Source organism: Oryctolagus cuniculus, chromosome 7 (assembly GCF_964237555.1).
Source record: "Oryctolagus cuniculus chromosome 7, mOryCun1.1, whole genome shotgun sequence".
NCBI classification, from domain to species: domain Eukaryota; kingdom Metazoa; phylum Chordata; class Mammalia; order Lagomorpha; family Leporidae; genus Oryctolagus; species Oryctolagus cuniculus.
In genome coordinates this window covers 97,108,574-98,262,006 of record NC_091438.1, presented here as the reverse complement: position 1 = coordinate 98,262,006, position 1,153,433 = coordinate 97,108,574, and the positions used below count along the sequence as shown (strand labels likewise).

At 38.1% G+C, this 1,153,433-nt stretch overlaps 8 protein-coding genes, 4 long non-coding RNA genes and 1 pseudogene across 35 annotated transcripts; 5 read left to right on the top strand and 8 right to left on the bottom strand.

The window, feature by feature from the left end:
• Positions 1 to 28,079: 28,079 nt before the first annotated feature.
• Positions 28,080 to 42,835, bottom strand: LOC103350148 (uncharacterized). 2 transcript variants are annotated; one of them, XR_007923592.2, is made up of 3 exons: positions 42,409 to 42,835; positions 29,675 to 29,924; positions 28,080 to 28,280 (listed from the first exon to the last, which is right to left on the bottom strand). It is a non-coding gene; the product is annotated as an uncharacterized lncRNA (long non-coding RNA). The 2 variants fall into 2 exon arrangements; XR_518235.3 differs by having other exon boundaries at positions 42,501 to 42,831.
• Positions 42,836 to 121,785: 78,950 nt separating this feature from the next.
• Positions 121,786 to 139,276, bottom strand: LOC127493438 (uncharacterized). The gene is made up of 3 exons (XR_007923597.2): positions 138,592 to 139,276; positions 134,092 to 134,258; positions 121,786 to 122,743 (listed from the first exon to the last, which is right to left on the bottom strand). It is a non-coding gene; the product is annotated as an uncharacterized lncRNA (long non-coding RNA).
• A 71,907-nt stretch (positions 139,277 to 211,183) lies between these two features.
• On the bottom strand, positions 211,184 to 374,829 carry LRRIQ3 (leucine rich repeats and IQ motif containing 3). Of its 2 annotated transcripts, none has more exons than XM_051856362.2 (8): positions 374,617 to 374,829; positions 356,809 to 357,088; positions 355,952 to 356,275; positions 336,591 to 336,724; positions 324,258 to 324,414; positions 287,420 to 287,549; positions 218,733 to 219,456; positions 211,184 to 211,751 (listed from the first exon to the last, which is right to left on the bottom strand). In XM_051856362.2, exons 2-8 carry the CDS (start codon positions 357,055 to 357,057, stop codon positions 211,601 to 211,603), a joined length of 1,869 nt encoding a protein of 622 aa, XP_051712322.2. In that variant the 5' UTR covers positions 357,058 to 357,088; positions 374,617 to 374,829; the 3' UTR covers positions 211,184 to 211,600. The 2 variants fall into 2 exon arrangements, with proteins under 2 accessions (XP_051712322.2, XP_051712321.2); XM_051856361.2 differs by having other exon boundaries at positions 211,187 to 211,751; positions 356,809 to 357,092; positions 374,617 to 374,827.
• Positions 374,829 to 384,646, top strand: FPGT (fucose-1-phosphate guanylyltransferase). 3 transcript variants are annotated; one of them, XM_070076724.1, is made up of 4 exons: positions 374,866 to 375,024; positions 376,268 to 376,435; positions 378,237 to 378,329; positions 381,450 to 384,646. In XM_070076724.1, exons 2-4 carry the CDS (start codon positions 376,366 to 376,368, stop codon positions 382,892 to 382,894), a joined length of 1,608 nt encoding a protein of 535 aa, XP_069932825.1. In that variant the 5' UTR covers positions 374,866 to 375,024; positions 376,268 to 376,365; the 3' UTR covers positions 382,895 to 384,646. The 3 variants fall into 3 exon arrangements, with proteins under 3 accessions (XP_017201015.2, XP_069932825.1, NP_001191735.2); NM_001204806.2 differs by having other exon boundaries at positions 374,905 to 374,986; positions 381,450 to 382,894; XM_017345526.3 differs by lacking the exon at positions 378,237 to 378,329 and having other exon boundaries at positions 374,829 to 374,986.
• Positions 384,647 to 395,773: 11,127 nt separating this feature from the next.
• On the top strand, positions 395,774 to 767,819 carry TNNI3K (TNNI3 interacting kinase). Of its 9 annotated transcripts, NM_001204807.2 has the most exons (26): positions 409,154 to 409,258; positions 409,831 to 409,939; positions 419,179 to 419,264; positions 421,063 to 421,160; positions 438,273 to 438,383; positions 518,481 to 518,579; positions 526,500 to 526,638; positions 533,102 to 533,246; positions 533,330 to 533,434; positions 537,658 to 537,752; positions 538,668 to 538,817; positions 557,835 to 557,921; positions 558,466 to 558,522; positions 559,750 to 559,842; positions 559,926 to 559,983; positions 560,108 to 560,302; positions 561,051 to 561,155; positions 644,734 to 644,786; positions 645,057 to 645,109; positions 649,395 to 649,527; positions 673,923 to 674,032; positions 699,604 to 699,663; positions 702,673 to 702,842; positions 759,488 to 759,567; positions 763,831 to 764,087; positions 764,136 to 764,393. In NM_001204807.2, the coding sequence occupies exons 1-25, from the start codon at positions 409,219 to 409,221 to the stop codon at positions 763,905 to 763,907; spliced, it is 2,508 nt and encodes an 835-aa protein (NP_001191736.1). In that variant the 5' UTR covers positions 409,154 to 409,218; the 3' UTR covers positions 763,908 to 764,087; positions 764,136 to 764,393. The 9 variants fall into 9 exon arrangements, with proteins under 9 accessions (XP_069932826.1, XP_051712081.1, XP_017201020.1 ...); XM_070076725.1 differs by lacking the exons at positions 409,154 to 409,258; positions 763,831 to 764,087; positions 764,136 to 764,393 and adding exons at positions 395,774 to 395,933; positions 762,373 to 763,074; XM_051856121.2 differs by lacking the exons at positions 763,831 to 764,087; positions 764,136 to 764,393 and adding an exon at positions 762,373 to 763,075 and having other exon boundaries at positions 409,059 to 409,258; positions 673,926 to 674,032.
• On the bottom strand, positions 398,928 to 490,079 carry LOC127493437 (uncharacterized). Of its 3 annotated transcripts, none has more exons than XR_007923594.2 (3): positions 489,833 to 490,079; positions 484,923 to 485,344; positions 398,928 to 399,263 (listed from the first exon to the last, which is right to left on the bottom strand). It is a non-coding gene; the product is annotated as an uncharacterized lncRNA (long non-coding RNA). The 3 variants fall into 3 exon arrangements; XR_007923593.2 differs by having other exon boundaries at positions 398,929 to 399,263; positions 489,907 to 490,079; XR_011390660.1 differs by lacking the exon at positions 398,928 to 399,263 and adding an exon at positions 484,315 to 484,786 and having other exon boundaries at positions 489,907 to 490,079.
• On the bottom strand, positions 678,017 to 692,511 carry LRRC53 (leucine rich repeat containing 53). Its single transcript, XM_051856360.2, is given in 6 exon segments — positions 678,017 to 678,521; positions 678,524 to 678,596; positions 678,598 to 678,628; positions 678,630 to 680,709; positions 683,920 to 684,435; positions 690,916 to 692,511. Coding segments are annotated over 6 exon segments (3,744 nt in total). The 5' UTR covers positions 691,817 to 692,511; the 3' UTR covers positions 678,017 to 678,378.
• Positions 767,820 to 788,570: 20,751 nt separating the features above from the next.
• On the bottom strand, positions 788,571 to 919,171 carry ERICH3 (glutamate rich 3). 5 transcript variants are annotated; one of them, XM_051856358.2, is made up of 16 exons: positions 918,822 to 919,170; positions 896,257 to 896,325; positions 891,547 to 891,640; positions 888,270 to 888,395; positions 884,648 to 884,719; positions 882,915 to 883,043; positions 877,578 to 877,736; positions 874,053 to 874,271; positions 856,875 to 857,055; positions 842,060 to 842,246; positions 829,131 to 829,426; positions 823,962 to 824,198; positions 811,077 to 811,520; positions 797,453 to 797,578; positions 791,860 to 794,078; positions 788,571 to 791,193 (listed from the first exon to the last, which is right to left on the bottom strand). In XM_051856358.2, exons 4-15 carry the CDS (start codon positions 888,342 to 888,344, stop codon positions 791,878 to 791,880), a joined length of 4,326 nt encoding a protein of 1,441 aa, XP_051712318.2. In that variant the 5' UTR covers positions 888,345 to 888,395; positions 891,547 to 891,640; positions 896,257 to 896,325; positions 918,822 to 919,170; the 3' UTR covers positions 788,571 to 791,193; positions 791,860 to 791,877. The 5 variants fall into 5 exon arrangements, with proteins under 5 accessions (XP_051712318.2, XP_008263279.3, XP_069933072.1 ...); XM_008265057.4 differs by lacking the exon at positions 896,257 to 896,325 and having other exon boundaries at positions 918,822 to 919,171; XM_070076971.1 differs by lacking the exons at positions 882,915 to 883,043; positions 884,648 to 884,719; positions 888,270 to 888,395; ... (1 more) ...; positions 896,257 to 896,325; positions 918,822 to 919,170 and adding an exon at positions 878,452 to 878,601.
• LOC138850415 (uncharacterized) lies at positions 874,267 to 884,962 on the top strand. Of its 2 annotated transcripts, none has more exons than XR_011390153.1 (3): positions 874,267 to 876,307; positions 876,684 to 876,835; positions 878,382 to 884,962. It is a non-coding gene; the product is annotated as an uncharacterized lncRNA (long non-coding RNA). The 2 variants fall into 2 exon arrangements; XR_011390152.1 differs by having other exon boundaries at positions 876,631 to 876,835.
• A 41,116-nt stretch (positions 919,172 to 960,287) lies between the features above and the next one.
• On the bottom strand, positions 960,288 to 986,873 carry CRYZ (crystallin zeta). Of its 2 annotated transcripts, none has more exons than XM_002715917.5 (9): positions 986,737 to 986,873; positions 981,376 to 981,492; positions 979,592 to 979,744; positions 973,571 to 973,734; positions 970,984 to 971,035; positions 966,638 to 966,787; positions 962,717 to 962,818; positions 962,528 to 962,623; positions 960,288 to 961,410 (listed from the first exon to the last, which is right to left on the bottom strand). In XM_002715917.5, the coding sequence occupies exons 2-9, from the start codon at positions 981,484 to 981,486 to the stop codon at positions 961,249 to 961,251; spliced, it is 990 nt and encodes a 329-aa protein (XP_002715963.1). In that variant the 5' UTR covers positions 981,487 to 981,492; positions 986,737 to 986,873; the 3' UTR covers positions 960,288 to 961,248. The 2 variants fall into 2 exon arrangements, with proteins under 2 accessions (XP_002715963.1, XP_069933070.1); XM_070076969.1 differs by lacking the exon at positions 986,737 to 986,873 and adding an exon at positions 986,264 to 986,512.
• On the top strand, positions 986,652 to 1,013,234 carry TYW3 (tRNA-yW synthesizing protein 3 homolog). 4 transcript variants are annotated; one of them, XR_011390151.1, is made up of 7 exons: positions 986,652 to 987,277; positions 990,777 to 990,857; positions 992,811 to 992,909; positions 996,251 to 996,322; positions 997,267 to 997,419; positions 1,000,623 to 1,000,756; positions 1,010,553 to 1,013,234. XR_011390151.1 is itself a non-coding variant. In XM_002715915.5 (6 exons), exons 1-6 carry the CDS (start codon positions 987,001 to 987,003, stop codon positions 1,010,761 to 1,010,763), a joined length of 771 nt encoding a protein of 256 aa, XP_002715961.1. In that variant the 5' UTR covers positions 986,864 to 987,000; the 3' UTR covers positions 1,010,764 to 1,013,234. The 4 variants fall into 4 exon arrangements, 3 of the variants coding, with proteins under 3 accessions (XP_002715961.1, XP_017201660.1, XP_051712317.1); XM_002715915.5 differs by lacking the exon at positions 997,267 to 997,419 and having other exon boundaries at positions 986,864 to 987,174; XM_051856357.2 differs by lacking the exons at positions 997,267 to 997,419; positions 1,010,553 to 1,013,234 and adding an exon at positions 1,005,422 to 1,005,446 and having other exon boundaries at positions 986,869 to 987,174.
• Positions 1,013,235 to 1,117,020: 103,786 nt separating this feature from the next.
• LOC127493771 (U2 spliceosomal RNA) lies at positions 1,117,021 to 1,117,196 on the bottom strand (annotated as a pseudogene).
• A 16,772-nt stretch (positions 1,117,197 to 1,133,968) lies between these two features.
• LOC108177614 (large ribosomal subunit protein uL23-like) lies at positions 1,133,969 to 1,140,581 on the top strand. Its single transcript, XM_070076968.1, has one exon. It carries the CDS (start codon positions 1,138,534 to 1,138,536, stop codon positions 1,139,002 to 1,139,004), a length of 471 nt encoding a protein of 156 aa, XP_069933069.1. The 5' UTR covers positions 1,133,969 to 1,138,533; the 3' UTR covers positions 1,139,005 to 1,140,581.
• Positions 1,140,582 to 1,153,433: the final 12,852 nt, after the last annotated feature.

Sequence of the window (1,153,433 nt, the reverse complement as noted above, 5' to 3'; positions counted from 1 at the left end):
TAATACTCAATATCATCAAATTACTAGAGAACATTGGGAAAATTCTGCGAAACATTGCATAGGCAAAGACTTCCTGGAAAAGACCCCAGAAGCACAGGCAATAAAAACCAAAATTGACAAATGGGATTACTTCAAGCTGAGAAGCTTCTGCACTGCAAAAGAAAACTCAGCAAAGTGAGGAGACAACCAACCATATGGGTGAAAATATTTGCAAACTATGCAGCTGATAAACAAATTAATATTCAGAATATATAAAGATGTTAAGAAATCCAACAACAGCAAAACAAACAATCCAGCTAAGAAATGGTCAAAGGACTTGAACTGCGTTTTTCAAAAGAGAAAATTCTAATGGCCAACAAACACTGGAGAAAGTGGTGAGGATCACTAGCTATCAGGGAAATGCATATTCAAATTACCATGAGTTTCACCTCACTCCAATTAGAATGGCTCTCATGCGGAAATCAACAAACAACAAATGCTGGTGAGGATGTGGGGAAAAGGTACTCTAATCCTCTGTTGGTGGGAATGTAAACTGTTGTAGCCATTGTGGATAACAGAATGAAGAAACCTCAGAAATTTTAATATAGACCTATCAAATGATCCATCAAGGAAATCAGCATATGAAAAACTATCTGTATTCCCATGTTCTTTGCAGCTCAATTCACAATAGCAAAGATACTGAATCAACCCAGGTATCTATCAACTTTACTGCATGAAGAAATTATATAGATATATACACATATATGTATATATGCATATAAATATATATATATATATATATAATGCAATACTACTCATCTGTAAAAAAAATGGAATCTTTTCTTTGCAACAAAATTGATGCAACTGGAAACCACTATAAGTAGTGAGGTAAGCCAGTCCCAGTAAAACAGATACCAGGTTTTCCCTGATCTGGGGTAACAGAGTACCTAAAATGTAATGTCATGTAGTGAAATGGACATTTTGAGATTAGATGGCTGTTTGCAGCCCTTGTCTCTACTGTTGAGCAACAGTGCTTTTACTTCATAATATTTGTTGAACTCTATTTAGTGTAGGATTAACCTTACAATCATTAATAAAGTGATAATAGATATTTGTAAAATTTAGAATGGGAATAGGAGAGGTAGGAGGAATAAAGGTTGGAGTATGGGTGTGAGGGAGAGAAGAGTGGCAAGTATCACTATGTTCCTAAAACTGTATATACCAAATACATGAAACATATATAACTTAAATAAAATTTGAAAAAAATGTGCAACTGAATGACAATCAATTATTTTAGATCAAATTATGTCCAATTTGAGCACATAAAATTTCTGATATCAATATTCTCCCTCAACACTCCAAGTGCCAGGATTTAGGATTGCAGTGAGACACTGAGACACTGCTTGGTCCACCGTAGATTAAACAGCTTTCTGGGTTTTCATGGGAAGTTTCCTGATTCAACAAAACAGAATCCTAGATAAAAAAGTGGATTGAGAAGTATTTGAGTTTTGATAGAAACAATATCTTTTTCTGCTTCCTACTTGCCCAATAAATCCCTTAGAACTCAATGTGTTTTAAATATAATGGAGGCTAAATAAAAGCAGCTGTTTTATATCACACAATCTATGATACAAACATTTTGAGTCCTCCATTGAGGAAGTTCTCTGATTTCTCCAAGTGTCCTAAAATGAAGATAAGGAAAAACAAGGCCTAGGGGTGGAGCCAAGATGGCGGAATAGTGAGGGCGCGCACCGATAGTCCGGGAAAATTTAGTTTAATAAAAGGGGAGTTACGGTAGCCTCAGAAAAAAGAACCAGGAAAATATTGCAGAGGAAACTCTTCTGGATCCAGTGGGCATGAATCGGAGGACCTACTGGGAGAACAAGGTCGCCTACCGCGTGCGAAAGCCGAGCCATGGGACCGAGCCACGGGACCAAGCCGTGGAAGCCGAGCTGCGGGACTGAGCTGCAAAAGCTGCAGGGTCTGCGCACAAGTGCTCGAAGGGGAGTGCAACAGCGGGGAGACTTGGGACGTCCAGGGCTCCGAGTCCACACATTGGCGCTGGAAGGGGAGCGGACCTGCGTGGAGAGCGTGGGAGCCCACAGTTCGGGACACCAGCGGCAGACTCAACACACCAGCACTGGAACGCGAGGTGAGCCGAACCTCAATAACCCGAGACACCGGCAGGCAAGCGGAGAGAGGAGACTAGAGCGAACGACCCCCCGGGGGGGGGGGGGACTTCACCAAGCTAACTGGAAGAGAGAGAGAGGAAAAAAAAAAAAAGGTGACTGGTATGTACACGGGTTTCTCTCTCTCCGCTCACCTCTCAAGGGCGAGCAAGACAAAGAGCAGGCGCCATCTTGGACATACGTCATAAACAGAGGACCTCAGGTCTGCACCGGCCCTGAGCCTAGCAGAAAAACCTGACTCTGGGCGGGGCGAATTAACAGGAGATTAGGACCTAGTAAATTTGTGGTGCTACTGAACTGAGACTGTGAAAAAAGAGACGGTGGGGGAGAGAACTCACGGAATTCACATGAGCACTCTCCAGAGACGCTACAATTCCATAACTTTGGCAACCCAGTGGGAGCCTGAAGGAGAATTTGAGCCCACTCTGAGGGCCGAACAGATTCCCTGTGTGGTCCTTGGGAAAGAGCTTCTGATCTCTGGCTCCTGTGGGTATATCATTTGCCTGCTAACTACCTCCAACTTCGTTCAGCTGTGCAGAATAACTTCCCTTTTGAATCAAAAAAAAAAAAAAAAAAGAGAGAGAGAGAGAGAGAGGTTTACCACGCCTAACCTGGGAGTGTCACCTTTGGCACACCAAACAGAGCTCTCAGGCCACACCCATCTCAAGCCCTAAGGCTCCATCAAAAACAGATAGTCCACTTAATCTAGAGTCATAGTATAACAAGAAAAAGCACCACAGTGAAGAAACCAAATATCTCCAATATGCCAAATAACAAACGCAAAAACCAAGGTAATAAAAACAAGGAAGTCACCATGAAGCCCTCAAATGAAAAAGACACCCCAATTCAAGATTATGAGGATGATGACATAGAAGAAATGCAAGAAGCAGATCTCAAAAAATTGATAAGAACATTAAGAAGTTCTCAAAAACAAATTCTTGAACTACAGAAATCCTTAATGGACAAGATAGAAAATCTCTCTCGTGAAAATGAAATATTAAGGAGGAATCAAAATGAAACGAAACAACTAGTACAACAGGAAACTGGGATAGTGACTGAAGTGAAGAATTCAATAGATCAAATGAAAAACACAATAGAGAGCCTTACAAACAGAATGGGAGAAGCAGAAGAGAGAATATTGGACTTAGAAGACAGAGAACAGGAAAGGATACAGTCAAACCAAAGAAAAGAAGAGGAAATTGGAAATCTAAAACATATTGTCGGGAATCTTCAGGATACTATTAAAAAACCCAACATTCGGGTTCTAGGAGTTCCTGAAGGCATGGAGAGGGAGAAAGGATTAGAAGGCCTTTTTAGAGAGATATTAGCAGAAAATTTCCCAGGTTTGGAGAAGGACAGAGACATCCTAGTACAGGAAGCTCACAGAACCCCTAATAAACACGACCAAAAGAGATCCTCACCACGACACGTTGTAATTAAACTCTCCACAGTGAAACATAAAGAAAAGATCCTAAAATGTACAAGAGAGAAACGTCAGATTACTCTCAGAGGATCTCCAATCAGACTCACAGCTGACTTCTCATCAGAAACTCTACAAGCTAGGAGGGAATGGCGAGATATAGCTCAGGTACTAAGAGAGAACAATTGCCAGCCCAGAATATTATATCCTGCAAAGCTATCATTTGTGAATGAAGGTGAAATAAAGACTTTTCATAATAAACAGAAATTGAAAGAATTTGTTGCCACTCATCCAGCCCTGCAAAAGATGCTTAAAGATGTGTTACACACAGAAACACAGAAACACGGTCATCAATATGAAAGAAGGTAAAGGAAGGAAACCAAGGAAGGAAAGCTCACAGCAAAAGATCACAGGGAATTCAAAGCATATATTAGAACTTATCTTTGGCAAATGGCAGGGCAAAGTTACCACTTATCATTAGTCACATTGAACGTGAATGGCCTGAACTGTCCAGTTAAAAGACACCGTTTGGCTAATTGGGTAAAGGAACAAAACCCATCTATTTGCTGCTTACAAGAAACACATCTTTCCAACAAAGATCCATACAGACTGAAAGTGAAAGGCTGGAAAAAGATATACCATGCCAACAGAAATGAAAAAAGAGCGGGCGTAGCCATCTTAATATCAGACACCATAAACTTTACCACAAAAACCGTTAAGAGAGACAAAGAGGGACACTACATAATGATTAAGGGATCAATTCAACAGGAAGATATAACAATTATCAATGTATATGCACCTAACTACAGGGCACCGGTTTATCTAAAAGATTTGTTAACGGACTTAAAGGGAGACTTAGACCACAATACAATAGTACTGGGGGACTTCAATACTGCACTCTCAGAAATAGACAGATCAATAGGACAGAAGATCAACAAGGATACAGTAGATTTAAACGACACTATAGCCCAAATGGATCTAACAGATATATACAGAACTTTCAATCCTACAGCTAAAGATTTTACATTCTTCTCAGCAGTACATGGAACCTTCTCTAGGATTGACCACATACTAGGCCATAAAGCAAGTCTCAGCAAATTCAAAAGAATTAGAATCATACCATGCAGCTTCTCAGACCATAAAGGAATGAAGTTGGAAATTAGCAACTCAGGAATCCCTAGAGCATACGCAAACACATGGAGATTGAACAACATGCTCCTGAATGAACAATGGGTCATAGAAGAAATCAAAAGAGAAATCAAAAACTTTCTGGAAGTAAATGAGGATAACAGCACAACATACCAAAACTTATGGGATGCAGCAAAAGCAGTGTTAAGAGGGAAGTTTATATCAATAGGTGCCTACATCAAGAAATTGGAAAGGCACCAAATAGATGAGCTTTCAAATCACCTCAAGGATCTAGAAAACCTACAGCAAACCAGACCCAAATCTAGTAGGAGAAGAGAAATAATTAAAATCAGAGAAGAAATCAATAGGATTGAATCAAGAAAAACATTACAAAAAATCAGCCAAATGAGGAGCTGGTTTTTTGAAAAAATAAACAAAATTGACACCCCATTGGCCCAACTAACTAAAAAAAGAAGAGAAAAGACCCAAATCAATAAAATCAGAGATGAAAAAGGAAACGTAACAACAGACACCACAGAAATAAAAAGAATCATCAGAAATTACTACAAGGACTTGTATGCCAGCAAACAGGGAAACCTATCAGAAATGGATAGATTCCTGGACACATGCAACCTACCTAAATTGAACCAGGAAGACATCGAAAACCTAAACAGACCCATAACTGAGACAGAAATTGAAACAGTAATAAAGGCCCTCCCAACAAAGAAAAGCCCAGGACCAGATGGATTCACTGCTGAATTCTACCAGACATTAAAAAAAGAAGAACTAACTCCAATTCTTCTCAAACTATTCAGAACAATCGAAGAAGAGGGAATCCTCCCAAATTCTTTCTATGAAGCCAGCATCACCTTAATTCCTAAGCCGGAAAAAGATGCAGCATTGAAAGAGAATTACAAACCAATATCCCTGATGAACATAGATGCAAAAATCCTCAATAAAATTCTCGCCAATAGAATGCAACAACACATCAGAAAGATCATCCACCAAGACCAAGTGGGATTTATCCCTGGTATGCAGGGATGGTTTAATGTGCGCAAGACAATCAATGTGATACACCACATTAACAGACTGCAGAAGAAAAACCATATGATTATCTCAATAGATGCCAAGAAAGCATTTGATAAAATACAACACCCATTCATGATGAAAACTCTAAGCAAACTGGGTATGGAAGGAACATTCCTCAATACAATCAAAGCGATCTATGAAAAACCCACAGCCAACATCCTATTGAATGGGGAAAAGTTGGAAGCATTCCCACTGAGATCTGGGACCAGACAGGGATGTCCACTCTCACCACTGCTATTCAATATAGTTCTGGAGGTTCTAGCCAGAGCTATTAGGCAAGAAAAAGAAATTAAAGGGATACAAATTGGGAAGGAAGAACTCAAACTATCCCTCTTTGCAGATGACATGATTCTTTATTTAGGGGACCCAAAGAACTCTACTAAGAGACTATTGGAACTCATAGAAGAGTTTGGCAAAGTAGCAGGGTATAAAATCAATGCACAAAAATCAACAGCCTTTGTATACACAGACAATGCCATGGCTGAGGAAGAACTTCTAAGATCAATCCCATTCACAATAGCTACAAAAACAATCAAATACCTTGGAATAAACTTAACCAAGGACGTTCAAGATCTCTACGATGAAAATTACAAAACCTTAAAGAAAGAAATAGAAGAGGATACCAAGAAATGGAAAAATCTTCCATGCTCATGGATTGGAAGAATCAATATCATCAAAATGTCCATTCTCCCAAAAGCAATTTATAAATTCAATGCAATACCAATCAAGATACCGAAGACCTTCTTCTCAGATCTGGAAAAATTGGTGCTGAAATTTATATGGAGAACAAGAGACCTCGAATAGCTAAAGCAATCTTGTACAACAAAAACAAAATGAAGGCATCACAATACCAGATTTCAGGACATACTACATGGCAGTTGTAATCAAAACAGCATGGTACTGGTACAGAAACAGATGGATAGACCAATGGAACAGAATTGAAACACCAGAAATCAACCCAAACATCTACAGCCAACTTATATTTGATCAAGGATCTAAAACTAATTCCTGGAGCAAGGACAGTCTATTCAATAAATGGTGCTGGGAAAATTGGATTTCCACGTGCAGAAGCATGAAGCAAGACCCCTACCTTACACCTTACACAAAAATCCACTCAACATGGATTAAAGACCTAAATCTACGACCTGACACCATCAAGTTACTAGAGAACATTGGAGAAACCCTTCAAGATATTGGCACAGGCAAAGAGTTTCTGGAAAAGACCCAGGAGGCACAGGCAGTCAAAGCCAAAATCAACTATTGGGATTGCATCAAATTGAGAAGTTTCTGTACTGCAAAAGAAACAGTCAGGAGAGTGAAGAGACAACCGACAGAATGGGAAAAAATATTTGCAAACTATGCAACAGATAAAGGGTTAATAACCAGAATCTACAAAGAGATCAAGAAACTCCACAAAAACAAAACCAACAACCCACTTAAGAGATGGGCCAAGGACCTCAATAGACATTTTTCAAAAGAGGAAATCCAAATGGCTAACAGGCACATGAAAAAATGTTCAAGGTCATTAGCAATCAGGGAAATGCAAATCAAAACCACAATGAGGTTCCACCTCACCCCGGTTAGAATGGCTCACATTCAGAAATCTACCAACAACAGATGCTGGTGAGGATGTGGGGAAAAAGGGACACTAACCCACTGTTGGTGGGAATGCAAACTGGTCAAGCCACTATGGAAGTCAGTCTGGAGATCCCTCAGAAACCTTAAGATAACCCTACTGTTCAACCCAGCCATCCCACTCCTTGGAATTTACCCAAAGGAATTTAAATTGGCAAACAAAAAAGCGGTCTGCAGCCTAATGTTTATTGCAGCTCAATTCACAATAGCTAAGACCTGGAACCAACCTAAATGCCCATCAACGGTAGACTGGATAAAGAAATTATGGGATATGTACTCTTTAGAATACTATACCGCAGTAAGAAACAACGAAATCCAGTCATTTGCAACAAAATGGAGGAATCTGGAACACATCATGCTGAGTGAAATAAGCCAGTCCCAAAGGGGCAAATACCATATGTTCTCCCTGATCGGTGACAACTGACTGAACACCAAAAAGGAAACCTGTTGAAGTGAAATGGACACTATGGGAAACGGTGACTTGATCAGCATAGCCCTGACTGTTAATGAACAACTTAATACATTATCCCTCTTAGTAGTTGTTTTGTCTGTTCTACTTAATATGACTGGTTTAATTCTGTAATTAATACACAGTTATTCTTAAGTGCTGAAATTTAACTGAAATGTGATCCCTGTTAAACATAAGAGTAGGAATAAGAGAGGGAAGAGATATATAATTTGGGACATGCTCAAGCTGACTTGCCCCAAATGGTAGAGTTAGAAACATACCAGGGGACTCCAATTCAATCCCATCAAGGCGGCATGTACCAATGCCATCTCACTATTCCAAGTGATCAATTTCAGTTCACAATTGATCATAATGAAAGGACTAAGAGTCAAAGGGAGCACATAAACAAGTCTAGTACCTGCTAACACTAACCGATAGAATAAATAAAGGGGAGAGTGATCCAACATGGGAAGTGAGATACCCAGCAGACTCATAGAATGGCAGATGTCCTAAATAGCACTCTGGCCTCAGAATCAGCCTTAAAGGCATTCGGATCTGGCTGAAAAGCCCATGAGAGTATTTCAGGCATGGAAAGCCAAGACACTCTGGCAAAAGATCTCTGTGAGTGAGATCTCAGTGGAAAGAACAGGTCTTCAAAGAAGGAGGTACCTTTCTCTGAAAGGAGGAGAGAACCTCCACTTTGACTATGACCTTGTCTAAACAAGATAATAATCGGAGAACTCAGAGGGCTTCCATAGCCTTGGAAACTCATGACTGGAGCATAGGGAGATTACTGATGCCATAGACAGGAGTGTCAATTGGTAAAGTCAACAACAGGAGTCACTGTGCACTTACTCCTCATGTAGGATCTCTGTCCTTAATGTGTTGTGCATTGAGATTTAATGCTATAACGAGTACTCAAACAATATATTTCACTTTGTGTTTCTATGGGGGTGCAAACTGTTGAAATCTTTACTTAATGCATACTAAACTGATCCTCTGTAAAAAAAAAAAAAAAATTATCAACTCCCAACTTGACTCTCACTGGGATTAAACATGACAAAAGGTCTGATCTGATTTCATCATCATTTAAAAAAAATCATCTATTATTCCTCACTTTATGTTTCTGTGTGGGAGCAAACTGTTGAAATCCTTACTTAATGTATACTAAGCTGCTCTTCTGTATATTAAGATAATCGAAAATGAATCTTGATGTGAATGGAAGGGGAGAGGGAGTGGGAAAGGGGAGGGCTGCGGGTGGGAGGGACGGTATGGGGGGAAGCCATTGTAATGCATAAATCGTACTTTGGAAATTTATATTCATTAAATAAAAGTTAAAAGAAAAAAAAGAAAAGAAAAACAAGGCCTACAGGATCATAAGGAATAAACACGTGAAGCAATAAATTTGCTAAAATAAATGTAGAGATGATATAATGTATTCTCAAAATGTTGAGAAGGGAGGCAGAAAAAATAACATATAATACCACAAAAATATATAGTAAAGCTTTGGTTTTGTTATGTCTTTATAAAGGAATTTCTCTCTTATTCAATATTTTGTTCTCAACCCCTAATCTTATGCATGGATAATATTTTTTAGTTAATGAGTGAGTATTCCATAATCGAGTATGCTAAGTAAAATATCTGGATAGTTCTCAAATTTGTATACATGAAGTCATATAAATAAAGACTTAATATATTTTTATATCTTTCAAATCAAATTTCTGAATATAACCTACTTATTACCCATATGGTAAAGATATATATAGGTTGAAAATATTATTATTTTACAGACAAATTCTAAAAACAATGTTTTGGCCGGCGCCGCGGCTCAATAGGCTAATCCTCCACCTTGCGGCGCCGGCACACCGGGTTCTAGTCCCGGTCGGGGCGCCGGATTCTGTCCCGGTTGCCCCTCTTCCAGGCCAGCTCTCTGCTATGGCCAGGGAGTGCAGTGGAGGATGGCCCAGGTGCTTGGGCCCTGCACCCCATGGGAGACCAGGAAAAGCACCTGGATCCTGGCTCCTGCCATCAGATCAGCGCGGTGCGCCCGGCTGCAGCGGCGGCCATTGGAGGGTGAACCAACGGCAAAAGGAAGACCTTTCTCTCTCTGTCTCTCTCTCTCACTGTCCACTCTGCCTGTCAAAAAAAAAAAAAACAAAAAAAAACAAAACAAAACAAAAAAAAACAATGTTTTTTAAAGATCTATTTCTAAATGGAAAAGGGAAATATAATTATGGCTAACTTTGCACCATAAATATTGTATGTTTTATTTCATTTAATTCATACTATTTTTCTATAAACTCATTGTTATTATTAACCATTCTATAAGAAAAACAACTGAGGCACTGAAAAATTAACTTGACTATGGTAAAAATATAATAAATGTGACCCTATGAACTTTAAAACTCAGCATATGGCTCCAAAACATTTGCTCTTAGCATTACACCGTATATTATAGAGTTGGGATTTTGTAAAAAATTTTGCAAACAAAACAAAACAAAGTTACTTTAAGCCCATGAAAACTTCCACTTAGTAGCCAAGTATTAATAGAATATCACTTTCCTTAATGTCCTCTATTTTAAAACAGAAATATTTTTTTTGACAGGTAGAGTGGACAGTGAGCGAGAGAGAGACAGAGAGAAAGGTCTTCCTTTGTCGTTGGTTCACCCTCCAATGGCCGCTGCGGCCAGCGCAAGGCAGCAGGCGCACCATGCTGATCTGAAGAAGGCAGGAGCCAGGTGCTTCTCCTGGTCTCCAATGGGGTGTAGGGCCCAGGCACTTGGGCCATCCTCCACTGCACTCCCAGGCCACAGCAGAGAGCTGGCCTGGAAGAGGGCAACCGAGACAGAATCCAGCGCCCCAACCGGGACTAGACCCCAGGGAGCTGGTGCCGCAGGCGGAGGATTAGCCTATTGAGCCGCGGCACCGGCCTAAACAGAAATATTTTAGGTGATTTATAAAATGGTATGAAATGTGGAGAGCATGATCAGAAATTTACATTATAACCTCCAGAAAATGCACATTAAATCTTATCCAATTATTATTTATGGTTATGTATCAGAATTTTATTGTCTAATGATATCCACACAAAAATAGATGTGTGTGTGTGTGTGTGTATGCGAGAAAGAGAGAGATCCTATCCATTATGTTCCTCCTGTATTACACTGTGGGCACATCTCCATTAGGCTCTTTTCTTCCTCTTAAAACTTAAACCTGGGTAGGAATTTGTAGTACCTTGACCTATGGATTGTGGTGGAAACATTAGCCAAATTCTAAAGTAGGAAAGAAATGGCAATATGGTTTTCATGTCACTTTCTGCAGATCCTTGCCTTAAAATCTTGCTGCCTTGTATGAAAACACCCAGGCCACAGAGAGAGGCCACATGTGGACGTTTGCAACAAAACTGTCATCCATGTCACCAACCAACAGCCAGTATCAGCAGGCAGACCTGTGAGAGAATGACAATCTGATGATTCCAATCACTAGGCTTCTGTTCTTCCAGCTGTTACTGTACACTTCATGGATAGAAGGTGAGCTGTCCTGATACACTCTGTCTGAACTTTTCTCCCACAGAAGTAATCAGAAATAATTAGTGATTATTGTTGTTTTAAACAACTAAGGTTTTAGGGATATAACAATACAGAAAAGAAGAAGCAGGTTTTTTTAATTAAAATTTTCCCATAGAATTTGACCATAAAATATTAGGAATAGGCCCAGCGCTGTGGTGTAGTTAATTAAGCCACCATCTGCAAGACCCACATCTCATAAGGGCATCTGTTTGTGTCCCAGCTGCTTCTCTTCCAATTCAACTCTCTGCTTATGGCCTGGGAAAGCAGTGGAAGATGACCCAAATTCTTGGGCCCCTGCACCCATATTGGAGGCCTGGGAGAAGTTTTTTGCTTCTGGCTTGGATCACCTCAGCACTGCTCATCACGGCCAATTGGGGATTGAGCCAGCAGATGGAAGACACTTCTCTCTGTCTCTCCCTCTCTCTGCCTGTAACTCGCCTCTCAAATAAATAAATAATACACTAAAGAAAATATTAGGAATTCAAGTGCTCTTTAAATGTCTCCAGATACATTAATCATACCTACATTACAACTTGGGTGAAGAATAAGGGCTGTATAACCAAACAATATTATGGAATGAGGAAACATGTCAAAGTGAGAAACATGGAAACTTGTTGAAACTATCCAGATTCAGTAAAGTTTCACTGTGAGAAATTTGCTTTACTTCTATATGGCCTCATTTCCTCATCTGGGCAGTGGAAATGACAGTAGTAGCTCTGGTAACCACATCACTTCAAAACCTCTATCTAGCAACAAATTATGTCCCCTTAATTAATCCCAATTTTTAAAGTGCTTCACAACCTTGGAAGGTATAACAAATAATCAAGGAAAACATCATAATTTGGGAATGACTTTGTTCCTCTTATTCTCACATCACAGTGACTTTTCTCACCCAGAAACTAACAATTTTATAAAAATCCGTTTTCTAAAAATTAGGTACTGTAGTGCAAAAGCAATTAGCACATGTGCGTATTTAATGCTGTACGTAGAATACACACATTCTTTAAACACCATAACTTTATTAAAAGAGAAGTAAATACATATGTATAGTCATGCATCACACAATGATGTATGTGACTCCATAAGCTTATAATGGAACTAAAAGTCTCCTATAATCTAGAAACATGGTAGTCACTGAAACATCATAGCACAACTCATAACTCATGTGTTTGTCATAAAGGTTGTGAAACAAGCCTACAGTGCTTCAAGTCATATGAAACTATAGCACATATCAGAGCTTTCAAAAGTTCATTTAAAAATATAATTAAAATATGAGTTTATTTCGGTGCAAAAATTTTACAAAAAGTAGTTTTCATAATATGTATTTGAAAAAATATTTTTTCTAATTTTTATTTATATAAGGTGAACAAATTTCATGTATTTAACATATATAGATTTAGGATCATGCTAGTATTTCATATCCTACACTCTTTCCTGAACACAAAACCACCCTCCCTCCTCTTCCTTTTTTATTCTCTTAATGTTTACAGTGATCTAACTCCAGTGTACCTTATACTCATAAGATTAACACTACACACTAAGTAAACAAACAAATAGTAAGAGGGGAAAAAACACTTTTCCTCAACAGTAGAGACAAGGACTGTTGTAAACAATTATCAAATCTCCATCTGTTAATTTCACTCAAATACTTTACATTTTTTATACAGCTCAGGGAAAACCTATGATATTTGTCATTTAGGGACTGGCTTATTTCACTAAGTATATTGGTTGCAGTTGCATCTGTTTGGTTGCAAAGACAGAATTTCATTCTTTTTTACAGCAGAGTGGTATACCATAGTGTATATATACCACACTTTCTTCATCCAGTTGCAGTTGATGGGCATCAGGGTTGATTCCATATCTTAGCTACTGTAAATTGAGCAGCAATAAGCATGCAGGTATAGATAACTATTCCATATGCTGATTTTATTTCATTAAGGTAAGTTCCCACGAGTGGCTTGGCTGGGTCATGTGGTAGATCTATTTTTAGATTTCTGAGGTGTCTCCATACTGCCTTCCATACAGTTTGCATTCCCAACAGTGGATTAGAGTACCTTTTTCTCCATATCTTGGCCAGCATTTATTATTTGTTGATTTCTGTAGGAGAGCCAGTTTAACAGGGATGAGGTGAAACCTCATTGTAGTTTTGATTTCTTTTTCCCTGATGGCTAGTGATACTGAGCATTTTTCATTTGTTGACCATTTGAATTTCCTCTTTTGAAAAATGCCAATTTATATCCTGTACCCATTTCTTAATTGGATTGTTTGATTTGTTGTTGTTGATTTCTTGAGCTCTTTGTAGAGTCTGAATATTATTTCTTTATCAGTTGTGTAGCTCACAAATATTTTCATCCATTCTGTCAGCAGCCTCTTTATTTTGTTGAATGTTTCCTTTGTCGTGAAGAAGCTTCTTAGCTTGATGTAATCCCAATTTTCTATTTTTTCTTTTATTTTATTTTTTCAACTTTTATTTAAAACTTTTGAATTATAGTAGCTTTTCCCCCCATAACCTCCCTCCCACCCACAACCATCCCATCTCCCACTCTCTCTCCCATCCCATTCTTCATCATGATTCACTTTCAATTATCTTAATATACAGAAGATCAACTTAGTATATATTAAGTAAATATTTCAACAGACTGCACCCACAGACACACAAAGTATAGAGTACTGTTTGAGTAGTAGTTTTACCATTAATACTCATAGTCCAACACATTAAGGGCAGAGGTCCTACATGGGGAGCAGGTGCACAGTGACTCCTGTTGTTGATTTAACAATTGACACTCTTATTTCTGATGTCAGTAATCACCTGAGGCTCTCATCATGCGCTGCTTTTATTGCCTGTGCTTCTTGGGTGTTTCCCAAGAAGTCTTTTCCTATGCCAGTGTAGGGTAGAGTTTACTCAATGTTTTCCTCTAATAGTTTGATGGTATCCAGTGATATATAATTTTTTTTTACCTATTTTCTTTATTTTTGTGTAAGTGTTCTATAAGTTGTAAAGTAGGGGTCTTGTTCCATACTTCTGCATATATAGATCCAATTTTCCCAGAATCATTATGTGAAGAAACTGTCCCTTCTCAAAGGATGGATTTTAGATTGTTTGCCAAAAATTAGTTGATTGTAGATGAATAGATAAATTTTTGGAGTTTCTAATCTGTTCCATTGGTTTATACGTCTATTTTTGTGCCAGTATCAGGCTGTTTTAACTATAATTATCTTGTAGTATGTGTTGAAATCCAGTATTGTGTTACCTCTGGCTTTGATTTTGTTGTTTAAGATTTGCTTTAGCTGTTCGGGGCCTCTTGTGTTTCCATATGAATTTTAGGATCACTATTTCTAGATCTGAAAAGAATGTTGTTGGTATTTTGGTTGGGATTGCGTTGAATCTGTAAATTGCTTTTGTCAATATAGTCATTTTGATTATATTATTTCCTCCAATCCACAACGATCCATGTAATTTTTATTATAGAGACTTTGCACCTCCTTTGTTAAATTGATTCCAAGGTATTTAAATATTTTTTGTAGCTATTATGAAGATTGATCTTACAAGTTCTTTCTAAGCCATAGCATTGTCTGTATACAAAGGCTATTGATTTTTGTGTTTTGATTTTATAACCTACAACTTTGCCAAACTCTTTTATGAGTTATATTCTCTTAGTGGAGTCTTTTGCATCCCCTGTATATAGATCATGTCATCTGCAAACAGGGCTAATTTGACTTCCGCCTTTCCAATTTATAAACCTTTGATTTTTTTTTTTTTTTTTTTTTTTGGCCAGTTGGGTCTGCTAAATCTTACTGAAATTTATTGAATAGGAATGATGAAAGTGGCCTTCCTTGTCTGGTTGCTGATCTTAGTGGAAATGTTTCCAACTTTCTCCACTTCAATAGAATGCTAACTGTGGGTTTGTCACAAAATGCCTTAATTGTATTGAGGAATGTTCCTTCTATACTCAATTTGCTTAAGGTTTTTATCATGAAAGGAAGTTATATTTTATCAAATGCTTTCTCTGAATCTATTGAGATAATCATATGGCTTTTATTCTCTGGTTTGTTAATGTTATGTATCACATTGATTGATTTGTTTATGTAGAACCAATCCTGCATACAAGGGATAATCCCACCAGGTCCAGATCAATGACCTTTCTGATTCACTGTTAGATAAGTTTAGCTAGTATTACATTGAGAACTTTTGCATCTATGTTCATCAGGGATATTTGTCTATAAGTCTCTTTCTCTGTTGTACATTTTTCTGGTTTTGGAATCAAGGCAATTATGGCCTCAAAGAAGCAGTTTGGGAGAATTCCCTCCCTTTCAATTTTTTTTGAATAGATTGAGAAACATTGGAATTAGTTCTTCTTTAAATGTCCAGTAGATTTTAGCCATGAAGCTACTCAGTCCTATCCTTTTCTTTTTTGGGAGGGTGTTTATTACTGATTCAATTTCCATCTTGGTTATTGGCCGATTTAGGTTTTCTATGCCTTCATGACTCAGTTTTGGTAGATTGTATTATCTGTAAATCTACCCATTTATTCTGCATTTTCCAGTTTGTTGGCATTTTAATTCCTCGTAATTCTTTTTATTTCTTTGATATATGTTGTTGCATCTTTCTTCCTCTCTAATTTTATTGACTTGGTCTTCTCCCTCTTTTATGATAAGTTGAGCCACTGGTGTATCAATTTTATTTATGTTTTCAAAAAATCAGCTCTTTGTTCACTGATCTTTTATATTTTTGCTTCAATTTGTTTATTTCTTATCTGTTATTCTGGATGTGTCTTTATAAAAAAAAAAGACTTTACTGTAAAATGGTATACCATGTTATGCCAACACCAGCCTCAAATCCTGTGCTATATCTCTTGACTGCATAATTTCTCCTGTGCTTGATATTCTCATGCTGTTTGATTGTCACGACCATAGAAGCAATAGGCTATAGAGGGTGTGTGCATATGTGTTTGCATGTATGTGTATATGTATATTGTATAGCCTATGTTTGTAGCAGGCTATGCCACATAGCTTTGTATGAATATATCCTGTTATGTTCGTACAATGAGGAGATTACCTATGAATGTATCCCTGTCACTAACTGACACTACTGTATGTGTAGATGAGTATATTTTTGTATATATATATATATATATATACACTCATCTACACATACATATATGTATATATATACACACATGTTCTTCAAATTATTCATGAAAAATCCATACCATCTTTTAATTCCATTGTTCCACAAAGCTTTTGATGCCTTCATGTCTGTGTGTATGTGTGTGTGTGTGTGTGTGTGCATGTAAAAGATAGAATGAAAATGTAGTGACATAGTGGCTATGAAAATGTACCTCTCAGATCTTCTACTTTGGAGACAAAATATGACTGACAGTTCAGGTTCCTCACACTGAATTCTATCACTGTATTCATCAGGAGACCATATTTCTAACAAACCAGAACGTGGCTCCTGGCCAAGGAGGGAACTTTGCAGGAATACTAAGGTTGTTCAGCTTCTGGGAGATGTGAGTCTCCTCTGAGGAGTGACTTTAGCTAAATCAATCCATCATGTTTGTTGAACATTTTAAGAACTGTATTGCTGGAACCAGTGCTGTGGTGTAGCAGGTAAAGCTGCCACCTGCAGTGCTAGCATTCCATATGGGCTCTGGTTCCAAGTCCCAGCTGCTCTACTTCTGATCCAGCTCTATGCTATGGCCTGGGAAAGAAGTAGATGATGGTCCAAGTCTTTGGGCCCCTGCAGCAGCGTGGGAAACCCGGAAGGTGCTCCTGACTCCTGGCTTTGGATTGGCATAGCTCCGGCCATCATGGTCAACTGAGGAGTGAACCAGCGATGGAAGACCTCCCTCTCTCTCTCTCTCTCTCTCTCTCTCTCTGCCTCTCCTCTCTCTGTGAAACTCTTTCAAATAAAATTTTAAAAATCTAAAAAAAAAAAAACTGCATTGTTATCTAAGGCTCTTCTACCCACCTTTAATTCCCGCTCTTCTTCCAAAGTGTCAGAGTAGAGATGGATGCTTGGTACAGCAGTTAAGACACTATTGGGGATGCCTGCAACCCATATGAGATTGCCTGGGTCAAATATTAGCTCCATTTTAGCTCCATTTTTTTTTGGTGATTATGTCCATTTTATTAATGATCACATACACTTTTTAAAGGGCAAGCAGAAGCGCATAACTAATTCAGGGCAACACTAACTCTATGGGACAGAACTGACACTGGTGCCAATATGCCTCTCCAATCAGCTTGAAGTTCACCTAGCAAGGGTAGCTTTCCAAGTGGTCCTGGGCCACACCTAGGAGTAGTTTACGTGATTGATGGGGGTAGGGGTGGGGAATGTGCCCGGGGCACCTGCCGCATGCCAATAGCCAGGCTGTGGGGTCCCTCCCTGGAGGCATGTCGTGCCATGCCCTCTCAGCCTCCTGCACAGGCAGGGCAAGCAGCCTCCCAAGATCATCCACATTTCCCCCTTTTGTTTGAGGGCGGGTGTGACCCTTCACTCCATTGTTGATTCCAGCTTCCTGCTGATGTGCATCCTGGGAAAGAGCAGGTAGTGACTTAAGTGCCTGAGTCCCTGCTACTCTCCTGGGAAACCCAGATTCAATTCCTAACTCCCAACTTGAGTCTGGCCCAGCCAGGCTATTACAGGCATTAGCGGAGTGAAAAAAGATTCTCTTTCTCTCTCTCTCTCTCCCTTTCAAATAAAAAAAAATGATTAAAATTAAATTTTGTAAGTATCAAACAAGCATAATGGTTGAACAACTTACCATCCTCCTTGAAATTCCTTCTCATTTTTCATCAGAGATATTTGCTTTGAAAAATAATCTATTTCTAGCATGTCCAAACACCCTTATCTCTTCTGCTCAGATAACCTCAAACTAACAAAAGCAATAAAAAAAGCCAGGGAACTTTGGGAGAAGGAAAAATATGAGATATTAACTTACTTAGCAAGTTAAAAAAAAGTGAAAACACAAAACTTCTCATAGAAATGGCAAAAAGAACAACCCAATTCAAGACAAAAAGCCATAGAGATGAGCCCTTATTAGAGGTATGAAGTATTAGGGAAAATGATTTTTGGAAGAAATATGAAACAAGGGTATTGTTTTAAAGTAAATTATGGGACCCTGCCAACTAGTCAACAACTAGAGAATAAAGGACTGTCACCTGCCAATCAGGAAAAGACCTCACCAAACACTAAATCTGTCAGCAACTTGATATTTGACTGCTTATCCTCCAGAATTGTGACAAACCAGTCTCTGTTATTTAACATACTCTCTGGTGCCATGTTGTAGCAGCCCAAAATGACTCAAGACAGGATTTTTCTAAATAACAGGGTGAGCCATGAGACAGTGAATGGAAGTTAAGGGAAAAGAAGAAGAGAAGAGGAAAGGAAGGGAACGGGAGGGGAGGGGAGGAGGACAAAAAACAAAGGAAAAGGAATGGGAGGGAAAGGGAAAAGGGAGAGAGGAAGGAAGGAAAGAGGTAAGAAAAGAAAGAGAACACCATGAGGTACTAGGATTGGAAAATTTAGCAAGCAAAAATACGGGAAGCCCAGGGAAATATGAATTTCAAACAAGCTTTTTCATATAATATAGTCCATGCAATATTTTGGATATACTTTGGCCAAAAGGATATTTGTTATTTATCTGAAACTATAATCTAGTTCACAGTTTCTATTTTATCTGCAATACAATGAAATACATCATTGACAATTTTCACTATCTGAAAATAAAAAGAAACTATTAGAATCTTCCACAAAGAAATTTAAACATAACTGGGGATAGGAATAGCATTTGGTTTTACAAAAACTGCCATGATATACAAAAATTGCACAAAGTCTTTACAATTCTCTGGGGAAAAATTTTATCCTAGAATTGTATGTCCAGACAGATTGAATTAAGATCAATATTCTCAGACAACCCAAGTCTGAACATTCTACCTTTGGAGTCATAATGATATAAATTGAGCATTGATCCAAACAAAATTGTAATATAACCACATTGAAAAGATTGAGGTAAGAGAAATTGAAATGGGCAGGAATCTAAGAGTGCTGCAAAGTGGAAATTCAACCCCTAACATGGAATTCAATGTCTTTGCCTTCCTGTATTCATTCCCTTGTATGATCTCCTCTGCCAATGCATTCAGATTTATCTGAATTACCAATGAAATACAAACATATTTCACAGAAGTCATGGAATACAGAATTAAAAGATAAACTTATTTTTGTGCAAAAGATTCCAGAAATCCATACATAGCTTGATATGCATTTTCACGAACTTTTTGAAGACCTCTCGTATGCAATATTTTCTTGCACCAAATTCAAATTATCTTTTGTTTCAAATTTTCCTGAACTTTTTTAAGTACACTACTTGTATGATAGAAAGATAGTATAATATATCCAAGAGTTGGTCTTATAAATTTTCAGAATCTTAAATAAGCGTGCATACTCTGGGGTAGCCAGCTGCCTTGAGGACTCTCTGAGTATCCTATGGAGTAGTCCATGTGTCAAGAAATGGAATCGTCTTGCCAATAACTCTATGAATGAGCCGTTGTAGAATTGGATCATTTAGCTCTAGTCAAAACTTCAAATGAAATATCCCCAGTTGCACTACAACATCAAGAGAAACCCAGAACTCAAACTAACCAGCTATGCAGCTCCCAAATACCTGATCTCCAGAATAGATGGGATAAGAAAAGTTTATTGGAGTAACTTGTTACAAAATTGTACATAACTAACATGCATAACAGTGCAAAATCTTTTCTATGTCAACAAATATGTACACATTTGATTTTTTATTTTAAAATATATTTAGTGTAAAAACCCAAGGAAATGTCTAAAAGTTACAAAGTAACTATATAGAGAAACAGCAGAACTCTGCATTTGTGGAAGGGGCAAATAACTCTGATTTTTATTATAATTCTTTGTATATTTCATTTTATAATCCTTCAATATTCATTTTTAAAAATGAATACTATGTATATAATGCAATAATTAATGGGTAAGTTCATCTACCATAGAAAATGTGAGTGTTCCAAGAAATGATTCTGTTTAAACTTTACACAGAAATAAAATAAATTAAGTTGAAATAGTCAAAGCTTTTATCTAACCTAATATCTGATACAAATAGGTATTCAATAGTCATCAAGTATTAATGTATTTGCTTGTTACATTATATTTTACATTATGTAAATGATGCTTGGATTCCCATTCAACCAGATTAGACAGAATGGAGACAGATTTCTGAAAACATTGAGTAGGGTTATTTAATGAATTTCTTTTAAAGTTTGCCTCTATTATCAAGGCAAGCCATTAATTTGTTTTTCAGTTTTTGATTACTTAAGTCACTTTTCCCCTAAATCAGTATGGATAACTTAGCGGACTTCATGTTTGGTTGAAACAGCAATAAGGACCCAACAAAATGAATTACTTTCTTCCTAAATACTTGCCAAAACAATGAATAGATCCGCTGCCTTCCTATTGAACAGTGCATCTCTGAGGCTGCTTTGGATAATAAAATAAAAATGCCTTAATGCATTTAAGAAGTGACATCCCTAATACTATATTAATGCTAACAGCAACAATACGACATTTAAGTACCCAAGCTGGAACATTACATCCCGCACCAGTTCACAGATTGCCCTAAGAATGAACAGTATGTCTTTTCACAGCATTGTAATTTAACAACACTGGGTAGATAATTATGTTCAAACTCTCCTCTTATATCTACCAATATATCTCACACTTCATTATCAAAATGTATATTGATATCTTTTTTTTTGTAAAAACTCATATTCCTGGTAAAGATAGTACTTTAAGATAGCAGTCTCCAAGCCCTAAAATTGTATGATCACTGCTGACAATATAAGGTACTAATGGTAAAAGTACTGTGTGGTATAGTGGAAGGGATTCTTTAACCAGCTGGAATTAGAAATCTATTGGAGGGGGCATGGTGGCGTAGTGTGTGGACCCACCGCCTATGACACAGGTATTCTATAAGGGCACTGGTTCAAGGCCTGGCCGCTCCACTTTCCATCCAGCTCCTTGCTGATATGCCTGCAAAGGCCTCAGAGAATGCCCAAATCCTTAGACCCCTGAACCCATGTTGGAGACCTGGAGGAAACTTTCTTTCTCTCTCTCTCTCTCTCTCTCTCAAACTCTCTCTCTCTCTCTTTCTCTCTCTGTAAACTCTTCCTTTCAATTAAATAAATGAATTTTTTTTAAAAAAAAAAAGGAAATCTATGGGGACACAGCATGGTTAATTGAAAACAAAACATTCAATACCAGGTGAGGCATCAAGACCAACAGATTGAAGACCTGGACAACAATACAACACATACACAAAAATTGAAATCACGCTTCCAACGTGGAGTGCAAATGACTGGTCAGGGTCAGGATTATATTCTGCTACCTGCCTAGTACGTATCTCTCTCACCCACGCACAGTAGAAGACACCTACGCATTCTGCTGCTCAGCACATTTGAGATGAAAAGTGTCACCACCAAGATTCAGACTTGCCCTCAAACCCCCAGGAAGGTCTCCTTTTTCTCCTCTTGCCTGAGAATCATCCAAGCAGGAAGATGAGAAGTACATGTTGGTCTTCCCTACAAGCTTTTCTCTTCAGCTCTCTTCCTTCATTTCCTCTCCACACTGCTTTAAATCAGTAATAGGGTAGGTCATTGGAAGAGGGCAGGGGAGCCTCCTTTTGGAATATATCCACTTTTAAGTCTCTAGGTTATCTATTCACAGCTCCTTGAGAAAAAAATTTACAGAGATCCCAAAAGGATGCCTCCTTGATTTTTTAAAAGCCAACAATAGATTAACTTGGAACAAATTACTTCATTATTCTAAAACTCAATTTCTAAAGCAGTAAGAACCACTGACTTATGATTTTTGAAAGTTTATTTATTTGAAGTGCTGAGTTACAGAGAGATGGAGAGAGAGAGAGAAAGAGAAAGAAAAAAGAGAAAGATTTTCCATTTGTTGTTTCACTTCCCAAATGGCTGCAGTGGCTGGAGCTGAGCTGGTTCAAAGATGAGAGACTGGAGCTTCTTCCAGGTCGCCCAAGTGGGTGCAGTGGCCCAGGCAGTTACGCATTTTTCATTGCTTTCCCAGACACATGAGTGGGGAGCTGAATTGGAAGTGGAGCAGCCGGGACTCAAACCCATGCTCATATGGGATGCTGGCACTGTAGGCTGTGGCTTTACCTATTACACCACAGCATTGGTCCCATAGACTTATGGTGTTAAACAACTCTATTAATTCCCAAGTATTTTTATTTCAAAATTCAACTGAATCTCTGATTATGTCATACCTATGCTGCTCCTTTTCAGGATAGATTTCATAAGTTGAAGCCAGAGGAAATTCAGAGAAATAGGTCGCACAGAGGTGATTGTGTTTAAGGAGACAGTTTAGTTGTTAAAGAATGAACTCCTTGAATGTGAACTTTCAAACCTTATTGAACATTATTAATTCATATTTATATGATTAATATTGTGGATATCTCTTTTTCCTACTTAGAAATTTCTCTTCCCTTATGTCTTCAGTTTCCATCCTGTCCTTCTTTCCTTTTTTTTGTCCTTTTGATTGTATATGAAATGTCTATATACAATGTTCTTGATTTATCTATCAGTTATTATATTTGTTACCTATTGTTAAACAGCAAAATACCTCACATTCAGGTGGCTTAAAATGAAAATGATTTATTTTTACTCAAGAACCTACAGATTGGCTTTGCAATTATTCTGGTCTTAGAAGGGTTCATTCATGAGTCACTTGATGTGGTATAGATGGCTATACTATATTGACTGGTTCTCTTGGATGGTTGGGCCAGCTTGTTTTCGTGATTGTACCAAGGATTTAAAAAGCAAGTATAGTCATGCAAACCATTATAAAGCTTATTATCAGAACTGGCATACCACTTCCTGTTGCATTTTATGTCCAAATCAAGTCTCAAGGCCAGTCAATATGCAAAGGGTTGGGTAAATAGATTCTACCTTATAAAGAGAGGAAATTTGAGGTCAGGCACACTGCAAGTTGTATAGATACAGAGAGAAGACAAAATGAGATCATTTTTAGAATCAATTGTATGGTTATTTGACTATTTTAAAAAGTTGATAATCTGTCAAGCACATAGAAGCTTTTCAAGAATCTATGCTTAATAATATATTTCCCCATCATCCCACAGCCCTCTTCCTCAACACAAAGGAACCATCATCCTGAATCCAACGCATATTATCTTTCATCTTGCTTTCATTTTTACATGTTATTGTTATACATATGTTACTTTCTAATCTTTTACTTTATCTTGCAGTATTTAGTCATTCAGAACTTATTTTTCGTTCTCTATTATGTTGATGATGTTTATCCATACAATTGCATGTCACTATAACTCATTGGCTTTAACTGCTATCTAATAGTCCAGTGTGTGCCTTCATTTTACACTTCTATCTGTTTTCTGCCGTATTCCCATCACAACTGTCATTGAGCCTTGAATAAAGTCTTTCAACCAACTAGTATCTGATTCCCTTAACAATTACGTAGGCAAGACTCTTTATTGTCCAAAAAAAATTCTTAAAAAAACTCAGGTAGCAAGAAGGCTGTTCATTATGTGTTGCTTTCAAAAAAAAGTGTAACAAAAGGCAAAATTAATCATTCTCAAAGTTAGTGAAGTTAATATTAGTATTTTTGTGGAAAAAGAAAAGGTTACTTGTGTATTCTCTTATCTCCTAATATGTGGCTTCTGATTTAAAAGCTGGATTTTTTTTCCCTAATGATAGGCACTGTGTTTATGAGTATATGACTGTGAGCTGCTGTTTCCAAAATGACAGGCACTAATGACATTAAAGAGCTGCACTAACGCTCTGCCAGTTCAGGACCAATGCCAGCATATGATATGTGCCAGTGGACAGTGTGACTTAGGGGCCCGAATATACAGGATTCCAGATCTCTACTACTGAAGAGCTAATCGTGCTAATTCTGGATGCAGAATAAGGTCCCCCCAGGTCCTGTGATGAAATTGATGAGCATTTCTCTCTGCCTCTTCTTGTGAATTGAGATTTTTATGGGCTATCTTATTGGGTATCATAATTGAAAGTAGGGAAGTCATTTTTTGTATTCCCCCTACATTGCTAAATTTATAGAAACAGACCCTACAGCATTAAATTGGCCACATTCCTCTTCACATACTTCTATTGAGCCAAGTGTCTTTTATCTTCCTTGAGTCATGTACTATTTATCTGATCAAAATTTTACATAAGTGTTGTTCTGTGTATGTGATATGGGAGGAAAGAACAGAGGTTTGAGAATATTCAAGGGTCAGCTATGTGTATACGCTATAGAACTGGTCAGCTGTACAGTTGTAGCATAGTTCTTTATAGAAACAAAGCCAGGCCAGCGCCGCAGCTCACTAGGCTAATCCTCCACCTTCCGGTGCCGGCACACCGGGTTCTAGTCCCGGTTGGGGCGCCGGATTCTGTCCCGGTTGCCCCTCTTCCAGGCCAGCTCTCTGCTGTGGCCATGGAGTGCAGTGGAAGATGGCCCAAGTGCTTGGGCCCTGCACCCCATGGGAGACCAGGAGAAGTACCTGGCTCCTGCCATCGGATCAGCGTGGTGCAGTGACCACAGCGCACCGGCCACAGCGGCCATTGGAAGGTGAACCAATGGTAAAGGAAGACCTTTCTCTCTGTCTGTCTCTCTCACTGTCCACTCTGCCTGTCAAAAAAATAAAAATAAAAAAATAAAAAAAGAAACAAAGCCAACAGAATATACAATTATGCAGATACATAAGAGGAGATTTAATATGGGATTTGGCTTGCATGATTATGGAGGACAAGAAGTCTTAGCACGTGCTGTCTGTAAGATGGAGAAATAGGAAAGCAGGTAGTGTGGGTCTGAGTTCAAAGCTCTGAAAACAGGGAGCTCCAAGTGCCCAAGGGCAGAAGATAGATGTCCCAGGTCAAGAAGAAAGAGGAAATAAGCTCTTGCTCTACAGTTTAGTTTCATTTTGGAGGGCTCTCAATAGATAGTATATTGCCTGCACACATTGAAAAATATGAACCTTTTTATCTGTCAAATGATTCAAATGTTTATCTCTTCCTGAAACATCCTTTTAGACACAGAAAGTTTTATGAGCTATCTGGTCATCCCTTAGCTCAGTCAAGTCAACACGAAAATTAATTGTCAAAACAGCCTAGGAGTTTAAATTCCTGAGCAGTGACCTTTCCAGGCAGTGTCTAGCTGTGTGAGTTCCAGAAAGACCATTATCACCAGGTTTTACTTTCTTTAACAGAAAATTTGCAATGAATTACATTGGGTTCAATGGAATTTCCTTTTATAGAGACATTGTGGCTACAGTTTAATTGTCCTTCAGACCCTGGAACACAAAATGCATCCTGCCCCATCACACCTTTCAGAAATATTACTTTATCTAATGACCCTCTAGCTCTTTTCTCACCTATTTCCTCATATAGCCCTGCCTGTAGTTAATCCAAACTCATTCATCCAACTCAGTTCAAAAGCCACTTCAAAGATTTTACTATCCCTCTTATCTACCTGTTCCTATAGTACCTTAGCCTTTATCATCATTATACTCATTATGCTTATAATTAAATAATCACTCATTTCATCCCTATTGAAAAATTAAACCAAAGAATGACCACATCTGTCAACATGTATTTTTATGTTCTACACCTAGCAGTCATGTGTTAAATGATTACAAAGTAACACAGCATAAACATAGAGACATACATATGATTTTATGTAAATCTTTAGAAGGTTTATATATACTTTTCAATAAAAATTTCTAGTGATCATTAAATTCCTTTACAGTTGAAAAATGGACATGTTTTGCATAGAAAACTTAAGAAACATTTAAGAAAAGATCAAAGAGTAGGGGATTGTGAAAGAGAAAGGGGAATATAAAGAAAATTAAAAGGAGTCCCTTGGAGTACTGCTAAAAGTTGTATGCTTGTGCCAACATAGACTTCAATTGCTTTCAGCACAAAGCAGATACTAATTAGTGGAATAATCTTTGTTTCTCAGTTTGAAAGAATGCTGTGATTGCTTTCCTCCAGTGAGAGACCAGGCCTTACTAGTTGTAAAGATCAATTGACAGCATGTGAAAGCCTCACCAATTAATGGCTGCATGTCACCTAAGTGGCCTGAAGAATGAATATCCACACTGCACAGCAGGTTAGGTGCGATGCATTTGCTTCTATATGTTTTGCTCATTGTCATATGTCATTTGTATATCTTCTTAAGTAATATAGAATGCTAACCTAGTGTTGATAGTTCTTCATAGCTAATTTGTGAAATAATGTATTTCCGTGTGTTTACTAGTGAAAACTGCAACTGTACACATCAAAATTCCTAACATTTCAATAATTATCAAATCATTTTATTACATATGGCACTCATTCTGTACATCTATTTCATGTTTAAATTATATTTATAATGAATTAAAAGATGAGAATTAATTATATGAATTCAGAGAGCTCTATAAAATTAGAGAAAACTTTTGGTCTCATAGTTCTTCCTTTATAGAAAAAGAAAATCACAGATCATTCTAGTAATAGGATCAAGGATGTTTTGTGTTTACATCAAGTTATCACCATGAATCCTCTTACACATCATATATTCCTTTTTTCATTACTGCAAGGTTTTAATTTGTGGCCTCAATTTTTAAATATTTTAATAATTGTGTTCTAGTGAGTTTATCTCTAGATAGTTTATAAGCCTTTTGGAGAAAAACAATGAAATGAAAAGTTAGTGAAGAGTAAACAAATTAATAATTTGTAAATGCAAAATCATTTTCTGTAAATAAATGCTGTCATTCTATAGTGGAACGTATGAAAGCACAGGGGCAAACTCATCTATTTCCCAAAGCCTATTTCCTCTGGTTTCCAATTTTATTCAGGAAATAGTCTGAGCTTCTAGAAAGGTCCCAGGACATGAAATAGTCATATGCAAATAACCATTGTAGCTGTTAATTTCAATATGTCAAAATATTAGATTTACATCTCTCTATGGATATCAGCATTTTAAAAAGAGAAATGACATCCCTGATTTCATTCTATTAAGGCATTTAAAGTAAGCAGTCCCACACTGCTCTCTAATCACTCAGCAGAGAAGAGGGTTTAGCTATGCAGGCACAGACTAAAATCCCTTGTTTCTCTTACTGAAATGCATTGCAAATAGAAATATTGGGCAGTGCTTGCATTACCAACCACTACAAGCCTCTTTGAGGGATTTGCTATTTCTTCATGTAACTAGGAGAGCTTTGCATTGAACTCCATATCCATGGTGGTTTCACCTGGCAACCACCCATGCTTGTATTAAATCTTTCCGTTGCATATTGTTTGCTCTTGCTACTAATTCCCTTTGGAGCAATGTGTCTTGGCTGATTGAAATAGCAAAAACCTCTTTCTGTTTGTGAGAATTAACCTGTCTCTGTATTGTCACTCCAGTCACTGCCTTGTAAAATTATCTTCTGACACAGGCAGATGGAACAAAACAGGAGAAGCGGGCACAACCACTAGACTGTTAATGGGAATAAAGGAAAGAACATCTGGGTGTGAGCTGGTTCTATCTCCAACACTAATTGACCATGACCTTCATTCAGGCTCTGGCTTGAACATTCCAGATCTAAGATTTTATTGTATGTAAAATAATAGTGTTGGTCTACAGTAGGAGTCAGTTAATTTCAATGCACATATAGATACCCTAGGAATTCTGTTAAAATGTAATTCCTGATTCAATAAATTTGGGATAAAGTAAACTATTTCCATTTGTAACAATCTTCTGGGATGATGATGATGTCATTGATCTAGGAAGTTAGGGAGAGAATCATAAAAATCCATTATTAGCAAAGTTTCTATTTAACGAGTACTTATGTAAGTAAACAAGAAAACCTATTCCAATATTACAATGGAGATATATTCAATTGTAATGTATTATGTTCATTCTGTCATTAAGTGAACTTAAATATCCCTATCTTTTTCTAAAACCCATTTGCCCACAAAAAAACATAATAGAACTGATGTACCATGTGCTTACTTCTAGCAAATTCTATAGTTAATGAATTGGTGTCAGAGTGGTCACATGACAAAGATGCATTTAAATCCAAGTCTTATAACAGTGATCTCTCTCAGGTCCTCTGCCCAAAAGAATGAAGTAGTAGATTCAAACAATGATACTTTTATCCAAACACCGGTTGTGACATTGCTGTTTTGAAAAACTACAAGAATCATTGTTTTTCCAGGAATGAGGGTTTTAAAAATATGTGGGGAGGAAAACACAGGGAAGCAGATACACTGATGTGGGCTATAAAGATTTAGGACTATGAAGAAAAGTGCCCCACCAAAGAGCACTGGTAGTTAAAATGCAACTCCATCCAAGTATCATCTGAGACTCCTGTGAACTGTGGAAAATACTGTAGAGGTGATTACAGGGGCAGACTCAAGGCCAAGTCCCTACGTCACCTACATGTTCAGCTCCTACTCATTTTATGTGATCACACAACCATTTCGCCTATGCTCCAAATAGACATTTCCACAAATATTATTTAGAAAACAGATGAAATCATTTATTCACTGTTCTCTTGATGAATTAATAATACCCAATTTAAAATTATGTAGATAAGTAGATAGATAAGAAGAGAGTCTGTTGGACGGATAGATGATATACTGTTAAATTCCTTCTAGCTGATATGAGGTGAAACTACAAAACCATGTAATGGATTGTTTGTAAAAGTCTATTTCGGTGTGAAACTGCTATCTGACATATATTTCGATTACTATTTTAGGAGTGTTCCTGGGGTGACTCCTGCTTGCTTTTTTTGTCCTCAGCTGAACCCTATTACTGTCAGCCTTACCCTTAAAATACCTCACACAATTTAGAGGCCAGAATAAGCAGTGTGTATTTTCTAAACCACAAGAGAAGATTGGTTTTTATGTACTTTCCATTATTTAAGCATTTAACAAATATTTGATAAACATATATTATACAGCAGACAATATACTAGCTACTAGAAAAATTAGTCTTGCTTTTCTTTGCCCACCAGGAGCTGTGGCAAATATCTCACTCATTCAATACCCATAGATACCCATGATATGAAAGTGAATATACTCATTTGGTTATTGTGGTACAAATTGATCCAGAAAGGAGACTTTGTTAAGACTGAATGTTCCATAATGACAGAATGTAAAGTTTTACCTGTACCTTCTAAACCAGACATTAGTTCTTCAGCTGTACATTCTTTGCACTTCATGTTTTCAGCTTCCTGATTTGGTAGGATTATGACATCCATGACAACTTTTTCCAAACACATTTCTCTCATGTACATCTAGAAATACACAACAAAGTGTCTTGGGACTCCAAGCCTGTGTGCTACTTGTCATCTGAACAGTCCGCCTTTTCTTGGAGATGTGCGGCAAAGGCAAGTCCAGAGTTTCTACATCCTCTCTTCTCTCTGCATAAAACATATAGGAATGCAAAAACATTCAATCAAAGATTTTAATAGCAAATATTATTCAAATTTATGATTCTTCTTGCCCAGGAATGTTATGTGTTAAGTAGTGTAAAACAGACTATAACTATACAAGTTGTCTCATTCATTTATAAGAATTTCTGAAAATATTACATAGATTTTGGTAGTATAGTTTGCATAGCTTTAAAAAGTATGTGCTAACTTTACCCAGTTTTATTTGCTTTCCGCAGAACAGCTGAACAGAAAAAAATGTCTTCCTCTGAGCCTAGTGACTTTCATTTTGTTTGCATCATCCAGAGGGTTGACGTCTCTCTCTTTAAGTGAAAATGACCTTCCCTATTGAGTTTAAAGCATCAATTAAACTGATTTAATATCAGAGAGTACCAACATAATTGTTATTTAAGTTAATTTCCTACTATTGAAGATATTATCTTGGTATATCTATTATTACTCTCAGTAATTCAAAACTTCAAGATATTATTTATTGAATGCCTACTGGGTGCCAGGAAATACCCTGGGCTCCAAAAGAATAAAGGCCGACTTAATCATAAAGGACATACAAATGATTAAATGAGACAAAGTATATGAAAACCCAATATAAATGAGAAAGGAACCAAAATGTAAGAAATCACTTCTGCAGTATCTTCATTTGAAAGGAAACATAATTTTAGTCATACTAATGTTTCTCTTCTTCTTGAAAAAAAAAAAAGATGTTGCAAGTCTTAAAAACCAAAAACATATTATCTATACTTATGAACTACCTGGAGTCCATATTGTTTTAAGTTGTCTTGAAGAAAAACTCATCTGGTGTATGCTACAATATTTTGTAGATTCTAATCTCTTGCCTACAGAGAGAAATAATTTTTCAATGCAAAGGAGTCATCAGCAGTAGCACTCAATATGACAAAGCAAATGTGAAGTGGGTCTATTAGCAAAAGACTTTTTGACTTTTCAAGATGTTCAATTGAACATTTAAAAGGTTTAGTCTCATATCAGTTCTAGAAAGCCCCCCTGGGGCAGGCTTAAGTAACTATGCCATTAGGCACTCAGCTGCAAATTGCCTATTAAATCTGACTGAAACTGTAAAATTGCTTTTCACAATGCAAATTAATGTAAATAAGAACAATTGGTTACACATATCACAGGCTATCAAATTGTGGACAGATGATGCATACTTTCCCCACCCCTTCTGAATTAGAATTACCTTAAAGTTATATTTAGTTGTTCATAACTAACTTGGGTGTCCCTATGATAAATTTTATAGATTTATTAAAGGCAGGACATATGACCAATATGTGTTATCTATCACATTTAATATAAATGTCTTTGTACTTTTGTTCCGGTTCAGTGGGCATAAACCCAAAACATACATTTATCTTTTAGGTTATAGTAGCATCATTCCATTACTAAACACTATTGCAAAACTGTATCTTATTTTTCACAAATGCATTGTAAGAATGAAAAAAGTTAGTGCAAATTATAAAATGCCATATCTTATTTGGTAATATACATGGAGGAACCATATTACTACTTTTTAAATTCTTAGTTTCCATGGCTCTGAAATGAAGGCAGCAGTGTAAAAGAGGAATGTTCAAAGTGATATGAGATAGGGCAGGTAGCTAGATTAGGGTCAGGAGGTGGAAGCCACAACTCCCCCACCCTATGTAATGCTACCCACCTACCTGTCAAACAAAGGGACCCTTTCCCAAGATGTACTTCCCCTTACCTGGGACCTGGGGACAGTACTATGATACCACTCCCTTTCTAAGCTCCCAAGAAGCCTGGTAAGGGAAGGAAGTGCTCTCTCTCACTCTCTCTCCCTCCCTCTCTCTCTCTCTCTCTCTCTCCACATGAACCCTGAACAAGCAGAGTATGGAAATCTGTCTCTTTTCCCTTCCTGGCGCACTATCCCTGAATGGTGACAATGTGTGTGTATGTTTGAGTGTGTGTTTTCCTCACCTTTTGCTTAAACTTTATCACTCTGTGCATTGTGGTCATGCCTCTACTTAGACTGCTTCTGTAAGTAAGAGGCAAGAGCCTGGAATAGGAATTTAGGTCCAACCTAGCCGACAACAAATGATTAAATTAAAATGTGTGTTGATGTTTAGAGGTATTTATAAACAAACCCCTTTATATAGCTGAAATTCAAAGCAAATTAAGATTCAGGCAAATAGAGGTTAAAAAAATGGTTATGTTAGGGCAAATTTACAACAAATCTAGTTGTATAGATCTTATTGGCTTTAACTATGATTCTAGAATCAAGTAGCAGTCTGGACCAAATACAGTTCAGATGCTCCATGGTGGCTATGTAGGAATCAAGTTTTTCTGTGAACATAAGAAAACACACTTTCCTGCTTTAAAGTGGAAAGGTTCTAGTCATAGATTAGTTGGTGGTTTCTTTCTCTTTCTTTCTTTCTTTCTCTCTCTCTCTCTCTTTCTTTCTTTCTCTCTCTCTCCTTCCTTCCTTCCTTCTTTCTTTCTTTCTTTCTTTCTTTCTTTCTTTCTGACAGGCAGAGTGGACAGTGAGAGAGAGAGACAGAGAGAAAAATCTTCCTTTACCGTTGGTTCACCCCACCAATGGCCGCTGTACCGCGCTGATCTGAAGCCAGGAGCCAGGTGCTTCTCCTGGTCTCCCATGCGAGTGCAGGGCCCAAGGACTTGGGCCATCCTCCACTGCACTCCTGGGCCACAGCAAAGAGCTGGCCTGGAAGAGGAGCAACCGGGACAGAATCCGGTGCCCTGACCAGGACTAGAACCCGGGGTGCTGGCACCTCAGGCTATTGAGCTGCATTTATTTATTTGAAAGTCAGAGTTACACAGAGAGAGGAGAGGCAGAGAGAGAGACAAAGAGGTCTTCCATCCGCTGGTTCACTCCCCAATTAGCTACAAGGGCCAGAGCTGTGCCGATCCGAAGCCAGGAGCCAGGAGCTTCTTCTGGGTCTCCCAAGTGGGCGCAGGGGCCCAAGCACTTGGGCCATCTTCTACTGCTTTCTCTGGCCACAGCAGAGAGCTGGATCAGAAGAGGAGCAGCCAGGAGTAAAACCGGCGCCCATATGGGGTGCCAGCACTTCAGGCCAGGGAGTTAACCCGCTGCGCCACAGTGTTGGCCCCCGTGCCGGCCCCTAGTTGGTGTTTTCTATGTCGTATTTTTTCTATTTTCAATTTGTCCTCTACATTGAGCTTTTTTTTTTTAACTTTTATTTTGTGAATATAAATTTCCAAAGTACAGCTTATGGATTACAATGGCTTGCCCCCCATAACGTCCCTCCCACCCTCAACCCTCCCCTTTCCCACTCCCTCTCCCCTTCTATTCACATCAAGATTCATTTTCGATTCTCTTTATATACAGAAGATCAGTTTAGCATACATTAAGTAAAGATTTCAACAGTTTGCTCCCACACAGAAACATAAAGTGAAAATAGCTTTGGTTTCATCCTACGGATTTAAAAAGCCAGAGCCACCCTAGTCTACTGGCCTTCTAATGCAAAAATATCTTTAACAATGCCCTTTTTTTCTGATAAAGTGGTAGTGATGATCTTAACTTGCTTATACCCTATTTCTGAATTCTTAACTCCACTATACAGTACCATCCTTAGGAAAGCAGAGCCTTCCCCACCCAGTTTACCACCTAATCGAGAGCAGTTGAGAGTTTGTCTCCTTAACCTGCCTTGTCCTTAGGAGTAGTGAGCACAGGGGTGGAAAAAGGGAGGAACTGGTCTGCTGGATCTCCCTTTATAAGTAAACAATAAATGAATAAATAGTTCGTCCAAAGGATGTTTGTCAAGTGATCAGTGTTCAGAAGCAGCTTATAAATGTAGCCATTATGACTATAATTTACATGTTCATTATGATTTTTCTGACTACTATGAAGAGTAGGTGTGAACAGCATAACTTGGTGGCGTGAAAGAGAGAGGCAGTAGCCTGGCCTTTGTGCACACATTTCATTGTATCCTTATTTCTGATACTACATTAATAAACTTAAAATTGCCCGTGAGTCCTGAACAACCGAAAAACATATTTTCAAGAAGTCCTTGGCATCCTAGGGATTGGAATTCCTTGTTGGTTACCTGTCTCCATCTGTTCCTTTCTCCTTGACGATGACATTGGAGAGACTTTATAATACAACTGTAGGTGGACTTAATAAGAACTAAAAGATGTCACAAGAAATAATCTTAACAACTACTTCCAGTTAAAAGATAACCTGTGACATTTGGTAGGTTTTCACCATCTCGTAATGCACATTTTGAAAAGGTAGTCTATTATCTCACATTATAATGATTGTAGAAATGTTTGCCACTATTGCTTCATTATTAACATTTTAAGTTCTCAGCCAAAAAGTGAAACAAACATATTTTAATTTCAATTTGTATTACAATATATATGAGCATGTCAAATTATTTAAGCTCTTCCTATCAAACCTTCATCATTATACTCAAAATAAATATGATACAATCTCAACTCTATTTCAAATGAGAAGGTATGAAAAAAGTTCAGAACTATCTGAAAATATCAGAGAAACTGTATCAAGCAAAATAATTTCCATCATATAATATGAATGTCATATAAAAATCATCTACAGAGCATTGTTTATGAAATCATTCTAATATGATTTGAAGAAATGATCAATATGTTGTTTCCAGCAGAGCATTTATGCCTAGTATCTATTAAGATTTTATTTAATCCTGAGACATGTCATAAATTTAGTGAGAAGAAGGTTATAGAAGTAAAGTTTTTCTTTTCACTATTTCAATCATGTCCAAACTGAAGCGTTAACCTTTCACCCAACATAACAACATAAAGTGATAAACTTATTAACCAGTTGATATCATGTATGGATTGTTCTCAATTTCTTTACATTAGTTTATCATATATGATCTATAGTTTATATTTTATTTTTCCTTCATTTATGGTTATTTTCCATTATCATTAATAAAGAGTAATATCAACTAGAAAGAGAGAGAGAGAAGAAGGAAGGGAGGAAAAAAATGATTGTGGGAAAGTCAAGCCTTTGCATAAGATTCATAAAATTTGGAAATACTACAAGCTTGATAATTAAATTATTAATATTATTTATTACATTTCTGTATTTTTGGCTTTGGAAATCCACCATCGAATACATTTTTACATATGAATTCAGCTTACCCTTAATAATCATCTGTAATAAATGCTGTGCAATAAAGGCCAACAACCTCTTATCTCAAACAACTGTTACTCTAAAGGCACAAGGTAGTCCCCTATTGCCAAGGAATTAATTTTCCTGGGAGCAGCCATCAGGCAATTCAAGATGGGTACCAATTTCCTCCACCCTTTGAAAGTAACATAGAAGAGGAGCATTCTTTATCTCCTCCTAGAGTTCTTAGGAAGAACTGGGCATCAGTTGCCCATGGTAGTAAGCTGCTTAACCACATACTTTATTGAATTTCTTTCCTTTCCTATCTTATTTCCTTACTCTCTTGGTCTTACTCGTGTTTCCTGGAAGGCCTCACAAAATTTACTTGCACTCAAATAGTTTAAATGAAAACAATCTTTGATAGCAATTTTATTTTATTTGAAATTTATTTTATATGAAAGGCAGAGTTACAGAGAGGGAAGAAGGGGGAAGGGAGAAAAGAGAGAGAGAGAGAGAGAGAGAGCGAGCTTGCATCCACTGTTTCACTTCCCAAATGGCTGCAATGGCGAGAGCTGGACCAGACTGAAGCCAGGAGCCAGGAGATTCTTCCAGATCTCACATGTGGGTACAGGGACCCAAGCACTTGGGACATCTTTCCCAGGCTCATTTAGCAGGCAACTGGATCAGAAGTGGAGCAGCTGGGTATTGAACTGGCTCCTGTACATGATATCAGTGCTGTAGATAGCAGCTTAACCCACCATGACACAGCGCCAGCCCAATAGCAATTTTTATAAAATACAGGCCTTCATACATGCCATCCACAAAGTAAACATGATTAAGACATTTAAAGTTTGCCTTCTTTTTGTAATGTACTTAATCTTCATGATAAAACCCATAAGGTAAGTATTAGGCTCTTTATTATATGAGAAACGAGAGGCTAGAGAGGTCAAATGTCTTGCTACAAACACATGTTTATTGACAGTGCTGATGACCCAACATAACAAGCAAAACTCAGGTTGACCAGTACTCAGTGATATTGTAGAACAATTTTTAAATATATTCAGATATTGTCTGGTGTCGCTGAGAGTTGTTAAACAATTTTACATCAATTTATGTAAAATACAAGGCTATATCATGGATATGAAAGTAGATATTTTTCTTTGTTATTGGAGAAAGCCCTGGGATTACCTTATTATTTTCATTGAGGTTATCAAAGACATCATGCTTTCAGTAAAAACGAGTGGAGAGTTACATATATATAGTCTCTTATCTGGTCTTAAATAAATATTTTAGAGAATTCTGCTAAATTGACTTGTACAGAAAAGAAAAACACAGATAACATTGGCAGATGGTGATTCACTAATCTGAAGAAAATGTTTAAGGGCATGGAACTGGGTTGAAGATGGAACAGTACTTCAAAAAGTTTGTGGAAATGGAATTAAAAGATATGTTTGTTCTGAAAGATTTTTGAAATTCATGCATGTTTCTTTCATAATGTCTGTCCCAGTATTAGCCATTGTAAAAATGTCTCCAACATTAGGAAAAAAGAAAAATCATATTTTGGTGATTTCGTGTTTTATCATCATCATTCTATCATCCCATTTTCTGTTGTTTGCTGAAGATGGTTTTTTTCTAAAGACCAGAGGTCTTTGTTAAGAATTTATTAATATGGCCAGTCTCATAAACTTCAGAGTACAACAGTTCCTTATTTACAAATCACTAGTTTTTGAAGCTTTGGAGGTTTATATATTGTATATCCAAATATTTAATAGGAAGCCAGTAGATGACAATAATATCATCAGTATGGCACAATGATCTTTTAAAACATAAGCCTTTTTTTTAAAGATTTTATTTATTTATTTGACAAGTAGAGTTACAGACAGTGAGAGTGAGAGACAGAGGAAAAGGTCTTCCTTCCATTGGTTCACTCCCCAAATGGTCACAACGGCCAGAGCTGCGCTGATCCAAAGCCAGGAGCCAGGTGCTTCCTCCTGGTCTCCCATGCGGGTGCAGGGTCCCAAACACTTGGGCCATCTTCTACTGGTTTCCCAGGCCACAGCAGAGAGCTGGATTGGAAGAGGAGCAGCTGAGACTAGAAAGGTACCAGGGTACCTTTTTCCTCACATCCCTACCAGTATTTGTTTGTTGATTTCTTTATGTGAGCCATTCTTTTTTTTTTTTTTTTTAAGATTTATTTATTTGAAAGTCAAAGCTACAGAGAGAGAGAGAGAGAGAGAGGTCTTCCATCCGATGGTTCACTCCCCAGATGGCCTCAATAGCTGGAGCTGCGCCAATCGGAAGCCAGGAGCCAGGAGCTTCCTCCAGGTCTCCCACATGGGTGCAGGGTCCCAAACACTTGGGCCATCTTCTACTGCTTTCCCAGGCCATAGCAGAGAGCTGGATCAGAAGTGGAGCAGCCAGGTCTTGAACCGGCGCCCATAAGGGATGCCGGCACTTAAGACCAGGGCATTAACCCGCTGTGCCACAGTGCCAGCCCCAATGTGAGCCATTCTAATTTGAATGAAATTTCATCATGGTTTTGAATTGCATGTTCCTGATGGCTAGTGATCCTGAGCGTTTTCTCAAATGTCTGTTGGCCATTTGAATTTCTTCTCTTGAAAAAATACCTGTTCAAGTCCTTTGCCCATTTCTTAACTGGATTATTTGCTCTGTTGGCCATTTGAATTTCTTCTCTTGAAAAAATACCTGTTCAAGTCCTTTGCCCATTTCTTAACTGGATTATTTGCTTTGTTATTGATGAGTGTTTTGAGCGCTTTATAGATTGTGGATGTCAACCCTTTATCAGTTTCATAGTTTGCAAATATTTTCTCCCATTCTATCATTAGCCTCTTCACTTTTCTGAATGTTTCAGTGCAGAAGCTTCTCAGCTTGATGGAATCCCTTTTGTCAATTTTGGATTTGATTATCTGTGTTTCTGGGGTCTTTTCCAAGAATTCTTTGCCTATGCCAATGTCTTGCAGAGTTTTTTCAATGTTTCCTAATAATTTGATGATATCAGGTTGTAGATTTAGGTCTTTGATCCATTTTGAGTAGATTTTTGTGTAAGGTATAAGTTAGAGATCCAGTTTCATACTTCTGCATGTGACGATCCAGTTTCCACGGCATCATTTGTTAAAGAGACTGTCTTTACTCTAGGGACTGATTTTAGCTCCTTTATCAAAGATAAGTTGGTTGTATATGCATGGATTGATTTCTGGAGTTTCTATTCTGTTCCATTTGATCTACAATCCTGTTTTTGTGCCAGTACCAGATTGATTTCATTTTAATTGCCCTGTAGTATGTCTTGAAATCTGTTATTGTGATGCCTCTGGCTTTCTTTTTATTGTTTAAGATTGTTTTAGCTATTCAAGATCTCTTGTTATTCCATATGAATTTTAGCCATCATTTTTTCTAGATCTGCAAAGAATGTCATTGATATGTTGATTGGGATCTCATGGAATATGTAAAATGCTTTTGCTAGTATGGACATTTTGATGATGTTGAATCTTCCAATCCATGAACATTGAATATTTTTCCATTTTTAAATGTCTTCTTGCATTTCTTTCTTCAGTGTTTTGTAATTTTCATCATAGAATCTTTGACATCCTTGGTTAAATTATTCCAAGGCATTTGATTCTTTTTGTAGCTGTTGTGAATGGGAATGGTTTTATAAGTTCTTTCTCAGCCAAGACATTGTCTGTGTATACAAAGGCTATTGATTTCTCTGTGTTGATTTTATATGATGCCACTTTACCAAACTATTTTATGAGTTCCAATAGTCTCTTAGTGCAGTCTTTTGGAACCCCTATATACAATGAAATCATCTGCAAATAGGGGTAGTTTGATTTCCTCTTTTCCAATTTGTATCCCTCTGACTCTTTTTCTTGCCTCATTGCTCTGGCTGAAACTTCCAGGACAATATTAAATAGCAATGGTGAGAGTGGTCATCCTTGTCTGGTTCAGGATCTTAGGGGGAATGCTTCCACTTTTCCCAAATTCAATAGGATGCTGGCTGTAGGTTTGCCATTAACTGCCTTGATTTATGTTAAGGAATGTTCCTTCCGTACCCAATTTCCTTAAAGTTTTCATCATGAAAGGATGCTGTATTTTATAAAATGCTTTCTGTACATCTATTGAAATAACCATATGATTTTTGTTCTTCCATTTGTTAATGCAATGTATCACATTTGCTGATTTGTGAAAGTTGAGCCATTCCTGCATAGCAGGTATAAATCCTATTTGGTCCAGGTGAATGATCTTTCTGATGTGTTGTTGGATGCAAATAGCTAATATTTTATTGAGGATTTTTGCATCTACATTCATTAGGGATATTGGTCTAGAGTTCTCTGTTTTTGTTGCATTTTTTTCTGGCTCACAAATTTTTTTGCCTTTTCTTTTTTTAACTTTTATTTAATAAATATAAATTTGCAAAGTACAGTTTATGGATTACAATGGCTTTTCCCCCCATAACTTCCCTCCCACCCGCAACCCTCCCCTCTCCCTCTCCCTCTCCCTCTCCCCTTCCATTCACATCAAGAGTCATTTTCAATGATCTTTATATACAGAAGATCAATTTAGTATAAATTAAGTAAAGATTTCAACAGTTTTGCACCCACACTGAAACACAAAGTGTAAAATACTGTTTGACTACTAGTTATAGCATTAATTTACATTGTACAACACATTACGGACAGAGATCCTACATGGGGAGTAGTTTATTTATTTATTTATTTAATTATTTATTTTTTGACAGGCAGAGTTAGACAGTGAGAGACAAAGATCTTCCTTCCATTGGTTCACCCCTCAAATGGCCGCTACAGCCGGCATGTTGTGCCGATCCGAAGCCAGGAGCCAGGGGCTTCCTCCTGGTCTCCCATGTGGGTGCAGGGCCCAAGCACCTGGGCCATCCTCCACTGCCTTCCTGGGCCACAGTAGAGAGCTGGACTGGAGGAGGATCAACCGGGACAGAATCTGGCGCCCTTACCGGGACTAGAACCCGGGGTGCCGGCACCACAGCGGAGGATTAGCCTAGTGAGCCGTGGCGCCAGCCACAGAAGTTTATTAACATATATAATTCTTATATACAAAGGAGAAGTCAGGGAAAGTGTAAGTCTCAAAGAAGTATCCTATACCCCTTACTTATACAACATCTTCAACAAATAATAAATTTGTAAATAAATACAAGTTGAAATAAAAGGGCCTTTCATTTCCAGGAGCAAATTATGGGAAGGAAATATATGGAAAATTAATGCTAGATAAAGACAAGTTAGTACACCTTGCTATGTAGAGTCTTCTGTTGTTGTCTCTAGGCTGAAAGGGTTAAACTTATATCCACTGATCAGCCTTTGGTCTTCTATCACAGAGCTGAGAAGGGACACATCTGTAAATACATATCCCTTTAGGAAATAGGGGGATGGCAGAGAGTTATTCTTAAACCTGCTGCTTCTCAGTTGCTTTCAACTAAACTAATCCCTGTACCATAGTGGTATATTTAAGAGTGACATATTTTGCCATGGTTTAATACTTAAAGGAGGGTGTCCTGTATTTGATTCAAAGGATAAAAAATATAATTACTTTCAGCAAATCATATATCAGTATGAAATCCTGTAAGCAATCTTTCAATAGATTAGCTTAAGATTATTTCAATAATAAAAATAAACTCCAAAAATTATTATGTGCATTTTAACATTGAATTGGAAATGGTACTGTATATTTTAACATTTATCTTTTAGCAAATTTAGGAAATTTTCTATTGTTAGTTCATATTAGGAAAATAAATGACTGTCTCTTGTATAATTAACTAAATAGCAATCTTGCTTTGTCTTGTGGCCATATCCTATGTTTCTGAGTTATTGGGGTATCCATATGACTCCTCAGATTTAGAAATCACCATTATTAATGAGACTTATTTTGTTTCAGATATTTGATCTTTTATGTTACATATGTTTTTTACATAACTGCTTCATGTTTTTGTCAACAAGCTGATAGAACGAAGATAGGAAAATGTAAATCACTGGTACTACTAATACCAGAAGAAAGTCATTACTAATTAATAATATGCAAAAGCACCCTATTTACATATGTATTTGAGCACGTGTTAAAGTGACATTAAACACTCTATATTATTTTCCTCTCCTCTTAAAACTTCATTTTTATAATCTCCAAAGAGAGAGCTGTGACCCTTCTGTAGCAATAGCAGTGCTTATGAGGAAATTACTAAAAATTTAATCCATTCATCCAACCAGTATTATACAATAATAGAACATTGTGCTTCATTTATTTGAAAATATTTTCATGCAACATAATAAGTGTTATGACAATAATAAACAGTTACTCCAAACATAAATATATTAGATATTAACTGAGCAGATTTAATTTTAAGTTTAAGTCTATTGAGGAATTGTTTCAATGCATTATCTTGTCTTGGCTGGTAGAGATTTCATTGATTTCTTCACTCTTCCTCCACTCTTGAAAAAGTTAATTTGTGTATCTACATCCAAACTTTTCATCTGAACAAAATTTCAATTCTTTCTGTTTTCTCCAACATCTAGCTACAACTCTCTAAGCAAACTTTTCCAACTTTTTTACCTTCCTGCGTGACTTCCTGTCACAGAGAGCTAAAACCTTAATACGTAGGTCTCTGCTAGGAGTCCATGATCCTTTTCAGCCGACCCTTGCCCTCCGACCTGAAGCCTTATGAGCTGAACTCTGAATTCTGAAAGTCCTCATCCCTGCAGTGTAGGGACTTGATTGATCTCCAAACAAATTAAGATCTGGGACACTAAGAATGTTCCCCAAAATGCTCGAGTTGCATGTGTCATTATCCAAGAGGTTCAAGACCATGGAGAACTTCACAGAAAGTATTGACAAGCTAGCTGGAGAACCCAAAGAAACTTAATGATCCATAGAAAGATTTATCTCTACTAATATTTGGACTAACACTGGCCTGGTTACCTTAGAGTTCAACTCTCACCTTCTTATTTTAATAATATCTTTAATATTAATGTTACTTTTTTATTTTAGGTATGCCTATTTTTAAGCTGACTGAACTGTTAAAACAGTTGATTTTTTTCTCCACCTCTAAATAATGGGAATAATTTCCTTTACAGAAACTCTGCAACCAGAGTTTGCCACACACAACTTTTAGACTCTGTTTTAACGTACTCGAGAGGTTTCTGATTACCTCTGAATCACTAATAGATATTTGCTTTAAATGAAAGAAGAAGTTGACAGCATTCAACCTTATTTGATTAGGCCAATACTCGTGGAAGCAGGGACTGTTGACAATACCCAGGCACCAAATTTTGTGCTAACAGGCTCACCAGCTGAACAGCTAATTGCAAAACATTACCTTACCTCGTAATAATCCCTGATAAAATACATCTTCACCCTATCTCAATGACTCAGATAACATCTTTGTCAACAAGACTCCTGTGGGTAGAAGTTACCTTTCTTGCAACAGCTTAAATAAAACCATCTTCTCAGTTGTTCAATTCATTGTGTATGACTGATGGTCAGAAAGTCAAGATCAAAATCCAACATGACTCTGATATTCAGTTAGGTTCTGGATGCAATAATGTCACATCAAATGAATCACTTTATTCTAGAACACTTGCTATGTGATCTCATCCATACAAATGCACTCTTCTTCAAATACAACATTTAATAACAGTGACAAAGGAGTGTACATGTCTCCAGTGTAACTTTGTCAATGGCCAGATCCTCTTTAGCAGTTATCTTCTGAACATTTTAAGGGCATTTTCTACTTTATCTTCATTTTCAAAGTAAGTATTATATGTACTTTTTAATAATATTTAAAGAACTAAGAATTTTTCCCATTCCTACCCTTTTTCTAAACGATTTGAACATAGTCTCTCTTGCTAAGATCTAGGTTGTAACAAAGCTAAATTAACAAAAACATAGTTGGCACTAAGACTCAAGTTCAAGGAGCAGGCTAAGTCACTTTCTTTCTTTCTTTCTTTTTTTTTTTTTTTTTTTTTTGAGAGGCAGAGTGGACAGTGAGAGAGAGAGACAGAGAGAAAGGTCTTCCTTTTTTTTTCCGTTGGTTCACCCTCCAATGGCCGCCGCGGCCAGCAAGCTATGGCCGGTGCATCGCGCTGATCCGAAGCCAGGAGCCAGGTACTTCTCCTGGTCTCCCATGCGGGTGCAGGGCCCAATGACTTGGGCCATCCTCCACTGCACTCCCTGGCCACAGCAGAGAGCTGGCCTGGAAGAGGGGCAACCAGGACAGAATCCGGCGCCCCAACCGAGACTAGAACCCGGTGTGCCAGCGCCGCAGGCGGAGGATTAGCCTAGTGAGCAGTGGTGCTGGCTAAGTCACTTTCAACATATAACCCAAAGACTTTTTAACATATTAGTGCATAGGCAACTAAATCAAGATGCATTTTGGCAGAATTAAAGATTACCTGGCAAATGGGCAATCTATAAAAATTAAAAAATTATGCTAAATACTGTCTTCTTTACCTCCAGACTGGAAATGGCTGAAACTGAACTGGAACTACAGGTTGAAGCAAACAATAGAAGCTTAAAGCAGAGCAGAGGACTAAAAGGTTGAACAGAAAGAGATCAAATGGATAGGGGTGTGGTGATGGGGCTGGTGCAAAGCTTAGAGGATGAAGGACTGTTGAGGTGCAGAGATGAGAAATAACATAGACTGGAAAGGCCACTTTGGAAACCCACCTCCCCAGAGAGCCCCTTGGGAATAGAAAGATACACCCCCAATCAGAGAAAGGGTGATTGTGGGAATTCTGAATTCTCTCTGTGTTCTTTCCCAGCTAACAGAGTGTGCAATATTAAATAGTATCACTACTCCCTTCCACTAGTAATGGTATTAACACTGTTCCAATCCATGTATGTCTGCCTCTAACACACATGATTCTTTTATTGTATGTCTGCCTCTATCACACATGATTCTTTTCTTGTATGTCTGCCTCTAACACACATGATTCTTTTCTTGTGTCTCTGCCCTTCTTGCTTCCATCTTGTTTATTATATTTTGCTGTTCACCTTGATTGCGATGGCCTTTGCTTCGGTAAGCCAAGAGTTACTCAATAACCTAGTTGTAGTTAAGAACAAGGAATTCAGTGTTCACATAAGTTAAGCCAGCAGAATAAATTCTGTTAGTTCCCTTAGAAAAAGTGCCTTGCAGTCCTTGAGATGCACATTTCACAGAGCAGTTTTCTACACAGTAGCTTGTGATGTGTCAGCGTCGGGTTATTTATTTACAATCGTATTTCCTTGCTAAGGTAAAAGGTAAGCAAGGAATGAAAGCAATTATCACAGTTTTTTTCCACTGAGGCTGTCAGTGCAATGTACCCCTGTGACACAGCCTGACACTTTTAATGAATTCCCAGGGTTATGCGACAATACTACTAACACCCACATCTGTCACTTGGAGATAGGGATTTTCTTTGCATTCTTGAGCTTGGATGCTAACATTCTTTGTCCTAGCTAATGAGGATCTGACTTTTTATTCTGGAACAGGGCACTTTAATAATGTGTCTCCACAGATCACATTGAACAGACCCTAAATTGTGATTCAGTCAGAGCTGATTCCAAATACACGGTTTAATAAAATTCAGTGGAACATGCTTAGAGGCTTTATTTTGTCAGTAGATAAAACTGCATATATTGAGGAGTCAAAAGGCCCATAGTTAAATTTACCACTTTCTCTGCACAGCTGCACTGCTTTTCCGTGAGTCCATTCCTATTTGTGTGCTTGTTCACCTCTTTACTGACAGGGATTTCTAAAACACTGTTGTGTTGAACTCTGGCAGAAATGCATGGCTGCCCAGCATTATTTAACAGTCTGTGCCGGGCAAGGCCAGCTGGCCTCTAGGAGTCATACTCCTCCAACCTGATTTTAGAGAGTTCCTTCTCACCCTAATTTGTTAGGAAAAATCAACTTGTAGTGGGCAAAATACCAGGTATGAGTAAACACTGGAAAACAGGTATCCTGGGGCTGTGATCATTAGTACAGACACTTGGTACAGAATCAAGCATGTGTTACAATAGAACTTCTGCAACTGAGGAATGAAAGAATAGGCTAAGGAAGGGACCTCCCATAAGGCTTGCTTTGGAGGGTAACAGGGGCCTAAGATATGGGGTGGAGTCATGAGAGATGTGAATGAAGCTGAGTTTGGAAAAACGCTATTCAGAAGACTCATTTAAGAGGAACACAAGCATCAGATGGGCAGCCCTAGCCAGATTTCAGATTGTCAGCCCACTCTGAGCAGGAGTGTTGCCAAGAGCTGGAGGCATCACAGGCAATAGGATCCAGCTGGAAATAATGGTGGAGGGTGTCCAGCCCCAGCAAGCAGGCCCAGGGTGAGAAAGGATCTTCAATACCAGTGGAGAACTTAGGCACCACCTTCTCAAACCAAGCCATGACCACAAGGATGACAGCTCAATGACGAAGAGGACCAAGACAAGAAAGGGCAAGAGACATGTGCAAAAGTGTGTTAAGTTTTAAATAAGTCACACATTGAGTAAATTGATCAGTAAGCCAACAGGTGCGAGGTTAAGTGGCTTTGGCAAAGTGGACTTTTCCCAGGTGCAGAAAGAGTCAAAGAGCAGTCTGAAATTCGAGGAGCCTACAGGTGCCTGGGACTGAATCAGGTCACAGGCAACAAAATTAGTTCCACATCCCAGAGGTCCAGGTGCCAGTGATCTAAGGGGTAGCTTACCGCGATCAGTGTTGTCCAGAAACTGAGTGATGCCCCATGCACAGGTGGAAGGCATCAACACAGAATGACTGGAAGAAAGCAAGGGGTAATTGGCAAGTGAAGTCATCACACAGAGTTTAGAAATAGATCCTATCCAATTAGCTCAGCTTCAGACAGGCATGTTAAAGTTGTATGCTCTGCTCCCACTCACTGCCTGTTGGGCAACAAAGACAAGGAATCCATAATTCTCTGATATGTATATGAATATATTTAACCTTCTTGTGTTCACGTCTTTATTGTTCACTTGAGAAAATCCATGGACAAAAGAAGATCCTACAACACAGGCATAATTTAACATCAAGTATCATAACCTTGAAGGTAGACAACAGATTCGTGTTTCTTAAACAAAACAAACAACAGCAAGCATAATATTACGGCCACACTCTGACACAGTGAAAGAAGCTGCAGTTGTTTCCACTGTCCCAAATCCCCACAGTTGCTTCATTATACAATGCAATGTCTTTGAGACAGCAGCACATTGTGGGAACTGGTTAAGAACACTTTCCCAGGACGGGAGTTATGTTGCTGTGGCTTACACTCACATCCCACGTCAGGTTTGAGTCCCAGCTACTCTGCCTCCTATCCAGCATCCTGCCAATGCATCCTCCAAGGCAGCAGATTATGGTTCAAGGACCTGGCCCCCTGCCATCCTGGTGAGAGACCTGGATAGAGTTCAGGGGTCCTTACTTTGGACTCCCTCATCCCTGGGTATTGCAGACATTCAAGACATGAACCAGTAGAAGGAAGATATTTCTGAGGTTGGCATTGTGTTGCAGTGGGTTAAGATGCTATCTGCAGTGGCAGCATTTCTTATGGGTACTGGTCCAAGTACTGGATGTTCCACATCCAATTCAGCTACTCGCTAATGAACCTGGAAAAGCAGTGGAGGATGACTCAAGCGCTTGGGCCCCTGCACCCTTGTGGGAGACCAGGAGGAAGCTCTGGCCTCCTGACTTCAGCTTGGCCCAGCCCTGACTGCTACGGCCATTTAGAAAGTGATCAAGCAGATGGACGAAATCTCTCTCTCTCTCTCTCTTTCGGTAACTCAAACTTTCAAATATGTAAAAAAAGGAAGCTCTCTCTCTCTCTCTCTCTCTCTGTGTGTGTGTGGTTCTGTATTTCAAGTACATGAAAATAATAAATAAATATTTTAAAAGAACAGTTTCCCACAGGAGGTCCCTAGGATGGTGGTAGTGGTTAGTAAAGTCAGGATAGGTTGAACTATTAGCCACTGTGATATTTTTATATCAATGAAATGATAATTTGTATTTTTAAGGTGGTAAACATAGGCATACAGTACACTGTTATATAGAACTATTTTCTCTCACCCTTCTTGCATCCATACTATCATAAAAAGTTGTGTAATGTGGCAGAATTTTGCCATTGAGAATCTTCAGCTTTGGAACAAACATCTTTGGGCTTACATCCTATACCTACTACTTACAAGCAAGAAACATTTTGTATACTATGAAGCCTTGACATCTGAATCCTTGTGACATGCATAATTCAATCTAACTCAAAACATCAGTGGTAGTATTAAATGAGACATTATAAAATATCAAGGACTATGTATTATAACTAGTAGATAAGCATTCAATAATCATGAGTTAATTTTTCTTTCCTGATCACCTTCTTATAAAAATTACTTGTGATTATAGCTGTCTGTGGAAAGCAGAGAAAGATTTACTAAAAGGCCTGAAGCTTGGTGCAGACTTCCAGACCAGGACCCCTTTCTAAAGGGTAAATTTTCTGAGAAAAGATTTTTTTCCATTTAGGCCTGTCCCATATGGTTGTACAGTGTGTGCCCTGCAGACAATACCACATGAAAGGAAACCATTCACATCATAGACTTCATCCATTTCTTTATTTATGACAACAATTTCCTGGCAGATGGCAGTGTCTTATTCCAGAAAAATCAGTATATCACAACAATTTTCCAACAGATGGAAGTAAAGTATCTTGAGGAATGGGTGTTTTTGATGTCCAAGGTTGCTTTATGTGCTAACAGACTCCTTGGACCCTACTCTGAATTTTTTTATTTCCTTTTCATACTTCCTGCAATTCAACAAACTAGAGATTCATTTGGATTGAAATATACAAGGGATTTCCAAAAATTCCATGGATAATGTGTATTGTGCAAAACCTTTGCACAGATTTCTAAATATTTTGCATCAAACTAAATTTATCTTTTAATTCCATATCCATGAACTTTTTGAAGTACACTTATGTTTTATATTTCCTTAAAGTACATATTAATTAAATTATTAAATTCAACAATTTATTTAAAATTATTTACTCTAACTCATGTCTGCCGATTGAGGACTGTATGTGTACTACTCCGAGATACCTCTAGGAAAGAATGTCTCTAAATCTCTCTGGAGGTATGTACTATCTGAAGCTCCTAAACTGAGTGCTATTTGAATAGATAAAAAGGCCAGCATAATACTACAAGGAGATAGTGAAGAATCAAGACCAATGGTACCGGCATTGTGGCATAGCCAATTAAACTACTTGAGACACCAGCATCCCATATGGGCATAGGTTTGTGTCCCAGCTGCTCCACTTCATCCAGCTATCTGCTAATGCACCTGGCAAAGAAGAAGTTGATCCAAGTACTTGAGCCCCTGTCACCCATGTAGGAGACTCAGAAGAAGCTCCTGGCTCTTGGCATCAGTCATTGAGACCATTAGGAAAATGCACCAGAGGATGGAAGAGCATTCTCCCTATGTGTCTCCCCTCTCCATAACTCTGTTTTTCAAATAAATAAATAAATATTTATAAAATAATTGAGACCAAAACTTCAATATACCATACACTACATAATATCTCTGTATCAGTGAATTAAAATATAATATAAAAATACATGAGAGATTCTATGTTTATGCTAATTTTATAGCTCTAGGATATAATATATTTTGACGTAACACTTACCAAAATCATAGTGAAATATCAGGTACCTGTACTATACTTGAAGCTATTAAATTACTTTTAAAGTATAGATAAAAACTTTAGGGAAATCACTAAATATATATATATTTTTTAATATACAATGACAAGATAGCCACCAATGGAATCATTTAAATTCTTGACTAAAACCAGAGGATACAAGAAAGAATGGGAAATTAAAGAAGAAACAGAAAAAAATGACAAATAAAATATTATCATAAGCAAAGTTGGTATGAAATCAACTATATCAGTAATCTCTCTAAATGTGAAGAGTCTAAATATATTGATAAAATACAAAGACTATCAAAGAAGATTTTAAAAATCAAGATCAAACAATATACTATTTACCAGAAACACATTGCCCAAATTTGTGTATGATAAAAGATTTGTACTATACAATGTACACCTACAATGCAACAATGAGAAAAAATAATTTAAAAATGGATTAAATATCTGGCAACTTGCCAAAAAAATAAAAATTTCAAATAAGCATACAAAAATTTGCTCAAAATTACATATTATTTGAGAATCACAAAGTAAACAATGGGAAGCTATTAAACATCTATTAAAGAGATAAAAGCCCAAAAATACTGACAGCACCAAGTGCTGGTAAGGATGTGGAATAACAGGAATTTTCATTCATCACTGACAGAAATGCAAAATGGTAAAACCACCTGTGAAGATAATTAAATATATCCTTATAAAGTTCAACATTTTTTTTAACCACATGGTTCAGCAATAGTGCTCCTGGGTATTTATCTGAATTAGTTTAAAATGTATGATCATACAAAAACTTTCACACAAAAATTAATTTAACTCCATTTATATTTGCCAAATTTGGAAACAACCAAAATTTTTTTTTTCAGTAGGTGAATGGATACACAAACTATAGTGCTTCCAGAAAGTAGAGAAAGATGAAAGAAATACAAGCTGCCCCAAATGGTAGAGTTAGAAATGTGCCAGGGGATTCCAATTCAATCCCATCAAGGTGGCATGTACCAATGCCATCTCACTAGTCAAAGTGATCAATTTCAAGTCACAATTGATCATAATGATAGGTCTAAGAGTCAAAGGGATCACACAAACAAGACTAGTTTCTGCTAATACTAACTGATAGAATCAAAAAGGGAGAGAATGATCCATCATGGGAAGCGGGATACACAGCAGACTCATAGAATGGCAGATGTCCTAAATAGCACTCTGGCCTCAGAATCAGCACTTAAGGCATTCGGATATGGCTGAAGAGCCCATGAGAGTATTTTAGGCATGGAAAGCCAAGACACTCTGGAAAAAAAAAAAAAAAAAAAAAAAAAAAAAAAAAAAAAAAAAAACACTAAATGAAAGATCTCTGTGAGAACAGGCCATCAAACAAGGAGGTACCTTTCTCTGAAGGGAGAAGGAGAAGTGAACTTCCAATTTGACTATGACCTTGTCTAAATAAGATCAAGTTGGCAAACTCAAAAGGCTTTCATAGCCTTGGCAACTCATTACAAGAGCCTAGGGAGATTACTGACACCATAAACAAGAGTGTCAATTTGTTAAGTCAACAACAAGAGTCACTGTGTACTTAATCTTTATGTAGGATCTCTGTCCTTAATGTGTTGTTCAATGTGAATTAATTCTATAACTAGTACACAAACAGTATTTTACATTCTATGTTCTGTGTGGGTGCAAACTGTTGAAATCTTTACTTAATATATACTAAATTGATCTCTATATAAAGATAATTGAAAATGAATCTTGATGTGAATGGAAGGGGAGAGGTTGCAGGAGAGGGGAGGGCTGCGGGTGGGAGGGAAGTTATAGAGGGGGAAAAGCCATTGTAATCCATAAACTGTACTTTGGAAATTTTTATTTACTAAATAAAAGTTAAAAAAATAATAAACTATCAAGTCATTATAGGGAAGAAACTTAAATGCATGTTGTTAAGTGAAAGATGACAGTCTGAAAAGGTTACATATGCATGATTCCATCTATCTGACATTCTGGAAAAGGCTAAATTATGAACGCAATAGAAATACTTGTGGTTATAGGGGTTTAGCAATGGGGAGAGTGCATATTTTTAGGTAGTTAAATTATTCTGTATGATACTGTAATGTTGGAAACATGAAATTTTATGTTTGTCAATTTCCTAGAACTCTACAACATAAAAAGTGAACTCCAATGCAAACTGTAGACTTTAATTAATAGCAATGTGCCAGCACTGGTTTGTTAATTGTGACAAATATCCTACACTGATGCAGGATGTTAGCAATAACAGAAAGTCTGGTTGGGAGAAAAGAAAGAGAAATGACATATGGAAACTCTGTATTTTCTCCACGTTTTTTCTAGAAACCTAAAACTGACCTAAAAATAAAATGGATTCAAATGGTGCATTGCAATCTGTATTTTTAGAAAGGTAATTCTTTAAGAACTCTTTTTCCCTTATAGCATTTCATATAGATCAGAGCACAATAGCTTCTAAATAAATGTTTGCTAAATAAATGCATAAAGATCCAAGATATAATATCAATATAACTATTCTATCCATAAAATCCAACTAATTCCAAAAATGTCACCTTCACTAGTGCTGTAGTCTAAATGTTTATGTCTTCTCTGCCAAATTCATATGTTGATTCTTATCTTCAATGTAATGGTGTTAGGCAGTGGGGCCTTTGGGAGGCTATGAGGTTATATTGACTCTGTCCTCCTTAATGGGCTTAGTGTCCTTCTAGAAGAAGCCAGAGGGAACTGGCTTGCCCCTCCCCACTCACCCTATGAGGACTTTGCAAGAAGCAGAAAGCCAGAAAGCAAGCCTTTTCCAACACTGAAATGACTAGAGACTTGATCTTGTACTTTCCAGATGCTAGAACAGTGAGAATTACATTTCTGTTTTTTATAAACTACATAACCTATGGTGTTTTATTTTATGAACATACATCCAAAAGTATGTGGGAAATGGAATGAAAAGATAGCTTTATTTTGGGATAAAAATTTTGAAATCCATGCATGTGGAGTCTTCAAAAGTTCATGTTAATGCATATTTCAAAAAGTTATCTCCATTTTTTGAATGTAAATAAACTTGTCTTTCAATTCCATTTCCATGAACTTGTTGAAGTTTCCTCATAGCAGTGTAAATGGATAAAAAACTACTGGAGGTTTACTCTTACCATTTTTGTGTCTTCCTGGGAATATCTGACACATAGAAAGATAAATGTTGCCAAATTGCTAAATCTTACTTGAATGTATTCTGTATAAAATGTAAAAGAAAATGATACGTAATGATCATTAAGAAGGTGTGTAATGGCATATGGAAGCCAAAAATTCTGTACACTTCATAAAGCTTCAATTTTATTGATCTCATTTCTCAGCTCTGAACAATATCCCAGTTCCGCTACTCTTACACACACGGCCATAGAAAAAGAAAAAAAAAACCATGAAAACAAAAGAGTTTTTTTCTCTCCTCTTTTGCTTTCTTTTCACCTCCACAAGAATCCTGCTCTTTATCTAAATAGTTCTTGAATGATCTGAATCTGTTTCATTTTTGTTTGGTCCCTTTGAACAGCTTTATCATTCAACAGCTTGCCCCTCCCCAGCCTATGTGGCAACCTATATTTCATAACAGCATCCTGCCCTCAGAGTGTAGCATCAATGAACTCAGAATAATCTCTACTTTCTTATCTTTACTTCCATATGTGTTCATCTGTATACTTTATGTGCAAGAATGGGAATATCTCCACATGAATGAGAGAAATCCCTAGTCGTGCTGAAGGGCACACAACTGATAGAACCTTAATGACATTAAGTATACAACCTTTCTTGAAAGTGAGGCTCTGAGCAAAATCATATCTACTGGTAATCAGATATCCTGGATTATATTCATGGATTTTTCATTACCAATCTAATGCTTTCTTTGCAAACCACTCTGAAATCAGATTCTACACCTCCATATAGTATTAGCATTATCTACGCTGGATGGAAATAACGATTATCTTCATTGCTATTTTGCCTGAGGGATTTCAAGTGGAAGTAAGAGTCCTTTGCATCTTCCTATTTTTTGTACTCAAGGTTAGTAACAATTGGAAATTGTGCTCTGGCATGATGCCATTTCCTGGGCAAGGGAAAGCTAAGTCCCACACTGGTGCAGTTTGCATTTTAGTGTATTTTGTAAATAAATTCTTAACAGATGGACAAAGCAGCAGGAAGCCAACACCAGGGAGTCAGCAGGTGGACAGGAAAGCCAGAAATGGACTGGCACTGATCAGATTAACAAAACTAAAATATCTTGGGATTCACACATGCTGCCCACAGAATAAGTTGGCACTGACCAGATAGGCAAACGCAAATCAACCCTGAGCATGGAAAATTTCCATTACACTGTTGCCTATGGGGTACCAAGGTCCCTCCCAGATGGTGACGCCAAAACTATAAATCCTTGAGAAAATCAGTCTGCCGCCTTTTTCTTCCCTTGAAGTTGACATGCAGCAAGAAGATGAGATACAAATTATAATTGCAGGATATCAAAATATTCTTCATACAAATGTACTAGCCACAAAAGAGAAGGAAGGGAGATACTATCATGAAACTCTGTAAATTACAGTTAATGATTTCCAAGGAAACTTGAAAGATTTCATTGCTGTTACAGGCACGCAGCTTCCTACTCCCCAGCCCATGACATTGTTCCTGCAATGTGCAATTCTAATAGCTTAATTTTAATATCTGCTGCCCTGCTCACACAAAGAAGTTACTCTTGCATTGAAAAACTTCTTCCCATACTAAAATGTGCCTCTCCACGGATCTCTAGCCTTTCCTTTGCATCATAGGTGTTATCCAGTAAAATGATGGCTGGCAGCTGGCAGGATATCCAGGAACAAGATTCTGGATGTTTATCCTGGTCCGGCCCATAGTTTCCATGTATGTCAGAAATTCCCAAATCTCTATGAACTCAAAGTCTTCATTTGGAATTTATTAAATGACACTCATATTGCTCAAAGTCTTATGAGTTTTATAATAGATATAACAAGTCATTGAAGTCTATACAGACTCAGATATAAATTTTGACTTTACTGTTGCCCATTTGCCTGATCATGGAAAATTTTGTGTAGGATCACTGAGCTCACTTCTGAAATGAGCATCATGAGAATTAACCAACAACATATATGTAAAGAACTCTGCAAAGCTATTGGAACATAACAACGAATATCATTAAGCGTCTTATGTCAACATCATTATCATTAGAAATAGAAGCAGGATTAATGTGGAGGCTCTGATTTTAAAATCATTCTTGGGCTCTCTGATATACCTGACATGGGAGATTTCAAATCCAGGGATAATGAGTAGTGAGGCTGTGGAAGGATAGGAGTATGCAAGGACGGAGTAGGAGAAAATTAGGGTTAAAGGCTCCATGTTTCAGAAAAAGAATCATAAAATCCACAATAATACAAGACATATGGTTCAATTGAGTTTAATCCAAATTAGTGATTATAATAATATTCAAGTAGACTAAAGTAATATTTCAAGTTCAGTGCAAACTGGGGGGATATGAAATAGACAGACACTCTCTGGGTAACAAGGATAATCCTCTTGACAACGCCAGACAGTGACCATGATAATAGGGAAAACACCGGGCTGGTTCCCAATTCCCAGACTAAAAGTTAACCTACTATATTACACAACCTACAAATGCAACTGCTTCCTTGACATCTTAGAGCCTCATAGTGTCCCAAGATTCAGTTCTTCTTATCAAATGTCACTCTCACAGAAGGGAAAAGGCTCTCCTGCCCTGTTAGCTCCTCTTTCAGCTGGTCAGCTACATCCATCTGGCCCCCAACTTACCAGGTTTCACTTCTCTACCATCCCAAGAAAACATTAAACAAAACAAACACAACAAAATCATGCTCACAGTAACCAGGAATCACCTCTCCCTCTTGATACTACAAAGTTATGTTTCTCACAAGACATGCTTGCTCATTCTGTGCATAGCCCTGAATGGTGTGTGCCCTACTGTCCTGGGCTGTGACTATATGTGAATCATGAACGTCTCTCAATCTTATATTCTAGTACAGGGTGTTGTGTATTGGTCTTCAGTTCAATCTGACATTGGAAATCCCTCCCTCATGAAGAGGAGATGGGTAAAATATCTACCAGTCACGATGAAATAAAGCAATTTTTCCTGTTCTGTTGGAGAATGAGAATATAATCAGAAAATTCAATGCAGTTGACTTATAATTCACAGTAAGGGCTTGAAAGGGAGGCTGCAGTATATAGTCCATTTGAGATAACAAGACAAGAAGGGGAATGCCAGACTCAATTGTCTAGAAATGAAGTGGGCCAGAGAACATATATCTCTTAAGGCCTTGCTTTGTACTTTGTCCAACCAAAATCGGGCTGCCAAAGCTAAAGGATACATTCAAAGCTAGTGGAAATGTAAACACATCTTGGAAATCAAAAAGATGTATATCAGGGGAGGGATTCAATTTAATTACTCACTGTTACCCCTCTAAACTAATGAAACCAAGATTACAGGGAGAAAGTATAGAACGTTTTTTACCCTCCCATACTTGCAAGGTGGTAACCATTAGATCATCTGCATTTAGCTTTTCACAGCTTCCACATGCCCCTACTATAGAGTATGAAGAGTGGGAGAGCAGTATATGCGTGTCTCCATATCTCTGCTATCCAGAAGTTTATTCAATGTATTCTATTTCTAAGTGACAATTCAGGCTATCAACAGCATTGTATTTATGTTAACCTTAATCAAGTACTCTAGAGAAACTGACTTTTCAGGCCTCAGTATACATAATATTATACATCTTGTTAAAAAAATATAGCTATAGGGGCCGGCCCCCTGGCACAGTAGGTTAATCCTCTGCCTGTAGCACTGGCATCCCATGTGGGCACCGGTTCTACTCCCGGCTGCTCCTCTTCCCATCCAGCTCTCTGCTGTGGCCTGGGAAAGCAGTAGAAGATGGCCCAAGTCCTTGGGCCCCTGTGCCCATGTGGGAGACCTGGAAGAATCTCCTGGCTCCTGGCTTCAGATCGGCGTAGCTCTGGCTGTTGAGGCCAATTGGAGAGTGAACCAATGGACGGAAGACCTTTCTCTCTGTCTCTCCCTCTCACTGTCTGAAACTCTACCTCTCAGATAAATAAATAAAAATCTTTAAAAACAATATAGCTATAACCAATTTAACTGAGATGATTTTTCCCATCCCATATTTATCTACATCTGTGAAAAGTTAAGAGTGGAATGCAACTCCAACTGTTTTTGAAAGGTGTACAAAAATCTTTTAAAGCTGATACGAATTGGATCCTAGCCATTCCTGGGTGAAACAGTGGATTATAGTTAAAATATGTAATTATTGATTCAATAGCTCTAATATCATTACAAAAGCTTAACAATAAACAGGTCAGGATTTAGAAACAGCAGTAGCAATACAGCAAAGATATATTCTATGAAAAGGATATTTTTGTCTCTGTTTTTAAATAACAATACACCAATCAGGAGATTTAGTTTGGGTTAATAATAATGTAACCAATCTAATATTTTCTTCATTTAATTGATAACATCTGTCCTCATTAAGGGCTATGCGCATAGCATTTTAAATTAGTTTCCCTGCTATAGACCATGAGATGAAGACTACAGTTCAAGTAGCTTGTTTGGAAGTTGATATCAGAAAATATCAATAGGGGGCTGGGGAATGAGACAGGAAGAAGAAAGCCAATAAATGATTCAGTGTAAAGCAAGTTACTATGGTGGGTAACTAGAGCTCACATAGTGTGGGTCCTTTGCTCTAAAAATGTCAGATAAGAGGGTAGAGAATTCTTTCCCAAGATGATTTCGCTGCAGCCCAAACTGGTGTGTGAGAGTTTGCCATATGCCCTCCCAAGGTCCTTCCAATCTCATGATTATATGATTGCTCATTATCAAAAATTGGCTGGTAATTGGTTTGACTCAGAGAGGTCAGAATGTGAAGGGGACTGCACAACCTTTGATTTTTAGAGGAAAGAACAATGTAGTTTTCCCAGTCAAGTTTCAGGAGGACATTTAATTTTTTTTTCCATAAATGTGCCATGGTAATCTTCATGACTGCTAATTAAGAGAAATTACCTGTGAATAGACAAAAGTTTGGACAGGTAGAGATGGGGGCTTGGTAATGATGAAAATGAGAGATCCATGACAGATTCTAAATCTCATGCAGCACGTATTAGCACTATTTCTGTTATCCGTCTGTCCTTAACCCATCTACCTTCTTGATATATATCAGATAATGGTTTTAGAAACAACTAAGTAAGAACAAATGTATGCTTCACTTTATTTGCTTTTAATTGGAAAAAAATCATCCTTTTGCAAACAAATGGGGATCTGATTTTAATTATGTGACTCTCTGTACATAATTTTACGTAAAATTAGTCACTGAGAATGCATATTTTAAATGGACTAGCTGTAGCTAATTGGCCAACAGTGAATTTTCAAAGTGATCACTCCAATTACTGTCTGCCAAGACACAGAGATCAAACATAGTTTTCTCTTTATTATAGTCTTCAGATTTGTGGGAACAGAACATTTTTACTCAGAATGAGTCTCTTTAAAAAATGCAGCAAACTTAATGAAATTAAATTCTCATTTTCACTGTGATAGGAATGAATATAAAACAAACTATCTAAATAAGAAAAGTCATATTTATTTATCTAATTGAATTTATTTACTATTATTATTTTTGTTTTACAGAACCCTTTGAATCAAATCTACAGCAATATACAATGTGAGAACTGAAAAAAACATTCCAGTGTCTCTACTAATACAGCAATTTCATTTTGTAAACTTAATAACAATGGCTAAGAGGTTCAATGAGAAGCTGTGCTGTGGCCAATTTTGTAGTTAAGTACTCTGAGTTAAAATTTATTTATTTGGGCCAGCACTGCGCATAATGGGCTAAGCCTCTGCCTGTGGCACCAGAAGATGGCGCAAATGCTTGGCCCCTGCACCCACATTGGAGACTTGGAAGAAAGTCCCATCTCCTGGCTTCGGATCAGCTCAGGTCTGGGCTGTTGTGGCCATCTGGGGAGTGAACCAGAGGATGGAAGACCTCTCTCTCTGTCCCTCCCTCTCTCTGTAACACTACCTCTCAAATAAATAAATAAAATCTTTAAATAACTTTCTTTATCTATTTACTTTCATTGTGCATTTGCCTATTTAACATGTGCAGCATGATTGTTTGAGCAGACTTCAAACAGTTTGTGGAAAATTAAAATAAAAGAAGTCTATGTCACTGCAAAAGAATCTAAAGTCCCTGCGTACAACAGGTCTTCAAAAGTTCAAGTAAAATACATAGCATGAAAAAACTACATTGGTGTCTCCAAATGTTTTATGCCAAAATAAACTCATCTTTCTTAAAAAAAAGGGGGGGGTATTTATCTGGAAGTCAGAGATACAGAGGGAGAGGGATAGACAGAGAGAGGTCTTCCATCTGATGGTTTACTCCCTAAGTGACTGCAATGGTCAGGGCTTAGCAAAAGCCGAGCCAGGAGCCTGGAGCTTCATCCTGGTGTTCCCCAAGTCTAGCAGGGGTTCAAGCACTTGGGCCATCTTCCACTGCTTTTCCCAGGTCCTTAGCAGGGAGCTTGAAGTGCAGCAGCCACAACACAGAACAGCACTCATATGGGACACCAGCATCAAAGGTGGCAGTTTTACTTACTATACTACATAGGCTCTTCTGTTTGCTTGTTTGGATAGGCAGAGAGAGAGAGAGAAAGAGTGAGAGAAGGAAGGAAGGAAGGAAGGAAGGAAGGAAGGAAGGAAGGAAGGAAGGAAGGAAGGAAGGAAGGAAGGAAGGAAGGGTTTCCATTTGCTGGTTCACTCTCCGAACAACCACAACACTTGGGATAGACCAGGCTGAAGCCAAGAGCCTGGAACTCCACCCAAGTTTTCCACATAGGTGTCATGGACCCAAATATTTTATCAATCACCTGCAGCCTATTAGCGTGCACATTAGCAGGAAGCTATGCTCATAAACAGAACAAGACTCAAACTACTCATGCTAATATGGGGTGCAGCTGTCCCTGGTGGCATTTTTTTAAGATTTATTTATTCATTTGAAAGAGTTACACAGAAAGAGGAGAGACAGAGAGACAGGTCTTCCATCCATTGGTTCACTCCCCAGTTGGCCACAACGCCCGAAGCTGCACCGATCCAAAGCCAGGAGGCAGGAGCTTCCTCCGGGTCTTCCTATGTGGGTGCAGGGGCCCAAGGACTTGGGTTATCTTCTACTGATTTCCCAGGCCATAGCAGAGACCTAGATCAGAAGTGGAGCAGCCGGGTTTCAAACCGGTGCCCATAAGGGATGGCGGTACTGCAGGCGGCGGCTTTACCTGCTGAGCCACAGCACCAGCCCTCCTAGAGGCATCTTAGCCATTACACCAAATGTCTGCCTCCCCCACCTTGCCCCAAATTTTAAGTTTAATTTTATTTATTTGCAAGGCAGAGAGAAAAATACAGAGAGCTCCCATCTGATGGTTCATCCCGAAAATTTCAGCAAGTGTAGGGCTGGGCCAAGACAAAACCAGGAGTCAGGAACTCAAGTCCCCAACATGGATGGCAGGAACCCAACTACCTGCACTACTAACTGTTGCTCCCTCCTAGATGCACATTAGCAGGAAGCTGGAATTGGAAGCATAGCCAGGATTTGAACCCAGCCACTGCAACATGGAATGTGGGCATCCCAAGCAGCACCTTAATCATCATGCAAAATGCCCACTGAAGTAATCTGAATTCCATTTTTCTGTGAACTTTTTGAAATACTCTCATATTGTGAAATGGTTACTATACTCAAGCAAATTAACACATCCATCATCTAGCAGATCTACCCCTTTTATTGGGTGATAACACCTAAAATCAACTGTTAACAATTTCCAGTCTAGCATACAATGTAATATAACAAGAGCTTTCACCTATTGTTGCCAAGTAGGTTAAACCTCCCCCTGCACTGCTGACCTTCCATATGGGTGCTAGTTTGGGTCCTGGATGCTCCTCTTCCAATCCAGCTGTCAATTAATGGTCTAGGAAAGCAGTGGAAGATGGCCCAAGCGCTTGGGCCTCTGAACCCATGTTGGAGACCAGGAAGAAGCTCCTGGCTCCTGGGCTTTGGATTGGCCCAGCTCCAGGTGAACCAGCTGATGGAATACCTCTCTCTGTCTCTCCCTCTCTCTGTCTGTAACTCTGCCTCTTAAATAAATAGATAAATCTTTTTTAAAAAATGCCTTCATGTAGTACATTTCTTTTCATTTTACCTATCTTCAGCTTGGTACCCTTTGACCTATATTTTCTCTTTCCACTTCCCATACCCCTGCATCTGCTAATCTCTGTTTATACTGTTTTTATGGGTTCAACTCCTTAGAATTTGAACTCAGAGACTGTATCTATTAAGTTAATATTCTTTCCACAAACTAACCAATGGACCAAAACTATGCGTTAAATTACTTCAGAAATGTGTCTTAAATCTATCTCACTTGATAAAATAAGAACCTGCAGTAAGATAGGTGAAAAGCACAATTTGCATCATATGTCCAACCTCTGCCCTTCACCTATGAACATCATCCTATGAATCTACTATAGATAAGCTTCAGGGAAGAGAAGGCAAGATAAGGATGCTCATTGTTAACCTAATGGCAGTTCCTTGAGTTTCCCACAGAAGCAGCATGTTTTCTGAGAATCTGATTCAAGATTACCTTAGAAATAGTTTAAAAGCCTAATCATTTCTACTGAAGGAATTAAAACATTTGCGACACAAAGAGGCTAATTCTTGTAGATTTTTCATTATCCAGTATTTTCTCTGGATGAAGAACAACCTATGACTATTAACATCTGCTTCAAAAAGATGATTCAGGAAGGAAAAGAAACAAAGAAGCTGTTGAATCTTTGGCAGAAATCTAAAGAACAAGTCACAAAAAGCAGTAATTTACCGTCAGGTGAAAATGTTTTCCTCTCACCACTTCTAGGAAAGTATAAAAAATTGAAATCTATGATTTTGTTTTTATTTTCCTTGTTATAATTGTTTAAGTACTCCAACTACACTTGAGAGTACTTGAGAGTGTTGGCTGTGTCTTATTAATCTTTATATCTTTAGTGTCTAGCTTAATGTCTTCTATGAAAAAGATCATAAGCGTTTGATAAGTAAATGAGTGAGGTGCTAGTAGTTAACAAAAACATTCATAACCACAAAATAGGAGTTTAGAAAAAAGATACAACCACTTGCTAAAGGAGAAGGAAGAAAAAAATGATATCACAATTGAAGGCTAAGATATTACAAATGAGTAGAAAATAACTCAGAACTTCCCGAGAGCCAAAGTAAAAAAGTATTATAGCTCAACAGATAATGGGATTCAACATTTAAATAGAGGGAAACCACATCTACTAAAATAAATTTTCATAAGAAATTAAAAAAATTAAATAAATATCCACTAAGTATCTAATAGTGTTCAGACACTCCCTTAGGCAAAGTCGAGTTAAATATAAGAGGGAAAATGAAAGCAGAAGCAATCAGCCTTAACAGGGGTACCCAATGGATGACTCAGAACCAGCACATGCATGAACATAATAGAGCCCAAGATGTAATTTATCACAGAGGAGTATTGTGTGATTCAGAGGAGGAAGGAATCACAAATGATTGCAGAGGTAATGAAAGCAAGTTTTGCTTGAGTTGGACACTGACCCCAGGGAAAGCTTTTTGAAAGTTGGAACCATGGGAGTTAAGGAAAGGTTTTTCAGGCATAAGAACAGCCTGTACAAATGGCAGCCAGTTCAGAGAGCATGTTTCCTGCTATGCAGGAAGTGCAAAGTCCTTGTAATGCAAGTTTAGTTCTAGCAAAGGCTTTATGTCAGGAAGTAATAAGAAATAAAGTTGAATTAGTACTTGTAATACTGGTAGAAATCCAGTACCTCCTGAAGAGAAGTAATTTCGCACGAATCAAATTCAGCATCCTTATCTTGATTCAAAGCCCATCTTTAATTTCTACTCAGGTTTGAATCCTTTGGCATGTCTAATTTTAATAATTAAAGCACTCTTTGGACTACACAGCATCTAGTGTTCTTTTATAATTCATGAAGTTGGAAAAGTTTTAATATTGTATGGATATGAATGAGCTTACTAAAACAGGCTAACAAGCCATCTGCTTTGTGACATGCACTTCCATAAATGTCATGAAACTTTATGTTACCATAAAATGTGGCAAAAGGAGGAACCTTCTCATGGAAAAGTAGTTCTCTAACAGGCATTTGTACAATACTGTGGCCTTTGCTTGATCTGGCACACTGCAGCTATAACAATAAACACCCCTAATAGAAAGAGGAGAAAAATTGGCTGCAAACTTGCAACAGAGAAAACCCAGTGCTTTGACCACAGTTTCTATATTCCTGCTCCAACAAATCGTGTCATTACTATCCAAGTACCAATGCCACTTAGAACACCACAAAGGTCTTAAATCCTCTTGTTTAGAAGACTGAGATGCTAAGTCACAAAAGAGGGTTCATCTATTTTCTTTGTAATACCCAAGAGTGGATATTTATTACACCACAACAAACATAAATCTCTGACACCCTTCCATAAACCCTGCTGTTATAAGTAAGCAACCTCCTGAAAGAGTTAAAGCAGCTCTTACCAGAAGGTAGGAGCACATCAGTGAACTCCCTTTCCAAAACACTGATTTATTCATCAGAACCATGTAATGAGGCTGTAGACTACTTCAGTTCTTGGTATCAGGCTTGCCTTTAGAACAAATTATAATTCTTTACACCAAGGGATTACCATAGCCAGTACCCATCATATGTGGTTTATACAAATTCATCAATGAATTTGCACACTCTACAAGTTTATGAATTCATTTTCATGTGGTTTCAATGTCTTCCCTACTTACACATATACACAAGAGAGAAGTAACCAGCAAACAACAAATATGCCATAGAAAAGCAATTCTGCAATGGTTCAGGTTTTATGTTGTAATAATGTTCAAATCCCAGCTTCCAGGATTCAGTCTACTGTATCAGCAATAATGAGTAAAACTACTGAAACTCATTAAAGAACTTACTAATCAGTACGTTAATTGAGGCTATCTGCTTCCTATTATACAGAGACAAATTAAGCAGGTTACAATGGTTCCCAGAAAACATCTGTGGAAGCATGTCAAAATTAATGATAAATAAAATACAGCTCCCTTTGTGGATGATTTTTCACCCAGCTGCATATAAAAAGGTGTAATCGAAGAAAACTATTCATTATTTGTTAAATCAGAGTAAAATCCCCAAACCACTGATAGGATTTTTTTATAACCTTTTTTAATTAGAGATGATCAGACCTTAAAATACCCACCAACTTGCTCCACATAATATGAGTTAGAAACAAAGCAAAGGTTTTCTGGACATAAATCTACAAAATGTATGTGAAATATATAGAATCTATGATAATATCCTTAAGAATAATGCTTTATTGCATAAATCAAATTTTCTTTCGAAGAAAAAATTGGGGGGCTGGCACCGTGGCTCATGTGGTTAATCCTCCGCCTGCAGCACCAGCAACCCATATGGGCACCAGTTCTAGTCCCGGTTGCTCCTCTTCCAGTCCAGCTCTCCGCTGTGGCCCGGGAAGGCAGTGGAGGATGGCCTGGGTGCTTGGGCCCTTGCACCCCCATGGGAGACCAGGAAGAAGCACCTGGCTCCTGGCTTTGGATCAGTGCAGCTCCAGCCGTGGTGGCCATTTGGGAAGTGAACCAATGGAAGAAAGACCTTTCTCTCTGTCTCTCTCTCTCACTGTCTATAACTCTACCTGTCAAATAAATAATAAAAAAAGAAAAAATTGGTTGTTTTTTGAAAAATTCCTTCCATCAAGACTCTCCTTTTTGGTGAAGCAATTAATCTATTTGGGGCAACATAGTGGGACACAGAGGAATAACAGAAAGAGGAAATTTAAGTTATTGAATTATTTATGTTTATGTGCTTATTTGAATATATACAACTCTGCATGTGTTTGAAAACATCATAGAATCACCACTCTCCATTATACACAGAATGTGTGACAAACTAAAATCATGTCATCCTCCTGCTTAGACTGATTAATAGCTTAACTTTGATCTTAAGATAGAAGTTTTAATAGAAGATCTATTAATAGAGTTCTTGATCGGAAATACAAGTCCTATGTGAAATAGACTTGCATTTCCCTCTCAGCTTCATCTTCTCCCATTCTCTCCTTTATTATGATGCATCACACTTGATTTTCTATTAACTGTGTCTTGGTCCTCATAGACCCCACCTTCTTTGTATATGCCATTCTTTCCTTCTGCAGGGCTCTCCCTCCCATTGTATTCTTAACACTTTATACCTCAGTAATCCTCAGTCTCTATTTAATTATCAATTTATATGTCATTCCTCTATATGAAGTCTAGAATTTAAGCTTTCCTTTTAACATTTTCTTATTGCACAGTGCCTCCTTCTAAAATGATTTACAAAACTATCAATGGATTTATTGGATGAATGTTTAGTAGTGAAATTGAGAGGATCATTCATTCAGTTTGTGTGAAAAATGAGAGCAGAACATAATGGGTAAACAGCTGGATGAGGAATGGTGTCATTCACAGGGATAGGGTGTAGTAGTGAAACTGAGAAAGCAGTTGGTGAGTGGAATCTGGGGCATGTTTAGACTTAAGTGTTTCAAGAAGCTCCATATGGAAATATCTAGCTCTTAATGGTATGTAGGGTAAGGAACAAATGTATAACACATGATTGGACATAGATTTAGGAGTTTTCACTCTGAAGATGTTAAATGAATCGTGGGAGTGATTGAGATCTCCAAAGATGATCTGGAAGAGGAAGAAGAGGAATGAATATAGGGTATAACATTGAAGCTAGATTTTAAGGGCTGGTTATAGGAAAAGGAAGGGTAGTGAACAGAAACAGTCACAATAGTAAGAGAAAACCCAAGAGAGTCAGTGACACAAAGACAAAAGAAATGCTCTTCTTCAACAGGGCCAAATATATCTAAAAGGTTCAGGACAAAACAGACTGAAACAGTTTGATGCTGACCAACAATAATAACCTTGGCAGCAGCAATACAGCTCAAGTGCTAGGAGAGAAATGAATGAAAAGAAAGCAAAAAAGGTACAGTTTACAATGAAAACATTGTGAATGGAGACAGTATTGTATCTAGAGGATCCGAGATGTAGAAGTCTGTGTATGTGTAGGTGTGTGTTTTATTGTGTAGGACAAAAGAATATTCAACTGCTTTATGGAAAGGAAGCTACAAGGAAGCTGAGGTGAGGTATAGTGAGAAAATAAAAATATCAGTAAATCAGGTCTTTTGTGTGGTATAAAATGAGAGGGAAAGATTAGGCAAACATGGTTAGGAAAACATGGAAAATTGAAAAGCAATTTTAAATACATGGCAGAATCAAACTTTACTAGTTTGCAAATTTTTCAGCTATGTTAAGCACCTCAGATAGAAAGGCAAAATTATTAAATTAATCAATATATTTTCCTGGTGCAAGCTAAACTGTGAAACAGATAATAGTTGAAAATATTGCTAAATGAGTCACGAAACAAAGTTGAAGTCTAACATGAGTAAGACATGAAATAAAGAAAGGAGCAGGGTGAGAAGGCTGATAGAGAAAATGAGATGGGCCAAAATATTGAATAATATTGAAATGTTGAGATTGATCAACTGTAACTTCTTTAGATTACTTGAAATTTAGGAAATAAAGGCATAAAGTAGAATGTTTGAATTAAATATCTGAAAAGGGTAACATTTCCATATACTGGGAAAGCTCAGAGTATGATCATGTGAAAGAATGGATGGCATGGTATAGAAGTAATGACTCTTAAAACTAAGAAATGCAGGGCTCAAAGAACCCAAAGAGTTCAAAAGCCAGCTCCTCACTATGTCTTAGCCACACTAGATAATCACAAAACTTCCAAGTGGAGAATAAACTTATGATCTGGATAGCAAGTCTTCTATGAATAAGGTGAATAGTCAGTAGTTAGCATATGACAGTGAAGCAAAATGTACATTTAAAAGAGCCAAATGCCATGACTGCAAACTAATATGGGAGTAATGGTCTAAATTTACCATTAATGAAAGAGAGGAGAGACATTCAAATTTTAACCTTGAATTAAAAATGTCTAATATGCCAGTGTCCATACCATCCATCTTTCTCTACACCATCCTCAAACACCACTAACTAAATGTATAAAAGGAACAAACAAAATGCCAAGGAGTGTTGAGAACACTATGAGTGTAAACTGATGTCTTATATCTACATATTGTGATAGCAAATAATTTTGTTGTGTTTGCACTGCTTTACATAAGTAGAATTTGATGCTCTTTAGACATGGGATGCACTTTTTGTTTTATATTTTTTCACCCAAAGAAACCCTTTATTTATTGAATACAAACTTCATACATTTAATAAATACAACATTAGCAATATAGTGATTCTTCCCACCATACTTACCCTCCCATCCACACTCCCACCCCTTCTCCTGCTCCCTCTCCTATTGCCAGTTCCATTCTCTACTAAGATCCATTTTTTATTAACTTTATACACAGAAGACTAACTCTATACTCAGTAAAGAGTTCAACAATTTGCACAAAAAACTTCCTCAACAGTTGAAACAAGGGCTGTTCAAATCATTGCATCTTGAAGTTAATTTCACTTTTTTTAGAAACTTAATTAATTTTAAAGAAGTACCCAAGAATCATATATTTTTTGTGAGCACTTAGACATAATTATAATATAACTCTTTGAAGACAGAGGACCTACATGGGAAGTTAGAGCATAGTGACTCCTGTTATTAATTAAACAATTAACACTCTTATGTATGACATCAGTGATCATTCAATGTTCTTGACATGAGCTGCCAAGAATACAGAAACCTTTTGAATCTACAAACTCCATCAGTATTTAGACAGGGTCAAGAGCAAAGTGGAAGTTCTTTCCTTCCTTCAGAAAAAAGTACCTCCTTTGATGATCATTTCTTTCTATTGGGGTCTCACCCACTGAGGTCTTTCATGTAGGACTTTTTTTGCCATGGTGTCTTGGCTTTCCATGCCTGAAATTCTCTTGTGGGCTTTTCAGCCAGTCCAGAATGCCTTAAGGACTGATTCTGAGGTCAGTGTCCTACTTAAAGCAATTGTCATTCTTTGAGTCTGTTGTGTGGACTGCTTCCCATGTAGGAGCATTCCTCCTTTTTAATTCTATTATTATTACCAGATCCTTCATCTTATCCATATGATCACTTTAACACTCAAGATGGTATTTTTACCACCCAGTTTAAAGAGATTTGGGGTCCCATGGCAAGTTTTTAAACTGTACATTTAGAAGTAAGTCCTTAGGAATCTATGCAGAACTATACAGCTTTACAGTTACAAATTTCATACACTTCATAATTACAACTTTAGGAACATAGTGATTCCTCCCATAGTGCTGCCCTTCCATCCATACTCCCACTCCTCTTCTTCCTCTCTCTCTTTTTCGCACTGTTATTTTTTATTTAGATCTATTTTCAATTGACTTTATATACATATGTTTATGTTAAGAATTCAACAAATAGTATAAAAAACGGTTCCTCAACAGTTTTTTAGCATAGCACCAACTCCCTATTTTCTTATGACATCATTTCCATATGCATTTTTCCTGTATCCACATCTCAGAGGAGTTTGAATACTCAACAAATTCTCTAGATTCATCTCCTCCCCTCCCAACCCACTCCCTACCACCACCACAAAAGCAAAAGAAAGGCTGAATTCTTGTCTGTCTCCATTTCTCTTAGTATTCAGGGAATTTCCAAATATAATATTTAGGGGCCAATTAAACTAGAATACAGGTTAGAATGGAGAGTGACTGTGCTAGTGAGAAATCAAGTGGAGATCAAACATGAAAATACTTATAAAAGTTCTTTAAAAATGGAATTAAAAGATAAGTTTATTTTGACACAAATAAACTTTAAAATTTATGCATAGTTTTTTCATAAGACATCTCCCACAAACTTTTTGAAGTACCCTCATATTACTGTTAAATTTAAGGAAAATCTGATATCTGAAGTGTAGTTTCATCTTGCTTTATCTTTTTAGTGCTTTTTTTTTTTGGACAGGTAGAGTTATAGACAGTGAGAGGGAGAGACAGAGAAAGGTCTTCCTTCCGTTGGTTCACCCCCCAAATGGCCGCTATGGCCAGCGCTGTGCCGATCCAAAGCCAGGAGCCAGGTGCTTCTTCCTGGTCTCCCATGAGGGTGCAGGGGCCCAAGCACCTACGCCATCCTCCACTGCCCTCCCAGGCCACAGCAGAGAGCTGGACTGGAAGAGGAGCAACCAGGACTAGAACTGGTGCCCATATGGGATGCCAGCGCCACAGGTGGAGGATTAACCAAGTGAGCCATAGCACCGGCCCCTGAAGTGCAGTTTTGTAACTGAAAGTCAACAAAAAGCTAAGTTAGCAATAGGCTTAATGTGCAGCTAAATATAGATTTTCTAGTAAGAAAGCAGACTATAGCTTTCCTATGTTGCACAACTTCCAACTATTAGTCCGTGGACACATTGTATTTTAAAAACCATGAGAAAAAGTACCATGATGCAAAGACATTCTTACAATGGAGAGGAGTACTAATTTGCCATTGCCAGATGACTTACCACACCAGATATTAATACTGATCAAGGGTTTATGGCTTAAGCATGGCCCACAAAGGCCATTGGAGATAAGTATAGTACCTGCAGAAATATCAGAGAATATCATTGTTCTCAACCATTCTACATGGCCTATGATTTATATTTTTAAGTAAAGCAATAGTAGTAAAACCAAAATGTGGATGGAAAAGAAAGAGCTGAAAAGCAAAAGAATAGCAGACAAGCCAGACAGGTCTGGTAATTGATTACAAAGAAGAACCTGTTGTATAGCATTCATTTACTTATTCATTCAATGAATATTTCCTAAGCACTATGCTAAACTCTGTGGTATGCTCACAGTGATGCCTGGGAGAAAGAGAATAAAACTACTAGTTTTATTGCAGCTTAGGATCTAGATGGCTACTTGATATGAAGTTTCCAGCAATCTAATTTTGTTTTATCATCTAACAAATAATAGTACTATTTGAATGAGAGAAAAATATTACAATACATACAACATACACATGGGAACTGGCAGACTAGTTTTATTAACATACTATGTGGTTCATCCTTTCAGGAACCTAAACTGTCAAGCAAGAGCAAGAATATGCATTCTATCAAAACAACTAAACAAACAAATGGGTCTCATTTTGGGAGAGATACAGTGAAAACTGTACTTTCAAGTAGAAATTATTACATGACTCTTACACCAGTAGAGCAGCAACGAAAATCCTGATCAAGTACCATCATAAATAGACAAACAATTTCAAAAAGCAGGATTAGAATGCATTTTAAGAATTAAAATGGATTGAGATTACACATCTAAAATTAGATAATACATTTGATTGAGAAGGCTTTGTTACAACTTGTGGTAAAAGCTATGGTAGGCCCAGAGATATGATCTCTTCAGGCTCCCCATAGGGCCCCTACTGGGTTCTTAGACAGAGAAAAATGACCTTGTGTCAAGGCCTGGCGATGATCAGCCTTTTTCAGCCTTTTGAGAAAACAGAAAGGTCCCTGGAACATCAAAGAGTGTGCCATTTTCCCCACCTCCTTCCTCTGATCCCACTGCAGTATTTTCCCACCTAGATGGACGATACATGGCAAACGGCCCAGTCTATTCATGTGCTTGATGGCCTACTAAATTGTTCACTAATATTTCTGACGCTGGCTCTATGAGGCTGTCATGGCAGTCATTTCTTTTACAGATTCACTCTTCACACAGCATCCCCTTTGACAGTGAGTAGCATAAAAGGCCATTGAAATCAAGACTCACAAACCCCTTCTGCCAAGGATAAAGGAACTTCCTGGGGGTACTTCAAGCACTTTGTTACACAGCTGAATGAGATGAAAGGAAGCAAATCCTGTTGATGGTCATTCAGAAGCAGCCAGATTGCTCTGCTGTGTGCCTTCCTGTAGATCGCCAATTTACTCTTATTGTTTAATTTTCATGGAGCCCTGACAGCACCCAGTGTAGTATACAGGGCCCCCTGCACAGCCCAAGTCTTTGTAAAGAACTGATACATAAGAGATATATATGACTGAGGAGCCCTTCCTGGGAGATGGGTTCATATTTGCCCGACTATTTGTTTTTCTTGCTGGTTAGCTTTATTTTATCCATAAAGAAATCCGGGGCCAAGCAGTGACTCACATTTGAAGATCAACAGCACCTGCACAGCCTGAATCACTTGTGGACAGAAAAGTGACCTCTTATAAAGTCAGGACTTCCAGATAAAGCTGGATGACTGAAGCAAATGTTTCTTTTAATCTGCTGCTTAAGTATTTATGTGATGTAATCAAGAAGCCGATAGATTTCAAGTCTTTTAGCTTGCCTTTTCCTTTTTGCCCTACATCTGGCCAAGCTGTTAAGAAGTTAGGTGTGCATTCCTTTGGCACTGGTAGGAATTTGAAATCATATAAGCCTCAGATCAAGAGAGGGAAGGACCATCCCAAGTCCATGCCCTAAACACAGTGAGTACCCAAGCAGGCTACTACTCTGCTCTCTGAAGCCGTTTTTGAATCTACTTAGGAGCCTTTCCTGTTCTCCCCAGAAATGTGCGTTATTTGAGAGGTAAGTATTTTCCTACTAGCTGACATATGGCAGCACCATTCTCAAATTCAACCACATTTTCAGTAGAAAGTCTGTCCCAGCTCAGAATGGGGACCATTATAATAACAATTATCCAAATAGTTATCTTAATTCTTATATGGTGACTGGCAACTAGAACTTAAAGGTGGCCTCTCAGTTCCTTATTTTCTAAAGCCAACTCCTGTATTGTCCTTCATAAGTCTGAATTAAAGAGGAAGAGGAAACTGGAACAGGGTGTAGAATACTCCAGGGGTTTAAAGAGAAGATTCAGACATTATTGTCATTTATCAGTTCTTCTAGGAAACTCTTGCTTCAGTTTCTCCATTGAATTTTCATAGAGTTAACTAAAAATTTGTCAATAAAAAGCAATAAAGGATGTCAACAAAGCATTCTTTGGCACTTAGAAAAAGAATTTCACAAATGTCTAAACAAATAAGATGGGGGTGGGCATCTGGCATAGCAGTTAAGGTATCACTTGGTTATACCTGCATCCCATATCAGAAGAGAGCCTGAGTTTAAGTCCTTGCTTATCTCCTAATTATAGCTTTCTGCACTAATTCTGGAAGGCACAGGTGATGGCTCAACTAGTATGGTTCCTGTCACCCACATGGGGGACTTGGATTGAGTTCTGGCCCAACCTAGTTGTTGCAGACAGTTGGAAAGTAAAGCCGCAGAAGGGAAATAGCCCCCCCACCTTTTTCTCCCTCCAACCTCTACCTTTCAAACAAAATTAGCTAATTAATTAAATTTAAAAGAAGAGAGAGGGGGATAGGAATAGAAAAAAAAAAAAGCTGAATAAAATTATCTTCAGATCAACCATCTAATTGACATTCGACCGTTCCATTATCTGGTTAGAGTCCCAGAAATGTGGCACTTTAGATCCCTAGAACACTGACCAGAGTAGCCAGTAATAGAAGTAAAATCAGATGTGATGTAAGAAGTCGAAGGTTTCTGTTTCATCTTTGCCAATGACCAGCTATCTGACTATAGTCAATTTAACTACATATCAGTTTTCCTTCTTGTAAAATGGTGATAATCCTATCCTGGCTACTTCATAGATTTTTCTTTGAGCATCAAAATATCACAGCATATATAAAAGCTGTCTATAAAGTATCGTATGGTACCCAAATATAGCCCATTTTTGAAGTACATTGTCTTAGTCTCTGTAGACTGCTACAACAAAATGTGAGCCAGGTAGCTAAGAAATAACAGAAATGCATTTCTCACAGTTTTGGATGCTCTAAGTCCAAAATCAATGTGCTGACATATTTGGCATCTGTGAGAACCCGCTTTCTGGTTCACAGATGATGTCTTCCAATTGTGTCCCTATATAGTAGAAGGATAAAAGGAGCTCTTTGGCCCATGCCTCTTTTACAAACGCATAATACCATTCAAGAGAGCTTTGCCCTTATGACCTAATCACACCCAAAGGCCTCACCTCCTAATGCTGTAACATTGGTAATTAGCTTTTCAACATATGAATTTGAGGAGCCACAAAAACTCAGAGGATAACACCCATATATCATGTCCCTGTGAAAGTTCTCACTCAGGACTCTGTGGATCTTAAACAGACTATTAATTTCTATTTACAAGCAATTTTAACAGACTTTGTTTCCTTTGTCTTTAACAGTTCAACAGTAGCCACTTGGAACAAGGAAAACTGGTTTTCCATAACATTCATTGAAACTACCATTTATTCAGGACCTACCAGGTGCATTGAGGGTCACATTATTTTACACAAGCACAAGAGCAAATGGGCAAATAGACATCAAAGGGGGAAGCCAGCTGTGATCATCAGTCACAAGGATTTGGGGAGTCCAGGGGGCTGGAAAATGAATGTACGTACTTTGATTGGCCTTGGTTAATCATGTAAGAATAAACGATACTGGACAAAGGATGTTTTTTTGAAAGTTCAGTGTGTCAGGGCCACCACTGTGGCGTAGAAGTTTAAGCCTCTGCCTGCAGTGTTGGCATCCCATATGGGCACTGGTTTGACTGTTCCAATTCCCGTTAAGCACCCTGCTAATGTGCCTGGGAAAGCAGTGGAAGACGGCCTAAGATCTTGGACCCTTGCATCCACATGGGAGATCTGGAAGAAGCTACTGGTTCCTGACTTCAACCTGGCCCAGCCCCAGCTATTGATTGCCATTTGGGGAATGAACCAGCAGATAGAAGATTCTCTCTCTCTTTCTCTCTCTCTCTCTCTCTCTTTCTCTCTCTCCCTCCCTTCCTCTCTCTCTCTCCCTATGTATCTCTGCCTTTAAAATAAATGATATTTTAAAAAGTTCAATGTATGTATTTAAAATGGTAGAAACTATTATAAAGCTAGTTTTGTAAAGTTTCCATTTAAAAAAACATTAGATGAATGTTTTGGTTCTTAAAGCATTTGAAAACATAAGGACTCTACTACTAATATAAAGAAAAGAACAACTATTTATACAGATGGACTTGATACTTAATAGTGTAAAGTGCCTCATTACCATGATATTTTTGTATTATCAGGACTTATTTTAGTAATTGCATTGTGAACAATCAAATAACACATATTTTTGGCAACCGCTTGCATGTATTTTCCTATCTTATGAAGACAGTACAAAAGGATAACATAGAGAATATTAATGCTAGTGTGAAATGATAGCACAGTATTTCAAACTGTCATCACAATTCTGTTCATTTCCTTCTCCACTCACTGCTCTCTCTACTGTATATAATACAAGTATCTCCATAATTCCTTTTCATTCGCCCCAGAAAAGATAATCTTTTTATCCCTCTCCCTTCCTCCTTCCCTACCATCCTTCTTCTTATCCTTCATTCCTCATCCTTTCCCTCATCCCTCCTCCCTCACTCTTCCCCCATTCCTCTCTCCACACACATTCCCAGAGAAAAAGGATTATCTATTCCACTAGAATAAGGAGGAGTAAGGAACTTAACCTTTTTGTTGATGCCTTTTGAACAACTTTATAAAGATGAATACAAGCGACCCAGCAAAGATGATGGGAAAGGAAATGATATGACTATGATTTTTAAAGTTTATTTATTTACTTTCATCCACTTTAAAGCCAGGGAGAGAAAGAGAGGTCCTGGAATCACTGGTTCACTCCTTCAAATACAACCAGCCTGGTCAATGCCAGGAGCCTGGAACTCTCTCTGGATCTCACGTGTGTGGCATGGCCCAAGCACTTGAACCTGTTGCTTCCCTGAATATATTAGCAAGAACCTTGATAAAAAATAGCCAGGGCCAACATTCCAAAGTGGGATGCAGGTGTCTCAAGCAATAGCTTAACCCACTGTTTACAGAACCCACCCCAACTATAAGCTTTAATCCCTGAATACATATTCACACATGTGCTATGATCATTTTTACTGATTGCCTAAAGGAGATTTCCTGGTTTGCAGTTACCAAGACAGCCCTGCGCTAGCTACTTGAAAAGGTAATATAATTTTGCCTGGTAAGTAGCAAACAGGGTGCTTGGGGGAAAAACACAGCTGTCTTTTATATGAAGATACAACGTTGATATAAAAATATACATATTTATGTACTGAAAACTAGGACCTTTTCCTGAGTTCCAAAGACAGGGTGGATATGTGATCTCTATTATTGCTCCTGGAACATTTTAATCTGTGACCTCTATCTGCCCTATTTAGCACTTAGGATGTCAGTCAGTATCATCAGTACCCTGATTTTTTTTTTTTTTTTCTGTAAAAACCCATTGTGCCTCTCTTTGTGCATGTTTTTTCTGGGTATATTAATCCCTTTATATATAGGCATGAGTATGTGGTCCAAGGCAAAGACAATATGTTATTGTTTGGGATAATCATACTACTTTTTTATTTTCTTTATTTATGTGAAAGGAAGAGATAGAGAGAAAGAAAGGGAGAGACCGAGAAAGAGAACTTCCACCTGCCGGGTCGCTCCCCAGATGGCCTCAACAGCTGGGGCCAGCTCAGGTCAAAGCCAGGAGCCTGGAACTCCATTCGTATTGCTCATGTGGTGGCAGGAAACCATGAACTTGGACCATCTTCTGCTGCTTTCCCAGGGTCATAAGCAGGGAGCTGGATTGGATGGGAAGCAGAGCAGCAGGAAATTGAAGTGGCAAGCCAATATGATATACCATTGTCACAGGTGGCAGCTTAACCCTCCATGCCACAAGGGATACCCCAGTTTTAGAACTTTTTGAGATTTTTCTTAAAGCTACATGGAAAGAAGAACTCTCTTTTTCTTGGTCAGTCAATAGCTTCTGGAGGCAGTCATTTCTAGGAAGTTGGAATCTTCCAAATCTAATGAACAAAGTGGCAAGTACAGAAGAAACTGAAGCCAAGATTTGGAGAAAGGTTGATTTTTGAGTGTGTAATTGAGCATGCCCCTCTCTGAAGATGGATGTGAACTGTTAATTTGTAAAATAAGTCATGTCCTTTGACTTTTAAGCCTGTTTGAATTGGGCTGTGGTCACTTAAAACCAAGAGATTCCTCTTTAATGTTTTTGCTCCCATGCCTTCTTCTCTCTGTAGATTGAATACTTCAAAGCCAAGGATTATTTCTTCACAAGATTTCCATATTCAATATTCAGCACAGTATTCAGTAAATGTTCTTAAATGAAGAATTGGGGAAAATGTAGTCAAATATGCAGCAATTTGATAGTGTTAAAAGACTCATGGTATAGCAAAACTATGTTTGACACTATGTTGATTTTCCAAAATTCAAAGCAGAAACTTTTTGAGATGTAAGTATATTCTTATGGAAATCAATAAACACGTTTAATAATCTCTGCAATAGGAAACTATCTAATTTTCTTCCCCCATCCCAAACTATGAGAAGTATACAACAGTGTTAATTATTATTATATTTCTTTCACAAAAAACATAATGGGGAAAATTTACAAGTTTACAAATTAACTTGGTAGGGGATTACTGATGACCTATGCACTTAGAGAATAAGATAAATTCAGAATAAAAATATACAAAATTCAAAATTAAGGAAACAAATTGTTCAACTCTGTATACTGGATGATCACTATCAGAATTGAATTGTTTACAGATTTTGTTTTTCAGTCCGAAACCTATCACATATAAGTGACAGACTTACGCCACTTTGGAACTTTTTCATAGAGAAACAATCAGAATGACTCAGTTTTAGGTGATATCACCCTAGTTCAACACAACTACAAATGTATTGGTAAAATATGGAAACAAGTTACATTATAAGATACATTCATTCAAATCTATGCTTACACCTTCCTATATACATTCAGAAATTATATTTTCCTTGAACAGAATTTTGCATCAATATAAAACTTCATGGCAGTTCTTATGGGTCTGCCATGATGCTAGATCGTTTCAGAGACAGTAGTAGTGATGATTTCTGTAAAAAAGGAAATAGAAGTGGAAGATACTGATTAGAGATCATTTATTGTATAAAATTACGTAACTAAACCATAACACTAACTTCATATTCCTCCTTCCATTTTCTGAGTCTAGGAAATAAGATATGCCTATTATCAAATCAGTTGTTTATTCTGTCTCCCTATAAAACATATGGCCAAGAACATTTCTGATGCATCCCTCCACTGTCTCCCAGTGGTGATAGAAACAAATAAATACATTAACATAACACAGTAATGAGGTCAAGGATCTTCTTGTAGAAGAATAATTTTATAATTTATTTTATCAGAAAGTGTAGTTATTGGGTTAAGAAATTCAATAAATTGTGGAGCATGAATCATTGTGAGTAAACGTTAAATAATAATTCATTAGAATTACAAAAAATTATTCGATGATATAAACAAGTAAACAGAGACTTTAATGCATCAAATTCACATGAGTATCTAAAATTGGAGTAAATAATACAGTAAATCATGTTGTTTTTCTTTCTCTATTTATTTCTTTTTTTAAATTTTTTTCCAAAAAGGGCGTTATTCAAATTTGTTATTTTCTGTTTAGATGGAAGTTGTCTTGGGAATTCTTTTATGCAAAATATATCATACTTCGTCTCAGCTTTCTGCACCCACATGTGTTGATGATTAAGAACTCAAGAGTGTATCACAGTGAAAATAAAAATCAACAATATCAGATTTATGAAATTTCCCCATAGTACATAAAACAATGAAATGTATTGCCCAATGTTGTCTTTCCCTGAGATTTCTAGTTAGTAAAGAAGTTAATTGTATCCCTATCAGATGACATGCACTGTGTGAAATATTTTCACACATGTCACTGAATGTGCTTACTATACCAAGAGGGAGAATTTTCTTCCCTTTACAAAAAGAGAGTGAAATTCATCCAAAGAATGAATAAAAATTTCACTGATGTCACAAAGATAGGGAGAAACTGACCAGAGACTTAAGCCCAGTTCTCCTTAACTTCAAAACCTACTACTTAAGGGATTTGCCTCCTGGTTGACTGGTTTTTCAAATAGGTGATGAAAAGAGTACTTCTACAAGGCAGACACTGGAACTCTGCTGTCAGAAGCCCTATCCAAATGAAAAAGGGCATCATCCTTCTCTTTTCTTACTTAACAGACTATGTAATTTATTTAATGATATGTAGCTATCAGATATTTATAATCTTATAACTACTATATAAAATAAAAATCTCTGTGCATCTTTTATTCTTTTAACTATACCTCAGAGTATTCTTGTAATAATAATAATAAAAATGTTATTTTTATTTTCTGCATCTGTGTTTCAGCCAGATAAATGACAAATGAGTTTGGATTGCAAATCAGAAAGTATGAAATAAGTTCCAGGAGTCAAGTCTGGGAGTTATAGGGCATTGTAATGAATCCTCTGGGTCAACCTAAAACATTCAGAGTGTAATCAGGTAGAGAAATGTATGGGACAAATTAGAAAACCTTCAGGAATTTAAAGGTGAGAATACAAAGTAAGCTTTATCAACATAAATGAAGAAGGTGGAACATCTCTGTTAGATTGAGTAGTCTGGATATGTGTGCTGTGAAAAGTTATTCTTTTCCAAAGCACATTAGTATTTCATATTTAATAAAGCAAAATTTTCAGCACAAAGAAAATTAGAAAGAAAACGACATAATTGGGATGACCTCATTAAAATAATGGGAAGTCATAAATAGAAGTACGGAAACGACCAGTTTCCTTTATTAGAGGTTTTTTATTTTTTTTAAGTAATATCTCTGCTACTCTCCTGTGCTCTCACTGGATCAAAGCTAGTGCAAGAACCATATGAAACATGACCACAGCATACTTAATTACCTTCCTTAATTACTTGGAGATCTGCAGCAGCAAGAGTATCTCACATGGGTCCATTTTATTTCTGCTTCACAATCAAGTGGACAACTAGGTTTCTCTTAGTTAGAAAACAAATGAGTATAACTGTAAACAAAAGTCACTAATGAGCAACAAGGTGGTCCCTTCTATGGCCCATCGTCTTGCATCCAGAGAGAATATCCTTTTAGGAAAACCACTCTCAGACTTCCATGTCTATAAACTCTCCTCCAAATTCCCTGGATTAATCACAGGAGTAACCTATAAGAAACAAGGGTGTGGTTTTCCCAAACCGTACTTGACTAGATTAAGGACATAGCCACATACCTCAGTGGCCTGAAATGCTGTAGCTATTTGATACCATGGAAAATTAATTCCAATCCCTGAAACAATGTGGCATTTCATTTTGCAGCCGTGAATCATTCACTGTCTTGTCTCTTGAGGGTCATTTTCATGGTAAACTGATCTTTGGAGTGTCTGTCTGTGATTAGCTATAGTGACACGTTTTACAGATTGGGGCCTCAGAAATGTGCCAATCATGTTGCTAGAGAAAGTTTAGTAGAGAATTTGATGATAATAATGCTTTTTTAAAAAAAAATATTTTATTGATTTGAAAGGCACAGCTACAGAGAGAAAGTGAATAAGAGACAAAGAGAGAGAGAGAGAGAGAGAGAGAGAGAGAGAGAGGTCTGTCTGCTGGTTCACTCCCCAGATGGCCGCAACAGCTCAGGATCTTCATCTGGGTCTCCCATAAGGGTGCTGGGGCCCAAGTACTTGGGCCATTTTCTGCTGCTTTATTGGAGAGCTGGATCAGAGTGGAGCAGTTGGGACTTGAACTAGAACCCATAAGGTGCTGGCGCCGTGGCTCACTAGGCTAATCCTCCGCCTTGCGGCGCCGGCACACTGGGTTCTAGTCCCAGTCGGGGCACCGGATTCTGTCCCGGTTGCACTTCTTCCAGGCCAGCTCTCTGCTATGGCCCGGGAGTGCGCTGCACCCACATGGGAAACCAGGAGAAGCACCTGGCTCCTGGCTTCGGATCAGCGCGATGCACTGGCCACAGGCCACAGTGCGCCGGCTGTGGCAGCCATTGGAGGGTGAACCAATGGCAAAGGAAGACCTTTCTCTCTGTCTCTCTCTCTCACTGTCCACTCTGCCTGTCAAAAAAGAAAAATAAAAAAATAAAAAATAAAAAAACCATAAGGGATTCTGGCTTTGCAGACTTCAGCTTAACACATTACACCACAACATAGGACCAATATTAATGAACAGTAGGAAACTTGGTATGAAAGTTAAATATGCATCTCCTTACCAAATTTGACTAACATCTCCCATTTAGAATAGATACATTTTTCTAGACAACCTATATAATTACATATAATAGAAAGAACCAATTGAATTGTAGGAGAATGGAGTCTTCTGTCTGAATGATTAATGCATATTTGCATGTTTATCAACTAATTACATTTACAGATTAGAAAATTATTTGAAAGGTCACAATGTAAGAATTTCTTGTCCTATTACATTTAAATATTAAATGTTCTGAAAACTCTTGCAATGCCATCAAACTTTAAAAATGTAACACATTTTCAAAGGATATTAATTACCAAAAATATAGATAAAAGAATTGTGAGGAAGTATTTTGAAAACTTAAGATGCTGTGAGGGATACAGGATTAAACCAAGGCTAGTGACATCATAAATCTCTTTAAAATTCTTAGAAATACCTGTGGTTTATATGATTGACTGAGCATGCAGTTATTACTGTATCTTAATAAAAGAATATTTAGATTTTTATTTCACTAGTATGAGCAGCAAGCTATTAGAGATGAAATTGTTTTGGGTCTTCCTGTGGTCATAATCTACTTTTGTTCATCAGGACTGAAAAAGAATTTTTACAGTTGAGAAAAAGAAGAAATAAATCTTAAAAAAAAAAAAAAAAAAAAGGACCTTCAAGGAGCCAGGAGAAACATTGGAGGAGGTCTTACTTCCTCTTCCTTGGAACAGGTAGGTACACAGCTATGAGTCTGGGGAGTTTACTCTCAGGTTTTTGTTAGAATTAATGGGTTTAATGAGCTCAGGAACAATGACAGACAGATGTAGTGCATCAACTCCTATTTTCAGTGTATGTTATTAGGAAGAAATCTATAGGCCAAAATTATCTATGATGCTTTTATTTACTTATTTGAGAGTCAGAGTTACAGAGAAAGGCAGAGAGAGAAAGAGAGAGAGAGAGAGAGAGAGAGAGAGAGAGAATCTTCCATCCACTGGTTCACTCCCCAAGTGGCTGTAACAGCCAGAGCTGGGCTATTCTGCCAGGTCTTCCATATGGGTGCAGAGGCCCAAGCACTCTGGCCATTTTCCACTGCTTTTCCAGGCTGTTAGCAGAGCTGGATTTAAAATGAGGTGGCCAGGACTCGAACTGGTGCCCACATGGGTTGCTGCCACTGCGGGCAGAAGCTTAACCTACTACGTCACAGTGCCAGCCTCCCTATGATACTTTTGTATTAAAAATTGTAACCCCTGAAGAGCCTTTTCTGTTTATTTTTGTACATAGAATTTAGAGCAAGAGTAGCTACCCAGAACTGGAATCTGTGAATTAATCACTTAAATATCTTGCTGGGCATTAACATTTAAAATGTAAAACACAGAAATTTTAACACATGATCAGTGAACTAAACTGTCTGTGCCATTTAGAGACAGAGATGGCTTTATGTAGCATTGCTTAAATTATGTGCAAAATAAGTAAATCTCACGCTGCTGACACCAACCTTCTGCAAAACCTGCAGATATAAAAGTTGAGGAGTAAATTATAGCACTAATAAACTTAACCTGGTAGAGTCCAAAATGGCATATGCAGCAGAGAAAAAAAGCAAACAGAAACAGTTCATGCTGTTATAATTGCTACAATTTCATTGGCAATTTAAATAAAATAATTCAAATTGCTGCAATTAACACACACATAGAATTCAAAGGATGGTGAGTGACCTCCCACAAAACACACTGTGGAATCAGCCCTCCTCCAAAGAATTAACCTTCATAAATCATTTGCATCCAGAGGATGCCTGGCTTCATGCTTTGCAAAGATTATCAGCACCAGAAAGGCAAGGCCCCAATAGGATAATGCCCATCCACAGCAACACCGGCCCCTGCTTTAGTTCATCCGTACGAATGCACTGAGATCGGCTGTGTTACACTCACAGAAGCTCCCTGGCTGAAGGTGGGATTTTTGCTTTTTCAGCTCCAGTGCCCCCATGCAGCTCAGAAGGAACGGGGTCAGCAAGGACTGCAGGCTGCTGAATTGCCGAGAAGAGAAGTGAGTTTGATTCACGTTGACAGAGACTCCACTTTTACCTTACTGCAGGGGCACAAGACCATCTTGTCTGTGGTTTAGGTCTGGATAAAGGGCTCTCTCCTCCACTGACTTAGAGCATGGTCGCCACAAATTGTTATTTGCAACGCGAGGGAAATGTGCTCAATGTTTCTCCAGTCACCTGAAACTGAATTTAAGACATATTATCTGGGACATATTGGAAGCCTTTTCACTTATGGGGTCAGACTTATGCAAGCACAAAACTACAGTACCAAGAATGATGGGTTATGGTCAAAAATCAGAAAAAGTAACAGTTGGGTGAGTCTTCTATGAGTAAGAGATGACCTCTGCTACCCTCTGTTCTGAGGCCAAGATTTGGTGAGTAAGGAAAAAAACGTTTGAACAGCTGCCTAATAGAAAGGGCTCAAAAACAATTTTAACATCTAGAATGTGCCATTTTTTAAACGCATTTAAAATAATCTCGACTCTGGATGCTGCTATTTCAAGATCATAAAACGCCGATTATTTTTGAATTCATATATAGATGCCTTATCATGCAAAGTCAAAGAAAGTATTACTATTTCAAGTCATATTTTCCCTTAAAATTGTTGCTCTACTGGTTCCGCGTGCCTGGTTTGTTTAAATATATATTAATGCATTATTTAGTCAAAATCACATTAAAATGAATCTGATGCTAAGCTTAATTTTTGATGGTTATTGTATCACTGGTAGAACCTGGATTAAGTAGTTCACTGTGGGAACAGTTCAAAACCATCTGAAGGATAAAACACAACTGTCCCAGTATAGAAATGATTATTGTGGACAAGGATGGAACTATACCTCTGCAAATTATTCATGTAAGTGATACCCCTCAAACAGGGACAGCAATAAATAAAAACTTCTGGGTAAATTAGCATCTCCTCTCCAAGGAGGATGGGAAGGAGCATACCAGGGAAATTCTTCTTGAGGCCAAAATTCCCTGCAGAACAAAATGTTAGGACTTATAAAATAAAAATCCAAGCAGCTGGCAGATGCACATATCTTGCTTGTGCAGAGTTCAAGTCCATGCAGTCAAGAAGGAATAAAAAATGTGTTGGCAAACTGAAAGAACAAAAACAAAACTGAAAACTAATAAATAATATAAAAATTCTTGCATACTAAACATTTGTACACCAATCAGTATAAATTAAAGCACATTTTTTTTAAATAAGTACTCCTTAAAAAGCTGCCAAAATAAAATTCTTAAATGGTTATCTGAACATTCGTTGAAACAGCTTAAATGGTGCATGCTGGGGAGTAACACATTTTGTAATTTATGCCCAGAGTGACCTTTTCCAGGTCATAATAAATCATCCATATATATAGTGTCTTTTTCTGTGAACCTTCCATTTACAATTGCAAAAATGGAAGCACTGCTGAGTATGTGAGGCAGTCTCTGTCTCCAGGAAGACTGAAATTGTAGCACATAAGCACCAATCTAACTGCCTGGCTTGCATGCATCTGTGTGGAATGTGGGCCCTGTCACTATACCCTAAAATCACTCCATCTTCTGTTATATTGTGTATAGTTGGGAAAAGAAAAGAAGTCCCTCTTTTGTTGTTTGAATTAGAATGTTAGATAAGAATACAGGTTTTAAATAAATGAATGGCATGATTATCAATGACTGATGATTGTGATCATTCTACTGAAGCAATAGCCTAAGGGACTACATGTTGAGTTTCAATTTTGAGATTCAAAATAATTAATATTCCATTGTTTCCAAAATGAACTGATTTGGTATGGGTATTGTAGTATGGTGGGCTAAGCTGCTACTTGGGTTATCTGCATCCCAATATGGACATTTCAGTTCCTATCCTGGTTCCTTCACATCCCATCCAGCTTCTGTCAATGTGCCTGAGCAGCAGCAGATGATGAAACCCATGCCACCAGCTTGGTATACCCAGATCGATTTCCAGACTCTTGACTTCAGCCTAGCCCCACCCTGGAAGTTCTGGACATCTGGGGATTGAGCCAGCAGACAGAAGCATTCTCTCTCTCTCTCTCTCTCCCTCTCTCTCTTTCACTCTGTCCCCTCTCTCTATTACACTGACTTTCTTTTTTTTTAACTTTTATTTAATGAATATAAATTTCCAAAGTACAGAATATTGATTACAATGACTTCCCGCCCATAATGTCCCTCCAATCCGCAACCCTCCCCTTTCCCACTCCCTCTCCCCTTCCATTCACATCAAGATTCATTTTCGATTCTCTTTATATACAGAAGATCAGTTTAGCATACATTAAGTAAAGATTTCAGCAGTTTGCTACCACACAGAAACATAAAGTGAAAAATACTATTTGAGTACTAGTTATAGCATTAAATCTCAATGTACAGCACACTAAGGACAAAGATCCTACATGAGGAGTAAGTGCACAGTGACTCCTGTTGTTGACTTTACAAATTGACACTCTTGTTTATGGCATCAGTAATCACCCTAGGCTCTTGTCATGAGCTGCCAAGGCTATGGAAGCCCCCTGAGTTCACTGACTCTGATCATTTTTAGACAAAACCATGGTCAAAGTGGAAGTTCTCTCCTCCCTTCAGAGAAAGGTACCTCCTTCTTTGATGACCCATTCTTTCCACTGGGATCTCACTCGCGGAGATCTTTCATTTAGGTTTTTTTTTTTTTCCCCCCCAGAGTGTCTTGGCTTTCCATGCCTGAAATACCCTCATGGGCATTTCAGCGAGATCCGCATGCTTTAAGGGCTGATTCTGAGGCCAGAGTGCTGTTAGGACATTTGCCATTCTATGGGTCTGCTGTGTATCTCACTTCCCATGTTGGACCATTGTCTCCCTTTTTTATTCTATCAGCTAGTATTTGCAGACACTATTCTTGTTTATGTGATCCCTTTGTTTCTTAGTCCTATTCAAATTTTTAAAAATTGTAGGAAGAAATAATGAAAATGAACTGATTAAAATCAAATTTAAGTTATGTGATGATGATTGCATTTTAGCCTTTATATTTTTCTTCTTTTCAATCAGAATATAAAGCTGATAACCCCATGTTCTGTGTGAATTCAAGGCTAAAATTTTAAATAAAAAATAACTAGTGCTTCATTAGTACGTTTTTTGCAATTCACTCCAGCTCACTCTGCATTGTTGTTTACAAATTACATGTTCCTCTACCATATTTGTAAGAATGAGCAGTCAATCTTTAAGTCAAGAACAAAGATATGTGTGGGAAAGTGATGCATTTGATATAAAGGTTTGTTTTCCAATTTAGGTCATATGTCACAATACACACAGTTATATAAATTAGTAGTAGTTATAGAAGGAGAACAGAGATGAAAAAGATGACATAGCAATGTAACTGTTGTTCTACCTAATGATGAGCTTAAACAAAAGAAAAAATTACATTTTTCATGAATGACTGAATTTTAAATTTCAAGTGAATGATACTTAGATTCCCAGAATGGAAATGAATTATCCACAAACCAATCTCTACCATCCTTCTTTAATTATAAAACTAAAAATGCCACAAAGTAAATGAGATTGATAATTTGTTATGGTTTTATAGCATCATAAATGTAATGACAATTTGATGTTATAGTATATATTAAAATACATACATACAGTACAGTCTGAACAAATACAGTTTAAATAAGCTTACATGTAATATTCAGCTTTGAAGGGTGCTTTTTTAAGTAGAATAGTGGGCATGAAAATTTGCTAAAATAACATTAGACTGATAACTATCCAACAAAAATAATACAAATTTTGAACCAAAATATAGATTTGAAATAGTATATAGATTTGGATCATTTTCATAATACACCATGAATTTTAAAGGACCCTGTGAGAAGTACACAGATCACAAAAGAACCCATAAACCTTTGTAGCTAATGATGGACAATTTATTGACATGTCTTTCACTGATAGTACACAATATTGGAAAGGAAAGAACAAGATATATACCATGTCTCTTTATGGAAAAGTCTTTGCCTTGGTCATGCATATTGTATGCAGTCAAGCGAAACAGCAAAGGTTTTCTCATAACACAATTGTGATAACTTGAATATATAGGAAAAGGGTGGAAATCTAAGAGTCTATATGAACTGGCTACTCTAGGAGAAATAGAAAGTGAAAAGAACATTTTTCAATTTGACCAGAAAAGCTATTGCTCAGAGAGAATGGTTAAGAAAACTAGAAGAACAAAAGTGGCAAAGTGGCAAAAGTAACCTTTAAATAGCTATGGAGAGAAATATCAGAGGACTTAGAATAAAAGTATTCAGGAACCCACTATACTTCTTGTTAATATTTTATTTTCTTTAAGGAATATACTTCAGAAATCCCTTACATGAATTGAAAAAAAGTAGTTCTGCTCTTTTTGAACAATGCATCGCTCAAAGCACTCCTTATGAATTATTTAACCTTCCTTTATTTGTTCACATAGTGAATAATGATTAGGCAAAAACTTAAAAGGAAGAGTTAGAGTTCAATAAATTGTTCAGTGCTTCATATATTAATGTACATTTTAAGAACAAATAATTAACTTTAGTTCAAAAATAATGTGAGATGAAGATGTCATACCATCAGGATTTTGTTCCTGTTTGAGAAGTATATTTGCAGTACTAAATTACTTTAATCTAACCACTTTAGTATGATTCCTTTTACTTTGGGCAACAAACAGAAGCCTTTTTATACAAATGACTGGGAGAACATTGTGATGAAGTCTGCCTTTCAGATATAGAATCTGGTAAAACCTCTACTGACTGACTTGATTTTTTTGGTAGCTGATGAATCAACTGTAACTACTATCCATCACTTTATCTACTTATACCACTTTATCTACTAGTACCATGATGCCACCAGATATCTGAGATTTATAGTAATCAAATATTATGATCAGGAAGTATTTACATTGATAACAACTTTTTATAGATTCATTCATCTATTTGAAAGCAATAGAGACAGAACAAGACAGAGAGCTCCTATCCCCTGGTTCACTCCTCACATGACTTGCACAAGATTGGAGTGGGAACACCCACATGGAAGATAGGAACCCAATTACTTTAGCTTTCACGGTCCACATTAGCAGGGAGCTGGAATCAGGAGCTGGGACTGCACTCACCCAAACCCCTGCTGTGAATCTTACTGTGTCATAATCCTTTCTGAGTATCCATCACTATACTATTCAGATTGTAAAAGGAGTAAAAATTGGATATGAAAAGAACAAAGGGAGTATAACATTTCCAGAGGTCTAACAGATGGAAATTTTTGGCAAAGAATTTTTGGCAAAGAAACAGCAACAACAACAATGAAGACTCAGTGGGACAAGCAGAGAGAAGAGAGGGACATTGGCGCAGTCAGCCCTGCAGTGCAGCCAGCTGCCCGCTGTGAGCCGCCATCTTTCCACATCAAGGTAGGAGGAAGTTGCTGAGCAACCACCAGACCAGCCTCACCAGAAATTCTGAAGAGAGTGCTGCGTTAGAAATAGATATGGTGATAACACATAACACCGCCAAGTTCACTAACACGGGGCGGAATCATTATCCAAGGAGTAAAATGAAAGGTTTCAGTTCTTATCTACCAATATTAACCGTGAATGTTAATAGATTGAATTCACCAACTAAAAGACAGATTGGTTGAATGGATAAAAACCATGACCTCACGAATACGCTCATTTCACAAGCAAAGATACATAGAGACTGAAAGTGAAGGATTGGAAAAAAGATATACCAAGTAAATGGGAACCAAAAGTAAGCAGGCATAGCTATCCTGATATCAGATAAAGCAGACTTTACCTCAAAAGCTGTAACAAATGATAAAGAAGGACATCATATTTTGATAAAAGGCTCAATTCATCAAGAAGACATAGCAATCATAGATATATATGCATCCAACACAAGACCACCCAGATATAAACAGAAAATACTATTAGACCTAAAGGGAGAGATATATTCCAATATAACAATACTGGGTACTTCAGCATCACACTGTCAGCAATGGACAGATCATCCAGACCAAAAAAAAAAAAAAAAAAAATCAATAAAGATACATGGGTGTTGAAACATACTATTAAGCAAATAGACCTAACAGACATTTACAGTACATTTTACCCAAAGGCTACAGAATACACATTCTCTCATCAACTCAAGGAAAAATTTTCTAGGATAGACTACCTATTAGGCCACAAATCAAGTCCCAGCAAATTTAAAAAGATTGAAATCATGTATCTTCTCAGACCATAAAGGAATAAAACTGGAAATCATAAACAAAAAGAATAACAGAACACTCATAAATCATGGAAATTAAACAACATGCTTCTGGATGATCAATGGGTCATTGAAGAAATTAAAAAGGAAATCAAAAACTTTTTTGAAATAAAAAGTTCAGAACGTAACATACCAAAACCTATGGGATGCAGCAAAAGCAGTATTAAAGGGATGTTTATAGCATCAAGTGATTACTTTAAAAAAAAAAAAAAAAGAGAGAAATGTCTCAAATTGAAGATACAATGATTCGTCTTAAACACTTGGAAAAATAAAAGCAAAGCAAACCACAAATCAGCAGGAGGCAAGAAATCATAAGGATCAGAGCAGAAATAAATGAAATCAAGGCTAAAAGCAATACAAAAGATTGACAAAACAAAAAACTGATTTTTTGAGAAGGTAAGCAAAATAGATAAACCTCTAGCCAGACAAAGAAAAAAGAGAAAAAACTCAAATAAATAAAATTAGATATGGAAAAGGAGACATAACAACCTACACCACTGAAATTCAAAGGATCATAAGAAAATACTGTGAAGAATTACATGCTAATAAGCCAGAAAATCTTGAAGAAATGGATAAATTCATGGATTCATATAATCTATTTAGATTAAATCAAGAAGATATCAACAGCCTAAACAGATCAATAACAAACATTAAGATTGAAGTAGTAAATGAAAATCTCCTATCAAGAGAAACTTTGGGATGGGGTGACTTTACTGGTGAATTCTACAAAACACTCAAAGAGGAAGTAGCTCCAAAATCTTTAAAATATTCCAAAATATTGAATAGTATGGAACTCTGCCATACTCCTTTGATGAGGTCAACATTACTTAGATGCCAAAATTAGATAAAAACATGAAACAAAAAGAAAACTATAGAACTAAATCTTTAATAGACATAGATGCAAAGATTCTCAACAGAATCCTAGAAAATCAAATCCAAAATCACATCTAAAAGGTCGTACATTACATTCAAGTGGGATTTATTCCAGAAATGCAATAGTGGTTCAACATTCTCAAATCATTAAACATCATAAATCCCATCAATAGAATAAAGAACAAAAACAATGTAGCAATTTCAATAGATACAGAAAAAGCATTTCATAATGTTTAACACCCCTTCATGATAAAAAAAAAAAAAAAAACCTCCACAAACTGATATAGAAAGCACATTCCTCAAAATTATAAAGGCAAACCAACAGCCAATATCATACTGAATGGGGGGAAATTGGAAGCATTCCCTCTTAGATCTGTAACAAAACAAGGAAATCCACTTTTGCAACTCTTGTTCAATATAATACTAGAAGTTTTAGTAAGAGCAATTGCAGAGGAGAATTAAATAAAGGGCATCAAAATAGGGTAACGTGAAGTCAAATTGTCCATGTTTTTAGATGGTATGATGTTGTACGTGGAAAAACCTATACACCCCTTGTGCTGCTAGAATTGATGAACCAATTCAGTAAAGTTTCAGGTTACAAAATAAACATACAAAAATAGTACTTTTTTTGCATGCTAGTGATGAACTCACAGAAATCAAGAAAGAAATCCCATTCACAACACCCACAAAAAAATGAAACATTTAGGAAGAAATTTAACAAAAGAAGTGAAATATCTCTACAATGAAAATTTCAAATATTGTTGAAAGAAATCATCAAGGACACAAAATAACAGAAATATAGTTCTTGTTCATGGATCAGAAGAGTCAAAATTGTTAAAATATCTTTACTATCTAAAGCAACCTATAGATTCAATGCAATCCCTATCAAAATACCAATGATAATCTTAACAGGATTAGAAAAAGCAATCCTAAACTTCATGTGAAATAAAAAAAAAAAAAAAGCAGAATAGCCAAAGCAATCCTGAAGAAGAAAAATCAAGTTGGAGGCATCATAATACCTAAATTCAAAGCATAGTAATCAAAACAGCATGGCACTGGCATAAAAACTGACACATAGATAGGTGAACAGAATTGAGAGCCCATAAATTAATCCATACACATCTAGCCAACTGAGTTTTAACAAAACTGCTCAGAACATACAGTGCAGTAAGGATAATCCAGCAGAAAAATGAGCAAAGGGCTTCAATAGACAGTTCTCAAGATAAGAAATACAAATTGAAACAAGTGCATGAAAAATCGTTCAACCTCACTAGCCAGGAGGGAAATACAAACCAAAAGCACAATGAGGTATCACCTCACCCCTGTCAGAATCCAAAACAGAGAGAGTAAAAAGTGCTGGTGAGGATGCCAACAAAGGGGAATATTTTACACTGTTGGTGATAATTTAAATTAGTGTAGCTACTGTGCAAAACAGTGTGGCGATTTCTTAAAAAAACTAGAAATAGGCTTGTCATATCATCCAGTAATCCCACTACTAGTTATATATGCAAAAGACTTGATAACAACATATCAGAGATACCTGCACTACCATATTTTTAAGCAGCACTGTTCACAGTAGTCAAAATCTGTAACCAACCAAGGTGTCCATCATCAGATTAATAGATAAAGAAATGTGGTATACATACAAAATGGAATATTACCATTTGAAGCAAAATGGACATAACTGGAGGACATGATGTTGACTGAAATAAGCCAGATCCAGAAAGACAAATACTACATGTTTTCCCTTAGATGTTGAAGCTAAAATTTAAAAATCAAACAAAAGAAAGAAAGGAAGAAAAAGAGAGAGGAGAGAGAGAGAAAGAAAGAAAGAAAGAATGAAAAAGAAAGGAAGGAAGGAAGGAAGGAAGGAAGGAAGGAAGGAAGGAAGGAAGGGAGGAATGTGTATATCAATAGTGCTGCAAATATAGTCTTGTAACACTGTTTTTTTCCTTCATCAAATTGATGCTTAAGGATGTTATGCTATTATAGTTCTGTTGGTCATTTTTTTCTATTCAATTATTGTGTTTAGCTGTTGTCTACATTCCCACTAAATCAGGATATTTTTGGTTTTTAGTTGTTAAACTTATTATTCCACAAAACAGTAAATATTTTTACTGAAATGTAAATTTAAACTATATTATCTTAAAAACTGATAAAAAGTAAGATAAGGAGAAGGAAGGTGGGTGAGAGGGCAGGAAAGAAAAAATATCATTATGTTCTTAGAATTGTATCTACAAAAAACATTGAATCTGTTAAAAACTAATTAAAAATTGAAATCAGAATAATTTTCTGTACCACTTAATTTTCTGTGCTCACCTTTATTATTTTATTTTATCATTATACATTTTTTCAATAATATTCTCTGTTCATCCTCTAGAATTTTAATATTACTTTTAACCCACATGGGAGACCCAGAAGAAGCTCCTGGCTCCTGGTTTTGAGCTGGACCAGCCCTGGCTGTTGCAGCCATTGGGATAGTAAGCAATGGATGGAAGATCTATATCTCTCATTCTCTCTAACTCTGTCTTTCTAATTAAAAAAAAAATAGAAATCTTGAAAAATAAAATTGGCTAGCAAATATCATTTTTCTGAACACTATAGTCACTGAATATGTATTTTCCACTGTCTCTTGTTCTTATGGTTAAATGAGTTCTTAGTCTAATTATTGCTTCTATGAAGATGCATTTTCCTTCTTCTGGCTATTCCAAAATGTTGCTCTTGTTTTCAGCATATTTACTACAGCTTACCAGTGAAGACTGACTTTCAGTATTTTTCCTTGCATTTCATTGGATTCTTTAATGAGTGACTTGATGTGTTTCTTCAGGTTTGTAAAACTGCTTCCCTTTGTAGATTATAAATCATAATAGCAGGATTTGCATCAGTTCTTCTAGTCACAATTATATTCCAGCACCCAAAGTGCTTGATAAATACATTGTTTTATAAGTGATTCCCTAAATGTGTTCTTCCTAAATCCTTTCTACTTTGATTTTAATATTCGTCCTTTTTGTTTCTCAGTACAGTTTCTAATTGTAAATGTATTATGGCTCTTCGTGCACTCACACTGAGCTGTCCAGGCACACCTTTGTGGGAGAATCCAGTTATACTACACGGAAAAGGACTTCATGAAATGAATGTGGCCCAACTTCCAGGGGCACTTGTGTTGGTATTTCAAAAATAAGCTAAGCAATTCCACCACATATTGGTGGAATCAAGCCATGGCTTCCATTATAGTCCTACCAACCCTCAGTCTGCAGCAGTAGGGGTGCATAAAGAGGTTCAAATGTTCATGGGAAAATGTCATTTTAAAATGAAATTAGCACATAATGCAAAGCCAGTGTTGTGGTACTCCATGTTAAGCCACCGCCTATGACTTCAGCATCCCATAATAGAGTGCTGCTTCCATTTCCAGCTATTCTGCTTCCAAATCAGCTGCCTGATGATGCACCTGTGAAAGCAGCAGAGGACTGCCCAAGCACCTGGGCCTCGGCCACCCACGTGGAGACTCGGATGGAGCTTCCGGCTCTGGGCTTCAGCTTGGCTCAGTCCCGGCTGTTGCAGCCATTTGGGGAGTGACCCAGGGGATAGAAGACCTCTCCTTCCCTCTTTGTCACTCTGATTTTCAAATAAATAAATAAGTCTTTGAAAACCCATAAGGAATAATTTCCATGAACTTTGTGACATCCCTTTATATTTCCATACACTTATAAATTTTTACCTGTGAACTTCAGATTAATTTTTTTTGAAAACAAGCTTTGTGATGAAAAGGGGACTGAAAGCTACTGAGACAGAATGGGAATGCAAACAACCTTCTTTAAAAAAAAAGTAAGAGTGAGCATTTAGCCTATCAGTCGAGATGCAGGTTGGTATGTTCAAGTCCCACATCAGAGTGCTTGAGTTCAGTTCCTGGGTCTGACTCTTGACTCCAGTTTCCTGCTCCGCAGACTCCGGGAGGTAGCACTGATGTCTGAAGTAATTAGTTTCCTCCAAACCACATGAAAGGCTTGGATTGAGTTCCTGGCTCCCAGTTCTGGCCGCAGCTCAAACCCAGCCATTGTAAGTAATTAAGGGGCACTCTCTATGTCTGTGTCTTCATTTTCATCTCTCTACCTCTCAAACAATTCTTTAAAAAATTAAGTAAAATAAGAATAAATTTTAAAATGTTACAAATGGCAAATACTCAAGTTTATGTTTCCTGTTCCCCATTATGCCTTTGTTCCAAATATCTTACTTAGAAAGTTCTCTGAACACTCTAATCTAGAGTTTATGTTACCAGAGCCTAGCATATTTTAAAGAAAAGTGTGAGAAGTAAGTGAATGAATGAAATTATACATAGCAGTCATTTTATATCTTTCACAATCATTTTTTTAGAAAAATGGTGGTAATGTATAGTAGCACCAACACTGGAAAAGTCATTACAAAACTAAAGATAATAAAAGTATAAAATCTTTATCCACAAAAGGTAAACATTTCTAACACAATCTGTTTCAGCAACATTAGGAGAGCTAAACTAGAACAACTGACATTCTATATAATAATTTGAGTTAATAGATTCTCTCTGGAATATTTTACATCTATTTGTTTATCTCTGTGTAAGTAGCAGTGAAAGATATACTGTTTGCTAGCTGCTTAACTTTTGCGAGTGTAGTGTAATTATAAGTGAATTGATAAGTAATGAAAACATTAAGGGTTGTGTAAAGATTATGACTCCAATGCCTAGTAGGGCAATTAAATTTGATGTTTGCTACTCTGTCTCACTGTGAATAATGATATGGTTTCCCCTGTGACTATGTAAATAGCTGATTGATAACAATAGAAAACTGGTTATGAAGGCCAATTCTACTCATTATTAAATATGTGACTAAGTAATTTATTTTACAATTAAAATTATTGGTAGTAAACACTGTAATATGTTACAGATGAGATCAGTGTTGACCTTAATGAGTACAACATGATAAGTATTTTTTATTTTTTTAAACTTGTTGAACTGTGAGAATAATAATAGAACATCATGGAGCATTAATATTGGTAAGCTGTGACTGGATTGCCAACACAAATGAATAATAATAATGCAGTCAATTTCTTTCAAAGTAAAGTTATATAAACTCCAGTGCATTGCATGGAGTATTCAATGGATATGTTTTTAAGTTTTCTTGTTCTTTTCTTAATTTGCCTTGTAGCAACAAGTAGTCTGATAGATGAATAGTCCATTCAAATAAAACTTATCAGATATTTAAAAAATAAGGTCTACTTTTATTTTGGAGGGTGCCGGGTTCTAGTCCCATTTGCTCCTCTTCCCGTACAGCTCTCTGCTGTGGCCCAGGAGGACACTGGAGGAGGGCCCAACCTGCACCTGCATGGGAGACCAGGAAGAAACAACTGGCTCCTGGCTTCGGATCAGCGCAGCACTGGCTGTAGCGGTCATTTGGTGGGGGTGAACCAATGGAAGGAAGACCTTTCTCTCTGTCTCTCTCTCACTGTCTAACTCTATTTGTCAAATAAAAAAAAGAATACAGCAAATGGATAATAATAAATTGGAGAACCTTTGTTTCACATCTTAGTTGCCCAGTAGCAAGCCAAATATTTGTTAAGAGAATGGGCAAAGCAGTGCATCAGAAGCATTTTTTCAATTTAATATTTTATAAAAGGTATAAAAATATCATATGAGTGAGTCTTGGTTGTAGCAGTTAAAGACATTATTTGGAATGTCCACATTCCATACCAGAGTCCTCAGTTTGACTCCTGACTGCAATTTTTCCCAATTGCAGCTTCCTGGTAATTCAGTCCTAGGAAACAGCAGGTCTGGCTCAATGGGTCTCTGCCATCCACATGAGAGATCTGGATTGAGTTCCCAGACCCCAGTTTTGACAGGATGCTGTCCTGGCTGTTATGGGTATTTGAGGAAAAAACCAGTGATCAGGACATTCTCTCTCTCTCTCTCTCTCTCTCTCTCTCTCTCAGAACATATTAAAGCTGATCTGCCCTAAATTTATTTGATGATTGTGTATTGCTTTGTTTTGAATTATATTGGGTAAGGTCCTGACTTCAAATAAAGACCTGGGCTCTGAAGAATAAGTTAAACTGCACACATGAGAATTATGAAATAGTTCCTCACCTATATATTTTTTCTCACAAGGTTGATAGAAGCATTTATTGGGATTTGGACATATACTTGCTTCATCTTAGAATATGTGGGTCTATTAAAGTAAAGAATAAAAGACATAGCTAGGAAGATTTCTGGTGGGTCACATTATATCATCCTATTCCTTCGGAAAAGATTTAGTGCATTGTAAGGAATAAAGGATTGTTTTAAGTTACGTTAACCTGGTTATTTTATTAGAGGCTACACTTTTTTGAATCATTATCCTCTCTATGCATTTTTAAAATAACTTATTAAAGTCAGAGATGGGTTTCCAAAGATGCAAGTTGAAAAATCTTTGTAAAAGATAAATTAGTAATTCTGAAAAAAATGTTTTACTATCGAAAGACAATATTTACAATAATTGCAAATTCATTTTTGCTTGCCACAATTAACCATCTGGCAAATGGGATATAATTAGGTCATCATTTGGCAATGTGATTTCAATAGACAGAGAGAATACTAATAACTCAATGAGCCAAGTTCCATAATCTAATATAATTCATTATCATTTCTCTAACACTCTAGTTTTTTTAATGACTCTATTTGTTAATTTTTCAACATATCTTTGGTAAAGATGAATAATGTAGCACATTACCAACTGATAGACATGGAAACTGGAAATAAATGCCAAGTAATTTATCCTTAGTTATATTGCCAATTTCTAAAACAGGCCATATTATTATTCACTCTCTGATGTCTTATTTGACACAATTCACTCAGGAAATATTTACTGACTACCTACCATGTATCAGAACTGTATTGGCCGTTATCTACTGTCAAGGCAACTTTGGCTCTGACATAAATGAGTTTAGAGCAAGAAGTGAGAAAAATACTAAATACAAGTTTTAAGGTAAGAAATGTCCAGCATCATCAAGTTTTCTGGCAAATAGAAATAGCCAGGAAAGTTGGTAAAGTGAGTCATTTGTCTGTAATTTAAGAAGTTTGCCAGTTGACCTACTACTTTGAGAATTTAATTAAAAAAAGAAGAGTGTAGAAGAATTTTCTTTTCTTTTTTTCTACAGATATTTCTTAATTGAAATGACTTTGTAGGTGATAGCCTTAATCAATCTGGGCAGGTTTTGATTAGTAGTAGTTTATGGAGAGAAAGTAGGAAGTTCAATTTCTACATGACTAAATTTGAATATTCATGCCACTTTCCTTTAAAAATAGTTTATTTATTTGAGTCAGAGAGAGAGAGAGAGAAATCTTTCATCTGTTGATCCATTTTCCAGATGGCCACAATGGCCAGCACTGGGCCCGTAGCCTGGAACACCCTCTTAGTCTCCCATCAGAGTAGCAAGGGCCCAAACACTTGTACGGTGTCTTGCTGCTTTCTCAGGCACATTAGAAGGGAGCTGGATTGGAAGTGGAGCACCTGGAGTACGAATCTGCATCCATAGAGCGTGCCAACATCACATCCAGCAGCTTAACCCACTGTGCCACAACACCAGCCCCTGATGCTACTTTTAAGTATGAAGTCCAAGAATTTCCTATGTAACTTCTGGAGATATTGAACAAGACATAATTAACATAGTTGAAACAATGGGAATCAAAAAAATTGATATGGAAAAATTCGTTAAGAATAGACAAAGCTGAGAATGGTATTCTAGGGTAAAAATGATGAGAAGAAAGAAAGTGGCCAGCAAAAAAGCCTTAGTGGGAATGGTCAGAAACATGAGACATTTTCAAAGTTTATGGAAGATGTGTATTATAAAAACTTTATGCATGAAATTAAATATTTTGCATCAAAAATAAGATTATCCTTTAATTTCAATTGTCCATGAATTTTTTATGTCCCCTTACATAAAGAGAAGCAAAATGTACTTACAGAAATAAACAAATGAACAAACAATATGCACTGCAGAATGAAACAGCTAGTAGAACATGAAACTGTGATAGTGATGAGAAATCATAATGAAATGAAGAATTCAATAGATCAAATGACAAACACATTAGAGAGCCTTAAAAACAGAATGGGTGAAGCAGAAGAGAGAATATCGGATGTAGAAGACAGAGAACAGGAAAGTATACAGTCAAACCAAAGAAAAGAAGAGGAAATTAGAAATCTAAAAAATATTGTCGGGAATATACAGGATACTATTAAAAAACCCAACATTCAGGTTCTAGGAGTTCCTGAAGGCATGGCGAGGGAGAAAGGATTAGAATGCCTTTTTAGTGAGATAATAGCAGAAAATTTCCCAGGTTTGGAGAAGGACAGAGACATCCTAGTACAGGAAGCTCACAGAACCCCTAATAAACATGACCAAAAGAGATCCTCACCACAACATGTTATAATTAAACTCACCACAGTGAAACAGAAAGAAAAGGTCCTAGAATTGCAAGAGAGAAACGTCAGATTACTCTCAGAGGATCTCCAATCAGACTCACAGCTGACTTCTCATCAGAAACCCTACAAGCTAGGAGGGAATGGTGAGACATAGCCCAGGTACTCAGAGAGAAAAACTGGCAGCCCAGAATATTATATCCTGCCAAGCTCTCATTTGTGAATGAAGGTGAAATAAAGACCTTTCACAGCCAAAAGAAATTGAAAGAATTTGTTGCCACTCGTCCAGCCCTGCAAAAGATGCTTAAAGATGTGTTACACACAGAAACACAGAAACACGGTCATCAATATGAAAGAAGGTAAAGGAAGGAAACCTCACAGCAAAAGATCACAGGGAATTCAAATCATATATTAGAAACTATCTTTGGCAAATGGCAGGGCAAAGTTACTACTTATCAATAGTCACATGGAATGTTAATGGCCTGAACTGTCCAGTTAAAAGACACCGATTGGCTGATTGGGTAAGGAACAAAACCCATCTATTTGCTGCTTACAAGAAACACATCTTTCCAATAAAGATGCATACAGACTGAAAGTGAAAGGATGGAAAAAGATATACCATGCCAACAGAAATTAAAAAAAGAGCGGGTGAAGCCATATTAATATCGGACAACATAAACTTTAACACAAAAACTGTTAGGAGAGACAAAGAGGGGCACTATATAATGAATAAGGGATCAATTCAACAGGAAAATATAATGATTACCAATCTATATACACCTAATTACAGGGCACCAGTTTATTTAAAAGATTTGTTAAGGGACTTGAAAGGAGACTTAGACCCCAATACAATAGTACTGGGGGACTTCAATACTCCACTCTCAGAAATAGACAGATCAACAGGACAGAAGGTCAGCGAGGAAACAGTAGATTTAAACGACACTATAGCCCAAATGGATCTAACAGATATCTACAGAACTTTTCATCTTACACAGAAAGCATTTACATTCTTCTCAGCAGTACATGGAACCTTCTCTAGGATTGACCACATACTAGGCCATAAAGCAAGTCTCAGCAAATTCAAAAGACTTAGAATCATACCATGCAGCTTCTCGGACCATAAAGGAATGAAGTTGGAAATTAGCCACTCAGGAATCCCTAGAGCATACGCAAACACATGGAGATTGAACAATATGCTCCTGAATGAACAATGGGTCATAGAAGAAATTAAAAGAGAAATCAAAAATTTTCTGGAAGTAAATGAGGATAACAGCACAACATACCAAACCTTATGGGATACAGCAAAAGCAGTGTTAAGAGGAAAGTTTATATCAATAGAGGCCTACATCAAGAAATTGGAAAGGCATCAAATAGATGAGCTTTCAATTAATCTCAAGAATCTAGAAAAACTGCAGCAAACCAGACCCAAATCTAGTAGGAGAAGAGAAATAATGAAAATCAGAGAAGAAATCAACAGGATTGAATCCAAAAAAAACATTACAAAAAAATCAGCCAAATGAGGAGCTGGTTTTTTGAAAAAATAAAAAAAATTGACACCCCATTGGCCCAACTAACTAAAAAAAGAAAAGACCCAAATCAATAAAATCAGAGATGCAAAAGGAAATGTAACAACAGACACCACAGAAATAAAAAGAATCATCAGAAATTACTACAAGGACTTGTATACCAGCAAACAGGGAAATCTATCAGAAATGGATAGATTCCTGGACACATGCAACCTACCTAAATTGTTCCATGAAGACATAGAAAACCTAAACAGTCCCATAACTGAGCCAGAAATTGAAACAGAAATAAAGGCCCTCCCAACAAAGAAAAGCCCAGGACCAGATGGATTCACTGCTGAATTCTACCAGACATTTAAAGAAGAACTAACTCCAATTCTTCTCAAACTATTCAGAACAATTGAAAAAGAGGGAATCCTCCCAAATTCTTTTTATGAAGCCAGCATCACCTTAATTCCTAAGCCAGAAAAAGATGCAGCATTGAAAGAGAATTACAGACCAATAACCCTGATGAACATAGATGCAAAAATCTTCAATAAAATTCTGGCCAATAGATTGCAACAACACATCGGAAAGATCATCCACCCAGACCAAGTGGGATTTATCCCTGGTATAAAGGGATGGTTCAATGTGAGCAACACAATCAATGTGATACACCACATTAACAGACTGCAGAAGAAAAAAAATATGATTATCTCAATAGATGCAGAGAAAGCTTTTGATAAAATACCACACCCTTTCATGATGAAAACTCTAAGCTAACTGGGTATGGAAGGAACATTCCTCAATACAATCAAAGCAATTTATGAAAAACCCACAGCCAACATCCAGTTGAATGGGGAAAAGTAGGAAGCATTTCCACTGAGATCTGGTACCAGACAGGGATGCCCACTCTCACCACTGCTATTCAATATAGTTCTGGAAGTTTTAGCCAGAGCCATTAGGCAATAAAAAGAAATTAAAGGGATACAAATTGGGAAGGAAGAACTCAAACTATCCCTCTTTGCAGAGGATATGATTCTTTTTTAGGGGATCCAAAGAACTCAACTAAGAGACTTTTGGAACTCATAGAAGAGTTTGGCAAAGTAGCAGGATATATGCTGTTAGGAATTTGGAAAACATTATGCTGAGTGAAATAAGCCAATCCCAAAGGGACAAATACCACTTGTTCTCCTTGATAGGTGACAACTAACTGAGCACCAAAAAGGAAACCTTTTAAACTGAAAATGAACACTATGAGAAATGGTGACTTGATCAGCCCTCACCCTGACTGTTGATGAGCAACTTGATATGTTATCCCTCTTAGTATTTTTTTGTTTGTTCTACTTAATATTTTTGGTTGAATACTGTAATCAATACACAATTCTTCTTAAGTGCCGAAAATTAACTGAAAAGTGATCACTGTTAAATATAAGAGTGGGAATAAGAGAGGGAAGAGATGTGCAATTTGGGACATGCTCAAGCTGACTTACTTCAAACGGCAGAGTTAGAAACATACCAGGGGATTCCAATTCAATCCCACCGAGGTGGCATGTACCAATGCCATCTCACTAGTCCCAGTGATCAATTTCTGTCCATAATTGATCATAATGATAGGACTAAGAACCAAAGGGAGCACATAAACAAGACTAGTGTCTGCAAATACTAGCTGATAGAATAAAAAAGGGAGAGAATGATCCAACATGGGAAGTGAGATACACAGCAGACCCATAGAATGGCAGATGTCCTAAACAGCACTCTGGCCTCAGAATCAGCCCTTAACGCATGCTGATCTGGTTGAAAAGCCCATGAGAGTATTTCAGGCATGGAAAGCCAAGACACCCTGACAAAAAAAAAAAAAAATGACCTAAATGAAAGATCTCCGCGAGTGAGATCCCAGTGGAAAGAACAGGTCATCAAAGAAGGAGGTACCTTTCTCTGAAGGGAGCAAAGAACTTCCATTTGACCATGGTTTTGTCTAAAAATGATCAGAGTCAGTGAACTCAGGGGGCTTACATAGCCTTGGCAGCTCATGACAAGAGCCTAGGGAGATTACTGATGCCATAAACAAGAGTGTCAATTTGTTAAGTCAACCACAGGAGTCACTGTGCACTTACTCCTCATGTAGGATCTCTGTCCTTAGTGTGCTGTACATTGAGATTTAATGCTATAACTAGTACTCAAACAGTATGTTTCACTTTGTGTTTCTGTGTGGGAGCAAACTGTTGAAATCTTTACTTAATGTATCCTAAACTGATCTTCTGTATATAAAGAGAATCGAAAATGAATCCTCATGTGAATGGAAGGGGAGAGGGAGTGGGAAAGGGGAGGGTTGCGGGTGGGAGGGACGTTATGGGGGGGAGTCATTGTAATCAATATTCTGTACTTTGGAAATTTATATTCATTAAATAAAAAAAAAATCAACAGCCTTTGTATACACAGGCAATGCCATGGCTGAGGAAGAACTTCTAAGATCAGTCCATTCACAATAGCTACAAAAACAGTCAAATACCTTGGAATAAACTTAACCAAAGATATTAAAGATCTCTATGGTGAAAATTACAAAACCTTAAAGAAGGAAATAGAAGAGGATACCAAGAAATGGAAAAATCTTATATGCTCATGGATTGGAAGAATCAACATCATCAAAATGACCATTCTCCCAAAAGCAATTTATAGATTCAATGCAATACCAATCAAAATACTGAAGACATTCTTCTCAGATCTGGAAAAAATGATGCTGAAATTCATATGGAGGCACAGGAGACTTCAAATAGCTAAAGCAATCTTGTACAACAAATACAAATTGGAGGCATCACAATACCAGATTTCAGGATATACTACAGGGCAGTTGTTATCAAAACAGCATGGTACTTGTACAGAAACAGATGGATAGACCAATGGAACAGAATAGAAACACCAGAAATCAATCCAAACATCTACAGCCAACTTATATTTGATCAAGGATCTAAAACCAATACCTGGAGTCAGGACAGTCTATTCAATAAATGGTGCTGGGAAAATTGGATTTCCACATGCAGAAACATGAAGCAAGACCCCTACCTTTCACCTTACACAAAAATCCACTCAGCATGGATTAAAGACTTAAATCTATGACCCAACACCATCAAATTATTAGAGAGCATTGGAGAAACCCTGCAAGATAGGTACTGGCAAAGACTTTCTAGAAAAGACACTGGAGGCACAGGCAGTCAAAACCAAAATTAACTATTGGGATTGCATCCAATTGAGAAGTTTCTGTACTGCAAAAGAAACAGTCAGGAGAGTGAAGAGGCAACCGACAGAATGAGAAAATATATTTACAAACTATGCAACTGATAAAGGGTTCATAACCAGAATCTACAAAGAAATCAAGAAACTCCACAAGATCAAAACAACAATCCATTTAAGAGATGGGCCAAGGACCTCAATAGACATTTTTCAAAAGAGGAAATCCAAATGGCCAATAGACACATGAAAAAATGTTCAAGATCACTAGCAATCAGGGAAATGCAAATCAAAACCACAATGAGGTTTCACCTCACCCCAGTTAGAATGGCTCACATTCAGAAATCTACCAACAACAGATGCTGGTGAGGATGTGAGGAAAAAGGGACACTAATCCACTGTTGGTGGGAATGGAAACTGGTTAAGCCACTATGGAAGTCAGTCTGGAAATTCCTCAGAAACCTGAATATAACCCTACCATTCAACCCAGCCATCCCACTCCTTGGAATTTACCCAAAGGAAATTAAATTGGCAAACAAAAAAGCTGTCTGCACATTAATGTTTATTGCAGCTCAATTCACAATAGCTAAGACCTGGAATCAATCCAAATGCCCATCAACAGTAGACTGGATAAAGAAATTATGAGACATGTACTCTATAGAATACTATACAGCAGTCAAAAACAACGAAACCCGGTCATGTGCAACAAGATGGAGGAATCTGGAAAACATTATGCTGAGTGAATTAAGCCAGTCCCAAAGGGACAAATATCATATGTTCTCCCTGATCGGTGACAACTAACTGAGTATCAAAGGAGAAACCTGTTGAAGTGAAATTGACACTATGAGAAACAGTGACTTGATCAGCTCTTCTCCTGACTGTTGATGTACAATGCAATATTTTATCCATTTTAGAATTTTTTCTTTCTTTTGTTCTAATACTATTGGTTGAACTCTGTAATTAACACACAATTATTCTTAAGTGTTTAAATTTTAACTGAAAAGTGATCCCTGTTAAATATAACAGTGGGAATAAGAGAGGGAGGAGATGTACAATTTGGGACATGCTCAATCGGACTTGCCCCAAATGGTGGAGTTAGTATCGTGCCAAGGGATTCCAATACAATCCCATCAAGGTGGCATGTACCAATGCCATCTCACTAGTCCAAGTGATCAATTTCAGTTCACACTTGATCACACCGATAGGTCTAAGAGTCAAAGGATCACACAAAGAAGACTACTGTCTGCTAATAATAACTGATAGAATAAAAAAGGGAGAGAACGATCCAACATGGGAAGCGGGATACATAGCAGACTCATAGAATGGCAGATGTCCTAAATAGTGCTCTGGCCTCAGAATCAGCCCTTAAGGCATTTGGATCTGTCTGAAGAGACCATGAGAGTATTTTAGGCATGGAAAGCCATGTCATTCTGTAAAAAAAAAAAAAAAAAAAAATAGAAGAAGACCTAAATGAAAGATCTCTGCGAGTGAGATCCCAGTGGAAAGAACGGGGCCATCAAAGAAGGAGGTATCTTCCTCTGAAGGGAGGAGAGAACTTCCACTTTGACTATGACCCTGTCAGAATAAGATCGAAGTTGGCGAACTCAAAAGGCTTCCATAGCCTTGGCAACTCATGACTAGAGCCTAGGGAGATTACTGACATTACTGACGTGAATGGAATGGGAGAGGGAATGGGAGATGGGATGGGTGGGAGTGGGAGGGAAATTTTGGTGGGGGGGAAAGCCATTGTAATCCACAAACTGTACTTTTGGAAATTTATATTTACTAAATAAAATTAAACAAATGAAAGGGGAATTAGCCATTTTTTCTGCATTGATATTTTACAACAAAACCCACAAAATGCCAGTGCTTATGATAAATTAGTCTTTTATCTTACATATTGGTCAATGAGTCAACAAGATCAGCTCTGCTTCATGCCTTGGGAAAGCTGCCTTGTCTCCCCAAGGTCAAGTTCAGGAGTTTACTCCCCGAGACCACCACTAACTGGAATCTTCTTCTCATAGGACATGGAAAAAGTATCAGAAGCCAATCCTTTAAAAAGCCCCTTTTCATCTCATATCCACTAGCATTTTATAGTCAATAGGATGTCACCTATCGAAGGATATATACTCCAAATATTCCAGTAAAAGAAATTTTGTAATGTCATTGAGATTAGACTACAGATTTGCAATTAGTAATACAGAGTGAAGAACTTAAAATAACAGTCCAATCTACAACAGAATAATGTGTTCAGCTGTCAGCAATCAAATGGCAGAAACTAGAGGAGGAAGAAAAGGCAGAGCAGAGTTCATTGTCATGTAGTTACTAACTCATTACCAAGTACAAAGATTTGTGGGAATGAGAATTTCTGATTGTGTAGATATCATATTATTTTTGATAGAGATACAGAAATAAATTTCTGTAGTACTTTGTAATAATATCTGTGCAAAAAATCAGAGTGGTTAAATAAAAATTTCTGGGGCTCAAGTACACTTTTTTAGTTTTTTTTTTTTTTTTTAACTTCTCTGGTGATTCTAATATACAAAAAGGATTATACAAAATTCTCCACTTTCCAGGAGATGTTGAACAAAACTATGAATAACCCTAAAGTCACCTTACAGTATAATTCCAATTTTATGTATAAATCTTATGTGTAAGCATGTTTGTTATTATATGTATACACATGTACCACACACAAAATCACACATATACATACTTACATAAAATGAAATAGATGGATACATACAACTTGGTCATCTCTAGATGGTGGAAATATAAATGCTTTTTTACTCTACTCTTTTATTTTTTTTTTGTGGTTTCTAAATTCTCTGTAGTAAAATATACTACTTCTAAAATCTGAGAAATTAAAAAACATTACTAGATAGAAATTCAGACTAAAGCAGAAACCCAGAGAGGAAACTTAAACATTTTAGAGATTCACAAAACCAAAGAATATTCTTCTAGAAAAAGATGAAAATTGTGTGTTTTGGAAACCTGAAGGAACAGAAGAAATGAGAGCCAATTATTTCCTAGGAGTGGTCAGCATGTTCTAAAAGATCACGATGTCGGTTGAATTGTGGTTTTATACCTTCTTTTGAATCTAAGCAATTTCAACCCAGAATTTTGTCATAAGGGCCTGACTATCCTCTGAAATATCTGGAGAAAATAAGATTGAGAATAAGTTAGTGACAGTTCAGTGTCCAATATGCATTTATCTCCTCTGGCTTTTATGAAACTTGATGTGTTAAAATTGATCCTTTCCTACTATGAAATGGGATAATTTTTCATCTCAGTTTGATCTTATAAAGCATCCTGTACCTCTCCACTTGATGACAAAAATAAAACCTACCACTCTAGTGGGGAAAAAAATGGAAAAAACTGGAGTAAAATGGAGATGAGAGAAAAGTAGCTATTGCCAAAAGTTTGGATATATAAATATGCAAATGTAATATATCCAGGCTTTGGCTCAGTTGATTTGTTGGGTCTTCACTAAAGATACAGGCAAATTTATGACCCATTTTCTCCTGTTTTCTAAAAAATTATTTCATTACTGAGCACTGAAAAGGGATGTCGGCATGCATTTTTGTAAATAAATGTGCCTGTGGTTTTTGAGATCTAGGCACATATGTTTCAAGCATAAATGTTTTCTAGTGGGAACTCTATAGAAAACCTATTATCCAGAATTAGATGATTTCATGCTTCATAAGTTTAATACTAACTGGCAGAAGTCAAAAGGAATTAACTTCTTTGCAACTGTGTCAAAACTCCAAATATTGTGCCAAATACCAGTTTTTCAGAACTGAGTAGGATAGTCCATTTATAGGTAATACATGTATTGAATGCCTGATAATCGTTGTTGTCGTTTTGCTTTTATTATTACTGTAGCTATTGCTCTTATTAAATGTGAACCAATTATGTGTCCCCTTTACTACAAAAGTATGATGTTGAAACAATGACTTCTTTAATATTGTCATACACTGACTCCCATGCAACTATGAATAAAAGTTTTCATTATGAAGATAAAATCATTAAAGAATAATGTAAACAATATGTACTTTTCCTTCATAAAACACATGAAATAGGCATAGTTAATTAAGCAAAATTTAGTAGCTGCTTTAATCACATTCATGGCAAAAATATATTTATTCCTGGTCCCAAATGCTGATCCTTCAATTTCTGTCTGTGTCTTTCCTTCAGCCACAGGCAAGGTTCAAGGGGCAGAGGGCCGTGAACTCCCCCCATGATACTCACAATGGCCATCAACCTTAAGACACTCATCAATCAACCTTAAGATACTCAAACACCCCCATTGCCAAATGGAGGTTTAATTTCTTCCCTGATATTTCTTCAACCCCTATTGCCCCCAAGGGAGAGAACTGTAGCAAATACTCTCAGCATGTAGCAATCCTGCTTTGGTCATGAAGCAGGAGAAACAATTCTTCTCCCAGTTGAAAACTCAAAGGGAAGCCAAGTGCTTGCTGTATTAGTATAGTGAGACGACTGATACCGCTGCTCAAAAGTGGGAAATAAAGTTTTCATGACCCCCAAAGCACAGGAAGTAAGTTCATTCTCAGTCTTAAGGTACAGTAAACTTGTAACAGTCTTTCCTTTTAGCATAGGGAATTCATTTACCATTTTTTTTATCAGTACCACCCATTGAGCCAGGCTATTTTTACCCAGGGTCCAAGGTTACAGTTTCATTTCACTTTCTGGAAAAGTGAATAACAAAGATCAGTTTTCAAATACAGAATCAAATAGTGTCTATGTGCTCTGTTCAGTATGAAGGAAAACAGATAATTCAAGCATTCAAATAACATTTCAAACAATAGAACTGCTTTATTCCTCAAGGTGCCTATGGGAACTGCTTTTGCTCATTAACCACACTGGAACAGATCAATTGTAACCTGTCGTTGTGATAGAAGTAACTGTTCTTTGCACTGAAGCAAGTCTTCTCCATTTGCAAAAATCTGAATACAAAGGCCACAAACACCTATGGCATTTAAAATATTGTATTTATTTTAGTACATTGATTTGGAGAATGACTATTTAATGGTAGCTAATGAATTACAATCATTACTGCATATATACTCTTACAAAACTGCATCTCTTTTGAGCTTTGGTGTACAGGGGAGTGTTTGTGCAAACATTTTTTTTTCCTATAATTGAAATGTTACTTACCTCTTTCTAACAGAGCAAGTTGTTTGTATGGAATGATATTTAAAGGTAACGCTGCATTTTCATCTTCTCCATTCTGGCTGTGAATATTTCCTGATGCCTCCCTCTTTTTTCTTAGATGTCATGAAAGGGCAAACTAAAATATCCAGTGTTCTCATGGAAAATGTCATCCATCATGTGACTACTTCTATGCATTTATTGTAAATTATTACTGGAAGAGGTCTTAGAAGGGAAATTTGGGGAATGACTCATGTGTGACATTAAATCTAAAGGAACGGTAACATACAAATCTAAATACAGAGCTGCACAACTTGTACAGACGTGATTTACAATACTTTATTCATCTTTTTTTCTAAATTGGTACTTAGATTCTTAAATGAGTTAGAACATTTACTTTAAAAAAAACCTATGCTTTTAAATCCCTATAGCAAAAGACTATTGACAGCTTTCCACGAGGCGATAGATCATATTTGGAAAGACCATTTTGATGCTAGTCATTTGATCTCTGAGTGGCATATATTCCAGAAGGTGGTTTAATTATACATCTGACTCCCACTCACCCATTTGGCAGAATTTCAATTGATTTTTATTAAACACAAGGCTTGAAAACATGAGATATAGCTTTATCTTTCATTCTTTTTTATCCACCAAGAAAGTAGAGTTTGGAAGCTGAAGTTCAAACTCTTACAGACATAATTTTTTGTTCTTTCTTGCTTTGGAGTTGGTTTCCTCTTGCCAAAAGGGATAACATTTTTCTTCTGAGTACTTTGGAGCTGGTCACTTTTCTGGGAGTCTCCTTTCCCTCGTTCACATTTTAGTTTACAGAGTCGGAAGACAGCCTGTTTATCCACTTATTTATTAGTAAGAACCCTCCCAACATTCCCTTTAAATGTGCAACTTTACTAGGCTGTCAGGAAGTGGTAACTTTTGTTTTAGAGACACAGCAGAATACAATGTATAGCCCACAGGATCCAACTCTCTCCACGCTCAGAACTGAATCATTCCTTCAACAAGTTCTTGAGTAAAGCAAAGTGAATAAGAATATCTCAAAATTTCTGAAATACTTGAACTCTCGTACTGTATTTGTCCAATTTGTATGCATATGACATTGGGCCCGTCGCTCAACTTCTCATCTTTAAAATGGACATAATAATGATCCTTTCTTTCCAAGCTTATTATGAGAATCAAATGAATCAATGCCTGTAAAGCATTTAGCCCAGTGACAGTCACACAGTTAAAAAAGAGGCCAAGTGTTTGCTCCACAATGATTTGCATACTGTGTTTCTCTCTAAGAACCCTAAAAGGAACAATTTGGTACTTCCAAAAGGTCAGAATTTGGAGAGACACAGACAAGAAAACATCCTAGCAGAGTGATGGGGCGTAGGCATGCTATGGAAACACAGATATGGGGAAAACTTCAGTCGGGATTCAAAGAAGGGGAAGGCAACAGAGGATGTCTGCAGGGTCCCGAAGTGTGGGGGACTTGGTTAGATTACAAAGGAAGACAGCTGATAGAAGTAAGAGAAAGGGTGCCTGAGGTGCAGCGTGCCCCAAGAATCTCTGTTAATTCATGAGACCATGAAAATGGGCATCCTGGGACGAGGCAGGTGTCTCTGAGCAGGGAGAGCGCTGCAGTCAAGGGCAGGCAGTGTGGGAACCTAACGCAGTTGGGGAATGGGACCCCCTCCACGTTGCCTTGCTTCCAGATGCTTTCCTGCCTCACCCCTTCAGCAAGAGCACCTAACCAACCGCGCTGCCTTCAGCCCCCCAAGCCCCGCCTGGTGCCGCCATTTGTAGAGTTTTTTTTTTTTTTTTTCTGTGCCGGGCCGGGGGGGGGGGGGGGGGGGGCGGGGCGGGACCAGGAGTTTGAGAAATCTGACAGGAAGCATCCAGCTGTCTAGGAAACTGACAAATGAGCAATGCAGCTGGATGACACCTTTCTTTCTCCACAAGTCCTTTCTGGGAAAGGAGTCAGTTTTGTAAAGTCTTGAATACACAATAAACATCTCTGGGCTGCACAATTTGACCTTTGTGTGGTTGGCCCCTGTTTGTGACTGCTGGTGTTCAAGTTCATAAGCTTCACTCCTCAGCAGGAGTCCTGAACAGATTCGCCCATCTGGGCTTTTGGTGAAGGAATGGGGCTCATCCCTTGTTCTGTAATCTACAAGAAACTAGCTGCAGTTACTCCTGCAGCTAACTAGCTGTGGCTGACATGGGCTGTGGCCCTCTAGACCCTGATAACAATAAACTCTAGGAAATATATTGGGAAAATAGCAACTACAACAAAAACCGCAGCCTGGACATAAGTAGTTACCTTTGCACACTCCTGCCCTCAAGACTAAAGGACAGACCTTGTCTTCCCTCTCATAAAAAATACAAAGATGCATTCAAGAGTGTCAGATGGGGGCCAGCAGTGTGGTGTAGGCAGTAAAGCCACATCCTGTGACATCTGCATTCGATATGGGCTCCAGTTCCAGATTCCGCTGTACCACTTCCAATCCAGCTCCCTGCTAGTGCACTGGGGAAAGCAGTTGAAGATGGCCTAAGTGCTTGGGCCCTGACAACCATCTGAAAGATCCTGAAGAAGCTCCTGGCTCCTGGCCTGTTGTGGCCATTTGGGGAGTGAACCAGTGGATGGAAAATCTCTCTCCCTCTCTCTCTCTGTCTCTTCCTCTCCCTGTGTGACTCTAACTTTCAGTTAAATAAATTAATCTTAAAAGAAAAACAGTATCAGATAAGAGGAAAGGACAGATAATTATCCTTCCATAAAACAATGATACAGTATATAATAATACAAAGATAAATTGCTAGCAATTATATTACTAATTATTATTGATTAGTAAACTTTAACAAATTCACTAGCAAAACTACTGATTTATAAACACTTTTGTACCTTAAATATAACTTTTCACCAAGAAGACTTTGTGCTGCCCATTGCCCTGTTAGGAGGCTTTACTTTTCTTTCATTTGAAAATTATGTATTTATTTATTCAAAAGGCAGAGAGAAACAGAGAGAGCAGAATTCCCATTCACCAAAGGTAGACCAGGCCAAAGCTGGAAGCCATGGACTCAATTTCAGCTGCCACGTGGGTGGCAGGCACCCAAATACTCTGGCCGTCAGTGCTGCCTCCCATAGTGCACATTAGGGAGCTAGAATAAAGAGCAGAGCTGTGACTAGAATTGAGTCATCCTGGTACTGGGTGTGGGGGTCCCAAGCAGCATACACAACACATGCCTGCCTCAAAGCTGTACATTTAACATACTTTATAATGTCTTGGTCCCCATAAATTCCTATTGTCTTTTAGGTGAACTTTGGTACAGTCTTGAAATGTATTAACTTTGCTATCCACACTACCTGTTCTTTTTCTTTCTCCCATCAGGAACAACTACTTTAATTGCTATTTATTCTTCATTCTAGTTTGATAATAGTTTAGACAACAGTGCAAAAATTCCTGTCTTAAGAAGATATTCTTTTTTAAAATATCTATCTTTAAGAAAATTTATTTTCTTACTCATCATTTGGATTCACATTGGGTAGTACTTTTTTTTTTTTAATGTTGTTAGAAACCACTATACAGATCCTAGAAGTTTAGCCTTAAACTATCACTTTGGCTTCTAAAAAGAGTATACATTTATGGGCTAGCATTGTGGCATAGCAGGTGAGGACTCCGCCTGCAATACTGGTGTCCCTTAAGGGCGCTATTTTGCATCCCAGCTGCTCTATTTCCCCATCCAGTTCCTGGTAACGCCCTGGGAAAGCAGCAGAAGATGGACCAAGTGTGTGGGCCCCTGCCACCTGAGTGGGAGACCCAGAAGAAGCTCCTAGTTCTTGGTTTCAGCCTTGCCCAGTCCTGGCCATTGCAGCCAGTTGAGGAGTGATTTAGCAGATAGAAGAGCTCTCTCTGTCTCCCCCACTCTCTTTAACACTGACTTTCAAATCAATCAATAAATATTTTTTTAAAAAAATAGGGTATATATTTAAGCTCATACATACATATAAATACATTGAAATAAAATGTTTATTAAAAATATATTAATTACTTTCTCTCTCTCTCACTGTCCACTCTGCCTATCAAAAAACTTTAAAAAAGTATAGTAATTATAATTATAATAATTATTTAAATAAATGACTAAATGTTTAAATAGAAGAAAGAAAGACTGGGATCTGAAGTCCAGGGGGAAGGGTTGGCCCTGGAGGGAGCAGGCAATAGCTTGCTTTAACACTGAAGGACAAGATGTACTGAGTGAGTCTCTTAAACCAGAGATCTACGGTGCCTCTTGAACTCACTAGTTTTACAGCAATTCTATTTACTACACAGATACCAAATAAAGCTAATTTAATTAATATCAGCCCAGAATTAAATTTAAAATATCTGGGTTTGTGAGAAATCTATGGCCCATTCTTTCTAGTTGTAGGGAAAAAAAATGAATTTATAAGAAAAAAAATTAAAATTATTTCACATAATCCTCTCCAGTACATAGCATTTTATTTTAGAAAACAACTACACATTTACCTTCTGAGCTCATTTTCAAGGCCTGGTTTAAATTCTGGCTAAAAAAAAATAGCACTGTTTAATAAAGTGCTCTTATTTTAAGAAAAAATGAAATGCAAATATAATGAATGAAAATATAATTTATTCTTTTACCATGGACTCCATACACAAAGATCAAATTTCAATTATATACCGAAGTTTCTCAGGGTAGGCTTGGAAATGTTTGTTAGAAGCAGACCCATGAAACTGATCCCCAATATGTATTTTAGCCATCATACTTCCAAATATAAAGAATTTCCACATTTTTTTGCCCTACTGACTTCCTCAGAAACTCCATTTATTCTCAAATCCCTCAGTGCTGAACAGCCCAGGTATTATAACTAACATTTAGGAATTTGGGTACCTTAGCAATTGCACAATTTCCATCATTTCAGATTCATAAGTTACTCTTCAAACCTAAAACAAGTTTATCTCAATATAGAAGGAATGTAAATAGTTCTCTAGTCTGCCTAGATTCAACACAACTAAAAATAAAAATGAACCTTAAATAGCATCTCACTTAGCCATCAATCTCTGGTTTTATCTAGCCCATTTGTTCATCAAACATTTAAAGAAGTGCTGGGGACACTTCTGTAAGAAAACAAATACTCCTATACTCTTGATCCTTATGTTCTTGTGGAGGGAAAATATATGATGAGTAATATATCCATGCAAAACTTAATGTGATATATAGGAAGGAAAATAAGAAATGTTGATGGAGTTGCTCCTTTTGGAGGTGACATTGGCACTTGAGTGAAGATCTTAAGAAGTAAGTGGAGAACTATTTGGGCGGCTGGAGGAAGAGCTTTTTAGGTAGGGGGAATAATAAATCCATAGAATGAAGGAGGATTACAAGAGTAAATTGTGAGTGGAAATAACAAGTGAGTGAAAGAGCCTTTTTAAGGACATTTACTTGAAATGAATGGGGAAGCTGCTATGGTTTGAATATTCATTCCCTCCTTCACACTGAAATGTAGTTGCCTTGGTAAGAGTATTAAGAGGTGAGCTCTTTAAGAAATAGATTAGTACCATTATTGTGGGAGTGAATTTTCCTCCTCTTGCACTTGCGCATTCTCTCTCTCGCTCTCTCTATCTCTCTTCTTCCATCCTACCAACATGTGATTTCTTCTGCCATGGTAGGATACAATAGACTTTACCAGGTTCAAGCTCTTCTTCTTGGTCTTCTCAGCCCACAGAATATGAGCTGATAAATTTCTATTCATTACAAACTATCTAGTCTGTAATATTCTGTTTTAGTTTCACAAAATGAACTAAAACAGAAGCCAACAATGGTGTTTCAGTATACAGGAAATACAATATCAGTTCAGTAAGAGTACTGTGGATGCTCTGAATATGACGAATTGCAATAAGAACTTATAATGACCTATCGTGCGCTAACACTTAGATCCATGATATCATCAAAGTCTTGGTATAGACAGAAAATAAAAGAGCCAAGGACTAAACACTCTCATATAAAGAGAACAAGGAGCTAGAAAACTAGACAGAAAGAGGAAAGCTAGACAGAGGAAAAAACAACAATGAAGTGGAAGGAAAACTAGCAGTGTTTGGGATAACTGAAATATTGCTAATGAGTCTAGTAAGATGAGAACCAATTACTGATCCGTGGATGTAGCAAAGTGGAAACCATTAGTGAAATTGACAAGAGAAGTTGCAGTTGAAGAGTAGAATTAAAGGTGCTATTGAATGGGTTCAAGAGATAATAGCTGGAAAACAACCTATATGAATGTGTATACAAAGCTCTTAGGAAAGACTGCTATAAACTTAAGGAGAGAAATAAGAAAATATCTGGAGACTAACATGAGGTTTAAAGAAAGAGATTTTAAGATTACAGAAATAACTGACTCATTTTATATATAAGAAAGATGCAATAAAAGGGGCAGGAGAAGAGAAAAGATCAATACTTATTAGAGAAGGAAAATGCGGGGAAAATCTTTTTAATTAGACCAACACATGTTAGAGGAAACCTATCCTATAGATGTAGGTGTCCTTTCTTCAGTGCACAGACAGATGCATCCTACAAACAGAAGGTTGACACAGATAGAAGGCTAGATGTGGTAGTAGACGTTTGTTGAATTTCTTTCTTGATTAAATTTTCGAGTGAAACAGGAAATAAGGTCTTAAGCTGATACTGAGGATGGAGTATATGTTAACAGTTGAGAAGAGGAAATTACACGAAATAATCATCTAAGTGAGCAGAAGGGTAAGTGAACCACAAAAATCTAGTATAATTGTTAAGTGGCACGAAGGGCTCACTTTAGTTTAGAAATCCTGAATTTAAAGTGAAACCATTCAGCCCCATTGTGTGTTTCTCTCCAGCAAAATTCATTTATAAGGTAGTAATTTGCAATTAAGGAAGGCTGTAATTTTGATGAGTGAATGCAATGAAGGAAGAAAAGGGCAAAGGATTTTAGGAGTAGATGCAAGAAAATGATTATAGTAATTATTCATTATATTTAAACTGGAAACAGAGGTTAGTAAGGACAAGAAGGGATAACAGACAGAAAAAAATCAATGAATTGGAATTGGTCCTGGTGATAAAAATGACTGCTGGAATTTGGGTACTCGAAAGAAATAGTAAAAGGATAGGAGATAATGAAGAGAGAGTAGGATGCTTGAGATTAAAGTGATATTCAGGGCCAGCGCTGTGGCATAGCCGGTAAGGCCACCGGCTGCAGTGCCGGTATCCCATAGGGCACTGTTCTAGTCCCGGCTGCTCCACTTCCAATCCAGCTCTCTGCTGTGGCCTGGGAATGCGGTGGTAGAAGGCCCAAGTCACTGGACCTCTGCACCCAGATCCAGATGAAGCTCTGGCTTCAGATTAGTGCAATGATTTATTTATTCGTTTAATTATTTGAAAGAATTACACAGAGAGAGAAGGAGAGGAAGAGAGGGAGACAGGTCTTCCATCTGCTGGCTCACTCCCCAATGGGTGGCAGTTTTACCTGCTGTGCAAAAGCACCAGCCCCCAGTGATGTTCTTTTAAAAATATTTATTTCTTTATTTATTTGAAAGGTAGAGATACAAATAAAGAAGAGAAGGAGAGAGAGAGAGAGAGGTCTTCCATCTGCTGATTTACCCCGCAAATGGTGCAACACCAGAGCTGGGCCAGGCAGAAACTAGGAGCCAGGGGTTGCTTCTGGGTCTCCCATGTGGGTGCAGAGACTCAAGTACTTGGGACATCTTCTGCTGCTTTCCCAGGTACATTAGCAGGAAACTTGATCAAAAGTGGGGCAGCTGGGACTCGCACCAGTGCCCATATTTGATGCCAGCACTGTAGGCTGAAGCTTAACCTTCTAGAGACCACAACACTGGCCCCAAAGTGATGTTCTGACAAGGACAAGATTCTGTGCATGGAACCAAGTAGCTGAAGTAGATGCAAATTAAAATAATTAAAAGATACAAGTTCAAGGAAATGAAAGTTTAAGTACTGAAATGATAATCTACTTGGATAATGATATATCCTAAATTATGAGAGTAGTGGTTTTTTTTGTTTAAGGTTTATTTATTTATTTCAAAGTCAGAGTTACAGTGAGAAAGGGGGAGACATACACCTTCCATCCCCTGGTTCACTACCCAGTTGGCCACAAGAGCCAGGGCTGGGCTAAGCTGAAGCCAGCATCCAGGAGCCTCTGCCAGATTTTCCACATGGGTGGCAGGGGTCCAAGAGAAACTCTAAGACATGCCAGTGTCTCTTAGCTCTACGCAGTCACCTCCATATCAGTAGAGGATGATTGCTTTCCTTGTTGGCTTTACAGAAGACCCTTTCACTCTGTGGGAGGGGAGGCCAGACCAAGAAGTATCAATCTTGTACGCAATTTTCCTTACTTCCAAGGCTATCTTCATGATCCCCAATTGTGGTCCGTATATATTTACCAATCTAAGATACTGGTACAATTGAGTCTGTAATGTTAGTCACTGATCATGCCTAGAATACCCTTGAGGACACTCAATTGAAGGAATAGGAAAAGGAAATAACAAGATACATCGGTGGCTGTTCTAATCCGGAAGCCAAGGGAGCCCAGATGTAGACAACAGAAGAGGTCCCAAGTGCTCTAAGGTAATCATTCTGCCACATGTTGAGACTTAGTGATCTTTGCCACGGATATTCATCCTTATTTAGGGTGACAATTGAATTTACTGTTCAAAACATGCTGTATTTAAGAGTCAAAGAAGGTGCATTTTCAGACTTATACTCTTATTTTAAAGCAAGCATGAAGTGAAGTTATTCCAGGACACAATAATGCATGTTTACTCTACTTAAATGCGATACAACATGTCTGTTCAGGGAGCAGACTCCTTGGCTGGCCAGCAGATAATCAAAATACATTGTATCCAAAATTATCCTGGCAAATAAGTCAAGGCTAATCTGATACTCCCAAAACTCAGGTGGTCTTTTTTTGGTTGTTTGACCTGGGATAGCTGACAAATTTTCTATTGTCTACGACTTAGCTATCCACTCCTCAAGACTGAGACCACAGGCAACACTGTGGAATTGTGTGACTCCTAGTCACTCGCTGCAGGACAGAATATAAGCACGAATTCTGTGGAAGAGAATTCCAGAAAGCTTTGAAAGGCTAAGACTATTGCTCACAAGCTTCGTCTCTAGTAAATTTGAGGATATCAAGGGGAAATATTTGTACATCAAGGAAGAATAACCTGTGAGAGGCTTGTTTTAAAAGGATCAGCCAATTCTTATGGTAATGGGAACAGATATTGCAAGCAGGTGAGCAAGAGCGAGATTTTTATTTGCTGCTGCTGTGAGTGACCGCAGTGCTTTGTGAGGGAAGACTGCCTAAGGGAATGCGGTGAAATCGAGAAACCGATCCGTTCCAATGAAGTAAAGGTATTTCACATAGTCTGTAAAGGCATGTTGAAAGTATATGACTAGCTGAGGTAGACAACCAAGAAAGTATTGGGAAAAGAGGGAAACTATGTGAAGGTATAGGGAAGAAAAATTTCTGGAAACTGCACAAAATTCAAAGTGTATGTTAGTAATAGTTATTGAGAGAATTAAGCAATAGCCTACAATAAGGGAATAAATGTGTAAAAGTCTTTTGAGCAATTCAACATGTTCCAGTTTCTAATATCACATCTTCTAAGAAATAACAGTCTGACTCAGGACTTTTAATGAATGACATCAAGAAATATTTATAGCTTTCTGTAAACGAGTGGCATGTGACATACACATTGTATTTCATAGAAGAAACTTACAGGGAATCTTTTTAAATACTTCTTTCTCCCCCCTCATTTGCCAGTATAGGAGCTACTAATATCCTCTTCATTCTCCCTGTCTCTCTCTGCTGTCATCGCATGACTGTGTGCCCTCTCTTCACTTCCTAACTCCTTGTCTTTCTAGACACAGATGTCTGTGTTAAAGGTAGCCACCTGGGTTCATGCCCTGCCCTGTTTGGTGACCCAAATATTTCAAGAGCACTACAGGATCTCGTGATTCTGCAGCACCAGTGTAAGACCCTGTCTTCCTGTTGAGAAAGCAAATTTGGACCCTTTAGAGTGAGGTTTAATCTCCTACTCTGCTGTCCCAGTGGAAATCAGTGCATTAGACAACTTGTGCACAATAGACTTGAGGTCTGGAGTGTATACAACTTGCAAAAGTCTTATTCCTTTGAAGGTTCTATACAGATGGAAACACAAAACAGAGACTGTAATAGCTTAGAAATTGTGATTTTCAATCTTTTTATAATAAATCACAGTAACAATAGATTATACTTATTTGAACACTAATGCCATGCTTTAGCTCTGTGTTTTACCTTAGTTCATTAATTCAATCCTAAGAACAATCATGTGAATTAGATTCTATTAATTTTTCTATATGAGGAAACTGAGGCACAGGTAAGTTAAATCACTGTTCTAGGATCATATAGAACACATGTGGCAGAGCAAGAATATGGTCAAGATAGTCTTGGTGCAGATTCTTTACTCTTAGTAATTCTGACACTTCATCAAATCCCCCCCAAAAATATCCAGGAATTAATACTATTATTTCAGAAAACTGAGTCTTCTGGAGCATCGTTAGCAGAGACCACACAGTCAGTGAGTGACGCAGGAATGGTTTAAGGCCATAATCTATTTCCAAAGCCTGAGTTTTCTTTTAGAATGAATGTTATATTCACTTAAAATTCATATGCTGAAATTGAATCTCCACAACCATGTTATGTAGAGGTGGAATATTTGGGGAATAATTAGGTCACGTTGCTGGAACCCTCATGAAAGGGATTAGTGGCTTCATAAAGGGAGACCAAAGAGCTAGCTTGGTTTCTTCCTATCATTTGAAGATAACAAACGGAAGCCAGCAACCTGCAGCCCAGAAGATCTTCACGAGAACTCACACTTCATGACAACCTGATCTTAGATTTCCAGGCTCCAGAAACGAGAGAAATAAACTCCTGTCCTTTAATGCAATCCGGTCCATAGTACTTTGTTATAGCAGCATGACGTAAAATACCAAGCACCTCTGAGGAGTCTGATGGTACATAGCAATGGTCTCTGTACCACGCTGAGTATGGGCTTAAGGGGGAGTGACCTGGTATAATATCAGTTTTCCAGGCATTGTGGATAAAGAATAACCATCATGATGACCTCCATACCTTGCTTAGACTAGGTCAAGCACTATGAGAGAGGAATGTGAAGAATGGGCAGGCTTCCAATTTTTTTTTTTAACTTTTATTTAGTAAATGTAAATTTCCAAAGTACAGTTTAAGGATTACAGTGGCTTTTTCCCCCCATAACTTCCCTTCCAGCCGCAACCCTCCCATCTCCCGCTCCCTCTCCCATTCCTTTCACATCAAGATTCATTTTCAATTATCTTTATATAGAGCAGATCAATTTAGTATATATTAAGTAAAGATTTCATCAGTTTGCACCCACACAGAACATAAAGTATAAAATACTGTTTGAGTACTAGTTATAGCATTAATTCACATTGTATAACACATTAAGGACAGAGATCCTACATGAGGAGTAAGTGCACAGGGACTCCTGTTGTTGACTTAACAATTTGACACTCTTGTTTATGGCATCAGTAATCTCCCTAGGCTCTTGTCATGAGTTGCCAAGGCTATGGAAGCTTTTTGAGTTTGCCAACTCCGATCTTATTTAGACAAGGTCATAGTCAAAATGGAAGTTCTCTCCTCCCTTCAGAGAAAGGTACCTCCTTCTTTGATGGCCCGTTCTTTCCACTGGGATCTCACTCACAGAGATCTTTCATTTAGGTTTTTTTTTTTTTTTTTTTTTTGCCAGAGTGTCTTGGCTTTCCATGCCTAAAATACTCTCATGGGCTCTTCAGCCATATCCGAATGCCTTAAGGGCTGATTCTGAGGCCAGAGTGCTGTTTAGGACAGCTGCCATTCTATGAGTCGGCTGTGTATCCTGCTTCCCATGTTGGATCGTTCTCTCCCTTTTTTATTCTATCAGTTATTATTAGCAGTCACTAGTCTTGTTTGTGTGATCCCTTTGACTCTTAGACCTATCAGTGTGATCTATTGTGACTTGAAATTGATCACTTGGACTAGTGAGATGGTATTGGTACCTGCAACCTTGATGGGATTGTATTGGAATCCCCTGGCACATTTCTAACTTCTAATTTTAAACATCCTATACATATATACATCCACTAAAGAATCAGAGACCATTATGTTTAGCGTAATAAGCCAGTCCCCAAAAGACAAATATCATATACATTCTCTGATTTCTGGTAACTAATGTATAGAGTAAAAAATATAATGTATATGAGTGAAATTGACATTTGAGATTTGATTATTACTTACAATCCTTGTCAATGCTTTTGAGGAATACTGGTTTTATTGGTTGCTACTTGTTGAATTATTATTTAGTTGAAGATTAAGTAAGCTGAAAGTATGTCAATGAAAAATTAAAAGAAAAATAAGAAAGGAAGAGGGAGGGAGCATGAAATGGAAGGGGATGGGAAGTATCATATGTTCTTACAACTGTGTATAAAGAGTTTAGGTTTCACCTGGATATAACAGGAGCCATTAAATATTTAATAAAAGGAATAAAAAAGAGTGTGTTCTAGAAGATCCCACAGAAGTTGGAAAAAGTCCTGGGGTCAGTGCATGCCAACTCACCGTTTTCATGCACCCGACAATTGCTGTTGTCTAATTTTATCAGCCTCAGTGTTTCCTTCTCTGAAATAATTTGGAATTTTCCTGAGGCATGAACTTGAATGCCACACCATATGAGGCTGGAATGGAAACATGCATTGAGAAAGCTTACAACTCATAAGTAAATATGGTATAACTATGTATCTTCATATGGAATATCTATGTTTTTGGTATTAATTAGCACTTGCCCAAATCACATGGCACCTGCAATAGTAAAGTACTTTTGCTGATATTGTTCCTACTCCTAATTTTTCTGCATCCATATTCTATTCCATAGTTCTATCAGTTTTCATATAACTAAATGTAACTTAAGACATTATGTTGGGCCGGCACCACGGCTCACTAAGCTAATCCTCCGCCTTGCGGCACCAGCACACCAGGTTCTAGTCCCGGTCGGGGCGCCGGATTCTGTCCCGGTTGCCCCTCTTCCAGTCCAGCTCTCTGCTGTGGCCAGGGAGTGCAGTGGAGGATGGCCCAAGTACTTGGGCCCTGCACCCCATGGGAGACCAGGATAAGCACCTGGCTCCTGCCATCGGATCAGCGCGATGCGCCGGCTGCAGCGCGCCGGCCGCAGCGGCCATTGGAGGGTGAACCAATGGCAAAGGAAGACCTTTCTCTCTGTCTCTCTCTCTCACTGTCCACTCTGCCTGTCAAAAAAAAAAAAAAAAAGACATTATGTTTGCATTTGTGCTCCAGAATGTCTACTTTCCCACATAAGAGTCCTTAAATAGGTAAGATGGTAGTTTAGACAAGTTAAGACAAGTGGAGGATTAAATAAACTAGTTGATGGAGTCAAAACGGAAGTTCATAATTCATTTTGTAGGTATGGTGGGCTGATGAAAATGTTCTGTATCTTTATTGTGATTGTAGCTTTACCTTATATAGATCTGTCAAAAATCATCAAATGTGGCCGGTGCCGCGGATCACTTGGCTGTTCCTCCGCCTGTGGCACCGGCACACCGGGTTCTAGTCCCCGCTGGGGCGCTGGATTCTGTCCTGGTTGCTCCTCTTCCAGTCCAGCTCTCTGCTGTCGCCCAGAAAGGCAGTGAAGGATGGCCCAAGTGCTTGGGCCCTGCACCTGCATGGGAGACCAGGAGGAAGCATGTGGCTCCTGGCTTCGGATCGGTGCAGCACGGTGGCCGTGGTGGCCATTTGGGGGGTGAACCCAGGGAAGGAAGACCTTTCTCTCTGTCTCTCTCTCTCAATGTCTAACTCTGCCTGTCAAAAAAAAAAAAAAAAAAAAAACAAAACTCATTAAATGCTACAATTTAAATGGATGCACTCCATGTAACATAAATTATACTTCAAGAAAATTGGTTTTAAAAAATCAGGCCTGCATTTTTTAACCTTAGTAAGAATATATTTAGAGAAATCTCAACAATTATATTTTTAACTTTACCAAAAATGAGGCAAAATTTAAAAAAAAAAGTTTGAAAATTCTGCAGCTCCATCACATTAATTTAAAACCTCTATTCTTGGCTCAGACTCACGAAATCAGCCTACTGAGATATAGTCAACTTTTCTAAACCTGAATTTCCACATTTGTAAATGGAAAAATATAATTATGTTATTCAATTCTAAAAATCCAATGAAGCAGTGTCTGTGTAAAAGCCTGGTAAATAATGGTGGAATTTTTGCAGTTGGCTGTGAAATATTGTGTCAATCCTTTCCTCTAAGTGTACTGCTTGTCTAGATATTCAACAGGTTAAGCATACATCAACATTTGCCTTCATACATAATGCATCTCACATCAAAACCGCTGTCTTATCTTGAAAATAATTTAATTGATATGATTTAATTTTATTTATACAATAAATGCATGATTCCTCTTACCTAACCCATACATAGCCAATTCCCAGCAAAGACCCAGCTAAAACAATTACAAAGGCTAGAACAAAATTTGAATAATTGAGTACTTTCATTTTCTAGCCACCAGTAAAATTGAAATCTTGGTCTGGGGCAGATTTTGTGGTGCAGAGAAGTAAGCTGCCTCTTCAAACACCTGCATCCCATATCAAAGTGCTGGTTCAAGTTCTGACTACTCTACTTTCCTTCAAGATCCCTGCTAATTTGCTTGGGAGACAACACATTATGACCCAAGTACTTAGGTCCCTGGCAAGCAATCGGAAACCCAAATAGAGCTCCTGATTCCTGGGTTTGGCCTGACCCAGATCTGGCTATTATAGGCATTTGGATATTGAGCCAACAGATAGAAAATCTATCATCTGTCTCTCCTTCTCTGTCACTCTGTCTTATAAATATATATATATATATATATATATAAATATATATATATATATTGACAGGCAGAGTGGACAGTGAGAGAGAGAGACAGAGAGAAAGGTCTTCCTTTGCCGTTGGTTCACCCTCCAATGGCCGCTGCAGCTGGCACACCGCACTGATCCGATGGCAGGAGCCAGGTGCTTATCCTGGTCTCCCATGGGGTGCAGGGCCCAAGTACTTGGGCCATCCTCCACTGCACTCCCTGGCCACAGCAGAGAGCTGGCCTGGAAGAGGGGCAACCGGGACAGAATCCAGCACCCCGACCGGGACTAGAACCTGGTGTGCCGGCGCCGCAAGGCAGAGGAATAGCCTAGTGAGCCGCGGCACCAGCCTATAAATATATTTAAAAAAAAAAAAAAAACAAATAGCTTTAAAAAATTGAAATATTTTTCATAGAAGTTGCCCTTGCCTGGCTACCTCTGATAAAAGATTTAGCAATAGCACACTTTTACACAGTTAACTAAAGTGTTGACAAAGTGTGTAGGATAACTTTTATCACTCTTTCTCATTTCTTTTGGTGTAATATAATTCAGTAAATATAATGTATCTTCTATAAAGTAGGCTGAAGATAATTTTAACTTTTTTATTAAAGATCCTCTCTTCTAATTTCACTTTTTAGATATAGATTTGACTATTGAATATTACTTTTCAGACTTCTCCATGAGATTAGTATTTTGTTAACTATATTTCTGTTTTCAACTTTTTCTATTAATGCTAATTTTTGATAACATAGCATTAATATTTGAATGTACTATATATTAGATTACTTATACTACTTTTCATCAGATGCTATTTATATAATGCTCCAAATTCAGAATTTTCTGCAACAAATTCTCCATTCATTTGGGCCAGTGGACTCAGTGAAAGAAATGGTCATTTTCTTGTGAAATCTAGGTGATGGAGGATGAAATACTTTTACTGAAGTGAGCTGTGATAAGTTAATCCATCTATCTGATAACCTCTATGCATTGACATGCAGAACCAAGCACTAGATTCATACGCTTTAAAATAGGAACATGCTATGCAAGTAGAACAGTGGGATGCACCTTATTTTGCAGCCACAGATCGGATTCAGAAAAATTCTGTGTTCAATAAATCTTTGTAGGCTTACCAGATTTTTCCTGGTCTGTAAATGTGCTAGAACAACTAGGAATTCTTGAAGGAGTATAAGGGAAAGAGTAAAAGACGCAAGAGACCTGCATTTGAGTCCTGAAGTGGCTATTGGTTAGTGGTGAGAATATTAGCAGGATATTTTTCTTTATATTTCCATCTTGTATTTTAGGAGTTGTAACATTTGTCCTTTCCATTTCGAAGAACTATCTGAAAATCAAAGAGATCATATATATATAACATATTGAAAAATGTATACTTTGCATATATGAAAATCATAGACTTCTGTTTCCATCTACTCACATGAACTAACAAATGACATTAATTGCAAAGGGTGCATTACCTCCAGCTTTGCTGTAATTGTTCAAGTTTGCTTTAGCTATTAAAGATCTTTTGTGTTTCCATAAGAATTTTATGGTTATTTTCTTCTTGTTCTGTGAAGAGCGCCCTTGGAATTTTGATTCAAAATATGTTACAGTACTGTTATAATCAAAACTGCCTGCAACTGGCACAAAAATAGGTATGTAGACCAATGGAACAAATAGAACATCAGAAATTAAATCAGGCATCAAAATTAACTGCTGATAAATAAGCTAAAATCGCTCCCTGGAGAATGACAGGTTCTTCAATAAATGGTGTTGGAAAAATTGGATTTCCACATGCAGAACTTTGAAACAAGTCCCTATCCTTTCACCCTGTAGAAAAATCAACTCAAAATGGATCAAGGATCTAAACCTAAGATCTGAAAGCATCAAATTACTAGAAGAAAACATAGGGGAAATGATGCAAGATAATGATCCAGGTAAAAATTTCTTGGATAAGACTCCAGAAATGCAGGCAATAAAAACAAATGCAGAAATGGAATTACATCAACTAAGAAACTTCTACACAACAAAGGAAACAATTAAAAAAGTAAAGGGACAATCAACAGAATGGAGAAAATATTTCTGACTTTGCATCTGAAAAACATTTAATATCCAGGATATATAAGGAACTTAAGAAACAAAATATACATTATTTCTGTTCCCTTCAAGACAGTCCACAATGTTCTCCACATGGCTCCTCTTTCTCTTTATAGTTGCAAATATATTTATTCTACTGCATATGATCCTGAGATTATCACTTTAACTGGTTCACTAATCCTACCTTTCTAACTTGGGTCTAATTATGTGCAAGGTTTTAGTTCAGACTCAGTACTATGACTGTCCAAAATTTTGGCCATCTCCTATAGAATCAAGAAATCAAGCTTTGGCCTTTTTAACAGGGGCATTAACTATGGATCCACCCTGTTTTTCCAAATATGGGATCTGCAGTGAATAGTTCTGATGGTATTAATATCAATAATTACAAATTATGGTTTATGGTTTAGAATCGATATCACTTTTTTGGTTTCTTACAATATACTCAAGTCAATTTAAAATATAACTAAATATGTTCAAATTTGTATATGCCTTTTGTAACACAACAAAGCAATTAGATTTGAAATGTTGGACACTGAAATGCCCAAGAACAAAAATCCTTAAGGAATTCCACTTCAATAAGCTAAATATAAACAAATAACTTGGTACAGGATGATTGGCAGTTTCTTCAATTTTCACTAGTGTTCAAAGTTTTCAAAGGTTGATTTTAAAAGCTTGGAATAAACATGAATATTAAGAATGATCATAAGTTTTCACTTTATGTAAATGTAAGGGAAGACTGACAGGAACTCTTTTATCTTGATAATTAGTATTCTAATTTATATTTCAGTTTTGTGTCCATACCAGAATTTTAGCATACTTGTGAATTCAGTCACCAATGTGTAGTCATGGCTCCCACCCAGAATATCTTTAGGAATTCTCCAAAGACTTTTAGGAAATAAGATTTGGAAAATATTCTTTGTATTGATCTGGTATATTATTGGATGTTCCTCTATTGGAATTTATTTTTCAATTTTTATTAATATAATGAGAACATATTTCATATATTTCATAGATATAGTTCTGAGAAGATAACTAAACATCTCTCCCTCCCCTTCGACCTCCCCTAATCAACCTCCCTCTCTGCCTTTTTTACATTTTCATTAACTTTTGCAAAGACATAATTTTAATCCACTGTATAATCACAGATTTAATTTCCCACCAACTATTATTTTCAACAAATAAAAAATAGGGAGACATCAGTCCCACAGGAGTATAAACAGGGGCTAAAACATGGGTGCAGGGGCTCAAGCACTTGGTCCATTTTCTACTGCCTTCCCAGGCCATAGCAGAGAGCTGGATCGGAAGAGGAGCATCTGGAACCTGAACCGGCACCCATATGGGTTGCCGGCGCTTCAGACCAGGGCATTAACCCGCTGCACCACAGCACCGGCCCCCCATGTAATTTCCACTATAGTTTTCTCCCTAACTCTTTCGTGAGATTCCACTCTCTCTACCTTTTTATAACTATCTTCCTCTGGCCTGGAACTGTCTAAAACTGGCTGAAGTGTAAAAACCTTATTTATTACATAATTTTCTTAAACATGTTTTGGTCTTGTAAATATTCTTGTTTGAGAATAAATAAATTTTGATATATAAAACAAAAAATACACTACTGAAAGAATACTACAATATCTATTCCAATCCAGGGAGAGCCACATATCTGAAACTCAAGATAAAGAGACAGCAGACAGGTCCATGGACCAAAATAACAAAGAATCACAAATCATTATTCTAGGGTACCACTATTACCTTGACACAGCTCCATGGGTCAACTGTCTTCACCTGGATCAATATACAATGGTTGGTAAACCAGTGTTGTGAAATCCAAACAGAGAATCAGTGTGAGATAAATAACCTAAGCTATGGTTTCTATACTTTCAAGTAGTTAGTGATTAAATACACTTGTGAAAGTAAATTTTGTTGTAGGCAACAGCCACATAAGATTTCAAAAAACATATAAAATAAAATGAGTTTTGGATAAGATCAAAACTTCTGGAATGGAAAATGTGATGGCTAAAGTTAAACCAGAACATTTCCTTTTATTCTTTATCATTTTGAGATTAATGTCTCTTTACTGAGTCTGAAGAAAGTCAGTCCATGGCATAAACTATTTGTATAGTTGCATTATAAGGCTAGGCAAGGGCAGTGAAGGACGCCTTGCTTCTCTGGATTCCAAACACGTAGAAAAGGGCTACATTTGCTGTACTAAATTTGCTGGATTATTTTAAAAAAAGAATAAATTCTTTCTTGGGTCACTCAAAACTTCCAGAGACTTCTGGAACACAGTAGGGTCTCTAACTGGAAATTATAGGTGTTTAAATATTAATGTCTTTTTTTTTTTTTTTTTTTTTTGACAGGTAGAGTTACAGACAGTGAGAGAGAGAGAGACAGAGAAAGGTCTTCCTTCCATTGGTTCACTCCCCAAATGGCTGCCACGGCCGGCACTGTGCTGATCTGAAGCCAGGAGCCAGGTGCTTCCTCCTGGTCTCCCATGGGGGTGCAGGGGCCCAAGCACCCGAGACATCCTCCACTGCCCTCCCGGGCCACAGCAGAGAGCTGGACTGGAAGAGGAGCAACCGGGACTAGAACCCAGTGCCCATATGGGATGCCGGCAACACAGGCAGAGGATTAACCAAGTGAGCCATGGTGCCGGCCCCCAAATACTATTGTCTTAAGGCCATCTCATGATGACTGGCACAAAGTCAAATAAAACAATCATAAACAGATATCTATCAATTCTAGACAAGAAAACAAATCAACTAAGGAGAAGTCAGGTTACCTTCCAAAAACTAATAGAATCCCTAAGTCATAGACTAACATGCTGATGTGTAGAGCAAGCAATCATTGTAAAGTCAATGCATGGCAGTTTTATCCCTTATTATTATATTTCCCTTTGCCAAAGGCTTTATTCTAGAAAGAATTTTCTCAGAAAATCCAATCAGATTATTAGTTCTTTTCGCTTCTTTTGCAGGGCTGTGGGTTATGTTTGGCTTTGTTCCTGTGTGTTATCAGCAGCTGGCCCTCAGGCACAAGCACTTCCATAGTACAGCATAATGAATAGAGACCAGAATAAGCCGGCCCTATATAGTAAAAGTAGTATAAATTTAATTTTTTTTTTTTTTTGCTTCTGGACAACCTATTGTGATGTCACAGTTTAATTCTTAGTACATCTTAAAGAGTAACAATTTTCACTCTTCTCAAACCAATCTACCAGGAGTGCAAAGAACCTAAAGGAAATTAAACCACTTCCCCTGCAGTGTGAGAATAGTATGGCTGAAATCAAAGGGAGCCGTAGATAGAGCTCAATGCTTAGGCAATTATCAACTGCCTATAAACCTTATCCTTACTCAAGGTCATAGTTTTCCATTTGGGGAACCTTTTTTGTTAAACTTCTTTCCAAAAATTGACAAATAACAGAATGTAACTCTAGGGAGAAGCTTTGATCTTGAATGCATCATGCTTATCCAAAGTGAAGACATCAATCAGTTCACTAAGTTGCTTCTATTGACCTCACTGCTGCTCTTTTGAGTGCCCTCAAAATTAGTTCTCCCATAAGAGACAGGAAGTAGACTATTTGTGCAACAATTGGGACTAGAACATTTATCCCAGGAGGTATTTCTTCCTGTAAAGGGAGAATTCTGAAGTCTTGCAAGTTGAAGTGTGTTAGCCTAGTAAAAGCTTTTGATAATTCATATAGCTATGAAACTCATTTAGCCCAGCATTTTCCAAACACATTGACTATTGAATCCTTTCCTATAAAACATGTCTTGGGGAATAATTACAGGCCCTGGAAAATGTTACCATGGAAGATTAGGAGTGCAAATGATGCTCTTCCTTGAAGATATTGAGGGTCACACAATTATTCAGATGTCCTTTAGAGCTATTACGCTTAACTCGATTTCCATTCTCTGGTCCCTAAAGCCACCCACCAGGGCTCACTAGCACATTATGGCTTGGGAAGCAAGCCAAAATGTGAACTGACCAGGTATGGATAAAACTGAAGGTACATAATTTCAGCGTCATGTCTCAGAACGTGACAGATGCAGAATATGGAATTTGAGAATACTATCAATGCTTTTTCATTGAGAAATTGAGACAAAAAGAATATGTGCTCAAATTTAAGTTTTGTGTCTCACAACTGGAGTCCACATTAGGGTTCTGTCTAACACATGAACAGACAAGGTAATTTAGAAAAAGAAGAAAGAGGAGTAGATAGAGAAATTTAAAAAAAAGAAAGGTATGAAAAAATAAATAATCAAGGAGAAAAGAAAAAGGGTAACACAAAATAAGCCCACTAAGAAAGCCTTAATCATCTTGAACTTAGAAATTCAATGTAGACATTTGGTCATTATATACTCAGAGCATTTGAAAACAGAAAGTTTTAATTTCCCAGGGTTTTCTAGGTTTTTTCATCTTGTGAGAACTCAGTTGTGAAGTTCATTAATACAACTGAAGCTTTATAAAACTTGATACTGGGGACTGGCATTGTGACACAGCATCTAAATCCACCATCTACAATGCCAGCATCCCACATGGGTGCTGGTTCAAGACCCAGCTGCTCCATTTCCTGTCCAGAACCCTGCTAATGTGCCTGGGAAAGCAGCAGAAGATAGTTCAAGTTCTTGAGCCCCTGCATTTACATGGGAGACCCAAAAGAAGTTCCTGGCTTGTAACTTTGGCCTGGCCCAGCCCTGGTCATTGTGCTCTCTTGGGGAGTGAACCAGTAGATGGAAGATCTCGCTCTTTCTCAAACTCTTTCTGTTCCTCTCTCTGTGTAACTCTGACTTTCAAATAAATAAACAAATCCTTTTTAAAAAAGAAATGAAGAAAGCACTTCTACATTAAAGCAATAGTTATGCAATAAGAAGGTTAATTTTTAAGTGGGATCAGATTAACAAGAGTAGCTTGAAGAAAGGGTTTTTACTCAGAATCATATAGTTCTAGCAGGTACTGTCCGGATATTTGCATTTCATCTACAGAGTTAGACATCACATCTAGAGATGAGTAACACCAAAATATTACACAAGACTTCTAAATCACTTAGGACCAAATAGCACCTTCACTATGGTAAACAGATAAAGCTATGTATGTTGAGAGTTAAATTGCATGTCATTTGAGAAATTATTTCTGCTGTCTTACACTGTGCTTCTTTCATTCATGGATCCTGACCTTGTCCTTAGTCAGTAAAGGCTGACTCATAGGGGTTTCCACAACACAAGGTCGATAACTATTATATTCCTACATGCTCATTTTGACACCTACAAAAGTGTCTCTTTCATCATCATGCTCCTAATTCACCATAATGTCTCTCAATTCTTAATCCAATACAGTTAAAATTTCTGTTAGTTTTATCTTCAAAATACATTTTTCATTCCATGAAATGGTTGCCTCTTATCATTACTATATCTATAGTGCAAGTCACAAACATCTGTCTCTTGAATTTTTGCTGTAACTTCCCAATAATATCTCTCATCCTTGTTTTTCTCACCATTCTTATTCTGAGTCCAAGCTGTATAAAACACAATCAAATTGTGTTTTCATATTAAGTCATATCTCTTCACTTTCAAATGCATTCCTGTTGTGATGAGAGTAACATAAAACCCATTGTTACAGTCAGGAATTCTCTGCATTGCCTGAATTGTGTCTACTTTTTCAAATCCAAAGCCACACTCTCCCACTTGTTCACTACACACTAGCCACATTGGCTTTTACTCTGTCCCTGGAACACATCAGGTTCATTCTCCTCGAAAGTAATGGTCATGTGATCCCACAGCCTGGATTGATTTTATGTGCGAATCTCCTGTTGGTTGCTTTCTCATTTTTCAGGTCCTAGTTCAAAATATCTCCCCAGAGAAGCTTGCTCTGATCATCACTACACCCATTCCCACCCATGACTTTCCGACACTGTCTCCTTTGCTTGTTTATTGTGAGACCACTCAGTTGGAATGTAAGTCCCATGAGAGTAGGAATCTTATCAGCTAATGAACTAAGGTGCTATCCAGAATAGTGATTGACACAATGAGGCATTCAAAAAATGTTTCTCACATAAATAGATGAATGAAAAATGTCATTTTTACTGCAGCTTGCTTTGATCAAATCTTGCCACAGAAGAATTCTAAGCCAGCCATGACCTGCTAACAGGATAGTTGGTGCTGGCAGGGTGCTTGGCAAGACTGAAGACTCCATAGAAACCTGTGTGTCAACGATATGCTCCAGGTTGTCAAGTGAATTGGCTATTGCAGGGGCAAAGGGAATAATTAATGAAGTCAGTTACAGAAGGGCTTTCAAGAATACTTTAGGTTTTACGCAGATTTATATTCTCTTTATATAATTCTCTATTATGCTGGGTCCTATTTTACTTTCCATTTTGCAAGTGACTTAAATCATCACAATCTCAACAGACACTCCCCAAAAATGTCTTGCCATTGGCACCACTAATATTCCTTCCATTTTTTAGAAGAAACGGAGATTCTGAGACTTAAGAAATTATTCTGAGGTCATATAATTTAGGAGTCACTTCCAAGTTTTCTTGATTCTGAAACATGAGAACTTAATTGGTATACGCATTTCACAACAATAAATTTAATCTTGGGGCAAGTGTTTAATATAGTGCTTAAAACACCGGTTAAGATTTCCATGTCTCAGTGTTAACACAAGTATTGTGGTCTAGTGAGTAGAGTGACTGCCTGCGATGCTGGCATACCAACATCCTTGTACAAGCTGTTCTACTTCCAATCCAGCTCCTTGTTAAAGGCTTGGGAAAAGCAAAATATACTCCAGGTGATTCGGCCCGGGAAACCCACTTGGGAGACCTGGAAGTAGCTTCTGGCTCTGGATTTCCATCCGGTTCACCCCTAGCCATTCTAGTCACTTGGGGAGTAAGTCAGTGGTTCTAAGATTTCTCTCTTTCTGTGACTGACTTTCCATTCAATAAATAAATCTTAATAAATAAAAAAGACCCATGTCACATGTTGGAGAGCCTGAGTTCAAGTCCAGGGTCCAATTCCAGCTTTTGTTAATACAGACCTTTGGGGGAAGTAAGTGGTGACTTAGTAGTTGGGTCCATGCCATCCATGTAGGAGACCATAATTGAGTATTAAGCTTATGACTTCAAGCTGGCCCAGCCCTAGCTACTGCACATATTTGGGAGAGTGAACCAGCAGATGTGCTCTCTCTTCCTCTGCTATTTCTGTCTTATTGTCTGCAACCACTCCCCCATCTCTCTACCTCTCAAAGAATAACATTAAAAATTTTTAAATGCGAACAAATCAAAGAAACATATGTACTAAAGAAAAATAAATTCTTTGAAATTAACCTCAAGGAATTATTTTAACATTATTTAGTATTTATTTATTATTTAATATTATTTATTATTAATATTATTTAATAGATATAGAATATAGAAAGACACTTTGTCATGATTCTTGGCTAAAATTACTTGGCTTAACGAATCAGAACTGTATACAAGTATTATACAGTACGTACTTATTACGATAATGATATATGGCCACTATTCAAATTATAGTTGTCCAGATAAAAATAAGGTTTCAATGGCTGGTAAAGTTTTCAAGGTGAATTTATTTTATAACTTGAGCCAGTTTCACACTGGTTAAGGGTCGGGAGTATGACACTTCTGAACTGTGTTATCCAGACACCAGTCACTTAACATCTAATGACATGCATCTCAAGTTCCCATTTAACATCTTATGAAAGACTATATGCTTTCCAAACATTTGTGAACTATTGAAGGTTTTACATGTTCTACCTCCAGCTAAGAATCCCTATGTCCTTAATTCTCTGCCGTCGTTTTTGGGACAGTCTCTTTTCCTTCATTCTGACACCTGACAAAACCTGGGACTTTCTGTCTTGTCCTGACTCTCCTCTATCAACCCATCAACATAAAACTAATCACAGAGACAAGTCTGATAAAGAATTTTTACTTAAGTTTTATGAATCATGGAGAATATGTATTGTTGTACCATAGAGAAAACAAATTTAAATCATATACAATGGATTCTTGTTTATCAAAGTAGTTGCATGCTATAAAATCGATACAAACACAGAATTAGCAATGTTGAAACATTGCTTCTAGGGTGAAGAAAAAGGTCAATCTGCTCCAGGTTTCTGGTCACAACATTTCATTATCTAATTAGTATATTACCTTGCTTTATTTTTGCTTTTATTAAAAGATGTTTTAATATCTGTCTGATTCTTTATCATGCAACTACCAACCAACAGCGCTGTAACTCATGGCTGATTTAAACATATCTAATACAAATATTTTCTTTAAAGGATGAATTGTGTAACCATTTTGCACTTAGAAACACTAGTCAGAACTTCAGCACCATGCTTGGGAGCCATTTTAAACAGCGAAATTACTGCTAAAAAGAAAAATATATATAAACAATGTGGTTCTAAATAGTCTTCTAAAAAGACACTTGTTTACAAAACAAAGACTGAAAGACTGAAACAAGAATGCAAATGATTACCTTGTTCAGTTATTTCAAGCCAATCGAATGACAATTATTTTGCCACTCAGACTAGGATCAATTGCAAAAACAACATTAATACCCAGCTTGAAATTCTAAATTTTAGCATGTCAGCAAATTTACAAATCAGAATACCCCTTACTAAAGTTTCAACTTCACTATATATTCCCAAACTAAAATTGCCAACAGCAGTTTATTGTTGGCTTCCTCATGTCCATTTCCATGAGCCTTAACTCTACCCACATCATTGGTTTTTGTCATTTATTTTCATTCTCCAAAACTTTGGTAAATAAACTTCCTTTTAGTATACATTACCCAGCCTCAGGTATTTTGTTATAACAACAGAAAACCTAATATCAATACTTGATATTTAGTGAAAGTCTAATTAACTTACATATACACTTAATAATATAAACATATACATATAAGCTAATTTCTATGCATAAGTATCTGTATATGTATGTACTCATTTTTTTTTATTTTTTAAAAATTAAGAAAGGGGCTGGTGCTGTGGCATAGTGGATAAAGCCACCCCTGCAGTGCTGGCATCCCATATGGGTGCCGGTTCAAGTCTTGGCTGCTCCACTTCTGATCCAGCTTTCTGCTATGGCCTGGGAAAGCAATAGAGGATGGACCAAGTCCCTGGGCCTCTGCACCTGTGTGGAAGACCTGGAAGAAGCTCCTGGCTTTGAATTGACTCAGCTCTCACCATTGCAGCCATCTGGGGAGTGAACCAGAGGATGGAAGACCTCTCTCTGTCTCCCTCTCCCTCATTCTCTTTCTCTCTATGCCTTTGCCTCTCTGTAACTCTGCCTTTCAGATAAAATAAATAAATATTTTAAAAAACAAAAAATTAAGAAAATAATAAGTTAATCAGTATGCAAGACAAAGAAAGGAAGACCGCTATTTAACAATTTAAGGTCTCCTATATGGCATTGTAATTTACATTTAATTATTTTTCATGTTTGCTTCCAGATGATTCAAGAGAAGTCAAGAAGTTTAACCCAGGGCCAGCACTGTGGCAGAGTGGGCTATGTGTCCACCTCTGGTGCCAGCATCCAATATGGATTCCGGTTTGTGCCTAGCTGCTCTTCTTCTGATCCCGCTCTCAGATATGGCCTGGGAAAACAGTAGAAGATGGTCCAAGTCCTTGGACTCCTGCACCAGCATGAGAGATCCCAAGAAGTTCCTGACTCCTGGCTTCAAATTGGCCCAGTTCCAGCTGTTGTGGCCATTTGGAGAGTGAGTCAGGGGATGGAAGACCTTTCTCTCTGGCTCTCCCTCTCTCTGTCTGTAACTCTATTTCTCAAATAAATAAATAAATCTTTAAAAATATAGTAAAATCTTTAAGTAATCAGATAAACTGTGAAAAACTGATTATGCTACTATTAAAAACTACGCCTTGATTCATTTACCAGAGAAAGGCTGTGGAAAGTATGCAAGGTGCTATTTTGAAAATATTGTAGTAAAGAAACTGATTTGCTGATGCCGATTCAGTAGTGCATGAGGAAATACAAAAGGAGAGAAAGAGCTGGAGATAGAGAAAAGATCTTAATATTAGACCATGAGTCGATGGCAATTTAGAGGGTGGAGAAAGAAAATCATCACTATGCCTGTGTTCTGGCTGTCAATTAGAATGCAATGTTCATTTATACTTTGATTCTCAGTATCTCTGACAACTTTCCTTCGGAACAGCTTTGTGGAAAATTTTCCAAACTTGGCAATATTTTATTACTAGTTTATCAAATACCTAACATCAATGCATTAACATTATTTGACTAGATGAGGTATGTACCAACATGGACCGTTAACATTCTCCCTCCTACAATTGGAGTGATAAGAGATAAATTCTGGTTTATCCTGGTTAACTTGAATTGACAGCATCTAAATTTCACAACTGTAATGAAAACTATCATCTTACATATGCTCAGAGAACCAGAAAATGAAAAATCAGGCAGAGTTAAAGGAAACACCAGCACAAGAGACCACGAATGCTACCAAAAGAAACGTGAATCCCATGGGTCCCTTGGAGCTGCCATTTCATGCCTCCTTCCTTCAAGGGTCTCAGGTGTGCTCTCTTTTTTTGATTTCTTTGGAATTCACTCACCTTTTTCTTGTAGTGGTTTATTATTTTATACGCAATTAACTATGCATCACTGGGATGAAAACTCCAGTTTTTTCATCATTTGTTAGTTTCCTGGGGAATAAAACTGAACTACTGCTGTGTAGCCAGTAGCAACAGATTTCTTTGACCTCGTATACAAGTTATAAGACCTGCAATGATGAAAATAAGATAAATAAATGACGGGACCATAATATTTTTTACTTTTATTTAATAAATGTAAATTTCCACAGTACAGCTTATGGATTATAATGGCTTTTCCCCCCGCATAACTTCCCTCCCACCCACAAGGAACCATAATATTTCAATCATATAAGGAAGACCATTCCTGACCATAAATGATCAAGCTTAAATACATTGTTTCTTCTCCATTTTAATGAAAATATATGTAAAACAGCACTAATAAACTTTGGTCAGCATTTTATCTCAAGTTTATTTACTACAAGTAAAACCACTTCTTATGTGTCAGAGTTATGTTTCTATGTTCTTTTCTAAGTCTACACAACTTGGTTCTCAACCTCCTGCCAGAGGCTAGAATATCTGAAAGATCTTAACAAAGGACCATCAGGTTCTGTCACTTCACACTCACGGTCAACTTAATGAGCTTGAGTTGTCATCATGTTTTTGTTACACATAAACCTTAAGTTCTATTTATCATCATTTTGTTCAGTGACATTTTTAAGGTTTCCTTAATTTGTATTAGGTATGACACACTTGCCCTAGAAAGTTTTATCTTCATAAAACTTGGGAGCTGGTGTGTAAAATGTTTAAATCATGTTTCACATCAGATATGTTTATTGATTTATTTGTACTACCAGCCTTGGGGGAAAATTTCCAAAGGTAATGTTTGCATGAGGCACTATCCCTCCCTTTAAGAACCCAGCAACTTACAAGAGAAGGTACAATATAAACACAATATAAACTAAGAAAGCTAGAAACTATAAGAACCTTAAGAGAGAGAGCTCAGAAAATCAAGATATTACTCCTTATGGATAAGCAAAATAAGAGATATTTGAGAAAGGATAAAGTTTAAATTATGCTAAAGAGCATAAAGGTAAAAGTTGAAAAAATATGCAAGGTATTTTCTTGGCATTTTTTTTTTATTTTTGACAGGCAGAGTTACACAGTGAGAGAGAGATGGAGAGAAAGGTCCTCCTTTTCCGTTGGTTCACCCTCCAAGTGGCCGCCACGGCTGGCACGCTGTGCCAATCTGAAGCCAGGAGCCAGGTGCTTCCTCCTTGTCTCCCATGCAGGTGCAGAGCCCAAGCACTTGGGCCATTCTCCACTGCCTTTCTGGGCCACAGCAGAGAGCTGACCTGGAAGAGGAGCAACTGGGACAGAATCCAGCGCCCCAACGGGGACTAGAACCTGGTGTGCTGGCGCCGCAAGCGGAGGATTATCCTAGTGAGCCGTGGTGCCGGCCTATTTTCTTGGCGTTATTAAAATAAAAAATAATTTGTTTTTACTCTAAATTATACACATTATCTTGCCCTTACTGATAGTTTGTTATTTTAGTAGTCTTATGTTTTCATCAGCAAATTTAATATTATTTAAACCCTTTTATCATACCCTTCCCTGATTTAATCAAAAGCCCTTTTTATCCATGAAAAGACAAAGCAGGCCCTAACAGTCAACACAGCTAACCTTTTTACTAGGACTTGTATGACCTGTTGCTAGGGCTTCTTCTTCCCTGATAATTTTGCTGAATAAATCAGGACATGTTCTTCATATAACCTGGTCATGAGGTTATGAGTAAGCCCCAATGTAAAGAACCCTGTCAAGAATTAAAACATATTTAGCAGAGAAAGGGATCAAGGAAACACATGACTTCCACTGAAGGACATTTCATAGAACAAAGTAGGAAGGGGAAAAAAATACCTAAGGACAAGAAAAATGCAACTAACCTGTGATTTCATGTGTATATGGCTTCCAAGAGATAAAATTATCCTACTAGAAATTTTCAAGTTTGCAGTGAATACCAGCAGGAAATCCAAGAAGGAAGATGGCTGAATCCCCAAGTTTAAATTATGTGAAATTAAATTTTGCTTGCCTTATGAAATTTGTGACATTTGAGAGGGACCGGAAGAATGAGAAGTTTCCTCCAATTTGAAGCAAATTTTGCATTAGTTCATACATAACTCATGGAATAGACAGCATAGGATTAAGTTATGCAATTCTCTATCCAAGTAAGAAAAATACAGGAAACTGTTATTTAGTCCACATTTTTCTATTCTTATGTCATGCTGTTTGAAGGAGGAGAAACATCATACATATGGATGAATTTTGTTAGCCAGAGAGTCTTCCCTTATAGACACTCAATCCACATCCCTTCTAGCTGAGGGAGAAATATGAGAGCCTTTCTCACCAATGTGTACTTCCTGGGGACAAACTGATGTAAATCTGCAAGCTAGATACAGAGAAATGATAAGAGAAGAATAAATTTTTTAACCTAGAAGAAATAAGGATTTTTTTTCCCCCAGTAACTAGGGAAGACCAGAACCCTCGACCTCAGCTGCCAAGTTCACAATGCTCAAGATGAACCACAGCCTCAAAGGCTTCATCTCTGCAACTCTGGGATTCTCGTCCAATCATGCAACGCAAGCTTGTTCCCACAGCTCCTCATATAAAGACAGCCAGCAAAAAGGGCAAGAAGCGGCTGATGGGGCCGGCGCTTTGGTGCAGCAGGTTAACGCCCTGGCCTGAAGTGCTCGCAACCCATATGGGCATTGGTTCTAGTCCCGGCTGTCCTCTTCTGATTCAGTTCTCTGCTGTGGCCTGGGATAGCAGTGGAGGATGACCCGAGTACTTGGGCCCGTGCACCCACGGGGGAGACCCGGAGGAAGATCCTGGCTCTTGCCTTCGGATCGGCGCAGCTCCGGCAGTTGTGGCCATCCAGGGAGTGAACGAGCAGATGGAAGACCTCTCTTTTTCTCTGTCTCTACCCCCTCTGTAACTCTATCTTTCAAAAAAACCAACTGATGTCCAGTCCAGAAGCCAGGAGTCAAGACATGCTTCTGAAAGAAGGAACACTGTTTCTAGTTCACCCCAAAGCATAATTTTCTCATAGACCATTGTCTTGACATACCTCATCTCTTCCTTTGAGGTGTTTTTAACTAATTTTTACAGAGGCACAACATGGACTAAGGTTGGCTTAGAGCAAAATATCAAAGAAAACTATCTAACTTCTCCTATTAAGGGAAAAGCAGTAATTAAATATGACTGAAAGTAATATAATGTCTTTAAGATTTATGGCACATCAAGTACTCTGTTTTTGTGAAATCTCATTAAAACTTTGCATAAACATTATAAGATAGATGCCACAAAAAAGAATCCTAAAAACCTTTTACCTATAGGGCTCTGTAAATTAATTGACACTCTCTACCCTCTCAATTATATACTCCAATGCTCCTCACATAATGAAAACATAGCCACTAGGCTACTTATCAGTGCTAAAGAGTACTGAAGAATGTTAGTTTTTCAGTCCAAAGTTTAAGTTCAATGGCACCAAGAATCATCGTGTCCAATCTTAAACCTTTAGATTCTGATATCATATCATTTACTTAATTATTCACAAGCAAAAAAGAAAAATTCCTAAAGAGAGTTGTTTTCTATAAACATTAAGTAGAATATTTCCAGAGTCTAAGAATGATCAATAAATAAAAAGAATTTCTGTTGAGTTTATGATTGGCAGCCGTAATAAAAATTGGCAGAATGTAGACAGACTGCTTCACAAATGGCTAACTTCTCACTCTTCTTAAAGAAACAACGATGGAGAATCATACACTACACAGAATTGGGGTGGTTTATGCAAGACCACAAGGTAATCCAATTCATAAACTTACACTAAATTAAATATTTTCAAATATGGAATATAATATTTTAAATTAGCCAGTGAATATATGTCGAAGTCAAAATGTCTACATGTACAACACTTTTACAACTGCTCACTTGTACTTTTGAAGAGAACTTCTGATTTATTAACAATGTAGAGATGTTCAAAATGGGTGAGCTTCTTAGAGTTGTAAAAAGCTCATTGCTGAAACATGACAGAGCCGTGATTGGAACCTAGGTTCTTCACTCTATTTCCTGCCCTGAGATGCCTTGTGAGGCCATGATGAACTGATCTCTGTGCAGAAGTGCAGCTTCGTCTAACACCAACATCCACTCATGTTCTGAACTGTGGCCATGACAATCCACCTTGAGTTTCCAAAAATGCCCTCATTCTCTCATTCCCTGAATGCTAAGACCTTGAAATTTCAACCTGTTAAAAGTATTCTTTCCTTCCATATTATCTGACAAGCATTTAATTTACAGCATTCAAGACTCACAACAGATGACATATCTTCTAGCAGGTGTACGTGAATAGGACTTCCCTCTCCCTCATGTTATAAGCCCTTTTAATACCACCTTTACATAGGCTTTTTTACTTCTCATAATATTGGCTATTGTCTATTTACTTATGCTCCCATCTCAACTATAACATACATTTTTAATGTTCTGGGAATGTGTTTCTCATCATTGTAGATGTTTCATCAAAGAGTGCCTGCCACATAATTGGTGATCAATGCAGAATTTCTGAAGGAAACCAGGAAATAATACATTGTTAGAGGAGTTTAATCAGTGTTTTCTAGAGATAAGAGAATTATCTGTCACCAACAGATTACAAAGTAAATTAGTGCCGTGCTGGTACCAAGACACAACTTTATACCCAGTTCCTAGATCTTAAATATTTTACACGGGGCTGGCACTGTGACACAGTGGGTTAAGCTATCACCTATAGCACAGGCATCTCATATGGGGAACGGTTCGTGTCCTACTGCTCTACTTCTGCTAATGAGCCTGGGAAAACAGCAGAGATGGAACAAGTATTTGGCCCCTGCACCCATGTGTGGGACCTGAATGAAGCTCCTGGGTCCTGGCTTAAGCCTGACCCAGCCCTGGCCATTGTGAATGTTTGATGAGTAAACCAACAGATGGAAGATCTCTCTCCTTCTCTGTGCCCCGACCTCACTCTCTGTAACTCTGCCTTTCAAATTAACAAATAAATCAAAAAAAAATAAGATCTGACATATTTCAAGATTGCTATTTAGCATTTTGGAATCTATTTTTGTCCTCCAATGATTAATACACTTAAAATTTTGAGAAAAACGTGCTGGAAAATGAGCTAACACACTCATAGATTAACTTATACACACCAAGTATTCTAAAATTTCAATTTTACTACATGAATTGCCTTATTTCAGGCTCAAACAATTAAAAATGTATAATTATTCAATCATAGACTAGGGTGAAATTTACCTTGTAAACATGAGAAAGTCAAGTTTTTAAAGACAAAGTAGAGTAAGAAAAGAAATCACAGGAGCAATATTTATCTGATTTAAAATAATTATTTAAAGCTCTTAGGCTCATTTTCTGCATAATAGTAATCAATGCTATAATAGTAATTCATTGTCTTCTGTTTCTTAAAACAAGTTCCTTAGCAGGTTTTCTTTGTTAACCTAGATTAGGTTACCTGAAAGTAATGAAGTTCATTTTCAAAAGTATAATTTAAACTTTTAGTTAACTCAAACTATTGTTGCCTAGACTTCAATAAGTTCTTAATCTTTTCCTGAAATATACATGAATGTTAGTCCTTCATCTGAACTTTCATAACTCATCAAGGAGCAATTACTGAGAGTCTACTAAGAATAAACAAATGCAATCCATCTTCTTATGGAGCTTACATTCCACTGCAGACAACAATACCAAAAAATGGGGTGTTTAAATTTGTGGGCCTAGTGGGAGATCTTTACACCACTGGGTGTTCTCTCAGAAGAAAAGAGTATGGGAGGGAGGAAGGGAATGCCATTAGGTTCTTAGATTTGTATCTTTAAATCATATTGTGTTTCTTGAAAATTAATCAAAATTACAGAAAAAATGAAAAAAGGTAACTCTCAAGAGAGGATTGGGGCCGGCGCCGTGGCTCAATAGGCTAATCCTCCACCTAGCAGTGCCGGCACACTGGGTTCTAGTCCCGGTCGGGGCGCCGGATTCTGTCCCGGTTGCCCCCCTTCCAGGCCAGCTCTCTGCTATGGCCCAGGAGCACAGTGGAGGATGGCCCAAGTGCTTGGGCCCTGCACCCCATGGGAGACCAGGAGAAGCACCTGGCTCCTGCCTTCGGATCAGTGCAGTGTGCCGACCGCAGCGCACTGGCCGTGGCAGCCATTGGAGGGTCAACCAACGGCAAAAGGAAGACCTTTCTCTCTGTCTCTCTCTCTCACTGTCCACTCTGCCTGTAAAAAAAAAAAAAAAAAAAAAAAAAAAAAGAGAGAGAGAGAGAGAGAGGATTGGGTATAGATATGAGTTAGCCCAGTCTTTCTATCTGCTTCCTGGCTCCATCCACCTGCATTCCAACTTCTGCAATTGCCATTATCATCAAAGGCCAAAAGAAGCTGCCCAATCTTGGACCCGAGCCTCCAAAATTGTGAGCTAAATAAACTTTACTCTTTATAAGGTTTTCTTTCTCTATTATTTCCTTGAAGTTATTAAAAGTTAACTAGCAATCAGGGCAAAATGAAAAGTTAAAAGTGTTATGATGAAAACAAGAATATGATGTGCCATGGAATTATTTCAGGTTGAATTAATTGGAAATCTTTTTTCTGAAGGAGAGACATTTAAATCAAAACCCAATATTAAGGAGACACCATCATGGTAAAATTAAAGAAAATCAGGCAAAGAATTGAGCTAGTCCAGGGCCCTAAGTAGCTGAGTACAAGCCACCACAAAATGATATAAGGTCAGAGAAATACATAAGGATTTGATCATATAGAGTTTTATAAGTTGAGTTAATTCTTGTTTTAAAAATTATTTTTTATTTTTATTTATTTGAGAGGCGGAGATACTGAAAGACAGATAGAGACAGAGAGCCACAGAGAGAAATCTACTGATCCATTCCCCCAGATACCCACTAGTTTAGGCTAGGTAGGCTAGATCAAAGCTGGGATCTGGGAACTCAATCCAAGTCTCCCATGTGGATGGCAGAGACCTAATTACAATGCATGCTCCTATTTCTTTATTTTTTAAAATTACTTTATATATTATTTCTTGGGGTGGTGAGAGAGATGCATTTTATTCTAAAAGCAATCATGCATATTTGGAGATTTTTAGGAAGTTGAGTGATAGACTGCAACTTCAAAATTTCTGGCTTACTATACAGTGACTGGTTTAATAGGGGCAAGAAGAGGAACAGAAAGGAGACACTGGAATTAGTTAAGAAGTCATTTCATATATCAATGTAAAACTAGATGTTTATCACTAGAAATCAAAAGAGTGGATAATTTAGGTCAGTTTGATTGGAAATTCTATAGAACTTAGTGATGTTCCGTAAAATATGTTGAAGAAATAGAGGAACATGAAAGCCCATGTTTTGGGGCTGAGATATTAAATGTAAATGGCATTCATGTAGATAACAAGTGAACAATTAAGCTGATGTTGAAGATTAAGAACTCTGCTTTGAATGTTTAATAATTGAGATGTTTATTCCAAATGGGTATGCCACATTGAATTGGGATGAAGAACCTGAATTTTAGAAGCAAAAGAAAACAGATTAAAATAAAGGTTTAGAATTCATCAGGAATGTGGATAAGTCTCTCCCAATACTACATTTGAGAGTGAGTTACTGAAGGGATTGTAGTGCTAATGGCAACAGTCCCAGATCTGCAGGGCAAAAACAGTACTGCCTCCACTACCTATAGGTAGTGATACCAGGCTGTCTCTCCCCTCCTCCCAACTGGAGCTGCAGCTGCCTGGGAGCAGCTATATTGTTTGTTTACATACTCCAATGTAAGCATGGGGTTACCACATTTGCTTCCTGTGCACATGTCCATCAATTGTGGGGGGCCAATTCAAAACACACCTCACTCAGGATCACATTTCAGAGTGAATTCCTCCCCTGACTATGCAAGCTGTACAACAAGGAGAAGTCCAAAATATTGAAAAATCGAGCTTGTTTCATGACCTAGTGAGAAGTAAGCACAGCCCCAGTAAACGGGGCTTAGTGCACTAGAGCTCTCATAAGCACCCCCATCATGATCTAGAAGTGAGCAGGACTCCAGGAGGCAGGGCTGCGTGCTTCCTCCTGCAATGCACAGACACATAACAGCTCATAGCAGAGGGAAATCTCACCATAAGCACAAAAACATATATCAAAGAGAAAAGCAATGAGAAAGGTCAAAAAACAAAGGAAAAACCCTAAATAAGAATAAGAAGACACTATGGAACAAAGGAACACTACAACTCTTCAATAACAGAAGCTGAAGAAGAAGAAATCAAGGATATGCCAGAAGCAGAATTCAAAAAATTAATTATCAGATTACTTTGAAGTAAGTAGAAACAAATTCATGATCTAAATGAAAAGTGATCCCAAGAAATTGAGATATTAAAGATAAGTCAGAATGAAATACTAGAAATGAAGAATTCAATAGATCAAATAAAAAAATGCAGTAGAAACCCTTAGCAAAAGGATAGGTGAGACGGAAGAAAGAATAGCAGAACTAGAAGGCAAATTTCTGGAAATAAGACAATCAGACCAAATAAAAGAAATTAGAAAACTAAAAAACACAGTTGGAGATCTGCAAGATTCTATCAAATGACCCAATATATAGATCACAGGAATTCCAGAAGGAATTCTCTATGATGAGAATTACAAAACATTAAAGCAACAAAAAAAATGGAATGAACTTCCATGTTAATGGATTAGAAGAATTAATATAATCAAAATGTCCATTCTTCCAAAGCAACCTATAGATTCAATGCAATACCAATCAAAATACCAAAGACATTCTTCTCAGATATAGAAAAAATGACGCTGAAAATTCTCATTAGGAGATATCAGATAGCCAAAGGAATCATACAACAAAAACAAAACCAGGGGCATCACAATATCAGATTTCAAGACATACTACAGGACAGTTATAATCAAAACAGCATGGTACCGGTACAAAAACAGATGGATAGACCAATGAATAGAATAGAAATGTCAGAAATTGATCCAAGCATCTACAAGCAACTTATATTCAACCAAGGAGTTAAAACCATTCCCTGGAGCAAGGACAGTCTCTTCAAAAAAAGGGTGCTGGGAAAACTTGATTTCTACATGCAGAAGTATGAAGCAGGAACCTACCTTACACCTTGCACAAAAATCCACTCAACATGGATTAAAGATCTAAATCTATGGCCAGATACAATCAAATTATTAGAGATCATTGGATAAATCCTGCAAAACATTGGAACAGGCAAAGAGTTCCTGAAAAAAAACCCAGAGGCACAGGCAATAAAAGCCAAAATTAACAAATTGGATTACATCAAATTGAGAAGCTACTGTATAGCAAAAGAAATAGGAAAGTAAAGAGTCAAACAACAGATTGGGAGAAAGTATTTGCAATTCATGCAAGTGATAAAGGATTAACAACCAGAACACATAAAGTGGCCAAAAAATTCAACAACAGCAAAACAAACAACCAAGTCAAAAAATGGACAGAGCACCTAAATAGACATTTCTTAAAAGAGAAAAGTCATATGGCCAACAGACACATGAAAAATGCTCAGAATCAATAGCCCTTAAGAAAATGCAAATCGGAACCATAATGTAGTTTCACCTCACCCCAGTTAGAATAGCTTTCTTTCAGGAATCAACAAACAGCAAATGCTAGTGAGTATGTAGGGGAAAAGGTACCCTAATCATCCACTGTTGGTTGGAATGCAAACTGGTAAAACCACTATGGAAGACAGTTGGGAGATACCTCAGAAAGCTGAGTATAACCCTACCATAGGAACCAGCCATCCCATTCCTTGGAATTTACTCAAGGGGAATGAAATCAGTAAACAAAAGAGTTATCCACATCCCCACGTTTATTGAAGCTCAATTCATAATAGCTAAGACATGGAATCAACCTAAATGCCTGTCAATGGAAGACTGGATAAAGAAATTATGGGGTGTGTACTCTATGGAATATTACACAGTGGGTAAAAATAAATTGGTCATTTGCAACAAAATGGATAAATCTGGAAAACATCATACTTAGTTAAATATGCCAGTTCCAGGGGACAAATACCATATGTTCTCCCTGATTTGTGATAACTAACAAAGCACCTAAGAGGAAACCTGCAGAAGTAAAATTGACACTATGGAAAGCAATGATTTGAACAGCCCTGGCTTGTCTGTTGAGGAACAATTTATTTTTTTTTTATATTTTTTTTTACTTAATACCAGTGGTTGAAGACTTTACTTTAAATAGAAATAACCATAGGTGTAAAAAGTCAATTGAAAATAGATCCCAATAAAAAATAAGAGTGGGAATATGAGAAGGAGGAGCTGTACAATTTATGCACACATTCCCATGGACTTACCCCTAAGGGTAAAGCTAAAAACGTGCCATGGGACTCCAAATCTCATTAAGCTGGGTGGTAATAATGCCATCTTACATGTTAAAGTGATCACATTAAGTGTGTAATTGATCATATAGATAGGATTAAGTGTCAAAGGGATCATATAAATAAGACCAAGTGTCTGGTAATAACAAAAGATAGAATTAAAAAGGAAAGAATGTTCCAACATGAGAAGCAGTACACACAGCAAACTCACAGAATGACAATCATTTTAAGTAACACCCTGATCTAAGAATCAGCCCAGGGCCGGTGCCGCGGCTCAATAGGCTAATCCTCCACCTAGTGGCGCTGGCACACTGGGTTCTAGTCCCGGTTGGGGCGCCGGTTCTGTCCCGGTTGCCCCCCTTCCAGGCCAGCACTCTGCTATGGCCTGGGAGTGCAGTGGAGGATGGCCCAAGTGCTTGGGCCCTGCACCCCATGGGAGACCAGGAGAAGCACCTGGCTCCTGCCTTTGGATCAGCATGGAGTGCCAGCCGCAGCGCGCAGGCCGCGGCGGCCATTGGAGGGTGAACCAACAGAAAAGGAAGAACTTTATCTCTGTCTCTCTCTCTCTCTTTCTCTCACTGTCCACTCTGCCTGTCAAAAAAAAAAAAAAAAAAAAAAAAAAAAAAAAAAAAAAAAGAATCAGCCCTTAAGGCTTCTTGGTCTGGCTGAAAAGCCCATGAGAGCGTTTCAGGCATGGAAAGCCAAGATACTGTGGCAAAAAAATATTCTACATGAAGGATCTCTATGAGTGAGACCCCAGAGGCAAGAAGGGACCATCAAAAAAGGATGTAATTTTCTCTGAAAGGAAGAGAGAATTTCCACTTTGCTGATGGCCCTGTCTAAATGCTGACAGAATTTGTGGACTCAGAAGGCTTCCATAGCCTTGGCAGCTCATGTCAAGAGCCTCGAGTGATCACTGCTGTCATAAATAAGAGTATTAATTGTAAAAACAACAAGAGGAGTAACTGTGCACTTTCCCCATGTAGAACCTCTGTCCTTAATGAATTGCACTATGAGAATCAACTGTAAAACTGTTCTCAAATAGCACTTTATAATTTGTTGTGTGTTTGAGTGAACATTGTTTAAATCTTTACTTGGTATGGAGTTGATCTTCTGTATATAAAGTTACTTAAAAACAAAGAATGGAATGAGAAAGGGAGGAATAAGTGGGACGGAAGTGGGAGTGGGAAGGTGGGTATGAGGGAAAGAACAACTACATTCCTAAAGTTGTACTTATGAAATTTGTATTCGTTAAATAAAAGCTTTCTTTAAAAAAGAATATAACAGAAATGTTGGCGGTGAAAACTTCAATCAATGAAGTGAAAAATACAATTGAGAGTTTGAAAAACAGAATAGACCAAGCAGAGGAAAGAGTTTCTGATCTGGAGGACAAGACTTTTGAAATAACTCAGAGACACAAAAATAGAGAAATAATTAAAAAATAAATAAAACCTATGTCACTGTGGGAAATCAAGCACTTAAGTATTTGGGCGATAGAGATACCTGAAGGAGAAAAGAAGGATAAAGGCATTGAGAACCTATTATGTAGAATAGTAGTTTAAAGCTCCCCAAGTCTTGAAAGAGATCTGGACAGCCAGAAAGAGGTTAGCTCAAAGGACTCTAAGCAGACTCCACTAACAAAGAAAAAAACAAACAAACAAAAAAAGACCTCCAATGCAGAGTATAGTCAAATTGTCAAAATTAAGGGAAGGAGAAATCCTAAACACAATGAGAGAGAAATACCAAGCTACATATAAAGAAAAACCCATGGGATTTACAGGAGACTTCCCAGGAAAAACCTTACAGGCCATAAGAGAAAGGGATGATATTCAAGGTCGTACATGAAAAAGACCAATAATATTATATCCAATACAGAAATATTTTAGATGTGAAGAAGAAAAAGAAGTTTTTCCCGGAAAAGCAAAAATGAGAAAATTCATCATCACTGAACTTTACAAAAAACCATAAAAGGAATCCTACATTAGAATTAACAATCATAAAAATACACAGAAGAGGGGCCAGTACTGTGGCATAGTAGGTTAAGCCTCCACCTGCAATGTCAGCATCCTATATGGGCATCAGTTCAATTCCTGGCTTCCCAACTTCTGACCCACCTCCCTGCTAATGGCTTGGGAAAACAATAGAGTATGGCCCAACTTCTTGGGCCCTCACACCCACATGGGAGACCTGGAAGACACTCCTGGCTCCTGGCCATAGATCGGCCAAGTTTTAGATGTTGCAGCCCATTTGGGGAATGAACCAGCAGATGGAAGTCTTTGTCTTTCCTTCCTTCTGTCTGCAACTCTGTCTCTAAAATAGAGAAATCATTAAAAAAGAAAATACACAAAAGCGCAAAAATCACTTGCAAACAATATAATCTATAACCAATCAATAAAATGACAGAAGTCAGTTCGTATCTATCAGTATTAACCTTAAATATGAATGGATCAAATTCACTAGTGAAATGATGTAGATTAACAGAGTATATCAAAGCAAAAAACAAGACCAAACTATTTCCTGTCTTCAAAAACTCACTTCATGGCCTGCACCGTGGCTCACCAGGCTAATCCTCCATCTGCGGTGCTGGCACCCTGGGTTCTAGGCCAGGTTGGGGCACCAGTTCTGTCCCAGTTGCTCCTCTTCCAGTCCAGCTCTCTGCTGTGGCCCGGGATTGCAGTGGAGGATAGCCCAGGTGCTTGGGCTCTGCACCTGTATGGGAGACCAGGAGGAAGTACCTGGCTCCTTTTGGATTGGCACAGTGCACTGGCCATAGTGGCCACTTGGGGGGTGAACCAACAGAAAAAGGAAGACCTTTCCCTCTCTCTCTCACTGTCTAACTCTGCCTGTCCAAAAAAAAAAAAAAAAAAAAAAAACCACAAAAACAAAATAACCTCACTTCATATGTTAAGATACACATAGACTGGAAGTGAAATGTTGGAAAAGATATACATATCAGAAATAGAAAGAAGCAGGAGTAGCTACATAGATGCCAGATTAAATATACTTAAATGAAAAACTATAAACTGTAAAAAGGGAAAAGAAAGAAATTATATAGTGATTAGAGGAACAATTTAGCAAGAAGACATAATACATATAAATATACATGCACCCAACAGAAAACCACCAAGATATATGAAGAAAATATTATTAAACCTAAAGAAAGAGATAGACTACAATACAATAATAGTGGAGGACTTAACATCACGTTGTCATGAATAGATATATCAACAAAAATACATCAGCATTGAACAACATCAACAAATATAACTAACAGACATTTATAGAACAGTTTACTGAACAGTTAGATACATTCTTCTCATCACTTCATGGAAAAATTTATAGAATAGATCACGCATTAGGTAAAAAATAAATACTAAAGAATCCCTCTCAATCACCAATAATATTTTTGAAAGTGTCAGAAAAAGCAATCCAAAAATTCATATGAAATCACAAAATACTCTGAAGAGCCAAAATAATCATGAGCAAGGAAAACCAGGCTAGAGGCATTACAATATCAGATTTCAAAGCATGCTACAGAGGTATAGTAAATAAAACAACTTAGTACTGGCATACAACTGACACATAGATCAATGGAATAGAATAGAGAGCTCCTAAATGAATCCACATACATACAGCCAATTGATTTTCGACAAATCAGAAAAAAAAAAAAAAAGAAGATATTAGAAAACTAAAAAAAAAAAAAAAAAAACCTGTTGTAATCTACAAAATAACATCAAACAACCCAACATCTGGGTTATAGGATTTCCTGAAGGCATGGAATAAAAGAAAAGATTAGAAAGCCTATTTAGCATAATAATCACAGAAAATTTCTCTAATTTGGAAAATGTAAGGGACTTCCAAATACAGTTAGCACATAGAACTCCTAATAAACATTAACAGAAAAGATCTTCACCACAACACACTGTAGTCAAACTTTCCACAACAAAACATAAAGAAAAGAATATAAAATATGCATGTGAGAAATGCTAGATTACTTTTTGAGGATCTCCAATTAGACTCACAGCAGACTTCTCATCAGAAACCTATAGGCCAGGAGAGAATAGCAAGACATAGTCCAAGTCTTAAGAGAAAAAAACTCAATCGAGAATACCATACCCTGTAAAGCACTCGTTCAAAAGAACATGAAATAAAGACTTTCCATAACAAACAGAAATAGAAAAAAAAGTTTCATCACTCATGCAGCCTTACAAAAGATGCTTAAGGATATGCTATACACAGAAACACAGAAATATCATCATAATTATGAAAGAATATGAAGGTAGAAAATTTCCCAACATAAGCACAAAGGAAATCCAAAGCAAATAATAGGAATGTTTATGAAAAAATGCCAGGGTCAAGTTCTTACTTATCAATAGCAACCTTGAATTTAAATGGCCCAAATTCTCCAATTAAAAGATACAGTCTTGCTGAATGGATTAAAAAACAAGATCCATATTTTTGCTGGCTACAAAAACACACCTCACCAGAAAAGACACATGCAGACTGAAAGTGAAAGAATGGAAAGAGATATTCAATGCTAATGGAATGCAGAAACAAGCAGATGTAGCCATCCTAATATCAAACAAAATAGACTTAAAGAAAAAAAGTGTTAAAAGAGACAAAGAAGAGCACTATTTAATGATTAAGGGATCATTGCAACAAGCAGGTCTGACTATAATAAAAGTATATGCACCCAATTCCAGGGCACCTAGATATTTAAAAGAAAGGGAATTGATTTTTTTTTTTTTGACAGGCAGAGTGGACAGTGAGAGAGAGAGACAGAGAGAAAGGTCTTCCTTTTGCTGTTGGTTCACTCTCCAATGGCTGCCGCGGCCGGTGCGCTGCGGCCGGTGCACCGCGCTGATCCGATGGCAGGAGCCAGGAGCCAGGTGCTTTTCCTGGTCTCCCATGGGGTTCAGGGCCCAAGCACTTGGGCCATCCTCCACTGCACTCCCTGGCCACAGCAGAGAGCTGGCCTGGAAGAGGGGCAACCGGGACAGAATCCGGCACCCCAACCGGGACTAGAACCCAGTGTGCCGGCACCGCTAGGTGGAGGATTAACCTAGTGAGCCGCGGCGCCGGCCGGGAATTGATCTTAAGGGAGATATAACTCCAATACAATAGTAATGAGGGACTTCAATTCTCCACTTCAATCAATAGACAGTTCAACCATACAGAAAATCAACAAAGAAACAACAGAGATAATCTACACTGTGGACCAAATAGACTTAATTGATACCTACAGAAATTTTCAACACACAATTACAGAATACAAAATTTTTCATCAATACATGGAAGTTTCTCTAGAATTGACCATATGCTAGGCCAAAAAGTAAGTTTCAGTTGATTAAAAAAAATCAAAATCATCTTCGCTGATGACAATGGGATGAAGCTGGAAGTTAACAACTCAAGAAATCTCAGAAAATATACAAGCACATGGAAACTGAACAACATGCTCCTAAATGAATAGTGGGTCATAGAAGAAATCAAAGAGAAATCAAAAAATTTCTGAAAACAAATGAAGACAACAATACAACTTATCAAAACGTATGGGATACAGAAAAAATGTTCACATGGAAGTTTAGAGCAGTCAGAGAATAAACAAAATTGAAACAATAAAACACAAAAGATTGGTGAAATGAAGAGCTGGTTTTTTGAAAGAAATAAAAACAAAATTGATAGAACATTGGCAAAACTAAACAAAACAAAACGAAAAAAAAAAAAGAGGAGGAAGACCCAAAGCAATAAATTCAGAGATGAAGGAAATGTAACAATAAATACCACAAAAATAAAAATAATAATCAGGATATACGACAAAGAGCTGTATGCTAATAAATTGGAAAAACTGGAAGAAATGGATAAATTTCTGCACACATACAATGCACCAAATTTGAGCCATGAACATACAAACCTAAACAGACCAATAACCAAGATGGATATTTAATCAGAAATAAAGACCCCCCCAACAAAGAAAAGCCTAGGAATGGATGGCTTCACTGCTGAATTCTAGCAAAAATTAAAGAACAAATTCTGATTCTTCTCAATCTATTCAAAACAATTGAAAGAGAGAGAATCCTCCCAATATCCTTCTATGAAGTATGCATCACCTTAATTCCTAAACCAGAATGCAACAGAGAAAGAGAACTATAGACCAATTTTCCTGAATATAGATGCAAAAATCCTCAACAAAACACTAGCTAATCAAAACCAACAGCACATCATAAAGATTATTCACCTGAAACAAGTGGGATTTAGCCTTGGTATGCGGGGTGGTTCAACATTCACAAATCAATAAATGTGAAAAATACATTAACAAACTGAAGAATAAAAAAGCATGCAATTATGTCCATAGATGCAGAGAAAGCATATGATAAAATACAACATCCTTTCATGATGAAAATCTTAAGTAAATTGAATACAGAAGGAATATTCCTCAACATAATCAAAACAATTTATGACACACAGCCAGTATCTTATTGAGTGGGAAAAAATTGTAAGCATTCCCACTAAGGTCCAGAACCAGACAAGGATACCTAATATTACCATTGTTCTTCAACATTCTCCTGGAAGATGTAGCAACAGGCATTGGGCAAGAAAAAGAAATCAAAGGGATACAAATTAGAAAGGAAGAAGTCAATTTATTCCTACTTACAGATGACAAATTCTACACATAGGAAAATGAAAAGATTCCACTTAGAAGATATTGTAACTCATAAAACAATTTAGTATAGTAGCAAGATATAAAATTAAAATACAAAAATCAATAGCCTCTGTATAAACAGACAATGCCATTGCTGAGAAAGAACTTCTAAGAGCAATCCCATTCACAATAGCTACAAAAAATTAAATACCTGGTAATAAATTTAACCATGGAAATCAAAGGTCTCTACAATGAAAATTACAAAACATGTGGAAATAAATAGAAGACACAAAAATGGAAAAATCTTCTATGTCAGTGGATTGGAAGAGTTAATATCATCAAAATTCCTGCACCCCAAAATAATTTTACAAATTCAATGTGATCTCAATCAAAATGAAAACATTCTTCTCAGATAAGATAAAACAACACTAAAATTTATGTGGAAACACAAGAGACCCTGAATAGTTAAAGTGATTTTATACAATAAAAACAAAGTTGGAGACATCACAAAAACAGATATCAAGACATACTACAGGGCAGGTATAATCAAAACAGCTGGTTACTGGCAAAAAAAAAAAAAAAAAAAAAAAAAAAAAAAAAAAGATGGGTGGACTAATGGAACAGAATAGAAACTCTAGAGATCAATCCACACATCTACAACTAGCTTATCTTGACAAAGGAGCAAAAAGCAATCCCTGGAGTAAGGACAGTCTCTTTGACAAATGGTGCTGGGTAAACCGGATCTCCACATGCAGACATTTGAAACTGGATCTTTACCTTACACCTTATGCAAAAATCTACTCAAAATGGATCAAAACCTAAATCTGGCTGGCGCTGCGGCTCACTAGGCTAATCCTCCGCCTTGCGGCGCCGGCACACCAGGTTCTAGTCCCGGTTGGGGCGCCGGATTCTGTCCTGGTTGCCCCTCTTCCAGGCCAGCTCTCTGCTGTGGCCCGGGAAGGCAGTGGAGGATGGCCCAAGTGCTTGGGCCCTGCACCCTATGGGAGACCAGGAGAAGCACCTGGCTCCTGCCATCGGATCAGCGCAGTGCGCCAGCCGCAGCGCGCCGGCCGCGGCTGCCATTGGAGGGTGAACCAACGGCAAAGGAAGACCTTTCTCTCTCTCTCTCTCTCTCACTGTCCACTCAAAAAAAAAAAAAAAAAAAAAAAAAAAAAAAAAAAAAAAAAACCACCTAAATCTGCACCTGATACTATCAAATTACTTGAGAACATTGGGGAAACTCTGCAAGATAGTGGCTTAGGCAAAGACTTTTTGGAAAAACACACCAGAGGCACAGGCAATCGAAGCCAGAACTGAAAAATGGAGATTATATAAAGCTGAGAAACTTCTGTACTGCAACGGAAACACTCATCAAAGTGAAGAGGCAACCAACAGAATGGGAGAACATTTTTGCAAACTACACTATTGATAAAGGGTTAAATTCAGAATTTATAAAGAGCTCAAAAAATTCAACAACAAAATAAATCTTATAAAAAATTAATATTTGTCTTTTATGAGAGTTATTTATAACCTTTGACTAGTACTCAGAATTCTAAAGATGATCATGTGCAAATCAGAGCTGATCATTCAGATATTAATCTGAAGTCTAGTTGGCCATAAGATGGATTTGGACATTCTCCTATGGTAAAGTCTTTCAGGATCTCACATAATTGGCCAACCAATTATATACAACAAAAAGTTCATTTGATCATTTGGAAGGGGAGGTTGGAATTTTTCATGTAGCTTTGGAATTATAGCTAAAATGTCAGTGTTTACTCAAAAGAAAATCACCATAAGCATGCCCCCAACTACCCAGCTACCATCTCTACATGATCACTCTTCACAGTCTGTTCTACTTCAACAGTCTAGAGAGAACACTGAGGAATTTCTCCAGGTAGTAGTAAACCACAGAGGAAGAGTGCTGCAGAAAAGAAATGCTGTAACATGCGAGTGAGAAGATGCTCTGAGAGCAACCACTCTCAGACGCTAGTGTTGCCTGCATGTGTGCCTTTTTCTGACACAGAATCCTGTGTCTTTTTTTAATATCAACCACTTCTCCAATGTTCCAACACCAATTGTGTGTTCAGTGACTCAGTTCAATTCTGACACTGCTTAGCACAGAGTGCAAAGATTATGGGCTTAGCTGCAAAAGAATTTCCCATCTTCAGATGACAATTGCCATGGGCTATCTAGGAACCAAATCATCTGCCCATACAACTAAAAATTTGAGAAGTCCTTTACTCTTTCCTCAGTTTGAATAATTTGATAGAATATCTAACAGAACTTAGGAAAGCATTTTATTTATGATTATCAGTTTATTATAAAATGTCAACAAATATGAAACAATACTGAAGTTCAGACTAAAGCAGAAGCACTTATTCATTGTCTTTTTAAGGAATTTTGATACCAGAGGACATGGGTCCAGTGTTCTGAGGAATAGATGAATAGGACAGTGTTTAAAAGGGTGAAAACAACAACTGTGCAAGTTGTTTATATGAATTATGATTGGTGGAGCAAAGTGAAACTATTTTCTGATCTCAGTTCACAAAAGCATATAGTTCAGAAAACAGCCAAAGGAAGGTATAGGGGAGAGGTGTAGCACTTCCTTGACCTCTCCATACACATCACCCTCCTTAGCATGCTGAGGTGGTCACCAACTTGGGAATTCCATGACCTCATTGTTAGTAATAAATGGAAGGTTTATTACTTAGGTATGATTAATTAAACCATTGATCATTGGCAATTGTACGCAATCTCTACCCTATTCCTATTCCCAGAAGTCTGTATGTGGGGCTGAAAGCTCTAACATTCTAATCATAATATTCCACTTTTCTAGATATCAGACCCCATTCTGAAGCTATCTAGCTTCTTTCCTATTTCACCCACCTCTGCAACATTATTAGCCTACAAAGGTGCTAAACTGCTAGCTGTAAGAACTTAGTTTCAGGAGCAGGAGACCAAGAACAAACATATTTTTTATCACATTACATTGCAGAAAAGAGAAACTGGCACCTAACTCACTTGGATATTCCGTTGTAGGTGTCCTGATGATTTGCCTTCATGCTACTTCTACAAAGGGGCAGCTTCTGACCAAACAATAGGATACATTGGGGCCAGTGCTATGGTATAGCTCCTAAAGCCACTGCCTGTAATGCTGCGACCCCATATAGGTATTGGTTCATGTCCCAGCTGCTCCACTTCTGATCCAGCTCCCTCCTAATGGCCTAGGAAAAGCAGCAGAATATGGTCCAAGTACATGGGCCCCTGACACCCATATGAGATACTCAGATGAAGCTCATGGCTCTTGTCTTTGACCTGTCCTAACACTGTCCATTGCGGCCATTGGGAAGTAAATCTATGGATGGAAGATCCCTATCTCCTTCTCCCTCTGTCTCCCCTGACTTTCAAAGTAAATAAATAAATCTTTTTAAAAAAGAAGAGTATACACTGACTTGTTCTTTAATACTTAAAAGATAATTCATTAAGAGAAAGGAAAAAACAATATCATTTTAAGGCAGTCAATAGAGTTTAGTCTTCAGTTAGTTGGTTATTTATACATTCAATATGTTTTAAAACAAACTTTGTTCTCACATGTTGGATGTGACTGAAAACAGAAAAACATCCCAGCTCTGTCAGTGGAATATGTGGTGTGACAGAGAAGACAGTCAATGAATAAGTACATACCAGTATATATAATAGTTTCATAGCTAAGTGCTATAAAGGGGAGTAAAAAGTAGGGTAAGGGGATTAGGGTGATGGGGTACGGAGGTGGGGTTATTTTAAAGAAGCCTTCTTTGAGGAGATCACGTGTAAGTTTTGGGAGAAATGTGGAAACAAGTCACATAAAAATGCAGGAGACCTATTTTGCTATTGCTCAAATTAGAAATGAATACAGGGAATTTAGAATATCTAAAGAAGAAATTCAGGTTATATTCTAAAAAAGTAGAAAAAGAAAAGGAGAGTTTAGGCCGTCTAATTATCTGATAAGCATTTCTTGTTTACATTTTATCAACTGTTCTTCGTGATGCAATCTAAATAAAAATGAAAACATTCCATTTCTGACTTTCACACAGACTAATGGCTTACAAGAAGTTATTTTTAAAATCATGTAAATTATATATCGTCTTCTAATCAATAGAGGGAATAAATGATCCAACGATGCCTAATGAAATTTGAAGGATGTTATGCTTCTCCTAGTTCTTTAAATGAGAAAGTTTGAATTACATGGATCAATAGACAACGATTCTAACTGCCCTTTCTGGCAGGCGGCCTGGCTAAGCAGGAGGATACATCCAAATGAAGAACTAGGTTATGCAAGCACTTGATGGAATCACTTTCTCTTTTCAAACCCACAAAATGGTTCTTTTATCTTTCTGTTATGACATTTCTCTTACTTGCCTTGCAATCAATTTTTGATTTGATGTTTGATCCCTCCTACACTCTCTGCTGTTTTAGAGCAGGAATTGTACTCTGATCATTGTTTTACTCTTTATATAGCAGAGAACTACACATGTTAGATGTACATAAATATTTGCCTGCTATATTGTTTCTTAAATTCTAGTTGTAATAGGTAATATATTTTATTGCTTAATAATCAAAATGATAAAAATCAGTACACACTGAGAACTCTTACTCTCACACCTGTCTCCATCTATCCATTGGTCTCCCAACCACCTCCATATCCAACAGTTAACCATTTTCTTGGTTATTCTTTCAGTGTTTCTTTATACAAAGTCATATAATTACTCCCAAATACAAATAAATGGAAGCCCTTATTTTTCACAAGTCTTACACATAAACAGACCATATGCTGTTTTCCTCCTGATATTTTTTCCTCACTTAATAATGTGCTTTTCTATATTAGTACATACAGAGTGTCCTTATATTTTTTGTTGTAACTGTACAGCATTTCACTGTGTCGATCTATTTCCACCATCTGAAACCATATTGCAATTGATACTATGCACAATTCTAAGCTGACCACCAAAGATCCAAACCCTCGTGAAGTTCCCTAGGCTTTCAGAGTGGAAAAAGCTGTAATTTTGATGGAATATAACTCCTCTGATTGTTATGTTATGTGACAGCTTAATATATAGTTTACAGCTGACCCTAAAATAGAAGTTATACTGGTCAGCTTGCTCTTACCGAGCAAGTCCAAAAAGGGACTTGCTGTTCCTAAGGAAAGAAAATAAAAAGCAGAAGATTATCCATGGCTGGTTTTGAAGATGAAAAGATGCATGAGAAGGAATAGGGGCAACATGTAGTGGCTTGAGAGCAACCGCCAGCTCCCATCCTGAAAGAAGATGAAAACCTCAGTGCTACAACAGAAACTGAATCCTACCAACATTTTGGAGGAGGTTGGATGAGGACTTCAATTTCCAAATAATAACAGCCCATCCAACACATTGATTTCAATCTTTGACATCTAAGCAGAGAACCTATTTACACCTTTACTCAACTTCTGCCATATAGAAACTATGAAATGGTAAATTTGTGTTGTTGTAATCCTTTAAGTCTATGGTGATCTATTACACATCTATTCCCTGAGTAGTTGCACTTTCTTAAGTTTTTTTTCCCAAAAAATTTTTAAATACATTTTTATATTTCCACAAAACAATATGTATATTATATATAATACATACATATTCTTTATTTTTATTTATTTGACAGATAGAGTTAGACAGTGAGAGAGAGAGACAGAGAGAAAGATCTTCCTTCCATTGGTTCACTCTCCAAATGGCCGCCACGGCCGGCACTGTGCCCATCCGAAGCCAGGAGCCAGGTGCTTCTTCCTGGTCTCCCATGGGGGTGGAGGGGCCCAAGCACCTGGGACATCCTCCAGTGCTTTCCCAGGCCACAGCAGAGAGCTGGACTGGAAGAGGAGCAGCCAGGACTAAAACCGGCCCCCATATGGGATGCCGGCGCCGCAGGCAGAGGATTACCCAAGTGAGCCATGGCGCCAGCCCCCGTATATATATATAATCTATGGACAGCTGGTGTACTTTCTATAGCATTTCTTGTTCAAGAACTCATTAATTCTCTTCATTTTAAAAATAAATATTTATTTAACAGAGGGAAATACCTGTTGAGGTGAGGTGGATTTTCTTTTAAAAAATATTTATTTATTTATTTGAAAGTCAGAGCTACACACAGAGAGAAGGAGAGGCAGAGAGAGAGAGAGAGAGACAGAGACAGAGACAGAGAGAGACAGAGGTCTTCCATCCATTGGTTCATTTCCCAGTTGGCTGCAACAGCTGGAGCTGTGCCTATCCGATGCCAGGAGACTGGAGCTTCTTCTAGGTCTCCCACGCTGGTGCAGGGGCCCAAGGACATGGGGCATCTTCTACTGTTTTTCCAGGCCACAGCAGAGAGCTGGATCAGAAGTAGAGCAGCCGGGACTAGAACCAGCACCCATATGGGATGTCAGCACTGCAGGCAGCGGCTTTACCCACTATGCCACAGTGCCCATCCCAAGGTGGATTTCCTATTTCACATAGATTTCCTTCTAGGAGAGTAGAGAGGTTAACACCCTGAGGTTATGGGTAGAATGCCATCTTCTTCCAATGAATAGGAAGTCTGATTCGTGTTCTCCACTGATGTTGATGAATGGAGAAGACAGAATAAAGAGAAGGAAGGGGTAGAGGAGAGGAATTCAAGGAATCCAGCTGTGCCAGAGTAGGCCCTACTTGAGTACTGATAACTGATAACTCAAACCAACTACAAATGCTGTGGGAGGAACAATCCTGATGTTCTCAAATCTGGTAGAACCTCTGGAACAAAGCCAACGAAGCATTTCCACAATTCTAAAAAGCATTTGTAAATGGTGACAAACTGTCTTACTGGTTACAAGTTGCTTTATGACTTGTATTCGCTTTCCAGGGTTTTCTGAAAGAGTAACACAAGCAGGGTGATACAAACAACAGACCATTGCTGCCTCACAGTTCTGGAGGCTGAAAACCCAAAATAAATAGGCAGCCGGGTCAGCGTCTGGGGGCTATGGGTGTCCGTCTGTTTCCTGACTCTCCTGGCATTGGCAGCTCCAGGACTTCAGGGCTGGTACATGTCATCCTCCTGTATCGCCACGCCAATACCTCCTATGCATGTTTGTCTCTTGGTGCAAATCTCTCATTGTTGTAAGGGCACAGACATACTGTATAGGGCACACTTTAGTGACCTCAGCCCAACTTGCTCTTGTACAAATAAGTTCCAAATAAAGTCACATTCATAGACTTCAGTTCAACTTTTTTGAAGTACATAATTTAGCCCATAGAAGGCCTCCTCAGTGGTTTTTACACAAACATCCAGTATTGACTTTAATATAAGCATGAAGAGTGATTTTTAAATCTTTTTTCTACTACCTTATAGCAAAGCCCCATGTGATTTTAAAGAAAAGACATTAAAAATAATAAAAAAAAGTTAAGCTTTCCTAAGCCTGAGGCACTTCACAATTCTTAAATGATGAGTTCAGCTTAAAACTGTAGAATGCCATATTGTCTTAAAGAAATGTCTGACTCATCAGATTCCTTGGGGGAAAAACTAAACAAACAGAGAGAGTAAACTCCAAACCTGTCAACTACCAAGAGACTTAGAAACAAAAAAGCTTAATTATACTTTTTTTAACATTACTTGAAATTTAGTTAACATGTCAGAGGGAAGGTAAATGTGAATTTTTATCAGTCTCTTAGTCTTTAATGAATTTTATTTCTTAAGTAAACCTTGTAGGAGGAAATTAAGATCTTACAAGATTTTAAAAGGAACGAAAAAAAAAATCAAAAGCTAGGGATGGGGAAGTTCTTAACCTTAGACGTTATGGCTTAATCATTTGTACCATAAACTGGAGATCCATTTACACTCACTGAAGTTTTCGAGCAGACTTTCCTGGTCCTAGAAAAAACCAATGACTAATGGAGTCAAGTATTAACTAGATCAGATCTAATAATAAATTTATTTTATATCCCTTTATACTCTGCCATTCTTTTTTTAAGATTTTTTTAAAAGATTTATTTATCTATTTGAAAGGCAGAGTTACAGAGAGGCACAGAGAGAGAGAGAGAGAGAGAGAGAGAGAGAGGTCTTCATCTACTGATTCACTTCCCAGATGGCCACAATAGCCAGAGCTGTGCAGATTGGAAGCCAGGAGCCAGGAGTTTCTTCTGGGTCTCCCATGTGGGTGCAGGTGCCCAAAGACTTAAGCCATCTTCCAGTGCTTTCCCAGGCCATAGCAGAGAGCTGGATCAGAAGTGGAGCAGCCAGGACTCAAACCAGCACCCTTATGGGATACCAGGACCGCAGGCGGAGGCTTTACCAACTATGCCACAGCACCAGCCCCATACTCTAATTTCTTCCCATTTTGTTTTGGTACCTTGAATGGAATGAATACTGTAGGATTGAGAAGAAGAGTGCAAAGAAGGAGGAAGCTCTATCCAGTCCATTTTTCTTCTTGGTACCTGTAATTCTGTGAAACAATTGCTATTCCTATCTATGAGTGTAAAAGAAAATTGGCTAAAAACCTAAAGCAGCTTCTTCATGTTCTTCTTTCCCCTCCTGCTTCCCTTCTTGGTTAGTGACCTTGCCACAGAAGCTAGCAATCAGCTAATAAAACTCGGTTTATTGGAATCACCTCTGTATTGAAAACATCAGCCTGAATTCCAGCTTCACCTTTGTATATGGAGCAAGCATCTTTCTGTCGATAGAAATCACATCAATTCACTCAACACAGGAAAAGCATCCATTCTTTTAATTATTATCACTGAGGTTGCTATTTTTATCTCCTTGATTTTCTTTTCTTCTCAGTTAAGCATATTTGTTCATTTTGAAGCAGGCTGAAGAAGAGAACAAAATTACGAGAATATTACTCATTTCAGAACTGCAATGAGGAAAACAGAAGGTGAAACGGCAGCTAAGATATCTTAAGAAAACCAGTCTTAACAGAAAGAAAGACCTTGGTATATCCTTAGCATTTCTTTAGTGTAACCATAATATCCGATCGCTGGAAAAGTAACTGTGGAGATCTCTGGTAAGGTCAACTCTGCACATGCGTAACTTGAAGCCACAATCTTGCAAACAGTGGCTTTTGTAGAATTTCATTGATTACCCCAGGTTCACACTCTATCCTACTGCCTTTAAGTAATGGAAACGTTTGAGTTTTGGCTTGGAATTTGGCTTCATAGTTAGAGATCATATTTCAAAATTTTCTTAATTGATTTTGTATTGCTGCCATACTCCATTGTTACTATTATATTAGATCAAAATAACAGCTATTTTTTATAAGCCTATAAATAAAGAAGTGTCTGACACATCAGATTCTTTGGGATTCCGCCACATTATTGACTTGGTGTCTCACAAGGCCAACACAAACCAGTGCCTGCACTGAGCTCTTGCTGGGAAAATCTGAGGAATCTGATTCCAACTTAATTCACATCCTTGGAAGAACTTAGTTGCTCACGGCTGTTAAAATTGAAGTTTCTGGGAGAAAGCACTGTGGCGTAGTGTGTAAAGCCGCCGTCTGCAGTGTTGGCATTCCATATGGGCACCGGTTGGAGTCCTGACTGCTCCACTTCCAATCCAGCTCTCTGCTGTGGTCTGGGAAAGCAGTAGAAATGGCCCAAGTCCTTGGGCCTCTGCACCCATGTGGGAGATCTGGAGGGAGCTCCTGGCTCCTGGCACAGCTCCGGCCATTGCAGTCAATTGGGGAGTGAACCAGTGGATGGAAGACCTCTCTCTCTCTCTCTCTGTCTTTCTCTCTCTCTCTCTCTTTCTCTGCCTCACTTCTTTCTATGTGCCTCTAACATGCAAATAAATAAATAAATCTTCAAAAAAACAAAAACAAAAATTGAAGATTCTGTTTTCTTTTTTTATTTTTTTAACTTTTATTTAATAAATACAAATTTCCAAAGAACAGCTTTTGGATTACAGTGGCTTTTTTCCCAAAAAAAAAACTTACCTTCCACCAGCAATTCTCCCATCTCCAGCTCCCTCTCCCATTCCACTCACATCGAGATTCATTTTCAATTATTTTTATATTCAGAAGATCAATTTAGCATATATTAAGTAAAGATTTCATCAGTTTGCACCCACACAGAAACACAAAGTGTAAAGTACTGTTTGAGTACTAGTTATAGCATTAATTCACATTGTACAACACATTAAGGACAGAGATCCTACACAGGGAGTAGTTGCACAGTGACTCCTGTTGTTGACTTAAAAATTTGACACTCTTGTTTATGGCATCAGTAATCACCCTAGTCTCTTGTCATGAGTTGCCAAGGCTATGGAAGCCGTTTGAGTTCTCTGACTCCTATCTTATTTAGACAAGGTCATAGTCAAAATGGAAGTTCTCTCCTCCCTTCAGAGCTTCAGAGAAAAGTACCTCTTTGATGGCCCATTCTTTCAATTGGGATCTCACTCACAGAGATCTTTCATTTCATTTAGGTGTTGTTGTTGTTGTTGTTGTTGTTTTTTTTTTTTTTTTTTTTTTTTTTTTTGCCAGAGTGTCTTGGCTTTCCATGCCTGAAATACTCTCATGGGCTCTTCAGCCAGATCCGAATGACTTAAGGGCTGATTCTGAGGCCAGAGTGCTGTTTAGGACATCTGCCATTCTATGAGTCTGCTGTGTATCCTGCTTCTCATGTTGGATTGTTCTCTCCTTTGTTATTCTATCAGTTAGTATTAGCAGACACTAGTCGTTTTTATGTGATCACTTTGACTCTTAATCTTATCATTACGATAATTGTGAACTGAAACTGATCATTTTGACTATTGAGATGTCAGTTTGGACATTCCTCAGAAACCTTAATATAACCCTACCATACAACCCAGCCATTCCACTCCTTGGAATTTACCCAAAGGAAATGAAATTGGCAAATGAAAGAGCTGTCTGCACCTCAATGTTCATTGCAGCAAAATTCACAATAGCTAAGACCTGGAATCAACCTTAATGCCCACCAACAGTAGACTGGATAAAGAAATTATGAGATATGTACTCTATAGAATACTAGATAGCAGTAAAAAAAAAAAAAAAAAAAAAAAAAAAAAAAAAAAACACAATGAAATCCAGTCATTTGCAACAAAATGGAGGAATATGGAAAACATCATACTGAGTGAAATAAGCCAGTCCCAAAGGGACAAATATCATATGTTCTCCCTGATCGGGATCACTTCCCCTGTTGAAGTGAAATGGACACTATGAGAAACAGTGACTTGATCAGCCCTTGTCCTGACTGTTGATGAACAACTTAATACTTTATCCCTTTTAGTATTTTTTTGTTCTACTTAATACTATTGGTTGAACTCTGTAATTAACACACAATTATTCTTAATTGTTTGAATTTAACTGAAAAGTGATCCCTGTTAAATATAAGAGTGGGAATAAGAGAGGGAGGAGATGTACAATTTCTACAAGATGTACAAAATGACATACTTAATCGGACTTGCCCCAAATGGTAGAGTTAGAAACGTGCCAGGGGATTCCAATTCAATCCCATCAAGGTGGCATACAACAATGCCATCTCACTAGTCAAAGCTTCTGTTTTCTTTATACATGGCCCTTTCACCTTAAAGCACACAGTGGCATGTTGAATCCTTTATAGATTTTAATTATCTTCTACTTCTGCTATCCCCAGAGAAAGAATTCTGCTTGTAAGGGCTCCTGCGGTTATATTAGGTCCAACCAGGTAATCTTGGTTTATTTTATAGTCAATAGGCTAATAAAATTAATTATATCTTTCTTGTCATATAGCAAAATATATACATTGTAGTAACATCAAGGCCAAAACTCTGCTTGTCTCAACTCATTGCACAAGAAGCAGCCATTCCAGGGTCACTGTTCTCTACGATACTAGAGTATCAATTGCACATAAACACCATGAACTGCCTCTCCCTGGAAATGTGTATTAAGGGAAGCTGTACCATGTATCTAGGCTTTAGGCAATAGGAGGTAAATAGAAATAATATGTACAATTCAGATTATGTTTTGAAATACAAAGTCTCTTCCCATGATTCTTTTTGTCCTCCCTTTCTGTAAAACTAAAAATAGAAATGATGCTGCAACCTAGGATGTCACTCAATGAACCCTGAATCATTTATTTGTGACCTATCAAAGAAGAAAAAAGAGCAATTATTTGTTATTTAAGCCACTGTATTCTGTGGTTTCTTTTGTTGTTTCACTTTACTTGCTAATTTTTTTTTTTTAATTTACTTACTAATTTGTGGTAGGACTGAAACTAAAATGCAAGCCCACTGATTCCCAGTCAAGGACTTTGCTGGGGCTTTTGTCTCCTTTTCATCTGCATGTTTAGTTGTCAACACTGCCACCAGTCATGGGACCTATTGATGCAGGTTCTTTCCCATTTAGTAATTCTAACATCCTTTAGTCCTTGGTCTATTAACCTCTTGTGGTCTCCAAAATTTCTCTAAAATCTGAAGCTGGGAGTCATGAGAAACCTGAGTAGAATTTGAAAAATTTGGTGTGTTGATAGGAAAGGTAAGGGACACACTGGTGGACGCAGGGTGCTACCTTGTACAACTCAAGTTTTTCCCTGTGAGAGATCTATAGGCAAAGAATATAATTTTTTTTCAAAAATGTATTTATTTACCTATTTGAGAGGTAGAATTACAGAGAGAGAGAGGGACAGAGAGAAACTCCTTCCATCTGCTGGTTCACTCCTTAAATGACCACAATAGCCAGAGCTGAGCCTATATGAAGCCAGAAACTAGAAGCTTTTTCTGGATTTCCCACACAGGGGCAGGGGTCTGAGCACTTGGACCATCCTCTACTGCCTTCCCAGGTCATTAGCAGAGAGCTGGATCAGAAGAGGAACAGCCAGGATGCAAACTGGCACCCATATAGGATGCTGCCACAGCAGGAGGAGGTTAGCTTACTATGCTACAGACCAGCTCTGAGTATCATTATTTCTATAAATTCCTCAAAAATAATGAATGGACTTAAAACACAATAAGTAATAATGAAAAAAGAACAATTACATTCTAATTGATTACAAAATAATATCTGGCCTACCCCATTCACAGATAACACCTCAACATAAAGAGTAGCTAAATAATTTCAGAAAAATGAATATCTAAAAATGTTCATTTATGAAATAAAGAGTTACTGACAATGCCCAATCAAGCAATAGATAGAATTTGCCTATATCAAATAGCTGCACTTTTCTCCATTTTCTTCATTAAGAGGTCATTCAGTCTTTGTCATGTTCCAGATTTAGCATTTTCATTAATCTGGGCAGCAGCATGGGTATTGTTCCCTTGAAGCCCTCTGGAAAGAAAGAATGCAGCCAATGTCTGTGACCCCTTGCCTTTTCATTCTGGCTGACAACTTTTGTCTCGATTCCAGTTGATTCTGTGACTCTGAGCCTCCCAGAAACATTAACTGATGTATTATAGGCGTCATTTAATTTTTTCATATTATTTTAAGAAAAATAACCATCAGAAAACATGTAAGTTCATAGAGCAATGTAAAACAGCTTGAATACTACAAAATCCCAAGTCAACTGGGAATACAGATGCTGGCTTAGAAATCACCTTGCATCATGCTGAGTAGTTCATACTGGGTTTTAGTTTGACACTTGGAGGAACTTTTGAATCAACTTAGAACTGTGACAGTGAAACTCACAGTATGATTCCCACCTGAAAATATAAATAAATAAATAAACCGAATGTATTTTTTAAACCTTATGTATTTATTTATTTGCAAGACATAGCAAAGGAGAGAGAGGGAGAGACACAGAAAGAAATGAGAGAGGGGGAGAGAGAGAGAGAGAGATCTGACACTCTCTGGTTCAGTCCCCAAGTGGCTGTAACACCTGTATCTGAGTAAGGCTGAACTCAGGAGCCTCCAGGAACTCCATCAAGATCTCCCATATTGGTAGCAGGAAATTAACCACCTGGGCCATCAAATGCTGCCTTCTCAGATATGTTACCAGAGAGCTGCATCTGTAGCAGACCAGCCAAAGATTTGAAGTGATACTCCTATACGGGATGCTTGCATTGCGAGCAGCAGCTTAACAGTGCACCATATGCATGGCCTCTTTCTTGGGATTTAAAAATATATGATTACATAATTTACTCCTTCATCTTAAAAAAGGTGTTACTTTGGCCGGAACACAGCTCAATAGGCTAATCCTCCACCTTGCGGCGCTGGCACACCGGGTTCTAGTCCCAGTCGGGGCACCAGATTCTTTCCCGGTTGCCCCTCTTCCAGGCCAGCTCTCTGCTGTGGCCAGGGAGTGCAGTGGAGAATGGCCCAAGTGCTTGGGCCCTGCACCCCGTGGGAGACCGGGATAAGTGCCTGGCTCCTGCCATCGGATCAGCGCGGTGCGCCGGCCGCAGCGCACTGGCAGTGGCGGCCATTGGAGGGTGAACCAATGGCAAAAGGAAGACCTTTCTCTCTGTCTGTCTCTCTCACTGTCCACTCTGCCTGTCAAAAAATAAAAAAGGTGTCACTTTACCAATTTATTCTTTTTAAAAATGACTTATTTATATATTTGAAAGCCAGTTAACGAGAGGCAGAGGCAGAGAAAGAAAGAAAGCTTCCATCTGCTGGTTTGCTCCCCAAATGGCTGCAACCACCAGAGCTGAGCTGATCTTCAGCAGCCAAGAGCTTGTTCTGGGTCTCCCATGCAGGTGCAGAGCCCAAAGGACCTGGGCCATCTTCTACTGCCTTCCCAGGCCATAGCAGAAACCTGGATTGGAAGTGGAGCAGCCGGGACTCGAACCGGCACCCATATGGGATGCCAGCACTGCAGGCAGCAGCTTTACCTGCTACACCACAGCAACAGCCTTCCAACTTATTCTTAAAAAATATAAAATGTTTGTGGATAAGTTGAGTTGTCAGTTTATCTGCGTACAACAGATATTTATGATTTGTTCTAGGGATTGCTGAGGAAGAATAGAAAGATGCTTAAGAGGAGTGGCAATAACTCTAACAGGTAGAGATGAGCCAATAAAGGCCGGCAGCAGCCTCAGGTACGAGCCCTTTGCTACTTACACTGCATTTGCAGAATTCATTTCTTTTTTGTTTTCCATTTTTGATTAACTTTATACACAGAAGACCAACTCTATACTAAGTAAAGAGCTCACAATCTGCACACACACACGCACACACACACACACGCAATAACTGTTCCTCAACATTTGAGACAAGGGCTGTTCAAAGATATTGCATCTTGAAGCTAATTTCACTTCTCTTTTTTGTTAGAAACTTAATTAACTTTAAAAAGCACCCAAGAATGATACATCTTTTGTGAGCACTTAGACATAATTACAGTACAACTTATTGAGGACAGAGGTCCTACGTGGGGAGTTAGTGTACAGTGACTCCAGTTGTTGATTTAACAATTAACACTCTTATGTATGATATCAGTGGTCACCCAAGGCTCTTGACATGAGCTGCCAAGGCTACAGAAACCTTTTGAATCCACAAACTCCATCAGTATTTAGACAAGGCCATAAGTAAAATGGAAGTTCTCTTTTTCCCTCAGAGAAAAGTACCTCCTACTTTGATGGCCCCTTCTTCTTCTTCTTTTTTTTTTTATTTCACAGGTAGAGTTATAGATAGTGAGAGTGAGACAGAGAGAAATGTTTTCCTTCTGTTGGTTCACTCCCCAAATGGCTGCTATGGCCAGCGCTATGCTAATCTGAAGCCAGGAGCCAGGTGCTTCTTCTTGTTCTCCCATGCGGGTGCAGGCACCCAAGCACTTGGGCCATCCTCCACTGCCTTTCCTGACCACAGCAGAGAGCTGGACTGGAAGCGAAGCAAACAGAACTAGAACCCAGCGACCATATGCGATGGTGGTGCTGCAGGAGGAGGATTAACCAAGTAAGCCAAGGTGCTGGCCCCGATGGCCCCTCTTTCCACTGTGGTCTCACCTACCAAGGTCCTTCATGTAGGACATTTCTTGCTACAGTGTCCTGGCTTATCTCTGATATAGGATATCAGGATGCTAGTATCTACCTCTTCATGGACTTTTGAGGACAAAATGAGAAAAAAGGTGTAAAGCAGACAACATAGTTCTTATAACCTAGTAGATTTCAAGATCTCCTCTAATTCGCTCCACACACTCTCAACCTTTGTAGGAGAGAAACTGGAAAGAAAAGACTTTAGAGAGTGGGATACTCCTTGGTTACAAGTTTAGCACCAGCATCACCTACATGAAACTGCAGAGAATGGAATAAGACCAATACCCCCGGCAGATAATTTTCCTAAAGGAAGATTTCATAGCTAAGTTTACACATAAATAGTTTTTCTTGCTACATACCACAGATTTAGTGATTTAAATAGAACTTATTACTTCACAGTTTTGTGATCAGGGAATAAAGTCTGGTTTAACTGGTTTCTCTGCTCAGGGTCTTACCAAGAAATAATAAAGGGTCAGCTGGGGTTGTATCTACATCAGCAGTTTATGGTCTGTTTTAGTTGTTGGGCTACTTCCGTTTCCTGATATTCTACGACTGAGACCATCATCTTGCTGGCTTTTGGCTTAAAGGTCACTCTCATCCCCTGGAAGCCATGGTCTGGTCCTATCTAGGGTGCTCCTTAGTTCCTAATTATCTTAGACAGCTTTTTTGTTATTATAATTGAAGGCCACAGACTAATTTACAAAGAATAAAGGTGATTCTCATAGTGTTCATTTCACTTTAACAGGTATGAGAAGTGGTTCACTCCCCAAAACTGGGATCCAAGAACTCAATCTGTGTCTTCCATAGGTTTGGCGGGTACACAACTACTGAATACATCACCTGTTGCCTCCCAGGGTGTGCGCTAGCAGGAAGCTGGAATGAGAAGTGGGGTGGGGACTCAAAGTCAGGCACTCTGAGATGGGATGCAGGCCTCCTGTGTAGCCTCTTCAAAACCATGCCAAGTGTCCACCCCTTTCCTCCTCTTCCTCTAAAGCCACATTCCTACCGGATTAGGGCCCTATCCTTATAGCTCCATTTAACTTTTTTTTTTTTTTTTTTTTTTTTGACAGGCAGAGTGGAGAGTGAGAGAGAGAGACAGAGAGAAAGGTCTTCCTTTGCCCTTGGTTCACCCTCCAATGGCTGCCACGGCTGGCATGTTGTGGCCAGTGCACCGCGCTGATCCAAAGGCAGGAGCCAGGTGCTTCTCCTGGTCTCCCATGCGGGTGCAGGGTCCAAGCACTTGGGCCATCCTCCACTGCACTCCCTGGCCACAGCAGAGAGCTGGCCTGGAAGAGGGGCAACCGGGAAAGAATCCGGCGCCCCGACCGGGACTAGAACCCGGTGTGCCGGCGCCGCAAGGTGGAGGATTAGCCTTTTGAGCCACGGCGCCGGCCTCCATTTAACTTTAATTTGTCTCCATTTCCAAATACTGAAGTCAGATTAAGTTTTCACTCTTTTAATACCTCACAATGGGAATTAAATATCAAAAAGAATTTGTGGGCAGACATTCAAACCACAGAACTAACCAAACTTACTGTCCCAGCATATGTCCAGTGAGGGAGAAGTGATATGTTTTAGCCACCAAAATCTCTGTGGACCTTGGTGCTGCCATTCCCTGCTAGGTGCATCATCTCTCACAATCTGATTGAAGGAACCTTAGACATCAGCTTCTAACCCTTCGCCATCTGGAAAAATAGCACCAGCCAGATCAATTAATTGAAAAATTACTTAAAGGGGATAGCCTAAAGCTACCATGTAAAATATAACTACAAATTATCAATACCTATAAAATTAATACTGTACAAGAAAGAAAATTTTATATTATTTTCTGTGTATTTGCATGTAATGGAAATCACACTTAATTTAAAAAGTAATAGAATAGGTGGAAAAAGAAAGAAAATATGGCCAGACTCAGGTCTTAAGTTCAGAACCCTAAAATAAGCCTAATTGGGTTAAAGTCAAGGTGTGGCCAAGACTATGGTGAGCATATATTTCCTTGCTTGTTCAGTTTCTAGTTGTCCTTATTCCTTCATTGGTGTCACTTCTTCGTCTTCAAAGTACAGCATATTCACATCCCTCCTTTCTGCCTTTGCATTGCCTCCTCTTGTATTTTACTGAAAGCATCAAGAAGAAACGAAGCTGTACCTTCAAAAAATGGCTTGGACAATTCCTCTGCTAAATATCCAAGTTCATTTCTTAGAAATTTCTAAAACACAAGTTAGTTACTTCCAAAATATGATGGTTGGATAGGAATGGCATAGATGTTATAAATAGTCTCATTCAAAAATAGAGGAAAAGAAAAAATAAGTCCAGAAAGGCCAACTCTATTATGGTTTCAGATCTGGGAATAATTCTCTGTGACTTTCAACTCATCCCGTAGGCCTGCAGCTCCACTGTCAATCATCCTTTCTTTTTGATGAAGGGTAGTATGCTTTTGCGATGCAGTGGTTTTATCAACCTGTTTTCTGCCTCTAGAATTGGGGGAGCCCAACGGCCTTTTTTGTCTCATTTTCTCTGGCCCTTTGGAGTGAAGCTTGCCATGTTTCTTCTGATAAAGTAGTCTCAAAACTCTAGTGAGTCTCCTGAGAATGTCATGGGAAGCCACTCGATATACAAGAGGCTTCTTCTCCTCGGGTCTTTCCTAGATTATTTCATCTCTGTGTTGGGCTTTTGCTGAGATAGCTAAGGGGATCTCAAAGAGTCCTCTGTATGACCGAATACTGTGTCCTATCTGTTCCTTCTGAGGAGCTAGCAAAAGGTCGTCCAGTTAAGCCCCTGGCTTTTCTTCTTAGCACTCTCCCTGACAGTGAATCTCACAATTTTAACATTTTTTATAATCTAGGTATGCTGAGAATTTCCCAAATCATCACGGTCTAATTCCTTTTTGCTTAATTGTTGATTCCTCAAGTTATCTCTTGCTCTCACATTTCACTATATACAGCAAGGAGTAATGAAGCTTCATTTTCAACACATTGTTTGGAAATCCCAGATATGTATCAAAGCTCCTCACATATAACTCAAGGACCCAAAACAGGTAAGCTTCCTGCCAAAAAGAACAAGGACTCAAGTAAGTTCCTTAGTTTCCAGTCATATGTTGTTTCATACAATTTAAAGAATCCTTTGATGGCAAGACAAAATATACTAACACCCAGACAGAAAAGCAGAATATCATTGTTTTTAACAGTTTCAACAGAAAGGGTGCAGGTAGTGTCTTTTTTTAAAGTTTTATTTAATAAATATAAATTTCCAAAGTACAACTTTTGGATTATAGCAGCTTTTCCTCTCATAGCTTCCCTCCCACCCTCAGACATCCCATCTCCCACTCCCTCTCCCATCCTATTCTTCATCAAGATTCATTTTCAATTACCTTTATATATAGAAGATCAACTTAGTATATACTAAGTAAAGATTTCAACAGACTACACCTACACAGACACATGAAGTATAGAGTACTGTGTGAGTACTAGTTTAACAGTTAATTCACATAGTACAATATATTAAGGACAGAGATCCTACATGGGTAGTAAGTGCACAGTGACTCCCATTGCCTATTTAACAATTGACACTCTTATGTACGAAGTCAGTAATCACCTGAGGCTCTTGTCATGAGCTGCCAAGGCTATGGAAGCCTCTTGAGTTCACCAACTCCAATCTTATTTAGACAGGGCCATAGTCAAAGTGGAAGTTCTCTCCTCCCTTCAGAGAAAGGTATGCAGGTAGAGTCTTAAATAGGGATTGCAACTGGGTACCAGGAACAGCAAGTTGAGTTCTAGGAGGTAGTCTTCTACTATAAGTGGGTAAGAGTTCCCAAGGTTTCAAGGCTCCTTGTTGATTGTCTAATTTGAAACTTTTCTCAGGCTCTAGGATATAAGGTCTGTCTCTAGTTGTCTAGTGTTTGGTTCTAGGTGATTAGGGTTGATGCAGAGTGGTCCAGAGTATCACAACTGATAAGGAAAATGCTGTGAGTGTAGATTTAATCAGTTGCTAGGGGGGGAAAGGGGGTTTGTGGTTCCTCTCCAGGGCCTCAGAGTGAGGACAGAACACAAGACCAAGAAAATTAAAGAAAATAAGAGAAGGGAAGGGAAGGGAAGGGAAGGGAATGGAAGGGATCAGAAAAGACAAGACAAGACAAGACTCCTATGTTACATATGTTCCCTTTGTCTTCCAGGGCCCACACACACAGCCTTTTACATTTGTATTTCTCCTAAGACTCTCTTCAACGTGACTTAAAAATTTTTCTAATTTATTTCATAAAATTCTTCCAGTCCCATCTTAGTCCATTTTTTGCTGCTATAATAAAATACCTGAAGCTGAGTAACCAAGAGAGTATAGAGGTTTATCCAGCTCTTGATTCCCATGGCTGGAAAGAACATATCGGTGCCCTGATAGGCATCCTCAGATTGCTTCAAAATATAGCAAGAAGGCAGAAAGGGAAGCAGCCCTAGGCAGAAGGGGCCAAGCACATAGGGAGGACTCGATCTTGCTAGACCAGCATTAACCCATTCATGAGGGTGGAGCCTCCATAGTCTAAAAACCTTGCACTAGGTCCCACCTCATAATGCTCCACCACCTCAACACAGCCACCTTAGGGTCAAAGCCTCTAGTACATGAGCCTTTAGAGACCAAACCATATCCAACTTACAAAAAGCATGTGCCAATTATCCTCCCTAAAGACATTTCCACATATAAGTCTATTTTATAGATATTGGTTTGTTTTGCATAATACACATTAGACATATCACCATAGCAATAGTCTAGATCTAGTTCATTATTTTTCATATTCCATGGTGTGTGTGGCTCTATCCTCATATATTTATAAATTCTGTTGATAGCGTTTAGGTACTTCTTACGTTATCACTAATCATAATACTGCTAAATTGACATTTGGAAATTCATTATTTTCCCAAATCCTGTAAGGTTTTGATTGGTTATTAAGTCATGTCATCAACAAATGTGGGCTTTTTTTTGAATATAGGCCTTCTTTTTTTCTTTAATGATTTAAAATTTTCTTCCAAATTGTGTGCATAGATGGTTAGATTTGTTTTTAAATACATCAGACTTTTTGTTGCTCGTTGAAAACAGTATTTTACTTTTCATTTGTTTTTCTAGTTGTTTTTCACCATATACAGGAACAGGTTTCTGTATGTTAATTTTATACCCAGCAACCTTGATAATTCTCTTCCCAGTTCTGAGAGTTTGTGGAATTCTAAACATTCCTGTGCAAATTATCATATTACATTAAAATAATGACTACTAAGTCTATCTCACAGTAGACATTGTGTGGTTGTGTCCAGCCCCCATTACTGCTAGTGCCCTTGTTAGATAGAGGCTCACATAAAGGGCCATACTCCATATGATAGCTCCACAGTGGTTGGAGTTGCCTCATAGAAGGTACCTGGAATTAAGTCCTCTCCCTCTAAGGGTGATCCACATCAAATGACTGATGATAGGAGGCTCCCTTGTTAACCACAGATTAAATCTCAGTGTAATTTATATTTCACTACTTCTCCCAAGATCAGATTGAGGCTGAAATTCATGTAAAACAGTGATTCTCACTTTTTTGTGTCCATTATTTCCCAAGGAATAATGGAAGAGCTAGTTTTTCTCTAATTATCCACCACTATGAAATATTCATAGAATATATAGACCACCCATCTGCTTGTTTATGTGGTGTGGTCTTTCAGAAGTCCACATACCATTGTGGTATCTCACATCCCCCAAAGCCAATTTTCACTTCTTGTGGGATATATTGCCCCACTGAAAATATTCAATCTAAACTACATCCTTGCCTAATTTCTTTCCTTTCTCTGCCCTGCTTTCCTCCCTCTTGTATGGGTTTCTCCCAAGAGCACTCTTAACAAATCACCTACATATGCATATGCACCACAGCCTCTGCTTCTAGAGAACCCAACCTAAGAAACTTTCATTTATATCTAGTTACGCACTGTTTAATCATTGCAGTATGTCCATGTTTTTCTTTTGTCTTTGTTGTTTACCTCTGAACATTATTCTTAAGAATTATAAGATATTTTTGTCAAGTTAAAAATATTCTAATTGGAATTTCCATTTGGTTATTTTGAACCTATGATGTAAGTTTAGACAAGCTTTATACCGTTCGGTCTTTTCAGCCAGATACAAATGGTACTTCACATAATTTACTCAAGTATTCCTTCATGTCCCTCAGCAAAATATCCCATATACTTTTATTAAAATTACTTTTGAGTGTTTTGCATTGCTTTAATGTGAAAGGGTTTTTTTAAGCATTAGGTTTTTTGTGATTGTTTAGTGTTATTATGGAAGTAATGAGAATCTCTTTATAAATAATTTCAAGGATATAATTAAGAGTAACAACACTGAATTTTTATGAGGTTAACAGAGTAGAGTTGCTAATATCTTAATATTGAAAGAATTCAAAGTAAAAAAAAAAAAGTAGATGAAAGCAAAGTCAGTATCAAAACAGATATGTGTACCTAATGCTTTGTTTATTTTAATGAGAGTGTATGAGGAAAGACATTATGAAGAAAAATTAAAGCAGAAATAATGGATAGAGATGATAGCAGTTCATAAGCTCAGCAGATGTGGAAACTGTGTAATGCTCTGTAAGAATAAACATGCAATGGGCATGATACTAGACTGTGTTAAAAGGGAAAAGGTCAAGGAAGGGCATGTAAATAATCATCTTTCTTTATTCAGCACTAACTGGGCTCTTGTTATAATACTGTATTTTGGAAGCCAATGTTTCCCCTAGTAATAATAACTTATTTTGGAGCAGTTTATTTTTCCTTTCTGAATGCTTTAGGATTATCAAGTCATAAATTGTTGGAAGTGGTTGATAACTTACAGACATCCAAGTTTTCCTTGCTCAATTTAAAAATAAAACAGTCAAATCTCAACAAGCCTAACTTAAGCTCTAACTAGGCACAATTATTTTCCCTATGATGTCCCTTTTTTTCAGTTAAAGCCATCAGAATTCATCCAAGCTAGAAATCTTGGTGAATTTTAAATTGCTCTTCTTTTTATTCCATATCTGATCAGTGACCCAAGTGATATTTATTTTTAAAGCCTAAACCTTTCATTAACCCATAGACAATGAGGTGATTTGGGTCCTCATCTTTGCTTCCATTCCTTCATTTCACTAATATACTTGCACAGTTTTTGTAATACATGCTATAAGTGCAGCAGTAAATTTGGCTGTTTCTGTGCTAGGTTACATTTTACTTGTTATTTTGATCTGTTTTTGATATATTTATTAGAGACCTTTTTATGCAACACCAATCTGTTATTGTTCCCCTTGCTTGAAATTCACCATAGCTTTCAATTCATATGGGATTAACCTGAAGCCCAGAAATTTATGCAGCCCTTAATGTGTTTGATCCTATCTTTGCTGTCCCAATCCAAAGGACTTTTCTTCTCTTCCCCTTTCAATGCTTTCCAGGTAGTACTCCCCTGAGTTTACACTCCACCCTCATCACCAGGGAACCTTAACCCATCCCTGTGAAGGTTACTCTATCTTTAGAATCCATACATTTCAGCAGAAGAATGCAGGGAGCAACCATGCAGAAAATTCCAAAGAATGCTCTAGTGTATCTCGTATCTCATATATGGATTTTTAAGATCTCTGAAAATGTGAGAGAATTCTAGTCCTTCCTTCAACGTAATACATGACTGTTAATATTCACAAATGCACTCATACACACCAGTCCTTCAGCAGGATAATAGAAGTTAGCAGCCTAAAACCACATTAAAGCAATTTTTTCTATATGCAAAAAGCTTACACTACTTTCCCTGGCCACAATACTTTAATGAAGAAAAAATTATCTTTTTTTAGTTCCAAGATAATTCCCAAAGATTATTGGATTTTTTAAAAATAGTAAGTCATTAAAATATCTTGAAAAACAAAAGAAGCATCTAAAACTTGCTCCTATTTATAAAATGTAAAATCCAGGCTTTGGACATATGAGTGTTAGAAAGAGAAGCAAGAAAGTAGATGTTCCCTTTTATTTAAAATATTTTTCTTTTCACAATTACTGTCTTCTAAACATGCTAGCTCTTCAAACAGGCAGGTTGAAAATGGAAACATCTTCTCTACAATGCTTTCCCTTACTTCCCTGAGCAATTATCCAATCATTTCTCCTGCACTTCTCATGATAACCTGCACTTACCTGTACTATAGCTCATCATATGTCATTACACTTATATCTACCTGTCTTTCCATGTCACCTGTGGGCTCCCGTGAGAAGAAACACTACATGTCACTCATCTTTATCTCCTAGTACTTAGTCCTAGTAGATGCTTGATAAATGTTTTGTGAATTAAAGAGTCAAGGAATAAATGCTCTAAATTACATAAGTTAGCAGCAAAGTAGATAGCAAAAATCAGAATTTACAGCTTCTAGTCTAGTATTTTCCACAATCATTACATTTAATCTCCAAGCAGCACTTAATTTCTAAATTGCATGCTTGATATCTAAGCAATTTGATGAATTTTTCAAGATCACACTGATAATTTCAGAAATGCCATTATTTCAGTCAAGATAGGATAGGTTATAACGCAGCAGTGATCTCAAATTCCTAGACTAAGTCAATGCAGGTTTGTTTATTGCTCTTGTTAAGGGTCTGCTATGAGTGAGAAGGGGAAATCAACATTACAGTTTAGAGACATAAGCTGATGGAGCAGTCATAGTTTTGAATGTTGCCTGTTTGTATGTCAGAAGAACATTCTGAAGTGTGTCTAACAGCAACTAAATACTCTAGGAAGTAACACATGTTACTTTCCCTCACAACTCATTGAATATAACTAGTCATATGGTCTGACCCAACAAGACTGTGCAGCACAATTCTACCATGTTCCTAAAAGTAAAATATAACTAAAGACAATATCAGTTTGAAATCATTTTTCATAAAAATGAAGGTTGGTAAAGGCTATTACAAAGGCTTATATAACAAGTACACAAAAGTGTTTAGGTAGTTGAATATAACACATTTTAAAGCTTTATTTATTTACTTATTTCTTATTTTATTTATTTAATTGAAAGGTGGAGAAAGAGAGAGATTGTCCATCTGCTAGCACATGCCTCAAATGGCCGCAACGGCCAGAGCTGAGCTGTTTCGAAGCCAGGACCCAAGAGCTTCCTCTGGGACTCCCACATGGGTTCAGGGACCCAAGGACTTGGACCATCTTCTGCTACTTTTCCAGGAACATCATCAAGTAGCTGGAGTAAGTGGAACAGCTGGGACCAGAATTGATACCCATAATTGGATATTGGCACTGTTGACAGCAGCTTTACCCCCTACGCCATAGCACTGGCACCTATTAACTTGTTTCAAAGACAGAGTGACAGAGAGAGAGGGAGAATCAGAAAGAGAAAGATATCTTCCATCTGCTGGTTCATTCTTCAAATACCTGCAAAAGACAGGGTTGGGCCAGGACAAATCCAGGAGCTAGAAACTCAGCTTGGATGTCCCATGTGGATGACAGGTGCCCAATAACTTGAGCCATCATCCTCTTCCTCTCCTTAAGCATTTTGAAGGAGCTGAATCTGAAGCAGAGGAATCAGGACTCAAATCAGCACTCCTATACAAATCTTTTTAGCCCATTATGCTCTCTGCTAGACAGCTCTGAAATATCCTTATTTCTGAAGAGATATGCTAGAAATAGGATATATTTTACGACAATTCAGAGAAAATAAAGTCAATGTAAAACTGTTTAAGTAATTAAATAGCCTAAGAACAAGAGATTTAGGTGAAAATTAGTTGTCTTCAATTATAAATAAAATTAGTATAGGGACATTTGCTATAGCATAAAGGGTTACATTGCCTTCTGGGATGCCCACAACCAACATTGGAGTGCCCAGGATCAAGCCCAGTCTCCACTTCCATTCCACCTTCCTGATAATATGTCTAGGAGGTAACAGATGATGGTCCACATACTTTTGTTTCTGCCACCCCCATGGAAGACCCAGATGAAGGTCCTCATTCCTTGCTTCTCTCTCCCCACCAATAAATAAATAAATAGATTTTATTTTGAAAAATAGAGATGAATATATAGGAAAGCATGATGGAGTGTTCCAAGATGGCAGAGTAAGGAGGGAGTTTACTGCTCTAGTGTAGGAGAAGACAGTTTAATAAAAGTGGAGAGAGTGCAGTCCCAGGGAAGAAGGAGAAAACAGCATAGGAAACTACCCAAATTAGAGGGACACAGTAGACCTACATGGAAGGTGTGGATGCCCACCACTCCGGACTCCAGCAACCAAGAGCCTATGCACCAACATTGGAAAGTGAGGTGAGACCAGACCACAGCAGCCCAAGACACTGGTAGTAAAGCTGCAGGAAGAGCCTAGAGGGAACCCGGCTTATACGTGTCAAACTAGAGGAAAAAAAAAAAAAGGGAAGGACATATTTCTCTCTCCTCAATCACTTTACAATGGCATCCTGTAACAAGCAATAGAGCGGGCACCATTTTGGACATACATAATAGCTGTACCAGATCAAGACTGTGGCCAGCAACCAGCTAATTGGAGATTCCTGACTCTGGTGGGGAGAACTAACAGGGGGCTGGGTGCTCATGACTGTGGGAGGCCTGTGTGCTGGGATTGTGAAAAAAAAAAAAAAACTGAGCCTGTGGGGGAGGACTCACTGTGTGGCTGGGACTTTGAGCAGTCACAATGGGAGACTCCACATGCTCAGGGCTCCCTAGTTACCTAGTGAGAGACATTGCTGGGGAATCTGAACTTACACTGAGTATTGCACGGATCGTTTGTGTGCTCCTTGGGGCAGAATGGATGGAAATTATGCCCATTGGTGTTAGACTCAGGCATTTGTCTCCTTTGAGGAGAAGAGCTCATCTGAGCAGAATAAACTTCCCTTATGATTAAAAGAGAGAGAGATTTACTGTACCAAACCTGGGTGCATCACCTTAGACACACCCTTCACCCTAGAGAACTGAACAGAGCTTGCCAGCCACACCCACTGCAAGCCTCTAGATATTCACTGAAAGCAGATACTCCACTTATCTAGAGATGCATAGTACAAAGATAAAAGCCACCACAGTGAAAAAATAAAGAAGAAATCAACAAGTATGTCCACAAATTCCAAATAACAAATGCATCAACTCAAGAAACAAGAATAAGGAAGACAACATCATGCCCCCAAAAGAACACACTACAGTTCTAGATTGTGGAGATGATCAGATGGAAGAATGTAAGAGACAGAATTTAAAAAATTGATCATGAGATTACAAAGGAATCAGAAGCAAATGCACAGGATACTGAAATCTATATAGGGTATTTGAAAGAAAATTTCTCCCACAAAAAAGAGATCTTAAAGAGAAATCAAAATGAAATGAATAATTCATTAGAACAAATAAAAAATGCAGTGGAAAGCCTTAATAACAGAATTGGTGAAGCAGAGAATGAATATCCAACATAGAAGACAAAGCACACAGAATTATACAGTCAAACAAAAAAACAAGAAGAGGAAATTAGAAAACTAAAAAACACTGTTAGGAATCTACAGCATACTATCCAATGAACCAACACATGGGTTCTAGGAGTTCTTGAAGGCGTGGAAAGAAAGAAAGGATTAGAAGGTCTTTTTAGTGAAATAATAACAGAAAACTTCCCTAATTTAGAGAAAGGGACATCCAAGTAGAGGAAGCGCCTAGAACTCCTAATAGACATGACCAGAAAAGATCTTCACAATGACACATTGTAATCAAATGCACCACAGTAAAACAGAAAGAAAAGATTCTAAAATGTGCATGAGAGAAATACCAGATTACTTTCAGAGGATCTTCAATGAGACTCACAGTAGACTTCTCATTAGAAACTCCACCATCTAGGAGAGAATAGTGAGATAGATTCCAAGTCTTAAGATAAAAATACTGTCATCACAGAATAAATATACTCTGAAAAGCACTCACTTATGAATGGATGTGAAACAAAGGCCTTCCATAACAACCAAAAATTGAATTTTTCACCACCCATCCAGACCTACAAAAGATGCTTAAGGATGTGCTGCACACAGAAATCACAGAAATACAGAAAAATTATCATCACGGTGTAAGAAGGTAAAAGAAGAATATGTCTCAGTAAAAGTTCAAAGGAAATTAAAAGTAAAAAATAGGAATAATTTTGGAAAAATGGCAGGGCAATGTTGTTACTCATCCATAGTCACTTTGAATATAAATGGTCTCAACTCTCCAGACACAGACTGGCTGAGTGAAAACAAAACAAAACAAAAGCCTCTATTTGTTGTCTACAAGAAGCACATCTCACCAACAAAGATGCACACAGACTAAAAGTGAAAGGATGGAAAAAGATAGTCCAGGCCAATAGAAACCAAAAAAGAGCTGGTGTAGCCATCCAAATATCAGAAAAATAGACTTTAACACAAAAACTGTTAAAAGAGACAAAGAAGGGAACTACATAATGATGAAGGGATCAATGCAACAGGAAGAAATAACTATTATAAACATATACGCACCTAATAACAGGGCATCTGGCTATTTAAAAGAAATGTTAAGGGATCCAAAGGGAGACATAAATTCCAATATAATAGTAATGAGGGACCTCAATACCCCATTTTCAGTAATAGACAGATCAACCAGGCAGAAAATCAGTAAGGAAAGAGTAGAGCTAATCGACACTATAGACCAAATGGACCTAACAGGTATCTATAGAACATTTCATTCTACATCTTGCAAAATACACGTTAGTCTCACCAGTGCATGGAATTTTCTCTAGGATGGACCACATGCTAGGCTATAAAGCAAGTATCAGCAAATTCAAAATAATCAAAATCATATCATGCAACTTCTCAGACCACAATGGAGTGAAGCTGGACATTGGCAATTCAAGAATATCTAGAACATATGCAAACACATGAAGATTAAAAGCATACTCCTAAATGAACAGTGGGTCATAGAAGAAGTCAAAAGAGAAATCAAAAAAATTTCTGGAAACAACCAAAGATAATAGAACACATTAAAACTTAAAAGATACAGCAAAAGCAGTGTGAACAGTAAAGTTTATAGCAATTGGTTCCTACATTAAGAAATTGGAAAGACAAAAAATAAATTAGCTATCAATGCATCTCAAGGATCTAGAAAAACAACAGCAAACCAAACCCAAAAGTAGTAAGAGAAAAGAAATAATTATAATTAGAGAAGAAGTAAAAAAAAAAAAAAAAAAAACTGAATCCAAAAAAATTACAAAAGATCAGCAAAACAAGGAGCTTGTTTTTTGAAAAAATAAAAAAAAAAAATTGACAAACCATTGGCCCAATAACTAAAAAGAGGAGAGAGAAGGCCCAAGTCAATAAAATTCTAGAAGAAAAAGGAAATGTAAGAATGGACACCACAGGAATAAAAAAAAAATCATCAGAAATTACTACAAAGAGCTGTATGCCAACAAATTGGGAAACCTAACAGAAACGGATAGCTTCCTGGACATATACAACCTATTTAAATTGAGCCATGAAGACATAGAATGCCTATACAAACCAATAACCAAGACAGAAATTAAATCATTAATAAATTATTAAGTTGTTCATCAGCAGTCGGGGCAAGGACTGATCAAGTCAACATTTCTCATAGTGTCCATTTCACTTCAAAAGGTTTCCTTTTTGGCACACAGTTAGTTGTCACCAATCAGGGAGAACATATAATATTTGTCCCTTTGGGACTGGCTTAATTCACTCAGCAAGATATTTTCCAGATTCCCTTTTAGTGTTTTTTTTTTTTTTTGTTCTACTTAATACTATTGGTTGAAATCTGTAATTCATACACAATGATTCTTAAGTGTTGAAACTCAACTGAAAAGTGATCCCTGTTAAATATAAGAGTGGGAATAAGAGAGGGAGGAGATGTACAATTTGGGACATGCTCAATCGTACTTGCCCCAAATGGTAGAGTTAGAAACGTCCCAGGGGATTTCAATTCAATCTGATCAAGGTAGCATGTACCAATGCCATCTCACTAGACCACATGATCAATTTCTATTCACAATTAATCGTAATGATAGGACTAAGAGTCAAAGGGATCACACAAACAAGACTAGTGTCTGCTAATACTAACTGACAGAATAAAAAAGGGAGAGAATGGTCCAACATGGGAAGCGGGATACACAACAGACTCACAGAAGGGCAGATGTCCTAAACAGCACTCTGGCCTCAGAATCAGCCCTTAACGCACTTGGATCTGGCTGAAGAGCCCATGAGAGTATTTCAGGCATGGAAAGCCAAGACATTCTGGCAAAAAAAAAAAAAAAAAAAAAAAAAAAAAAAAAGACCTAAATGAAAGATCTCTGTGAGTGAGATCCCAGCAGAAAGAATGGGCCATCAAAGAAGGAGGTACCTTTCCCTGAAGGGAGGAGAGAACTTCCATTTTGACTATGACCTTGTCTGAATAAGATCGAACTCATCCAACTCAAAAGGCTTCCGTAACCTTGGCAACTCATGACACGAGCCTCGGGTGATTACTGACGCCATAAACAAGAGTGTCAAATTCTTAAGTCATCAACAAAGTCACTGTACACTTACTCCTCATGTAGAATCTCTGTCCTTAATGTGTTGTACAATGTGAATTAATGATGTAACTAGTACTCAAACAGTACTTTACACTTTGTGTTTCTGTGTGGGTGCAAACTGTTGAAATCTTTACTTAACATATACTAAATTTATATTCTGTATATTGATAATTGAAAATGAATCTTGATGTGAATGAAATGGGAGGGGGAGCTGGAGATGGGAAGGCTGTGTGTGAGAAGGAAGTTTTTTAGGGGAAAAAGCTATTGTAATCCAAAAGCTGTACTTTGGAAATTTATATTTATGAAGTAAAAGTTTAAAAAAAAAGAACCCAACAACACATCAGAAAGATCATCCACCCAGATCAAGTGGGATTTATCCCTGGTATGAGGGGATGGTTCAACATTCACAAATCAATCAATGTGATACATCACAACAACAAATGGAATAACAAAAACCATATGATTATCTCAATAGATGAAGAGAATGCATTTGACAAAATACAATACCCTTTTATTATGAAAACTCTATGCACATGGGGTATAGAAGGAACATTCCTCAACACAATCAAGGCAATTTATGACAAACCCATGGCCAGCATCATATTGATTGGCGGAAAAGTTGGAAGCATTCCCACTGAGATCCACTAGCAGACAAGGATGTCTACTCTCACCATTGCTATTCAATATACTCCTGGAGTTCTATCCAGATCCATTAGGCAAGAAAAAGAAATCAAGATGATATAAATTGAGAAGGAGAAAGTTAAACTATCCCTATTTACAGATGGCATGGGTCTATATTTAGGGGATCCAAAATACTCAACTAACAGCCTATTGGACCTCATAGAAGAGTTTGGTAAAGTAGCAGGATATAAAGTCAATACACAAAAATCAACAGCTTTTGTATACTCAGACAATGCCATAGCTAAGACTGAGCTTCTAAGATCAATCCCATTCTCAATAGCTACGAAAAAATCAATACCTCAGAATAAATTTTACCAAGGATGTCAAAGTTCTCTACAATGAAAATTACAAAACATTAAAGAAAGAAATAGAAGAAGATACAAAAAATGGAAAAATCTTCCATGCTCATGGATTGGAAAAATAAATATGAAAATGTCCATTCTCCCAAAAGCAATTTATATTTTCAATGCACTACCAATCAAAATACCAAAGACATTCTTCTCAGATATGGAAAAAATGCTGATATTCATACAGAGGAACAGGAGACTTCGAATAGCTAAAGCAATCTTATATAATGAAAACAAAGCTGGAGGCATCACAGTACCAGATTTCAAGACATACTACAAGGCAAGTATAATCAAAACAGCCTGGTACCAGTACAAAAATAGATAGATAGACCAATGGAACAGAATAGAAAATCCAAAAATAAATGCAAACATCTATGAACAACTTATATTTGACCAAGGAGCAAAACCAATCCCTGGAGCAAGGACAGTCTATTCAACAAATGGCGTTGGGAAAACTGGATTTCCCCATGCAGAAATATGAATCAAGACCCCTACCTTACACCTTACACAAAAATCCACTCAACACGGATTAAAGATCTAAATCCATGACCTGACACCATCAAACTGTTAGAGAACATTGGGGAAATCTTGCAAGACATTTGTACAGGCAAAGATTTATTGGAAAAGATTCCAGAGGCACAGGAAGTCAAAGCCAGAATTAACAAATGGGATTACATCAAATTGAGAAGTTTCTCTATGGCAAAAGATACACTCAGGAAAATTAAGAGGTAACCAACAGAATGGGAGAAATTATTTGTAAATTATGCAACTGATATAGGATTAATAAAGAGGATCAAAGAAATCAAGAAACTCAACATCAACAAAATAAACAACCCAATTAAGAGATGGGAAAAGGGCTTAAATAGACATTTTTAAAAAGAGGAAAGCCAAATGGCCTACAGACATGTGAAAAATGTTCAGGATCACTAGCTGTCAGGGAAATGCAAATCAAAACAACAAGGAGGTTTCACCTCACCCTGGGTTAGAATGGCCTTCAGACAGAAATCAATAAACAACAGATGCTGCTGAGGATGTGGTGAGAAAGGTGCCCAATCCACTCTTGGTGGGAATGCAAACTGGTAAAGCCACTATGGGAGACATTTTGGAGATACCTCAAAAGTTTGAATATAGACCTACCATATGTCCCAGCCATCTCACTCCTGTGAATTTACCCAAGGGAAGTGAAATCAGTAAACAAAGGAGTTATTTGCACCTCCATGTCTAATGCAGCTCAAGTCACAATAGCTAAGACATGGAATCAACCTAATTGACCATCAACCAAAGACTGGATAAATAAATTACAAGATATGTACACTATGGAATATCACATGGTGGTAAAGTAAAATGAAATACAGTCATTTGCAACAAAATGGAAGAATCTGGAAAACATACTTAGTGAAATAAGCCAGTCCCAAAGGGACAAATACTAGATGTTCTCCCTAATCTCTGAGAACTAATAGAGCACCTAAAACAAAATCTGTAGAAGTGAAAAATGACACTTTGAGTAGGGATTACTTGAGCTGACCTTCTCTTGACTATTGTGGAACTGTTTGTTTATTTTTGTTTTTTCAGGTTTCTGTTTTTCTTTATACTATTTGTTTAACTCTTTACTTAACATAGAGTTCATCATATGTGTATAAAGTCAATTGAGGATGAATCTCAGTATAAAGAGTGGCAATAAGAGAGGGAGGAGAAAGTTTATAAAGCTATATAGTTCTGCATACATTCCTATGGACTTACTTTTAAGGGTAGAGCTTAAAACTTGTCATGGGACTCCAAATCCCATTAAGCTTAGTGATAAAAATGCCATCTTAATTGTTAAAATGATCATATTAAGTGTTATAGTGAACATATAGATAGGATTAAGCGTTAAAGTGATCATGTAAATTGGATCAGTGTCTGGTAATAATGATACGTAGAATGGAAAAGGAGAGAATGTTCCAACATGGGAAGAAGTCCACACAGCAGACTCATAGAATGACAATCATTTTTATTTTGTTTTTTTGGGGGGGGCTTTTTTTTTTTTTACAGGCAGAGTTAGACAGTGAAAGAGAGAGAGACAGAGAGAAAGGTCTTCCTATTTCCGTTGGTTCACCCCCCAAATGGCCGCTATGGCCAGCGTGCTATGCCGATCAGAAGCAGGAGCCAGGTGCTTCCTCCTGGTCTCCCATGCGGGTGCAGGGCCCAAGCACTTGGGCCATCCTCCACTGCCTTTCTGGGGCACAGCAGAGAGCTGGACTGGAAGAGGAGCAACCAGGACAGAATCCGGTCCCTCAGCCAGGACTAGAACCCTGGGTGCCGGTGCTGCAGGCAGAGGATTAGCCTAGTGAGCCGTGGCACTGGCCTAATGACAATCATTTTAAATAACACTTTAACCTCAGAATCAGACCGTAAGACTTCCTTTCTGGCTGAAAATCCCATGAGAGCATTTCAGGCGAGGAAAACCATGACACTGTGGCAAAAGTTATTCTACATGAAGCATCTCTGTGAGTGAAACCCCAGTGGAAAGAAGTAACCATTAAAGAAGGATGTACTTTTCTCTAAATGGAGGAGAGAACTTCCAGTTTGCTTATGGCCTTGTCTATATATTGACAGAGTTTGTGGATTCAAAAGGATTCCATAGCCTACGAAGCTCATGTCAAGAACCTCTGGGTGGTCACTGATGTCATACATAAGAGTGTTAATTGTTAAATTAGGCCAGCACCGGGGCTCAATATGCTAATCCTCCACCTGCGGCGCCGGCACACTGTGTTCTAGTCCCAGTCAGGGCACCGGATTCTGTCCTGGTTGCCCCTCTTCCAGGCCAGCTCTCTGCTGAGTCCTGGGAGTGCAGTGGAGGATGGCCCAAGTGCTTGGACCCTGCACCCGCATGGGAGACCAGGAGAAGCACCTGGCTCCTGGCTTCAGATCAGCGTGGTGTGCCAGCCGCAGCATGCTGGCTGCGACGGCCGTTGGAGGGTGAACCAATGACAAAGGAAGACCTTTCTTCCTGTCTCTCTCTCTCACTATCCACCCTGCCTGTCAAAAAAAATAATTCTTAAATTAAGAATAGGAGTCACTATGCACTAACTCCCCATGAAGTACCTCTGTCCTCAGTGAGTTGTATTTTGTGTGTGTATGTGTGTGTGTGTAGGTAAATTGTTGAAATCTTTACTTAATTTAGAGTTGGTCTTCTGTGTACAAAATTAATTGAAAACAAATCTTAATGTAGAATGTGACTGGGAAAGGGAGAGGGAGGAACAGGAGTGGTTGGAGTGTGGGTGCCAGGGCAAATATGGTAGAATAACTACATTCCTATAGTTGTACTTATGAAATTTGTATTGCTTAAAAATAAATTAAAAGTAGAAAAGTAGGGCTTGTTTTTTTAGATTTATTTATTTATTTATTTGAAATATAGAGTTAGAGAGGGTGGAGAGAGAGAAAGATATCTTCTATCCACTGGTTCACTCCCCCAAATAACTGCAACAGCCAGGGCTAAGCCAGGCTGAAGCCAGGAACCAGGAGCTTCACGTGACTCCCATGTGAGTGCCAGGGCCCCAAGTACTTGAGTTGTGTCCCACTGTTTTCCTAAACACATTAACATTGCCTCAATTGGGTGTAAAGGAAGCTGGTAATACATAAATGGCGGGAGCTTCCTCTCCCAGCACCAGTTCCATGCTGGAAGTAGAGATTTCCCTGTCTGGAGATCATCTTGTCCTCTGCGACACCTTTCCTCAAGTTGTCTTGACAGCCACTTCCTCCCATTGAAGAATTAACCACCCTCTCACTTGTTTGCCCTGTACTCAGACAGAAGGCTATTAAGGGACTACATCAGTTGGTTTCTTTAGTGGTAAACAGTCAAGAGCAGAAATGACTGTTATTTAAGTCTTGTATCTCCCAGCATGTAGCCCTGTTCCAGGAACAAAGCAATTAGTCCTTAAAAAATTTTAGACTAAATGAATTTACTCAAAGCCCTCTCTTCCACTTTTGTATTTTATTTCACAACCATGTGTACTTAGAAAGATATCTTAATCTATAATAACATTATTATAGCATTCCCTGCAATTTTGTTGAAGGCATTTGACGGGAAAACACTTTTTAAATGTTTAGATCTAAATTATGCTTCCCAGACCCTCATTTTCCATCTGAAACCACAGTCCCTTCATAAGCAGCAAATGGAGGGACAGTTTATTTTTGAAATTCTGATCTTAGGAATACATCTTGCAATGTTCTTTCATTCTCCTAATCTATGGACTTGGCTTTTTTAAAAGTCAGATAGACATAAGCCGTAACAATACTTTTAGAAAGATGGAATTATTAGAATTTGTAAACAAAAAAATAAAATCAGACAAATGTGTACTCTGAAAAATAGCATTTAGACACTAGAAAACACGTGAGACTGTTTTGTCCATGAACAGCAAAGGAACGTTTTGAGAAATTTTACTCTGAAGTAAGGTCTTACTTAGTCCAGACCAAACATGTAAATATGTAATCAAACATTTAATGCACAGCATATATTCATTCATTTGTCAAACAAGTATTTATTAAACACCTACTTTGGCTTAATGACTTAGCTATTTTAGGGAAAATCAAACCATTTTCTCAAAGTGCCTAAATAATGTAGAATGCTCTGTGGTGTACCTGCAGTAAGAGATTTGGAGAGTATATATTTTTAACTATATCATGTGGACTCATAGAGGACCAAAGCCCACATCTAGCCAGTGCTTGAATTCCCAATAAATGTTATAATATTATAGAATAAATATGATAATTACCACCAAAACTCCTTTTAATGCCTTAGATACTTTTTTTTTCCTATGGCAATGTTGTACTTTACCAGAACCCAGTAAAGCTGGAAAACAGTAAAGTTATACACACCCCTATTCTTTTGTGTCCCAGGATGACTCATTACATGGAAAGAACCTTTCTCAAATAATGTATTTAGGACTAGCAGATACTCCCCATTTATCTATTTTAAAGCCAGACAGAACCCTGCAAATTCCCCTTTTCTGCCTCATTAATAGTCGGCTAAACTGCTCATCCCCCCTGATCAACAGGAACAAAACGCTTGCTAAGCAAACTTTGGTTAAGCTTTTCTCCTCCCCTCAGGCCCCTGGAATTCCAACCACCTTCAGCTTGAGTCAACATACAACTCCTTAAAAACATCTGCAGAGAATAGGTTAGTTTCAGTGTAAAACATTCTCTGGTTTACTGTCCAATCTACTCTCCACCCTTTCACCCTACTTCTTTACATCTGTTTTGTTCTGGCCTTGTTTACTACCCTACATAAAAGAAGAAGTGTTTTTGTTTAACCTTTGAATTCTGGCACATCTCAAGTCAATTCCCATAGCCCTCTTCATCCTATTATAATAGGTCCTTTCCCCCTTGCAGTAATCCTTTTGAATAAGCTCTAATTCTAGATTTTCATCTTTTATAAGAAAAATTCTCCCCATCACACACATCCAATGTACAAATGTAAACTGAATCTCTATCTACAAAATCCCTAACTTTAATTCTTTGTTTGAATTCATAGCATTTTTTTTATTTGCTGATATGGAAATATTTATTAATATTCAACTTGAAAACGTATTTATAAAAAATAGTACATAAAGGTGCTTTGAAAATGAGAGTTCTATGACTCTGTCTTGAGGTTTGGGAGCATTTACAGAAAGACCATATTCCTGAATATTAGAGGCTACTCTTTTTAATTACACATTCTCCTCCCATAAGATTGAATATATAGCGCCATCTACTGGTAAGTACTGCGAATGCTAATGAAAACAAAGCACATTTGCTGAAAATGATCCCAAATAACAGATCAAAGAAAAAATGTTTATATATATACACATGTATATTTTATATATATACATCATTTATTAATTTATCATGGTTAAATACTTTTTTGTATTATATCTTCTCAAAAACAGTTTCTGGTTGCCAAAATGTTGTTATGTGTTTCAGTATTAAATATCTGAATATAATATCTAATCGCTGCATAATGTTAGAGAGGATGCTACAGTTCACTATACTCCAGAGCTTTGGCTCACAAGCTGTAATCTGCCGACCAATGGTACTCATATCATCCGAGGGCTTGTTACAAGTGCAGAATCTCGGACCTTTTCCAAGATCCATTTAGACAGCATCTGCACTCAACAAGACCTTTAGGTGATGGAATTCACATTTAAGTATGAGAAGCATTGTACAAAGTATTGTATAGCATTGTATTGATAAAAAAGAAAAGAAATGTTGTCAGAAAGCTTTAAAAGATTTTTTAAAAGATAGTAAACAAAGAAAAGCTCTCATGGTTGTTGCTACAGTCCCAGAATCACTTTTCATTTTTCAATCTTTAAATGGACTTCATCTTGCAATTAAAATATTTTGAGTTACTGTAAGATCAATTGAAACAGTTATGAAACAAATTATATCTGTATTAAAGAAAGATAATTAAGAACAATACCCTCAAGCTGTATGTTAATATTATACATTTTGCATATTAGGATTCATTTTTCTGTTCAGTATCATTGATGAGACTCTCCATAAGATTAATTACCAAGACAGCTATGCCAGCAGCCTTCAAAGAAAACCAAAGGGTAGTCAAAGGAAAAGATATTAACTAAGGATTTGGCATTGATAATAAGGTCAATTTAGAGTAGTAAATCACACTCACATGCAAATACACACTTAAACATAAGCACACACACATATATACACAGAGATAAGGATCTCTGAATACATAACTGAGAGGCCACAGGAGCAAAATTTAGCATTTCTGTTGCCCTCCCCAGATCATAAAATCACCCATAGTAGAAGGAGTTCCATTGCCTCAGGCATTTTCATTTAGTGTGCCACATGCCTCTTACTTGAGGGGGAACACAAAAATAACTGTAAATTCTGAACAATAAAGGAAAGAGTCTCCATTTTCTATAAATTATACATGATAGTATTTCCTTTCAAATATATTGAGACTTTCATTATTATTAGCACATGGTCAACTTTATAATGTTTGTGTGCTTAAGAATGCATTTTCTAGTTTTTAAGTGCTAAGCAGGTACATAGATAAATCAAACTTTTTAATTATTATGTTATCCATATTTTCTATATCATTATTATTTTTTCTGACTCACCAATTAAAAAAAGAACTTTACTGTCTCTATCTGTATTTGATTTTTTTTCATTTTTTCTTTCTTTTTTTTTTTGACAGGCAGAGTGGACAGTGAGAGAGAGAGAAAGGTCTTCCTTTTCCATTGGTTCACCCCCCCAGTGGCCGCTGCGGCCGGAACGCTGCACTGATCCGAAGGATCAGCACCTGGCTCCTGGTCTCTCCCATGGGGTGCAGGGCCCAAGCACTTGGGCCATCCTCCACTGCACTCCCGGGCCACAGCAGAGAGCTGGCCTGGAAGAGGAGCAACCGGGACAGAATCCGGCGCCTCGACCGGGACTAGAACCCGGTGTGCCAGCGCCGCAGGCAAAGGATTAGCCTAGTGAGCGTGGCACCGGCTCCATCTGTATTTGTCTCTGTGACCAGATTTCTCCTTTACATGAAGGGAAGAGTCATCATGTTTTAATATCAAGGATCCTGAGGAATCCGGATGTCCAAGTATTCAGTCATAGTACAGTAGATACAGACAAAATTTCTTTTTTAAAAAGATTTATTTATTTATTTGAAAGTCAGAGTTTCTCAGAGAGAGAGAGAGTCTTCTATCCGCTGGTTCACTCCCCAAATGGCCGCAACAACCAGAGCTCTGCGGATCCAAAAGCAAGAGCTCCTTCCGGGTCTCCCACATGGATGCAGGGGCCCGAGGACTTGGATCATCTTCCACTGCTTTCCCAGGCCACAGCAGAGAGAGCTGGATTGGAAGTGGAGCAGCCAGGACTTGAACCAGCGCCCATATGGGGTGCTGGCGTTGCAGGCGGTGGCTTTACCAACTGTATCACAGCATCAGCCCCCAGATAAAACTCTGATTATGTCACATAACATAACAGAAGTGGAGAGGTAGAGATTAGAATGATACCTCGTCATGAACTTTTAACCTCTTTCATCCCCAGTTCCATTATATAAATTCAAACCACACCATTTTCTGCCTAAATTATTTTTAAAACTTCCTAATGGATTTCCTGCCTCCAAAATTGCCCCTTCACATGCATTCTCCACATGAGATCCAGAATGATCTTTCTAAATCACCCATTCCTCTCTCAGAACACTTCAGGAGCTCACAACTATTCTCAGGATGATGTCCAAGTTCTGATGACAAACTCTGACTTAAGAAAATTTCAATTTTTGGTATTCACTTTGCTCTGTCTATCCTTCAGGAAAATGCTCCTGCTTTTATTTCTGCCTGGAATCGTCTTTCCACATCGTCCCTCACTTCAAGTGGCTAACTCAGTTGAGCCCTTAATCCTTGCATAAACTTCCCAAAATCCCCAAAGGCTACATTAGATGCTACCCTCTGCTACCGGCTTGTACTGCCAGTAGCAGTTGCTACTTAACACTTAGCTGTCTTCTATTATAATACCTATGCACTCCTTCTCCCAAATATTCTCCGAATTTCTTTAAGCTCAACATATGTTATCTTGTTGTCTGTTGTGTACAAATACCTGTAAGTTCCCCTTTCACATCCTAAGTATTCAGTAAAGTTTTTTTTTTTTTGAATGAAGAAATTGTAAAGTAATCAAAGTATTTTTTAAAAAGATATTTTTGGTTACTGCCAGTATTTTTTCCCTCGGACTATAACTTCCCATACCTGTTTTCAGAGAATAACTTTCACAGCTTTTAATAAAATAGAATATTACTCTAAAGTGATCATATAGAACAGAGTAACATTTTATGAAGTATAAACTCATGATTGATTCCATACAAACAGGGTAGTGGCTAATATTCCCAAAGCACTTCATTAAAAGCTGACTAGAGTTAAAAAGCTTCTATACCAAAAATGCATGATTAAAACTGTTGTTTCCTTCAGAGGGCAAGTTTTCACAGCACAAGAAATTCTTCTGTGCTTAGTTTCAGAACACAGAAATGCATGACATACAAGGGAAATGTATGCAATATGGGGTCAGTGCCACGGCGTAGCAGGTTAAGCCTCCACCTGCAGTGCCAGCATCCTGTATGGGCACCAGTTCGAGTTCCAGCCGCTCCACTTCTGACCCAGCTCCCTGCTAATGCACCTGGGAAAGCAGTGGAAGATGGCCCAAGTACTTGGGCCCCTGCACCCATGTGGGAGACCCAGACGAAGCTCTTGGCTCCTGGATTTGGACGGGCCCATCTCTGGCCGACCAGTGGAGCAAATCAGTGGATGGAAGACCTCTCTCTGTATCTCCTTCATTGTACAGAAAAGTGTGAAAACTTTGAAAAGAAAAAGCAGAGAATAATATTGTACTTTATAGAATCTTATTCCCCTACCTTACAAAACTGAAATCATAAAACCGCATAGCTCTCCAGAACACTTTGTCAGCTTTCAAGATTGAAAAAAAAAAAAAAAAAAAAAAAAAAAAAAAAAAAAAAACGACAAAAAACAGCTACCACATTGTTTTTGTAAACTAAAGAAACATAAATATGATAATTTGGTGTATTTCTGCAAGGTACGCATTGTGAAGCCTGAGAAGAAATAAAGCTTTGTTACAAGCTAATAGGTTCCTCCTTGTCGTTATATGCTAGGGCACCTATCAAAAACATGTCCAGTCAAGGGGTTGACATAGCTTCAAAGCAGGGCCATTAATCTGGTGACAGCACTCCATTAAACTAACTCTGCAAATCACCTTGTTGTGGAGTGAACTATTGGAGGAAGTGTGGTACCTTTGTTTACTGTCATTATTGACTAATTACAACATGATTGCTTAGAGACAAGCCAACTGTTTGCATCATGTAGAAAGATAAGTAAGATAAAATAACTCCTTTTCAGAGGGGATAGTTTTCTCATTAACCCTCCACAATAAATAGGGAGAAAAAGATACTGATCTTCACTTTCTGTGGAAAGGGCAAAGATCTCATTGATGGCAACATAATTAACATAACATATTGTTATTCTATGAATAATCTATGCACATTTTAATGTAATTATGAACCACTATATATGTAAAATTCCAACTTTATATAGTACTGAAGTAAAGTATTGGTCTATCAAAAAAAAGTTGGCCAGTGCCACGGCTCACTAGGCTAATCCTCCGCCCTGCCCTGCGGCGCCGGCACACCGGGTTCTAGTCCAGGTAGGGGCGCCGGATTCTGTCCCGGTTGCCCCTCTTCCAGGCCAGCTCTCTGCTGTGGCCCAGGAGTGCAGTGGAGGATGGCCCAAGTACTTGGGCCCTGCACCCCATGGGAGACCAGGATAAGTACCTGGCTCCTGCCAGCATATCAGCGCGGTGCGCTGGTCGCACCGTGCCAGCCGAGGCAGCCATTGGAGGGTGAACCAACAGCAAAGGAAGACCTTTCTCTCTGTCTCTCTCTCTCGCTGTCCACTCTGCCTGTCAAAAGAAAAAAAAAAAAAAGAAAAGAAAAAAAAAGTTTTTATGTTTGGTTTCTAGTTTAAGTCTATGACAATAACAACTAGAAAAGTGTTGATCTAACTAAAGTGAATCAAATCTCTTATGGTTGCATTTACGAGCTTTTTTTTTTTTTTTAAAGAATCATATCATCTGCAAAGAGGGATAGTTTGACTTCTTGTCTGGTTGATATATTTCTGACGAGCTTTTTAATATAATCTGAATTTGCCACTAGGGTTTACTTGGGATTGTTCTCCCAGGTGTATACTTAATTCTTGATTATTTAAGAGGGCAGACTGTAGGCAAGAACACATTTAACTAAATCTACAAATCATTCCTTGTCTAATCCTCTTCTACTAAATTTAGCAAAACAACTTCACCTAAAATTGATGGACTAATGATCAGAAAAATGATGGAAAGGTGAGTAGTAAAAGAGAAAATATACAGAAACAAAGACTGTAGAAATCGTATTAGCTGTGTTATTGACTCTTAATCCCAAGACCATGAGAGTGGGTGGGATTATTCCACTGAAAAACATGCAAGCCAAGGTTTGTCCTTTCTGGGTGTATGTCGTACATATACAGAGATGTAACATATTATGAGATATAAACAGAGAATAAATGAATAGACCTTAAGGAACAGTGGAGTAAAAATTTAGTTTCTATAACTAGAAAGCAGGCAGTAATTGTTTAAGCATTTTCAGTGATTTATCAACTATTCCCTGGGCCTTCATGTATTGTGCTAGCTACAATTGTGGTCAGTAAAGCTGCTACATTTAAGAATCTAGTAGGAAAAGAGACAATAAGTCAATAATTATAATTAATTCATCAGTTAATTAGTTAACAATATGAAAAGTCTATAAGAAAATAAGAGGTGTTATGTAAACATACAAAACAAGTAACTAAATGAGTCTGAAAAGAAGTATCCTTTGAGGAAGCGCAGTCTAGAGGTCACCAAGAATGTCTATTTAATGAAATTTTATTGAGCATGTATACCGTATATAAGGTGCCATATCCACACTTCGCATGTAAGGTACTCTATCCAAAACCATCGTTGAAATGTAATTAAAAGATCAGTTTCTTTTCACACAATGTATGAAATTCATGCAAACAAGGGGTCCTTGAAAAGTTTATGAAAAGTATCTATAATTAAAAAAATTGCATGGCTATCAAAAATTCTTGCACCAAAATCAACTTATCTTTTAATTTCATTTTTTTTACTAATTGTTTGAACTTTTGAACTTTTTCATGCTTCTGTGTATGTTTATAACACCAAACTTCTTGATGATAAGATGTGGTGATACAATAACGTATGTAAGCCATTCACAACTAACTATAATAGGAGGTAGATGGTATTACACAAAAGAGAAGTCCTGTTTAATTTTCAGAATATCAATATTTTCATTTTTGATAAGTGAAGTGAAATTAAAAATATATCTCCATCAGATTATCTGAGTAACCATGGTGAAATCATACTTTTAAGTGACTTCCCAAGACCAGCCTGGATGAATAAGAATGGATGAATATTTGTGTCCTGTACACAATAACAACTAAGGAGACAGTCCTCCTGTCGCAATCTCAGGAGAAGATTATGCAGTGAAATGAAGACAATGATCTCAAGGATCCTTTAGATCTGGGCTTTTCAGTGGGCCAAAGTTGTGTGTCGTGCTGTTAACTTGGGGACATGAAGCTTAAGTTCTACTGATTCCAAAAGCTTTCTTCTTATGTCTCTTTATTTTATTCAATAAGCTGAATTAGTATCACCCTTAGGTCATGTCTTTCATTTAAGAGAAATGGTAGAAACCATATCCTGAGCTCCACAATCCAGCAATACGACGAGTACAGATAAACTCAACAAAAGCATTCATGTAAAGCAGTATTTGTAACTGGTCGAATGAATCTCAATGCACAAGATAATGTAGGATCTTATCCTTTATCAGGAAATCTTACAGCCTTACTAGGTGGATGATGATGATGATCATCTCCCTTATCATGACAACAAGTGGGATTTATTAAGTACTAGCCATGGGGTAGATTTTGAGTGCCGTATCTAATATATATATATATATATATATATATATATATATATATCACTTAACTCTTCTAACACCATATATAAAGAATGCCATATTCAACTTACAAATGAAGAAGCTCTTTCACATATTGTCAATCAAAAAACATGTTATACCAGTCACACCCTCCATACTCTGGTGAACGAACAGTTCAGAAATGTTGTTTTAAAGTGCTGGAGGATACACTTGACAAGAGGTAGACCAGGATTTGAACCTCCCATCAAATCTATGCTATTATTCTCAAGCAGCTAATGATGGTTAATCTTCAAATGCTTAATGCAATTTCACTTTTCATTAAACTCTGAGCTCCAAAATTTAGAGATCAAGAGAGGAAAGAGTTGTGTTGAGAAGGAATATGTATGTAGCTTTCCTAATTGCCTTCCTTACATCTACAAAGAATATTAACTACTACTCTGGGCACCTTGTTATCTTTCCCCTGCTATGCAAAGCAGACCCCATGAAATAAGCGGTCAGCATCTTTTTTTTTTTGTTTGTTTAACTTTATAGTACACAGGATGACTAAATGTTAAAAATCAAATTAAAAAGTATTTTTAGAGTATGTTTTAAACCATTCATCTGATTCAGTGGGCTTTTTATATTTTTGTGTTGTGTCTCCTCTTTGCTGCTTTGCCCGCAAGCAATCTTATGCCCTCTTTATTTTCCTGCCCTTGAGAAAGATGATGCTATCTGAGCTGGCATGGTGCATGAGGTTGGATCACCACTTGCAATGCCAGCATTCCCTGTCAGAGTTTCAGTTTGAATCCCAGCTGCTCAGCTTTTTATTCAGCTTCCTGCTAATGTGCCTGGGAAGTGCTTGCCACGCTGGTTGGAGAGGTAGACTGAGTTCCTGGCTCCTGGCTTCAGCTTGGTCCAGCCCTGGCTAATTACAATCATTTGGGGACTAATCTCTCACTCCCTGTGTCTCTCGTTCTCTTTCTGTCACTCTGCCTTTCAAATAAATAAATACATAAATAAATTATTTCTTTAAGATGGTCCTATCATCCAAATAAGTCACTTACATCTATAGCAGCTACTGATCAACTGGTTCAATAATGACACGCCAAAGTAAAAGTCAATCAACTATAGCTCAAGATATCAGAAATGAAAAAGTTTAATATTTGATAAATGTGCATATTTATCAAATAAATAAATAAATAAATAAATAATGAAGGAACAAAAAGGTGCAGCACACTGTAATAGTGACTCATCTTTATTTAATTTGTCATGATGAATAGCTTTAGAGTCTCTTCATATTCTTCCCTTAGTTTGCACAATTTTCAAGCAAATCAATTCTTTATTCAGAAAACAAAACTTTTTGCATATCACTTAGATTGAGAAAAAATTTAAACCTATATATATAACTTTAAATATGATATCTATTTAAATATTTCACTTTATTTATTTATTTATTTTTTTTTTTTTGACAGGCAGAGTTATACAGTGAGAGAGAGAGACAGAGAGAAAGGTCTTCCCTCTGTTGGTTAACTTCCCAAGTGGCCGCTACAGCCAGTGCGTTGCACCGAAGCCAGGAGCCAGGTGCTTCCTCCTGGTCTCCCATGTGGGTGCAGGGCCCAAGCACTTGGGCCATCCTCCACTGCACTCCCGGGCCACAGCAGAGAGCTGGACTGGAAGAGGGGCAACTGGGACAGAACCCAGAGCCCCAACCGGGACTAGAGCCCCAGGGTGCCGGCACCATAGGTGGAAGATTAGCCTATTGAGCCATGGCGCCGGCCTAAATATTTCCACTTTAAATATGCCTCTACATTTTCATTGGAAAACAACTTTGAATGTAGGTTAATGACTCTGGATATTTGGCCAATTATTCCAAACACTCAAGACAAATGAGACTCCTCTGAATGATCTAGTTTTTCTCACAATGGAGAGAAAACAATTTATCAGAAAACAGATCATTATCTAAGTTTTACAGGTTTACCTTTAACAATACAATTCTTGATTTTTTTTTTGAACTGTGAAAAAGTACTGCTATGACCTCTTAAAAAGTGAAAATTTTCCATAGATACTTGTGCAATTTTAAGTAGGACAAGGTCATCTGAAAAATGTTCGTGTGATAATTTCTAGCCTGGCCACTTAGTTAAGGTTAAATGGTAACAACATAAGCTATTTTTATATTCATTCAAGTGCTGCTTTTTCGTACTTGAATTGATATAATTTACTTCATATTGTTTACCTGTTTTTGCTATTTTTCATAGTTGGTCAGTTCATTTCTAATACAGAAAATGCTTTCCTCTCTCCATTAATTTTTTCTCATTTCCACTTTGGGAAACTTATTACAGCTGATATGGTACAGAAATTGATACAGTTGCTGCTGTTAATAGCCCTCATCAACTGTAAAAACTGTGCAAGCTATCAGATGGCACTGTGGAAAAACATAAGGAAACACTCTTGTTTCTGCCCTCAGTGAACATACAATCTAATGAAATTCGTACACCAGCATTAAATACACTCATGGAAACACATGATATGCTAGAGAAATTCACTAATACACTTTATGTGTTCACATGCCAAATTAATGGTCATGGAGAAATAGCTCTATTTCTTTGTTGAAAACACATTTGCAGGAATTCCATTGTTATAATGGATTCCAAAAGAGCCATGAAAGATACAAGCGTATCTCATGATCATTTTAGGTAATTTTACAGAAAGCCTAGTGCATGCCAAGCCCCGAAGCTTTGCATGCATTCTCGCTTGATCCTCACAATGATCCTGCTTACAGAGCTTACGGCATCTTCCACAAAAGCATCCAGAGTGAGGGAAAACAAAGGGTTAGTGAGGTTATGTAGCTACTAACGGCAAAGCAGAGATTGAAACCAAAGCTTTCCAATTCTAATTCTCAAGATGTTTTCATTTCAAGGCAGCCTCTCCAGTTTCTCTACTTGGCCAATCTTTCTGAATTGTGTCTCCCTGCTGTGCTGCCTGTTCTTACCCTCTGATTTCAGGGGACTACTGTCTTCCCTCTCTCCTTTGCAGCTTTCTCTCAGGGATGAACTGTCTATCATCCATTCAGCTCCAGCCCCAGCATGCCCTGAGCTCTGCAAACTATGTTTCCCAAGGCACGCTTCTCCAAGAGTATGGTAGAGCTGCCTGCCCTTGAGAACCACGTGTACTTCATATGGCAGTTGGAAGAGAAGCCAAGACCCTTTAGCAACTCCACGTGTGCCTGAGGCTGCAGAAGGGAGTAAAGTTGACCATTTCTCCAGCTGTGCATTGCAGGCCTCCCCTCATCAACTCCTCACCAGTTTTATAAACCCCAAGTTTTATAATAAATCCCCTTTATTCACAAAATACCTTAGCAGATTGAGACAGATCTATTCCACAACCTGTAAAGCTCCTTGTTCTCACTATGTAAGTCCAGTCAATTCTTAAATGAGAATCAACAGAGAAGAAAAAAAACTGTATTTATTGATCAGCTTCTGTGACTGTGTGTGCTAGGTCATTTACATCTTACGTGTTTTTATTTCAGTATGTATTTGTGTCCAAGGCCATTTCTCTCTCTCCTGAGCCTCAATTCAACAAACATTTACAGAGTATTTAGTTATAAATAAGGGACTGTTTGGCTGTTGGTGAGAAAAATGATGATGGCAAGTCTCTTCTCTTAAGAATCTTACTGTCTGTGGGAATAAAGTCAAAAGGTAAATATATCCCTGTGTGATCAAAATAACACATATATGTAATGTACATGGGGTGGGGTGGAAAAGACCCCAAGCCTAGATGCAGTGGGAAGGGTGGAATGAGAGAGAACATTTTTCAAGGTAGATGTTTGGAGGCAGTCTCCTAATTATGGATTTGGGGAAGCCAAAGCCATGTGCGCTAGGGGCAGGTCACTCCAGGCAAATAGATAGCCATGTCCAGAGTGCTTATATGTCTCAGGAACACTGAAGAGCAAATGCCAGGTGGAAACAAGGTTGAGGGCAGAAAGAGGAACTGAATTTTAAAGGGCTTTACCCTAAGCTTAGTTGCTTGAACTTTAACCTGAAGCCTCTGGGGAGGTATTGCTTAGCTAAGGAGTGGTGATACAGATTTGTGTTTTAGAAAGATCAACATGCCTAAGGTGTGGATAGAAAATCAGGAAGGAGAGAGTCTGCATTGCTGTACATCCAGGGGAAAGATGAAGAAGTTCTGAGCTAGTGATACAAAAAACGGACTTTGATTTGAAATGGACTGTAGGTTGATTAGATGAAGGGGAAATGGGAGGATATTGGAGCAATGGGATCCAGGATAATACCTGGGTCTGCTTGGCTGGCGAAACCAGAAAAACATCCTTGGAAGGTAGAGGAGGAGATGAGGGTGCATTTGGCTGTAGCTTGAGGTACCTACCACACCCTCTAATGGAGGTGAGCACAAGATATTTCTGTGTGAGGTATTTGGGACGAATCACATGTTCTTTTATTGTCATTTATCTTTTCAATACATATTTAACTTGGTCACTTTTTTTTCTCTTTTCCTTCTGTTTTGATTTCCTGAGACAAGAAAGTATGCTTTTACTTTGCATTCATCATGGGCCAACCACAGTGTATCACTTAGACTGAATCTTCTGTAAGGACTTCTTTTCCTTTTTTTAAATAGTTACTTACTTGTTTGAAAGGCAGAATTCAGGGGTTAGCATTGTGATACTGCGGGTCATGGCATCCCACAGGGGCTCCGGTTTGAGTCTCACTAATGGGCCTGTGAAGGCAGCGGAATATGGCCCAAGTACTTGGGACTTTGCACCCATGTGGAAGAAGTTCCTGGATTCAGCCCAGATCTGGCAGTTGCAGCCATTTGCGGAATGAAGAAGAGGACGGAAGATCGATCGATCTCTCTCTCTCTCTCTCTCTCTCTCTCTGAATATGCCTTTCACATAAATATACATTTTTTAGAAAAAAGCAAATATACAGAATACAGAGAGAGAGAGAGAGAGATTCCATCTGCTGATTCACCCCATATGGCAACAACAGCTATGACTGGGACAGGGTGAAGCCAGAAGTCTAGAACCCCATCCAGGTCTCCCACATGGGTGTCAGGGGCCTGAAACTTGGGCCATCTTCTGCTGCTTTCCCAGCCAATTGTAGCAGAATATTCAAGTAGAGAGGAGACATGGAGGCTTTTAGCAGGAAGCAGCTTTGATTGGTGCTAGCACTGACTCAGTAGATTCACAATCAAAGTCTGAGCCCCGAATAAAGAGGGACCTTATAAGCCTTTTAGTTTCTTTCCCCCATATGTGGTCAGATGCCTTGTGATTGAATGCTCTAATTGTACAGGGCTACGAAGGGTTGCTATAGGATTAGTACATGACAGGTACTGATTAGGTCACATTGTTCTTTGTTTGTTCCTCTTACTATTCTTAGTACTTTTCCTCCCCATAGGTGGTATGCTGTATATTGAATGACTAACACTACAGCACTGTGTATGGGAAATGAAATGTTGAAACTGTCAAAGGCCCCAGGGAAGGCCCTTGCTCTTTCTTCATCCCAGGAATGGTTCCTCACTTCACATTCCTGGAAGGCACCTACCACAACATTAGCAGGGAGATGGATCAGAAGTGGAGCAGCCAGGACTCAAATCGGAACCCATATGGGATGACTGCATCCCAGGTAGCAGCTTAAGCCACTATTCCACAACACTGACCCAGAATTTACCTCTTGACAAATGGGTTGATTGCTCGATTACGGTAGATTGACCCTCATCCAAACTGAGTAAAGTTGGATACTGTTCACCTGCAAGGATTACAGAAAGGTTTATGTGGGCAGTACAGAATGACCTCAATGTGTACAGCCTTCTGCCCTAAGAAATTTTAATTTATACCCTAAATACAGTATCTTAGCAACTATTAGGCATACATTTTTGAAGAACAGAAATTATATCTTATTTTACTCTTATTTTATACCAAGCTACTTACTTTCATGGTACATAGTAGGTATTCAACAAACATGTTGAATAGTGGTATGGATCATAACCACAAGATGGTAGCATAGATGCCAAACTTAATTTTAAAAGTTTGCATTTAATAATGTGAAATTATAGATGGAGCCTATGTAATTTTTACTTTCCAATAATCACACAGTATTTTTATTTGCTATCTTTGTGATATATTTATAGTTGGAGTCTGTCCCTTTATATTTGAACAATTCTGTCTCCATCTGCTAGCTTTGCCAGATGGAGGAGAGGCAGGGAGACCAAGAGATTAATGAAGCAAACTCATCAAGTTGTTTGAAAGGTAAAAATATATAAGAAAATCAAATCTGCCAAAATACCCTTCCCAAAGAGCGATGGCTGCATATTGTATAAGTTTAGTTTCTGAAGACCAAAAACAAAACACAAACAGCAACAACAGCAATAACAATCCCATACCCCATACCCCGCCCCCCCCCCCCAAAAAAAAAAAAAGAAACAGAAGAAGGAAAATCTAAGAGAAAACTTTGGGGAGATAAAATTGTTAATGACTAAGAAGACATCCATTTTGGAAAAACATAGGGTATCATTGTGTCTCCAGTGTCTATGTTAACACCTTGATAGCAAAGGACATTAAAACTCTTTCTGACCACAAGGGTGAAATTAACCGCACTGGGGAGCTCAGAGCCCATTAGTGGGAATGGTTCCCCAAGGCTCTTATTTGATGATGGGCTCAGATACCATGAAAGAAGGGTGGAAGCTAGTCTTTGCAAAGAGAAGCTGGTACTTGAGAACAGGAACATTGCCTGTAATTTATAGGAGGAAGAGAAGGAAAAATCAGGCGGACTCTGCTGGATCTTGCAATTCTATGGAAAGCAGTGGTAAAAATGGAAGGGGAAAAACACATTTTAGGACAGTGCCAAACCTCAACCCATGAAAGGCAGAACACAAAAACAGTTCTAAACAGTGCCATAGTAATAAAGCAACAATGTTACACAATATATTTCAATAAAAATAAATTCATTTTAAATGTTGATAACTCATAAAAGTGCCTAAGAAAAATTAATATCACAATGAAAAACATACAAAATGAGGGAAACGTTTTTAGAAACAATGAAATCACTGAGTTAAACTATCACCCCAAACAAATATCATTAACATAATAATGAAAAATTTACTCATTAGAATTAGGCGATTCCCTTCTCTAAAGAAAATTCTGGATGATTTAAGCCAAGACAATATACACAAGAATATTTTAGTATTTACTCACCCCTCTTTCTCAGCTCCAAGACAGTGAGAATCCATACTTGAAAGCCAGGTTCTGTCTGAGTTTAATGTAACTTTTCTTTAAGTACATTTCGCAAGGTCAGTTTTTTGCTTTTTGTTTTAAGAATATGTCAATCCTCAGAAGAATTCTGAGTTCAAAATATTTGCTAAACCTGGCCCACTGGGCAGAACATAAGATAGTTGAAATACAAAAATACAAATAATTTTTAGAAGAACCATAGCAGGTCAGATCTGTAAGAGAAATTGTAAAAAAAAAAAAAAAAAAAAAAAAACAGGAAAAAAAAAAACACAGCATTAGTTTATGGTATTAGGGACTTCTTGCTGGAAACCTTAAGAACACATCTTCTTTTGCCTTACAGGGATTAGAGTCATTGTAATTACCCTAATAGATTAGAGTCATTTTATGTTTTCTTTTAATCCTTCATTTAGTCATTATCCAAAAAAAAAAATTCTTAAATGCTCACTATATGCCAACTACTATTCTAATTAATAATGATAGATGACATTGATATTAATTTCATACACACATAGGAACTTTAAAAACTTCATGGAAAATGCATATTATGAAAAGAATATGTATTTATTTAAATTTTTTCTCCTCCAAAATGAATTTATCCTTTTATTTTCATTAACTTTTTCCTTTTATTTTCATTATTTCATGAAATCCTTGAGCCATCTTGTAGATTTTCAACTATGGAGAATAATCAAAATGAAGTCTCCTTGTAAATATTGGTCAAAGATAACATCAAAGTATTCTTTATACTAGAGGTGTGTTTGGCTGTGCAAGCTTCCCAAAACATTTTAACTGCTCCTCAGCAATTCTCACAGTTTCTGTGTTGGGTGAATCCAGGTGAAGTGTTTGGTCCAAAGGCTATGAACAGACTTGACAGGTATCCTTTTTTTTTTTTTTTTTTTGACAGGCAGAGTGGACAGTGAGAGAGAGAGACAGAGAGAGAAAGGTCTTCCTTTTGTCGTTGGTTCACCCTCCAATGGCCGCCGCTGCAGCCGGCGCACCGCGCTGATCCGATGGCAGGAGCCAGGAGCCAGGTGCTTTTCCTGGTCTCCCATGGGGTGCAGGGCCCAAGCACCTGGGCCATCCTCCACTGCACTCCCTGGCCACAGCAGAGAGCTGGCCTGGAAGAGGGGCAACCGGGAAAGAATCCGGCGCCCCAACCGGGACTAGAACCCGGTGTGCCGGCGCCGCAAGGTGGAGGATTAGCCTATTGAGCCACGGCGCCGGCCAGACAGGTATCCTTTTGGAGTCAAGGTTTATAAGGGCTGTTGGGCTAGCTCCTTTCTACTAAGCTGCTTTCCTTACCATAGCAGCATTAAAGGCCATATGCAGCACACTAGAGCTATAAAACAGTGGTGCCTTCCTCAATTGTATGGAAAGAAAGTTCTACAGCTCTGGCAATTCCTTTGTTCATAATATTTTTCTTCCTCTTCAAAAGATGTCCATATTTTCAGGCTGCTCAGACTTAGAGTGAATATGTGATGTTTAAGCTTCAATATACCTTCTAAGATCCTGTACTTTATAATTTATATATTTCTATAAGAGGATTCTTCAATGTTGAATAAACTACCAACACAACAAAATCCCAGATCCAGTCCCAATTTGTCTTTTATATTATTTCTAGGTGCTATCTTTCTGATTTTACCAGTTATTTATTTTCTCCTGCAAAACTAAACTATAAAATGACCTTCTCTCCTTGTGGTCTGGGCAATGATCCTGCATAAGTTTCCCCTTTAGGTTATCAGACTCAAAAAATATTTTCCGTGACAGAGTTCAGGCCACTGCTTTTGTTAGCTTCAATCAAGTTCAATAGCTCTCATTTGTACATATAGACTGGACCTGCAAATCCATGTATGCATGCAAACATGCACACACTCACAAGTTTCAGAGAAAACACATTTTATAGTGTGCATGCTTCATTTAATGAGATTGCTTTTTATTATTCTTTATTACTACTTTTTATTATTATTATTATTATTATTCACTTTATTTGAAAGGCAGAGAGACAAAGAAATAGAAGGAGATAGATTTTCCATCTGCTGGTTTACTACCCCAAAGTGACAGTCCAGGTTGGGTCAGGTGGAAGCCAAGAGCCTGGAACTCAATCCAGGTTTCCCATTTGGGTAGCAGAGACCCAAGTACCTGAGACATCATCAGCTGCCTCCCAAAATGCACATTAGCAGAAAGCTGGATTTGGAAGAGAGGAGCCAGGATTCAAGCTGGACACTAATATGGGATAAGGGCATCCCAAATGGTGTCTTAACTGCTTCACCAAATGCCTGCACATAAGATTAGTTTTTTTTAAGATTTTTTATTTACTTTTTTGACAGGTAGAGTTACGGAGAGAGAGAGACAGAGAGAAAGGTCTTCCTTCCGTTGGTTCACCCCCCAAATGGCTGCCACGGCTGGCGCTGCGCTGATCCGAAGCCAGGAGCCAGGCGCTTCCTCCTGGTCTCCCATGCACTTGGGCCATCCTCCACTGCCTTCCCGGGCCACAGCAGAGAGCTGGACCTGAAGAGGAGCAACTGGGACTAGAACCCGGTGCCCATATGGGATGCCGGTGCCGCAGGTGGAGGATTAGCCAAGTGAGTCACAGTGCCGGGCCCCAAGATTAGCTTTTAATAGAGATCAATATCAAGAGAACAAAGCCACTGTGTACATAAGCTATTTTCATAAAGTTTAGCTCATCTCAAGTCACATATTTTACTCAGTCCAGGAAGATTCACTGCATAACTTTAACCTGTGCTGATAAATTTTTGGAACTAGAATTCTCTCAAAGGGAAGAAAATCAATGCCTGTATGATTGCCAGGTGGCTTTCCTCTTGTCTAAAATATTTAACTTTGTGAATCATGAGAGCTGTGGCATGAATGTAGCTGACATTTTGAGACTGATGCTGACTATCCTCTGCCTTCTAGCTAAGAGGATGGCAGCAGGAGGAGAGAGAGGTGCCCAGGAAAAGCATGGTTAACGATTAAGTATGCAGGTAGTGTGTTAGGAACTCTTTCCAAAGCGATGATAAAGTACTTCATTCTTTATTTAACTCTCATAATCACTCTTCTTCTTTATCTAAAGAACCACATTTTTAGAAGAAGTAAAATTTAAAAAAAAAGCCAGCTTTCAAGTTTGAATTTTTTTTCTTTCTCTCTAAATGTAGGAAAGAAGGGAGAGTAGGAGGTTTTTGAAATTACTATAAATGGGGCTTTTAACCTAAAAGTTGATTTCTCAGCAGAACAGTTGAGATAGCTAATTCTAAGAATAAGGCAGAAGAGAATTTTCTTCTTAAATTTTAGTGGCACTGAATGCTTGTATCTCAGTTTTATCGGTCTGTAAAATACATTCATCAATCTCCTGTTTCTATGCAGGTTAAACAACTTTAATATAAACAGTTACATATCTCGAAGGGCAATCCCTTGTTCTTGAAACCATTTCAAGAGCTAAGGAATATACACAGAAAATTTAAAATATCTTTTTTCACATGTTAATCATTGGGAATAGAAAACAAAACGAAATACAGAGAATACTCTGCTAAATGGGTAGAAGTATGCATAATAAATTTGGCGAATACCATGTGGAAATAACAATAAGGGAAGTGGTACTGTGAGCATGCCCCTTGATTCTAGATCTCACATTTTACCTAGCACACAAGGATATAGAAGACTTTAAGGACCATGACTAGTCTGACAGGTGGAACAATGAGTATGAGAGTCCTGATGGCAAGAGGAGCTGGCAAGATGGGGCCTGGCAAGATCAAGAAATTTTTTTTTGTCTTTTTCCTGCTGAGTGAAAGGGGTTCTGACTTTATTCTATAGCAGTGGGGATGCAATCAAGAGATTCTAATTTTACAAGGGTATCCTGGATACATTTGAGGAAAGAAATTGCAATAAATAAACTAGACATTTTACGAAGTTAAGAAGTTGGACAAGAATTGGTAATACAAGGAATGCCATAGAGAAAAATGTTAGGCACGGCCCATAGGACAGATTCTGAAAGGAAATGCTTTTAGTTTGTTGCAGGCTGGGTTTGAGTGTTGTGTGGGTTAGCTAAGTGAATATGTGCACAGGATACTTGTAAATACATCTGGAGCCCAGTGAGATGCTTTTAGGACCTGTTAGAACATAGGCAATGGCAGAAATCATAGATACACACTATGAATCAAGAAACATTTGGATTGAGAAGAAAGTTTAGGAAGAATGATATATCCATGTATTCAGGTTTCCACAATAAAATGGACACCATGAGAAACAATGACTTGATCAGCCCTTGTCTCACTGTCGAGGAACAACTTACTATTTTATTCCTTTTAGTATTTTTTTTGTTCTACTTAATACCATTGGTTGAACTCTTTAATTAACAATTATTCTTAATTGTTTAAATTTAACTGAAAAGTGATCCCTATTAAATATAAGAGTGGAAATAAGAGAGGGAGGAGATGTACAGTTCCACACATGCTCAATCAGATTACCCCTAACGGTGGAGTTAGAAACGTGCCAGGGGATTCCAATCTAATCCCATCGAGGCGGCATGTACCAATGCCATCTCACTAGTCCGAGTGATCAGTTTCAGTTCACAATTCATCATAATGATAGGATTAAGAGTCAAAGGGATCACATAAACAAGACGAGTGTCTGTTAATACTAACTGATAGAATTAAAAAGGAGAGAATGGTCTAACATGGGAAGCGGGACACACAGCAGACTCATAGAATGGCAGATGTCCTAAACAGCACTCTGGCCTCAGAATCAGCCCTTAAGGCATTTGGATCCAGCCAAAAAGCCCATGAGAGTATTTCAGACATGGAAAGCCAAGACACTGCCCCCCCCCCAAAAAAAAATGACCTAAATGAAAGATCTCTGTGAGTGAGATCTTAGCGGAAAGAACAGGTCATCAAAAAAGGAGGTAACTTTCTCTGAAGGGAGGAGAGAACCTCCACCTTGATTATGGCCTTGTCTATCTGTAAGGATCCCATAGATTGGCTCAGTCCACTTTAAGGTGTTTTCCAAGGTAGTCAAAGTAGAGGAAAGATCATGGAAGGTCATACATGGAATATAACTTGCAGATCTCCCTGTCACTTTTACTCATATCCATTGGTCCTAATTTATTCATGTGCCACAAGTAACCAAAAAGGAAATTGAGTAATGTGGTCTACTTTGCCTCAGAGAAAGCGAAAATGAATTTGGTGAAAATCTAACCAGTCTTCTCCATAGAAACCAACTCCATGTATAACTTATAAGGAACAATATTTAATAAAATGTGATGGGATACAAGAAAGGAGTCAAAGTTTGATAAGCTTTTAGTATGAGAAATGATGTAGATGGATATGCATCTATGAGAGCTGGGGAATATAGGCGAAGTAAGAGTGGAAGTGACTACTGAAAAATAAACATGAATTGCATTTTACTGTATGGTTTTAAAAATACCTTACAGGTGGGTGTTTTAGCCCATGATAAAGATTCCACATAAGGTGCTTGTGTCCCACAAAGGAGCAAATGGGTTCAATTATTGGCTCTGTCTCTTTTTCGTTGTTGTTCTTTTTAAAAAATGTGTCTATCCATTTGAAAGTCAGAGTTACACAGAGAGAGAGGAGAGCCAGAGAGAGAGAGAGAGGTCTTCCACCTGATGGCCCAGTCCCCAATTGGCCACAAGGGCCAGAGCTGCGCTGATCCAAAGCCAGGAGCCAGGAGCTTCCTCCTGGTCTCCCACGTGGGTGCAGGGGCCTAAGGACTTGGGCCATCTTCCACTGTTCTCCTAGGCCATAGCAGAGAGCTGGATCGGAAGAGGAGCAGCTGGGACTAGAACTGGTGCCCATATAGGATGCCAGTGTTTCAGGCCAGGATGTTAACCCACTGCACCACAGTGTCAGCCCCTGGCTCTGTCTATTGATTTCAGCTTACTGCTACTGATTCTAGGGGAAGGTGATGATAACTAAAGGAATTGGATTCCTGCCACCCACTTGGGCAACTTAGATTGAGTTCCTGATTTCCCAGTTTCAATTGTGAACCAAACTTAGCCACTGGGGAGAAACCAGTGGATGGAATATCTCTTTCTCTTTTGCTATGCGTTAACATATATAAGGATGTATTAAACACATAAGAATACATATATTTATATATATATATGTATTTATCATATGTTTTAGAAATATGAGATATATTAGGACCAAAGATATAACCTAGAGGGGCCAGTGCTGTGGTGTAGCGGGTAAAGCAACCACCTACAGTGTGGGCATACCATATAGGCACTAGTTCGAGTCCTGGCTGCTCCACTTCTGACCCAGCTCTCTGCTATGGCTTGGGAGAGCAGTAGAAGATGGCCTAAGTGCTTGGACCTTCTGTACCCACGTGGGAGACCTGGAAGAAGCTCTTGGCTACTGACTTCAGATCAGCGCAGCTCCAGCCGTTGTGGCCAATTGGGAAGTAAATCAGCAGATAGAAGACCTCTCTCGCTCTCTTTGCCTTTCCTCTGTGTAATTCTGACTTCAAGTAAATAAAGAAATCTTAAAAAAAAAGAGATATAACCTAGAAATGTATCTTTTAGATGCTTCACCATATAAAGGGTGGTAAAGATCATGAAATTGATGTAGGACAGTGCCTAATTAGAAAAAGAGAGCTACAAACAGAAAAAGCATTGTGTGTAACATCTGTCTTAGCACAAAGCAAGGAGACACAGAGATGAGTAATATTATTTGCCTTCAAGAAGCTCACAGTTGGGTGGAAACAGTCAAGGAAATTATTAATTACCTGTTGTGTAATAAAAGCTATAAAATATTCACACTATGGCATAGGAACACAGAGGAAGGGCAACAATTTCAATAAATATATTGACTGAATAAATGATTTATACAAATACACCACACAAACAAGCTTACGATTCCTCAGTGGTTTCTCTCACATTTCTCACCCATATGACATATTATCCTTTATCTAAAGAGAATTAGGCTTTTGCATCAATTATACACATGTGTCTTTATTAAATGTTTACTTTGTAGAAACTGCCACTTTATAAATGTGCTTGTTCTCATTCAAGTCTCAAACAAAAATATCCAACATGGATTACTATTTTCATTAAATTGCCAAAATATATGTATTATTTCTAAACATAGAAATGAAAACTGGGGCAACAAAAATTAGCTGACTTGCTACTGGAAATCCAGGTCTGCCACACTATGTATGTCACTATAGTATCTACTTCTCTTTTTTGTTTTTACAAAGTTACTAGAAATAGCGATCATTTGCTCATCAGTTATCTGCTAATTAATAAAAAGTGAAATATGCCATGGATTTCAATAGATAGCTATTATTCTAAGAAAACTAGGAAAATGCTACCAGCATTTGTTAGTTGCCCAGCATAGAAGCACTAGTGGATAACCACTGTTATGTAAAATTTTGGAAAATTTACTGTAAACTGATACAACGAGCCGGCGCCACGGCTCACTAGGCTAATCCTCCGCCTAGCGGCGCCGGCACACGGGGTTCTAGTCCCGGTCGGGGCGCCGGATTTTGTCCCGGTTGCCCCTCTTCCAGGCCAGCTCTCTGCTGTGGCCCGGGAGTGTAGTGGAGGATGGCCCAGGTGCTTGGGCCCTGCACCCCATGGGAGACCAGGAAAAGCACCTGGCTCCTGGCTCCTGCCATCGGATCAGCGCGGTGTGCCGGCCGCAGCGCGCCGGCCGCGGCGGCCATTGGAGGGTGAACCAACGGCAAAGGAAGACCTTCCTCTCTGTCTCTCTCTCTCACTGTCCACTCTGCCTGTCAAAAAAAAATAAATAAAAAAAAATAAAAAAATAAAAAAATAAAAAATAAACTGATACAACAAAAGATTTTTAAAAAGTAATACATTTTTAATTCTTACATATACAAATAATTCATTTAAAGATAAATTTTGCTTGATATTATTTATATATTAGTAAGTAAGCAATGTCATAGTGACATTTATCTTTGTCTATATATGAAACACTTAAAATTGATACAAACTGTATAAAGGATTTTTATATATTTTTAATATTTCATTTATTTTTCAAATTTCCTACTACTATTAGTCTTACAACTAATATATATCAATGCTATATACTTGATTTTATTATTCTAAAAAAATTTATTTATTTATTTGGAAGTAACAGTTACGAGAGAGAGAGAGAGAGAGAAAGAGAGATTCCATCTGCTGGTTCACTCCCCAGATGGCTGCCATAACTGGAGCTCCGCCAATCTGAAGTCAGGAGCCATGAACTTCCTCCGGGTCTCCACGTAGATGCAGTGCCCAAGGACTTGGACCATCTTCTACTGCTTCCCCAGGCCATAGCAGAGAGCTGGATCTGAAGTGGAGCAGCCAGCACTGGAACCATTTTCCATATGGAATGCCGACAACGCAGGTGGAGGCTTTACCTGCTAAGTCACAGAGCCAGCCCCGCTATATATTTTACAATCATGATTAGGTAGTCAAATATATTTTTTCTTGCTTCATTCCCCCATCTTCATCTTTATTTCTCTGCCTCGGTTTCCTGTCTCTGTCTCTCTCTCCCCTCACCTCCATTTATGACAGGCCTCCACATATGACAGGCTTCTAAAAGTTCATGGAAAATGCATATTATCTTGTAGTTTCATTTTCCCCACAATTTTTTAAAGCTCTCTCATAGGCCAAAAAAAAAAAAAAAAAAGGAGCGGGGGAAAAGCACATCAAAAGTAAATTCAAAAAATCATACAATCTCCAAGGAAGGGAATACGAACATTTCATTTATATACTACAGTTCATATTTTCTGATTTTTATAAGAGAATATATGGTACAATGGAAATACCTTTATTTTTAAAAAGAGAAAAATCAGATTTTTTAATAAAGTAAACAGGAAAAATAATTAAATATACAAAAGTAGTACTGAAAATAATCAAAACACACAGTGTCTTTATAAAAGAGAGCAGTAGGGACAGAAATTCATGCAAAGGTTGTCAGAGAAACAGAAAATAGTTCATGAATTGTGATACTCAGAAAGGAATACAAGCAATGCCTTTCCAATATTTCTGCAATAAAAGAAATCAATTTTAATTGATCTTGGACATCAGGTTACATAAAGAAACTTTGGGGGATGGTAAATTAATTAAAATTAATTTTTGAAAATTACAGATATTTTCACTATCATTTATATTTCTAGAAGACTTATACAGACATCCATCTTGTGATGTAAAGTATTTCTTCTTTCAGAATATAATCTTAGAGCATTTCATCTAGAAATAACAGCCATACTTTAAGATGGTCATAGGATGTGATGTGGCTTTGATTCATTTTGTAATTGCAGGAGGAAAGCCTATATTTGTTTTCACAACTGCAACATTTGTTTTAGCTTCTTGTAACCTTTCACAGGCTTTCTGAAAGGAAATCATATCCAGAACAAACTTTTCTTCACAGTGTCTTTTATGTATTTCTTCAGCCCTAAGTGGAAAAAAAGGAAGGTAACACTATGAGAATTGTTGAAATTACCAAACCCATCGCAAACAGATCATTAATCCTTACAACGAGATGTCTTCAAAATAGACATATTCACAGGGATCAATGTTGTGGCATAGCAGGTAAAGCCACCCCCTGGGATACCAACATCCTAATATGTGGGCTGCTTCAGGTCCCAGCTGCTCCCCTTCTGATGCAGTTCCCTGCTAATGGCCTGGGAAAAGCAAAGGAAGACAGTCCAAGTGTTTGGGACCCTGTCACCCACGTGTGGGAGACCTGGATGAGCTCCTGACTCCTGGCCTCAGCACGGCCCAGCACTGGCTGCTGCAGCCATCTGGGGAACGATCCAGCAGATGCAGAATTTCTCTCTCTCTCTCTCTCTCTCTCTCTCTCTCTTTCTCTCTCTCTCTCAAACTCTGCCTTTCAAACACATAAATAAATAAATCTTTTTTAAAAGAGATATACAAATAAAGAAGTACAGACCTCCATTTATAAAATTTTGTTATATTACCAAATCATATTCATGTTTTGCTAATATTTATACGATTTCTATTAGCTTAAAACTAAGAATTTTCACAAATGGCAGCCTAGATTCCCAGAGGCATCTAAATCAGCCTATGTCATGATTTGCTGAATGTCTATTTAAAGCTCATAAATCCAAGTTGTTTTTGGACTCGGTAAGCAACTGAAAGTATTCCTCCAAAACTCATATGTTAAAGTCCCAGGTTCCAATACCTTAGAATATGACTGTATTTGGAGATAAGGCCTGTATGAGATAATTAGAGTTAAATGAGGTCATAGGGAGCAGCCCTAATTCAATACGATTAGTGTTCCTTTGCGATGAGGAAGACACAGCAGGGATTTGAGTGTGCAGAAGAAAGGTCCTGAGAGGACATAGAGAAAAGATGGCATCTGCAAGCCAAGAGAAGCCTTAAGAGAATCCAACCCTGGCTACACATTGATCTTGGACCTCCTGCATCTAGGACTGGGAGGGAATAACTTTCTGTTGTTTAAGTCACCTCGCTCATGCTATTATTTTACAGAAATATTAGGAGATTAATACAAACTCTTCGAGGAAAATTGCATCAGGTTAATCTCAAAGCTGACAAATGTCAGAGGCCATAGGAGATTTCATCCGTTCATCCCCAATCCTTCAATGGTTATATACTATAATGCCTAGAATTATCTCTCATTATTGGAAGCATAAAGATGTATATGACACAATATGCTTATGGAAATGAGAAGCATAAGGAAAGTTAAATAATGGTACATGAGTATATAAATGAAATATTATAGTACCATATGGAAGGGTTATGTAACAAAACAGAGAGAAGGACTCTTGGTAAATATAATTTGGAGAACAAGGAGATGGCAGAGAAATAAGGGTTCAGAGTGGAATAACCCTCTTAATGAGTCCTCAAAGATGTTGTTTTCCAGGCAGAATGTAGGCAGAAGAGTATTTTGTTGGAACTATTTTATACAGTATAAGCAACAAAAATAAAGGTAGAGAGATTGGCATGCTGCAAGAACTGGCATCATTCTCATTGACTGGGTCACAGTTCTGGGAAGAGACGAGCAGACGAACCTGGAGAAATATTTATATGTAGGTGCATTCAGACATCTGTAATTGGGAGTAGAACAGAGGCTTACATATAGGAAATCTCCAACTTAGTGGCTGTAAATTGGGGCAAGTTAGTTTCTCCTTACCTCCTTTTGTTGATATGAACAAGAGAACAATCCAAGACACAGTGTTTAGTAAAGGACTACATGAGTTAACACATTAAACATATTTAGAGGGGTGCTTGCCATGTCATAATAATTCTTACTGGATGACTAATAGCTGCATTTCATAAGAACAGGGAATGTAGGAAAAGGGATGAGGGAAAGCCTAGAGTTTTATTTTCGTTATGTGGAGCTAAAGGAGCCTGGATATCAATATGGTGATGCCCAGATAGTTGAATACAGAGAAGCAATGGGTTGTGGTTAAGTATAGGTAATAAAGCTATTCTGCTTGAGTTTGAAACTCAGTTCTGAAATTTACTGACTCTATGATTTTAGACATGTCATTTAAACTCTCTATAGAACTTTTTTTAAAAAAAAAATCTTTATGAAGAGTATAATCAAACTCATAGGGCATAGTCAGAAGTACATGAGCTAATAAATTCAAAATACTTAGAGGAGTTTCTAGCATTCAATAATCACTCTGTGAAAGGTTCTACTGTTGAGTCTAGAGTCCAGCAGAACAAACTAAAGCAGATATAAATAAATGTAGAGGTATACAATGTTCAAGTGTTTCAAGATAATATTATTAAGATGTCAGTTCTCCCCTGATTGACACATACAGTCAATGTAATTCCAATTAATATGCCAAGAGCTTTTTTGGTAGAAAATTACACTTAAATTTATATTAAATATGTATTATATTTAATTTGGCTTTTAAAATTTATTAAATGTAAATGTTTGAATTTATTAAAATTTATATTCAAATGGAAATTCAAAGATACTGGAATGACCAAAGCAATCCGGGCAAAGGAGAACAAAATTGGGATCTCTGTTTTCCAATGTAAGAAATGCCATACTTGTAATGATTTTCAATCATAATCTTATATTATCTTAAGATTTCCAGGGATCAGAAGTCTGGACACAGTGGGGCTCAGTTGTATCTTCTGCATAGTTTCTCACAAGGCTGAAATCAAGATGTTAGCCAGGGCTGGGTTCTCATTTAGGTCATGAGAACCTCTTTTAGGATACTGGTTACTCTTAGAATTAAATTTCTTTGCACTCTTTACATGTGCCCCTATGCATCGTTAAGTCAGCAATGCCACATCAATTTTTTTTTCATACTTTCAATCTCTCAAATCTGCATTTTAAGCTTATGTGACCACTTTGGACTCATCTGGATACAGGGGAAACTCCCAACTTTAGGGTCTCCCACAGGGATGGCAACCACCCAAGTACTTGTGCTATCTTTTCCTGCTTTCATAGGTGAATCAGCAGGGTGCTGGATCAGAAGTGGAACAGCACGGGCTTGATCTGTGCTCATATGGGATGTGGGTATTGCAGGTGGTGGTTTAACCTTCCATGCCACAATGCCAGCCTCTGATTAAATTTCTCTGATGCTGATTCACATTAATCATTCTTTTGCTATACCAAATTAGCTTTCTTTTTTTCCAAAATATATTTTATTAAAATAAATTATAGAAATTTATTTCTGAAAATTACATATACACACATGAAGTATAAATTAAGGAAAATGATTTTAATTATGAGAGCTAAAATTATAAGATATTTTTCATACTTAACAAGATATTATGAGGGCCAGCATTGTGACATAGCAGGTAAAGCGACCACATGTGATGCTGGCTTCCCATATGGGCACTAGTTTGTGCCCTGGCTGTTCTGCTTCTGATACAGGTCCCTGATAATGGCCTGAGAGGGGTGGCAAAGATGACCCAGATGCTTGGGCCCCTGCATGGGAGACCCAGAAGAAACTCATGGCTCCTGGCTTTGGCCTGGCCCAGCTTGGCCTGTTTGTTGAAGCCATTTGGGGAGTGAACAGCAGATAGAAGATCTCTCTCTCTCTCTCTCTCTCTCTCTCTCTCTCTCTCTCTGTTTCTCCCCCTCTCTCTGTGACTCTCTTTTAAATAAATCTTTAAAATAATATATCACGAGGATAAAAATGGCTGAGAAGCTTCAATCTACTATTAGGAAAAAACTTATGAAAGACTTTGAGTTTAAAAAAAAAAAACTGAAAATCCTGTCTAATACACCCTTCAGTTATTTGTGCTTCTTAATTTCTTTGAGATATTTAACAACTCTGTAAGTGAAGGAAACTATAAATAATGAAAATTACTCTGACTCTTTTGAAAGAAAAAAGCAGAAGGGAGGGAGGCAGGTGGGGAGGGAATAGAAAACTGAAGATGCAGAAAGATCTTGGAACTTGTGTGTCTCCCTCGTCTTTGAAGACCCTAATGTGACAGTTGTCCTACTTTTTACCTGGAGGGAAGGAATATTACACAGAGAGGGCAAGAGGAACCTGCACACACAGGCCTTGCTGAATTCCTCACAGTTTGTTACCATTTTCCATGTCCTCTTTTTTGTCCTATTGTGCTTCTACACAATTGTCCATTCTTCATCACACATAAGCATAAAAGCATAGATTTCCCTGGTCTTTGTATCTCTCTTTTGAAATTTCCTGTGCCACATAAAACTTTGATGAAATAATTGTTACACTTTTCTCTTGCTAAATAAAGTGTCGGCCATGAAGTTTTTGATGGGTTAGGAAACTTTTCTCCCCATCAGTTTCCTAGATTACTCTCTCATCTGTTTTATTATATACCAGAAATTTTAATTCCAACTCCTGATAATTGTTGTATAATTTCCTATATCATTATTTAACTCTGATAGTCTTGATGCCTTATGCTTTATCTCCTACCTACATTTTCAGTTTCTTGGGCCAAGTGATCTTTATGTTACCATGTCACATACGATACAAATCTTCAAAATCTGGGCATGTATTATTACTCGAAAGATTTGAATTTTAGATAGGTACTCCTTAGTGGAAACATAAAAAAAAAAGTGGACAAATTTATGGACATGTAATGTCCTAAGATTGATATCCATTTTAATTATTAGTGAAGCTGTATTTTTATAGCTTGGCTAATTATATTTTCACTACTTATTTAATAATTCTGATTACATAAACATTTAAAAATACCCATTATTTCACATTTCAGTGAATTAATTACTGAGTATAATTTCACAGAAAAAATTTTTCTCAGAGGCTATTATATGACTTAAATGGGCTTAGATACAAGTATTATTAATGGAATTTTAACTCATTTTCCTCACAAGATATTTAGTGAATTAATGTGTTAGCTAAGTACCACACTTAAACGGAAAGATGGACGGGATTATGCATAAAGAACTTCACAAGCTAACTATGATGAGCCCTCTTGTGACAACCACCACTACTGAGATTAAAATAAAGTTTTATGGAATGAACACAAAATCGAAGAGACTAATTCATACTGAAAGAGAAGTTAAAGAAAGATTAAAAGTGAAAATGCCATTTGAGTTGGTTTCTACATGATGGATTATAGACAAATGAATTTTGCCAGTTGTGCAGTTCATGCACCATGTGATGGGGAAAACAGGGTTGAAGCAAAGCCATACACAGCTGAGCATCTGCCACTTGTGATGTGTCCCCTTGCAGGGAAAAAAATGTCTTTTACTTCATATAAAGACACTACCTACCCTCAATAATTTTAATACCCCAGAGCATTTTTAAACAGCAACACTCATAACATAGAGTACTGTGTTGACTAATAAACAGCAACACTCATAACATAGAGTATTGTGTTGCCTAATAAATAGACAGTCACAATATTTTGGGGGGGGGGTAGATTGTGTTGTAGCAGGCAAAGCTACCTCCTGCAATGACAACATACCATATGGGTGCTGGTTCTTGTCCTGGTTGATGTACCGATTTTTCCCTTCTGATCCAGCTCCCTGCTAATGTGCCTGGGAAAGCAGCAGAAGATAACCCAAGTGTTTGGGACCCTGCACCCATGTGAAAGATCTGGAAGAAGCTCCTGACTTCTGGCGTTGGCCTGTTGCAGCCCCAGCCATTGCAGGGATGTGGGGAGTGAACTAGTGGATGGGAGATCTCTTTCTCCATATATCCAGCACTCACCCCAGTAACTCTGCCTTTCAAATAAATAAATAAATCCTTAAAACATCATAATATTTGGTACTTATAGTACTCTTATTGGATGCATATTTGAGGAAAAAGGGAATAATATAAGTAAAGTCACAGAGATAAGACAGTACAAAGTTACATAAGGAATGGAGAACTTGATCTGGGTCAAAGAATACTGTTGCAGAACAGAGAGGACACTAGCACAGAATTTAGTGATTATTCTAGACTAGAATAGAGCATGATGTCAGAGATGGTATTCAGAGATTAGATTTCATTCTGTGGGCAATTGCAAGCTGTCCACAAACTTAAATAGGAAATGGTATGATTAAAATTAAAAAAAAAAAATGATGTGTAAAGGCTAGCACATAGACATGGATTGAAAGGCGGAGAATGAAGATGGAGATCTCAATTGCAAGGATAATATGAACTCACAGAAAGATAATGAATTAAAATGGGATAGATGAGATTAGGACAGAAATTTTATCATGTGCCATGACACGGATGGGACTGGAGGTCATTACGTTAAGTGAAATAAACCAAGCACAGAAAGACAAATACCACATGATGTCACACATATGGGAGTATAAAAATAATGTGATCTCATAGAAGTTAAAAATATAAAAAATATAACTGTGGCTATCAGGCTAGTTTGGGAAGTGGGAAGGCAGGCACTGAGAAAGGTTGCCTGATAGGTACCAGGTTGTAGTTAGATTGAAATAAGAAATTCTGGGGTTCTGCACAGTATGGTGAGTATTATATTATTAATTTGCTGCATATTTCTCTACTATAAAATCTGGAAGTAGGATTTTCAGATCTTTTTAACATAAAGAAATGTTAAATGTTTTAAAGGACAAATATATTTATCTTGATTAGACACAACACAAACTATACATATAAAATATTACACAATATACTTATTAATGTGTTTAAAATATTTAAAAATTAAATGATCCATTTGAAAGACCTTTTGGAAATAGGAAAGCAGATTTTTGGCAATGAGGAATATAGAAGAATGAATTTTTTAACACTGGAGGCTGATTACATGCCGTTTATGTTAATAAGAACAACTAATAATTAGGAAATAGGTTTTGTCAGATGATCTTACTGTCTACTTTTTGGTAATAATTAGTACCTGATATATCCACTTATAAACTTTGCTTGCTCCCATTACATAAAAAACAAATGTAGTTTCTTACAAATGAAATGCTATTGGATTTCACATGTACCTGACTTAAAAGCTTAAATAAAATCTAAGGGGCACCTACCTGAATTCCTTCATTCTCTTACGTAAATCCTTTTGGATATTTTCTTCTTGAAGTTTTCTCAGAGAAATCAGGTGTCTCTCTTTTAGGTTAGCCTCTTTCTTCTTGATTCTGTCAACTTTAAGTAATCCTTTGATCAAAAGTGCGCGCTCATTATTTAAGTTCTGAACTAATAAACGTTCTGCAGCCTTCCTTTTTTTTTCTTCCAGAAACAGAGTTCTTCTCCCTCTAACTTTTGCAATGTAGTTGAATCTGGCTTGACAATGTTGTTGCAAACCAATCTGAACTATCTCTTTATCCCTTTCTCTCAGTTTTTGTGCTGCATGCGTTTTTTTATTTAAGTTCTCCTCAACAGTTAGGCTGATCCTTTCCTGGGCAACTTTTGCCATGGCTACCGCTGTTACTTTTTCTTTATGGAACTCTTGCTTCTTTTGCTCTTTGTAGTATTTATAAATATCATTAACTGTTTGGGGTTTTATACCAGCTCCACGTGTTTCAAAAAACTCGTTCCTTAAATTTGTTTCTGACACTGTTTCTTTTTTAATTATTGGCTTTGGATGAGTAGTAGACAATGGCTTTGGGCACACAGGAAGTAAAAGCTGTTTTTTCTCTTTCAATGGTGCATCACTCTTCAATGAACCTGAAGTCTCGATGGGTAATTTCAACACTGACACACTAAAACTGGTATCAACATCTTCACCAGTTTCATCTTCAAGCTCCTTTTGACCTGCATCATATGACAGATAAATATTATACATTATATGAGATGAAGCATACTTTATTCTTGTCAAAAATTTTGAAAGCATATTAATAACATTGATAAGAACCAAGTACTTAACTTCCTAGGAACATTTTTCACAAGTTCTTTTTTCTTATTAGGAAAAAATAGATTTTTTTTCAATTCTCATGTTAATGTGATATTAATACAAAGAGAACAGATTCAAAGTAGTTCACAGATATAATTTTAAGAATAAAATGATACTTCCCTTTCTCTTCCCTGCTTCTTACATTCTTTCCTTCTTCCCTCCCTTCCTCCCTCCCTCTATATCTCTCTTCCTTCTTTCCTGTCCTTTCCTTCCTTTTTCTTTTTCTTTCTTCATTCTTTCCTTTTATTTCTTAGTTTTTGAGATACTCTATTTTAAATGTACGTTATAGTCAAAGACTTAATTGTACATTAAATAATGTGTTCAATAAGTAAAATGGAAAAAGAACCTAGTTCTGTGGGAATACATAAAAGGACTATAAACAATAACCAAATGAAAAAATGACCATTTAACTCATATACAATATATTTTTTAAATAACCACAGATCATTAAAGCTATAGTAATATATCATTCTTAACCATTGATTTGACAAAAATATAAAACAAAGCTTGGCAAAACTATATTTTCAGCAATGCTGATACACTCAGTCATTTCTTTTTTGCTTTTTTTATTTTTTAATTTTAGCTTCCACATACAAGGGAGAACATGTGGTATTTTCTTTTATGTGTCTGGTTTATTTCAGTCAATATGATGTCTCCATTTGCATTCATTTTGAGGTACATGGTAGAATCCATTCTTTCTTATGGCTAAATAATATTTATAAAATTTCCTTTATACATTCATCTGATGATGGACACCTGGCATAAACATGGTGGTACAGTATCCCTTTGATATACCCTGTTCATGTATTTTGGGTATATACCCAATACTGGGATTGCTGGATGCAAGCCTATTTCTAGTTTTCTTTTTATGATTTTATTTATTTGAGAGGCAGAGTTACAGACAGAGAGAAAGGAATTCCATCTGCTGGATCACTCCCTAAATGGCTGTAAGAGCAGGAGCTGAGCCAGTCCAAAGTTAGTAGCCAGGAGCTTCTTCCGGGTCTCCTATATGGTGCAGGGGCTCAAGCACTCAGGCCATCTTCTACTGCTTTCCCAGGCCATGAGCAGAGGGCTAGATTGGAAGAGAAGTAGATGGGACATGAACTGACAACCACTGTGATGCTGGCACCACAGGCAGAAGCCTACTCTACTATATCACAGTGCTAGCCCTATTTCTAGTTTTTAAAGAAATTTCCATACTGTGTTCCACAGTGGTTGCCTTAATTTACATTCCCAACAACGGTTTATAAAGGTTCACCTCTCTCCATGTCCTCTCTTTTGGATAATAAGCATTCTGACAGAGATGAGGTGAGATTTCAGTGCTGTATTGATTTGCATTTCCCTGATGCCTACTGATGTTGAGCATTTTTTCATATATTTATTGGCCATTTGTATTTTTTCAGGTTCTTTTATGAGTTAGACTTAATAGAGATACTAGAAAGGAAAATCGATATTAGAATATTTTAATAAAGAAATGCACTCAGTTCCATCCGTGTATGTTCTATTACAATTATTTAACTGTTAACTCTCATAAGAGTTTCTTTTCGTTTTTAAAGATTTTATTTATTTATTTATTTGAAGGCAGAGTTACAGGGAGAGAAGGAAGTGACAGAGACACAGAGAGATCTATTCCCTGGTTCAGTGCCCAGGTAGCTGCAATGGCCAAGTCAGGGTCTTATCTAAGCCATGAGTCATACTCCATTCAGGCCTCCCATGTGTGTGATAAGGATCCAAGCACTTGAACTATCTTCTGCTTTCCCACATACATTAGAAAGAAGCTGGATTAGAAGTGGAGCAGCTGGGACTTGAATAAGCACACATATGGGATGTTGGCATGTAGGCAACTACACCATAATGCTGGCACTTCATATCAGTTTCTTACAGAATTTATCAAATTCTCTTTATAGTAAAATTCTTTGTAATAGATCTTAGATATAATACCATGCTAGATATAAGCTCCTTAGAGTAGGGATCATATTTTCTTTAATCTTGTAATCCTAGGCCCTCGACTAATACTTTGTTCAGTGCTGTGTGTGTGTTGTGGAGGTAGTCATGAGCTAATTAAACAGTAGATGCTTGATAAGTAAATTTATTAGGTTAATGAATGGATAAATGGAGAAGTAAATCTGTTTCTCAAGAGAAATATCACTTGTATAGTGATATGAAAAGCTTTGATTTTGGAGACAGTTTGTATGGTTTAAATCCTATTTCTTTTAAAAAATTTTATTAACATAAAGAGAATAGATTTTATGTATTTCATAGGAACAGTTCTAAGAAAATCACCACAGTATTTTTACCAGTTACTAACCATGTGGTCTAGGGCAGTTATTGAATTCACTGGGTTTCAGTTTCCCCACTGCAAATGGATATAATAATGTCTAATTTTAGTGTTCTTATAAAAGTAACTGATTTACAAAAATGTAAAATGTCAACTAAACATGCAACATAAATATTAAAAACAACATCTGAAAAGGAATAAGCTACACATGTTAGTTATTAGTATTATTATTTTTTCAAGATTTATTTTATTTTATTTGAAAGACAGAGTTACAGAGAAAGGTAGAGACAGAGAGAAAGGTCTTCCATCCGTTGGTTGGTTTACTCCCCAGATGGCCACAGCGACCGGAGCTGCGCCGATCCAAAGACAGGAGCCAGCTTCTTCTGGATCTCCCACTTGGGTGCAGAGGCCCAAGGATTGGGCCATCTTCCACTGCTTTCCCAGGCCATAGCAGAGAGCTGGATCAGAAGAGAAGCAGCTGGGACTAGAACCAGCACCCATATCGGATGCCAGCACTTCAGGCCAGGGCTTTAACCCACTGCGCCACAGTGCCGGCCCCTATTATTATTATTTTAAAATTAGTATATAGAAAACAAGGAACTTGTTATCTTAATTCTATCATGACCTACTTTCAAAAAGCCACATAATTTTAGTAATGATTGGGGAAAATATAGTAAGGCACTTTTGTCACACAAAGTTTTATTTATTTATTTATTTATTATTTATTTATTTGAAAGGCAGAGTGAGAAAAAGAGAGAGGCAGGTCTTTCATTTGGTGGTTCACTACCCAAACACCGTCGACAGCCAGGCTGGACCAGTTCAAAACCAGGAGCCTGGAACGCCACTTGGATCTACCATGTGGCTGGTAAGAACCCAAATATTTGGGCCATCATCTACTGCCTGACAAGCTCATTAGCAGAAACCTCATTAGCAGAAATTAGAGATGGGACTCTTTCCAATGAAATTTGATATATGATATGGGCACCCCAAGCTGCAATTTAACGCCCTGAGCCACAACACACACCCTTCATATTAGAATTCTTGAAAACTTGATACTAAGCACCTTTCCTATCTCTCTCAGTCTTCTTTTCTGAAGTCAATCCTGAACATAACTTTAAATACCAATCTCTATACTGAGATATCTCAAATTTGCCATTGTGTAAAATTTGGTTTTACAAATTACAAATATAGCAAATGTTTGTAACAGATAATTTTTGGAGATTCTTAGCAAGACAATGGATAGAAGACACCCAAGGATGTAAAATTGGAGTGATTCAGTATTTAATATGTGCTTATAAGTAAGTGAAATGTGAAGGAGAAAAAAAAAAATGTGTGGCCACAACCTCTTTGTTTACTAATTTCTAAAAAAAAATTGTTTGTAAAAGGATCTGGCATATGTATATGCTCAAGTTTATTATGGAAAACCAGATAATGTCTATCATCTTGGAGAAGTAGAAGATTAATGTTGTACTGTTTGCAATGTCTTAATTTAAACAAAGATTCTACTAGAATGCCTAAGACTTGGTATTTACATTATAATAATTGCTTAGCTAAAACTTAGATTGCTAATGCTCTCTGAATGCTGAGGATTGTTCATTACTCTAATCTAAGGACTTGGAAAAATGTCTGATGCATGATAGATTTCCAATAAATATGTGTCTAATGTGTACTTCTTAGGAAATGCAGATCAGTGCATGGGTATTGCTCACATTGAATAGTGAGTGGACTATTAATAGTAATTTTTTTTTAACTTTTATTTAATGAATATAAATTTCCAAAGTACAGCTTATGGATTACAATGGCTTCCCACCCAATACCGTCCCTCCCACCCGCAACCCTCCCCTCTCCCACTCCCTCTCCCCTTCCATTCACATCAAGATTCATTTTTGATTCTCTTTATATACAGAAGATCAGTTTAGCATATATTAAGTAAAGATTTCAACAGTTTGCTCCCACACAGAAACATAAAGTGAAAAATAATAGATGATTTTTTAAATGATGATGAAATCAGATCAGACCTATTGTCATGTTTAATCCCAGTGAGAGTCAAGTTGGGAATTGATAATTTCTTCTTCTTCTTCTTCTTTTTTTTTTTTTTTTTTTTTTTACAGAAGATCAGTTTAGTATACATTAAGTAAAGCTTTCAACAATTTACACCCCCATAGAAACACAGAGTGAAATATACTGTTTGAGTACTCGTTATAGCATTAAGTCTCAATGTACAGCACATTAAGGACAGAGATCCTACATGAGGAGTAAGTGCACAGTGACTCCTGTTGTTTACCAATTGACACTCTTGTTTATGGCCTCAGTAATCTCCCCATGTTCCAGTCATGAGTTTCCAAGGCTATGGAAGCCCTCTGAGTTCTCCGACTCTTATCTTGTTTAGACAAGGTCATAGTCAAAGTGGAGGTTCTCTCCTCCCTTCAGAGAAAGGTACCTCCTTCTTTGAAGACCTGTTCTTTCCACTGGGATCTCACTCACAGAGATCTTTCATTTAGGGTTTTTTTGGTGTTGTTTTTTTTTTTTTTTTTTTTTTTGCCTGAGTGTTTTGGCTTTCCATGCCTGAAATACTCTCATGGGCTTTTCAGCCAGATCGGAATGCCTTTAGGGCTGATTCTGAGGCCAGAGTGCTGTTTAGGACATCCGCCATTCTATGAGTCTGCTGAGTATCTCGCTTCCCATGTTGGATCACTCTCCCCTTTATTTATTCTATCGGTTAGGATTAGCAGGTACTAGACTTGTTTATGTGCTCCCTTTGACTCTTAGTCCTTTCATTATGATCAATTGTGAACTGAAATTAATCACTTGGACATCTCACTTGTGAGATGGCATTGGTACATGCCACCTTGATGGGATTGAATTGGAGTCCCCTGGTATGTTTCTAAATCTACCATTTGGGGCAAGTCAGCCTGAGCATGTCCCAAATTGTACATCTCTTCCCTCTCTTATTCCCACTCTTATGTTTAACAGGGATCACATTTCAGTTAAATTTCAACACTTAAGAATAACTGTGTATTAATTACAGAATTAAACCAGTCATATTAAGTAGAGCAGACAAAAAAAACTACTAAGAGGGATAATGTATTAAGTTGTTCATTAACAGTCAGGGCTATGCTGATCAAGTCACCGTTTCTCATAGTGTCCATTTCACTTCAACAGGTTTCCTTTTTGGTGTTCAGTCAGTTGTCACCAATCAGGGAGAACATATGGTATTTGTCCCTTTGGGACTGGCTTATTTCGCTCAGCATGATGTGTTCCAGATTCCTCCATTTTGTTGCAAATGACTGGATTTCGTTGTTTCTTACTGCAGTATAGTATTGTAAAGAGTACATATCCCATAATTTCCTTATATAGTCTACCGTTGATGGGCATTTAGGTTGGTTCCAGATCTTGGCTATTGTGAATTGTGCTGCAATAAACATTTGGGTGCAGACCGCTTTTTTGTTTGCCAATTTAAATTCCTTTGGGTAAATTCCAAGGAGTGGGATGGCTGGGTCGAACAGTAGGGCTATATTCAGGTTTCTGAGGAATCTCCAGACTGACTTCCATATTGGCTTGACCAGTTTGCATTCCCACCAACAGTGGGTTAGTGTCCCTTTTTCCCCACATCCTCGCCAGCATCTGTTGTTGGTAGATTTCTGCATGTGAGCCATTCTAACCGGGGTGAGGTGAAACCTCATTGTGGTTTTGATTTGCATTTCCCTGATTGCTAGTGACCTTGAACATTTTTTCATGTGCCTGTTGGCCATTTGGATTTCCTCTTTTGAAAAATGTCTATTGAGGTCCTTGGCCCATCTCTTAAGTGGTATTAATAGTAAATTTATTCTCATATATTGTCCCTTCATTTTCCTTTCTTTGTTTCCAATACCTTCCATTATTCATCTGAAAATCCCACAATTTAAATATAATAGTCACTATACCAGAAAAGGACTTAGATATCTCTACTTGTATTTGGCTCAGGTCCTTTCATTCATTTGAAAGGTTTTCTTTGCCCCATCAACTAAAATAAGATCTCTCACCTTAAATAAAAAATATTGTCATTATTGAGCCCTTATCATTTAGTCACTAGACTAGAACCTTTATATATATATTATCATTTATTTTAATCTTAATAACTTATAAGGTACAAATTACTGATAACTAGTTATAATACTTCAAATATGTATTGAAGTTTTGCTATATGCCAAAGTATGTCAATTCTTTTAAAATATCTTATCTAGTACTATTACCAACCTTATGAGATATTATTTTTTATCCGTTTAAGAAAAGAAATTGACTTTTGAGGGGATTCCAAGATGGCTGAATAGGGAAAAGACATACTGATTCAAACTAGGGGAAGATAGCAGAAACAAAATAAGAGGAAGGTATTCTCAGGGGAGAGTTGGAGAGACGTTTGCAGTGGAAATTCTAGAGAAAGAAGAAGAACAGCATGAAGCAGTATGGAAAGTGCAGACGCAGAGCAGTGAGCTGGGATACTATCCATGACTCCCACAGCTGGAGGCTGGAGAAGATGTCAGTTTCTGAGAGCAAGGTGAGAGCAGACGGCGGCAGCTCGTGCCACTGGCGATACTGCTTGAGGAAGAGGTTTGCAAACCACACTGCCTTTGAGTCCATCCTTGAGCACCAGTGGAGGAATGCAGGGTAACCCCTAATCCAGTGAAAGAAAAGTAAATTTCTATCTCCTCATCTCCTTACAAAGGCACCCAGGAACCAAAGGGGAAAAGGCACCATCCTGACACAAGTAGAGGCTATGGCGACTCTTGCATGCGTGACCAGGGGATTTTAGCAGAGGGAAAAATCCACATTTCCCACTGCCTTTGAGTCTGGCTGGGAAGGTTGACAGGGGGCTAGGCTCCCACTTAGGCTTGTGAGGTGCCCCATCCTCTCAACCTATCACAGGCTCCAAGGATCAAAGTGCCAAGGGAAAGCACGCACGTGCAGCTGGCTCTGGAAATGACTGCTAACTCAGTGGATGGGGCAGGCTCGAGGGGCAGAAAGTGGATCCTCCGCACCCTGTGACTGTGGGAGCCTTGTGCACTGTGACTGCAAGATAGGATGTGGGGTGTGGGGGGTCTTTGGGCAATAACTGTGTCTGGTGTCAGAGGCAGAGAGCTCCCTAACTGCTGGGGATGTCATCGTTGAGGGTTCTGTGCTCACACTGAAGACTGCATGGATGTTTTGCGTGGTTCATGCATCGGTGCGGGTGAGGGCTATACTCACTATGGATTAACCCCAGATATTGATCACCTTGGAAGAGAAGAAGGGGAAGAGGTGACTATGCCAACAGATGTTGATCATACCCTCTCCCATGTTGACAATAGATGACATCTACCAAGCACAACCTGGGTATCATCCTAGATTCTAGCCTCACCCTTGAGCATGGACTAGAGTTCCCAGACCACATGCAGCAAACGCCACTGGGTATTCAGTGAAGGATCAAACACTCGACTAAGCCACAGAAGCATAGTTCAAATACAAAACGCACAAATGGAGAAAACAAACAAGTATTTCCAAAAATGTCTAAAATAAATGCAGAAATACAAGAAACTAGGACAAGGAAGATAACACGACTCCCCCAAAGGGACACAGCACTTGAATATAAGAATGTAAAGATGAAGACATTGAAAAGGAATTCAAAAGATCATAGAATGACTCAGAAGCAATGGAAGTAAACGCATGTATGAAAGAAATCAATACATGACATGTATAAAACATTTTCCTGTGAGATTGAGATTTTGAAGAGAAATCAAACTGAAATTCTAGTGTGGGTAATACTGTACCTAGTGGGGAGTCTGCATGCCCTGTCCGGGCAGGAGATCGAGAGTACATGGCATGCCATGCCTCCTGGGAAGGACCCTGCAACCTGATGGCTGGCAGGCGGCAGGAGCCCCAGGCACTTTTCCCACCCCTACTCCCTAATAAAGGGCCCTGTAATTGCAGATGAGGAAAACAACTCCTGGATGCGGCCCAGGCCCATTAGGACGACCTGGGGAGCCATCCTCACTACCTGACCTTCAAGCTGATTGGAGAGGCATATTGGTGGCAGTGTCAGATCTGTCCTATAGTTAGCGCTCCCGAGAGTTAGTTATGCCCCCCTTTCACCTGCTCTTTAAAATTCATGTGCATGTGAATAAACCTGGACATGTTCACTAAAGCCTGTCCCTGGTGTCTTTGTGTGGGAAAAGGGCACTGCTGCCCTGCTTATCCTCGACAGTGTGGTTTAGCAGGAATAAGCTACATATTAGAAATGAAGAATTCAATTTGTCAAATAAAAAATACAGCGGAAGGCCTTAACAACAAAGTTGGTGAGGCAGAAGAAAAAATATCCAAGCTAGAAGACAAACCTTTGGAAATATCTCAGTCAGATCATAAAAAGAGAAGAAGAAGGAGCCGGCACTGTGGCGTAGCCACTAAAGCTGCTGCCTGCACTGCTGGCATCCCATATGGGTGCTGATTCACCTCCTGGCTGCTCCACTTCCCATCTAGCTCTCTGCTATGGCCTGGGAAAGCAATAGAAGATGGCCCAAATACTTGGGCCCCTGCACCCACGTGGGAGACCTGGAAGAAGCACCTGGCTCCCGGCTTTGGATCGGCTCATCTCCAGCCATGTGGCTTTTGGGGCGTGAACCAGCAGTTGGAAGACCTCTCTCTCTGCCTCTGCCTCTCTGTAACTCTGCCTTTCAAATAAATAAATAAATCTTTAAAAAAAAAATAGAAGAAGAGGAGGAGGAAGAAGAAGAAATTATAAAAATTTAAAACAGTGTTGAAGATTTATGGGATAATATCAAATAATCCAACATATGAGCGCAGGGTTCCTGAAGATGTGGGAAGAGAATGGATTATAAGGCCTAATCAGTAAAAGAATAACAGAAAACTCTCTAATTTGGAGAAATAAAGAGATATCCAAGTACAGGAAGTACACTGAATTCCTAATAGACATGACCAGTAAAGATCTTCACCATGACATATTGTAGTTAAATTTTCAACGGTAAACATAAAAGATTCTGAAATGTGCATGAAACAAACACCAGATTACCTTTAAAGGATCTTCAATTAGACTCAGAGCTGACTTCTCATCAGAAACCCTATAGGCTAGGATAGCATGGAGAGACCTAGTCCATGTCTTAAAAGAAAAAAACAAAAACAAAAAACTGTCAACCCAGAGTTCTGTATCCTGCAAAACACTCATTTATGAATGAAGGTGAAATAAATGCCTTCCACAACAAACAGAAATTGAAAGAATTTGTCACAACTCATCCAGCATTACAAATGAGCTTAAGGATGTGGTACACACAGAAACATAATCATCATATTGAGAGAACATGAAAGCAGAAAATCTCCTGGAAAAAAGGAAATTCAAAGCAATCAATAGGAATACATGTGGAAAATGGCACAGCCAAGTCATTACTTATCAATAATAACCTTGAATGTAAATGGCCTAACTTCTCCAATTAAAACATAAAGACTGGATGAATAGATTTAAAAAATGATTATTTTTTGCTTCCTACAAGAAACACTCTACCAACAAAGATACATACAGACTGAAAGTGAAAGGTTGGAAAAACATATTCCAAGATAATAGGAAGCAAAAACAAGCACATAACAGCAGATACCAAAGAAATAAAAAGAATCATCAGTAGTCACTACAAACAGTTACGCCAAAAATTGGAGCTTCTAAAAGAAATGGGTAGATTCTTGGACACATACAATTTACCAAAACTGATGCATGAAGACATTGAAAATCTAAACAATTCAATAAACAAGATAGAGACTGAATCAGTAATAAAGACCTTTCCAACAACAACAACCCCCCAAAAAACAGAATTCTATCGGACTTTAAATTTCTTTTTATTTTTTTAAAGATTTATTTATTCAGGGGCCAGCACCATGGCATAGTAGGTTAATCCTCTGCCTGCAGTGCTGGCATCCCATATGGGTGCTGGTTCTGGTCCCGGTTGCTCCTCTTCCAATGCAGCTATCTTCTGTGGCCTGAGAAAGCAGTAGAAGATGGCTTAAGCCCTTGGGCCCTGCATCCGCATGGGAGACCGGGAGGAGGTGCCTGGCTCCTGGCTTCGGATTGGCACAGCGCTGGCCATAGCGGCCATTAGGGGAGTGGACCAACGGAAGGGAGACCTTTCTCTCTGTCTCTCTCTCACTGTCTATAACTCTCTCTGTCTCTTTCTCTCACTGTCTAATTCTGCATGTCAAAAAAAAAAAAAAAAACACCAAGATTTATTTATTCAGGGGCTGGTGCTGTGGTGTAGGAGGTAAAGCTGCAGCCTGCACTGCCAGCATCCCATATGGGCACTGGTTCGAATCCCAGCTATTCCACTTCTAATCCAGTTCTCTGCCATGGTCTAGGAAAGCAGTAGAAGATGGCCCAAGTCCTTGGGCCCCTGTGTCCACGCAGGGAACCTGGAAAAAATTCATGGCTACTGACTTTGGGTTGGCCCAGCTCCAGCCGTTGTACCCATTTCGGGAGGGAACCAGTGAAAAGAAGACCCCTTTCACTTTCTCTCTCTGCATCTGCCTCTCTGTAACTCTGCCTTTCAAATAAGTAAATAAATCTTTAAAAAAGTAAAAAAAGAGAATATTAATGTATTTATTTGAAAGTCAGAGATACAGAAAGAAAGAAGAGCCATACAAAAAAAAAAAAAAAATCTTCCATCTCCAAATGGCAGCAATGACCAGAGCTGGATCAGTAGCCCAGAGCTTCTTCTGGGCCTGAAACATTGGTGCAGGGGCCCTAGCACTTGGGTCCATCTTCTGATGCTTTCCCAGGCCAACAGCAGAGAGCTCCTACCAGGCATTTAAAGAAGACTAATTACAATTCTTTGCAAACTATTCAAAACAATTGAAAGGAAGGGAATCCTTCTATGAATTATGCTTCACCTCAATTCCTAAACTAGAAAAAGACACACAAAAAGAAAAACTATAGACCAATATCCCTGATGAACATAGAAGCAAAAATACTCAACAAAATACTTTCTAATCAAATCCAACAACACATCACAAAGCTCATTCACCCAAACCAAGTGGGATTTATCCCTGGTATATAGGGATTGTTCCACACTAGCAAATCAGTAAGTGTGATATATTAAATTAACAAATTAAAGAATAAAAACATATGATTCTCTCAATAGATGAAGAGAAAGTTTTTGATAAAATATAACATCCTTTCTTGCTGAAAACCTTAGGCGATTGGGTATAGAAGGAAGATTCCTCAACAAATCAAGACAATATACATCAAATCCAAATTCAGCATCATACCAAATGGGAAAAAGTTGGAAGCATTTCCACTAAGATCTGGAACCAGACAAAGATGATCACTTTCACCATTTCTATTCAACATAGTCCCAGAAGTTTTGGCCAGAGACATTAGGAAAGAAATCAAGGACATACAAATTGGAAAGAAGGAAGTCAAATTATTCCTACTTGCAAATGACATGATTTTGTACATATGGGAACCAAAAGACTCCTCTAAGTAACTATTTTAGCTTATAAGATTATTTGATAAAGTTGGAAGATATAAAATTAACACACAAAAATCCATAGCCTTTGTATATACCAACAATGCCATGGCTGAGAAAGAACTTCTAAAATAAATTCCATTCACAAAAGCTAAATTTTGAGCCTTGAAACAAATTTAGCCAAGGAAGTGAAGGATCTCTTGATGAAAATTACGAAACATTGAAGAAATAAATAGAAGAAGACACAAAAAACATAGAAAAATCTTCTATGTTTGTGGTTTGGAAGAATTCATATCATCAAAATATCCATACTACCCAAAGCAATTTACAGATTCAATGTGATCCAAATCAAAATGCCAACAACATTTTTTTCAGATCTAGAAAAACTATGCTAAAATTCGTATGTAAGTAGAAGAGATCCCAAATAGCTAAAGCAATCTTAAACAACCAAAACAAAGCCAGATTTCAAGACACACCATAGGGCAGTTATTATCAAAACAGCCAGGTACAGGAACAGAAATAAACATGTAGACAAATGGAATAGAATAGAATCCCTAGAAACAATTCACATACGTACAACCAGTTAATTATTACAAGGAGGTAAACTCATTCCTAGAGAAAGGAACGTCTCTTCAGTCAATGTTTCTGGGTAAATTGGATCTCCACATGCAGAAGTATGAAAGAAGACACATACCTTACACCTTATACAATAATCAACTCAAAATGGATCAAAGATCTAAATCTATGACCTGATACCAACAAATTATTAATGCAGAACATTGGAGAAACTCTGCAAGATATTGACATAGGTAAAGACTTCTTAGAAAAGATGCCAGAAGCACAAGCAACCAAAGTAAAAATAGACAAATGGGAATACATTAAGCTAAGAAATTTCGGCACTGCAAAGAAAATACTAAACAAAGAACCAGAATAATGGGAGAAAACATTTGCAAACTATGCAACTGATAAATGATTTATTTCCAGAATCTATAAAGAGCTCAAGAAACTCAACAAGAAGAAAACAAACAATCCAGTTAAGAAATGGACAATGGACTAAAACAGGCATTTTTCAATAGGGGATAATCAAATGGCCAATAAATACATGAAAAAATGTTCATGAATAGTAGCCATTAGGGAAATGGAAATAAAAACCACAGTGAGTTTTCACCTCACCCCAATTAGAATGGCTCTCATATTGAAATCAAAAAACAATAAATTCTTGTGAGTATATAGAGAAAAAGATTCCCTAATCCACTGTTAGTGAGAATGCAAGCTAGTGTAATCATTGTGGAAGACAGTATGGAGATTCCTCAGAAAACTGAAATTAGATATATCACATGAAAGACATCCCATTTGGGAATTTACCCAATGGAAATGTAACTAGCATATGAAAGAGTTTTACTTGTTAAACTTCCATTAGGTGAAGTATTAAGCCATTTTATTGTAATGTAAATTTAAAATATGTTATCTCAAAAGCCAAAAAAAAAAAATGAAAAGTAGAAAGACAGAGGATTGTGGGCAAGGGAGAGAGTGATGAGGGAAATATCATTATGTTCTTAGGTTTGCATCTACCAATTATATTGAATCGGTTAAAAATTAATTAAAATTAAACTAAAAATAAAGGAGGAAAAGGAATTGACTCAAACAATTCAAATAATTCTTCTGCTGAGTAGCACTCAATTATTGAAGATTCTAGAGAATGAACAAGAGCAAATAGATGTCAAAGTCCTGATAATACAAAAGCATCAACAGTCTTAGATTCCAAAGTATCATAAAATAATGTTATTAATGTCCACATATAGTTCAAAACATATTAAATGAATGAAAATTATATCAACAACAGATTGTAGTGGTAGGAGGCTTAGTGACCTACACAGTTACATTATTTCTGCATTTTATACAAAATGGTAAAATATTAACATTGAGCAGATTACAGAAAATTAAGGATATATGTTTTGCTTCCTATAGAACTAGATATATAATCCAAAGACGTTCAATTACAAATCTAATATACAAATTAAAATGGGTTATGAGAATACCTAAATAATTTCACAAAAGACTGAGAAAAAGTGAATAAGAAACAGAGCATATGACAGAGCCAGTCATCTACCATTTGCCTTAAAATGAATTCCAACTCAAGGACCTAATGTTGAGTGAAATAAACCACACAGAGAAAGTCAAATAATGCATAATATCATTTATATGTGGGAACTAAGATTAAAAAAGAAAATAAAATACAAAAACAAAAAAGGAAGAAATGCCTGTGTATATAAATATTGCTGCAAATATACTTTTGTCAAAATTTATTTTATATCTTTTTCAAATCAATGCTTCTCAGAGATACATTATTGCAGTTTTGATGATCTGTGATTATTTTAAAATTTACTGTATATGAATGAAATTGGAACTTTTCACTTCATTACTGTTTATAGCCCTTTGCAATATTCCTGCTGAACTACGGATTTTTGCTTTTTATTTGTTGAACTCTTTATGTAGCATGGTATGAAGCCTTTGATTATAATGTAAACTTAAAATATATTATTTCAAAATTAAAAAGGAAAAGGATAAAGAAAGAAGAAGGAAGGAGAAAGGGAGGGAGGGAGGAAGGAAGGGAGGGAGGGAGGGAGGGAGGGAGGGAGGGAGGAAGGAAGGAAGGAAGGAAGGAAGGAAGGGAGAGGGGCAGGGAGGGAGAGAGGGAGGAAGGAAGGAAGGAAGGGTGGGAGGGAGGGAGATGGAAGGAGGGAGGGAGGAAGGGAGGATGAGAAGCATCATCATATTATTAGAATTGTATCCAGGAACTACATTGAGTTTGTTCTTTGTACTAATATCACATTAATATTAGAATTAATGAGCATGTTTATAGCAATTATCATACATTTGCTATGACTCTGAGATTCTAATGAGTGCTTTTTCTACTTACTACAGGTTGAAATCTTTATGTAGTAAGGGGTTATGCTTGTGACTATAAAGAAATATGAAAGCATATCATTGTAAAAATTTAACAATAAGAAAAGAAGGAGGGAGAGTGGCAGTAAGTGAGGGAAGATTTGGTGGGAAGTATCATTTTGCTCTTAAAAATGTATATATGAGGGGCTGGTGCTGTGGTGTACCAGGTGAAGCCACCGCCTGCAGTGCTGGCACCCCATGTGGACCCTAGTTCAAGTCCTGGCTGCTCCACTTCTAATCCAGCTCTCTGCTATGGCCTGGGAAGGCAGTGGAAGATGGCCCAAGTCCTTGGGCCCCTGACCCACGTGGGAGACCCAGAAGAAGCTCCTGGCTCCTGGCTCCTGGATTGGGATCGGCACAGCTTTGGCAGATGCAGCCAGTTGGGAAGTGAACCAGCGGATGGAAGACTTCTCTCACTCTCTCTGCCTCTCTTTCTCTCTGTGTGTATATCCAAATTTGGATAAATAAATCTTTTTAAAAAATGTATATATGAGTGACTAGTGCTATGGCATAGTAGGCTAAGCATTTGCTTGTGGTGCTAGCATCCCATATGGGCACCAGTTCATGTCCCAGCAGTTCCACTTCCAATCCAGGTCTCTGCTGTAGCCTGGGAAAGCAGTAGAAGATGACCCAAATGCTAGGGCCCCTGCACCCCTACAGGAGACATAGAAGATTTAGGATCCTGACTTCAGATAGGGCCAGCTCTAGCAGTTACAGCCATTTAGGGGGTGAACCAGCAGATGGAAGATGTTTCTCTCTGCCTCTCCCTCTCCCTGCCTAAAAATCTACTTCTCAAATAAATAATTTTTTAAAAAATTATTTTAAAAACTGTACATATGAAATACAAAAAAGTTATTGCAAAAATTAAAGAAAGATAGAAAAAATAACAATATAAATAAGAAAACAATAAATAGTAGACCTAATTTATAATAGTGAATATCATTAATATACGAACACATTAAATGTTAATTGTCTAAACACTCAAATAAATATGTCAAGATTACTAGACAAAATTAAAACAAAAGCAAGACCTAGTAAAGATTGTCTAAATAAATTGTGCTATTTTTTAAAGATTTATTTATTTATTTGAAAGGCAGAGTTACAGAGAGGCAGAGGCAGAGAGAGAAAGGTCTCCATCCTCTGGTTCACTCCTCAGATGGCCGCAGTGGCCGGAGCTGTGCCAACCCAAAGCCATGAGCCAGGAGCTTCTTCCAGGTCTCCCACATGAGTGCAGGGGCCCAAGGACTTGAGCCATCTTCCACTGCTTTCTCAGGCCATAGTAGAGAGCTGGATTGGAAGTGGAGCAGCCAGGTCTCTAACCAGCGCCCACTGGGATGCCAGCACTGCAGGCGGAGGCTTTACTCACTATGCCACAGTTCTGGCCCCTAAATTGTGCTTTTTATGTAAAGAAACAAGTTGAAAGTAAATTGTGAAAACTAAGTAGTTCTATAGTGTTGTTGTTTTTTTTGTTGTTGTTGTTGGGACAGGCAGAGTGGACCATCAGAGAGACAGAAAGAAAGGTCTTCCTTTTCCATTGGTTCACCCTCCAATGGCCACTGTGGCCAGCATGCTGTGGCCGGCGCACCATGCTGAGCTGAAGCCATGAGCCAGGTGCTTCCTCCTGGTCCCCCATGCGGGTGCAGGTCCCAAGCACTTGGGCCATCCTCCAATGCACTCCCAGGCCACAGCAGAGAGCTGGACTGGAAGAGAAGCAATCGGGACAGAACCAGCACCCCAACCAGGACTAGAACCCCGTGTGCTGGCGCCGCAGGCAGAGGATTAGCCTATTGCGCCATGGTGCTGGCTGTGAAAACTAAGTAGTAAGTAACGTGTAAATAGTAAGCACAAAACTCTGATATTAATATCACATAAAACACAGTTTTAGAAAAAGAGAGCTATTGGCCAGCGCCGCGGCTCACTAGGCTAATCCTCCACCTTCAGCGCTGGCACCCCGGGTTCTAGTCCTGCTCGGGGCACCGGATTCTGTCCCGGTTGCTCCTCTTCCAGTCCAGCTCTCTGCTGTGGCTCGGGAGTGCAGTGGAGGATGGCCCAAGTCCTTGGGCCCTGTACCCACATGGGAGACCAGGAGAAGCACCTGGCTCCTGGCCTCAGATCAGCGCGATGCACCGGTCGCAGCATGCCGGTCACAGTGGCCATTGTGGAGTGAAACAACGGAAAAGGAAGACCTTTTTCTCTGTCTCTCTCTCTCTCACTGTCCACTCTGCCTGTCAATAAAATAAAATAAAAAAGAAAAAGAGAGGTATTTCATAATAAATGTGAATTCATCATGAACACATAACAATCAAAATGTTGATGTGGGGGGGAGTCGGGCAAGATGGCAGAATAGGAAGGGAGCACATTGATAGTCCGGGGAGAGACAGTTTAATAAAGGTGGAGATACTGCAGGTTCAAGGAAGAGTAGGGGAAGAAACAGCAGAGGAAACTCTTCCGGAATGTGTGACTCACAGCGGACCTGCATGGAGAGCGTGGGAACCCACAGTTCGGGACACCAGCAGCAGACTCAACACAACAGCGCTGGAACGCGAGGTGAGCCAAACCTCAATAGCCCGAGACACCAGCAGGCAAGTGGAAAGAGGAGACTAGAGGGAACGACCCCTGGGGGGAAAGTTCACCAGGCTAACTAGAAGAGAGAGAGAGAGAAAAGAAAAAAAAAGTGACTGGTATGGACACGGGTTTCTCTCTCTCCGCTCACCTCTCAAAGGCGAGCAAGACAAAGAGCAGGCACCATCTTGGACATACGTCATAAGCAGAGCGACCTCAGGTCTGCACCGGCCCTGAGCCTAGCAGAAAAACCTGACTCTGGGCAGGGCGAATTAACAGGAGATTAGGACCTAGTGAATTTGTGGTGCTGCTGAACTGAGACTGTGAAAAAAGAGACGGTGGGGGAGAGAACTCATGGAATTCACATGAGTACTCTCCAGAGACGTTACAATTCCGTAACTTTGGCAACCCAGAGGGAGGCTGAAGGAGAATTTGAGCCCACTCTGAGGGCAGAACAGATTCCCTGTGTGGTCCTTGGGAAAGAGCTTCTGATCTCTGGCTCCTGTGGGTATATCATTTGCCTGCTAACTACCTCCAACTTCGTTCAGCTGTGCGGAATTACTTCCCTTTTGAATCAAAAAAAAGAAAGAAAGAGAGAGAGAGAGATCTACCACACCTAACCTGGGAGTGTCACTTTTGGCACACCAAACAGAGCTCTCATGCCACACCCATCTCAAGCCTCTAAGGCTCCATCAAAAACAGACAGTCGACTTAATCTAGAGTCATAGTATAACAAGAAAAAGCACCACAGGGAAGAAACCAAATATCTCCAATATGCCAAATAACAAATGCAAAAACCGAGGTAATAAAAACAAGGAAGTCACCATGATGCCCCCAAATGAAAAAGACACCCCAATTCAAGATTATGAAGATGATGAGATAGAAGAAATGCAAGAAGCAGATCTCAAAAAATTGATAAGAACATTAAGAAGTTCTCAAAAACAAATTCTTGAACTACAGAAATCCTTAATGGACAAGATAGAAACTCTCTCTCATGAAAATGAAATATTAAGGAGGAATCAAAATGAAACGAAACAACTAGTACAACAGGAAACTGTGATAGTGAAGAGAAATCATAATGAAGTGAAGAATTCAATAGATCAAATGAAAAACACAATAGAGAGCCTTACAAACAGAATGGGCGAAGCAGAAGAGAGAATATCAGACTTAGAAGACAGAGAACAGGAAAGGATACAGTCAGAGCAAAGAAAAGAAGAGGAAATTAGAAATCTAAAATATATTCTCCGGAATCTGCAGGAAACTATTAAAAAACCCAACATTTGGATTCTAGGAGTTCCTGAAGGCATGGAGAGGGAGAAAGGATTAGAAGGCCTTTTTAGTGAGATATTAGCAGAAAATTTCCCAGGTTTGGAGAAGGACAGAGAAATCCTAGTACAGGAAGCTCACAGAACCCCTAATAAACACGACCAAAAGAGATCCTCACCACGACACATTGTAATTAAACTCTCCACAGTGAAACATAAAGAAAAGATCCTAAAATGTGCAAGAGAGAAGCGTCAGATTACTCTCAGAGGATCTCCAATCAGACGCACAGCTGACTTCTCATCAGAAACCCTACAAGCTAGGAGGGAACGGCGAGATATAGCCCAGGTACTCAGAGAGAAAAAAATGCCAGCCCAGAATATTATATCCTGCAAAGCTATCATTTGTGAATGAAGGTGAAATAAAGACCTTTCATAGCAAACAGAAATTGAAAGAATTTGTGGCCACTCGTCCAGCCCTGCAAAAGATGCTTAAAGATGTGTTGCACACAGAAACACAGAAACACGGTCATCAATATGAAAGAAGGTAAAGGAAGGAAACCTCACCGCAAAAGATCACAGGAAGTTCAAAACATATATTAGAAAATATCTTTGGCAAATGGCAGGGCAAAGTTACTACTTATCAATAGTCACATTGAACGTTAATGGCATGAACTGTCCAGTTAAAAGACATCGATTGGCTGATTGGGTTAAGGAACAAAACCCATCTATTTGCTGCTTACAAGAAACACATCTTTCCAACAAAGATGCATACAGACTGAAAGTGAAAGGCTGGAAAAAGATATACCATGCCAACAGAAATGAAAAAAGAGCTGCCGTAGCCATCTTAATATCAGACAACATAAACTTTACCACAAAAACTGTTAAGAAAGACAAAGAGGGACACTATATAATGATTAAGGGATCAATACAACAAGAAGATATAACAATTATCAATGTATATGCACCTAACTACAGGGCACCGGTTTATCTAAAAGATTTGTTAAGGGATTTAAAGGGAGACTTAGACCCCAATACAATAGTACTGGGGGACTTCAATACTCCACTCTCAGAAATAGACAGATCAACAGGACAGAAGATCAACAAGGATACAGTAGATTTAAATGACACTATAGCCCAAATGGATCTAACAGATATATACAGAACTTTCAATCCTACAGCTAAAGATTTTACATTCTTCTCAGCAGTACATGGAACCTTCTCTAGGATTGGCCACATACTAGGCCATAAAGCAAGTCTCAGCAAATTCAAAAGAATTAGAATCATACCATGCAGCTTCTCAGACCATAAAGGAATGAAGTTGGAAATTAGCAACTCAGGAATCCCTAGAGCATACGCAAACACATGGAGATTGAACAACATGCTCCTGAATGAACAATGGGTCATAGAAGAAATTAAAAGAGAAATCAAAAATTTTCTGGAAGTAAATGAGGATAACAGCACAACATACCAAAACTTATTGGACACAGCAAAAGCAGTGTTAAGAGGAAAGTTTATTTCAATAGGTGCCTACATCAAGAAATTGGAAAGGCACCAAAGAGATGAGCTTTCAATTCACTTCAAGGATCTAGAAAACCTACAGCAAACCAGACCAAAATCTAGTAGGAGAAGAGAAATAATTAAAATCAGAGAAGAAATCAACAGGATTGAATCCAAAAAAAAAAAAATTACAAAAAATCAGCCAAACGAGGAGCTGGTTTTTTGAAAAAATAAACAAAATTGACACCCCATTGGCCCAACTAACTAAAAAAAAGAAGAGAAAAGACCCAAATCAATAAAATCAGAGATGAAAAAGGAAACATAACAACAGACACCACAGAAATAAAAAGAATCATCAGAAATTACTACAAGGACTTTTATGCCAGCAAACAGGATAACCCATCAGAAATGGATAGATTCCTGGACACTGCAACCTACCTAAATTGAACCAGGAAGACATCGAAAACCTAAACAGACCCATAACTGAAACAGAAATTGAAACAGTAATAAAATGCCCTCCCAACAAAGAAAAGCCCAGGACCAGATGGATTCACTGCTGAATTCTACCAGACATTTAAAGAAGAACTGACTCCAATTCTTCTCAAACTATTCAGAACAATCGAAAAAGAGGGAGTCCTCCCAAATTCTTTCTATGAAGCCAGCATCACCTTAATTCCTAAGCCGGAAAAAGATGCAGCATTGAAAGAGAATTACAGAACAATATCCCTGATGAACATAGATGCAAAAATCCTCAATAAAATTCTGGGCAATAGATTGCAACAACACATCAGAAAGATCATCCACCCAGGCCAAGTGGGATTTATTCCTGGTATGCAGGGATGGTTCAACATTCGCAAATCAATCAATGTGATTCACCACATTAACAGACTGCAGAAGAAAAACCATATGATTATCTCAATAGACGCCGAGAAAGCATTTGATAAAATACAACACCCGTTCATGATGAAAACTCTAAGCAAACTAGGTGTGGAAGGAACATTCCTCAATACAATCAAAGCAATCTATGAAAAAACCCACAGCCAACATCTAGTTGAATGGGGAAAAGTTGGATCATTTCCACTGAGATCTGGGACCAGACAGGGATGCCCACTCTCACCACTGCTATTCAATATAGGTCTGGAATTTCTAGCCAGAGCTATTAGGCAAGAAAAAGAAATTAAAGGGATACAAATTGGGAAGGAAGAACTCAAACTATCCCTCTTTGCAGATGATATGATTCTTTATTTAGGGGACCCAAAGAACTCTACTAAGAGACTATTGGAACTCATAGAAGAGTTTGGTAAAGTAGCAGGGTATAAAATCAATGCACAAAAATCAACAGCCTTTGTATACACAGACAATGCCATGGCTGAGGAATAACTTCTAAGATAAATCCCATTCACAATAGCTACAAAAACAATCAAATACCTTGGAATAAACTTAACCAAGGACATTCAAGATCTCTACGATGAAAATTACAAAACCTTAAAGAAAGAAATAGAAGAGGATACCAAGAAATGGAAAAATCTTCCATGCTCATGGATTGGAAGAATCAATATCATCAAAATGTCCATTCTCCCAAAAGCAATTTATAGATTCAATGCAATACCAATCAAGATACCGAAGACCTTATTCTCAGATCTGGAAAAAATGGTGCTGAAATTTATATGGAGACACAGGAGACCTCGAATAGCTAAAGCAATCTTGTACAACAAAAACAAAGCCGGAGGCATCACAATACCAGATTTCAGGACATACTACAGGGCAGTTGTAATCAAAACAGCATGGTACTGGTACAGAAACAGATGGATAGACCAATGGAACAGAATTGAAACACCAGAAATCAATCCAAACATCTACAGCCAAGTCATATTTGATCAAGGATCCAAAACCAATCCCTGGAGTAATGACAGTCTATTCAATAAATGGTGCTAGGAAAATTGGATTTCCACGTGCAGAATCATGAAGCAAGACCCCTACCTTAAACCTTACACAAAAATCCACTCAACATGGATTAAAGACTTAAATCTACGACCTGACACCATCAAATTATTAGAGAGCATTGGTAAAACACTGCAAGATATAGGTACCGGCAATGACTTCTTGGAAAACACCCCAGAAGCACAGGCAGTCAAAGCCAAAATTAACATTTGGAATTGCATCAAATTGAGAAGTTTCTGTACTGCAAAAGAAACAGTCAGGAAAGTGAAGAGGCAACCGACAGAATGGGAAAAAATATTTGCAAACTATGCAACTGATAAAAGGTTGATAACCAGAATCTACAAAGAAATCAAGAAACTCCACAAGATCAAAACAAACAACCCACTTAAGAGATGGGCCAGGACCTCAATAGACATTTTACAAAAGAGGAAATCCAAATGGCCAACAGGCACATGATAAAAATGTTCAAGATCACTAGCAATCAGGGAAATGCAAATCACAACCACAATGAGGTTTCACCTCACCCCAGTTAGAATGGCTCACATTCAGAAATCTACCAACAATAGATGCTGGCGAGGATGTGGGGAAAATGGACACTAACCCACTGTTGGTGGGAATGCAAACTGGTTAAGCCACTATGGAAGTCAGTCTGGAGATTCCTCAGAAACCTGAAGATAAACCTACCATTCAGCCCAGCCATCCCACTCCTTGGAATTTACCCAAAGGAAATGAAATTGGCAAACAAAAAAGCAGTCTGCACATTAATGTTTATTGCAGCTCAATTCACAATAGCTAAAACCTGGAACCAACCCAAATGCCCATCAACAGTAGACTGGATAAAGAAATTATGGGACATGTACTCTATAGAATACTACACAGCAGTCAAAAACAACGAAACCCAGTCATTTGCAACAAGATTGAGGATTTTGGAAAACATCATGCTGAGTGAATTAAGCCAGTTCCAAAGGGACAAATATCATATGTTCTCCCTGATTGGCGCAACTAACTGAGCACCAAAGGGGAAACTTGTTGAAGTAAAATGGACACTGTGAGAAACAGTGACTTGATCAGCTCTTGTCCTGATGGTTGATATACAATGTAATACTTTATCCATTTTAGTATTTTGTTTTTGTTCTAATACTATTGGTTGAACTCTGTAATTAACACACATTTGTTCTTAGGTGTTTAAATTTTAACTGAAAAGTGATCCCTGTTAGGAATTTGGAAAACATTATGTTGAGTGAAATAAGCCAATCCCAAAGGGACAAATACCACTTGTTCTGCTTGATAGGTGACAACTAACTGAGCACCAAAAAGGAAACCTGTTAAAGTGAAATGAACACTAAGAGAAACGGTGACTTGATCAGCCCTCACCCTAACTGTTGATGAGCAACTTGATATGTTATCCCTCTTAGTATTTTTTTTTTGTTTGTTCTACTTAATACTTTTGGTTGAATACTGTAATCAATGCACAATTCTTCTTAAGTGCTGAAACGTAACTGAAAAGTGATCACTGTTAAATATAAGAGTGGGAATAAGAGAGGGAAGAGATGTGCAATTTGGGACATGCTCAAGCTGACTTTCCTCAAACGGTGGAGTTAGAAACATACCAGGGGATTCGAATTCAATCCCATCAAGGTGGCATGTACCAATGCCATCTCACTAGTCCCAGTGATCAATTTCTGTTCACAATTGATCATAATGATAGGACTAAGAACCAAAGGGATCACAGAAACAAGAACAGTGTCTGCAAATACTAGGTGATAGAATCAAAAAGGGAGAGAGTGATCCAACATGGGAAGTGAGATACACAGCATACCCATAGAATGGCAAATGTCCTAACAGCACTCTGGCCTCATAATCAGCACTTAAGGCATGCGGATCCGGCTGAAAAGCCCATGAGAATATTTCAGGCATGGAAAGCCAAGACACTCTAGGGAAAAAAAAAAAAAACCTAAATGAAAGATCTCCGCGAGTGAGATCCTAGTGGAAAGAACAGGCCATCAAAGAAGGAGGTACCTTTCTCTGAAGGGAGGAGAGAACTTCCACTTTGACCATGGCCTTGTCTAAATATGATCAGAGTCAGTGAACTCAGGGGGCTTCCATAGCCTTGGCAGCTCATGACAAGAGCCTAGGGTGATTACTGATGCCATAAACTAGAGTGTCAATTTGTGAAGTCAACAATAGGAGTCACTGTGCACTTACTCCTCATGTAGGATCTTTGTCCTTAGTGTACTGTACATTGAGATTTAATGCTATAACTAGTACTCAAACAGTATTTTTCACTTTATGTTTCTGTGTGGGAGCAAACTTTTGAAATCTTTACTTAATGTATGCTAAACTGATCTTCTGTATATAAAGAGAAATGAAAATGAATCTTGATGTGAATGGAAGGGGAGAGGGAGTGGATAAGGGGAGGGTTGCGGGTGGGAGGGACGTTATGGGGGGGAAGCCATTTTAATCCATATTCTGTACTTTGGAAATTTATATTCATTAAATAAACGTTAAAAAATAAATAGGGGCCGGAGCCATGGCCTGCAGCACTGGCATCCTGTATGGGCACCGGTTTGAGACCCGGCTGCTCCACTTCCAGTCCAGCTCTCTGCTATGGCCTGGGAAAGCTGTGGAAGATGGCCCAAGTCCTTGGGCCCCTGCACCTGCATGGGAGACCCAGAAGAAGCTCCTGGCTCCTGGCTTCAGATTGGTGCAACTCTGGCTGTTGCAGCCATTTGGGGAGTGAACCAGCAGATGGAAGACCTCTCTCTCTCTCTCTCTGCCTCTCTTCTCTTTGTGTAACTCTTTAAAATAAATCTTAAAAAACAATGTTGATGTGTTTTAGAATGGAATCTCAAAATACATGAAGAGATGGAATAGAGAGGGAGCTAACTGCTCTAGTCTAGTGGAAGATAGCTAAAAAAAAGTGGAAGAGTGAAATCTCAAAAGTTTAGGGAGAAAAGGGCAGTGGAAACTCTACACTAGTTAGAGGGATGCTGTGGATCTACGTGGAGAGTATGGATGTGCATTATGAACATGGACACAAAACAGGACATCAGCAAAGAGCCTTACCACTAGTTTTGGAGAGTGAGCTGAGAGCAGACTACAGCAGCCCAAGCCACTGGCAGTAGAGCTGCAGGGAGACCCTAGTGTGAGTCCAACTTGGGGCTCTATGAGGAACAGTGTACCTGCCAAACTAGAGGAAAACAGGGAGACACATTTTTCTTTCCTCAAACATCTGACAATGACAAACATCTGTAACTAGCTGAGAGAGGGCAGATATCGCTTGGGACAATCATAACAGCTGTGCCATCTTGTGTCTGTGTGCCCTGCAACCAGCTGAGAGGAGACACCTGAGTCCTGCTGGGAGAACTGACAGGTGGCTGAGTGCCTATGTAGGACTCTGAGGTGATCCTAGCCACACAGAACATCACAGGCTCAGGGGCTTAAGCTGCCTGGCGAAGTACCGACAGGTGTCTCACTCTCCACCTCTCTGTGGATGGTGTGTACTGGCAGGAAGAAATGGATCCTCAGAACCCCACGACTTGTGTGCGGGGACTGTGGAAACACTGGCTGCAAGAGAGAGCATAGGGTATGGATGGATCTCTCTGGAAGGCTCCAAAAACCCAGGGCTCCACTTGCCTGGGTGTGGACATTGCTGCAGGACTGCACAGATCTTTTGTGTGGTTCTTGCAGCAGAGTGGATTAATATTGCAACTACTGGTGCTGGCACCTGCGAATTGGTCTTGGAGGAGAGGGGGTAAGTGTGAGATTACACCAACAGAGCTGATCAAAACCTCCCGCCTGATAAAAAAGATTTACCTTGCCCCAACCTGGGTGTCACCTTGGATACTCCCCTCACCCTAGAGCACTGAGCAGAGCTCCCAGGCCACACCCAGCATACACCTCTAGGTATTCACTGAAAGAGCAGACACTCCACTAAGCCACAAAGTCGTAATTCAAGAATAAAAGGATCAGATGGGAAAAAATAAGAAGTATTTCCACAAATGTCTAAAAATAAATACAGAAATTCATGAAACAATAAGGAAGACTATATCATGCCCCCAAAGGAACACATCAATATTAGAATGTGAAGATAAAGAGATTGAAGAAATGACAGAAACAGAATTTAAAATATTCACCATAGGATTACTTAGAAGTAATAAGAAGAAAATTCATGAATTAAAGAAAACCAAACATGACATGAATAAAAGGTTTTCACATGAAATTGAGATTTTAAAGAGGAATTGAAATGAAATATTAGAAATGAAAAATTCAGTAGATCAAAAAAAAAAGTGAAAAACTTTAATGACAGACTCAGCGAGGAAGAGGAAAGAACATTTAGTTAGAAGACAAATCTTTGGAAATTTTATAGTCAGACCAAGAGAACGGAAGAAATTAGAGAACTTAAAAAACAGTGTTGGAGAGTTATTGGATACTATCAAATGACCCAACAAATGGTTTTAGAAGTTCCTGAAGGCCTAGAGAAAGAAATGGTTTAGAAGGCCTTTTCAGTGAAATAGTTACATAAAACTTCAACAATTTGGAGAAATTGTGGGAAGTCCAAGTACAGGAAGTACATACAACTCCTAATAAAAATGACCAAAAAAGATCTTCACTACAATACATTGTCATCAAAAATTCTACAGAAAAACATAAAGATCCTAAATTGTGCACAAGAGAAATGCCAGATTACTTTCAGAGGATCTTCAATTAGACTTTCAGCTGAGTTCTCATGAGAAATCCAACAGGCTAAAAGAGAATTACCAGATTTAGTAAAAGTCTTAAGAGAAAGAAAAGTCACTGCAGAATACTATACCCTGCAAGCTTTCAATTATGAATGAAGGTGAAAAAAAGACCTTCCAAGCAAACAGAAATTGAAAGAATTTGTCGCCACTCATCCAGCCTTAAAAAAGATGCTTAAGGATGTGTTACACACAGAAACACAGAAATATGGTTATCCTATGAAACAAAGTGAAAGCAGGAAATATCTAGTAAAAATGCAAAAGAAATCCAAAGTAAACAATAAGAATATTTATGCAAAAATAGCAAAGCCAAGTAGTTACTTATCAGTAGTCCCCTTGAATGTAAATGGCATCGACTCTCCAGTTAACAGATACAGACTGGCTGACCAGATTAAAAACAAGACCCATCTAATTGCTGCCTACAGGAAACACATCTGACCAACAAAGATACATGCAGACTGAAAGGGAAAGGATGAGAAAAGAAATTCCATGCTAACAGAAACCAAAAAAGCACTGCTGTACCCATCCTAATATCAGACAAAATAGACTTTAACACAAAAACTGTTAAAAGAGACAAAGAAGAGCACAATTTAATGATCAAGGGATATCTATAATAGGAAGATGCAACTATAATAAACATATATGCACCCATTTTAACAGCAGAGACATGAACTCCAATTCAATAGTAATGGGGGACTTCAATACCCCACTTTGAGAAATGGACACATCAACCAGGCAGAATATCAGCAAGGAAACCACAGAATTAATTGACACTATAGAACCAGTGGACCTGATGAATATCTACAGAACTTTTCATCCTACAGTTGCAGAATACACATTCTTCTCATCAGTGTATGGAACTTTCTCTTGGATAGACCATATGCTAGGCCATAAAGCAAACATCAGCAAATTTAAAAAAAAATAAATTCATACCACACATCTCGACCACAATGGGATGACCTGGAAATCAAAACTCAAGAATCTCTAGAACATGTGCAAACACATGGAGACTGAAAACATGTTCCTGAATGAACAGAGGGTCATAGTAGAAATCAAAAAATTCCTAGAAACTAATGAAGAGGATAATACAACATTCGAAACTTATGGTATTTAACAGAAGCAGCATTAGAAGAGAAGTTTATAGCAATTGCTGCCTACATCAAGAAATTGGAAAGGCATCAAATAAATGAGCTATCAATGCATCTCACATACCTAGAAAAACCACAGCAAGCCAAACTGAAATTAGTAGGAAGAAAGAAATAATTAAAATTAGAGAAGAAATAAAATTGAAATAAAAAATAATACAAAAGATTAGCAAAATGAAGAGCTGGTTTTATGAAAAAAAATGAAAAAAAGTTATACAGCATTGGCCCAATTCAGCAAAAAAGAGAAGACTCAAATCAATAAAATTAGAGATGAAAAAGGAAAAATAACTACAGAAATTTTAAAAAATCAATACGTATTATCACAAAGAGCTCTATGCCAACAAATCGGGAAACCTAGAATAAATGGATCGATCCCTGGGCACATACAAGTTACAAAAAATGAGCAATGAACACACAGAAAACCTAAATAGAGCAATAACCAAGACAGAAATTGAATCAATAATAGCAACCCTCCCAACAAAGAAAATCTTAGAAATAAACAGCTTCACTGCTGAATTCTACCAGACATTAAAAGGAGAACTAACTCCAATTCTCTAGCTAATCAACACAAATGAAAGAGAGGGAATCCTCCCAAACTCCTTCTATGAAGCCAGGATCACCTTAAGTTCTAAACCTGAAAAAGATAAAACAGAGAAAGAGAACTACAGACCAATTTCCCTGCAAAACATAGATGCAGGAATCCTCAATAAAATAAGAGCCACTAGAATCCAACAACATGTCAGAAAGATTATTCACCCAGACCACATGAGATTTATCCCTTGTATGCAGACATGGTTCAACATTCACAACGCAATCAGTGTGATATATGACATTAACAAAAGGAAGAATAAAAACTATTTGAGTATCTCAGTGCATGCAGAGAAAGCATTTGATAAAACATCCTTTTATGATAAAAAAAAAAATTAAGCAAATTGCTCAAAACAATCAAAGCAATTTATGACAAACTCACAGACAGCATCTTATTGAATGGGGAAAAGCTGGAAGCATTCCCACTAAGAACTGGAACCAGACAAGGATCCTCACTTTAACCACTGCTATTCAATATAATTTTGGAAGATTTAGAGTCATTATAAAAGCAAAAGCAATCAAAGGGATGCAAATTGGGAAGAAGGAAGTCAACATATATCTATTTGCAGATGACATGATTCTATATATAGGGAATCCAAAAGACTCCAATGAGAGGCTACTGGAACTCATAGAAGTGTTTGGTAAAGTGGCAGGATATATTATCAACACAAAAAATCAACAGTCATTGTAGACACAGAAAATGCCATGGCTGAGAAAGAAATTTTACGATTCTTCTCATTCACAAGAGCTACAAAAAAAGTTAAATACTTTGGAATAAATTTAACAAAGGCTGTCAAACATCACTACAATAAGAATTATAAAACATTAAAGAAAGAAACAGAAGACACAAAAAATGGAAAAGTCTCCCATGTTCACAGATTGGAAGAATCAATATAATCAAATGTCCATACTACTAAAAGCAATTCAGAGATCAGAGATTCAATGTGATCCATATCAAAATACCAATGACAATCATCTCAAATCTGGAGAAAATGATGCTAAAATACATGCAGAAAACAAAAGACCCCAAATAGCTAGTACAATCTTATACAACAAAAACAAAGCTGGAGGCATCAAAATACCAGATTTCCAGATATACTACATGGCAGTTAAAATCAAAACAACTTGGTACTGACATGAAAACAGATGGATACACCAATGGAACAGAATAGAAACTCCAGAAATCAACCCATGCATCTATAACCAACTTACCTTTGACAAAGGAACTAAAATCAATCCCTGGAGCAAGGACAGTCTCTTTCAACAAATGGTGCTGGAATAACTGGATCTCCATATGCAGAAGTATGAAGCAAGACCCCTAGCTTACATCTTACACAAAAATTCACTCAAAATGGATCAAAGACCTAAATCTACAAGCCAGTACCATCAAACCCTTAGAGAACACTGGGGAAACGCTGCAAGGAATTGACATAGGCAAAGACTTCTTGAAAAGACTCCAGAAGAACAGGCAGTCAAAGTCTAAATTGACAAATGGGATTTCATCAAATTGAGACTTTTGAACTACAAAAAAAAAACAAAAAACAAACAAACAAAAAAAAACCACTCTGCAACATGAAGAATCAACTGACAGAGTTGGAGAAAATATGGGCAAACTATGCAACTGATAAAGAATTAATATCCGGAATCTATGAAAGGCTCAAGAAATTCAGCAATAACAAACAAACAATCCGATTAAGACATGGGCAAAGGATTTGAATAGGTATTTTCAAGAGAGGAAATTCAGATGGCCAACAGAATCTTGAGAAAATGCACAGGAGCACTAGCCTTCAGGGAAATGCAAATCAAAACCACAGTGAGGTTTCACCTCCCCAGTTAGAATGGCTCTCATACAGAAATCAACAATCAACAGATTCTGGGGCGGATGTGAGGAAAAAGGGACACTAATCCACTGTTGGTGCAAATGCAAGTTAGTATAGTCATTGTGGAACACAGTATGGAGACACCTAAGAATTGTGAATATAAACCTACCATATAACCCAGCCATCCCACTTCTGGGAATTTACACAAAGGAAATGAAATTAGTATAAGAAGGAGTTAACTGTACCCCCATGTTTATTGCAGCCTAATTTATAATTTCTAACATACGGAATCAACCCAGATATCTGTCAACTGAAGAATGGGTAAAGAAGTGATGTGATATGTACACAGCAGTAAAAAAAAAAAAAAAAAAAAAAAATCTGATTTTTTTTTGTTTGCAACAAAATAGTTGCAACTGGAAAACATTATACTTTGTGAAATAAGCCAGTCCAAAAAGTCTTACATAGATGTGAAATTGACACTTTGAGATACAATGAATTTGAATAGCTCTTGTCTCTATTGTTAAGGAACAGTTTTTTTTTTTTTTTTTTCATACTATTTGTTGAACTCTTTACTAGTTTAGGGTTAATTATAAGTGTATAGATTTAATCAAAATTATATCTTAGTTAAAAAAATAAAAATGAGAATAGGAGAGAGAGGAGGAAGAAGGGTGGGAGTGCAGGTTGAGGAAGGGTATGGAGGACAAAGAATCACTATCTTCCCAAATTTGTATTTATGAAATGCATGAAGTTTGTGTTCTTTCAATAAAAGATTTCTAGGGGCCGGCGCTGAGGCTCACTTTGCTAATCCTCTGCCTGCGACGCTGGCACCCCAGGTTCTGGTCCCGGTTGGGGCACCGGATTCTGTCCTGGTTGCTCCTCTTCCAGTCCAGCTCTCTGTTGTGGCCTGGGAAGGCAGTGGAGGATGGCCCAGGTCCTTGGCCCCTGCACCTGCATGGGAGACCAGGAGGAAGCACCTGGCTCCTGACTTCGGCCACAGCGTCCCTGCCATGGCGGCCATTTGGGGGGAGGGGTGAATCAATGGAAAAAGGAAGACCTTTCTCTCTGTCTCTCTCTAACTCTGCCTGTCAAAAAAAAAAAAAAAAAAAAAAAAAAAAAAAAAAAAAAAACATTGCTAGGAAAAAACACATGAAGAAATTAACAGTATTAGAGAAATAGACAATTCTACAAATAGAGCAGAATACATTAATATTTCATTCACAGCAAGTAATAGAATTAATAAAAATTCAGTAATTACATTGATTATTTCAGCAGCACCATCAGTTTTTGACCTAATTGATACTTATGGAACACAACACCCTTTAGCTGCAGAATATACATTATTTTCAATCATATATAGTATTTGTATTAATAAAATATTCACATTTTCTGGCTATATGATAGGATACAAAGCAAAATCAGTAAAATCAAAAGAACTTAAATCACATATTGCACTTACAAATTTCCAGAATTATAATAAATAAATTTCTTAACAATTTATAAGCTACCCAGTTTATGGGATTTTGCTTTAGCAGCCTGAATCCCCAACCAAAGCCCCGATCCCCAGTGTGGCTCTATTTGGAAATGAGGCCACTAAGAAAGTAATTAAAGTTTAGTGAGACAGTAAGTCAGAGTGGGCAGCTGACTAAATAGCACTAGTGTCTTTTTAAAAATGTTATTTAAGTTATACAAGTTACATGTATTTCATATACACAGATTTAGGAATATGGTGCCACTTTCCCTCCATTCTGCTCACACTCCAACCCTTCTTCCTTCTCCTTCTCACATATAATCTATTTAAAACTTTCAAGTAACTGAAACAATATTTTTCTGTACCTGTCTTATTTCACTTAACATAATTATTTCCAGGTTCATCCATGTTGTCACCAGGTATGATTTCCTTTCTTACTAATTAAATCATATTTCATGATATATAAAATTCTATTTTCCTTGGGGAAAATGTCCGTCAATATTCTATACCCAATTTTAAGTTGAGGGTTTTTTCTAACTATTGAATGGTAACCTCTTATCCCATGAGTCATTTACAAGCATTTCCTCTCATTTTATAGGTTGCCTTTTGTCTTATTTCCTTTGCTGTATAGAAACTTTTTAATTTGATGTAGTCTCATTATAGATACATTCATGATGTATGTTTTGGGATATCAAATTCCAAAAATCACTACTGAGACTAATTTAAGGGGGCTTTCCCCTATATTTTCTCTAGAAGTTTTATTGATCTCGGTCTTCCTTTAAATCTTTAATTCATTTTGAATTGATGATTTTATGGTATATAAGAGCCCTTTTCTTTTCCTCCCTCCATCCTTCTTTCACTTCCATATGTGGATATACAGTTTTCCCAAAACCATTTATTAAACATTCTATAATTTCTGACACAAAATCTTTCAATGTTTATTTTTGGTGACTCTGTAGAAAGCTATTTTACTGTGTATGTAGCTTTATTTCTGGGCTGTCTACTGTTTTATTGGTTGACATGTATATTTTTATGCCTGTAGGGTTTAAAAATGCACAGTATATTTCTAAATACATTACTTTTTCTCAAAGACAATTTGTCTTTTACAAGGAGATTAAAAATCTCACTTTAAGATTTAGGTATAGAAAAGAAATGATCAATACGAAACATGATTTTCTCATCTTGTATTTTCATTCTTCTTTTCCTTTTTTCTTCTTCTGAAAACTTTCTTGTGTTTATTTCCCTTACAATATTTTGTTTTGTTTTGCTTATGCCTTAAATCTTTCAAAGGCATCAAAAGTTTTTATTAGATCTTGCTGAGACAGTAAGGGCTGAAACTGACAATTTTTGATTAGTAGGCTGCAAACTGAACTTTAAATACAAATAAGTGCAAGGTCTATATGATTCTTATACATTATAACAAGTAAAGAATGATAATCACAAAAGCCACAGACAACAAAAGTTCCAATCCATGAGATCCATGGGTGATTTGATAAGGGAGCTGCTTCAGTAAGATCTGTAGTGGCTGAACATCCAGCAAAAACTTTTCAGTAACACTAGATTTCCAAATAGCATTTGCAATTGCAAAGTAAGGAACTGACAATAAATAGAAAGCATGTGAAAAGAACTGAAGGTTTTATATATGCTGCAAATAGAAATGAAGAACACGGTACTAGGTAGATTGATACTGCCTCTCTGACGCAAGCATACTTAGGGAAGTGCATGAAAATATGTGACAAATATATTTTCTAAACATCACTTGGCACTGCTATGGAAACAAACATATCTAACTAATTCCTTTATCTAATTTGTCAACTTATATTAAAAAATAATGTATATACATTTATTTAACCCTCTTTTTTGTATAGTACCTTTTCCAACATTTAGAAAACATTTAGAGTTGGCTATTCAGATTATAATTACTCAGTCATTGATTTATAATGTAGTTAATAACATGGTATGAAAATAAGATTTTAAAGTAACTGCACATGTAGGCTGAAAGATGAGAATAGAATATCAGAATCATGATGGAAAATTGGGTACACACATAGGTGTTCTCAGAACCCCTTGGTTAAATTCTTAATAGACCAGAATACCTCTAACATTCACTGTAAAATTAATGATTCTTCCTGCCTCCTGGCTATAAAAGAGATGTTTAACAAATTATAACTATTAATCAAATAACATGAGCCTATGAAACAGCCACATGCAAAATTCATGACAGCCTGTGTTTCAATGCTGCACCCAAAAAAATAAAAAATAGAAAGAGATACACCCATTAAACTCTTCTTGACTGAAATGATGGAGCTACGAGTGGATGTCATGCCTGCCAGTGAGTTCGGTGCCAAGTACATCATAATATGGTCTGAAGTCTTCCATTGCAAGAAACTTTTTTATCTAACACATCATCCGCCCCATAAAAAAGATGTGAAAGTCTTCCATGCTCAAATACCCAGTTTTTCTTTCCTTGTCTAATCAGCCCTAAAGCCATTCCGATCTGGCTGAAAAGTCCATGAGAGTATTTCAGGCATGGAAAGCCAAGACACTCTGGGGGAAAAAAAAAAAAAAAAACCTAAGTGAAAGATCTCTGTGAGTGAGATCCCAGTGGAAAGAACAGGTCTTCAAAGAAGGAGGTACCTTTCTCTGAAGGGAGGAGAGAACTTCCACTTTGACTATGACCTTGTCTAAACAAGATAAGAGTCGGAGAACTCAAGGGGCTTCCATAACCTTGGAAACTCATGACTGGAGCATGGGGAGATTACTGAGGCCACAAACAAGAGTGTCAATTTGTAAAGTCAACAACAGGAGTCACTGTGCACTTACTCCTCATGTAGGATCTCTGTCCTTAATGTGCTGTACATTGAGACTTAATGCTATAACGAGTACTCAAACAGTATATTTCACTCTGTGTTTCTATGGGGGTGCAAACTGTTGAAAGCTTTACTTAATGTATACTAAACTGATCTTCTGTTAAAAAAAAAAAAAGAAGAAATTATCAATTCCCAACTTGACTCTCACTGGGATTAAACATGACAATAGGTCTGATCTGATTTCATCATCATTTAAAAAATCATCTATTATTTTTCACTTTATGTTTCTGTGTGGGAGCAAACTGTTGAAATCTTTACTTAATGTATGCTAAACTGATCTTCTGTATATAAAGAGAATCGAAAATGAATCTTGATGTGAATGGAAGGGGAGAGGGAGTGGGAAAGGGGAGGGTTGTGGGTGGGAGGGACGTTATGGGGGGGAAGCCATTGTAATCCATAAGCCGTACTTTGGAAATTTATATTCATTAAATAAAAGTTTAAAAAAAAAAAAAAGATTTATTTATTAACAGGCAGAGTTACAGACATAGGGAGTTTCGTCTTAAGCAGAGGACAGAAAAGCATGTACAGGAAAACAGATGATAAAATATTGCTCAATACTATTGGAAGAGAATTAAAGGGCAATGAAATAATCTTTAATGAATCTTTGAGTTAGTGTCTTAAAATCTGTAACTCAGTAACTAGCCCAGAAACCAGGCTCCCTCCTTTTTAAATTTTGCAAGTACATAAATGCAAATAATAATAACATATTTCTCACTTCCTACTTTCACATGAATTTTGTTTTATATTTTATTCGAAGTTGAAATATGCAGAGACCAAAAGACATTATGAAGCTTCAGTTTTAGCAACTGCAGTAGCCGGAACACCTGTACTCGATTTGTAGGTCCCTTTTAATATTTACTAAATGGACATCTAAAGTTCCTAAATTTATAATTCTCATTTAAAAACTACAAAGAAGAAATAATATAAGTGCCCAAATCTTCACAGAACCCTCAGAAAGTGTAGATAGTGAAAAATAAAATTGATATTTAGAGTACTTGTTTCTTGTCGTATCACAGTTCATTTTTCTCACTAATAAATTATTTATTTCTAGAGATTCTATTGTAACCCATCCTTATACGTTAATGATGTTTCTATATTAATTTCTTTTTGTATACTCTTGCTAATAAGTCTAACACTATGTGAACATTTACTCAGTCTTGGGTCTCAAATCTCAATTTCAGTGTTTTACTAATGTAACAGACACCAATTTCCCCCAATGACAGCTACTTAAAATTACATATGATCTCAATGAAGAACTAAATAGCTTCTAGCTCCTTAGAATCATTTTGATTCATTTTTCTATTAATTAATCTACATATCCTCCCAACCACCATTCATATTTTTAGGACCTTACAACTGCAATTGAAATTTAAGGACCATAGATATGAAAGTTCTTATTCAAAAAACTTCTAATTCTTAATTTTTTTCTTGTAAAATATGTTTTTCTTTTTGTTTGAAAATCAATTTGCTTCTATACATTCTAGTAATCCTTATTTAATCAAAAATGTTTTTCTAAATCAATAATCTGATAACAAATATAATACAAATAAAAATTGATACATAAAACTTCACATATTCTATTTGTAAGATACTTCTGCTGAGCAGGGAGATGAGTAATTTTTAAGAAAGACATGCCCCACCCCCAGGTCTCTAGAAGTGAGAGAAGAGACTTGTCAACAAGAAAATATCTAATAGGGAAAATGAATCAGAGGAAAATGGAAGGGAAAAGGTGTAAAGATTAAATTGGGTAGTTAGGAAAATTTTTAAATATATCTCAGATTAATCTCTGATCAGAAAGACAAGATAAATTCAGAATATATGGCGGAATGAACATTCCAGAGAAAAAGAGAAGCTCTTGTTAAGGCAATGGTGAGCTGCATATTTAGACTGTTAGGGACACAGAGAGAAAGCCAAAGAACTCACTGCAAAAGAGAAGGATTGAGTTACATGTGGTCAGAAGGGTGAGACAGAAACTAGATCCTGAGGAGTACTGAAGGTTAAGGGCAAAGCTATGGGTTTTATTCTGAGGTCTGGATTTTTGAAATATGAGTTATATCATACATGATTTTACCATAACAAGAATGGATTTGAATGTGGGACACAAGAGTGTGAGAAAGGAGACCGGTTAAGAGACTGTGCCCAGGCAAGATTTGATGATATGTAGGGCCGGGATGAAAGAACCAGTTTCAGAAGGATAGAAAAATCAGCAATATGTTTTGAAAGTGGGGTTTCTTGGTGAATTAGTTGGCAGAAAAGAGAAAAAGAAATGAGGTAATTATTAAGAAACACATGCTCCCAGGTCTCACGAAAGTTCTCATGATTAAAGATGAAGTCTTGAGCAACCAGGTGGATGATAATGACATTTGCTGAGAAAGGATAAACCGGAACAAAGAAAAAAATTGATAAATTATTTTTATATGTATTACTGTTTTCATAATTCACATTTTTCATTTTTAAACATGTAACTGTTACCTCATAAATTTAAAGTCATATTTAAATTCTTATTTAAAAATAGTTAAATTTTCATCAATATAATGTCAGCTTAAAATATTTTAGCCGGACGGCGCCACGGCTCACTAGGCTAACCTCCGCCTGCGGCGCCGCCACACCGGGTTCTAGTCCTGGTTGGGGCGCCGGATTCTGTCCCGGTTGCCCCTCTTCCAGGCCAGCTCTCTGCTATGGCCCGGGAGTGCAGTGGAGGATGGCCCAGGTCATTGGGCCCTGCATCCGCATGGGAGACTAGGAGGAAGCACCTGGCTCCTGGCTTCGGATCGGTGCAGCTCACTGGCCGAAACATGCCAGCCGTAGTGGCCACTTGGGGGGTGAACCAATGGAAAAAGTTAGACCTTTCTCTCTGTCTCTCTCTCTTTCTCACTGTCTAACTCTGCCTGTCAAAAAATATATTTTATCCTTAAAATAAGACAATATTATTGAATTAGTACTTTTTGTTTTGTTTGCATAGCTACTACAAGTCAGGTAAAAACTGAAAAATAACATGTTGCATATTTCTTATTAATAATGTCATAGAATATTTGAGGTTCAAATCCAAGTTTCTCCAGCCATAATTTCCACAAACTGAATTTTAGGACACAATGGTAATAAAATAGTTTCTTTTGGATATAGTTTATCTATGAAAAATAAATGTTTCCTAGAAAACCACAACAATCATCCTTATATTTGTACTTTAAACTTATTTCTTCATTTACAAATCAAACAACTGGAGCACATCACAATTAATTTGTTTTCAGATAATTTTAGCTGTCACATGATTCTTTCTGAATTCACAGGGACACAGAAGGCTGTACCATTTATGGTCAGCAGAGCTTGTTTGGTTTTTCTAAATGTATTGCAGATTTATGAACCATCTGTGAAGAAACAAATGGCCTAAGCCTATTTAAAAAGCTGTGATAGCTTTGATCTGAACGTTCAGAAATGGGTCTGAAGTAGTTGCTCTCCTTAGCAAACCTGCTGAGCACTGTAACACTAGCAGCTGGACTTAACGGCATGCAGGCCTTAAAGTAGCTTTGAATTCAGGCGAAGCAGGAATAGGAAGAATAGGAAAGGAAAATATAAGGAAGAAAGAAGTAGCATCAGCTTCAGTAACAAAAAGAGACTTCCCTGATTTGTTAGATGTAGCAACGTCATTGAAGTTATAGTGACACAGTTGCCATTGTCTTCCTATTTTATTAGCAACAACACAAGAGGGTTTGTGTGAAGTCTATTCCCAGGCCATCTCATTACACAGGCAAACACATCATAGTATACATGGCTTATCTAAGATATCCAAGATTATCATAATAAAATTTAACAAAAATCTCATATCTATCAAAGTTAAACTTATGACTGATTGTAGAATGTGATAGAAATTCAGGGAATTACATTCCCTACTTAACATCATTCCCTTATTTTTGGAAACTAGATGTTTTGTGTGAGAAAATGCTCTCCTGCAGAGTCTCTATATTTTATATAAGAAAGTTGTGCTACATTATATTAAACATCAAATTCTATATAATTTCTGAAAATAAAAATAATAATAAACAGTAAAACACTCAATCTATAACTACCTTTCTTATTAATAAGTGAATTACTTACTATATTGCTTCTTGAACAAAAACTAAGTCACTTCCTAACAGCTGTTCCCATTCAATGACACGGCTCCTGATAGTGATAATTCAGTTAAATATCCCCATTGTTGAAATTTAGTATGTTTCAAAACTATCTGCAGGTGATTTTTTTAATATCCTTATTGAGAAATATTTAACATACAATAAAACGTAACCATTGAAACACAAAAGAGTACAATGCAATGATAATCATATATTCATAGTTGTGTAAACATAACATTCACTATTACCTAGGTTTAGAACATTTCTATCACCTCAAATGGAAATCCCAAACCCTTCAATGTCACTCACCCTCCCCTGTATCCAACCAGCTCTCCACTCTAGGAAACCATAATCTACTTTACTCTATATATGTCCATATTTTGAACGCTTCTTATAAATTCAACCATTGATTATAAGGTTTTTGATCATAGATTTCATTATTATTGTATGGGTAATTGTAGCCTTATAATTTCTTCTCATTTTACATTTGTCTTTTATAGTTTCTCTCCTCATAGTCACACTGGGTTATACTTATCTGGTGTGTTATTTTTTAAAATGTTTTATTTGAGATACAGAGCTCTCTCATCTACTGGTTCACTTCCTAAATGCCCACAAGAACCTGAGCTTAGTCAAACTAAAGCCAGGAGGCTGGAACTTACTTGTGTCATCACATGAGGCATCACAGGCTGTGCATTAGCAGGAAGATGGAATCAGGAGCAGAGGCAGCTCCTGTCTCTGGCCCATCACAGACCTGGTTTTTCTGAAACATTTGGGGAGTAAACCAGTGGAAAGAAGATTCTCTCTCTCTTCTTTTCTCTCTTCTCTGCCTCTCCCTCATTCTTTCAAGTATATGAAAATAGATATTTTTTAAAGCTATGAATTAATTTCACACTTTTCACACCAAAATAAACTTCTTTTTTGCTCTGTTTTCCCAAAAGCTGTTTTGAAATATGTTTTTATATTCCACCAGGATGCAAGTCTACTTGGCTAATGTTTTAGTCTACCATCTTATTGTTTTTGAGATACTGGCCAACTACAGTCACTGTGGGATAGTGGATAGGAGTGAATGACAAGAAATACAATCACCTGTATTGCTAAAATGTCACTTCCTACCACTTCAGATAGTAAGGAGGTATTTAACTTAACAACGCCACAATTCCTTCACTTATAAACTGGGAGAATACTTTCCTTATAGATTTTTTTGTAAACATTGAATGAAGAATATTTGGCAGAAGAATTTTTAAATTTCAGCTATCCTTATCTCAGCTATCAATTTCAATTTGACACTAAATTCTTACTTCCTTGATGACAACAGACATCTTTAATTTACCAAAAGCCTTTCTAGGACTCCCAAATGTTGCCTCACAGCTAAACAACAGTGCTCTAGGCTGAGAACTGCTACTGGAGTTGGCTATGAGCTAGCACACATTTCCTATCTTTATCATATGTGGTAAACTTTGTTTAACCTTTTATTATACCGTAATTAGTCTGCCTTCAGCTTTTCTTTCTATGTAATACACTTGACTTGCACTTCCTTCTTAGCTTCATAGTATCTGTCACATCTGTGTGTTCAAAAACAAAATAAATTACAAGATTGTGGGAATCTTGCACTTGACACTAATTCAGGTCTTCAATTAAATGTTGGTTTAAAGGTAATTATTTGACAATCTCTTTGTTCAGCAGTCTTTCTGGTTCTTAATTCTAATATCTTTATTGAGATATCATTCACATATCAAAGAAGACATCCTTTAAAATTATATAATCAAAGTAATCAAGTCTGTGTGGTATTGACAATAATATGAACAAACAGAGCAATGGAACATTACAGAAAGCCTGGAAATAGATGCATATAAATTTAAGCAACTTATATTGAACAAAGGAGCAAATGTAAAGCAATGTTAAAATACAGTTAAGCCAGGTGCTGGCTCCGTGGCGTAGTAGGTTGATGCTCTGTCTGCAGCGCCGGCATCCCATATGGGCACCAGTTGGAGTCCTGGCTGCCCCACTTCCGACCCAGTTCTCTGCTATGGCCTGGGAATGCAATGGAAGATGGCCCAAGTGCTTGGGCACCTGCACTTGCATGGGAGGCCGGGAAGAGGCACCTGGCTCCTGGCTTCAGATTGGCATAGTTCCAGCTGTTATGGCCATCATGGCCATCTGAGGAATGAAACAACTGAAGGAAGACCTTTGTCTCTCCCTCTCACTGTCTATAACTCTATCTCTCAAATAAATAAATAAAATCTTTTAAAAAATACAGTTATGCCAACAAATGATGCAAGGATAACTGAGCAGGTTGGCATAAAAATGCAAAAGAAACAAAATCTAGCAACAACCTTTTATCTTTCATAAAAGGCTACTCAAACTGGCTCAGAGCATTAGGTATAAAATACAAAACTACAAATTATTGATTTATTTATTTGAATGGCAGAGTTACATAGAGACAGAGGAAAAGAAAGACAGAGAGAGAGAGAGACAGAGAAAGAGAAGTGTTTCCGTCCACTGATTAACTCAGGAATTGGCTGCAATGACCCGAACTCAGTTGGTCCAAAACCAGGAGCCAGGAGCTTCTTCCAGGATTCCTACATAGATGGAGGGGCCCAAGCACTTGGTCCATCCTTTCCTGCATTCCCAGGCCATTAACAGGTAGTTGGATCAGAAGTGGGGCAGTTGGGACTTGAACTAGAGCCCATGTGGGATGCCGGCTTTGTAGATGGTGGCTTTACCAGCTACAACACAATGCCAGTCCCATACTATTTCTAAAAAGAAAACAGTGAAATCCTAGACATTCCTGATTTTAAAATCACAACAAGATGGCAATCCCTGAAAGATGTAATTTTTAAGTCAGGCTCATTAAAATTTAAAATTTTTGCTTTGCAAAAACAACTTCAAGATCATGAGAAGACAAGCCAGTCATGGAGAAAATATTTCAAAGGACACGCTGATAAAAGACATACACAAAAACTTCTAAAATTTCATGCTAACAAAAAGGAAAACCTGACTAAAGAAATGGGTAAATTACATGAAGAGACACTTCACCAAAGAACATAGATGGCAAATAAGCATGTGAAAAGATAGTCCCTCAAAATATAGATCATCAGGGAGGTGCAATTCAATGAAATAGCACCATACATCTGTTATAATGGCCCAAATCCAAAACACTCAAAACACCAAATATTTGTGAGGATTTGGAGCAAGACATTGTATTCATTGCAGTTGGAATACTGCTTGACAGGTCTCTACAAAACTATTCTCACAATACAGCCAGCCTGTATGTTCCTGCTTACTTCCCCAAAGGAATTAAAACCTTAAGGTAACACGCAAAGCCACATATGGATATTTATAGCACCTTATTCATAATAATCCAAACCTGGAAACAATCAAAACATTTTAATAGGTAAAAGTATAGCTAAATTTTAGTGTATCAGCATTGAAATATTATTCAATACCAAAGAAATGAGCTATTAAACCATGAAAATACATGGAGGAAATGTAAATGCACATTACTAAGTGAAAAATAAAATCTGAAAGTCTACTCATCAAATAATTTCAACTATATGACATTCTGAAAGAAGCGAGACTATGGAGACAGTAAAAAAAAGTCACTGGTTTCTTAGACTGAAAGAGAAAATAGGGATGAATAGACAAAGTACCAAGAAGTTTTAGGACATCAAAATGTTTCTGTGTGATTCTGTAATGGTAGATACTTATCACTATATGTCTGTTAAAAGTCATCACTTGTATATCAAGAGTGAATCCAAATGTAAATTGTAGACTGATAATGATGTGTCAGCGTGGGTTCATCAATTATAATGAATGTACCACAACATGTTGTACTACTGTGGTTAGAGTTATGGATAATGGATAACATTGTGCATTCATGGGGACAGGAGATATGTGGGAACTCTGAATTCTGCTGTCTTTTGCCATGAACCAAAAGATAGTCTAGAAAATAAAGTTTATTAATTATAAGAAAACAAATCTAAACAGAGCAGACAATTCAGTGGATTTTCACCATTTTTCATCACAGAACAGTGCAACCATTATGACTAATTCATGAATATTTGCTTCACCTCCCAAAAGAAAAGTGGTACCCACTAGCAGTCACTTCTTATATTCTCCTCAGTCCTTTACAACAAATTTAAATTGTATCTCTATGGATTTGCTTTTTCTGAATATTTCATATAAATGAAGTCATAAAATAGGTGACTTTTCTATCTTATTTTATTTAGTATTTTTACAAGAGTCAACCATGTTGTAGCATGCATCAGCACTTCCTTTCACTTCATAGCTAAATAAAATATTATCTGAATAAAACATTTTTATCCATCAGTTGATGGATATTTAATTTTTTTCCACTTTGGGCCTACAATAAATAGTGCTTCTTTCATATATAAGTTTTTGTGTGGACATATGTTTATGATTTTCTTGATATATAGCTAGGAGTGAAATTGATGACTCATATGGTAAATTTGTGTTTCACAATTTAAAGACCAGCCAAATTATTTTCAAAAGTGGTTGTAGCATTTTATGGCCAACCAGTTACAGAAATCTATCAGAAATGTATGAAAGTCCTAATTTATGCTCATTCTCATCAACTCTTTGCCCTTTCTTTTGAAAACAGCCATCTGAGTAGCATCTAATCCATCGTTTCCTGCTATAACAGAACACCACAGGTTAGGCAATTTATAATAGAAATACATTCATTTACTTAGAAATCTTGGAGCATGTTAACTCTAAATCCTAGGTGCTGTGTCTAGTGAGGGCTTTCTTGTTGAATCAACTCATGGAAAAAGGCAAAAGAGAGGGGGAAGGAGAAAGGGTAAAAGAGAATCACATTTTCTCCGAACCCACCAATCTTCTCTGGAAACATTCTCACAAATACATGTAGAACTCATGCTCAATCAGTTGTCTAGTCATTCCTTAGTTCAATCAAATTGACACCTAAAATTAACTATACAGGGAGTGTACAATGAAATATCATTTAGAATTTTATTTTTACTTTTATTTCTAGGAACTTTACTTTTTTAATTTAAAGACTTAAATTATACATATTTATGGGGTACTGTGTGATGCTTCACTCTAGGTATACATTGTACAATGTCTAATCTGGGTAAATATATTTATTCAAATTTTTAACATTTATTTTTTAAAGATTATTTATTTATTTATTTGACAGGTAGAGTTACAGACAGTGTGAGAGAGAGACAGAGAGAAAGGTCTTCCTTTCCTTGGTTCACTCCCCAAATAGCTGCTATGGCCGGCGCTGCGCCGATCTGAAGCCAGGAGCCAGGTGTTTCCTCCTGGTCTCCCATGCGGGTGCAGGGGCCCAAGCACTTGGGCCATCCTCCACTGCCCTCCTGGGCCACAGCAGAGAACTGGACTAGAAGAGGAGCAACCAGGACTAGAACCCGGCGCCCATATGGGATGCTGGCGCCGCAAGCAGAGGATTAACCAAGTGAGCCACGGCGCTGGCCCCTAACATTTCTTTATGTTGAAAATATAAAATCCCATTTTCTTATTTTAATAGAGAAACACACAGTGCATTAACAGTATTTATAATTATTGTGCAATGAAATTCCAGTACTTCTTATTCCTCTGTAGTTATAACTTAGTACATATTAGTCATCATTACCTCAGCCCTATTTCTTTCCCTCCCTAGTGTTTGGTAATCATCATTGCATTTTAATATGAGATCCACATATGAGTAAGATCATATGATACTTGTATTTCTGTGGCTGTACTTCCAGTTTTACCCCTGCTGCAAATGAGAAGACTTTGTCATTTTTATGGCTTAGTAATATTCTGTTGTTTATGCATGCCACATTTTCTTTATCCATTCCTCAATGGATGAACACTTCAGCTGTTTCTATTTCTTCTCTATTGTGAACAGCGCTGCAATAAATAGAAAAGCACAAGGTCTGACAGGCAGGTTTCACTTCCATTGGATATATACCCCACACTGAGATTTCTGGTATATGTTAGTTCTTTTTTTAGTTTCTTGAGGATTCTCCCATTCTGTTTCACACAATACTTGTACTAATTTATATTCCCAATAGCCAAGGTTTGTTATCTTTGGTCATTTTGATCATAGCAAATCTAACTGGAGTGAGGTGATATCTTGGTGTAGTTTTGATTCACATTTCCCTAAAAATTAGTGACCCTGAGCATTTTTACCTATTGCCCAGTTGCATAACTTCTTTTGAGAAATGTGTTCTTAGACCTACTGCCCATTTTAATTGGATTATTTTCAATGGATTAATTACTGTTTTTGCTATTAAGGTGTCTGAGTTTCTTAGATATGCTGGATTTTAACCATTGTTAGACATATAGCTTCAAAATATTTGCTCTCATCCTTTAGGTTTTCTTTTCACTTTCTATTAAGAATCTCCTCAATTTCATGAAGTCTCATTTTTCTAGTTTTCCTTTTATTTCCTGTGCTTTTGATTTCTGATTCAGAAAATCCTTGCCCACCCCAATGTCCTGAAGTACGTTCCTTATAATTTCTACTAGTAGTTTCCAAGTTTCAGGTTTTAGATTTAGGTCTTCAGTCCAGTCTGTGACCTGTACCTGGTCAGAGATAGGTATCTACTTTCCTTTATTTGCATGTGGAATTACATATTTTGTAATTATTATTTTAAATAATCTTTATTCAGGAAGCTGTCGAAGAAAAAGAGAGCAAGTATGTATTTATAGTTTGCTGTGTTCAGTTTCTAGCTTTTTTTAATTCTCTCTCTTACATTCTGAGAACTTCAGTTACCATCTCCTATTTGTGCCAAATAGCTTTGTTATATTTGTCTTTCTTGTTATTGTCAATATATATTATATCTATGTTATAGAGCTAATAATACAATTATGTATACCTATTGTTTTCTTAAGTTACATTTAAAGTCACTTAAAAGAAGAAAGGAAAAGAAATATTCATTTATATGGTCTTTTTTATTATTGATACTTCATTATATTTACTGGAGCTCTTTGTTATCGTGTGTGGAATTGAAGGACTATTTGGTGCCACTACTGTGGAATTTTCTTTCCTATTTCTTCCAAGTCAAATGTTTTAGCAATGATATATCTCAGCTTTCACAGATATGGAATATTTTTATTTCATCTTAATTTTTGTAAGATAGTTCTGCTAGATTTAACATTCCATTTTTGTTTCTTTTTTAAATGTTTGTTTTCTTCAGTGAGTGAGTGAGTGAGTGTGTGTGTGTGTGTGTGTGTGATAGAGAGAGAGAGAGACAGACAGACAGACAACAAAGAGAGACTGATTCCATCCATTGGTTCTCATTCCCCAGATACATCCAACAGCCAGGGCAGGGCCATGTTGAACTCAGCATTCCAGAACTCCATCCAGATCTTCCATCTGAGTGGAAGGGGAAAAACACTTGGGCCATCAGTACACATTAAGAGGAAGGTGAATCAAAGGCTGAGCAGGTAGGACTTGAATCAGTACTCTGATATGGGATGCAGGAATTCCAAACAGCAAGTTAACCACTTGCATCACAATGCCTGCCACAGATTTTAAGACTCTTATTCAAAGTTTTCTTTTATTTTTGAAGATTTATATATTTATTGGAAAGGCAGAGTTACAAAGAGGCAGAGGCAGAGACAGACAGAAAAGTCTTTCATCCACTTGTTTACTCCCCAAAAGCATGCAATGGCCAGAACTAGGCCAATCCAAAGAAGGAGCCAGGAGCTTCTTCCAGGTCTCCCATGTGGGTGCAGGAGTCCAAGGACTTGGGTCACCTTACTGTGCTTTCCCAGGCCATAGCAGAGAGCTGGATCAGAATTGGGGCAGCTGGGATTTGAACAAGCACCCATAAAGGATGCTCGCACTACGGGCAATGGCTTTACCCCCTATGCCACAGCACCAGCCCTAGTTTTCTTTTCTCTTTCAGTATTTTACATGTGTTATCTCAATATTCTGGCCTCCATTATTTCTGAGGAGCACTGAGTTATTAATCTTATTTTCTTTACTTTGTATGTGATTATTTTTCTCTTACTGTTTTTAACAGTTTCTGTCTGGTTTCCAACATTGTGACTGATATGTCTGGGTGTATAGAGTTTCTTTCTTGGAGTTTGCTGACATTCTTAATTGTACATAGTTTTGCATAAAATTTGGGAAATTAGAATTATTTTTTAAATTTTTTATGCTTTATTCTCTCTTCTGCTTATGGTACTATCATTACATGTGTTTTGTTTTACTTAATATTCTCCCACAAGGCTCTGCTCAGTTTCCTTCATTATTTTTCTGTTTTTTTCCAGATTTCATAATCTCTCTATAGAATTATTTGCTAGTCATATTTAATAACTCTTTTCGTCAACTCCAGTATACTCTTAAGTATGTGAATTTTTCATTTTGAGAATTATATTTTTGAAGTCCAAAATTTCTAATTATTTCTATGTTATTATATCAACTGTGTTATTGATGTTTTCTGTTTGATGAGACATTTATATAAAACCTTCTTTCTTCATTTAAGTATGATTTAGTTTTCAAGTATTATAATAGCTTCTTTAAACTCTTTGTCTGACAAGTTCACCATATGGGTCCAATTGTAGTCTGGATTTTATTTCATGGCATGAGAGTTGGGATTAAGACAGTGATTTACTTCACCTAGAGTGATATCCCTATTTTGTGAGTGGGAACTAGTGGGAACTGGAAGAGGGAGGTGGTTTTCTTTATTAGCCCCTCCCAGTGTGGTAGCTCTGCTCTATCAACCTAAAGTGGGGGTAATGAACAATGGTATTCTAACCTTAATGGTGTGAAGCAGAGCTTCCTATCTAAGAGTAGAGGCTGAGTAGGAAATGGATCCATGGTCTTCTAAGATTTCCAGACTGAAATAGACCATCTATAGCAAGGGCTGGGGGAGAGGAAAACTCCAGAAATCTGCCTCTTCAGGATAAAAATGTAGCCTTACACTTAGATCTAAATGTATGGAGTGCTTTGTCTTTTGGGCCACATCTTCCAAAAATAAAAGTTTTTCAGTAGAGTTTCTATACCTTGGGACAAGGATACAGTGGGCAAAGGAAGTCATGGCTCAAGTGCTACACATTCTCACTCCTCCTACAACTATTTAGGAGATGCTCTTGGACGAATGTTCTGCCATACCATTTACTATGTAGCTACAGGACAATCTCCAGAGCCTTCTAAATCATTGCTTTGAAATATTTCAACCAATTAAATTACAAGATGCTCTGGGACTATTCTGGAAGTCTCCTTGTACATATGACTCTGACTTTACTGAATTTTCAGTATGACTCTAGACTTTTTAAAATTATTTTTTGAAAATATATTTTCTTTTTGGACTATGAAGATAATTTTTATTGTGTGAATATGGATACAAATGTTGTATCTGATGATAAGAATCAGTAAGTACAGCTAGAAGGCTGTACCATACAGTAGGTCATTTTTTAAGTGTAGATTAACTGGGTTTTCAAATTTCTTCCTTTTTATCCAGACTTACCATTCTTCATGCACTAATCTCTAGGATTAAAAGACATCATATTTTTCCTCAACCATGTAGAGTTTATTTCCCATTTCTAGCTCTTATTTCCTTTATCCTGATTACTCTTCCCTACAATCTTCAAATTAATCATTTCTTTTCATCATAAAATGAATACCATCTCTTCAGATGTGGCCTTACCTATCCAGCATTGTATGAAGAAAGTCATGTTACATAAAATATCCCATTGTGCTCTCCCATATGTGCTCTCTTTCACATTTATATATTTTAACATGCTTACCACCACTTAAATGATTTTTATATTTATTTGTTATCTACACTTATACTCTAGAATGTAAATCTCATGAAAGAATGGAGTTTTTGACACTGTAGTTGGAGAACCTAGAACAGTAATTCTCAAGTTTTTGGTTGTAGGATGACTATATCTTTAAAAATTATTCAGAACCTCAAGTAACTTTTTCTTTGGTGTGAATTTATGTTTCAATAAATATGACATTATAAATTAAACTGATTATTTTTAAAATATTTGTCCATTTAGAATAAACTATTTCATTACATGTTAAAATCAGAGAGATGTCATTGTCACATATTTTGCAGGTTTCAAAAAAACTCCACTTTATACTTCTGAAGGAATGACAGTATAAATGACAAATCATATCTTACTATTAATATGAAAAATTTAAAGTTTTCAGATCTTTTGAAAAACCTCTGACCCACAGGTTCTGATATGTGATGTATATCTCAATCAGCTTCTAAAGTTTTTATGAACTAAGTGAAATAAGCGAGTGCCAGAAGAATAGATATTATATGTTTTCCCTGATCTGTGGTAATTAACAGAATACCTAAAATTTAATGTATTGGCTAAAATGGACATTTTGAGATTTGATGATTGCTGATAGCCCTTATCTCTGTTGTTGAGGAACTTTTTTTTTCATACTATTTGCTGAACTCTTTACTTAGTGTAGGGTTAATCTTACGACAATAGATCTTTGTAAAAATTAACAGTGGGAATAGGAGAGGGAGGAGGAAGCAGTGTGGGAGCATGGGCAGGAGGGAGGAGAGGGTGAGAAGTCTCCTATGTTCCTAAAACATATGTTCCATGAAATTTCTATACCTTAAATAAAATTAAAAATAAACCTCTACCTTGAGTAATTTCTTTTGAGAGAGAGATGGAAAGTGGGAAAGAGGGAAAAATGCAGATGGAGAAAGAGTGTGGTTCACTTCCCAAATGCTTGCCAATGCCTTTGGTTGGGGTAGAAGTTAGGAACCAGGGCATCAATCTGGGTCACCTATGTGGGTGACAGGAACTCAATCAGCTGAGCCATCACCACTGTGTCCCAGGGTCTGCATTTTAGGAAGCTGGAGTCAGGAGCAGAGCCAAGTATCAAATCCAGGCACTTCAACAAGGGACACATGCATCTTAAACTCCAGGCCAGACAACCTTCCCAAATCATCATTTGCAACTAAGAATTTCAAACATTTGTCTCAAATACTTCTTAAATCTTACCTTGTACTACCTGTATTTAGAAGCAGAAAACTTTCCATATGTGAAATGGCCTGATTTTGAAATTCTCCATTCTCGAGGCCGGCGCTGTGGCACAGTGGGTTAATGCCCTGGCCTGAAGCACCACTATCCCATATGGGTGCCGGTTCTAGTCTCGGCTGCTCCTCTTCTAATCCAGCTCTCTGCTATGGCCTGGGATAGCAGTAGAAGATGGCCCAAATCCTTGGGCCCCTGCACCATGTGGGAGACCTGGAAGAAGCTCCTAACTCCTGGCTTCAGATTGGCACAGCTCTGGCTGTTGCGGCCATCTGGGGATTGAACCAGCGGATGGAAGACCGATCTCTCTCTCTCTCTCTCTCTCTGTCTCTCCTCTCTCTGTGTAACTCTGACTTTCAAATAAATAAAATAAATCTTTTTTTAAAAAAGAAATTCTCCATTCTATTTTATTTCACCTTGTAGACCAGCTATTTTCTTGAGCTGTTTATTTCAATAATTTGCCAAACACAGTCAAATTTAATCAACATACAGAATCAGTATTCTGTCCTCCAAATTCTTCCTCTAGAGCCATAAAATAGTAGGCAGACAGTTTGCCTACCAAGTTATTACAGGAAAATTCTCTGTTGCTAGAAAATTTAGATTCCCATCTTTGTAGGCTCTGATATCTATTTGCTCAATTCCTACAACTGATAAACAAAGATGAGACCATATTTTAGGTTTTTCATTATGGCACTAATATCTGTATTTATCATTATAACAAATCCCAACTTTCATCGCAGGTGAACACTTAAATGTCAATAGCTTAGCACAGTAACAATTTATTTCTCAACTAAGAACCAACGTGGATCAAGAGGACCTTGAAGCTATGTTAATGGAACACAAGGCCTGCAAGATCTACACAGAGGGAAATGGGATGAGTCTCTTCATTGCTTTCAGTTTGAAGTGATGAATTTACTTTTTGTCACAGACAAGTAGAGAGACTGCATAATTCCTCTCTAACTGGATGGGGATGTAAAGGAACACATGGAATACATGGCATTGATACTTAGAATTACCAAATAAATCCAAACGTATCTGATTTGAATTTTACCTTATTCTATATTCTTGGTAGTAAAGATATTAAAACTATTTTAAAAGCAATTCTAACTACTATCCATATATTAAAACAACCTATATTTTTGTTGTTTACTTTTAAACAAAAAAAGAAACTAGAAAAAGATTTTTAGTTTTACATACATTTAAAACTTTACATACATATTGCAATTGTTCATATGCAGTAATTTAATTGATACTATTCTATAGGCTAGACTGAATTCAGTAATTCCAGTAAACAAGTTAGGAGAACAGAAAAAAAAATTCACAAAGCATTGTTAAAATTGTGTAGAGCACAAGAGGATTGAATTCAGCAAGATATGATAAATTGGATGAATTTGGAAGAAAAATGTTGGAGGCAGAAAATAGTAATGTGTTTCAATGAAAACCATAAAATCTCCTTAAGAGTCTCCATTTCAGAATCATAAGTGGATTTGGAATAAGACAGAGTATCAAATGGAGGTAAAGTAACCAAAGATTGTAGAAATCTGATCACAGGCACTTTGATATAATGACGCTCAAATAATTAACCCTTTGACCTTCCTCTCTGAATAGGATGTAGTAGTTTTGTTCTCAGAAATATCCTTGATGTAGCAGCTGGAACTTTCTCTAAAGGATTTTAATTTACTTCTTCACGCAGCTCTATCTGAAATATATATGGCATATGGCATTCTGAACTAACTGTAAACATTATTCCATTCTTCAACTGTACTTACCATAAAAGGTTAAACAATGTTAATATAACTTACATGTTAAGGTTTCCAATGACAAAAATCTATATGTTTAATTCCCAACACTATAAACATTTCTTAAAGAATAAGATAGACTTTGCATTCATGAAGAATAATGCTACTTTAACATATCTGTTCTTCAGTGAAATGCGATTAATATAAAGAAAATAAGTGATTTGATTAGCCAATATAAAATAAAACTAGAATGAATGACAGTTTTAACTTAAGCTGAAGATAAAAACATCTGTTTATTACAAACCAAATAATTACTGAAACATGAATTTTGGATAATATTTTTTAAAAATCATCTGTAACATGGTATGTAAAAGCAACTAACTCATTCATTTGATAATATAAATGAGACAATATAATATCTATCCTTACTTACAAGTTACAATAGGTAGATAAGGATACAGTACTTTCTTTTTTTTTTTTTATTTTTTCACAGGCAGAGTGGACAGTGAGAGAGAGAGACAGAGAGAAAGGTCTTCCTTTGCCGTTGGTTCACCCTCCAATGGCCGCCATGGCCGGCGCGCTGCGGCTGGCGCACCAGGCTGATCCAATGGCAGGAGCCAGGAGCCAGGTGCTTTTCCTGGTCTCCCATGGGGTGCAGGGCCCAAGGACCTGGGCCATCCTCCACTGCATTCCCTGGCCACAGCAGAGAGCTGGCCTGGAAGAGGGGCAACCGGGACAGAATCCGGCGCCCCGACCGGGACTAGAACCCGGTGTGCCGGTGTGCCGGTGCCGCTATGCGGAGGATTAGCCTAGTGAGCCGCGGCGCCGGCCCAGGATGCAGTACTTTCACTGAACCATGTGATATCATCCTTTCACTACCATGTAAGCTCCATGAGAGCAGAGTTTCTTATGCCCTCTTTTTCTATTGAATTTTGAATGCCTTTATTTAATGAAAGTATTTACATAGCAATAATTTAATATACAGCAAAAATAAATTCAAATATAATAAAATAATAATTTTCAAAACCTTTAGGAGGGGTTGGAGAAGGGGTAAAATATATGGCTAGTTATTTATTTATTTATTTATTTATTTTGGATGATTTGAGGAAAGGAAAGCAGGCAGATGATCTAACCTCAATGTTCATGGAATTAGAGGGAAAAAATGATATTTTCTGAGAGAAAAGAGACTTTATCTATAGATGATGAATAGCTTGGGTCGTTCCAAAGTTTGGCTATTGTGAACAGTGCTGCTATAAACATGATATTTGGGTATATATATCCAGTGGCAGGACTGCTGGATCACGTCGCAAGTCTATTTCTAGCTTTTTCAGAAACCTCTACAGGTTTCCCCAGTGGCTGAACTAATTCACATTCCCATCAACAGTGTGTAAGCGTTCCCCTTTCTCAGCACCCTTGCCAGCATTCGTTACTCTCTGTGTTTTAGATTTTAGCTGTTCTGACAAGGATGATGTGATATTTCAGTATGGTTTTGATTTGCATTTCTCTGTCAGTTACTTCTGTTGAACATTTTTCATATATTTGAAGGCCATCTGTATTTTTTCATTTCAGAACTCTCTATTGAATTCCTTTGCCCATTTCTCAGCTGCACTGGATTCTTTCCTCTTGTTGAGTTTTTAAGTAGCTGATGTATTCAGGATATTAATGCTTTATCAGATGGGTGGTCTACAAATATTTTTCCCATTCTGTTGGTTGTTGCTTCACTTTATTGATTGTTGCCTGTGCTGTACGAAAGCTTCTGAGTTTGATATAGTCCCATTTGTTTAGTTTTTTGTTGTTGTTGCTGTTGTTTTGACAGGCAGAGTGGACAGTGAGAGAGAGAGACAGAGAGAAAGGTCTTCCTTTTGCCGTTGATTCACCCTCCAATGGCCGCTGCGGCCGGCGCACCGCACTGATCCAAAGGCAGGAGCCAGGTGCTTTTCCTGGTCTCCCATGGGGTGCAGGGCCCAAGGACCTGGGCCATCCTCCACTGCCCTCCCTGGCCACAGCAGAGAGCTGGCGTGGAAGAGGGGCAACCTGGACAGGCTCCAGCGCCCCGACCGGGACTAGAACCCGGTGTGCCGGCGCCGCAAGGCGGAGGATTAGCCTAGTGAGCCGCAGCGCCGGCCATTTGTTTAGTTTTGCTTTTGTTGCCTGTGCTTTGGGGGTCTTGTCCAAGAAGTCACCCCCTACACCACTGTCTTGGAATGTTTCACCTAGGTGTTCTTCCAGCAACCTCACAGTCTCAGGTCTTAAATTTTGGTCTCTGATTCATCTTGGTTTTGTATATGGCCAATTGTCTGCCCTTTTTCTTAGTACCTTCATGTAGCATTCAAATTGGATTGTGTTCAAGATTGCAAAGGCACTGTTCTACACCAAGACAACAAGTGAGACTTTCCATGATAAAACTGGAATAGAAGCCATGGTAGTAATAACCATCAGTCTTTTCTTCACTAGTGTATTTATTTATCTATTACATATTTTTGCCAACTTTAAACATCTGACAGAAAGATTAATGGGAAAATATCATCTTATATAGAAGTTGCAATTCTAAACAATAAACAAATTATTCTGGCTAACCATATATTAACAATACAAGGATAAGAAAGCATATAGTCAAATGTAATTATTACTTCTTATTAATCATTAATAAGTCATATATTATTGCTATGGATAGTTTGATTAGCCACATTATATGTATCTACATAAATATCAGTATTTAAAAATAATATAATAAATTTGGGGTTATGGTAATAGATGATATGAATAGCAGTAGGACTAATATTTCACTGTCCAAATCATTGAGGATCTTATGTCTCAAATGAATCTTATATAATGCCTAATGTTTACAAGTTGTTCCATGTATGAACATATAAAAATGCATGAGATGTGTAACTAATGATAACTGATCATCACATACTGTGATAGACTTTTCCTGAAGATTTTAGATATGGCAAAAAAACTTGTACATGACTTAAATATTGGAATTCCTATTTTTATTAACTAAATTAAGAAACTCAAATGGGTGTTTGGTGAGCCAATGAGCCTATTAAAAGTATAAGAAAAATAATTTGTGTTCATATGTGCATCTTCAGAAATGAGACTGATATTTTTATCATATACTTAAATTTAATCAAATTTGCTTTTATAACAAAGGAAGAAAAAAATTAAGAAGCAGTGCTGAAACAGGATTAGTATTTAGGGAATAGGTCTTCTGAGAAAAGACCCTATTGTCAGATAATAACTGCGCACATTCATGCTATACAAACATTAAGTCACTTCCACAAGAGCTACAGAAGCCAGGTAAGAAACCACAGTGTACTGGCTTGTTATAATCATAAGAAAAGTTGCCTTGAAAAGAGCAAGAAGGAATGAGCTGCTTGTGTTACTCCTCCCATAGCTCTAAGGAGCCAGTGTGCACAGAAATCTCCTGTTTGAGAGAAGAAGAGTGAACTAAATTTCAGTGCCAACCATGCTATAAAAATTTACTCAGGCTGAATCCGTAAGTTTCTTTCAAGATCCTTACCTGTGGAGTGAATGTATGATGTTTCCAAAGCCAGGAGGCCTCTTACAGCTGTCCTAAAAGCACTAGCAGAAAGCAAACTCCACCCATGAGCAGAAACCACAGAGGGAGTTTAGGACTTTACCTTGGAATCCAGAGCTAGGCTTCACCATACTGAGATCTGGCAGCTGATAAACTCCAAAGGACTCTACCATCCAGCCAGTGTTCACAAGCTGAACCTCCGGATTTGCCTGGTATCATGCAGACTCCTGCACTGTGGTGTGTTGGACTGCTTTTGGTGTCATTGCCAGCCTCAATGGGCCTATATGGCATTCCAAGAATTTTGTGGTTTCCAGGGACTTTGGGACCCAAATGTGATCAGCTTGAGGTCTTTCTCAGTGGCCAGGCTGCTGCTTTTATCACTCTTCTCCATTCTTGAGTAGATAGCAATGGACTGTGGCTTGGAAACCAGTGCAATGGAAAGTATGAATAATAGAACAGATCAAGCAAAAGAAAAAATCCAGGAGGTCATAACAGGTTATTTGAAAATATACAGTCGCAGGAAAAAAAGAATCAAGAAGAATGAAAAAGCTTATGGAAAAAATGGGAGAGAGAGAAAAGAGAAAATATTCAAATAATTGGGATGCAATAGGGACTTGAGAATGCCAAAGGGTTAGAAAGGATTTTTTAAAAATACAATGACATGGGCCGGTGCCACGGCTCACTTGGCTAATCCTTCGCCTGTGGCACCGGCATCCCAGGTTCTAATCCCAGTTGGGGTGCCGGATTCTGTCCCGGTTGCTCCTCTTCCAGGCCAGCTCTCTGCTGTGGCCTGGAAGGCAGTGGAGGATGGTCCAAGAGCTTGGGCCCTGCACCTGCATGGGAGACCAGGAAAAGCACCTGGCTCCTGGCTTCAGATCAGTGTAGCGCGCTGGCTGTAGCAGCCATTTTGGGGGTGAACCAACGGAAAAAGAAGACCTTTCTCTCTGTCTCTCTCTCTCTCACTGTCTAACTCTGCCTGTAAACACACACACACACACACACACACAAATATATATATATATATATATATATATATATATATATATATATATATAATGACATGGGCCGGCACTGTGATATAGCTGGTAAAGCTGTTGCCTGCAGTGCCGGCATCCTATATGGGCTCTGGTTCAAGTCCCAGCTGCTTCACTTCTGATGCGGCTCTTGCTTTGGCCTGGGAAAGCAGTGGAAGATGCCCCTAGTCCACGTGCCCCTGCTCCCACGTGAGAGATCTGGAGAAAGCTCCTGGCTACGGATTGGTGCAGCTCCAGCCATTGCAGCCAATTGGGGAGTGAACCAGTAGATGGAAGACCTCTGTGTATGTGTGTGTGTGTCTACCTCTCTGTCTGGTAAGTAAATAAAATAAATCTTTAAAAAAATAAAATGACAAAAACTTCAAGGTGGCATGTACCAATGCCATCTCACTAGTCCAAGTGATCGATTTCAGTTCACAATTGATCACAATTATAGGACTAAGAATCAAAGGGATCACATAAACAAGATTAGTGTCTGCAAATACTAACCGATAGAACAAAAAAGGGAGAGAACGATCCAACATGGGAAGCGGGATACACAGCAGACTCAGAGAATGGCAGATGTCCTAAACAGCACTCTGGCCTCAGAATCAGCCCTTAGGGCATTCACATCTAGCTGAAAAGCCCATGCAAATATTTCAGGCATGGAAAGCCAAGACACTCTGGCAAAAAAAAAAAAAAAAAAAAAAAAATGACCTAAATGAAAGATCTCCACGAGTGAGATCCCAGTGGAAAAAACAGGTCATCAAAGAAGGAGGTACCTTTCTCTGAAGGGAGGAGAGAACTTCCACTTTGACTATGACCTTGTCTAAATATGATCAGAGTTGGTGAACTCAAAAGGCTTCCATAGCCTTAGCAGCTCATGACAAGAGCCTAGGGTGATTACTGATGCCATAAACAAGAGTGTCAAATTGTTAAGTCAACAACAGGAGTCACTGTGCACTTACTCCTCATGTAGGATCTCTTTCCTTAATGTGCTGTACATTGTGATTTAATGCTATAACTAGTACTCAAACAGTATTTTTCACTGTATGTTTCTGTGTGGGTGCAAACTCTTGAAATCTTTACTTAATATATACTAAACTGATCTTCTGTATATAAGAGAAATGAAAATGAATCTCGATGTGAATGGAAGGGGAGGAGCGAGAAAGGGGAGGGTTGTGGGTGGGAGGGAAGTTATGGGGGGGGAAGCCATTGTAATCCATAAGCTGTACTTTGGAAATTTATATTCATTAAATAAAAGTTTAAAATAAAAAAAATGACAAAAACTGAAGTTAACAAAACAAATATAATGAAAGAAACTGTCCCAAACCTAGACAAAGATAAGGTGTATGAAAGTCAAAGAGAAACACTTAGCTTCAACTCAGCCAATACTACTCAAAGACATATTACAACCAAGCTCTCCAAGTTTAAACATAAAGAGTATTCTCAAGGTTGCAAGGGAAAAGGAACAAACAACATAGGATAGAATCTCAATCTATCTGACTGAGGCACTCTCAACAAAAACCTTACAGGCCAGGTAGGAGTGAGAAGAGACTTGTATGGTAATGAAGGAAAATATTTTCAGCCAAGAATACTATACCCAGCAAAAATGTTTTTCAGATATAAAGAGAAATAAAGTCATTCCCAAATAAAAGCAAAAAGAATTTATCACCACTAGACTTCTTTTAAAGAAATACTAAAGGGGAATTTTCAAACTGAAAGCAGAAGATGCTAACAAGAAGGCAGACAATATCAGAAGGCAAAAAACGCACTGGTGAAGGTAAATACCATTATATTCAGAATACTCACATTGAAAACATGATATGTAAATTATTTATCTAATTATTATTAAGATTAAAAAATAATTAGTACACTAAAATGTTAAGAGAAAGGCAATCTGGAAAGAGGTCATAAGTTACATCAAAAACTCAAAAACCAGAAAAAATAGAGCACAAATATATAGCACTTCACTAAAATTTCTTATCTCTATGCTTTCTGTTTCTGTTTCAAGTCAATCTTATATGCTATAATTTCAAGATACTTTGTTATTTACAAAGTTAATAAGCAAGGAATTGATGTTTATAGCTAAATAACATCATTTAACCACAAAAATGTACCTATGAAATACATGAAATCTGTCCTCTTTATATTAATAAAAATATTTAAAAGCCATGAAGCCATGTTTAATAACAATAAATAAGGAATTATCTACTTGATTACTGATTATTATGCAATTAGTACACTTTATATAAGCATGACCCACTTTCAGGTACTATAAAACACAAGAGAAATAAAACTCAATTGTTGTTTTCACAAAATTTATATTTTGCCAATGGAAAATTTGTCAAAAACTAATCATAATAAAAAGCACAGGAGCCAGCACTGTGGCAGAGTAGAGCTGCTCCCTGCAAAGCCTGCATCTCATATGGGTTTCAGTTTGCGTCCTCGCTGCTCCACTTCCCATCCAGCTCTATCTAATGATCTGAGAAAAGCAAGGAAGGATGGACCAAGTGTTTGGGCCCCTGCCACTGATGTGGGAGACCCAGAAGAAGCTCCTGGCTCCTGGATTCTGGTTTAGGCCTGCCACAGCTATGACATTTAGCGCCATCTGGGGAGTGAATGAGCAGAGAGAAAAATCCTCTCTCTCTTTCTCTCTCTAAATCTTTCAAAATAAATAAATATTTTTTAAAAAGTTTAAATATTGTGTTATAGTATGCATAAAACTAAGATATTTATTGTAATTTGTGGGGCAAAAGCTAAAAGGAAATAATAAATACAATTTTAGAATTATTTTCAATAGGCAAAAATGGATGCACTTGCAAATAAAGATGAAAACATGAGCACAGGCACAGTGTTATATTCTTGGAATTAAAAGTAGTATTATATAGTTAACGTCTTTGCAAATCAGGAGAATACTGAGATATAAGGGTAGAAATTAAGTGAGGTCATGTAATGTGGTAGAAACCACCCTAGAAAATTTATTCATAGGCATTCTTTTTTAATTTTAGAGCAAGAAAATTATATGTGCTATGTTTTTAAAGTCATGTGTTAGTAATAAGAACTTCAGTTGAGATCTTGTAAAATACTTATGCAAGGAAGAATTATTATTATGAGGACGTGGCCCATCTATGGTAGATTACAGTCTAGGCAGACTGTCTTTCTCTAAGTAAGGTTTTGAAGAGCAGCTGATCAGCAAAATTGCTTTTTGCTATGCCACCAAGTGGAAGTGAATTATTTGTGGAATTTGGTGGTCTATGCCCTAGATTTAATCAATCATCCCATTGTTAAACCTATCTTGCATAAGCAAGATGCTGATTATTGGAATCAAAAAACGGATTCTGGGATTAGTATCAACTCTGATACTTCTGTATTATGTGACCTTGAGTAAATTATCTTAGTTCTCTAAGCTCATTTTTCTCATCTGTAAAACAGAAGTAAATTCAATGTCACAATATCTAGCATTGAGATAACAAGTCCATTATAGTTTTCATGATCTATACTAAGCATTCACTTGAGAAGGAAGACACTCATAACTTATCAGTGATGTTTTTCAAAGACTCAGTCATCACTTTCCCAGAATATGATAGGTATCCCAGACCTCCCTACTCTCTCCTACTCTTTTTCACTTCTTCCTTCCTACTCTTCCTGTTCCCACATATCAAACAGCAAAAAGCAAATAAACAACTCCATAATGAATAGGGGCCGCTGCAAATAAGTTACAGATTAACAGGAACTAAATGGACAGCCAATCAAGAAAATGCTATATTGAAAACAGTGGGAAATTTTATGACTCTTCTATTTGCTGTTTTCTCACACCCTCTCCTGAGTGTGGTAAAGAATAACTAGGAAGAAGTGGTCTATGGAGAAAAGAAGCAAAGGAGAAACCATTTGGAACATTCTGTGGATTTTCTGAGGGAGCAGTTCTGCCTTCTCTGACTTTAAGCTCAGGAGGGAAATAATGACAGAGTTTGAATCTCCAACTGAAGAATATAAAAGACAACGGTAGGCATCAGAGTCCATTCAAACCGCATGGGACCTAAAGATTTGAAGACTATTAGGAAATGAGACTATGGGAAGAAACATACTGTAGAAAACCTAAAGCCCTACAAGAAGCTGGGAAGAGATCCTTTGGGAAATGAAGACATTGCAAAGCAGCAGGGGAAATAAATTCATTAATTAAAAAACATACATAGCACTTAGGACAATGCACCAATAAATCTGTCCAAAAACAAAACTAAGATGACCATTAGGCTTCACTCCACCACCTTAGCTGATCTTCAGGCATAGGTGTCCACTAAACAGTGAAGGTCTTCCATGCAAAACAGAAGAAAGGGAGTTGTAAAATCAAGTTTTCAATAAAAGATCAGGAGGTATAAAAAATAGTAAAATATGAATCACTTAAAGGAACTGAATAAATCCCTAGAACTTTCCATGAAGAAATATGCACAGTACACTAATTACAAAAAGACTTTAAAATAACTATCTCAAATATGATCAAAGACAAAAAGGAAAACATGAACATAGAACTAAAGGGAAATAAAAAATACATGAAAAGTTAACAATATCAAAGAATTGATAGAATTATTTAAAAAAGAGTAGCAAACTAATTCTGGACCCAAAAATAAAACAGCATGGAAAATTTTATTGGAATGATTCAATATCTGACTTTGACAAATAAAAGCATTATCAAATTTGAACATAAGTTGCTTGAAACCATTGAGTTTGAAAGGAAAAAAGAGCAATTAAAAGAGCAATTAGTGAACAAGCATAAGACAAATACGGTCTAATAGACTTATGAGGTCTCATAAACTGGGGCAATACATGCAATATGGTAGTTCAAAAAGGGGAAAAGATACAAAAGCAGAGAAGTTATTACAAGAAATAATGCTTTAAAAATTTCAAATTCTGAGAACAGATGTGCATAGGCAAATCAAAGAAGCTCAGTAACTAGAAGTGTGGTAAAAAACATGCCACCCACATTTTTTTTAACTTTTATTTAATGAATATAAATTTCCAAAGTACGATTTATGGATAAAATGGCTTCCCCCCCCATACCGTCCCTCCCACCCACAACCCTCCCCTTTCCCACTTCCTCTCCCCTTCCATTCACATCAAGATTCATTTTCGATTATCTTAATATACAGAAGATCAGCTTAGTATACATTAAGTAAGGATTTCAACAGTTTGCTCCCACACAGAAACATAAAGTGAAAAATAATAGATGATTTTTTTTTAAATGATGATGAAATCAGATCAGACCTATTGTCATGTTTAATCCCAGTGAGAGTCAAGTTGGGAGTTGATAATTTCTTCTTTTTTTTTTTTTTTTTTTTTTTTTTTTTACAGAGGATCAGTTTAGTATGCATTAAGTAAAGATTTCAACAGTTTGCACCCCCATAGAAACACAAAGTGAAATATATTGTTTGAGTACTCGTTATAGCATTAAATCTCAATGCACAGCACATTAAGGATAGAGATCCTACATGAGGAGTAAGTGCACAGTGACTCCTGTTGTTGACTTTACCAATTGACACTCCTGTCTATGGCATCAGTAATCTCCCTATGCTCCAGTCATGAGTTTCCAAGGCTATGGAAGCCCTCTGAGTTCTCCGATTCTTATCTTGTTTAGACAAGGTCATAGTCAAAGTGGAGGTTCTCTCCTCCCTTCAGAGAAAGGTACCTCCTTCTTTGAAGACCTGTTCTTTCCACTGAGATCTCACTCACAGAGATCTTTTGCCAGAGTGTCTTGGCTTTCTATGCCTGAAATACTCTCATGGGCTTTTCAGCCAGATCCGCATTCCTTTAGGGCTGATTCTGAGGCCAGAGTGCTATTTAGGACATCTGCCATTCTATGAGTCTGCTGAGTATCTCACTTCCCATGTTGGATCACTCTCCCCTTTATTTATTCTATCGGTTAGTGTTAGCAGGTACTAGACTTGTTTATGTGCTCCCTTTGACTCTTAGTCCTTTCATTATGATCAATTGTGAACTGAAATTGATCACTTGGAATAGTGAGATGGCATTGGTACATGCCACCTTGATGGGATTAATTGGAGTCCCCTGGTATGTTTCTAACTCTACCATTTGGGGCAAGTCAGCTTGAGCATGTCCCAAATTATATATCTCTTCCCTCTCTTATTCCTAGATAGTATTCAAAGGAAGTAATACAAATGGCCAAAAACATGAAAAAATGCTCAGGATCACTAATCATCAAGGAAATGCGAATAAAAAACACAATGAGATACGATCTTAGTTAAGTTAAAATGATTATTATACAAAAATTGAAAAAAAAAAGGGGCCAGCACTGCGGCACAGTGGGTTAACACCCTGGCCTGAAGCGCCGGCAACCCATATGGGTGCTGGTTCTAGTCCTGGCTTCTCCTCTTCTGATCCAGCTCTCTGCTATGGCCTGGGAAAGCAGTAGAAGACGGCCCACGGCCTTGGGCCCCTGCACTCGTGTGGGAGACCTGGAAGAAGCTCCTGGCTTCTGGCTTCAGATCAATGCAGTTCCACCCGTTGCAGCCAATTGGGGAGTGAACCATCGGATGAAAGACCCCTCTCTCTCTGCCTCTCCTCTCTCTGTGTAACTGACTTTCAAATAAATAAATAAATATTTTTAAAAATTGAATAATAAAATAATGTTGGTGTGGTTGTGGAGAAAGGGTAGTCTAACACACACGGTTGGAAGAAATGTAAATGTATACAACATTTATGGAAAACTGTAAGGAGGTTCCTCAAAACACTAAAAATAGATCAACCATATGAACCAGTTATCCCACTTCTGCTAATATATTTAAAGGAGGTAAGTTAGTATATCAAAGAGTTACCTGCACTCCCATGTTTATACTAGCCCAATTCACAACAGCAATGATAAAGGTCCAACCTATATGTCGATCAACTGATGACTAGATAAAGAAAATATGGTATATATACATGATGAAATATTACTCAGCTATAAAGATGAGTGAAATTCTGGTATCTGCACAAAATGGATGGAATTGGAGATCATTATGCTAAGTGAAATAAACCAGACACAAAAAGACAAATATTATATGTTTTCTCTCATATGTGGAATTAACATAGAATATGAAAATTCTGTGGATGTCATATTATTTGTATGTGGTTATAAATATTGCCTTCACTGGATTATACAATCTACAACAATATATTCTTCTTTCCATACTTTAAGATCATTGTTATGATTACACATTATGTGAAAACATCCCTGTTTCCAAGAAAAATAGTACATGTCTGTTTTATAATATTTACATAGGAAGTGAATATGACAAAATGTTAAAAATTGTTAAATCTTAAATTTTAAAAATTATTCTAGGAGCATAAAAAATTCACATTCCATAAATATGTACAATACAAATATTTTAATCAAAATATAAAAACAAACACAAAATTCAAAGACAAAAGAGAGAATCTTGAAAACAAAAGAACTGATACACCATATGTAAGAAATCACACATTGCTTTGCTTTCTAACCTGCAGCAGATATCTGCATAAATTTTGCAGGTTAGAAGGCAAAGCAATGTTATATATAAAATACTAAAAGAGGGGACAGCATATAATTTGGTAGAGTAGTTAAGACACTGCAGGGAGACTCACATACTCTATCAGATTTCCTGAGTTTGAGTTTCAAAGAAAACTATCTCAATATAATGAAAGCGATAAAGGTAAAATCCATACTAACCATGATGCTCAATTATAAAAAACTGAAAATTTTCATACCAAGATAAGAAATAAGAGTGTCCACTTTCATTTAACATAGTACCAGAAGTCAAAGCAACAAGGCAAAAAAAAAAAAAAAAGAAAGAAAATGGCATATAAATTGAAAAAAAAGAAATAAAATGGTTCAACCAAAGAGAATATGATCTTGTATATAGAAAACCCTAATGATTACAAACACACACACACAAACACACAAACATACACATTCACACTGTGAGAATTAATAAACAAACTCAGAATTGCAGGTTACAAAACTAACCCACAAATACCAGCTGTGCTTTCACACAAGAACAATGAACAAACAAAAGGAGATAAAGGAAACAATTCAACTTATAATAAACTTATAAAGAATAAAACACTCAGGAATACACATAATGACAAAAGGCAAAAAGATGGTAAAACATTTGTTGTTGAAAATATCAATATATTAAAGTCAACAAAATAAAACCAGGCAACCAACAGAAAAAAAAAATACAGCTTTATAGAAGTACTAGTGAAATAAATTAAAGAATAAAGAAATAAATGAATACACACTACTTTCATGAATAGGAAATTTTAATATTAATTTACAACCAATAGTTGCACAAATTCATTTATATCCCTATCAAACTTCTTAAGGCGTTTTTTAGGAAGTAGAAAAATGTATTCTAAAATTCATATAGAACTTCAAGGGACACCAAAGAGTCAAAATCATTTTGAAAAGAGTAGTAGGAGGTCTCTCATATGTCTTTATTTCAAAATGACAGTAACAAAAGCATTGTGTAGCATAATGATAGGCATAAAGACCAAAAGAACAGAACGGAATTGAGCACCTTTCTAAACTCTTGCCTTTATGGTCAAATGATCCTCCACATGATTCCAAGACAATTCAATAGACAAAGGAGAACATTTTTAACAAACGGTCTTGGAAAAACTGGATATCCACATACAAAACAGTGAAGTTGAATTCTGTATTGCAATCAAAAATTAGGCCAAAATGGATCAAATATCTAAACATAAGATATAAAACTTTAAAACTGTTAGAAGAAAACAGTGAGAAGCCTTCATAGCATTTGATTTCTCAATGATTTCTTGGATATGAAACAAAAAGCACAGGCAACCAAAGAAAAAATAAATACACTGAACTTCATCAAAATTGAAATGCATTTCCATGGTTAAGGACAAATACTAATACAGAATGGGAGATGATATTTGCAAATCATAGTTTTGATGAGATCAAAATCCTAACTACATAAAGAAATCCTATTACTCAAGAACAAAACATCAAACTAAAGAAAATGGGCAGATGACTTAAACAGACATTTCTCCAATTAACAAATTCAAATAAACAATTAAGTACATGAAATTAATACGTTCAACGTCATTAATCCATAAGGAAACACAAATTAAACCCACAGTGAAATACCACCTCACACCCATCAGTGTGGCTATTGTTTAAGGAAAATAAAACAGAAATAACAGGTGCTGACACAATGTGTCACAACTGGAATTCATGAGCATAGTTGGTGAAAATGAAAAATTCTACAGCTGCTGTGGAAAACCATATGGAGTTCCCAAAAAATTAATAATAAAATTATCATATGATTCAGATATTCCACCTCTAGGTAAATATTCCAAACACATGAACACAGGGACTCAAAGCAGTACATCTATGATGATAGTAGCATTATTCACAATAGCTAAAACATGGAAACAACTCAAGTGTTACATGTCAAAGGAATGGAAAAGCAAAATATATTATATAAATGTAATAGAAGATTATTCAGCCTTAAAAAGAAGGAAATTCTGATACATTTTACAGCAGAGATGAGCCTTGAAGACATTATGCTGAATTAAATAAATCAGACATTCATGGACAAATATATTGTATTTATACTTTATATATATTGATATATTATATTATATCTTTAAATATATTATTAATATATGCTAACAATCTATTAATTATATATATGTATTTATACTTATACAAGACATCTAGAGCAGAGAAATTCTAAGAGACACAAAGCAGAATAGTGATTGCCAAGGTCTTTAGGTTGGGGGAAATCAGAATGGGTTTAATTTTAATGGGTACAGATTTTCAACTGAGAATGATAAAAAAATTTAAGAGGTGGATAGTTATGATAGGCATACAACAATATGAGTATTAATACTGCAGAACTTCATAATAAAATATAGTTTAAATTGTTTTATGTATATTTAATGTGAAAATAATATAAGAAAGACACTCTTGAACTGGCATATATAAATTTTCAGATAAGCCTTAATAAATTGGATACAGAAAAACACAACCAAAGAAAATCTGAGATAAGCCTTAATAAATTGGATACAGAAAAACACAACCAAAGAAAATCTGAGATAAATCACTGCAAAATTTTAGAAAACCTGGTATAAGAAGAACATGCTGGAAGTTCCTAGTGAGAGGAGGACAACAAAAAATAGAGGAGAGTGAGAGAAGAATATTACACGAATTCAACAGACTAATAACAGCCATGGGATTCTCAAAAGTAACACAGAAAGACAGAACACAATGAGGTAATTCTACACATTTCTGAAAAGTTCCATGCTATTCATTTCATCAACCAAATATGAGTTTAGCATATGCTTAGACTTTCAAACTTTTACAAAATTTTTCTCCTTTGCATAAAGTTTCAAAAGTAATAATGTTAAAGGCATTCCACTAAAATAATAAAATAAAGTTAGAAAGAAAAATCTAGAGATTCCTGGAAATAGAGGTTCTAACACTGCTGAGACACAGAAGAATTCTCTGGATCACAATTGAAGAGAAGTACTATGAAAATATTTATAAGTTAAAAGAACAAGAAGCCTAGATTAAAGCCCCTGCCTGCAGTGTTGGCATCCAATATAAGCACTGGTTCGAGTCTTGGCTGCTCCACTTCCAATCCAGCTACCTGCTAATGTTCTTGGGAAAGCAGTAGAGGGTGGTCCAATTCCATGGGCCCATGCACCCATGTGGGAGACCCAAAAGAAGTTCCTGGCTTTGGATGAGCGCAGCTCCAGCCAACTGGGGAGTGAGCCAGCTGATGGAAGACCTCTCTCTCTGCCTCTCCTTCTCTCTGTGTAAATCTGTCTTTCAAATAAATAAATAAATCTTAAAAAAAAAAGGATTACATGAAAATTAAATCTTTTACAGCGGAAAGTTACAGATAATATCTGAATTTCAAAAAGTTTATCAGAATGAGCATGTCAATTGGAAATACAAAATTACGTAACAAAGGACTCTCAAAATTACTGAATTAATTGCCTTGGAGTAGTAAGAAGACTGAGTGGGGAAGTATGGGATATGGAAATTCTGGTTTTTGCCTTTCATTTCATTTTGGTATTTAATTCTGGGAGTGTAAAAATTGTATAAAAATAAAATTACATGGAAATAAAAGATGTGGAGTTTAATGAAATACATAAAGTACTTAAAAAGAAGGGTATGGCCATGAAATAACAAATCACAGGCCAAATAAGGATCTTAAAGTTTCACTACTTCATATGAAACAAAGAGAAAATCAATAAGGAAAAAGATATCACCATGAGTTTTGTTAGAAAAAGATTTTAATAATTAAGGAGTAAGAAAACTGGTAAATTCTTCATCTGATTTTACAGTAATGATCGTATGGTCCTTCTGTGGAAAACAGAGACAGAAAAGAATATTTATCTGACTTTATAAAATTTACCAGAAAAAATTGTTGAAAGAAAAACAGTACACATTTGATAACTAAAATTTTATTAGAACGATCACATATATATTTTATATAACACAAGATTTATTATCAAAGGTGTAGTATTTGCTAATTTATATAATATATAATAATTTTCTGACACCACCTATCTCCTGAAGGAGGTACAATGCTTATATCATCATAGAGTAACAAAGCTATCTGCTCAATATAATCCTTGTTAACACCAGTTTCTCTTAATTCCCAACATCTAATCAAAAGCACATTCTTGGTATCCATGAAACAATTTATGAATAGAGTCTCGATTTATAGCTCAAAATCAGCAAGCCCAATTTCTGATTACTTTACACAGTATTCACCAAATTATGTTCATTAAATAAAATAGAAAATTTATATAACTAACCTCTTTGAATGAGATATCTTGACTTTTTTGATTTCAAGCTGGTATCTTTTGTTTTTAATCCATATAAAATCGAGGAAACATGTTCTCTGTACTTACTAGACTGTTTTAAATCTACAGGAGAATTTATATTCTGTGAAAAACAAAATGAAAGCAGTGATATCTCATATGTTTGGGAGTTCTCAAAGAGCTCTTCACAAGTATTATACATTGATTTTTCTTTAAAAGAACAGGAACATAAGCCTGTGACATAGAGTTAAGAAAAAATGAATAGGGCTCCATTGTATATGATTTTAAATTTATATCTTTAATTTAGATGTAATATTCATATTTATTTATGGGGGACAGTTCTATAATTTAATACAGGTAGATAATATATAATGATCAAATTAGGCTAATTAGCTTTTCTATTCCCTCAAATATCATTGATGTATTCAATTTTGATGAATTGTTCTTTTATTAACAATTAATGATAATTATCTTAGAAAATATATATCTCTTCAGCAATATACATTTAGTTATATATATTTAACTATATGAATCTTAGATAATGCTGTGAAGGACGCTGAGGCAAAAGTGGATCTGTTAATAGAATTCCATGACTATAGAAAAATGTGGGAGGAGAAATAAGCAATAAAAAGAGACACAATATAGTGTTGTCCAGACAGCCAGAAAGGGGAGGGACAAAGTTGTTCCACAGAACAATAAAAGAAGAAAGGGAAGGAGAGGGGACCAGAATTGTTGCAAGTCTTACAGTACAACTGGATCATATATATATATATGTATATATATATATATAGAATGAAGGAAATATTGAAGAGGAGCTTTATGGAGAATGGGGGCAACTCAAACTCAAACTGATTAATGTCTGTAAACTAGTTACGAATGTTTTAATAATTTTCTGTTATTTTTTTTTCACTTCAGAGTTCACCCAGGATTGTAACAGAAGTTTCACCTAGTCATCAGGGACCCAGGCTCTTTCAGGTTTCCTTAATCATCTCTATTTTACTGAATCTGCATGGTTTCTGCACTCAAATGCTTCTAATCTGAGTCCAGACAGCAAGTAGAGCTTCACATATCATGTCTACATTTCAGTCAGTAATATAGAGGAAGAGGAAACTGACAAAAGAGTGCATTTCACATATAATAGGGGGTTTTCATAGAAGTTTTTCAAGTAATTTCTAATTACTTTCCATTGGCTATCTATAGCTGCAAAGGAGAGGATACGAAATACAGCCTTTAACATAGGCATTTTGCTGGCTGTTATACAACTGGAACCATGTTAGTTAGAAAGAAGAAATGAATACATATTGGTAAGCAACTAATAATCAGAATTTTTAGAAAGGAGTACAGGATTATATACTGAAAATCTTTCCCAGTATATGATAGTTTTCTTGATGAGAAACAATTATCTAAATTATGAATATTCAAAAACAATTATCTTCAGACAGATCCTCTTTCTGAGATGTTTGCTTTGTGTATTGTTTATTGAACACTTATATGTTCCTTGTAATTTACCACAGTTTGAAGCTCTATACAGATGCTTAATCATTTAATACTCATAACAACCATAAGCTGTGCTTCTTTATCTTGTAATTCTCACAGACATCTTATATTTCAGAGATTTAAAAACATCACTTTCCAGGCCCGGCACTGTGGCACAACCAGTTAAAGCCCTGGCCTGAAGCACCAGCATCCCATATGGGCACCGGTTCTAGTCCTGGCTGCTCCTCTTCCCGTCCAGCTCACTGCTCTGGCCTGGGAAATCAGTAGAAGATGGCCCAAGTCCTTAGGCCCCTGCACCTACGTGGGAGACCTGGAAGAAGCTCCTGGCTCCTGGCTCCGGATCGGCACAACTCCGGCCATTGCAGCCATCTGGGGAGTGAACCAGCGAATGGAAGACTTTCTCTCTCTCTCTCTCTCTCTCTCTCTCTACCTCTCTCTATAACTCTGTCTTTCAAATAAATAAAAATGAATAAAAATATCACTTTCCTCAAAATTCATTAGTATTTATTTCTAGTTTTAGTGAATTGCATCCATTTCATCCAAAGAAAGGAAAGTCAGATAAATTCCTCGATAGAATTTTGAAATTCATTTTAGCATTTCCATCATTACTTTGACTTCTCTACTTTTTCACAGCTCCTTTATTCTACAATTTAGGGAAGTCATTTTGAAATATATATCATGGCCCCATGTATTTAAATTTTCAGTAGAAATCCCTGCATCAACAATATAGATGCATTTAATTAAATACCTCAGACTTTATATCTTTTAAATTTTATATGTGTTTTCTAATATTTTCTGAAAACAATTTATCTCTATGCTGTGAATCATACTGCAAAAATTTTTTAATATTATTTTCAAGAACTATATATTATTTAGTTATGATATAAATCTCATTTTTCAATCACTGCTGAAAATTTTTTCAATCAACAACGTGTACACAAGAAAATGTCTTTTCAGGCTTTACATGACAAAATCACTATTTTTTCTTGAAATATGAATAAGTAGTTACTTTTTAGCTCATGTATTCATATTTAGAGTTTTTTGTTAAGACTAGCAATAATAATTATAGCACAATAATACAAAAAATAACCTAAAGTTCAATTTGAACTTTAAAAATGGACCCATTCTTTCTTCTAGATATCACACTTTAATTTGACCATTTAAAAAATGAGTGAGCTCAGTGATCTTATTTTCACTAGTACTTGTTCCTTTACAGTCACCAGAAAGAATAAGGAAACAAATAAAAAGCAACCTGTCAACTTTGCGATACTTAATTTCTCAAAAATTCAGTTACTTTAGCGAGTCCTGCCATTTAAAGGACCAGAAAGTAAATCTGTAGCTAGTTCCTTTCAGCAATCTCTTCTGTTTAGTTCTCCCCTTCATCTTCTCTGAATTTATCTACCTGTCATTATATGTCATCATTTAAAGATAATTTTCCCTTCTTTGCTTTTATAAAAGAAGAATCTATCACAAAGGGTACACTTGTGACAGTGGAATAAACCTACAAGAAGATGATCATAAAATCTAAAGTTCTAAATGAGCTATTATACAATGTGCCAAGGAAAAGGAAATAGGTTTTTCTTTTGTATGTAATGCAAGAATGAAAAGCAAAATCATGGAGATGGAAAAGTTACCAGAACACTGAGGACCACCTAATAAAGATCATGTTTTTACAACAAAATGTATGTTATATTAACAATAGCATCTTCCTCCATAAATTTAGAAATTATTTTAAGATTATTTGGTAGCATTTGATAAATGGGTTATGTCCAAGGAACAGTATAACTGTATAACAAACTAATTACATCATATATAAGGGTACTATAAAAGTTTTCAGAAAATTGAATCATAAATTTATTTTGGTGCAATTTTTTTGAAATCTATAGAGTTTCTCATAATAAGCCTTTTACATAAACTTTTTAAGGCCCATTGCATGCACAAATCTCAAATTTTTGCACCAAAAAAAATCCTTATTTTTAAATTCAATTTTCACAAGCTTTTCAAAGTACTCTCAATTTCCTTTGCAAAAGGGTCACAATCAACTCTAGTTCAAATATCTTGGGTATGATAAACCTACATTCAGCAGCTTGATAAAATCTTTCATTATTTATGAAAAGAAAATATTATTAGGTATAGATCAAAGATACTGATTAACCACATGGAAAAGAATAAGAATTAATAAAATGATGGCAATCTAAAGGAATATTTCTAGTATCTTGGTACATCATCTGTTCTCAGCTCTATCTTGATCAATATTTATATAGGAATGATTTGAATCAAAATAAAAAGACAGGCTTATCAAATTTGCAGATGAGTTGGTAAAAGAACAAAATCCTTCAACAGAAATCCAAAATAATGCCAACAGACTGGAACAATGGGTCAAATTAAGCAGATGAAATTAAATAGGATAAAAACATTGCAGTTGGGAAAATCAATTGTTCAAACACATGGTGTGATTTGAAAATATAAGTGATGAGACTTTTTTAGTTGAGTAAATAAATTGGTATTTCATTATATGAAGTGATCCTAAGCTGTATTAAGCCTTTCATCAAGAACGAGGGAAGTCATAGTCTTACCATATTCACTTCTGATCAGAACCATAGCTGAGGCACTATGTCAGGTCAAGGAAACACATTTTGAGATGTCTATAGATAACCTGAAACATGAAAAGAAAGCATCCTATCTACTGAATTATTGTGAAAGTAATCTCTCTATATATGCAAGCTGTGTTCAAGTCCAATATAGAGAACAGGTAACAGAGATACAGGATCCATGCCTTTTCCAATATCCAACTTCTTCCTCTTGGAAAATAATACCATTCTTTGTCAAACCAGAAAAAAATTAGAACTTAGTCTCTGGCTCCTTTAATCTTAAACCAATTTAATATCTGGCTCTTTAATCTTACACCAACAACTAATTTTGGCATTTCTATCTTCCAAATATTTTTAAAAATCTGTTCACTGCTCTCCATTTTCACTGTTAGTTCTCTGATCTAAGTTATGATCATCTCTTCCTGAACAACCACAAACATCTCTTAAACTCTGCCTTCATGTTGTCTCTTACAAAATACATTTATATTGTCAAAACGTAAATCCTATCATGTGCCCTTTTAACTTTAAGTCTCTGGTAGCTGCTCAAGGTGTGAAATCCTTATTATAACCTAGAAAACTCAACTTATGGCCTCTGAAAATATAGCGAAATTCATCTCATGATTCTCTTAATTTTGTGCATTATTCTCCTGATAACTGAATTTCACTTAGTCCTTTGACCACATCCCAACAAAACAAGCTAATGTACGCCTCAGGTCCTAGTGAGAGCTCTGCACTCTGCTGGGATCACTTCTCTTCCCATACTTTGTATGACTACCTCCTTTTTCTTCATCTTTCTTATTTTTAAATAGGATTTTCTCAGAAAAACCTCCAACAACTTTGTCAGAATTGGTTGGCCTCTTTTTATTTACTCTTTCAACACTCTATTGTTTTATTTATAAATTTTTTCAAAATTTTGTTTACTTGAGTTACAGTTTATTTGTTCTAGAATTTAATTCATAAGAATTTTGCTTGTTGTGTTTCCTCAAGGCTGAGAATGGTCTCTGGTACTGCACAGGTACTCAATACTTATTTGTTAAATATTGAATGAATAGTATTCAAGAAATACCAGGAGGAATGGGTGGAGGTTTAAGAATCTTGGCTCAATATAATATAAAATGTGACTCCCATTCTTTGGAGAAAGGAAAGCCATCAGAAAGACTTTTAAAGGGCTGCCATTGTAGGGTAGCAAATTAAAATGCCACCTGTGATGCTGGCATCCATATGAGCACCTGTTTGAGTCCTGACTGCACCACTCCCCATTCATCTCCCTGCTAATTCAACTGTGAAAGCAGTAGCAGATGGCCCAAGTCCTTGGGCTCCTACACCCACGTGAGTGACCCAGGGGAAGTTCCTGTCTCCTGGCTTCAGCCTGGCCCAGCCCTTGCCATAGCAGCCATTTGGGGAGTGAACCAGTGGATTGAAGCTCCCTCTTTTTCCTTCTCTCTTGTCTCTGCCTCTCACTCCGTAATTCTTTCAAATAAATAAATACGTAAAATCTTCAAATTTTTGAAGGGAATTTATAGCTTGTATTGTTTACATGGCTTAATCCCAGTAATACCTTTACCATTCCTATACTTTTTTCCTGAATTCTTTCACACCTTAAAGTTACTCCAAAGACTTTCATTTAGTGACTCTTAACTCTCCAGTCTTCTTACTCTAAGCTCTTTAACATATACATCAACTAAGACTCTCTGAAATTTCTTGAATCTCTCCTACTCTACCTGTTCCTGACTTAGTGAAATATACACAAAATTGTGTAAACATAACCAATAATCTGGTAAGAATAATTATAGCTTTACTTAGATACATCTCTCTATTTTCTCATTATTTGATTCTCCATAGCTCAAGCCAGTGAACCAAAGTAGCAATAAAAGAGTTGCCCTTAGGGGCTGGAGTTGTGGTTTCAGTCTGGCCCAGCAGATTGAAGATTTGTCTCTCTCTCTCTTTAACTCTGCATCTCAAATAAATGAAATAAATCATTGAAAAAAAAAAAAAAAGAAACTGTCCTTAGATGGTCAGAATGTAGAAATAAAGATAATCTATAATAGGTATGGAAGTAGGGGAGATATCCATATATTAATAAATTTCATTCAACTATAATAAGAAAAGAATGCTCAGGGCATTATTAATAATCAAAATAGATTAACTGAGGACCTTTGGAACTCCCTGTAATTGACAAGCTATATGAGTACTTGTTTGTAAGACGCAGATGGGTGTCTTAAGTAGTTATTTCCCCAAGAGAAAATGATTTATCATTAAAAACTAAAACTAAGAACTGGGCCGGCGCCGCGGCTCACTAGGCTAATCCTCCACCTTGCAGCGCCGGCACACCAGGTTCTAGTCCCGGTCGGGGCGCCGGATTCTGCCCCGGTTGCCCCTCTTCCAGGCCAGCTCTCTGCTGTGGCCAGGGAGTGCAGCGGAGGATGGCCCAAGTGCTTGGGCCCTGCACCCCATGGGAGACCAGGAGAAGTACCTGGCTCCTGCCTTCGGATCAGTGCGGTGCTCCGGGCACAGCGCGCCGGCCGCAGCGCGCTGGCCACGGCTGCCATTGCAGGGTGAACCAATGGCAAAAAGCAAGACCTTTCTCTCTGTCTCTCTCACTGTCCACTCTGCCTGTCAAAAATAAATAAATAAAACAAAACTAAGAACTGGATGACAGTGGTAACAATTCCCTATGTCTATACACCAAGAATAAAATTTTATACTGAACTTTTCTATTGCTTAAACTCAAGGCACATTTTCAACCCTTTTTGAAGTTCTTTAAGAGTATGATTTTGTTTTCACATTATTATGTTATTAAGAGGCTTTCTATTGTAAATAAAATCACGCATTTTGTTTTTGTAACAAGGAACCACTTTCAGGCTATCTGTACCCCAACACTCTATACTGTGTTATGCCACAGCTCTGTTTCAAGGATCATCCCAGAAACCTCTCTAGAACCACAGCCAAGTCACCAGCCCAATATCCTGACCTATTTTTTTTTTTCCTTTCCTCTTACTAGCCAGGCATCTTTATGAAGGTGTTTATGCAGAACTTAAGTTTTCCAGATAGTGTTAAAAGGGATAACTTTAGAAGTACACTAAAACACAAACTAAAATAATTGTCATATTTGTGTGAATGAAAATCATTAGCTCTAGCATTTAGCCACACAGCCTCTTATCAACTTAGTAAGCTAGGCATTCCACACAGGGCATGCAATGCATGCATGTCAATTAAATGCTTTGGTCAGCAAAGTGGTAAACTGTAGGGTGCCACTTAGGTTCTGCTTTCAAGAATAAATGTTGGTTAATAAGAAAAACCTTGAAGAAATTGATATGGTTTAAAAAAATCTTATGGGAAACAGTTACTAGTTAAGCTGTTACCCTTCAAATGATGTCAGGTTAAACTGTTATTTGAAAAACTGCTCCTATATGGCATTTGATTCCGATCTTATTTCCTCTTAAGAAAGAGGACTAGAAGTGGTAATACCTTTGTTACATGGGGAACAGAATTCCCAAAGGATAACCTGGATAAATAAATTCAGGAGACACATAATGTATATAAAAAGAAATGTGGCATTTCTGTTCTATACAGAAAATGGCCAGTGTAAATGATGGCAGTGCCTGAATACTATATTTTGCTGCAAATGTCCAGGTTAAGAACACATGGGAAAAAAAGAATCATAGACAGCCATTTCTCCTTCAATTCAAGAATGGCTAATCTAGTGTCTGTCGTTGCCAAAATGAAAAGTGCCATGCGTAAATTCCTGGGGCAAACTCTTTGCCATATCACAGTGGACACTTCGTAGTAACATGTGAACTCAATAAAAGATATGCTGCAACGTTCCATGAGATTTTAGAGTAGGTTATAATTGTAAATTGAGCATAAAACAATGCCAGATTGTGAACAATAACTGGTACTAGGTGGAACAAACAAAGGACAGGAGAAATTGCAGAAGGCTCAGATTTTTTGGAAAATCTCTTCAAATATGTATTTGATTAATTTTATTTACATGGAAATTTAATTGTATTTTAAATACCTTTATTTTCCTAATACACAGGTTACATTGCCTGATAGCCTTATATTATACGTGGGTTGAGTATTCTAATCTAAAATGCATGGGGCCAGATATAGTTCAGATGGCAGATGTTTTGGGGATTTTTGATTATTTGCATGAGGTATCATTGAGATATGGGACCCAAGTCTAAGCACAAAATTTATTTATATTAAATATATTCCTATGCATGTAATCTAAAGGTTTTAAACAGTATTTTTAATGTGCCTGCGTTTTGTCTGCATCTGTCACATGGTCAGATGTGGAGATTTCCACTTTTGACATCATAACACTCAAAAAGTTTGTTTTGGAATCTTTACGATTCCATACTTTTGGATTAGGGATCCTTGTAGCAATAATTGGAAATAACTCTGTATCTGGCTTGCCTAGAGATCATATTTCAAACAAAGTACAGTTCTTCTGCCTTTATGGAATCAATGTAATTTTATTTATAACTTCGAGGCATTCATCACATTCTATCTTTTCTCACTTTATTATTACATAGTTTCACAGCTCTCACCCTTAGTAGAAATTAATCTCTCTGAGGACTGTGGCTGTAGTTTTATTATTTTAAGATCCTTGCACCGCTTTTATTGGATTCTCCAATCCCTGTTGTTGTTATCAACTCAGATAACCCAGATACCTATCAACAGATGGCTGAATAAAGAAATTACGGTATATATACATGATGGAATACCCCCTAGCCATAAAAAGAATGCAATTCTATCTTTTAAACCAAAATGGATGCAACTAGAGAACATTATTCTTATTGAAATAAGCCAGGGCCGGCACCATGGCTCAATAGGCTAATCCTCTGCCTGCGGTGCTGGCACACCGGGTTCTAGTCCTGGTCGGGGTGCCGGATTCTGTACTGGGTTGCCCCTCTTCCAGGCCAGCTCTCTGCTGTGGCCCGGGAGTGCAGTGGAGGATGGCCCAAGTGCTTGGGCCCTGTAGCCCATGGGAGACCAGGAGAAGCACCTGGCTCCTGGTTTCGGATCAGCGCGGTGCGCCGGCGGCAGTGCGCCAGCTGCGGCACCCATTAGAGGGTGAACCAGCGGCAAAAGGAAGTCCTTTCTCTCTGTCTCTCTCACTGTCTACTCTGCTTGTCAAAAAAAAAAAAAAAAAAAAAAAAGCCAGTCCCCAAAAGACAAAAATCAAATGCTTTGACTTATTTCAGGTAACTAAAATAGCACAAAATATAATGTATATGAGTGAAATTGACATTTTGAGATTTGATTATTATTTATACCTGTTGTCTACACTCTTGATGAAAAGTGGCTTTTCTACTTACTACTTGAATTCTTTACTTAATGGATAATTAAGCTTGTGATTACAGACTAAACTGAAAGTATATCAAGGCAAAAATTAAAAGAAAAGCAAGAAAGGAAGGAGGTGGGAGGGTAGAAGTGTGGTAGTGAGGGAGTGAGGGAGGCCAGGGTGCGAAGTATCATTAAGTTCTTAAAACTGTGTACATGAAATACATGAAATTTGCCTTCTTCATATTCATGAAAAAAAGCAGTAACAAAAAAGATGAGAAATTTCATCAGCTTATTCAACAACTATGAATTGAAGGCTTAATTTATGGTATAATGATACCACAGATAAAAAATTATTATGTGTTACTAAATTCTATATTCCTAAAATATTTCATAATGTAATAATTCATTTTTTGATAGATGGAGAAAACATGATGAGTGAGATAAGGGCATCAAAACTGAGAAAAACACTGTAAAACATACGCTGAATGCTAAAAAAGTTCCTTATAAAATTTACATTTTATTAAACCTGGTATTTTAGCTTAACTTGTTAGAAACATAGTTTTCAGGCTGGCGCTGTGGCTCAATAGGCTAATCCTCCGCCTGTGGCGCCGAGACACCAGGTTCTAGTTCCGGTCGGGGCGCCAGATTCTGTTCCGGTTGCCCGTCTTCCAGGCCAGCTCTCTGCTGTGGCCCAGAAGTGCAGTGGAGGATGGCCCAAGTGCTTGGGCCCTGCACCCCATGGGAGACCAAAAGCACCTGGCTCCTGGTTTCGGATCAGCGCAGTGCGCCGGCCGTAGCGGCCATTGGAAGGTGAACCAATGGAAAAGGAAGACCTTTCTCTCTGTCTCTCTCACTGTCCACTCTGCCTGTCAAAAAAAAAAAAAAAAAAAAAGATAGTTTTCAATTAGTAAATCAAATCATTTTTGAAATGAAAAAGACATGGTATATATGAGGAAAATGAGTTAATATTGCTTAAGTAAACTTCAAATGAGATGAATTCATACAGTAATACAAAATATAATGATAGGCATTAAAGCAGAAATTTCAAGGGGAGAAACTATTTTTCTAATGAGTTTTTTAAAGATTTTTATTTATTTATTTATTTGACAGGTAGAATTATAGACATTGAGAGAGAGACAATGAGAAAGGTCTTCTTCCATTGGTTCACTCCCCAAATGGCCGCTACGGTCAGCGCACTGTGCTGATCTGAAGCCAGGATCCAGGTGCTTCTTCCTGATCTTCCATGTGGGTGCAGGGTTTCAAGCATTTGGGCCATCCTCCACTGCAACTGGGACTAGAACCTGGCACCCATATGGGATGCTGGCACTGTAGGGAGGATTAACCAAGTGAGCCAAGGCACCAGCCCCCTTTATTTTTATTTATAATGAGAGGTTGAATTACAGACAGTGAGACATAGTGAGAGGCAGAGAGAGAAACAGGGCGAAAGATCTTCCATCTTGTGGTTCACTCCCCAAATGACTGTAATGGCTGGAGCTGGTTCGATCCAAAGCTGGAGCCAGGAGCTTCTTCTGGGTCTCCCAGGTGAATGCAAGTGCCCAAGTGCTTGGGCCATCTCCTACTGCTTTCCCGGGCCATAGCCAAGAGTTGGATCAGAAGAAAAGCAGTTGGGACTAGAACTGACGCCTATATAGGATGACGGCACCACAGGTGGAAGGTTAACCTAATATGCCACAGCGCTGGCCCCATATTTTTTCTTAATGCAGTGTATAGCTCAAGAGCTCAGGGCACATCTAAACGAGTTTTGCACTTGTGACAAAAGGAGAAAAGAGCAACAAGGATTTCCAATACTGTCTCAATAGTTACGTTGCTCTTCTTCAAGGTAAACACATTAAGCAAATCTAACACTTCAGAATTTATGTTTTAAATTTGAGTTTGAATCTGAAGAGAGGTTTATTGTTTTCCACAAGGAAAACATCTCAATAAATTAACATGATATTCATATACATAATTATGTTGCTAAAGTGAAACAGATTACAATATACTGGAATATATTTTATAAAAGTACAATGATAAACACTCAAACTGACTCAACAGAATTACTTTTATAATATTTTCTAAAATTGAGGTTTTAGCCTCCTGCAACTGAGAATAACATACTCATTTTGGGAGTTCTGGATATTTGTAAATGCTTAACATAAGCTTTTTGAAAAAGACTGCATCAAATGCAATACAATTATGCTTCTTCCTCCCATATGCCATATATATCCCAGGAATTGCAAGGACTCTTTTGATTTAAAAATGGATTTTATAACAGTATACACTCATATACTTATATGCATCTAAGAGTGCATTAGTATTTATATAGAAAACATGGGTACACATATATCTATAACTATTATCTATATCTATTATCTATACATTTGAGGCTCAGCCAAGGGCTAGCACTAACCCTGAGTTCAAAGCCTGAAAGTTATATAGTCTCGGCACAAATCTCACTCTAATTGCACAGTGTTTTGGGCACAGCTTTATTAACAATCTCAGGCCTACTGATTTCATCAGAAATATTTCAAACAAAGCCAAAATATTAATTACTTATAGGAAATCCAAAATTCCTATGACTGGATAAAAGGACTCAAAATTGTAGCTGCCAAAACTTTACAAGATACAAACAAGCATACTTTAGGTTCTTAAGCTATTAATGCCAGCATTGTCAGACTCTTGCAAATTTTGTTAAACAAAGGCTTAAGCATAAAGAAATACCTGTAATTTATCATGAGTATTTCCAGGCTTTCTAGGTCAATATAGTCAGCCAAACCCATGGTTAGATGCACTATCTTGAAAACTATCCTAAGATACCCAGAGAGCAACAGTATAAAACAATAGTTAACATTTTCTTTTCATGTGCTGACTAAATTTGAGAAAATTCAGTATTAATGATGTCTAGATAAGTCACAAAATACAAAATATTTGTCATTCTGGGCATATAGCAAAACTGAAATACACTGAAAGAGGTAATCTCTTTCACCTTGAACTGATAAAACTTCATTCTAAGTGGTAAAGAATGGCCCTTTTAATATTCATCTTTTCATCTTTTTATTAGCCAAGGGTGGACAGTTTTCTTGCATTACTAGTCTTTGCAAAGCAATTTTTAATGATGGTATGTTTTACTCAATTTAAAAGTGGTAATATTAGATCCTTATTCTATTAGTAAGTAAATAACATTTTTTGCGAGTTTCAATTTGTTAAAATACGCTGCCTTGAATGAAATGCTAAGTGTATTTATTTTCCAACTTTACACTTATCTTGGGTGTACAGTTGATATCCCTAGTGTCCAATCAGAGACAGGTTTTCATCCTGCTGTCCAGGGAATGATGTGCACAATTCCTTTTGACACTGATGACAGGTGAATACATACATCCAGCCTACTTCAGTGAAAATTGACCCACAATTTTTGTTTATCCTGAAGAAAAATACAGTAATAAAGTTTAAAAATGGAAAAAATACGGTTAATCTCTTGAGGTGTACCATTAGTTAATGATAGTCAGCAAACATTACACTTTGTCTCAAGGACTGCAAGCTCAAGATTTGCTTTTAGGTGCTCATGAATTCTAACAACCGTCTCTCTAAATTATAGCAAGAAACATAAAATGTGAATTTACAGATTTCAGTGGTCTCAAAAATAAAAATTGAAAATGAAAGGTGTTCTTTTTAATTATTTTTTCTATCTCTATTGTCTATTAAGATTTTTCTTTTGAAGTGAGCATATGCCTTCCCTATAAATATTTGGTAGTTGAGAATATATATCAATTTTTTCACATGATGACTAGGTATCAATTTCGAGAATATGTTGATCTTGCATTGAACTCTAATAGTATCTCTGAATCAATATTTTCAAGATTCTATCAGTATCCTAAGAATTGAGATAAATATGCTCCAGCCTACTGAGTCAGAACAATAGCTGCTGTACCTAGTATCTTACCTCTAATACTAATAAAAAGGAACATGCTCTGGAAAGTGAAGACTGTCCACCAAAATATATCATTTTTATTTTTCTAAAGATTTATTTTATTTATATGAAAGGCAGAGTTACAAACAGAAAGAGGGGAGTAAGAGAGAGAGAGACACAGAGAGAGAGAGAGAAAGAGAGAGAGAGAGACAGAGAGAGACAGACAGAGAGATCTTCCATCCATCTTCCATTCACTCCCCAATTAGCCACAATGACAGTAGCTGGTCCAGCCTGAAGTCAGCAGTGTTGAACTCAGTCCTGGTCTCCTACGTGGGTGCAGGGGCCCAAGCACTTGGGCCGTTTCCCACTGCCTTAACAGACACATTATCAGGAAGCTAGATAAAAGGTGGAGCACCCAGAGCTGGAACCAGTTCTCATGTGGGATGCCAGTTTCATAGGTACTTAACCTACTGTGCCACACTGCTGGCACCACCAAAATATTCTCATTTCATTTAATAGTGCTTAAGAATATATTAGTCATTATTTTACCTACATGATTTCTTTTCAATCTTTTAATATCATCAGCCCATAGCATTTCAAGAACAATAAACTGATTACAATGATCACTGTATATAATAACCCCTTTACTTTCTCTACTGTTGAAAGGTATTGTGCATTATATTATAACAGCACTGGTAAAAAACTTGCTTTATTTACACTTCTCATAACATTGTTTTTGATCTGTATCCTATAATTCCAGTCTATTTTCTTTTAATTATTCCCTTCTTTCTACCCACTCACAAAAATCTCAAAGTAGATTCTGTTAAATATTAATTTCATAACAGCATAGTAGATTAATATTTCAGAAAAGATATTTAAATGACTATGACTTGTAAATTATAGCTCACATTCATATAGAATTTGGAATATAATGTTTTTAACATAATAGATGGTATTTTAAATAACTAAATAGTCTTTGAGTGCCTTCCAGTGTGCATATCACTGTGCTACATAAAGTATGGAAAATACAAACGAAATACAACTTTTTATAAAGTGCCTTATATTCTTAAAGACATTCACATAGGACAGTTGCCTCAGAAGGATGAATGGTATAAATAAGTTTAAACAGAGACACAAGATAAACCTTAGTAACATCATATCAATTAAATCAGATGAATTAATTTCCTCTAATACTAAAAGATGACTTTAAAAGCAAGTAAATCTTCTGTAATATATCAAGGACTTTTATCTTTTATTTAATGCTCAAGCTGAAGTGAATAGAAAAACAGATAAGGAGGCACAATCTGGGAATGATCACTTCTTAAATAAATGGAAGTCAAGTTTAGATGCCAGAAAAAAATTTTGGCTTCTGAGCCAAGAAATTACTATGAACCAACAAAAGTATTTTAGTGTCTACTTTGAGATGGAGACTATTTTATGGGCCTAATTGTTGAAAGAAGGCAATGTGCTGCAATGGTGGTAAATAGGCATATAGCGTCAGCTTTTATATGTTAGCTTTATCTTCTAAAGAAGAGACTTTGCTCTGATAATTGGCTAGCTTTTTAATAGGAGTTAAGATTAAATATATTTCATTTTAATTAACTTCACTCCAATACTGGAATCTCTAACAATATGCAGCCATGCTTCCCTTCAGAGGAAAAAGTTGTTGGTATAAACAACGCTTTACTTCTGTAATCATCCTCTCCATCCCTATATTGCTACATGTCCAACACACAGACCCCTTCTCCTGCTAACTCTAGGACTTACAGCAAGAGAAAATTAATCCTCTCCAAAACTAATATTTAACAATTCCCTATTAATTTACCTTTGCTTGTGACCTGATGAATAATGCTGGCAACTATATTTTTATCTCATTACGATCCTTCATCACACTTTCCTGTTTTTGGAATGTTTCCAGCTTCCTTCCAATTTGACTTCTGTTTGGCCAGTTTCCAAATTCGAGCAAACCACTCTTTAGTCCAAGTTTCTTTCTTACGACAATTCTTTACGTATTATGTGGGATTTGATATATGATGATAGACTTCATTAATTGAAAATTGTTACCTTAACCTTACCCAATTTCAAGGATGCTAAATTTTTCATTCCACGTGATAAGCTGTTGCTAGACACATAGTGAATACAGTTACCCTACTCACTGGATATGATTCTGCCTATGGCACTGATTCTCCTTTGATACTGTCTAGTGCTATCTACAATCATTCTGTCTCTTGTACTGTCCAAGTAGCCAAGTCTAAATTCTTTCTTTGCCTAACCCTTTTGCTTTAATTAATATGTCCTTATCTATGAATTTCAATATAAAGTATGTGTTTATATTTCAATTTGAGTGATATCTTGAAAGCTACGAAAGCAGTCAGAACACTGAGTTTATTAGAAAGCATCTTCAAGAAATTGGGAACACGAGTTAAGAAGGTGTAAAAAAGTACATTATACTTAATTCACATAATGAAAACATTTAGCAAGCAGATAAAAATAAATGAGGAGAATGTGAAGAGATTCAACTAGCTATATTGTGTTGTTTACAATAGAATAATAAGAAAAGAACATTGAAACTATAAATTGGGGGCCGGCACTGTGGCATAGTAGGTTAAGCCTCCACCTACAGTGCCAGCATCCCATATGGATGCCGGTTAGAGTCCTGGCTAACCCACTTTTTTTTTTTTTTTTTTGACGGGCAGAGTGGACAGTGAGAGAGACAGAGAGAGAGAGACAGAGAGAAAGGTCTTCCTTTTCCATTGGTTCACCTTCCAATGGCCGCTACGGCCGGCGCACCACGCTGATCCGAAACCAGGAACCAGGTGCTTTTGGTCTCCCATGGGGTGCGGGGCCCAAGCACTTGGGCCATCCTCCACTGCACTTCTGGGCCACAGCAGAGAGCTGGCCTGGAAGACGGGCGACCGGGACAGAATCTGGCGCCCTGACCAGGACTAGAACCCGGTGTGCCGGTGCCGCAAGGCGGAGGATTAGCTTAGTGAGCCGCGGCGCCGGCCGGCTAATCCACTTTCAATCCAGGTCCCTGCTAATAGCCCAGGAAAGCAATGAGGATGGTCCAAGTACTTAGGTCTGTTTACTCACATGGGAACCTGGAAGAAGCTCCTGAATCCTGGCTTTGGATTGGCCCAGCTCTGGCCATTGTGGCCATTTGGGGAGTGAACCAGCATGGAAAACCTCTCTCTCTGTGCCTCTCCCTCTCTCTGTCTATAACTCTGCCTCTCAAATAAATAATTAAATAATTTTTTAAGAAGAAACAAAAATGAAATAAATATCAGAGAGGTAAACTCTCAAAAATTATTTTGATCTGAGAAAATCTGTAGATAAGAAAAACAAAAAAAGAAACCTTAAAAACCAAACAATAGAATAGGTGGTTCCAGATATCAGGAGTCAAAAATAGAATTCCATATTCACCCAAATAGAAGACTCTGCCCACATACAAGTTGGCTCTCAAATGGCTACCCCATGATATAAGTGAGAATAAAACAAAACCAGATTGAAGCTAAAATGAATGAATGATGGATAATCCACTAAAACTGAAACTCTGAACATTAATGGGGACTGATAAGGTCATTCTTAGTGCTTGGTGGTAGAAAATGAAAATTTTCTGTGGAGGAACATGCATTTAGAGTTCTCATAAGTAATATTTCAAATACAGTGAAATACAGTGAACAGTACATAAAACTCAATCCACTGAAATTAACAGACACAAACTATAGAGCTACTGTAACTACTAGGTTTAAACAAAGATAGCATAAGTTTGACATATTGACAAGATAACAGAAAAAAATGTTAAAAAGGATAAGTTTCAGGGCAGGCACTGTGGCATAGTAGCTAAAGCTGCCACCTGCAGTGCCAGCATCCCATATGAGCGCCAGTTTGAGTCCTGGCTGCTCCACTTAAGATCCAGCTATCAGCTATGGCCTAAGAAAGCAGTAAGAGATGATCCAAGTCTTTGGGCTCCTGCACCCGCAAGGGAGACCTGGAAGAAGCTCCTGGCTCCTGGCTTTTGATTGGCCCAGCTCTGGCCATTGTAGTCATTTGGGGAGTGAACCAGCAGATGGAAGACTTTCTCTCTCTCTTTCTCTCTCTCTCTCTCTCTCTCTCTCTCTCTGCCTCTGCCTCTCTGTAACTCTGCCTTTCAAATAAATAAACAAATCTTTTTAAAAAAGGATAAGTTTCAAAAATAACATTTATAAATCAATAGCAATTTAGAACTAAAATGGATTGGTTCAATGGCAGATTAGATATTGCTAAAGAAAATTAGTGAAGTGGTAAAGTAGTTGGAAAATAATTCCAGAAAGCATGAAGGAGAAACAAAAGAGTAAAATAGGTAGATGAGAAATCAAGGTTCAAAGAGAATACAGTTCAATGGTAGTAAATAACAAATCTCATATCAGAAGACTTTTAGTATATTAGTATATAGTTCAATGAACCATGAGGCATCGCATTTCTTCTAAGTGAAAAAAGCTCAAAATCAACTAGTATGTCAACTGGAAATAAGTTTGGCTGCAAGTAGTGATCCATGCAACAAATATGTTTATTATTTCTATCTCACATGAATATTCAGATCTAGGAGATCCAGGTCTAGTATCACAGCTCAACATTTTCATAATAAAGGATACTTCCAGCTTCTAATTCACCACTCTAAGTATAGTTTTCATTCTCATAGTCTAAGGTGGAATTCCAGCAATGATGTACTTGTTTCAAGCAACAAGATGGATGGAGGAAGGCAGAGAGAGACAGAGACATAGGCATTACCAGCTGTCTTTAGATGAAATTTCCCAGGCTCTGTCAAACAATATTTCCATCTTTGATAGAGCATGATATACTGAAGAAAGGGCTGCTAAGATGCCTACTACCTAATCCCTAGAACCCTCTCAATATCATGGAATAAATTAGGCAGCTCAGGCTTCTATAAAATACCACAGACCAACTAAGCAGTTTAAACGACAGACATTAATCTTCTCGCAGGTATAAAAACTAAAGTGTGACATTAAGGTTTTGGCTGATTTGACATCCTGTGAGGGCTCTTGCAGATAGCTGTTTGCTTACCATGTCCTCATGTGATCTTTCCTCAGAGTGTCTACATGAGGTTGGAAAAGGGGAGCTCTACTGTATCTTTCCATAAGGATGCTGATCCAATCAGTTAGGGCCCCATCCTTGAGACCTAATGTAGCCTTCATTACTCCCTTAGAGACCTCATTTCCAAATATAGCTAGACTATGAGGCTATGACTTCAACATACGGATTTGCGAGTGGGGCCCAATGATTCAGTCCATGACACTTTAAGGACTCTGCAAATATGATTAGAGACCTGGAGATGAACTGGATATTGAGGCAGGTCTGATGTAATGACAGTAGTTCTTATACAAGGAAGACAGGAAGTAGGAAATGGGACAATGCAAGCAAGAAACTGCAGTGTTGTGAAGTAGGAGTCACAAGTAACAGCATACAAGCATGTTCCTTGAAGAAGTTAGATCAGGCAAGGAAACAAAGTCTCCTCTGAGCCTCTTTCCAACACCTTGATTTTTAGCTCTGTAAATCTAATTTAAGACTTCTGGAGCATAAGAATAAATTTTTTAATTTGATACAAAATTTGTGGTAATTTCCTACAGCAGAGACAGAAAAATAACCTATACTGCAAGATAAAACTGTAAAGAGAAACCAGGAAATGCAGATTATTCAAGGCAGCTAAAATTTGGTGAGTCAAGTACTGAAGACGAAAAAGAGAAAACAGATGTTGTAGAGTGCCCATCACTCACTGCCATACACTAAGAGATGCCAGTATTTGTGATGAAAATAGTAGTTGTAAAAAATTTTAGGTTTGCTTCCTTTTGTAGATATTTGTGATCAATGTTTCGGAAGGGCATATGAAAATGTTTTAAATCTTCAGTAATCACTCTACTATTTTACTACAATGAAAAAAATACCCTGCTTTTTAGGGAAGATGGATGGCCAGAATGGGATTTATATTTCTTATGCTAGTATTGCCATATGCCTAATTTGTTCACAACTAGATATTACTAGAATGTTGTACGGCAGCTGGTAGGAACTTCTCATACAGTGAAAACAACTTCTGTGCCCAGTCTTCATTATCCTGTCATTACTGTATCTAGTGAATGTATCTGGTGTATCATAATGGATCATGAGATGACCTTGAAATAGAGGTCATTTATGGCAGAGCCACAGAATAGAAAATGAAGGATTCAGAGAACATTATCATAAGAACTGTTACATCAGCTATACACTGTCAATCTCTTGACTTTTTAAATGTTTATTTATTTATTTTTATCCACTAGAAAGAATGAGAGCAAAAGAGTGAGGGGAGAAAAAAAAGAGCAAGAATGATCAGTTGGTTCACTACTCAATTTCCTGCAACAATCAGAGCTGGGCCAGGCCAAAGCCAGGAGCCTACAGCTCCATCTTGGTTTCCCACATGAGTAGCAGTTGCCCAACCACTTGAGCTATCATAAGATGCCTCCAGAATACATAAGAAAAGAAGTTGTATTGGAAGCAGAGTGGATATGACTAACCTGCTACACCATGACACCTGCCCCTACTCTCTTGTCTTTTGTATGAGAGAAAAACAAATTTCTGTTTTGTATAAACCACTGCTATTTCAGGGTGATTACTCCTAGTCCTAATTAATATTCTCCTTTCTTCCAGTTTCTTTCACAGAAATGCTTACTCTAATTTTCACTGTTATCTTCAGGTACATATTCGTGACATGTATGACAAAATTCTACCTTTAAAAATACCACAGTGGACTTAAAGGAATTTGTGTTATAAACTATTATAACAGATCTATTCAGAACTTTGTTAAATATATGATATCTATATATGTCTCATGAGCAAGTCACGTTAAACACAAGACATCTAGGTAATGAGTAAGAATGCTGCTTTATGTAGACAGCATATTCAATATTAGATAATTTTATACTCTAAAATTATAGCCATGCATAATTAAACCATGGCACCATAATATATGGCAAATAAAGAATGTGGAAATATATTTAGGTCATCACTGCTGTTAAGTTTACATAAAACATTCCCAGTTCCAGTGTCACTTTGTAATCACATTCTTGTATTTCAAAGGAAATGAAATTATATTTGTGGGAATAAATGTTTAGCAGAGGTTTTCTATTCTATTTTTTCTTTTTAAATGATTTATTTATTTATTTGAAAGTAAAAGTTACAGAGAAACAGAGCAAATGATGTAGAAAAAAAAGAGAGAAAGAGATCCTCTATATTTTCAAATTCAATGAACTTGTTGAGAAATGAGGTGTTTCATTTATTTTCTTTTTATTACCAGTGACTAAAATGTGACTGTGGCCTAGAATACATGTAGTAAATGACAACAATACTTCATTAAACTGTTGAACATAGGTCCATATGTACTAACCTGGTAATTAAATAATAGCTTATCTTCTAAGCTATCACTTAGCTTGCTAGTAGCTCTAGTATGTCCTTTTAGATTATTTTAATAAATAGCTTATGCATCTACCTGACGTTAAAAGTCACTAATTACCAGATGTATTAATATACCACTCCTGCTCCATACATGAGACCCACAGGATATAAATGACTGATGTAGTAAACTGAACTTGTATGCTCCTTTCAATTTCATTTTATAAAAATTAGTCTCTGCTCAGTGATATCTCCTTAGCTCTTCACTATCTCCTACAGTTTCCAACATAGAACTTGCTTGATTCCAAATTTTAAGTCCCTACAGTTTATTGCAACACTAAGGACATTATTAGTATTCAATAAACAGTCATTTGAAATACAGTATATTACTGGTCAATGACAAACAGGACTTTATAACAATAACAAAGACATTTTTAAAGAAGATGTAAAGATATTATAAAATTTCTTATTTGCATAATATAAATTAGGATCACATTCCAGAAGCTCCCTGATAATAAAGGTTACTTTTCAGGTATAACAAAAGATACATCTACTTCACAAAACAATGAAATACATTGATAAAAACATAAAAATAATTATCCATAAGGTTTCAACAATAAAATGAAATGAAAATTCCACATCTCCCAAATATGATATAGAATGTATTCCTCAATAGTAGTATCACTTACAGTTAAACCAGAAAAATAAAAGGGCAAGTAGTAGACTTAATTTTTTTTAGCTCATAACATTATGGAACTAATTATTCTCTCCCTTTGCTCCCCCCATATTAGCTGGAATTTAAAGTAAATATAAAAAACAATGAAATATTATTATTTCTTGTGTGTATAAACTGACATAACTCACTCTGACTTAAAAGCTATGTTCTGCACAAACAGAGAATAGCATCCATATACACTGTAGTGAAAATGTCCTCTTGATCTGCGCAATGCATTATTTCTTTTTTTTTTAACGTTTATTTAATGAATATAAATTTCCAAAGCACAGAATATGGATTACAATGCCCCCCCCCATAACTTCCCTCCCACCCGCAACCGTCCCCTTTTCTGCTCCCATTCCCTTCCATTCACATCAAGATTCATTTTCGATTCTCTTTATATACAGAAGATCAGTTTAGCATATATTAAATAAAGATTCCAACAGTTTGCACCCACATAGAAACACAAAGTGAAAAATACTGTTTGAGTACTAGTTATAGCATTAAATCACAATGTACAGCACATTAAGGACAGAGATGCTACATGAGGAGTAAGTGCACAGTGACTCCTGTTGTTGACTTAACAAATTGACACTCTTGTTTATGGCATCAGTAATCACCCTAGGCTCTTGTCATGAGTTGCCAAGGCGATAGAAGTCTTTTGAGTTCACCAACTCTGATCATATTTAGACAAAGGCCATGGTCAAAGTGGAAGTTCTCTTCTCCCTTCAGAGAAAAGAAAGGTACCTCCTTTGATGACCTGTTCTTTCCACAGGGATCTCACTCGCAGAGATCTTTCATTTAGGTCATTTTTTTTCACAGAGTGTCTTGGCTTTCCATGCCTGAAAAATACTCTCATGGGATTTTCAACAAGATCTGCATGCCTTAAGGGCTGATTCTGAGGCCAGAGTGCTGTTTAGGACATCTGCCATTCTATGGGTCTGCTATGTATCTCGCTTCCCATGTTGGATGTTCTCTCCCTTTTTAATTCTATCAGCTAGTATTTGCAGACACTAGTCTTGTTTATGGGATCCCTTTAGCTCTTAGTCCTATCATTATGATCAATTGTGAACAGAAATTGATCACTTGGACTAGTGAGCTGGCATTAGTAAATGCCACCTTGATGGGATTGAATTGGAATCCACTGGTATGTTTCTAACTCTACCGTTTGGGGCAAGTCAGCTGGAGCATGTCCTGAATTGCACATCTCTTCCCTCTCTCATTCCCACTCCTATATTTAAAAGCGATCACTTTTCAGTTAAGTTTCAACACTTGAGAATAACTGTGTATTGATTACAGTATTCAACCAATAGTATTAAGTAGAACAAACAAAAAAAATACTAAGAGGTATAACGTATTAAGTTGTTCATCAACAGTCAGGGCAAGGGCTGATCAAGTCACCCTTTCTCATAGTGTTCATTTCACTATGAGGTTTCCTTTTTGGTGCTCGGTTAGTTGTCACTGATCAGGGAGAACATATGATATTTGTCCCTTTAGGACTGGCTTATTTCACTCAGCATAATGTTTTCCAAATTCCTAACAGGGATCACTTTTCAGTTAAAATTTAACCACCTAAGAATAATTGTGTGTTAATTACAGAGTTCAACCAATAGTACTAGAACAAAAAAAAATACTAAAATGGATAAAGTATTACATTGTACATTAACAGTCAGGACAAGGGCTGATCAAGTCACTGTTTCTCATAGTGTCTATTTCACTTCAACAAGTTTCCCCTTTGGTGCTCAGTTATTTGTCACCGATCAGGGAGAACATATGATATTTGTCCCTTTGGGACTGGCTTAATCCACTCAACATGATGTTTTCCAGATTCCTCCATCTTGTTGCAAATGACCAGGTTTCATTGTTTTTGACTGCTGATTAGCATTCTTTTTTTTTTTTTAATTTTTTTTTTGACAGGCAGAGTGGACAGTGAGAGAGAAAGACAGAGAGAAAGGTCTTCCTTTGCCGTTGGTTCACCCTCCAATGGCCGCCGCAGCCGGTGCACCACGCTGATCTGAAGGCAGGAGCCAGGTACTTACCCTGGTCTCCCATGGGGTGCAGGACCCAAACACTTGGGCCATCCTCCACTGCACTCCCAGGCCACAGCAGAGAGCTGACCTGGAAGAGGGGCAACTGGGACAGAATCCGATGACCTGAGGCGGAGGATTAGCCTAGTGAGCCACAGCGCCAGCCTGCTGTATAGAATTCTACAGAGTACATGTCCCATAATTTCTTTATCAAGTCTACTGTTTATGGGCATTTGGGTGGATTCCAGGTCTTAGCTATTGTGAATTGAGCTGCAATAAACATTAATGTGCAGACAGCTTGTTTGTTTGCCAATTTCATTTCCTTTGGGTAAATTGCACTGAGTGGGATGGCTGGGTTGTATGTAGGGTTATATTCAGGTTTCTGAGGAATCTCCAGACTGACTTCCATAGTGGCTTAACCAGTTTGCATTCCCACCAACAGTGGGTTAGTGTCCCTTTTTCCCCACATCCTCTCCAGCATCTGTTGTTGGTAGATTTCTGCATGTGAGCCATTCTAACCGGGGTGAGGTGAAACCTCATTGTGGTTTTGATTTGCATTTCCCTCATTGCTAGTGATCTTGAACATTTTTTCATGTGTCTGTTGGCCATTTGGATTTCCTGTTTTGAAAAATTTCTATTGAGGTCCTTGGCCCATCTCTTAAGTAGGTTGTTTGTTTTGATGTTGTGGAGTTTCTTGATTTCTTTGTAGATTCTGGTTATCAACCCTTTATCTGTTGTGTAGTTTGCAAATATTTTTTCCCATTCTGTTGGTTGCCTCTTCACTTCCCTGTTTCTTTTGCAGTACAGAAACTTCTCAATATGATGCAATCCCAAATGTTAATTTTGGCTTTAACTGCCTGTGCTTCCGGGGTATTTTCCAAGAAGTCTTTGCCAGTACCTATATCTTGCAGGGTTTTTGCAATATTCTCTAGTAATGTGATGGTGTTGGGTTGTAGATTTAAGTTTTTAATCCATGTTGAGTGGATTTTTGTGTAAGGTTTAAGGTAGGGGTCTTGTTTCATGATTTTGCACGTGGAAATCCAATTTTCCCAGCACCATTTATTGAATAGACTGTCCTTATTCCAGCAATTGGTTTTAGATCGTTGATCAAATATAAGTTGGCTGTAGATGTTTGGGTTGATTTCTGGTGTTTCTATTCTGTTCCATTGTCTATCCATCTGTTTCTGTACCAGTACCATGCTGTTTTGATAACAACTGCCCTGTAGTATGTCCTGAAATCTGGTATTGTGATGCCTCCAGCTTTGTTTTTGTTGTACAAGATTGCTTTAGCTATTCGAGGTCTCCTGTGTCTCCATATGAATTTCATCATCCTTTTTTCCAGATCTGAGAAGAAGGTCTTCGGTATCTTGATTGGTATTGCATTGAATGTATAAATTGCTTTTGGGAGAATGGACATTTTGATGATATTGATTCTTCCAATCCATGAGCATGGAAGATTTTTCCATTTTTTGGTATCCTCTTCTATTTCTTTCTTTAAGGTTTTGTAATTTTCATCGTAGAGATCTTTAATATCTTTGGTTAAGTTTATTCCAAGGTATTTGATTGTTTTTGTAGCTATTGTGAATGGGATTGATCTTATAAGTTATTCCTCAGCCGTGGCATTACCTGTGTATACAAAGGCTGTTGATTTTTGTGCATTGATTTTATATCCTGCCACTTTGCCAAACTGTTCTATGAGTTCCAATAGTTCTTAGTAGAGTTCTTTGGGTCCCCTAAATAATGAATCATATCATCTGCAAAGAGGGATAGTTTGACTTCTTCCTTCTCAATTTGTATCCCTTTAATTTCTTTTTCTTGCCTAATAGCTCTGGCTAAACTTTCAGAACTATATTGAATATCAGTGGTGAGAGTGGGCATCCCTGTCTGGTACCAGATCTCAGTGGAAATGCTTCCCACTTTGCCCCATTCAATAGGATGTTGGCTGTAGGTTTTTTCATAGATTCCTTTGATTGTATTGAGGAATGTTCCTTCCATACCCCGTTTGCTTAGAGTTTTCATCATGAAAGGGTGTTGTATTTTATCAAATGCTTTCTCTGCATTTACTGAGATAATCATATGGTTTTTCTTCTGCAGTCTGTTAATGTGGTGTATCACACTGATTGTGTTGCTCACATTGAACCATCCCTGCATACCACTTGGTCTGGGTGGATGATCTTTCTGATGTGTTGTTGCATTCTAATGGCCAGAATTTTATTGAGGATTTTTGCATCTATGTTCATCAGGGATATTGGTCTGTAATTCTTTTTTTTTTTTTTTTTTTTTTTTTTTTTTTTTTTTTTTTTGGCAAGAAGAGTGGACAGTGAGAGAGAGTGAGAGACAGAGAGAATGGTTTTCCTTTGCTTTTGGTTCACACTCCAATGGCCGCTGTGGCCTGGTCTCCCATGGTGTGCAGGGCCCAAGTACCTGGGCCATCCTCCACTGTATTCCCTGGCCACAGCAGAGAGCTGGCCTGGAAGAGGGGCAGCCGGGACAGAATCCGGTGCCCCGACTGGGACTAGAACCCAGTGTGCTGGCACCGCAAGGCAGAGGATTAGCCTAATGAGCCGCAGCACCTGCCAATTCTTTTTCAATGCTGCATCTTTTTCTGGCTTAGGAATTAAGGTGATGCTGGCTTCATAGAAAGAATTTGGGAGGACTCCCTCTTTTTCAATTGTTCTGAATAGTTTGAAGAATTGGAGTTAGTTCTTCTTTAAATGTCTGGTAGAATTCAGCAGTGAATCCATCAGGTCCTGGTCTTTTCTTTGTTGGGAGGGCCTTTATTACTATTTCAATTTTTGTCTCAGTTATGGGTCTATTTAGGTTTTCTATGTCTTCTGGTTCAATTTAGGTAGGGTGCATGTGTCAGGAATCTATCCATTCCTGATAGGTTTCCCTGTTTGCTGGCATACAAGTCCTTGTAGTAATTTCTGATGATTCTTTTTATTTCTGTGGTGTCTGTTGTCACGTTTCCTTTTTCATCTCTGATTTTATTGATTTGGGTCTTTTCTTTTTTTAGTTAGTTGGGCCAATGGGGTGTCAATTTTGTTTATTTTTTCAAAAAACAGCTCCTCGTCTGACTGATTTTTTTGTAATGCTTTTTGTATTCCATCCTGTTGATTTCTTCTCTGATTTTAATTATTTCTCTTCTCCTACTAGATTTGGATCTGGTTTGCTGCAGGTTTTCTAGATCCTTGAGATGATTTGAAAGCTCATTTATTTAGTGCCTTTCCAATTTCTTGATGTAGACACCTATTGATACAAACTTTCCTCTTAACACTGCTTTTGCTGTATCCCATAAGTTTTGGTATGTTGTGCTGTTATTCTCATTTACTTCCAGAAAATTTTTGATTTCTCTTTTAATTTCTTCTATGACCCATTGTTCATTCTGGAGCATGTTGTTCAATCTCCATGTGTTTGCATATGCTCTAGGGATTCCTGAGTTGCTAATTTCCAACTTCATTCCTTTATGGTCCGAGAAGCTGCATGGTATGATTCTAATTCTTTTGAATTTGCTGAGACTTGCTTTATGGCCTAGTATGTGGTCAATCCTAGAGAAGGTTCCATGTACTGCTGAGAAGAATGTAAATGCTTTATGTGTTGGATGAAAAGTTCTGTAGATATCCATTTGTGCTATAGTGTCATTTAAATCTACTGTCTCCTTGTTGATCTACTGTCCTGTTGATCTGTCTATTTCTGAGTGTGGGGTATTGAATTCCCCCAGTACTATTGTACTGGGGTCTAAGTCTCCCTTTAAGTCCCTTAACAAATCTTTTAAATAAACCGGTGCCCTGTAATTAGGTGCATATACATTGATAATCATTATATCTTCCTGTTGAATTGATCCCTTAATCATTATATAGTGCCTCTCTTTGTCTCTCCTAAGAGTTTTTGTGGTAAAGTTTATGTTGTCCGATGTTAAGATGGCTACACCCGCTCTTTTTTCATTTCTGTTGGCATGGTATATCTTTTTCCAGCCTTTCACTTTCAGTCTGTATGCATCTTTGTTGGAAAGATGTGTTTCTTGTAAGCAACAATTAGATGGGGTTTGTTCATTAACCCAATCAGCCAATCGGTGTCTTTTAACTGGACAGTTCAGGCCATTAACGTTCAATGTGACTATTGATAAGTAGTAACTTTGCCCTGCCATTTGCCAAAGATATTTTCTAATATATGTTTTGAACTTCCTGGGATCTTTTGCGGTGAGGTTTCCTTCCTTTACCTTCTTTCATATTGATGACCGTGTTTCTGTGTTTCTGTGTACAACACATCTTTAAGCATCTTTTGCAGGGCTGGACGAGTGGCGACAAATTCTTTCAATTTCTGTTTGCTGTGAAAGGTCTTTATTTCACCTTCATTCACAAATGAGAGCTTTGCAGGATATAATATTCTGGGCTGGCAGTTTTTCTCTCGTAGTATCTGGGCTATATCTCGCCATTCCCTCCTAGCTTGTAGGGTTTCTGATGAGAAGTCTGCTGTGAGTCTAATTGGAGATCCTCTGAGAGTAATCTGACATTTCTCTCTTGCACATTTTAGGATCTTTTCTTTATGTTTCACTGCGGTGAGTTTAATTACAACGTGTCGTGGTGAGGATCTCTTTTGGTCGTGTTTATTAGGGGTTCTGTGAGCTTCCTGTACTAGGATTTCTCTGTCCTTCTCCAAACCTGGGAAATTTTCTGCTAATATCTCACTAAAAAGGCCTTCTAATCCTTTCTCCCTCTCCATGCCTTCAGGAACTCCTAGAACCGAATGTTGGGTTTTTTTAATAGTATCCTATAGATTCCCCACAATATTTTTTAAGATTTCTAATTTCCTCTTCTTTTCTTTGGTTTGACTGTATCTTTTCCTATTCTCTGTCTTCTAAGTCTGATATTCTCTCTTCTGCTTCACCCATTCTGTTTTTAAGGCTCTCTAATGTGTTTGTCGTTTGATCTATTGAATTCTTCATTTCATTATGATTTCTCATCACTATCACAGTTTCATGTTCTACTACTTGTTTCATTTCATTTTGATTCCTCCTTAATATTTCATTTTCACGAGAGAGATTTTCTATATTGTCCATTAAGGATTTCTGTAGTTTAAGAATTTGTTTTTGAGAACTTCTTAATGTTCTTATCAATTTTTTGAGATCTCCTTCTTGCATTTCTTCTATCTCATCATCTTCATAATCTTGATTTGGGGTGTCTTTTTCATTTGGGGCATCATAGTTTCTTCCTTGTTCTTGTTACCTCAGTTTCTGCATTTGTTGTTTGGCATATTGGAGATATTCTTTGGTTTCTTCACTGTGGTGTTTTTTCTCTTTATACTATGACTCTAGATTAAGTGGACTGTCTGCTTTTGATGGATCCTTAGAGGCTGTGATTGATGTGGCCAAAGAGCTCTGTTTGGTTCTTCTGGGTTAAGGGCGTAAGGGTGTGCCAAAGGTGACTCACCCAGATTGTTCTCTCACTCGCTCGTTTTTTGTTTTTGTTTTTTTTTTTTTTTTTGACTCAGTTGGGAAGTAATTCCACACAGCTGAGTGGAATTGAGGGTAGTTGATGTATGAAATCTGGCCCCTGTGGGTATTCGTCTGCTTACCCCTGGGACCACACAAAGAGTTTATGCAGCCCTCAGTGTGGTCTCAAATTTCTCCGCAGTCTCACACTGGGTTGCCAAGGTTACCGAGTTTGTGTACTCGTGAGTTCTCTCGCCCGCCCCTCAGATTTTCATAGCCTCAGTTCGTTAGCTCCACACTTTCACTAGGTCTTAACCTCCTGTTATTTCTCCCCACCAGAGTCAGTTTTTTCTGCTTAGCTAATGGTGGGCGCCGCTTTACATATGTAAAATGGTGCCTGCTCTTTGTCTTGCTCGGCTTTGTAAGGTGAGTGGAGAGAGAGGCTAATGTCCATGTCAGTTCCCCTTATTTATTCAATTTTTTCTCTCCTCCAGTCAGCCTGGTGAACTTTCCCCAGTGGGGCTTCAGGCCTCATTCCCTGTAGGCTCTTTTTGCCTTTCCCCGCCAATGTCTCGGGTTACCGAGGTTTTTGTCTCATCTCCCCTTCCAGCGCTGGCGAGCAGACTCTGCGGCTCAGTTTCTGCGGCTCAGCTTCCACGCGGTGGGCGACCTTGCTCTCCCCATAGGTCCTCCGTGTCACATCCACTAGATCCGGAAGAGTTTCCTCTGCAATTTTTTCCTGAGCCTTTTCCTGAGGCTACAGTAACTCCACTTTTATTAAACTATCTTTTCTTGAACTATCGGTGTGTGCCCTCACTATTCCACCATCTTGGCTCCACCCTCGCAAAGCAGTATTTCTAAATAAACTGAATCTTTCCCTTTCCTCTTACTCATCTCATTTTTCCAATAGCAAAAACAGAACTATGTCTCACCAAAGAAGATATACAACAGGCAAGTTAGTATATGAAATAATGCATATAATTAATGAATATATAAGTTAAAGCAACAACTACATATGTAATAAATGGCCAAAACCCAAAACACTGACAACACCAAAATCTGGCAATGATGTGAAGTAACAAGCACTCTTATTCTTTTTTAGTTTTAAAAAATGCATTTTAGAGGCAAGATTCAGAGCAAAACAGAGAGAGAGAATCTGAGAGACAGAGAGAAAGGAGAGAGAGAGACAGAGAGAAAGTGAGTTCCCATCTCCTGGTTCACTCCTTGATGTGTCTGCAACAGGGACTTAGTTAGGGCCAAAGACTGAAGCCAGAAATGTTACCCAGGTTTCTCAGGTGAGTGGCATGAAACCAATTATTTGAGCCACCACCACTACATTAGTAGGAAACTGGATTCAGGACCCAGCACCTAGATTCAAACCCATGTACTCTAATGTGGGAGGTTAGTGTCAACAACTATTTCAAATGCCTGCCCTTGCAAGATCACTTATTCACTGTTAGTGGGCACAAAATGGTGTAGTCACTTTGGGGGGCTCCACTTACACAAACCCCAGCAACTGTTTTCCTTGATATTTATACCCAAATATACTGTTTGCTTCTAATAACATGACATCCTAGAAAAGGCAAAACTATGAAAAGGGTAAATACATCAGTAGTTGCCAGGGATAAGGTGGGGAGAGAGGGATGAATGGGCAGAGTACAAACACTTTTTAGGGTAGTGAAACACTAATGTATGCATTTTGTTATGTATCTGTCAAACTCATGCAACATTTAACAGCAAGAGTGAACCCTAATATAAACTAGGGACTTAGAGTAACAATGAGGTGTCATTGTGGGTTCACTGGTTGTAAAAACTGTACTCCTGTATTGCAGGATGTCTATAGTGGGAAATGTTATATATGGGGGGATATGTAATATAAAGGAACTCTCTATACGTACCTCTGTTTTGCTGTGAACCTAAAAGTGCTATTAAAAAGTTAATAACAAAGAAGATATTTATGATGTGGCATATGATATAAAATAAAGGTTCTTGTAGATAACAGTTCTATACTCATGTTATAAAAATGTAGGTAAATGTTATAAAAATGTTATACTTATGTTATAAAATCTTTTTATTCATAATGCATATTTTATTTATTTTTATTTTGTAAACAAAACATATTTGGTTTAAAAAGTAATATAGGAATACTTATTCTATTTTATGGAATGAAGCTGACAATTCTCATATAAAATTAAAGCCAATTAAAATCTTTAATTTACAAAAAGACAAACTGACAGACAAAAGACTTTTCTAACAGTAAACTGCTTGAAAGAAATAATCACCTGAAGTTCTATCACTTTAATAACTACTATTAACATTTTGATAAGTATGCTTTAGGTTATTTTTTTCATGCACATGTGGTATAATTAAAAAGTTAATTTTTTTTATATTTTGGAGTCCTTATCAAGTTATAATAGAATAAAATAAGAACAGTTTCTCACGTTAAAAAGAGCAAAACTTAAGCCTTTAAGTAAGTATATTTAATAGTAATTAATGAAAATGATTCACAGGGAGATTTCTATTTGAGAACATTTTGTGTTGTTTTACAAAAATGGCCTTCAACATAAATTTATATAATTCCATCAGTTTTATTTATGGTAAAAATTAATCTTCAGAAGCAAGACAAAATCAATCAAAATATTCTACAGTGCAGCCAAATCATCAGTTCTACAACAAATCTTAATTTAGAAACAAGCTGGAATATTACATTAGATTATGTCAGATGTTTCCTGGTTCTATAGAATGCATGAAGGACTACTAGACAGGAACATTAATTTAGAAGTGCTTTGAAATAAGAAATCCCTTCTAGAGAAGTTGCATTGGATTACCCTATAGAGTATTTTGCTCTTTTTTTGTTTACCAGGAAGAACCAAGCACTCTCTCCAGAAGATGAGTCAAGACAAAGGATGAGAAATTCCAATCTCTGTGCCTCAAGGAGAAAGGGTATTGCTCATGTTCTACACTTGATCTTAGCCAAAAGGCCAAGCAGCAATTTTGCTCATGTTCTAATGAAAAGAGTAGACCTTGATTCTAGCAAGTGGACCACAAGAGGAGATAGAAACTCACAACCCAGAGTTGCTTTTTCTTTTCCCTTCATAAAGTTGAAGCAGTAAAGGTTTCCCATTCATCATTTTCTTCACAGATGTATTTGTCCTCCTTTCTCACACAGTGACTAACCATCTATGGAAGCCTCAGATGTGAGAAGTGGGTAGAGGCAGGGGAAAATAAGGGAGTCAAGCTGGTTCTGAAAAATATCATGGCAAGTTTCTCCCAGTCAATCCCAAATCTCTTTCATTTCTCTCACATTATATCCCTCTAAGTTCAATTTTTGAGTAGGAAATAAATGAAAAAAGCCCATACATGCCAACAAAGTATAGCTAATGGGGAAATATCTTACACTTCCTCTTAGATTACTATAATTTTACAAGGAATTTGGGAATAATAACATATTAGTAAGGAATTGCTGTGTTTGCTCACTCCTCATTATTTTCTTCAGTAGTCTCTGAGGAAAAGGACTGACTATGCCAAAGCAGATTTTTAAATAGTCTTGGATGTCTCAGCAAAATCCATCACAATACTATCTACATTTCTCCCCAATCTATCATAATGGTATCCAAGTTTCCAAAAAAGTGATCTAACGGATTCATCACTATAATGTTGCATCGAAGAGAGTCAAACATGCATAAGCAGCAATCACATTCTGACTAGTATCTGTAATCCATGGATAAGAGATACTCCTTTTGTTGCTATCATCAATTTCTTCCTATTCTGATACAGTTCCTTTTTATCAATTTCTTCCTCATGAATCCTGACTTTTGCTTTTATATGTGATTTTCTACTTATTCTTGCTCCATAAATTTGGATATTTATTTGGACATCCAGTTTTGCATTATAGCTTTTCCAAAGTCATGAGAAATTTTATAACATTTATTTGTTTGTTTATTATTTTTGAGGTAGAATTACAGAGAGAGATCTTGCCTCCACTGTTTCACTCCCAAAATGGCCAGGGTTATGCCAGTCCTGAGCCAGGAGCCTGGGATTCTATGCAGGTCTCCCAAATGGTGGGCAGGGCCTAAGTACTTGGGCCATCATCAGCTGTTTTCCGAGCCACATTAGCAGGGAGCTTAATTGGAAGTAGCACAGCCAGGAGGTGAATTGGTGCTCACTATAGGTGGTAGCTTAACCCACTACACCACAACACTGGCCCCAATTTTAAGGCCTTTAAATCAACAATATTTTATCCAAAACAAGGAACAGATTCAGACATTGATTAGTTCATTTACTGAATTGCTGAACTTTAAATTCTATTAGCAAATCCATCTATTGCCTTGCTTACATTATTTTTTTTAGAAATGAACTCTCAGTATTAAATGCTAATGTTTACTCACTCCCAGTGTTTTCCCTACTTCTTAACCCTTATAACTACCCCATGGGATCTACATTTTTTAGGTGTTCTCTGATATCAGTTTCTCTGATTAGTTTCTAAGAAATTCAACTTTAAGGCACAAAAACTATGTAAGTGAATGATAAAAATATTACAAAAAGTATATCAATCCAGTGAACTGAAGAGGAGACTATAAATTACCCAAAAGGAGACTGAAGGACATTTTACAGACCAGAAAGAGTAGTTAATGAAAACTGAATCTTAAAATTAAAATCAAATTATTTTAAGCAATTGAGCTGATGACAACTTATATAATGCTGTATGAATGGTAGCTGTAAAAAAATAAGAAAGCATAGGACAATGAATGTATTTTCACACAATGAAAGAATAGTTCTTAAAATTACATTAATAGTGAGGCCAGCACTGTGGCATAGCAGGTTAAAGCCACGGCCTGAAGTATCGGCATCCCATATGTGTGCTGGTTCGAGTCCCAGCTGCTCCACTTCCAATCCAACTCTCTGATAGGGCCTGGGAAAGCAGTAGAAGATGGCATCAGTCTTTGTGGCCCTCCACGCACATGGGAGACCTGGAATAAGCTCCTGGTTCCCGATTTCTTAGCGGCTCCGCTCCAGTCATTGCAGCCATTTGGGGAGTGAACCAGTGGATGGAATACCTCTCTCTCTCTCTCTCTCTCTCTCTGTCTCTACCTCTGTCTGTAACTGTCATTCAAATAAATAAAAATAAATTTTTTTAAAAAGTACATTAATGGTGATGTGGTTGGTAGAATTATTACTTGTGTGAGATAATTGAGAAAATACCTTATAATAAATATATTTTAACGTTCAAAATCCTGCCATGTCCCTCACAATGTTTTATTCTATGTAACTTCAGAGACATTAACTAAAGTTAATATTTATTTCTGTCATGTATATATAATAGTCATATGCCATAACACAACTCATATGCATATTCATATCCATATGTATTTATTTACCTTGATTATCAGCACATCCAAATTCAATATCAAAATACAACAATTTGGATATAAATATACAATCTTCACCGAAAGTCTCCTCTGTATAAAGCATATAGCAAGGCAGATGGGCCCAAGATCTCAGCCTAGTGAATTAAGATGCTGTTTCGGGGGCTGGCCTGTGGCTTAGCTGGTGAGGCTGCTACCTGCATCCCAGCGTTCCATGTGGGCAACAGTTCAAGTGCTGACTGCTCCACCTTTGATCCAGCTCTCTGCCATGGCGTGGGAAAAAATAGAAGATGGATTAAGTCCTTGGGCCCCTGCACCCACGTTGGAGATCCAGCAGATGCTGCTGGCTCTTGGCTTCAAATGGGTACTGCTCTGGCCACTTTGGCCCACTGGGGAGTGAACCAATGGATGGACAATCTCTCTCTCTCTCTCTCTTTCTCTCTCTCTGCCTCTTCTTCTCTTCTCTGTGTAACTCTGACTTTCAAATAAATAAATAAATCTTAAAAAAAAAAAAAAAAGATGCTGTTTGGGAGTTCCACATCCCATATCAGAATGCCTGGGTTCAATCCTGGCAGTGTTCCAGCTTCCTGCAAACGTGCATACACTCTGAGAAGCAGCTATGAAAACTCAAGCAGCTGGGTCACTGCTAAACATGAGGGAGATTGAATTGAATTCCTAAATCCTAGCTTTGACCTGGCCCAATCTCAGTTGTTCGGAGGTATTTGGAGAATAAACCAGGACATGGGATATATGTGTATGTGTGTGTGAGTGTGTGTGTGTATGTGTGTGTTATTGTCTGTCTCTCAAATAAATAAAATAAAGGAATAAAAAATTTTAAACAGCCGTTAGTATGCTTTGAAATCAATGAGCTCATACACTACACAGAAGGTTAAGAGACATTTCACATGAACTTTATAGTTTTTTAGAGCACACAGTTATCTGGAGCAAATTAATACAGTTGGCACAGAGTGTTGATGATGAAAAAGTTTTAAGTAGGATATATTTGCTTTTTGAATCTGCTTTTATTCAACAAATAACTTTTGTGAGATTTAAAGAATTGAAGATGTTCCTCTGCTTTGTCTAGAACACAAGTATGGCCCTCATTTACACTGAAATCAGACTAATGACAGTCTCAACTTTTTGCACTTCCTTCTTATCATATAAATGTAATGGAAACATTTGTAGTCCAGGGTACTCAGGAACAGGTACACATAGATAAGAATTTATCACAAACATAGTGTTTAGGAATTATAACAAGTTTACTCTATTTAATTCTACAACAATGCTGAATCTCCATATCTCCCATTACCTAATATCCAAATCTACACAAAATTCTAATGTTAGAAAAATTACAAAGTCTAGAGCCAGACGATCTAGAGGAAATTCCTAGATATGTTACTTAACTACATGACTTTTGATAAGTAAATTAACTTTTCTGTGGCTTAGGTCCTTAATAATAAAAAATACATAAAAATACCTGTCGATGGGATAGTATGGATTTATATACCACATGCAAAATATCTAACACAATGCCTGGTACACAGTAGACACTCAATACATGTTAGTAAATTTCTTTGTATTTTCATTGTGTCCTCAAGACAGTTTGTGATTTAATATGAAACATTAAATTAATGCTATGCTATAAATAGAAATGTCAATCTCTAAAAATCTTTGTTTTCAACCACTGAAGAGTAGTTTATATAATTATAACACATAAAAATAAATAAAATGAAGTAACATATGCAAAACATGTATTATAAAATAGTTGTGGTGAGAGTTATTAATGTACCACAAAAGTACTTCTGTACTACATTTTTATCCTACGTTTCTCACAGCAAGAGATTCTAAGGTAGACTATTTTTTTTATCAGGAAAAAAAAAACTTTTATTGTCCCCTTTAAGGTGACTATTATATGTATGTAATGAGAGCTGTAAGAAAATAAAATGTTGGGGAGTAAATTATTTTCTTTTTTTTTGAATTTCCTTATTTTTTAACTTTTATTTAATGAATATAAATTTCCAAAGTACAGAATATTGATTACAATAACTTCCCCCATAACGTCCCTCCAACCCGCAACCCTCCCCTTATCCACTCCCTCTCCCCTTCCATTCATATCAAGATTCATTTTCGATTCTCTTTATATACAGAAGATCAGTTTAGCATACATTAAGTAAAGATTTCAACAGTTTGCTCCCACACAGAAACATAAAGTGAAAAATACTGTTTGAGTACTAGTTATAGCATTAGATCTCAATGTACAGCACACTAAGGACAAAGATCCTACCATGGCCTTGTCTAAAAATGATCAGAGTCAGTGAACTCAGGGGGCTTCCATAGCCTTGGCAACTCATGACAAGAGCCTAGGGTGATTACTGATGCCATAAACAAGAGTGTCAATTTGTTAAGTCAACAACAGGAGTCACTGTGCACTTACTCCTCATGTAGGATCTAAGGTAGACTATTAACAATGTACTAGAAGATATTTATGAGAAATGAAAAATATCTTGAAAATTCTATGTAAAATTATAACTCTAGTATTTTTAAGTAAAAATATTTAAAAGAGAATTAATTCACCAATTATACTTACATATTTCCAATGAGCAAGGTTTGCTTTTATATTAGTTTCAGGCTGGTAAACAACATCTCTAATGAGTTTATCTTCATGTGTTTCAGTTACATAAATCCATTTTGCTTCATATTCTCTAATAATTTTTGGATGATGTCTTCTATGCAAAAACAAGGGGCTAAATATAAGGGGGAAACATTCATTACCTGTTTTAGCCCAAAAATTCTAAAAATTAACAAATTATATGAATTCATTTCCACATGAAAAATGGCAGTAAATTTAATGTAATTTTTTAAATTTTATTACTGCATAATACTATTTAGGGACAAAAATTTCTTCATCAACATTGATCAAGATGAATGAGTACTGAGAAATTTTCACAGCTATGAATCCAAAACCAATTCTGTACTTACAGATCAGTGTGCATTTTAAAATGCAATTGCAGGGGAAACATGACCAAATTATCAATAGAAATACAAGACAATCAGTGTAAACTCTTGTATTCTTTTCACTTCAGTGAAGAAGCAACATTTTAATGTAGTAATAGTAATTATTATATCACAAAAATTATATTTTGACTACATTACCAACACTAGAAAAATACTCTAGAGAATTACAAAATACAATAAGCCATAAAACAAACTTAAAATTAATATTAGCCACAGTAAATAAGGCAATGGAACACAAGTGAGATGAATTTTTAATACTTTGCCTTGTTTATTCAGTATGAGTATATCCAAAATATTATCTAATGAATGCTACCTATGAATTAAATCAGAATTAATGGTAAAAATACTAAATATTTCCAATCTAATAGGGGAAAAGTTATTAAATAAGTGAATAGACCCATAAATAATTGTAGGACACAGTTAATTCTACCAACATGAGAAGTGGGAATATTGGAGGATCAAAAACGGAAAAGCTAAGAAAAATGCTGGAAGAAATAATGACTAAAAAATTCTGAAACCTGGTATAAATACATTGATCTACACAATAATGAAGCACAATGAACTATAAATAGAATAAACAAAAAGGTCTTCATCTAGACACAACATAGTATAACAACTGAAATCTAAGGACAAATAAAAAATATTGGAAAATAGTAAGAAAAAAATGACTGGACACATATATGGGAATCTCCATGAAATATCTTAGTGATTTCTTCTCCTGGTCTCCCATTTTAAAAAATGGGAATCAAAGGCAGTACTATGATTTAGTAAAACTGCTAGAAGAAAAACTCAAAGATACACACATGCACACACATACACAGGGAAAGAGAGTGAGAAAAAGAGTAAGAGAGAGAGAGAGAGAATTCAATGGAGAAAGAGCTGTCATTCAATGGTTCTCTCCTCACAGCCTACAACACCTAAGGCTAACCTGGGACCAATATCGGGAGCCAGAAGCCAGAAGCCAGGAATGCAATCCAGGTCTCCCACATGGGTGGCAGGAGTTCAATTACTTGAGCCATCATGGCAACCTTCCAGGGTCTGCATTGGCAGGAATCTGGAGTAAGGAGCAAGAGCCAGGAATTGAACTCAGTCCCTCTTATGTGGGATGCAGGCAACCTAACTTATAAGTTAAATACCCATGCCCTCAAGCAAGAATCTTAAATCCAGCAAAGTATCCTTTATAATTGAAGGTGAATGATTAGATTTCTAAGATCAATAAAAACTGACAGAATCTACTTCCAGTAAATATGCCTTATGAAAGGAAGTTCTCTTAAAGATGAAGGCAAGTGATTTTTGACAGTAATTCGATATTAAAAATGTTAAATTTTAATTATTTTTATTCCAGAACTATTTATGTGATTGTTTCTTAATTAACAAGGAAATTTTGGCATCTTTCAGGATTCATTTCAAATTTAACCGAAGAGAATCTGAACTTCAAAAACCGCTTTCTGAAAATATAGGAATTCTGTAAAGGCTGAGTGAGGATGCAAACAGCAAGCAACAGTTTTAAGACTAGAAATTGACTGAAGGCATATATCAAAAGGAAAATTATTTATTGAAGAATAGAATTAAATGTCAGAACTGAGAAATCAGAGCATGTAAGCCTGGGGTTGCTCTTATTAGCAGCAGGCCACCCCACCCCCAGCAACCTACTTGGAACAAAAAGTCATACTATGGCATAGAAGACTAGAAGGACAGACAGTTTCATGGCTAGAGGAGGATAGCTTTTATTTGGAACTGAGAATAGGATATTGTTAGAAATAGCTCAATAGTGGGCCGGCGCCACGGCTCACTAGGCTAATCCTCTGCCTGCGGTGCTGGCACACCGGGTTCTAGTCCCGGTCAAGGCACCGGATTCTATCCCAGTTGCCCCTCTTCCAGGCCAGCTCTCTGCTGTGGCCAGGGAGTGCAGTGGAGGATGGCCCAAGTGCTTGGGCCCTGTAGCCCATGGGAGACCAGGAGAAGCACCTGGCTCCTGCCATCAGATCAGAGCGGTGCACTGGCCGCAGCACACCTGCCGCGGCAGCCATCAGAGGGTGAACCAATGGCAAAGGAAGACCTTTCTCTCTGTCTCTCTCTCTCACTGTCCACTCTGCCTGTCAAGAAAGAGAGAAAGAAAGAAAGAGCTCAATAGCAAAGAACCAGGGTGTTTTTAACAATGCAGTTATCCTGCAGTATTGATATACAATAGAGCAAATAATAAACTGAGACAATCCACATATTAAGAGGAACAATGTGAGGTATGAGATCACCTAAAAGAGTCTTCATAAGATAACACAATCTCTGACGGCCTTTTTGAAATGCTCAGGAGAAGGCTGGCGCCGCGGCTCAATAGGCTAATCCTCCACCTAGCGGCGCCAGCACACCGGGTTCTAGTCCCGGTCAAGGCACCGGATTCTGTCCCGGTTGCCCCTCTTCCAGGCCAGCTCTCTGCTGTGGCCAGGGAGTGCAGTGGAGGATAGCCCAGGTGCTTGGGCCCTGCACCCCATGGGGAGACCAGGAGAAGTACCTGGCTCCTGCCTTCGGATCAGTGCGGTGCACCAGCTGCAGTGCACCAGCCGTGGCGGCCACTGGAGGGTGAACCAACGGCAAAAAGGAAGACCTTTCTCTCTGTCTCTCTCTCTCACTATCCACTCTGCCTGTCAAAAAAAAAAAAAAGAAATGCTCAGGAGAGATGTGAGCGCTTCCTGGAAAGCTCTTCACATGGGCTAAACGTGAATCCTTGTGAGAATAGATACTAAAACATGGGTCAGACCTGCAAACTTCTTGAACTATGAATTTATTCTCCAAGTATATAGATTCATCACCAAATGATAGAAACTTGAGTGATACAAAGGTTTAAGACATACCATCTGATCAAATGTTATGTATCCAAGCTGTGGGATGTTAAAAGTTAATAAACGGATTAATATTAATGGTTAATAGATTAAGGATCAAGAAAATTTAATTGTGGGTCTGAGGGTGGGTCTATTGGGATGATTAGACTGCATTAAATGACTGGGAAGGAACAACATCATCAAATCACAAAATTTGTATGAGGTGAGGTCACTTAGAAGGTAGATGTTGTGGCTTTCCATGTAACCATTCTTCCATACCTGCCCCACTACTGCCAGACTCCAAGGTGGCAGACTGATGAAGCTACTTGATCTTGGACTGTGAACCTTCAAAACTGAACCTGCAATAAACTTCTTCCTCCTTAAGTATCTTTTCTCAGGTATGTGTTATGTTGTAATCTAACACCTAACCAATGACCTAATGGAAACATAAAGAATATCCTAGGGACCAGGGCTGTGGGGTGGTGGGTTAACGCCCTGGCCTGAGGTGCTGGCATCCCATATGGGCGCTGGTTTGAGACCCGGCTGCTCCACTTCTGATCCAGCTCTCTGCTAATGACCTGGGAAAGCAGTAGAAGATGGTCCAAGTCCTAGGGCCCCTGCACCCACGTGGGAGACTCGGAAGAAGCTCCTGGCTCCTGGCTTCAGATTGGCGCAGTTCTCGAAGTTGCTGCTGATTGGGGAGTGAACCATCGGATGGAAGACCTCTCTCTCTCTCTCTCTCTCTGTAACCCTGACTTTCAAATAAATAAAAAAATCTTTAAAAAGAATATTCTAGCCAATAACCACAGAGCCTATTTTTTCAACCACATGTGAAGAAAATGACTCATAAGGCAAAACCTAATAAAATTCAAAGACAAAATACTGAAATCATACACAGCATCCTCCTTTACTCACTGGCTGTATCAGCTTTTCTCACAGGCTATAGTTTGCCAACCACTGATCTAATTATATGTATATGTATACGTACACATGCACATAAGCTCTCACACACACACAAACACACACACTGACAAGAGGAAGACTTCAAAAAGATCATGGAAAATGGAATCAAAATATCATAAGAGGGGTAGTGCTGAGGCATAGCAGGTTAAGCTCTACCTGTGGTGCTGGCATCCCATGTGGGTGCTGGTTCAAATCCCAGCTGCTCTACTTCCTATCCAGCTCCTTACTAACAGAACTGGGAAAGCAGCAGAAGATGGCTCAAGGACTTAGGTCCCTGCACTCACATGGGAGACCCAGATAAATCTCCTGGCTCGTGGCTCCTGGCTCCAGCCTGGCCCAGTCCCAGTCAATGCAGCTATTTGGCGATTGAAGCAGCAAATGGAAGATCTCTGTGTCTCTCCCTCTCTCTCTGTAACTCTTCCTTCAAATAAATAAATAAATGTCTACACCGGCGCTGCGGCTCACTAGGCTAATCCTCCGCCTTGCAGCGCCAGCACACCGGGTTCTAGTCCCGGTCGGGGCGCCGGATTCTGTCCCGGTTGCCCCTCTTCCAGGCCAGCTCTCTGCTGTGGCCAGGGAGTGCAGTGGAGGATGGCCCAGGTGCTTGGGCCCTGCACCCCATGGGAGACCAGGAAAAGCACCTGGCTCCTGGCTCCTGCCATCGGATCAGCGCGGTGCGCCGGCCGCAGCGCGCCGGCCGCGGCGGCCATTGGAGGGTGAACCAACGGCAAAAAGGAAGACCTTTCTCTCTGTCTCTCTCTCTCACTATCCACTCTGCCTGTCAAAATAAATAAATAAATAAATAAATGTCTTCAAAAATATATATATCATGTGAATTTCCCATGAAGATTTTGAAGCACCCTCTCCCCTATGTGATATATGTGTGTGTATATAACAAATTTAATAGCAATTACATTAAAAATTAGAAATGTTTTAGCTACAGTATTCTAGAGATCCTGTACCAGTCTTGTTTATTACAATAATATGGTTTAGGTACACAAAAACAAACTTCATATACATTTAATACATCTTGGAATCCTGCCATTTTGGCTGCCTTACTAATACATCATTATCACTAATGTATGGATGACTTAAAGGAACAGAAATTTTTAAGCAAGTGTTGCACCCTGAACACTTTTTTTCTTTGACGGAGTCTTGGCTTTGCTTTGCCTCTCATTGCTGCTCATTTCCCAAGCCTATTTATGATAGCTTCCTAAATTTGTTGTGCTCTTCATGGATAAACTTCCAAAAATTGTATCATTGCCCAAGCATTTAGAGTTACTTCTGCTATTTGCAAGTAACAAAACATTTGTCTTATTCCCTCCGGTGTTGCAACAACAGAGTAGCACAAATTGCATGATTTATAAAGAACAGAGATTAATTTCTGGCAGTTCTAGAAGCAGACAAGTCCAAGATCAAGGGACCATATTGGGTGAGGGCATTCTTGCTGCATTATAACATGGCAGAAGGCAACACATTTTTATATATTCTTTGATAAACAATGAAATATTCTAGAATACCACTCAATCATAAAAAAGAATAAAATCCTATCTCTTCCAAGAAACCATAATGGAAACCATAATGCTTAGAGAAATAATCCAATCCCCAAAAGACAAGTACCATATATTTTCTCTACATAGGAATGAAATGGACATCTTGTGATTTGATTATTGTTTTTAGCCCTTTGTTTATACTCCTGTGGAACTGTGGTCTTTAATACGTTTTATGTGTTGAATTAAGTCTGTGATCACAGAGTGGATGAAAATGTTTTTGTAAAAATTAAAGAAAAAAAGGAAAGGAAGGAAGGAGGGGGATTGAGGGAGGTAGGGCTAAAGTTAGAATTCTAACTTTAGCCGGCACCGCAGCTCACTAGGCTAATCCTCCGCCTGCGGTGCTTGCACACCGGGTTCTAGTCCGGTCGGGGTGCCGGATTCTGTCCCGGTTGCAGTGGAGGATGGCACAAGTCCCTGGGCCCTGCACCCACATGGGAGAGCAGGAGAAGCACCTGGCTCCTGGCTTCGGATAAGTGCAGCGCATCAGCTGCAGAGGCCATTGTGGGGTGAACCAACGGAAAAGGAAGACCTTTCTCTCTGTCTCTCTCTCTCACTGTTCACTCTGCCTGTCAAAAAAAAAAAAAGAATTTTAACTATAAAATACATGAAATCGGGGGCTGGCACTGTGGTGCAGTTGGTTAATCCTCCACCTGCAGTGCCGGCATCCCATATGAGTGCCAGTTCTAGTCCTGGCTGGTCCTCTTCCGATCCAGCTCTCTGCTAATGGCCTGGGAAAGTAGTAGAAGGTGGCCCATTGGGCCCCTTGCACCGTGAAGGAAGCCTGGAGGAGGCTCCTGACTCCTGTCTTCAGATTGGCTCAGCTCCAGCCGTTGCAGCCATCGGCTGGGGAGTGAACCAGTGGGTGGAAGACCTCTCTGTCTCTCCCTCTCACTGTCTATAACTTTACCTTTCAAATAAATAAATAAAATTTTTTAAAAAGTACATGAAATCTGTTCTCTTAACATAATAAAAATTTTAAAATGAAGACTCTAAAGACATTCCTTATAAATAAAAATTGTAAGCTATTTCTCAACATCAGATTAGTAGACAATAACATAGGTTGCTACTATCACACTCATAGTAGAGAATAATAATTTTATCTTAAAATGCTAGTTTTAGAATTATCCGATGTCCAGCATAATATCCAGTAAATGAGATAAAAGTATCAAAACTCTTAAGGCCTTAATTAAAAGTATATGCAGTGTTGATTAAAATAAAATGAATCAGGTGCATCTTTACTTTTAAATGACTTAAAGTTTGTAAATACCTTTTTCATGAAACATTTAATCAAAAGTAGACAATAATATTTTTCTTTCAGTTTATTTTAATGTTATAGTAATTTTAGTATATAAAATACATGACAATGATTATAATCACTACTTGAGGTATTATAGAAGCATCAACAATTTACTCTTTTAATGAGGTCCCCCAAAAAAATGTTAAAGGAATTATCCACAGAAGACCTGTGCTTAAGATATTTTGCTAATTGTATAGTAGTTAAGCCCCTGCAGGAATTTTGTATGCTATTTAAAAATTCATTAAGTATATTTCTAGTAGGCTTACTCATCAGCTGGTATCTTTTTGCCTTACAAAAGGAAGAATTCCCAATTTTAAATGGCTTAAACACAAATGACAATTTATTATCTCTCAAAACTGAAAAATCCATGGAAGGGATCCAGACTTTGTGTGACACTAACTCCATGTCTCTGGGTTTCTTGTGGCTCACTTCTTCCATGTGTCATTTCTTCCCCCAGGGAAGTATCTGTTGCTCTTATGTTTTAATAATGAGCATGAGGATCATCCAAAAGAAAGAAAATGGATAAAACATGACTATAAAAAAAGTTATGCTTTCTCTTCTTCATTGGATCACACTCAAATAAATCCTATGGCCAGGGAATTAATATGAGCTGATGGTTAAAAAAAAAATCCTTTAGATTTATTTTTATTTTTCTTACTTTATTCTACTGACCCATGTCAATTACAATGTTAAAAGAACAGTACTAACCATCACCATTCTTGCTTGGTTCCTGATCTCCAGAAGAAAAATTCTAATAGTTCACATTTTTTTGTTAATAGTGTGGTAAAAGAGATATTATAAGATTAAAGAAGTTTCCTTCTGATTCAAGCTTGCTAAACTTTTCTTTTTATCTTAAATAAGTCCTGAATTTTATCAGCTGATTTTTGTGCAAATATTGAAGTGATTTTTATGCTGAAGTCCTCACTTTACAAAGCATTGTGTTAAGGAGACTGTGTATATCGTAACTGTGTCCCCATTTTGCAGAGTCCTGTGGGCTATTACTTTTCTACCATTGAACATCATTCCACAAACTTAGTGTCTGGGGTGAACTTGTATCTGAAGACTCAGGAGGATAGTTCATTTCCAAGCTCATTCCAGTTGCTGGCAAAATTAAGTTATTTGCTTAGGACTCCTATATCACAAAAATTACTCTGGTTTTCCTTGTATGTGGTATTCTCCACATTCAAGACAGCAAAAGTGGCTCAAATCCCTCTTGTGCTTTGAATTTCTCTGATGTCCTGTTCCACAAACAGTCAGAGAAAAAAGTTTTTTAAGTGCTCATGTGATTAGAATAAACCTATTTACATATTGAGGTCAACTGATTAATAAGTAATTTTAATTACATCTATAAAATATCAAATAGTAACACCAGGAAGCAAAGACCATGTGGGCCACCATGGAATTCTGCCCATTCCATGTGAGATGAGATCAAATGAGGTCAAATCTCAAGTATCTTGGGACCATGCAAAGACATAACTGTTTCACAATTTGAGCAAGTTTCAGTAAATGTGATATTGCACAACCTGTGGAATGCCTTTGGTGTTATTGTTGCTTTTTATTCTGCTAATGAGATAGATTTTCAAATGCTAAACCAACCCCACATTCTTGTAATAAACTTATATTGGTAATCAGGTATTATTCTCTTTATATAACACTAAATATGATTTTCTAGATTTTTACATGATTTTTACATGTATATTCTTTAGACTAGCATGCAATTTCTTTCTTGTAATATCCTTATCATAGTTTTGCTATCAAGGTTTTGCTGACTTCTCAAAATTGTGTTTCTTTTATTATTTGAAATTTTTCTGTAAAGTGATATTGTAGCTCCCTTAAATGTACAGAATCCATCAGTAAAGTCATTTAGCCTTGAACTCTCTTCATCGGAAGGATTTTAATGAAGGATTATATTTTTTAATGTATGTCAGACTATTCAGATTTTTTGTTTTTTTCATTTGTCAATTTGACAATTGTGGTTTTTTTCAAGGAATTTGTCTCTTTACATTAAAAAGTATCAAATAATTTCATATAAAGTCAGATATATCCCTTGGAAAAAGGTTCTAGAAGATCTGAGCAAAACAGTTCCATGGCCATCATATACTGTAAATTTGAGCTGTATTTAAATAAAGATATGAATTGTATTGAATATGTTATTGACAATAGTACGCAAACAGCAATTCTGAAACTATTTGGCAAGTATTGTAGGATTAAATTACTGAACAAAATTCTTGATGATGTTGGCAACTAGAATTCTCATGGTAGAAGGAAAGTATAATGTTGAATGAAGGCAGTGAAGAACGCTCCGTGTTGAATTGGAATTCATGAAATTTAAGTGGAATCATTCTGAGAAAAGTAATCTGTTTTTCCATTCTGTCTGCTAAACTGGCCTAGGAGCCATGATACCCTAGTAGCAAGGGTATCAAAATCCTAGTTTACAAATATCATACCATACTAAAAAGACTAGAGCATTCTGAAATAGTTAACAGGGTTATGGAAAGAAAAGGAAAAAGAACATGGAATTTGAAATAGATTAAACATTGGAACCTAGCATTTGCAGATTTTACATAAACAATTTCATCTCTTCTTAATAGATCACATATGTCCAACACAAAATGGCCACCTGATATTTAATACCTTTCCCAAACTCTCCACAAACTTTAAATTTTCAATCCCTCATTTGCAAAACAGAAGTACAGGGCAAATTCAAAAGCTCTGCTGTAGTAAATGAGAGATAATGTGGACTAAAGTTAATTAAATATGATTCTTTTTATATACTGTACAGTCAGTAAATGTTTCCTATTTTATTTTCTATGTTTTTCTCTTTTTCACAACCCATTAAGTCAAATGATAATTCTGCCTAGGCCCAAATATAGTTGCCCATAGCTTTAGGAGGCTGCCAATTGGATTGCAATATCTCATTCTAAAAATAAAAATGTACTTCCCATATACTCTATCATCCATATTGAAAATAATATAATTCTAAAAGATAATAACATTAATCATTACAATTTTATAAATTTAGGTTATATATAATATTTCAAGGTTGTGTATATTTCAAGTAATTTAAGTGAAAAATTTTAACAAGGTGCCAAATATTTGCATGTTGGGGTGATAGACATTTCTCTTGGCTAAAAACAGACATTAGAGTGGACTAACAATTTGGACCCCTAAATTGTGGGAATCCTTAGATGCCTCTCAAGGTAGCATTGCATGTTTCCCAATTTTTGCTTTTCACTTTCCTGTTGATAAATCCAGAATACTCTTCTGATTTCAGCTCCCGCAGTTCATCAATTCAGCAAATATATCTTGAGTACCTAACATGTTGTTAGCATTATTATATGCTAGAGTTACAGCATAGAAAACAAATAGAGATGTAGTACTTGTATGTCATAGATCTCAGAGTACATCTGGAAATGCAGATAATTAGAAAAAACTGCAACACAGTATGGTGAGTGCTTGTAATAACAGTTAGGAAAGACACTGCAAGGGTAAATGTCCAAGACATTTGTCCTAAGAAAACTGGGAGCCACTAGAAGAATCTAAGTTTATGAACAAAATCATTAGATTTATATGTTTGAAAGGTTGCTTTGTGCATGCTGTGGAAATGTAATAGGAAAGGAGTAAGAAATCTAGGGAAAGTCCTCACAGAGTCAAATAATGCAGACATGTATAACAAAAAATAATATTTTTAAATAGCTGATGAAAAGAATGTAATATCCATTTTTGCTAGGTGCTATGTGAATTATATTCATTATCTCAATCCCCACTAGTAAATAGAAAAATAAGTACTGTTATTATCCTATACTTTTTATTTTACAGATGAGGAAACTGAAATTCTGAGTAGTTAAGTAATGAGCGTATTGGAACAGAGCTTTACAGAGAGAAAAAACTTAAAACAGTCTGTTTTGTATTTGTACTGTCATATATTATCACAGACATCTCACTCCATAACTCATTCAAACTCTTTTCATACTTTCTGAGTTTTGGGAAATTGTTTCCATGAACAAGGTTTTCATCTTAAGTTACATAAATATTGGAGGGAGCCTCAATTTTAAAAATAAAAATTCAATTTCCAGGAACATAAATTAAAAATAAGGCCCTTTAATTAGATGCTTATTTCATATCACGTACAGACCAAATTTAAACATAACATATAAGATAGAAATAATATTTTAGTAAATATGTACCTGTCGGCAACTGCCTGCTTTTTTTCCACATTCTTTATTCCATTTGTGAATTCATTCCCTCTCTTACTTTAACCCAGGATTGGAAAGTATATGGAACTACTTCCTCAGAAATTACAGCCACTGTATTGATCTCAGTTTTGCTATGTATTCCTCAAATTTGCTTCCGTCAGAACTACTGCCACTTATGCCTTAGCATATACAGCTAATAAAGGAAAACATTCTCTGCTTTACCATAGGTTGTTGAATCTCATTTTGGTGGAACTTACTATATAGCTTCCTCAGGAAAAGCCCATTGTCCTACTCTAGGTCTATTTTAATCCTACCTTTTAAGGTTAAATTTCATTGCTATCTTCTCAACTTTATCATTTAGTAACTGAGAATAAGGTAAATGAAAATGCTGACTTATTTTTATATGTTTGATATTTGGCAAAACTGAGACATACAAATCAGTGACAAAATATCCTATTGTTTCTCGCAAAGAACAATGTTGAAAGAGTTTGGCAAGTAAAGTTTTCCTTTATTTACAAGTTCACCTACTGCAAAAGAATGCCAAGAATAAGAAGGAAAGGAGACAACTAACTAAAGGTAAGATATACTGATGTGGTACCATGTCTTTGCAAAATTTTCTTCATATTTAAACAAATTGCAAAATTCTCATATTATATCTTTGTTTCATGGTTTATATACTTATTGAATCCTGTTATATAGTTCACGTTTTACATTTCTATTACATGAAAAATTCAATGTGTTTTTGATTGGTAACTTTTAGATAAAAATATCAATGATTATGCTTAATACACAGGTACTTTGAAAAGTTTGTGGAAAATGAAATTAAAAGATAAGTTCTGGTCAGAGAATATTAAAAACTATGCATATTTTTTCATAATACACACTTTCCATGAATGATTTAAATATCAATTAAATTATATTATATATTACTATAGAGTGTATAGTGTTTTCCTTAAATCTAGACTATTTTGATAGAGAATCATTATGATAGAAAATATAAGTACAAATTATTGGAGAACTGACTTTTCAACATTGATTTTCTTATTTCAATATTCAAATGGTAAAGAAAATAAAGCATACCGCAAAGATTTTCTTACTAAGAATCCACGTATCCATCTTTGAACAATCAAAACTGGTGAAGTATGAGCCAAAATTTCATTAATTTTTGAAATGGTATATTTAATATTATCAATTTCATCTTCATAGGTTGCTCCCTGTATAAATAAAATATATTTGATAATTTTTATGTGTAATAGAAGTATTTCCAAAACATAATTTAAATTGGTATGAGTGAATTAAAACATTCATAAGTATCTAATAGGCATTAACAGTTCAATAGATACATTTTTGTATCAATTTTGTTAGAAAAAAGATCAAGAATTAGTAGCATTGAACAATTTCAATTTCCTAGACAAATCAAGATTATTTTCTTTAAATTTATTTGAAAGAGAGAAAGAGAGGTAGCAACAGAAAGATGCCTCATGTGCTGATTCAGTCATAAATGTCCACACCAAAGTCTCGTGCCAGGGAATCAATCTGGGTCTCCCATGTAGGTTTTGGGGACTTAACTACTAGAACTGCCACATGTTGCCTCCCAGCATACACAGCACCAAGAAGCTGAAATTGGAAATAGTACCAGGACTGGAACCCAGGCACTATGATTTGGCATGCTTGTACCCTGAGTGACATAATTTTTTTTTTTTTTTTTAATTTGACAGGTAGAGTTAGACAGTGAGAGAGAGAGACAGAGAGAAAGATCTTCCTTCCGTTGGTTCACCCCCCAAATGGCCGCTATGGCTGGAGCCATGCCTATCCAAAGCCAGGAGCCAGGTGCTTCCTCCTGGTCTCCCATGCGGGTGCAGGGCCCAAGGATCTGGGCCATCCTCCACTGCACTCCCGGGCCACAGCAGAGAGCTGGACTGGAGCCAAGTGAGCCACAGCACCGGCCCCCCTGAGTGACCTCTTAAGTGCTATGCTAAACACTTAGCCCACAAGGCAAGATTTTTAATGATGACTTTCTCCATTCAAAGTATGGCATGTTTTCCCACATTTATGAAAACTAAAAGTTGATCTGAACATGAAATAGTAACTACTAAAGCCTAGGATTTGGTGGAGGGAATTAGAGGAACATTGTATAATGGGTATTATATTACAGTTATAGAAGGAGTAAGTTCCTAGTGTTACATAGTGCACTGGTGTAACTCCAGTTCAAAATAACCTATTATATATTTTCTAAGCAAATAGAAAAAAGGAACTTGAAATCTACAATCATAAATAATGACAAAGAGAGGTAAACATTAAGTGTTCTGATTTCATAATTACACTTTATATACATTTATTGAAAGGTCATATAATACACCATAAATATGTATATTTGTAAATTTTTAAAATTATCAATGTTTGAAGTGTTAAAATGCTAACTGACTTGATTTGCTCTTCACACATCAAATGTGTTCACTTATCACACTATATGCCACAAATGTGTACAATAAAAATTTAAAAAAAAGATTCTTCTCCCAATCTAATAACATATATGTAAAATTTTGATAATAATCATCCTAATCTCTGACTGGTAATGACACAAGCAGATTTTCAGTGGAATTCTATTCTAAAAGTACTCCGTGGATCCTCATAAAAAGTGATCAATATTATATTTACAAAATAACTTGCAGTAGTTCAAAATTGTATCATTGCTTAACTAGAATGTTGGATACTTTTAAAAGAATACATCAACTTTCCTTGGGAAATATATCCTATATTGCCTTTAAGGAATATCTCCATATCTGCAAGTTTTTTGATTTAAAATCACAGACTCACTGTATCTCATGGACCACTTAACTCACTAGAAATAAGTTGCTATGTTTTGAATGTGAGAGAATGCATTTTAAAGCAGACAATGACATTGTGTATATGGCACCTATACTACAGATTATCAATGTGACAGCATTCAAAACAAACTCTTTTCCTGCAGCACATGCTATCAGCTAGAAATAAAAACCCACAAAGGGTTGCAAATTAGTGCTACTTTAGATTTATACTTTCAAATATCCTTTAAGGATTAGCCAAGTTCTTTACTTGGCTCCATCTTGCTTCCATTCACAAGAGTAGCCTCTGCAAATCTTAAAACTTTCAAATCCTTACCCTAGAGCTTCCTAAACAGTCTGTACCCTTTTGCACAGAGAATATAAGACCATCAAGTCTGACCTCCGTCAACTAACCTCTCTTTATTCCCTGCTATTTATATTCCTATCTAAAGTGAGTATAAATGCCTCCTATTCTTCTTCCCACCTATTCTGTGCTCTTTGTCACTGTTATGAGTTCCATCTCCCTCCATTTTAAATTACTTCTCCTCTACTCATCTATGGGTATGACATACCTAAATCATCTTTAAAATGAACATATACAAATAAGCACATATACCACAAGCCTTCAAACTTTATATGTCTTTTATTATTAAGAGTTCAAATTCCTGAAATAGAATTCACGTTACCCTTGCCCTTCTAATAGCTCAGTCCACAGTTTCTATTATCCTAAGAGAATTACTCTTACAGAATTGTTATAGAACATTTCTTCCTCAAAATCCTTTGTATTCTGTACAATATTCTTCCTAGTTTTTCTATAACTTTTGTTTACTTCTGGATTTTTCAAAGACAATATTCATACCCTATTCATTACTCAAATGTAACACTGAAAGAATCCTCTCCATTTGTCTCCTTTCAACTTGTACATACTCCAGTGATTCCACAGTTTCAACATTCACTTTGTGTTGATTGATGTCAGATTTCTATCTTTAGGCTGACCTCTTCCTTGTGCTAGAGAAAAGCATGGTTAAGCTGAGATCTAATTAAACTCAACTTTCCCAAACAAAAATCTTCTTTCCCAACCTGCTTTCTCAAGAACGCTACCTCAGTGAATTTTACTACTGTACATAGTTAGCCCAGAAATCTGGAACTACCTTAGGCTCTCTTTCTCTTATGCTACCTGATATCCAAATATTACGAGATTAGCATATTCAGTGTCCAAAATATCTAAATGAACTAGTTTTCTTAAATACTCTGCCATTGCTTTATCTCATGTTTTTATCACTTCTTCCCTCACTTACTAAAAACCGCGAACTGATGTTTGATTAATTCTTGTTATTCCATTCTTTCTATAGTATTCACTACTGCTGTAATGAATATCCCAAATACAAGTCTGATGATATGGCATCCTTATTTAACATATTAGTGGCACAGCCTTGAAAGATTAATTACTGGGGTGTGCATTTGCCATAGTAATTAGGATGCCACTTGGGTCATCAGCATCCTCTATCAGAGTGCCTGGGTTTAGGTCCCAAATCCACTCACGATTTTAACTTCCTGCAAATGTGCACTCTGTGAGGTAACAGGTGATGGTTCAAGTAGTTGCATCCCTGATGCAGTTATGGTAGATATGGATTGAGTTCCTGGCGTTGGCCTGGCCCAGCTCTGGCTGTTGCAGGTATCTGGGGAGAGAACCAGCAGATGGCATATCCAGCTCTGTCTGGCTATCTCCCTCTCACTGTCACCCTGCCTTTCAAATAAATAAACATTTAAACAAATTTTAAGAAGATTATAAGACCAGCATTGTGGAACAGCTGGTTAAGCCTCAATCTGTGATACCAACAACCCATATCAGAGCACCATTTGAGTCCTGGCTACTCTGCTTCCAATCCAGCTGCCTGCTAATGTTACTGTGAAAACAGAGGATGATGTTCCAAGTACTCGGGGGAGCATTGTCATCCATGTAGGAGACCCAGATGGATCTTTGGGTTCCTGGTTTCGGTCTGGCCAAACCCTGACCATTGCAGTCATTTGTGGAGTGAACTAATGGATGCAAAATCTCTGTGTATGTGTGTGTGTGCTTACTCACTCGCTCTCTCTCTCTCTCTCTCATTTGTCTCCAAGTAAAAAATAAGTTTTCTTTAAAAAATGGAAAAAGCAATTACAAATTGCTTGACTTGTCACACAATACCCTTGATCAAGTTCCTTCCTACTTTTCAATCTCATCTCCATTCCATTCACCTTGCAAACAATATCTTCCTCTCCCATAATATACAACTATTTACACTCCTGGAAACCATCTGATAAACCTCAATGCCTATTACAGATCTCTTTTCCCTTTTTTTGAACTAGCCTTCTTCATTGTTTCATTATCTTAGTATTTTACACTCAATTACTTCCTCTAAGAAGTCTTTCTAGACTTTGATCTGAGTTCAGTATCCTTCTACAATATCCTGTGCAACAATTCATTCCATTATCAATTGAGTATTACATCAATAAGGGATCACCATTGTTGGTGTCCATATTTCATTTGACAGTATCAATCCATTTACTATGATAAATCAATTCTTTCACTTTGTTGCCATGATACCACAGTCCTAATTTTTCTACCATTTTCATATTTATTTCTCATTCTGTTTTGCTGGATTCCCCTTCTTCTGCAAGCCATTTAACATTTTGATAACCTAGGTTTCCCTCTTTTTACATCTCTATTTTCTAGCACACCTCAGTTGATCACCTTCCTTGCTGTATCTTACAGCCTCACATAAGCAGATTACCCACATAGTTATACCTCCAGTCAAGAGTTATCTATTAAATTATAGACACATGAAATGAACTCCCAATTCCATTTCTCTACCTAAATGTCAAAAACTTAAATAATTACCTCTCTCATTTAAACCAATCCATACCTCATACTATATTATTTATACGGTCATTAAACTATTCTTCATCTTGTCAACTAAGTAATAAACCCATATTACTCTTTCTGTCTCCCTTGTTGCTAATAAACCACCAAATTCTATCAAGCAAAATTCTCTTCAATATATTTCCTATGCTCTTTATAACCTCTACTAATTTATTAAATCAGACCTTCTAAGCTAGGGCCTTAACTATTGTCATAGACTCCACACCAATTACCCTTTATTCAGTTAAAATTTTCTAATTTCGAGGCCATTAGAATAGTATGGTCTCTAGCACCTTAAATTATTTTTTTAATGAACCAAAGTTTAATGTAAACAGTAAGTTGATACTAGAAATTCTACCAATCAGAAACCACCAAATAATATCTAAGTAGCAACTTTCCACTATAACCACTCAAAATGGTTTTCTCTTGCTTATGTAACCGCTATATTAAGGTTTCCCCTCTTGCCCTTCCCTATGGAATGCTAGCTGCTTATGGTTTGGTGCTACTTTGATTCACGAATTACTCAATGCTCAGAAAAACCCTTTAAAATTTAAATGTACTTAAATTATTCTTTTATAAATTAAGTTTCCCTCTATTCCACAGTTACAAGATGATTTCTCTAGATAAAATCTGGGTCATGGAAAAGCCTGAAATATTTCCCCCCAAATTGTGCAAGATAAGGTCCTATATCCTTAAAATGACATTAGGGGTTTTAATTCTGTTCTCATCTCCAACATCATTTAGCATACCCAATCATATCCTCTAAATTCAAGAGGACTAAACTACTTGGTGAAATTTAAAATAGTCCCCCTTGTTGTCACTTTCTCTCTTGAGCATGTACCACTTTATGACATTTCACTATAGATGTGTTTATTGTCTCTCTTCTAGTAAAATATAAGCTTCATGTCCCCAGGGATTTGACCATTTTGCTTGCAATTGTTCCACTGCCACAAAGTAGGTATTATACAGACATATATATGTATATATGTATATATATAATAAATTAGTGAATTCAATGTAAAAAATGTGCCACCCTCTATGGATACCGCTATACTTTTTTCAAATGCTTTCTACTTTTACTCACATCCTTACATTCATGCTGACACCTCTATTTGTTTAGTAATGTCTTAAGTTCATGCAATTCATTGGAATACAAGTACCTCTGCTTTTCTTTACTCTGCTAGAGGGCTGAACTTCAGATTAACATATATATTTTCTATTGTTTCTTTGATTATTGCTTGTCCTTTGTTTGATAGAGTTTTCTTTGCTGTAATTTCTATTTGCTTATATTAGATATCCCGAATCTTATATCAGTGTCTTTTGTTCATTTCCATCATCTTCTTACATTTCTTTTGGGCTTGAAGAAGCCATTTTGTGAAAGGCCAGTTTTCTCCTGTGGAGTTTCCTATTTAAATGCCAACTACTACAATTAGGGCCTTGAGCGCCTTGCGCTATAAGCTCTTTTCTGGCATTCATGAATCCCCATCACAGATCAGTCCATCCATATTTTACTAATTATAGTAAACCAGTCTATGCTTGGGTCCCTCTACAAAGCTTATTCTGTGGTTTATAGCAAAGAATCTCATCTGTCACTTGCCCCATAACTGCCCACAACAAATAGGAGACTTTGCAGAGTTTCCTGTAGTTTCTTCAATTTTATTATATGCCTCAAGAACATTAACTTAGAGTCAGGCTGTCCTAATTTCTTCATGTGATTCAGTTCTATCTTAGTCTGCTAGAGTTGCTACACAAAATGCCAAAAGCTGGCTGGCTTATTAAACAAACAAACAAAAACAAATAGCAATTTCTCACCATTCTGAAGGTTAAGAAGTCCAAGGTAATGGCATTGGCAGATTTGGTATCTGGTCAAGGTCCTATTCCTGATTCATAGATGTTTTCCTGCCATGCTCTTACTTGTTAGAAGGCAGAATGGATCTCTACAAGACCTCTTTTATAAAGGCACTAATTACCTTTGGAAGTCTTCACATCCAAATACCATCACATGGACGATTAGGTTTCAACACAGAAATTTGAGGGATGGGAAACTAACATTCTGTTACAGCAAGTCCTTCTAAATTATCCCTTTAAAAAGTTGTGCCTTTGAGAAATTGCTTGGAAATAATCTTTTTAAAAATATAAACCTTTACTTGCTGCTACCATAGATGTGATTTCTACAAACTTGTACGTTTTATTCATTGCATCTGGGCTGTGTGTTTATGTGTGTCTTGAGAAGAAAGGAATTGAATGTTAAGATGGCAAAAGAGCATAAATGAGAAAGAGAGATGAGGGAAAAGAACAGAGGGGGGAACTGGAATGACTAAGCTCAGATACTCCTGGTAAGCTGCAGTTCTAACCAGCAGAGAACCATTAAGCTCACACTACTATTTACAGCAAAGTGTTCTGTTTCCCACTGCAAATAATTTCTTCTCTTTAAAGAGATAAGCAAAATAATCAGCAACTGTGAGTGGTAATAATGTCCCTTCAGAGAAAAAGTAAACTTCAGTGACACTTAAACTTTCTGATTCACCTTGCAATGCCAATAAAGATACCACCATGAACATGTACAAATGTTCTAAACCATGTATCTGATGACAAATGGAATTATCTTCTCTTGAGGGGAAAGTATTGCATGTCCTCTTCTGGAGGCAATGGCTCTGTTTAAAGACTACCTGCATTAAATCCTAGTTCTACTACTTGTTAATTTTGTGATCTGGGGTAAATAACCTATTGGTCCAATTGAACATAACAATGGTACCAGTTCATTAAATTCCTGTGAAATAACAACAGGACAATTTAAAAAGTTCATTGAACATGTGTATTATGAGTAAAATACACTATTATTAACCATAGTCTCTTATTGTACATTACATTTTTTTTTTTTTTGGACAGGCAGAGTGGACAGTGAGAGAGAGAGACAGAGAGAAAGGTTTTCCTTTGCCGTTGGTTCACCCTCCAATGGCCACTGCGACCGGCGCACCACGCTGATCCGAAGCCAGGAGCCAGGTGCTTCTCCTGGTCTCCCATGTGGGTGCAGGGCCCAAGCACTTGGGCCATCCTCCACTACACTCCCGGGCCACAGCAGAGAGCTGGCCTGGAAGAGGGGCAACCAGGACTAGAACCCTGTGTGCCAGCGCTGCAAGGCAGAGGATTAGCCTATTGAGCCGCAGCGCCAGCCTGTACATTACATCTTAAGACTCAATCACTCTAAAACATTTACTACTTAGTATCTTTTGACCCACATAGATCTCTCCACTTCCTCCCCACGACTCTGACCCTGGTAACCACTTTTATTCTTTCAGTATTCCTTATCTTTTTTCAGACTCCACATATAAGTGACAACATATAATATTATTCTTTCTGTGTCTGGCTGATTAGGCTTAGTATTGTGTCCTCCAAGTTCATGTTATTGCATATGGTTGGATCACCTCCTTTGACACAGAATCTACTAAGGCTAACTATTTCTTAGTATAAAAAATCCTTCAAGTTTTTCACTGAAAACAAAATTTAAAAATAAGTTTATTTTTGTGCAAAAAAAACTTTTGAAAGCTATTTATATGCAGGATCTTCACAAAGTCCATACAAAGTACACATTATGAAAAAAATTGAATTAATTTTGAAGTTTTTTGCACCAGAGTCTACTTTTTGATTTTTTAAGGTGAACAAATTTCATATATTTCACATATACAGATTTACTTTTAATTCCATTTTTCTATAAACTTTTGAAATAACCTCATACACCAGTTGATTTTTCTGTTAATGTTCACCTAGATTGTTTCTATATCTTGGCTATTTTAAATAATACTGCAATGAATATGAGAATAGAGATATCTTTATGAGTTGGTGATCTCATTTATTTTGGATATATACACAAAATAAGAATTATCGGGTCATATGGTAATATTATCAATTTCTTTAGAAACATCCATACTACTTTCCATAATGGCTGTACCAATCTCTATTCCTCAAAACAATGTATAAGGCTTCCATTTTCTCCATAACATCACTTATATTTGGTATCACCCATTTTTTAAATGAGAGCCATCCTAACAGGTGTGAGATGCTATCTCATAAGCTTTGATTTGCATTTCCCTGAATGATTAGTGAGGTTGTATAGTTTTCATCTACCTGTTACTCATTTTTCGTCTTTTTGGAGAAATATTAAGGTCTTTTGCTCATTTTATCACTTGGTTATATATTGCCTTAATATTGAGATGCATAAGTTCTTTACAATTTTTAAATAATAATCCTTGGTTTACATATACTTTCCATAATACATTGGCTTTTCATTTTGAGCTATCTTCCATCTAATGGTTCACTCCTCAAATGGCCGTAATGACTGGGACTGGGCCAGACCACTAGAAGCCAAGAGCTTCTGCCTGATCTTCCACTTGAGTACAGGAGCCTTAGGACTTCAGCCATCTCTTACTGCTTCCCCAGGTGCATCAGTACGAGGCTGGATCAGAAGTGGAGCAGCAGGGACTTGAACAGCCACCCATGTGGCATGCCAGCACTGCAAGCCATGGCTTAACCTGCTGGGCCACAGCACCAGCCCTGCCATAGTATTTTGATTCCTAAAGCATTTCAATACAATTATAAGTTAGGAAATATGATGCTTCCAATTTTGTTTTTCTTCTCAGAACTGCTTTGGTTATTCAGTCTTGTGGTTCTATTTGAATTCTAGAATTGTTGCTCTATTTCTGTGAAGAATGCAATTGGCATTTTGATATGAATTCCAATGAATATACTGCTTTGGATACAGTGTATATTTTATTTATATTAATTTGTCTGTTGCATGAGGGTGGGATATCTTTCAATTTATATGTCAATTTTAATAGGAATTTCATAATTTTCCATTTACAGATCCATTCACATCCTTGCTTACATTTATTTTTTAGTATTTAATTTTGTATGCTAATATTAATGGGATTCTTTTCTTAATTCTGTTTCAGGCAGTTAATTATTTGTAAGTGGAAATGACATGAATTTTTGTATCTTGTATTTATACTCACCAATTTACTGACTTTGTTAATTAACAGTTTTATGGTGAAGTCTTTGGCATTTTCTACATATAGCCTCATGTTATCTGCCAATAGAGGTAATTTTACTGTTTATGATTTGGACACATTTCATTTTTTTTCTTATCTGATTATTCTCAACAGTGTTACAGTACTGTATTAAATAGAAGTTGTAGGAGTGGGCATCCTTGTCTTGTATGAGAACTTAGGATCTGAAATGGAAGCATAGCTCATTAATTTGAAGTTTTCTATTTTTAGAGTTCACTGTTATAAATTCTTAATTCAATATAGTTTTACCTGTGTCTAAGCAATTTTAATTTCATGTCTATATTTTCATCCAGGTTATATATGGCTTAAATTTCCTTTAAGAATTGTTCTTTAACAAATGAATTTACTAAGGTATGCTTTTTCATTTTCTAAGTTTTAAGAGATTTTTCCACTTATCATTCTGTCATCAAAGAACCCTGCATGACATAAATATCTTAAAATTTGTTGAAATTTGTACTATAAAGATATGGTCTATATGTAACTCCATGGTCACTAAAAAAGAATGTTTATTTGGCTATTGTTAGATGGAGCATCCTGTAAATGCCAATTAGATCCTACTGATTGATGCAGTTTCTTAGTTATTTTATACCCATCTGATTTTATGTCTATTTTTTCTTTATAATTTTCTAATTGTTGAGAAAAGTATGCAACTAAAACTGTTGAGTTGTCTAATCAGCATTCTGGTTTAATAATTTCATCTCTGTAGATTTTATAGCTTTGTTGCTTATGCACATTGAGAATTCTTTTTAGTCGACTGAACCTTTTATCATATGTCCTCTTATTTGATAATTTTCTTTACTTTGAAGTCTACTTTACAAGATACAAAATAAGCACTCATTCCTGCTTTCCTTTGATTAAATTTTATACGGTACATATTTTCCATATTTTTATTTTCAACTTAGCTTTACCATTATATTGAAACAAGTTTCTTGGCCAGTGCCACGGCTCACTTGGCTAATCCTCTGCCTGCGGCACTGCACCGGGTTCTAGTCCCGGTCAGGCCACCGGATTCTGTCCCTGTTGCCTCTCTTCCAGGCCAGTTCTCTGCTGTGACCTGGAAGGGCAGTGGAGGATGGCCCAGGTCCTTGGCCCCTGCACCCACATGGGAGACCAGGAGAAGCACCTGGCTCCTGGCTTCAGATCAGTGCAGTGGGCCAGTTGCAGCGTGCCAGCCGCAGCTGCCATTGGAGGGTGAACCAACGGAAAAGGAAGACCTTTCTCTCTGTCTGTCTCTCACTGTCCACTCATCAAAGAAGGAGGTACCTTTCTCTGAAGGGAGGAGAGAACTTCCACTTTGACTACGACCTTGTCTAAATATGATCAGGGTTAGAGAACTCAAAAGGCTTCCATAGCCTTGGCAACTCATGACAAGAGCCTAGGGTGATTACTGATGCCATAAACAAGAGTGTCAATTTGTTAAGTCAACAACAGGAGTCACTGTGCACTTACTCCTCATGTAGCATCTCTGTCCTTAATGTGCTGTACATTGTGATTTAATGCTATAACTAGTAATCAAACAGTATTTTTCACTTTGTGTTTCTATGTGGGTGCAAACTGTTGAAATCTTTACTTAATATATGCTAAACTGATCTTCTGTATATAAAGAGAATTGAAAATGAATCTTGATGTGAATGGAAGGGGAGAGGGAGAGGGCAAGGGGAGGGTTGTGGGTGGGAGGGAAGTTATGGGGGGGGAGCCATTGTATTCCATAAGTGTACTTTGGAAATTTATATTCATTAAATAAAAGTTAAATAAATAAATAAACAAACAAATAAATGAAACAAGTTTCTTTTAGACCATATGTTATTGGGTGATATTTTTAAATCCACTCTGCTACTTCTGCCATAATTTGTGTATTCACACTATTTAATGTAAGTTTTTTATGCAATTATTGATAGGTCTGACTTAAAGATGTCATTTTATTTTTTATTTATTTGCTTTGTTGCTGTTTTACCCTTTACTTATTACTGACCTAAACATTTTTATAATTCCATTTGGAGTTATGTATAGAAATTTCCTCCAGCTTTATAAAAATATAATTAATATATTGAGAACATAATTAATGTATGTAAAACCTGGGCTATCATCACACCAATAAGACAATAAATATCCATCATATCTAAATTTCCCAACTGCCCTTATTATTACTTTGTTTTGCTGTTTTTTTTCTTTTTCAACTTGATCTTTTTTATTTTTGACATAACATTTTTAATTCACATTGTAAGTGAATAATAAATGGTTCACTAAATAAAGAGTTAAATGAATTAAAAGTAAAAATACCACAGTTCAGCAGGAAAGTGGCAAGGGCTATAAACAATTATCAAATGAAAAGATGTTCAGCTTCACTCATAATCTCAATAGTGACAAAATCATTCAAACTATAATGGTATGTAATTCTTAACAATTTGATAAAAATGTATAACAAAGTTTGACAAAATACTACATTTGTAGCAAAACTGATACATATGGGCATTTCTTTTTCAGTTTTTTAAATTCTTTTTTAAATTTTAGTTCACACATGCAAAACAACGTGCACTTTGTCTTTGTCCAACTCATTTCACATAACATGAATTCCTCCAGTTGCAACCATTTTGATACAATGAAAGAATCTGATTCCTTTTTTGTAGCTAATATTCTTGATGTGTGTATGTGTGTGTGTGTGTATGTGTGTATTACTTATCCATTCATCTGATGATGGAAAATTGTTTGATTCCATTTTTGGCTATTGTGAACAATGCTGCTATAAACTTGGTGGTTCAAGTACCTCTTTGATAACAATGAATTCATGTCTTCTCGGTATATAACCAGTAATGGGATCAAACAGAAGTCTATGTCAATTTTTTAAAGAAATCATCATACTTTTTTCTACAGTGGCTGCACTAATTTACATTCCCAGCAACATCGTGAAGAGCTCCCCTTTCTTCACATCCTTGCCAGCCGGTATTTGTTGCTATTTCTTGATTAATAGCCATTCTGACAGGGGTGAGGAGATACCTCATTGTGATTTCTGATTTGTATTTCCTCAATCACTAGTGATGGGAAAGCATTTTTTCTTATATTTTTCAGCTTTTTTTTTCTTCTTTCAAGAACTATCTATTCAGGTCCTTTGCCCACTTTTTTAACTGGATCAGTTTTTTGTTGTTATTGTTGCTGAGTTTGTAGTTGCTGGTATACTCTAAATATTAATCCTTTGTTGGGTAGGCTCACAGATATTTTTCTCATTCTATCAGATGACTTTTCACTCTACTGATTATTTCCTTTGCAGTGTAGAACCCTGTGAGTTTGATATAATCCCATTTGTCTAGTTTTGATGTTGTTGCCTGTGCTTTGGGGGTCATAAAATACTAATTAAAGAAGTCATCAAGGTCACAAAAACACTTAATTTGTTTGAATTTCTCGACTTTACTAAGTTCACTATTTCTAACATTATTCTTTTGGAGGCTTTAGAGTTTTCTACATTCAAGACTATACCATCTGCAAACAGATGCAAATCAGATCCTGTCTGATTTGGAGATCTTTGTTTTTTCTTCTTTCTCTATTCTTTTCCTAATTCTTTTCTCTAGGACTTTCAGAACTATGGCAAACAGAAGTGTTGGGAGTGGGCATCCTTACCTTGTTTTAAATCTTAGAAAGGAATTGAAGCCTCCTGTTATTATTCTATTACTGTCTGTTCTCCCACAAGACCTGTTTGTAGTTGCTTTATATATCTAGATGCTTTGATGCTGGGTACACATATATTTATAATGTTTCTATTTTCTGTTGAACTGACCCTATTATCATTAGTTGATGACATTGTTTGACAGTTTCTAAATTAAAGTCTATTTTGTCTAATCCTACAGTCTTTCCTGCTAGTGTTTCCTTTTTCAAAATATACATTTTTCCATCCCTTTATTTCCACCTAATGTGATTTAATAAACCTAAAGTGAGTCTACTGTAGCCAGCGCATCATTTGAGTTTGTATTTGTATCCATTCAGCCATTTTGTCTTTTTATTGGCAAATTTAGCACGTTTATATTTCAGATCATTACTGACTCATAAGGACTTTCTATTAATATTCTATTAGCTATTTTCTATTTTATATTTCTTATTCCTCTCTTCTGTTGTTTGTTTGTTTTTCTGTTTTTAAAGTGCCAGTCATTGATTCTTTAAATTTTTTTGTATATCTACTTTTGTTGTGGTAACTAAGAGGGTTTCATCAAACATTTTATAATGTCTACTTTAAAAAATTAACTGAAATCACTTAGAATCTCTAAATTTTCCTACCCCCACACATTATAAATCATTAATATTTTATTTCATGTTATATTACAAATCCATTAACATATTTTACAGTTATGGTTTTATAATATATAATTTTGCTTCTACTTAAAAAGAATTCCAATTATCACTTTTTGTTAGGCAGGCAAGTATTGATTACCTCGTTTTTCATTTATCTAAAAACATCTTTATCTCATTTTAATTTCTGAAGAACACTTTTACTATGTATTCCTGATGGGCAGTTTTTTTATGCACATATTTTGAACTCATCCTACTCTTTCCTGGTGAACAAGGTTTTTGCTGAGAAATTTGCTTATAGTTTTACAGCGGTCCTTTGTATCTGATTAGTCTATTTACTTATTTGGTTTTAAAAATTATCTTTAAACCTAGAAAATTACCTTATCGGCCGGCGCCGCAGCTCACTAGGCTAATCCTCCACCTTGCGGTGCCGGCACACCGGGTTCTGGTCCTGGTCGGGGCACCGGATTTTGTTCTGGTTGCCCCTCTTCCAGGCCAGCTCTCTGCTGTGGCCCGGGAGTGCAGTGGAGGATGGCCCAAGTGCTTGGGCCCTGCACCCCATGGGAGACCAGGATAAGTACCTGGCTCCTGCCATCGGATCAGCGCAGAGCGCAGGCTGCAGCGCGCCAGCAACGGCGGCCATTGGAGGGTGAACCAAAGGCAAAGTAAGACCTTTCTCTCTGTCTGTCTCTCTCACTGTCCACTCTGCCTGTCAAAAAAAAAAAAAAAAAATGAAAATTACCTTGTCTTGGTGTAGATTTCTTGGCCTGATTCTACTGGAAGACTTCTGGGCAATATGCATCTGGATGTCTATTTCCTCCCCAGATTGGGGAAGTTTTCCGCCAGTTTTTAAAATTGACTGTGCTTTTTTCTCTCTTCACCTTCTACGGCTCTCATAATGCATACACTGTTTTGTTTAATGGTGTCCCATCAGTCCACAGGTTTTTCTGTTTTTTTTTCTTTTCTTTTTATCACACTCTTCAATGCTCTTTAACTTTTTGATTTTCTGATTGAACAATTTCAAATGACCTGTTATATTACTGTCTTCTGTTTGATCAAGTCTGCTACTGAAATTCTCTACTGACATATTTTTAGTTAGTTTGTTGTATTGTTTGGTTCAAGCATTTGTTTTCAAAAGTTTCTATTTCTATAACTTCAAATTTTAATTTTTTTTAATCTAACTTAATTGTCCCTCTGTGTTCCCTTTTAGTTCATGGAGCTTTAAGAATATTGTTTTAAATTCATTGTCAAGAAGTTTGTTTTTTTAAAAAAAGATTTATTTATTTATTTGAAAGTCAGAGTTACACAGAGAGAAGGAGAGGCAGAGAAAGAGAGAGGTCTTCCATCCTCATGTTCACTTCCCAATTGGCCACCAGGGCCAGAGCTGAGCTGATCCAAAGCCAGGAGCCAGGAGCTGCTTCTGGGTCTCCCTGGTGAGTCCAGGGGCCCAAGGACTTGGGCCATCTTCTCCTGCCCTCCCAGGCCATAGCAGAGAGCTGGATCAGAAGTGGAGAACACGGGACTCTAACCGGCATCCATATGGGATGCCAGCACTGCAGGCAGCAGCTTTACCTGCTGTATCATAGTGCTGGCCTCTGTCAAGTAGTTTGTAAATCTCTATTTTTTAGGGTTGGTTACTTGAGTTTCATTAGTTTCCTTTGATGGTATCATTTTCCTGATTCCTCATGATCTTTATAGATGTTTATCCTAAGTCTCTCTTTCCCCCAGCTGGAGAAATTTCAGGTCAAAATGTGCTTCTTACCAGGTGCTATAATGGGTTTGGGAAGGAGTGACATAGATGTGAAAAATTATTCTCCTTTTTAATATGTTTCCTCCCACATTTTGCGCACTACTGGAGTGCTATAATATCTTCCCTGGTTTCCAGAAGTATCATGAAAGTAATCTCATCCAGGGATAGTTTGCTAAATTGTTTCTCTGGGAGTCCAAAACTTATGACCTTCTTTGATCTTGCTTACATCATCCCTCTATCAATAATGTTTTTGTGTATCTCTCTAAAGAAATTTCTTAGTGGTTGTTCTTGATTTATATATCAGTCAACTTATGTCACAACTGACTAATGTCACTAATATACAAAATCAAATGAAGCATAGAAACCTTACCTGCCTTAATATCTTTCAATTCTCCCTTAAGTAGTATTCTATATATTTTCTTAAGTAGTATTCTATATATTTTCAGAACTGTATTAGTGTTATGAGTTTTGCTTAAACCATTTAATACAATTTGGAACACACAAGAGGAAGAATGTCTATTTAATTTTTTAACTTTTTACTTACCATTCTGTTCTTCTTTCCTAGTGTTCCAAATCTTATATTATCATTTCTTTCTTTACAAAAAAAAATGTTCTTTAGCCATTACTATAGGATAACTACTAGGTGCAAATTCTTCTGCGTTCTCTCCATTTGAGAATATATTAATTCCTTTTTCATTTCTGAAGGCTATTTTTATTGCCAATAGAATTTTGTGCTGAATAGTACTTTCCTTTCAGCACTTGAAACAATTTTTGGCATTTCTTTATATCCTCTACAGTTTTTGAATGAGAAATTTGCTGCAGTTCTCAAGTTCTTACTTTTCATTTATAGGTAAGTTACTTTTTTCTGTCAGCTTTCAATTTTTTATGTGTATTTAGTTTTCAGAAGTGTAATTATGTTTTTTGGCACAGAGCCTATTTGGGTCTATCTATGGTTTGCACAGTTTGTTGAATCTGCAAATTTGTGTGTCTTGTAAAAGTTGGTAGATGTTTTCAGCCATTACTCCTTACTCAAGTACTTTTTGAACACTACCCTCTGCTTTCTCTCCTGTTAAATCTCTAAAGGTAGATGGTAGATATAATGGTAGATATTTTTTAGTTCCTTTCCATCTATTACATTGGAACAAATGGGTGCTAAGTGCTTAAACTAAAAATCTCTCTTGAATTACCAATCCTGTATTACATAATCAATTTTTTTACTAAATGACCAAAAGTGCTGCTTTCCAACAATCTTTCTTTCTTATTAATAGATAATTGGTTTTGTTTAATAGTAAATATGTCCACTTAAAAACAATCATCATACAAGATCCCCTTATATCTAGTGGTAGCCATCTGAGTTATTTCTAGTGATGGAAGTCTTTCAAGTAAGACATTTGCAAGAATCATTGTTTTCCTTATACAAAATGGACAATCTATGCTGACATGTGTTTTTGTTCTCCTCAATTCTCTTCTTCCTGGCCTAAGTACATACTTGATGTGAAAACCTCTTTAGCTGTGGGAGCGAGGGAAGGAGCATGTCCACTTGCTAAAGAAGGCAAAGGAAGAGGCTAGAATAAACCTTGGTCCTTCCTGATTTCCTTGAGCAGCCACAGAGAACTATCTAACTCTTAGCTTCTTGCTACATGATAAAAATAAAATCTTTATTTAGTTAAGTTTCTGTTGCATGTAGACAATATATAATTAGCATATAACACCAGCTCTTTGCACAGGTCACACCCATCTTTAAAAAGCATATCTCCTTCTTACACTTAGGGGTAAATAAGCTCTTCAAATTTCAAAAGTCATTCTGATTTCATACAGTTAAGAAGAATCTACTTGTCTCTCACTTTCTTCAAACTACAAATATTATCCAACTAGACTCCCAAAAAACAAAGGTCTAGAAATCGTTTAATATATCATTAGGGACAAACAGGATCCTTCTGGATATTTTTCTCTACAGGACAAAATCTTTCATAACACTCTTACATTTGTTTACTACAATAAGCATATACTTCTTTAATGTACATATCCATATGCTCCTTATAAAAGAATCATAATTATTAAAATAACTGAACATACCCTAATAATAAGGATAAATATCATTTTCAATTTTCTGATAATGGCTGAAATATACATTTCAGGCATTACTAAATTTCTATGACCATTGATTCATATCTATTCTTCTCAGGAGTTTACTTATAGCACTATAAATTAATAAAACATTTAAATTATCAAAGAATAGTCAAGGAAACATTTCTTATAACATATCCTAGTGAATAAAACTTTACATGTAAACTAAACAACTGTTATTAAAATAGATTTACTTAAATGTCTACAACTCGCAAAAATCGTGCCAATATTTGGAACGCCTATGTCTCTATAAGGCTCATTTCTTTTGTGTTCTCTCCCAATCATACTTTCTCCACAGTTTTTTTCTTCAACTATTCCTTGATTTCTGATATTTTCAGTCTTTCTTTTTAATTAAGATTTTTCCTTGTCATAAAACATGCTGCAGTATAATCTTACTTTTAATAATTTTCCATGAATCCTATTTCTTACAATTAAGGCTTTATCTTTCCTCCTCCCGTCCAAAATTTACTCCAAAACTATTCCGTATTTGGTAATCACATATTAATCCATTATAATTTTATGTCCAGTAGCAAAAAGATATTGAAATTCCAAACATGCAATAACGTCATCATCAAAAAGCCTACAATTATCTGACTCGGTGCCAATTTTCTTTCACTCTTTGACCATTTTTAATGATTTTTTTTCTTCTTAATCTTAGTAACAATAAAAATTATGTCTTTGTCCTCCCCCTAACTTCCTGAGATCAATTCTCTTTTATCTTCACTGGTTCTACTACCTTCCACCCACAAAATAAGACTGTGCACATGACTCTCTCCTTTGCTCTCCACCTTTATTGATTTCTACACATGTATTTTCCTGAGACAGTTGGACTTCAAGTACAGGACAACCAGGTTTCCTAAAGCACATAAATAGTGTTAAAGCTCCAGAACACTATTTCTGTATTTAATTCTTCATTTCCAATGCCTGGTTAATATTTCTCCATCTGGGTTGTCTCTACGGCGTAGCAGGTAATGCTGCCACCAGCAGTGCCAGCATTCCACATGGGTACTGGTTCCAGCGCCTGCTGCTCCACTTCCAATCCAGCTGCCTGCTAATGTGCCTGGGAAAGTAGCAGAAGATGGGCCAAGTGCTTGAGCCCCTGCACCTACGTGGGAGACCCAAAAGAAGCTCCCAGCTCCTGGCTTCATTCTGGCCCAAGCTGGCCAATGTGACCATCTGGGGAGTGAACTAGTAGATGGCAGATGCATTTTCATTCTCTCTCTCTCTCTCTCTCTCTCTCTCTCTTTCTCTTCCCCTCTCTCTCTTCCTCTCTCTCTCCCTCTCTCTCCCCCCTATCTCCGTAATTCTGACTTTGAAAATAAACAAATAAACTTTAAAAAAAAACTGAATATTCACAAGCTTCGATAAATTTTAAGATATGAAGTCATTACTAATATATTCATTGATTTTTATATAAATAATGCAAAAATATGAGTTTATATTATTCAGGTATAAAACTTTCAAGTTAAAAATTTATATTATAAATTTATTTAAAATGATATTGTAAAGAAGCTAGTTACCTTTCTCAAGGCAGGGCAGAAATTAAAGTAAAGTCTGTGGTTATGTGTTTTGAATCTTTCAGGAAGATGCCAGTTCTGAATTATTTCTTCATCAGAAATTACATAGTGATCCAATGCTTTGAGAGGCCATATACTGTTAACAAGAACATGTCTATATCCTTTTTTAAGGCTTACTGGACAATCAAACATAGTGAGGGCAATGAGGTTTGGACAGGCAGATAATTCACATGCGTTCTTTAACTTTGTAAAACCATTGTCATGAAGATAGAGGAGTTTTAGATTTTTCATTCCACTCCAAAACTTGGCATCTGGTAGAATCTTTATCTGAAATATGATTAAAAATGCATAACTTTTAGATAAATTGCATGGGAAATGATAGTGATTAAATATCTTTTAAAATTCAGTATTTCCCAAAGGGCAAATGTCTAATCATAAGCAAAAAACGCATTTCCAATTGTTCAAATGATGACTGGGGGAAAATCATAATACACCAGGCATCTGGAATAAGCTATTATTGCATAAACATATACATTTTGTTCAGGGTAAATTCCTTTGTTAATAGGCTCTTCAATTTTTTTCCAAAATACTTTCCTAACATGAAGAATGAAGAAGTCAACCAGTAGTCTTAATACTGACTATGGATTTAAGCAATATTAGGCAGTTTTCATATTTTTTTATTTTAAAATTTGTATTTACATTTTAAATTTTTTCTTTTCATACATTTTACCTTTTTAATTTTTTGTTTATAAGTTAAACAAAGGTCTATCTGGGAGAAATATTACGGATAAATAACATGCTTATTACATATCAATATATGATTAATTTATATACATATTTCTTAATGACTTACTTCTTACCTGATTTCCATGGAGATCAAGTTTGATCAATTTTGAACAACTTTGAAGTGGATGAATATCTGTAATAAAATTGTTTGAGAAAATACATACTCTTAGAGAGATACAAGACTGCAAATTTTCCATAGATTTTAAATGAAGGCCATTGAACTTTACAAAAACAAAATCCTTTTGGTCTTCTATTATGTTATCATTGTAGTGACTCCATTCCTCATGACTGGTTAGCTCTTCTATAACTGTTCCATGAAACATCTGGGACAGATGGGAAACTGCTTTCAAAAACCTATCTGAAAACAAAAGAAAATAAAAATATAGTAAGTATAAAAATGGTTAGGAAAGTTAAAATTCAAAAAGATTAACTAATGCCTATAGAATTTTCTATGCCTAAGTATCTTAAATATGTAACATCTATACAATTACTTCTCAAAATGTATCACTGACCTTATAATAATGATGGTAAAAACCTTACTTTTTCATAGATTATCTAAAGAACATGGAATTCCCAAAGCACTTAAATTCTTAAATATGTTTTAAAGCAAATCCCAAGGGGAAAATTGAATTAACTACAAAATATAGAAAAATAAGCAGTTTGGAAATATAATTTGATGTAATATTAACACTTTAATGAAAGCATTCCTAGTTAACAAATTATGCTTAATTCTACTATCTAGATTCCCTATTTCTCTCTCTCTCTCTCTCTCTCTCTCTCTCTTGTGTAATCCTCTTGGGAAAATCATTGGTTTAGTTGATTCTCATTTCTCCTCCACGACCGTATCCCCATATTAGTGATTATATATTTATTTGTTACCATTTAATATACTTCTTTTACAGTAAATTAAATATATGCTGAAAATAGGAAATGCTTCATGTATTTTTTCAAATTTTATCATAAAACTGAGAACTCAGTAATATTTGTTTCTTTTTTTTCAGATTTATTTATTTATTTGAAAAATCAATATCATCAAAATGTCCATTCTCCCAAAAGCAATTTACAGATTCAATGGGATACCAATCAAAATACCAAAGACATTCTTCTCAGACCTGGAAAAAATGATGATGAAATTCATATGGAGACACAGGAGACCTCAAATAGCTAAAGCAATCTTGTACAACAAAAACAAAGCTGGAGGCATCACAATACCAGATTTCAGGACATACTACAGGGCAGTTGTTATCAAAACAGCATGGTACTGGTACAGAAACAGATGGATAGACCAATGGAACAGAATAGAAACACCAGAAATCAATATAAACATCTACAGCCAACTTATATTTGATCAAGGATCTAAAACCAATTGCTGGAATAAGGACAGTCTATTCAATAAATGGCTCTGGGAAAACTGGATTTCCACATGCAGAAGCATGAAGCAAGACCCCTACCTTAAACCTTACACAAAAATCCACTCCACATGGATTAAAGACCCAAATCTATGACCTGACACCATCAAATTATTAGAGAACATTGGAGAAACCCTGCAAGATTTAGGCACAGGCAAAGACTTCTTGGAAAAGATCCCAGAAGCACAGGCAGTCAAAGCCAAAATTAACAATTGGGATTAGATCAAATTGAGAAGTTTCTGTACTGCAAAAGAAACAGTCAGGAAAGTGAAGAGGCAACCGACAGAATGGGAACAAATATTTGCTAGCTACACAACAGATAAAGGGTTAATAACCAGAATCTACAAAGAGATCAAGAAACTCTACAATAACAAAACCAACAACCCACTTAAGAGATGGGCCAAGGACCTCAATAGATATTTTTCAAAAGAGGAAATCCAAAGGGCCAACAGGCACATGAAAAAATGCTCAGGATCACTAGCAATCAGGAAAATGCAAATCAAAACCACAATGAGGTTTTACCTCACCCCGTTAGAATGGCTCTCATACAGAAAGCTACCAGCAACAGATGCTGGAGAGGATGTGGGGAAAAAGGGACACTAACCCACTGTTGGTGGGAATGCAAACTGGTCAAGCCACTATGGAAGTCAGTCTGGAGATTCCTCAGAAACCTGAATATAACCCTACATACAACCCAGCCATCCCACTCCTTGGAATTTACCCAAAGGAAATTAAATTGGCAAACAAAAAAAGCTGTCTGCACATTAATGTTTATTGCAGCTCAATTCACAATAGCTAAGACCTGGAATCAACACAATGCCCATCAACAGTAGACTGGATAAAGAAATTATGGGACATGTACTCTATAGAATACTATGCAGCAGTCAAAAACAATGAAACCCGGTCATTTGCAACATAATGGAGGAATCTGGAAAACATCATGCTGAGTGAATTAAGCCAGTCCCAGAGGGACAAATATCATATGTTTTCCCTGATCAGTGAAAACTAATCGAGCACCAGAAAGGAAACTGGTTGAAGTGAAATGGACACTATGAGAAACAGTGACTTGATCAGCCCTTGTCCTGACGGTTGATGTACAATTTAATACTTTATCCCTTTGAGTAATTTTTTTGTTCTACTTAATATTATTGGTTGAACTCTGTAATTAACACACAATTATTCTTAGGTGTTTAAATTTAACTGAAAAGTTTCCTCTGTTAAATATAAGAGTGGGAATAAGAGAGGGAGGAGATGTACAGTTCTGCACATGCTCAATCTGACTTGCCCCAAATGGTAGAGTTATAAATGTGCCAGGGGATTCCAATTCAATCCCATCAAGGTGACATGTACCAATGCCATCTCACCAGTCCAAGTGATCAATTTCAGTTCACAATTGATCATAATGATAGGTTTAATAGTCAAGGGGATCACATAAACAAGACTAGTCTGCTAATACTAACTGATAGAATAAAAAAGGGAGAGAACGATCCAACATGAGATACACAGCAGACTCATAGAATGGCAGATGTCCTAAACAGCACTCTGGCCTCAGAATCAGCCCTTCAGGCATTCGGATCCGGCTGAAGAGCCCATGAGAGTGTTTTAGGCATAGAAAGCCAAGATACTCTGGCAAAATAATAATAATAACAACAACAACAACAACAACCTAAATGAAAGATCTCTGGAAGTGAGATCCCAGTGGAAAGAATGGGCCATCAAAGAAGGAGGTACCTTTCTCTGAACAAGGAGAGAACTTCCACTTTGACTATGACCTTGTCTAAATAAGATTGGAGTCAGCGAACTCAAAAGGCTTCCATAGCCTTGGCAACTCATGACTAGGGCCTAGGGCGATTACAGATGCCATAAACAAGAGTGTCAATTTGTTAAGTCAACAACAGGAATCACTGTGTACTTAGTCCTCATGTAGGATCTCTATCCTTAATGTGTCGTTCAATGTGAATTAATGCTATAACTAGTACTCAAACAGTATTTTACACTTTACGTTTCTGTGTTGGTTCAAACTGTTGAAATCTTCACTTAATATATACTAAATTGATCTTCTGTATATAAAGCTAATTGAAAATGAATCTTGATGCAAATGGAATGGGAGAGGGAGTGGGAGATGGGAGGGTTGTGGTTGGGAGGGAAGTTATGGGGGGGCATTGTAATCCATAAAATAAGCTTTACTTTGGAAATTTTTTTAAATAAAATTTAAAATAAAAAGAAAGTAAAAGATAGAAATCAACTAGCTCAAATAAACTATGTGCCAGGTTAAATCAACCTAATGAAAATGAAAAAAAAAAAAAAAAGAAAGAAAGTCGGGGTTATGCAGTGAGAGGAGAGTCAGAGAGAGTGAGAAAAGTTTTCCATCCCCTGGTTCTCTCCCCAATTGGCCACAACGGCCAGAGCTGCACCAATCCAAAGCCAGGAGCCTGGAGCTTCTTCTGGGTCTCCCACATGGGTGCACGGGCCCAAGGACTTGGGCCATCTTCCACTGCTTTTCCAGGCCATAGCAAATAGATGGATCCGAAGTGGAACAGCCGGGATATGAACTGGCGCCCATATGGGATGCCAGCACTGCAAGCAGCAGCTTTACCCACCACACCACAGCACCAGCCCCAGTAATATTTGTTTCATACGTATATCTGGCTATCTTTTCCTGTCCTCAGAGACACAGCAAATTTAAAAGACTTGTAAGTACAAATGACAAAGTCTCATTTAGGTGGCTATCTCTTATTAACTTACCGATTTAAAACCTCTTGTCTTAAAATAACTTTCAGGTTTTCTCCAAAGATTTTATTGGCTTACTCATTTGAAGCAGGCAGTTCTCTCCCAGATATTGGCTGACGCCTCAGTCTCCTATTGCTCAACTAAACTGGCATGTCCCATGTGGCCCATTCATATAAATGATGGATAGATAAGGACAGCTGGAAGGTGAGATTCAGTTGAAATAAAGGGGCCTTTTTCTCCGTATCATCTTGGTCTTCCCATGCCAATTAACCACGTGGGCCTACAATAAGCCAGACAGTCTACATATTTGATTCATGGCTTCCCCACATGTAAAGCAGAGGCTTAGGAGCAACTGATAGAGCATCATATCTAACATGTTCTATTGGTTTGAATTTATCTGATTTTTAGAGCAGCTTACAAAGTAGGTAGAAAAAGAATACAATCAAAAAAATTTTTCAGAGCTTAGTGACCTCAAGCAAGTTATACATGCTGTATCTCAGTTTCCTTATCTGTAAATTGAGGGTCGCAATGGAAATTAACTCACAGAATTATTATGAAGGAAATTATTATGACATAAAACCATCAGGCATTCTTCATTTCTGTTAGATCCCTTAGCATATTTATAGGTTTTTGCTTGTTTTTATTTATTTGAAAAATACAGTGACAGAGTTGAGGTCAGGGAGAGACAAAAATATCTTCCATCCTCTGGTTCATTTTCAAAGTGCTTGCAACAGTCAGGATGGAACCAGTCCAAAATCAGGAGATAGGAATGCAATTCAGGTTTCCTATACAGGTGGCAAGAACCCAAATACTTGGTCTTTCATTTGCTGCCTCCCAGGGTGCATATTAGCAGGAAGCTAATGGCCTAATCCTGAATAATAAAAAACATAACAGAATATATATATATATATATATTATAATATATATCAGGGGTAGGGAAACTGTATTCTACCAAGAGTCATTTGTATATCTATACCATAATTCATGGATCATACAAAATTATTAACTTATAATTAGCCTGTTATAGGTTTATTGAATTTTGAGTCCTTTCTGCAGTTGACTTAGGAGGTCTAATGATTTCAAAGGCCTTATATAGTTGGTAGACTAGAGGTTCCCCACCACTGAAATGGAAACATAAGAAGAAAAATAAATAAAAGACAAAGGAACTGTGGTATTATTGGAAGCAATAGTGACTGAGAGTTTCCCCAAATTAATGTCAGATATCAAATGACAAATACAGAAAATTCAGAGACCACTAATTTGAATAACTACCAAAAATACAAAAAAAATTTTCACTTTAAAACTTAAGAATATCAACATCATAAGCTTGAAAGAAAGCAGAAGTTATAAAAAAAAAAGCACCTTACTTATCCAAGGTAAGAATTATAACTTACTTCTCAGAAACCATGCAGGCATAAAACAGTGGAATAAAGTATTTAAAGCACTGAGAAAAAAAAATCCCCACAAACCTAGAATTGTATACTCTGTGAAATTATTCTTCAAAAGAGAAAGAATAACAAAACCTTCTCAGATGAGCCAAAATTGAGGGATTTTTGTGGTCAGCAGATCTGCCTTGCAAGAAATGGCAAAAGAATTTCATAGAGAATGAAAATGGTATAGGTCTAAAGCCCAGATATATAATAAAAAATCACTGGGAAAGGAATAAGTGGAGTTGAAATAAAAAATTTTCTCACTTTTCTTATTTTTAATCAACCTGATAGATAATGAAATTGTTCTAAATAGTATTAGCAACTGGAATTTATTGACATCATCCAACAAAGCAGAATACATATTATTCTCAAGCTTGCATTTAGAAATAGGGCACTTTCTAGCCATAAAACTTCTGAAGTGCTGCCAAATCTAAACATGACCATAGACAAGGAAAACAGTTACTTTAATTCATTTAAACTTCAGTAATTTTATGACTACTATGTTAAATGGACACACAAATATGTAAATTATTAAATTCAAATACTAATATGAAGTAGAAAAGGTAAATTTATTTAATAAAAACAAAATACTAAGAAAGCATCATGGCTTCAATTATAGTTTAGAAAAGTCATTCAATTAAAAATAAATCAGTACCATTATCAGTAAAATATTCCCTGTTTTGCATGTACTAATATTAAATTTTAAATCATCATATTTTAATCACTCTATACATACCATATCTACAAAAATACAATATATATGGATATTAGACTTTAATCTCAACTATTTTTTAAACTTCTTTTTTTAACATCTTTTATTTATTTATTTATTTATTTATTTTTATTTATTGACAGGCAGAGTTAGACAGTGAAAGAGAGAGAGAGACAGAGAGAAAGGTCTTCCTTCCGTTGCTTCACCCCCCAAATGCTGCAAGCCAGGAGCCAAGTGCTTCCTCCTGGTCTCCCTTGCAGGTGCAGGGCCCAAGCACTTGGACCATCCTTCACTGCCTTCCCAGGCCACAGCAGTGAGCTGGACTGGAAGAGGAGCAACCGGGACAGAATCCAGTGCCCTGACCAGGACTAGAACCTGGTGTGCTGGGGCCGCAGGCGGAATATTAGCCTAGTGAGCAGCCGCGCCGGCCTACCTTTTTAAATTTCATTATTTATTTTTTAAAAGACACAATATGATTTATACATACAAATCTAAGAACATAATGATATTCCTGTCTTCTCTCCCTCCTTCCTTCTCTCCCACCCTCCTTCCTTCTACTTTTTTTGTTTTTTGAGAAAATATTTTAAATTTACATTATAGTAAATAGACTCAATATTTCACCAGGTAAGACGTTTAACAAGTAAAATGCCAAGACCCTAGTTTAGTAGGAAGATACACAATGGCTATAACAATAATTGAATGCAAAAGTAGTAACAAAATACGAGTCGGAATTACCTGACCTGTTAACTGCTGAACATCTACTTATATATTGAACAGAAACAAATATTTATTCTGTGTGTTTTTAAATGTGGCTCATAATAAATTATTTTTGAAATTTTCAAAGAAATGCTTTGCTGACTGTATCAATTACCTTTAGCCTAACTATTCATTCATGGGAATTTTTAGATATTAGGAATACCAACACGTTATTATCTTGAGTAAAAAGTTTATTAAAGGGACTGGCACTGTAGCATAGTAGGTTAAGCCTCTGCTTGCAGCTTCTGCATCCAATATGAGCAATGGTTTGTGTCCCATTTCTGATCCAGCTCCCTGCTGGTAGCCTGAGAAGGCAGTGGAAGATGGACCCAAGTGGGAAACCTGGAAGAAGCTCCTGGCTCCTGGATACAGATTGGCCCAGCTCTGGCTATTTTGGCCACTGGGGAGTAAACCAGCAATTGGAAGACCTCTCTCTCTTTATCTCTCACTCTCTAACTCTGTCTCTCAAATAAATGAAATATTTTTTAAACAAAGTATATTAAAATGTTATATGCCATGGTCTAGATTCCAGTTACTTAGTATAAGCTTAAGTATATTAATAAATAAATGAAATTCTGAATAATGAACTCCAGAATTATTAAAATCACTGCTAAGATATGTAAAGCCATGTAAAATAGTAAAAACAGAGAAAGCTTTTTTTTAATGTTTATTAATTTGGGGCTAGTGTTGTATTGTTGCAGGTAAAGCCACTGCCTGGAATGTCAGCAACACATATGGGCAAAAGTTTGAGTCCCAGCTGCTCCACTTCTTTCCAGCTCCCTGCTAATGGCCTGGGAAAAGCAGCAGAAAATAGCCCAAGTGTTTGGACCTCTGCCACCTACATGGGAGACCTGGAGGTAGTTCCTGGCTCCTGGCTTCAGCCTGGCCCCACACTGGCCATCTAGGGAGTGAACCAGGGATGGAAGATCTCTCTCTGTCTCTCCCTCTCTCCCTGTAACTCTGCTTTTCAAGAAAATAAAAAAGAATCTTTCAAATATGTACATATTTGAAAGGCAGAGTTACGAAGAAAAAAGGAGAGAGAGAGAGATCTATTTGCGGGATCACTATCCAAATGGCCACAATAGCTGGGGCTGGGCCAGGCCAAAGTCAGGATCCTGGAACTCCATCTCGTTCTCCAATTTGCTGGCAGGGCTCAAGTACTTGGGCCATCTACTACTGCTTTCCCAGGCAGATTCAGGAGGCTGAATTGGAAGTGGAGCACCTGGCCTCAAAACAGTGCTCATATGGGATGCCGCCATCACAAACAGCAGCTTAACCCACTGTATCTTGATGCAAGCCCTGTGGCAGAAAGTTTTAGTTCTCAGAAAACTTAGCTGCAATGATTATAATCCATAATATTTTATACATATTGCAAAATTTTAGATTAGAATTTCTGCAAAATACACAACCCTAGTTAAAACAAAGCAACTATGTTTAAATCATTTTGTTTGAAGGATGTTAAGTATTGAGTCAATCTTTTTTTTTTTTTTTTTTTTTTGACAGGCAGAGTGGACAGTGAGAGAGAGAGACAGAGAGAAAGGTCTTCCTTTGCTGTTGGTTCACCCTCCACTGGCTGCCACGGCCGGCACGCTGCACTGATGCGATGGCAGGAGCCAGGTACTTATCCTGGTCTCCCACGGGGTGCAGGACCCAAGTACTTGGGTCATTATGTTTTGATGATGAAGAACTGCCATGATTTTATAGTACAGACAAAATGTGTTTTAAAAATGAAGGAGAGGGGCTGGTGCTGTGTTATAGTGGGAAAAGCCATCGCCTGCAGTCCTAGAATCCCATGTGGGCAACAGTGCTAGACCTGGCTGCTCCACTTCTGATCCAGCTCTCTGCTATGGCCTGGGAAAACAGAAGGTGGCCCAAGTTGTTGGGTCTCTGCAGCCGCATGGGAAGACCCGGAGGAAGCTCCTGGCTCCTGCTTCAGATCAGCAGAGCTCCGGCCTTGTAGCCAATTGGGGAGTGAACCAGCAGATGGAAGACCTTTCTTTCTGCTTTTCCTTCTCTTGCTGTGTAACTGTGACTTTCAAATTAATAAATCTTTAAAAAAATGGAGAAAGGATCTAGAAGAACAGTCAGAAGAATATAGAAATAGTACAGGTTTATAGATTACTATAAACAACCCCAGTAGTTTGAAGCACTGCATTTTCATGATATATTCATATATTTTAAAATGACATAAAGCATCATTTGGAATTAGGAATTATTCGTAATCTCATTCTTAAATGTATTTATTTGTTTCATAAAACTTGGAAGGCAGTGTATTTCTGTTCAGAAAAAGTTTCTATACACATTTTTCAGCTTTTATTTTTACTGCACATTTGAGACTGCAAAAATATAAGCCTACAAAATCTATAAGGTGGTAAGACAGAAGATGAATACAAACAATCAAAATTAATGAAAACATTTACAGAGATATGTCTGCACAAAAATTACAACCTCTTAATAAGGGAAGGTTAGCACATTAAATATTTGCTTATCCTAGTCCAAACAATCCTTAGTTGGAATTCATAAAATATTTCAGATCTCTTAAAGTTATGTTAGTAATACATTTCTATTTAAAGTAATAAATACTGTATAGAACTACATTGATTAAAATATACAACTTGATTTACAATTCAGCCACTTGCCCTTTATCTGCCCCTCTTTAAAAAAAAAAAGAAAAGAAAACACTCAAGCCAATCTCTGGACAAAATAGATTATGATTAAATTATTGAACATTTCGTTAGAGAAATGGTGGTAAATCTTTTTTCTGCTAAAGACCATTAGGATATTTAAAACATAATTCACAGGCCTTGCAAAATTACCACCTTAAAAGTTAGGTGCTCTATATAAACATTTAATCACCCTAATTTAATGACTAGAACTGCTTCTTTTTGGTGAGGTGTATGATGTTAGCTGGTATTGATGATGTTGCTACTTGCAACTGCTTTTCCAGGTTTGCTTGGGTCAGTCTGGAATGCAGTTGACTTTTTGCGATGGTAAATTAGAACAGAATTGCTGGCAGAAGTAAGCAGTTCTGAATATAGATGCAAAATTCAATGCATGTCTCCTCAAAGTGGGAAATCCATCATTGCTTACGCAATGTTTACAGAATTCAGGCAGTGGGAGGTTGTTGTGCCTAGTTTCCAGCTCATCATTGCTTCCAGCTGAATGATTTCATGTTTTAGGTTATCAAGCACATCATCTGGTTCCACAATGAATGGTGTGGCAAAGATGTTCAATTCCATTTGCTTATTTTTCACTTCCTGGAATCTTTCATTAAATGCCTCAATTAGTTTCACACATTCACCAGCATTTGCAAGTGGCATAGGAGGCCTTTGTCCTTCAAGATTGGGGAAAGCCTCATGCTATTTCTTTTGAGTTGCATTTTCCACAGTCTTAATTTAGCTTCAAAGGATTTCACATTTCCATGCAGGGAGCAGAGAATTAGTCCAGGTCCTGCAGCTTGACATTCAGCTCTCAGAGATACCTGCTAATGTCCACCATGAATGCTAGATCACAGAGCAACTTGCTATCACTGAGTTCTCTGACAGGATTTCCCTTCATCTCCACGAAATGCTCAAATTCATCCCGCAGTTTGCAAAAGCTCAGGACGACGTTCCCATTACCCAGCCACTGCACTGCACAGTGACAAACAAGATCACTGCACTTGGAGTCAAGATCATGCAGTGTCTCCCTGACTGCCAGCTTGTTAGACCCTCTGCTTTTCACAAAATTTACACAGGGCACTACTGCTGATATCACATGGTTTAGTGGCAACTAGTGTGCATAGACTTTCTTAGTGTATGATGGAAGGGAATACACTTAAATCACTTGGCTCAAGACGGAGAGGACTCAGTTTTTTCTTTTCTTTTCTTTTTTTTTTTTTTTATTAGAGAGAAAAGTCTTTCTTCCGTTGGTTCACTCCCCAAATGGCTGCCATGGCCGGCGCTACGCTGATCCAAAGCCAGGAGCCAGGTGCTTCCTCCTGGTCTCCCATGTGGGTGCAGGGCCCAAGGACCAGGGCCATCCTCCACTGCCCTTCTGGGCCACAGCAGAGAGCTGGACTGGAAGAGGAGCAACCGGGACCAGAACCGCCGCCACAGGCGAAGGATTAACCAAGTGAACCATGGCGCCGGCCCCTCAGTTTTTCTTAACAAATGCAATTAGCCCTTTTTGTGAGCTGACCATTGTTGGAGCTCCATCTCTAGTAAGGCTAGTTTTCAAATTTAAGCTCAAGTTTTTTTCATTGATAAAACAAGTCTCTCAAACAAGCCCTAATGTCTTGTAGTGCCATCCATGGCTTCCTGTAACAGCAGCTCCAGTAGCTGCTATCCTGCAAGCAACAATGGCCAGTTGGGCAGTATTTGTTATGCTTGTTGTTTCGTCACAAGCCAGAGAGAAAACCTGGAAACCACCTGCAGAATTCTTCAGTGTTTTTTCAATATCTTGTACTAAGTCAGTAATCCAATCTGAGTCGGTTCACTGAGACAAACCAACACTCAGACAGAAGCAATTTTACTTAATCTGGTGCTAATAACTCTGTAGCAGCCACTATGCATTCTTTCACAATCTCTCCCTCTACATGATGCCTCAGCTTCTGTTCTGTCACAAGGAGCACTAGTGAAACTGGTTTGTCATGATTCCAAACTGCTGAACAGTGCCGATTTTATACAGTTAGCTCCCCAATTCACTGAGGTTAGCATGTTTTCAGCTGTAATAACTCTCCGCTTTTTTATTTATTTTTCATTATTGCTAACAGGTCACCACAACCTAAGTACACAGATTTGCCTTAGAATTCAACCAAAGAAAAGACTGATACTCTGCATAAACTTCTTTTTTTTTGTAGTTGTCATTTTTGGATGTCACATCAGTTAAGTTTTGGTAAATATTCAGTGTCTGTATTACCAGAAATGTGATTTCTTTACTTTTACTACTCTTCTAATACTGCACCTTTGATTTAGAACATGCCAAAATTGGTATCATTGACTTTTGAGATCTTTTCCATGTACTGTAATTTTTTTTTTATATGACACTTAGTTTTCACAAGGATTGTTGATTCTGGACATAAGCAACAAGGCTGGATTGACATTATTGTCTGTATCAACAAAGTAGTCAAACAACATTGTCATCTATCATCAGAGGAAGGTCATCTCCATCATGACTAATCAAGTGATCACATGTCATCACCAGATGGCCAGTTTCCCCACAGAGTCTTAACATTTTCACAATGTGCACATTCCCAGTGTGCCTGGCACCAACTGCTCTCCAAGTCACCACAATACAGGCAGACACATTGCAGGAAGCCAGCAAGAAGCATAAGTGTTCATCCTGTCATGTTCTTGGATGTGCCCTGTCTTTCCTGAAATGGACATTCCTTGTATGTCCCTCAAACTTTATGTTATTATTGTGATTAACTTAATACAAATTTATGTTGTTATGAAAAAGTTCCCCAATTTACTGAAAAGCTCCTAGATTTATAGAGCTGCCTTGCCAGGATCAGACCAAATGATTTTGCAAGCCTGTGGGCTGGACACCCCCCATACTTGCATTAAGGGAAAAAAAAAAAAAAAAAAAAACTATGAAAACCCAAGCAGGAAACAAACAGAAGTTTTGTTAGAGGGGAGAAGAGTTTTTCCCTACATTATAGAAAACTGAGAGGAGGAAAGGGCTCTTAAACAGAGCACATGGGGCAAAAAAATATTTAAGAAGTTTAGAATAGGTCGGCTGAGCAAATAAAATCGAACAAAAGGAACTGTAAAATAATTTTTGCTTTTTTTGCATGTCAGGAAGAGGAGGAGGAAGAAGCAGTGTTTAAACAGAGATGAAGCATGTTTTACAAACAAGAAGAGACTTCATCTGATACCATGAGTTCCACTGTCCATAATCTGAGAACCTCCTCATTTGGCATCAACTTCTTCATATGGATAAATGAGTAAAAATATAAACACATTATTTACAATTTCTATATAAGTAACATTTATGTCTGTGGTAATTAAAAAAAGTAGCTATTAACCAGAAATGGGCAGAAGACATCTTTTGGGGGTGATAGAAATGTTCTAAACCTAAACAATGCACGATGCAGTAAATTCAGTACCATACTCAAACTGTTAAAAATAGCTGATATTAATGGTATATAAAGTATACCTCAATAACGTTGTCTTTAAATATATCTTGGGGGCCGTCGCTGTGGTGCAGTGTGCTAAAGCCCTGGCCCTAAAGCACCGGCATCCCATATGGGTGCCAGTTCTAGTACCAGCTGTTCCTCTTCCGATCCAGCTCTATGCTGTGCCCTGGGAAAGCAGTAGAAAATGGCCCAAGTCCTTGGACCCCTGCACCCATGTGGGAGACCCGGAAGAAGCTCCTGGCTCCTGGCTTCAGATCAGCACAGCTCCAGCCATTGCTGCCATCTAGGGAATGAACCAGCGGATTAAAAACTCTCTGTCTCTACCTCTCTCTGTAACTCTTTCAAATAAATAAAATAAATCTTAGAAATATGTGTGTGTATATATATATATATATATATATATGTATTGTTGTTGCAGCCAAATGGGAAAACAAACTCAGAAGCTTCTGTACAGCAAAGAAAATAATCAATATAGTGAACAGATATCCAACAGAATGGGAGACAAAGAATTAACACCCAGAATATATAAAGAATGCAAAAATTCTACAATTAAAAAAAAAACAGTCAAGAAATGGGCAAAGGATCTAAACAGATCATTCTCAAAAGAAGAAACAAAAATGGTCAACAAAAATATGAAAGAGTGCTCAATCCCACTAGCCACTAGGAAACTGCAAATCAAAACCACAACTAGATATCGCCTCACCCCTGTGGCAAGAATGGCTATTTTCAAAAAGGCAGAAACTAACAAATTCTAAGGATATGAAGAAAAGGGAGCTTTTATATAGTGATTATGGGGATGTAAATTAGTGCAGCAACTATGGAAAACAGCATGGAGATTTCTTTAAAAGCTAATAATACATTTGCCACATGATCCAACAATCCCACTACTGTGTATATATCCAAAAAATGTAAAATCATTGTATCAAAGGGATACCTGCTCCACCATGTTTACTGCAGCACTGTTCACAAAAGCCAAGGTGTCCATCAGCAGCAGCTACTTAAAAAAGTATGAGATCCTGTCACTTGCAGTGAAATGGATAGAACTGGAGGATATAATGTTAAATGAAATAATCCAAATACAAAAAGACAAATTTCACATGTTTTCTCTTATATGTGGTGCTAAAAAAAAAATCAATCTAACATTGATATTGATTACCAGAGGCTGAGATGAATGAAAGGAACAAAGAAAGTTTAAATAAAAATGCAAAAATATAGGAGAAAATAGGTGTGCTTCATTGATTGTGATCCTAAAATAATGCTAATATGTTTAAAATGGAGAAAGCCAGTTGTGGGGTATATGGAAATTCTTTATATTAATTTTTTATTTATAAATTTAATATATATATGTGTGTGTATATAAATATATATATGTGACAGGCAGAGTCACAGTGAAAGAGAGACAGAGTTCACTCTCCAAATGGCCACAACTGCCAGGACTGGGTCAGGCCAAAGTCAGAAGCCAAGAACTCCATCCTGTTCTCCAAATGTGTAGCAGGAGCGCAAGGACTCAGGGCATCTTCTGCTGGCTCCCAGGCACATTAACAGGAAGCTGGATCTTCAGAAGCACAGTAGCTGGGACTCAAACCAATACTTTGATATGGGACGTTGATGTCAAAAGCTGTAGCTTAATCGGCTGTGCCACACTACCAACCCCGGTTTCACTCTTCTTTATGGCAGCTCTCCCAAAAGAAAAAATGCCCAAGTACTTAACCAGAATATTATCAGCTTATTATAGTCCAATTTGCTTGAAATCCTTTTAAAATTATGAATTCCGAGACTAAACACAACAATCTCAATGCATTTGATTTGTGCAGTATTAACGGACTAATTGTTTAACTCTACTATTATATTTTGCTCTGGTAAAATATTATGGAAAATACTTCATAAATACTCTGCGATAAATGCTCTGTCAATAATATTCTGCTAGAAGAAAATTATTTAAACCATCATGTCATACTGCTTGACTATATACTAAATATAAAATTAAAAAAAAAAAAAACTAGAAATTTTTGCCCATCCTAATTAACTGCCAAGGAAATTTTTCTCATTCAGATAGTATACACTATTTTGTTTTACTTTTTTTACTTAAAAATTAGTAATAATGAATATTTACTAAATGGAAGAGAGAATAAAAGCTGTAGCTGATAGAGTGAAATATTTACCTCTTGTACATTTAATGTGAATAATGTGGTCATTCTGGAAAAAATATCCATTTCTATAGCCATACATCCTACATCCAAGAAATGCTCTATTGTCTAAATATGATCAGAGTCGGAGAACTCAAAAGGCTTCCATAGCCTTGGAAACTCATGACTGGAGCATAGGGAGATTACTGACGCCATAAACAGGAGTGTCAATTTGTAAAGTCAACAACAGGAGTCACTGTGCACTTACTCCTCATGTAGGATCTCTGTCCTTAATGTGCTGTACATTGAGATTTAATGCTATAATGAGTACTCAAACAGTATTTTTCACTTTGTGTTTCTATGGGGGTGCAAACTGTTGAAATCTTTACTTAATGTGTACTAAACTGATCTTCTGTATATATAGAAAATTGAAAATGAATCTTGATGTGAATGGAAAGGGAGAGAGAGCGGGAAAGGGGAGGGTTGCGGGTGGGAGGGAAGTCATGGGGGGGGGAGTCAATGTAGTCCATAAGCTGTACTTTGGAAATCTATATTCATTAAATAAAAGTTAAAAAAAAAAAGAATTAAAAAAAAAGAGAAATGCTCTATTTAATAGTCCATAAGCTAAAATCTATTACATCACTTCTTTTTATCACCTTTATTGTTCTTACTACTTTTTTTTTAATTTGGTTACTTTTTTTTTTAATTTATTTGACAGTTTGACAGTGAGAGAGATAGAGAGAAAGGTCTTCCTTCCATTGGTTCACCCCCCCAAATGGCCACTCTGGCCAGCGCCAATCTGAAGCAAGGAGCCAGGTGCTTCCTCCTGGTCTCCCATGCGGGTGCAGAGCCCAAGCACTTGGGCCATCCTCCACTGCACTCCCAGGCCATAGCAGAGAGCTGGACTGGAAGAGGAGCAACCGGGACTAGAACCCGGCTGGGATACTGGCACTGCAGTCGCAGAATTAACCAAGAGAGCCACAGCGCTGGCCCCCTTAATTTGTTTACTTTTTATGACATACATCACCTTTGTAGATTGCACAGTCCCTGAACATATAGGCCTTAACTACCTTCATTCCCTTAGAACATCACTTCTTAGTTTCATAGTTTAAAATTAATTCTAAAATTCTGACAACTTCCACAACATTATCTCCAGCCCATACTGCTCTACTGAATTCCAGGCTCATGTGTATAATGCATACACACAGACACACAAATTTATATTACATATGCACTGAAAAAAATACACTTATTTCACATGTCCAAAATCAAATTCTGTACTCCTTAAAACTCACCAATCTCTCACACGCACAGCCTTTTGTCTCTCCTCAAATTCTGGACTCTCCCTACCATCTCACCGATCATTCCCAGACATAACCTTCCACCTTAGGCACTTTTGACTGATCTCTTGCTCTCACTGTCCACACACCCTTTCCATAAGCAAATTTTATTAGTTTGCTTTTAAAGTTTATTCAGAATATAACCAAATTCTCACCATACCACTGTTACTACCTTGGCAAAGACTTCACTAGTTTTCACCTGTATTATTGCAGTAGCCTCCCAACAAGTCTTGCTGTGTCTGTCCTGGTCTCAGCACCCACTATACTGTACTGTCACATTTTGGACTGATCTCTTCCAATATAAGACAAATCACATCAAAACCCTGCCACACTTTGTTGACTCAAGATTAAAAAACAATCCTTTCTATGATCCTCTTTTATTTCTTCTGCTCACTCTCATATCACTTCTGTATTTTCTAAATATCAATAAGAATGCATTGCTTTATTAACAAAGTTTTAAATGATAAAACTATGAGTGAGTAATCTGCCTTTTTCCCAAATGTTTTCACTCTAAGTATGGAATTAAATACCAGTATTGAGTTTAGAAGGAAAGTAAGTTTATGACCAACAGTTTGTAGGGCCTTGAGTGCCTAGATACTGATGAATGTTTAATGAAAATAAGCTTCTCAAATAAGCCGAACAGTAATGTGTGGTAGAACAAGTTCCGGGTTTCTTAACTGTGATACTTTGCGTAAGTCACTCTTCTCGCTGGTTCACAGCCGCTTTATGTGTACTGAACAATTAACCTGTCAACCTCATAAACTTGGTACTAACAGAAGTACCTACACGTAACTACCAAAAACACAGCCACAAGGCTTATTCCCAAGAACGTTTCAGACTGATGTGCCGATGAGAAAGGTTGCCAGAGAAGCAAGCAAAATACCACAAAGTTCGGGGCTTCACTGCAGGCTGGATGTTAGCCAACTTTCACAGACAAGCAGGAGCGTGGCTTAGGTGACGTGGCCCACTTCTGGGAGCTGCAAGGACAGAGATGCCACAAACCTAAGGTTCCTGAACAGAGAACTTAAATCTTCAGATTGCGTATTTCGACTAGGGGCTGGGGAGATGGTTCCAGACGACCTGGAGGGGGTCAGGGGTGAGAAATCATCAGTCAAAACGTCCTTGGAAACTGCTCTTGGCTGAAACAAACCTCCAGGAAGGACGAATCGCCTTTCCCCACAAAGTTTGGAGACAGGTTGTAATTTCTTTCTCCTAAACGGGCCGGCTCAAACAATTCTGTTACCCAACCTGAACCACTCACCGGGTCAACCGGCAGGAAAGCTTTTTGAGCTGGGAAAAAGTGGCCCAGACCCAGCACAGTCCGACAAAGCTCTAGGTGGCCATCTGCTCCAGTGACTGTTGCTAGGGAAACGGAGCGAGGAGTCCGGCTCACCCCATCATGGCTGTTTCAGTTCAGAGCCCCGCGCTGCGGGGGCGTGGTTTCGTGCGTGACGCACGGAAGGGCGGGGCAGAAGCGAGCCGACCCGGGACACGTCACCTCCCAGTGCGCATGCGTATTGTGCTGCGCTGTCTCGGCGCAGGTTGGGATATGGAAGCCGCTAGGGTCTTTTCTGACGCGTCTCTGAGGGAAGCTACTGAGCGAAAATTACGGAGGTTTTCAAAGCTGAGAGGTACAGAGGTGGCACCCAAGTCTTCCCGGGCAGCGGAGGTGTTTTGAGGTTTTCTGAACTGTCACTTCCTGTCTGCTCACCTGCAACCCTGCGACTGTGGCCCAGGAACGGCGACTGTTCGCTTCGAGTTTCTTGTTTTATTACGGTCCCTCCTTTGCGTTATGCATTTTGCTTTTCTTAAGTTTACTCCTAGAAGTGTAGGAATCAAAATAAAATAACGGAGGAGAGAGAAGAAAAATTTTAACCTGATTAGTGGAGTTATAAATCCGAAGTTATGCTTTGATTAGTTCATCAATTAAAGTTATTTAAAGCTCGAAGATCTGAAGCATATGACACAAGCAAATCTGAGTTTACTTTTTTTTTTGGCAATTTGTTCTGTAATGTAAATGCTTACTGAGAAAGGAAACAAAACGACATGAAAGAATTACGGATTAAAAATTAAAGGGGTTGGAGAATTTGGAATAAAACACAAAACAGACTATGCTACTTGTCACTCCCAATATAGCTATCTAATGATATTGGTTATGAGTTTGATAACTGCTTGGAAAATACAGGGACTAGTGCTTGGGTAACAGTAAAATTTTCAAGACTATACATTCTAGTTGATAAATTGTTTGCTAATTAAAACCTTTATTCATGCTGGCTTATGGATAAAGAAGAGGTTCCAACCGTGTACCAAAAATGCAAGTCTCTCTTTTAATGAGCTCATCAGGCAGTTGGAGTCTTTTCTGTTACCAGAATTTTGTGTCATAGTCTAATAGCCTATGTGAGCTTGTGTGGCTTATCTGGAGGTAATAAAAATAAAGTGTCAACATTTATGAACAGAAACATTGAAAGAATGGAACTTTTAGTTGAATCTCTCCTAGCCAGCAAACACTAAATGGCCCTGATAAATAAAAATTGACTTTCAAATGTGGAGATTCACTTATTTGTTTCCTTGTATTTTCTTCTTATTAAAGAATTGAGGTAAAATAGCCTTTGTCAAATTAAAAGAAATTTTTTAATCAAGAAGGGTTGCAATTTCAGAAATTTTAAGTAAACTAGATTATAGACCACAAAAGGAGGGAGTCATAAAAATGAGGGGAAAAAATCCTTGCGAGCATCCCTCATTAGATCTGTTTGGAATCATACTTGCCACTAATTATTCCCTAAATCCCAAAGCAGGATATACATTTTGAAGATGACAGTAAATGTTACCTTTTTTCCTTCTTTCCAAAAAGCAAACCTGTAACAGCTGGAGAATTCTAATAATACTTGCAATCATTTCTTTTTTCAAAATAGGCAAACCTGTGGCAGCTGGAGAATTTTGGGACATAGTTGCAATAACAGCAGCTGATGAAAAACAGGAACTTGCTTATAAGCAACAGCTGTCAGAAAAGATGAAAAGAAAGGAATTACCCCTTGGTGCTCAGTACCATGTTTTTGTTGATCCTGCTGGAGCGAAAATTGGTAGGCATTTTGTGGACAGTTTTATAACATAGGTTCTGAGTAGAAAAATTGTTCAAAACCTCTTCTGTTTTTTTTTCTTTTAGTTTGTTTACTTTTTTATTTACATAATGAGAAAGATTTCATGTATTTCACATATACAATTTTAGGCACATATGATACTGCCCACCCACTTAACCTCCCTCTTCTTTCCTTCTTTTTTTTTTTCATTTAATTTTTGTGGTAACATACTTTAAATTTACTCAAATTTACTCATAACCACAGGCTTAATTTCCTCTAAAGAAAAAATTCAGCCAGTGGAAAGTAGAAACAGCACTATTCTGCAGGAGTACAGACAAGGGCTGTAAACAATAACCAAATCTCAAGATGTTAATTTCACTCACATACATAACATTGTTTTTTGTACTCTGTGTATTAGCTGTCACCATTTTGGCACAGTGAGTTAAGTCACTCTGGCGGCAGCATCCAGGATGAGTGCTGGTTTGAGTCCTGGCTGCTCCACTTCTGATCCAGCTTTGTGCTAAGGCACAGTGGGTTAAGATTCTGTTGCTTATAGTTGATAAGCTAGCTGTCTCCAACCAGGGCCTTCACAAACTTTAAAACCAATGTAAATTGACTCTTTTTAAGAAAGATAAAAGGCTGTTCTTATCTGTTATGAGTTATTGTGTAAAGCTTCCAGAATGTTATTTGAAAGATTGTTACTAATATTAATAAAACTTTTTCAGATGGTGAATTTTCCTCTGCACCTATCCGTAGGACCCTTACCCCCACCCTCTGTGTATCAGTTTCTTCAGCAGTTTACATGAAGAAACCAAATCAGAAAAAAATACATACTTGACCTCTGGTAACCACAATGTAGAAAGCAAAAAAAAAAAAAAAAAAAGTCTCTTGATTTAAGTATCACAGAATATTTATTTCAAAACCCTCATTTAGGTCAGGGTCAGGATATTTATTTCAAAACCCTCATTTAGGTCATTACTGGATATCTGTATATGATAATTAGAGTTGTCCTAATTAGCCAGTTCTATTTTAGTTCTCACCACTCTGGGATCAGAACTTTCATTATTCCCATTGTGTAGATGAAAATCTGAGTGTAGAAGAATTAAGTAACATCCAACATAACTATCATGGAAATTACATTTAGATATTTTTAGGAAACCAGGGTCTAAAAATATTATTAGATGGGAAACCTAACATATGTGAGTGTTACTTAACATATTTAAGTGTTACTTAAATGTTTTTATGATTTATACTCATGACAATTTGCACTTAACATTTTATTATGGCTTAACATTATTATGCACTTAACATTATTATGACTTATATAACATTTAAAAAATTATTTTTGGGGAGACATGGCTGCTCTCTGAGTTTAACTGTTTTAATTTTGTGTTGATTGGGGTATGTGTGTGAGAGAGAGAGCTTGAGCTTGCTGTTCACTCCATCAGATGCCTGCAGTGGACTAGGTCTGGGGGCTGAAACACAGAGCCAGGAACTCAATCCAGGATTCACATGGGTGGCGGGAACCCAACTACCTTCCAGTGTCCACATTAGCAAGATCTAGAGCCAGATAGGGAACCCAGGCACTCTAGAGTGAGACACCGAACCACTTGGCCAAACTCCTGCCCCTCATTGTCTATTTGTTTATTTGCTGAGATGGCCTTTCTTTTGCGAAAATCTTTACTGTCTGTCTACATAATAAATTATTGCCCAAGTAATATCCTTAAGGTAATATAGATAAGTTTACCATACTTCAAAGTTTTATTATACTTCTATGGAATAAATTATACTTTTTAACTTTAAGGAAATGGAGGATCGACACTTTGTGCTCTTCGATGTTTGGAAAAGCTGTATGGAGATAAATGGAACTCATTTACCATCCTATTAATTCACTCTGGTAAAGTTATTCTTTATTAATTTGTATATTTTTGTGTGGTATTCTACCTTTAGGAATTTTTTTTTCTCCCCTGAAAATGCTTATCTCTTCTTTAAAAACAAAACTAAAGTTTTTTTGCTTTAAAAACAAATATCTCATTCTTTGGGATTTTAGGTTATTAACAGCATACTGATTTTCATAAAATATATCCTTAAAATTATAGATCATATACATCCACAACATTTCCTGGGTATTATTTTATGGTATGCATTTAGAAATTTACTTTCCTAAGGTAGAACTCATCAAAATGTGAACTTTTCCTAGGAAATCTTTACAGGGAATTCTTGCTTTGTATGAGTCTGATTTAGTACTGTTAGTACTAGATGTTTGCCAAAACAATCTGCCTTGAATTTTATGTGAATATTGGTAGTCAAAGACAACAATCAATAAATTTTTTTTATAATTTATTTTATTTACTTGAAAGGCAGAGTTACAGAGAAGAAGAGGCAAAGAGAGAGAGAGAGAGGTCTTCCATCTGCTGGTTCATTCCCTGAATGGCTGCAATGTCTAGGGCATGGCCAGACTGAAGCCAAGAACCAGGAGCTGGGATGCAGGGGTCTAAGCACTTGGGCTGTCCTCTACTGTTTTCCCAGGAGTGTTAGCAGGGAGCTGGATTGGAAGTTGAGCAGCCGGGACTCCAAGAGGAGCCCATATGGGTTACCAGCATTGTAGGTGGTGGCTTAATCCATTAAGTCTTAATGCAGACTCTTCCTTAAAAACAAAAGGAAAACAAAGAGAAGACATGGAGTAGACAAACAAGCATGTAGAGGGAAAAAAATGCACACAGAGAGGATATTTTTTAAAGCAGAAAATATGAAGAAAATCTGAGAATAAAGAACAGTTTATTTTAATTAAATACATTTATCTGTGTAAAAATTTTGGTTATGTGAGAACCTGTTTGTTTTTCTGTTTGTGCTGGTAGGCTAAAGAAAATTGTCTTGGATTGGCATCATTCCAGTGACATATATTTTAGAATCACTCATCTACAAGTCTTCTAAAATTCTGTCCAAATCATGGTTCATACACAGAACAATGATCGTTTTTAAAGGTTATGTCAAAGTAAAGTATTTGAATTCTGTCTTTAAGATTTAATAGAAATTTTAAAAATTCATTTTTAAGACGTTTTTCCATAAAAGATGTTATTATGAATTTAGTAATAATTAGGTTAGATGCCAGAAAACACATAATTAGATCATTCTTCTTTTTTTTTTTTTTTTTTTTTTTTTTTTTTTTTTTTGCCAGGCAGAGTGGACAGTGAGAGAGAGAGACAGAGAAAGAAAGGTCTTCCTTTTGCCATTGGTTCACCCTCCAATGGCTGCCATGGCCGGCATGCTGTGGCCAGCACACCGCGCTGATCCGATGACAGGAGCCAAGTACTTATCCTGGTCTCCCAAGGGGTGCAGGACCCAAGCACTTGAGCCATCCTCCACTGCACTCCCTGGCCACAGCAGAGAGCTGGCCTGGAAGAGGGGCAACCGGGACAGAATCTGGCGCCCTGACCGGGACTAGAACCCGGTGTGCTGGTGCCGCAAGGTGGAGGATTAGCCTAGTGAGCCATGGCGCCGGCCAATTAGATCATTCTTATGCTAAATTTTACTATTGACTGGTCTTCAGAAAAGGGAAAATAAGAAGTTATTAGCTCTCATTTACTGAAGAACGTACTATGTGCTGAGTGTTTTGTATGTATTATTGATCTCATAAAACATGATGAAGCAAGTGCCATTCCACGTTTGCTGCCTTAGAATATACCCAAAGATAAGTAACTGAAAAATGATGAGCCAAGTTTGAAATCATTTTTATTTGACCCATTTTGCTATGTAACAGTAAGGCTTCCTCTTCCTATAATTAGTTATAAAAGTAATGCAAAATATTTAATTTACCCCAAATGGCATGCTTTTCAAGAAATTAAAAAATATATAATGCTTGTTTTAGAAGGAAGGTTGTATTTACATAAAAACAGGTATAAATTTTAAAGTAGTTTCAAATAAATTTACCTTAATTCTTTTCAGTTGATGTAATAACTTGAGTAAAGATACTGTATTTGGAAATTAGTGTTTAATAGACAATTATAATTTGGAATTGGTACTCTTTTTTGTTAATTTTTTTCCCTTTGGAGTACATTTTTTTTTTTAAGATTTATTTATTTATTTGAAAGCCAGAGTTACACAGAGAGAGGAGAGACTGAGAGAGAAAGAGAGAGAGGTCTTCCATCCGCTGGTTCATTCCCCAATTGGCTGCAACGGCTGGAGCTGTGCCGATCTGAAGCCAGGAGCCAGGAGTTTCCCCCAGGTCTCCCACATGGGTGCAGGGGCCCAAGAACTTGGGACATCTTCTACTGCTAACCCAGGCCATAGCAGAGAGCTGGATCGAAGAGGAGCAGCTGGGACTAGAACCAGCGCCCATTATGGGATGCCAGCGCTTCAGGCCAGGGCATTAACCCACTGCACCACAGCCTTGGCCCCCTGAAGTACATTCTTGATGTAGGAGTTTAAACATCATTGAAATTCATTATTTAAAATTTAGAGAAAAGATTCTGTGTTAGCTCATGATCCTTTTTACTTGTATATTTTATTCAAAACAATTTGAAGGCTCTATATTAGAATTTTATCCTAACCCAAAATCTAAAGCTGGGTAAATTCAAATGGTAAATTCAAACAGGATAATTACTCTTTGAATTTTTAATCTGTATTTTATTATTCTTTCCTGAGTTGTAATTCATTTTATATATTAAATATCTAGAGATATTTTGGATTGTTAATCTAGAATACGAAAAATAGAATGAAATAGACATCTTGTGATATAGTTGTTGTTTTTAGCCCTTGTTTATACTCCTGTGTAACTGTGGTCTTTCTCCTTTTTACCTGTTGAATAATGATTAGTAATGTATTAAACCTGGATTATACAGTGGATTGAAATTATTTTTTCAAACTATTTAAAAAGGGAGGGAGAAAAGTATGGTTATTTTCTTAGACTTATACCTATGAAAATACATGAAATCTATTCTCTTTATATTAATAAAAATTAAAAAATTATTTTAAATAATAACATACTCTTAAATGAATATTTTGTTTAATCTTATAGGTGGCTACAGTCAACGCCTTCCCAGTGCTAGTGCTTTGGGGAAAATTTTCACTGCTTTACCTCTTGGTGACCCCATTTATCAGATGTTGGAATTAAAACTAGCCATGTACATTGATTTCCCCTCACACATGAATCCTGGAATTCTGGTTACATGTGCAGATGATATTGAACTTTACGGTATTGGAGAATTTGAGTTTATTAAGTTTGACAAACCAGGCTTTACTGCTTTAGCTCATCCTTCTAGTTTATCTGTAGGTACAACACATGGAGTATTTGTCTTAGAACCTTTTAATCATTTAAAATACAGAGACGTTGAATACACGTGCTGCCATCGTTTCCTTCATAAGCCCAGCATAGAAGAGATGCATCAGTATAATGCTGTGTATAAACCTGGAAGCTTTAGTTCAGTGTACTTTGCTGGGGGTGATACTGCCTATCTTAAATTAGATTCGGAATATGTTTACACAGATAGCCTATTTTATATGGATCATCAATCAGCTAAAAAGTTGCTTGCTTTTTATGAAGAAATAGGCACACTGAACTGTGAAATAGATGCATATGGTGACTTTCTGCAGGCTTTGGGACCTGGAGCAACTGTGGAGTACACCAGAAACACATCCAATGTCACTAAGGAAGAGTCAGAGTTGGTAGATATGAGGCAGAGAATATTTCATTTTCTTAAAGGAACACCACTGAATGTTGTTGTTCTTAATAACTCCAAATTTTATCACCTTGGAACAACTGAAGAATATTTGTTTCATTTTACTTCAGATAACAATATAAAGTCAGAGCTTGGCTTACAACCAGTGGCTTTTAGCATCTTTCCAAATATAACAGAGTGCTCTGGTAAAACATCCTGTATCATTCAGAGTATAGTGGATTCAAGGTGTTCCGTGGCACCTGGCTCAGTTGTGGAGTATTCCAGATTGGGTCCTGATGTCTCAGTTGGAGAGAACTGCATTATTAGTGGTTCTCATATCATGACAAAAGCTGTCTTATCTCCATGTTCTTTTGTGTGCTCCATAAGCTTGAAGATAAATGGACACTTAAAGTATTCAACTATGGCATTTGGAGTGCAAGATAACTTGAAAAAGAATGTAAAGATATTGTCAGATATAAAGTCACTTCAATTCTTTGGGATCTGTTTCCTGTCATGCTTAGATATTTGGAATCTTAAAGTTAAAGAAGAACTGTTCTCTGGGAACAAGACACAACTGAGTTTGTGGAATGCTCGCATTTTCCCAGTTTGTTCTTCTTTGAGTGATTCAGTTACCACATCCCTAGAAATGTTAAGTGCGATAAAGAATAAGTCAACATTCAACTTAAATAGCTATGAGCTGTTGTCCATTGAAGAAATGCTTGCCTACAAGGATGTAGAAGACATGATAACTTACAGGGAGCAGATTTTTCTAGAAATTAGTTTAAATAAAAAGTCTGATTTGTAGATATCTTAAGTGTTATATACTTTCCCCTTTGAGCAAGATTATGAATCTATGCATTTTCTGTAACATTCTTTGGTTTCAGGAAGTCATTTAAAATTGTATTACAACATGATTGTAGCATAACAGTAATACAAAATACAGAGAAATCATTTTTGATGAAAAAATATTTCAAGAATAATTTTAGAAAAGAGATGTTGGCTGTTTATCACTATTTAAATTTTCCTTTTAATAAGCATGGTTTTGCAGCTTGTTGTTCTGTCTATGTAATAAATATTTTAATAACTTCAGAAGTGTGTTCCTAAACATAACTTTAGAATTTCTCCATCTTCTTTTGGGCTTTGGTTCCAGTAAAATTCTAAGAGTTTATTGACAATTCTTTCTTCAAATGTAGACCAGTTTTGATAGACCAATAAAAATGACATGGAGTTTTCAGATTACTATTAGAAAACTGTAGACATCCTTTTTTAAAGATTATTTTTAAATTTACTTTTGAGAGAGAGGAGGAGAGAAGAGCTTTCCATCCACGGCTTCATTCCCCAAATGCCTGTGATAACCAGGTATTCGACCTGGAGCCAGGAATTCAATCCTGGTCTTGCACATAATTGGTAGGAACTCAGTTACTTGAGCTATCACTGCCACGTACCAGAGTCTGTGTTAGCAAGAAGCTGGAGTCCAGAATTGGAACTGGGTAGCAAACCCTACTCCAGTGTGGAATCCAGGCATCTTCATTGATGTCTTTGCCACTAGGCTGTGACCAGCCTCTAGAAATGCTTTTTCAAACGCTAATCCAAAGCTGACAAATTCAAATCAAATCATTGCTTATATCATACACAAAGTTGTCTTTTTTTTAGTCAGTAGGTAGCTAGGTACACAGAGCACTAATATCCATGCTAAAAATTATCTCACTTGTTGATTTTGTCAAAATGAAACAAAAGCATGTGCTTTGTATCCTATACACTTGAACAGTGTGTTTGTCTATCATAATTGTTCCCCAAAGTTTCATTTCACAGAAAACCCCACATATGACTTAGATATCTGTAGAGAAAGTGAATAATTGAGATTCTGTGGACATTGCATTCAGTCTCTCCCATTAACTCCTTTAACAGAACTGTTAAATTGCCAGATGGATTGATTCTGCTTTCCATTTCTTCCTTTCCTTCTATACACTGTTGATGAAGCTGAGAGGCAGTAATTGGCCAAAAGGTAAACAGCAGGAGGAAGACAAAAGAATAGAAAAACCCACAATACACAGATGAGAAAACCTCAAGAAAATTGGAATTGGCTGGAATCCCAACTTATGTATTCCTATTTTAATAAAAGCACAGAAAAGAAATGTCTTCATATCACAGTATAATAATTAACTAGACACAGAGTTGTCAGAGTTTCATGTTAAATTAATATGAACAAACTGGAATAAGAACTGATCTGTGTTACATTCATTTATGTATTAACATGTCAATATAAAATAATTGGTAAACCAAAAGTAACTTGTTTGAAACCCTCAGTTATGAAGTACTTATGTATATGCATGTGTGTGTTTGTTTTTTCAAAAATCTCACAAGGAGAAAATAAAAACTATACAGTAGTTATTGCTTAATATACCTCAATTTACTTTCAGAGCTTTGAGAAGATGTGTTTGTCATTTGTTAAATGAAGACTAATTTTATATAAAGTGACATCAGTCATGTGAATTGCTGTTACTTTCCACTAAAAGAAAACACTACCAATAAAATATGATGCAATGCTTTTTTTTTTACTTGAAGTTTTTATATTTATTGGAAATATCTTTTAGATAAACTTTAAATTAGAGACCTTTTCATTTAGCCCTCTAACATATATATATAAATTCACAAGTGAAATACTGAGATATCATCAAGATGTTTCTATAGTTTCATATTCAGTGTTAGGCTCTTCTGATGCACTGTCAGTTCAGAGTTTTTGACACCCACATTCCCAGCCAATACCATCTTCTGTGCTTTCAAAAGTAATGGTAAGTTTGCCTTTCCAAAGACGGCCTTGCTGTAGCACTGTCCAAAATTTCTAAGCTGTAGATGTTCTACCTGTTCAGATTTTTATGCTGATGCTTTACTGTTTGACCAGTCTCCATTTCATTTTTGCCTCAGTTTGATGTCATAGCACTAGATGAGAGGTGGCATCTATTAAAAGTCAGTAGGAGGATCCAACAAATTGATGTCATGGTAACATGTCAATATGAAAATAATTGATAAATCAGAAGTGGCATTTCTGCAACCCTCTGTGTGTGTGTGTGTGTGTGTGTGTGTATGATTTTTCAAAATTATTTCTAGGAAGAAAAATATATGGCAGCTAGTATTTAAAATTTACTAAAGAGCTTTCAGAGGATGTTTGTCAGAGGATTTGTTACTCATCAAATGTTCAGTACTGTATTTCACTTAAATTTTTGTCTTACCATGCACAATGTATGGATTGTAGTAACTTTAAAATGTGACATGAGGAGCCGGCGCTGTGGCGCAGCAGGTTAAAGCCCTGGCTTGCAATGCCAGCATCCCATTCGGGCGCCAGTTCAAATCCCGGCTGCTCCACTTCGGATCCAGCTCTCTGCTATGGCCTGGGAAAGCAGTAGAAGATGGCCCAGGACCTTGGGACCCTGCACCCACGTGGGAGACCTGGAAGAAGCTCCTGGCTCCTGGCTTCCGATAGGCGCAGCTCCGGCTGTTGTGGCCATCTAGGGAGTGAACCAGTGGATGGAAGATCTCTCTCTGTCTCTACCTCTCTCTGTAACTCTTTCAAATAAATTAAATAAACATTTTTTAAAAAATGTGACCTGATTTGCCAGTGTCTCTTGCATTTGAATGTATTGCTTCATATGTAGAAATATACATGTACCCGGCTGGCGCCATGCTCACTTGGTTAATCCTCCGTCTGCCATATGGGCACCGGGTTCTAGTCCGGTTGCTCCTCTTCCGGTCCAGCTCTCTGCTGTGGCCCAGGGGGGCAGTGGAGGATGGCCCAGGTGCTTGGGCCCCTGTGCCCGCATGGGAGACCAGGAAGAGGCACCTGGCTCTTGGCTTCGGATTGGCACAGTGCCAGCCGTGGCGGCCATTTGGGGGATGAACAAGCGGAAGGAAGACCTTTCTCTCTCTCTCTCTCTCTCTCTCTCTCTCTCTCTCTCTCTGTAACTCTACCTGTCAAATAAAAAAAAAAAAAAAGAAATATACATATACCTTCAACAGTGTGATTCAGTTGAAGTTATAATCATATGCACAGCTGTAACCAAGTCACACATGAGGAAATAGTAACTATATGTCTATTGCTAACTGGCTAATAGCTGCTTAAAAACACTATGAATTGTAAGACATTTTATTTTCAGAGATGCTGAAATGTGGAAGAAGGTGAATTAGGAAATAACTAACTTAAGTGTATGTTTTATTAAAAGGGTCTAAGAGAGAGAGAAGAAAATCGCTCTAAGTGGAATGTGCAGGTTGATATGTCCAAGGAGGGCATTTGTATAAAAAATGAGTACATTTTATAATCAGAATTTTTCTGGTTTTTCATTTACCCTTATTATAAAAAAGATTCAGTTAATTTTCTTTTCTGAATTTTATCAGCCAAAAATTGGGAGGCCTGCATGTATAAATATAAAATTAAACATATCTCCATTTATCATTTTTATCATTTTTAATTTATAAAATCCTAGCAGTTCACATATTTTAGGTTTATGAAACTGCAACAAGGTTTGTTTGTAATTAACAAGCTTTTTGATGAGCCGATTGTTAGTAGTGATCAAGAAGTTCATGGGAAAAAATCCATTCTTTGATAACTTTTTTTTTCTTTAACCCAAGCAAGACATAAATAGAAAACAGTGTATAGTGAGTTAAAATAAAGCTTCAGAAATCCAAGTGATTCCCTAAAAATGGCAGAAGTTTGATAATGTGAATCCAGTATTAACTTCCACAACCTTTAGTGATCTATTTATCTTCTGTAGCTAAGCTACAGAATATAATAAATGTTATATAATAATTACCAGATTCAGCAGTAGAGCCAAAATTAAAACTTGGCCTGCTACAAAATATAGGCATGGGTATCACAGTTCTTATATGTACTACACAATATCAGAGACATCATTCATATATACCATGAGGCCCTCTGCATGTGAGCAATGGTAGGCCCAGAATGGAAAGGAAAAGTGGAAAATACTACTATATGCTCAAAAGTGAAAGATTTCAAATGTTCTTTTTTGCTCAGCTAACTAAAACCTAGTCTTCATCTGTATCAAGAATTAACTAACTTTTTTGTAATACCACATGTTTTATTTGTGGTAGTTAATATATAGAAACTACAGAAACATCTTGATGATATCTCAGTATTTCACTTGTGAACTTATATATACATATGTTAGAGGGTTAAATGACATTTATGTTTAACATGTCCATAGCAAAGGCATTATTGTCAATACAAGTAAATGAAACAGTGTTAATGTTTCCTTCTGGGCTGGCTAAACAAATAGGCTATATTTTTATAGTCTCTGAGTGAGGGAATCTCTTAATCACCCATCATATAAATTTCAGCCACTGGGGATGGTGTTGTGTCTCAGCAAAAAAACAAAAGCCACCCCTTGGAAAATTTGCATCCTCAATCAGATGATAGTTGTAGTCCTAGTGCCTTTGCCTAGGAAGGCAACAAATGATGGCCCAAGGACTTTGGTCCCTGCCATCCATGTGAAAGACCCAGAGGGAGTTCCTGGCTCCTGGCTACAGCCTTGTCCATCCCTGACTGTTGTGGCATTTTGGGAGATAACCAGTGAATGGAAAAGATTCTCCCCCACCCCCATTTTTAAATAAATGCAATTTTTAAAAGTGCTCTTATAGAATCTCAGCCATTCAGGCAGAGCATTTCATTTCTGATTGCTGCAGACTGGTGCAATATATCTGCTGGTGTCATTTCCCAGCTATTTGCCATTAGTTTCTCCAATTGTGCTTTATTGCATTGCTAAAACGATCTAAACTCCAACGCATATATTCTTTGGGCACTGTTCAATATGCGTTATTGATATGCTTGTTGGATCATCAACTTCTTTAAAGATTTTTCGAACCTTTGTTGCAACCAAAACTTTGAATCTATGTAACCTGAGTAAGTGAATAATTTTTAAAAATTTCTTCCCCAGTATCCACTCTTCCTACCTTAAGAACATACACATGGTTCAAGATAGTTATAATTTACCTCTTCCTAGAAGGAGAACGTTGCAGTACCCAGAAAGAATTAAATAATTTACATCTTGAGGCAAAAACCTTTTAGAACACAACTCTGTTGAAATCAAGTAAGTGTTCATTTCATTTGAGGTTGAAAAACGTTGTGCTGCTCAATGAGGTTATACATGATTGATTTCTTTCCTATTATTTTTAGCCTTGGGGTTTGCAAAAGTAAATTATATTCACCAACACCAATATACTATTCTTCAGAGAAGTTTCAAACAGTTTTAGTAAACCTAGAACTAGAAATCTTTGACTACACAAAGAAATAACTGTGATCATAACAAGTAGTACAAGAACAAATTTTAAATGTAAAGCACAATTACAAGGGTATAACTTGGCTTATAAAACTACTAATCATGTCAGTGGAATAAATTTTTAATGAAATTTAATAAGAACATCATTCATTATACATGATTAAAGATGATAGCACTTCTAATTAACAATTGTCTAGTAAATAAAAAGTTTCTGCAAACTAGCCTATGAGGAAAAAGGGAGAAAGTATACAGTTTTAGAGAAATTCTTTTTTTTTTACTTTTTTACAAATGTATAAAATAAATGTTTCTCATGAATTCAGTAAAAGATAATTTGTGAAATTATCCTTTTTTCTTATCTCTAAAATCTGTCTACATATCACTAGGCTATAAGCAAGCTGTAATTATCCAAAGCATAAAAGTAAATAAGCAGAAATAAAATTTTAACAGTATTATTTCATCAGGATATTCCTATTATATGTTTCATTTATAATACTTTTGAAATTCTATCAATCATCTTAGTATATCCAACACTGAATGGTTAATTTGGATATGCCCTTGCTTGCCTCAAATTCCTCCCTCACTGGAAAAATTAAATAGGTTACTCCATGTAGAGCTCTCTTGTATTTCTCTTACAATCCTGATGATATCTAGCATCTAGATAACTGACCCAATCGTGCAAAAATTGTTCAAGGCAAAGGCTGGAAGTATTCCATGACTCCTCACATATTTTGTCCTTTCCAGTTCTTCAGGCAGTATAGTTTGTACATTGAATGCACAAACGAAATCCATTCGGTTTTCTCAACTCTTCTGAGCTAATACAGTTACCTATGCTAACACAGTAGCCTTTTTCAATGACATAGCCTCTTTTTTATACATGGTAAAAATAAACTTTTTGGAATTTTATCTTTGTACATGAAGGCAAAGTTGTAGAGACTGCAAAACAAAGATATTTTAAAAGATTAGCATGGGGTTGCTAACATTGGGTGGAAAAAAATATTGTGACTACCCAGGCTTGCTTCACTGATTTCTTTTTCTATGCCATTTTTTCCATTGAAGAATGACTTTAGAGATGATCCATACTAACTTTCAACATTCTACACCCTTTTTATGAAGATGTGCCTATTGATAGTCAACAATACTTCACCACACTTAATGTTTGTTTACATTTTTCATATTTACTGTATCATATGTCAACTAAAATTTTGCTTCCCTTTTAAATGTAAGCAACATTATTTCAATCTTTATCCTAAGTCCCATAGATGTACAAACATTCTCCATTCTCCATTGTCTGAAATTTCTGATAATCACCATCTTAAAAACCACCTTTTGTTTAGGGTTCTCTGTGATTTTTCTCATAATTCTAAGAGTTAGGTGTACAGTTTTCACTATGTTAATCTCAGACTTTTCCTCTTAGACCTCCTGCTCCAGAAGAAAGGTCTCTCTCATACAAATTGTGTGAGTAGCAAGTTCCTCAGAATAATTGGGACTATTAAGGAAGGTGACAGGAGAAAAGAGAAGGACCTATACCACAATAACGGAATAATAAGAATGCATTGAATAATAATGTTCGTAGAGTTCCTTTGGTATTATGATCATCAAGAATTTCTTCTTTAGCCATTTTATTGCAATACAAAATGTTCTCAGTAACCACTCTTTTTCTCTTCCCCTGGCCAACTTCTCCCCACATCACATGTATGTACAAGATGCCTAAATTATGCCCAGGAACTTAAATCATTCTCATTCTATTAAGTTGCCAAGTTCTGCTCTTTTAAGACATTATTATAAACACTAAGCTGATCACAATATCCAGAAACATGAGAATACTCAACAGAACCAAAGAACATTTTATTGCCAAGATCTGCTCTCATGAAAAAGTTTTAATCCCATGCTATATGACAGCTCCTTTAATTTTTAAGGTTGGCTATAAGGGAGACTGTTGTAACCAAAAAGTAGCCTTGTTATTAGTGTTTGATTGGCCACATAGTCTTGCTGCAAACCTATTCTATACAATGACATCTGTTGCTTATTTCTAGATTGTAATTCCTGGAATGATGGGAAGGCTATTAACTGATTTTAATGGTTCTATGAATAAGTGAAATATGAAGCTATTTTTGGCTACAAAATCTATGAAAACACTCTTATCAACTGATTTTGATGCATCTATTGCCTACCCCTGTGAGAATATGCCATCAGGCTCTGTAGTCTTGTCTTTTCTCCGTCTTTGCTATGGTATACCTGTGACACCAAGGAGGCTACAATTTCTTTTTTTTTTTTTTTTTTTTTTTTTTGCTTTCAAACTTTTATTTAATGAATATAAATTTCCAAAGTACAGCTTATGGATTACAATGGCTTCCCCCCCATAACGTCCCTCCCACCCGCAGCCCTCCCCTTTCCCACTCCCTCTCCCCTTCCATTCACATCAAGATTCATTTTCGATTCTCTTTATATACAGAAGATCAGTTTAGCATACATTAAGTAAAGATTTCAACAGTTTGCTCCCACACAGAAACATAAAGTGAAAAATACTGTTTGAGTACTAGTTATAGCATTAAATCTCAATGTACAGCACATTAAGGACAAAGATCCTACATGAGGAGTAAGTGCACAGTGACTCCTGTTGTTGACTTAACAAATTGACATTCTTGTTTATGGCATCAGTAATCACCCTAGGCTCTTGTCATGAGCTGCCAAGGCTATGGAAGCCCCCTGAGTTCACTGACTCTGATCATATTTAGACAAGGCCATGGTCAAAGTGGAAGTTCTCTCCTCCCTTCAGAGAAAGGTACCTCCTTCTTTGATGACCCATTCTTTCCACTGGGATCTCACTCACAGAGATCTTTCATTTAGGTTTTGTTTTTTTTTTTTTGTTTTGTTTTGTTTTTTTTTTTTTCTGCAGAGTGTCTTGGCTTTCCATGCCTGAAATACTCTCATGGGCTTTTCAGCCAGATCCGCATGCCTTAAGGGCTGATTCTGAGGCCAGAGTGTTGTTTAGGACATCTGCCATTCTATGGGTCTGCTGTGTATCTCACTTCCCATGTTGGATCATTCTCTCCCTTTTTTATTCTATCAGCTAGTATTTGCAGACACTATTCTTGTTTCTGTGATTCCTTTGGTTCTTAGAGGCTACAATTTCTGAAACAAGTTCTAGAAGTACACTAGATGATTTCTGAGTTTGCTAATCTTCAAGTGGGTATATATTTTGAATTTTCCAAAGTACCATAATTTAACAATTGTGGCCAATGAAATGTTGCAATTTCTTTGGAACATTACATTCTAATGAACAAGGGCATCACTTCAGCAATTCTTTCTTTCTTCTCTCTGTCATTACCCACCCGCACCCACCCACCCAATGGATCATTCTCTTCAATACACAAATACACTGTTATTTTCACAATTAAAAAAATAAACTTTTTTCACTCCACTTCCGTCAGCCATTACTTTATTTCTTTTCTCCCTTTACTTTAAAATCCTCCAAAATATATTATCTGTATTCCTATTCCCTCTTTGACCCGATTCAGGCTTTTAGCCTCTCTCCCTACCTCCTGAATTTGTCCTTCTAAAGACTTCTAGTCTCTCCATTTTGCTAAGTCCAGTCCATTGGACATTCATGGACTCATACCATTTCAACAGCATTTGTCTTAATCATCCCTTCTTTGATATGCATTATTTATTTGGTTTCAAGGAACCCTATGCTACTGGTTATTTTCCTAATTCATTAGTCACCTTTTTAAAACTCTTTAAGTTCTCATCATCATTCTTACCTCATATCATTAGGAGATCATAGTCCTTTGGGTTTGTATGGCTCTATCAACATCACTCCTTTGGGATATTATCCATTCTGTGTTATCAGTTCTCAAATCTATATTTTTAATTATCAAAGCATAACTCTCAAAATGTTAAAAGTGATTCTTTTATAAATTATGAGAGTGTGTTAAATTTTTATTTTCTTTTTTTTAATGAGGAAAGCAGCAAGATGATAAATTTTTTGTATTGTTACAAGAAAATCTTCATATACATTATAAATGATTTTTTTCAATATTTAGAACAGGTTCCTTTATGAGACAATAAGCTTCTTAATACAGAAATATTTAAGCAAAGTGACAGTGAGACTATTTACCAAGAGGTCTTCCTGATTTCTTGTTTTAGGTAAGAGGTAGATCTAGATAATGGTTGCAGGTTGTATTAACTGGAAAGTGGAATCTGAGATGGAATTTAGACTGCAGCATGTTTCTTAAGGTAAAGTATTTTCTTGGGATTAATTATTGTTCCAGGAAGAGGACAGAGCATGATTAAGCAGAAGAGAGTAGTCACTCTGGGATGTAAACCCAATGACAGCCTCAACTGGCTGATTCCAACAGCACCTTTGTGCTAGCATGGCACTTTACTGTTAACCTGAACTGGATGTAAGTGGCCAGGATGTATACTACACAGCAGTCAACATTTGATATGGGCATCTGGAAAGAATTTCCTTGGGTCATACAGCTCTCTGTGACTGAGACAATTTGTGAATGGGGCTGACAGCTGAAGGCTGTCTGCTGACAGCACTCCCAGAAGTGAAGGTAACAAACCCTTCATCAAAGAAGATCTGGATGCCACATCACAGTGTCTACTACAATATTCAGTAAAGTCCAACACAATGCCAAAATTCTCTTTTTTATATAAAACTATTTTAACAAAACATGCAGTCCTAATTCAAGTTCAGTTATTATTTCCAAAATAATTATGAAATTATGCAATAGTGTACATATTTTAGGTGGTCTCTATTCACAATGAAAGAAACTATAGAAGATGTGTCATTGATTTACAGAAGCAAATTTTTATAATACTTTCACAAATCTGCATGAAAACCCCCAGTGCCAGATTTCACATTTGACTAGCTGCACAAGCTAAAATATTCATGAATTCACATGAAAGCCAGATGGCATCCCACTGAATATTCATTTGAATGATTTCTGTACATTATTTATTCCAAGAAGTACACAAAATATATCATCATCATAGGATTCTTAAGTTTGTTAAAGAAAGGAATCAAGGAATAATAGGTATCCATTGCTAACTATATTTTTCATTGAGCATTAATTTCATGTGTATTTGAGTATAACTAAAGCAAAATTAATACATTTATTTTCAATATTATGCTCAGATATCAGAAATAATGAAGCTTAAGCAACTTGGGAAAGAAGAGGACTTTATGTTGAAAACATGATTTTCAATAATTTCATTCATATCTCAAACTGAAAATGTGTAACATTTAAAATATTAATATTTTATTAAGGTTAACAATATTTTTAGTTTGTATATTTTTGCTTTTCAGATTACAACCACGGATGTGAATTTGAAATGCATACAAAATTTAATTATAGAAAATTGTTAGCATATTTTGGGAAAGATACAATCATAATTTCTTCTTTTTTGTTATTTTAATTCATAAGGTTTTTCTTTTATTTAAAACTGCAGTGTCTCTTTTTGAGATGCCTGTTGTTTGGAAATATATTTATCATTGTATCTCGATTTTTTTCTCATTTAAGTGTGGTAATTAAGCAAAGTTGTTTCATAAATTGTTATAAGTTCACAATCTGTGGTTCTGTTTCTGGTGCTTGTTTATCCTGTGTTTTCTTTATGTATGATTAAGTTTGATTGTTTACTGGTCATTGTCCTTGGAAAAATACCTTCTAGAGGTTCCCCATGGCCAATGATAAATGGCGCTTCCTACATAGTCTGCATTTGCCTTAAGAAAATCCACAGACTATGTTCAATAATGAGGTTCTCTAGTTTACCAGACACTGGTATACCAAGGAGCACATCCATAGTGAGTATTTTTACAGTGATAACTTTTCAGGAAATGTTTTCCTTTCTTTTTTTATTTCTGCTAAGTATGACAAGTTTGCTTCTAATTGTTCCTTGACTGAAGTCATATTTGGGAGCAGGGGTGGGGTTCCAACTGAATGCATCAAAGATCCCTTAAAGAACCCCAAACTGAGGCCGGTGCCGTGGCTCACTAGGCTAATCCTCCGCCTTGCGGCACCAGCACACCGGGTTCTAGTCCCGGTCGGGGCGCCGGATTCTGTCCCGTTTGCCCCTCTTCCAGGCCAGCTCTCTGCTGTGGCCAGGGAGTACAGTGGAGGATGGCCCAAGTACTTGGGCCCTGCACCCCATGGGAAACCAGGGTAAGTACCTGGCTCCTGCCATTGTATCAGCGTGGTGCGCCTGCATTGGAGGGTGAACCAATGGCAAAGGAAGACCTTTCTCTCTGTCTCTCTCTCTCACTGTTCACTCTGCCTGTCAAAAAAAAAAAAAAAAAAAAAAAAGAATCCCCAAACTGAGAGAACTCCTGCCTCCCTTTGATTCCATAGAACCTAAGTCCAAATATGTGCTTTTGGCAACTGCAAAAATTTATTCCATATTCTACTTAAACATCTGCATTTTAGCTTTCTTCTAAAATGACATGTATATGTAACTTTATTGTTTTGAATTCTTCAATCTTTTATGATTACAATGTATTTATTTATTCAAGTTTTTATGTGAGAGACAGAGTAGTGCTCCCATCTACTGATTCACTCCCTGAATACCATTAATAGCCAGGGATGGGCCAAGGCCAAAGCCAGGAACCAATCCAGGATCCCACATGGATGGTAGGGGCTCAATTGCTTGTTATAATCACTGCTTTGAGACTCTACAGTAGCAGGAAGCTGGATTCAGAAACCAGAGGCAAATATTGAACCCAAGCACTTTGAAATAGGATGTAGTCATTTTTACCACTAGACCAAATGCTCACCCCATGTTTATAATTTCTGTATTTTGTTTAGCATTTAAACATCAGTCTACCATCTCATTTAAATAAAAATTAACTATAAGAATTATTTTATTGACTTATTCAACATGTTCCCTAATGATGAGATATTTTTATTCATAGAGAGAAAGGAATAGTAGTAGAGAGGATATTACTAGCATATGGTATATTTTTATAATGGATGTTATACTCATAATGTGTAATGACCAGAAAAATGCTAAATTTAGGATAGAGAAAAGAAAGGCAGATAAAGTAAACATCTAGATCCTGAACACTTTTATTCCATATCAAATAAATCACCTGATGCAATAGAGAGCCAAGCACCTAGCATAATGATGATAGATCGTTTTATATCTTTTACAGAGGAAGTCAGAGTAAACATAACAAACAAAAGACACGTTCATATGTATATTTTTTGAAATAGTTAATCTACATGATTTACTCAAAAGTTAATAACTATTTAGGTAATTTACATAAGTCACTGCTACAGCTTCTCAAAAATTCAAATATATGTCATACGTTAATTGTGCCTTATGTGTTAATTAGGGTCTTTGATGGATATTAGGAATATTTTATTCTTTATTTTTAGAATTTTTCCATTTTATTTGATGATAAAACAAAAACGTTGGAATAAGTTGAGACTAAAGGGACAACAAAGGAAATGCACTTTATTATTGGAGAAGTCAACAGAAGGAACTAACAGAAACTACGCGATCAGGAAAGACCTCTCAAGGGAAGTGACATTTAAGCCGAGACCTGAAGGAAAGGTAAGACTTGACCAGTTTTGGTTGTTTATACAGTGAAGAGGAGAAGACAGAGAGGGGAATGTATTCTGCCAGCAGGAACAGCATATATGAAGATTTGCAGGAGACAGTACCTCGTGCATAGAAGGGGCCTATCTGAAGGGTAGTGTATGAATATAAGAATAGATTGAGAAGTCATTTGAAGTTCAGATTCCTTCTAAGAAATTAAACACTCACCAAATTAACATAATTAATCTGAGAGAGAAGAAGAGAGGTTGTATGTATATTTGTGTTATGGGAGTAATATTCTCTGTAGTTGGTTACCAAATGACAAAGTTCACTGTAGATCCCGATGAATGGTAAGTAATCTGGAGACAAGAAAAAAAATCCAGTGTCCCCCTCAAAGAGTACTTCCTAACAAAGCATTATAAAGGAAAATGTCCATTCATGTGACAGCTTAACCATGAACAAAGCATATTGAACTGTACTGAATTGAAGCCGGTGTGAACTAGAAAAGTGAAATTTCATAAGTGAATTAACATAGTACATATACTGTATGGGGGCTTATTTACTTTCAACCTGAGAAAAAAAATTAGATTAGATTTCAAACTTTTACCATTTAGTCTTAGATTTTGTATTCTTTTTATTCTGCATATATCTGGGATATGGTTTGGTTTACACGTGAATAGTTACCTTTTGTCTTTAAAATAGTTTATCATTATATGTGCTGAACTTAACCTTCAGTATTCAAGTGGCTTTTTTTACTGATGTACAAATGACACATCTAATATTATTATATTAGTCTAATTTTAAGAAGTAATAAAGTTATTTTATATAGTAAGTTACAAGTATAAACTTTTTCTTTATGGCTCTTAGTAGGAAAATATCAGCAACAACCAAAATACTTAAATGAATGCATGTTTTACAGCTGTACTAAGACATTAGCTAAAACAATAAAATGAAGATTTTCAGTGAATAAAATAAAAAATATTACTACATAGTAAGGATAAAGTTCAACAAAGGACAAAGTATAAAAAATGGACAGTCTTTTATCTGTTATAAGCTTGACCATGAACTCACTGTGATCTTCATTAAAACAAAAGTCCAGATACATGAACACCAAGTATCACTGAGAAATAGGACTCTGAAATAATTGATAAAAGTTACTAGAAAGAAATGAAACAAGGAAACATGTCAAATGGGTGAAAACATTCTACCTATTTAATTATGATACTAGGGAAATTTAAGGGTGTTATTAAAGGAGTATCTAGAGAATATTTAAAATTATTAAGTTTAACCAAAATATATTTCATAACCCATTTCTACATTCCCTAGAGAAGTTTCCTTCCACTGATCTTTCTTCTTTTATGATAATGAGATGGGTGCCCAGTATTGACCATTACGTTTCATACATAATCATATTGACTTGAAGCAAACTGTATGCTCTTCATAAAATTATTTTCCTGTTTAGGAGAGGACAAGTAACCTAGTGGTTAAGATGCCCACATCCCACATTGGTGTGCCTGGTTTGATTCCTGGCTGCAGCTTCTGATTCAGCTTCTACCAATGCAGATCTCGGAAAGCAGTGATGATGGCAGAAATAATTGGGTTCTCGCCACTCACTTGAAATACCTGGATTGAGTTCTTGACTCCCTGCTTTAACCTTGGCTCAGTCTTTATGTTCAGAGACTTTGAGGAGTGTACCAGCAGATGGGAACAATCTGCCTGTCTGTCTGTCTGGCTGCTTCTCTCTTTCTACCTCAAATAAAGGAAAAGCTAATTTGAAAGAATTAAAAGTAAAACAGTACTTCTGTTTACTCCCTTTCCTCAACACACCATGAATTCATATGTAATTCATGCATTACTCTGAGTCATGGAAGACTGACATATGTCACTGCCCAGGTGCTTCTCTCCTCCAGTAATTATAGTTTTCTTAGCTTTTCTAAGCGCTTTTGATTTGGCTTTTTTTTTCATTTTGAAACTCTTTATCTTTCCTGTTCATAATTTCTGCCATTGCTGCCTCTTTATGTAATTTCACTGTCATTTGGTATTTATGACTTCCTCTAATTTAGCCTCATCAATTTTTAGTCTAAAAAAATTCAGGTTGAAATTTAAATTACATTGGTCCCATCAGTTTTCTTTAATTTGTTTTACTGTGTAGAGCAATAATAGGGATTTTAATGAACATCATCTTAATAAATTCTCTGAATCCTCTGAAGTGATGTAACGATATAAATTGTGTCCAAGCTCTCAATTTATCACATTCTACAGATTAAATAGTTATTTTTTTTCCCTAAGACTAGGATTTTAAAAACTTCACAGGTGACAAGACCTGTTTCAATTCATGCCATGTTCAAAAATCCTCTGTAGCCAGGCCGATGTAACCCTTTCTTCTTCTTATATTGCATGCTTTTTGTACCAGTCACTTAGCACTCATCAAAGCCACTTTGTAGAGTAAATTAGATTTTAAAATACCAATTTATGCTATAAACTATAGGTAGAGACTCTATCCTATAATTGTTTTATGGACAAGCTGTATCCAAATCACTTTTCCAAGCTTTGTTGCTTTGTTTTCTTTGCTCCTAATTCAAGGGCCTAATGCAGTAGATTCTGAGTTGATCATGAATAGGTCCTAGTAAATATATGTTTTCTTTAAATGTTTATTTATTTATTTGAATATCAGAGTTTCGGGGAAGCGGGGGGGAGGGGGGTGAGAGAGAGAGAGAGAGAGAGAAAAGGTCTTCCGTCTGCTGATTTATTCCCAAGATAGTTGCAAGAGCCAGGGCTGGGAGGGGAGAAAGCCATGAGCTTCATCCTCTTCTCCAACGTGGATGGCAGGAGCAGGGTGCTGGATTGGAAGTGGAGCATCTGGGAAAGGAACAGGAGCCCATAGGGAATGCTGACATCGTAGGCAGTGGCTTTATCTACTTTGCCACTATGCCGGCCCAATAGTACATGAGGTTTTTAACAGATTCTGGAAAAATCTGATTCTGTAAATTATTCCTAGAGTACCAACTACTTTGTATAAATGATTAATGCTAGTAATTCCAAATAATACAAATATCTCTTAAGGGAGGGTAAATGTTTAGAGTGATGATGTGGAAAATAAAATGATTAAAAATGAGTTATTCTTAGGTAGTTTCAAAATGCTATAATATTTTGTATTCAGAATAAGTAATGGTTTCATTTATATTCATTTCACCTCTCTTCCAAACCTTAGCAATATTCCTCTTCTTGAAGGGATTGATTCCTTTCAATTCACTTGGTTCAGTCCCAGTTCAGTTTGGTTCAGTTCAGTTTCTGCCAGGCACTGTTGTAGACTGTTTAGAATGCAGAGTTCAAGTTGCTTACAGACTAGAAAGTGAGAAGAAATAATTAATGCTCTCTTAGTTGATAGGTGTTTTGATGAAAATAAGAGTTGCATTCAAAGAGATCTAACAAGCAGAACTTAAATTTTTTTTTTTACTTTTCCCTACTCTTGTACTATATGTATATATGACATACAATACATTTGGTAAATATGTTATTTATACATAATGTATGTATAAGTAATGTACACACATGAATATATGTCTATTTATATATGTGGAATTTATAGTACATACCCTCCAAATGTAAATATGTTTGCTATCCATAATAAATAGTTACTATTAAGTACTTACTAACATTGAAGAATGCAGCCCTGCTATATGAGTTCAAGATGATTTTGTAAATTAGTATATATCCAGACTCTATAGAAAAAGAATAATTATATGGAATAGTTCAAACAGAGGAAGTGTGGTTTTTATAGAGAATGCATAGGTAAACTATCGTGATTAGTTAATATGTTAAGTAGATAGTAACATGAGATGGATACCTTCAAGTGACATTGGCAATGAGAGTTTAAGAAAGATGATACACAAAGCAACAGGAAAACCACAATGTAATCTGCATTTGTCTCTCATTCTAATAAGCCTCACACAAATTCCAAAGCTCTATGGCCCTTTACCACAGCTCCATCATTTCTCCTCCAAATTTACATATGTTGTAGAGAAAGCTGTGCGACAGTTTTATGTAACAATTTGTGTAATGAGACCTTGACCTCAACTTGGGAAATTCTGACAAGCAGATAGGAAATAGTTGTGCATGATACGCCAACATAAACAATTAGACTCAATACTTAGAATCTAAGTCCAGTATATTATGGCATGATTTCATGAACCTTGCATCAGAAGCACCCAAGCTGGAAGTGACTTTATATCAATTGCATTGGATCTCAGGAGGAGTGATCTTAAATGTTAAGATTAGTGTCATGAGAAGAGTAAGGATCCATGGAGCCCATAGAAGTGCTTCTATCACCTCTGGATGTGCAAATTCCTCCATACGATAATTTTAAAATAACCTCTTTAGGATTTGTGACAATTTTGTGTTTAAGCTTTGTAGATTGAACTTAACTAATTCCAAAATCTCTTCTTCTCCATTAGTGTGCATTTCAGATGACCACAGTCATTGCTCCAAGAGACAAAAGCCGGGTATTAGATACACTGGGCACAAGAAGGAATTGGCTAAACTCATTTGTGACATTGATTAAGACCCCTCAGAAGGGCTGATATCTAAAATGAACCCTGAAGTAGGAATACGGAGTTCCAGGAGATAAGTGCAAGAGTAGTAGAGGAAAACACTCTCCATATTGCCAGGCTGGGAAAGTACAAGACAGTTTTATTTCCAAATGCAATGGTAACTTCCAAAAATGACTTTTCATGAAACCAGGCTGTCTTGGAATTTACAATTATAGTTTGCTCTTCATAGAGCAAATTAGAGAAGGGAAGTAAAGTTTTAAGGAAAATATATGTAACTTTTTTACATTTTTAATTGAAAATGTCTTTTTTATATACTTACATACTAAACTTCAATTTAATTTAGGAAAGAGATGATATTTGGGCACCAGTAAAATAAGATATAAATCTATTAGGACATATGTTGAATGGAAGCACTTAAATTTATTATCATAAATCTGTCTGGTATTAAGAAGGCACTCAAACAGTACTTGCTATAACAAGTCCCCTAAATATTTGGCTTTAGAGATAAGTGTCTGAGAAAAAAATGTCAGAATGCTATGCAGCTCTACAAATTGCAACTTTCTGTTGATTCACACAACCAAATGCATTGATCCATTACAGAGAAATAGGCTGACTTTTTTTTTTTTTACTCCAACATTATACTAACTCAAGATAATTTTTATTTAGGATAGTGAAGATTAAATGTGTATAAACAGAAATGATTATTTTTCTTCTCCTACCCCATTTATTTATGTGTTTCATGAATTAGGAATTTCAGGCATAGAAAAGTTATTTGCAGAAAACAGTAAGTAGGTATTAAGTGAACTGTAATTATAACACAATGTCACTTTTTTAGTCAACTGACTCTTTGGGGATAAGGAAGAATGACGGTAACCTGGGTCATGAAGTTGATATTCTTTCGATTCTATTAGTGTCTCCAAGAAATGTTTTCTGGTTGAAATGTAGGCTTTAATACATGTACCTTTTCATTATCAATGATATATATTTCTGTTATCAGAAAAAACTCAGTATTATGATCACTTGTTTAGTTTTTCATCCCTTGTTCCCATGAGCTTTTGGAGAATGTGGTATATTATATGCTTGTTGAGTAGATAAATGGATCAATCAATCAATGAAGAACTGAACTTACAAAAGTTCTATGACTTTGTAAAAGACAGTTTTAGCCAGTGACAGGCAGTTAACTCTTGTCTTTGTTTAATGCAGATTACTTAAAAAACTTCTTATGCATCAGCCAACAAAATAAGGCACAAGAAAGATTAACATCATTGCATTTGCCATTGTACTATAAATAAAAATAGCAATATTGTTTTCCCTTTCTTTAATATACTCCCATAGATATTGAAAGCACCTGTTTACATTACTGTGATGTTTATTTCTTGACATTTATTTTCATTATGATGTATTCTCATGTCCTATTCATTTTTGAAGATTAATCTAAATATTACCTCAACAATATTCAGATTCATGATAGTGATTTATAATGCCATCTAACATATGGTAAATTTAGATATTCTAGGGGAAAGGAAAGAAAACTTGTTTGATAAAAATATCTTACAAACTTTTGCTTAAATGCACAAATATATTGCTTAAAAGCAAATGAATCAATAATATTGTCAACATGAATAGTTGCACGCATCTTCGGCAATGCTCAGTTTCCCTTTCAAATGACTTTGTTTCAATATAAATCATTTTAATGCATATTAAAAGAATCGAATAAAAACTAAACATAAACAAATTACTAATTCTGATTTCTTTTGTTTAAAGTGATGATTTTCTTAATTGCTTGTCAACCAGATGCAACCCATCAAAAATGTGTGCTTCTTAAAAACTTAGGAACAAGAATATATTGATAGGAATTCACATACAATGAAACAGTGATCTAAATTTTAACTATAAATGAACAGTTTTTTTTAAGAATTATTTAATTTCTTTGGAAGACAGAATTACAGATAGAGGTAGAACCAGAGAGAGAGAGAGAGGTCTTCCATTCCACTAGTTCACTCCTAAATGACCGCAACAGCCAGAGCTGAGCTGATCCAAAGCCAAGAGCCAGGAGTTTCTTCCGGGTCTCCCACATGGGTGCAGAGGCCCAAGGACTTGGACCATATTCTACTGCTTTCCCAGGCCATAGCAGAGAGCTGGATCGGAAGTTGGGCAGCCAGGACTCAAACCGGTGTCCATATGGGATGCCAGCGCTGAAGGCTGGGGCTTTAACCCACTGCACCACAGTGCCGGCTCTGAATTTAAGATTTTAAATGTAATAAGACTGGTTCCAGCCACATCAGTTTGATTTCAGATGAAGTGTGTTCCGTTTAATTTCTCTGTTGGAACCATAAAGGCAGAAGAGGTATCAAGTTCATTTTTTTGTCTTTTTCATCTTGAAAGGATCCTTTTAACTATTTATGAAAAAAACAGTGTAAAATATAAATAGCAGATGCATACCTATAGACTGAGATAAATAAATCATATGAACTCAAAATAAAGACATCAGAAAGAATGTAAATAGGTTCATTGAATGCATATGAGAACATATCTCTATGTGTACAAGAGTGGTATGATAAATATGTTGAAAAGACGGTGGCAATTAATGCTGGATTCAGGTAATTCAGTAGAACATGAAACTTTGTCCAAAAGCAATAGCTGAAGAAGTAAGATACTTACTAAGTCTACCCTGACATTTTTGAATGAAAAAACAAGCAAGTAAGTATAAAATAAAATTTAAAAATACTATTAATCTTGTATTGCTTAGAGTAGGCTTTTCCTTATGTTATCAACATTCCTTGAAAAACTGAAGTCATCTTGTTAAGGAATTACTACTTGTTGGTTTCATCTATTTGATTAACATTTTTTCCTTAAATCTTTAATAGTTTGTTTTTCTTAGAGTAGATTTAAGTTTACTGAAAAATGATGCAGAAAGTAGAATTCCTACATATTTTTTCCCTCCACTGTTTCCCTTATCATTAACATTTTGCATGAGAGTGGTACATTTGTTTCTATAAATGAACCAGTATTGTTACATTATTATTAACTGAAGTCCATCGTTTACATTAATGTTGTGTGGGTTTTGTCTCAAACTTGTCTTTTTTTATAAAGTGAACAAGTTTCACGTATTAGAGATACACAGTTTTAAGAACTTGTCATTTTTCTACCATTACAGTTCATACAGAATAATTTCCCTGCCTTAAAGAGTTCCTGTGTTCCACTTATTAATACCTTCTCTTTCCCAACACTTCGCCTCCTTGGCCCTATGTCTTTTGCTATCGATAAAATTTTGCATTTTAAAGAATGCCCTGTGTTTGGAGTCATAGAATATACATCCTTATCAGATTGGCTTCTTTCATTTAACAATATACATTTAAAATTCTTCTATGACTTCATTTATGGCCTAGTAGATTCTTTACTGTGTTGTCAAATAATACTTTACTTTCTGAATATTACATTTATCCATCCATCTATGTAACTGTATCTTTTTTTAAAAAAGCTTTTTTATTTATTTGAAAAGTAGTTAGAGAGAGAGAGACAGAGACAGAGAGAGAGAAAGCTCTTTCATTTACTGTTTCACTCCCCAAATGGTCCCAAAGGTCAGGGCCACATGCTGAAGCCCGAAGATTGCAGCTCCATCCAGGTCCCCTATGTGGGTAGCAGAGGCCCCAGCACTTGAGCCATTTTCTGCTGCCTTTCCTGGTGCATTAACAGGGAGCTGAATCAGAAGGGGAGCAGCCATGACTGTTTTAGTTGCCCATATATAATACGGATGTCCCAAGCAGGGGCTTAACCCGGTGTGCCATAATGCCAGCCTCTGAACAGAGATCCTGATTGCTTCCACTTTTTGCAAGTTACTTTTAAAATATGGGACTATATGAAATGGGAAATTTTTTGCTCTTTATTCTGTCTTCTTTTACATGGAATACAAAGGTCAAAAGACCTTTCAGGTAAGTAGTAATCCCACGTTAAGTGACCTAAAATGATGCTCTGTAAATGAATCTCTAAATAGAAGTTACATTAGAATTACCAGAGGTGAAGTGAGGATGAAACTGTTAAAAAGTATATTCCCAAGCTCTGATTCTGATCTACTGAATTAAAATATCTGAGATTGAAGCCCAGGTATCTATTTTGTAAAAAAATCTCCTCATATGGTGTCTACCCTCAGTCAAGTTTGAGAAGATGACCACTTTTGCAATTAGGCTTTTCTTTTTTTTAAGATTCACTTTATTTGAAAGGTAGAGTCACAGAGAGTGAATGACAGAGAGAGAGGCCCTCCATCTGCCTGCTCACTCCCAAAACAGCCTAATGGCTAGATGCAGGCCAAGCCTAAACCAGTAGCCAAGAGCCTCCCCAGGGCCTCCCAAACAGGTGCAGGGGCCCACGCACCCTGGCTGTCTTCTGCTGCTTTCCCAGGTACATTACCAGGGAGTTGGATCAAAGTGGAGCAGCCAGCAATCAAAACTTTGCCCATATGGGATACTGGTGCTTCAGGCAGCTCAACCCGCTGCACCACAACACTGGCCACAGGCTGTGTTTTTAACTCTTTTTCTCTCCCTTTCTTTCTCTGCAACTCTGCCTTTTCAATAAATAAATAAATATTTTTGAAAAACAAGCTGGAGGCGGTGCTGGCTCTGGTTCAGCAAGTTAGGCTACAGTGTGCTGTGATAGTGTCCCATGTTGGCGCCCATTCAAGTTCCACTTGCTCCACTTGAGATCCAGCTCCCTGCTAATGGCCCAAGTCCTTGGGCCTCTCTGCACCCATGTAGGAGACCCAGAAGAACCTCCTATCTCCTGGTTTCCACCTGGCCAAACCCCAGACATTGCAGCCATTTGGGAAGTGAGCCATCTGATGGAAGATCGATTGATGTCTTTCTGTCTCTCTTTCTGTAACTCTGTCTTTCAAATAAATAGATACATCTTTAAAAGGATAGTGTGTGCACTTCTGGAAATTTCAGTGCTAGAAAGAAGAGAGTGTAATTAAGAGTTTGTGGTTGGCTGATGCCGAGGCTCACTAGGCTAATCCTCCACCTGTGGTGCCGGCACCCCAGGTTCTAGTCCTAGTTGGGGCGCTGGATTCTGTCCCGCTTGCTCCTCTTCCAGTCCAGCTCTCTGCTGTGGCCTGGGAGTGCATTGGAGGATGGTCCAGGTCCTTGGGCCCTGCACCCACAGGGAAGACCAGGAGGAAGCACCTGGCTCCTGGCTTTGGATCGGTGCAGCGCGCCGGCCGTAGCAACCCCTTGTGGGGGTGAACCAATGGCAAAAGAAGACCTTTCTCTTTCTCTCACTGTCTAACTCTGTCTGTCAAAGAAAAAAAAAAAAAAAAAAGAGTTTGTGGTTGGGGCTTATGCTGTGGCACAGCAGGTTAAAGCCCCAGCCTAAAGTGCCAGCATTCCCTATGGGTTCTGGTTCTAGTCCCACTGCTCCTCTCCCAATCCATCTCTCTGCTATGGCCTGGGAAAGCAGTAGAAGATGGCCCAAGTCCTTGGGCCCCTGCAACCTTGTGGGAGACCCAGAATAAGCTCCTGGCTCCTGACTTTTTATCAGCTCAGCTCCTGCTGTTGCAGCCATTTAGGGAGTGAACCAGCAGATGGAAGACCTCTCTCTCTCTGTATCTACCTCTATCTGTAACTCTTTCAAATAAATAATTAAAAAAAAATAGAGAGTTTGTGATCAACCTAAGGGAAAAAAACTAGAGAAATGAACTGAGTATTTGGGAAAATATTTCCTGATTGTAGGTTGTTTATCTCTAGCATTCTTTAGAAAGAAAAATAAGAATGTTAGCTTGGATCATTTACTTACCCTGTTTTTCTCCACCTTCCTATAAATACCTATTAGAATTACTAGACTGTCTTAAACATATTACAATATTCTTAAATGAAGCTTGTGGATATTTTCCCGTTAAAACTTGTAATTTGTTACAGTTCAATAACAGTTAATATATATGTAATTAGTGAGACGACCATTTATTTCTGTATTTTAGATGCTATCCTCTTTTTTTTTTTTCAACAAAACGTATTGCTTCAGGGTGTGGAAATTTAAGTCAGTTACTGATTGCATTTTCACTCATAGCAGAAATTTTAGATTTGAAAGCCAAAGCTTTCATTGGTATAAGCCAGACTTCTTAATAGAATAAAGATATTTTTGAGAAATAAAAAGAAAAAAAATCCTGAAAAGCATTGAAACAAAATTGTGTCTCACAGGAAAGTGGAAACACAATGCAAAATGATCTACTGGTAAACACACAAATGAAGACCTATACACATCCATGCACTAGTGGAAGATCTGAGATGTTGGCGATAAATGAGAAAGTAGACCAATGATAATAAATTTAGATATTTTCAAGAAGGCTTAGATCCCTGCCACCATAATGCCCCTTCAGCTTGAAATTATAAATCTGTAGGATGTTTTTGAGAAATTCAAGAGGATAGAGAATTATTGTGTTATTTTTCAAGGTGTAGGCCTGGGAAACGACAAGACTTAGAGAAAGTCTTCACTGTGGTCTTCAAGACAGAGAGCTGTCAAGATGCAAGTGCCTGGCACAATGAGTATGACGGTAGTAGGGGTGTGTTGGGGTACAAGGGGTGGTTTAGCGAGGGGAGGGGCACTTTTTGAACTGGTACAACAGGAATCACACAAGTGCTGGTATAAATCTGGGGGAACTTAAGGTGTCTAATCATTCAAAAAGAAGAATGTGGAATGTATGGTTGAAGGTAATCAGTCAGAGGCTCTTGCAATATAGCAGGTATCAACTTCCATGACAGACACATACTGATGCGGAGAGACAAGGAAGTTTTATCCAGGTGAGAGTAGAAGTAGGTGTCAATGAGGCCAGATGTCTTTTTTTCCACTTATATCTTATCCACATAGAGGCCTTTCCTCTAAACTGCATTACCTTTGCTGGAAAACAAACAAAAACAAAAAAAAAAAAAAAAAAAAAAAAAAACTTCTGCTAGTCCTGAATTTGTCCAAGTATTTGCTTGAAAAAGAATTAGAATGTTCAATGATAGTAAATATGAAATCCACACCTGTTACATTAAAATTATATCCCCAGGAAATGTATTTAAAGATTTAAATTTATATCTTCTAGGTATACTAAGATCATAAAAACAAATGCATGGAGTGGGCTTCTGGTTGCAGTTAAGATGCCATTTGGGAGGCCTGCATCCTATATCAGTCTCTGGGTTTGAGTCTCAGCTCTGCTTCCAACTCCAGCTTCCTACTAATACACAAACTTGGAGGTGGCAGGTGATAGCTAAGATAATTGGCCCATGTCACCCACTTGGAAGACTAATGTTGAGTTCCAGTCTTTGGACATTGACCTGGCCCAAATGTACCAGCAGATGCAAGATCTTTCTCTGTCTGCCTCTGTCTCTATGCCTTCAAATAAAATGAAAATAAATAAATGAAATTTAAAACAATAAAAGAATTACACAGTTTGGAAATCTTCTACATTTTCCATTTATTATACATCATACCCTGATTTCATTTATATCAATTGTAATATGCACATATAGAAAGAAATGTCCTTGGTGCTGGCATTATGGCACAGCAGGTTAGGACACCACTTGTGAGATCGGGATCCCATATCAAAGTGCCAGTTGTGAGTCTTAGCTATTCTGTTTCCAGTCCAGCCTCATATTAATGCCTGTGAGAAGACAGTAGAGAATTGCCCAATTACTTGTTACCCTGCCACCAATTTGGAACACAAGGTGGAGTTCTTGGTTTCAGCCTGACTCAGATTTAGATGTTGTAACTATTTGGAGAATAAACCATGGGACAGGTGATTCTCTCTCTCTCTCTCTCTCTCTCTTTCCCTGTATCTCTGCCTTTCAGGTAAAAAAAAAAAAGAAATCTCCTTATAAAATAAATAAAAAGTAAATAAATGAATCATCATGGGAAACATATCAATAATGATATCTAGTGTAGATATTAAATTCATATAGTTCTCTTATTGATTTCAGATTCCACCACCTACTGCTAACTCTGGATTTTCTCAACCATAACATATAAATAACAACTACCTTGCATTAAAAATATATGCCAAGCACTTAGAGTAATGTCTGGCACACAGCAAATATTAAATATTATTAATCTCATTGTTATTATTTTATAAGTTGCCCTTTATATAAATCAGTGTCATAGATTCTTATCTATGATTCTTACAGTCAGAGAAATCAATTCTCATAAATTATTCATGGTCTGTATTGACAGTTCTTTTCTATAAGCATACTTTTAAAGTTTTACGTCAGCAAAACTTATAATCATTTCTATTAATTATCATTTATTATGAGTTTCCATTATTTATGTATGTAGAAAAATTATATCAGTAATCTCTTTTTTCCAACTGACATTATTATGACTCAGGAGAAAATGATCCTGAAAGATGATCTAGGTAGTTCTAATAGCTCTTTTTGAATCTCAGATATACTTGAGCCACTGTCTAGATTTATCTATTGAGTAAATGGCCCATGAAGTTATGTATGGGTAGGTAATCAATTGATGGAAGCAAATAATTCTATTGAAACATTTGCGATTTATTTTTGATACAGCTCTTTTAAACAGACTGATTAGTTTCCTTTATGATTTTACATTTGAATGCACACACTATTTCATTCTTTGTCATTGTTGCATGACATTCCATTTGGCAGTTGGCTTATTTTTAGCCAGACTATCAAAGTATTTCTCAACTGGACTGTCACTGCACTTGAACTTGGAATTTTGTAGCCTGAATAACTGCACTGTAGAAAAGAAAGAACTGCTCGCAAATGGGAAATTATAAATCTAGACCAACTCAAACTTGTACTGGTAATTATTCTTACTTCTTTAAATGTAACATGGTTAAATTATAGTCTCAATAACTAATAATTCAGTAGAATATGTGTTAATTTTTTAACAGAGGTTAAGAGTGCATTAAGTGAGTGTTGGAAAGATTCTTGGAACTCAGATTATTTTTTCTGAAAATTCTTTACAGAAAACATAAAATTTCTTATAAAATATTATTTTAGCTCCCTGATATAATCTTATAGAAAAATTTGCAATTCTGCTGAATTTAGAATTATATCTTAAGTATATAGTATTTAAAAACTCCAATAACTAGAGATTGCTATAATTAAAATGCAATAAAATCAAATGAAATAAGTCAAATGTATTCTCCTATGTAAATATATTATCCAATAGCAAATGGATTCTTAATTACGACAATTCAATCTGATTGCATTTTAAATATAAACATCTGCATTTTAAACCCACAATCAATAATTTAAGTATTGTAGAATACAGAATAAGAATCAGATTTTTGATTACTTGTATGTTATGATCTGTGTCTAAATTCTATAATACATAGCTATGGATCAGTTCCATTTGTTTTTCTTTGTTAGATGAATGGAAGAAGAAAGTCAGTGAATCTTATGTGACTATAATAGAAAGATTAGAAGATGACCTGCAGATCAAGGATAAAGAGCTTACAGAACTAAGCCATATATTTAGGTAAGTTGTCTTGCTTCTTTTTATAAGTGATTTTATTATTTATGTTGTTGTTAGATGTATCCCTATAATAAGAAAAGAAAATCTATATAAATTCAGATAAACACAGTCATGTTCGAAAACTTAAAATATCAGGTTAGTGCTTCTTTACTACTCGGCTCTCAAAATGCAAGCATGTCACCTTCTTCAAATATGACTTGCATTTTCTCCTCAGAAAAGTTTGCAAAGAGAGAAACCTAGGTGCTAGCCTTTGACTACAAGTTGTTGCTAATGTGAATAATCTTTTGTGGAGCTAGACCCTTCTTTTAAGCCATGCCAGTAAAAAACAGCAAGACTTTTCTCCCAAAATGCTAGTAGCACACTGGCCACATCACTCTTTTTGGACTACAAAGGTAAATTCAGTTTTAACAAACCCTTTGATCTCCTGATATTGAAAGACTGTCCCTTAATAGACCCGAGTACATTCTGCCTTCTGAACAGTCATATAACAGCACGTGGGGTTTGCTTCAGGCTTTCAGGGGGTTTTGTTCTATGATGACAGGAAAAAATAATCTGGAGTGGTATCACAACCTTAGAAGACACAGAATGCTCAGAAAGGAGGATGTGTGATCCTTACATATGCAAATATTTTGGAGAAATTCCATCTGACATTGAGGAACTATGCCCTTTTGGTGTAGTTGGCTGCCTGACTGAGGAAAAGTTCCCTAAAAGCCAACTAGCCAAGTTCACCTTCAGGTGTTTCATTCATGTAATACCCTTCATTTTACTTGAAAAATAAATTTAAATCAAATATTACATTACATATTTTTTAAAAATTTAGATATAGTGAGCATATAAATCTCACATAAAAAGCAGATATAATCATCCATGTAATGTAGTTTATATGAATCTTGTCAATGTAGATAATAAGACTTTTATAAATGTTCAATACATGTTTGGAAAATAAATAGTTGATTCTTTCTGTTTGGCCAAAATGATGAAGTGAACACTGACAATTGTGATAAGATGCCTCTGGACTGACTTTTGCAAGTAGTATCATGCTCAGGTACAGTAAAACATTTGAAAGCCCTGAAGAGATCAATGTGAATGACACTTCAGTATAGGAGATTTATACATCATGTTTATTTTGTTGGAAAAGAGACACAAGTATAAAAATCATAAGCCCCAAAGATCTTTCATATGCTGAATGAAAAATAATTATATTGAAGAGTTTTTCTTCAATTTTATAATTAATGCCTCATTTATTTATTATATTTTAATCAGTAAATATTGTGAATATATATCAAATCAGAAAAATTAATTTGAGATATGTCTTTTCTTATTCTACCTTAAAAATTACCAGTAATCTTTACTACTCCTAGAATAATTTATTTTTCATATTTTCCACTACATGTAACAAAAATGAGACATTTTTACTGACTAGTAGTTAGAGTGAGGGGCAGAGTTCAGTGTCAGAGAGCTTACAGTCCAGAACTTGCTGAGTGCCAGCCATATTAAGATGTTTCTCTAGACATATCAAATGTAAAGCATTATTTAATCTTCACCATTGTCCCATGTGGTGGCTAATGTTTAAGTTAATGGATAATAAACTGAGGATTATGGACAAGAAAATTTGACTTATCAAGATCATACCATCAGTAAATGCTAGAATGTGATTTGTAGGAATGTCTGCTGACTTCTTAGAATTCTCTCTAATAAACCCTGCATTTTTTCACCTTGATTCAGGAGTTCACAATGTGGTTGAGGGGAAAATGGATGTCAAATTTCCTGTGACTCATCATGTAGGGAAGCCTTGTGCTAATACCATTAAGGAAGCCACAGATATGTCGCAGGAGCCAACAGTGACAGTGATGAAGATGAGGAGAGGATTGCCACACTCTGGAATCTGGTTTCTCCCAAGGTTGAAGTTTCCTGTTTTAGCGTAGCCTACAGTACTTGCTAAATTTTCAGAACCCATGACTCAGCCCTGTGTTAAATGAATCAGAATCTCTGAGGAAGACTTCCAGAAACTTGAATTTGTAACAAGCTCCCCAGGTAGCACCTATGCATGATAAAATGGCACTTCTGCTGAAGTTTGAAAACTACACTTCTAGAAAGATACCCAAGTTGCACTGAGAGCTCTTTGCCTGAGAGGTTATTGGTGAAGGGATGAGGGACATGAGAACAGAAAACCAGCAATTGGTATTATCTCTGGAGAGCCAAGACAGCAAAAAACAAACAGAAAGAAAGTACTCTGCTTTGCCTGACTCCAGCAAGGCAGAACATTATCTGGAAAGAGAGTCAAATATTTCTAGGGCAGAGTTGTGAGAAGGTTATTTTCTTTCAGATAAAATGATGGGTGATGAAGTAATACGTGCTGAGAGTATGAATTTCTTATTCCTTATCTTGTCCACAAAAATTTCCGGGATAGTTGGTAATATTAAACATGATTTTGCATAAAAACACATTTGGGTATATATGGCATTTTAGGTTCTAAAAATAAATGTAAAACCTTTTTGTTTCTCGTGTTTATCCATGTCTTATGTAATGTGAACAGTGCTTCTGTGATGAGCAACTATGTTATCCTACCTGACATCAGTCTTTCTCTAAACATGAAAATAGCATGGAAACCTTATACAAAGCCCAAAAGGGGGTATTTAACAACAAAGTTGCAAGTGAAGGGTCACCAATGTAAATATAAGCTTGCTTGTTTTTCTTTGTTTATTTACTGAGTAATTTATTTATAGCATTCCTGGTAGATGCTAATTCCATTTATTAGAAGATATTTTCTACTATATATGCACTAGTGCTCTTGCCAGGTTAAATGGATACTTTCCTGGTATAACTTTAATTTACAGTACAATAAAGAACAGTATATACTGGGGCTGGTGCTGCGGTGCAGTGGGTTAAAGGCCAGATCTGCAGTGCCAGCATCCATGGTCATCACAGGGATGATCCCAGATCAATCTGGGCATTCATGAATTTTGCATTTCCTTGTCTCACTTGGAGTGCCTGTTTAAACACTCAATGAGAGATGTACCATTTTCAGGTGTGGCCTCCACAAATCTCCCTACATACACTTTCCTCTTTTTCACAAGAATGCTAACAGCTCTCAGAGAACACTTGGAAACCATTTAGTGACAATAGCAGACTTCTAAATGACTATGTGGAGAACTACATGTCAACCTATTTACCCAGTGATAGCGAGCAATGAATTCTGTTGCATTTAAAGCATAACAAATTTGTGAGTCAACTTGTTAACAACGCTAGAGTTACCCTCTTAAAGTTACTAAGAAGAAAGACTTGCTAAAGAGATATAATGAACATTAGAGTAAACTGAAATCAAACATCTAGTATCCATTCTTGTGACTTGTGGGTAGGAAGGGACAGCATGGAGAAAGCAGTTGTAAGTGGGAAAATGATGCAAAGAAAGTGGGACAAATATCTCAATTGGGTTTAAATCAGGTTTTCAACTTTGACACGACTAGCAGTCAGGCTACAAGTGGTAAGGTGCTCTTCAAGAGCCAGGGTAAAGTTTCAGCACTGTAGAAGGCAATAGCAGGCCTCACCAGAAGCCATTCAATGGACATTAAAGGTCAAGATGTTATTGGAGCATATTTTTAGGATCAACACTCATGAAGAAAGGCAGGAGGCAGAACTGAGCTGGGAGGAAGATGGGTTGTAATGCCGTCTGCACAAAAACTCGCTGAAGCTCAGTGGATCTTTAGAGTTTTCCAAGCTGGATTGAGAGGACTGGGCTTTTATATTTGCAAAAAAAAAAAAAAAAAAAAAAGACTAGTCATTGGATTCTGGCTATAGCCTGAGAATGACACACAGACAAGGCATCTGTCTTCAGCCAAGAGTCACATTCCCTATTCCACTCCACCGTTCTGCTATACCCTCCGTATTAGAACTGCCCCTGGTGGTGGGAATACAATATATGTTTAAATAGTCATGCCTCAGATGATACATGTTACCCTTCCGTAATATTTAACAACCATTTATATGATGGTCCACATGAGATTTTTAGAAGTCTTCTCATTCAATTCTTTTGTTTCAATATATTTTTAAGTCAAAAGAAATTTTAGAACTCTGTTTTGATAATTTCATTGTCAAACCTACTTTTATTTCCTCAATCTATAATATGAAATTTGAAAGTCTATGAGGAGATTCCAAAGAAGTTATAATATTTAATGCCATGACTTACAGCATAATCCAAAATCAGCCTATTTTATCTCAATGCTAATCTATTTTAGATTTGAGTAGGTGTATCTTAGTTAATAATGAGGAAATCTTACTTTGAAAATGACTAGAGTTAATAAATGTACATAAATAGTCAAAGAATTGCTAGGTTTAATGAAAAAGCAGTCACAATATTTAGAGAAAATGCATAAAGAGATTGAGAAATATGAAGGAAGCTTTCTAAAATGTACTTTCCTGCTTACTTTCTCCCTGAAAAGACTGGATCCAGCTGCATTCCATAAATCTCTGTCCTCCAAATGAAATATCTTCTAAAATTTTTTTTCACAATAATAGCCAACATTAAAATTTAGCTATCAAAAAATGAGTTGCTTTGTTTAGACAGAAGAATTTTTCTGTAAAGGCAGTATATACAGTACTGAGGGGAGAAATACCATCTATGATTAAAATATAATGATATACTTATTTGGATTGCTTAGGTAATACATTGTGCCAAATAGCAACAAAACAGAGCAAAACAAAACAAAAAAAAAAAATAGGCATGAACAACAACAATAACACCTCAAACAAAAGGAAAACAAAGAATTTACATTACTTTAATGCAATCTACTTTTCTAATGCTTCTCTTATTTGTCCAAGTTAAAGAAGTTATGAGTAGTAATTTTACAGGAATATCTTATAAAAACTTTGTGAAGTGACTTGACCTCAATTGTTTTCTTTGTCTCTGTGTCCCACCTGTCTCTTCTCTCTCAATCTCTTCATCTCTTTCTTTTAACCTAAGTCTCTCTCTCTCCTACACTGTACACTTTCTGTCTCCCTTCCTATACTGCCTCCATTATCCCTTTTTCTTCCCTATCCCACTTCTCAAATGTAAAATACAACCAAAAAGTGAAAAAAAAATCAATATTATGATAGCAGGTAATATTTATAAAAAGTTTTATAAGGTTTAACACATTTAAAACTCACAAAATTCTATGAGACAATGATTATTATCCTCTTTTCTAACATTTTCACTCTTGTTCTGCCACTATATCTCAATAATTATTTATTATCTGAATGAATGTATAAAGAATATACTTTACATTGTTAGCTTGCAGATATTATCTGGGAAATCCTAAAAACTATATTTCTAGATATTTCTTGGGGTTATATATATATGTATAGAAACAGATTTTATTGATGAATACTCAGTTTAAACTGCTTAGAAGGAGAAATCTACAAAGAACTATAAAAGAAGTTAACAACAAGCCATTTGTCATCCAAATGATCCCTTTGGGAAACTAGACTCTCTTTAATTTTTTTCCCTTTGTTTTTACATTCTTGACCTTTCTCTAAATTTCATCCAATATATTATTTCTTAAAGTATCTACTTCTGAATGTTTCACACATAAATTTATTATTTTTGACTATCTGTTCAAATGTTACTTGTGGTCATATCAGATGTCTTCCAAGAAGGATGAGGTCATGAGAAAGAAGTTTAATTGGATCACAAAACTGCAGTGTTTTCTGGGTAAAAGGTAAAGGCTAAGAGAGAGTTCATTATGCCACAAGAAAGAAAAGTAACTTTTGGGCACAGAGTTACCATTTTTAATGATTAAGGACAGAATATACTACTAGAAATGGATTCATAATAGTGGTTTCATTTTAATTAGGAACTTCATCCATGCCCCAGCAAGCACTATGAACTCATTAGGATATGTTAAGTTACAGTATGGCATGGTGGGTGATGAAAAATGTAAGGGGATATTAAAAAATAAATTGAGCTTAGAGTATTAGAATACATAAGTGATGTTCAATTGGCAGTGAATTTGACATACACAGTTACTTTAGAAGAGGCAAAAGAAGAGAAAATGAAATTTCTCTCCTCAGAGTGATTGCTTTAAAATCTTGAATATTTTAATTGCATGTATCAAAACAGAAGCATTTGACTAGAAGTTAATGGGAAATGAGAATTAGGATTCAAGTGCAGCCCCCAAAGTAACTCTCATTAAAAAATTTACATTCCAGTTATTAAACTTAAGCTAAAAACCATACTATTAAAATCACACTTGACTGCCAAATATTGGAGGAGTCTATTCTCTGTTGATTCATTTTGTTGACATTAATAGAAGCTTCATGAGTTCAAGGAGGATAGAATTCCAAAGGAGAACAAAAGCAACAAGCCACAACTCAGTTTCAAGAAAGAAAATATTTAGGACACTATGCTCAGTCACTTATTTATGAATGATTAAGTCTAGTTCATGATTTAATGAATTAACAAATAATTACTGAATAAAAAGTCACACTGCTTTCAATTTTATTAATGTAAATAACACATCCATTCATTATTATCCTTTTGTTTAACAAATAAAGCAATGGACTTTGGCATCTAGTATTTTCTGTGAATTCAGTTGGCTTTGCAAAGCTAATTGTGTCTTTAGAGATAAAGATTAATGCTATAGTGAGTTGCAGGATCTATCCAATGTTTATATTCCTGGGACTGATGTAATTAAAAGATCCAGGAATTAATGAGTAGTTTATATCAAGGAGGCTGTCAAGGAGACTGTTGAAAACAATCTGCAGTAAGCAGCAACAGAAGTGAGACACATCATATGTGTTCAGAGGAGTCCTGCCATACTTATAGAATGAATCAACAAAGTTAGTTCTTGAAATAAGATAGCGATTGATTTTACCTTCTCAAATAAAATGATTCTCAGTTCAACTTCTTTTGTCCCCTTGAGTTTTTTGCTCTTTGAATATCTCCAGTTTTGAAAATCTTTACATTGTAAAAGCATCCCTGGACTTGTATTTTGCAACACTGTGATTCCAATAATTGCTCCTAAATCACAATTGTCACAGTAAGGAGGTTGGTGCTAGTTTTGAAACTTATGAAATTTCACAAGCTGTTGATTATGAAAGGTCAAACTTGATTTGAAAATTGTGCTGATATTTTTTCATGATTTATACTTCAAAAAGAAAGCTGCCCATTTAAATCAACATTGTTGATAATAGTAAGAACAGTACAGTAACCATTTTTTGATCATATATCATGTGCCAGTTACTCTAGTAGGCACTTTTTCTCCTTTAGTCCTCACAACAGCACCTTTCCTAGTTGAAGAAACTGAGGTATCAATGGAGTTAAATAATGTTCCAAACACTGCTGGGGGAGCACAATTAGTGTGGGAATTGACTCCTCATGTAACTACAAGGGCTAAGGTTTTAAGCACTGAAGTGATTTTTTTTGAAACATCACAAAATAGCAAGTATTGCTACATAATATTGCAGATAGACACCCACTCACCCCCCCCCCACACACACATATATACAATTTCTCAAGAGTTTATTACCACAGTGGAAATCCAGAACTTTTTCTTTCAGCATTTGCCATTAGGTTTATTATTATTTACTCAAAAAAAGTATCCTTTCCTGTTTTGTTCTTAGGTTACATACAGACTGTGTAGTTATTTACATTACAGAGGCCTCCCTGTCCCCCTCTAGCTGAACACTTTAGCACTTTTTTTGTTTTACAATCCTATTGTGTGATTCACTTTCTGGATAATCCTGCTTGGTTTCAAGGGTTTAGATTCCTGACTTGGGCAAACAACACACATATCCAAGAATAACCTGACTTTCTGAATTTACAGCACATACCACAAAATAGCCATACTGTTTTCAATTGGTCTCATTTCAAGTAGACATTTAAAAGCATAGCATTTTCATCAGAAAACAAAATGTTTTCATTATTCCTTGAATGAGGGGAAAATGCTGATAAAAATGAATTAAACTCTTAACTATCTTTTCATGACATCCTAAACCTGCTATATTATACTATCAGCATTTATAAATAATGGAGTTTGTCATAGTTCTACATAAGGTACTCCTAATCTGGCAAGGTATTTTTCTCAATATGAGAAAGTATGTCTGTGCATTTTGCTGCTGAGAAATTGAACATGGAAAGCAAGAAGTGTAGGAAAGTTGAAAAGTTCTGGAATATTCCCATGTCCATGGATACAAACAACAGGGATTGCCATTGCTAATTAAAGTATTTCACTGAGGTCTATCAGTGTCCCTCGATTTAAAAGCTTTCCTTTCAGCACCATCCTGGTAATAACACTTACTCTATTTTAAAATCCCAATCCCCTTTTATGTTCTTAACTGGGTGCCTTGATGATAATGTGCTGAATTTATAGCAACTTTCAAGTGTAGATACTTTACAAGTGATAGGAGTTCTTGGCTCACTCACCAAAGACTATGCTATCTCTCTAAAGCTGCTGGAGATTTAAATAGGCAGGAGGCAGCTTGAAATTGACCTAGGAGGCCAAGGATATGATCTCATTTCTAGTGAAAAATGTCCTGGGAGTACCAAGGACCTTAAGAGGTCGAGAATTTTAGCTTTACATTCTTTTTGAAAGGCTACCTGTGTCTCCCCAGGGCCCTCCTGGGGCAATGGTCTTTGTTCAGACTAAGGCAAGGATTTCATTAATAGAATCACTCCTTTTCTCACCTGGGACTATATCACAGTATCCTACCAGAGTTCTTTATCTATGAAATCTGACCCAGTCAGAGTACAAGAAAACTTTGCTTCAGGCAGAAATTGTAATACACTGGGATTATATTCCTTTCCCCTATCTTTTATCAAATACAATACAACCTTATTTTTTTTCTTCTCTCTGTCTCTTTTTTTTCTTCCTTCCTTCCTTCCTTTCCTCTTTGGAAAGATTCTCCTGGATTTTTCCATAGATGTGATGTAAAATTTTGAGAGAAATGGATTTACTTTCAGATGTCTATATTTTCTATTTATACACGATTTTTATACATCATGATGCCCTGGATAGTTCAAATTATATGTTGAACACAGAACTCAATAAGTGGATCATTAAGCTTGATCTCTCAAACTTTTAATAGGATTTTCTCTCAATTTTAATTCTTCATATAGTGGATCCAAAATTCTTACTCAAAGTAACAACCAGAGAAAATATATATTTTTAAATTTATAGTAATAGAATTCTCTTTTATCATTTTCAAATGAAAGACAATATATACTGAAAGATGAATTTTGTGATCATCTATAAAATATTTTTCAGCTCTGATGAAGCCTTCAGTGAAGTCAATTTAAATTACCGCACTGAAAACGGGCTCTCTCTACTTCATTTATGTTGCATTTGTGGAGGTAAGTACTTGAAACTTGATATTTTTTAAACTAATAATTTGCATTTACAGTCAGTGATTTGATCTGCTTAATCGTCTAACAAGAGAATCCTATTGATACCCTATTTTTTCTTGTTTCACACCTTCTGATCCCAATAATCTTCAACTGAAACAGTAACTACCACGCAGATATTTCAATTGATTTCTCTATGAGTTTAAGACTCACTGTGCCCTTGCCCTAAAACAAGTTACTTAGTTTGCTTAGAAATCAGAATATATTTTTCAATATTGGGCACATCGGTCAGAAATAAGGTTAACTTCAAAAGCACTTAAGTCATCTCCCAAATACCAAGAAATTGCTTCAAATTATGCAGCAACAGTCTATGTAAAATCATAAATGCCAAAGATAAAATCTAAAAGTGAAAATAGACCAAAGTAAGATTAAGAGTTTAGTTTGGCTAATATTTTATTTTCTTGTGTTTATTAGTGTATCCCAATCACCTAGCGTAGTGCCTGTCATAGAGGAGTCACTCGATAATTTATTGAATTAACAAATACATAGTTAATGCTTATTTTGTCAATGTAAACTAAATTCATTGAACTCCATTTCCTTTTTTTAAACTTTTATTTAGTAAATATAAATTTCCAAAGTACAGTTTATGGATTACAATGGCTTCCCCCCCCCATAACTTCCCTCCCACTCACACCCCTCCCATCTCCCGCTGCCTTTCACATTCCATTCACATCAAGATTCATTTTCAATTATCTTTACATACAGAAGATCGATTTAGTATATATTAAGTAAAGATTTCATCAGTTTGCACCCACACAGAGTGTAAAATACTGTTTCAGTACTAGTTATAGCATTACTTCACATTGGACAACACATTAAGGACAGATCCCACATGAGGAGTAAGTACACAGTGACTCCTGTTGTTGACTTAACAATTTGACACACTTGTTTATGGTGTCAGTAATCTCCCTAGGCTCTAGTCATCAGTTGCCAAGGCTATGGAAGCCTTTTGAGTTCGCTGACTTCAATCTTATTCAGACAGGGTCTTAGTCAAAGTGGAAGTTCCCTCCTCTCTTCAGAGAAAGGTATCTCCTTCTTTGATGACCTGTTCTTTCCACTGGGATCTCACTCGCAGAGATCTTTCATTTAGGTCTTCTTTTTTTTTTTTTTTTTCCCAGAGTGTCTTGGCTTTCCATGCCTAAAATACTCTCATGGGCTCTTCAGCCATATCTGAATGCCTTAACGGCTGATTCTGAGGCCAGAGTGCTATTTAGAACATCTGCCATTCTATGGAACCTCATTTTCTTGATAAAGCATTAATTTACAGGTATCAATTCTAAATATTGCTTTAACCACTGATACCAAACTAAACAGAATCTGCTTAACAGTTTGTTTTACATTTAAACATACCTTCCCATACTTGGTGATATCTTCTGTATTACTCTGATCTGAATAAAGTTCACATGTTCTGAGGAATCCTCTACAATGAGACTTTTATATAAGCTAGTTCACTGATGGTTTATTAAGATGAAATATTTCATGTTTTTTATATTTTAAAACCTCCTGATGATAACAACACTAAATTAAAAATGTAAAACCAATACAACAAATACAGCAATAATATAGTTTTTAAAGTGTAATAAAAATGTCTTTGTTAAGTATGGCTGTTAATAGAATTATTTGTAAATAGCTGTGATATTTTCTTATTATAAGTATGGAATTTATCATTAAGTCAAAGAAAAAAAATTTTTTTGAAAATATTTACTTGCTCCCTAAGATGTAGCCTTTCTAAATTTTTCTTTCAAAGGCAACAAGTCACATATCCGAACACTTATGTTAAAAGGGCTCCGTCCATCTCGACTGACAAAAAATGGATTTACAGCCTTGCACTTGGCAGTTTATAAGGTACAACATTTCAATTTCCATAAATGCTGAGTTAGAACCAACAGTGATATGCATCTTTAGGTGTTTACAAATAGTGGTCATGGAAAACTTTCAGAGTGAGCATAAGCATTAAGTAGCCTTTTTCTCTTTATTGAAAAGGTATCTTTATACCAGAAAGTCTTTTTAATTCTTTCCATGTGTAGCTTATTTAATTCCCAAAACTCTGCAAGTGAATAATATTATCCCCAAGGTTACATGGTTAGCCGGTGGTTAGCATTCTTATAAGATGAGTCAGTCTAGTTCCCTCACCAGGGCCCTTCAACCAGGCACCAAGCTGCATCTGCACAAAGAAAGCTGACGTTATACTTGAGGATGAAAGAAGCACATTTATTTTATGTAAGTTTTCCTGATTAAAAATATCCCTAGAGCTCCCTTTAGTTTCCTTCTTTAATTTTTACCTTTGCTTCAGTTTGTTTACTTGTATTAGACCCTGGTTCCAACCTAACCTCAGCACCTGATGGAAGAGCAAATAAAAAGATAGATTGGACAAACATGTTTTTTCGTTGTTGGGACCTATCTTTAATGTTGTCATAAGTATAAATTTACATAAATATAGATACCTAATTATGTGACTCATTCATTCCCTAATGATAACAGTTTCTAGTTACTGTATATTCATGGCTAAATGCTCTATGTGCCTCCCCCAACTTCTTGAGATTGATCATTACGGGGGAACATGGCCATAATTTCCCAGGATCCAGATTCACATATTACTGTGATTCACAGTGAAAATACTCTAAAGTGCTTCTTTTTTCATGGCCTGTCACTACCCAGTCAAATCCGTTCCCTCTGGGAGAAAACCGAAGCTAAATTCTAAATTGTTTTTAACACCTGGTCAGCATCCTGCTACACTCAAATGGATGCTGCGTTCAGGGTGTGAGGAACAGCAGCTGAATCTGGGTTTTCTTATAAAAGCCATGAAGTGAAAGTGGAAGAGCTCTGCAGAATAGGAAGCTAGTGATGGGTAGCCAAGGCAGCATGTAAAACTATGAATTCTGAACTTGACTCTCTGGGACATTCTACTGCATTAGTTCATTTTGCTTAGATTTAACGTGATACACACACACACACACACATGGATTCCAAGTGATTTAATGCTACGAACTTCAGAGAATATGTTTCTTCCACTTCTGTTTATCAAAGCTAGATTTCCATTTTTAGAGTTCCCTTTGATCTATCTTGTGTTTACATTTACTAGCTTATTTTATATTTATAAATAGGTAATTGTGCTATAACTTTTTCATAACAAGTTTAAATAAATTTAGATTCTTAGGAATTAAAATAAGCAAAAATTCTTAAAAATCATAATAGAATGTATTATTACTCTGTTTATACCTGATCAAAGGTAAAAAACAAAGTTACCATTCCACTTTAAAAGTAAAGCATATAGAATAACCGTTTACACTACCTGTGTAATAAATCTGGTTCCAACTATCTCCTGGTGGAACTATAAAAGTTACTTAATTCATTTTGTTCTCCAGTTTCCTTATTCCTTATATTTGAAATATTATTTAAACTTAAAAAAATTAAAAATATTGGGTAAGTAACTTGTGTATACACTTAATCCAGATTCATTAATTGTTTATATGTTGTCCCATTTTATCATTTTTTTTCTGAACTATTTGAAAGTAAATTGGAGACTATATGCTGTGATCCCATTAACTTCAATCCTTGTTTCCAACGTTCATTGTTTTCTTGAATTGTTAAGGATCTGTGTACTTGTATATTCTGGATATTTTTCCTTTACTGAACATATATTTTGTAAAAATGTGTCCTAATCTATAGATTGTCTTTCCAAATTCTTAACAATGTCTCAAGAAACAAGATTTGTATGCTTTTTTAAAAAAAAAAAAAAAAAAACTATGGCTCTAGTAAATATAATACAGATCTTCAACATATTACAGTCTACTACCTATGAATATTGGTCTGGGTCAACAAAAACGTAAAAAGCTTCCATAGCATAGCTCCATTTTATCTTCATCCTCCAAACTTTTGTTGATATAGAAATCTATATATAATATAAACTCCAGCCTGGGAGGGCAGTGGAGGATGGCCCAAGTGCTTGGGCCCCTGCACCCGCTTGGGAGACCGGGAAGAAGCACCTGGTTCCTGGCTTTGGATCAGTGCAGTGCTGGCTGTAGCGGCCATTTGGGGAGTGAACCAGTGGAAGGAAGAACTTTCTCTCTGTCTCTCTCTCTCACTGTCTATAACTCTGTCAAAATAAAAAATATATATATATATATAAACTCCAATATATTACTAGAAATTTTATGTTAGATATTCATTTCATTCAAAGAAAAGAATAGAAAATGTCTGCTTTTTAGCATTCGGATATGACAATGCTATGTATGATTTTTTTCTGCATAATGCTTTTTGGAGTTAATCAAAAATCTTTCTAAGTTTATGTTTTCATCATAATCAGAAACCTTGACTATTTATTCAAACATATATGCTAGATCATTTGATAATCTCCAACATCACACTAACATAACACTAAGTTTCTTCATTTTCTTCTGTCTTCTTTCTCCTTGTTCTCCAATTCTGATTATTTTCATTTATTTTAACTCAAGTTCAAACATCATGTCTTTACCATTTGCTACCTGATACTATTTTATCCATGAATTGTTCATTTCGTATGTCTACTCTTCATTTCTGGGATTCTTATTTAATTTTAATACATAATTTCAATTTCTCTGCTATAATGACTTATGTGCTTTTAAATATTTCATCTTTTTTTTTAATTTTGTGCCCATTTTTAGTGACTACTTTAAATACCTTGTCTGTTATTTTCAACATCTTGGTTAGCTCAGTGTCTGCTTCTATTGAATGCTTTTTATCTTCACTACAGTTCATGTTTTCCTATTTGTTTATGTCTCTATTCACTTTTATTGTATGCTAGATATTAAACATTCTGTTATAGGAAATTTTATCTTACTTAAAGGATGTTGAGTTTTATATATTTTTCCTCTTGTTTTTGGAGGGATTTATATTTCAAGTGAATACATTTGATCTATAAAGCCTATTTTTTTCTTTTTTGTTAGGTTGAGTCTGTTTTAGTTTTGAACATAGATTCTTAGCATACCTCTTATTCTAAGAATCCTCACTCCTGGATATGGTCCTTACTCTGAAGGTGTGAATTTTTGGTATCTAACCTAAATGCTCTAGCTGTTCAGTAAAGTCTCTCCATTCTAACTGCCTGGAACCCCAGTATCTCTCAGTGCTAAATAACCTCTAACATCACTACCATTTACATTTGAACCAAGTCAGATGATGTCTTCTAGATCTTATGGAGTCTTTGTGCCTGTGTAGCCCAATTCAAGGACCCATTCTGATTCCCCATGCAGACATCTACAGTCCTTCTGATGTGCAGCTGCTGCTTCTCAATCACTAGCTCCTCAAAATTTAGTCATTTCACAATATCATAGCTACGATAACCATTCTCCAGAAAACAGTATTTCAGGAAGAAATCCAGGGAATTATCAGATCTTGTAGAATACATTTTATATCTTTCCCTTCTCTTAAGGATCATAGCTTTTTGTTCATGTTTTTCAGTGCCTTACAATTGTTGTTCAAAAATTTGCTCCATTTTATAGATTTGCTACTTTTTCTTCTCATAGGAAGATTCCAGAGTTATCTTGTCATGCTCCCATCTATTTTTGTAAAAAATTATTTATTTTCATTTGAAAAACAAAGTGATAAGGAGAAATAGAAAAGAGGGAGTGCAGAAAGAGAGAGAGCGAGATCTTCCATCTGCTGGTTCACTCCCTAAAGGGTCAAAATGGCCAGACCTGAGCCAGGCAGAAGCCAGGATCCAGCAACTGCATCCTGGTCTCCCACATGAGTAAACGGAGCCCAGCTACTTGGGCCATCTTCCTCTGATTTCCCAGGTACATTAGCAAGTAGCTGGATTGGAAACGGAGTGGCTCAATTCAAACCTGTACTCCAGTATCGGATGCTAGAGTTGCAAGGAATGCCACACCATTACTGCACTTCCTTTCTCAATGAGTTTTTATATTGCTTCCAAGCTGATAAGACACAAACATATGATATCAATGCTTTGTTAAAACTTTCTATTGTCACCTACTGCCTATATGAAAAATTCAAACTCCTAAATAAGATTCAAAATGTCTTAATTCATAATTTTGCTGGAATCACTTTTCATGTTTCCTTCCCTCGAGTTTCTGCCATTCTAACCCTGTTTTCAGTTTAATGTGCACAAGTATTACATAGTAACGTATGTTTGAAAAGGGAAAATGTCTTCACTATCTCACACTCCAATCCAACTTATCACATCTAGCATGAGCTGAAAATCTAAATGTTTCACAAAAATCTGGGACAATTTTGATGCAAGCAATCTAAGACTACATATTGGAGATTACTGTACAATCCTTGCGACTCAAGTTGTGTTCAAACAGCAACATATACCTCCACTGAAATAATTCAGACTTGCATATTCCCACTCCCTATCCCAGCCCTCTTTAACCAGTATATTAATCAGAATTTTCCAGGGAAAATTAACCATTGGAATATGTCTATCTGTCTATCTATCTTTCATTCTATCTATTCATCCATCCATCTACATATCTTTTATCAGTTGAGTTACAGATTCATTATATGAACTAGTTTATACAATCATGAAGCTGAAAAATCCGGTGATCTTTCATCTTTATTTTTTTTTAACAGTGAATAGATTATTTTATTCGAAGGAACAATGGCATCTTCAAACTCACTCTAGACAAAAATAAAATTTTGAGAAATAATCATCATGAACTTGAAGAAATTGATTCCCTCAAAGTGAACACAAACATCAATAAAATATAGTATAGAGGTACATAAATGGGAGTTTCTGGGCTGTACACGTATGCCTTTACAGAGAGCTGATGTCAGACAAGTAAGTATAGCAAGTAGCCTAAATACATTTCTCTTAGTGGGGAAAAATGGCATCTTCTTAGCTGGAAATGAAGAAGAGCAATGTGAATTATGAAAGTCACTGGGTTGGGCATGGTAACATTAATCCAAATTTGCTTCTGATTGAAGGCTTTCTTTTATTAGCTTGAAACTATAATTAGTCCATCTGAAAATGAAAATGTCAGACTGGATCACCAAAAAAATCCCTTCCTTTGCCTTCTTTAGATAATCCTGCATCCTCCTTCGGAACAAGCCTAGGCTACATCTGTGTTCATTCACTTCCTTTCTTCTTCTTTTTTTTTTAACTTTTATTTAATGAATATAAATTTCCAAAGTACAGAATATGGATTACAATGGCTTCCCCCCCATAACGTCCCTCCAAGCCGCAACCCTCCCCTTATCCACTCCCTCTCCCCTTCCATTCACATCAAGATTCATTTTCGATTCTCTTTATATACAGAAGATCAGTTTAGCATACATTAAGTAAAGCATACATTAAGTGAGATACACAGCAGACCCATAGAATGGCAAATGTCCTAACAGCACTCTGGCCTCATAATCAGCCCTTAAGGCATGCGGATCCGGCTGAAATGCCCATGACAGTATTTCAGGCATGGAAAGCCAAGACACTCTGGGGGAAAAAAAAAACCTAAATGAAAGATCTCCACGAGTGAGATCCCAGTGGAAAGAATGGATCTTTCATCTTTATACAGAAGATCTAGAAGATCCAGTTATGTGACTTGGTTCAAGTTCAAGGATTAAGAGGCAGGGAACCTGATGGTATCAATCTCAGTCTGACTCCAACATCCCAAGAATCAGGAACACTTATTTTGAGAGCAGAAGATATATATCTCTTCTCAAGAAAAAGCAATTTTACCCTTTTTGCAAATTTTTGCTCTATTACAGGTACTCAACAGTTTGGTTGATGACAACTCATAATTGTTCACAGTGTTCACTCTACCAATATAAATATTTATTTATGTTCATACTGTAATTTATATAAAACTTATATAAAATATAAATTTATATTTATAATGCAATTATAATAACATGAAAGAATTAGAACCTATAGTTTAGTGAACACCAAAGATCTTTTATCATGTGCAATATAAAATTAACATCACAAAATATGCATATTTGTTTATATATAAAGTATCTATAGAAACAAAAATCATCAGATAATATTTACTCAAGGTAATATAGACTCTTTGGAGAACAATCAGTGTTGTAGTTTGTGAGTGTAAATCCATATTTCAGATATCTTTTAACAATATTAAAATATTTGCAGTTTTATTTAAAATATAATTTATTGGGAATTTGATATATGTTACTGACTTATGTCACTTTTATATAAGAGGTGACTTCAAAACACTCATGCACAATGGAATTGAAGGACACCTTTATTTTGGTGTAAAAATATTTTGAAATCCATCCATATTTTTATATAATATGAATTTCCCATGAACTTTTGGAAGTTTCTTTGTATGATCTGAGTTTTCTTCATAGGAGTCCTTTAAAGAAACATGTCTCTGATGCAGTAAGTGGTCATCAACATGCAAACACAATTTTGCTTTTCTAGTGCTACTCTATGCTCCTTCTAGTTTTATGAACATACACACACACACACACACACATTTATATGACAAAAATGGAAGCAAAATGCATAAATAATAATGGTGATTATATGGTTATGATCATATTATAGGTTTTAAAATTAGATATTAAGATGTATAACTCAACTTAATTTGCACACACATCTCTGTACTAAGAAATGAAGAAAAAAATGAGAAATTATTCTTAGCTCTCCTACATTCAGAGTTCCAAGTATTTATTTATTATTATGGTTACTGTGTGTGACACATGACTAATATGAACTGAGACTACCAATATAAAATTACATGTGAAATATTAGAAACTTTTTATATTTCTTTATATAAATATATAAGAATTTCTAATATTTTTCTTGCACATAATGAATCCTCTTAAAAGATTCCTGACATATTTACATTCCTTTTTAGGACACCTGTTATTAAATAATATCAAAATTGTACTCCTCATATGAAACAAAATATTAGGGGAAAAATTGAGACACTTCATTTGGTGCAGAATGTCAAAAACGCTAAAGAATAAATGCCTATTGGATTATGTAATTTAAGCTTATATATGTATACTATGTTATATAGACAAGCCACTTAATGATATTTCTTTAGCGAATGATGAGTAGCACTTTGATTCATTGATTTTTCTTTAGCATTTCAAATGATAAAAGAAGAAATTTAATGGCAATGATCATTTATTCTATCCTACAGATTTCACGAAGTAGTCATTGTATGTATGTATTACAAAGGAGACTGACCTGTACAGAGCAAAAATTGAATTCAAACCTCTCTCTGCCAGATTCAGTGGGCCTGGGCTTCTTTTATGATACCATAGCTATCTGTTTTCTATCAGTTCTGATTCATAACCTGGAAACCATGTATCCTTTTTCCTTACTTTTTCTTCCTCTTTGGTACTTGTATTTGATTGCTAAATTGAATTTTTTAAGCTATCCTAAAACCCAGGACCCTGGTAATGTGTTTCATAGTTTCTAAATTCTCTGTTTAATTTAGTTAGACCAAAGCCCTTCAGTCGGCTCTACTGACATTTTGGGTTGGATAATTCCTTGTTGTGGAAGGGTGTCCTATGCATTCTAAAATGTCAGTCATCCTTGTCTCTGTCCTCTTGAAGACATGTCCACTGTCATCCTTCCCATGTCTCCACACATTGCCCCTAGGGGACAAAAGCACTCCCTGCTGTGAATCACTGAGTCCTAGGATAGGTTTGTGGGTGATCTTGTGCCTGGCTGGGAGCCTGCCCATGAAGGGGGTTAGCCTGACTGTTTGCAGGCAGCAGGAACCCCCACTGCCATTCAGGTAAACTGCCCCTGGGTATGGCCCAGGCCCATAAGGAAGGCTACCATAGCCTACTTGACCTTCAAGCTGACTGGAGAAGCATAGCAGCACCAATATGGGCTTTATCCTATAGAATTAGTGTTGCCCTGAATTAGCTATGCCCCCTCTGCCTGCCCTTTAAAAGGTGTGCTGATCATTAATAAACAGACATGTTCACCAAAACTTGTTTCCAGTGCTTATCGTGGAAGAACGCTGTTGTCCCACCATCCCGGCAATGTGGGCCTCGCAGGATGAGTCTGCATAGCTTAAAATATTCCTTAACTTAAATTATTTTAAAATCCAACTTAACTTTATATTTGAAAAAATTAAAATACCTGATTATATACTGCATTGTTGCTAAATGGGAATTTATCAAGATAGAAGTAAAAATCTTTGAAAGATAACAAATCTAAATTAAAAAAATTAAAAAAAAAAACTAAAATCACTTTTGCATGTTTAACTAGATTCGTTAAAACACTGTTTTATACTAGTTCTTTGTTTAGTAAATTGTAGAAAATTATACTCAAAATTAGAACAGTACTTAAGAATAAAAAGATAACAGGCGGTTAAGATGCTAATTGTTTTTACATTAAACAATAATATTTCCTGGAGAACCTGTTATTATTTCTCCCAAGTCTGGATTGGATACTTCTCCAGTGTTCTCTCTTAGCATGTAGAATTTATTTTTATCAGATTGTATGTGATACTATATTTGATTACATCTACGTATTTTCCTTAAGATTAGGGATCACATTCTTACATTTCTTCAAAAATGTGGCAGGCAACATATTGAATCACAGTATCAGATCACATGACAGATGATAAGAACTATTACTAAAACAAACCTCAACAGGAAGTGGCAGAGACTGTGGCAGGTTAAGAACTTATGCCTGATGAAAAGGATTCATCACTATTTAGCTCTAGCTAATCATCTTCATATAAGAACATAGACCCTCGGGGCCAGCATTGTGATGGAGAAGGTAAAGTTTCCACATGGAATGCTGGCATCCCGTATTAGTATTGGTTCAAGTCTAGACTGCTCAACTTCCAATCCAGCTCCCTTCCAATGTGCCAGGAAATGTGCCAGTAAAAGATGGCCTAAGTGCTTGGGCTCCTATACCAATGTGGGAGACCCAGACAAGGTTCCAGGCTCCTGGCTTCAGTTTGACCCAGCTCCAGCCATTACCACCATTTGGGGAGTGAACCAATGGATGGAAAATCTCTCTCATTAACTCTGTCTTTCAAACAAACAAAATAATTTTTTAAAAAAATGTATATGCCCTGACTGTTGATGAACAACTTAATACTTTATCCCTCCTAGTATTTTTTTTGTTTGTTCTACTTAATACTTTTGGTTGAATTCTTCAATTAATACACAGTTATTCTTAAATGTTAATACTTAACTGAAAAAATGATCCCTGTTAAATATAAGAGTGGGAATAAGAGAGGGAAGAGATGTATAATTTGGGACATGCTCAAGCTGACTTGCCCAAAATGGTAGAGTTAGAAACATACCAGGGGATTCCAATTCAATCCCATCAAGGTGGCATGTACCAATGCCATCTCACTACTCCAAGTGATCAATTTCTGTTCACAATTGATCATAATGATAGGACTAAGAGCCAAAGGGATCACCTAAACAAGAATAGTGTCTGCAAATACTAACTGATAGAATAAAAAAGGGAGAGAACGATCCAACATGGGAAGTGGGATACACAGCAGACTCATAGAATGGCAGATGTCCTAAACAGCACTCTGGCCTCAGAATCAGCCCTTAAGGCATGCAGATCCGGCTGAAAAGCCCATGAGAGTATTTCAGGCATGGAAAGCCAAGACACTCTGGGGAAAAAAAAAAAAACAAAAAACAACAAACCCTACATGAAAGATCTCCGCGAGTGAGATCCCTGTGGAAAGAACAGGTCATCAAAGAAGGAGGTACCTTTCTCTGAAAGGAGGAGAGAACTTCCACTTTGACTACGACCTTGTCTAAATATGATCAGAGTCGGTGAACTCAAAAGGCTTCCATAGCTTTGGCAACTCATGACAAGAGCCTAGGGTGATTACTGATGCCATAAACAAGAGTGTCAATTTGTTAAGTCAACAACAGGAGTCACTGTGCACTTACTCCTCATGTAGGATCTCTGTCCTTAGTGTGCTGTACATTGTGTTTTAATGCTGTAACTAGTACTCAAACAGTATTTTTCACTTTGTGTTTCTGTGTGGGTGCAAACTGTTGAAATCTTTACTTAATATATACTAAACTGATATTCTGTATAAAAAGAGAATTGAAAATGAATCTTGATGTGAATGGAAGGGGAGAGGGAGTGGGAAAGGGGAGGGCTGCGGGTGGGAGGGAAGTTATGGGGGGGGGCCATTGTAATCCATAACCTGTACTTTGGAAATTTATATTCATTAAACAAAAGTTTATATATATATATATATATAGAGAGAGAGAGAGAGACCAAATTTGCCCAAAATATCAGAGAATCATAAATCCTAATATGTTTCTTGATATTTAAGTGTTGACCATTTGTTCAAGTTTTTAGTTTTGAATGCTTTGCAGACGATAGATAGATAGATAGATAGATAGATAGATAGATAGATATGCTCCTTATGGCTTATTTATAATCTCTCAGAGCAGCAATGAGTAGTATCATCAAGGCAGGGAACCAATCTAAATTACCTACTACCTTATTCTGAGTACTCATTAAAAATTAATTCTATTTTGGTACAAAAGATGATGTCCATGAGTATTCCAATGAACTTTTTGAAGACCTCTCATATTCATAGATTCATAGATTCAAAAATTTTTCTGCCATCAGTGAGTTTATCTTTTTATTCCATTTTTAAAAGAACATGTTGAAGTTCCCTTAAATATACATGAATAAAAATGCATTATCTAAATTAATAAATGAAAAAAATCGTATGTGTAACATTGGAAAATGTTCATTATTTCATAATAAATGAAAGAGAACTACCTAATTCTTCAGGTAGTATGATACAGTGTATGTAATAAGTGATAATAAAATATGTCAAACGTTCTGAATTCATTATAGCATAATTTGATTTAATCTTCCTGACAATTGATAGCATTCATTGTACAGATAAAAAACTCACAGCTCAAAAGCTAAAGAAACACGTCCCAATGCAGTAAGTGGTAGTTAACATGCAAACACAGGTTTGCTTTTCTGAGCTACTCTATGATCTATCTAGTTGCATGAATGTACATATATAGGAAAATGGAAGGAAAAAGCACGTAAATAATAATATTGATTATATGGGTATAGCCATACCAAAGGTTTTAAAATTGTGATTTATCCCTTTCTTTTATTTTCTAATATAAGGAGTTATGGCTATCTACTGAATGATAACAACCCCAACCATATTCCCCTCTAATATAATAATTACTGTATTATTTTCATGGATTCTCATTTTAAAAGTTTAGACAAGACGGTGGAGACAGCCTGATTCTGCTCGCCAGTGTTTACAACCTCCACCAAGGCACAGAGTATTAAGGAATTAATATCACCTGGAGCCTTCACATTTTGATACTGTTCTAGGATGAGTAAAAGACTGAGCCTCACGAGGTCAGCCAACTGGAGAGCCTTTGTGTGATAGGCACCCTCTTGGTATGGTTTGCATTTCCTTTTATCATAGCCGCCTCAGATAAATCATACTTCTTATATGGTAGCTCAGGATTCCAAGAGCAAATTTTCCAGCAAATAACAAGAACAAAATCTGTGTGGCCTTCTCCAGCCTATCCTTGGAAGAAAGATAGTTCGGTCTGCTGAACCATATTGGAAACAAACCACCCAGATTCATGGGGGAATAGGACATAGATCTCACATCCAAAAGGGAAGATAGAAATATTTCTTGCCTCCCAAGATTTATTATTTTTACAATCATAAAGTATTTAGGCATAAAAAAGGTCCAATTATTTTTATTCTTAAAAAGAATTTAAAAAGATTTAGGCTGGCACCGTGGCCACCTGATTGGTGGTAACTAATAGAATACCAAAAATGTAATGTATAGGATTGAAATTGACATTTTGAGCTTTGATGATTATTTATAGCCCTTTTATCTACTGTTGAGGAACAGTGCATTTTTCTGCTTACTATTTGTTGAACTCTTTATTTAGTGAAGCATTAATCTAAGCAAAGTATATCATTGTCAAAATTAAGAGAGGGAATAAGAAAAGAAGGCAGAGAAGGGATGGGAGTGTGGGCAGGAGGGAGAGTTGAATGGGAAGTATCACCATGCTCCTAAATCTGTATGTATGAAATACATGAAATTTGTATACCTTAAATAAATTTATAAAAAGCCAATCACAGGGCTAGCAACAAAGCATCATATTACAGTTTTAAGAGTTTTATGAGTAGTACAAAGTTGGGGTTGTTACCATTACAAAATGTTTCAACAGCCAGCGCGGCGGCTCAATAGGCTAATCCTACACCTGCAGTGCCAGCACTCCGGGTTCTAGTCCCGATCGGGGCGCCGGATTCTGTCCCGGTTGCCCCTCTTCCAGGCCAGCTCTCTGCTGTGGCCCGGGAATGCAGTGGAGGATGGCCCAAGTGCTTGGGCCCTGCACCTGCATGGGAGACCAGGAGAAGCACCTGGCTCCTGGCTTCGGATCAACACAGTGCGCCAACCGCAGCGCACCGGATGCAGCGCGCTGGCCACCAGCGTGCTGGCCACAGCAGCCATTGGAGGGTGAACCAATGGCAGAGGAAGACCTTTCTCTCTGTCTCTCTCTCTCACTGTCCACTCTGCCTGTCAAAAATAAAATAAAATAAAATGTTTCAACAATATACATAGGCTTTAGGAGGTCTGTTCTACCCCCAAACCTATTTCTTATAGCATTCAGTAAATTATATTAAAATAAATCAGAGGTCAAAATTAAAAAATCCAACCAAGGTATGAAAAGATAATGTATTTGTAAATAGAATAATTTGCTTAGATGCATGTGTTATAGTATACTTTCTGTTGAATTCCACAAATGTTTACTAAATAAGGAGGAAATGTAAAGATACTTGAGTACAGGATCAATGTGTTTTACTGGAATCTGCCTGAAATAGATATTTTATATGCTCCATTATTTACATATACCTTTAATTTACCATAGTATAGTGCTTGTAGGTAGGCATGTATTAATAAATATTTGCTGAAAGAAAGAGTACCCATCTTCTATTGATTGATGTGAATTCTTTAAGATATGTTAAATATATAAACCACTAGTCAGTTTTATATCTTGTGAATATTTGTCCAATTTGTCACTTATCCTGTAACATTGTGATTTTAACATTTTAAGTTGCTGAAATCTATCTCTCTGTATTTAAATTTTTACCAATCTACCGTGAAGAATGTTTTAATGCCATAGTTTCTGTTTATCTCAGAGGCTACTTACGCCTTTATCCCTGTCCATTAAAAATGAAAGGTTATTGATAAAGTTAGTGTTAATATCTGTGCATTGTTTCATTTGGAGGAGTCCTTAATCTTTGATAACCTATCCATATTTAAGCCAGTAAGCATTTCCTACTGTCCATTGTACTGGCACAGAGTTTTCCATTCACATCCTTTAATTGTTTCAGTAGTTATCTAGTGAAGCAAAGGAAGTGACATTATGGAGAGGAGGTAAAGAGATGAAGGAGAAAGAGGGGCTAGGTGATTAAATCTAATCACCATCCTGAATGGGAGTTTCCATTGAAGGCTACACTGAGCCCAGACTCCTATGTTCAATAAGGTCTGTTGACCTATGCCAGGTACCTTTAAGTGTTCCGCATGTATTATCACAGCAGGTACAAGGTGGATGCAGTTATTATTTCCCTTATACATAATCAAGGAAATCAGCAAAAAGGAGTTATAAAAGTTGCCCGAGCTCACACAGTCATACACAAGGGAAAAATACACAACCTTCCCTGTCACCACTACCACAGCCTGCAGGGCCCTCCAATACAAAAACCTGACTCTATTTTGAGAAATAATTGTACGTTCTTGTTTTTAACCATTTATTAAACACTCACCTTGTTTCTGTTCTTCTAACACTGTGATAGCTATTTTTTTTTCTTTTTAAAGATTTATTTATTTATTCATTTATCTGAAAGGCAGAGTAACAGAGAGAGGGAGAGGGGAAAGACAGGGAGAGAGAAAGAGAGAGAGAGAAATTTCCTATCTGCGAATTAACTGCTGGGCAAAGACAGGTACTCAGACTCCATCCTGATCTCCCACATGTGTGACAGGGCCCAGGTACTTGAGCCATCTTCTACTGCCTTCCCAGGTACATTAGCAGAAAGCTGGATCAGAAGCAGAGTAGCTAGGACATGGATCAGCACTCTAATGTGAAATGCCAGTATCAATGGCTTAAATTGCTGTGCTGGACCCTTCTTTGTCCTTTAATGCTTGTCTTTGAAATTATGGCTTGAATATCTGCTTTGTGGCATTTATTGTTTATCTTAAAATTCATGTATGCAGTAAAGTTTGCCCTGGTTATCCACTTTAATGTAGCTACCTAATCATTTTGCCTGTTTATCTCCTACTCTTTGGTGCTTTATTCTACAATATAGCCTTTTCTGATTATTTTCTGTGTCTCTCAATGAACACAGATCCAGTAAAGGATAGCTCCATGAGACCAGCAATTTGACTGTCTTACTGTGGTGTCCCCACTACTTACAACAATGTCTGTTATACCATATGTGCACAATAAGTATTTCTTTTTCATATAAGGTTTATTGAAAAGGGAAATGGTGTGATCAAAGCTGGGTATAGGAATATTTGTCTGACAACAGTGTGGACAATGGCCACATTGAGAAATGACATGTCAAGGAGACTAGTTAGGAAGCTAAGTAATTTGATGGCTGGTGTTGGAAGTAAAGAGAAGAGTTGTGAGAATTATCAATGGAATTCTGAAACTGACTGAGTTAAAAGGACTTTAGGCCACTTGGAACAAGAACATGTCATTAATATAAATAAGGAAATGACAACTCAGGCTGGGAAAATTATGAATGGTATTTACAAAAGCAATTTTGAACTTGAGGTGCTATTAGTAGGCAAAGTATATGGATTTCTAACTTGGCAGAGAAATCAAAACGAAAGATGAAGTTGTCAGGTTGTGTTGGAATTACCAAAGGTAGCATTTAGAATGAAAGAATGTTGTAGGGCTCAGTTCCCAAATAATAAACATTTAGGAGATGAAAAGAAAGAAGAGAAATGAAGTGAACTAAGAATATATGGTTTTATGAAAACAAAAAAAAGTTTTCAACAAGAAAGGAGTAATCCAACTATAGAGATGAGTAGGATGATCATAATATGAAATGGATTTGGTAATTAGTTTATCTTCTGAAGCTGAAGAGGTGATTTTAGGAGAATGGCATGGTCCTTAATGCCCTGAGTGGAAGAAACACATGGTGACTCCTCCTAATAACATGAGGCCAAAAGGAGAGGGGAGCAGATATCTTAGTATGGGGTGACATGAAAAAAAGCAAGGCTAATTAACATGCGTTATGTGTTATGAATTCAGTTGAGATTGTTGTGAGACATCTAACCAATGATAATTAAAGAAATGATGTGAGAACTGTCAGTAGTATCAATAGCTTTTTTCTAGAAGTTTGGAAAGGGAAATACAAGGATAGAATCAAGTTATAGAGTGGGAAGAAGGAGCCCATTCAGAATGTAAAGATTCAGTTTCTTTTAACTTTTTTGGTAAATCAGGTGGATAGAGGAGACTAGCACCAGTTCAAGTCCTAGCTGCTCTATTTCCAATGCAGCTCCCTGCGTTGCACTTGGGAAGGCAGCAGAAGATGGGCCAAGAGCTTGGGCCCCTGTAACCCATGTGAGAAAGTCAGATGGATTTCCAGGCTCCTGGCTTAGATCAGGCCCAACCCTGCCTGGCTGTTGTGGCCATTTTTGGAGTGAACCAGTGAATGAAAGAGCTCTCATTTGCTCTCTCTCTTTTTCTATCTCTCCTTCTGTCTCTACAATTCTGCCTTTCAAATACATAAATAAATCTTTAAAAAAAATGGGGAGATATTAGGGAGCCCTTGGGCCTTTTCATTATGAAAGGAAGGAAGAAATGATGGAAGGAAAAAGTAAGGGAGGCTGGAAGGAAGAAACAAAGAAGTAAATCAAGCTTTGTTTTTAATGGACAATTTTTTCACCAACAATTTTTGAAATTATTGATATACAATACATTTCAATGGTCTAGTCCATTAAGATTTCACTTTCTTGCAAATGGTGTATTGATGAACCAAGAATTATAGGAGTTGTAATATGAATTTTCCCTTGAAGGGACAGTGTTATACATTGAGAACTTTATCCCTTTCCACATATGGAGTTTTATGAAGTTGTGACCTTTGACATCATTCTTTTAAGTGTTCCAATTATAAAATAATGATTTAAATGATTTTGTAAGATTTTAAGACTTAATTTTGATTTTTCTTTTTACTGTTTATTGATAAATAAATATTTTTGGATTAATCAGTTATTTACATAATGAAATTCAATGCATGTTAATTGCTATTAATATATTTTTCATGTCTCTTCAAGACATAAATATAGTACAAATAATATGAAGAAAGTAAGAATTACTTTGATTGCTGCATAAATTATTCAGACTTGAAGGATCAAGTTTGAATAAAGAGTGGTTCAAACATTTTCACTGTGGTTCAAACATTTTTACTGTTAAAATGAATCAAAAATATACTACTAATTAATTATGCCTAGGGCCCATCATAGTATGTATTCTAAAAGATGCAATTACTGAGCTACCAGGAAGCAGTCTACTGAGCTATAATTTATTCAATAATTGGTTCATATTATTCTTAGATGTTATGTTTCTTTGCATCTCTCAAAAACAAAAAATAAATTTTCAAACTACTTCTATAAATTCCTGACTTCTTTCGGGTTTAATGTTAGTTTCTGGAGAAAGTCTATTTATTGGAGTGACCTATATCAAATTGGCTTGGGCTTGCGAGAGCTCCACCATAGGTAAATGTCCTTTCTGCCTTTTCATGATCAAGTGGTAGAAGATTGATTGGAACTGCACAGGTCTGTCATTTGCCTTACATTTCAACCATCTGAGAGGTGATCTCTGCTATCTAATGTGCTCTTCTGCCAGAAATCACACTTAGGTTTTCTTTGAGCACCTAAACTGGCTGACAGTCAAGAATCAATATATCCTGTTGCACAGCTTTCGAACCTGCTATTAGTAGAAAAGTAACACTAAAGATGTGTTTCCTTACAGGATAGTGCAGAATTGATCACTTCACTGCTTCACAGTGGAGCTGATATACAGCAAGTTGGGTATGGTGGCCTCACTGCCCTTCACATTGCTACTATAACTGGTCACCTGGAGGTAAGTCACACCTTTGTCACCTGTGAAAATAAGTTACCTACCTCTTGATACTTGTTCTCAACTATTTTTAAATCTAGCTTTTGAGCTTTTAGGAGTTGGTTTATTTTTTAGTGACTGAACACATTCGTTTCTTTTATGGTAAAATTAAGCTATATAAACATAATTTTGTAACAATGTAATCAAACATCATTAACGTAAAGATGACTAAATATAAATATCTGTTGAAAATCTTCATCTTTCTGTTCATTTATGTGAGCTCATTATGTGTTAAATTTATAAGCCACCTGTCAGTTTTATATATTGTGAAGATTTCTCCAATTTGTCACTTAGCTTATAATATTATGATGTTAACACTTTAATTTTCTCAAGCCTATCATATTTCTTCTGTGTTTTAAAAATGATATTATGCTTAAAAAGACCTTTCCCACTTCTGCTTTTACATTTCTGCCATTACCAGGAAAAATATTTTAATATAACATCTTTCTCAATTATCTCAGAAACTACTCACATCTTTATCCGCTCCATTTGAAACAAAAGGTAAAATTAGAGTTAAATCCTGGGACTAGTCTTTTCTGGAATTCTCAGCCCCTGCAGCCAATCCATGATTAAGCTAATGGACAATTCCTAATTTCTAGTGTATTGGCACAGTTTTCTAGGCTTTTTCTTTGATTATCTCTTTATTTAGTAAAACAGAGAAAATGCCTCTCTTTGTCTGTCTACCTCTCAAAAAATTGAGTAATTTTTTTAAAAGAACACATGATTTAGAATAAACAGCTCAGTTTTCACAACTTTCTGTATTATCCTTGGGGAAGTTACTGAATCTCATGACATCTCTGTTTTCTTCATTCATAAAATAGTAATACTAATAGTCTTATTTCAATTACTAAATTGGATCATACATGCAATTTGCAGATTGCTTCATTCAGAGTAAACACTGAATATGAGATCACTCACTTATATATTACTTGTGTAAATATTTATCAAGTACCTATTATGCAGAAGCTACTGTTCCAGTACTGAGACAACAAGCAAGAATGACAGGCAAAATCTCCATTTTTGTGGAGTATAGTTGTAAAGAATGAATCAAGAAAATAATGTCATATGATGCTAATTAGTAGTAACACTATGCCAATAATAGAGTGAGGTAAAATGAAATTAGAATAATAGGGAAAGAGAAGTAGGCACCATTTTAAACAAGCTATATACATGACAATAAAGCAAAGTGGCAGCTGGGTAAGATGCTCTGATGACCACCTGCCCTCAGAGACACCAACTTGAACAGTTGTTCATACTCCAGCTGACCCTCAGAGACGCTACAGAAGCCAGGTGAGACTCCACAGTACCTGATTATAAAAAATAATGAGAAGACTCACACTGAATGAAGTAGAAAGGGAAGAGTTTCTTCCATCACCCCTCCCTGCACCAAACCAAGTAGCTCAGTGTGGAAAGAGACACTTCTCACTTCAGGAAGAGAGAGCCAATTAAGCTCAGTTCTTAGACTTCAATCTCAATGAAATGTACACTGCAATAAAATTCAAAGTTGTACAAAGCCTCACAGCCCTTGCTCCCAGGCTCAAACTTACAGATTGAGTTTTTGGACCCTTTATAGCTAGGCAATCAGGTGATTGCTTCCGCCACTGCTCTCAAACCTTTGACATAAAGTGGAGCTGTTTTGAAGTAGAACAGGAAAAGGATCTTAGAACCTCACTTAGATTCAACATTGGAGATTTTTGCTGTGACATCTAGAACCTGACAAAACTCAAGACCTCTGTCCCCAGGCCAGGGCTCACAGATGGAAACCCTGGATTTGCCACAGTGTCAGGTACCACCTGCTCTCTGGTGGTACAAACTCATTTTGATATGTATCAGCACCAGTGTCAAACTGGACTGCCATGCATCTGCAAGACTTCTTAGAGCCTGGTCACTGTGAGATGCTGGTTTGACATAGCCCTGTGCTGATCTGGGTTGGACAAGAGGTTGCATTCATCACCTTTCCTCCATCCTTGTGTTGACAACAAGGAGCCACAGGACTGTGTCTGGAGATTCAGTGCTAGTCTGGTAAACTCAACACTGGGTGCATCCTAACACTCCTCAGCCCCTAGACAAGTGCCTGTGATCAGAGTCTTTAAACTTTCCCCAGTCTTAGGCAGAGACTTGCATCCTAGTGAGACAGACTTACTTCAGCATTATTCATTGCAAGCCTCATGTCAACTCCCAAATTGCACAGCAGCTAATAAGGGTGTCTGTGTAGTTAAGAGCCGCCTCTATCACCTTTCTGACAACCTTGGGCAAACATCAAGAAATCACAGGAATATTTTGAGATTCGATGCCAGGCTGGTATTAAATTAAAAATTAAAAAAAATCTGAAAGTCCCTGTATCCAGGCCAGTGCTTGTCTAGAGAAAGCCTCTGGACCTACTTTGGTGCCAAGTTGAATTCCATGATAGTAATTGATCAGAATTATACCCCAGACAGCATCATCAGTGGCTGCTAGAAGTGTCATTGGGAAGTGAGTCCATCCAGAAACTTGCCAAATTCATTTTGAACAACACACTACTGGGACAAATTAAGCTTGAAGAGTATTTGGACTCAAATGGTAAAAACACCAACAACAGACCTGAGGCAAACCATCTAGAGCTAACAAAGAAGTGTCCCTAGGATCAGAGAAAAGAAATAGACTGCTTATAATTTCTAGAAGGATAGCCACAAACAAATCCAGTTAAATTATAGATTATAGAGTAAGATTATTATAACTAACCCATAAATACACAGAGGGATGCATGTCAAGAATTTACAGAGAAAAGGTGCCAGCTCTGTGACACAATAGTAAGCCATGTGTGCAGTGACAGCATCCCATATAGGTGCCAGCTGGAGTCTCACTGCTCCAATTCCAATCTAGCTCCCTGCTAATATGCAAAAAAAACACAGAAGATGGCCCAAGTGATTGGGCCATTGTACCCACATTGGGCCAGTGAGGGAGTGAACAGTAGATGGAAGATATCTCTCTCTCTCTCTCTCTCTCTGCCTCTCCCTCTCTGTTTCTGTAACTCTTTCAAATAAATAAATCTTAAAAAAAAAAAAAAAGAATTTTCAGAGAAGCTGCTGGCATTGTAGCATAGCTGGTTAAGCCTCCATTTGCAACACCAATATCCCATATCAGAGTGATGGTTTGAATCCCAATTTTTCTGTTTCCAATCCAATTCTTCACAATGCATCTGGGAAAACAGCAAAAGATAGTCCAAGTGCCTGGATCTCTGCCACCCATGTGAGGCATACAGGCTACTGAATTTAGCTTGGCCCATCCCTGGTTGTTACAGGCATTTGGGGGTGAATCTGTGGATTGAAGATATCTCTCCCTGTCTCTCCCTCTCTGACTATTGTTCCTTCTTTCAAATAAGTTAAGAAATGTTTAGAAAAGCAGAATTTGCAGAGCACCATAACCTCATCTGAAGAACCAAATAAGGTACCAGAAACCAATCATCTAGGAATTGAAATTTTCCAAAGCTCAAATAAATATTTTTAGTAAACTCAATGAACTCCAAAAGAACACAGAGAAAATGTTAAATACTGTAACAATAACATTTGACAATTTGTAAGTAATTAGCTTAAAATAAATTATAGGTCAGTGCGTAGCATAGTGAGTTTAGCTGCTGCCACTGATCCAGGCATAGTAGCTGTTCTACTTCTAATGCAGCTCCTGCTAATGTGCCTGGGAAAGCAACAAAAGATGAGATCAGTTCTTGGGTCCCTGCCACCCCTGTGGGAGACCCAGATGGAAATTTATGGTCTTGACCTTGGTCTGGCCTAGCCCTGGCTGTTGCAGCCATTTGGGGAGTGAACCAGTGGATGGAAGATTTCCCCCTCTCTCTCACTCTCTGTCTCACTGTCTGTCCTGCTCTCTTTCCCTATCTCTATCACTCAGTCTTTCAGATAAATAAATATTTAAAAAGCAAGAAATTAATTAAAAATTCTGCACTTGAAAAGCACACTAGTAAATTTAAATACACTGGAAAGCATTAATAGCAGAACAGATCAAACAGAAGAAAGAATGGACAACACACAAATGGAGGAGAAAAAAGAATTAGAGAAATTAAGAAAGTTTACAGGAACATTGGAACGACATGAGAAGAGCAAATATCTGATTTTTGGAGATTAAATGGGAATTTGAAAATATCAAAGGGTTAGAAAGCATATTCAGTAAAATAATAACAGAAAACATCCCAAACCTAGAGAAAGATACAACTATACAGGTTCAGGAAAGTCAAAGTCACCAGTCAGAATCAACCCAAACAAGCTTAAGGTAAGACATGTTATAATCAATCAATAAAAAATCTTTCCAAGGTTAAAGATTAATCAAGAATTCTCAAAGCTCTAGAAACTAATAACTTACCAAATGATCTATTTTTTCCTGAATGCAGACTTCTCAGATGAATATTTACATACCAGAAGATGGTGGGAAGGGACTTTCATAGTACAGAAGGAAAAAAAAAATTCCAGCCAATAATATGGTGCCCAGCGAAACTATCCTTCAAATGTGAAGTAGAAATAATGACAATTCCAGACAAACAAAGGGATTTTGTCATTACTAGATATGTCCTACAAGAGATGCTATAGGTAGTTCTTCAAACTGAAAGAGATACCAATGAGTAAGAAGAAATTATCAAAGGGTAGAAAAATCATTAGTAACAGTAACTATAAGGGGCTGGTGCCACGGCTCAATAGGCTAATCCTCTGCCTGTGGCGCTGGCACACCGGGTTCTAGTCCCAGTTGGGGCACCAGATTCTGTCCCAGTTGCCCCTCTTCCAGGCCAGCTCTCTGTTGTGGCCCAGGAGTGCAGTGGAGGATTGCCAAAGTTCTTGGGCCCTGCACCCGCATGGGAGACGAGGAGAAGAACCTGACTCCTGGCTTTGAATCAGTGCGGTGCGCCAGCTGTGGTGGCCATTGAAAGGTGAACCAACAGCAAAGGAAGAACTTTCTCTGTCTCTCTCCCTCACTGTCCACTCTGCCTGTCAAAAAAAAAAAAAAAAGAGTAACTATAAGGACAAACTCAGAATGCTGTAATATTGCATATGGTGCATACATCATTTATATCTTTAGTGTAAAAAATAAAAATCAAAACAATAATAAAATAAATACATTAAAATGTTAAGATGCAGAAAATATATGGAGAGGTAAAATGGAACAACAAAAATAAAATGTGGGGAAAAATGGAATATAAGTGTGGAGTATTAGTATTTGTTAATTTCTTTTTTAAAATCTCTATACCTATCTTTATAATGAATGCTAACTTGCTAGATTGTTATAACCAAAAGATTTTGTAAGCCTCATAGTAACCATAAAGCAATAATTTAAAAGCAGATTTACCAAAAATAAAAATCAACATCTCAATACACATTACTAGAGATAGTTAACCACAAAGGAAGACTGTGAGAAAGGAGGAAAGAAAACATGGAGCCACAATAAAACTAGAAAGCAAGTACCATAATGATAGTACTAAAAAAATAACCTACCAATTTTAAATGTAAGTGAATGTAAATTCTCCAATTAAAGACCTAAGTGACTGAATATATTTTTATAGACCCATCCATGAGTTATTTATAAACAATTCACTTTACCTTTAATGATATGTATAGACTGAAAGGAAAAGGATGGAATAAGACAGTTATGTAAATAGAATGTGAAGTAAAGAAGAGTAGCCATATTTTTTCAGGTGAATTAGATTTAAAAATAATACAAAGAGATAGAAAGATCATTTTATAATGATAAAGGGTATAATCCAGCAACAGGATATGGCAATTTTAATATATATATTCACCTTATATCAGAGTACTCAAATACTTAAATTAATATTAATTGTCTTAAAGTTAATATAGGCTTCAATGCAATGATAGGAAATTTTAAGAACATAGTCTCAGAAATGAACAGAACATGACAGAAAATCAACAAAGAATTTTTCCATTCATTTACTGAAATAACCATTGTCTATATTCACCCCAACTAAGATCTTTTTTTCTTTCTATTTGTTAAACTTCTTTTATGGTGAAGCATTTAAAAAAAAGAAATAGCAGGGATTAATTACGCCCTAAATAAATTGGACATAACAGATATCTATAGAATACAGAATATATATTCTTATCAACAGCAAATGTAGCATTCTCCAATATAGTTCATACAGTTTGTTACAAAACAATTCTCAATAAGTTTCAAAAATTAAAAATCATATTGAGTATCTTTTCTAATCAAAACACAACTAAACTAGAAATAAATAGCAAGAAAAACTTTGGAAAGCACATACATGCACAAAAATTATACAAGTTACTTCAAAATAAGCAATACATCAAGGAAGAAATAAAAGCAATTTTTAAAATTTCTTGAAGTGATATAAAATAAAAAACACAAAATGCAAAAAATCTAGGTGATATGGCAAAAGCAGTGTTAAGAAGGAATTTTTAACAATCATTGCCTACGTCAAAAAAGCAGAAAGATGTAAAATAAATAACTTGTTGCTGTACCTCAAGAAAGTTGAAAAAGAAAGAACAAATGAAACCCGCAAATTAGTAGAAGGAGAGAAATAATAAAACTCAGGGCAAAAATTAATTACATGGAAACTTAAGACATATACAAAAATGAAATGAAGAGTTGGTTGTTTGCAAAGAAAACAAAATTAACAAACATATGGACTAACTAAGAAAACCAAAGATGATTCAAATACATCAGAGGTGAAAAGGAAAGTATTTCAACTGACACCAGAAAAATATAAAAGGCTGTTAGAGATTCCTATGAACCATTATATATGCCAAATTTGATAACCTGGAATAAATGGACATATTCCTGGACACATATGTATTATCACGACTGAAGCATAAAGAAATAGAATACTTAACAGACCAGTGATGAGTAGCAATATTGGACCACTACTGTAAAATCTCCCATCATAAAAAAGTCCAGAATCAGAATGTTTTACTATTAAATTTTCAAAATTTAACACGGTGAAAGTACTATCCACTGTGATCAAATGGGACTCATTCTATCTTGCAAGGATGGTTTGACATACACAGATCAATAAACATGACATACTACATCAAGAAAATCAGAAACAAAACTGTATAATCATTTCAATAGACACAGAAATGTGTTTGATAAAATTAGACATGCTATAACGATAAAATTTGGAATAATTTATGTAATAAAGACCATATGATAAGCCAATAGATAATATCATAATGGGTGGGGAAATCCTGAAATTTTTTACTCTAAGTTCTGAAGCAGGCAAAAATGCTTGCTCACAATACTTTTATTCAATATGGTACCAGAAGTACCTGCAAAACAATTAGACAATCGAAAGAAATAAAGGGCATCCAAATTGGAAAGGAGGAAGTCAAATTGTCACTGTTTGCAAATGCAAATGGCATAATCATAAAAATAGAAAACCCAAATGACTACCAAAAAGCTAAAGGAACTAATGAACAAATTCCACAAAATTGTGGGATACAAAGTCAATGCACAAAAATGAGTAGCGTGTTATACACCAATAGCAAGTTGCCTAAAAAAGAAATCAAGAAAGCAATCCCATTTCCAATAGCCACATATACACATACATGCACAAAAACACACACACCAAAAAAAAGAAAAAACCTGAAAATAAGTTTAACCAAACAGGTGAAAGATCTCTAAAATAAAAACTATAAATCAGTCATGAAAAGAAATGTAAAGAACATGAAGAGATGGAAGCACACACTGGGTTTATGGATTGGAATACTAAATATCACTAAAATGTTTTTGTTATCCAAACTATTTGCTAATTCAATTAAAACTCTATAAAAATATCAATGACACTTTTCATAGAACTAGAAAAAAAACACTACTGAAATTTGTGTGGAACTACAAAAACTTGTGACTAGCCAAAGCAGTCTTGAGCAAAAATAACAAAGCAAGGACATTATGCTACCTGACTTAAAATACTAAATCCACCCATCTACAACACATGCATCTTTCACAAAGGTGCTAAGAGCATGCATTGGACAGTCTGTCTAAAACACAGTGCTGAGCAAATTGGATATATACATTCAGAAGGATGCTAGTGGCCTGGAAAAGCTGAGGAAGATTGCCCAAGTGTTTTAGACACCTGCTGCCCATGTGGGAGATCCAGGTGAAGCTCCTGGTCCTGGCTTTGGCCTGACCCAGGCTTTGGGCATTGTGGCCATCTGGGCCCCTGAACCAGCAAATGGAAGATCTCTCCCTCCCCCTCCTCTTTCCTTTCCCCCTCCCCCTCCGCCTCCCCGTCTCCTTCTCCCTTCTCCACCCCTTCTTTCAAATAAATGAATATTTTTTTAAAAGTATAATAATGATTTTCAGAGACTCAAGAAGTGGAGAGGGTAGAATGGGTAAAAGTTGATTTCACAGTTACTGAGTTATAGTGAGGATACAAACTTATATGTTCCATTCCACAGAAATGTGGTTATAGATAATGCACTGGATGTTTCTCTATTAAAAATAGCTAGAAGACCAGGGTCAGCAACCTTACAGGCAGAGCTGTAAATTTCCTGTTAGAGATGCCACCTGCCTTTACCTGGCCAGCTCTTCTCCCAGGCCAGCTGGTAATGGAAGTCAACAGGGTGCCTTCCCCAAGGAGGTTCTCACCTCCCTTAGGATGTAGGCTATATGAAGAGATAGATGAGTCTGAGCCTCATAATGTACAAGCCCACCAGATTATCAAGCCCCTTCTGTCAGGTTCTATTTGCCTCTCAAACAGAAAACTTATTTGTAGCTTAGACAGCACCTTTCTTAGCTCCTCTAATAATGACTCTGTCCTTTGTTCTAGACCCTGCCTAGCCCACTTGGGCCTCATTCCTTTGTAACCATAGCCTCTACTCTACCACCAATTGCTCTACTCCCAACCTGTGTGTACTGATGTTCCTCTCCCCCACTTAATGTTGTATGATTGTTCACAATTTCTCTACAGAAAAACCCTGCTACCTGTAAAAGTTAAGTGGCTTTTTTCCCAGTCTTGGCTGGGATCAGCTTAAACCACATCCATCAAACTGTCCCCACAAGGGTCCAGAGGACCCCCCCCCCATTTCCTCTCTATGAAATCCTCTCATTACCTGGTTAATGCTACTGTTAGGATCACTGGTTACTATTCTCACCCTGTCTTTTATACTGCAGTGTCTAAGTGTTTACAGCAGGTTATAATGGAACAAACTAAGGCCTTCAACAACGAGGCAGTCAACCAAAAACAAGGATTTACTCAGCTCCCACCCAGGAGACAGTGGCTTGAGACATCGCCCCATGCCAGCAAAGAGTACCTCATCGCCCCATGTCAGCAGGAAGTAGCTCTAAAGACAGATCATCATCCCTCTATCCCTCCTGGACTTTTGGGACTAATGTAACCCCATACAAACCCTGCTTTATAAAAACAAAAGGGGGGAATGTTAGGAAACTGGCGCAATTGTAGCCAGGTAGCCCTGTGGCCGAGCTACCTGAGCCAGGCTCCACCCCCATCCTAATGGGATTCGCTGCTCCTGCTTCCCTGCCCACCCTCGGGAAGGGCCTGTTCCTGCACACGTGTTCTCTCGGCTCTTCTCTCTTGGTTCTGCTGTCTTGGCCCTTTTCTCCTGTGCTCTCTTTGATTCTCTCCTCCTCTCGTCTTCTCCCTCCTCTCTCTCTTACAGTCTCCTTCTCTTTTTCCTTCGCCGCCCCTTCACTCCAGTCTGTAGGGTGTTCCCAATAAACCCTTTCCCTTAAAAAAAAAATAGCTAGAAGATAGGATTTTGAACATTATAACCATAAAGAAATGTTACATGTTTGGAAACTAGATATATTTACCCTGACTGGATAGTACATGGTATATACATGTATTGAAACATCATGTTGTATGCCATAAAAGATACTTTTATGCCTCTGTTAAAATTTTGTAAATTTTTTTAATTAAGCATAGTAATCAATACAGTAGAGTTTAGAAAGGAGATGATATTGGAACAGAGATCTTAATGAAATGAAACTACCCACCATGCAAAAGAAGAGACCAGCATATCAGGCTTAAGGGAATAATACATGCAAAGGCCTTGAAGGATAAAAAACCGGATGTGTTTGAGGGACATGGGTGATCCAAAGTTGTTACAGTGGAGTTATCAGAGTAGTGATAGAGATCTATCCAGTTAGGTGGATGGTTATAAGCCATATCACAGAGTATTTTTTTTTAGATTTTTATTTATTTACTTGAAAGTCAGAGAGTGACACAGAGAGAGAAGGAGAGGCAGAGAGAGAGAGAGGTCTTCCATCCGCTAGTTCACTCCCAGTTGGGCACAACAGCCAGAGCTGCACCGATCTGAAGTCAGGAGCCAGGAGCCTGGGGCCAGGAACTTCTTCAGGTCTCCCACACGAGTGCAGGGGCCCAAGGATTTGGGCCATCCTCCACTGCTTTCTCAGGTCATAACAGAGAGCTGGATCCGAAGTGAAGTGAAGCACCCGGGACTTGAACTGGTGCCCATATGGGATGCCAGCACCGCAGGTGGCGGCTTTACTCACTAAACCACAGTGCCAGCCCCCACAGAGTGTTTTAAAGGCCATGGAAAGGACTCTGGATCTTTTCTTATCTTTAATTATCAAAGTATTAATTTGGTATATCCTACTATGCAAAACATTTCCATTAGCATTATTTCTTTGTTTCACAAATCTTCACATAACAGTGTTTATTGTTTCTAAAATTTGATATAAAACCAAGACACTTTGTATAGTAATTGTCTTTGCAAATTCCAATTGTAGTGAGAAAAAAAAAAAAAACACTGTCTTGAACATTGATCATTTTACTCAAAAAAACTATCATTTTCACTTTCTATCAATTACAGTTATAACAATTTAAAACATCTTGTATCTTCATTATTCAATAGTTATTTCTTTCTCCCTTTCAGTCATGTTGCTAATTAAGCTGTACCTTCTTCAGTAACACAGTCTGTGAATAAAGAGAGCTGTATATAAAATCATTCATAAGACTTATGAATGAGTGATGCATCTTAACCATGACAATTCAGAGGCCTGTTACATTCAAAATATATTAAAATATCTCATTGTGAGCAACATATCTTCCTTCTTGTTAACATTTCTGCCCCCTACTGTGTTACTTTATTTCCCAGAAAATAAACTTTTCTGTTTGAATCATCATAAACACAAGTGAGTTGTGCTGCTTATGAAGAGAATATTCCATTAGACTCACTTAAATGTAAATGCTTAAAAAAAAAAAAAAAAAACAGTGAGGGCAGAAGTGAAGTAAATGGACTGGTAAGCATTAAAACAATCTGAGTGGGAAAATCCATGAGGTGGATGGTAAATCCAGTGAGACATGTTCAACTTTTAATTCCAGGAAAATGACAGAATATGTTTTTTGAAATAAAATCCTTTTTTGTTGAGAACAAAGGTAATTGTTTTTGTGAGTGAGAGAATTACAATGGGGTCAAAAGCAAGGTGCTTAAGAGCTTAGTCTCTTCATTTCCTATTCAAATATTTTTTTTATTTTTTGCTGTGCAAATCATTGTATTGAAGGAAATTCAGTACTGATACCAAAATAATTCCAAGTAGATCTCTCCTGTTGTTTACATGCTCCATGGGTTCTCTTACTTTCCTCATTAGATGATATATAACATTTTATGACTTTTATAACCAATAAATGACACTGAATAAATTAGGGTAGGTACATTAGCCTTTATTTTCTTCTTACATAATGGACTATTTAAGTTACTAATTAGATAATAAAGGAAAATGGTATCTTCAAAAATATCTAAAAGCATCACATTCAAAATGTATTCTTTTTGGGTGATTTCTTTCAGAACTACTAATTATAATAAATATCTTCATCATATATTCTTTTTTCCTACATTTGTTAATTCAGAAATATTTTGATTATTTTGTTCATAGCATGATTTAAGAAAATATGCAACTTTCCCTCTAATATTTCCCAATATATTTGAGCCCATGAAGTGAATATGCATGAAAAATTATATAAGCAATTCAAAAGTAAAATAGCAATGTAACTGTAAGTAAGGAAAAATAAAGATTCAAAACTGAGAGTGAGTTTGGAAATTAGGGATACTGAGAAATAATTAGCATGAAATGTCAAGGAACATGAAATTTGAAATGTTAGGGGTTCACCAGGATTAGAGAGCCATGTGGAATAGACGAATTGGGGAAAGAGAAATTTTGAAACTGACTGAAGCTGAAGAGAAGTAATATTGATTAATGGGAAGGTAAGAATGAAGGGAAAATAGAATGATAGCAATTGAAGAGATCAAGAGTCTCTACAGGTTAATCTGGTTCTTAGAAATGGATTTGTCTAAGGAAACTTTAAGAGTAGAAGTCTAAGTTTAATTCCATTAGTTAAGCAATTATTACAGTTTTCAATGCATGATATACAAGGTTATAATGTGTTGTGATTCACAACAAAAATAATAAAACACTAAAGTTTCCAGTTTTAAAAGGAGCTCAAAACCAATAGAATATCTTCATAAGAAAAAAGAAGCCATTGAGAGTTATTAGGCAGAAAAATAATTGGAAATTTGATCAGTAATATGTTATGTTAATGATGATTTCTTTGACTGCAGTGTTTGCTGTGGATTCTAGTGTAATGATATGATGATGAAATAGATAAAAGATTAAGTTTGGAGGAAAACCAATTACCTCCAAAAATGCTGGTTTTCTGATGACACTCAAAGTTTCAGTTGGAAATGTTCATTAATCACTTAGAAATACACAACTTGCATTCCATGAGGAAATCTGGGTTTAATCTTTGGTTTTGGAAATTATATATAGAGATTAGTCAAAACCATAACAATAGCTGAAAGTCATTTATTGAGTGTACTAGATGGCCCAGGTACTACCCCAAGATCTTATCCAGAAACTAGAGGAAATACTGAATAGCTTTTGAATGAAACAAAGAGTAATTGGTCAGAAGGACATAGGGCTAACTACAACATGGTCATACCACAGTTAGGAGAGTTACAATTGCTGAGTATCAAATTCTGCAGAATGATTGAGTAAAATGGGATAAAATATACATAGAATTTCCTCACTATGCCAAAAATGTAGATTCTGTTTCACTCTTATATTTTACTATCTTGATTAGCAGGGACAGTTGGTGATTTATCAGTGGGAGTTCTCCTTCAGTAGTAGTCACTGTCTTTTATTGCCCACCTTTCTCTTTGAAACAATAGTTGATGCTGAGTCTGACAGCCCTCTTTGTCGCCACATATCAAATGAAAATGTTCCATTAGTTTCTCCAGTGTGTTTGTCCTCCCATAATTGTGATTTCTGTTAAACAATTTTATAATAAAATGTACATTGACTAGACAGCTGTCTCTTTCAATAATAGAAAAGAACTTGTACTGCAGAATTTTAGACACACACTGACTACAATTTTAAACTCAAATTTAAATGTACTATACTGTGCAAAGGAGGCAAATACTGACTGTCCCAGCTCTTAATACTTCTCTCTCTCTGCATGATTTATTCATCCATCGCAGCATACACATACGCCATTTATGCCAGACCCATGATCCTGCAGAATCAATAAGTATCTATTGACCCTTCTTCTTCCCTTTGGGCCCAAGGGATCCATGAGTCAGGCATGGAAAATGAAAAGTAATAGCTAACATTGGTAGTACTTTATTTGTTATTTAGTTCTCCTGTAAGAAAGCGAACTCAGTTGATGAGTGAGGCAACTCAGAACCAAAGATGTTAAAAGCCTTCCCCTAGGGGCATTCAGATGATAGCTAAATGAGCTGGATGTGACTTGAACCTGGTCATCTAACTTCAAATCTGTAATCTTTAAAATAAAATAGCAATTAGTCCTAGTGGCTTGTATTTTTTGCTAAAACAGATCTTAGCTCCTAGAAATCACAAAAAAGGTATTCAGCAAACAAAACATAAATGGAATGTTACTATGTGAAACCCAAGCATCACTTCATAATATAATTAAAGTCATAATAATTGATTTAAAAATAACTTTATATGGTATTTACTATACTTTATTTTCCCATGCAGATATTAATGCATGTAGATAAGCACACACACACACACACACACACAGCCCAAGTATAAAACACTTTATGCATAATCAAATAACTTTCCTAAAAAGATAAGATTTATTTACTTATTTAAAAGGCAGAAAAAGTTGTCACTCTTTGGTGTTTCGTGAAGTAGTTTCTGCAGTTGTCAGAAGGCAAATCAATTATCTGTTGCTGTAGACAACTGTTTGAGCAGAAAATAGAAAAAACAACAAACAGGTGATGCAATATATAATGTGTAAAGGTTGTTGTGGAGTCTTACACTTTTCACAGAAAGACATGCTTTCACATAGATCTTGTAAAAGTGAGAGCACTATTTTAATAATTGAATTTATTCTATCCTACCTTATCCTATTTTCAGATTGTAAGCACTTATCCAAGCACTGTTCCACAATGCTTCCCAGTTATTTTGGAATTCATTTCTGACTTCAAGGAAATGCAATTGATGGTGTTCCAGCTCATTCTTAACTAAATCATCTAAATGTTTCAGTAGAGGGTTCTGTTTACAAATAAGGCTCTGACTCTCTGAGTTATTTCTTTTATAATGGCTTTAGTTTTCTCCCCAAAGGCACAAAAAAGAGAAAGCACAGTATCTCTCCCTGTTAGACATAAGGTACTCATGAGTTCATAATGGAGTGTTATCAGATCTTTCTCCAATCTTATGAATAAAAAATAGTAGCTGTGCACTTCATTTGAAATCAGAAAAAAATAGTAAAAACAATGACATTTTGAAGTGATAACCTTGTAACGGTCATATTCACTGACCTAAACCTTGTTCAAGATTTTCTCATTTTCCTCAGATGAGAAAACTGAAGCACAGAGAAATTAACTTGTTCAGGGTGATAGAGCTATTAATTGGTACAGCAGGTGTTCAACTGCATTATAGTATCAGTCAGCTCTTACCCACAATGCTATAGTGCCTTTAGTCCACCTGACCAGAATTTAACTTTGGGATGTGGTTGATAGAAGCTTAGAATATGAGTGTTAGGAAAATGTGTTTTCCACTGAGACTTGAATTATATCAAAGACCAAGGACATTAAACTATTTTGATGCCTTTTTGTATGTAGCCCATTCTGTTAGGCTCTATTACTGATCTCTATTGCACTTTCAATAACTTTGTTTGGATAAAATTCATTTAATACATAATTCATCCTTGTACAATCCAGTGTTTTTTTCTGTAGTCACATAATGGTATAATCATTGTCATAACCACAGCACATTTTGTCACCCCCAAAAGAAGCTCTATATTCATAAGTTGTCAGTCCTACCCATCTCTCCCTTCTGACTTACACAACCACTAATACAGTTTTTATTTCTATTCATTTTTGATTAGTCTAGCTATGTCTTGTAAATGAAATCATAGGATATGTGCTCCTTTGTAACTAGCTTATTTTTCTTAGTTTAGTGTTTCCAATAGGGTTGATTTAAATGAAAATCATGTTACAATTACATAGGGTTTTAATTAGAAAAATACCAAAATATAGGTAGTAAAATTACAGTTCTTTTTCAAGTATATATAGTATAATTATGGTTCTTTTTAAACTATTCCACTATTTTCATTATAAACTGATAATGGAAGGAAAGCTTCACCTTAAACTTTACGTCCCCAAACTACATGTGTAGTCACAAGCGTGAACCTAAATTATCTGACTAGAAACATCCCTGTATTACTCTCTTTTATGTTGCATCACAAAATAACTGAGACTCGGTGCTTGTTAAAGAAAAGAAGCTTATTTGGCTCTCAATTCTGGTCCTGGAAAGTCCAAACAGCATAGTACTGGGGTCTTATGAGAGCCCTGTGTTTGTATCAAGTGACAGATAAGCAGGCACATGTGGAAGGAACACATGTATGAAAGAGTAGAAGCACAAAAACAGGGAGAAGCCAGAATCACGGTTTTATAATAACTTGCTCTCTTGGAAACTGATCCATTCATAGGAGATCTAACTCACTAAGAGACCAGTAGTTTCACTTCTAGGTATATCCCCAAGACACATAAACACTTGAACATGAATTTTCATAGTAGCATTATTTGTTATAACCAAAAAGGAGAAACGCATGTTAATCAACCAATGAAAAAATAACTGAAATATTTTATGTTTATATTATGGCATACTATTCAACAATTAAAAGGAATTAAGGGCCCACACTGTGGCATAGTGGGCTAAGCCTCTGCATGCAGCGCCAGAATCCCATGTGAGTGCTAGTTGTTCCACTTCCCATCCAGCTCTCAGCTATGGTCTGGGAAAGCAGTAGAAGATGGCCCAAGTGCTTGGGCCACTGCACCTGCATGGGAGACCCGTAAGAAGCTCCTGGCTCCTGGCTTTGGATGGGTGCAGCTCCTGCTGTTGCGGCCATCTCAGGGTGGACCAGCGGATGGAAGACTTTCTCTCTGTCTCTCCCTCTCTCTTTAACTCTACCTCTCAAATAAATAAAACAAAATCTTAAAAAAAAAGGAATTAAGTACTAATTCATACTTTGGTGTGAATGAATCTGGAAAATGTTATTGACTAGTGAATGTCACGATGGCAGAGGAGTGAAATGTAATTATCTACCTTTGAACATACAAGATCAATCGTGCTTACATATGTGATTGAGACAAAAGTTATAGAAAACTTAAATTTTAATAATTATTTCCCATATAACCTTCCAAGATTGAATTTACTTATACTTCTACAGTAAGTGTCAAGAAAAAAAATCAATCTTTTTTATATTTTCCAATTTAAAGAAATAATGAAGCCCTATTGTATATAAGGGAGACTGAGACTTTTGCTTTAACATTTGTTATATGGTTGATCTTCTCTCTGCATTATCTTATGAACTGCCTTATTGTCTATTTTTATCTTAGACTTTCTTTTCTTACTGAGTTGTAAGAGTCCTTTGTATATTGAAGAATTAGATTTTGCCATATCAACTGCAGTTTATTTTTTATTCTTTTTTTTTTTTTTTTGACAGGCAGTTAGACAGTGAGAGAGAGACAGAGAGAAAGGTCTTCCTTCCATTGGTTCACCCCCCAAATGCCGCAAGCCAGGAGCCAAGTGCTTCCTCCTGGTCTCCCATGCAGGTGCAGGGCCCAAGCTCTTGGGCCATCTTCCACTGCATTCCCGGGCCACAGCAAAGAGCTGGACTGGAAGTGGAGCAGCTGGGACAGAACCAGCACCCCAACCGGGACTAGAACCCGGGGTACCGGCGCTGCAGGCGGAGGATTAGCCTAGTGAGCCACGGCGCCAGCCAGTATTTTTTATTCTTTTTTAAAAATTATTTATATAAATAGATTAGATGTCATAGATCTCATATATACAATTTTAAGCACATAATGATATTTCACACTCTCCCTCCTCTCTCCATCCCACCTCTTTCCTTCCTTTATTTCCTTTCAATTTTTCTGATGACATACTTTTAAAATTTTCATTTAATGAATGCATTTTTACATAAATACAAATTGAGGAATATAGTGATTCTTTCCCCCATACTCCCCCTCCCCCAGCTCCTATCCCACCTTCCATTCCCTCTTCCGTCTCCTTCTTCATTATGGTTCATTTTTAGTATGACTTTATATACAGAGGACCAACTCTATGCTAATCATAGACTTCAACAATTTGCATCCATGCCCACATACAACATATAGAGTACAGAGAGAATTTGCAGTCGATTCTCATATTACAATTCAATAGGGACAGAGGTCCTACATGGGAGCAAGTGCACAGTGACTACTGTTGTTCCTTTAACAATATGCAGTCTGTTTTTATGTCAGTGATCATCCAAGGCTCTTGCCATGGGCAGCCAAGGCTATGGAAGCCTTTTGTGACCACAGACTCCATACTGATTTCTTATGTTAGATATTTTATATCTTATATATTCCTGTTATATAATTAAATTTTCTATGTATGTTAATAATCTTACTTGCTTTCCAATCATTAAACATCTTGTGTTCTCTTTCCAAATTGCATTGGCTGACATTTTCAGAACAATTGTTATTATTCAGTTGAATCATCATTGTACTACTGGAATGAAACACAGTTGGTCACGGTATATTCTTTTTGCTTTTTCTGAAGTTATTTTGTTAATATTTTAAGTGAGTTTGGTCTATGTTTCTTATTATTGTTACAGTGTTAGTTTGCTAGGATCACCATGACCAAATACCACAGATCAGGTGCCTGAAGTTAGAAATTTATTTTCTCAAATTTCTAGAGCCTGGAAGCCTGAAATCAAAGTGTTGCCAAGTTTGATTTCTTCTGAGATCTATCACCTTGGTTTTTAGATGGTGACCTCATTGTGTATTACATGTTCATCTCCATTCATGTATAAATCTCATGTCTTTGCCTCTGTGCCCTAATCTCTTCTTTAAAGAACAACAGCTATTTTGATTAGGGTCTACACTAAGGACATTATTTAAACTAGTTAACTGCTTCTTCACTGGCCCTATCTCAAAATACAGCCATATTCTTGGGTGCCAGGGCTGTTAAGTTTTCAACATACGAATTTGATGGGGAAGCAATTCAGTGCGTAACAGTTTTTAGCAGATATTAAAGTGCATATTAAGCTGGATTTGTACAGGAGTTTGGAGGGGCCAGAGTGTTGTAGCATAGCAGGTAAAACCACTCTCCCTATGCTGGCATCCCGTATCTGAGGGCTGGTTCTTGTCTCTCCCGCCTGCACAGCTTCCAATGCAGCATCTTTTTAATGTGTCTGGGAAGGCAGGAGAACATGGCCTGAGTACCTGGGCCCCTACAGCCCATGTGGGGCTCCTGGCTTCAACTTGGCCCAGACCTGGCTATTGTGGCCATTTGGGGATGAACCAACAGATGGAAGATCTCTCTTTCTCTCCCTCTCTCCCCCCTCCCCCTCTCTCTCCCTCTCTCTCTTTCTCTCTCTGTCTCTCTGTGTGTGTGTGTGTGTGTGTGTGTGTGTGGCCCCTTCAAAATAAGTAAGTCTTTATTTTTAAGAAGTTTGAAAACTTGCCTCTCTTTCTGTGACACTCTGGTAGGAAACCTGACATCATTATTATGTCAAAGTATGCAGCACTCCTGCTTTTTCTCTTAATCTCCATCCAAATTTTGCAGGTAGAGGAATAAATCCTGAGCTCCCATAGGATTCCACCCATATGGATACCTTATCTCTCATAATTGAGAAACAGACTCCTAACAAGAGAAAAATATACCATTCAATCAATATCATTATAAATTATTGCTTAGGTATCTCTTTAGTAAATCTTACTAATAATTGACAGTTTTTCTAATCATCATTCATTGGCATTCACTTTATAGATTTTCATACTTGATTTGAGTGCTCACTTGCAGTTCCACAGGGCCAGTTTGATATATCTTGATGTGAAATAGTTAGGTATTTTGAAACGAAATCTTTATCGTATACCTAATCTTAAATAACTAAGCCTCAGTTTACAACACAGCATTTTCTATGGCATTCAAAAGTGGTTTTCTCAGAAGCTGAAACCAGAAACTCTGTGTACCAATTACTGAATGTGCCCCATGTTACAGAATACTCCATTATTAAAAGCAAGGAGTCCGTCTCCTTCTGTCTAGGCTATAAGTCTGGAGATGGAGACAAGATAATAGATCATACATCATAATCAGTTATTTTATGGTCTCAGGGGTAATGCCTTGAGTATATATCAGTTGTAGTGAGTGATGTAAGAGAACACGAGCTTGAGTGTCATTTTCCTTTTTCTTTTTTTTTCCACTCCAGCCACTTTAGCCATATACTCTATTAGCTATCATTATTAAACATTAAGTATTGATTTTGGGGTGAGGCAGAAGAACATAAGCAGGAAAAGCTTTATGGACTAATAAAAATGTAAATGAGATGTTCATCAGCTTGTTGCCCCTGGAAAATGATGACAAAACATTACCTGAGAAATTAGATTCAAAGATTATTGCTAATCAAATCAACCCGAAATGAGAAATCGCTTTGTAACCGTTCATTATATTGTGTGAATTTCCCTGGCAAAGTGAACCCTTCTGTGTGCTGAATCTGATTCCATCCTAGGTCCTATGTACATTTCTACTCATGTGTATGTATATTTACATCATGTTGTGCAAGGTATCAACTAAGCAGAAGTTATTTCTGCTACATATTAGTAACAGTCAATGAGAAACTCCTATATATTTTATTGCATTTGTACTTCATTTTCTGACCCAGTTCATACTCACTACTAAGAATTTTAAGGCTAGGTTTGAATCCATGTGTCTGTAGCTTACTCAAGTGACATCTACAGAATTTCAGAGCCCCCCCACCCCAGTCTCCTATTGCTCTGAAGGCTAGGGAATTATTAGTTTTCCTCTCAATTAGGAATACATTGGAAAATCAATATTCTCTACTTGACTTTTGAACACAATAATAAAACAGAGAGTAAGGAGATACCTGCTTTCTCAGGGATGATTCATTCTGGGATGGTATTTAAGGAGTAGGGTCCTGTAAGCATTTTATCTTCCATGAACATAGTGCTACTTATTCACCTTTATGGCTCCCTTTGGAAAATCTCCATAGACCCTTTGGAAATGTGCTGAGATTAGGGGAGAGGATACGAGGGCCTAGAGCTCCTTGACTCTCTCTTAGCACCTTGACTGTTACATAGCAACATTCTGCTAAGGTTTTTCTCAAAGGCATTTGTTATTGCTGCCTCTGATCAGTAAGTCTTACATAACTGTATATCAGGCCAATATAGTTACGTAGTTATTATAAAGCATAGAATTTTTAAGGAAGGCATACCAAGCCTTCTAGAGTTACTCTGAGAAGAAATTCAGTGTAACGCCTTGCAGAACCTTTAGTCTTGCTACCCTCTTGCCTTTTCCCATGTCCTGTAACAGTTCACAGCCTGTTAACTCCCTTAGGTCTGGACTGAGGTATCTGAAAATTACTGCAGGTCTCTACACCTTGGAAGATCCTGCCAGGAGTTGAATTTTTCTTATATGGTCTTCCTGTGAAGGTATTTTTTTTTAGCTATCCAAGAACTTGGAAAGCAATTCAAATTAAATAGGACAAAGAGCAATAGAAGTCAAGAATTATGAAAAGTATTCCTCGTTAGTGACTAATGTGTTGCTTCATTCTTCCCTGCATTTGTACTCTCATGATCCTCCTGGACTTCCTACAATACTTATTAGGATGGTCTCCTGATATTTTATAGTCTACTTTATCCTAAACACTATTGAGCATAATTTTGATAAAGGCACTCCTTTGACCAAAAACATTAGTTGCTCCAAAATATATCCAGCAAAAGACTTAGTGGTAATGATGTAGCTATTTTGCTGCCATGAGTCATCACACTCTTCATTTCAAAAAACATATTCTAAAGTAAATTAATCATTTCTCAATTATTTGCCATACAATTTTATCATTAACATTCAGTCTTTACTTTACTTTCCAACCATTCTCAAAGCCCAGTTGTAATGCCACCTTCCTGAAACTACTGGATCCCTCTAGACTGGAGTATTTCCACTCTCTCAAAAGCCATGACATTTTATGTGTATTTATGTCAATAGCTTTTAACACTGCTTGTTTTACAAAGCGTGACTTTATTTGATCATTTATTGTATAAGTTTCTGAGTGTAGGACCTGCATGGTGAAAATCTTCATCATCCTCACAGGTTCCAGTGTTGTGCTTTGGCATACTGTAGATTTTTAATAAATGTTTGCTGAATGGCTAAACTAATGATTATTCAAATGTTTTAGAAATTATACCAAATGAGCAAAATTATTCCTCCTTTCAGAAAGACAGAATAGATGATAATGATACCTTTCTTGTACAAAGTAGCTTACAAAATCACAAGCAATTTTCATGAATAGCTTCATGCAAATTAGTCTTATAAAATCTGTGAAATGAACGTATTACAACCTATACCAAAAAATAAAAATAAAAACAGAAGAAAAGAAAGAAAAGATACTGGAGTGACGTTCAATATAACAGAATAGGAGTCTCCAGAGTTTGTTTCCTCCCAGAAGTAGCGATTTGAACAATTATTCACATGAAAAAATACCTCACAAGAACTAAGCAATTCGGGTGAAGAAAGCACCTGGGTGAAACAGGCATAAGCAAAGCACACGGAAGCGCTGAGAGGGAGAGTTCTATATTACTTTATATCGTCTCTCCCGCAGGCCCCGGCCACACAGCAGAGACAACTACCCTCCGTGTGGGATAAGAGAATTATGAAGGCCCTCCCTTCACTTCAGATACTAATACCAGGCCTGTTCCAGTGAACCCCAGCAACAGGCCAGCCTCATGGCCCCAGGTTCCAAGTTCACTACAGCATTAGGCAGACCCCTGTGAGCCTCAGGATTTAGACCCACTCTCCACAGACCTGAGCTTCATTCCCATCACTGCCACAAGGGCTCCTGTTCTGCCCCTGTGCCAGGAAGACTCCCACACACCCAGGCTCCAGAGTAGGCCTCACAGTTCTGGGCCCATCTCAATCCCAGATTGGTTACAATGGGCCTGTGCTCCAGGCCAGCCTTCATACACTCAGACTGCAGGCTCACCCCAGTGCTAGACTGGCTACCCTGGCCTAGGTACTATGTTAACTCTTGCAGACCCTGCTTCTGCTTTTTTTTTTTTTTTTATATATTCCAATTAGATTTATTTTATTTTATTTTATTTTATTTAATGAACATAAATTTCCAAAGTACAGCTTATGGATTAAAATAGGTTCCCCCCCCCCATAACTTCCCTCCCACCCACAACCCTCCCCTCTCCCACTCCCTCTCCCCTTCCATTCACATCAAGATTAATTTTCAATTATCTTTATATACAGAAGATCAATTTAGCATATATTAAGTAAAGATTTCAACAGTTTGCACCCACACAGAAACACAAAGTGTAAAATACTATTTGAGTACTAGTTGTAGCATTAATTAAACACCTAAGAGTAATTGTGTATTAATTACAGAGTTCAACCAATAGTTTTAAGTAGAACATAAAAAATACTAAAAGGGTAAAGTATTAAGTTCTTTTTTTTTCTTTTTTTTGTTTGGTATATAGTTTTTTTTTGTTTAATAAATGTGAATTTACAAAATGCAACTTTTGTATTGTTGTGGCTCCCCCCCCCCAACCTCCCTCCCTCCCGTGGCCCTCCCCTCTCTCACTCCCTCTCCCATCCCGCCCTTCATCGAGTTTCATTTTCAATTACCTTCATATACTGAAGATCAACTTAGTATATACTAAGCAAGGATTTCAACAGGCTGAACTCACACAACTGCACAAGGTATAGGGTATTGTTTGACTAGTAGTGTTGTTTTTAAGTTTCATAGTAAAACACATTAAGGACAGAGATCCTACGTGGGGAGCCTGTACCCAGTGACTCCCGTTGTTGATTTAACAATTGGCACTCTTATTTATGACGTCAGCAATCACCCAAGACTCTTGTTATGAGCTGTCTAGGCTATGGAAGCCCCTTGAGTTCACCGACTCTGAACTTGAGATATATAGGTTGGCGCATGCTCACTCGGACTTACCTCCAATGGTGGAACTAGAAATGTGCCAGGGGATTTCAACTCAATCTTACCAAGGAGGCAGGTACCAATGCCAGTGCACTTGGTAAAGTGATACGTATAAATATACAACCGATCAAAAAGATAGGGTATGTGTCGATGAGATTTCACAAATAAGACCAGTGTAAGCAAATAATGAAGGATAGAATTAAAAGGGAGAGAATGATCCTGCGGGAGAAGCAGGACACACAGCAGACTCATAGAATGGCAGCACTCCTGCCTCAGAATCAACCCTTGGGACATTCGGATCTGGCTAAAAGGTCCATGAGAGTCTCACAGGCATGGAAAGCCATGACACAGTGGCAAAAAAACAATCTAAATGAAAGATCCTGGAGAACAAGACCCCAGCAGAAGGAACAGGCCATCAAGGAGAGAGGCGCCTTTCTCTGAAGGGAGGAAGGATCCTCCACTGTGATACGGCCTTGACTAAACAAGTGCAGACCCTGCTTCTAAGCCTTCCCCATGGACTCACAAACTGGTCCAACCATACAGACCGAAGATCTAGGCACACCTTACTTGACTCAGGAGATAGGCCTGCCCCTATAGAACCAAACAAAAGGCCATGCCCTGTAGATCCATGCACCAGATCTATACAACCACTGACCAGAGCAGCAGCCCAGCATGCCTAAAGACTCCAGCAGCAAGCCTGCTGAAAATTTCACCAGATTACACTTCCAGAATCTCTGGATAAGCCCAAGAGTAAAGGGCTTTTTCTGCTAAAGCCTATTATTAAAAACTACAAGAGTACATTTTCTTCAATTGCACAGGTACCAAGACAAGACCATAGGGATCACAAAGGATCAGGCAAACATTACTCCATCAAAGTTAACAAACCACCACCAACTGACCTAAAGAAATGCAGATCTACAGACTGCCCGATGAAGAATTCAAAATAATTGTCTTAAACAAGTTCAGTGAACTACAAGAGAACACAAATTGGCAGCTAAATAGAAATGGAAATCAATAAATGATCAAAATTAGAAGTTCAAGAAGAGTTAGAAACCGTAAAAAAGAATGAAACAGAAATGCAAGCGCTGAAGAACACATGACTACACTGAAATATTTTACAGAGAGCTTTAGCATCATACTTGATCAAGTAGAAGAATCAACAAGCTCAAAAACGGGCATTAGCCAGCTAGATAGCTTACTGTCTTCTCATTTTTGTTAGTTGCTTCTTCCTTTATTGGGAATTCCTGGAAAAGTTGAAAATCTGTGAATCAGAAAAATTTACCCTGTGAGCAGCTACCATATATGATATGAGGCAACACTCTAAGTAAGAGGTTATAGGATGTATGGGATGCATTCTTTGCTTAACATATTTTGTGATTTTTACATTTCTTTTCTTTTTACAAGAGAACTAGGCTGAGCCCTCACTGGAAATTCTAGAATTGTTAGAATTGTGTATAATTTAGCTAACTAAACCTTTCAAACATCTGACCTTACATAGCATTTATAACTTAATAAATCCCAGTACCATGTAAAAAATATTACAATGAATATTTTCTGAATTTTCAATCAAATTTTTGAAGAAGTTTTGACCCAGAAAATATAATGCTAGAAATCTGTTTTATAGAAATAATAACAGATTGGCTTATATCAATACTTATGTAAAGCAATCTAAATGTTCAGTATTAACTGTTGATTAAATAAAAAATAATACGTGGAAGCAGTGGGATATTACAAGATCATTAAACATGAAATTGAACAGGATAGTACCTTGACATAAAAAGAAGCTTATGAGAGCTTTACAAACACAAGTAATGTTATTTAAGATTTCTGTTACTGTTGTTTTTTGTTTGTCTTATTAGAATTAATACAAGCTTAGAATTCAACATTATATAATTATTCAATGTTACAGAACTAGTTAATGTTATTAATAGTTGTGCATCTTTCCCTACTCAAAGATAAATGCTGTTTACATTTTGTTAGATATTCTAGATATTTTCATATGTTTTTCAAAGGTATGTCATAATAGATATTTACACAGCTTCCTTTTCTTGCTTTTAAAATTTATTTATTTCTTTATTTCACTTATTTAAAAGGCAGAGAGAGAGAGACAGAAACTTCTATCCGTTGGTTCACTCCTCAAAAGCCTACAACAGTTACGGCTGAGCCATGCCAAAGCCAAGAACTCTAAACTCATTCTGGGTACCTGAGCCACCACCAGTTGCTTCTCAGAGTGTATGTTATCAGGAAGTTTGAGAGCCCAGACTCAAACCTAGGCAATCTATACTAATGTCTGAAATGACACCTGAAATTCTAGGCCAAATGTCTGCCTCAATATTCTTTATCTCTTTCCCCTAGATCTCTCTCTCTCTCAATTTAGCATAACTATTCCCTTGCTTTCTTAGACATTGAGTATATGTATGTACATATGTGTCTATGCAAATATATAATTAATTATATATTTAAATTTCTTTTTTGTTCTGGAACATTATATAAATGAAATCAAACTCATATTTTGTTATTTTTCTATTTTTATCATCATTATAATTAATTAGTTATGAGGTTGAACATTTTCATATGCATATGCCTGTTGGAATTTCTTCTTTCTGTGAGGTGCCTTTTCTAATTTTCAATATTGAGTATTTTTCTAATTGCTAGTCAATAGTAATTTATGCATGGGGATTATTTTCAAGATATTATGACAAGTAGTAATAAGTAAAATGTTTAGCTCTACAGGCTAATATGTGACAAGGAAAGTTCTAAGTTCATTGTATAGGTGTCATTATAAGTCTCCTTTTACTAATTGAGAAACTGAATCCTAGAAAGATTAAATAACATTGAGTTGGATCACATGGCTACTCCGTAGCATAGGTGATATTCTATTCTAGGTTGTCTGCTTTCCCAGTCTGTTCTTAACTGTTGTTATAATTTACCTTTACTTTGTGATTAAGCATACTACAAATGTCTTCTGTTAAAGCATGAATAATGCCTTTACCAATTGTTTAAGAATTGCTAGAGACCCAATTTCATTAAAATATGTTCTTATATTATCTTCTTACATTTTGGTGGTTTGACTTCAATATTGTAAGTATTTTATATACCTAAAATTAATTACAGTTAATGGTATAAGACACAAGTTCACCTTCATTTTTTCCTCTGTTCAATTGTCTCAATCTCTTTTATTAAAAAGCCTATATTGTTACAGAAAGCTGGATTTTAGAAATTCCCTTAGTTCAAACAGGCATAAGAGGCTGGGTGCAGGATCAGCAGAAGCAGTTTATTAATGTCGATGGGCCCATTGGAATCACTTTCCAGCACGGGGCATCAGATCCAGGTTCCTTAATAATATCGATAGGTTCAACAGCATCATGCATTAACAGTTACAACATCAGTAGGCTTAGTGCAGCCTGCAGGACTCAAGACCACCCATGAGGAACTTGAGACCCTGCTTATGGGGAACTTAACCAGGGGATGGTTGCAGAGAAAGGAGATTAGGACAGCTCCCCAGATATGTCTACACTTGGGGGGAGAGAGATTTGGATGACTGCCAAGACATGACAGTACCTATGGGGAACTGAATTGGAGGTTACAGTAATCAGAGATTAGAACATTTACCCTTTTCAGGGATATTGTCTCTCTCTTGTCTCTGGTCATGGCCTAACTAATCTTCAATATGAACTCTATTATATGTCAAGTGTCCTATTCATTGTGCTATGTTTTGAGATTCCTGTTTTTTTCTTCCTTGGTACATGTTTTTTATGTGCCAGTTGCACTAAGTACTTAATTGTGTCCATATCTTTTGTATTCTTATCAGGTTTTTGTTTGGTTTGGTTTTATCCTAATATATAGTGTTAAAATCCCCCACCATGATGGTGGATGTTTCTGTTTATTGTTTAAATTCTGCAAAATTTTGCATAATATATTTTGATACTATATGTTGTTGATATGAAATTTAACATGATTATAGTTTCTGGGGGAAAATTATTCATTACAAGAAGTTACCTTCTTTATCTCCAACAGTTCTTTACTTCATTCATGAAATCTAATTTTTCTCATGTCAACACAGCAAATTCAGGTGTTTAGAATTTATTTATGTATCCTTTTCTATATTGTTATTTTAAACATTCATGATTACTGTGCTATAGAGATATCATATAAATAGCATATAATTGAATTTTTTTATTTTCATATATAGATATTAATTCTTTTACCTCAAAGATTAATCCATTTGCCTTGAATATGATTGTTTACATATGTGAAGTTAAATCTATGAGCATATTTTGTACTTCCACTTGTTTGGTGCCAAAAATTACTTGTCTATATGAGTAAATTTGCTGGCTTTTTGCTAACATACTGTTCTATTGTCAATCCTCTTCTGTAATAAAAGTTATAGTCTTATGTTGAGTTTTCATACCCTAGCATGTAAATGTGCAAATTTGTTCTGTAAGTTTTCCTTTGCTATTTTTTGCTTTCTATATTTCATCTTAAATATTATAATAGGGTTACAATTTCTATGTGTTTTTGATATGGCTTTTTCATAAAAAATTCATTTGTTTTAAATACTGTTAGTAGTAAATGTTTAATGATTGCTTTTTCCATTTAATCAGATTGTCTGTGAGCAACTATACTGTCCTTAACATTTTATTTCTTTTTCTTACTTTATTTCACTGGTATTCCAAAATGATGTTAAGCAGATGCTGTGCTAAAAAAATATTTCTGTTTTGGGTCTGTTGCTGTGCCATGGCAGGTAAAGCCGCCACCTTAGGTGCCGGCATCCCATAAGGGCCCGGTTCTAGTCCCAGCTGCTCCACTTCCAATCCAGCTTTCTGCTATAGCCTGAGAAGGCAGTAGAAGGTGGCCCAAGTCCTTGGGCCCCTGTACCCATATGGGAGACCCAGAAGAAGCTCCTGGCTCCTGGCTTTGGATCAGTTTGAGGTTTTATATATTTATAAAATATATTTTATATATTTTCATATTCATTTTCATCAATATATTTTCTAATTTCTATTGTGATTTATTCTTTACCCCAGAGGTCATTTACTTTGTCCCAGGTCATTTTGAGAGTTACTAGTCACTGTTTCTAGAGTAATTTATACAATGACTTCACTATGGTCAGAAATTATAGCTTATATTAATGCAGTATCATGAACTTCAGTGAAGCTTGTTTTATGGCCCAGCATATGGTGGATTTTGTCAAATGTTCCCTGTACACTTGAAAAACGTGCTTATTGTAGTTCTCAGTTAGGTATACTATCAACATTTTCAAAATTTGTCAGATGTTTACTGTTTATACATTAGTTCTATCAATTAATAGTGGGTTGCTTTAAACTATCCAGCTATAATTGTGCCTATTTTTCTTTTTTCCTTTTTCAATGTTTGATTTATGTATGTTGAGCCTAGATCAATAAGGGCATGTTGACTTAAAAACTCTGTAGCTTGCTGGTTAAATGATACCCGTTACATTTTAAAATGACCCTCTTATCTTTAGAAATTATCCTTGTCTGAAGTTGTACTTCATTTTTTCTGAAGTTCTACTTTATCTTTTAGCAATGTCACTATACCAGCTGTCTTTCAGGTATTTGCATATTTTTCTTAGTTCCTTTATTTTCAAACTTTCTGTATCCCTATATATAGGGTATCTCTCTTGTAAGAAGCATTTAGATGATTTTTTTCCATTCAGGCTGATATTACTTTGTAGTCTATTAATATTTTATTTAATAGAATATTGACTTTCAATACAATTTTTATTATGTGATTTATTTGCTCCATTTACTCTGTTTTCTGTCTTTTTATTGTCTTTCTTTATTGATTTTTTTGTTCTTTAGGTGGCCACCCTAGAAATTATACTATACATAATAGTGACTTTTACACACTATATATCTAATTTAAAATAGTTATTAAATTATAGTTAAATTTTCTACTTCCTAAACAATGCAAACTTTTTATAACACTTTAATGATATTTGTATCTCTTAATTTGCATTTATTCTAGTATTGTGATATCTCAATTGTTTGTGTTTAAAATGCCATGAGCCATTATTATTATTTTTATGTAGTCAATATTCATTAATTTTTAAAAATATATTTAACCTTTCCATACTAACCATTCTATCCTGTGTCTCTGTGATTCTCTCTGAGACCATATAGCTTCCACCTGAAGAATTTCCGTTACTATATCCTTACATAATTTCTTCAGTGAATTTCTGATATTGCTTGTTAAAAATTAATGGCATTTTTCAACATCAACTTTGAAGAATACTTTTACTAGTTACTGAATTCTAGTTGAAAAGGGATTTTTGTTTGGTTTTGTTTGTTTTCATACCTTTTCCCTCCAGAAACCTTTTATTTAAGTTATAAAACTTCATGCATTTCATAAATACAACTTTAGGAACATAGTGATTCTTCCCACTCTACCCATCCTCCTACTCATACTCCCATCCTTCTTTCTCCTCCCTCTCCTATTTAATTCTTATTTTTTACAAAGGTTTATTTTCAGTTAAGTTTACACACATGAATTAACTTTATACTAAGTAAAGAGTTCACCAAATAGCATGAAGAAAAAAAAACTATTTCTTAACAGTCAAGACAAGGGCTGTTAAAAGTCATCTCATCTCAAAGTGTCATTTTCACTTCTATATATTACTTATTAGATGCTCTATTAGTTACCACAAATTAGAGAGAATGTATGGTATTTGTCTTTTTTGGGACTGCTTTATTTCACTAAGTATAATGATTTCCAATTGCATCCATTCTGTTGCAAAAGACAGGATTTCATTTATTTATTTTACTTTATTTATTTGACAGGTAGAGTTACAGAGAGAGGTAGAGACAGAGTGAGAGCTCTTCCATCCACTGGTTCATGCCCCAGATGGCTGCAAAGGCTGGAGCTGCGCTGATCTGCAGCCAGGAGCCAGGCGCTTCTTCCAGATCTCCCACGCGGGTGCAGGGGCCCAAGCACTTAGGCCATCATTTACTGCTTTCCCAGGCCATAGCAGAGAGCTGGATTGGAAGTGGAGCAGCTGACTAGAACTGGCTCCCATATGAGATGCCAGCGCTTCAGGCCAGTGGGTTAAAGCACCGGCCCCAGGACTGACTTTATTTATTTTAAGGCTGAGATTCCATAGTGTGTATATACCAAGATTTCTTTATCTAGTATTCAATTGAAGGAAATCTGGGCTGATTCCATATCTTAGCTATTGTGAATTGAGCTGCAATAAACATAGGGGTACTTATAACTCTTTCATATGCTGATTTCATTTCCCTTGGGTAAATTCCCAGATGTAGGATGGCTGGGTGATAACAGTAGATGTATATTTTCAGCTTTCTGGGATATCCCCATACCATCTTCCACAGTGGCTGTACCAGTTTACATCCCCACCAACAGTGGATTAGGGTATCTTTTCCCCGCATCCTTGCCAGCATTTATTGTTTGTTGATTTCTGTATGAGAGCTGTTGATTTCTGCATGAGAGCCATTCTAACTGGGATGAGGGGAAACCTCATTGTGGTTTTGATTTGCATTTTCCTGATGGCTAGTGATCTTGAACAGTTTTTTTATGTGTCTTTTGGACATTTGGATTTCCTCTCTTGAAAAATGCCTGTTTAAGTACTTTGCCCATTTGTTAACTGGGTTGTTTGTTTTGTTGTTGAGTTTATTGAGCTCTTTATATATTCTTGGTATTAGTCTTTTATCAGATAGATGGTTTTCAAATAATTTCTCCCATCCTGCCAGTTGCCTCTTCACTTTGATGAGTGTTTCTTTGTTTTCATACTTTTTTACAGCAAATAATAGTGTTTAATAGTTTATGAATTCAAACACGGTTCATACACATACATATATGAATATATATTCTGCATTTTTTATTTTCTGCTAGACAATAAGCCTCATGAGGAAAGGGATCATTTCTTAGTTATTTTTTTTCATTTTCAATTCTCTTTATATACAGAAGATCAGTTTAGTATATATTAAGTAAAGATTTCAGCAGTTTGCACCCACATAGAAACACAAAGTGAAAAATACTGTTTGAGTACTAGTTATAGCATTAAATCTCAATGTACAGCACACTAAGGACAAAGATCCTACATGAGGAGTAAGTGCACAGTGACTCCTGTTGTTGACTTTACAAATTGACACTTTTGTTTATGGCATCAGTAATCACCCTAGGCTCTTGTCATGAGTTGCCAAGGCTATGGAAGCCTTTTGAGTTCACTGACTGATCATATTTAGACAAGGTCATAGTCAAAGTGGAAGTTCTCTCCTCCCTTCAGAGAAAGGTACCTCCTTCTTTGATGACCTATTCTTTCTACTGGGATCTCACTCGCGGATCTTTCATTTAGGTGTTTTTTTGTTTGTTTGTTTGTTTGTTTGTTGTTTTTTATTTTTTTTATTTTTATTTTTTGCCAGAGTGTCTTGGCTTTCCATGCCTGAAATACTCTCATGGGCTTTTCAGCTGGATCCGCATGCCTTAAGGGCTGATTCTGAGGCCAGAGTGCTGTTTAGGACATCCGCCATTCTATGAGTCTGCTATGTATCTCGCCTCCCATATTGGATAGTTCTCTACCTTTTTTATTCTATCGGTTAGTATTAGCAGACACTAGTCTTGTTTATGTTATCCCTTTGAATCTTAGTCCTATCATTATGATCAATTGTGAACTGAAATTGATCACTGGGACTAGTGAGATGGCATTGGTACATGCCACCTTGATGGGATTGAATTGGAATCCCCTGGTATGTTTCTAACTCTACTGTTTGTAGCCATATTAATATCAAACAAAATAAACTGTTTTCATACTTTTATTCTACCATTCTATTATCTTCTGACTTCTGTGGTGAAAAATCAGTTTTGTTATCCCTTTGACATTAAGACCTTTTGAAACTATATTACAACTTTAAAATTGTTCCTTTTCCTTGGCTTTATCAATCTTGCTGCGACATGCATAGGGATGATCTCTCTGTGTTTAGAATGCTTGAGGTTTACAGTATGAACTGACTGTGTGACTTCATGTGTTTCATCAGTGTAGGAGAATGCTCAGTCACTGTCTCCTCCTGTCCTATTCTCGCTCTTGTTTTCTTTGGTACTTGGATTATAACAATGTTAGAATTTTCAAATTAATACTTTTCCTATGTTTATTTTCTCTCTTAAGTGTAGATCAGCATTTTGCAACAGAAATTTCTATGATTATGGAAATTCTCCAATGTTTAATCAGTATCTGTAGTCAAATTTTGAACATTTGAAATGTAGCTGGTTGGCTATGGATTGAATATTTGTGCTGCCCTCGTACCAGAAATTCATATATTGAAACCAATATCCAATGTGATGGTATTTGGAGACAGACCCTTTAGAGAATAATTAGGTCATGAAGCTGGAGTCCTGATGATGGCATTAGTGCCCTTTTAAGAAAAGATGGAAAAAATCTTTCTTCCCCTCCATCTGCCATGTGAGGTAACCAGGTGAAGTACTGTCACCCGAACTTAGCTATGCTGACATCCTAACCTTGAATTTCCCACCATCCACTGTGTGTGTGTGTGTGTGTGTGTGTGTGTGTAAAACACATTTCACCTGTGGGGTGGGCATCTGTGCTGTTTCCATATCAAGGCTATTGTAAATAATGCTGGAATGGTAATGCAGGTAATGGTTTCTGTTTTAGATACTAACTTCATTTATTATGGCTTGGGTTTTCTCATACCATGTCAGAACAGTAGTATTTTGTATTATATGCCTCAGGGCTGAAGTGTTTGTATTCTGGTAACTAAAGTGGAAGCTGTGGAACTATTTGTGACCTAGCTTTGAAATTCACTGCACTTCTACTAGTTAAAATAATTATAAGCCCGTTCAGTTGTAAGGAAATAGAAATTCATTCTACTGCTTAATGATTTAGTGTCAAAGAAGTTGTCCCTGTATTTTAAAGTATCCAAACTCTGTCGTTTAGCTTTAAATTATTTCCTTTAATCCCATATGTAAAGTATGCTCCTATCTCTTCAAATAAATTGACTCAAAGTGTGAATAAGGATCCTTGAATTATCCTTGGCTTATCTTGGTCTGAATCCTGGTTAACTGAAGAGGCAGATTATCTGCCTCCCATACCACATACGTGCTGGAGAAGGAAGACACAATAGAAATAGACATACTTAATCCAAAAGGCAAAATGGAGGCACACAGCAGGCAACCTGATACTGCTGTCTCCACGGCTAAACAAACAGTAGTGCAAATAATCCATGATCCAGCGCTCTTAGTCACTCACACAAATTTGTAGATTAGAATTTTAAAGTAATAAATTGTCATTTGTATGTGTATAAGTGGCATGTAAGTATAAATGTTTGCACAACTACAAATTGATGATTAAAATTTTTATCATGTTATGCACTCCACTAAATTTTTCTGATCATTCAACTTTAAGAGTTAAATGAAGTAAATTTTTAGCAGTATCATAAATCTGGAATAAGGCAGGTCCTAGGTATTCAGTTAGATCAACTTATAATGCAAATTTTTCTCATTTTAAAACCTTATATTATAACATAATTTTATACTTATCAAGTTTGAACCACAAAAATTGAGGCCTTTTCCCCATGCACCATAGAACATGCTTCCCCCGCACCTTTCCTGAAGTACCTATTGGAGAGTAAAATTTAAATTCATCAAAATAGTTGACATCTCATATCTAATAAAATCCCCTTAAGTATTTTAGCTGTTTTAATTTTAATTTTAAAGGAATCAGAAAGTGTCCATCTTGGTTTATAAAAGAGCATCACTGTCTCTTCCAACAGTGTCATAAATAAGATAGCAATTGGCAGATTTATTGTTGATCTATGTTTAATTTAAACTTGTTTATGGAATATAGGAAAAGTGGTGAAAGGAAACTGACAGCTTTGAAGAGATATATGGTCTGAAACTCTGTACTACATCACTCATTTTAAATTAAGACTTGCTATTATTCTTTCTGAATTATATCTGAGGTGGAAAGAGACAGCATGAGGTCCTATTTTTCAGAGGGGAAAAAACAGTAATAAAAAATCTCCTGAATCATTGATTTCATGAAACATGTCAAATTATTTCCCACTATAAATGTAGTAGCTTCCAACCTGCAGTGTGATGACTGGTGGCGACCTTACGTGTTTGGCTGCTTGTGGTTTCTTACTCTTGCGCCTTTTTGACAGAACACTGAAGGTTATTTTTTATGTAGATAGTTCATCAATAGGTGTGAGCGTAATCCTGGTTATCTTGCTATTTTATCATATTGCTAGTGTGAGCCAAATAGTTTCCTACATTGTATATCAAATAAGTAGACTTTAGCATTTTGAAAGACTTTTTTTGATAGAGTAGATTTCCACCTCCACAGTATATCATTGACAAAATTACTGTGAAGGAAAATACAATACAGATTAAGCAACCAACCTCTGAAACAACTTTTATTGAGCGTTTCCAATACACTAGATATTTTCAAAGCTCTTTATATTGATTAGTTTTTATTTTCTCATAATCATTCACTAAGACAGGTGGCATCTCTCTGTCAGTCTCGTCCCGTTCTCTCTGCCTCTCAAATTTGTAAAATAAATAAATAAATTTTAAAAGAGAAGTAACAAGTTGCATACAAATTAGAATTCCATTCCTTTATGTTTACATTCAAAAAATTGTCCATGGGACGGGCACTGTTTTGCAGCAGGTTAAGCTTGGGAGGCACACATTCCCCACATTCAGTTTACAGAAGAGGAAATTGAGTAACCCTACTGGATGTGGGACATTTAGGATGAAGGAAGCAGCATAAGCAGATTCAAAGTAGCGAAAAAAATCTTGTTCTATGTGGAGAAATGTAAGCAATAGGATGTGGTTCGACTGAACTTTAACATAATGTGATGAGGTTAGAGGTAGGACGTCGGAGAGATGGCAGTGGTTCTTCTATAGACAGATGTATGTTTTCTTCTAGAGCAAGAAGCCAGTATTTGCTTTATCATATTAAATGGAAATAGAATTATTTGCTGATATTTGAATATCAAGAGATACACTAAGTAAAAGGAGTAATAAATGGGGACAACCATTTGGCCTAGAGATTAAGCTGCTACTTGGGATACCCACATCATATATTGGTGTGCTTGGGTTTGATTCCCAGCTGTGCTTCTGGTTCTAGCATCTAGCTAGAGCACACCGTGGGAGACAACAGGTGAAGGGCTCAAGTAGTTGAGTCCATGCTCCTGACATGGGAGACCTGGATTGAATTCCCAGTTCCCAATATCATCCTTGCCCAACCTTAGCTGTTGCAGTATTTTAGGGGATGAATCAACAGATGAGTGCTCTTTGTCTCTGCCTCTGTCTTTCTGTCTCTCTCCATTTCAAGAATGTAATATAAAGAAAAAAAATTTTTAAATAAGAAGCAAACAACAAAACAACCTACTCAGTTAAAAAATGGGCAAAGGATTTGAACAGGCATTTTTAAATTTTATTTAAGGTATACAAATTTCATGCATTTTATGTATACAGATTTAGTAACATAGTGATATTTTCCACTGTTCCTTCCAGCCTGCCCATGTGCCCATCCTTCTTCCTCCTCCCTCTCCTATTCCCATTCTTAATTTTTACAAAGATCTAATTTCAGTTTACTTTATACTCATAATATTAACCCTAAGGAAGTAAAGATTTCAACAAATAGAATTAAGAAAAAAGTACAGTTTCTCAACAGTAGAAATAAACATTGAATCTCAAATTTTCAATTTCACTCCTATATGTTACATACTAGGTACTCTGTTAGTCACTACAGATTAGGAGAAATGTGGTATTTCTCTTTGGGGACTGGCTTATTTTACTAGGTATAATGACTTCCAGTTGCACCCATTTTATTTATTTATTTTTTTTTTTTTTAAGGCTGAGATTCCATAGTGTGTATATACCACAATTTCTTTATCCAGTAATCAGTTGAAGGAAATCTGGGTTGATTCCACATCTTAGCTATTATAAATTGAGCTGCAATAAACATGAAGGTACTGATAAACCTTTCATATGCTGATTTCATTTCCCTTGGGTAAATTCCCAGGTGTGTGATGGCTGGGTCATATGGTAGATCTATTTTCAGATTTCTGAGGTTTCTTCATACTGTTATTCACAGTGGCTATACCAGTTTACATTCCCAAGAACAGTGGGTTGGGGTAACCTTTTTCCCCACAATATCACCAGCATTTCTTTTTTGTTGAATTCTATATGAGAGCCATTTACCTGGGGTAAGGTGAAACCTCTTTGTGGTTTTGACTTACATTTCTCTGATGGCTAGTAATCTAGAGCATTTTTTCATCTGCTGTCCATTTGAATTTACTCTCTTGAAAAATTCCTGTTTAAGCCCTTTAATCATTTCTTAACTGGGATATTGTTTGCTTTGTTGATGTTGAGTTTCTTGGGCTCTTTAAGCTTCTCAGATTGATGTAATCCCATTTGTCAATTTTGGCCTTGATTGCCTGTGCTTTAGAAGTCTTTGCCTATGCCAGTGTCTTGCGGTTTCCCCCAGTGTTCTCTACTGATTTGATGGTAGTGAGTCATAGATTTAAGGCCTTGATTCATTTCAAGTAGATTTTGGCATAAAGTATAAGGTAGGGATCTCGTTTCATACTTCTGTACATAGGGATCCAGTTTTCCCAGCTCCATTTGTTGAAAAGACTGTCTTTACTCCAGGGATTGATTTTAGCTCCTTTGGGAAAGGTAAGTTGGTTGTGGTTGTGTGTGTGTGTTGGTTTCTCCAGTATGTGTTCTGTTCCATTAATATACATGTCTATTTTTTACTAGTACCATGCTGTTTTGTTATTACTACCTTGTAGTATGTCTTGAAACCTGGTATTGTGATGTCTCCAATGTTGTTTTTGTTGTATAAGATTGTTTTAGATCTTCTGGGTCTCTTGTGTTTCCAAATAACATTTTTTTTTATCTTTTATTTAATGAATATAAATTTCCAAAGTACGACTCATGGGTTACAATGGCTTTCCCCCCCATACCGTCCCTCCCACCCACAACCCTCCCCTTTCCCACTCCCTCTCCCCTTCCATTCACATCAAGATTCATTTTCGATCCAAATAACATCTTTATTTTCCAGTTCTGAGAAGAAATTCATTGGTATTTTGATTGGAACACATTTAATCTGTAAAGTTCGTTAGGTAGTATGGATATCTTAATATTAATTCTTCCAAATTATGAACATGTAATATTTTTCCAATTTCTCTAATATTTTGTAATTTTCATTATATAGATCTTTGCCTTCCTAGTTTAAATTTATTCCAAGGTGTTTAATTTTTGTAGCTATTATAAGTGGGATTGACTTACAAGTTCTTTCTCAGGTATAGCATTGTCTGTGTATACCAAGGCTATTGATTTTTGAGTGTTAATTTTATATCTTTCCATTTTGCTAAACTCTTTTATGAGTTCCAATTGTCTCTCAGTGGAGCCTTTTGCATCCTCTATATATGGAATCATGTCATCTGCAAATAGGTTTAATTTGATTTCCTCCTTTCCAATTTGTGTCCCTCTCATTTCTTTTTCTTGCCTAAAGCTCTAGCTAAAACTTCCAGGACTATATTGAATAGCATCTGTGAGAATGGACATCCTTGTCTGGTTCCAGATCATAGTGGGAAGGCTTCCAACTCTCTATCATTCAATAAGATGCTGACTGTGGGTTTGTCATAAATTGCCTTGATTGTGTTGAAGAAAGTTCCTTTTATACCCAGTTTGCTTAAAGTTTTCATCGTGGAAGGATGTTGGATTTTTCAAATGGTTTCTCTGCATCTATTGAAATAATAATATTGTTTTGTTCTTCAGTTTGTTAATGTGAAGAATCAGGTTTATTGATTTGTGAATGGTGAACCATCCTTGCATACCAGGGATAAATCCCACATGGTCTGAGTGAATGACCATTCTGATATGTTGGATTTGATTGGCTAATATTTTGTTGTGGATTTATTGCATCCATGTTCACCAGAGATATTGGTCTATAGTTCTCCTTCTCTGTTGTTTCTTTTTCTGGTTTAGGAATTTAGGTGATGCTGCCTTCACAGAAGGAGTTTAGGAAGATTGCAACAATCTCTTTCAATTATTTTGAATAGCTTGAGAAGAATTGGGAATTATCTCTTCTTTAAATGCCTGGTAGAATTCAGCAGTGAAGCCATCTAGTCCTGAGCTTTTCGTTGTTGGACTGGTGTTTACAACTGATTTAATCTCCATTTTGGTTATTGGTCTGTTTAGGTTTTCTGTGTCTTCATGACAATATTTGTAGATTGTTATATGTTCAGGAATCTAAATTTTCTCCCACATTTTCCAGTTTGTTGTGATATAGCTCTTTGTAATAATTTCTTAAGGTTCTTTTTATTTCTATGGTATTGAACAGGTATTTTTTGAAGGATAAAATAACAAATGGCCATCAGACACATGAAAAAAAAGATCAAGATCACTAGCCATAGTGGAAATGCAAATAAAAAGTACAATTAGGTTTCTCCTCACCACAGTTGGGACGGCTAACGTCCTAAAATCAAACAATGATAAATGCTGTTGTGGATGCATGGGAAAAGGAACCCTAACACACTATTGGTGGGATGTAATATAGAACAACCATTATAGAAAACAGTCTGGAGATTCCTCAGAAATCTGAAAATGGATTTACCATATGACTCAACCATCTTACTCCTAGGAATTTATACAAGGGGAATGAAATAACCATATGAAAGAGTTATCTGTACCCCGTGTTTATTGCAGCTCAATTCACAATAACTTAGATATGGAATCAACCCAGTTTTCCATTAACTGATGACTGGATAAAGAAGATATGGTATATATTCTATGGAATACTACTAAGCCATAAAAGAGAGTGAAATGCAGTGTTTCACAGAAGAATGGAAGCAACTGAAACCCATTAGGATTAGTGAAATAATCCAGTCCCAAAAAGACAGACACAATATGTTTTCTCTAATATATGAGAGTTTATATAGAATACAAAAAGTGTATAAGGATTAAACAGACATCTTTTGGTTTTATTGTGATTTTTCTGCCCTTGTTTATATTCCTGTGGAACTGTGGTCTTTATACTTTTTACTTGTTGGATATTGTGTTTGGTGGTGCATTAAGCCTGTGATTTTATAGGGTGCTGAAATTATAAACTTGCAAAAAGAAGGAAAAAAAAAATAAAGGAAGAGGGGATTGAGCGAGGGAGGGCAGGAGAGGATTATGGTAATCTTTTTAGAATTGTACCTGTGAAATATATGAAATCTGTTATCTTTATATTAATAAATTTTTTTTGACAGGCAGAGTTAGACAATGAGAGAGAGACAGAGAGAAAGGTCTTCCTTTTCCCGTTGGTTCACCCTGCAAATGGCCACTACGGCCAGCGCGTTGCAGCGGGTGCGCTGCACTGATCCAAAGCCAGGAGCCAGGTGCTTCCTCCTGGTCTCCCATGTGGGTGCAGGGCCAAGGACTTGGGCCATCCTCCACTGCACTCCCGGGCCACAGCAGAGAGCTGGGCTGGAAGAGGAGCAACCGGGACAGAATCCAGCGCCCCAACCAGGACTAGAACCCGGAGTGCTGGTGCCTTAGGTGGAGGATTAGCCTAGTGAGCCGTGGTGCTGGCCTAAAATTTTTTTAAAAGAAGTAACAGGTCATATAGATTAAAATTCTATTCCTTTGTGTTCACATTCAATACATTATCCATGGTGCAGGCCTTGTGGTGAGGAAGATTAAGCTTGCGAGGTCCACATCCCATATGATGGTTTCTGTGATACAGTCCCACCTCCACTTGCCTTCCAGAAACATGCAACCAAGGAGGCAGCAGTGATGGCTCAACCACTTGGGTCCCTACCACTCATGTGGGAGACCTGGATGGCATTAGTGGTTCCTGACTTTGGCTTGTCCCTGCCCTGCCTATTGTGAGTATTTTGAGGGAGTGACCAAGTTGATATCGGATCTTTCTCTCTCTCTCTCTCTCTCTCTCTCTCTCTCAATGAAAGTGAACAAATAAACTTAAAAAAATTTCCAGAGTTGTCAATTCCAGCTTCCTGCTAATGTACCTAGGAAGGCAGTGGGCGATGGCTGAAGTCATTGAGCCCCCACCATCGGTGTGCGAAACCAGAATGGAGGTCCTGGCCTCTGGCTTCTAGGGACATGCTAAGATAGATAAATATTTATGAAAAAAAAAGATCCCAAAGATGCCTTAGACAGTGGTTATTTTTGTTAAAGATTTAATTATTTATTTTAAATTCAGAATTACATACAGAGAGAAGAGGAAGCAGAGAGAGAGAGAGAGAGAGAGAACTCTTCCATCCTCTGGTTCATTCCCCAGTTGGCCGCAATGGCTAGAGCTACACCAGTGTAAAGCCAGGAGCCAGGAGCTTCTTCTGGGTCTCCCACATGAGAGCAAGGTCCCAAGGATTTGGGCCATCTTCTTCCGCTTTCCCAGGCCATAGCAGAGAGCTAAATCGGAAGTGGAGCAGCTGGGACTCAAACCAGCACCCATATGGCATGCTGACACTGCAGGCAGTGGCTTTACCCGCTAAGCCACAGCAGCAGCCCTGACAGTAGTTATTAACTTTGAGAATTGTTTTTCTGTGTCAGAAATTGACTTTAAACAGTCCTAAATATATAACCAAAAGTCATATATTTTGTAGTATATTTAAATTGCTGTATCAGAGTCTCAACTCTTTAAAGGTTTATTTATATTAAGCAAAACAAATATCTGACTCCAAACAGCATTATTACTGTTCCTGTCAGAAACTCCTTGAGAACATTACAGAATTATCATTTCACTGTTAGAGCTGAAGATTGAGTGCATCAATGATATTTAGAGGGCAAAGCGAAAGCAGAGAGCCTGGAGAGGATGATGGAACACTCGGATTGCAGCCGACAGCTCTGTTGCTTGAAGCTTAGAAAAAAACAGTTTCCCATAAAGACACTAGAATATGGCTGAGCATAACTATTTACAATATCTGGCCCAATTTCCAACTTGTACATCTGTTAAATTATATTTGGTTCATAGACATCAGTCATAAGGACAGACATGTAGATGAACCCTAGAGAACAACAAAATTAGGTCTAATTTCCAGTTTTGCGGTTTGTTGTCTGGCTTACCTTGTGTAAGACTGAGGTGGTTGCTTATTTGTAACCTGATTTTCTGTCTCTAACATGATCATAATGACAGGATTTACTTTTTGGACTGTTTTGAGGAATAAATGTAGCTAAAGAGCCTAGCACTATAACTGGTATTGAACTGTGGATTTACATTCCCTTTATGAAGCATAAATGTATCAATGAAGTGGATGTGCATTTCTATGAAGTTGTCTATAGGAATTCCGTTAAGAATATAGTCACCTATAGAATAATCACACACATTGCTGTCTTTTCTGTGGTAGTAAGATGTGATGCAGGAAATTAGGAGTAACCCAGATAGTTCTAGAAGAAGTAAAAACAGAAAGCAGCTGTCAATTTAAATATTCATGTAGGGAGATGGTATAATTGAAGGAGTATTCAAATTCACTACTTAGTCACAACCTTTTCCCCAAGAGACACGATGACAGAATTTGGATCCACTATGTCCTTGAAGACAAATTCTCTGAAAGACCCTAAGGTGACATAGAAACTTACCAAGATATGATCTATTTTACTTCCTGGTCATTCATGAAAATAGCATTTCCTTGTCTCACTTGGAGTGTGGTGTGGCCTCATGCCTGTTTAAACACTCAGTGAGAGATGTACCATTTCCAGGTGTGGCCTCTGCAAATCTCCCTACAAACACTTTTCCTCTTGGTTCACTAGAAGGAAAACAGCTCTCAGAGGAAACTTGGAAACCATTTAGTGACAATACAGAGACTTCTAAATGACTATGTGTAGAACTATGATGTCAACCTATTTACCCAGTGATTACTGGTGAATGAGCAAGCAATGAATTCTGCTGTGTTTAAAACAACAAATTTGTGAGTCCACCTGTTAACAAAGCCAGAGTTACCCTCTTAAAGTTACTAAGAAGAAAGACTTGGTAAAGGGATGTAATGAACATTAGTGTAAACTGAAATCGAACATCTAGTATCCATTCTTGTGACTTGTGGGTAGGAAGGGACAACAGGGAAAAGCAGTTGTAAGTGGGAAAACGATGCAAAGAAAGTGGGACATATATCTCGATTGGGTTTAAATCAGGTTTTCAACTTTGACACGACTAGCAGTCAGGCTACAAGTGGTAAGGTGCTCTTCAAGAGCCAGGGTAAATTATAAGCACTTTAGAAGCCTACAGGAGACCTCACCAGAAGCCATTCAGTGGACATTAAGCCATTCAATGTTATTGGAGCGTATTTTTAGGATCAACACTCATGAAGAAAGGCAGGAGGCAGAACTGAGCTGGGAGGAAGACGGGTTGTATTGCGGTCTCCACAAAAACTCACTGAAGCTCGGCGGAATGAGAGGGCTGGGCTTTTGTATTTGCAAAATAACAAGTCATTGGATTCTGGCTGTAGTCTGGGAAAGGCACACAGGCAAGGCATCTGTCTTCAGCCAAGAGAAATCCTCAGAGAGGCCAGAGAGTTGAGAGTACTGCAGTCTGCTAGTGGCTCAGTGGTACTCTTAGCAGCTGGTGATATACTCTTAGGAATTTACCCAAAGGAAATGAAATCAGCATATGAAAGTGTTATTTGTACTCCCATGTTTATAGCAGCTCAATTCACAATAGCTAAGGTATGAAAGCAACCCAGATGTCCATCAACTGATGACTAGATAAAGAAAATATAATATATATACACAGTGGAATACTAGTCAGCCATAAAAATGAATGAATGAATACAATCCTATCTTTTGCAACAAAATGGATGCAATTGGAGACCATTATGCTTAGTGAAATAATCCTGTCCCCAAAAGACAAATATCATCTCTTTATTCTGAACTGTGTAGTTAATATAGCATTAAAAACCCTCCCTGTATAAGAATTAAACTGACATTTTATGATTTTATTATTGTTTATAACCTTTCTCTATATTTCTGTCAAACAGTGGTCTTTCTTCTTTTTTACTTTTTTGAACATTATGATTAATGGTGCATTAAGCCTGTGACTGTAAGCAAATTAAAAGTATGTTATTGCAAAAAGTAAAGGGGGAAAAAAGGAAGGAAAGTAGGTAGGAAGGAAGGATGATAGGGGAATTGAGGAAGGGAGGGGAGGAAATATGGTTATCTTCATAGAATTTTCTATGAAATACGTGACATCTGTTCTCTTTATGGGTATAAAAATTTTAAAAAAGAATTCATGTCATAAATACAAACCATACGACAATATTTTGCTTTCATTTAACATAAATATACATTTGTCAAGCTTTTTATATGGAGCCAAGGTTTTCCTTTAAATGGAAGTATTCAGCTAGGTATTACACTTTTCCTTAAACAATGCTTGTAATGAAACAGCTAATCATTATTCTTTCAAAAATGTGAACCAGTTTAGATGTTAAAGTTACATTAATATGTTTTCCAGTATTATAACCACAAAAATTAATGCAAAATTCTGGCTATGAAAGAAATAACTCTGTCATATACAAAGAGGATGTTTTTAAAATTATTGCTTAATATTGAAAAAAATTCATTGGTCCAATTAAAAGTCCTCTTGGCTCCAATGAACTAGGAATAGCCATTTTATACCCAAACTTTTTGTTTCTCAAAAACATAAACTAAAATAGGAGGATATACTATATTGATAAATGTCGAGGCAAGTCCTTCCTTCCATAATAAACCTCAGAGCACATTTTATGGAAGAAATCAAGAAAAGCACATTGCTTTTAGTGCAATTGGGAAATGTCTGTTATCTGGACCAAATCTGAGGTCTTTAAACTTGGGGATATTTTTTTGATGTAAATGAAGTGAGTCTTGCCACAGGTCTTAAAATTAAAATTTAGTCTCTTTTTTAAGGATCTCCTCTGATTACTGAAATTTTATTCACAGAAAATGCCTTGCTTCGTTTGCTACATGATTAATACAAAATTAAGTACAAGAGGTCTTCAAAAAGTTCATGGAAAAATTCTGTTATGAAATAATTATGCAGTTTTCAAAAATGTTTTCACTAAAATAGGATATATTTTTTTAAATCAATGTATTTCGGGGCCGGCACTGTGGCACAGTGGGTTAACGCCCTGGCCTGAAGCTCCGGCATCCCATATGGGCGCCAGTTCTAGTCCTGGCTCCTCCACTTCCCTCCAGCTTTCTGCAATGGCCTGGGAAAGCAGTAGAAGATGGCCTAAGTCTTTCGGCCCCTGCACCCACAGGAAGACCCAGAAGAAGCTCCTGGCTCCTGGCTTTGGATTGGTGTAGCTCAGGCTATTGTAGCCAACTGGGGAGTGAACCAGCAGATGGAAGACCTCTCTCTCTCTCTCTTTCCACTCCTCTCTCTCTGTAACTCTTTCAAATAAATAAATAAATCTTTTTTTAAAAAATCAGTGTATTTCTTTTAATTTTATTTGAGCAACAGACAGAGATACTCCATCTGCTGGTTCACTCCCCAAGGCCTACTACAGCCAGGTCTGGGCCAAGCCAAAGCCAAGAGCCAGCAACTCAATACAGGTCTTCCCTGTGAGTATCAGGGACTCAAATACTTGAGCCATCACCAGCTACCTCCAAGGATACACATCAAATACCTATCATGGAACTTATCTTTCAATTCCATTGTTCCAAGAAATTCTTGAATTCCTATTGCATTTTGTGTTGGAGTTGTGTTATGAAGCAATTTATAAACTTCACAGCAGTCTTTCTACTCATGTATAATTCAATTGTAAACTCTGAATTTGTGTATTATATATAATTTTATAAAATTAGCAACTTTTAATTTTTATAACCCCGTGATTTTTATATCACATTGAATGTATTTAGAGTATATGACTTCGCTGTTTCTTTACGCTTTTACAAGATGATCACTTTTCTCTGGTTATATGCTTACTGCATTTTTTTATATGAGAATTACATATATTTGTTTATTCATTTATTTTACTTTCAATTTATAAAGCATATGGCCACAGAAAGAAAATTAGCAGGGAGGTGTGAATACAGAGAAATGGGGGAACCACTCTTCTGGAGAACATTGAAAGGAGGATAAACCCCTCTCAGTCTTACTTCATATGAGTCAGGGCTGAAAGTCCTGGCTTCCCAGTGATCCTATATTCTAAGATAGGTCTGATAGTACTTGGCATTACCTGGTTCAGGTCCATGAAAACGTATTGTGTAAGATACCACAGGGCTTATCACAAAATGTGTTCATGGAACTACAGCAGAAATGAGTTAAAGCAAACAAAACATAACGAGAAAAGAAACCGTGTCTTTACTAAGACTATTTATGACATATCTTGCCTTTGTAGGCTTACTAGAATACAGTATGAGGTCTTCCACATGTTTAATCCAAATAAATAAGAGATAAAGCAATATAAATTATTTAATGAGGAAAGGTTGTACAGAAGATTGATTCCTGACTATTCTGGACTATCTTCTAGTTGGTAAAAAAGGAACAATAATCTTTATCATCTTTATTGTCTTCATCATCACCCTCTTGGGAGGTTAAGGGAAAAGAGACTTTACATAAGGCCCATTCACTAGTTACCAATTAAAAGTTCCTTTATAGGAGAAGGGAGAAATCGTAAAATGATAGCCAGAGGTTATTTGTGTAATTCCAGCAAAACTTTGCTACTATCTCTTCTGTTATTGTCCTAGTAACATCCCTCCCCAGTTCTACCCTAAGTTATACTGGGAAGGCTTAGTTCTGGTAGGTCTCAGGACCTACCCAGATAGTATCCAAACAGCCTTGACCATCTTTAACCTGTCACCTAAGATGAACTGAGAGTGCTTCACTGACCTGGATCCTAGAGCTGGGGATTCCTGTTGTGTTTATGTTTGGAACTTCTCTTACTTTTTTCTTTGACAGCTCCTGTGCATCCTCTCAGGAAGCCTTCAATACAAGAATTATCTGTTGGGGAAAGTATTCTCAAACTCCCTCTCCAGACCCTCCTCTGTGCCCCGTAACTTCACGTTTAACTCTATGATCCTTCTTTCACTGCCTTGTCATACACTGATTTCTCTCTTACCGTGGATAGGAAATTCACTAGTTCCAGGATGAGGTCTCACTGTCTCCTGTGATTTACATTGTAGGCAATCGTTGCATACTTCCGAAGAAATGGCTAACCCTTTCTGAAGCCAGTTGAGACTTGTGACTTCTTTGTGTCTTGCCTTCAGGTTGGGCACCTTCTCAGTTTTATTTCCTCAGACGTCTTCCAAAGCCTGGGGTCCTGGATTCTGGAGCCTCACTAAGGTTTACCAGATTTCTCAGGACTCCCAACTCCCGGCCTTCCTCCATGCAAGGAGGCCTGAGGTTTGCCCCATCAGAGATATACTTTCCTTGCCTTTAACGTGGCAGGGGCATGATTCAGATCCTCTGCCACCTCTGTAACAGCTCTGCACTGGTGAGACGCTACTCTCCACACCTTGTGGTGATCTTCCAAGCCTAGAACTGAGAAATGGACATTTATGAAGGATTTCTTTTTGTCAGATCTTTTTGCTGATTTTATTATTGTATCATATCATTTAATCCTCAAATAATTTTATTGATGAGAAAAAGAAACTAAAGAAAATTAGCTAAATTTATACCAGATCATAGAGTAATTAAATATCAGAGTCTAAATTCTAAGTCATATGTTTGAATCTTAACAATGAATTCTTTTTTTTTTTTTTGGACAGGCAGAGTGGACAGTGAGAGAGAGAGACAGAGAGAAAGGTCTTCCTTTGCCGTTGGTTCACCCTCCAATGGCCGCCGCGGCCAGCGCACTGCGCTGATCCGATGGCAGGAGCCAGGTGCTTATCATGGTCTCCCATGGGGTGCAGGGTCCAAGGATTGGGCCATCCTCCACTGCACTCCCTGGCCACAGCAGAGAGCTGGCCTGGAAGAGGGGCACCAGGACAGAACCGGCGCCCCGACCGGGACTAGAACCCGGTGTGCCAGCGCCGCAAGGTGGAGGATTAGCCTAGTGAGCCCCGGCGCCGGCCAACAATGAATTCTTAACCAATGTTTTTTCTAGCCCTCAAGAGTGTATCTTTGGAAAAATTGCCTCAGGGAAGTTACCAGGAGAAAGTCCATTGTTTGTGTATATTCTTCAGAATTTCTAAGTGAAATTTGTTTTATTAAAGATTTATTCCCATGCAACCTCATTGAAAATTCATTTAAGAATTATTCTTTCTGCTGTGTTTTGCATCTGTCTTAGGTAAAAATCCACAATGTTAAAGGTATATTTCAGAGGAATTACCAAAGCATGAAACTTGTTTTCCAGCTTTTCAAGAAAAGTTTGATTCTTATAGTCACACTAAAAATATTTCTTAACTGTGCACTGAAGAATATTCTGGTAGAATATCATAATAATAGTTTCTATCTCATTTAACTGCTATTTTGAGACAAATTTTTCTGGTTCTCCCTTTTACTTTCTTTCTTCTGAATATTAAAAGAATTTTTCAGTAAATTATTTATTTGAAAGGCAGAGAAAGAGACGAAGGTCATTCATCCACTGGTTAATTCCCCATCTGCCAAGAGCCAGAGTTGGCCAAGCCAAACAAGGAGCCTACAGCTTGATCAAGATCTGCCACAGGATTACACAGACCAAAGTACTTTAGCTGTCACCTGCTGCTCACAAGGGTACATATGAACAGGAGGTAGAATTGAAGCAGAACCAGCACGCAGACTCAGGTACTCCAATATGGGGTGCAGGCATCACAAGCAGCACTTTAACCAATGGACCACATGCCCTCACTAATAAATTTCTATATTATTGATCTGCTTACAGATTGGATTAATCAACTTACTTTTTATCCAGACTTAGTGGATACTTTGCAGTTCTTAGTGATAAAAAGAAGAGCCCCTTATTTAAAAAAAAAGGAAAGAAAGAAAAAGAAAAGAGAAAACAGGGAAAAACAGAGATAATTTCAAGACTATAACAGCAAAAAAGTAAAACAATGCAACCTTTTGGGAACAGTTTGAGTTAGAGGTAAACCTACAAAGAAGCCAGCTACTGACTCCACTATTAAATATTTGTGCAGGGGAAATAAAAATGTCCATACAAAGACTTGCACAAAATTCTTCATTGCAGCCTTAATAATAATTATAAAAAAGTAGAAACAACCCGAGAGTCCATCATTAGGTAGACAGGTAAACACTATAGACACTCCAAAATAAAAATGGAATACAACCCATTAGCTGGATATTTCATTTGCCAATTTTAAATTTTTACACTCATTTATCTTTAAACCTCCACTCTTCCATTCCACACATGGTCTTTTTCTATCACAAGGTGTTTCTCTTCACAATGTCCTGGAAAACCATTATCTAGATGCTGAAACCAGTGACATCATCTTCTTCTAGGTTCTTCACATGTAACCCATCAGCAAATCAATATGATTTTGCCCTCTAAATAATTTATAAATCTGTTCTTGTCTGTTGATGTCAACTACTGAAATCCATACCTAGGAAACCATTATAGGTTGTCACCTCCCATTACTGCAAGCATCATGCTTGTGCAATTGTATAGGTTGCACACTATGATATCACATACAGGGGCCAGTGCTGTGGCACAGTGGGTTTATGCCATGGCCTAAAGTGCTGGCATCCCATATGGGTGCCAGTTCTAAACCCAGCTGCTCCACTTCCAATCCAACTCTCTGCTATGACCTGGGAAAGCAGTAGAAGATGGCACAAGTCCTTAGGCCCCTGCACCCACGTTGGGGACCTTGAGGAAGCTCCTGGCTCCTGGCTTCAGATGGGTTCAGCTCCAGCTGTTGTGGCCAATTAGGGAGTGAACCATCAGATGGAAGACCTCTCTCTCTCTGCCTCTCCTCTCTTTTTGTATAACTCTGTCTTTCAAATAAATACATCTTAAGAAAAAAACACATACAATTTCATGAATATTCCTGAAAATGTTCTTAACAAGAATATATTTAGAATCACAATGACACATATAGCTAAGAATGGAACTGAATGTGTGTTTGTGTGTGTGTGTTTACATATAAATTAAGGTACTTCAAAAATTCATAGAAAAATAGCATTAAGAGAAATTTATGGCCAGCGCCACGGCTCACTAGGCTAATCCTCCACCTGCGGCACCGGCACTCTGGGTTCTAGTTCCGGTAAGGGTGCCGGATTCTGTCCCTGTTGCTGCTATTCCAGTCCAGCTCTCTGCTGTGGCCCGGGAAGGCAGTAGAGGATGGCCCAGGTACTTGGTCCCTGCACCCGCAAGGGAGACCAGGAAAAACACCTGGCTCCTGGCTTCGGATCAGCGCAGTGCGCCGGCTGTAACAGCCTTTTGGGGGGTGAACCAATGGAAAAAGGAAGACCTGTCTCTCTGTCTTTCTCTCTCACACTGTCTAACTCTACCTGTCAAAAAGAAAAAGAAAAAAAGAGAGAGAAATTTATTTGCTGCAAAATAATTTTGAAATAAATGCATGTTTTCATAATATGCATTTTCATGAACTTTTTGAAGGCCGTGTGTGTGTGTGTGTGTGTGTGTAATTAACTTTGTTCTCCTTAATTTGATTACCATTTGGGGGAAAAGAGTGTATGTCATTAAATAGTAGTGATGAGACTCCATAGTTATGTGTTATCTTTATTGCAGCTTATGGAAATCATTGGTTAATATATAGTTTACATTTGAGAAATAGGTCAAAGGAAGAAAAGCAAAAGTCTCTATTTTATTAACTTCTTGTCTAATAATAAAAGAATCACAAAATGCCTTCTCCTGAGCCTTCATTAATTGCGAACAAAATATAAGCAGTTAGAAGAACATTGATAAAAAGGGGACACAGCAACTTAGTAGAACCTCTCTGTTACAAAAATGCTGCATTTGCTCCATGATTTGCATACAAACTGTTTATGGAAAGATATTGGGTTTTGTCTTGATTTAGTAGTGGGAATATGTCATATGATGAGAAAGAGTTCATACCAGCAATTTTACAAGTAAAAATAACTTTATAGGAGAAAAAGTAATCAGAAACAGTGAAAATTCCATTATTGCTCTAGTTTAAATTCTCATCTTAAGACTAATGTTTAAAAAATTACATATTTTCAGACCAACAAAGAACCACTACAAAATAAGAAATATAATCATGGAATATTTAAAATTTATCAAGTATTTGCAAGTAGCAAAATGTGTTATACTTATATATTTCAGTCAACCAATTAATGTCTAAGTGTGTGTATAACAATGCCAGGAATTTAGTAAACTGGACTGAGACTTGATTTAGTAAATGGTGTTGGTTTGATTTTCTCAGTGAGTTTATGACAAATATAACTGAATTTTAGTTGTTGCTTTTAATTGAATTTGTAAGAAAACAAGACCGCTTGCTCCATTATGATTGCTTTCCTAGAGGCAATTTTGCAGCTATGATTATAAATAAACTTCTATTATCAAGTCTTATTTCCCATAAGACAGGAGGAAAAAATCCATCATTGATTCTCCCTTGTGTGTGTTTCATGGTTTCTGGCAATATGTAAACCTTAAGAGTTTATGTTCCCTCTTTAGACTTTTTATAGCTTATTTTGATTTTCAAAAAGTTTTACTTTGTTTTTATAGAATTTTATTCAAGTAACTTTATAAAAGATACAAAAATTAGCTGGACCACATCACATCAAATACTATGTGATCATTATGGTAAAACTTAATAGACATATATAGACATATAGAATGGAGTTTTAAATGTGATCTCAAAGCTTGCAATCTGTTAGTGAAACCTAAGATTAAAGTATAATAATATATACTCATTCATTCTTTCAGTTATTTTTTAAACTTTTATTTAATAAATATAAATTTCCAAAGTACAATTTTTGAATTATAGTGGCTTCCCCCCCATAACCTCCCTCCCACATGCAACCATGCCATCTCCCACTCCCTCTCACATCCCATTCTTTATCACAATTCATTTTAAATTATCTTTATATACAGGAGATCAACTTAGTACATACTTAGTAAAGATTTCAACAGACTGCACCCTCAAAGACACACAAAGTATAAAGTACTGTTTGAATACTAGTTTTACCGTTAATTCGCATAGTACAACACATTAAGGACAGAGGTCCTACATGGGGAGCAGGTGCACAGTGACTCCCATTGTTGATTTAACAATTGACACTCTTATTTATGACATCAGTAATTATCCGAGGCTCTTGTCATGAGCTGCCAAGGCTATAGAAGCCTCTTGAGTTCACAAGCTCTGACCTTATTTAGACAAGGCCATAGTCAAAGTGGAAGTTCTCTCCTTCCTTCAGAGAAAGGTACCTCCTTCTTTGATGGCCCGTTCTTTCCACTGGGATCTCACTCACAGAGATCTTTCATTTAGGTTTGTTTTGTTTTGTTGTTTTTGTTTTTTGCCACAGTGTCTTGGCTTTCCATGCCTGCGAAACTCTCATGGGCTCTTCAGCCAGATCTGAATGCCTTAAGGGCTGATTCTGAGGCCAGGGTACTATTTAGGGCATTTGCTATTTTATCAGTCTGCTGTGTATCCTGCTTCCCATGTAGGATCATTCTCTCCTTTTTAATTCTATCATTTATTATTTGCAGACACTGGTCTTATTTATGTAATCCCTTTGACACTTAATCTTGTCTTTTTGATCAATTATGAACTTAAACTGATCACTAGTATTTCTTAAATAATAGGTTCTGTATTCACTGCTGGTAATATAATGATGAGTAAAATGGCATACAATTCCTTGGTTTACAGAGCTAATAAATTTAATATTGCCATTGTGATAAACCTATAATGAAGGTCATCATGGTGCTATGACTAAAAGTGGAATTTGTCCTTCCTTCAGCTCTTTCTCCTCTCATGTGTTCTGGCACAGTGGCCAGAGTGAGACTTTCACCATATATGTACATATGTCTCTCCACTGCTCCAAAATCTTCCCATACTGTTCAGAGTAAAAATATTTGTTTACTTTCTGATCTTAACTCTCACTCTTGCCTAATTCATTCCTCTTTGATCTTAAATCCTCAGACATCTCAGGACATTGCTCTGCTCTGCTCTTTGCCTGAACTTCTCTCCTCAGCTACCCAAGGTCGTATTCCTTAACCCTCTTAAGGTCCTAATTAAATAAAATTCTCTCATCGAGGCCTTCACAAATCATCCTATTTGAAACTTAAACATCAAATCTTTGGTATTTTCTAATCTCTTCTATTCTTTACTCTTCCCCAGCACTGGTCACGATGTAATGAATCCTGTTATTTATTTGCTTTGTCTTTTGTATGTCTCCTGTATTAAAATATAAGCACAACAAAGAAAAAGGTTTTTTTTTCTCTCTCCATTATTGTCAGTTCCTAGCCCAGGGCCTGCCTGGCACATAGAAGACACAATATTTGCTCAATGAATATATCTGTGGTCAAGGTTTAGGATAAAATCTCTGAGCAACTGACAATTTTGCTTAAAAACTCAACAAATTAAATTGATATGAATCAAGCAAAGAGAAGAAAATAATAACAGTAAAAGTAGCATTAGTACTTTTAGTGCTTGCTGTGTGCTAAGTGGCTTACATTTATTTTAACTCTTAATCATTAAGACAAACTTGCAAGATAAGTACAATTTTCACCTCCACTTTACAAATAACAAGCTAGATTACAGAGAAAGTTTTCTTTACAGAGGAAATGGTATATGTAAAAGCTTTCTGGCTGGAGGAAATATAGCAAGGAGTAATAGAAGAGGGTGTGTGAATGGAGCGTAGAGAGCTAGAGGATATGGGTCAAAAGCAACCTGGAGAGGAAAGTGAGAGGCCAGGTGACCAGTGGCCTTGCTTGTAGAGTGATCACATATTCTTCAGAATGGTTCTGATTTATTCCTCTTGTTCTCAAGTAATAAGGTAAGCTCTCTTTTACAGTCAAAATTTGACTGAGTCCTGTCTCTCTCCTAAGAATGAAAAGTCAATGAGAGGTAGTATGATTAGATTTCCATTCTGAGCAAACAACTCTGGCTGTGGTGTTAAAAATAAACAGAACTGGAATAATTTGTGTGGGGAGATGTTTTAGGATCCAATATTCTTTTGTTAAAGATTTATTTATTTATTTGAAAGGCAGAGTTACAAAAAGAGAGGCAGAGGCCTACAAATAGAGAGAGAGAAGTCTTCCATCCGCTGGTTTACTCCCTAAATGGCCTCAACAGTCGGAGCAGAGCTGATCCAAAGGCAGGAGCCTGGAGTTTCAAGCAGGTCTCACACATGGGTTCAGGGGCCCAAGGACTTGAGCCACCTTATACTGCTTTCCTAGCCCATAGCAGAGTACTGGATTGGAAGTGGAGCAGCCAGAACTCAACCGGCACCCATATAGGATACCAGCACTGCAGGTAGCAACTTTACCTTCTATGCTACAGCGCCAGCCCCAGGAGACAATATTCTTTAATGGTTGCCTGGGCATGGTTTTTGGTAGTTTACATTAAGAGACAAGGACTGATTTGCAAAATATTTACAGAGTAGACTCATATATACTTGGTGGTGGTTTATATATGAAGGGTACATAGCAAAAGATTTTGTTAAAATAATTCCTAGATTTCTGTTTCAGAATCAGGATAAAGGATTTCCAGGGCACTGTGATGAGGAACAATGAAAAAAGACCTTGTGTATGTTTGTGTGTGTGTGTGTGTGTAAAAAGCAGGAGTTTAGAATTGAAGATCAGTAAGATTGAGAATTTTTAATGTCAGTCATATGATTTCAGTGTTAGTTATGAATTGTCCAATAAGATGTCTAATCCATGAGTAATAGTCCATTTTTTTTTATATACTACAGTTTTGACCTATCGACCTCTCAATAGACATTTAGATTGTTTCTACCATTTGTAATTACCAATAAAGCTAAAAGGAAAATTTCTCTATGAGTGTTTGTATGGACATAGCATTTATTTCTCTTAGGTAAATATCTAAGACTAAATTGGATGGATCCTTTGATAAGCTTATGTATAACTTTTTAAGAAATTGAAAAATCATTTCCTAAGTGATTATTACTACTTTTCATCCCTATCAACAATGTGTGAGAGTTTCAATTTCCACATATTTTCACCAAAACTTGCCATATTTCATATTTTTAGTTTTATCCATTCTAATGAGTATGCAGTGATATTTCATTGTAGTTTTAATTTAATTTTAATTTATATCTCCCAAATGCCAAAGGAGTTTAGCTTCTCTTCATGTGCTTATTTATTATCTGTATATATTTTTTTAACTTTTATTTAATGAATATAAATTTCCAAAGTACGATTTATGGATTACAATGGCTTCCCCCCCATACCGTCCCTCCCACCCACAACCCTCCCCTTTCCCACTCCCTCTCCCCTTCCATTCACATCAAGATTCATTTTCGATTATCTTAATATACAGAAGATCAGCTTAGTATACATTAAGTAAGGATTTCAACAGTTTGCTCCCACACAGAAACATAAAGTGAAAAATAATGAATGATTTTTTTTTAATGATGATGAAATCAATCAGACCTATTGTCATGTTTAATCCCAGTGAGAGTCAAGTTGGGAATTGATAATTTCTTTTCTCTTTTACAGAGGATCAGTTTAGTATGCATTAAGTAAAGATTTCAACAGTTTGCACCCCCATAGAAACACAAAGTGAAATATATTGTTTGAGTACTCGTTATAGCATTAAATCTCAATGCACAACACATTAAGGACAGAGGTCCTACATGAGGAGTAAGTGCACAGTGACTCCTGTTGTTGACTTTACCGATTGACACTCCTGTCTATGGCATCAGTAATCTCCCTACGCTCCAGTCATGAGTTTCCAAGGCTATGGAAGCCCTCTGAGTTCTCCGACTCTTATCTTGTTTAGACAAGGTCATAGTCAAAGTGGAGGTTCTCTCCTCCCTTCAGAGAAAGGTACCTCCTTCTTTGAAGACCTGTTCTTTCCACTGGGATCTCACTCACAGAGATCTTTTTGCCAGAATGTCTTGGCTTTCCATGCCTGAAATACTCTCATGGGCATTTCAACCAGATCCGAATGCCTTTAGGGCTGATTCTGAGGCCAGAGTGCTATTTAGGACATCTGCCATTCTATGAGTCTGCTGAGTATCTCACTTCCCATGTTGGATCACTCTCCCCTTTATTTATTCTATCGGTAAGTGTTAGCAGGTACTAGACTTGTTTATGTGCTCCCTTTGACTCTTAGTCCTTTCATTATGATCAATTGCGAACTGAAATTGATCACTTGGAATAGTGAGATGGCATTGGTACATGCCACCTTGATGGGATTGAATTGGAATCCCCTGGTATGTTTCTAACTCTATCATTTGGGGCAAGTCAGCTTGACCATGTCCCAAATTATACATCTCTTCCCTCTCTTATTCCCACTCTTATGTTTAACAGGGATCACATTTCAGTTAATTTTCAACACTTAAGAATAACTGTGTATTAATTACAGAATTAAACCAGTCATATTAAGTAGAACAGACAAAAAAACTACTAAGAGGGATAATGTATTAAGTTGTTCATTAACAGTCAGGGCTATGCTGATTAAGTCACCGTTTCCCATAGTGTCCATTTCACTTCAACAGGTTTCCTTTTTGGTGTTCAGTCAGTTGTCACCGATCAGGGAAAACATATGGTATTTGTCCCTTTGGGACTGGCTTATTTTACTCAGCATGATGTGTTCCAGATTCCTCCATTTTGTTGCAAATGACTGGATTTCGTTGTTTCTTACTGCAGTATAGTATTGTAAAGAGTACATATTCCATAATTTCTTTATCCAGTCTACCGTTGATGGGCATTTAGGTTGGTTCCAGGTCTTAGCTATTGTGAATTGAGCTGCAATAAACATTAGGGTGCAGACCGCTTTTTTGTTTGCCAATTTAAATTCCTTTGGGTAAATTCCAAGGAGTGGGATGGCTGGGTCGAATGGTAGGGTTATCTTCAGGTTTCTGAGGAATCTCCAGACTGACTTCCATAGTGGCTTAACCAGTTTGCATTCCCACCAACAGTGGGTTAGTGTCCCTTTTTCCCCACATCCTCGCCGGCATCTGCTGTTGGTAGATTTCTGTATGTGAGCCATTCTAACTGGGGTGAGGTGAAACCTCATTGTGGTTTTGATTTGCATTTCCCTGATTGCTAATGACCTTGAACATTTTTTCATGTGCCTGTTGGCCATTTGGATTTCCTCTTTTGAAAAATGTCTGTTGAGGTCCTTGGCCCATCTCTTAAGTGGGTTGTTGGTTTTGTTTTTGTGGAGTTTCTTGATCTCTTTGTAGATTCTGGTTATTAACCCTTTATCAGTTGCATAGTTTGCAAATATTTTTTCCCATTCTGTCGGTTGTCTCTTCACTCTCCTGACTGTTTCTTTTGCAGTACAGAAACTTCTCAATTTGATGCAATCCCAATATTTGATTTTGGCTTTGACTGCCTGTGCCTCCCGGGTCTTTTCCAGAAATTCTTTGCCTGTGCCAATATCTTGAAGGGTTTCCTCCAATGTTCTCTAGTAACTTGATGGTGTCAGGTCGTAGATTTAGGTCTTTAATCCATGTTGAGTGGATTTTTGTGTAAGGTGTAAGGTAGGGGTCTTGCTTCATGATTCTGCATGTGGAAATCCAATTTTCCCAGCACCATTTATTGAATAGATTGTCCTTGCTCCAGGAATTAGTTTTAGATCCTTGATCAAATATAAGTTGGCTGTAGATGTTTGGGTTGATTTCTGGTGTTTCAATTCTGTTCCATTGGTCTATCCATCTGTTTCTGTACCAGTACCATGCTGTTTTGATTACAACTGCCCTGTAGTATGTCTTGAAATCTGGTATTGTGATGCCTCTGGCTTTGTTTTTGTTGTACAAGATTGCTTTAGCTATTCGAGGTCTCTTGTGCCTCCATATGAATTTCAGCACCATTTTTTCCAGATCTGAGAAGAAGGTCTTCGGTATCTTGATTGGTATTGCATTGAATTTATAAATTGCTTTTGGGAGAATGGACATTTTGATGATATTGATTCTTCCAATCCACGAGCACTGAAAGAGAATTACAGACCAATATCCCTGATGAACATAGATGCAAAAATCCTCAATAAAATTCTGGCCAATAGAATGCAACAACACATCAGAAAGATCATCCACCAAGACCAAGTGGGATTTATCCCTGGTATGCAGGAATGCTTCAATGTTTGCAAGACAATCAATGTGATACACCACATTAACAGACTGCAGAAGAAAAACCATATGATTATCTCAATAGATGCCGAGAAAGCATTTGATAAAATACAACACCCGTTCATGATGAAAACTCTAAGCAAACTGGGTTTGGAAGGAACATTCCTCAATACAATCAAAGCAATCTATGAAAAACCCACAGCCAGCATCCTATTGAATGGGGAAAAGTTGGAAGCATTTCCACTGAGATCTGGTACCAGACAGGGATGCCCACTCTCACCACTGCTATTCAATATAGTTCTGGAGGTTCTAGCCAGAGCTATTAGGCAAGAAAAAGAAATTAAAGGGATACAAATTGGGAAGGAAGAACTCAAACTATCCCTCTTTGCAGATGACATGATTCTTTATTTAGGGGACCCAAAGAACTCTACTAAGAGACTATTGGAACTCATAGAAGAGTTTGGCAAAGTAGCAGGGTATAAAATCAATGCACAAAAATCAACAGCCTTTGTATACACAGACAATGCCATGGCTGAGGAAGAACTTCTAAGATCAATCCCATTCACAATAGCTACAAAAACAATCAAATACCTTGGAATAAACTTAACCAAGGACGTTAAGGATCTCTACGATGAAAATTACAAAACCTTGAAGAAAGAAATAGAAGAGGATACCAAGAAATGGAAAAATCTTCCATGCTCATGGATTGGAAGAATCATTATCTGTATATATTTTGTAATTTCTCTTTTGGTGGAGCATCTATTCAAATCATTTGCTTCTAATACTATTTGATTGTAATAAGACTATTTCAGCATTGTTTTTGGAATTCTAAATGATATGGTGTTTTTCTTCTTTTCTTTAAGTACTTTAAAGCTATGATTCTTACTTGTGTTATTTCTGATAAGAAGTCTGTGGTCCTTGTTTTTTTTTTTTTAATCCTTCAGTATATAACATATATTTTATTTGGGTTCCTTTTAGATTTTCTATCAGTGAGTGAACAATTTAGTGGGTTGGGTAGTTTTCTTCATGTTTCTTGTGTTCCAAGTTAACTAAGTTTATTGCATTGGTGAATCCACAATATTCATCAATTTTGGAATAATTTCACCCTTATTTCTTTTTTTTAAGATTTATTTTATTTATTTGAAAGACAGAGTTAAAGAGAGAGGTAGAGACGGAGAGAGGTTTTCCATCTGCTGGTTCACTCCCCAGATTGCCGCAACAGCTGGAGCTGTGCCAATCCGAAGCCAGGTACCAGAAGCTTTTTCCAGGTATCCCATGTGAGTACAAGGGCCCAAGGACCTGGGCCATCTTCTACTTCTTTGCAGGCCATAGCAGAGAGCTATGAGGATCGCAAGAGGAGCAGTCGGGACTAGAACCGGTGCCCATATGCGATGCCAGCACTTCAGGCCAGGGCGTTAACCTGCTCACCACAGCACTGGCCCCTACCCTTATTTCTTTAAATACTTTTCTGTATCCTCTAAAATTATATGCATATTCACCTCTCTCCTTACTTCATTTTGATAAAATATCTATCACCATGTCTTCAAGTTTACTAATCCTTCCCTCTATAATGTCTAATATACTGTTAATCTCTTCTAATATATTCTGTACCTTATGTGTTATTGCTTTTTCTTTAGAAATTTGATCATGGTCTTTATTATACTTGCTTGGCTCTGCTTAAATTTCTAAACAGTTGGCTTACAGTTTTGATAATGATTATATTTCTATTTTTTGTAAATTCTAACATTTGTATGAATTCTGGATCAGCTTTGGTTGATTGCTTTTTCTCTGCATGATAAGTCTCATGTTCCTGCCTCTTTACATTTCTGGTCATTTATAACTGTATTTCAGACATTAAGGATTTTAAGTTCAGTGACCGGATATTTTTGAATTCCTGTAACTATGCTTACCACAACTCCCATCCCTCTTCCTACTGGGATGAAGTTAACTTACTTGGAAGCCATCTGATCCTTTAAAGTCTGGCTTTTAATTTTATTTGGTGGGCTGAAGCAATTATGTGTGTAGAACTAGTATCTTTCTGATGATGGAAGTCTCTTGTGAGTACTTCATCCGAGGCCCCAGGAATCATGAAATTTTCAGTTGAATGGTGGGAATAGGCATTTCTCATGTTTCTGTGTGAGCACTGGACACTAGTACTGCCACATCTTACTGTTAATTGTTTTTCAAATAATTTTATTATTTATTTATTTGAAATGCAGATATACACAGAGAGAGGCAGAGAGAGAGACACACACATGCATGCACACACACACACACAAACAAAATCTTCCATCCACTGATTTACTTCTCAAATAGCTGCAATGGCCAGGGCTGGGCCAGGCTGAAGCCAGGAGCTTTCTCTGGGTCTCCCATGTGAGTGCAGGGGCCCAAGAAACTTGGACTATATTCTGTTGCTTTCACAGGTGTGTTAACAAGGAACTGGATGTGATGTGGACTTGAAACAGTGCCCATATGGGATGCCAACACTGCAGGAAGGGGCTTAACTTTCTATGCCACAGTGCCAGCCTCTCAAACTGTTGATCATTTTCTCACTGGTACATGCTGAATCCTCCAGGGAGACTCTGAGTATCTTTAAAGTTCATATAGTTATGGGATCTCTGGTACCCTGTCTTATGAACTCTAGACACCAAGTTTCTGCAGAATGTCAACTGCATCTTTTCAACAGACAGATTCTTCCAGAATTCATGGGACTTTCCCCCCTTCAGTGCCTGATGCCAAATTTGTTAAGAAAAAAAAAAAAGGTTGGTTCATATATTCTGTCCATTTTATAAGTTTTTATGATTTAATTTATTTTTTGAAAGACAGAGTTACAGATGGAGAGGGGGGGAGAGAGAGAGAGAGATCTTCCATCCAGTGCCCACGTGAGATACAGGCATGTTTCAGGTGGCAGCTTACCATGTGAGTCCACCACAGTCACCTCCTGTGGCAAGAATTCTATAAGCCCTGTTACTTTACATTGGATACAGAAGGAAGTTTGTGAGGAGCTTTTGTAAACTGCATATTTGTGGTATCTAGAGGTCCTGACTTAGTAATTCCAAGAAGAGTGTCTGTAAGGAACTGTTTTAAAAAACTTCAATGTGACGCTTAGGGTATCAGACTTAGGTTATCAGAACATTTAGTCACTCATCTATTTTCTGTTGCTATAAGTGAATACCAGAGACTAGATAATTTATGAAGAATAGCGATTTGTTTAACTCACTGTTCTTGGAGCTGGGCAGTTCAATGTCAAGTTGCTGGCACCTGATGAGGGCCTTCTTGGTGCATGATGACAGGCAAGAAGATATCACATGGTGAGGCATATGATGAAGCAATGCTCATTATAGAGCTAATTACTTACTACTGAGGGAAGTCTCTTATGAAATTGGTAGCTTGGGTTTCTCTCTTCTTTTAAAATCACTAATGGCGTCAGGGGAACCCCACCCACACAACCTCACCTAATCCTGACTACCTCCCAAAGTTCACACCTCCAAGTGTCATCAATATGAATTTTGGAGATTAAGTTTCTAAGATGAAATATGAGAGACATACTCAACCCATAGCACTTGCCTCGTTAGTTCAGTGGACAAGATGTCCATAATGATTTCATTAGGAGAGTAGATTTTGAACTATATTTTTTAAGAAATGTTAAACCTTGGTGAGCTGCCAGGTTCTTGTATGTGATCAAATATGTTTGAGGGATGAATGAATTGACTGATCCTCTCTTATCTGCTTTTACAAAGTCTCCTACTTTAAGTCTAAGGCTTACATCCCATCTATAGCTTTCTCTTTCTTCCCCAGACAGAATTTAGAACTTCCGCATTCTTTTCTTTTTCATATTAGTCTACACATTAAATGTATCAAATCCATGTCTTCCTTTATTATAGTAGTTTCTTTTGTTTCTTCCACTAACCTGTATATTGCTTTTGAGACACTAATTTATCTTTAATCTCCAGAACTAAGCATAGTGCTTAAAATATCTAGATGTTCAAAGCTATTGATTTGAACTGTTTCCCTTCCTTTACTTTTCACAAGCAGGAAATATGAGACTTTATCGATGTAAGTCAGTTCTGATCTGGTTGTTTTCAGTAATGAACTGAGAGGCACAATAGTATTTTAGCTCATTGTTGATATATGGAAAATAACCCCAAAACTTTGTGCCTTAAAAACAAACATTAATATCTTGCATTTTGTCAGGGTTTGTGCCCTTTGTGAAGGCCTCTTGTGAGACAGCACAGTGCCAGGTGCGTCTGTAGCCATTGTCGTGACTGTTGTGGTAAAAACTCCCCTTTGTGCTCCCTCGCAGAGAGGTTGGAAGGCTCTAGGTCTCCTCTGGCTGTTATCCATAGTCACCAGCGAAGCCATTCTGTCTTATGCATATGACAACATAAGGCATCTGGCTTCCCTTAAAGAGAGTGAGAGACCTCAAGGATATATGAGTAAGACACAGTCACACTGTTCTGTACCTAATTTTGGAAGAGGTTTCATAACTTTTCCTTTATTTTAGTCATTAGAGATGAGTCATGATGTCATTCTCACCATCTCAGGAAGTACTTAGGCTCATGTGTAGCCAAGATCACCTATATTTTATCACACACAATAGAAAATACATGCAGAGATGGATTCACAGTGATATTTTGCTTTGTCTGAATATATGGTTCCAATACCCCAGGAAACTTAGCATGATTGTGGCCTGGTTTTCCAGAAGCAAAGAAAACCTGATACATAGACATGGAAGCAAATCTGTTCTCCCAAAACTAGCAACTATTTTTTTGTAATGGTGATTTCCAATAGATAGAGGATATCTAGTTTTCCATTGGTACAGTGGAGGTCATGTGGCTACAAGCAAAGAGTGATAATGGGTAGACTAATATGAAACTATAACCAGTTGCCATCCAAGCTAATTCTATCATAATACTTACGCTGAGTTCTGAGCTTACTGAATAAAAGTTTGAAAACAGTGAAATGTTTAAAAAATCTTGGATCCTAGACTGATGTTTTTGCCCTTAGCAGTCTTGAATGGTACAGTGGTTAGGCAAGTGAGATCTGGAACAAACCTGCTAGGGTTTGATTCTATCCATGTTCTGCAATTTGCTAGCAGTGTGATAGGATTTAGAAGTCTCTGAAGTCTCTGGTTGAGTCCTCTTTACTGGTGTTTTTTTTTTTTTTCCCCCCCTTCTGTTTCTGATGCCAAAACTGCTTGGACAGATTGATACTGTGATTCTTTTTATTTTCATTGTAGGCTTCAATTTTTGGCCACATTGTACTTAATTTAGCATAATTTAACATGACCAATGGAATTGTTTTCAGATTTACTGCCACCAATATGCTTACTGTTTTCTGATGGAATAACAGCTGTCTAACTATATATCCAATGTGTGCTCTTCACCTTAATTAACTCCTTCTCTGGCAAGAAAATGATATATAATTGAGTTTTTTTCTTTTGGATTTTTAACATTTTTTATTTATATAAGGTGAACAAATTTCATGTATTTCATATACACAGATTTTTTTTTTTTTTTTGACAGGCAGAGTTAGACTGTGAGAGAGAGAGACAGAGAGACAGAGAGAAAGGTCTTCCTTTTTCTGTTGGTTCACCCCCCCAAATGACTGCTACAGCCAGGGCGCTGCGCTGATCTGAAGCCAGGAGCCAGGTGCTTCTTCATGGTCTCCCATGCAGGTGCAGGACCCAAACACTTGGGCCATCCTCCACTGCCTTCCCGGCTCACAGCAGAGAGCCAGACTGGAAGAGGAGCAACCAAGACAGAATCCAGCACCCCAACCAGGACTAGAACCCGGAGTGCTGGCACCACAGGCGGAAGATTAGCCTAGTGAGCCCTGGCGCCGGCCCATATATACAGATTTAACAGTATAATGATACATCACATCCTAGCCTCATTCTCACCCACAGTCCCACCTTTCCCCTCCTTCTTTTCTTTTAATTTTTACAATGACATGCTTTCAGTTTATTGATAATTATAAGCTTAACTCTTCACCAAATGAAGAATTCAACAAATACTAAGTAGCCAAACCACTGTTCCTCAAGAGCATAGACAAGGGTTATAAACAATAATCAAATCTCAATATGTCAGTTTCTCTCATATTTGATCAGTTTCTATACCGATCAACATATATAGTTCTTCCTATTCAGTTAAAATATTTTAACAATTTTGGATGTACCAATTTCATTGTGTCCATGTTCAAAAATTCCTGCAGGCCAGCATGTCCCATTTTACTGTTAAATAAAGAGCTGCAGGATACAAATGATTATCTGCATCTGCTATTCTAAAATGTATTCAAGTATTATCTTGAAGTTCAACAAATACTCCATCTTCTATCTTAATGAGGAATTAAAAAAAGAAAAAAAAAAGAGGGAGGAGAACTAAATATTCCATATATATTCTTGTAAAAGTACTAACCCTTGAGCCAGAGACTTAATTGTTACTGTTTTCTTTTGTTTCTAAATTCTAGCTGCTGGAAATTCATTAATCATTGACAGAATTTTTATGAGGATTCTTGTTACTTAACCTTGTCTAAGAGGCGAAATGTTTATGTGTTCCTTCTTATGTTCTATTAGTTGACTCCAATTGACCTCTGGAGTGTAATTTTGAAGTTGAGTTTTCCAGTGGAGGAAAATAACTTTTGTTTTCAAAATATTTCGCAGAAGAGCTTCTTTTGAGAAATTGAAAGAACGGGTGATTTAGGTTAGGGAAGGAAAGTCATGAGAAAACTTGTTGTGAGATGCTACTTGAATTCTGCGATTGTAAAGTTCAGGGTGTGTGCAGTGTAAGGACTGTCAGTGGGAGGGAGTCTAACTAAATTCCAATTTTCAAGCCTCAACAATTGCAATAAGTGAAAAATGTGGGGCCTATGGCAAGTTCTATAAATAAATCTTATAAGGAAAGAATTGTAGCTTTTGAAATGCATAAACATGATATGTTCATAACAGTGAACATTGAAAGTCTATGTTCTCAGCCAGGGATTTTAAAATAAGACCTTCACATAAGGAAATAATGGGGAAAAAGCATGTATCTGAGGAAGTAAATATCCTAGTAAGATGATGATTAACAGGAAGGCTCAGACAACACCACCTCTCTTCTCTTAAAAATCTCTCTTTGTGCCTTTCTTGATAGGTGTTCCTTATTTTCTCCTTCCTTCTTTGATAACTGTATCTTTTCTTGTCCAGCTCCTTTCTTTCCTATCATTTACCTACAAATAGCCCACAGACAACTCCTCTTGTTTTGGTATAATTATGTTACTTTCTGACTTCAATTTTATTGCCTCTATAAAATGATGCCTCTTGTATCTTCAGCCTTACCCTCACTCTCCTCACTTTCTTTATTCATAAGCTTTTGTACTGATATTCTCATTAATTACTGATAAAGATTTTAAGTTTCTATAGTTGATGGGGTTCTTTAACTTTAGATGCAGTTGTTAATATGTCTCTAAGCTTTATTTCCATAACTTAAGAATATAGAGTACCACTTTAATTTCTTTGAATATTATCTTGTGGAATCATTTTCTAAGTAACTTTAGGAACAAATTTAATTGAATCTGAAATAATAAGAAAAAGGTAGTGTAAAAGAACCTAATTTCTTTGACAGCCTGAAGAAACTATTTTCCAATAACATTTTTTTCTCAATACTTAATTAGAGCTATGTTAAATTTTCAAAAAGTCTTTAAAATATCCATCCAGTGTTATAAAAGAAAAACTTTACCTACATGATATACAGAGTTCTCACGTCACATTTATAAGGAATGTCATGAATATATATATATATATACATATATATATTAAAGAAAATAGAGCATAGAGTCAAAAGAAGGGCTTAGTAACTCTAAAGCAAACACTACCATCTAAAATTCTTTCTGATACAAAACTTCATTACAAATGGAGTAGCAATGAATTCTATTTTTGACTGACTTTTTTGTCCAGTGATTGGGAAACTTTTTAATTGTAGTTTTTAACATAGTCAATATTGTTCACAGATAAAAATTTCCCATCTTCTGGCTCACTCCCCGAATGGCCTCAATGGCCCACACTAGGCCAGTCTGAAGCAGGAGCTAGCAGCTTTATCCATGTGCCCAAAAGCTTGGGCCATCTTCTGCTGCCTTCCCCAAGTCATTAGGCAGGAAGCTGTATTTGAAATGCAGGAGCTGGGACACACACTTGCATCCATATGGGATGCCAGGGTCACAGGCTTTACCCACTACACCAAACCGCTGATCCCTCATAGATAAAAATTTTAAGAATATAATGATATTCCCATCCTTGCACCTTACCTTCTCCCTCCAAACCTCTTTCTCTTTTTCTTTTTAGTTTTTAACCTAACATTTTTAAAATTTACATTACAGAAAATGACTTAATATTTCACCAAATAAGTTTAACAAGTGAAAAGCAAAAGTACCCTAATTTACAGTGGGAATATAGACAATGGCTATAAGCAATAATTGAATGGAATAAATGACCATTTCACTCATATACAGTAAATGTTAAAATGATCACAGATTATTAAAGTTTTAATAGAATAACACATAGAATAACACTTTTTTTAAAAAATTATTTATTTGAAAGGCAGAGTTATATAGAGAGACAGGCAGAGAGAGACAGAGAGAGATCTTCCATCTGTTGGTTTGCTCTCAAAATGGCCATAACTGTTAGGGCTGTGCAAGAAAGAAGCCAGGAACCAAAAGCCTCATGCAGGTCTCCCACATGGGTTACAGGGGCCCAAGAACTTATGTGATCCTCCACTGCTTTCCTAGGTGCATTATTGGGGAGCAAACCAACTATGCTACAAGGCCAGCCCTAGTACAACATTCTTAACTATTGGTCTGACAAAGGTATTAAAGTTTCAAAAACCTATATTTGCAGTAGTACTGATACACACAAGCATTTATTTTTCTTTTTTTTTTAATTTTAGTTCACAGATATAAGGGAGAACATGTGGTACTTGACCCAATTTCACTCAGTATGATGCCTCCAGTTGTGTCCATTTTGCTGCAAATGGTAGAATATCATTCTTTTTATAGTCGAATAATATCCATTGTGTATATATACACCACGTTTTCTTTATCCATTCATCTGATGATGGACACCTTGATTGATTGTGTACAGCACTGCTATAAACATGTTGGTTCAGGTATCCCTTTGATACAACATGCTCATTGTGGGTATATTTTGGTAGTGAGATTGATTATATGATAAGTCTATTTCTAGTTTTTTTTTTTTTTTTTAAGAAATCTCCATACTATTTTTCACAGTGGCTGCAGTAATTTACGTCCTCAACAACAGTGTATAAATGCTCCCCTTTCTCTACATCCTTGCCAGCATTTGTTACTCTCTGTTTTGGATTTTAGCCATTCTGACAGGGGTGAGGTGACCTTTCCTTATGGTTTTGATTTAATTTTCCCTAACAGCTAGAGAGTTGAGCATTTTTAAATTTATTTGGAAACTTTAAAATTACGTTCAAATCTTGACTAAGGGATTGTCCCCACCGGAAACAGCTTGTGGTGAACTTCCAGGGGGACTTTGAAGAAAGTAGGTATTCAAGTAGTTAGTCTGCCAGACAGAAAGTGTACATAATGCTCACCACTCTGGAAATTTGTGAACTAGATAATGCTTTATATCCATGCTCATCTTCCTTTTAATGATCATCATTTGCTGTCAGATTCTCCTCATATTTCTCCAAATCCAATCCTCCTGTGTACTGTCATACTGTTTCTGCTATCTTAAAGCCTTTAGAATCCATTCTCAGACGCCAGGCCACTAATACTACCTCAATTCATTTTATCAGTATATTTTTTTAACTTCCTGTAGGATCCTCCTAACTGATCCTGCTATTTCTAGTCTTATTCTTTCTTCAATTCAATCTGCTATTCTATTACTAGAAGGATTCTTCTAAGATTCAAATTAAACATGTTTGTTCCTAATTAAAATCTCTCGGTATATCCGTATAAGGAAAATTCTAAAAACTCTCATTATAATACTCTTTAAGACTATTAACATAAAATTCTTGCTTAGACAAAGTTTGATTTTCTTTCCTTTTTATCAACTACAAATAATTATTTGTCATGATCCTTATTTTTATTTTTTTAGTTTTTGACAGGCAGAGTGGACAGTGAGAGAGAGGGAGACAGAGAGAAAGGTCTTCCTTTTTCCGTTGGTTCACCCCTCAGTGGCCGCTCTGGCGGAGCGTTGTGGCTGGCGCACCACACCAATCTGAGGCCAGGAGCCAGGTGCTTCTCCTGGTCACCCATGCAGGTGCAGGGCCCAAGGCCCCAGGCCATCGTCCACTGCACTCCCTTGCCACAGCAGAGAGCTGGACTGGAAGATGAGCAACCAAGACAGAATCTGGTGCCCTGACCTGGACTAGAACCCGGTGTGCCAGCGCCACAGGTGGAGGATTAGCCTAGTGAACCACAGCGACGGTCTCCTTATTATTATTTCAGAAATATTTTTTTATTTATGTCAGATGAAAAAATTTTGTATATTTCATATATAGAGATTTAGGAACATAGTGATACTTCCCATCTTACTCTTTCTCTCACCCATGCTCCCACTTTCCCTCATTCTTTCTTTCTTTCTTTTCTTTTTTTTTTTTTTTTTTTGACAGGCAGAGTGGACAGTGAGAAAGACAGAGACAGAGAGAAAGGTCTTCCTTTGCCGTTGGTTCACCCTCCAATGGCCATCATGGCTGGCATACCACGCTGATCCGATGGCAGGAGCCAGGTACTTCTCCTGGTCTCCCATGGGGTGCAGGGCCCAAGCACTTGGGCCATCCTCCACTGCACTCCCTGGCCACAGCAGAGAGCTGGCCTGGAAGAGGGGCAACCGGGACAGAATCCGGCACCCCGACCAGGACTAGAACCTGGTGTGCCTGTGCCGCAAGGCAGAGGATTAGCCTAGTGAGCCACGGCGCCAGCCTCTCATTCTTTCTTTATTGATATTTATTTTAATATTTATAATGACATTTTTCAGTTAATTTTATGATCATAAGATTTTTCAGTTTATTTTATATTCATAACTCAATTAGTTACCACAGACCATGGAAAACATACAGTATTTGTCTTTTTGTCAATGGATTATTTCACTAAATCAATGGTTTCCAGTTATATCCATTTTGTTGCAAAATACAAGACTTAATTCTTTATTATGGCTGAGTAGCATTCCATATGTATATATACTACATTTTTTTTATTCAGTCATTGGTGGATGGGCATCTGGGTTGATTCCATATCCTAGCTATTATAAACTGAGCTGTAATAAATATGGGGGGGTACAGATAAACATTCCATATGCTGACTTCATTTCCTTTGGGTAAATTCCCAGGGGTGGCATGGGTAGGTAATATGGTAGATCTATTTTTAGCTTTCTGAGGAATCTCCATACTATCTTCCACAATTGCTATGCTAGCTTATATTCCCAACAAAAGGATTAGGCTACCTTTTTCCCCACATTCTGGCCAGCATTTATTGTTTTTTGATTTCTGTATGAAAACTGTTATAACTGGGTTAAGGGGAAACCTCACTGTATTTTTTTATTTATAGTTCCCTGCTGGATAGTGATCTTGAGCATTTTTTTCTTGTGTCTGTTGGCCATTTGAGTTATATATTTCGAAAAATGTCTGTTAAAGTCCTTTGCCCATTTCTTTACTGGATTGTTTGATTTCTTGTGTTGAGTTCCTTGAGCTGTTTATAAATTCTGAATGTAAATCCTTTATCAGTTGCAGAGTTTGCAAATATTTTCTACCATTCTGTTGGTTGCCTCTTCATTTTGTTATTTCCTTTGCAGTGCAAAAGCTTCTTAGCTTGATGCTATCCCATTTGTCAATTTTTGATTTTGATTGCCCATGCTTCTGGGTTGTTTTCCAAGAAGCCTTTACCTGTGCCAGTGTTATGATCCTTATTATTAATGTGCTCCCTCTGTGGCCATCAATTAGAAAACCTTGAAAAGTAACATGAACCAACAGCTATCTATTCGGCAGTACCATCTGAGATGGCAAGAAATTGCTGAGTGGCCCCAAATAATAACTCTAGGGCAAGAAGTACCTTGAGGTAGAAGAGTGCTTTGAGTTCATTTCCTTACAAGCTGTATACCTCTGAGTTTCATTGTCTTTGTAAAGTGAGTATATTAAAAACAATTCCATGTGATCATATGAGGATTGAGATGTTCTTGACCTCTAGTGTGCAGTCAAGAAATACTAGTTCCTTTGTTTTTTAGCGCTTCATTCAAAATTCCAAGAATCCAAGAGCAACTGATAAAGATGAGATTGATGCAGGAGATGATAAAAGCTAGGGTAAAGGTGGTAGGAAAATATGGTAAGAGATTCATGAATGGACTATTGGTTGCCACAGAAGGTATATTGTATTGGAGGAAGTCAGGAAAAGTGTGTGTGTATGAGTGTGTGTATTTGTGTGTGGTATTTCAGCCATCAAGTAGTAGATGGAATCAACCAGGGCATAAGAGTTAATAGCTATCCTTTCCTGAACACTCATTCTAAGTACTAAGCATTGGGTTAAAAGCTTTTTATTTTACAGGCAGAGTTAGACAGTGAGAGAGAAAGACAGAGAGAAAGGTCTTCCTTTTCTGTTGGTTCACCCCTCAATGGCTGCTACGGCCAGCGTGCTGCTTCCTCCTGGTCTCCCATACAGGTGCAGGGCCCAAGCACTTGGGCCATCCTCCACTGCTTTCCTGGGCCACAGTTGAGAGCTGGACTGGAAGAGGAGCAACCGGGACAGAACCGGTGCCCCAACAGGGACTAGAACCCGGGGAGCCAGTGCCACAGGCAGAGGAATACCCTAGTGAGCCGTGGCACCAGCCGTGCTAAAAGCTTTGAATATATTAGCTTAATTAATAGCAAAGAGTTAAATGAGTTAAAGGACACCAATAAAAAGAGAATACCAGTGTCAGTGAGAAAAAGGCAACATTTGAAGAGCCATATAGCAAAAATTCCACTTCTCAGAAGGAAGAGTAAGAGGTAGGCAGAGAGGTAGGAGGAAAACTAAAAATTGTGGTGTCAGGCAATCTAAGAAAGGATAAGATCATAAGAAGAAGAAATCAATATTAACAAGTAACAGTTGAATATTAATAAGGAAAGGATTATATTTTGTATTTTTAACTTTCTAACTTTGAGTTGTTTCTCATGTGAGAGGCTATAAACTCTAGCCATGCACTGATGGGGGCACAGAAATTTAATCATGGATTGTTGCAGTGCTCCATTTACAGGATACTTCTTATCTTGGCAGAAATGACTGGTGTCCCTCTCATGGAAACCTTGCTTGTATTGGCAGACCTTCCAGATAGGATCTTATCCATCCTATCTCCAGTTTATTCCTGCCAAGACAGCCACTCTTTAGGAGAGCCCTGACTGGGAAAGAGGTTGGGTTTGATGCGTCATTCAAAAGAAACACAAAGCAACTGAGCAAAACACATGGAGTCATAGAAGCCATATATTGCTTACAGATCCCTGAGCAAGGAGGGCAGCATGTCTTCTGGAGCCAGTGGGAAAAGGAGAACAGGCTGGGACACACATGCTGAGTCAGAAGATGAGAAGCCAGGGGTAGACTACAAGAAAGGGGTGGATGTGGGAGGGAGAAAAAGAAAGTAAGATAGAAAGAGAGGCCTGCAGATTTAAGTCTTTATTAGGACCCATGATGTCACTCAAATAGGTTTCCGTAGAGGAATTCCAGTTGGATTTAGAGCAAGCATGCATTAAGACATGCACAGTGACTAAAAGGTGGGCACTGCTGCATATCTGCTGCTGACTTCATGAGAAGTGTGGGTGTCAGAGGGGCAAGTTAAGTGAATAATATCTAGCTGCTTGGGTCACCAGGAATTGATTGTATATGGCAGGGATCTAGATCTACCATGTTGAAGAAATAAGAGGAGACAGACAATTAGAAATTGTGTCAAGGGTGACTAAACTGTGTTTAAGGTATAAAAAGTTCAATTTCTATTCAGAATAGATCCCAAAGCAACATAAAAATCAGTACAGACCATAAAGCATCCTTTAGAACTGGCAACTAGGATATGATTTTACAAAGAAATTGTCTTGGGATGGTGAACTCTAAAGGCAGCTTGCCGCAAGCTGAATAATATGTGACGATCTGTGGACAAAAGCATAGATTACTCTTAAAAGAACATTGTATATTAGACAAGTGCATAATGGTTCAAGGTGACAATGATTGGGAACCCATTATTAATTTTAGTGCTAGGAATAACTGGAAAATATTAAATCTAAATCCACTTCTGTATTAATGTCTTTGGTATCATTTTGAAATGATGAGACATAGACTTTAGAAAACATCTTTTCTTTAAAAGCTTTGCTAATAAAGTTTTCCCACTAAATGAAAACAGATGTCATCTCAGCAGAGTCTCATTGTTCTGCTCTCAGTAAATCTCAATGATAAAGGTTAGATACAGGCACACAGAAGAGAAAAATTGTGGCGTTAAACTATAAATCTTAAGGAAAACATTGGTATAAGCATAAATTTAAAGAAGACTCCAAAGAAGTAATAGGAAATGAAATACCTTTTAAAGCAAAGAAAAATTTAATTTCAAAGTATAGATTTTTATTGAAAGTCTACAAAGTATAAGACATTGTGTTTGATTTTGGCAATTATAACTAAGATTGATTGCTATTTAATTTTATCTAGAATTTACTTTAGTCTGTTTTCTCTTCCTTGGGGCATTTAGTTCCTCCTTATGGGCTTATGTGGTCTTTTTTTTTCCTTCATCTTGTCTGCTCACTAACTTTTATAAGGTAAAAGATAGAAGAAGACTTCAATGAGATCAAATCCAATAAATTAAACTTATACTGTAGGAAAAAAAGTTTACCAAGCAAGATCAGTGAAGACCTTATCTCTTACCAGCATTGCTTTTTGAATTTGAGTGATAAGGTATGACTATTTTAGTTATAAAGATTAAATTCCAGTACCTCTAGTAAAAAAAAAAAAAAAAAAAAAAAAAAAAAAAAAAAAAAAAACCCTTGTACCTGGAGTCAAAAGTTATTGAGATAACTTTATAACATAAAAAGTATGTGATGTCATAAAACACCAGTAAGTTTACAGAGAAAATTCATGGAAAGATTATGTTGCAAGTATAATATATATAGGAATTCAGAGAAATAACTGATCAATAAAATGAAATTTGTACAAAATTTTAATGGAGAATGGGTGGATAGAGATTGGCCTTGAGACTGGGTATGTGGCAGACAGAGAAAGAAGAGAGAAGACATGCCACAAAGAAAAGGCATGATTTGCAAATAAGTGTATACTTAGATCCTTTTGGGTGTCTGTGGTAAACAAATATTGCAGTAAAGGGTAATTCATTCAATGGCCCAACTATCAGAATCAAGAATTCTTATCCCTTTTTTTGTTCTTAGAGATCAACAAGTCCAAGGGAGATACTTTCTGGTGTTTATTCTTCCATTAGTAAAAGGTAACAAGTTACTAATCCATATTGGAGTCCTTGCTCTTGTTTCTTTATTCATTTTACTTCAGAGGCAGAGAGACAGAGTGCGAGAGAGAGAGAGAGAGAGAGAGAGAAACCAAGACAGACTAATTTTCCATTCATTCGTTCATTCCCAGATGCACACAACAGTCAGGCAGTCAGGCAGGTTGAAGCCAGGGACTGAGAAGTTAGTTTAGTCTCCTATATGGGTGGCAGGGACCCAAGTGCTAAGAACCATCATCTGCTGCCTCCCAGAATGCACATCAGTAGGAAGCCAGAATTGGAAGCAGAATCAGTAATTGAACTCAGGCAGTTTGATAGGACATGCAGGAATCCCAAGCAGTATTTTAGTGGCTGTACCCAAACATCTGTCCCTGAATATTGATTCTTCAATAACAATAATGACACTGATATATCCAAATATATATATATACTCATAAAGATATGTCAGCTGTACAAATTTAAGTGTGAAAAAGTTTAATTAATGTGTTTAAAGAATATAAAGATGTCCTTTCTATGATAAGATTTATTTCTAGTTTATTATTTTTCATTAGTAATCTTGGTATCATCTTACAAGAAAAACATCAAGACCATTTTTCTCTCAAAAAATTTTATACAAGAAGAAAGATACCCTGTAAAATCTTAATAATATAGTGTATTTAAAATTCCAACCACAGTTCCTACTATGGAGCAAGAACTTGGGGCTTGCTGAGGTTAATCTGAAATAAATAATCAATAAATTTTTGCTGAATGTAATTATTTAAATATAATATAATTGGGTCCTAATTAATAAGCCTTTTATTTCCTTATGCTTGGTGGTAGATTTCTCTTTCAGATTTTTGCTTTCACTTAAAATACGTTCCCAATTTAACAATTATTGGATTCTTCTCATGTATTTACCACAGTGGTTTGTACTTCATGTCTATAAGGAGCATGATGTTGAATTATGAACTTATTCAGATTCTGGTATAGGGGAACCCTGGGTAAAATAACTTTGTAGATATGCATTTAAGCATAAACTTTTATTAAAAAAGTACTTGTCTTAGCCCACATGATAAGCATACTTGTATATCACAATAATCTATGAACATGCTTGTATATTTCCATTAGTCTTGAGAGATACTTTCCCCATGATGACTACAAAAAGCATCAAACGTCAATAAACACAGTTCATTCATATAAATAAAATCAAACAAATACAATGAATATTGCTCTCAATGGTTAAATATTTCTTTGAGATTTAAAGCTAAATAAAGAGGACAGTTCAATAATGACTCTGTGTGATTTCATTAAAACTTACATTTTGACAGCTTCTCATAAGGCCAACACTTCATAATTAATGAATGTTCAGCCAAAAGGTTGACCTTTGAGTAACTGGATAAGTGCAAACTTAGGAGGAAAAAATTTTGCTTTGACTATTTATTGAAACTTAAGAGTTGTTATATTTTAGAATGAAAATAAGTTTTGGAACCATGTCTAAGAAATTGGCTCCATACGTTAACATAAGAACTCTTCCTCCCAATAAAACCCATGACATATACTTTATTTATTTATTTATATAAAGAAAATAGATTTCATGTATTTCTTATATACAATTTTAAGCCCATGGATACTTCCATTCATCCCTACTTCCTGCTTCCTTCCTTCCTTCCTTTTATTTTTCTTTTATTTTTTTCCATAGCATAATTTGACTTACTTTATAGTCACAGGCTTAACCCTCTACTAAATAAAGAATTCAACAAGTAAAATGTAAAAAGACTGCTGTTACACAGTATAGATAAAGGCTACAAACAATAATAAAATCAGAATATGTCAATTTCACTCATATACATTACATTTTGGTACTCTTTATATTACTTACCACAAATTAAGAGGAAACATGATATTCATCTTTTGGGGATTGTCTTATCTTACTAAGTATAATGGTCTCCAACTGCACACATTTTATTGTGAAAGACAGTTATTCATTCATTTTTAATGGTTGAATATTATTCCATCATGTATATATATATATGTGTGTGTATATATATATATATATATATCTCACAATTTCTTTATCCAGTCATCCACTGATGTATATCTGAGTTGAGTCCATATGTGAGCTATTGTGAGTTGAGCTGCTATAAAAATAGGCATGAAAATAACTCTTTCATATGTTGATTTCATTTCATTTGAGTAAATTCCCAAGAATGGAATGCTTGGGTCATATGGTGGATCTATTTTCAGATTTTGAAGAACCTCCATACTGTCTTCCATAACAGTTCTACTGGTTTACATTCCTATACACAGTGTATTAAGGTATCTTTTTCCCTACATCCTCACCAGCACTTTTTATTTTTGATTTTTTGGATGACAGACATTCTAACTGGGATGAGGTGAAACCTCATTGTGATTTGCATTTGCATTTCCCTGATGGCTACTGATCCTGAACATCTTTTCATGTGTCTGTTGGCCATTTGTATTTCATCCCTTGAAAAACGCCTGTTCATTGGGTCCAGCGCTGTGGCGTAGCGGGTAAAGATGCCGCCTGCAGTTCTGGCATCCCCTTCCTGGTTTTGGATCAGTGCAGCTCCAGTCATTGCGGCCATCTAGGGGAGTGAACCAGTGGATGGAAGACTTTCTCTCTCTGCCTCTCCTTCTCTCTGTGTAACTATGACTTTCAAATAAATAAATCTTAAAAAAAAAAAATGCCTGTTCATTTTTTTACCCGATTCTTGTCTGGATTGTTTTATTGTTGTTGAGTTTCTTGAGCTCTTTTTATACTTTAGAAATTAATCCTTTATCAGATTAATATTTCACAAGTTTTTTTTCCTATTCTGTCTGTAGCCTCTTCACTTTGATGAGTGTTTCATTTGCTGTGCAGATGTTCCTTGGCTTCCTCTGATCCCATTTGTCTGTCTTTGCTTTTTTTGCCCATGCTTCTGGGATCATATCCAAGTCTTTGGGTATGCCAGTGTCTTGCAGAGTTTCACCAATATGCTCCCTAGTGATTTTATGGTTTTAGGTCTAAAGTTTAGATGTTTGACACATTGAGAGTTCATTTTTGTAAGGGGAGTAAAGTAGGGTCCTTGTTTCATACTTTTGCATGCAGAGATCTGGTTTTCCCAAGGCCATTTGTTGAAGAGACTGCTTATTCTCTGGGTAGTGATTTTAGCTCATTTGTCAAAAATTAGTTGGTTGTAGATGCATGGATTAATATCTGGGATCTCTAATCTGTTCCATTGGTCCACATGTCTGTTTTCTTCTATATTTAAAAAAAGAAATTGTGAGGAGCTTTATCAACTATGGTGGTCTCCTGTAATAAGTTCTGAGATTGAACTCCCAAGCACACCAAGCCTGAGATACCAGATAGTTGATATAAATGACTATCTGATTCATATCTAAACTGACTCTACCTGAGCCTCCATAAACAAGTGGCTTCCTCCTATCTGGGACTAAGTTCATTTACTTAAGACTTAGTATCACTATAATGCTGAATCAGTTTATATGAAATACATGAAACTTGTATAACTGAAATAAAATTTTAAAAATTTTAGTAGTAAAATTCACATAAACATTCACAGGACCATACTTATGGAAAAAAACTTTGAAGTCAAAGAGATCTGAATTTGCATTCCAGTTCTGCCCTTTAAGCTGGCTTCATTTATCTTTCCTAGTCTCCCTAAGGATCAATTTCTACCACTTTAAAACAGAATAGCTCCTACATTTCTGTTTTTTAGTTTGAAACAGAGTAGATGCCAATTATCATTTTTTTAAGATTTATTTATTTATTTAATTGAAAGAGTTACACAGAGATAAGAGAGGCAGCGAGGAGAGAGAGAGAGAGAGAGGTCTTCCATCAGCTTGGTCACTCCTCAGTTGGCTGCAACAACTAGATCTGTGCCTCTCCAAAGCCAGGAGCCAGGAGTTTCTTCCAGGTCTCCCGCATGGGTGCAGGGGCCCAAGGACTTGGGCCATCTTCTACTGCTTTCCCAGGCCATAGCAGAAAGCTGGATCGGAAGTGGAGCAGCCAGGTCTTGAACCTGTGCCTATATGGGATGCCAGCACTCCAGGCTAGGGCATTAACCCACTACACCACAGCGCTGGTCCCAGCCAATTATCATTAATGTACTTATTTCAGGGCCTAATACATATGAAATTATAGCTTTAACTTTCTTATTAGAAAAACAACTCACCATATGCATTGATCATTAGTAAACATCAGGAAAAGCACTATTGTGATAATTTATAGGAGCCTGTATACCTGCTTATACTTTGGAGCCCACCAAAAATTTCATTCTACCAAGAATTTCTTATCCATTTTAAAATAAGTTATAAAGAGTTCCAATACTATCTCATTGGTTGATTGAATTATTAGATTAAGCATTGAAGAGAAGAGTTCTAGCACACATGCACTCGATAAATTATACTCAATGAATAAGTTACTTAAAACTATGGAATACTGGGACTGGTACTCTGGCATAGTAAGCTAAGCCTCTGTCTGAATTACTGGCATGTATCAGTAGCTCCTTTTCTGATCCAGCTCTCTGCTATGCCCTGGGAAAGCAGTGGAAGATGGTCCGAGTGCTTGGGTCCCTGCGCTTGCAAAGGAAACCCGGCAGAAGCTGCTGGCTGGTAGCTTAAGATGTGCTCAGTTCTGGCCATCGCAGCCATTTGGGAAATGAACCAGTCACTGGAACACCTTTCTCTCTGTCTCACCCTCTCTTTCTATGTAACTCTACTTCTCCAATAAATAAATAAAATCTTTATAAAAAAAAAAAAAACTATGGAATTCTTAGAAACAAAGCTTGAAATAATAAACTAAAGATTCTCTTTCCTGTTGGCACTCACTTTCTCTATGACTATGAGAAATTTCCTAATTTCTCTAATCTCAGGTTTTTTATCTCTACAATGTAGGAATTGCTCTAAGCACCCTCTCTAGTTCTGTAGGAGTGTGATTCACACATGTAAAGAAACTTGACTTGGCAGCAGATTGTTTATAGGAACAGGGAGTTGATATAACCCACATCCCTTGAGCTCTTGGACCTCATCTTCCTGTTTTTCTTTTTTTCCTAAAATAGATTTCTGGAAAATATTTCAAATGTATAGTCTTTGACCAACTGAAGAAAAACAGTACATTAAGAAAGTCCACGGCCGGCGCCGCGGCTCAGTAGGCTAATCCTCCACCTTGCGGCGCTGGCACTCGGGGTTCTAGTCCCGGTCGGGGCACCGATTCTGTCCCTGTTGCCCCTTTTCCAGGCCAGCTCTTTGCTGTGGCCACTCTGCCTGTCAAAAAAAAAAAAAAAAAAGAAAGAAAAAAAGAAAGAAAGAAAGAAAGTCCACAGTAGGGGTCAGAATTGTGGTGTAGCAGGTAAAGCTGCCATCTGTGATGCTAGCATCCCATAAGGGTTTTGGCTGCTCCACTCCCAATCCAGCTCCCTACTAATGTCCTGGGAAATGCTGCAGATGATGGCTCAAGTGTTTGGGCCCCTGTACCCACATGGAGTCCTGGATGAAGCTCCTGGCTTCAGCCAGCTCAGTACTAGCCATTGTGGTTTTCTGTGGAGTGAACTAGAAGATGGAAGATTTCTCTCTCACACACCCTCTGTGTGTGTGCGTGCACACGTGTGTGTGTGTGTCTTTCCCTTTCTATAACTCTGACTTTCAAATAAATAAAGAAAATGTTTTTTAAAAAGTTCACAATAACAATAAACACATCTAAAGGAAATGACTCAAGTATGTTGTCCAGAAGAGAGGGAGACTTAGAAATAGGTTATAGGAGAAGAAATCTAAAGGGTCAGCAGGCTATTGATGAAGGGTACCAGAATATGCCACCTTGAAAGATGCCAGTTTGGTATTGTGATTATTCGGAAGTAGGGAAAATTGAGAAGAAACAGATTTAATAAAAGCTCTCTTTCCTCTCCCTTTTTGTATTACAGCAGTACATAAATTTGTAAAGGTGAATCTCTTCCTTTTTCTACCAGAAAAGATAAAGTACCACTGGAGGCAACTCTAGACCCTTATCAGTCCAGAGAAGTACCAGATGAATCCATATATGAAATCTTGCTAAAACTAGCCCTTCTCTTCCATTCTTTTCCCCATGAATTTATTGCCCCCCAATTTATATTCCTCAAAGCTCATTATCCTTTGTCTTACTACTTTTCAACAAAAATTATTGCCCTTTTATTAAGATAAGACTGGGTTCTAACCACTACTTTTGAGTTTTTCATAATGGAGTACCTCCATGTGCCTATATGACATACATATTCATAAATTTTTGCTCATTTTTCTCACCTTAATTTGTCTTTTATCAGTCTAATTATAGGGACCCCATTGGAGAACCTAAACTGGGCAGAGGAAAATATTTTTTTCCTCTCCTACAATTGCCAATCTATGACTTTCCACAAAGAGCTGGTCAATAGTTCCTGGTAGTATTTTTCACTTTCCCATTAAATAGTTCATTTATTCAACAAATGTTTATTGAATGATTACTATTTGTACAGTAACATGGTTGGGTGAGATTGTAAACATGAATCTGATATACACTTTGTTGTTAAAGAATTTCTTCTTTGGCAGGAATGATAAAATATGAATATAAATAGAAATTTTTTCTAGATGACATGAATGAAAATTAAATGAAATTTAAGTAGGGGGAAGATTTGATTCCAGCCAGATAGAAGGGAAGAAAATATGGGATGAGATCTGATTTTAGCTGTTTTTTTAGCACCTGTAGATTGAGCAGAAGGGAATTCCTGGCTGAAGAAATAATGTGAACAAACCAAAAAAGGAACAGAAAACTAAATGAAATTTGACTATACAATTGAGTTTTAAGAAAGAGATTAATGATAAACACTTTAAAAAGTATACCATCAGATTGAGGAAACCTTAAGTTTCATACCACAGGGTCTTATCTTTATTTTCTAGGTGACATCAAGACATTGGAAATTTTGGACAAGGGAGGTAGATCTTGTGTCTCATGTGGCAACTCCTGATTAAGAGTCGTGCGTTTTGGTTGAATTGTAATGGGCAGATGCCCTACATGCAGTCCCTAACCAAGATTTCTTTACTGTTCAGGCTGCTGATGTGTTGCTGCAGCATGGAGCTAATGTCAATGTTCAAGATGCAGTCTTCTTCACTCCATTGCACATTGCAGCATACTATGGGCATGAACAGGTAAGGATGACAGGAGGATTTCCAAAGGCAGGAGCACATCTCAGCGTGCCAGACTTCTTTAAAACCACATTATCGTCAAAGAAATGAAATCGAAGACGTTTAAAATGACTTCTGTCATATTCTCAGTTTCATCCTTGAGGAGTTTGAAGATCCATGCAAACATTAGAGATGTTGTGGTATTCATTTTTACTATCTTAGTACACAAAGGAAGTAGGAGAGTACACTGGGGTGTGGCCACAGACATCAGTCTGCCTGAATTTGAAAAATTCCATCTCTTTGACCATATATAGGTTTTAAGATCCTTTTGATATTCCTTTTTTTCACTTATAAAATGGGAGCATATTTCTGGTACTTACCTTACAGCATTGTTTTTATGATGAAGTTGTCAATAAATGTCACTGTTAAGATGCTAAGGACAATAGCAGCAAAATAGATCATAAAGGTTCTTACAACAGTTCTCTGGGGAAAAAAAAGGAATCTTTCAGAAACATTTCTTCTTTTCAACTGTCAGATGTTGTAGGCGGAAAAAATATCTCCTGAAATATGTTAGCTTCCTAATCTCTGAAATTTGTGAGTGTTACCTTAAAAGAAACTGCAGATGTGATTAGGCCAAGGATCTTGAGATGTCAAGAGTGCACTGGATTACTGGGTGGGCACGAAGAATTCCAAGGATGTTTAGCAGAGGATGCGGGAATCAGGCTGCGTAGGAGATATGACAATGGAATACGAGATTTAGGAGATGCAAGAAAGGGGCTACCAGCTAAGGAATGCAGGCAGCCCACAGAAGCTGGAAAAGCAAGGAAATGGAACCTCCAAGGGAAATGCACACTTACCAACATGATTTTTCACTTCTAGAACTGTAAGAGAATACATTTGTGTTGTTTAAAATAAGTACACTTATGGTTGCTACAGTAACAATGAGAAACTAATACTTGAAATAACCTAAATAACTAAACAATTATCACATACAGTTTAATTAAATAATTTGTTTCACATAGATAATATATAAAAGGTACACATTTTTCAAATTTTATACTCTAATAAAGTAATGGTATGTTTAAAATGTATTAAAGTTTTTTTTAAAAAGAGGTATCCTTATTTATTTGATTTATTTTATATTTTAATTTATTTAATTTTATTTATATTATTTGATTATTTATTCATTGCCTTCCAAGGCACACATACAGGGAGCTGATTGGAAGTAGAGCAGTCAGGACATGAATTTATATTTCAGTAAGGGATGCCACCTCTACTTTAAAGTTTTTAATGAAATTTCATCCAGTAAAAAACTTTATTTGACCTTCAACATACTATTAAGAACGTAATTTAGTTACTATGTGAATTGGGTCGTACAACGAGACAAGCACTATGCTAAGACTTTCCATTTTGTTTTGTTCTTTTTTTTTTTCTTTGTAATTCTGCCACAGTTCTGAAATTAGCTCTTATTTGCCTTTCTTATCAGTGATGGGCAAGCAGCTCAGTCAGGGAAGGTAGCATGCCAGAGAGTCGTGCAATTTCTAAGTAGGATGGCTGGAACATGTGCTCAGGTCTGTGTTGTACCAGCGCACCCCTTCTTGTTCCTCTTCAGTCGGTGAGACAAATCCTAAAGTCCAAGCAATTTGCCTAAACAGTGAAGTAGAAATTTAAGACATTATGGTTCTAACTCCAAGGTCCATTGGTTTTCATCCTTAATATATCAAAAGACAAAATATCTATGGACTCCTTTAAAGCATTGCTCTTTATTCTCAAGGAAATAAAAAGAATTAAATAAAACTGAAATACGAATGTAATTGGATAACCAAACACAACAAATCTTGAGACACTCCCTTTTACTGTTTCTCATTTTCTCTCTCTTGCTTGTTCAATTATGGAGTTCAATTACACCTTTTTACCTTCCAGGAGGTCACCCCACAGCACCAGCTGAATAGCTTCAAGTTGAAAATCATACTAACTTGTGTCCCTGTACTGCTCAATCCTGTGTCCTTATTTCTCTGCCAGTCAGCATACATTTGGTGATTCTCAGATCTATGAACCGTGACCTCCAGCTAGGGAAGGTGCTCATTTCATTGAGTAGGGGACTGAAGATGCTTTGAAAGTAGGGTTCCAAAAGTCCAGCTGACAGAAAAATTCCATACTTTTCTATTGGCAGGCACTAACAGGATATACACAATGCATGTTATTTGCAGGGTCATCTTTTTTTGGCAATTAACCTCATAACCCAGCAGAAAGATAAAGAGCTTTTGTGCATGTCTGGTGGAGAGCTAAATTTGTTTACTTTCCCTGGGAATATTGTCACAGTCTTATAAAATTATGCTAAAATGTGGATGGCCCTTTTATGATAAGGGACTCACTTTCTGTTTGTGAAGGCAGCTCATTGGTAATTTATAGAGGCTATTGTCATTTGCTAAAATATGCTGACAAGGAGAATGGTACATTCAATATATAAATGTGCCTAATGTGCCATGTTCCTTGCCATTTGCTTATTTATTTATTTTTAAATTGAAGAATGGATGTTTTGTACCAAGAGCAATATTTCCTAGGTATGTAATAATAGTGCTTAATAGATAATCGATTTCAGAGATAGTTTAAATCTGTCCATTATGAAGTCACATAATCAGAATTGATGCAGTCTAAGTAAGCGGAAATATCTGCTCTTAAGAATGCAAGGTTCTTGAGATTAAACTTCTGCTGTTCTGATTTCCTATGAATTAAATTTTGATCTACCCATTAGTAACAAAGGAATACAATACATGCTCTTTATCAGTGCTACAGTCTTTACTAACAGTTTTTGAGTGCTAGGCACTTTTCCACTTTATAGGTGAGAACTTACTAAGTCCTCACAACAACTCTATGATGTAGAATCACTGTTGTTCTCATTTTAGCAATAAAGAAACTAAAGTATTAAAATGTCAGTTTTTTCAAGGTGGCATAACTAGTAAGTATAAACTAGATTTCATGACTCTTGCTCTTATCCATTATAATCAATAGGAAATAATTTCCCCCGGGTCCCACATATGTTGCCTTGAATCCATCAGAAGGACAAATATAAAATACATGCTTTCTCTGATATGTAATAGCTAATATGGAATACAAAAAATAGAATAGAAAATGTAGAATGAATATATAATATAAAAAGTAGAATAGAGTACAAAAAATAAAATAGAATACAAAACATACATCTTATGATTTATTATTGGTTCTAACCCTTGTATATACTCCTGTGGAACCATGATCTTTATATCTTTTACTTGTTGAATATTATGGTTAGTATGGTTAGTGGTACATTAAGCCTGTATTGATAGAGTGGGCTAAAATTATGTATTTCCAGAAATTAAAGGAAAAAAAAGGAAGGAAGGAAGGGAGTTGGGGGGAGGAGAGAAGTTTTTTGCTTCTTTGAATTGTACCGATGAAATCTGTTCTCTTTATATGAATAAAAATTGTAAAAGAGAAGTTCCTACCTAAGACATGTCTATTTCCTGCCAAGAAGGAAGCCAAATAGTTTTAGAACTTGAGTTCACTTTATTTAATTTATTAATTTATTTGAGAAGGCAGAGAGACAGAAACAGAGTCTGATAGAGGTCTTCTCCGTGCTGGCTCACTCCCAAATGTCAACAGCTGGGGCTGCCAGAAGAGGCAGGCAAAAGCTCAGAACTCAGTCTGGGTCTCCTACATGGGTGGCAGGGACCCAGGTATCTGAGTCATCATCTGCTGCTTCCCAGGATACAGATTAACAAGCAGGAACTGGAAGCAGAAGAATCAGGCACTCCATTATAGGAAGCTAGTGTCCAAAGCAGTGCCTTAACTGTTCTGCCAAATGCCTGACCCTTGAATGCACTTTTGTGCTAAAATCTCAATGGTCAGGACAATTGAGGAGAACTTCCCTATTGTCGTTTTCATGACACAGAGGAAACCTAGCTTACTGCTTAGGATCACTGAGATTACTGGTGAAAATCTTACGGCTGGTCAAGTCCAGTTTAAGAAATTGTTCCTAATTGTGTATGTGAAAATTCAAAGGGATTCAGGAAACAACCCCAGGGAAACTCATAAGTGCTTCATCACTTCATCCCTGTCTGTTGCTTTGGATGTGGAATCTTAGCCAATTGGGGCAGTGCCAAGGCCACCATGGCCATCTCCTACCCACTCACACATCTAGAAAAGAACCCAAAACTTCAGTACACTACTGTGGACTCTGGCCAAATTAAAACCTTGGAAGAAACTGTTCAGAGAAGGTAATGACTTTGGAGAGGGTAATTTATGTACAATGAACACCTACTTTGTGGAACTGACAAGTTGATACTAAAGAGAGGAAATGGGAAAAATAGGCTTTCAAAATGAATTAAAATTGTTTTTCATTTTTTGATTTCTGTTTTACCTTAGCAAAACCTGCTCATACCTCCTCTAGTCTACACAATAAATCTGAAGCAGGAATGATAAACATATTTTCTCAATTCACCAAAATAATTAAAAATAACATATATAGAACATGAGAGTAGGGGCCAGCACTGTGGCTCACTTGGTTAATCCTCCGCCTGCAGCGCCGACATCCCATATGGGTGCCGGGTTCTAGTCCCAGTTGCTCCTCTTCCAGTCCATCTCTCTGCTGTGGCCTGGGAAGGCAGTGGAGGATGGCCTGTACCCGCATGGGAGACCAGGAGGAAGCACCTGGCTCCTTGCTTACAATCGGCATAGCTCCAGCCGTAGCAGCCATTTTGGGGGTGAACCAACAGAAGGAAAGACCTTTCTCTCTGTCTTTCTCTCACTGTCTAACTCTATCTGTCAAATAAATAAATAATTTTTTTAAAAGTAAAAAAGATGCGTATAAGAGGTCCTCAAAAAGTTCACGAAACATGCACATTATGAAATAACTATGCATTGATTTCAAAAAATTTTTGCACCAAAATAAACTTCTCAATTCCATTTCCATTAATATTTTGAAGTACCCTCATATACTAAGTGTTAGTCATTGTGCTATGCATATTAAAGAAATTATCTTATTTAATAGTAACAACAAACTATAAATTAAGCCTTATTATTATTCAAATTTATTTATAAAGAAATTCAGATTCAGATTAGTTAACTGATGTTCTCAAACTAATATAAATCAAATTTGAGATTCATACCTAGGTCTGTCTCTGGACCTTAATTCTTAACCACTATATTATATTGCCTCTCAAGATATTAATTTCTTTTTTTTTTCTTTTTGAACATTTTAATTAAAAGCAATTCTACATATTAATGGGCTACAGTGTGACATTGCAACATATGTGTACAATGTTTACTAATCAAATATGGGTAATAAACATTTCCCCTTCTTTGACATTACTTTATGACTGGAGCCTTGGAGCTTTTTATTTGCTCATAAAATACATAATAGGTTGTTGTGAACTATAGCCATCCAGCTATGCATAACACTAGGAACTTCTTTTGAGGTAACTCTGATCTGTCACCCATTATCCAGACTTCCATTAGGTCACACAAGTAGACTGAAGAAAGAGCTTAGACTAAAACCCAGTTTTTGTCACTCTCTGTCCAATGCCTTTTCTTTTTTTTTTTTTAAATAAGTAAGTTTATGGTTGTTTTTTTTTCTTTTTTTTTCTTTTTTTAACTTTTATTTAATGAATATAAATTTCCAAAGTACAGCTTATGGATTACAATGGCTCCCCCCCCCCATAACGTCCCTCCCACCCGCAACCCTCCCCTCTCCCACTCCCTCTCCCCTTCCATTCACATGAGGATTCATTTTTGATTCTCTTTATATACAGAAGATCAGTTTAGCATACATTAAGTAAAGATTTCAACAGTTTTCTCCCACACAGAAACATAAAGTGAAAAATAATAGATGATTTTTTAAATGATGATGAAATCAGATCAGACCTATTGTCATGTTTAATCCCAGTGAGAGTCAAGTTGGGAATTGATAATTTCTTCTTCTTCTGAAATGTGATCCCTGTTAAACATAAGAGTGGGAATAAGAGAGGGAAGAGATGTACAATTTGGGACATGCTCAAGCTGACTTGCCCCAAATGGTAGAGTTAGAAACATACCAGGGGACTCCAATTCAATCCTATCAAGGTGGCATGTACCAATGCCATCTCACTACTCCAAGTGATCAATTTCAGTTCGCAATTGATCATAATGAAAGTTCTAAGAGTCAAAGGGAGCACATAAACAAGTCTAGTACCTGCTAACACTTACCGATAGAATAAATAAAGGGGAGAGTGATCCAACATGGGAAGCGAGATACTCAGCAGACTCATAGAATGGCAGATGTCCTAAACAGCACTCTGGCCTCAGAATCAGCCCTAAAGGCATTCCAATCTGGCTGAAAATCCCATGAGAGTATTTCAGGCATGGAAAGCCAAGACACTCTGGCAGAAAAAAAAAAAAAAAAAAAAAAAAAAAAAAAAAAAACTAAATGAAAGATCTCTGTGAGTGAGATCCCAGTGGAAAGAACAGATCTTCAAAGAAGGAGGTACCTTTCTCTGAAGGGAGGAGAGAACCTCCACTTTGACTATGACCTTGTCTAAACAAGATAAGAGTCGGAGAACTCAAGGGGCTTCCATAGCCTTGGAAACTCATGACTGGTGCATAGGGAGATTACTGATGCCATAAACAGGAGTGTCAATTTGTAAAGTCAACAACAGGAGTCACTGTGCACTTACTCCTCATGTAGGATCTCTGTCCTTAATGTGCTGTACATTGAGACTTAATGCTATAACGAGTACTCAAACAGTATATTTCACTTTGTGTTTCTATGGGGGTGCAAACTGTTGAAATCTTTACTTAATGTATACTAAACTGATCTTCTGTAAAAAAAAAAAGAAGAAGAAATTATCAATTCCCAACTTGACTCTCATTTCTTTTTTTAACATTTATTTTATTTATTTTAAAGACAGAGTTACAGAAAGCATGAGAGAGAGAGAGAGGTCTTCCATCCTCTGGTTCACTCCCCAAATGACCTCAGTGGCTGGGGCTGAGCTGATCCAAAGCCAGGAGCCAGAAGCTTCTTCTGGGTCTCCCACATGGGGGCTGGAGCCCAAGGATTTGGGCCATCTTCTGCTGCTTTCCTTGGCACATTATCAAGGAACAAAGTCAGAAGTGGAACACCCACTACTAGAACTGGTGCCCATATGGAATACTGGCGTGGCAGGCCGTTGGTTTTACCAGTTGAGCCACACTGCCAACCCCAAAATATTCGTCTCTCATTGTATGGTCAGTAGTAGGCACTGTTGATTGGGATAAATTGTCATTCTAATTACTGTTTCCTGATGCTCCATAGTTCTTGCTTGCAGACCCATGATTTTTTCCCAATATTTAGTTTTCTTCTAGAGGTTGTACTTACACAAGCTGTCCCTCTCTCTAGTCTCTTTACACTGTGTGTTAGATATTACTTAATCAAACCTACTCACAGTAAATCTCTGGTCTTGCCCAAAAATTGGTTTACAGAGTTGCCAATGGCCTATGTCCAGGCTAAAAGGTTATGAGAAGATGAGGAAGATGATTTCTGGAAAGGAGTTTTTAGATTAAAGAAAGAAAAAAAAAGCAGATGTGTTATTCCAAAATGTAGAAGTAATCCTTTGCTCTTGCCTCCGCACCTTGTTTGGTGATGCCTGTAGTTGTTCCAGCTGTCTTGCCACCATGAGGGGATTCACCCTATTCATTGAGCACAGTGGAGCAGAATGATGGGATTCTAATGATATCAAGCTGTTCACTGATCAACCCTGGAGTTACTGTAGTTTTAAATTTCTTGTTAGGTGATATAATATTTTCCTTACTGTTTAGGCTAATTGAGTTAAGATTTTCTGTTCTTTCATGTGAGAATAATCCAGGAGGTCTAAATGATGTGAATTTTCCTATACTACTGAAAGTTTTGCATTATTTGACTTTTTGATACTAATTTCCAATTAATGAATTCTTTAGATTACCCGCCTCCTTTTGAAATTTGGTGCTGATGTAAATGTAAGTGGTGAAGTTGGAGATAGGCCTCTCCACCTAGCGTCTGCAAAAGGATTCTTCAATATTGCAAAACTCTTAATGGAGGAAGGCAGCAAGGCAGATGGTAAGCTTATATGTTTAGAGGATCTTTGCTGTCACTTACTTAATACATACATTTTTCTTATATTTCCCTTATTTACTGGAGAATAATGTTGAAGTTGATTAATCCTGTATCCATGTGCTAATTTGTTGCACAAGTCATAATTTATTACTTATAGTATGATTATTAAACCCACATGTAAATAGTCCTGTACACACTTTTGTCAGTTCTAATTATATTATGTGGCTCAGAGAAACTAAGGCATTTTCATATATAAATTAGTCTGACTTTCTCTTACTCCCTACTTTTTCTGTAGTATAATTTAGAAGACGCATATTCCCACATATCAAATGTATCACTTGATGAATATTTACTTATTTGTAAACTCACACCCATATCAAGATAGAGAGTGTTTCTTCATTCTGAAATGTTCTCTTGGGCCTCTGTCTCAGGAAATAACCTTCACCACGAAGATTATCACCATTCTGGCTTCTTTCACCATGGATTACCTTTTTTTTCTGTTAAGTTCATATAATTTTGCGACTGCCTCCTTTTACTCAACAAGATAATTTGGACATGTATCCATATTGTGGATGAATCATAGTTTGTTATTTTATGGTTTTCAAATTTTTTACACCAAATAAACATTTTAATATAATTTTCTATAAACTGTTTGAAATACCCTCCTACTAAAATTTGTGCATCAATTCTCCTCATAATAGACACCTTACTATGTTTCATGTTTCACTAGCAGCATATCTAATTGAAGTATTTTTGTGAATATACATGCATGTATCTCTTGAGTTTATATACATATATATATAAGCCTCTGTGTGTGTGTGTAATTGCTGGACCAAAGTGTACATATTTGTCTAACTTTCTACAAAATTTATAGACAGCTTTCCAAATGTTAATATTATTTTTCAATCCCACAGAAATATATCAGCATTCCAGTTGTTTTCCATAATTCCTTCCTAATAGCAGATATATTATTACGAAAATTTTTAATAAAGTTTGAGTGTGATAAGTTTGGAGAAAAATCTTTAAAATACGTGTAAAGATCTTCAGCTCAATGAGTGTATAATAGAATTTCTCTCTACATTTAGTTTTTTAAATTATAAAATGAATTTTAGAAAGTTGATTAAAAGTATGTATTAATTTTTTTCCTTTCTTTCACTCTTCCTTACAAGCTTTATTTTTTGACACAAATTCACTCAGAGTTACATTTTGCCATTAAATTCTCTCAGGCATATCCAACATTCTTGCATTGACCCCCTAGAGACCTAATTAAAAGCCCAGCTGTGAGAGCTCCTGGCCTTTGCAGCAGAACCAATACACATTTTCAAAAGGACATGGTTGTCAAACCTCTAGAACTGCTAGTTCCTTGGCCCCAAATTCAGATTGCTCTTTGGTTAATAAACCTGATCAATGTTTTCTTCTACTCACAAGGAAAACACACAGGCTCGAGAGACAACTGAGGCAAGAACCTAGGAAAGTTCCCCCTTTCCTTGTTGGAAGCAGGGGCCACTTTATTTTGTAAAATTTGATGAACATGGTTTGTATTGTTTTCTTTAAACCAGTGGGCAACAGCTAGGGCATCTACTCTATGGCGTTATTTTAAACAACCTGTGTTACGAGGACGAAGGGGATGCTGTTCCTTGGACCTTGTTTAAGCAGTATCTTTCATTCTGTTAGTTTAGAATAGGCAGAGGTATACCCGTGTGAACCACTGAACATGTAATTGTGTTTTTAAAACCACCTCTCTCTTCCAAGGGGTCAGGAACTGCATCACTTTTTCTCTTTATTATCAATGCCAACCTCAGGTTTTTATTCTTCTGTGCAACTCCAAAGCTCTGTAGTGTCAAAATGAGTGTCATTTATGATCAGCATGTCTCTGGCATCAAAGGACTCTTCTGTAAAAGGCATTGAAATGTGTACAGCAACCATATCCCCCTTACACACTGGTATCATATCACATAATTTTTAACATTTTATCCCTGACTCACACAAGTACTAAATCCCTCCTACTCAATCATTTAAAAAAAAAAAAAAAAAAAAAAAAAAAAAAAACTAGAGACAGCATGAGTCAAATTTTTAAGTATTTTTATTTCTATCTAGTATACACTTTATAGTTAAGTCCCTTTTTCACTTTAACCAATTGCAGAAAATAGACTGGAAGATTTGCTTTACTAATGGACATGCTGTAGCACTTATTATCAGTTAGTCCACTTATTCCAAAAGGTAGTTGGGTCTCAAAAAGATTTTTTTTTTGTTTTTAGATCTGGACTTCGTATATTGTAAATGCATTTAAGGGTACGATCAAATGAATGACCTCTAAAGGATTACAATATGAAATTCAGTATTTACAGTATGTTTCCATGGTAACAGAATGTCATGAATGAGAATAAATTCAGGTTACAAAATCAGGCAAAATATGATTCTGAAAGCAGCCTCTTTAGTTCAGTGTGTTTGGGAGGCTGACCTATTCATTTGGGTATGTTTTAAATCTCTTGTCTGCTCCCTTCTATGCCTTAGGGCCATGAAAAATGAGAAATATATTGTCTATTGAATGAGGTAGAAAAGGTCAATATATTGCTGGATTCCATAAGGAAAAATAATAGTGTTAAAATCCTCAAAATTTAAGCCGGCGCCGTGGCTCAATAGGCTAATCCTCCACCTTGCGGCGCCGGCACACCGGGTTCTAGTCCCGGTTGGGGCGCCGGATTCTGTCCCGGTTGCCCCTCTTCCAGGCCAGCTCTCTGCTATGGCCAGGGAGTGCAGTGGAGGATGGCCCAGGTGCTTGGGCCCTGCACCCCATGGGAGACCAGGAAAAGCACCTGGATCCTGGCTCCTGCCATCGGATCAGCACGGTGCGCCGGCTGCAGCGGCGGCCATTGGAGGGTGAACCAACGGCAAAGGAAGACCTTTCTCTCTCTGTCTCTCTCTCTCACTGTCCACTCTGCCTGTCAAAAAAAAAAAAAAAAAAAAAAAAATCCTCAAAATTTATCACTTTGATAAAGTTGAAAGTGAAAAGCTTTTAAATTCCGAATTTATAAATTTTTGTCATCAGATCATCAAATAACACAATTTTAATTGTTTTATGTTTTAAATGTTTAAATTGTTTAAATTTAATTTATTTTTAAATTAACAATTAAATATTAATTGTTTTAAATTTTTTAAATAACACAATTCTTTTGAAAGAACTGATTTCAAAAAGCCACAAAAAAATTCAAAGGCATGCCCAGTAAGAGAAAATGTTGGTTTTTTTTTCAAATATGTCATATTGGAACTATTGCATGGATTTGTTATTTAATTTTTATTTAAGACACATTGGGAATTATATTAAAAAGGCTCTGGGATCTGCTGATATTGATGGGGTAATCTGCAATTTTTTATTTAATCTTTATTGTCAATAAGCAGAAATAAATAAGAAGCAGCATCCACCCACCCATTCAATAATCTTTCTTTCCAAAGACATTACTAAACACTTGATTTATTCAAAGTAGAAGATTAGGCAATAATGTTTTCCTAATAATGATGCACATGTATTACTTTGTTTGAAAGTCTCCTTTATTAAAATTCTCAATGAGATGTTGGTAGAGCAAATAGAATATCATACATATATTTCATTTTCCTGAGATAAGAGAACAATACATACTTTTTTTGTCTTTGCAAATTAGTCCAAGATAAAATTAAGTAGATCACAATTACTATGGCAAAAATGCACGTGTATAAACATAAACTTTACATCTGACCCCATGTTTCTCTTGGCTTGTACCTTCGGTTGGTATTTACATCTTTGATGGGAACAATGTCTAGGCCACTGCAGATAATTCACAGAGTAGATAACCTACTTTCTAGTTTATTGATTCAATTGATGAAGAATAATGTTGGGTGGGGCTGCGGATGGCCAGAGGTAAGTTATGAATTAATGGGAGAATGCAGTGCGTGCTGCTTTACCACTCCTCTTTTGGACCTCAAGAGTGCTGACAGCAACCTCCAGATGCCCTGCACTCCCAACTCCTCAAGCATTGACACACAGCATCGATTCTCCCCGGCCTCGAACAGAATGTGAACAAAGGAAATGTATCATAAAAAAGAAGAGAATCAAAAGAACCAGGAATGTTCTTCTGAAGAATAGAGATCTTTCTGAGCTTCTCATTAATAAAAAAGATGGAAAGGTTTCATTTTCAATGCCAGCCTCAGGAAGAGAAGCTCTGCAACTTTGTTAAAGACTTCCCTTTGGCTGAAGATCTTACAGGGCAATGAAATGAGAATGGTTGTCCCACATTTAGCATCTACAAGGCCCAAATCAGTGGTCGGTAATTGTTATATGATGATTATACCAATGTACACATTTTTACATGTAATTATTACCATCTTTTGTTTTTCTTTCCTGCTCTACATTTTTTTTTATATTTTAGTTTCTTTCAATTCCTTCAGGTCTATGAAGTGATTAAGTAATAAATAAATTTGTGTAAAGTAGGATAAATAATAAAGAAAATGGTTAAACATCAGAGATCGAATTATTTTAGTTTTAAAAATTTACTTAAAGCCATACTAATAATTGAACAGTCTGGACATCAGTTATTCTTTCTCCAGAGCTGTAATGACTAATTGTTAAACTAGACTGTAAAGTGTTTGAGGGTATGGACTCTTTGTATTTATAGATATTTTTTATTCAGCACTTAGTACATTTATAAGGGGAAATTTAGTAAACAGATAAAGTGACAAGCATCATGCTATGTGCTTTCCATCATGATCTCCTTTAATGCCTTCAGTATCCTTGCAACTCTGGCATTATTACAACCATTGTTAATGATAAGACATCACACCTCTAACACCTAATACAGTGGCTATTGCATAGCGATTATTAAATACTTGTAAAGGCATGAGAGCATATCAGTCATTTTCTTACCTTCAGGCATTGGAAACTAACTTGTTCTAATGTAAACATAAAAGGAATATATTAAAGGATATCAAGTAGCAGGCAAAATCTACCCTGGAACAGGGTAAAATTATTGTCATAGGAATATTCCTAATGAGGAACAACATCAAAAATCACATCCCAAACTGGTCTTGTGAAGAAATATGGTCACTCCAGTACATACACATCAACACTTGTGCTTCTGCATCAATAATGCAAGATACTGAATCTGTAATTGGAAGTGGTACCCTAGAAGTTGGATGGAGATATTACCACACTGCCAGGATAGATTAAGCCTTGCTTTTTTGTATCATTAACTCCAAAGTCAAAGTCAGATATGACTTACTGAGTGGAGGAGTCTATGGCTAGGTGTCCAAACCAGGGAACTATTAAAAGTAAAAGTGTCACTATTGAGAACTATCTTGAGGGGCCAGTGTTATGGCAGAGCAGACTAAGCCTCTGCCTGTGATTTCAGCATCCCATGTGGGCAGAAGTTCAAGTTCCAGCTGTCTACTTCCAATCCAGTTCCCTGCTAGAGGCCTGGGAAAAGCAGAAAAGGATGGCCTGGGTCCTTGGGTCATTGCCACAAATGTGGGAGATCTGGAAGAAGTTCCTAGGTTTGGCTTGGCCAAGTCCTGGCCGTTGTGGCCATTTGAGGAATGAGTCAGAAGAAAATCTCTCTCTCTCTCCTTCTCTCTCTCCCCCTCTCTCCACAATTGCACCTTTCAAATAAGTAAATATTTAAAGAAAAAAAAAAAGAGTTATCTCAGGATAACAAGTCTAAATAGGAACATATGGTCACCCTTTGCTTTTCCTGTACCCCAGATGCAAAGGAGTCTCAGAAAGCACATTCTCAGATTCTGTTGTAGAACATGATCTTGATTTCTTGTTGGTAATTGCAGTCTGGGGAACTCCCACATATCCTATGAAATTGTGAGTATGTGTGGTCCAAAGAAAATGACAAGTATCCATGATGGAGTGGACAATAGATTTTAAATGACCTGCCTGAAAGTGATGTAATTAATAAGGTTTGTGCTGCCCTAAAGCGCTTTTTTCTTTTCATTAGACCTTGCTTTGTATAGCGTGGTATGATACTTCTCAGCTGAGGGGATACAACAGAACTTCCTAACAGGTCCCACTAAACCTAATGAACAGATATCTCTGGGAATGATGCATTAGCCATGATCTATAGTTTTTCACATCCTTGAGGGGGATAAATTTTTTGAAATGAGGTTCTCATGGAAATAAGGCCACAAGTTCCTTCTGTGTGCTTATGAGTTTCCTGAACTATTCTATTCCATTATTCAAGGTAGATTTGATGTGATGCATTCCATGGAATTTATGAGAGCTTGAAGAAAGCCTGTTTAATGTGGTAATAGGCAATAGAATAGAATTATGACATTTTTAATTGGTTGCACTTAATTTCCTTTATTATTATCATTAATTGGCAATTTCCAGGAGTCTCTCAGGCACTTAGAAATGTCCATGGCACTACACATATGAAGGGTGAGAAACAGAGGACTCCTGTTAATATACCTTTCTCTTTCTTGCTGCTGACAGTGAATGCTCAGGATAATGAAGACCATGTCCCACTCCACTTCTGTTCTCGCTTTGGACACCATGATATAGTGAAGTACCTGCTCCAAAGTGACTTGGCAGTTCAACCCCATGTTGTTAATATCTACGGAGACACCCCTTTGCACTTGTGAGTATTCTCTAGCATTGCATAGGTCAGCTAAATATGCTGTATGTGCTCTCTTACTAACAAAATATTTTCTCCAAATATAGGGCATGCTACAATGGCAAATTTGACGTTGCTAAGGAAATCATTCAAATATCAGGAACAGAAAGTCTGACTAAGGAAAATATCTTCAGTGAAACAGCTTTTCACAGGTAAAAGAATATTTCAGTGCAATAACCCTAAACTTAGCTGACGCCCTACAGCACCTTAAGTTGTGTACATAAAGCAAGAACAAATAGTGGCAGATGCTGTAATCAGAGAACGATAGCAGAGGTAGAGCAAAGGACAAGGAGCTCAAGCTAGATGCACAGAAGAAAAGGTGTACGCAGATGCTGCAGTCAGTACAACAGATGGGGCTGCAGCCAGATGCTATGTTCCTGGCAGCAGCCACAAAGACAGGGTCTGATGTTGCCAAGGCAACAGGCATATCAACATCTGTAAGCATATTGCTTCTATTCCTCTTCACTCTGTGGAAAGCTGCCAGCAAGGGCTGTGCCCGTAATCCTCTTCCTCCAAGAATCTCATTACCAGAATTCATCAGCATCAAATGTGACACTTTTTCCTTACCACTTAAACCGGATGTGCAAATGTGTCTACCTATCTGAGACATCCATCTGTCAGCCTGTAAAAGCCTACTCAGGATGGCCACTGTGATACCTAAGAAGGCATTAGCTCTTTCCTAGGAATATATGAGAGTCCTTTACAGGATGCTCTACAAGCATGGTGAAGGATGATGTAGGATTGGAAAAGTTTCAAGCATGAAAAAAACAAAAAGAAAGAAGGAAAGAATGAAAAAAGTTAGTTGTTAATAACTCAAAACCATAGCTTCCTATAATATCCAAAGGAAGGCAGATGTCTTATAAAATTTAGAGCTCTCATTTGAATGAGTAACTATTTTGCTGTTTAATGAAAGCACAGCAATTTGAACTTAGTAAATCTTGAATGTGCATTTACTTACATGTTACCTATTTCTTCACTATTTCACCACCTCTGACTGAAAGAGATACTTGAGACCAATCTGTTGTTTATGTAATGTCTGTATTTCTCTGATGAATAGCAAAATGAAGAGACACCTTTTTTTTATACTGAACTAAATTAAGCTTGTGATTCTGCATAAAACATCACCCTGTCAAATTTCAAATGGATTTCCAGGTTTTTTTTTATCAATGAAAGAGGTCAGCAAAAAGAAAAGTTAAAAAAAAAAAACTGCAGTGACTATGTGCCACATGATTTGCATCCATTTTTCTTTTAATCCTCACAACCATATTATGAAGTTGGATTTATTACGTATCTTCTTCAAATGAGGAAACTGAGGTTCAGGAAGGTAATAAAATTGTCAAAGTTTCTTATGGTTAGAAAAAAAATACAATAAAAGCCTTCCTAATTCCATATCTTATGCTTTTTGCATGTCTTCGTGTTCTACTACCAAAATATTTTGTCTGTTTTCTACACATTCAATAACAGAACAGATGTAAGAACTCTTCAGATCATACCATAATCAGAATGGATCATTGGAGCCTGTCCCTAACGGGGAAAATTGGCAGAGCAGAGATGGATGGGTTGCTGTTATCCTCTCTTTCCATTATGTCATGCCTGTTAAAGCTCATACATCAGGCGAGTTTTCAAATCATTTTGCTACTATAAGCAAATAAATTGAAGCCTGCTATAATTTAAGGGTGACTTTCACCTCCAAAAACTTGTCTATAAGATTGGTGAAGTGAGTTGAAAATGTAGACACATTTGTTTTATTTTGTGTAAGCCTGTTGACTACCAAGAGTAACAGACTAATATTTTAAATCTATTTACCTTAGGCATATATTTATAAAATTTTTATATAAGGAATTCACTCAGAATAGAAATTTTATAATGTTCACATCATAAGCACGTAATAAGCACCCAATGCATTTCTGTCATAGTTTACATAAACATATATACACCTATGTAGATACACACACATATACAAATACATACATTTAGATGTATAGCCAAGATGGCGACTGGATAATAATATCCTGCAACCACATCCCTGCAGACAACCAACATGAACAGCTTAGTATGAACATACCCAAAGTCACCTTCCCAAGATCTACAGAGGTCACGTAACGGACCACAGTGCCCTGTCTTGTGATTACAATTTGCACTGTTGAGAGCAAGCAAGAGAGTGCCCTGTGTCACTGTTTACCCAGCTCTGGTCAGTGCAGTGTAGAAAGGCACCGCCCATTTAGGAGCGCAAGAGTGGACTGGATACCAGTGCCAGGCCCTCTGTGGAAGACCTTCAGTCAGGCTGAGTCCACCAGCTGATCCCCCAGGTCCCTAGGCATGGAGTGAATATTTGAAACTTCCATACCCAAATGACCTCCAGCCACCCTCTCCCAACTGTCAGCAGAAAGAAAAACTGTAGTCCTGCTGATAGGCCTGGGAGAGACCTCAGGACCACACCTTGGAGCTCAAAGTCAGGTCTACTGCACCAAGATCCAGCAAGAGATCAAATCCCAAAGACCTCTGCCACTAGCCAGTGCCCACACGCTCAGCCTCTGGATTTGCCTGCATCAGGTAAACACCTGTGTTCTGGTGAGTCAGACTCCTTTTCATATGTGTCACTCACTGCATTCGTGGGGCTCAGGAATGGTGGGACCCAGGTGTGACCAGTTTGCAGTTTGACTTTAGCACCCTTCTTTCACCTCCAAATTTGAGCAGACAGCAAGAGACCAAAAGGACTGTGTCATGGAAATCAATGCTGGGTTGATAAAGCTGAGTGTTAGGCAAATCCGAATGGTTTCTATCATTAGTCCAGTGCTCAAGGATGGAGTCTCTGGACTTGTCCCAATATTGGGCAGAATCCTGTGCCCTGATGACACAGACTTTTGGCATGTACCACCACCAGGAACAGTACTGTTTCTAGTTACTACTTATTGAATTACTTATTTAGTGGAGGGTTAAGCTTGTGATTATAAAATAAATTGAAAGTATGGCATTGTAAGTAGTCAAAAGAAAAACAGGAAAGGAAGGAGGAGGAAGGGTAGAAGTGAGGGAAGCAGGGACTGTAGCATGGAAAGTATCATTATGCTCTTAAAACTGTTCACATGAAATCTGTCCCCTTTATATAAATAAAAACAAATAAGGTAAGAAAAAATATATTATATGTCAATAATTACCTTAAATGTCATGGAATAAACCACCAAATCGAAAAACATGAAATTTTTTACATTCTTTGTCTCTACTATTGAGGAACAGTGTTTTTTTTCTTTTCTACTATCTGTTGAAATCTTTAGTTTAATGGAGGGTTAAGCTTATGATTATAAACTGAAAACATGTCATTTGTATAAATTAAAAGAAAAAATAAGAAAGAAGAGGAGGGAGGTTGGCATCATGGGCATTAGGGAGGGTAGGGTATGAAGGATCACTCCTAAATCAGTGTATATGATATACATAACATTTTCACCCTATATAAATACATTTTTTTCAAAAAGATATAGAGTGATGAAATGGATTAAAAAACAGGATCTAAATATAAGTTGCTTATAAGAAACTCACTTCACTTCTAAGGATACACATGGATTAAAAGTGAAAGGATAGAAAAAGATGTCCCATAGGAATGGAACCTGAAAGAAAGCAGGAGTAGCCATACTTCTGTTAGATAAAATGCATTTTAAATCAAAAAGGTTAAAAAGAGACCAGGGAGGTCATTACATAATGAAAAAGAGTTCAATCCAGCAAGAGAAATAACACTTACATACTGGAGTGCCAAATATATAAAGCAAGTAAGAAAATACAAGGAATGTTATATAAGTCTTTTCTTGATGGCCTAAAGGTATAAATCTTCAGTATTTTATCCCTATAGTATGTACATATTTTTATTTACCCTTGATGGATTTTGCTTAGTTCCTTTTAACCAGGTCTTCCTTGAATCCCACCTTCCTTCTCTCTGTTGCCTCTTTGGTACTTTAATATACACAATAACACCTAGAGTAGCTGTATTAGTTTGCTAAGGCTGCCTTATCAAAATACCACAGACTTATTGGTTTACAATTTTTTTTTAATTTATTGTCTCGTAATTCTGCAGGTTTGGAGTCTAATATCAAGGCTGTTTGCTTCTGCAGCCTTTCTACTTGGCTTGAAGTTGGCAACCTCACTGTGCCTTCACATCCTTCTCCCTCTGTGTCATCTGTATTCTATGCCTCTAATAATGACACCAGTTACACTGGATTAGTGCAGGTGCTAATGACTCTGTTTTAACTTAATTGCATTTTAAAGACACTTTTCCTACATATAGTCACATTCTGAGGCTATAGGAAGTACGGCTTCACCATATGAATTTGGGGAGGAAATAATTCAATCCAAAAAGAAAGTATTTTTTTTTCTTGTGTTTCTGCAGTGCTTGTACCTATGGCAAAAGCATTGACCTGGTTAAATTCCTTCTTGATCAGAATGTCATAAACATCAACCACCAAGGAAGGGATGGCCACACTGGTAAGATGGCCACACAGCTCCTGATAATTACCGATGCTCAAAATTGGTGGTGTGCTTAGAGGAGGCAGCACCAGAATTGGCCTAGATGAGTGGATGTGGGTTGATATAATTTAGAATTGATGGTGAATGGTGATCATAAAAGCAGACTGACTTTCAGTCAGTTTTATTATTGTGTTATATTATTTTTTTAAAGATTTATTTATTATTTGGAAGAGTTACACAGAGCATGAAAGAGGCAGAGAGAGAAAGAGGCCCTCCATCCATTTGTTCACTCCCCAATTGGCCACAATGGCTGGAGCTGCGCTGATCCAAAGCCAGGAGCTTCCTCTGGGTCTCCCACCCAGGTGCAAGGGCCCAAAGACTCGGGCCATCTTCTACTTCTACTTCTACCCAGGCCATAGCAGAGAGATGAATCAGAAGCGGAGCAGCCAGGTCTCAAACTGGCGCCCACATGGGATGCCCATTTTGCAGGTGTCGGCTTAACTCACTACGCCACAGGGCTGGCCGCTTGCATTATATTATGTTTTCTCAATGTATTCCTTGAAGGCCTGTACCAGGAATAGATTGAACAAAAACTGTCCTGCCTTTGGTTTGCTGCATAAGAAATAGATCTGCTTGGAGTCCTCATCCTTTTATGTATATAAAGATGCTAACATCTGTTCTTGATAATTGCAGTAGATATAGAAATACTACAACTTCTACTGACGAAAATATGGTCTATATAAAAGATTGACTAGAAGATAATATTCTTGCTTAAAGTATTGTCTTCTTTGTTCGGTAATAGAATTGTTAAAGAACCAATTATTATTTTAAATTTCTGGAAACAATGCTGTTATGTAGTGATGACTGTCTTTTGAAAAATCAAGGTGCAGTTTTTCCATTTTCTCCTTTCAGTCTCTTACTTTCCTATTACAGGACTACATTCTGCTTGCTACCATGGTCACATCCGCCTGGTTCAGTTCTTACTGGATAATGGAGCTGATATGAATCTAGTAGCCTGTGATCCCAGCAGGTCTAGTGGTGAAAAAGATGAGCAGACATGTTTGATGTGGGCTTATGAAAGAGGTATTTTTTTAATCATTGCATCTCTATAGCGATACATTGAAGTATGTGCATAAATTATGTTGATGCATCAATAATTCCTTTGCTTGCATAACCTGTACACTTGAATTTCCTCTGTAGACTGTATTTGAGTCTCTGGGGATTTGGATCAAAGAGTCCAATAGACCATCATTAGAGAAAGCAACTCCTGGGCTACAGATGAAGGCATTCTCACTATTGGCCCTTTGAAAAGGGAATGAACTGATCCACTTCTAGGTATTAGGGGAAAAATGTGATAAACAACAGAATGGATCAGAGCTAGTCTGTGTTTCTTGTATAAGGGAATCTTGTGGATCCAACTTTTTTGCAAAAAGAAGAAATAGAAATAAAGAAAAATAAGGAATATTTGTTAAGATCTAACCTGCTTTCTGATAATGCCTATGCTATGCTAGACAAGTGTAAGAGAAACAATGATTAGTGCTTTAGTATAAGCTGACTTGAAGTCAAAGTGCTGATAGCTTATCCTCTGGTGTGAGAACACCTGGGTTTAAATCAAATCATGTTTTTTGACCTTGTGCAAGTTATTTGATCTTGCTTAGCTACAATTCTTCACTTTAAAAATAAGGATAACAGCAACTTCTACTTCACAAAGGTTGTAAAGGGCAACTGAGAAAATATACATGCAGATTGCTGAGAACAGTAGCCAGCACAAAATAAGGACCTATAATTAATATTTTAGTTGTGACAGCAGTGGTAGTAATAATGGTTCAAAAAGAAAGTTTATTGATAACAAAATACTTCATTTAAAGGCAAAAGTAGCTAGAGACATTCAGAAGGTATATTAGCATGTCTGTCATTGCTATTAAGATCTCTTGTGGCCAGCGCCTTGGCTCAATGGGCTAATCCTCCGCCTGCGGTGCCGACACACTGGGTTCTAGTCCTGGTTGGGGCGCCAGATTCTATCCCGGTCACTCCTCTTCTAGTCCAGCTCTCTGCTGTGGCCCAGGAGTGCACTGGGGGATGGACCCCCAGGTCCTTGGGCCCTGCACCCGCATGGGAGACCAGGAGGAAGCACCTGGCTCCTGGCTTCAGATCAGCGTGGTGCGCCAGCCGCAGCGGCCATTGGAGGGTGAACCAATGGTAAAAAGGAAGACCTTTCTCTCTCTTTCTCTCTGTCTCTCTCTCTCACTGTCCACTCTGTCAAAAAAAAAAAAAAAAAAAAAAAGATCTCTTGTGCCTCATAAGTGAATTCTGTGTACACATATACTCAGAAGGAGAACAGATTTTCAGTTGGCAAGGAACAGTGTACACTGTATTGAAACTAGAGTTGAAACTGAATATTATAAAATATCTCAGACTTTTAAGGAACATTTTAATTATTATTTTAAATTTTGATGACTGTGTTGTATTTTAGGGTGTTTAAACTATGTAAATAAATATATTTATGTTTTCAATGCTAGAATCTTAAAAGACCATACTGAAAAATGCAATACATAAGCAGTAACATTTCTTGGCCTAATAAGTTGATCTAAAAGGCTTTCTACCTGAAGTGGAATATGAAAATCTACCAGTAAAAGGAGAGGTGGAGTGTGATGAATGAAAATAGAGAACTGCTGTAGCATTTTCAAGCAGAAAACCAAATATACAGATCCGAATTCTGCTAATGAAAAGATGGCATGGGAATTACTTTAATAGAGACAAGCATATAGATCTGGAGTATGAAGTAATAAGTTAGATATAGGCTAACATATTGTTCACTTTTTATTTGAGTATTGGATTCATACAAATGTATACAGCTCTGCATGTGTTATAAACATACAGCTCAACAAATTTTCAGATTGAACCTACTCAGTTCCTAGATGAAGACATTGAACATGACCAACACCCAGAAGTCCTACTTACATTCTCTTTCAGTCACTCCCCCAGGAGGGCACCACTAAATAGTTTTGCTGCGTTTTTCATTTTATATAAATGGAATGTTAAAGTTTACACCTTTCATGCCTGGATTCCTTTGGCTGACAATTTGTGAGATTCATCCACATGTTATAGGCAATTAGAAATGGTTTACTGTTTTTTTGGTGTAGGGTAATGTTTTGAGACTACATCACAATTTATTCATTCTACTATTCACAAACATTCGAATAATTTAAAGTTTTGGGTTATTACAAATATGCTGCTATGAATATTCACAAACATGTGCTGTACATGTCATGTGATAAACATGAGAATATTTCTGTTAAGTACAAAGATCTTCTACTTTGTATATATTTGAGTATCAATTGGAAAATACTAAATATTCTGAAGCCTTGGGCGAGACATTACTAAATTCTAGTTTCTCAATCCAATTGCATTTATTCAAGTGATTCTTAGATAGTGTCTCTCACAAAATGTGAGTTTCAGAGTAAGACTGTTTACAAAGCATTAGTCTTCTGGAAGGCAGCTCAGAAATTGCTACTGCAGCTATCTCTTCACAAGGGTTGGCTTTGTTTGTTTTTAGTTGATTGAAAGCAATGGTTAAAAACTGGCTTTACTTTTATTTTTTGTAGTATTCTGCACCTTATGAAACAATGAATCACTGTGCAAGCTTCTAAGTTTTCCAACCAAATAACAACAAAAATCCTTTAGCTTACAGAGTTTACTTGCTGGTCTTTGCAACATATGCCATATTTGTCACCCTTATTTGTTCAACTAATGTGCCAGGACTCAGTGTCAAATTCCATTATTACTATGAATTTTAACAAATTGAATGTTAGTACCCAGGAGACAGATGGATGTTTTGCATATGTTCTAGGGCAAAGCAAGTCAAACCGACAAATAAAATTGTTGTTATTTTTCTCTGGGTAGAGAAATGTGCTGTTTTCATGGGTTCAGGGGGGATAGAAATGGTCTTGTTAACACCATCAACATTTCACAGTCCTTGCTCTTTTTGGATAAAGAAATGCTACCCTTCCTCCCTTAGAGAGGGTATCACAATATTACTTGATTAGCGTTACTAAGGATTTTCCTGGGGAACTTGGAGATCAAGTTCAGACAGCTTTCTAAGATGATATAGAAATGTCCCTATCATGGTTTACCATGTATGCTACCCTGTCCTGGAAGAAAAAGAACATCTATCTGATGCCAAATATGAATGTTCATCCTAGTCTACCACAACAGAAAACTGTGGAGTTGTTCTCTGTAGCATTTGTCCCTGAGGGATTCTAAGGCAAAATTTTGGCCTGACCCAAACTGTTTACTTTCTTTCTTTCTGCTGTCCAGAAAGGGCTTTCTATGAGTGCTTTGGAGTTCTGAAAGTGTCATCTAGTCTCTTTTGACATACTTTCAGAGAATTGTCTACTAACCATGGCTCTCTGTAGGATCAGATAGGAAGAATGGTTGTTATTTACATGGCCCTTTTTAACCTGAAGAGTTCAAAATCATTTTTGGAATAATTTTCTCTATGATCTAGTTTCTACACAGATGCCTGGTTAGGTTTCAATATTTCTATGCCATACTGTTTAGACATTCAATTTTTACAATACTTTGAGTATTTCCTCTTCCCGAAGTCCTCCCCCACCTTCAATTCTACTATTCCATATGAAAGTATAGAGATAGCTGTCTCTCTCACCGGGATTTGTTCTGCCCTTTCCCTGGGGTAAAAAGAAATTGTATGAATCAATTTAAATTGGCCAGAAGAAATAGCCAGAAACCTGCTTATGTTCAAATCCTCTGCCCTAATCACTGGTATGGAAAACCCATTGAAAAGACCTACACATAATCTTACTTCCATTGCATTAAAGATGAAACTGCCGAATTGAAAAGATCTCAGCCAATTAGAATTGAACACATAGCTCAATAGTGTGTCTGGCAGTTAGATCTGAAAGGGCTGCTTTTGACAAAGAAAAGCACTCCTTTATGTCAGGCTGTTGAGGGTCAGAAAATAACCCGAACTAGAAACAGAACTAAAAACTTATTTGCTTCAGAACTGACACCAGTTAAAGTAATTTACAGAGACTCCTATCCAAATATCTAATTACCCAGAATACAATATTTGTATACAGCAGAAACACTCTAATTCACAGTGACAGGGAACTGGAGGTGGAGAATTAGTGAATAAGTGAGTAAAAACAATAAAATCATGGGTCCTGTATCATGATCTATACTTTGCTCATTCCTTTTGACAAGGGTAGTATGGTGTGAATTATTTATAGTAAATGTACTATGGTGTATTCTATAAAATTAATTAAATTTTACAGTTTTGAGTTTCTATAATTTTAGTCAGTAAAAAATAATCAAGAGATGAAAAAAGGAAAGAGATGTAAGAAGAGGTAGATCTGTTAACTTTTTGGATAAATTTTCAATGAAGGACTACCAACTGTCAGACCTCTTCTATAGGAATTCCTATCTATCCTGAGTCTACTTACTAAGCTGAGTAAACCTAATTGAGTGTTTTAGAGTGCATTTCTGTTGCAGTAGAGGAGTGATTAAAGAAGAGATTTAGATGCTATTTCAAATCCATGTGTGACTTGGGGTATACTGGCTACCTTTCTACATGTTTAGTTGATTTACCTTTTAAAAACAAACAAATAACATTCAGTATCATCAGAATTGGAAGAACTTTCATTATTATGAGGAGATAACTCATAAAAATATTATAAATCTAATACTATGCATGAATCCACATACTTAAAATGGATAGTGAAAGAGAACTTGTATTAATGAAGCATCTATTCCATACCATATCTGTATATATAATTTAATTATCAAGATTAACACTTTAAATTGATGTTATCATTCCATTAAATGTTTAAAAAATTGAGACCTAAAGCTATTAAGTCACCATTGTTAACTAAAGAGGTAGAACCAAATAGAGGTCTATCTAGTTGCACAGTTCAAGCTCTTACCACCTAAATCCAAAATCAGATAGTTCTAATTCTAAATTTCATACTATTACTCAATGACCTTGGGCAAGTTTACCTCTTTTAGTCTTTATCCTCAAATCCACAAATTTCAAACAAGGAGATTAACAACCATGCTACAGAATTCTGATTAGAGTTAACATACGACAGATTCACAATGAAAGATGGTAATTAGTATTGTTAAATGCAGAACAGTGGTCTAACTGAGTCTACAGAACTCCCAGATCCCATTTTATAATATGAAAAGAAATTTTTATAGTTTATTTACAATAATAAATATAGGCCATTGCCGCGGCTCAATAGGCTAATCCTCCACCTTGCAGTGCCGGCACCCTGGGTCCTGGTCCCGGTCGGGGCGCCGGATTCTGTCCTGGTTGCCCCTCTTCCAGGCCAGCTCTCTGCTGTAGCCAGGGAGGGCAGTGGAGGATGGCCCAAGTCCTTGGGCCCTGCACCCCATGGGAGACCAGGATAAGTACCTGGCTCCTGCCATCGGATCAGCGCGGTGCACCGGCCACAGCGCGCCAACTGCGGCGGCCATTGGAGGGTGAACCAACGGCAAAAGGAAGAGCTTTCTCTCTTTCTCTCTCTCTCACTGTCCACTCTGCCTGTCAAAAAATAATAATAATAATAAATATAGTTAATATTTATAAAATTATAATTTTTTATAATAAACATAATTTATAATATGACAAGAAGTTTAATATAGATGATGGGCATCTCTAAATTCCTCTATTGAAGTTTTATATCACTGCACAAATTTGGCATATAGAAAAGCATGTGTTGCTTAGTTATATTGATATATCTAACTTACATCTCAAGTTATACCATTAATTTTAAAACATCAAGACTGAATCAAAATCAAGAAAGTTTTGAAATCACTAATCAAAATATTATGAAAGTAATTCAGAGCCATTATTCTAATGTGCATTGTTGTGTGTGTTCTATAAAACAATATGTTAAAGCTTCATCATGGATTTGCAAGTCTCTTTTTTCCACAGGGTTTTATCCCACAATTTAGTAGGAATACCAGAGAATTTGTGACCACGTTTTCAAAACACCATACCAAATGACTGCTATATTTATTTATTTGTATATGTAAAGAAACTTATAAAACTTGACGAATACAAAATTTAAATTATGTTCTTTGTCCTCAACAGTCTATTTCTTCTTGGTATCCCTTATGCATTCCATCATTTAGTAATATTACCATCTATTTTGTCACCTGGGTCAAAAATATGGATGATGCTTAGCCACTTTTTCTTCTTCAGCATCTCACTCTGCCACTCATATTTCCATATACTTTCCATCTAAAGGGCTCTTTTACTTACTTTATAAGTACATTTTGAATCTTTTCATTTTTATATCACTGTTTTAGTTTACAACCTTATCATTGTTCTCTTGATACCTTTTGATAATATAACTGGATTTTTTGGCTTCACATTTTATTCCATTTTTCAACTGTAAATTTTTTCTGAATTGTAATTTTGAGAATATCTCACAAAATGCTAAATATAGAAAAATAATCTTAGGTTATCTCAGAAGTAATTGTTATTATTCTTTCATAATTTAAAACATACTTATTTTAGGGCCAGCACCGCGGCTCACTAGGCTAATCCTCCGCCTTGCGGCGACGGCACACCATTGGGGCGCCTGATTCTGTCCTGGTTGCCCCTCTTCCAGGCCAGCTCTCTGCTGTAGCCAGGGAGGGCAGTGGAGGATGGCCCAAGTCCTTGGGCCCTGCACCCCATGGAAGACCAGGAGAAGCACCTGGCTCCTGCCATTGGATCAGTATGGTGCACCGGCTGCAGTGCGCCGACTGCGGAGGCCATTGGAGGGTGAACCAACGGCAAAGGAAGACCTTTCTCTCTGTCTCTCTCTCACTGTCTACTCTGGCTGTCAAAAAAAAAATAAAATACTTATTTTATATTATTTTCTTCAAAGTAGAAATTGTAATATATAAACTCTATCATAGTTTATCTTCTTTCTTAAATTAATAATATATTAAAGACACATGTTAAATATCATTTTTTAACTTTTATTTAATGAATATAAATTTCCAAAGTACAGCTTATGGATTACAATGGCTTCCCCCCCATAACTTCCCTCCCACCTGCAACCCTCCCCTTTCCCACTCCCTCTCCCCTTCCATTCACATCAAGATTCATTTTTGATGCTGGCGCCGCGGCTTACTAGGCTAATCCTCCGCCTAGCGGCGCCGGCACACTGGGTTCTAGTCCCGGTTGGGGCGCTGGATTCTGTCCCGGTTGCCCCTCTTCCAGGCCAGCTCTCTGCTGTGGCCAGGGAGTGCAGTGGAGGATGGCCCAGGTGCTTGGGCCCTGCACCCCATGGGAGACCAGGAAAAGCACCTGGCTCCTGGCTCCTACCATCGGATCAGCGTGGTGCGCCGGCCGCAGCGTGCCGGCCGCGGCGGCCATTGGAGGGTGAACCAACAGCAAAGGAAGACCTTTCTCTCTGTCTCTCTCTGTCACTGTCCACTCTGCCTGTCAAAAAAAAAAAAAAAAAAGATTCATTTTTGATTCTCTTTATATACAGAAGATCAGTTTAGCAAACATTAAGTAAAGATTTCAACAGTTTGCACACACATAGAAACACAAAGTGAAAAATACTGTTTGAGTACTAGTTATAGCATTAAATCTCAATGTACAGCACATTAAGTACAGAGATCGTACATGAAGAGTAAGTGCATAGTGACTCCTGTTGTTGACTTAACAAATTGACACTCTTGTTTATGGCATCAGTAATCACCCTAGGCTCTTGTCATGAGTTGCCAAGGCTATGGAAGCCTTTTGAGTTCATCAACTCTGATCATATTTAGACAAGGCCCTGGTCAAAGTGGAAGTTCTCTCCTCCCTTCAGAGCAAGGTACCTCCTTCTTTGATGACCCATTCTTTCCACTGGGATCTCACTCGCGGAGATCTTTCATTTAGGTCATTTTTTTTTCCAGAGTGTCTTGGCTTTCATTTTAAACAGTTAATTTTAATGAATTCATAATATTTATATATCAGTAAGCTATTTTATTTGTTTTTATTATATGTTATATTTTATTTAAGTTATACAAATTTCATATACTTCATATATACAGATTTAGGAACATAATGATACTTTCCACCCTATCCTTCCTGCCAAACACATTCCCATACTTCTTATTCCTCCCTCTACTATTCCAACTCTTAATTTTTTTAAAAGATTTATTTATTTATTTGAAAGTCAGAGTTACACAGAGAGAGGAGAGGCAGAGAAAGAGAGAGAAAGGTCTTCTATCTGATGGTTCACTCCCCAATCAGCTGCAATGGCCAGAGCCGCACTAAGCTGAAGCCAGGAGCCAGGGGCTTCTTCCCGGTTCCCACATGGGTGCAGGGGCCAAAGGACTTGGGCCATCTTCTACTGCTTTCCCAGGTCATAGCAGAGAGCTGAATCAGAAGTGGAGCAGCCAGGTCTCAAACCAGCACCCATATAGGATGCTGGCACCTGAGGCCAGGGCATTAACCCACTGCGCCACAGCGCTGGCCTCTCCAACTCTTAATTTTATAAAGATCTATTTTCAGTTTACTTCATACTCATAAGATTAACCCTACACAAAATAGAGAGTTCAACAAATAGTATATAGAAAAACACTGTTCCTCAACAGTGGAGACAAGGGCTGTAAAAAATCATCAAGTCTCAAAATGTCCATTTCAGCCCAAAACATTACATTTAAGTACACTGTTGGTTACACAGATCAGGGAAAACATATGGTATCTGTATTTGAGACTGGCTTATTTCACTAAGTATGATGGTTTCCAGTTGCATCTATTTTGTTACAAAAGTAAAGATTTCATTCTTTTATATGGCTTAGTAGTATTCCATATTATATATGTATCATAGTATCTATCCAGTCATCAGCTGATGGACGTCTGGGTTGATTCCATAACTCAGCTATGTGAATTGAGTTGCAATGAACATGGGGTTACAGATAAGTCTTTCATATGATGATTTCATTTTGTTTGGGTCCAGTGGTAGGATTGTTATATTATATGGGAGATTCATTTTCAGATTTCTGAGGTGTCTCCATACTATCTTTCATGGTGGGTGCACCAGTTTAGATTCCCACCAACAGTGGATTAGGGTATCTTTTCCCCACAACCTTGCTTGCATTTGTTGTTTGTTGATTTCTGTATGAAAGCCATTCTAACTGAGGTGAAGGTGAAACATCATTATGGTTTTAATTTGCATTTCTCTGATGGCTAGTGATCTAGAGCATTTTTTCATGTGTCTGTTAGCCATTTGAATTTCTAGTTTTCAAAAATGCCCATTCAATACTTTGCCCATTTCTTAACTAGATTGTTTGTTTTGTTGATGTTGAGTTTCTTGAGCTCTTTATAGATTCTGGATTTTAATCCTTTATCAGCTCCATAGTTTGCAAACATTTTCTCCCATTCTGTCAGTTGCCTCTTTGCTTTGCTAAGAGTTTCTTTTGCAGTGCAGAAGCTTCCCAGCTTGATGTAACCCCATCAATTTTGGCTTTAATTTCCTGTTCTTCAGAAGTCTTTTCCAAGAAGTTTTGCCTATGCCAGAGTCTTGCAGAGTTTCTCCCAGTGTTCTCTAGAAATTTTATACTATCAGGTCATAGATTTAGGGCCTCAATCTATTTGAAATGGATTTTTTGTAAGGTGTAAGTTAGGGGTCTAGTTTCATACTTAAGCATTCAGAGATCCAGTTTTCCCAGCACCATTTGTTGATTAGACTGTCCTCGCTCCAGGAATTATTTTAGTTCCTATGTCAAAGATAAGTTGGTTATACATGAGTCAATTGATTTCCAGAGTTACTATTCTGTTCCATTGGTCTACACATCTTTTTTTGTATACCAGGCTGTTTTGATTATAACTGCCCTATAGTATGTCTTGAAAACTGATATTGAGATGCATCCAACTTTGTTTTTGTTGTATAAGATATTATAGATATTTGGGGTCTCTTATGTTTCCATGTGAATTTTAGAATATTTTTTTCTAGACATGAGAACAATGTCATTGGCATTTTGATTAGGATCACATTGAATCTGTAAAATGCTTTAAGTAGTATGGACATTTTGATGATATTAATTCTTCCATTCCATGAAAAAGAATTTTTCCATTTTTTTTAATCTTCTATTTCTTTCTTTAATGTTTTGTGATTTTTCAACATGGAGATTTTAACTTCCTTGGTTAAATTTAATACCAGGTATTTACCATTTTTGCAGCTATTGTGAATGGGATTAATCTTAGAAGTTCCTTCTCAGCCATGCCCATACAAAGACTATTGATTTTTCTGTGTTAATTTTCTATCCTGCCATTTTACCAAACTCTTTTATGAGTTCCAATTGTCTCTCAACAAAATATTTTTGTTCCCCTATACATAGAATCATGCCATCAGCAAATAGGGATAGTTTGACTTCATCCTTTCTAATTTTTATCCCTTTGATTTCTTTTTCTTGCCTAATGGCTCTGGCTAAATCTTCCAGGACTATGTTGAATAGCAATGGTGAGAATGGACATCCTTGTCTGGTTCTGGATCTTAATTGGAATGCTTCCAGTTTTTCCTCATTCTATGTGATGTTATTTGTGTTTGTTATAAATTGCCTTGATTATGTTAAGGAATATTCCTTCTATACCCAATTTGCTTAAGGTTTTCATCATGAAAGGATGTTGTATTTTATCAAATACTTTCTCTGCATCTATTGAATTAATCATGATTTTTACTTTCCTCTTTGTTAATTTGATGTGTCAGGTTTATTGATTTATGAATCTTAAACCATCCCTGCATAACAAGGATAAATCCCACTAGGTCTGGGTGAGTGATCTTTCTGATGTGTTGTTGGATTTGATTAGCTGTTATTTTGTCAAGGATTTTTGCATCTATGTTCATCAGTGATATTGGTCCACATTTCTCGTTCTCTGTTGTTTCTTTTTCTGGTTCAGGAATTCAGGTGATACCGCCTTAATAGGAGTTTGAGAGGATTCCATCCCTTTCAATTGTTTTGAATAGCTTAAGAAGAATTAGAATTAGTTCTTTAAATGTCTCATAGAATTCAGCAATGAAGTCATCCATTCCTCTGCTTTTCCTGTTGGAAGAGTCTTTATTACCACTCAATCTCTATCTTGGTTTTTGGTTTGTTTAGGTTTTCAATGTCTTCATGTCTCAATTTCAGAGATGTATTCCAGGTACAAATAACTTCACATCGTTCCCTGCATAAAACTCTTCATTAACAGGCTATAACTTATGGAATCAATCCCAGTTTGTTATCATAGTATACTAAGACTTTCATGCCGTGTGATCTTCCTGCTTCTTTGAACCTCATATCCAATCATTCTGTCACATGGATGACACTACAATCCACAACCATCGTCACAATCTCAAATCACCAAACTTCACTCAGTGTTTACTTTTCTCATACTATCAATCCATGCCATATCCCGTGAGGATTATTTATTCATATAACGTAATGTAAAATAACGTCTTTTTCCCTTTACATATCACATAGTGTCCTCTGCACCATCCCCTTTCTCTCAGTCTCACTCTACTCTTTAAATGTTTAATCCCCTTTTAACTTCCAAGACTCTGCTTTTGGAACTTTTCTACCACAGTGTCTTTCCTCACATCCCAGTCTAGCACATACATTCTTTTATGTTCTGCTATGCCACATGCCTGTTTCTATATCTGTGTTAACCATTTTTTTTTTTTTTTGACAGGCAGAGTGGACAGTGAGAGAGAGAGAAAGAGAGAAAGGTCTTCCTTCCCCGTTGGTTCATCCTCCAATGGCCGCCGCGGCCGGCGTGCTGAAGCCAGCGCACCATACTGATCCAATGGCAGGAGCCAGGTACTTCTCCTGGTCTCCCATGCGGGTGCAGGGCCCAAGGACTTGGGCCATCCTCCACTGCACTCCCTGGCTACAGCAGAGAGCTGGCCTGGAAGAGGGGCAACCGGGACAGAATCCGGCGCCCCGACCGGGACTAGAACCCGGTGTGCCGGCGCCGCAAGGTGGAGGATTAGCCTAGTGAGCCGCTGCACCAGCCTGTGTTAACCATTTTATACTGGAACTCTCCCTTACCAAAATTGTAAACTTCTTGAGGGCAAGTATTTAAACTATGAATCTTTGTCTTCCAAAAACCTGAATTCAATAGATGAGTTCTATTAGATGCTTAACTGATGCTTCTTGAAATGAAATAGAGAACAAGAAGGGAGACAGTGTAGGCATACCATTCTATTCTATTCCCACTAAATAGCCTCTGTTAATGTTCTCAGGAATATTAATTACCACTATTCTGTTGTCTCTGTACCTATTTGTATAAGTATCTTACTTTTTGTTAAACTTTTATTTAATAAATATAAATTTCAAAAGTTCAACTTTTGGATTATAGCAGTTTTCCCCCCATAACTACCCTCCCACCCACAAACCATCCAATCTCCTGCTCCCTCTCCCATCCCAGTCTTCATCAAGATTCATTTTTAATTATCTTCATATACAGAAGATCAACTTAGTATATACTAAGTAAAGATTTCAACAGTTTGCACCCACACAGACACACAAAGTATAAAGTACTGTTTATGTAGTAGTTTTACCATTAATTTGCATAGTACAACACATTAAGGACAGAGGTCCTACATGGGGAGTAAGTGCATAGTGAGTCTCGTTGTTGATTTAACAATTGACATTCTTATTTATGACGTCAGCAATCACCCGAGGCTCTTGGCATGAGCTGCCAAGGCTATGGAAGCCTCTTCAGTTCACAAACTCCAACCTTATTTAGACAAGGTCACAATCAAAGTGGAAGTTCTCTTCTCCCTTCAGAGAAAGGTACCTCTTTCTTTGATGGACTGTTCTTTCCACTGGGATTTCACTTGCAGAGATCTTTCATCTAGGTCGTTTTTTTTTTTTTTTTTTTTTTTTTGCAACAGTGTGTTGGCTTTCCATGCATGAGAAATTCTCATGGGCTTTTTAGCTGGATCCAAATGCCTTAAGGAATGATTCTGAGGCCAGAGTGCTGTTTAGGGCATTTGTCATTCTATGAGTCTGCTGTGTATCCCACTTTCCATGTTGGATCATTCTCTCCTTTTTAATTCTATCATTTATTATTAGCAGACAATGGTCTTGTTTATGTGATCCCTTTGACACTTAATCCTATCTTTATGATCAATTATGAACTTAAACTGATCACTTTGACTAGTAAGATGGCATTGGTACAGGCTGCCCCAATTGAATTTGGAATCCCATGGCATGTTTCCAGCTCTACTATTAGGGGTAAGTCCAAGTGAGCATGTGCTGAACTGTACATCTCCTCCCTCTCTTATTCCCACTCTTTTTTTTAACAGGGATCAATTTTCAGTTAAATTTGAACCTAAAAATAATTGTGTGTTAATTGAAGAGTTCAAGTTCAACCAGTGGTATTAAGTAGAACAAGAAAATACTAAAAAGAATAAAATAGTAAGCTGTTCCTCGACAGTCAGGACAAGGGCTGATCAAGACATTGTGAATATCTTACATTATTTATTTACAACATAATCCAATATTCAATTCAATAATCAACTCATAATCTTTCAAGTTCACATAAAAAGATCATTCCTAGAAGAACTCTTTCCTCATCAGTCCAGATTCTTGTAAGATAAAACTATTATTTACATTCACAGCATCCTATACCTTTTCTTCAAATATTTGACTAAATAAAACTTTAGGGAATACTTGCATAGTTATTTTTTATTTTCCACTATATATCATTGGTCTCAAGAGTAAAGAGCATTTCTATTTCAACATGGTATCTGTTGTACTTAATACAGTTCATTTATTTAACAATTTATTGCCAAACTAATATGTGATAGATACTATGCTAGGAACTCAAGTACAACAATATGATAGACAATACCTCCCTGCTTCTAGGAAGTTTGCATTTCTAGCTAGAAAAGACAGGCAACAAGCAAGGAAACAAATAGGATCAAAAAACAATAAGTACTGTGAATAAACTAAAATGAAAATGTAGTGTTGAGTAAAAAGTTCAAGGACAATAAAAGTGAGCAGTCATAGATGTTATGTCCTGGAAGATATTATTGAGTCTAACGCCTGAGAAATGCATTATAAATATCCAGTAAAGGAAAGTAAAGAGAAAAGGAAAGCACTTTGGGAAAGAAAATATTAGACTCTCATCTTAAGGTGAAAGACTGATGACATTCTTTTTTGGGCCTGGTGATTAAGAGACAACATTAGTGGCCCAAGGACATGGGAGTTCCTTCTCTGTGATATAAAGTTAAGATTCTTTAAGATTTAAGTCACAAGAAGTGTAGCATGTCAGGAATTTTTGTTGCCTTGATCTAATTGACAGTACATAGGAGCAGGAATGTCAAGAGGGAGATGAGCCATAGAAGGGCAGACATCAGAAGTCACCCTCCGATCCACTTTCCTTGCTTCCAGAAAGTGAGTGTTTAACACGATGGGAAGGGGAGATACTGAAATATTAAGCAAAGTCTCATCTACAAGTATTACCTGGACCTGCAGGACGTATGAAGTCAAAAATAATTACTTGGATTCTGTAGTTAAGACCAAATCTCCATGCTTTCTATCTAGCCTTGGATCCAAAATGTCTCAGAGCCACATAGTCAGAGAGAAGATCACAGTACTGGTTTTATCTACCATTACTCTCTAGATTTAGTTCTTGAAACAATTCTCATAGCAAGGGATGCAAATCAGCCTTCATTGTTTCTAAATTGAAATGGTAGGGGACACAGAGAGAACCTTATAGAGAAATCATAAAAATTATATATCTCAAATAATTATGAAGCCTCTGTTGTGTACAGGAATATGTTATAGGCACTAAATTGTTTTTGTAACAGCCATTTGGAATGACTTGTGGTGTAAAAAGCCTAGGTTTTAAAAATAAATACCTATTCAGAAAGTTAAAAGCCAGGCAAAGAGGTTTGTGGGTGGAGGGGAATCATACCAAATTTAAGTGATAAAGAAACATAGGAAAGCATGATATTTGGGAGATACACACAAGACTAGAAGCATGGGGAGCAGGAAATGAGAGACTTCAAGCTGGCAGGTGAATCACATTTGCCAAAACCCTAGGTACTCCAATAAATAATATTCTGGAAGTGCAAATCATTATTGTAACTGCATTAGGCTAATAACATAGCAACCTCCTATTTGGGTAAAATAGTTGGATGTAGATAGTAAATTGTGAGATATAGGAAAACATTTTATTTAATTAGTTGAAGCTTGATTATCTCTGGACATGTTCCATTAGTCTGCCTTGGTTATCTGAGTGTATCCATTATCAGGAGTTTGGCTTTAACAAGTCCATTTATTGAGCTCCATCAAGGTATTTTTCTGCTTAACTCCTTGTTGTCAAGTGTTGAGGAGCTGGGCCTTAGTGTTTTTCAGGCTTCCTTGCATACACTTTAGTGGCTTGTCAGAACAGTCAGAGCAGTGGAGAATTTCCCACACGTGGGTGCCTTACCCCGCAGTTAGCAGGAGGTGGGAAATCAGGCAGAGATGCCTTCCAGAGCTGAAGGGGCCTCTTGGCATTTCCCTGGCAGCCTTATGCTTATCATCAGCCAGAACCCAGGCACTCATTAGACTCTTGATGAAAAGCATCCTAAAGAAAATGCCAGCAAATTGTGCCACTGTGCTGGCAGGAAATTAAAACCGCTCAGTGCAAGTGGAGCCAAGAGAGCTGTTGAAATGAAAGGTAACATCAGGGGTGTGATCACTGACTCACACAGCGCCCAGGATGCAGGATGCAGCTTTCTGCTTCACTGGGGAATGCATGAGGCCCTCGCATCTGTCAGCCGAAGTCAATTCTACAGAGGGGCTGAGACAGGTGGGGAGGTGGGCTCTGTGAATCAAGCTTTGTTGTGCTTGGGTAAATGCTGGGGGGGTGGGGTTGTTTTCTTTTCCCAAAGGAGCCCCGCTTAGGAAAAATGGAAATAGGAAAAAGGTTTCATTGGTTTATTTTTTTCCCTGGCCACAAATACTCAAAGGCCAAATTAAAGAAAGATCCTGAAAGTACTGCAGGTCCTATTGTAGGAGTGGACAGTGTGGAGGAGGCAGACAAAATTTCAAAGCCATGAAACTAGCATGGGACTTTGAACAGGTATTTCCATTCCAAAGGAAATCATTGATGGCGTCACTACTGTTATTCTGAGTCTGAAATAACCACTGGAGGAGGAAGGGAGATGCTTAGCAGAAAGCAGTACCAGGGGCCGGTATTGTGGCAAAGCGAGTTAAGACTCCACCTGTGACTCTGGCATTCCCTATACAAACATTGGTTCAAGTCTCAGCTGTTCCACTTCCATCCAGCTCCCTCCTAATGTGCCTGGGAAAGCAGCAGAGCATGGACCAGGTGCTTAGGCCCCTACTACACATGGGGGGAGACCAAAACGGAGTTACTGGATGGTAGCTTCATCTTCACCCAGCCCCACCTGTCTTGGCCATTTGGGAAGAGTGAACCAGTGGATAGAAGATCTCTCTGTCTCTCTTATTCTGCCTTTCAAATAGATAAAATAAATCTAAATAAGAAGGCAGGAACCAAGAAGCAAGCAAAGAACACTAAGTCTTCATAGTTCTGGAGGTGGTATGCAGGCTATAGCCCTACCACCCCACACAAAGGTGTCCAGTTCCTATACCCCAGAACCAGGGCCAAACTGTCTTACATGGAAGAGGAAAATTAAGGTTGCTAATTAGCTGACCATAAAGAAGAGATTACCCTGGATTATCCAATGGATGTAATGATGAAATGATAAAGGTCCTTAAATATGGAAAAGGGAAGCAGCAATGGAGGTGAGAGTAGTCTGAGCACTCAGCCAACTGTTGCTAGCTTTTAAGCTACAGGAAGGGGGTAATAAAAGTTGGAAAAGACAAGGAAACTGATTGTACTCTCAGGCTTCTGGTAAGAAACACAGCCCTGTTGGCACCTTGATTTTAGCTGGAGAGGAGCACTTTGGACTTCGACATGATGAATTTGTGTTGCTTTGAGTCATTGAGCTTGTGGTCATTTACAATAGCAGCAATGGGGTATACTGGGACTTAGAAGATTCATCTAAAGTGCCCAAAACAACTTAAATTTTTTCCAAGTTTATTTATCATTCCCTGGGTCAAAAAAGTAAGGCAAGAAAACACTGAGAAGATCCAAAATGCTCTTGTCTGTGTTACAACCATAAGGCATATTATGCACATCATCTTAGTCTTTGCAACAATCTTATAAAGATCTTATAAAGCATCATTCTAACCTGTAAGTGAGGAGCAATTTAAAAAGTAAGACCATGTCCTTCAACCAATTAAAATCTTCTCGGGGCTCACCATCTCACAGACACTAAAATCCAATGCCCTCACGCTAACCTCCAAAGCTCTATCTTATTAGTACTCAGAGTGTAGGCTGCTTATCAGTATCACCTGGGACCTGGTTAGAAATGCAAGGCTCAGGTTCTCCTATAGATGGTGTCAATCAAAATCTCTGGGGACAGAGCTCAGGCATCTGTTGTAACGTAAACTCCAAATGATTCTTATACACCCTACAACATTTGAGATGCACTACTCCACGTGATATTCATAAGCCTACCTCTCCAACCAAGTCTGGTACTACTCGCATCCTGGCTTGAAGGCTCCAGCCCCTGGCCTGCTTTGTTTCCTGAAAATGCCGTATTTGCCACCATCTTGGGACTGTTACATTATCCTCGGTGCCTTTGAAGCCTGTCCCTTAGAGATTAGTTTGTTTGTTCACATAATTTAAGTCTTATGCTCTCCCTATTTGTGACTCTATGAAAGATAACAGAGTTCTAATGGCACTGACCTCCCATTGTTTCACCATAAACTTTGCCTATTATTTCCAAAATTCAGAAATACACCAATAGTGAATAAGAAGCCATAGATAAGAAAATGGACACTAATAATTAACCATATAGATTTAAGTTTTGCACAAGTTTTAGCAATTATGATCAAAATTTTTTAAGAAGCTAGTTTTTTGATGTTACCTTTAGAAAAGTTTTTAGTACAAATAAAAACTAAGTGTTCTACCTCATGATCTGGCATGAACTATTCATTTGAATTCTTTTTTGAAGGAAGGACTTGATAAGCAAGAATAACTCAGCATGTATGCTACACATCAGTTATGATGAACTGTGTGACCATGGGTCCTTCACAATGCATAAGCACTTTACACTTCAGTTCTCAAAATATGACTTTTACAATGAGTTCTGCATATTTCACCAGTCTCTCAGTGAGGTCTCTGAAAAGTTGACTGTTTTCCTCTTTTGCAAATTAGATCAAAGAGTATTACTGTTTAATTCTATTGAAAATCATGTGGTTATTCAGTGGATCATTCAGTACTATTTTTATGCTTCAGAAGTGTAAGGCCCCACTGCAGTTAATAAGCTCCAGAATGTTTGTGTGTATTTCTTAGGCATGTCACCTTAGTGGATGGCTTTTCCTAGCCACTAAGACCACAGAGACTGCTCCATCCAGCCAGCAGCTGTAGATGGTAGAAAAGGCTCACCCATCTCTTAAAGCCCAGGCCAGGAAGTAATTTCAGTTTTTCTCTTATTGCCTTGGGGAGAGTATATCACAAGACCACCAGTGAATGCTAGGTAGATAGAGAAATATCATCCAAGGGTGGGTAGCCATTCTCAGTATTAAAATCACCCTGAGAAGGCAAATACAAGTATCTGAGGGCAGTTAGCTGTCTCTGCCACAAAAGCCTTGTAAATTATTGCAGTGCTCTGGTATCCTGCAGTTTCCAACGCGATGCAAAGCTCAATAACAGCAAATATACCTTATTCTCTGAACGATTCTTTGAATCGTTCTGTTACTATATGTTCCCAGAGTAATTGATATTGCCTCTTTTAGAAACCCTCATCTTTATTTTAATTAATTGTTCTGCTACATTGTAAGCTTTAAGAATTGGCCTAGTCACCTTGTACCCACCTTTAGTGCCTAGTACAGTCCCTCACATACAGTTGAGTCTTGAGAAATTATTTTTAAATGAATGAATAAAGGAAAGTACCAAATTCCTATTGCAATGTCTTATCCCTTAAGATATGTCCTATATTGTAAGCTACTTGAAATCACATTTTTTGGCTGAATAAATAAAAAAAAATATTAAGACCTTTTGTTGTTTCCATAAAGGACATGATGCCATTGTCACACTCTTGAAGCATTATAAGAGACCCCAGGAGGAACTGCCCTGCAATGAATATTCTCAGCCCGGAGGAGGTAACCCTTTGCTTCCCCAGTTTTCACTGTTGTGCAATATTGTGTGTAAAGATAAACCTGAGTTTCTTTTGCTATCATTCTGGGGCTAAGGATGAGGGCATAACTGATGTCAGATTAGCTTAATTTTAAGAAAACTCGTATCAAGGTGAGGCTGAACACAAAGAAACCTCCACTTAAGCTATTTTCTAACTCACGAATCTGCATTTCCTCCAAGTCTAATATTCCCTGGACTGGATTTTATGAGGCTTCTGCATGACTGGGAAGACCTGGGTGAGCTGAGAACAATTGTTCTCCATTTCAGTAATCTATTAAGGCAGGGCAGAGAACACTCACATAAATTGAATCTGTAGAGTCTACCACAACTTACATTTTTTAAAACTCTTTTATCAGCTTTCAAAATAAACACTCAGTACAGTTTCAGTGTTCAAAAACAGGTGTGGACCTTAGGTTACAGGTTTATTCGGTTTTATCACCTGGTACTTTTCATGAACTTTTAAGTAGAGAAAAATGATTGCTATTTCTAACTATCTAATTTTATTTCTAGATGGCTCCTATGTGTCTGTTCCTTCCCCCTTGGGGAAGATCAAAAACATGACAAAAGGTACTTACAACATGGGACAATTATTATACGTTATTGCTAAGGATGACTGTTGCCTCTACTATAACTTTCTTTTTTTTAAAGATTTATTTATTTAAAAATCAAAGTTATACGGGGTGGGGGAGTCTTCCATCTGCTGGTTCACTCCCCAGTTGGCTGCAATGGCCAGAGCTGTGCCGATCCAAAGCCAGGAGCCAGGAGGCTTTTCTGGCTCTTCAGCATGGGTGAAGGGACCCAAGGACTTGGGCCATCTTCTACTGCTTTCTCAGGCCACAGCAGAGAGCTGGATCGGAAATAGAGTAGCCTGGACTCGAACCAGCACCCATATGGGATGCTGGCACTGCTGGTGGAGGCTTTACCCACTATGCCACAGTGCCAGCCCCTACTATAACTTTCAATTTTATTTCACATATTACAAATGATAATTTTTACAAGCATAAGCAGTATTACTAGCATACTATCTTTGTCACAATTAACCTTCCTTTTATGCCCTTGCAATTCATGAAGATTTAGCTGTGAAAATCTCACAAACATTAAAGAAATACATTTTATTTTAATAAAATATAAATTACCAATGTTAATATTTTTTCAAAAGGACTGGAAATAGTTTAGTCTTTGAAAAAAATACTTGAAAATAATTTTTTTCAAATATCTCAGTTAATTAAAACTTTGGGAACTTCTTTGTATGCTACATGAAGAAATCAATAATATTAGACTAGGAAAATAAAAGTTCAAGTCTACTCTAAAGGCATATTTGACTATTCAGAATTTTGTCTTTTAAAATTATTTTTTTAATTTGGGTGTTTCCTCAGAATGACCCATGTGCTTATTTCATGTCATTTAATTGGGGTCCCTCTATGGTTCAGTTCATAGATCCTTGAGCATATCGGAATAAGTTGGAGAACTGATCAGATAAGAATGCTTATCACAATGTGAGATCAAAGGTAGTCCAGGCTTGCCATGTCACTCAGGCAACTGGTTGGGGATCATATCAGGAATAAAATGAGCTCTGATAAAAAGGTGGAATGACAGAGACAGAGAACCAACAAGGTGTCAGCGGTCAGTTGTGATAAGGTTTTCAGTGTCTCCAAGTAGTCAGTTCCAGTTAGACAATTAAATGCTACTGGGGAATGGTGTTTTTGGTTAAGCAGGTATGTGCATGCATATAGTACACTTTTCCACATGGGTGCTTTTTATCTCAGAAAATGAAAGGACAATTTCTGCTTGCAGAGAAGGCAGACGTTCTCCTCCTAAGGGCTGGATTGCCTTCACACTTCCACCTTCAGCTCTCAGAAATTGAGTTCCACGAGATTATCGGCTCAGGTAATCTGCGAAACTTCAGGTCTGCTTCAGTTTAATGAGCTCAAGATAATATGTGTTTATTTATTTTTCTTCAACAATTTTAGGATCTTTTGGGAAAGTATATAAAGGACGATGCAGAAATAAAATAGTGGCCATCAAACGGTAAGCAAGCACATGAAAACATTGAGCATGCAGGTGGAGTTGTGACCTTTGAGGAGCATATGTGTGGCAAGCCCCTTGTTCACATCCATCTGTTGATGAGGATTTCCTGTTGCTGCCATTCCAGTTACCGAGCCAACACCTACTGCTCCAAGTCAGATGTGGATATGTTTTGCCGGGAGGTGTCCATTCTCTGCCAGCTGAATCATCCCTGTGTAATTCAGTTTGTGGGCGCTTGCTTGAACGATCCCAGCCAGTTTGCCATTGTCACCCAGTACATATCAGGAGGTTCCCTGTTCTCCCTCCTTCATGAACAGAAGAGGTATGGGTCTCTTGGTCTGATTTCTCCTGTAATATGGTAGTGAAATGGCCCTTGCAACACTTCCGAGGCTGTCTGATGTGCCTTCCCCTTCAGAAACCTTTGAGTGCTAGCAAGTGTGATATTTTAAATGTGCCTTATAATTTATGCCTAATAGTTGTGTTTCAATGACTAAAAATACTTTTGTGCTTTCTTAACGGGAACTCAGTTGATGGTAAGATTTCAAGAAATTTAAATTGGCAACTGAAGCTTATAAAAAAAATAGGCTAAATTGAACATACCAGGAAATCAGATATACTCATATGTAAGCTCAGAATAAAGTAATTACCAAGGCTCACCGTATTTATAAAAGAAAGTTTTAAAAAGAAATGGTCTTATACAAGTCTAATTTGAGTTCACTTCCTAGATCCATACATACAATAATTAGAATGTGATTTCATTCAGTGATTAAAATAAATTTCATTTTTACATTATTACAAAGAAATTGAGTATAGTGCTACAAATAAATTATAAAAATCAAGTGTAATATTTTAAACAAGAAGTGTTATATATCTGAGCTGATCTTTAATTAAGCATTTTCTGATATAGAAAATCTATTTTTTCAGATTTAACAAATTTTTAACTTAACCTTCAATAAAGAAAAGAAGTCTAAAATTACACAGTGAAAAAATCACACAGACCATTTTATTTTTTTACAATATGTTATTGGTTTGACTATTTCATCTCCATTAAATCTCTTTTTAAATTTTAGGATTCTTGATTTGCAGTCCAAGTTGATTATTGCAGTAGATGTGGCCAAAGGTATGGAGTACCTTCACAACCTGACACAGCCAATTATACACCGTGACTTGAACAGGTATTTTTCCCATAAATAATGAATTTAGAATTAAATGAATAATAAGCAGTCTAATACAGCTTTCAGTGAAGACACATTTTAGACTCCTTGCAAATCAGGGTTTTCTACCTATTCTGTGGGTAAGGGAACAGGCTACTATAAGCCTAGGGGACAGAAGCTTTGCCATTGTCTTTTACAGCAGTAGAAATTTGTATAATTGCTTCTAAAGGATTTTTTAAATCTGTGAACAGTGTCCAGAAAGACAGTGATGTCTGTAAGATGTTCCCATGTTGGAATGGTGAGATCAAGGATTAAGTTCAAAGATTGTGGACGAATGTCATGTCTCATGGAAAGTCAGGTGTTAGATGATGTAAAAGTATCTGAAACAGTACTTTGTGCTACCATGTTGGTATTTTTGCTTTAGTAAATTAGCCAACTATAATAGATAATTTATCTAATTCTCAGAAGAGGGTTTTTTTTTTTTTTTTCATGGAATAGAGACTTGAAAATAATACAGAATGAAAGTGTTCCAAGGGTGGGACCCTAAGGATTTACAAAACTTTTGTTAAGCAGTGAAACCTTTCTCTAAGTGAAGTCCTACCTGAATGGTTGATATATAAAACGGAGCAGCATCATTTGAAGGCAGAGTGTGGGGCTGAGAACTCTGTTCAATTCCGTTTTCTCACTACTAAGGAGGAGGACTCTGAGCCATCTCTGTGGAATCCCAAGGGTGCTGTAAAGAATAGTTGGGCAGCCCCTAATAGTTGGGCAGCCTTGTGAAGCAAGTCAGGTTATGTCACATCAATAACTTTCATTCCATGATTGTCAATAAGATTCATATAGATCTAGTGTATAATCCTTTATACAAACTCTGTTCAACCATTAGTTCAATGTCTATTTGAATTTTTTGTTATATTTAAAACCTTTAGTGCAGTAGAACTTGCAAATGAAAGTACCATAGACTCTACTTTCTTTTTTAAAAAAGATTTGTGTGAGTCTGGTGCCGTGGTGTAGTAAGTTAAGTCTCTGCCGGCAGTGTTGGTGTCCCATATGGGCACTGACTCATGCCCCTCTTCTGATCCAGCTCTCTTATTGTGGCCTGAAAAGGCACTGGCAGATGACCCAAGTGCTTGGGCCCCTCCATCCATGTGGGATACCCAGAACAAGCTCCTGGCTTCTGCCTGGCCCAGCCCCAGCCATTGTAGCCATTAAGGGAGTGAACCAGCAGATGGAAGATTTCTCTCTCTCTCTCTCTCTCTCTCTCTCTCCACACACACACACACACACACACTTCTCTCTGTATTTAAAAAAAAAGAAAAAAAGATTTGTCTGTTTTAAAGGCAGAGAGAGAGAGAGAGAGAGAGAAAAGGAGCTCTTCTATCCACTGGCCCACTCCTCAAATTACCTCACCAGCAGGGGTTGAACCCAGGAGCCAGGAGCCGGGAACTCTATCGGAGTCTCCAACAAGGGTGGCAGGAACTCAAATACTTGAATCATCATCTATTGCTTCCCGCATGCATTACCAGAGAGCTGAATTGGAAGCAGAGTCTGACAAGCAATGGCTTAACCTGCTGTGCAGCAACGCTGACACAATAGTTTGTACTTTCAAAAAGCTTCCAAATTCCAATCGAGGTGAAAAATATCTAAATATATTCTAAGGTATAAAATAGATAATTCTGTAAAAGAAATAGTGGCACTTTTCTATAAAATATCAGAAAGAAGAATATTAATACTTCTGAGGAGTTTAGAGACAACTGCACAGAAGACATATGAACTTAGTGTTGAAGGATTTGGAAGAGCATCCTTCTAGGCGTAGGGATTACCTTAACAAAATAGATACAGATTAGAAAGTGACAGGTAAACTTGGGGGCTACAAATAGTTTTGTTTTAGTGCACAAAGTGTATGAAAGTAGGTAGTGTATATAGTATCACAAATGCACAATTGGGAAATACAAAAAGATAGAAGGAGAGCACAGAAATCAGTAAATGGTACACTAAGATAGGTTATGATTTGTTCTGTAGGCAGAATCTGGCACTAAGGATTTTGAGCTGGAAATCACAAATTGACAGCTGTGTTATGATAAGAAAAGCATATTGTAAAAGGCAACTTTAAGGAGAAGGCAAGAAACTTATGAGCAATTGTAATAATCTAGAGGAGAAATAATGAAAAGTGGATTTTACCAGTGACAGTGGAAATGAAAGGAAAAGACAGATATAAAACATAAGATAGATAAATCATACACAAATGTGGTAGAATCTTAGGTGTTAGAAGTATATAGGACTCAATCTGTTCATAATTATTTACTAGTTTTCAAATAAAAATCATTTCTTCACTGCAATGTTTAATTCTTTATATCTATTTTCTTTTTTAAAATATTTACTTATTTATTTGAAAGTCAAAGTTATACAGAGAGAGAAGGAGAGGCAGAGAGAGAGAGAAAGAGAGAGAGAGAGAGAGAGTCTTCCATCTACTGGTTCATTCCTCATTAGGCCACAATGGAGGAGCTGTGCCAATCCAAAGCCAGGAGCCAGGAGTTTCTTCCAGGTCTCCTACAGGGGTACAGGGGCCAAAGCACTTGGGCCATCTTCTACTGCTTCCCCAGGCCATAGCAGAGAGCTGGATGGGAAGTAGAGCAACCAGGACTAGAACTGGTGCCCATATGGGATGTTGGCGCTGCAGGCAAAAAGGGCGTTAATCTGCTGTGCCACAGCACAGGCCCCTATCTCTATTTTCAAAACACATATCTATGCTAATAAACTTCTTTGAGTTTCAGTAACATTTAGTAATAACTTGAGATGATAAATTAGCATAATACAAACTGATCATCTTGGGTTTAGGAATATTACTGTGCCATTTCAACCATCTTTGCACGTGGCATTAAAACAAATGAGTGATCACTCTGAGTTTTCTCTAGCTGCAGTGGTTCATTTGCAGGACATCAGAATTTATATGCTGCTACTCTGTGAGAAAGTGCAAGTTGTTACCACCACTTATAGAGCAGGACCAAAAACATAAATGTCACTTAAAATTGAAAATACAACATTTACTATAGAGCAGATGTAGGTTTATGTTTGCCATGCCTCCGATCTTACCTAAATGCTTAAATTATACTAAAAGTTTTCAAATTGTATAAAACATAAGTCCCTTCAAAAAAATAGAAACCCAAACAATGGCATCTCTTATTTGTGGACTATTTTCTAGCATTATTTAATCTAGTAATGACTACAAAACATCCAGTTTCTCAAATTAATGCAAACATAGCATTATGCATGTCTCAAAAGAACATGAATCTTTTCCTCAGAAGGATTATTATAATCTACATATGCCCAGGAAGCAACCAAATTTCCAATTTAGGTGGAAAATGATTAAGAGCCAAAATGATTAAATAGTAACTTTCAAAGGATTTCAAGAAAATCAAAGATCAAAGAGGAGTGGAATACTTCCTGGAGGACGTAGAGTTAAAACTAGACTTTGAAGAATAGGCATAAATCTTTCATTGGTCTTTTCCCAGCATACTAACCCGTTTCTCCGCAATACTTACAACATACCACCGAAAGTAATGGGGCAGAGATGCACATCAGAGACCGGAGCACAGACACTTGTTTGCCTTTCTAGCCACATGATCTGTGTACATGTCCCTCTTCCCCATTACTCTGGGCAAGTCGCAGCTTCAAAGCCAGGGATCCAGCTCTCTTCATCTCACATATCTAGAATGAATGTAATGTTGTACACAGAGAAGATATTCAATCAGTGCACTTTTAGCTAAACCAAATTCTTGGGGCATCTCTGTGAATGTCATTTTGGAGTGCAATGGCCCACAGGGGATCAAGAATTTGTCTAATACCTTAAACAATTTTAAAGGAGAAAGGCTGTTTGAGGTTATTGATCAGACTACAGAAAATGGACATTTTCTATATTTGTGTTTATGACCGTTGAAATATTTGAGTAAAAGAGAAGAATTTTATTTTTCCTCTGGCAAGCAAGGCTTCTTTGAGGATTCTCATACTAAGTTCCGAAAGTTAATTTAGGTCTTCAGTATATACCAAGAACAAGTTCAAGGAATGAATAAGGAGGTGGTTCTTCCCAGCTTTGGTGATGATGATGATAATAACAATAATACCTATAATTTACAACTATTTAGTCCTTAGAGTCTGAAAGTAGCTCTCTAAGCTTTTGTCTTGCTTTCATTTAATCTCATAATGACTCTATGGTATAGTTATTATTATCTCTGTTTTACAAATAAAAAAAACTGAGTAGAGAGACTAAGTGTGAGGCCACATTCATGTCAGCAATATTTATCAACCTTGCTCATTATACTTCAGTCTTTAAGATGCAAAATTCTTGTGAACCAAACCATTTCTTGTATCATTTCCGCATGCTTCTGTGTTCTGCTTATTTTTTCAATCCATAGGTTTGGAGCCTAGGTTGCATACAAGGAAAACAGCTATGTTTTATGTGGTTCATATTGTTTAAGTGATTTTTAAGTTTTTTTTTCTTAAGGAATGCACTCTTTAATTTGCTGTTAGACCTCACCTTGTATCAACATACACCTGACCAATTTAAATACCTCTTTTGGGCCATTGGAGTTTGCAGATATTTGTCTACATATAAGGCTTCAAAGCTTTTTACTTCATATTAACAGATGTCTATGTTTTCTTGGAAAAGTACATTTTCCAAATCACCTGACATAGAAATGAACATCGCTGCATAAATACAAGTATATGGATCAAATAAATAGCTTTCTCCCTGTGAAAATTGATAGCATCTTATATTGTATAACAACACCATAGGCAATGAAATAGTGGTACTATCATAGCAAAATGGAATGACATTCCCGTGGTATACATATATGAAAAAATTCATCAACTGTGAAGCTGTATACAATGTTTATTGTCATTGCTTTTAATCTTTTGTATTCCTTTATAAACTGGGAATTGAATAACACTCCCCAATATTCTCATATACACACACACACACACACACACACACATAATCTTTTATGTAACACCACTAGTTAGTTTGAGATCTAGATCTGAGAAGGACTCACTCTTAAAGACTCACTGTAGGTTTTTAGTGTCAGCTTATTCTGAGTAAAAAGGAAAATAATTAGTGATAATTTAAAATCAGCCAACTTCCCAGTGACAAATGACAGATCATATAAAAAATAAAGCTATTAAGGACTAAAAGAATCTTAAATTTGAAGGTGACATTTAACTAAATTAGTGAAGAGTTTAGGAAGTACCAGACAAAAAAAACTAAATGGAAATATTAATGGTTGTTTTAATGTCGGCATATGCATTTGTCTTTCAATTGAATATAAAATATAAAACTCCTGTACTTAAAACATAATATCAAGTAGAGTAAACAAGCTGATTGTTTTTCTCATTACCTGTTAGGTAAAATTCTATTCATCAGTTTGCATAAGTTATAGAGTTACATTCCCAGATTTTTTATATTTATGATTTTTCTAATAAGTGATTGTACAGAAAGAACTTAGTACCTACTGGCAAATGCCATCTTGAAGAGATTTCCAAATATCCATATGCAGATTGTTTATGTAAAAATTGTATCTCACTTCAAATTTCCAAGTTAATTTTATTATTTTATTTTTTACTCTTTTTCTACTTAATACCACTGGTTGAACTCTTTACTTAACATAGAAATACTCATAGGTGTTTAAATCCAATTGAAAATAGATCCCAGTAAAAAATAAGAGTGGGAATAAGAGAGGGAGGAGATACACAGCTCACCACACATTCCAGAGGCTTACCCCTAAGGGTAAAGCTAAAAACTTGCCATGGGACTGCAAATACCATTAAGCTGGGTGATACTAATGCCATCTTACATGTTAAAGTGATCATATTAAGTATGTAACTGATCCTATAGGTAGGATTAAGTGTCAAAGGGATTACATAAATAAGACCAAATGTCTGATAATAACAATAGATAGAATTAAAAAGGAGAGAAGGATCCAACAGGGGAAGCAGTCCACAAAGCAGGCTCATAGAATGACAAATCCCGAGCCGGCACCGTGGCTCAATAGGCTAATCCTCCACCTTGCGGCACCGGCACACCGGGTTCTAGTCCCGGTCGGGGCACCGGATTCTGTCCCGGTTGCCCCTCTTCCAGGCCAGCTCTCTGCTATGGCCAGGGAGTGCAGTGGAGGATGGCCCAAGTGCTTGGGCCCTGCACCCCATGGGAGACCAGGAAAAGCACCTGGATCCTGGCTCCTGCCATCGGATCAGCGCGGTGCGCCGGCTGCAGCGGCGGCCATTGGAGGGTGAACCAACGGCAAAGGAAGACCTTTCTCTCTCTGTCTCTCTCTCACTGTCCACTCTGCCTATCAAAAATAAAAAAAAATAAAAAAATAAAAAAAAATAAAAAAATAAAGAATGACAAATCCCCTAAACAACACTCCAACCTCAGAATCAGCCCTTAAGACATTCAGATTTGTTTGAAAAACCCATGAAAGCATTTCAGGCTTGGAAAGCCAAGACACGGTGGCAAAAAATGATCTACATGAAGGATCTCTGTGAGTGAGATCCCAGTGGAGAGAAGGGACCATCAAAGACGGAGGTACTTTTCATTGAAGGGAGGAGAGAACTTCCACTTTGCTTATGGCCCTGTCTAAATACAGACAGAGTTTGTGGACTCAAAAGGCTTCCATAGCCTTGGCAGCTCATGACAAGAGCCTCAGGTTATCACTGACGTCATAAATAAGACTGTCAATTGTTAAATCAACAACAAGAGTCACTATGCACTTTCTTCCCATGTAGAACCTCTTTCCCTAATGAGTTGTACTATGAGAATTAACAGTAAAACTTCTCTTCAAACAGTACTTTTACTTTGTGTGTCTGTGTGGGTGCAAACTGTTGAAATCTTTACTTAGTACTGAGTTGATCTTCCATATATAAAGATAATTAAAATGAATCTTAATGAAGAATGGGATGGGAGAGGGCGTAAGAGGTAGGGTGGTAGTGGGGGTAGGAGGACAGTATGAGAGGAAGAACCACTATATTCCTAAAGCTGAACCTGTGAAATTTGTATTCATTAAATAAAAGCTTTCTTAAAAATAAAGAAAGAGAGGCAGAGCAACAAAGAGGGAGAGACAGACAGACCCAGACACACACACACATACACCCCAATCCTCCATCTGCTGGTACACTCCTCAAATGACCACAATCTCAGGAGTCAGGAACTCCATCCAGGTTTCCCACATTGGTGGCAAGGGTCTAAGCACTTGGGCCATCATCCACTGCCTTCCCAGGTACATTGGCAGGGAGCTGGGTCAAAAGCAGAGCAGCTGAGACTCAAACTGGCACTCTAATGTGGGATGGCAGTATCATATGTAGCAGCAGCTTAATGGGTTATGCCACACCAGCTGTCTCTCTGGAATCTATCTTTTTATCCTAATCCCCATTTCTACTCCTTTCTCCCTATCCACAGGCAAGCATTCTGCTTTGTTCATTGTATCTTTCTGTTTCTATATATTCCTGAAAACCAAAGAGTGGTATTTTGTGCATGTGTATTTTCATGGACAAGTATAACATATCACTCTGTTTTGTACTTTACTGAGTTTTATGTCCTTAAAGATCTATCTTTGATGCTATGATATATTTAATGTTGTTATTGTATTTTGAACTTACCTTACTTGATCAGGACATGTTAATAAAATCTTTGTTAAAAAAAATCAGTTGTGCCGGCGCCGCGGCTCACTAGGCTAATCCTCCGCCTTGCAGCGCCGGCACACCGGGTTCTAGTCCCGGTCAGGGCGCCGGATTCTGTCCCGGTTGCCTCTCTTCCAGGCCAGCTCTCTGCTGTGGCCAGGGAGTGCAGTGGAGGATGGCCCAAGTGCTTGGGCCCTGCACCCCATGGGAGACCAGGAGAAGCACCTGGCTCCTGCCATCGGATCAGTGCGGTGCACAGGCCGCAGCGCGCCGGCCGTGGCGGCCATTGGAGGGTGAACCAACGGCAAAGGAAGACCTTTCTCTCTGTCTCTCTCTCTCACTGTCTACTCTGCCTGTCCAAAAAAAAAAAAAAAAAAAAGTAAAAAAAATCAGTTGTAATCAGCATCAATTTCATTACTACTTTGAGTAATGAAAAGCTAAGCTATACAATGTATTAATGGTTCCAAAATGAAAGTTGGGTTAGTTAGGACAGTATGTGTATATTAGCAAAAAACCCTATAATGTAGTGGAAACACAATTGAAACTTGAACCTTGAATATATGGCTGAACGAGATGTTACAGTGGTCCCTACCTGTGAAGTCTCCCAGGATCCATCTGAAAATGAGATTTCCGGTCTTCTTGGGGGTCATACCAATTCAAGTGAACAAAAATGGGTCAATATACAAAATGTGCTTGCTACATTTTATGGGCAAGGCATTAGAATGACACATATCACTTCCTGTCATATATTGGCCAGAGGTAAATCATATGCACATGCCCCCTACTCCACAGCATAGTGGAAAATGTAGTCTAGCTTTGTGTCCAGAAGAAGAGGAAATGCATGTTTTTAGGCATCCAGCCATCTGTTACAGTGACCTTATTTACACCGGTGATAACAGGTAATAGTAATATCAGGTAATGTAAGAGTAATAATCGAGAAGGCTGGGCTGGATTTGTATGTATCAGTTATATAAAAATAAAGTTAGTTGCATACTAAATATTTTTAGTTTACACATATACTTTCACAATTTATAAACTGATACCTAAAATTGGAAAGTATAGTGAAAACTGCTTAATAAAGCCTATTATATATGAATAAATTTTGAAATAACTTTCCTCATTCACTTTCGCTAGTTAAGTTGCAAATAAGATAATGACTGTGGGAGTATGGGGACTTATATCTCCAAATATGACACAACAAGAAAAACGTGCAACTATATAAGTGAACAGTATAAGTTATATAAATTCAAAAGCATAAGTCATAGTTTTCTGAACAGTATCAGTGAACACACACACACACACACACACATTTCTTTAAAAGCATAAATTACAAATGAGAATGGAATAGAGTGATTTGTAAAACTAGGTGATTAAGGAACCCCTTCTACTGGATGTGGTGCAAGGTTCTCTGAATATAGTGATCATTGTTTTTCTGATGTCCAGTAATAATTTCCATCCCCAATTCGGACAGACTCTGTTTCCATCTGAAATCAATCTATCTGACCCTAGCTCCCTGAAATTTCAAAAGAATCAGTGGGTTCCCAGAACTTCACCATCCAATTCCTCCCAGTTTTCTCTAAGTGAATTCACCCCTGCCTTCCCACCAAATTCTAGTTTCCAGAGGGCTGGCTATGTCCCAAAACTTCCTCACCACATTTCACTTTTGCTAAATTTCCTGAATCTGAACCCAATCAGCAGGCCCCTTCCCAACCCCACTCTACTGCTAGGACGTCCTTTAGTCCTGAGTTGCCCTCTCTTTGCACTCCGGAAATAGCTAAAGTTTCCTCCCAGGGCCAGTTAAAATGTCCTTCCTCTCTCAGCTGCCTCCATTAAAACGTCTCATTTAATTTTGGCCGCATTCTCTAGTTCTAAAAATAGTACTCTTACTTAACACCCCATTAAGTAAATTCCTTTAGAACATACTCCCTTTAAATTAAAACAGGTATATTTAAGGCAGAGGAAAATTCATGCATTTTGCCACACTATTATATTGCTTGCATAGGATTAATCAAACCTACCATCTCTTGCTGTATCTTCTATCAGAATCTGCCTGATTCATCCCAGTCAGACAAATCTCTCAACTGCACATTATTGACATGATTCTAAGCAACCATATGCCATTTGAAACACCACACAAGATTATATGTGTGTGTAAATAAATGTATCTGTGTGCATAACTCAGCATAAAAAAACCAGGTACTAATTTGGACAAAAATGGGAAACCTGTGATAGCAAAATTCATTTTTCATGTGATATAAAAATCCAGGGCTTTGTGTAGTGAAATGGTTCACTCTGCTGCTGTCTTGTTCCTTAATGCATTACAGTTATACCCTGAAAATTCCCGAAGCTGAAGGACTGGGGTGCCTTTCCTGTAACAATGTCCCCTTCCCTCACCCAAGGGTTGAGCGTGGAGTGGAAGTAACGCTTCTCCTGATCCGACTAAACCCTTTCACACGCTTCGCAGTGACTGGTGGTGAACTTACTGGCCTGCAATTTTCTGGTGTTACTGGTTCCTTACACTGCCATTTTCCATTCTTCAGGGATGTGGCCGGTATAAAGTCAGCTTTTGAAAATGTCAACAAAGGCTTTTCTCTATTCAGCCTCATTTCTTCTCTGCTCTCATTTCTCGAGGCGCACTGCGAATGCCCTCTCAGCACCTTGTCGATTTCCTGAGCAGTTAACCTTTCAATAATGATATTAATGCCGCCTTGTGGTGATCTGCACATTTCTCACTTCATTTTCAGCTCTCACTCGCGGAGATTCATTTATGTTGTTGTGTTCTTCAGATCCTGGAGTTTAATTGAGTGCAACCTGACTAGAGACCCAGAACCAGAATTTCTAGCTAATAAATGAGGAACAATCTTAATAGATGGAAATTTTTTCGTCATTGATTGAATTTCCAATAACTAGTTATATCTCGAATTTGACCTAGAAAAAAGACATACAGAGAATTGTAAACTTTCTTGCCTTTTTGAGTAGTTTCTATTTACCCTAGCAGCCTTGAGAGGAAGCAACTTTCCACATAATGTGAACTTCTCTGGCTGGGATTGTCCCACGGGCATCTCTGAAAATCTGGCCTGGTATGTTGGGAAGAACAGAGGATGGACTAATCAGAGTATAGGCTTCAGAGCCAGAACATGCAAGTTCAAAGTTCAACTCTGCGATACTTTGTGTCCTTAAATATTTGTTTAACATTTCATTTTTCTCACTTGTAAGATGACAATAATTGTATCTACTTTATTGGATTTGTTTTTTGTTTGTTTGTTTGTTTTTTGAGAGATAGAGAGACAGTCAGAGACAGACAGAGAGCTCCCATGTGTTGGTTCACCCATCAAATGCCCAAAACAGCCAGGCTGGGCTGGGACAGAAGCCAGGAGTTAGAAATGCAATGGAGGTTTCCCAAGTGCACAGCATGAAACTGATTACTTTAGCAATTATGGCTGCTTCCCAGAGTCTACATTAGCAGGAAGCTGGAGTCTGGAACTGCGGCTGTGCATTGAACCCAGGCACTCTGCTGGCGGACATGGATGTCAACCACTGGGCTTAGTACCTGCCCCTATCTTAATGGAATTAAATGAGACAATAAATTATTTATTATTATCATTTTTCTTCTTTATTTTTAAAAGAAATGTTCACTATTTAATATTCTTGAAGGCTTGAATTTCTTTACTGAATTAAATGTACCTACGGGTGTATCTGTCCTTTTGCATTACTACAGATTTTTTTATGGTTTTTTAGATGGATTGATATTTTCTTGTCCTAAAGATCTGGGAAATAACTGGATTGTTTGCCTGTAGGTCTCTTCCTAAGATGAAGAGCTAGGGGATTCAAGTTAACCAGTACTGCCTTCATTAAGACATCTCATCCTTTCACAGTTCAAACGTGCATCAGGGATTCAGTCTGACACTCCCATTAGGTTGATGCAGATCTGGAACAGAATTTGAATAAAAATGTAGCTGAGTACTGACAAAGTTATTGAACTATCCAAAATGCTTCTCAGTAATAATGCAATTTAAACACCAGTTATTTAGTCATTCAACTATCATCTGTTGGCAAATAGATGAAGGAAAAAAGGAATGTCACCAAAGCCACATTTTGGAGGCACAATGTCCAAGAAAAAGAGGCTGTATTCTTGAAAGGATGAATGTATGGAGAGGTGTCTGTGTTGTTAGGCACTGTTCTTGCCTTTATTCCACTAGTTCACTCTGACTTAATTCAGAGTGCCCTTCTCCCTGTGGAGGGCAACGGAGAATGTATTCAAAATCAACACGGAGAGGACTGCCCCCTGCCTGTCCTGTGATAGAGGAAAGGAAGCACTCATCCCGCTCCTTGATGCACAAGACACAAGCATTTTTCTCATCTGTGTTTTTGTTTTTACTTTGTTGCTGCTTTTCTGTCACTTGACTTCTTTCTGCCTCAGATTCCTCATCTGCAAAACGGAGATGACAGTGTTTGTGCCCATTCTGTCCACAGAGATACCCTGATAGGGGTGTCGGACAATTGTAAATGAAGGGCTTTAAAGATAATGAAGCTACAGGAGAAGTTGGAATATAATCTATACTACTTTCATGAAGCAGAACTGCCCACAAATCTCGGACTGAGGTTCATTTTGCATCCAGCAGCTGGCTCTGCACTGCTTGCAGAGTGGTCTGGATGATCTTCCTCAGCTCAAGGTGAAAGGTTCTGTGGATGCTGAATGTGGGGCCCCATTTCTGAGAGGCTGACTTTTGCCTTTACTGGCATGGAGAAAAGAGCGTGCAATCCTCACTAGATGATTAGAACTCTTTAATCCTGGAGGGATGATCTTACTATCAATGACATTTCAAGCATTGTATGTGAAGAACTGTATTCTGTCACTATACCCTCATTTAATGGCTTTAACAACCAACAGAAAGTTCCTGAAAAGCAGGCTTGGTACCATAGATGAAATAGTAGCAGGACATTGATGATGTCTGCCTTCTTTTCTTTGGGGAGGGAAATCCTCCTTCTAAATCCTTAAAATAGCAGTTGGTTTCCATTAAATCTATTCAGAGTTAAGGATCTAAGGATCTTGAGTGACCCCTTTCTTTGGGAATGGAGTACATTTTAATAGGCTTTTCCTGTCTATGGTCTCTGGAAGATTTAGCTTCTGGCAGGCCTCCTGGATTGCTGGGTTTTATAAAGGAAGGGATTGCTTTACACAGGTCTAATTCTTTCTCTTTCTTTTAATTTCTTTTTTTCCTCATTTTATACAAAGAATGAGAAAGGTATTCTGAGTCTTCTATTGAGATATGAGTGACCTCATGGACACACATTTAGCAATGAACTTTTATTAACCTCCTCTGGTTTCACAAAGTATCATTTTTGCTTCCTATATATGAGACAAAACAGCTGTTATTTGCCTATCGTGTGCTGCAGCACTGTAAGCTATAGAGAGAAAAGAATTGTAATTTTGTTCTGTTTTCTCACTGTCTTAATTGAACTATATCTATAGCCTCTATCTGAACAGGAATATTTAGCATAGGCCTTAATACATTCTAATACCTCCTAACTCCTACTTATCATGTTTCCTCCAGGAAGCCCTTAAGCTGTTCCCACAGCACTCCATGCTCTTTCTTATCTTAGTATCTTAGTATTTCTCATTGCTATTAATATTGCTCATGTGAAAGACTGCTTTAAAAAGTTTGTAGAAAATGGAATTAAAAATAAGATTATTTTGGTGCAAAAAATTTTTGAATCCCATACATGCTTATATTTGATTATATTCTCTATTACACACTAAGCTTAGTCAAGACAGGAGCTATGGATTTTGCACCATTTTGTTCCCAATGCTTAGCACGATGACTGGGCTCTAATAAAAATTCAATTAATATTTGTCAAATGCATGGTTGAATTAATAAAACTTCAAGGAATATAAGGATAACATATATTAAAGTATCTTTGTGTCAGGCGTTGAACTCAACGCCTCAGAGGCATTATGTAATTAAATCCTCATAACTCTGCATGATGGCATTCTTAAACAGCTAATGATTGAATGGTTTAAAAAGACCAGGCAAATTACCAAGGTGAAAAAGCCACTAAGAGACAGACTAAGATTATTACCTGTGCTATCTAGTCACATAGGCCAAAATATCAGGATATAGAGTCATTTAATCTCACAAGCAGGAAGAGCTCAGCTCTGATTGATAAGAAATGTGATATATGTACCAAATTGCTTGACCAAAGGAGCACTACTTTATATAATTCCTAGCAGAAATAGAAAGGTAGCTCTTAACTGATATTGAACAGTTCTGTGGCATTTAATAATATGAAAGTCATTCGTTAGCTCAGTGAAGACTACTGTTCTAAAATCATTTACCTGTTTTGTGACATAGATAATTATTTGCATGCTAGTCACTAAAGTCTCCAAACGCAGTTGGAAAAGGAAAGATTATCAGCTGTTTGATCTCATTTTCTAATTTACTCAGGTGAAAAGTTAATCAAACAAGCCAATTCTGTAATGTAGACATAGCCATGACTATCTGATGATTCTCAAGAAAAATACAACCCCCTGAAATTCTATGATTTCTAGTCAGTATTGATCATGTGGATTTGAACCAATACTTATTTTTTCTAAATCGATTGATTTTCCTTCTCACAGGCAACAGTTTTATGTTCTAACCTGCAGCATTTCTATGCCTGACTAGAATATTTTTGCATTTGATTAGTGTTTTCATTTGACTTTCAATGAGGTCTCAAAACAGTTTGGCTTGTCACAGTCAAATTATTTAAATATTCCTCTGAAAAAGAGTATGTGGGATCTAAAATCAGATTCCTGTGAACTCAAAAAAAAAAAAGTGGTAACAATTCTGAACTCATTATATTTTTATGTCTAAATTAATCATTTTACAATTTCATTTTATGTTAATGCTAGTCTTAAATGCAGTGATTATTTCATGACTTAATGGATAAGTTTAAATTATTAACTGACCCAGACGTTGCTCTCAACAAAGATTTATATTACTTTTTTGAATTCTCTTTGTGATCAACATCACAAATATGTTACATCATGTACTTATATTTATAAAAAATTATTTTGGTTTCTTTAATACAAACACCAAAGTCATCATTTTATTTCTCAGTTACTCTTACACCTCTTAATTGATCAGAATTATCCCAACGGATCCAAATATAGTCAGATTTCTCTAAGTTCAACTGGCATCATTAAAAAGAAAGCACACATGAAATAGTATAGACCATATTAGTCCATTTATTTATAGTTTTAAAAAATACGATCTAACCTGGAGGGTCAAAATGATTAATGGTTTCCTGAAACGTAATTCCAAGCAATGGGTAGACTTCAATAGGAAAGAGAAATCCTTTGGGAGGGACATAAATGTTTTGTATCTTCATTGAAATGATTAAATCGTAGTCTTCAAATAAGTGTGATTCTTCCTTCTAACTGCCTTACCAGTAAATTGCCTAATATTGGCAGTAAATAGGAAAAAGTTAAATCCTCAAAAAGTGAATATATAGATAGGATTAAGTGTTTAAGTGTTAAAGAGATCATATAAATAGGATCAAGTTCCTGTCAATAATAACAGATAGAATTTAAAAGGAGAGAATGTCTGACATGGGAAACAGTCCACATAGCAGACTCATAGAATGACAATTATCTTAAGTAACACTCTGACCTCAGAATCAGCCCTTAAGGCTGCCTGGTGTAGCTAAAAGGCCTGTGAGAGCATTTCAGGCATGGAAAGCCAATGTACTGTGGCAAAATATTTTCTACATGAAGGATCTCTGTGAGTGAGACCCCAGTGGAAAGTAAGGGCCATCAAAGAAGGATGTACTTTTCTCTAAAGGAAGGAAATAACTTCCATTTTGCTTATTGTCTTGTCCAAATACTGACAGTTTTTGGACTCAAAAGGCTTCCATAGCCCAGGCAGCTCAAAAACCTCAGGTGATAACTGACATCATGCATAAGAGTGTTAACTGTTAAGTTAACAACAGTTACTATGTACTAACACCCATGCAGGACCTCTGTTCTCAATGAGTTATATTGAGAGTTAACTGTAAAACAGTTCTCAAACTGTGTGTGTGTGTGTGTATGTGTGCAAATTGTTGAAATCTTTACTTAGTACAGAGTTGGTCTTCTATGTACTAAGTTAATTGAAAATGATTCTTGACCAGCGCCGTGGCTCAACAGGCTAATCCTCCGCCTTGTGGCGCCGGCACACCAGGTTCTAGTCCCTGTCGGGGCGCCGGATTCTGTCCTGGTTGCCCCTCTTCCAGGCCAGCTCTCTGCTATGGCCAGTGAGTGCAGTGGAGGATGGCCCAAGTGCTTGGGCCCTGCACCCCATGGAAGACCAGGATAAGTACCTGGCTCCTGCCATCGGATCAGCACGGTACACCGGCTGCAGCGTGCCGACCGTGGCGGCCATTGGAGGGTGAACCAATGGCAAAAGGAAGACCTTTCTCTCTGTCTCTCTCTCTCTCTCTCACTGTCCACTCTGCCTGCCAAAAAAAAAAAAAAAAAGAAAGAAAAGAAAATGATTCTTAATGTAGAATGGGACTGGCAAGGAGAGAGAGAGGAGGAAGAGGGATAGGAGTGATTGTAGAAGGGCTGATATGGTGGAAAGAATAACTATTCCTAAAGTTGTACATATGAAATTTATATTCTTTAAAAATAAAGTATAAAAAGAAATATGCAAAGTAATATGAATATTTGCACCATTCTAATCATGAAAGAAAGGTATTTGTTCTTTTCAAAACCTGAAACGGAGAAAAAAAATCACTTGCCAAATAATTTCACTGGGGAATATCGAAACCAATTCCAGCAAAAGGAGAAGAATCAACATAACTGAATCGGAAGAAAAAAGGTTTAGTCAGATACCAACAATGAATACAAATCTGTATCACCTTAGGTTCAAGGTAGCTGTCCACAAATATTAGCATTGAGTCAAAAAACTGTAGGCATTGACAGGAAGGGAGATGAAGGGTCTTTAAGAGTATGTGTTTACCCTTTATTCCTTCTTGCAGGTTCTGGTGTGATGCAAATTATATTCAGTACCAGAATCTACTCCGTAGCCAAATATGAACATGTACTTTTTTTGTACATTGAATGTGCAAAGAAAAGGCCCCGAATGTTTACATAACATCAAAAAATTGGTGGATTAAACACATTAGACATCTTAGGTATTGCAAAATGGTATATATAACATCTAAAAGGAAAAGTACTCTACACTAAAATTCTTCAGTTTATTTGAAGCCATTGCTACTAGGTATCAGCATTAAGATATTTGCATATATGCAGCTAGAATGGCTTTTTCTTTTTAAAAAATATCACTTATAAGGGAAGACATCCAAGGGATCTAATGAAAATTGATGTTGTAACTCAGAAAAGATATAATAAATTAATTATAGTAACATAATCAAGATTATGAAAATTGGATTATATATAAACAATATAATTCATGTGCAAGAAATATAAAATATGACTTCTTTTCAAGATTAGGTTGTGGAACACTTCTACATAGGTTTCAACAAGTGAAAAAATATATATCAAGTATATCAAATAACTAGCCTACAAACAAGGCTCCTGTTTGCACTCTGGTATAAAGTCAGGTTAGTGCAAACTCAGAAAATTGAATTGGACAATTCCAAATTAGTTGGCAGAAACAAATTATCAATACGAATGTTGAAGGTTCAACAAGCAAAAAAACACAGAGACACAATGAAGGTATTTGTGACAAACTGAATCCACTGATGGCTGTGAGTTACCCCAAAAGCTCAGATGGGTTTCATTTGGATTATAATTTATTTATTTCCCTAACCTTAGCTGGATACTAAATATTTCTACTCATTGTTGGGGCAAGGAGAACTTAGCCATCTTAGATAGCCAGTTATTTACTTGTAAATGAGAGAGTTTTTCTTTTTTCCCTAAGATTTGTTTATTTATTGTGAAAGACTTAGAGAGAGAGAGAGAGAGAGAGATCTTTCATCCACTGTTTCACTCCCTAAATGTCCAGAATGGCCAGGACTGGCCCAAGCCGAATACAGGAGCCAGCACCTTCTTCCAGGTCTCCCATGTAGGTGCAGAGGCCAAAGTATTTCCGTTTCTTTCACCATCTTCTGCTGCCTTCCCAAACACATTAGCAGGGAGCTGGATCAGAAGTGGAGCATCCAGGACTTGAACCTTTACCCATATGGGATGCTTGAGTCACAGGTGACGGCTTTGCCCACTATGCCACAACAGCCAGCCACAACAAATTATTTCTAAACATTTGTCATCTTCATTTATAAAATTAGGATAGTACCTACCTCATGGTATTTTAAAATACTTAACAGTCCCACCACATTGAAAAAATCCAGTAAATGTTCATTGTTGGTCACACAATCTTAAAAGATTGCAGAATAAATGTACTTGCATGTAAAAGGGGACTTCAAAAAATGAGTGGAAAAATGCAGTGAAACGCTGTTTCTTTGGGTATAAAAAATATTTTGAAATCCATGCATTGATTTTTCACCATATGTGTTTTCCATGAACTTTTCAAACTCCCCTCTTATCAAGATTCAGATTCTCATAGCTGTGTTACAAATAAGAGTTGCCAAGAATTTTCCTGAGGAAGGATACTTAATGACTCTTTTCTGACTTCCTGCCCAACAGGTTTCCTTCCTTCTTGTGGTCATAATGTATTTTGTTGAACTCCGCTAATCATCCTGAGAAAAAAAGGTCTAGAAAAGTGGCAGAGAGGAAGAAGAGGGGAAAAGAATGAAGAAGAGAGAGTTGAGAGCCTATAGCAATACAACAAAAATGATAGACCAAAAATAAAAATACGCCTTCCAAAATTTGAACCACAGATAATCATTCAGCCTCTCCTCATCTCTTCTGTAACATCAAACCTTGCCATACCTTTACTACCTGAGATCTGCTAAGGCAAAAAGGAAACATTGGATGACCATAAATCATGGATGGATGGATAGCTGAGAACTGACACTATTCTCCCTCTAATATACATATTTGTTTTATCTTGGCTTTCAGGGATGGGTAATGTCTGGTCCACTGGACATATAAGGCCCATGAAATCATTTGATTTGGCTGTGCCAAGGCAATCAAAGGCAAGACTTGAAATTTGGTAAAGGTATACAGGCTAATTTTTAAGTTGATAATTTTGTACTATCCATGAATGCCATTATAAATATACAAATGTTTCTTGGCATAAAAAAAGTTTCCCCACTGCTGGTAGACCTTATGACATCTAAAACAAAATAATAGAATTGCTTTCATATTTGGTTGGACATTTTCTTCAGAGTTTTATGGAAAGCAAACCACTAAACCACAGGTACAAAATCAAATTTCAACCATTCACATTGTGCTGAGGAATCTCTCTCTGGAATGTCTCCCCAGCCCCAGGTTCCAAATGGACAACAACTGGGAGTCCAAGGCAGCATAGGAGCTATTGTTCTTGCTAGGAATTTTTATTCATCACCTATTCCCATTCACATTAGCAGCAAGTACATAATAGGAAACTTTAACCATCTTAAATCCTCCATAAAACTGAGAGTACTTTGTTGCGGAAGGAGCTTTTGTCCCACGTCACTGTTGGCTAACATACAAGGGAATGGGAAACAGATTCAGACCACAGTAGGATTTTAAAAAAATAATAATAATCTGGCAATGTTATAGAGAATGGCTTACTTTAAGAGTATTTGCCATAGACTAGGAGGAGTAAGTTGTGATATCCAGGCCAGAATCAATAAGGATCTGAACTGAGGCAGTCATGATGGGACAGAAAAAGAAATGTAAGGACTATAAGCTTATGGTGGAAATGAAATTCACAGTTTCTAGTATGTGATCCAAAATGAGAGCGAGAACTGGAAAAGACTCAAAGATCTCAAGACTTGAACCTTGTTGACCTGCTACCTGGTGGGAAGGTGCACTCTAAGATATTGAAACTGATGTCGATGATTTGTGTTTCAAGTGCCATCACCTTCTAGAAACTTGTGGAAAATATTAGGTAGGGCATTTGGAAAGTACTGAACATTTCTTCTTTGGAAGCCTTCTTTGTTTTAACTCTACTCTTAACCAGGAGAGGTGCTTTCCTTCTGTGCTGCTGTGGCACTTGTTTCCATTCTAAGTACTTAATTTCATTTTTTGGAACCACCCTTTTCATTCTATTGCCTCTGTAGCCTTGGTAAGGTTAGAGACCATAGCCATTTTACTCCCCTTAGTGCCATTAAACCAAGCACAGAGCATAGTAAATAGAAGGCACTCAGAAACTGTTGAATGATTGGTTGTGCCTTTGGAATTTTTAGAAGCTTAAATAGGCTAAATTACATCCCAAGAAAGCAATGGCTGTGGGTATAGTGTTCATTGGCATTATTCCACGGAGAGAGTTCAATTAGAAATAGCAATGGAGGCAAGAGTTGATAGAGAATAAAAAACTGTTAGAGAAGAAAGAGTAGAATAGTCATAAAGATAAATGAAAGGGGGAGAATTTTAGAAAGAAGAAGATGTAAAAATGTTAGGTAGCTCAAAAAAATCCAGAATATCTCCAAAAAGGAAAATAATGTTGGAAACATTTGAATGGTGGGAGTGTACAGGTCTAGCAGAACAAAAATGAATCATGTCTATTATTATTTTGAAAGCACAGACAAAAAAGGAATGATATAGTGATGTTTTAATGATTATAACTCCTAGATTCTTTAATTCAATGTTTTGCTAAAGAATTTGGTGCTTTGGAATTCTCATCAAGTAAGATACCTCATGGAAAAACACTCTCTGATAAAAGTAATCTGGGCAAGGTTGATTATTATGTCCCACTTTTAGACATTCAAAAAACATAAGTTCTGTCTGCAGTAACTCTTCAATTTCAGCAAGGCATTTTACCAGCTTTCTTATGCTAACTTCCAACTTACCTATTAACATAGCAAGAGAAATAAATATATTCCCTAGAATTTATTTTGAGGCATGCTGTTTTGATTCTGTGACTGCAAGCAGTTTCATATCCTCCAGGTATAAAAGATATTGTGAATGCATATAGTGAGCACTGTCAATATTTGACGAAATCTTTCTGGTTCAGATGACTCTTTGGAAGTGATATGTTCTTTGAGCTGCATCAAAGTACATCTTGGAGTGGCAGTAACTCTGAATGTTGACATTCCTTTTTTCTACCAATATTTCCTGTGTACCTATTTTGTACCACATAGCATGTTCTGCTGTTAGAATACAGCATTAAACAATGTGGCAAAAGCCCTTCCTTTCATGAAGCACATGGAACAGAAATTGAAAGGGGAATTGGGGAGAAAGGATACAGGCAATTTTATAAATAAGCAAGGTGATTTAGGATAATTAAAAGTGCTACAAAATGTGTAGGTATAATAAAGTGTAATTGGAGTAATTTTGTTTATTGGTCTTAAAGACTTCTCTGAGAAGGTGATGTTGGGCTAAGAGCCCCAGCCTGGTAAATATATGAGTAAGAAACAACTCCAAAGAAACAATATATCAACAAGTGAAAAATTCCTAAAAGGAATGAGGAGGAGGTGAATGATGATGATGGTGATGATAGATAATTAATATAGCTAGATGACAAGAGTGACTAAATGAAGTGGATAATGAAGGAATGATAGAAAATTGAATAGAGCAAAATCCAGGTCATATATTACTTTATAGACATTTCAAATTGAAATCTTACTTTGAATATGATAGTCAGACACTGGATTCCTTAAGTAGGAGAGAAACATAATCTGTTTTATTTATTAATTCATTTTACACATCTTTATTGACTATGTAATGTACGCCAATTCTTTATTTTGCCTCTGGATATCAATACTGTAGTTAGCAAAACAGACCCTACTTTTTTTAAAAAGATTTTATTTATTTATTTGAGAGGTAGAGTTATAGACAGTGAGGGAGAGACAGAGAGAAAGGTCTTTTGTCTACTAGTTCACTGCCCAAATGGCTGCAACAGCCAGAGCGGTGCCAATCTGAAGCCAGGAGCCAGGAGCTCCTTCCAGGTCTCTCATAAAGGTGCAGGATCCCGACGACTTGGGCCATCTTCTACTGCTTTCCCAGGCCATTGCAGAGAGCTGGATGGGAAGAGGAGCATCTGGAACTAGAACTGGAGCCCATATAGGATGCCGGCGCCGCAAGTGGAGGATTAACCTATTGCGCCACAGCCCCGGCCCCCAGACCCTGCTTTCATAGAGTTCATATTTTTGGAGACTAGTTTAAAAAGGAATATTCTGAACATACTGTGGAGAATGGATTAATGTGGGGTCAAAGTGGAATCCCACAGAGAAGTTGCAATCCCTGGCAGTGAAGAAAGTAAACTGGGAGAAGTGAATTGGACCAGAACCCTAACAGTGAAGACAGAGACAAATCAACAGATTTGCTATTTTTTAGGTAGAGTTTCTAGGTTGCTGATGATAGGTATAGGAGATGAAGGAAAGAGAATTTCACAGATGCAGATGACATTTTTGAGATGTCATTTGGAAAATAACTTTTTGGAAACAGAATCCAGGAAGTCTTTTGTGGCATTTTAAATTTGAGATGGCTGTTAGATGTTTAAGAAGATACCTTACGGAGACAGTTGTAAATGCAGATCAGGAGTTCAGGGAGAGATCAGTACTTGAGATATACATTTGAGAGTCTCAGCAGATATGTGGATTTTAAAAGTTATGGGGCGGATGAGAGTAGCTGTGGAGAAAGAAAACGAGAAGAAGTCTCAAAGCAGAGGAGTAAATGCCGTCAGAGGAGACTGAGGAGGCTTGCCACAGAGGTATGAGTAAAACCAGGTGCTATGGCACAGATATTAGTTTGAATATTGAATGTCCCCCAAAGGCCCACGTGTTTAAAATTTGCTCCCCCAAATCTTATATTAATGATACTATGAGGGCAAAACTTAATCCAATTACAGTGTCTGTAGTGGGGCCTTAGGTAAGGAATTAGATTGAATAAGGTTGGTAGGGTGTAGTCCAGTGGTTTTAATTGTGGTAACTTTATAAGGAAAGACACATATACAGATGCACTTCTTGCTGTGTAATGCTCTATACCACTTTGGAACTGTGCCAGCAGGATCACCATCACTAATGCTGAACCAATGGGGTCTGGTAATCTTACATTGTAAATCCCTCCATAACCATGAGACAAAATAAATCTCACTTTCCTTCAAAAGCAGCCTATGTTATGTGTTCTGTTATAGTATCAAAAAGCTGACTAATACTGCAAGGGAATATAATAGGATGGGAGCTGAGAGAAAAGCATGTTTCAGTTAGTAGGGAATTATCGATTGTCTTGAACACAACTGAGAATTTAAGTACAATCATGAAATAGTGATCAGTATATTTGTCAAGATGGGAATTACTAGATGCCTTGACTACAGTAGTTTTTATCAAGTTCTAGAGACCACTTATGTAGTGCTTACTACACTTGTGTGGAAGCATACTTTAAGTGCCTTATATATTTTAAAATAATAAGATGCAATTATTATTCCACTTTACTTCTGAAAAATGGAGGCACAGGATATCAATGGCCTGCCTCATATTTCCTGCATGGCAGTGCTAGGATTCGAAGCTAGGCAGGATGACTCTGGCATCAGATTCTTTCCTATATCACTGTACTATTCTCTAAAACTCAGTTAAAGGGGCTTGGCGTGATAATGGAAGGTGGGGCAGAGGAACCAACAAACAGAAATTTTTTGACAAGTTTTGAAGTCCAGAGAAAATGAGAAATTGGATAGTACCTGGAAGAGGCTGTGGGTCAGGAAGGGATTTTAAGAATGGGAGCTACTAGAGCATGTGTGAATGATGATGGAATAATTGGGTAGAGAGGAAAATTTGATGTTGCAGGTTAGAAGGATCTAATCATGTGAGCAAAGTCCTTGCACTTGGCTCAGGACCTGGCAGAAGTAAGGGCTCAGTACAAGGCTGCTGAATTACAATAAATTACTTAAACCCAGTGACAGAGCTTGGATTTAACTCCTGATCTCGGGCTCCTGGTTTAGTTCTCAGATCACCAGACCGTGCTGTCTCATAGCCCTTAGTCCAGTCTGCTTCTCATCAGAAAGGTCATTTCCTCAAGGTTCTATCAGTAGCCCCACTGCTTTAGATGCAGAAGCCCCTGATTCAATTTCTTGCTGGAATGGATTCTTCACAAATAAGGATAATCCTCCATTTCATGTTTACTCACTTGGTTGACTTCCTGTTTTCCACACTCTTCCCATAACAGGCTTTGCAGTTTCTATTTTCTGAGACAGTCAAATAAGTGTGGGTTGATACTGTGACTGAGTCCCTCCTGAAATGCATAATTTTCCCCTTTTATCATTTTGAAACAAATAGATGAATTGCAAAGGAACTATATTAATGAGATGTTTAATTTGAGGTTCTAATTTTGTGAATGTTGGGAAGCATAATTATGGTTCAGGAAGTACATAAGTGTCTTCAGGAATACAAAATAGTTTTTGCATCTAGAGTTTGGGAAACATTTCTATTTATACACAAATCTCTTACAATTATGTTCATGGATTCCACAAGCATCCTGGGCACTGTAAAGATACAGAATATATGGCCTTCATAGAGGTAGAAATATATAATCAGCACGGCTGTCATTTATGACAATTAACAAAAAACAATGTGTTGGGGAGGACTGGATCGCATAAGTAAAAGGGAGTAAGCACGGGTTTGTATTTCTTTTTCTCATATATTTGCAGAGCTGTTTTGTTCAGTTTCCTTCTAGATGACATCACAGATAATTTGAACAGTAAGGAGAGAAAGGAATATTGAGCCTCATGGGAATAGATATAGGATGATAAAGGCTTTTCAGACATAAGGTGAGCACAGAAAGGAACTAAAGGCTAAAGTTTCAAATACATTACTAAGAATCTTCTATGAATCAGTGCACTCTGTTTTATTTTCAGTTTTTTAAATTTATAGAAACGCAATACATTTTATGTACTTCATATATACAGTTTTAAGAACATAAAGATACATTCCATCCTTTTTTCCCTCCTTCCTTTCTTAACTTTCTTTTAATTTTTGTAATGACATACTTTCCATTTACTTTATAAAAATGAAAGGAAGAAATCAAATTTGAGGAAGAAAATAACATTACCTATATTTAGATGGTAGAGAAAGGGCTACAATGTTCAGGCATTTGGAAATAGCTATTTCTTTAGCAGAGAAAAAGTGACCTAGAAATAGAAATTAATTTTGCAATTTCTATCTCTTAGGTTATGTCTAAGCACACAAGCAAATTTGAAGAAAAATAAGGTGAGACAAGAAACAAATGGTCACAAAATAGCCATTTCTGCTTATTTAGGACTAGAATTATACAGCTGCAGGATAAAATAGCAGAGCACTTTGATTTATTCATTCATTCATTCAATAAGCCAGCATTTGTTGATCTTCCATATAAAACAGGCTTTCATCAAATATTGTGCAAAATGGTTGCAAATCAACAATATCATACGATTTAACACAATACTATATTTAAGCTAATGGAAAAGACCTCCTTTGGAAATTGAAATCCATCAATATGTATTTTAAATATATATTATAGCTTCAGGATTGTGCCAGATGTTCCAAATCAATGCTGAAAAAGACTTAGAATATGACAATCTCTTTTTTAGTATTAAAAGGCAGATCTCAAGAAATGTCGCTACACTTTTGTTATCTACCAAATAAAGGAATGTATAACTGTGCTGGCCTAAAATCAGTAGCTCTTACAAATTTCTTTTTATTTCATTTATTATAGTATTTCATGTATTTGAAAATAACAGTATGTTATTTTATATATGTATATATATATAAATAGCTACAGACATACATATATGTGTGTGTATGTGTGTGTATGTATGTATGTGTGTTGCATATAGATATTTAGTCTGTAATCTAGACTATATACATATAGTATATTTTTAATTTGTAATCTAGACAAAGTTTAGTGCAATTTTTGATAGTCTCTATTATACGGCCTTTTTAAATTGAGAATGACAGAAACCTTTTTTGCTTAAGCACAACAGAATATGTTTTTCACATACAAAAGAAAAATCTGGGAATAAATGTCATTTAAATGTGGTTAGAATTGGAATTTCAAACAGTATAATCAAAACATGTTCTTGCTCCAGCTCTAAATCTATCTTTCTTATCTGTTTTATTATTTCTTAAATTTTTTTTAAACCTATTTGTTTGAGAGGCAGAGAAAAACACAAAGACAGAGAAAGTGCCCATTGTTTGGATCCCTCCCAAATACTTACAATGGCCCTTGGCTGGGCTGAAGCTTGGAGCCAGAAACTCAATCCAGGTCTCCCATGAGGTTGGCAGGAAAGCAATCACTTACGTTATCACCACTGCATCCCATAATCAGGAAACTGGAGTCAGGAGCAAAATATTGGTACCAAACCCAGTGGGATGCAGGCATTTTAACCAGAGACCACACCGGCAGGCCAAACACCCCCAACTGGTTTCATTATTACTAAATTTATTCCTAATCTCCACCTATGGCCATTCTTGAAATGGAAGGAGGTCATCTAGTTCACATATCAACAGGTATCCTAGAATTGTATATCTTTGATTAGTATACCTTTGGCCTCATAGTTTTGTATAAACCCACTAATACACAGAAAAGGCAAACCTTTCTTCTTTCAAGGGCCATTTAGATATGTATAACATCATTTGGGAGTCATATGAAATTATCAACAACATTTATTTTGCCATATATTTATTGAATTTCAAGTCCCACCTGGAGTTGCCTTGGCAGGGCCTGCCCAAATGATTTCACAGGCCTTGTATGGCCTGCAAGCCTGACTTTCCTCATCCTTGCATGACTAGACATAGGAGAAGGTGATGTTTTGATTGGCCAAATGATCCAAAAATCACTCCTAAAACTGCCGATCTCTGTGAGCCTCAGAACTAAAAGTAAGGAAGTGATTCTCCAAGGGAAAATCAAGAAGTAGAAGTGTATGTGGAGCAGGCAAAAGCAAGTTTGCCAACTGTATAGTTAATCCCATGTAGTAACTCTACTGCCACCCCTAGTGGCACCCACCATGGCACAGGGGGTAAACATCACTGATATAAATGCTATACAGTGAAATAGTAGTGGGTCCTTACTTTGTTCTTAGAGTTAACTGGCTCATTCATTTATTCAGCAAGAACTAATTTAGAATGGACTCTATATTTTATACCAGGGGATTCTGAATTGATTAAGACATAGTGCCTATCCTTAAGGAGCTCTAAACCCAGTATTCAGACAAAACATCCAAATAATAATAAAAAATTATTGTGAAAGTACAGAAAACATATAACCAACTCTGCACAGAGAAGGATTCATAGACACAGTAATACTTGAACTGGAACTTCAATGAATAGGGATTTTCAGCCAGAATAAAAAATAAAATAAAATAAAACAGCAGTGGTTGAGATAAGCCAGGGTAGTTGGATGCTGAGTTGGGACTGTCTTACCCATCCTGCTGTTTCAGTTGAGAGAAGGTACCTGAGACTCAGGAGGGAAAAGTTTGAGTGCTCACAGACACAAAAGACACAAATACCATGGGGGTAAGGAAGATTGGGAGCACTTGAAAGCACTATGAGAATTCAGAGGAAATTCCTATACAATATCCTGGACTATTGTTTGTGCAAAATTCTTCCAAGTGCTGCTTATCAGCAAAAATTCAATTATAAGCGTGGTATTAAAAAGTGGTTCACAAATGCCTTTTGATGAGAGAAGTGAATGGGATGTCAGTCAGATCATTGCAATGACGTATTTGGGAACAGAGAACTAAAAAATTTCAAGCTCTTGGCTTGTAAGGAAAGAAAAAAAGGAAGCAATACAAAGTTTTGAGTGATTTTAAAGTTAACCCTGCTAACATTTAGAAATAGGACAGCAACAATATTGGAAAGTTTTTAAGTCTTAAATTCAAGCTTCACCTTCTTACTCATCAAAATGGACAATGTGCCTAATACAAAAAGGCAGTATTAAGTAGCAATTCTGTACTGGCAAAGTGACTGAGTAAGTCTAGCCTCTGTGAGAGTTTTTGCTTCTATATAGATATATTTATCTATAGAGAGAGATAGATATCTTCCTATAAACCATCATATATGTATATCACTGAATGCTAAATTTGGTTGAATTTCCAGCTCATAGCAATTCTGGTACTTCATATTGTTCTTTGTAATGAGCTACAGAAAAGATTTTTTTAATGCTTTCACAGTTGGAAGAAAAATTTTTTGAAAACTTTTATTTACTGGTTTTAATACTTAACTATGTAATTCATCCCTTTGTTATTCACAAGTGGTATTGAATCTTTAATGACACTATCAATGAAAAGGCATGTACCTATCTGCATTTGTAACAAAAAGGAAAATGTATAAATAGCTTACCATTGTTTGATAAATTCTACTCTTCAGTTATGGGGAGGCCAAATAATCCATACTCCATGTGAGCAAGTTAATAAAGAACATTTAATGAGCTATGGAGGGAAGTATTTTCAGAGCACTATGCTCATTTTCATAAATGTTGCTGGAGAGGCAATTGCTCAAACATAATTCTCCCATTAGGAGGTTAAGAGAGATAATAACAGCTTTACACAAAAGAAATAACAAAAGAAATAAGATGTCAAATATGATCAAATTTGTCTTTGCCATGTAAATTTAAACAATAAAATTGCTATGTAATTATTTCAAAACTCTGCTTATTTTATTTTTCAATATTAAATTCTTCAAGCACAGGTCTGCTATTTCATGTAGGCTTTGGATTACCCATAGTATTTGCAGCTGGAGAGGAGCTCATTACTTTAGGAGACTACAATTTCAGAACTATGCTTGTACCATGCTATAAGATATTCATAGGAAGGACACAAACATTAAATTTGTATGTTTTGAGTATTAAACGAAAAACAACTTGGAATAATCTGAGAGTTCTCATCCTTCATATATTTTACTTTATTTCTTAGGGGTTTATCTTTTTCTCTTTTTTTAGACAGAACAGTTTTCTTATTGAGTCACTTGCCAATTTCTCTTGCACTAAAAAGTGGATTAAAATGTGTAAACATATCTAATTACATGAAAAAACTTCTCAAGTGCAATAGTTTACATAGCTTTTTATTCCATTTTATTTATATAGAAGGAAAAAAGTTCATGTATTTCATATCTACAGTTTTTTAATATTTATTTATTTATTCAAATGACAGGGTTACAGAGAGAGAAAGGGAGAGAGACAGAGACAGAGAGATCTCCCATCCTTTGCTTCACTCCCCAAATGGTGTAATGACCAGGGCTAGGCCAGGAACAAGAAAGAAGCCAGGAGCTTCTTCATGGTCTCCCACGTGGGTATAGGGACCCAAGCACTGGGCCATCTTCCACTGCTTTCCCGGCCTTTAGGAGAGAACTGGATCAGAAGTGGAACAGCTGGGACATGAACCAGCACCCATATTGGATGCTGGTATTGCAGGGAGTGGCTTTACCCACTATGCCACAAAGTCAGCCTTGGCAAAATAAAGTTGTTAAGCTTAAATCTATTAACATTTATGAGGATATCGGGATTTTAATTGTTAGCCTATATAAAATAGTAATTACCTTTTATAATTTTTATTTACATAAGGTGAACAAATTTCATGTATTTTGTTTTTTTTTTAATTTTTAATTTTTTTTTTTTTGACAGGCAGAGTTAGACAGTGAGGGAGACAGAGAGAAAGGTCTTCCTTCCATTGGTTCACTCCGCTAATGGCCACCGCAGCCTGCACTGCGCTGATCCGAAGCCAGGAGCCATGTGCTTCTGTCTGGTCTCCCACGCGGGTGCAGGGACCCAAGCACTTGGGCCATCCTCCACTGCCTTCCTGGGCCACAGCAGAGAGCTGGACTGGAAGAGGAACTAGTACCTGGCACCCTAACCAGGACTAGAACCCAGGGTGCTGGCACCACAGGAGGAGCATTAGCCAAGTGAGCCATGGCACCGGCCATATTTTGTATATACAGGTTTAGTAGCATAGTGATATTTCCCATCTTACCATTTCACCCACCCAGACTCCCACCCTGACTCGTCCTACATTTTTATTCTTCCTTTTAATTTTTACAATGAATACTGTCAGTTTATTGTATAACCATAAGCTTAACCCAGCACTAAGTAAAGAGTTCAACAAACAGTAAGAAAAAAACACTGTTCCTCAAGGTAGAAACAAGAACTGTAAACAAAATAAACAAACCTCAAAATGTCAATTTGCTCAATGTTATATTTTTGTACTCCAATGGTTACCATAGATCAGTGAAAACATATGTTTGTCTTTCCAGTTGCATTCATTTGGTTGCAAAAGACAGTATTTCATTCTTTTTTATGACTAAATAGTATTCCATAGTGTTTATATACCACATTTTCTTTATCCATTCATCAGTTGATGGACATCAGTGTTGATTACATACCTTAGCTATTATGAATTGAGCTGCAATAAACATGGGGATACAGATAACTCTCCCTTATGCTGATTTCATTTCCTTTGGGTAAATTCCCAGGAGTACCCTGGCTGGATCTGACAGTGGATCTATTTTCAGATTTCTGAGGAATCTCCATACTGTCTCCCCAAAAGCTGTACTAGTTAACATTCTCACCGCAGTGTATTAGGATACTTTTTTCCCCCACATCATCACCAGTATTTATTGTTTTGATTTCTTTAGAAGCCAGTTTAACTGAGGTGAGGTGAAACTTTGTTTAGGTTTTGATTTGCATTTCCCTGGTTTTTAGTGATTTTGAGCATTTTTTCATAAGTCTGTTGGCCATTTTAATTTTTTTTAAATGCCTGTTCAAGTTCTTTACCAGTTTCTTAACTGGATTGTTTTCTTGTTATTGTCTCTTGAGCTCTTTATAGATCCTGGATGTAATCCTTTATCATTTGTATAGTTCGCAAATATTTTCTCCCATTCTTCTGGTTGTCTCTTCAATTAGTTGAGTGTTTATTTTGCAGTGCAGAAGCTTATCAGCTTCATGTAATCCCATCTATTTTTGCTTTGGTATCCTCTGCTTCTGAACTTTTTCAAGAAATCTTTGCCTATTCCAATGTCTTGCAGTTTCCTCAATGTTCTTCTCTAGTAATTTTATGGTATCAGGTTGTAGTTTAAGATCCTTGATCCATTTTGAGTTGATTTTTGTATAAGGTGTAAAGTAGGGGTCTTGTTTCATACTTCTGCACATCATGATCCAGTTTTCCCAGCACCGTTTGTTGAAGACACTATCCTTTCTCCAGGGAGTGATTTTAGATTATTTGTCAAGGATTAATTGGCTATAGATGTGTGGATTATTTTCTGAGGTCTTTAGTCTGTTCCATTGTTCCATGTCTATTCCTGTGCCAGTACCAAACTGTTTTGATTATAACTGCCTTTAATATGTCTTTAAATCTGATATTATGATGCCTCTAGCTTCATTTTTATCACTTAGGATTGCTTTAGATAATCTGGGTCTCTTGTGATGTCATATGAATTTTTTGGTCATTTTCTCCACATTTGAGAATAAACTTGGTATTTTTGTTGGGATAACATTGAATCAGTAAATTGCCTTCAGTAATGTGGACATTTTGATGATATCAATACTTCCAATCCATGAACATGGAAGATTTTTCCATTTTTTGTCTTCTATTTCTTTCCTTAATGATATTTTATTTTCATTGTATAGATTTCCCACATCCTTGGTTAATTTATTCCAAGGTATTGAAATTTTTTATAACTATTGTGAATGGGACTGATCTTACAAGTTATTTTCAGCCATGACATTGTTTGTATAGACAAAGCTTTTTGATTTTGTATGCTGATTTTATATCCTGCAGCTTTGTCAAACACTTTTATGAGTTCCAATAATCTCTTAATGAAGTCTTTTGGTTCCCCTATGTATAGGAACATGTCATCTGCAAACAGGGGTAATTTGACTCCCTCTTTTCCCATTTTTATCCCTTTGACTTTTTGCTTATTGTTCTATCATAAAGAATTATCCAAGTATACATAAAAGAAAATACCATGATTCAAGGGATCTGACTCTTTTATGAATTCTGTAATGGCAGTTAATTGTGTGAGTTTTGCAATGACAAAATGAGACAGCATTAGGTGTTATTTTGGTAGGTACTGCAAGAGCCCAAAGCCTGCAAGATAGAGATTATATTACTCTTTTTTCAGAAGTCCCAGGGGGAAATTTTGTAAGAAAGAGCTATGCAACATAAGAAATGCTAAGATGTTAGCTGAGACAATCTCCCCCAAAATCCACTAAAAATCTTAATTCTGATCTGGCTAGTATGGAAAATATTTTTCTCCTAGTCTGGAGAGACATTGGAGTCAGATCAAAATTCAAATGTCTAATCAATAAGTCTTCTCAAATACTGCTATATAACACCATGAATTATTCTTGCCTATTTTAAACTTTATATGTGTATATTCATAGACAATCTCATATATCTCCAAATATTAGTCTATTTCCTATTGCTAAAACAAAATCCTGGTGTATATTATAAATACAGAAAAGAGGTTTATTTAACTTAAGATTCAAGAGTATGTTGTCAGCATCTGCTCATTTCCAATGAGGGCCTTCTGGCTTCATCATAGAATATTGGATGGCATCGTGGTGGGAGCCAGTGCAAGAGGGAAAGAGCAATCACATAATAATATAGAAAGCAAAAGGGATTCAGGGGCAAGACTTTTTTTTTCCTCTCCCATCGGAAAGCCAACTCCGAGATATCAGCACTGAAATTTTTTCTTTATTTTTTAAGGAATACAAGCTTCATAAGTACAACTTCAGGAACATAGTTATTCTTCCCACCACACCCACCCTCCCACCTACACTCCCACTTTCCCCCCTCCCACCTCTCCCCTTGCCAGTCCCATTCTCCATTAAGATTCATTTTCAGACACTATTCTTGTTTCTGTGATCCCTTTGGTTCTTAGTCCTATCATTATGATCAATTTTGAACAGAAATTGATCACTGGGACTAGTGAGATGGCATTGGTACATGCCACCTTGATGGGATTGAATTGGAATCCCCTGGTATGTTTCTAACTCTACCGTATGAGGTAAGTCAGCTTGAACATGTCCCGAATTGCACATCTCTTCCCTCTCTTATTCCCACTCTTACATTTAACAGCAATCACTTTTCAGTTAAGTTTCAGCACTTAAGAATTGTGTATTGATTACAGGATTCAACCAAAAGTATTAAGTAGAACAAACAAAAAAAATACTAAGAGGGATAACATATCAAGTTGCTCATCAACAGTCAGGGTGAGGGCTGATCAAGTCACCGTTTCTCATAGTGTTCATTTCACTTTAACAGGTTTCCTTTTTGGTGCTCAGTTAGTTGTCACCTATCAAGGAGAACAAGTGGTATTTGTCCCTTTGGGATTGGCTTATTACACTCAGCATAATGTTTTCCAAATTCCTAACAGAGATCACTTTTCAGTTAAAATTTAAACACCTAAGAATAATTGACCCGGTTGGGGCGCCGGATTCTGTCCCGGTTGCCCCTCTTCCAGGCCAGCTCTCTGCTATGGCCAGGGAGTGCAGTGGAGGATGGCCCAGGTGCTTGGGTCCTGCACCCCATGGGAGACCAGGAAAAGCACCTGGCTCCTGGCTCCTGCCAGGATCAGCGCGGTGCGCCGGCTGCAGCGGCGGCCATTGGAGGGTGAACCAACGGCAAAGGAAGACCTTTCTCTCTCTGTCTCTCTCTCTCACTGTCCACTCTGCCTGTCAAAAAAAAAAAAAAAAAAAAAAAGAATAATTGAGAGTTAATTACAGAGTTCAACCAATGGTACTATAACAAATAAAATACTAAAATGGATAAAGTATTACATTGTATATCAACCGTCAGGACAAGAGCTGATCAAGTCACTGGTTCTCATAGTGTCCATTTCACTTCAACAGGTTTCCCCCTTGGTGCTCAGTTAGTTGTCGCCAATCAGGGAGAACATATGATATTTGTCCCTTTGGAACTGGCTCAATTCACTCAGCATGATGTTTTCCAAATTCCTCCATCTTGTTGCAAATGACTGGGTTTCGTTGTTTTTGACTGCTGTATAGTATTCTATAGAGTACATGTCCCATAATTTCTTTATCCAGTCTACTGTTGATGGGCATTTGGGTTGGTTCCAGGTCTTAGCTATTGTGAATTGAGCCGCAATAAACATTAATGTGCAGACAGCTTGTTGGTTTGCCAATTTCATTTCCTTTGGGTAAATTCCAAGGAGTGGGATGGCTGGGTTGAATGGTAGGGTTATATTCAGGTTTCTGAGGAATCTCCAGACTGACTTCCATAGTGGCTTAACCAATCTGCATTCCCACCAACAGTGGGTTAGTGTCCCTTTTTCCCCCACATCCTCGCCAGCATCTGTTGTTGGTAGATTTCTGAATGTGATCCATTCTAACTGGGGTGAGGTGAAACCTCATTGTGGTTTTGATTTGCATTTCCCTGATTGCTAGTGATCTTGAACGTTTTTTCATGTGTCTGTTGGCCATTTGGATTTCCTCTTTTGAAAAATGTCTATTGAGGTCCTTGGCCCATCTCTTAAGTGGGTTGTTTGTTTTGTTTTTGTGGAGTTTCTTGATGTCTTTGTAGATTCTGGTTATCAACTCTTTATCAGTTGCATAGTTTGCAAATATTTTTTCCCATTCTGTTGGTTGTCTCTACTCTTTCCTGACTGTTTCTTTTGCAGTACAGAAACTTCTGAATTGGATGCAATCCCAATAGTTGATTTTGGCTTTGACTGCCTGTGCTCCTGGGGTGTTTTCCAAGAAGTCATTGCCGGTACCTATATCTTGCAGGGTTTTTCCAATGCTCTCTAATAATTTGATGGTGTCAGGTCTTAGATTTAAGTCTTTAATCCATGTTGAGTGAATTTTTGTGTAAGGTGAAAGGTAGGGGTCTTGCTTCATGATTCTGCAAGTGGAAATCCAATTTTCCCAGCACCATTTATTGAATAGATTGTCCTTACTCCAGGGATTGGTTTTGGATCCTTGATCAAATATGAGTTGGCTGTAGATGTTTGGATTGATTTCTGGTATTTCTATTCTGTTCCATTGGTCTATCCATCTGTTTCTGTACCAGTACCATGCTGTTTTGATTACAACTGCCCTGTAGTATGTCCTGAAATCTGGTATTGTGATGCCTCCAGCTTTGTTTTTGTTGTACAAAATTGCTTTAGCTATTCGAGGTCTCCTGTGTCTCCATATGAATTTCAGCATCATTTTTTCCAGATCTGAGAAGAAGGTCTTTGGTATCTTGATTGGTATTGCATTGAATCTATAAATTGCTTTTGGGAGAATGGACATTTGAGAGGGAGTGGGAAAGGGGAGGGTTGCGAGTGGGAGGGACATTATGGGGGGGAAGCCATTGTAATCCATAAGCTGTACTTTGGAAATTTATATTCATTAAATAAAAGTTTGAAAGCAAAAAAAAAAGATTCATTTTCAATTAATTTTGTACACAGAAGACCAACTCTATACTAAGTAAAGATTTCAACAATTTGTGCATGCACATACATACACACACACACACACACACACAAAACCTGTTTGAGAACTAATTTTACAGTTAACTCTCATAATACAACTCATTGAAGAGAGAGGTCCTGAATGGTGAATTAGTGCACAGTGATTCCTGTTGTTAATTTAACAATGAGCACTCTTATATATCAGTGGTTACCCGAGGCACTTGACATGAGCTGCCTAGGCTGTGGAAGCATTTTCAGTCCACAAACTCAGTCAATATTTGGACAAGGCCATAAGCAAAGTAGAATTTCTCTTCTCCCTTTAGAGAAGAGTACATCCCTCTTTGATGGGCACTTCTTTCTGCTGAGGTCTCACTCACGGAGATCCTTCATGTAGAACATTGTTTGCCACGGTGTCTTGGCTTTTCATGCCTGAAATGCTCTCACAGGCCTTCCAACCAGATCAGGAAGCCTTAAGGGATAATTCTGAGGTCAGAATGTTACTTAAAGCGATCGTCATTCCATGAGTCTGCTGTGTGGACTGCTTCCCATGTTGGAACATTCTCTCCTTTCTAATTCTATCTGTTATTATTACCAAGCACTTGATCCTGTTTATATGATCACTTTATAGATTCTTTGAGGATCATTCCTCTAATAACGTAACTGTCTTCCACTAGGACCCAAATACCCCACCACTTCTCAATATTACCTCATTGAAGAACAAGCTTCAAGCACCTGAATCTTTAGGGGACAGACTTAAACCATATGCAAACCATAGTATTTGGCTTCTTTGATCAATATTTTGTTGTGTGTGAATTCACCCATTTAAACTTCTCTGTAGTAATCTATACAATTAATGTAGTTGGGTTTCCATTCTACTATTGGTAGACATTTGAGTTATTTCCATTTCAAGACTATTCTGTTCTATTCTGTATTCATGTAATTGCACTTTATTTTTTTAAGATTTTTATTTTATTTTTTTGAAAGGCAGAGTTACACAGAAAGAGAAAGAGAGAAGAGAGTGAGACAGAGAGATATCTTCCATTTACTGGTTCACTCCCAAAATGGTCCCAATGACCAGGCTGGGTCAGACTAAAGCCAGGAGCCAGGAGCTTCCTCCAGGTCTCACATGGGTACAAAGACCCAAGTACTTGGGCCATCCCACACTGCCTTTTCAGGCACATTCATAGGGAGCTGGATTAGAAGTAGAGCATCAGGGACTCAAACCAGATCCCATATGGGATTCTGGCATTGCAGGCAGTAGCTTAACCCACAACACCACAGCACAAGACCCATATCACTACAATTCAATGAATAATTTATTTTGGAATGGAATATGAAGATTTCAAAGAACAAAAGTAATCTCTGATTTGGGGCTCATACTCTTTGTGTTGTTCTCATCCTGAATCTTTAGCCTCTTCATTCCTCACTGGTTTTGTGCCTTGTAATGTTTTTTAATTGTTTTCTACTGCTGCTTTCAGAGGAGGTTTTTGTCTACTGCTACCACAAGTGGAACTATGAAGGTGCATCCTCTTTTAATTCGTTTGACTTGTCAACCTTGAGTTTCAAGTTCAATTCCAAATAACAAATAAAGTAATATGTTGTTCTGAACTTTCTTAATTCTGAAGTAACGTTTGTTCTCTCACCTCTTTTCTATTACTGCCAACTTTGTATCTCATGAATAATTTAATTAGACATCACTGCATATAAAGTGGGGTTCAATAGTTATTTGATCTATAGTTTCAAAGCAATAGAAAGTTATCAGGGTGGGAGAGAGAATACTGTATAGGCTCTAGTTATCTAAACGTCTACATGAAAAATTTAAATAAATCTTTGTTTATATAATGTGGAATATTTGTATTTGGGTAAACTCCTAGAAGATTGACTAGATTATCATTATTATATGAATCTTTGGCATCGTGTATGTGGCTGCATGGAAATTGTGTTCCTTGTTAAGAATTCATGTACATAGTTAATGAGAAACATAGTTGAAAGATTTTGGCTGAAGTCCATGCTAATCACATTACCATGGATAATGAAGAGCAAGCTGAGTATTTGTTTTTAAAGTTCTATTTCTTGTGCTTCATTTTGCCTATATTCTGTTTTCATTACCACTATGTGAGTAAGGTACTAAAAATTCTTTAGTCCCATTTATGTATTATCTGTTTAGCAATGTGTGTCAGTTAAGAACTTGACCTCTAATCCAATGTCCTTCTAATTGAGCTAGATAATCTATTTTATACCTATAAATTCAGTAGATTTGGAATGCAGATTGTAATAACAAAATTAATCTCATCTAGGAACAACAGGTGGCAAATGCCTAAGTCACCTGCAAAGTTTAATTAAATATGAATTCTTACTCTCATCTCTTTTCATCACCAGCAAGTATGTATCAGAATCCACATCTCCACCTATCCCCAAACATATCAAGACCTCCCATCTTGGGAAATACTGGCTCGATATTGAAGTATTATTTCCTTTCATCTCCCTACCTATTGTATTATCTCTATGCCTGTTCAATTCCATTGTGTTTGATAGCCTAACTTTCCATACCAAGTTTCTCTTAACTTGTCCTCTTTTTCCCAGAGAGGAAGTTGATCTCTTAGAATGGGAACTTGATCTCTGATATTTGACTCTGCTTGCTTAAAGCTAAGTCACCCATCAAATTCTTTTGGTCTATGTCAGTGGTTCTCACACTTTATATATCACAGTCATGTAGAGGAATTGGAGAAGCACTGGTTTCTGGACTCTATTCCTGAGTTTGTGATTCAGTAAATCTAACTTAGGGCCACAACTTTGCATTTCTAACAAATTCCCAGGTGAAACTCATGCTGCCACATTAGGAGCCAAACTCTGAGAACTGCTGGCCTCCCAAACAGTAGACTCATTCAACAGAGGTTCTGTTCAAAGAGGTTCATTCCCTTAATAAACCTTCTATGCTTGCTTTTGCCTGTGATTCTTATCTGTTTTGATAACTGACTGTGTCCCTGCTAATTAAACTCCTAGTCATGAATCTGGTTTCCTAGCTCTGAAGAGCAATCATGGCTCTGATAACTGAATTGATTGGTTGATTAATTCATTATTCAGTTTGTCATTTAACACATATTATTCAATGCATTGTGTTACAATCATTAGTTATATAAAATGAAAAAAAAATCTTAATATTAAGAAGCCTATAGTTTAAAGAAAGAGAAGTCATTGAGTAAGCTGACAATGTCAAAACAGTACTGCAAATTTTAAGATATTGTTAAGCCTTGGATTTTCGAAACAGAGGTAAAAGATCTAGCCCTGCTATAGAGTAAAAGGCTTCTGGAAACAGAAGGTGCCTAAGTTGAGCACTGAGGTACCACTTGGAATTATTCAGGTGAGGAATAATGACATGTAACTGAGGGAGAGTGAAGCCTATATAAAAAGCTGTGGAAAATGTAAATAGCTTAGTGTGGTTCATCAGAGAGTAATTATAAGAGCCTTAAAAAATGAGACTGAAGAATTAAGTGCCACAAAGTACAGGGTAGTTTAAGCTAAGCAAATAAATTTGGAGCAATGGAGCATCATTGAAGTATTTTAAGAAGGTAAATAGTACAATCCTCTTTGTATTTATTTTTTTAGAATTGGAGAAGAGTGAATAATACTAGTCTTAGGTGATAAGCAATGATCTAAGTGAATAAATATGAGAGAATAAATCAAAGTGGTGAAAACTGACAGACTGCAGACAACTAGAGAGATCTTTTAAAACATCATGATGTAGCACATATTAAGACTTTATGACATGGAGAGAAGCTCTAAACTCATTGTCTCTTTGGCAGAACCAACTAGCACAGCAGGAAAAACATTGAAGAAACTATTCAGAAGAAAGAATGCAAGTTAAAGAAAAATTTTAGAGATGGAAAAAAATAAACATTTCCTATCACAACTATTGAGTTTCCTGTAAACATCTTTCAGTAGTGAAAGAATAAACCAACTGGGATAATTTTATTCTTTTAAACAACTTTAAGAAGTCAGTTGAGCACTAAACTGAAACTTTTATTCCTTAATATTGACCTTTTGCTTATATGAAAGCATAATCCATTTATTTGTTTCTTATTGCTGCTCTAGCAAATTACCACAAATTTAGTGGCTTAATCAGCACACATTTATTATCTCACACTCCGTAAGTAAAAAGTCAGGTTGACCACACGGGGAAAAGTGAAATGTAGATGTGACCAGTCCTTATTGGGAGGCTCTGGGCAGAATTCACCTCTGAACTCCTTGGGGCTATTGGCAGAATAAGTTCCTATGGTTTTAGAACTAAAGTCCCTGCACCCTGCTGACTCCTTGCAGGGAGCTGCACTTCTCCCCTAAGGATATTTCTCCCATCCTTGCTCTTGAGGTCTTAGAGCCAACAAGGCAACTTAAGCACTTCTTGTGCTTGAAATCTCTTTGATTTCTTCTCCTGTATCATTTCTGCCACCACCTCAACAAAGGTCTGTCCTTTTACAGGCTCTGGTGATTAGAATAGACCTCTGGGATAATCCAGAATAATCTCCCAGTTTAATTATACCAGCAAAGTCTATTTCGCCCTAGACAGTTAACATATTCACAGGTTCTAGGAATTAAAATACAGACAACTTGGGTCAGCTTCTACCTACCACAATTCATATTAAGGATTTCCATGTACAAAAATAAATAGAATTCACAGCCAGTTGTGAAGACCTATGGTACTTACCACTGCCATTGAGGAATTTCTCTTCTAAAATGGCCCAAAGAACCTCCATAACAGCCCACATGGGGCTAAGCATTTAAGGGCTTGCTGTTTGCTCCTTTCTCTCCCTCTACTGGCATTCTAGTTTTCAAGGTTTGGGTCTTTAGTATCAGTGAAAACATACTATCAAAATCTTCCAATGATACACCAGTTGTTTCTTTGAGCTCTGTTTAAGCTAACAACATTAGTATCTATATTTGAAGGTATGACATTCAATGAAAAACAAAGTTAGTGGGAGAATCCATGAAGATCATCCTGTTCACATTAAAAGTCAGTATTACATGAATAATAATTCAACTACTGATGATGCAGTTAATACATATAGTAAAATCCACAAGGAGCTTCTAAGATAGAAAAATACACTGTTAATTCAGAACTCTTTGGAAGATATAATTGTATAGAATCCATTAGTGCAGTTATGAATTCCAGCAGGGATTTTTCACCTTATCAGATGCATGGAAATGTGATTCTTATACCTCCTGTGTACAGGAGGTACCAGTAGAAAGTTAAATTAGCATTAAATTTTCCAAAAATTTTGTTCTCAGGTCTTACAATTAAAGATTTGTATTTTTGCACTTGCCAAAATATCAAGGTTTTTTTATTGTTTTGTTTTTCTAAACATATATATTTGAGTGAAATTTAGGATTGAGTCTGTCTGACTTCTCTGTAAATAGGATTTAGTCATTTTGATGTCTTTGGATAGTCATGCATTATTTTCTTTTTGTGTTAGAGAAGCACAAACCAAATTCTTAGTAGCTTGGGGAAGAATAATTAAAATAAATATGTCTCCTATCTTTGCTGGTTTTTTTCCCCATTATTTTGTTTTAATTTCTGGAAAAGAAATTATGTAAGACTATATAAGTCTAAAATCTCTGGTATCAGAGACAGAGAAAAATATTTTAAATGTCAAAGTTATTTTTTAATAAAAGTTCATTTATTTATTTATAAGGCAAAGTTACAGACAGAGAGAGGGAGAAACAGAGAGAGATCTTCCACCTGCTGTTTCACTCCCCAAATGGCTGCAATGGCCAGAGCTGCATTGATCTGAAGCCAGGACCCAGGAGCTTCGTCCTGATCTCCAACATGAGTTCAGAGGACCAAGCACTTGGGCCATCTTCCACTGCCTCCCCAGGCCATTAGTAGAGAGCTGGATCAGAAGAGGAGCAGCCAGGACATGGACTGGTGTCCTTATGGGATGCCAGTGCTATAGGAAGAGGCTTAACCTACTACACCAGAGTGCTGGCCCCTGTTAGCTATATTTAACAGTGCTATATCTAAAACTAAAAAGCACTGTGATTTCAATATAAAGAATGTTATAGACCAAGTGAAGAGGATGCATTTGACAATTGACAGCTTCCAAAACCTGACTTTCCATGAGGAGGATAAATCTGCTCTCTTAACATCTATCTTGATTTGGCCTCCTGAATGGTGAAAATAGAACTTCATCTTAGGTCCCAGTCAGAGAAAATGGTATGTCTTTTGGCTTCTTGAAATCTTCTATGTGCTAATATACAGAGGCATCACTTATGCTGCCTAAGGAAAAATAAACTTTAAAAGAATAGAACTTTAGCATTATAATAATCACCAGCCACCTATTCCTTGCAGGCCTATGGCATTGGCTATGACTAAGTTTTCCTCTCACAGTTCCATGATGTCACTCCCCATCAAAGATTACATTCATGAATTTGACCCCTTGCCTCAACGACGGCTTGTTACGTCACTACAGCCCCAAGCAATTGTTATCCTTCTCTAAGTAATCCATACACTGCTATAAAACTCTCCTCAATCACTAGAAAAGTCATGTTTTTCTATAAATATTACTACATATACAATGCCTAAAAATTGGAGCAATATACCTCATGAAAACAAATACCTTGCTTTGTACCAAAAAGTGTGAGAACTTGACTGCCAAGTTGATGATAACTTTTGACTAGGACGAGCCTTCCTTATGGAGTGTTGACTTTAGAAGGAACTTTACTGGGGCCCTGCTCTGTGGCACAATGGGTTGGACCACAGCCTGCAGCACCAGCACCCTATATGGGCAACCACTCAAGTCTCTGCTGCTCCATTTCCAACCAATATCCCTGCTAATGTGCGTAGGGAAAGCAGTGGAAGATGACACAAGTGCTTAGGCCCCTGCACCCATGTGGGAGATCCGGATGAAGCTCCTGGCTCATGGCTTCAGCCTGACCAAGCTCCAGCCATTGCTGCCATTTGGGGAGTGAACCAGCAGGTGGAAGGCCTCTTTTTCTCTCTGTCTCTCCTGCTCTCTGTATGTAACTCTGCCTTTCAAATAAATAGAAAATAAAAATATTTAATAAGAAAAAAAGATCTTAGTGATCACCAAAACTCATTTACCTATGCCACTTATTAGCCCACAGAATAAATCAGGTCATTCTGTTTATTCATTCTCTTCTATAAAAACTAAAGTTAATATCACTGCCTCTTACAGTATTACCATAAATAAATGAAGATGCATCTCTAAAATACCTTCCACCCTACCAGATGTGTAACACATGTAACAAATGTTAGCTTGCATTCCTAAATTTTCTTCCTTGCTTTTGTCAAGTTTGGATTCTGATTTTTCTGGTCATTCATCCTTTCCTGGCAATCTAACTCTACGTGACACAGTTCATTCTCCATAAATCAAGTTCAGAAAAGATAGACATCCTAATTCTGGATTCCCTATTATCATAATTACTCAAGTTAGTCACATAGGCCTACAGTGTTAAATTTTTCTTTATTTCATGTGCTTTGACTAAAAGAAAAATGTCCCTTCTACAAAGCCTAATACAACACAGTGTTATATTTTTAAGTCCTTCAGTCTAATGTTATAGTTTGACATTCAACTTGACAGTTTTACAACCCAGGTCTGTATAAGACATTTTGTGATGTCCTTTTGGTGAAAAACCTATTTAAACTCATCGCATATAATCCTTCACTAGAAAAATCTCTCCTTGCTTTATATATTTTATTATATGCAAGACTTAGGGCCGGCGCCATGGCTCAATAGGCTAATCCTCTGCCTTGCAGCGCCGGCACACCGGGTTCTAGTCCTGGTCGGGGTGCCGGATTCTGTCCCGTTTGCCCCTCTTCCAGGCCAGCTCTCTGCTGTGGCCAGGGAGTACAGTGGAGGATGGCCCAAGTGCTTGGGCCCTGCATCCCATGGGAGACCAGGAGGAGCACCTGGCTCCTGCCTTCGGATCAGTGTGATGCACTGGCCGCAGCGCGCTGGCCGCAGCGGCCATTGGAGGGTGAACCAACAGTAAAGGAAGACCTTTCTCTCTGTCTCTCTCTCTCACTGTCCACTCTGCCTGTCCCAAAAAAAAAAAAAAAAAGACTTAAAGAAAGATGATGTGTGGGGCTGGCATTGTGGCAAACTGTGTGTTAATCTGTGTGTTAATCAGCATCCCATATGAGCAACAGTTTGAGTTCCAGCTGCTCCACTTCCCACCCAGTTTCCTGCTATTGCACTTGGTAAAGCAGCAGCAGATGGCTTAAGTCCTTGGGTCTCTGTACCTACTTGGTAGACCTGGATGGAATTCCAGGATCCTGGCTCTACCTGGCCAGCCCCAGCTGTTTCAGCCATATGGGGAATGAACCAGCAGATGGAAGATCTCTCTCTCTCTCTCTCTCTCTCTCTGTGTGTGTGTCTCCCTCTCTCTCTCTGTAACTCTACTTTTCAAATAAATAAATCTTTTCAAAAAAGAAAGAAAGATGATGCTTATCTAATGCCTCCATACAACCAGAACATGTGATCTTCTTAGTACCTGAATAAGCTACTCCACAAGTAACACTGGCACAGCACTTTGCAATTTATAAATACTTTGCTAACCATTTCTCATCTGCTCTTCTCAATAGCTCTGGAATAATATAATAATATAATATAATATATATAATATACATTATATATTACATATATAATAAATAATAATATAATATAGTAAGAAAATTTACATTTATCACTGATTTGCATGTAAAAAAATGAGTCTAAAAGATGTTCTGTTGATTGGTTAAGGTCATATAATTAGGAAAGTAAGAATCAGCATTCAAACTCAAGTGTGGCTAAACAGCCCAGGCCCTTCACTGTCCTGAAAAGGAAACACACAAATTTCTTAGAATTTTTTAGAATCCCAAGTACTTGAGCTGGCTCCTAGGGTGAGCATTAGCAGGGAGCTGGAATTAGGAGTGGAGCCAGCTGTCAAACACAGGCACTTTGATATGGAATGTGGGCATCCTAAATGGGCCTTGACTGCTGGGCCAAATACTCAACCCAGGAATAATTTTTTAACAAACAATTGAGAAAATAATTTTCTTTTAAATAATTCTTAACTATGTTTATAGTAATGAAATTATGCATGATGAATTAACTTGATAAAATGTGTGAGGACACAGGCTTCTAATCATATCAATAAAGGTAGTTTCTAATTGTTAATCATATATCTCCAACTTATAGAATCTCATTTCAAATATAAAATTAAAAGAACTATTACCTTCCAATTTCTTATTTTAATCATGTGACCCTCAAGCCTCCTCAGAGAGATTATATTAATTTCCTCCAAATCACACAACTAAATTGCACACTGAGATTAGAACTCCTGTTGCCTAACTCTGCTTCTTAATTCAGAGCTCTTCCACTACTGCCAGCTCCCTCAATATATGAAACTCCAAAATTTCATAAGAAAATAAATATATAAATCTTGAGAAACAAAAAGTATATATATTTTTTATCTAAATAAGAAATTTCTAGTTTTTCTAGTTTCATAATTTGTATTTAACCATTTAACTTTTTATACCATAATTCTTTCTTGAAGCTGGTTTCAGACCTCATCTAATATATTTCTAAAAGCCCACCAGCTACAACTTTAAGTCATGAAAGACCAGAAATAAGCCTGGCATATAAGAAGAGAATAAAATAAAATTGACATTCCCTCGAAGGTACAGTAGTATAATAGCCAAGATGATGAGATAACTGTAAGAATCCAATAGGGATCTTGAATTGAGATTTAGTCTTTGAAAGCCTAACTATGCTCTTATGATGCTCTCAAAATCAGTAGTGTCTTATGAGTGATCACAGCCTGAGACTGGCTTTGAATGATCTCACCAAGAGTTTCAAACAGACTGATTTCTTTCAGTGTTCACTCATGTCCTGTGGCGATTAAGAGATTGCTGAAATAAAAGGTTTCTCTCCTTGACAAATGGTGAGTTATTGTAGAAGGAATTTTTTTTGTCTTTGTGTAGTCGTACCTTCAAGCATACATTACATGCTAAGTTTCAGGGCTGCAAAAGTACTAATGGTCTGCCACATCTCGATTTCATGCCATAAAAAGTTGTTGGTAAAATGCACAGCATCACTAACTGCATCAGACCTCCATAACTACATTTTCATATTTAAAGATTTCCCAATGAAGGATAATAGTGTGACCATTCCATTTTATAATAAGTATGGCTGTAAGGTCTCTGAGGAGGTAAGTTTCTATTTAAATGCTAACTATTATCATCATAAACCATTTGAAATGCAACAAAGTGTGGATATCCTGATATAAACCTTTTATCTAAAATAGAGAATAATTACCATATGTACAACTTATTGGTTCTTATAGGTAACAAATTGATGCAACTCTCAATTAGAAATTCTCTTAGTGCAAATACATCCAAAACGTGTCTATGAGTAGGTTGAAAGAGTAGCAAACTATGTGGTATGCATTGAAGAAGGATCCCACCCACAAGCACAAATCTTATCCAAAAAGAATGGCCTTAACAACCTGGGACTACTGCCTGAATTCTTACCAACGCATTTATCCGCTAAACTGTTCTTGATTTCCTATTATGTATCTGGCACTGAGGGGATAGAAAAATGAATAAGAAATAATCACTACTCTCTAGAAGATAGTAGGTAAAGAATGAAAGCAAGCCATTATTCCAAAGAAAAAGAGAAAAGCATAAGGATTACAGATAGAGCAGGGATATGAACATTTACAAGTTGGGGGAATGAGCCCTGGGGAAGAAGAAATGAAGAATCTACCTTTGAAGGGCAGGCAGAACTGAACCCCCAGAAACATAGAGAAAGAGCAGGAAGGGCATTCTAGGCTCAGAGAGTTCAGTAAATTAGAAAGCTTTTTCTTATTTAATGTCAAATATCTCCTGTATGAACTCCTGCCAATTGATGACAACTAAGATTAGTTTACCAGATTCAGTGGAAAAACAGGTAAATGAGTCAAGGAGGGCTGGTGTTTTCAACATCTGATTTCCATGTTTATGCCTGTGAGTATTTTTAAGTGTTCAATTTCTTCTTATTGCAAAACAAGAAACACACACACACACACACACACACAAAAGCTTATTGATCCCACTTTTTCCTCTAGGTATCACCCCAGTAGGTCTCTCCATTAAAGCAAACTTCTACCAACAGTTGGAGACACTGAGCTCTCAATTTTATCTTCTCTCAATTACCTCTGCTATATGCACCACTCTAAATTTCTACCTTAATTAGCCATGACAAGATTTTGGTAAGGTGGACACGTGACTTTAATTATGATTTTGTATGTTTAACTTTGGCACAGGTTTCTCTTCTGAGGTCTAGACCTAGATAACCAACTACCTGTTTTTGCATTTTCATCCAGAAGTCTAAAAGGCATCACTACCGCAAAATGTTCAGCACTGAACTTGTACCATAACATTGTTTTCCTCCAGTGTTTCTCTTCTCAGAAAGGTAACATCATTCACTCGGGCACACACATCAGAAACCTGAGTCATGCTGCATAATTCCTTCTCTCTCTTCCTATGTCTGTTAACACCAAGGCTTTGAATTTAACTGATAAATAGATTTCAAATCCACCCACTGCCTTTTATCCTATTGGTATTCTGTTCAAAGTGCCAACATCTCTTCCTTGGTGGATAAAATAGTATCTAAATAGGTCTACCCAAATTCCATATTCCTGACATCTAATCAGTTTTTTTCTTCACACCCAGGATACCTTTCTAGAATATAAGATTGATTGCATTACACTTTGGTAGATTATTAAAATGAGCCCTACCCTCACACACTCTAGTGAGTCATACCTCTTGGATATCTATATTTTTATGTAGTCTGTTATTACTCTTACTCAGGACTTAGACAAAGGACTAAGTTTAACCAAACAGACATCAGCAAGTTCGACATAAGCAGAGGCTTTATAAATAGTTGCCTATTGGGATTTGCCCTCCAGAACACAACCATTATCATGTGAAGAAGCCCAAGTCAGCAGTAGGGAGAAAAGAGTATATGTAACCAGTATGTTAGGTTGTTGAAGATTGGGATATTCAAGACCCCTACTAAATATTGTTTCATCAGACTCAATTACAGCAGGTCACATAACGTCATACTGTCCATCCATCATGCTAAATCTCAATCCCCTGGTCTCCAAATATACCCCATCAGTTCTCAGTAGTTCAGTTAAGAAATTTAGGTAAATCAGGGAAAGATATTTATTAAGGCTTGAAAATAATTTAATATGAATAATGCAACAGCAATATCAGTTTAACCATTCCACTTTGATTATGATTGTTAGGTAATGCATTCATTCACTTACCTAAGTATGTATTCTTTCATTTATATAGAACTATGTATTTAAACACTTACTAAATGTTTACTATGTGCCAGGCATTGGAGGATCATATTCTTCTAAAAACAGGTAAAAGTGGATATGTTGGTTACAATTCATAGTTGTCTGAAACACAAAGGAAAGTCCTAGATCTTAATATAAGACAGTCACTAGAAGATGCAATTTATTTGATTTTTTCTACCATCTTCTCAATTCAGTCAGCAATACATATTTCATTGATTAAAATACACTTCATACTTAATACATACCCAATTCCAAGCTATTTAAGGAAACTGCAGTTTTTCAAATGGTAATAATCAATTATGTAGGAGTGGTTAAAGTAGAACCACACCTTCCTCTTAAATTTCAAGGGTGTTGTAAAATCTAATTTGTTAATATTCAAGACATTAACTGATGTCCTCTGATGAAATGTCTTTAATGTAAAGTACACAGTTCATTACATTTACTGAAACTAAAATGAATCAACTTTCATGGAAATTAAATGGCGTTTCCTCAAATTCTGTATAAAGAACACTGAGAGTTTTGCCTAACTTGAATGCAAGCAAAGGCCAGTAGTAGTAGGGCTCTGTTCTCTGTGTGATTTTTTAGTGTAAGCTAAATTATTTCACTATTTCATATTATTTCTTAAAAATTTCTGGAAATGACTTCTGAAGTGAATAGAAAAGAATGTATGAAGTTAGAACAATACCTGAACATTCTACAATTCAGGGAAATCATTACAATCAGCTTTTATTTCAGGTGCAGGATTGCATGTGTGGTATATTTATTGTTGAATTCAGAATTCTTTGGGATACATATCATGCACTGGATTTCATAATAACGAGGACATCCTTCTCAGTAGCTATTTGCTGTGTAATAATAGAATAGGCGTGCACTACAAGTATATACCTCATCAAAACCCACTGAAAAAAATTAATGAATCACCTAATGCAGAGAGAATAATGATTTTTATAATTGAGCTGTTATATTTATTAGTGTTGTCCTACTCATATCACCTGAAATGATCACAAATTTAAAGTTCTTTGCAATACGTACTTAAAAATATTCTGATTGTATATAACAATATATGCTCATTATAACAATTTTAATTATGTAATAGCAACTATACTCATTTTCTCTAAAATTTATATGTTGACATTGCGATATAAGTGTCTATCACATTTTAAAGAATATAATACACATGGATTTTTGTATGAGAAAATTCTAACAAAGAAACATAGGACCATTTGTCTAGCATACTAATATTAACCTTTATTCCACTTAAACTTTGGATTATTATTCTGCTCACGAACTATGCCAAGTAATGGGCTGATGATTTTTGAGTGGTGTTGAGTGCATTTTACATTGTTCTGCTTCCATCACCATTCCGTAATGTATCTTTTTAACTTATATGTTAGCATGGAGAAATTAAGCTTAGTTTTAAATATTGATTATGTGGTATAGGGCAAATGTTATATTGGTGCAAAGCATCTAAGCTGAATAATACAGTTGTTCTGTCATCATGGAATTTAGAGGCTTATATATTTCTGTTAGCTGTCACAGAGCTCACCGAACACTGGAGTAAGGGAAAAGGTTTATTGGGGAACACCCAACAGACCGGAGGGGTGGGGTGGCGAAGGAAAAAGAGAGAGAAAGAGAGTATGAGAGAGAGAGAGGAGAGGAGCTAGTGAGGAGAGAAGATAGAGCAGAGGAGAAGAGCCAAGAGAGAGGAGCCAAGAGAGTGGCCAAGAGAGAGGAGCCAAGAGAGAGGGCCAAGAGAGGCCAAGAGAGGCCAAGAGGGAAGAGCCAAGAGAGAGAGAGCCCCGTGTTCAGGAACAGGTCCTTTTAAAACTTTGCCCAAGGATGGGTAGGGGAGCAGGAGCAGCAAATCCCATTAGGTTGGGGGTGGAGCTTGGCACAGGTAGTTTGGGCCATGTGGCTACCTGGCACCAGGAACCGGGGTATAGAATGTAAATCAAGGTGCAGATCACACTGTGATAAGACTGTGTGCCATTTTCCTAACACAAAGAAGCAAATCAACAGCTACAAAAGGCATCTAACCAATCGGGAAATTCTTTGTTTCTCTCATGAATGTATGTCCAGTATTGCTCCTTTTCTCACCCTATCTGCCACTACACCCCTGATTCAAACCACTCTTCTTTCTCACTTGGAGGATCACAATAAATCCTTAATCCATCTCCTTGTTCCCATTCCTGCTCCTCTCAACCTTTCATTCTAATGTCAGCCAAGAAACAAGTCATTTTTAAAATGAAGAAAGATGGAAAAAAAAAAGATCATGTTACTCCTATTCAAAACCTACCAATGGCTCCCTAAATCACTTGCAGTAAAAATCAAAATAGAGTTGTCTACAAGACCCCATGCCAATTGTTCCTTGCTAACTCACTGAACTCCTACTCTATATCTGGTGTATCCCATTCCTGCCACAGGGCCCCCTTTGTTTGCTTGAACTCTCAGAGCATTCCTAACTTCAAGTTCTTGCACTTGCTTCTCCCTCTGATTAACATGCTTCCCTCACCCTATTTGTCTAAATTCTTGCTTGCTTTCCACTCTCAAATATCTCAGTGAGGCCTTTCCCAACCATTGCAACTCACTGCACCTTTTCCTGATATCTTCTTATTGCTATGCTTTTCCAGACATCCTTTACAATTCCCTGACATATTTTTCATTTATTTGTTGAATGTAATTTGCCATATTGTTTGTAAATACTGTAAACGTAGAGATTTGAGTGTTTAATTCACTGTTACATTTATTGCCTGAAACAACCTATTTTTCTAACTTTTATCATCTCTTATTTCATTGTTTTTGACATATTAATTTGGTAAATTTGGCCTACATTTTTAAAATATGTCTATAAAAATCTTTGCTTTTTAATATAGTCTTCAATACAAGTACATTTGTTGCCATAACATTAGAGTTTGCTAATTTTCTGGTATCCTTGAATTTTTTTTCTTTAAATTTAAAAAGATTTATTAGAGTCAAAGACCTCCAGCCACAGTGGCATGGAGAGGGGCTCCCAAGAGAGGGAAAAAACCCAAAGAACCTCCAAGCACTGGGATTTTTTAAGTACAATTTCTAAGGAATCAAAAAAAAAAAAAAAAAAACCTTGACATTCAGATTGGCCTTCAGTTACCAGGTGGGGACATAACCCATCAAAAGTCCTGATTTACAATTCTCCATCCTGTCTGGCCTGCTCAAGATAAAACAAACCATGGAGAAGGGTGGGATAGGTAACTTGTTTTCACAATAAGCTGTGAGCTCTGGAAGAACTCCCTCACTATTTTCATGGTGAATTTGGAGATTCTGAAGGAAGGAGAGCAGCCTGTTTGCTCTTGCTAGAGATAACATTTTGGGGAAGGAAGCAAATATTTTACACCTCAAACTCTATTGGGACCGCCCTGACTACCTATTAACCCATCTGACTCCTCACATCCCCCCCCTTAATAAGAATATACCATGGCTGGTGCCGTGGCTCACTAGGCTAATCCTCTGCCTTGCGGCGCCGGCACACCGGGTTCTAGTCCCAGTTGGGGTGCCGGATTCTGTCCCGGTTGCCCCTCTTCCAGGCCAGCTCTCTGCTATGGCCCGGGAGTGCAGTGGAGGATGGCCCAAGTACTTGGGCCCTGCACCCCATGGGAGACCAGGAGAAGTACCTGGCTCCTGGCTTCGGATCAGCGCGATGCGCCAGCCACAGCGCGCCAGCCGCAGCGGCCATTGGAGGGTGAACCAACGGCAAAGGAAGACCTTTCTCTCTGTCTCTCTCTCTCACTGTCCACACTGCCTGTCAAAAAAAAAAAAAAAAAAAGAATGTACCATAACATCTACCAGGGGAGACTGAACAAGATTGCTCTGGCTGCTTCAAGCTGAAAAGGGGCCTGTTTGGAAAAGGGAGTCAAGAAAGTGTTCAGGCAGGAGGTGGCTTCTCCTCTTTTGGCTCCTGGTCATGTTCTCTAGAATTCCCTGATACTATACTTTCTCCAGCTGTGACTTTTTATTTTCTAGTCATTTCTTCCAAAACACATCTTTGGATCAGACACCATGATGTGCATATATGTTGAGTCTTTGAATGCCTGGTAGTTTGCTTCCATCACCGTTAGACAGACAATGGCTTGAGTAGGATGTCTCTAGATCTTTACCCTCCCCTGAACTCTGTAAGCTTGTTGCTAACTACCTATGGGTCATCTTCAATATTTAAAAGATATGTAAAAACATGTTATGTGTTATATTTGTACCAAAGAGATTTGGGGAACGTATTAATGGTGTTGTGGTTATTTAGGAAAATATTCTTTTTTAAAGAAGCACACGTTGAAGTATCAGATGCCATAGCAATGATGCAAATGTACTGTTTTGACTTCCTGTTGAGGGGAACAGTGTGATGACCTGGTGGCTGTTTTTGCCTTTTGTTTTTTATTCTCCTCCCATCTTCAAGCTGTAAACACCCTTCTTTCGTGTGGCCCAGGCAATGGCTGCATACAGTGGGTGTGCTAATGCAGGCCCATGCCTGCAAGAAGCAGGACCCCATGGACACTGACTCTGGCTCAAGGACTACCCAAAGGCCTGGTCAGATCTTTCTTGGGAAGGTGTTGCTCTCTGATATCTGTCCTCTCCAATCCTCTCTCCTTTACCATCGCTTTCACAATAGCTGTCTGCATTCTCTTGCCCCTGTCTTCCTTTACCTCTCATTACCTCCTCTCCCCCAATACATCTCCTGCAATCTAATCCTATTTTGCAGCCTGCTTCACAGAACATCTAAACTAACAGGATAACATAGCATGATGTCTTCAAGTGGGTAAGGAGAAAAGCCTAGTTCATGGAAAATGCATATTATAAAAAAATCTCTGCATGGATTTAAAAAAAATTGTACCCAAGTAAACTTTAATTCCATTTCTCATTAACTATTTGAAATAACATTTTATATGTGTATGTGTGTATGTACTCAGAGAAAATTTGAGAAAAATATAAATTGAAAGAAAAAGATGGGAAAAAAGGATTATTATTAATAGCTAATAAATCTTTGAGAATATTATATCAGTGTTCATTGCAACATTCTTTTGTAGATCTGAAATATTTAAGTAAAAAAATTAAAAATTTTAAAGCTACCCCCTAAAAAAAGTGTATCAAAGACAACATGTTTGGCCGGCACTGCGGCTCACTAGGCTAATCCTCTGCCTTGCGGCGCCAGCACACCAGGTTCTAGTCCCGGTCGGGGTGCCAGATTCTGTCCCGGTTGCCCCTCTTCCAGGCCAGCTCTCTGCTGTGGCCGGGGAGTGCAGTGGAGGATGGCCCAAGTACTTGGGCCCTGCACCTGCATGGGAGACCAGGAGAAGTACCTGGCTCCTGGCTTCGGATCAGCGCGATGCGCCAGCCACAGCGCGCCAGCCGCAGCGGCCATTGGAGGGTGAACCAACGGCAAAGGAAGACCTTTCTCTCTCACTGTCCACTCTGCCTGTCAAAAAAAAAAAAAAAAGACAACATGTTCATTGAAAAGACAGCTCTTTCCTGTTTGAATGACTATTCTTCTCAGTAGTAGATTGCTGATTTTATTTGGGGGACATTGTATCTAGCCTGGAATTTCATTTTTATTTGAAAATAATCTGAACTCTAAATTCTAGACATGGAAATATAAGAAAACAAATTATATGGGAATTGTAGAGATCATTCTTTAAATGGAGGAGATCCCTCTTTCTCTCTTGCCTTTGGAGCTTTCATACTATAGATATGATTTCAGGGGCTCACGAGGGCCTTTTAGACCACGAGGCAATGCATCACCGGGAGCAAAGCAGCAAAAAGAGGAGTCTGGCTTTCTGACAGCTGGAGTTTCTGTAGCAGCTCTCAAATCCTGTCTCCAGGATTCTAGGACATAAGAGAAAAATAAATGCTTGTTTAGTTTAACACATTGTTATTTGGTGTCTTGAATTTATTTAGACAGTTCAACCTATTATTTTTCTTCTGTGGTAATTTAGAGTCCTCAGTACTAACATTAACCTTAATAATTTATTTGAAGTGATACTGGATTCCAAAAGCATTTTCAGAAAAATTCTATTATAACCAGTATGAATTATCTCTTTATTTGAATGTTAAATGTTATAAAAGACAGTTTTACAAGCAAAAAGCTTTCCTGGTAGCTTAAAAATCTAAGTAAAATCACTGGCATTTATATTTCAACATAATCTTGTAGTAATACAATTTTCAAAGCTATACATTTAATTTCCATACCCATCTCTAAAGCAAACGTACTCCTGGTGTAGTCTTCTAAGTGCTTGGAAGAGAAACCTTGCAGAAAATTATCATAAACTCTCCTTTGTGTACCTTGTTTGTTCTTTGATGCTTGGAGACTGTCTTTAATCATTGGATTGCTTTGTGATTCCTAGACCATGTTTAGATGTGACTGATAGCTCCTACTTATCAGATGGTTGGTATAGTTTGGATATTATTTTGAATTGCCCCCAAAGGTTCATGAGTTAGGGGCTTGGTGGTGATAGTCATAAAGGATATTTTATTGCCTTCTCAGATCCTCGTATCTATTACTGCTAATTCAAAGTTCTGTGTTTCAGTTAGCAGAGGAGTATTTTTCTTTTTTTTTAACTTTTATTTAATGCATATAAATTTCCAAAGTACAGCTTATGGATTACAATGGCTTCCCCCCCCATAACTTCTCTCCCACCCGCAACCCTCCCCTTTCCCTCTCCCTCTCCCCTTCCATTCACATCAAGATTCATTTTCAATTCAATTTATATACAGAAGATCAGTTTAGCATATATTAAGTAAAGATTTCAACAGTTTGCACCCACATAGAAACACAAAGTGAAAAAGCAGAGGAGTATTTTTCTATCAAGTCCATCTATTTTGGATTACGATAGCTGCTGTAATAAATTACAACAAACTTGTTGGCTTAAAACAATAGAAATTTATTCATCACAGTACTGCAGGCCAGATCCAGGATTCAGGTGTCATCAGGGTATTCTCTCACCTGAAACTCCAGGGGAAGTTCTGTCCCTTGCCTTTCGGAGGTTCTGGCTTTTCTTGGTCATAATATTCCAAGCTCTGCCTCCTCTTGACATCACCTTTGTCTTTGTGTGTCTGTATCTCCTCCTCTGCTATCTCTTTTTTTATTATTATTATTATTTTTGATAAGCAGAGTTAGACATTGAGAGAAAGAGACAGAGAGAAAGGTCTTCCTTCGGTTAGTTCACCCCCCAAATGGCTGCTATGGCTGGCATGCTGTGCCAATCCGAAGCCAGGAGCCAGGTGCTTCCTCCTGGTCTCCCGCAGAAGTTGACCAACTGCCCTCATGCTAATAGACCAAACATGTGCAGAGGCCCTGACCCCAGCAGCCTTTTTAAATCTTAGGTGGGCTATGGGATGGGGTGGGAGGCAGTAGGTGGAGGTGAGCTTCTCCATACTGGTTTTTCAAGTTTGGCCCACTGGCTTCCAAACCTGGAGAACAATGCAGGGGGTGGGGTGGGGAGCAATACGAGTGTGAGATGGAACTTATCTGTTGAAAGAAGGCAGGGATAACAAGAAATCTAAAATGGCTGAGGCTTATGTCCTTATTCCATCAAAGATGACATGATCCACTACTTTTCTGACAAAAGTTTCCTTCTTGCCTTCTACTCTCAGGTATAAAATTTTGATAACCTTCTTGGGATATAAAAAAGTAACATGACAAATGAAACGAGTGACAAAAGCTAAATATTCTTTCATTTATTCATTAAGCATACATTTGTGTAATGATTGCTATGAAGCACGCACCATGCTAAGTATAGACACAATTAGATATATTGTACTAAAAGATTTCATAATATCTTAGGATATGGAACAAGGAGAATGGTTATTCATCAAAAGAGAGAATAATAATTATCCAAGAAAGGATGAATGACATGGAGCCAGGAAGACATACAAAAGACAAAAGAATTAAGGGGATTGGAATTTGTGCACTTTGATCCTTTAATGTAGAAGTGAGAAATGAAAAATAAATTGCTCTGTTTGTGTTTTAATTCATATGTAAATAAATATCCGAAAGGTGGAAATCTCTGTAATTATAAACCAGAAATCATGTAGGAGAAATCCTAATATATTGGGAAGAGTAAAATGGCAAATAAGTCATGTGTTATGTTTAAATTTATGCGTTGAAAAACTTGTTGGAAAATTAACATCTAGGTTTCATCCAATCCATCCTATGTATCTAATGCTCAAATAAAAGGAGGCCAAGAACAACAGAGGAAGGTCCTGGGATTTGCTTCCCTGTGGTGTCTTCCTTGACTTTCCCTTTGCCTTTGAGAGTAGACTTAGTGTTTGAGAAATACTTCAAAGAAGTTTTCCGGCCAGCTATGCTTTGCCAAGCTCTCATAGCTTTCTCATAGCTTTCAGAATTATCAAATACGAACATACATCGCCCACACTATTACTTTATCAGGAAAGGACACGCAGGCAGCATCACAGCCTTCAGAATTCTTTATCATGTCACAAAGCAGCTGCATTCAAACTGCAGTGCCTCCACTCAGGCTGTAACAAAGCAATGCCCGCATTAAGATGCAATGTTTTGCAAATGCCAGTTTCAGCAACAGCTATAGTAAGTGTCAGACAGAACATTATCACATGGTACCTCTTTCAGGTCAGGAATGTGACTTTTATCAATCATTGAGATATTGTTTGTCCTAAAATTTACATAACACCTTAAGAGGGGGGAAAAAGTGGTTTGTTATCCGCATTGTCTGGAATTTTAATTAGTTTTGCTCTTTTTTTTTTTTTTAATCTTGAGCATATTTTACATTTATCCATAGTCAGCATCAGTTACCTTTTTGCTACTGGGAAGATAAATTACTAGTATTATCTTAAGAGACTCTATGAAATTTAAAGGCCCTTCCTGGTATCTGACATCTCCCACAACATTGCCAGTATGAATATTTACTAGATTTTCAGTGCATAAAATACAAATCACAAACTTAACCAACTTCTAATCCCTGAAGATTTAAAGACATAAGAAGCATGATTTATGTCTTTACAGTGCTTACAGTCAAGTTAGGGGGCTGGAGCAAGAGGAGTGCAGAAGTTCACATGAGTGATGAATGAGTGCATTATATAGTGCTTTGCAAATCACCAAGGTTTTAAAGACTTATTTAATCTTTGCAATAACCTTGTTGTGGGATGCTGGGTCAAGATGTCATCAGATGACTTGATCCAGGTTCTTGTCTCAGGTGCAAGAAAGGATTTGAGGATGAGGCATAGATAAAGGTTAGCAGAGAAGTAAGATATATTTTCATGTAAAGCAAAAGTACACACTTGAGAGGGAGTGTGGGCATGCTCAAGAGTTAGCTGCCCTCGGTGAAGTTCAGGGTCAACTCTTTATGATCTGGAGGCACAGGGGATGGTTTTTGGGGTAGGGTTTAATTGAATATTCATAAGGGTTGGAGTTTGGTGTAGAGTACGAGTACTGCCCATTTCATTGCCTTTTTTAGAAATCTCAATAATGTCACAGCATCAGACACATGATGGGACTGGAGTATCAGTCATAGTAATTTTGTTATGCTGACATTGTAATTAGCTAAAGGTCATCAGGGGATGCAGCTGGAAGCTGTGTTGTTTATCTTTAGCCAGGGCCCGTTTGGAGTGACAGTTTCTTGGAAACTAGTTTTTTTCGCTGCATTGAAAAAGGGGGAGTTTGCAGAACAGACAACCTCAACTTCTCCTTACAATCTACTTCCCTTCCTACCTCACCTTTACCCCTTCAGAGATTTTTGTCCCCTAATCACTATGGAAGGTAAAAGCAGGAAGGTTCATCTCCTATAACTTCTTTATGCTCTGTTCTGGTGTCTTCCTTGCCTCTCCAGGTAATGAAACCCCTTGCTAACTAATCTAGACATTCTATTGGAGGAGCTAGAGGTACTGCACCTATCATTGGTAATGGTTGGAATACCTGCATGATCATCACTTTCACTTGAAACTTGGATTCTGTAAGAGAAAATCTGACAGGCAGTATTTATATATACTTTATAATATATATAATTTTGTTATAAATATAATAATTATAATATATACTATATTTATATTTTAATATATATTAAAGGAGAAAGAGTAAGAACCACTTACAGGAGAAAGAGAACACTTCTTTCTTGCTTACCAGGTGGTGGAAGACAAGGTGACTTCCTTTATCAAAATTATAGAGCCACTTGTTTGATCATAAATCCTTTTGATATCTTTTTCCACAGTCTGCTTGATAATATAAGTACAACATATTTTATTGATCACCATACTTAGTAAGACCTGTTCTATCAGTAAGAAATCTAGGGCTAGTCAGTTTTCCATGACCACTTCAGCTAGTGACACTAAAGAATCGAGTTGTTGCCCTAGGGCCTGAACAGAAATCTGGGCTAAGTTGCCCAAGGCAGCAAGCAATTTTCTCAAAGTGACTTCATGAAATGTTATAAGATTTTCTCCTTTTGCTATTATGGTAGAAAAGTTTACCAGGGGGAGTTTCTGCCAATGTAGTTACCTGAAGAAGACTGGAGGAGATGTAAGAGAAGCTGAGAAATGCAACAGCCTTAAGTGCTTGCTCTCCTCTCTCCCGCCCCCCCACCCGGAGAAATTTACAGAAAATTGAAATTTTACTTATCTTTTTGTAGTTTGGAGATAATTGGCTCACAAAAGCAGGCAGAATTATCTTCTTGGTGTGACTATAAGAAGATTCAAAGTGCAGAGGCTCAGTTCTTGACAGACGTACCCAGCTAGAAATTCCATGCAATTTAACTGCAGTAAGAATGCTAAGTTGTACCTGATGGGGTCCTTTCCATTCAGTCTGTAATTGGTTAGACAGGAATCTCTCTCTCCAAGTCTTTATCAAAACTACATTTCCTGAGATTAGTTATTCATATTTTTTAGAATCTGGTTCTGGGAGATTCTTGTCATATTCTGCCAGAACCTTCTATACCTGATGTAAATTGTATCTAAGTGGATGTCAGAGCTTAGGAACGGTCTCCCATATGCCATCTCCAAACAGCTATGCTATAAATTAGCCTAAGAAAGGGAAAAAAATACACAATAGTTTGTATTAAGATTCTGGGATCTCTTGGCATAGCTTTGCTGCAGTCCTTTTACGATAATGGTTGGTCTTTCAATTTCATCTGAGGTTTGAGGTCTCCAAGAGCTTGGAAGTGATGAGAGATTTTCAGAGCAGTGACTTCCTGCTGAGTTACTTTAGAGACAAAGCAGATGCCATTGTCACTCTCAGGGAGCCGACTTCTGCCTTTTCTGTTTGGAGCAGAAATCCTTCTACCTATGCAGTGAAAGTATCAATGAAGACAAATAAATACGTGTGACCATTTTCTTAGGGAATGTTAATGAATTACTCTTCCACGTCTCACCACGGTAGGTTCATTTCCTCTGTGAGAGATTGAGTATGGGAAGTTGTTTGGTGTGATCCTGTTATTTTGTTAACAAAGAGGACAAGATCAGGTCGTTTACTTTATAATAATATGTAGTCTTTTTCCTCCAAATACACGATAGACTAATTCGAATTAGGGCCTCTCTTCTCAGATAGAAAGAGTCATTCATTTCTTTACACTGAGAGGACACTGGGGACAGGATTTTATGATCTGAAGTCTACCACTCGTTGAGATCTGTAGTGTAACTTCATTCTAGGGCCCATTATTATCTCAGGTGTAGTATACTAAGGATTTCCAACTATCTCCAGAGAGTAGAGTATTAGAGATATGTCCACAACATTTTGGTTAGCAGCCTTCTGTGTTGCACTGCCAGTAAATTTCCTCTGATGATACGGTTATTCCCCTTGTGATACCTGCTGCAGACACCTCCAGAGTATCCAGAACTGCCTGGAGGAGAGCCAAAGTGAAGAATATTTAAGATTCAGTAGTCCTCTTCCTCTCCAAATTGCCACATGTGTATGCAGCACAAGGCAAACATGTTTGGAGTCTATATAGACTGAGCTCTGGGTTACCCTAGTTTTATGGCCCTATTCAAGTCAATAGCTCAGCCTTCGGGGCAGAGGTGTTGAATGGTAATGCCTGAACATCCAGAATATGGAGAAGATCCACCAGGGCATATTCTGCCTTTCTAGTACCTTCCTTCATGAAACTACTGTCATCAGTGAACCGTTCAGCACATGGGTTCCATAAAGGTTCATCTCACAGATCAAGTCTCAACAGTATATAATATAAAGAACTGAAGTAGCTAGAATGAGCTAAGCTTTTCAGTATCTTCAAATGACAGAAGAATAGCTGGATTGGCTTGGCTTACATTGAGTTACCTCAGTGAATCTCAAAAGAGAAGCCTTGTGTGTAGTAAGGTGTCCTCTTGTTAGCCATTGGTAACCTTTAATTTCTAGAACCTCTTGAACTTCAAGGAGCTAGCAAAATTCAGTTTGGTGGATCCAGTCTATCCTGTGGCCACTGAATCTACCTGTTTAGAGAAGTAGGCCACTGGTCTTGGAAGTAGGCCCTTGTCTTTTAGTTACAAACAGGGTGAAAAGCTTCCTCAAACTGGGAAACCCTAGTGTAGGGACTGTTGTCAGGAAACCCTTACTCTTTAGAAAGACCTTATGTTGTTTTTCTCTCCATACAAGAGAGTCCATGTCAGGACACATAAAGGCTTCATGTAGGTGTTAGGCTATAAATCCAATTCTAGAATTCAGATCCTGCAGAATCCTGCCCATTACCAGGAATGTCTTTTTGCTGTTTCTTTATCTGTGGTGGCCCTACATACAATATGGCTTCCCTTCGTTTAAACAACAATACACAATTTCCTGTGATTAGGACATATCCCAGGTAGGCTAATTCCTATTTGGAGATATGGGGTTTGGTTGGAGAAACTTTATAGCCTCATTCCTATAAGACAATTAAGATGCAAATGGTGATTTCATCCTAGTCCTCTTTGTAGGAACTGTAGATGAAGATGTCATCTACATGTTGTGAAATGGCTCAAGTCTAATTTGTGCTAAATCCTTTTGCATGGGTGTTGTCAAACAAATGAAGGCTAACCAGGAAGTCTTGAGGAAGGCCTGTCCCAGTGTACTGTTGAGTCATGCTTACACAGGGATCATTCCATTCAAAGATGAACAGATCCTGGGATTCTGCATATAAAGATATGCAGAAGAAGTGTTCCTTCAAGTTTAGGACTGTAAGCCAAGTGTTGCCTTCAGATATATGGGCAGTTATTGGTAAAATAAGAAGAAATGAGATGACAGCCTTATTTAAACCCTGAGGTTCTGAACTATTCGATATACCCTATCTGTTTTTAAAATTGGAAGAATGAGGCTATTGCAGGGGACTGACATGGAACCAAGATTTCCATGATTGAGAAATTTATCAATCAAAATTTGGAATCTCTGCTTCCCTTTTTAAATGTTATTGGCATCAAGGAGAAAAGCTTGCCTTCTCCTATAGGACTATCATGAGGGCAGCATATATAGCTCATCCAGATATAAACTCATCAAAGACCCAGAGATCTACTCTATTTTAGATATCAACAGGGAGATTGTCCAATTTGGGTCTTGTTTCAGTTTTCATTAGCATCTTGATTAAAAAATTAGATATAAAGGTTATTAACCTGAAATAAGTTCCCAGGAAATTTAACAGATTCTTGCTGATTAAAAATATCAGATATTTCAGCATCACCAAAAGCTGGTGAGAGATAAGGACATCTTCTATCTAGCAAAGCAGAAGCAATGTAAATTGTTGGACCAGGACTTGCCATTAACTCCTGTGATGATACAACTCCTTGAGGATGGGTTTCTGTATGATGATTTTGAACCAAGTAAGAGACTCCTGTATCAATTGGAAAATTGATATACTTAGCTATGACATCCAGAATCACCAGGGCTCAAGGAGTATAATGGTAATATGGATTGTGGGAGATGACTGAGTTCCGGGGCCCCTTCAGGCCTTGTGTAAGGACATGGGGGAGCTGAGAGTCCTCCATTCCCTTGGAACTCAGGGCAATCCCAATTCCAGTGCCCCCTTTGTCTACACTGGCAGCAGGGACTGGATGGGCTTTTTAAGAGGTGACATTCATTATGCCAATGTTCTGGTTTCCCACACCTAACTTAGTCTTTCTTGGACTTTTGAACCTGGTTGGATACTCCCTGGGTTGGCCCTGCTGTTGTAGGATTCTGATTACAATGACTGCTATCATATGGCCCTGTTATTTCCTATGTTGGAACCCCTTTATCTCCTCATCTTTGTTTCTATTATTATTAACCTCAAATACTGATTCCAGCTTCTGGTCTGTGGGAGTTTGGGGTTCCATTCTCAGTTTCTTGAATTTACTCCCAATATCAGGATGATTGAAGAAATGGTATCAAGTAAGAACACTTACATAATGGGTACAAGAGTCTGTGTTGCTAGATCTTTTTAATGCCTCTGCCAGTCATTTTCAGAACAAGACTGGATTCTCTTCCCTATATTGTACTACCTTCCTGATTTTGTCATGATTTATGTGCTTGATAAATCCAGCCACCAGGCTGGTAACCATATGGTCTTGGTGCCCTTGTAGTCAATACCACTTTGACAGTTGTAATTAGTTAGTATCTGTTTATGGGACTGCTGTGTCTCCCACAGAATATCTGTTGGACAGTTGAGCCGTTAAGGAGTAAGCATGGGTCTGGGCCTCAGCATAGATCTGTTGTTTTACTTCAGGGGTTCAACAAGTAGACATGGCAATGTGTAGGTCACCCCATGAAGGTAAAGAACAGAGTTAGGGCCTGAAATGAGTAAATTTGGAATGTTCTTCTGACCTAATTTTGTTTCCATTTATACTCTAATTGTACCAGCATCTTCATTAACCACCCACCATGAGGACAATACTTATTTGTATCTGGATGATAGCAGGCTCTGCTGAGAGTGATTGCAGTCAAGCTATCTTCTAGGAGAAGGAAACCAAGCAGGTTGTCTGGTAGAGGCTGTAAACTAATAAGAGAAAGAGAATCAGGGCTTAAAGAAGAAGGAGGGGACTAAATTCCCCATGGGCATGGTTCTGGTGATGAGACAAGCTGATCTTGAGGTAGTTGAACCCTTGGTGGTGGCAAACCATGCAATAGTGGGTTATTCAGCATATCTATCTGATGCTCTTCTGCATCTGGTATTTCTAGGAAGTAAGAGCATTAAAAAAGCCTATAGCAGGGCTGGTGTTATGGAACAGCAGGTAAAGCTGCCGCCTGAAATGCTGGCATCCTGTATAGGCTCAGGTTCATGCCTCAGGTTCGGCTCCACTTCTGAACCAGATCCCTGCTAATAGCCTGTGAAAAGCAGCAGAAGATGGCCCAAGTACTTGGGTCTCTACTACCCAAGTGGTAGGCCTGGATGAAGCTCCTGTCTTCTGGCTTCAGCCTGGCCTAGAGCCAGCCAGTATGCCCATCTGGGGAGTGAACCAGTGAACGGAAGATCTCTTTGTCTGTCTTTCCAGCTCTCTCTGTAACTCTGATTTTTAAAATAAATAAATATTTTTTAAACTACTATAGCTTCTCCTATGGATACAGGAGGGCTGGAAAAAGGTGACTTGAAAGCCTAAATATCAGGAAATGGACACAATTTTTTTTTCTCTCTAATACAGGATGTATCAGAGATATATATATTGGAGATATTGGAGACATCAGAGATATGTATTGGATGTATTGGAGAATAATATTAAAATTAAAGGCCAGGTTTCTCTGCTGTCTAGCTTAAGTTGTAAGCAAACATGGTTGAAAAAGAAAATAAGCTTTTTCCTGTTTAGAATATGTAGTTTAAAGGTTTTCTAATTTCCAAGGAGATAATGCAGTGGTGAGTTCACTGGGATAGATGGGGAGTTACCTACGTTGAAAGAGCCTCTTTGTGAACTACGGAGGGATACAGGAAGATCGGAAGGAATGGGTCATGGCTTGATGAGAGTCCTGTTAGTGGAACAGGTTGGGTCTGGATTCACAGGATCTCCACCATGTCTATCAGTGTCCCGGGTATCCCAAGAAACTCTTTGTGGACCCTTTGAACCTGGCATTCCTGATCTTGAACGAAATTCTAAGTGCCCAACCATCCATGGCCCATTTATTTTGTCCAGGCACCCACAGCCCCTGGGACATTGGGGACATTGGGTGTGTTGGGTGGGTCAGAAGAGATCTTAGACTTCATTTTTTAATGTTTTGGCAAAATGATAGCCTACTTGACACTTCAAGACCAGCCTAAAGCAGTTCTATGTAACTGTTAAAACAATCTTGAAAGTTATCAATTAAAAGAAGGGTAGAAGGTTCTCCATTCAAAGAAAAGGGAGATATTTTTGAAAAGAGTATTCCTTAAAAAATTGTCAATCATGTCTCAGAATCACATCCAGATATCTGGTTATGAATGTTGCCATGAATATGGAGATGACAGTACTGTAACAAAGGAGGAGGAAAACAGAACCACAAAGCAAATGGGGCTATGCCAGGGCCTTGTAGGTGTTGGAGCCAGGAATGTGTTGTGATCACATCACAAAGGGTTTTAAACGGACAGCAAAATTTCTTAGGTTTCAGAAGATAACAAAATTTATTTGCCCTGTACAGGCAGACGCTCATTGCATGGGGACATCATTAATTGTGGTAAAATATGTGATGGGGTGCTCATCCTGAGGGAGCAAATAACTTGGAGATTTTAAAGATATAACCAAAAGTGAGGTTATGCAATGTAGAATATCCAAGCTGCATGACAATACCAACAAGGAGATACTCGGGCACTACACAGTTTGAGAGCAAGTCTACACCATTCTTATATACCTTCTTCACAAATGACCCAACAGTGTGAGATCTGCACAATGTTAGCTGTCTACTTCCTGCCTCAACAGTCAGTGGGGGAATCAGACTTGGTTGGATTATGAGGAGTTAATCCATAGTAGGTCTGAAGACAGTGAAGGAGAGAAAGCCAGAATGAAACAAAAGTATCAAGCACAGGAAATAAAGAATCTGGACAAAGACCCACCAGCTGATTAGGGGATCCTTCACCTTCCTCCTGGCGGGCTCACCACAGGTATCATGGGATGCTGGGTCAAAATGTTATAGGCTGGGCGGGCGCCGCGGCTCACTAGGCTAATCCTCCACCTTGCGGCGCTGGCACACCGGGTTCTAGTCCCAGTCGGGGTGCCGGATTCTGTCCTGGTTGCCCCTCTTCCAGGCCAGCTCTCTGCTGTGGCCCAGGAGTGCAGTGGAGGATGGCCCAAGTCCTTGGGCCCTGCACCCCATGGGAGACCAGGATAAGTACCTGGCTCCTGGCTTCGGATCAGCACAGTGCGCTGGCCACGGCGCGCCGGCTGCGGCGGCCATTGGAGGGTGAACCAACGGCAAAGGAAGACCTTTCTCTCTGTCTCTCTCTCTTACTGTCCACTCTGCCTGTCAAAAAAAATAGATAAAAATATGTTATAGACTGACTTGTTCCAGTTTCTTGTCGCCAATAAATTTACATAGGTAAAGTGAAAGTGCACACTTTAGGGGAGTGGGCATCCTCAAAGCAGCTGCACTGAAACACCTGTTTATGTCATGGCTGCTCCACTTCCAATCCATTACACACACACACACCGGCTCTAGTGTTCTGGGAAAGTAGGGAAAGATGACCCAAGAGGCTGAACTGCAGACACGCAAGTGGGAGAGACCCAGAAGAAGCTCCTGGCTCCTGGTGTTGGCCTGGCCCAGCACTAGCTAATGTGTCCATCTGTGAAGGGAAACAGAGGATGGATGATGTCTCTCTTCTCTCTCTTTCTTTCTCTCTCTCTCTCTCTCTGTAACTCTTTCAAATAAATAAATAAATAGTTTAAAAAGATAACCTGCACTCAACGATGTTCAGGTCCATTCCTTTACATGATCTGCACCCTTAAGGGGTGCTGTCTGGGATTGGATTTAATTGAATAGTCATAGGGGTGAAGTTTGGGACAGAGTTTGAGTGCTGCTCATTACCTTGCCCTTTCTTTGAAATTTTTGAAGTGTCATAGCATCCAGTGAATGGTAAGAGAGGCAGTATCAGTCATGGTAATTTTATTATAATGACATTATAATTAGCTAAAAATCATTGCAAGAATACAATTGACAGCCATGCTGGCTATTTTTAGCCAGTGCAATGGTTTTGTGGAAACTGCAGTTTTCCACTGTCTGGAAAAGGGCCGAGTGTCTGGTAAAGCAGGCTAAGCTATAGTAAGAAGCTGGATCTGAGCACCTCCTTGCCTACTTCACCTTGAGAGCACAGGTGTAATAAATAAGAGAAACTGAGATAACATATTTAGAAATAATCAATTTGAAGTAAAATATTACTTTTTTGTGCTACAGATTTATTTTTATTTAAAAGTGTTTTACAGTCATATACAAATTGTACATATTCATAGGGTACCATGTGATTTTTTTGGTGTATATATACATTTTGTAACGTCTAATTAGGATAAATGTATCTATCTACCTAATCATTTATCATTTCTTTATGTTAGAAATATTAAAATTCTATCTTCTAGTTTTTTCTTTTTGTAGAGAAATATATAGTTCATTAGCACTGTTTATATCTATCCTACTGTGCAACAAAACCACAGAACTTCTTCCTATCTACTTATAACTTATCTATTAGTTAGCCTCTTCTTAACCCTGCCATTTCTCTGTCCTCCCAAACCTCTGATAATCATCATTATACTTTTAACTTCTATGAGACAGCCTTTTGTAAAGACCCCCAAATTGGGTGATATTTACCTTTAATGAAAGACTTGACAGAGTTTAGTTGGAATCTGTCCTATTTCTCTAAATCCACTGTTCTATAAACTGCATTCTACAAGTTTAAACTAGAAAGAAAAATTATTGTAAAATGAGGAAATTGGTGGAAGCTTCCCAAGAAGTGGCGTGCTCTGATTGCTAAGGATGAGGACTGACATCCCTGACAAGCTGGCAGGAGTAAGCCGTGTTGGAGAGGGTAGCATATGCTGGGCCGATCCAGGCCCACTATGTAGTTCACCACCCTAGGCACACTTACATAAAATGCCTTCCTGGTCACCAAAGTCTCTGCTTACCTTATGAACATTTCTTTCCAAGATTGGCAATATCTAACAAAGCAAGAGCAACGCACAAGTTAGGGAAGAAACAGGGCCCAAGAGTGCTTTGCTTTTTTCTTCATTTGCTGCGCTCCTGTCTCCTTGGTAATCTACTCTTCTAAGAAAGAGATTTTAAATTGGGTGATTATATTAACCCTTTTGAGATATGTAATCACTTACCATCTTTGGAACCATAGAATATTAACAGACCTTCTGGACAATCTAATGCCTTAAGGTGATTTTTAGCTAAGGTTATTTATTCCTTTACTCACAATTTAAGATTGTTCACACATCACCTTTTCCATATCATAAAGAAAAAAATCTATGTGTCTTTTTTATCACTCAGTGAGGAATGTCTCATTTGTTTGATTTGCCATCCGTAGTTATTTTATAGGAAATTAATTCTCAAATGCTGTAATTTCATTCCCACTATTATTTCTTTATTGAGAACACACCATGTATCAAGCTTATGCTAGATGAATTTTTTCACAGGTATTATTTTGTTCGACCTTTACTAAAAAAAAAAAAAAAAAAAAAAAAAACTCACAAGAGAAATTTGAAGTTTAGTAAATTAGCATCTTCCCCCAAATCACTCAGTTAACCCAATGGCAGAGCTGGGATTTGAACCAGTGTGCTCCAGTTCCCAGCCCTTTACTTATTCAACATTTCACAGGATCTCCCTAAGTACAGTCCCACTGTCTTATTTCAAGATCACTTTAACTCATCAACCCCTAGGGACCAGACACACAGATTGGTGTTGGTATTTGTTTTCTTAACCATACAAGGTATATGGGTAATCTTTATAAGATTTGTTTCTGTGGCTATAGGGTTAAAAACTAAGAACTATACACAAATCTAAAAAAAAAAAAAAAAACAAAAAAAAAAAAAACTAAGTTCTTTAGGAACAAAATGTTCTGTAGTGCTATGTAAGCGCAGAATACAAAGTACCCACAACATCCTTGGTAGAGCTTAGATATCTTTAGAATACTAATCTTTCATCATTTCTCAAATGATTACAAAGTCTTAGTAGCTGTTGGTCAACTGGAATAAACTCACCAGATATCTTTTGATTTAGTTCCTGCTAGTAGATACATTGGTAACCCAGTCACATTCATATGCATGCAGTTGAACTGTTTGGTCACATATAATATATTCTATTAATAGATTTTCATTCAATTTTCTGAACACTGTCAAGGCAACTCATTTTTTTGTTCTCCAGCTTAGCTGATTCCTGAGATCCCATAGATCCTCTCCCCCACAGTCTCCTTCCCCACTGCTCCACACAACAACCACACACACACACATACACACATACAACCTTACTTTTCTTCCCATCTGATCTGCTTCTCTTTTCCCTCTACATGATCCAGCCCTCTCTCCTTGGTCCTCATTCTTTATTACCATTGTCACACTTACTTTAACTTGTAGACTTCGCTATTTTCACACTCCATACTCTTTACTTCAATTGAAAACAATATTCAAAAAGAAATGTTCTGGGGCTGGCACTGTGACATAAATGTGGCCTTCGCCTGCAGTGCGGTCATCCCATATGAGTGTTGCTTTGAGTCCTGGCTTCTGCACTTCATCCAGCTACTTGCTAATGGCCTGGGAATGCAGCATAATATGATGGTCAAGTGCTTGGCCTCCTGAACCCACGTGGGAGACTTGGATAATGCTCCTGGCTCCTGGCTTCAGCCTGGCCCAGCTATGGCCATTGTGGCCTCTTAGGGGGTGAACCAACATATGGAAGATCTCTCTCCTTCTTTCTCTCTATCTCTACATGTCAAATAAATAAATAAATCTTTTAAAAATGAAATGTTCCCAAATTAATGCAACAGATTAGCAATTTAGGCTTTACTTTCTAATTTAACTTTACTTAAACTGTTCTGTGTGAACGTGTCAAAGCATGTGTGGAGGGAATTAAACGAATTTGGAAGCCAAGTTTATGTGAATTCTAATCATAATTCTGACACTTTTACCAAATGTGTGGCCTTAAGAAAATTATTTTAAGCTTCTCAGCAGTAATACCTCAATTATAAAGATAAAATATTAATACCACTGTATAAGGCTACTGTGAAGGAATTCAAAGAACCTAACTGTGTTACATAAGGAAGTCACTTTACCGTCCTGATTTAATTTCTTCATGTTTAAAATGGTATAACAATTATACCTACCTCACTGGGTTGTGTGTCAATTAAATTACTTAACATATATTGCTAAGAATTATTCCTACTGGGGCCAGCGTTGTGGTATGGTGGGTTAAGTTGCCACCTGCAATGCCAGCATCCCATATGGGTGCAAGTTTGTGTTCTGGCTGCTCCACTTAGAATCCAACTCCCTGCCAGTGGCCTGGGAAAACAGAAAAAGGTGGCCCAAGTGATTGGGCTCCTGCCACCATGTAGGGAGACCCAGAAGAAGCTCCTGGCTTTGGCCTGCCCCAGGCTTGTTTGCTGTGGCCCTCTGGGGAGTGAACTAGCAGATGGAAGATCCCATTCTCTCTCTCTCTCTCTCTCTGTCTCTCTCTCTCACTCTGTGTGCGTGTGTGTGTGTGTTGTGTGTGTTTAAAACACTGCCTTTCAAATAAAAAAATACATAAATCCCTAAAATAAGAAACATTTCTGTCATGTGGTGATATGTAAATTACTTATTATTTATCTAATACTTAATAACATGCTTACCATTAAAAGGGGATCTCCTATAGGTAGTTCTCTTCTACAAATGAATTACTAAGGCAAATTCTTAGATTGCTGCCATGTCAAGTGGGGATAAGTATTCACCGCCGAAATGAATAACACCTATAAACATAATAAGCAAATTAAAACATGTCATGAAATAGAATTTATAGGACATTATGACATTTTTATGAGAGGTTTGAAGAAGAGAGAGCAATCAAAAATGTTCCCTAGTTTTGTTTCTTTGTTTATGTATAACTTTGTTATAAGTAAGAAGTCAGGGATCAGGAAAAGATTCAAAGGAAACATGACAACACCATCCCCCAGGGTTGCTTCTAAAATTTCTGCCAGTAACCCCTAATCATTTCTGTAACAAAGCCCAAAATAGTGCTGGCCAAAATTATCCAAAATGGCTGCTGGGGCATCCCTGCAATTACCATATACCTATTATACTACCATTATAGTATTTCCATGGCTGACACTCCCACTCCCGTGATGCACCTGATAACATGACACTTCCAAGACTTACCCAAAAGGCTGGAAAATAGACAGTCACCAAATATTTACCCATTCCTGAAAAAACTCTTCCCAAAGTACTACCTTCTGTGGCTCCAGATCACTAAAAGACCTTGAACCTCATGGGTCACAGCTCACTCTAGAGTATGCCTGCACTCCACCTTGAGTATGTACTTTCACTATGATAATAAATCGTATTCTTCTGCTAACCTTTAGCCATGTGTTGTCTTCAAATTCTTTTGTGAGTCAGTACAAGAACTTGGGCCTTTTGGGCTTCCAACAACTTGATTCTCAATGATGTCTTATACTACGAGAGAGAAACAAGCTTTGACCAAGAAATTGCAGAACAATGGTATTGTATGGTCCAAAGACTAAAAGAATTCATGACACCAACAAAGTAGTCTACACTGGAAGGAAGGTTGATGTGGGTAGCAGAAGTAAAGTGACACTATAATGGATATAAGAGAGATGGTCAATAAAATTGCAGAAGTAGAAAACCTTTAAAAAAGCAGAGAGAAATAGAATGTTTTCCCATCGGTTACTTTAAAAAGTGAACAGATATTTTATCAGTAATTGCATTCAATATTTACAGCCATAGTATTTCATGAGCTGTAAATTTGCAAAGTCCTCAGAGGCAAAATGATATAAAGTTGTTTAAGAATGATTTTAATCTACCTGGGTAAACAGCTGATATATATAAAAAGAAAAAATGATAAGAAAAGAGAGAATATACTAAATAGTAAATGTATAAGAACTGAAAATAGTATTACTGGCATTCATTCTTTGAGGCATTGGTGTGGGCCATAATATTTGGTAAGGTTTCAAAACCAGCAAGACAACCTTGTTTGTAAAACAAGATTAGGAATCAGTTAGTCAGGAAGGGTGTGAGAGGAGGACCTAAATTATGCATGGCAGGTAGTGGTGAAAGGGGTAGAGTGAGAAGTGTTTATCTAATTCATATCCTTATGTATACTTTAAAGATGAGCTTATTGGAAAGTTGTATATCCTCAGCAATATCCAGCAGTACAGTAAAAAAGCACACAAATATTATTTAAATATTTTTGTGTAAATGTTGGATATATAGAAAATCCACAAAGAATCTGTCTGGAGTAAAACCAACAAGGGAAAAGTTTCTTTTGAGTTGAAAATTGGGGTTTTTATGGAAAAAAATGAAAAAAAGCAATTTGGTTTAACTAAAGATTGAATTCTATGAAGTTTAAGAAAAGATGCTACTGAGCACAAGCACCCCACAAAATGCCCCATATTTCCCAGTATTTCTTTTTTAAAGAAGATGTATTTATTTATTTGAAAGGCAGAGTTAGAGAAAGGCAGAGGCAGAGAAAGAGAGAGACAGAGAGAGAGCAAAAGGTGTTCTATCAGCTGATTACTCCCCAGATGGCCACAACCGCCAGAGCGGTGTCTAGCCAAAGCCAGGAGTCAGGAGCTTCTTCAAGGTCTCCTACACAGCTGCAGAGACCCAAGGACTGGGGCCATCTACTGCTTTCCATAGCAGAGAGCTGGATCAGAAGCTGAGCAGCCAGAACTCTAACTGGTGCATATATGGAATACCAGCTCTCAGGCAGTGGCTTTACCCGCTACGTCACAGCGCCAGCCCCTAGTATTTCTTGTCCTTTACTCCTCCACTACCAAGAAGACATTTTAATTCACAAAGAAATTATTGAACATCAATTGTTTCCCTTGCTCATGACTCTTGCTCATGTGGAACTTATAATCTTATTTGACACGAGAGCTATGGAAGGTAGGATGAGAAGAAATCACAGGGCAGGGTTGCCAAAAATGAGGTTATTCAGAGGAAAAGTTGGAAGTGAATTCAAACTTAGAGGTGACAACAAGAACACAGGAAAGGAGAGAAGCAAGAAGCCAGAGAGCATTCTGAGGACTGTCGCACAGCACTGACAAAGGGTTAGGGCTAAAATAGCCCTAAACCGTCACGGTTGATAACTTTCATTCCTGTGACTAATACGTCTATCTCACAGGGATAGACTATCCAGTGTAGAAAAAAAATCAACAACTGTTTAGCAACTGAAGAGTTGAGAAGTGCTTCAGCGAGCTTGAAAAAAAAAATTGCCTATTTCTTTTGAATTGTTAAAGTGTCCTTGATGGAAAGCAAGTGGGACGAAGTGCATTTTTAGCCTGCCCTTTTGCAGAGACAGGAGCATTTAGTCTCCCTGTGTTCACGAAGGGGAGATGGGGGTACCATGTTAAAGCTGGAAGTTCAGATTAGTTCAGTAGGTAAGCGATTTCCTTTCCCGAGGCACCTACAAATCCCTGCTCCCCAAACAGCTGCAAACAAACTTCCCTAAAGCCATACTTTTTTAAACACTCATCTGTGGCTCCTTGGAGGTCAAGAGCTGCAGGAGCAAAGAGTCTGCTTGTCAGAGATAGAGCCGCCTTGCCTACTCTCTTGGAGCTGCCCAAGTCCAAGTGTGCTCTCCTTAATAAGAAAACCGTATTTGTTGATAAAGCCTAGCTCTCCTCCAAGCTGTTATTTTTAGGCTCAATTCTCCTCTGCTCAACACATGTATGGCTTACTTCAGGGTCTTTTAACAGTAAACTTGGCACATAAAATATCCATGATGTCTGTGCAGAACTCACAAGATTTTTCTTCTCTTACTTGCCTTTTGTATGTTTCTTCTCATTCTTTCCTCTTTCAGGACTTGTTTCTCAGCTACATTCTCATTAATGTCTAGGACTTAATTTTAACATACATAGATGGAAGGTATTAAGAAACTTTTCATGTCTAGGTGTTAAATAGATTCTCAGAGGGTCCCTGGTAAGTTGCCAAAGAATTAGTCTTGGATCTGATTTCTTCAATGTGGGTAAGAGGCTCCCTGAGACACTTTTTGATGCAAATAGATGTCCCATAGTTGATGCCCTTAGAGCGTGTATCTCTACACTTAACAGGGGCTGGAGATGTGTGTGAATCCTTGAAGTTCAGGAAAAAAGGAAATTGGTGGCACAGGGAAAAGAGCACTTGCTAATCAAGAGATCCATTAGATGGCCATGGTTAAAAATAAAAAGAGACAGAGCCCCTTAAATTCTCCCTTTATAAAATAAGAGATCATTTCATAATCTTGCATAAACCTTCAAACCTAAGATTCTGCTTTATGTATCTCCTGTTTGTCTAAGTCTCCCAAATTTCTTCTACCTAGACGGTCACATTGTTTTCCTGCCTGTCTTTTTTTTTTTTGGAAGACTTGTATTCTCACCATGTGTAAATGTCCAGTGCATTTCAGGGTTCACAGAGTAGGATTTGCAAGGCAATGTTATAGTTGTTAGTGTTTTTCAAACTGAGCATTTAGAAAAATTGCTTATAAGCAGTATTTAGGTGATGAAGAGAAATATTTGGAAACTACTTTGACACTTTTGGTTAGGTAACTTCATTTTAGTCATATAACAAACCAATTATTACATTTTCAGACTTGGATATCATATATATATTTTGACACTTTCTTAAATATTCCAAGTTTTGATTATTCATTTCGGGGGAAAATTTCTCCCATACTTTGTTCCCGTGATACTCAAAATCTAAGTTTTAGAATCAACTCTCTAAAGTCAAATGCACTGCTCATAAAATGCATTGAAAAAATTATAGAAAAAAATATAGTCTTTTTTTCCATTATCTTTCCACCATTTCTCAATTTTAAATTAAATAAAACAAATCATACATAATGGACGCATATCTGTGGCCTCCTCTAATATTACCTTGGCTGTCATTTCAACAGTGACAGTTAAAAATGTTCAAAAAAATTAAAGAATGTTGTATTTTGTTGTTTGCATAGACTCTTAATAAGATTATATCCTTTTAATACAGAGAAGATGTAATTGTAGCCATACATAGCAATGGGAAATATACTTGTTGAGCACTTACTCACAGAAAACTCAAAATCGATGGTGTGTATGCATGTGATTAGATTTATTCAGTCATTATCACTCTTCCACTTGAATTTTATGGTATTGAGCAAATAGTAAGTGAAGGTATGAGCTTTTTTTTTCATATTGCCCTCAATAAACGGGCTTAACCACAATACAAATCTTATAATCCACCTCTTCAATCCCACTGGCAATGGGACAAATCCAATAGCTTTACAGGTAAGCTTTCAAATATACTTCCACTGACAGACTAAAGTTTGTTTTAGGAAAAGTCAAGTCTCTTCTATCCTTTGCATTTATTGGAGTTTTCTGTTTCCATGGTTTCCAAGAGTTCACTGAAATTAGGCTTTTGGAGTCTATAAGTTCATGATATGAGGCTTTGGTAAATTTCTTCTCTGTTACCTAGATTATGTTGAAGATCTGTATATTGCTATTTCTGGTTGAGTTTGGGGGCTATTGTACTATTAACACTGTTCTTTCCCTGACAGCTTTTTCTAAGGAACCAGTGGTAGATCAATTCAGTCATAATGAAACCAAACTTGGGTCACTTTCTGCCATCATGAAAATAATGGAAGTACCTTTCTTTTTAGAGTACGTCCTTCAAAGAGATTGATGGGGAACTCTAGGCTTGAGTTTTACGGCTTTTGGAAACAAGGGGGTTCCCAGATGAAATAAAATGTAAAGAACAGATTTACAGAGGCTTCATTTAACTTGCAATTGAATAACTATAACAACAAAACCATTGGGCACAGTTGTATTCTTAGAGTAGTTTATCTTTGCCTTAAGGTACACACGAGGAGATGTCAAGAATAAGGAGAGGGGTTGGTGTTGCAGTGTAGCAGGTAAAGCCACCACCTGCAACACCAGCGCCCTATATGGGCATTGGTTTGTGTCTCCACTGCTCCATTTCCAATCCAGTTCCCTGCTAATGGTCTGGGAAAGCAGCGGAAGATGGCCTAAGTGCTTGAGCCACTCATGTGGGAGACCAAAATGAAGCTCTTGGCCCTTGGCTTTGGCCTGGCCAGCGCTGGAGCACTGGCCTTTGAGGCCATTTTGGGAGTGAATCAGTGGATGAAAGATCTCTCTCTGTATCTCTCTCGATCCCTATAACTCTGACTTTCAAATAAATAAATAAATCTTTAAAAAATGTAAGGAGAGGCTTATTTGGCAATGAAGTGAAGTATGTGACTCCTTATGTTAAATACACAATTGTTATCAGGTTTCCATGTGCAGCCCAAATTGTGAGGGAGCATCATGTAGTCTCTGAATGTCCAGTCACCACATAATATATATGAATAAAGAATTGTCAGTAATATCCCTGAATTCAAATGTGCTGTCTCCATTATCTTGGGGCTCAAATTCAGGACCCACAGCAGTTAGTCCCCATGAAGACAATTATTTTCTGACCAGTAGTTATTACCTAAATATGAAGAAGCTAAGAGAGAATGTAAGAGTGCATAAAAATATAAAAGAGTGACTATAAGAAGATAATCCAGATGACTCAGAAGTATTTTTTAGGAAAAGATACACAACTCCAAAGTAGATGTGAAGTACATGTACTTGAGGGGGCTGGCCAGCCTCTTGCATTACCCTTGAAATTAACTGAAAGCAGTTCAGGGGTGTACATCCCAGACTCAGGGATCCCACTAGGATTTTCAAGAAAGGTTCAATAGAAGAGAAGAATGCAGTTGCCTACGCTGAAAGTCACTAAGGTGAGACTCCCCAAGGAGAGGTCTGCAGCAGGAGGAGAGTCCAGAGCCTTCACGTAGCTCTGCTGGCCAAACGTGGCAGCCGGCAGATCCAGGACCCCTCAGCATCAGCTCTGAATGATTACTTGTGAGGCAGATGTGTTTGTAAACTAATGACTTTCACAGTGTGATGAGATTGAAAATGAAGCCTAATTGCTTCCAGTGATTTAACCCTTGGACTGCTTCCAGGCATGCCGATAGCCATGTGTCTTTAATCATGTAGAGTTAATCACCTTCAGGGATACATCAGAAAACAGTGGCTTATAGGAAGACCAGGAAGCCTTGTAGTTGTGTTATTAGGTTCACACTTCTGGGGCTGTCATCTCTTCAAATAAGGACACTGAAAAGTTGGTCATGGTGCCCTTAAACTCGTGTTTGTTAGTAGCAGCTGACACAGACAATTACATGGCTCTATAATTCAGAAACAAAGAATTAACATTTATGCATTTTAAGTGACTTAAAAAAACTTCTAATGGTAGTGGAGTGAGAATACCAAGTCACCTTGATCCTTCTAAGGCCACCATGAACTTCAATCCAGGTTTGGAAGAAAATAAGAACTGGAAAATGGTTTAATAATCAGGCCAGTCTGATTAATAGTGATAATTAGTACTGGACTATAGTGCATAACCAACTGATTATGAATCATTTGAGCACTTTAGGTAAATTTTCAATACAAGCAATTGAAATGAAAAGACTCCTGATCCTTACATAATGACTTCATTAAATTAATTCAGTTTGGAGGTTGAAGAAAATTTTCTTTTGTAGAAAGGAACGGGCAGAATTTAACTTTCATTCACATTTGGTTAAAAGAAAACTAGAGCAACTACTCAAAGATTTAAACACACACACACACACACACACACACACACCACACACACCCCTCATTGCAGATGGCCTATCCTGAGCTGAAAGTGAACTCCATTACTGAGGAAGAAAGGACTGAAGGTCAGAGCGTGGATTATGTTTGCATCACTTATTTGGATGAAGTAAATCTTCCCTCAGTTATATTTTGTATTCTACTAACTGCGTGCATTGTTAACATTTAAAAGAACATTATTGTGGAGTAATCTGTGAGGGACAGACACTGCAAAGAGATAAATACTTCTGTCACATAAACAGTTGACTCACATCATTTGCTTCATGGTAAAAGACAAAACTAGAGTTAAGTTCTAGTATTGTGATATCAATATTCTCAAAGGCACAGCATTTCCTTTAGGTGAAATGCAGTCATCAATCAAAGCAGCAATAGTTGTGTAGTATCAGGCAACGAGAATAGAAAGAGAGGAGACTCGCTAGGGTACGACTGAGTTTAATTATTCCATAGTAAAGTCAGTTTTTCAGAGACTGAGTCAGGAAATCACTTTGCTTTCAAAACCTCTCTCTTGGGGATCTTGCTGTGATGTAGCAGGTAAAGCTGCCGCCTGCAGTGCCAGCATCCCATATGGACAATGGTTCGAGTCCTGGCTTCTCCACTTCTGATCCAGCTCTCTGCTAAGGCCTGGGAAAGCAGTAGAATATGGCCCAAGTTCTTGGGTCCCTGCACCTGCATGGGAGACCAGGAAGAAGCTCCTGGATCCTAGCTTCAGATTGGCCCAGCTCCAACTGTTACAGACATTTGCAGAGTGAACCAGCAGATGGAAGACCTCTCTCTCTCTCTCTCTCTCTGCCTCTCTGTAACTCTACCCTTCAAATAAATAAATAAATGTTTAAAAATATATTAAAGTAAACCTCATCACTTAAGACCTAACTTATAAAGGGCTTAATAGTTCACAAAGCATAATTGCATTCAAGTTGTACAAATACTCTGATGTGTATCAATAATAGCCATTATCAATTTAGCAGTTCCAAATTTCCATAATTCTATATATCTTGTTTTAAATTTCCTCCCTTCCTCTCACAATTTATAAATATAATAAAAGAAGTCTTAGAAGGTTATAGTATAATTTTCCCAAAACCACAGGACTACTTACAGCATAAACTAGATGCTGAGCACTGTCTTTCCTATGTCTGAAGACAATTTCCTCCTCTTGGTTGATATTTTCATAATTCATTCTACATTCACTGTTTTTCCTCAAAGTGAAACCCAGTTTAAATTTTAGATTATGTATGAGATCTGCCTTCCTTTTAGTTCACATCTCATCTCCAGTCAGACTGCAGTCTCTCTGAAGACAGGCACAGCGTCCCTAGTACAGAGCTCAGCCTTCACAGGTGGAAGAGTGAATTGTGTCAACCATTGGTTAAGCTGCCACTTCTGCCCAAGTCCTACCTACCATCTGGGGACAAGGAGTCAAGGAGAATAAGAGACAAGAGATGAAGAGAGATAAAGCACAGTAAAATGTGAGGATTTCTTTAAATACCCACCCTAGTGAACATCATCTTAGCAGGTAGTTTCTCCTATAAAGCTGGATAAGCACAGGAAGCAATAAGCCCTTGAAGCTGCTGACACTGCAAGGTTCACCCAGCACACTCTGCAACTAAGCAATTTGCTTTTGTTTTGTTGTTGTTGTTGTTTTAACAAGCAGAGTGGGCAATGAGAGAGAGAGACAGAGAGAAAGGTCTTCCTTTGCCATTGGTTCACCCCACAATGGCCGCTGTGGCTGGCACATCATGCTGATCGGGAAGCCAGGAGCCAGGTGTCCCCCCACCCCGGTCTCCCATGGGGTACAGGGCCCAAGGACTTGGGCCATCCTCCACTGCACTCCCGGGCCACAGCAGAGAGCTGGACTGGAAGAGGAGCGACCGGGACAGAATCTGGTGCCCCAGCTGGGACTAGAACCCGGGGTGCCGGCGCAGCAGATGGAGGATTAGCCTAGTGAGCCGCAGCGATGGCCAGCAATTTGCTTTTGAATGTGAGGCTTAGTGGACACAACAAAATTAGAAGTTTGTAAATAGCATGGACTCTTGGAACACACTTATTTATATGAAATCAAACTGTCAAATCTAAAAATGATAAAAATTCCTGGTGCAAAGTTTGGCATGGCTAGGGATGCCAGCACCCAGTGTCAGAGTGCGTGAGTATGAGTGCTGGCTCCACACTCCGTTCCGGCTTTCTGATACTGCACATGCTGGGAGGCAGCCTTGAGAGCTCTATTGGTAGAGTCTGCCACCTGTATGGGAGACCTGGATTCAGTTCCCAGCTTCATCTTGGCTTCATCTTGTCACAGCCCAGGCTCTGGAGGGCTTTTGGACAATAAACCAGAAGAAGGGATATATTCTCTCTCATTCTCTCTCTCTTCTCTCTCATTCTCTCTCTCTCTCTTTCCCTCTCTCTTTCCCTCCCTCTCTTTCTCTCATATTAAATAAATACTTGTTTAAATAATGCTGTAAGGATAAATGATCCATTGGACCTTCACCTACTTACCTTCCATTAAAGCCCTTTACCAAACTAACTGCTGTCTGCAGAGCATTCATTCCTCAGTGAGGCGTCATCCTTAAAGACTTTTCTGGCAAGTTGAGAATGCACATTTGAGCACCTACGTGTGTGTGCATGGCTAATGTGTGCATGTTTGTGTATTACAGTGCATGTTCACTATTTTTCTGCTTCCTTTCTCTGTAACCTTACTTTGGTACCCAACTTCTCCTCAATTCATTGTCTTCAGATGATAGAGTTTGGGCTGAAGTTCTAGCTCAACTAATAATGTACGTTTTAAAACCACATCAAAAGGATCCAGCTCACAAGACTGTCTCCACCAAATGTTATCACATGCATGAAGGGCTCCATAGTGTGGCATGAGGAAGCAGAGATCTACATTTCCCCAGATATCATAAAAAAGCAAACAATTAAAACAAACCTCATAGGTGGTTTTTGCAGGTTGGGGGGTGGGGAAGAAGTCTTGGGTTTCCCATGACTCTTCTTTTTCATCTGTTTTCTGGTCCTGCTGATGGTCACTTTTATCGTCCCTACTCTGCTTCCCCGGTCAAATCATGTGTTCAGTTTGCTTCTTTCACTCACATTTTCTTTACAGAGTCTATGACACATCAACCAGACTCTTGAAGGGAAAAGGGTGTGTCTTTGCCTGCTGTGTTTTGGTGACATGAAAATATACTGGATTTATATGGTTTCAACTTGTTGATTTCAAGCTCATTACCTTGAACTCAAAAAGAAATATTTGGACACTACCTGCTAAACCTTACATTTTTGTATTTCTGTGCCAACACTTAATTTTAATAATGTGGTTTCTCCTTGGGGTCTGATTGATGTGAGTCAGCTTCTTTTAAAAGGGGCAGACTTTGGAGCCTGAAATTCTATGATTTATTGCCCATCTGATTTAACCTCTGGGCGCCTCAAGCATCCATCTGTAAAATAGATATGCTAATATCAGCCCTATACTGAGACCATGAGGAATGTAGAAATGTTGAAAACACAAGTACCTGCCCACAGGAGGCCCTCACTCAGTATTTAGTCCCTTCTCTCTGTAGCGCCACATTCTCCATTACTGCCCCCATCCCCAGTTCATGACATCTGTCAATAGTAAACTTCTGAACTCATCACCAAAAATATTTGTGCCACTCCTGTTGTCCTAGATAACTTTGGCCATCAGCTAATTTCACCTAGATCTCCTCAATCCCAATGCTGTTGATCCTTTGGAAGAGACTGACTCTGAACATCATAGTCACCAAGGCCTTTGGACTCACCCTCATCCACTCAGAATCTGTCAGCTTCACCCCTGCCTGTCCTCCTCCAAATGGGAAGTAAGGCTCAGCAACTACTTGGAAAATGAATGGAAACTTCTTAGTGGTATTTTTAAACATTGTTAAGGCAGCTAGGTAAATATTAGCATATGTATCTAAGAGGAACTAAAAACAATGAGAAGTTTCAAAGAAAATAAATTCATGTGCAATGGAGTGAGGAAACAAGTCTTGAGAGCCGGACCCAGCCTCTTGGCTGTCTCCCCAGCCCAAGGCATCCTTGCCTGGCCTTTATCAAAAAGAACTCACTGAATTGATGGAGCGATTCAGCTGGCCCTACGGGACTGAAGGAGACATTTACTTCTCCAATAGATAAGAACCCTGATGGCCAGTATTGTCCAGAGGGTTTATTTAGGGGAATTCCACTCCTGAAATCCACCACCTAGATTTTCCCATAAGAGGGAGGAGGGGAGAAACAGGAGATCCATACTCATGTCCATAGAGACTCCAGTCTGAATGCTGATGGCTCTCAGTCCTTCACTGAGACATTTGCCTGGTCTATCAGGTATAGCAATTTCTGTGTCTTCACTTTTTACAATAAACTATACTAAAACTGCCTTCTCATTGGCCACATTTTTCACTATCAATAGAACAAGTTCTTGGGGTTTAAATAAGCAGTAACAATATCTCTTTTCAACATTAGGGAGCGGTTACAGAAGGCATAGGCAAATCCTAAAGACTATGTTGAAGGGAATAGGGAATTTCATTGTATTCTCATACTTCCTAACATTCCAGAATTCTGCATTGTCATTTTCATAGCATTTTTTTACATTTGACCTCAATTACTTATATGAACTCATGTTTCCCCATGTTCTTGAATTGTTTTGTTTAATTTGCCAATATGATAAATGTTAATGCTGTTTCCTGATAAATCTAGTGTTGCCAAATAAAACTGACTTCAGTCAGGTTGCACAGTCTCCCAAGTCAACCACTATTGTGTTCATAAAAATTTCCAGATTTCTGACAAGACAGCATTTTCTAATTGCATAATTATTATTGCTTTTTAGTTAGAAGATCTAAGATCTAACAAGAATTTTGAAGGTTATCTTGTTTTTCTACTGTTGTGTTTTGTTGTTGTTATTTTTGCTGCTGTCCTCTTTTACCCCTATTTATAAATTGCCCCCAGAGCCAGGAACTATCAAATGTTTTGATGAATTCACTTTATTTTTTGTTTCCTACACTACTTTAGTCCTTTGGAAAGTAGAGACTAAAATTATCTTGAATAAGTCTTTCTGCTTTAAGAGCAATGTACACCATTCATAAAACCTATGCTAGCTCCTTGTTACTTTCTGCAACAAGTCTAGAATTCCTCTCTGGCTTTCAAATTCCCTCACAATCCAATATCACTTACACTCAAGTAGAACCTATTATTCTCCAGCGTGTATTCTCCAATTCAGTAAGTGCATTCTTATTGTAATTCCTCTTACCTACTACACATATCCCAATGCACCCTTTGCCACAATCTTCCTCCAACCTGTAATTCTTCTCCCTCATATATCTTCCTATCTTGTCTCCTTATACATTGTAAGCTCAAACTTTGCCTGTCTTGCTCACCACTCTGTGTCCCAATATATAGGATATTTTCTGCCACAGAACAAAGTCTCAGTTGTTATAAACTTGCTAGCTGATTATCCTTCTAATACAGTGACCTCTATGGTAAAAAAGGGGAATGTTAAACAAGGGTTCTCTGAGCCTTTTCTGAATTTCGCTAGATTACCTCCATTGGTTAAGCTGTTTTATATATTAAAGTTATACTGGTGAAACTGCCACTTTAGCAAACTCATTGTAATTAACAACAGAATAATGATCAAGAACTATCTGTATATATAATTTCAATATGAGTGGCAAATACATGCTCAGTGTGTCTTAATGTTAAAACACATGTGAAATGGAGCACTCATTACCTCCAGCTAGGATAAACAATTGTGGCATTGGAACCCCTCCAAATCCTTCAAGGAATCTAGTGATATAGAACTTAGATACATTTTTTATCTACACTGTGCTACAACAACCAAAGTTATTTCAAGCACATTTTAGATTTTTAGCAGCTGAAAAGAATATTGAGATTATACTCCAGGTACAAAATCTGTTAACAATATTTATACACAAGAAGTTAAAAAGTAACTTTCTTATAAAGCTCAAGTCAATGCCAGAAAGCAATTAAGCAATTAAATAAAATATTCAATATCATACTGGACTTATTATGAACTAAAAAATAAAAATATTTTCCTTATTTTGATCATAGTACTAAATAATTAAGGATAGGGAAGTATGTAATTTATTACAAAGTAAATATAGTATAGTCCCTTTGCATGAAAAGAAACCCATCAGTGTTCTCCTAATACTGAAATAATTCATTGACAATACAAATGTGAAATGAGTAACACAGACATTCAATAAGAAGCATTCAAAGACAACCTTGGATTACCATATGCTTATCCCAAAGATATTCCACAATTCAACTCATTAATATGTGGGAAGAATAACTTCTGTTTGGACTGCCTTAGTTTTTGCAAACTGCTTTAAAAATGCTTTTTATTTTTGCAAGATTTATTGAGGTATAATGGACAAAAATTGCATGTATTTACAATGCACAATGAGATGGAGTTATGTGTATATACACTGTGAAATGATTACAACAATCAAGGTGATGGCCATACCCATTCACCTCATGCTAACTTGTGGGAGGGAGGGGGCTGAGTGCATGATCTTATAGTGAGAGAATTTAAAATCTAATCTGACACTCTGCCAAATCTTCCTTGAATTTTGTCTTGGAAGGAACACTTTGTGACCCTTGTCCCTTCCACAAAACTTCAAAATGCTATTTAACTGGCATCATTTCATAGCCTTAAAAACACTCCTTTGGATGTCAGCATTGTCGTACACTGGGTTAAGCTGCCACCTGCAACATCAGCATCCCATATGAGCGCTGGTTTGCAACCCAGCTGTTCCACTTCCAATCCAGCTCCCTGATGACATGCCTGGAAAAGCAGCAGAGGGCAGCCTTATGCTCAGACCCCTGCCACTCACATAGGAAACCCAGTTGGAGTTCAAGGATCCTTGGCTCAACCTGGTCCAGCCCTGGCCATTTAGGGAGTGAACCAACAGATGGAAGACCTCTTTCTCTCTGTCTCCCTTTGTAATTCTGCCTTTAAAATAACAAATTTTAATTGTCAAAACACACACACACACACACACAACTTTGTCCTGAGGTTGTAGCTAGAGTGATGTACTGCCCAGGATATTTTCCATAGAGTTCTGCGTTTGTGCCCAGGACTCCAATAGTCCAATAGGCTAATTCTCTTGCACCGGCTCTAATGTGTTTGAGATGCCTCTTACTCTTTGCCTGTAGCCACAGTCGTGACAGCAAATGAGCCTCAAGGACTGAAAAACTGGTCTTTGACTAACGGGACTTATTGTTTAGAGGGCTGATCTAAAAGAAGAATGTTTTATACTTTCAACCGCAGATGGAACATGAACACATTTTGTGAATGACTCTTTTAAATTAGTAAAACTGAGAAATCAGAGTTAGCCTTTGGGGGCTCATTCATTCTCCGGGGTAAACAAGTGATGACTGTTGTCTTCCTTGAGAGGTCATTAGGACTTGGAATTAGTAAAGTTTACTCAAAAGTCGATTTTTTTTTTTTTTTACAGTCACAATATTCTTCTCTATGAGGATGGACATGCTGTGGTGGCTGATTTTGGAGGTGAGATTTCCATGAGTAGGACCCCAAATGATATCAGTTTCTTTCTTCATTCCTAGTTGATGCTACCCTGAAAAATGATTTCACACCACCAGGTACATTTGTACATCAATTATTTTTAATTTTTCCTCTTTGATATCCCCAACCAAAAGAATGGAATTAACAATTTGAACAATACAGAGGTTTCTTGGGTTTTCAGAAATTTAGCTATAATATTTAACCTCAATTTTGAGATATTTTCCTTGATGTGAATTTGTTTCCTCTTTCCCTCAGAATCAAGATTTCTACAGTCTCTGGATGAAGACAACATGACAAAACAACCTGGGGTTTGCTACTGCTTGTGTTCCCTATAATTATAAAACAATTAAAATGTGTAAACTCAGTATGTGGGGAAGTAAGATGAGAATAGCTTTATTTATCTGGAAGAAATGTCATATTCCCAGTGGCCAGTATTTTTATTTTCAGTAACTCCATAAAAGAGCTATTTCAAGTTTCAGCTGGAGATATAAGATATATATTTGGACAATATTATCGATAAAATAATGCAGAATATCTTAAATACATAAGTGAAAAACACAAGACAGGCACAGAAAATTGGTTTTCTTACTTAGATCACATTATTAAGTAGTATAGTTGATATTTAAAAGGTAACTAACTATAAAATTAGTTCATCATCACACTAACTATTCATGTCTTTCCTTTAACATTTTAAGGTAAAAGGTGGTATAATCAGGCATTAAAATTTAAGTAAAATATAAATTATACCATCTGAAGCAAGGATGCTTGCATTCAAAATGTCTGCAATTAAATTCATTACTTGTCCTCTCCTTCACTCCCCCCAGTCTTCTCCCCCAGAGTAAGTACACTTCTATTTCTGGATGACCTGTGGTATCTAATTACTGAAGCTGAGGGTAATTTTTCATCCCTTCCCTCTACTGCTTCAACTTACACATTACTCAATCACACTTTCTGGCTGTCTTTCGTTCTTTCGTTCGTCTTCCTTCCCCTCTTCCTTCCTTCCTTCCTTCCTTCCTTCCTTCCTTCCTTCCTTCCTTCCTTTCTCACTCGCTCTCTCACTCTCTCCCTCTCTCGCTCTCTCGCTCTTGCTCTCGCTCTTTCTTTCATTTTAGTTTGAGTTTTTTTAGTTCTCAAATCTTTCATTTCCTACTGCTGCTTCAGTTTAGATACTCATCGTTTCGTTTCCAGACTTCTGCAACAGGCTTCTAACTCCAGTCCTCTCCGGCAGTTCATTCTTGCAATTCAACATCAGCTAATTGTTGCTGCTCTGACAATTCCCCTCTTGTAAACCTGCAGCAATGCTCCCCTGTCCACAGGCTAAAAGCCAATGTCTTCATCTTTGCTCCAGCTCTCCTTTTTTTTTTTTAAATATATATATATTTTTTTTTTTTGACAGGCAGAGTGGACAGTAAGAGAGAGACAGAGAGAAAGGTCTTCCTTTGCCGTTGGTTCACCCTCCAATGGCTGCAGTGCGCTGCGGCCGGCGCACCACGCTGATCTGAAGGCAGAAGCCAGGTGCTTCTCCTGGTCTCCCATGGGGTGCAGGGCCCAAGGACTTGGGCCATCCTCCACTGCACTCCCTGGCCACAGCAGAGAGCTGGCCTGGAAGAGGGGCAACCGGGACAGAACCCGGCACCCTGACCGGGACTAGAACCTGGTGTGCCGGCGCCGCAAGGTGGAGGATTAGCCTAGTGAGCCGTGGTGCCGGCCCAGCTCTCCTTAATATGACATCATGTCCTTCTGCATGACCTCTTCTTACACCCCAAGTTTGCATACATTTCCTGTTCTCTAGCACAACAGTCACCCAACCACTGTTCAAATGTGTCATTCACTGTCACATCCTGGGACTTTGCCAGTGCGGTGTCCTCTGCTTGTCCTTTACTGTGACCCATCTGGAGGGAGTCCAATCATCTTTCAAGGCCCAGGCAAAATTTACCCATTTTAAACACATTCTTTCTATAACTTGCACCACTTCCTCAACCTTAGTCTCTCTGTAGTTTTGTAGCACTTTACAATGTTTTTGCTAATTTTTTTTCATTCAACAAACATGTATTGAGGGCTCATTCTGTGTGAAGTATTTTGTAAGGATGCAAAATAAGAGTAAAAAGTTCTTGACCTGAAGAAGATGATTCTCTAGTGAGGGAAAGAGAGTAATAAGAAGGTAGCTTTAAAGTAGTGTGGAAATTCAGGAGTTGCAGTATGACACAGCAACGTAAGAGATACGGTGGGTTGAACAGAAGCTAATGATATGGTAGAGAGCATGGAAGGGTGTCCCAGGCAAAGTGAACAGCATGAGTTGGGTACAAAGGAGGATGAAAAACAGCAGAGTTTCTGGGAGAACTTCATATCGCTTGGCATTGTTGATATGTATGGAATAAGGAAGAGAGAATTAGACATGAGTTAGACATAAGGGCAATAACCACTTCCTGTACAGTGTTGTGTTGTAAGTAGGGTTATACATACTGGTTTCCCCAGCTAGATTTCACTCATTCATTCAACAAATACAGTGGAATTTCCACTAGATACTAGATGTTTTTTAGGGAACTGTGGATATTTCAAGAAACAAAATAAAGCTATTATTTCCATGGAGTTAATATTCCACTGGAAGAAGAGATACTGAACAAATCAATAAAATATGTATTAGGCAGTGATGAAGTTTATAAAGGAAAAAATAAAAGCAATGTAAATGATTAGATGGGAATATTCAGTTAGGGTGAAAAAGAATTATAACTTTTTATGAGACAAGACAGATTTGGAAAATGATAAGTGCAAAGACCCTGAGGCAGTAGAGTCTTTGGTGTGTTGAAAGCTGTAGTGGTTACAATGGGGTGAACAAGGAGGAAAGTGGTAAGATGTGAGATAATGTTGAACAAGAAGAGTGAGTTCTCCATGGATGGAATGCACAAATCTATCTAATCCAGGACCTGGCTTGCAAAGGCAGCTAACTCAATGGTTCTAACCCTGGCTTCACATAAAAATCACTTTAGAACACTTTAAAATTATAATGCCCAAATCCGTTGCCTAAAAATTATTATTTCTTTGGCTTGGGGTTGATCTAGGGTATCTGTAGGTTTTTAAATGTTCCTCCAGGTGATTCTAAAATGAAGCCAAAAGAGACTATGACTAAATAAATTTAGTTGAGTAGAATTGAATTGAATTTCACCAACAGCAAGTAATATTCATTCTTTTATCCGTGGCATAATTTTTAAGCACAGCACTATTCTGGATTTATTTTAGAGGCTATCTTAGTTCTTACTACTTATGTAGCCTCTGTAAGTTCCCTAGTTACTCTATGACCCTCCTGTGAAAAAATGGGCATGGTCAATAATTACTTCCACTTATGCAATGCTGTGACACAATGTACAATGTACCATAGAAATGGAGGCTATTTGGAATGTGAACCCTCATGTGGGAAGAGTTGCGTGTGAGCAGCATAATCAGAATAAAGATATTCTTAGAAAGCTGGAATTATGCATGATTTCAAAATAAGGGAGACATTTCAAAAGAATTACCTGCAGCCATCCCTATATACAGGATTTTAGTAATAGTAATGTAAAAATTGCTTTCTGCAAAGTGGAAATACAAAGATACTTGTCAAAGTTTATGTATGTGATATGGACCTATGGGAATTTAAAACTACAAGGGCCTGACTCATCTGTTTTGTCCTTGAGAAATTTGAGGTTCAGGAAGCAAAAGACACCTACCCCAAGTTGCTCAATCAATGGCAGAGACAGAACTAGAATTTTCATCTCCTCACTCAAAATCTTGCGTTCTGTTCTCCAAACTACACTTAAATCAAATGTTATGCATTTTCATCCCAGAATGGAAACTTTATTTTAAACTGAGGAATATGTATTGCAAATGAAAATAACATAAATAACACCATTAAAACCTACTCAGAACTTTCTACAGAGAAACTTGTAACATTTTGTGGGCTTTATTTCTATAATATTGCACAAACACCATTCAGAAATAGTACATCAGGGAAAATACGTTCTGGCGCTGCTAGTGAGAAATCTACTTCATAGGAATATTCTTGGCATTTCTCTGTGGTCTTTTCCCTCTATGGTCATGAGAACACTATTTGTGTGCTAAATTCAGGGACCCCCTATACCTGAAGACCTGTATGAGGGAAGGAGCCCCCCCCCCCCCCCCCCCGCAGAGTGCCTGGTTAGTAATCAGGGAAGCATAGATCCCTAGATGAATCCTGGTTGGCTCTTCTGAAGTTTGTAACACTTCTAGAAGAAAGATGTGCATAGATAAAAAAATGCTGCTGTTGTGATCATCATTTTGTAAAAGGTAGTTACTCAGTGAGTGGTAAAGGTGATCATTTTGGCAAGATTATAAATATAATATTTCAACGATTAAAAAAATTAACCTTGGAGAAACTTAACAACCTCAGTATTCATACTACATATGTATAAGCATGTCCGTTTATTGCACACATTTGGGTTAATATCTATGCTACTGTATGTTAGTATCTTCTGAGATTATCAGCAGAACACCTCATGAATCCTCACTAAGAAAAGCACTAGTCTGCAGTTGAAGATCTAAGCACTTCATAAATGCCTGTGAATGTTTCTTGATGCACAGAACCTCCGTTGGATGGCTCCAGAGGTGTTCACACAGTGCACGCGGTACACCATCAAAGCTGACGTCTTCAGCTATGCTCTGTGTCTGTGGGAACTTCTCACTGGTGAAATTCCATTCGCCCATCTCAAGCCAGGTAAGACAAGCTTCAATTAAAATTTCCCATTTTCCAGAGTTCAATGCGTTTTCACAACTTCAAGAAACATCTTCCCCCAAAATGCATATTATCAGTGGAATGGCAAGAGAGAAGGGTGTGTGCTCAATGTTTTAGGGTCTGTGCCCAATCTGGACAATTTAATGACAACTATGTGATTTCAGACTAAGGCACACAGAAGCGTACATACATTTTATTTGAGTTTAAGGCATGATTTGTCTGTTGTTAATAAAGCAAGTACCTGACTACAGCCATGTGGCATGTAGGATCAAATAATGCAGACCAAGATATATTTATTTTTGGAGACTAGAGATTAGATTTTAGAGCTACTCTGTTTTTGTGTGTGTGTGTGTATTTAAGATTTATTTTATTTATTTGAAAGGAAGAATGACAGAGAGGGAGAGGCAGAGAAAGAGGACTTCTATCCACTGGTTCACTCTCCCAAATGACCACAATGGCCAGGATTGGGCCAAACTGAAACCAGAAGTCTGACCAGAAGTCTGAATTCACATCTGGGTCCTGCACATGGGTGGTAGGAGCCCAAGTACTTTCCACTGCTTTCCCAGGAGCATTAGCAGGAAACTAGATTGGAAGCCCAGAATCAAATGGGTGCTCTGGAATGGGATGCCAGTGCCACAAGTAGCAGCTTAACCAGCTTCATGACACATGGGGCCCTAGACTTAAGTCTTCTAATACATGGGCGTAAGTAAGAAGTAGCAACACAAAAGTAGTCTATTAGGGATGTCTTTTGCTGTCTCATATTTTGCAAAAGAGAATGACTTTTTCTGATAAGTTAGTTATATGGTTGTGTTAAAAAATAAGACTTCATAAGTGAGCCTACTTTTCAGTGATAATATATGTGATACTCTGCCTACATGTAGAAAGTTGAGGAGTAGAATCTAACACAGGCAAAATGCAGAAGTGTTTTAGGTTTAGGTAAACATTAGTTTAATTTGCCTCTCAATTTTATTTCAGTGTCTCTTATGTCTTGTCAAACTAGATGGACACTCCTTGAGGACTGTGCAGCCCTAGACTCGAGAACATTTGACAAGAAGTTGTCAAGTGAAATGATAGTTTAAATTAATTATGTTGTAAGCTCCTAATGGCCACCCTATAACGATATATCAGAAGAATTAACCAGATGTAAGGTCTTTTTTCTGAAAATGTTGGCATAGTAAATACAAATAAATTTCACCTTTCATAATAAATACATTTCTTTTTATTTTATTTTATTTTTTATTTAGTAAATATGTATTTCCAAAGTACAGTTTATGGATTACAATGGCTTCACCCCCATAATTTCCCTCCCACTCACACCCCTCCCATCTCCCACTCCCTTTCCCCTTCCATTCACATCAAGATTCATTTTCAATTCTCTTTATATACAGAAGATCAATTCAGTATATATTGAGTAAAGGTTTCATCAATTTGCACCCACACAGAAACACAAAGTGTGAAATACTGTTTCAGTACTAGTTATAGCATTACTTCACATTGGACAACACATTAAGGACAGATCCCACATGAGAAGTAAGCACACAGTGACTCCTGTTGTTGACTTAACAATTTGACACTCTTGTTTATGGTGTCAGTAATCTCCCTAGATTCTAGTCATGAGTTGCCAAGGCTATGGAAGCCTTTTAAGTTCGCTGACTTCGATCTTATTCCGACAGGGTCATAGTCAAAGTGGAAGTTCTCTCCTCCCTTCAGAGAAAGGTACCTCCTTCTTTGATGGCCCCATTCTTTCCATTGGGATCTCACTCACGGAGATCTTTCATTTAGGTCATTTTTTTTTTTCCAGAGTGTCTTGGCTTTCTATGCCTAAAATACTCTCATGGGCTCTTCAGCCATATCCAAATGCCTTAAGGGCTGATTCTGAGGCCAGAGTGTTATTTAGGACATCTGCCATTCTATGAGTCTGCTGTGTATCCCGCTTCCCATGATGGATCATTCTCTCCCTTTTTAATTCTATCAGTTAGTATTAGCAGACACTAGTCTTGTTTGTGTGATACCTTTGACTCTTAGACCTATCAGTGTGATCAATTGTGAACTAAAATTGATCACTTGGATTAGTGATATGGCATTGGTACATGCCACCTTGATGGGATTGTATTGGAATCCCCTGGCACGATTCTAACTCCACCATTTGAGGCAAGTCAGCTTAAGCATGTCCCTAATTGTACATCTCTTCCCTCTCTTATTCCCACTGTTATATTTAACAGGGATCACTTTTCAGTTAAAATTTAAACACCTAAGAATAATTGTGTGTTAATTACAGAGTTCAATCAATAGTACTAGAACAAAACAAAGAGAAATATTAAAATGGATAAAGTATTACATTGTACATCAACAGTCAGGACAAGAGCTGATCAAGTCACTGTTTCTCATAGTGTCCATTTCACTTCAACAGGTTTCCCCTTTGGTGCTCAGTTAGTTGTCGCTGATCAGGGAGAACATATGATATTTGTCCCTTTGGGACTGGCTTAGTTCACTCAGCATAATTTTTCCAAATTCCTCCATCCTGTTGCAAATGACTGGGTTTCATTGTTTTTGACTGCTGTATAGTATTCTATAGAGTACATGTCCCATAATTTCTTTATCCAGTCTGCTGTTGACGGGCATTTGGGTTCTTTCCAGGTCTTAGCTATTGTGAATTGATCTGCAATAAACATTAAGGTGCAGACAGCTTTTTTGTTTGCCAATTTAATTTCCTTTGGGTAAATTCCAAGGAGTTGGATGGTTGGGTTGAATGGTAGGGTTATATTCAGGTTTCTGAGGAATCTCCAGACTGACTTCCATAGTAGCTTAACCAGTTTGCATTCCCGCCAACAGTGGGTTAATGTCCCTTTTTCCCCACATTCTCTCCAACATCTGTTGTTGGTAGATTTCTGAATGTGATCCATTCTAACTGGGGTGAGGTGAAACCTCATTGTTGTTTTGATTTGCATTTCCCTGATTGCTAGTGATCTTGAACATTTTTTTTATGTCTGTTGGCCATTTGGATTTCTCTTTTGAGAAATGTCTATTGAGGCCATCTCTTAAGTGGGTTGTTGGTTTTGATGTTGTGGAGTTTCTTGATTTCTTTGTAGATTCTGGTTATCAACCCTTTATCTGTTGTGTAGTTTGCAAATATTTTTTCCCATTCTGTCGGTTGCCTCTTCAATCTCCTGACTGTTTCTTTTGCAGTACAGAAACTTCTCAATTTGATGTAATCCCAAATGTTAATTTTGTATTTGACTGCCTGCACCTCCAGGGTTTTTTCTAGAAAGTCTTTGCCAGTATCTATATCTTGCAGGGTTTCTCCAATACTCTCTAATAATTTGATGGTGCAGGTCATAGATTTAAGTCTTTAATCTATGTATAGTGATTTTTTGTGTAAGGTGAAAGGTAGGGGTCTTGCTTCATGCTTCTGCACGTGGAAATCCAATTTTCCCAGCACCATTTATTGAATAGACTGTCCTTGCCCCAGGAATTGGTTTTAGATCCTTGATCAAATATAAGTTGGCTGTAGATGTTTGGATTGATTTCTGGTGTTTCTATTCTGTTCCATTGGTCTATCCATCTGTTTCTGTACCAGTACCATGCTGTTTTGATAACAACTGCCCTGTAGTATGTCCTGAAATCTGGTATTGTGATGCCTCTGGCTTTGTTTTTGTTGTACAAGATTGATTTAGCTATTCGAGGTCTCCTGTGTCTCCATGTGAATTTCAGTATCATTTTTTCCAGATCTGAGAAGAAGGTCTTTGGTATCTTGACTGGTATTGCATTGAATGTATAAATTGCTTTTGGGAGAATGGACATTTTGATGATATTGATTCTTCCAATCCATGAGCATGGAAGATTTTTCCATTTTTTGGTATCCTTTTCTATTTCTTTCTTTAAGATTTTGTAATTTTCATCGTAGAGATCTTGAATGTCCTTGGTTAAGTTTATTCCAAGGTATTTGATTGTTTTTGTGGCTATTATGAATGGGATTGATCTTAGAAGTTCTTCCTCAGCCGTGGCATTGCCTGTGTATACAAAGGCTGTTGATTTTTGTGCATTGATTTTATATCCTGCTGCTTTGCCAAACTCTTCTATGAGTTCCAATAGTCTCTTAGTAGAGTTCTTTGGGTCCCCTAAGTAAAGGATCATATCATCTGCAAAGAGGGATAGTTTGAGTTCTTCCTTCCCAATTTGTATCCCTTTAATTTCTTTTTCTGGCCTAATATCTCTGGCTAAAACTTCCAGAACTATATTGAATAGCAGTGGTGAGAGTGGGCATCCCTGTCTGGTACCAGATCTTAGTGGAAATGCTTCCAACTTTTCCCCATTCAATAGGATGTTGGCCGTGGGTTTTTCATAAATTGCTTTGATTGTATTGAGGAATGTTCCTTCCATATCCAGTTTGCTTAGAGTTTTCATCATGAAAGGGTGTTATATTTTATCAAATGCTTTCTCGGCATCTATTGAGATAATCATATGGTTTTTCTTCTGCAGTCTGTTAATGTGGTGTATCACGTTGATTGTTTTGTGAACATTGAACCATCCCTGCATACCAAATAATTAAAATCAGAGAAGAAATCAACAGGATTGAATCCAAAAAAAAAAACATTACAAAAAATCAGCCAAACAAGGAGCTGATTTTTTGAAAAAAATAAACAAAATTGATACCACATTGGTCCAACTAACTAAAAAAAGAAGAGAAAAGACCCAAATCAATAAAATCAGAGATGAAAAAGGAAACATAACAACAGACACCACAGAAATAAAAAGAATCATCAGAAATTACTAAAAGGACTTGTATGCCAGAAAACAGGGAAATCTATCAGAAATGGATAGATTCCGGGACACATGCAACCTACCTAAATTGAACCAGAAAGACATAGAAAACCTAAACAGACTCATAACTGAGACAGAAATTGAAACAGTAATATAGGCCCTCCCAACAAAAAAAAGCCCAGGACCAGATGGATTCACTGCTGAATTCTACCAGACATTTAAAGAAGAACTAACTCCAATTCTTCAAACTATTCAGAACAATCGAAGAAGAGGGAATCCTCCCAAATTCTTTCTATGAAGCCAGCATCACCTTAATTCCTAAGCCGGAAAAAGATGCAGCACTGAAAGAGAATTACAGACCAATATCCCTGATGAACATAGATGCAAAAATCCTCAGTAAAATTCTGGGCAATAGAATGCAACAACACATCAGAAAGATCATCCACCCAGACCAAGTGGGATATATCCCTGGTATGCAGGGATAATAAATACATTTCATAAATAACATCTCTTTTAACAAATTGGAAGTCTTAGCCAAGATCCCAGTATTTGTTAGTATTCATGTATAGAGCAAAGGTCACATTTCATACTCACTTCTAAGAGTATTTTCCCCCATAATAGTGAATGATCTTTTAACTATACCCTGCATTGTGTCTAACAGAGGCTTTTCATCAATTATAGGTTCTGTGTACAATTTATTGAATGAAATATGATATTATTGTCCTAATCCTGTGGACATACTTTTCATAGTTTTCAATGATGAGATTTAGCCCGTGTTGTAGTCTGAGATGTGAGCACTTGACCAACATTTTCATTAGTTGGGACTTGTGATGTGCTATACTCTCTCATAGTTTACATTCTGATGAGACTGATGGATATTTAAAAAATCAGTTACAATTCCCTTCTCCTTATATCCTCTACCAATCAATTTACCTGGTCTTCCCATTTTATCTTCTAGTGCATCTTCTAATAAGTCATCATTTCATCACCTACCATCTTTCTACCTCATTCACCATCTTTCATTTAAGCTACTGTAAACATCTTTTGTAAAACTCAGGCTTATCGAATCATCACATAAAATAAAATTTATCTTTTTAGGTTAGCAGTTCAATGAGTTATTATAAATATATACAGTTGTATGACTAAATCTTCAAGAAAGATAAAGAGCATTTCCTTTACTCTAAAATATTTTCTAGTACCTCTCTGGAGTCATTCTACTTCCACATCCAGCCCCTGGCCACCACTGATCTTACTTATGTCCCTACAAGTTCACGTTTTCTAGAATGTCACAAAAATGGAATCATCTTGTTGCTTTTATCTGTAAACCATTCTTTTTTGTTCCTGTCCAATATTCCATGTTACATATATGCCTCAGTTTATTTATTCATTCACAAGTTGATGATAATTTGAGTTATTCTCACTTTGGGGTTATTATGAATAAAATACCAAAATAATTCAAGTGGTTGTTTTCATTTTTCTTGAACAAATACAGAAGAGAGTTGGCTAGATCTTATAAGTGTTTTTCCAAGATGTCTGTACCAATATAGATTCTTACCAGACATCCCTGAGAATTTTAGTTGTTCCATATTCTTGTCAGTACTTTGCATTGTCTATTTAAATCTGTAGTATGTATTAACCATTAGAGTTGGAGTAAATGTTATGAATGTGATATTATTTTACACTTGCTTAATAACTATGTTGATGATCTCATGTTCTTATTTGCTAAACATATTTTTCTTTCATCAGTGTTTGTTCAAGTTGTCATATTGTTTATTTGTAAGAGTTTTTAAGCTCTTAGAAGTCATCTATCTCCTATGTGTTTATCAAGTATTGTCCTATGGTCTGTGGCTTGGCTTTTCATATTAGTAGTATCTTCCAAAGAGAAGTTTTGCATTGTAGTGATGCTCATCTCATTGAATTTTTAATCAATATTCCCTATGTCTTTGGGTTGGCATTGTATCACAATTGGTTATGTCGCTGTTTGTGATGCCAGCATACCATAGTGGACTGCTGGTTTGAAACTCAGCTGTTTCCCTTCCAATCCAGCTCTGTGGTAATGTGCCTGGAAAGGAAGTGGAACATAGCTCAAGTTCTTGAGCCCTGTACTTAAGTAGGAGACCCAGACTGAATTCCTGGCTCTGGGCTTTGACATGGACGGGCCATAGCCATTGCAGCCATTTGGGGAATGGTGGAAAAAGTGGATGGACAATCAATCTCTCTTTCTCTCTCTTTCAAATAAATAAATCAATACTTAAATATATTCTTTTTATTTCCTATCTGAAATATTCTTGCCTCATCCAAGGATACAATGTTTATAGATGACATACGGGCTTAGGCTTTCTATGTAGAAGATCAACTTAAAGCTATTTTAAAATGTTGTACAGTATAGATTGGATTTTAAATGTTTATTTTATTTGAAAAGCAGAGAGACAAAAACAGACAGACAGATATCTCCCATCTACTGGTTCACTTCCCAGATGCCTGCAAGAACTAGGGCTGGGCCAGGCCAAACCCATGAGCCAGGATATCAGTCTGTGTCTACAAAGTGGATGACAGAGATCGACCTCCTTGAACCATGTTACACTTTAGCAAGAAGCTGGAATTGTGAACTGGAGTTGGGACTGGCCCTTCGAGTCTCCAGTATGAGATGCAAGCATCCTAAACAGCATCTTACCCACTGTGCCAAATCCTTGCCTCGAGCTTGGATTTTTGTTCTTTTATTTACTTTTGAATATGGATATCCATTTGTTTCAGTATGATTTGTTGAATAACCCCTTTCTCTATTAAGTTATTTTTGATCCCTTTGTTAAAAAATTAATCAGCCATATTTATGTGCACCTATTTCTGACTCTATTCTGTTGCATCGGCCTGTATGTCTACCCTTACATCAATATCATACCATCTTACTAGCTTACTAAGTCTTGAATTATGGTAATGTGAACCCCTTGAGATATTTTTAAAAAATGACTATTTCATCTGTGAACAAACAAAATTTATTTCCTTATTCTCAGTCTGCAGGTCTCTTTTTATCATTTTCTTGCCTTCTTACACAGGCAGGGACCTCCAATGCAATGTTGACTAAAGTGGAAAGATGTACACCCAAATCTCTCTTTTTCTCAAAGTCTCATTCACCTCAGTCATAGCTGGAATTTCCAGCCAGCATTTGGACTCCTAAAATAACCTTTGATGATACTTCCCTTCCCTTGTTTATTCTTGTTCCTCTTCCTCTCGATCTCTACGTAGCCACTGGATGATATATATATTTGACAGGCAGACTTAGACAGTGAGAGAATGAGACAGAGAGAAAGGTTTTCCTTCCATTGGTTCACCCCCCAAATGGCCGCTACAGCCAGTGCTGTGCCGATCCGAAGCCAGGAGCCAGGTGCTTCCTCCTGGTTTCCCATGCGGGTGCAGGGCCCAAACATTTGGGCCCCATCCTCCACTACCTTCCCAGGCCACAGCAGAGAGCTGGACTGGAAGAGGAGCAACCAGGACAGAACCAGCACCCCAACCAGGACTAGAAATCAGGTTGCCGCTGCCACAGGCGGAGGATTAGCCTAGTGAGTCGTGGCGCCAGCCCTGGATGATATATTTTTAAACATAAACCTGGTTATGTCATCATTGCCTATGGCTTCCCATATTCTTAAGATTAAATCTCAGAATTGTTCATATGTCCCACAAGAATCTACCTGATCCTTCATTGCTGATCTTACTCATATCATTTCTCTTTCATTACTCCAACCCCTAATCTTCTTTTACTTCCTTCAATATGTTGCATTTTATCTGACTTCTAGACCTTTTCACAAGCTTAGTTTCATCAATAAATGCAATGAATGATGCCTACCCTAAAAATTACTGTCAGTAGACCAACATGTTTGCTCTCACTTCCAGGCTTTCACACACACTACCCTCTGTCAGAAATCTTTTTCTCACTTTTCATCATACTATCTCCAATTTAATTTTAGGTCTTATCTTAAATATGACTTCTCAAAAAATTGATTATAATTTTCTGATAGTAGGATTTGTGTAGTTTCCTTCACATTCCTAGTCATCATTTATCAAAGTATTTATCCTATTTTATGTACACAGATTTGTTATACCACTATTCTTTGCTAATTAAAATGATTATTTCAAGGAGATCTCCTCTCTCCTGGACTCCTAGAAATAGCTGTGTTTTTATATGGAAACTATTTTTAATAAATAGTTGAAAGTCTTGCTTAAGCATGACTTGTTTCCAATGCCTAAGATATCAAAATTTATAGTACTTTATTGGAAACAGAGTTTGTTTATGATAGATGCCAGATTTTTAAAAGTTGGACAGTGACCATGCATCAAGAAATGAGTCTGCTAATATCATTGTGGTGGTTAGGCAATCTAGCATATGTTCAGCAATAAATTATGTGAAGCATCAGATTCAATAGAAGCTACATATTTAGCCATTTACAATGAGAAATAAATCCATGACTACAATATGGGACAGTATGATCAATTATGATAGTAGCAACATTATACAAGGCTCATCCTTCTGGATTTAGCAGCATGCTACCTCCTGGGAGAAATATAAAAGTAGAACACCAATATTAAGATCAACTTCTAGAGGATTAATACTTATACATATGGAAGAATTTGAAGTTAGGGTCTCTTTTGCATAACTAATGTTCAAATTAACCTTATCATCCCAGGTACACAAAGAGACAGTAAGCCATCACATTCCTCACCTCAAGGACCATGAGGATCAAGTACTCACAAGATGGAGGGAAGGTGCAGATACTGAAAGCAGAACAATAGGATGAGGATTACATGCTCTCATTCAAGGGGACAGTTGCTACCCAGCTGCAGCCAAATGGTGCTTAGCAGGAAATGCAAATATGCCTGCTAAATGTTACCATATCAATGCATTCCTGTTCATTTGTTTAGAAATATAAAGATTTGCAAATGTGGATGATTAACTAAAATTTTCAAAAAAAAAGTTTTGTAAACTGACACCATAAGGTCTAAAGAAATTAGCATAATATGTAAGAGAGCAAGAGTCTTGAGACCTTGTGTGAGTACTTAACATAGCTATACCTCAGCTTATTTTTAAACTGAACATTTTACAATGGCATCCACCACAAAGAGTTAGAATACTAGCTAACAAAAGCCAGTATTCAATAATGTTAGATTTTTTTTATTATCTTTAAGCTAACATGAAATGTTTCTTATTTACCAGGAAATGTGCCCAGGCCCTCACACTACTCATAGTTCACAGAAGGCACAAGAAAGGTACAATCAACGAGATAAGTCAGAGAGAAACACAGAGGGCTAAGAATGCTCCATAGATGGTCTCCTGTCCAGACTGAAGGTGGGAAAATTTTTCAGGGGAGAATTCTTAAAACAAATGATACCTGAACTACATCTTTAATTAAATAGGTAAACAGTGGCCGGCGCCGCGGCTCACTAGGCTAATCCTCCGCCTTGCGGCGCCGGCACACCGGGTTCTAGTCCCGGTCGGGGCGCCGGATTCTGTCCCGGTTGCCCCTCTTCCAGGCCAGCCCTCTGCTGTGGCCAGGGAGTGCAGTGGAGGATGGCCCAGGTGCTTGGGCCCTGCACCCCATGGGAGACCAGGAAAAGCACCTGGCTCCTGGCTCCTGCCATCGGATCAGCGCGGTGCACCGGCCGCAGCGCGCCGGCCGCGGCGGCCATTGGAGGGTGAACCAACGGCAAAGGAAGACCTTTCTCTCTGTCTCTCTCTCTCTCACTGTCCACTCTGCCTGTCAAAAAAAAAAAAAAAAAAATTAAATAGGTAAACAGTAACAAAAGCATTCAAGAAAAAACTATTGGCAAGGTCCAGGGTCGTTAGACAGCCATAAATAATTCAGTAGCAATGAATTAAGGAATACAAATACATGAGTTGTAAGACACATGTTGTAGATCTAGAACTAGAGGCAAATGCTGAAGGTTCTTACCTAGCTTCTCTGAATAAACATAACCAATAGCATATATGACTTATAAGATGGCATCTACCATGGACATTTTATTCCATGATTTTAAGGCTCAAAAGTCCCATAATATGATCTGAAAACTAGAGAATCAGGAAAGCCAGCAGTGTAATTCAGTCTGAGTCCAAAGACTTGGGAACCAACAGGACTAGTAGTCCAGAGTCTGAGACACAAGAATCTGGGAGTTCTGAAATCTGTGGGCAGGAAACAACAGATAAACTGGCTCTAGAAGAAAGTGCTAATTTGCCCTTCCTTCACTGAACTGTTCAAATGGGCACTGGATGGCACTTACCCATATTAATGAGAGGGAATCCTTTACTCAGTTCACTGATTCAAATGTCAGTCTTGTCCAGAAACACTCCAACAGATACACTCAGAAATAACATTTTACCCATTGTCTGGGCATCCTTTAACACAATCAAGTTGACACATAAAATTAACCATCACAAGCCTTGTTGAAGTCACTGTATGCTTTAAAGAAGGTATATGGTATAATTCTATTATTATTTTAAAATGTTAAATTGCTCTCTTTGTTAAAAAGCAAAGACTGAATTGGAGTGGTTCTAAAGTAGGATCAAGGAGACCAGTTCTTCTAGAAGAAATACCTGAGGCCTTAACTCGGTGGTTTTGAAAGAGAAAGGAGTGTCAGTTTGGGGATATTTTAATAGGACTTGTCAGTGGGTTGAATTAGGTGCACAAGGGAGAGAGAAAAGTAAGAAATGAATTCAGGGTTCAGGCTTAGCTAGCAGGATGATGATGGAGCAAATTTTTGAAAGAAATTATGAGATCAAAAGGAAAAGGAGCCAAGATGTGAAGTCAAGCAAAGAGAAGACCAAGACAAGATAAAGAGAGCTAGACATCCTGGCAAATAATAGCTTTACTGGATACATTTCAAAACAAGAAATCAACACCTGCTTCCCAGATTTTCCTTCTTTCCTGCACTAGTCGCCTCTGATATGTCATAGGAAACTGAAGAATAAAGCCAAGATGAGTAAATATTTCAACGTGTATTTTAGCCAATCCCATTCCCTTTTAACCAGGTTCCCAATTTAGTGAATCATCTTCAGTTTATGGTGTGGGGCCAAGGAAGAGTGTGTCTTGTTTTCCATTTCTTTTCCTCTGGGATGCAAGCTGGTTCACAAGGAGACTCAACTCTGGGTCCTGGGATTACTTAATGCCAAGTGTTAACAAAGTCTAGGATGTGGCAGCAAATTAAGAATATCTGCCAACTTATTCTAGCCAGGTTTTGGTGAGATGTCTTCTATAGAGACTTTATCTCAGAGTTGCAAAGTGGAAGTCCAAAGCCAAATATACTTTGTAGGCTATTATGTTTCACAAATGTTTTTTTTTTTAATATGAATTATAATGCCTTTAACTACAGCCATTCTACCATTCTATATGTTTATGTCTGTGACTGTTTTAGTTACACCCTTCCTTCCTTACGTATTACTTTAAGTTTTTATATATGATTAGGATCCTAACGGGTAAGAAAATAATAATCTCAAAGGCTATAAGCCCACTGAGATTGTGAACCATCATCAGTGTAGGAAAATAGGAATCAGCTAAGTTCTGAAATCCCATATTTGTTGTGCTAATCTTTATCAGTTTATCACTGAGAAGAGCAGAGTCAACAAGTCACTACACAGTTCACTGGAAAGATCAAATCAGTCCAAGAAATGGTTATATTTCTATGAATATAGCCGATATTAACATTCAGATACTTCATTATACTGACAAAGATTGCAATGAGAACAGACAATGGTGCAAATTAATCTATTCTTCTGACAGTATGTAATGAGAATGGGATGTGGTTTAAAAAATTAAGCCATTCTTAGTATCCTCTCAAGATTGCAATCTCACGGTCTCCCTCAGATGCTATACACTTTGGTGATACATCACTGAAAAAGTGTCAGTTGAATAGAGCATGCATCTTAGCCATTGCTAGGATGGCAGAACATATTTGCTTTGTCTCACCACAGCCTGGCCCACTGTAAACAATGAAGTAGAATCAACTGTATGTTTTAGAACACAAATATAGACAATCAAAATTGGGGGGGAGAAATTCCAGCAATTTAATTTTAGTCAAAACTTACTAGCAAAATGTTGTACTTTATTTTTCCCTTTGTTCTCTTTTTAATATGAATGATTAGATTGAATTTCATGCAACATAAGACAGTGAGAACTTACTTAAGGAATTCAGAATCTAGTACCAACTTACTCATAAGCAGGATATAGATCATTAATTTCCTCGCAGAGAGCTGTGTAGTGATCCTCTCCACAATGGCCATATTGCATTATGATCTGGGCCTGATGACAGATGAGATAGATTGTAGCCTTGGAACTTGCAGTTGCTCAATATATTTTACTTGGTATTTGTATTGGTCAGCTTTTTGTTACTACATCTAAAATGCCTGAATGAAGCTACTTATGAAGAAGGCTTGTTTCAGCTCACAATTTTGGTGGTTTGCAGTCCAATATCAGTTAATCCCAATGGTTGAGAACAGAGAATGGGAAAGGAATAATCACAGAGCAAATCAGGAAGCAAAGAAACACTGGTGGGTTGAACTTGGCTCATATAACTGATCCTCTCAGGAGAACTGCTTCTAAGGTGATCTGAAAACGTAGACCCACTTCCCAGACAACCTAATTGGAAAAAGCTTCCACCCTTAATATGTCAACCCTGAACATTAGTCAGTAAGCTATTAACATAAGACTTTGAGGCTTAAACATCCTCATAAATTGAGGAGCAAATTATGTTCAAACCACATCAGTATTCATACACAAAGAGCATCTTAAAAGACCTAAGATTTAGAGAGATCTAAATAGAACAAAGAATTTAAAATATCTAGTTCTCTAGGTTCAGACTAAATAAAACCAGGAGGGCTCTCAAAACTGCAGTTGATAATAATAACAGTAACAACAACACAATTAATACAATGTGCCAGCTGCTCTATGTATATTGTCTCATATACTCTTAACAACCTGTGGTTTAGGTTCTATAAAATAAGACATATGCTCAATGTGACATACTAGTAAAAGTGCAGTCAAGATTTAAATAAATGGGTCCCTGTCCCCCAATCCCACACTTGTCACCATTACACTGTGTCTTCCCTGTCATTTTACAATTAATGAAATTAATTAGTTTTAATTAGGATATCCTACAGAGTTTAGAGCAGAGCCAGACTGGAAATTAGGCCTCCAGATTTCCTGGTTAAGTGCATGTCTTAATATGTCATATGGGTTTCTGTTTATTGAAGTCCCTTCCAAAGTTTTTCAAACAAAAGATAATATTATTGACTAAATTTGTCATCAGATCTCAATAATTTTCTTGATTATGTTGAAACTAAATATTTTCAAATATGTTCATTCTACAGGTTTTTTTAATGGCCAGGCATTGTCATCTACTCTAATATGTAACAATGAAAAAGATATCTGTTGGTATTAATCCGTCATTGTCATTCATTCATCCAATGAATGTTCAGTGTTATTATTTTTAAAGATTTTATTTATTTTATTTGAGAGTTAGAGTTACAGACAGCGAGAGGGAGAGGCAGAGAGAAAGGTTTTCCTTCCGTTGGTTCACTCCCCAAATGGCTGCAATGGCTGAGGCCAGGAGCCAGGCACCACCTCCTAGTCTCCCACTTGGGTGCAGGGACCCAAGGTCCAGGGCCATCTTCTACTGCTTTTCCAGGCCACAGGAGAGAGCTGGACTGGAATTGGAGTAGCCGGAACCATAACCAGTGCCCATATGGGATACCGGCACTGCAGGCAGAGGATTAACCTGCTGTGCCACAGCACCGGCCCCCATTGTTACTTTTTAATATAAAGAAAATATATTACATGTATGTTATAGATATAGCTCTAAGATAACCGTATTTCCCTCCCTCCCCATCCCTGCCCCAATACCCTCCTTTCCTTCCTTCTTTTCTTTTAATTAATTTTACACAAGTCTATATTGTTTTCTAGCTAAAGGATATCTTGAATTATCACATTCATTGGTTCATTATAAATTAATCACCAGTTACTGTGTTAGGCACGGGATAAGAAGATAGTTCTGCAGCAGGCACTGAGGTGCAGTGAGTTAAATTGGTGCTTGGCATACTCATATCCCATGTCCAACATCCCATAGAAGAGGGTCTGATTCAAGTCCTGTCTACTCCGCTTTCAATCCATCTTACTGCTAGTGCATCCTGGGAGGCTCAACTGTCATCCCTGTGGGAGACTTGGATGGAATTCCAGTTTCCCAGCTGGGCATTTGGGGAGTTAAAAAGTGAACGGAAGTGCTCGCTCTCTCTCGCGCTCTCTCTCTCTCCTTCTCTTTTCTCTCTCTGCTTTTCTGGTAGATGAAAATAAATAAATGAGTATTTTTTTTTTAAAAAGACACAGTTCCTGACTTTAAGGATTTTTTTTAGCTTAGTTTTTTTTTTAACTTTTATTTAATGAATATAAATTTCCAAAGTACAGCTTATGGATTACAATGGCTTCCCCCCCATAACGTCCCTCCCACCCGCAACCCTCCCCTTTCCCACTCCCTCTCCCCTTCCATTCACATCAAGATTCATTTTCGATTCTCTTTATATACAGAAGATCAGCTTAGTATACATTAAGTATGGATTTCAACAGTTTGCTCCCACACAGAAACACAAAGTGAAAAATACTGTTTGAGTACTAGTTATAGCATTAAATCACAATGTACAGCACACTAAGGTCAAGGATTTTTTTTAAATATTTATTTTATTTATTTGAAAGAGTGTTAGAGAGAGAGGCAGAGACAGAGAGAGAGGTCTTCCATCCGCTGGTTCACTCCCCAGATGGCCACAATGGCCAGAGCTGTACTGATCTGAAGCCAGGAGCCAGGAGCTTCTTCCAGGTCTCCCACATGGGTGCAGGGGCCCAAGGACTTGGGCCATCTTCTACTGCATTCCCAGGCCACAGCAGAGAGCTAGAGCAGAAGAGGAGCAGCCAGGACTAGAACTGGCGCCCATATGGGATGCCGGCAATTCAGGACAGGGCTTTAACCCTCTGCACCACTGTGTCAGCCCCGACTTCAAGAATTTTATGATCTATATATACCCAGAGAGAATCAATCTAAGCTAGACTTATATGACAGTAGACATTATGAAGAGAAAGAGGATGGAAAGGAGCATTTCGGGCAAAAGGAATCACACTTCAGAATTAACAAATGAACTATAAATGCATTGGAAATCCAGTCATTATTTCTTCATTATCTGCTTACCAAACTTCACTTTAAAAATTTAATTTTTTCTTTGTCTATAATAATATAGAATATTCAATTCATTTTTATATAGGAATAAATAAATGGAGATTATCATATGTTATGAACAATGCCTGTTCTGTTGCTGTCTAGTCTATCTCTTTTAAAAGACAATATTGAAAATCTATTTATATCCTCCCTTTTTTATATTATTTATCTTATTCACTTGGAGGCAGAGAAACAGAAAGACAGATCTATCCTCTGACTCACTCCCCAAATCTCTGTAATATCCAGGGCTGTGTAGGCTGAAGCCAAGCAATAAGAACCCAATCCAGATATTCCATATGGGTGGCAGGGATCCGCATACTTGATCGTTGCCTTCTGCCTCCCAGGCTGTGCATTTCCAGGAAGCCAGAACCCAAAGTGGAGACAGCACTCAAACCCAGGCATTCTGACACAGTATGTGGGCATCCCAAGTGACGTCAACTGCAGCACCAAACATCTTTCCCGTATCTTTTCTTAATAAAGTCTTGTTACACATGGAATAATTTCAATTCACAAACTGACACCATGACATTGAGAAAATTGGAACCTTGAAACTGAGTCACAACATTGTGTTTAACTGAAGTCTCTTTATTCAGACTGGGAGCAGAAGAAAATTGGGCTCTAGAATAGTGCTATCCAATATGTAAGTCACTAATCATGACTGCTTAAATTTATATTATTTGAGATTAAACAAATCAAAAATTCAATGTCTCAGTCATCCTCGCCATGCTTTAAGTGTTCAATACCTCATGCTGCCATATGGAATAGCTAAGAAGAACCCTCTTATTATTGTAGAACTTCTGGTAAATAGCCTTACTCTTAAAGTTTGTTATAAGTTTTATCAAGATAATGGTATCTTAGGCTAGGATTGGAAAAAATAATTAGCATTACCAAGCTAATGATATCTTAGGATAGTGTTGGAAAAAAAATAACTGTTCAATAAATTATTTTTTAAAAATTTTGCCTCTATTAACAACAAAATTTCTTTTGTGAAAGTAAAAGCCAACATTTATATAATTATTTAATGTATTTTTATATTAACCAAGTTAAATTTTGAATAATGGGCTGACAGTCTCATTCCTGAATTTGTACTACCAGAAAATATGCCAGCTGTAAGGCTAACATGACCACTTGGGCAACTCTGACAAAACAATCTCAAAGGTGACAAGTTTCAATTCTGTGACGCCCCTCATGTTGCATTGTCCACTTTCTCATAGAGGTGCTAATGAGCAATATCAGTGCCAAGAAAATATAAAGCAAAGGGAAGCATAAGATGCCAAGGCTTTTCAGAATCCACTTTGAATAATGAAAAATTAAATATCATTCATCTTAAACTGATTGTCCACACACAGTGCCAAGAAGCAAACAAGTAACTCTATGTACTTGTCCTAAGAGCGTCAAAGGGGGATGACTGACATATGCATCTGAGCTTAACTCATGTTATGAGTAGTCCCTCCCCATCCATTAGGATATGAATAGTTCAAATGTTTCCATTATACTGGTTTATGTGCTTATAGCTGCACTGGTTCAGTAATATATAAATGGTCATAAGATAAAACATAGAGTAGAGCTAGAAGATCAGTAATCATTGCTTAATAAATTTATTTGTTCACTTAGTGATTTATCTCATTCTGGAAAAAATTACAAATAGTTGAGTAACCAATGAATGAAATCTAACACACCAAAATTTTTGTGACACAAAAGAGATGTTTGTTCAGTAACCACACATTAGATAATTAAGAACACAATCGAAAAAAGTAGATATATTACCTCAAATTAGTAAAAAAAAAGGATTTATAGTCTGCAGTAGATGTAATGATATGCCTTCCACATATTTACTATTGATAGTATAAACTGGTGCAACTGTTAAGAAAATAGTTTAACACTTTAAACTAATATGCCCTTTGACATATTATTTCTCACCCCTGAAGAATTACAAAAATAAATAAGTTATGAGAGATGGAAATTCATATTGAAAAAATATCCTTGAGATATTTACATCCAACCTAAAATTGGGAAAGGTTTAAATCAATCAGTTCTTAAACTGTTAACAGAGTTTTACTATCACAAAAAAATGCTTAATTGCATAAGCTAATGATTTAAGTTAGTCAAAAATAATTACATAATGCTATGTTAATATAATCTCAAAGCTATAGAGAATATATAAGACATAATATGTTTTAACAATGGTTATTTCTGAATTATAACATTTTATTATTTCTCATTCTCTTAATTTTATAAACTTTTATAAAGAACAAGTGTTAATTTTACAATTGGCAAAATTACAAAGTAATTCAGAATAATCTATAAAACAAAATGTTAAATTGTACTGGTATAATTTTACCAAATCTATTGGAGGAGGTAGAAAAACAAAATTGAATAGAAGTAAATTTTAGCAGACAAGAAGTAGTGGTTGTGAGTTATATCTGAAAAATCATTAAGGTATAGACCAGTGTTTAAAACACCACAGCTGGAAGATGGGAAGCAGCAATGGCCTGGAATTTATCCTCCCATTAGTGCAGAGCAACATATCTGGGAAATAAAAAGATCATCATGGATTAATTACAACATCATTTCATCATGATGTGTTCTGAAGAGAGCATGGATTTGGAATACATGGCTGCACCAACTATTAATTACATATAAAATGGTTACAAATTAAAAGCTAGTTACACACATGTACACACAAAAGCACACACCTAACAATTGCTGCCATGCAGGATTGTTATAAGGCTTTAAGGAATTTGTGTAAATATCCACCATGATGTCTGATACAAAATGGCTTCACTAAAACTAGCTATCACTTGATTTCAAGACAGTTACAGAAATCATTGGCTGTGGAACAGATAAATATTGAGCATTCAGGAATTTACAAAGTAGATCCTAGTATCACAATACAAAGATGGGGAGTTTGAAATCCATACAGGCAGCCAATACTAGAGAATTTAATCAGTGAGTAGAATTATCAAACATAATGTATATAAAGGTTCTAAAGGAGTTTAACAAATAGTATCAAATGAACAAAGGTATGTGTCTCAGGAGTTACTAAAGGTTTGGAAATAAAGAATGGATTAGAAGGCTTATTCAGTCAAATAACAGCAGAAAGCTTTCTTTTTGTTTCTTTTTTTTTTAACTTTTATTTATAAATATAAATTTCCAAAGTACAACACTTGGATTACAGTGGCTCTTTCCTCCCCATAACTTCCCTCCCACCCACAACTCTCCCATCTTCTGCTCCCTCTGCCATCCCATTCACATCAATTCATTTTTTTCTTATTTTTTATTTATTTTTTGACAGGCAGAGTTAGAGAGAGAAAGAAACAGAGAGAAAGGTCTTCGTTTTCCATTGGTTCACTCCCCAAGTGGCCACTACGGCCGGCGTGTTGCGGCCAGCGCTGCACCAATCTGAATCCAGGAGTCAGGTGCTTCCTCCTGGTATCCCATGCGGGTACAGGGCCCAAGCACTTGGGCCAGCCTCCACTGTACTCCCGGGCCACAGCAGAGAGCTGGACTGGAAGAGGAGCAACCGGGACAGAATCCAGCACCCCAACTGGGACTAGAACCCGGGGTGCCGGCACTGCAGGCGGAGGTCTAGCCTAGTGAGCTACGGTGCTGGCCAAGATTCATTTTCAATTATCTTTATATACAGAAGATCAATTTAGTATATACTAAGTAAAGATTTCAACAGTTTGCACCCACACAGAAACACAAAGTGTAAAGTACTATTTGAGTACTAGTTATACTGTTAATTCACATAGTACAACACATTACGGACAGAGATCCTACATGGGGAGTAAGTGCACAGTGACTCCTGTTGTTGATTTAACAATTGACACTCTTGTTTATGACATCAGTAATCACCCAAGGCTCTTGTCATGAGTTGCCAAGGCTATGGAAGCCTTTTGAATTCACCAACTCTGATCTTATTTAGACAAGGTCATAGTCAAAGTGGAAGTTCTCTCTTCCCTTCAGAGAAAGGTACTTCCTTCTTTGATGGCCCGTTCTTTCAACTGGGATCTCCCTCACAAAGATCATTCATTTAGGTGGCTTTTTTGTTGTTGTTGTTGTGGTTTTTTGTTTTGTTTTGTTTTGTTTTCACCAGAGTGTCTTGGCTATCCATGCCTAAAATACTCTCATGGGCTCTTCAGCCAGATCTGAATGCCTTAAGGGCTGATTCTGAAGCCAGAGTGCTTTTAGGAATTCTGCCATTCTATGAGTCTGCTGTATATCCTGCTTCCCATGTTGGATCGTTCTCTCCTTTTTAATTCTATCAGTTAGTATTAGTAGACTGTGTGATCCCTTTTATGAAAAAATGGTAGGAATAAATCATTGCTTATCAATAATAACCTTGAGTGTAAATGGCGCAAATTATATAATTAAAAGTTGCAGACTACCTGAATGGATTAAAGAAACAAGCCCCAACTAATAGCCTGAAAGAAACATACCTCACAAACAAATATACATGCAGATTGAAAGTGAAAGGATGGAAAAAAATATCTGAAAACATAAAGCAAAAACAAGTATTGAAACCACCCCCTAATGTCAGACAAAATAGACTTTAACGTAAAAACTGTTAAAATAGACAGAGAAAGGCTTTATGTATTAAAGGATCAATTCAACAGGAATATGTGACTATAGTAAATGCGTATGCATTCAATGCCAGGGCACCTGGCTATTTAAAGCAAATGTTAATGGATCTAAAAGGAGACATACACTCCAGTACAATAGTAATAGGGGATTTCAACACCCCACTTCCATCAATGCACAAATCAACTAGACAGAAAATCAACAAAGATAACAACAGAACTAATCTACACTATGGACCAAATGGACCTAACTGATACATACAGAACATTTTATCCCACAATTGAAGAATATACGTTATTTTCATCAGCACATGGAACATTCTATAGGCTAGACCATATGCAAATGGTCTCAGCAATTTTAAATAGTTTCAGCAAATTAAAAAAAAAACTGAAATCATACCATGTATCTTTTCTGATGGCAACTTAAGGAAGATGGAAACTAACAACTAAGAATCTCTGGAAAATATGCAAACACATGGAGATTGAACAACATGCTCCTGAATAAACAGTGGGTCACAGAATAAATCAAAAGGGATATCAAAAAATTCCTGGAAGCAAATGAAGATGACAATTCAAAATATCAAAACATGGAGGGGCCAGCACTGTGGCACACTAGGTTAATCCTCCACCTGTGGCACCAGCATCCCATATGGGTGGTGATTCTAGTCCCAGTTGCTCCCCTTCCAGTCCAGCTCTCTGCTGTGGCCTAGGAAAGCAGTGGAGGATGGCCCAAGTGCTTGGGCCCCTACACCCACATGAGAGACCGGGAGGAAACACCTGGCTCCTGGCTTCAGTTCAGCGCAGCTCCGACCATTGTGGCCATTTGGGGACTGATCCAATGGAAGGAAGACCTTTCTCTCTGTCTCTCTCTCTCTCACTGTCTGAGACGGTAGCATAGCAGTTCAAACTGCCGCCTGCAGTGCCAGTATCCCATATGGGTGCCAATTTGAATCTCGGCTTCTCCGCTTCTGAGCCAGCTCTCGGCTATGACCTGGGAAAGCAGTGGAAGATGGCCCAAGTCCTTGGGCCCCTGCACCCACATAGGAGATCTGGAAGGAGCTCTGGGCTCCTGGTTTCAGATCAGCCCAGCTCTGGCTATTGCAGCAATTTGCGGTAGTGAACAAATAAAAAGAAACTCCTCTCTCTCTGCCTCTGCCTCTCCTTCTCTGTGTGTGTGTAACTCTGCCTTTCAAATAAACAAATCTTTTTTAAAAATTAAAAGAAAGAGAAATCAAAAGAATACAAATTGGAAAGGTGGAAGTCAAAGTATCCCTAGTTGCAGATGACATGAGTCTATGTACAGGGGAAACAAAAGACTCCACTAAGAGACTATTGGAACTCATAAGACAGTTTGGTAAAGTTGCAGGATATGAACTCAACACACAAAATCAACAACCTCTGCATACCCAGAAAATGCAATGGCTCAGAAAGAACATATAAAATCAGTCCCATTCATAATAGCTCCAAAAATTTAAATGCCTTGGAATAAATTTAACCAAGTAGGTGAAAGATCGCTACAATGACAATTACTAAACATTAAAGAAATAAATAAAAGAAGACACAGAAAATGGAAAAATCTTTCATGCTCATGGACATAAAGAATTAATATCATCAAAATGGCCACAATTTACTGATTCAGTGTTAGCCCAATCAAAATATGGATATTCTTCTCAGATCTAGAAATAACAAGGCTAACATTTATATGGAAACACAAGACACTCTGAATAGCTGAAGCAATCTAAAACAACACAAACAAAGCTGGAAGCATCACAATACCAAATATCAAGACATACTACAAGGCAGTTTTAATCAAAGTGTCCTGGTAATGTGTAGCTTTTGGAAGTAGAGATTGAAAGATAAATCATAAATCATACCAGGCTGAGCAGTGTCATGAATCCAACATGGAAGGCCTTATGTTGCACACAGCAAAACATAGGATAACCCTGAACTTTTCTCTTTTGAATGCATCTATATTATTTGGGCAAAATAGAGTTTTCATGGGTTTTTAAGATTTATATGAAAGTGAAAGTTACACAGAAAAGGGAGAGACATAGGAAGAAAGATCTTCCATCCACTGGTTCACTCCCCAAGTGGCCACAACAGCCAGGGCTGGGCCAAACCAAATATAGGTGTCAGGAACTTCTTTAAGGTCTCCCAAGTGAGTAGCTAGGGCACAGGTACATGGGTCATCTTTCACAGCTTTCCTAGGCTTTTACAGGTAGCTGGATTGGAAATGGAGCAGCCAGAACATGAACTGGTTCCCATATGTGATACCAACTAGCAGGCAGCAGCTTTACATCCTATGCCACAATGCTGACCCTAGCAAAATAGTTTTTAAGCTTAAATCCATTAATGTTGATGAAGATGCTGGGATTTCAATTGTTAATATGTAGAGAATAATTATTTTTTAATAATTTCATTTATATAAAGTAAAAAAATTTCATGTATTTCATACATACATCCATTCTTCTGGTTGTCTCTTCACTTTGTTGAGTGTTTCTTTAGCAGTGACTCATACTTACTTTCTTAATCTTCTTTTTAAATTTTACAATGACATACTTTCAGTTGATTGCATAATATTAGCTTAACTCACCACTAAGTAAATAATTCAACAAATAGTAAGAAGAAAAAACACTGTTCCTCAACAGTGGACAGAAAAGCTATAAACAAAACAATCAGATCTTAAAATGTCAGGTTTGCTCATATGTTACAGTTTTTTGGTACTCTATTAGTTACTACAGATCAGAAAAAAAAACATACATTTGTTTCTAGTTACATCCATTTGACAGTATTTCATTCTTTTTTATGGTTGAGTAGTATTTCATAGTGTAGATATACCATATTTTCTTTATCCAGTCATCATTTGATGGACATCTGTTGATTCCATATCTTAGGTATTGTGAATTCAGCTGCAATAAACATGGGGGTACAGATAAATCTATCCCTTTTTCTATGCTATGCTGATTTCATCTCAATTTGGTGAATTCTCAGGAGTGGCATGGTTGGATCATATGAGAGATCCATTTTCAGATTTCTGAGTAATCCTCATACTGTCTCCCCAAATCTATGGTAGTTAACATCCTCACCAACAATGTACTAGAGTACCTTTTTCCCTATATCATCACCAGATTTTATTGTGTTTTGATTTTTGTATGAGAGCCATTCTAACTGGGGGGAGGTGCAACCTCATTGTGGTTTTGATTTCCATTCTCTGATATCTTAGTGATCCTGAGCATTTTTCATGTCTGTTGGAGATTTGAATTTCCCCTTTTGAAAAATGCCTGTTCAAGTCCTTTTTCCCATTTCTTAATTGGATTCTTTCATTGTTGTTGTCTCTCAAGCTCTCTATAGACTCTGGATATTAATCTTTTATCATTTTCATAGTTTACAAATATTCCATTCTTCTGGTTGTCTCTTCACTTTGTTGAGTGTTTCTTTAGCAGTGCAAAAGCTTCTCAGCTTGATGTAATCCCATTTGTCTATTTTTGCTTTGATTTCCTGTAAACTACTTGCTCCTTGAATACTCACTCCTTTTCATGTTCCTTTGCTCCTTTGTAAACTCCCTATGCTTACTACGCCTTCAGTCAAAAACTAAATGAATGAACTATCACAAACTAAGAGTATCACATCATTCACTATTCCATTTAAAGCATAGAAAGCATAAATATATAAAGTTCTCTTTGAATCTCTGCAGAAGTACAGATTTACTTTTGATACCTTTTTTTGTCTGTTAATATGTCTTTTGAAATAAATACATGAATTTCAAAACTAACATGACCATTGGCTTTGCAGCAGCTGCAGCAGCAGACATGGCCTACCACCACATTAGACCTCCCATTGGCTATTCCATTCCCAAGCCCATATCTTCTCTGCTGATGCGAGGGTGGAATGCATGTCCTGAAGTGAGTAATTTTTATTTCCTCTTAGAAAATGTGTTATGGTCAAAATCTGTCACAAATAGTGTAACTCTAAAGTCTTCTTTCTGTGTGTATTTTAAGACTGTCAAAGCAGGAAGACTGATTTGCCTTCTGCTCTTTAGTGTCTAATTGCCTCAAGAAGTCTGAGTATCTCATATTTCTTTGCTGCTGCTCTCTGATTCTGAAATGTTTCTCACAACTGATTAGCGAAAGAGAGACCAGGGTATGACAGATGACTCACAGTCTCATCTCAGCTGCAATTTTATTAACTATGCTTGAACCACACTTTGTCATTTTCTGAAGAAAGAAATTTGGCACTAGATGGATTTGTGTTGGCTTTTAACTATGAATCAGTTCTTCAGGCAAACACCTCAGGACAAGTAGTTTTTAGTCGCCCTGACGAATGCAGGAGACAGAAGATCTGGGTCCTAGACCATCTCTAACTCCAAGTCACTGTGCAATAAACTGGGTAACAGTGTAGACTGAGAATTCAAATGGAAGGAATGAGTAAAACAGTATACATGAACAGTGAAATAATTTAAATATGATCAGAGATCTACAACAGTAGAAGTAAACACTCATATAACCCCAGTATGGAATTTCAAGCTATCTATCTGTAGTAAATTATTCTTCTTAAGAACGTTAGACAGGTTGATGTTTATTTTGTTCTCAGAGATTAACAGAGAAGATTCCACAGCTTCTTTCCTGGTGATACAGTTCAGTCCAGTGTCTATGAATCTCCCTGCCAGTATATTCTGTTGCTGATGGAAGTCCTTGGGTTTTGGCCGCAGGATCTGAGTGGAGGGTAACAGTTTGTATTCTTCATACTGGAGATCCTCATACATAAAGGCCCAATGACTCTTCCTTGTCCAGCACAAACCATCCTAGATATCATTGCCCTTTTCTTACATAATCTTATTTTTTATCCTTCCTAGGCTATCTCTCTTCAACAGGGTAGCAGACAAAAATGGGTCTGTTACTATTATTTAAAAAAATGCATTTCACCAAGATGAATAGAAGAATCCTCAGTCCAGATAACTGGAAGGAGAAATTAAATGTCCCATTTTTTTTTCTAAAGAGAAAACCCAGACTAAATCATTATCCATTTTCACTTGTGTACACAGAAATTCTTATGAAGAAAAATGAAGATTCTTACAGGATATGAATTCAATATCTCAAAAAATAACCTCTTCTCTCCTAACAATTCAAACTGACATTATAAATTTTTATTTATTTAGAATCTTCTCTCAGAATATTAGCCCTATGTTTCTTTTGTTTGCTGCTATTACCCCGGTTTCTAGAACTATACCTAGTACACACTCAAAAATATTTGTTGAGTAAATGAATGAATCAGTACCTCCAATGCCAGTATCCCAAATTTTGATGTTTAGATAACGTTCTTGTTAAAACTTATGAGACTTAAAATAGTTTAGGAAAACTTTTCCTTGTCCTCCAATATGAACCTTCAACATATTTTCTGAGAAAAACTATGTGAAGCCCCGAATCCTAAATTTCCTTCTCAATGTGGGATATGCACTGAACATAAATATCAAGTTATGTGTCAACACTGAACATAACATATCAAGAGAATCTGTTTTCCTTTTATTAACTGACTCTTTGTGATTATAGATAAGGGACAATGTGAACATTTTAATTTGGAGATAAAAGCACATCATCAGCAGGTTCTAAAAGCATTTTTTGGTGTAGAATTGATGTCTCAAGCAGAAAGCTGGGAAATGAGTAAGAGAAACTAACAGGCCTAAGGGGAATTATTATTAAAAAATAAAATTACTAAAAGGTCAAATATTGATCACTGCAAGCAAAAGGTGTACTTCTAAGCAGTGAAGTTTATCTGCAGAGAGATGGAGACAGACAGAAAACTCTCATCCACTGGCTCACTCCTCAAATGCTTGAATTGACTGGAGCTGAGCTGGGGTTGGATCCAGGAGCCAGAATTTAATTTAAATTTCCTTCGAAAGTGGCAGGAACCCAGTTACTTGAGCCATCATTGCTGCCTCGCAGAGTCTACATTAGTGTGAAACCAGAGACAAGTGTCGGAGCCAGGAATTGAAAGACTATACATATTTAATAAGCACCCCAGTTGTCTTACACCCAATATAGATAAGGAAATAGTGGGTTGAAATGGAAGCAAAAGACAAGGAAATCACAGCAGCCAACTGGGCTACTGTTACAGTATTTTTGTTGAATATAAGATAGACTACAATGGTTACCATGGGGATCCAGAAGCAAGGGTAAACCTGAGAACTATTTCAAAGGAAACATCATAAAGAGGTGAAAGACTGGGTTTTGAAAATCGAAGAGAGGTAAGATTCCAGGAGAGCTGTCATTGCTGCTGCTAAGAGTTAGCTAGTGACCAAGAGTCCTTGTTATACCATTACATGGTGGAGATATTGTTGGCAGTGAGAGGAGACAGAACAAAGGTACGGGCTCTGCAGTAAGGTGACAGTGCTTTAAAAAAATAGGAAAAGGATAAGCAAAGAAGGATATTGAGAAAAAAGTAACCTGGTCCACAAAGCTGAGGGAGCTGTCAATTAGCATAGAGTGAACTTACCGTGCAAAAAGTTGGCATAAGATGCTCTTCTCACCTTAAAAGTACTTAACAAAATGAAGTGAGGTCAGAGAAGGCAGACAGATGGCACAGAAGTTAAGCTCCAGCAGAGGGGCCAAACAAAAACAGAGGGGAAATGAGTTGGAGTTAAAAGCAAGACAATCTTGAATCTTGGTGTGCAAATAGAAAGAAGAGAAGTAATAAAGTTAGAGACTTTCAAAATAAAGTTATGTCAATTGTTGGCAATTCTAAATAAAAAGGGAAATGGAAGACAGGTGGGGCTTGCAAGCAATATTTACATTATTCAAATATCTCTTAATCTTTGTAATAATGCCAGATGTTACATAGTTACAGAGATAGAAAAAAAGGAGGTTGTTTTTTTTTTCCTCCACTAGGAAATGTGAAATATAATATTCTGTACTGTGTTCTTTACTGGAGTGTTGAACAATAAAGTTGTTTGAGTATATCTATTTTCTTAATATTTATTTATTTATTTGAAAGGCAGAGTGATGGAAATGAGAGAAGGAGAGACAGAAAGAAAGAGACAGATCATCCTTCCACTGGTTCACTCCCCAAATGCCCAGAGCAGCTGGAGCTAGGCCAAGCAGAAGCTAGGAGCCAGGAGCTCCCAATGGATATCTCACAATGGGTGGCCGGGACTCAAGAAATTGGACCATCATCTGCTATATACCCAGTTCATTAATAGGAAGCTGGATTGAAAGTGGAAGAGAAACTTGATCCTACGCATTCTGATATGAAATGGGGGCTTTCCCAAGGGCAGCTTAATCAGCTAAGCCACAACACCCTCACTTACCTATATTTTTCAAATTAATGTGACTATAAATGAGACACAGCTAATGACACTGCTTTTAAACCTAATATTTGTAAGACTTTTAATTCCTGTGCAAGAGCACTCACACCAAACAATAGCTGCATACTAAAACTCAAAGAGATCAAACCTTGAAAGCTACATGCTAATGGGTTATTTAGTTTTCAGAATCTTAAATTAATAACAATTGGCAATAAAGCTCATTAAAATTCCTTTTGTTCGGAATCCATTGTGTTGATCTTGAAGCCCTAGTTGTTCTTTTTATATGATTGAATCTGAGATCTCCACCTAGTGGATTTAAAGGATTTTGCAGGTTTTACAGTAACAGCCTACTAGCTGGAAAATCCTTATTTTTTTCTTCTCTTAGAAAAATAACAGGTATTAAAGACTTCTACTTAAGCTCTAGGATAATTGTCAACAAAACAGTTACAAATGGATGAAATATACCAGTATGTTCATCAGCTAAACTATAGTTAGCAAAGCTGAATTTTCATTTTCATACTATAATTAGGAAAACAAATCAGGCACAAATATAAATATAGAATCATCTGTGTAGAAAGCAATAGTGTAATACCACTAATTGAGATTTGTATTATAATTTCCATAAAATAAACATGAAGTATAAAACCGCTCACTTTTTCTTGTCTAATCTTTCATTTGTTTGAGGTTCTTTTTTTTTTTTTCTTTAATGTTTGGCTGCTTTTCCAGAACCAGACAACATGTTTCTTTTCTATTCTTCCGTTTCTTGGGGACGCACACTTAGTTAATTGTGTCAAACATATCTTGTGGCTGCATCTTTGATTTTTACCTTGTATTCAACTGTACGCTTTTATTTCATTGATAAAAAGGAATTATTGAAGATTTGTCTTCCAAAATAATGCATTTGAAATGCATGCAAAGGCTAAGGGGTGTTGTGTGTCCTTTTGAAGAAAGCTAAAGTAGAAAATAATTATTATTTGAGTGATTTTGCTTACTTTGTTCTGCCTCTAAAGGTGATGCATTAGCATTTTCACCAGATGGTGGATACAGTGCAGGTTTTGGAGCAGAGTTTTCAGCTTCATTTATTCTGCTAGGATTAGAGGTACCTCGTTCCCTGCCTCAAAATGAATGCCTTTTAACTCTGGTAAGAGGGACAGCACTGCATGAGTCACCTACTGTCACTGCACCTTCTTTCTGTGCACGGTTTATCTGGTTGAGTATTTTGAATGTTGAAATCATGCATATTACTGCTAATCTGGAGATCAATTTCACTGTGAGGGGTTCTATTTTGGGTTTCACAGGAACTTGTCATCCTCAAATCTTTAGCTGCAATGTCCTCCTTGTCAGAACTTGAACTACTCAATAAATGTTTTTCACTTTTTCCATTTTCCCAAGTTTGCGGCATTTCTTTTGTGGAGCTTTGTAAGGTCATTGTTGTGGTCTGAATTAACATACTAGAATTTGTCTTGCTTTCATAGAGCAGGTTTTGCTCTTCTTTACCTACTATTTTTGTCTCTAGTGCTTCAGTGCCATCATCTCTGGGCAATGCATTTGTGCTGTCAGTTCCTTTATCACTACTGTTGGCTAGATGCCAAATGGCTTGACTACTTAGAGGAGAAGTACTGATATCCTTGGGAAGCTCTATGCTATTTTGGAATGGAATAGAATTTGTCTTCATAAATGGTAGGGTGTTCTTGGGCTGTGTCAGGGGAATGAGAGAGGAATCACAAGTTTCTGTGTTAGGAAGTTTTTCCCCTACATCATTTCCTTCCTTATCCATCTTGAAACATTCCACAATTTGATGTAATAGCTTGGGTTTAGTTTTTAATGTCTTGTCTTCATTTCTGTGTTGCTCATAACTTGAATTTTGTTTTTCCTGTTGTAAAACTTGGTTTTCACCTAATGTATACTCCTCGTGGTAGGTTTCAGTCTTGTAAACACCTGCAACTTGTGGTTGATTCCTTGGGGACAAGGAATACTGCTTTAACTCACTGGTGTTTGATTTATTCTGCCCCATGTGCTCAGGGAGCTCTGTTGCCCCTTGGTCAATAGTCTTCCTGAAATTTTGGGATGATAAAACATCACTCCCTTTATGTTCCCAAGTAGCTTGTAAATCACCAGGAACTTCTACTGTGAGCTGAGTTGCACCCTCCATTTGTTCAGCTGAGAACTGAGAACGTGAGTGCCTCCACACAGCATCAATGGTTGGAGACTCAGGCAATGTTGACAGACTTCTGTCGGGAATGTGACCAGCTGGTTGACAACCGCCTTCTAAAGACCTGGTGTTAGCACTGAGTACAGGGGCACTTTTAGTGTTTCTTCTGTAGTATGAGGTCTGCTTTGGGGCGTGTTTGAGAGGGATCCACTTTGAAGTGAGTCTAACATAATTGTTCCTCTCTTGCTCTTGAGGAAAATCTACAGAAGACAGAAGATTGATTTTGGCTTTTTTCTCAGAAGTTTTGGGTAATTTTTTAGAAGGTAGCAACGCATGCTTGTGTTTCCTTTGAAATTCTGGCAGGGATTTTTCTGGATGAACTCTGACTTTTTTAAAAGGATGTAAATTTAATTTTATCTTTAAATTTTGTCCTTTAGTTTTCCTTTTGAGATCAGATTGACCAGTTCTCTTCATTTTCAGAATCTCTGAATCCATAAACCATTTTCCTCCTTTGTTTCTCTCCCTAGGGTTGTTACATTTTTTGAGATCCAAGTTTGTCAGTTGGTTACTATGATTTTCCTGCAGTTTCCAATGGTTTGATCTTTTTGGTGATACCACCAACATGTCTTTTTCTACTAAATCAGGATTGTGGAAGCTAACCCTCTTTGGTGAATACATTTTCTTGGTTTTTGTTGATAGCCCTGGAAAATCTCTGTTGTCTTCACCCAAAAGAAATTTTTCTATTGCATTGTTAATTTGGATTTGCTCTTTCTCAGGCTTTGAATGCTCTCTGTGATTTATCTTCCTTTCTTTCATATAATCTTGCAGTTGATCACAGGGCACATATTTACAGATAAGAGAACTGTTTGATTGAAAGTACCTAGGCCTGCTGTGTTGTAACAGTCCATAAGGATCATCATATTTTGATCTTTGTTTTTGTAAGATCTTTTGTGCACAAGGCTTGGATGATGAGCTTGTAATAAAATGTCTCTGCCTGTGAGGTTGTAAGCCATTGTCTTCTTTTTCTATTGGAGGCTGCCATGATTCATTTGTTAAATGCTTTTCAAGATTTTCCCTTGCCAAAGCTGAAGAGGATGCTGCATATCTTCTAAATGTGTCACTGCTGATATCTGCTGAACAATAAGTACAGAAATTTAGCACTGGGCTAAGTTGTATTGCCCAACCTGATGATTATAAACCTTATGAAAAGTGCAAAAATAACTCCTCTGATTATGTCAATTCTTGAGTTAACTAAATATACAAAGCACATTTGGTTGTTTGATATGTTTGCAATGACATTGTTTATGGCCATATTTCAGACAGTTCAGATACTGACATAAAAGTTGTATAATTAGGAATAAAAATGTTACTCAGAGTTGTACATCTTTTTGTTAATTGTTTGTTTTAAATAGGAATAATATCTAAATCCTTTTGAAATAGCCATGCTAATTTTTTCCACATTCAAGTCCAATTTAGACATAAAATATTGGGAGGGAGGAAATGGGTACATTACTGAATAGAATTATCTAGTCAACAAAAGAGAAATACTTGTGAGCTACTGCCACAATGAAAGCGGAGACCATGCCTATTTTATTTTCCATAGCTTAATTCAATATTCATTAAATATTTGTTCAATGAATAGGTCTTTTGAAATATGGCTGATTTATACTGCAGCAATGTCTGTCTGGGACTTACAAATGACATTACATTACTTATATATCTTAAATAATATTGGTGATAATAATAATAAAATTGTGAATTTAGCACATACTACATCCAGGCATTATACTAAATATTTTGCTCTCATCATCTCATTTAATATTTGTAACATTGGACTCATTGTATTACCTTATAACTTTACAGATGAAGAAACACACTTAGAGAGATTGAATCTTTTCTCCCAGTCACATATCAGTTAAGTCATATGGCCAGAAATCAAACCAGGTTCTAAATGACTTTAAACCCAATCATCTTAATTACAACATATGTTAATTTTAAAATGACATCTTGTCAGTATACTTTCTCTTATTTCATGAAATTGCTTTATCTAGAGGAAGAAAGAAGTATTCTGTTCAGTGTGATCAAGGAACAGGTGATTAAACCCCAGACTAAGATCTGCTATCCTCTTTCTGGGTAACCTTGAAAAAGCTACTTATTTCCTGGATTTTATATGATTGTAGTTATGGGAACTGTATTTGAGTATATATGATTACGTGGAAAGAATTTGTAGCCATTTTTAGATTCCCAGAGTATTCTTAAATTCTAAGATAAATTTTAGAGGCATGCATTTGGACTAGCAGTTAAGACACCAGCTGGGACAACCACATCCCACATTGGAGTGCCTGGGCTCAAGTACAGGGTATGTTTTCAATTCTAGATTCTTGCTAATGCACACCCTGGGCAACAGGAGTGCTGGCTCAAGTAGCTTATTCCTTGTCACCACGTGGGAGACCTGAAATGAGTTCATGACTCCCGGCTTTGGCTTCATCCACTGTGGGCATTCAGGGAGTGAACCAGTGGATGAAAGGGCTTTTTCTCTCTCACCTCTCCTTTGTCTCTCAAATAAAATAAATGGTTTTAAAATATAAGTATTAGGAACTGCTGAACTAAATCATCTCTAAAGTCCCCATTGCCCCTGAAACTCTGTATTTCTGTGTTTCTAGCTACATTGTCTCCTTATTAATTTCTACTATGGAGCACATGTAGCCTTGACTGTTTCTGTCTCCAGTTCCTGCCTTTCCAGCTCCAATACAATGCCTGGCATGTAGTAGAATTTCAGGTGCTTTTAAAAATAATTGTATTGATCTGACAAACCAATGTTCTCAGTGTGAAACGAGAAACTCAGTTTTAAATGGTTAAGAGATCACATTCCCTTCAATATAGGAATTTCCCACTGAGAAGTTAAGGCACTGGACAAAGCTAAAATAAAACATCTGCCAAAGGTATGACTTTATTTCTTTAAGGATCTATTTATTTGACAGGCAGAGTGACAAAGAGACAGAGATAGAGACATAGAGATTCATCTCTTCCATATACTGGTTCACTCCGCAAATGTCTGCAATGCTGGGTGGGGCCAGGATGATGTCAGGAGCCTGGAACCCCATCCTGGTTTCCCACATGGGTAGTAGAGTCCCTAGTACTTGGGCTATGCTCCGATATTTTTCCCAGGCTCCTTAGCAGGGAGCTGAATTGAAACCAGAGCAGCTGGAATTCACACCAGGATTCTGATAAGGGATGCTGATAAGCACTGAGCACTTACCCCGCTGCAACACAATCTCAGCCCCAATATGATTCCATTGAAAGGCTAAAGCTTATTTATTTACAAAATAAAACGAATGTCATCTTATTTCCAGGGCATATGTCTCCTCAGCCATCCCTCTCTTGGGTCAAATAACCAGCCTTCAGATACTGCTAAGAATCTGTGGAATGGAATGGAAAACTCACAGCTTGCTTGTGCCATAAATGAAATAACAGGTGTTTTCTTCTTATTCAATTTTCCCCAAATCCATCCTAGGGCCAGATCCTCATGGAAAGAATTTCATGGTACAACATCTCTGTCTTTTGTATTCTGGGAGAAAATTCTATTGTGTTGTAAACCAAGTCAAATAAATGACAGCAGCCTCTTTTTAGAACAGCTGTAAAAGTTTTCACTGCCGAGCCTGAAAACATCACCCTACTGTTCAGGAAGAAAAAGGAAGACATTTAATTCATTGCCTCCACCTAAATATTGACATTGTCCATGTACAGTGGGTAGATGTCACGGCCAGATTCACTTGGCTCCCAACATGAGACAATGAATTAAGTCCTGACTTTCCCTGAACTGGGAAGTTATCATCCCTGACAGCACAGCAAGCAAAGTATGTTTCTTGACATCATTCCTGAAATGAATCACGAGCATTAGAAGGCCCATTCTTCTAACATGTCATACTCTGGGAAGGTTGCTTACTGCAGAATTGGCATCAGAGCCCAAAGGATTTTGGAACAAAAGCTGTTACTCACCTTTCCATAAATCTTAACAGCACTACTGCTACTTAAAAGGATTTTTTTTTTTAAATTTTAACATTGCTGGATATTGGGTCTCAAATTTCACTCTCAGTAGACAGGAGATATACTCAGTTCCTGACAATGGGATGCCTCAACCTCACCCTACCTGAAACATATGTGTGCCTGTGCACATACACACACACCCACACACACACCATCTTCAAATGTGTAGAATAGGGATAGACTGAAGCTATGATTTTAATAGCACTTCCTGTTGGGGAAATTAAAGAAGGTTTCCTCCTTCAGGGAGAATTGAACAGAGTGGGATGGGATTTTCTAAAATAAGACAAACTCACCTATTGCTTTTGTTAGGCACTGTGGCAGGGTTTCAGTTTGGATTTCTCCAGTCTCATACTTCCTTAGATTTTCAACTCTCTTTGGACAACATCTTGTAAGTAAGGCTGCTTCATTAAAAGCTGCCACAGTCCCAGGAGGCTCTGAACATCCTGACTGCAGCAATCTGCCATCCAGGCAAAAGAAAGTGCTGTCTGCCCCATGGTCCTTCCCTTTCAGGTTTCTAAATGATCCGTCAAGGGCTGTGGACTCCGAGGCCAATGTTGCTTGATGGCTATTTTCCTGTAAAAGTGGCATTTCCTTTCTGGACCCCACAACGGACATGACCTTTATCTCACTTTCCTGAGTTAAGTGGCAGTTACAGTATCCCTTAGCGTGGTAATTTCTTGCCTCATGAGCACACAGGGATTCATCGAAGGTTCTGCAACAAAGGTTTTCTGATGTGTGTTCATTTGCTTTGCCTTGTTGGAGTTTCCAGTTAAATACAACTAAACCTAGGCAAGTGAGACCAACAGCTCCTGTGACAAAGAGAGAGAGCATTAAAAGATAACATCATAGAAAGAAACATATAAATCACCAAATGTGAAACAAATATAAAAGTTAATGGCTTAAAGGGTGTCAGAAGAGATGGGAAGTCCATCACCATTTGGAAAAATATCAGACTAGTAATAGGCTATATAATTGATATTGTTCTGCCCTCTAATTTGGAACTTTCTTTGTGTATACTAAAAATTATAAAAAACAACACAGTCTGGATTCTCTTTGGTAGTGAAAAAAGGCTTTCTCATGGACTGAAATTCATTCAAGATGAATTATATTATTTTTGCTGCCTTCTGAAAACCAGTTTAGTTCCCAATTTCTTATTTCTTAATCTTGTAATCAATAAAAAGACTACAATTAATACATGAAATTCTCATATACCCCTACCTCCTTCTCCCTAAAGAAAATTTGATCCTATGTGCAATTAACATATCTTAATCATCCCTGAAGCTTCACCACCACCCCAGCTCACTGGTTTGTCATTAGCAACCAGGCCAAACTCCTTGGCATTCAAGGTTAAATACAATCTGTCCTTTCCCTTCCTTCCTAGCCTTATTTTACATTGTTTTGCACACTCAGACATCATGTTTTAAGCTCTTCATTAGTCCTAACACGTACATGTAAGCCTTTGCATGTGCTCTTAATGATTTTTTAGTACATTCTCTTATCTCTGCTTGTAAGAGTTATATTTAGCCTTTAAAACTAAATCAACACCTCAAAATTTCTTGATGCCTTTGCGGTGTTTTCCATCTTGCAAAGATCATTCCCTTTTATGAACTCTCACAATAAGATAAATAACATCTAACCTCAGACAGCCTGGAACTGTCACTTCAGTTCTATGTGGATATTGCTTACCCTCTGGATAAAATTGCAGGGGGCAGTGTGTTTCCAACCTAGGTGCACACCCTAACCTGTTTCTACCTCACTTCCATCTCAACAAACCACATCTTCAAATAACCAGTTGTTCAAACCAAAGTCTCTGAGTCGTATCCCCACTTCTCCACCGTTACACTGACTTCCTTTGTTTCTCAGCACTTAAAACAGTGCTGGGCTGATGACGATGATGATGATGTCCATTCATTCTCTTGTCCACTGCACACCTTCTTCTGCTAGCATTCTGCAATGTGGGGAAACAACGTCTCCCCCTGCTCCACAGTCCACCCCCAGTGCCTACAAGTCTGGCACAAGGAAGTACTCCAGAAAAGCTTATTGAGTATTCTTAAACCAACAGAAGATCTGTTCATAAATTCAGATCACAGAAAGTGTTGGGTGGTCTGACTTTACAAATTCCCGAACTGGTTTTCAGGAGTAGGGAGATCCATGTTCAAAGCTCAGTTGTGACTGCATCTGCTGTGTGACCTTGGACAAGTCAGTTTCCTCCAGAAAGGCAGGCAATGAAGGAGACAATCTCAATGTTCTAGGATGTTTGATTCATTTCAGCATGCCTGGTTCTTTCCATGGAAACCTTGTTAGTGCAATGTGATCATTTTTTAATTTAAAGGGAAGATGTGGGATGGTGCTGTGGCGCAGCATGGTTAAGCCACCATCTGCAATGCTGGCATCGCATAAGAGCATTGATTAAAGTCCCAGTTGCTCCACTTCTGACCCACCTCCCTGCTAATGTGCCCGGGAAAGTAGTGGAAGACGACCTGAGTGCTTGGACTCCTATACTCACATGGGAGACCTGGAAGGAAGTCAAGGCTTCTAGAATTGGCATGACCCAGCCCCTGACATTGTGGGAATTTGGAGACTGAACCAATAGATTGAAGATATCTCCCTCTCCCCCCTACCTTCTCCCTTTTCCTGCTTCCTCTATAAATCTGTCCTTCAAATAACTAAATAAGTCTAAGAAAACAGAGAGAGAAGGGAGATTATCTGCCATGATTATTTCATTCTGTTTTGTTAAAGATAATAGTGGTTTCTGATTAAAAATATCTTCCAATCATTGTATATATTACCATATCATGCAATCTTATGAACTCATTTTAATTTAATAATATACTATTGGAAAATGCTGTAACATATTGAAATAATTTAATTTCTATCAAAAGCACAATATTTCTTTAAAATCGTAGAAAATTTAGAACATTACACTTTTATTGTCAAATTCTAGAGTCTTGGTTATTCCAAACAAAAATTTTAATATGAATTGTTAAAAAATGTTAGATTCATAAATGTAAGAAGCAATCATTATCTCTTATAAAATTCAGGATTCAGTTAAGCTTCCCTTGCAACACACGCATCTCACATCAGAGTGTCCAGAGGCCCAGCTACTCTGCTTCCAATCCAAGTTTCTTCTAATGCATCTTGGGAAGCAGCATGTCATGGCTCAAATGGTTGGGCCCCTGCCACCCATGTTGGGGACCTAGATGGAGTTCCAGTCTCCTAGTCTGGGGAGTAAACCAGTAGATGTATGAACCCTATTTCTGCCTCACTCTCTTCTCTCTCTGCCTTCCAAGTTCATGAAAATAAATAAATATTTACAAAATTTAGGACTCATAGCTCTGTACTTAGACTTTCCTTAGGTGCTTTATAATCGTTCTGAGCCTTATCTCCCTAAATGAAGATAATTAATATTATGCAGGGATTAAAAAGAGATAATATATATACCATAATTAACACAGTGCTTTGATGTAGCATAATTCAATGAATAGTTATTGCAGTTTGTGATTTTGATCACTGCTGCTGCCATTGTTTAGCTCTTATATTGTCCTGTTGGGTTCTGAAAGACTTGATTTCCTTTTTTCTTAAGATTTTACTTATTTATTTACTTGAGAGGTATAGTTACAGACAGAGAGAGGGAAAGACAGAGAGAAAGGTCTTCCATCCACTGGTTCACTCCACAAATGGCTGCCATGGCCAGAACTGAACCAATCCAAAGCCAGGATTCAAGAGCTTCTCTGGGTCTCCCATGTGGGTGCAGGGGCTCAAACACTTGGGCTATCCTCCACTGCTTTCCCAGGCCATAAGCAGAGAGCTGGATCAGAAGAGGAGCAGCCAGGACATGAACCAGTGCCTATTTGGGATGCTGGCACCACAGGCAGAGGCTTAGCCTGCTATGCCACAGGGCCATCCCCCAAGACTTGGTTTCTAGGACCTCCCTCCACCCCCTGCCCCCCCACCTACATTAAGACAATATCATACATAGCAGATGCACTTACCAAACTAAATAATAAAGAAAACAAAGATCTACTTTTTTCTTAAAGTCATGCATCAGCCATTGAAATGACAGTAAGTATAAATTGGTTCCAAGATAAAGCTTCTCCTCTAATTGTGCCTATAACGTAAGGACTCAGTCAACTCTCCTCCCGTTAGTACTGGAGAGATATATGTATCCCATTACTGACTAGTTATAGTCACTTTTCATTAATGCAGAAAGCAAAAGATACAAATGAAGTTGAGGTCAGGCTGAATTTTCTATTAAGATGTCTGAATTTTCATTGCCATGGGCATGGTTTCTATTTTGAAAAATTGTTCTAAGACTCTTTATGAGTTGTCCAAAAAGGCAAAATTAATAAGTTCTCATTGAGGCATCAGAAATATATTATATTACAGCTCTAAGAGAACTTCTTATCCAACAGGACACAGAATAGGAAGTGTCAAGAAACAAGTGTTTAGTGCCAAATACCCACTTATTAGTTTAAAATTCACTGTGTATGATGATTTATATTCCTTTGAATTCTGATGACTTAGGTATAGTTGAATAAAATGAAATAATGGGCTAAATTGTGGTTTTAAGTCTTTTCCCCACAATCTAGAGCTAGATATAATTCAAAACATTTTTTTCAAAAGCAGAATCTTAGTGAACAAATTGATCTAAAAATCAGAATCTTTTATGAGAATTACTTCTCAAAACATTTAATTTAATAATTACTCAATGAAAGATAATAGTATGATAATTTCCCGCAATAAAACTTAACATGTATGTGACCATATTTACAATTAATCCATGTATACAAAGCTTCCTATCACTTTGACAAAATCTTTGGAATCTTCCTGAACTTGTATCCATTTCCACACTGATAACTGTTAACAAAATATATTTCTGAATATATATTTCTTTTGGTTAAGATTAATTTATTTATTTGACAAGCAGGGTGACAGAGAGAAAGGGAAAGAGAGAAACAGAGTGATCTTCGACCCACTGGTTCAATCTCCAATTGGCCAGGGCTGGGCCACGACAAAGCCAGGAGCTTCTAACCCATTTTGGGGTGTTCAGTAAAAGTGGCAGAAGCCTAACTACTTAGTGCGCCCTCTGCTGCCTTTCCAGGTGCATTAGCAGGAAGCTAGATTGAAAGCATAGCAGCCGGGACTCCGGACTGGAACTGGTACCCTAATATGGGATATTGGCTTTACAAGCAGTAACTTAGCCCACTGTGCCACAACACTCGCTCTCTGAATATGTATTTCTATTAACAAATGTAAAAGATGTTGAAAGTTCCCCTATTGCAATATTTCACAAACCCAAGTCCTACTGAACCCATAATTCAATGAAATCCTCTGTGAAACAAGGGGTTTATGGTCAAATAAGTTTCAGACATGCTGCTCATTATATCTTGTCCGTAGAGATTCCTAATACTCATTGGAAAATGAAAGGCTATGAGGTAGCTACAATAAAAAAGCCTGTTTCATATTGTTTAATCGAGCTTTTCTAAAACCTCTTTGAACCCCACAACCTATTGCTTATGTGTACATTTGTATGTGTGTGTGTGTCTTTTTGTTTAGAATACATATTAATTATCCCCTAGAACAAGTATTCTAGGAGGCATATTTAAGGAAAAACAGCTGCTACATCACTTGTGTCTTTTATGGTAAATTATTTCTTAGCACATATAATTACTGACATGGCAACATGGTTTTTAAAACACTTTATCTTTCTAAGAATATTTGAATTCCCTCCCACGTGAGCTTGATTACTGCTAGTGGTAGTTCCATTGTCTTATCCTGAGGCTGGTCTTCATCTATTCTGATTAAAAGTGTAACTATCAGGAGTTAGGAATCTGATGTTGAATCAATTCCCTGGAAGCCTACTATTGAATAATGATTTTAGCACATATGCAAAATATATCAGTTTATTCCTACATGCCATTTCTGCGCCTGCAGTCTCCTAGCTTTGGAGCACTACACACACCCATGTGTGCACACACCGTATCTCATCATCACAAGGTTACCCACAGGTGCACAGAATTTTACCATATACTGAGAACATAGGATAAACCACACACATGAGCTAGATAACTCAAGAAATCTCATGTGGGGTCAGTGTTGTGGCACAGTGGCTTAAGTTGCAGCCTACAATGCCGGTATCATTTATGGGTGCTGGGGTTCCAGTCCCCGCTGTTCTGTTTCCAATCCAGCTCCCAGCTGATGGACATGGGAAGTAGGCAGAAGATGGCCTGAGTGCTTGGGCCTGCCATCCATGTAAGAGACTCAAATGGAGTTCTAGGCACCTGGCTTTGGCCTGGCCTACTGCCGGCCACTGTGATCATTTGGGGAGTGAACCAGTAGAATGGAAGTTCTTTCTGTCTCTCCCTCATTCTCTGTCACTCTGACTTTCAAATAAATAATAAAGTAAGCCTTAAGAAAATGAAGAAATCCCATTCATTCAACTAATGGCACCAAGCATCAATGCCTCATTCATCCAGTGAGATGTAATGAGTTTATGCATAGTTACAAAAAACTTCTTAATTACCATTAAAAAATTAAGGAGCTGGATATTGCCCTCTCCTTTGTTGGTTTGAGGAGCTATGGGTCAAGTTAGACAAACAAAATTTCTAGAAGAATTCAAAAGTTCCAAACAGGAAGAAAACCAAGGCACAGAGAGGTTAATTAATTTGCCCGTAGTCATATAGCTTCTAAGAACAAACTAATGTTTAGACCTGGGCAATCCAAGTGCAGAGTTCATGAACTTCACCCTGTTTTATGCTTATCCAGCCCTGTAGATTAGGATATACGTAATTTTTGTAATGGCATCTCTTCATGCACCAAGGAAAGGCCACTGACTACTACGGCACACAAACACAAGTGCCTGCAGGAAAGAGTGTACGTCTCATCAATTTTTTAATCTCTCTCTTGTAGCATCATAATAAATGCAATGACCTCTTTGCTAAATGGATGACTGATAAAATATAGATATTATTCCCACACTACAGAAAAGAAAACTGAAGTTTAAATAGCAAGTCAGTTCACTCAGGAGCACAATATTAGTTATTTCTGCACTGCAGCACTTGAAATTCTGGCCCAGGGCCCTTTCCTCTATGTTAGACAGCGTCTCTATGATGGGAAATTCTTACAACCTGTGCTAAATCAGCTAACATCCTCCCACATCTACAGGCAATTTCTCTCTTGCATAGCCCTAGCCAGTTTCCCCAGCTGCCTGAGAAAGACATCATGGAGCATACTTCAAGCCTACAGAAGAGGGTAAGGAAATGAGGAAGACACACTTCTTCCTGGCATACCTGCAAAGCCCAGCAGGGTCAGCAGGGCCACATCCTGCCCGGGGAGGAGGGAACCTCTTTCCTTCAGAACCAGAGTGAGGTTGGCAGCTTTGGCGTCACAGTTGTTCTCGGAAAGCCTTAGCAGACTCCTTGTGGTGGCCATAGCTGCAGCCGGTGCCTTACAATTTAGGTCCCTGGCATTCGTGAGCATATGAGCGGAAGAGGAAATGTAGGTTCTTAAAAACTGAGCAAGGGGGTAGAGATCGCAAGTGCAGCTCCACTGGTTCTTATCTAAGCTCAGAAGGATTAACTGCTTCAGCGGACTAAAAACATCAGGCATGTGGGCCAACCTATTTCGGGAAAGGTCCTCTTCCTGCAGTTGAGGCAGGGGTCGGGAAGCCTCTCTCTCAATATAGGAAATAAAATTGTTAGACAAGTCCAGATGCCTGGGACTGCGGAGGTGTGTGCCTGCAAAGGAGCTGTCGGCGAGATTGGTGATCTGGTTGCCGTCCAGCTGGAGCCGGGTCAGGCCCCTGGTGTTTCGGAACCAGGAGCCCCGCAGGGTGCGGACGGCATTGTTGCTCAGCACCAGTACCTGCAGGCTGCGGAGCTCGCTGAAGGTGTGGTCGCTGAGCGAAGAGCTGGAGATCTGGTTGTGTCCCAGCAGTAAGGTGCGCCACTGTGTCAGCCCCTGCAGGGCCTCTTGCCCAACATCCTTGATCTCGTTTCTGCGCAGCGAGAGCAGCGCCAGATGGAACAAGAGAGACAGGTTTGTGCTCTCGATAGAGGAGAGGTGTCCATCAGTGATGATGAGAACCCTGGAGGTCACGGGGGCTTCTGTGGGGAAGAAAGCACAGACTAGCAGCAGAGGACACGCAAGAGCGATGCAGGGGACAGAGATGATCACCTGCCCCTGAGCCATCTTACCACCTGGGTTAGAACAGCCTGCAAAAGCAAAATGACTTCTAAATTTAAGAGGAGGCTGGCTGTTTATTAGAATGAGGGATTAGTATCTTCTTTGTTACCGTGACATGTTTGCTTCCTTGGAATGCCAGAGTTAATTTGTTCTTGGGGATTAGCTTGGTTGAAGCTGATTTCAGGCTTCCTCTCCCTGAGGTTGGAACTGCCCAGCTGCCTGCGTACTGCCCTACACAGATGCTGCCCAGGCTTCCCCGTGAGGAAGTTTCTCACTAGCAATGTGTATTTAAGCTGTGAAGTCAGTCCTCTTTTCTCTCAGATGTAAAAGGTGTGGCTAGGGGAATGCAGGAGGGAGAAGGAGCCTTGGTTTCTGCTTTTTAGCTCGAGGCTAAAAGTTGGCAACTTGGTAAGGATCTATATTCTCTGCAGACAACCTAAGGATCTGTCAGTGGGGTTCTCATTATAGCCTGGGCCATTTTGGCCTCCTGTCTAATATCTGTTCCCTCCAATGAAGTCCATCATGTGATGACAGGTGGTACTCAGGGCGTCCAACTGTTAAATCCCTTCACCATAATCACCTCGGAGCTATCACTGCTCTGTCATTAGAAATCAAAGCGTTTTAACTCAATAAAGATGTATTATAATCAGGGGTTATTGTAACACATCTTTATCATGCTAAAATTGTTTTGACTATAAATGACAGTGTCATAAGGATGGAGGAGTCCATTGTCCCTGGGAGGTCTACAGGTGATATTAGAACAGTCAACGCAGGGGGAAGCAAATGACAATTCCCTTAGGACATGCAGTCTGCATCTCTGAAACAAAGAGATTTTTAAAAAAGGGAAATGACAAAGGATTCTCAGACTGCCTTCTTTAAGAAAAATCACTCCCAGTGATGCAGCACAGGCAAGCTTAAATCATGGCATTTCTTTTTTATTTATTATTGATTATTTGAATTCTAATAATTCTGGCCAGTTTGGCGTTTTGTTCCATTTGAGATTGTTTTTGATGGGGTGGAAGAGTTTTGTTTTCTTGGGTCCCCAGTCCTTCAGGGATTTGTTGAATGTGAATGAGCTGGCTGTTATTTCTGTCAATTCTTTCTTGTCTAGGACTTGACAGAAACTCTACTCACAAGTCATCCTTTTACTTCTGTGTCTCTCTGAAATCTAACTTCACAAATGTGGCATTTTGAAAATGAAAAGGAAGATCTGGAGGTGCAGCAATGTAGATGAAAAATATTTGTTTCCTCCTGACATCAACTATCTTTGATCAGGAAAAAAAAATGCATTTTAGAGAGGAGGAGAGAGGAGGGGTTTAGTGTGTGTTTTCAATACTGATTGGAAACAGTGTTACACACCAAGGAGCCTTGAATCCTTTTGTCTTCCTGTCAGGGATGATGATAACCTCTACCTCTGGATTCTCAGTCATGAGGTTGTAGAAATGGAAGAAATTATCATCTTCCATTCTGTCTTAACTCAAGCTTGTTTCTGAAAATTTTCCAGTGGCAGAGCTTATAGCTTGTTTATCTCTTCTTGGATATCAGAATGTAAATCACATTCTCCTCAAATTTGTTAATAAGGTGTCTTATTAAATTGTTGACTTAAGCAAGCAATATGTAATGAATACAGGCAGTGTATCTTGTTAGCATTTCTACAGCTCATTTACCACCAATAAAAAAAGACCAGACTTTCAAAATGAGATGCACTTTGATAATAATCTGTTTCACTGGTACATCACTTAATCTTACTAATGCTGAACAATTGCAGTTTAGATTTCTGATTCACTTATATTTCTTCCAGTTGGTGGTAAGGTTCAAATCTGAACAAAGTGTGGACAAAAAATGTAATCAAAGTGATTTTGTAAGTTTATAATTACATGAAATGGTGGTATTCTTTCGCAGTAGCAAGGTATCTCAATTATCTCTGAAGGTCTTAAAGTAGTTTTGGTTGAGACCACCAGGAATAGGAAAATAAAATAATACTACCCATCTCTTTAGTCGCTGTAAAAGGCCAACTTTTTAAAAGGTTACTTCTTTCAGACTGAGCCCAGAGAGCAGTCAGAACAATGACAGATATGGCAGTATATTTGCCAGGTAAACTGAACACTGCTTTTTAGAGTTATTAGCTTTATTACCTATTATATAGGTTAGCTGGTGACAGAGGGTTACATCTTTGGTGCACACCACACAAGACGCAGGACAGGCTGCCACCAGCCGCAGTGTGATGGCAAAAAGAATGAACCATGCACCTGAAAGCAAAAGAGAGGGCAATGTGCATCATAATGTTGCAATTATTGTTCAAGACTTCAGCATACACAGCTCAGGAGGCATCCTGGTGCTTTCTGCTTCTTAATGAGTACTCTTGTGTTCTCACAAGATAACAGGTGAATGTCTGGAATCCTTATTTCTCATAGAATTCAAACTGAAATGTTAAAGCCTTTGACTATAAATTCAGAAAACTCATACCTCAGACACATCCATTAATAGAGATTACTAAAGAAATTAAATTACCCTGTAGAATGTCTTATCGTTTATAGTACTTTCCCACAAATGCTTTCTTCTTTGGTTCTCTTCATTCTGCAGCTCAGTTTGAGGCTGTGGAACCTGAAGCTCAGAACGGTTCATAAACCATCCAAAGTCTGCTAGCCAGTAGGTATATTTAACCAAGGCTTTCAATTTTCAATCCAGTGCTCTTTCTAGTATGTAGAAGCTAATCTGAGGCTCTGAATCTAACATAATTACAACTGGATTTTTAGTCTTTACAGATTCAGATTCCATAATTAGAGAGAGCCTGATAAAAGAGTCAGACCACAAGCTCCACCTACATGTGAATTTAGCTGTAATTTACTGACACTATCTTGGAAAAATTATTTCTTTCTCTTAATTACTGCATTTTCCTGTGTGAAATAGAAATATTATTAAATATCTATAGATGTTAAATTTTATCATTGTTTTTATGCTTTGCAACCCTCCAATAAAATAGTAGCACCATTTGGATTTCACATTCATAAAAAGATCAATAAGTACAATATGATAGTGTGGGAACAAAATAAAATGTCACGAAAATATAAAATTAGTTATTCTATCATTCACTCAATGAGTATTTGTAGAGTGCCTTCTATAGGTAAAACACTGCTCACAACACTGGGGATAAAGCAGTAGAAGTCAAACCCTTGCCCTCATGGGATATACATGTAGTGAAAAGTATACATATAGAAATATGTAATGATTCATCTGGTGATAAGTGTTATAGAACAAATAAGGCAAGAAGTAAACAGCATTAGCTTTAGTGCTCTGAATATCATGGACAAGGCAAACTCTCCGGCATAAACACAGTTGAACAACGGTGGCAAAGGTCAAGGCGCCGCTGGGTCCAGGTGGGGAGGTTTTAACTGTAAATCCCCGGGAGTGTGCTGGGCTCCACAGGAGGCTGGTGTGGCCAGTTTGAAGTGCACAGGAAGCGCGGTAGATTCCAGCGTGGCGGGTTGTGGTAAGGCTTACAGATGAATGCATCCAAAAAAGATGGGAAATAATTGGAAATTTGTTTGAGAGGCATTACTTGATTTAAAATACATTTTTAAACGAACACTTTGGCTACTTTTTCAGAACGTACTTAAAAATAGGCAAAGAACATAAGCAGCAGAAATAGAAGGCGACTGTAATGATCTAAGCAAGAGATGATGTGACTTAGGAATGAAAAACTGACAGTTTCTGGATTTTTTTTATTATAATGATGCAGTTAAACAAATCTGAGCTCAAATAACTTATCTATTGGAACACAGTAGTATTTACAAGACTAGAGAAGCATTGCTTCTTCTCAAAATACTTCCTAGCTAGTGGTATTGACATATCTAGATAAAACATAAGGAAGAATAAAGTTAATCTAAATAAAAGTAAAAAGTCATTTTGGAGAATCACATAGGCACATTAAGAGGTTGTGTTTCCTAAGATGGGCCCTTACAGAGGGTAGTGGAGCTCCATGAGCAGAGAATAACAGTTGGATGACACCAGCCTGAGAAAATAATCAGTTCTCTCCCTTAAATGCAGAGAACATTCCCCAGTTCACAGAAAAAGAAGTCAGGAAAAAAGCAAATAGTCATATTGTGAACTGCCAATGGGGGTTACATGGTAAGCAATTATGGGCATCTTTTAGAACCTGAGGTCACTCCTGGACAATAATGGCAGGAAAACAGATGGGATTCGTACAACCACAAGGACATCAGTTGTGCCAGCAACCCTCAGCCTCAGAAGGGAACCACAGTGCAAACTGATGTCAGTCTATGAGACGCAGAGCCAGGGCCCAGCTCCTCTGTCTTGGATGCTTCACCCATGGAAACTGTAAGATCATAGACACTGTTTTAAACCACTAATTTTACGGTGATTTGTTAGAGAAAAATAGATAATACACTGTGTTTGCTTTAATTCTGTTATCTGGTTCTTCAAGCAAGCAAACTATCAGCATTTTAACTTTTTCCTAAGATGCAGATAGGTTCAACTCTCAGGCCAGGCCAAATGCTATTATCAAAAAAAGATGACACTTTCTCGATAATCTTCTTTTAGGTGACTTCCTTCCCACTTCTCCAGGATCTCCCTGCTTTTATTTACTCTCTAGTGCCTTCGGATAGCCCCGTCTTTTACCATTTGTCCAGAATTTATAGTGGTTATCACTAAAAGGGCTCATCTAATACAAGGTACTTGACTAATCCGATTCTGGATAAATTTTGAAGATAGGATCAGTGTCATTTCCTGGATGATTCGATGCAAATATCCTAGAGACAAGCCAAAGACCATGCTGTAGTTCTGGGGCCTCTGCAAATAAGAAGCATGAATTGTCACTTATGAGATAAGAAACATTATAAATACAGTCAATTGCACATGTGAGTTTAGGGCTCAGGAGAGAGTACTGTTCTAGAGAGAGAAATTTGGGAATTATTTTTTAAAGGCATAATCTCAGAATTGCTTTTCAAAGGCATGAAGTTGAATTAGTACTTCAATAAATTAACTCTCAGTACAGGAGTAAAGAAACTCAAAGACAGGTTCCTGGGGCAGTCAAAAATTTAAAGATAAGGAAGAGGGGCCAGAGCTGTGGTGTAGTAGATAAAGCTGCCAACTGTGGTGCCAACATCCTATATAGGTGCTGGTTCGAGTCCCGGCTGCTCCATTTCCCATCCAGCTCTCTGCTATGGCCTGAGAAAACAATTGAAGATGGCCCAAATCCTTGGGCCCCTGTACCCGCATGGAAGACCCAGAAGAAAGTCCTGACTCTTGGCTTCAGAACAGCCCAGCTCTGGCCTTTGAGGCCATTTGGGAAGTGAACCAGTGGATGGAAGTCCTCTCCTTCTTCTCTCTCTCTCTCCCTCTCTCTCCTTCTCTCTTTTTCTCTCTCCCTGCATCTGCTTCTCTGTAACTTTGCCTTTCAAATAAATAAATAAATATTAAAAAAAAGAAGATAAGGAAGAGAGGTGGAACCAAAAGAGGAGACTCAGAGTAGAGAAAAATAATGAGAAAATAATAATCTCACAGCCAATAGAAAAAAAAGTGTTTCGGGCACAAAGGAATGATTGCTTGTTTTTAATGCTGTGCCAAGTGAGACGAGCACTGAGTCTTAATCATTGCATTTAGCAATAAGGAGGTCTTTGTATCCTTGACAGAGCTGTTTCAGCACAGTGGTGTAGGAGAAAGCTTGATTAGGGTGGAAGGCGCTTGGGAGGAGGGAAATTCAAGACAGCAAATTCAGACAATTTTTTAGAGCAGTTTGCTACAAAGGTGAATCGAGAAGTAGAGCAGTGGCTTAAAGGAGTCAAGAGCTTAGTTTTTCACCTGGGAGAATGTACAGTGTGCCTGCATGCTGGTGAGGATTACACGGTAGGAAGAGAATATCAAAAATTCTAAGAAAAAAATGGAAGGGAGAATTATTGCTGGAGTATGGAAGTGAAGGAGGTAGCGTCAGAGAGAATCAGGCCAAGTTCATCCGTAGAAACAAAGTGGAGGCAGATTACATAGGCTTGGGCTCAGGTGAGTAGACAGATGCACTGGTGAGAGCTAGAGGTCGGAAGAGAAATGAGAAGGTTTAAAAGGGCCACCTGGAGTGTGAACAAGTGAGAGGCTCCCTGGGCAGCACTGAGGATCCCCTTGGGGTGAGAGGGTCATGGTTTTCAAGTGAAACAAGTCACAAGGGATTTAATCAAAGTTGGGATTTTTTTTTTTTTTTACAGTAATGCATAAAATGAAAGCTAGGCCAAGGGAATTGAAGCTGTATGGAAGTGAGTAGTGAAATGATTGCTAATGAAATCTAAGGTTGGTAAGGGGAAATGAGAAAATGAGATGAGCAAAAAAAAAAAAAATGGGAAATTATGAGATGGATGGATAGATATTTGAACATATTCATATTAAAGTGGGGCTTGGGGTTATTTTTAAAGTGGTAAAGGGGCTGACAGCACCAGTGTGAACTTCAGAGTGTTAGAGTTAGGATTCTAAGAGAAGTGAACTAGAAAGTAAAAAGATGGAGCCTAGAGTGGCCTGCAGGGATGGCAGGAAGAAGTAGTGGCAGGGACTAAGGAACGACTCCAAATGTGAGTGACCACAGGAAGAGGGAGGACAGGCTTAAGGGAGAAAAGGAAGCAAAGGAAGCCAGAGGTGAGGCTACTGTCCTGATTGTCTGCTTCAAAAAAAACCCACACTGAGTAGTAAGTAGAATGGTGAGTAGTAGTGGATAGCGAGAGCATGACGATCAGCAGTCATTAAACTCTTCAAAGGACGAGGGAGAGGGACCCAGTGTAATCAGCTGACAAGCGATGGCATTCACAGGAGTCATTTGGAAGTAGCAGTGACAGCAAGAAAGATGCAGGCCCTCACTCACCCACCACAGCCCCCTCCAACCTAGAGGTACAAAGAATATGTGAGAAAACAGCTTCTGGAAGCACTGTCCTCAAGGGAGGGCTAGCTATTAAGGGTGAAATTGTTCTACTAAGAATCTAAATTAGTTGGTTACTGTACCTGAATGTTAGATTGGGCTCTCCACCTCCTGGCAGTGAAAGTTTCATAAAGTGAGAAATGAAAGATATATAATCCTTAGGATCTGACAAAAGGAGGCACATAAGCTCTTCAAAAGAGATCAACATTTTTGAAATTCCAAGAATTTTTCCCAAGGATCCATAATCATTTCTCTATTCCTTGAATCTATACCAAAGCTTGAAATATAATAAGAACATAATTAGCGTTTGCTTAACTCATTTCCCATAGAGAGAGTCATAATGGACAATATCTTTAATGGCAGTTTTTGAAGATAAAAATCTACCTTAAGCCCCACAATAGAGCAAAGTCATGAGGTTTCTATCTTAATATTAGTCTTGAATCTGAGGTGGTCTTTTCAAAAGTGAAGGTGATTCCAGAATTGGCTTTGGCAGTTTATTTCCTCTGGACATAATATGCAGGGTATTATAAGGCACTGAGATAGTTAATAGCTTTTAGTATTCACTTTTATTCTTTCATTTTAAAGAGGAAAACCTGCCATTTAAAAACATGCAAAGCTAATTAAAGCTTTTCCACTATTTCATTATCTAAATGTAGTTGCAAATTCTGAGTTAAAACTCTTATCAGAGGAAGACTCCACATCCCTCCAAGAACAGCAAATGAACATTCAATTAACACTTCAATGCAAGTGTATTTTAAATAAAAACATACTTTATTGTTAATCTTATTCTTTACAAATGCAAAAACCCAATTTGAAAAATCCAAAGAGTTTCCTCTCTTTTATTCTCAGGGGAGAAAAATAATCTTTTCTCTATTTACAGGGAAGACCTGAGTTTTCTGAAGTTGTCACGAAGTTAGAGGAATGTCTCTGCAATATTGAGGTAAGACCTTTAGCTCCTGAAATATGTCCGTAAAGAAAGCCCCAGCATCCAAAAATGTCAGAGAATGTAGGTGAGAGGGTCCCTATGGAAAGGTGCTATGAGGGCCACAAGTCATGTTTACCCAATTCAGCAAATCCTGAGTGGAGCAGAATTAGCTGCATCTACATGGATAGAGGTAAGTTTACAGTGAATTGGGCCCTTCTAGCAATAATTAGGTGCCTTAGAATATGTATGTGGAAAAATTTGAAAATGTGAAAATACTCAGAAAGTATTTAACTCAATGCTTTCCTACACAAAATTTCCTACATACAGAGGAAAGTAAGCTAAAATGTTAAGCCATTGTCCATTTGTGTTCAATAAGAAAAGGAAAATTATCACTAAGACTAGTGTTGAAATTAATTGGGAGGTATTTCTTTCATACTGTACATATGTTGCTCAAAGTGATATATGTTGCTAATCAGGCTAATGGCATTTTTGTCTCTTAATATCAAGGAGCCGTTTGCTTTAATTTTCTCTATAATTGCCTTAGTTTTCTATACAGCTGGTCAGAAGTTAACATTTGAAAACAGACAAAACATGGTCACTAACTCAAAAACAATACATTCTCAAATGCAGTTGAGTCCTCCAAAAGGAGGTGAGGGACACCTTAAATACAGGATCACATATCTACCTGTGTATGCTTAGAAGGGGCAAAACTGGGGCTAGGCAGCTTCACCCCCTTACTGCGCAATACATTCTTAAAGTGAAACCATCCAAGAAAAGTTGTCTTTCCATAAAACCAATCTCAACTAAAAGTGGCTGGAACCTCGTCTATTGTAAAAGGGTACCAGGTCTGTGGCTGTAGATGGCAGTGAGTGGCCCTGTCTCATGACTCTTCTCTAAGACTTTTACAGGTGAAGGCTTTTTTTTTTTTTTTAAGATTTATTTATTTATTTGAAAGAGTTACAGAGAGAAAGAAGGAGAGGCAGAGAGAGAGAGGTCTTTCATCTGTTGGTTCACTCCCCAATTGGCTGCAACGGCCAGAGCTGTGTCAATCCGAAGCCAGGAGCCAGGAGCTTCTTCTGGGTCTCCCACTCGGGTGCAGGGTCCCAAGCACTTGGGCCATCTTCTACTGCTTTCTCAGGCCACAGCAGAGAGCTGGAGTGGAAGTGGAAAAGCCAGGACTCAAACGGGAGCCCATATGGGATGCTGGCATTGCAGGTGGTGGTTTTACCCAGTATGCCACAGCACCAGCCCCAGGTGAAGGCTTTTATGTAGAAAGATGTTTCAGTCTTCAGGCAAAAAAATTAAAAATAAAAATAAAAATAAATTTTAGTGCTTCTCTTAGGCCCTGAAACTTACAGAAAATAGGGAGAAGTAGTATTCTCTCACTCTGAATTTTTGTGTTTGGACAGAGTTGCTTCTAGCCGGGGGCTATATCCCATTATTTCAGGGCTTGGATTTCAGACTAGAAGACAATTTTAGGATCTGCTAATCTAAACTATTTTGTTATACTGATCTAGACTCTTCTGTATAATCTCCTTCTAGGAGAGATGAATGAGTTTCCTGCAAAGAGAATGTACTGGATGTGGTTGTGCTAATTAATGGACAAGTGTCAGCCTAAGTGCACTTGACTTGTAGGTTCCATAAGATTTTACTTCATCTTCAACTTTTCGTCAGTGGCTTAGACCAAGGTCAAGAGGACCCTATTCATCGAATTTTCAGAGATAATACAGCGGAAAAGAATGGAAAATATTTGAAAGCCAGATTCTAGAATATCTTGGAGGATAAAGTAACATGACATACCTAACCAGAATAAATTTAACAGGATTAAATATAATGTTTTGCACCAGAGCCAAAGAAGCACTAGTAAAAGTATCAGATGACAGCAATATGATATAGGAGCATCATGAATATTAGTGGATAATAAGTTTATTGGAAGATGAGCCTTTGGCCATGTGATCAAACCACTGGGTTGAATGCCAGTAGCTCATATCAGGGGATTCAAGTTCTGGCTCCAATCCCAATTCCAATTTCCTACTAATGTAGAACCTGGGAAGCAGTAGGTGATAGCTCAAATACGTGGGTCCAGATCACCCACATGGGAGACCTGAACTGAATACTTACCTCCTGGCTTCAGTGAGCTCAGTCCTAGCTGTTGCTGCTTTTGAGTAGTGAGCTGGGGGACTGGTGCTCTATCTTTCTTTGTTTCTCTGTGTGTGTCTCACAGACTCTCAGACAAAAAGAAAAGAATAAACTTATTGGGAATTAGAATATGAAATGTCTATCTTGTCACAAAACAAATATGATCATTTGGGTTCTGAGATAGCCAAAGAGTTCCCACTTGTGTTACTGATCCTTTTAAAATAATAATTAAAATCGAGGAACACATTTGAGAGGCGAGAGATCAGAATGGTAAATGAATTGAAAATCATGTTAGGTGAGAAACTGTTGGAGTGACCAGGGATGCTTATTTCAAAGAAGAGAAAATTAGGGTGAGTCGAACAGCTGTTCTTAAACATCTGAAGAACTATCATGTGGCAAAAGGATTGGCCTTGTTCTCTATGGGAGAACACTTGTCAAACATTAAAGCCTCCTTTATCCTATAAAATCGTCGTATTCTTAGAAAAGTGTGCAAATCCATTTTATGTAAAGGAAATAATTTTAGCTAGTATTTAAAGGAAATTGCCATATATCTTATATGAAGAATGTGGAGGATCTTTTGATCATTGAATAATAACTTCTAAATATCTATTTTATGAATCTGATTTGGGCCTACTGTGTTTTTGGAAAGAAGAGCATAGGTTTAACAGGCCAGCTCTCAGCATAGAAGTAGGTCAAAAAATAAATTAAGCTAGCCAGGTGTTGCCTTCAGAGGCTGAAATGAAAAGCCAGAAGCAAGCTGCGATGAATAGAAATTAAAATGTGAGAAATCCTAGAATAGAAAAGTAAAATATATCCGTATTCTATTCTACGCCTTTACACCTATTGGATTTATTAAGTGATTCAAATCATTCCTCCTCCCCTTAGCTGATGTCTCCCGCATCAAGTAACAGCAGTGGGTCTCTCTCACCATCCTCTTCCTCTGATTGCCTGGTGAGCCGGGGAGGGCCTGGCCGGAGCCACGTGGCAGCTTTACGGAGTCGTTTTGAGTTGGAATATGCTCTAAATGCAAGATCCTATTCTGCCTGGTCCCAAAGGTAAGTGGTCATGTAAGCAGGAGTCTTACCTTAAAGCCAGATTCCAGGGCAAGCATTGTGGTGCAGTGAGTTAAACTGCCACTTGGGACACCCACATCCCATTATTGGATTGCCTGGTTCAAGTCACAGCTACTCCACTTCTGATCCAGCTCCCTGCTAATGCATCCTGGGAGGTAGCAGATGATGGTTCTAGTGCTTGGGACCCTGCCACCCACATGAGAGACCTGGATGGAGTTCCTGACTCTTGACTTCAACCAGGCACAGTCTTTGTTGTTGTGGGCATTTGGGGAGTGAACCAGTAAATGGAAGGGTCCTTTATCTCTGCATTCTCTCTCTCTCTCTCTGTGTCTCCCTCTCTCTCTCTCCCTCCTTTTCAACTTCCCTCTCTTTCTTGGCCTTTCACAAATGTGAAAATAAATAAACATTTTTTAAACAGCCAAATTCCAGGGCCCAGTGTTGTGACGTAGCAGTAAAGCCACCGCCTGCAATACCAGCATCCCATACAGGTGCTATTCGCGTCCTGACAGTTCCACTTCCAATCTAGCTCTCTTCCAATGATCTGGAAATGGAAGTGGAGGATTGCCCAAGTGTTTGGGTTTCTGTAGCCACATGGGAGACCCGGATGAGACTCCTGGCTCCTGGCTTTGGCCTGGCCCCATCCTGGCTGTTGCAACCATCTGGGAAATGAACCAGATGAATATATCTATTTGTATCTCTCTCTCTGTATCTCTCCCTCCCTTCCTCTATCCCTCTCTGTAGCTCTTTCAAATTAATAAATAAATACTTTTTTAAAAAGCCAGATTCTAGTATCTCATCAAGATAGAATTTGATTACTATCAACAAAAAATGAACCATCCCTCTGCAAAAGTATGAAAGAAGACGTTTGAGTTCATTTTTCTTAGAATTATCAAGACATGACCAAAAATTAGACATTTTATTCTCTGTAGTTTAGTTTCTCAATGTTGCAAGTAATAACAACTTACTCTAGGTTAAACAAGAAATGTCTATTCTGCAGCAACAAAGGGAATTTATAAATTCCAGGGTTGTCTTATGGCACCCAAAGAGGAAGTCATGGGTAGGAAACTGGAAAGAGCATTGGGGATATAAGCATCGAAATTTCTAAGAATTACCATAGGACACAGCAAATCCACTCCTAGGAATGTACCCCAAAGAATTGAAAATAGGTTCTCAAACAAATACATGTACTCAAGTATTTATAGCAGCACTATTCACAAAGGCTAAAAGGTGGAAACAGCATAGGCATTCATCAAACTATGAATAAACAAGATATAATATCTATACAGTAGAATATTATTCAACCATTTGTGAATGAACCTTGAAAATATGCTAAGCAAAAGAAACAGATGCAAAGCTCACCTATTATATGGCCATATAGATATAAATATCCAGAATAGGTATATTACAGAGAAGAAAGTATCACTGACTGAGTGGCTTGTGGAATAGAAATATATTTCCTTACAGATCTGGAGGCTACAAGTCTATGATCAGGGTAACAACATGGTTGGGGTCTTGTGAGGCTTCTCTTTCTGGCTTGTAAAATCCGCCTTCTCCCTGTGTCCTCACATGGCAGAGAAAGAGCTATGGTGTCTTCCTCATCTTCTCATGTGGGCAACAGTTCTGTTGAGTCTGGGCTCCACATTTGATGGCTTCCTTTAACCTTAAATACCTCCTCAAGGGCCCTATCTCTAATACAGTTACAGGGCACTGGCCACGCAGGCTAAGCCACCATTTGGAATACTTGCATCCCATATCAGGGTGCCTGGGATCAAGTTCAGCCTCCGCTTTCCATCCAGCTTCCTACTAATGTGCTTGGGAGGCAGTCGATGATGACCTGAGTACTTCTGTTCCTGCCACCCACATGAGTGACCTGGATGAAGTTCCAGACTCCTGGCTTTGGCCTGGCCTAGCTCTAGCTATTGCAGACATTTGGGGAGTAAACTAGTAGATGGAAGTCTCTCTCTCTCTCTCTCTCTCATAAATAAATCTTAAACAGTTAAAAGGAAGGCTACAGTTTGAACATATAAAAGTGGGGGTGGAAGTAGGGCCACAATCCAACCCATAGCAGTAGGTAAATCCACAAAATTAAAAAATTTGACATTGTCTGGAACTGGGGGTGGGAAAAATCAGAACTCACTGCTTAATGGGTACCAGGTTTTATTTGGGAGTGATGAAAATATTTTGTAATTAGATACAGTCATGAAGATAAAACACTGTGAGTGTACTAACTGCCCCTGAATTGCTCACTTTAAAAGAATTAATTAATTAATTTTATGTTATATGAACTTTAATGCAAGGAAAAGCAAAAAAAAAAAATGGGCAAGAGTAAATCAGAAAAAGAGACACATCTTTGTAAGAAGAGTTCTGCCATGTACATGTCCCAGTTTCCAAGACAGCCTCTTTGTCTCCTAGCTTAATTGCGGAGTTTCAAGAAGAAATATATTGATCATCTCTTTCCATAATAATTCTGTGTAATAGCCTATCATAAAATTCAGGGAAATATAACCATAGCATTTTTTTCTTGCTCATGCCTCCTTTGACTAAGGATGGGCTTGACTCAGCTAGAGAATGTGCCCGGTTTGCTGCATACATCTCTAATCCTCCTTGAACAAGCCTGTAGAAAACACACTATCTGGGGCATGTTCTCCTCAAAAACAAGGACTAGTGTAGCTCAAGAAGACGAGCCTGGTCTAATGGGCACATGTTCAAGCTCTGGCATTCCATTGATGAGTCACATAGGCAAGTTTAATAATGGTCTCCACAAATGAGATTGTGATTGACCCCTTTTGGATTAAATAACCTTTTTGGGTCTAAGCAAACGTGGCTGGACTGTGGATGGGGTCACATTCTATTTAGATAAACATAGCTGCCTGGCTCCCCTGTTCTGATTGGAGAGTAGAGAGGGCAGTCCCTGTGAGCTGATGGATACCCTCCAATGTTTACTGCAACTCACAGAAAACCAGAGAGGACTGGCTGAAAAATCTCTCTTGTCCCACATGTGCTCCAGAACACTTACACATGGCCCCTGTGATGCATGTGTGTTCATACACACTCCATTATCAAAGTAATGGCTTTGCATGTCTTGAAGGTGGGGAAACATTATCTGCCATTAGAAAGTTATATAATACATGAAATATTCAGGTTAACTTTTTATAGTTAATATTTTCCTGGTGTGACAAGGATTGAAGCTGCAGCTATGAAGAGATGGGAATCTGAATCATGAAGCCTTTAATCTATGGAATACCATGAAATTATAAGCAGATTTGATAACCAGGCAAACTGGACACAATTCTTTATTGGATCTGAGTGCCTCACATAATTTCATAAGGGGCACATAGGACAAAATCAGATTACATTTGTTCACATCACTGTCTTCTAGTTCCATCTCCTGTTCTTATTCTCTACTTGTGGCTTTTAAAATTACTTCTGTGAACAGTCAGATTTCATGTTTCTAAAGCAGTCACCTAGTGTTGTGTCCAGTTGAGACAGAAGTTTAGAGGATAAAATGTGGAAACAGATCTGAATTTCAGCCTTGATTTTGCCATTTACCAGCTCAATGACCTTGGTCAGGGTATTTAAGTCTCATTTGTAGAACACGGATAATGTGCCATCCTCTAGGATCATTATAAGGGGGAATCACAGCTTCCCTAGCTTTCAAGAACCAAGAGAGGTACACCACTCCTAATGAAATTGCCTGGGTTATCTGGGAAAACCCATCATGTTTTTTGAGCTGCTTCCTTTGATACTCTCATAAGGTTTGCAAAGCCTTCTGACCCTTCATAACGGTTATGGAACTCTGATAAGTGTTTGTCTACTAAATGTAAGTTTTTCTTAACAGTCTAGCACATCCCTGAGTATTTGCTGCAAGGGTGAATTGAAGTTCAGTTAGTCGTACAATCCTTTTAGCAAGCTCAATCTGTACTGCTTGAAGTCAGCTTTAGGAACAGATAAAGCATTTAGTCAAGCTGTAAAATGTACCAAGATAGAATCATGTCTGTTGTATTCATTACCATATCCCTGGTATCTAGAGTATGATTGCCAAAAGTCAGTAAGTAATAAATATTTGTTTAGTAGATAAGGAATTGGATTAATTGGCTCCACAATAGTAATTATTGCTTACAAGAGACATAATCAGTGAATAAGCTTTAAATATTTTGTCTGTTATTTTCACTTAAATCACTCTTTACCATATCCTGGACACTATTTTAATTTCTTTGAATAGCCATTTATTTAACCCTCAAGAAGCAGATATTCCTATATTCATACATAATGAAACTGAGGCTCAGGCTCAGAAACGCTAAGAATCTCCCCCAAGTTAATGGAAAACAAATCAGACAGAGTTGGAATTCTCATCCAGAACTCACCAGTGGTTTCTGAATTTCCCTGGCGCAGGAGGTGTACCATTCCAGATGCTTGATATGTTTTGCCAATAATTGTATTTCCTGGACTCCTTCCACTTACTTCTGGAAGTCGATCAAGGAATGAGCTCAGCTGCTCCCCCAAGCCTGCCTTTTTAGCTTGTGTGTAGGAAGGCAGAGGAAAGGAGACCAGCAATCAATAGGTTCCTGAAGTCAAAGAGCCCAAGGATATAGGAATTGATAAACCAAGTTCAACAGGGCTATGAGTTTAACAACCTATAAGACAGCACTTCGCAGCTTTGGCTGCCCTTTGAAATCACCTTGGGAGAACTTTTACAGGTACCAGTGCCTGGGATCATGTAAACTAAAACCCACGGAGTGGCTCCCAGCATCCCAATGTTTTAAAGTTTCTCAGGCAATTACCAGTATGAGAAATATGCTTTAAGTAAATGCTACAATACTAACCTGCCAGTCACTCTGTGAGAAAGGGATGCAGCTGATACAATAAATGGAAGAATAAAGTGACAGCAGAGGCAAAATAGCAGCTGTAACCCAAGAGGACCATTTTAAAGGCTGATTACTGCTGTGGTCTCTCTTGCAATGTACTAGTAAGGTCTGGCTTGGAGCTTCCTAATTGACTCATTCAGAAGACATGGTTAATGTATAATTTTTAGCATAGCATTATTGCTTTGAAACAAGGATAATCCCTACCAATATGGACGTGAGATCCCTCAGCAATGCCATGAAAATGGCACATTTATTGTTCAGTTTCTGATTATGAAGTTATATACTGTAGGTTGGAGTTCCATGATGCTTGATCTGATGGGGTTTTAGTTGTTTATTTAATGTTTATTTCTAATGATTATTATTCCTTCATAGAATAAGTTTCAAGATGGGAAACTGTGTCACAGTAATAGGAATTCAGTATTTCCTACTCAAGCCACAAACTGATAAAATCTGAGACTGAGGAAGGCACTCTTGACGTTCTGCCTCTTTTAAAATGTTATGTGTTTCTAGATATATTTAGAAAACTAAGCATGTGGCACTTGCTCCTCCCACAGGGTATGAAATCTCCCATCTTGTACATGGATTACCATGTAAATTTAGAAATGACAAAGTGATACACAACCTTTCAGATGTGAAAACCAATTAGTGTTTGTAGGGGGCTGGGCTCTGAGAATAGAATGCTATGACCTAGTTAGCTGTCCAGGAGAATAAAACCAGGAATCCAGAGTTTGCAACAGTAAAACAGAAACATTTCGAATTAATCTTTCACACTACAAAAGGGTCCTTCAAAGAGTTCCTTTAAATAGAAAGCTTGCTTAGTGCACTGAGAATGTGATTCAACTCATGAAAGTTGAATATAACTTATAAAATTTTCATTTGCGCATGGTTTTTCTGGGATAGAGAAAAATGAGTTAGAGAATAGTGCCACGGAACTGAAGATCTTAGGAGGAATGGAGAAAGGAGAAAGGTGAGGGGACTGTGACCACGTGCTGTTGTGAAACAAGATCTTTATCAAGTAGCAGCAGCTGTGTCTCATCATTGCAAAGCAAAAGCACTCCCCTCTTCAGCACCTCTCCGGTATTCTTACTTGTACTGAAACTTCCCTCAGAGTCCTCAGATGTTCCCTTTCATTCAAATGCTTTCTTAATTCCCGACTTACTTCTCTTTGCCACTCACCACAATCAGCAATTTCAACATCATGCTTGTGACTACATAAAACTCCCTCATACTTTGCTTTATGTTCTCTGTGAATTTACTTGTGGAGCTTCATCTCTCTCTCTCTCTCTCTCTCTCTCTCTCTCTCTCTCTCTCTCTCTCCTGTTCTCTGTGAATTTACTTGTGGAGCTTCATCTCTCTCTCTCTCTCTCTCTCTCTCTCTCTCTCTCACACACACACACAGTTGACCCCAGAGCACATAGCCTACCTTGACCTCTCTTCTTTCTAGCCTTTGCAGCACTGTTTCTACATGCCCCAACTGGCATAACCTTCTACTGTCAATCTTATTTATGTACAGCTTTCATTATTTGCACCAAAACCTTTAAATAATACCTCTAAAACTGAATGAAGTTATTTCACCCTGGAGTCTAAAGCCATCAGTGATACACATTTCTGTCCTACATTCCAGTGGTTCTACCAGGGTGGAGAATTTCCAGTCCCTGGGCTTATAAGGTTCATGAAATCATTTGGTCTGGCCATGCTGAGATAATCATAGGCAGGACTTGAAATTCAATACAACTATAGCAGGATAATTTTTTTAAAAAAGATTTATTTTATTTTGAAAGGCAGAGTTACAGTAGACCAGTAGGCAGAAGCAGAGAAAAAGAGGTCTTCTAGCTACTGGTTCACTCCCCAGATGGCTACAACGGCCAAAACTGTGCTGATCTGAAGCCAGGAGCCAGGAATTCTTCCAGGTATCCCATGTGGGTCCAGGGGCCCAAGGATGTAGGCCATATTCTGAAGCTTTCCTAGGCCATAGCAGAGAGCTGGATCAGAAGTGGAGCATCCAGTTCTTGAACCAGTGCCCATATGGGATGCCGGCACTGCAGGTGGTAGCTTTACCCACTATGCCACAGCATTGGCCCCAGGCTAATTTTTAAGTTGATAATTTTGTATGGCCCATGAATGGCATTGTAAATATTCAAATGGCCCTGGTAGGAAAAAGGTTCCCTACCCTTGTCAGAGAGTAACACTGTCACTCTAATATTCTCAAATGCAATGTAGGGCTTTTGGAACTTTATAAGGCATTTTTTAGTAGTCCCAATAACAAAGAGGTGCTACTGTTATTTTAGTAGGCTGGGGCTGGAATATTGAACTTCCTGTAATGCTTTGGACAGTCCCACACACTAAAAATATTCTGCACAAAACATCAGAGACATCCCTAGTGAGCCACACTACAAACAAACTAGAAGTTCCACTCTTTCCCATAGACATCTAATGTTAAACCTACTATCAAGCTATCCCCATATCCTGTTTTTTAAATTTTATTTAAGTAACAATGCAAGCTTAATATATTTCATATACACAGATTTAGGAACATACTGACATCCCCCCCCCCAACCTCCCTCCAGCCCACACTCTAACCCTTGCCCCACTCCCCATTCCCATTCTTTTTACTAAGATCTATATTTGGTAAACTTAATGATCATATAGTTAACCTTACTTCTAAGTAAAAGAGTTCAACAAATAGTATGAAGAGAAAAAAAAAAGAAAAACACTGTTCCTCAATAGAAGAGACAAGGACTAAAAAATAATTAGATCTCAAAAGGTCTATTTTACTATAATACATTAAATTTCAGGTATTCTATTAGTCACCTCAGATTGGAGAAAACATATGATATCTCTCTTTTGGGGACTGGTTTATTTCACTAAATATATTGGCTTCCAGTTGCATTTATCTTTTTTCAAAAGACAGGATTTCATTTTTTTTTACAGCTGAGTAGTACTCCATAATGCAAGTATACAATAATTTCTTTATCCAGTCAACAGTTGATGGGTATCTGAGTGGATTCCATATCTTAGTTTTTGTGAATTGTGCTGCAATGAACATAGGGGTACAGATAACTCTTTCATATGCTGATTTCTTATGGTTTGGTTAAATTCCCAGGAGTGGGATGACTGGTCATACAGTAAGTCCATATTCAGATTTCTGAGGTAGCTCCATACTGTCTTCCACAATGGCTGCGCCAGTTTACATTCCCACCAACAGTGGACCAGGATACCTTTTCCTCCACATCTTGCCAGCGTTTGTCCTTTGTTGATTTATCTATGAGAGCCATTCTAACTGGAGGGAGCTGAAACTTCATTGTGTTTTGATTTGCTTTTCCTTGATGGCTGGTGATCTTGAGCATTTTCTCAAGTGTCTGTTGGTCATCTGAATTTCCTTTGTTGAAAAATGCCTGTTCAAGTCCTTTGCCCATTTCTTAACTAGATTGTTTTGTTATTGTTGAATTTCTTGAGCTATTTATAGATTCTGGATATTAACCCTTTATTAGTTGCATAGTTTGCAAATATTTTCTCCCATTCTGTCAGTTGCTTCTTCACTTTGCTGAGTGTTTCCTTTGCATTGCAAAGGCTTCTAAGCTTGATGTATCCCGTTTGTCAATTTTAGCTTTGATTGCCTGTGCTTCTAGGGTCTTTTCTAAGAATTCTTTGCTTATGTCAATGTCTTGCAGAGTTTCCCCAATGTTCTCTAATAATTTGATGGTATTATGTCATAGATTTAGGTGGATTTTTCTGCAAGGTGTTTAGTAGGGGTGTAGTTTCATACTTATGCATGTGGAGATCCAGTTTCCCCAGCACCATTTGTTAAAGAGACTGTTCTTTCTCCAGGTTTTGATTTTAGCCCCTTTGTCAAAGATAAATAGGTTGTAGATGAATGGATTGATTTCTAGAGTTTCTATTCTTTTCTGTTGGTCTACAGGTCTGTTTTTTTTTTTTGTTTGTTTGTTTGTTTTTTTTTTTTTTACCAGCACCAGGATGTTTAGATTAAAACTGCCTTGTAGAATGTCTTGAAATCAGGTCTTGTGATGCCTTTGGTTTTGTTTTTGTTGTATCAGATTGCTTTAGATATTCTGGGTCTTTTGTGTTTCCATATGAATTTTAGCATCATTTTTTCAGATCTAAAAAGAATGTCCTTGGTATTTTGATTGTGATAGCATTGAATCTGTAAAGTGCTTTTGGTAGTATGGACATTTTAATGATGTTGATTTTTCCAATCCATGAACATGAAGATTTTTACATTTTTTAATGCCTTCTTCTATATCCTTCTTTAGCGTTTTGTAATTTTTATTGTAGAGATCTTTGACATCCTTGGTTAAATTTATTCCAAGGTATTTAATTATTTTTTAACTGTTAAGAATGGGACTGTTCTTAAAAGTTCTTTCTCAGCCATTGCATTGTCTATGTATAAAAAGGCTATTGATTTTTCTATGTCGATTTTATACTTTCCACTTACCAAACTCTTTTATGAGTTCCAATAGTCTCTCAGTGGAGTCTTTTTATCCCCTATATATAGAATCATGTCATCTGCAAATAGGGATAGTTTGATTTCCTTCTTCCCAATTTGTATCTCTTTGATTTATTTTTCTTGCCTAATGGCTCTGGCTAAAACTTCCAAGACAATATTAAATAGCAATGGTGAGAGTGAGCATCCTTGTCTGGTTCCAGATCTTAGGGAGAATGCTTCCAGATTTTCCCCATTTAATAGGATGCTGGCTGTGGGTTTGACATAAATTGCTTTGATTGTGTTGAATGATGTTCCTTCTATACCCAATTTACTTAAGGCTTTCATCATGAAAGGATGTTGCATTTTGTCAAATGCTTTCTCTGCATATCTATTGAGTTAACCACATGACTTTTGTTCATCAGCTTATTAATGTGATATATTACATTTGTTGATTTGAAAATGTTGAATCATCCCTGCCTACCAAGGATAAATTCCACTTGGCCCAGGTGAATGATCTTTCTGATCTGTTGTTGGATTCAATTAGCTAACATTTTGTTGAGGATTTTTGTATCTAAATTCACCAAGGGTCTTGGTATATAGTTTCTTTTCTCTGCTTCATCTTTTCCTGGCTTAGGAATTAAGGTGATGCAGACTTCAGAGAAGGAGTTTGGGAGGATTGTTTCCCTTTCAATTTTTTTAATAGCTTGAGAAGCATTGGAATTCATTATTCTTTAAATGTCTTGTAGAATTCAGCAGTGAAGCCATCCAATCCTGAGCTTTTCTTTGTTGGGAGGGTCTTTACTACTGATTCAATTTCCATCTTGGTTATTGGTCTGTTTAGGTTTTCTCTGTCTTCATTACTCAATTTGGTAGATTTTATATGTCTAGGAATCTATCCATTTCTTCTAAGGTTCCCAATTTGTTGGCGTACAGCTCTTTGTAGTAATTCCTAATGATTCTTTTTATTTCTGTGTTATCTGTTGTTACATTTCCCTTTTCACCTCTGATTTTATTGATTTGGGTCTTCTTCCTCTTTTTTTTTTTTTTTTTTTTTTGGTTAGTTGTACAAACGGTGTATTGATTGTCTTTATTTTTTCAAAAAACCAGTTCTTTATTTCACTGATTTTTTGTATTATTTTTGGTTTCAACTTTGTTTATTCTCTAATTTTAATCATTTATTTCCTCCTACTATTTGGGGTTTGGTTTGTTGTTGGTTTTCTAGGTCTTTGAGATGTTGATAGCCCATTTATTTGGTACCTTTGCAATTTCTTCATATAGACACCAATTGCTATAAAATTCCCTCTTAACACTGCTTTTGTTGTATCCCTTAAGTTTTGATTTGATATATTGTCTTATTTTGTTTGCAGAAATTTTTTATTTCTCTTTCAATTTCTTCTATGACCCACTGTTCATTCAGGACCATGTTGTTCATTCTCCATGTGCTTGCATATGTTCTAGATTTTCTCCAGTTGCTGATCGCCAGCTTTATTCCAGTGTGGTCAGAGAAGATGCATAGTGTGATTTCAAATTTTTATAATTTGCTGAGACTTGCTTTATGGCCTAGAATTTGGTGTATCCTAGAGAAAATTCTAAGTGTTGATGAGAAGAATGTGTATTGTGCCTCTGTGTAGTGAAAAGTTCTGTAGATATCCATTAGGTCCATTTGGTCTATAGTGTCAATTAATTCTGTTGTTTCCTCACTGATTTCCTATCTGATTGATCTGTCTATTGCTGAAAGTGTGGTATTGAAGTCCCCTATTACTATTGTATTGAAGTCTATATCTCCCTTTTGATCCATTAGCCTTTCTTTTAAATAACCAGGAACCTTGTAATTGGGTGCATATACATTTATTATCATCACATCTTCCTGTTGAAATGATTCCTTAGTCATTACATTATGTCCTACTTTGTCTCTTTTACAGTTTTTGTGTTAAAGTCTATTTTGTCTCATATTAGGACGGCTATTGCAGTTCTTTTTTGGTTTTTGTTCATATGGAATATCTATTCCATCCTTTCACTTTCAATCTGCATGTATTTTTGTTGGTGAGATGTGTTTATTGTAGGCAGCAAATAGATGGGTCTTATTTTTTTAATCCATTCAGCCAAACTGTATCTTTTACCTGGGGAGTTGAGGCTATTTACATTCAAGGTGACTATTGATAAGTAATGACTTGGCCCTGCCATTTTTTCCACAAATATTCCTATTGTTTACTTTGGATTTCTTTTTTACTTTTACTGTGGGATTTTCTGCCTTCACATTCTTTATAATGATGGCTATCTTTCTGTGTTTCTGTTTGTAGCACATCCTTTAGCATCTTTTATAAGGCTGGACTTTCAATTTCTGTTTATTATGGAAGGTTTTTATTTCACCTTCATTCATAAATAAGAGCTTTATAGGGTACAGTATTCTGAGTTGACAGGATTTTTTTCTTTTAAGAGTTGGAATGTGTCTCACCATTCCTTTCTAGCCTGTAGGTTTTTTGTTTGTTTGTTTGTTTTTTACAGGCAGAGTTAGAGAGAGAGAGAGAGAGAGAGAGAGAATCAGAGAGAAAGGTCTTCCTTCCATTGGTTCACCCCCCAAGTGGCCGCTACGGCCGATCCGAAGCCAGGAGCCAGGCATGCGGGTGCAGGGCCCAAGCACTTGGGGCATCTTCCACTGCCTTCCCCGGGCCACAGCAGAGACCTGGACTAGAAGAGGAACAACCGGAACAGAATCCAGTGCCCAAACCGGGACTAGAACCAAACTGGGACTAGAACCCGGGGTGCTGGCACCACAGGCAGAGGATTAGCCTAGTGAGCCACCGTGCCAGCCTAGCCTGTAGGGTTTCTGTTGAGAAGTCAGCTATGAGTCTAATTGGGGATCTTCTGAAAATAAACTGGTGTTTCTCTCATACATATTTTAGAATTTAGAATCTTAATGTTTTACTGTGGAGATTTTTTTTTTGGTCTGACTGAAGATTTCCAAAGATTTATCTTGTAATTTGGATATTCTTTCTTCTGCCTTGCTAAGTCTGCTGTTCAGGGTTTCCACCATATTTCTTTATTTGAACTATGAAACTCTTCATTTCTAATATTTCATTTTGATTTCTCTTTAAAATCCCAATTTCATGGGAAAAATTTTCATTCATGTCATGTATGGTTTTCTTTAGTTCATGGGTTTGCTTCTGACTGCTTTTGAGTAATGCTGAGATTAATTTTTTGAATTCTATTTCCAGAATTTCCTCTGTCTTTTCATCTTCACATTCTAATGTTGAAATGGTTTTTGTGTTCTTTTTGTGGGAAGGTCATAGTGTCTTCCTTATTCTTGTTTTTTTTTTTTTTTATGTGTCTTTTTTTTTAGTCATTTGTGGAATTGATTTTTGTTTTTTTTTTTTTTTCTTCTGATGGCTTTAACTTTGATATCTTTGATATCTTTATTCCTCTGTGGCTCAGTGGAATATCTTCTACACTTTCAGTGAATACCAAGATGTGGGTGATCCTGTGCCTGGCTGGGGGACTGCCTGCCCATATAGAAGGTTAAGAGGGCATGGCACACCATGCCACACCCTAGGAAAAACCCTGACAGTGGGCTCAGCCCTGAGACCCCCACATATGACCTGACTGCTAGCAGGTGGTAGGGGCTTCAGGCACATTTCCTCCACCCCCACTTCCGCCTTGTAATTTTCATCTAGGTAAACAGCTCCCAGGTGTGGCCCAGACCCATAAGACCAGCTGGAAGGCTACGTAGGCTATGTGACCTTCAAGCTAATTGGAAAAGCATAAAAGGTGCCAGTATCTGCTTTATCCTAGAGATTTAGTGTTGCTACCCCGAGCTAGCTGCTCCCCTTTGCCTGCCTGATAAAAGCTTGCGCCTGATTGTTAATAAGCAGACATGTTCATTGAAACTGTCTCCGGTGCTTCTTGTCGAAGAATGCCGTCGCCCCAACATCCCGACAGTGTGGGCCTCACAGGACAAGCTCACCCCAAGAGCTGTGTGGTGGGTGCGGCCAGGGAGCTCTGGTCAGTGCTCCAGAGTGTGGCAAGATCCGAAAAAAAGCCCAAGAAAATTCTGAAGATAAACCAGTGAAGAGAGCACACATTTTACACTATTGTCAACATAATCACTCCATGAAGGGGAAGTTGGGGCAGGGGAGGAGGCAGAACGCAGAACTCAGGGTCCAAAGCCCCAGACACTGCAACAGTCAGATGTTGACATTAAAATAAAATGTAAAAGAAGCTTCCGGGAAGGAAAGGAGCAAGTGGCGCTGGAGGCAGCTCACATGGCCAGAGGGCACGGACCAACTCCAGGCTAGATGCAAGGTCCCAGGCCCTAGAGAAGGTCCTGCCCTTGGCAGCTCTACAGCCCTCAGCAAGGCTGGCTTGTTTAAAACCACGCACGCGAACATGCTTGAGCCACCTACAGCACCTGGAACAACTTTGAACCCAAACCTCCCACTCCCCCCAGCCCAACATCAACGGCAACAGTCTGTTGGTAGATCTCAATACCCAGCTACACCCTGCACCTTCTTATGTAACCACCTCGTCATGGTCTCAGTATACAAGGCTCCCACAGTAACTGGGTCCTGAGGCTCCTCTGCCCCATCAACCTGCCTAGTCAATAAAGATGCTGACTAGACAGATGTTCCTCAAGACAACTCCACCTAGGCGTCTCGATCCTGGGAGTCTGTAGGTGCCCTACTGTCCCATGTAGTTGCCCAGGTACCTCCCAGCCTGGCTCAAAGTCAGTGGTGACTACAGATTTTTCCCTCCACTAGAATCTCTAGATCACACATGTACACAAGAACCACCGCTCAATAATGTTCCCTGCCCTCACTGCCCCCGGTACTGCCAAGAAGGTGTCCTGTCTCAGCCAGTTGCTGTGTGTGTGCACAAAGGCTTCCACAGCTGCTGCCCAAACCCAAAATGGCATCTGCCCTTTTTCAGCCAGGCAACGGGTGCTGTTGTTGTGAGAAAGTCGGGGTGAGATAAATGTGCTCCCTCTACTTCCACTATGTGCGCAGGCAACTGCTAGTGATTGCCAGCCCCCAGGACTCACACTGCGCTCTCCCTCCAGCTGTATCACCACGGGTTGCCGCAGTCCAGCCTGACCTGTTTCTAAACTGTGGCCCACTCTGACCCTAGGCTGCTGCAGCTGTACTACTGTTGTGCCACATGTCGCCGGTGCCGCGGCTCACTAGGCTAATCCTCCACCTTGCAGCGCCGGCACACCGGGTTCTAGTCCCGGTCGGGGCGCCGGATTCTGTCCCAGTTGCCCCTCTTCCAGGCCGGCTCTCTGCTATGGCCCGGGAGTGCAGTGGAGGATGGCCCAAGTGCTTGGGCCCTGCACCACATGGGAGACCAGGATAAGTACCTGGCTCCTGCCATCGGATCACGCCGGCCGCAGCGTGCTAGCCACGGCAGCCATTGGAGGGTGAACCAACGGCAAAAGGAGGACCTTTCTCTCTGTCTCTCTCTCTCACTGTCCACTCTGCCTGTCCAAAAAAAAAAAAAAAAAAAAAAAAGATGCAAAAAAACAGGATATGGAGGAGATTCCAAGATGGTGGATTAGGGAGTGGCATGCTTTGCTAAGCTAGGAATAAACAGTAAGAAGAGAACTGTAGGAAGTGCACTCCTAGGGGAGACTTGAGAGAAAACCGCACTGGAGGCACTACAAAGGAAGAGGAATGCTGTGGAACTGTGTGGAGGGTGTGGACCTCTACCCCAGTCTTTTCAAAATATTAATCAGCCTTCAGTAATTTTCCCAGACAGTTTAATTGCTTGGTGATGGGGAAGACTTTTGGGGGCTGCCCATTCCTATGAATACCTTACCAAAGGCCACAGTACTTGGAACCACTTAATGCATTTATTTCCTGTTATATCCACCGATCTTCTTCTCCCATTATTTCTCAAAGAGTTTAAAGACAAAAATTTTCCTCTCTCTTGTTTTTGTTCAGGTATATACCATGTCTAACTTATAATTTAACTGTATGTAGTAAATATTAAATATTTTTATTTATTATTATAAGTTATAAGAATCATTAGTTGGGCTTTGAATATCATGCTTTGTGTTTCTGAAATCTCAATGAATGAAACTTTGACATTCAGACTTTTTGATCCCTTCATTTCTGTCAAGTTCAAATCTGTTCTTGTCCAAAAATAATGAACACTAGATATTAAAATTTTTTCCACTCTATCCTTTCATTATTCAAGCATTACAGGTCCACCTATTTCTTTTTAATGTACAAAAGAATAGAACATAGGTTCCTGGGATGTGTGAAGAGAAAAGTCACTGCTGTATTCAGTCACATATGTTCAAAAAAAGGAAGAGATTGCTCAGAGTTGAAGCAGTTAGGAAAAGGTTTATTGAAGGAGCAGGATGGTGGAGATGGAGTCCAGGCGTAATGAGAACAGGTTGAATAAACATGAAACAGTGATTATGAAGTTACTTATCCTTCCTTCTTAACTGATCTTCAATGATAGCTCTTTGGATCTACATCTGGATGGATATGTTTTTACTTCCATTGATATTTATATAATTCTATGTCAATAAGCAATAATTTTAATTACATATAGCACTATTAAAAGACTTGGTATGTGGTAGGGCACATCCCATCTTGTTTATGCTTAATTATTCTTGAAATTTTACATTTCTGTATAACTTTTATAATCAGCTTGCATTTTCCACAAAAAATAGATTTTGATTATAGATTCTTAAATCCATAGATTAGCATGAGAAAATCTAACATATTTGTCATATTGAGTCCCTATTTTATTACTCCTCTTTAAAAAAAAATATTTGCATCAGGCTGGAACAGCAGTTAAGATGCCACTTAGTATGTTCACAACCTATATTGCAGTACCTGGGTTTGAATACTGGGTCCACTTCCAATTCTAGCTTCTTGCTAATGTGAATCCTGGGAGGCAGCAGATAATGGCTCAAGTAGTTGGGTCCTGCCACACTTTTGGGACACTCACTTGGTGTTTCTGGCTCCCTGCTTAGGAATGAACCACCCCCAGCTATTGTGGGCATTTGGGGAATGAATTAGCAGATGGAAGGTCTCTGCCTGTCTCTGTCTCTCCTTTCAAATCAACAAAAATAAAAAATAATTAAAAATAAATATATTTAGTGAGTACAAAATATTAGGTATTCAATCACATTTACCTTACACATTTGAGACATTATACCACATAGTTCTGATTTTCCTTGTTGTTGTTAAAATTTTGTCTATGAATTTAATTGTCATTTATTTGTTTTTAATCCACTATTCTATTTTTAGAACTTTCGTTTGTCTTTACAATCCTACAGTTTAACTACCTCTTACATAAATGTGAATTTCTTTTCATTTATCTAGATCAGGGTTTGTTGGGTTTCTGGAATCTGAGGATTATCATCTTTGATAAATTCTGGAGAATCCTCAGTGATTATCTCTTTGATTAATTCTCTACCACATCTTTATTTTCTCTTTTTTGGAATTATAATTAGCTGTATTTTAAGGCTTTTCACTTTATTTTCCATTTCTCTCTCTCTCTCTCTTTCTCTCTCTCTCTCTCTTTCTGTGTGTGTGTGTGTGTGTCTGTCTGTCTCTGTCTCTGTCTCTTTCTCTCTTCCACGTACCAACTCACTCTCCAAATGGCCAGGAGGTGGGAGGTGAGAACTGAATCCAGTCTCCCACATGTGTGGCAGGGATACAACTACTTGAGCCATTACCTCCACCTCAGAGGTGCACTGTCTCACAGGTTGACAATAGCACAAGAGAGGAATGGAGAATGGATCCAGGACTCCAACCCAGGCTCTGACATGGCATGCAGTCATCCCAGTTGACTGGCACTTTAACCACTGGGCCAAATGCCCACCCTACTACATTTACCATTCTTTCATTTGTAATGTCTATTCCATTTCTAGAATTTGTATACCCTTTGCAATTTTTGCTTCTGTTATAATCTCATGTTCTTGGGCCTTTATCTCTGGCAATGTTTTGATCCTCCTTTGTTGTAGGTGGGTTTACAGATTATTTTCTTTTGCTCTTGCTGGTCATCTAGGGACAGTAACATTTCAAGACTGCTTTAAATCTTCAAATTACAGTTTTTAATGAAACACATGTAGTAATAATGAAGTTTAAAAACTTGCCTGTGTGTGGGATTATAGATGGAGCTTCATAGGGTTATATTTTTTCTTCTTTTTTTTTTTTACTTTACATGAAGCCAAGGATGAAATAGGCCATTTATCCTCTGCTTTTCCCTATGCAGAATAGATTTTACTTTTTATGGTTCACCTAACCTTGATGTTGATAATTTTGAGGGTTTTGACTTTATATAGTTATTTCTTCTCGCTCATATGGTCCATCAAAATTTAGGCTTTTGGTAGGCAAGGATCAGTATGAGAGTGTCATAGCACTGATACTATCTGCAAAGATAGTCAATCATTTGCATCTATGTATCTATATGACACTGTGAATATCATGTGAGTACATATATATAATATGTAATATTATATAAATATATATAAATCATATATAATATGTAATATATAATACTACATTAGTATATATATTATAGCAGCAGAAAGGAAATATATATAAATATATTATATATTATGTATTATATAAATATACATTATAAGCATATAAAATATATTTATATATAAATATATAAATTATATATAAATAAATATTATATTATATATTTCCTTTCTGCTGCTGTATCTCCAGTTCTTAGGCCATTATTTGGTACATTGCAGGTGCTAAATATCTATTTGTGAAATTAATGAATAAAGATTATAGCTTCTCACAAACATGCTACTATTTTAATTCTAACAACAGTCTTGTGAAATAGGTCTCATGATTAAACAAAGTGCTACTTAGATAATTTAAGTATTTTGTATGAAACTATGGATTGGGAAATATAGTTAATAGCTGAATCTTGGCTTCTGTGGTGGTGTTTCCTTTATATCATGCTGGCTCTGGAGACTAGACTTAGCCAACATGTTTGAACCTGCAGCAAGTAAGGCCGCTGTGTACAACACCAGCAACCCATATGGGTGCCAGTTCAAGTCCAGGTTGCTCCACTTCTGATCCAGTTTCTGCTAATGTGCCTGGGAAGGCAGCAGAGGATGACCCAAGTGCTTGGGCCCCTGAACCCACATGGGAGATTCAGAAGAAGCTCCTGGCTTCTAACTTCATACAAGCCCAGCTCTGGCCATTGCTGCCATCTGGGTAATAAACCATTGAGTGGAAGATCCCTTCTCTCTGTCTCCACCTCTCTCCATGTAACTTTGCTTTTCAGATAAATAAATAAATCTTTAAGAAAAGAAAAGAAGAGAAAAGAAAGAAAGAAAGAAAGAAAGAAAGAAAGAAAGAAAGAAAGAAAGAAAGAAAGAAAGAAAGAAAGAAAGAAAGAAAGAAAAAGAGAGAGAGAGAACCATTGAGTTGTAACTTCAGATTTGGGCTTTGAGAACGATCAGCAGGGAGCTGTCCTGGGTACTGAACTACCTCATACTAAAACACTTTTTTTGGTCCTAAAAGATTTATTTATTTATTTATTTGAAAGTCAGAGAGAGAACATCTTCCATCCACTGGTTCACTCCCCAGATAGTCTGAGCTGCCAGGGCTGGGCCATGCAGAAGGCAGGAGCCAGGAACTTCTTCCACGTCTCCCACATGGGTGCCCGGGGCCCAAACACTTGGGCCATCTTTTGCTGCTTTTTCCAGGTCATTAGCAGGGAGCTGGATTGAAAGTGGCGCAGCTGGGACATGAACAGGTGCCTATATGAGATGCTGGCCTCTTAGGTAGCAGCTTTACCCATTATGCCACAACAGCAGCCCTGCTAAAATGCTTAACACATCCCATGGAACATAGTGCACTCTGAGCCTATAGCCAACATAGCCCTTGAGTGCAAAGAAATGTCCCTTGTCACTCTAACTCTAATCCTAGCACTTTGCTTCTGCTTACACTTCCCCATGCAGTATTATAATCAGCTACCTGAACTGATATAGACCTAACTTGAACCCAACAGCTGCACATCAGCTGCCTCATTCACCAGCATGCCAGAGACTAACCCTGCCCTCGCTACCATCTTCCATCATATTTCTCAAAATCAGCCTGCCTCCCTGACCACATTTCTAAGCAACCAACCATAATACATGACAGGAAAAATGCTTCCCTTCTAGGATTTTCCAACTGAAGGGACATTTGTGGACCACTTTTGAAGATAACTCTTATATTAGTATTATTTATTTATGAATTAAGTATACTGTAAAACTACATGTTTTTTTCATCCCCCCATTAAGTGTGCTGTCCACTACAATTGTCAGTTGCATTCACTGAAGAGGTAGAAAGGGAAAGGGCATGGGAGTGCACACACCAACATCTGAGGGCAACAAATAGCCTGGCTTTCTGGTAATGAGTTCCGTGAGTTTTCTAGTGCTGGAAATGAAGAGAAATACTGCCCTTCCTTGTTCATACATATAATAAGGGCTTAAAATCTTTTAGCTGATTCTATATGAAATTTTAAGATTTGTCAATTGAAGAAAACAATTAAAAGATAGCATCTCTGGCTTTCTGAATATTTCTTTTATTCAAAGATCGTTGGTTTAAAATGATGTATCTATAGATTTGAAAACAGCCCCGATGCTTATGGGAGCAACACATTAGTATCCAATCCTCACTTCAGTAATGTCTTTTGAGCTTGTAGAAAGGGGCGTCTTATTAACACAGTGACTCTGGGCGAGCAACTTAAGTTTCCTGAGCCTTGCTCACTTTGTTTGTATAATGAGCAGAGTAAGATGGTGCTTGCCTAAATCTAGGGACAAGATAATTTTTTAGGATAATTATCATTTCTGGTATGTATAATTTTTATGACATTCACTTGCTGAAGGTCAGTTATCAAGCTCATTAAGGGTTTGCAGTGGGAAAATATAAAAGCCAAAGGAGAAAAGCTGAAATCTAAGAAAGTGCCATGATGCTTATCAGCTGCCTTTTATCTCTTTCTTTTGAAGCTCAGATCTTCTTGAGGTACACATAAATTTTTCTAATTAACAAAAGCATAAAATCTTTCATGTCATGGGGTATGGGCCTGAGAAGGAAAATAAATAGCAATGTACCTTGATGTGACGGTGTGAAACTACTTGGTATACCTGCTCATTATATCCCTGAATGTCATCTAATATAGAGAGAAAATTAAAGACAATGGAGAGGGGTCATACAGGAAGCTAAAACTATTTACATAATGGTGCAGAAAGAAGCACAACCATCTCTACTTGCATAACACTTCTTCACCACAGCCTTAGTACTGTAATCAGAAAAGCAGTGAAAGATGCAAACAATCCCCCAAAGCACATATATACACAGAACGTGAAAGGAAGACTAGAAATCAATTGCCAGTGCCCTCGCTATTTCATGCTTCTAGTGCCTTACAAAACATCGGAGCTGAACACAGTCTGTGCTGAGATGCCATATAGGGCTCTGTGGAAGAAGTCCCTTTCAGCGGCTATGGACCGATAGCAGCCATGTTAGCGGCTCCTGGTTGCCTTGCTCTCCAGCGCCATCTAGCAATCAGTTGACACAGCAGAGGGGGCCTGGAGGCCTTCTCACTGCTTGTAACTAAGGAGAGAGGCTCTGAGATTTCACACTGAACAAAGGCGTTCAGCCTCAAAGTTGAGAGGCATGAGAAAAATGTCAATCCTTCCCTTGACTTTTAAAACCACCCTCAGTTTGAAACAGCTTTCTCCGTGAAAAATGTCAAAGAAAGAACATCAAACAAAATATTCTGTTCAGAAGAGGAGGTGATGAAAAATGAGAAATTAATAAAAGTGAAGATAGGAGAATGCTACGTGTGTAAAATTGGCACCTAAAAAAAAAAAAACCCTAAGCATTAAGGACCTGAATTTATTGTCACTCATAAAAGATGTGCATGAGAAGAGTAAGGCAGTGACATATTTAGGTTACAACATATCCACTTGAGAGGGGGATTGAAACGCAGCGCTCGCCGCGGCCATTCTGAGGCTGCAATTCCGTGTTCTTTTCCATTCTTCGGCAGAGCTTGTTAGCAGCCGAACACAAACACGGGTGCCTTCCTCACGCAAAGGGCGAACCCGAGTGCATTTCCCTCTTTAAGCGTTTTGTAATACTAATTAACTTAATTCCCAGCCACAGGAAGGGAACCTGCAAAGATTCGCCCGGAGCAAACTGCTAAATAAGTGGTGACAGATTTCTTGGTTTTCAATTAGGTGAAGTGACATATTGGGACAACAAATGGCTTGACTTTCTAATGACGGGGGTTTTATGAACACCTCATGCCTGGAAATGAAGAAACTCTGGCCACTTCTCCATTCGTACACAAAAGGAGGGCCCAGCCCGACTCGTGCGTACATCAAAGCTCACGGACAGAACCTGCCTTTGGCGGTTACGTCTGTGTACCACTGAAAGTAAGCCTTGGTCCGCAAGGCTGCTTTGAGACTGTTTCTGCTCTGCTGCCATGTCTGACAGGACACAGTGCAGGGACCAAAGAGAACAACCGACCTCATTAAATCTATACAGGTGGCACAGGCTCTGTTCAACAGCTCTGACTCCAGCTCGGGCTCCGCCCTGCTCCCTCCAGACTCCAGTGTTTGTGTTGCGATTCTCTTGCTAGCATGGCAACTGTTGCTATGTTTGCAGTAATAAGAAGTGGGTGATGCTGGTGTCTCTGTAATGATTCAGATACAAGAGCAATGATTTCTAAATAGATTTCTGAAGCGGCTCTTACAATGGCACTGCACAGTTTAACAGCTTTAATTCCTCATAGATTTTGTTTTCTTCTTTTCACCTTTAGCACCTTTCACGTGAACCAAATCTAACCTTCATATAATGTACCAATGGCAACATGCTTCCTTTTGCTTGCTAGTATTTGAAACGGGACATCACATGTTAAAAATGCATTTCACAAGACGTTGTTTCTTATTATCTCCTTGGAACCTATGCAATTGAGTTTTTCTTGTTATTTAGGTAATACTGACTAAAAAAACAATCTGAAAAAAAAAATCAGAGAAGAAAGAAAATAATTCCTGTATTACAAAGTGGAATGAAAAAGACTCACCATTAATAATTGTGGTATTTGCTGAACATTTTCCAGTAATGAGCAGATGTTTTTAATACCTCAGTTGCAAATAATATTGAGAACTGAACTTAACTTGTAGACATGTATTTACCATCCTCAACCTCTCCCAAAGGGACAGAGAGAAAAAACAAATCTATTTTATTATCTATTTATTTATTGGCCTTAACCAGGCATTTATTTGCCAGCCAATGCTAACTGTGCTCATGATCGTCAATGGTTACTAGCAGAATCTAAGCCAAGGTATATGTGATACAGATAATATTATCATGTATGTGTGGTGGGTAATGGGAAGAAAAGCTGTGTTATATGTTTTGATCACTTACTGTGTTCTAGGCAGTGTTGTGCCTTTTTGTATGCCGCTCATGACATTGCCTTATCACAACTCTTCTACAAGGTAGGAGTTATTTATCAGTATTCTACAAATGAGACAACTGAAGCACAGACAGGATAAATGACCTGCCCAAGGCTTTGCAACTAGTAGACAGCAGGGCAAAGATTTGAGCCTAGATCAGTCTGATTTCACAGCCCGTGATCTTTTCACTACTTGCTGAGCTGTTACAGTGTGAGACAAGAGAGCTGCTCTCATACTAATCAGCTGAGTGTCATGAGCAAATCCCTTCTTGCCATGGGCTTCAAGATTCTCAAAGAAAACAAGGCAGGTGAATTGAGATGCTTGCTACTCAAGGTGTGGCTCACAGTTTATGCGAATGCAGAATCCTAGGCTCTAAGCCAGACGTATGAATTCACAATCTGCATTTTAACAGGATTTTAATGCGTAACTTGTGAATACACATTAAAATTTAAGAAGCACAGGATTTGCCAATGTCCACGGATCCTTTAGCCCTAGTGTATTTAAAATGTTATACCTCCCTTGCCTCTTTCTAAATCCTACCCCTCCTCCAAGATTATTGAGCCTCTCACCACAAGTAATGCTTATCCTAACCTCACACTTGATGGAAACGTTACTCTCTTCTCAGAAAAGGTGTGTCTGTCTTAATTTACTTACCGCTTTTCTATCTTTGTTGAATGAGTTCCTTAAGAGGGAGACCCATCAATATGAAATAATTTTATATATACAATTCCAACTGATATAGTACATTACATTAAGGAAAATATATTGAACAGAATTCTCAACAAATCATTACCTTATTTTAGTTACTGGTATCATATAGTGTTCTGATTGCAGGATCCCCATAATATCATGAATATTTTAAGGCAACCACAATCCAAGTGCCTTTTAAATATAAGTCCAAAGAAGCTTGCAATTAGCACACATGGCAAGAGCAATTTTCAAATTTCTTTATCTTCCCTCCACCATCCTAGCACACAGACATGATGGATTCAGTTAAGACCAAGATCAACTCCCAAACCTCCTCCCATAGAAAGTCCTTCTAAATACCTCAACTGGTTGGATACGCATCAAATTGGTTGTTATCATATCCTGTGCATATCACATCAGAGAACAGAAACTTTGTTACAATCGGTGGATTTGTATGTCAACTGTTGCACTACACACACACATATACACACACAGACTGCATAATCCCTGAGTACAGAACTGTGTCTTTCACCTTTGCATTTTTAATACTTATCACAGTGCTTGAAATATAGTGTAGTAGATATACATATGTTGAATGAAGGAATGAATGAATGACTCAATCAATGCAAATCTTTTTGACCCAAGTCCCTTTTTACATTAAGGTACTTTTGTTCTCTTTCTCATTAGGGTTGTTTGTTAACACCCAAAGCATGGAGAAGCACAGTTCTATGCTGAGATTTAAGGCTTCCCTGTGTCAGCCCTGTTGGCATTCCCTAACAACATGGTGCTTTAATTCAGTGCACAGAAGCTCATCATCCAAGCACAAGAGCTCTGACATTGAGACTGAGGCACCTTTGAGATAACCAAGGTTGCAAGTTCAGTAAAGTTTATTTTTCCCTCTCTATATATCAGTTATGTATTAATTCAACAAATATTTACCAACTGCCTATGTTCTACTGGGGGTTACCAGAGACTAGCGATGTCAAGACAGCATGTAGCAGAATCTATCACCCTTTCGGTGGTTAACATGAAAAACAGACCCTAAATGTAATTTTAATACAGTGCGATATGTATTACAATGGGCACATGCTCTGGAGTCACGTAAACACAGAGGAGGCATTACCTAGAGTGAGGAGAGGTAATTACATTAGCTCCAAGGTTATGTGCATACCTTCTTGCAAATAATGTTTTTAGAAAAGAGACACAAATGAATTAATAATAGCCATAATAAATCTACCCATATTGAGTTCTTCTTTTACTTAAAATGTGTTATCTCATTTAATCCCCATAACAACAAGGAAGGTATTATTATCTTCTCATTTTCCCAGATGATAAAAAATGGGGCTCTCAAAAATAAGTGGTAAATGCCTGAGGTAGGACTTGAACCTGGCTAAAGTGGTTCTAGAACTGGGAAGTCTGAACACTAAGCTATACAAAAGGCAGAGAGAAGAGCTTCAGGAAGAATATTCCCATAGGCCAGCAGGCATCCTGCAGTTAGAGGATGACTAGTAACCCAGCCTGGCAGAGCTTTGGTGTGGGAGATTGCAAATAAGCCATGAGTACTGACTGTGAGCTATGGGTCAGAGCCTGGCCTGGGGCAGGTGTCTGGTAGAAGAAGGGCATGCTTGCTGATAATGAATATGGGACTTAGTGTGTTATACTGGAATCAAGCCAGAGATAACTGTTTGACTCCTAGTTCTGCCTCCTGGGACAGCAAAATTTGGGCCTTTGTTTACCAAAATAGAAATCATGGTATTACCTTGTCTGGGTTTTGCAAGAACATATATATGGCACTTAAAAATCATCCCTGGGAAATCTGTGTTATTTTGTTTTAATGATAAGCATCCCCTATTTAATAGTCCTACTGAAATGGATAAACACGTTTCTGAGGCTGAGAAAAGAAAGCCAGTGTCTGCCTGGAATTCAAGATCCTCCTTCAGGCCTTCTCTCCTTTTTATCACTTATTCTCTTTGAGCTGGTAGGACACTCCTTTTTCCTCATTAAATAGCAGCTTTACCCATAAATTTCTCATAGCTTTTCCTTACTTATTTACACTACCTGATTGTCAAATTCAACAATGCTGACCATTCCTCAGTCAAGTTACCATTTGGATCAATATAAGGGTTTCTGGATGTTTTCTACCCAGAAGCTATTTACATGAAAATGACAAAAAATCAGGGGAAATAACTTTTGAGGTTTTCAATTTTTCTCTATAGTCTCTGAAAAGAAAACTGTAGTTAATTGTGAATGTGCCCACTAAATGCTAGAATACTACATGAAAATGGAAAAGATTTACAATGCTTGAGAAATACCAAATATAAACATACTGATTTTCTATGCACACTTTTCATTCCATTTTTAATGTCCTTTATTGTTCAAGGCAATATGAGTCTTACTGTCTTTTCTTCAATAATATTTCATCAAGTCAACATAGAGAAAAACAAATGGTACAACAATAAGATAAATAATAATTGATGAGAAATACCATGTAAGATGTGGTTTGCTATTTTTGATGTATCACATGTTTTAATGAGCAGAGAGTGACAATGAAAGGTGCCTATGAAGTACTTTCAAGTACTGAGTGGTCTGAATTTCTATGGCTTGTGTATTTTTTTTAGTTATTTTTCTTTTTTAAAGGGCATACAATTTTGAGTTTAAGACTACTTAGAAAAGTTTCACTACATTATTTGTCACCCAACTGTTACTTCCTAAGATCTTTATCATAAAAGGCTATCAGTTACCACCTTTAAAAAAATAGGAAGAAGAAAAAACAAATCTCTGAACAATTGTCAAATTTCCTGGATTTTACAAAAATTGTTTCCAGTGAAATTAAATCAGCACTGTATTTGCTCAAAGCTACAGACAACTAGGTCTTACATTTGGTCACCTAATTCTTTATCTTAGGGATTTATATACATATATGCACACACATATACGCATATACACACACACACACATATATATATATGAACTTAAATAGTGTACAGATTTTAATTAAATATGGATAGAGAAAAGTTCCTGGAATTAAGCAACCAATTTACAAATATATGTTAGGCTCTTACCAGATACATCGCACTGTGTCTGGCCCTCCTAGTCAGAGAGCCTCCATAGTTTGATAGCCAGCTTATAAAACAACAATCTTGGAAAAGTAAATACATATCTTTCTCTTTCATGACTTCATATTTCTCATATTTTCTGTATTTAAAGAATTAGCGATGTGTTACTTTAAAACACTGGCTGCATCATTTTCTCTTAACTCTAGCCCTTTCACTTGCTTGATCCCATTGCTCCTTCTTTAGGTTGTGCCACGGGACATGCGTTCATTTAACATTTATTAAGCTTTTACAGTGTGCTGGAAACACCGTGATGGGCTAGATATTCCCCAGCCCTAGGGAGTCCACAGTCTAGTGAGAAGGCCAGAGAAGCAAAGAGGAAGATAAGTATTGAGCCAGCTAGAGGAAGCCTGGAAGAATCAGTGTAGGCTTCCTGAGTCAACGCTCTTTAACTTGAATCTGGAAGAATCGACCAAGCAGAAAAGGGGAGAAGAGGTATATTTGGGAAAAGAAGTAGCGGAGGCAAAGACAGAGATGGGATCCCACATGATATACTTACGGAACGACAAAGGGTTACACATGGCTGAAGCAGAAAATATGGGGGAGGATTTAAAGTGAACAGAAGTAGAAATAGGGGAAAAACAGGGAGACAAGTGAGCTACACATCCCGGGAAAATTGGAAGGAACAGAACAGCTTTCCTTTATACATCTTCCTTTTCAGTCACTTGGGCCTCAGACTTTCCATCCAGGCATTTATGTGTGCAAGGATGTGACTGGGCCTGGACACAGCAGCCAGTAGCCTTTGTTGAGATTGTACTGGAGCGTGACTCCAAACTCCAAGTCACCTGGCCTGAACATGATTTCTATGGCTGTGTTTAGAATGGATTACCATGAGGCCCCAAGTAGACACAAAAGTTGTTTAATGTGCCAACACGGATAAGATGTGAGTGGCATAGACACAGTAGAACTCCACCTTGAACTCGAAATTGGCCCTTGGAACTCTGCATATGAGCAGCTGTACAGGAGTGGTTCTTGACACTTAGCTAATACTACATAGATGACACCACATGGAAGATAATCTGTTTATATGTCTGTCTCTTTAAATGGTACGAGAAGGGGAAGATGTAAGGATCTAGGCATATAATAAAAAAAGAAAAAAAATAGCTTATCCAAAGCTTTCACAGCTTGTAGTTTGTTAATCTCTACATTTTTAAAAAAGATTTATTTTATTTATTTGAAAGACAGAGTTACAGACAGAGGGAGGGAGAGACAGATCTTCTGTCCACTGGTTCATTCCCCAGATGGCTCCAACGGCCAGAGCTGAGCTGATCCGAAGCCAGGAGCCAGAAGCCTCTTCCAGGTCTCCCACATGGGTGCAGGGGCACAAGCACTTGGGCCATCTTCCACTGCTTTCCCAGGCCACAGCAGAGAGCTGAATCGGAAGAGGAGTAGTTGGGACTAGAATCGACACCCATATGGGATGCTGGGGCTTCAGGCCAGGGTGTTAACTTGCTACGCCACAGCGCCAGCCCCAACCTCCACATCGAAAGGTGGATGATGAGTCTGAGATGCACTGAGTTAACTGCCAAAGATACAGCTTTATTCTTCATTATATTATGTCCACTCGCTCTACACCCATGTGCCTACAATAATGCTTGGCACATGGTTGTTTCTCATCAAATTTCATTACAATAAAAAGATGAACACACACATACCACTGCCACAATACTATTTATATTGTTCTGTCTTCAACATTCAAATAGGCACCCCATGTGCCATGCTTCGTTCCACTGAGAAGACTTCCTATTAAAAGCATTAAGATGGGGTAGACCAGGTGAGGACCCAAAGTTGGTCTTTTCCACTTCTCACCAATGTAAATTGCTCACCATTGGAAACCACTGGTGACTTTTGCCACCTCTTTAGCATCTCTTAAGACAAGACACAAGACTAATCCTCTGCCTTGCGGCACCGGCACACCGGGTTCTAGTCCCAGTCGGGGTGCCGGATTCTGTCCCTGTTGCCCTCTTCCAGGCCAGCTCTCTGCTATGGCCCGGGAGTGCAGTGGAGGATGGCCCAAGTGCTTGGGCCCTGCACCCCATGGAAGACCAGGAGAAACACCTGGTTCCTGCCTTCGGATCAGCGCGATGTGCTGGCTGCAGCGCACCAGCCGCAGTGGCCATTGGAGGGTGAACCAACGGCAAAGGAAGATCTTTCTCTCTGTCTCTCTCTCTCTCACTGTCCACTCTGCCTGTCAAAAAAAGAAAAAAAAAAAAAAAGACAAGACACTTGAAGAAGAAAACACTCTGGGCTCTCTAAATTTGATCCTAGTTTTGGACTGTTAAAGCTTTTCTCAGAAGGTTTGTTTGTTTTGTTAGAATTCACTGAGCACACAGATTGCTCACTAGCTACTATTGCTCTGGCCTGAGCTACAGACAGAGGTATGAGGTGAGTAACTGGTATGGAGACAGACCCAGAGGTCTGCCTGTGCTTTTTCCATTTATTCACTTGACTGACATTTACTGAGCAGTTATATTTGAGATTTGAAAATTTACTGAGACCACGTCCCTTCTATCATTGACAAATGATTTTAATCAATGCACTAAGTGCTCTTATCACAGTGAGTCCATAGAAAGATAAAGACAAGCACACCAATGGGAGTTGAGTGTCTATTGGTGACTTTGCTTGCAGTGTTCCCCCAGGAGAAAAGGGTTGTGCGGTAGGTACATCCCTCTTCAGACCCCTCTCACCTACAGAGGATTTTGCATTCCTGTGGCATGAGTTGTTCCTTTTCCTTCTTTCTTCTCCTCCTCCTCCCTTTTCCCCACACCAAACCCAAGCAAGTCTTCATTATCCAGAGGCAGCTGTTGCTACGACGTGGGAGTGTTAAATGTTTAACATCTTGTCACTTGCGCAACTGATGGAGTCATCCTTTTTGTTTCAGAGTTTCATGTTTAGGGGTTGAAAAGCTAGATTGATGAGCATTACCAGAGAGAAATATTTTTTGAAAAGTAAGTGAAGCTGATGACACATTACTTTACAGTTTAGTGAAATTCAGCAAATCTAATTCTATTATCCTGTCAAAGTTTCACAAAAAGGAAACCTGAAAGCTTATTTTAGATGAATCTTTAAAGATACCAGAAGCCACAACCACATCTGCGAAAATCAGATGCATCTGGTGCTGACAGACAATTGTTTTTCTATAGACTAAGGGGAGTAAATAATCTTCCAACAACTAATTGAGTAAAGTTATCTTTGGTGGTGCAGTGCCAGCCTCTGTCTCTCTCTCTCTCTCCCTTGAAAAGATCGTCAGGCAATAAATGATAACCGTGTTTTTCAATTCAAAAGCTTTCAAAGTTTGCATAGCTGGATTTACCCAGGTACACCAATATAGAAGCTTTCTTTATGAATCATAGAACTGGGTATTGAAATGCAGATTTTATAGAGCATTTAAAGTCAGATCATTTATGCCCTTGTTTATTTTCACAATCAAGCATGAGATATTGTCTAATAAATGCATTTTGACCAAAATGCCAGGAGCAATTGTTTTAAAGCATTTTCCTACAACTGAATGTATTTGTCAGAAGTTCACAAGCTGACAAACTGAAAGGATTTTATGATGCATTCAGCAATTGGTGTGACTATATTTGTGGTTGTACAGAGATGTTTGTTACTTAGGGGCAGACTTTAAAGATAAGAGCAACATTTGATGGAGAGGTTCATTTTAATAGAAATTGCTATTTTTCTCTCTGCTATCAAGCAATCTTTCACTAAGGAAGAAAGCTCTCAACAGAGCTCAATACACACACAAAAACACACACATAATTTTTACATATAGTATAACCTAATTTAACTTTCCCAGCTACCTACAAGGTACTGAAAGTATGTTGTAAAAATTAAAAGAAAGAACAAGAAAGGAAGGAGGAGGAAGGGTGGAAAGTATCAGTATGCTCCTAAATCTGTATATTCCCAGTGATCAATTTCTGTTCACAATTGATCAAAATGATAGGACTAAGAACCAAAGGGATCACATAAACAAGAATAGTGTCTGCAAATACTAGCTGATAGAATAAAAAAGGGAGAGAACGATCCAACATGGGAAGTGAGATACAAAGCAGACCCATAGAATGGCAGATGTCCTAAACAGCACTCTGGCCTCAGAATCAGCCCTTAAGGCATGCGGATCCGGCTGAAAAGCCCATGAGAATATTTCAGGCATGGAAAGCCAAGACACTCTAGGGAAAAAAAAAAAACCTAAATGAAATATCTCCGCAAGTGAGATCCCAGTGGAAAGAACAGGTCATCAAAGAAGGAGGTACCTTTCTCTGAAGGGAGGAGAGAACTTTCACTTTGACCATGGCCTTGTCTAAATATGATCAGAGTCAGTGAACTCAGGGGGCTTCCATAGCCTTGGCAGCTCATGACAAGAGCCTAGGGTGATTACTGATGCCATAAACAAGAGTGTCAATTTGTTAAGTCAACAACAGGAGTCACTGTGCACTTACTCCTCATGTAGGATTTCTGTCCTTAGTGTACTGTACATTGAGATTTAATGCTATAACTAGTACTCAAGCAGTATTTTTCACTTTATGTTTCTGTGTGGGAGCAAACTGTTGAAATCTTTACTTAATGTATGCTAAACTGATCTTCTGTATATAAAGAGAATCAAAAACGATGTGAATCTTGATGTGAATGGAAGGGGAGAGGGAGTGGGAAAGGGAGAGGGTTGCGGGTGGGAGGGACGTTATGGGGGGGAAGCCATTGTAACCCATAAGCTGTACTTTGGAAATTTATATTCATTAAATAAAAGTAAAAAAAGAGAAATACATGAAATTTGCTCACCTTATATAAATAAAAAATATTAAAAAATAAAGAAAAACAGGAGAACTTGTCAAAACAGGGAGGAAAAATGCCTGCAGGTAGTAAAGAAGGAAACTGTGTTTGATCCTAGCCTATCTAAACCCAAAGTTCATGTGTATCTTTTTCAGGGCAGCATAAGAAATTTGCTTGAAACTTAAGGTGAAAAAGGGCAAGAGATTTTTAAACATATTAATGGATGTTATAGGTTGAATTCTGTCTCCAAAAAAGATATATTGAAGTCCTAAACTCTAGTACCTCAAAATATAATGTTATTTAGAGACAGAGTTGTTGCAGGTGTAGTAAGTTAATTTGAGGTCATATTGGAGTCGGGTAGAACCTTCATTCAATATGGCATGTGTCCTATAAAGAAAAGGAAAGAGACATTCAAGAGAATGCCGTATGGAGATGATGGAGGCAAAGTTTGGAATGAAGCATCTATAAGCCAAAGAGTGTCAAGGATTGCCATCACTAGAAGCCAGGAGATAGGAATGGAACAGATTGTTCCTGGGGGCCATTAGAAAGAGGGAACCCTGCTAACTTCTTGACTTTGAACTTTTAGCTTCCAAAATTGTGAGAATATAAATTTATGTTGTTTTAAGACAGCTAGTTTTTGGAATTTTGTTACAGCAGCCCTAGAAAACTGATACAAAGGATGATAGAGCTTTATAGAGTCTAGGAAGAAAGCTTGAGACTAAATGTCAGTGTACTTCATAATGGTAATGTCTTGTGTTATTATTCCTTTACTGTTTGGAGTTGTTTAGAAAACCCACACCTTTCCTCGCTCTGAGACGTGAAAGACATTTTTGTGCCTTTTCAGAAAATAAATACAAGATCATCTAAAGTTATAGTGACAATCTAACATTTTATAATGCCCATACAGATCACCAAGACAGTAGGAAAAAGTGTATTGTTTAAAGTTTCTATGCTGGTTGCTGTTGGCAACCACTCCTATAAGAGGCACAATCCTAATTAGGACAGGAGTCAGGAAAACATTGCAAGTAATAGAGGTCAGACATAACTCTGGTTGGGGAGATGATGGAAATCTGACAAGGTCACTCATAAGCAGATAGTGGTTTAAGGGAAGCATACACAACAGGTGAGGGACAGAGACTGGACCCTGTTCAAAATAAACAAATTCTGAATCTGGGATGAAGATTCAACTAGATCAAAGAAAATCTGTGACAGAATCTAAGGGAAGTCCTAGGTTTTTATTTTCAGAAATCTAATACTTCTCAACTGGCTCTTCTTTAGAGTGGAGATCATCAGTTGTTAAAAGAACTACACTTACCCGTGGGGCCAGTTTTCTTTCCCTCATTCTCTCAAGATTCTGAACTCTGTCTCAGCTGGAAAGGAGGAACTTGCATTTGCAGAGGATGTGAATAAGGAGAGTAGTACCAATGTCTTCTGGAGCCCCACTGGAGGGAAAGGAAAGATGACCCACTTTTTGGTGAAGCCATCCTCTGGGGATCCTCAAACTGGAACTGGGCTGAGAATGTGGATCTCAAGGGCAAATCATCTGTATTTTCATCGATTATAACTTTAGTATTTCAAAATTGAGACAAACCTGGCCCTTTATTTTCATTCTGAAATTTCTCATTAGGGAGAAAAATGGCTAACATTGACCGTCAATCACTTAATATTGCTGTCTATTCATTCACTCACTTGTCTGTTCAATCACTTCTTACTGGATTGTGGGGGGTTTCTGAATTTCCAAATATTTTACCAATTTCTGAAAATAAAGGCCAAAGTAAGACATAATTCCTGACTTAACATAATAGAGTCCAGTAGAGAATGGATTGTCAAATCCATATAATACAATACATTAAGTACTATATAATAAAGTACTATATTGTATCAGGACAACCAAGTGAGAAATTCATTGTGGGGTAAGGCCTTCCTATATGAGGCAGGGAACAACAGCTGATGAATTTGGAGAAATAGACCCAGGCCTGCTGCTGGTAACCTGGGCTATGGGACTTCTTCCTGCAGGCAATGGGACCTCAGCCACAGATGGCATGCTAAGCTTTGCCTTATAAGAAGATAATTCCCACAGCTTTCCTGAGGATGACCTTGGTAGCAAAGGGCCTGCATAATGGCAGGAACATCAGGATCAGAACCAGTCTTGCTATGTTTAAAAGAAAAATAACAAGTCAAAGAGAATATTACACATTGCAAAGGATAACAAGATCTCTCCTTCATATAGGAAGATGGAAGTATACATTCACCATTACTAACTCATGCATTTTATTTCTCCATTGGTGATAATAGATATTCTCAACTACTGCCACACATTCTTGGCCCTTATTGTGACAGGTTAAGATAGATGACTTCTAGAATGTTCCACTGTTAAAATGTTCTACTTGGATGAAATGAAATTTCAATATTATCAATTCACAAGAATTATCTTAGCAATTGTTAACCACATGAGAAACAATTTTTTTTTTCCTCTAGCAACCTCTCACCAAATGTGACAGAAATAGAAAAGAAATATTTAAATGCATGTTCCCATGGGCAGAATTACAAGGGAATACTGATAACAATTCAAAACAAAACAAAAATATCATTGTCCCCAGTTCCATTGATGGAAATCTTTTGTAACGTACTCCTTATTCCAGCAGATGCTATTCATTATTGTGTATCACAGGACTCATTCTCAACACCTGTGGACACTTTCCATGTGTGATACATTTGTAGGAATAATTTTTCTAAAGAAGGTTAATAACATTAATCCCATTTTGCAGATGGGAATAAAGAACAACTGGTTTATCATCTCTTCTCAGGTCAGACTGTAAATCAATGCCTTATTAGCATTCATTAGAATTTTCACTCCATCCAATTTCAGACTAAGCTGTCTCTCTAAGGCATTTAATCAGCATCAAGAATTATCTGGCATTCACTCCTCCTGATTCAAATAATTGAGCTCATACATGAGCAAAAGGCACTGGGCTAATGGGACAAGGCTTGCAAAGGAAATGGTAAGTTGGTCAACAGAACCATTCCATGGAAAGTAGTTTAGGATTAGCCTTTAATAGAAGTCATTAATAGCAGTGATGTTTATGGAGGTCTCCATATATTTATGCCTTGTGCTGAGTATTTTATATGATCTGCTATGAGAAATTCATAGTGGCAGCCTCCATTAGGCCCTGTCCCAAAGATGAGGAAAGCGAGGCTTAGAAAGTGACTTGTATAAGGTATACAGCTAGTGAGCAGAAAGAGGATTTGAAACTGCATCATCTAAAGCTACAGTATATGGTCTCATCCACAAAGCCAGTGGTTCTCAAAATTTGGAAGGCATCATTCAGAATCATCTGGAAGGCTTCTTAAAGCACAATTTGTGGCAATTTGCCGGCCCACTGCCACAGTTTCTGACTCAGTAGGTATAATTTAAGGCTGTTTTCATGTCTAACCAGTTCCCAGGGGATCCAAGGATTACACATTAAGCACTACTGCCCTCAGTCATACTTAATGAATAATCCTCAACTATGGCCACACAGTGAGAAGCCATTCAACCTTTTTGAGCAAGTGGTAACCTGGCAATAGTACTACATTTAGGCAATGAATCTGGCAGTTGTGTGTAGGCTACCAGAGGACAGATGGCAGGCCAGGAGGGCCCCAGCCAAGACAAGGAGAACCAGAAACAATAGTAGATGTTAGGAAATATTGGCCCAGCAGAGTAGATGGAGAGGGTTGCTGAGTGATTGAGAAAAAAGGGTCATCAGATGTGACCAATTGCTTTTTGTTCTGGGTGGCTGGAAGAGCTATCAGACCATTAATAGAAAGTGCAAGAGGTTCTACCTTCCCATGTATTTCCATCTCCTGTGTCCACACAGTCTTCTTTTATTGTTTTCATTTGTGAGAGTTCCCTAGCCTTTTCCTTCTTCCACTTTATTTCCAGGGACCAACGTATCTAACAGGCACCCATGGACTCTTGCTGTGTTCTGAAATGCTGTTCTTGCTTTGAGGACCCCTGATTGTCCTACTCAGCCCTGAAAGGGCTGGCACTCTGCTCAGGGATCTTAGTGGAGTCTACTTAGCATCACTAAGTTTATGGTTTCTGTTGGACCTGAAGCCTGTCTGGGGAATGTATCCAGTGATAGAGGCTTCCTAATTTTGAAGTTCACAATTACTGTATAAGAGTTTTACCTCACATTTTGTTTTTATATAATTTCTTTTCATCAATAAAGAGTTTTTTTTAATTTCATTTACAAATATGCATCATTTAAGGTATATTTAGTCTTCAGTATAAAACAAATGACCTTACCTTAAAAGCATAATTTTTAAATGTCCTTAAATTGATTTTTTTCTAAACTAAAACAATAGAAAAGCTATAATAATAAGAAAGAAAACTTTGAGGATATTTGTGAAATAAATGGTTTTACAAATCATCTCACAAAATAATTTATCTTTAAGAGAAAATTATATTTTATACATTAAATTTTTCTGAAGTAGAATGTATATCTATATTAAGGTTATATTATGGAAGCCGGTGCCGCGACTCAATAGGCTAATCCTCCACCTAGTGGTGCCGGCACACCGGGTTCTAGTCCCGGTCAGGGCACCAGATTCTGTCCCAGTTGTTCCTCTTCCAGGCCAGCTCTCTGCTGTGGCCCAGGAAGGCAGTGGAGGATAGCCCAAGTGCTTGGGCCCTGCACCCCATGGGAGACCAGGAGAAGCACCTGGCTCCTGCCTTCGGATCAGTGTGGTGCGCCGGCCGCAGTACGCCAGCTGTGGCGGCCATTGGAGGGTGAACCAACAGCAAAAGGAATACCTTTCTCTCTGTCTCTCTCTCTCTGACTGTCTAACTCTGCCTGTCAAAAAAAAAAAAAAAAGGTTATATTATGGCTGAGATAAGCCAAAAATTACAGTTTACCATTATACTGTGAAATGTATATTATATATGGCTTGATTATAAATGAGAATTCAGGAGGGCTTGCACCGCGGCTCACTTGGCTAATCCCCCACCTGTGACGCCAGCACCCCAGGTTCTAGCCCCTGTTGGGGCGCCGATTCTGTCCCAGTTGCTCCTCTTCCAGTCCAGCTCTCTGCTGTGGCCCGGGAAGGTGGTAGAGGATGGCCCAGGTCCTTGGGCCCTGCACCAGCATGGGAGACCAGGAGGAAGCACCTGTCTCCTGGCTTAGGATCGGCGCAGTGAACCAACAGAAGGAAGACCTTTCTTTCTGTCTCTCTTTCTCACTGTCTAACTCTGCCTGTCAAATAAAAAATAATAAATAAATGAGAATTCAAAAAATAGACTGAACTAAGATCTTTAGTGTGAAAATTTGAATTTATGACATTTAAATACACTTAAAATTCCAGGTACTTTGCTTTCTACTTTCCTGAAAACTTTAAGACCATCTCTCATGATTGCCACCAACTTTGTTCCTCAGTTCTTCCAATTTCATGAATCCTCTTCTTTCACCTGCAGATAGAGAAATCCCTCTCCTCCTTTCTCAGGCTAGCCCCTCCCTGCCCTTCTCCCCCAAAGGGCATGGACTTGCTCTCTCCATCCATCCATCCATCCATCCATCTATATATATGCTCATCTGCGTCTGTGTCATTTCTTCTGCCTCTGATGCCCTCTCTCCCTCAATTCTCACTCCTCTTCTCTGATCATCCTTCTTTCTTCTACCACCCAAATGTGTGTCTAATAACTTCAAGAAACAAAAGATAAATCAATGCCCCTTTAAACAGCAACTCTACTGTTCTGCCTCCATTTCTAAGACACTGGTAGCAAAAGAGAAGGAAGCAGGTAGGGGTGGGGTAGCTGACGTATATTACAAGGAATTTGGTCTTGGTCCACCTGGCGGTGGTAAATACCCATTCTCTGAATGGCTGGGGTTGGGCCACTTGAAGGCAGGGAAGCCCCTCATGGAACTCATATGTTTACATCACACTTGGGGCTCATTTACCTGGTGTGCTTTGTGTGGGGCTTTTAATTCACTCAGTCGTGAACAGAGGTGTCATGCAGAGGAAATCAAGGGAAGCTTCCATCATCCTCCAGGTTCCTGTGACAGTGTATGTGTTAGGAAGGGGAGGAGTCCCTTTGTGGAAGGACGTTTTATCTGTGCTCTAGGTGCCCTGACAAGACAGAGTGTGTTCCTATCCATATTTCCCCTTTGGGCAACAACTCAAACCTCAGCTTCAACTTCAAGACATTTTTATTTATTTATTTTTTAATTTTTTAAAATTTTTTGACAGGCAGAGTGGACAGTGAGGGAGAGAGACAGAGAGAAAGGTCTTCCTTTTCTGTTGGTTCACCCCCTAATGGCCACTGCGGCCGGCGCACTGCAACAGGCATACCGCGCTGATCCGATGGCAGGAGCCAGGTACTTCTCCTGGTCTCCCATGGGGTGCAGGGCCCAAGCACTTGGGCTATCCTCTACTGCCTTCCCTGGCCACAGCAGAGAGCTGGCCTGGAAGAGGAACAACCAGGACAGAATCCGGCACCCCGATCAGGACTAGAACCTGGTGTGCCGGCGCTGCAGCTGAAGGATTAGCCTATTGAGCCGCGGCGCCGGCCTCAAGACATTTTTAGACAACTTCCTCTTTCCATTACCACAGGGGTTTGCAAAGGTAATATTAGAGTATTATGGAGGTTGTATAGAGTAGTAAGTTTAAGCACACCGTCCCAGTTGAGCTTACATGTGTTCTCATTCTTGCAATGTCATTAACTCTATGTGATCTTGGACAAGCTAACCACCCTCTTTCTACTTGCATTCGCATCAATAAAATGGGGTAATAATAGTATTTATGTCATGGCTGTTGTGAGGATTAAATGAAACAATTTATATAAATCATTTAAGACAAGGTTTGGCAGATAGTTGTTGCTTAATAAATATTCACCATTTTATGCAGTATATATTCCAATATATTAAATCCCTACACATGGGTATTATGTATGCATGTGTGTGTGTATTCTAAATTAAATGCTGCTGTTTCCACAAAATCTTTTTCATTTCCTTTGTTTGGCAAAAGGTGGGTAAGAACCTACTATATTCTAGACACGGGAACACAGTGATTGGTAAGATGGACCCAGTCCCAGGCCTCACAGAGTTGGTGAACGGGCCATTTCAGCCACGTGTGATAAATTTTATGATAAGAGGGGCACAGGGTCTAATAAATGAATACATGAATGAATAAATGGAAGAGTGAATCTTCCTAACCATTTCTGCTTAAATGTTAAGTGTTTTGATCTCTGAGAATAAGTCTGAATTTCTTTAGAATCTGTGCTATTCTATTCATAATGCCACTTCTGCTATGAATTATAACTACTCCAAAGCCCTGAGTGATGCTGGGTCTGCATCCAACTGTTGTTAATCTTCTAAACAGGTAGCTGAGACCCAGCTAGAGCAAAGAAAAAGAAAAAATCCAGATGAGGGAGATATGTATATCAATATCCTTCCATTGATAGATGGCAGGAAGTAATTACTATCTGCCTTGTTTCCTACCCTTCTCACTTTTGCAGTGCTCTCATGCTGAGATGCACTGGTCAGGATCAGGAATTGTTGGGTTTTTTTGTTTTTGTTTTTTGTTTTGTTTTTTGTTTTTGTTTTTGTTTTTGTTTTTTAGCAAGCTGGTTCAGGCTCTATTGGGAAGTTAATATAGCAGGTGAAGCATTTGGGGCGGTGATGAATCGAGGCCAGACACAAATAGAAGGCGGTGGACTCGAGGGCTTCAAAGAGAGACATTCAGGGCAGTCTGCTCTTGGAGCTGCGCCTCGCACTTGCTAAGAGCCGGAATCTGAAGGAGGCAGCTGCTGCAAATGTGCATAAATAAAAGGAAGCGAGTGCCTCACGTTCCTATGGGAACCTGCAGCAGCTCAGATTACCCATTCCCCAGACATGATTTCCTTTCAGCTTGGTGTCTCATATTAAAAGGTAGACCAAGAGGTACACTTCCAGAGTGGTGCCTGGGGGATATTTGTAGTAGGAGTTGCATGACTAATTCTCTCAACACAGTATAGAAGACTTACTCCTGAGGGTATTATACATTTAAAAAAGCATGTGAAAGAAGGAACCTATCTTTTTACCACATATCCCAAAAATGCAAGTGGTTGTTTTTCTTGTGCCTAAACAGTGTGTCTAAGTGTGTGTGTGCATGTAAAATATCAGAGAAAGCAATCTCAAACAACATTCTTCTATTTCTGATTGGAATATTGATTGTGTGATTCAAATATGAATTAAAATGAGCATTTTTCTTAGATTCAAAATCTGCTGAATTTTTGCCTTAGCCCCTGGCTTTAGCAGAAAGTTTGCTTGTAGAGAGAATTCAAGATGAGACTGTGAATACATGAAATCCAGCACTGCATGATCCAAAGCTTCAATACATTCATGATCAGAAACCTGAATTGCTAACTCTAAGCCCAATTGTCCACTGGAAATTGAAAAATACAATTTACTAATGAGAGAGAAGAACCCCATGCATTCACTCCAGCAGATCACGGGTTTTCTATAATATGGCCACAGTGTGCAGCAAGAAAACAAGGAGCCACAGTGTGTTCCGCCTAATCCTTCTCGGCCTTCTTAACTGGCCAGGTGATCTCAGTGAATTTCCTGGCCTGCCTGCCCCTCAGTTCCTTCATGGAAAAAAAAAATGGTAATAATCAATCCCACATGGTTGCTGGGAAGATTAAATAAGAATTGTATGTGAAATAAATATTTTCACAGTTATGATTTCAAAAAATGCTTTTGTAGACATCGGTTCAATTGATATTTTCAAGAAACATGGATTTGCAAAGACAGGTGTCATTGAATTGTGAGTGGTATATTCTCTAAGTCACATATCTGCGAGAGCAAGGCAATTCTACAAAGCCACAGTGTCCAAGGCACAAATGAACTTGGCGTTCTTGCTTTCACCGGATAAGTGTTTTTGCAAAGCACTGTTATTTCACAAAAGCCTAATAGTGGCCAGCCACACCCACAATTTTTGTGGCAATATCCACAAAACCTCCAGGGAAGTCTTCTATGAGAAAATCTTTAAAACACAGGAACTGTGGTGATTGTTATAAAAAGTGTTTCGAAGCATTCAGGAGAGAGGGTGATCTCTGCCCCCTGCAGCTGGTTATGGAAACACATGGAAGAGAGGCCTTTGTGGGAGTGCCAGGAATAACAGAAGCTTAACCCTTTCAAGAGCAGGGTGCAATCCCTCTGACACCGTATGGACTCTAGGGTTGCTGTGTGGTCCCCTGGCTGTGGCCAGTGCTAGTGTAAGACCACCCTGGTGACTCACTGTAGGTCCTCCACAGAACCATTTCTTATTTTAAAAATTATACAGGTAAATGCTTTAGCAAAAGGATACTTAAGTGTATTCCAGAAGTAAGCTCATATAAGATTTTCCATTTTTCTCAGATCTGGGGGCTTTGAGCATTCTTTTTTAATGACTTATTTAATTTATCTCTTTGTGACAGAGAGATCTTACATCCACAGGTTCAATCCCCAAATGATCACAACAGCTGGGGCTGGGCCAGGCTGAAGCCAAGAGCTTGGAATTCCATCTGGCTCTCCCACGTGGATAGCTGGGCCCTAAGCCACTTGGGCTATCTTCTGCTGGCTTCACAGGAAGCTAGACCAGAAGTGAAGCAGCTGAGACTCCATCTGCACTCATCTGAGATGTCGTTGTCCCAGGCAGTGACTTAACCTGCTGCACCACAGTTCCGGCTCCAGCCATGGGCATTCATCGTCTACTTTATTCACTTAGCAAATATATATACTAGACTCTGCAGATATAGCAGCAAAGAAAACAAACAAAGTAATCCCTTACCTTATGGTGTTTTTATTCTAGTGTAAGAGGAGTGAGAGACAATTTTTGGATTAAATCACATAGTATTTTCAAATAGAAATGGAGGTAGGGTATACACAAAAAGAGGTGGCTTGCAATTTTAAACAAATGAGTAGGGAAGGCCTCTCCAAGAAGATTACATCTTAGCAAAGTGAACAAAAAACCGCAGCCCACGGGACAGAGTGTTCCAGGCTGTGGGAACAGCAAGCATGTTCCCTGAGGTAGGAGCATATCTGTGAGTTCAGAGAATACAACGAGGAGGCCAGATGGAGTAAGATGCTCATGGGGGAAGAGTAATGGGAAATGAAGTGGAAAAACAAGGGCACCAGGCCAGGAATTGAACATTTACTGAAATTGAGACACATGTGGGACTTCGGGCTGAGAAGTGACACCATTTGGGTCCTTCCTAACAAGATCCCCTTGGATGAAGTACTTTGGAATCAAGAGGAAAAGTTGTCAATTCACTGACTTCTATTCATTTAATTAATTAATAAAAATTTTATTTAGTATATACTATGAGTTAGGTACCAGAAGAGACAGACAAGCAAAAAAGTAATGATGAATCATTGTGATAGAATGCTAAAGAGGGTACCTAAGCAGGTATTGGAGAGGGAGGAAGCCGAGACCTGAAAGATAAGTGGCAGGATCCAGTGGAAGAAGAAAAGTGCTGCAAGCAGAAGTGGTAACGATCTGAGAATTATAACAGCAATAATAAAATGTCTGATATTTATGGAACATCTCCTGATTTGCTAGGCATTCTCAGCACTTTACATGCACATCATTTCGTATGATTCCAACAAGGACAGATGTGTATGACAGGCACTATTTTTGTCCTCACAGTACAGAGGAGGAAAATGAGGCAGAGGAAGGTAAAGGAATTTGCTCAAGAGCGAGAGCTGGGAAGTGGAGGTGCTAGGACTGGAAACCTGGCTTGGAACTCAGACTCTATATTCCTAACCGCTTGGCCAATGTGCACAGAGCAGCTGGGGCTGAGAGATGAGGTTAGAGAAATGACCGGGAGTTCAGTTCAATCAAATTCGTTTTCAAACTATGTTTTGAGTGTAAACTCTGTGCCAGACCCCAATTGCCAGGGCTGTGGAGATAAATAACAAAACATGGCTCCTGTCCTAAAGGAGCATCCTTTCTACTGGGCCAACCATCTAGGCTTAGTAAATACCAATATAAAAATGGTCATGGAGGTCTAGCTGTGCAGAAGGCCACAGAGCACTCCTTACAGAAGCCAGTCATGTTCCTGCCAACACAGAAGGCAGAGCAGTGGTTGGCTCAGCAGGAAATGTCAAACCCTGGGCTGCCCCAGAATTCAAAGAAGCATCACAGCATATCATGCCAGCGTAGAGTAACAGCCCCCACATTCCTGGCAGGAGAAGAGACTTTCGAGGAGAAAAAGGCACCCCCACAACATAATACCATTTTGTTATTCAGGGTCTGACAGCCAAGAATACACAGAGGAGGAGAGAAAACTTGAGTGTTGTGTGATGAGGCAAAAGGTCCCAGAGGTTTGGTATACATTCACTTAAAACAAAAACAAAAAAAAAAATTGCTTGTAATTTTGTAATCTCCTTCGGGTGTTTCAAATGGTTTGTGAAGATCAATGTTCTGCATGTTCAAAGACTTTAGGGAGTTTTAAACCCTTCCCATTCAAACTGGTCTGTCATAAAGAACAAAGGAACATGGAATTTCTTGCAGGGATCTGAATTCACACAAAGGAGCCCAGAGATCTAAGATCAACAAAGATGGCCTTTGAACTTTCCTGGATCCTAAAGGGGAAAAGAATATGTATTGCTCTGTAGGCTCCTATCTAGTTGCTGCTTTTATCTTCCATCAATAAAACTGATTTTCTGATTTTTATTTATGTAACCTACCCAGTGGCCGTTAATATAAGTAATGGTTAAAAGCTTGGGTTCACATGGACCTGAGTTCAAATTCAAGTTCTACCACTTAGAAACCCTATGACCTTGGGCAAGCTGGTTGAACTCTCCAAGTCTCAAATTTCTCATGTATAAGATAAAAAGAATATCACCTTTTTCAAAGGATTACATTGGAGTTTGTACATGTCTACTATATGGTCAACACTAAATAAACATAGGAAGTGCATTTTTTTCTGTTTTTCCACTAGCTCATGTACTTTAGTCTTTAGCAGTCATCTTTCGGGAGAAGATACAAAAATGGAAGATGAATTGAAATGCTACTTTCACTGAGATTGCATTATTTGGCCCAAAGGTGGAAGGAAGCATAGGAGAGCAACACGTGTAGGATTTATCTGCTGCTTTAAAGGAGAGATTGGTAAACTACAGCCCATGGCCAAATCCCACTCTATGTTATTTTCTAAATTTTATTGTAAAGTAGCCTCACTTGGTTTACACAGTGTCTATGGCTGTAAGAGTTGAGTAGTTGCTGCAGGGACCATATTGGTCCACAAACCTTAAAATACTGACCGTCTTGCTCTTTCAGAGAAAAGTTGCCTGACCCCTGCCTTAGAAACTTTAAAAATTAATTTTTAAGTCACAGAAACTGTATAAAGTGGCAGCTCATTTTCACATGGAAGAGTATGAAGAGTCCCTTCAAGAAATTTGTGTATTTAGCTAATGACAAGGGCAGTGTTAGGTGCCAGACGTACAAAGACTCAAAGGCAGGGTTCTAATCCCACAAAGACCCCACCTCCAGCTTGGATACAGAAGGATACAGCTCATTGCGAAGTGAGACAAGATCTGTGTGAATGATGAGCAAGTGGATGGAGTAGCATTGAAGCCACTGTGGCTCCGTCCACCTCCATTTGACCACCACAGAAGAGGCACAAATGCATGGGAGCTCTCATTGTCCTCTTGTTCATGATGTGAATCTGTGAGACTGCACTGAGGACACCTAACGAGGAATCATTCTGGGACCTTTTTGGCAATGGTGTAAGGATGGGATGGGTTGAGGAGGAGATAGGAACAGGGAACGTGCTAAGGAGGCTGCTGCTCTAGTACATGTCACAACAGTTTGAGTGGTAGCTCAAGAAATGGAAAGTGGTCAACCAATGACCATAAACTTTATTTGAAAAAACCAGAATTAAACAGGCCCAGATATACATGAGTGAAGTAGCAAGGAAGGACTCATCCACTCATTCATTCAGTTATTCATTTAATCCACATGTATTTGGTGCCTTGTACAAGATAATTGGTTTAGTCAACAGGGATCAAGACACAGTACTTAATAAGAAGTACAAGTCTACCTCTGTTCCTATGTGATTTGCATTGTAGTTGGGGGAGGTAAGACATTTTATTTTTGTTTCTTTCTAAAACAGACCATGAGACAGTAATTTATAAGTTAGGTGTAAATTACTCTTGGAATGTGTGATTTAAAGAAATGTAGTACAGCAAAGGGAAGGAAGGAAAGTAAATATATGATGTGTTGATGAGTAAGCCACTGTTGTGGCCAACTGAGACCTAACCTCACCTTGTGCCCTAAGGGTATAGAACATGCTCTGGAATTTCCCAGTGGGAGCAAGGAAACTGAAGTACTTACCCACCAACTCTTATCCCTGATTGATTGTGTGTGTGGGAGGGAGCATTAACTTACCTCTCTAATGAACAGGGCCAAATACAGAAAAACATGAGCAGATATAGAAACCTCCGAAGATAACTCCCAAAGTAGATCAAGACTCACAGGCAAAGCACTAAGTGTCTGCAATATAAGAGATAAACAATGAATAAATATGCAAGAAAACAGAGTTGGCAATACATGCTATTCAAACAATTAAAACAGGTTGATGAGATGAAAAGTGACTGGAAGACTAGCTTAGATAGAGTAGTGACTAACAAAAACAATTCTGCCATTGGAATACCCTAGAAAATACATTCAGTCAGCACAGAATTCCTAAGGCAGGAAAAAAAAGAGGAGAAATAGGAGGCCATGGTGGTGGTTGGAGGGGAGGAAGCAGAGGGAGGGTGGTACAGGATGAAGTCCCATAAGTAGTAGAGGTCAGGCCATGGGGGCTTTGTGAGCTAGGACAGTGTTAGGATTTTGTTATATGTGTTAGGCAGTCACTGAGAGATTTTAATCAAGGGTGAGATATGAACTGATTTACATTTGTAAAAGCTCATCCTTGCTACTTTTTCCCCCTTCCTTTCTTGAATGATTTAGTCCAAAAGCCATTAGACAAGGCTAAACAAAATTGACTTTGCCACTGAGCGTGGATCATGATGTCAGCATCCAATTAGGGTATGGAAAATGACCATATATGGAGGGTGGGAGTACCAATGAACACTATCTGGCACGAGGTATCAGAAAGTGAGAGGAAAGGTTTTCCATAGAGGGATTGCCCTACCAGGGTTCTAGAGCCTTGTAGGAAGGCACCCATGAGAGCAGTGTTGGAAGCAGTGGCCCTACCTGGGATATTGGGGTTCAAATGGTGAGGAAGATTCCATACAGAGTAGTGGCCACTGTGTTTTTTTGCAGGCTGAGGACATTATACGTATGAAAAAGGAGAGTACTAGAATGAACCCTGTGGTGTTGAATTGCAATTTGACAGAGAGGAAAACATTATAAATGTGTCTAAATATATGTGTAGACCCATATCTGTTCTCTAGCTTTGTCTGTTTTGTGAGAGGACCTGGGAGGAGCAAAATTTCAACAGCAAGGAGGCGACCAACAGCATGCCCAACTCCAAGACTTGAAGAAATGGCAGACTTAGGACAAGCACAAGAAATAGGAAATGAGCCTAGAACATCTTGTGCAGAAAGAGAAGAGAGGTACAAAGACAGAGAGTTACACGTCAAAGGGACTGCTTGAAGGTGCTCAACCTGGCCAACTATGATATGGTTTGGGAGTCAAAATAATGACAATGCTATTATAATTCATTGAAGAGAATGGTAACGGAAGTCCATGTAGGTATAAATAAAGGTGGAAATTGAAATTTGGTTGAAGTAGGGGAAATTTATAGAGTCTCAAAGCAACTCCCCACAAAAAACTTATTAATTACATACATAAAAGGGGCAATTTTATAGTGAAGAAGCCTGTCAGACACCACCTTAATCAAGTAATCCAAATTAACAATACAATAATGGGACAAATCACAATATGAGATACAATGAAAAGAACACAGCAGCACCTCTGTGATACTTCCCACCATAGATGCATAATTTGAATCTAATCATAAGGAAACCTTAGATAAAACCAAATTGAAAGGCATTCTGCAAAATTACTAGCTTGTCATCTTCAAAAATGTCAAGGTTATGAAATTCTAGTAAAGACTGGGAAACTGTTCCAGATTGAAAGAGATTAAAGAAACATGACAACTAAATACAGCATGTGATTCTGAATTGGATCCTTCTGCTATAAAGAGCATTACTGAGATAACTGGCAAGACTTGAATGTGGTTTCAGAGTAGACGGTAGAATCAAATGGTTGTATTGTGGTTATACAAGAGACTGGCTTTATTTCAGGAATATGGTACACTAACATATTTGGGAAATCTTAGACCTTAGATGGGCAACTTACACTCAAATGGTTTGGAAGGAAGTAGTCATGTCACTGTAACAACTTCCATAATGTTTGAGATTGTTTCAAAATGAAAAGTTAAAAGCGTTGATATTCACTGCAGCCATTTGATTGCAGGGTCTTTCCACAATACCCTATTTTGCTTTGTTCACAGGTCCCTCCTCCTCTTTTGAGACCTTGTTTGGCATTCTTTCCTTCTGATGGTGGGGTTGGGGGGATGTCCTTCACAGTCTGCACCATTGTCCCCTGTATTGAGTTTCTTTGTATATGTCTACCTTTCTTTTCATCTCAGAGGGTGGAGTCATGTCTATGTCCTTAGGAACGCAGCACAACTCCTGCCATTGTGTTCAACAAACAACCATGAAGAGAGGGAGAAAGACAAAGTAACAGACCTAAAATTCGAGAATTGTTTCTAGAGTCAACACAGTTAAACTGGAAAACCAGAAGATTTGGCTACTGCTTGGCCTACATATGAAATGCAGCAGTGTGACCTTGAACAATATTTAGATGCTTTTGAGCCTCTACTGCCTCAATGTACATGAGTTGCTAGGTAGAACGAAGGTAATAAGGGTTCTAAAGCATCTAGTAGAATCCCTGACACTTAGCTAGGATGCAATAAAATTTGGTTTCCCATTTCTCTTTAAAAATAAAAATGAAAACCATCAAATATTGCAATTTTAGAATTTTGGGTTTTTTTCCTGGATCACTATGTCCTTGATATATGAACTTAGATAAACTATTTCACTTTTCACTGCCTCAGTTTCTTCTTGGTGTGAGTTTTAGGTTCTCATGCTACTAACATCTCTTAGTTCTAAAAGGTTAAATGCATTCCATTTGTTGTTTGTTGTTGGACGACAGTGCAGAAGGTGAGGGATGTGAAACACTTTGCTGTATTTAAACATGTTCATCAGTTTTAGCAGTCAGGACATGCAAGGCCACCTCCCACTGGTTTATAGAACTGACTCCCTTAGACCCGCTTAAATTAGTAGGTAAATTGAGAGGTGGGCCTATTGTGTTAGGATACTATTGAGCACATTAATAATTTATGAGCCATAAAGGAATTAGCACATTAGCACACACTTTAAGTTCTCTCTGCATTTTTCCTTATTCATAATTCTTTGCCTAATTGCTTTTTCCTTTAAAAATGGGGGAGCTGAGACCTTGGATATTTGCCTAATGGCTCAAGCAGAGCCATGACCTGGTTGCCAAGTCTTTCATTCCTTTTATAGCTTGGGGACATTTGCCATTGAAAGAAAACTGATGGGTTTGATTTTCCTGAAAGAGATATTTTGCACTGACCTCTAACCCCATTAAATGCTTTGGCCGTTGCCCACTCACTGTAATGGGAGTAATAAATTTGCTTTAATTTAGGACATTGTCAAGTAGAATATATTGACAAAAATAATGTTTTGAAAACAACCAGGATGAAATCATGAATAAATAAATATGCTGGACTTAAAAGATAAATCAGCGAATACTTATTCACAAGAGTCTCACTGGACGATTTCAAAGTTAGGCCAAAGGTGTTCCCATTCTAATAAAAATGTCATCTTACTCTTTAGACCAGAGGAAAAGTGGGCTGCATAGAAAGACATTGCAAAGCCCCGCAAAGCATTTATCCCTTATGACAGATCTGTTTTAAATAGACCTATTTGTTTTCAGCTAAATGCCAAAAGGATCAGCCAGATGACTCTCGTAGCCTTTTCTATGGCAAGGCGTTTGTTTTCCTAGTATAAATACCTTTATTAGACATTGCAGCAGACTGTTTTGCCACCTTTTCTTTGTATTAGTTTCTTAGATTGGTGTCAAGGAACAGAAATTCTGTCTCCATCTGATCTGAGTGTGTTTCCTTTGGAGTGAAAGAAATGACCGCTAACTTAAGAGTACTCCTCTTGAAGAACAGGACTAAGGGTGCACCTGGCATTGATCCTTGTGCTCATATTCTCACAGAGGTAACATCGTTATGATAGATGGCAAAACAGTACTGTAAACTACAAAACAAATTTACAAGAAAGACATCAGATGATGTTTCCTTATGCAAAGTCCAAAGGGCTATATCTTCCAGGGTACAGTGGTTTGAGGGCTTTGTTAGTTGTATAACAACTAATTGGACCAATTTGAGTGGGAGAAAATCTTGCCTGAAGTCTTCAATCCACTCATATCCTAGTGGTTTTCTGTTCAACATAGCCAGGGTTGTTGTTTAGGAAGATTAAACCAATACATGCAGCGTAGACAACCTTGTACAAGGTGAGAATGCTGAGGAGAATAGTAAGCATCTCATTTAGAAAGTTTACTTTGTGTGTATCCAATGTTTTCACAGTACTTTTAGGAGATGGGGGAAGTAAAGGTTTGATAGACAAAAAATATAATTTTAAAAAATCAAATAAGACATAAGAAAGCTGTTTCTGCTTTTGCTGTGATTTGAAGAGATTTTCTTTATGAGGAATTTCGTGCTCATTTTTACATACAAAGGATACAATACTCTGTCACTTCTGACTAGTTCCTAAATGTTTACAGAAAAGTAGTGTGATGTGTGCTGCCGTTTAGCATAATGCATTCTGGTAGAAAGCACATGGACCAGAAGTCTGGAAACTTTTTGTTCAACTTCTGCCTTTGCCCTCTTACTAGCTCTGACAGTTTATGCAAGTATTCAAACTTTCTGAGTCTGACTTCCACACTCATAGAATGGAAGTAAAATTCATACTTTCCAGACAAGTCATGAAGGGTTTGGAAAAATATTACAAACTAGTCAATAGAAAAGAATGTGCCAGTTTTAAAGCTTTCTGTAAGTAGAAATTATTATTATTACATCATTATGATGGAACTGAACTACATTTCTTCATTTTTATTCAGTTATTTTAATCTCATCCTGTCAAGCCTTGAAGAATAGTATTTGTCTGATAAAAATCACAAAATCAAAGTTTCCAACTCTGCAAAAGTCACACTCAGTAGAATGTGATTTTTTTAAGGGTTTCTTTTGGACTGGTTAACTATCTGAAGTCTCCTTTGGAATGTAATTCAAACAGAAGCAATTATGGCACTAGAAAATACTTTGAGAATTCATGAAATCCCACAGCCAAAACCATGATTCATTGCTCCAATACCAAAAGCATTTGGCAGGCTATGTTTTGGAAGCCACAACACTGTCTGCTTTCTAGGTTCTAAATGGGGCCATTTGGATTCGTTGTGACATTGCCTGAGCCCGGTACACTGGGGAGAGAGAACTAGTATTCCCCAGTCTCCTCTGACAGTGTTTTCCTTATTTCATCTTGGGCCTGGCATAACAATACAGCTTTCTGGGTTAAGAGGTCACATTGATTTAGGGGTCCTCCTACCTCTCCAGCACTTTACCATGAATATTCTACAAAATTTATATGAAAACCTTCGTGAACCAGCTCTGGATTTCCCAGCACCAGGCTTGCACAGACTGTCATTCAGATCTTTAATGACGGGTTTATGTGAAAGTGCTTTCCCCACACTTTCCTCTGCTTCATCTTGGAAGGCAATGTGGTTCTTCCTTTGAAATGGAGCACTAAAAGAGAGGGTTCCTTCAGGCAAATTGCACAGTTCAGTTTCTACCTCAAATAAAACGCAGATAGAAAAAAGCTGCAAACACCACCCTGAGTAATAGCGGTAATGTATAGCCAGGTTTGCCACGGCACGTGTGTGAAAACTAGGCACTCGGCCTTGGCCAAATGTCAACCACGGCAGATAAGAAAGATAACAATCTTCTGCCTGTGTGAGAACTGTGTGATTTCACCTTGCATTTCTAGTGTGCCAAAGAGAGCTTCTCAAAGTCTACACGATTTATGAATACCTTTTACAAATTTATTTATTTATATTTATTTGAAAGGCAAAGAGAGGGATAATCTTCCATCTGCTGGCTCACTCCCCAGATACAACAGTTGGGACCAGGGTAAACCCTGGAACTCAATCTGGGTCTCCCTTATGTGTGACAGGGACCCCAAGTACTTGAGTCATCACCCACTTCCGTACATTAGCTAAAAGCTGGAATGCTCGATGGAGCCAAGACTTTGACCCAGGCACTCTGATATGAGATGTGGGCATTCCAAGTGTCCTGGCCATTGTGCCAAATGCCCACCCCTGAATTACACATGCCTTCTAAAGGATCATAAAAGGTAAGAACTGGAGGGAACTAGGACAGGTTGTGACTTCCATGGACCCTAGGTCCCCCTGTACCACCTTCAGCTTTAGCTGAAAACACTTCTAGGGATGGGATGGTACCCCCTTCTGAAACAGCTCAGTTTCTTTTTGGAAAACAATAACCCTAATTATTCTCAGTGTCTAAGGCTCAACTTAACTCTGTGATGATGTCATCTATAGGAGCTGAAACAGACATCAAATCTCTATCAGTTCTGGATATTTAGCCTGTAACAATTCAGTATAACCACTTTTCATCTGACATGAATCTCTGCTTCTGACTTACAAATAAGGTGGAGGAAACTTGGTCCAACACCTTGCTGGAATCCAGATATGTATTCTAGACTATGGCTTTCCCCTTCATATTTATCTTCAAAAAGAAAGAAAGCAAATCTAATGTGAGGTTTATTTCCCACAGTGTACCTATGATAGCTTCTAGTAACCAGTATTTGCTTTTTAAGTACTCAAAAAGCCCCTATGTTTCAATCATTCTTTTCCAGAGTTTTGCCTAAAATGTTTAATAACCTACTGGCTTATTTGCAGCCTCTGCGTTATCTCAGCATTGGAGAGTTGAGACTATATTTGGATATATTCTGTCTTCTAGCACTCTCCCCATTCTTGTCACCCTTCTATAATCTTATGTACATGTTTATTTCCTTCTCAATGAATAATATTTTTGCCTAATGTCCTTAGCATGAGTGTCATTATCTCTGCATTTACTTCATCAAACATAATCTCATATTATCATTAGTTTTGAGTATCTTGGTTGTTCATTCACAGACAATATGACTATTTGCAAACAGGATAAGATTGTTCTGACAAGCCAAAACTTACATGGCATGTGCACACAGAAATAAAGATTATATATTGTGGATTTGGGTTTGAATAGGCCTAATTAGTACATAATCTACCATGAAGTTTATGCCCTTAGAACATTGATGAAGAAGCAAGAAATATTCTTAAATTTTGGTTTTATTCTTCATTCTGGATACATTGCTTGTTTCCTCATGTACCTTTGTAAGAAAGTAATGCTGATGATTGCATTTATCTTTACATATACATCACAGAGTTCATCTGAATTCTATACCCTAAAATTACACTTCTCAGTGTTAAAATAACATATATAAATATAATGTGGTAGTTTGAAAAAACTAACCTAAACACTATCTTATTTTTATAACAGAAAATTTCATTCCACACTCACAAAATATATACATGAAAAGCTTCCCATATAGTGTTATCTATCATTCATGTATTTACCTATCTATGATATATTTCATCCTTTTAGTGTAAAAAGACTACCTAGTTGACCAGCAATATGGAAATATTGCAAAATTGAGTGGTTTGCTTACCTGCCATTAGGCCACATTTACTTTCATTGAATTCATGGGGGCAGCTGCATCACTGGAAGTGTCTTATTTTTGCTGACCACAACTTCAGCAGAGGTCCTGCCATATCTCTAACTCTTGGCTCCTGTGGTGAAGTCTGGATGCACCTGGGTTGAAAACAACTAGTTCCATTGGTAGGGATCTGGTTTCTTCTGTTTTGTTTGATCTGGGTATACTTAGCCTCCATCTGTCTGTCATCCTAGAACAGTGTCCAGAGATAGGTGGTTATCTCCTGGGAAGGAAGGTTAAGTCTCCTGGCATGAATTCCATTCAGCAACTGAACAAGCAGGGTGGTTTGGAGATGGGCTTTTATTCACAGGAAACCAGATAGCCATTTGGGTGATAAAATATTTATTCCCTATTATCTTGCTGTTGCCAAGACTACTGCATGTAACACTTTTCTTAAAAGGAGACAGAATGCTAAAAGGATTACACATTTTTAATAGGAAAAATTTTATTTTGAAAAATATCTTGTGTAACATTCTATTGTTCAGAACTAGGTATAGTTTACCACTTAATGTTGATTGAAAGCATGTCATGTCTTCCTTTAAACCAATACCTTTTCTGTTTCTTTTTAATCATTGCTTTCTTCTATGAGCCATCTTTAACTTTATAGCTTGAGGAAGTGAGGCTAAATTGTTCTTAAGGCAGCTAAGGGAACTAATTGGTACAAACTAGGGTTAGCTTTCAGTAAAAATTTGACATCTGTACATGGATATTTTGAAATAACTTCATTTTATTTAACATATTTTTAGCTATTTACAGAGTACTGGGTACTCATAGTAGCTTCTAGTAATCAGTACTTTTTCTTAAGTGTGCAAGAAACCTGTGTTTTAATCATCCCTCCCTGGAATTTTACCTGGAATGTGTATTAACCAACTAGTTTAGTTTGTAAGGTTCTGTCTTATTCCCACTTTGGGAGTATAGTATCCAAAGATCTTAAAAATAATCTCCAACCTCCAGAAACTGTTTAATGGGATTCATTAGCAAACAAACACACAGCATTATACACCAAGCAGGTTCTGATAAGCACTGTGTTGGAAGTACAAAGTAGTAGAGGGGTATGGAAGAGGAAGTGATTAATTCTGACTGGGGGTTTCCAGAAGGTCTTCAAGGAAGATGTTAACCTTGATCCAGGTATTGAAAAATAATAAAAGGAGATAACATTTGTTGAGTGCTTACCAAATGCCAACAGCTTTAAACTTACTGGCCCTTTTCATTCTCGTGATTAACCTTTTAAGCTAAGTCTTGTTGTAAATTTTGTTTTACAGTACACAAGCAAAGCACAGAATAGTTAAATAACTTGACAAAGGTCTGCAGTAGTAAGTGATGGAGTTAGGTTCAAATTAAGGAGTCTAACACAAGAATATTCATTTTTTATCTATTTTCATTTTTTAATTTATTAACATAAAGACAACAGATTTCATGTATTTCATTGGTACAATTCTAAGAGAAACATGCTTTCCTCCCTCTGGCTTTCTGTCCCTCAATCTCTTTCATTCTTTCCTTTCTTTTTTTTCTATAATTTTTGCAAAAACATAATTTCAGTCCACTCTATAATCATACATTTAATGCACCACTAACCATAATATTCAAAAGTAAAAAGTAGAACGACCACAGTTCCACAGGAATAAAAACAAAGGCTAAAAACAACAATCAAATCACGAGGTGTCCATTTTACTCCTATATATTTTTGTACTCTGTGTTAACTACCACCTATCAGAAAAAAAAACATATGATATTTATCCTTTTGGGACTGGCTTACTTCACTTGCTCATTCTTAAGTACAACACCTTACTGTTTCCTTTCTGGATAAATGAAATGTTCACAAGCACATTCAAGCAGTGTAAGCATCTCAGTCACAATCATGGAAAAGAGAATATTCAGGAATGTTTGGAAAATCCAAAACTATTGCTGTGACTTGAACTTGGGAAAACCAAAGTTAAAGAATTGTAGAATACATAGAACACAAGTATCATTGGCTTACAGAGGGCTTGAACCAGCACCTTGAGGAACTGCAGGAGGAAGCAAGACAGTGTTGTATCAAGATTTTTATTACATAAGACCTTGTAGAGGAGACAATTGAGTGACTAGAAGGAAGCACATCATTTAGGAGTCTGTTAATTAACCAAATCCTTCAAAATTGTTTGTTGTCCTCTCCTATGTGTCAGATACCATTCTGAGTGTTGAGTTTATAACAGGAAAAAGTCTCCACCTTCATTATGTGCAAAGAATATACACAATATATAGTATAAAAATAAGCAAGCCAGTATTTAGTTTTGAAAGAGAGAAAAAGAGTGATGCAATGTGATGTGATAGAGGGTGACTAGGCAGACTAGTGGCAACACTGGAATGGTAGTAAGAGAAGACCTTGTTGAGAACTGAGGCCTAAATGAGAGGAACCAGTCATGAGTGAAGGAAGAACAAGGACTCAGCAAACTGTTCTCACTATCCAAGTGATCAATTTCTGTTCACAATTGATCATAATGATAGGACTAAGAGTCAAAGGGTCACATAAACAAGACTAGTGTCTGCAAATACTAACAGATAGAATAAAAAAGGAAGAGAATGATCCAACATGGGAAGTGGGATACACAACAGACTCATAGAATAGCGGATGTCCTAAACAGCACTCTGGCCTCAGAATCAGCCCTTAAGGCATGCGGATCCAGCTGAAAAGCCCATGAGAGTATTTCAGGCATGGAAAGCCAAGACACACTCTGGCAAAAAAAAAAAAAAAAAAAAAAAAAAAAAAAAACCTAAATGAAAGATCTCCGTGAGTGAGATCCCAGTGGAAAGAACAGGTCATCAAAGAAGGAAGTACCTTTCTCTGAAGGGAGGGAGGAGAGAACTTCCATTTTGACTATGACCTTGTCCAAATATGATCAGAGTCAGCAAACTCAAAAGGCTTCCATAGCTTTGGCAGCTCATGACAAGAGCCTAGGGTGATTACTGATGCCATAAACAAGAGTGTCAATTTGTTAAGTCAACAATAGGAGTCACTGTGCACTTACTCCTCATGTAGGATCTCTGTCTGTAATGTGCTGTACATTATGATTTAATGCTATAACTAGTACTCAAACAGTATTTTTCACTTTGTGTTTCTATGTGGGTGCAAACTGTTGAAATCTTTACTTAATATATGCTAAACTGATCTTCTGTATATAAAGAGAATCGAAAATGAATCTTGATGTGAATGGAAGGGGAGAGAGAGTGGGGGGTGGGAGGGAAGTAATGGTGGGGGAAGAACCATTGTAATCCATAAGCTGTACTTTGGAAATTATATTCATTAAATAAAAGTTAAAAAAAAAGAAAGAAGGTATCAAGAAATCCTGGAGGGATTAGATGAATATTGTAAAAAGTCTAAGTGTCAAGTGGATGGTACCAAGAAAAGGCAAGTGTCACCCAGCATCCAAACAGCCCTGCTTCACAGCCAGGAGCTGGGAATGGGGAGGTCCAGTTTGTGAATCAGATGGTGGAGTTGGTGGGGAACAGGACCAGCCAGCTGTACACATGAAACTCCTTGAGACACGTCCAGAGGTCAATGCTGTTAGTGGCAAAGTTACAAAGCTGACCAAGTCAAATAATGAGACAGTCACACAGGGAAAAAAACAGGACTCCCAAGGGGTCCCAGTGACAGGGCAACACTGAGAATTGGGAGAGTACATCTAATAGTCATCATGATGACTACACTGCCTCAGGACCACCCAAGGAGTAGAAAGAAAAAAAAAATTCAAGGAAAAATAAATGCTCCATGGACAAATCAGAGGGGAAAGCATCCTGTCACCAAAAGGAGCCAGCATCCTGTCTATGCAGTCAGGTCTGCTGTGGAGAAATGATAGCTAAGACTGTGACAAGTGCATGCATGAGATTCAATCAGTAACCAAAGAGCAAGTAGTATTCTACCAAATCTTGAACCGAAAACCATGGACAAAGCCATGAAGAAATGCAAAAAAGAGAAGGCTTATATCATGTAGCATGTGAACATTCATTAATAGTAAGGAGAATGAAGTCAACCAGTGTGGTTGCCTAGCCACCTCCATTGAGGAGCAGGTGAACACTCCACCTGGGGTCTAAAACATTTAGATGTGAATTCTAGATATGCTGTTTACCAAAGCTATAAAATAAATTACTCAATTATTAAAGTCTCAGTTTTATTATCTATAGAATGAGAGAAATGATACATTGCTAATACAGTATGACTACATATAGATGCTTAACACATAGGAATCAGAAATAAATATTATCTCTATCTTATAATAATTATAAGACTAACAATATCACTTGGGCTGTATTTCATTTACATTGGATCTTAGTTACTCTAATTAACTCGGAAGGCTTGCCTAACTAGTCAACTTATAACATTAAAACACCTTTACATCATATTGCCATTTCTCTGGGATCTATGCCTTATAAAAATGTTATTGCAAATTGCCACAGTATGAAGCTATGTATTGCATTGATTTCTAGTGCTAGACAATGTTCCTCTCAAGGCCTGTCATTGGAAGAGATGAAAAGAAGTCTTCAGTACTCACCCATTGACAAATATGGTAAGTTGACAGATTCTCTAGATTTATTAAGGAAAAGACTGCCAAGAAGATGATATCTATTTGTTACAAGGGATAAAACCTTGTATTTTTGAGCCGGCGCCGTGGCTCAATAGGCTAATCCTCCACCTTGCGGCGCCGGCACACCGGGTTCTAGTCCCGGTTGGGGCGCCGGATTCTGTCCCGGTTGCCCCTCTTCCAGGCCAGCTCTCTGCTATGGCCAGGGAGTGCAGTGGAGGATGGCCCAGGTGCTTGGGCCCTGCACCCCATGGGAGACCAGGAAAAGCACCTGGATCCTGGCTCCTGCCATCGGATCAGCGCGGTGCGCCGGCTGCAGCGGCGGCCATTGGAGGGTGATCCAACGGCAAAGGAAGACCTTTCTCTCTCTGTCTCTCTCTCTCACTGTCCACTCTGCCTGTCAAAAAAAAAAAAAAAAAAAAAAAACCTTGTATTTTTGGCCGGCGCCACGGCTCACTAGGCTAATCCTCCGCCTAGCGGCGCTGGCACACCGGATTCTGTCCCGGTTGCCCCTCTTCCAGGCCAGCTCTCTGCTGTGGCCAGGGAGTGCAGTGGAGGATGGCCCAAGTGCTTGGGCCCTGCACCCCATGGGAGACCAGGAGAAGTACCTGGCTCCTGCCATCGGATCAGCACGGTGCGCCGGCCGCAGCGCCTGAGCCGCGGCGGCCATTGGTGGGTGAACCAATGGCAAAGGAAGACCTTTCTCTCTGTCTCTCTCTCTGTGTCCACTCTGCCTGGTAAAAAAAAAAAAAAAAAAAAAAAAAATTTGTATTTTTTAATATCTGGAAATTACAGATACTTTAAAAATATTATTTTATAAAAATGCAAACTTTGATCTTGTAAGTCCTTTATAATTCTCCATTCTCCTTTAAGCCTCATTATGTATCTATGAGTGTGCGTGTGTGCATGTGAGTGTTCATGAGTTGAGAGCATATGTATGGGTATATGAGAGCATGTATGTGCATGTGAAGAGAAAGAACAACTTGTTTATTAAAATAATCCCCTGCTTCTTGTGAGATTCCAAACATTTTGTCACCATTTTGTTGAGTCCATTGCCTTTGAACTTCATGTTACGGGTGTATAGGTAGAGAGAAAAAAAAATGAAAAGGTGACTTGCCACAGTTGCATCATATGCTGGGGAAACCCTTCTCTTTAGCTAGCACCTACCGAGAAAACCTAAACCCAGCTCTTCCTTCAAACAGCTGGAGAGGAAGCCTGTGGCAAACCGGTGGGATCAGTGTTGTACAGGACTGCTTCAGAAAGAATGGAGAAAGCTCCTGGAAATAATGAAGAAAGTTCACGTGGGCTTCTGGGTGCCAGAGGGTGGACAAATGCCTTTCCCATAAGCTGCCATATGAGTGTGCCAGGGCTGTGACGTCCTTTCTCCAACCTTTAAGCCTGAGAAGCTTAATGTTTAATTGGAATTTTAGCACAATGGGCCCATTTATTCATGGCAACTACTTTCGATTATATGGAGGATTGAAAAAGTGTCTGTCAGAGATCAGATTTATTATAAGAGCTGGCTTCGGGGATAATAAATTGGATGATGTGCAGTAGCTGGTTCTCTGATACAAATGCCAATAGTCCCTGGAAACCCTTGACTTTGGGATCCTCATCAGTGTACCTCATCTGCAGATTCTCATTACTTAAGGCAACAAGAATCTTTTAAGAAAGAAAGAAAAAAATTGTTCTTGGTAGATGCAGACAAACTACAGGGATACTTTAAAGAAAGGAAAGGTTGTGCTTCTGCCTCCCGCTGTATGTCAAGAATGCAGCTTCATGCTTTTTATCATCTGCTTTATAATGTAATTGGCCAGTCCAAGAACAGACCCTTTGGAGCGAAAACTGTGGTCCAAGTGTCACATCATCATATATTTTTAAAAGATATAATACCATTTTCTCAAACCTTTACAGATGTGAATTCACAACCACAAAAATACAGGCATCTTTTGAAATGTGTACTTTGACCAAAAGTCTTTCTTTTCATGGTGGAGTTATAAGATAAAGCATTTCTTTAACAGAAAGGTCTGTTTCTTAAAGAAGCAATGTTTCAGGAATTCCCCAGGATGGAAAAGACAAAAGTGATATAGAAATATTAAAGTTGGATTTCCCTATGCTTATTTGTACCAGTAGCAGAGGAAAACATTAGGCTGTTTGAATGGAGTAAAAATCCCTATAGACAAAGATGGTATCTTTAATATATCCCACCAGAAACATAACATCATACAAGAAAGAATCCTTTAATTGCTCTCTATTTCCATTTCATAAACCAAATGGGGTACAACAGCAGCATTCTGAGATGTTCTTTGCCCCCCACTCCCGCAATGAGCTAATATAGAGCATGAGTACAAAATTAAACACATAGCTGTTTGCTCTCTACTTGACACCTGTCACTCTGAAGTAGCAAAGCATGCAGATATGGTTTGCTGTTTTCCTAAGAACTGTGGTTGTATTTCAGCTGAATCCCTCTTGAACTGATTGGCTACAAAAGTCCAACACGTCTGTCCTTATACTCTGGCAATAATCACGTGGATAATAAATGCCAACCTCAATGCTCTGCTGATTTTATTTCTCGTAATCGAAAGATAGCCCCTCCCCCCCAATATGGGTGGGATGTATGATCACGATTGGAGCTCTGTGGAGCAAGAGAAGCTGGAATCACAGGCCACTGAAACTGCTTGTAGTGCAACTAGGAGGAGTATTATGGTAACAAAAAGATGACCAGTTTATCTATCAATGCCTGAATTGAAATCATTTATGTATGAATGGATTGAAATCATTTTTTTTCAGGCTGGACAAAAGGAAGTATTTTTGCTCTAAGATGTAGATCTTGTTTCAGTCCACCCAGAGTTGAGATACAGTGGTATGTATCTTGCTTCCCCTCACCCTGGCTCCCCAACCACAACCTCCCTCACATCTGCCCAGAGCCAGTCCCACAGAAGGAGAGAGAGGCCGACAGTATGGGCGGCAGAGGCATTTCCTCTGGGGAGAGTTTATGTGGCACCTAAGAGATTTTGACAGAGACCATTCTTATGAAAATAAATATGCCTATCCAACCGTGTCTTGCTAGATGTCCTAATGAAAATGTAGATGGCTAGGTTGCTTCTGGAAACTCAGCTATCAAAAGGAAGCAAAAGCAGCAATAGCCATTGATCAATGTGCCCATTTTCACAGAAGCAATGGATGGCTTCCTTGCTTAGAGCAGAAAAACAGCTATTTCCCTGCACACACACCTGGGTCCTCCACAACAGTGGCCCGCTTCTGAGCCGCTGGGATCATTCTCTGGCCACATCCAGGGCTGTTGTTGCAAAGGGCATCAAATACGGGGATTTAGACCTCAGGACTGATGTACACTTAACATTTGGGCTACCAGCATGAAAAACCCAACAGAGGCAACCTGCTGTGGAAGAAAGTCTTTTCCCTTTTCTTTCCAGCTAGCACCACCTTCCTTTCTTAGCCATCATTGGTTCAGCATTCACTATGCACCTGACACTGCTAGTTGTCTTTTTTTTTTTTTTTTTTTTTTTGACAGGCAGAGTGGACAGTGAGAGAGAGAGACAGAGAGAAAGGTCTTCCTTTGCCGTTGGTTCACCCTCCAATGGCCGCCACAGCCGGCGCACTGATCCGATGGCAGGAGCCAGGTACTTATCCTGGTCTCCCATGCGGGTGCATGGCCCAAGCACTTGGGCCATCCTCCACTGCACTGCCTGGCCACAGCAGAGAGTGGCCTGGAAGAGGGGCAACCGGGACAGAATCCGGCGCCCTGACCGGGACTAGAACCCGGTGTGCCGGCGCCGCAAGGCGGAGGATTAGCCTAGTGAGCCACGGCGACGGCCGCTAGTTGTCTTAAGTTCATTGTCAGCCTTCTATGTAGATACAGATAGTTCTCTTGCTTGCAGATAAAAGCCCTAAGACTTAGGAAGGGTAAGTTGACAAAAGTCCTAAAGCCGGCAAAGAGGGAAGCTTGTGCTTTTAACCATTATGACACATTTACCGTGCTCCTGAAACGTGCCCCTCTATTTCAAGCCCCAAATGCTGCCATCCAGCCATTAGGTTCCTCTAGTCTCTGCTTGCTGTTTTCATTCTAAATCTTGCTATTGCTCTACCACTGTTCACCAGCAGCTCTTGTCCAGACCCGGTTCACGGGATCCAGGAGAGCTGTGTGCTGCACTGATCAGGCTAGGTGAGAAACATGGGGAAATGTACAGAAGGCCACAAGCTAACTACTGAACTTCTTTTCTGATGCAGGCTACGTGTCTGATCCCATGAGCCCGATGCATTTTCATTCTTGCCGGAATAGTGGCAGCTTTGAGGACAGCAGCTGACAGCATTCACCATCTACCTAAGGAGAGTTTTCCCGAAAACTGACAGCAACAATTCCAGCCATGGCAGGCTTGCTTCCAATTAGAATATTTTACCCTCTAAGGTCTCCTTAAATTGGCTTGTTTATCCTGGTCCTGTTTAAGTTCCTATCACCAGTTGGGCTTTGGATTTGTTGGTGAAGGATGAAATGGAAAAAAAAAAAAAAAGTAAAAACAAACAACCCAAAAAACAAGAAAGAAAAGGAAAAAAGAAAACCAGAATGTAAATGGAGAATTGTTTTTAATTTTGTAAATGAAATAGCAAATCTATCTTATAACTTGTGGTGGGCACTTAACAGTTATTATGTTTTCCTAGGCTGAATTAAGTAGGTTTGGGTTTGACAACTGTGGGTTTGATTTCTTAGAATGTTTTTCATTTTCTTATCTCATTATGCTACTTCTGGTGTTCAACTCTGTGATTAAAGATTCGTTGGTGGCACAGAAAATTGATTCAGAAGTGTATTTCATTCCAACAAGACTTCCACTGAGTATACCTTCTTTCAGACCATATTGGTAAAGAGGAGTAATGACCTTCAGATCAAGAAGCTTGCAAAGAGATAGCACTTAATTATTGAGTCTCCCTTCCATGTCATAACAAGTGCTCTGTGCTCCACTTAGGCAGCCTGTGGCTGTCAGCCCCACGATGTCAGAAGTGCTGTCAGGTCAGTTATGAAGCCAGCCCACTAATGCAAACCTGCCATTTATACCGCAGTCTGGCACAGAGCTGTGGGAGGATATTTAAGGTGACTGCTGCCTTCCAGAAATGAGAAATCTGCCCTTCCTAGTGATTGCAACTAGCGAGACATGAATAGTTCCACCAGATAAAATATTTTTGCCATTGGTAGACAGATTAGGAAAAGCTAGGTAGATCATGAATCATGAAAATTTAATGGTAATTACTGCTTTTGACCTCAGCAAGAGAAATAAAACCAGCAAAGGAAGATTTGGTCTTCTGTCCTTCAAGATTTCTCAACCTTGGCACCATTGACACTTTGGACAGGATAATTCTTGGTTGTGGGGGTTGTCCAGTGCTCTGTAGGAAGTTTGCTGGTCTCTACCCTCAAGATGCCAGTCCCACTTTGTGTGGTAAGTTTATGTGTCAACTTGAGTGGCTATGGAAGGCATAGGCATCTGGTTAAACATGATTTCTGGGTGTGTCTCTGATGGTGTTTCCAGAGGAGATTAGCATTTGAACCAGCAGACTGAGTGAAGTGGATGGCTCTCCCAACGTGGGTGGCATCAGACAATCTATTGAGGGCCTGAATGCAGTAAAAAGATGATGGAGGCAGGCGAGGACTTGCTCCCTCTCTGCCCAGTGGCTTAAACTGTAATAGTGATTATCTCCTGCTCTATACGATCCTGGTTCTCAGGCCTAAAGTCCTAGTCTGAAATCTATACCATTGACTCTGCAGCTCTCAGGCCTTGAACTACACCACCGACTTTTCTGAGTCTCCAACTTGCACACATCAGCTGATGGGACTTAGCCTTCATTACTGCATATGAATAGATCCCTTACAAGAAGCACACACACAAATGCACACAACCTACCCCATCCTATTGGCTCTGTTTCTCTGAAGGACTCTAACAAATATGCCCCATCATTGAGTCATGACAATCAAAAACTGTCTCATAAAATATGTCTCCAAATATGTCTAGTATGCCCTGGAGGACATACCTGTCCCATGTTGAGAACACAGGGAGGACAGCTAGAGGTTTTAGATTTTAGTTAGGCTTATCTGCTTTCTCCTCCTTCTGGAGTAATGTGGACTCATTTACAAATGGCGTTGCTGATTGGTCCTTGTATGTCTGCAGCAAGCTCCTCACTTGTCCTCTTTCCCCTTGCTAATTAGAAATGGGGGGAGGCAATTTTATCAAGAGACCTGCAGCCCCACCTCTAAAACCCCTAGAGCTGCGTCACAGACCTGTGGTTACAAAGTCGCAAGTTCCCACATGCCAGTAGCTTGTGGATAGATGAATGTGGGTCCAGAGGTAGAAATTAAAATCTTGGTACTTCCAACTAGATTTATCCCTTTTTAGCCTCCAGTCTTTTCAGTCCCCTACCCAATTATTCTGAAGTCAAAGGTACTCCATCCCACCCAGGAAGTTCCCAAAGGGCTTTATAATAAGCACAACCAAGGAGCTTGAGGTGACTGCTCGGGCATAAACCCTTCTGGCAAAGACAGAGAAGGAGAAAACGCAGCTGATTAGAGAGCACCTGTCTCCATAGCTCCCTCTCCACTTTTTGCTCTAGCTACTCTAGGGAATGAGCCAGCACCTAGTCTGGGATACGTGGAGGCTTAATCCATTTATGGGTTGAGTTGCGATAAATACCTTAGAAAAGCAAACAAAAAAGAAGAAAGAAAGGCGTGAGAGTTTTAATCAGAGTTACTGTTATATGCAAAAGCCAAAGGTTGGTATCTTCAGGACAGCAGACAGTGTTGGGGTAAACTAGGTCCCCTCTCCTCCCAGTTTCCCACTGAGAGAAGGTCATACACAGAGGGGGGAACTGCTTGCTCCTAACTGCCCCTCTTTTAGGAGAGAGTTTTCTAGAACAGATTTGTCAAACTCCCTTTCTTTGTTTCTTCTAATTAGCCATCTCCTCTTTCCACACTGCATTTCCTTATGTTGCTGCTTCCCTCTGGCTCTTGTCTTGTCAAGTATCTGCAAATAATGAGACTAATGTGTCTTGATTCCTGAGAAGGGAAACCTTTTCACAGATGCCAACCTGTAGCTTGCAATCCCTTTTCATTACTGCACCCTTAATGGGGCCCAGGGATCATCTTAGAGCTCATCTCAAGATCTCCCCCACCCCCACCACTTGCTTAAAAATGTCTCACTAATTGCTCTCTTTTTCTGCTGGTAAAAATGAACTTCTAAGATCATGTTTTTGCATGCTTAGCACATTTGATTTTTTTTTCACGTGCATGCAGCACTGAGCTCACTACGAAGATGTTCAATTAACTATAATTGTAAGCCAAATTACAGCAGCACCAGGAGAGAGTTATTCCAACAGAGTGATTATTTGGGTTAAATTATTTCCAAAGCTGACATTTCCCTCAGAAACAGAAAAAAAAATGGGTGCTTGTGATAGAAGAAAAGGCTAATGTCAAACAATCCGTCTAAAATGAAAGGTCTGATTTCTCTATTTCCTTTTTTTTCTATTATAAATAATTGATTTAGTTCTGTAAGGTAAATTTTTTATACATTGTTTTTTCATTTTTTTTTAGATTTTTTAATTTATTTGAGAGTTAGAATTACAGGCAGAGAGAAGGAGAGATGGAGAAAGGTCTTCCATCTGTTGGTTCACTTCCCAAAGGGCCACATCGGCCAGAGCTGGGCCTAGCAGAAGCCAGGAGCCAGGAGCTTCTTCTGGGTCTCCAACACGGGTGCAGGGGCCATCTTCCACTGCTTTCCCAGGCCATAGCAGAGAGCTAGATCGGAAGAGGAACACCCAGAACACAAACTGGTGCCCACATGAAATTCCGGTGCTGCAGGCAGAGGCTTAGCCCACAACGCCACAGCATTGGCCCTCCGTTGCTTTTTCTTAACAATCACATATTGGCAATGGAAATTCAGAATGTGAGAGACCAAAAGCATCTGATTTTGTGCAATCATGATGAATCTGACAGAATTCAAAATCTTGGTATCTTTGGATTGCTAACTCCACTTCTGACACAAATCCCTGCTGATGTACCTGGGAAATCAGTGGTGGATAGCCCAAAAGCTGGGAAAACTGTCACCCATGTGGGAAAACTGGATGGAGTTCCAGACTCCTGGCTTCTTCCTCCCCTAGCCCCAGCCATTGCGGCCATCTGGGGAGTGAGACAGCAGATGAAAAATTCTGTCACTCTACCTTTCAAACAAATAAAATAAAATAAAAATAGCTGTGGTCCCTATTTGTAACAGTCTTGCTAGTATATGGACATATTTCTTAGATTAAAATCCTAGATGCTCTATTTCCTAGATGTATGGACCTGATGCAGTTTAGGTACCCCTAGGAATTTACTACCTATTCAGGCACATTGGTATCCATGTAAACATTTTACAAATCAGAAAATCTGACAGACTAGAAAGAAAATGACTTTTTAGGTCACTTGATACATGATTTAAAATTATATATTGGCGGCCGGCACTGTGGCGTAGCAGGTAAAGGCTGACGCCTGCATGCCGGCATCCCATATGGGCGCCAGTCTGAGTCCCAGCTGTTCCACTTCCACTCCAGCTCTCTGCTATTGGCCTGGGAAAGCAGTGGAAGATGGCCCGGGTCCTTGAGCCTTGGAAGACCGGCGGGGAGGGAGGAGGTCCTGGCTTCTGGATTTGGATCAGCACAGCTCTGGCCGTTGCAGCCATCTGGGGAGTGAACCAGTGGATGGAAGACCTCTCTCTCTTCCTTTTCCTTCATGCTTGGCAGCACATATACTCTCAGTTGCAAGTATTCACTTCCTCTCCTCTCCTCTCCTCTCCTCTCCTCTCCTCTCCTCTCCTCTCCTCTCCTCTCCTCTCCTCTCTTCTCCTCTCCTCTCCTCTCCTCTCCTCTTTTTTCCTCTCCTCTTTTCTCCTCTCCTCTCCTCTTTTCTCCTCTCCTCTTTTCTCCTCTCTCTTTCCCTCTTTCCCTTCTTTCTTTTTCTTGTTTCTTCCTTCTCTTTCTCTTAAGCAATAATCATTGATTTTGTAGTCATTCAGACCTTCCATAGTAGTTGTGTGGCCTTGGACAAGTCATGTAACCCTTCTGAGCTCATGTATTATCTGTAGAATGATGATAATAAAATTTATGTGTACAGTTGCTGTAAGGGTTTCAAATGATACAAAATATATAGTGCAGTTCCTGGCATACCACAGCAGATGTTATTGTTTGCTATTACTACTACATCATCATGCATCCAAAGAGCTATGCTAGAAAAGGAGATCATGAGAAAGTGGAGATTCCTCCCTTGTAAAATAACTGTCAGTATCCCTAAAATCTCCATTGTTTCTGTGAACACGCAGTTGCCAAAACACCTCTGAGGCACTTTGGGACAAGATCCAGTGGGCTATATGTGGAAAGGTTTTATTTATATTTGAGGTAAAATAAGATGAGAAATCAAATATTTTTGGCTAAATACAGGAACCAGAAAGAATTCTTCAAGCAAGGGGGATGCTAAGTACAAAGGGAAGCATATGTGTTGAGCACCTACCATGTGTTTCAGATTATTTGGAATGCATTACTTGACTTTATTTTCTGTGTAGCCTAGACAAGAGGAAGATTTTTCTTTATTTTCCGAGTGGGGAATTCACATTCAGAGAGGCCAAATAAGAGTCCAAGCTAGTACACAAGGGGAATTCAAGAAGTTTATGAACATGGAATTAAAAAATGTGTTTTTGGTTCAAAAAGTCCAGAGGAAGATTTGGAAAGTATCACAATAGAAGTTTCGGGAACCAGAAACACAAACCTTTACTGATTGCTATGTCTCATTATTGCGAAGTAAAACAAAACAAAACAAATAATCATCATTGTTGTCACGGTTATAATTATGGAAGAAAGGGGACGGGATAATCTAAGGCTCAAAAAAATGCAATGTTATTTTCCAGGCAGAAAGAACCAGAAATGATTGACAGAAACGAGACTCTCACTATGATAAGCAGGAACAAAAATGTTAGGAGGGCAAAGCACAGCAATTAGGGAAGCCAAGGAGTCTCACATTTCCTTTCCTCATTAGCACACTGGGTAGAGAAGCAAGAGAGACAGTGTAGCCTTTACCAGTAGGATTCGGGTACCTATTTCCTCCTAGTTTTGTGTTGCTTGCAGTTACTCAAGCATGCAGTCTGAAGGGCTCCCCTGATCAATTCCCTCCCACATTTCAAGAGCCACAAGGGCTAAGATGAGCCATTTGACATTTTCAATCCCTTCACTGGGTAACAGCTCAAGACTCAGCCTATGGTACCAGACTGCAGTCCAAGTCTGTCAGCTCAATTAGCACCGTATGCAAACATGATGGAGAAGCAGAGTTCCTCTCTCTCCTTGGACAGCCTACCTTTTATGAGGCTAACTAGAAATAAAAAGAGCAGGGGTTGCACAGTTCTCCTCAGGCCAGAGATCCAAGGCAGCACAGCAGCCGCCCCAGTGGCAGGGTGCTAATTAAATTAGGCTTCTTGAATTAAAACACCGCCAAGGTGCCAGGCCTGCTGATGAGGCTATGTCTCATAAGCACCCCCCAGCCTGGCTGTATGTTTAATTAGTGAGATAAAAAGGATATTATCTCAAGTATCTGTCTTTTAAGCAATGGGCTCATATGCCAAAGAAAGAACATTTTCACCATCTTTAAAGAAGATTTTAAACTACTGATTTCCCTGACTTCCATCTTTTATCTCAACTACTAATCTGGAGGGGTAAGATTGAAACAGGACCACAAAATGCATCAAAATTATCCACATGTTGATTTTCCCTTCAACTTTTTACTTATAATAATCCATGGTCTGCTTAACACCACTTCAAAAATCAGTCCATAGTGAAGGGTATCAGGTTCTTCTTGAAGGGTAATTTCTTTTCCTTCCAGGAAATCCAAGTTAGGCTGAAGAGGAAGAATCAATGTCACTATCCAGGATAACTTGAAGTGATCAGAAGAAAAGCTGATGGGCACCAAATGGCATATGTTTATCCTATAGCAGGTATGAAACTGTAAGAGGCAGAATCACATAGAGCAGTTCTTATTTATTTATTTATTTGAGAGGTAGAGTTACAGACAGTGAGAGGGAGAGACAGAAATGTCTTCCTTCCGTTGCTTCACTCCCCAGATGGCCACAATGGCCGGAGCAGCACCAATCTGAAGCCAGGAGCCAGGTGCTTCTTCCTGGTCTCCCATGTGGGTGCAGGGGCTCAAGGACTTGGGCCATCTTCCATTGCTTTCCCAGGCCACAGCAGAGAGCTGGATTGGAAGAGGAGCAGCCAGGACTAGAATTGGTGCCCAGATGGAATGCCGGTGCCACAGGCGGGGGATTAACCTACTGCACTGCAGCACCGGCCCCATAGAACAGTTCTTAAATGGGAGCCTGCATCAGAATTACTGGAGAGCTTATTAAAACTTAGATCCCTGGACCCACGCCCGAGAGCTGCAGAATCAACAGCTCTGGAGAGGTCCTAAAAACTGTGCATTTCTAACAAGCTCCCAAAGGATTATAGTGCTATTGGCTCTGACGCCACAGATGTGAAACACTGGCTAAGTAGCAAAGGGCATGAGTTAGAGTGAACCAGAGATAGAGTGAGGTGAATGTCTCGCTCTTTACCCCAACCCCTAGCACTGTGCGGCCTCTGTGACCATGGGCAAATGTATCTGTCTCTCTGATCCTCAGTTCTTCATTTGTAAAATGGAGATAATGATTCTTACCTCATGGAGATGATTAAGTGAAATAATTCAGGAAAAGCATTGACCATGGTGCCAGGCACCTGGTAAACGTTGGCCATGCTTGATGTAACATGACTGAGAGAGAACTAAGCTAGGGACCAAAGGCTAATCATGTATTTCCTGGATGCTAATGAAAGCATTATGGCTTGAGAAAATTCAAGTGTTTGTAAGATAACCCCAAACTAGGGTCCTGTCATCGAGGCTACATAACACAAAAGAACATCAGAATAACACAGAAGCATAATTTTATCTGGAAACAATTAAAACCAGATTTGCAATGCTGTTAAATTAAGTTAATGTCTCCAAGAAATGTGTTTTAGACATCTCTGAGTGTCACCTTAGATCTTGGCATCACCAAGTCTTTGTCTTTGGTCACTGAGTCATCCACCATCACCATAACCAACTTCATGTGAACAAACTCTGGCCACACCTTACCTTATGGCAGGCCAGGTCCCTGTTGTCTCTCTCTTTGGACCTGCTATCTTGTCAATAAGGACAGGTGTCCTAGGTCACCTATGCTGTTGGAATTCAAGCTGGCAGGTAGCACTTACAGGCCTATGGAGTAAACCTTTGACTACTGGAGATCAAAGCTAGGGGATAAATTCTCCCTTCTCCACAGCACCCCATTACCCTGAAGCCCAGTCATTCTCAACACCTAAGAAAAACAGCTGTGAGACTGACAACTACTTGCCCTGGATCCAAGATAGCATCCAGCTCAATAACACTGGAGAATTTGCTCCCTCTCACTCTCTTTGTCACATCTATCTCCTCATCCAAGCTTCCATGGGATTGCACTCCCTAAAGTAGTAGTATTGGAGCTTTTATGTTAGGCTCTGCTTTCTGGTGAGGCCAAGTCAAACTAGAACAGTTGGGATGCAAATGGACTATATTTTGACCATTTAGTAAGGAGTGATTTGGGGAATAAAGGAATAAGTGAACAACACTCCACTGAGAACAAAGATGAATTAAATGGGCTTAGTAGACAGGTGGGCTGAGATTGTAATCACAGCCGTGTTTCTGTTACCCCTTCTGCTTCTCCGTTTGTCTCTGTTTTCAGTTTCACAGGCTCTGACATGTGGCATGTGGTACTCAGCACTGCTAAGCATGAGCTTACCCTTTGCAAGAACCTCAATCGCAAGCAAGACATGGGAATGTGACTATGCCGTCTTTGCTCTGGATTTCTGTAAACTGGCTCATTCCCTCTCTCCTTTTGTTACAGCTCTCATCCTACTTGTTAGGAACTTTATTACTGTATTAGAATTTAACATACAGCCCGCACATCTATCATCGTTGGTGTTCTTTTCCCTCTCAAGTTGCTTGTTCAGTGTGTCTCGGCAAAATGGAAAGGACCTTTTACCTGCTATGCAGGAAGTTTTGTCACTTGTATGAAAAAGAATAGCTTCCTGGCATGGAGGCCAACTCACTAAACACACTCCTTTTTTTTTTTTTTTAAGATTTATTTATTTATTTGAAAGGCAGAGGCAGAGAGAGAGAGAGAGAGAGAGTGAGTTTTCCATCTGTTGGCTCACTCCCCAGATGGCCACAATCAGCTGTGCCTATGTAAAGCCAGGAGCTTCTTCTGGGTCTTCCATGTAGGTGCAGGGGCCCAAGGACTTGGGCCATCTTCAACCGCTTTCCCAGGCCATAGCAGAGAGCTGGATTGGAAGAGGAGCAGCCGGGACTTGAATCGGCACCCATACAGGGTGCTGGCACTGTAGGTGGAGGCTTTACCTGCTATGCCACAGTGCGGGCCCCACAAATTCTTATCTATAGTGCTTCTTATAACCTAATTTTAAGCATCATTTACTCCCTTGGAAGGCTAATGAAGAAAATCTTTTGTCACTTTTGCTTATAACCCCTTAGTGCTTACTAAACCTGGGCTTCCTGCATCTTTTAATACCAGTCCTAGAAGAAAAAGGAAACAGATGCTGGCATTGTGGCACAGCAGGTTAAGCCTGCCTGAGATGCTGGCATCCCATATAAGTGTCAGTTCAACTCCCAGCAGCTCCACTTCTGATCCAGCTCCCTGCTAATGCACCTGGAAATGTAGCAGAAGATGACCCAAGTGCTTGGTCACCTGCCTCCCATGTGGGAGGCCAGGATGAAGCTCTTGGCTCCTGGCTTCACCATATGGGAAATAAACCAGCGGGTGGAAGATTTCTCCCTCTTTCTCTGTAACTCTGCCTTTCAAGATAATAAATAAACACAAAAGAAGCAAACACTCTAATTCAACTCTAGTGGAGCCTCATATGGTACGTTATAGTTTCTCCTTAGTTAACAGTAATTGTCTGCCAATCCTTCAAGCTATCGTTCTGCAAAAAGAGAACAAGGAAGACAGGAAAGAAAGAAAGCAGGGCCAAAAGGCTACTAAACTGCAAAGGCACCAAGTTAAAGGTAAATACTAGGATGAGAAGTAAGGAAGGAGGGGCATAGGATTGTTAGTCTGCCACTTTGCAGAACTCCAAATGTCTAAACATTTTTGGCATACATATATTCATTCAAAACATTCCATCTCTTGGGATACAAGGTCAATGAATTCTTTGGGCAAGTTCAGCTGGTCAAATCTATGCAAAGCCAGCACATTTTTTAAAATTCTAGTAATTAAAATAATTGGCTAGCTAAGAAAAGTCTGTCTCAGTTAATTGGTCTCCACTGAAGAAACATTAAGCTTTAGGGAAAATGCATGTTTAATAGAAGTAATACGTTATTAATACAAATGGAAATTCTGCAAAATGTAAAATAGTGAGTGGTAGAAACTGTTCAAGTTGCTTGCTGAAGCTAAATTAGTTTGTTACATTCCCCCACCCTATCCATTAAGTTGTTAATTGATTTAAAATATTAATAAAGCTCAAGAATCAGAGACATGCCTTTTTGCAAGTATTTGCAATTTTTCTGTCAAATGTTACTAGTATATAAAAATGATTATACATAATATAAACATACATTGCAATTAATCAAAGCCAATGCCACATTGCACAATAAACAGGAATGTGTACAATTGTTATTATCCCTGTTAAAACTCAGGTCCCTCTTTATCCCCTTATAATTTTAAATGATCTGTCTTAAAAATCACACTTCCTGTTATTTTTGTAGACACCATGGAGTTCATTTTTCCTGTGGTGCTAATTGATGGTATTTGCTTGTAAAGCATAGCATTCGTAACTATCAAAATAACATTCTTCATTTAAAAAGGGGCTGTTAGTTGTGTTTCCAAGGAGAAGATGACTAGTTTTCTCTACACACATACAGCTGCCTTTCACCCTGCAGGGTCACTCAGGGGTTTCACAGCACAGTGCATGGCAGGCAAATGAACGCATCTTATCTCTAGTTAAGTCTTTGGTCCAAGTGCCTTCGGAGAACCAGAACTAAACATGTGCTATAAGCTCCCTTTCCCGCAGTCTTCAGGCCTGGTCTGAGACAGGTGCAACGTTTTCCTTACTTCCCTTTTCCTCTAGGCTTTATCTTAATTTCCAATCTGATTTCTTTTTAAGTTTTATTTTAGATAATGATAAAATTCAAAGGAATTTGCCAAATAATATAAAGAAGTCTTAGTGTTTGTCTACCAGTTTGCCCCAATGGGACATCTAGTATAACTCTAGTATACTATCAACACCAGGAAACCAAAATTCTTATGTTGGAACAAAATCCCTATAGTGATAGTATCCAGAGGTGAATCCATGAGGGCTCCACCTTCACAGAGGGGGTTAATACCATCACAAAAGAAGGTTCACAGAGCCCTCTCCCCTCTTCTGTTGCTTCTGCCATGTGAAGACACCTGGTTGGTGCCATGAGGAAGAGGCCTTCACCAGCCCCTGAACCTGCCAGCACCTTGGTGCTGGACTTCCAGCCTCCATAACTGTGAGGGATAAATTTTTGTTGCTTATAAATTACAGAGTCTCAGGTATTTTGTTAAAGCAACACAAATGGACTGTAGCTCAGTCCCCTTTTCAACGAGGCCTGATAGTCACTTCCAAGTAGAAAGAGTCTCTCAGCATAAGCTGCAGCAGACACATTACAACAGAGTAAAAAAAAAAAAATGAAAAATGAGGCACGCAGAAGATAGAATGTTTTATTCCTTGGTTCTGTTCTCTAAAGTGGCATACAACCTTCTTGTTTCCTTGACCCATATATGAACCCTTCCTTGGAGTTGAAATAAAGGGAGAAATACCACTAACAAGAGCATTACAATTTTAAATGCCACTAAAAAGAGTATTACAAAGTTAAATGCCAATAACAAGAGCGCTGCAATTTTAAAATCTCTGCACAACCATTTTAAGACAATTGTGTTAAACCATCACTTAAGAAGCTTCAGTTGTGAAAAAATGTAGTTCCAATTGCTAGTGTTTTCATAGTTAATCCAACTTTATTCTTGGAAATTTGTATCTATGTGTTTTTCTCTATGAATACTTGAAAATACATATGCATATTCACTTTTCAATTAAATGATATAATTATTATAAAAAGAATATATTTTTAAAATTCCCTTGATAATATAGGGACTCAATATTTTGAAGGGTCTTCTTATTATAATACAAACAGATACTGCATAAAATGTAAAATATCTCTCTTATTGCTGAACTTGCAGGAAATAAGGAAATTGTTTACCAAAACACATGAACAGAAACCAGCAGTGATCTGGGTAAGCACAGGGAGAGATCAGGGTCACCCAGAGGACAATGGAATGTTAGTAGTGAAATTAGCTTTGAGCTGGCAAGAGGGAAGCAAAGGTTCATGAAAGATTGGCACATTTGGAGCTGGTATTGTGGCTGCAGCAGGTTGAGCCACCACTTTCAAGGCTGGAATCCCATTTCAGAGCACTGGTTCAAGTCCCAGTTGCTCTGCTTTTAGTCCAGCTACCTACTGGTTTGCCTAAGAAGAAAGCAGAAAATAGCCCAAGTAATTGTGTCCCTGTCACTCATGAAGTAGGGTATAGGTTTTGGCCTAAACCAGACCTAGCTGTTGTGGCCATTTGGGGAGTAAACCAGCAAATGGAAGATCTCTTTCTCTCTGTCTCTCTTGGTAATTCTATCTTTCACATAAGTAAATAAAAATAAAATCCTTGAAAAAAAAAAAGAAAACTTGAAAATATGGTTTCAGTGAATACACTGCAAAGAAAATTGGATACAAATAAAAAATGAGGTTCAACAGACAGCACTGAAAAAATTACACTGAATGCAACATTTAAGACCAAAAAGATGGAAAATCTCAGAGCATTTTTGCCTCACCTTTAAAGTAGGATTTAAAAATATCTATCTTCTCTTGTTTGTTAAGCCTTAGGGTTCACATGGGCTGCTGATGCCTATGTGCTTGGGCTTTTCTACTAAGAAGCAAGACACAGCACTCCATAGCCACCCAGAGGCTAAGTCAGCCACGAGTCTATCATGACTCAGCTTCACCAAGGTTATCGTTTGCAAATGGTAAGATCTGGACACTAAAGAATCTAATTATTATGGGAGAAACATTCCACTCCAGAAGAGGCCTCAGTGGTGAAGGGAAGGATATTAATTTGCATCATAGAAACTACTAGTATATGACTCAAATGCTGTGTATTGGGTGACAAAGCAATGATCCCAGCATTATTCATGTAACTGTGGTTGTACTGTGTATAGGAAACATCATCTCAGTGGAATGGAGGGCAAAATAGAATGCCGTGGCTCATGAATCATTCTAAAGCCATGGTTCTCTGTCATGATTGGATTGGGAAGCTTTGCAAATACTGATGTCTGTTCCTACCCCAAAGATTCTAATGGTCTGGGGTACAGCTTGGGCATCAGGATTTTTAATGTTTTCCATGGGACTCTAGTGTGCAGACCAGGCTGAGAACTACTGAGTGTACAGTGGTTCTCCAACTCTAATATAAATCAGTATCACCTGTGAGGCTTTTAAAAACAGTTTGAACTCAAGGTTTTTGAAGTCCCAACTTTGTTCCAGCAATATCAACATATGTAGGAACTTACTGTAAATGCAGATTTTCAGATGCTTTGTAGCTCTAATGAATCAGAAACTCCAGGGATGGGACCCACCAAATTCTTTTTGAATAAGCCATCATTTGGTTATATGCAAGCTAAACTTTGAGCTTCGGCCCTAAATGGAGCTCTGTTGTCTAGACTGAATCCAAGCTATGACTCTTCTAGCTCTGTGTCTTGAATTATGTTTCTTTACCTTTCTGTGCCTCAGTATCATCACCTATAAAGCGGGACTAATATACTATCTTCATAGCACTGTTAGCCTTAATGAGTAAAGGAGTAAGAAAGCAAAACATAAAGAATAAAATAAAATTTAATAATAAAAGCATAAGTAGTTAAGCTACACCAAACTGATTTAAACTGCCTCACAAAACCACATTTCCAGTCTACCTTTTAATTTCCATAGCTTTTCAGAATTGAGAGCAGTGAAGCAAATGTTAGGTGCACATAGCAATTACCAGGGGAGATTTTTTTAAACTTCTGATACCCAACTCCTACCCACAGAGATTTCAAAAGCCTCCAAGGAATTTAAATGTGCAAAGCTGAGAATCAGATATTTAGATTTCAGTTTGTTCAGCCAATATGCATATGCTCACATTAGTTTGAAATTTATAGAATTCTACTGGAAATTTCTATACTAAGGAGTAAGCCACTAATATTAGTTAAGTGGAGAGAGCTTCATTTCCTTCTCAGAGATTTCCTTAATCAATAGGTGTGTGTGTAGGTGGGGTGAATGCAAAATAACTAGAATGTAAATATAAATCTTGATAATCTCCATGGAGGTTACAAAAGGGCAATGACAAATCTTACGGATGTCTGTAATCCAGACAACCAAAATGCTGTGTCTTACACTTGTCCGTGAAAACTTGTATTGTAGCATCTGTAAGACAAGAGCTAAATTAACTCTTCTTTACAAATCACTGAATTTTACAGAGTGAATTTGATAAGAAATTAGTATCCTGTATCTCTGAAAATAAAACCTAATGAGAAATGGCATTGTAAAGTGAAACAAGCTCTACAATAAGAGTTCCTGTCTTGCTTTCCCCTTAACCAATGTGTAACCCACTCCTCAGAGTCTCTGAGCTTCCGAGTTTTCAATTTTATACATAAAAGGGGACAGGTGCAATCCATGATCTCTAGTGTCTATACCAACTCTAACACTATGATCATTATCCCTTTCTCCTTGGTCAACAATTTCAGATAGTTCCTGTATATTATGAACACCAATCAAATGTTAGCTGAAAACTTTCAGAACATGTAACAGTGCTGCCTTGGTCTGCATTTTCATTCATGTGTTCATGCATTCATGATGTGTTTACTAAGTGTGTTCCATGTGCCAGACACCACAGGGGATTGCACATGGACCAGAACAGATCACAATTCTTCTATCATGGAATTAATGTCCTATTGAAGAACAAGTCAACTTGTAATACAATCAATGTGGTTGTCAGAATTCCACAGTTCTTTTTTCTCTTCACCAAATCTCAAATTTATATCCTAACAGTTGTAACAGAGAAGATAGAAAAAAAGGATTGAAAAGTTAAGTCAAAGGAAGATTTTCAGGACAGTCTTAAGAAGAGAGGAAAGCTAATAAATTATTCATTCACTCCACCAAGCAGTTAAAGGTCAATTAGTTCACCACAAGCAGCATTTCCAAATTTTTTAATTTGAGAAAGCTTATTTTTAAAAAATTAACATTCCTGCAGCATCTTGGAGAGTGAGCATTAGTCTACATAGTTACAGAACTATTCTCTGATGGAACTTCAGCAGAGATAAGTACAGTCCTCAGACTAAATCAGACACTTCATCTTTACTTGTAACTAAGGTTTTATTCACACACATCACACCAACTCATTCAAGTACTGTCTATGGCTGTTTGACCCTAAGATGTTAATGTTGAATAGTTGCAGCCCTATTTACCACAATGCCTAAAATGTCTACACTCTGGTCCTTTACAGAAAAAGTTTGCCAACACCTGCACCAACTTGCTGTTTTAGTACAATTATTCACCGTCCCTACACTGCGCTCATGGACATTATGCTAGACTCTTCTTTTTTGTAAAAACACCAAACTGCATGACCACTGCACTCACTTTGCTGATTTGAGTGGTGGATTTAATCACATGGAGTCACAACAAAATTTACATGTAAGTCGAAATTTTGACCATTCATTGGAGCTTGAGAAACTCAGTCCCATGTGATTCACTTTGTCCTTTCTACTATTCAATTGTTTTCGTTGGCATGCCTCTAAAAGTTTTGAAAAAATGTCCATATTTTAATTGACATCTAGAATTTTTCATACTTTTAAGCAGTAGTTACAGATGTAATTTCTAGTATGTTATAAAATAGGACATTTTGGGGCTGGTGCTGTGTGCAGCAGGTTAAAGCCCTGGCCTAAAGTGCCGGCATCCCATATGGGTGCCAGTTCTAGTCCCAGCTGCTCCTCTTCCGATCCAGCTCTCTGCTGTGGCCTGAGAAAGCAGTGGAGGATGGCCCAAGTCCTTGGGCCCCTGCACACACACCCACATGGGAGACCCGGAAGAAGCTCCTGGCTCCTGACTTTGGATCGGTGCAGCTCCAGCCGTTGCAGCCATCTGGGGAGTGAACCAGCGGATGGAGGACCTCTCTGTCTCTACCTCTATCTGTAACACTGTCTTTCAAATAAATAAAAATAAAATAAAATAGGACATTTTAAGATAAAGTAATTACATCTCTTCCTACATGTACCAAAAGGAATCAAAATGCCATCCCAAGATGATTCCACCTTTAGCCATGTATCATCAGATGCAATGGGGAGCCTTTTGAATCCTCCTTCACAACCAATGCATTCATTCCTCAACTGTCTGGGGTGAGATTTAATGTCCGTTTCTCCACAGGAACTGCTTTTGTCATAAGGGACCACCTAGTTCAAGTTCAGGCTCCCTCAGGGTCTGTTGTGGGGAATGAGGAGCTCTGGCTCCTCACCTCCATTTGGACTTCCTGGTTTCAGGGCTGCTTGGATGGGCTTAGCCTGAGGGAGCTACAGCTTTCCTCTTGGCTCTTTTCTGCTTTCACACCTCCCAGCAGTGTTGTTCCCAAAGTGCACCCTAATGATGATGGAACAAGGACATCAGCCTCAGCAGTGCTAGGTTCCTGTTACCCCTGCCTTCTTTCAGGAGATCAGTTCACTCTCACACCCTGTATTATCCCCCCAAGCCTGCCCCCTGCATTCTTCCCCAGGTTTGGAAGCCAGTGGGCCAAACTTGAAGAGCCAGTATGGGGAAGCTCACCTCCACCTACTGCCCCCTACCCCCTCCCCAGCCCACCTAAGACATAAAAAAGCCCAGCCTGCTGGGGTCTGGGCCCTCTGCCACATGTCCAGTCTGTGTGCATGCTGGCAGTTGGTCGACTTCCATGAGTTTATTTTCTTTGAAAAAATTCAGTCTGGCTGTGAGTTCATACTCTGTCTCACCTCTGTTCTGAGCCTCTTTTCCTTACATCTGGTGCCCTAGGTGAGGAGGGGAGTGGGGCAACGGCAACTTGCCCAAATCAGCCACTCCTGCCTTCTCTAGGTAAGAGCTGTGACCCACCACCCTTCCTTTGAAGTTTCTTCTCCTTTCTAAACTCCTTCCCCATTTTACTGTCTCTGTCCACCTCTTACGTTCTCTTTCCTACAATCTCCTTTTTCCTTTCTGACCCGGATGGCCCTGAGAGATGCCTCGCCAGAAAACGTTCTTCCTCCTGCTTGCGCTTTCTCATTTCCCAACATATTCACAGCCAGAGAGCCTTTGTCGGATCTCATCACTGCATGCCACACTGCACCTAATTCTCAGCCCATCGGAATGGTAAGAGAGGACTCTGTCACCTCAAGTGCCCTGGATCAATGCTTGCAACTGGTTCATCCCCCCCCCCCCTTAGGGCCCGGGGTATTCAGCTGGCTTCTCTAGCTCTCTCCTCTTAGAGGACTCAGAACTTGGGTTCTTGGTTGGGTGGTTCTTTCCCAGGGAGGCACTGTGAAAGGCCCTCTTCCCTCAGGCTGTATTTTGCCTACTCCATGGGTTCCCCTCCTCTGGCCTGCCTCTTAAAAGACTTGCACAAGCTGGGCCTGAAGGGGAAGATAAAGTGGAGGCGACTAATCCACCTCTGCACTAATTTGGCATTTCTGCCTCAAAATTCTCTACTTTACACAGAGAAATGAAATAGGTCTCCTATTCCAAGCCTTTTTCTTCCTTCGGGATCAACTCGCCTCACTCCAAGTTCTCATGGGGAAGAACTGGAGCCTCCCCTTAAATCCATCATCTCCTCACCTCTGCCTCCTCCCCTCCACCTGAGAAGCCAGAGTCTCAGAGTCTCTTCACTCACTCCATTCCCCCTTTCCCTCCAGCACCTCTTCCTCCCTCTCGCCAGCGGCAGCAGGGGAAGTTGCCACCCTCTTCTCCCCTGAACTCTGCCTATCCTGTTCTCACCAAGGAAGAAAATCCTCCTGCAGGCCCTCTGCCCCGCCCTTTTCTCCCTCATCCCATCAGCTCTGAGATCCTGGACCAGCACACTGACCCTTCACCCTACCCACCCCAGGGCCCTCCTGAGCCTCCATCTGGCCATTCCTCTCTGGCAGGCCCACCTGATTCCTCTACACCTAAGCCTTCGTCCTCTTTCAAGGTCAACTTTCCTCATTCCAAGGCCTCGGGCTGGAGGACTTGGAAGCTCCTCTGGAACCCTTGACTTTCCCTTCTTCCACTTTTCCTCTTCCCTCAGGGATGCTGCCGCCTCTGGAACCTGACCCTCCCTTCATCACCTTGTAACCCATCTGGTCTTCCCCAGCCCCTTCACCGGCAGCCCAAACTGCCTCTCTCCTCTCTTCCTTGCCCCTCTTCTGTTCTGTAAAGGCTAGCAGAATGTTTCTTGTGGAAAGCCCTGCACCTGGGACATTCCAGACTCCTAAGACAGTGCACTGAAAACTTCACCTAGGAGCCATCAGGGTCCACATGGTACTTTGCAACTCCCCCAACAGGACTCTGCCTGCCGTTCAAATGCAATACAGCCTGACTTCAACACCCCATCCCCACCTCTTCCCTCTGTCTAAGTGAGCTCAGCCCCTACTCTCTTTACTGCCTCTCATTCAGTCTTCCCTAAAATAAAGTCTTCTCCAATAGCTGTCTTCTCTCCTTCTACAGACCCTAAAATCCTAAAACCTAACATAATGGGGCCACATATTGCACTGCTACTCTGTCTCACATTTAAATTCTCTCTCACATGAAGACAAAATCCCTGTTCCAGGCCAGCGCCGTGGCTCACTTGGTTAATCTTCCACCTGCGGTGCCAGCATCCCATATGGGCACCGGGTTCTAGACCCAGTTGCTCCTCTTCCAGTCCAGCTCTCTGCTGTGGCCCAGGAAGGCAGTGGAGGATGGCTCAAGTCCTTGGGCCCCTGCACCCACATGGGAGACCAGGAGGAAGCACCTGGCTCCTGGCTTCGGATCGGTGCAGCTCGGGCCATAGCAGCCATTTGGGGGTGAACCAATGGAAGGAAGACCTTTCTCTCTCTCTCTCTCTTTCTCTCTCTCACTGTCTAACTCTGTCAAAAAAAAAAATTCCTGTTCTAGCCATCTCCAGTAATATATTTGGCAGAGCTAGCAAGGAAAAAACTTAAGAACAGTAGTAAGTAAGTCCCAAGCAACTTCCCTCCAAAGAGTGCCCCATGCCCCATGCCCCATACCCCATGCCCCATACCCCATGCCCCATGCCTAGCCGCCTTCTATCTTCCCCATGCCTTGTCTAGTGGCAGTCAAAATCTCTTTGCTAATAACTGAAACTGTCTTGTGGTTCTCTCCTGTAATGTGGTATACATGTGAACATATTGTATGTCTACATGGGAAAATTTATTAACAGCTCTGCTTTAATTGGCTTACATGTATGTTAGATATGCAAGAAGCATTTCCAACTACATGTACTCTCAAAATTTATAGAAGGCATTGGACCTTTTGGTAAATGTTTTCATAAGCTAATTGAGAGCTAAAATTGTTTACTAAGTTTTCACTTAATATTAACTTATTTTTTGACAGTAAGCAGTCTGGGAAGCCTGACTTGTTTCCTCATTTCTCCTCTATTCTCTTCAAGATGGAAAACTGATTCTGTTCTGTAGGACTCTCCATCAGGGTGTACAGTGTGATCTTTAGACTTTACGTAAGACAGTTTGGATAAGGTGTCTTTAAAGTTTGATCTCACATAGAAGGACATAGCTTTCTTCATGGGCATCATCTTATCTCACAGGAAGAATATTATCACATCATGCCTGTGACTTCAGATTTCTAGCTCAGGCCACCAAGATTAGGGATGGGATTGAGCACCCCCTTGGCTGACATTCCTAAAGGCTTCCTCTGTGTTCTACTTTAACAGAGACCAGGAGACAGAAGAGTGAGCTAGGCAGCAGCAGCAGCATTGTAAGGATAAGTGGCCAGCGAATTAACGGCTGCCTTACATGGCGATCCACCATCAAGGAGACCCAGTAAAGTCAGTCCATCCCCAAATGGCACCTGGTTTTGATATGAGAAATTGGGGCATTGGGCAAGCAGCTGTCAGCTCTGTCACCTCTTCCAAGAGCCGGGCCACTGGAAATGGAAATGCCCAGGAGTTGAAGGAACCCCTGGGTCAGAACCACAGAACCTGTTGGCCCCATACTAAAATGCCCTTCATTCTGCCTAGCTTCCAAAATAACTACCGCCATCAGGAGGATAGCCCACGGTCAGTAACAATCAAGGCAGAGCTGTAGTGATGCCACCTATTCGATACTAACCTCCTATGCAGGCCAGCTCTCCTCCCAGGTGAGCTAAGAAGTCAACAGGTGCCTTCCCTAAGGAGGCTCACATCTCCCTTATGATGTCTCATCCAGTAATACATGTGATGATACAGATAGGTCTGGACCTCACATAGACCTGGCCAAACCTCCCTGCCCACCTGATTATTTTCAAGCCCCTCCTGTCAATTTCTGTTTGCCTCTCAATAGGAAAACTCCCTCTTGGTTTGGACAGCACCTTTCTTAGGTCCTCTAATAATGACTCTGTCCTTAGTTTTAGACCCTGTATATTTAATCTGCTTGTTAGATTCATGTGCTCCAGGCAATAGAATTCTAGATAGTCATGCATACAAAACCTCGAATGGAGACAGTTTGTGTGACCTCGTGCTTCAGCCCCCTCAAGAGGCCACCTTCTGCTGAAACCCTGTCTTGACCACAGGTCCTACTCTGCCCCTATTCAGCTTGAAGAACTCAGCTTTAGTCTTCACGCAAACCCCTTACAGCAGCCAGGATTCCCATAAGCAGAGGGAGGAAATGAGGGAGTCCAGGACTAAAAGCAAGCCAGACTAACTACATCCCACAGCTCCTTGCCAGCACGTACACACTTAACAAAGTAGGAGCATCCTTTCTCTTTGGCAACCAGGCATACGGACAAGACTCTGCTTTCCCATTACCCTCTTTGTTCTCATTTTGGTCATCTTTTCTACCATGGACAATGTTTCTAATTTCTCCTTTTAGCTTCATAATCACAGTGCTCCTATTCCTACCATGTATAATTAACCTATTTCAAAAGTCCTTAAAGGAACATATGACTACTATGACCTGAGCCATCACACAGGAACAGCACAAGACTGCTCTTCTTCAATCAATCCAATCCAGAGCATAGATCCTCACCCCACATCTATGCCCTATCAGCAGAAAGTAGCCAGAAAGAAACCGGCATCCCATCTCCTTATCTATACTCAGAGTCAGGATCGATGGAACAAGGACGTCATCCTCAGCCGTTCTAGGTTCTTGTTACCCTGCCTTCTTTTAGATCAGTTCAATCTCACACCCTGTATTGCTCCCCACTCCACCCCTTGCATTCTTCCCCAGGTTTGGAAGCCAGTGGGCCAAACTTGAAGAACCTGTATGGGGAAGCTCACCTCCACCTACTGTTCCCCACCCTCTCCCCTAGCCCGCCTGAGACATAAAAAAGCCCAGCTTTCTGGGGTCTGGGCCCTCTGCCACTGTCCTGTCTGTGTGCACACTGGCAGTTGGTCACCCACCTCTGTGGATTTATTTTCTTTGAATAAACTCAGTCTGGTTGAAAGTTCATACCCTGTCTCCTCTCTGTTCTGTGCCCCTTTTTTCTTACAAATAAACATTCTGCATATAATCCTCTGTCACATAGCATTTCCCTTTCAAAAGAACATGCTAAGCTCTTCTTTAACATTAAAAAGTTTTGTTTTTGTTTTCTTTTCTTTGAGCTTACATTTCCACTCTATTTTGTTTGGATTTTTTTTAATTTTTTTTTTACTATGCTTTTAGAGTTGAAAGTCTTTTATTGATCACCCTGTCATACATCTGCCATTATGATATAGGAAATGACCCCCTAAAATCTATATGACAATGTGGCCCCCTAAAGTTCCCCAGAAGCGCCATCTGGGATGCCACATAGGCTACTGGAATTTGGGGTGCCATATGACATCACCGTATGCTTATTGATAAATCCCCAATATTAATAAGCCCGAGAGCGTTCTTGCCTAATATTTAGAGAAGAATTCTAAATACCGGCATCAATAAACGAGGCAGCATGGTACATTTTAGGCTTTTATTTAGTGCGAAAGATGCATAGGAGAGTGAGAGCTTTATCTAAGAGAGAGAGGGAGATCTGGGTTCATACTGAGCACCAGGAACCAGCCACGTGAAGGAGCATCTAGGCCAGGAAGCTTAGGGCAGGTGGTCCAAAGGCCACGTGCCCTGGAGGTGCAGGGTTACAGCAAGTCCCCTCCTGGGAAGAGGCCGAGGCAAAGAAGAGAGGCACAGACACACCGTATCCCAGGCTTTTAACCCACTTCCAAAGGGGAGTAGTTAATTAACCTGATTGGCTGGTGGGCACCCAGGTGTGGCCAGGTAGGGGCATGAGGTCACACAGGGGTATGGCGAAGGCATGGTCTTCCAGCTCACAAAGCTAATGGATTTTAACCTGCATGCTTGCCTACTTCAATTAGATCATCGCATAAATTAAAATATAATTTTTAAATGTCTTATGATAATAAGGTTCTGTGTGCTGAGTTTATTCTGGACTGAGTTATCATTACAATTATTAATAATATACTTTTGATAAAAATAAAATAAAACTATTACAAATTTTGGTGGCTATCATGCATAAAAATTAAAAATAAAAATATATCCCTTGGTATAGTGATTTCTATTTTTTTTTTTTTTGACAGGCAGAGTTAGACAGTGAGAGAGAGGGACAGAGAGAAAGGTCTTCCTTTTTCCATTGGTTCACTCCCCCAAATGGTGCACTGCACCGATCCGAAGCCAGGAGCCAGGTGCTTCTCCTGGTCTCCCATGGGGTGCAGGGCCCAAGCACTTGGGCCATCCTCCACTGCCTTCCCGGGCGACATCAGAGAGCTGGACTGGAAGAGGAGCAACCAGGACAGAAACGGCGCCCCAACCGGGACTAGCACCTGGGGTGCCGGAGCCACAGGCAGAGGATTAGCCAAGTGAGCCACGGCGCCGGCCGATTTCTATTTTTAATTAGTTGTGTATCTGCAAATGAATATTATTTACTGCTAAGATGAGCATGCTCAACATCAGTGCTATTTCATTTTATGTTTTCTTTGTGTAGATGTACATTAGTGTTTATCCACATCACACAAATAATTAGATAAGAACGGAAGAAGCTTTGCTATTTTGTGCAGCAATGATCTTCTTTAAACAGCTTCTGAGTGATTTATCAAAAATCACAAACTCATAAAATACTGAAAAATATTTTATCAGTTTCTTGGCTGACAACTCAATCAGATCCTCATTTAGCTTTGTTGAAAACCATCTGAATAGCAGAAAGATTTGTTAACTAGTCATTAAAATCATTCCCTTCTTCAATCCCTACATGCTGAATTTCACATTCTTCTGTGTAGAATGGCCTCTAAAAGAGAGCGGAGGATTGGCAACAGGGAAGACCTTGATTACAGGCTAGTTCCCAAGTCTGTTTTGTTTTAAGACAGTGCATATGGGAGGTTGTGGATCTGTAAGCTAACTTTGCCAGCAAATCTCATGAAAGCTTCATCTTCCATTGGAGGTACACACCAGTTAGGGGGCCATTTTGTCACATCAGTCCCAAGGTCCTGAACAACTGTTAGATTTATCTCATAACACAAAAGTCTTAATATAAACATAGCTATTAGTGGATACTTACTAAATACTAGGAAATCTTTGACAATGAGGTAGATTTTGGCACCAATTTTCTGTGTACCTCCTTTTTCCAAATGAAGGTATTGCAACATGCACATTCCCAAATATACTGCATTTTATCTTACAGTTAGTTTCCAGTTATTTTGAAAAGTATAGCTTTCTTGTCACAGTACATAATGTTAGATGGAAGAAAAAAATATTTAACAAAGAAAAAGAAAGGTTTATTTGAAGCTTTTAAGGAATTTCAGTGGTATTTACTCGCCATTCTCGTACCTCTTGCTGCTGGCCATGGTGACAGGGAATATTTTTTTTTAAATGACACAATCGAGTGGTACAAAGGCCTGGGAGGAAATATTACCCAAGGTCAAAAGCAGTCCCTTCTCAACTGTCCTTGAGCCTGTTGGAATATTTCACTTACTAGATGAATCTTCCTTAAGGCTTCTTTTCTTTTCTCAAACAATCATTTTCCAAGGGCAGTAATTGTGGGAAAATTATTGATCTTAGAAAGGTTAAAGAACTCTATTTTTAATTTACAACATAAGAGTTTATAAACCCACAGAAAAAGCTTAATTCAAGGAATGCAAGTAAAAAGCCCAATTCTGCCTGCATTTCCTTTGGTTGTCTGTTTCCCTTGAATTGTTTACATGATCCACTTTGTTCTTTGATTGACATTGGCTGGAAATATAACTCTCCTGACAACAATAAAGCATACACTAATGATAACTTTTTTTTTTGCCTTTTCATAAGTAAACAAAAACATGTACAGATTCACATGTAGTATCTTAATTATCTACTTACGTTACTTTGCTATTATTTTAAAAAGTCAGTTAAGTCAGAAGACCTGAGGTCAAGTATGATTTTAGACATGCCACTGAAATTTATTTCTTAAGTTGTCTATTACATTGTGATAACAATGTTCCTCCCTGACATTATCCCATGTCTGTAAAAGATGTGTATGAACAGTCAGTATAAACACATACACTCAAAAATAAAGCCCAGTGAAACTAATTTTCTCTTCCTTACTCTATGGAGTTCAATTTTTGTAGGAAAAGAACAAAAAATGCTATAAAACTCTGCCTTATGTACAAAGAACCACTCACATGTCATACCTAGAGACATATGATTTATTTATGCCTATAATAACAAAGAAACTAACAAAAAATCATTTCAGTTGAACGTACAAATAATTTTATAATACAATATTTGCAGAAAAAGAATTCACTTAATGAAAACATCACAACACTGAATTTCACAGTTAAACCCACATGCAGATTGAAGAATTATATTACAGAATGTTTTGATGAAATGTGTTAAATATAAAAATAATCCAATGCAATTTCCATTTAGCACATTATACAAAACTATTTGTCAATGGAATTAACACATTTACAGTTTTTCCCACAAGGACTTTGTTTCCAAAGTGCTCTGCAGCATCAAGCTTGAAATCAGAGAACAAATACCATAGAGCTCCACAGTTATGTAGCTCAGAAGTTGGATATAATGCAGGTGAAATCCACTCATAAAACATAAGTCCAATGATGGAGATCTATGAAGTGAAGTGAGTAGCACACTCATCTCTCAGTGGAGGTGGGGCAGAGGTACTATAAATAATGAGTATTGATTACCATTTTCCAGAGAAAGAAAGAAAGAGAGAGAGAGAAAGGAAGAAAGAAAGAAAGAGAGAGAGGGAGGGAAGGAGAGAGGGAGGAAGGAAAGAAGGAGGGAGGGAGGGAGGGAAGGAAGAATCACAGTGCTTCTGCCATCTGTTTTCCAATGGAGACTAATCTTCAGTACACTGTAGTCAATGATAGCAATTTCCGGACTTTAGTGTACATCAGGATTCCCGGAGTGCTTGTTAAAACACCAATAACCAGGTCTCACCCAGAGTTTTGCATTTAATAGATATGAGACGATGTTAGGGACAAGTTTGATGCTGGTGCTCCTGATCAAGGGACCAGTGCAATATCTGTCCATTATCCAGTTCAGATTATCAAATGACTCAGTTATTCATTAAAATGGAAAACACCTACAATGACCTGGTCACTAAGGACATAGATGGTAGAGCAGCCAGCTTGGATGGTTTACCGTAGCAGGTTCCAATTTTGGTCACATAATAGAATCAAATGAAGAGTTGAAAAAAACTAACAACTTACATGTAGTTTTATCTAAAACTAATTAAATCTGTATCTCTGAGGTCAGCCAGGGGTTGATTTACTTATGAAAGTGTCCATACAAGTATTATGTGGAGTCTGGCCATAGAATTTGCTTTAGGACATTCTCTTTCACTTCCTCGCCAAAAAAAAAAAAAAAAAAAAAAAAAGGTGCCCTTTGGGGGGCAGTGTCATATAGATATCTTCAAGGAAACAAAACCTCGAGGCATCACACTGATACACCATTGGAAAATAATATCAGGGGGTAACTGAGAGAGCAACATGACTGTTGATTTATAATGGGCTGCAGGTTTAGTTCACAGGTTTGAAATAACAGAACTCAGGAAGATGAGCAGCACACTAACCTAACCCGCCTTTCCTTTCCATTGAATGACATCAACTAAAGAGTGGAATGTTGGACCATATGCTGATGCACTAAGTTATCTGCAATCATTATTATCCTCATCACCACTGAGCTAAATTATTTACTACTTTGCTTTAAATTTGAGTACTCCTAAAAATAAGACCCTAGAGATGAAATGCTACAGGCTATTCTTTTACCTCAGAAAGCACAACTACAGCAATGCACATAAAATGAAGAACATTTTGGAATAAGATTTCCACTTTAAATTGCCCTCCTGGCATAAATAGAAAGAGTGGATAGATACAAATGTAAGTGAATAGGCACATCCCCGAATCCATTCTGGATGGACTTAGGGATCTGGAGCAATGTTCAGTCTTGTATATACCTGGAAGGACCTTTGGGAGCTCCCTTTTACAGACCAAGTCATTAAAGTCTCAAGCCACAGTTTTGGGATTTTTTTTTTTTTTTTGCTTTGTTTTGTTTTGTTGGATTGATGATTTTACTTATTTGAAAGGCAGAGTGACAGGGAAAAAGAGAATGAGAGAGGGAGAAAGAACCCCACATGCAGTTAGGGCTGAGCTAGGCTGAAGCCAGGGGCCCTGATCGCCTCCATGTCTCCCATTTGGGTGGCAGGGTCCCAAGGGTTTGCACCATCTTCTGCTGCTTTCCCAGGTGAATTAGCAGGGAGGTGGCTCAGAGTTGAGCAGCCAGGACTCAAACCAGCACTCCCCTATGGGATGTGGGCATTATAAGTGGAGGCTTAACCCACTGTGCTGCAACAACAGCCCCAACACAGACTTTACATAAAATCCCCATGTATGAAACTGAGACTAAGATTTGATTATAAAATTAAAAGCAAATTTTGGATCCTGGGTATCAGGCCTGGGCTTTCAATGATATCTGGTAAAAGTCAAACACTTTAAAGCCACTATTTTGGTTTGACTATATTCAGATTAGCTGTGTAGAACATGGAAGATCCTCACAGTTAGCTCTGCGTTAGGAACCACTACTCCTTCGAAGGGGCTTATGGATGTGCTGGAGCTGTCACAGGGCTTATTGAGCTACTGACCGGCGCTGACATACTGGAAAACATGTTGGACAAGCACAGTGTTGAGGAAGAAATTTTCCAAACAATAACATCTGACGTCCAGGGGAGACAACTGGGTGAATCATTTCCTGCTCTTTAGGTCTTCCAGAAGGCATCTTGAAAATTTCCTGAAAAATAAGAAGGCAGCTAGTGATATGGATATAACCACTCAAAATAGAGGAATCTGGGCACTAAGGAGGTAAGGGCAGCAAGGAAAGACCAAGCTATGCAATAAATTCTCTTGTTAGTTCCACCCTCCCAATATTTATAGATCAGTTTGACATGTATAAAAAATGTCTTATATTTTGAATATGCAAAAATTGTTTATATGAAACCTAAAACTGCATAAATGAAGTCACAGAGCCCATTTAAAGGCAAATGATCACAGAAAAAAAAAACCTGCTTTGATTCTTTAAAGCACTGAAGTGGAAATGGATTCTGGAGTAAGTTTGATTCTTCTGTGGTCTATCCCTTGCACATTCTCTTCCATAAACATTTCGCCTTGGGAGTCCTGTCTGGGAGACACAGATCTCACTATTTCAGGGAGTTGTGCTTGTAAGGACTGGGCAGTGACTCGGAACCACAGAGGGAAAGAGGTGGGTCCCTGGGATCCCCTGGGTGCCTCCTCCATCTTCCCCAACCCCTCTCCAGCAGGGCGAGGGCCAGGCAGGCCGTCATAGCACCCTGGGAGTAGGTGTGTACACAGACACCCACGAAAGGGAAAGTCGGCCTCAATAGAGAACATTCACAGTGGAGTTTCAATTCAGTCCTCCTAGAACCAGGCTTAAACTCACCGCGGGCCAGGAAGTCGCCTAGGCCTTCACGTTGTTGAAAGAACTCTCTGCAGGCTCACTGTCATGGTGCACCACCTGCTCTTGCGTTTGTTGCGTTCCAGGGACACTGGGCTTCGCAGGAGGTGTTGCCACCGCCCGTAGATTCTGGGCTCTGGACGCTGATGGTCCCTCGGGCCACGACCCCGGTCTCTCCTCTTCAGGGATTCCTGCTTCCTGAGCCGGGCCGCCGTCCCCCGCGGCCGCCCACCCTGCCTTTGGATCCTGTCCCGGTGCGCTCTCAGCCTCCTGCGTTGACGTCGATGGAACTGTCAGCTCCTCCAGCGCTGCCCTCTCTGCAGCTGTTGCTTTTCCTAGCAACTCATCCCCTTTGTGCCAAGTTTCCTCCCCCGCAACAGCGGGAATGGAGGCGGCTTTCTTTCCTGCTGTTTTTCGCTCGGGCCCCTGCGGATCTGCCCACAGCTCCCTCTTCTCGGTTAGGACAGCTCCTCCCCCTTGGCTTTGATCTTCCTCAGCCACCGTGCTCCTTGCTTCCATCTCTCCTGGCCCCAGGGGGCGCTCTTCGTCCTCCTCCTCCTCCTCCTTCTCCTCTTCCTCGTCTTCTGGGTCCTCGTCGCCCTCTGCGTGGCTCAATTTGCCCGCCATCACGGGCTCTCCCTCTGGATCATCTTCCGGGGCTACAATCACGGCCCTTTCTGCACCTCTCCCCTTCAGAGGCCCGGCTTCGTCCTTCCCCTGCCCTGCAAGGCAGTGCTGGTCTTTGGCTGCAGCCTCCTCCGCCTGCCCTGGGGCCGTGACGGGCCCCTCTGGCGGCGCCTGTGCCCTTCCTGCGGGCTCACCCTTGGGCGTTCCTGCCGCGCCCGCTCCGCCACGACGGGGCCCGTCCTGTGGCGCGGCTCCTTCCCTGGGCCCTGTGTCCCCCGCCTCGCTCAGGCCTTCCCCTGCTCCTCCTTTCCTCGGAGCTGTGAAGTCCTCCAGGGCCTCCTCAAATCCAGGGGTTGCCTCACTGGCGGTCCCCACTCTCTCTGTCAGCGAATGTTCTGGACGCCCTTCTTCTTGGGTCAATGCAGCCGCCTCCGCGGGTGCCGCCGCCTTGGCATCAGGTTCACTTCCACTTCGAGGGGCTTCTGTGGCTTCCTCTTCGACGCTGAGTTCCTTCCCTGCTGTCCCCTCTTCACTGTTGGGTGTATGCTCGGGGTCTGGCGGGCGTGCGTTAGTCCAGGGCTCCTCTGCTCGCTCCGCGTCGGGTCCCTCTGGAGCTGCGTCTGGCCTCTCAGCTTCCCTCCTCTCTGCTGCTGCGTCCACTGCGGCAGGGCACAGCGCGTCTTTCCGGCCCTCTCCCGCGTCTGATTCGGCCTCCATCAGAACCTGTTCTTGCTTACTGAGGGCTTCAGAAATGTCCTCGGAAACGGCCCCGCAGCTTGCCTCGGCCTCGCCTCTGGAGGAGCTCAAGGGGGTTTCTGCCCGCATCAGCCCCTTCCTCTCTTCAGCCTGTTCCTCTCCCCCAGCCACTGCCTCTTCAGAGCTACCCCCGGCCTCGGAGGCCACGTCTCCCACCGGCCCCATGGTCTCTGGATCTGTGGATGCGTCCTCTTCATTTTGGTCCACGTCTGGCTTTGGGGACCCTGCCTCGCTCAAGGCTGCCTCCCCGTCAGCCTCTCCTTCCTTTTCCAGCGTCCCTGCTTCTCTCTCGGCTGCTGCCCCCTGAAAACACCCGGAGCTCAGAGCCACGGCCTTGTTTGCAAGCCCCGCCCGCTGCACAGTTTGTTTCCCTGCGGACACTGCGTGTTCTGGCTCAGGCACTGTTCCTGTGCAGGCCGGCTCTTCAGGACCCTCCGCTTCGCTCAGAGCCACAGAACCCCCTACTGCTGCTTTTCCTGTGGGGCTGAGCCCCCGTTGGCCTGGACTTCCGTCTCCTGTGCCTGTCCCTGCCCCACTGCCTTTACCTGCAGGTGTCTCCCTTTTTTCTGTGACTTTGTCTAATGTGGGCCGCTCTGCTGTTGGCTTCCACTCCCCTGCAGGGACCTGAGTCATCGCTGCTTTTGCCCTGGGTACTGCACCCCCTTCTTTCTCCTCTGTGTCAGCATCCCCGTGTTGGGCGGCTTCATCTTCCTCTGTAGCTTCTTTCTTCTCCAGTACATATGTTTCCTGTGCAGCTTGCTTGGTTTCCATATTTGAGTTGAGTGCTACCCTTTCCTCCACCACTAAATTATTCTTTTGTGCTATAAAAGTAAAGTTAGAAAACAAGGTTACTTTAATGAATGTGGACAAAGAGATACTATATACCATCCTGTATAATACTTATTGATAAGAGATTTCATATATGATGTCAAGGGAAGTTGAAAATTATAACATTTTCTTGGTTATATGATGACATCAATTATAGCAAACACTGTTTTAACAGTGGCTTTTCATTATGAAAATCAATGCTTTCAAATCTAATGGACACCCTGATTAAAGTTGGACATCAAAAATACTGAAAATAAGCAAACAAAAAAATCTCATTGCCTCATGTCTTAGAATAAAAAAAAATATTTTTCTTTCCCTCTTTCTCTCACACACAAAAACAAACTTCCTAATTTCATTTGAAGAACTTTTAGGAAAATTACACAATAAGAAAAATAATATGTCATCTTTTTAGAAATCATTATGGCCTATAGTACCATAATATTCTTTTCTGTCAATGTTTCTGCCCCTCATGTGGTCATTTACCAACACAATCATAGTGTACACTGATCATTGTATCATACTTTACTCCTTATTTTAAAGCTACTATATCTATATTTAGTCATCAAAATCCTTTGTAGCTAGCTCAAGGTAAGACTTTTTACTAAAGACACCAATTTGTGTTACAGGTCAGTGTATCTCCCATCTACATTCAGAAACTGATTTGCCTTTGGCAAAACAGGATCACAGAACAAGACAAGGCTTTGTAGTCTGGGACAATTTTCAACATAAACAACTTTCTAGAAGTAAGTCATAAGGTCTCATCCATAATTCCTCAGCAAATCTGAGTGTATTGACTATCATTCTTCAATAAATATACCTTTGATACATATTTTTAAAGGCTTCAAATGGATTACTATTATTTAACAAAGACATGTGTTTTTGAATGATCCAAGCCAACTAATTAAAGGCAAGTCCTGCCAAATACCGAAGTGTTTAAATTTTCCATCTGCAGAAAGATACTGGACTATATGCTATAAAATAAGTTACCATACCAGAGCTTCCACTTCTCAATTATGTACATTAGAAAGTAAGCCAGTGAGTTTTTCTGACATTTTTCACATGCTTGCCTTTTTTGGCTAGCTATCTTACCACCAGCACCATAACCAACAATCTATTAGAAGTTCTGATCTTACTTCTTCCCTCTCCTTACACCCATGCATGACTGCTCACTAGCTCTCCCAACACAAAATATGGCTAGCCTTAATTTTGTTGCCTCAGGCTCCTACTAGCTACTATGGTAAACCATTCTGAGGTAAAGCAATAATCGCTGGTATTATATTTCCTTTAAAAATGTATTTGGATCTCTCTGTCTCTCTCTCTCACTGTCCACTCTGCCTGTCAAAAAAAAAAAAATGTATTTGGAAAGTAACTTTTGATGTCTTCTTTCAAAGAAGTAAAATAGAAATTTCAGGTCTATCAATGGGACTGAGATGGATTTTTATAGGTGTTCCTCAGTGTATCATAGTGGTTATTTCCTAAATTGTACCTAAAAGTTCCAAAGGGAAATGTAGAACAAGAGTTTACTCAGAGAATGTGTAGCCTCTTCGCCTGAGAAAATATAGTACATTCTATTTCTTTACAATTACTGGATTTAAAGCAAAATTAAATTAAAACAATGAAAATGTGTGTCAAGTTTCTTTGGCAGTATATCTTGCTATACAAATTCCTGAATGAAAGTTTACTAAAAAGTCAGTTATGAAAATATTTAAATAAAGTCCTCTGTGTTTCTGTGCTGGCCTCTAAATTTATGGATTAATTAAAGAACATTCAGGAAAACAGGGGAATAGAATTGCCTGCCTACCATGTAATAATATATTGTGCCTAAATTCTAGGAGAGAAAGTGCTAATGGCATCCAACTGAGCTATTAAGTGAACATACACACCACAGAGGCGTCCACCATGACATTCTTGAAGAAAGAGAGGAAGTAATTGAAACCTTCCCGGGAAATAATCAGTGCAAAAACATGGCATATGTGATTTGATGGTAACCACATGGGCTTTTGAAAAAAAATATTTCATTCAGGAGAGCAAGAAATATTCATAAACAGGGCAATTTGATTTAGTAGGATGAGTCTGTAGCTGGGAGTCAGACAGCTCTGGGTGAGAATGCCAGCCCTGACACTTACTAGCTGTATGACTTTGGGAAATAACAGCTCTCTAAGCCTTCATTTTCATATCTGTAAAATGAGAACAGCCATGCTTGAATCACAGAATCCCTGTGATAGCAGACGGGATAGTTTATGGAAAATGCTTAGCACAACGCCCAGCTTACAGAAAGCCAGAACGAATCTTCCCTCTACTTTCTCCCCACTGATTATGACTTACCAGATTTTCCTACTTGAATTTGATTTGATCAATAATAACTACTAAGCCTGTATTGCAGAATAAAGTTGGGGGAGGTACACCAGAATTCTTCTAGTTGAATACCCATTATAAAAGACAGGTTTTCTAAGCTTAGGGTGCCTGATCTGCAGTTCAGCCCATTTTCACATGCAAGTGTCACCTGGCCCTCTTCGTGCAGCCCAGGGAGAACCCAAACTCAGGGATTCAGTATGCATATAGTTACTGTGGCTACCGCTATTTGCTGTGAGTAATAAAGCTCTTTTTTCTCTGACCCAGGTGTATTGTGTACTCTGCCAATATCCCCAACACTGGCTGGGTAAGTTGTTTACTTCAAAGTAGTATGAAATTTCAAATTGATGACTATCATTAAAAATTGGAGATGGGAGTAATGCTACCATGTGATGAATAAAGCAAGTACCCTTAGAACCGTTATGCCTAAATGTATTCATGTCAGAAAGTTTTTAGAAAGGTATTAACTAAATATAGGAAAACCTGATTTCAAGGACATAGGAAGTCGGACTACATATGAATGAGTCACGGTCTGTTGAATCACCCTAATTGGCACTTTTGCAGATGGAATGCTTGTCACCAAGAGCCAGGTCGTATACTGATGGCAATGAATTATTTCCTAATTAAAAAAAATAAGTTCAAATGAATCATTGTGAAATATGCCTTGGCTTTCGGGTGTCTCCACCTGAGTCAGTTAAGGCAAATTCAGCTGGTCAACTAACTGGGAGACAGAGTATGAAAAACAGCTGATTTGAAAATCTCTACCAGTATTTTATAACCCAAAGTCCTTTTCTCTTCATCTTAGGCACCGGTGTATTCAAAAAAGAATAATAACATTCATATCTGATGTCATTTTCAAAGCTCCGCTTTAGGCCTCCCAACCAGTTGCTGCCATCACATTCATTAGTTACAAAGAAAAAGAATGTGGCAAAGGATAGGAAGATGAAAGATGCAAATGGGCTGTCTTTTACAGGGGATTTCTGAAGGTCTGTCCTAGGTAATGATGTGCCCTTACCTCCACCTGTGTCAATCTTCGGCTTCCTCAAGGGCTTCCCCGGCTCATCTGCACTGCTAACACCAGACTCGGCGTCATAGTGGCAGTGGTAGCCTGGTGCCAAGTCTTCAGTTATTATCTGTCCAACTGATTGGAGATTATATAAAATATCAAAAGGTATAAAAACAGGTCACAGGAACGTTGCCAACCTATTTCACATAACTTAAGCAAGTGGGGTCAATTTAAAAACATGCACACATTAAAATGTAAACTTGTTTGTAAAATCTATTGGATTAAACAACTACCAAGCTATGATTTTAAAAGGAAAACACAACACACAGAAGATCATGAAGTAAAGAAATCCATGCAAAGAATTACTTGTATTTATAAATAGACAACAGCCAGAAGCGGTGATAGTCTGTAAAGTGCACATGCAATGGCATGATTGAAAAAGCAGTTTAGTTGGCTTTTCCTTTCTAGAAATATGTTACAGCTTTTATGACACCAATCATTACTGCTCTCTTAAATTGCTAAAACTTTCAAAGTTGACTAAGTGATTAGCACTTCATCCATTAGTATATTTTAGTGATTTGACCCCGATAACCACTCCATGTGGACAGAAGCAAAAAAAGAGACATTACATGATTCCCATAAATTTGACAGTAAAAGCTATTGTAGAAATTCCTGTCATCTGTAGCTGGTTACTAACAAGTACTTCTGGATCACAAAGTTCCACTTCCATATTCTATAATGACTATGTCACCTCAAGAGCTTTGGTTTTTAAGCCCAAGCCTCAGTTTACTCATCAGTCAGAAAGATATTTGCTCAATGGTTCTTGAGTAAAAGAATATATTCAGAGCATGCTCATCTTCTTATTGCAGGTCCTATACACTTAATATATAACAGTGATGACGACGATGATGATGATGAGCATTTCTATTATAAGTGTCCTCACCCAATGTGTTGTGATTCTAGGCAAAACTACAGTCAATTGCTTACATTTCTCAAAATCCCCTGTCTTACTAACCCCCTGTTGGTGGGAATGCAAACTGGTCAAGCCACTATGGAAGTCAGTCTGGAGATTCCTCAGAAACCTGAAGATAACCCTACCGTTCGACCCAGCCATCCCACTCCTTGGAATTTACCCAAAGGAAATGAAATTGGCAAACAAAAAAGCGGTCTGCACCCTCATGTTTATTGCAGCACAATTCACAATAGCCAAGACCTGGAACCAACCTAAATGCCCATCAACGATAGACTGGATAAAGAAATTATGGGATATGTACTCTTTAGAATACTATACCGCAGTAAGAAACAACGAAATCCAGTCATTTGCAACAAAATGGAGGAATCTGGAACACATCATGCTGAGTGAAATAAGCCAGTCCCAAAGGGACAAATACCATATGTTCGCCCTGATCGGTGACAACTGACTGAACACCAAAAAGGAAACCTGTTGAAGTGAAATCGACACTAGGAGAAACGGTGACTTGATCAGCCCTTGCCCTGACTGTTAATGAACAACTTAATACATTATCCCTCTTAGTAGTTTTTTTTTTTTTGTCTGTTCTACTTAATATGACAGGTTTAATTCTGTAATTAATACACAGTTATTCTTAAGTGTTGAAATTTAACTGAAATGTGATCCCTGTTAAAAATAAGAGTGGGGATAAGAGAGGGAAGAGATGTACAATTTGGGACATGCTCAAGCTGACTTGCCCCAAATGGTAGAGTTAGAAACATACCAGGGGACTCCAATTTAATCCCATCAAGGTGGCATGTACCAATGCCATCTCACTAGTCCAAGTGATCAATTTCAGTTCACAATTGATCATAATGAAAGGACTAAGAGTCAAAGGGAGCACATAAACAAGTCTAGTACCTGCTAATACTAACCGACAGAATAAATAAAGGGGAGAGTGATCCAACATGGGAAGCGAGATACTCAGCAGACTCATAGAATGGCGGATGTCCTAAACAGCACTCTGGCCTCAGAATCAGCCCTAAAGGCATTCGGATCCAGCTGAAAAGCCCATGAGAGCATTTCAGGCATGGAAAGCCAAGACACTCTGGCAAAAAAAAAAAAAAAAAAAAAAAAAAAAAAAAAAACCTAAATGAAAGATCTCTGTGAGTGAGATCCCAGTGGAAAGAACAGGTCTTCAAAGAAGGAGGTACCTTTCTCTGAAGGGAGGAGAGAAATTCCACTTTGACTATGACCTGTCTAAACAAGATAAGAGTCAGAGAACTCAAGGGGCTTCCATAGCCTTGGAAACTCCTGACTGGTGCATAGGGAGATTACTGATGCCATAAACAGGAGTGTCAATTGGTAAAGTCAACAACAGGAGTCACTGTGCACTTACTCCTCATGTAGGATCTCTGTCCTTAATGTGCTGTACATTGAGGCTTAATGCTATAACGAGTACTCAAACAGTATATTTCACTTTGTGTTTCTATGGGGGTGCAAACTGTTGAAATCTTTACTTAATGTATACTAAACTGATCTTCTGTTAAAAAAAAAATAAGAAGAAATTAGCAATTCCCAACTTGACTCTCACTGGGATTAAACATGACAATAGGTCTGATCTGATTTCATCATCATTTAAAAAACCATCTATTATTTTTCACTTTATGTTTCTGTGTGGGAGCAAACTGCTGAAATCTTTACTTAATGTATGCTAAACTGATCTTCTGTATATAAAGAGAATTGAAAATGAATCCTATGTGAATGGAAGGGGAGAGGGAATGGGAAAAGGGAGGGTTGTGGGTGGGAGGGACGTTATGGGGGGGAAGCCATTGTAATCCATAAGCCGTACTTTGGAAATTTATATTCATTAAATAAAAGTTAAAAAAAAAATCCCCTGTCTTGCTTATCATCTGATGAGCCATGTTCTAAAACCCTGTCATCTTCCACCTGGCTCCCCTCTGGTTAACAAAAGTGCACTCAACTATTAGACCTAGAAATGCCTTTCAGAATTAGAACATGATTTCTTCAAAACTTCATTGCTGTCTCTTCTTTTATTCCCGCCCTGACTTCCTTCCTTCACTCCGTCATACCCACCCTTCCTTCCTCTGTCCTCCCATTATTTTCTGATATGTACTGCTGACACAATAACTATACCTTGAGAAAAACATAACTATAATGCCTAACTAGAATGTAGTCTCTGGCTTAGTTTAAGATTACTTACTAAGGGGTAATATTTACTGATCCCTTTGTTTGGAAACAAATAGTGAGATATCTGCCTCAACTGGGTGTTGGGAAGAAATGGTGACAACTAGATTAATCTTATGAGGATAAATGTGGGAATGAAAAGAGGAGCGCCATTCAGTTCCAATGTATTCACTTTTCAAAGATTTTGAACATTAGCTTTCTTTATTAATCCAATATAGAAAACAAAACTTCTTTTACAATAAAATAATTTAAAGATGACAATTTTGTGATAGCAGGATTTGTTATCAGGTCAATCTTTGGTTTAGAAATTTTATAAACATGGTACATATAGGTTAAATATCATGTTACCCACTACGTTCATGCTAACATTATATATTTAAAGAGCTTAGATAAGCAGTTTTAGGTCTTTGCATATAAATTTATTTGGTTGATCAAATATTGGAAATAACAAGGATAGCAGAACCAGAGGGGAAGGTAACAAGTCTAATTTAGTAGCAATTACATGAAGTTTTGTTTCACTAATGTTAACAAGACATCTAGATCTCTTCCAAGTAGTCCACAGGCTATAAAAAGAGATCTGGTTTATAATATTAAGAATAATGATAATAATAAGTAATAATTAACCAATATAAGTTTTTGAACCAAAAGACTATTCTAAGACGACAAACAATGCTAGCACAGCCTGAAAAATCACAACCACTCAGAACTGATGGTGAAGCATGTAGTCCCTCTGTGTCTAGACTGCAATCACCACTCGCCCATGTCTGCTGGCTTGCCCCTGGAGGTCTAGGCTTTGGAAGCAGGGAGAACCTGTACAGTCAGGTGTTCGGGACCCTGGCTCAAGTATCAAGGATTTACTAGATGTGAGACCACGAAAGGTTTCATTTGGTTATTTTTTTCTCTGATGCTCTTCTGAAGCTGAAACTTAAAAGCAAAAGCTTGGCTGGTGTCTAATCTCGACTGTTCTCCACAAGTGGTCAAAGAGGACTGTGAATGCCGGGACTCCCATGTCAGCAACGTGGCTCCATCTATTTAGCCCTTCAGCCCTGAAGACTCTTGTCCTTCACCTCTCTATCAAGGTGACCACTAAAGCAAAGATAGTTACCAGTTCTCACAGAATTAATACCAAAATTGAATAGTCTTGTATGGAGAATTTCTCAGAAAAGTACTTGTTTCCACTCAAGTGATATAGGAGACTTTAACATGTTTTTTTCAAAATACCAAGATAGCCTTATATTACATCCTTAGCTTTTTGTTAAACTAAGACAATAAAATATTTTTTAAAAAACCTTTATGTATTGTATAATCTGTAAATATCAAAATAGTATATGATCATTTTCTGAAGTTTGGGAATATTAAAAGCAGAAAGAAAAAAACAAAAATTTCCCACAATTTCATCACTGAGAGAAAACTATTGTTAACCTTTTGGTGGACTTCTAAGTGTTTTTTTACCCTTACTGTGGACAGCATTTCAAATTCTATTTTCTTAATTTAGTACTATTTGTGACTACTTCCCTATAGCATTAAAGATTCTTCAATAAAATGTTCTAATAAATTCTGGCTAATATTTGGCTAACCAACTGCTTATTGTTGGATATTGAATTGTTTCTATTCCTTTGTGATTATGAAGCTATTTTTATATACCAGTTAACCATCATTTTTTTGCATATGTTTCTAACTATATCCTTCGGATACATTCTTCTGATTGGAATTATGAAGTCAAAACTCACTGATTTTTCAGAAGCCTTTGATATGTTTCTAAATATTTTCCAAAAAGAGAATCAATTAACTTCATCTATAATGATTACAAGGCTTTTTGCCTCTGCACTGTGCCAACAATGTCACAATTTCCACCCATTCTTTCCATATTTGATAATTTAATAATTGAAAATGATGACAAGAATAGGGTAGGCTTTTGGTAGTAGTGGTTAAGATTTCCTTTTGTGAATTTCCTGCTATATACTTCTATTGCCATGATGTTTGCCTTATTGATTTGTAATAATTCTTTATGTATTATAAATCCTTTGTTGTATACATGTTGTAAATTTTTCTGAGTTTCAGTTTTCCTTTGCTCGAGCGTGTTGCTGCTGCTGCTATCAAGAATTTTTTTATTACCACTATTTTTTCCAAGTTAATTAAAATTGTTTTCAAATGCCAAAATACTGTTAAATATCTGGAGACATTCTACATTAAACTTGGAATTTAAGCTGACAAAATTGCAAGCATATTTATATTTAATCATCTATTCAAATATTTGGAGTAAATTCCCACTTATCGTAATTATTCTTTAGAATTATTTATCTATTCAAAATGCAGAGAGACACAGAGAGAGAGAGATTGTCTATCTGCTGCTCCAGCCCCCAAATCCTGCAATCCAGACAGAGTTGGGCCAGGCTGAAGCCAGGAGTGAGGAACTCAATCTGCATTTCCCACGCGGGTGGCAGGAACCCAACTACTTGAGCCATCATCTGCTCCCTCCTAGGGTACACATCAGCAAGAAACTGTATCAGAAGCAGAACCAAGACTTGAACTCAAGGACTTATCTGGGTTGTGGGAATTACAAGTAACATTTTACCTGCTGCACCAAATACCTGCCCCATCGTAATATCTTTATCCAGTCTGTTTATCTTATGTTTTCCCTTTCTACATATTCCTAAAGTCTGATTACAGGTACTGTTCATTTCTTGTTTACTAGCAAGTAGTTTGTTGTTATACTTTGAGGATATACTTTGAAAAAAACAAAAAATAACTTCTGGTTTCAATAATTACATGATTAATTATCTAGAGAGTTGACTGTTTTTTCTTAAGACCCAATAATTATTTAGAAACCTGCTTGTAGGTTTTATTTATTTTTTTGTGTGAAAAGTAATTTTATTTTGTGAATAATTTCTAGTGTTATTGCACTGCTATCATGCAAAATGGATTCAATTTTTACTTTGTGTTGCTAGAAAAATACAGGCGTGTGGAGAACACTATCTGATAAACCACCCTAATAAATTTTATTAATCCTTTTTTCCATATATTGATCATAGGAAAAAGATTGATATCTATGTAAAAGTGAGAATTGTTACTTTTGTAACTGCTGGTTAGCATCTTGAATGCTCTTAAATTCCAGCTGGATGCAGGTCTTTCTCATATGTGTTAAGCTGAGGAATTTACCAATCCCAGCTCAGTGACCCACGAGATGGGGGAAGAAGGAAAGGAGGGTAGGGCTTTAAACCCTCTTAGTAAAAGCAAAATTTTGTGTGTAACTTTCCAATGGCTGTAGAAGCTACCAAGGTTGGCCAGAGCCTCACTCTTGGCATTGCCATCTTCTTTCTTAGGGAGGAGCCCCTGCTAAGTCAGGGGAACACCCTTTTCTGTTTCAGTTGACTGCTGTTTGGGGTTGTCATCCTGGCTTTTCTTGAGTTTTGGCAACAGTACAAAATCCTGAAAATGAAAGGGCTGTCACAGGACAGTTTTTCTGCTCCTCTCCCTTCCTCCCTCAGTTTGCCCTGCTCCCGGCCTCTGGCTTCTAATCTTTGAGATCCCAGATTATCTCTTTTTTAACTTCTATAAGTTTACCTTTGTTTTTATGAGAAATAAACTCACCATAGCTCATGATTTCTTTCTCTAATATGCTTTTTTATGTAGCAAATCTGGATGGTACCTTCTTTAGATTCGGGAACAAACTTTTTTTTTTTTTTTTTTTTTTGACAGGCAGAGTGGACAGTGAGAGAGAGAGACAGAGAGAAAGGTCTTCCTTTGCCCTTGGTTCACCCTCCAATGGCCACCGCGGCCGGCGCGCTGCGGCTGGCGCGCTGCGGCCGGCGCACCGCGCTGATCCGATGGCAGGAGCCAGGAGCCAGGTGCTTTTCCTGGTCTCCCATGGGGTGCAGGGCCCAAGCACCTGGGCCATCCTCCACTGCACTCCCTGGCCACAGCAGAGGGCTGGCCTGGAAGAGGGGCAACCGGGACAGAATCCGGCGCCCCGACCGGGACTAGAACCTGGTGTGCCGGCGCCGCTAGGCGGAGGATTAGCCTAGTGAGCCGCGGCGCCGGCCCAGGAACAAACTTTTTAAACTGCTATTTTTAAACTTTATTCCTTATTTAACAAGGAGAGGCAGGCATCAAGTATTTGAGCAATTATCAAACTGGAATCTCACAGAATTTTTATTAACTTTTCTTAAAAGTTGATTTATAACCTTAATGATGCTGATATGTTAATGAAAAAACTTAGAAACTCATTGTTATACCTGAAAAGTTCTTGTGGAACCAAGTCAAGTCACTGCATTTTAAAATTCAGATCATCAGACACAAGATATAAAAGCTGGCTCTTTAAAACCTGTTAGTCAAGCCGGCACTGTGGTGCAGTAGCCTAAGCCTCTGCTGTGGGACTGGCATCCCATATGGGCATCTGTTCGAGTCCTGGCTGCTCCTCTTCCAATTCAGCTGTCTGCTGTGGCCTGGGAAAGCAGTGGAAGATGCACTGACATGGGAGACTGAGAAGAAGGTACTGGCTCCTGGCTTCGGATTAGCCCAACTCTAGCTGTTTGCAACCATTTAGAGAGTGAACCAATGGATGGAAGACCTTTCTCTGTCTCTCCCTCTCTCTGTAACTCCACCTCTCAAAATAAATAAATAAAACCACAAAAAAATCTATTAGTCAAAATGCAAGTGGAATTATTAGTCATAAATACTAAATTTAAGAACAATATTCTTATCATTTTGAGCAATGTTTAATTGTGTGGATGGATAATTTGAACATTTCAGATATTCTTTGCCATAAACTTTGATTTGAAGGAAAAATAAAATATTTACAATAATAACAATGAGAGTTGTAATTTGGCCAAACACAGTTCCAAGGCAGCGTTTGCTTTCTTTCATTGTTTTTTTTGATAATTCTATTCTCATTTTGCTTCTTTCTTTCCCTTTGCTCTCCCTCTACCCCCAAAGACAATCATACACATCCTCTAAGCCATTTTTGTCTTTTAAAATAATGCCAAAAGTGACAGAACGAAGAGTATTTTGTTTTATAATTATCTGTTCTCCGTGATAATGCTTTTAGTTATCATTATTGGACAGCTCAGATGAAAATAAAAATACATTGAAGAATAAGAAGGAAAGTCTAAGAAACCATCCAAGAACAATTTACTGTTTATCAGGGATGTTGGGAGGGGGACGGTGGTTGCCATTATGAACTCTTTGTTTCTTTTTTTTTTCTTTCTTTCTTTCTTTTTAGAGAACTAGGTTTCTTCTAGCCAGTATTGTCTGTGTAGAAGATTGGGCAGAAGAAAGATGATGGGAAGTGAAAATCAGTAAATATAATTTTTAAAAAATTGTTTGTTACAAAACAAAAATGTCAGTCTATTATACTTCATACTTATTCATCTTTAGCTCCCTTTTCTGAATTCCCAGATGTCAAAACACAGGGGTCCTAATTTGATACACATTACATCTTTTACATGCCTTACCTTGTATTCTCAATGATATCTACCTCATTCTTACCTTTCCTTGCTTTGAAACAAAACAAACTGATCCCATCTTAAACACACTAAGAATCTTGAATAATTCACTATCCAAACAAAGTTTTGTCAGAAATGTTTCATCTGAATTAAGAAAGTCATAAAAGAAGAGTAAAGATATACTCAAGTTTATTCCAAGTTTCCAGTCACCTTGAAAAGTATCCCTGTGCTTTGATTATTATTTGCAGTCAATCAATCATCTGACCATGTACTCACCATGACAAAATTCATAACTAACAAACATCCACCTACAAGAAGATGTTCTTGTGCTACCTTTGACATTGAAACATGGCCCACAAGAAACAGGATTAATTACAAGCTCAAGACCACAGCTGCCAAAACCAGGTGCAGAAAGCAAAGTTTATCTTCCATACAGTAGCCAGAATAATGTTTTCAGAACTTTCAGATGATGTCATTTTCCTGCTCTCATCTTCCCTGTGGGAAGATTTCCCATCTCATAATAAATTCTTCTGACCTTATCTTATCCCACTAACCTCATCTTCCCACTCTGACCTCATCTTGTAACTCTTTCTTACTTGTCTGCTCTGCTCCTGTCACACAGGCCGGGCTGCCAAATCTTTCAGTCAGCAACTCTGCTCCCACCTTCGGGCCTTTGCCCTGGCTGGACCCTCTCTGCTTTGTGCACTCTCTGCAGATGACAGAGTGGCTCACCTCTTTTCCATCCAAAACTCTCATTAGAGAGGCCATCCATAATATGCCTCCTGTTTCTCAAATCATGACTGTATTCCCTTCCCTTGCATAATGTTTCTTCCAGCACTTAGCCCAGGTTCTACATGGCATGTTTATTTTTCACTGGCCAGGCAGATATCCCCCCTAGAATACAAGCTCCATGTAGACAGGCACTTTGTTATGTGCACACAGAGAATGGTGTGTGACATAAAATAGATACCTCACAAGAATTTGTTAAGTCTATTAAAACAACCAAATCCTTCCATACTTCATTCAGAAATTGTATTAAACATGAACTCATTTCACATGATTTCTTTTTTCTTTCACCAAGATGATTTTACCCTGCCTACATGATGACAAAATTGTACTTTAGTCATAACATTATGTAGCTTTAAATTACCTGGTCAGTCACATTTGTCTTAACTTACATTTAAAAAAATAAAATATCTACTTCCATATAATTTAAATGATAATTTACATTAAAATGCACTAATCTTATATAATTTTATTTATCATCATCATGTCTCCATTATGTTAACTTTACTTATTATTGCACCAGAATTATTCTACGATAAGAACATAGTAAAAAGATTATATCACAATGCATTAAGACAGCTTAAACTAAAATAACCTCCCAAATTAAACACATTAAAATAAAACTGTGCTCTATAATACTGATTTGACTTCCAAGACCACTATCTTATTATGGCTAGCAATTATAATATTTTACTTTATCCACTCCCTGTACACCACACATCTTTTCTACAACTCACTCAATTTATTGATGGATAGGATAAACCCCAATTAATTGAGATATATGGTAAAATATTGAGAAGAAAAATATCATCTTATGCTTTCAACCTAAATGGAATGAGAACCATACCTGAACTTTACTCATTTATCCACTGCTATGATCTTTAGTAAAACAACTCAGAAATTGTAAAACATCTGTAGTTTTATATAATTTTAGCTCATAGATCTATTCTTAACATAATAATTTTCATTCCAAGTCTAACTGAAAAAATGATTAATTCAGTATCATACAAATATAGAGAATAGTCTTCTATACATTATCTCAGACGTTATTTCATTCTGACCTAAGGATCTAGTCAGGGATCTAGGTAAAAATACACACATTTCAATTTCATGACTGCAATGGCTTTAATATCTAATTTTCATTCACTGTGTTTTGCAAAATAACCACCTAAATCGTCCTGCATTTTAAGCATTATAACCTTGGTTCCACCCCTCTCTTCTTGAGCTACTTAACTGAAGACTCAACTAAGAAGGACGAACTTGTAGCAATTGAGAGTAGAATGGTTGTTGGCAGGCAGACGCTGAGGATAGCAGGTGGAGGGAGTGATGAAGAAAGTGTCACTAATGGATATGATGTTAGAGTGTTAGGAGTAGGAAGTTCTGGTGTTCTACTGCACAGCAGGGTAGCTATAGATAATATATATCTATATCTATATCTATATCTATCTATCTATATATCGTGTGTATGTGTGTGTGTATTTAGAAGCTAGAAAAAGGGATTCTGAATGCTTTTATCATAAATAATTGACAAGTATCCAATAATGGGGAAATGGCTAAATTATGAGAAAGCCACAGAATGGAATACTATGCAGACATTAAATATGTTCATAAAGCTTATACAATAATATAAAAATTATTGGTAAAATATTAAGATACAAAGCATATTGCATATTATAAAAATGTCCATCTACTTTAACAAAAGATCTTTACTTACATAAATCTGTGTGAACAATCCTGTTTTCCAGAGTAGAAGTAAAAGCATTAATAAAAGTAATGTCAGTGTTACTACTGCACATTATCACCTCTACTTTTTTAATTAATAGCTTGCAAATAAGTGTACATTTTCTAGAATAATAATGATGGCAAAATCCTTTTGAAAATGCTAGGAGACTTTTTGTTATCATCCTACGGCAGAGATTGACAAATTTTCAGTAAAGCCCCAGATAGTAAATTCCTAGGGCTTAATCATGCATTTAAAAAACAGAATTACTCTAAGCTAGGGGCAATAAATTAAACAAACAGAAATACAGAGGTGGACCAGATTTGGCCTAAAGACTAAAGTTTGTCCAACTGTTCTAAAGTCATTTTTGATAAATTATTTCAAGATTATACCATTGCTACACCACACTGTCTGGATACACTACTGCCTTTTTTCTTCTGCATCCCATCTTCAAAATGTTACTTAACCTTTAAAACCTTTCTCCAACATGTTCTTCAGGAAAGCTTTCAAGGTGTCCTTAATCAAATGAGATTTCTTTTCCTCTGAAGCTTCATAGCATTTCAAACCTTCTCTAATTTTCCATAATACTACTGAACTTAGTTCAATTATTGGTGTATCAAGCCTTAACATTTTACATGAGGAACCCTCTCTTATACATTTCTTATTGACTACGGTGCTTTATACTAGTAGAAGCATAATAACAGTGTTGAATTGAAAGAGGACTGTTCACCACCTTGCATTCCTAGAAGACCCCAGTTTCTTTTAACAGACTAAAAGAAACATAGATATCGAAGATACTCATAAGTTTTTTTTTGTTTTTTTTTTTTTGACAGGCAGAGTGGACAGTGAGAGAGAGAGACAGAGAGAAAGGTCTTCCTTTGCCGTTGGTTCACCCGCCAATGGCCGCCGCGGCTGGGCCATCCTCCACTGCACTCCCTGGCCACAGCAGACAGCTGGCCTGGAAGAGGGGCAACCGGGACAGAATCCGGCGCCCCGACCGGGACTAGAACCCGGTGTGCCGGCACTGCTAGGTGGAGGATTAGCCTAGTGAGCCGCGGCGCCGGCCTGAAGATACTCATAAGTTTTTAAAACACAACTGAATTTTCATATGAAAATGTGACAACAAATTTTGTCTTAGAATCAAGAAAAGTGCCCGCCATTGGTAGGGGAGACATGAACGAGACCTGGAAAAGGACCATGGAACCAATGATAGCACAGGCTGCTCTGTGAGAGCCAGGTATCTGACAGGCACACACTGCGTGCCCACCAGACACAGCTGGGTCCTTCACTGTCCTTCCAAAGTTGAGAAAAGCATCAGACCATCTGTGTGTCTAAGCTCCCGGGGCCTGATCGTCCTTTCACTCCCTATTCCTCCTACATAAATAGCACCATCCTACATAATCAGGAACCCTAGGGACCAAGAAGTACTCAAATCAAGGTGAAGACTCGAAGTGAAGTTTGGGATTTCTTCAGACATTTTCTTATTTTTTATCTAAATCAAAATTCTTTCTTTTTTTTTTTTTTTTGGACAGGCAGAGTGGACAGTGAGAGAGAGAGAGACAGAGAGGAAGGTCTTCCTTTGCTGTTGGTTCACCCTCCAATGGCCACCTCGGCTGGCGTGGTGCGACCGGCGCACTGCGCTGATCTGCTGGCAGGAGCCAGGTACTTATCCTGGTCTCCCATGCGGGTGCAGGGCCCAAGCACCTGGGCCATCCTCCACTGCACTCCCTGGCCACAGCAGAGAGCTGGCCTGGAAGAGGGGCAACCGGGACAGAATCCAGCACCCCGACCGGGACTAGAACCCAGTGTGCCGGCGCCGCAAGGTGGAGGATTAGCCTAGTGAGCCGTGGCGCCGGCTAAATCAAAATTCTTATTACATGGTTACAACAAGAAGTCTTCAGAAACCAGGGAACCATTCTACTCAAATTCAAATCCCAAAAATGCCCTTGTTAGCTGTTTAATCTTTGGCAACTGACTTAACTTATTCAAGCCATGAGTTTTTAAACCCTTAAAAAAGAGAAGACAATAATAGAAAGTAGCTCATGGAGACACTGGGCTATTCTGAGAACACAATGAGTTAGTAGTATATGTAAGTGTTTAGAACTGTGCCTGGAACACAGTAAGTACTTATCAGCGTTAGCCATGTATATATTCAAACACATATACAGCCAAGAACAAAGAACATTGCTAGTACTAAATAACCTCTAAAAAGTCACACATACCCTTACCATTAGACATATTTGGGTTTTATTTTATTCTTGAGATAGAATTACCATAGGAAGGAATTTACAGAAAATAGGAAACAGACTATACAAGAATTATCAAGTAAGTTTTAAAAATGCAATAGAAGGAAAACAGCAAGCTGCAAATCCACATATGATTATGTGACAATGAAAGAAATAAGGAAACTGTTGAATCCTCCAGCATGATCACAATAGTATTTCCTGAGCATTGGCAGAATGCAATGACCAGAATCAGCTTCCATGCATGGGTACAATGGCAAATCAGCTCAGTGGTCATACTTACCGCCTCCCTGCACCTCAGGGAGACCTGCCTTTTTGACCCACTCGTTAGCAGTGCTTCCTTCCCAAAGCTTACTCTTCTCTTCCTTTGCTTCCTTGGAAACATGCTTCTCTGACTTCTCAGATAAACTGTCTGCAACCTCTCGAGTTCCTTTCTCCATTTTTTCTTCAAGAACATTCTCAAAGCTTTCCTGTATTGGTAGAGGTGAGGTCTCCACATCTGATTCTTCTATTTGCTGGTCTTCAATTTTAACTTCTAAGAGTTCTGTAACAGGAAGGGGGGATTGCCCTCGCTCCTCACGTTCACTCAGCTCCTGAGAAGACGAACTGGCACCTTCATCTGCACTGTTTTCATCATGGGCTTCCCTGTCCTCTACTGCAGATTCATCTTCACTGTCACCAGAATACGTGTGACTTCTGGATGAGGCTGATGAAGCAGTTTTTACATCTATAAAACATACACATGATAACATCATCATTGGCCCCAGAACAATTGTTTTAATTTTGAAAATTACATTCATAATTAAACATAGTAAAAATTTTAAAGTGTAACTTAGTAAATTTTATATACTTTTCCAAAATATTCTACATAATCGTCATAATAAGGAATAATCTACATGTTTGACTCTGTAGAAGTTTTTAATAGGAGATAACATTTAACTGTATATTAACTAGTGTCTTGATTTTTTTGTTTGAAAGCCACTTTATTGGAAAACATTTGTAAATATCTACTTTGTTACATAAAAAAAGAATTATCTTTTTCTTGTGCAAAGACAGTTATTAGCTATCTCTTTGTATAATCACAGTATTGTCTGTGTAAGAACCATAAATGTTGATCTACTATAATATCCACTATACTAATTCAACCTGATATTTGGACATTTGCACAGTACCAAGATGCTGTATCATACTTTTAAAATGATGCTTGTGTGTGTATGTAGAATGCTTTTGTCTTACTTGAAGTTCTCCAAAAGTAGATGCTAAGATGAAGATTCATAAGCAAGTGCTGAATTAAGGATGTGTTTCAGAGAAACTCTTAAGGGAACACAGGAAGCAAGGCAAGGAAGGGAAGAAGTCAATTGAGGGAGCTACTTCAAACATCTCAATCTCAGTCTGCTACCACAAGGACCTCTAAAGTGGAAGTTATATTTATAAGGGTGCAATTTATATTAGGTAGGAGCTGTTGTTGCATATTTTAGACCAGTCAGACAATGACTATGAGCTACCTCAGGGGGACGTAAACTCCCTGGAACTTCAAGAATCTTTGTGTCTAGGGTAAGCTACTCCAGTAGCCCAGGGAAGTTGTCTGAAGAAGGTGGAGGGTGCAGAGCGCTGGAGAGGGAGTTGGGGAAAGAGATTTGGGGAGATTTGGGAGTACATTGAGGCATCGCCAGATACGTGGCCTCAGAATTTACATTACTCGGAAGTGCTATGTATTACCTAAAACTGTCCTTGACAATGAAGCATCATCTGAATCTAAGGAAGCTGTACCACTTAAAATTCACTGTACACAGTGCCGTGGGCCAAAGAAATACATACTTGTTTCTGCTGTTTTAACCAACAGATCTGCGTTTATAATTGTTTCTTGTAGATAACTTTCAAATGTAATAGACTACACTTAAATGCTGCCTCGCTTTCTTGTTTTCTTGTGCTCTTACTCTTTTTGTTCCTTTTATTTCTGTGTTGTGGTTTCACAGATGGCTTCGGCAGCTAATGCAGAGTGTAAGGGAAGAAATACCTGTCTTTACTTTAATCCTCCTTTCTCCATCCCTCCAGCCTGCTGGCTCTCGCTGACAGGTTTTAGCATTTTAAGTATAGTCTCAGAGACATATCAGAGTTTCCACAAAGATTCAAGAGATGCTACACAGCAGTAAAAACAAACTCGAAAAAATCCTTTAAGCAACAGAACCCCTCAAGTACAATTCCATTTGCTCTTATCTCCTGATACCTTGACAAGTACCAGATGACCAGTATTTTTCACTGAAATCACATACTTTAGCCACTCATTCTTCATTCCCTGTTTTATAAATCTAGATATGCTGTCTCTCTGTAGGAAACATGACAGATCAAGTAAAAGTGTTGTCTTCCTTATTTCTATCAGTTTAGAAACTTTAGAATCTTTGATCTCTTCCTCCCTTGAGCATCTAACATTTGTTTTCTTTCTTTATTAAAGAAACATAAAACTTTGTTTATTAGCAATTTATGCAATGCCTCTTATTAATTACACAGTTAGCTAAGACACTGTGTTATAATTGTTTGGTTTCCAAAAATGTATCTACCATCTGAGTATTGACAAGATGACTCCCACGTTGGGCTTGGAGGGTTGTTCACATAATAAAAAATGAGTACTCTTTTGTCTTTCTTAGTAGCTTCTATTAATTGTATTATTTTATTTCAAGAGGCTGAAACACACTTTGGTTCAATTTTCAGTCAGTCCTTCAGAGAATGATCAGGAGAATGAACGGCCTTGAAGTGGCAAGGGCACCTGACCTACCTTATAAACTCATTTCAGTTTTCAAATTTCAAATTATATCATGGTATAATTTAGTTTCACTCTCCTTCTTATTCTCATTTTCATACAGGCACTGGGGTAAGACTTTGCTGACCATAAAGCTTCAAGACCATGGAATGAAATTTTCAAAAACTAATTCTATGTATTCTCTTAGAAATAAAATTTCATACAAAAAAGCTTTCATGTAAAGAAATTTGGAGGGGCAAGTATTTGGCACAGCATGTAAGTCAGCACTTGGGATACCTGAATCCCGTATCAGAGTGCTTGGGTTGGAGTCTCCATTCTGCTCCTCATTCTAGCTTCCTGCTAATGCACACTTGGAGATGCAACAGGGGATGGCTCAAGTATTCGGGTCCCTGGCACTCAAATGAGAGAAACACATGGAATTCTAGGCTTCTGGCTTCAGCCTGGGCAAGCCCCAGCTTCTGCTTAGGGAGTGGACCATAGATGGATGATTGTTCTCTGGCTCGCTCTCTCTTCTCTGCCTTTCAATATATACAATTTCAATAGATACTTTGAAGGCATATATGTAAAAATTCTTTGTCATTAGAAGGAAAAAACAACCTTAAAGGCATCTTGGAAAACCACTCAGCCCCCTATCTGATTTTATTTGTCCTTTTTGTGTTCCCTCCTGGTTCTCATGCTGAATTAACATACTCTTGATGTTTTTGGTAAAGAAAAGAGCTGACTCATTGCCAGAAGCCTGGACCAAAGACAGGAAGATTGCTGCCATTGTTTTAGTTCTAAACAGGATCTCTTTTTTCTCTCCACATTAAGTCAGACCCTAAATCTTCCTTTTTCATGTCATTTGTAATTATTCTTTCTTCTGCAATACTACAGTTGAAGGCTGAAACAAACCTAAGTATCCCAATCATGGACTCAGCCGGCTATTCATAATAGCTTTGAGTTTGATTATATTACTTAATTCTCTAAATGTACTTGCTCTCCATAAGTCAATGCAGAAATTATGATAAAACAAATTTTTTAATGTTCATTGATTTTTACCCACTTGAAGGGCAAAACCATAAATAGAGAGAGAGAGAGAGTTCTTCCATCTGCTGATTCACTTCCCAAATGCCCGCAACAGCCAGACTGGGCCAGATTGAAGCCAGGAACCAAAAATTCCATCCAGGTCTCCAACTTGATAGCAGGAAACTGGATTGGAAGTGGATGAGTTGGGACTTGAGCCATCCCTCTGATATGGGATATGGCGGTCCCAAGTGATTATTTAACCCACTTTGCCCTAATACTACATTTATCCTACTTAAATAATCATTTATTTTTTAAAAAAGATTTATTTATTTATTTGAAAGGCAGAGTTACATAAAGGCGGGGGGGGGGGGGGAGAAGTCTTTCATCTGCTGGTTTACTCAGATGGCCGGAACTGCGCTGATCTGAAGCTGGGAGCCAGAAGCTTCTTCCAGGTCTCCCACACGGGTGCAGGAGCCCAAGGACTTTAAGCCATCTTCCACTGCTTTCCCAGGCCATAGTAGAGAGCTGGCTCAGAAGTGGAGCAGCCAGGACTTGAACCAGCGCCCATATGGGGTGCCGGCACTGCAGGCGGCGGCTTTACCCGCTATGCCACAGTGCTGGCCCAAATGATCATTTATTTATAGTATGAGGCCTTTTTCCCCTTCATGACATCATACATATAGCATAATCTAAAAAATATTTGTCTGTGATCCCTCCATGTGCATTATATTAAGAGTTAGATGACAGTATGCATTTATTGAGGTGAAAAAAAGATGAAAGTTAATCATAACTATGCACCCACTACAGAGCAAACAATGAGGAAAGCACTTCATAAATATACCATTTAATCTTATGGAATAGTTATTATCTTTTTTTAATAGATCCAGAAAGTGAGTACCAAAGAAATTAAATAACAAGCAACATTAGCTATAAAAAGCAAGTGTTATAAAGCATTTCTTTAAAAATTATACTCCATAATAAAACCAAGACTCCTCTACCTGTCATGGACCCACTATTGCTTCTCTTAGTAAACTTTATACTGTTACCACTCAAGGATGACAGATGGGAAATGGTTCTCTCCAAAAGTGGCCATTCTTCATTTTGACCACCATTCTAGAGCCCAGTGGCTGTTTAAAACACTCGGAGAAATGCAATATGAATACAAAGAAAAAAGAGAGCATTCACAAACCTTCCCTGCTTTATTGTAACATTGGCCACGATACTATTTGTATGAAAAGATGTATGTCACTCAATTACTTAACAAATATTTATGGAACACAATGTGTGCATTCACAAAAATTGTGTGTGTATGTGTGTGTGTGTGTATGGTAGTGATCCTCACTTTTAATACAATATTCCCTGGCCGATGCTGCGGCTCACTAGGCTAATCCTCCACCTGTGGTGCTGGCACACCGGGTTCTAGTCCCGGTCAGGGCATCGGTTCTGTCCTGGTTGCTCCTCTTCCAATCTAGCTCTCTGCTGTGGCCCGGGAAGGCAATGGAGGATGGCCCAAGTGCTTGGCCCTGCACCCGCATGGGAGACCAGGAGCAGCACCTGGCTCCTGCCTTTGGATCAGCGCGGTGCACCGGCCGCAGTGGCCATTGAGGGGTGAACCAATGGAAAAGGAAGACCTTTCTCTCTGTCTCTCTATCTCTCACTGTCCACTCTGCCTGTCAAAAAAAAAAAAATACAATATTCCCTGATTGTCAGCTTGATATATGCCTGCCTAGTGCTACCAAACACACACAGATCCATCGTCAAAACTGGTCTAACATATTCAGCATAAACTCTGCTCTTCCTCCTCATAACTGAGGCTCTGCATTGTCTTTGTCCTTCATACGCACTTACATAGATTCATTCACTTGCTAAATGCACATTGAGAACCACCTATTTGCTATGCAATGCTCTACAAGAAGAGAAAGTCCAAGTCCCTGCTTCCACATAGATTGCATGCTTTATACAGACAGTGGTTATTTATTTGCCTCCTTTTGCATGCCTACAATGCCAACTGTACATATTCGTTAAGCTGCTTGTTCATTCTCCAAACAGTGATTGTGAGCAAAGATCTCAGAAGTGGTTGCTATACTTCCATTGCTCAGAAGTCAAATTGCCTGTTCTAAACCAATGACAAGGCTTGAGCTTAGTTTTCAAAAATTTTATCACCCTGTAACATGGAACAGGGTTTTTATTATGCCTTAATATTACTATTTCCTCAATTATTATCTGGATTTTAACTTCTTTCTTTTCAGTTTATTAGCTGTAAGCCTATAGATATACCTCAGTTTAACTACACACATATTTATCGTTTAAATACATAGAAGTATTTGGATATGTGAATTCAATTAAAAATATAGAACATCCCAAAGATATACTATGAGTCCCAACCCAATGGACCAAATACTCTTGTGAATGCTGATACTAATCCAGTCTCTCTTTCTTATTCCTTAGTGCAAGGTTCAGTGAAAATCTGCATAAATGCTGCTCCAATTTTATTCATTTTTATTCATTATTTTTATTCATTATTATTTACCATCATACATGAATTTATACATCCTACTATTGCTTGTGTAAATAGTTTTGTTTTGATTACACTCATGAGTTAATTCACATCAATTTATATTTTATATTAGCTACTATTGCTCAGTCAATATCTTCATATACAGTAATAACTAATTAGACAAGTGTTTTATACTCAATAAATATTGTAGAATGAATGTGTGCTTAATTAAAATAGAGGTAGAAATCATTAAATTCAAGCTATGAATAGTAACTAGTTATCTGTCTTAAGAGAGAACATACATTCTTCTACTGGCAATTATTATCATGAATTGAAATGCTTCAATTCATCAAGACAACCACATTCTTTACTTGGTAAAGATAAGTAAATAAATATGTATTTATGGGTAAATGCAGGTATTTATATATATATAAATGCAGATACATAATCACATGTAAATGCATATATAGCAGGAGGAAAAGAAAACATAAAGCTTAAAATTTCTCCATACCAGTGTATTAGTCAGTTTTTCATCACTTTAACAAAACTACCTGCTAGGAAGCTTCTTGGGAAGGAAAAGGCTTATTTCTGCTTCTATTTTGGAATTCACAGTTCAATACCAGGCTGCTCTACTTGTTTGGCATGTAGTAGAGGCTGGCACTGGCAGAGTGTGTGTGGAGAAATGATCCCATGATGAGCCAGGAAGCAAAGGCAGAAGTTAGGCCAAACTTGGCTTCAATAACCAACCCTCAGACAAGAACTGCCTTCCAGGGGCAAGCTGCTAGTAACTTAAACACTTCCCACTGGCCCACCTCCTAGCCACCTAATTAGGTCAAGTCTCTGCCTTAATTCATCAACCCATTAACGGTTAACATAGACTTAAACATCTGCATGAGTTTGGGAAGCAAAGTCCTCTTCGATCCATAACATGCACTCTCTAAATACTGAAAGGAACAGCTATGACATTGTGACTAATCAGAAATCCATCATACTGTGCTGCATAAGTCTTTATACATTTATCCATTATCTAATCAATTAATCCTTTATTCACAGGATGTTACTGAGCATCTAGGGGGTACCTTTGCTGTGTACATTAAGAAAAATTACAGTTTGGTTAAGCATGCAAAAAAAACCACATGTATAGATTCTGACCAGGACCTGTCTATAATCAGTCTATAAATCCTCTCTGATCCAACAAACTTCACTGAAGTCCACAGGATGTGGTTTCATAGAAAATATAATTTCAACACAGAGGAAGAAGCCTCCAGCCACATGCTCCTCTTCAAGCCTAGCCAGGCCAAGAACCAGTGAGAATCTCAAAGTAAGTCAACTAAATAAATGTTTTTATGACACTGGAATTTTAAAAATGTCTATAAGGTCTACTTCAAGGACTGAAAAGTGGCACAAATGAAATTATTATCTTTCTTACTAGAAAAAAACTTGGCCGGCGCCACGGCTCACTAGACTAATCCTCCGCCTTGAGGCGCCGGCACACTGGGGTCTAGTCCCGGTCGGGGCGCCGGATTCTGTCCCGGTTGCCCCTCTTCCAGGCCAGCTCTCTGCTGTGGCCAGGGAGTGCAGTGGAGGATGGCCCAAGTGCTTGGGCCCTGCACCCCATGGGAGACCAGGAAAAGTACCTGGCTCCTGCCATCGGATCAGCGCGGCCGCAGTGGCCATTGGAGGGTGAACCAACGGCAAAGGAAGACCTTTCTCTCTGTCTCTCTCTCTCACTGTCCACTCTGCCTGTCGAAAGGAAAGGAAAGGAAAGGAAAGGAAAGGAAAGGAAAGGAAAGGAAAGGAAAGGAAAGGAAAGGAAAGGAAAGGAAAGGAAAGGAAAGGAAAGGAAAGGAAAGGACTTGATTCAAGTCTTGCTTTCCTTTCTTTATACTCTGGGAATAGGAATCTCTTGCTCTCATTCTTGTTCTCTCTCCTCCATAATGAGCTACTTAGTCTTTATCTCTTACTCATTCGCATTACCATCCCAACTGTCCTAAACAGCATCAAAGTGTATCCTCTGTGACATGATACTTTCCCATTCAACCTTACAACATTCATCTATGACAATGTATCTGGTGAATTAGTGTCTGGGGTTGCCAACACAAATGCAGAGAAAAGGAAGCTGTCTTCCTTTGTAAACGATGGGAAGTCTCACACATCATTCCTAAATCAGGGCGCTGTCTTCGCCGGCTTCCAGTCAGAAGCACTCTATCACTCATGGGCCGCCCAGCACAGTGTATTCATCAAGGCAGACCAGCGCAATTGGTAGCTGGCAGTTTAAATGGGGCTGACTTGTCACGAGAGTGACAGCCTGGGCAATTGTTTGCCCTCTGGGAACAGGTGCAGGCAGGTTCAAATGAAACACATCCAAATACTAACAGCGAGATTCTTAATCATGTCAATAAAAAGGATGTAGTGGTGTCTGGGATTCAGTGGTCACAATATGCCTCTCAGACTTCTGAAGATGAAATGCTGTCTGGCTTTTCAACAGTGTTCCAAGGAGTCCATCACGCCATTATCATTTTTAACGCATGTTACTTATTTGCTGAATGAGATCTCTAATTCTGATGCTGTACATGCTGAAAGGTATGTTTTTGAATAACACAGGGGCAGATTATCAACATAAAAGGATGGAGAATATGAAAGCCTGGAGGTGAGAGACAGAAATAGTAATAAGCATTTTATTTTATAATAATGGTGATTTTTAATGTAAATACCAAGAACACAAAAGACCCCTTTGAAAGGATAGTTCCATAACAGTATTATTGAAAAAAACAAAAGTAAATAGGTGGCCCATTTTTTAAAAAAGATTTATTTACTTATTTGAGAAAAAGAGCTTCCGAGAGAGAGAGAGAGAGAGAGAGAGAGAGAGAGAGAGTCACTACCTAAATGGCCACAATGGCAGGGCTGGGCCAAGCCAAAGACAGAGCCAGGGGCTTCATCCGGGTTTCCCACATGGGTGGCAGGGGCCCAAGTACTTGGACCTTCTTCTGCTACTTTCCCAGGCACATTAGCAGGGAGATGAACTGACAGTCAATCAGCCAGGACACAAACTGGCGCCCATATGGGATGTAAGCATCACGGGCAGTAGTTTTAAACCACTATGCAACAATGCTAGCCCCTAGCTAGCCAACTTAACACAGGCTTCTAAATTTCCCAATATTTGTGAACTAGCTATGTGTTTTTACAGCTTTCACTGTATATCGGTTTTAAAATGTTATATGCAATGGGTTTATACAATGTCACTGTCTTTTTTTTTTTAAATCACAGTAACAATCATATAGCACAAATGTAGCTAGATATTATGGCACTAACCAAAGCTCCTTAGAGTTCTTGCTATTGGTAATAAGTGCTTAATACATACAAAGTAACATTTAGGAAATTTCTCTGTAAAGAATAACCAAAAAATAATACACAGTCTTAATTTTCCAAGTGTAAATAATTTATGTTGTTGTGTGATTAATTTGAGGGGCCAAATTTAACACTCATGAAAAGATGAGTAAAGAATGGCCGGTGCCACGGCTCACTAGGCTAATCCTCCACCTGCGGCGCCGGCACCCTGGGTTCTAGTCCCGGTTGGGGCGCCGGCTCTGTCCCGGTTGCTCCTCTTCCAGTCCAACTCTCTGCTGTGGCCATGGAGTGCAGTGGAGGATGGCCCAGGTCCTTGGGCCCTGCACCCGCATGGGAGACCAGGAGGAAGCACCTGGCTCCTAGCTTTGGATCGGCGCAGCGCGCCGGCCGTAGCAGCCATTTGGGGGATGAACCAATGGAAGGAAGACCTTTCTCTCTGTCTGTCTCTCTCTCACCGTCTAACTCTGCCTGGCAAAAAAAAAAAAAAAAAAAAGTTTAAAAAAAAGATGAGTAAAGAATGGCCAACTATTAATAGAGTTTCATGAATGAAGGCACTCAAGCAAGGCTCCTGAAGCAGAGTAGAATCATGGGAGAGGAAAGGGATGAGCTGGAATTCGGTTAAAGGCCTGGCAGCAGATAAAGAAGCCTATACAGAGAGAAGAAAGATCAATTTGGGTGCAATAAGAAACTGTCCATTTTTATTTACTCTTGTAAAAAACAAAATAAGACAAAATGCAGAGCCTAGAGAGTGGGATAAGATGAAGAGCTCAAGATCAGTACTTTGAAAATGCATATTTTAAGGAAAAAGAATCCTTTTGTTGGAGATACTTGTTTTAATTTTAGATAAATTGTTATTTTCTGATTTTAGAGAAATGTTATATTTTCCTCCAAAATGCAGGCTCTGAAGTTGGGTAACGTTTGTGTCTTGGTTCTACTACTTTCTGATTGTGAGTCTTTGGGAGTGATTTAATCTTTCAATTACCAAGCTTACTTATTTGTAAAACTGTGATAAAAGAAAAAGAGTAACTATTTTTAAAGTTATTTGAGGTAAATATCATTTCAATGAAACATTTAGCACAGGGTTTAGCACATAATAAAGTCTTAGTAAACAGCATCTATTCTGTGACCTAGTACCTTTCCCAATATAGGATTTCAATTAGTTATATGCATGCACCATTCAGTGTTAAAGCTTACCTGTTACTGTCAGTTATTCAATAATTATAGGTGTAAGTGATTAAAGCTGTATCCTCTATTTGAACAACAAAAAATTTAGAGTCCTTTGTGTTTTTTCAACAGCTATTCTTATTTGCAAATACATTTTCAATCATTTCCCAGGTTCAAGTCACTGGGAACATTCCTTAAAATTGTGTGGATTCAGGTATCATTTTTCCATAGAATTATTCAACTTTCTGTGTGTCACATAGGAATATAAACTTAACTCCAATATTTACATTCAAACTGAGAAAAGAGCTTATATATTAGGGATGTGTAGCCCCAGAAACATAAAATTTAAGTATTAATGGTTATTATAAAGGTCTGGTTTAAGATATTTAACAATATTTTAATCCCCAACATTAATTTTAAGAAGTTCATTCAACTATAACAAAAATTAATGCAAATTGTGTTTTCAGGTTTACTGATAGTTAACATCATTTAATGTTTCTTACTGTACTTCACTCTTTACCCTGGCCATCAGGGAAGCCCCGGACTAAATGTTTAGTTCATGCATGGTCATGGTACCATCTCTGGTTCCCAGTAAAATTATCTTCTATTTTGGTGCTGGTGCTTTGGCATAGTGGGTAAAGCTGCCGTCTGCTGTGCCAGCATCCCATAGGGGCGCCGGTTCAAGTCCCGGCTGTTCCACTTCCAATCCAGCTTCCTGCTATGGCCTGGGAAAGCAGTGGAAGATGGCCCAAGTCCTTGGGCCCCTGCACCCATGTAGGAGACATGGAAGAAGCTCCTGGCTCCTGGCTTCAGATCAGCACAGCTCCAACCATTGCCGCCAATTGGGGAGTGATGGGATGGAAGACCGACCTCTCTCTCTCTCACTTTCTCTCTCTCTCTCTCTCTTTCTGCCTCTCCTTCTCCGTGTAACTCTAACTTTCAAATAAATAAATAAATAAATAAATCTTAAAAAATTATCTTCTATTTTAATCTATGTTGAGTAAGATTTGTCTCCCCAAAACTCATACAGATGTTTAAACTGATATCTTAATGCAAAAGGTTGATGCATTATAGGTACAGATTTGATCTTATCTTGACAGCTAGGAAGTGAGGCCAGTGGGAGGTCATTATGTCATTAGTGGTGTGCCCTTGGAGGGCAGTTCTTACATGAGGGTTGATTATTTGAGTTGAAATTCTATGGAGCTGCTCTCTCTTTCCCTGCTTCTTGAGTCACTGTGTGATGGTTCCCATGCACCTGCCAATATGAACTTCCACCACACACTGGGCAATGGGACCACCTATTCCTGAACTGTAACTTCCAAACTGTAAGCTGAAATAAGCCCTTTCTTTCTCAAGAAGTTCCTGTTGGGTATTGTAGTTAAAGTAACAAAAGTGGATCAATACACTAATAACTCCTATTCTTTATTTTATTGCCTTGATGTGTAACAGTGAATGAAATTTGAAAACAGAGTGGTTTAGATTCTTTTTTGAGGAGAGTAGAACTAGAAATTAATATCCTCTCATGATTACTTAGATTACTCTTACTTTATATTGCTCTAATATACTTCTTGTATTGAAAATTTTGAGGTTTCATACAAAAAAAAAATTGAGAACTGAAAAGAACTGAGAAAACAGACAGCAACTCAAAAAGAGCCATCATAATGTGACTTTGTTCTCCAGTCAGAAGGAAACTGCAAGGACACGCACATACTTAAATGTGAGACAGAACTATTATTAAGTCTTTTATATGCCCAAGATGCACCAGGAGAGATCTTTGAGTAATAACCAGAGTCTTGGTCAAACCTTTTTATAGGACAAAGAAGAAAATGAGTTCTTCCCCCTGCCCCCACATTAAATAGAATTCAGGTGAATGAAGCTCAAGACTCTGAAAAATTTAAGGAATACTTCAGACGGTGGGGTTTTTTTCTATACCTGAAAAGTTCTATATTTTGCCTGTGGACATTTACAGTGATTTCAGGCTTAAAGTTTATAAGTAAGCCACTAACTCTTCCATGGGATTAATATGCCAACATCCTGTGTTCAAAGTGTTTTTAAAAAAATACACTTAGGAAGCAAACTCTCAGATTCCCCTATAATTAAGTAAAAACCACATTTAATTTTTTGAAAGCCATGAAATATGTGTGTGTAAGTGGAAATAATAAGTTCCCAAGTAAACAGATGACTGTCACTACAGGCTTTACCCGGCACCCTGTTGAAAAATCCCCGCAAACTCAGGTAAGAAAAAGGACGAGGAAAGCTCTGTAATTATCTATGGAAAGTTAGGGAATCACATGCTAAACACTCCCTTGTGAGACGATTATCTCATTAAATATAAAGAAAAGTAGTAAGCACACTGACTAGGCAGCCTATGTCATAGGATAAACTGAACAACTCGCCTTGTTTGTCCTCTTCCGATTCGCTCTCAGAGCATCCATCATCCCCATCTTTCACATTGTCATCAGCATCTGGTGCCTTCTGTGATGAGGTTTCACTCTCCCTTTCAGGGCCTAAATTATCTTTTTCATCATCTGAGGGTGACTTTGACATTCCATTCATTTGATCATCAGCCTGTCCTTCTTCATTAGGTTTCTCATTTTGTTTCTCCTCATCGACTTCAAAATCTTCTTCATATTCTGAAAAAAAGAAAATCTCCACTCTAAGAAAGAAAATAGAATCCCTGGTGTTTAGCCCATTTCACATTAATGAGAACTTTGACTCTATTATCCTCTCTTCTCAGAGCCTTTCTTCTTCTTCTTTTTCATATAATTAGTGAACATGGGACACTAACAGCAAATGATCAAAGATTACAATCAGCTACATACACCAGAGCACAAAAGAAATGGAGTTCCCAGTGACAAGGCTGGAACCTAATAAAAGTTCATTTACAAATGGACATCATCATTGACAATGGCCAAAATGGAAAGAGAAGAACACGATATAAAACAATAAATTAGAAATAAATTAAAAATGAAGAGAACAGGATTACAATAATGAAAGTTAATTTGGCAACCCAATGAGGTCATATTTCATATGAGAAATGTTCAAAATATTTGGATATCAAGTTAATGAATAGTGAAGTGGAAAAATTCAATTAATCAAGTCTAAAGGCCCTGAGAAGTAACACTGTGAATAGCACATTCTTTGAGAATCAAATGGACATCAAGAAAAGGCATTATGAAGGATCCATGCCTAGCCCAGAACTGAAATCACATGCATTATTCATTCCTACAATAAATGAAATAATTACATTCCTAGGATAAAAATTCTTGCAAAATAAAATATTCCTGTCACAGCCACAAATTTGCCTCATTCCCTACAGAGCGACAACAAATATGTAGCAGGAAAAAGAAATTGTCACATCAGATAAGCTCCAACTGTCCCTTGTGGTTATAATTTTTCACCTTTCATACTTAATTGTTCCCCTTTTTCTTACACCAAAGACTAAAAATCTTGAAGTGACAACATGCCAGGGATAGAGAGGAAAAGGATCTCATGCAGAACCAATTAAGCAAATAAACAATTATCCTTAAAATAGAAATTACAGGGAAAATAAGGTTTCCCAAATTTGTGTGTTTTAGTTGTTAGATATTCTGGCTTCTCTTCCAGAGATGGAGACCTCTCGGGTAATTACTTGAGAGCTGTCCACCCTGCTGCAATGAAAGAAACTTAATTTAGAAATGTATGCCCCTTGCCTGCAAAGAAAGCTCTGCTAATGAAGAGAAGACATCAAGGCAATGTAAGAGGAAAAGTGAAATCAAAAACACTAATGAAGAAAGACAAACAAAGAGAATTAATCACAGAAATGTTTTCAGAAAAAAATCTAATACATTTAAAGAAGAAATGTAAACATCAATAAAGAAAAATTGTAAACTAAGCAAGAAGATGAGGCTGGCGCTGTGGCACACTTGGCTAATCCTCCACCTGCGGCGCTGGCACCCTGGGTTCTATAACCGGTTGGGGCACCGGATTCTGTCCCGGTTGCTCCTCTTCCAGTCCAGCTCTCTGTTGTGGCCCAGGAGTGCAGTGGAGGATGGCCCAAGTGCTTGGGCCCTGCACCCACATGGGAGACCAGGAGGAAGCACCTGGCTCCTGGCTTCGAATTAGTGCAGCGCGCTGGCCATAGTAGCTATTTGGGGTGGGGAGTGAACCAACGGAAAAAGGAGGACCTTTCTCTCTGTCTCTTTCTCTTTCACTGTCTAACTCTGCCTGTTCAAAAAACAACAACAACAACAACAACAACAAGATGGAGAATTTGGCTGATACTGCATGATGCAAACAGGACATACTAATGAAAACAAATATTTCAATATTTCACCTAGTTAACTGTGACTTAGTGAGCCTTTATTGAGAAGCTTCTATGAAGAAGACAATAAAATTGGAAGATTAAAGATGTTACAATAAGACAACCCTGCCCTCAGGGAATCTCCAGTTTTTGTTCAGCAAATAAGAGGTAGGTGCACATGAGATGTTGTGATCATTTTATAGTAGTTTTTATGCATAGTTCTCCATAATGCTAGTCTCAACACTACTGGGCTCAACTGCCACAGCTTTTTATATAGGACTTGTAATAAATTTTACTGTCAAGCAGACAGGGTGGAATCAAAGAAGAATGGAGGGTTACTTTAGGGGATTGTAGAAGATTTCATAAAAGTAGGATGCGAGATTAGCTGAAGCATAGACATACAAGAAGACTTCAAAAGGTTCAGGGAAAAATGAAATTAAAAGGCAAGTTTGTTTTAGTGCAAAAAATGTTGAAATCTATGTATACTTTTTTCGTAATTTCATGAATTTTCTAAAGACTCTCTATATGTAAGGATTAAATAAGCTTATCTTTCAATTCCATTTCCTGTAGACTTTTTGAAGTGTCCTAAACATGTATCATTTTGTAGCTATTTGCTGCTGGTCACAAGATAAGCAGGGCACCCCACAGAACATGAGTCCACTGCTACAACTGCATCCATAGTGCTTCAGGGTGAAATGTGAAGTTCTGCGGTCAGTCATGTGTCACAGTTCAAACACTTGCTAGCTCTGTAACCTTGTACAATTTGTTTACTAACTTTAAGCTTCAGTTTCTTCATGTGTAATGTGACTAGTACAAAGTTGTGGTGAATATTAAAACCAGTAATCCCTGGAGCATGTTTAATACCATGCCGTGAACACCAGGCACCTAATAAACACAGGAGATCAGCAGTAATAGCGGTTGTGACGGGGAGTGGAGGGAGCTGGTCATGGAACAGGAGAAAGCACACTAGATCTGCACTCCATAACAGCAATCCACGTATAATGGAGGCACCTGATTAAAATCAGAGCAGTATTAGCGTCCTCAATTAGGTCACAATTATAGTTACGTTATGAAGCAGAGCAGAAAATTGAAAAAACATGGCAGTGAACCACAAGAAAAATCCTTGCAGCCCATTTTGCAGGCACTTCTGTGCCTTCTTTCAAAATATGAAATGTCAGGCAGCCCTGGCATTGTTCTATCTACCACCATCACATCTAAGATCAGCCTTATGTTAGCCATAGGAGCTCTGTTAGCATTAGGGCTCAAACCACACCACCTCGGTGCCACCTACTCACGTTTTTCATATGAATGAACTCCTGGCAAGCTTTCTAGAATCCTTTTCCTAATTTCTCCTGTTCCCTCCAAAACACTTTCCTTCCTCCAGAGAATTTAATTAGCTTGTTGTTTCCCATCCCCACTAATGAGGACCCGCGTCAACACCAGATCAACATCAATCTACTCCTCACCTTGCCCCACCCCCTGACCTCCACTCAAGCCCCTTGCCGCCCTCACATCCACGGCTGTCCTGCAGAGAGTTAACGCTTCGCTGCTGGTGCCACTACTGCTGTTTGTTAATAGGAATGGACATCTAAAGTCCACCAACTCGAAGAAAGATCTCAGGAAAAGCTGTGTCATCGGTATACGTATGCCCCTGATAGCACTAGCCATGTTTGTGTAATTAAAAAAAAAAATGAGGAAAGTGAACAGCTTCTATTGAACATGACTTTGATAAAATTCCACATCTTTAAACTTAAATCACAGGAAGCCATATCCTGTTTGTTAATTTCCCTGTGATTTCTGTTGCTACAGATATTTTTAAATTCTCAAAGATAAGAACGAAAACTAGAAGGAGTCCCGGAGTGAGGTGACCTGGGTCTTTTGTAAGAAAGTCACATTAAGCCAGCACCGTGGCTCACTAGGCTAATCCTCTGCCTGCAGCGCCAGCACCCCGGGTTCTAGACCCTGTTGGGGCACCGGTTCTGTCCCGGCTGCTCATCTTCCAGTCCAGCTCTCTGCTGTGGCCTGGGAAGGCAATGGAGGATGGCCCAAGTGCTTGGGCCCTGCACCCGCATAGGAGACCAGAAGGAAGCACCTGGCTCCTGGCTTTGGATCGGCACAGCACGCCAGCTGTAGTGGCCATTTGAGGGGTGAACCAACGGAAGGAAGACCTTTCTCTCTGTCTCTCTCTCACTGTCTTAACTCTGCCTGTCCAAAAAAAAAAAAAAAAAAAAAAAAAAGGAAAGTCACATTATTTCAGGAATAAACAAACATAAAGTCTGGGCCATAATAGCCCTGTAATTACTCTTTTGGATTTCATTAACCCTCCAGCAGCACCAACATGAGCGGAGGAAGAAGAGACCTAGAAGTGACCCCTTCCAGCCTTTCTTCAGTCAGCCCAGACTATGCTATTGTTCCTCGAACCCAGGCTTTAGCTCCAGGGTATAAAGGGACCCTCAGGCAAATCCTTCTCTTTCACTCTTAGGACATCACCCACAATGATGTAGCATCCTGGAGAGCTTGTACAGAATAGAAGATTATACAGTGTTTGGAAGTCCAAGTTTTGGAATTAGACAAACCTGGTATGAATCCTAGTTCTGCTCCTTTCTCTCTGTATGTCTGCGTCTCGGTGCCCCAGTTAAGTGCAAAGTAAGTGATTCAGTGCTCTGTGCCTGGCACTTTGTTATTGTTGTCAGTACTACTTTTGGTTGTCTATATACAGGTATGTGTGTCTGTACGTATACGAATGTGCAGGGTAGGTGGGAGAGGAGCGGAGTAAAGAGAGAGGACAGGAGAAAACATAAAAGGCAGACAGACAGGTTTTAGCACCCCAGGCATGTCAACTGCTTTTAGTTATGGACTGCTCTATCACTATATAATCATGTAGGTTGTACCTACCTGGCGCAAAGGAATTCATTAATTTTTGCCTAAGCAAGTGAATTGAAAAAGTAGGCCAACAAAGTAGGCGAAACTCCCTTTGCTCAAAATGGTCTCTGTAGGAATCAGTAGAGCCTCTGGCTTACACAGATCCAAACCCTGCTTCCCCTCCCTAGTTCTACACCAAGAAGCACCCTTGGCCCTTTTGGGTTTAGGTGAGCCCCCAAGCAGGCAGGTGAGGAAGGACTACATGCAAACAGCAGAAAGAGCAGGTCAGAATTCCTCACTTCCAAGAGAGTTGCCTAAAATGCACCTAAGTAGCAACATTGATGTATATTTTGATAATCACATTTTAGATTTAAACAAAACAACAGCAGCAACAACAAAACAGCCCTGTGTTCTTGATTACCGTATTTGAAAGTATTTTCCTGGTAATCTTCCCAAACATCTTCTGATTTTCGTTTATGTTCCATTTCTTCTATGGCCGTTCTTACATCTCTGACCCCCATTTTTATTTCTTGAGCTGAAAAAATGGCTGACATAGAGATTTTCTTCCCCTTCGTCTCATTTCTCCTTGGTATCAGGTACTCTCTATCCTTGCTGAGTTTCATGTCACTCTCCAGTTCCTCTCTCTTCTCAGAGACCTTTCCTTTTCTATGTTTTGCTGAAGATGTTTTTGTGTCAAGGCCCATTGCAATAATACACCTATTAAAAATATTAATAAAAAAATGTTAATTAGCCCTTATAAATAGCACAGTGGGATCTGGGAGCTTTTTAAACCACATCTCTTATCCTAGTAAGAAATTATTTTTACTACAGTACATATAGGTTAGTTAAAAATAGTTATTTTCTCTTATAAGTGAACAAAACAAATTCCTAATAATTTTACCTATAATAATAAACAAAGAAAGAAAACAACTTATTACCAAGAACTATGGTATCAATCAAAATTTGTGCCTTAAAAATATTTTTGTGATCAGAATGAAGCCAGAAATTAACAATTAAAGAAACTGTAGGAAATACACAAACACTTGGAAACTGAACAACATGCTCCTGAATGAGCAGTGGATTACAGAAGAAACCAAAAGGTAAATTAAAAAATTCCTATAAAATAAAGAAGGTGACAATATAACATATCAAAATTTATGGGAAACAGCAAAAACAAATGTTAACAGGATAGTTTATAGTAATTAGTGCCAAGGTCAAGAAATTGGATGGGCATCAAATAAATGATGTAACAATTCATCTCAAGGATCTACAAAAGCAATAACAAACCAAATCCAAATCCAAAATTAGTAGGAAGAAATAAATAATAACAATTAGAGAATAAATAAAATTGAAAAGAAAAAGATACAAAAGATCAATGAAATGAGCTGGTTTTTAAAAAAAAAAAATTGATACACCATTGACCAAACTAACCAAAAAAGGTAGAGGTAGAGGAGAAGACCAAATTATTAAAATCAGAGATGAAAAAGGAGATGTTACAATGGATACCACAGGAAAATAAGAATTATCAGGAATTTTTACAAACAGGTATATGCCAACAAATTGGAAAATCTAGAAGAAACGGTCAGATTTCTGGGCACATACAATCCACCAAAATTGAGTCATGAAGACATAGAAAACCTAAATGGGCAAATAAGCAAGATGGAGATTGAATCCATAATAATGGCTCCCCCAACAAAGAAAAATCCAGGGCCAGATGGCTTCACTGCTGAATTCTACCAAACCTTATAGAAGAACTAACTCCAATTTGTCTCAAATTATTCAAAACAATAGAAGGGGAGGAAATTCTCCCAAACTCCTTCTATGAGGCCAGTATCACCTTAAATGCAAAACCAGAAAAAATACAATAAAGAAAGAGAACTATAAACCAATATCCCTGATGAACATAGATGCGAAAATCCTCAACAAAATACTAGCTAATCAAATCCAACAACACCTCAGAAAGATCATTCACTTGGACCAAGAGGGATTTATCACTCGTATGCAGGGATGCCTCAATGCATGCAAATCATTGAATGTAATATACCACATTAATAAATTGAAGAATAGAAATCATATGATTATCTCAATAGATACAGAGAAAGCATGATAAAACACGATCCTTTCATGATAAAAGCCTTAAGAAAAGTGGCTATAGAAGGGACATACTTCAACACAATCAAAGTGATATTTGACAAACACACAGCCAGATTCATACTGAATGGGGAAAAGCTAGAAGCATTTCCACTAAGACCCAGAACCAGACAGCAATGCCCACTCTCATCATTATTACTCAATATGCTTCTAGAAATTTCAGACACAGCCATTAGACAAGAAATAGAAATCAAACTGATACAAATTGGAAAGGAAGAAGTCAAATTATCCTTCTTTGCAGATCATATAATCCTATACATAGGGGAACCATCAGACTTCACTAAGTAACTATGGGAACTTGTAAGAAAGCTTGACAAAGTTGTAGGATACAAAATCAATACACACAAATCAATAGCTTTTGTATACACAAACAATGCCATGACTGAAAAAGAACTTGTAAGATCAATCCTAGTCACAATAGCTACAAAAAAATTTAAATACTTTGGGATAAATTTAACCAAGGATGTGGAAGATCTCTACAATGAAAATTAGAAAAAATAAAAAATAAATAGAACACACAAAAAATTGAAAAAAAAAACTTCCATGTTCATAGATTGTAATAATTAATATAAAAATGTTCATACTACCCAAAGCAATTTACAGATTCAATTCAGTCCCAAACAAAATACAAACAACATCCTCTCACATCTGGGAAAAAATTACCCTAAAATGTATATGGAATCCCAAGAGACTCCGAATAGCTAAAGCAATCCTCAACAACAAAAATTATGCTGGAGACATCACCATACATACCAAATTTCAAGACATACTACAGGGAAGTTGTAATCAAAACAGCTTTGTACTTCATAGAAATACACATGTCGAACAATGGAACAGACTAGAGACTAGAAATTAATCCATGCATCTACAATCCACTAATATATTACAAATGAGCTAAAATCACTCTCTGGAGAAAGGACAATCTCTTCAACAAATGGTGTTGGAAAGATTAGATCTTTTCATGCAGAAGTATGAAAAAAGACCCCTGCCTTACACCCTATACAAATCAACTTACAACTCAAAGTGGATCAGGGATCTAAATATAAGACCTGAAACCATCAAATCACTAAAGGAAAACATAGGGGATACATTGCAAGATACTGGCATACGCAAAGACTCTTTGGATAAGATCCCAGAAGCACAGACAATAAAGGCAAAAATGGACAAATGGGATTACATCAAGCTAAGAAATTGCTGCACTGCAAAGAAACAGTCAACAAAGTAAAGAGGCAACTGACAGAATGGGAGAAAATATTAGCAAATTAAACATCTGATAAAGGTTTAATATCCAGGATATATAAGGAGCTCAAGAAACTCAACAACAACAAAACAAGAAACCCAGTTAAAACTGGGCTAAAGGGACCGACGCTGTGGCATAGCAGGTAAAGCTATCGCCTGCAGTACATATAGGTGCTAGTTCAAGTCCCAGCTGCTACACTTCAAATCCAGCTCTCTGCTATGGCTTGGGAAAGGAGTAGAAGATGTCCCAAGTCCTTGGGCCCCTGTACTCATGAGGGAAGACCTGGAGGAAGCTCTTGGCTCCTGGCTTTGTATGGGTACAGCTTCGGCCATTGTTTCCATTTGCGGAATGAACCTTTCTCTTTGCCTATCCTTCTCTCTCTGTGTAACTCTGACTTTCAAATAAATAAATAAATCTTAAAAAAAAGAATTGGGCTAAGGATGTGAATAGGCATTTTTCAAAGGAAGAAACACAAATGGCCAATAGGCATATGAAAAGATGCTCATGATCACTAGATATCAGGGAAGTGCAAATAAAAACCACAATGAGGTTTTACCTCACCTCCAACTGGTTATCACACAAAAATAAAAAACTAACAAATGCTGGCAAGGATGTGGGGAAAGGTACCCTAAACCACTATTGGTGGGAATTTAAACTAGTATAACTGTTATAGAAGACAGCATGGAGATTCCTCAGAAATCTGAAAATAGATCTATCACATGACCCAGCCATTCCACTCCTGGGAATGTATCCAAAGGAAATGAAATCAGCATAAGAGAGAATTATCTATAGCAGCTAAACTCACAATAGCTACAGAATAGAATCAACCCATATGTCCATCAACCAATGACTAGATAAAGACATTGTGGTACATATACATAATAGAATACTACTCAGCCATAAAAATGAATTGAATACTGGGACTTGTGCTGTGGTGTAATGAATAAAGATGTCACCCGCAGTGCCGGCATCCAATATGGGCACCAGTTAGGGTCCAGGCTGCTCCACTTCTGATCCAGCTCCCTGCTCATGTGCCTGGAAAAGCAGGAAAAGATGGCCCAAATACTTGGGCCCCTGCACTCACATGGGAGACCCAGAAGAAGTTCCAGGCTCTTGGCTTCAGATCGGCCCAGCTCAGGTCTTTGTGGCCATTTGGGGAATGAACCAGTGGGTGGAAGACGTTTCTTTCTGTCTCTCCCTCTCTCTGTCTGTATTTCTACATCTCAAATGAACAAATAAAATCTTTTTTTAAAAAAAGAATTAAATCCCATATTTCACAACAAAATGGATGTAACTGGAAACCATTAGGCTTACTGAAATAAGCCATTCCAAACAGACAAATATCATGCTTTCCCTAATTTGTGGTAACTAACAAACAAAATACAAAAAAGTGTTGTATGTGAGTGAAATTGACATTTTGAGATTTGATTATTGTTTATAGCCCTTATCTATACTCTTGAGGTATTGTGGGCTTTTTAATTATCACTCATTGAATCCTTTATTTAAATGAGGGCTAAGCTTGTGATTACAAAGCAAATTTAAAATATGCCATTGTAAAAATTAAAGAAAAATAAGAAAAGAAGGAGGAGGGAGAGTGAGAGTGATGTGGGAGAGACGGTAGGGCCAGAAGTATCATTATATTCTTAATCTGTATGTATTAAATACATGAACTTTTTTCCTTTTACATAAATTTAAAAAGAAGTTTTTTTGCCTTTTATCTGATACTTATGAAGGTGCAAAGATATTTTTATATAATGACATGGATGTAGATATATATCAATCAAATCCTTAAATGCAAATGGTGTGATAAAAGAGCATTCAAGTTTATAAACATAGGGAATCTGAGATAACCAGAATCAGAAGAAAAATACATGCAGTCTTTGATAACTTACTATTCCAACAACACAACCACAACTGATTAAATACAATGTTGACTTTAAATAAATATGATTGATTTTTAAAGAAATATGTGCAGTTAAATGTTGTTGTGCCCTTTAAGTAAATAACTCTGCAGTCTGCACACATATTTTAGTAGAACTGCCATTATTGTTTTTATAATAGCCTTTTGAAGCTTGTATTTAAAATCATCTGGTGATTTTTCCTGGCAATAAGTTTTTGTTCCTTGAAAATGGCAATAACTTATAGAGGTCATAAAGTCATTCCAAGCCAAATCTGGTAAAACACGCAGATGAGCTGACATTAAAAATATTTTTGAAGTCAATTGTAACAAGAGTAATGAGAGTAAATTGTCTTCAATTGTTTTTATTTCTCTCTCACATTAATGTGAAAGTATGAATCCCACAACAATAATATATAAATGCTTACAAACATGATGATTATGATATGATGATTGAACAGCCCCATTGACACAAGCTCTTTACCAGGTTCTCTGTATATATAATCATAAGGGCTTCATCATCCCCATAGGCCAACAAATTAGGAACTATCATCAACACAAACTATGGGGTAATTGAGGCTAAAAATGTGCCTGGCCCAAGGTCCCTTAGTAGGTTGTTCTGGGGCTGGATTCAAGCTGGAGACTATCTGACTCCATCACCTCACATGGAAGCACAGCCCTCTGGGTGATCAATTACACAGATGTTATCCTGGATAGGCATTGGATACAGCAGTTAAGTCACTGCCTGGGGCATCCACAACCTGTATCAGAGTGCATGGATTCAAATCCCAGCTTTATTTCCAATTCCAGGTCCTGGGAAGCAACAGGTAATGGTTAAGTACATGGGTCCCTGCCACTTATGTAGGAGACTTGGAAGGAGTTCCAGGCTCCTGAATACAACCAGGCTCAGCTCTAGCATTCTGAGTATTTGGGGAGTGAATCAATGGATGGAAGATCTTTCTCTTTCTCTCTCTTTTAAAATTAATTAATTTTAAATCCAATGGCAATTTCTTTAATTGCTTATTTTTGCTGTATTCCAGCCATTTTCAGCCTAGAAACAGTATAGGAGTTGATTTTACTAAATTGCCCCAACAAGCAAATATGAGAACTGAGTTACATGACTTCACTTTATAATCTTTCTCCCTAAAATAAAGCTAAAATGATTTATCTTTAAAGTAACTGTCAGGCTGTAAAAAAAATGAGATAATAAGAATATACTTATCTCACCTTTATTAAGCATGAGAAATATTTCTTGACTGTAATGATGATGTGCTTAGCACAGGCTTTCTTTGGAAAAAAGGTGTCACGAATCTTCACAGAATGATTACTAGTAATGTCTTATGCTCACACTGTTCTTCCCTTACCAACAGCAGCATCAAATCCACTGATTTGGACCCTCTGGTATGCTATGACTTTTAGTTTATGTTGTGACTATGAAAAGGCTTTGATGCCTCCCTATTGCATGCTCAGACATTTTATTGCCCATCTGCTGAAGGGAATTGGACAAAGAGTGAGTGACATCTGTGCCATCCTCCTCACTGACTACCTATTTGATTTCTAAGTATAATTTGAGGTGTTGATTCTGGTTTCTGAAGCTCAAAACATTCTATTCTACTTGGTTAAGCAATTCTTCTTTCCATGTTTCACTCTAGCAATAGAAAATGACTACTCTGCCCCTTCAAACAGTTTCCATGATTGAGGGATGACTACAATGCGCTGAAATTTTCACACTTTGGAACTGACCACAGCTCTTGTTTTCTGATAACTTTTAACAGATAATTTCTAAACACTTTTAGAACAACGACCTGCTGTTGTCTTATTATATCCTGCCATACTTTTTCTTAATTTAAAGGAATTAAAATTGATTTCACTTTGAATGAATGGAATTAATGTACTAAGAATATTTTTATGAGTTTGAAAAAAATAAAGACTATACAAAATAATAAATGGTACCAGTCTCCTCCTAGTTAGTTCTCAATTCTCACTGGAGGTCAGCAGTTTTGGTGCCTGAGGAATAAGTCTCCAGGGTGTATGGGCCAAACAAGCCAGTTTGCAGCAAACACCCTTTCCTGACCTATTAAACCCATGAGGACTCAACTTTTACCTATCTGCAATAGGGAGACATTCAATAACCTTGAACTACTTTTCTTTGGACATTGATGGATTTCACTGGAAGAAATGCTTATTATAAAGCTAGCAAAAAATTTAAAATCACTCTCCTATAAGAACTGTGTATTTCAATTGAGGTTAGTAGACTTTATTCTTTTATATAGCCATTTTGATATTACTTTCAAGGTTGAAAATAGAGGCTAGAAAGAATCAAGTATTGAAATCATAGAAAGTATTGTGGAGAGGCTGGTAGGTATTGAATAGCAGAGTAGATGGCATCAGTCTGACGTTGGTACTAATTATTAAACCTCCACAGCAAGTGCTCAGGGCTAAGAATTTACAGCTGGATTTATATAGCAATATCCAAAGACTGCAATGTTTTTGCACACAGATGGTTGAATGTAAGTTCACTGCTTTCCTGTGGGTTAAATAGAAGTATTTTAAATGACCTTCCAAAAATAAAGAGATAGCATAACTGAAGTGGAACTGGAAGGAAACTCAGGTGAACCCCAAGTACAACTAGATAGGGTCACTGGCACTGTGTTACCATAGGCCATTCACTCTCTCACTTTCTGGATGATTCTTTCACATTTCTTCTCTTAAGCCTCCAACAGCTTTTCCCTCAGCTGTAACCTGAGCTGATAACTTATTTCTTGTTTGAGAAAATGAAAACAATCAGCAGAGAACTCCCGTTGGTCTCAGGACATGTACCAAAGTACATCTCTCTACCCTATATGTCACCTTTCCTTCTGTTACTATAAAATAAGTTTCTTCTCTTCTTCTGGAATATACCTACTTGAGCCATAGATCCCATCTTCTCCAGTCTACTCAAGCACTTAGCTCTAGCACTGTCTCCCTTCTTGTCACCTTCCATCAACATTGTTCTTCTGTAGGATACCAATCATATCTATCAGCACATTAACATATTATACTATCTACCATCTTGATAAAACTCTTTTGGTCCCCATATTCTGCCTACTTCATACCACCCAATTACCATTGTTTACAGTAAAACTGTTTTTTAAAAGTTGTCTATAATCCCTGGCCTTAGATTTTCTCCAATTAATTGGAGTGCAAACTCTTTATGGACAAGTTTACACCCCTACCTCTCCACTATAATAACCTGTGCCAAAATCTCCAATAATCAATACATTATCTAATCAATCCTCAGTTCAATCCCCAGCCTTCAATTTCATTTAATCTATCCACACATTGGACTTGGCTAATCATGCCTTTATTCTTCAACCTTGCTGTTCCTTTCCAAGATCTTACTCTCTCTGGGTTCTCTTTCTAGTCAGACTCTCCTTCTTAGGCTGATTACTCTTACCTCCTTTACTTGTGCAATATAAGTGGAGCTCATTACACAGAAATCTTCTATATATATATATATTCAATGCTTAAGCTATTTCATATTATGCTATGACTTTGAATGCTATCCATAAGAAAATTATTCTCAACTTTCTATATCCATTCTGTAATTATCACCTGATCCCAGATTCATATATTCAACTGCCTTCTTACTGTGTCTACTTGCATATCTCATGGTTGTCTCAAACTTAATGTATCCAGTACAAAAACACATTCAGATCACCATCTAAAGTTGCTTATTCCACATTCCTACCTCAAATACCTGTTAGTTGGCTATTGTTCCAGTTATTCAAGTCAAAAATTTTCAATCATCTTTGACTCTGCTCTTTATTTTGTGCCCCACATCCAATCCTTAGTAAATGTTATAAGCCCTATCTTCAAATCACTTTAACCCAATAACTTCTATTCTTTCCAATAGGTTCTCTTCCCTTTATTAAAGTAGTTTCACCACTTTCCCCAACACTACTCATTTATTCTTCCCTTGGGAGCTATAATCAGATCATTACGTCATCACTTGAAACCTATCTTGGAGGCTTTCTATAGCTCTTAGATTAAAACCAAAATCCTTGAAATGATCTTGGAATGCTACATGGATTGACCCTACTGCCTCTTTGACTTGCTCTCTTATCATTGCTCCATTCCTTACTCTGGCTCTGGTCATTTGACCTGAGACCAACCAAGGCCTGCCCCTGCCTTCTGCCCTCTGGATATCTTTTTCCTCTACCTAAAAACTCTTAGAGGAAGAAATATTTTGCTGATTTTGTCTCAAAAGACGTCTTATCAGAGAGGCCTTTCTTATCCATCCTCTGTAAAATAACACTCCTCTGTGTCCTGGTCCCCTCTCACTTCCTATTTCCCTCTTTTGTGTTCATCACATTTATTACCATCTGACATATATATTGATGGGTTTATTGGTGTGTTACTTGCCCTTGTTCTATTAGCATTAGTTTGCTTCTGTGTCTTACCTTGGCATCTGGTCAAATCTCCACGAATACTTTCAGAAAAAAAAGAAAATAAAAGCAAATCTGAAACCAAGACTCGTGATTTCAAATGGAATGTCTGGCATTATAGCTGAAAAAAATAGTCAAAACTGACCTATGAAAGTATCATACCAATATTTTAGATCACATGAGCTTACATCGAGAAAAGCTGAAGACTCCATTAAAAAAACTATTAAAATTGATAAAGGGCATTGTGACACTGCAGGTTAAGCAGCCACCTGTGATGCTAGCATCCCATGTAAGCAACAGTTCCAGTACTAGCTGCTCCACTTCTTATTCAGCTTCCTGCTAATGTGCCTCAGAATGCTCAGGAAATTGGCCAAGTGCTTAGGACCCTGCCACTCACATGAGAGACCTGAATTAGTTCCTAGCTCCTGGCTTCAGTTTGGTCCAGTCTGTCCACTGTGGCCATTTAGGGTGTGAACCAGCAGGCAGATCGATCTTTCTGTCTCTGTAACTCTTTCAAATAAATAAATAAATCTTTTTTAAAAAGCGATACATGAATTCAGTAAGGTTGCATGATAAAAAATGAACATATAAAAATCAGTAACTTTTTTATACAATAACAAAATTACTGAGAAAATAATGTTTTAAAAATCCCATTCACAAGAACTATTAAAAAAATACCTACAAATACATTTAACCAAAGAAGCAAATAAATTTTACAAGGAAAATGACAAAACACAAATGAAGGAAATTGAAGAGGTTATAAAAATATGGAAAGATATTACATCTTTATAGGTTTCAAGAATATCATTAAAATATCCTTACTACCAAATTGATCTACAGAGTCAGAAAATACCAATGACATTCTTCACAGAAACAGTAAGAAGTTTAAAATTTGTTTGAAACCACAAAAGACCCCTAATAGCCAGGGCAGCCTAGAGCAAAAATAACACAGATTAAGTCATTACAATAACTGACTTGCTCCACTTCCTATCCAGCTCTCTGCTATGGCCTGGAAGAGCAGTAGAAGATGGCCCAACTCCTGGGGTTTGGGCCCCTGTACCCACGTGGGAGATCTGGAGGAAGCTCCTGGCTTTGGATCAGCACAGCTCCAGCCGTTGCAGCCAATTGGGGAGTGAACGAGCAGATGGAAGACGTCTCTCTCTCTCTCTCTCTCTGCCTCTCCTCTCTCTGTGTAACTCTGATTTTCAAATAAATAAATAAAAATAACTGACTTTAAAACATACCAACAAACAAACTATAGTAACCAAAAGCATAGTAGTGGATAAAAACAGACACCTAAGTCAATGAAAGAGAATCCAATGCCTAGAAATAAATCCACTTATGTACAGTCAACTGACACAACAAAGTTAGGAAGAACATGCATTGAGAAAGGAAAATATCTTTGCTAAATGGTGCTGGGAAAATTGAGTATCTCCATGCATAAGAAATTAGACCCCTATCTCTCACAATATACAAAACTCAAGTTCAAATGGACCAAAAATTTCAATGTGAGAACTGAAATATAAAAGTACTACAATAAGGGGGCCAGCACTGTGGCTCACTTGGTTAATCCTCCGCCTGCAGTGCCAGCATCCCATATGGGCGCCGGGTTCTAATCCTGGTTGCTCCTCTCCCAGTCCAGCTCTCTGCTGTGGCCCGGGAGGGCAGTGGAGGATGGCCCAAGTGCTTGGGCCCCTGCACCCACATGGCAGACCAGGAGGAAGCACCTGGCTCCTGGCTTCAGATTGGCGCAGCGCGCCAGCCATAGCAGCCATTTGGTGAGTGAACCAACAGAAGGAAGACCTTTCTTTCTCTCTCTCTCTCTCTCTCTCTCTAACTCTGCCTGTCAAATAAAAAAAAAAAAGATTCTTCTTTTAAGAAAAAAAGAAAGTACTAGAATAAAACACAGAAAAAATGCCTCAGGAAAATTCTCAGGGCAAACAATTTTTGGATATGACCCCAAAAGTATAGGCAACCAAAGCAAAAATTGACAAATAGAATTTTATCATGCTAAAAAGCTTCTATACAACCAAGAACACAATCAATGGGATGAGGCAACAAACCCACAGAATGAGAGAATATGTTTGTGAACTATACATCTGGCAAAGAATTAATATTTATAACATATAATGAACTCAATAGTAAAAAACCAAATAACCTGATTTAAAAATGAACAAATAACTTGTTTCATAAAAGAAGTTATACGAAGGGCTAAAGAGGTGTATATGAAAAAATGCTCAACATCATAATCATCGAGGAAACACAAAATCAAAACCATACTGGGACACTCTTCATCCCTGTTAGAACTGTAATTATCAAAAAGACCAAAAATAATGCTGATGAAGATGCAAAGAAAAAGAACTTTCCCCCCATACACACACACACACACACACACACACACACACACAAATACACAGCCATTACTATAAACACTACAGAGATTCTTCAAACATCAAGAAACAGAACTGCCAGTTGATGCAACAAACCCATTACTGAATATGTATCTAAAGAACATGAAATAAGTATGTCAAAGAGGAAATCTTCACTACCATTTTTATGGCAGCACTGTTTACAATAGCCAAGATACAGAATCAACCTAAATTCATCAATGGATAAATGGATAAGGAAAATGTGATATAATCTCACAATGAAATATTAGTCAGTCATAAAGAAGAATGAAATTCTGCCATGTGCAATGACTTTGATGGAACTGGAGGGTATTGTGTTAAGTCCTTATTAGGTTCAGAAAGACAAATGCTACACATTTTCATTTATATATGGAACCTAAAATGTTGATTTCATGGAAGAATAGAACACTGCTAACTAGAGCCTAGGAAGGGTGTGGGGCAGGGGATATGGAAGGATGATGATTAATGGGTACCAGGGTACACCTGGGTGGGAGGAATAACTTCTAATGTTCTATGGCACAACAGAGTAAATATGTTTAACAATAATTTATTGAAAACTTCAAAATAGATAATAGGATTTTAAATGTTCCCAGCACAAAGAAATAAATTTCTGAGGTGATGGACATGTTAATCATCCCATCTGACCATCATACAATGTATATTTATATTGAAAAGTCACACTGTATCCCATAAATATGTACAATTACTATGTGTCAATAAAAATTAAAAGATCTTTTAAAGGATAATGAATTTTGTTATTCCTGATATTGATACTAAGGGGTAAGAACGAAACTTGGTGATACCATGTGGCAGGCACACCTCTAACCTGTAATACCAACCCATACAAGTCAGATGTTTGGTACATGTTTTTGAGGCTCAGGTCAAAACCAGTTACTAAGAGGAATAGAGAAAAAAAAAACCTCAAAAACCTCCTCTCTTATTCCATTAAGAAAAAGAACTGAAAGCAGTGTGAAAGAGAGATAAAGTGAGACAGAATTTAAAACTTCACCAGCTTTTATTTTATTTATCTCTGAATGTACTTGTAAATTTGATTTGTATCATAATTTTACACTCAAATCTGTAATAAGTAAACCTTAGCCTAGAGACTTTATACTCATCTATACTTATTTTTCTTAACAAAACTTTACAGAGAAATGCACTAATAAAAGCATAAGAAGGAAAACATAGCAAAACTTGCCCTCCACCAAGGAACATTGGATTCCATACTTGTAGCAAGGAGATGCTTTCTCCACGCACACAAACCCAAAGTAGCCTCTTCTGCCTCCAAGTCTGGAACCTTTTCGATGCTTGTATTCACAACACGAGCTTAATCTGTTCACCTGCATCCCATTCAGGAAAAAGGTAAGACTGAAGGGAAAACCATGGTGCCTTTTGGAAATAAACTGGAAGGTTTCTGGAATTAAAAAAAGAAATACATTAATGAAAGCAACTGTCTTTGAATTGACACCTTCTAAGTTAAATTTTTCTACTAGATAAATACAAAATTATGCTCTAGATAATCTTTTCATCTGAAGACAACTTTTAATCCTAAAACCACATTTTATTACCTTCATTTTCAACAAATATTTCAAATCTTTATACAACTCTTTGATTTGCATTAAAATAATACATAACACGATATGATAACTTATGTTGGGTATTATGCCTCATTCATTTGGGTATGTTATTTCTCAGCAGCTATGTGAAGTGGGAATACTTCTATCACTAGTTTCTAGTGGAGAAATAAATGCTTAGAGGATTTTAAAAATTTACCAAAATTCATAGTGTACGTGGGGAATTTAGTGTTTGAATCCGAAGGTCTCTCTAGGTTCCTTGCCTCTTTCTTGCTGTTAACTACTGATTAAGAACTTAGCGACAAAAGGCTGTGGTGAGCTCAGTGATGCTCTTTTAAAAATTTGTATTTTCAATTGTGACTTTAATCATTCTAATACACATATAGGGATACTTCAAAATTTTAATGGGAAAATGAAATTAAAAGATACATTTGTGTCGTTTAAATCTACTGTATCCTTGTTGATCTTCTGACCGGATGATCTGTCTATTTCTGAGAGTGGAGTATTGAAGTCCCCCAGTACTACTGTATTGGGGTCTAAGTCTCCCTTTAAGTCCGTTAATAAATCTTTTAGATAAACTGGTGCCCTGTAGTTAGGTGCATATACATTGATAATTGTTATATCTTCCTGTTGAATTGATCCCTTAATCATGATATAGTGTCCCTCTTTGTCTCTCTTAACAGTTTTTGTGGTAAAGTTTATGTTGTCCGATATTAAGATGGCTACGCCCGCTCTTTTTTCATTTCTGTTGGCATGGTATATCTTTTTCCAGCCTTTCACTTTCAGTCTGTATGGATCTTTGTTGGAAAGATGTGTTTCTTGTAAGCAGCAAATAGATGGGTTTTGTTCCTTAACCCAATCAGCCAATTGGTGTCTTTTAACTGGACAGTTCAGGCCATTCACGTTCAAAGTGACTAATGATAAGTGGTAACTTTGCCCTGCCATTTGCCAAAGATAAGTTCTAATATATGCTTTGAATTCCCTGTGATCTTTTGCTGTGAGGTTTCCTTCCTTGGTTTCCTTCCTTTACCTTCTTTCATATTGATGACCGTGTTTCTGTGTTTCTGTGTGTAACACAACTTTGAGCATCTTTTGCAGGGCTGGACGAGTGGCAACAAATTCTTTCAATTTCTGTTTGCAATGAAAAGTCTTTATTTCACCTTCATTCACAAATGATAGCTTTGCAGGATATAATATTCTGGGCTGGCAGTTGTTCTCTCTTAGTACCTGGGCTATATCTCGCCATTCCCTCCTAGCTTTTAGAGTTTCTGATGAGAAGTCAGCTGTGAGTCTGATTGGAGATCCTCTGAGAGTAATCTGACGTTTCTCTCTTGCACATTTTAGGATCTTTTCTTTATGTTTCACTGTGGAGAGTTTAATTACAACGTGTCGTGGTGAGGATCTCTTTTGGTCGTGTTTATTAGGGGTTCTGTGGGCTTCCTGTACTAGGATTTCTCTGTCCTTCTCCAAACCTGGGAAATTTTCTGCTAATATCTCACTAAAGAGGCCTTCTAATCCTTTCTCCCTCTCCATGCCTTCAGGAACTCCTAGAACCCGAATGTTGGGTTTTTTAATAGTATCCTGAAGATTCCCGACAATATGTTTCAGATTTCTAATTTCCTCTTCTTTTCTTTGGTCTGACTGTATCCTTTCCTGTTCTCTGTCTTCTAAGTCCGATATTCTCTCTTCTGCTTCACCCATTCTGTTTGTAAGGCTCTCTATTGTGTTTTTCATTTGATCTATTGAATTCTTCACTTCAGTCACTATCACAGTTTCCTGTTGTACTAGTTGTTTCGTTTCATTTTGATTCCTCCTTAATATTTCATTTTCACGAGAGAGATTTTCTATCTTGTCCAGTAAGGATTTGTGTAGTTCCAGAATTTGTTTTTGAGAACTTCTTAATGTTCTTATCAATTTTTTGAGATCTGCTTCTTGCATTTCTTCTATGTCATCATCTTCATAATCTTGAATTGGGGTGTCTTTTTCATTTGAGGCCGTCATGGTGACTTCCTTGTTTTTATTACCTCGGTTTTTGCGTTTGTTATTTGGCATATTGGAGATATTTGGTTTCTTCACTGTGGTGCTTTTTCTTGTTATACTATGACTCTAGATTAAGTGGACTATCTGTTTTTGATGGAGCCTTAGGGCTTGAGATGGGTGTGGCCTGAGAGCTCTGTTTGGTGTGCCAAAGGTGACACTCCCAGGTTAGGCGTGGTAAATCTCTCTCTCTCTCTCTCTCTCTTTTTTTTTTTTTTTGATTCAAAAGGGAAGTAATTCCGCACAGCTGAACGAAGTTGGAGGTAGTTAGCAGGCAAATGATATACCCACAGGAGCCAGAGATCGGAAGCTCTTTCCCAAGATCCCCACAGGGAATCTGTTCGGCCCTCAGAGTGGGCTCAAATTCTCCTTCAGTCTCCCACTGGGTTGCCAAAGTTACGGAATTGTAGCGTCTCTGGAGAGTGCTCATGTGAATTCCGTGAGTTCTCTCCCCCACCGTCTCTTTTTTCACAGTCTCAGTTCAACAAGGATACAGTAGATTTAAACGACACTATAGCCCAAATGGATCTAACAGATATATACAGAACTTTCAATCCTACAGCTAAAGATTTTACATTCTTCTCAGCAGTACATGGAAGCTTCTCTAGGATTGACCACATACTAGGCCATAAAGCAAGCCTCAGCAAATTCAAAAGAATTAGAATCATACCATGCAGCTTCTCAGACCATAAAGGAATGAAGTTGGAAATTACCAACTCAGGAATCCCTAGAGCATACGCAAACACATGGAGATTGAACAACATGCTCCTGAATGAACAATGGGTCATAGAAGAAATCAAAAGAGAAATCAAAAACTTTCTGGAAGTAAATGAGGATAACAGCACAACATACCAAAACTTATGGGACACAGCAAAAGCAGTGTTAAGAGGAAAGTTTATATCAATAGGTGCCTACATCAAGAAATTGGAAAGACACCAAATAGATGAGCTTTCAATTCACCTCAAGGATCTAGAAAACCTACAGCAAATCAGACCCAAATCTAGTAGGAGAAGAGAAATAATTAAAATCAGAGAAGAAATCAACAGGATTGAATCAAGAAAAACATTACAAAAAATCAGCCAAACGAAGAGCTGGTTTTTTGAAAAAATAAACAAAATTGACACCCCATTGGCCCAACTAACTAAAAAAAGAAGAGAAAAGACCCAAATCAATAAAATCAGAGATGAAAAAGGAAACGTAACAACAGACACCACAGAAATAAAAAGAATCATCAGAAATTACTACAAGGACTTGTATGCCAGCAAACAGGGAAACCTATCAGAAATGGATAGATTCCTGGACACATGCAAACTACCTAAATTGAACCAGGAAGACATCGAAAACCTAAACAGACCCATAACTGAGACAGAAATTGAAACAGTAATAAAGGCCCTCCCAACAAAGAAAAGCCCAGGACCAGATGGATTCACTGCTGAATTCTACCAGACGTTTAAAGAAGAACTAACTCCAATTCTTCTCAAACTATTCAGAACAATCGAAGAAGAGGGAGTCCTCCCAAATTCTTTCTATGAAGCCAGCATCACCTTAATTCCTAAGCCGGAAAAAGATGCAGCACTGAAAGAGAATTACAGACCAATATCCCTGATGAACATAGATGCAAAAATCCTCAATAAAATTCTCGCCAATAGAATGCAACAACACATCAGAAAGATCATCCACCCAGACCAAGTGGGATTTATCCCTGGTATGCAGGGATGGTTTAATGTGCGCAAGACAATCAATGTGATACACCACATTAACAGACTGCAGAAGAAAAACCATATGATTCTCTCAATAGATGCCGAGAAAGCATTTGATAAAATACAACACCCGTTCATGATGAAAACTCTAAGCAAACTGGGTTTGGAAGGAACATTCCTCAATACAATCAAAGCAATCTATGAAAAACCCACAGCCAACATCCTATTGAATGGGGAAAAGTTGGAAGCATTTCCACTGAGATCTGGAACCAGACAGGGATGCCCACTCTCACCACTGCTATTCAATATAGTTCTGGAGGTTCTAGCCAGAGCTATTAGGCAAGAAAAAGAAATTAAAGGGATACAAATTGGGAAGGAAGAACTCAAACTATCCCTCTTTGCAGATGACATGATTCTGTATTTAGGGGACCCAAAGAACTCTACTAAGAGACTATTGGAACTCATAGAAGAGTTTGGCAAAGTAGCAGGGTATAAAATCAATGCACAAAAATCAACAGCCTTTGTATACACAGACAATGCCATGGCTGAGGAAGAACTTCTAAGATCAATCCCATTCACAATAGCTACAAAAACAATCAAATACCTTGGAATAAACTTAACCAAAGCCGTTAAAGATCTCTACGATGAAAATTACAAAACCTTAAAGAAAGAAATAGAAGAGGATACCAAGAAATGGAAAAATCTTCCATGCTCATGGATTGGAAGAATCAATATCATCAAAATGTCCATTCTCCCAAAAGCAATTTACAGATTCAATGCAATACCAATCAAGATACCGAAGACCTTCTTCTCAGATCTGGAAAAAATGGTGCTGAAATTTATATGGAGGCACAAGAGATCTCGAATAGCTAAAGCAATCTTGTACAACAAAAACAAAGCCGGAGGCATCACAATACCAGATTTCAGGACATACTACAGGGCAGTTGTAATTAAAACAACATGGTACTGGTACAGAAACAGATGGATAGACCAATGGAACAGAATAGAAACACCAGAAATCAACCCAAACATCTACAGCCAACTTATATTTGATCAAGGATCTAAAACTAATTCCTGGAGCAAGGACAGTCTATTCAATAAATGGTGCTGGGAAAATTGGATTTCCACGTGCAGAATCATGAAGCAAGACCCCTACCTTACACCTTACACAAAAATCCACTCCACATGGATTAAAGACCTAAATCTATGACCTGACACCATCAAGTTACTAGAGAACATTGGAGAAACCCTTCAAGATATTGGCACAGGCAAAGAATTTCTGGAAAAGACCCGGGAGGCACAGGCAGTCAAAGCCAAAATCAACTTTTGGGATTGCATCAAATTGAGAAGTTTCTGTACTGCAAAAGAAACAGTCAGGAGAGTGAAAAGACAACCGACAGAATGGGAAAAAATATTTGCAAACTATGCAACAGACAAAGGGTTAATAACCAGAATCTACAAAGAGATCAAGAAACTCCACAAAAACAAAACCAACAACCCACTTAAGAGATGGGCCAAGGACCTCAATAGACATTTTTCAAAAGAGGAAATCCAAATGGCCAACAGGCACATGAAAAAATGTTCAAGGTCATTGGTAATCAGGGAAATGCAAATCAAAACCACAATGAGGTTTCACCTCACCCCGGTTAGAATGGCTCACATGCAGAAATCTACCAACAACAGATGCTGGCGAGGATGTGGGGAAAAAGGGACACTAACCCACTGTTGGTGGGAATGCAAACTGGTCAAGCCACTATGGAAGTCAGTCTGGAGATTCCTCAGAAACCTGAAGATAACCCTACCGTTCGACCCAGCCATCGCACTCCTTGGAATTTACCCAAAGGAATTTAAATTGGCAAACAAAAAAGAGGTCTGCACCCTAATGTTTATTGCAGCTCAATTCACAATAGCTAAGACCTGGAACCAACCTAAATGCCCATCAACGATAGACTGGATAAAGAAATTATGGGATATGTACTCTTTAGAATACTATACCGCAGTAAGAAACAACGAAATCCAGTCATTTGCAACAAAATGGAGGAATCTGGAACACATCATGCTGAGTGAAATAAGCCAGTCCCAAAGGGACAAATACCATATGTTCTCCCTGATCGGTGACGACTGACTGAACACCAAGAGGGAAACCTGTTGGAGTGAGGTGGACACTATGGGAAATGGTGGCTTGATCAGCATAGCCCTGACTGTTAATGAACAACTAAATACATTATCCCTCTTTGTAGTTTTTTTTATCTGTTCTACTTAATATGACTGGTTTAGATCTGTAATTGATGCACAGTTATTCTTAAGTGTTGAAAATTAACTGAAATGTGATCCCTGTTGAACATGGTGGTGGGAATGGGAGAGGGAAGAGATGTATAATTTGGGACATGCTCAGGCTGACTTGCCCCAAGTGGTGGAGTTGGAAGCATACCAGGGGATTCCAATTCAATCCCATCGAGGTGGCATGTACCAATGCCATCTCACTGTTCCAGGTGATCAGTTTCAGTTCACAGTTGGTCATGGTGAAGGGACTGGGAGTCAAAGGGAGCACATAGACAAGTCTAGTACCTGCTAACGCTAACTGATGGAGTAAATAAAGGGGAGAGTGATCCAACATGGGAAGTGAGATACTCAGCAGACTCATAGAATGGCAGATGTCCTAAATAGCACTCTGGCCTCAGAATCAGCCCTAAAGGCATTCGGAGCTGGCTGAAAAGCTCATGAGAGTATTTCAGGCATGGAAAGCCAAGACACTCTGGCAAAAGATCTCTGCGAGTGAGATCCCAGTGGAAAGAACAGGCCATCAAAGAAGGAGGTACCTTTCTCTGAAGGGAGGAGAGAACCTCCACTTTGACTATGACCTTGTCTAAACAAGATAAGAGTTGGAGAACTCAGAGGGCTTCCATAGCCTTGGAAACTCATGACTGGAGCATAGGGAGATTACTGATGCCATAGACAGGAGTGTCAATTGGTAAAGTCAACAACAGGAGTCACTGTGCACTTACTCCTCATGTAGGATCTCTGTCCTTAATGTGCTGTGCATTGAGATTTAATGCTATAACGAGTACTCAAACAATATATTTCACTTTGTGTTTCTATGGGGGTGCAAACTGTTGAAATCCTTACTTAATGCATACTAAACTGATCCTCTGTAAAAAAAAAAAAAAAAAAAAGAAAGAAAGAAATTATCAATTCCCAACTTGACTCTCACTGGGATTAAACATGACAATAGGTCTGCTCTGATTTCATCATCATTTAAAAAAATCATCTATTATTTTTCACTTTATGTTTCTGTGTGGGAGCAAACTGTTGAAATCCATACTTAATGTATACTAAGCTGATCTTCTGTATATTAAGATAATCGAAAATGAATCTTGATGTGAATGGAAGGGGAGAGGGAGTGGGAAAGGGGAGGGTTGTGGGTGGGAGGGACGGTATGGGGGGAAAGCCATTGTAATCCATAAGTCGTACTTTGGAAATTTATATGCATTAAATAAAAGTTTAAAAAAAAAAAAAAGATACATTTGTGAGGGGGTGGGCTTTGACTAGCGATTAAGACATGCACGTCCGTTATCAGAGTGCCTGAGTTCCGTGCCCAGTTCTGGCTCCTGACTCCAGCTTCCTGCTCACACAGACCCTGAGAGGCAGATGGCTTCAATGATTTTGTTCCCGCCACCCACATGGGAGGCTTGGATTAAATTCCTGGCTACAGGCTTTTGCCTGACCCAGTCCTGGTCATTTAGGGAATTTGGGAAGTGAGCTAGTATAGATGAGTGCTCACTCTCTTTCTCTCTCTCTCTCTCTCTCATTCTCTTTCTCACTTTCACTCTCACTCTCTCGCTCTCCATCTGTCTCTTTGCCTCTCATAACAATAGAAAAAAAACATAAAAAGATGTTTATTTTGGTGCCAAAGAAAATCTTGAATTCTATGCAAATAAAGCATATAATAAAAAGTTCACAGAAATGTGTATTATGAGAAAACTGCATGGATTTCAAGACTGTTGTGAACCAAAATAAACTTATTTTTAAAATTAATTTTCCATCAACTTTTTGAAGTCCTCTCATATGAGTGAGGCAGAGTTATTCCGTATCTAAGCCATATTTGATTCTGTTTGGATTTGAGATCCCTTAATTTACTTTATTTAAAGATTTATTTATTTATTTATTTATTTAGAAGGCAGAGTGACTGAGAAAAAGAGATAAACAGAGAGAGAGAGATCTTCCATCCACTGGTTCATTCCCCAAATGCCAACAATAGCTAACGCTAGGCCAGGCTGAATTCAGAAGCCAAGAACTCCACCCAAGTCTCCCGCAGAGGTGGCAGGAACTCAGGTTCTTGGGACATGATTCACTGCCTCCCGAGTGCAACTGGCAGTAGAGAAGACTCAAACAAGGACTCCTATATGGGATGCCAGTTTCCCAAGTGGCACTGAATTTACTGCTCCACAATTCCTGCTCCTGAGACCCCTCTTATTTCTCTCCCACCCACCCACAAGTCCCACAAGCATATTAAGAATCACTACTTGCGGCCGGCGCCGCGGCTCACTAGGCTAATCCTCCGCCTAGCGGCGCCGGCACACTGGGTTCTAGTCCCGGTTGGAGCGCCGGATTCTGTCCCGGCTGCCCCTCTTCCAGGCCAGCTCTCTGCTGTGGCCAGGGAAGGCAGTGGAGGATGGCCCAGGTGCTTGGGCCCTGCACCCCATGGGAGACCAGGAAAAGCACCTGGCTCCTGGCTCCTGCCATCGGATCAGCGCGGTGCGCCGGCCGCAGCGCGCCAGCCGCGGCGGCCATTGGAGGGTGAACCAACGGCAAAGGAAGACCTTTCTCTCTGTCTCTCTCTCTCACTGTCCACTCTGCCTGTCAAAAAAAAAAAAAAAAAAGAATCACTACTTGCAATGAATAGTTTTTAGTCATACTAAACTTTTTTTTAAAGATTTATTTTACTTATTTGAAAAGTGACAGAAAGAGAGAGGCACACAGATTTTCCATCTGCTTGTTTCACTTTCCAAATGGCTGCCATAAGCTAAGACTCAGCCAGGCCAAAGCTAAGAGTCAGGAACTCCATCTGGCTCTCCCACATGGGTGGCAGGGGCCCAAGCATTTGTGCTGTCCTTTACTGCTTTCCCAGGCACATTAGCAAGAAGTTGGATTGCAAGTGGATTTTCCAGGACTCCAGTGCCACAATGCCATCCCCAATCATACTGAATCTTTATAGTACTCTTTGACAGTAGGTAATAATTGCCCAATCTTTGAAAACCTGTTCTCTAGATAGCAATTCAGAAACCTGTTTCTTAGAAACACTTCTAGTGTCACTTCCTACAAAAAAAAAAAAAAAAAAAAAAAAAAAAAAAAAAAAGGAAAGGAAAGGAAAGGAAAGGAAAGAAAACCCTTCTTGGATCCTTTCAAATGTCTCCCAACTGTGGCTCAAAAGAGGAGAATGGTATCTTCTCACAGGTTTAGAGGCCAAAAGTCCAACATCAAGGTGTTGGAAAGCTCCAGGGGATAATATTCCTTGAGCCTTAACCTCTCGTGGCTACTGACAGCCCATGTATTCTTTTTTTTTAACTTTTATTTAATGAATATAAATTTCCAAAGTACAGAATATTGATTACAATGGCTTCCCCCCCATAACGTCCCTCCAACCCGCAACCCTCCCCTTATTCACTCCCTCTCCCCTTCCATTCATATCAAGATTCATTTTGACTTGTGGCTTCATCACTCTGATCTCTGCTTTGGTCTTCACACAATATTTTTTGCGTGTTTCTCTTCTCGTTTTCCAAAGGTATCAGTCATTGGCTTTAGGAAGAAGCCTAAATTCAGGATGATATTATCTTGATCCTTCACTAATCATATTTGTGAAAACCCTATTTCCAAATAAGGTCAAATTCTGAGGTTGCAGGTGGTACTGAATTTTTGGCGGAAACAATTCAACCCATTATAGTGGAGTCAAAAGGACATTCAAAGTTTGGGCAATTTTCAAATCTGCTCCAACTCTTCTTTTTCATCATGCTGTCTCGTGTTTCCTCTGTGCATAGGTAAGAGCTTCTGGGAGACTGGAACATATGAATAGGTTGGGCCCACTCCAACCCATGCTGCTTCTAGTTAACGGGGATATGTAGAGTTTATTGAACACCATTATGACTGCCTTATGGCCTGTCCTTCCTTGTGTAATTTCGGGTTAGTACCCTGGGCTGTTGCTGGCTCTAATTAGAACTCTAGTCTCAGGTTAGCAGAACCTCTGACCTTCTCTGTTAGCTTGCCTGAGAGGTTGCTACTTATTACTGGAAAAGCCACAAGCCAAAGGTTTTTTTGTCTTCTGCTCCAAATCAAGTCAGCCCCACTGACAGTGAAGCTGCTGGTTATTTATGGCCTGCCCTAGCCAATTAGAACTACTCTGAGGAAACAGTGGCAGGTGTGAGGCATGAGAATAGCCCCAGGCAAGAATGCTGCAGGTTCCAACTGTTTTTACCTAAAGTTCAGTAATTTTTCATGAATAAGCGCTGCTCACTTTCCATCTTTGGTCTATTTACAGCGACGTAATGGTAAGGAGGATGGATTTGGTGACCTCACTGCAAAAGTCTGGTGTATTAATTTTGCTTCCCTGATGATTTAGAGTTTGTTGAAAGAGGAGACCACATCTGATGTTTCTTTTCAGTATGCTTGTTTCCCTTTAGTGCCTTAACCAGTGCTAACAATGGTCAGCGAACAATGCACAACTACATTTTATAAATATTATAAAATTCTCTCTAGTATTATACATTATATAATCTTAAAGATTATATAGATTATATAGAATGGGACTTCCCTTCTTTGGCCACAGATGTCCCTTTTGTAAGTGGGAATTTTGAAATGCTACAAAGTCAGACGGCTTACCAAGGAACTCTCAACTAAGTGAAAAATGAGACATGGAGCCAAACCTTCTGATTTCCAGCCAATAATCTTTCTACTTTCTCATGAAAGAAATCCATTAAGCTATTGTTGGGAGGTGTCACTATATTTTGAAATACAAAATTATAAAATAAATAATGAAAGATTAAAGGCAGATAGTCTCATTTGGCTCCTGGCTTTGGCCTGGCACAGCAGTGGCCATTGCAGCCATTTGAGGGATGAAACAGAGGATGAAATCCGATCTCTCTCTCTCTCTCTTTGTAACTCTGCCTCTTAAGTAAAGAGAATAAATCTTTTTATAAAAAAGGTTTCAATTACAAAGAGAGGAAAAAGATAGGACTAAGAATATAGCACGAGACAGTGCATGAGAATAGTGTGTGTGAGGTGGGGGTCAATGAAGGACCATTTGTGAGGGACTGATGAGCAAATGGGTGCAACCAAACTAAGTTACAGAAGTACAAAAAAACCGGGCAGAAAAAGAAGGGGTTATAGAGGGCCAGGCAAAAAGTTAACTTTGTTCTTTGCTCCACATTAACCCAAGAGGCCACAGTTTTTCTTGTTTGAAAAGATAAACATGGCAAACTAAAATACCTGTAAAGAAATTGTACTGTTTACAAATAGTAGAAAACATTCAGCGACTTCACAGGTGTACTTGTAATAAACAATCAACTTGCAGCTTGAAGGCTAAAATCGAACTGCAAGACATCATGAATTGTTATGGAAATAAAAGAGGCACTTGCCACTTTCCTAAATCATTTTGCAATTTCTAATAAAATAGCAAGACAAATTAACAAATGCCACTTTTTAATGAGTTTACTGCTCTAAGCATAGCATTAAATGCCCTCCTTTTTTTTTTTTTTAACAGAAAGCTTCTAAAAACCTATTCACATTTCAGTGAATCATGCACAGCTTTGATTTCCAAAAAGCGTATACTCTTTTCAGCCCAGCTAAATGACTAAGATTGCTGAACTGCAAGTCAACTCTGAGCCACCCAACTTTTCAATGTTGGACAATTACTTTTCTGGTAGCCAAGGGCAAGCCAAAACAAAATTATTGTATGAACAGTATTCAATTATTCACATCCTCATGCCATCCTACTATTCATTACCGTCCAGTGCCATTGCAAACAGTCCCAGGATTGATGTGTATGTAAAATTACTCTGAGCCAAGTTCCAGCCTTTCTCCCAGAACCATTGATGCTGCACTTTCAGCACAGAGGGAGTATTATTAATCATAGAATCATTCAGCTGAGCCTCGATCTATCTTTCATTGTACCTACCACATTTTCCAACAGTGATACATACATTATATATGTGTTTTGTTGAATAAAGTGTGACCTGAGGCCCATGAATATTGTCATGATGTTAATTCCAATTTTTGATTATAGCTAATCTCAGCAATTCACCTAAATTATTAACTGAAAATTATACTTAAAAGTAAATATATGTGTCTATGCCATTCTGATTATGGGTTCACACCCTTCCTTTCATGGAGAAGCCTGAAATTTCTTGCTACCAAGAGCAACCTAACTGGTATTGCATGGAACTGAGCAAAGGCTGTGTCCCCAGTCGGTGTTCCTGGGTCCGCTCTGAACTCCATCGAGAGCTGGATGTGAGGCCTAGAAAGCTGCATGACCTCTGGACTCCTCTCATTTTCTTCTTCTACTAACTGTAGGGAAGAGCTCTGGCACGCTATGGCAAAGACAGAGTAAATTTCCAGCAAACACATAAGGTGAGAAAAGTTGTTCCTAGCATGATGGAACTCTGTACTGTTTTACTATAAGTTAATACTACCATTCAATTGTCCACTCATTTTTATGTTGTGAAGATTTAAGTATATACTCCCTAAATATAGAGTTATATATGGTTTCTCTTTAAGGTTATAAATTTTTAAATTAATAGTCATTGTTCTGTTGAGGTTTTTTATTTGTTTTTAAACAGTGAATTGTTAGTCTTTTTTTTTAATATTTATTTATTTATTTGAAAGTCAGAGTTTACACAAGAAACAGGCAGAAAGAGGTCTTCTATCTGCTGGTTCACTCCCCATTTGGCCACAACAGCTGGAGCTGTGCCCATCTGAAACCAGGAGCCAGGAGATTCTTCTGGGTATCCCACGTGAGTACAGGGGTCCAAGGACTTGGGCCATCTTCTACTGCTTTCCCAGGCCACAGCAGAGAGCTGGATCGGAAGTAGAGCAGCTGAGACTAGAACTGGCGCCCATTTGGGATGCTGGCACTGCAGGCAGTGGCTTTACCTGCTATGCCACAGCGCCAGCCCCAAGTTGTTACTCTTTTTAAAAGTTTTTATTGGGGCTGGTGCTGTGGCACAGGATGTTAATCCTCCGCCTGTGGCACCGGCATCCCATATGGGCACCGGTTCTAGTCCCGGCTACTCCTCTTCTGATCCAGCTTTCTGCTGATGGCCTGGGAAAGCAATAGAAGTTGGCCCACGTCCTTGAGCCCCTGCACCTGCATGAGAGACCCAGAAGAAGCTCCTGGCTCCTGGCTCCGCATCGGCCCAGCTCCAGCCGTCACTGCCATTTGAGGACTGAACCAGCAAATGGAAGACCGCTCTCTCTCTTTCCTTCTCGCTGTCAGTAACTCTACCTGTCAAATAAATAAAATAAAATCTTTTTTAAAAAGTTTTTATTTATTTGCTTATTTGACAGAGGCAGGAATGGCAATAGAAACACAGAGATAGAGGGAGAGATAGAGATAGAGATATAGAGATAAGACCAAGAAAGAGAGATTGATGGATTTGATTGATTGATTGATTGCTCTCTTCTACTGGCTTACTCTCCAAATGCCCCAAAAGCTGGGGCCCAAACCGGGAGCCTAGAAACTAAGTCCATGTCTTCCATGTGGGTAGCAGGAAATCAACAATTTGTGCCATCACTACTACCTCCTATTGTTCTCATTAGCAGGAAGCTAATCAGGACTTGGAGTCAGCATGAGACCCAGGTATTTGGTTGTGGGATTCGGGTGCCCTAACCAGCAGGTTAACCACTAGACCAAATCCTAACCCTAGAGCCACTGCTTTCAACTAATGGGAGAACTCAGAAAAGACAAAAGCAAAACACCATATTTCTCAACACCTCCCTTAACTCCCAAGTCTGTATCAAGCTTTACCCAAATATAAATGTTTATTTCAATTAGTAAAAAATAGTATGCTTTCTAAACAGAGTTTCTTAAGCAAGGAAGTGACAAATATGATCCTGTAGACACTCTTCCGTTTCATTGTTGTGCCACTAAACTAAATATTGAAGAAAAATACAATACAATATGTGAAAACCTCTATTTGATATAGAAGTTATCTTATGCTGACAAACGTGAATTTGCAATCAAATGAGAGCAGAAATGTACTAAAAAGCCATTTAGCCAAATTCTAATCCAAGTTATTTAGGTGTGATTCGCCCTGAAGTTTATTGGATTTGTGATTTTATCTCAACGTACCTTTAAAGAACGAATTGCCAGTCTGATGTTTTTCTCTTAGAATAATGTATGATATAATTCACTATGGCAAGCCAAATAGTTAACTTGTAATTTGGGGGACAGCTTATTCGTGGAACATTTGAATGATCATATATCTATCTCTATCCCAAAATTAATCTGTTACCAGGTTAAATCACTCCAAATTCTTTCTTCCACAATCTGCAAGAGTAATTGCTACTTCAGTTTCAATCATGCAGCAGTAAATCTAGATTTACTTTTAGGCAGCTGGTTTATAAGTCCCTGGATATGCATAATTTCATAAAGTGATTGAAGTCGTTTGGATATTATATCAACAACAGCTTATCTATAACATCAAACTCAGGCAATTAAAGAAATCCAAATTTTATATGTACCTTTTTCAAGTAGCTTGCCTTTGTAGACACAAAGGTTCTCCCCACCACAGTGCTGCTGATAAACTTTTATTTCATCCCGGAAGTCTGAGTTATCACAAGATAGATGCACATTTTTACCCAAATAAATCATTGTGATAACTGCATTACTATGCAGTGATGTTTTATGAATCCTTCTTGAATCCTAGAATAAATAAAAAATGAGGTTTATTAACTAATTGCCTTCTAATCAGAGTTTTAGTCTCACATGACATTGGAATGTGAAGAACAGAAAAAGCTATTTTTAAGTATCTAGCAAAAAAACCTTTACAAGGTTAATTACACGGAGCAAGAGAGTCAACCACCTAACAAAAAGCATGCTTCTGAACAACTATAGCTTATGTGTTTTATTTTAGTGTAAATGCTGGAGATTTAGACAAATTTGTCATTTTTTAATGTTTTAAGTTTTTGTGTGTGTTTCACATACAGCAAAAATATCGACAACACTGGGAGTAAATTACTTCAACTTCTCTTAGCTGGTTCTTAAATAAAAATCGAAACAAATAAATAAATATTACTGACATCACTTTGTTCTATTTTGAATTGACATTGATTCTTATTTTGTGATAGATTCTGTAGTTGACTGCTGCATCTTTACAGGTGAGCACTAGCAACATATCCTTCTCTGGGCTTGTCTACCTGGCAGGGGGATGCATATGTTTGATTCCTTCTATTGTTACTCTGGATTAGAGATCATGTATGTTATATGCCTAGGATTATCCAATTTCACAAGAGGCATTTAGTTCAATGCAAAAAACAAAATCGCTATTTTTTAAATTTCAAAATAATCTAATCAAGAGGTTGAAATTTCAAGTTTAAAATTATATTTAAAAATCATCTTATTAACTATGTTATGGCGTTCTCCAATTAAATTTTTTATAAAATACACAATAAATTTGTATGCCAGTGAATTGCCTCTTAACTTATACCACAGAGGGTCTTAATTATAGTGAATGAGCATAGTGTTTGCCTAACTTCAAAGGAGAGGAAGAGGAGGGAGACCAAGGATAAAGAAAAGAGGAAGAGGCAGAGAGATAGGAGTGGTTGAGAGACTTTGAGGGGGCCCAATAAGAATGTTGTAGGCATCAAGAATTGAGCAAGGCAGGATTTGCTTTTCATCTGCTTCACTTTTCTAAAAATCAATTTTTAGTTAAATGAAAAACATGGAGAGACCACCTTTCTGTCGATCCAAGGCAGTTATTTGAGTTTGATTTCATTCAATTATGGATGTATGGGAAGCATGCATTTTTTAAGAATATCAAAGACGCGACAAAAATTTCTGAAGGAACCACTAACATATTTCTATCCCAAACCCATCCCCTTCCACCTCAAAGGATTTTTTTTTTTCATTTAATTCTATTTCTCTGAAGCAAAAACCAGAGGAAATACATCTGTTGTAATGAAATTCTACAAATAACATTCTGGAAAGTCTAACTGGAGATGGTGGAAAGGGAGAAGTTCAAGGTTTAAAATTCAACCAAATGGCCTTACCTGTGCACAGCCTGGGCTCCTAAACAGACACAAAATCAACAGACATAGGCCAGGGACATCTGGAGTCTCTCAGGTAAGTTAGCAAACAAGATAACCTGTTTTGGCGATTAGAAACATGTCCCTACATTAAAGATGAAAGCAAAGGCAGATTTGCAAAATCCTAATCTAGTGGTTCCTCTCTCCTGAGCCACTGTGGGTCCCCTGCACAGTCAGTGGACCTAAAGCAAAATCAGCGCCAAGTTCCCGCTGGAACATTGAATCAAGTGACTAATTAAATAAAAGCATACCCATTTTGCTAGGCAAGACTTTCTGCAGTGGAATGGATTTAGAGGTGGGAGTGGGAAATTTGGGGAGATAAGCACAATTATAAATACAAGATAATAGTGGGATCAGAATTAGGGAAAGGCCTGTCTCACATGAAAGCTGAACAGAGAAACTTGGAAAATAATAATAAAAAAATGACAGCCCTTCATCCTCTTCACTTCCTGTTACTCATATTTTTCTTTTCTACAAAAGTGTTTTTCCTATAGTGACATCTCTTTTCTCTTGGGTCTAGTTACTTCATTCTGTTTTTAAAAAATATTTCCCAATTATTGCCACCAAGTAAACTTTTCCGAGTTCTAATATGAGGTTAGTGTGACAGCTCGTGATTAAAGACATGCACTAGGAAATAAACAATCGTTTCTTTCAGTTGACTAAATTGCTTCTAAACTTACCATCTTCCAAGGTTATAATGACCCTGGACTGATGAAATTTTAACAAGGTTTCAGGGACCTTTCTCTCATTCTCAAGCAAGTATCAAAACCTTCCATGGAAATTCAGCTACATTTCAAAAACAGAGCAAGGCCACATGCCCCTCCCCAGCTAAAGCTTATTATCTTTCTTCCTCCCTTCTCCAGTTGCTTAGAATTTTCCTCCTCATTTTTTTTTTTTTTTTTTTTTTTTAGATTCTCTAGGTAAATGCCATCTGAGCAGGCAAACAGTAAGCCCAATTGCATAGTTAACCAGTCAGCCATGGTGTATTTCTAATATTTAGGATTCAACTAATATAGTGAGTATTCTTTTATCCCTGTCCAAGCCTATGTGAGGGGTATAGACAAGAGATAAAAGCAGGCATCATCTCGCTTGGCTCAGGGAAGCCCAGCCAGGGGAGGGATTGTGTGAAGTTCTCACCATGCACAGGGCCTCCCGACTTCCTGGGAGCGTTGAATGATGGCACCCAGGACAGTAAGGCATAAAACACAGCTTTCACACTTACTCCTTTCTTTGTTGTTGTTTTTTAAGTTTTATTTAATTATTTGAAAGAGCAACAGAGAGAGAATCTTCCACCCACTGGTTCATTCTCCAAATGCCTACGGCAGCTGGAGCTGGGCCGGGCTGAGGCCGGGAGCCAGAAGCTCCATCTGGGTTCTCCAGGTGGGTGGAAGGGGCCCGGGTTCTTGGACTATCATCTGCTGCTTCCCAGGAGCATTAGCAGGAAGCTGGATTGGAATAGGAGTGACCGGGACTCCAGCAGGCACCCTGATGTTGGAGGGGGGTGTCACAGGCGGTGGCCTAACCTGTTGCACCAGAACACCCACCCTACGTTTATTCTAAGAACTTCTGTTTAGAGGCCCGCATGGTGGTGCAGCAGGTTTAGCCACCACCTGTGGCCCGCATCCCATATTGGAACGCTGGTTCTAGTTCCAGCCTCCTTGCTTCTGACCCAGCTTCCTCCAGGTATTACGGGAAAGGCAGCACGTGATGGCCCCAGTGCTTGGGACCCCGCCATCATAGGGGAGACGCCTGTGGAGCTCCAGGCTCTTGGCTTCAGCCTGCCCCGCCCCAGCCATCGCAGTCTTTGGGGAGTGATGGAAGGTCTCTCTGTCTACCATTCTGCCTTTCAAACAAATAAATCATTTAAAAAAAAAAAAAAAAAACAGGCACCAAAGTTCCCATTCTTGTTGTTGTTTGCATTTTTTAAACACTTATTTATTTTCATCTACCTGAAAGGCAGAATGAGAAAGAGTGAGAGTGAGAGCGAGGTCTTCCATCTACCAGTCCACTCCCCAAATCACTGCAACAGCCAAGACTGGGGCCAAGGCTGAAGCCAGGAGCCTGGAACTCATTGTAAGTCTGTCAAGTGACAGGAGCCCAAGCACTTGAGCCACCACCTTCTTTTTCCCAGGATGCATTCACAGGAAGCTGGATAGGAAGTGGAGTAGCCGGCCAGGACTTGAACAGGCACTCCAATATTGGGTGCAGGCATCTGAAGCAGCTGCTCGACCCCTTGCACCACAACACCTGCCCCCACTGATAATCCTGGGCAGCGACTCTACTCCATCTACTTACCCAAGCCCTGGTGAACTCTCAAAGTTACAAAGTCTTACCTGGACCACTATAACAGACTCCTAGGATGGCTAGAGAAGCTATAATTCAAACTGAGACATTTCGTGAAAGAGGTGATTTGCTAGGAGGAAAGAGAGCAGAAACTTGAACTGTTCCAGGAAAAGGAGGATGGGCACTCTGCTTAGTCTCCCCACTTTCAGTGTGATTCCCTCAACATCTTCCTTGTTCTGGATATCAAAGAGATCTATGGTCACTAAATAGGTCACATGATTCCTGATTAACGGCCTTTAACAACTCCCAATTTCCATGGCATAAGTTTCAACAACATAAAATATCGTAGATTCTCCTATCATCTCTAAGTGATTTCATTTTCTTGTATCATATTTAAAGCTCCAGCAAATGGATCTGAGCTGATTATAGTGGTGTAAACACTACTCATCTGTCTTTAATCCCCAGGGCTCTATAACTGTATGAGTCACATGATATTGAAACTGTTTCCTTTCATTCTTCTCTCTCAGGAGTAAAGATGGTGTCTTGCTGATCTTTATGCCCCTGGTGCCGTAATATGCACCCAGTAAATTCTGATCAACTGGACACAGATGTGAAACAATGAGGCATTCCATATTTCACACTTTGCTGAGACAAAAGCTACAGTAGGTTGATCCTACCCTAAATGAGTAGCTCTCTAAATTTATAGAAACTCAGTAGGTAACAAAACATAAAAACTGATTCATGATGTCTCATAAAACCAAATGTCAACTTTGTTGATTAGTCTTTAACAAGATTCATAAAAAGTTGACAATACTGAGTGGCAGTTTCAGGGAGGCATCGTGGTCCTGCAGGTTAAGCTTGCTTGTGACACCAGCAACCATATCAGGGTGTTGGTTCAAGTCTGGAATGCTGTGCATCCAATGCAGCTGCCTGCTAATGTGTCTGTGAGGGCAGCAGAGCCTGGCCCAAGTGCTCAGGCCCCTGCTATCTATGTGGGAGACCCAGATGGAGTTCGTGGCTCCAGGCTTTGGCCTGGCCCAGCACAGGCTGTTGCAAGATTTGGGGAGTGAATCAGCAGATTGAAGAAGGATATTCTCTCTCTCTCTCTCTCTCTCTCTCTCTCTCTCTCTCTCTCTCTGTCACTCTATCTTTCAAATAAATAAATAAATATGTTTAACAAAAAAAAGTGGCAGTCTCCATGTTGATGCTGGCAGGTTTAGGGAAATTTCTACATATGCCCAAGGAAGAGTGTGCGTGGCCTAAGTTTATTGCAGAGAAACACAGAAAGACAGGTCTCACCTGCTAGCTCATTTCCCCAATGCTCACAAAGGGCCAGAGCTGAGCTGAGGCCAATGATAGGAGCCAGGAATTCAACCTAGGTCTCCCATGTGGGTAGTATGAATCCAATTACTTGAGCCATCACAGCTGTCTCCCAGGGTGTGCATTAGTAAGAACCTGGAATCAGTAGCCACAGCCAGGTATTGAAACCAGATATTCTAATATGGGTCATGAGTAACTTAACCCTGCTGGGCCAAATGCCCTCTTCAAGAGTTCACTCTTGAACTACAACCACTGCAATGACACCAAAAGCAGCCATGGCTTTTCCTTTCTTGTAGGAATTTGTTCCACAATGTAAACTAGCCATTTAAATTGTTTTTCAAATCAGTTTATTTGTAGTTATCGAACTACAATGCTAATTTTAAGCAAAAAAGCTTGTTTAAAAGGAAGTCTCTGAAATAAATCTAGCCTACTATGAGAAATGTTGAATCACCTTATTATAACATTCTGCGGATGCATTCCTTTTGCATTCTCAAATCTGGGTTCACAAGTGAGGAAAACCAAGAGTTAAAAAAAATAAAAATAATGCACTGACTAGAATGGAAACTGGAAAAATATTCTTAAAGTTGAATGAAGAGAATACACAATTTTTCTAAAACCCAATATTAGCTAGGCTTTATTTGTTTTGGAGAAAGGGGAATTACATCTGACAGCACAACTGATTTCATGATATTGACCTAAAATAAAGCATAAGAGTTTAATTTTTCATACAGTTAATAAAATAACATCCATTTTATGAATATAGTACTAATAAGTATATTTGACTGAATGTAGGCTAAATCAAATGCCTGCCCTCAGTAAGCTTCATAATATGGGAATAGAAGTATAAAAGAATAAAAGTTCAAGGCAAGCATTTGGCACAGTAGTTAAATTCCACTTTGGATGCCTTTATCTCTTATCAGAGTGCCTGGTTCAAATCCCAGCTCTGTTTCTAATTCCAGCTTCCTGCTAGTACACACCCTGAGAGGCAGAAGATGATTCAAGTAGTCACCCACCACGAATACTCAGGTTGAGTTCTGAGTTCCACCTGGCCCAAGCCTGACATGTGTTTTGGGAGCATTTAGGTGAGTGACTCAGCAGAAGGGAATGCTCTTTCTCTCTCTCCCTCTCTCTCTCTCACAGCTTTTCAAATAAAAACAAATAAATTTTTAAAAATAATACTCAGCAGACTCATAGAATGGCAGATGTCCTAAACAGCACTCTGGCCTCAGAATCAGCCCTAAAGGCATTCCGATCTGGCTGAAAAGCCCATGAGAGTATTTCAGGCATGGAAAGCCAAGACACTCTGGAAAAAAAAAAAAAAAAAAACCACCACCACCTAAATGAAAGATCTCTGTGAGAGAGATCCCAGTGGAAAGAACAGGTCTTCAAAGAAGGAGGTACCTTTCTCTGAAGGGAGGAGAGAACCTCCACTTTGACTATGACCTTGTCTGAACAAGATAAGAGTCGGAGAACTCAGAGGGCTTCCATAGCCTTGGAAACTCATGACTGGAGCATAGGGAGATTACTGATACCATAGACAGGAGTGTCAATTTGTAAAGTCAACAACAGGAGTCACTGTGCACTTACTCCTCATGTAGGATCTCTGTCCTTAATGTGCTCTACATTGAGACTTAATGCTATAACGAGTACTCAAACAGTATATTTCACTTTGTGTTTCTATGGGGGTGCAAACTGTTGAAATCTTTACTTAATGTATACTAAACTGATCTTCTGTAAAAAAAAAAAATTATCAATTCCCAACTTGACTCTCACTGGGATTAAACATGACAATAGGTCTGATCTGATTTCATCATCATTTAAAAAATCATCTATTATTTTTCACTTTATGTTTCTGTGTGGTAGCAAACTGTTGAAATCTTTACTTAATGTATGCTAAACTGATCTTCTGTATATAAAGAGAATCGAAAATGAATCCTCATGTGAATGGAAGGGGAGAGGGAGTGGGAAAGGGGAGGGTTGCGGGTGGGAGGGACGTTATGGGGGGGAAGCCATTGTAATCCATAAGCCATACTTTGGAAATTTATATTCATTAAATAAAAGTTAAAAAAATAAAAAAAAGAAAAGAAAAAAAAAGAAAACATATAAAATAAATAAATAAATAAATTCCATGTAATTTGTATGTGAAGATTATAAACACAATGCCCTAATGTCAATTTATTGGGTTGCACATTTAATCAACTGCTAATTAGTTATGTGACTTGTGCAGGTTATCTAACTTGTCTTGCCTCAGTTGCCCCATCTCTAAAAGGTAAAAATTATTTTTTTTTATATTTTTTACCTTTTATTTAATGAATATAAATTTCCAAAGTACAGCTTATGGATTACAATGGCTTCCCCCCTATAATGTCCCTCCCACCTGCAACCCTCCACTTTCCCACTCCCTCTCCCCTCCCATTCACATCAAGATTCATTTTCGATTCTCTTTATATACAGAAGATCAGTTTAGCATATATTAAGTAAAGATTTCAACAGTTTGCTCCCACATAGAAACACAAAGTGAAAAATACTGTTTGAGTACTAGTTATAGCATTAAATCTCAATGTACAGCACACTAAGGACAAAGATCCTACATGAGGAGTAAGTGCACAGGGACTCCTGTTGTTGACTTAACAAATTGACACTCTTGTTGTCATTAGTTGCCAAGGCTATGGAAGTCCCTGAGTTCACTGACTCTGATCATATTTAGACAAGGCTATGGTCAAAGTGGAAGTTCTCTCCTCCCTTCAGAGAAAGGTACCTCCTTCTTTGATGGCCTGTTCTTTCCACTGGGATCTCACTCGCGAAGATCTTTCATTTAGTTTTTTTTTTTTTTTTTCCCCAGAGTGTCTTGGCTTTCCATGCCTGAAATACTCTCATAGGCATTTCAGCATGATCTGCATGCCTTAAGGGCTGATTCTGAGGCCAGAGTGCTGTTTAGGACATCTGCTATTCTATGGGTCTGCTGTGTATCTCACTTCCCATGTTGGATCATTCTCTCCCTTTTTTATTCTATCAGCTAGTATTTGCAGACACTATTCTTGTTTATGTGCTCCCTTTGGCTCTTAGTCCTATCCTTATGATCAATTGTGAACAGAAATTGATCACTGGGACTGGTGAGATGGCTGCCTACAATGCCAAGATCCCATATGGAGGACGACTCAAGTCCTGGCTGTACCACTTCCAATCTAGCTCCTTGCTAATGTGCCTGGGAAAGCAGCAGAAGATGACCTGGGTCCTTGGTTCCCCAGCACATGGGAAACCCAGAGAAAATTTATTACAACCCATCCTTTGGTTTATTATGTGTATTAGATGATAAAATATATATAAAACACTAAACAAAACCCTGATCATATAGTAAAGCCTTATCAAATCATTGAAATAATCAGTATTGTAATCATTAAATGTAAACTTCCATAGTTTGTTAAAAAGTGACAAAAGAGTCATGAAAGTGTGCAATTAAATGGGAAAACAAGAAAATGGATGACTTGAAGGTGATGCACCAGAAAAGAAATCCTAAGTCAGAGGGAGGGAAGTGGTAGTACAACAGCTGAGAGTAAAGAGTCCCTTTGTCTTGAGTGGAAGTGGGACAGAAACCTGTAGTGGACCAGAATCTAAAGGAACTTGAATGCCAGTGTATTAAGCTTGACTTTTTATTCTGATGTTTTGGCATCTGGGGCCTTACTGTGGAGCCTGCCCCTCCCAGGGCTAACCAATTTCTAGAGATGGTTAAGGATTTACCTGCGAAAGCACATTTCCTTTGCAAACGAACCAATCCAGAGCCCACTTCTGCTCCTACTCTGACCTCATCTTCTCTCTGATCTTATGCTCTAGGCAATATTACCTTGCCATACTCACCCCAAGGCTAGGAGCCAAACAACTCTGGGATGCCCTAACAACACAGAACCAAAATTATTCACCCAATCCTAAGACTGCTGACCCTGCTTCACCCATTCCTTCCCATGGAAATCGCAGTAATGGCTTTTGTCCATATTCTCCCTCCCTCTTTCCTCTGCCTCCAGACTGGTGCTTCCTGTGTGGCCCTGCATGGTGTGGTATGATAACCAATGTAATCCATCAACTTAGCTAGGCAACAGAGCCTGGATAAGCGGTCAAACATAATTCTAGATAAAACCCTCATGAATGCATGTCGTGTGCCTCCTCCTCTTGGGAACTGTGAGTATTAAGCTATGTTGTCAGTGACAAACATCTAATCTATAGGCCTCACCATACCCGAATAATAATTTTTTAAATTGGTACTTTACACAGCCAGGCAGAAGGCTATCCCTGCGCTCATTAGGAATGGAGTGAAGGTATTAAGCAGGGAGAGGCATGCTGGGAGTCACTCTACACCGTGCAATTTAGCGGTGTTAATATCGAATCTGCTAAGGCTGAGATGGACCCTTCACCCTCTGCTTCCTGATTATACATGCTAACTTCCTACTCATCATTTAAAGCACATTTCAAAGGCTACCTTCTCTTAAAGGCATTCTCCAGTCTTGTCAGTCAAAACTAGTATTTCCTGCGTCTGTGTTCCTGTTGTGATTTGTTTAAACCTCAGTGGTAGTGCTAATCACAATGTATTGTGGTTCACTGTATATTTCTGTCTCCCTTGCCAATCTAAAAATCTTCCCACAAAGAAAGATTTAGTTTTACTCCTCTCGGTAACTCCAGCACCTGGTATATAGCCCTTGTCATAAGCAATAAAAGCTGAACATAGCTACTTGCTGATTGAGAGGCAGAGCCTAAGTATATAGATGATTGCAATAGTCCTGTTAAGAGTTAGCTAGTAAGTACCTGAACTAGAGATGTAGCAACTCGAATAGAAAAACATTAACTGATACATGAACCATTGTCAAGGTGGCATTCAGAGCTGTGTTACCTAGGGCAGTCTTCATCTGTTAGATTTCTGGAAGTTAGCTGGTTCCAAAGATATGTGCACTAAGTATAAAATACACTTAATTTCAAAAGCATAGTGTAAAAATATGCAATACTTCATTAGAATTTTCTTATTCATTATACATTCAGATGATAACATTTTAGATATATTTAATTAAAATATATATTCTTAAAATTATTTCACATATTTCTCTTTACCTTTTTCACAAAGCTATCTTAAATTGCATCTGGCTTGCACTATATTTTCTTTGGACACTTCTGATCTCAAGGACTTAGTAATTAACTGGAGGTTTGATGCAAAGAAAAAGAGGAATTCAAGATTTTGAGACCAAATTTCTAAAGAAAAGATTGTGCTTGAAGAGAAATAAGGCAAGTGAATAGAGAACCTGGCTAAAGTGGTAGCCACATTGAATTTGAGATGTAGGACCTATCATCAATCAGTCAGGCATCAGTAACTACACAGGTCTCATCTGGAGCCAGGAAGTCAGTGGGGATATGGGGAAAGTCCTAAACTAATGAGATGCTCAGAGCACATTGCCCACTCTTTCCAAAAAGAACATGATTAACTTTGTTTCAGATGTTTTAATCAATAATCATAACCATCAGGAAGGTTCTTGTTTCAAACTCTGTATTTTCACATTTTAAAAGCTGTTTATGAGACAGCCATTGGGCATAGCAGTCAAAATGCTGCCTGGGAAGCCTGAGTGCCAAATCAGCCCTGGCTCTGCTCCCAATTCTAGCATCCTGTTAACAGGGACCCTAGGAGGCAGCAGGTGACAGCTCAAGCAATCAGGCCCCTGCTACCCATGAGGGAAACTTGGCTTAAATTTTTGGCTCCATTATTTGGCCTAGTTGTTGCAGGCATGTGGGAAGTGAACCAACAGATGGGAATGCTCTGTCTGTCGGTCTCTTGCTGTCTTTCCTTCTGTCTTCCAAATAAATAAATAAAATTGGTAGGAGGGGGCTATTTATAAAACTATTCGGCCGGCGCCACGGCTCACTAGGCTAATCCTCCGCCTTGCGGCGCCGGCACACCAGGTTCTAGTCCCGGTCGGGGCGCCGGATTCTGTCCCGGTTGCCCCTCTTCCAGGCCAGCTCTCTGCTGTGGCCCGGGAAGGCAGTGGAGGATGGCCCAAGTGCTTGGGCCCTGCACCCTATGGGAGACCAGGAGAAGCACCTGGCTCCTGCCATAGGATCAGCGCAGTGCGCCGGCCGCAGCGCGCCAGCCGCGGCGGCCATTGGAGGGTGAACCAATGGCAAAGGAAGACCTTTCTCTCTGTCTCTCTCTCTCTCTCTCTCTCTCTCTCACTGTCCACTCTGCCTGTCAAAAAAAAAAAAAAAAAAAAAAAAAAAAAAAAAAACAACTATTCACAGCTTCCATATGCTTTTTTTTTTTTTTTTTTTTTTTTTTTTTTTTTTTTTGATAGGCAGAATTAGACAGTGAGAGAGAGAGAAAGGTCTTCCTTTCTGTTGGTTCACCCCTCCAAATGGCTGCTATGGCCAGCGCACCACGCTGATCCGAAGCCAGGAGCCAGGTGCTTCTCCTGGTCTCCCATGCGGGTGCAGGGCCCAAGCACTTGAGCCATCTTCCACTGCCTTCCCGGGCCACAGCAGAGAGCTGGATTGGAAGAGGAGCAACAGGGACAGAACCGGCGCCCCAATCGGGACTAGACCCCGGGGTGCCAGAGCTGCAGGAAGAGGATTAGCCTAGGGAGCTGTAGCGCCGGCCCCATATGCTTCTGAATAGAGTAGGTGACCAGTAAGATCAGGCTCTCTTAATCCTGTGTGGGAATATAAAAATCTGCAGGTTGGTGAGGTAAATCAGGACAAAACCCAACCTGTTTCGTAGATTTTGCACTAAATAGCACTGAGGGTGGTAGAATACAATAAAAGTAACAAGGCACAGAGGTAACTTGCTGCTCTATGATCCCTATGGCCCCTTGGCAACACATCTGGCTCCACTGATCATCCCCTAGAGGCAGGCATCACAGATGCTACAGATCACGCTGTTCTACACGTTCATAGAGAAACAGGAGGTGGCCACCATGCAAAATATATTTCATTGCTTTTGACCTTTTTTCATTCTTTCTTTAAAATTGTTGTTTATTTTTATTATTTATTTGAAAGGCAGAAATACAAAGAGAACTCCTATTTGTTGGTTCATTTGCCAAATGTCTGCAACAACCAGGGCTGAGCTTGACTGAAGCCAAAAGCCAGGAGCTCAATCTTGGTCTTCCATGTAGGTGGCAAGGAATCACAAAGCTAGACTGGAGAGTGCAGCCAGAGCTCAAATCCAGGTGTTCTGATATGAGATGTGGGTGTCCCACGTTATGTCTTAACAGTGGCACCAAATCCCCATTTCTTTTTTCCTTCCTTTTTAAAAATATTTATTTTATATTTATTGTTTATTTTTATATTTTATATTGTTTATTTTTATATTTATTGTCTATTTAATTTGAAAAGCAGAGGAGCTCAGAGAGGGTTTGCATCTATTGGTTCACCCCCAAAATGCCTGCAACAACCATGGCTAGCCTGAAGCCAGGAGCTAGAAACTCAGTTGAGGTCTTCTGTATGGGTGGCAATGATCCAGATACTTTGAGCCATCACCTGAAACTCCCAAGACATATGTTAGAATGAAGCAATCAAGAGCAGAGTGGGGGTGCAAATCCAGGCACTCCAGTACTGGATGTAGGCATTCCAAGCTATGGCTTAACCACTGCACCAACAGCCTCCTTCTTCCCTTCCTTTTAAGAGCATTCAAAGGATGTTTTAGTATATAGCAGTCATAAAATCAAGGAGTGACTTTAATGTGTAAGCTAGTCATGAGAATCATGTCCCTTATACCTAAATAAAATAAATCAAGTACTTGACTAGTGTACTTTGAAATATGCATGATTCTCACTGAACCGATTTTACTCCATCTTCCAGGAGCCAGGGCTACAGAAAAATCCATGAGTTATCTAGCAAACCTCTGATACCACACAGGGAGATGATGATATCTTGAACAGAAAAAAAAAATAAATAACTGTGGTAAGGTTGAAGGTTATGGTCATGGCCAGATTTAAGGGGGAAGAGGAGGAAGAGTCACAACGAAGTAAAAGAGGCAAAAGGAGATAGCAAAGGTCCGTGAGTGTGGAGTGCCATGGGAGGCGAGAGAGGGAATTTTCAAGCAAGAGGAAGTAACAGCAAGAAATGCTGTTATCAAAAAATCATGATAAATAGAAAACACCAATCAAGATGGTGAAAGTAAGTCTATATATGCCACTAAACAAAATAAATTTAATGAGACTAAACTAACTTATTGATGGAATAGAGATTCTCAGATTGAATTAAACACAAACTGTCCAAACACAGCATAATCACGCTTACACTTTAAGTTTATATCTAAAGACTCTGAAAGGCTGAAAGTAAAAAGAATATATATGAATATTTAAACATAAATATGTTTCTTAAAATAGATTTTAAAACTCAGTATACAGTGATTAAAAGGTGTCATTTTTAATGATGAAGGATGACCTAACTAGTAAAATAAAATATTCTTAAATCTGAATGATTATAAGGCATTCTAAATATTTATAAAGGTATCCGAAATGAAATAGAACTTGGCTTAATTACAAGGAGAAATGCCAAATCCTCAAGTTTACAGAATGAATTGTCATTATAATTCTGGAACTGAGGGAGCAAGCAGATAAAAAGATATCTAAGGATATAAAAATTTGAGAGATATAATTGTATGGTGCTCTAAGCTCAACATTTAAAGAATGGTATTCTTTCTCAAAACTGAACTTATATTGGTCCACAAAGGGAGTCTTTAATACCAAAGAATTAAAATAATATCACACCAGGTGCTTTTCTAAAAATAATATTGAACGAACACAAAAGTAATTCTTAGAATTAAAAATATGGTAGCAGAAGAAAAAGCTCACGAGAATGTTTAAAAGATAAAATTGAAGAAATCTCTCAGCCTGTAAAACAAAACGACAAAGAGGTATAGAGGAAAAGCTAACAACAGGAGAGTATCAGTAGAATGGTTCTAACATTCCCAGAATAGGATTCTCCCCAAAAGACAGTTTAAAAATAAATAAATAAATAAATTCTTTAAAATAAATAAGTAAGACCAAAATGCCAAGACAGATGGACTCCAAAAACAGTATGAGAAGGTCTGTCAGGGGTCAGGATGCCTGCTGACCCCATGCTGTGCTGCTCACTTGAGGGCAGGACTCTGGCTAACATGCCTCTTTGTGCTTCACTTAACACGTCCAAACCATGAAGAAGTCGCTGATCTCTCTTCCATGCACAGTCACAGAAGTCCATACCCCTAACCCCATTCCCCCTGGACATCCAGAGCCTGTGCCACAAGAGGGTCTCACAAGATACCCTGATTCTAGTAAACTTCATGTTTCCTAGGACACACTTGTGACCCCCTAACCTGACATCATCAGAATGGGCTATAAACAAGTAAAAAAATTGTCAAGGATACGAACCCAGATTCTGACTCAAAGTTTCTTTTCCGCTTACTTTCTCCTGGAAATATTATCCTTTCATTGCAATGCTAGATTTGGGTTGATGAGTATTTCTGAAACTTTATGAATATAAACAAAACAACTCTAAAGAAAAGCAGGGAGGGGCCAGTGTTGCGGTATACAGGGTTAAGCCACCACCTGCGATGCTGGCATCCCATATAGGCCTTGGTTTGAGTCCCAGCTGCTCCATTCCAATCTATCTCCTTGGTATGTGTCTGGGAAAGCAACAGAGATCCCTGCACCAATCTGGGAGACCCAGAAGAAGCTCCTGGCTCCTGGCTTTGGCCTGGCTAACCCCCGACCATTGCAGTCATTTGGGGAATGAACCAGCAGATGGAAGATCGATCTCTCTCTCTCTCTCTCTCTCTTTGACTTTCAATTAAATAAATAAAATCTTAAAAAAAAAGAAAGAGGAAACAGTTAACTGAAATCAATAAACCAGTTGATTGAAGAAGTAGGGGATGTGCTGGGACAGGAACTAATATGATGGTAAAGTTTTACTTTATTTAAAAGTGGTGAATACACGGCAGTTTGTTTGATTATAGTTGTCAAGTTGTACGTACATATTTTATATATTGTTATGGTTTATGAGATATTCAAACTTTGTTTTTTGACAGGCAGATTTAGACAGTGAGAGAGAGAGAGAGAGACAGAGAGAAAGGTCTTCCTTCTCTTGGTTCACTCCCCAAATGGCTGCTACAGCCGGAGCTACACCCATCCGAAGCCAGGAGCCAGGTGCTTCCTCCTGGTCTCCCATGCGGGTGCAGGGCCCAAGCACTTAGGCCATCCTCCACTGCACTCCTGGGCCATAGCAGAGAGCTGGATCAGAAGGGGAACAACCAGGACTAGAACCGGTGTGCATCTGGGATGCTGGCACCGCAGGTGGAGGATTAACAAAGTGAGCCACGGCACTGCCCCCGACCCCAGTGATGTACTTTAACATCAGAAAATCAAATGCTGCCAGTTAATTTTATGAATGATGAGAAAGTCACACTTTTTATTAAGTGGGTACCTACCTTCAAGAGAGCATGTGCCAGCACACAAATAGTTTAAAGATAATGAGTATGGGTTCTATCACTCTTTGCAAAGGTGAAATCCCCCACCCTGTAGCTGTCGGGTTTGGCCACAGACTTGGTTTGCCAGTGAAATCCAACAGTAAGCATGTAAGTGGCATGTGCAACTTCTGAGCAAAACCTTAAAGGCATTCCATGGTTCTGCTGTATAGGGGGTAGCACAACAGACACGTGTAGTCTGACCTACTCATCCTGTCCAGGTCTCAGGATTTCAGCTGAGCAAAAAAACATGATCATGAGATCACAAAATAAGCCTTTGTTGTTGTAAACTGGGGTTGCCTGTTAGGCTAAGCTACCTTTGAGAGAGCTAGCTGTGCAGTGAGGAAGGGAACAAACAGAAGTCTACGGTTACAGCCAGCAAGGAAAGGATCTGGTTACTCTAAATAAGGTCATATTGAGAAGCAGAGATGAATATTAAAGGAAGTCTCGAAATCCAAATTAGAGAGGAGAATGACAGATGGCACAAGGTACTACAGGCAGGCCGAGTCCAGCACCAAGGACAGAGGGCAGAGGGTGAGTCTCAGAGAAGAGAGAGAGTGCTCTGTCAGAGGCAAATAAAGCCCTCTATTTTGGTAAAAATAGCATTGAAAGGGGGAAATTTGAGCAAGCAGGAGGAAGAGAGTCCCTATGTTTTGAGAAGGTCAGAGGTGAGGGCAGCTGCTGGGAGCGAGATGTGGACACGGTGTGAAGGAGGCACTGAAGAGTGGGGCTGGCTTTGAAGCAGCAGCCAGCCCAGTCCGTGTACACAGGGGGACTTCACTCCCTGATGCCCAGCCAGTGAAATGCCGACCCAGTATCTGTTATGAATCACAAAAGTTACATAAAATTACTACCAGCTGCCTGTTTACATAAGGAAAATGTTGATATAGGCTGCCTTCTTACTAGCCTGTATCTGGCCTTAGAACTAGGAGGGTACTTGAAAAACTATGTGGAAAAATAGAATTAAAAGATAAGCTTATTTTGGTGCAAAAAAAATCAAAATTCATGATGTGGTTTTTTTCACAATACACATTTTTTCATGAATTTTTGAAGATCTCATAGTTTCTTTACCAATATTTTCAGGAAATTAGTACAACAAATTATACTATTTGCAAAGAACACTGAAAGAAAACTTTTTCTAAAAACTTTTTGCTAAAAATCATTTTTAAAATCTTCGATAAGATTGAATGGATTGGATATTTTAGGCATATTTGAGTTTTTGAATTTTCACAGATTAAACATTAAGATATTTTTGACAACGTGATTGAATGGGTGAATTTAAAGGAAATAAATGATTTAGAAACCAGGTATAGTTTCACAGCAAGATTTGCTAAATCCTTTATTATCAACTGTGCTAAATTAGTCTACTAAAGCCCTAAAATCTTTGGTTTCAGATTCATTTTAGCTTATAATTATAATATTATTACATTTCTTTATGAAAGACTATTTGCATGTGATTTCCATAAAATCTTTACAGCAAATCTAACAGTACCATGTAATCTGTGTGAAATTAATAAAAGAAAATTTTACTCCATAATCACCCTTGTAAAGAGAGGTTCCAAGCCATTTGGAGCTGTGATTGGACGAAATCTTCTCCTTCTCCATGTTTCAGATCTATTTTCTTTGGCGATTTTTCCATTTAGGGGAGGAGGTGGAGGAGGAATAGGCATCAAATAACTGCTAATGTTCGGAAGTTGATATGGATTCATTCTCTGTGAATTGTCTGTGGAGTTCCTGAACTTCATCATGGCCTTCTTGCCCTATAATCACATTTCATGACATAAGAACCAATGAAACAGAACTGGTGACCCCGTGTAACCCAAAATCAAAGATAGCTTGAATGATTGACATTGCGGACACCTGATATCAAGAAACTCAAAATGCTCCAGTCTGGTTTTTAAAAAATGGCACTTTGCAGTCATTTCATAGCAAATTAACTATTCATAAGTTTCTAAATTTATATAGTATAGTTTTACACTAACAAATAGGGATGGCAGTTTTATAATAGTACTTTGAGGACTTTCCCTCAGCAAATCATTACAAGAACCCAGTGCAATTAAATAATTTAAAACCAAGAAGTTTGCAGAGTTGTATTTGAAACAAGGTTTTTAAAATGTACTTTAACATGTTATTGCATAACATTTTAAACAATACTGTGTTAAATACTTGGGCACCTTCCAGTTGTTCATTATTACAAATATGACAGCACACAACATTGTTGAATCCATTTTTTTACATTTATGTGTGTATTCCTAGGATAAATTCCTCTATGTTAAAACAATTGAGAATGTTCATTTGAAGTTGTGATAAATATTCCTCTATTGCCTCCACAAATAGTTGTACAAACAATTTCTACTGCTACTAATGGTATAAGAGAAACTATCTTTCTGAGGATATTTACTTTCAATCAATTAATTATCTTTACTCAGTTGAATCTCTGTCCACATTTTTTACCCCATTGCTTTTGCCAAAATCAAAGACCCTCACTCCTGCAACTTAGCAAAGTTCAACCTGCTTATATCTATGGCATGTTCAAATACTTTCCACATGCAAATCTTTTACTCTTTAAACATAATAAAAATTTATTAAGTGCTTCCTACATATTCACCAGTCATGTAGACTAGTATTCTTTTTAAGGAATTTCTTGTCTGGTTCTATATTTTCATCATCAGTGTCATTGACAATAATTGTGTATCTTTTCTCCCAGTATGTGTTTCATATATATATTTTACAGTAAGCCTCAATGTTACTTTTGACTGCCTTGATAACTGATATATCATCAATGCCTATATCAGCACCTAGGCACAGTTGGTATTCAATAAATGTTTATTGAATAAAAATTGAGTTTAGCTAATTGAAATGTGAAGTTTATCTTAGTCCTGTCAGCATTCATGAACTGCCAATAAGTGCCTATCTACCAAAAACTTGGAAACAGGGAAAGACCTTATATAGCTTTAATGAGTAAATCTATCCACTGGCTGAGTGGATTTGGAAAATTAGCTGAAAATACTACCACCAAAAACTGCTCTCAAACCAGTAGAATGTGAATATTTCCTGACTGATAGTGTTCACGTATCTAACAAAAAAATGTATCGATCAAAGACAGAATTGGTAATTATAGGAGCTTAGAAAAGAATACAATATTAGGAAAAGTGGAAAGTACTCATCTGAGTACTATCTAGGGAACAGGAACTACTCTCCATGAACTTTAAACATTTCCAATCCTAACGGCAATGTTCTCCTTGGAGGACAGAGAGTTTTAGCCAAAGACCTTGAGTTTTCAGGTACCTTTGGCAAGCCAGTTCTTAGGATGAGATGAGTGAATCAGACCATCTTGGTCTGACATGTTAACATTCCATATGCCATATCCCCCTCATTCTGACTCCATGTTCACCAGGCAACCTTCTCATTATGGCTTCACTTCCCATTCAGGTCTGCCTACAAAGGGAGAACACACTACTTTTACAAGCTTTGACTGTTTGATACCTGTTGGTGACCTAATGACCTAATCATGATTTAGTTCCTATTTTGGCTTATTTTAGAGATAAAAATGAGCTTGTTGTAAACTTCAGTTAATCTGAAACAATCTTAGCACCTGACCATTTCTGGACACTGGCTGACACTGGAAATTTGTGCCTTCAGAATGGAGAGCCAATCCTAGAAAATGCCAAACTAATTGATTTATGACATTATGAGTTTCTACTGAGCTCTAAGTAGTCTCCTTAAACAAAGCAACATCACCTTCAGATTAATTCTCCCACCATCTGGGAAACTACTATTAAATTACTGAAGCAAGGTTGGTAAATAGTACTTTGCAAGCTGAAAAACACATTAAATCAATAATATTATTTTTAGTTATATTTATACTTGTGAAACAATGATATTTTTAATTAATTTCTTAGTGGCAAGCTTGTCTGTCAGTTAAGGATTTAAAATATCTGAGATATCTCATATTTCCTAATAAGAAATGGAATGTAATTCACCTATTTTAACATAATGACGATCATTCTTATAACACAGGCTCATTCTTAAGCTGGCAAATGCTTCTTGTTCCTGTTATAAATACAAACAATATCCTCCCTAATTAGTGAATGTTCTAATTATCCCTTCCTATTTAAGTAACTCGTATTTCATGGTTACCATACCTCCTTCCTGTGCTCTATTGAAATAAGTGAAAATTATCTGAGACATAACCGTGAAAGAGAAGCGGAGTCCAGCTCCTGGGTGTGATTAACTCAGCATTTTTAAAGACGGACATTCAGTTCCTTCTATATTCAACCTTCGAAGAGTCAAACTTGAAGCAATTTCATACACTGATGGGAAAGTAAGTCGGCATGCAAATGCAAACCTATTCTTGGAAAGTTTCATTTTCTAGGTTTCATGCATTTAAAATTTGGAAGGAGTCAACATTGGGTCTTTTCTGATAGAAGTCATATCTGGCTATGAAGTCTTTCCTCTTTGTTTTTCAATTAGCCTTTCAAATTAATTGGAACCCATCACACATTTTAAAAAATCTATTCCAACTCTTTGTACTCAATAATAAAGAAACTACAGGCCTTCACTTAGAGTATCATATAATTTATCAAAAGTACATAGCAACTACTTAATAAAGGCACAGCATGAACTCCATGAAATGGATTAATGAATATAGCATATTAAGAATTATGATAACCTAATGTTTTAATTAATAATTTTAAAATATTTCTTGGCCAGCACCACGGCTCACTTGGCTAATCCTCCACCTGCGGCGCCAGCACCCCAGGTTCTAGTCCCGGTTGGGGCGCCAGATTCTGTCCCGGTTGCTCCTCTTCCAGTTCAGCTCTCTGCTGTGGACCAGGAAGGCAGTGGAGGATGGCCCAAGTGCTTGGGCCCTGCACCCGCGTGGGAGACCAGGAGGAAGCACCTGGCTCCTGGCTTCGGATCAGCCCAGCACGCCGGCTGTAGTGGCCATTTGTGGGGTGAACCAACGGAAAGGAAGACCTTTCTCTCTGTCTCTCTCTCTCTCTAACTCTGCCTGTCAAAAAAATAAATAAAATAAAATATTTCTTGAATAAAATGACATTTACCCCAATAGGAAATGGAGCTTCATTTTCCAGGATTGAGGTTTTGGGTCTGGACCCCGGCGTAATCTTTGGAACCGTTCTTATAGCTGGATTACTGGGAAGAGGCTGCAATCGAATTGGAGGCTGCATATTTCCCGGAGCAGTATATGGTCGAGGGGCTGTCTAGACAATTAGGGGGAAAATTCCACATAAATTAGTATCTTGACATGTTTCCAGAACCAATTAATAACCCAACAAATTGCCTAGAGTAATTAATGGTGCCTTTTTACTGAACAAATTAAACTTTAATTATGTCCTTCCATTATACATACCCTTATGACCCAAAGTATTTGTTAAAACATATGGTGTTGAAGTCCTCTACATAACTAAATGCCACAATTATAGAGTATTGTAGACAAAAGAGATGTCCTCTATTACATTCCTGTATTTTTATTCATATTATAAATTCACAGGCAATATCTAATTTATGCTCTGCATAGACTGGCTTTGCTCAATTAAACGTTAAGTTAAATAATGTTCCTATTTTAAAGGTTTGAGCGGATATTATTGGAATGGACTCACTTCTGTTTCAAAGTTTTCAATAAAAGCTCTATTCTGAGTCTTTTAAGACTTAAGATTAAAATTGGTACTGAAGTTAAAGCAGACAATAGGATTCAAACAAGGAGAAAAGATGGATGCTTAACTGTAATTCATTACCATTTATTCAACTGCTTTCTTGAAATTTTAAGAAAACATAGATGAGAAACTATAACTGTCAACTTTGGCAAGCACTGTATAAATATGGGTGTTTTCTAATTTCTCCACTAGGTCTACTATCCACCTTCTTTGGTTTGGTGGGGCACCAGGGAGTCATCCATTTAGAACTACACCAACTAACCTCAGCAGTGCAGCTGGATTCCACCAGTGAGAGGCATGGCAGGAGACAGATGGACAGGAGGAGACTGAGATCAGGGTGTTTATTCTCCTGGACCCCTCCCTGCAGCTCATAATGGGGCAGCTGGGACCCTCTACCAAGGTCCACAGCTCCTGTGGGGAAGTCCTCTCCTAGCTATAAGTACTATTTACTTGTTCTGGTATCCAGTTTTTCTTCCCCTTAGACCTCGGAGGAGTTGTGACTTCTCATAGTGCCAACCTCAGCATGGTTAACACCCCTCCTTGGGTTTTTGTTAACCCTGCCTGCATTTTTGTAAATAGTTTCTTTATTAAATACTTCCTAATTATCCTATTTGTGTGAGCCATCTGTTTCCTGTTGAGCCCCTGACTGAGGCATTTTCCAGTCAAGAAAGTATTGAAGCAAATACAAAAAAATGTCAATATTTTGGAACACTAGAAGAGCATTTCCGGGCATTGACAGAACATGGTAAGTTTAGTATAAAGATTTGCAATGTGTCAAAAGTGGATAAAAAATGAGACTTTTGGCCTAGTTTTCCTATTATCGAGATAGTGGAAAATCTGTCAAGAATACAACATGGTGTTGGATAAGAGGGTATGAGAAAGATGGTATGTAAATGACTCACAAATAAGGCTTAATGTTTTGACTCCAGAGAATGGTGAACAACAAATATTGAATTTGGAAAAAGTGTGTGTAAATACACGTTTTTAAAAATGATGTTAAGGCAGCTGCTACTTCTAAAATTAATCAGAGTACCATTTTGAGAAGCATGTCATATGTTGCTAAATCTCTCATTTTGCTGGGTCAACATTTACTTAATTCTCATCGTAACATAGGCCCTGCACTGAGACAAAAAGTTATTTTTAATATTTAATGGCAACCCAACACAATTAGTACCAACCACACAAAGGCTGCCAAATAGACAATCACAACAAAATACCTGAGAACAGAAAACAGAACCAAATGTTCCAAAATATTTAGAGTAATCCAATGAAGCTAATAAAAGTTAAAGTCTCACAGAAGTAGTTAGATTTTATCAGAATGGCTAAACAAAAGAAGAAATGGATAAGCAGAGAAGAATGGTAAAACTGAATAATTAAGGAAGAGGAGAACTGGTTGTTAGCTAAGCCATGGGAAGAGCAGCAAAGGTAATATTTTGTTTTCATTTCTTCACTAGTAACAGAATTTCTCTCTGGTAGCACACATATCATAAACAAATATTATATTTTTCAGCATCCCTTACAACTCTGTGTAGATATAAATGGCTTCAGTTTTGATCAATAAGATATGAGCCAAAGTGATACCCAAAACTTTCAGATCATGCCCTTAGAGAATATAAGCATGGCTCACAAGCCCTTTTATTCTTTTCCTCTGGCTGAAATATTCACACTGATCTGCCATCTTGACTTAAGTGGCAACACTCTAAATTCAGTAGATCAATAGCAGAAAAAGGGTCTGGCTTTCGATGACTTTCTAGAGTAGAGATATCAGGCCAAGTGACACTCATGTACTAGGGGCTTCAAAAAGTTCATGTAAAAATTCTCATTCTAATTCCATTTTCCATCTTTTTAGAAATATACTTTCAAAAGTTTATTTCAGACAGAGAGAAACAGATCAACATCTTTTATCTACTTGTTCATGCCCAATTGACAGGAACAGTCAGTGCTCAGCCAGGCAGAAGTCAGGAACATAGAATTCAATTCAGGTCTCCTAAACGGGTGGTGTAGACAACAAGGCACTTGAGCCATCATCCTGTATTCCCTCCAAGGGTGCACATTAGCAGAAAGCTGGAATGGTGAGTCAACCTGGGACTCAAACCCGGGTAATCTAACATAGGATGTTGGCGTCTCAAGTGGCATCATTTTCTTTCCTTCAAGATTTTATTTATTTAAGCCAGGAGCCTGGAAATCCATTCAGGTCTCCCACGTAGGTGGCAGGGGCCCAAGTATTTGAACCCTCATCTGCTGCTTTCCTAGGTGCATTTGAAGGGAGCTGGATCAGAAGCAGAGTAGCCAGAACCAAACTGGCATTCTGACATGGGATTTGCACATTGCAAGTGGCAGCTTAGCCTGCTGGGCCACAACACAGATCTCCCATGTCTTAACCACTCTGCCTAACAGCCACCATCCCCCACCACTTAGGACATTTTTGAAATCCCTTCCCGTATGTGTTGGGGTGAGGAAGCATCCCTTACATTTAAGTCACTGTTACTTTGGTTCTCTGTACACACACCTATACTGCTATATTTCAACCAATAAAGGGAGTCAAATGGACTGACAAGAGCAGCATTTGATTTAAAGACACAGGAGATAAGCCTATGCAGACCAAGAGGTAAAATGTCTTAAAATCCACAACAGGAAATTAAACTAGAAGTTTCTGAACAAGGGAATTAGATCACCCAAAAGAATTCTCTTGGATTCTGTAATACAAATCTGACTTGAGATTCTGTCCTGGCAGATAATCCAACGGAACACAAAACCATGAAAAAATCTAATGTAGGAATTCAAGAAAACAGGTGACTGGGAACTAGAACATGATCTATCAGCCATTATGCTCTAAAATTTATTTCCCTCCATTTGCCTACAGATATCATTCAGTTAGATGAATGTGGCAGTCAAATGTTTAGCTGATCACATTTATCTCCCAAAACAAATCTGCACCATTAACTAACAGCTGTGAGCTACAAACTATTGTAGTTCACATCAGCAACTACCTTAAACTTGCTATATTTTAAATCAGCTGAAATATATTTTCTTGTAATAAATATGGCACTGTAGCTTAACATTCTCAAAACTATACCGGAATGTGAATTGAAATTGACTACCTGGTGATAACTCGGCTTAGCCGAGCATTTCCAATTCTTGGTAGATCTCTGAGGGTGAATTTTCTAAGCATGTGAAGAATTAGTTGAAATGACTTTCCACAGTTTATCAGGGAGTGGTGCAGCTATGGTATTTTCAAAGTCTAAACACAATTAGTGACCAAGTGCATTAGCGTTGGTGAGATCCCAAAAGGATTGACATCCTCTTATGATTGGTACTTCTAAATCAGAAGTGCAATTTAAAAGATACACATCCACACTGGGAGAACAAAATGGAAACCTGAACTTCTGTAAAATGGGAACTACCATTCCAGAGGAACAGTAGGTATCCCTACAGGTGCAAAGGCACCACAGGGGTAACCAAGTGAAGAATTCTGGCTTACCAAAGAAGAAAGACTTTTAAAGTGCTAGTGTCAGTGTTTCCTGTAATTTTTAAATTACTTTCTCACTCCTGCTACATTAAGATCTCCTGGATGTATCATAAACTATTTATTGAGGGTGTTCAGCTGGAAAATTGAAAAGAAAGCCTTTGAAGGGTTTTTCCTCTCTGAAACAGGTGGGAAGACAGAAAAAAGCACTTGATTGTTTCTTTTGTTTCACCCCAGTTAAAAGCTTTGGAGAATCTAGTGAATTTACCATCCTACAAAAGAATCGTTTGTATATATACACATTCAAATCAAACCTGGAAATAGGGTACCAATAAAGGGAAGACAGTACTTTTGTTCATCAGGAAATGTCAAAACATATTTACCTCTTGAAAAATGTCAAAGCTTAACATATGCAATGATCCTACTTCAACAACCTGAAAGCACTGTGATTTCTCTATAACTATTGTGCAATTCAAAAATGTTAATGCTAACAAGGAAATATAGTAAGCTACACAAAGCACAAATAAAGATTAATCATGCAATTCATTCAGTTACATTTTAAGTTATTGACCTCCAGCAAATCTTGGTAAAACTTCTCCTGTATGTATATTGTTCAAAGTACCTCACTTTTCTTCAAGCAAAAACTACCTCTAGGTTATAAATGAACCAAACAAGTATGTAATTCTTCAAGTAGAATTTCTGTACATTTTCCTTTACCTTACAATACGTGTGCATACTTTTGATAAAAGGAGGTCAAATATTAGTAATTGACTGAATTTGTACAGATAAGACAAGAATGCAGAAACCATAAAAACAAAATCCAGAAGTAGAAATATAAATCATATATGACACAACTAGTGGTTCAATTTTGCTGCATTGTAGGGTGCTAATGGAGTAATCATGGGGGAAATATTGGAATAGCAAAATTGAAGTCATATGGTCTAAGGTCTTAAGTGTCAGGTGAGACTGCTTTTTTATAAGTCATACAGAGCCAGGGAAAGTATTTGGACAAGCAAGTAACATAAATAGTCTGTACTTCAAGAAAACTGGTCGGTAGCAGGCAAAATGGATTTTGCAGGGGTGACAGGGATTGGAGGTGGGGCACTGAAAAGAGACAGAATTGAACAGTCTATCTGCAATCAGTAGGACGCACACAATTACGCAGGCATGTTCCCAGCGAGCATTCCTTCTGAAATTAGTAAGAAATCATAAACCAGTTACCCGGGATGCTGCAAGATAGTGGGTTTAATATGGCTCACCAGTGTTAATGGACTGGAATGTCTTTCATTAACCAGAACACTATGGCCATGGTTGGTCTTTGGGCCAGCTGGGGGATGAGGAGACAGGATTGGCATATTATTCTCAATTGACCGGCTTGTGTGCTCTCCCTAGAATAAGAAAAGGATTTAGTGAATAGATGCATGGTTAGCAATCTGGGTTAGAGTAAGTGTCTGACATGTAAGAGATACCATATGACTAAAGAAGTCTTATCTTATTCCTTTCAGGTGTTATTTCTGAGGCCTCTCAGGATAATTAGGAAAAGTTTCCAAAGCTCTTATTATGGAGTTGTGGGTCATGGCAAAAACTAGGAAATTGAGTTGGTTTTAGACGTACTCAAAGAAATAGCTACGAAAGCAATGAACCCTGAGTTTTAGCAGTATATATTAAAGCTCTTGAAGCGAGTCACTACAGGAAGCACAATGCTCTTCACGACTGCGATCAGTAGAGACTAGCAGAGAACAGTGCTTTTCTATCTCAGAACATAAATGAGAGTAAGCAAAAACTCTGCATATTAAATGATGGGGCTCTAAACCATATCTTTTGCCCACTGTAGCCATACAGTAAAAAGCATTACAAATGAAATCCTACAGAGAGAGCCTACAGCATCTACCTCCAAACTCTGCCAATGCCATAACATGCCCAGGTTTTGTGTGTCTGGCAATCTGGCCACAGCCACAACAGCTTACACGATTTTAGGCTGTGCTAGTGACTCTTAATTTAATAACCATTTTGCACTATCAACATCTCAGTAGACAAACTATGGAATCCATAACTCAGTCCTTGATGTAGCACAACCTCTGCAAAGCTGAATTACCACAAATCTTTACATGCCAACTCTTCTGTTCTTGAAAATCTGACCCATCTCCTGTCATTTTAAAACATTGTTTAACAAGATTATCTTTTGGCCCTGATAAAATAGATTTGAGTCCAGCAGGCAAGAGGGGAAAAATACCGTCTGCTATGGCAACTTATTCTACAGAAGCTTTATAAGCATTCATCTGTCTGTGAAACATGTCTTAGGCCCTACATTCGTAATACTGCAGAGAAAATTACTAACCACACAGGAGTTTGAATGGCTCAAGAAACAGAGGAGCATTGCCAACACAAAATGACATCTTTCAAACTTGCTTAATGGAATAGCTTATCTCTCTTGATTCAAATTTATATATTTCATAAGTTCACTGCAAAACAGAGAGATATAGTACAAAAATAGAAAACAAGGAATTTTAAAATGTCTTGTGTAGAATGTCTAAACCTTATGAGGCTTTCTGTTGCTAAGGAGGATCTTCCCCCTCATAATTTTCAAGGGTCACATTCACATGAAAATGTGCTGTTGAACAATTCTTGAAATTGTTTTTCACAGTGTGAACATTACCATCTCTTTTTACTTTCCTAAGAGAGGACAAAGATCATTTGGACTGTATCACAAGAAAATACAAATACAAAATTTCAAATATGAAAAGATATGTTCAAGTTTGTCTCTGAAAGCTTTGCACATTATTAAAATTTATTACCACAAATGGCTCCTATTTTGTCACAATCTTCTGTAATGATTAGGGCCAAGATTCAGGCTTGGTGAAGCCATCATTTGACCTCAGCTATGCATTACTCAAAAGAAAAGCACCCCACGAAATCTCAATAATAGCAGCACTGGTTTTTAAATCATAAGATGATCCAAGTAAGAGTAGAAGAGAATTATGTAGCTCCTTACCTTAAATCTGGGAATTCGCTCCTTCCTAGCTAAGGTCTCCAGTTTCTTTTTTATTTCAAGCTGATGGTAACGCTAAAAATGGAGGAGAGAATCCTATCAATTACAGCCAGGAATATTTTAGATGAAAAAAAAAATAGCAATAGCTAACTAGATAGTCAGTTACCCCTCTTGTCATTGAGATGGAGAAGAATCACTTGTGTAAGTATGCAGGTGGGAATATAAATTGGAACAACTCTTTGGCAAACCAATTTCAAACATATATTAGGCAGTTAAAAGTATTCATACCCTTTAATCTGTACATTTAAATTCTAAATTGGGGAAAATCTGAATAATAATTTTAAAAATGTTTTATGCACAATGATGTCTGAAAATGATTTTTGTTTTTTTCATCAAAGCAAAATGCAGAAGTAATATAAACTTCAAAGGGAATGGGTCTCTGAATATCCATCTGATGAAAGAAGATATAATCGCTGAAATGAGGTTCATAAATATTTTCAGTTAATGCAGAATGCACGTAATGCAGAAAGATGATCCATATCCATTATCTCCTCTTGAACAACTTAATTGCTATTCTCCTCTTACAAACACAGAAACTGAGGCAGAAGATCATAAGATTGCCTGAGTCCATATCAGTGAATAGGGGAGCTATATGGAAACTTAGTCTGACATTAGCTGCTTTTTTTTTTTTCATAAAACATGTCCCTCTGACAACACGACATGATTTTATTAATGGATAAATGTGAATAGAAGAGACTAAAAAATATGACAGTATGTTAATCACGGTTATCTGAGAGGAAACATTACAAGTGCTTATTTTCCTTCACTTTCTAATTTTTCTATAATAATAATTTTATAATTTAAAAATAAATTTCACAAAAAGTTACCTGCTTACAATTTGGTTAGAAATCATTCAGTCATATTTGCGAGTGCTTTATTTATTGGCTCCTTGAAAAAAGAGTCTTTTCTCTGTTTTTGATCCCCTCCTCCTGCTGCCTTGGGGACCTTGCCGACTCAATCATTCTCAGCCTAAGTATCATCAATCCTCTTCTTGACACTTCCCTTCCCTCTCTCTCTTTCCCAGATCTCTCACCCACTTATCACCAAACTTTATTAAATTCACTATCAACCGCTTTCCATCTTTTCACTTATTCCCAGCTCTCTGCAGTCAGTCCCTTGCTCATCACCACCACAGAAACGACTTTCACCAAGGCCACTAATGCCTTGTCTTCTGGGTCAAATGTAATTTCCTTTTGCCCCAGCGCTTGTCTTGTTCAACCATCCTGCTGTTTGGGAGAGCCCCATGGCTTCCAGGACACCCTTCTAAGGGGCATACTTTTGGCCACTTGAATGCTCTTCCCCAGCCCCTCCTGCAGTGCAGGCACCACCCACATCAGGCTGGAAAACTCAGACCTGCCTGGAACTCCTTCTCCCTTAGTCCTCCACGTTGAGTCAGTTTAAATCTTTCTCTGTCTTCAATGCCTCTGTAGACAGCTGCATCTCCCCAGCGTTACAGCTACTGCTGTTAGCCCACGCCCTCTGGCAGCAGCTTCCTAATTGACCTCCCACCTCCAATCTTTTCCAGCTCATTAATCCATCTTCCACATTTTAGCTACATCATCGCTCTGAAACAGCTCTGCTCATTTATTTCACTCTGCTGCTGAAACATGTTTCATCGCCTCATCACCTACACTCCAAACCAGGTTGGGAATTTAAGGCCCTCCAGCGACAAGTCCCCACCCTACTGGTGTGTCATACTGCCACTCCTTCCAACCAACCCACTGTGCAGTCTGGCCTCAGTGAGCTTTCCTTTCCATCTACAATGTCCTTTCATGTCTGCTGCCTTCACTCTCTGGAAGGCCTTTCCCCTGATGCCGTGACAACTGTCACTCAGTCTTCAAAGTTCAGTTCGAATAGCAGGAGCTGTTGACCCCCCAGGACTCCCCCAGAGAAAGGCCATCCCTCCCTTCTTCTCTGAGTCCAGAGTGTTTCTTCCAGCACTCAAGCACCTTCTACAATATTTTTTTAATTCTATCTCAAAGCTGCAACACATAGCCTCATACTGGCACATGGAAAGCCTGAAATTAATGTTTACTGCTTGAGTAAATACATGAATATGAACACAACAACTTTAGTAAACATAATCAGCATAAACTAAATGGAAGACAAATGTGACAGTTTAGACAGAAATATTTTTTCCTACTCTATGAATACTAATATATTATATGGGGTGAGTATCCCTTGTACTTAGGATTGACAATGCTTCAGATTTCAGAGATTCTTGGTTTTGGAATATTTGCACACTGAAAGTACCAAATCTGAAATACTCCAAACTCTGAAACTTTGGGGGTCATAGTTCTAAAAAAGTTTTAGATTTCAGAGCACTTCATATTTTTGAATTAGGGTTGCCTAATCTATATAATCTGATTATTGTTATTAATAAATTATACAGTTTATATTATTATATATAAGATATTTATTTTATACTTTAAGAATGCATAAAGTCTCAAATAATAACAAATCTAATGGTTTTAATATGACATGATGTATCACTGAAATGAGATTTTGGAAAACCAAACTTCAAGAATCAAGGTTAATACTGAACTCAGTACCTATTGATTTTGAAACTGGGTGTAAATTCATTTTATGCTACATTATTTGCTTTTTAACAGAATTCTTGATTCTAGCCAATACTTTTATAAGCAAGTGAATTTGAAACAATAAACAATGATTCTCTGTAGTTTATCATAAGTAGTACAAAATTCCTAAATTAATAGATTAATATATGTAATAAGTGAGCACTCCCCTAGCTCAATATGATGCTAGCATAAAAGAAATACTTCAGTGGCACTATACTTACTACTGGTTTACTGATGAGTCTATGGTTGTTCATAAATGTTTACTTTACTCACAAGTCAATGATTGCACAAGCCAAGTTTTCTGATTTACTGCTGTATGGTCAAGCCAAGAAGTGACATGCTTTTTCCTTTTTCACAGAGATTAAAATGGTGTTGAGACTTGAAACTACAAGCTTCATGGAGCAAGGCTGAAATAATATATCAAGTTACCGAGATGTCCCACTAAAAATGCCATGTCAGATAAAAAAAAAAATGTTGATGCTTGGGTAGTAGATCTCTGTTGACCAATGTGGCCTAAAGTAGGAGGGACAGCAGATGTTTCAATGCCTATTCCTTGAAACCTAACATACGGCTGCGCTTCAGAGCCTTAAAAGAATAACAGATCTGAAATAATTCATGGCAATGGAATTACTGATATTTAAACAGATGTCACTTCTTTTTTTTTAGCAAATGGAAATTGAAGTGCAGATGGTGAGGGCTGGTATGTTTCAGAGTAGCCATTGTGGATTAAAAATCTACATTTGGAAAATTGAATATCACAAAATACATAACGATCTCCATATTTTTTCCCAACTGAAAAGGAGAAAAGCATATTTCAGTCTCCTGGCTCTTGGCTACATAGAGAGATAGAGAGTAATTCTCAGGTTACGTTGATCATTTTCTTTGTAATGAAATACAGGAAGATCCCCCTGCTTCTCAGTACAGAATCACTATTAATTACCAAATTAGAAAATATCAGCTATAAAGGAAATAGTAAATATTTATACCTCCATATCAAGAACCTTATGGAAAATAGCCTGGGCTAAGCACTCCCGGACATATTTTTGGTGCTCTCGCTTCATGACATTTAATTTGTATTCTTTTTCAGAAAGAATTCTTCCACTTCTTGTGATCTGTCACGAGTAAACAAAACATACACAGAAATACAAAATAGAAAATGTGTTGTTACCAAGAAAGAGGGGAGGGTGAGGAGAGAGGTGGTGGGGTTGGGGCAGGGAGGCAAAGAGAGGTAAGAAAGCAGCAGTATCCTCAAAGTCTAGAGGACTACATCCTGATGTTGATAAACTTTCACTTTTACTAAATATTTCATAAGGCAAAAAGGTGAAAGGCAGTCTCATACACCCATCGTTGTGAGAACACACACAGGTGGCGTACTTGACGTTTCAAACAAGGTTTTCATCAGAGCAACAATTTTCCCTTGATGGAACCCAGGTGTTCTTTTCATTTCTCTTTTTGAACACCTGCTGGGAAGAAGAAGGTGGCCTGCTACCTTGAAACAATGAACAGGAGCAGTGGTCACAGGACTGATGATCTCACAGGAAATACTTTGGAGGGCAGAACACACAAGCTACTAAGGATCTCAACAGTTTGTTTTTTAAAGTTATCAGTTTCATTACTTTGTTTTCCCACTGTTTTTCTTCTACCACTCTCTAGCCTAGAACACACTTTAATTTGTTGTGATTCAGACTTTTACATATTATGAGTACTAAAGAGAGGTATTCAATATTGGTCTCCATTGGCATCACTGCAAGTACCAGGGTGGAAGTTTCTGTTCCTTGCTTTTTCTTTTCTTTGAACCCTTCCTGTGGGTGGTTTTGTTGTGTTTTTCTATATCCCCTGTGAATAAAGGCTATTATTCTTCCTGGATTGCCATTTCTCGTTCAGTTATTTAAGCCCTCCTCTTCCATTTAGTTCTAACGCAGGGTATGTATTTCTTAATTCTGTTCTTAATTTTGCTAAATGGAATGGTTTTTAACTCGTTGCTACATATTGGGTGGGGTGTTAAGATTAATTAGAGGCCGGCGCCGCGGCTCACTAGGCTAATCCTCCGCCTTGCGGTGCTGGCACACCGGGTTCTAGTCCCGGTCGGGGCGCCAAATTCTGTCCCGCTTACCCCTCTTCCAGGCCAGCTCTCTGCTGTGGCCAGGGAGTGCAGTGGAGGATGGCCCAAGTGCTTGGGCCCTGCACCCCATGGGAGACCAGGAAAAGCACCTGGCTCCTACCATCGGATCAGCGCGGTGCAACCAACGGCAAAGGAAGACCTTTCTCCCTGTCTCTCTCTCTCTCACTGTCCACTCTGCCTGTCAAAAAAAAAAAAAAAAAAAAAAAAGATTAGAGTTCTATGTGTGTTGGACTGTTGATTTTTTTTATAAATACATTTTCCAATGGAAGAAAAGGAAGTGATTATGGAAAGGGTGCTTGGAATGACAAGTAACCCAGCTGCAGTTTTCAGAATGTGCTGTCTACAGGCTACTAAGTCACATGTGTAGAACTGGATAACTGGGGAAAACGTTAGCAGGCCCTGACTGCAACCCCTCGGCAGATAACACCTGTCACTGTAACCTCTCCTGTGGAACTATGTCTGATCTTCCTAATTAGACTGGAAGCTCCTAAAGGGCAGAGATTCTTAAATTTGAACTTGCAATTGAATCATCTGGAGGGCTTGTTGAAAAATAGATTGATGGCCCCCATCCCAGAGTTTCTGATTCAGTAGGTCTGGGGGTAGGGCTCTCAGATACGCATTCTCTAACAAGTTCCCAGGTGATGCTGAACACTGCTGGCTGAGGGGCTGTATTCGAACAACTGTTCCAGAGAAAGTGCTGCATCTTCCTTATCTGAGTTGCATGAACATGTGTACTGTTCAATAAGTGCTTGTTCACGATGTGATATATACATACACAGCTCAGGTCATTCATACATGAAACTTACAGACAGTTCTCCAAAGAGGTGACGTTAATAATAACGATGATAATTACAACCAGCATGTATTGCACATTTCTATATTCACAACAATCCTGAGAGCTAGGCAGCAGGATCTCAATCTTCATTTTACAATGGAGGATATTGGGGCTGAAAAAGTTAAATAAGTGATTTGCTCAAGACTCTAGGTCTTGTAAATGGCAGAGTCTGGTTTCAGCCAGATCTGCCTGATAGATAACAAAGCCCCAACAGAGGAAAAGCAAGCTGAGATCTGTGTAGCTGGAGTGCCAAGCACCTGAACAGCAATTAGAAATGCAGTGTATGTTCTTTCAACACCAGGCTGACAATAGCTAAGGAAGCACAAGGTGTCTTAAGGAGGCAAATAGCTAACATTTTCTATAACCACACCCTTTTCTCTCAGTGGAGAACCACAGTGGTTTTTAAGGATTCTCACATGGTACACACTGAGAAGCACGGGCATTCTGTGGAAGAGAGAGTTGTGACGCTAACGATAGTCATCAATGTGTCAACCATCAGAGGAAATGAAAGATTAAATAAACTCAAGGAGAGATATGGAACTATTCCTGTTTTCCACACCATGTTTATGATGATTAAAAACAGCACATTTTGGCCGGCGCCGCGGCTCACTAGGCCAATCCTCCGCCTTGCGGTGCCGGCACACCAGGTTCTAGTCCCGGTCGGGGCGCCGGATTCTGTCCCAGTTGCCCCTCTTCCAGGCCAGCTCTCTGCTGTGGCCAGGGAGTGCAGTGGAGGATGGCCCAAGTGCTTGGGCCCTGCACCCCATGGGAGACCAGGAGAAGCACCTGGCTCCTGCCATCGGATCAGCGCGGTGCGCCGGCCGCAGCGCGCTGGCCGTGGCGGCCATTGGAGGGTGAACCGATGGCAAAGGAAGACCTTTCTCTCTGTCTCTCTCTCTCACTGTCCACTCTGCCTGTCAAAAAAACAAACAAACAAACAAACAAAAAAAAACAGCACATTTTTTTCCAAACACAGTAAAGTCATCTGTGTCCTCATTCTTTAACGTTTTCTGGCTCACAGAATGTGCTCACTAAATATGCAACAAATAAATGAATAGCAATGACATATGTGATTGTAAATCATAGGGACTTTTTCTCAATATAAATTTTGGTAGTCATTGTGACCTCCCTTCCCATCTTTTGAAGCACTCACAGATAAATCAGAACTTTGGAGAGGAAGTAATTTTTCTAAAGTTAATGCACAAAAAAGATGCTGTTGATTAGCTCAAAGAGGGACTCTGAAAAGGCAGGGAATTATTGGACTTAATGAAACAAGAAAATGGGAAGAAAGTAAACCCAATCTTACCAGCCCTGATCTTAAGAGATGTCGCCTTATCCTCGTATTGTTAAAATACCCAGCCAGGTGTTTATCAGTAAGGCTGTTGTATGCCGCCAGTAATCTGAAACAGAAAAATGAAACCATTAAGGTTTTATGAAGTGTTGCTTGATAACCAGTGATTCTTAATGTTCTCATCCCCAAACTGTGCATAACCACCCATTCATCTAGCCACTCATTCATATATGTGCTTCATAAACATGTATGAGCACCTACTGTTTTCTAGGCTTTACGATAAGAGCTGGGAGACAGCCCTGACTTTGATTATCCTCCAGGCAAGTAGAGAAATCAGACATAAACAATTAAATCAGGTGTGAAAATTCCAATAATAGAAACATACAGGAAGTCGTGGGAAGACAGAAGGGGACACCAGCTCCAGTTGTCAGAAAAGAAAAGGCTTCATAGAGAAAGACTGATGGCGAAGCATGACTCCAGCCTCTTATTACATTTGTATCCTAAACTCTGATAACTCAAGCTTGCCTGTTGTCCCCCAACATATGTCAAGACACAAAGCAGTCCTTCCACTGTGATGTCCTCTCCTTTGTCTTTCATCCAGTGGGTAATGCCACAATGCTCAGGCACCTCTTCCAGGAAGCATACCCTGATATGCACTGGGTGTGCACAGTTACTTTCCACCCCACTCCTGTAAAACCCTGAGTTACATTTCACACCATAGACTACATATCACATCACATCACAGTTGCATTTCACATCACATCACAGGATAAGGATAGTGCATTATTCATGGTATCAATGTGATGTTATTTGTTGTATGTACAGCCATCCCTTGGTACACAGAGGTTATATGTTCAGGAACTCTTCTCTCCTCTCCAGTGGATCTCAAAACGTGCATATACTCAAGACTCTGACTAAAACAGTGTAGTATTTGCATGTAACTTACAAACGTCCTACCACAAACTTTAAATTATCTCTGGATTGTTTATGATACCTAACTCAATGTAAATGGTCTTCAGATAGATATTATACTGTGTTGTAAAGGGAATAATGACAATGGGAAAGAAGTCTATCTCATCAGTACATACATAACATTTTTAAAAATATTTTTGATATGCAGTTTGTTGAATTCACAGATGTAGAACTGTGACATGGCACAGTAACTGTAATGTATACAGTGAATGAAGACATAGTTTTATTTAGTACTTATTGGTACTGATATAAGCTATTTACCAAGTTTAAACTCAGCATTTTTAAAGCATTAACTTCCTCATACATATCTAGACAAGTTCAATAATTTCATAACCCATAACCTCCCTCCCCCAAAAAACTAGATTTACCTTTGATTTTTAGAGACTTTTAAGAGCTAAATGAGGATAAATTGGTTACTTGATTATATGCTATACCTTAGTAAATGATCAGTTTAAGTCTACAAACCAAAGTTGGAAGCTATTTTTTGTTTTAACCTATGCTTTATGAATTATTCTGCTGCCTTATATAAAAGCATAAATATAAATATATTTATATATGCATGTTTGTATATACATATGCATTGATATAATTAAATATGCATAAATGTTAGTATATAGGTATATATGAATACATAGATAGGGACTGAGACTGAGAGAGAGAAAAAGAACAACCAAGCCAAAATTTAGTTGCACAGTAAAGCTGTCTTTAAAAAAGAAAGCAAGCAATGCATACTTTATTACCTGCAACAAAGATTTACAATCTCTACATTTTTGGAACAGCTGATCCTTAATTTATTCTGAGACTAGCACAGGGACTCATAGAATCGAGTAAATGTCATTAGTAACAATTTTATTTAGCTGTTTGCACTGCCTTAATTATATGGAGATGGTATTGGTGACCTTTTCTTGTCTCTTTTCTCCTTAGCAGCTCAACGCAGAAAAGTTCCATGCTGTCAAATGGTAAGGAAAGTTTAATTTTGTCCACAAAAGAGACTGAAATGTAGTTACAAAGCCCAGAAGCCAAGGTGCCACATGAAGGTTGCAGACATATGAACAACTGTGGAAACTATTATTTTGCTGGGTTTATGTAAAAAGACAGCCCAAGAGCTTCACTAAGGCACATATAAAACCAGACCCAGATAATTCTTTGAAACCGTCTTTTAAATGAACTGTCTTGGTGTCCTATAGTTCATCAAAGGTTTCCTGTCTCCAAAAGGTCAACATTGTATCCTTTACCCTTTCTGAATCTCAGAATATCTTTTCAGCTCCTCATTTCAAAAAGGTGAGCAGGTGTCTCTCAGTCCTAACAATCATGATTCCACAGTTCACAGATTCTTAAGATAAATCATTAGAGTGATATCATAGATATTCTTTTGTCTGTTTTTCAGGCTCAAGTGAAAAAAAAAAATCAGTAGTTTCAGAATAGTTAAGATGCTAAAAGCTGACTACATGAAGTGGGGTCAAAAAGTTGGATTGACATGGACACATTTCCCTACTGATAGGTAAAATATTCCCTTCTTTTGATTCAAGCTTTGAAACATTTTAATATTTTGGTCCTAATAATAGATCTTAGCTTTGGCACAAGCTGATTTTATTTCTGCTCTCTCAGGCACCTTTCCTGTGTGGGCCATTGGTCTGATCCCTCCTGCACTGGTCCTCTTTATGTGTATTTGGAATGGGCTGTAGCCTTGCATTTTATTAACTGAATTATAATTTACTGGCCAAGCTACAAATGTAGGGTGATGGAGCTTTTCTGATGTTCCCGCCTTATCCTCTGCACTCACTGCTGTTTCACCCCTACTTGCCTTTCCTTTCTTGCACTTGGCATAACCGTAGGCCAGATAAGGTCACCTTGCTCTGGGTTTGTCATTGTCTTGAACACTGCACACTCCACCCCTTTTGTGCATTACCCTCCGCATCCATGGTTAAAACTGGACTTCCTGGTCCTGCTGCCTTTGTCCTGTGATCCTCCCCTGTCCATCAGTGACTCCATTGGTCACAGCAAAACCACCAGGCCATGGTAACCATACTACTCGCAGGCCACATAGTTCATACCAAGCCCCACACTGCACTTGCCCAGACTGGTCTAACATATTTGCCTTTTTATGTGATAGACTATTTACTCAGCCTCTCAGTCATTAGGTGGGGAATAATCCACTTTCTGGCTCAGTGCAATGGGGAAAACCTTCCTCCAGGAAGCAAAGCTACCCTGTGTCTATACTATTTCCTGTTAGCCCCACTGCAGTTCACACCCTACGTCCCTTCAGGGCCTGAGATTTGGAGGCCCTTAACGCTGAGTCATTGGGAGCACTGCCTTCCCAGGGCAGCTTTCAGCATTCAATCCTCAGATCCTCCTCACCTGCCACCATGCTGAATATGTAAATGAGGTCTTGTAGCATTAAAAGTAGCGAATCCTATCCATCCCTCCATCTGGCCCCAGAGACCGTCTGTCCCATGAACAGTCCAGTTAACAGAACAGGCACTAAAACAGTGTTTATTCTGAGTACTGATTACCGTAGGTCATTCTGTAAGGCACTGGGGACACACAGTGGGCCAGACACTGCATTCACAGAGCTCCCAACTTTCGGGGAGGGAGATGCACACATTGATATTTATGTGTGTGTTTGATTTGTCCCTGCATCATGAGCTAGTTCATTCACAAAGGGTTACTAAGTGTTATCATTCAGACACTGTGCCCTGAGCTGGAATGGTCTAATATCCATATTTCATACTGCAAGTCACCAAGCACTTCCACATACCAGGATTCATTTGATTTCTCCTAGGCCCCTGGAACCTGAGCAGTATCTAATTGTTACAAATCTTTCATCTTTCTGAAAATCTCTGAAGAAAATTTAGTGCTTAATGTGAGTCAGTACTAAGGAAACCTAAGCCAGTACTTCCTCATGCCTCACACTGATAGGATCATTCCTTCTGGCCTAGAGCACCCTTCAATCACAATCTCCACTCCCAGCACTGGCCACCCTGACACTGTCAGGCTGAAAGGGATATAGCTGCCAAGACTCCAGATCTGAGTCCATCCTAGCTCCACCATTACTGGCTCTGTAACTTGGTGCAAGTGACTTAACCTCCCTCTGCCACAAATGTCCTACCATCCACAAAACACTGGGACTCAAACAGAGTTCATGCAAGTTCTTGGTCAGTTCCTACTAACATGCTCCTCATTTCCACATCATCAGAATGACCCTCACCACCCACAATTCTACTCACATTTGATCCATGATTGTTTAGGTATTCTTGAAGAAGGTGCACATTTTTTCTCTACCTCTCCTTTTCTTCTTTCTGTACTTTCACCTGAATTACTTTTAAAAACTCCTTCCTGGCAACCTTGGCTTTTTCTAGCATGCCCATCCAAACTCTTCCAACCTCTACCCATTACCTAGTTTCAAAGCCACTTCCACATTTTTTAGGTAATCATTTCACAGCATTCTACAACTTTGAACCAATTTCTGTCTCAGTCTATTTAGGCAGAATACCATGGCCTGAGCATCTTAAACAACAAACATTTAGTTATCAGACTTCTAGAGGTTAGAAGTCTGAGATTAAGGTCAGGCAGATGGTTTTCTTCTCACTGTACTCTCACGTGAAAGAGAACAGAGGAATGCTCACTTCATCTTCAAGTACCATCAGAATGGGGAACTGTGTTGCAACTTAAATTTGGAGGGGACACAAACACATAGTTCATAATGGAAGGTATTATTGTCCCAACTTTGTAGATGAGAAAAGCAAGCCTTACCTAAATCACTTGCCATATAACTTATTCCTGATATTGTGCCCAAGTCACAACGAATACTGCAGTCTAGGTCTGTTAAGACAAGGAATAAAGAAAGCTAAATATGATGGTGGAAAATATGAATCATGAAATACTCACAGAGGACCAATTCTCCAGTACAGAGATAGGAAAATTTTAAATGAAAATTCTCATAGATTAAATTGAAAAATACGTAACATTTATTTATAATTATCCATATCATTAGCATAAAAACAATGTGCTAAAATATTTAAATCAGATCATCTCCTACATACGTATTTCTGAAATCTGCTTTACACTATAAAATTTCGCTGGCAAACTATTTCAGATGGAATACAAAGAATCATTCTGGCACAACCAGGATAGTTTTATTTTACCCAAATTTTAACAATGCCCATTTGAATTAATGAAGTCTGTATTAGTTGCCTACTATTGCTCTAACAAAGTACTACACACTAACAATTGAAGACACATCAATTTCTTATCTTATAGTTTTGGAGGTGAAAAATCCAAAATGGGTTTCACAGGACTAAAATCAAGGTGCCAGAAAGGCTGTGCTCCTGCTGACAGAATCCTTTTCATTTCTTTTCTATCTTCTGGAGGTTGTCCACAATCTTTGGATCTCAGCCCTCTTCCATTGGTAAAGCCAGGAAAGGCTGGCCAAGTGTTTCTCAAATTGTCAACTCTATACTTCGAGTTCCTCTGCCTCCTTCATCCCTATTTAAAGACCATTGAGGGGTGGCTGTTTAGCACAGGCAGAGACTTGGGATGTCTGATTCAAGTGCTGGCTACTCCACTTCCAATCTAGCTTCCTGAAAATGTACACTAGAGACAGCTGGTCGTGGCTCAAGTACTTGGGACCCTGCCACCCATGTGAGAGATCCAGATGAGTTCTGGACTCCTGGTATTGGCCAGGTCTAGCCCTGAACTTGTGGATGGGAGGGAGATCTCTTTTTTTCTGCCTCTCTCTCTCTCTTTCTCTCTCTCTCGCTCTCAAATAAAATGAACATAAATACATAAAAATTTAGAAACCCTTGTGATTATACAGAGAGAATCTTCTTATCTTAAGGCCAGCTGATATCAACCTTAATTCAATCTGCAACTTCTATTCCCTCTTGCCACATAAGATAACATATTCATATATTCTGAGGACTCAGACATGGACACCTTATGCCCACCACAAGGTTTGCCTGTATGTCAGATAGTAGGGAGCAGAATCATTTGATTCTGAATGTAATGGTAATTGGGCTATAATATGTATTGTCCAATGATCAATCATGCTGGTGATCCCCACTTCCAAAAAAGCATTCTCAAATGGAGTAAGAACGTTCTTGATGCCCTGAGGAGACACACAGAACAAGCTAGAGCTGTCCTGCTGATGTGTCAAAGGTGAGTGCCAAGACAAAAGAACAAGAGGTGTGCTGAAGTGCATTTCAAATAATTCACAGTTTTCTTCCAAAATAAATTCCTTTAGGGGGACAGATTAGCCCACAGGGGATAATTGTTTTCAAGTCAAACACCACCTATTCAGTACTTAGCACATGTCATTAAATTCAGATAATTATATTATTGCATGAAACAGTAAGAAAGTAAAAAAAAAATTACCAATTATACCACAACACGACATTGTAAACTGCAAATGATTTTAGTGATGTTAAAATATGAAAAGGCAGGGCTGGTGCCTTTGCTCACTTGGTTAACCCTTCACCTACAGCACCGGCATCCCTTATGGGCGCCGGGTTCTCCACATCTCACTAGTCCCGGTTGCTCCTCTTCCAGTCCAGCTCTCCGCTGTGGCCTGGGAGGGCAGTGGAGGATGGCCCAAGTGCTTGGGCCCCTGCACCGGCATTGGCGACCAGGAAATAGCACCTGGCTCCTTGTTTAAGATTGGCACAGTGCCAGCCGTAGCGGCCATTTGGGGAGTGAACCAACGGAAGGAAGACCTTTCTCTCTTTCTCTCTCTCTCAGTGTCTATAACTCTACCTGTCAAATAAAAAAAATATATCAAAGAGCAATCACAATAGTGTTGATGAAATGTGTTACTTTCATGCGCCAAGGAGCTCTAGACATTTTTCAAAAGAGGAAATCCAAATGGCCAACAGACACATGAAAAAATGTTCAGAATCTCTACCCATCAGGGAAATGGAAATCAAAACCACAATGAGGTTTCACCTCACCTGGGTTAGAATGGCTCACGTACAGAAATCTACCAACAACAGATGCTGGCAAGGATGTGGGGAAAAAGGGACACTAACACACTGTTGGTGGGAATGTAAACTAGTAAAGCCAATATGGAAAACAGTTTGGAGATTCCTCAGAAACCTGAATGTAACCCTACCATATAACCCAGCCATCCCACTCCTTGGAATTTACCCAAAGGAAATTAAATTGGCAAATAATAGTTGTCTGCACCTCAAGGTTTATTGCAGCTCAATTCACAATAGCTAAGATATGGAATCAACCTAAATGCCCATCAACAGAAGACTGGATAAAGAAATTATGGGATATGCACTCTATAGAATACTATACAGCAGTAAAAAAAAAATGAAATCCGGTTATTTGCAACAAAATGGAGGAATCTGGAAAACATCATGCTGAGTGAAATAAGCCAGTCCCAAAGGGACAAATATCATATGTTCTCCCTGATCAGTGACAACTAACTGAGCACCTAAAATGAAACCTGTTGAAGTGAAATGGACACTATGAGAAACGGTGACTTGATCAGCCCTTGTCCTGACTGTTGAGGAACAACTTACTATTTTATTCCTTTGAGTATTTTTTGTTCTACTTAATACCATTGGTTGAACTCTTTAATTAACACACAATTATTCTTTTTCGTTTAAGTTTAACTGAAAAGTGGTCCCTGTTAAATATAAGTGTGGGAATAAGAGAGGGAGGAGATGCACAGTTCGGCACCTGCTCATTCAGACTTACCTTTAATGACAGAGTTAGAAACATGCCAGGGGATTCCAATTCAACCCCATCAAGGTGGCATCTACCAATGCCATCTCACTAGTCAAAGTGATCAGTTTCAGTTCATAATTGATCATAATGATAGGATTAAGTGTGATGGATCACATAAAAAAGACTAGTGTCTGCTAATAATAACTGATAGAATTAAAAAGGAGAGAACAATCCAACATGGGAAGCGGGATACACAGCAGATAATAGAATGGCAGATGTCCTAAACAGCACTCTGGCCTCAGATACAGCCCTTAAGGCATGTGGATCCGGCTAAAAAGCCCATGAGAGTATATCAGGCATGGAAAGCCAAGACACTCTGGCAAAAATAAAATGACCTAAATGAAAGATCTCTGTGAGTGAGATCCCAGTGGAAAGAACAAGCCATCAAAGAAGGAGGTACCTTTCTCTGAAGGGAGGAGAGAACTTCCACTTTGACTATGGCCTTGTCTAAATAAGATCAGAGTTGGTGAACTCAAGAGGCTTCCTTGACAGCTCATGACAAGAGCCTCGGGTGATTACTGATGTCATACATTAGAGTGTCTATTGTTAAATCAACAACAGGAGTCACTGTGCACTTACTCCCCATGTAGGATCTCTGTCCTTAATGTGTTGAACTATGTGAATTAATGGTATAACTAGTACTCAAACAGTACTTTATAATTTGTGTTTCTGTGTGGGTGTAAACCGTTGAAATCTTTACTTAGTACATACTAAGTTGACCTTCTGTATATAAAGATGATTGAAAATGAATCTTGATGAAGAATGGGATGGGAGAGGGAGTAGGAGCTGAGATGGTTGTGGGTGGGAGGGAGATTATGGGGGAAAAGGCTGCTTTAATCCAAAAGTTGTACCTTGGAAATTTATATTTATTAAATAAAAGTTAAAAAAAAAAGAAATGTGTTATTCTCTGTGCTGACTCCACATCTATGGGATCTGGGACAGAGTAAAAAGGAGGCATTTCCAAAAATGTGACAGGGTTCCTACCATTTAGAGCCTCAAAATAATGTGACAGAGGATTTAATGCATACAACAATTAGAAAACATACAAAACCATATTTAACAGTACTAAAAGTGGTGTGCTGGAGCATCCTCATACTGGCTCTAATGAGACAAGAGTTACATTCTTCAGGAATTTTGCAAGATACTGGTAGCATGAAATTGGTCATCATGGGAGTATTTACACCACAAAAATTGGCAAAGCTGACAAATCTGAGCTCTTTTTCTTTCCTAAAAAGCTACTTTACAAGCACACCACTGATTAAATTTTAAAAGTTAGTGGCAAACTGCATCACTGGGGATAAATAATATGATTCATTTTATGAATAAATATACAGAAATAGGATTTATATAATTCTAGTCTAAAAATTCATCTTTTACAAGCAATATTTGACCAAAAGGCTCATGTGCTTGTTCAACTATTTCCTATCCCTAACAATAATAATATAAGAATTCTAACAAATACACTGTTGTTTTTTTAGTCATACTTCAATCAAGAAATTCTATGCAAGATATTTCTCTACATCACCACAAATGCAAAGTTTCAACTCACCTACAGTCTGGAAAAAAAAAAAACTGATTACACCATTATATGCTCAACAGAATCAAGTGAGATTTATGTGAATGATCACAGTTTTATGATTGAAGATGAAAAGCCTAATCGAGAGGTGCTTTGCATTTCAGAGGTCACTAAATCTGCAATTTGTAGAGTTTGAAAGTGTTCAAGGAGGGCCCCATCAACCCTCTACTGCCAAGGCAGGCTTCTAATGAAAGCCAGGTAAAATGTTTCTGCAACTCACAAATGAAGTGCTTGTACTGTGAAGGCAAGTTAAACAAATCACAGATTATTGTGGCTTGATTGCCTTGATGTTAGTTCATAGATCACAAGCAATGGAGCTCTGTCTCCTGACCTAACATTTCTGTCATTGTGCCTCAAAAATTTGCAAGAATACCTGAATTCCAGTTCCATAAAAAACTCATCACCTCAAAACACACATCAAAGGTTTTGGATCTCAGCAAGATTCTCAGCAAAGAAGTTAATAAGATCTAAATTCTCCAAATATAGTATTTGAAAGTGGCACCAATAACCAGAAGAATAACAAAAAATTAAACTATGGCTCTAGAGAATCTATCACTAAAAGCTGCATGTCTATTTTTTAAAAGTGAGAAAATTTACAGAATATGGGACTGCACATGTTAACTCTTTAGAGGTACAATGATTTCCTGTAATTATTTTAGACAGATAACTATATTTACCACCTTCTGCCCAATGTAAAATCTGATAACATTTAAAAAGTATGTATCCTTGTATCCATAAGACTTGGTGCTATCAATCTTACAAGATGCCTAACCCTGGAAAATTCTATCTTAAAATGATCCCCATGAGGTAGAATGTTGTAGCTGCTTCCTGAGGTGGATGATCTAAGATTACTGGTCTAGAAATATATTTACTTGGAGCTATGATATAACATTGGATTACAGAAATTCATATTTGGAAATGACCACATAGAGTAGCCTACTCTCTCATTTCGTACTCTTGAAATAGGTTCTAAGAGTAGGCAAACTCAAAGGTCTAAAAAAGAAGATGCTTGAATGTTATGGGAATTCTCATAGAATTGTGGCCACCCCTTTCTAGTGCCTTGGCCAGAATTTCTTTCATTCATGTTAAATCACTCCCTTTAGACTCATAAAAGATTCTCTTCTGTGGCCCTCCCAGCAAGTATAGTATGGAGCCATGCAGGAAGTAAACAAAGCCAATATTTGTTGAGTGAATGATTAAATCAGTTAATAGAAACAAAGTAGATTAGTCCAACTCCTGAATACATAGCCTTTAAAAAAAAACCCACATGTGAGGATCATAACCTTTTATTTCTTTGCTTCAGGGTAAGTGGAAGCAATCTATGATGTAAGAGGGTCTAAAGCATGCTTTGTATCTTCTGGCTTTTTTTTTTTTTTTTTTAATGAAGGAGGCTCCATGGTCATACTAAGCATGTTAGTTGTGTTGTTTTGTTTTTGTCAAATATGTCCCTTTGCAGTGTGCTACACAATTGCATTAGGAAAAAAGGTTCCCAGGAAAGCAGAAGAAAATGCTTTTGCGAAAACTTGAAGAAAGACAAATATAGAAGAACAATTGACATGAGGGTCAATCATTTTCCATTCCTTTATAAGAAAACTCTCTGCCAACTAAAATTAGATGATGAGTCTCTGCTGCCTGCCACTTTATAGGGGGTGATTGAACTGATATCATACAAATGATTTTATATTACATTCTTCATTCTTTTTTATTTGCATCCAAACCTGCCAGATCGCAGCAATTATGCTAAATATTGATTTACAATTTCTCTCAGCTTATTCTAACAATGCAGCCAGATGAGAACCATAATATTATTTTATTTATAGCCTTAATATGATGGTTTGAAGTGACTAGTAAAAACAAAACTGGTATCCTACTGTGCTGACTGCCGGCAAAATAGTTTTGTAGTGTTCACAGAAGAGGCCATAGGAAAGCTGTGCATGGGGAGTCAGTAGGCCCAGAACACATCAACTTTGGCCAGTTCTATATAAGATTTTCTATATGCCTCCAAGCTCTTCTCTTCAGAAGTTTATAACCTTGAACAGAAAAAAAATGCGGCTGCTTAAAAATATGCATTAATATAAAAACATATCCAAATTAAGGGAGATAATGAGACAGTTCAGAGGAAAGGTAACCAAAGAGGGAAAGTTTTAGAAATCAAAATTCCCATAATTAGCATTTTTGAGTACTTCCTTTAATTTTTTTGTGCAAACAGTAGGCATTCTATAGAACATGCACATATATATATTCACAACAATGCTGGGAAATGCTATTATCCTTCCTCTTTACAGATGAATAAACCAAGACATAGATGGTTAGTGAACTGGCTCAGGACTAGTTACGTGTGCACGCCAGCACCTTTCTGCTACAACCACCGAAATGAACTCAGTCAAAAGCCCCACAGAGCTCATCCTGAAGAAGGAAAACAGTAAACACTGATCTATGCCTGATGCTGGGAAGCAGGGTCAGAAGAAGCAACCAGTGAGGGCACAGGATAGATACGGCTTGATGAAAGAAATTCAAGGACTGGCCTGCAAGATGGTATGGCCCACTCTCCTGGATCAGTGTTCTGAGACAGACGTAGAAGGGTTTTAGGACGAGAAACTGCATGTCCAGGTTTTCCTAAGTCTCCTAAAAACCAAAATCCTCCCACTGTGTCTTCAGAGGCAGAGTATGGTAGTGTTTGACCTATCAAGTCCAATCTACTGAGTTTGAATGCTAACTAGATTATTTAGTAGATGAGTGATGGAGATCAAGCTACTGAACTTCCCTGCACCTCTTATTTTCTTCCAAGAATAAGCATAATACTCGTGCTTCCTCAGAAAATCATTTAGAGCCTCATGAATAAGTATATACACAGCAATCAGCACTTTACTGAATACATAGTACAGGCTCAGTGAACGCTAGAAGTTATCACTGAGTTTACACCATCTCTCCCCTCACAAATAAGGAATCAAACTGAAAGAATACTAACACCAACTACTCTTTAAGACTTCCACCATGAGTAACTCTCTCTCATATTTAAATTCCCACCTGACCAAAAAATATCCTTGGAAGAAATCTATTTCTCCCTATTTGGTCCTCAAAGAGTAGACACTTCATAATTATTGTCTAAGAGCCCACATAAATCCAAGCACCATCGTCTTGAGGTTTGATATCCAAATTCCTTGCTATCTTTTCACTAGATTATAAACTCCATGAGGACATTAACATGGCCCTGTTCACTAGTACCTAGTATTCCAGGTGCACAGAACAATGCCTGGAACATATTTTTTTAATATATGAATAAATAGATATTGTATTTTTGCAGTTCCTCAAATTCTTTTCCATTTTGTTCTTTGCCGTATTGTTTCCATATTGTTCCAAATTCCTCAATATTGTTGTACTTATATATTCTGATAATCAAAACTAGCTTGAACAAAATTAGTAAGTAGGTGAAAATTGCCTTGTATGCATCCACTTTTTCTCTCCTATGGTGTCTCTCACTCCTGAATGACAGTCCTTCTGAAACATCTGGAACTGTCAGGTTCTGCCTGCTTCTGTCTTTTTCCTAAAGTTTCTGTTAAGGATTAAATATGACAATGCATCTAAATGGCTTAGTACAGTGCATGGCACCATTAGTTGCTACAGCATTGTTGGCAATGTTTTCTTTGCAAGTTCTTAAACTACATGTACATCTGTCTGTGCTGTGAAAGGAGTAAATGCACCATGCTTCAAAATCAGAGGAGTGCACCGTGCAGAATTGAGAGTAGCAGAATGACGTAAGCAGTCAGCAGTGAAGTGAAGCCTGAGCCAGTGCAAGGAAATCAAGTAAGGGCCAGGCCACGTGATGGAGAGGTGAGGGAACTGAGTATTTAGGAACAGGGATTATCACAGGCAAAGGTCCAGGAATGAGAGCCCACCAAGGTGTCTACCTGAACCCAACCCTCTTTGCAGAAACCCCTCCTGTCACGGTAGAGCTCCAGCCTCCACTGTGTTATACATGTGCACACACAGTTGCAGACTCCCACTGGAAGCTTGGAGGACTCTGACTGTGTTTCAAAGGCCAGATGATAAAACTAAGATGTGGAGGTCAGTCAACATGCCTACTGCCAGACACAAAGGTTGGTCGAAATATTTGATGTACAATCAGGGTGCTTACTAGACACCTAGCTTTGTGCTATCTTGAGGTTGTAATGCTATGTCAGGTTCAGACATCTCATCACAAGGTACAGACAATCCAACCAAGGAAACAATGGCAGTAGAGTGTCATGTGCTACAACCATAAGAACTACTGATTACCATGCCCACCTAAACATCCTACATATGCAGTTATCATTCTGTTTTATAAATGCACTATGCCTATGGCAAGGGTAAGCAAGAAGAACTGAACTCTGAAATGTGTGCTATATGACAAATCAAGCATTAAGGGGAGGAAGAAATTTGAATGGGTGATGTTGGGGGTTGAGATGCTAGCTGGACTCATTCCAAGAAGTAGGAGCAACATACACAGCCACAGATCACATGTTCCTGGCAACCAAGTAAGAGATTTTCTTTATCATTTACAATGCAATTAGTATTAAAAGGGGGATTGAGTTACATGGTATTATTAAGTTGTCAGTTAGGGCCAGTTACGTACCATATGTCAAATATACTTCACAGCTATCTGGGCTTGGAAATCTGACCAGTGTTTACCCTTGATCATGACTACAGTCCTAATAGACACAATTAGCCCACACAGACTTTTTAAAGTGCCACCTGTTAAAAAAAATAAAAAATAAAGTGCTGCCTCTTGATGATAAGAGGCTGAATACATGTGTATGTGTACACAGACACATGGGTATGTATTTATACACCTGCTTTTAACACATTATATAAATATATAAACTTTTAGGTCCTTTCTAGTCTTTGGGCTTTTCCACAGATGCTCACAGACAGCAGCTAACAGCTCTCAGGAACTCCCACTAGGTTTCTGTGGTGTAATTCATAGAGCTTGCCCAGCTGAGGTTGGCAAGTTAAAAAATATCCCTCATATATTCTTTTCGATATAAATTAATAGTACTGTGTTAAGTCCCTTGGGAAAATTTCAGCAGTGACTCCAGAGAGTGATGTGTTACGAGAAAGAGGAAGTGAAAAAAAATAGAAAGAAAATAAAAATAAGACACCAATTTGGTGGAGGACAGCACAAAGAAAATTACTGTGTATGTTGAGAAGAGACTTGTAAGTAACCACTTGAAAACCTTCTTACTCTCATTCTCCTAAAACATAACTCTTACCTGCAGGAGTAAGGTTTAAAATAGTAATGGCATCTGGTCAGAGGGTAAAGAGGTTGACTAACTTTTAAACATTCAACTACTAAAAGTAAAATACCCATGGATTTTAACCAATCTTTCTACTATTTGTCGGTGTCAAAGTAACAATGTAACTTTATGATTCTGTCTTGAATCCTCAAATCTGACGAGAGTAAGTGTGCTGGAGAAGTACAAATGCCCTGAGTTATAGTTTCTATTTTTGCTGAAATCCTCAATTGCCCAGAGCATGGTTTACTCAAAGGGGCAACCTCATGTTGAGGGTCATAAATCAGTATGTCAGTGTAACTTTTCTTTCTAAAAATTGTATGAATTTGAGAACAATTGTTATCTAAAATAAATTCATTTAATTGAACAAGAAAGTGATCTATGGGCTAGAAACAACTTCTCTTGTTTTCCTTTCCAATGAGCTTGGGACCTCTTTGATTGTTCTGAACTGTATATTTTATTTGTTTTTGGTTGAAACACTTGAATAATTAAATCAAAAAGATTTGCTCAACACATACTTTAAACAAATATCAACATAAATAGACAAGAGCTACCACTCATTGAGTCCCTATTATGTGCTCAGTACTCCTGCCAGAGATGTATTGATTAGCCACATTTCTAAAAACGATTTATTTATTTGAAAGTCAGAGAGAGAGAAAGAGAACTTCCATCTACTGGTTCACTCCCCAGACGGCTACGATACACAGGGCTGAAGCTAGGAGCTTCATCCAGGTCTCCCAGTGGGTGGCAGGGTCCCAAACACTCGGGCCATCTTCTGCTGCTTCTCCCAAGCCATTAGCAGGGAGCTGGATCAGAAGTGGAACAGCTGAGACTGGAATTAGCGTCCATATGGGATGCTGGCGTCACAGGCAGCAACTTTACCCACTATGCCACAACAACGGCCCCTTGCCTCATTTTTGGAAAAGGTAAAGTGAGGCACAGAGAAATTAACTTCCCTAAATTCACACAAGACATATCTGGGATTCAAATCTACATCTTTCTCACTCCAGAAATAATCCTTCTAGCTATAGCATAGTTTTTATGGAACATTGACTTTGGAATATCAGTCTTTTTCATTTGGAGGGAAAAAAAATTAAATACGTTTCAGATGGTTCAAACCTCCCCCCACTCACGCCCCTTCAGCCTTCTGCCTATGCTTCCCAGCACAATTTCCAAATTTCTTCTGCTCTCCCAAATGACCTGATTGGGTGCTCCCACTCCCTGTCTGAAATTTAATTCCTGTTCCCTGCTCTTGCATTTGGCCTTGAAACATCAGGCCCTCCATTACATCCAAGTCCTTCAAAAGATTTATGGGAAAATGGAAAAAATATGTTTATTTGGTGCCAAAAATTTTTTGTATCCATGCATAATTTTTTCATAATATGCATTATCCATAAACTCTGTGAGGAACTTTCATATTCCTGGGCCAGTCTTACCAAGGAACTAGAAACTCAATATCCCTCCTCATACACTGTAGCCTGAGGCCAGTCTCACTCACTCCCTAAGAGGAGTTCTGGAAGATTCCAGCCTAAGTCAAAGCTGCATGGCCACAGCTTGACTGAAGGGAAGGAAACATTTCTAGGAAAGACTTTTACAGTACTAATCTTATGTAAATCCCTATGAATTGTGGTGAAAAGTAATTTGCTGCAGTTACAGAGAGACATTCAAAACTATTTTAAGAGAAAAAATGTTCAAACTCACTTTTATAAAGTTTTTGAGATGGTCAGTAATATACCTGAAATTAATTTCTGACATAAAATTGAAGGCAAATATCACTCAGTTCAAAAGAACCCTAGTGTGTCCAGTTAGTGTTATTTCCAGTTTCCAAAAAATGAGTAAGAGAGTAAAGAAAGCTTAAAATTAAACTAGAGGTGTTGACTCCCCAATAGAGGCCAGCTTCCTCTTGACTTTATAGCATCCGTACTTGCTAAGAACATGTCAATTAAATAAACAAGTGCTGCTGCTGTCTCTTTTCACTTATTCAAAGGCATAATGGGCTACTGCAGTGATGACTGTAATTGTAACATCATCATTTAAGGGAATGCTTTTTACTATTTTAAACTGTTTTCAGCTACATTACTTTATGTATCTCCCCTCCTTCAAAACTCTTCCCCCAAATTAATCTCTCCAGGGTGCCTTCTCCAATTAATCTAACCCTACCTTTACCTCAGGACTAGGAAGTGGAAGTTCTACAGATATCTGCACCTACTCATGGACGAAAACTGCTAGGCACCAACTGGGCATATGAATACTTAGTATTCCAGGCCCTGCACTAACTGTACTGAAGTATATTGTTTAATCTTAACAACAACCTACGAAGCAGATATGTCTGCTACAAGGACACTTTTAAAATCTTGCAAGAATCAGAAAGATTACAAAATTTGAGAGGTCACGGAGCAGCCATGAGGCCAATCTGAAAATCTAAAACTGAGGGAACCGAAGTTCAGTGCCTGACAGCTCGTCACTAAAGCTCTCTATTGAGTGCTATTGATTGGCTATGAGAAGCCATTCCCAACCCCTCTCCCTTGCCTATCTCCCACAGCAGGTGGAATTTTAAAAACATCAAATACTCAGGCACTCTCCCTTATAGTGAAGCATGGCTACTGACGCAGTTATGATCGAGCAGATAGAAAGGGAACTCTGCTGGAAAGACTCTAGAAATGTTTGTGTCCATGATTAAATATCACCACCAACAAAAATTCCCCTTTCGACTTGCCTTTTTCCTTTCTGTTAGGAATGGTTTTAAAAGGAGATAATGCCTGGATATAGAGAAGTCAACTTGCTAACATAGGAAAAGACCTAGAAAAATATAGAGATAAGGGCCCAAATTCTAATATTACTAAAAAATATAATTCCTACCTATAGGCTGCTTATAAAATAAATAATAGAATTTCTTACAGTTTAAACCAAAATTAGCTTGAGTTTCTGAACACAGCTGAACACAGTCCTAAATGAAACAACCACCATGCTGCCCAAGGACAGATCTCACTGAAGGTCAATGACTACTGAAACCTGTTTTCAAAGCTCATTATTCAGATTTTTTTCAAAACTCAAATGAATTTCTGTGAAATGAATTTCTGGAACATAGTAAGTGCTTAATATGGTAGCCTAAAAACTAGCACAGAGTAGACATTCAGAAATATTAGTTAGATGAATGAATGAATTAATTAATTAATTAATGTGTATACTCTCAGGATTTACAATAAATAGCCACTAAGGTAGGAGACATCCATCAGTATTTTTTCAGTTAAGTTCAGGGCATAGTCTTGGGGATGCAATGAGGACTCGAAGATGGAGATAGAGATATGTGTCCCCTACACTAAAGAATTTGCAATTACATGGGAGGAATGAGGACAACTCTAGCACTATGACAGAAGTGCCTAAGTGGTATGGTTAGTGTAAGTAAAAACAGTATAGTCTTTGAGGGAAGTGTCTGACACAGCGACTGGGATGCCTGTATCTTATTTTGAGTGCCTGGGTTTGAAATCTGGCTCTACTTTCGATTCTAGCTCCATGTTAATGTGTAACCTGGGAGGCAGCAGGTGGTGGACAAGTAGCTGGGTCCCTTCCAGTCTCATGGGAAACCAAACTTGAGATCCTGGTTCCTAGCTTCAGCCTTGCCCAACACCAGCTGATGATTTGGAGTGTTTCTCTCTCTCTCTCTCTCTCTCTCTCTCTCTCTCTCTCTCTCTCCTTTCTTCCTTTCAAATGATTTATTTTAAATGTATAATCTTGAAGACAGCTTTTCAAATAATAAAGCTTTGTCAGACAACTTTAAAAACAGAAATAATAGGAACATGGAGTTGAAACAATTAATCAAAATTCTAATTATTTATGGATGGTAGGATGTTTAATAATTTTTACTTTTTCCTTCGTATTTTCCTGCTCAAACTAGAAAATTTTCAAAATACAGATAAGTACAAGAAGAAAAGAAAAAACCATTTGTATCCCAAGTATCCAGAGATTTGAGGATCCTTCTAAGTCTACTATTCTAATTTACAAAAGATTATTTTCATTTGCATCTAAACAACAGAAACAATATTATTGTAAATATCTTGAAGCGAGCTATGAAGAGAAGCTTCTTAATATGAGAGCTGCATAATATTCACAAATATGAAATATTACAATCTATGGCACATTGAGAATGCCACATTAACTGCTACCATAAAACACTATGATTCAATTCAATTTAAAATCCTTAGTTTTTAATGCTGTTTTATAACTACTATGTGCAATTTATATTGTCTGTTTAGTTCCCTGCTGTTTCTTCCCTTGATTCAATATTTTGCCCCAAGAATTTTCATTAATTTATAAATGTTTATGACTATTATAGAAAAATAATAACAGTCACATAAAAAATGGACCATCAGCTTAAAATGTTCAATTTTCTATCTCAACGAGTATCAGGCACTAAGAGGTGGGGAGTAATTTGATTAGTAATCAGACTTGAAAGTTCAACACTTACCTGTAAAAATCATTGACTTGGTATCTTAATTATTTCTCCTTACTGAGTCTTTACTCATATTTTCTGTGGGCTTTGACATTTATCTACATGTTAAACTTTTTGTTTCAAATTTCCATTCCTCATGCTATGAACTTAATGTTTATATCCACCCAAAATCCATGATGAAATCTTAACACCCAGTGTGAGAGTATTAGAAGGTAGGGTCTTCGGGAAGTGATTAGGTGAGGGTGAAGCCCACATGAAAGGGATAAGCACCTAAACAGAGAGACCACAGAGTGCTCCCCCATTCCTTCTGTGATGTGAGGACACAGCTAGGACAGCCATCTGTGAACCAGGCAGCAGGTCCTCACTGGATGGTGAATGAGCCAGCACCTTGGTCTTGGACTTAACAGCCTTCAGAACTATCAGAAACAAATGACTTTTGTTTATAGGTCAGCTAGGCTGTGATATTCTGTGACAATATTTCAAATGGAAAAGAAAACCACAACACTTATACAATAAATTATAAATTTATTTATTTATAGATAAATAAATAAATCATTTCTTTATTCTCAGCAACTCAATTTCTCATAAAGACCATCTTTGGCTTCTCAGGACCAAGGAATGTAGAGCATCAGCAATTACAAATAAGTTGTGTTCATATGGTAGGGCTTCAATAACAAGGTAACACAGACCTGCTGGCTTCAACAACAGAAATATATTTTCTCAGGGGTCTAGAGGCTGGAGATCAAGAAGTCAGCCATGTTGGTTTCTTCCAAGGGTCATGAGGGAAGGATATGTTCCAGTCTTCTCTCCTTGGTTGGCAGGTGCCCACCTCGACTCTGTATCTTCACATATCTTCTGTATATGCACAAGTCTATGTCCCACTCTCCTATTCTTATGAAGACTCTTGTTATACAGGATTAGGATCCACCCCCATTGACCTCATGTAACCTTAACTACTTCTTTAAATTTTTAATAAATTACTTTAATAAATTACTTCCACATACAGTCACATTCTAAGATATTGAGGATTAGAACTTTAGCATAGGAATTAGGGTGGGGGCAGGGGCAGGGAAAGCAATTCTGCTGATAACACAGAAATAAGTAAAAAGCTGATCAACTTAAGTATAGAACATGAATTCAGACATGAGAAATAAAAAAATACCTTTCCTGGGTACCTAGAAAGCCATACTTCTATATCCTGATTCTTAAGTCTTTGCATAGGCAAACAGAAAAGAATCCTTGATGACCCAGAGCATGGCCAAAGCACTTGGAAAGTACTTAGGTCCCTATCACTCATGTGGGAGACCAGAATGGAGCTCCTTAGTCTTGGCTTCAGCTTGGCCCAGACCTGTCTATTGCAGTCATTTGAGAGTGAACCAGTGGATGGAAGATCTCACTCTCACACACACACTCTCTCTCACACACACACTCTGCTTTTAAATAAATTTTAAAAATCTTTTTAAAGGGCAGGTATGTTCTGGATCTCACCACATGCAGGTAGGAAGCTAGGACAGAAGATGAGAGGATAATTACACCCTCTAAGAGAGTGTCCAAGGCCTATGGAAACCATGGTTCCATGGGCACATGAAGGAACTGCACAGATATCTGGCCACAGACCCTAAAAAAGTTAGCCTTACAAAAGAGAGAGGGAGATAAGAGTGAGCACAGAGAGTAGACCCACAAGAGAATGAGAAATTATTAAAAAATCCAGATCGAGGTATCCAGCCTTGTCAGTGTTCACTTCTAAAGCACACTTCTTCTGGCTCACTATAAAAGCAATGATTTGACAAGTCTGAAAAAACCTGTAATCCTTTACCGACGGAATCTCAGAAAAGCATGATTTTTCAAGCTACACTACTCAACTTGTTATATCTTTTTCTCTTTTCTCCAGAAAAACACTCATCCAAAAAGGCAAGCTCCCAGGTGAGTTACTTTAATCCAGGTATATTTCTGATACAACAATTTTCAACAATGATGTTGTCAATGAAGGATGTGTTTCCTTATTGGGACTCTTGCAAGAAGAGAGTGATTTAGAGCTTCTGCCTTGTGAATGAACCGAATGGCATCTGCTCAGAGGGAACGAGAGGCATAAGAAGTCCTATCTTACTTTTGGGATTTGATTTTTAGTCTGTACAATATATAAATATACTACACGGTAAAAAACAAAAACCAAAATCATAGAAAATCACTTCTTACCCGGTAAAGTATAACATACATGATTTTGCATAGAATGCGCTATTCACTGATTTTCTTTATGCTAAGGTTTAAAAATCATGGAGCTAAACCTAAGGAAGGAACTAAGCAGAAATTAAAACATAGTATCTACACATTTAATTAATTCTCTAAAAACACTGTATGAGTCTTGTATTCAATGCATTGAGGGCTAAAAATTGGTCATTTAAAAAATTAAATTATGAGCTAACTATAAATAAATTTACATTAAATAGTTTATTTTAATTGAAAGAATAAATGTACATCTTTCACTATTTTTTGGTATTAGCTAAGGTTATGCTTTGAATATGACTCAGATGAATGCACTCTACTTTTCTTTAAACAAATCATACTCAAATCATTTGATTCAGGTTTAGGGAAATGTGACAAAGACATTTGCAAACCAATATGAATGTTAATTTTGTATTATTTGTAAATTTTATCCCCACACAATTTGACAGTTTTATTTTGAATTGATTGTCATCTAGGGAGTCATCCCATTATATACTATTCTCAACTATTTGTTGGAAAGTGAGTAAGTCACAGGAGGGAAAGATCCAATAATTAAGTTTGCACGCTGCTTTTCTTGGTTATACCAAAATGACCAAAAAGTTATTTCAGTATTACCATCCAAAATGTGAAGTGTTCATTGAAAATTAGATATTACAGGAAATTTAGCTTCAAAAGTACACAAACTTTACCTTAGGTTCATATTGTTTGAAATTGATTTTAAAATTGAGAATCAAGTCAAGGCAGTCTTATTTCCCATCTCCCTGAAAAACTTCTTTGCTGTTATGAAAAATCCTAATACGTTGGGGAAGTCACCCCCTCTCCTCCCTGTAAGAGATGCTTACGCTCAGCGGAGACAGAAGGAAGTGGATGCTCCGGCAGATGGCATCCTGCTCTAAAATCCCAAGTTTACAATGTGGGATGTGCACACCCCTGGAGATGTCCAAATACTTTCTTGGGGAAACTCGAGCAAGGATAGTTTTAGGGGATCAATTTCTATTCCTCAGGTTTCCACTGTACTCTATCTACGAAGATCGATCTTCCTGGAAATGTACTTTCAGTCATGCTGCTTCCCACCTACCTCCCCTTTTATTATCATCTTTCTATTTTCACAAAAGAAAGGCACATCTCTCACCAGCTGGTGTCTTATCAGGGTGCCCTGAGTTTAGATAGAAAAACATCTGAAAAACAAAGGGGTGATTTGAAGTATTGTCTAAATGTTGAGACAACAAATGGCTGACATGACTGGGCAACAGATTTGACTGCAAGCCAAATAGTTTCCAATCTTTTGTATTCAATACAAGTGACAGAAGATCTAATAGAGTTGTCATTTGAAAAATTACCAAAAACATTTTGTTGATAATGACCTTTATGTGATTTTTTGCTTATAACTATGGAGAACTAAGTGACATTGCCATAACAAATCCCTTTGTATTCCCACCTACTTAAGGTTTTTTAAACAAAGGGATAAGGATAGCATCTATAAAAAAGAGCAGAATCTATAACAAAATGATCAGGGAGGAAGCCACAATGAGCCTGTTCAATTCAACTCATTTAACTGAACCAAAATACTTCTTAAAGTTAGTTTGTAAGTATTTAACAGGAAGGTGACTAGCAACTACTCAATTTGAATTCAAATATTTAATGACTTTTCAAGTATGAAATTCTCTCTGAAAAAGACCCACTTTTGGGGCCAGCATTGTGTCTCAGCGTATTAGGCCTCCATTTGCTATGCCAGCATCCCATGTATAAGTGCTGATCCAAGCCCCAAAAGATGGCCCAATTACATAGACTCCTGCCACCCATATGGGAAACCAGGATAGAGTTCCTGGCTCCAACCTGGCCCAGACCTGGCTGTTGCCACCATTTGGGGAATGAACCAGAAGATGGGAAATTTCTCTCCCTCTCTCCCTCTCTCTCTTCCCACTTCCCAGTCCCCACACAGGATGCTCTGCCTATCAAATAAATAAATCTTTAAAAAAAGAAGAGAGACATCTTTGTTGGTGAGAATGGAAACAGACAGACTAGTGTGCACTCGAGCCGTACAAAGTGCTTCGTTGGGGGCAAGTATTTGGCACAGAAGTTAAGATGCTGTAAATTAGGACACCTGCATCTCATATCAGAGTATTTGGGTTCAAGTCCAAGCTCCACTTCTAATTCCTGCTTCCTGCTAATGTACAGCCTGGGAGGCAACAGGCGATGATTCCAATACTTGGATCCCTGCCACCTACACGAGACTTGGAAAGACTTCTGGGCTTCTGGTTTCAGCCTGGCCCAGTCTCAGCTTCTGTGTGCATTAGGGAAGTGAACCAGCAGGTGGAGGAGCACTCTTTCTCTTTCCCTCTTTCCTTCAAATAAATAAAAATAAATAAATGATTTTTAAAAGGTGCTACCCTGTTTGGCAGCTAAGGAGGAAAAGACAATGCATGATATTGGAGAGATCACTGACACTCATATACATGGCAAGTTTGTCATGTAGTTGCTTTTATATCGACATATTTTCTAACAAATGACAATTTCATTTACAGTATAGTTTACTGTCCCTGTGGTGAGAAGGTACTAAGTTACCAGGTAGTTCTACTAGGAAGGCTTTATTCATTTTTACCCCACTTCACTGTCTTCTACAAAAACACAGCTTCACATCAAGAAGCTATAAACTAATAAGTGAACACAACCCAAAAAAATGCTGCTAAACCATTGAACAATCTTCCAAAACACTAGCTCCTGACGTGGTTTTCTTGTCATAAACAATAATATTCCTCGTTCTCCTTTTCTCAAAGGAAATTCACAGGTGAGTCTGAGCGTCTCTGCTGAGAGCCACTGCACAGGAAGCCAGCTTCACGTGGGTTCGTGATGATACTCGGACAGAGCCAGAAGAGCCGCATCATCTCCTCCTCAGGCGTGACTGACGAGTATCAAATCCCCATGCCACCTCCAGGACTAGCGCACAACCCACAAACACACATACACAAATGCGACGCGGGTGAGGTTTAGCAAACTACGGGGACTGTAAATTGAAATTTTCCACTCTAAAACAATTTCATTAGAGATGGCAGTGCCGGAAACGGTATTTTAGAGTTGATTCCCACCAAATTATGCTGCAGCTCAGATACAAAGTCTCTATTATCTTTGGCAGAAGTTTTTAAGACTATTTTTATTTACTGCAAACTCTGAACAAAGCACAGACCCTTTGCAATTGTTACATGAAGGACTTTGTGCTGTCATCAAGTAAGCAGTGGAACTCTAAGGAGGCACCAAGAGGAGGCATCGAAACATCATCTATGGATTGATAGAATTTTAGCAATTTAAAATTTCTGTTTTATTGAACGACTTTAGTTTATTACTGCTTTATTCTTAAAATGTAAGAAGTGCAAACTGCTTCAGTAATGATGGAAAAGCCTCCTCAGCTTTAATGAAATCTTTTATTTGCTACTGAAAGTTTTATTCTTTCCAAATGGTAACAACAGGCAAGAAAAATAATTACTGCTTTTATCTGAGGGTAAACAATTTCAAGAGTTTAGTTCTTGAGTGAATTTTAAGGCATTTAGATTTGTTTATATTTATGCTTATTGTTTTCATTTACGTTTGCTGAAGTAAACACAATACACACACATATATACACTATTACAAAAGTGTTCTCGAATCACATACCAAAACACCAGATAGTTACATACAGCTATACAGCATGAGCTTGGTCTAATGTGGATAAGAATTTCTTTGTGCTTAGCTTCTTGCCCATCTCACCTGTTGACCACGTAAGGGAGGCACCAGAGTGTGATGGTTAAGGGTACAGGCTATGAAGCAGCACCACCTAGGTTTCCATCCCAGCCCCGGCCCTTCCTAGCCAGACAACCTTGAGAAATTCTAGGTCTTCAGTATCCCTGTCTGTGAAAACAAGAATAGCTAGCCCCTGCCCTATGGAATGGGTAAGAAAGTTCAATGAAGTATGTCATGTAAAATATTAGAATAAATGATGACACATGAATCACCTAAACTATTTATCTCTACCATGATTGTCATATGTGAATGCATGCACCTCTAGCCTGGATGCACCATCAGGTGATACTTTATCCAACAAACAGCTGTTCAGCACTGTCCTAGGTACAGGGGTGACAAAGATGAAGAAGATATGATGTGGGGCCCGGCACTGTGGCACAGTGGGTTAACGTCCTGGCCTGAAGTGCTGGCATCCCATATGGGCACCGGTTCTAGAGTTCTAGTCTCAGCTGCTCCTCTTCCAATCCAGCTCTCTGCTGTGGCCTGGGAAAGCAGTGGAAGATGGCCCAAGTCCTTGGGCCAGCACCCACGTGGGAGACCTGGAAGAAGCTCCTGGTTCCTAGCTTCTGATCGGCGCAGCTCCAGCTGTTGCGGCCAATTTGGAGAGTGAACCAGCAGATGGAAGACCTCTCTCTCTCTCTCTGCCTCTCCTTCTCTCTGTGTGTAACTCTGACTTTCGAATAAATAATCTTTAAAAAAATAAGATATGATGTGTAACCTTTAAGAACTCACCATTTTAAAGCAAGATATTTGTTACCATTTCGATGTCTTTCTGAAGGAGGACCATGAAGCATACCCTTTCATTAAATCACAAATTTTCCTTTTTCCCCTTGTGTTTAGAACTAATAGAGCTTCAGAAAAATTTGACTTCAGTTACTGAAATCTTAATCATGCACAATTTAATAAGCAGCTACAGGTTTTTCCACATTTTAAAATAGATGATTAAATGGTCTAATCAGATTCTAACTTAGCCAAAAACTTGAAAAACATAGGAAGACAGCCATGACTGACACATTCATTTTCTTGAATGCAGACATACTGCAAACAGCAGCTGCAGAAAAATAGCATTTTTTACACCCACATGACCCCCAGAGAATGAAAACTGCACAGGAGTTCAGTATCAAAACGTTAAAGCACCTAAACTAAATTCAATTTGAGATAAAATAAGAAGCTTGTATATTCATAGCTTCATCACTTTCCAAAAAGTTCTGAAACTGACGCCCAAGACAACACCTTATATGGCTTCATTTTTTTTCAAACATTTTTGTTTATGTCGCTACACTCAGAGAATTCATTAAAAAGTAAGATATTCAAATTTGACTATAAATTCCAAACACAATGAGTAATGTGGTATTTCAGACATCACAAACTCGAAATGATCTTAAATATGTTGTCCTCTGTAATTTTCTGCTCTTGAAAATGTGCAGTAAATGCAATTAAAAAGGGAATCGGCTTCAAATTAGTTGCAAGATCAACTAGGGTATTTATCTGCTTACTGGATGTATCATAATAAAAACCCATCTAATATGCATTGCATTGTTTAATTCACATGGAAATTGGATATTTTCCTTTCCAATAAAAGAGTAGAGATCATTTCCACCTCCCCAACAATAGATAATGACTGTGTTAACTTTCTAGAAGAGATTAAATATTGCCAGGGTAAGTCTTCAGAGGAGTCCTTCCAACCTATGCCTCAACACATAGGCACCCAACCCCTTTCTCCTGCTTTCCTTTGCCATAACCTCTTCCTCAGGCACAAGACTCTCAAAAGACCTTTACTGTCCTTCTGACACTGGACAAATAACAATCCTGAAATAAGGGCCCACCCCTCAATGAAACCTCCCTCTGTGTTGACCAACTCACACCTCCTTTCTATGCAAGCTGCTACGTGAGGATTTCTCTTTCAGTGTCAAATCTCCAAACGAATGCATATTTTGGTAACCTCCACTTTTGCATTTAAACACATACGTTCCACACCACGGGATCCTCTTGATCCCAGCTAACATCCCCTGTCTAAAGTATTCGGTTTTCACATCCAGTTTTTTAATCCTTCCAGGATGAAAATTTCAAAAGCGGCGAACGTCGGTGAAAGAAGAGAAGGGGAGGGAGGAGAGACGCTGCCTGGATTAATGCCATCCTCACTACCACCCAGATCCGTATTATTTTTTCTGTCTCCCCAGCCCTCCCTCTCCTCCCGCCTCGCCTGGTCTCTCCGCTGCAGGAGGGAGGAGGAGGGGCCTCTGTCTGAAGCTGCCACCTGCCGCAGCATGGAAGAGCTCCAGTTGTCACTTACCCAGCAGGGTGAGAATGGCTCATTTTTGCAGGATCCCTTTAGGCCCCGTGGCAGGTGCGGCCGGTGGGTGCGTGGGGCCGCGAGCGCGCTTAGTGACGCGACAGTCGCACTCGCGGCTGGCTCCGCAGTGCGGTCGCCTGTACGCGGGGCACCTGGGCTGTGCCGCCGCGGCCCTGGGTACCCGGCTACCCGCAGCCTCCTGGGTCCCCACCCGCAGGCCGTATCCACCGCCCGCCGGTTGCTAAGGGAGGCGGAAGGCAAGCGCCGAGGGCCTGGCGAAGAGGAGGCGCTGCTGGAAAGGAGCCTGGGGAAGCTGGCGGTGCAGCCTGCTTGCATCCCTTTTCTCTAGGCCCCTATGTGGGTGGAGACACAGCCAGGCCCCCTGCACTGTTACTCTGGGGCGCGGGTTCCCCAGGCACCTGTAACCTGAAAACACAAACACACCCACATACGCCTGCACCCGTTCTGGCTGGTGTGCTTTCAGCTAGGCCCTGGGGGAGGAAGAAATGGGTGGCAGCTGCGATACTAGGAGGAAAGAGTAGCCACAGACCCTGGATTAGAAAATGCAAGGTGGTAAATGAGAGTTCCTTTCTCAATCCGCTGTGGGTTTTGAACTTGTTTCTGCACCGGTAAGGCATTGCAGTCGGCTCCTTTCCTCCTTAGAAAATCCCCATCCTTGCTGCTAGCTAAGGTCCCCACTCCCAAGAGGCAGACTGCCAGCCCCCATGTTCAGAAGGTGGGAGCAAAGCACAGAGAGTGTATTAAAATCCAGTGTGCAGATGGCCAGGCATGGCCCAAAGCCGGGATTGAAATGAGAGGGCCTTGGTGAGGAGGCAGTTTAAGCAGAGGATCCAGATGACCTGCTCCTGTTGCTGTCCTTGCATCCTCTGGTTTTTTGCTGGTTGACTTAATCTCTGGCCTCAGGTGCAGGTGAAGAGTTGAACACATCAGTGGTGACAGAGCTATCTGTGCATCTCTGCTCTGTCTCAGCCACACTCAGAGGTGGGTAGGGCGTGACCTCGTTAATTGCATTCTGCTCACATTGTAAAGGCCCACTGAGCATGACAGAGCCCAGTCTCCTTAGCCTGATGTTTAAAGTGCTTCACCAGCTGGCCCCAACATCCTTCATCAGCCTCATTTTGACCACTTTATCGCTACTACCTGAAACTCTAGCAAAGCCAAGCGCTTGCACTAGCGGCCTTTTGGGAACCTATCTCTACCATTGAATACCCGGAAAACTTGTATTCATTCAACACTTTCCTCATAGACTGCTGCCTTTGGCATCAAGTGTGCTGATACCTCTGGCCTCTGGAGCCCAGTGTGCCTGGACATACCTCTGTTTTATACTCCCAGCCCCCACCACACTGCACTTACTGGTAGTCAAGGCTATTTTCAACTTGAATGTGAGCACTTTTATTTTGCACATCTATTTTATTTTTCTATATTCTCAGAAGCAAGCAGCAATTCAACAAATGTTTGGAGCTTAAATGAAGGAAAAATAAAATCTGCTCTAAACAATAGCATTTGTTGAAAACTTACTAACTGCTCTCTGCAGCCTTTTATTGAAGACTTACTGTTCATTACGTCAGTTAGTCTTCACCTCTGCTCCATGAGATAGGTTTTCCCCTCTATTTCACAGGCAAGGTCTACAATTACTCCTAATGGAAAAAACTAGGATTCAGATTCAGACGTGATTCCCAAGACTGTGTGTGTGTGTGTGTGTTTTTTTTAACAATTATGTGCAATGAGACTCGAAAATGAATCTTGATGTGAATGGAAGGGGAGAGTGAGTGGGAAAGGGGAGGGTTGTGGGTGGGAGGGACGGTATGGGGGGGAAGCCATTGTAATCCATAAATTGTACTTTGGAAATTTATATTCATTAAATAAAAGTTAAAAAAAAAAGAGACTCATTTCCCCAGAGCCCCTATAAATTGCCTCGGAAGTCGAATATCCTGTGCCATTCGAGTTTTCAGAGCTGCAAGGCTGGAGACATCCTGAGAGGAGAAAACATAGGAGGCTAGCTCAAGAGCTTAGATCCTAAGCCTTAAGGATTCAGGGCTACTTTGAGAACCAGACAGCTAGAGCTCGAAAGAGACCGAAGCTGTGTCTTTCCCCTAAGTGTCTGCTCCCACTGACTGTGCATCCCATTTGAGGTTGCCCTCTATGCTCATTGTAACAGGATCTCACCTGGATAAAAAGCCCCAAGTGGCGGCGGGGGAGGGGGAGCAGGATGAGAGAGACTAGCAAGAAACGTAATTTGCTCCAGGTACTGCCAATCTCTGAGAATAGCATAAATAATATAATCTTATATAGGTACTAGTTATTACATATAATTGTTTTTTGCATATAAAAGATATTCTCTCACTAGCAGATGAGAAAGGAAATTAAAATACACTATTTAAATACTCAGGATTCTGTAGAAAAGATTCCCTGGCACTCTGCAGATAGTGAGGTACTCTCAACAGCATGCATTAATTCATAAATGGGGTTTGAGTTCTCCACCCCTGTGAGCTGCACAATTTCACATCCCTGATGAAAACTGCAAGGAAGCTACTAATTTTCACTTCAGAAAATGCTCACTGTGAAAATGTATTGGGAATTTAGCCAGAAGGAATTTTTATGTTAATTTCTTGTATGGAGATAGGGAGAGGAAATAAAGAAAAAAACTAAATTAAACTGTTTCAAGACCAAATAGTCACTGGAGTCATTTTCATTTTCTCACAGGAAAACAAGCCCCCAGATGTCCCCAGTGGTATCATACATTTATAAAAAGATTTTCTGTTTTGCAGAAAGCACTGTGGAGTGGGACTTTGGGTCAGGAGATCAAGAGAAGTAGAAGAGAGGGAAGACAAGGATTCCACTTGCAGTGTTGCCTGGCTCTCCACTTTGGGTGAATAGGAGCAGGACTTAGCAATCACAAGTTTCAGCTATCATCGATCAGTCTCAGATCAAGGGTGGGCAATCTACAACTTGCCAGCTAAATCCAGCCTATCACCTGCTTTTCTACAGCCCACAAAGATAATGGTTGCTAGACTTGTAGATGCTTGGGGAAAAAAAAAAAAGCCAAAGGAAGAAAATTATATGATAAGTGAAAAATTCACTTTTCAATATTTATAAATAAGGTCTTATTGGAATGCAGCCATGCCCATTTGTCTGCAAATCATCTATGGCTGCTTTTGCACAAAAAGAGCAGAGTTGAATAGTTGCAACAATGATGTATGACTCAGGAAATTTTAAAAATTTACCATCTTTCTCTTTCCAGAGCAAGTTTGCAGATTCCTGGCCTATGTCTTCACCATCATTAGTGAGGTAATGGACTTTGTGAGCAGGTACAATCACCTTTCACCCTTGTATCCCCAATGCCTAGCACAGTGCCTCTCAAAGTAGGTGCTGAATGCATAAGCAAATGAAGCACTGAATGAATTGAAACAAATATGTTTTTTCATGTGTTTATTTTATTCCTGAAGGATAAAGGTCAGGGGCTATCTCTGTGGCATGGCAGGTAAAGCCACCACCTGCTCCACCTGCATCTCATAAGGGCACCAGTTCAAGTCCTGGCTGCTCTACTTCCAATTCAGCGCCCTACTAATGCACCTGGGAAATCGGGAGAAGATGGCCCAATTGTGTGGTCCCTGGCACCTATGTGAGAGACCCAGAAGACACTCCTAGCTCCTGGTTTAAGATTTGCCCAGTTCTGGCCATTGTGGCCAGTTAGGGAGTGAACTAGCTGATGGAAGACTTCTCTCTCTCAGTGACTCTGCCTTTCAAATAACTAAATAAATCTTCAATACATGAATAAATAAACATCCGATAACCAAGACTTTCTTTCCAAATGTAATCTCCAAGGCATTTAAGAGATCTTTTAAGGTTTCTACTCCATTATAGGCCCAGTGCACCAGGGCCTTGCATAATGCTTTGATGTGACTCAGCATTGCTTCATTTTATCAACACTTGAGAAAACTCCAATGTGATGCAGATGGGGGCTATGTAAGCCTTTCATCAGGACATGGTCTGTTGTACACATTGTTAAGTTCGCAGGAGTGATTCCCAGTACTTTAGATCCTCTGGTGTTGGCTTGGGTTGAGAAGCTAGAGAATGGAAAATCAACGTGCAAGGACTTAACTTGAAGTCATTGAAAAAGTGATTCTATGCTCTGAAGTTGTTTTCCAGCTGCAATGGTCTGACAGTTCCTTCCTCCCTCAAATTCATGTGTTGAACTTAATCACCAATGCATTAGTATTAAAAGGTATGGATCTTTGGGAAGTGATTAAGACAGAAGGGCAGAACCTCTTGGATGGGATTAGGGCTTTTATAAAAGAGCATGGGGCGTGGGTTCACTGCATTCCATCCCTTCTGCCTTGTGAGGACACAGCACCCCACCTTGGAAGCATAGAACATCCATCACCAGTAACCAAACATGCCAGCACTTTCATCTTGGATCTATGAGAAATAAATGTCCATTGTTTATAAATCACTCAGTCTGGTATTTTCTTATAGCCACACAAACAGATGAAGTCTTTTTTATTTTTTAAAGATTAACTTATTCATTTGAGAGACAGAGTTACAGACATAGAGAGAAAGAGAGAGACAGAGAGAAAGGTCTTCCATCCGTTGGTTCACTCCTTACATGGTCGCAACAGTAAGAACTGGGGGATGCGAAGCCAAGAGCATGGGACTTCTTCTGGGTCTCCCATGTGGGTCCTGTCTTCCCATTGGGTCATCTCCCATTACTTTCCCATGCCATAAGCAGAGAGCTGGATGGGAAGAGTAGCAGCTGGGACAGGAACTGGCACCCATATGGGATGTGGGTGCTGCAGGCAGAGGTTTGGCCTACTATGCCACAGTGCTAGCCCTGAGGCCTTTTCTAATAAGCCTAATTTGAGTGAGCCATTCAGTGAAGCCTGACATTAGATATAGGAAAGGCTGAAAGGACATTTAAAATGGATAGAGTGACAAACTGAAAGGGACATCCCTAATTTAGAATTCTGAGTAACCTGGATAGGTAATGTGTCTTCAAATCTTCTGTCCCTCCCTCTGGGGTGGATCAAATCTTCAAACAGATCAGTTGGAATGGAGGCAGCCAATGGACTTATTTAGTGGCTTTAGGAAATCATTGGCACTTACTAGGCCTGAGTTTCAAAGAGAAATACAACTCTTGCTTTTCTTCAGACTTTAAGTCTGACAAAGCAAAATGCTAACTGCTGAGATGAAAGAATATATAAGGGGCCCACCCGTGTTATGGCCTAGTAGGTAAAGCCACTGCCTGTGATACCAGAGTCCCACATGGACACTGGTTCATGTCCTGGTGACTCCACTTCTGATCCAACTCCCGGCTTATGGCCTGGGAAAAGCAGTGGAAGATGGCCCCTGCTACCCACATGGGAATCTGATTGAAGTTCCTAGCTCCTGGTTTTGGCCTGGCCCAGTTCTGGCAGTTGCCGCTATCTGGGAAGAGAACCAGTAGATTGAGGATCTCTCTGTCTCTCCACTCTGTGTTTCAGTTAAATAAATCTTGAAAAGAGAGAGAGAGAGCAAGAGAGAGAGAGAAAATATATGACACAATACAGAAGTTTCTTCTGAGTACTATTCCCTCCCCAATCCCCCTTCCCCACCATTTCCATCCATGTACCCACTATTTGTGCTGTTAAACATCAGTTCTCAGTAATCACCTTATTATTTTGTTTCTCTTAGCTTTGAGACCATCATCACTTCTCACCATCCTGTCCCAGGGAATAGACACCAGGAGAGAAAGGAGGCTGCAATGACAGGAGAGAAAATGAGAAGAGGGAAGCAGAGAGGCTATTTGGGAGGCACCATTATCATGGCACGATATTTCTTTTAAAGATTTATCATTTGGTTTATTTGAAAGAGTTACAGAGAGAGGTAGAGACAGAGAGAGAGAGAGAGAGAGAGAGAGAGAGGTCTTCCATCTACTGGTTCACTCCCCAAATGGCTGCAATGGTGGGAGCTGAGCCAATACAAAGCCAGGAGCAAGGAGCTTCTTCTAGGTCTCCCACGCAGGTGCAGGGGCCCAATCACTTGGGCATCTTTCACTGCTTTCTTAGGCCATAACAGAGAGCTAGATTGGAAGGGGGGCAGCTGGGATTCGAGCTGGTGTCCATGTGGGAGGCAGGCACTGCAGGCCGTGGCTTAACCTGCTACACTGCATTTCTGGCCCCTCAAGTATTATCTTATCAATAAGTACATGCCCCAACCCCACCCAAAAATGTTTATTTAGAGAAGTCAGGAAAGGAATCTTGGGGGCAGTGCTTAAGATGAGCCTTAAAATATGCGTAGGTGTTTGCCAGGCAGATGGGACTTGGGGAAATAGGAAAGTCTCCAAGCCAAGATCTCCCCATCTGATGCTCTCCAGGGGAAGGTGGACTCAGCCAGTGTCTTCAGACCCTGTCCTGACTTCTGACACCCAAAATGTTAATAGATGTAGTGATTTGAGACAGAAGAAAGGAGAGGAATTAAAAAAGGAGAAGAAGGAGAAGATGATGAATTCATCAAAGAAATGGGTTTCAAACAGGGTCTGAGGGTGTCACTTCTTTTTCTAACGTGTATTACTCATGCTGCATATTCCTATGTTGTGCTGTGTGTTGCATTCTCATTCTCCTAACGCCAGGGTAAGCTCCTGCTTTTCCTTCAGTCCCATTCAAATCACCATGAATTTAGAAAGCATTTATTAAGCATCTGTTGGATGACTGATAGAAGGAGTACAATCTGTATTTTCCTTCACACTGTAGTTGGAGGTTGGAGGAAAGAATATAAACAATGTGCCCTAAGAGTTATGAATATTTTTCTGACTCTGGCCCTACCCATGTATGAATGAATTTTTTATGTTAGAAATTTGCCAAGTCTAAGTTGCCCACCATTAGCCAAAAATGTGTTCTAAACCACAGGCATTGAACTTGGGCAGAGTAGCTAAGCACAGCCATCACAGTGGCCTGATGCAATGGAACACTGGGTTTACTTACTTGATCCTATGCTGGCAAAGCAGCTGGAGGTGCCTGACACTACCGTTTCCCACTAGAGATAGGGAACATTCTAGGAGTACACAGAACTAAATTTTCACCTGGCCTAATATCAAAGACTACCCATTGAGCACTTAGTATGGATCAGGCATTATGCTAAGGGCTTCACTAGTCGAATCTTTGTGGCTATGAGGTGGTTATTATCTGTTAGCTCTATTTTACAGGTGAGGAAATGGAGGCCCAGATACGTATATACCAGCTGGTAACTGGTGCAGCTAAGATTGAAATACCCTTCTCCATGATTCCAGAACTTAACCACTTTGCTGTTTCCCTTCCCACTTCCAAGAGGTAAAAAAATCACAACTACACAGGAGAGGACAATAGCTGTAAGGTCACTGATCTTGAAGGAAAGCTGTGCTCAGTTGCACCTACATTTCTTCTCCCTGCCCTCTCCACTCCCTGCTCCATAATGTGGCTGGTGACAAGAAACTGAAGAGCAGGAATTTCATTTATTACCACGTCTGTTTCCTGGCGGAGTAAACAGAATACTCCCTGCCCTCTCACCCTGCAGAGAAGACCTCTCTAGAAAGTCTACAGCTTCATTTGGTTTCAGTGATATTGGACTTGTCTTTTCCATGGCAGCAGAACAGCACTGTCTTCAAGAGCAGTTTGGCATTATGAGCTGCTGTCTCAGTTACCTTATTCTTCTTCTACAGCTAAAAGGAAAGCAGGGACTGTAAATCCTTTCATTAGATGATGTAGACAAGAACAGTACCTTTCTTTCTTTTGTTTTTATTTGAAAGAGTGAGAGACAGACAAATCTTCCATCTAGTGGTTCACTCCCCCAAATGCCTACAGCAGCTAGGGCTGGGTCAGTCTGAAGCCAAGAATCAGGGATTTAGTTCAGGTCTCATACTTAGATGGCAGGGGCCCAAGGACTTAAATCATCACTTGCTGCCTCCCACAGTATGCATTTGCAGGTGTCCTGAGTGGCATCTTAACCACTCTTATACTTAAATACCCACTCCAACATTATATTTCTTCTTCTTTTTTAAAGGATTTTATTTATTTATTTGAGAGGTAGAATGACAGACATGAGAGAGAGAAACAGAAAGGTCGTCCGTCTGTTGGTTCCCTCCCCAATGGCCAAAACAGTCGTAGCCATGCCAATCCGAAGCCAGGAGCCAGGTGCTTCTTCCCAGTCTCCCACGCAGATACAGGGGCCCAAGGACTTGGGCCATCTTCTACTGCTTTCCCAGGCCACAGCAGAGAGCTGGATCAGAAGAGGAGCAGCCGGGACTAGAACCGGCCCCCATATGGGATGCCGGCACAGCAGGTGGAGCATTAACTTACTGCGCCACAGCACCGGCCCCATCCAACATTCTATTTCTTCAACTTAGGTTAGAAGGAGATTCACAAGGCCTTGATCAGGAAATTGAGACTATTTACCTGGGAAGTAGATATAGCCAGGTACACACAAAAAAATCTGAAATATATTGAAATATATCTTTTTTTAAAAAATAAAAATATAGATTTATTACTTAAATGCTCACATTGTTAATTCAAACTAGATTATGGAAGTGGTACCTGATGGGATCTTGAGAAGTAGATATTAAGTAGATATATATACTTTTTGGTAGTTACCATACCATTGTCATGAAAATAAATATCCTTAATGTTTATAAAGTTTTCTCATAGGGTGTAAATATTCTCTCATAAGTCTGATTTTACTAATAATTTCTCAGTCAACTCTTGCTCCCTATGGGCACAAAGGTTAAAAAATAAGTTTTGTCACTGTTGGAGAGATCACAAATTCTGAATTAATGAGACTTGTTTGTTAGATAAAAGACAAGAACTCAATGGAGGGAATATAATTCTGGAATGGGAGCTGGAGACGGTGATTATCCTCTGGTCAACTGCAGGGAGCCCCAGAGCAGGGACAACAGATCAATAGATAGGCAGATTAAAACCGCAAAATCACGCTCCTGAAGCTAAACAAATGCACTTAGAAAGAAAAACTTGGGCATTTCTTGAGATATCAGCAGTTTTGTAATATGGCCCCCATAGTTTAACCAAGATCAGAACTGCGGGATTTCTCCCTTCCTGGAAGTTTCATTTTTAATAAGTTTTTCTCTCACTTAATAAAGGCCACATCAGAATCTACATTTTGAAAAGGAAGGACAAGGACTATAAAGTTACACTCTGCTCTGGGCAAGGCTGTTGCCATAAGGAGCTAATATCCCTGAGCTAAGTGGTCAGTGAGATAGAGATGTAGGAGAAATGTTCTTTTGTTTTTCTTTTAAAATATTTATTTATTTATCTGAAAGGCAGAGTTACAGAGATTGAGAGAGAGAGAGAGAAAGAGAGAGATTTTCCTTCTGTTAGTTCATTCCGAAAATGGCTACAAAAGCTGGGGCTGGGCCAGGACAAAGTCAGGAGCCTGGAACTCCATCTAGTCTCCCACTTGGGGAACCTTGCATTGCCTTCCCAGGCACATTAGTAGGGAGCTGGATCAGAAGTGGAGCAGCTGGGACTCAAACCAGTGCTCATATGAGATGTAGGAATCGCAGGTGGCTGCTTAACCTGTTGTGCCACACCACAGGTCCCAGGGAGAAATGTTCCAATGCATCAAAGTTCCACAATACTGCAAAAGAAAGCCTAAAATTTCATGGCACTTGTTACTCCAGTGTGGTCCATAATCACACACAAAAACCAAAGCTATTTCTCAAAAAAAAAAAAAAAAAAAAAAGCAAAAGGAGAAAAAGAATATTGATTAACACTGGAGTATGCTAATCTTTGGAGAAATGGTTAGTAAGCAGGGAAGGAAAGCCAGAGGGTAACATGCAACTCTGCTGACACAAAAGGCAAATAAATGCCAAAGAAAGAGGCCAAAGTGCATCATTTCAAGTCCCCATAAGCACAAAAATTAGAACACCCATAAATCACTTCCATTTTGCTTGGCATGATCCTTTGCACTCAGATTTGAACAGTTATGCCTATGTGATATACATATTCTGAAAAGTTTTTCATATGGATCAAAGAGGCTATATTATACAGAACTTATTTAAGAAGGGGTTGGAGGTTCTGGCTCTCCTACTTTGTCCACATTTAAACCGGAGACTTGGATTTGAATCAGAATTCTGTCATCATGAAGGTGTTACCTTGTTGGGACATAGGAGAGACTTGACTATCTTGACTCCCTTGATGTTTACCATGGCCATGTGACTTGTTCCAGGCAATGAAGCACTACTTGTGAAGAGTGACACGTGTCATTTATGGGAAGAACCTTTAAAGAGCTCCCACTGGCCCAAGTGTCCAGCAGTATTCCAGATGGTAGTGCCTTCCTTAGCTGGTCATCCTAAGTGTTGACAAAGTGGAGCAGGACACCCACTCCCCAGATCCATGATGGACATGAACATGGATGAGAAACAAGCCTTTACTGTTTAAGACCATGCAGGTTTAGTTGTTGTATATCATAGTCAAGCTAGCCCATGGTGGTGAATATAGCCACATATAAGCTACATGGCTTTGGGAAAGCTGCCTATAGTCTCCAAGCCCATTTTCTTTTTTTTTCCTTTTTATTTGACAGGTAGAGATATAGATAGTGAGAGAGAAAGACAGAGAGAAAGGTCTTCCTTCCGTTGATTCACTCCCCAAATGGCTGCCACAGCTGGCGCTGCACCGATCCAAAGCCAGGAACCAGGTGCTTCCTCCTGGTCTCCCATGTGGGTGCAGGAGCCCAAACACTTGGGCCATCCTCCACTGCCCTCCCGGGCCACAGCAGAGAGCTGGACTGGAAGAGGGGCAACCAGGACTAGAACCGGCACCCATATGGAATGCCAGCACTGCAGGCAGAAGATTAACCAAGTGAGCCATGGCGCTGGCCCCTCCAAGCCCATTTTCTCAACAGAAAATGAGGAGAGCCTGGCCTATAGACAGCATTCAAAAATTGTTAGTATGCTCATCCTTATAATGGTACCACACTGTACCAGACACTCATCGTCTTTATAGATATCATCTCTCATCCTTATACCAACCACATAATAATACTCATGTTTTTTGGTAGATGATGAAACTGAGCCACAAAGAAGCTTGTAGGATCAATGAAGGTCCACCAGCTTGTAGGTAAAAGAACCAAATCTTTCTGACCCAAAGTTCTGGTTTTTTCCACCATAACTCTTTCTCTAAAAGAAAACAGTTAATTCACCATTAACAAAATGAGAACTTACTTGCAATGTATTTAGAAATCAAGACAGGCACCTTAACATTAAAGAAACAAATAGGGGCTGATGTTGGAGCCCAGTGGGTTAAGCTACCATGTGAGACGCCAACATACAATATGGGCGCTGGTTTGGGTCCTGGCTGCTCCCCTTCTGATTCAGCTCTCTACTAATGCACCTGGGAAAGTGCTCAAAAATGGCCCAAGTGCTTGGACCCAAGCTTGGGAGACTGAGATGGGGTCCCACTCTCCTGGCTTTGGCATGGCTTAGGCCTAACCATTGCAGCCATTTGGGGAATGTCCCGACAGGTAGAAGTTATCTCTCTCTGTCTCTCCCCCCCTCTCTCTCTGTAACTCTGCCTTTCAGGTAAATAAACAAATAAATAATTAAAAAAAAACAGAAGCAAATAAAAAGGACCATAAATAATCTGGAGTTTTAAGTCATCATATTCCTCAATCTACATAGCATCTTTCTAACTAAATGATTTTCTTTTAATTGTTCTGACTAAAACCATACTCAGAAATTTCCAATCTAGGGATGTCACTCCTAAGGATATATTAAGGTGGGGCTGGTGCTGTGCCGCAGCGGGTTAATGCAGTGGCCTGGAGCACCAGCATCCCATATGGGTGCCAGTTCTAGTCCCAGCTGCTCCTCTTCCGATCCAGCTCTCTGCTGTGGCCTGAGAAAGCAGTGGAGGATGGGCCAAGTCCTTGGGCCCCTGCACCCATGTGGGAGACCTGAAAGAAGCTCCTGGCCCCTGGCTCCTGGCTTCAGATTGGTGCAGCTCCAGCCATTGCAGCCATCTGGGGAGTGAACCAGCGGATGGAAGACCTCTCTCTCTATCTCTACCTCTCTCTGAAACTCCATCTTTCAAATAAATAAAATAAATCTTTTTTAAAAAATGTATTAAGGTAAAAATAAATTTAATGATATTCTCAGGATTTCCACAATTCTAGAAGAAATACACTTACAAAGGACAATATGGCCCAAGCTAAATAAAAATAAGTTTGCATTCTTTTTCCTTTTTAGTCCAAGTTTGTAATGAATCCTCTCATTGTGGCACATTTGACTTTCTCTCAGGAGGACATTATTCATTAATGTTTCTGACTAAAAATACAGTTGTTTTAAAAATTCTAGATTCGGGCCGACGCCGCGGCTCACTAGGCTAATCCTCTGCCTTGCGGCGCCGGCACACCAGGTTCTAGTCCCGGTCGGGGCACTGGATTCTGTCCCGGTTGCCCCTTTTCCAGGACAGCTCTCTGCTGTGGCCAGGGAGTGCAGTGGACAATGACCCAACTGCTTGGGCCCTGCACCCCATGGGAGACCAGGAGAAGCACCTGGCTCCTGCCATCGAATCAGCTTGGTGTACCAGCCGCAGCGCGCTGGCCGCGGCGGCCATTGGAGGGTGAACCAACGGCAAAGGAAGACCTTTCTCTCTGTCTCTCTCTCTCACTGTCCACTCTGCCTATCAAAAAAAAATTCTAGATTCATGATTATTAAAAAATGATTGTGCAATCATTTGGTTGTAAAAATATTGTTCAAAAAGCTTAAGCCAGGATAAGCCTGAACTTATCTTTCTCCATCTATTGCAATTCACTTTCTTATAACCTGGCCTGTCCCCCTACAGACCAGAGAGGTACTAGGAAGCAGCAGAGCAGGAAACACAGATGATGGCCAAGGGGCAAGCAAACCAGGCAGTGTTGTGGAAGGATCAGCAGTGGCATGGATTCAGAGGCAGCCATGAGGAAAGCTACTCTTTGGTAGTCAATTCCTTTCAAGGAAGAGCTGCTGGATGAAATGCAAGTGACAGAATCAAAGTAATCTTGTTATTTAGGGGGGCACCCAGGATTTGGGGGAGGACATATCTCAGATGAATTGAAAAGACTGTTAGGAAACAGGGGTCAAAAAGATCAAAACTGTCAAATTTGAATTTCGTGGCCATATCTTTCTCTACCTCCTTACCAGCAATCAGCTATTTATTTTCAGACTAACTAAATTAGAGGCTCTCAGTTGTCACTAGAACAAGGACAATGGTTAAGTGTGTTTCAAAGAGACCCTTTGTCCAGATTTCTGGGGTACAGTTATAGGCCCTATCATCAAAGAAATAAACTCTACTCTAGCTGCAGTTGTAGTAATGACAACAACAACAAAATGACAGAATACACGCTGTGTGCCAGGTTCTGTGCTAAATGCTTTAAACGTCCTGTCTCATCTTACACTCAAATACTATTATTTCTACCTTTTACAGAGAAAGGTTCTGAGAAGCAGAGAATTGAAGTAATTTGTCTGAAGTCACACACTAGTAAGTGGTGGTGCTGCCACAGCAGTGGCTTTCACCCCTTGTGTTACACTGTCCCCTGCAGGGAGTTTGGGGTTGAGCAAAGTCACAAATGGTGGGTGTCCATGGAGATGGCAGAAGGGAACCAGCACTTACCTCCTGCCTGCAACACTCTAACCCCCACCCCCAATCACTGCATTTAATTTTCAGTTCCCAAGGTGGGTGGAATTGAGGCTCAGAGAGACTGATGGGCACACAACTAAGTTGCCAAGGTGAGCCAATCAGCCAAGGCATTGCAGATCCACATTTGAAGATGCTGCTCCGTACCAAGTTACTTCTGATTGTGCTTCAGAAAGTTATTTGCCCATATAAAATATCAAGGTACCTGGCCAAATTTGAGTTCTTTTGAGATGTATCTGGATGTTTTAGTTGCTTGCAAACTCAATATAAGGCAATTCTGTGACATAGCACCTAAAGATATCAATGTGTTTCTGATTTACACACTCACATGTACAAGTTCCTCTGTGTTTTGCACTGATCTGACCACATCCAAAATACTATGCTGATGTGAGTTACGTCTCAAGGTACATATCAGACACTGTGCTCTCCAAATTTGAAGTCAAACAGCCTTATTCTCTGAGTTGTACTCTGAAAGCCTCCTCATTCAGTTTAAGGGGAAGGATGAAGGATTCCCTTTCATGCATGACAGGTGGGTATGGGGACAGAAAGAATTCCAAATAGTTGTAGCTTTCTCCAGCGAAATCCTCACCACAAGTTCCTTCCTCCTGGCAATGAATTCCTTGTCTTTTTCTTTCAACTCTGGCAGCAGGGGATGGGCTTATGTGTATCCTGCATGTGTCTGGTTCTTCCCTCTACATGTTAGAGCCTTCCATATGGGATTGCAAAGGCTGTGTATTACATGCACAACTCCAGGGAGGACCATTCACTTGGACCAGGATGTGAATGGAGCCCTCCTTTGTTCTACACCTAAGCAGCCCTATGAACACATGGTATTTGATTTTTTTGCCCATGGGATCTCTGCTAAAATTAAACAGAGAAAATCTGTTTCACTTACTTCTGATATGATTTTCAACACTCCAAAATAAAAGAGTGCCTTGAAAAATACATTATCAAGTATAAGTCTGGTAAAATGGTGAATACTGTGGAAACTATTTTATGGGCAAAACCATCCAAATGACTGGTAATGTCTAAACCAAACACCATCAAATTATGGAAAGTGTCAGTATTGCCAAATATTCAGAAGGATTTTTATTGCTGAAGAGGAAAGAGATTGAGAAACTCCATCAGAGGTAATTAGGAGAAGCTATGAGGCAATTTTTGATTCAACAAAAGAAATAACTTGACAGAACCAAATAAAATCAAGGACCCCATCTCAATAATCTTACAGAAATAGGCACAGTTTGTACTTGTTTTTTTATTTTTTTTCCCAAAGGAAACTTATTTAAGGAGTACGAATGTCATAAGTACGATTTTAGGAATATAGTGATTTTTCCCACCATACCAGCCCTCTCACCCCTACTTCCACCTCATCTGCTCCTCCTTCTCCCATTCCCAGTCCCATTCTCCATTAAGATTCATTTTCGGGGGCCAGTGCCAAGGCTCACTTGGCTAATCCTCCGCCTGTAGTGCCGGCATCCCATATAGGCACCAGGTTCTAGTCCCAGCTGCCCCTTTTCCAGTCCAGCTCTCTGCTGTGGCCCGGGAGGGCAGTGGAGGATGGCCCAAGTGTTTGGGCCCCTGCACCCGCATGGGAGACCAGAAAGAAGCACCTGGCTCCTGGCTTCGGATTGGCGGATTGCCAGCTGTGGCAACCATTTGGGGAGTGAACCAACGGAAGACCTTGCTCTGTCTCTCTCTCTCTCTCACTGTCTAACTCTACCTGTCAAATAAAAAAATAAGATTCATTTTCAATTAACTTTATACACAGAAGATCAACTTTATACTAAGTAAAGATTTCAACGATTTGTACACACACACACACACACACACAGACACATGAAAGTGTTTAAGAACAGGTTTTACAGTTAATTCTCATAGTACCACTCACTGAGGATAGAGGTCTTGCATGGTAAGTAAGTGAATAGTGTCTCCTGTTGTTAATTTAACAATTAACACTCTTAAGTATGACATCAGTGATCACCTGAGGCTCTTACCATGCACTGCCAAGGCTATGGAAACCTTTTGTGACCACAAACACCATCAGTATTTAGACAAGGCCATGAACAAAGTGGAAGTTCTCTCCTTCCCTCAGAGAAAAGTACATCCTTCTTTGATGGCTACTTCTTTCCCCTGGGGTCTCACTCAGAGAGATCCTTCATATAGGACACTTTTTGTCACAGTGTTTTGTCTTCCCAGGCCTGACATGCTCTCATGGGCTTTTCAGCCAGACCAGAATGCCTTAAGGGCTGATTCTGAGGTCGGAGTGCTATTTAAAGCTATTGTCATTCTATGAATCTGCTGTGTGGACTGCTTCCCATGTTGGAACATTCTCTCCCTTTTAATTCTATCTATTATTATTGTCAGGCACTTGATCTTATTTATATGATCCCTTTAACACTTAATCCTATCTATGTGGTCACTTTAATACTTAATATGATGACTTTAACACTTAATATGGCATTTTTCCCACCCAGCTTAATGGGATTTGGGGTTCCATGGCAAGTTTTTAAACTGTACCGTTAGAAGTAAGTCCGGGGCCTGGCATTGTGGCACAGTAGGTTAAAGCCCTGGCCTGAAGTGCCAGCATCCCATATGGGCACCAGTTCTAATCCTGGCTGCTCCACTTCCTTTCCATCTCTCTGCTATGGCCTGGGAAAGCTGTAGAAGATGATCAAGTCCTTGGGCCCCTGTACCCACATGGGAGACCCCTGCACCTGGCTCCTGGCTTCAGATCAGCACAGCTCCACCTGTTGTGGCCATTTGGAGAGTGAATCAGCAGATGGGAGACCTCTATCTGTGTCTCTACCTCTCTGTAATTCTTTCAAATAAATAAAATAAGTCTTTAAAAAAAAAAGTAAATCCATAGGAATGTATGCAGAACTACACAGCCTTTCTGTTGCAAACTTCCTCCTCTCTCTCATATTTGAAAGAGTCTACCTCTAGAGGAGATCAAGAAGGTGTGGGGGGGGGGGCAAAAAATCTTTATAGGAAATCCTTGCACTGAGTTACATAAAACTAAATGAATTATAAGTTCCTTTCTAGGAAACCAACTCTGAACTTGTAGGATGGTCTTAAAACTGTGACAATCTCCTGTGAATCTCCACCAGCAATGGTAACAGGAACTTCCATCATCCCTCTTCTAGAAGGAGACTGAGGTTTTATGTGAGATATTTTATCCAACCTTCATATGTGTACATTACAGTTCCTGTCAGATCTCATGAGGCTATGAAAACACCCACTGAAAGGCTATGCTTCAGTAGAGAACTGGTTTATGTTTTATTCCTGAAAGACCCAAGAATCACCAATTGAAAAGCGAGTGGGAGTAGAAATAAAGAAAATAATATAGCTCTGTACATTAATGACTTCTACCAACCAGCTCCACTGTGAGAAAGGTGTCTTCTCTGGCATCTTTTTCTTCTCTTTTTCACTTAAACCAGGAGTCAAAAACACAAAGGTGGAAGAAAACTGTAAGTTCTATAAGCATGGCCTATCTCAAAGTTATCTGATCCTGGGCTCAGCTGTTTACTGCATGCTTTCCATGATGACCACATTTTCTGCTTTTTCCAAAGAAGTTGAAAAGCCAGATGGTTTGGGTTAAATTTTTCTTATTTTTAGGATCCTATACAAGCCAAGCAATTCTGTGAACAGAACTCTGCCCACCACTTTCTGTTCACAAACGTGACTCTCCTTGTCTCTGGAAAGGAAGGCTTGTCCTTCAGAGAAGTGAGAGTGGGAAACCCATGCATGGGTGTACATGACTCCATGAGAGCCAGTAGGTATCTATCTATTGGTAACTGAAGATAAAGAAAAGTAGGAAAACTTACACTGGCGGGAAAATAGAAAGAAGGCTGCTTTAGGGTAGCTTCCCTCTCACAAGGTTGCTCTGCAGGGTCTGAAGTACCAAAGGCCAGTCTGCATTCTCCCACTGGAACTCCTGGGCATTCTTCTCTGAAATGAGTAACTCAGACTTGGGGCAGCCACTGAAATGTCAGGCAACCCCAGACCTTGTAGGTAGAGAGCATATTTTTCCAAAGGGTAAATGAAGTCTCTTACTGCAAAGTTTGAAAAGAAAGCAGAAACTTAAGGATGTGTAGCAAAGTTAGAATGTGGGTAAGGAGGCCGGCACTGTGGTGTAGCAGGTAAAGCTGCCGCCTGCAGTGCTGGCATCCCATATGGGTACCAGTTCGAGTCCCGGCTTTTCCACTTCCAATCCAGCTCTCTGCTGTGGCCTGAAAAAGCTGTAGAAGATGGCCCAAGCCCTTGGACCCCTGCACCCACGTGGGAGACCCGGAAGAAGCTCCTGACTCTTGGCTTCCGATCAGCACAGCTCCGCCATTGTGGCCAATTGAGGAGTGAACCAGTGGATGGAAGATTCCTCTCTCTGCTTCTGCCTCTCCTTTTCTCTCTGTTTAACTCCAACTTTGAAATAAATAAATAAATAAATCTTTAAAAAAAGAAAGTGGGGAGGATCACAATATCCTCCTTAAAGCTTTAATTCCTTGGAGGTTTTTTCCCTCAGAATGGGAAGTATTTCTTTGACAAAGATACAACCTTTCAGAACATAGCATGCTTGGTGTCAGCTCCGTGTTTCGGTGTAAACTCTGACAACTTGTTTATATAGATTTTAATTTTAGTATAAATTTGATTACACAAAGCACTCAAAGTACTAAAAAAGTGACAGGCATGGGATAATTCTGTCTCTGTCTCTCTGTGTAGAGAATATGTTTAAAAATGAAGGAATAGAAAAAGAATAGAATTTGAGATACATTTGGATTTTAAAGACAGTGACTATAATGTAGAGTATTTTATTATAATACGTGCTTCCTAAAATTAGATAAGTCACAGAGAGTATGTCTTGATGAACGAGAAGAAATTAAGAAGCAACATCAAGGTTTATACATTGTTTTCCAGTTACTTTGCTAATGCTCAACACACTCAACTATTCAAAGAAATTCATCAAAACAGAGGGACCCATGTGACGAGGTGGCTGGCCAAGTCGGCACAGATGGCATTCAGCCTGAGCCGTCTACACGAGCAAATGGGTGTCAAACAAGGTCATCCACAGGCCCTGTGCCATCCAGCTTCTCTTTGCAGGGATGGTTGGTGAAGCGACAGGAATTGCGAACACCTGGGTGAGGATGCGCTGCTGTTCGTCCCCAGAACCCTTTGGACTCAGCAGATCACTGGTTCCACTAATGTCTTTGGGGCAGACCAGCCCTGAGTGACTGAGTGCTAATGACTATGAACTGCAGGTTCGTATCTATCTGGTTGTCAGTCATTTCTCAAATTTGGCATCACTGCACAGGCTGACAATTAGCCTGAATAAAACTAAGGTGATGTTTTTAGTTGCCCCAGGCAAATCAGGCAAGCAACCAAAAATTACCATCAAATGGCATGGAGTTCAAAGCCATATCCAATTCCCACTGCCTGTGTCATCTGCAGTCTGATGACAGGTCCTCTGCTTTGCTTTTCTGGAGCTCTTTGAGCAACCACCAATAGTGGAGCTCATTATCGGAACAAGAGTAACAACCCGTATTAATAAATCCAGCTTATTTGGGGGACTTGACAGACAGGATTTGTGGTGATAAAGCATCTGATTACAGATAAAGACCAAAGTGCAAGACTGCCCTGCTGTCCAGTCTCCTTTGTGGATACGAAATGTAGTTCATTACCATTACCTTCTGGAATAACATTAATTCCACTCTGTTCGAAACATCAAATGGCAGCACTGGTAACCTTGTCAAGGAATAGCGCTACTAATCAACATAATATTTGACCTACCTTTTTAGTAACTGGAAATAGTTTCAGTTCAGCAGCCATGGAAATAATGAAGTTTTGCAGAAGCACACAAGAAAATCTATGAAAGTTATAACACATCGCAGTAGATTGCAATGTTTGCATGATACTGACCTCAACTCCTGCAAAATTTTAGGGTGAAAAACTTAATTTCCTGCACTACTTGGCTTCTCTTACTAGCAAGCATAATCTATAAGGCAAAGATGAGAAAGATGAGAAAAAGGAGCAAATATTAGGATGCAGTTAAGGAAATGCACAGCTGTAGGATTTGCTTTCTGCACCTTAAGCTGAATAAAGTCTTAGCATTTTCTTTCTCTCTTTCACTATTTTGTTTATAGTTACTTTATTTTCATCCAATAGTGATGAAGTTAATTAAAATAGTAAGTCAATTCTGATGCATTCAAACATATGTGCGGGCTTCAAAAAGTTCATGGAAAATGTGCATATCCATAAAGTTTATGAAGCTCATACTTACATACATACAAGACAGTATATTTTTCCTGTCCAAACCCAATTATTTCTGAGATGGAAATAACAAATTACCAAACAACTTTATCATTCCATGCACAGACTGAAAGTAATAACTATAGAAAACATATAGATCACTAGTATTGCCAGTAATAGTACCTAATCTTAATATATTCAATGAACGTTTATCAAGAATTTGCTTAGGGCAAAGCTATTCCTGTTATTTCAAAGTGTCTCCTTCCAAAACGAACTTTACCCTGCAAATAGAAGAAAGCTTTGAATTAAAAAGCAAAGCTCACCTACCCACTTGCAAAGGTCTAAGGGGTACATAGGATATTGATCTGATGATAAATTCTTTGTGTCTTTAAAAAGAAAGCTTCCAACAGGAATTTGTTGGCAAATACACCCTTGGCGTCTTCAGAAGCATTAATTCTACTTCCCACTACTTCAAAGAGTCTGGAAGCTAAAAACTACCAGTTCTGATAAAGCTCACTGCTCACTGGGATTCTTCAGTTTTGCAGGCTGGGCAATAATATCTATCACTTCCGTATTGCAAAGATATTTATTGGAATGTGTTACAGGGTCAAGAAGGAAAAAGAATGTGGATAGCAGGGAGTTGTGGTTGCAGTTCACTGAGTAGGAGACCTTGGCAAGAATGCTCATCCACTGGAAGATCTGATGTTATGTAAAGTGCCTAGCATTGCCTAGTCACGCGATAGATGCTCAATAAATATTATCTTCATTCCTCTTCTCTAATACTACCTTATGCTAATACAGCATTTTTAAGGCCATGAAACATTTTTATATGTGTTATCTTATTTAATCCTCAGAACCTGCTTTGGAGATGGGCTTTGTTATGTTTGAGTATATTGATGATCTGAGAGGTTAGACTGATATAACCCAAGGTCACCTGAATCTTAGAAATCCAAGACGCTCTCTTTTACTCTCCTGAGCTGCAAGTATTCAGTAATGTGTACCTGATCACCACCTATCTTATTTAAAGGATTATCTTTTTGAGGTAGCTCCATATCTTCAGAGTTTATTTATCTCCTGGGGTTTCCATTTGTTTCCCTGTTTGCCCCCTGGTTCTCGTTTTGTAGAAGTATTGAATGATTAAAAGTTTTTATGCAGGAGCTTGAGCTCTTCCAAGTTAAAGTAACTCTACAAACAAGACAAATTTCATTCTGGCCCTTGTTTTTCTTTTGAGCACTCGTGCTCAAATACCGAACACAATTTGTGTTTTACTTGTGAGATGGAAAGAAAGAGTTGTGTGGCTAAATCTATTATTGTGCCATTACCATTCTGAGGTGTTGATTTTCTGCTTCACATTTTTCCTGTGTTCTTAACTTGATGCCCTATCTTGAATTTTTATTTCACTCTAATCGTTTTTTAAATTTGAAGTCTTCCTTTTACTTTGGCAATTTCAGTTGGAACACTAAGTCTGAAAAAAATGTTCATAGAAAAACTGAAGGTTAAATCAGCTTCATTCTGTAAACAGTGCCTAAATTATCATCTCCTTTCCATAACAGCCCAATTAATATGTTAGAGCAAAGCTGAAAAGCCAAAAACCATGCTGAAACCATAGAGCTAGTGCGACACCTTCTGGTAAGATGCAAACTGCATTTTTGTCAACAGCAGCAAAACCAAGTTCAGACAATGGCTCCTTCAGAGGGTGTATTTTATTCCTGCAACTCATATTTTAAGAATTACTTTTATACTTCAGGCCCTGTGACAGGCACTAGAACTACTGATAGGGGAAGGTATGAACCTTACCTTCAAGAATCTCAGATTCCAGGGGGAAGAAATCTCTCTATGTACACACCTGCTTGTAGAGAAAGATCAAATATATGATTGGATTGATTAGCATAAGAAATACAGTGCACAGAAATGAATTTTTCTCAGAGAGCACGGATGGCCTCTCTGAGACAAGGGAAGCTCTCACAAAGGAGACCTTGAAGTCTTAAAGGTTTTGCACGGCCACAAGTTAGGAAGTGGGATGTGCCAAGCAGAAGGTGGTGTATATTGGAAACAAAGGAAATAGCAGCATGTGCCAGAGTCCTGAAGGCTGAGAGTGCACGTTTACTGGACAGCTGTGACTTTGGGTTTTCAGTTCTAGCCTCCAGGGATCCACTGCAAGATGTGAGCACGACATGACATGATCAGATTTTTGCATTAAATAAAAACACCCTGCCTGCCATGGGCAGGGAGCAAGGAGATTAGTGAAGATCAGAAAGGTACATGGGAAGCTGTTGAGCGGTGCGAGCCTGAATTAGGTCAGGGCGTGTGGAGTTGTCCTGAGCAGGAGTTGTCCTAACGCACAGCAGTGGTTGATGTTAAAGTGTGTTCGGATGTGTGGATGCACTCTGAGGAAGAATCAGGATTTTTTAAAATATTATTTATGTATTTGAAAGGCAGAGTTCCAGAGAGAGGGAAAAGGAGAGGTTGAGGAAGAGACAGATCCTCCATCTGCTGGTCTACTTCCCAAATGGCTTCAATGGCCAGACCTGGGTCAGGAGCCTGGAACTCCATCCAGGTCTCCCATGTGGGTGGCAGGGGCCCACACCCTTGTGCCATCCTCTGCTGCATTCCCAGGCTCGTTAGCAGTAGGCTGGATCAGAAATGGAGCAGCCAAGACTGGAACTGATGCCAAAATGGGACAATGGTATTGTACATGGCAGCTTAACCCACCGTGCCACAATGACTGTCTCAACAACAAGGATTTTTAAGATAGCGTGTGGATACACAGTTATAAATAAAAAGACTGAAGATCTTTCCCTTAAATGCAGGAAGGCCAGTGTTTTAAGATGGATTTTTACCTTTTCTTTGTTTAAGTTCTTAGGTAAGAGTAAGAGATTTCACATCATATGAGAGCATTAATTTGTCCACAAGTTCAAGCACATAATTATATAAACTAAATTTGATGACTTTCAAAATATATTCATCTCACCTAAAAGACAGCATTTCATGAGTTCAATTTGGAAACAAGGATACTGAGTCATCAATTTATATCAATAATGGTAAGGGCAACAATTAACACTCTGGGACTGGTGTTATGCCACAGTGAGTTAAGTCACCATCTGTGACACAGGCATCCCATATCTCAGTGCCAGTTCAAATCCTAGCTGCTCTGCTTCCCACCCAATTTCCTGCCAATGAGCCTGGGAATGCAGCAGAGGATACCCTAAGTGCTTAGCCCTGCCACTTATGTGGGAAACCAGGATGTGGCACTTGTCTCCTGGCTTTGGCCTGCTCAGACATGATTGTTGTGACATTGTGGACATTTGGAGAGTGAACCAGCAGATAGAAGACATCTCTCTCTCTCTCTATCTCTCTCTCTCACACACACATGTTCTCTTACTCTTCCACACTTTGAAGCTCTGCTTTTCAAATAAATAATAAATCTTTAACACACACACACATACACATGGTCCATGGGAAATTTGGAGTCCATAAATATTTTTCTTTTTTTTGTATAAAAGAAATGTAGCTTTATTTATTTTTTTATCTTTTTATACTTTCATTGTGGATTTATCTCTTTAAATTTTTAAATTTTATTTTATAGAAAGCTTTTATTTAATAAATATAAATTTCATAGGTACAACTTTTGGACTATAGTGGTTCTTCCCCCCATACCTGTCCTCCCACCCCCAAACCATCCCACCTCCTACTTCCTCTCTCATCTCATTCTTCATTAAGTTCCATTTTTAATTATCCTTACATACAGAAAATCAACTCTATACTAAGGAAAGAGTTCAACAGTTTGCACCCACGCAGACACACAAAGTACTGTTTGAGGACTAGTTTTAACATTAATTCTCATAGTACAACACAGTTAAGGACAGAGATCCTACATAGGGAGCAAGTGCACAGTGACTCCTGTTGTTGATTTAACAGTTGATACTCTTCTTTATGATGTCAGTGATCACGCAAGGCTCTTGTCATGAGCTGCCAAGGCTATGGAAGCCTCTTGAGTCCACAAACTCTGACATTATTTAGACAGGGTCATAATCAAACTGAAAGTTCTCGCCTCCCTTCTGAAAAGCCATAATATTTTTCAAAGAAAAACGCAAAAATTTTAAATGAATAGATGTATTTATAAGCTGAGAGAATAAGGATACAGAAAAAGAACATGATTCCTCTTGCTGTCAAAAACTCTAGGGCTCGGCATTTGGCCCAGCAGTTATGATGCTGTTTGAGACAGCAGTTATGATGCTGTTTGAGACACTTGCACCCCATACCGTAGTATCCGGATTTATGTCCTGGCTCCACTTGCATTCCAGCTTCCCATTAACACACACCCAGGATACAGCAGATGACTGCTCAAGTACTTGGGTCTACACTGAGTCCCAGTCTCCGGCCTTTGGTCTTGCCTGCTCCTGACTGTTGAGGGTATGAGAAGTGAACCAACAGATGGAAGATCTCTATTCTCAGCCTTTCAGTTAAGTTAAAGGAAAAAATTTACTTAAAGCAGATTTAACTCTAAGGTATATATTTTCCAAGTTGAATATCAAACAAGGGTATGCACTTACTTTTTTTATTCAACAAATATACTGCATAAAAGATAAAAATCTTAAAATATAAGTCCGTTGCCTTTCAGGGCTACATAGTCCTAATTATTAAAGTATATGTGACAGTGTATGTATGTACACATATGTGAGACATGTGTGTACACACATACACACCATATATTTTTCATTTTAAAAATAGTCTCCACCCATGAAGTGTGTGAAAGTAAATAAATATTTTTAAATATTCTAGAAATAAATAACTATAAATCTCCTTTTTACTAAACAAATTTGATCTGAGATAGCTAATAATGAGAACAGATCATTTAATTCACATCTTTTTTGGTATAAAAACATAAATTTTCAGCTTTAACAATAACCTCACATCTTTCACCATCTATATCATACTTCCTGAAAATATACATTTCAAAATATGGTTTACAGATACTCAAAAGGAGAAATCAAGTCAAAGTTAAATTAACAACTCAAATTATAAACTCATATAATATATATTCATATTGATATGTATTATGTTCCATTGGGTACAAAGATAAGCATTTTAAAATTGTTTCACTTGGGGCCGGTGCTGTGGTGCACTAGGTTAAGCCTCCGCCTGCGGCGCTGGCATCCCATATGGGCGCCCGTTCTTGTCCTAGCCGCTACTCTTCCAATCCAGCTCTCTGCTATGGCCTGGGAAAGCAGTAAAAGATGGCCCAAGTGCTTGGGTCCCTGTACCCATGTGGGAGACTCAGAGGAAGCTCTTGGCTTCTGGCTTCAGATTGGCCCAGATCTGGCTGTTGCAGCCATTTAGGAAGTGAACTAGTGGATGGAAAACTCTTTCTCTTCCTCTCCCTCTCTCTGTCTGTAATTTTGCCTCTCAAATAAATAAATATTTAAAATGTTGTTTCACTTAATACATTAAAACTTCCCATAAGACTAATCATTATAGGCAACATTATTTTATAAACCAAGGTATGTATTGAACATATTTAAAAAGAGGCACAAAGGAATAAAAATTCAAACATAAGATGACTTAATGTTGCTAGCTAATGTAGTTAATACCATCACCTAAGAATACACCTTATAAAAACCTGAATTACTTTTATAAAATAATTTTGTGAAACATATTTGATCAAAAAATAAAACCTATGTTTAGTCTAAAGTTTATCTTGGAATCATCTGCTTAATGTCTGCCACATATATATTGAAGGACTCATTGAAATGTCATCATATTTTACAATTTTATATCCATCTAAATGTATTACAAAAACAGAATAAAAACCAATGTAAAATGAAATTCCTCCTAAGAATCAGCTTTTGCTATATTATCATTTCTTTTTCACCCTGATCTAAAAAATAATGAGCTTCCATGAAGGTCATATAAATAAGCAATGTTGCCAAATATACAGGGTTTTTGGAACCATATCAAGCCTTCAAGGGAGTAATTGTCCATAACAGGCCTTTCTACAAGCTCTGATGTGCTTCATATGTAGCCAATTGGATTAAAATAGAGGGGAAGCTAACTTCTCTTTTGATGTTAAAAAATGAAAGAACATTATTTCAATCGTATTTAAATCTTCCAATACAAATAACTATCTTTTGGAAGATAGTTTAAAATCAAGCTCTGATTCATATAGCCATACAAATTTTTTTATTGATTTGATAGAACTGTTTAGTCAATCTTGATTAAGATCACATTGGTACAAATTTCCTCAAAAGTCAGAGAATATGTGTAATAAAATACATACAAAATATATTGAATGAGTCACATCAGTTCAATGAGTGAGTTGAGTTAAATTATGTTTCTTCTACACACAAGGTTATACCAAAACACAATCATCTGGATTATCTCTTTGGCATGAAGTGGTCATCCATTGTCTTTTGTACACAGTGGCCAGAGTAATCTTGTTAAAACTCAACTCAGATCATGTATTTTCTCAATATTCTCCTGTGGCTTCCAATAGTGAATTGTAAGTGGATTTCAGCCTCTCTAAGAGTCACTGAAGTGGGTTTTTCTGCATCAGTGCTCTGATTGTTCACTCACTAGCACTGGAGTGGCAGAAAATAGATGTGATGCTGCCAGTAGTTTGCTAAACCTTGACTTGCTAAGGGAGTCTCCTTATTCCTACCTTTTTGATAGGAGCAGAGATAGCCACTCTTCTTAGCAGTCTGTTTTATTTCTAATACAGTTAAGAAATTTTAACTGATATAAAAATTGTATGTATGTACAGGGTATTATGTGATGTTCAGATACATGTATGCATTTGTAATGCGCAATCAGAGTAAAGATGTCTATCTCTTAGAATATTTGTGTTTCTTTATGGTTAATACATTCAAAATCCTTTCTTCTATTTTTGTAGAGAAATATACCACTCACTATCATTACCTATAGTCACCCTATTGTACAATTGAACACCAGAACTTTTTACTCCTACCTACTATAACTTAGTACTCATTAATCAACCTTTCTCCATTCCTCTCTCTCTCCTTAATCTCTAAGCCTTTGATAACCACCATTATACTCTTAACTTCCATGAGGTCAACTCTTTAGATTCCACATGAATGAGATCATGCAGTGATTGTGTTTCTGTGCTTGGCTTATTTCACTTAACATAAGGACCTCCAATTCCATCCATATTGTTGCCAGTGTCAAGATTGCATCATTGTAATGGCTGAATAGTATTCCATTGTGTGTGTGTGTGTGTGTGTGTGTGTGTATTTTTATCTATCCATTCATTAGTTTATGGGCACTTAAGTTGTTTCCATTTCTGGAATATTGACAATGGCAATCTAATTTAAAGGCTTGTTCTAGGAATCATTCCTGGAGAACAGTCTAGATTATCACCTCTCCAACTTTTCTTTCATTTCTCTCTTTTTCCTTCCCTCCTCCCTCCCTCCCTCCCTTTTTTCCTTCTATCCTTTCTTTCCTTTCTTTCAAAGATTTATTAATTTATTTGAAAGTCAGATATATATAGAGAGAGAGACACACACACACAGAGAGAAAGAGATCGTCTATCCACTGATTCATTCCCCAGATGGCCACAACAGCTGGAGCTGGGCCAGGCCAAGCCAGGAGCCAGGAATTTCTTCCAGGTTTCCCATGTGAGTAGCAGAGGCCCATGTACTTGGGTCATCTTCTGCTGCTTTTCCTAGACCATAAGCAGGGAGTTGGATCAGAAGTGGATCACCTGACACAAACCAGAGCCCACAAGGAATGCCAGCATTGCAGGTGATAGCTTTACCTGCTACGACACAACCCCAGCCCATCCCTCCACCCTTTCCAGAGACAGTCAAGAACTACTCACTCTATAAACCATTTTTGTCTTGAAACAGTAGAATGTTTTAATTTCTGTATCCAAACCCTTTACACTTTCCACTTACTCAAATTCTAGATATTTCCACTAATTTACAAGGCTCCCTCCTGCCTCATTGATGTCATTTTCCATTACCCTTTCCTTCCCTCATTTCCAGTATAGTCATGCCAACTCCTTACTCTTCATGAGGGACATCAACCATGCTCTTTCCTTGGGTCTTTTGCACTAGCTCTCTCTTTTTCTTGGAGATTTTAGTCCAGATATCTGTCCACATGACTCCCTTACCTCCTTTAAGTCCCTGTTCAAATGCCAACTCCATGAGAAGGCTTCCCTGTCCATGCTATATAAAGTAACAACTGCTCTCATTTTTTCTGTTTTTGTTTTTATTTTTGGTATAGCTGTTGTCATTGCTTGACATATACATGTACTTACCTGTTTATGTGATTATCATCAATGTCTATGCTGAAATGCGAATTCTATGAAATAAAAGTCTTTGTCATTGAAAGATACCTGCCTGCAGAACAATGATTTTTTTCAGAGTATGCATTTAGTAAATATTTGTTAAATGAGTAATATTTTTATTTTTTATTTACCTGGAAGGCAGAGAGATCCCATATGGGCACCAGTTTGAGCCCTGAACACTCCACTTTTGATCCAGTTCTCTGCTAAACATGCTGGGAGAGCTGTGGAGGATGGCCCAAGTCTGTGGGCCTCTGCTCCCATGTGGAGACCTGGATTAGGCTACTGGATTTGGCCTGGCCCAGCCCCAGCCCCAGCCATTGTGGCCATTTGGGGAGTGAACCAGCAGATAGAAGATCTCTCTCTCTCTCTCTCTCTCTCTTACTCTAGTTTTCAAATAAATAAATACTTTTTTTAAAAAATGAAGATGAATAGAGAATCTCCCATCTGATGATTCATTCCTCAAATGCCCACAAGAGCTGGGGCTAAGCCAATACAAAGCCAGGAACTGGGAACTCAATCCAGGTCTTAGACCTAAGCACTTGAGTCATCACCTACTACCTCCTGGGATGTGTATTAGCAGAAAGCTGGAATTAGGAGGACAACTGAGACTGAAACACACACCAATATGGGATACAGGCATTCGAAGTGACATCTTAAGTGCTGTGCCAAATGTTTGCCACTGAATGAATGACATTTATTTGAAGTATTTGTAAAAATTTTTAGTCAGACTGGCAAGCTAGAGATTTTCACAATTTACCAACCACTTACTATGTGACAGGTAATGTTCTCTACTTACTATAAGACAAAAGACTACAGACACATCACTGAATAAACAAAACAGCAATGGGAGTCAGATAGAGCAATGGATAAATGTAATCAATCCATTCATCTGACTTTATTTATTGAACTTTTAATGGAAGAAAGCTAAATTTTCCAAAGACTGTCTATGTACTATACTTTGTGCAAAGGTATAAAAATTCATTTAATATTTTTATAACAATCAAATAGGTAACTATTACCCCTTCTTTACAAACAAGGAAACATACTTTCTGGAGCCACCCTGCCAGGGCCCAGTGTTGCCACACTAGTGAGATAAAGCCATCTAACATTACAGAGTTTAGAAAAGCCTTCCTGGTAGACATAAGGCCGATGGGAAGCCTTCAAAAGTAATATGTTAGAATTGGAGGAAGAATGGAAGTAAGGCATGCTGGCCTGAACAAATAGCATATGAAGACTATTCTGTTATCATTTCTATGGAGAGAAGCATAGCTCTTTTGTGCCCTTTTTTATTAATAAAGTCCCTTAGATTTGGGCTCTCTGAATTAGTTACTAAAATATCACAAAAATAAAAGATATATATCCCACTATAAACATGACAAAATCAGTTAATAGATTATACAGTTCAATAATGCAATACAAATACTTAGTATGCAGGAATTACATATAAACACAAGATTGAGGAAGACCTAGTATTCTAGATTTTAACAAAAGAGATATGATTGCCTATAAACAACATTTTCATTTCTAGTATATAATTAAATAACTTATGTAGCAATTAAATTACATGCCAATTAAATGGAATTGCAAGCTTTAATGCAACAAGTTAAAACAAGTGGAAGTTATTACTGAAGCACATCAATTGATTTTTTCCTACTAGGTTGAATTAACATTTTAAAAATTATTTCTGACCTATGTATGCATGTTCAGGATTTAAGATATAAGTTGAGTTAGGTTGTTAAAAGGTATTTTTTTGTTTGTTTGTTTTGCAAAGTAATAAGTTTTAATTGGGGGTGGGCATCTTTTAGAATGGAAGGGATAGGAAGAGAGTGCCCAGTCACTTGGACCAGAGGAAAGCAAGGTTACATGGTTGAATGGAGAGAATACACCTGGGCAGGCAAGGCGGGCAGCTCAGCAGAGAGCAGAGTAGAAGTTTTAAATGTAAAAATTGAGTAAGCTTAAAGGCAGAGTCTTGTTTTATTCAAACAAAATAACAAAGAAAATGTTTTAACAGATTAGTTCCAAGTTTTCAAAATTCTGTTTTTTTCCCTTATCCATGGAAGGTGAGGTGTTCTTTTTTTTTTCACTTTGATTTCTCATGACTTTATTTTTTTTAACTTTTATTTAATGAATATAAATTTCCAAAGTACAGCTTATGGATTACAATGGCTTCCCTCCCCCCCATAACTTCCCTCCCACCTGCAACCCTCCCCTTTCCCACTCCCTCTCCGGTGAGGTGTTCTTTGAAATAAGATGTCAGGTACTTAGAGCTGAGCTTTCAGAGCTGATAACACAACTTTTCCATACTTGATCCAGATGTCAAACATTTACTTTATAATTAATCTACAAACATGTATACTCACCTCTGTGTGTTCTTCTGTGATGCAATTTAAATTTCAAATTAAATATACATATAAGGAGTCTTCAAAAAGTTTGTGGAAAATACATACTGTGAAAAGTCTATGGATTTGAACATTTCTGTACCAAAAAACTTCATCTTTCTTTTTAAAGAGAGTCAGAGTTATAGACAGAGGGAGAGACAGAGGAAAAGGTCTTCCATCCACTGGTTCACTCCCCAAATGGCTGAAATGGTTGGAGCTAGGAGCCAGGAGCTTCTTCTGGGTCTCCTATGTGGGTGCAGGGGCCCAAGCACTTATGCCATCTTGCACTGCTTTCTTAGGCCACAGAAGAGAGCTGGATCAGAAGAGGGGCACAAACCAGTACCTATATGGGATGCCAGTATCACAGGCAGAGGCTTAATGTACTATGCCACAGCCCCAGCAACCAAAATAAATTCATCTTTTAATTCCATTTCCATGAACCTTTGAGGCACTCTTAATCATAGATACATATAGATGTATATGCAAATACGCATATACTAAAAGTGAGAGAGAAACCTTTATGAGTAAACCAAACCTTTATGAGAAAATCAAACCCATTTTTACCATCTTTCATTTAGTAAATATTTGTGTGCCTGTCCTCTCTGAGCAACATTCTAGCTCTTCTCTCTCATCCCAGTTGGCCTAAGTTTCAGTGTAAAAATCATTAAAAGAAAAGATGAAGATACTCATTCCTCCTGATTAACAACCACTGACCATACTAAGTTTCATCCATCCCATCTTTGTCCCTATTGTGTGTTTTATAGCAATTTGCTTTCACTCATGGTCTGAGTGACATCTGATAAAAAGTTATTCCCACATCCCACTTATCTTCCAAGGGGAAAAATGTCTTGCTCATTTTCTAAATATTGCACAAAAATGCATATAGATCATTTTCAAACTAACCAAATTATCAATTTCCAGATTTTCTTGATGAAAGGGTAACAAATGAGGGAATAAATGGCATGAGCAGAAGTAGAGGACAGAGAATGCTGGGTTTCTAGAGCAAACTGAAGGGGAAGGTGGATAGCAGTCATTACAGCTGATGGGCTCGAGCTCGAGTTTATGAAATGAAGTGGTAAAAAACTGAAAATTAGAAGTAGATTTTGGGTTTCATGAGTTATGTTCCAATGCATTGATTTTTAGAAGGATGGTAATCAAAATAAATAAGGATATTCTAGTGACCAAACTAGGTCTGTTGGAACATGAGGCTCACTAAAGCTATTGGACTGAGAGGCAATTAAGGACTCGATGAGTGAAGGGACTGAATGATGTCAAAGAAAAAGTGCAAAGAAAATGAGAGAAAATGTTTGCTCCTGTCTGAATGTTTGTGTGCCCCTCCCTGCCCCAAATTCACATGCCAAATCCTAACCCCAAGGTGATGGTACCAGTAGATAGGGTCTTTGGGAGGTGACTAAGTCACAAGTGCCTGAAGAGCTATGCTTCTACCAAGTAAGGAAACACAAGGAAGTGCCATTTATGAACTAGAAAGTGTGCCCTCACCATATGTTTGTGGGTGATCCTATGCCTGGCTGGAAGACTGCCTGCCTAGCTTATGCCGGAGGTCAAGAGGGCATGGCACACCATGCCCCCCAGGAAAAACCCTGGTTGAGGACTCAGCACACTGAGACTCACAAATGGCCTGAATGCTGGCAGGTGGCAGTGCCCCAGGCACATTTCCCCCACCCCCACTTCCTGTTGAGGGGCCTTGTAATTATCAGCTTGATAAACAGCTCCCAGATGTGTCCCAGACCCCTAAGACCACCTGGAAGGCTACATGGGTTATGTGACCTTCAAGCTGATTGGAGAAGCATAGCAGTGCCAATATCTGCTTTATCCTATAGAATAAGTGTTGCTTCCCTGAGCTAGCTACTCCCCTTTGCCTTTCCTATCAAAGCTAATGACTAATTGCTAATAAATGGACATGTTCATCAAAATTGTCTCTGGTGCTTCTTGTTGAAGAACACCATCACCCTACAATTCAGACAGTGTGAACCTCACAGGATGAGCTCACAGATGCTGAATCTCCTGGTAACTTGATCTTGAAGTTTCCAACATCCAGTATTTTGAGAAACAATATTCTCTTGTTTATAAGCTACTCAGTCTAACCTATTTTGTTGTAGTGACCCAAATGGCCTAAGACTATGGTTTTAAATCACCTTTAGTGTGGAAGCTGATGTTTTCCCCTTTCTAACCACTTTAGAAAGGTTGGGGACCTGAATTTTTCTATTCCTTACCACCTGGAGTTTGTGAGAAGGGCAAAATAGGTCACGACAAGAGCAATAATAATGCAAATATTATTTCAGTCACTCTGGGGCCTGGTTCAGGGCATACTGTTCCCTAAAAAAATCTTTCTCCATGTAATTATTGTGGGCCTGGGACTATCTAAAGTCGACTTTCCCTGGTCTTGCAACTTTTGTCTTACCTCTCTGCTTCTCCAAGCACTCAAATGCGGCTACTTCTCCACTATGAACCCTAGTCTGGACTAAGGACTCAGGAAAGAGAATTGAGAACAATTGCTAAATTTGGTATAAGTCATCTTCATTTATTGAGAAAGAAATACATGAAAAGGAATGGATTTGTTATTGGAAATAATCTTATTTGAGACATACTGATTTTGAGAATTTTATGGAACATACAAAGGATAACAAGACCAGTCTAATATATGGACTTCAGGACATAGATCAAACTGAGGCTAAAGGTTTGAAGGTCATTAACATACAGGTGTTATCAAGGCCTGGGCATGGATACCAGGCAGAGTGAATGTGTAGAGGAAGATAAAAGTCAGAAACTAAAGCATGCCGACATTTACTAGGTGAGTGAAAGAAGAGATGCTTGCAAAGAAATCTGGGAAGGGTTCAGATGTACCAGAAGAGTGATGCTTTTGAAGTCAGGATGGGAAAGAAATTGAGATGTTTATATTTTTAGGGAGAGGATGAAGATACAGGATTCAGAAGATAATTGATCAAGAAAGGTTCATGAAGACATCAAAAACAATGGGAAACAGAGAAATTGTGCTCAGTGAGAAGGAGGGCCATTACTTCCACAGGAGCAGTAGAATAGAACAAGAAGATGCAAATGAATTTATGAGTAAATAGGGTTATTAGTTTCTTCATTGTAAAAAGTACAGATAAACTGCCTGCCATTGAGTAGAGCAAAATTCTGGAAAATAGTGTTACTTATTTGGTTAACCAACAAGCTGACAATAAAGAAGCAAAGAATTCCATCTACTTAAGAGTTTCTGTTTATGTGAAAATATACTTTGATAGCTATAAAAAGAAACATAATCTGAGATGTACTTAGAAGCCATGGTGATAGGCCTATAAACAAGACTAAGTGAAACCAGCTAATAAACTCAAAAGCTACTCAGGATGAGAAACTGCAAGAATGTAAAATCTCAAATTACATGGATAAACTGTGAAACAGAATTATGTTTTTAATTCTTAAGCAAAATAATATTTCACCAAATAATACATGGATACAATTTTGTTAAAATGCATTTGTCACACCCACTAAAAGTTCTTTGATTAGAAGTGATGCTTACAATTGGATTTCAAAAGTGATGCTGCAATCAAAACCGTTATCCAGAACAAATTGATAACTCTAAGTTCATGAGTTAAGCCTGAGAGTTCATTACTAGAGATGTAAACACAGTTTTCAAGACGAGCCAGTTCCTATCACCTGAAGAATATTTATCTTTTTTTAAGTAAATGGATAGTTCAAAAAAATAATTTAACTTCAAAAACAAAAATAGAAATAAACAATTATGATTCACTTAGAGCAAATTTAATACAAATAGCACAACAGGTTTTTTTTTTTTTTTACAGAGAATGTCATAAAAATAAATTGTAAGTTATCAACACAGATAAGAACTAATTCTGAAGGCACAGACATACAATTACTGAGGATTTAAGATAAGATAAATGGGGCAGACACTAAGCCCAGTGGTTAAGAGAACTACATTCCACATTAAAGAACCTGTGTTTGATTCTCAGCTCTGGCTCCTGACTCCAGCTTCCTGCTAATGCAGACCTTGCAAGGCAGCAGCAGTGGCTCAAGTAATCGGATTCCTGAAACCCACACGTGAGACCTGGATGGCGTTCCTGGATCCACAGCCTTGACTGCTGCAGGCATTTGGGGAATCAGAAGATGAGAGCTTTCCCCACCCCCTTCTCTCTCTGACTCTCAATAAACTATTTAAAATTCAAGTTAAATATAAGAATCTTGAAATTTAGAGTAATTCCTATTTATTTTTGATATTACTCTTTTTAGATCTAATATTATTTCTTATTTAAGAAAGTGTTTCTTGTAAACATAATTTATTTACTGACTTAATTGTCATAATTAGATTCTTTTTTTAAGATTTAGTTGTTTTTTTTTGTTTTTTTTTTGTTTTTTTTTTGAAAGGCAGAGTTACAAAGTGAGTGAGTGTGAGAGACAGAGAGAGAGAGATCTTCCATCTACTGGTTTATTCACTAAATGATTGTAAGGGCCAGGACTAGGTCAGGCTGAGGCCAAGAGCCAGGAGCTTCTTCTTGGTTTCCCACATGGGTGTGGGAGCCCAAGCACTTGGGCCATCTTTTACTGCTGGATCAGAAATGGGGCAGCCAGAACTCAGACTGGTGCCATATGGATGTTTGTGTCACAGGAGGTGACTTAACCCTCTGTACCACAATGCTGACCCCATTATTAACTTCTTATTAAAAAACAATATTTGAGGGAGCAGGTGTTCAGTGTAGGGGTTAAATGCCACTTGGGATGCCCACATGACACATCACAGTGTCTTGGTTTGAGTTCCAGCTTTGCTTCTGATTACAGTTCCCTACCAATGCGCACTCTGAGAAGCAGCACATGGGGCCCCTGTCATCCGTATTAGAGACACAGATGGAGCTCTGGGCCCCTGTCTTTGGCCCATCCCTAGTTGTTGCAGGCATTTGCAGAATGAACTAGTGGATGGAAGATATCTCTTCATCTTTCTCTCTCTCTTTCAAATAAAAAATGAAAGTAAGTTTCTAAAAATAAAATAAACATTTCTAAAAATAAAAAGTATTGAGGAAAATATTTATAATGCCTAATACTAAAGACAAAATGCTTTGATGAACACCTACTAGGCATCTTGAAATGCATAAGTAAACACAATTACAATTAAATAGAAGAGGAATTATTATATATATTGTATATTATATCATAGTTCTTTTTTTTAAAGATTTATTTTATTTATTTGAAAGAGTTACAGAGAGAGGTAGAGACAGAGAGAGAGGTCTTCCATCTGCTGGTTCACTCCCCAGGTGGCCTCAATGGCCGGAGCTGCGCCGATCTGAAGCCAGGAGCCAGGAGCTTCCTCCGGGTCTCCCATGTAGGTGTAGGGTCCCAAGGACTTGGGCCATCTTCTACTGCTTTCCCAGGCCATAGCAGAGAGCTGGATGGGAAGAGGAGCAGCCAGGACTAGAACCGGTGCCCATATGGGATTCTGGAGCTTCAGGCCAGGGCTTTAACCCGCTTGTGCCACAGCGCTGGCCCCATCTATAGCGCTTTTTACTTAAAATTTCTTAGTTCTATGTCTCAAATATTTTTCCATGTCGGGAATTGTAAATGTGTTTTATTATAAAAGCTACATTTATTGCAATATATGGATTTATTAGCATTTAAACGCTCAACTGTTGAGAATGTAGGTTGTTTCTAACAACCTAAACAACTGTAATGAAAATAGTTTTGACATATGTCCATATAGACATGTCTAACTCTTTAGGATAAATTCCTGCAGTGGAATTAAGGGATCAAAGGAGAGTCATGTGTTTAAATTTACATTGCCCATCCACCCACCAGAGCAGAAACACATTTCTCTTGCTAATGGAATTGTACAACCCTTTCTGTAACTTTGCTGATTATAAGTATTTACTCTTTCTTTAAAGATACATTTATTATTTATTTACTTACTTATTTTTATCTGAAAGGAAGCAGAGCAGCTGGGACTTGAACTGGTGTTCCAGTGTGGTATGCCAGCATCAGAGGAAGCACCTTACTATGCTGTGCACACGCTGCCTACCTTAGGAGAGTTTCATAATTTTTTTTCATAAAGGTCCTGTGTATTTCTTGTAATGCGGTCATTTAGATTTTACTGCTTTTTAAGTTGATTATTGCAATAGTATTGCAATTGTGAATTATATTTTTTCCATTGTATTTCTAACTGATCACTATGGATTTATATTAATTTTGCATATTTGGCCATATTTCTGAACTCATTAGCACTTTTTTCATGTATTCCCTTGCATGTTCTAGCTTTGAAGAACATAGCTTTGAATAATGACCTGTCTACATGCTCTGTTTCTAATGTAATTATGTGAAATTTTAAAATTTTAAAAGTCTTATTACTCTTAATGTTCATTAATTTTGCACAGATATAATTAGCAGAATCAGTGAATAAACAGCTCTTTAGCTCAGAAAAGTTTTACTGCTTCTTTCATTTTCTCAGGCTTTCTTTTGGGGTCACTTCTATAATATAAGGCTGAATTTCATTTGCTTGTTGTACTATCATATTTTTTATATTTTTTTCTCTACATTTTTGGAAAGTTGTCAAACTTACCCTCATGATTGTGTAAGTTCTCTGTACTATTAGTTATGCTCATTTGCACTTCCTATGGTAATTTGCATTTGGGATCCCTTGTTTTGCATGTTTTTAGCACACTCTCTTTACATTCCTCTCGTTTCTTTCAGTTTATGCTTTCCTTAAGGCTAACATGACAGAGTCTTTATTTAAACACTTCATTGTTCAAAACAGAGTTTATTATATAGTCATTATCTTGTTTGATTCTTTAAACTCTTACCCTTCGCCCCACCCCAAAATATTCCATATGAGAAAACTGGGGCTCCATATGATGAAGTAATTTGCCTGGAATTCCATGGTTGGTCAGTAAAAAAGTGAAGACTAAAGGCATATCTGTTTCCAAAACTCATGTTCCCAACAACTATACCATCAGTTTCATATGCCCACGCACATCTTCACTCCCTGTAAAAGAGCTCAGTTCTTTTCAAATCTGTGCCAATGGTGAGGTGACCTCTTAGATAACTTGTCAATCTCAGTGCCTACTGAACTAAGATATGCTCCAGCAGTAAGTAACTTGACTCTGCTAGAGACAGACCCTCTTTGTGCAAGTGTTGTACTGTGCATTCTCCTGCATTTGTTCCAGCCCATGGATTCTCCACTCTCCAGCCTTGCAGTTCCTTCTCTGTGATGACTGCATACCTATGGAGGCCACGTTCCCTGCCTCCTAAATCTGCAGCTGCACCTGGTGTCTCTACAATGCATGTGAAAGCAGGCAGCTGAAGGTATTGTGGGGGTGAGCATAGACCTAACTCTGCTTTTCTCAAGAAACGCAGCTCTTGTGTCTCAAGTTAGAGGCAGTGACTTGAGTTGAGGCTTTCTCCTACCTAGTTTCCAGCTACTTTGGTTCATTGAATGGCACTGAAATTAAAAATTGCCAATCAATTTTGGCACAGGGTCTCTTCTTGTTTCTTGCACTGTTTTGGTCTTTGTGGGTATTTTTACATTAAATTGGGAACGAATAAAGCAAGGCCTGCTAACCTGTGATTATGTTTGTTACATATATGTTCAGTGAGCATCTGTATCACGAATGTTTTGGGGATCTGCATTAGATCAATTCTAAAAGAACATAAAAGACTGTTGCCATCTGTTATTCTGGATCATTGACACAGACCAAAGTGAAGCCAGGTTTCTTTCTGTAATACAACATTTCCTCTCCTCAAGTTTAAGAAATTCGCACAATATGAGTCCTATAGATGAATACAATTGTCATATGTCACTTTTAAAGTAACGTTTTCTGAAAGCACTGGACAAAAGTGAGTAGCAGCAGAGGTGATTAAGGACTGAGCTGGGGTGTCTCTCTGTGAGCTATGCTGGAGGAGACCGAGAGGGCCATGACAAAGTGACCTGATAGATTTTGCTGTTTCTGGGAGTCATCTTGTTCAGAAAATAAAAGGCTCTTCAGGCTATAAATTCTGGAAGCTCTAGCTCCCATATAATTTCTTGCCTCAATAAAGCTGAGTTAAGTACATTATAAAATGCTGGATTTTTTCCTTGCAGAAGCACCCAAGTTACATTTTTACCTCTATGGCTAAAGCTACTGTGAATGGAGAATGCTAACATACGTACAAGAATTAAATGTGTAATTGAAAATCTCAGGCCACGCTGACTGCACCTCCCATGTCCCCATGTCACTCCCTGAATTTTATGTGGCAGTATAAAACCATGTTTTATTTGTTTACACATTATCAGTTGACTTTAAATAGTTCCCTTCAAAACGAAGGCCTTGGGCTGGCACTGTGGCGCAATGGGCTAGGCCACCACCTGACACTGGCACCTGTATTAAGAGTATCTATTTGGGCCCAACTACTGTGCTTCAGATCCAGCTCCTTGCTAATCTGACTGGGAGGGCAGCAGGCTATGGGCTAAATGCTTGGGTCCTAGCCACCCACATGGGAGACCTGAATGGAGTTCCAGGCTCCTGACTTTGGCCTAGCCTAGCCTCAGCCTTTGTGGCCATTTGAGGAGTGAATCTGCAGATCAAAAATCTGTCTTTCTTTTCCTGTCACTGTGCCTTTCAAATAAAATATTTTTTAAAAATACCAACCAGCTTCATCTAGTGAATTAAAAGTCTCACAAAACAAGTTCCCCAGAGAAAGAATAAGTCTGCAATGGAAACACAGGCTACCTGTTTCCAGGCTACCCTACAGATCTCTACCCACGGTAGCCCACAACTGCATGAGCAGAGATCTTCAAATAAATGTCTTCAGCACGCTCTGTTTGCCTGGAGACCTCTGTCGATCTACTCCCTCATCCTCTAAAATGGTTACTTGACTCTTGCCTCTGTCTACTATAAACTCGATGATGTGGACTATGTCTTACATCTCTTTGTATCCTCAAATTCCAGCAGGGTGTCTTCTCAGACTTTCAGTACTCAACACACATTTCTTGAAGTAATGGATGAATAGAACATCCTCTTCATAAAAGACTGTCAAGTCAGGAGATAAGTGACAACCCAGGCAAGGATGATCCATAGGGTCAGGAACTAAGAATTCCAGGCAAAATGAAGCTGGACAGCAGGCAGCTCAACTCCTGCAGAGGCCAGAGGCACAGCAAGTTTGTGGCTTTAATCAATAACTTACTTAAAAAAAAAAGCCTCAGTTAAAACGATATTTACTTTTCTGAAAAAATGTGACCTCTGGTGGTTTAACCCTTTTGGGTTGAGGGTGGGCGATCAACTTGATCTCTAACACGTTGTCTTAGCCCATTTTCTGTTGCTATAAAGAATACTTGAGGTTGGTTATTTGGGTTCACAGTTCTGGAAGTTCAGGAGCATGGAATCAGCATCCCCTCGGCTTCTGGTGAGTGTTGCATGCTCTCCATGCATGGCAGAGAAGTACAGGCACAAAGGAGTACATGGAAATAGAGGGGGCAGGAGTTGACCTGCTTCCAAACACCCAGTCTCACGAGTGCATTCCTATGAGAACAAATCCAGTTCCATGAGAAAGACATGAATCCTTCTGAGAAAGCTTACCTCCCAATATTGCTTCACTAGGAATTAACCTCAACATGGGTTTTTGTGGGGAAAAGCCATATTCTACCCAGAGCCCATATGGAGCAATTCTAGGCCACACAGGTGAAAGCACATAGGAGAAAAACTCAGAAGGCTAAAACATGAAATAATGCTTGTTTATTTACAGGTTATTTTTCATTTTAGGTCACAGGCAGACACAAGTGACTGTGTAGTAGCCCTACGGCTACTGCCATCTATCAAGTAGTAAATGTGGGTGGCTGAAAGTTGGGACAAAAATTAGAATTAGAATTACAAGGATATCTCTGCATGAAAAATGCCCAGTGTTACATAATTACAAATATGGTAGTTCATGCATAACTCTTGCATAGTTTTACCTTTGAAAACTGAATTGCAACAATGGATTACAGAGTGCTAAAACTCCATAGAAGGCAAAGATGCAAACAGATGTTACTGACTTACAGAATAATTATTCCTTTATCTTTTTTTGATGGGAAGTGATCCTCCAATTTAAGATGCACTTAAAATGCTAGCCATAGAACGAGGATACAACTTTTAAATGTTATTTATTTATTTATTACTTATTTGAAAGGCAAAGTGACACACACACACACACACACACACACAGATCTTCCATTCACTGGGTTCACTCCTCAAATGCCTGCAACAGTTGGGACTGTGGCCAGCTGAATCCAGGAGCTAGGAACTCCATCTGAGGCTCCCAGGTGGGTGGCAGGAACTGAAGAACTCGGACCACAATCTCTTGCCTCCCAGAGGCATTAGTGGGAGGCCAGAATGGTGGCAGAAGTAGGACTTGATCCCAGGTACTCTAATAGGGGACGCAGGCATCCTAAGCGGCTGCTTTAACCACCACACCACAAGGCCTACCTCAACACTTTTTTTCTAAATACTTTCCAAAAATGTCATTTTATGGGATAGTTAACATGTTAAAAAACAGCAAATCAACTTGGAAAATGATAATAGCAAAAAGACTAATTTCTATGATAGAAATTAACAGTGCTTTCTGCTCACTACTGAAGCAGCATTCCACGTTAAAAGCAGAACTTGTCTTTCAACACAATGAGGCAGGTCAGGTCAATCAACCCTAGAATTTAATGAAACAGGAGGATGGGTTTATATAAAGGAAAACAAAAAAAATAACAACCAAACCTTAAATTGTTGGATATAATATTGATGGCAAAATTTCTAAGAGATCATTCATTTATTTGGTTTAGTTTCTTAGCATAGAAAAATATTAGGAAGTAATGATAAGGAACTATGCAGAAGAGATATAAGTTCTATACACAGGTGAACACAAGTTTTAATTTTCTATTGAATTTATTGGGAATTACCATGTTATAAACACAAAAGGTCATTCTTTTTTTTTTTTTTTTAACATTTAGGCTTTTATTTAGTGAGAGAAATCATGGAAGAGTGAGAGCTTTATCTATGAGAGAGAGAGAGGTAAATCTGGGTTCATACTGTGCACCAGGACCAGCCACATTCTTAATGTGTCAAAGTTGTAAACTTATTAATTAAATAAAAACATATGATTCCCATCATACAAAGATAACTCTAAATCTACTCTGAAAATGTAATCAAACAATAAGAGTCTAGTTGGGGACTGTATACCTAGTACTGCATGAGTATGCTATCCTTTAGGAACAGGTGAGTCATTGGCAACCAACCAATAATACAGTGAATATTCCAATATTTGGGGTAGCAGTTGAAAAACCAATCAACTTGTCCAGACATTGTATATCCCTGTCCTTGGATGAGACTTAGAGATCCAGGTAAGAATATTTTGAAAAAAAGATTTTTTTTTTCAGTCCAGAAAATCATCAGAGCAGATTATGGGCTAATCAGCAACTAAAGAACCTTTATAAAGATAAGGAGGCCTGAAATCACATCTAGTTATTCTGGAAAATCAAGCAGTCTTACCTTGAATTAGCATGTTTTAGTCAAAAATTTGGAATTAATCAAGGATCAGTTAAAAATTTCTAGAGAACACTCCAATGCCAAATGACTACTAACATGCTATCTCCTACAATGATGATTCCTCAATTCAGGATAGATGGCATTACAAAATATTGTGAATTATAAAGTAATTTTATTGCACTGCCTCTGCTCAATAAAGAAATACCATGTTCAAGAAATTCACTTTCTCATATAAGAAATGCACTGAATAAAATGAGTGTTAACGAAAGAAAAGATAGTGTGAATAAAAGTAGGGGAAAGAAAGCTGCTAACTACATAGGAAATTCATGGAAGAATAAATCATCACAAGAGGAGAATCATTTTTCCAGTAGTCCCAGTATTATGAATGATATTTTCGTGAGCCTGTGCTGCTTTGTCCAGTGGATACTGAGAACCTATTACAGGTTTCAACCATCCAATTTCTATTCCGGCTTGCAGAGCTGCTGCAAACTGCTGAAATTCCTCCTAAGGTAGGAAAAAATTATGACTTAATTTTCAGAACTATTAAAAACTTCAGAATCTAAGAGTTAAACCACAAAGTTTCTCTTAGAAACATGTAGCTTTTTCCTACTTGTCTAGAACTGCAGGAAATGCTGTACTCAGTAGGGTAGCCATGAGTCCCATTTGCCTGGACAGTGTTAGTTTAGATGTAATTATGTTTAAAGTATAACTAATAGGGAGCTGGCGGCGCCGTGGCTCACTTGGTTAATCCTCTGCCTGCAGCACTGGCATCCCATATGGGCACCAGGTTCTAATCCTGGCTGCCCCTCTTCCAGTCCAGCTCTCTGCTGTGGCCCAGGAAGGCAGTGGAGGATGGCCCAAGTGCTTGGGCCCTGCACCCCATGGGAGACCAGGAGAAGCACCTGGCTCTTGGCTTCGGATTGGCGCAGCTCCTGCCGTAGCAGCCATTTAGGGGGTAAACCAACGGAAGGAAGACCTTTCTCTCTGTCTCTCTCTCTCTCTCACTGTCTATAATTCTACCTGACAAAAAAAAAAAAAAAAAGTATAACTAATAGAATATTTCTTCTTTTATAAAAGTGTTCTGACTTGGAAATGGATAGTAAATTGTATTGTTGCTCTATCATTCACCCACTCCTGTTGTCAAGTACTAGCTATAACATGGACCTTTTTAAAATATTTATTTATTTATTTATTTGGAATATTTAGAAGGCACAGTAACGGCGGGGGGGGGGGGAGGGATAAGAGAGAGAGAGAGAAAGAGAGAAAATCTTCCATCTGCTGGTTCACTCCCCAAATGGCCTCCATGGCCAGGACTGCTCCAGGCTGAAGCTGGAGCCTGGAGCTCCTCCATCTGGATCTCCAGCATGGGCAGCAAGGGCTAAGCACTCGGGCCATCTTCCATGCTTTCCCAGGTTCAGCAACAGGAAGCAGATCAGAAGTGGAGTAGCCAGGACCCAAGCCGGCACTCTAATATGGGACACTGGTGGTGGAGGCACTGCTTACTAGCTCATTGTGCCACAACACTGGCCCCTACAACATCTACTTCAATTTCTGGTCTGCCTGACTAGGCAAAATGTTTCAATGTTTACATTACCAAAATTAAAATCACTTCTTCTCTTACCTTAGTCGAGGAATACAGACTGACTCCAATTATACTAGACTCCTTTGGCATGATGTCCCGTGGGGTTATTTCAATAGGACCTCTGCTTCCAACAATCTTAGGAAAAATAGCAGGTCTGTAGTTAAAGAACACTGAGAAACAGCAATAAACTGTGGCAAAACTTTAAAGTGGCAAAAAGAAAAAACTTACTATTACTCGTCCTCCACGCGACAGAAGTTTCAAGTCATTACTAAGATTCACATTAGCTAACATTTCAATAATCACATTGACTCCTTTCTCACCAACAGATTTCTACATGATAAAAAAAGAGTACAGAGTAAGGCAACATATGAAAACTGTCAAACAGCTATGACAGTATCATATTTTACAGAAACGTATTTCAAATGACATACAAAATGCTACTTTTAAGACTAACAATGCAAATTTTAAAATGATCTAACATAATGTGATGTAAATTCTGAGGTACCAGCTACAAAGTCCACAATGATAAAAATCTGTATAAAATAAACTGCCATAATGAAATAAAGTTTGCCAGGGGTTTTCAGGTGCTAGACTCAATTTGAATATTCTTTCCTTAGGTGAAAATTTTCTATCTTCAAAATGAACTTTCACAGAGAAATAAACAACAAATCAAAAATCCAAAATCCCCAGAAGGCTCCCATTTTTATTAAAAAGAAAAGAAAAAGTATTGACTGTTTGGTGTTGTAGAATTTTTTGTGTGTGTGTATTCAGTTTTATTCTACATGGTTTATAATCTTCTTGACACACTGGTTCTTCTCTTTAGGGATCTCAGATGTTATTTCCCAACATCTAAACCTGGCTCTTTAAGAAAGCTATATGTACTTCTACGTATTTTAACAATAAAGTAGGGAATGAGAGACAAAAAAAAATCCTCTCCTCACTTAATTTCCATTTTAGTAATTTCTGGAGTTTTTTTTTTGAAAAAGGGAAAACACAACTTTGAAATTTGTCTACAGGAAAGATAAAAAGTGAGTGATACTAGCTCAATTTGGGATAATAAAGCTAGAGAACCTAAGGTTTACACTTAGTCACAGTGGTGAGAATAATAAAGAAAAAGCTATTGAATAACATGTCAGAAATGAAACTGATAGGCCGGTGCCGTGGCTCACTAGGCTAATCCTCCGCCTGCGGCACTGGCACCCTGGGTTCTAGTCCCGGTTGGGGTGCCAGATTCTGTTCCAGTTGCTCCTCTTCCAGTCCAGCTCTCTCTCTCTCTTTTTTTTTTTTTTTTTTTGACAGGCAGAGTGGATAGTGAGAGAGAGAGACAGAGAGAAAGGTCTTCCTTTTGCCGTTGGTTCACCCTCCAATGGCCCAGTCCAGCTCTCTGCTGGGCCCAGGAGTGCAATGGAGGATGGCCCAAGTCCTGGGACCCTGCACCACATGGGAGACCAGGAGAAGCACCTGGCTCCTGGCTTCGGATTGGTGCAGCGTGCTGGCGGCAATGCGCCAGCCACAGCAGCCATTGGGGGGTGAAACAATGGAAAAGGAAGACCTTTCTCTCTGTCTCTCTCTCTCTCTCACTGTCTAACTCTGCCTGTCAAAAAAAAAAAAAAAAAAAAAGAAAAAAAGAAAAAAAAGAAAGAAATAAAACTGATAGAATGACGTAACCAGCTTGATGGGATAATTATTAAATGATTAGAATAAAAAATGAAATGAGGCAGCCAGTGTTATGGTGCAATGGGTTAAGCACTCTGAGTGCCAATTCAAGTCCCAGCTATACCATGTCCAATCTAGCTCCTTGCTAATGTGCCTGGGAAGGCAGTGGAGGATGATTCAACTGCTACCCACATGGGAGACCAGATGTTCTTTTTGGCTCCTGGTTTTGGCCTGAGAGCTGACTGTTGTGGCCATTTGTGGAGTGAACCAGTGAATGGAAAATAGATCGATCTCTCTCTCTCTCTGTCACTTTTTTTTTCTCTCTCTCTCTTGCTTTGCCTCTCTACCTTTCAAATCAATAAATCTTTTTAAAAAATGAAATTAAGGCTCCTCCCTAGAGTGACCTGATGAATAGGAAAGTCTATCAGACTGATGGCATGAAGGAATGGAACTCTGGCCAGAGTCTGTTTTGGAAACTAATAGCACACAGTAATAAGTAAAGCCATGGGAATATGACGGTGATTGTGGTGAAAGTCTAGCGCCAGGGAAGATGAGGAACCAGAGGCAAAAAACTCTAGGAAGCACTAATGGTTAAATAGTATTATGAAGAGGAAGAAGACTGGTAGAGAGTGAGGAAAGAAGAGAAAGAGTTTCGAGGCAATATGGTCACAGTCCTATGCTCCTGAAACATCAAATAAGAGGATGATAGAGTCGTGACCATAGACTGACAGTTAGGGGGCTTATCAGTGACCTCTGTGAAGCAGTTTACGTGGTTGGGATGCACAAAAACTGCAATGGGAGGTGATGAGAGTTAAGGAAGTAAAAGCAGTAAGTATTTATGATGTTTTCAAGAAGTCCGGTGATGGTACAAAGGAGAGAGAAAAGGGTTGAGAGAAAAGGCTGAGATAGTTTTTGCGAATTAGAGATACTTAAGCATAAGAAATCAGTGGAAGAGATGGAAGCCACAAGAGCATTATTGCCAAACAAAAACTATATTCTTAAAATACTTGGTATTTTTTTAATCTTTGTAAACACTCTTTTTTTTTATTTTTGACAGGCAGAGTGGACAGTGAGAGACAGAGAGAAAGGTCTTCCTTTGCCGTTGGTTCATCCTCCAATGGATGCTGTGGCCAGTGCGCTGTGGCTGGCGCACCGCACTGATCCGAAACCAGGAGCCAGGTGCCTCCTCCTGGTCTCCATGAGGATGCAGGGCCCAAGCACTTGGGCCATCCTCCACTGCACTCTGGGGCCACAGCAGAGAGCTGAACTAGTAGAGAGGCAACCGGGACAGAACCCGGCACCCTGACTGGCACTAGAACCCGGTGTGCTGGCGCCACAAGAGGATTAACCTATTGAGCCACGGTGCCGGCTGTAAACATTCTTGGGTAATGGTATCAGAGGTAAGTACTGAATCCCAGGTTTCCCGGACATATGACAAAGGAGTGCCTTTGCTCTGTTTTTTGGCATGATCACTCAGTGGTCATATATGCTGACTCATATTTTCCCTCAGTTTATAATGAGCTAGTTTACCAAGAATTCAATATCTGGGAAATTCTTTTTTTTTTTTTTTTATGATTTATTTATTTACTTGAAAATCAGAGTTACACAGAGAGAGTAGGAGAGACAGAGAGAGAGAGGCCTTCTTCCTGCTGGTTCACTCCTCAGTTGGCCTCAACAGCCAGAGCCATGCCAATCCGAAGCGAGGAGTCAGGAGCCTCCACTGGGTCTCCCATGTGGGTGCAGGGCCCAAGGACTTGGGCCATCTTCTACTGCTTTCCCAGGCCATAGCAGAGAACTGGACTGGAAGTGGAGCAGCCAGGACTTGAATGGGCACCCATATGGGATGCAGGCACTGCAGGCCATGGCTTTACCTGCTATGCCACCATGCTGGCCCCAATACCTGGGAAATTCTAATGCTAATAGGAGGAAGTGGTTTGAGGTTTGGCAAAGCAATCAGTATTGGGTAAATCCCTGCTACAGAACAAATAGGGAATTTCACACTCTGCTTGAATTCTGTAATAGGCAACAACTAACTAAACTCTACCCTACCACTTTGGACACAATAGTGTTTACTCTTCCACAGCATCCAGTTAACAAATAAATCTTATCCAGCTTGTCGTCCATGGATAACACACCAAGCATAGAAAATTCACATCATTAGAAATTATATTAACACCTCACAGTTGTAAACACAAAGCTACAACTTTACCTAAAATGTGATTTGTAATACAGGGTACTGAATTTTATTGCTGTAAGATTCTATAAAGGCAATATTTTATGTAATACGCATAAGACAAAAATGGTAGTGGAATTTTAAAAATTAAACAACTCTGTTTTGTAAAGTAATTAAAGCTTTAAGAAGCTCACTAGTGTGAAAACACATATAGATGAAAAAAAACAATCTCAAAAGAGTGATTGGTAAAAGAATTTATAACAAATCATGTAAGTCTCCAAATAACAAGCTTGACTTCAGTAAAATTATAAAAATTTTACCTTAATTTTATCAATGTAATTCACTTCTTTGTGATTAAACACTTCATGGGCTCCATTCTGCAAAACAATCTTCTGTCCCTCCTCAGTACTGGCTGTGCCCAAAACCTTTAAGCCATGAGCTCTAGCAATCTGGCATGCTGCTAATCCAACCTGAAAATGAAAATATAATCCAATAGTTACACACTCTCTTAATTCCTGAAAACACTTATTAAATATATGTAATAAACATATGTACACATATATGTAATGAACATAGAGACTCTTCTAAGGCTTATCTTATCCAGAAGGTTGTAAATGAAGAAATATGAAAAATGGTTAACATTTATTAAGCCCATATAACGTTCCAGGTACCATTCTAAACAGTTCCTACACACTGCTTTTATTTCATCCTCACAATGACGCTATGAAGTAGGTACTGTTATTGTCTCTACTCTGAAGGCTGAAGCTTCACAGTACCAGTAACTTGTACTATTCACACACAGAGGCAGAAATAGGAGCCAGAGCAAATCAGACTGTAGAAATTAAGACTTTAAACCAATACATCGAAACATTTGCATACTTACCTGCTTTAGGCAGAAGATAAAAAGTTTAAAAAAAATACTAACTTTAAGCTTTAATTAAAATAGAAGTACATATATAAGCCCTCTACCATAGGAAAATACTAAATAACAAATACTGAAATAAGATATTCAATAACAAATGTAAGGCCTCCATCAGAGATGGGGGGATGTGGGCAAATTAATTAATTCATCCATTTGCTGCATACTTACTATTTACTATATGTTAGATGCGGTACTTAATGGATGAAATTTACATAGTAAGGAGGGAAAAGATAATCAACATATGAATAAATAAATGAATAAAATAAACTCAGAAAATACTAAGTGCTAAGAAAAAAATAAAAACAGCTCTTGGGTTACAAAAATACAAAGAAAGGGGCTATTGAGGTCATCAGAACCGGATGCTCTGAAGAAATGGGGCCTGAAGGAAGTGAACAGTAAGTCACGGGAGTGTCTGGGCAGCCACACGAGGTTGCTTTAGGCAGAGGGAATGGCCATGGCTAAGCTGATGAAGGGGGAATGTACTTTGGGTGTCAGAAAGGCAGAAAGAGGGTCAGTGTGGCTCAGGGACAGAGTACATGCAAGGAGAAGATGAGGCCGGAGAAGTAGACAGGCCAAGTCATGTAAGGACTCCAAGGTAAAGATAAAGGCTTTGAATTATATTAACAGCTATGCACAACCATTGGAGGACTACTGGAGGGCTTAGACAGGGGTAAAAGTCACACTAACTACAGGTGAGATACAAGTAAGTTGGGGGAGGAGGCCAATGTGAGCAGGAAAACGAATTTGTAGCAAGTGTAACGGTCTAGGTGGAGACAAAGCTGGCTTGGAGTAAGGTGGTGGCCCTAGGAAGATTAAAAAGAGATTCAGATATGATTTTGAGGTCAGCTGATGAGACTTCTTCATGGGCTGAATGTGGCAGGTGAAGAAAAGAGGAAAAATCAAGTTGTCTCCTTACATCTCTGGTCAGGTTAACAGGGTAGATTCACTGGATGGTTTCTAAAGGTGTGAAAGCCTTAAGAATACATGGTGAATCCGCTGAGCTCCATAGTGCTTTCCAAAGTGACAATGTTCAGTAATCAGTCACACATGGGCACGGAGTCAATGAAGTTCGGAGTACAAGATATGAATTTGCGACTCCTTATCTTACAGATGGCATTTAAAGCCATGGGATTGGAAGAAATCACTAAAAAAGCCAGATAAATGTGCTTGGTACAAAAGAGAAATGAACACCATTTGGGAACAGACATAAAAAATCAATTATTCAAATAATAACATCCTAGGAAATACAAGTCTGATTCCATGCTAAACAAATGGTACAGATGACTGCCACACAGGTTTAGAGCTGAGTTTCTCAAACCGGGCACTGCTGACACTTTGGGCCAGATAATTCTTTGCTGTTGAGGACCTGCCTGCACACTGAAGGATGTTTGACAGCGTTGCTGGCTTCTACCCACCAGATGACAGAACCCCTTTCCCTAACTGTGACAAGTAAAAATGTCTCTACAGACATTTCCAAATGCTCTTTGGGGAGAGGGTGTATGATGCAACATCACCCCCTACTAACAACCACTGATTTAGAGGAAGGATTGGTTTGGGCAGGACAGAAAAGATTAAAATGTAAGATGATGATAGGGATTAATTAAGGTTGTAACAGAGTTACAGACTCCTAGGCTCAAAATGGACCTTATAGATTGTTGGCACAGAGTGATGAGCCTGAACTCAATAGGGTTAGGCAGGGATTTGTTTAACAAAACAAGTAAATACAGAACTAACTCACTGTCTGACAAAGGAGAGAGACATAATTTGATGAAACACAGTGCACCATGGGGTCAGCACACCTGACTTTTGCTACCTAAATCTCCAATTAAGAAAGAGTAATAGACATTTAATAAAAAGCACATTTCAAACTAAAGATTTAATATAAACATATCCCCTTATGCTCTAATTGCCTCAAAGGGGCACTCCATGGCTCTTTCAAAGGCAATATTTATTCTACTCTTGTCAACATGTAAAACAGCAATCTTCTTTCAATAGATTTTGTAACATTATGTGGTAACTATTTTTTTCCTACTTATTTTGCTAACACCAAAAATAGGGCACTCCCTACCAACATATCTAGATAATAGCTCTGTTCGTAAATTCCACATCACTTTAAACATACAACATAATCCCAAAGGAATTTGAATTAAATGAGGACAGAAAGCACAAACAGAAAGCAAGGCAAAACCCAACACTCTGTTTTCCTCTGATAGGCTAGGGAGGATCAGAAGCACTCCACACACCAGGTCGCCAGCCTATCCCTGCCAACCACGGATTTAACAAATGCAGCCAGCTCAGAGAACAGTGTGGATTTTACCTTTATAAAAAAAAAAAAAAAAGATGATGTTGAAGTGACTGGGCTTTTTACAAGAAGGTAACGGGGAATAAAAAAGGATTTTCTTTCAACTGTTTCCTTCCTACTGAAATCTTTCTCTTTTATACAGAAAACAAGGCTAGTCAGCTGAAAGCCAGAGCAATTTAAATAAATGCATGTATTTGACAGATCTTCAGTTATTTAACATGAAGTTTCAACCAAAAACACTTTCTTTGGTGAGGCTAAACAATGGGTGTTTTGGACAAAGTGTATTTGTCATATGTTCTCAAGTCTCAAGAAAACAAATCTTGATCTTTTTTAGCAAATAGTCTGATGTGTGAAACCCTTCAAAATTGATCTATTTGAGATCCAAAGGAAGTCAGGTGTGAAATCTTGTGATTCATCTATCCAAAGGAACAGAGAGAGAGATGCTGGACTGAATTGGCTGTATTGCCTGGCCACTTTCAGAGGTAAATTCACATTTTCAGGGTAATACTCACTATTCAAAGGACAATGTACCATTTAATAGTCCATTTCTTTCAATCTACTCGTCAGAATACACAGTGCTCTAAAAGGGTTAACCAGTTTCCTCCAGGTGACCCATCCAGCCCCAGGCCCTTTATTTTAAAAATGTGAAATCTCGTCTCCAAAATTTCTAAAGCCTCTATATGCAGCATAGAGGTCATGTGGATTTCTTGTTAAATTCCAACCTCAGAGCTGTAACTTTCCCTCTAAGCTCCTCAGAGGCAGATTGGCAGCCAGTTTCTTGAAGAGGTTTCTGACAGGCCTGCCGTTGGGTGATTTCGGCAAAGGGCTCATTTTATAAGCCTGAGCCCTCCCCTCACTCCCTGACATTAGCATTTTAAGCCATGGGTTGTGGCGTTAAGGACACAGCTGTATACTGTGCACTCCATGAATGTCATCAAAGCGCAGCAGGCAAACAGGCGAAGGGAGATAGAAAGGACTACGAATTCACAGTGTAGCTTTGCAGTGTGCTGCTGTCGACAGCAACACAGGTAAAGCTTTAATGAGCTTTAGTTTCCTTATCTAAGGGAATACGGAATTACTATTAACCTTTAGAACTGTTTAAAATTCTAAATAAATATTCTTGTAACATGTACCACTTGAAGGCAAAAACAAGGCAGATTATCTTGGTCCACAGCCAACTGAGGTAGACAAACCAATACATATATCTTTTGATGGGATGGTCTGTTGCATTTATTAACCAAGAAATGCTAAATAATGACAAAGAATCACCTTCTGAAGAATGTTCTTAAAAAGATTCACTACACAAAGGGGGAAAAAAAAGCACCCTTGACTCTTTTTATAAATTTGCCTTTTAAAGATGACTTAAAGAATTATAAGGTGAAACTCAGAAATACAAGCTCATTTAAAAATAAGCAAGCAAGAAAAAAAAAAAAGATACTTACTCCTCCACTAGCCCCATGAACCAGGACACTTTCTCCAGCCTTCACTCGGGCACTGAAAAAGAAAGCAAAGGTTCCATCTCCTTATTTATTCATTTTGAAGCTAATTAGGCTCAGGTATTTTGTTTTCTTTCTTTTTCCTTCCTTTTTTCAAAATTTATTTCAGAGGCAGAGTTAACAGACAGAGATATGGAAAGAGAGAAAGGGCTTCTATCTGCTGGTTCACTCCCCAAAATGGCTGGAGCTAGCCTGCTCCAAAGCTAGGAGCTAGGAGCTTCTTCCGGGTCTCCCATGGTGGTGCAAGGGCTCAAAGACTTGGGCCATCTTCCACCACTTTCTCAGGCCATAATGCAGAGCTGGATCAGAAGTGGAGCAGCTGGGACTCCAACCAGTGCCATAAGCGATGCTGGCGCCACAGACAGAGGCTTAGCCAACTATGCACAGCACTGGGCCCTATTTTCTTTATCCATCATATTTATGGATGTTTTAATCCTTAGTCCAGTAACACTAAATGAGCAAATGCAACCTGATATGGAGCTCAAAATATTCTCCAAGCTCCAAGGGATCAAACAATGATTCTTCAGAGCCACAGATGAGAGAAAACCTTCAGTTCATTTGCCAGGCATCACAATATGGTGCTACTTCTGAGAGGTGTAGTCCTCACAGAGACGCTAACCAAGAATACTGAGCTTCGTGGGTCTGGAGTCTTTCGTTCCCACACAAAGTGCTTTGAAGCAGGTTCAACATGGTTCAGTCTTCATTCTGTGGTCCAGAATAATGCCCAAGTAAATGTGGCAGTCTGACTACTTTTGCCATTGGAAAGACATATTTTCACTTCTCCATGCCTTTGAACTGTCAGGTTGCACCGGCCTCTAAGTCACTTCAGAAAGTAATGCTGAATCAGCAGTGTTAAAAGAAGAGGAAGTACAATAAATTCCGTCACAAAAGTCCCCATGTCACCTGGTGAAATGCCTGGATCTGTTGGCTGAAATGACATAATCTTACTTCTAGCTCCAACTACTATTTTTTCCATTATGTACTGAAAACAACATGCACCAAGACAGAGCTAATGACACAGCCAGCTGCTGCCGTGTGACCCAGAACTGACTCTGGCGAGGCTCTCTTACTTCCCAAAGCAATGGGGGTGGCCACACTGCAGAGCCATTATGTTCACTCTGGGTCTGAGAACACAGTAGGCAACCCAGAGTCTGGCTCGTGGCTGTGTGCCAACAGCTGACAAACGGCAATAATGAGCAATCACTGATATTTTCTCTAACATTCTAGCTTGGAGATGAAGGGATTGAGAATAGTGAATTAAACTGAGGGTGTGAACAATAAACTGAGTTACCAAAAGACCTGACATTTAGAAAAGCATACTATTAACATAAATGGATAGGATTACTAGTGTTATACAGTGGGAAGTGAAATATTTCCCAGTGAATTTTTTTCTACAAATCTTATAAACAACTCATGAAACACTTGGAACCTGAGGAAGCGGGGTGGGGGTGGGGGTGGGGCGGGGAGCAGGCAGGTTCACTCCTGGATCCCCACTACCATGATGCTTCTATCCTCCTACAGGGGCACTGGACTGGTGAATTTTATGTAGCAACTTGAATGGGCCAAAATGCCCTGGTATTTATTCAAACACTACTCTGGATGTTTCTATGAAGGTGTTTTGCATGAGATTTACATTTAAATTGGCGGATTTTGGCTAAAGCAGATTCACCTCTGGGATGTGGATGGGCCTCATCCAGAGGAGATGCTTGAAGGACTCGCCTGTCTCCCTATTCCTGACCTCAAATTCATCCTTCCCAAGGCAGACAAGCTACCTTCACAAAACACAAATACACAAAGGCATTTTCCTGAACAACACATTTCATTACCCCCAATCCTGTACACAACGTGTGAGCTCTATCATCTGAAACTTCTATCTCTGAGGATGACAGCTAACCCTACTCAGAGATTTTTATGGCCTCACCATATCGTCACTTTGGCTTGAAGACTGCTATCCAACAAAACCTAATTACTACAGCTCTCCATAGATCTCATACTGTTTTCCCTTACAGACCATGCTAATCCCAAAATCCTCTCCTCTCCCAGCTAAATTTCCCTAAGCAAATTCCCAGTGATTTTTTTCAAATACTTATCATATTTGATTAAAATACAGATTCTCAGGTCCCTGTCATGGAAACTGACCAGCAGGTGGGGGATAGGGCCCAATCTGCACTTTTAAGTCATTGCAGCCCAGATGATTCTAATGGATGACTATTACAGAATCATGCCATTAAAATAATCTAAGTCTTACACCTTGTCAGAAAGCCCTCCCTGGTATCACCACCAGCATAACCTTGTGACCCCGTGAATCTCTAATGCACACCTCCACTTTCCACATTATATATAAATATCATTACCCTTATGTCTACCTCCCTCCCTAAACTGAGTATTCTGGAGTCAATGTTTGTTCTTCTCTGTATCCCCAGTGATTAGCGCAATCCCTCAAATTGGCAGTTTTCACTTCATAAACGCTTACTGGTAACTGGTAACCAACAAGGATGGACAGATGGACGTAAGGCAGGAAGGCAGGCAGTACCTGTGCAACAGAGCTCGGTAAGCAGTAAAATAGGGGATCCCGATGGCAGCTCCTTGTTTGAAGTCCAGTTTTTCAGGCAGTGTGTAAACAGTGTGATCAGCTGCCAGGGCATACTCCGCATAGCCCCCAGAGAGGGTGGCAGTGGTGAAAACTCGGTCACCTTTCTGGAGGGAGACGTAAGTTGGACTTAACAATTATGTCAAAGTGGATAAAATCATTAATAATAAGAAAAGAATATTTACATTTTATCTGAAACACACACAGAGCAAGGTGGGGGGAGGGGAGAAAGGGAAAGATCTACCATTAGCTGGTTCACTCCCCAAATGGCTGCAATAGCCAGGCTGAAGCCTGGAGCTGGGACCTCAATCTGTGTCTAACACGTGGGTGGTAGGGACTCAGCTACTGGAGCCATCACTGTTGCCTCCTCGGAACTGCATTAGGGGGTAGGTGGAATTGAGAGCAGAGCTGGGACTTGAACCTAGGCATTCTGATGTAGAATATTACCTTATTTGCTACATCAAACACTTGCCCCAGAAATGAGTATTTGTATATATTATTTCTATACCTTAAGTCTCATAAAATAACTTTAAAATACTGAATATTTTTAAATGTTTTATTAATGAGAGAATCAATTATAAGAAAAAATTACAGGAAATATGGCAGATAAAAGATAAGGAAGGAGAACACCCCAAATGGCACAATGATGATAATTTATCTTTACTGACAGGCACTACATTAAGTGTCTCATGAGCATTATTTAATTCCATCTTCACAAGCTTAGCAGGTGGGCACCTTTATTACCTCCACTTTAGGTTAATCCTACTACTCAGATTAGGAAATTCAGGTACAAAGAGTGCAGTAATTTCCTGAGATTAGGCAGGCAGTAAGTGGCAATTAATACAAAGCATTATTTTTTGTCCAACATACTAGGGAGAAGAAGCAAACAAAATGCAGCTGCTTCTACACACAAGCACATGTTCTAAATCCCTTCCATGGATATGCTCCTCCCTGCATTTCCATCCGCAATTAGCTTTTAGCCACACTCACTCCATTTTGATTCTGCTTCTGTACATATTAGCTTTGCTTGCTAACGGCTAAGGGTGTATCTTGTGAAACTATGTGGGCCCAAATTCCCAGGAACTAGGTTGAACGAAATGTGTCCTTCACTGTTATCTTACAACCATATTCTGGTTTTCTTTTTATTATTCACTGCATACCAGGGGCCCAGTTTGAAACTGTGAGCCCTAGTGGACAGAATACTATAAAAAAAAAACTGTGTAATTGTTGTTGGGGGCTGCACTCTGGTAAGGAATGTCGGTCCAGATCGGTTGCAGGTCCAGATCGGTTGCCTTGTCTCTCATTTGTCTCTCATTTGCCTCTCATTTTCAATAAAATTCATGAGTGACTGTCAGGGGTTTTTGTAATACTCTATTTTAGCTGATGAGTGGATGCAACAATCCACAGACCCCCTAAACAAGAAATCAGATAACCATATTTAGTTTTTCTTTTTCTTATCTTTTCATTTTTTTTTTTTTCAGATCACCATATTGAGCGCAAGATAAGCCAGGGCAGGTTTCTCCACTTGTCACAGCACCAGAAACACAATCAACTCGCAATAAATGTTTGCTGGGCCCATGCAATGGACAAGCAGATGCATGACTATGGGTGAGATATTGCAGTACACAGGCAGGAGAGGTCCGATGTAATCTGTTAAGGGAGATCAGACTGCCCTCTACCAACACCTTCTCTAACTCTTCCTTTCTTGATCAAAATTGTAATACTCCTCAGAATAGTAATATATTATGGCAGAGACTATAATAAACAAATTTGAAACAGTTACAGCAATATGCAGTGGGATAGAGATGAAAAAAACCCAAAAGGCACCCAGGAGTCAAAGAAAAGTATTGATGCTTAATAGTTCTCCCTCTATACAATCAAGATTAATCCTGTCTTTTGTAGCTTACAAAACAGGTTGAATTGGCTGAAATATAACTCCAGTATTTATTGAGAATTACACTGTGTTGTAGCAGGTTAACCCTCAGCCTGCAATGCCCACATCCCATATAGGTGCCAGTTCGAGTCCCAGATGCTCCACTTTCCATCCAGCTCCCTGCTGATGTGTCTGGGAAAGCAGCAGAGGATGGCCCAAATGCTTGGGCCCCTGCACCCATGTAGGAGACCCCAAGAAGCTCCTGGCTTCAGTCTGGCCCAGCCCGGGCTATTGTGGCCATTTGGGGAGTGAAGCAGCAGATGGAAGATCTCTCTCTCTCTTTCTCTGTAAACTCTGCCTTTCAAGTAAATAAAATAAATCTTTAAAAAAAAAAAAGAATTACTATATGGAAAACATTACTTTGCGTTGCATGTGGGATATTAATAGCAAGAAACAGTTCCTAATTTCAAGCATTCCATACTCTAGGAAGAGAGAAAAAAAGGGCAGAAACTATTATAATAAAGCAAGGCAAAAAGGTGAACCATCAAGAAGTATAAGAAAAAGAAAGGAGTAGCATCTAAACTGAGGAAAGAATAGCTTCATTGAGAGGCAAATATTTGCCTTGGGTATTGAAAGACAAAACAAAATTTGAGAACCAGAACTGGGAAGAGTCCTAATGGGTGAAAGAAACAAGGTTAGCAAAAGAATGCAGGGCCAATGCTGTGGCTCAGTGGAAAAAGCTGCCGCCTGTAGTGCTGGCATCTCATATGGGCGCCAGTTCCTATCCTGGCTGCTCCACTTCTGATCCAGCTCTCTGCTGTGGCCTGTAAAAGAGGTGGAAGATGGCCCAAGTCCTTGGGCCCCTGCACCCACGTAGAGGACCTGGAGGAAGCTCCTGGCCTCGGATCGGTGCAGCTATTTGGGGAGTGGACCAGCGGATGGAGACTCTCTCTGCCTTTCCTTCTTTATCTGTGTGACTCTGCCTTTCAGATAAAATAAATAAACTTTAAAAAAAAAAAAAGGAATATGAGCTGAGAAATTACCAGCATTTAGTCTCAATGGACTGTTATATATAATATTTTTGAGAGATAAAATGGGAAGAAATTTAAACTGGAGTATTAGGGGACAGGCACAGTGCGTTAAAGCTTCATCCTGAAGCACTGGCATCCCATATGGATACTAGTTCGAGTCCCAGCTGCTCCACTTCCTATCCAGCTCCCTGCTGATGTACCTGGGACAGCAACAGAGGATGGTCTGGGTCCTTGGTCCCCTGCACCCACATGGAAGATCCGGAAGAGGCTCCTGACTCCAGATCGTCTCAGCTATCGGCTCAGCTCAGCTACAGCTCTGGCAGTCATGTGAGGAGTGTACTAGAAGATGGAAGACCTCTCTCTCTCTGTCTCTATTGTGACAGGGTTGCCTTAAGTTTAAGGTTTTTCCACGGGACACAGCCAGTGGTTATAGGTTATCTTGCTTGGTTGTTTCAGAGCAGAGACTGTTCCTTTGAGAGAAACAAGTTACAGGTATCAGTCTGCTCCACCGGCTATAACCAGCATATTTCTGGCTTCTGTACTTCGGCTTGCTTGCTTTGATAATGGTCAAGGCCACCAAAATGTAGTTTCTGCCTTTAAAAGACCCCCCCCTCCCCCCGCCGCCACTGCAACTCGGGGCTGTCTTCTCCAGACTTGCTCTGAGAGGGCAGTCGCCAGCTGGCTAATAGACTCCTAATGTGACCTCAAAAATCTCACTGTGTTTTTAATCTGTGCGCCCCACAATACTACTTCTCTCTGTAACTCTTTCAAATAATAAATAAATCTTCAAAAAAATTGGAGTATTAAACCCCTTGATTCATGCATATAAGTTCCAATTTAATTATGCTAAGCAAAAGGATCAATATGAAAAAGAGTACAAAGACGAGAGAGCCTGGGACGGGCCGGGACGGACAAACAGCTCATTACTACAGCATAAACTTCTGAGAGGGAAAGGGTGGAGATAAGAATGGAAAGATGGAGAAGAGCACGAAACAGCCTTATTTTATAACAGCTAGAAACTTTAATAATATCCTAAAGCCTATAAGGAACTAACACAAGAATCAAGATGGAGGTAGGGGACAATCAGAATTACACTGTAGAAAGTGATTCTTTCTGGAGTAAGGGGATATTTGAGAGCAATGGATGGCGGGTGATAAGTTCAATGTCTACACAACAGAAATCCAGGTCAAGGGTACATTTGCGTAGGTATCATAACCCGAACTACACTGTAAGCAGTGGGTGTGGAGAGGAGAGAGACCAGTTCTAATACTGGGGAGATGACGGAGGGAGAACGAGGAGACAAGACTCAAATCCCAGAAGTCAGCAAGACAGCCACATGGGATAGGGATAAAAGTTCAGTGAGGAAACATTAACACAGTGTCAGACACGCTCAGTGTGAGGTTCCTAGAAGGTGACCATGTGAGTTGAATGTCCTTCAACAGACTTTCTACAGCGATGATGACAGCAATGTTCTCTACTTGAACTGTCCAATGGGGTAGCTGCTATATGCATGGGGCTATGAGGCATTTGTAATGTTGCTAACATAACTCAAACTGAATTTTAAGTTTCTATTTCATTTGAATTTTAAATTGCTAAATACAGATTGTGGCCAGTATTTTTTAAAAAATTAATTATTTTAAAGGCATAGAGACAGAGGGAAGATCTTCCATCCATTGGGTTCACTCCCCAAATGCCGGCAACAGCCAGGGCTGGGCCAGGCTGAAGCCAGGAGCTCAGAACTCCTTCCAGATTTCCCAAGTGGGTTGCAGGAACCAAAATACTTGAGTCATCACCTGCTCTCTCCCAGAGTGTGCATCAGCAGGAATCTGGAATAGACAGCAAAGCTGGCACTTGAACTCATGGATTCCGATTTGGGATGTGGGTACCTCAAACTGAGCAAAACACACTGCAGCAAGTACCCTCCATGTGGCTACCATCTTGGACAGCATAGGTCCAGAGCTTGGTAAACAATTCTCAAAGATCCCACCTGTGATGATAGAAACTGAGTGAGTGAGCCCATTCTGGAAAAGCACAGAACACAGATAGCCCAGGTCCAGTTAGGGTCTGGGAGCCCCAGGCAACACCAGGATTTAAGGAGCACCCAGAGAAGAGGCGGCTTAATAAATAGTTGCCCAGAGAAGAAGTGGAAAGGAGAACAGGAGAAAAATGATGTCACGAAAGCTGAAGAAAAAGTTTTTTCTAAAGAAAAAGTTAAGTGGCTAAGAGTGTCAAATGTCACAGGGAAGTCAAGAAAGATAATGACATAAAAGGGCCCATTAACTCCAGCAGTACAGAGGCCATTAGTGACATTAGCAAGAATCATTTCACTGGAGCTATGGGGGCAGAAGGCAGATTGCCACAGGCTAAGAAGGGGAAAGCTGTATGAATTTGCCCGTCTTCCTGTACAGGGGCACCTTAATCTTCTTGGTCTCAGTCCAATTTTGGTAAATGCGCTGCCAAAGTTGAGTAGGTCAAGAAATTGTGAGGAAAGATGCTAGAACATGAGTATAGTATGAATATTCAATCTATGTTTTTATGTCTTTTGGCACATAAATAACAAAAGCACTGATCATAATAACACTTTCATTGACCTTGGTCTGACTCTGAGCTCTGAAACTGTATAGTGACCTTGCCTTTCTCCACGTTTTACTTATTCTTTAAAATAATTAACTTTCCCTTTATTCTGTAAAGCTAAATTTATAAATGAAATTAAAAATCATACTGGCCTGTATATTATCAAGAGTAAGGATATAGTATGAATATATTTTCTTGTTTGTTTTCTTTTCTAACATTATCTCTATTAAATCAAAAGGATCACAGTTTATTCTCTGGAGATGCAAAGATGCAGAAATTATCCACATTTACTCCCAACAATGCAAAACAAATAAAGCCTCTGGAGAAAAAGTATTTATTTTTTGACTAGAGGAGTCCCCCAAGTGGCAGAAAAGATATAATGGGACCTTTAAAAGCCTTAAATACAGACACATTTTAAAGTCATGCTAAAATATTTTAAGAAAAAAAAAAATTAAGCCAAAACAGAAATAACTAAAAATGCCATACCTTGAAAGCAGACACATTATCTCCGACAGCTTCTATGACCCCAGCCACATCTGAGCCTGGTGTATAAGGTAAGACTGGTTTTATAATGTGAGTGCCAGAGCGAATATATGTCTCCACTGGATTTACACCACATGCGTGGACTTTGATTAGAACCTGTAATGACAATGTATTTTAGTTCACAAAGAACATGTACCCACTCATTCAGCATTATGCTATGCCTGTGCTATAACGGGAGTTATAAATACAGAGTATAATAAAAAAAATCCATAGAATAAACAAGTACTAGTCTCAACAATCTCACCTAACTTTGCAAACCTACAAATAAAAATAAAAAACAGAATGGCTTAAGAACTAAATTAAAAACATTTTGCAAAAACAGTGTCAGAAACTCCTAGAGGAATACGTGGCAGCAGCCTCTGTGTGTTAATTAAGCCTATGACTTCTTCTTCCTGGGTCCATGGAAGAGCATTATTTTCTGGATGCCTTCATGGTTAGTAGGAGCCAAGCACCTGAATTCTGGTCAATGGAATGTGTCAGAAGTGATGAGTGCCACTTGCAGGCCAAGCCCACGAAACTCTCGCCAGGCAATCCTTGCTGTTTTTACCCTTTCATGGAAAGTTTGATGGATACGAGAGATGGCAGCAGTCATAAGATAAAAGAAGCCAGGGTCCTGAAAGCACTATTGGAGAAGAGGTACCTACCAACGTTTTGGAATTTAGTGAATGAGAAATAATTTTGTGTTGTTGAATCATTGAAATTTGGGAATTACATCTATTATAGGAATTAATTTTGCCTTAATTTATACAGAATGATTACTCTGCCATAAGCATAAAGGATGGCCTCACAGAGGAAGCAGCAAGGATCCTCAGGATGAGCAGAAGTTCTTTAGGAATAAGAGAAAAAGGATATAGTAGTGAAAAGGAATTGACAGAAGAATAGTCTCTTGAGGAGAATGGATAAAGTCTGATATTGTTACAGCATAGTCCATAAGGAAGGAGTTATAAGAAATAAATCTCTAACAATTGGTTATTGCCAAACTGCAAAAACTCTCATAAGGCTTACTGAGGAAATTAGACTTGGGAGCCAAATAGGGCACATTAATAAAAACAGAGTAAGTTTGAACTAAAAGTATATTGTTAAAGTCACTGGAGATGACCAAACTACATTTAAATTCTCTTAAGTCATAACGTGAGAAAGCATGAATGCAGAAGAAACCTATTTTCCTACTGTGTACAAAATGGAAATTATGAAGGTTCGCAATAGAATAACTTACTCAAAGCTACTTATGACTCCATTCAGAAAGATCCAGTGAATGCAATACAGAGATGATTTTCAACTTTAAAAGTTTTCTTATAAACAACAGTGATTTCTTTTCAAAGGCCCTCTTCACTAATTATTAGGTTTATGTTAACTTTGTCACAGTTCACACACACACACGCGTACTTCAAAGGGATTCTGGAAAATGGAACTAAAAGATAAGTTTACTTTGGTGCAAAAAAAATTTATAAACCACTCAGTTTTTTCATAAAATGCATTTTTCCATGAACTGTTTGAAGGTCCCTCATATGCATGGATTTCAAAAAATTTTTGCACTGAAATACACTTTATCTTTTAACTTCATCTTCCTAAACTTTTGAAACTATCCTCATATAAATAGTCCAAACTTTGTCTAAATTCCATGCCTTTAAAAATCATTCTGAATCTGCTTCTTTTGAACACAAACTTGATGTGCTCGAAACTCAAACTCAGTGTAATTATTGCCTGAATGAAGTAATTATTTCCACCTGATGTTCTTTTGGAAATGGCACTGCAACATCCGACCGGAGTTTCAGCACTTCTGGTCCACCAAATTCAAAAACTCGAATAACTCTCATCAACTTCTGTCCAGTCGCCATGGTGATCTAGATACCAAGAAAAAAAATTAATGTATTGTCACAGTGTATCTAGGCTATCACTAGGTTTTTTCCCTGGAGGGGGCAGATCAAACAATTTCTCAAACAACAATTTAAATCATGAGCTTACCACTGATTTCATTTCATGTTTCAGGACCTTTCATCTAAGAACTCTTTCAGCTACAAAGTGAAATACTTCCCACTACTTCCCTTAGGGGTTCAGTGCCTTCAACAGGGAATCAAACATGCAAACAAAAACATCTGGATAGACCTAGCATGATACCATATCTTATGCCCTCTTTTGTGTAAGCTTGAGTTGCAACATCTTGAAATTTCAGGAGCTGATAGAAATTTTATTAACTAAACCCACAGAGAAATATACAAAATAAACACATTTACTTGATCCCCAGCTTTAACAAACCTTAACATTTGAAAAACCTAAATCATTATAGCTAACAATGAAGCCTGCTGTGCCCACCATTCTCCAACCCATTTCTGGCCTACCCTTTTAGGAGGTGACTATTACTATGAACACAGTGTTAATCACCTGGAGTATGTTATACTACTACTAATGTATATGTTTCAGTTAATAATATGTTCTATTGTTTTGCATGTTTTTCAGTTTTATCTGGATTTGTTTGCTCTTCATTCAGCAGTTTGCCGTTTCCTCCCAGCATTAAGCTTTGAGAATTATTAATGTTGAAACACTTGGCTGTGTGCAGTTAATTCATATTCACTTTTAAAGATTTACTTATTTGAAAAGCAGTGTGAGAGAGAGAGAGAGAGAGAAAGAGGTCTTCCATCTGCTGGTTCACTTCCCAAATAGTTGCAAAGGCTGGAGCAAGGGCTTTGGAAACTAACAGTTTGAATCCCAGTTTTATCATTTATTAGCCACATTGTCTTGGGCAAAGTAGTCAACCTTTTGAACCTCAGTTTTCTCATCTGAAAAGTAGGCGCCTACTCAAAATTACTGTGCTGAAGATACAGCAAGCACCAAGCGCAAGGCCTGACAAATATATGCTCCTTTCCCATCTAGTCTTTCCAGCTTCTTATTCACAAAAATATACTCCCTTTTATAGCCATCTTTAACTTAACAGTATTTACAGGACTTTGGTTACAAAAACAAGCTGCAAAGAATCCTAGATCATCATTTAAATAAAACATTAATACCAAACACTGGTTGTTATTCATACCACATGTATTTCTGAACATTAACTCTATGTGAGGCACTGTGCCAAACCCAGAAAACCTAGGACAGACACAAAATGTGCCTAGCCCCCAGCTCCTGTGAGCTCAGAGCTCTCACTTTCTCACACATACAAACATTCATCATATAAGGTGCTCAGCTCTTTTTCTATTTTTAATATCTACTTCCAGGGCCAGCGCTGTGGCTCAGTTGGTTGTCTCTGCTTGTGGCACCAGCATCCTATATGGGCGCTGGCCCTAGTCCCGGATGCTCCTCTTCCAAAAATTCACCTCTCTGCTATGGCCTGGGAAAGCAGTAGAAGATGGCCTAGACACTTGGGCCCCTGCACCCACATGGGAAACCCAGAAGCTCCTGGCTCTTGTCTTTGGATCGGCGCAGCTCTGGTAGTTGCAACCATTTGGGGAGTGAATCAGTGAATGAGAGAACTTTCTCTCTGTCTCTCCCTCTCACTGTCTGTAACTCTACCTCTCAAATAAATAAGTAAAATCTTTAAAAAGAAAATCTACTATCTTTTCACTTCTTTCACTTGCATCTATTCTGCACCAACAGACACCACCAGTATCTTCAAAAAATTAAGCACTATGAAAGCAAAATCACTCTGAAACAGTACCTGTATCTTGTACCTGACACATATATTTCTGCCCTACATTTTGCCATTGGCTGAATTGGAAGGCAGGAACAAAGGAAAGAGGAGATTCATCCTTAATACTGGATTTATGAGATTCACCTCCCTTGCCTAGCACTATTGTATTATCACGGAGCTTGCAGAGGGATGGGGTATGACCTTAATGGCACTACCTTCTATTCTGTTTCTCTTGATCTTTTTTCCCACTGAATTTATGCCATTCTGATTGATCAGCTCCAGTCTGCACTCATTGCCTTTGAACTCTGCTACCCAGAGAATCATCATCTGCTTCATAATACAAGTACTGTGTCAAAGGGAATTACAAAAAGAATAACATAACATGGCATACTAACAGCAATTACAATAATTAAATTCCCATAATACCTGATTCCTTCAAAAACACACAGGTCTGACACTTCCATGGATAGAATTATTTTCACAGCATGTAGAGAAGCAACAGTTATTAGAACTGTTATTTTATGCAAGAGTAAAAATAAAATCACCATTTATTTTATGGATGAGAACACATCACAATAATTTGACATGGTCAAGGCCAGATAGAAGTAAAGCTAGAACACAAGTCCTATACCATAAATGTAGTTAGATAGTTTTGTTTTTCTCTTTCCTGTACAATCCTGTTCATCTGACCCTTTGCAATGCTGGCACAGCGGACTCCTAATTCATTAGGAGTGTTTTATACTGATGATAATAAGACAGACTGAGCTAACACTATGCAACTGAACCAACCTTCAGGTAGGATCACTTATTTTATGGTTAAGATACGCACTCAGAGCTTGACAGTTCACAAATGCTCACAAGTCAGGGAATGCAGCAGATACAAAGGACATGATTCTGTCGGGAAAATATAATTTCCTTTTCTGGAAAATGGGGATGGTATTCCCTAGCATAGAATCCTTGTGAAAATGAGCTACAACAACATGGGGAAGTATTTCACAGTGGGCCTTCCCTACTGTAAGCTCTGTATTATTCAGACTAAGCTGTGGTCAGCAGGGCTTATATTGCTGCTGTTTTTAAATTAAACTTTATTTCAATTAGATCTTTCTACTTATCAAATCTAAGCTTCAAAATTTATTTTTTAAAGATTTATTTATCTTTTTATTTGAAAGGCGTAGTGTCAGAGAGGTACACAGAGAGATTTTCCATCCATTGGCCCACTCCCCAAATGACCCCCCCAGACAGGACTGTGCCAAGCCAAAGCCAGGAGCCAGAGGCTTCATGTTGGTCTCCCACGTGGGTGGCAGGGTCCCAAACACTGGAGTCATCTGCTGCTGCCTTCTTACGTGCATTATCAGGAAGTGGAACAGCAGGGAATTAAACCAGCACTCTGGTATAGGATGCTGAAGTCAAAGCAGCAGTTTAACCTGCTACAACACAACAGGGCCCCTAGAAAATTATTTTGACATGTGAGTTTGGCACAGGGATTAAGTCACCACTTGGGACACCCTCATCTCAGTGCCTGGGTCAGGCTCTGGCCCAGCTTCTGAACCAGGTTCCTGCTAAGGCAGACTCTGGGTGACAGCAAACGATGGCTCAAGTAGTTGGGTCCCTGTTATTCTCACGAGAGACCCAGATTGAATTCATGGCTCATGGCTTAGATCTGGCTCAGCTCTGAGTGTTAGGGGCATTTTGGGGGTGGAGGGAGTGAAACAGCTTTTGGAAGACTATTTCTCTTTCATTTCATTCTCTGTCTCTCTGAGTGTGTGTGTGTGTGTGTGTGTGTGTGTGTGTGTCAGCCTTTCGAATAAACAAATTAAAAAAAAAGTGTTGGGGACAGTGCTGTGGCATAGCAGGTAAAGCCGCCACCTGGGTGCTGGTTCGGTTCGAGTTCTAGCTGAACCACTTCCGAGCCAGCTCTCTGCTATGGCCTGGGAAAGCAGAAGATGGCCCAAGTCCTTAGGCCCCTGCATCCATGTGGGAGACCTGGAAGAAGCTCCTGGCTCCTGATCTGCACAGCTCCTGCCATTGCAGCCAATTGGGGAGTGAACCAGCAGATGGAAGATCTCTCTTTTTCTCTCTCTCTGCCTCTCCTTTTCTGTGTAACTCTGACTTTCAAATAAATAAATACATTTAAAAAAAAAAAACTGAACTAGCAAGACGGAGTTCTGAAAAAGGAAAAAATCTGTTGAACACTTACATAAGTGGAATGTCCTCAGAGAAGAGTAAAGATTAAAAAAAAATAAGAAAAGATAAAAATTGACTACCTTGGTTTAACTTTTGGCTTCATTTTTTTTTTTTTACCTCTTAAAGGTGCCAACTTTATAAACCTAAGTGAAATTTAAAATTCCCCTTCAAAAAGTGATCTTTTCCAAGAAATGCTTGTAGCTATTTGGTTTAAATGAAAATTAGGACAGGAAAAATTTAAGAGATACATTTTAATGTACAATGAACAGATCGAGTCACAGTCAGAATCAAGGCACTTAATGAGAATAGAAATAAATAAGAATTTCCAGCGAAAAATTTAAAAGTGAGAACTGGAAGGCAAGTCAATCATTACAATTGTGCTGCTGCTGGTTAGGAATGACTCATGTAAATATGCTGTTTATTAACCCAGGGGGAAGAACCCTTAAAGTGCACATCATCTCAATGCTCACTATGGATAAGAAGGAGAGGGTCTTGGGTAAATTTGGGTGACACAGGGCGGGGGCTCTCCAACGCTGGGGAAGTAGAGCTCCCCCAGCTCGGTAGGTTTGCTGGTGAGCTGGCTTAGGGCAATGACCAGACTTAACGGGCCTCACACAGCCACCTCCATTAGCTGCGGACAACACGCCAGACTTTAGCCTTTAAACAACCGATGCCCTGGGCAGAAGTCTCTAGAAAGTCTGTAAACATCCAACGATGTGTGAACAGAGTATTTCATATTTTTTTTTTCCTTTTGAAACTTATTTTAAGTGGGGGCCATAGGATCAGTAAGACCATATATTTCTCACCAGAAGTAGGAATGCAGGCAACCCTGAAGGCAAGGCTGGAGGCAGGCCCGGGTGGAAGCCCTGGGAGAGCAGTAGCTGCGAGTACCAAGGAGAAGCGCACAGCTGGGCTACGGCAGCGGTCCTGGACAGACCGGCCTGCGTCGCTGCAGGACCCCCACCCCACCCCAGCCTGGGCTCCGGGGTGGGGGCGGGCGGTGAGAAGGCAGCGGAGGTGCCAACGGACGCCCCGCAGGGTGGCAGCAGCTGAGACAAGGATACCACTGAAACCAGGACTGGGTGCCCGTGACCGATGGATAAAACTCCCCAAGCGACTGAAAGACGGGCACTCTAGGCGCCCGGGCGGGGAAGGTCTGGCGCTCCTTGTGCGCGGCAGCCTAGGGGGCACGAAATGAGTGCAGCTAAAACCCATTTAGACAGGAGGCACGCAGCTTCGCGGGCTGCACAACTTAAGGGGGCTCCCGCAAACCACTTACCCCTCTCTAGAGTGGAAATCAAAATGTGCACAGGCCCCTTCGGACTACTAAGAAGGAGGCGGGCCCGGGCGTCTCCAACCTCCGCAAGCTCCGCCTCGCTGGCGCGCCCCTCCTCTCGACCAGTAGAAAGCCAGACTGTCCCGAGTTCGGCGCGGGAGAGGAAGTTTGGGCCTCGTCGGCCACCGCTCGCTTCAATATGGCTGCCCCCAGGAAGAAGCGCGGCTGACGTGAAGGTGGTCGGTGCAGATCCTAAACCCGTCCAGCATGGATCGCAGCGCAGAGTTCAGGAGATGGAAGGCGCAGTGTCTCAGCAGAGCGGACCTCAGCCGGAAGGGCAGTGTGGACGAGGATGCGGTAGAGATTGTGCAGCTCCTGAACGCGCAGGAACAGTTTTTCACCACCAGCTCCTGCGCGGGCCGCATCCTCCTCCTAGATGGGGTGAGGCTCCTTTGCACCTTTTTCGGCGCCTGCCCTGTAGCTCGCCGCTTGAGGAACCGTGCCTATTCAGTCCAACACCCAGTTCAGGCTGTTTGTGCTTCTGGTGGGTGGTCTCGGTTTCGTTATCCATGAAACTTAGAGGGTGAATTACACCAGTGCTTCTAAGACTTTATTGTCAGACAGTTTAGGATTTTGGAAAAGAATGCTGATTCTGTCGTTTGGTCTAGTGTGGGGCTGATACTGTGTAGTTCCAAGAAGTTCCCCCGTGATGGCATCTTGTTGGCCTAATAACTACAGTGAGTGGCAAGGATTATAAAATTTGATTTTTTGAGTACCACGGAAACTTAAAAAGACTTTCTAGCCTGATGATGTATTGAATGCTTTTCCTTATCCACCCTGCCAAATCAGTTACTGCCTGATTGTCACCGGCGTTAAGTTTACTGCCTCCAAGTGGCCAGCTCCATTATTACAGCTCTGCTGGTTTTCACAGTTCAAACACAACAGTAGGTTCAAGTTCCTTTGAACTTAAAGTTCAAGGGAAAAATTGGAATTAAGAGATATTTGTTTTAGAACAAGAAATTTCGAAATGTATAGTATGAGTCTCCAAAAAGTTAACAGAAAGATGTGTATTGTGAAAAAACTATGCATGAGTTTCAAATTTTGGGGGAACCAACATAAACTTTCCTTTTAAAATATTTATTTAATATATTTGAAAAGTAGAGAGACAGATCTCCCATCTTCTGGTTCACTCTTCAAAATCCCACAACAGCTGGGCTTGGGCCATGCGAAAGCCAGGAGCCAGGAACTCAATTAGGGTCTCCGCTGCCTTGCAGAGTCTGTATTAACAGAAAGCTGGAATCCAGATCAGAGCCATGACTCTGATGTATGAGCTCTAAAATGGGATCCCAAGAGGCCTCTTAACCACTAAACCAAATGCCCGCTCCTAAACCTATCTTCTATTTTCCATTAACTTTCTGAAGTCTCCTCATGTATGAGATAGTAGTCAAGTCCTCAGACTTTGGAGTGATGAGTGATACTGCTTAGATTCCAAGCTAGTTATCAGAATTACTGAACATGTGACCTTGGGAGAGTTATTTTAGCTCAGCCCCTTCTTGTCCCATGAACTGAGGAAATTGAAGAGCATAGGGATTTTGTGTGGAAGAAGTGGGATAATTTATTTGAAATATTTAGCATCATGCCTACTCTGTGTTAAGTGTACTGCAAAAGTTGGCTGTGTGTTAATTTTACTCATAATATTTTATTTAGAGCATGGGAGATAGCACCTTCATGGATTCATTCTTTAGGTCTATCATAGATGGATCCTTTGCTGGTCTTCCAAGTTAGCCACAGCTTATTCATTTTATATTGGTTCTATTTATTCTGAAGCACTAGTACTCCTACCCCCCTCCCCGCCACCCCACACACCCTGTCTTCTCTTATTTCCACTACCCTGTCTCACCTGGATTTTTGCACTGGTTTTGTGTTAAACTGTTCTCTTTTGTCCAAAGAATGTCGCATACTAACAGATTTGGCTTTCTGAAGCACAGCTCTGCTTGTCAACTATGCTGAAGTCTTTTATTACATATTTTTCCACACCAGAAATTCCAAACCCCTACTCTAGTATGTATACCTTTCAACCCTGTTTTATCTTACTTCTCTTCATCTTTATTTAGTTACAGAAACTGAAATATTCTTTTTTTATCTTGTACTTGGCTCCTTTTGCCTTTGTTCATTTTACCCCTTGAAATATTTCCCCCATCTCTGTATATATGAGATAAGATTCTTCCAAATCCCTTCTCCTACTTGAACACACACACACACACACATACATACACACAAACACAACCCACTTGGGAGTAATGACTGCTTCTTCTGAACTGGCTTAAGACTTTACCTGCACCTCTTTTCATTTTATTTATTATCTTATACCTTGTATTATATTTGTTTTTTTTTCTCTGCCTTATTTCAGGAAGGATTTGGAGCAATTTACAGGAAGGTAACAAAAGAAAAAATAAAACAGGGGATGATCTGCATAAAGGGATTATAGATAAGGTAAAACAGAGATGACATTCGTTCCCAAATCATGCTATTAGATCTGCAAACTCTCAGAGGTAGAACACACACTGGGCTCTGATCTAAGACTTAGAGTATCCTGCAGAAAATCAGATACGTAAGTCATCAAAGTCTTACAATGAAAACAAAACAGTTATTCAGGACTAGTTCCAAAGTCAGACAGCAAGAGTCTCCTGTGGACTTTGGGTATAAATAGTTACTTTATAAAAGTGTAGTTAGTTTGTAAAAATATAGGGACAGTTGTAGTTTCCTGTATCATCTTTGTCTTAAGGGTACAATCTGTGTATACCCAAAGTACCTAATAGAATTTTGCAAATAAACCCTTATTCCAATTTTAGGCACTGTTTAAATGTTTGCCTTCTTGGGGCAGGCATTTAACCTTGTGGTTAAGATACTATCTCACCCAGCAGAGTACCTACACTCAGTACCTGGCTCTGGCTCCTGATTCCAGCTGACTGCTGATTAAACCCAGAGAGGCAGCAAATGGTGGCTCAAGTAATTGTGTTCCTGGCCGGCGCTTCGGCTTACTAGGCTAATCCTCCGCCTGCGGTGCTGGCACCCCGGGTTCTAGTCCCAGTTGGGGCGCTGAAGTCTGTCCCAGTTGCTCCTCTTCCAGTCCAGCTCTCTGCTGTGGCCCGGGAAAGGGAGTGGAGGATGGCCTAAGTGTTTGGGCCCTGCACCCCATGGGAGACCAGGAGGAAGCACCTGGCTCCTGGTTTCGGGTTGGCGCAGCGACCAGCCATAGTGGCCATTTGGGGGGTGAACCAACGGAAGGAAGACCTTTCTCTCTCTCTCTCTCTCACTCTCACTCTCACTCTCACTCTCACTCTCACTCTCACTGTCTAACTCTGCCTGTCAAAAAAATAAATAAAAAGTAATTGTATTCCTGCCACCCACATGGGATACCTGGATTGAGTTCCAGGCTCCTGCCTTTGTGGGCATTTGGGGAGTGATTCAGCACATAGGAGCTGTCTTTGTGTGTGTGTGTGTGTGTGTGTGTGTGTGTGTCTCTCTGCCTATCAAAAACATTAATAAAGAAAAAGAAAAAGGTTTGGCCTTCTTGTAATTTCAAGCTTTCAGTCCCTGCTCCTTTTGGAACTAATTCAGAGGTCACAGATTTATGCCCATAGAGACCAAGAAGGTATCATAAAGACGTGATCAGCACAGGTGTTGGAAAGGAATGCTCTCCTACAAAAGGAATTCCCATTCTTTTTTGTTTGTGTTTTGTGCTAGCCAAATACAACAGCTTAGGCATCACTGGTGTACAACCTCGTATGATGCTTTTCTCTTCACAAAATCATGACCATAACGCAGAATATATATTTTTAGTATTTTTCACATTATTTTCTTTCTGTTTCTCTTATTTAGGATCATTTTGGCTTTCAACTAACTTTACTCAAAAAATATTGAATCATTTTCAGTAATACTTCAAATCATGGCCTGAGATATTAATTTAAGAAAGCCTATAATATGCTATAAAGTACAGATATTATTTTTATAAATATTAAATATATTATTTGTTGTTTTAGGGCATAAATGGCTTTGAGGTTCAGAAAAAACAGTGTTGCTGGCTGCTGGTTACACATAAACCTTGCGTAAAAGAGGATATGGTAAGTTTTTACATATACATTTAGAAGTAAACTTTTAAATTTGCAGCTACTTTAAATACATATGAAAGAATAGAAAAATTCAGGGTGATTTATATATACAATTATAATGGCTAAAGTTTATAGTGCCTGGAAAGGTTTCATTACAATGACTTTTTTGGGTCATAGGACATAAAAATGTGGAAGTATATATATGTATGTAAGCAGCCATGACTTAATGCTGCTCAGCAAAACATATCCTCTTGGATACCTCAGAAAGTTCATGAGTATTAGACATACTAGATCTGGATTTTGAAGTTCACTTCAGCCATTTGATAATTCTGTGACCTGGAACAAACTAGAAGGAGGAGGGTTACTATCTCTGTGTTACCAGCTTTACTAATGCAAATAAATTACACATTACTTAACTGGATTACTTGAAAAACTTCATATCTAGATTGTTTAGTTTCCTAAATTAAAGTGTTTTGGTAGGTTCATATAAGTTTGTATTAGACAAGCACTTTTCTTTTAAAACTTATTTATTTTATTTGAAAGGCAGAGCTACACAGCTACAGAGAGGCAGAGGCAAAGAGAGAGAGAGAGAGAGAGAGAGGTCTTCCATCCGATGGTTCACTCCCTAGATGGCCGCAACGGCCAGAGCTGAGCTGATCCGAAGCCAGGAGCCAGGAGCTTCCTCCCAGTCTCCCATGCTTTCCCAGGCCATAGCGGAGAACTGGATCAGAAGTGGAGCAGCCTGGACTAGAACCGGCGCCCATATGGGCTGCCGGAATTTGCAGGCAGCAGCTTTACCTGCTAAGCCACCATGTCAACCCCAAGCACTTTTCATTTCCAGTGAATTTAGAAATCTGATTCTGTCTTATGCAAAAACGATTATTTATTTAGCTAGAAAGGACGGGTGGAGTTAGAAGCAGACACTGCAGGTTCTGGCTCAGGTACTCTTGGGAGTACTCCCTCCTTCTCCATCTTTGGGTTCTGCTTCTCTCTGCATGTTTGCTCTTAGTCTGTTGAGCTGTAGATGATGGTTGTGGCAGGAATGAGAGCTGCCAGCAACCCCAACAGGAAAAGACATCCTTAATCTAAGAATCCTGTATTGGTCCCAGAGTAGGACTCTGATGTGGCCTGTGTGGACGAGGTGTTCCCTTGAACAATTATTTTTGCTGGTGGAATGGGCAGCATTAGACATAGACACTTGACACCTGTGATATGATAAGGAGAATGATAAATGGCAGGGTCATGATTATCAGTCCCACCAGAATCAAATGGTGTGAAGGAGTGAGGGTGCTACTCAGGGATGCTAAGCAGATGGCAATAATGACTGTCTTATCTAAATTCTAGCCCAGATGTAATGTTACATGTTTTCCTGAGTAGTCAGGATATTCTGCAGGATAGACTTTAATGTGGGTGCAGCCAATGTCAAGGCAAGTAAGTACCATGTAGGGAAAAGACCAGTGGATGACTCAAGGTTGGTAGGAACAGATAACTCACACCCTAGGCTTAGGTAGCACAGCACTTATCTACAGCAGGAATAGAGACACAGTACATGAGATCCAACCCCTTGCAACCTGTCCAACTCCATGACTCGAGGATCTCTGAAGATCTCTTCCATGGCTGACAAGTGCATTGTGGTTACATACATCCCACTTTGTAACACAATGGAGCACCCAGCCTTTCCCCTTGGGATCTGAAATATGGATAACTGAGGACATACCTGAGGATCAGAAATGCTTATGTAGATAAACAGTTCAACGCACGTTTATTTGTGCTGTACACGGAGGGAGCAGGAATGCACCATCCGTATTCTGAGCTCTGTGTGCAGTGCGATTTATGAGCTTACCAGTGTATGTCCTATACTGAACACAGGAGGTTTCCAGGTATAACTGAAGTTATGTATGAGGTAAAGGGTCACTAAAGAACAGGATCAAACTGTGTATCTAATATCATTTGTCATTTATTTAGATTGTAGCTCTGAGGAAGGCGAATGGCGATGCCATTTTGAAATTTGAACCATTTGTTCTTCACGTGCAGTGTCGACAATTGAGGGATGCACAAATTCTGGTAAAATTTTATGATTATGTTAGAATGTATTGGTTCTGGGGTAGATGGGATTTTAAGCCTTATATTTCCTGTAGAAATTAATGTAATATTTATTCCATAGTTTATTTATTTATTTATTCATCTGGCTGGTAGATCTGTTTCATTTTTAGCATTAATAAAAGATAATAATTACTAGCAAAATGTAACTTCAAAGTTATAGTTCCTGTTTTCTTCCTCAACCAACCTATTTATAAATTTCACTTCACTACTGTATATTTTGCTTTTGCTTCCTGAGCTTCAGAAAAGAAAACCATGGAACTACATGTAAAATTGTCTTTAAAGAGTATTTCATTTTTCTCACTATTTAAATTAGTATTAGGTAGATGTATGTTTAGTTTTGATTCTCTGTTTGATTTTTCTGTTCATTTTTCTATCTTTTCAATGTTTATATATAAAAATTGTATATAAGCTTTCATTCAACAAACATGCAGTGAGTCCTGATGTGGCAGGCATTAGTGGTATAATAGTAGACAGGATTAGAGGCTTAGTTTTCCCTTTAAATTGGGAGATAGAAAAAACAAGTCAAAAGATAATAAGAAAAGAAAATAACTACGAACTCCAAAATGTTCTAGGAAAGTCAAAAACAAGCCGCTAATAAAGGCTGGTGTGACGGATGGCATGCTTTAGGACAGGCTTCTCTGAGCAGAGTATTTTTAAGCTAAGACTTAAAGGAACAGAAGAGGCAGACCTGTAACTGGGAAAATAAACTTTCTAGGCAAACAAAAAAAGCTATGCAAAATTTATGAAGCAACAAAGAACTTTGTGGGTGCACAGAACAGAAAGAACAGGGGTCTAGAGGAGAGAGTGGAAACAGAGGAGGTAAGAGAGATGGAGTAGGACATTTAGTGTCTTAGAGACCAGGATGGAGCTTGGATTGCTTTCTAAGTGCAAGGAAACTTTATGAAGGGAAAATTTCCAGCAAGGGGTAGTTGATGAGATTTGTGTCCTTAAAACCTTAGGCCTCCTCCCACCAGAGAGAAGGGAGTGCAGTAAGTATGGAAGGAGATAAGTAAGGCGTTGGTTGCATTTATGTGGCTTGGCCTAAGGTGATGTCACTGAAGAAGGTGCTAAGGTGCAAAATATAGTTAAGTGTTTGAATCCACAGACATTGCAGTTGCCTGAGGAAGGATAACTGGAGGGAGAAGGGGGAAAAGAAATGAAAAAAATAAATAAAATAACTCCTTAGGTCTGGCTTGAGCACCTGGATGTTTGGTAGTCCCCTTTACTCAGATGGGAAGTGCTAGAGGGTGAAGAAGTGGGGAACAGGAATTTGAGTGATACTGAGTGTTGAATGTCTTAAAGACACCTGTCTACTAGGGCTGCTTTAATGAAATACCGTAGACTGAGTGGCTTAAACAATAGAAAGTTATTTTCTCACAGTTTTCACAGTCTGGATGTTGTAATTGCAAGGTCAAAATGCTGTCAGGGTTATTTTTTCTGAGGCCTCCCTCCTATGTGCTTTAGTGGCTTTTTATCTGTGATTACAGATCACTGGTGTCTTTCTCTTCCCATAAGGATACTGAGATTAGATTAGGGTTCTACCCTTATAACTTCCTTTAACCTTAATTACAGCCTTAAAGACCCTATCTCTAAACAGAAACACATTGGGGGTTAGGGTTTCAACATCCGAATTGTGAAGCCCTATGGACACAGTTTAGTTCATAGCAACACCTAAAAGAAAGTTTCAAATAGGTATTTGGGGAGAAGTCTTAAATTTGGAAGCAGTCTGGACTGAAGATACACATGGGGAGATACTACTACACAGTATTTAAAGCCATGAGTCTAGAGAAAGACACCCGGATGGAAAATGTGAAAGGAAAAGAGGGTCTGAGGAACACAATCCCTTTGTGAATGCATGCAGTGTGCCAGGTTTTCTGCTAGGTAATATGAGAAATTGGAAAAGTCAGATAATATCCCTCCCGTAAGGGACTAATGCTTGCATTGCAGGGGAGAGAGGCAGACAGTGTGTAGGTAAACAATCAATATTTTCTCACTGTAATATGTGCTATGAAGGAAATGGAGGGGGTGGTAATACAAGGAAGGACCCTTTGAGGAGATTGCACTGAATGGAAACAAAATGAATGACAAGAATCTAGCCATAGAAAAACAGTCAAAGAGAGAACAACAAATGAAGAGGTTGTTGCAGGAAAGGATTTGGAGTGTGCAAATAACAGAAGGTAAGAGAAGAAGGCAGAGCTGGGTCAAATAGAACATAAAAAGCCATGCTTTAGAGTGTGGATCCCATCCTGGGTTGGTCTGTGGGAAAGGTTTGGAGGAGACAAGAGTGAAAGCAGACACTAATTGGAAGACTGCTGCAGAAGCCAGGGAGAGAGGTGACAGGGACTTTAATTAGAGCAGACAGTGGATATGGAGAGAGCTCAATGAATTTGAAGTGTATTTGGGATATATAATCAGTAGGAGTATAAGAGGGTGGAGGAGTAAAAAGCAGAAAAGCTGACTAGGTTTGGAGCTTTAGCAATTGAATAATGGTAGTATCATTTACTGAGATTGCAAAGACTGGCTGTGAGAGAAATAGGTTCATAATAGGTGGAATCAATTTCAGCGTAGAGATCTGAACTGGAAATGAGATATTTAAACCAGGAAATTGGATAGAATTTCAAAAGCAAACCATATCTTTAGAGCAAGGTTTCTGAGCTTTGGTACTATCAACTTTTGGGGACAAATAATTCTTTGTCTGGGGGCTGCCCTATGCCCTGAAGAATGTTTGAGCAGCATCCCTGCCCTCTGCTCACCATATACCAGTAGTATCCCCTCAACCTGCATCCCTATTTTGAGAACTTGACAACCAACAATGTCTCCAGCCACTGTGAAATATCCACTGGGGAACAAAATCCTTCCTGATAACAACTGAGCTAGAGAATAAAGGGAACCCAGAACTGCCTCTCTGATGATAAGAGGCTGATAAAGTAGCATACCACGTCTTCACATGAGTTCAGAGTTGTTTTTGTTCTTTTTTATGCTAATTTAAAAGATGTTTAAACATTTATTTTATACAATACAGTTATAGGAATGATTATTTTTGGTTATTTTCTGCTTTTAGAAATAATCTCTAGCCAAATGCCTCTGTGTTTTATTGCATTTTAATTTTAGCCTTTCTCAGTGACACTTCCAAAGTTGATATTTCAATGTCTAATGCGAATTCTAATAGGACTTTTAAGTGTAGTCCATATTGGTTACCCAAATATCCTTAATAGATTTTGGTGTTGTGTATGTTTCTTCAGATTATACAGATGATCTTCTTAGCTAGAGTACATGAACTTAACGAGTTTATTTTCTTACAGCATGCAGTGGCAATCAATTCTGGTTTCAGGAACTCTGGCATAACAGTGGGAAAGAGAGGGAAGACTATATTGGTAAGATACATGTTGCCAAAAAGTGGTTCTCTGAGTGTGAAGTGATCCAGGTTATTGAATGACCTTCTATTTAGACACTGCCATTAGTGTCTCCTTATACCAATCTTGCCATTCACTTGTTCAAAAACATTCAGTGACATCCACCTTCCATAGGACACTGTCTAGAGTTTAGATTTATTGGAGTTGTTAATTTATAATGCCCTCCTCCACTTTCTTTTTTTTTTTCCTATTTTTTTTTAACTTTTATTTAATGAATATAAATTTCCAAAGTACAGCTTATGGATTACAATGGCTTCCCCCCTCCTCCATAACTTCCCTCCCACCTGCAACCCTCCCCTTTCCCTCTCCCTCCCCCCTTCCATTCACATCGATTCATTTTCAATTCTCTTTATATACAGAAGATCAGTTTAGCATATATTAAGTAAAGATTTCAACAGTTTGCAACCACATAGAAACACAAAGTGAAAAATACTGTTTGAGTACTAGTTATAGCATTAAATCACAATGTACAGCACTTTTTTTTTAAAGATTTATTTATTTATTTGAAAATCAGAGTTACACAGAGAGAGAAGAGGGAGAGAGAGAGAGAGATCAAGATCTTGCATCTGATGGTTCACTCCCCAATTGGCCGCAATGGCCAGAGCTGCGCCAATCCGAAGCCAGAAACCAGGAGCTTCTTCCGGGTCTCCCAGGCGGATGCAGGGGCCCAAGGACTTGGACCATCTTCCACTGCTTTCCCAGGCTATAGCAGAGAGCTGGATTGGAAGTGGAGTAGCTGGGTCTCAACCGGCACTCATACGGGATGCCGACGCTTCAGGCCAGGGCGTTAACCTGCTGTGTTACAGTGCAGGCCCTTCCACTTACTTTCAATTTTTACTTATTTTAGAGTCAGAGAGAAAAAAAGAGATAAAGTATGTGCTTCCATCCTCTGCTTCACTCCCCAGATGCCTGAAATAGTCTCCAGCTGGGGCTGAAGTTGGGCACTAGGAACTCAATCCAGGTCTCCCATATGAATGCCAGAAATTGAATCACTTGAGCCATCATCACTCTCCCAGGATCTGCATTAGCAGAAAACTGGAGTCAGGAGTGGGAAGCAGGTATCAAACCCAACCACACTGAGGTAGGATATGGGCCTTGTAACCAGTGATTTAACCACTAGGCCAAACGTGTGCCCCTCCACTTGATTATAACTTAACTCTTGACTGTGTGCCCTGCTCACCCTGAGTTATCAAGACCCAGTTTATTGAGCACCATGACGTAAGGGAAACAGTCATAGACAGGGAGTCTAAATCTTTGTATTGATATCCCTGAACCACAGCTGTGCTATTTGAACTTGAGATGATTCCTAAATTCCTCAACATGGGAATTTTCTCACCCCTGTCAAGGGCCCAGCAAATTCCATCTGAAGGTCAAGTCCAGGCCACAGGGAGCCATATCCCACTATACCCACTGATTAATTATTAGCTAAGGTTGCTTCTGTGCCACACAGTGACAACATCGAGTAGTTGTGAAAGATACTGTATTTATATAAAAAACTCCAATCCCTGGACTAGATGAACTTTAAGGTCCCTTCTAAGTCCCACATTCTCTTTGAGTAATTTCTTGGTCAAGCTAACCCTTAGTTATATTGCTTTGTCTGATGTCTGGTATCTACTGTTTGAAGTGACATGTATTGTTTATCTTTGAACTATTTCAAATTGCCCTCTATTCTAGCTCCCTAGACTCTCCTATTTTTTTTTTTTTTTCTGCTCCTCCTTCTCTTTGACTTCCTCCTTTCTCTCCCACTTCCTTTCCCTCTTCTGGTTCCCCTTTCTGAGCTTCTCTTCTTCTCACTCCTCTTCCTCCTCCTCCTCTTATCTGAAAGGCAGAGGGATAGATTTTCCATCTACTGGTTCGCTCAGTTCCTACAATAACCAGGTCAGGCCGAAGCTAGGAGGCTGGAACTCAATCTGGGTCTCCCACGTGGGTAACAAGGGATCCAAGTTCTCGAGCCATCATCTGCTGCCTCCCAGGATGCCCGTTAGTAGCAAACTTGATCCAAAGCAGAGGAGCTAGGACTTAAACCAGGAACTCCAATATTGGATACAGGTGTCCCAAGTGGCAACTTTAATCAGTGCTCCAAACAGCAACTCCATGTATTCCATTTTTAACAAAAAGCCTGTTTTGCATATAGAGGTGGCTTACAAAAGAAGACACCAAAACCAGTCAAATAGAAAGCCAAAGCTCGGGCTGGTGCCATCTGCAGTGGCAGCATCCCATATGGGTGCCAGTTTGAGTCCCAGCTGCTCCAGTTCCGACCCAGCTCTCTGCTATGGATGACCTGGGAAAGCAGTAGAAGCTGACCCAAGTCCTTGGGCCCCTGCACCCATGTGGAAGACCCAGAAGAAACTCCTGGCTCCTGGCTTCGGATCTGCACAGCTCCAGCGATTGTGACCAGTTGAGGAGTGAACAGTGGATGGAAGACCTCTCTTTCTCTCTCCCTGCCTCTCCTTCTCTCTCTGTGTAACTCTGACTTTCAAATAAATAAATAAATCTTTAAAAAAAAAAAAGTCAAAGCTCACAGTACTGGTTTGTGTCCTCACTTCACTCCATGATGCATTTAGTGGCTCAGACAAGAACAGAGCCATTCTTTCACCCTCCTCTTTCGCACATATTCAGTTGGTTATAGGGCTGAACATTTTGTCTCTCGGACGCCTGACTGCACCTCAGGCCCTCTGCTTAGCCCTCATAATCCCTTACCTTTATCTTTACAGTTGTCTCCTGACTGGTCTTCCACTACAGGTCTTCTCCATCAGTCCCTCCAACCACTATTGTTAGCACCCTCTTTTTAAAACATCAAGGTCTCCAGATGTTGTCCTTAATATTCATGGCCATCTCCAAACTATTTTGCATCTACCTATTTATGTTCATTTCCCAGTGTTTTAGCCATAGAGAACTGCCAGTTGTCTTCAAATGTATCATTTTCCTTCATGACCCTGTACTTACAAATAAGTTGTTCCAGGGCCGGCACTGTGGCGCAGCAGGTTAACGCCCTGGCCTGAAGCTCTGGCATCCCATATGGGTGCTGGTTCTAGTCCCGGCTGCTCCTCTTCCTGTCCAGCTCTCTGCTATGGCCTGGGAAAGCAGAAGATGGCCCACGTCCTTGGGCACCTGCACCCACATGGGAGACCGGGAAGAAGCTCCTGGCTCCTGGCTTCAGATCGGCGCAGCTTCGGCCATTGCAGCCATCTGGGGGAGTGAACCAGTGGATCCCTCTCTCTCTGTCCCTACCTCTCTGTGTAACTCTGTCCTTCAAATAAATAAAATAAATCTTTAAAAAAAAAAAAAACAAATAAGTTGTTCCTCTACTGGAATATCCCCTTGCTTATTTTTGTGTCTGGTAAGATTGTACTTTTCCTTTAAAATCCCAAATTTTAACTGCTGCCTCCCCCAGAAAGCTAAGTCCTAATTCAAATATTGCTTTTGTTCCATACATTGCTAGCATTGTGTGTGTATGTGTATGTACATGCATGCGTGCATGCATGCCTGTACTTGCATGTATGTTTCTTCTGTCATAACACCTAGGTTGTATAATAATCCTTTGTTCACCTCTTTATTTCCTGCTCTGAAGTATGAGCTTTTAAAGGCAGCAATCATGTTACAGTCTCCTTGTATGTTTATACCTTACATGGGGCCTAGAACATTACAGATATTTGGCAAGATTCATTGAATGAATTCCTATTCTTCATAACAGTTTTCATAGCATGTTGCTATTGTTGTAGACCCAGTGTTTGAGTGTTTGTTTCATCATCAGGATTAAGAAGACTGGTAACCAGAAAGCATGCAAAAATCAGCCACCATGTGTGATAGAGGAGGCATGGTTTACTTTACACTGGGTGGCTAGAAATACCCATACTTAGTTCAAGCAGTGTTAAGAGACTTTTTGGCATCCAATCCCTTTTAGTTTTCCCTTGAGGCTTGTTTTGAGATTTCATTTATTTATTTTCTTTAAATTGTGCATTAAAACTTTCTAAGCTATAGTGAGAATGAAACTATTAAAGGTTATAGGATTCTTTGATAGTTTCTGCTTTTCTGAAAGATAATATGTATGGTGTTTTCTTTAGATTTAGAATTACTGGTATGATGGGAAAATCTATTTAAATCACCTTTGTTTCAACTGTGTTCAGCTAAATTATATCAAAGCACAAGCTCACACGAAGCTAAACTATGTTCAAACATAGCCATAACTGAGACTTTTCTTGAATTATCTCCAGTGTCTCAATGTATAAGTCTAAATATCTAAATTGCTCTTTCCTTATAGGCTGTCCGGAGCACACATGGCTTAGAAGTTCCATTAAGCCATAATGGGAAACTGATGGTGACAGAGGAATATGTTGACTTCCTGTTAAATATAGCAAATCAGAAAATGGAGGAAAATAAGAAAAGAATTGAAAGGTATATTAAATGGATATTTCATGTTATTTTTATATGCCTAAGTCATCCTTGAAAATATTAGTACATACCATCTTTAATTTCTAATCTCAACTGATTATCTACTTACAGCTTTATTGTGAATAGTAAAAAGATGATCATGGTAACAGAAGAGAATAGGCAAGATTATAATGGGCACTAAATTGAGCATTCTGGGGGATGGTGGTCACATGGCTGCCAGAAACACACCCCAAGGAGAGAAACTTAATTTCACAGGAGAAGGAGCCCAACAACCACAGGAACCATAACTGATCAGGTTGAGGACAGCTAGGGAAGAGGTGCATACTGCTGCTGGATGTGATCTACCAGTTAACTGCATGGAGTCTCCCTTTGAGAAATGCAGCTTAGTTAATTTTAGTTTGATAAAGGTTTTATACCTCTAGTTACTTCTTCTTTTTTTTTTTTTTTTATGAAAGATTTATTTATTTGAAAGACAGTTACAGAGAGAGGTAGAGACAGAGAGAGAGGTCTTCCATCCACTGATCCACTCCCCAATTGGCCGCAACGGCTGGAGCTGCACCAATCCGAAGCCAGGAGCCAGGAGCTTCCTCCAGGTCTCCCACGTGGGTGTAGGGGCCCAAGGACTTGGGCCATCTTCTATTGCTTTCCCAGGCTATAGCAGAGAGCTGGATGGGAAGTGGAGCAGCCAGGACTAGAACTGGTGCCCATATGGGATGCTGTCGTTTCAGGCCAGGGCGTTAACCCACTTGGCCACAGTGCCGGCCCCTCTAGTTACTTCAATACCCAACTCTTACCATAGATTAGATCTAGAATTGACATAATTGTCCAAATAGAAAGGACTATATCTATCAATTCATGTTTATACTCATCTTGTTTTTAAACTTCACTTTCCAGCAGAAGAAACTCTTACTTTTTCCCCAACAGTTTCTTAATAGAGTCTTTATATAAAGAAGAAAATATTTTGTTGCCTTTCATAAAGAGAATGCTACTGATTACATCAGCAAGTTGTACATTTCTTAGTTATTAAATGAGTGAGACCAATTTGATGTTATTTGTAATTTATTCTTTACTTCTTCCCTACCCCCTTGACTGTCTCACATCGAGTCAATTATTGTTAAATATCTCTTCAGTGTTGTTTCCATCCTGACTGCTACTTTTTCTATTCAGGGCCATTTCAATAACCTCACTAACAGGCTTTATCAAGTAGAATGCTCCTAGTATGTCTCTCTGCTAAGCGATTGTCCATATCCTAATCAGAATCATGTCAGTGAAGTACAAAGGAGTCCTGTTGCCTGCTTAAAATTCTTCATTACCTTCTTGAAGCAGCTAAGGCCGGAAGCACCAATGATAGTGGTGTAGCATGCGGAAAAGCAATAGAACTAGCCTTCAAAGGCAGAACTGCATTCAAATCCTTGTTCTACCAAATTTTTCATCCTAGTTCCACCAAGTTACTCAACTGTCTTGGCTTTATTTTTCCTATCTTTACTTGAGGGAAATATCCATCTTAAAGAATAATTATTTGTATTATAGTCATTTTATGTCATCTGTATAATGACTGGTCCTCCTTGTTATAAATGGACTCTCAGGATAGGATAGGCCTTATCCTTCTCCATTTACTCACAGAATAATAAACCTATACCTATTTCAGTATTACCACCTAGGCTTTCTCAACCAGGCTCCTCATTTGAACCATAAAAGTCACAAATTTTTCAAGTGACTATTTTCTCAATCCTAAGGATAGTGTATAACTGGTACCTCCCTCCTTTTTCTTTAACAAATGAGGAGATACTATCTAACCAATCACTCCTTTTTTATTTATTTATTTGAAAGTCAGAGTTAGAGAGAGGTAGAGACAGACTGAGAGAGTAAGAGAGAGAGAGAGAGATCTTCCATCTGCTGGTTCACTCCCCAGGTGGCTGCAGTGGCTGGGAGGAAGCCAGGAGCTTCCTCTGGGTCTTCCATGTGGGTAGCAGGGGCCCAAGCACACTTGTCATCCTCTTCTGCTTTTCCCAGGCTACTAGCAGGGGCCTGGGTTGGAAGTGGAATAGCCAGGATGCAAAGCAGCACCCATATGGGATGCTGGTGTCGCAGATGACACCTCTGCCTGCTATAGCACACTGCCAGCTGCAGCACATACCATTTTAAATACATTGAAGAGAAATTAATCCAATACATATAATGGATGTCTTAGGACACTAGAACTTAATTTTCTAGCTGAACTGTGGTTGAGAAAAACTGACACAAAACCTGGCCATAAAGTGCTTTAAGCAAACACTCTAACTAAAGTGATGACTTCAGGTAAGCAACGCAAGTGTACCTCTACACTCTGCCAGACTAGAGTTGAACCCTATGTAGGCACTCATTGTACCTTTCCAAAAGCTTACTCCATTAAATAGTAATCCAGTGAGGCTGTTTGCTAAAACACTGGAAGTAGCAAATCAGTTTTTTCTGTTTCCTTACTTGAATTTCAACAAGATTATAAATATAGCCCAAGATCAACTAACTATACACCTGGTGAAGTTAATTGAGCCACGTTCACCAACTATAAAATCAAATTATGTTTTAAATCCATTGACTGAAAAATATGCTTTGAGATTATAGTGTGCATGCTGCTATCAAGAGAGCCATGCTCATCATATAAAATCAGGGAAAAATTAAAGAAGGGTAAAAACTGTCTTAAGATACTGATTAGAAGATTACATGTGAATTCAGAAAGTGTGAACAAATTAGGGAGCTCCTTTGGGAACAGCTGTACATTCAACCAAATGCACAGAAAGTGTTACTCTTCTGATGTTGAAAAGAGAAAAAAATAATTGCTGGAGGCGCAATCAGACATTGGGTACAAAAACTGTTGTCATAGGACCAAAGTTTTACAATTTGAATATGTTAGAAAATTTTTAAAGCACAAAAAACCCTACGCAGTAACACTTTAGCAATAAGAAATATTCTAGAAACTTGAAAAATAAGAAGTAAAATCATTTTAACAGCAAAAGGTCTTATTTGTTAAAAAAAAAAATTCCCAAGCCCCCTTCTTAGTGGAACTCAAGAACAGTTACGTTTCTGTGGTTTCTGGAGCTAGGCAAGACAAGGCCTGCAAGTAGCAGCCTGCTTTATAAACAGCTGATTTGGAGAATGGAAGAGACAGGAACTGACACCAGACATAGTCAGATAATTTCATACATAACGATTTGCAGGTGAAAACCATGAAGTCTGCAGATCTGTTTACTAACTACAAGAGGAAAGTTTTCTTTGTATCTGTTAGTAAGAGCTCGGTGCATAGATCACATGAAACCACCATTTGGCTGTGAGTAGAATGAAATTAGCCATGTTCGTCTTCTCATCAACTGTGTAACAAGAAGATTTTAAATAAAATGTAAAATAAAAGGGCTGACTATATTGGCATATAATGTTGTTAAGAACAAAGCAAATCCGAAATAAAAAGTAATTGACTGTATTTCCAATGGTTGATTTTTTTAAGATTTGTGTGTGTGTGTGTGTGTGTAGTAAAATATATAAGAATAAAACATGAAATTTACATTTTAACTAATGGCACTAAGTACATTCACATTGCTATATAGCATTCACCCTGCCCATCCCCAATACTTTTTCATCATCCCAAACTGAAATTTAGAACTCATTAAACAACTCCCCATTAGCCATACTCTCAGTCCCTGGTAAACACAATTTTAAGTTTCTGTGAATTTGACTACTATGAGAATCATAGAATATTTATTCGTTCTTTTGTGTTGTCTTATTTCACTTAGCTAATGTCTTCAAGGCTCATCCATGCTGTAGCATGCATCAGAATCTCATTTCTCTTTGAATAAGTACTCCATTATATTCGTAAGCTGCATTTTGCTTATTTGCCCGTGGATATTTGGGTTGTGAATTATACTACTCTCAACATTCTCAACATTGGTATACACACTTCCAAGTCCGTTTCCAGTTCTTTTTGTGGAACTGCTGAGTTGTATAGTAATTCTATGTTTACTTTTTTTAAGCATCACAATATAGGTTTGTATAGCAGCTTCACCATTTTGTATTCCCAACATAAAGAAAATGGAACCGCATCCTGGCTAATACTTTATCTTTTTTTTTTTTTTTAGTGATAACCATCCTAAAAGGTGTGAAGTGGAATTTCATTGTTGTCTTGCTTTGTATTTCTGTAATGATGTGATGTTTAGAATCATTTCATGTGTTTATTGGCCATCTATCTCCTTTATTTGGAGAAATAGCTATTCAAGTCCTTTGATCATTTTAACATTTGATTTTTTTTTGTTATATTTTTTATAAACTATAGATATTAATCTCTTATCAGGTATATGAGTTGCAAATATTTTCCTCATTCTGTGTAATGCCTTTTCACTCTCTTATAGTATCCTTTTGTGCAAAAAAGTTTTATATTTGATGAAGTCCAATTTATTTATTTTTCTTGTTATTGCTTTTGATGTTATATCCAAGAAATCATGGCTGAATTTAGTATAATGAATCATATCCCCTATTTTTTCTTCTAAGAGTTTTATAAATTCAGTTCTTATATTTATTTAGGTTATTTTGACTTATTTTGCATAACCAATGGTTGAATTTTTAATCTAATGAGTAAATGACTCAGTTAAAGGCTGATGAATCTTTTTTGTCACTTTTTTCCCCCTGCAACTGCTTTCCAAGTTACATGTGAACTCCATGTGTAACCCAGCCCAGGTCTGTTCTCAGTCTCTCCCAGGTTATATAGTACTTGTATCTTGGCAGCAGGGATACCAGGTATTTCCAGAATAGTCTTTAATCCATCATAGAAGTGATAGATAGGATGAGGATGAATGAGTGTTTATTCTTTCAATAAATACTTCAATAGAAACCTAACATAAGGCACTGGAATTCAAGATGAATCTGACATGGATCCTTCTGGGACAGCTCTTATGTAGCATAACTGGGAGTTCAGACAGGCACATAAATAATTATAATTCAACATGGAAAATAGCAAGTATTGTAAGAGCGGTATAAAATAGGATTTCAAAAGAGGAAGTAAAGTTCATTTGAGCAGAGGGAGTGTAATCCAAGAAAGCTTCTTGGAAGAGATCTGTGAACTGTGCCTTAAAGGAAGGCAGGTTTCTTAAAAGAAGAACCCTGGGAAAAGGAGGAATTGGTTGGTGGGTAGAAGGAATAGGATGAACAGAGGAAAATAGGTGACCACATGTAAGCCATAAATAGGGATAAGGGAGTGTTTTGATTTACCCAAAAGATAAGAGGAGCAAGAATTACTATTACATCTCTTTGCAGTGTTCCTTCATGTTTATGGTACTCCTTTCTAGTTTTGTTGTTGATTTCTCTTCTTCTCACCTTCTCATTAGATACTGTTCAAGATTCTGTCCCTGGCCCATGGCTTCAGCTGCTTCATTTATTCTGGGAAGTTTTCCAAATCTCTCTAGACTTCTGGGCCCGCATATCCAATAACCTATTGAACATATTTAATTAAAATATCCCTGCAGCCTTTTGTTAATATCCTGGTTTGAACAGCACAGCCATTTTCTCGGTTCACATTCTTAACTCCATTTTCTATCATTACAATATAAGTCTCAGAGTTAAAACAGAGATGACAATTGCTTAATGGCAGGTATGTTTATTTTTGCCCATTACAACATAGCATATAGAAGATAGGACTTCTCCCTGTACCTAATGCCCCTGCCACACACAGACACACACGAACTATCTCTTATCCTAAAACAGTGTCTAGCTCCTATTAGAAGTCCAATAATGTTTTTTTGAGTTAATCATAAACGATAAAGGAACTTGAAAGTTAAAACATTATATTGAGTTCCCCAAAGGCCAAGACAGTTTCATATTCATCATTGTATTCTGAGTTTCTTGCATGAGAATACCAGTTAACAAATGTTTATTGGATCTAGTTGACTGATTTTTTCCATAATCATGCTACTTATAAAGCTTCAGAGCATTAGGATGACTTTCTAAACACATGTAAGATTATTCAGGGAGCAGGAGGAAGCTCTTGCTACAGTCTAGGTAAAAAGTTACAGGTCCATGAGTATCAAGATGAATGGAGCCAGTGCCACTGCTCACTTGGCTAATCCTCCGCCTGCGGCGCCGGCACCCCAGGTTCTAGTCCCAGTTGGGGCGCTGGATTCTGTCCCGGTTGCTCCTCTTCCAGTCCAGCTCTCTGCTGTGGCCCGGGAGTGCAGTGGAGGATGGCCCAAGTGCTTGGGCCCTGCACCCGCATGGGAGACCAGGAGGAAGCACCTGGCTCCTGGCTTCAGATAGGCATGGTGCGCCAGTTGCAGCGCACCAGCTGTAGCGGCCATTAGGGGGGTGAACCAACGGAAGGAAGACCTTTCTCTCTCTGTCTCTCTCTCTCTCTCACTGTCTAATTCTGCCTGTCAATAAAAAATAAAAAAAATAAAAATAAAGATGAATGGAATAATAACTGTAGAATACCCACCCAGCATGGCGACAGATTAAAAATGGCAGTAATTCAGAGAAGGAGTGGTAAAGGATAACAGATGTCAGACTCCTCAGAGTTACTAATCATATCTTTTCTATAAAGGGAACTAAAGAAGTTAAATAAATAACTCACATTCCCTATATACATAAGATCAAAGAAGTCAATAATATAAAGTGAAAACATATTTTATCTTTTGATAGTTTCTCTTTGGGTAGCCACTACTCACACCTTCCACCCCTTGCCTCATTTTGTTGTGGGGAGTAGTCATAATTCCCCTCTTAACACATGGCCAGCTTCTATTATCCTTGCCATTCAGCTCAGGCATCAGATGTTTTTTCCGAGGAGGATTTCAGGATCTCAGTTGCAGCAGTGTGCCCTAAGTGTGCTCCCTCTTTTTGTTCTGTGTTCTTTTTTTCACACCTGTTAAAAATGGCTTTATGGCTCTACAGCTCCTCTTAAGCCATAAGGTTCTTGAGGGCACAGGCCACAGACCACATCTTCTACCTGTTTCCAGTACCTGGCACAGGCCCTGTGACATATATTTGTGTGTGTGTGTTTTTAAAATAAAACATGCTATAGCTTAATCAGTTAAAGTTCAAATTCATGATATATCAGAATCTTCAATATTTGTAAATGTTGAAAACCTAGAAGTGTGTGAAGTTGTGCCTAGATTTCCTGAATTCTATATTCCTGTTTCAGAAGCCAAAGAAGTTCCAGTTTTTATTGCAAGTAGCTCTCTAACCTTGAAAAACAAGATTTCAATTTCTCAGGGCTGGCCTGAAAAATTCTCCTTTGTAAAGAGAACTAAGTATAAGTTGTCCTATGGTGTTATAATCTTGATTGCAGTGATGGAGAAATGGAAGACAATTTGGTTTCATTTCAAGGGAGAGGAAAAAAAATCCAATTACCTGAGCATACATTTGTTTCATACTCAAATACTCAGAGTTCTTTTTGTTGTCTTTGAAAGCTGTGAAAATTACATTTTGAGAATTGGGCTTTAGAATGTGTAGAGAGGGTCATAGTATAAAGGGAGAACATATTATTGGAAAACAAATTTTTGATTTGTTAAAATGGTTTTTCAAAGGACTTTGAAAGTTCTCTTTTAAAAAGAGGAAAGAAAGAAAACTAGTATTTGAAATTTTTATTCTTGACTTTCAGCAAGAAAGAATCTTTGTTCCATTTTATCTGTTGTTTTTTGATACCCTAAGGATGTAGAGGATGTAGTTTTGAATTCTTAGGTTCTTTAATGGAAGATTAAAGTAACATATCTGTTCAAGTCATTTTATTCAAGCTGTTAATTCTCTGTGATGATAAGTGAACAACTTAATCTTATCTTTCACTTCCTAAGATAAAACATAATTCAGAAACAAGACTAAGTTACATAAGCATAAAGTGCACAGTGGCAAAAATGGCAGAAGAGGGGCTAGCACTGTGGCGTAGCAGGTGAAGCCGCTGCCTGCAGTGCTGGCATCCCATATGGGTGCCAGTTCTAGTCCCGGCTGCTCTACTTCCAATCCAGCTCTCTGTTATGGTCTGGGAAGACAGTAAAAGATGGTCCAAGTCCTTGGGCCCCTGCACCTCCGTGGGAGACCTGGAGGATGCTCCAAGCTCCTGGCTTCGGATTGACCCAGCTCTGGCCATTGCGGCCATTTGGGGAGAGAACCAGCAGATAGGAGACTTCTCTCTCTCTGCCTCTGCCTCTCTGTAACTCTGCCTTTCAGATAAATAAATAAATCTTTTTTAAAAAATGGCAGAATAGGTTGCCTGTCATGGATAGCAACACCTGATAAGAAAAGGTTGATTTATACCATCGGAATACTCAGATTTGTGTTTGAGATTGAAATGGGTCATTCTATTAGATTATTCTGAACAGACAATATGGAACATGAGAAGAAAACCAGGAATTGAAGCTACTTAAAATGGTGATAAGACCTAGGAAAAAAAGATCAGGCCAGGTGTAACATTCCTCATGAACCTAAGGGCCTGAGCAGAATATATTGGTAGGTGGAATATGAGGGACAGAAAAACAAAGGTCGCCTGGCAAAGTGTTGATGAGCCAGTGGAACTCACCTCTTGGATAGACAGGCTATGAAAAGAATAAGCAGCCCCGACCTGAGAAGAATGAAGGCAGATGTCTGCAGGGAAGTCAAGTTTCAGTCAGGTAAGGATATAAAGAGTACATTAAATGGGAAGTTGTTATCACCAATCAAGGCTCCAAAAGTTAAATGTTAATGTTTCTCAGTCTTTTTCCTTTCACTGTACTTCATTTTTTGAGAGTGATTTATTCATTGATGAAATAGTTATTGAGCACCTTTTGTATGTCAGGCAAGGCACTGGATATCAAGGTATACAGTGGTGAGTCAATATGTTCTTGAAATATGGGTATATGTGGTAATCGTGTTGTGTATGTATTAGAGTTGTGTGGAGTTTTTGGGAACAGGTGAACTTTTGGAATTTTAGAGCCTTTACAGGTGGAATTTAGCCTCCTCATTGAATTAAAGAAGGATGAAAATTGTTCTAAATAGCAATCTATTCTGTAGATAAAATATTTCCTATCAGGAGCAGGCATTTAGCCTAGTGATTAAGATGCCTACATTCTACATCAGAGTGCCTGGGTTTGATTCTTGACTCCAGCTTCCTGCTAATGCAGACCCTGGGAGGCAGTAATGATGGCTCAAGTGATTGGGCTCCTGCCACCCAAGTGGGAGACCTGGGTTGAGTTCTCAGCTCTTGACTTTGTTCCCACCCCCACCCAGTTGGCCATTTGGGGTATATAGGGAACCAGAGGATGGGATCTCCCCTTCCAAATAAATAGATAAATAATTTTAAAATTCTCTGTCATAGTCTCCCAGTATAATAGGGCAAACAAGCAAGGTAAATCCCTAAAATGACAAGGGAGTTCTCAACTTCCAGATTATTCTAACTTGGCACCTAGTAGAATGCATCCATAGTTATTTTTTTATTCAGTAGTTATTTCTTATTGAGCATATTCTTAGTGACTGATAGATAGAGCACTATAGTACATGCTAAGAATATAACAGAAAACAAGTGGATAGAGTCATTGACTCAATGATATCTATCTTGTAGAAAAATGGTCATTATTGTGCATTATTGTCACTACTGTGCCAGTAACTGCAAAGGACTTACATATGTCATCTTTCATCCTCTGACAACCCTACCAGATACAGTGATGAGGGCAAGATACATATTATTTCTTCAATATATTATGTATTTATAAGGCTAATATGAAACATTGTCAAATTTACATGATTTACAAGTTCTAAGTGCATGTCCGTCATTTGGTTTCAGAACACAGCTGTAACAGTAGTGCTTCTTTCTTGACAGGTTTTACAGCTGCCTACAACATGCTTTGAAAAGGGAAACTATTACTAACTCACAGACTGAGATCAAAGACCCATTTGATACTCACAAGAAAAAAAGAAACCAAGAAAAATCACATTACAAACGTATTACTGAAGACTGTGACAAAGAACTTGAAAATGATGATGCTGACGATCCAGGAATCAATGTCACTATCTTCCCTGAAGATTACTAAGATTTGTTTTGAAGTGTCTTGGTAGAAGAATACTTCTAATAGGTTTTATAAAGCTACTCTTTATAGGAGTATCTGGTGAGTGTATCAGTCATCCAGAATAGCAAGATTTCATTTCTCTATAATTTAGGGAAACCTATTTTATAAACATAGATGGCTTAAATTTTTTTAAATAGATGCAATAATTGTACATAGCTATGGTGTACAATGTACTATTTCATGTGTATATTGTATAATGTCAAATCAGGGTAAAGATACATACTTCCTCAAACATTCCTCAAACATTTGACATTTCTTTATTATAAAAATGTTCAAAATCCTGTCTTCTAGATTTTTTTAGTAGATAAGTATGCAGTGCATTAACATCTGTAGTCACCTTACTATGCAACAGAACCCTAGAGCTTCTTTCTTCTATTTAGCTATAACTTAGTACTCACTAATCAATCCAACACTCTCTCCTCCATTCCCTCCGCAGTCTCTGGTAACCACCATTATAGGTTTTATTTATTTAAAAGGCAGAGTAATGGATGAAGAGTGAGATCTTCTACTCCCTGGTTCACTCCCCAAATGGCTGCAGCAGCAGGGGCTGGGCCAAGCCAAAGTCAAGAGCCAGGAACTCCATCCAGGTGTCCAACATTGGTAGCAAGGACTGAAGTACTTGAGCCATTATCCCCTACCTCCCTAGGTGCATTAGCAGGAAGCTGGGTCAGAAACATGGTAGCCATGACTCGAACTAGCAAGCCTGTATGGAATGTAGGCATCATTGCAAACGCACCAACGCACCACAACATCCGCCCCACCACCAATATCCTTTTAACTTCTACAAGTTAACCTTTTGTTTGTACCACATAAATGAAATCATATAATACTAAAAATAGCTATGTATAATATTTGTTACTTAAATACCACCACTTTTAGTCACAGAATTATTGCAAAGTAAAATTATGATTTTAATGCCTCTCTTTTGTTTCAGTTTCTACTTCGAAACAGAAAAAGTAAATATAATATTGTTCGAACAGAATCTTAACATCAGAGGTATTTGATTAACGATTATAGTAACATTTTACTTATCTTTAAATCTCAGTCCTTTCAAGGATAGTCAGAATTTGCTTCTGTTGCCATAGAATCTAGTAACAAATGTTTTTCCTCCTTTTGATCTGTGGATAAAAGGACTGATGGCCTTTGGTTTAGGGCAAAATACCTGATCCCTTTCCCCATCATTTCACAAACCAGGGTTTGCTACTAATACCTTCTCTGTGAAACAGATAGACATAGCTTTTTCAAATCAAGCCTAATCAGAAGTGATAACTGAGACATGGTATCCTAATAGAACAAATGCACTATGGAAAAATGAGGGCATCAGAAGCCTTCCATTGGAATTCTGACTGCTACATGGAACTTGGAGATCTTTGAGCATGCCACTTACTTTCCAGGGGCTTCCATTTTCTCTTCTCTGCAGAACTCTTTCATTTGATGTGATCCTATTTATTTATTTTCCTTTTGTTGCCTGACCTTTTGGTGTGATATCCAAAAAGTCATTGCCAATGCCAGTGTCAAGGATCTTGACCCTTATGTTTTCTTCTGGGAGTTTTATGGTTTCACATCTTATATTTAGCTCTTATGTCCATTCTGAGTTGACTCTAAGGAATGGTGTAAGGTCAGACTCTAGTTTTTTTCACATGAAAAATCCAGCTTTCAAGCACCATTAACTTTCCCCATTATGTCTCCTTAAAGCCATTATCAAAAATTAGTTGACTGTGTATATGGTTGGTTTTATTTCAGTAATTCTGATACCTGCCATATTTATAGAAGTGTTGATAGGATCAAGTTTAAAATCTGAAAGCAAGAGTGCCATTTAACCTTGCAGTTAAGATGCTCATGTCCCATATTGAAATACCTGGGTTTGATTCCTGGTTCTAGCTCCTGACTCCAGCTTCCTGCTGCTATAGACTGGAATCCATTGGTGATGATTCAAGTAATTGGGCTTCTGCTACCCATGTGGGAGATGTAGATTGAGTTTCTGACTCCCTGTTTCAACCCTTTGGCCATTGCAGACATTTGAAAAGTGAACCAGCAGATAGGAGCTCTCTTAGTGTCCATCTGTCAATTTTTTAGATTGTGAATGTATGTACTCATAGACTATTAGCATATATTACTACTTCATTGTAAAATAAAGATGTTTTCATACCCTATTTATTGCCAAATCATAAAAATTATACATTTAAAGGGAAATTACTAGTTAGTGCTAGAACTAATAAATTAAAAGATACAAATGCCAGAATGTCAACTGAGAAAAATTATATGGTAGTAAATATTAAGCTGTGGTTGTGACTTTTCTCAATATTTTTATAATAAAATCTTAACTTTATATAAATTATGTCTAGATTTGCACCTGATATACCTGCCTTCTGATGGATAACATTTTGTACTCTTATTTTTTTTTTTTCTGTGTATTAAAAAAATGGTCAATTTCATTGATGTCTATTGTCCTTTAAATAAGATTGTCAGGCATGGTGTCCAGACAGCTCTAAACATTATTGTAAGTTATTTCTTTGCCTCTTTTACCTATCATTTTTCTGATCTTCTCCCCTTTTGATCTATAGAATAATATACTGAGATTTACTGAGGTAATTTCTTTTGGTAGTTTCACAGCATTAAGAAGTCTTCAAACACAGTCATCCATTTTATCATTTGAGGAAGAACTTCCTTTGAGTCTTGAATCTCTTTGCTGTCCGGCTGAATCTGGTGCTGTTGACCACTCCCCCATCCTTTCATGAGATCCCTTAATGCTAACTGCTGAAACATTTCCCTATCTATGGAAATTCTACTCAATTCTTTTTATCTCTAATATTTAGAAGTGTTCAACATTTATTGTTCTTAGAATTATCTTTAGGACTTGGTAGAAAATATAGAAAGTACCCAAGAATCTCTAGGGAATGTTACAGACATTTTTTCTTTTAAAGATAAGTCATTCTTACTATAAACCAAAAGGTAATGACACCACAGGCATTTCCAAATTCCTGTCATTGTCCTCATTTTCCATTCCTTTCCCCACCCTAGCCATCTCACTCATTCCAATAGATTTCACCCATCAGGCAGCCATCACCAGCTCTCTTGCCCTGACCTGTCTGCTTAACTCTGGCTAACTGCTGCACTTCTTCAGTAGAGCTGTTTGTTAATCTCTAAAGGAGGTTTTCTCGCATCTAACTACTTTCCTGATTCTTTCACTAGAAAAAGCCAGGTTCCGGGGAAACTTCTTTTGTCTAAGCCCTTTGGTATTTCTGGGCTGCTGGTGTTTTCAGTCCCCAGGCTGGGATATATCAGATAGAAAAAATCAGAGAACTCACCATTATGTAACTGTTCCCAGTCAGCCCATTTTCCCCTCTCCACTTTTCAGACTTGATTTTATTTTCTACATAATATCCAGAGCTTTTAATTGCACTTAGTGGAAGGAATAGGAAAAACAATATCTCTTCCAGAATCAGATTTCTAATGCATTCTTAAACGACTGATAATACCAGGTTGGCTAGGTGTATTATTTAGGACACCTTTAGAACCCCGTCCAGATAGCCCAGGAGTCCTTATTTTAGTGCTGTACTGCTCCATCTCTCCATTCACGTGCAGTGCTGCTTTAGAGATTACTGCAGCCTCTTCACTCGACAGCAGAGAAGGAAAATCCTGGCACTTTCCCGTCGCTTCCCCTCCCACCACCAGCACCACACACACACACAATCTCAGGGGCAATAATGGCAAGTGTCCAGCTTCATAGAGAAGTTTGTTGCCCAGAAATGGGATGAACTTAGATGTACAATTGCCATCTAAGCTCGCAGCAGGATCATGCTGATGCTACAACTTCACCAGTTTCCTCCTGGGAGCACTTGCTTAATGAGTTTGTTGTGCTAGACTACTATCTTCTACAAGAAACCAAGTTAGGTGTTTAAATTATTTTGGCAGCTGTGCCAAGATAGCAGGTAAATAAGAGGCTCCAGCAACCACTCTCCCACAGAGACACCAGCATGAACTGCTCTGTGCACATTAAATCAAGAACTATGGAAGCTGGGGGAGAGACCACAGTACATTATCTTGTTATAATCATAGGAAAAGTTTCATTGAAGAAAGCAAGGAGCTGCCTGGTTCACTTCTCCCCCAGATACAAGAACATCATGGACTCTGGATTGGGAGAAGCATACCAAACAATCCAGGGCCAGACTCACTAAAAAGATTCAGTCAGGCTATGCCCACCAGTCCCTGCCCCTAGACCCATACCTGTGAGGTATTTGTAGCTTTCACAGCCAGGTAGCCTCTGCTACCCTTTTCCCAAACTTCTGCAGAAACTGAAACTCCAGCCCTGCAGAGAGGCTAGGGTCTTCCAAGGACCCTGCCTTGGAACTCAGAGCTAGCCTGGGTGCCCAGATCCAGCACCTGATACACACCAAAGACCTCTAGCCCCAGGCTGGTGCTCACAGGATGACCCTCTGGACTGAATTGGACTCATTTTGACATGTGTCACTGCCAGCCTCAGGTAGGCCTAGAAACCTCTGCAGGGGCTTTGTGGGGCCCAGGGATTGGAGGACTCACGTGTGACTGGCTGGGGGCTAGTCTGGGTAGTTAAGGAACTACCTGCCTCACCTTCCTCCAACCTTGAAGCAACAGCAAGAAACTAAGGGAAGGGATCGTACTGAAAATCAGTGCTGGGCTGATAAAGCCCAACAATGTACAGATCCTGAAGATTTCTATCATTAGGCCAGTGCCTGTGGACATTCTCTGGAATTGCCTCACTAGCAGGCAGAGGCCTGTGCCTGGTGAGACAGATTTGTTTTGGCCTGTACCACCAGCCTCTTACTTGATGTGCAGTACCAAATTTGCTCAGGGTCTGGTGACTGTGAGACCCAAGTGTGACCCACCTGGTAGATGAAGATCTGCCTCTTTCATACTTCCTTCATCCTTAGGCAAAAGCAAGGACTCACCAAATTATTTTGGATCTCAGTCTGATAAAATCGAGCATTGAGAAGATTCTAACAGTCCCTGTCCTCAGGCAAGGGCCTGCAGTCTCTAGATCTGCTTCAGTGCCCAGTAGAGTTCCTTGGTTGTGATTGAGCAAAGTCATTTCAACCAGCATCACCAGTGTCTTTTGGGTGGAGCATTGGACAGTTAATTCACCTCAGCAGCAGAATAGACCGCTTAGAATTTCTGCAGACACAAATAAAGCCAGATAGCAAAACCTATTCTTTCAATGCAAAGATGACATACTCCAATAATCATCAGGAACTTCCAAGCAACCCTGACCTCACCCAAAGAGCAAAACAAGGTGCCAGAAACCAATCATCTAGGAATTAAAATTTCCAAATGCTCAGGTGAAGATTTCAAAATAGCTATCTTGAGGAAATTCAGTGAAACTCAAGAAAACACAAGAAATGATTCAACATTCTAATATTCGACAGAGATGGAAGTAATTAAAGAATGACACAGATATCCCTCAACTGAAAAATACACTAAATGAAATTTAAAATGTGATGACAAGAGCCTAGGGTGATTACTGAGGCCATAAACAAGAGTGTCAATTTGTTAAGTCAACAACAGGATTCACTGTGCACTTACTCCTCATGTAGGATCTCTGTCCTTAGTGTGCTGTACATTGAAATTTAATGCTATAACTAGTACTCAAACAGTATTTTTCACTTTATGTTTCTGTGTGGGTGCAAACTGTTGAAATCTTTACTTAATGTATGCTAAACTGATCTTCTGTATATAAAGAGAATTGAAAATGAATCTTGATGTGAATGGAAGGGGAGAGGGAGTGGGAAAGGGGAGGGTTGCGGGTAGGAGGGACGTTATGGGGGGGAAGCCATTGTAATCCATAAGCTGTACTTTGGAAATTTATTTTCATCAATAAAAATTAAAAAAAAATGTGATATAAGGCATCAGTAGCAGAATAGATTAAACAAGAAAAAAATCTGAGATGGAGGAAAAAATGAAGAAAGCTTATGGAAAGTATAGAATAGCATGAAAAGAAAATACTGAAAAAAAATTTTTTTAGATTATTTATTTGAGAGAGTTACACAGAGAAAGGAGAGGCAGAAAGAGAGAAAGGGAGGTCTTCCATCCACTGGTTCACCCCCCCAATTGGCTGCAATGGCCAGAGTGGTGCCAATCCAAAGCCAGGAGCCAGGAGATTCTTCTGGGTCTCCCACGCAGGTGCAGGGGCCCAATGACTTGACTTGGGCCATCTTCCACTGCTTTACTTGGGGTGTCTTCTACTGCTTTCCGAGGCCATAGCAGAGAGCTGGATTGGAAGTGGAGCAGCTGGGACTTGAACTGGTGCCCAATATGGGATGCTGGCACTGCAGGTGGCGGTTTTACCCACTATGCCACAGCATCGGCCCCTGAAAAGTTTTTTTTTTTTTTTTTGGTAAGTTTCAAGGTAACCACAGAGCAAAACCTATGCATACTTTTACCAAAAATAGTAAGCAAGGAATCAAAGTATGCTACTAGATTATTTGGATTTTAGTGGGTAGAAAACATAGTCAAAAAGTTGAGAGAAAACTTCCCAAACCCAGAGAAAGATACAGATCACAGATTCAACCTAACGACATCTAGCCAAGATATATTAATCAAGTTTTCCAAGGTTAAGGAGAGGGTTCTCAAAGTTGCAAGAGGAAAGAAGCAAATAACACTAAGATGTCCGTAATCCACCTGATTATACCACTCTCAACAGAAACCCTACAGGTCAGGATGGAGTGGAGTGAGACTTTTACAGTACTGAAGGGAAAAAAATTGCCAGCCAAGAATATTTTATTCAATAAAGCTATCCTTCACATATGAAGGGGAGATAAGGACATTCCCAAACAAATGCTGAGAGAATTTATCCCCTTCAGACCTGTCTTGTAAGAAATGTCAAAAGAAGTTCTTTAAACTGAAAGAGACAGTAAAAAGAAAGAAGAAAGTTCACTGTTGAGAGTAACTATTCCAATAAATTCAGAATGCTCTAATAGTTTAAGGACAGTGTATGAATCACTTATATCCTTAGTGTGAAGCATAAAAAGATTATAATCACTACACTAAAATGATAAGAAATAATCAACAGGGAAATAGGTCAAATGTAACATCAAAAATTCAAAATATAGGGAGGAATGGAGCACAAATATAGAGTACTTTATTAGGATTTTTTTCTGTTTAATTGTTTCTCTATTTTATTATTTTTATATTCAGTGTTAAGTTGTCATCATTTAAAGATAGCTTGATATAGCTGAAAGAAGGTTTTTTGTTTTGTTTTGTTTTGTTTTTTTGGTAAGTCTCAAGGTAATCACAAAGCAAAACCTATACATACATTTACCAAAAATAATAAGCAAGGAATCGAAGTACGCTACTAGAGAAAATTACTTCACCACAAATTAAGATTGTAATTTAGGGACAAAGGAGAAGGGAACTAAATAAAAACACACAGCAGGTATCAGGATGGCACTAGTAAGACCTTACATATCATTAATTACCCAAAATGTCAATGGACTAAGTTCCCCAGTTAAAATAGTGCCTAAGTGGGTTAAAAAAAAAAGATAAAATATTAGATGCTTGTAAGAAATTCGCTTCACCACTCACATTGACTGAACAAATGAAACAAGATATTCCATGAAAATGGAACCTCCCCAAAAGCAGGAATAACCATAAGTCCAACAGATGACATTGATTTTTAAATCAAAAAGAGTAAAAAATACCAGGAAGGATATTATATAATGATAAAGGCTTCAATAAAGCATGAGGAAATAACACTTATAAATATATATGTACCCAATATTGGAGCACCCAAAGAGATAAAGCAAATATCACTGATCCTACAGGGAGAGATAGACTCCACTACAGTAATAGTAGGGGACTTTAATACCCCACTTTCAGAACTGGACAGCTAATATAGACAGAAAATAAAAAGAGAGAAATAGCAGGGTTAAATTGCACCCTAGATCAATTGGACCTAACAAACATCTACAGAACTTTCCAACAGCCACAGGATTTTCATTCTCAGTAGCATGTAGAGTGTTTTCCAGGATATATCCTATAATAGGTTACAAAATGAATTTCAATAAATTTAAAAGAACAGAAGTCATATCAAGTATTTTTTCTGACCACAATGCAATAAAACGAAATAAACAAGAAGAATAATGCTGTAAACTACACAAATACATGGAAATTAAACAACTTATTCCTGAGCAACCAGTGAGTCAAGGAAGAAATTAAGAAAGAAATTTTTAAATTTTCAAAACAAATTAAGATGGATACATGCCAAAACCTATGGGATACAACAAAAGCAGTAGTAAGAGGGCTAAACCAAACAGAAAATTCAACTTACTGCTCAAGGAACTAGAAAAACAAGAACAAATCAAATCCAAAATTGGCAGAAGGAAATAAATAAAAAAAACTCAGAGCACAAATAAATGACATGGAGACAAAAAAATAAATAAAAAAAAATAAAAGAAACCAACAAAATAAGAGCTGATTTGTTTTTATAAAAGATTTATTTATTTATTTGAAAGAGTTATAGTTAGAAACAAAGAGACAGAGAGAGAAAGTTTATCTGTTAGTGCATTCTCCAAATGGCCACCATGGCCAGAGGTAGGCCAGACCAAAGCCAGGAGCCTGGAGCTTGTACCAAATATCCCACATGGGTGTAGGGGCCCAAGAACTTGGGCCAGTTTCTGCTGTTTTTCCAGGCACATCAGCAGGGAGCTGGGTTAGAAGTGGAGCTGCTGGGTCATGAACCAGCGCCCATTCAAGATGCCAACGTCACACGTGGCAGCTTTACCAGCTATGCCACAATACTGGCCCCCAAGAGCTGATTCTTTGAAGAAATAAACAAAATGTCTAAACTGTTAGCTAGGCTAACCAAGAAAAGAGAAGATTTTCAGTTACACAGAATTAGAGATGCAAAAAGAGACATTATAAGTGATACCACAGAAATACAAAGGAATGTTAAAAGACCACCATGTACAACTGTATGACAAAAGGTTGATAATCTAGAAGAAATGGACAAAATCTTGGATACATGTACCTCACCCAGGTTGAAACATGAGGAAATAGAATACCTAAATAAACCAGTAATGAGTAATGTGATTTAATCAGTAATTTAAAGATTTCCCACAAAGAAGCATCCAGTACCCAATGACTTCACTGCTTAGTCTCCTAGACATTTAAAGAAAAAATTACATTGATGGCTTATTTCACTTAACATAATGACCTCTAATAATCCATGTAGCTGCAAGTGACAAAATTTCATCTTTTTTATGGCTGAATAATATTCTATTGTGTATATGTACCAAATTTTCATCGTCTATTCATCAGTTGATAGACTCAGGTTGTTTCTATTTCTTGGCTATTGTGAATAGTGCTGCAATAAACATGGGAGCGCATGTGTCTTTTCAATAGACAGCACTTCACCCCAGTTAGATAGACTAGTATCAAAAAGATAAAAGATATCAAGGACTGGCAAAGATGCAGAGAAAAGCTTGCATACTGTTGGCAGGAATGTAAATTCGTACAGCCATGTAGAAAACAAAAACTAAAAGCATATCTACTATATAATCCAGCAATCCCATTTTTGGGTATATATCCAAATTATATGAAATTCATCTATTGAAGAGATATATGCCCTCCCATGTTTATTACAGCACTATAAACCAAGAACAGAAAGACAACAAACATTATATGATTTCTTATCTGTGGAATATAAAAATAATAGGTGATCTTATAGCAGTTAAAAATGTAAATGTGGTTACCAGAGCTGGATAAAAAATTTGCATCATTGATAGTGATTTAAACATGATGCATACATGGTGTGGACTAAATTTAAGATGTTAAGTACATAGCTTTGAAAATTCTTTTAGGAAGCACATAATTAACAATTTTAGGGGTATATAACTATCAATTTTTAAAATTGCTTCTACAATCCATATTGTTACAGTAGGGGTGGGGAACCTTTTCTTTGCCAAAGGCCATGTGGATATTTATAACATCATTTGCAACACATACAAAATTATCAACTTAAAAATTATCCTGATACAGATTTACTGACGAACTCAGAGGCAGGAAAAATTGATTCTAGGTGAGAGAATACCTTTCCATGAGATACCATTTTATCTGGGTATCAAATGACAAGTTATACATTCACTTAACAGAAAAATCCAAGACAAGCTCTTGAAGACAGAGGAAGATATAATAGAATTGAGGCACTAATAGCATGGTATATTTGGGGTTGGTAAATGTTCCAGAAAAGATGAACCACAGCCTATGGTACAAAATGAAAACTGATTGAAGCCTGACTGTGAGGGGCATCATTGTCTATTAGGATGCAGGACCAGAGTTTCTTAAATATAGCTGCACATAAGAATGACCTAGGCTATCATAAGGCATGAGAGAGCTGCTTTCTACAACACTGACTACTAGGCCTATCCTAGATCTCACAAACCAGAATGTCTGGATTCTAGAGTCTAGCAGAGTTTTTATTTTTTACCCAATTCATCAAATGATTCTTATAAAATCAATCCAGCACTTTTAGAAATTGGTAATGGACTTCTTGAAGATAGCACTGGGAATCAATTAAAGATTTTTTAATAAAAATGTAACATGATCGGGGCTGGCATCTTGGTGTAGCAGGGTCAAGCCACTGCCTACGATGCCAGCATCCCATATAAGCACCAATGAAGAGTCTGAGATGTTAGATGTTTCACTTGCAATACAGCTCCCTGCTAATGTGCTTGGGAAAACAAAGGAAGATGGCTGAAGTCCTTGACCCTCTGCCACCCATGTGAGAGACCAGGATGAAACTCCTGGTTCCTGGTTGTGGCCATCTGGGGGGTGAACGAGGGGATAGAATACCTCTCTGTCTCTGCCCAACACTGTAACTTTGCCTTTCAAATAATTAAATAAATATTTTTATTAAAATGTAACATAAGATGTTGCACTGTGTCTATGCTATAGGTTTTGTGTTATGGGAGGATAGGTAGTTGCTCCCAATTTATTGTTAATTATTTTCTTTACCCTTGGGTCTAAGGCAGTAGCCAGGAAAGCAAGACAACACATACAGCTTATAAGTGAGATTATGCAGAACTCAGGAAGACAATGACATTCTCCTAGATAATAATGGAGTTCCTTGAAGTTGTTTAGTGCATATTTTCTTTTTATTTTATTTTATTTTTTTTACTTTACAGCATTTTTTTTAAACTTTTATTTAATGAAAATAAATTTCCAAAGTACAGCTTATGGATTACAATGGCTTCCCCCCCATACCGTCCCTCCTACCCGCAACCCTCCCCTGTCCCACTCCCTCTCCCCTTCCATTCACATCAAGATTCATTTTCGATTATCTTAATATACAGAAGATCAGCTTAGTATACATTAAGTAAGGATTTCAACAGTTTGCTCCCACACAGAAACATAAAGTGAAAAATAATAGATGATTTTTTTTAAATGATGATGAAATCAGAGCAGACCTATTGTCATGTTTAATCCCAGTGAGAGTCAAGTTGGGAGTTGATAATTTTTTTTTTTTTTTTTTTTTTACAGAGGATCAGTTTAGTATACATTAAGTAAAGATTTCAACCGTTTGCACCCCCATAGAAACACAAAGTGAAATATATTGTTTGAGTACTCGTTATAGCATTAAATCTCAATACACAGCACATTAAGGACAGAGATCCTACATGAGGAGTAAGTGCACAGTGACTCCTGTTGTTGACTTTACCAATTGACACTCCTGTCTATGGCATCAGTAGTCTCCCTATGCTCCAGTCATGAGTTTCCAAGGCTATGGAAGCCCTCTGAGTTCTCCGATTCTTATCTTGTTTAGACAAGGTCATAGTCAAAGTGGAGGTTCTCTCCTCCCTTCAGAGAAAGGTACCTCCTTCTTTGAAGACCTGTTCTTTCCACTGGGATCTCACTCGCAGAGATCTTTTGCCAGAGTGTCTTGGCTTTCCATGCCTGAAATACTCTCATGGGCTTTTCAGCCAGCTCCGAATGCCTTTAGGGCTGATTCTGAGGCCAGAGTGCTATTTAGGACATCTGCCATTCTATGAGTCTGCTGAGTATCTCACTTCCCATGTTGGATCACTCTCCCCTTTATTTATTCTATCGGTTAGTGTTAGCAGGTACTAGACTTGTTTATGTGCTCCCTTTGACTCTTAGTCCTTTCATTATGATCAATTGTGAACTGAAATTGATCACTTGGAATAGTGAGATGGCATTGGTACATGCCACCTTGATGGGATTGAATTGGAATCCCCTGGTATGTTTTTAACTCTACCATTTGGGGCAAGTCAGCTTGAGCATGTCCCAAATTATACATCTCTTCCCTCTCTTATTCCCACTCTTATGTTTAACAGGGATCACATTTCAGTTAATTGTTAACACTTAAGAATAACTGTGTATTAATTACAGAATTAAACCAGTCATATTAAGTAGAACAGACAAAAAAACTACTAAGAGGGATAATGTATTAAGTTGTTCATTAACAGTCAGGGCTATGCTGATCAAGTCACCGCTTCCCATAGAGCAAATGAGAGTGCTCCCACTTGTTGTGCCACACTCAAGTGTCTGCAACAGCCAGGACTTGGCCAGACCAAAGCTGAAATCCAGGAACTCAATACAGGTTTCCCATGTGGGTGTCAGGGACCCAGTTAGTTGAGTCATCATTGAAATCCCCGAGGGTATGTGTAAGCAGGTAGCTGGAGTCAGGAGCTGGGGCTGGGTATTGGAACCCAGGCACTCCCACATAGAATGCAGACAACTCGACAGCTGCTAGGCCCAACACCCACTCCAAGAGCAATTTTTTTAAAAATTAGAATATACAGAAATCCTTCCAGGAAGGGAATTTAGGCAGGAAAGGAAGCATATAGTATCAGAATGTCTGGGCTATTTCTTCTAATTTAATGAATTGAATATAACCATGCATTCTGCAGTTTAAAAATATCCCTTAGGGACTCATAATTTTCTTGACTCATTTAAATTGACCCTCAAAGGAACTATGTAATCCAAAGATTTCATAATATGAGTATATGGATGAGAATCTGGATGAAAGAAGCTGCTTTTTAGTTTCTTTACTTAAGGTAATAGAACTACCATGGACATCTGAAGTTAATAGAGAGGAGAGGCCAGGTGCTAGCTGTAAACCCAACAAGATATTGAATCTCACTCACTTAACAGCCCTTAATATATTATTTATAAATGTGTGTGTCATGTATATAATCTCACATAAATATATAAACATTTAAGAGTAAGTTGAAAATAGCATGCTTCTTGACTCTTAAATATTTCAGTTCATTATGCCATAATGCCAGCCCCAAGTTTCACATTTTAGTCTTGTTTATCATTAATAATCTAAAACCTTTGTCTTTGATAACATTGACAATTTTGGGGACTTTAAGAAGTATATTTTAGCCATCAGTTTATATTTCTCTCATATTCACTCAAAACTGGGTTCATATTGTTGCAGGAGTAGTGGCAGGAGTAATCTGTGGCTTCAATCATTGGTGTCTATGTCTTGTCCCCAGGAGATGTGACAGATTCTTCTTTTTGTCATATCTTTAGAAATGGCATACCTCCCATGGTACAACTCCTTGTATTTCAGCTCTGTGCATTGCATATCCTGATGTTGCAGTTCTCTGTATTGCTGACTCTCCTCTCCAGTTGGGTTATAGCTTCTCTCTGCTGGATTCTTCCAGGAGTGTTGCAGTCTACTGTATTGCAGCTCCTCTTCTCTGACAGGTCCATTGTCCCATGATCACAAAGAATGAGGCACATGGACAAGGAATAATGAGTAAAGTGAAGGAACCTTATTGAAAGAAGCAGAGAGGGCTGGCACCATGGCTCACTAGGCTAATCCTCCACCTGTGGCGCTGGCACCGCGGGTTCTAGTCCCGGTTGGGGCGCTGGATTCTGTCCCGGTTGCTCCTCTTCCAGGCCAGCTCTCTGCTGTGACCCAGGAAGGCAGTGGAGGATGGCCCAAGTGCTTGGGCCCTGCACCCCATGGGAGACCAGGAGAAGCACCAGGCTCCTGGCTTCGAATTGCGCAAGTTGGTGCGCTGGCCGCAGCGCACCAGCTGTAGCAGCCACTTGGGGGGTGAACCAACGGAAGGAGGACCTTTCTCTCTCTGTCTCTCTCTCTCTCACTGTCTAACTCTGCCTGTCAAAAAAAAAAAAAAAAAAAAAAAAAAAAAAAAAAAAAAAAAAGGCAGAGAAAGTTCCCAACAGTCCAGAGGGATCCTGAAAGGGTTGCCTGCCAGGACTGCCTAGCTAGAGATTTTTAAGTGTTTCTAAAGGAGGAGGTTAACCTGATTGGTTAGTTTGTATGCTAATGAGGTATTCTACATGAAACAATCAGGGGATTGACACCAGAGTAGCCTGTTTCACTTAGAAGTTTATAGAGCATTCAATAAGGTTCCAAATGGGCAAGATGTTCTGCAGATGCAAGCATCTGAAGATTATATTGTGTAGGTTTCTCCCTCTCCCCACTCTCTCAGGACTCCTGGAAGGTTTAGGTCATGTTGTTTGTTCCATTCCTTTCCAGGGGCCAGTGGAGTCCCTTTCAATGGTATACATTTATGCAGGAATATAACATAAATGGTATATTCTTGTCAATGTATCACTTCAGGAGGAATGTAGTTCAATTTGTCGTATTATCAGTCATGGTATCATTGATCATTCAGTTAACATGGTGTCTGTCAGGTTTCTCTACCCTCATGGTAGCAATATAATATATTTATGGAATGCTATACTTTGAGAATATATAAATAACCTATTTCTAATCACACTTCTACCTAAGAGTTTTAGCATCTATTGGTAATTCTTGGCCAAATCAGTTATTACTGATAGCCAAATGGTGATTTGTTGTCTCTATTACATTTGTTAGCTAACATCTCACTTCAAAAGAAAACTTCCCCTTCACCCATCTCCCCCAACACACATGTGTATCATATGTACTCATAGACTCTTATTTTATTCAATGGACTATAATCCACTGCTATCATCAGTTATTTCAGAACTTCCATATTTGGCCAATAGGAGTCCCTTCAAATTGGCCCCAGTGTACTTTTGACACACCCTACCAGTTTCTGAGTATTTCCTTATTATCTTGCATCAGAAGATACTCTAAGACCATCAGTTGTGCATTTAATGCCCCTAGAGAATCAGCCAAAGCATCCTAGTTCCTTTTGGTGGGAACTGGCATTTAGAAACTTAACTTCTGAGCACTGCATATATTCATTGTAGCATGTTCTTTATATTTTTATAATTATAGAATGATTCATCTGTGTAAAAATCAATTAGTAACAGATCATTATTCAAAGGTTGTATCATGCAATTTTATATTATCCAAGAGATATGTTGACAGAAGAAACATCCAAAACTATCTAATAAGTTCACTTCTATGTCATGTAAAGGCAGGAATGTTTATATTAATACACTGAGATGCTTTCTCATTATATCCACTTAATGAATTATTTTGTTCCTCAGCTTCTCATGACTTAATAACTACCCCTGCCTACTGTCCTGAACATGGCACAACTAAAGTACATTGTTATTATTTCCTTGGAGAGATAAAAAATAATGAGGAGATCAAGAAAGTTTGGCTACTTTCATTCTACTTACTAATCACCAATAATTTATTTAAATCTGTTAATCTTGGGGGCTAATTTGTACAGAAATGAAGAAAAAACTAGCTAATACATTGCATAAAGTAGCCACTGCTTCCCAAATCAGGCATATTGTCAAACAGAAGTTTAAATCACCAGTTCTGTAAAAGGGAAGGAACAGAAGAGAAAATAGAATGCCCAAACATGTCTTCTTTTTCACCGTTAGCCACCAGGTGGCAGAGTACTACACACAGTGGACACAGCACTGCAGTTTGAACACGTTAAAGACTGAGCTAGTGACTTGGGCTTTGGTTTATTTTATTTATAAAATCAATTTTAGAATACTTTGATGGTTTATTTTTAAGAGAAAAGAAAATTATAAAAACGGAACTTCTACCTCCTGTTTTAAAAAATGAAAGTATCTAATAGAAATGATATTTTAGTCATTTGATAGTTTAATCATTTTTGTTATTTTAATAACTAAAGCTGTTTATCCAGAAGTCTCCACTTTTGTTATTCCAAAATGCCGTTAACATTATATTAAATAGAGGAAAATGAAAGATTTATTAGGGGAAATCTTTACTTCAAATTTTAGTCTGCTTGAGTTTTAATCTGCATATAGTTAGGATTAGGAAATTGTATTATCTTTAAATATATTTCACACATCAAGTGTATATGTAAGAAATTAATACTCAACATCATTCTGTACAAATCCAAAAGGTATGTCATTGTACCTGGGCCTCTAAAGATATTGTTTTCTCAATATTTCTGGATTAAATGTACAGATATCCTAGAAAAAGAATGATTACAGTTGAATTTATCAGGATTATGAGTTTCCAAATCAAATTATTTTCTTTTGCCCTTTTATTGTTCCCATTCTTCATGCAGTTCCGTTTGTTCTTTATGTTAACTTTAATGTTCAATACTGAGGTAACAAATAGTCACAAAGTTTAAGTACATACACTCAATCACTAAGTTTGTAAATAATCCATTGCTGCTGATTTAAAACAATCAGTTCTAAAATTGATTTTCACTGATTCCTAATGATAGTTTTTTCTAGATTTTGTACAACTCTTGAGAGATTATTTCTGTTCGTTGATTTTGAGGGACTTTGTGACACTGATTTTCTTTGGGATGGCTATAGCTAATGCGTGGATAGTACCGCTTCAATTTAGAGTGCAGTGCTGAAGATTTCAAAATACAGCTGGGTCCTTCAGACTACAATTATGGTTTGGAGACAGGAAATCAAAAATAAATTAAGAGAATCTGGAAGTAAAGTCTGCTAAGAAATACTGTCCTTAAAACAGAGATAAAGATAATCAAATGCTGAGAAATCTTTAGCTGTTTCCTTGCTACTGCTATTGTGTGTTAAAAGTACTGGCAGTAACATGGACTTATCCTTGTAATCTCTAGTTTACACTTTTCACTTGAAAAACAAAGGAGCTTTCTTCCTACGTATCACATTTGTATTTTCACTTACAAACTCTTGGAGGTATTTGGCATATGTTCCTCAGTAAACTTAACGGTTTTTTTACTTTCTTGCCTGGAACTCCTTTTGGGATCAGAAACATAACTATTTCCCCAGACTTTTCTATACTGCACTCTAAGTAAATCAATCCCCTAAATGGGAAAATACTATTTGTGGGGACATTCTTTCACTCAAGGGATGATGAATAGCTCTTTAAAAAGGTTACATTTCATCAACCATTTCAATAGTCACTTTTTTTCCCCCTGCCCTTCCATATTTTTAAAATTGAAAAGCTACATATGATCCCTTAACTCAGTTGGTCTATCAGCGGGCCGCTGCCCTGTTGACGTTGAGCAGTCTAAATATAGAAATGAGCATATAGCTTGCATCAGTTCCAGTATCATGCCTTCTTTGTATGGAAAATACACGATTCAATTTAATTACATAATCTGTCGTCCTCGAAGACAGGGCTTCCAACAGGGCCAAACGATTCTGAAGCAGGTTTGTCTCTTTTTTTAAGAGGGCTAATCAGAAGGGATTTGTGATATTGAAATCACTGAGCAGTAATTATGAACGATTTTATGCAATTCAGAAATAAAGAATTCTTCCCCAAAGTCTCAAATCTTTGACTCTATTTTGTTTTCAAATGATGGAAGTTTGTTGCTTCACTTACATATCACGCTAGTACGTGTGGATTTCTTTCTTGCCACAAGTGAAAATATACTTCTGTAAAGAAAGCAGAAGGGATTCCAAATGACAATAAGAAATGACACATAATTTTGGAAACAAAAATTTCCACAATGATGAGACAAGAGAATTCATGACATGAAAATAATATGAATAATTGGTTTCAACACTGAGATTTTTTTACTGTTTCTTTACAATCAGAGAAGAAGCACATTTTCCAGAAACTTTCCATAGTCATTGACATGAACACCAATTTTTGCTATTAAAATAGAAAGCAGTAATTACATTTTTAAAAATGACACTCTGGTAATTACATATTTAAAATATGAATCCTGATGTTTAATTAGGTCATATGACTGTAATATCAGCTTGCATTAGCAGCAGATTATCAAATCCTAGCAATTCACCCATAGAGAAACACACATAGAAAAGGCTGCTGTAATTGTGAGATTTAAATAGAATAAACCATAATGCAGTACCATATTCTTCAAATATTTTAATGTTTACTAATGTCATTGAGTTATGAAGTTTGTCATCATAACATATTCTTCTTAGATAATTACTATGGTAGCAATAAGCACACAGGAAGCTTGGTATTTTTTTTCATCCTGGAAAGCTTTCAAATTAAGACCAGAGCAGAATTCAAACCATGTATTTGAAAGTAGTTTTGTATATTTTTAATAAGCATATGATATAGTATTAATTTTTTTCAGAAATTAGTTACATTGTGCTTGGATATTAGGTAAGTTCTTTTCATTTTTAACAGTATCATAAGTCTGTATTTTATTACTCTTACTTTTGCTTTTTTTATTTTTTCATTTGTAAAGAATGCAGTGCAAATAAACCTTTTATTTTTAATTTGAGTATCTCATTAATGATTAGTTTATGAAAAGCTTACACATGTTTATATGCTTATATTTTGTATTTTAGTTTTTCATTTTGCATTAATCTTAATCAGTGGAGATTTCTTGCTATTATTTGCTTTCATTTCTCATTTGCTTTCTCATCCACACTGAATGATATTTACTAATTTTATTTCTTTGCCACAAATAGAAAAAAAAATCATGGTAGAGTTTGGTTGCTAATTAATGCAATCCTCTTTCATCAGGGTTCTTCTTAGTATAGAGACCCCTTCACATTGTATATGTTGTGCTTCTTCAATACTCTGCCAGATATATATTCCTTAATATTATATTCCCCCCCAAATATTTGCTCTTTAGCATATAAAAATTACCTAAGTAGCCACGCCAGAATTTATTTGTGTAGGTTTAATGATATAAGAGCTTTTAAATACTTACAAATTTTAGAGGCCCCTTCTAATGTATCTAATGATTTGCACAGCTAAAACAACTTGAGTACTTTTCCATTTAGTCCATAAAAGCTAGGATTTCCCATATACAGGTAACTTTACTACTCAAGAAACTTGCCTTGAAATTCTTCCACACATTGTCCTTGACGATGCTACCAGAATTTTTATGAAAAACCCTGCTTCCCTCCCCACTCCTTGTAGCTACATCTGCTAGAACTCATAGCTATAAACATACATAGTGTAATGAGAGAAAAGTACTTTCTGGATGACAAAAATCTGAAATTGCTTGTATGGGTCTGGGGATTATATATTTGTTCTCTTAATGGGCAAGAAAAAAGAGATTTCCTTTATCATACACTTTAACGGTGTCTTTTAGTGTTGACTGAAACAGTTAATTGAATTACATACCAACAAAATGTGTGTGCTAACATTATTCATAAAGGATATTTGGTGCCTGTGATTCATCATAAAAAATCTATTTGCTAACACTAGGGGTCATTTTAGCTTGTGGCAATATTGTATGGCATTTAATTTTAATAAAAAGAAAGGTTTAAGAATATGACATTTCCTAGAAAAGTGCTATCCTGGAAAAACATTTTCCTGGGCTCAGATCTCCGATTTTTCCCCCTAGTTGAACTGTGAATACATTTCGTTACTTTTTCTAATTTTAAAAATATAAAACAAAAGCATGTTTTGAGTTCTTGGCCTCCAGTTAATTTTTGTTAATTCTACTGAAATGTTCAGCCTCCACTTCTGAGAGCATGATGCCTCATTTCACATTCTGCCTGTGGTTGCTATTTTTTTGTTAGCTGTTGTGTTTGCGTTGTCCTTATCTTCAAGCCTCACGTTTGGATCCTCCTAAGCCACAGTGAATGTCTTCTCTATTTTTTCTCTAATTTTCAAACTGATTTGAAGTACAATAAATATATGTAGTAGAACAGAGCTTTCTTTTTCCTCTAACAAAATGAATCTTTTCCAATAATATATCTCAGGTTTTTTTATTCTTAAAAAAAAACTTAAAAGTTTTTAAAAATTTAAGCTCCTTTCTAAAAGCTCTTTTTTTTTCCTAAGACATTAATATACATTGCTTATTTCTTTAAAAAATTCCCTTTAAGGTCATGGTACCTTAAATGAGAGATGATATAAGGAATATATTTATTTTCAGAAAAGCAATATGTATTTTTGAAAGTGCTCTAGATTATGTAATATGAATTATGATCCTGTTTATATTGAATGGAGTGGATAATTGCAAGCTATAAATCATTTCTTGAGTATCTGAAAAACAGCCTTCTTAGCCTTTTACTCTAGTTACACACATAAATAAAGATAGTTATATTTGTTGTTTTAAACCTAATTTTTTAAGATCTGCTTAAAATCTGTTGTGTTTCAAAAAGCAGAGTAGATTATGTTTAACATTTTAAATTTAAAATCAAAATATTTCCTTTGATTCCAAAATTAGATACATTTCCTATACCTAGTATTTGTGAAACATATAGAAGGTACTAAAGGAAAGTTATTTTGTCTAATAAAAATGAATAAAAGATAAAAAATGTTCTTTAAACTGATGCAAATGATAGGGGTGTCGCCTTTTTCTAACTTAGAATTATGGTCTGATTTTCCAGACATGTCAATTGCCCTGTTTATAACTATGGCTTCAGAGGTCTCAATTCTGCCCACAAAATTCTTCTGTTCTTGGTTACCTACCTGAAAAAGAAACAGAAGAGTAATACTGTGTTTTAGTTCTGCTACTGTCTATTCTATTTTGAGAAACTGGTCTTAATATGGGAAACAAAAGAGAGTAAGGCATATTTTCATTAGGTGACATTTTAATGTTCTGACTCTTAGGAACAAAAGGGTTGTAAACTAGATAAGTTTTATTAGAAACATAATGGCAAGTGGCAAATTATGTAGAAACAGTATTATTGCTCACAGGATAGGCTAAAGTTGCATGATTACATCAAGTGTATCCTATCACCCAAAATCATTGATGTTTTCACTCTGTGAGGGCAAGGTGCCACATTCCTAAGAAATTCATAATTTAAAGGCATTTGGAAGAATGATGTTGAAAGAGTAGGATATAATGCAAAAGGTGTGTTAGTGGGAGTAAGGTCATCCAAGTTTTCACTTAATCTCTGTCATTTGCTACCTTTGTGACCTTCAGGAAATCATTTCCTCATTTGTATAATAATTCAGAGCTGAAATTAGGTGGCTTCTGTTATTTTTTCCTGGCCTGTGATTCAATATATCTCTCTGTCCTCTACTTTTCTCAGTCAGTTTCTTTTTTCAGAAAATAGCATGGTCCTAACCTCCTTCCTGCAATATTGAATTTGATATGCATGCCTAACTGCTCTGTGAATAGCCTGCTCAGTGGAAAACAGTTACTCCAAAACAATACCTATGTAAAAGGTAACTAATTTTGATGGATTAACATGTTAATAAAATAATTACCTATATATGAGTGGACTTCAAAAAGTTTGTGGAAAATAATTAAAAGAATTCATTTTGCTGCAATAAAGTTTTGAAATCCATGCATTTTTTCATAATATATATTTCCATGAACTTTGTGAAGATCCTGTGTATAAGTTGAAAAATAAGAGTGTATAAGGTGACGACATATTAAAGAAGATACTATATATTGTCATATTTCTAGTTATAGAAACCTTAGCTGAGCTAAATAGATCAACACCTAAACAAACAAAAAAACAAAAACCCAAGTGGAGTAGTGAAACATATTTTTCATGAGATCAAATTTTCCAAAAAGTCAAAATCATTTCCAAAACAGCAATACTTAAGGAAAATGACCCAAACTTATTTGGGTATATTTTAGGTAAGTGTATATGAAAGAATTCACAACTCCTCTTCCTCCCTTACTCTTTGGAGAACTGTAACTTTGACCATATTGAAATATGTGAAATGACACACAATATCATCTCTCTCTCTCTCTCTCTCTCCTTCTTTTAGTATTTTAAAAACATATTTCCAATATATATTAGTTGCTATTCTGGCATGGCAGCAATGAGATTTGGTGTCATGAAAATGGTAGCCCACGAGAGAAACATGTTACAAAAGCAACTCCTTTCCATCCTACCCTCCCCCTGAAATAATAACAATTTGCTAAATTGTTGGGAAGTTGTTATAATTCCTTTTCCAAATTATTACTCGCCCTTTAGATTAGAAATGAGGCCAGGGTTAGCAATCAGCTATAAATGGTAGGATTTTTCAAGTAAGAAGCACTTGTCTGATTGTGAAGTGGAGGCCATTACTGCCTTGATTGGGCCTTTTTTTTTTTTTTTCAGCTTGCTTGATTTGTGGTTGAGAGCGCATATTCACTCCTGTGCTGTGAGCAATCAGAGCCTCCCCCTCTCATTTTTGCTCAGCGATTTAGGGTCCACTACTTTGGCACAGCTGCCACCTTTTAGCCTCTATCACGTGGAATATATCTTAAAAAAAGGGTGGGGGATGGAAGCAGGTAATGTACATTTGGCTTCTTAACGTGCCTATTTTATATTTTCAGAGGGAAGTTTTTCACTCAAAATAACAATCATGTTGGAACTTGGATTTCTACAGTCAATAAGGAAGTTTGGAAAGAGACTTGATGCTTGTTAGAACGTATTTTCCATTTTTTTGTTCCTTTAGGAAAAAAGCAGGTGTTGGGATATGAAGCTGGAACTGAGGCATCAGGGAACACATGTAGTTTTAACACTAGCATGGTCTTTGTTCTCCGAGCAGTAATACAGAAACAAGGGCTATACTGTTACTTCGTTTGGAGGGCATTTCCCAAGTTCTTCATGGAATTTAAACTCTACAGGAAGAAGGTGTTAGAAGCTCTCAAGATTAGAGTCATTTTGTCAGGTTGAGACATTACTTAATATAGCCTTGAAATTAACAAGACCTATTCTTGTTGTAAACAGTGGGGAATATCTTTATTAGGAGTTAAATTTAGTACATCTTGCTCCTTGGGACTGAAATACCCAAATAACTTTCCTGAAGCAAACTTTCTAAATACCCTGTCCAATTACAGATCACAAATTAACCTGTACTTGGAAAGTGAGGCTCATCAAAATCAATAATCCCATCTGGTAGGCTGTAGTTCCTCAAGAGCCAACTTAAAATTCATTGTAAATCTCTCCTTTGTTCTGCCAGTTTTATTGAGATACAATTTACCAACCATAAAATTCACCTATTTATGGCTCAATGAACTTTAGAATACTTAAAGACTTGTATAAGTATTATCACAGTCTAATTTTAGAATATTCTCATCGTCCTAAAAAGAAATCTTGAGACAATTTACAGCCACTCTCCATTTCCATCCCCAACTCAATGAAACCACTCATTTTTGTCTCTTTCATTTGCTGTTTTTAGACATTTCATGTAAATGAAAAAATACACTTTCATGTCAAGTTCTTCCACTCAGATTTGTTTTTAATTTATTAATTTATTTGAAAGGCAGAGTTAGATAGGGGGAGAGGGGGAGGGAGAGGGAAAAGGGGAGGGAGAGGGAAAAGGGGAGGGAGAGGGAAAAGGGGAGGGAGAGGGGAAGGGGGAGGGAGAGGGGAAGGGGGAGAGAGAGGAATGTCTTTCATCTGCTAGTTTGCTCCCTAAATGGTTGCAATGGCCGCAGCTGGGCCATACCAAAACCAGGAGCCAGAAGCTTCTTCCAGTTCTCTCATGTGGGTGCAGGGGCCCCAGATCTTTGGTCATCCTCTGCTGCTTTCCCAGGAAAATAGCAGGGAACTAGATAGGAAGTGGAGTAGCCAGGACTTTGAACTGGAGCCCACAGGAATGCTGGCATAACAGATGGCAGCTTAACCCTCTAGGCCACAATGCTGACACCTCATTGAGGTGCTTTTGAATCATCTCATATACAGGATCACAGAATATACAGCTCTTTGTTCTTTTTTATTGCAAAATTGGATTCCATCATATGGATGCATCCCATGTATTGTATCCATTCATCTGAAGACAGACATTTGGATGTGTCATGATTTCTACTTTTTGAATATTGTCATTGATGCTATTACAAACATTTCTGTACAAGCCTATGTGTGGCATATGTTTTCATTTATTTTGGGGGCTAGGTTAGGTTGGAATTGCTGATTCATGTGATGAATCTATGTTTAACTTTTTAAGAAACTGCTGAACTGTTTTTGCAAAGTGGCTGTGTCACGTTAATTCCCACCAACAATTTATAAGAATTTCAATTTCATTGAACTATTGCCAGCAACTTATGATTGTCCATCTTTTAAAAAATATAGCCATTTTAGTGAGTGAAAAATTGATCTTATTTTGATTTGTATTTCTGTAATGACTAATGAGGATGACAATCTTGTCCTGTGTTTATTGGCCATTTATATATTTATTTGGAGAAATATTTATTAAAATCTTTTAATATTTTCAGTTGTTTTTTTTCTTACTAGTTTTAAAGTTTCTTTACATATTTTGGATACAGATTTCTTGTCGAATATATGATGTCAAAATATTTGCTTCCCATTTGTACACTGACATTTCTCTGTCTTATGGTGTCTCTGAAGTGCAAGTTTTTAATTCTGAGCAATCTATTTTGGACTCTTAATGGAGTACAATATTCCATCAGTTCTGAATATAGCTATTTAAGGTAAGAGACAGAGGGAGAGAAAGAATAAAAGGTTAAAAAAAATCAACAGTTATACCTGGATCAATGTCAGTAAAGGAAGAGATGATTTTGCTATTCAATTTTCTTCCAAATAATCTGAAAGTTTTCACTAGGGGAACTAGTTTTGTTGTTTTGTTTCCTAACTTTTTATTTCTAGCTTCATGTTCATTTGAATTTTTTTCTTAGCTAGGGCAGCAGAAGCTTTATTAAAATTTAGCCTTGTCCAGGTCACAAATGGGTTAGAATATCACATCTCTAAAGAACCTCAAGCCACAGATCTCTACTGTTTGTGCTCTACCTCTAGCTCTACGGGATAACGGTTGAAGAAAGTTCAGCATACAAAGAAGCTTATTCTCAGGCAGAAGCTCCTGAGCTTTGCCTTCTAAGGTAAGCTGCAGTACATTATTCATGAAATGTCTTTCTCTTGAGGGCACACACAAAGGTGATTAGCAATAGCAATTTTAGAGCCCCTGCGGAATGCCAAGCTTATCAGGCAAATTTTGTGGAAATGTGCACAAAACTGTTGGTAATAAATGCATTTGTTTAGAAGTTCCATGGATTGGGAGAGGGTTTCCTCTAAGGGAGACCCATAACTTGTTTGTAATACTAATGGCTCAGCTCTAATTAGCAGACACATGTACTTTGCTTTTATTAATAAAAGTGTCAAGCATGTCAATACTTTAGAACCTACAATTTACAAATGTCCAGCAGCGAATCCTTTTGAAAATTAAATTATCAACTCTTAATGGGTTTGCTTAAGCGAGTTCAGATTTTCAGCTGTCTAGTACATCACAAACAAGATATGCCCATAATGCAGTTAGATTGTCCTCGACAACTCTCACTTTTTTCTCACCTTTGTGCCATTATTAATTTAGACACTAATAACTCAAAAGCACTTGCAATTGCCCCAGATATTTAGGGATACTTCTGTTGGACTGCATAAACTTCAGAGTGGTATTTTTGCTTTCCAAAAACTTTGAATATAAATAGTAGTTCAGTAATTATCAATTACATTTTACCTGTGGAAGTAAATGTTGCAAATAAAGTGTTAAAAATGCCTTGTTGTGTGGTCTGAATGGTTCTATCAAATTCTGTTGTACTGGAATAGGAAGAAGTGATTATCTGTACTATTTTTAGATTTAACCTCACCCTGTGTGTCACTTGGATTACTTTTCAGAAAGTAAATTTCAGTTGAGGGTCTGCTAAAAATATAACTGAGTTTTAAGGACATAGTCAATACTTTTTTGACAGAGTTGCATAATTTGTTCAAATCAATACACTGAAACCTAAGCTGAATAATAGTGAAGCCAGAGCTGTTGATTGTAATTAACATAGTAAAGTTGAAATGTAGTGCTAACAAGGAACCAATTAAATTAGAAAGGCCTATATAGTAAAGGTTTGCCAGAACTAAAATCAGGTGAGTTGAGAATAGGAAACTATTCAGATAAATGTCAGGCATCTTTAAGCAGTCCTAGTCTTTTCTGTAAATGAAAATACGAAAGGTATCTCCTCACACAGTAAGATATGCTCTGAAATGAACTGAAAGCCAAACAGAAGGATAAAAAGATTTGACTTCTCTCAGGGATAAATGGAGCCATAAGTAGAACAACACCTGTGGTTATGATTTATAAGACTTATTCTAAAACAAGGTGAATATTCTTTAATTTCTTAAGAAATTATGCTATATCTACTGAGTAACCTTATACAGAAATGAAACAAGCCACTTTCCCCCCATCAAGAAAGCTCTGCAAGAAGGAAGAATGATCTAATGTATCAAAACTTGTGTTTAATAAGGCTTCATAGACTTATTTCATCACTAGAACAATATTAACAGTAATAAGACAGGTGTCATTATTTTTTGTTTTGTTGTTTTTCGCCCACACACTTTACAAGATTTCAGGGCTCTGCAAAGTTCTTAGTACGTATTATATTCCAGGGAGTCCTTGAAGATATTGTGTATAAATTCAGTGAGCTACCTTGAGATATGTGCTGTCCTATCTTTTCCATGGAGGCTGGTGCACCAGCTGACATTCATGTTTGCTTCAAACATCACTGTTCCTGCCAGGAACTGCCACCACCTCCTTTCAAAACCCGATGTCCCCTCCATTGCCATGCTATGTGCTGTTATCGCCAATGTGTTGAATACCCTCCATGGGCCGAAGAAGCATGGTAACAAGAGAGACATCTTTAACTGTGGGCATTATGTTCTATCTGATGCATCTGCAGATCTTCCTGTGCCTCAGAGTGTTCTAGAGCTGTTATTACTACTAATACAATAAGAATAGATATCATACAACTCATGGGTAAAATTCTAAGAATATAATCACCCCTCTCTCCTCCTTCCTTTTTTCTTTTAATTTTTGTGATAATGTATTTTTTTTTTTTGACAGGCAGAGTGGGCAGTGAGAGAGAGAGACAGAGAGAAAGGTCTTCCTTTGCCGTTGGTTCACCCTCCAATGGCCGCCACGGCCAGCGCGCTGCGGTCTGCGCACCACGCTGATCGATGGCAGGAGCCAGGCACTTATCCTGGTCTCCCATGGGGTGCAGGGCCCAAGCACCTGGGCCATCCTCCACTGCACTCCCGGGCCACAGCAGAGAGCTGGCCTGGAAGAGGGGCAACCGGGACAGAATCCGGCGTCACGACCAGGACTAGAACCCGGTGTGCCGGCGCCGCAAGGTGGAAGATTAGCCTAGTGAGCTGCAGCACTGGCCCGTGATAATGTATTTTTAATTTACTTTATAACCACAGGCCTAGTCCTCGAATAAATAAAAAGGTCAACAAGTAAAAATGTGGAAAGACCACTGTTCCAAAGGAACAGAGACAGGGGATATAAATAGTAATCAAATTCCAAGATGTCAGTAACACTCATATACATTGTAGATTTGTGTGTGTGTGTGTGTTCTTTATAGTAGATATCACACATAAAAGAAAATGTGTGATATTTGTATTCTTGGGCCCGTCTTATTTCAATAAGAATAACAGGCTCCAGTTTCATCCATTTTGTTGCAAAAGACAGCACTGCATTCTGAATAGTACTCCATAGTGTATATATACCACATTTTCTTTATCTAGTCACCAATTGGTGGACATCTGAGTTGATCCCATATCTTATCTATTGTGAATTGAGCTACTATAAATGTGAGGGTACAGGTAAATCATATGCTGATTTTATTTCCTTTGTGTATATTCCCATGAAGTGGGATGGCTGGGCCATAAGATAGAGAAGGGGAAAAAAAAAAGCAAAATCATCATCGAGAAACAATAACATAGATCAGCCTTTGTTTAGACTGTGAGGAACACTTCTCTTAGTTTTTTTAAAATTCATTTTTTCTTTTCTTTCTTTTTATTTCTCCTTCTCAGATAAAACAGGAGAGAGAGCAGGAATGGGGGGGGGGGGGATAGGTGGGAGAGCAGGTACAGTGGGAGGAATTACTATGTGCATAATGTTGTATTTATGAGATATATACAAATTAAAAATAAATTTAAAAATCCAAACAAAAAATTAAAAATAAAAAAAGCATTCCTCCCCCTCTGCTCCATCTTTGCCTCTTTCTCATTCTTCCCCTCCTCCTCCCCATCCTTTTCCTCCTCTTCTTCTAGCCCTCTCTCCTTGGGGATTGTCTAGTATAAATGTAAGTGCCAAGCACACTGTACTCCAATTGTCTTCCCTATTCCAGTTTGGTTCTATTTATACTTTTAATATGTTTGTTTAAATTTCTGGTCTCTTCAAGCACGGTTTACACCTTTTCCATTCTATCCTTTCGTATTTGTATCATTGTTACTTTAAAGTCTTAGTTTGATAGGTCCAACAACTGAGTCATCACTGAGTCTATTTCTACAGACTTCTTTACTCTTTTTTTTTTTTCCAGGCAGAGTGGACAGTGAGAGAGAGAGACAGAGAGAAAGGTCTTCTTTTGCCGTTGGTTCAGCCCCCCCCCCCCCCCATGGCTGCTGCGGTGCACTGCGCTGATCCGAAGCCAGGAGCCAGGTGCTTCGCCTGGTCTCCCACGCGGGTGCAAGGGCCCAAGGACCTGGGCCATCCTCCACTGCACTCCCGGGCCACAGCAGAGAGCTGGACAGGAAGAGGAGCGACCGGGACAAAATCCAGTGCCCCAACAGGGCCTAGAATCCGGGATGCCGTCGCCGCAGGCGGAGGATTAGCCTAGTGAGCCTTGGCGCCGGCCAGACTGCTTTACTCTTGAGCATATTTTATTGCTACTCCTTTTTTGCACTGTAATATTTTCTGCATTCCAGACATTTTTGAAAAGAGGAATGATAAAGAATGAAGTCAATATTATTTACCTCTAGAAAAAAATGCACAAACTCCTTTTCCTGTCATGCTGCTTGAGTAGGGAAGGGGTTCTGAGTGAATCTGAGTGAATCTGAGTTTTGGTTGAGGTTGATATGGGTTTGTTTGCTTGTTCATTTTGAAATATTAGTTTAGTGCTGGCTTCCCCACAGCACATATACTAAAATTGAAACATTAGTTCTTTCACTACTGGCCTTAAATATTCTAAAGTTGTAACAAGATCTTCAGCACTAGGAGAGAGACTATGAGCACCAATGATGTTCTTGGGATCTACTTGGGCTATATAGCCACACTTCCAGCTTTCTGAGGATACCAAATTTTGGGTTTGCTTAGAAGTTCTTGCTTTCCAGTAGTGCTTCAGTATTTATGCATCTGAGATCCCTTTCTTTCCTGTTGCCTTCTGCCAACTCCACAGAGTAGCTGCTCATACTCCATGCAGGCCTAAAATGCCCGAGACAGCTTTTTCTCAGTTCTCTGGCACTGCCCATACATCAATAGCTGAAATCCCATAGTGCTTTGATTTTGCTTCTTCATTATTCCTGCCTTGTCCCTTGCCTTTCACTCTAAGCTCTCCCACTCTACATTCTGGATTTAGTACCACCCCAAACATTCATTGTCTTCCATGTGGGTGGCAAATGCCCAAGTACCTGAGCCATCATCTCCTGCCTCCCAGAATACATTAGCATAACAAGAAGCTGGATAAGAAGTAGGGCAGCTGGAATTTGAGCTGCAGACTTCAGGAGTAGTAGCTTCCCATTGCACCACAATGGTTGCTCCACCTTGGAATTCTAAGTTGTCATACCCTTGATTTTCAGCCATTAATGGTTCTTTAAATTTTTCATTGTTTTCTCTTTATCCCTATCCGGTGAATCCTTCCTCTTGTTTCTATTTCAATAGGGATGAGTATAGTCCTGTGTCTCTTCTCTTCCCTTCTATGAAAGGCATGTTATTTTCTGTAATAAGGTTAATTTAGGTTTCTTTGTACTCTCAACTCTACAATGTTTTTAAATCATATCCAGCTTATTTTGGTAATTACGTTGAAAGTCGTAGTTTCTGTACATCCTAACCAGAAATCTCCTCAACTTGGTCTTCAAAGAAAAACTAGTATTCTTGTAATTTTTATATTTCTTAACTTTACATAATATTTTATATAATATATTATGTAACTTTACATAATATTCAATTAAGTTGGTGATTGTTACAAGTGCATAGCTTCCATAATCACTTTGGGGACATAAAATGCTGAGTCTGGTTAAGCATTGTACTTAATTGATAGAGAAACAAATGCAAGGGCTTTATTAGCCTTAAATATTTATAGCATAAGCACCAGTAAGTAGGTTTTAAATTGAGCTATGGAGACCTCTCAAACAACCAGAAAACAGCAAAACAACAACCAGATTTTACTATTACCTGTAACAAGTCAGGTCCCACATAACACCAATAAAATTGTTCCTCTATATAAATGAATGCCCTCCATTAGGAGTGTCAATTATGTTTACTACTCAAACTAGTAATTTATAAAAATCATTATTTATTTGAACCAAATGTTAGTTCATTCAATAAACTTTTTTTTTTTTTGAGAGGCAGTGTGTGTGTGTGTGAGAGAGAGAGAGAGGCACTCTCATCTCCTGGTTCACTCTGCAAGTACTTGTCATGGATGGGGCTGGACCATGGCTGGATATAGGAGCTGAGAATACAAACTAGATCTCCCATGAGGGTGGCAAAACTCAATTACTTAAGCCACACTGCTGTCTCCTAGGGTCTGTATTCAAAGAAGCTGGAGTCAGAAGTCAGGGCCAGGAAGCAAACCCAGGACTCTGATGTGGGATGCAGGCTTAATCACTAAATGTCTACTCCCCAACAAACATTTTCATACTTCCTATATTGCTATGTGATTCTACTAGGGTTCTCTACTGTGAGGAAATTGATTATCCACATTAGATTTCTTTCTCTGTCTGGCATATTTGTTAGCACCTTCTAATTGCTGTAATTGTTTTTTTAAGCTATATTTTTTTGTAATCTTAAACAATTCTACTATGGTAGCAATTTAGTTTCCCATAATGACTAGTCTGTTCATTATCCTTTTAATTTATCCCTTGATTTCATAATGATGTTTTAATTATCAATTGTTTCCTTACATAGGAATTTACCCTCTCCCTTTGACCTCACTGTTTGAATTCTTGACATACTCACCTCATCCCACCACACACATTCATGTATATACAATTTGCATATACACACATATTCTGACATGTTCTGTATTTATATCTCTAGTCCAGATTGCTCAGACCTCACACTTACATATCTGCTTACTTACATGTCTTGACATCTCTACTTGAATGTCCAAAAAATGTTTCAAACATATGTCCACAGCTAAGGTTGTCACCTCTCTTACTCACCTAGATAAACCTATTACCTACAATCTTCTCTATTTCGATTAATGGCCATTGCATCCTTTCAGTTCTTTAGATAAAAATCTGGGGATTTTCCTTGATCCCATTATTTCTCTCACACCTATATCCAACATTGTAGTTCTACCTTAAAATTATGTCCAGTATCTCATCATCTTTCTTTTTTTTTATTTATTTATTTTTTGACAGGCAGAGTGGACAGTGAGAGAGAGAGACAGAGAGAAAAGTCTTCCTTTGCCATTGGTTCACCCTCCAATGGCCGCTGCGGCCGGCGCACCACGCTGATCCGAAGCCAGGAGCCAGGTACTTATCCTGGTCTCCCATGGGGTGCAGGGCCCAAGCACTTGGGCCATCCTCCACTGCACTCCCTGGCCACAGCAGAGAGCTGGCCTGGAAGAGGGGCAACCGGGACAGAATCCGGCGCCCCGACCGACTAGAACCCGGTGTGCCAGCGCCACAAGGCGGAGGATTAGCCTAGTGAGCCGCGGCACCGGCCTCATCATCTTTCACTACTACTACTGCTATTATCCATTATCCTGGTCCTAGTCATCATGATCTATTACCTAAATTTTTTGTGATAACATCTATCTTAGTCTTGCTGGGCTTTTATAGCAAACACCCAAATCTAGATTGCTTCTAAACAATTTATTAACAGAATCAATTTATTAATATAATAATTCATCAATAAAGTATTATTGATTTTATAATATAATATAAATATATAATATAATGTTTATAATATAAATTATTATTAATGAATTATTATATTAATAAATTAATAATAGATCTAAATAATTTATTAACAGAAATTTATTTTCCATAGTGCTGGAGACTGGGAAGTCTAAGACCCAGGTTTTGCATATTTGTAGTCTGATGAGAGCCTGATTTCTGGTCCACACAGGGTGCCTTCTTATTGTGTCATCACATGGTTGGGTGGGCAAGGTACCTCTCAGGGGCCTTTTTTTTTGAAGACTTATTTTATTTATTTGAAAGACAGAGTTACAGAGAGAGATAGAGAGGTCTTCCATCTGCTGATTCACTCCCCAATTGGCTGCAATGGCTGGAACTGCACCAATCTAAAGCCAGGAGCCAGGAGCTTCTTCCAAGTCTCCCATGTGGGTGCAGGGGCCCAAGGGCTTGGGCCATCCTCTTCTGCTTCCCCAGGCTGCAGCAGAGAGCTGGATCAGAAGAGGAGCAGCCAGGACTAGAACCGGCACCCATATGGGACGCTGGTGCTTCAGGCCAAGGCTTTAATCCACTGTGCCACAGCACTGGCCCCTAAGGGGCCTCTTTTAAAAAGGCACTAATCCCGTTTATGAGGACTCTGCTTTCCTGGACTAAACTTCACCCAAAGGCTCCACCTCCCAATATTGGCACATTGGTTATTAGGACTCAATAAGTGAATTTGGAGAGAACAAACATTCAGACCATGGCAACCTCCTGATCTCTCTCTCTCATCATTTCATTCCCTTACTTCCTCCCTCTCCTTCTCCTGTTATATTTGGACATTATTTTCTTTGTGAGTTGTTAAAAGCTTTCCACTGGGGTTCACACAACCTAGATACTGGGGGCAAAGGGAGCTACACCATTATGTGCAGAAAATATCCTCAGGTTTTGGCTGATTTTACCAGATTTGCCAGACTGGTCATTGGGCAGTGTAGGAAGTAGAAGGTGGTTATTTGAGAGCCATGACTTTTCAGACTTTATGTAATTGTTAGATTTTGAAGTTTTCTAGCTACTTTTGTATTTGGTTGTTGTGGTAGTTGTTTTTATTTCCCATAAGCAACAACTTGTCTGGATCAGTTTTAATCTGTTACTTTAAGCTTCAAATTTACCTATTGCAAGCCTATTGCTATCCTTTGAAGTTTCACAGCAACCTTTTAAAAGGTATTTTCTTTTAAGAATAAGATAATTAGGCTCAGAGAAATACAGCAAGTAAGCAGTAGACCTAGGACTCAACATCAGATTCTCTGACCATAAAGAGGAATTTTTGCTTATACCATTTCTCCATATTGCATGCATGTCTAAACCATTTTCAAAAGGTCCAGCTGCCTTGAGCATAATCAGAAATCTGATACACAAGTACTGATCCCATAATCCTTTGTTAGTCAAAAGACAGTAAGTCCCTCAGAGGGAAAAACTACAAAACCAAAAAAGATGGCTCTTTTGAACATGTTGGGAGCTGGGTTCAAATGGAGGGTAAGGTGATAAGGGGAGTTATGTCCTAGTGTAATATTGTCATTCCTAGATAAGAAAAAAAGATATGTTTGAAATATGGTAGGGCATGAAATGTGATATTGCCTGAAATCAACTAAGCAAATTGCAAGCCATCATTTCAAGTTGAAAATGGTGAACCAAGAATACACATTTGCATTCAATTCTTCCCTGAAACTCATTAATTTTTTTCTAGTAGACATAAATTACAGAGACAGACAGAATGGAAAATGACATGGCAGCAACAACTTTGGAAACTGGAAAGTATGCAGATGATTGGTAACTAACTTTGCAGAGACTTGAGAAAATAACATTTGACGTGTAAGTGAGAAAAGCTAGAGGGTTTTTTTTTTTTTTTGAAAAAAAAAGATCTGTTTATTTACTTCAGAGAGAGAGAGAGAGAGTGAGAGAGAGAGAAAGAGAGAGAAAGAGAGAGAGAGAGAGAGAATATCTTCCATTCAATGATTCATTCCTTAAATGGCCAAACAGCAAGGTCTGGGCCAGGCGAAAGCCAGGAGCCAGAAACTCCACCCTGTTCTCCCACATGGATGTCAAGATCCCAGATAGCTGGGCATCTTCTGCTGCCTTCTAAGGTGCATTACTAGGGAGCTGGATCAAAAGTGGAGGAGCTGGGACTCAAACTGGCACTACTATATGAGATGCCAATGATGCAAGCAGTGGTTTAACCCACTGCACCAAAATGATGGACCCCTAAGAGGATTTTTTAAAATTATTTTTTACATCCAGGAATCCTTAAGACTAAGGAGTCTCAGGAGCTGATAGTGCCAGATCTCTCTAGGAGGGGGTATGAAGCTGAGATTAAAACATGGGGGATGTAGTTGAGGCAGTTAGTCCTCAGATTCCCTCTTCTGCTGGGCAGCCGAAGGACTAGAGGTTTAGTCTCTCAAGTGGAGAACAAAATGTATAGTTGAGGGGCTATGTATATGTTTACTTCATTAATATTGAGATCTTTATGTGTCTTTTACCTCTTAGCTCCTCAAATGCTGACAGCTAGGCATATTCCTCCACATACAACACTGTGAGTCTTTTTAGCGGAACTGATCAGTGTAACCTATCATGTCCAAAAAATGCTAACACTGAAGGTGCATGAAAGGGTAAATGAGGGGTGGGTATTTGATATACCACTGAAGTCGCTGCCTGGGATGCCTGTATCTCATATCGGAGTACCCATTTCAAGTCCCAGCTACTCCACTTCCAATCCAACTTCCTCCCCTCCTAGGAGTCAGGGTAATGGCTCAAGTATTTGGGTCCTTGTCATCCACATGGAAGACCCAGATGGAGTTCTGAGCTTCTGGATTCAGTTTGGCCCACCGTTGGCTGTTGTGGGCATTACAGAGTGAATCCATGGGTGGAAGATCTCTGTTCATCTGTCCATCCCCTACCTTTCAAATAAAATAAAAATATATAATTGTTAAAGGTTCTCACTGAGATCACTCTACAGGGAAGACCCAGTTGGCAAACCCACTCACAATCAGAACTGCCACTCAGCATTTTAATTTCACATTCTTAAATATATACAAATAGTTAGCAAACAAAAGATCTTTAAGGCATGCACCTAAGATGAAAGACTGAGACTTAAACAAAGAAAAGATGAAAGAACCTTAGGAAAAAAAAGCTATGCAGGATGGAGAAATACCAAAAATTTAATTATTATTAATATTCTCTGAGACAAAGGTAAATAATGTTTCTATAATATATGTGCAGAGTTCTATAAAAAGGATTAGATAGTAAATAAAATTTAAAATATCTTTGGAAATTAAAAATGCTATGTAAATAAAAATATATATACATATCTATATCTACCCATATATCTATATATATTTGATTTATTTGAGAGGTAGAGTTACAGACAGAGAGTGGGAGAGACAGAGAGAAAGGTCTTCCATCTACTGGTTCACTCCCCAAATGGCCACAACAGCCAGGGCTGGGCCAATCCAAAGCCAGGAGCCAGGAACTTCTTCTAGGTCTCCCATGTGGTGCAAGGGCCCAAGCACTTCAGCCATCTTTTACTGCTTTCCCAGGCCATAAGCAGAGAACTGGATTGGAGGAGGAGCAGCTGGGACAGGAACCTGTGCCCTTATGAGATGTTGGCACCGCAGGTAGAGGCTTACCCTATTATGCCACAGTGCTGGTCTCCAAAACATATATTTTAATATCAAAGGCCTTTTTCATTCTTTGATGTTTTTCCCTTTTGGGAAAATATGACAGATATTTTCTATTTATCATTTCACTTCTACTTTTCTGATGCCATTTATAATGGACAGAACTCAAGGTGGCTAATGCCAATGTTCCACACTCTGCATAGAATCCCCTACCCCTGGGAGTGGGTGGAATGTTGACTTGTTTCCAACTAACAGAATATGGTGAAGGTGATGGGATGTCACTCCCATAAATAAGTTATGTGATCTAGTAAAAGTAATGAGATGAGACTCCTTTGATTAACTCATGATACATATATAGGCATGTACATATACATACACATATATTAGACTCATACACGTAACATATTATAATACAAACACGTACTACAGGACTTCATATTCCTAGAATGCACTAGAAACTGTCCTGCTGTCCTTGAAGAAAAAAGCTTCCATGTGAATTGCCTATGGAAATGTGATGTTACAAGGCAGTGCAGGTGATCCCTTGGTCCCATGGGAGGCCATCCACAGATAGCCAGAAAAAAGACATATTCCTCAGTCACACAGATGCAAGGGAATGAATACTCCTCACAGCGTGAAACAGGTTGGAGGCCGGCGCCGCGGCTCACTAGGCTAATCCTCCGCCTAGTGGCGCCGGCACACCGGGTTCTAGTCCCGGTCGGGGCGCCGGATTCTGTCCCGGTTGCCCCTCTTCCAGGCCAGCCCTCTGCTGTGGCCAGGGAGTGCAGTGGAGGATGGCCCAGGTGCTTGGGCCCTGCACCCCATGGGAGACCAGGAAAAGCACCTGGCTCCTGGCTCCTGCCATCGGATCGGCGCGGTGCGCCGGCCACAGCGTGCCGGCCGCGGCGGCCATTGGAGGGTGAACCAACGGCAAAGGAAGACCTTTCTGTCTGTCTCTCTCTCTCACTGTCCACTCTGCCTGTCAAAAAAAAAACAAAAAACAAAAAACAAAAAACAAAAAACAAAAAAACAGGTTGGATGTGAATTCTTCCCCTTTCAAGCATCTAGACCAACACCTTTATGGTTGCTTGCTAAGGTCCTAAGATAGAGAATCCAGCTGAGCAAGGCCCTGATACTTGATTCACAGAAATTGTGAGATAAGTAGTTGTTGTTTTAAAACTCCACATTTTGATAATTTCTATGCAGCCATAGAAAATTAGTAAAGTCATGCAGACGTACCTCGTGGTTAAGATGCTGCACTCTGAGAACTTCACGGTTCAGAATTCAGTTCTGCCACTTTCCTGAACAAGCTGCTTACGCTTCTTTTTCCTCAGTTTTGTTATGGATAAAATGGGGTAATAATGGTCCTGTATGTCAGTGGGTAAGCATGAGCATGAAATGAATTAATATATATAAAGCACCTGAATCATGCCTGGCACATAGTAGGAACCATGTGTTTGCTATTACAGTAGTTATAATGCTAAAGGAATAAATACAATAAAATAACAATGTATTTTATTATAAAAATAAAGTAATAGTAAATAAACACAATAAAGTATTCATAAATAAATAATAAATATTATCATCATGTTAATCGGGATAGACTAAGCTATGCTGCAACAACAAAAATTTCCAAATCTCAGTGAATTAAAGCACAAATAGTTATTTATTGCTCAAATAAAGTGTTCACTGCTGGTAGCAAACTCTATATTGAATTCCCATACATACAGGCTTGTGGATCAGCTACTATCTTGAATGTTGCCAGTCACCATGGCAGAATGAAAAACTAATACGTTCTGGAGAGTCTCACATTAATAACTAAATGCTGCAACCTGTATATGGCACTATCGCAATTTTTTCTCACAACTTGTTAGCTCCACCCAAATATAAGATAACCAAATACTCACACAACCCTACCATGCACTCAAAAGTAAAGAAGGAACCAAAAATGGTTGGCAAGAAGCACAAAACACCACCACATTTCTGGTTATTAGTGTTAGTGCTTGACTCTAATCTATAACCTATTTTGATAAAAATAAAACTAAATTTAAGAAGGCAAATAAGTTTCTAAATAGGCTTTGAAAGAAATGGTTAGTATTAGTTATTCTTAAGTTTCTTCAGCCTAAACTTAAACTCATCAAAACATTTAGTAAATTGTTGTGAAATAAATCACTGTTTTTTCAATTTACTTTGGATAATCAAGATGTATTTGCCTCTTATTACCACAGATATTTAATTGAATAAATTCTTTTTTTAAAATGTAAAATGTTGCAATTCTATTTGCACTGCTGTAGTACAAAAGAACAGATTTTTTTATTTCACCAAGATAGAAACAACACAGAAAAAGCACAAGGATCATGATGTGGGAAGCTTCACTGCTTCACACTGGGCCCCCAAAATGTTGTCGTATTGTATTTCTGGAGATACACTATTGGTCCTCCTCCTGCTCCAAGAAACTAGGCCCACAGGCAAAGATTACCCTGGGATGGGAGAGAGCCTCAGAAATAGGAACAGACCTAACTGAGCCATTCTTATTGTTTGTAGTGCTGCTTTCTGTGATTCACAATTGCTGTTTCTAGGGGAAAAGGTTATATCAGTACTTTACGCTGTACACTTAACTAATTCCAGACTAAACTACTTCTTCGAAAATCAGATACATAAACAGACACCAATATAAGTGATCTTTAGGTGCTAACTACTTTCCCAAACTAGCTCTAAATAAAACAAATGTATCTGGCAAATAAAACCTCTAAAATACAAATCATAGTTGAAAAGGTTTTACTTTCCTAAAAATAATGAAAATAGAACACCAACATAAATGGAAAGATATCCATTGTATGTATATGAGAGAAAAAGGATTAAAGTAATTCTACATAAGGAGAATATATAATGCAATAAAAATGGTAGTCACAGAAAATTTGCAAAGAAAAGAAAAAGATCATTTACAAAGGAAGAAATACAAATGGACAATAATGTGCCTGAAATGTAGACTCTGTTTAATGATAAAAATAAAAATTCATCACTATACACACATTGACTTTTTCTAGATTCCACATGACAGAAAACATGCAGCATTTGTCTTTCTGTGTTAAATTTATTTCACTTAACATAATGTCCTCCAGTTCCATTCATTTTGCTGTAAATAATATACCATTACTTTTATGATTGAAAAATATTCCATTGTGTAAATACACCAAATTCTCTTTGTCTATTCATTCGATGATGAACATGTAGGCTGATTCCATATTTTAGCTATTATGAATGGGGCAGCAATAAACACGGGAGTGTAGGTACTTCTTTCATATACTGATGTCATTTCCTTTGGATACAAGCCCAAAAAGATGGCTGGCTGGATGCTATGGTAGGCTTATTTTTAGTTATTTGAGGAACTTCTGCATTATTCTCCATGATGACTGAACTAGTTTACATTCACAACAGTATTTAAGAATTTTCTTTTCTCTGTTTCCTCACCAGCATTTGTCACTTTTTGTCTTTTAATAATAACTACTCTAACTGATCGAAGATGTTACCTCATTGTGGTTTTGATTTGCATATTTCTTATAGCTAATCATGTTGAGCATTTTTTCTTAAATTTATCATCCATTTGAATAATTGTCTGAGAAGAGTCTGTTCATATCATTTGCCCATTTTAAATCTTTTTTCTGTTATTGAGTTTTTTGTTTTAATATATTCTGGATATTAATCCTTTGTCAGATGAATACTTTGCAAATACTTTCCCATCTGTCAGTTGTCTCTTCACTATGTTTTTTCCTTGCTGTGCAAAAGTTACTTAGTTAACTATAATCTCTTTTTTCCCTAATTTTGGTTTTATTGCATGGGTTTTGGGGTCTGATTAGAAAAACCATTGCCTAAACCAGTGTTTTTAAGTGTACCAAAATATTTAGACAAAGGAAACAAGTTCTTATGTTCTACAGCACAGTGTGGTGATTACAGTTCACAGTGACCAAATACATAATTTTGAATACCCAGAAGAGAGTTTAAAGGCTCAAAATATAAAGAAATGTTTGGAGATGGCACTAGTAACTACCCTGAATTGATCATTGCACCTTGTATACATGTATTGAATTATTACACTGTATAAATATAGGTACAATTAAAATTTTAAAACTTTCAACCTGTAAAAATTAAGACTAACAATATTTTTTTCATGTCTGCTGGCCATTTGGATTTTCTCTTTTGAGAATTGCCTGTTTAAGTCCTCTGCCCATTTCTTAACTGTTTTTTGTTTTGTTTTGTTTTGTTATTGTTGAGTTTCTTGATCTCTTTATATATTCTGGTTATTAATCCTTTATCAGTTGCATGGTTTGCAAATAATTTCTCCCATTCTGTTGGTTGCCTCTTCACTTTGCTGACTATTTCTTTTGCACTAAATTTCTTTAGTACAGAAGCTTTTCAATTTGATGTAATCTCTCATTTTTTTTTAAACTTTTATTTAATGCATATAAATTTCCAAAGTACGACTTATGGATTACAATGGCTTCCCCCCCCATACCGTCCCTCCCACCCACAACCCTCCCCTTTCCCACTCCCTCTCCCCTTCCATTCACATCAAGATTCATTTTCGATTATCTTAATATACAGAAGATCAGCTTAGTATACCTTAAGTATGGATTTCAACAGTTTGCTCCCACACAGAAACATAAAGTGAAAACTAATAGATGATTTTTTTAAATGATGATGAAATTAGAGCAGACCTATTGTCATGTTTAATCCCAGTGAGAGTCAAGTTGGGAATTGATAATTTCTTTTTTTTTTTTTTTTTTTTTTACAGAGGATCAGTTTAGTATGCATTAAGTAAGGATTTCAACAGTTTGCACCCCCATAGAAACACAAAGTGAAATATATTGTTTGAGTACTCGTTATAGCATTAAATCTCAATGTACAGCACATTAAGGATAGAGATCCTACATGAGGAGTAAATGCACAGTGACTCCTGTTGTTGACTTTACCAATTGACACTCCTTTTTATGGCATCAGTAATCTCCCTATGCACCAGTCATGAGTTTCCAAGGCTATGGAAGCCCTCTGAGTTCTCCAACTCTTATCTTGTTTAGACAAGGTCATAGTCAAAGTGGAGGTTCTCTCCTCCCTTCAGAGAAAGGTACCTCCTTCTTTGATGACCTGTTCTTTCCACTGGGATCTCACTCGCAGAGATCTTTTGCCAGAGTGTCTTGGCTTTCCATGCCTGAAATACTCTCATGAGCTTTTCAGCCAGCTCCGAATGCCTTTAGGGCTGATTCTGAGGCCAGAGTGCTATTTAGGACATCTGCCATTCTATGAGTCTGCTGAGTATCTCACTTCCCATGTTGGATCACTCTCCCCTTTATTTACTCCATCAGTTAGCGTTAGCAGGTACTAGACTTGTCTATGTGCTCCCTTTGACTCCCAGTCCCTTCACCATGACCAACTGTGAACTGAAACTGATCACCTGGAACAGTGAGATGGCATTGGTACATGCCACCTTGATGGGATTGAATTGGAATCCCCTGGTATGCTTCCAACTCCACCACTTGGGGCAAGTTAGCCTGAGCATGTCCCAAATTATACATCTCTTCCCTCTCCCATTCCCACCACCATGTTCAACAGGGATCACATTTCAGTTAATTTTCAACACTTAAGAATAACTGTGCATCAATTACAGATCTAAACCAGTCATATTAAGTAGAACAGATAAAAAAACTACTAAGAGGGATAATGTATTTAGTTGTTCATTAACAGTCAGGGCTATGCTGATCAAGCCACCATTTCCCATAGTGTCCACCTCACTCCAACAGGTTTCCCTCTTGGTGTTCAGTCAGTCGTCACCGATCAGGGAGAACATATGGTATTTGTCCCTTTGGGACTGGCTTATTTCACTCAGCATGATGTGTTCCAGATTCCTCCATTTTGTTGCAAATGACTGGATTTCGTTGTTTCTTACTGCGGTATAGTATTCTAAAGAGTACATATCCCATAATTTCTTTATCCAGTCTATCGTTGATGGGCATTTAGGTTGGTTCCAGGTCTTAGCTATTGTGAATTGAGCTGTAATAAACATTAGGGTGCAGACCTCTTTTTTGTTTGCCAATTTAAATTCCTTTGGGTAAATTCCAAGGAGTGGGATGGCTGGGTCGAACGGTAGGGTTATCTTCAGGTTTCTGAGGAATCTCCAGACTGACTTCCATAGTGGCTTGACCAGTTTGCATTCCCACCAACAGTGGGTTAGTGTCCCTTTTTCCCCACATCCTCGTCAGCATCTGTTGTTGGTAGATTTCTGCATGTGAGCCATTCTAACCGGGGTGAGGTGAAACCTCATTGTGGTTTTGATTTGCATTTCCCTGATTGCTAATGACCTTGAATATTTTTTCATGTGCCTGTTGGCCATTTGGATTTCCTCTTTTGAAAAATGTCTATTGAGGTCCTTGGCCCATCTCTTAAGTGGGTTGTTGGTTTTGTTTTTGTGGAGTTTCTTGATCTCTTTGTAGATTCTGGTTATTAACCCTTTGTCTGTTGCATAGTTTGCAAATATTTTTTCCCATTCTGTCGGTTGTCTTTTCACTCTCCTGACTGTTTCTTTTGCAGTACAGAAACTTCTCAATTTGATGCAATCCCAATAGTTGATTTTGGCTTTGACTGCCTGTGCCTCCCGGGTCTTTTCCAGAAATTCTTTGCCTGTGCCAATGTTCTCTAGTAACTTGATGGTGTCAGGTCGTAGATTTAGGTCTTTAATCCATGTTGAGTGGATTTTTGTGTAAGGTGTAAGGTAGGGGTCTTGCTTCATGATTCTGCACGTGGAAATCCAATTTTCCCAGAACCATTTATTGAATATACTGTCCTTGCTCCAGGAATTAGTTTTAGATCCTTGATCAAATATAAGTTGGCTGTAGATGTTTGGGTTGATTTCTGGTGTTTCAATTCTGTTCCATTGGTCTATCCATCTGTTTCTGTACCAGTACCATGCTGTTTTAATTACAACTGCCCTGTAGTATGTCCTGAAATCTGGTATTGTGATGCCTCCGGCTTTGTTTTTGTTGTACAAGATTGCTTTAGCTATTCGAGGTCTCTTGTGCCTCCATATAAATTTCAGCACCATTTTTTCCAGATCTGAGAAGAAGGTCTTCGGTATCTTGATTGGTATTGCATTGAATCTGTAAATTGCTTTTGGGAGAATGGACATTTTGATGATATTGATTCTTCCAATCCATGAGCATGGAAGATTTTTCCATTTCTTGGTATCCTCTTCTATTTCTTTCTTTAAGGTTTTGTAATTTTCATCGTAGAGATCTTTAACATCCTAGGTAAAATCTCTTCCAAGGTATTTGATTGTTTTTGTAGCTATTGTGAATGGGATTGATCTTAGAAGTTCTTCCTCAGCCATGGCATTGTCTGTGTATACAAAGGCTGTTGATTTTTGTGCATTGATTTTATACCCTGCTACTTTGCCAAACTCTTCTATGAGTTCCAATAGTCTCTTAGTAGAGTTCTTTGGGTCCCCTAAATACAGAATCATGTCATCTGCAAAGAGGGATAGTTTGAGTTCTTCCTTCCCAATTTGTATCCCTTTAATTTCTTTTTCTTGCCTAATAGCTCTGGCTAGAACCTCCAGAACTATATTGAATAGCAGTGGTGAGAGTGGGCATCCCTGTCTGGTTCCAGATCTCAGTGGAAATGCTTCCAACTTTTCCCCATTCAATAGGATGTTGGCTGTGGGTTTTTCATAGATTGCTTTGATTGTATTGAGGAATGTTCCTTCCAAACCCAGTTTGCTTAGAGTTTTCATCATGAACGGGTGTTGTATTTTATCAAATGCTTTCTCGGCATCTACAATCAATGTGATACACCACATTAACAGACTGCAGAAGTAATCTCTCATTTTTAATTTTGGCTTTTATTGCCTCTGCCTCTGGGATTTTCCAGGAATTCTTTGCCTGTGCCAATGTCTTTCAGTGTTTCCCCAATGCTCTCTAAAAATTATATGGTATCAAATTGTAGATTTAGGTAATTAATCGATTTTGAATGGATTTTTGTGTAAGGCATAGGGTAGGGGTCCTGCTTCATACTTCTGCATGAAGAAATCCAGTTTTTCCAGCACCATTGGTTGAAGAGACTGTCCTTGCTCCAGGGATTGGTTTTAGCTCCTTTGTCAAATATAAGTTGGCTGTAGATGCTTGGATTGATTTCTGGCATTTCTGTTCTGTTGCATTGGTCTACCCATCTGATTTTGTACCACTACCAAGCTGTTTTCATTATAACTGCCTTGTAGTATGTCTTAAAATCTGGTATTGTAATGCTTCTGGCTTTGCTTTTGTTATGTAAGATTGCTTTAGCTATTTGAGGTCTCCTGTTTCTCCATATGAATTTCAGCATCATTTTTTTCTAGCTCTGATAAAAATGTCTTTGGTATTTTGACTGCTATTGCATTGAATCTGTAAGTTGCTTTCAGAAGAATGGACATTTTGATGATATTGATTCTTCCAATCCATGAACATGGAAGTTTTTCCCAATTTTTGTAACTTCTTCTATTTCTTTCTTTAATGTTTTATAATCCTCATCATAGAGATCTTTGACATCCTCGGTTAGATAAATTCCAAGGTATTTGATTTTTTTTTGTAGCTACTGTGATTGGGATCAATCCTAGAAGTTCTTTTTCTTCACATTCTTGTCTGTGTATACAAAGGCTGTTGTTTTTTGTGTATTGATTTTATATTCTGCTACTTTCCCAAATTCTCTATGAGTTCCAATAGTCTCTTGGTGGAGTCTTTTGGATCCTCTATATATATAACCATGTCTTCTGCAAATAGGGATAGTTTGATTTCCTCTTTCCTCTTCCCTGATTTGAATCTCTTTGATTTCTTTTTCTTGCCTAATGGCTCTGGCCATAACTTCCAGGGCTATATTGAATAGCAATGGTGAGAGTGAACATCCTTGTCTTGTTCCAGATCTCAGTCAGAATGCTTCCAACTTTTTCCCATTTAATAGGATGCTTGCTGTGGTTTGTCATAAATTGTCTTGATTTGTTGAGGAATATTCTAAACCAAGTTTGCTTAGAGCTTCCATCATGAAAGGGTGTTGTATTTTATCAAATGCTTTTTCTACATCTATTGGGATAATCATATGGGTTTTTTCCTTCAATTTATTAATGTGATGTATCACATAGATTTATTTGTGAATGTTGAACCATCCCTGAATACCTGGGATAAATCTCACTTTGTCTGGGTAAACGATGTTTCTGGTGTCTTGTTGGATTCAATTGGCTAATGTTTTTTGAGGATTTTTGCGTCTATTTTCATCAGGGAAATTGGCCTGTAGTTCTCTTTTTCTGTTGCATCTTTTCTTTTCTGAGTTTAGGAATTAAAGTGATGCTGGCTTCACAGAAAGAATTTGGGAGGATTCCCCTCTTTCAATTGTTTTGATTCACTTGAGAAAAATTGTAGTTAGTTCTTTAAATGTCAGGTAGAATTCAGCAGTGAAGCCATGATTCAATTTACATCTTGGTAATGGGTCTGTTTAGGTTTTCTATGTCTTCATTGCTCAATTTAAGTAGGTTGCATGTGTCCAGGAAACTATTCCTTTCTCCTAGGTTTCCCAGTTTGTTGGTATACAGCTCTTTGTAGTAATTTTTTGATGATTCTTTTTATTTCTGTGGTGTCTGTTGTTACATTTCCTTTTTCATATATAATTTTATTGATTTGGGGCTTCTGTCTCCTTTTTTTGTTTAGTTGTGCCAATATGTGTCAATTTTGTTTATTTTTTCAAAAAACCAGCTCTTCATTTGCTGATTTTTTAGTTTCAATTTTGTTGATTTCTTCTCTAATTTTAATTATTTCTTTTCTCCTACTAATTTTGGGTTTGGTTTGCTGTTGTTTTTCAAGGTCATTCAGATGTATTGATAGTTCATTTATTGGGTGCTCTCAAATTTCTTGATGTAGGCACCAACTACTATAAACTTTCCTCTTAATACTGCTTTTGCTGTATCCCACAAGTTTTGATCAATTGTATTGTTGTCTTCATTTGTTTTTAGAAAGTTTTTGATTTCTCTTTTGATTTCTTCAATGACCCTGTGTTCATTCAGGGGCATGTTGTTGTCTCCATGAGTCTTCCTGAGTTACTGATCTCCAGCTTCACTGTTTTGTGGTCCAAGAAGACGTATAGCATGATTTTGATATTTTTGAATTTGCTGAGACTTGCTTTATCGCCTAGCATGTGGTCAGTCCTAGAGAAAACTCCATCTACTGGTGAGAAAAATGTGTATTATGTAGCTGTAGGGTGGAAGGCTCTGTAGATAACTGTTAGGTCTATTTGGTCTATAGTGTTGATTAACTCTGTTGTTTCCTTGCTGGTTTTCTAGCTCTTTGATCTGTCCATTGCTAAAAGTGGGGTCTCAAAGTCCCCAATTACCATTGTATCTGAGTCTATATCTTTCTTTAAATCCATTGCCATTTCTTTTAGATAGCCAGGTGCCCTGTAATTAAGTGTATATACATTTATAATAGTCACATCTTCTTGTTGAATTGATCCTTTATTCATAATATAGTATCCTTTTTTGTCTCTTTTAATAGTTTCTGTGTTAAAATCTATTTTGTCTGATATTAGGATGGCTACACCAGCTCTTTTTTGTTTTTTCTTAGTGTGGAATATCTTTTTCCATCCTTTTTTTTTTTTTTTTATTTGACACACAGACAGTGAGAAAGAGAGACAGAGAGAAAGACCTTCCTTCCATTTGTTCACCCCCCAAATGGCCACATGGCCAGAGCTATGCCAATCTGAAACCAGGAGCCAGGTGCTTCCTCCTGGTCTCCCATGTGGGTGCAGGGGCCCAAGCACTTGGGCCATCCTCCACTGCCTTCCCGGGCTACAGCAGAGAGTTGTACTGGAAGAGGAGCAATCGGGACTAGAACCCGGAACCCATATGGGATGCCAGCGCTGCAGGCGAAGGATTAACCAAGTGAGCCATGGCACCGGCTTTTTCCATCCTTTCATTTTCAGTCTGTGTGCATATTTGTAAGATGTACTTCTTGTAGGCAGAAAATAGATGGGTTTTCTTTTTTAATCCATTCAGCTAGTCTGTGTATTTTAACTGAGGAGTTGAGACCATTTACATTCAGTATTACTATTATTGAGTACTGACTTTACCCTGCTGTGTTTCCATAAATAGTCCTAATTTTGTAGTTTGGGTTTCCTTTGTACTTTTACTGAGTCATTTTCTGTGTTCATCTTCTTTTGTAGTGATGCTCTTGTTTTTGTGTGTCTGTGTGTAGCACATCCTTGAGCATCTTTTATAGGACTGGGTGAATAGTTAGAAATTCAATTTCTGTTTGTTGTGGAAGATCCTTATTTCTTCATCCATAAATGATAGCTTTGCAGGGTACAGTATCTAGGCTGACAGTTTTTTTCTCTTAAGACTTGGAATATATCTTGCCATTCTTTCCTGGCCTGTATGGTTTCTGATAACTCTGCAGTGAGTTTGATTGGGTTTCCTCTGATTGTGTTGTTGTTTCTCTCATGCACATTTTAAGATTTTTTTCTTTGTGATTTCCTGTGGAGAGTTTTACTACAATGTGTTGTGGTGAAAATCTTTTCTGGTCATGTCTACTGGGAGTTATGTGTACTTCCTGTGCTTTGATGTCTCTTTCTTTCTCCAGACTGGTGAAATTTTCTGTTATTATTTCATTAAGAAGGCCTTCTAGTCCTTTCTCTGTTTCCATGCCTTCTGAAACTCCTAGGATCCATATGTTGGGTCTTTTGACAGTATCTTGTAGATCTCCAACTGTGTTTTTTAGTTTTCTAATTTCTTCTTGTTTTTTTTTTTTTTTTTTTTTTTTTTTTTTTTTTTTTTTTTTTTGATCTGACTGTAATATTTCCAGTAGTTTGTCTTCTAGTCCTGGCATTCTTTCTTCTGTCTCACCTATTCTGTTGTTAAGCCTGTCCATTGCATTTTCATTTGATCTATTGAATTCTTCATTTCTAGTATTTCATTCTGACTTCTCTTTAATATCTCAGTTTCTTGAGAGAACGTTTCATTTAAATCATGAATTTACTCCTGATTGCATCTAAGTAATCTGATGATTAATTTTCTGAATTCCATTTCTGGAATATAATCAATCTCTTCATCTTAAGTTTCTATTATTGAAAATTTGTAGCTGGCACCGTGGTTCACTAGGCTAATCCTCCGCCTTGCGGCGCTGGCACACCAGGTTCTAGTCCCGGTCAGGGCGCCGAATTCTGTCCCGGTCGCCCCTCTTCCAGGCCAGCTCTCTGCTGTGGCCCAGGAGTGCAGTGGAGGATGGCCCAAGTACTTGGGCCCTGCACCCCATGGGAGACCAGGATAAGTTCCTGGCTCCTGCCATCGGATCAGTGCGGTGTGCCAGCCGTAGCACACTGGCCGCAGCGGCCATTGGAGGGTGAACCAATGGCAAAGGAAGACCTTTCTCTCTGTCTCTCTCTCTCACTGTCCACTCTGCCTGTCAAAAAAATTAAAAAAAAATAAAAAGAAAAAAAGAGAAAATTTGTAGTCTTCCTTTGGGGTGCTCATAGTGTATTCTTTATTCTTATTTAGGGTTTCTCCTATGCTTTTCAGCATTTGTGTATTTTTCTTTTTTAGTGTGGTTGTTTTTCTCTTTAATTTGTCTTTGTGATTTAATGGGATGGCTATACTTTTAGTGAGTTCCAAGAGGTGCATGCCTGATGTAGCCTGGGTGCTGTTCAGTATTCCAGGGTGGAGGAGGTATCCAATGTAAGGCCCTTACATTGGACTTTGTATGGAGCTTTGTATATTTCCTCTGGTTTTTTGGTTAGAGGAGGTTGTTCACCTTTGTTGATGTAACCTACCCTTTTCCTCATAGTTGTGGGATGCCCGAATGTTTTTCTCTGGAGTGTTCAGGGTTATATTGCCTTGGTTAGCAAACTGCACCTCTAATCTGTGGAGATTTTCTTGTGGTGAGGTTTCCTCCTGTTATGAGCTGCTATGTATCTGTACATTGCAACAGAAGCATAGAGCCCCACATACTGGAGCCCAGCTCTCTTCTCAATCATGGTAGAGGCAGATATGAGCTCTGGTACATGGAACCCAGCCTACTGGGGGCTGGATTGCTTCTTAATGGTGGATGGAATGGGCTTGCGTTTTTGATTTTAGGACGTCTCCTTGTTGTACAGCTTGTGTTGTGGGGAAGAAATACTTATAAAATGTTGTGGTCCTCATTCCTGGGTGGAGGGTGTGGTGAGGGTCTCTGCAATTGATGATTGTGTGCATGAGAGGCAAAGGAGGCACTCCCCTACTTACATTTGAAAATATAAACAAACAATATGGCTTCTCCTAGATGGCTGCAGGTATTGGTGGGGAGGGAGATGGGCAGGAGGGTGCTTAACCTCTCTGATTTTTCCTCTATACCTTCTCTTTTTTCTCACGTGGAACTTCAAAAGCAGTTCACCCAGCTCCCCCTCCCACTGCTATTTGCAGCTCCATGGACTCACAGTTTCCCATCTCATTTGGTCCATTGGGGCTAGTACCAGCCTCCCCAGTCTGCGCCTCTGCCATGCCTCTGCTGCCTCACTTTCTTATTTTCTCTTTCAGCGTGTACCTGCCCAGTCTCTGTTGGTCTCCTGGGCTTCCTTTCGTGAATTTCCCATGGCTCTATCTCTGGTGTGTATCTTCTCTCCTTTTCAACTATATATTTTGCCCTGCATGATTCATACCATCCTGTTGCTATACTGCCAATCTGGCACTTCAATTCAAACACATAAAATTTGAACATGAAATTATTTTGTTTTGACTTCTGCTAAAGACAAAATTATTTATAACAACCATCAATGATTAACCAAAAGAAAAATGGCACTAATAGTTGATAAGTTAACATCTATTAAAATAAGAAAATTGTTATGCTATATCAAGTAAAAAGACTATAAATTCGCTATCAAATGCACTAAATAATAAAACAAATTTTAAACTACATATACAGAAACAAAAACTAGAAAGCCATAAGCAAAGTAAGCAATGCTTACATATCTCTGGATAGTGAACTCACAAGTGACTTTTGTTTTCTTCTTTTTGAAAGGCAGAATTGGGCATTGGGGGGAGACAGATGGAGAGAGAGAGAGAGAAAGAGAGAGAAGACGAAGAAGACAAAGAAGACGAAGAAGACAAAGATGAAGACGAAGACGAAGAAGAAGAAAAAGAAGAGGCAGAGGCAGAAAGAGAGAGAGAGGTCTTTGATATACTGGCCACAATAGCTGGACAGGTCCAGGAGCCAAGAGCTTCCTCTGGGTCTCTCAAGTGGGTTAAAGGGCCTAAGAACTTGGATCATATTCTGCTGCTTTCCCAGGTCATTAGCAGGGAACAGGAGTGGGACCAGAAGTGGAGCAGCCAGGACTCCAAAAGGCACCCATAGGAGATGCAGGCTCTGCAAGCAGTGGCTTAACCCACTATGATGCAATGCCAGTACCTGTTCTCTTCCTTTAATTACAAGTATTTTTCTTTTAAATTTTGAAGCATTCTCAAATTTATAAAAATATTATAAGGACAGTACAAATGATTTCTATTTCCTGAAACATCTGAGTGTCAGTTGCCAACATGTTGGCCTAATACCTCTGAATACATCCATGTTTATTCCTTACAAGTAAGGACGTTGCCGTACAAAATCACAATACAACTGCCAGAATCCTAAAAAGAACCTATGCACTACTACCACCTTATTCTCAATCCCAAGCAATTTTCATTAAATACTTTCCTCAAATGCATATTATGGTAAAAGAAATCCAGTTCAGAATCACATGTTACATTACTTGTTATACCTTCTTTTGTCTCAGTCTCTGGCTAAATTACTTGCTACAATCTTGGAGAACTGGCCTGTATTGAGAACAGCTTCTTGTTACTTTCTCCATTATTTGTCCAACTTCACATGTTCTCAAATTTTAGAGTCCTTTACCATTATTGGTCTGACACCAGCTTGTTGGGAAAAATTGCTGAAGATGAACAGCTTACTGTTAATAATTTTAGAGGTATTATGAAGATTGGCTCAAAATTCCCAATGAATCTAAAATTAGGTTAGGGATCTTTGGCTTATCAACAAGAACCCTGGTCTGGTAGATGGCATGATTTGGTTTGTCAGCAAGGACAAATCATTGTGGATCTTGGAAAGAAATATATAATGTGGAAAGATAAGCTGACAAAAATAAGTTCTGTGTTATTTCTTCTTCTCCATGACCATTACCTATCCCCTCCAGAGAGGTGTGACCACCATTTATTTATGCCATGAGGTTAATTTTAAAAATAAGAGCAAATCATGACAGAAAAGTCTTTTTAGACTCAAACTCAATGAATCTAGATAAAAGGGGAGGAGGGGAGGGGGAAGAAGAGGAGGAAAAGATGAAGAAGGAGGAGGAGGAGGAGAAGGGGAAGAGACAGAGGAAGGGGAAAGGGGAGGAGGAGGAGAGGGAGGAAGAGGAGAAGGAGGAGGAAGAGGGGGATGGAGAGGAGGAGGGGGAGTGAGGAGAAGAAGAGGAGGAGGAGGAAGAAAGATGTTTTTTCCTGCCTATGATTTTTAGTCTTGTCACAACACATTAGGAGAGGGTATGTTTTATCTTATCGCTACTCTATTATAAGCATCATACAGGATCCAGCTAAGCTGGTACTCAATAAATGAATGAACAAAAATAACACCTTGGGAAAGTCATTTACTCTATCTGGATCCAAATAGCTTCCAAGCAATATTCTCATTGTAAACTGAGATAAAGAGATAAAATATACTCTATCAATATTAAATGGAATTAATATTAAATGATGATTATAATGGTGATAAGAATAAAATGATATCGCTGACTCCCCCAATTTCCCTGCACATTTTACTTTTACCCAAGGTAATCTAGACCCTTTGAATATCCAGAAGAAGCAGATTGAAATGAGCAAATATCTGGGAGAAAAGAGTTTTCTCTAAATTAGATAAAGAGTCATATTCAGGACCCAAATACCTCCAGACTCAGTATTCTTCTAGAGGGAAGATGACAAGTACATAGGGAAAAGGACTGAACCATTTAGCCTTTTGTGACAGAAGAGGCCATTAAATTTGTTCAGAAAAGGTAAGAGCAAGAACGCTAAAGCATTGGGTCTGGTGCCTACTTTGATGCTTGGAAATAACGAGGAAGAGAACCCCACTCATCTGATTCCCAGTCCAGTGCTCCAGCCCTTTGTCACTTATTACACACACTTCCTCTTAAATAGAGTTCTAATTCAGGGACCATGTCAGGTGGGGATAATTTGGAAACATTTTAGGGAACCAAGGCTTATCAAAGTACTTAAATAGCCATGGAATGATTAAAAGGAATGTGTGTGTTCAAATACAAATGAAGAATGATTTGAAGGTTGGGCACAAGGAAAAGCAGATGGTAACTATTAATTATTAGCCTATTACCAAGTTTCAGTCCAGTAAGAAAAAAGGTAATCCATGTCTGACTCATCATCAGCTAACTCTTGTAGTGCTTTGATTTCTTCTAAGAGCACTAAAGGAAGACATTTCCTCTCTCTGTTGGCATGTTCAAGAGAGAAAAACTGTGTGGCTGTTGATGGAATAATGCTGCATTAAATTCCTAAACATGCATGTCAGTGGATGATGGACACAAAAAGGACATAGACATTATTACTAATGAACAGTCCTTGAGAAATTATTCTGTATCTCTTGTTCTTAATTAACATGGTTTTACAAAACTGAGCTTAGCACATGGGGATTTGAGACATCCCTCCCCCAGCCCTGGGTTTTGTCTGCATTTAGGTAGCACAAAATAAGCGTGTAGTCAGTTTGTACCCTAGTCAAACGGTTTTAATAAACCACTACATGCATTGCAGATCTGAGACTGGCAAGGGTGTGCGCAGGGTAATGCTAGACATGAGTTAAGCCCAACTTTATGAATGAAGTGCCTATATGTCATTAATGTTTCAATAGGTCCCCTAACAAGGGTAATTGGGCCTCCAGGGAGCTTCACCAACTCTCCAACTGAAATCTGCCAGTGGTGAGGATGCTCAGGCCTTGAAGGTAAGCGGAACCACTCCTGTTTTACCTTGAACCCAAGGGTCAAATAGGCCTAAGGAAAACAGTTTGGAACTGTCATTTAGCATTATTACCGACATGTACTGTATTTCCAAGCAGCCTGCAAAGGGAGCCAGAGGCCTGCGTGCATGGCCCCGAGCTGCAGGGTGGTAGCCTGTCACATGTCTGGTAACAGAAGGGGATAACCATCCCAGTACAAACTTGACATATATAAATTGATTACATAAGTGGGCAGTGGTGGTCCTTTCAAGTACACTCCTTTTGTTTCAGCTTTACAGTAAAATTACCAGCAGCAGTTTACAATTAAGGGGAATAATAATAACTGAATATGCTTTCATCTGCACACACAATTACAATGAACTGCATGCCTTAATAGGATTGTGAAAAATCTGCGTTTGACCCATACAAAAAAGTAAACATTCTTGTTCTGGATACTATATCATTATCACAACAAAGAGAAACTCCTGAAATCTGATGATTTAAACATCTGGAGAATGTTAATCACTTCAAAATGACGGATGTTTTTTATTTCAGCTTTTGACAGACACACTCCTTTCATAGATAGATGATTATTTACATAAATTACATCATCAATGTGAAAAAAATCGGAATAACTTCAAAGGATAAAATGCTTAATTAAAAAGAGACTTGTACTTCTATTTTTCTCTCTTTCTCTATTTTTCCTTTAAAGGAAGAATAAAATGGCAAATCTACCAGTTCTACCATAGGTGCAATGAAGTTGTCTTTTTAAATTTCTTCGTGTAGAACAGATCTACCTTTAAGAATAAATTACTCTGTTTTTAGAGCTCTGAGTTACTTTGAGTCCACTTCTAATTTCTGAAGTTCTTTCCTGAGTAAAAAAGGCAACTTGGGATTCAGCCTACCACTTCTGCGGATGAACCCAAATGAGCTCAAGTGAGTCAGAGACTCACCCTCCCTTCCCAGACTCCTAAATCGGCCTTTACAGATTAGTAGGCAAAGGCACTTTTAAAGCAACTCAGGAATGAACCAAAAATGTAATAGAACTCACTCCATATTGGTGGAGGGGTTTGAGGTGGGGGGTACATGAGGAAATAAACTTCAATAGCCCAAAGAGCAAGATTTGAAAACTCTGCTCTTCCAGGGAGTGGTCCCCAGCTGCTCTGGCTGCAGCCCCTCAGGGCAGGCCTCTGACTGGCGGCGTGCTGCCTGATGCTGCTTGGTAGAGCTGGTGCAATTTGGCTGATCCACTACAATTTCCTCCTACACTCGGAGCTGATCTGCAGGCTGACCTTAGACAATTTGTCTTCTTTCAGGGAGAAATGTCACCCGAAAGGAAGCTATTAAGTCAAGAAGGTAATTCTCTCAGAACAGTCCACTGTATAAACAGAACTTGACCTCAGGTAATTTATTGCTGGTCCTTAACAAAGAGACTTAAGATATAGGCCTGATAGAGTTGAGATCTGAATCTGTCAATAGAAAGATCAAGCCAGAGTCTCCTAAGATTTCTTTAGAGTGGCTGTATTTAGAATATAAGCTTGATTAAGATTTTCTTCAAAGAAGCAAAGTGGCATTTGGTCATTCAGAATGAAAAGCTCATTTATTAACTAATCAAAATTTGTACCTGCATAGTTAAGCTAGTAACTATCTTATATTTTTAATACATTCTAATTAATTTTGGTCAGGCTAATATCTCAGTATGATACAAAAATTATATTTTCTTAAAAATCACAGATTGGATTCAATGCTGAAGATTTGGTTATTACTGCAGAGATTTATTTTTCTCTTTAACAGAGAATGGAAAGTGAAAAGTAGAACTTCTTAACTGAGTAGAATAAGTCACCTTACTAGAGGTCTCAGAGAACGATCAATGACAGCATTCTGTGATTTCAGGATCTGAGAGGTGTTTCTGGACCAAAGTCTATGGACCATCTTTGATAGATATTAGATAACCTTCTGAATAAAGAGGGAAGAAAGGAAGAAGAAAGGAAAGGAAAGCAGGAAAGGAAGAGTAAAAGTATATTAGGACAGCTGATTAACTCATTTTAAAGCTCTGTATTGTATGGTTACTTAGGTGAAATTTCCCTTTCTCTTTGTTTAAATGAAGATTTTTCTGCCTTTTCTATTAAAACTCTAAATACTAGCTTTCTAATTATTTGTTTTATGCTTTCCCTCCTATGGCTTAGGTTTTCCATTCTAATGTCCCATTTCATTGGAAAGAGTCTTCCCTAACTCTAGCTCATCATCTGTAGTCCTGTCTTCCCCAAGTACTCGACTCTCATCTAGCTTACCAGCCAGTTCTACCAGGGTTTGCAGCCTGGAGACCACCCACATCCTGCAAGTAGAAAAGTGCTGAAAACCTATCAGCTACAGCTGACAGAGTCCGTCAGGTTAGATTCTAACGCTGTGAACATTTTTTCTGAAAATCTTCTACAAAGCACTGTCTGATGTTGACACTTGAGGACTCAGGGTAGCAACTCATCCTTTCCTTCTTGACTGGCACAGAATTTCAAAGCAATAAAAAGCCATGGAACCCTTTGCAATCTCCATTTGTCCCATCCATAAAATGGGGCTAACACCACAAATAAATCCTCTGGACAAATTGCAATACTTCCTTCAAGTGGATGAACTGCTTTGAGATCCTCACAGGAAAATTCTAAAGGAGGAATTGGAGAGTATAATGATGTTTTTCTAAATTGAAAGTGACAACCAGCATTTAGAAGGGGAATCAGAAGACAGAATTTAGAGCAGGAAGCCTTATATTCATTACAACAGATGGTTTAGTTTCCACTGAATGATGAGGAAGGAGCTGAGTGAATGAGCAGGGTATGTCCTTAAAAGATTCAGCAGCCATCCAATTACCCGGGAACAATCTAGCAGTTACTGAAGACTTGGACTGGTCTGTATTATAGAAAATGAAGCATCCCTACTGGTTTGACTTTAGCTGGTTGAAGTCATGAGGCATAGTGTTCCACTATTAAATAACACTGTTATAATAACTACTGGCAGGCTTTAAAAATAGGATTTTCTTCCAATTCTTAGGACAAAGATAAGTCACATAGCAAATCTATAATAAACGTTTGTTGAAAAAAAAATTGAATGATTTTCAGTGTAAGGAAAATCCTTTCTTTCACTGCTTACCATTTCCCTCATCTCTTTCCCTTTTCTGCTTTTCTTTCCTCAAAAAAAAATATGAAACATTGCATTTGAAATATAAAACATGCAGAACAGTACAGAACGTAATATAACAGGCCTCTGTTTTCCACAACTGAGATTAAGCAGATGTTAACATTTTCAATATATGCTTGATATCTCCTTGTATAGACATAAAATGTTATACAGTTATAGCCACACTTCCTTGCCCTTTTCTCAATTCCTCCTCAGAAGGGAAACCTATCTGAAGTTTTTCTTGTGCCCTGTTTGCACTTTTACTACATAACAATGTTCCTGAACATTATATGCTAACCATGTCATTTAATAATTTTCATCCATGACACTATGATGTATGTTCTTTTATCCTTTTACAACATTCTGATTAGCACATTTTTGAGATTTATTTGTGTGTGTGTTGAATTAGCAGCAATTTACCCTTCTTTTGTCCCTTTCTGAGAATAACCCTTTCCTTTCTGAAGGGCCAGTCTAAGTCCTTAGGAACTGCTAGATTGACTCTGTTTCATAGTATGGCTGCTATTGTTTTTGTTTTTTTTACTATTACAAACAATCGCTGAAATGCAGATCTTTGCACACATAGCCTTGAGCATATATAAAAAAGTTTTTCTAGAGGAGAAATCTAGGAATCCAATTGCTAGATTCCATAGAAAGGTCGCTCACCTACACTCTTACAATCTGTTGCAAAATCCCTTTCATAAAGGGTTTTAACAATTTACTCTGTCATCCTCACCAATACTTGATGTAATCACATCAATTAATTCTTCTCAATTTAATGGGTATGAAATTATCTCACTGAGATTTATTTGGATTTCCTTGACTGCCAATAATATTGAAAAGTTTTATCCTTTTATTGACTATTTACCCTCCTCCATCTGCAAATGCTTATTTATGTTCTTTGTTTATTCCTTTTTTAGCTTATTTGTCTTCTATTGCTGGTTTTAAGCAAAATATGTCTTTGTGTCAATCTTCTCACTTTATGATGTCCTTTTCATAAAATTGCTTTCATTGTAAAGTGCTAAAATTCATTCTTTTCCTTTATGATCTTTGCTTTTTGTATCCTATTAAAGAAATGCTTTGGGACCTGTGTTGTGGCACAGCTGGTTAAGCCACTGCTTGTAATGCTGGTTCTAGTACTGGCTACTCCACTTCTGGTCCTGCTCCCTGCTAATATGTGTGGGAAAGCAGCAGAGGATGGCCCGGGTGAACAAGGAGATAGAAGATTCTCTCTCTCTTTGTCATTCTGCCTTTCAAATAAACTAACAAATAAATCTTAAAAAATGCTTCTCCAAATGTTATAAAAGTATTCTCTAGTGTTTTATTGGAAATGTTTTATAATTATCTTTTTATATTATTTTAAAATTAATTTTGCATAATTATAATATGGAATCTATTTTTATCTTCCTTCCATGCCAAATATTGATAAATTTATTCTTCAGCCTATTATTATCCTTGCAATTGTCCTTTCTCAAACTAAGATCCAATATATGTAAGATTTTCATTCTAGGTCTTTAGCTTTAAAGCCATATGCTGGCATCAGCGTTGTGGCACAGCAGGTTATGCCACTGCCTGTGAGGCTGGCATCCTATATGAGCACCCACTGGTGTCCTGTCTGCTTTACTCCTGATCCAGTTCCCTGCTAACACACTTGCAAAGGTAGCAGAAGATGGCCCAAGTCCTTGAGCCCCTGTTACTCATGTGGGAGATTTGGATAGAGTTCCTGGCTCCTGGCTCTTCCATCTGGGCTAGCCTTTGCCATTGCAGCCATTTGGTGGGTGGAGGGTGGCGGCAGCAGGTTTCCAACAGATGGAAGATCTCTCTGACTCTGTAACTCTGCCTTTAGATAAATCCTAAGGGGGAAAAAAGGCCTTATGCCTATACCACATTTTTTTATATGGTGTAATTTTAAGTTAGATATGTGGTGTGGCAGGCAGAAAAAGAGTTCACCAAAGATTTCCACACAGTAATTTGTGAAACCTGTGAATGTGTTATCTCACAAAAGGAACTTTGCAGGTGTGATTAAGAATTCTGGGGCCAGCGTTGTGGCATAGTGGATAAAGCCGCTGCCTGTGATGTGTGCATTTAGTTTGGGCACTGGTTCCTGACCTAGCTGCTCCAATTCATATCCAAGTCCCTGATAATGGTCTGAGAAAAGCAGAGGAAAATGGCCCAAGTGTTTGGAACCGTGACACTGCTTTGGTATGGCCCAGAGCTGACTGTTGCGGCCATCTGGGGAGAGAACCAGCAGGTAGACAATCCTTTCTCTCTCTCTGTAACTCTGACTTTTAAATAAATAAATAAATAAGCAAATCTTTTTTTTTTTTTTTTTTTCAAAAAAAAAAAAAAAAGAATTCTGAGACGGGGAGTGGGATGGGAGGGGAGATTAGTCTGGGTTATCCAAGTGGGTTCAACCTAATCTGCAAATCCTTAAAAGGGAGAAACCCTTCCCAGCTGAGGTTAAGGTTTGAAAGAAATGTAACTACAGAAAAATGACAAACTTGCAAAGTTGTTAGCTTTGAAGACAGAGGAGGCATGAGCCATATATGCCAGCGACGTCTAGAAGCTGAGAAAGAGAAGGAATTAGCTCTTCTGACATCTTGAGAAGTGTATTGAACTTTTACTCTACAGAGCTCTACAACAGTATTATTATGCTGTTTTAAACTACTAGGTTTGTGGTAATTTGTTACAACATCTATAAAAAAACTAATACAAATATAAAGAGATTTTTCTCACACTGTTTTTCTGTTTTGAACTTATCTTGGTTATTTTGGATCCTTTGATCTTGAATTTGAATTGTGGGATGAATTGTCAACTTGGATGAAAATAACATTTAAAGTGAAAGACTGTATAAAGTAGATTGTACAGATGAAGAGCTAAATAGAACAAAAATGCTGAGACTCCCCTGAGTCAGAAAGAATTATTTCCTAACTCACTATCTTGAACTGACTTTTCTCTTGCCTTTGGACTTGAACTAAAGTGCTGATTCTTCTTGAGTCTTAAATCTGCCAGCCTTTGGCAACAAACATGAGCTCTTCCACTTGTTAAGCCTTTAGACTGAACTATCAGCTCTACTGTGTCCCCTGTTTCTACTTCACCTTGAAAATCTTGAGACTTGTCTGCCTCCATAATCACAAGGGCCAATTATTTATAATAAATCTCTTTTACATATATTTTTTCAAGCCTTTTTTCCCAAATTTTCTCCACATAAAGCTTTCATGTCTTCTATTAGATTTATTTTTGAATACTGCCTAGGTTTTATTGCTATTATAAATAATGCCTCTATATAATTTCATTTGATGTTTGAATATAGATATTACATAAATTAATTTATGAATATTAATAACTAAACTCAGCTATTGTTCTTAATATTTTATTCTGTTGAAACTTATATAAGACTATCATATCAGAAGATATTATACATTTTGTTTCTACTCCGTAGTCCTTATGCACTCCCTTTACTATCTTCTACAGTGTTGAAAGCATGTGTATTTGTGAAAGCAGGCAAAATGTTGTAATAAACAATTGAAGCACTTAAGCGGCATAGTAAAGCCGGGTTCTAACCAGTGTGGATTGGCATGGGGCTTCTGCATCGTGCACTGAGCCCCAGAAATAAGTGCTCTCCTTAGTGTGGCTCAGCCACCTTTTAGCACCTTGTACTCCCCAGCTTTAGTCACATAAACAGAGAACCTGGAGGACTGTATGGAAAGTCTCTTTTTGGTCCAGGGTGTGCAGTGGTCTATATCACTTCTCTCATATTTCATTAGCTAGTACCAAGCTGTATGATTTTACATAAATGCAAAGAAGATTGAGAGATGTGGTTTATGTCCTCAGGAAAAAAGAGAAATAGAAGTGGTAAACACACAGCAGTTGTCAGTGATATCCAAGTTTTCTTTAGATAGCTACTTGGAATTGGTGGAAATATTAATACAATTTCGAATTATCCCCCACAAACTTTAATGATATACAGTTAGGTTTCATTAAAAATTAATCTAGCTTTGTCCAGGACTGCTATTTTCTGTGACATTATACTAACCTTATTTCTTTTTATTTGTTTTCCTTTTTAAAAAATATATTTATTTGTTTGTTTGAAAGTCAGAGTTACAGAGAGAGGGGGAATGAGAGAGAGAGAGAGAGAGAGAGAGAGCCTCCATTCTCTGGTCCATTCCCCAGATGGTTTCAACTCCCAGGACTGAGCCAGGCCAAAGCCAGGAGCCAGGAGTTTCTTCCAGGTCTCTCACAGGGGTAGCAGAGGCCCAAAGCCTTGGGCCATCTTCCACTACTTTTTGCAGGACATTAGCAGGGAGAGCTGGGTTAGAAGTGGAGCAGCAAGGACATGAACCAGTACCCATATGGGATGCTGGCATTGAAGGTGATGGTTTTACCTGCTATGCCACAACATCGGCCCTCTGTCATATTTCTTCTATCTAAAGATAGACTGTAATGGAATACATTGCTCAAGGGCTAAGTAGGCCATCACTGCAAAAAAGCAAAACAAAACAAAATAAAAAATGAACAAAAGATACCTGCAAGAGCTGCCATGTTCCATTGGAAGCATCTTTATCTTCATTGAATCAGGTAACAGTAAGAATGGCAGGAAGAAAATTCAGGAAGGGGCAAGGGGGTGACCTGTCGGTTGTGAAGATGGTGAGGGCTAATAGTCTCACAATGACTAATACAGAGGTTACAGGCCTGTTCTGGCTCTTGCTGGAAGAAATTCTTTTTTCTCCAATAGATGCCTCTTTGAATATCACCCGACTCCACCAAAAGTCATCCTGTAAATACACAGCTTTATTTATACTGAGCTTTAATAACTGAAAGAATAATTTCTCCTCCTTGTTTTCATGTCTGCACCTTAAACTCTCACTTCGGACTTTCCAAGGCCATCTCTGTACTTTTGGTCAGCTAGCACTTAGTTCTCTGTTACAGGCACCAACCACTGTTAGAGCAAGTATCAGACACAGGAATTCTGGGCTTATCATAATGGAGAATTTAATTTCAACTTATCCTGTAGAAGAAAATAGATATGGTGAGAGATGATGTGTTTAGGGATCTAGCATCCAGATTAGTAAAAGTTAGTTGATAAGTTACATAGATAGAAAAGGAAAAGTGCTAACCTGGTGATTTATATGTGAGCAAGGTTAGGCAACCAAGAAAGACAACTGTCTACAGTCCTCACTTCAGATTTTTATGGTCTTCCTACTCATTGAGACCCAGGGGCTGAGTAGAGAAAATCTCCCAGAATACTAGATCTGGGTATAATTTTGCCATCCTGTGGCAGAATGCCCTGTAAAAAGCATTTTCCCTCTGAGGACTGCTGTGGTTGGCCTACATATTGCTAAAATTCCTAACTGTGAGATAAAGTATCAAATTTTATCATCAGAATTGCCAAGAAAGTGAAACAATGTGATAATTTATTCTGAAAGCAGGCAGGGTATGACAATACTCTGTCCCAAATCTGTTTGGCACTTTCTCACAATTGTTTAAGCTCTTATCTCTTCCTGTGTAAATGTGTACTTCTTTATCCTTTTTGCTTCCAATTCTTTCCTTGGATCTTGCTTGTTGTTTCTCCAATAGCTAGTAACTGCATTTCAAGGTGAGTGCCCAAGGGGGAACACTGGAACACTGCCAGGGAGATGTGGGAGAACTCATAGGACACAAAGACCGGAGATGGAAGCACATAGAAAGGAACAGAGCATTTCAGCAATTATGACACCCCCCCATTCAATAGCTGGAGAAATCCTCATTACAGAAAAAAAGGTAAATGGGAGAGCCCCAGCAAACCCCATTTCATTGGCAATCTCAACTACAATAGGGATCCATAGTCATCATTGGCTGAGACACCCACAGTGGGAGTTTTCTGGAGTACACTCGGTAGATTTACTTCAGATAAGGAACTCACATTGTCCCTCCCACAACCTCTGGAGCATAGGCTGCAGCATTGTCATGCCATCTTGAGAAAGGAGTCATTGTTGGAACTCACAACACCACCCTATGGGACAGAAATACCTGCAGATCCCATTCCTGGGCTCCACAGACATCCAATGACACTAGCCAAAAGGACTACAGCCTCACAAATCAAACTACATGAACAGTGACCCCATCACCTTATCCCAGTAGTGTCCTGTACTACATGGGACAGGCAGTTCAGCACAATGAAGTGGGGCCTGCCTAGAAGCAGAAGTGCTGGCCTTCGTAGACTTGGAGCCAACTCCCTACACGCCTCCTTCCCCACCAGGGCAGTTCATGACCACCAGAATTGGGCCCAGCCCTGCTACATTCCTGGCTACAACCACTAGGACTTGTACACCCTTGCTGGGACTGACAAAAGCCTCCTGTGCACCTGTTATTGTTGCTATTTATTACAGAATAAGAAGATATAAGGATAATACACTTCAGCATCCAAGTGAAACTGAAGTGAAAGTAGCCTACCAAACCAATAGCCAAAGAAACATCTTCAGAAAAAAGCACCACAAAAGCCATGCTTTAAATGTGATATAGAAAACTTACCCACCAGATGCACAAATATCAGTGTAAGGATGCAAGAAGTATGAAAAATCAAGGCAATATTAAGTCCTCAAAAGCATACGATGGTGCTTTTCACATTAGTCTCCCAAGAAAGGGAGATTAACAGATGCTTGATAAATAATGATTATAAGGATAACCAAAGAGATAAGAGAATAGAGAAAGTTAAATGAAATCAGGAAATCAATGCATGACATGAAGGATTAAATTCTGTGAAGAGATAGAAATCTTAGAAAAGAACCCAAAATAATTTTAGAAATGAAGAATTCAGTATGTTACATAAAAAGTGCAGTAGAAAGCCTCAACGAGCAGAAGAAGGAATATTTGAACAAGCAGAAGAAAGAATATCTGAACTTGAAGAAAAATCTTTTGAGTTATCTCAATCAGACAAAAGGAATAAAGAGAGGAAGGGAGGTATGGATAGAGTGAGGGAAGGGAGGAAGGAAGGAAATAAGAAAGGAATGAAGGAAGGAAAAAAGTATGAGGACAGCCTACAAGACCTTCAAGACACCACAAATGAACAAATATTCAAATTTCTGGAATCTCTGAATAAGAGAGGAGTAAAGTTATAGAAAACCTATTCAATGAAATAACAACTGGAATATTCCCAATCTAGAGAAAGATGTACATCCAAGTATTGGAGGGCCTTAACACCCAAAATAGACATGACCAGAAAAGATCCTCAGCATGACATATTACAGTCAAACTCTCAAAAGTACAATACAGATGAGAAAACCCTAAAATCTACACTAACAAAGTGCAAAGTCACTTTTAAGGAAATTGCCATTAGATTAATGGTACATTTTTTAATAGAAAACTTACAGGATTTAGAACGGAATGATACATTCCGAGTTCTAAAAGAAAGCCAAAATATTTTAAAATAACTTTCTCAAGAAACATTATATTTACAAGTAGAAAGCCATATTTATTAAGACATAAAAGACAGAGGGGCCGGTGCTGTGGCACACCAGGCTAAAGCCCTGGTGTGCAGTGCCAGAATCCCATAGGGGTGCAGGTTTGAGACCTGGCTGCTCCACTTCTGATCCAGCTCTAATGCACCTGGGAAAAAAGCGGAGGATGGCCCAAGTGCTTGGGCCCCTGCATCTATGTGGGAGACCCAGAAGAAGCTTCTGGCTCCTGGCTTTGGATCAGCTCAGCTCTAGCCATTGCAGCCATTAGGAAAGTGAACCAAGAGAAAGTAGACTCTCTCTCTCTCTCTGTGTCTTCCAAATAAATAAAATAAATCTTCTTTTAAAAAAAAAGACACATTAAATGCTGAACAATGTAAAAACTCCAATTCTTCCAAAAATTATTTTATATTTTTGAAGCTATTAAGATATGCAACCCAGAATATGACAACATTTTTAATTTTCTAACTTGGCCAAGGGGAAGGAGAGTTACAGAGGCTTCATGCAGAGTCTTCCATTGCATTGTTGTTTATCCCACAGATCCAGGAACCTAGGAGGGTTCTGCCAACCAACCACTACATAGGTATACTATACTTACACACTGGAGGCCTGGGGAAATGGCCGTTGGATGAACTTTTAAACTTAGTGGATACACTGTACATGAAACCAAGATTAGGACTCCATTTATCACCTGGACCCACTGGCTGCTATCTAATGGGAGAGAACATTGTGATACTTCTTTCACATGTGAGCTTGTACAATATATCTAATAGGTTTCGAAATGTCTTGCTACTCTTTCTTCTCCAATGTATGACCACCAAAGTAAAAGTCCATACGTCCCTTTGGAGAAGGATGGGAGAGTCATTACCATAAATACTTACCATGCTGTTCCTCATGGAGACGGCCTGTCTTTTAGCAAGGGTTCTAGGCCTGAAAGTTTTCTGGTTCATGCCTGAAGTGTGACTTGTTAATTGCAGGAAGACCACTCAGTCTTAAGATCAGCATCCTCACTTTTTTAGTCAAATAAATTAAGCATGCTCATTCTGACTGCCATCGATTTTGACCATAGAAACATTATGTTTTATAAAATATCTCCACAGCTCTATGCATGTCAGACCCCTTGGCTGCCGTTCCGAACTTGATACTTGAGATAATTTTGCTTATTTTGGTTTTGATGGTTACATTCTGCCATTCTACCTCTGTTATTTCAGAATCTTTGTATTCCCACTGGTGCTCTGGAGCCTGGCTCTGGGACATCCCTGGATTGCAGATGAAAACCATCACTGATCCTCTTAATGATTCTAATATCTTCTCTACTGGAACATTCCTTATTACTTTGACAGAGTGTCTCCCAGATGAACATAGCTGTCTGGCACTCCAGCATGCTCACATCTTTTATTCTTCTTTTACATTATCTTCCATGGGAATTCTATGCATTCCTACACCATTTATTGTAAGCTATCAGTTCTTTCAAGCTTCAATAGCCATTGTAGAGGTACACTATTGTTTTCTTCTGGGATCCTTTTCTATTGGCAGGTGGGCCCACAGAAAACACTATTGTTTTCTTCTGGGATGTTGCCAAGGCACCTTGGCAACATGCTTTCATTGATAAACTCTGTTTTCTGCAGTTTATGCTATATTATCTTTTTTCATCCCCTCAGGATAGAATCCCCTACATACTCTCTTGGCTTTTGGATAGGAACTGTCCCCTGGCAGAGGGTACTCAGGCAAGAAAGCTCCATTTAGTAGAGGGCAGTTTTAATATCTATTGATAATTCTGGTCTGAAACAATTATTATCATAATGGTTGTGTGACAGTTTTCTAATTCCTTCTTTAGCTTATTCATTTCTATGACCTCAGTAAAACAAAACAGAGGAAACACAGTAACAGTTAGTATTTGAAACAAAAATAAATGATTCCCAGGTTAAAACCATTATTACACCCCAGAAATAAAAGAAATGCAAACTAAGACAAAAATACAATATTTCATTGAATAAAAATTATTGAAGCTTCTTTAAAAATACTTATTTTGGCAAGGATGTAGTGAAAATATAAATTCTCATTTCCTATCAAGGAAATCTAAGTTTTTATGAACAATTTAACTCTGTATATTAAGAAATAGGCAATTTCTTGTCTAAGAATCTTCAGCAATTTCTTTTTGCCTCACTTCAATATTTTTTCTCTAAAATTCAAATAAAATTAAATGTATACATTTTTAAAACAAAGCTTCTACTTCAGATAGTTTTAATTTTTTCAAAATAAAAATTGTGAAGTAGTGAAGTGTTCCCATAAACCCATACCCAACCTCCTCTATTATTAACACCTTACATTAGTATATTTGACACAATTAAGAAGTTATACCCAGTTTGCCCTGTTAGTAAGATCTCATATTCGTATCATATATTTGTCCAAAACAAATTTTATATTTTTAATTCTGTTTTCTCATCATTCCATTTGTTAACCTATTATGTCCCATAACCCTATATATAGGACAGCTATAAAAACAAATTAAACAATAAATATACCACTTATAGTAACTTTGAAATAAATATTGTCTTATAGTTTTGTTGGTTTGAGAAGAGTAATAAGTGAATTTAATTAGAGTATTTGAAAATATTTTAAATTCATTGTGAAAACAGCATAAATTTTACTTAAAATATACTAAATATTCAACTGAATAAAATATTACACACATAACTGAAATGTAAGAAATGCATTAATGAATGTATTTTCTAGACCTAAGTTGTCATTTTATTTTAAAGAATGCAACGTATTTCAAATTATCAAGGTTTGAAGATAGCTGTCCTAAAAATACAACACTGGAACAATGGGTACTGCACAGCAATATGCAGTGTACTCCTTTTTTTTTTTTAAAGATTTATTTATTTATTTAAAAGTCAGAGTTACACAGAGAGAGGAGAAGCAGAGAGAGAGAGAGAGGTCCTCCATCTGATGGTTCACTCTCCAACTGGCCACAACAGCCGGAACTACGCCAAACCGAAGCCAGAAGCCAGGAGCCTCTTCTGGGTTTCCCATATGGGTGCAGGGGCCCAAGGACTTGGGCCATCCTCCACTGCTCTCCCAGGCCACAGCATAGAGCTGTATCAGAAGTGGAGCAGCCGGGCCTTGAACCGGCGCCCACACGGGATGACGGCGCTCTAGGCCAGGGCGTTAACCCGCTGTGCCACAGCCCCGGCCCCATGCAGTGTACTCTAACGTGTTACCACTTGTGGCTATTTGTGGACAAGTTGTGACCTGTGTGATTGGGAGTAATGTAGTTCTACAAATGCTTGAAGTGGTAGAGAAATCAAAATTATACTCTGTTTTATTTGTTTCTTTGTTGTTTTCACAATCTATTCACTTCTTATGACTTGTGGTACACCTTCAAAATAAGATTAGATTTGACATGAGAAGCCATATGATTCTCAAATGCCAAGAACAAAGATGTCAAAATAAGTCACACCATGTGAAACAAATAACATATTATCAAAAACATAAAGTAACTCTTGAAGTGTTTTTTTCCATACTACCAAAAACAATTTTTGAACAGATCATGAGTCATTTCTTTGCATTTTGTGTAATATATGAAATGCTATTATTTTTGCCCAATGTCCTATTTATAGGAAAGCTTATAAATTTAAAAATCCTACTTATAGGACAATCTATATTTTCATTCTTAATGATAATAAAGGAATATAAGCTCTATCTTATTATTTCCAACCTAATTTAATGCACCTGTATCAATTTCATTGAAATACTCACAGAATTGAAAACTTGGGGCTTACTGGGCTAATATGGGACACTATACAAATACCATAGACCAGGTGACGACAAATTTACTTTATCATTGTTGTGGAGGTTGTGAAATCCAAGGACAGAGACACAGTATGGTCAAGTTCTGATGGTCACTTTATTGCTGGGTGCCCACATAGCATACAGAGAAAATATTCCTATTTTGAAGGGCATAGTCTAATCTGATGAGGCCCTCACTCTCATAGCCTCCTAAATAACTTATCTCTAGATACATTGGGCATTGCACTTGAAAATATGAATTGGGGCCGGCGCCGCGGCTCAAAAGGCTAATCCTCCACCTAGTGGCGCCAGCAGACCGGGTTCTAGTCCCTGTCGGGGCGCCGGATTCTGTCCCGGTTGCCCCTCTTCCAGGCCAGCTCTCTGCTGTGGCCAGGGAGTGCAGTGGAGGATGGCCCAAGTGCTTGGGCCCTGCACCCCATGGGAGACCAGGAGAAGCACCTGGCTCCTGCCTTCGGATCAGCACAGTACGCCGGCTGCAGTGTGCCGGCCGCGGCAGCCATTGGAGGGTGAACCAACAGCAAAAAGGAAGACCTTTCTGTCTCTCTCTCTCTCACTGTCCACTCTGCCTGCCAAAAAAAAAAAAAAAAAAAAAAAAAAAAACCCGAAAATATGAATTGGAGGGTTGGGCAAAATTCAGTCCGTAGCATCACTAATTGATGCTTTCTATGCTACTAGTGTTGTAGGCAGGCATACAGAATAAAATTGATCAGGTTTGTGAGCTGGAATACCATGCGTTCACCATGCCTCCTGTGTGACCTCATCCCCCTACCTGACCATACCTGTGGGCCCACCTACCAATCGGTTAATTAACCACTCCTCTTTGGAAGTAGATTAAAGGCCTGGGACATGGTGGGCCCAGCCCTTTTTGGCCTTTTTGCCTTTTTCCTTTTGCCCTGGACCTGCTGCTGACCCTGCATCTCCAGGCGTGTGGCCTTTGGGCTACATGTCCCATACTTTCTGGCCCGCGTGCTCCTCCACATGGCTGGCTCCTGGCACTCGGTATGAATCCAGATTTCCCTCTCTTTTAGATAGGGCCTTCACTCTTCTATGCATTTCTCTCACTAAATAAAAAGCTTAAAACTTATCATGCTGCCTCGTTCATTTATGCCAGTATTCAGAATTCTTCTCTGAATATTAGGCAAGAACCTCCAGGCTCATTCAGAGGTAAGTCTCCGGCAACACTAGTGATATACTTTTTTTTTTTTTTTGGCTATACAAAATAATTTTATTTGGGTGCAAAAAAGTTTGGAAATCTACACATAGCTTTTTCATGACACAGATTTCTATGAACTTTTTGAAAACCCCTCATTTTTGCTGCTATTCATGAAACTGAATCCTCCTATCAGATAGCTGTATTGATTTTTTTTCTTTTCTGTTCTCTGCCCCCAGAAACTTTTTATTTAAGGAATAGAAATTTCATACATTTCATAATTACAACTTAAGGAACATGGTGATTCTTTTCATTGTACCCTCCCTTCCACTCTTCTTCCTCTCCTATTCCCATTTTTATTTTTTACTAAGATCTATTTTCAATTTTTATACCCATATGATTAACTCTATGTTAAGTAAAAAGTTCAACAAATAGTATGGGGAAAAAACTGTTTCTCAATAGTTGAGACAAGGACTGTTCAAAGTCATTGCTTCTCAAAGTGTCAATTTCACTGCTATAGATTACCCTTTAGGTGCTCTATTAGTTATCACAGGTCAGGGATAATATATGGTATTTGTCCTTTTGGGACTGCCTTATTTCACTAAGTATAATGTTTTATAGTTTCATCCATTTTGTTGCAAAGGATTGGATTTTTTTTGTACCATTGTGTGGTATTCCATGATGTATATATCCCATAAATTCTTATCCAGTCATATGATTCCATATCTAAGCTATTGTGGTATTTGAGCTGCAATAAATATGGGGGTACAGATAACTCTTTCATATGCTGATTTCATTTCCCTGGGGAAATTCCCAGGAGTGGGATGGCTGGGCCATACAGCAGGTCTATATTCAGATTTCTGAGGTATCTCCATACTGTCTTCCACAATGGCTTTACAAGTTTATATTCCCACCAGCAGTGGATTAGAGTATCTTTTCCCCGACATCCTCACCAGCATTTAGTGTTTCTTGATTTCTGTATGAAAGCCATTCTAACTGGGGTGAGGTAAAACTTCACTGTGGTTTTCATTTGCATTTTCCTGGCAGCTAAGTGACCTTGAGCATTTTTTCATGCGTCCGTTGGTCATTTACATTTCTTCTTTGAAAAATGTCTGTTTATGTCTTTTGCCCATTTCTTAACTGGGTTGTTTGTTTTTTTTTGTTATTGAGTTTCTTGCTTTCTTTATATATAGTGGTTTTTAATCCTTTATCAGTTCTAGAGATTTATCTTAACTCTTATTCTAGATTTCCTAGTTGCTGATTTCCAGCTTCATTCCATTGTGGTCAGAGAAGATTCATTGCCACACCCTGCACCCTTCCATGCAGCCACAGTGTTTTCACAGTCCCAGCACACAAACCTCCCACAGTCACAAGCACCCAGCCCCCTGTCACTTCTCCCAGCAGACTCAGGCATCTCCACTCGGCTGGTTGTTGGGCACATGGACACAAGCTGGTACAGCTGTTATATATGTCCAAAATGGCACCCACCCTCTCACAGCTTGTTATAAGATGCTGGTGTAGGGTGTTTGGGGAGAGAGAACTATGTCCTTTTTTTTCTCCTCTAATTTGGTAGGTACGCTGTCCTCCATATGGCTCCAAGTTGGGCTTACATCAAGCTCTTCCTGAAGCTTTTCTGCCAGTGGCTTGGGCTGCTGCAGTCAGTTCTCACTGCAAAACTGGTGCTGAGGCGCTCAGATGCTGGGGTTCTGAGCTGTGTATGTCCATACCCTCCATGTGTAACCACAGCATCCCTCTAATTTATGTGAAGTTTCTCTGCCATTTCCCCCGTAACTTTTCCCTGAGACTGCACTTTCTCCACTTTTTAAAAATTATCTTCCCTTAGACTAGAGCAGTAAGCTCCTTCCCTATTCCGCCATTTTGGATCCCCAGTGATATATTTGTAATGACAGTTTTCAGAGGTTGTATTCTTAAGTTTTACTTTGATAATGTTTGAGTAGCAAGAATACGTTTGCTTTCTTTTTTTTTTACTTTTGTACCTACTGTTTGCATGTTTTCATAAAGTTAATTTTTAAAATTTCTAACAAAAAAGACCAGTGTCTCTAGTCTGCTACCATGTTGAGTTGAGAGTTTTGATCATCAAGAAGACTCCATATCTCTAACTCACCCTGGGGTTTCTAAATATCCCCACCAAACACTCCTGTGAACACAATAAGAGATGGGGGAGATGTGGGCAGTGGAACATCTAGGGGTGTAACCAGATGTATCCTATCTGAAGTAGGAAGTTTTTGAAGTCTCATATTATAATCTTTAAACTGATGAGTTTTTCATTTTATTACATAATAGTTCTGTTTGTTTCCATATAAAATAATATTTAAAATTACTTACCCTTGAGTAAAATTCATGCTCAAAGAAAATGTATCATTATTTTTCCTGGGGCTTTAAGTGCTCCTTGATTCAATCAGCTTACATCTGGGGGCACTTGTATCCCAATTTTGAGACACACAGGCCTAATTTAATTATTAAAACTATCATTTGCCTGGACTTCTACAAATTGTAAAATACTTTGCACATAAATGATTTCATTAGGCCTCTCAGCATTGCTTTTTCAGGCTCGGCACACTTTACCCTAGTCTTTTAATACTGGAATCTCTCAGGGTTTCTGTTCTGGGTTTCTTTATATTAATTGCCTAGATAATCATTTAAAAAAACTATGATTTCAATTATATTGTATATTTCAGTTATATTCAAATATAATCTACAGATCCATCTATGCAACCTGACATCATATCCTTAAAGTTAAATAAGCATTCTGAACTTTAAATATCTAGCATTTCATTCATGATCTTTCTTCAAATATTGTCCATTTCTATTCTAAAGCACCACCACCCAGCTAACTGTGCAAACCTGAAGCTGGTATAATCTATGACATTTCAATATCCTTAACGCACACATCCAACATATATCATCCAGGTTTGTGAACTTACAAACATACTCCATTTAGTTTACTTCTCATAGGTTCAGTACTACGACCCAGTCCAACCCTCTATAATCTTTTCCTGAGTACTAAAATACTTAAATTTCTGCTTGGATACTAGTGTTTCAAAATGAGGTTGTTCAAACACAACTCTAATTATTCACCTCCATTGTTTCTTTTTCCATTTTCTTTGTGGGAAAAATTACCACCACAGTTTCTCAGGTGAAAAATGAAAAAATAATTTTAGATTTGCCTACTTTCTCTCATACTATTCAGAGCATCATATAATTATACAACATGTTCATTACTGCAAAAAATTCCACTTAAGAGTGCTATGGTTGAGTCTTGAAATACAGCCAAAATTTGCACTTATTTTTAAAAGCATAATTAGGTGAACACTGGTTCTTTGTATTTTTGTATAAATTTAGAACAGCCACTTTCTAAAACAAAACTGCTAGAATTCTGATTGGGATTGCACTGAATCTATAGATCAAGATATTAAGTTCTCTAATTTATAAACATGGCGGCCGGCGCCGTGGCTCAATAGGCTAATCCTCCGCCTAGCGGCGCCGGCACACCGGGTTCTAGTCCCGGTCGGGGCGCCGGATTCTGTCCCGGTTGCCCCTCTTCCAGGCCAGCCCTCTGCTGTGGCCAGGGAGTGCAGTGGAGGATGGCCCAGGTGCTTGGGCCCTGCACCCCATGGGAGACCAGGAAAAGCACCTGGCTCCTGGCTCCTGCCATTGGATCAGCACGGTGCGCCGGCTGCAGCGCGCCGGCCGCGGCGGCCATTGGAGGGTGAACCAACGGCAAAGGAAGACCTTTCTCTCTGTCTCTCTCTCTCACTGTCCACTCTGCCTGTCAAAAATAAAAATAAAAAAAAAATAAAATAAATAAATAAACATGGCATAGCTGTCCCTCGATTTAGTCTTTTTCAGGTTTTTCTTTTTTTGGTGTTTGCTAGTTTCTATAGGACTTTATTCTATTTTAACAAATTTATATATTATTATACTGTTAAAAGATTCACATTTTTTAGCATTCTCAAATTTTTATTTCTAGGTGTTTCATATTATTATATGAAAATACAACTGATTTCTGTGCATTGACTTTGTATCTTGTGACTTTGTTAAACTCTTAAATTCTAGTAGTTTTCCTTTAGGTTTTTAAGGTTTTATATGTACCCAATCATGGTGTCTTCTTGTAAAGAAGTTTTCTTTTTTTCCCAATATTCATGCATCTCTTGTCTTTTACTAGTCTCATTGTACTAAGCACTATGTTGAATAGAATTTTCAGGGAAATAATTCAGTCTTTCACACTTCAGTATAATATTACCTGTAGGTTTTCTGTAGATATACTTTGTCAAACTGAGTTCTCTTCCATTTCTAGTTTAATGAGAAAAAAATGAATTTTTTCTTTTTTTTTTAATTTTATTTAGTAAATATAATTTTCCAAAGTAGAGTTTATGGATTACAATGGCTTCCCTCCCATCTGCACCCCTCCCATTTCCTGCCCCCTCTCCCATTCCATTCACATCAAGATTCATTTTCAATTATCTGTATATACAGAAGAGTTATTTAGTATATATTAAGTAAAGATTTCATCAGTTTGCACCCACACAGAACATAAAGTGTAAAATACTGTTTGAGTACTAGTCATAGCATTACTTCACATTGGACAACACATTAGGGACAGAGATGCCACATGAGGAATAAGTACACAGTGATTCCTGTTGTTGACTTAACAATCTGACACTCTTGTTTATGGCATCAGAAATCTCCCTAGGCTCTAGTCATGAGTTTCCAAGGCTATGGAAGCCTCTTGAGTTCACTGACTTCGATCTTATTTAGACAAGGTCATAGTCAAAGTGGAAGTTCTCTCCTCCCTTCAGAGAAAGGTACCTCCTTCTTTGATGGCCCATTCTTTCCACTGGGATCTCACTCGCAGATCACTAGCAATCAGGGAAATGCAAATCAAAACCACAATGAGGTTTCACCTCACCCCGGTTAGAATGGCTCACATACAGGGCCGGCGCCGTGGCTCACTAGGCTAATCCTCCGCCTAGCAGCGCCGGCACACCGGGTTCTAGTCCCGGTTGGGGCGCCGGATTCTGTCCCGGTTGCCCCTCTTCCGGGCCAGCTCTCTGCTGTGGCCAGGGAGTGCAGTGGAGGATGGCCCAGGTGCTTGGGCCCTGCACCCCATGGGAGACCAGGAAAAACACCTGGCTCCTGGCTCCTGCCATCGGATCAGCGCGGTGCGCCAGCCGCAGCGCGCCGGCCGCGGCGGCCATTGGAGGGTGAACCAACGGCAAAGGAAGACCTTTCTCTCTGTCTCTCTCTCTCACTGTCCACTCTGCCTGTCAAAAAAAAAAAAAAAATGGCTCACATACAGAAATCTACCAGGATGTGGGGAAAAAGGGACACTAACCCACTATGGAAGGCAGTGTAAAGATTCCTCAAAAACCTGAATCTAACCCTACCATTCAACCCAGCCATCCCACTCCTTGGAATTTACCCAAAGGAAATGAAATTGGCAAACAAACAAGCTGTCTGCACCTTAATGTTTACTGCAGCTCAATTCACAATAGCTAAGACCTGGAATCAACCCAAATGCCCATCAACAGTAGACTGGATAAAGAAATTATGGGACATATACTCTATAGAATACTATACAGCAGTCAAAAACAATGAAATCCAGTCATTTGCAACAAGATGGAGGAATCTGGAAAACATCATGCTGAGTGAATTAAGCCAGTCCCAAAGGGACAAATATCACATGTTCTCCCTGATCAGTGACAACTGAGACCAAAAAGGAAACCTGTTTAAGTGAAAGGGACTTTGAGAAACAGTGACTTGATCAGCCCTTGTCCTGACTGTTGATGTACAATGTAATACTTTATCCCTTTTAGTATTTTTTTGTTCTAGTTCATACTATTGGTTGAACTCTGTAATTAACACATATTTATTCTTAGGTGTTGAAATTTAACTGAAAAGTGATCCCTGTTAAATATAACAGTGGGAATAAGAGAGGGAGGAGATGTACATGCTCCATTGGACTTGCCCCAAATGGTGAAGTTAGAAATGTGCCAGGGGATTCAATACAATCCCATCAAGATTGCATGTACCAATGCCATCTCACTAGTCCAAGTGATCACTTTCAGTTCACAATTGATCACACTGATAGGTCTAAGAGTCAAAGGGATCACACAAACAAGACTAGTGTCTGTGAGTACTAACTGATAGAATAAAAAAGGGAGAGAATGATCCAACATGGGAAGTGGGATACACAGCAGACTCATAGAATGGCAGATGTCCTAAATAGCACTCTGGCCTCAGAATCAGCCCTTAGGCATTCGGATCTGGCTGAAGAGCCCACGAGAGTATTTTAGGCATGGAAAGCCAAGACACTCTGGAAAAAAAAAAAAAAAGATTTTTTTCAAATGCTTTTTCTATATCTATTAAAATAATAATATTATTTTAATTCAGTGATTATAATGAATTACATGGATAAATTTTCAGACATCAAATTGATTTAGTATAACTGAAATAAATACCACTCACTCATAATAGAGCATCATTTTAGATACTACAATATTGAATTTGCTAATATTTTGCTTTGGATTTTTAGTCTTTGTTATTTTTTGAATATGGTCTGTACCCTAAAAGGTTTGTGTGATTGAAGCTTAGACTTCAGTGTGATGATACCAGGAGGTGGCAGAATCTTGAACAAGTATGCACTAGTGGGAAGTAGTTAGGTCCTTAGGAAAGTTCAATGTTTTTCTTTCAGTTATCTGTTGTCGCCCCCATGGTAAATCCATTGTTATAAGTGAGCCTGGTACCTCACCTGAATCTCTGCTGCTTCCATCTCACTCTTTCCCTTCTATCATTCATTCCCCTTTACATCTCTCTGCCATCTAGTGAGCCAAACAGAATGCTGGTGCCATGTTGTTTGGCTCTTCCAGTCACCAGAATCATGAACCCAAGAAACCGCTTCCATTTATAAAGGACCTAGCCTCAGGTATTTTTAATAGCAAGACAAAACAGACTAAGATACTGTTCACAAGGGATATTGCATTATACCTTTAATGCCTTCTTTATTTATTTATTTGACAGGTAGAGTTATAGACAGTGAGAGAGAGAGACAGAGAGAAAGCTCTTCCTTCTGTTGGCCACCACGGCCGGAGCTATGCTGATCTGAAGCCAGGATTTAGGTGCTTCTTCCTGGTCTTCCATGCAGGTGTAGGGGCCCAAGCACTTGGGCCATTCTCCACTGCCCTCCCTGGCCACAGCAGAGAGCTGGACTGGAAGCAGAGCAATCGGGACTAGAACCTGGCTCCCATATGGGATGCCGGCGCTGAAGGCGGAGAATTAACCAAGTGAGCCACAGCATGGCCCCTGATGTCTTTGTTTTAAAAAAAGGATAACAAGGGCCTCATATGAACTGGGAAATAGTCCCCTGCTCTGTTCTTCTGATACAGTTCATGTAATAATGGCATTATTAATTCATTAAATATTTAGCAATGAGTTGCTTTTTTTTAAAAAAATTGACACATAAAAATTGCACATGTTTACAGGGTACCATGTGATGTTTAGACAACTGTATGCATTGTATAGTGTTCAAATAAAGTAAATATATCCATCTCCTCAATAATTTATCATTTCTTTATAGTAAAAACATTCAAAATCCATCCTCGCAGATTTTTAAAGAAAAATATTTAGTACATTATCTATAGTCTTCCTACCATGCAAAAAAACACAAGAACTTTTTACTGCTGTCTAACTATAACTTAGAATACATTAATCAATGTTTCCCCACTCCTCCACCTCCCCCCCTCAAACTCTCTCTAGCCTTTTGTAACCAACATTCTACTGACAATTTCTATGAGATGAGCTTTTTAGATTCCATATGTGAGTGAGATCATACAGTACTTGTTGTTGAGGTGTTGTTTTTAATAGATATCAGACACCAATACAATGAAACACATATATGGGAACATATAAATGAAAAATTGTTTCAATTATATAACAGTATGTACTTTTATGTTTCCAAATACATTAAAAGAATTGATCTTCTCTTCAGATACTTCTTAGAACAACATACAACTTAATTCAGTTTCTCTAGGGCTGAGGAGAGGCCATTCCACTAATTAAAGATACCCTCAGAGAATTACTGAGAAAGAAAAAGAAAACTAACAGATTTCACATTTACTATTTTGTAATTCCACCATATACATATACGGTTATTTTTAGGTATAGTTTTAACCAAATTCCTATCTGAGAAAGAAGCATATTTCAGTGAAATTGTCTTAAACTACCTACCCATCATACCTCGATTTTCAATACATCAAACATATGTAAGCTGAAAGACAATCTTCTAACTATCAACACTAATGAGAGTCAGAATAAGATGCAAAAGCAGATAAACATGTGACCAATATCTCTTATGGGAGATTCAGTTATGAATAAAATAAAAGAATGTATAAAGAAATTAAGACAGTCATATATTTTTGGTCATTTTCAAAGAGAAAAATAATTATAATCATATTTTATTATATACTCTCTATGACAAAAAACATTATATAATTTATGTTTAGTAATTATTTTCCTTGTTTTTTAGTGAAACACTGAACGCCTTGGGGCCGGCGCCGTGGCTCACTTGGCTAATCCTCCGCCCTCAGCGCTGGCATCCCATATGGGCGCTGGGTTCTAGTCTCGGTTGCTCCTCTTCCAGTCCAGCTCTCTGCTGTGGCCCGGGAGGGCAGTGGAGGATGGCCCAAGTGCTTGGGCGCTTGCACCCATGTGGGAGACCAGGAGGAAGCACCTGGTTCCTGGCTTCGGATCGGCGTAGCTGCGGCCATGGCGGCCATTTGGGGGATGAACCAATGTAAGGAAGAGGTTTCTCTCTGTCTCTCTCTCATACTATCTAACTCTGTCAAATAAATTAAAAAATATATATAAAAAAAACACTGAACATCTAACAAATTATGTTCAAATAATTAAGATTACCAGTAATGGAGAATGATAGTGTGTTCTTGAAGAATATTTTAAAATTTCAAAAAAAATAACACTGGCTATATTTTACTCGGTCCATCTCTAATAATCTGTAGTAGATAAAATATTCTTGGAGGAATTTTCTGTAAAAATAAGGCAGATATGTCATTTTTATTTGGAAAAAAGGAGACAGGAGTAACATATTAAACTTAAAACCTCATCGTTATTGAGTTTTCCAGTTAGCTTCCGAAAGTTTGCTGAAAGGAAGCCGAAAAGTTCCAGTTTGCAGCACATTAGGAGTGGGCAAAGTGGCTGGATGGCAAACTTCCTGTAGGAAACTTGCATCTAATTTATGCTCGGTATCCCACCACTCACAATACATTTAGGCTTCACTACATTAAAAACACAAATTTCATGCAAATAGTTGAGCCAGAAGCTCTGGAAACAAATACTGTGTTATAAAACAGTGTATCCCACGTGCTTTGATTGCCACTCATTAGCATGGTTTCCAGTGAGAGTGATGTTTCCAGCTAGTGCCGAGCTGAAAGCAGATCCTGCACAAAATCTCTTGCCTGTGCTGCACCTGGTTTCTCCTCCCCCTTCATTGCTTGTCTCTCTCCACAATGAAGCAATACTCTGGTTCCTGTCACTAACCAGGCTACAGTTTCAAATCCCAAGTCTGTGTTCTGGTTTCCCTCTGGGTCTTACTAGAGGTTTATCGACAAAACACAGACGACTCTTAATCTGTTTGAAAAGCCCACCGCGTTCAACCGGAAGATATGATTACCCTTTAGTGGTGAACACTGTGCTGTGTGCTGTCATGGTGGAGAACATATTTTACAAGTGTGTGAATAAGGGACAATGACTGGGCCTGAGGGAGTTGGGTGCTTTTTTCCTATAGTACTAGTGAACTAACCTCCTCTCTGCCAAAAACCTAAGATGCAGTGTCCTTTGGGAACTCTCTAGGCTTTAGTTTGGAAACTTCCTGCTTTGTTCATGAGAAATGGCTTCCCAGGGAAATTCTGGCCTCTGAAAGTTGAGCCTGGTGTCCAGGGGACTCCACACCCAAGCCACTCCAGACTTGATTAGTTCTTCTTGGAGAGAACATTTTGTAGGTGTAATACTTTGCACGTGGGAATCTTTTGGACCAAAAATTATCCAGAGATGAAATTAAGCTTTCTAATTATGCAAATAAGTAGCAAATATTCTCCTTTCGCAAGAAAATCATTAACATTTAGTATATGCAGTACCTGAATTTCATTTTGAGTTCTTTCAATTAACTATCACTTGACCTGGAACAAGTTGTAGATGAAAACTGGATTTTGTATGCGCTCAATTCAGTAGGAAACAAGCAGGAGAAACAAAAATAAATAAAATTAAAACAATAAAAAGTATTATTTCTTTCCCTTTTTTCCTATGTATCTTCAAATTCACTCTGTGAGCTTTCCCCTCACTGCTACGATGGAATTTCATCGTGTTTCAGAATCTTTACATCATCCTCAGATAACAGAAGTGTTTTTGTCACGATTAGGCATAACAATAATCTCATTATAGGACTACAAATGTCATAATCACTGCTCTGTATTCTTATTACCACCAACAACCCTTCCTTGACTTTGCTCCCTCCCTAGCTTTAAGCCTGAAAATCCAGAGTGGAGGAAGGGCACCCTTGGCTTTTTCCCCCCTATATCTGATTCTTCTCATCCTCTTTCCCTGGGTTTAGAACATGGAAATGGGCATGAGCAAGGATAAGGAAATAACAGGAAAGATTCTACTTGAACCTCCTGGATGTCACCTGTGATGAAGTCTTGGGTGTGGCAGTGTTCCAAAGCCGATCTTTCTTCTAGTGGGATGCTTTTGCAAGTTTCTCAATGCTATCCTCACTGGATCCCCCTGATTACAGTGTCTTTTATGTATATTAGCTGTTTACAGTTCTTCCAAGAGTTTCTGAAACTGTGCCAGCTTCTTGGGGAGGTAGGTAGAAATCAACCTTTTGAAAAAGTAAACAAAGATCCACCATGCTTTGGCCTGAGCCTGGACTCTTGAACCACAGAAACTGAGAAGGAATAAATGTTTGTTGTTTCAGACCACTCAGTTTCTGGCAATTTGCCATACTGTCACAAACACTAATACAGTACATCTTAAGAAAATAGAAACCTCAGACATAAAAAGTGGTGTATATCTATAAATTAGTATTGGCCACTAGAGATAATAAAATAATAATGATGGGGCACACAAATAAGAAAGAAGATAATAGCAAAATTCTATCTCAAACAAAAAGATGGTCAGAATTAAGAATCAGAACATTCTTGTATTGCTTGGGAATAGGCTGAAGTTATTAATTAGATTAGGCAAAATCAGGCATGCATGTTAAAATATAAAAGCAGCAGTGAAAAATTATAAATAGAATGTGTTACTTTTCTCAAAGCAATTTATGAAAAACCCACGGCCAACATCCTATTGAATGGGGAAAAGCTGGAAGCATTTCCACTGAGATCTGGTACCAGACAGGGATGCCCACTCTCACCACTGCTATTCAATATAGCTCTGGAAGTTCTAGCCAGAGCTATTAGGCAAGAAAAAGAAATTAAAGGGATACAAATTGGGAAGGAAGAACTCAAACTATCCCTCTTTGCAGATGATATGATTCTTTATTTAGGGGATCCAAAGAACTCTACTAAGAGACTATTGGAACTCATAGAAGAGTTTGGCAAAGTAGCAGGATATAAAATCAATGCACAAAAATCAACAGCCTTTGTATACACAGGCAATGCCATGGCTGAGGAAGAACTTCTAAGATCAATCCCATTCACAATAGCTACAAAAACAAATACCTTGGTATAAACTTAACCAAGGACGTTAAAGATCTCTACGATGAAAATTACAAAACCTTAAAGAAAGAAATAGAAGAAGATACCAAAAAATGGAAAAATCTTCCATGCTCATGGATCGAAAGAATCAATATCATCAAAATGTCCATTCTCCCAAAAGCAATTTACAGATTCAATGCAATACCAATCAAAATACCAAAGACATTCTTCTCAGATCTGGAAAAAATGATACTGAAATTCACATGGAGACACAGGAGACCTCAAATAGCTAAAGCAATCTTGTACAACAAATAAAAGCTGGAGGCATCACAATACCAGATTTCAGGACATACCACAGGGCAGTTGTAATCAAAACAGCATGGTACTGGTACAGAAACAGATGGATAGACCAATGGAACAGAATAGAAACACCAGAAATCAACCCAAACATCTACAGCCAACTTATATTTGATCAAGGATCCAAAACAAATCCTTGAAGTAAGGACAGTCTATTCAATAAATGGTGCTGGGAAAATTGGATTTCCACATGCAGAAGCATGAAGCAAGACCCCTACCTTTCACTTTACACAAAAATCCACTCAACATGAATTAAAGACTTGAATCTACGACCCGACACCGTCAAATTATTAGAGAGCAATGGAGAAACCCTGCAAGATATAGGTACTGGGAAAGACTTCTTGGAAAAGACCTCAGAAGCACAGGCAGTCAAAACCAAAATTAACATTTGGAATTGCTTCAAATTGAGAAGTTTCTGTACTTCAAAAGATACAGTCAGGAAAGTGAAGAGGCAACAGACAGAATGAGAAAAAATATTTGCAAACTAAGCAACAGATAAAGGGTTGATAACCAGAATCTACAAAGAAATCAAGAAACTCCACAACATCAAAACAAACAACCCACTTAAGAGATGGGCCAAGGACCTCAATAGACATTTTTCAAAAGAGGAAATCCAAATGGCCAACAGACACATGAAAAAATGCTCAAGATCACCAGCAATCAGGGAAATGCAAATCAAAACCACAATGAGGTTTCTCCTCACCCTGGTTAGAATGGCTCACATTCAGAAATCTACCAACCATAGTCACTTTTCTTTCTATTGTATTCTAGGTGATTTCTTAGATCTATTTTTCATATTTTCTTTTTAGCTGACCCTAATCTTCTTTTTATTCTCTTCATTGAGGCTTGTTTTGTTTTATATTTCTCACTTTGATTTATCTAGTGCATTTACCTAAGGGAGACTTAGGTGTATTTAGTTATTATCTTATTATAATACTTAACATAGAAAGCCTTAGTTTGGGATTTATAACAAAATACTATAGACTGGGTGGCTTTAACAGCATATTTATTTTTCAAAGTTCTGGAGGCCGGAAATCTAAGACCAGACTGTCAGCATAGCTGGAAGGCTCTCTTCCAAGTTTATAGATGGCTATCTTCTCTTCGTGTCATCACATGGTGGTGAAAGAAAGAGTTTTGGTGTTTTCATTCACTTATAAAAACACAAATTCCATTCATGAGGACTATCGCCTCATAATTTTATTACCTCCCAAAGGCCCTGCCTCCAAATACCATCATATTGGGGATTAAGTTTCAAGCTATGAAATTGTAGGGCAACACAAACATAGCATTCCACCCATGGACACCCAAATTCATATCCTTCCCACATGAAAAACATTTATTCTCATTCAACAGTCTCAAAAGTCTTAACTTGTTTAGTGAAAACTTTCAAGTCTAAAGTTCAAAGTCTCATCTAAATATCATCAAAATTAGTATTAGTGTTTAGAGCAGCTAAGACATCACTTGGAATGCCCACATCTAATATCAGAGTGCCTGAATTTGAGTCCTACCTTTGCTTCTGATTCAAGTTTCCTGTTAATGCAAACTTTGGGAAGTAGCATATGATGACTGAAGTACTAGGGTCCCTGCTACCCATGTGGAAAACCATGTGGATTGGGTTCCAGGCTCCTAGCTTAGGCCTGGCCTAGCCCTGACTGCAGCAGGTATGTGGGGGAAAATCAGCAGATGGAAGATACTTCTCTCTCTCTCTCTCTCTCTCTCTCTTTAATAAATATAAATTTACAAAGTACAACTTTTGCATTGTTGTGGCTTTTCCCCCCATAACTTCCCTCCCACCTGCAACCATCCCATCTCCTACCCCTCTCCCATCCCCTGCTTCATCAAGATTCATTTTCAATTATCTTTATATACAGATGATCAACTTAGTATATACTAAGTAAAGATTTCAACAGATTGAACCCACACAATCGCACAAGATATAAAGTACTGTTCGACTAGTAGTTTTACCATTAGTTCTCATAGTACAACACATTAAGGACAGAGATCCAAATGTGGAGCAGTTGCACAGTGACTCCCATTTTGATTTAACAATTGACACTCTTATTTATGACGTCAGTAATCACCCGAGGCTTTTGTCGTGAGCTGTCAAAGCTATGGAAGCCTCCTGAGTTCACCAACTCTGATCTTATTTAGTCAAGGCCATATCACAGTGGAGGTTCCTTCCTCCCTTCAGAGAAAGGTGCCTCCTTCTTTGATGGCCCATTCTTTCTGCTGGGATCTCATTCACTGAGATCTTTCATTCAGGTCGTTTTTGCCACAGTATGTTGGCTTTCCATGCCTGCGAGACTCTCATGGGCCTTTTAGCCAGATCCAAATGCCCCAAGGGTTGATTCTGAGGCCAGAGTGCTGTTTAAGACATTTTCCATTCTATGAGTCTGCTGTGTATCCTGCTTCCCCCGCAGGATCATTCTCTCTTTTTAATTCTATCCTTTATTATTTGCAGACACTAGTCTTATTTGTGGAATCTATTTGATACTTAACCTATCTTTTTGATCAATTATGTACTTAAACTGGTCACTTTAACAAGTGAGATGGCATTGGTACAGCCTCCTTGATGAGATTGAATTGGAATCCCCTGGCACATTTCTAGCTCTACCATTGGAGGTAAGTCCAAGTGAGCCTGTGCCGAACTGTATATCTCCTCCCTCTCTTATTCCCACTCTTATATTTAACAAAGATCACTTTTCTGTTAATTTTAAATACCTAGGAATAAATGTGTATTAATTACAGAGTTCAACCAATAGTATTAAGTAGAACAAAAAAATACTAAAAGGAATAAAATAGTAAGTTTTTCCTCAATAGTCAAGACAAGGGCTGATCTAGTCATTGTTTCTTATAGTGTCCATTTCACTTCAACAGGTTTCCTTTTTGGTGCTCAGTTAGTTGTTATCGATCAGGGAGAACGTATGATCTTTGTCCCTTTTGGACTGGCTTATTTCACTCAGCATGATGTTTTCCAGATTCCTCCATTTTGTTGCAATGACTGGATTTCATTGTGTGTGTGTGTTTTTTTTTTTTTTTTTTTTTTTTTTTTTTTTTTTTTTACTGCTGTATAGTATTCTAGGGAGTACATATCCCATTTATCCCATGATTCCATGTCTTATCTATTGTGAATTGAGTTGCAATAAATATTGAGGTGCAGATAGCTCTTTTTTTCCAGTTAAATTCCCTTTGGGTAAATTCCAAGGAGTGGAATGGCTGGATTGTATGGTAGGGTTATATTCAGGTTTCTGAGGACTCTCCAAACTGTCTTCCATAGTGGCTTTACCAGTTTGCATTCCCACCAACAGTGGGTTAGTGTCCCTTTTCCCCTACATCCTTGCCAGCATCTGTTGTTAGTTGATTTCTGTATGTAAGCCATTCTAACTGGGGTAAGTTGAAACCTCATTGTGGTTTTGATTTGCATTTCCCTGATGGCTAGAGATCCTGATCATTTTTTCATGTATCTGTTGGCCATTTGGACTTTCTCTTTTGAAAAATGTCTGTTAAAGTTCTTGGCCCATCTTTTTATTGGGTTGTTTGTTTTGTTGCTGTGGAGTTTCTTGATCATTTTATAGATTCTAGTTGTTCTTTTTCTTCCCTGATGGCTCTGGCTAAAACTTCTAGGACTATACTGAATAGCAATGGTGAAAGTGGCATCCCTGTCTGGTGCCAGTTTTCAATGGAAATGCCTCTAACTTTTCCTCATTCAATATGATGTTGGCCATTGGTTTATCATAAATTGCCTTAATTGTGTTGAGGAATGTTCCTTCTAACCCCAATTTGCTTAGAGTTTTCCTCATGAAAGAGTGTTGTATTTTGTCAAATGCTGTCTCTGCATCTATTGAGATAATCATACGGTTTTTGTTTCTCAATTTGTTAATGTGATGTATCACATTGATTTATTTTCCAATATTGAACCATCCCTGCATACCAGGGATAAATCCCACTTGGTCCAGGTGGATGATCTTTCTGATGTGTAGTTGGATTTGGTTTGCCAGGATTTTGTTGAGTATTTTTGCATCTATGTTCATCAGGCAGAGAGATCTATAGTTTTTTTTTCTTTGTTGTGTCTTTTCTGGGCTTAGGAATTAAGGTGATATTGGCTTCATAGAAAGAATTTGGGAGGATTATCTCCCTTTCAATTGTTTTGAATAATTTGAGAAGAACTGAGGTTAGTTGTTTTTTAAATGTCTGGTAGAATTCAGTGGTGAAGCCATCCTGTCCTGAGTTCTTTTAAGGTTGTGTTTATTACTGATTCAATTTCTTACATGGTTATGGGTCTGTTTAGGTTTTCTATATCTTCATGGCTCAGTTTGGGAAGGTTGTATGTGTCCAGGAATCTATCCATTTCTTCCAGGTTCCCCAATTTGTTAGCATACATCTCTTTGTAGTGGTTTCTAATGATTATTTTTATTTCTGTAGTGTCTGTTGTTACATTTCCATTACCATCTTTAATTTTACAGATTTGGGTCTTCTCTCCTTTTTTTTTGGTTAGTTGGGGCAATGGTGTGTCTATTTTGTTTATTTTTTCAAAGAACCAGCTCTTGGTTTTGTTGATCTTTTGTATTGTTTTTTTTTTTTTTTTTTTTTTTTGGTTTACATTCTGTTTCTTCCTTCTCTAATCTTTAGTATTTCTTTTCTTCTGCTGGGTTCGGGTTTGACTTGCTGCTGTTTTTCTAAATCCTTAATGTGCATGGAGAGGTCATTTGTTTGGTTCCTTTCTAGTTTCTTGATATAGGCACCAATTGCTATAAACTTTCCTCTTAGCACTGCTTTTGCTGTATCCCAAATATTTTGATAGGTTGTGTTATAATTTTCATTTGTTTCTAGAAATATTTTGATTTCTTCATTAACCCACTGTTCATTCAGAATCATGTTGTCCATTCTCCATGTGTTTGCTTATGGTGTGGAGATTCTTGTGTTGTTGATTTTGAGATTCACTGCACTATGGTCTGAGAAGCTGCCTGGTATAGTTTCAATTTTTTTGAATTTGTTGAGGCTCCCTTCATGGCCTAGTATATGGTCAATCCTAGAGAATATTCCATGTACTGGGGAGAAATATGTGAACTCTGTGGCTGTGGGGTGGAAGGCTGTGAAGACATCTGCTAGGTCTATTTGGTCTATAGCGTGAATTAGCTCTGTTGTTTCCTTGTTGGTTTTCTGTCTGGTTGATCTGTCCATTGGGTGAGAGTGGAGTGTTGAAATCCCCTGTTACTATTGTATTGGAGTCTATATCTCCCTTTAAGTCCTTTAGTAATTCTTTCAAGTAGCCAGGCACCCTGTAGTTAAATGCATATACATTTATAATAGTAATGTCTTCATGTTGGATAGATCCTTTAATATTATATAATGCCCTTCTTTGTCTCTTTTAATAGTTTTTGTGTTAAAGTCTATTTTGTCTGATATTAGGATGGCCACACTGCTCTTTTTTGATTTCTGTTAGCTCAGAATATCTTTTTCCATCCTTTCACTTTCAGTCTGCATGCATCTTTGCTGATAAGGTGTGTTTCCTGAAGGCAGCATATAGATGGATTCTCTTTTTTGATCCAATCAGCTAGTCTGTGTCTTGGTAGTAGAGTTAAGGCCATTCACATTCAGTGTCACTATTGTTAAGTACTGTCTTTTTCTAGTCATCTTTCCTAAAATTAGCTGTTTATGTATTTTAAGATTTGTCTGTAGCTTAGTTGGGTCATTTTCTACATTTTCTTTTTTTGTAGTGAAGTTATTGTTTTTGTGTTTCTGTGTGCATCACGTCTTTGAGCCAGTGTTGTAGCATTGGACATGAGGATACAAATTCTTTCAGTTTCTGTTTGTCATGGAAGATCTTTATTTCTCCTTCATTCATAAATGATAGCTTTGCAGGGTATAGTACTCTAGGTTGGCATTGTTTGTCTTTTAAAACTTGGAATATATCATGCCATTGTCTTCTTGCCTGTAGTGTTTCCAATGAGAAGTCTGGGGTGAGTCTGATTAAATTACCCCTGAATGTGATTTGTTGTTTCTCTCTGGCACATTTTAGGATTTGTTCTTTGTGTTTCACTGAGCTGAGTGTTGCCACAATGTGTCCCAGTGTATTTCCCTTCTGGTCTAACTTGTTGGGGTTCCTGAGTATTTGTTGAATTTGGTTGTTATTATCAATCTGCCTCTGTCGGAAGTTTTCTGATATTATTTCATTGAAAATGCCTTCCAATCCATTCTCTCTTTCCACACACTCAGGGACTCCTATTATCCGGACATTACAATACTTGATTGAATCTTGTAGGTCTCCAACCATATTTTTAAATTTTCTAATTTCTTCTTCCTGTGTTTGATCTGACTGTATTATTTTTGGAGCAGGTTTTGGAGCAGGTTTAGCCTGCTCCATTGGCAAGTTCATAGGTTCTTCTATATTCTTATTCTGGATTTTTCCTTTGTTCTTCAGCATTTACATTTGGCTTAATTTTCAGGTTGATTTCCCTCTGCTATGTGCTGCTATGGGTCTGTACTGATAGCCAGTGTAAGCAGGCAGCTCTACCTGCTAGCATTTGTTTATTTCTGGTAACTTGAGTAGGCTGGTGCCAGGGCTTTGAAGTGCCAAGCTCCGCTCCTTGGGGCTGATTTCCCTGTTCCTTTGTTCGCCCCAAAGTGCCTGGGCCTCGTTGTTTGCCTCCCCCCCGCCGTCACTGCGCCCCCTACGTGACGAGTGGGGAGTTGCTCCAAATCACTGTGGTCCCCACCACTGAAGTTCCCTTGTTCAGAGGGCAAAAGCAGAACCCGCCCTCTTTCACACCTGAATGTAAACAAACAAGATGGCTGCTCTCCACCTGCTACAGCTCTGATTGGGGGGGATCGGAGACACCGAGGGATCCTGATATGTTCAATCTCTCAGTTCTTTCCCCTGGATTGTGCCCTCTTCCCACAGGCGCTATTCACTTTGTTTTGATTTTCTTCCCCACTCAACCATGCAGGTGTCTCACCTGTCCATCCCAGGGTGGGCCAGTCACGACGGTGGCAGCAGTGTTGGTGGTGGCAGCAGTGATAGAAGCTGCTGCAGTCGTCCCCCAACTGGTTCTTTTTTTTCCTGTTCTCTTTTTGCAGTTCTGGGCACCTCTTCCTGCCCCAGGGTGGACCCCTATACTCTCTGGCATCCTCCCGTGTCACTCTAGCCAACCTTTAGTGGTTCCATCACCTGACTGTCCCCTCTATTCATCAATTTCTCTCTGTGCGACTCTGCACACCTTGCTGCTATACCACCATCTTGACCTCGTCTTTCTCTTTCTTTCACACACACACACACACATGCATTCTTTCTTTCTCTGCCTTTCAAATAAAAAAATCATTAATTAATTACTATCATCTAAATAAGATGTGGGTAACATTCAAGGTAAAATTCATCCTCAGGCAAAACTCCCTGTTGTTAACCTTTAAAACCAAACCAGTTGCGTGCTTTCAAAATACAGTATTGGAATAGGCAGCATAGAACAGACATTCATATTGCAAATGGAAGAAATAGGAAAGGAAGGGAAGATTATCCCTAAACAAGTCTAAAAATTAGTAAGGAAAATTCCATGAGATCTTAAGGCTGGAAAAAAAGCTCTTTGAGTCAATACTCTTCCTTCTGGACCCACTGAGGCAGTATTTCTGTGTCCATCAGCTTCTGAAAATGTGCCATAAACTCCCTTACTGAGGTCAAATCTTCTACCCAGACAGCTTATTGGGGTGCTAGGTAGAATTCAACCTTTTGAAAAACTGAGCAAAGGTCAATGGCTTTGCTCACAATGCTTTGTTGGGTAGTAGTACTGCCCTTTGAAATCAAGGTGGGGGTATCCCTGCCTTCTGAGCTGGTATATTCATAGCCTGAGTTCTTTCTTTCCTGTCTTGAAAATGGCTTGTCTACAGTCTTACCCTGTAGGGTCTAAGCCGTCTGACAGTTTTCCTTCAATCTGTCTATTTTCTCTGTCTCCTTTAGTCTCAATTGGCAGTGTTTCTGTTGGTATAGCCTCATCTCTATTCCTGGATTCGGCTGAAGGCTACTTAAACCTGTGGTTCACATACTAATTAATATATTTAGCTAATTTATTATTTTTAATTGATATGTAATATTTATTTATGAGATTCAGTATGATAATTCAGCACACTAATTTTATCAAGTGTTCCATCAGTCCCACATATTCATTACATAGCATCTAGACAATTCAGGATACAGAGAAAATTGCAAATAAATTATAAATAAATCAACCCATAACCAGTATTAACATAATATATCCCTTTACATAATACATGCTTCTATTATAATTACAAGATTCATACTTTTGTTTGGTAATATAGTATGATAGTTAATATAGCCAGTATAGACCTTCCATATGACCCAAACTCCTGGGAATTTACCCAAATGTAACAAAATAAGAATATCAAAGAGTGATCCATATCCATATGTTTATTTCAGCTCAATTCACAATAACTAAAATATGGAATCACCTCAGATGCCCATCAACTGATGACTGGATAAAGAAATTATGGTATATATACACTAGGGAAATACTACATAATAGTAAAAAAAAAAAGAAATTATGTTATTTGCAACAAAATGGATGCAACTGGAAACCCATTATACGTGGTAAAATAAGACAGTCCCAAAAGGATAAATGCCATATGTTCTCCCTGTTTTGTGTAACTAACAGTATAACTAAAAGGTAATTTATAGGAGTGAAATTGACACTTTGAGATGCTACGGTTTGGGGCTTTTTTTAAAGATTTATTTATTTTATTTATTTTGAAAGTCAGAATTACAGACAGAGAGGGAGAGATAGAGAGAGATCTTCCATCTGCTGGTTCACTCCCCAAATGGCAACAACAGCTACGGCTGTGCCAGGCCAAAGCCAGAGGCAAGTAGCTGCATTTGGGTTTCCCAGGTGGGTGCAGAGGCCATCTTCCACTGCTTTGCCAGGTGCATGAGCAGGGAGCTGGATCAGAAGTAGAGTAGCAGGGACTCTCACTGGCACACACATGGGATGCCACATGGGATACGGTTGGTGGCTTAACCCACTAAATACCACACTGGCCTGGTGATGCAATGATTTTGAACAGCCCTTATCTCAACTTTAGAAGAACAATGTTTTGTTTTGAATACAATTTGTTGAACTCTTTATTTAGTGTAGGATTTATCTTATGAGTATAAAGTTAACTAAAACAGATCTTTGTAAAAAAAAAAAAAAGATTGGGAATAGGGGAGGAGGAAGAAAGGTGGGAGTGCAGATGGGAGGGCAGGTATGGTGAGAAGAATCACTATGTTCCTAAATTTGTATATATGAAATGCATGATGTTTATATACCGTACATAAAATTTTAAAAAGATTACTCTCATGGGCTTTTCAGCCAGATCTGAATGCCTTTAGGGCTGATTCTGAGGCCAGAGTGCTATTTAGGACATCTGCCATTCTATGAGTCTGCTGAGTATCTCACTTCCCATGTTGGATCACTCTCCCCTTTATTTATTCTATCGGTTAGTGTTAGCAGGTACTAGACTTGTTTCTGTAAAAGCCCATGAGAGTATTTCAGGCATGGAAAGCCAAGACACTCGGGCAAAAGATCTCTGTGAGTGAGATCCCAGTGGAAAGAACAGGTCTTCAAAGAAGGAGGTACCTTTCTCTGAAGGGAGGAGAGAACCTCCACTTTGACTATGACCTTGTCTAAACAAGATAAGAGTCGGAGAACTCAAGCGGCTTCCATAGCCTTGGAAACTCATGAGTGGAGCATAGGGAGATTACTGATGCCATAGACAGGAGTGTCAATTGGTAAAGTCAACAACAGGAGTCACTGTGCACTTACTCCTCATGTAGGATCTCTGTCCTTAATGTGCTGTGCATTGAGATTTAATGCTATAACGAGTACTCAAACAATATATTTCACTTTGTGTTTCTATGGGGGTTCAAACTGTTGAAATCTTTACTTAATGCATACTAAACTGATCCTCTGTAAAAAAAAAAAAAAGAAATTATCAATTCCCAACTTGACTCTCACTGGGATTAAACATGACAATAGGTCTGCTCTGATTTCATCATCATTTAAAAAATCATCTATTATTTTTCACTTTATGTTTCTGTGTGGGAGCAAACTGTTGAAATCCTTACTTAATGTATACTAAGCTGATCTTCTGTATATTAAGATAATCGAAAATGAATCTTGATGTGAATGGAAGGGGAGAGGGAGTGGGAAAGGGGAGGGTTGTGGGTGGGAGGGACGGTATGGGGGGGAAGCCATTGTAACCCATAAGTCGTACTTTGGAAATTTATATTCATTAAATAAAAGTTAAAAAAAATTAAAAAGATTAAAAAACAAATAGGTCAATCTTTTTTAAAAAGGTATAAAATTTGGAAGCAAAGATCTGGGTTTAATCCAGCTTCACCATTTATAAGCTATGTGAACTTGGGCAAATTATTTAATCTTCTGAATCTCAGTTTTTTTAATCTGTTAAATGGGGAGGACAATGATAGTATTTTCTTCATAGAATGGTCATTGATTTTAAACTTTAATTATTATTTTTCATTTCTAAAATGTCATTTTCAAATAATCATTCTTATAGTTTCTAGTCATTTCCTAAAAGTCCCTATTTCCTTATGTTAATTCTTTAGTCATTTCCTTTTTTTCTTTTTTATTAATTTTGAATTAACAAAGCAAAAGCAAAATAGGTAGAATACAATTAGTGCCCATATACTCCTCATCCCACTTCATCATCAACATCTCATATATTTGTCATAATTTATGAACCATACTCAGCTTCCCCTATTTTTTTTAACCAAACTCATTTTATCCCTCCTACATCTCCCAGCCTCTAGTAATCAATTTTCTGTGGTCAAATTAAGATTTTGTAAAATCACTTTAAATATATTTGGCTTATGGCATCTTTTGAGTGATTCCATCTTTTTATATCACTGGATTACAAATTCTCATCTTTTTTTTCTCTCTACATTTTGATGGATTATTTAATTTTGTGGTTTACATTTCTTTTTCCATGAGTATATTTTAGGTCCTCTACCAGGGTGCTCTGTCTTCCTGGTCCATTTTAATGAGCTTACATGATTATCATTATGGCTATTATTCAACCTTAATTCTGGCACATGTACATAGGTTCCTTTTGTTGTTTGTGCATTCATTTTATCCAGCACTACTATTATTTGTGTTGTCAACACTGTAGCAGTTCATCTCTATCAGTAAAATTTTAGATATGGCTATCAAAACTGGGAAATTTTTTAACACGGACACTTAGCTTCCTAGTACTCTCAAATAATATGTAAGTATATCAACGGTTCCTCTAAAAAGTGAAAATTTGGTCTTGAATCATAGCCATGCTTACCCATCAACTGCCTTCTCCTGAATCAAAAGCATACATGTCACTATTATATGCAATCTCACTTGACTATGTGAGTTTCCAGGAATAGTTAAGAGAGGTCCTAGGGAAGTTTAGGAAGAGCAGAAGAGAAAGTACAGGGTGCAAGCTGACTATTGTAACAGTCTGAGTTCTCAGTAAAATCAATAACTTGCAGTTACAGTGTACCATTGAGATTTAATAGCTAAGATAGTTTCCTAGATTCTTCCTTAATGAGCAATCCTTAATGAGCTACTAAAAGAAATGATCAAAATTATTAGAATCACTTTGTGACTACATGCAATTTCAGTAGATATTTTTGTATTTGAAATTCATAACAGTGTAGTAACTGTATTATATTATGTACTAAAGAACAATGCAACTATTGACCAATGGTGGGGCTTTAGTATAATGTAAAAGCCATAAGATTTTTTAAAAATAATATAATCCACATATACTAGATAGCTATAACATTATAATAAAACCAAGTTACTAAAATTTTTTTGAAACATGAATCCAAAAATTCAAGTGCAATCTAAACATTTCAGGTTCACTCTGAGCCTGAAATAGTCCCTAATGGGAGTGTCTTGGGCTTCATTTTGTAAATACATTTCATACCATTATTAGAACATGCACATTTCAAGTAAGGAACTCTTATCTAGAGCATAAAAATTACACCGAGGACCTTAGACAATGAATCCCAGACATCCCAGAAAGACCTTCTCTTAAGCAACATTAACATTACATGCAATTACATGGAAGCTGTTTTACATTCCAGAAAGATTGGAAAATGATCTGGCTTGGTAGAAGATTTGGCCGTTATCAGGCATACTACACTTGGTTTTATTCCCTATAGGGCTTTAAGGGGAGGTCAAATAGTAACAGAATATCTTTTTTACCACTGTGCTAAGGGATAATTTTTTTCCCCTTCTGGTCTGCCAAGATTCAAATCACAACACTAATCACAACTTAACCACACCAGGCCGGTTTTCTCATCTAAAAATGTAAAAAATATCACCTATCTCACATATTCTGAAGATGCAATGAGCCAAATCATAGTTTCTATTATTATATTATCACTTGTACCAATTTAGGTCCTCTGGAAAAAAACAGAATTTATAGTGGTGATAATGCAGTTATTTTACAAGAGACTTTCTACTTTAGAGTGTTTATATTGTGTAGCACGTTTATTGTGGCAGGCAATTAATAATCATTATCTCCTTTCCCTAACAATACTCCAAGGAAACCACTTTATCCTCATTTTATAGATGATGAAAATGCAACTCTGAGAAGCTGAATAACTAAACTGGGAACACACAGCCAGCAAATTGATTTTAAAAGGACAATGCTCTTTCCACTGCTTCTATTGCTGGAAGCACAGTATAACTTGAGTGTGAAAGTGATCCTGGCCATTTCCATTTTTCTTTTTTTTTTTTTTATGAATCACACTAGTACTTTATGGTATATTATGGATACACTGTCCCAAGAAAAATACATAAATTTCTCAAAATAATTAGTCAGCTTTGCAAGGTCATAATATACAAGTAAATATATAAAATGAATCATATTTCTGTATCTAAGTAATAAACAATTGGTAATTTAAATTTTTTTTAATATGAACATTTTCTTTTTTTTTTAACTTTTATTTAATGAATATAAATTTCCAAAGTACAGCTTATGGATTACAATGGCTTCCTCCCCATAACGTCCCTCCCACCCGCAACCCTCCTTGGTTGTTAAGATGCAAGGAACTAGTATATAGCTAATTCCTAGAAAGGGAACTAGAAAAAGTCTCAGAGCTTCCACTAACTGGCTATATGACATTTGTGTCACCTCACATCTCTGCTTCTCATTTACCACATTGGTGAAAAGAGGAATAAAAATGAACTTGAAATAATGCAGTATGTCTATTCTTTAACTTCTCTGAGTCTTGGTTTTCTTAGCCATGAAACAGGAATATGATTTCTCACTTAGGGAAATTTTGAGGATATGAATAATTTTTTAAACATTTGACAGTTAGAGTTACAGACAGTGAGAGAAAAAGACAGAGAGAGAGAGAGAGAGAGAAAGAGAGAGAGACAGGTCTCCTTTCCGTTGGTTCACTCCCCAAATGGCCACCACAGCTGGCACTGCACCAATCTGAAGCCAGGAACCAGGTGCTTCCTCCTGGTCTCCCATGCAGGTTCAGGGCCCAAGGACCTGGGCCATCCCCCACTGCCCTCCTGGGCCACAGCAGAGAGCTGGACTGAAGAAGAGCAACCGGCACTAGAACCTGGCGCCCATATGGGATGCTGGCGCTGCAGGCGGAGGATTAGCCAAGTGAGCCACAGCGCCTTCCCCAAGGATATGAATAATTTTTAAAGTGTGTTGTAGTTATCTGTTGTTGTAAACAAAGCACCTAAAACAATGGTTTAAACAGTAACTATTAATGATTTTTATAATGAATCGAGGTTTTGATAAGGCCCAGATAGGCTTTTTGCAGGGTATCTCATGGAGTTTAAGTCTGAAGTGGCTAGGGCAAGGGTCAGCTTTTAAGTTTCCTTACTAACCGCTCTAGGTGCCTAGGCTGGGAAGACTTAAACAGCCAGGGATAAGAGGAGCTAAGATTGTTTCTCTCTCTCCACATGTCATCACGCCGTGTTGGCTTTCTGTAAGATAATCTTTCAATTGCCAGACTTCATATACAGTGCCTTAAGTACCAGCAGTTGGTATCCAAAGAAGAACTAGCAGAAATCGCATAACCTTTCCAACATAACTTCAAAAGTCACAGAACACCACTTCTGCCTCATTGTATGTATCAAGGAAGTGGCCAAGTCCTGTTCAGAATGAATAGGAGGGGTATAGACTACACTTCCTGATAGGAGGAGTATTGAAGAATTACATGCAGCCTTTAAAATGACCACAAAGTGCTATAAAGTATAGGCATTGTTATTACCAATGCAATCAGCACCAAATACTATAAAGCATACGCATTGTTATTATCAATTAGATCCAGCTGCAGCTCATTCTCTGGTGGTTGTGGCGCAGGGTGGGGGGGTGGGCAGTAGGGGGAGGATATTAGCAGCAAATGTAAAACATTTCATAACCAGTTGACTCTAAGGCTCCCTTTTTCAAATGTGAACTGTGTTTGGCTGGCGCTGCGGATCACTAGGCTAATCCTCTGCCTGCACCGCTGGCACCCCGGGTTCTAGTCCCGGTTGGGGTGCCGGATTCTGTCCTGGTTGCTCCTCTTCCTGTCCAGCTCTCTGCTGTGGCCTGGGAGTGCAGTGGAGGATGGCCTAAGTGCCTGGGCCCTGTACCCGCATGGGAGACCAGGAGGAAGCACCTGGCTCCTGGTTTCGGATCGGTGCAGCGCGCCTGCCGTAGCGGCCATTTGGGGGCTGAACCAATGGAAAAAGGAAGACCTTCTCTCTCTCTCTCTCTCTCTCTCTCTCTCTCTCTCTCTCTCTCTCTCTCACTGTCTAACTCTGCCATGTGAAATGTGTTGTGTTCTTTGGGAATATTCACCAACTTTATTTTACCAAAATAAATAAAAAAACCCCACATATACAAAAGGAAAATTTTCTTAAAAGCACTACTAAACACGATACTACCTCAAGCCAAATTCGATGTTAAAAGCTCACCTTGGCTGGCGCCATGGCTCACTAGGCTAATCCTCCTCCTGCAGCGCCAGCACCCCGGGTTCTAGTCCAAGTTGGGGTGCCAGATTCTGTCCCGGTTGCCCCTCTTCCAGTCCAGCTCTCTGCTGTGGCCCAGGAAGGCAGTAGGGGATGGCGCAGGTCCTTGGGCCCTGAACCTGCATGGGAGACCAGGAGGAAGCACCTGGCTTCTGGCTTCGGATTGGTGCAGCGCGCCGGCCGTAATGCGCTGGCTGTAGCGGCCACTTGGGCCAACACAAAAAGGAAGACCTTTCTCTCTGCCTCTCTCTCTCACTGTCTAACTCTGCCTGTCAAAAAAAAAAAAAACAAAAACAAAAACAAAAACAAAAACAAACCAAACAAACAAAAAAAACTCACCTATTTCAAAAAAAATTTTTTTCCCTGTCAACATATATGATGAAGAAGTGACTATACTAACTATATTGGTGCACTTGGTCACTTTTGCAAATATCTATGGTTCTTTGATTCATACTTTATGAACTGGGCTTTTAGATATGAGGGATGTAGCCTGGGCACCAAGAAAGATGAGATGGGCTGGCACTATGGCTTACTAGGCTAACCTTCCACCTGTGGCACTGGCATCTCATATGGATGCTAGTTTGAGTCCTAGATGCTTCACTTCCATTTCAGTTCTCTGCACCGACCCCTGGCTTCTTATTTTAGCTGGCCAACCCTGGCTGTTGCAGGTATTTGGAGAGTGAACCAATTGATATCTCTCTCCCAATCTCTCTCTCTCTTTCACTCTCTACTTCCCTTTGTGCCACTCTGCCTTTCAAATAAAGAAATAAATCTTTTATTTTTATTAAAGATTTTTATTTATTTGAAAGTCAGAGTTACACAGAGAGGCAGAGAAAGAGAGAGAGGTCTTCCATCATCTGGTACACTCCCCAAATGGCCACAACGGCCGGAGCTGTGCTGATCTGAAGCCAGGAGCCAGGAGCTTCTTCCCGGTCTCTCACATGGGTGCAGGGGCCCAAGGACTTGGGTCATCCTCTACTGCCTTCCCAGGCCATAGCAGAGAGCTGGATCGGAATGGAGCAGCCGGGTCTCTAACCGGTGCCCATGTGGGATGCCAGAGCTTCAGGCCAGGGCGTTAACCCGCTACGCCACAGCACCAGCCCCGAAATAAATCTTTTTTAAAAAAATAAATAAAACTACAGGCTACACATAAATTTGTTGAAGGCCAATCAACTCATTCAGTTTTTGTCTCTATAATGAAAAGGTACAAATTTTTATATTAGATCTTCTGCAGCCATCATAAATATTTTAGTTATTATTTTCACAATCTATCAGAGCTCCAAGTCTTCTTTTTACATCTATTCTGAACAAAAATTTATATTTTGTATTCCAGTTTTGTATATAACACTATGATCTAGAGGCATGGAAACTGCATTGCATAAGTACTACTTCTGTTTCTTTCTGTATTCCATAATGCAGCACAAGGATTATCAAAGAATCCTTCTCAACAATGACCTAGACATCCACTAACAGTTGATTAAAAGAGGTCCACAATATGAAGCCCAAGTGAGACTTGTATGTCAGTATAGTAGTGGTCACATGTTAATTTCATCACTCTTTGAGGCACTAGTAAAATAATAGTTAAGTAATTAAGAAATATAGGCCGGTGCCGCGGCTCACTAGGCTAATCCTCCGCCTAGCAGCGCCGGCACACCGGGTTCTAGTCCCGGTTGAGGTGCCGGATTCTGTCCCGGTTGCCCCTCTTTCAGGCCAGCTCTCTGCTGTGGCCAGGGAGTGCAGTGGAGGATGGCCCAGGTGCTTGGGCCCTGCACCCCATGGGAGACCAGGAAAAGCACCTGGCTCCTGGCTCCTGCCATCGGATCAGCGCGGTGCGCCGGCCGCAGCGCACCAGCCACGGCGGCCATTGGAGGGTGAACCAACGGCAAAAGGAAGAGCTTTCTCTCTGTCTCTCTCTCTCACTGTCCACTCTGCCTGTCAAAAAAAAAAAAAAAAAAAAAAAGAAATATATGCCAACACATTCGTCTGATGATGGATACACGGTTGATTCATGTCTTGGCTATTGTGATCAGCGCTTCAGTAAACATAATAGAGCAGATATCTCTTTGATAAAGTGATTTCATGTCTTTTAGATATATAACCAGTAGTGAGATGACTGGATCTTATGGCAGTTCTATTTCTAGTTTTTAAAGAAATCTCCACACAGTTTTCCATAGTGGCTGTATTCATGTACATATCCACCATAAATGTTTAAGAGTTCCACATTCTCTAGGTCCTCTCCAGCATTTGTTTCTTTTTCATCATAGCCATTCTAACAGTGTTGAAGTGATAGTTCATTACAGTCTCGATCTGCATTTTCCTGGTGACTCAATGAGGATACTGGGAATTTTCTTATATTTATTGACCACTGTATTTCTTCTTTTGCGAACTGTCTGTTCTTGTCCTTTGCTCATTTCTTAACTGGACTGATGTTTTGTAGTTGAGCTTTTTGAATTCTTGATATATTTTGGATATTTAATCCTTTGTCTAATAAGTAGTTTTCAAATATTTCCACTCATTCTGTTAGATGTCTCTTCATTCTATTTAATGTTTCCTTTGCAGCACAGAGCTTCTGAACTTGATATAATTTGATTTATCTAGTTTTGATTTTGTTGCTTGTGCTTGTGGGATCTTACCCAAGAAATTATTGCCTACATGAATGCCTTTAAGTGCTTCTTCAATGTTTTCTTTAAAAAATTTCATAGTTTCCAATCTTACATTTGGTCTTTAATTTATCTTGATTTGATTTTTTGTTTATGTTGAGAGGTAGAGATCTAATTTCATTCTACAAATGTACATTTAGTTTTGGCAACACCATTTACGGTAAAGACTATCCTTTTTCCAATGCATATTCTTGGCAAGTTTGCCAAAAATCAGTTGGCTGTATGTAGCCAGATTAATTTCTGAGCTCTCTATTCTTTTACATTGATTTATGTTTTTTTTTTAATGTCAGTACCACACTGCTTTAATTACTATAGCTTTGTAGAATATTTGAGAACAGATATTGTGATGTTTCCAGCCTGAATTTTCCCTTGTTATGATTGCTTTGGGTATTCTGGGTCATTTGTGGTTCCATATAAACTTTATTTTTTTCTTAAGATATTTTTCTTTTTGGAAAAACTCAGAGCAACAGAGAGAGAGATAAAAAGAGACAGAGAGAGATATCTTCCATCTGCTGATTCACTCCCCAAATATCCACAATGGCTGGGGCTGGTCCAGGCTGAACCCAGGGGCCAAGAGCCTCATTCAGGTATCCCACAGAGGTGGCAGGGGCCCAAGTACTTGGGGCATCTTCTGCTGTTTTCCAAGGTACATTTGCAGGGAGCTGGATCAGAAGTACAGCAGCCAGGACTCAAATTAGTGCTAATATGTGATACCTGAATTGCAGAAGTGACTTAATCTGCTGTGCCAAAATGCTTGCATCTAGTAGTTATTTTTCTAATTCTGTAAATGACATTTTTGATATTTTGACAAATATTGCACTGATTTTGCAGATTGCTTAAGGTATTATGGACACCTTTAAATGATGAAAAAAGAATAGAGAAAAATCAAGGAATGTAAGCATCAATCCATGAGGTTTAACTCCTGGTTAGTAGAGGCCACAAAAGTAAAGGCACAAAGAAAGAAAAATTCAAAACACTGATATAGAAGAATGTATCATCATGAAAGGCAAACATTTTTCCAGATGGAAGGGTTGCTTATTGTTCTGGATAATACATCATTTTTTTTTTTTTTTTTTGACAGGCAGAGTTAGACAGTGAGAGAGAGAGAGGCAGAGAGAAAGGTCTTCCTTCCATTGGTTCACTCCTAAATGGCTGCTACGGCCGCCGCGCTGCACCGATCTGAAACCAGGAGCCAGGTGCTTCCTCCTGGTCTCCCATGTGGGTGCAGGGCCTAAGCACTTGGGCCATCCTCCACTGCCTTCCCGGGCCACAGCAGAGAGCTGGACTGGAAGAGGAGCAACCGGGACAGAATCCAACGCCCTAACCGGGACTAGAAACCAGGGTGCCGGTGCCGCAGGTGGAAGATTAGCCAAGTGAGCCTCGGCGCTGACCCAACACATCTTTTAAAAAGACACTTATCATTTTGTAAAATTTGAGAACACCAAGAATAAATAATTAGATCCTAAAAACTTCTTTTTTAGAAAAATATTTATTTATTTGAAAGGCAGAGAAAGAGAGAGAGAGAGAGAGAGAGAGATTTTCCAATTGCTGGTTCACTCCCTAAGTGGCTGCAACAGCTAGGGCTAAACCAGGCAGAAGCCAGGAGCCTGAAACTCCATGTAGATCTCCCACTTGGGCTGTAGGGACCTAATACTTGGGCTGTCTTCTGCTGTTTTCCCAGGTGCAGGAAGCTGGATGGAAAGTGGAATAGCAGGGACAAGAACCTGGGGCTCACATGCGATGCTGGCTTTGCAGGAGGCAGCTTAACCTGCTGTACAACAATGCCTCCAGCCCCATGATCCTAAAAACCTCTAAAGAGAAACAAAAGAGGCTCACTTGGTTAATCCTCCGCCTGCAGCGCTAGCACCCATATGGGCACAGTTGCTAGTCTCGGTTGCTCCTCTTCCAGTCCAGCTCTCTGCTGTGGCCCAGGAAGGCAGTGGAGGATGGCCCAAGTGCTTGGGCCCTGCACCTGCATAGGAGACCAGGAGGAAGCACCTGGTTCCTGGCTTCGGATCTGCGCAGCAACATATGGTGCATTGGCTGGGGAGTGAACCAATGGAAGGAAGACCTTTCTCTCTGTCTGTCTCTGTCACGGTCCATAACTCTACCTGTCAAATAAATAAAAAAAAAATAAAGAAAGTTTAAAGAGAAACAAAAGAAAGGTACAAAAGGTTTTTGTTAAAAAAAGATGGGAAACAAAATTCTCGTCAGTATTACCAGATACCAGAAGATATTGAAAAATGCTGTTTTTAAAAAATACACAAATAGCTCAGGTCAAAAAAAAAAAAAAAAAAACACAAGAAAATCACAAAACATTTAATGAAAATTACTTTCAACCTGGAATTTGTTATTCGAATAAGTTACACTAAGTGTTAGACCAGAAGTAAAAAACTTGAAATTTAAATCTCTTAGCATTTACTTCCCACATAATTGATTTTAAGAAGACAGAGTGGATGTGTTCCAATAAATAGGTAAAAGAAGAAAGAGGAAGACATAAAATTGAAGAACTTATGGTTCTCACCCAAGAAAGAAATGAAGGAAATTGCAGGAAACAGCTTTGGAAAGTAGTAGGGCTGGAGAACACTAAAACCAGATTGGATCAAGTCCCTTTTCATATACTTCAGAAGAGAGGTAAATGTGAATAAAGGGGTAGGGGCGATTTGAGAGAGATGTTATTTTTATCCCTCAGAATTTGGAATAATTGAAGGAGGCAATATATGCAGACAAGACATGGACAAAGAGAAGGCAACAAAGCACTGGAACATCTGGATTACAGCTCTTCTACAAAACTGCTTGAGAATTAAATTTAGCTAACAAAGAAATAAATCAAGAACTCAGATACAGAAAAGCTGAGATAAAATAACTAGTGATGAGCTAAGAATCCACTTACACACAGAACAAACAGTGAACAACTGTAATGGAAATTTAGCTAACTGAATGTGAATACTATAAACATTGACAAGATACAAATAACAAAATAACTAGGAAAAATTGATAGATAAGGAAGCAGGTAGTAAGAAGCATGAACATGATGTAGTAAGGACTGAATCAAAACAGGCTGAATTTGAAATGGTATTTCCCATTAAATATTGATTGACTCTTTGAAGATGAAAATTTTTTTATTTAAAATATCTTTGATATTCCATAATTTGTTTTGCCTTCTCTTCCTTGAACTCAATAATTATGATAAGAATTTAAAAATATGATCCTATTTCTATAAAATAATGTTTTTCATTCTATGTATGTATCTATCCATCCATCCATTTAATCATCTGCCTGCTATCTCCATATAGGTGCCAGGCAATATTAATCATTTAAATATTTTATAAAGTCAGGAAAGACTTCCTCTGGGATTATGGAGGGGATAGGCTTTTGCTTTTTATTTTGTACTTTTCACTACTGCTGAATTTTCCATCCTTGCATAAATATCAAGTTAAAATAATTGCAATTATATATTATTTAAGCTCTTTTAAATGATCACCTTGCCCATTTAAAAATTTTTCATTTAATTATTTTCAATTCAATTTAAAGGAAGAGAAACAGATGGAAAGATATCTTTGATCCAATGTTGTACTCTCCAAATGCCTGCAACAACCAGGAATGAGTCAGGCTTCTTAATTCAATATGGGTTTTCCATGTGGGTGACAGGGACCAAGTACCTGGGCCATCATGCTGCTTCCCAGAGTACACATTAGCAGGAAGCTGGCATTGGAAGCAGAGATGGTACTTAACCACAGGCATTCCTATACAGAATGTCACCTCTTAACTGCTGTGTCAAATGCTCCTCCCATTTAACACTTTAAAAAATAAATTGTCATACATGTTTCAACTAATTTAATGCTATGAACCTACAAGGTAATTATTAATATGCCTATTTTATGCAAAGTGAAACAGGCACTGCAAAGTAATGTGATGTTTCTCATATGACACACCCATTAAGGAGGACTTCCTCTTTATCTATTGAGGGGACTTTGAAAAAGTTCACGGAAATGGAATTAAAAGATAAGTTTATTTTGGTACAAAAAATTGGAAATCTGTATATGTTTTTTGCATAATATGTTTTGCATGAACTTTTTGAAGTCTCCTACTATATTTTACCAATTTACCTGGGGATATGAAAGTTAATAAAACAATCCCTATCCACAAAAAAAAGATGCTAGTGTACAAGGAAATCAGTTTATCATTATTCCTACATATTAATGGGTGATTCATACCTCTTGCATAAAAATTCCACTAAATATTTGTTAAACACATATACATGCCAAGCACTTTACAAGCAATTACAGAAACATCTTATTTAGTATTAATGACAAATTTCAATGTAATTAAATTATAATTTTTGCTTTTCTTTTATACAGCATTATATTAGCAGTTGAGTCTAGTAAAATAATAATGCAACATTATGTTTATAATTATTGAGTAAATATATTGTATCTCAAGGTGAGCTATGTTAAGTGCCAATTCCTGAAGGAGCATTAAATAAATTATTAGGTAAAGAAAATACAGTAGTGCACCCCTTATCTATGGCTCCATCTTTTATTTTTCAGTGACCTACAATCAACTGTGGTCCAAAAATATAAAATGGAAAATTCTAAAAATAATTTAGAAGTTTTATATTGAGCTCCTTTCTGAGTGGTGTGATGAAATCTCCCAGTGTGCTGTGGCACAGGGGGTAAAGCCACCGCCTGCAGTGCTGGCATCCCATATGGGTGCTGGTTCGAGTCCCACCTGCTCAACTTCTTATCCAGCTATCTGCTATGGCCCGAGAAAGCAGTAGAAGATGGCCCCTGCACCTACGTGCGAGATCTGGAAGAATCATCCTGGCTCCTGGCTTCGGATAGGTGCAGCTCTGGCTGTTGTGGCCAATTGGGGAGTGAACCATTGGATGGAAGACGTCTCTCAATCTCTCTCTCTCTCTCTCTCTCTCTCTCTCTCTCTCTCTCTCTCTTTCTCTCTCTGCCTCTCCTTCTCTTTCTGTGTAACTCTGACTACAAATAAATAAATAAATATTTTAAAAATATATAGATCTTTTTAAAAAAAAGTTATCACACCTCCCCACCCACCCTATTACCCAAGTCACTTGGCAATCTTTACATAAGCCTGTTGGAAAAACCTTTTATGCTTAGCCCCACCTTCAGTGAACTTGACCTGGTCAAGCTCCAGAACATTCTGGTGACTGAAGAGTTCCACATTTCTACAGGAAACTGATAGAAACATGGAGTGTAAAAGGATATTAAGGAATTAAATTTGGTAAAGAATTAAAATCAATAAAATCATTTGACTAATCTGTCTTTTGATGTCATGGAACTTCTATCCCTTTTTGGCCAAGAAATCAAAGTAGGATCTGTCCAGAGAGGGTGGCTTTCTAAATGAAACATAATGAAACAGATGAATAAAATGTTAACAAGTATCTGTGTAACCTAAAAAAAAACTTATCATTCAAATTTTACAGAGCAAGGAAGGGAGGTTACACTTTATCCATCCAGACTACATTGCCACCCTTATTAAACTACCAGGTTATTTTTCATTTCTCAGGTCTGTATATGTAATATGTAGCATGTGAGAAGGTAACTTGAGTAGCAAAGGCTGAATTCCAACTTTTTAACCCCTGATATCTTTTGTAGCAAGAACTAAGTAAATCATGCTCTCTTCTGTTCATAGGGAAGAGTGGCCTTTACCCCTCATCATGTGCTGAAAGCTGAAATTATTCATTTCTTAGATCTACAAAGCTTACCCAGCACTCAGCCAGCCTGGCCCTACATATACATGCACTCAATAAATATTTCTGGATGATGCTTAAAGCTCTTAAAATAAAGTGCTAAATAACAACAATCATAGACTTTGGCAGCATGCCCTATTAGCACATCTTCAACTGCTCTATGAGCAGCTTTAAGTGAAAATTAGCCCATAAAGGCCCTCCAAATACTCTGCTAAAAATAAGCACCATCTCTCATTTCAATGTTCATGAGGTCACAAACATCTCATATACTCCCAAGTGCTTTTCATGTCAGTACCTTTGGGCTCAGGAAGTAGGCATCTAAAAATAATGTCAATATTAAGTTCCTAATGTATTCCAGGAAGCAGATTATCCTCTTCTAGACTGAAAAACACATGGAGCGCTCAGATTACTGATTATGCAAAATCCAGGTATAAATCAACATTGAGTGAAATGTTTAGCCAAAAATTTCTCTTCTGATTTTTAAAAAGTCCCTGTCTACCACCTGCTCAAAGACATAGGATGGAGCCTGGTACCCTATAAATAATTAACTTATACTTGTTATTATTTGCTATAAATACAAGACAATGTCTGTAACAAAAACTCAGAAAAGACCTAGGACATGCCTATTTTATAATATAGTCTTGATTTTAAATCAGGTAAAATAAGTAAAATACAAAGCACATGTTAGTACACAGTTTGTTGTTAGTACTGTTGTCTCCTATCTGCCCCAAATAGCTATTTATTAATGACTCATTTGTAGTATTCTGAATTCCCAACATATGCTTGTTTTTTAGTAGTAACAACTTTTTCCAACTAGAACATTTTAGCCTCTTGTAAAAATCTGAATGACTATGCCTGAATTAAACTTCTTTTGCTTTTTTCTGAGATCATCCCTCTAGTACTGAGACAGCTTGCAACATTAGTGCTCTCCTCTGCCAAATGCTAACTGATCCTTTGGGTGATAAGTAGAAACCATTGTCACATCAAGAACTCATGTATCACTGCAGGTCAATATCAAGTTCAGTTTCAATGCCAAAGTGTCTAAAAAAAAAAGAGTTAGAGTGCCTCATCTTACTTGTTCCAAACACTTCACTTGCTTTCACTAAAATGTCCTAAGTATTAAGCACCCTCTTTTCCATTATTAATGACCCAGGATTCATCAGTCTATGGGACCCCTTACTAAATTAATCTGAATTAAGTAAGTTAGATGTCCTCACTTCACAGATTCCACAGGTCCAGAGCCAGTGGTAGAAAAAGTAAAATATCAGTTTCATGATCTTATAAAATATTCAGGCTCACATATTTTCATCCACAGTTCATCTTGTTAATGTCAGCCTCTATAATTTATTGACCATGTAAAAATATTGTAGCATGGAAAGAGGAGAAAATGAGTGAGAATAAATCATTCAGGCCACAATGCAGTCCAGAAGACCTTCATTTTTAATTTTGTATTCAAGTGCCAGTTGAGACAAATTGGTTAGCAGTTCATCATGGGAGCAATTCCAGAGCTCATTCATTTAGACTCTAAGGACTTTTCAGTGTCACCAAAGGCAGCCAACACATATTTGGTGACCTCAGGAAGAACACAATACTTGGCAATTTAGAAAACCTACAGTGTATGCTTCAGTCCTTAAAATTCATCATCTAATTTCCTCTATCTCTTTTCCACTGGGTAAGAAACATCTGTCAACACATATGCCATTGGGCTATTATTCTTCCTAATGTGGTTATTGAGCTTGACTCTCTAAACTCCAACAGAGGAAAGCTGTTCTATCACATACGCAGGCACCATGGCGTAATACAAAAGGTGCAGGGGTTAAAATCGCTTATCCTGCACCCTCCACCCCTGTGACTCTACCTACAGGGAAAACTATGCATTGTTTTAAACAACATGACTCTTTCCCATAATCCCATATTTTAGGAATTTACATTGTAAAAGTTCACTTTATTTATTTTTTTTCTAACAGAACAACATATGTTATGCTTACATTTGAAAGCAATCTCAGAAAAAGGGCCTGCATGTGAATGCAATTGGCTGGGAGTTCACATTTCCCTTAGACAAAATTGTGAGCAAAACACATGTTTTTCCATCTAAGTTAGAAGATGGAAAATCATGCATTATTTTTTAGGCTTTTGCGGCATGCTATTTAAAATCAATGCATATTTCTTCATGCACATTTTCACAAACGTCAGTGTTGATACATCCATCAGATCTGATGTGTTCAATCCCTTCAGCACCTGGAGAACTTCTACTCCTGAAAATATTTTTCTCCTAACTTTTCAATTTGCTCCTGAGAATTGTAATTCTTTTTGACTAGTGATAAGTGAGAAACAGAACCCTCCATCTTCATTTCCTGCAGGAGGAATTGGAACATTTTATCTGCTTGCTCTTAATTTCAGGTAAATCAAAGAATAACTGCTCCTCTCACTGCCATAATAATCTCCCCAAATCTTATGAAGACTCAAGAAGGAAAGAGAGGTTAATCAGCCACTAACATGGTATAGGTGTCATAAAATAATCTGGTACAAGAGAATAGTAAATGCAGGAACTACTGAAGCATGCACACACAAATACTACATGTGATCTTAGCCAAAAGGCCGAGAAGCGATTGCACACACACACAAATACTGCAAACAAACCAGAAAGCATTATTTTGTCAGAAAAGTACTGATTTCTCCTTCTGTTTAGAAAAGGAGTTGTTTTAAAAATTCTGATAGAAAAATGGAATTTGGCTAGTAGAGGCAAACTGCAGGCCTCATTTTAACTCTACACATTCAAGAATAAGATTACCAGGAAGCCAATCAGACACTGACTGGAAAGGAGACAGAAAAGGACATGCCCCATGAGTAAAGTAATCTATTCAATATTAGGAATGGCAGGATGCCAACAATGGATGTGCATGGTGAGTGACTTCTCTCGATTTATGAAGAAGGTGTAGAAGTAAGCATATTATATACTATTTTCTATAAGTTCCTGGAGATGTGTAGAGTTCTATCTTCATTTCTTTCAAGTACATGATTGATTTTTGAAATGGGATGGGCAATAAAAGTATCCACCGAACTGAGAAAAAAAAAGAAATTGACTTGCTATGCACTTACATCTTAGTAATTTAAGAAGTAGTGGTTTAAAAATCAAAAAAAAAAATTTTATTTTGCAATATGCCAACAGAATCAATGTACCTATATTCAATTTTTTCTTCATATCATTTTTCTTGCTTTTCATTAACACCAAATGTAATACTTTTGGGTTAAATGATTACATATAGGTAGAAAAGTATGATCTCAGGGCTACAGTCTTTGGAGTAAAATCTCTTGACCTATAAAATATGTCAAAACTTATTCTTTCTCTACTTCAGATTAGAAGATGAATGTACTTTGTTTTAATTAAAAAATAGTACTATGCATGTAAAATGGGTCAATAAATTAAACTTGATCTAATTCTTTACTCCAAATCTCTTTCAACTATTGGGAGCATTTTAAAAATGAAATCTTACTAGTGACTAGAGAGAAGTAAATTGCATGTATGTAAATATTTATTCCAATGAGCAACTCAGTTATCATCATTTACTCCAGAGTTTTAAGAACTGGAGTAAAACGAAGTTAATGGTAAACTAGTATTTCAAATTATAAAATCAGTGTTAATCATTCTGGGGGGCATGAAAATATTGACTACAAAGTTCAAGTAAGAACAAGAATATCTCTTGAACAAATCTTAAAAACAGTTTTAACTTGAAAATTTAAAAACCCTGACAGTTCAACTTAAATCACTGAATCCTTGAAAAAGGATGTCTCAAATGTTTTTAGGAAAATGAAATTAAAAGATAATCTTATTTTGGTGTAAAAAAATTCTGAAACCCTTGCATCATGCATTCACAACATGCATTTTTCATGAACTTTCAGATTCCTCATGTGCATGGATTTTGCATTTTTGCGCCAAAATAAACTCTCAATTCCATTTCCCATGAACTTTTTGAAGAACCCTCATGTATATATAGTTCATCAACAGTTAACTTAAATCTAAATAATTGCTGCAAATTGCAAGTCATGGATAGACACACATTTATCCATCAATAAATCCTCACTAGTGATAAGTGAGCTTCTAAATTGAGGGTTCGAACGTTGTGCCTGGGAATATTTCATTGAAGTATTTCCCCTTCCCATTCTCAAGAGTCCTGGTTTGGATGATGAATTTGATGGCTGTATTATGTAAGCCTCAAGTGGCTGATAGGATACCTCACTACGAATTTTCTTGCTTTCTTATTTTTTTCTGTGTTGCATCTCTAGTTGGCCTGTGCTAGTTTGGCCTTCCTAGGTAACATCAATATACTCACTAAGATAATGAGGTGCTTTAAACGTTTCTCTGTCATTTCTCAGTTTAATCATTCATAAAATTGTAATTTCCCTTCTCTAAGATCAAGAAGTACATGTCTAGTGTTGCTACTTTGTTACTAATTGCTGTCACTTAGATGAATGTAACCTAAACTCTTTCACAGGTGAAACTGTGCAATGAACTCTAAGCCTCCATGATTTGGGTCACTTGCCTGGATTTGGGTCCCATATATGGGAGCTCTCTATCTTCCCTTAAGACAACTTGTCGGCCAGCGCTGCGGCTCACTAGGCTAATCCTCCGCCTTGTGGCGCCGGCACACCGGGTTCTAGTCCTGGTCGGGGTGCCGGATTCTGTCCCGGTTGCCCCTCTTCCAGGCCAGCTCTCTGCTGTGGCCAGGGAGTGCAGTGGAGGATGGCCCAAGTACTTGGGCCCTGCACCCCATGGGAGACCAGGAGAAGCACCTGGCTCCTGCCTTCGGATCAGCACGGTGCGCTGGCCGCAGCGCACCAGCCACGGCGGCCGTTGGAGGATGAACCAACGGCAAAGGAAGACCTTTCTCTCTGTCTCTCTCTCTCTCACTGTCGACTCTGCCTGTTAAAAAAAAAAAAAAAAGACAACTTGTCTCTGTTTTTTCCTTCATTCATAACTGTCCCATAACACAGAACATCCACTGCTATGTAACTAAACATAATTAAAATTGAACTCCAATGGTAATAAAGATCCATACTCAGTATAAATTGCTTCATAGATGAGAATTTGCTACCTCCTTGCACCCATGATGAGTTTTTTACTCCTCAGAGTCATAAAAGTTATTTAGAGACTGAATTGATTTCCGAATTGACACTAGGATTAAGATGTTTTAATAAAAGAGAGCTATATTTGATATGCTTAGACAGAATTCCTGATGCTAGCTGGTTCAGAGACACTAAGGAAGTTCATGATAGAATCCTGGGCTATGTCTCTCCCTATAATATCATCCCAGCCTTTGGAAATATGTGTGTTTTAAGTTCTTCAGGCACAGTCCTGCAGCCCAGGGCTACGCTAAACATACAATCACTGTAAGAAGAGCAGTTTTCCTGTCTGAGAAGATGCTGTTGGTACAAATGCCAGGAGTCATCATGATAAAGGGTAGCAGCAAGGAGTGAGAAGTGGTGATGACAAATGCCATCAGCAAAGCTGACAACCACAGCACCTGAGGCATCAATGCTGGTCATTTCTGACAGGCACTGACAGCAGTAGCAGCTGCTACAGAACAGAGGTGAACACAAGGAAGAATACAACAATAGCAGTCAGAAAATATCAACTTCACTTAGCCATAGGAAGATGGCAGGGCATGGGAATTGAGGAAACATGGATTTTGGAGTTAAAAACCCTATGATCATTAAGTATACTGAAAATAGATCATAGATCATTAAGAGTAGGAATCTGAGAGGGAAGAGAAAGAGCGGTTGGAGGGTGGAGGGAAAGAAATCCCACTATGTTCCTAAATCTGAATATATGAAATATATGAAACTTGTATAACTTAAATAAAATTTTTAAAGAAAAAAATTTGGAAAAAGCAAGTGATAAAAAAACACTAAGCAAGATCTCTACACTCAGGTCTCAGTAATGTTGATGTGAGCTGTTGAAATAAAGAATTTGGAGTACCATTGGATGACTATTTCACTTAGAGTTCTTACAAGTTCTTGACACTTCCAGTAGCAAGGAAACCATATGCAGTGTCATGAAGAGAATAATATCTATCTCATGATGGCCTAGCAAAACTTGAGAGGAATAAGAAAATCTATTGAACATCTCTTCATAATTATTATAATTATTTAATTTAATCCTCACACCAACACTGCAAGTTCAGAAGTCATGAAACCCATTTTATAGATGACTAAAGTGGGTAATGCAAAAATTAAGTAATTTTCGCAAGTACAAACAAATAACCAACACAGATAAAATGTTAGCACAATTTCAATGTCAGTGTTCTTTCCATTAGACTCCATTGCCTCCCTGGAAATCCAAGACAAATGATGGAAATAGTCACTACAAACACCAAAGGCCATTCCCTGTTTACCTCCTGCCCCCTGCAGAGGGAACCAGATGTTGAGCAAATTACCCAGTTTTGGGCTCTGAAACCCTTCATTTTGAAACTGAAATCTAACAACTCTGAAGTTACTGACACTGCTATTGAGTCCTGCCAAGTCCCCCGCTCTGAGGGCAGTTTGGTGTAAAGAATGTTGATAATCACTGTAAATGAAGGAGTATGATTGTTAGCACAGGAAATGAGGCTAGCTCCTAAGTAGTTCTGGCAGCAGAACCTATGCTCTGGTACTGGGAGGTACATGCTTTTCACATAGAAAATAAAAAATAAAAATAAACAGATTGTCTGGAACTCTTCCAGCTCCCTCTGTCCCAACCCCCAAGGCTTATAACCCAATGCTCTCAGTCTCAAATGTGGTTTTCCCTGTAAAATGTTTGCAGAAACCAGGTGAATTTTTTTTGCATGGATGAATAATGATTCTATCTCCAGAATTCCAGTAGGTGCATCAAGAAGTGATGTGATTTGGGTTGTTGCACATCCAAAGGGAAAATGAGGTTCTTTCTGAGTCAGACGACATCAGCAGTTTTAGAAGGAAGATGGATGTCCCAGAGAAAGCTAGCTTTTCTCAGAAAAGGAGATAAAGTGGGTGGTCTCCTTAAGCTCCTCACAGATGTTGAAGAATGAAGGAGAACTTGGAAGCATCATGGGCATAGTGGGGTGATGGTGTGGTGAATTTCCCTACTTAGTTTGTAGGTAATTCTTTGGATATTTGAATAGACATCAGGATGGTTTTCTGTAGCATTAACATTAACTTGTCTTTTTTATAGATTTATTTTATTTGAAAGGCAGATTTACAGAGAGAAAGAGAGAAGGAGACAGGGAGAAAGATATCTTCCATCCACTATTTCATTCCCCAAATGGCCACATTGGCCAGAGCTGGGTCAATCCAAAGCCAAAGCCAGGAGCTTCTTCTGGGTCACCCACATGGGTGCTATGTAGTATACCATAGTGTATATATACCATAATTTCTTTATCCAGTCTTTAGTTAATGGGAATCTGGGTTGATTCCATAGCTTAGCTGTTATGAATTGACCTGCAATAAACGTGGGTGAGCAGATAATTGTTTCATATGCTGATTTCTTAATGTTTGGATAAATTCTCAGGAGCCAGAAGCCTGGGTCATATGGTAGGTTTATTTTGAGATTTCTGAGTTACCTCCATACTGTCTTCCACAGTGACTGGACCAATGTACATTCCCACCAACAGTGGATTAGGGTACCTTTTTCCCCACTTTTTTCACCAGTATTTGTTGTTTGTTGATTTTTGTATGAGACCCATTCTAACTTGGGTGGGATGAAACCTCATTGTGGTTTTGATTTGCATTTCCCTGATGGCTAGTGATACCGAGCATTTTTTCATGTGTCTGTTAGCCATTGTGATTAGGGTGTAAGTTGGGGTCTTGTTTCATAGTCCCTTATGCAGAGATACAATTTTCCCAACACCATTTGTTGAAGAGGCTGTTGTTTTTCCAGGTAGTGATTTTTAGCTCATTTCTCAAATATTCGTTGGTTGTAGATGTTGAGATTTCTTTTCTGTTTCATTGGCATACATGTCTACTTTTATGCTTCTACCAAGCTTTTTATTATTATAACAGCCCTGTAGTATGCTTTGAAGTTTGGTACAGGGATTCCTACAGTTTTGTTTTGATTGCTTAAGGTTTCCTTGGCTATTTGGGGTCTCATGTTTTCATTCGAATTTCAGGATGGTTTTCTCTAGATCTAGGTAAAAATGTCCTTGGTATTTTGGGATTGCACTGAAATTATAAATTGCTTTTGTGTAGTATAGAAATTTTAATTATATTAATTCTTCCAATTCATGAACATGGAAGATTCTTTCCATTTTTTTATGTCTTCTTCTATTTGTTTCCTCAATAGTTTATAATTTTCTTTTTTTTTTTTTTTTTTTTTTTTTTTTTTTTTTTTTTTTGACAGGCAGAGTGGACAGTGAGAGAGAGAGACAGAGAGAGAAAGGTCTTCCTTTGCCGCTGGTTCACCCTCCAATGGCCGCCGCTGCAGCCGGTGCACCGCGCTGATCCTGGCAGGAGCCAGGAGCCAGGTGCTTTTCCTGGTCTCCCATGGGGTGCAGGGCCCAAGCACCTGGGCCATCCTCCACTGCACTCCCTGGCCATAGCAGAGAGCTGGCCTGGAAGAGGGGCAACCGGGACAGAATCCGGCGCCCCAACCGGGACTAGAACCCGGTGTGCCGGCGCCGCAAGGTGGAGGATTAGCCTATTGAGCCACGGCGCCGGCTAATAGTTTATAATTTTCAATGTAGTCATCACTCAGATCCTTGGTTAAATTTATCCCAAGGCATTTAATTTTTTGATAGTTGTTGTGAATGGACTAATCTTACAAGTTCTTTCTCAAGAACAATGTTAGTGTAAATGAATGTTACTGATTTTGTATGTTGATATTATATCTTGCAACTTTGCTGAATATTCTTCTAAGTACAAATAATCTCTTAGTGAAAATGTTTTGTTCCCCTGAAAAAGGATCATGTCTTCTGCAAACAGGGATAATTTGACTTCCTCCCTTCTACTTTGTAGCACTTTGATTTCTTTTGTTGTCTAATGGCTGTGGCTAAAATTTCCAGTATTATATTAAATAGTAACTGTGAAAGTGGGTATCCTTGTCTAGTTCTATTTGTGGTAATGTTTCCAGCTTTTCCCCATTCAATATAATGGTGACTGTGGTTTTGTCTAATATTACCTTGACCGTGTTGAGCAATGTTCCCTGTATACAGAATTTGCTTAAATTGTTTTTATCATGAAAAGATGTTGTATTTCATCAAATGATTTCTCTGCATATATTGAGATAATCATATAGTTTTTTTAATTTGTTAATGTGATGTACCACATTTATTGATTTGTGTATCCTGTATTTTTATGAATTCTTATTTTAGAAAAAACTTAGTATAGAAGCAATGGTATTTATATTAGTGTTTCTATAATGCCCATTGAATTCTCCTTCTCTTCAAAACCTAGGAGAACATTTTCATGCATATCAATGACTCTGGTGCTCTGTTTTAAGAACTACTGCTATATTTGCTTCTCGAGTCAAATACAAAATTCCCACGAGTGTTGATGGTAATTACACCTGCAGAACAATGCATGACAAATACAGCTCCTGCTGAAGAACTATTTAATGACTTTGAACTTTAAGAAATAAACATGGCCTGCACTCCTGCTGCCTTCCTAACTACTATTTTTAGTTAGTGGTTCTGAATAGGTCACCTCTGGGGCCATGTTACTTTCTATGACCAAATAAGAAACAGATTTCACAGAACACGCATTGAACTAGGAATTCAACATGTGATAGTCCACAGTAGTATGGACAGTATGGACTCCTTGCCTAACATAAAATATCCCAGCTATCAATTCAAAAACCAATTTAAATTATAGTGTAATATTATGGGTAGGGTCATAGTAGCAATTGCAGTTAACAATATACACTTAGATCACTATGATTATAAATCATATAAATCATAAATCACCACTATAAATGGGCCTTCAACTCTACCTTTTGTTTAAATTATTTTTCAAAAATATATTTATGAATTTACTAATACTGTACTTTGTATGGGTCCAATATATTGGCAACAATAACAATAAGAGTTATGAGTGTGGAGTTATAATAAAATTTAGGAAAAATAAAGAGGATTGGATAAAACTTTGCAATATATTGCTGGGTGTTTATACTCTTAAAATATATGAAGAAAAGAATACTTTCTATTCCTGGGGAAATCCTGTGTTGATTTATTCCTCTTTCCTGTGAACATCCTCACTGTAAACATATTCCTTGATTTTATAAGGTCAGTGTATCTATAAGAAGCATCCACTAAAACAAGATGAATTCTAAGTGGCCTCATAGGCATTCTTTGGTCTAAGATCACCTGGACAAATTTGAGGAAGAAAGGTCAATTTGATGTTTACGTATGTAGAAGAGCAGCAAAATTCTTTTCTCACTTATATTAAAACACTGGAAATTTTTTTACAGAAAGCATTTACATCCAGAGATAAAACTGATGTTCTAATCATACCTACACAGGCAGTTTTTCAAGAATGTATCTACTCCATTGTCAGAGTACTTAGCATAAAAGAACAAATTCAGAAACTCCATCTGCAAATTTGTTGGAAAAAAAATCATAAGATAGCTAGCAAAACCCCTGGCCAACCTAGGGTTATCATTGAAGCTGAAAGATACTCAAAATTTTTTTAAAAGATTTATTTATTTACTTGAAAGGAAGAGTTACACAAAGAGATGAGAGGCAGAGAGAGAGACAGGTCTTCCGTCCAATGGTTCACTCCCCAGTTGGCTGCAGGTCAGAGCTGCATCGATCTGAAGCCAGGAGCCGAGTGCTTCTTCCAGGTCTCCCACGTGGGTGCAGGGGCCTAAGGAGTTGGGCCATCTTCCACTGCTTTCCCAGGCCAAGGCAGAGAGCTGGATTGGAAGAGGAGCAGCTGGGACTAGAACCGGTGCCCATATGGGATGCCGGTGCTTTAGGCCAGGGTGTTAACCCGCTGCGCCACAGCGCCGGCCCCATACTCAAAATTTTTTTTAATATGGACTTCAGGTATCTAACCAAAATTCCAAACTTGAATATTCTCTGCCCTTCTCATTCTCTCAATCTTTCTCTCTTCTTCCAACTGATATCATTTGAATCCAGACACTGTATGAGTTTGCTTGAGCAGAAAGGGTGTCATTGAGTATGAAATGTAGTTGAATTCAAGGGAAAGGCTAAGTTTGGAGATAAAACTTTAGAGAGAGTCTGCAATATCTGGATGGCATTTAAAACCACAGTTCAAAGATAAAAGCCATTAGAGGAGAAAAGCAACAAGTGTTTCTACAAATGCCTACAAATAAGTGTAGAAATAAAATAAACAAAACAAAGAGGATGATATGAGTCTCCAAAAGAAGCACAAAAGTATTTCAATATTAGAATGTGAAGACAAAGAGATTAATGAAATGCCTGAAAATGAATTCAAAAGAATGATTATAAAATCACTCAAAAACACAGAGAAACAGATTCATGAGATAAAGAAATCCAATCACAATATGGATGAAAATTTGTGCCAAGAGAGAGATATTGAAGAGAAATCAAACGACACTTAGAAATAAAGAATTCAATAGGTCAAATAGAAAATATAGTAAAAAGCCTTAACAACAGATTTGGTGAAGCAGGAGCAAGAATATCTGAGCTAGAAGACAAATCTTTGGAAATATTTCAGTCATACATCAGACAAAAAAAAAAAATTAGAAAAATGAAAACCAAGGACATGTGCCATCTTCTACTTCCCTTCCAAGCCATAGCAAAGAGTTGGATTGGAAATGTAGAAGCCAGGACTCAAACTGGCACCCACATGGGATGCCAACACTGCAGTTGCAGGCTTTACCACACTTTTATTTTATTTTATTTTATTTTTGACAGGCAGAGTGGACAGTGAGAAAGAGAGAGACAGAGAGAAAGGTCTTCCTTTTGCCGTTGGTTCACCCTCCAATGGCCGCCTCGGCCGGCACATCACGCTGATCCGAAGCCAGGAGCCAGGTGCTCAGGATCACTAGTCACCATTCCCTAAATGCAAGTCAAAAGCACAATGAAGTTTCAAATCACCTCAGTTAGAATGGCTATCATCCAAAAATGAAAAAAAAAAAAAAAAAAAACAATAAATACTGGTGAGTATATGGTGAAAAAAGGTACCCTAATCTACTGTTGATGGGAATATTAATCAGACAGCCATTATGGAACACAGTATGAAGATTTCTCAGAAATCTTAAAATACATTTAACATATGACCCAGCCATCCCACTCCTGGAAATTTATCCAATGAAAAGAATTCAGCATATCAAAGAGTTCTCTGTATTCTAATGTTCACTGCATCTAAATTCACATTAGCTAAAATATTGAATCAACCCAGATGTCTATCATTTTAAGACTGGATAAAGAAAATGTGGTGTATATATATATATATATATATATATATATACACACATATATATACACTATAGAATACTACTCTATGGGGCTGGCACTGTGGCGCAGTGGGATAATGCCCTGGCCTGAAGCGCCAGCATCCCATATGGGCGCCGATTCGGGACTCAGCTGCTCCAGTTCCAATCCAGCTCTCTGCTGTGGCCTGGGAAGGCAATAGAAGATGGCCCAAGTCCTTGGGCCCTTACACCCACGTGGGAGACCCGGAGGAAGCTCCTGGCTCCTGGCTTCGGATCAGTGCAGCTCCGGCCACTGCAGCCAATTGGGGAGTGAACCAGCGGATGGAAGACCTCTGTTTGTCTGTCTGTCTCTCTCTCTCTGCCTCTCCTCTCTCTGTGTAACTGACTTTCAAATAAATAAATATCTTTTAAAAAAGAATAATACTCGGCCGGCGCCGCAGCTCACTAGGCTAATCCTCCGCCTTGCGGCGCCGGCACACCGGGTTCTAGTCCCGGTCCGGGTGCCGGATTCTGTCCCGGTTGCCCCTCTTCCAGGCCAGCTCTCTGCTGTGGCCAGGGAGTGCAGTGGAGGATGGCCCAGGTGCTTGGACCCTGCACCCCATGGGAGACCAGGAGAAGCACCTGGCTCCTGCCATCAGATCAGCGCGGTGCACCGGCCGCCGCGTGCTGGCCGCGGTGGCCATTGGAGGGTGAACTAACGCCAAAGGAAGACCTTTCTCTCTGTCTCTCTCTCTCTCTCACTGTCCACTCTGCCTGTCAAAAAATAAAAATAAAAATAAAAAAATTAAAAAAAAAAGAATAATACTCTACCATAAAAAAAGAATGAAATCATAATTTTGCAACAAAATGGATGTAACTGGAGCCCATTTTGCTTAGTGAAAGAAGTCAGTCCCAAAAAGACAAAAACGTTTTCTTCATTTTGTTGCAATTAATATACAGACCACAATAAGTGTAATGTATATGAGCAAAACTGATATTTTGAGATTTAATTATTGTTTACAGCCCTTGTCTATAATCTTGAGGAACTGGTTTTAGCTACATAGTTTTTGTTGAATTCTTTATTTGGTGGAGGATTAAGTTTGTGGTTATAAAATAGACTGAAAGTATGACACTAAAAATTAAAATAAAAAATAAGAAATGAAGGAGGAGATAGAGTGGGATTGTGGACGAGAGGGAGGAAATGGTGAGTAGTATCATTATGCTGATCAGTATGAAATATGCTCTTCAATAAGAAATACGTGAAATTTGTTCACCTATATAAATAAAAGACAAATTTAAAAAATTACTAGATTCTAGACATTATTTCATAAGGATAAAGAAACAGTAATTCAATATGATAATGTTAACCATATAAGTGAAAATATGGTTTTATCAAAAATTTTACTTGCTAATTATCTCTTGAATATCAACAGCATTTCTACTAACCCTTGGTATCAATATTTTATCAACTTTAACAGCAATAATGATCAAATTAGAAATACTAGTTACTGTGATATTTTGGTTTTCTTTTCATCTTGTGGGTCTAGGTTAAAACTGAATTTCAGTATTTTAAAAAATTTCCTTTTTGTCACTCATCTAAAATTTCTGAAGTTAGTGGATTCTTATTACTATGATTTATTGATGCACATAAAATCTAGAAGTGTTGGTGAAATTAAATAAAGTATTTAAGTAAAAAAAAAAAAACATAACAAAAACAGCATATAATTATATGAGAGAGATGTAAGTTAAGAGTATAAAAAGAAGACGGTGCCGCGGCTCATTAGGCTATTCCTCCGCCTGCGGCTCTGGCACCCCGGGATTCTAGTCCTGGTTGGGGCGCCAGATTCTGTCCTGGCTGCTCCTCTTCCAGTCCAGCTCTCTGCTGTGGCCTGGGAAGGCAGTAGAGGATGGCCCAAGTGCTTGGGCCCTGCTCCTGCATGGGAGACCAGGAAGAAGCATCTGGCTCCTGGCTTCGGATCAGCGCAGCCTGCCGGCCATAGCGGCCATTGGGGGTGAACTAACGGAAGGAAGACTTTTCTCTCTTTCTCTCTCACTGTCTAACTCTGCCTGTTTAAAAAAAAAAAAAAAAAGAGTAGAGTATGAAAAGAGAAGATAGTCAAAGACTGAACTCTGGGGCACTCCTGCATCTAAACAGGAGGCAGGAAAAAGGAATCCCTTTTAAGGGGAGGTTGTGTAGATAGACGCATAGATAGCACATCTATTAAAAGAAGGAAAGGCAGAGAGCAGAGTACCTGTGCTGGTAAGTTAGTAGTATGGTGGTGAAAAAAATACAGTTCTTTTCTAGTTGATACTATATTGAGTGAAATTTTAAGTAAAACCATGAAACCAAAGATCTCCAGCAGATTTGAATAAAAATGAGATAAGATATAAAACAGTGTTTGTGGACAGTGAGAAAGTAGCTTTTAAAAATTTTTTATGTAAGGTATACAAATTTCATGTATTTCATATATACAGATTTAGGAACATAGTGAGACTTCTCACCCTGTCCTCCCTCCTGTCCATGCTCTCACCCTTCTTCCTCCTCCCTCTCCTATTTCCACTTGTGATTTTTACAAAGATCTATTTTCAGTTTACTTTATCTTCCTAAGATTAACCCTACACTAAGTAAAATGTCAACAAATAGTATGAAGAAAAAAACACTATTCCTCAATAGTAGAGACAAGGGCTATAAAAGATTATCCAATTTTGAAATGTCAAAGAGCATGCTTATATTGTTGGGTGCTAGTGAATACTAATTTGAAAATTTTGGATAGAGTAAAAGGGAAACTCATATGCATGACTGCCTTTTTTTTCTCTAGTATCATTCAGCTGGTCCAGTACAGGAGATGATGTAGAAAACTGAGGTTGGCCAGAAAGGATTTTTTTTTATTTGACAGGTAGAGTTACAGACAGTGAGAGAGAGAGAGGCAGAGAGAAAGTTCTTCCTTCTGTTGGTTCACTCCCCAAATGGCCGCTACGGCTGGCGCTACGCCAATCCGAAGCCAGGAGCCAGGTGCTTCTTCCTGATCTCCCATGCTGGTGCAGGAGCCTAAATACTTGGGCCATCCTCCACTGCCTTCCCGGGCCACAGCAGAGAGCTGGACTGGAAGAGGAGCAACTGGGACTAGAACCCGGCGCCCACATGGGATGAGAGTGCCGCAGGCAGAGGATTAACCAAGTGAGCCACGGTGCCGGCCCCAGAAAGGATTGTTTAGTTAAGTTTGATGAATGGAGAGAGAAGCAAGGAAATTGATTCTAAACTCCATATCTTCCCTCTCTTAAAAGTTTCTTGATACAATATGAGAAAAACAATTATTGATGATCATTTGATAAATGTAATATGTTAACAGTTGACCAATCATCAGTAAATATCTATTATTTTATACCAACCAAATTCCAGCATTACTCCACAATTGTCAATAATTTTGAAACAAATATACTCATGCTGTTAACTCCTCTTGGAGCTCCCAATGGATTTTCCCATGTGATAAACAATAGGATACAAATCAACATCTATAGTTTCTGTGGTATCATATAAAGTTATTTGTGTTTGTCCCAAAGCCTTGGCCCAAAGCTCTTAAAAGTCTTGTATTTTCCTGAATGATACACAGCTTTTTTCTTTTTTTTCTTTTTTTTAAACTTTTATTTAATGAATATAAATTTCCAAAGTACAGCTTATGGATTACAATGGCTTCCCCCCCATAACGTCCCTCCCACCCGCAACCCTCCCCTTTCCCACTCCCTCTCCCCTTCCATTCACATCAAGATTCATTTTCGATTCTCTTTATACACAGATTTTTTCATTCTAATTATGTGAATCTTGGTGGGCCCTAAATATTTTCAGGCTAGGGGCTGGTCACAAGAAAGACCAATCCTTCATTAAGGAATTATAACTTAGTCACCAGTGATGAATAACATAATCAATCATGGTTATCTACTGGGACCTCCGTTAAAACCTCTAAACAACGGAGTGTGGAGAATTTCCTGCTTGGTGTACACATCCACCTGCCTGGAGGATGGTACAGCCCAACTCAGTGGAACAGAATTTCCTGTGATCTGGACCCTCTAGTCCTATCCTAGAAGGATAGGAGAGGGTGGGATAAGGGAGGGAGGGATTGTAGAGGGGAAAGTATCATTATGTCCCAAAACTGTATATATAAAATACATGAAATGTATTCCCTATATATAAATAAAAAATGTTAATAAAAATAAGAAATATAGAATGCCTGAGATGTGTACCTGGTATTTAAAGTAGTGGATGGAATGCAGTCTTGTGGGATTTCATCCTTTACCTGTGAGGTCTGCACTACCACAAGGTAATTAGTGTCAGGATTGAATTGAACTATTGAACACTCGGTGTCTGGAGAATCAGAGAACTGGTGCTCAACATGATAACTGCCTACTTCTCTGAAGTAGTTTCCAGGTGCTAAAAATGAAGTTTCTGGGGCTGGCGCCATGGCGCAGTAGGTTAATCCTCCACCTGCGGCGCAGGCATCCCATATGTGTGCTGGTTCTAGTCCCAGCAGCTCCTCTTCAAATCCAGCTCTCTGCTGTGGCCTGGGAAAGCAGTAAAAGATGGTCCAAGTGCTTGGCCCCCTGCACCCGCATGGGAGACCAGGAAGAAGCACCTGGCTCCTGGCTTTGGATTGGCTCAGCTCTGGCTGTTGCAGCCATTTGGGGAGTGAAACAATGGAAGGAAGACCTCTCTCTCTGTCTCTCTCTCTCACTGTCTGTAACTTTACCTGTCAAATAAATAAATAAAATCTTTAAAAAAATGAAGTTTCCTATGCCACATAGGCTCATATGCTCGTTAAAATATATGAAATATATGAAATTCCTTATAGCAAATTATATTACATACAGAAATAATAGATTTATTATATTACATATATGCATATATTTACAGAAATACATTTATTTCTCACATATTTTTGCTATTGATAAATTTCAACAGCTTTATCGTACAATTAATACAAACTGCCCATATTTAAAGGGTGCAATTTTTTTAAAGATTTATTTATTTATTATTTGAAAGTCAGAGTTACACAGAGAGAGAAGGAGAGGCAGAGAGAGAGAGAGAGAGAGAGAGAGAGAGAGAGGTCTTCCATCTGCTGGTTCACTCCCCAATTGGCTGCAAAGGCCAGAGCTGTGCCAATCTGAAGCCAGGAGCCAGGAGCTTCCTCTGGGTCTCCCATGTGGGTGCAGGGGCTGAAGAGCATGAGACATCTTCTACTGCTTTCCTAGGCCATAGCAGAGAGCTGGATGGGAAGTGGAGCAGCCAGCTCTCCAACTGGCGCCCTTATGGGATGCTGGCACTGCAGGCAGTGGCTTTACCTGCTATGCCACAGCACCAGCCCCTAGAGGGTAAAATTTGATAAGTTTTAATATGTGTATATGTAAGATCATGATCACACTCAAAATAATGAACATATCATCATCCTAATCCTCCTATCCCTTCCTACTACTTCCCAAGGAAGCAATAATCTGAAATCAGCATCATTATAGATTAATTTGAATTCTCTAGAATTTAATATAAACAGAACCATCTGATAGACAACTTTTTGTCCGAATTCTTTCATTGAGCGTTCTTTGAGATTTATTCTTGTTGTTGTGGGTATCAATAGTTCATTTTTTTTATTGCTGAGTCGTATTCCAATATATGGCTATCCTACAGTTTGTTTATCCATTTGTCTTTTAATGGACCTTTGAGTCAATTGCAGCTCTGGCTACTGACAAATGAACTATTATGAACATTTGTTTAAAAGTCTATGTGTGGACATTCGTTTTCGTTTCTGTTGGGGGAGATACCTAGTAGTAGAAAGCCTAGGTTATGTGGAAAATATATTTTTAAGTTCTAAAGACATTACCAAACTGTGTGCTAAAGCAGTTTCATATTTTCACCAGAAATATATGCTAGTTTCAGTTATTCCATATCTTCACCAGCATTTCATATAGTCAATATTTTTTATCTTTAAATGTAAACAGATATATAGTGATATGAAATTAGAGTTTGAATTTGCACTTCCCTAATCACCAATAATGCTAAAAATTTTTTGAGTGCTTTTTTGCCATCTAAATATATTTTTGGTAAAATGTATGCTCAAATCTTCTATTAATTTGTTCACTGAGTTGCCTTCCTATTGTTGAGTTTTGAGAATTCTATATATATTCTGAATTCAAGTCCTTTATGAGAGAAATTTATTGAACATATTTTCTCTCAGTCTTTGTCTCATTTTTTTTCATTCTTTTACAGTGTCTTTTGAAGATTACTAATTGATTGAGTCTTAATTACCAGTTTGTTCTTTGATCAACATATGGATATATAAAGTATTAAAAAGCAAAGCATGGAAAAGAATGGTATATTTTTTAACAGACTCAAAAAAAAAAGATTGATTAAATGATTGACAAAGAAATGAAAAGAATGATTATAAGTGTGCTCAGAGAGATATAAGACAATACGGACAGTTGAATGAAATCAGGAAATTATTGCACGATACGAATGTGAAATTCAGCAGATAGTTTTTCAAAGAGAACCAACAAAAATATTAGAAATGACAACTCAATAAGTAAATAAAAAATGCAGTTGAGCGGCTTGGCTAAGCCTCTACCTGTGATGCCACCATCCCACACTGGCACCAGTTCAAGACCTGGCTGCTCCACTTCTGATCCAGCTCACTGCTAAAACACATGGGAAAGCAGCAGAAGATGGCCCAATTACTTGGACCTATGCACCCATGTGGGAGACCCAGAGGAAGCTCTGGGCTCTTTGGCCTGGCTCAGCCCTGGCCATTTCAGCCATTTGGGGAATGAACCAGGGGATGAAAATTCTCTTTCTGTCTGTTTCACCCTCTCTCTGTAAATATGCCTTACAAATTGAAAAAAAAACCTTTTTCTATATAATTTTTTTATTTTTTTAAATTAATCTTTAAGAGATTCAATGTGCTTTGTAGATACAATTCTAAGAACATAATGATATTCCCTTTCCTTCCTTCCTCTCTTCCTGTCCCCCTCTCTCTCCTTCTCTCTCATCTTTCCTTTTCCATTTCTTTATTTTTTAGGTGTTGTGATAACATATTTTAAATTTACATTACAGTAAAAAGGCTTGATACTTTGATGAATAAGTTTAACAAATAAAAAGCAAAAAGACCTAGTTTAGTGGAAATTTGGACAATGGCTATCAACAATAATTGAATGTAAAAATGACCATCTCACCCATATACAGTAAATTTTAAAGTAATCACAGATCATTAAGACTATAGTAGTATTAGCATTCTTAACCACTGGTTTCACAGAGGTATGAAACAAAGTTTTAAAAAAAAATTTTTTTAAATAATATAGCTGAAAGCTTCAACAACAGACTGTATTAAGCAAAAGAAAGAATATTTGAACTTGAAGAAGAAATATTTTGAAAATATTTCAGTCAGGCAAAGTTTCAGAAAACATAAAATAGAATATAGACTGCTTCTGTGATGTTTTGGTCACAATTAAACAGACCAATATTCCAACTTTGTAAATACCTGAAGCAATGGAAAAGAGGAGAAGTTTAGAAACCTATTCAATGAAATAATAGGTGAAAATTCCTCAATTTGGAGAAAATTATGGAAATCCAAGTACAGGAAATCCATAGGACCCCATGTAGACATGACCAGAGAAGATCCTCTACATAATACATTATTGTCAATCACTCAAAAGAGAGAATACTAAAACATATAAAAAAAAAAAAACACCAGATCACTATTAAGGAAATCCATTAGATTTCCAGATTCTTCAATAGAATGCTATGGTCTAAAATGAAAGATATATTTGAAGTTCTGAAAGAAAAAAATCACCAATCTAAAATTCTTTACCCGTATAGCTATCTTTCCATAATGAAAGACAAATAAAGAATTTCCAACACAAGAAAAACCTAAAAGAATTCAGTACCAGTGAACCAGATTTACAAATGATACTTACGGGTGTTCTACATACAGAAACAAAGAAATGTAACTTCCATCATGAAAATTGGTGGAGGTGTAAAACCCAGAAGAAACAGAACAAAGGATAATTCAAAATAAACACAAGAAAACTTAAATGAAAAATGACAGGTCATTTAATAAATCAATAAGGTAATTTAAAAATTTCTTGAAACTAATGAAAGTGGTAAAATATCAAACTAAGGAAAGAAGCAATAGTAGTCCTAAGAGGAAAATGTAGATCAATAAGCACCTATATGAAAAAAATGGAACAGTATCAAATAAACTAACAATGCATCTCAAGGATATATAAAAAGAAGAAAAAATAATCTTTGTGTGATTCCAGATGTTACTGGAAATGATTTTGGATTTTTCCCATTCAAGAAGATACTGGTTGTGTGTTTGTCATATGTAGCCTTAGTTGAAGAAAAGAGATAATAAAGATCAGAGTAGAGATAAATGAAACAGAAACTAAAAAAAAAAAAAAAAATATTAGTGACTTGAGTTGTTCTCTGAAAACATAAAATCAATAAATCCTTAGCTTGATTAAGAAAAAGAATGGATACTCAAATCAATAAAATCAGAGATAATGAAGGAAAATTACAACTTATACAGCTGTCTTCTATAACATAAATATAAAATAAAAGACCTCTATAATATAAACACTGCTGAAAGAAATTGAAGAAGACACACAGAGATAAGGAAAGACTTCTCATACTCATATACTGGAAGAATTAGTGATTTTAAAATGCCCATATCACCCAGAGCAATTCATAGATTCAATACAAATTCCCATTAAAACATCAATGATGTTCTTCCCAGAGTTAGAAAACAACAATCCTACATTTATATGGAAACCGGAAAGACCCCAAATAGTCAATGCAGTCTTGAACAAAAAGAACAAAGCTGTAGGCATCAGAGCATCAGATTTCAAGACATAATACAGAGTGACTATAACCAAAACAACATGGTACCAGCATAAAACAGACATAGACTAACAGAACAGAATAGAAATCCCAGAAATAAATCCACACATCTACAGCTAACTTATCATTGACAAAGATGCCAAAAATCATCTCTGGAGAAAAGACACCCTCTTAAATTAATGGTGCCGGGAAAACTGAATTTCCAAATGAAGAAGTCTGAAACAAAATTTTCTGGGATTGGTGTTGTGGCATAGCTGGTAAAGCCACCACCTGTGACACCAGCATCCCTCATGGGAATCAGGTTGTGTTCTGGATACTCCATTTCCAATCATTCTTCTTGATATTGGCCTGGGAAAACCAGTGGAAGATGGCCAAAGTGCTTGGTCCCCTGCTTGGCCACACAAAAGACCCAGATGAAGTTTCTGGCTCCCAGCCTTGGCAGTTGCAGTCATCTGGGAAGAGAGCCAGTGGATGGAGGATCTCTCTCTCCCTCTCTGAAACTCTGCCTTTCAAATAAATTAATAAATCTTAAAATCTCTGCCTCTTACTGTATATAAAAATAAACCCGAAATGGGTTTAAGACTTAAATGTAAGGTCTGAACCAATGAAACTACTAGAATAAAACTTTGAAAATCCTTTAAGAGATAGGCACTGGCAATAGAGTCAAAACAGACAAATGGATTATATCAAACCAAGAAAATTCTGTACATCAAAAGAATCAACATAATAAAGAGAACTGAAGAACAAAAGAAAATATTTGTAATTTTTGCTTCTGATAAAGTGTTAACATCCAGAATATAAAGTACTATAAAAGTTCAACAACAAAAATCTGAGCAGATCAGTCAGGTAATGGGTAAAGGAACTAAATAAGATATACAACTGGCCAATACATACATGAAAAAATACCCAATATTACTAGTCATTGATGAAATGCAAACAAAATCCTCAATGAGATATTGTTTCACTCCATTAAAAAAGGCAATTATCAAAAAGATAAAAAATAAATAAATACTGGCAAGGACATAAAGAAGAGGGAAAAGAAGAGGGAACCTGATTATACTGTTGGTGTTGTGGGAGTCAAGAGTAGAAAGGCAAGGACCAGGCACAGGTTCTCTAGAGCTTCAGAAAATGAATTGAATAAAGCACACACAGGTAATAAGTATAACAGTAAAAGTTTAGTATAGGAAAACTAAGTACATTTCTTAAGAGAGCAGAAGTAAACCAACCATCAAAGTGCAGACTGAGGCTCAAACTTAAGGCTCTGAATGTGAAAAACATATTTTTATAAGGGCGAGGGGTCCTTAGTGTATCTGGGAAAACACCTGAAGTATAGGTCATCTGGTTATTGTCATACCTATATACAGTTTCTAGGTAAAGGTTTCCAAGTTGGCATTTTTTTCCCTCCGCTCCATCAAGATGGAGGATAGGGGCATTGAGACAGTGACAGAGAAAAGAAGAAACAGATTGATATTATGAGAGAGGTAGGAAATTTGTTTTCCTCAGCTTCCCCAGTTAATCCTTAGCTGTCTCCTACCTCACTGAGAATTCAAATTAGTGCAGCCACTATAGAGAATAGTAATGGAGTTTATTCAACAAACTAAAAATAGATCTATTCTATGATCCAGTTACCCAGTTATGAAAAAGAAAAGATATCAGCATATGAAAGATACCTGAACTCTCATGTTCACTGTAGCACTATTTACAATAGCCAAGATTTGTATTCAACCTAGATGTCCACCAATAGATGCATCCATAAAGAAAAAGTGGGAAATGCACCAGAGACCAAGATTTAAGATGGTTGAACAGAGAGGCCCTGCACTTGCCTCCTCTGCCACAGAGAAGAAACAGAACAACAAAAGAATGACTGTATTTCCAGGAGATTGATGGAGGGAAAACTTCGGGAAAAAGTGACGGGAACTCCAAACACCACAGAGACTCTGAAAGCCAGCAGAGAGAGTAACAAAATACAGTGCAGCTTCCCGGTTGGGGGGCGGTAGGGGTTGGGAAGTACAGGGAGACTCTAGCTGGGAAAAGATAAGCAGAAAGTTCCACACCCAGCTGTTGGCATAGACCAACAGCCCTGACTACAGCAGAAATCCACAGTCCTCACTGGCTTTAATTCCAGTCAAAAATCAGCCTGTGTTGCAAGTTACTGCTTTGTTACTCCCTCTAACTCTTGGCCAAAAAAGGAACCCACATTACCTCTCTCTGCCTCCAAAACACCAGACCTTAGCTGCTGTAGTTCAGCTACTGTTAAACTCTATTTTTGCCTTAGGGGACAGCAAATAGCACTGTTGCTACCAGAAGCACCCAGAGCTGGAGCCAGGGCACATCACAAGGCAGTATAACTTGGGATTACCATGTGGGACCTGGATAAATTATTCTCTAATTTCTGCAGTGACAGATTTTTCTATAAGTCTTAAAGACACCTGTGCTCACTTGTGTGGTCTGAGAAAGGCCCTATCTGCATTTCACTGATCCAGACTGCACCTGATACTGCAAAATTCCCCAAACAACTATTGATCAACCTATGGAAACCTGGAAAGTTATTTCTTAGTTCTGAAGCTCTGGGGCAGGGACTGTTGGAGCTATATTCTACAGAGGTACTAGAGTTCTCCCTTAGGGAGGACTACATCTGCACTACCTGCTCCAGGTACTCTTGTGCCTGCCAGTGTAAAAAACCAAGCATAACTTGCACAAGAAACCTAAGACTTTTCAGCGGGATGGCGCCGAAGGCGAAGAAGGAAGCTCCTGCCCTTCCTAAAGTCGAAGCCAAAGCGAAGGCCTTGAAGGCCAAGAAGGCAGTGCTGAAAGGCGTCCACAGCCACAAGAAGAAGAAGATCCGCACGTCCCCCACCTTCCGGCGGCCCAAGACACTGCGCCTCCGATGGCAGCCCAAATACCCTTGGAAGAGCGCCCCCAGGAGAAACAAGCTTGACCACTATGCCATCATCAAGTTCCCCCTGACCACGGAGTCGGCCATGAAGAAGATAGAAGCCAACAACACACTGGTGTTCATTGTGGATGTCAAGGCCAACAAGCACCAGATCAAACAAGCTGTGAGGAAACTCTATGACATTGATGTGGCCAAAGTCAACACCCTGATCAGCCCTGACGGAGAGAAGAAGGCGTATGTGCGGCTGGCTCCGGACTATGATGCTCTGGACGTTGCCAGCAAAATTGGGATCATCTGAACGGAGTCCAGCTGGCTAATTCTAAATATATGTTTTTTCACCATAAAAAAAAAAGAAACCTAAGACCTGAGTAAGGATTCCACTACATCCTGCAGCTTTGGAACTGTGACTATAAACTCTGTAAGTCCCAAAAACTTACATCCTGTGGGACCTGGGGAGGGCTCTACCTCCATTACACTGCTGGAAGACCAAGGCTGCCAGTGCACAAGTCTCAGTATTATCTATGCTTTTCCCATGGGACCTCAGCAAAATAGCTTCAGGGGTGTGCTGTCTAGTATCTGGAACACTCAGAGTCACAGAACAGATCCTGCAGGACCTAGGGAAGACTAATTGCACTGCACTGCTACAGACCCATACCCGCCAATGCATAGTGCCCAACAAAGCCTATATTCATTTCATGGGACCTGGACAATGTCACTTCCCAGCTACGGAATTGGAGCTTTTGTTGCTACATGTCTCAGAGTCATCCACATTTACCCAGTAGGATCTTGTGAAAGTTCCATCCATATCACACTACCAAAGCCATAGTTATTGGTGCCACAAGTCCTAGAATCATTTGCAGACATCTGGCAGAACAAGGGGACAGTGCCCTGTTTGTCCCACAGCACCAAGAACATAGCCACTGTTGTCACAAACCCTAGTATGACTGACACTCAACTCTCTATGGACTGAAGACAAGCACCTTCGGAAACTCTCATCCACTTCTAGGTCATACTATTACCTGCATGAACTGTTACAGAACAGTCAACTGTGGCGTTCACAGACACTGCTGATAGATCCTGATTTGAAAAAAATCTATGAATTGCATGAAAAGGAATTCAAAATAAAGATCCTAAGGAAACTCAATGAGATGCAAGAGAATACAGATAGACAATTCTAAACAATTAAAATAAATGAGAACAACAATATATGATTGTAAATGAGAAATACAATGGAGATAGAAGTCACTTTACAAAAATCACTCAGAAATTTTGCAACTGAAAACTCTAATCCATGTAATAAAAATTGCAATTGAGACCTCCTTCAATGATAGAATAAACCAAGCAGAAGAAAGAATTTCTAATCTTGAGGACAAATCTTTAAAAATAATTCAGATAAAAATAAAGAGAAAAAATTTTGAAAGAATGGATAAAATCTACAAGACATTTGGTATACCATTAAGTGAACAAATATTCATAATATAAGGATACAGAAGAAGAGGTGGAAAAAGGCATTGAGAAACTACTGAATAAAATAATTGTTGAAAAATTCCCAAGTCTTAAAGACATACGGACATCAAGATAGAGGAAGCTCAAAGGGCTCCAACCAGACTCAATAATAAAAACTTTCTCTAAGGCATATTATAGCAAACTGTCAAAACTTAAGGACAAGGAAAGAATCCTAAAGACAATGAGGGAAAAATAGCATGTTATATATAAAAAGAAACACATTAGATTAATATCATACTTCTCAGCAGAAACCCTATAGACCAGATGATATAGTTAAGAAAGAAAAAAATTCCAACCAAGTACACTATATCCAGTGAGGCTAACCTTTAGAAGTCAAGGAGAAAATAAATAAATAAATCTTAAAAAAAAAAAAAAGGAGCTGGCGCTGTGGCGCAGTAGGTTAATCCACCTGCGACTTCGGCATTCTATATGGGCGCCGGTTCTAGTCCCGGCTGCCCCTCTTCTAATCCAGCTCTCTGCTATGGCCTGGGAAAGCAATAGAAGATGGTCCAAGTGCTTGGGCCCCTGAACCCGCATGGGAGACCGGGAATAAGCACCTGGCTCCTGGCTTCGGATTGGCACAGCTCCGGCCGTTGCAGCCAACTGGGGAGTGAACCAGCGGATGGAAGACCTCTGTCTCTCTCTCTTTCTGCCTTTCCTCTCTCTGTGTAACTCTGACTTTCAAAATAAATAAATAAATCTTTAAAAAAATAAGTCAAGAAGTAAATTATTTCCATACAAGTAAAAACAGGTAATTCATCATCATCAGATCAGCCCTACAAGAAACTTTGAAAGGAGTCCTATATTAGAAGTAAAAGGATCATAAAAACCATCATGAAAACACAGGACAGTACAAATTCACTAATGAAACAGATACTCAAAAAAGAAAGAGAAGAGAATACAATGTTATCTGACAGAAAGCTATGAAAACATAAATATAAATAATATGAGAGACAGAAAAAACAGAGGATATATAAGACAATTAATAAGCAATCAAAACAAAATGACAAGAGTTGGTTCTTAATCAATATTAACCATGATTGTAAATTCCCCAGTCTAAAGATACTGGTTGATCTGGAGGATTTTAAAGAAAGTGTTGCCTATAAAAATTCACTTGACAGATCAATATACACAAAGACTGAATGTGAAGGTTTGAAAAAATATATATTATGCTGTGGAAACCAAAACCAAGATGGAGTAGACATATCAGATAAAACAACTTTTAAATAGGGGTATTATATATTGATAAAAGGACTGATTCAGCAAGAAGATATAATAATCATAAACATATATACACCTAAGAGCACCCAAATATATAAAGCAATAATTATTAGACCTAAATGGAGAGATAAACTAGAATATAATAATAGAGGGGACTTCAATACCCCACTGTCATCAGTAGACAGATCATCTAGACAGAAAACCAATAAAAATGCATCAAATTTGAACCATGTTATAGAGCAAATGGACCTAACAGATATCTACAGGACATTTCATCCAACAACTACCAAATACCCATTCTCCTCAGTATATGGAACATTTCAAAGTTAGATTACGTGTTAGGCCACAAGTCAAAATCAACAAATTTAAAAAAATTGAATTCATACCATGCATAACAGGCCATAAGAGAATAAAATAAGAAACCAACAAGTGCAGTAGAAAACTTACAAATATATGGTTAAACAAAATGTTCCTGAAGGACCAGGGGATCACTAAATAAGAAAATGAAAGAGTTTACTGAAACAAATGTAAAGGAAAGTAGAACATATCAAAATCTATGGGATACAGTAAAAGCTGTGTTAAGATGGAAGTTCACAGCAGTAACTGTGTAAATTAAAAAACAAAAAGATTTCAAAAAGTAATTTAACAAGGTTCTTAGTAAACCAAGAACAAACCAAATCACAAATTAACAGGAGGCATGAAATAAAAAGGACAGGAGCATAAATTAAGTTGAAACTAAAAAAAAAATTTTAAAGGTCAACAAAATGTAAAGTTGTTTTTGGAAGATAAAAAACAGGTAAAGCTTTAGACTAAAAACTAAAGAAGAAGAGAGAAAATTTTCAAATAAATAAAATTAGAGTTGAAAAAGGGAAATTACAACTGCTACCACAGAACTACAAAGATACCACAACCACATATATGATAACAAATTGAAAAACCTCAAACAAATGTGTATTTGTTTCCTGCATAAATACAATGTACTAAGATTGTTGAAATATAATGTACTAAGAGGTTGAAATAATAACTAAACTACTCCATCGATGAAAAGTCCAGGACCTGACGGCATTACAACCGAATCCTACAAAACATTTAAAGAGGAATTACCTCCAACCCTTTTGAAACTGTTCTAAAGTATTGAAAAGAATGGAACTCTGCCAATTTTTTTTTTAATGAGCTCAGCATTACTTTGAGACCAAAACCAAACAAATGTACAACACAAAACAAAAAATGACAGATCAACATCCCTGACCAACAGAGATGCAAAAATTCACAACAAAATATGAGCAAACCAAATCTAACACTACATCAAAACATCATTCATCACAATGAAGTGGTATTTATCCCAGACATGCAAGGATAGTTCAAAGTTCACAATTCAATAAATATAGTAAATCACATCAACACAATGAACAAAAACCATGACATCTCGATAGATGTGGAAAAAGCATTTGATAAGATGCAACATTCCTTCATGATAAAATTCCCAGTTAAATATATAAGTAACATGCCTCAAAATATAAAGGCTATATAATATTGAAAGTATTAGTAAGATCATTTAAGTAAGAGAAAGAAAATAGCAATTAAAAAGGAGGAAGTACTATGGCCTCAGAATCAGCCCTTAAGACATTCAGATCTGGCTGAAGAGCCCATGAGAGTATTTCAGGCATGGAAAGCCAAGACACTCTGGGGGAAAAAAAAAAAAAAACGAAATGACCTAAATGAAAGATCTCTGCAAGTGAGATCCCAGTGGAAAGAATAGGTCATCAAAGAAGGAGGTACCTTTCTCTGAAGGGAGGAGAGAACTTCCACTTTGACTATGACCTTGTCTAAATAAGATCAGAGTTGGAAAACTCAAAAGGCTTCCATAGCCTTGGCAACTCATGACAAGAGCCTAGGGAGATTACTGATGCCATAAACAAGAGTGTCAATTTGTTAAGTCAACAACAGGAGTCACTGTGCACTTACTCCTCATGTAGGATCTCTGTCCTTAATGTGCTGTATATTGTGATTTAATGCTATAACTAGTACTCAAACAGTATTTTTCACTTTATGTTTCTGTGTGGGAGCAAACTGTTGAAATCTTTACTTAATGTATGCTAAACTGATCTTCTGTATATAAAGAGAATTGAAAATGAATCTTGATGTGAATGGAAGGGGAGAGGGAGCGGGAAAGGGGAGGGTTGCGGGTGGGAGGGAAGTTATGGGGGGGGGAAGCCATTGTAATCTATAAGCTGTACTTTGGAAATTTATATTCATTAAATAAAAGTTAAAGAAAAGGAGGAAGTAAAAATATCTGTGTTTTCAAATGACATAATTTTGTACAGGTAAAAGCCTAAAAACTCCAACAAAAAGCTATTGGAACTGATAAAGCAATTTAGTAAGTCACAGGACACAAAATCAACATACAAAAAGGTAGCATTTTTGTACACAAATAATGATCTTGCTGAAAGGGAAATCAGGAAAGAAATGCTATTTACATTAATATTTAAATATTTATAAATAAATTCAATCAAAGAAGTAAAGGATCTTTACAATGGAAATTATAAAACACTGATGCAAGAAACTATCAAGTTAACAAAAAATGGAAAAATATTCCTTCTTCATAGATGAGGAGAATTAATTTTATTAAAATATTAATATCTGAGGCTGGTGTTGTGGTTAAGCAGCTGCCTGTGATGCTGGCATCCCATTCGTGCACTGGTTCATGTCCTGGCTACTCCACTTCTGACCCAGCTACTGGAGCCAGCTCATGCAACTGGGAAAGCAGTGGAAGATGGCTCAAGTATTTGGGCTCCTGCACCTACATGGGAGACTCAGATGAAGTTTATGGCTCCTCGCTTCCTCCTGGACCGTGGCTGGCCATTGTGGGGTGTGAACCAGTGGATGAAAGACCCTTCTCTCTGTCTCTCCCTCTCTGTTTTCAAATAGATAAATAAGTCTTTAAAAAAAATAAAGTAAATGTAAGGGCTAACTGCCCAATATGATTGGTTTATGCTATGGGTACTTGTTGGGATATTTCACTGCATGTCATAAAGCCAGGAGCCAGAAGCTTCCTCTGGGTCTCCCACAGGGTGCAGAGGCCCAAGGACTTGAGCCATCTTTTACTGCTTTCCCAGGTCATAGTAGAGAGCTAGATTGGTAGTGGAGCAGCCGGGACACGAACCAGCACTGGCCCCATAAATACTGTTTTGGTTATTATAGTTTTGTCTTGAAATTACATAATGTAGGCATCTACTTTTGCTTTTTTCACAGCTATGCTTTCTTAATAGATACTTTCTATTACAAAATCAATTTAAAAATTTTTTATTTATATAATGTGAAGAAATTTATGTATTTCACATATAAAGATTTAAGAGAATAATGATTCTTCTCACCTTATCCTCTCTCCCTACTCTATTTCCCCTGTTCCTCCTCTTTCTTTTCTCATTTTGCTTTCAATTTTTGCAATGACATACTTTCAATTTATTTTATAATTGCAAGCTTAACCTCCACCAAATAAAGAATTCAATAAGAAGTATGTAGCAAAAACCACTGTTTCACAAGAGCATAGATGAGGGCTGTAAACAATAATCAAATATCAAAATGTCAATCTTGCTCATATGCATTTTTTGTACTCTGTATATTAGTGACCACAAGTCAGGGAAACCATAAAATATTTGACTTTTAGAGACAGGCTTATTTCACAAAGTGTAATGGCTTCCAGTTGCATACACTTTATGTAAAAGATATAATTTCATTTTTTATGGCTGAATAGTATTCCATAGTGTTTTTATAAAACATTTTCTTTAGTCATCAGTTGATGGACATCTAGGGTTGATTCCATACCTTAGGTATTGTGAATTAAGCTGCTATATATATGGGGTACTGATAACTATTTCATATTCTGATTGCATTTTGTTTGGGTAAATTCCTAGGAATGGGTTATCTGGGTCATATGGTAGATCTCTTTTCAGATTTCTGAGAAATCTCCATATACTTCCATAGTGGTTGTACTAATACATTTCCACCAACAGTGTATCAGGGTACCTTCTCTCCTACATGGTCACCAGTATTTATTTTTTCTTGATTTTTGGATGACAGCCATTCTGATTGGGGTGAGATGAAACCTCATTTGCTTTTGATTTGCATTTCCCTGATGGATAGTGATCCTGAGCATTTTTTCTTTTTTTTATATTACTTTTTTTTCACTTTTATTTAATGAATATAAATTTCCAAAGTACAGCTTATAGATTACAATGGCTTCCCCCCCATAACTTCCCTCCCACCCGCAACCCTCCCCTTTCCCACTCCCTCTCCCCTTCCATTCACATCAAGATTCATTTTCAATTCTCTTTATATACAGAAGATCAGTTTAGCATACATTAAGTAAAGATTTCAACAGTTTGCTCCCACACAGAAACATAAAGTGAAAAATACTGTTTGAGTACTAGTTATAGCATTAAATCACAATATACAGCACATTAAGGACAGAGATCCTACATGAGGAGTAAGTGCACAGTGACTCCTGTTGTTGACTTAACAAATTGACACTCTTGTTTATGGCATCAGTAATCACCCTAGGCTCTTGTCATGAGCTGCCAAGGCTATGGAAGCCCCCTGAGTTCACCGACTCTGATCATATTTAGACAAGGCCATGGTCAAAGTGGAAGTTCTCTCCTCTCTTCAGAGAAAGGTACCTCCTTCTTTGATGACCCGTTCTTTCCACTGGGATCTCACTTGCAGAGATCTTTCATTTAGTTTTTTTTTTTTTTTTTTTTTTTTTTTTTTTTTCCCCAGAGTGTCTTGGTTTTCCTTACCTGAAATACTCTCATGGGCTTTTCAGCTGGATCCGCATGCCTTAAGGGCTGATTCTGAGGCCAGAGTGCTATTTAGGACATCTGCCATTCTATGGGTCTGCTGTGTGTCCTGAGCATTTTTTCATGTGTCTGTTGGCCATTTGAATTTCATCCTTTGAAAAATGCCTGTTCAATTCCTTTGTGCATTTCTTGACTGCATTGTTTTTTCTGTAGTTGTTCAATTTCTTGAGCTCTTCATAGATTCTAGATATTAATCTCTTATCAGTAGCATAGTTTGCAACTATTTTATCCAATCCTGTCAGTTGCTCTTCACTTTGTTGAGTGTTTTCTACCTATTTTCTCTCAATTACCGACTATATTGACTATAATTGAGCTTTGCCTATTTATTTTTTCAATTCTATCAGTTTGCTTTACATATTTTGAAGTTCTCTTATGAGGTATATAACCTAATTCATTATTTTCTTTTGATTAATTGGTCCCTTTGTATTCAAATGAACTTCCTTATCCTTGATAGTCTTTACTCTGAAATCTAGTTTGATGTTACTATATCCAGTCCAACTGTTTTTTTTTTTTTTTTTTACTATAGTACTAGGATAGTATATCTGTCTTTATATTAGATGGCATGTCTCTGTTTTTATATTTACCATAGTATTAGTATGGTATACTTCTTTCTTTATGTTTAAAGTGTTTTTTAGTTAACATGTAGCTTCACAGAGTGAGCTGAGAATTGTTACCCACTCTCCTATTTATTGAAAGAATTTGTGCTTTCTCTGTGGATAGTTTTTAATGACTCCAATTTATTTATTTGCTAAATATCTCTTCAGATTTTACATTTCTTCTTGAATTGATTTCAGTAGTTTGTCTAGGAATTTGTCCATTTCTTGCAGGTTATCCAATTTTTTAACATAGAGTTGCTCAGTTGTTCATGATATTCTCTGGTAACATTTTAGTTCTTTTTAAAGATTTATTTGTTTGTTTTAATGGGGAAGGGAGGGAGAGAGGGAGGGAGGGAGGGAGGACGGGAGATTGACTTTCCCTCTGCTTGGTTCACACTCAAGTGGTTGCAACAGCAAGGTCTGAGTCAGGCCAAAGCCAAGAGAAAGAAACCACATGCTGTTCTCCCAGATGACTGGCAGCATCCCAAGTACTTGGGTCATCCTACACTGGCTTCTCAGGCACATTAGCAGGAAGCTGGATCAGAAGCAGAGCAATACGAGATGCCAATATCACCAAGTGGCAGCTTAAACGACTGTGCCACAACACCAGTACCCTAATTTGATTTCTGTAAGTTTAATAGTAATATCTCCTTATTTATTCCTTAGTTTAGTATTCCAATCTTTTTTTTCCTTAAAGAACCAGTTTTTGGCTTGGTGACTGTTTCTATTGTTTTTCTACCATCTGTGTCATTAATTTCTTCTCAGTTATTATGATTTCCTCCTTCAGCTTGCCAATTATTCACTGCCAATCAGTTTTGTGTGGATGTTCCCTGGTTAAACGGCCACACATTCTGAAATTGTCTTCTCCTTCCTACCCAAGAAACCACAGTGAGAAGTTTGTCACGTGGAAAGTGGTGGAAGATGAAAAGAAAGGTCTAATAGGTAATTTGGAGGTAATTGAAACTGGTAAAACTCATCTGTGTTGTATCAAAGTATCCCAACTATTTCCCCCAAATTTGGCAAAAATATGTCAACCACATAATATGGTACTTTTGATGCAGCACCATTAGCAGAATGAGAATATTAGGTGTGCAAGGGGCATTTGAAATCTCAATTCCTACTTCTGCCATTTTATAGATGAGGATACTAAGGTTTCAAAGAGCATAGTTATATACCTAATGTCACAGTATGGAATTAAAGGTTTTCTGACCCTAGACTATGCTCTTTCCATGATTCTGTGCCACTTGTGGTATTATTTAGTTCAAAAGTTTCCTTTGGATCTTGAAATACTTCTTAATAATTGTTTGAGAATTCCGAGATGGGTGAAGCACCTTTTAGAACAAAATAATTTTGTAAAATAAATATAATCAGTGAGGACATAAAAATTTGAGCACCTGTGATATTCTGACATCCCAACTAATGAAGATATGTATCAGTAATATCAAGTGTCCGTTCCAGAATACTCTGCACTAACTCATGTAACCACAGCCAGTAAGTCTGTTGGTTGTTTCCAGTTGCTGTTCTCTCTAACCAACACTCTTCATAGTCAGGTACATAGGAATTGATTGAAAAAAAAAAATCAACCACTCTTAACGTGGCCTTACTAAAGAGGAATTTACTATAAAGAGTCAGGAATATTTCACAGAACTCAAGAGAAAGAAATTCGGTTTATACTTACTAAGAACTTTCTGGTACTCTCTGATTCCTCATTTCTACTTGGCCCCATTTTCTGTTTCACATTTTTTAAAAGCAAATTCAGTCTGTTAGAGCTTGCTTAGTAGTATACAAAAATCCAAAACTGCTGCTGAGAAATGGTAAGCCAAAACACCAACTGCACATCACTTTACAGATAAATTAGTAAAGGATCACTTCTAAAAATGTTGTGGGAGCTCAAAGGAAGTTGTTGAAAATCCCAGTGTAACTGAGTGTAAAAATAATATTTACTATAAATTTTTTATATATGTATAAAGATGTAGAATTTTCAGAATGCTTCCACATTCTCTTTTTCTACCTCATCTTAATCCTATAGAGATGTCATTGATCTCATTTTACAACTGGAAAAAAACTCTCAAAAGCAATTTATCTAAGCATCAAGTCTGGTCTTGAATCCAGGTTTCCTGTTTCTAGTCCATTTGCTATTTCAATAACCAATGGCCACTGATCTGTGAAAGGAAGAAATAGTTGTGATGTTACAAACGTGATGACAGAGGCCAAAGAATAGGTGAGTTGAGTAGTCATTTGACTATTTTAAAAGTTGGCTCAGAGTTCTGTGATTTTATAAATTGATTATTATTCTTGGACCTCAACTGTACCCCCTTCATTTTTTTCTGCTTCTCCTTGTGAACATACCAAAGTATTTTAATCTGCATTTTTGAATTTAACTTTAAACTTCCTATTAGCTGATTCCTCTTCTGATTGTGAACCAGAAGTGACCTGAAAAACTGGCTGAAAATAATGTGGATGATATAATAATGACAATAACAATCCAAGGCCAGTCTTCTATAGGATTAGAGTTTCCTTTGAAACTACGGAATTGCATTAAAAAAATTTAAAGACAAATGTTAAATATCTGCCACTAGATGAAAGAATTCCTCATTCAGTGATTGATATGAGCCTAAGGAACTAATTCCATGTGTTGAAACAGAGCAGAAAACGTGAGTACAAAGGTATTATGCAAACAAAGAACAGCATTTCCATATGTACAAATTTAACAGAGTCTGGCTGAAGTGAGCTCTGGGGCACCTTCCCTAACACAGACATGTGAATCTGGGCTTTGTATCTAAAACATTCTGCACGGTTAGATCATTGTTTACATAAATGTAAGGTGGTAGTTTCTGGTAGGATAAGCTGAGTGAGAATTTGCTAGTGAAGAAAACATGAACACAAATTTAAAATGTTTCCAAGACATATTTAAATAAACACAATGTTAATTCAGCAATGATATAGTATCAGGCTATGCCAAGAAATGTAGATAACATCTTGACGTAAGGCTTCTTCCACCTAGAAGTTAGCTATCATTTGAAAAACGCTAGGATGTCTGAAAACACCAGGGATTAACTCTCAAAGAAACAAATGTAATCTAAAACAGAAAAATCTATTCATGTGGCTCATAAGTCCAACCTAAAAGAAAACTGACTATGGCATTTTAAATTCAAATGGCAAATGAAAATGATCTTTCTCACTAAAATGATCACTTACACACGTTCAACTGATCTTTATAAAATGGATATGTGCTTTGTGCTTTTAATAAAATGACTACTACCTTGAATGATGTCAATTATTACAATAATAATTAACAGAGAACAAAAACCAAAGTAATATCTGCTCCTTTCTGGGGAACAAACATTCCTACAGCAACTGCTTGCCTTTCTTTCAGTTAAAACTTCCTCTTTAACAGTGTGCAAAACTCTTCCCTCCTCTACTCACTGCTTCATGACATCGCTGCTTCCTCATGTTTAACTCTCTGTAGGCTGACCCTGAACAAGGAGAAAAACAATGGAAGAAACAACCAAATTAGCCTTAAGGGTAACTTGAAATGAAGATTAAGGAAGGCCAACAGACACCCAGACCTCATGGGTTGGAATTTAGAAATGATGGGAGAAAGCAATGGATCCTATGGAAGAAAGAATAGAATTAGGTGGATGAGTGGTAACATAAACAAGCAGGTCCCTTACCCTCATTGAGCATAAAAGCATCTTCCAGTCAAAAAGAAGTCTTAGATTCAGGATATGGTTCCCCTGCTACTATCTGTGATCATGTCTCTTTACTTCTTTGAAAGCACGTTTCATAACTTTCAAAAAGGCAACAATTAACATTACCTAGTTCAGAGAAGTCATGAAGAAACTGAAATAAAAAGTTGCTTCAGAATTTAGTTTATATTGCACCATGTATACAAGGATCATGATTTTATTTTGTTAACTCCTGTTTTTATGGCCTCTTTTCTAATACTCATCTTCTGGTTTCTTTAACTTCTCATCTTTCTTTCTTTTTTTTTTTTATTTTTTGACAGGCAGAGTGGACAGTGAGAGAGAGAGACAGAGAGAAAGGTCTTCCTTTGCCGTTGGTTCACCCTCCAATGGCCGCCGCGGCCGGCGCACTGCGGCCGGCGCACCGCACTGATCCGATGGCAGGAGCCAGGAGCCAGGTGCTTTTCCTGGTCTCCCATGGGGTGCAGGGCCCAAGCACTTGGGCCATCCTCCACTGCACTCCCTGGCCACAGCAGAGAGCTGGCCTGGAAGAGGGGCAACCGGGACAGAATCCGGCGCCCCAACCGGGACTAGAACCCAGTGTGCCGGCACCGCTAGGCAGAGGATTAGCCTAGTGAGCCGCGGCGCCGACCTACAGCTGAACGCATCTTTCTTCTTCTCCCCCTCCCCTCCTCCTCATCCTTCTCCTCCTCCTTCTTCTTCTTGTTCTTCTTCTTCCTCTTCCTCATCCTCAGTTTCCTTTTTATCCCTTTTATTTATTGATTGATTTTGGTGTTCATGTAACTTTAAATTGTGAAAGGCTGTTATCAAATTCACATATAGTTGAAAACCTATTTGGCCCTGAGGTAGTATTTCAGTCCGGGGGAGTAGAAAGTTCTGCAGCAAGCCCAGTGCCAGGTCTGTGCATCAGGGGCAGGCTGAGCTTATCTTTCACTTGGTCTGGACTGTGTGCTCATTTAAGGGTAGATGGAGTCTTAAAGCTCCTCTCTTCTGGGTTTGAGTTGATACTCAAAACCAACCAAATATCCCCTGTTTCTATACAAGGTATAGTTAAATCTGGAAAAAATGGAAATAATTATGGTTTTATGGGGTCACTTTAAAAATACAAGCATCTTTTCTATTATGTTCCTTTTCTTTCAAATAACCCAAATAATGAGACTTCCCAGGGATTAACTTGCTCATCTGACCAAATCTGGCTCAACATCCTGACAATGTCTGGTTAAAAGATGTGACTACCACAAACATAGCTTCTCATTCCCTACACCATGTTTTACTCATTACCTGGCAAAGGTACAAGCCAAAATTCTCCTAAGCCTCCTGATTTCCCGTTCATAATTTGGGGAAGTAAACCATGGCCGAGAAACCACATGAAGCTCCATTAAATGAATCTAAATGAATGATATTTTTGCAAATGAATCACCGTTTACCCAAATTCCACACACTGCAGAGAGACAGGGATGGTCAATAAATACCAGACTCCTAATAACCACAATGAACAGACTTGATCTTAGGAAAAGTTTCTTCTCAACTACATATAAAGAGAAAGCAGTATCTACAACTCCTAGCCACTGCAGGAAACGTGCAGATTAAACAACAGTCTCTGTGTATCTAACAACTGCCCCAGCATACAGAGTGAGTTGGGGAAACTGAGTGAGACCACTAAAATCATGCCAAATTTAGGCTGAAGAAAGGAAAGATTTTAAGAACTGAGACTTGCTTTGATAGAATATACATACAAATAAACTTAAATTGTATAACATTTTTTCTGCAAGGTTCTACCAGAATGTCCTTTAAATTCCTTAAATAAATGTTTGTGAAATTCCTATTATGCTTTAAGGAATGCCCTAGGTACTATGGATAAAATAATCACAAAAATATACTTATTACTCTCATGGGCCCAATCCACCCCACTGCCTGTTTTTGTAATGATGTAAAAATGTAATGTTTTTGTAAAGTTTTATTGGAACACTATCATTGGTTATGCACTATCTCTCACTGCCTTCACACTATAGTGACAGAACTGAATAGTTGTGACAGAGAATTATGGTTTGCAAAACCTAAAATATTTACCACCTGGCCCTTGATAGAAAAGGTTACCCATCCCCTTGTCTAAAGGGTAAATGGATGAGTATATGGAAATCATAATGTTGTTTAATAAAAACTATAGTGTGGGCATTTTGTAGGGTGATGGGTCAACAGAGCAGGGCACTGCTATGGTTTGAATGTCACTCATCAAACATCATGCTGAAATTTAATCCCTATTGTTAAGGCATTAAAAAGTGGGAGAGGGGCCTGCGCTGTGGTGCAGCAGGTTAAAGCCCTGGCCTGAGGCGCCAGCATCCTATATGGGTGTCAGTTCTAGCCCTAGCTGTTCCTCTTCCAATCCAGCTCTCTGCTATGGTCTGGGATAGCAGTAGAAGATGGCCCTAGTGCTTGGGTCCCTGCACCCACGTGGAAGACCTGGAAGAAGCTCCTGGATCCTGGCTTCGGGTTGGCACAGCTCCGGCCATTGCAGCCAATTGGGGAATGAACCAACAGATGGAAGACCTCTCTCTCTCTCTCTCTGCCTCTCCTCTCTCTGTGTAACTCTGACTTTCAAATAAATAAATCTTAAAAAAAAAAAAAGTGGGATCATTAAAGTGGTGATTGGGTCATGAAGCTTGTGGGTGGATTAATCCATTTTCCATGATTAATTAGATTAGAGGATTAGAGGATTAATGAGTTAGTTTGGAAGTAGCTTTATTGTGAAAGTGAATTTTCTCCTTTGCTTGCTCTAGCCATGTAATATCTGTTACATCATGACCCAGTGGGAGGGCCCTCACCAGATGCTAAACAGATTCT

Coding starts and splice junctions, on each gene's coding strand:
- LRRIQ3 (XM_051856362.2), bottom strand. CDS start 357,057: ATGTTTCATGGAACAGTTATAGAAGAGCTAACCAGTCATGAGGAATGG. Junction 356,276..356,808: donor TTGATCTCCATGGAAATCAG/GTAAGAAGTAAG, acceptor ATCATATTTCAG/ATAAAGATTCTACCAGATGC. Junction 211,752..218,732: donor AAGAGAATGAAGGAATTCAG/GTAGGTGCCCCT, acceptor TTTTCCACTTAG/GGCTGAAGAAATACATAAAA.
- FPGT (NM_001204806.2), top strand. CDS start 374,905: ATGGAAGCCGCTAGGGTCTTTTCTGACGCGTCTCTGAGGGAAGCTACT. Junction 376,436..378,236: donor TCCTGCTGGAGCGAAAATTG/GTAGGCATTTTG, acceptor TTTAACTTTAAG/GAAATGGAGGATCGACACTT. Junction 378,330..381,449: donor CATCCTATTAATTCACTCTG/GTAAAGTTATTC, acceptor TTAATCTTATAG/GTGGCTACAGTCAACGCCTT.
- TNNI3K (XM_017345528.3), top strand. CDS start 409,219: ATGGGAAATTATAAATCTAGACCAACTCAAACTTGTACTG. Junction 421,161..438,272: donor TGCACTTGGCAGTTTATAAG/GTACAACATTTC, acceptor GTTTCCTTACAG/GATAGTGCAGAATTGATCAC. Junction 559,984..560,107: donor AAAATAGTGGCCATCAAACG/GTAAGCAAGCAC, acceptor CTGCCATTCCAG/TTACCGAGCCAACACCTACT.
- ERICH3 (XM_008265057.4), bottom strand. CDS start 918,844: ATGAGCCATTCTCACCCTGCTGG. Junction 888,396..891,546: donor ATCTCTTAAGATCAGGGCTG/GTAAGATTGGGT, acceptor TACTCGTGACAG/ATCACAAGAAGTGGAAGAAT. Junction 794,079..797,452: donor GAAGATTGACACAGGTGGAG/GTAAGGGCACAT, acceptor TTACTTTTATAG/CACAAAAGAATAATTTAGTG.
- CRYZ (XM_002715917.5), bottom strand. CDS start 981,486: ATGGCGACTGGACAGAAGTTGATGAGAGTTATTCGAGTTTTTGAATTT. Junction 979,745..981,375: donor CATTTCCAAAAGAACATCAG/GTGGAAATAATT, acceptor TTGTCATTACAG/GTTCTAATCAAAGTCCACGC. Junction 973,735..979,591: donor ATAATGTGTCTGCTTTCAAG/GTATGGCATTTT, acceptor GTCTCCCTCCAG/AAAGGTGACCGAGTTTTCAC.
- TYW3 (XM_002715915.5), top strand. CDS start 987,001: ATGGATCGCAGCGCAGAGTTCAGGAGATGGAAGGCGCAGTGTCTCAGC. Junction 990,858..992,810: donor CTTGCGTAAAAGAGGATATG/GTAAGTTTTTAC, acceptor TCATTTATTTAG/ATTGTAGCTCTGAGGAAGGC. Junction 996,323..1,000,622: donor AGAGAGGGAAGACTATATTG/GTAAGATACATG, acceptor CTTTCCTTATAG/GCTGTCCGGAGCACACATGG.
- LOC108177614 (XM_070076968.1), top strand. CDS start 1,138,534: ATGGCGCCGAAGGCGAAGAAGGAAGCTCCTGCCCTTCCTAAAGTCGAA.